Source organism: Pipra filicauda, unplaced genomic scaffold, assembly GCF_003945595.2.
Source record: "Pipra filicauda isolate LSUMZ 115617 unplaced genomic scaffold, ASM394559v2 scaffold33_size4404698_pilon, whole genome shotgun sequence".
NCBI lineage: Eukaryota > Metazoa > Chordata > Aves > Passeriformes > Pipridae > Pipra > Pipra filicauda.
The window spans coordinates 1,052,227-2,184,659 of NW_024104465.1; the positions used below are offsets into that span (position 1 = coordinate 1,052,227).

Consider the following 1,132,433-nt stretch of genomic DNA (forward strand, 5'->3'; position numbering starts at 1 on the left):
CCGCGACCCCCCGGCCCAGGGTCAGCTCCCCCGGGCTGGCGGGGCTGTCTCGGCTCCGTCCCGGTGGCCGGGGGTGACCCCGCTCCCTCGGGGTACCGGGCTCCTCCCGCCCGATTCCCGCATCCCGCAGGAGCCCGTGACCTCCCGAGGGCTTTGTGGGGTTCCTCTGAAGGAGGGTGAGGTTGTAAATGCCATTCAGGTAAGGCAGTTCATACACGCCGGCGGTTTAATTTATTAAATTCACAGGTATTTCTGGAGATTGCCGTGTTTTTGAATTTGTGATCTTGGAAACCAAATAAAACCGGTAGGATGAGATGCTCGAGGTGGGTTTTTAAGGAAGGAAAATAACGTTCCATGTGCTTTGACCAAATAAACATTACATGCTCTGTGTTATCACCAGCCTTGTATCAAACCCTGCACAAGTCCCAGGCAGGGGAACTCCTACATTTACACTGATCTTTCTCCCCTCCCTGGTTTCTGCTGCCGAACCCTCCGTCCTTCCTTGTTTCTGCCAAATGCAGAAGTGGCGTGTTCTGCTCCCACCTCCTGGGAGTTCGCTTGCAGCAGTTTGTGCAAGTGGGGCTTTGTGGAGTTTGGATCAGTTGTCCCAGTCCAGCTGTGCATTCCCATTCATTGTTCCTTCCAGCGTGGGAGGGACAAGAGCTAGTTTGAACATACAGTTGGACATGACGTAACTGCATGGAATATAAATAGAAGAACAATGGGTCTGGTAAAAATAGGCATTTGTTTTAAAAAAAAAAAAGTATGGAGAAATTCTATGCTTTAAGAGAATTTTCCTACAATCTTCAGAGAATTAATGGGATATTGGGACATTCTCATTGCACCTGCATGGATGCCAGATGCAATTTAGAGCCCACTGTAGTTTATTTCTGTTAGTGGATTGAATAAATTAATTTCATTCTGTCCATCTCATTTATTCTCTTAAATGGAAAAATCTTAGCAGGGTGTGTGGTCGTGACAGGATTAAAAATAAAGAATATCTCATTTCACCTCTGTTCTATCAGCAGCTGCTGTGTAGTCCTGGGTGGATCCCTTCATCCTTGCTAGCTCAGCTCCTGCATCAATGCAGAGGAAACTGCAACACGTTGCAGCCACCTGAAGTTCTGGGATGCAGCAGCAGGAGGTTGCTGCATGTGCAACACAGGTTCTCTTGGTCTTGGTGGAGGTGACGCCTGGGATTCTTCTGTCCTAGTTAAACAGTGCTTTCATTAAGATGGTGCTGGACTCTGAAGGCTTCTCCCCCTGTATTTTGTGCTTCGAAAACAAGTGATTTGGGTTGTGTCACTTCAGCATCCAAACCCTCTGATTTTCACAGCCCTTTGGCCTTGTGGACAGGGACGACCTTAGCATTCCTGACATAATCAACACTTTACCCACTTACCAACATCTGTTTGAGAATGGGATTTATCAGCTGTGAGGTGGAAACACTCCAAGTACTGTGACTGGCCAGCTCATGGACTCCCTGCTGGGGTCAGTCCTGGCAGGTGGGTGTGCTGGAAGGACGGGAGGGTGAGGAATGCTAACGTTCCCTCTCATCCAGCTCAGGCTGGACTACCTTGCAAAACTTCCTCCCCTATTTGATCTTTGCCCCTCCTCTTATACCCCACACACAGTCCCTGTGCCCAGCTCAGTGGACACAGAGCTTTGGTGGATGTGGTGCAAGGAGAGGAGGAGCCATGCTCAGCACCTGGAGCTCTGGGTACACAGACAAGTCAGGCCATTTTGGAGGAAAGTCTGGAGTTCCCACATACACACAAAAGGTAAAAGATACTCAGGCTCTGGGTAGGACTTGCACAACAGAGAACTTCCCTGCTTTTGTTCTCCCTCAGCACAGCAGGAAAATCTACAGGAACACTTAGATAATGACCAAATAATTTGGAATCCTCCCTGCTGTGGTGGAAACCCAAGTGTCTGGAATGTCTGTGCTACCCTTTTCATTGATTATAACACAGTAAATGTAAGAGGAAAAAAAGAACCTCTCTGTCCTTTTAAATCACTGCAGGGAAAGATAAATCAGGGCTTCAGCCTTGTCTTGGCACTAAAGAGCCTTCCTCAATTTTTTTTTTCCCTGAGAATTGGATGTTAAACTGATATTGGTATCTATGAAACAATATCCCTGCTTTGTGTCCTTATTGAAGTAGCTTCCAGTTTCTCAGTCTTGCAAAATTTCCAGCACATTAATTTGGCACAAATGATTTATAGCTGATGAGCAATTAAAGTACAATTTCTTTCAGCATCTCAGGCTTTGTGACTAGACTACTAAATGACTTTTCAAGCTTGCTTTATCATTACAGGATAGCAGTGGGATGAATTCACAGGAGAAATTTATTCCTCCTTGCAGACCCAGCATCTGCTCTTACTGCAAATTGGAGCACTGCTTGCATTCCCCAGATAATTTCCTCAGCATATCTTTTGTACAGTCTTTCTTTGGACCTACAAGAGAGCTTTACTCTGAATTTCAGTGACAGTTTACTCTGACATTACAAAGTCCTTCCAAAATACCTGTTCTGTCTGGAACCTTTGATGTAGGCTGATGCTCTGCTTAGACCTGTCAAGGTATTTCAAAACTAGGAGCAAACAAAACCTTTTTTTTTTTAATTTTTATATTTGGAAGGTTAGCTCCCAGAGGCAAGTGTGGTGGAGAAAAATCAGATGAAAGTACTGGCTACAAAGAGTCCTCACCTCCAAGTTGTTTAAATGTCAGAGGATGACATTTAGCTAACCATGTCTTGATTCTGCTCTAATGGAGGTGGAAAGAACCAGAGTAGCTTCATGTAGACACTTCACCTTTCAGGAAAGGACATGACAGGTAGAGTTGTCAACCCTGCTTGGTTTTGGGAGGAACAAATAGCATGGAAATGAGCAGAAAGGGAAGGCAAAAAAAATAAAAATCAAGAGATCCAGTTCTGACTGTACAGCTGGGAGCTACGCTGGGCTATTTGCTTGTAGGACCCTTGATAAACACAATTAAAACTGCAGTGACCATACATGTGACAGGATTCTCTTCACTACCACCTAGTGGGAAACTCCTTCATAACCCAACTCCAGAGCTGCTCCTGCTCTCCAGCCTCATCCTGATGGTAAAACAGGGAATAAATGTGGGGGGGAACCGATGGGTGACTGGGAAGGAGGACAGTCCTGCTTCCCCATACAGGTGGAGGAATATGTAGAGAGAGCCTGTAATTTAAACCCGTTATCTCACTATGACTCCAAGCTCTGCGTCCAGCCCAGTTCCTAATGGTTGTTACACCTTCCTTAGTTTCAGTGAGACTCCCAAAGTTTAACAAATGTAAAGAGTAAAATATTTGTCCTTCTAAATGCAACTGAAACCTGCAAACAGTGGCAAGCAGAAACCCGGGGAGTTCCTCCAGTGTCTCAGTCAAAGGTAGCCTTGCACCTTCTTGGCTCTGGAAGCTTTGGTTGCACTATTAAAAGTATGGAAGGAGGCACCAATGAAAAAAACCAGCTTCCTTCTGTGTAAAATCACATTTTTCAGTTACAATCGCATGCTTACAACAAAAACTACTAAATTGGAACGTAAATGGGTATATACTTGAAACATTAAAACCGTGTATTTGAGCGAGTCCTTCCCCGCTGGGACACTCGGGGTTTGCACAAATCGCTGAAATCCAACCCCACGAAAACAACACAGAAATGACAATTATCTCAGATTTTTCACACTCCTGTTTGCCTTTTGGGACTGAGCTCCCAAAGCACAAATAATCACCAGTTTTGGTACTTGTGTAGCTTTCTTCCCCCCAATAACAGAAATGAGGGTGAACATTATCATAATAGCTCTCACATTTCAAGGAGGGGATTATGTTAATGTCATTCAGGCCAGTAAAGCATTTAGCAGTCTCAGCAGGAAGAACATTAAAATGGTAAAGAATTATTAATAGAACCGTTTCTCTGTGTTTCTTTTGCCAATGGCAATTTTACCACCCTATTCAGGGAACTACACAGGCTCCCTCTGGAAGCACTTCTATCATAAATACATTTAGGTTTTTTCCCTTCTCTGTATTCTCCTTGAAGCCACATTACACTGGCTTTATCCCAGCAAATTACTGTATTTTTCATCATGTACACTTAATAGTAGATATTATTCAGTAAATTAAAACATCAGAGGTAAAAATGGTGTTGATACAAGAAGCCAGGCACTGGGAGCCTGTTGTGCCTTCCATGCTGTTCACAGCACTCTCCTGTCCCTTACTGGGGCTTTGCCCAAGTGCAATAACCAGAATACAGACCAGTAAGAGTAAAATATAAGAGTAATGTTCCTATTGTGTATCCATTATACTTTCATACAGTTGTTTTCAGTGTTAGTAAGTAATCTATTTAATTAGTAATTCAATATTACATGTAAGGCAGAAGGGATTAATTTGGAACACTTAATCAAGGCAGACTATTATTTACCAATAAAATAGAATTTCATTAGAGGAGCTCATGACATCCTTGCCTAGAAGGATATTGGAGAATGCTGGGAAGCTAGTTTTGTAAAATAGCTGTCACTGTATTTTCACACTGTCTGCTACTTCAGGAGAAGAAAATAATTTTTTAAAAATGCATTGGAGTTATATTCAAGTGTAGTAGGAGAAAACAAAGTGTTGAACATGTTTAAATAATCTTTATTAAACTTGCCATTAAAATAAAATAGAAATCAGACTTCTTGTGATTACTGATATATTTTTCCAATCTGCATCCAAACTGATTTGTTAATGTAACATTGTTTGTGAGCTTGCTATTAAACTGACCAGATTAGTGCTGTAAAGCTGCTTATGTCTTGTCAAGAAACACTGAATTTGAGGGGTCTCAACCACCAGATTAATTACACCTAAGGAAAAACATTCTGCAGGGGAAAAAATACAGAACCAAATACTGCAAACATGAGGAAAACAAGCAGGTCTCACTCGGTGTCTCTGAATTTTAAAAGTCTCCACTTGCACATTACCAAGATCACATTAATCAGAGTGACCTGAGGATCAAGCCATGGCCTGGGAAATTGCTACAATTCAGGAAATCAACATATCCTAAGCACTGGTAACAGATGAAGATGGGTTAGCAAACCCGAGACCCCTTATTTCAAATATTCATTCTCAAGGCACAACCCTTGAGCACAATTCAGTTACAGGAGAACGTTGGATTATGGCCAGACTCTGCAACTGAGCTCTTGCTCTACTACTAGAACTAGAATCTAACTGGTAAAAGCTCTGCAGCTTCCACCCTTGGCCTCTACTGTTCTCATCACCTCACAACTGCACATCACAGCACTGGGAAATAGGATATTGCAATCCTTAGTGCCAGGGTGTAAAATAGGGATACTGGCTAATTTGCAGCAGGAATCCCTTCCATTCCTTAAATCTGTAACATTTAAGAAACACTGAAAAGCTCACTGGTTTTCCTGCACTGAAGAATCTGAAATACTTAAAGGAGTGCTGAACTATTCAGTGGCACAGCCTGGCAGGTCCCAGTCAATGGCAAGATCAAAGTGGGTAAGTTTGCTGGTTCTTTTGCTTATTCCCCAGGGTCCTGCAGTTTAAAATGGACAATTCTAACAGACCAAGGGAAAAAACCCTTCAGGATAAGGTGACAGAGAATATTTACCTCCTCCTTAGTATTTGAAAGGTTTCCATATTCAGTTCTCCACGTGGCATCCAGTGGTAGCGTTCAGTGAGGTCCCAGCATAAAAACAGATGTTCACTTCTGGGTTTATAGACTTCAAAGTTCACTGGTTTCAAAAAAAAGCCTCTGCAGCTGAAGGTCTCCAAGGCAAGCAGAAGCAGCAGCATCAGGACTTCTGTGTGTATAAGGAATCCTTGAAACCACACAATATAGACAGATAATTTGTTGCTGTGCTTTCTTCTCTTTACAACTTCCACTGACAAATATTGCTGTTCTTTGTTTAAACTTAATGGTCTGTGTCCCCATTTCCCCTCCAGCATTCAACAGGTTTATATACTTACAGAATATAGATTGGGCAATCTTTTAAACAGAACACTGCTAATATTTTCCCATCTTAGTTTAGGTAAAAGAAATCACCATGCCAAAGAGAGGCAGAAATAAGTAACCCAGTGTGACAGTGTCTCCTCTGTCACATATTGCAAGAGCTCCACAATCTGTTGTCTCTGTTTGCAAAGTCCTTGAATTATAAGGACAGATCATGCAGAAACTATAATGTCACGGTAGGACACGGTAATTAGAATTGACAATTACAGTTATCAGCCAGTAATTGTTGGCTTGTCTAGCAGGGGCAGGGGGGAGGAATAAAGGAAAACATGATAACAAATGAAATGCATGGAAATGTGTCAAAACATTGATAGGACAGTGCCAAGCTCACCATTCATTTCTTCTCTGTTGAGAGCGTGACCAAAAATAAAATATCTAGAAGCTAAACATGTCTTTTTACATTAATGCTCATGTGAAAATTTCTTACATTACGTGTTTTTACGTGGACTCCGAACTGTTACATCTTTTTAGCCACGCAAAGAAAGTCTTCTGTGTCCATCTGAGCTTTGTTAACGCCCTGCAGGGAGGCCACGTGGTGCTCTGGGTGCAGACCATGTCTGAAATAAAAGCCAACAGTTACACCAGTCCCACCCCAGCGGGCTGTGCCTGGAGGGAGGAGGGTCCTGTCCTGCTCCTGCTGACTCAGGAGCCTGGAAAGCACGGCTGACGGTGCCCACAAAGGGAAAACAGGGGACAAGGTCCTCTGTGGCATTGTCTTGGGCCATTACCCAGTTTGGGGACAGCTGTACCAGGCTCCTGTAAGCTTAGGTTTGATGGGAGTGTGTAGACACAGGCAGCTGCCCCCAGGAAGCCTCCATTGAGACAACACCTTTAAATCCTCCAAGGAATCGCTCGCATGAGACACTCGTGCATCGAGGCCACGTGTGCACACCAAGTTATTCCCTAATTTAGCCACTCAAAGTAGATAGATTCATTCATATCATTTCAGACCAGAAAAGACAATGTAGTCATAAGAAGAGAGCTGCAGAACTGGAGAACTGCATTAAGTGACTCCAGCTGAGCCAGGGATCGTGTTTTAGGAAGTCACCCAATAGGTGGGAGCAGAACCTCAGAGCAGGACTGGTATCAAGAGGGGATGGAGGAAGATGATAAATGGGAACCACAAGCCTGCCCAGAGCACTCATAGGAAGCAGAGGGCAGTTGATGATAGGACAGGGATTCTGAGCATGAACCAACACCCAGGGCTATTCCTTATCACAGCCTTCAATCATGGGCTCAGAGGGGCAAGGCCTGCAATCCCCCGAATTATGTGGGAACACTTCTCTTGCTCATCAATTAAGCAATAAACATAGCAAGTTAAAATGAAGGTACTAGTGTTTGCATATCAAGATACCCAGCAAGCCAAAACCAGAGTGAAAAAGTCACTTAAGACTCGATGCTCTGCCACAGAATTCAGCTGGAGCTCCAGAACGTCCTGCGAGTCTTGGGAACGTTCACATAGACCCCATGGTCACACTCCTCTGCTGGGGGTGGCACAAAGGCCAGGGAAGCTGCCAGTGTGGCTTTCTCTCAGCCCAAAGGGCTCAGACTGGCTGAACTTCACCACTGCCAGAGCTCCGAGCGGGCTCTGCGATATTCCAACAGCAGCACCTTCTCCTGAACCACGCGCAGCCCAACGTGGTTCTTCGTTCACCTTCTTCCTTCTCCAAAACTATTGGGGCCAGAAGAAAGCCATGCCTCTCCATCTTCCTGGTTTTCTTTCCATAGCTCACTTTTCCATGCTGCAGACCTCCTATCCTTCATTTTCCTCGCCTGCTTCCCTCCCTTTCCCCCTCCCCCTGCTTTCTCTCCCTCTGCACTTTGTGAACTGCTGCGGCGGGTGCTGAAGTCCAAAGTTCAGTAACTTGCTAAGCACACAGATAAATATGAACCTTGGAGAATTTACATTGCTCCAATGTAAACAGATAGCCAAGGGTCCCTTTATCAGCACTGGCTCAGGACAGTCGTGGGGGGTCTGAAGTGGCTCAATTTTGTATTTTGTTTTTTTTGGGGGGGCGCAAAGGCGGGAGGCTGCGCTGTGCCCACTCTCCTGACAGTCGGGCGTGTTACCTCAGGAACATGGTGTAGGGAAGCTGGAAGCAGGATAACCCAAAATCCAAGAGGCACCAGGCTGAAGACCATGGTGTCGAAGCTGAGCCATCTCCAAGTGGAGCTGCTGGGAGCACTGCTGGAGTCGGGGCTGACCAAGGAGACCCTGATCAAGGCTCTGAGCGAGGTGGAACCCTACGGGCTCCAGAGTGAAAGTCAGCGCGCCATCAATGCCCTGCAGACAGAGAAAGGGGAGCCCTGTCCCGACATCCCCAACCTCCCCAACGGCATCGGGGAGCCCAGGTTATCGGAAGATGAAACCTCCGATGACGGGGAGGAATTTACCCCTCCAATAATGAAGGAGCTGGAAAACTTGAGCCCTGAGGAGGCTGCTCACCAGAAGGCTGTGGTGGAAAGACTATTACAGTAAGGACGGATTTACTGCTCCTCTTTGCTGTTTTCTTGCGCTCTCCCTCTAAATCTCTTCTCCTTTCCCCTTCTGCTCAGTTCCCTAGTATTCAAAGTTGATCTACCTGCACAGAGACAGCCTTCATCCATGGCAGGACTAGCAGCCCCCTAACACCCCCAGATTCTTTATAAATGCTCAAATTTTCCTTTCATCTCACTTAAATGCATGAAGGAAGCCATGGAGCTTGATTCAACGTGCTTATAGCATCAGGCTCCAGTATAGTCCAAGGCCTGTAAAACCTGCATCTCTTTGACTGAATGTCAAGGTTTAGAATTTAATTTTTTTAATAGGATTCACAATTTCAGTCATCAGGAAAAAAAAAAAATTCGGTCACTCTGAGCTGGTGCCACATTTGCCTGAGGATGTACAGAAGGTGAATTTGTAATGTTTCCCTGCTGTATTTAAGGAGATTAATACTGTTAATTTCACTGGGGTTTGATGTAGATTATTGGGCAAAGACAAAGCAAGAGAACTCGTTCTGAGTGCAAAGTTCCCTGACTTCAGTGGGGAATTTTCTTGTAAAAAGAGCACACACTAAATACATGCAAAGGTTAAAACCCGGACAGAACACTCTGCTTCTACCATCCACTGCCTGTCACAGATACAAAGGACATACACAGCAACAGCTTTCACTGCCACACAAATCTGCCTTTGCAAAAAGCATTTTTGAGATCAAATGACAGAAAAAGTTCTCTGAACCAATAAGCCTCACAACAGACTCAAACATTCTCCAGGTTTCCCATTTGGGATTCTCACTGAGATTACAATTCCTGTGGGTGACCCAAGAGGGTTGTCCAAGCAAGGATCAGGTCCATCCTACCATCTATCACAGCAGATTCTTGCCAGTTTTGGGGGTATTTTGAAATGACAAGGTGAAAGAAAACAAAGAGATGCAGCAACATCCTACACTTAAAATCTTCACTGAAAATCCATCTAGAGAATTTCTCAGGCTTTCTGATCACTCTCTTTCACGTGCAGAGGAAAGCAACAGAAAATGTAACAGCATAAGAAAACAGAGCTAGAAAAACAACATGACAAGAGGTAGCATTTGCTGTAAATACCTTAAAAAACCCTCCCTGGCAGACTGGGACTTGATGACTCCACAGTACCCAAGAGAGGAAAATTCACTGGGTCAGCTCTTACCTGGGTGGGGAAAGCATTCCCAATAATTCAGTCTTCTTTCTGGCCCAGTATGTCTCTCATTTCTTCCCCACTTCCAGCTCTGTCCCATCTTTTAGTCTCCTCTGTTCCCTTTATCTCTTTCAAACCCTTTTTACCTATTTCCCTTCTCTCCTCACTTTTGTCTCTGCTGCTGTTCCTCCCATTTTGTTGTCTTCTTGGCTGATTCTCTCTCTGCCTCCCACTCTTTTCTTCCCTTCATCCTTGTCTCCTTCTCATCTCCCCGAGTCTGCGTACAGGTCTTGGGGTAGTTTGAGCCCAGTGGCACCGGGCGGGCCCTGGCTAGTTACTAATTATCCAATGGCTTTATTATTTCTCTTTTGTCTTATAAATTTATAGATGAAAAGACCCTGATAAGCTTTTTGATCATTAACTTCTGATGGTTTATCAAGTATCTCTCCACAAAGGAAGCCATGGAAGCTGCAGAAGCCCCCCTGGCTTTGTCCCTTTTCCTGTAGGGAACGGGTGAAGCAGGACTCAAGTGCCATCTGCTGTGATCCGAGAACAGACACAGGGATGGAGGGAATCCCTTCCTGCCACCCTCACTTCAGCACCAGTTCTGGCTTCTGATCCTCCCTGCCTTTCTAGGATCTTGCTGCCAGTGTGTCCTGTGCTTACTTTCAGCCTCACCACAAGTCTTACCTCTCTTGCAACCCCGTGATATTAATTATTAATACTTTCTGATGAACAGTCTCACAGCTGCCTCCAGACAGTCCATCGAGCAGCATTCCCATTTCAAAAATGGGAACCGAGGTACAGACAAATTCTAGGACCTACCTAGACCCCTGAGACAGCATGCAGAGGACTGAGCAAGGACAGGGATCTCCTAAGCCTCACACTGGGTCTTAATTCCAAAAGCTTTACCCTGAAACATCTGAGTTCTCTGTCATCAGTCCCCCCATCACAGGATAGAGCAATTCCCTTCTGCTGTTAAGGGCAGTATGAAGGCACCAGAAGCCTCAGTGTCAGCAAAAAATTACAAGTATACTTATGGAGGAATATAATAGGTCTAAATTAATCAAGGTGAAGTGAAAACAGCAGGAAGTCTGCATTGACATGTTTCAAATTTCTCATCAAAGTGACATCGTGTCTGAGAACTCATTCAAGCAGCTGAACCAGTATCAGGGGGTGAGAATATCTAAGAAATTGTTACTTACAAATAAACTTTTTTTGGTTTTAAGATGCCTAAAAGTAATGTCCTTAAAATAGTGTTAAAGAACCTTAAGGCAGGGCAGAACAGTCTATAATAGAAATTAGTCCCATCAATAGATAAAAGAGAAGAAGGCAAGAATCTCCATGCCCAGGGAATCCCAATAAAAGGTCAATGCTTGCAAAGCTATTTAAGCATCTACACAAGAATTTCAAATACAAAAAACTGATGGAGGCACTTCTGCTTTTAGAAGCCTCTTTGGGCATTATTAATTCCTGGCCTAGTACTGTAGGCCAGATTTTAAGAGAGACTGACTTGTGGCAGCTATTGCTGATACAAGAAATTCTTTGTGGTAACTTCAGCCATTGCTTATAAAGTAGAATCAGGAAAGTGTCCATTGTTAGGCTTTCCAGGAATTGGAAAGGGAAAAAATGACAGTACCAAGGGAAAAAACGTCAGTGCAGGACCACTGACGTTGAAAGCACAGTTTGGAAAGCTCTAGTCAAAGCTGAGTAAAACAGGATGTAGAGAAGATACACCTTGGTACACTGGGTGCACCTAAGGGTGTTGATTAGATCTTGCTCCCACAGACAAAACATGCTAAAGGCAGTTCAGATATTAACAGGTGAATTAACATATTTTCATTTTGTCCCTTCATATGTTTCACTGATCTTCTGCAAATTTACAGTTTGAATAAAAACATTCTTCTCATATCAATCCACACAGAAAACTAATTGCATCTGTGATAAGAAATAAATGACTCAGTAGGGAGTTTGAGCTGTGTGGAGAAACTCCCAGGTATTCCCAGAGTAGAAAGCAAGAGAGAGGCTACCTTGGGGGAAGGGACAGATCATACAACTGCAGGTAAAGCAAATGGAGAGAGGAATAGCAACAATCCACCTGTAGGGCAAGGGGTGAAATTCCATTAGGAAAGAAAGAAATTGAGATAAGCTACAGATTTCCCCTGGAGGCAGGGATAAAAGTGTGTTTTCCAGGAGGAAAAAAGAAAACAAAGACATACAATGATAAAGGTTCAGTCTTCCCCCCACCTTAGAGTGGCTCTAGCTGGGGAATCTGGAGATGAAGCTGCCACACCCCTTTCATTTCCACATATAAACCAAGATGAGGCAAACCAGGCCAAGTTCAACAGAAAGGAACTGCTGGGATGGATGGTCTTACCTTCCCTCTGGGCCCAGCCCGGCTCCAGGCTGTGCAGGGCTTGCAGCTCCTGAGGAAAGGACCAGAGGATGGTCCTGAGCACTTCACAGCTCTGAACCTCTGTTTGAGCAGGGGCTGGTCCAAGGCAGCAATTCAGAACCCACCTCAGGGAAATGAAGGCTTCTCTCACCTGAGAATCTGAGAACAGGAAAGAAGGAGAGACAGAGATAATGAGGAAAAGGAGGAGAAAGAAAGGAACAAAGGAGAAAGAAAAAGTCAGGAAGAGCGAAGGAGAGAGAAGGTCCCCTGAATGTTACATCTCCAGCTCTCTGGAATGGGTTTTCTTTAATGCTAACAACTTGATATTTACTTTCCATTTAAATTTGAGATGTTGCTATAAATTATCAACCAGCCTCTTGTTCCCTTTGAGTTTATAACTAACTACCTGGGTTACTTATTGTTCAGGTAACAAAAGGGAGGTGAAAACGCCCTTAAAAAGTGACCTCAGAAGTAAGAAAATGGGAAGCTGACATGGAGAGAGGACCCAGGCCCCTGTGGTGGGGATGAGTCACGGAGAGGGGCTGTGCTCAGATGGCAACAAGCAACTGAGAGCAGGAGAGCAAGACCTCAGGAGAAGTCAAAAGTAATTGCGTGAGAAGAATTTGGAGACAGAGATTAGACCCTGGAGAACAAGAGATGAATGGGGAGACTCTGCATCTGGGGAGAAAGGGAAGCTAAAAGGCAGAAAACAGGCTTGGACATAGGGAAGGAGAGCTTAAGTAAGGCAGACCCATTTCTGCAGTTCTGACTCACTGAAGCAATTGAGAGTTTAGTGTAACTACAAGCAGGAGAACCAGGTTTAGAGTGAAATCCTCCCCTCTGACAGTCCATGACAATCTTATGGCCAGTGAAAGAGCAAAAGTTTCAACTTATGATGTCTTAGCCAATGGTGGAGGCTCTGCAGGTGGAACTGTGTATTTGGGCAATGGTTCACAAGAGGGTTCAGCTGACCAGACTGTCATCACTTGTACTCTGGTGTAGCCTTGGCCTGAAGGATTGCTGCACTGACATCACAGACTGTGATGATACAGAGTAGCCAGGATTTCATACAACTTTGTCCCAGGAAATCACACTGTTCTAAGATTCCCTGCACTGCTTTGCCTCACAAAGCTCCCTGTTTTGTCCAAAAGTAGACAAAAACCACAGGGCTTTAACCACTGAGAGAAGAGTCTCACAGACGCTTCCTGCCTTATTCCTACCACAGAGAAGTGAGGATCTCAACGGGGAGACAAAAGTGATTGGGGTGCAGAAAGGAACCAACATGTAACAGAGGCTTCCATCAGTGGCAACACAGTCTTTCCTCTTCCCAGCCAAGCCAGAACTCAAATCTAAGAGACCAGGTTCCCAGTCAGTCTTTTCTCCTCTATATAGGGACTTATACAAGGAGTGCAGGGTGCAGGTGCTGGCTAGATTATCACAGAGGGAAGAGATTGATTTAGGCAGCAGAAGTGAAAAAGAAAACACACTGAGGAAAGAAAAGCTTTTATAACTTCAGCCAAATGTGAGGCTTTTGAAAGACAAAGATGGTTAAGGGAAGAAGCTGAAAAACAGAAGCCTCTATGGCAAGTGTTCCATTGTAAAAGAGAAACAAATGTTCTATTTTAAGCAGGTTCTTCAGAAAGCTGTAGCTGGCACTGTTTCTGTCATACTTTAACTGCTGTGGAGCTGCTCCTTGGACTATCAGCCATTGGGAGGCTGCAGGAGAAGAGAGATAAAGCTGTTTGTACTGAGAGAACAGGTGTGGACTTTGTCCTCCTTATCACTTTGCAGCCTCCGGCAACCTCCTGAGTCAACAGAGCAATGAGCAGCACAGTTGGTGCCTGTTGCTCAGACATGTGTGTTCTTGTGACAGTTTCTGCACGATCCTAGGTACCTTTTTCCTCCCCACTGCTCCTTTGATGCTGGTGTTGAATGTCACACCACTGTCTTTCCACAGCAAGCAAACCAGTTCCTCCAGACCTTTCACACAGAAGGCACAGAAAGATGCTCTTGTTGAAGTGAGCCAGGGGCTCTTCTGCAGGGAGGCTCCTGCACTGTTTGGACTCACACTGCCTGCTTTCACATCTTTATTGCTACTGTGACTTTCAGCTCTGGTGAAATTAATACACACAACGAAGTCACAGTCATGTTTTCTCTGTTTTCCTTAGGAACCTCCACGGATGTTCTAATTAATTAATTGGAGATCATAAAACCCAGAGATTCACATTAATTGTAAAATCCCAAGTCAGGTTAGCTTCTCAAGTTTTGTGTGCAGGTCTGAAGCAGGTCTATTCCCTCAGCTGTTACTCCAAAGGAGGGTGGCAATAGGAGGAATTGGTGGTTTGCCTGTTGTTCTTTATTGCATTTAGAAGCTCCAAGTGGCTCTAGGTGTGAATCACTGTGTTTGAATAACACATAGCAGGTGTGTAAGAACATAATCCTGGATGACTTGTCACATACATATGCATACAGAGCTGTCACATCACAGGATAATGACAGCCCACTTCCATTTCCTGAATTATTGCAAGGCAACCCAACCTGGACCAGAATGAGGGCATGAGCTGGGTTCAGCCTAATATCACAATCAATCTGTCTTAGAAGATTTAGTACATCCACCCCAAGCATCTATGCCTTAAAGAGAGGGGGATAGAGAAGAAAATTTATGTAGGGAAAGAGAAGAGAAAGGTTGCCTCTGAAAAGAGATCTGTAGTCACAGAACATCTATCTGAATACTGAAATGCAACATCACTTCCCTCCTCATACCATTCCTCATTAGCAGAAAAAGGGCTTTAAATCCACAGTACTTGCCAGCAGAAAGGTCCATTCCTTGCTCACATCACTGGTCAGCACTTTCTGTCATCACAGATGACAATTGCCTAGAGAGAACAGCCCAAAACCGTGCATGAAAATGAGCCCAGACAGCAAAGATCGTGGCCATGTACTGGGAAAATCCCTTGGTAACTGAAGAGCCTCCTCCTAAGGGGAGATCAAAGTACCTACAAAGAGCAGTTCAAAGGAAGCCAGTGCTACATCTTCTGCACTTTATTTCCAGTGCCCTGCAGTTCTTACCCTGAATGCAGAGTTCAAACTGAACGAGGCACCCCACTGAGGAACTGAGCTTTCCCTCCTGCAGCCAGTGAACACTCTGGCCTCACCAAACGTGCTGGTGATGACAGGCAAGGTGCCCCTCAGGAGGTACCAGGGCACTTCCTTGGAATCCAGGTCTGCTGAGAGCAGGTGTTTGATCTCTCTCCCCTGAGAAGTGTTTTCTGCTCCTTGCAGAGAGGATCCCTGGCGAGTAGCAAAGATGGTGAAATCCTACCTCCAGCAGCACAACATCCCTCAGCGTGAGGTGGTGGACACGACTGGTCTGAACCAGTCCCACCTCTCACAACACCTCAACAAGGGCACTCCCATGAAGACCCAAAAACGGGCAGCCCTGTACACCTGGTACGTCCGGAAGCAGCGGGAGGTGGCCCAGCGTAAGTACAGCACCAACTGTTCTCCTCTCTCCATCTCATAAAGGCCTCTGCTCTCCCCGGATCACCCTAACTCCCCATTCTTTTCAAGGAAAAATGGAAGCAAAAGCCACTTTTAGCAGGTAGCTTAGAGAAGTCTAGGTCAGTATTCAGTGGTGAGGTGAACGAAACAGGACATGGGAAATCACTCCCCTCATACAGCAGTGACCCACCTCCCCCTCTGGCTGGCTAAGGAGCAGCCACCTAATGCTCCCTGTTTGCAGTTAGAGTTCTACATCCACCCTCAGACTAAAGCAGGGTAGTGGGCAGATGACAGAGACAGAATTCCTGCCCGAGAGGAAACAGCCTCAAGTTGCACCAGGGGAGGTTCAGATGGGATATTAGGAAAAAATTCTTCACCAAAAGGATTATTAAGCACTGGCACAGGCTGCCCAGGGAAGTGGTAGGGTCACCATCCCTGGAGAGATTTAGAAGACATGCAGATGTGGCACTTGGGGCCTTGGCTTAGCGGTGGATTTGGCAGTGCTGGGTTAATGATTGGACTCGATGATCCTAAAGGTCTTTTCCAACCTAAATCATTCTGTGATTCTATGCCTTCTCTAAACTCAGCTGAATTTGCTTTCACTACTCCAAGGTGGGAGCAGAGATGCAATGCACGTGAGAGAACCATCGGGTAAAGATGGTCCTGCTAGAAACATCAGTTTTAGCAGATTATGGCACTTTATTTCCACTTTATTTAGATTCAACCCTCTGTCTTGTACAAGATATTCTCCAAGGGTAAGCTGCATTGGGCCTGCTAGGCACCCAAATAGACAGAACTATTAGAAATGCTTCCAAAAAGCCAACACCCTTGCCCTTTTGTGCCTGCAGAATTCACACATGCTGGCCAGGGTATCCTGACAGAGGAGCCCATGGGAGATGACCTGCCCACCAAGAAGGGAAGAAGAAACCGCTTCAAGTGGGGTCCTGCCTCCCAACAGATCCTGTTCCAAGCCTACGAAAGGCAGAAAAACCCCAGCAAAGAGGAGAGGGAGGCCCTGGTGGAAGAGTGCAACAGGTAAGGGTGGCTGTGTGGCTTTGAGGAAGGGGGCACAGCAGGGCCCCTCTGTGTCCTGGTGAGAGGCAGGGCAAGGGCACAGCAGTGGGTGTCACCACTGACACCAGCCACCTTGGAGTGAAATGCCACAACTGAGCATTCCCTGTGCACAGAGGACAAGGAACACCTCCTGTCTTGCTGTATCAGGATCACACAGCACAGTGTGCCAGACCCCAGCCCCTTTGGGGCCGTGCACTTACTCTGTGTCTCCAGCTAAGCCCAGCTCAGCAAGGCTGTCCTTGTGCTTTCCCCCAACAGGGCAGAGTGTATCCAGAGGGGTGTTTCCCCATCTCAGGCCCAGGGACTGGGCTCGAACCTGGTGACAGAGGTCAGAGTTTACAACTGGTTTGCCAACCGCAGGAAGGAGGAGGCTTTCCGGCACAAGTTGGCCATGGACACCTTCAGTGGACCCCAACCCACCTCTGGCCCCCCCCTCACTCCTCACAACTCCTCTTCCCTCCAGCCACCAGCTGCTCTCTCACCCACCAAAGTTCACGGTAAGAAGCAACCAGAGGGAGATCTGAAAGAGGGGGTGAACCTCCCCAAAGTCAGTCACCAAAACTGTCTCCCACATCCACCCCTTTAGGAGGTGAATCTACAGACAGAAAAAGCAGACTTGCTACAAGGGAAGAGCACAGGTGGCAAAGAGCCCACGTCTGTGAGCGAGGAGAGTGGCTAGAATGGCAAGGGTGACAAAGTTCAGTAACAAAGCTCACAGCCAAAGCTGTCACTCACTGTGACATCCTGCTCTCCCTCCCAGATGGCAGGCAGCAATCCCCTTTGGAGGAGTCATCCCTGCCTGCTGTCAGAAATCAGCTCCATATCCTTTCACTTGTGTGCCCCTTTCTCCTTCCAATACCAGCCCCATCAAATTTTTTAGGATCAGGAAAGGTCATTCTCCATCCAAAAAGAGCAGAGCTTTTTCAGCTTCACAGGCCAGAGCTGGGAGTTGCTCTTGCTCTGAGAAGAGATGATCTCACCACAACTCTCCTCTTTACAACCACATCCAGCAGGGTGGTTTCCAGTGAACCCTGCTTGCTCCCTGCAGCACTCACAGCCAGTCAGTATTTGAGGAAGCAGCTGCACCAAGTTACAGAGGAAAGCCAGGGCAGGGTGTGAGAAGGCCTGTTCTTCTGGTTCCCCTACTACCCATTAAGTCCCTGCCCAAACATCTGGAGGCAAGTGCCTGCAAAGGAAACTCAATTTAGCACCTGCCAAAGTTTCTCAGTTTCTCATTTTTGACGACCAGTTTCCCTCCTGTTGTGATGCAGGAGTGAGGTACAACCAGCAGCCAGCCAGCGAGGCAGAGTCCTCCAGCAGCAACCCCCACGGGAACAGCTCCATGGTGACCACCCAAACCATCCTGCACCAGGTTTCTCCCCCGGGACTGGAGCCCAGTCAGAACCTACTGAGCACAGACACTAAGCTGGTAAGTGATGGATGCTTCAGTTCTGCTGACTGGAGGACATCAGCTCTGCTGACTGTGGTCACCATGTGGACTATTCAGAAGTAGTTTTTCCCAGGATGTTCTTAAACCCACCTTTTTGTAGAGATACTACAAAGTCACTTTGCACTGACCACATGAGATCAACAGACCTGAGACACAAGTGCCCTCTAAACTGCAGTGAGGGCAGGAATTAGAGCATGAAAGCAAGAAGCCGTTTCCTTTATGAGCAATCAAAACAGCCTATTCTGAAAACACAGCACTCAAGGTATGACATGGTTTCCTTCTTCCCAGAAAACCCTGTTCTCTCCTCCTTTCCACAGTGAGATTCTCACCTCATCTCCAACTCTCATCTGAACTCAACACATCTCAAGATAGTTGATCAGACCAGTGGGATTAACAGAACACAGAACCACACCTACATCTACCTTACCTGTTGTGAAAATTAAGCCCAACAGCCTGTATGCAGACAGCACTGGATATGTAGATTGCAGCAACCCACCTTCTCAAAGCCAATTTCCTTTTGAGGTCTGATTACACCTTTTCCCACATAATTAGCAGTGAAGCACTAGAACTACACGACTGATCATTTCAGATTGTACACGTTCCCTTGCTTACAGAGAAACAGTTGGCAGAAGTTTGCATTAGTGCAAGTTGCCCTGAGGCAAAGTTAAGGTCACTAAAAATGAGTATGATTTAAATCCCATCAGTCACTCACTTTGCTGCTTTCTGGTCTCTTGCTGAAGAAAATGTGTCTTTTATGAGGTCCTGGAAATCTTCTACGTCTGTCTTCTAAAACTGATATCAAGGTGGTTTGTCCCACTGTTTAACCTCATGGTGTTTATTCTTACTAAAGGTTCCTTACAGCTTTTTGTCTGAGGGGAGAGAAAAAAAAAGTATAATATAAAGCATTGAACTTTCTCTATCAGACAAATTATTAGAATGCTTTTTTGCTCTTCCACAGTACTTTGATTACAGGTCTCTAAAGGGCCTTGCAAACTCAAAACCCCACTGGAGCACAGACACAGGTTATGTGGTTCATTTTAGAGGCTGAGAAAACAGTCAAGTTATTAAATTTTTCAAATACAGACCGAATCAGCAAGACACACAAACACAGAACAGTCCTGTTCTATCTAACAGGTACTTCTCCTCTCTAACAGCAGGGAACTGCCATGTAACACAGCCTGAAAAATACACTGTGTGACAAAAATAGTCTAACGGGACTTATCAGCAAGTCCTTTAAAATCGCAGTCACCGACCACTAACAGACACTTGCAGGGAGAAAGGGAAATTACAGGCATTTCTCGGGGGAAAAGGTGAACAAGAGGAACTCCTGCATTCTGTGCTGAACTCTGCAGCTAGAACTACTGTGTACCCAAGCCTCTTAATTTCTCTGAGCATCACCTTCTACCCTCAGCTGTGAAAGATATTCTTCTCTAAAAAGAATGCACCAGGCCTAACCTCATTCCTGTTTGAAAAATCCTGATGATTTCTTAAATGTGAAAGAACTAAACTCTCAGTTTACTCTCAGTATGTCAACAGCTGACTTGTGCTAGTTAATTGAGCACAGGGAAACTGCAGACAAGCAAATGTGAAGCCTTCCTAGTCAGCAAGGGGTCAGAGCAGGCAGGAAGAAAGGGAGGATGTTTCTCACAGCCTTGGGACTCCCCAGCCTGCTGCAGGTGGCATGTTTAGGGTTCTCCTTTCCCACAGGTGTCAGCTCCCGGAGGAACCCTCCCTCCTGTCAGCACCCTGACTGCCCTGCACAGCCTGGAGCAGAGCCCACACGCCCTGAGCCAGCAGACCCAGAACCTGATCATGGCATCCCTGCCGGGCGTCATGGCCATCGGGGCGGGCGAGACCCCGTCCCTGGCACCCGCCTTCACCAACACCGGAGCCTCCACCCTGGTCATCGGTGAGTTGTGCCCTGCCAGGAGTCACACAGAGAGCTGCCTGTCACTCCTACAAGCACCTGCCCCACTTCCAGAGGCAAAGGCACTGAGCTGGCAGTGACACACGAGAGGAAATTGTCACTAAGGATCTTCAGCAGCACTCGGTACCTGCGGGTTCCAGTGGGATTAAGGGGCAGATGTTCCTCACGTTAGAATTACGTTACACACAAACCCACGTCTTCAGAGTAAAGGGACTTCTGCCATCTATTCCTATGCCAATGTTTTGGTTTGCTGCTCTTCGTCTTCCCAAATATAAATTTAATACTTCCTTAGAACTATGAAAATTGAAGCATGTTCATGGTGCTTGAAAGACAAAACATACTGTTCCACTTCCTGCAAAGAGCAGCATATGCCTTTGGAATCCACAGTAATTACTATTTTTTTATATTTTTCACTTTAACAGCTTTTCTGGACTTGTATGAGATTTCTTTTCATTCCAAGACTAGTCTACTGCCAAAGTACATCTCATTAGATACTGGAAAATAAAATGTATACTCTCCTCTTACACTTTCTTCCTAGGAAGAAAGAGGCCTTATTTTGCTCCATGGTGACAGCTCTGAATTAATTTCCATTTCCACTTGTACCTCAGATTATGATATGGATTCAAATTCTGTGCAAACAAAAAACATAAAACTGGAGTGCTGGAGAGACTTGTTGATTTACAGGAATAGGATTTGAACAGTTGTGGGAAAAGGGCAGTAATGTGTGAAACCTTCTACCTGACACAAGTTCCATAATTTGGCAGCCCTAGCAAAAAGTGGTTAAACTCCACTCCATGTGGCTGGACGGCTACAGTCTAGTTCTGGTGCCAAGAGCTTCATAAAAAAAAAGAGTAAAATTAACTGGGCACTGAAATGATGCTCTGAGTTTACTTCTGAGCAAGGCCTCCCCAGTGGGCCTCTGTGTCAGGTCATCACTAAACTGGAAAATGGGCTACATGGTACACAGGGTGTAGACAGGAACACGCACTGGAAACCAGAGGTGGGGTTCTGCAGTGCACATTTTGCACATTGCCACTTCCCTCTCACAGGCATGAAATCTATTCTTCATCACAGATAACTAATGAAACTCCTGAAAAGCAGGATCTGCAATCACCCTGCAACCACAGGGCTGCCACAATGACTGTGTGACACCCCCACTGCAGAGCAGCCACACTCCTCCCACAGTGTGTGACACCACTGTCATCAGTCCTTGTTTTCCAGGCCTGGCTTCAACCCAGCCCCAGAGTGTACCTGTGATAAACAGCATGGGGAGCAGCCTCACTACCCTGCAGCCTGTCCAGTTCTCCCAGCAACTGCACCCCTCCTACCAGCAGCCCCTCATGCAGCAAGTCCAGAGCCACATCAACCAGAGCCCCTTCATGGCTACCATGGCCCAGATACAGAACCCTCACGGTAAGAGCACGAACTCGTTTGCTCAAGCAAACAAAAATAAAGCCTCTGTTCTAGGGCATTTGCTGGGAATTGGGCTTGCAGCTATTGTTGCTCTAATTATGAAATTATTTTTCTATTGCATTCATCTCCCTGTCCCTCCACTCCCAGCCTTTCAGAGACAGACAGCAGGTCCCCTCGCACGAGGAGAACAGCTCAGCCAAACCAGCCTCATGCAAAGCTCCAGCATCCACATGACCTTGTTTTCTTTCCTGCACAGCTCTCTACGGCCCCAAGTCTGAAGTGGCCCAGTACACACACACAGGCCTCTTACCACAAACCATGGTGATAACAGACACAGCCAACCTCAGCGCCCTGACCAACCTGACACCAACTAAACAGGTAACAGCACATGCCTTTGTTCCCCACCTTAGAACTGCTCCAGTTTGCAGGCAGCTTCTTGCTTGTCAAAGAGGTTTTGGGTGTGTGGTGTCTGTGTCATCCCAGCAGGACCATCTTTTTTATCTCCTCACTGGTGCCAGCTGCAGTACTGGAGGCACTAGAGAAAGCTCCTCACTGCATCATCAAGGAGGATTTAATTGTCCTTAGAAACAGCACCTGCTCAACTCTTCTCTCACACCTGTTAGAAGGGATGAAGAAGCCAGGCACTGTTAACTCTCTTTTCTCTAGGCATTCACCCCTGACTCAGAGACTCACACCGAGTCTGGGATGCACACACCAGTGTCACAGGCACCAACAATCCACCTACAGAACCAGGACACCACCATCCAGCACCTTCAGCCAGGCCCACGCCTCTCCTCGAGCCCTGCGGGTAAGAGCAGCAGCCACTACTGTCTCAAACCACATATTGCCCAGTTTCTCTTCCCAACTCTGCAAAATCCAGTTAGGAAATGGTAACTGGGGCTCACAATTCCCTAAGAGGGCTGTGTCCTGAAGGGGTCCAAAAGCTAGTACAAGGAAAAAATCCAGAGTACTTTCTGTGTAAGGCCAGACTGTGGGAATGGGCTCCTTCAGAAACTAGAGAGGAAAATAACCTTAAAAATACTGGCAAAATCAGTGTCGATGAGTATCCAGTCCTGTGGGCAGTTTTCAGGGCTGAAAAGTCCAAGGGTCCCTCATGAAGAGACTCCAGCTGGATCTTCCCAGTTCTAAGAGAACTAGGAGATCAGCTAGAATCCTCAAAACTGAACTCTCTGCTGCCCTCAGTGTTTTCAGGACCTATGTAAAAGCACACAAAACAGACAGACAAAAGCAGTTAAGCCCCTGTGCCAGGGGAGTGCAGCCATGGTGGAAATGTGAGGGTGTACACACAGGGTAAGGGGCCTGCAGTGGGAATCTGTACTGACCTTGTGCCCGTGCCTTTGGCAGTGTCCTCCAGCAGCCTGGTGCTGTACCAGAGCTCCGACCCCACCAACAGCCACAGCCAGCTGCTGCCATCCACCCACAACGTCATCGAGACCTTCATCTCCACACAGATGGCCTCCTCCACCCAGTGATCACCACAGCTGCCCCCAGGGTGACTCAGGTGCAACTCCAACCGTGTTTGCCATCACTGTCACCTCTGTCACCACGGGAAGGAGGGGCTGCTGTGCTGAGCCAGCCCCCACTGCCTCACACAGATCCCTGCTCAGCTGCCTCCAGGAGAGAAAATGTCTCAGGCTCCAGACAGAAGCCATGGGAAGATGATGCTGGCACTGCTAAAATCCACTGCCCCTCCCCAGAAACAGCAAACCCAAACCCCACAGGCCACCACAGAATGACCAGTCATCCTTTTGTGGCTGCCCAAGAGGAAATCCCACCAAGCCAGGGACCTGACTGAAATATGGCAGCAGTGCCAGGGCCTGGATGGGGCTTTCATTCAGCTCAGCTTTCATCAAGCTGGGCCTGTACAAACCTGCCAACACCAGACTACGCCATGAAGAGCAAAGATGAGCTGCCAAAGAAGGGACACCATCTTTAAAACACTCTCCTCCTTTGCTGAAGGAGCACCAATAATAACAATAACAGCACCTTGGAGGCAAGAGAGAGAACTTGGTTCCTGACTTTACAAAGAAAATCACCAAGAAACACATTTGGGAATGGCTTGGCACAAACCTGTCAGCGTGGGATCACTGATTACAAGCTACAAATCCTTAATTAACAACCAAAGTACCAAACATTCTCAGTTACAAATGACCTGCTCTAAAATCATGCTATCCCAGTGGAAATGGCTTGGTTATTTTTTATATAGCTCTGCTTTGTTTTAAATGCAGAAATTAAAGTTTAACAGCAGCAAGGAGATTCCAGTTCTCTGCATTAACCCTGTGGATTCTTATCTCATGTGACTTGCTGAATGATTTGGAGGATGGCATTCCCCACTGGTCCCTGACACTGCACAACACCTGGGAGGTTCCCAAGCTCCACAGAGAGTAGAGGTTCCTTCAGCTTTCTCTATAAACATGTCAGCTTGGATTCATTTTACAGAACGTGGCTCATTCTTGGCTTCCCTGGAGGCTCGATTCTGTAGCTCTTGATATGCAAATAATCACCCCGGGGTCCAAGAGTCCTGCCTGCACTAAGTGTAGGTTTTTAGTCCCAAGGATCCACTCACATAATTCCTCTTCTAATTATTCCTCTCTATTTACTCTCAACATTCACATTACTGATATGTCATTAACTGGGGCTTTCTTCACGTCTGGCTAACAGGTTTTTGTGACTGAAACTGAGCTACTCTTTCTACTGTGAAATGGATAAAAAACCTTGAGACTAGAGCATGCTCAAGACTCTTAAAAGGTTAAGACACAAGAGAAAATTAAAAAAGGAAAAGCCCAACAATGAACTTTTCAGTTATATCTGGAAATTACAAAATTGCAGATGTCCATTACAGGTTTCATTGATAGGAGCTTCCTCTAGACACCACCAACCATTTCAGGCACTAGATTCTCCGAGGAGTTTTATCCTAGAATTGTTTCCTAATTTCCCATGTGCATCAGTTGCAAATATATACATAACTTCCAACTAGCACAAAAATAATCTTAAATCAAATCAAAAGGTAATGTTTAGGCCACTATGCATTTGAAAGCCCAGGTCCAAACCTCAGTGCACTGCACTTTTAACTGCCCATAAGACAAGTAACTTGTGCTGGCACATTCGGTTAGATTACAAACCAATTTTCTACTTGGCTTTTCCATTTTTGGATGCCAACTGTGTTTTCTTGACTGAAAACCAGCAAGGATCTTACAGCAGGTTTCCACGCTCAAAGAGCAACAGTTCACTCTTTTGGTTTTTCTAATCTGGCTTTCTGGTCTCCTGATTAGGGCAAATAAGTTGGATCTACTGAAACCCAACAATCTTAAAAGAGAAGAAGAATATTTATTAGTAACAGGTAATTTCCTGAAAGACTGGAACTGAAGCATAAACAGACTAAGAGTCATACCAAAAACCACCAAACCTCACAGTATTTCAGAGACAAAAGTCATAATCAACCCAACTGAAACACGGTAATTTTTAAATTAGGCTTAAGTCCTTCCTGTAGCAATTTCATAGCAACTAAAGAGCCACCCTCAGCCATCTCTCTCTCTGCTGGGGAGAATCCAAATACAGCAAGAAAGCCACTGTTGTACAAAACCTACCAAATTAAATAAGCCCAACAGCGTAACAGAATTTAATAACAACAGATGCCGTAAAAAACTATACATGAAAAAAAATGTCATTGGACACAACTGAACAGCAGGACCCATTTATACCAACCCTGAAATCAGCTCACTGCACACTGTTTATGTGCTGGGGCCCTGGAGAGCTGCAGACTGCAGAGGGATTAGTAACACTGCAGGTTTCAACAACAGATTGTTATGATGATCACAGGAGAAAAATAAGGGGGCCTTGGTATCTGAAAGGGTGTTTTTGGTAAATGAGTCTCCCACGGGCTGGAGTTATTCTTAGTAGGCGCCTACAAGAGGCAAAGAGAAAAGGGAGTTGATCACCTGTTGCCATGTAAACCAAATTCAATTCATCATGTACTTTCTCCAGGACACCAGATTTGGTGTCATGATGTGAAGAAGAGCAGGAGGGATGCAGCTGTGATTACACCCCTCTGTCACACAAGTCTGGCACAGGATTTCGTCCTTTTAGGCTTGGCCTGCACGAGCAGCAGCACAGACAACTGCCGTGTGAGGAGAACAATGTTCCCTTCCTCAGGGGTGCCAACAGCACAGGAAGGCACTTAATTAGTCTCTCAGGCCACTGAGCTTTTAGAACAGAAGCTCTGCCAATTAATTTTCCCTCCTCTGCAGCAACTCTTGTTGTTAAGTTTTCTTTCATTTCCTTCATCCATCACAACCGCCTGCTGTTTGCAGAGTAAAACCATCATTCTAATTTTTTCTTCTTCTTTTTCTTCTTCACAGCTCCTGGCAGAACTGAGTTGTCTCCATGATTGCTGTTCTGTCTCTCCTGCTGTCCATTTGCAGACACCAACCGAGGCAAATCTTTGCAGATCTGGTCACACTCTACTGGGTCTATTCTTTTCTCTTGAATATTTTTCTCTCCCTTAATTTTCTTCTTCTTCTTCTTCTTTTTTTTCTGGTTGTGCTCTACACAGCCCTGACTCTGATCCTGGCTGGAATCCTGGGATAGTGCAGGAAAAGCACTTTGCTTCAGAATATCTGCAGCTGACACAGCAGCCTCCTGGAACCTTTGCCACTCCTGGTCACTGTCCGTGTCACTGGGAAGGGAACAAGAGGGAAGGAGGCTGTGTTACACTTTTGCCTTCAATTCACCCAAAACTCAGCCAGCAGAGTAATCTGAGATGAGAACACGTGATAAACACCCAGTGGCTCTGGGACTCCCACACCTACAGTTTGCATTTAACCAGATGGAAGGCCAGGATGCTCTTTACACACACAAGAAGGGGAAAGAAAATCTCCCACAAACATTTCTAGTTCCCCCAGCACTAAAATAAGAAACAAAATTCTGGTCTAGTCCAGTGTCAGAGTCATGAATACACACTCCTCCAGCTTTTCAGCTTCCTGTTCCCTCGTGGGATTTCCAGCTGCCTCTGAAATGTGGGATGCAACAGTCCTTGAAGAGCAAAGCAGCTGCCAACACCTCACCTGGAGCTCACTGGGCGCCTCCTCCTTGCTGCAGGGCAAGGCTCTGGTTTCCCACAGTCTCCAGGGACAGAGGAAGAGAAGAGGCGAAAACCTGAAGTATGGGAAGGGGAATTTTAGGCATGATATAAAACAGAGGTGAAAGCAATCAACAGCCATCTCCCTGGAAGCCTCACTACTGTTACTGTATTGCTACAGAGCTTGACAGCAATTACTTGGGACTGTGTGGGAGGACTTGGGGCACAAAGGTCACAGCTGCAAAGCAACAGCCCTCACAGGCACTAAGAAAAATCTTTTATTGCAAATGTTTATTAGTTGGGTGTACAACTAATTAGTTGGTGATGGACAAGATCCATCCCACTTGTCATCACTTAACCAACACAGTCACAATGGCTGAGACTGGAACTCACCATCATCTGCAGAGTCAGACTGTGGCACAGAGGTCTGAGAAGGTCCTGATGAGTCCTTCAAGACAGTTACAAAACTACACAGAAAACTCCAGTCAGAACTTAGGTTTGTGCAAACTCAGCTCAAGTTGGATATTTCTGGGAAACAAGACTAGAGGGAGATGTTACACTTTTTTGTTAGTGAGGTTGCCTCAGGTCCCTGCTTTCAGGGCAGACCAGGCCTTCTCCTCTCAGCAACACATGCCACAGGAATGATTTAAAAGCAGCCTTTCTAAAGCCAGCTCTAAACACCGGGAATTCTAGTTCTCCAGGGCCATATTTACACACTGAACAGCCCAGTCAGAGGCACACTGCCAACACAACCCTGAATTGGGCACTGCTTTAGACTGTAAGAACAAATGGAAGATTCCCATGCCACCCTTTAAATGACCAAAGTGCTAAGGCACCCAAATTCGACTTTTTTCCCTCTCCACAGCACATTCACCACAGAGGCAAATGGTCACAGGCAGTGCTGCACAGGATCTTTACCAGAGGGGCACAGCACATCAGCAAGGTTAGATCAGGGAACATTGGAAGCTTGCACTAAATACAGGAATGAAGGAGACAAGATGACGTTGAATTTCCTGGGTTCAGCACACAAAAAGCATCAGTGTAGCTGATCCATAGAACAAACCTTTTCAGCCTTGCCTGCCCATACCTGTCCAGCATTGCTCCCAGTTTCTTGGCCACGTGTGCTCTGAACTCTGCGGTTGTGTGGAGCTCGTTGTCACCCTCCTGGCAGCCGTTCACCTCCCGCCCGTTTAGAACAAGAACAAGGATTATTCTCTTTCAAGGCCAGAAACACCTGGTGCCCTCACCCAAACAGGAGACAAGAGACTGTAATACATGTAATTGCACTAATTCCTTCATGGGACACTTACAGAGTTGGGCAGTTTCTGACAGTGGAACTAAGGCTGTAAATGACAGCAGCAGTAAGTTTTCAACTTCTATATTTCCCTGCTGGTAGAGGGATGACAAATGTACTTATAAAAAAACTTACTATCTTTTTCAGATTTAACCATAATTTCAGATTATGGTTGGGCTAATTCCCAAAACAGAGCAGGCCCTTCCAGTGAGAATTATCACAAGGTATTAACTGTAAACAGCCCAAATACAACATACATTAATTTTTTCTTCAGTGAAACATGAAAGTCTGAAAACAGGAGAAAAAATACCTCAGACTTGGCTGATCTTTGGGCTGTAACCCATCCTTCCTAAAGCCACCTGAAAAGGAAGAAGCAAAAACACGTTTAAAAGACCTGCTCCAGGACCTCTTTAACGACCTCTTTAACCCCCTTCGGCCACATGTTATAGCATAAAGAATCGTGCCCGAAAGGCAACTCTCGCCCACCTTTGGGGGGGGGGAAACAGTTATGAGGGTAAAGGGAAACTTGGCTCCGGCCAGTCCTGCCAGGAAGGGGCTCCAGGCCGGGCATGACCTGGGCAGGGCCCCGCCCGGCTCCCACACCGGCACCGCGGCACAGAGGAGCCCCCGGGGCAGGAGGCGCTGCGGAGGGACCCGGAGAGGGAGAGGGAAAAAGGAGAGAGGAGAAAGGGCAGAGCAGAACACTCGGAGAGCAGAGCGCGGCTGTTCTCGGCCCCTCACCGCCACGTGGCTCCGCCCGTGGTGCAGCCGCCGCCGCTTGCGCCGCACAGTCCCAGGCGGCCTCCCGGAACCGCGCCGCGGCCTCGCCGCCGCCGTCCGAGTCCGAGCTGCTGCCGGTGTCGGTGTCCGGGCCCGAGACGCCTCTGGGCGCCGCCATGTTGCAGGCGCGCGGCACGCCGGGAGCTGCAGCCCAACAGCGGGGCATGCCGGGAGCTGTAGTCCAACAGCGGGGCATGCCGGGAGCTGCAGCCCAACAGCGGGGCATGCCGGGAGCTGCAGTCCGCCCGCGTCTGCCGAGACCCTCCCACCCGAGACCCCCGAGGGGCAGCGGGGGCACCCCCACGGACAGACCCGGGCCGGGTTTGTGCCGCGGGGAGCAGCGGTGCCCGCGCGTGGGAAATTGCTGGGGGTGACGGCCGGTTTCCATGTCCATCCCTGGCTGAGCAGCCTCCCCTCCCACGAGCCCCACAGGAAAATATCTCGGTGTTCCTCAGCATCAACAGCTCACACGGAGCAGGAGTGTTAAACACACCAACCACACCAGAAAACCCTTAGTTAAATAGCAGTATCGCTTTAGTATTTGTGGAGAAAGAGAGAATACCTGGCACTAAAGGATGTGGAAGGAGTCAGTGACTGTAATAAGATCCTCAGCACTCTACCACTGTTACCAGACCATTACTTATTCCCATTATAACACCGAAATCAACCATTTTTCGCTTTTCATATGTAATTGTCTTAACATACACAGTGACTAGTCCGAGCTGATCTGAATTTCATAAGCTCATCCCTGTTTTAATCAGCATCAGGAGGATATGGCCCCTATCTTTGGGGTCTCCTTAAATTCTTCTTAATCAGCTACTACACTGAGATGCCAAATTTTTGTTTGAATACAGAAGCTGTACCAAATCCTGCTGCTTTCCTGACTGGTTGAAAATGAAGAGTGCCTTGTTAGAGAGATTTTCACAGACAGTAAATACACTGCTCCTGAGGGTGGAACTGCCTTGTGTGCTCCCCATGCCACCACCACTGCCATGTTCACACACGACATCTTCACCTCAACTAGAAATTTTCCAGTGTGATACATCAACACATTTGGCAACTCCAGGTGGTCTTCTGGGAGACCCCTTTTCCATGGGTTTTGCCAGGGCTCTGTGCTGCTGAGAGCAGCAGAAAGGCTCAGTAGAGCTGTGTTTTTACACTGCTGGACACTCCTGGCTTGTACGTTCCACCCTTCACAGTAGGGATGTGCAGTCTCAGCCCAGGTGTGAGACAGGCCTCTGACAATATCCTTGGGCTCTTTCCAATAGTCTCCCTTGGCACTAACCCCCCTTAATTTAACTATTCCTTCATAAGGCTCATCTTCAGCTGGTTTAAGATTAACCCATTCTCCACTGTGTAAAACAAGCAGTTTTGGGCTGTTTTGTACCTTGGAGTCCTCAGGATTGGTGAGGTGCCCTCAGAGCTGGGACAGAGCCTTCAGAGGTGCCTTCTCAGGCACCTCTCAGTTCTGACCTGTTCCTTCAGACCCCAGGTCACCTCCTCTCCCTGTTTTTGGTCCCTCTGACCCCGGGCTTTCTCACAGCCGTACAGATACCTTTATCAAGCTCTAAATACCTTTATCAGGCTCTCTGTTCCCATCTTGAAGATGCTCCCGTGCTCCAATCCTAATGCTCTGCTCACATTTGTTTGTTCACATCTGAACAATTTGTTTCCCTCAAAGCTCCTTCCTTTTCCTTCCTTCCCTCCCTCCGCATTCAGTAAGAACTTTGTGCTCTCCCCAGAGGCCGCCGTTTGGACACCTCCCCCGGCAGCCAAACCGGGGCAGCCGCAGCGCTCGGGTGCCCGGGGGCGCGGGCGGGGGCTCGGAACGGGCCGAGCAGCCCCGGCCGTTCTGCCGGAGCGCAGGTAACGCCCGCGTGCGGGTCTGGGGGGGCCGCACAGGAGGGGCCGCCGGGGCAGCGCCTCCGGGCCCGGGAGAGCCGCGGGCGGTGCCGGGCGGGCGGAACGGCCCCGGCCCCGGCCCCGGTCCCTTCCGCCGGCCGCGCTTCCGGGCCGTCAGGTGACGGGCGCGGGCGGAGCGGCTGCTCGAGCGGGGCTGCGGGGCCCGCACCGCCGGTGAGCAGGGCCGGGCCGGGCCGGGGGGCGGTGGGGGGAGCCGGGGCCGCCGCGAGGCTCCGAACGAGCGGGGCGGGGGCGCGGCGGGACCCCCGTGATCGCCCGGTGGCTCCGGTGCCCCGGCAGGCCCGGCCTGTGTCCGGCCCCGGCCCGGGCCCGGCGCTGCCGGCCGGAGTTTGCCCCGAAACCCGGGGCTGGGGCCCGCAGGGGCCCCGTGTTCGCGCTGCGGCCGGGCCGGACCCGCTGTCGCGACAGATGGGTTCGGCTCTGGGTATGTAGAGGGGTCTGGCCCTGGCAACGTCGCGGGCATCAGTTTCTGGTACATGGCATTACTAACATTTCGAGAATTACTTATATGTTAAGAATCGCCTATTGCTTCTCAAACCACGTCATTGCTGTCGTATTTGGTGTTATTTTCACGTTTTCTGCTAACCCGGTCAGCCCGGCACGTCCCTGTCACGGCGCTGCAGCCCAGCTCGGGCAGCATTACCCGAGTGCTTATAGCAGTGCTCTTTGTTTGGTTTGTTTTTTTTCTTTTTCCCTTTGGACTTTGTGAGGTAAGAGGATAATATCTTTGTCAAAAGGTTTTTCTTAGGGTCTATATTAAACCTTTATGGAATGGATAAAAAAAGTAATTACTTTAATCGCTTGAGGTTTTTCACTGTTTGCGTTCGTGAGGTGCCTCGAATCCTTGGGGTTCCCAAAACAGCCCCTCAGCTGGGCCCTCTCCCCGGGAACAGGGGACGTAACACAGAAGTACGTTGCAGAATCCCAATTAAAGAAACGAGGCCAAGCAAGGGCACGTTGGGCTGGAAGGCAAATGGCTGGTTTTGCAAGAGCAAGTGATCACATGAGTTTTGAGACCACTTCGTGCTAATACTGAAAAGCTGGTGCCCGGTGCTGTGCAGGTTGCAGGAAGTGAAAAGATGAACTTGGGAAATGTTCCCAAGGAGTTAAAATGTAACAGGTTTGGGAGACAGAAAAGAGTAAAAAGGTATCGAGAGATAAATGGATATTTAATGATTAACAGAAGGACAGTAGTGTTTGCCAAGACTATCTAAAAGTGACTGTCAAGAAGTCAGTGTACTTTCTTCTAGGCCCTGTCAGCAATTATCAGCTGAGGTTACCTGCTGTTGTACTTGAAGCCCAGGCAATTGTAATAGGTTAGGTATTAGATTTTTGTTTGACTTTTGAGTGGGTGTATTTATACTACTCTGAGTGTTAGTTTTTGGTTGAGATAGAATTTCTGATGTTAATATTCCTTTTCTAAAATTTGTCACACGTGTCAGAAAATGTCACTGTAGTGACAAGAAAAATAATCCAACAAGTTTTCTTTTTGATTTAAACTGCAAAAGGTTCAGGAACTAAATCCGAGCTTGTTTCGCAAACAAACTAGCTTTGGATTATTTCAATTTCAGTAATCCTAGATAAAGTAAGATTTTTTTTTTTTTCTGCATGCTTTAACTTGTAGTGGAAACTCTGCCAGTCTGGCTTGAAGCGTTTTTCCTATGTTTTTAGGGTTGGGTCAGTGCACCTTGGCAAATGCAGTCATTCTCATTTGCTGGGTTCAGAAACGTGACCTGTGACAGCAGCCATTCAGCTCCTGCAGTAAAAGGTCTTTCTTGCTGCCAGTTGGTGAGATCTGTACCCAGTGCTTACACAATACATTGAAAATACTAAAACAGCCCCTCCCTTGCACTTACCCCCATCGTGGAGCTCCCGGCTGTCCCAGTGTCCCGTGTGCCTCCCGGAGGACCAGTTCCACCGTCTCATGTATCTTCACCTCCATGTCTTCAGCTCCACCAGACTTTTTTATTTAGGAAGCTGACTTGAAGTAGAGTTCCTTGTTTCTTAACTGTTCATCTGCTTGATTCTCGGGTGTAGTAAATGTCAGAACGGTCTGTTGGGATATCATAGGGATCATGATTTAAAGGAAATAAACAGCTAATATAGGTGGCTTTTAAGTAACAAAGATGCTGTTTTCCTGTCAATACCTAAAGAGCAAAAAAGTAAGGAGAAAAGACAAGATCTTTAAATGCTCTCTGTTAGATATCAGCTGATTTTTATATCCTTTCACTTGTTTGCTACTTATCATGCTTCTGGGCTTGATTTGGAGACCAGAGTTTGGCAAACCTCCACTGGCCACTCTAAATTCTGTTTACTTAACCCCAAAAGTCATCTTCTATACCAGTGTACTCACAGTCTTCCTTCTGAACTCTAAATCAAAATGAAAATGGGGTTGGTTTGGCCTGTTGTCTTGATTGTTGGGTTTTTTAGTGTGTGGTTTGCTTATGGTTTGTTGGTTTGGGGTTTTTTTCCCTAAAGAGTTTTGTCTCAGAGTTGAGGTAGTTCAAGTGACAGTTCAACAATTTTGAGCTCGTTCTACACTCAGAGCAGGTGAATTTGCAGTTGAACATTGACTTCAGGGTCCACAGGGCACACTTACAAGTGACACAATATATGATTAACAAATGGAAATGAGCCACTGGATACTGTTTCATGTTTGCTTCTTTGCACACGTGCAGCCGGACTGGCAGATGAACAGACCCAGCAGCACTTGTTACAGACCTGGGTGTGTTAAATGATATCCCAGGGACAAGAGCAAATGTGTGAGAAGGCTTTTCAGGATGAGACTGATTATTTTTACTGTTGTGTTTTGATATATTTTTTATATTTTAAATTGGTTATATCCTAATAAGTCATTGGGCCCAATCAGCCAGTGGACAAATAATTAGGAGGGGATCCCCAGTACAGACTAAGGAATGACCCTCTTCTGGGACAGGAGATCCAGTACCTCTTGTGTTGTATCATTTTCATCTTTCTTCTTCTTCTTAACCATTTTATTTCATTTCATTTCATACTGATAGTTTAGTAACTTAATGATTTATTAATTTTTCATAGTTACTGAAAGCTAAGGGTTTTTTTAGTAGGTGCTGGTGAAGATACAGATTTTATCTTTTTGATAAGTTTCCAGATTTGTGCTGTTAAATTTATGGAATTTAATTTGTAGAAAATTACTTTTTTTTCCACATGGTTTCAAGGAACACAGAAATTAATTTATTTGTCTCTTTTACATCCTTTCCTTGTGTTATATGTCAAGACATAAGACACATAAGACCCAGACATTTCTTGTGCCCATTCCATAAAGTAATGCTGTGTTTTTTACAGTGTGTTGAACTCTTTAGTTTTAATGAGGTTTTCTACATTTTGATATTTATATATATATATGGGTCCAGGTTGGTGAGTTTTCACATAAACTACTGAGTAAGACAGGCTGAAGATTCTGGTAGTAAGGATGTGTGAAAAATCCAAGTGTCTTTAGCATATAGTTTATGGGCTGGCAGCATTTCCATCTGCCTTGAACCGACAGGAATTTGGATTCTGTGCAATGCACTGAGTGTAAATGAAGTCATGGTGTGAAATGCTGAGAGTCAGCACTGCTGAAAGCAGCGTATGTTGAAGTGCAGCATCTGTGAATACAAAGCTGCCCTTCTGGGACACTGTGCAAAATGATGTAACTGAGTGAAAAAGCTCTGCAGAAATACATTCCACCTGCTGGAACTGAGTGTCTCTGCTGCAATACTTCACCAGGCTTGAGTGTGAGGCTTCCTTGACCGTGCTGTGGGACTGTATGGTATGAAAAAAGCTGCTGGCAGCAACAGCCAGAGATCCTGAGGTTTTCTTTTGCTGCCCTGCACCTGTTCTGCAGCTCTGCTACAAAGAGGTGACACCAAGGAAAGCCTTTAATGCCCGTGGGGTGAGTTTGCAAAAAAATTCCTCTGAAAAATTCAAGTTGCCCTTTGAAAGTGCTTCACTGTTTGTACACTTGCAAAAAGGCCAGATAATCACCTGTTTTTTCTCATAACCTTAACTAAGTATTCCTGTTCCTGCAGCAGCAACATGTCAGAGTTTCATGGAAAGCACAGTGGAATATTTTAAACATTTTTGTTTTAGTGAATTAATATATCTAACTGCTGAAACTCTCTTAGTTCTTAGATTAAAAATATTACACTGTTAAGAGTGTTTCTGGAAATGTAAATGCCTTGTGCTGAGTCTCAAAGATTTAGGTACTGTGGAATTTACATATCAAGGATGAGACTGTGGAGGTTGTTGCTACTGAAATAAAATAAATGGTGTTCTCTGCTAAATATGATGATGTTAATGAGTAGTGAGTAAAATTAAAGAGCATTAAGGTACCATTTTTAGTACTTCTGCATTACTACTGCATTAGAAATGCTTGATAGTTTGAAAGTACTAGAAATGTTTGATAGTTGTATCAACACATTGCTGTGATAGCAATATACGGCTCAGGAGACAAATCAAGTTCTAAGCTGCCTTTGCTTATCATTATTATCATTAATATTCCAAAGTAATGAACACTGAACTCTGCATTGTCAGTCTGTCCAAACTGAGAATGGCTTCATGATTAAATCCCATTTCAGGCTGCACTTGCAGTTCTAACTTGTCTTGAATTTTGGAAGAGCGTGTGTGACTAGGTGAGCTCATTCCTCTTCCAGCAAATGGCATTTCTGAGAAAATACAGGGGGTTTGTTTTGGCTGTGGATCTCAGTTGCTTATCAGTAACAGTAAAATACAGGTCACACACCAGCCAGGTCATACTACAGGACTGTAAAGTAGCTTAGTTTCTAAAAAAAGATCCCTCTTGGCTATGTTAGATTAAAACCATCAACAACAGGATTCAAGAGCTTCTTAGATAAATCACTACCAGTTTGGAACAGGACCAGAATGCAATGTTATAATGCCACGAAGTTGGGTTTGTTTGTTTTTTTTCCCCTTTCTCACTGCTAGGATTCCAACAGGAAAATTTTCTTGACCTTGTGTCTGGGTAGTTCTTGAGGATGGCAAGCAAAGGACCCACAGCTTCTGCATCAACCAAGAGCTCCAGCACTGGAGGGACCAGTGGCAGCAGCAGTAACGGTCCCGGGGACAACACTAATCAGGACAACACTTTTGAATGTAACATCTGCTTGGACACTGCCAAGGATGCAGTGATCAGCTTGTGTGGGCACCTCTTCTGGTAAGTGCTCCCACCCCCACAGCTCAGCCCCTAGATCAGCACCATCCAGCTGATCCCATAGAATCCTGTGCTTTTTATAATTTCAGATGCCCAATGTCCTGTATAAAATGAGTAAGGACCATGGGTTTGGTTTAGGAGAAGCTTCTCGGCTGTTGTTCTTTGCTCACGGTCCAGGAGGGGGTTTCTTGCATCTTAAACTTCTGTACTTCTGGCCATTCCTGTAAGAGTTGGACTCGATGAGCCTTGTGGGTCCCTTCCAACTCAGAATATTGTGATTATTCTGTAAAAGCAAACAAGCAGCCCCACACAGACAGTTCAGAGCTCATTGATACTGCTTGGTTTTGTGTGTTATTTTATTTGTGCTGTCTGGCCTAGCACAGATATCTTCTTTAGACCTTTCTAACCTGTGCAGACCTAAACCTGCCTTTGAATCCAGGTCATGGAGGCCAAACTGTAGTTTCTCCCACAGGCTTGGCTGTTTTTTCCTTTGAAACCATAAAAAGGAAAAAAAAATAGGCAATAAGCTTTTCCATGTGGGGTATTTCTCTTTTTCCATGGTATTGCAGTTGTAATAGGAACTTTTCAGTTCTTTGATCTGACATGGAAATAATGTACAGCACAGATATAATACACGTGCAGCATTTCTAATTTGGGTAACTTGGTTTGAATATACTCTTTCTTGAATGTTAGGAAGTTGTTAGGGATTGACATGGCCAAATGTGGGGGTTTGGGGGGTTATTTTACACAGTAGGCTAAATCTTTAATAAAAAGAGGCCTAAAAGAACATTTCTTTTCTGTGTAAATGTACGTAACATCTGAAAATCCAGATTTTTCATTTGAGGAGATGGAAAATCACTGGCTAATGGCTTGTTAAGATAAAATTAGATTGAATTATTGCACAAAGGGATCTGGAAGAATGGAACCTTAAAAATAGCATGTGTCTTGTCTGAATAGGGTTGTCAAGACCATTTTGAGAGCAGATGGCTGTTTGCAGTTTTGTCTTGTAGCCTTGTTTTCTTTGACCTTTTTTTAATTTGCCATATTAATTTAATCTGTATAATGGGAATTTTTCTGCCCTGAGCAACTGGGTCTGACTCAATAGCTGACCCTGCTCTGAGCATCAGGTTAGACTACAGGCTACCTGAGGTACTGTCCAGCCTGAGTTATTCCATGATTCTGTGAATGTGGCTGATGTTTCAGCTAAATCTTTTAAGATCCTGAAGTCTCATTACTGACATCTTGCTCATTTGCACCTTAGCTCAGAGATATCTTTTCATGGTGTCAGAATAGCCAGTTTGCACAGTGAACCCCAGGACTGATGCAGCCTCTGTGTGGGCATTTGGTGTGGAAGAGGACGAGGAATCGAAGGGGATATGCACAGAACCACCTTTGCAACTTAGATTGTGTAACCTGAAAGAACCAGTGGAGATCAGTCTTGGGCTGTACTTTCAGAAATTACTTTAATGGGAGGTTACAGAACTGGCCCAGCTGGATTCCAGGGTTCTGCTGTGGCCAAGCCGTGCTGTCCGTGTACATTTGTCGGATCGAGTTGTCAGTAACTAATTCTATTTTCCCCCTTTTTCTGCTCTGCGAACAAATTGTCCTGGGAATGCTCACAGTTGGCCTTGTTTACATCAGGTAAGACAGGTTTCCTTTTACTTTGTCTTTCATCAGCTCCTGTTGCTCAATAAAGCCCTTGGTTCTCTGGAGTATCCCCCTCTTTTTAAATGTGCTTTTCTCTCCAGGGCAATCACAACCTGCTAATGCAACTGCATGTGCACCACCTTGCAAACTGCTCTTTCAGCATGAAAACCTAATTCTGTTCCACCTGAGTATTTCCAGTTTTGGTAGAATTACTGTAGGGGGTTCCTTTGCAGGTTTAAGTGCTGGGTGTACTTCTCTCTGCATTTGTAATGTTTTACATTGTGGTACCTTATGGAAAAGCTGGGTGAAAGGAGGGTGTCTGCACTTAGCCCTGGGCCTGTGCAGGACTCTTGGCACTGTTTATTTCTTCATATTTTACTCCAGGGCAGGTCTGAATGTGTGCACATCAGCAAGTGGATCATACCAGAACAACAGCCAAAGTGCCAGCTCCATTTTGGAGAGCACTTGGTACTTATTAAAATGGTTTGCTCTGGGGCTTTCTGAGGAATTGCTAAAGTCTCTCTGCCTGGCTGCAAATGAGGTTTGGATATTGTTGTTTCATGGTCTTTTACTAGTTTCCTTATCATGTCCTTTCTTTTAGTGGCTAGAGACCAGGCCAAACAGGCAAGTGTGTCCTGTATGCAAAGCAGGAATCAGTCGAGATAAAGTTATTCCTCTGTATGGAAGAGGTAGCACTGGGCAGCAGGACCCCAGGTAAGAAACCTAAATACAACTATTTTCGTTTGAAAGCTAAAGATGAAACTTTAGTTAGCTGTCTTAAGATTAAACTGTCAAAGTGCTGGATTCATAATTCGTAATACTTTGTCAAAAGATAGATAGAACTGACATTTCTGCCAAATATTTCTGGCTTTTTCAGGGCCTGGGTTTACACACCTCATTTCATGTTCTGCTGGCAATTCATTTGAATTTTAACTGGGTGTTAATTATCAGTTACAAGTGGCAGGTTGCAATGATTGTTATCTGGCTGGATAAGCTCCTATAAAATGTTCGTGTCCTGAGTTTTTAGCCTTTGCAATGGGACTTCTGTTATTCAAAAGCACAGCAATAATTTGGGGATGTGCTGCTGAAGGTCCAGGAGCTGGGGGTTGGCTCTCTCACACACTGCTCCAGCTCTGCTGCAGCCTGGCCCTGTGGGACCGAGCTTTGTGGTTGCTCTGCCTTATTAGCCAGGCTATTGCAGACACTGCTGTCATGTGTCCTTGCACTTGAGCTAATTTCATAACTTCCTGCAGAGAGAAAACTCCACCACGACCCCAAGGACAGAGACCTGAACCAGAGAACAGAGGGGTAAGTGAAGAAACAAGCTCGGGCTGATGAGTTGTTTTTGTTGATGGTGGTATTTATTCCTCCTGGAGGACACAGTGTGTGCTTGAGATCCTGTGTGAGCTTACACATCTTGCTCATCCCCAGTTGGCTGGTCATGAATCATTCATAGCTGTGGTGTGGCAGAAAACTCCATTCCTACAGTACTCTTTAGCATCCCAAAGAACGGGCTAACTTGGATTGTGCTTTGTGAAAATGGCCCAGTGTGGTATCACTGGAAATGCTCTTCATGCTCAATTGTTTCCCATGTAAATACAAGGAACACTTTGCTTTGAAAATCCATTGTGGAAGTGTGTTTCCATCAAAATATACCTGTCATGGAAATACATAATTCATGTATGAACTGGGATTTCTGGCACTGAAACCTGTTTCTATAATTTCTGTGGGATGTTACTGTACCATGGCATTACAAGCAAAAGAAAGAAGGTATCTGTTGGATACATGTTCATGTGGAGAGGGATCTCTGGTGTTGTTGAGGAGATGACATGGAGTGCAGCTGGCACAGGCTGAGCAGACGTGGGAGAAGGCAGTAGGACAGTTCTTCAGCAGGACCTGATGAAACAATGGCACATTTCCATGTAACACAGCCTGGGGTCCTCAGAGAGGATTTATCTGCCTCATGCTGCAGGCAAACAACTCTGCTGGGTGTGATTAAGGCACATTTCTGTATTGAATATGTTGGGAGCTCAGCTGTTAAGGGAGTTGCTGCCTTATTAAATCAGCTCCTGCACCTTGTTTGAACCTTTGAGCTGGTGCTGCTGGAAGTCAGAGGAGTCTGGTACAAAGACCAGCAGTGATGCTGCCCTCCTGTTCCCTACAAGCCCTGTACCTGCACACAGAGAGCTTTGCTGTCCCTCATAGTTTATGGCAAAGTCCTTGAGAAGAGTCACAGTCAAAAGACCAACTCCTCAAATCAAGGCTCGGTCCAGAAATGTTTGGCTTTTATTATATGAGTGAAATCATCTTTGTCCTCCCACTGTTGGGAGGTGACAGACCAGAGGGTCTTTCAGAATTGGTATCACTGTTTCAGTTCTGAGATGAGAGGGCAGGTGGCTGGATTACAGAAGTGTGGGCTCTCAGCAGTTTTTAAACATGACACAACTTTCTAGATCCACACACAGCTGGTTCTCCAGTAGCACAGTGCTTCTCCACAGCAGGATTCATCTCCATTCACAAGACTTGTCTTTTGACTTGATGTGGTGTTTTAGTCTGGATCCCATGGGGTCAGTGTTGCATTGTAACTCTTCCTTTTTTCCTCCTTTCTTTATGTCTTGCATTCCTGCCCCAGGTGACTTTATCTGACACCTTAATTAGAGTCCCCCTGGTAAATTTTTTTTTTGTACTATTCCTTATAATGCTCTTTGCATCCCACTGGCAATTTATCACTTCACTGAGTGTTTGAATGACACACATGTATCAAGAAAATCAATGTAGATTATTTTTTTTAAATGCCTTTCTTATAGTTATGTGGCTAATAGCTATTAACACACAATACATTGTTTAGACATTCTAAATAGGATTGGTAATGTTGATTTTGATACATTGGCAAATATCTACTACTTTAAGCTGAGAAATGTTTCAGATACACTTTTGTGAACTTGTGGCTTTCAAGCAAAAACTGTGGTTCCTAGTTTTCATTTTCTCAAAGTTTTGGGTTTCTCTGCAAAGTTTGCTACTGTGTGAAACATTTTAAAACCAGGAGAACTAAGGAGATATTTACAATAGTGTGTCAGAGGGAAACTTGTCAGACAGCATGGCCTTCCTTCAGGTGGAGGAGAGCCAGAGGGAGGGAATGTCTGCACTTCTACACAATATTCTGAAATAGGCTTTAAATGATTGTTACCTTTTTTGTCTCCTGCTGCTTTGTTCTCTGCAGGGATTCCAGGGCTTTGGCTTTGGTGATGGTGGCTTCCAGATGTCCTTTGGAATTGGGGCGTTTCCCTTTGGTATATTTGCAACAGCCTTCAACATAAACGACGGGCGACCTCCTCCAGGTACCACAGATCCACCTCCGCCAAGGGTCCTGTCACAAACACGTGTTACAAACTCCCTTGGAACTCTGAAACAAATAACCTGCTAAAATGACAGAATGTTCTCAGCAATAACAAGTGCTGTGAATAGAAACACAACATGAGGGCAAACGGCCAGCACAGAACATGGTTTATGGCTGACACAGTTTGTACATGGGCTCGTAAAGAAGCAAGTTTGTCCCTTCCGTATCATTTAAAGGCCCTCCCGGGAGAACAGTGGCACTGGAGAGGGACAGTGGCACTGGAGACTTCTCCCTTTTAATTCAGATGTCTCCTCTGGTACTCAGCAGACTCCCTCTGAAAAATGAGACAAATTGGACTAGAGTTTCTAATAATAAAAAGGAGTCACTAGGGGTGTATGAAGGAGACCTAGATTTTGAAAACAGCAGGAAAGGACCATTTCCTGCAAGATGAGAAGGAAATATTTAAATGTGCTCTGTACCACGAAATAATGAATGCAAAGATTGTTCCTTTTTCAGAAATTTATCTCTGAGACAATCATCTGTATTCCACAAGAAGTAACTGGTTTTGATTAACAAAAACCAGTTGGGTTACTCCAAGTGGTGACCTTGCTCTCTAAAAATTAAGTAATCCCTAGAAAACCTCTTCCCCATCTGCACTGGAGACAATCTGAGTCTGTCTGTTTTGAACAAGAAAACTTACTGCCCAGGATTTTCTGGACTTCCTCTGTGAATGGTTGTGCCTGGCAAATCTTCCACCATGTCATATGGCACAGGAATTACGAGGAAGAAACTCATTCTTCATGTCACAGCTGTGTTGCCACAGTCCTGTGCTATCCTTGGGTCCAGTTACCTTCCCTATTAACCACAGTTAAGTGTCCCCTAAAAATCTGTGTGTGTGGTGACTGAGCCAGGAGTGTGTAAATATGTGCTGTTGTAACAGCCATAATTTAGCCAACTCCTTTATCTGTTTTTCCTTGGTGGATTCAGTCCAGCAGTTCCAGAAAGGCACAGCTTGAGTTTTAGAGCTCATGTGCTTTTCATTAGTTCTCTTGGCCAGGGCTGCACAGGCAGCTCTGACCCTTTTACCATTTCCTTGTTCAGAGGTTTCACCTTGGTGGGAAGGAACAGAGGCAGCTCAGGTAGAGGTAGTGAAGTTCCTTGGGAACAGTGAACTTGGCTCAGCACTGTCTACTGTGTTCAGAGTATGCATGATCCTGGAGAAGAGGAAGGAGCTGAACTGTTTTTTGTTTCTTTTTTTTCACTTCCTGTTTTCCAGCTGTTCCAGGGACTCCTCAATATGTGGATGAGCAGTTCCTTTCCCGCCTCTTCCTGTTTGTGGCACTGGTGATAATGTTCTGGCTGTTGATTGCATAAATCTTTTCCATTATTCTATATATTCATGACCAACAAGGCCACTGAAACAGTTACAAACTGCATCCCCATCCCACTTTAAACCTCTTGGTCTGGTTCCGTAGCTAACTATGGGCTTCAGGAATTGGTGGTACCACAGCACAATGAGGAATCTCGCATTTTGCACCAGAGTTGCAAATTAAACATTGGTTAAAAAGCATATTTCAGCTCAGATATCTTGTACAACAGGTTCCTGCCACAAACCACGGGCCTAGCGTTGAGCTGTGCTCCCAAGGGAGTGCTGCTCTGAAATCCTGTGCCAATCAGTGACACCAGGTCTGTGGGACAGACAGGGACCCCCAGGTAGACTGGGCAGGTCAGGAAACTTCTCCAGTGTGACCAGTGTCTCATGCTTTGCAACCACGATGGATCTGCCAGAGCTGCAGATGTTATTTAATGTCTCCATCAACATCCAGCCTTCTCCAGGAAATCACCTGCAGCACTGCTGACACTCTTTGGGCACAGCACGTGGTGCAAATGGAACCAGGTCCGGAGACTGGTTCCTTTTCCTGCTGTTATTTCCCGGCGTGATGGAAACCCCTTCCTGACGCGGTTCTGACGGCTGCTGGAAGAAGGGATACAAATTTATGCTGCAATTTTTTAAAGCCTGAACATGCTGGAGCCAGACACTGGAAGATTCTCTGGCTGTGGAGCCGGGTGAGGCTGGACACAGCTGCTGCCTCACCCAGCCCAGTTCCTCACTGACCAGCAGTGTTGTCTCCCCTGGCTCTGCACAGCCCCGGGGCTGCACTCGTGGATAATCCCCTCACCCCTCACAACCTCCTCACGGTAGCGACAGTTATCCCCTCCCAAGGCTTTGAGACTTTCTACGCAAGGTCATGTCCTCCAAATAAAATCCTATTACAGATCCGAGATCAGCTCGTTCGGGGAGAGGAACAAAAGGCATCTTTACGTGAGGTTTGAGGTTAAACCTGTCATACTGTAAAATTGCACAGGAGGAAAAATGAGATCCTGCCTTTGCCAGCACATGCACGGTAGGGAACACTTGGAAGACCTTCTGTCTGCAGGTGCACACAGCTTCTCCGAGCCACAGCAGAACGGCCACAGCACAAGAGTCTCTGCAGTATCTACCAAAGAGTTTAATTTGAAGTGCTGGAGGAGACCACAACCATTAATGTGCTGAGGGGATATTTCAGAAGGTGAGCACTCTGTAGCTGTTTTGGAATCCTGCTGGGTATTCAGCTTTAAAGAGTACTCCTGATGTATTTGTGTAGATTCCTTCACAACAGCAGATACAAGAGATTCCCTAGCAAGATGAACAGTTTTCATATTTCTCTGACTAGGCAATTCCATTTTTTTTTCTCTTATTGTTTTTAGATTGTTTCGATTCAGGTCGCTGATAGTCTCATTGATTTCCTGCAAGATGAATATTGTGACTTCTCTGGCAATAGACAGAAAACTGACAAAACAAATCAACAAATAGAAACTTTGTTTCAATAGCTTGGGGTTTTTCTAGTGTATATGGAAGAGGTTCCTGGGCAGGACACCTTAATTGTTGTAGAAGCTTATTTATGTGATTATAAACTGTTCACTTTTAGTGTCAAGACAGAGGATGACTGAAGTTTAACTTGCCTACCTCCAAAGCTCCATCTGGCAAGTAGAATGTTGCAAAGCTTCTGCAGTGTTTTGCCACATGTGGTCAAATTTATACCTGACTGGATGATAATCTGGCACAGTATATTGCTCAACTATTTATAGTTGAAGTGGTGCTTCAGCTTTTGTTGTGTGGCACTTTTGGGAAGCTGAACTTCTGCACAGGGTTCGTCTCAAGTGCATAACATGTAACTGGGGCCCTTTCCAGGAGAAAGGCTCTTTGTGTGGCTGTCCTGCAATGTCGCAGCTTCGGGCTCCTCTCCTGCTCCTCTCCTGCTCAGCCAGCACCACCTGCTGATGGGAAGGGAGGGCCCATGTGGTGGGAAGGGATGGATTCCTTCTCCTTTTTGAGTGGAGAAACTCGCTGCTGGGAGCAGAGGTCGCCCAGGGAGGAGCAGGGTATCCCTTGGAAGCCTTTTTCCCATAAAGAGGAGAGAGAACTGACTGCAATAGGTTCAAGAGGTATTGAAACATATTTAACTAGGACTTATGTTTTAAAATACGGAATTTTAATGCATTGGGGGGCCTTCCATCTATGGGTGAGAGATATAATGCATTTAGAGGAGGCTGCAGAAACATGACTGAGAGCTCTTATTTTCGGGCAATTCCAAGATTAAATCGTCTAAAAGTGTTAACGCTTGGTTCCCCCCTTTCCCCGGTGTGCTTTTGTATGTACCCCTGCCCCGCACCCGCCCGCACACGGCCCGGACGGCTCGGTTAGTGCGTTACCGTTCTTCCTTCTCCTCCTCACTAATTTTCACTGTTGTGAAAGTGATTTAGAATTAAAAAAAAAAAAATGGTTTTACATTGACCGGAGTGCGCCGCCGTTCCTTCGGGGGGCCGGGAGCGGCGGGGGCGCGCCTCCCTCAGGGGGCCGGAGGGGCGGGGCCCACCCAGCGCCGCGCCCGCCACGGCACGTGCGGGGCGGGGCCGGGGGGCAGCGCGTGCTGTCATTGGCCGCCAGCGCGGAAGGGGCGGGGCGACCGGGGCGGGGCAGCGCGGGGATTGGCGGGAGCGGCGGGCGGGCGGTGCCGATTGGCCCGCGGGGAGGAGGAGGGCGGGGCGCGGCGCTGCGGGGCCGCGGGAGGCGGGTCCAGGTGCGGCGGGACCCGCTGGCGACGGGCGGGAGCGGGCGGCGGGCGCGGGATGGAGGCGCTGCCAGGTGAGCTCGGGCCGGGCCGGGCCGGGCCGCGCCCCCGCGGGAGGGGCCGCCCTCCGCCACCACGGGCGCGGGGGCGCGGTCACGAGGCCGCGGCTCCCCCCCGGTCCGTTATGCGGGCGCCGGTGCGTCGTTTGTGCCGCGAGGAGGCACCTGCGGGACTCGGCTGGGCCGCTGCCTTCGGAGCCCGCGCCCTGGCCGGGTGTCAGCCCGTGTCCGGATAGCGGGCTGCAGCCGGCCCGTGGTTCCCTTCGCCGGTCCGCGGCTCCACGCGCGGCGCGGGGGGTTCCCGGAGGTCCCGGTGCAGCGAACCCCGCGGGGAAGCGATGGAGGTGCGGCCGCAGCCCGCACGGGGTCCTGCAGCGCGGGTGCCGCCGGCCCGGCTGCCCTCGGCCCCGTGTCCCGCTCGGGGTCCCGCGGTGCCCCCGGGTCTTGGCCGGTGCCCGCCGGGGCCGCTCCTCGCTGGCCGCCCCTCAAACATTCCTGCCGTCCTGGGGGACCCGGCAGGACCTGCTACATTGATTATGTCCGTTTGCCTTTCCTTCGCGCCGTTTCCTGCTCTGTTTTGTTCATTTCCGTCGTTTCTCCTGGATACTGAACAGTATCGGTCGGATTTAGGACTGTTCGTTTCCGTTCTGAGCTAATCGGCCTTCCCAGGGACGCTCAAACAGATGTAGCACCGCAGCAGCGTCAGGCGGCTGCTGCCGGGGCTTGGGAGCTCGTGGGTCAAGTCCTGTGTGATGGTTGTGGAGGAATCTGTTGCTTTTAGTCAGCTGTGGCATAGTCCTCGGTCTTTACAGGACTTTAACGGGATCCGCTGACCACATTGACATGTGTTCCTTGTGCCGGTGGCACTGAAGGGGGAGCGTGGAGCTGCAGGGTGTCTGGTTTGCAGGTGTTTTTGGCCTGCAGCAATTCCACAAGTTCAGCTGACTTACAGGGCTTGCCCTGCTTGGAGAGGAGAGTCTCTGCTGCCTGTACACGCAGGTACACGCACGTGTGGCTTTGCCTTTTATTCCCAAGCCCGTTTGGCGTGCTGAAAAGCAATTTGCTTTATAGAAGAACACGGGTAGTGCCAGCTTTTTCCAAGTTTCTCCTAACCCTTACTCTGCTGTGCAGGTCTGAGCTCAGGTGCAATTCTTGGTGTTCTGGAGAGCAAGAGGGCACAGGGGCAGGTGCTCCCAGGTGTGGAGCCGATGCCCAGTTGGGAACAGAAGTGGCAACTTACACCACATGTCCCGTTTGAATGAATCCTCTGAGCCCTGCAGTCTGCGGGGAGACGTTTCTGGGTGCTGCCAGTCTGCTGGAGAGAGTGGTGCCTGTGGCTGAGCAACAAGTGGTTTTCCTCCTAAATCACTACTTGTGTAAAACATGCAAGATCTTCACCTTGGTTAATTTTAAACATTGTTGTTGACCTACACGGTGGGGTCAAAGTGCATGGAAGGCTGATGGCTTCCGTTTTGTGTAGCTTCAAGGAACTTAATCATGGTATCAACTTGCCTGAGCAACTACCGAGTTGTAATGTTCTTTGGAAAATGGAAGTTCGTGGTTTGTGGTTTTCCTTCTCTAAGTGCACTTTTTTCCTTATGCAGCCCTTAATGCAAGCAAACTGTTGGTAGCAGGAAGAAACAGGTTTGAGATCTGCTCAGCATATGCTCGCTGTGCCCTCCTGTGCTCATCCAGATCCCTGACTCTTTAGTATGCCCGCACTGCTGTTGGGATTTGGGATAGCATTTAGCTGTGTGCCAAATGCTCTTTGTGCACAGGCTTTCATTCTGTTTTCCTAGCTCGCCTGCATCTAAGGAACCAGCTCTGGGGCTTTCTGGCAGTTCTAGCAGAAACTGTTATAACTCTATTATAACTATTTTAAGTATTTTCTGAAAGGGCAATAGGCCAGTAGCATCACTCTCTCTTCCTAAGTCTGGCAGTAGCCTGGCGTTGGCTGTACAGCCTCTACAGGAACATTCATTCAAGTGGGTAATTCCTTCCCGGTAGTCAAGTTGTTCTCTACTGAATAAAGTTTGCCTTTCCTTTCTTTCAGTTCTGGGAAATCCATTTAATTGTACAAATGAGAGCAAACGCTGTGTGCTGAGTCAGTGGTGTGGGGGAAGCAGTAGCGTGGCTTCCTGGCCTAGTGTCGTTCTCTTTGGGAATTGTTGTACTGAAGCAGCCAGCCTTCCTGAAATCTCTGCTTTAGCAGAGCTATAACTGAGCTGGTTTATGTGGAAAGTCATATTGCTTCCTTCTCCAGAATGTGAAGGAGCAGATGTCATGTCTGAAGTAAAAAAAAAGTAATATCTAAGATGTCAGAGTTTGATTTGGGAGCTCCACTCTCATGAGTTACAGACTGCCTGGTGTTGATTTAGCTTTCCAAGTGTGAAGACTTTCCTGCCAGTTAATTAATTTAAGGTTATTCTTTAAGAGGGAGGCAGCATTCCTTGTTTTCTCTGATGTAAACTGGTTGCTGTTTGTCATGTTATCCCTGCATGCAGGTGAAGAAGTCTGGAGATGTCTGGGATGTGGGGACAGCATCGCTGCTGGGCAGCGCCTCTACAAGACTGTCAACGAAGCCTGGCACATCTCCTGCTTTCGGTAGGTAAAGCTTTGGCCTGTTAAACCCTCCTCGTGCTGTTCCACTGGCTTGGGGCCTGGTGCTGAAGTACCTGAGTGAAGTACCAACATAAACCAGGAGCTGTCCCTGTGATCTCTGTGCCTGAGCTGTTCTGAGCCCTTGTTTTCCGATGTCCCTCAGGGACCCGCGTCCGGTCCCAGCATCAGTCAGACACTGCCTGGCAGAGGGCGGCTGTGCTGACGCACACGGGATGAAGTGCAAATAAAAGCTCTGATTTACTGGTGGCAGCAGAAGCCATGGGCTGCACGCTTGCCTTCAGCTGCATTCCAAAGTAGTGCCCAGGCAATTTGCATAGCCTGTTGCTTTGTCCATATGTGGCAGGTGCATGGTGTTATCAGGGTGCTGATACAGGGGAGGGAGGGCAGGGAGATCTTGCCTTTTGCTTTCTCTCCTTTTCAGACACTTAAGACAGACAAACTTATGAAATCTGTTGGATAATGTTGCTATCAGCAAGGAAAAAAGGGATATCTGCCATGGCTTTTTCTGGTGGTAGGAGTAATGCCCCTTATTAGTGTTTCATGAATATTCAGTCCAGTTTTCATGCCCCAGAACCACGTTTCTGAAGAGGCCTGTACTTTTGAGAGGGGTTGACTACCTGCAGCTTCTACTGGCTTCTGTGTTGGCTTGGGTCTGGAGAGGCTAATGTTTTGGATACTGTCAAAGAAAAAGGGGGGAAAGGAAGCCAAAGTGTGGCTTTGGAGGAATGTTTGCTGTGCCAAGATAAGCATCTATTGTCCTGTTTAAAGAACAAAATACCCCAACTTTGTTGAAGTGAGGATTATGGTTATTGGTGTATTTAAAAGAAAGAAAACATCTCATGCTGCCAAAGCAGTACTGGCTCTCTTGATTTGAAAAATGCTGTGAGTTACAATGTGACATTAATAATCACAATTACAGCTTGATGTCTTGACAAATCCCAGTATTTTGGGTTTGAGTGTTCATGTTTAGCTATACTGAGGCAGCTTGTCTTATTCCTGGTTTTCTCTCTAAAGAACTAGTATCCTGTTGTTGAGCTTCCCTAGATTCTGCTAGTAGCCAAACCCAAAGTTGTGTGTGCTGGAAGTCTGTCTTTCTTGGATGTATTTCTCTTGTGGGTCTTGACTTGCAAATGTCTTGGTGCTTCTTGCTCTTGGGGCTGTCAAGGTGGGGAACAGCTGAGCTGGAGGCAAATCCTGCCCTTGGGGCACTTCACAGAGTTTGATATCAGAGGTTATATTACAATATATGTTTGGTGGTTGGTTCTGGGTTGGTTTGTTTTCTGCAAGTGAAGACACCAACTTTCCTCCTGAGCTGTGTAATAACCGTTTGCATTTTCTGAGGCACCTCTTGTGCTCTGTGCTTTTGCCGAGCTCTGGCACCTGGCTCGGCTGCTGTGCTGAAAGAACAGCTGGAATCTGCAGCAAAGGAAGCTGCCCTTCCCTTTTTCCTACTTCCAGGAGAGGACTGTGCACAAAAAGAAGTTTCCAGTTTGCCCTGTGTTCCTCCTTTTCTTCTGTTGTCCCCAGACCATGCTGAGCAGCAGTCTCGTGCTTGATATCCCAAAGCCAAACTTTAGAAAGGCTCTGAGGGAAGGAGCCTTTGGCAGCTGGGAGCTGTGAGTTCCGGCAGCCCTTGTGGAGTGTTTTTTACAGTCTTCCTGTGGATTAGCTGACTCCCTGGCCTGGCACATCATTTCTCTAATGCTGATTGGCACCGCTCCAGGCTCGTTAGCTCTGTTTATTCTTGGTCAGGCTTGGCTCTGGCAGGAGCTGACGTACATCCATGTCTCTGAGGATTTAAGTTTTTGTCACTTCCCTCCTTCCTCCAACTGCCTGTGCAGGAGCTTTGTCTCTGGAACCTGCGTTTTCTCTGCTGTGGCTTGAGGGACGAGCAAATCCCTGTTCGTGTATCTGGGATATTTTAAACTGTTCCTTGGCCAGCTGGTCCTTAGGCTTGAATCTGCTGGGTTGGATCTGGCTGAGGACGTTTCTTAGACGTTTGTGTCACGATGTCTGTTGTGAATTAACTCTGAATGTACTTTTGTGCCTCTGAACTCTGTTGAGACAGCTCACACTTTCAGAGGTCACTGCTTTTCACGGTTCAACTGGATTTGGAAATTGCATTGCACAGAACTTCAAACATTACACAAAGAAAGGGAAGGAGAGAAGTGGCAAAGTACCTTTTTCCTAAGGCTGGATCACTTTTACCTCAGGGGATTATTGGAAGAGCTTTTTTTGGCCCAGAGCTTGCTGATTTTATTGTTTTCAGTCCCAACTTTTTTCCATGTTACGAAATAGAAGGTAATACCCTGAATTATACCTTTGAATAAAGTGTTATTACCAGGTTTTATTTTTGGTGGTTTGTGTTGTTTTTGTTTTCCCACTGTTAATGACAAATGAAAGACAATTCCCACTCTCTGTAGGGATATTGCATATTTGAATTGGAGTAGGATGGGATGAGAAGACCCAGGTGTGGCTGCATGGCTTTATCTTAAGGATACAGTATTTGTTAAAAATCCAGTTTTGATTATTTGAAAACCACAGATTCAGATCCAACCTGTAGACTACATGCAGATGGAAAATGCTTTTGAATACATATGAAGAAAATAATTGGAAATGGTGGTTGGAATTCCTACTGTAGCAGGGTGCTTAACTTTTTTAGGAAGGAAGAGAGCTGAGGTTCAGTTCCTTCCTAACCATGAAATAACAGAGGATGTATATTACCATGGTCTATAAAATAAATCTAATTTAAGTAGCCAAGCAACACAGACTTGCAGCAGAAATCTCAACCAAAAGCCAAACCCTGAAAAACTGTTCACAGTATATATATCTTCAACAAAAGTAACAGAAGGTGATGAATTAATGATGATTTTACAGTTACAGATTTAAAAATATACCAGTTAGTTTATACCAAAACCAGCTAATTAAAAGCTGAAACATCATCAGGAGTCTGAAGAGCAGAAAAGCTCATCTTCCTTTTTTTTTTTTTTTCCCAGAAGAGGAAAGGGAAGCAGAAAAGATTTGTATGAATCCAAAATTTTCCAGTACTAGGTCTAAAGCACTGGAGATGATGGTGAGCAGAAACTAGTAATCCAGTTTGAACAAATATTTCCTTTTTGCTTAATACATCAGATTTTTATGGATATGCAATGCAATGTGACCTCAGGAAAAATTCTCATGGCTTTCTGTTTCCTTATGACATAATTTGTGACTACCTTAAAAGTATAAACAACTGTGTGGCCAAAAGGTGTAAGTTTTTGGTATCTGACTAAATATATATTAAGTATTTTTATACTGGTCACATTTAAGTGATTGTAAGCAGTAAATTGACTTTGCTGTAGAAGATTTTGGCTGAAATTAAATAGCCTTGAAATAGTTAAGAAATTGTTTAAAGTTTAAATTATTGTTTAAATAAAATCTAAAGTAATAACCCAAAATTTCTTTAAGTCACAGCAAAAACTGCCTTATTACCTGGAGTTAAATTAGTTCCCTGACAGGCTGCTTAGGGTTCAGGTGCTTGCACTCTTTTTGGATGTGTTGCTCCATTTCAGTCCCTGTTAACCTTTACTGGGGCAGGAGACTAAAACACAAGGACTGTTGTAACCACCAGAGGGTTGTTCTCTCTGAATGGATACTTTGAAAAAATGGAGCAGTGTTGGCAGAGTGCAGGAGAACTCCTGGCTCTGTCTCCTGCTGCTATTCTTTAGTGAATTTGAAACCAATCCCCCTTTTGACCATTTCTCGGTAGTGGAACAAGGTTAAAAGTAGATTCTTCCCAGAATCCCTCGTCTCTGCAGTGTGACAATTGTCCATGGTCAGAAAACAGCCCTGGATTAGCTCCCTGTGCATCCAGGGGATGCCCTAAGCTCCAGGCTGCTGAGCAGAAAGAGAATCACTATGAATTTGCCAGCTCTGGTGATTTGATTGTCTTACACAGATGCAGTTCTCCTATACTGAATGCCATTTTTTTTCTATACTAAGTGCTATATTTTGTGTGTTACAGAAATATTTGTTTGCTCAGCAAAACTTAGTAAATCACTTTGATTCTTTTTACATTTGGGGGCAGGGGAAGGTAAGCCAGGCAAACTTGTGTTAAGACTGTATATAGTTAAACCTGGTTTAGGGGTGCAGGATAAACTAGATGACTTCTGAGGGTATTTTTTTAAATCTGCGTTCTGTTTTAGTATATCCTCTAACCATGAACTTACATTTGAAGCAAGTAATTTCTGTGGCTTAGGAATGATCAAGAAATTGGTCAGTTAATCTCCAGTCACTGTAGGGTTTGGTCTCCCATACTGTTTACTAGCACTTAATTATCCTCAGTATTAAAACCTTTGGCACAATCTTCAGAAATCCCCTGTGTTGCAATTTAAATCAATTTTTTTCTAGACATGGCCACAGAAAACAAGCTTTTCCCCCTGCTTCTGTTATCCACATAACCTTTTCCAGAAAGCAGCAATCGTGTCTCCCATCAGTCCCTCCCAGACAGAAGAAACCCCGGACTTACTTTTTTCTCCAGATGGTATTTTCTGGACTTTAGATCACTTCTGTTGGTTCAAATTGGCACAGGCCTTCATTTTCCAAAAGCAGCTTCCTGCCCTAAAGACAAATGGATGGATATGAAGCACAAATGTAGAAATGTGGACACGTGAAGATGTAAGCAAAGGTATATATTAAATTAATTTAAATTGTGGGGATGTTTGGTGCTTTGAATCTTCCTTTAGCTTTTCAGCTGTAAGCACAGGGCAGGTTTGTACACAGAGCAGCTGAATTTGAGAGCAGGGCAAAGATCAGTAGTAACAAAAGGCAGCTGAATTAAGGTAGAAGAAGGAAGAAAAGAATCTCCTCCTCTTCCCTGTCTTCTCCAGTTTCTGGCAGTTGCAGAAAGCTAATGACAGGGCCTCAGAGGTGAGAGCTCTCCACTAATCCTGCAGACTCCTGGGAATGCTGCTTTGGTGGTGTCTTCATCAGCATTGAAATTCGCCAGCTCACTATCAGATTCAGGGAGAAATAGTTGCCTCTTAGTGCACAAATCACCAGGACTGTTGAAGAGTTCACAGATTCAAAAGAACAATGAAGCACTTTGCAGGTGGCCACATTCCTCAGGGGAATCTATCAGCTGCAGGACGTCGATGACCACCCTTTATGTTTAAGGAGGAATGGGGCATTCCAATCCAAACTTTCTTTTAGTTTTCTCGGCAGCTTGTCCTTTAGGGCACTGTTATCAGAGCATTATCACATCAAGGTAACTGGAATTACTCACACAGCCCAGACTGTGGTAGGCTTTCCACAGGAGTGAGAGGGGATCCTTCCCCGACGAGTTCAGCATTCTGCACAGACCCAGGAGTGAGGATGCAGTGGTGGAAGTGCCGGTGTTACTGCCATTTGTGCAGAAGTCACTGCTCCCCAAGCCATATATAACCTATGAGGCACCAGTAGGTTGAATTTCTTTGGTTTGCTTCTCAGCCCACACACATTCAGGAGATCTGCAGCCATTGGGTGAGTGTGGTGCAGGTAAAAATCCTGTCTCCACCCTAATGTTGTGTTTAGTGATGTGAGGCACCGAGAAGCCTCACTGTTGTTCTGAAGTTGTGCTGGGGTTAGAAGTAATGCAGTGATGGAGGTGGGCTTCGCTTCGCTGTTTGTTTAATTTACTCAGGATCCCTGGGCAGGAGCTCTGGGAGGTACGTGCAGATCCAAACGAGATTGGTTTCAGGAGCTGACTCTGTCTTTCAACAGCAGCAAAGCACGTGTTACATGTAAGTGCCTTGGAATTGCAGTGAGGTGTTGGGATTGTACTGAAGTATTTGGAATGCCTCCAAACTGCGCCCATGCTGAGAGAAAGGCTGGCTGCAGACTCCTCTTCCCCGGTCCCACACATATCCAAGTGCCTGTCTGTGCCAGGATAAATTTGTGTGTCTTAGGGCTGGTGGATGTGCTGAGCAATACATCTGTTTGCAGACATGCAGGAGCTGTGTGGTAAAGAGGGTGTTGAGAGCTTCAGCCCAACCCCAGCTCCGTTAAGATATACCTGCTATATCACAGTAGCTGTGTGATGCACTTCCGTGGGGATAAATCTAATGCCTGCGACTCAGTTGATGATAAATATCGTGTAAGTCATTGTCGAGGTTTTTCATGTGTTCCTTTTTATTTATTACAGCCCTTCTGGCAAAAGTTACTGCACAATTCTAAACCATAATGAGGAAAACAACTCCCTCCCGTGATTGCAACCTGTTTGTAGTGGAAATGCTGTCAGCGTTTGCGAGAGAGAGAATGCTGATATCTGACTTCACCTGGTGAAAAAGAAATTTGCTTCGGTGCATTGTGGCCCCCCAGAAATGACTTAGAAAAAGTCCTCCCTCCTCACCACCTGTTTATCAGCATTTTTGAAGTACAGTCATTCTGGCAGGAATTCAGATCTAGAATGTAGGAACACATTAACACCTTTTCCAGAGCCCTTTTATCAGAGACATTGTGTTCTCAAATAGGTCATAGAGACAACAGAAAAGGCAAGAAGTAACAAGAGAATTCTGTGTAGCCAAAAGTAACTTACTGGCTGCTGCTGCTGGGGCTTGCTGCAAAAGTAAAATCATTTTGATAAGATGTTTCCTGTTTAAATAGACATTTGACTATGTGTCCTTTGGCTTTAAGGAAGTCTTAAACAAAATCCTTTCCTAGTTGCTTAGCTGTCTGGGTGGTTTTTATTACTTTGAAGTTGGGCTTTATCTGCTGGCTTCATTCACAGACTAGCTGGCTGCTTATCACATCTGTGGATCAAATCTTCAAAGGTTTTGTCTGAGGAGTTGGGATTTATGAGGTCACGTGGAATCCCCCTTGGAGGGCGTTCAGCCCATGGCAGCAGAATTGCGGGGCAAAGCTTTTGTCTGTAGGTGAGGCGGGCGGGGAGGGCCCGGCAGGCGCTGGGGGTCTGTGCGCGGTGGGGAGGTGCCGGTGGCCGGGGAAGCGCTGGATTGCGAGCGCTGGCCCCTTTTCAGCACGCAACATATAGAGAATGTGGGAGACCAGAGCGCATTCCTAGACACAGACTCACCGTGTTGCTGCTTCCAGTCGAGCTGTGTGAAATGTCAGAAGGAATTAGACCCGTGCTGGAACTGCCGAGCACATCGGGCTCTGCAGCACTAGGCTTCACTGCGCTTTTACAGCCGGGCTTACAAACTGCACTCGGGGGGGAAATGGGGACACTTTTTTCCCTTCCGAAAGGTGCCTGCTTATTAAAAGTTAAAAAAAAAAAAGGAAGGGAGGGGGGAATAAAAAAAAAAAAAAAAAAAAAAAGCTGCCTGGCTTTCTGCTTACTTCAACAGTGAGCAGCAGCTGTCAAATCTGCAGCCAAGCCTGCCTCGTTCCAGCCCCAAGCGTCCCTGGAACAGTGTGCCAGCTGAGACGAGCATCTCCAGGAAAAGCACATTGGAGTGCTCTTGCCGCTGGAACTGAGCACGGTTTGCAGGCTCTGTTCAGGCATGCCAGGCTTTGCTGACTGTACAGAAAGGGGCAGGCTCGGTGCAGCAGCACATGTTTGGTGCATTTCTGAGTGTCTTGCGAGCAGCTTTAGCTGATTAGGTCACTAGAGATCATACTTGGCTTCCGACGAGCACAATGATACAACTGTATGTGCTGCGAGCGGGAGAGAGTGCTCTGTGCTGATTTATACCTCAGCTTCCAGTCAGGAGACGAAGATTAGGTTAAAGGATTGTGATGATCTCTGTTAAAACAGTGTTGGAAAGGAAGCTATTTTTCTTTGGCTGCAGCACACTGCGAGTTACCTCCTGCAGGAGGGTGAAGGCATTGTAGGTGCTGTGAAGGCAGTACAACCCCACTCACTGTGCGGGGTTTAGGAATGATTATAGTAAACGTTAATTTGATGTGTTTGGAGATGCGGCTCGTTGTCTTCCTTGGCTTCTCCGTCAGAATGTGCCGCTGCTGCAAAGAGAAGCTTCACGTGTTTGTATCCTTTGGCCAAAGCCGCTCTCTTTCAGCACTGAATACGCAGCCCCTCTTTGGGTCAGAGCTCCACCCCTGTGAAGGAGCAGAGCCTGTTGAGGCTCTGGAGCCGCCGCTGTCCGCCTGCCATGGCTCCTCCTCCCCTCCCACCCTTGGGTGGAACCAGGGAAGGGAAAACTTGACAATAGTTAGAAGGCAGCAGAGCTCGCAGGAACCACTGCAGCAGCATGTCCAACTAGCCCGGTTAGCAGGGATTCTGTCCTTCCCGAGGTGCTGCTGCTGCGGAGTGCGGGAGGAGATGGTTATAGCCATGGGAGCCAGGAAAAGTCTGAAAAGGAATGAGCAGCCGAGAGACCTGGCATTCCTTGGGCAGCTTCAAAGAGAGGTGAAGTATCTGAATCAGCGCAAGAGTAAATGAGCCCTGGCTGCTGCCATGTTGGCAGAACAGAGCTGTTCAGAGGCAGTTGGACGAGTTTGTGGCTGAGCCGGTTTATCCAGTGTTGAAGATGGGAAGTTACTTGTCTGCCCCAGCTTACTTCGCTCCCAAGGATCCCTTTCGGTAAGTGTTGCCCAGGATTAGCGCTGGACCTCCAGAGTGTTGTTTTCCCTCCTGTGATGGAATCCTAAAGCGTCAGTGTGTGAAGAACGAGGTCAGTGCTTGTGTGCCGGGAACAGCCGGCCTCAAACTGGGATCCTGCGTGGCTTTGAGGAGGCAACAGGGGAGATTATTGCTGCCAACCCCTTCCCAGCTCTCGGCTGGAGGGAGCGGCTCCAGAGTGTGTGCAGCCCAGGCAGGCTCCCCCTCAGGGAGCACGAGATGTGCCACTGTGCCCAGTGCCCCGTGCTTTGCTCACTGGCACAGGAATGAGATTACTGTGGCTGCTGCTGCTTCTCTTCCAAAGCTCCTTGTGCCTGGGCACAGCACAGGGTGAGCTGAGGTGCTGCTGTGGGAGTGCAGGAAGGTGATGTAACCTGCAGCGAGGCAGCACATAATCCTGTTTGAGAAAAGAAATCAGGTACTTCTCGGGTAACTAGGGATGAGCAGCACACTTCCCTTACGTGGAAAGGGTTCTTCTGGGATATTTTGGTTTATTCAGTTTTTATTTGTTCTAGGTCCAGTTGAACAAATGAGGCTCGAGAAAGGTGATAGCTCCAGAATAAGGCTTTGATTGCGTTGCATCTCCGTGGTGAGAACAGTTAGTGGGGCTGAACACAGCCGGGCTGGTGACTGATGTGCTGATGAGGTGGATGGATGAGGAAAAGCACAGCTTGCACTTTCATTGTCTTCCTCCTATCCCCTCTGCTCGGATTTGCTTGTTATTGATCCTGTTCTGCAAACACTTTTGTGCTGATTTGGGAGTAAGGAGCCTTTTGTTGAAGCGATCTAGGACAGGAGTAAATATTGGTGTGCATTTGCTGAGCTTCTTTAGGCAACTTTCTGAAACAGCATCTGCTTTCAGAAGAGGGAAAGTGAGCAGACATTCATTATTTGTAATATGTGTAGGGTATTGTGCTAAGCCATAGATACACCTTCTCCTAAGTGTGTGGAAATGGTTTTGCATAGTCAGAGCTTAAACACTCTGTCTTATTCTGTTTTCTAGTATCCGTTCTTCCCTGTCTGGTGTCTCTTAGGTGGGCAGTGCACACACTCCTGCTGAGCCCGGGTGAGCCTTTGGGTCAGCTGCAGGCTGGGGCTGTGCTTTATCCTGCAGCTTTCTGTCTGTGTGACTGTGCTCCCCCAGCTCTGCCGGCAGGATTGGAACCGGGGCTCTCCCGAGCCTGTGTAGCGTTAACTGATCCGGCCTGACAGTGAGCGTGAGGGGGGCATGTTGTTAATGAGCCCTTCTCAAAGGGATCTGTCTCTTCAGTGCCAGGGAAGTCTTTGCTTCCATGAGGGTATTGGCTTTCATCTAGCTGTAAAAGAGATGCCACATCAGTTGAAACCGGGCCGGTTACCTGTTGTGACCTGATCCTCCTGCCACCCCCCCAAAACCGAGAGTCCGTCCAGCAGCGATTTGTGAACTCTTTCTGCACCTGCTGTGCTGCAGATCACCACGACTCAGCACTGCACCCAAATGCTGCCTGGGGTTCCTGGGGGGTGGCTGTGGGAGGCAGATTAATTTATTTTGTATAGCCAAGGCTGGGAAGTGAGGAATCATAATGTCTGGTCTGTATAATGAGAGCAGGGTTCTGCGGCTCTGAAAATGGTGGCTGGGCAGCAAGAGGAAACACGTCAGGTATGGCTGGTACCAGTCCTCCATGAAACTTGATTGCCATGGTTTGTTACTCTGTAATGAGAACAGCAAATCATCGAGGAAAAGATTAGTGGTTTCTAATCTATAAAAGATTAGCATGGAGGAGCATGAAATCTTCCTTTCTTTTGGTCATGGTGACTGGCAAAGGGTAGCTTGCTAAATACTTGCAGCAGTAGTTGTGTTCCTGTCTCAGCTGATGTGACCCCTGCTGCAATGCCACAGCTCTAGTGAGGAGGGAGAGGAAGAAGTTGTATCTCCTGTGATAAAATTCTGACATGATAACATTCAACAATCTCTTCAGTGAGAGCTGTGTGGAACAACCACGTGATGCTTTTATCATTGGGCCGAGGCACTGAAACCATGCCTGTGCTGTCAGCCAGTGTCCCACACCTGTCAAACCTAAAGCCTGTCCTAGGTTCCAGAATGCATGGTAAGTAACAAAGGTGCTGCTTGGCATTGGGGGCTGCAGCCTTGTCCTGTTGCTGGCAGAGATTAAGGATGCAGCCAGTTAGGCCCATTCCCAGCATCCAGCCTCTCTGGGACTCTGTTCCTCTTGCCTCATTGCCCAGGGTGGGGTTCTGAGCCTTAAGCTGCAAACTTGTCCTGCCCAGATTTGTTTAATTACATAGCAAAGAACTGACTGCTTGCTGGCTCCACCTCCTCACCTTCGTTTTGCTATGGGTGTGTTTCACATTAGATACCAGTGCTTATTTCCGGATGGAAGCAAAAAAACCCAAGTGCTGTGAGGTTGAATCAAACCATGGAGAAGTAGAAGAGGTAAAGGAAAGACAAATGCACATAATCCCCTGGAGCCCACCTAAACAGAGTTGAAGTTGTGTTGCTTTTGCAGAAATTTTAGATTTTCTTAGGGAGAAAAAGGGGTGGTTGAAGGTGAAATTGAAGAGGGGCAAGGAAGGGAAAGTGTTGTGCCTAAAAACAAATAAATAACTAACCCACCTGGTTGGAGAGAACTTAGACAGAAAGCCAGGTGTTGAAGTCTTGGTGGAGCAGTCTCCAGCTTTGCTGTCTGCATCCTAAGTGCAGGTCTGGTCACAGCTCCCTGTTGGAAGATGTAATCACTCGTGGAGCACACACTGGTACAGGCATGCATGCAGAAGTTGGATAAGTCTGAGGGATCCAATCTGCCCGTGCTGAGCCAGATGTTCCTGCCACAAGATGATAGAAATCTTTGCTGTTAGTCTCCACTTGCTCTTTCTCCCTCCCACTCACCCCCTTGCTCATTCAGCGAGGGGTATTTACTGCAGATGAAGCCAAAGGCCGGTGGTTGGAGGCAGAATGCACTGCCATGCCCTCTGGGTGTCCTGCATACCATGAGCAGGGTGTAACCACGGCAGTGCCCCCAGGCTGGGGCTGCAGTGATGGATGTACCACCTACAGCAGCCTTGACTTACTGCTCCCTCTGCTGCAGACAAAATTGGCAGGGCCTGTTGCACATGCTGGAGTTCTTTCCCATCACTTGGAGGGGGGTCAGGATTTGATGCTCCTCAGCTGGGAGAGCAAACACTGTATAAGCCAAATATGTTAGAAGGAGTGATCTTCCTGAGGGTAGGGTACGGCACTAAATACTTCATGAGGTGTTTTCCCCTCAAACCAAAGGCTGCTTACGAGCAGCCTTACCCAGTTGCTTTGCAGTCTCTTGAGATGGAGTAAATAACTCTCTCAGTGTTGGAGCCCAACCAGCTTCACATATCATCACGCTCATTACAACTGGTGAAGTTTACTAGGAATGTCTTTGGCACAAATAAGCTTTTGGGAAGCTTGTGAGAGGTGAAGTCAACAGTAGCTCTCATCTTAGCCTGGGAGCATGTAAAAAGTGCACCTCCAGTGCCACCAGTGACTCTGAGTGCACTCAGTGCACTGAGTGCTGAGGGAGGATCCCCATCGACCTAAACCCCCACCCCAGGGTAGTAACTGGGACAGGTGTTGGGGTAAGAGGCAAAAGAAACTCTTCCACCTTTGGGGAAATGACGACATTGATCCTCGAGGTGTTTCTCTGAACTGGTTATTGGTGACTAACCCGCCTGGGATCCGGCTCATGAATGGCCAACACCAGACTTATTTTCCTTTTAAAGTCTGAGAACGTGCTGCCCAGGGCTAATGAATAATCTTTGGTGATGCAACTGCTGTCTGTGCCTTATCTCTGCATTGTGTCACACCTCCCTGCTGCTGAAGAGGCAGGATTACTGTGTGCTCAGGAAGCCTGAACATCTGAGTTCTGCTTGTGATTGCTAAAAGGTATCTGCAGTAGAATTGCTGCATCTTTTTCCTTGTTTCTTTTTTTCTTTTTTTTTGGTTTTTTTTTGGGGGGAGAGTTGTTTGTTTGTTTGTTGAGGAGAAGTAGATAGAGGATTAATAATGGTTGCTTGGAAATAGGAGCTGACACTGATATGTGAAGGATTTTGAGACTCCGTGAAATTAGAGAAACGGTTTTGTTTAGGATTTTTTTCCATTGATTGCCTGTGGTGTTTATTTTCTCATGCACTATGATCAGAAGGGAGCAGTTGGTGGGCAGAGGTGGAGGACTTTTCTCAGAGTTAACTGGTGGGTGCAGTGAGTGTGTGGAGGTCAAGGGACAAACTGCTTTGAAAACTCTCCCTCAAATGCAGAGTGCTGCAGTTTACCTTTTGGGAGAGGTCTGCTTACAGAAGAATGGAAAAGCTCTCGACAAAGGTTGGTGCAAAACTGGCTTTGTGTTGCATAGGGAAGTGGATCCTGCCTCTCTGTGCCCCTTCCTAAACTGGCTGAGGAGACAAGTGCTCTGGCACAAGATTGTTGATGCTACAGAAACACCAAGTAGGAACACAGCAAAGCTGTCTCTGTGCTGGGCAACGCTGTGGCTGGAAACTTGCATCCGGGAAGAGAGAGATCAGAGGAGCAAAATATAAAGCAGAATTTATAAACTTACTGGTGTGTTTTAATGTGTGGGATTTGTTTTACACTTTGGAAGCTTCTTTTCCTTTGTACTGGTGGATTCCACCTCTCCTTACAAATTTCAGGTTTGGGTGTAATTTTCAGCTGAAAGAGCATTGAGAAACAGGAGAGTTTAGTGCATCCATAGCTAGAAGAGCTGCTGGTGAGCTGCTGCTGAATGTCTGTGTCCTCCACCAGGACAGGACCTCTTTTGTTGATTTGTTGCCAAGTGGAACTTTGTTCCTTTGTTTTCTTCAAGGTGCTCTGAATGTCAGGATCCCCTCACTAACTGGTACTACGAGAAGGATGGGAAGCTGTACTGTCACAAAGACTACTGGGGGAAGTTTGGGGAATCTTGCCATGGCTGCTCTCTGCTGATGACTGGACCTGTGATGGTAAGGACAGAAGGATTCCTGCCTGAACTCCTCAAACTTAGTTAGGTGTTGTCCTAGGTATAAAGATAACCAAATAAACTGAAGGTAACAGTCTCCTTGCTTCTCTAGTCAAAGAATAGCAATGGAGACTGTGTGTGCATCTTCTAGATAAAGATTAGTTTTGAATGGGGGAGCTGTGAGGATCTGAAGCATATGAACAAAGAAAGTAAAGTGCTGAAATGCACAGGCTTGAGAAGCAGAAAAGTGATTTGGGGGACATGTGTTCAGTTGCTGTAGCACAGTGAATGCCTCAGTGTTTGCACAGGGTGATTTTCCACTGCACTGTGGAATCAAACCTCTCAGCTCAGGATAAGCAGCAGGTTCTGGTTTTGGGGAATGTTGCCATCCAAGTCCCACCTGGGCTGCAGCCAGAGTGGTTTTTCAGGCTGATGGTGTCTTGAAGTAGTGTTAGCCCCAATTACTTTGGGGCTTGAAGTTGCTTTTGAAGCATTGAACTCTGCCTGCCCAATATGGGGCTCACCTAAATGTTCCCCTCCTGCCACAACCTTGCAAATATTTAACCTATAAAACTGTCAGGAATGAAACATGACCGTTATTTTTCTAGGGCCTAAATAAAAGCAATGTGGTACTTAGTGATACCATTGCTACCTCAAAGGGAAGCACTGAGGAATGTGCAGACAATTTCTCGTTGCCTGCAGAAGTCTTTGCAGAATACTGTCAATAAAGGAAATTCTCATAAGGAAAACAGAAAAACAGATCAATGAGTAAAAATATTCTTTAAAGGTATTTTTTGTCTCAGTCTCAGTTTGCTCTTTCTCTGTCAGCTGGCTGGTAAAGCATCTGAATTTGTGCATTGCCTGTCTGCCAAAAAAAAAAGCCCTTTCAGCTTTATTAATTCAGGCGTAACATTAGTTATCTTGCCAAGAGCAACTGAACAGGAAGGTTTAATACCTTGTTTACTAGTCTCCAGCAGACTATCAACTATTTTTGATAGCTGAGCAGCTGCCAAATATAGCAGAGGTCCCTGGGACACAAGCTTTGCTCTTCGTGCTGACACGTTTGTTTTAGAGTTCTGCAAACAAGGTGCCAAGGATGGGGTTCAGGAAAGACAGAATGGACTAATAAAACTCTCCAGTAAAAACCTGCTACTTGACTTTGAGCTGTGAATGATCTCATTAATTAGAGAGGAAAGCAGGAGCTGCATCTGCTGATGGATTTTGGCCGTGCTTAAGTTACTCCCTTTTCTGTCTGTAGGTGGCTGGCGAATACAAGTATCACCCCGAGTGCTTCGCTTGTATGAGCTGCAAAGTGATCATCGAGGATGGGGACACTTATGCACTGGTGCAACATTCCACTCTCTACTGGTAAGAGGAGCTGCTCCCCGCTGTGTGTAAGCCCTGTTCAGCCAAATGCTACTCTAAGGAATGCCAGGAAGCTGCCTTTTGAGGGAGGGAAGAAGGAATGGTGTAAGCACTAAAAGCTGTGGCTTGTGGTCAGTGAGAGGACTTAGGCGTGAGTTTGGCAGGGAGGGACAGGACACTGCCATGATGACTTTCTTCGCTTTTTTCAGTGGGAAATGCCATAACCAGATCGTGCTGACACCCATGATAGAAAAGCACTCCACGGAGTCCCTGCGGGAGCAGCTGCCCTACACACTGACCCTCATCTCCATGCCCGCGGCCACGGATGGCAAGAGGGGCTTCTCCGTGTCTGTGGAGGGGGGCTGCTCCAGCTATGCCACTGGTGTCCAGGTGAAAGAGTGAGTATGCCCAGGCTGTGTGCAATGTACGTGTCTGTGCAGGGGGAGCTGGTACAGATCCTGCAGCACTGCTGTCCTGAGGGGATCTCGGCGTCGCAGGGACGTCTGTCACCTGTGTTCGGTCTCCATTTCAGTGTCTTTCATCCACCTTAACTGATAATTTTATCTCTCAGTGCTGTCTTCTGCACTGGACACAAGACATTTGGAGGATTGTAATGGACTCACAATTTTGCCATTGGTCATGGAGAGCTCTCTCCAAACCAGCTCAGACCTAAGCACTCGGTCTCGTGGGAGCTCCCTGTGCTGGTAGATTAGCACTGGTTTATTGCAAAAGGCCAATATGAAGGGAAGCTTTTTTTTTATAATTTTGGCTAAACTGAGTTCTCACACACACTGTAATTCCCCTGTTTAGAGTTAACAGGATGCACATCAGCCCAGATGTCCGAAATGCCATCCACCCTGCGGATCGGATCCTGGAGATCAACGGAGCTCCCATTCGCACCTTACAGGTGGAGGAGGTGGGTGGAGTTCTGTCCTGAAGCCTCCTTCTCCTCTGCCTTCCTACACCTTCTCTGTTTCCTGACACTGTTCTCCCGCCCTACACACAGTGTGTACAGCCCTAGCACTCATGCTGACAGTAGGAATAAACATGAGGACAAGCTTTGCCTTCCAGCTGGAGAGGAAAATGTAACAGATGGAAACGCAATTAGGATGCAGGAATGATTTTGTGGCATTCAAATGTAAAGGGAGGCAGTAAGAAAAGTCCAGGGCTGTGAGAGAGGACAGAGAGGCTGTCAAGACTTTCCCATGTACTGCTAGTGAAGTGCACTCTTCTGAGCCTTTGAGAGGCAACTGCTAATTCACAAGGGCCCAGCTGATCATAGGGGGAAGTTTTTGTTGGTGCTGAAGAGAACACAAGGAGCACAAAACATCTCACAGATAAATCTCTGTGTAGCTTTTTCAAAGCTGTTTTTTACAGCACTGTTCAAGGTGGAAACCTGTATAGTTTTTGAACACTTATCAGAAAAAGAAAATCATTTGATAGAGTCATAGAATACCAGGTTGGAAGAGACCTCAAGGATCATCTGGTCCAATCTTTCTTGGCAAAAGGACAGTCCAGAGAGGATGGCTCAGCACCCTGTCCAGCTGAAACATAAAAGTGTCCAATGTTGTGGAATTCACCACTTCTCTGGGGAGATTATTCCAAGGGCTGATTGTTCTCTTTGGGAAAAACTGTCCTTTTGTGTCTAATTGGAATCTCCCCAGGATTAACTTGTACCAGTTACCCCTTGTATTTTCCACGTAACTCCTTGTAAAAAGGGAGTCTCCATCTTCTTTGTAGCCACTCTTTAAATACTGGAACATGGCGATAAGGTCTCCCCTCAGCCTTCTTTTCTCAAGGCTGAACAAACCCCATTCTCTCAGCCTTTTCTCACGTGGCAGCGTCACAGCCCTTTGATTGTCTTTGTGGCCCTTCTTTGGACCCTTTCCAGCCTGTCCACATCTTTTCTGTGTAGGTTACTTGTAGCTGGCCAGAAAGAATTGGGCAGCATAAGGAGCTTCTGTGCTGCTGGTCTGATTTGTCTGGCAGACAGCTGTGGTGCACACAACTAAACCACAACTATGGAGTGACCTCACTGAACTCGCTCCTCTGTTTCCTGAGGGGCACTCTCTGTGTCTCCTCTGTCTCCTGTTGTTTGTGTTCCTCCTGTCTGCTAAAGTGCTGTCCTTTGGTTTGACTTCAGGTGGAGGAATTGATTCGCAAGACCAGCCAGACCCTTCAGCTGCTGATCGAGCACGACCCCGTCTCGCAGCGCCTGGACAGGCTTCGCCTGGACTCCCGCCTGCCCACCCACATAAAGCCACCCCTCTCCCCACGCTCCCTCTCTCCACTGGACATCAAGGAGAACCTGGAAGGAACGCTCCGACGGCGCTCCCTCAGGTGAAGACTTGGAAGCACTGCCTCTGGCCTGGCTTGGCTTTGCCCTGTGCTCCCTGGCTGGGCAGCTCTGTGCCCAGGCCCTGGGACTGCCATGACTGTGGGGACATGGCTTATCTCTGTTGTGGGCAGTGGGATAAATCATTGGAGAAGCCATGGGGAGCTTTGGGTTCTGCTGTTGATGTGTACTCTCTCCATTCCCTTTCAGGATGACAAACTTTCCTTCATAGAAGTAAGGAGCTCTACTGTTAACAGAGAAAAGCTACTAAGTTTCACAGTTAGAAAATGTCAAGTTCAGATTTTTACCAGCCTTAAATGGCTGGGGAAGGATATGTCCTTTAGGGGGAATCTGACTGAGACCTTGTCTTCCTAGAGTAGGGCACTCAGGTGCTCATTTAGTCATTTACCAGTGTTTTAATCTTTGTTTAGAGATAGCAAGTGCTGTGTCTTCACAGTTTCCTTCCCCTTTTCCCAGAGCTCCATCTCTGACTGCCAGTGCAGGAGGTGTGTTGTTGTCAGGCAGCTCTGACTCGGAATCTGCTCTGGGTTCATAAAGAGCTTCCACAGTGCTGGGAGAGCATCTGGTTTTGGGGATGTTAAGAGCACTGAAGGACACATAGAAACTGGTCCCTTAGGAGCGAATGATGGGATGTGTTGGACCAGACATTCCCCAGCAGCTTCCCTGATCCTCCTGTCTTCTTTGTTTTCTAGGCGAAGTAACAGCATCTCCAAGTCTCCTGGCCCCAGCTCTCCAAAGGAGCCGCTCCTGCTGAGCCGTGACATCAGTCGTTCTGAATCCCTGCGCTCCTCTTCCAGCTGCTCCCAGCAAATCTTCCGGCCCTGTGACCTGATTCATGGCGAAGTTCTAGGAAAAGGATTTTTTGGACAGGCTATCAAGGTGAGGAGGTCCCCAGACATTCATCATTTACTTTGATTACAGCAATGCCGGCCTGTCTCAGGATCCTTCACCACTGTCTCAGTGGTGTTTTGTCTTGCTGAGAGTGATTGGTCTTGGATCTTCCCTGGTTTGCTCTGAGATCCGTTTCTATTTCATTCCCTGAGTGTCTCTGGCTGCAGATGGTTTTGACTGTCTCCTCTGAGTGTCAACCTTGGCCACACATGCTCACCTCCTGAGTTAGATTTAGTTCTCCAGAGTGCCTGTGTCACAGCAGCTGCCTGGGTGAGGGAGACAGAATGGGTGACAGGCTACACCTCTTCTTACAAGCATCTTCCTTATGCAGAGGTGCATTCAGCTCTCCTGAGCATTTCTCACCCACCCTCAGTGTGGCAGGCTTGGGCTTTCCCAGGCTGATGTCGTGACCATCTCTGAACTCACAGCAGAGCCTACATATCTTGTCAGTGTGAGGGTAGCGGTCAGGTCTTGCATGACTCTCACAGCTAAATTCTCCATCAATAGCAGCTCTCTTGCATTTAAGCTCTGGGGTCTTGACAGGGTGTGCTCCAGCAATTCCTGTCCCAACATGCCTGGCACCAGGGGGCAGCTTCCTCTGCCTTGTTAAGGTGCTGTGAGCTCCTCAGGACTGAGGATACACACACCATGATATGGGACTTCTCTCCTTACATGCACAAGGGTATAACCTTGAGGTGTCCAGCCACCATGTGCATCTCATGCTTCCATGGGAGGTGATGTGCCAGTTCTACAATCCCACTGCTTTTGATCCATACTAATGAGCATATTTCTCTTCTCCTCTGCTCATAGAGAAATAACAGGGGCAGGTAAGTGGAACCTTTGCTCTGTCGCATGTTTTTGTCACCTGTGTCCCCACAGTTACTGGCACAAAGGCATTTCTTTTCTGCTCAAACTGCCCCATGGCCATCCTGTTCAGGTGCATGCTCTGGGAGTTAAAACTGCCCCCCTGGAGGTTCATGATGACACTTGTTTCAGTTTTGCTGGTATGTCAGCTTAAGAATTCCACTTAGCCTTGTCTTTGTCTCTTCACTGCCCTTTTTCTTTGGGTTTTAGATGTCTCTGGCTTTTGTGTCCCTGGCTGAAATGTGTGGTGTTCCCTGGCTCGCTGCCTGTGTATGGATGCTTGATTTCAGATGGGAGCAGAAGAATATTGTACTCTTGCTTCTGTTGTGTTATTCCATGTTATTCCACACTCACATTCCACCTATACCAGCCTTGTTATATTCCATGGTTCCAAACAGAATTAGTGTTTGCAAGAGCTCATAAGCTTCCTAAATGCTGCAACAGGGTCTTGTGTTCTGGATTGCAGTTCTGGAGGTTTTCTGAAAGGCTTTTTATTTTAAAGGGTAGGAGGCAAAAAAAGTGACACTTTTCTTAAGCTTCAGATTGACTGGGTTTGATGCAGCAAGTACTATAGCTGGTCAAAAAGGTTCCTCCTGTTCCTAGAGACAAGGTGGTTGTTTAGTTCCCTGGAGATCTTAGGGAGACAGAGCTGTCCAAGTTAAGCAACTGAAGGGGAGAGGATGTCCAGGAGAATGTGCTCATTGGAATTTGGACCCTTTCTACTCACTCAGGCACCTCATGCAAGCAAGGCTGAGCTGGTTAAAAACCCTCTAGAACACAGCAAAATGCCAGGAACTAACTGGAGACAGGCAAACAAGTTCTCGAGGAACTGGAAGTGCTTTCCATGTCAAGAGCCAGGAAACTTTTTACCTTATTATTATGGTGGATCTTCTTGTGTTTGCCACCATCTGGGGACATTCCTTGTAGGCAGCAGGACACTGTTCCAGAGGAGCAAGGTAAAATAACTGCTTCCTGCCTGAACAGCCTGTGCATCCCAGTTCTGCTTGCACGTGGATGAGTTTGAGATTCCCCATAAAACCAAAGCATGTGTAAGGTAGTTTTGGGTTCTTTGGTTTGGTATCTGATGCAAGTGAACGTTGATTCCTGTGCTGATACAGAATGGAGTTGTTGGGGTCTGTGTACAAGATATGAGCACCATGGTGGGCAAATGCTTCCCAAAGGGAACTTGAGGATTGCACCAGTGTGGAACTGGTGCCTCCAGAGGCTTTGGCAGCCTGTGTGCATGCTCAGCACTGTGCTACCCAGAAGAGGCTTCAGCTCTGGTTCTTGGCATGATCCTCTGTCAGCTTTAGGTAGTTTCTCTTTCACAAACAGAATCTGCTGAATTCCAAAAGGAGAAATTTCATGCAGGTTTGAGCAGATCCCTGGCCTCTGAATTTTCTCCCACCTCTGTTCCTCCTCTCTGGATGGAGGGGAATGTTACCTTCTCTTTCAGAAGAGATGCAGGAGCATTGGAATTGTGTATGCTTGAACCTTGCCTGTAGTTGTGGGTTTTCTTTCCACCAGGTGACTCACAAAGCAACGGGAAAGGTGATGGTGATGAAGGAGCTGATTCGCTGTGATGAGGAAACGCAGAAGACTTTCTTGACAGAGGTAGGAGCAAGACTTCAAAAAGGCTTCTGAGCCTGTAGTGTGGTGGAACTCTCTTCCATCTTCTTCAGAGAGAGAGAGAATCAAGGTGCTGAGGTGGGAGACACTGCAGGGGGAAAAGCTGCCACGAGCTGAATGTTTGCTGCAGTGAAGTGTGACTCACACTGAGCAATAGACGTGGCTTCAACTCCCAGTTCATTAATTTTTCAGTGATAAAAAGCAGCCCAAGTCTGAGGCAAATTGAGCTGTGCAGTACATAAAGGATTTATCCCTTGAGCCTTGTGCATAAATACAAAGCATCAGGGCCAATATCTATAAGATATTTAAGACTCTCACTGTATTTAAGCTAAACTATCTTCTTGGTGGTGCCTACGATGTTTTTCAAAGTCAGATTTAGCTTAAAGGCAGCTCCCTAAGCACCTGACACTGCCCTGACACCTGCAGTACAGAGCTGAGAGCTGCCTTGGAGAGCTCCTGGCTCTGAAAAGTTAGCCCAACTCAAGGGTGCTCTCCTTAATGATTAAGATCAGGTTAAAAGCACAGTGTGAAAATGAAGAGGCAACACTTAACTGACTGCCTTGAGGTTGGGGGTTGAGTGTTCTCTGTGATCTCTGGAGGGGACCTTCAGCACTGGAGAGCTTGTCAGCACAGAACAACCTGTTGGAACTTGTTCCATTCACTCTTTGGGGTGGGATGTCTCTGTCTCCAGGTGAAAGTGATGCGCAGCCTGGACCATCCCAACGTGCTCAAGTTCATTGGGGTGCTGTACAAGGACAAGAAGCTGAACCTGCTCACCGAGTACATCGAGGGGGGCACACTGAAGGACTTCCTCCGCAGTGCAGTGAGTTGGGATTCCTGGGAGAGCTGTACTCCATGAGCCTGACTGGGGGGTTGGTTATACCAGGCTGATCTGCTTGTGGTAAAGCTGCTTCTTAGCTGTGGGTGGGTCTGAGGCAGGAAAGCTGTTCTTTCCGGGGCTGTATGGTGTCTGTGACTGCTGTAAGAGCCCCTGGTGTGGAGGCATTGCTGTCACCAGCTGGCTGGTAAGATAGTACTGACCACTGAGGACTTATCTTTCAGGACCCATTTCCCTGGCAGCAGAAGGTCAGCTTTGCCAAAGGGATTGCCTCTGGAATGGTGAGTTGGGCTGTTCCTTTGTCACAGAGCAAACCCCCGGGGTCAGGGTGAGCAGCTTCAGCAGGGTGGTGTATGAGGGGATGTGCCAACCTGGCAACCCCTAACACCAGCTTTTCTCCCTCTCTTCCAGGCTTACTTGCACTCCATGTGCATCATTCACAGAGACCTGAATTCACACAATTGCCTGATCAAGTTGGTGAGCTACACCTCTGTTCCCACAGCTTGCTGCTCCTCTCCTTGGCATCTTCCTCCCTTAGTTTTCTCTGCTTGATGCTTCCTCTTTTGTCAGGGTGGAACTGATTTCAGAGAGGCTTCTAGTGCCCTAAACAAGGGAGCTTCATCTTGACACAGGGTTCTCCAGACTGATCTGGATTTCACTGTTTCTGTGTTCTGTTCTCTTACTCCCTTTCCCCTGGTAGCAGCTCCTGTAACAGTCATCAGAGTTAGTACAGCTCTGTTCCTTATCTCCACTATGAGATGTTCTCTACAGCTGCTTCTGTTCTTTTAACCACTTGATGACTTTTTTATTGGCACTCAGGATTCAGACAAGTGTGTGGGGGTGGGCACATGTGTGTGCTCTCTCTTTTTGAAATGCTGGGTCACAGGAGTTTTATATGGCTTCATTCCCTCAAACCTTGCCCTTGTTCACTTGGCTGGGATAGGAGATTAGCATGTGGGTGAAAAAAACAACTGAGGGTGAAAGCCCAAGTTAATTCTTGGCCAGGTAGAAGAGGAAGCTCTGAAAGGAAAGGTCCAGGTTTGCCCTGGCAAGTGTAACCACATTGAAGGGATAAGTGTTAATGACTACAGGGGAAATAAAGCAATGAAGGGAGGAAATGATGGGTTGGGATTGTGAATTGGGTATCTCACACCTGTCTACACATCTTGTATGTTCATCTGGCTGCAGGAGAGCTGGAATAGCTGCCCTTACAGTGTAGTTGGAAGCGAACAGGAATTGCAGCCTCTTTGCTCCCGAGAGGAGCTGAGTGTAATCAGTGGGCTGTACTCAATCCCTTGTGCAGGATAAGACAGTGGTGGTGGCCGACTTCGGTCTGTCTCGGCTGATTGTGGAGGAAAGGAAAAAGCCCACTCTGGAGAAACCCTCGGCCAAGAAGCGAACCCTGCGCAAGAGCGACAGGAAGAAGCGCTACACGGTGGTGGGGAACCCGTACTGGATGGCCCCAGAGATGCTCAATGGTAAGATCCCAGAGCAGGAGCAGGTGAGGAGACAGCTGTGACAGGGTACAGGGATGACAGGATTACTGAAAGCTTCCGGCCCCAGTAACAATCAAACCTATTAGAGCCTGTGATTTTAGACCTGCTAATGTGGAAGCTTATTTATACACACAGATGCTGTAGCTGCAGTAGCTGACCTGGTAAACCTTTGTGCCAGCCCAGGTAATGTTTCTGGCTTGACAACAGGATTCTTCAGGAGGGCAACGGATGTAAGCTTCCTATAATCCAGATAACAGAGAAAACAAAAGAGGCCTGAGATAAGACTGAACCTGAGATCAATTGCTGTTACAGCCTCATGTTTTGGAACTGCCCTGGAAACAGGGCATCGTTAAACTCCAGGATGAGGCTGTTGTGTAGATCCAGGGAGAAGCCATCTGCTGCCAGGTTTGCAGAAGCCTCAGGATTGAGGTGGGAGTTGTCCAAGTGCAGGGAAATCAGGGTTTTGGCACACAGCCCTCAGCTGCATTAAGGTTGAGCAGTGACCCTTAGGAAAAGCTGCTCCTGCAGGAGTGGAGGTGAGGGAATGCAATGGACACAATTTCCTCCTGATGAGCAGGTCTGTCTGATCAGGCTGGGCAGTTTGGCTGGCTGGGGTATCAGCACTGTCCAGCATAGTCCAGCAGGGAAGGGATGACTGGGCTCTTCTCCCACAGCTCAGTTCTTCTCCCTGTTGCTTTCTTGTGCGCTGTTCTGTTCACCTTCTCTCAAGGCCTGAGAGCCTTGGAGAGCCCGGGAGTCTGGGGCTGTTTCTCAGAGCCTGTCTCAGTCCTGGCATTTGTCAGAACAGCAAGAGCATAGTCTGACATCACCTCTGTTTACCAGATACTGGCTTGGGCGGGGTGTGTCTGTAAGCAGAGCATGGCAGGCTGGAGCCTGCCTGCTTTCCCGGGATCAAAGTGCTGCCGGTGTGTAATTTATTATCCCTGCAGTCACTGCAGAGGGACTCGGCACTCGCTGCCTGCTGCGGAAGCTGAGCACTGACTGTGCACTGTGGAGATGCATTAGAACAGCAGTCAAGGGGGATGGACAAAAGCTTCCCACAGTTATCCTTAGCATTTGCTCAGAGCCGATACACAGGTCTGTACAACACACTTCCCCTGTTGTCCTGTAATTCCCCAGGCTAAGAAAGAAGCAGGGCTAAAATCTGCGATGGCAGTGTATGGGAAGGTGCAGTTGGTATGTACATATCTTGGGGTGACTCACCCTGCTCAGAGTTAAGCCTTTGCTTTGTCACCTATTTTAGGGCCCTCCAGGGAATAGGCTTAGATAAACTTTGCACTGGCAGCTCCTGGAATAGCTGGATGGGCAACTGTCTCTTACAGAGCTGACTGTCTTATGTTTCCTGCAGGACAGAGCTACGATGAGATGGTGGACATCTTTTCATTTGGGATTGTTCTCTGTGAGGTAAGAAATTTGGGATTGTTCTCTGTGACATGGCATTTTTCATGGCCCTTTTCCCCACTGCCATCTCCTTGCACACATGGTATCAGTGAGGTCTCTGTGTTCTGAGTGTGCAGTCTGTGACCTAACAGCACATTATTAGTGGGAATTAGTGGGAGAACAAGTGTACCCTGCCTCTGTTTCCTCAAGGGAAAGAACTGTCTTGTAGTTTTTTGGTCCCAGTTTCTTCCTGGACTGAAAGAAGTGCAGAGGTTCCTCCTGGACTGAGAGAAGCTGTAAAAAAGTCATCAAGTTCTGACTGAGCCCTGGTATCCATTTGAAAGTACTCCCCAGAACTGTGGTACTTTTTTTCTTTTTCTACTGCCTCATTGAGAGAACAATCATCTGCATAATCTCAGCAAATTCAGGGCCTCCACTGGGGATGGCACTTCACTTCAAAGGAAGGGAAGCAGAAACCTCTTTGCAGGTCGATTAATGAAGCTGCCCCTTGAAGTCTGTGGGCTTAGTTTATCTCTGAGCCAATGCACATTCTGACTGTTCCATCAGGTTTTCTGTCTGCAGAACAATAAGCACCACTTGAAAGCCACGAGGTATTTTCAATTTAAAAGGTGTGTATGGCAGTGGAAATACAGATGAAAGGCAGGGTGTTATGTGTGACACAGCAGTTACAGGAACACCAGGGGATGCCAGCACAGTTTCATCTTCAGCGTTTGGATGAAGGAGACAAAGCAAATGTCTGTGCATAAATCTTTGTGGCCTCATCTGGAGCTCTGTTTACACTGGGCCCTCCTCTCAGAGAATGTTGTGGTTGTGAGTGATAGATTTAGGAACTTGAAAAATCTGTATGTGGGATTAAAACAATTGTTTCATTCAGGAAAAAAAAGACAAATAAAGGGGTAGGAGCACATGAACGTTTTCTTTGTCCCCAAAACAACAATGCTAAAAAAAAAAGCCCTACACTCAGATAAGGAAATAACCCTGCCAAAACACATTCTGGGTGTGCCACTGTCTCGTTACAGGATGTGGTTGCCCTGCTGTGAGTTATTGGCATAGAAAAGCCTGAGTGGGTATAAATAACACCCTTTTTGTGATAGCGGATGAGGCTTTAAACCTAATGCTCTGTCCATGTGAAAGTTTGTATTGACACTGACCTTGTGAGTCCAGATCACCCCAGAGCTCTGCTCTGGGCTCCTTCCCTCTAGTACACTGTGAATGCCCTCGTGCTGGAGGTGGTGAGTTCTGGGGGGTGGAATGGTGGTGCAGGGTCTGTTGATCACCTGCAGTCATGAGGGGCTGCATCATCTCCAGCAGTGAGGCTCCCTGGAGGGGCACATCATCCTGTGTTTTCTGGCAGAGAGACCCTGGGCAGAAGGAGAAGGGGTCTGGGCCTCCAGTGGCTCCATTGGAAAGGAGGAACAATGCTTCTGTTCTTTCCCTTCCACCATAATAGGTTGAAGGAGCCCTGCTTGATGCTGAAGTTCTCTGTTAACGCTCTGGACCTGTTGCAGTACTGAAGTGCTTCTCTCATTTTCCCCTAGATCATAGGCCAGGTTTATGCTGACCCAGACTGTCTCCCACGCACACTGGATTTTGGCCTTAATGTCAAGCTGTTCTGGGAGAAGTTTGTTCCTGCTGACTGTCCTCCAGCCTTTTTCCCTCTGGCTGCTATTTGCTGCAGACTGGAGCCAGAGAGCAGGTAGGTTTGGGGTCTGGAGGGCTCCTCCTCCTTGTAAGCCTGCAGGATTGTGTCTGTATCCCCATGGTGGAAAGGTTGCTCTGCACAGAGGGCAGTTCCAACCTTCTGTGGGAATGCTCAAAGGCGTCCGTGTGTGGAGAGAATTAAGACTCATCAGTTTGGCAGACAGGCTACTGTATGTGGTGGAGATCTCTCAAACAATTCCAAGACAGAGAGCAAGGAGCAGTGATTGTTTGGGGCTCCTCAGGTACCAAAAGTAGGGGCAGGCCTTGGCAGCAAGGTGAATACTTCAATTGATTTCAGTTGTGAAACTTGTAGGTTCAGAACAGTGTTGATGCCAAGTGGGTTCCAAAGAGCCAGAGCCTGATCACTGGCTGTAAAAATGGGGCTTTGCAGTCTTGGAAGCTGAATGGGGAGGGAAAGGGAATCATGTCCCTGCACACAGCTTAGTACATGGCAGAGTGGTCTGGAAGGACAACAGGCTCAGCCTTTCCAGATGCTGTTATTCTTCCTCTTCCCCACTCACATTTCCTCACTGCTGCTTCTAGGCCCCCTTTTTCCAAGCTGGAAGATTCCTTTGAAGCTCTCTCTCTCTACCTTGGAGAACTTGCCATCCCCCTTCCCTCTGAGCTGGAGGAGCTGGACCACAATGTGAGTGTGCAGTATGGACTGAACCGGGACAAGCTACCTGAGAACACCACCTAGTCCGCTCTTCCTGCTGCCTGCATCACTTCCATTGGAGCTGGGATGAGTGTCAGGGAGGGAGATGCACTTCAGCCACTTCCAGGGCATTAACGGGGCACCACGCTGTGCATTTGCTGCATTGCCTCTCTCTCCCCACCCAGTGCCCCTCCTCTTGGACATCCTGATTCACTGTGGATTTCTGGCGTGTTTCAGAAGCAAAAAGGGCTGTTTCCTGCCAACTGCACCTAGGAAAGCTGCTCAACACTATTTTTCTGGCTTGAGAAATGTTTCTCTGGCCTTTTCAGGCTTCTTTACTGTGGTGCCTTAGAACTTGGCTGCAAGCTGTGAAGCCACCCTGGCCTGTCTGCCAGGGGTGGAATTCCTATAGGAGGCTCTCCTGGGTAAGGACCAGCACTTCTGGAACTGCTTCTCCCACTGACTGCCCTGCTCAGAAAGCTGGGAAAATTGGACATCCAGCAAAATGCCCCACCAGGACAGCACATGTGTGTATGTTTGTGCATGTGTTTCCCAGAACAACTCACTGAGATGCTGACCTCCCACGTGCATCGGGGAGAGAGTGAAAAGCCCCAGGAACTGGGCAGCTCTCCTGAAATACCTTGTCTCTGGGGAAGCATGTATGAATTTTTGTTTTGGTTTTGTGGTTTTCTTCCCTGTCTCAGAATACCTCCAAAAGCCTGCCTAGAAACACTAAGACTGAGCTCTGCTTGCCCCTCCTGATGGTGAATGAGGCTGGCAGCAAATGAGCCACTGGGGCATCTTCAGACCCCACGCCTGCAGTGATTTTGCCCGCCCCAAACTTTAACCCAGGTGAAGGTGTTTGAACCTGAACATGTAGAACCGCACTAGGCACTGGCTGGGGACATTCCTGGAGTGCTGAAGCTGCTTGAGCTCCCGGCCTGCGGACGTGAGTGACAGAAAGGGCGGCAGAAGGTGCTCGTCCGAAAGCCAAAGGTTTGAAGTGGCTCAGACCTTGTGCATGGACAACAGCAACGGGGGATTTGCCCAAGGTTACTTAAAGGATGGACTTGTCATGAACAGAGAAGTGCTGGAGAATGTCCCATCCTCCCTGGAGTGGCAGCTGGAGAACAAGTAATTCGGTTGCCATTACCTCATCCTTTCCTGCAGACTGTGCAAGTTGCTCCCTTTGAAGGTCTTTCTTGCAGCTGCTGCTGCAGCACCTGAACTGATTCTCCAAGCAGAAACTTTCCTCAGGGTCATTCCCTGCTTTGGGGGAGAAAAAAGGGCTTGGAGTCATTGGGAGGTAGGTGGGGGTATATTTTCTTCCAGTACTTCTCTTCCTCCCTTAGTGGGAGAGGAAATAAAGCTACTGCTGCAGTAGCTCATGTGGTTGGCAGAACTGAACCAAAAGCTGGATCAAGTCCTGCTCTTAACTGGATTTCTAGTGTGCTCCTTTTTCCCCCCTCCTCCCTTCAGCATTGAATGGTGGGGAATGGGTGTTAGTCTTTGCTGTTACTTTGATTTTCTCCCCCTACCCATGAGTTTAAAGTATTATGTAAAAAAACATGGGACCAGCCATCACATGACAACAGGTGTGCAAGGGGGGGTGTTTTTAGTCTATGTAGTGGTGTTTTAGAAACACTGGGGACTCCCTGTGCTGTGAGTCAGTGGAGGAGCCTCACTAACTGGGTCCAGTGGATTCAGCATTATTAATAGGATTTGCCCTTTCATTCCCCCTCCCAGGCTGGTTTGTGAGGGGACTCCTGAAGGGGAGAGTCCTGGGTGATGTGTGGGTGGGGTTTATGAACTGTGATTTGCACAGCTCCACGCTCTAAATTAAAAAGCAGTAAGTGAATGCTGTAAGAACGAGATTTTGTGGTCTCTGTGTTCAATAAAGCCGGAAGCTGTAACTTTCTCGGGTTTCATTTGTAGTCACAACATGGCAACATCAAAACTGCCCAGGTGAGGTACCATCTCAAACACCCAAGAACTGCAGAGTCACAGTGCAAGGGACTATTTACCTGGAGAAGTTGTTCAGTTCTGTTCATTGGTTGGTTGGTTTTTAAGGGTGGACAGGAGTCAGCAGAACATGGAGCCTCCTTGTTTTCCTTTTCTAGTGCAGGGATAAAAATACAGCCTGTTCTTGGAAACCTCTTATTCTGAAATATGTAGTCCAAGGGGCATTTGTTAAGACAACAACTGAACAAAAATGCTCTGTCAGTGCCTCCTGGAACGCGCTGTGCTCCGTCTCCATCGTGCTTCCCAAGGGAAGGAGCTGCTGCTGAGCAGCACCAAAGCAGAACTGACCCGTGTCAGTCAGGAAGGGGCTGTAACCACGAGTGTCTTCCCACGGGCCAGGCTGCTGAGTCACCAGCTGCTTTTCAGGAACAGTGTCCCAGTCCAAAGACCAGCTGCTGGCAGCAAGGAGACAAGCTCCATGCCCTGTGTCTGCTGGTGAGGGAAGGCACTGCTTGTAGGGATTTACTTTTGGGCCTGGCAAACTGAAGTGGCATCTTCCTTTCTCCTCAGCTCAATCTGCAACAAGCCGAAGGGTGCTGCTCTGGCAGGGGAATGCACAGATGAGCCACAGTCCACACAGGTCTACAGAGCATTTTTCTTTTAAGCTTTAATACAAGGTAGCACAGTCTGCACCTTCTCATAATGAGGTATTTAAAACATTTTACAAAGAAATGGTATTCAAAGGCATTTAAAAATAAAACATTTCCCTTTTCTGAATCAAACATTAACACTAAAACCCTGCTGCCAAGTGCTGCTCCCTGTTAGGCCCACAGCTATAAAGCAGATGGCTAGAAAACTTACTTGAATGGCTTGAATCCCCTGAGGTGGGGACGGGTGTTTCCCTGAACTGGCCTTGCCTTGGTGCCACTTGGGAGACACTGCAGCAACCATCCCTTCCAACCCCCCTGAAATGCTAATAAAAGTTGTTACAAAACCTCTCTAATAGGGCCACGCTCTGTAAGTAGTCTTGCTGCACAAGCTGAGTGTGTGTGGCAGAGGCTGGGCCAGGAGCCACGCCATGACTTCAGGATCTTACAAAACAACTGCCCTGTCCTGCCCTTGGAGCCAGAGCTGCTGCATTGTGATCTAGGTGACCACAGCTTGGCCACTCTGTCCAGCACTGGCTCTGTAGGAAGCCAAGGGAATTCCAGAGAGGATGTTATCTATCCTCAGTGTTTAACCTGTTTTAAGTAACTGAAGGGCAGTTCGTTTCCTTCACAACTATCTGCTGCTGGCCCTTGGTCTCCTGATCTGTATAAGTGAGCAGGAGGCACATACAGACCACCTGGACACCTACAACTGTGGCTGTGCATGTAGCACCACAGGGGAATGGAGATGTGGCCTCAGCCCTGGAAGACCTGGATTTGTCAAGAGCTAGAGGAGAGCTTTTCCAAACTGACACTGGGGCTAAACACACTGCTCCTGGCCAAAGACATCCCTCAAATAAACTCTTCCTTGGAAAAAAAAAACCTGATCCAGTAGCAGGATTCTGGACAGTGTTTCCAGCTCTCAGCTACTAAAGCAAAAAGGCAGGAACTATAATCAGAGTGTAATTATGTAGCTAAGTCTGACGTGAAGCTCCCCTCAGTCCCTGCAGTACTGCTCCCTCCTGGGGTTCCAGGCTGAAACTTAAGAAACAGTGCACACCATTAAATAGGAAAGGAACAGAAAAAGAGGAAGCCAAGACCACACTCTGGGCTATGGGATCTGTGGCCAGTTTTGAGCCTGGCTCATCATCCCCCCCAGCTCCCTGGCACACCATGGAGATAGGTGGGAGGAAGCAGCAGGGTCCACCACACCAGTCCCCAGGCAGTCCTGCACCGAACGGTGCCCCTCCAACAGATGGTGATGAATAGCCCATTGCTCTGCTCCTCTGCGTCACCCTCAGCCGGCGTTCATCGAAAAGAAAACAAAACAGAAATGAACACACGCACCCCCTGCACTCACAGTGGGAAGCTGGAGGCTTTGCTCAGCCTGCACGTCCTGCCCGAGCCACTCAGGCACCAGGAGTCCCCGCCTGCCCCATGAGGGGGCCGCTGCCCGTGTCCTCCACGGGGGTCTGGGTGGTGTGCACCACGATGGTGTTCTCCTCCACCAGCTCGCACGCGGGGTTGGTGAAGGCGGACAGGGGCAGCGTGATGCGCTGCATCTCCCGCTCATAAACCTTCTGCTCGTGCTTCTCCTTCAGGTCTTTCCCCCTACGTTAAAATAAAAAAAAAAACCATGCATGGGGTGACTGCCACTGCCTGGAAGCAGAGCCTCAGTAAAGGTGATAAAGAGCAGAGTCCCCTCTTCTCTACTGTAAGATAAACAGCACTAAAAAAGTGCCAGATATATTCCCTACTGTAAGCAGAGGACCCCAGCTGAGCATCTTTAAAAAACAAGCAGCCAAGTGAAGTCTGTCCCTCCCTCCAACTGGCTTATTCACTGACATTGCTGCTGCTAAATGATGACTGTAAAGCCAGGCCTCCCCTCCAAACCACGGAGCTGCCATATGTTTCCTTATCCCTTACACTCCCCCAGCACTGCCTGGTGCAGGCCCAGGGGAGCAGTGAGACAGTGCAGAGCCCACTGCTGTGGAGAAGGGCTTCTGTAATCTGCTTCATCTGGAACAAATACTGGAGGTGGTGACAGCTTCTGCTTTTTGTTGCAGCAAATTAAGCTGTCCCTGAAAGTATTAAAGCTGACTTCAGAGCTGGCCCTGCCTTCTGCCGCTGCAGCTAAAGCCTAACTCCACAACCAGCTCCCAAACCTACCTCAGCCTCCTGCCTGTTGCTAAGGGAAGGAACACCTCTGTAATTTGTGCTGAGGAAGAGCAGCCTTACTTTAAAAATGGATTTGGCATTAATAGCATGTTGTCTCCAGAAAAGCTATGTATACCCAAAGCTACTAAACCCATTAAAGGTTTTCTCACCACACCTCCCCAAACCTGCCAGCTTGCACATGCAATTTTGAGATCAAGGCAAGGAGGGAGACAGTAAACCTGCACTGCAGCCCTGCTGTGAGCAATCTGTGGCTGGAGAAGCAAAGCTGCATTTGGACAAAATCCAACATTGGTCTCCTGCTTCTTCCCGCCAAGGAGAGCGGCGAGGTGGGACAGGCACAGAGCTCCTCCCGGGGCTCGTGATCCCAGCCAGGCAGAGCTGCTGGGGTTTCCTGTCAGCATTTTGGCTGCTTTTCAAAGCTGCCTACGAGCGTGCAGCAGCAGCTGCCATCCCTGCCAGCACACAAGACAGCATTCTCTGACGTGACACCTCAAATCAGATTCCTCGACAAGCAGCGCTCTGTGTTTTGCCCCTTATGTAACACTCCTCCCTCTGTTTTTTTTCTGTCGGCATTTATTATAAACACTTACATAAGGACATGTCCCAGCTTGGGAAAGGGCTCCTTCTGCTTGGTTGTATCAGACTGCTGTCAAACAGCCAAAACACAGAACCAACCCTCCCAGAGGAGGGAGCCTGGGCCCTCGCTTGCTGCAGCGACAATCACTGCTATTTGTTAATCCTGCCCTCTCTCTTACAACTAAGCTGCTGCTGCCACTTCCCTCAAAGGCTGCTGAGCTACAGAAACATTTTCATCCAACACAGTGGATGAAAAAATAGTAACTGAAGTATGAATGAAAACTGACCTTAAAGTACACAGGAGCTTTGGTAAAATGAACTTTGACCAAAAAGAAGTGCTAGTTGGTATTCAGCTTCATAGGATACAATGCATGAGTGGCAAAAAAAATTGCCAACTGTTTTTCTTCTAAAGCCAGACTAGAGAAAACAGGGAAACAGGTGGCCTGCTAGAAGGATTGTTCTTTTTCTGATCACAGAGGGCACCTGGGATCTGCTCTCTCGAGCTCTTGCATAAATTCCAGCTCCCCACAACACATCTGAGGAAGCCACATCAAGGCACATATGCACATACAAAAAAGCAAAGAATATAGAGGGCAATTTGAAACTTTAAATGGGACAGAACACCACACTGATGGGTGAAATGGAGAATGGGATTAACTCTTCAATAGTTCTTTCCTCAGTGGCACAAACAAAACTCTTGCTCAATGTTCCACAACCAAACATATGCTTCTGGCTCTTTTCCTTGGGATCTGATTAGGTCTGCAGGTGCTCAGACACTCCTGCTCTGTACACACCAGCTTCTGGACAAATAAGAACAGCCACTCACCTCTTATAGATGTATCCCAGGACAATGCCAGCTCCGATGGCAATGATTATCACCATCATGATCAGCCCCAGCACATACCCTGCGAAAAGAAAAGAGACAAAATTAGAGGCAGTACCTTTTAGAGCTTCAAAACAAATCCATCCTGCCAGAATTACAAGAATGGATTCAGCACATGATCCTGGGCTCATACCTAGTGTCCCTAAGTCCTTCTTTTCTTTGGAGTTCATCTGCACTCTCTGACTGATCCCAATGACGGGCTGCACTGCGGCTGCCTCGCTCCGGGAGGGCAACGTATCAGCTGGTTCAAACACCTGCTCATCCTCCTGAGAAGCACCAACCTCTGCTGTAGGGACTGGGGCTGTGGCAGCTGTAGCATCTGTTGAGAGGAAAAAAATATATATACAACATACCAAGCATTGATGAGTACTTCAAAACAACATGTGTTTGTTCCCTCTTAAGTTATTGCCAGAAATTCTCCCAAAGTAGACAAGAAATGTACTCTCCTCCCCCCACTTTCCTTTGACATGAAACCATTTAACTAAGAGTCCAAGGCACCACCACAGATGAGAGAGAAGTCAGACAGCAGAACGAAACCCAGGTTCAGGGCACGAGTCCAGAGGATGCACAATGACTTCATTTAATGTATAGATCGATACACAGGCTGCAGCTTCAATCATGCTGAACAGACGTGAACAAGATTATGAGAATCTCCATCCCAGATCTCCCAGGAGCCTATTTATCTCTCTTCTGCCTCAGTCTTCCTGACACAGGAAAGTCTGAGAGAAGGAGACTCCAGCTGGTGTGAAAACAACGTGGGGATATTCTTCTCCCCAGCCCCTCTTTGCAGTGGAGTAGCAAACTCCTTTAGTACGTTGGACAGGCTAAGTCAGAGCAGCCCTCCAGGCAGCACAGCCACTGATGAGTGTGAGGACAGCAAGTTCCTGCTCAGCCAGAGCCCAAAGGCACCCAAGGATGGACACTCAGAGCACAGGACCCTTCCCAGCCCTGTTTTTTATCACTGCTGGTTTTTATCAACAGCATTGAAAGATTTTCAAGGTAGCACCTTCTTTCATGATACAGTTCAAATGGAAGCTGTAGCACACCAGAAGCTGTGACAGTGTAGAGTAGGTATCTATTACCTGCTCTACAGAAAAAACCCTACTTTTTGGAAATGCTGTGCACAGTATACATCCACACCTGAAAACTCTCTCCACCTGGATCTTGCCCCACAGCTGGCAATAACTCCCTGTGGATTTTCCCTCTGCAGCCATTTTGAGGCCTCGGTGGAATGTGAAATGGAAGTACAGAAGGGGGATTAGAGACAGGAAATCAGTCTCTCCTGCACTGCACAGTAATTTCAGGTACGGTCAGCCAGGGAAGCTGAACTAAAGGGAGCTGTTGGGACACAGAAAGGTGCCCATTCTGAGACACAAAAATAGTCGAACCCATTAGACACACAAATTGCCAAAAGGGCAGGTAACTCTCCTGATCCCAAAGCTGCAGGACTGTTTTGAGTAAGGCTCTTTGCAGCAGAACATTTGTTTTGCTCCATCTTTAGGGAAAAGCACGCAAAAAAAGAGCAAAGTGAAGAAAAGGGGAGGGTGTTCATGTGTGGGAAAAGTATCTACACACGAGGACAGCAATCTCAAGGGACAGTGAGTACGTAAATCTTGCAGGACTCAGAAATCAGTAAACAGTTCAAAAAGCCCCAAGTGGCTGCTCTGGCGTCAGTCAACACTGCCATCTCCTCTCCCTGAATCAGGCTTCAGCTATGGTTCTTTTGGTAAACTGTTCCTACTGTGACTATCCAGGAGGAATCCAGTGTTTGGGGTTTTCCATTTCTTCGTGTTCTCCCTTAAAATTCTTATTTTTTCCAAGTTTTTTCTCCCACCTGTATTCAAATTCCCACCAGGAATCGTTTAGCAGCAGGAACCTTTAGTCAGCTGTAACATGCCCCAGAATAAGACTCTCCCAACACCTCTGCAGTTCTTAGATGCCCAGACCTCGGCCCTTTTGCAACACAGCTAAAGAGCCCTATGGTGACTAGTGAAATATGGAGGAGTGGGGGCTTTCCACAGGCCTTTTCTGGCACTAATGGAAAAGCTGTAGGGGCGGAGCAAGGCACAGCTGGGAGGCAGATGTGCACACACGGGGGAAGGCTGGAGGGGAGCCCCGGGTACGCCGCGTTCCCGAGGGAGGTGCTGGCGTAGCCCGGGGTTGTTTGTGCGCAGGGGGGACCCCACCCTGGCGAAGAACCCAGCCCCCCGCGGCAGGGGCTGCCCGGGCAGGGGCCGCTCTTTCCTGAGCACGGGGCGATGTCGCAGGGTCGCCGCTCGGGGTCTCCGGCGGCGTTTCGGACGAAGCACCAGGGCGCGGCGGCGCCGTCCGGGTTCCTGCAGCTGTTGTGGTCCTCGCTGACTGCTGGGGGGCAGCGGGGCCGTCAGCGCGGCCGCCTCACCCCCGGGACCCCCCTGTCCGCCTCCCCCGGACCCGGACCCACCTGCCGGCAGCGCGGGGCTCCGCACGCTCAGCCAGTTGAGGCACGGGGCGCCGCCGGAGGCCACCCGGCGGGTGCCGCGGTAGGACGCGCCGTTGCCGCGGAGGCACTTTGCGGAGAGACCAGCCGAGCCGAGCCGTGCGGGGGGCCGGCCACCGCCGCCCCCAGCCCGGCCCCCGCCTCCCCCACGGGGGTCTTCCCCCTTCCCCAGCCCGGCCTTTGTCCCCCACAAAGGGCCGCCGCTCACACTCACCCTCGGCGCCGCGGGCGGCCGGCGGCAGCGGCAGCAGCAGCGAGCCCAGCAGCAGGACAGCGCCCAGCGCCCGCCGCGGGGCCCCGGGCAGCATCCTCGGAGCCGCCGCCAGCCCGGCCGCGCAGCTCGGCGAGCCCTGCCCCGGCGCTCCCCAGTAAACAACCGCCGGGCTGCGCTTCCCCCCCCGCCCCGCAGCCGCCGCCGGGTCCTAACGCTGCCGCCGCCGCCGCCCGCCCCCGGGAGGGGAAGGGGCGGCCGCCGCGGGGCAGGGCTCGGGCCGGCCGGCAACCTGCCGCCGCTCCCCCGCGGCCGCACAGGGTCCTCGCCCGGCACCGAGCGCTGCGGTGGGTGCTCGGCACCGCGGGGCTGTTGGGCTCGGCAGGGACGCGGGGAAGCGCTGCCGAGGCGCAGCTCCGCGTCTCTCGGCTCGTCTCTGACAGTCGCAGGAAAGTCTTGGGCCAGAAGAGACTTCCCACACGGAACTACGCTTGAACCGCTGCCTGTGGCAGGGAAAGTGTTTGTCTTAAGGCACTTAAAACTGTTCTCTACCCTACACACTGCACCTCCACCTTAAAGGTTTACATTCTCACCTCTGCTAATCCATTGCTTTCCTTTGACTCCACATCCCCTAAGAGCTGTGCTTGCTTATAGAAAAAGCAAGATAAACAGCATTAAAATGCCTTAGAGCAGTTCTACTGCAGGCAGCCAGCCACTGTGATAAAGCCTCTCTGCAGACATTTCAAATGGGTTACAATAGATACTTCTGTTCCTGAACACACCAGTGACTGTACACAAGCATCTGGAGTCCTCAGCAATGCTTCTATTTTACACCAGTGAAAAACAAGCCACTGAATACTTGGTCCTGTTTGACAATGAGCTCGCAAAGGCAGCCTGGGCCAACTGATGGGTTTGTAGCCAAGGCACAGGTCTGCAGCACAAGGTGCTATTTCTGGCTTTCCCACAGAGTTTCTCCTGACCTTGGCCAATCTGCCTGCTTGCCTCACTTCTTTGCGCTTTCCCTTCCTTTCTGTTACATGAGGTACAATCAAACCTCCCTTCTCAGAAGAGGACAGGGAAGTTCCTTTCTTTTAAAGTGTTTTGAAATCATATGGAAAACACTGAACACATAAAAAGTATTTCTATGCCAGGAAGGTGCATGTTGTATTCAGTGTTTTATGAATCACTCTTTGGAGCAGTGGCCTTTCCTTTCCACTCCCAGATGTTTCCATCCTGGCAGGGCTCTCTCAGGCTGCTACAGGTACTTGTGTGATGAGCTGGCTCAAGGTGCTGATCCAACCCAACTTTTCCCCCCTTTTTCACCAGGTCACGAACACTTTAACCTCTTTACAACCAGGTTACCTGCTGCATCCAGTCCCCAAGGGAGCCACAAAAACACATACATACCAGCATGGCAGATGGGTAAATGAGGAAAACTACTGCTGAGTATGAGGCCTCAGCACACACTCATGTGTGATTCATGCTTTAACAATATGACTTACTACTACAGAAAATTTAGTTTAATAATGTCAGATTAAAAAACCTCAGCCAGGTTGTAGAAAACCAATAAACCAAAACCCAACTGTGTGTGTCAGTCCTGACTGCCATCCCCAGCTAAGATTCCTCCTTTGTGGCATTATGCTCATTGTCTGCACAGACACCCCGTTACTGCATTCCTGGTGCTCTCCAGTTACTCTCTGTGAAGGCAAGGCTAACTGGAGTCAGCAAGAATTGTTAATAGGGGCTATTGAATCAAGCCTTCTGTTTGTAATAGCTCTTCATCACAGATTTTACGGGACAGATTCCATTCAGCAGAAACTGCAGGGCCACACATGCATCCAGAGGCACTGCCCGTCCAAAACAGTTTGCAGAGGGCTGCCAACCTGCACAATTAATTTCTTTTTGCTCACTTCATGAGACTAACTAATGCTTCCATTCCATCTAGCACAGAAAGCAGCTCCTCCTGTACATACTGATCCAGGAACTGCACTAATCTCTGTGGAAACAAATCTCAGACCTTCGCTGCTCTCCTGCTATGTAACAAGATAAATTTGCACTTCTCATTACACCCAGCCAAGTTCCAGAAAACAATTTGAGTTTCTAGTCCACAGAAGGACAATGGGGAATCTGGGAGAAATGCAAAAACCTTCATATTAATGGTAAAGATCAAAGTCTTTTCCATGACTGATTTCTAAGCATAATTTTTTCTTTCATCTCTAGCTTTCTCCAGGATGAGGGAAGATTTATGCCTGGCAGTTTCATAGAGTTAAGTTTAATAGGATGCCAGGTGGCAGCTGTCAAAGGCAGACTCAATTGCTCTTTCTGCTGCTTGGGAATGGGTTTGCTCTTCTTGCTACACTTTTAGAGATTAAATGTGACATTATTTCCCAGGACTTGATTTTAAACTACCCAAACTACAAGTAATCTAATAGCTGTGCAGCTACATTCTCACACAGTTTACATGTAGAATTCTGTAGGTGTATACACATACATGTATCACAGCACATGCCCACATCCACAAACATCCATCCTCCCTAAACTCAGTGTGAACCAGTTTCAGCTGTGAGCTGGTACCTTTTTGCTGTTTACTTTATACAGGTTCCAGAATGAACAATGTCTGCTTTCTCTCTCTCCTGTCTGTCAGCTGCTCTTTCTTGTTTGTTTGTTCTACTTTTTCACCTGTGGAAAAATTCAAAGTGTATTGAGACTTTTCTTAAAGAAAAAAAAAGAAAAATATAATGAATCTCACATATAGCCCAACATGCTGTGCCAAGGGAGGCAGCCACAGAGGTACAGCTCTGGAATGACTCTGCAAGAACCCATCAAACCCACCTCCTTCTCTGGCCATAGCCAAGTGCCTTCAGATCTTCCTGGGCAAAAGTTCATCTAACCTCCTATGCAAGAACTAACATGCTTTATTACTTAATCTTACCAAATAAGACACTGGGGAGAGTAAGCAAAATGAGTTTTCTAATCTGAGTAATCTTTCCTAGCCAAATTAACAAGGAATGCTTAAAATGGAAAAAGTTGACCACTGCCCTCCTTGTAACAGAACATATGTCATGTTCCCATAAGTTCCCCTTTCTAATTCCTAGGCAACCAAAATAAGTGTTCCAATTTTTCCTCAAAACTTGTTTTTCTAAACCATTTTCCGCTTCCTTCATAAATGGCAATGCTCAAGAATAAAGTACATCCTGAGACCTCGCCTACCGTGAAGAGATTTTTAGAGCAATTTGTGCTTGAAGCATCGATTGTCACTAAACACTATTCCAACTCCAACAAAATCAGGGGGTTTATTCCTTTGTTGCCTCTGTCTTGGTCATGAAAATGACAGTGGGTCTCACCTGTAAAAAGCCTTCTGTAAGCAATGATGTAGGAGTTGTAAACAAATATGTTTCATTTCTAACCTGGAAACAATTTGAATGTAAGAAAAAAGCATCAGGGCTGCAACAAAAGGATCAGATGTCAAGTTTATGAAACTGAGCCGACTATAACCAAAAATCAAGACAGAGACAGTGACTACAAAGGAGTCGGCGTGGAGGGGCAGGAATATCCAATGGCACTGTTGCATGGCCCTGCTGACACACTCAAGGAGAGGCTTTCCCTCCCCCTTCAGTCTGACAGCATGAACTATTGCTCAGTAAATGCCAGCCACAGCCTCCAAGGACTAACAAGGAAGTCTGCAGAAGCAAAACAACCATATGCGATATTTGAACTGGTTCAGACTGGTTCAGGGTTTGCTCCACTAACTCCGAGTGCTTTCTCAGATGTGCTTTCTGTGTGGGCTGTCCTAAAAGGACAGAGGCAATGTGGGGCCTATTGTTTACTGGGGAGAAGCACCGAAGCTGCCCTTTGCCATCATTAAGAGATTAGCACTAAACACTCGCTGACTTCAGAAATTCACACACACTCCTCTCCAACAGCAACATTTCTTTGTCCTTTTTGTCACGAACTGCCCAGTGCCTTTCCACAGCTCTTCTCAGTGGGTTTGAAGGGCCCAAGTGCCCACAGACATTGTGTTCACACTGGCCCACTGTGGCAGCTGTGAAGGACTCCCCGTGGATCACGGCCCTCAGCTCTTTTCCCAGCTGCAGTGTCCCGATCCCGGTGCCTGGATCACAGACACGGCTCTACCTTCCATCCAACAGGGGTGTCTCCTAGCAGGATACCATAAAACCATAGCAATGATTTTAGGAATTAGGTACAGCTGTCTAACCGTGGTGTTTCAGTCCCCAGTTGCCCTGGTTTTTGCTGGGTTTTGTTTGTTTGATTGTTTGGTTTTTCTCCCAGATGCAGGCTCTTATTGACAAAAAACAGAGACCGCATTTTTAAGGGTGGAGGAAGGGAAGCTATTTTGAAAGATACTGTGATCTACTCAGAGAACACATAGGTCTGAGCCAAGAACAGGAGCCTTGGTCTAAATTCTTTAACTGATCTTTGCTTGACCTTAGGCAAGCTTCTGCTTTGGTTTCCCATGTTAATACTACTTATGTCACAGAGGCAGAAATGATTAAATGTCTGCAAAGTGCTTGAAAGCCTCAGACACGCAATACCTACCTTATGAAATGGTATTCTGGGGGAAGGAATCCAGAAGATGGATATGCATGCAAGGACTTGAGATGTTCTCAAGTTCTACATGTGTAGTGCTGACTTAGATGAAAAGTACAAACAAGCTTTAATGCAGGAAGAAAAATGTGTTGTTTAGTTGTTTTTTAAGGTATAAAAGTAAGTTTGTAGCTTTCTTGTTTCTCAATCCACTGCTGTGCCCAGCAGTACCTGGCAAAGCTAAGCAGTCTGATAAACCAACATTCACTCTTGTTAGAAAATGCCTTTCTAGAAATAATAGTTTATCTTGCACATGAGAAACATAAAAACACAGCACCAAAACATCTGGAGATTTGAGTCAAAAGGAATAAAGATTGCTGTTCTGATGTCTATTCAAATTAACCTCCAGTGAATTGGATTATTAAATATATTTATACCAATGCTTCCCTTACCATGGAATCCGATTCCACAGTCAAACAGAGGTGATAGCTCAAAAATCTTATGTTTAAACTTCAATAATCATGGAATATTATCAAAGTAGGAGTTAGATTCCATTGTGGAAAGCATGAGGTTAGAGTTGCACTTAAATATGCAAAACTCCCAGTTCCTGTAGAAAATACACCATGTCCAAATAGCCCAGGCACTCACAAGCAAGTGATCCATATTCCAAGCCAACAGAAAGGCAGTAAGATTATAAACTTGCACACATAAAAAAAACCCCAAACACATGTTTTCTTATCTCTCTGGGGTTTAGGGACGAGGACTGGAGTCATAATGGAAGAGCAGAAGCAGAGACTCATTTTGTAATGGCTCTCCTTTGTAACTCAACACGTGAGCAGAGAAGCAGAGACCAAACCTTGCAGCAAAGCTATTATTGCTTCCTCATAAAGAGCAGGATTCACAGACATTTACAATGCAGAGCTCTCACCTCTGGATTTTGTTTTCTTAGGTGACCTGAAAGCAGATAAAACCATTGGCACACAGGTACTGTGAGACCTCCCTCCACAGGTGTTTGCCTGAAGGTTGCCAGAGGAGTTATTTTGGGAAGTTGCCCTTTCTTTCCTGTGTGGAAAGGCAAACCTCTGTATTTTCTCTGGGTCACACACATGCCATAGGCATGCAGAGATAGCCTTTTTCATGACTGACATATGCACAGGGACTGTTTTACATCTATTTACAAAAGCAAATGCTCTGTTCCCTAAGTATGTTTACAGAACAGGGGAAAATTCTGTTGTTATTTTGGTCTTTTTGGTTTCTCTTTTAGAAAGTCAGAGCTCCAGCTGGCAAAAACATAAGGAGGTAAAAAGCCAGGAAGGAACAAAGGCTTATTAAAGTTTCACCTAATACTTGCACACTTATTTCTTTAGATTATAATGGTGTGGAGTTAGAACACTGTGCACTGGACAATGCCCCAGCACCTGAGGTAGGCAGGCCAGAAGCAAAAATATATTTATATATCCTGTCTTGGTTTTATTTCACTGCCATTCAATGAGGACAATACTGAATTTCACAGATACTTGTTACTCCATCCACTTATGCTGAAACAAGAAATCTCATTGCACAGTGCCAGAGAAAGGATTTTCTAGTCAAAATAAGGCCATCCTGGTAACACAGTGTTGCAATTATGGATTTTCACAGAGAGCTGGGGAGATGTGCAAAGGCAGGAACTGTCTCTGAAGAGAGGAAGATTTTGAGATACGAGAAGTACAGCCCATCTCTCTGTGCACTCGTGGTCTCTACTCTCCGTCTCCAGGAAATGAATGCATGCAGCCTGCAGAGTTTAATTCTCTTTTGGTTTATTACTATTTAAAAATCAGGTTTTGTATCCCCTTCTACAGAGGCTTCACCTTCCAACAGAACATACAAAAAATACACACAATAGAAAAAAAAAAAGATAGGTAGGTAAGTTGCTTTATACAAACAGGTCCCTAAGAACCCAAAAAGGCTAAAACAGGCTCGGTTTCAATAGAAGCAGGCCCATAAATAGGCAAGAGACTTCATTCAAGTAGGGAAAGAGTCATCCATCCTCACCTAAGATCCTTTCTTGCTCACACTGAAGACAATGGGAGGATTCCCAACAACTTCAGTAGAAGCAGGATTGGGATTCATCAGAGCCAATGGCAAACTTTTCTGCTCCTTCCCTTCCAAGGCACTGTCTCTTCCATATGGCGTGCAGCCAGGGAAAAATGCCAGTTTTCCTGGCTCATCCCACACTCATGTTTCAGTTGTTCACTCTACAGGACATCTGAGAACAGCCTTTTATTTTCTCCCTCTGGTATTTGCACTAATCGCAGCAAACTTTCAGATTACAACAGTACCGAAGAGCAACTGGGAGCCCAAGAGCAAGGCTTGGTTGATTCCCCCAGAGCCAGCAGTCAGTCTGACAGCTTTGCAGAGGGCATGGAAAAATTGCCTGGAGAAGGCACCAGTTTGTGGAGGCAGCAGCCAAAAAGCTGTTGGCAAGCATGAGACTGATTTATTGTAAAGTCACTTACCCAAGGTCACTGTGTGACTGCAGGATGCTCAAGAGCAATTCTGGCTGCCAGTGGCTGTAGGTTCCACACGGAAACCAGGAGGTGGGAGGGGGTCACTGGAACATCAGTGAAGGTACCAGTTACCTCCTTCCTTCAGCACATCTCAGCTCAGAGCACCTCCAGGTCTCTAAAATTGTAGTACCAGGAAAAGCTTCATTCACATTAACCCTGAGAGCAGATCAATAGTGCCAGGCAGCCTTTAAATGAATTTAAATATCTCACCTTTCAGGGAAAATGTAGCCAGATGTTTGTTTAACTTTGCATTACACCTGAAGTCAGTGAGGCCAAACATTTGTAGCAGAGTTCAGCAGCACAACTGTGCAGCACAATTTGGCATGTCAATCAAATACTGGCACGTCCTTACCCCAGGGTTATCATCATTTTACAGACAGGAACCAAACGCAGGAAGAGGCTGGAGATGACACAGGGTGTTAATTCTTTACAAACAGGCAGTCACTGCCCACTACACAGAGCTCACAACTGTGGTTTTCCACTAACATTCCAAAACCATTCCAGCCATCACCACAACCCCTCACAGCCAGGGCTCCTGCTCCTGCTCTGCATCACTCTGCAGTTATGTCACATCACTATTTTTAAGTGGTTGGGTTTTTTTTTTTCTTTTTAGCCAAATAGTTCCCTGGTTTGTTTTAGAGCTCACAGTTATTTGCAGAGCTGGGCACATCTGGGTAGGTACCACACTGGCACAGGGATGTGAGGAGGGTGAGGGTGTCAGGGGAGCAGGCAGGAGGACACCATTCCAGTGTGGTGCTGCTGACTGTGGCAGTACCTGTGGCTCATCCCGGGAGCATCCCTGCTCCGTGCCTGCCTCCCTCCCTGCGGGTCCAGGCCCAGTGCTCCAAACACGCCGCCCTCTTACAGGGACAGGGAGCTGCAGCACACTGGGCTGGAAGCCAAATCTGTTCCCAAAGGCTCCCTCACAACAGCTGAAGGATCTTGTTTTGAAAAGGATGTTCAGGATAAAGAACCGTGACTCTCTCAGGAGACACTGGAATCTTCCAGAATCTGTTTTAAGTTTTCCTATTGTTTTTTTTTCCCTCTTTGCTCATTTGTTTTGTCTCTCAGAGTGGAACTGAGAGCATAAGCTCAGAGATTCACTGTGAGCTTATGTTCTGTTCATTAAACCTCAGGTATTGTGCCCAGGCAAAAGGTGAACAGCACAAAGCTGGCTTGATTTACATTTGGATATTGATAATGCTGTTAAGGTATGATAATGCTGAAAAAGCCAGCACATTCCATGGGATTGTTTGGCACTTGCTCTCAGAGTTTCTGCCACGCTGAACAATTGAAAATATCTGATTGTTTTTGTGGGTGGCAAAGAAAAGCCTTTTCTTGTTTTCTGTCCTGTTTCATGACTTAGAATTTTGGTGGCTGTTTTTTACTTTGTCCATTTATCTCTCATGAAACCCAAAGAGAGCTTTTGCTCTCTGTTCATTCTTCCAACACTGAAGTCTGGAGTTCCTTTGAAGTTTACTTTGGCATCTACTTCCTCAAGCAAGCACCTTAAAAAAAATTAAAGCTGAAAGTGGTACCCCACTCCCGACTCAAGACATAAGTTCAGATACTGATTTCTAGGAACAAAGATTTAGTGAAAAAACAAGACACTAAAGTTACAACAGAGCCTACAAAATCTAGGTTAGCTTTCATACTAGCAATTCAATTAGTTGAGTTAGATAGACATTCAGTTACACAGCTCTTCTATTCAAGTCATTCCTTACTGCTGACAGCAGTTGAGGGAGGAACAATAATTTCAGGGAATACATGGGAAATAACAAATATTCCCTAAGTCACTGGCACTCAAACAGGTCTAAAATTGTGACTGGGCATTTACAATTATTCAAAAGATTGGTAGGAAGACCAACTCCACACCATCTTGGCTTTAAAAAACAAACAAATCATCCCCCCAACATATAATACTTTGCCCTACTATAAGGCACTGGATTGAGAGAAGGAAAAATCTGTGTTCAATTTCTGGTTCTGCTATCAATTCCCCACAAAAATCCCTCAGGATTGAGAGCTCACATGCACCACACTACCATGCACCAGGTGAGCCCCACCAGTGAGTCTGTTTGCACACATTTAAGACATGACAAATGCAAGGTCATGTCACCTCATTTAATTTAGTGTGGAACAAATTCCTATTAAATTGCTTTATCTTGCATTTGTTGTGGATTAACATACATAAAGATCAAATCAGGCAACAAAAGAAGCCTGATAAATCTGCGGCCCTACATTTAACACAACACTTAAGCATGCAAGTGGTTTTTAGTCCTTCATCTTTCTTTCACTCACTCACCTATAAGCATCTATTCCTTTCTTATCTGTCTTTAATGTTTAGATCATGAATGACTGAAGATGTTTTCATCATACCTAATACACAAGACTCTGAGCCTCAGATGAAAGGTTATGGGACTCCTATAATACAAAGACTCTGATGATCCAAATTTGCATGAACTGAAGTTTCCTTCTTGGCAGAAACATGCACCAACTCAAACATTGGATTGCAGTCCCACCAAAGGGGATGACAAGGAAAGGAGGGTGGCCCAAAATCAGAACTATCACCTATACACTGATATGCCAATTAAAAATAAAATGTAATAGCAACAAGTGAGGCTGCAGCTCAGGGCATCTAATGTACTTCCCTCTGAACTCTGAACTTGTGAGCTGGGTTTTCTGTTTGGATCTGTCTCATGTTCTATGAGAAACAGACATTTCCCAAAGTACAGAATAGAGAGGATTTGCATGTAGATTACTGTCCAGAATGGAACAGTATGCCCCCAAAGAAGCAAAAAGCACTGAAAACACACCACTGCTGAAGATCTGCCCAAACTCCTGCTGGCATTAAGCCTGCACCAGCCTCTTGTGCTGGTACAAATCTCTCCCATTTACACCAGGATGATCTAGAACTGTCATTTCAGGATTGTAAACTTCCTGCCTAATTGTTTCCCTGTCCCCTAGACTGAGAAGTAAGTAGTTTTCATTCAGTGTATTCATGACACCTTAGTAAGCATTTTCTTTGACAAGCAGAATGCACAGTTAGTGTTTTAGAAGGCTTCAGTTTTAGTTCAAGGCTTTTCATTGGGTTCACCAGGTCAAATTCTGTAGCATTCAAAATTAAATTGATAGACATGGCCAAAATTCAACCCACTACTAACACTAAAGACAGTGGAGCTAAATGGAGGATGAAAATATCCTATACTCTGGATTTGGCTTTTGGAATTAAATTTTTTGACTAGTGCACCCTCTTTAAGTGCACATGGGAACATCAGGGACACAAACTTCTCTCAGCACTCAGCCTCAGTTCAACAGAAACTTCACTTTGTGGCTTAAATACGAGCTGTCAGTGAAAGAGTGACTGCAGTTGCATCTGCTAATCCCCATGAATTGTTATGCTGACTGGAAAGCCTGCTCCAGCCTGACTTCCTTGGCAGCTTACAAGGTTGTCTCAGCACTGTTTAGATTTGTAAGGTATTTTAAAATGTTTTGTCACTTTTCTGAAATGTTCTGTTTCTACCTCTCAGCTAATCTTACCAGTACAGCAACAGCAATCCCATGAAGCTTTAGTCTGAAGGTGGGTTTGTTTGCTTGCTTGCTTTTTTCCTTTTACATGAGACTCATACCTATTCCAGGGATTCTGGGAGAAGATGACTGGAGAAGAACATGTCCTTCAGTCTCCCAACACAGATTAATAGCAAAACATCAAGTCCACTGCAACATGCTCTCAATTTAGAAAGTGCTGGTGCTATAAAGAGAAAGCCATTGATTATTCATCCTGGGTTTATAACACTCGAGAGCAAGTACAAAAAAGTAGCTTCTAACAAGAGAATCTGGAACTTCTAACTCTGTAGAATTTAGAAGGTCATTCCAAAATCCATATACTTACAAAAGGCTCTATAATCCAAACATAAAACCAAAATGGGAATGTGTCTGATTTCAGTTCTGCATTAGCTGCAGGGTTTGGATCAGGAGCACCTGGGCAAGGCAAGCTGTGGTGCAATAGCAGTTTGTGGCTCCATCCCATTCAACACAGGCACATCTCCTGCAGCAGATGTGGATCCTGGTCTGAGGGATCTGCCCTGCTCCAGCACTGTATTAATGATGGAGACAGGCACTGTTGCATGGGAGGCAAGTTTGGTGTGGGGCTTGGGCTCTTCAGAATGGCCTTTCTAGAGACATTCAGAACACAAAGCAGTTTACCAAAGCACTGCTTAAACCTTCGCTCATTAACCCTCTCTACAACTGTGATGTAGAGAAAACTCTTCACAGACAGGAAATTTAGGAATAAATTCAGGGAACTCTTCTATGTAACCTTGAGCATCAACAGCAGAACCATAATTAAAACTCAGAGTATTCCTAACTCCTAACCCTGTGTTAAACAACATTTATACCTGGGTTTGGTACATAAAACCTTGACAAGTAACATGGGAGGAAAGGGAGGGTCAAGAAAGGACATTATTTCTGCACAAGTGGTATTTTCAGATTAAATGGAACCTGTAACAGCCTAAAGCCCAGCTTCTTTGCATTTTGTAATCAATTCTTTTTCAGAGATATGCTGTTTGCAATTCCCACCTCTTATACTAGAAACCCTTCTTCTTTGGAAAAGAAAGGAGTAAGACTGGCTTTTGCAAACCTGACTAGAGGCAGATCAGGAGAGCACGACTGTGGCCAAAAAGCCCAGCTCAGAATACAGCACAGTGTGGAGTGGGATTAACATCTTACTTACTGGCTCTCACTTGCACACCTTTTGGACAGGTGGCTGAATTGCTCAAAAACCAGACAAAACGAGGGGATGCAAAGTAACATACTAACTTCTTTAATAGAGTCCAATCCAATTAAACCAAAATCACTCTGTGAACCCCTGGGTTTATTCACACTAAACAAGTCAGTGGTACATAGTGTCAACCCGATAGCTGATCGTGTTCATACCCTAGGTCCCCACATGAAAAATGAGCACCAGTCAACCAGACTGCAATGGTATTTTTCCTTCCTTTTTTTTTTTTCTTTTTTTTTCATACAAACTATTCCTTTCATAGACTTAAAACAACCAACTAGCCAAGTTATTAATTATGGTACATCTAAAAAAAAAAAAAAAAAAATTAATACTAACCCTAATGTGACTGCTGCTTTACGAGTGCTCTGCGTATCGCCTTAGACTGGCTTTTCAGTAGCAATTCACTACAACAGGTCCTAAAATAATAATAATAAAGAATTAAAAACCTGACAGCAAGTTTAATGGTCAAAAGTAATGAAAACAACCTGTTCTGAAAGGTGATTTTTCTCAGCAGTTCAGTCCTGCTGCAGCACTCACAGCCTCACAAAGGCAGAAGGGGTTCGAATTCTCTCACCTCCTTTAAACTTTTTCTGGTTTTAAAAGGACAACTGCATTGTAACCTGCTAGGAACCACGGGGCATTTTACTTAATGTTATTCAATAGTGGGTCTGTTTTTAAAACTTACTGTTTTTCTGGGGTAGTTTAGGGAGGGTGGGGAATAGAGAGAGAACAAAACCATAGCTCCCTGTAGCTGTAGCTCCCCAGGTGCCTCGGTCACTAGGACTGTCTCGTTCTCACACCAGTGCTGGCAACTTCTCATTATTCCAGAAGAACATGGAGAAACACCAGCAGCAGCCTCTAAAGCTCCATTTAGTGTTTTGGGTCATGTCTCCTATTCAAGGCCACCATCTTCTGTAATTTATCAGCTAAGAAGCATTTTCTCCCTCTCCCCGGTGGAAGTTTAAAGGTGGGGGTAGGGCATGAGACAAAGAGGGAAGCTAAAATGAATAAAAAATTCTCAGCTATAGAACCCAATTCCATTATTTCCTCTTTCATTCACAGCATCTTATCACTATAGCCAGACTGCTGCTTTGCTTTGCTAAGATCCCACTGATCTCATTTCCCCTCTGGCCCCATCGGTTGCTGGTCGACCTCTGGATCCACCAGGGACGATGCAAATGCTGACTGGACGATCTGAAACCCAAAGGACTCCAGGAGAGACATGTTCTGTTGGGGTGAGAAGGGGGATCCCAGAGCAGGACCCAGGTCCCCCAAGGGGCCACCCAGGGCCCTGACGTGAACTTTCTGTATGTGTTTGTTCAGATAAGACTTGGATCTGAAAAAGCTGCCGCACTCAGGGCACGGGTATTTCTTCTCCCCTTCCGTCTCCATTTTGTTTTTGCTCACTGCCAGCTCACACGAGAAGGACCCGTTGGTGCTCTGTTTCTCAGGAGTCTTGAGGTCACTGGTGTCAGAGAGGTCTCCGTATGAATCAGAACTCTCAATCGGGTCCGAATGGGAACATTTCTGGCCTTCTACGGGAAAAGAAAAGAGAGAGGTTTTCAGAATCTTATGCCCCAAACAGAGGTATTCAGCATATTTAGATTGTGTTGGTTACCACCTGATCACATTCATGCCTGTCATGACAGAATGTTACACACTTAAAATCCAATCCCTCACATTTTCCAGCCCCTGAGCACAGGTCCTCTTTCCAGACCATGAGGCTGCCCCCAGAGCAACAGCTGGGGTTTCATTAGGGCTTTGTCATGATACTGGATGCAACCATAATGGGTCTTTAGTTTATACAACATTTCTTGAATCTCAGAGATGTCTCACAGTGTTTACACCTCAGATACTAGGAAAGGATGGGCCTAATGATGACTTAACTGTGCAATTCACTCACACACTTCTGAAATATTGTTGATACTTTGGGGCAGAGCCTAGAGAAACTTCACAAAGTACCACAGGCTGCAGCAAGATGGGAAGAAACCTGGAAATACTCAGCAACAGCAGTGAGCTCCTGCAGTTTGAGTGCAATTACACTTAGTCTCAAGGAACTCTTTTTCACAAGTGCAACACTGTTGAAAGTGAACTTCACAATCTGAAATTGCTCCGCCTTTAAATGCTATAGTGTGAAACAGGAGAGATGTTAGGGACACTGTTTTAAAGTTACTTGGATACCTATCCCAGCAAAAGCCATTGGTATGTTTGGAGTGTTCCCCATTCTCCTCTGGCACTATGCCAGGGAAGTTTGGCCACACTTTTTGCTCAGTGCATGTGAATGAGCGTGAGAAACCCAGACATACTCACTGAGCAAGTCTCTGAATACAAATAAGCTGTACCTACTATTAACTCTAAAAGACCAAAGAACCACTTGGCACAACCCAAAAGACAGATTTGCTCTGGACTCAGCATTACAAACCAAACAGGATATGCATGAAATCAGTACACCACTGAGCTGGAGTAAATCTCTTGTTAAGTCAGCACACCACCCAAAACCAAAGGGCTACTGCAGTAACTCTATAACACTTCAACAGAAAAAATTGCACACGTGTAGCTTTCTAAGGGCACAGACTTTGTTTGACCCAGCCTGCTGTGTTCTCCTGGGCAAGAAAAAAAGGTAACAACCACGGGTTTAAAGCAAAACATCTTCTGATGTTTCAGCTTCACCAGAAATACTGACAGCTCAAACCAAAAAGGCAAAAAGCTATTCTACACAGATAAACACACAGCTTTACTTATTCAGAAGTTAAATACTCTTAAGCTATGTTTACAATAATATTTTTTTCCTTTTTTTTCCCCCAGAAGTTAAATGCAGGTTAAAAACAAACAAACAAGTACCAGTACTATTATCACCCTCTCCCCTCCAATAACAGCTTTTAGAAGTGTAAGTTTAGTTATAGAAAGTTGCATGGCCCCTCATTATCTTGAGGATGAATCTTTATGAACTGCATTCTGCAGCTCCCCCTTCCTTCACCAGAAACCTGGTTTGACTGACACGAGATTCCAGTGGAGTGGGACTAAGGAACTGGCCCATGATCTGCACCCTCAGGCAAAATTCAGACACTGCTCCACAGGAGAGGCTCAAGATGAACCAACGTGGCTTTTTCAATCTCCAAAATCAAAGAAGCTGCCAAAAATTCCTATGCTCTTCCGTGTCCATCTCCTTCCCCCAGCCTTGTTAGATCAGCTATCCAAGGGCAGGTATCACATCCTACATGATGCTGTGGAATTCCTCTGCATCTCCTAAGCTTGTCTCCAGTATTTCCCTGTCCTTCCTCCCTCCCAGCCCAACGCCCCACCACACACAGCTCTGCCCAGAGCAGCAAGTGCAGAGCAGAGTCTCTTGCCTTTGATGCCATAGGTCCTGACGCAGTGGAACGCTGCTCCCCCATTCGGGATGGACTCCTGGTGCCTGGAGACCTGGGGAAGGGGAACACCGTGGTGGGTTTTAACATGGACCTTTAAGTAGGAGGCAGAGGAGAAACCTAAACAAGATAAAAGGAGATGAGATCCTGCCACCAGCAAAGACACACATCTGCCTTCCCTGATCTTTAATCTTTTACTCCTGCTCCCTATTCCAAAGCTGCCCTTACACCAGCTAATTCCCTAGGACATGCTCAGGTAGGATCCTGTCATCAGGCAGTAATGAACTGCAAACTTTTCATCAGACTGTGTTTGCTTTTTGTTAGTCATGACGAAAGCACGGCCCCCTTCAAAAGAAATTCTGTGGAACCAAACTGAGCAGATGATAAGGAACTTTCTGGAAAAAAGGCAGAAGAGACATCATAGAAAAAGGCACCCATGCCTCTTCACCATTTTTGTGCTGTTTTATTTATTTTAATTAAAAATGCCTTTATCATCTGATAACACTTTGGAAAATAGTTCTAATTAGTTGATTTTATGCTGTTAAGATTCAAAGGAATGCCATTTAGCAACACCCCTCGTTGGTATTTAGTGTGCTTTCCCCTCAGGTTTCTGGCATTTATAGTGACTTCTAGAAGCCAGAAAGCTAAAACTACTGAGTTTTTGAGGTATACAGTTTTGTTCTATAGTAATTTTTAGAACACATTTCCTGCATTCAGCTCATCCTGAGTATTTTGTCTACAGTAAACAAAAACTATTAAAAATAAATTTCACTATTTCTATCAGCTCTGATCCATAAGCCCAAACCACTGAAATTAAAAACATATATTTCAAACAATTGATTTCTGAACAAAACAGGTCTTTTACATCTGTGCATGTGCTTTTTAAAATGGTTTTTGAAGTCTCACATGTCCTTTTCCTTTAATGCAATAAATTACCCCACATATACTTTGGAATGCTTTTAAATTCAATCTTCATAAGATTTGCAATTATTACTAGTACATTTGGACCATATATGAGACACAAGGAGGACAGAATTTTAAAGATTTCCTACACAGGTAAACCTCCCAACAACCAGCTTAATTTTCTGTTAGATTTTGAACAGAATATTATGGCACTTTCATGTCAGAAACATTTTCCTTTAACAACCGAACACAAGACAAGGTTCACTGTCACGGGCCCAGAGTTCCAGGTTTCCTTTCTGGAGAGGGAAAACCCAAGTCCTAGATTTTTTTAAACCAATCCAGCATTTACAGCACAAGCCCCTGCAAGAGAACTTTCATACCAATCACTTAAAATATGAATAGTTATTCTACTGTAAAGCCATTTAATAGTGATATAACTGTATTTACATTGGATGATATATAATATCTTAGGAAGGATGGAAACCCCATCCTGCACATGTCTCTGGGGTGGATTTTCTGACAGCAGCTGTTAGTTTCAGGTGCTGAATTTAATCATGAATGTGGCTTTACACTAGATTTTCCCATGCCTAGCCAACAGAATATCCCTCTGCCCAGACTCTTCCTTACAAGCCAGGATCAAAGAGTATCCAGGCCCTGCAAAGTGAGACAGAACTCCACAGCAGCCAGCTGAAGGGGGAAAGGGCAGGCTGCTGGGAATGAACAACAGGTAGTTACTGGGGACCCCTGAGTTGAAGATAAAAGCACAGAAAAGTAGATACATCACAATTCAAGACACCAAGAACATCCGACTCTGGAAACACAGTGGAGCAGAATGAGCCAGGCCAAGGCACCCAGGGAATCAGGGTGAGGGAATAATGCAAGACCTGCCCTCAGACACAAAACGCTGCACTCAAACCTCACTGGGCAACAAGAGAATGGATTTTTTATAAATAACAAGACTTTTCTGTAGATATGGAAAGAACCAGTGTTTGACTGGCAGAGAAAAGGGTACAGACATAATAGTGACACTTCCACCTACGAGGTGCTTCCCTTATTTCCTACATGTCCAATAACCACAGGCATGCTGAGATCAACCTCTTTTATGTAGCAATGCACTAAAATCTCCCTGCCAACCATTAAAAAAGGGCTACACACAGGTATTCAGTGGCTTTCTAAACCAGGACTGACACAGGAGAATCTGAAGCTGTAATCTCTGCTACACAATATTATTTCTGAACTCTGCAATTCTATTTGTAGAGCACATTGTTTTATATAATGGAAACTGCTGCAAAGTGTGTTAGCTCCCCTTCATGCACTTGGCAGATGAACATGTGAGTCATCAACTTCCATCAAAGCCCTAAGAATGCCAACTGCTTCATGGGAAACTGTTTAAAGGGAGATTTGGGGGAGTTTGTTTTTATCCTAATTTTTTCCTGAAGCACTTAGCACTGGCCTTTTTTTCCTCCACCAGACTAATTAGGAATGCCTGTCCTAGAAAGATGGGGGTTCATGGGCAAAAATCCCTTACTTTTAAAAGTCTCTTTCAGAACAAAGTCAGACTTGTGGAGAGGATAAAGTGGCAGTATTTTTCTGAGAAGGAATGTAATTATTGTTTTACCCTACACATCTCTCTGCTTTGAGAAGCAGATTATTTCTTCATACCAGAAGAAAAACATGCATAGAGAGGAAATTATCTGCTTTATATAAATGGGACCTATCCCTTGATCTCCCACATAACATCTATATGGAGATAAATTAGAGAAATAATTGCAGGATGCTCCCTGTTCAAAAATTCTAATTTGGATTTAGTTGGAACATGCAGAGAATCTCTTGCTTTAATGGACTTTGTGTCCTCCATGAAAAGTGCAAGAATTCATCTTATAGTAAAAATAAATTCCATCCCACTTGTGATTGGAATATTTATCCTTCTCCTGACCCATTTGATTTCTGTGAACAAACAGTGTGTCTGTGTCTGAAACAGAAACCCCAAACTTCTGAGTTGCACGTGTTATTACAAAGTACCAGCTCAAGACTTGCCAAAGTCATCAATCTCTTGAATTTGTCCACACAAGTAAATAAATTTCCTTAGGACGGTAATAGAAGTTTATGCAACAAGACAACAGAAGCAGGTCTTTTTTATTTAACCTGATTAAAGAGAATTTGTCTTAAAAAGTGAGGCTTGAGGATTACTTTTTTATAAGCATATTTTAGGAAAATTCTTTAAAAAAAACCAAACCAAAAGAAAAAGAACCCCCAAAAGCAAACAAAACAACCAAAATCCCAGGAAAAAAAAAAACAAACAAACAACCAAAAAAAACGCCCAAAACCATTGTACTGTTTCCCTGATTTAAAAGATTTAATTGCTTCCATGATTATTCTAAGCATAAAGACCCTGAGTAAGAAAATAACCTGCAAAACCCCTCAAATCACAGCTGCTAATTTCTGGATATTAAACTGCCATGTTGTAAAAGAAAGATATGATCAACGAATGGGCACACACATGACATGGCAAACCATTGGCTGCTGCCTTCTGTCAGGTGCTGAGTTCCAGCCCCATCTCCTAAATCCATTACACCTTTAAAAGAACATGAGATGCTTAATTAAGTTCCACAGAAAAGCTTTCAGTCCAACTGAGGGATTCTAAGCTCTGTCATTAACACTGGGAATGTTCAGCTGGGTAAGAGTCATCTTTTCATCCACTTTTTTTTTTTTTTTTGTGTGGGCCAACATCCAAAATTCTCTCTACAAGTAGCCTGGGCTTGGAAAGCATTCTTGCTTGACAATTATTATATCCAGAGGTTGACATTTACTATATCCAGAACCAGCTAAGTTACAATTAAAAGATACACCAGCACATTAGGCAGGGGAAGAATAAACCAAACACCACTGCACAAGCACTGCAGGCACGGCACAACAGCCGGGTTAGTGCAGCTTCTGACTGTCCCAGTGCCTACAAACAGGTGTTTCTGATCCAGAAACCTTCCACTAGACTCCATCTTTCAGGCTCTACAGTTTTAAAAGATATCAAATTAAAACTATGAACATTATGATTTGATTCTAGAACACCTGGGATGAAAAATTCTGCTGTCACTGATCATAAATTTGTAATCAACATTTACAGCGTGAAACAGTGAGTTCGTAACACAGTTACCTGACAAATACAATCTGTGACTTCCCCTTCCTATGAATTTTAACATTGGGTAGATATTTAACATGTAATTTACCACATTAATTACATTTTTCAAGTCCTGCTGTAAACTGAAATTCACAGTACACAATTTTGACAACTCTGACAACTGCTGTGAAGTACACAAACTGTAAGAAAGGAGTTGCTTAAAGGTGACTGTACAACAGGTCCCCTGTCCTTCTGCAGAGAAGAGTATTTTTAAATTTCCACTGTACATTTAGACTTATAAAATGTGAATACACCCCCCTGGTCATTTCATTGTTTGAATGCCGGGTCTGTCTTTGTCACACTGGCTCCATTTCCAAAGAGCTGCAGTGACATCCAGTGGTAGTTATGCTGAAACTCAAGCTCACAAATCTCGGAAACAAGACAATTCCTCCCAACTCAGGGGAGTTTCTGTTTGGCACCACGCTCAGCTGAAGGAGAGCAGGACAGCACCTGGATCTTGAATAGGCTCTTTCATTGTTACCACAAAAAGAATCGGGATAAGCTTAAGCAGTTTTTCAGAAGCTGAAAAGGAGGGCAAACTTCATTTCACACCATCTACTGGAGCTTCAGAACCTCAGGATTCTCATCCCAGATGCCTTTTCCACTCACACTGTTAATATCACTTTCAGGACCTAACACACTGTTCAACAAGTGCAAATACTTCCCTTTCAGTTTAATGTCTCTCATTACTCATCAACTCCAAAAGCTCCCTGTACAGTCCTCACATCAAACACAGAACAGCTTTATTCTCTCCCTCAGAAGATTTCACATCTCTTAAATTAGAAAAGGGAACACACATCAGAAAAAAAATGACTCATCGGAAAAAACAAGATTCCAAAACACAGCAGCAACCTCTTCCAACCCTTACTAGCTGTGTGAGCCAACAGTGTATTTTGAAGTTGTATATTAATAATTCAAAAAAAAAAAGACACCAATAAGTCAAAATCATTTTTCCAGCTTGCCTTACATCCCACAAAACCTAAATTTCCAACTATCTTCAACTGAAGAATACCATAAACAGACAGAAAAGCTTCAAAAGCTCTTAGTCCTATGGTTTAGTTTTAGGTAGTCCTGCAAGGAGCAGGGAGTTGGATCCAATGATCTTTATGGGTCCCTTCCAACTCCAGATATTCTATGATACTATGAAAAGCTGTATTTGTACAAATAAAGGTAAAACACATTTCTAGTGCTCTTTACAAAATCTGTTTTAGAAATGTACATTAATACAAAGCAATTTCTTGGGTTAGGAGGGAGAAGCAGCTTGACTCTGCTGCACCAGGAGGTTGAGCAAGACTTGATAACAAAATGTAAATCTGTTTATGCTCAGTGTATGATTTTCAACTTGATGTGTATTTCAGAGATTCTTCTTCCAAACTGGTTGCAAGGACTCAAGTCTAACCAGGTAGAGAAAAAGAAGATGTATAGTGAACAGCAGCAAGGCAACTTATCGTGGTTATTGTATAGGGATCTGGCTATTTAGCAATTAAAATTCTTAAAACTGTCTCAAAACAATTTGCTTCAGATTTAAACTGAGTTTCTTTAGGAACTCTCAGCCAGCCCTACAGCTGCAGCAGTCTCAGGGGATGGTCATACACATGGTAGAACCTCCTCCTGTTGCAGGCAGAGTCACTCAGCCTCACAGCTCCCCTCCAGTGCCACCCCAGCCCACTGAAAGAAAAGAATAGTTTCTTCATTACCTCGGTTACAGATAGTGCAGAAATTGCTTGGTCCTTCACTATGCTTCTTCAAGTGATCTGCCATATATGCTGCTCTCAAGTACTTCCCACACACCTGGCATGGGACTTTGTCTTCATGACAGGCCAGGTGTGAGCGCAGCCGGTCACGAGTGGCAAAGGAAGCATTACAAGTCTGCAGGTACAATGAGAACCATGTGACTCATCAGCTCTGCCAAAAGCACTGATATTGTTGAATATATTTAGTATTCTTTAGAGTAAATACCTTAGATCCTGAGCAAAGACACAAATGACATGATGCACAAGCCATTTTCCCCCACAAACAAAAAAATTCAGATCGCCAACACATTGCACACGATGTGATGTTACTACTTGAAAGAATTAAGGAAACAGCTCTAACATATTACAGACAGTAAAACTTAAATCAAGATAGAGTTGTAAGGCTTTAGCTCCTCTCTGATGATGAAGATACTAAAATTTTAAATAATATTTAACAACAGAAATAGCACAAACCACTTCATTCCATTTACAGTAATTTCTGCCATTTCACTGAGCCATCACTTTGGATCACTCTGGACCACTCAAAATGTCCTCTCTGTCATCTTCCTACATTCTGCTCTTTGATGTGATCAATCTGACTTCAGTACACAGAATCTTTTGGAGTATGAAGACATACAAACAAAGCATCAGAGAATCATCTGGGATGAGAATATGACAAGAGACAGTAGAAGAGTCATCCTGGTATCCACAGCAGCAGTGCAGACAAACTGTACAAGTGAAGCCTCAGAATTGAGCAGGTATCAAAATAACTGCAGGACACTGTAATCTGTTTATAACTTACCCCTGATCAAGGTATCATATTCTACTTACTACCACGTAACAAGCTTGATTTGGCATAATATCCATTCTACTTGCCCATTTCCCAGATGAAATCCATATGATGAGTGAAGGCTCCCTCCCATTTTTATAATTCCAGGAATGGGCAGGCACGCAGGCTCTGTCCACAGCCTGCTGCAGCAGCCTGCCAGTTCTCAAGGGCTTGTTCTGTCTCTAAGGTCTGAAGGGAAATAATTCACCAGCCATGGGCTGTACAGGGGATGGGAGACACAGTCTGACCCCCTTCACAAGTGTGAGAGCAGAAACCAAAGCAAACACACATCACAGTGACCAGAGCAAGGGGCAGCAGTGACAGCCAAGAGTGGACAGTGTTTTGTTTATACCACCTTTATATAAAATAACGCGGTTTTAAGATGTATAACCAGAACCCCCTAAAAATAATATGAGGCTATTAAGTGACTTGGGAACTGGATATATTCTATCTTTTCAAGTATCCATATGTAATTAAATCACTGTTCTGATAGAGATAGACTTGTTAAAGTAACAATCCTAGTAAAATTCCAAAATTGCAATGTCAAGTAAGTGAAACTGATAATACAGAAGAGGGTAACACATATAAATATATAACATTCAGTTAATCAAGAGCTTAATCCAAAAAACATTGAAGGCAGCTGAATAGTACCTATCAACTTCAACAGGCTTTACACTCATTTGATCCTGTGAGATGCTTCAGTGTGGCAAACTCCCAGGGAGCTGAGGCTGCTCTCTAGCAAGCACAAGACTTAACACCTCAGAGGATCAGGACTTAATGAAATTAAAAAGGCAACAGTAAAACTATCTGGATTTCTGTGATACAGTTTAACTAAGCTCACTAGACAAAGATTCATAAATTACAAGTTGTGTAGGATTAAGAGGCAAATTCTTGAACGTGAAAGGTTTCTCCTCCTTTGAAATCCCAGGACACAGCGCTGAGCAAAACAGGTGCAGCTTTCACTTACTGAAATGTTCTTAGAGCTAAACACTCTTTGAAGGCAGGATTGCAGCACTGATAGTAATCAATGTGTTGGATATCAGCTAAAGATATATAACTAGATAATCAGTGACAGCCAAGAGATCCATCATCAGTAAATCTAAAGCTACTGAGCTGCAGGAACGTCCACTCCTGAGCACTGGGGGGGCATAAGCTCATAAACAGATCAGAGACAGATCACACAAATACAGGGATGCCAGAAGTGAAACCACCTCTGACCCAGAGTGAACTTAGCAAGTTGAAAGCTTAGGGAAAGGCCATATAATAATTTCTGTGATTGATTTCTCACTCTTGCTGCTGAGTTGTGCAAAGCTCACCTTTGGATAAGCTATAGAGAAAATATATCTGTGAAGAAGCTTAAAAAAAATAATTAAGTCCAGTGGAGAAAGCAAGAACCAGTTTAGCTGAATCATAACAATGGGAAACAGGACTAGGTTTAAAGAAAACCCCAAAGTTAATATTCAAATAGTTAATATTTATAAAAGGTATAGAGAAAAAAAAAGGTCTTATTTTACAAAAGATGTGAAGTGCTAAATGAGTGCTAAATATTTATCATTAATTGTTAATCACAGAAGAAAACTCTCCAGTGCTTTCCTATCAAACATTGCACAGGTATATAAATAGACCAAAAAAGAATATATAAAGTTTAAAAAACATTGTTTAAGAAATACCTCTTGAAGTTTCAACTTTTCTATGGATGTGGATGTCTCTGAGCTTATTCCATGGTGGCTGCCATTTTCCTGCTAATAGGCAGGAAGTAAGAGAAATTAGGACAGGAAGAAACTCATTCTGCATTGAAATCAATGGGAAAAGCACTGGACTTGGGATGCCAATTAAGCTGTGCTTTAATTTAACCTGCATTTTTCTTTTTTATTCAGTGTGCCAGAACAAGCTGTCTCTTGTCTCTGAGAAGGAGCAAACTTCCGTTTTGTCCCCTTGTCCTTTCACATCCACCGATTTTCAGATCACCATTTCCTCCCAGACTGCAGCCTAACGTTCATCCCATTCACACAGCTTCACCCTTCCCATGGAGTCAGCACTCTGAGCCATCCCACTGGGGCCACAAAACTGACTTACCCCTTCTCCTAGATCACAACTCAAACTGTCAGATTGGGGAAAAAAAAAATTAAAAATAACCCAAAAAAATCACCAGTGCAACAATCCAGGGAAAAAAATCCAGAGTGCCATTTGCCTGGACACCAAAACAACTCCTTGGATCTGATTTCCCAGCTGCTTTGCCCCTGTGGAGACCTTCCCTAATCTGAGTCTATTTTAACAGTAATGGAGTCAGGTCTTTGGCATCAGGTGCTAGAGGTGCTGGAACTTAGGATGCTTGTGAAAGATCTGTGAAGCACAGATTTTAGGGGGCTGAGTGCAGGATTACAAACTGAGCACTGAAAACTACAGCTGCTGCAGTGATGCTCAGCTTTATAACTGTTCTGCTCCTTATACTTTCATTTCATTTATTCTGTAGTTGGGTTGATACCTTCTCACTTCTGTTTTGGTACTCCAAGTGTACCATGATGCCACATCAACAAAACACAGGTATCTATTGGTTTGCAAAGATACATGAGGGCTCAGCTAAAGGGCCGGTGGATTTTGTTTAAATCAGAGCACAAATTCCAAAAATGCCGTTGCAATAGAGGATTCTGGAATGCTCTTCTGTTTACTGACAGAGTAATTCTCTTTTTCAGTAAACATAAACAAAGCATGACAATAACAGGAATGTTCAGCGGGAACTCAACAGATTCAAAAAGGATGCTCGATGCTGTTCAGGCTGCTCTCATGGGGAGCTAATTTGCCAAATAAAATCCATGGAAAAAAGGAATGGAAAATGGGCAAACAACATGCCAATATTAAGCTATTTTCCTTCTTTGTGGTCAGATCCTGTGTTTAGATACACATCCGGAACAGAAGCATAACTGGCTATGAGATAATCACAAGAACTTTATCAATTTATACCTCAGCTTTCATGTTTGAAACAAATGTTCAGTGTGACAGCACCCCCTCTGTGTTTGTACCATGTACAGCAGATCTGTGCATGTTTAAGAAGACTTTCTAAATCTGACAGCACATTACCAAGTGGTTTTTGCAAAGACACACAAGAGGTCGTTAACAAATTTTCTATACCTTAAGATTCATAAAAAATTAACTTTGCAGGGTTAAGCAGTCAAAAATCAAGAACAAACCAAGCCTGGAGGACAATGTCAGCTCTGCCCTGATGCTTGTAACCTGTAGCCTGTGCCTTTTAACTGAGATGGACAATGCACGCAGTGTTATGGCACTTCAGACAACACATGATGAGAGAGACTGTTCTTAGAAACTGCTGTCACAAAATACATGTGTGCAAGGAGAAGGGGTTGAGCTTGGCTGTACAATCTTAGCTTCCACATTTCTTTTCTTTCTAGCTCTTAGTGTCTCCTCTGATTCACACAGAGTTTATATTTAATACACTTAAATCAATCAGAAACTATAAAAAAATTATCAGGCATCAGCTGGCAAAGGATAATTCACTTCTATCAGTGTTATTCATAAACTGTGTCCATTCAGTCACCTTGGTAGCAACTGGCAAAAGACTGAGGAGTTTCTGTTCATGTTGGGACTAAACATTCATTTTTGTACTTGTGGACAAATACATGGTTATGGAAAAAATCTGTGGTCGTCTTCATCCACCCAGACCCCTTGCTGTCCCCAGACTGGGAAGTCTTTTTATGAGTGGAGTTTTCCAATTTGTATAAATCTATAAAGCCTAAATCATCTTAAGAAGCTTAAACCAATCTAAAGCTTTATATAGGACATACAGTTAAATCAATGTGATGGCTCTGTGGCCTGACTTTCAAAGGTGCTGGGCTTCCACAGATCATATGGATGTCAACAGAAACCTTCAGATGGCTCCAGCTATTTGGAGAACTGTTCACTAGATTATTAAAATAGCAAAATGTTTCAAAACTCTCACAATTTGAAGGAAACATAGGAGAGATGTATCAAAATGTGCAAAAATGCAGATTGGGAGGCAGCAGTCATGTAGGATTGACTGAGTTCATAAAATGTGGGTGAATATTTTAGGAGAAAAAATCCTTGTCTTCAAAGAAAAAGAAAATAATCTTGCTCCAAGTTCTTCAAATAAGTATTAAATAAATCTCTCTGCAGAAACCAAGCATGGAGACTCTTAGCCCAGGAAATGTTATAGAAATTTGCCCAACATCTATGTGAAGGCAGTGTATAGTAGTGGAGCTGATTCTCAGCTTTGGTTTTAACTGATACTTCCATGCACCTTTTAAATCTCTCTATAAATTAATTACAAAACATATCCCTTCATCTGATCTTTCAAACCCTAACAAGTAATTTATTAACTGCAAAAAACTATATACAGCATTGTGACCTTGCATGACAAAGGAAATTGTGATGCTGTTGTTTATATTCACCCTGGGATAAAAAACAGCTTCCAATTTTGCTCAGTGCAATGTTCTGAAGGCTATGTGAGTTAAAAAAATTGGTATCTTGACAAGTTATGATAATTATATTATTTTTATTTGAAATTATTCTAAAAAAAATGTAGTCGGCATTGGAGCCTCCTAATGGCAACAACTGCAGTTAAAAAAAAGGGGAGGGGAGGGGAAGGAATCATCAGTGCCACTGACTCCAAGCCCAGGTGGCTGAGTAAGAGATCCAGGGTGAGACTGGGACAGAGCAGGAGGGAAGGGGAAGAAGGGGAAGGAAGCAGGAGGACCAAAGCTGTAGGTGACACGAGGGGCTGGGCTGGGCTGGGACAGAAAAGGAGGGGACGGGAGGGATGTAAAGCAGCTGTCACTGGAACATTGTTCTTCACAAACATTTAGCCCAACTCACGCACACATGGTGTCTTTACTGGTACTTCAGAATTGTCTGCACACATAAATCCAATGCCAAAGATCACCCACACATCAGTCTAAACCCCTCTGGCTCCTACCTGACACTTGTGAGGTCTCTCTGAGGTATGCACCTGTTTGATGTGTCCATTCAAGTGGTCTGGCCTTAAAGGAAAATACACATAAGCACACTTAAAACAAATACTAAAAATAAACTTACAATTTTAACCAAAGAAAAAAAAATCCCAGTGCTGGATCTATTACAAATACAGTGATATTTGACTTTCCAAGAACCAGATCACCAACAACTGGGATTCTACCTTGTTATGTACCCTCTCCAACTTGCTAAAAAGGCAGCATTTTCTCGGGAAGAAATTATGACTGAATGATGAGAGAAAAAGGGAAATATGAGTGACAGTTTTTCAAGCCTGCATGTCCCCTTCCAAAATCCTATTTAGATCTTGACAATCAGGATGCTTTGATTTACAGTGGCTGAATATTTGAAAATCAGACCTTTTTGGTTTATGTCCCAAACACGGATATAAAAAGCCAACTTTAAGTATCTCTGTGCAAAAAGACTGACCCTAAACTCTGTTGCTGTAACACATTTTCCACCTTAAAGATGAAAAAATACTGTCCAAACTCACAACTTAGTGGGGAGACTGCATTGATACAAATAAAGTGCTCTGAAGGTCCCAACTAGAAGGTGCAATGGAAGAGCAAATTATTACCGAAAAAAGACTATTTTTCACAACCAGCAAAGCCTACTTTGAAGAAGAAAGGACTGAAGAGCTGCAGATTTTCCTGGTGGGAGTTTCTCCTAGTGGGAAGAAAGCTTTTCATTGTATGAGGCCAAAACTGCTTGGAAACAAGTTCCCCACCCTCTCCTCCCCCAGCTACGCAGCTGCGCCAATGAGAGGGCGCGGGATGGAATTCACGCACTGCAGGCAGAAAATAGGCTGAACTTTGCAGTGAGGCTCCTAAACCCGATGCTCCAGCGATGGGCTGGAGTGGTGTAACCGGACAGACTGGTTGGGGTCCTTCAGCCTACCCCCAGCCCAGCCGCCTCACGTGCTGCGCTACCGAATAAAGGAAAGGAGACTAAAATTAGACATCATGCTTCCAGCCTCCTGTGGCTGCTCCTAAGGCTGAGGACTGAAACCTAAAGTCTGTAGTTTTCATTCATACTGCGATTTTACAAAGATATGCAAACACTTTTGTTGTTTACTTTTGTAACAGCATTCCTGCCTGTTCACATTAACTTACTGGGAACAATGAGAGCTCAACACGTATCTCTCCCTTGATGACAAAAACGTTTCATACAGCAACAGCAGAAATCTCTGAGTGTCAATAAAAACAATAAAAATTGGTACACGATGCCGGGTAGCGCTATAATAAGAAAAATACTTTCACTTCGAGCCACGGATGAAATTTTCATTTTGTGACTCTCCATCACTAAATCTGCAGTCCTTATGGCGATGCATCCCTAATTATTGCCAATTAAAAAAAAAAGGGGTGGGGGATGGCTACGTTTTCATCATTTATTTCAATAACAAAAAGTCCTTTTAACAAAAAGTCCCTCTATCAAAAAGAGAGCTAGCGGGGGCAGAATTCCACAATTTGCAGGGGCGCAATTCCACAATTTATATAGCCTAGTGGCCTTTTGATTTGTTTTCATATCTTGATTCCTTCCCTCCTGTTAGAGTAAGGCAACTGCTGTAGAAAACTGACTGCTGGTACAGAAGTAATAAAAGAGTGTATGCATCCCCCTCCCCCCCACTACTTCTAATCTCAAAGCGAGCAGCAAACTTCCAAATGAGTTTCAAATTCATTAACTCAGACTATAAGATACCACTAACACAACTACGTGTACCAAACTACTCATTAAATTAGCTCCCACAAACAGCGACAACAGAAAATCAGCAACATTAAATGCACAGATCTTACGTATGTTGCAGGGCAGAAACAGGATCCCCTTCAGAAGGATGTAAACCCAAAGGACACAAAGATCATGTAATAAAAGATACTTGATGCTGCAGCCTTTGAAATCTCACCTCTTCCTTCACATTTGGGTGATAAAAAACATTACGAACTAAGAGAAATGAAGGGAAGTTAAGAAAAAGAAAATTTAAAATGGATACGAGAAAAATAATAATCTTGAGATGTATTATTTTGCACTTCAACAGCACCTTCAAACTACCTACAAATCAGTGGTCTCCAGACACTTCTGTGAGGCAGGTAATTATTTCAATACCCATTTCACAGAAGAGTCATTTGAGGGAGAGACTCGTTTGCCCAAGGACACGCTCACACCAAGTCTGGGATAAAGCTGGGAATGTTCCCCAGAAGCCAACTGACTCCCAGTTCTATGTCTTAATTACTTTTAAACCCTTTCAGGAGACTGCAGAATAGCGTCCCAGAGGAAATGATGGAAGTCCCACTTCTCAAGACATTTTAAAATGGAACGGTCAAACTATCCTAAGTACGCATCCCAAGGGACAGGAAAGACAACTTCCTAGGTCTCCGCTGGTGTCTGTGGTCCTTACAAGCGCTCTCTTACCTGGAAAAGCCTTTTCCACAGCTCTGGCAGATGTAGGGCTTTCCCACAGAGCCATCGTGAGATCGAACATGATAGGACATCCTGTCTTTCCGCTTGAACCGCAAGCCACACACCGGACAAGAGTACGGCTTCTCGCCAGAGTGCGACAGCTTGTGCCGATTCAGGTGGTACACGTCCCGAAAAATCTTGCCACAGATCTCACAGGCCACCTGTTTCCTCGTCCTGCTTCTTTTCCGGGGTGCATCGGGGTCATCCTGACCAGGGACACCATTTTCACCCAGTCTGGGGGGTGGGATGTCTATGTAGCCCAGCTGTAAGCTCGTCACCCCATGTTGAGCCTCGTGCTGCCGAAGACGATTAGCATCCGTAAACACTTTCCCACAGAGGCCACAAGGCAGGATACCGGCCTCTCGCAGGCCCCCCGGGGTACCAAACATCATGGAGTCCAAGAGGTTGGCTTTGCGGGGACGCCCTCTGCCCCTCTTGGTGCTTAAAGTGGGGGCACTAGCAGCAACGTTCTGGAAGGGCGAGGCCAGCAGCGGTGGGGACAGAGGTCCTGCCACCATGGGCAGGCGGTCCACGCCCTGCAGCACGGGCAGGGAGGACTGAGCGGCGCTGAGTGCGGCCCGCGTGGCCTCGTCTTCGGGCATGCCGGCGATGCCGTTGCCATTGGGCGCCAAAGCGGCACCGTTGGTCATGTCAAGAGGGAAGCCGAGGTCGGCAGCCCCCGGACGGAACAGCATAATGTCAGGGCGCGCGGGGGGCACGAGGAGCTGCACGTTGGACTGCTTGATGACCTCCTGGCAGATGTCAATCACCGAGCGCATCAGCAGGAACTTGGCGGCCGTCATGAGCTCCGGGAAGCTCTCCAGCCGCACCACGATGCGCGACGTGTAGGCGAAGTCCAGGATGTCTCCGAACACCTTGGAGCTGATGGTGTGCATCTCCAGCTCCCGCCCGCCCCCGGGGGCGCCGCCGGCCGCCGCCGCAGCCCCGCCGGCCGCCGCCGCCTCCGCCGCGCTCCCGTCCGCGCCGCCGCCGCCGCCACCTGCCCCGTCGCCCAGCTGGGCGCTGAACACCGACTCGAAGTACTCGCTGCAAGCGGCCAGCACGGCGCGGTGCGCCGGGAAGCTCTCGTCGCCCACGCGGAGGAGCACGTCGCAGAAGCGGCCGCCGTTCTTGCGCTGCTGGTTGAGGCTGTGCAGCACGTCGGCGCTGTGCCGGCTCACCTGGTAGGTGTAGCAGCCCGACGAGGGGCCGCAGGCGGCGGCCTCGCTCACCCGCTCCATGGGGGCTGCGCCGCCCCGCCGGCGCCCGCAGGGGGCGCGCGCGCTCTCGGGCCGCGCGGCGGCGCGCGCCGCCTCCTCCTGCTCGTTCCCCGCCCCTGCCCGGGCCGGCGGCGGCGCGCGCGCGGCGCTCCCTGCACGGCGCGAGGGGCTCGCGCGGTGCGGGGGGGGCGAGACAAAAGGCTCGGGCGGCCGAGGCGCGCGCGCGGCCGCGCGAGCCCCGCCCGGGCCCGGCCGCCACGAGGCGCTGCGGCCGCGGGGCCGCCGCGGGAAGGGGCGCGCGCGGCGGCGGCGGCGGCGGCGGCCGGGAGGGACGGGGGGTCCGGCGGCGGCTCCGGGCTGCCGGCTCCGTCCGTCCCTGTGTGTTTGGAGCGGAGGAAAGATGGCAGCGGCTGCACTTCCTCTTGCACTTTCACCCCTGGGGGGAGGAGAAGGAGGGGGCGATACCACCCCCCCTACAAAAATCCAGCGGGGGCCCCCCGGCTCCTGCTCCCCGACCGAGCGCCGCCGCCGCCGGCTCCGGTCCGGGCCCCGCCCGCTTCGCCGCACCCTCACCACCGGCGCCGCAAACTTTCCTCTCTTCTTTGGACGAGAAGACCCCCACCCTATTCATAGAGACCCCCCCTCCAGCCACTCGGGCTCCCCCCTGCCCCCCCGCTTCCTGCCCCCCTCCCTCCCCGCATCCGCCAATGCAAGAGCAGCCAGAGCCAGCAGGCCGGCCCCCACCCCGCCCGCCCGCGGGGGCTGGGGGCTGCAGTCTCCCCCTTCCCCAGCACCGATCCTCCAATGCCGAGCCGGCAGCGAGGCCCCCGCCCGCGGCACACGGGGGTGGCGGGGCTGCGCTCGCCCCCTCCCCCAAATATCCGGGCTGCAGCTCGCCCCCCAGGCCCCCCTCCCGCCGGGGAGAGGAGGAGGGGCCGGCGGGGGGGCTGCAGGCAACCTCCCCCCCTCCCCAGGCGCGAATCGTCCAATGCAAACCCTCCCGGAGCTGCAGAGGCGCAGAGCGGCCCCCACCTCCTCGGCTCGCCCGAGGAGAGCCGATCCCAGAGGGGCCAGGGGCTGCTGAGCAGGCTGGCCTCCCCCCGGTCTTTCATTGCATTTCTCACCCCCACCCCCCGTACCACGATCAACTCTCAGCCTCGCTGGAAGAGCGAGGCGCCGGCATTGTGGGGGAGGGAAGGGGTACAGCGGGAATTCTTCCAGTGCAAAAATGCCCTCCCCTCGGGAGCTGTTGGGAGGGACGGTACCCGCGGGCCGGGGGCTGCGGGAGGCACGGGCACTTGGCAGCCCCGAGTGCCTCCATGTTGGGGACACTCCGCTGCCCCGCACGGCCCCGCGCTCCCGGGGTTCCCACGGCGCCCCACGCCCAGCGCGGCGGGGCTCCCGCTCCCGCGAGTTACCCTTCCCCGGGCCCGGGTTAAACACTCCGAACGCACCGCCGAAATCACCGCCCCGGGTTGCCTGGACTGTCCTAGTGCTGAATCTTCTCTGTGGGCTCGAGGTCTCTCTATGAAAGAGCTGCTGTTCCAACATCATCATCATCATTACTCATTTGCAGCTGAAATCTGCTTTCTGTCTCATTGAAGAATTTTTCCCCGAGTTTTGAAGAAGTATCTCCCCCATCCAACAAACACACACGTTCCCAAAACAGAGTTCTTTGTTTTGTTAAAGACAACGCTTGGGGGGGGGGAAGAAGTGTTCGAGGGCACTTTTTTGCATTTGTAACATCAAGCCTAATTAAGAATCCTTGGACCACCTATTCACACAGTCTAATATCGTCACTTAAACTATTCTGTGGAAAATACTGAACTTGGCACATGTGAGGGCATCACAAACTACAGAGTCTTCCAAAAGCTCAAACCCAGCACTTGAATTAAATAGTGGTGGAACTGAAAAAGCATTCTGGGTACTGATGTGCAAATGAGCGCACCAAGCTTCCAACTTCCAAAATATTACATTAACACTTAAGGCCACACAGTGCCCTCAGCCTGTGCTCCAGATTTCCCCTGCTTTTGATAGCAACTGTTTGTCCCCACTGTAGGCAGAATATTACCAGAAGCTTTTTATTCCTGTACTATGTGTGCACACACCCTGATATGAATGTGTATTTTTAGAAATTTTGGGCTGAGCGGTAGCAATGCTGACAAACCCAGCTTAAATACACCACATTAAATAGATAACAGTGCTCATATTCTCTAAGTCTGTGTGCAGACACATGAGTAGTTCTCGCTGCAGTGACGAAGATGATTATGTTTAACACACCAGCCAGGCTGCACACACACACACACACACACACACACACACACACACACACACACACGGAGCACTTAAAGAATCTGGAATTTGCTTATCTTTCTTAGTGGCTTTGGGCAGTTGTGCTCCTTTCCCCCAGTGGTTTATTAATTTGCTTTCTTTTAGCCCCCAGCCTCCTAACATGGTTCCTGCTTCCTATTTCAGTTCCCTCCTCGCCTGTTCTTTGTCTCTCCTCCAGGCAGGGGGAGGGGGGGGTCCTGCCGCTCTCACTGCACTCTCCTCAGAACTTTCTCCAGTTGCCACGGAATGTTCTGGTTTCAGCTTCCAGCCCTCCTGTTTAAAAGGCACCATCCAACACACCCTGCCTGTTTCTCTAGGTAGAAGTTAAAAAAACCCCAAAGCATCGCTGTTTCTTGGGAAGGGACCCACTCACACTTGCCACGAGGATGTCAGATCAGCACTCTGGGAGCTCATACTCAGGGTAGTTGCTGGATGCTCGTTCAGGGTGACCCCCAGCACCTTGCACTCCCAGGGAATCACAGCCTTTGCCTTGGCTCCTCAGTGCTCTGCCATGGCAGAGCACTGACTCCTGGTAGCACTTTCAGCGTTATTACTCTGACCTCCTGCTCCCTATGGCTCCACCAACACATTTAAAGGACCACTCCTTACAGCATTTTCTGGTCCCAAACTCACCCCATCTCAGAATATGAGACTATCAAAGTAGCCATTCAACTCTAGTGTTTGTTATAACATAGCCAAATTTCTTCTGCAAATAAAGTTTGTGCCACACTGAGACAAAATTTGGCTCATCACTATAAACAGACTTGTAGGGTGAAGTTCCCTAAGTTTAATGTGATGGCTAAATGGCATTTCTCCATATATAACTATATAGGCAGACAGGAATGATTACCTTGGAATTCATTTACCATCACAACTGGCTAGCTACTGCTTGAAGACAAAGTTCCAGATGATGTTTAAGAAAGTATAAAATTTCAATTCTACTGAAAAGTATATAGGATTTCTTCCCCTTTTCAGATTATTCCTAATCTGTTTTCTCTGACTTCTGCGCTTGGATATGCTGAACTTCTTTTGAATTCATCTCCCTTTTAAATAAAGGCATTTTCCTCAGCTACTTTATTCAGCTTCTCACTATTTCCTGTCTCACTTCTGCTCATGGGAATTCCTGAGCTGTCCCTAAATGCCTAAATGTTTTGCAGCTGCCTGGTGCCTGCTGAAGCACTTTGATTGGTATTTCAATAGTATTAATAATCCTCCTGTGCTCTGAACATGTGTGTACCATTTGGGACTGCACACTGTACACTGCTCGCTTCACTGCAGATCAATTGCTACTGGCCTTACTCAGGAGTGCAGACCTTAAACTGGTGTGCAAATATAGGAGGGAACAAAAGACTGTTGCAGTCAAATCCATTCAAACATATTTGGGTATATGTTAATTAGAGCTGACTCATACCTATTTGTTCAACACTCTCAACTCATGAATCTGTGTAGGTCTTGTGGCTACTGAAATTTTTCAGAATAGTCCCATTATTATACTCTTTAAGAAGGTTAGTCACTATTTCACATGGATTATAATATTAGCAGAGACATTTGTGCATAGCACTTGTGCCAGCTAATCAGTCATATGAACCATTTCCTTTCTATGCGTGTTCCACAAAAATACACAACATTGTGTATTTCAAGGCACACTTGTGATTTCAGTGGGTAGCTATCAGTTTTTCTGAGCTTTCACTGGTATTTTAATTAACTGCTACTGATCTAACAAGCAATTAATTCAGCATTCATTACTTACTAGGTTGATGATTACTTAAATTTAGTTTTTAAAGCTTGCTCAGTTTTTTATTGGGAATCATCCCATGAGAGTGCCAACCCTAGCAGTGAGGATTCTCAGACTTGGAGACAGCACAGTGTCCTCTGTAACCCAGACGTGGGTTAGTGATTTGTCAGCTTTCTCCTCTAAAAGCAGACAAAAACTCTTGTTTAAAAATACCCAGCACCCTCACAAACCCAACAGCAATAGGGAGGTCTATGATGCTGTGGAAAGTATGCAGAAAGAGTTACTTAAAAAAGGAAAACTGCACTGTTTGTTTTTCCTCTTTTTGATCACTCTCCTCACTGTACTCATGTGCTGTGTAGTCCATCTGTTGCACGGCAGTCCACAACAAAGTCTGGGGAGCCGATGCTAAACTACAGAACTTTGTGTTGTTAAACTAATTTAACACAGTCTTGGAAGCCAACCTTTGATACTTAATCTCCCTTTTGTTCCCCTCATTTCTTCACTCTGCCCAGTTTAACTTGTTCTAGACTGCCTGGAACCAATGCAACCTGAGCTATTGAAAACAAGATTGCCACATTAGGGATCTGGTCAAAATGGAAATACAACCTAGGATTCAGTCTCGCTGACTCCCCATGAATTAGACATCCGTGCCTGGCTAAGCAAACCTGACAGACAAGTTTCTTATGTAAAACAGACATTACAATACAGTCCTAAATGTGCAAGGTTTGGTATTTACAGATCAATAGCCAAACTCCTGTGCTCTCCCCAGAAGGACAACTTCTCCATAGATGCCAAATAAACTGGCATAAAAAAGTTAATCCAGGAAAACAACTTAGAATGGATATATCTGTAGGTTTTACAACCTTCAAAAGATAAACAATTTTCTTGATTGCCTCAAGGGTTAATTAAGATATGAATTGTATCAACTTCACCTCAGACAATCAGTATTATGCTTCCATTGAAGATTCAGTACTGCAGGTATAAAAGGTCTTACCTTTTCATTGCAGATTCTCAAAATCTCTTTCTTCCAGATGGGTATAAGGCTGGTCCTTAGTCAGCTCGTTACAGGTTTGTCTTCTCTTCAGCATGATCAGTTTTTCCCTGAAATACATTAATATGGGTAACTAGCAGCCAGCTCTCAAGTCGAAGTACAATTCACAGGGGAAAAAAGGGGTAAATTTGCCAAATTGTAAAAACTGCAAAAGGAAAAAAAAAAACCAAACCAGAAAAATCACTTTAAAATGAACTGATTCTCTACATGCCTTAACTTGCAGTTACCCTTTTTTTTCATGAGGGAACTCTGGCAGGATGATTATGGTCCCATAGCCATAATTCTTAAAACCATAAGTACTCAGGTCACAGTTCTCATTTGATACAGTTATTTTTCACTGGGCTGGTGATGATTTCTGAGAGGATATGAACTTTCAAGAGCCTTGTTTCACCTGCAGTCATGATTTCATTTCCTCCCTGTCACCTCCCTCCCACTCTTTGAAATCCTGCAGAACTCCCCCCCATAAGCTAGAAATGCAGTCCCCAGCAAGCCCACAAACACACAGCCACAATCAGCTGTTTGCCAGCATAGTCTGCAGCCTCTGGCATAAGGTGAATTACCAAACCCACAAGTGCTGTACTACCAGAGTGGCTCTTTGGCTAAAATGACTTTCTCAGAGCACTGTGAATAAACTTGATATCCACAAGTATTTGAATTATTTATTAGAACATAAAATATGAAAAAAAAAGAATTTAAAAATACTTAACTAGGCGAGCACGCACTACTGATTTTTAAGAAAGGTCTTTATGTGATTTTAATGAAGCATAAACAAGTTATCACAATTAATTTCATACTTACAGCATTTACCATGTATTTTACAGTGTTAAATTTTACATGGTTATCCAAAAGACTTGCAAGCCTCTCCTCAATATACTTAGCTTGCATCTCACCATCTCACGTAAGTAAAACCCTTACTCAAGCTAAAATACTCATTTTGGAAAGAAATTCAGAATCTGACCCATAATGAAGCAGCCTATTTAAAATTGGTAGTTTGACAGAAAACCCACTGAATGCTTTCTCCCACTACTCAGCTCTGCTATTGAAGTGAGCTCCAGTTATCATCCTCGCAGGGCAGTGCTATGGAAACATCAAAGTTTCAATTATTCTGCGGCAACTGCACATTCCTGTTGTGCAAAAATAAAACTGAGGCACAAGTAAAGGAAATGACTTGCTCAGAATCAGTGTCAGCAGGACTGGAGCGTGTAGAATATGAATTTCTGAAGCCCCTTTTTTTCTAGCCCTCCATCATTCCAATCTTGCTGCTGAGGGATGTGCCGTGTCAGTCACATTCCTGTCCCTGGAGCTTGCTGAAGCAAACACTCCTGGTTCTTCCCAACCACTGATTCCACACTGTGTCATGGTCCTTAATTGTTTGATGAGACAGCCTTTATGTCAGACAGAGTCTTTCTGCACTTGCTCAATACGCTTTAGAATATTGCTTTCCTTATCTTATTAAGAATATTATTAGAAAAGTGCTGGAGTTATAGCCTGCCAGTTCGTCAGTTAGCCCTTCATATGCTACTAAATCATATCTGGGTTTTTCTCCAGGTCTGAGCCTTCGTTCTGTGTGGTCTGACACAACAGGCAGGTGGTCACCAGAGAAATGGACTGTTGTGCAAGTTTACAGCCTTTGGAAGTACAGCCCCTGTTGCACTTCATCTAGATTTCCTAAATGGAATTAGCTCCATTTAAAAACATATATATGTTTTAATAAAAAAGATGGCAATTCACATACTCCATCTTCCATCAGTGCCCACTATAAAGCTCAATTAACCTTTCAAGCAGATCTCAGTCTCTTGTATCTCCTTTCATTTTCTCTCAGGTTCCACTGGGGGCTTTTTCCTCTCCTGACATTATATCCAATTTTCTATTAATATTTTCCTTGATTTTTCTCTTCTCTGGCTGACTATTTTTTTTCTTTTTCTCTAATAAGCTTTTATCATTTGCACTCCATTTTCTAATTTGGATTGCTGTCCTCAGAGGACCCCACTTATCCATTCCACGTCACCTACCCTTCAGTCACTTTCCCAGCTGTCACACCTTATTTCCCATGGTCATAATCAGCCTGTTCTCCAAGCACCACATCACATAAAACACCTTTATATTAAAAAACTCACAACAGTCATCACAATAAATAAAAATAATGTCACTCTGTTCACAACCTGGGACCAATCTTTACTGAACAAGACTTTCCAAAGCTTAAAAGATGGTGCTGTTGTAAACTAGTATGAACTACTTTAAATATCCTAACCAATTAGAAAATGTTCATTTGGCTACCAAAAATCAGACTAATTATCTTTATTAATTAAAATCTTATTCCCTTCAAGTAATTAAGGAAAATACTCAACACTGAAATAAGTTTTTAGATGCCTAAATTCCTTATAGGACCTTTTCTTCAGTAACTTCCTGTAAAAAAGGATATAAGAGCACAGACTGAGCAGCTGTGCATTAAGAACACTATGAATTCCTAAACCAGGAAAGCGAAAAACTCCCCTGTAACTAAATTTTCAAACCATATATTTTGTTGACAACTTTTTTCATTCAGTCCACACTTGGAAAAAAAATGTTAGTTACATTCAATATGTGAGATTTGGAGTGAGTTTTCAAGAACAACCGATGTTGTTTCTAGCAACAAGTTCAGAAGTTAACCATCATCTCCTGCAGAAAGAGGGATGGTCTTAAATCCTGTTTGAGCATTCAGAATCTGTGTTTTCTTCAGTGGTTTCCCTTTTACTAAAAAGGACCACAAATGTGGACTGATTATATGGCTGAATTCAGCTGAGGCATAAACAAGTCCAACTCCATCTGAAGTAAGTAGGAAAAAATTTATACCAGGGTCAAATCTATGTCCCATGTTGGAAAAGGATATTGTTCATAAGGAATAATTAGAAAACCATGAACAAATATACAGTGGTAGGTGCATTTATATTTACCCTAGCTTAGCTGAGCTAACATTACCAGGAATAGTAATCCCATTTCATTTGAGATTCTATTTTAGTAAGCTCTCTATAAGCTTATATTAATGACAGTTCCTACTATAAAGAGTTTATGACAATAAAGGCTGATTTTTCGATTAAGATGAGACAAGCAGAGAAATGCAGAGGCAGAAAGAGGCAGCAAATAGCAGTTTTGTACTCATTGCTCTAGCACTTTTTTTTCTTTTCACTGTAAGTTAAAGAAGATTTAATGATTCTATAACAATTCTGCTACCAAAACTGCTATAAGGCTTGTTAAATTTTGCCAATTGTGTGGTACTCAGAATCCTGTCTGAAGATGTGGCAGGTGGTTCTGCAAGTGTCACTTCTCACAGCATGGGCCCAGGAAAGTGTATTTGTGTTTAAAAAGCACGTTTGCATTTAGGTACATTGTATAGAAACAGACTTTGCAATAAATTGAGACAGAAGATCTTTCCTGGAAAGAATACTGATTTATGGAGAAAAACGTTTCTGTAAATATTCCAATTCAGACATAATACGACAGGGAAACAAACTTGGAGACCAAAATCCTGAACACTGATAAAAATGTATTTCCTTATGTTACAAAAATACTTTATATTTGAAATCCAATTGTTTGGCTTCTTGTGATATTATCAAAAGCTGGAAATACCTGGCTCTTTAAAGCTTGAAGGGGCCATTAAAAAAAAAAAATCCTTTCTCTATTTAATTAGCCCGCATCCAGTGGACAGCTACAGATGTCCCCGGGGCAAAGCGGTACGGCCAGGGCTGGGCTGAAGGAGCCGTGAGAACGCTCCAGCGCGGGTTTGACAAAGCAGCAGCTCCGGAGGCTCCGCCGCAGGCAGTGCGGCAGCGCCGCCCGGCTCGGCAGCGCTGCGGGGCACGGGGTGTCACAGTTACACACCTGGCGAGGGCACAGCTGCGGCACCGAGGGGCCGGGGCCGGTTCACCGCGGGGCCGGGCACAGCCTCCTCCCCTCGCGGGCGGGGAGAGCCCCCGCTGCCCTCCACGCTGTTCTCTCTCCAGCAGCCGAGCGCCCGTCGCCTCACGCCGGCTCCTCCCGGCGCCGCAGCCCGGCCGTCCCTCACCGCCGAGCGCCTCAGCCGCGCCGGCATCGCTCCCGAGCCGCCAGCGGGGTTCCCGCACCCCGGCTCGGGCCGGACCGACCGCCTCGGTCCGACACACGCGGGGCACCCTCACGGATCTCATACAGACACGGATCTCATACACAGATCACACACGCATGGGTCAGACTCACACGGGTCACACATACAGATTTCACACGCACGGATCTCACGGGTCACAGACAGATCTCTCACACACAGATCTCAGACACACGGATCTCTGTCTCTCACACACACACGGATCTCTGTCCCTCACACTCTCTGTCCCTCACACAGTCTCTCACTCTGTCTCTCACACACTTTCCCCTCACACTCTCTCCCGTCACACTGTCCCTCATACTCTGTCCCTTGCTCTCTGGCTCTCACTCTCTCCACTCACACTTTGTCCCTCACACTGTCCCCTCACACACTCTGTCCCTCGCTCTCTGTCCCCTCACACTCTCTGTCCCTCACACACTCTGTCCCTCGCTTTCTGTCTCCCTCACACTTTCCCCTCACTCTCTCCCCTCACACTGCCCCGCTCTCTGTGAGGGAGCGCGAGCTCTGCACACGGCGCAGGGGGCGCTGCTCCGACCCCCTCAGGGCAGCGCGCGAGGCCGGCGGTGCGCGCGCCGCGGCTCCTTTCCCGCCCGCCGCCGCCGGGGCGCGTTCCCGCCGCCTCTCGCGAGAGGCCGCGGCGCGTGCGCGGGGCCGGTCGGTGGCCGGGGAGCGGCGGCGCTGAGGGGGCCCCGGGCGGGCCCGCACCGGCCGCACCATGAGCGGCACCCTGGCCAAGATCGCTGAGATCGAGGCGGAGGTACCGCACCGCCCCCGCCTCCCCGCGGGCTGGGCCGGCCGCGGGGCTCGGGCGGGGTGGGGGGGAACGGCCGCGGGGCCGCTCCATGAGGGGGTGGCGGGGCCCTGCCGTGAGGCGCCGCGCGGGGCCGGGGGCGGCGGAGCCGTCCCGGTGTGAACCCACCGTGCCGTGCTCTTCTCTTGCAGATGGCCCGGACGCAGAAGAACAAGGCCACCGCACACCACCTGGGGCTGCTGAAGGCCCGCTTGGCCAAGCTGCGCCGGGAGCTCATCACCCCCAAGGGAGGCGGCGGCGGCGGCCCCGGGGAAGGTGCGTTGTCTCCGCGGGAGCTGCCGGAGTGCGGGGGGTGTGACGGACATCGATCTAACGGGGGGGCCCTTGTCCGCTTCAGTCGTGTCAGAGTGGCTGCTGAATAATCATAGAATCACGGAATGGTTTGGGTTGGAAGGGACCTTAAAGATCATCTCGTTCCACCGCCTGCCATGGGCAGGGGTGCCACTCGCTAAGTCAGGTTGCTCAGACCTCCCTCCAGCCTGGCCCTGGACACTTCCAGGGATGGGGCAGCCACAGCTTCTCTGAGCAACATGTACCTTCCTCTCCCTCTTGTCCTTCCTGGTACAGGACCTGTGCCAGGGTTTGTGGCCCGAGGACTGTGAAGGGCCGCCCTTCCTGAAGTGTAAAGGAAAATGCTTCTCATTTTGGCTGATATGGTATTGTATTTGCAGAAGTCTTAAGGTTTTTACATGAAGAAGCACCTTGCAGCAGCCACCCGTTTTTATATATAAAGGTGTGAATTGTCTAAGCTCAGTGCTTAAGGGAAATCTCCACTTACAAAGTCAAGTCTAGTCCACTGGGAAGCCTTTCAGACAACAGTTTATTGACAGGTACATGCCATGGAGTGTTCTAGAGACAAAAGGGTGCAAGGTAATAAATAAAGATTGTGACTGTCTTTCACACCCTCATCCTCCTTGTATGAAAACTTACTTGGCTTTTGCTCAGACAATATTAAAAATAATAGCAGGACTGCTGTCCAGAACATTAGAAGACAAAAAATGTCCATGTTTGGACAAATATTTCTGCTCCTTATTTGCAGGTTTTGATGTTGCAAAGACAGGAGATGCCCGAATTGGGTTTGTGGGTTTTCCATCAGTGGGGAAATCTACTCTTCTAAGTAACCTTGCTGGTGTGTACTCTGAAGTGGCAGCATATGAATTCACCACACTGACCACTGTGCCTGGAGTCATCAGATACAAAGGAGCAAAGATACAGGTGAGATCTCCTTGGCTCTGTGAGGGTAAATGGTCTCTGTAGATGCTGTGAGGGCTGAGTGGTGTGGCCTGGCATTAATGGGGTAGAAGTGACATATAAAAGTGCCTGAGAATACCTTGGAAACATTTCCATAATTTTTCCTTGTTTTTCGCTTTGCTCTGGGAAGAAGCTCCTGTGGTAGTTCTTATACTTTCTATGAGATGATCTGTTCCACTGTACCAGTACATGGGATAATACAATATATAAGAGCCAAAGGGGAAACAATCTTGTTGAATTCTGTTCAGATTTGCAGTAGAGTCAGCTGGTTTAGGAGAAAGGTAAAAGGAGTATTTATTTTGTCAATGAAGAAGAATATTTTTCTCATGTTGTACTTTCCTTCCTGTGAACAAACAGCTGCTTGATCTGCCAGGAATTATTGAAGGTGCCAAGGATGGTAAAGGCAGAGGACGGCAGGTCATTGCAGGTGAGTTGGAGCTGGAGCTGGAGACAGCAGCATGTCAGTGGTTCATTTAACACAGCACAGGAGAAGGAAGGGTTGAATCACTGTTTCTGCTGTCTTTAAAATCTGGATTGTTTGCTGGACTTGAGCTGCCTGCAGAGGAGTAGTAGCTGCTTTCATTTTGTTTTGTTTTCAGCTCTGGCTTTGTGCACTTGCCAAGCTCCTGCTCTGTGTTGGCACTGCAGTGGAAGTACATTTGCAATTTTGCAACAAGGCTTTTGTCTTAATTTCTTCAGCTTATTATCGTCAGTCTGGGGTCTGAATGGAGACAGGAAGGAAGATTTTTTCCAACCTCTGTGATTCTTACAACATGTAAGGGTCTGTCTATCAGTGATACTTGGACAGCACAATAAACTTAAGTCTTCACTGGAATTTAAAAATAAGCAATGTGCTGGCCTTCAGAGGTTTCCTATTGTCCCCAGTCCACTGAGCCAGATTTGGGTTGTCTTAGGTTGTGTCAGTGTGCTTTTTTGAGAGATGACTTTCTTTTTCTGGTTCGTAGTTGCTCGAACCTGTAATCTCATTCTGATTGTTCTGGACGTGCTGAAACCCCTTGGCCACAAGAAAATCATAGAGAATGAACTGGAGGGATTTGGAATTCGTCTGAATAGTAAGCCCCCCAATATTGGCTTTAAAAAAAAGGATAAAGGAGGCATTAACCTTACAGCCACAGTAAGTTGAAAGTTTTCTTTAACCAAAATTAAAAAACAAATTGCTTGAAGAAAAAGGCCTTTGCAGTTGATGGTATGCCTGGGACAAGGCTGTGCTGTGAATTGCTGTCCTGTGCTACAGTCAGTTACTTTCCTTGGAGGCCATCCACACCTCTCCTGGAGCCTGACCACCTCCTGGCCCCCAAATCAGAGGCTCAGTCGTTTTCCACACTTTAAAGTTTGAGGTCCAAAGGAGAGTGTGCAAAAACTGCCTCTCACTTGGCAGCTACAGGATTCTTCTGGAGAAGATTGCTCAGAGTTCTGGGCCTTACAACCTGGACTACTCCCCATTTCCCATTTCCCACTGAATCTTCAAAAGCACAGAAATATCCAGAGATACCAAAAATCAGAACTCTGGGCTCTGAGTCCCTGATGTGTAGTTATCTGGGCACTAAACTGGTAGATATGTGGGTTTGTGTTGCAGCTGCTCCCAGATTGACAGGAAACTGCTTCTGAAATGTCTGATTGCAGCTCTCAGTGGGGCATTAATAAAAACGAAGCTTTTAGGATTTAAATCTGTTTCCCCCTCTCCTCAGAGTAGCTTTGATGAAATCAGAGTCAAGTCCAGTAACTCAAAACGCAGCCCTTATTTCTCGTAATCCATATGCAGCGGTTGCTGGGTGACAGCACTGTGAATTATAACACTTGATTTGGCTGTAAACTTCCATTCTCTAACCCTGTGCCTGTCTGTGCTCAGTGTCCTCAGAGTGAGCTGGACACTGAAACAGTGAAGAGCATCTTAGCAGAGTATAAAATCCACAACGCCGACGTCACCCTGCGCAGCGACGCCACGGCCGACGACCTGATCGACGTGGTTGAAGGAAACAGGTACTGCTGGGCTCTGGCTTTGGTGCAACTGCAGTTTGTATTACAAAAAAAAAAAAAAAAAAAGAATTGTCCCTCATGCTTGCTTCCCACAGAAGCTGAGCCAGCTTATGCTTTTTTAAATGACTGTTTCTTCCCAAGGAAGGTAGCAGGGTGCTGCTGCTGGGCTGCTGTAACCGTGTCCTTCTCTTTGCAGGGTCTACATCCCATGCATTTATGTCCTAAATAAAATTGACCAAATTTCCATCGAGGAACTAGATATTATTTACAAAGTACCCCACTGTGTGCCAATATCTGCTCATCATCGCTGGAACTTTGATGATCTGCTGGAGAAAATTTGGGACTACTTGAAGCTTGTACGAATGTGAGTCACAGCTGCTGCCTTTTGTGGAGTTCAGTGTAAGGCTGAGACTGAAAAAGGTGTCAAGAATGGATTGAATGAGCTTGATGATGGTTTTCTACAAGCTGAATTATGTTTGCTTCGTAAAGAGCAAACTGGGCTCCTCTCGTCTGCTGTCTGACAGCCACAAGTGCTGTTTTGAACTTGTAGGGGAATTAAACAAGGACATCTTAAAAAAACTCCTGAAAACATGGAATTTTAGTCAAACTTAGTGTAAAATTGTGAATTCCAGAGGTAGTTATCTTTTCAGTCTGTCACGCATTCAGCTCTCTTAACAGAACTTAGTTCATCATCTAGAATTTGAGATATTTTTACTGTAGGTTATTCCAGGTTTACATCACAATTCTAATGCATTTTTGGATGAATTTATGAATTAATCTATTCATACTCATAATACAGTAAACGTAGCCTTTTAAATTTACACCCATCTTGTGATAATATAAAATCTGTTGTCAAAATGGATTTAGTGTCTGGGTATCTGGGCTATAAACTTTATCAGGTTTTTTTTCACAGAAAAAAAAAATTACAAGTCAGAACCATAATACTGTAGATGTCTTTTTCCATCTATTATTCCCATTCCCCTATTTTTTAAGCACCCACAGAAAGCTCACTAGTGAGAAACCTTTGCATTACAAGGGAGAACCCACTGGCTGCCCAGATGCATTTTCAGCTTAGGAACACCAAACCTTTCACAGCATATCCACTGAAATAACAGAGCTTGGCACAGCCCCTGGGCTGACAGCACAAGTGGCTGATGAAATGGGTTGGGAAGGGAGGTTTTGGTGTTGACTGACTGTTCCATCTGTGTCACAGCTACACCAAACCCAAGGGGCAGCTCCCAGACTACACCTCTCCTGTGGTACTACCTTACTGCAAGACAACAGTGGAGGATTTTTGCATGAAGATCCACAAAAATCTCATTAAAGACTTTAAATAGTAAGTATTATTGTAAAAGACTGATTTATAGAGAATAGAAAACAATCTGCATCCTGGTAGTTATTTCGTTCTGTTGTAAACTTGAAGGGAAAACAGGATTTTTAAATTTTTTTTTAATGTTGCTCTACCTCTGACAATTACACTTCAATTGCTATATTTGATGTTTATATACTCTTTTCTGCACGCATTTCCTCTATGGGGAAAATGTTTTTCTTTGTATTTGAAAATAGTGTTAGATGCAGCATTACAGGCCATTGGCCTGTGCCCTTGGGTACTTTGGATAACTTCATACTTTGTTTTGATCTGCTTGTACCCTGGTTCACAGACCACTCAGCCAGGTACTTGCAGAAGAATAAAAATAGCTCTGAAGCATTGCTTTCTGTATTAGCTTTGTGACAGAAATAGCTGCTGCTCTGCTGCTTGCATATCATACTTCTAAGCCTTTTAAATGGGATTTTTCTTCTCCTTTCAGTGCACTGGTTTGGGGTTCATCTGTTAAACACAACCCTCAAAAAGTTGGTAAGGACCACACCCTTGAAGATGAGGATGTTATTCAGATTGTGAAGAAATAAAGTTGTTCTCCCCCGGTTTATTGCTGTGCCTGAAATTTGTCATTAATTGTAAATGGTAAAGAAAGGCCATTTTTGAGTGGAAATTATTTTTTTTATTATAGTACCTTTCTGCCTGGTAAAACTGATAATTCTGGTCAACTTGCACTGCAGAGTCTTGTTCCAGCAGAACTTAAAGATGAGAAACTCGGGTTAAATGACTTTCACAAGGACAAAACCTTCCAAAAAGCCTTGAGGCCAGGGATGAGTTTCTGCTGCACGTATATGTATTTCCAAATTGGAAAAAAGTTCATACATCAGGAATTATTTTGTTCTAAATTAGAACAAAACATGAAAAGCAGAGGCTGGAGAACCATATCTTATGAAACAATGCTGGAGGACAGAGAGTTCCAGCTGCCTTAATCTGAAAGTGTCCTTGTTTGAATACTTCAAGGCTATTAATAGTCCTGCAGTCGTGGAAAAGCTGGTTGGTTCTGCTCAGGAGCAGTTGCTTTTCCAGTTGTTTAGACTAGTGGAAGCTGTTTGTGTCTGTTAGTGACTGAAAGCTTTCAGGTTTTCTGAAAAAAATTTCCTGCTTAGTTTAGAGAAGTCAATAAGGTGCTCAAGAGAAGCAGGCTGCTCTTAGAGAGTGGTTCTGCTGCTTAACAGAGGTGAATAAAGAAGCTTTTAGCTCTTGGCAGGAGGGCTATCAAATGCATCAGCCTCTAGCACTTGCTCTCCTACAGGGAAGTGTAGGGGCTTTACCTATGGGGTGTTCACTAAGATGCATCAAAGATGCTCCCCCTCATGTTATTACACATCCAAGGAGAAATAAAGTGACTTCAGACACCCCCTCAAGCACTAAATCCTTACAGCAGTGCTTGCTACTCAGCCCGGTAAGGAAACATCCAAGCCTTGATTCTACTCCAAGCATTTCCAGCAGTAGTGTTTCTAGACTGCTGTGTGAGAAGTGCTCCAGGTGTGCTGGGGTTAGCACCCTTGAGGGAAGGAGCAGAAGAGGAGGATGTTATTCAGATTGTGAAGAAATAACTCTTTGTTTAGAGTTAGTTAGTTTTAAAAGTTCTTCCAGTACACTGAATCTCCCTCCTCACACTTGACCTAGACATTTAAATGCAGCAATTCCATTCTGTGTCTTCAGTGAGGCCAGTTACCTTCATCAAAGCAAGACTGTTCCTCCCCAGCCCTGGACTAATTGAGACTCTCTGAGATCAGCTCAAATCCTGGTTCCAGTTTACACACAAGAACAACATTTAAAAGTTAATCAATATACTGACATAATGTAGTACAAGAGCAGTTGATACAGACAGCTGGTAGAATCAACTTTATTTACAGAATGTTACTGGGAAAGTGTCAAGTTAAAAAAGTATGAAAACAGTCTTACAAGGACAAGCTGGTGATTGCATGTTTTACAGGGATTGCTTTGGGAACAACCACTAGAAATATGGGTGACCCCCAACAGCTTCCACGTTGGTGATTCAGCTTGCTATTTCCATAAACACTGTCTCTGCTGGACTGAAACAAACCCACCACAGCACTCTGCCAAGGCTTAGGATACAGACAAGTGATTTTTTTTTTTCCTGCTGCTGGTTTTGCTTTCAGTGAGACCTAAGAAAGAGCAAGTCTGTGAGAGTTCTGGTTTTGCTTCCACCTCTTTTAAAAAAAGAGCACAATGGCCTAAGCTAGATAGAGGACATGACAGCAGTACTAGACTCAACACAAGTGAGGGAGTGAAGTGAGGAACCATGCAGAAGGATGGAGGAGAACATTTAACTGTTCAGGAAAGTGAAACAGGCTTAAAAGGAACACAGTACTTTAAAAACCAAATATACACAGTAAGATCACAAAACTATCCCATCCTCCCCCTTTCAAGCCACAGAACAAGCCTCCAAAGGCAAGTTTCACAGTAATCGCATCACTGGATGCACACGGGACTGAGGACAGTGCTTGGGACTCCCTTCCAGAAACAGCACTGAAGGCAGCACAGGATATTCCACAGCCATGACTGAGGAGTTGAAGGGTGAGGATTCAAAGGCTCCATTTTGATGACCTTTAGTAACTGGCTTGAAAGATTAAAACAAGGAAAATACTGCAGCTAAACAAGGACCAGCACCAGCCCTCCTGAAAGAGCAATGACCAGTAGGTACCTACAGACTGAAGATCTGGCTTTATCATGACTGCACCAGGTCCCATCCTCAAGGCTGTCCAAAGACTAAATAAATCTCTCATTTGATGGCAAGAGTCACACACAGGGAATCAGACCTTTGTTACACAGACAGCAAGATGTGGACTGTTACTCTGACACTTGAGCTACACTGAGTGCACAGTACGTGACAAAAGATGTGAGAGAGACCTAGAGGAGATGAGCAGCAAGGAAAGGCAAAGCAACTTCATCCTGTTCACTCACACTTAGGATATGCAACTTTAATCTTAAAGAAAGTCCCACACGTACAATGGAGAAAGGTCCAAACCATAGGCACAACTAAAGCTCAACTGTTATCAGCTACTCTTATGTACAGCTGTATAGATTCAAAAAGGCTATTCTAGGTGTGTATGTACAAAAGATTGTTTATACACAAGTCTGTACAGAAGGGTCTATACATGTAGTTCTCTGCAGAAGGAATCTATAGCTGCTACCTCTACACTAGAGAATATCAGCACTTCATTCACATATCTTACAAAAACAAACAAAAAAAAAATAGACACTTCCAGGATTAAACTGGCTTTGTCTTGCATCTAAATTTCTTCAGGCTTCACTATCCAAGCCATAATGGATCCTTTAGTCTTGATGCAGACATGAGACCAGGACAGGTGCCATGTGCTTTAGTCTCTCGAAAAGAAATTTTGCACAGAGTACTAAAAATAAAAGCCCCAAAAAACAAACAAGAGGTGAAGTCCTGACTATGGACATTTTCATCCAGTCTAAAGAATCACAAGTGTTCCACCCAGTGGTCACTGATCACTGCCGGTATTCCAGTTCATCTACACTGATGACTTTGGATGGCATGGAAGGGAGAGGCTGCTGCAAGACATCTGAACCAAACCATTTTGCAAGGCCAATGGGAGAGCCACTCCTCTGGCTGGGGCGATGGTCGAGCTGTGTGTGCCCGTGAGATAATCCAGTCCGAGGCAGCACGTTCTGAGGGGTTGTTTGCACACCAGCAGGTGATCCCTGTGCTCCAGAGCCTGTGAAATGTAAAGCTATTAGAGGTGAAGTAATACCCAGCACAGATTTGCCCTTGAGCTATCGCCTGGTAAGGCATCAGAGCTGAACGTGGCTTTTACTCAACCTCTGAGCCCTGGGAAATCCAGGCACCATGTGTTTATTCTCATTAGTACTCCCATAAATGGCCTGACACTACCACTTCTGGACACAGTATCACGGAGGTTTGAGCTGGAAGACCAGGATCAAATAGCATTTCCCTGGAGATGGTGGGTGGCCTCTGTCCCAGCAGGGCTGAAAGCTGCACACAAGCTGCAAGAGGCAGAGCTGTCAGTGGCAACTCCTGTTCTGAAAGCAAGCGCTTCACTTGGGCTTCCTTCTGGCAGAGCCAAAGCTGCCTCACACCCACACAAGGTTAGTGATTATGAACAACTAAATCAGAGTAGTTCCTGCTAGCACAGTGCCCTCCAAGAGCCCAGCCAGCAGAGTACCTGGAGCAGGCTCCCAGTGTCCTACAGCTCCCACTGCTGGCTGTGCTCTGACCCACCTGATCGCTGTAGCTGCTGCTGCATCATGGCCAGCTGCAGAGGAGTCCCCGAGCGCGGGTTCAGGAGGTGATGGCTTGCTGTTGGTAGTGGGTAAAAAGGCTGGCCAAGCATGGGAGCAGATATTCCCTGCAAGTGAGACAGGTCCACTCCAGGAGGAAGCATACCTGTTGGATGTGAGCAAGAAAACTTCTTAGCTGATAAGCACAAGGAACTTAAAGCAAAACAAAACATATATATATATATATTCAGATGGGTCAGAATTTGTTGTCTGGTTTTACAGGTAAGTTCTGATGTAATAAACATTACTGGTAATATCAGTTTGTGCTGTTCCTAACACAAAGGTCAGTCTTAAAGAGAACATGCACTGACTTAAGGGGGGGGAAAAAAAAGCATGGATTACCTGCTTGCAGCAGAGGAAGGTGCTGCGGATGGACCCCCTGTGCCAGCATTCTCTGGACCAATCCTGGGTGCAGTTGGTGAGCAGGTCGTACAAGTGGTACATGGGGAACAAGGGGTACTTGATGAACAGGACGAAGGAAAGGGCCTCCTGGTACTGGGGAGGCCATTGTAGGAGTCTTCCTACCAGCTGATTTGGGCCTGTAGTCTTGCTCTTTGGTGCAACGATTTGCTTGGGTAAGAGGTGTGGAACATGCAGAGCGTTGCAGTGCAGGTAGTTTGGTACCTAAGGTGGGCAAAGTTCCTTGATCTGCATTCTCCACAGAACTAGACAGTAGGTTATCTGTAGCTAGAATTGAATACAACTATTACAGTCCACAGCTAGAGATTGCACCTAATGAAAATTAAAGCTAATGACTGGATTTGATAGTTAAGATTCCAGATCTAGCTGAACTGTACTCATATATATTTAATAGTGAGCATCTCTTTCCTGGATGCTTCTGGCCAAATTATTTCAAAAGAGTAATGAGAAGGAATATGTTCCACAGAAATCCCTTGACAGCAAGCTTAATTTAGACCAGAATCAGCACTAACTCCATCTTTAATTATTATTTTTCTTTTTTTTTTTCTAAGGAATTTGGAACTATCAGCATGGATGAGTCAGTGCCAAAGGTGACGAGAGGTACAAGGGATCCTCTCTAGACAAGATTATAATTTGGAGTTGCTCCAGAAATCTAGCCCAAAGGGGCTTTTCAGTTTAGATGTGTTTGGGGGTGAGCAGCAGCCTTCTATGTCTGCCACTGCTTAGCAAGATTTGGAACACTAAAGCACCTCAAGAAGCTACTTCCACAGACCATCCAGATCAGTTAGATAAGGCCTAAAATACCTTGGCATCAACTGCTACCAGTGGAGGTATTCCAGCTGGACTGCTAACAGGAACTGCAAGGTACCTCTGTATTACCAGCACTGAAGTACAATTATCCATTAGCCAGCCTGACTGGGTCAGGACACTGGTGTTGAGCATTTCCTTTTAATAGCCTCTTACATCAGTTTGGGTGACAAAATGCTTCCCTGATCTGCTGCACTTAAAGAGCTTAATTGGTCTCAGCTTTGGCTGTTCAGTTAGCATGTCTCAAGAGAACTCTTAAGTTTTCAATTACTGGTGCAGACTATGGAAGCATAATTGTTATTATGCTTGTTCATCAAGAAAAGGTACCAACAAACAGTTATGGTCTTAGTGTCACTGTTGCCCACAAACTGACAAACCCAACACTGCCAGAAGACTGCAGTTGGAAGTGTATCCCCTCTACAGCTCTAGGCCCTCCTCTCATTATAGGCTCACTCACTTCTACACCCTCATCTCCGTGAATCAGGAATGTCTAAAGGTAGCCTGGGTGTATTATGTGCTGAAGCCATTTGATTCTATTCCAAATCCCATTTGCTTGTGATATTTTAAAGCCATTACAATACCTTCATTTGGTCTCTGATTTTCATCTTTCACATCACTGATTTTCATTTTCCCAGAAACTGGCTCCTCTTTGCTCTTCTCCTTGCTCTCGTACATCTTGCGAATCACCGAGGTAGGTGTGAAGGAAGGAGACAGCTGCAGAGGACACAGGGAGATGCAGTGCTTTACCCAGTGCTCATTATCCAGGCCACACTATCTCACTTGTGGGTGGACACCAATTCTAGCATATCCTGTCCATTTAAAGCTCTTTTCAATCAGCCATGGTGTGCCCATGATTTTACTTCACTTCATAGCTTTATTCTCTAGTTTAAGCACTTCTCCTTAGCTTTTGCAGAAGTCCAATGCCAAACCCAGCAGCTGTTCTCAAAGTCAAATGTACCTTAACAGGCTTGAAACAAAATAGCTGAGCTGTATTTAAAGTTACAGCTGTTTCCTCTTTGCTATTGGTTCAGAACAGCAGCTCCAGGGGAGTTCCTACAGAGCTGCTTTATCTGTATTAACTCAGGGCTGACTGAGCTGCAGAGAACTATTGCCTCATTCCTGTTTTCCCCCCATTCAAAGTCTCATAGCACCTGTGGAAGTCACTCATTGGAATACAAATAGAAGTACTTGTTTGATTTAGATAGTCTGTGTCAGTCCTGAGCTGCAAGTATGTGACTGATTCACTGGGAAAATTTAGATCAAAGCAACATTCTACACAGTGCTGAAGGCAGAGAGGCAGCAACTTGGCTTTGAGATTTTACTAATTTTCAAAGTGACCCTGAAGCTCCCAGGTATTATTTCAATTATTTCAACCTACATTTAGTTCAGACACTGCATAACCAAAGATCAGTATTCTCTAAAGCAGCTAATGGCTTTCAGCACTTGTCTTCTCTAAAGCAGTTAATGGCTTTCAGCACTTGTCTTCTGAAAACTTAAGCACCAGCATACAAGGGTCTGAGTTTCCATAATCACCTTCATTTGGTTTCAGAAGACCAGGCCAAGGTAACATTAACAGTTTTAGCTAGGACAGTGGCCAGAAAGGCTGATTTTCAAGGAGCAGACATTCAGTTAAGCACAAAGTGTAACTCATTCTTGTATCGGTGGCCACTGATACAACATGAACCTGAGTAACTCCTCTATGGCCTCCCTTTCTCCCACTGATTGCCAGTGCTACAGTGCAGTTACTGCAGACACCTCTACAGCTTTCCCCACCCCCCCAGTCCACCAGGCACCGACCATGCTGGTAATGGAGGCTGCAGGGGCTGGAGAAGATGCATTCCCTCGGTGTCCTGGGGCGGGGGATTTCGTCACTCGCTGCTGCCTGTTAAGGGACAGGGAGTCGGTAAGAAGAGGCACAGAATGAAAGGCAGCACTGCCAAGAACCAGTGCAAGCCTGACTGGTGCAGATATCTAGTGAAAGACAATATTCACACTAAAAATCAATTACAAGTGTACCCCTTACATTTTGCAGTCAGATGCTCACCTGTTCCTGTAGCCATCTCTGCTTTTGTCCATTTGTGGTTTACCAAAGCCATGCTGGTAGAAGTTTGCTGCCTGTAGAGCCAAGTCGTGTGGGAGTGTAAGTCCCTCTAATGCAGCTTGCTGTATCTCCAAGGGACTCATCTGAAGCAGAATTGCATAAAAAACAAATCAAAGCCTGGATTTGGTGGTGTTTTATTTAAGATACTGAAGACTGACTGCTATAGCTACTAATGTCTTCACAAAGTGTCTGCCAACAGCCTCTTTTATTGACAGGCAATAGAAGCTTCAAAAAAATCTTGTACTTGAGGTACTCTAAGATGGGTCAAATTGCAATGATGTTTTGAGACTCTATTAAATTAGACTTTGCATCCTCACACTCAGAGTAAACTTCAGCATAAACATCTGAATGCAACAGCTGAGTGTTTCCAAAGGTTAGTTCTAGACCAGACACCATAAAAAAAAAAAAAGATGAATCTACATTAAGCAAAAAGCTTGTCATCTGACCTGTGCTGCAACTGGGCTCATGGGCTTCCTTACACCTGGGAATGGATCACCAAGCAATTGCTGAGAACCTTGTCCAAAACCTAAAGAAGATTTAACAGTTGCATTTAAAAGAACTAACAGTTTCTTCCAATACATACAGTATATATCCTGATGTAAAACAATTCTACATGAACTAAGGATTCCCTGTGAAGACTCTCAGCTCACCCCTTATTTCCACACAGAGCTTTATCTCTTCCTTGTCACTGGGCCAGAGAGCTACAAAGGAGGCTACTGATGGTGTTTTGCAATACAAATGGCCAAACAGTCCTTGAAAATGAGACTCTTACCCAGTAGCTGGGCACGTTATCCCACAGCAGAACTCACTGCGAGCTCCGGCTGAACAACTCAACATTAGAGAGGCTGACCTAGCTGGCCACCAAGAGCCAGGAAGCTTTTACAGTTCTGTAAAACATTCCTTAAAACAAACCCAAGTAATAACAAGCCCTCTGCAGGCAGTCTCACCGAGGGGGGAGGATATCCTGTGGCGCAGGTAATCCGCGGAGGCGGCTCGCGTCGGGAACACGGCTGGAATGGGGGGAGAAGGGGCTCTTTGTGTCAGCAGAGAGGCTGCAGGTTCCAAACCACCCATCAGGCCACTCAAGACATTCGATGAAGCAGGTCTGGCAAGGGGTGGGCCAAGAAGTTCCTAAGAATAAGTAATGAAGAATGTTCAGATACGAGCAATTTGCACAAACAAGTCATTTTATTACACTACAGGCCACCCTATTTATAGCAAGTTAGAGACAAGAGGGACTTGTGCAACTTATACACCAATTCTGGTTTGCCCAGAATTAGGCACTTAACAGGCTTTTCATTTCCAAGTTGTAATTACAGGAAATATCAGGACAAGACACATTTCTAACTAAATTGCACTAGTGACTAGTTCTTTCTTCTCTACAGAATCACTTCTCACTACTGACCCCATAATTCCCTTAAATGTCTTCTTGTCAAATAACACTTGTTCTTCCACTGGGGATATGCTTTTAAGTATTCCCCTCCCCCCCAGTAAAATACCTGCAGAATATTCTTTGATAGAGGCTGGCCTGACATCTCTGGAGGTGACATTAAATGGCTTTCAAGGCTCTGCTAAGAAAATGAAAACACTGTAAATTAGACATAGATACAATCAAACTCATTAAGAGACTATCCACATTTGTCTCAATGACAGAAATAATTTCACCTGTTCTGTTAGAACAGTAGTTTATGCATCAGCCAAATAAAATTCCAGCAAAGTGAAGGGCTGAGCTGGCTCACAGATCTTCCCTAGCTAAGAAAAAATGCCTTGTGCTGGATTGTATCCAGGTAGTTCCCTGTGCCTCCTTCAAGTTTGGGTCAAATACATCGATTTATATAATTGTGTAACCTGGAGATAGAACATTCAGCCAGTGGTTAACTGAAAACATGCACAAACCAAAAAATGTTTGTATATTAGAGAAATTATTTAAGATGTTCTTCTGTGCACCCAAATAGCACATCAATGCAAAGAGACAGTCAGAAATGAAAGTCTTGATTTAAGTCTGAAATCAGTCTGCAAATTCTTCACAGGGCAAATTTACATTTTTCACTATCTTTTAGTGAAGCGAGATGAGCCTAGAAGTCCTTGGGTGTAGTCTGGCAGGAAAAACAAACATGTGAGACTTCCTCAGTTGTTAGAAGCATGTTATGGTGCCAGCAGTGGTTGCTGATAGCTTCTGGGGAAACACAGTTTTGGCAGTTAGTGGCAGGATGAAATTTCATCCTACAATCTCATAGCCTAAACTTTAGTATCATCTGTTGTTTAACATTAATCTTCCAGCTAACAAGCATTCATTTCAGTTTTATCTTAGTACAAGTCATGTTAAAAGCCAAGTTTAAAATGTTAGACTGTGCACTGACATAGCTGTATTAAAACAAAGTCACTAAAAACATCTGAGCTCCAGGTTAAGTGTTGGCTGTACCCACACCACAAGCATTTTAACAGAGGTAGCAATTATTAGACTTCTCATATAGCTTTAGAGTTCTGGGGTTTTCAGAAACTTCACTTGAAATCAATCCTGTGACTTCTGAACTGGAAACCCCTCACTTTGAATTACTTTGGCTGGGGAAAAGAGACCAAAGCATCTCTCAGTTTCCCCTCCAAACAACATTCTAAATGCAAGCCTGTATTTAATATCACACTGCTCATGGATCACAGGTTATCAGAGGGGCTGTGCAAGGGGTTCCCTGATCAGAACCCAGGAGTTAATCCCCAGAGCCAGGGCTCTGCTACTCACATTGACTTTGGGCTGGGAGGGCAGGGTCCCGCTGGCCTTCATGCTGCTCACTAGTTTGTTAAACGCCGTCATGTCTCCGTCCTTCTTCATCTGTCTGGAGCCAGTGGCATTCAATGCTTCCTCCATCTGCTCAGCCATAAAGGGAGTGGCAATTTTCCCCTCCTGATCCACTTTCAGGCCTTTTAGCCCAGCTTCAACTTCTTCCACTGAAAGCACGACTCCTGAATGTGCTGAGAAATACAGAAGAAATACTGGTAAACCACGATTCTGTTCTCAAGTGAGCTAGTAGTTCTTGTGCAGGTGTTCAATACAAGCTGGTTGAAAACGAGAAACAGCCAAAACCTTGTTTTCTGATCCTCTTCCCAGCTGTCAAACCATGACTGACCTGTGTTTAGACTAATTCTAATATCCAAATTCAGAGAACTGACATGCACAACTACTGGCACGTGAGACTGCCCAAGAGCCAGTTCAGGTTTCAGCTGCTAAGTTCTCCCTACCTTTCATTTATCCTACAAGACATGCAGTTGACAACTTTGCCTGCATTTAATAGAGAATATTAGTGTGACAACTGAATTAATTCTTTTCCAGTTAGGAAAGCTGCATTTATTCCAGGAGACCAGATGGCCTTCCAATCACAGTGCAAGCCATGTCAAGTTGCTTGAAGCCATCATGAGTAGAAGGAATACATACCTGGAAAATCTAGATACTTTGGACAGTCAGTTAACACACTTAACCTGATGTGTTTAAAGTTTGAAGCAGATTTTTTGCTCAGAAATTAAAGCCTCTATAGAAAGATTCCACTGGCATAAGCAGAATAAGGTACAAGTGTTATTAGCAGTATTTTTTTTCCTGTGTGTGCATATGTACATATATAAATACCTACTGGTGCCCAACATCAAGGCTAAACATGCCTTATGGACCAGCTAACACACATCACAAGGTATGACACCTTAAGAGAAAAGAAAAGAGACAGGAGCATGCCATGGGTTGCTGTAGCAGGATGTTGGCCCAAAGAAAAAAGAGATTTACTGGAAATTCGGGCAAGAAGGTGGAGAAAAGAAACAATGATGCAGACATGCAGCATGGAACATGAGCAAATATGATGCTGGTGGGCCTGAAAGCTCCACATCACTCCAAGAACTGTACAGCATTTTATGGGAATACAGAACCTGCATCAGGTACTTCTGAGTGAATGGAAGCTTCCCCACAAACTTTTGTTCCTTCGTCCTTGGTTTGTGAGGATCAAAGTTGAAAAAGTTTTTAGTAGGAAAGTCAGATTAAGCAGAACACAGAAAAGACTTGTAGCTCTATTTAAGTCAAATTAAGAAAGTTCTCCACATGTTAGCCAACGCTCCCTGCTGGATGCTTAGGAACATTTGCAGTACTTGGATGCTTTCCTTCCTTGCTGCTTCACACAAATCAGAGCACCTTTGTTCAGTCCAGTTTACGTGGCAACACATGCTGCTTGCCAAAGAGAAACCAATTTGGAATTAGACCTCGAGATTTCCAAGAACACATGCATTTTGTACCCTCTGTGCATGCTATGGGCCCAAACATGCAAATCCCTAACCAGGAGGTGGCCCTTGAATGTTAAAGTCAGGCCTGAACTCTGTTTAGAACAGCTGATGCTGGCAAAAGTGAATTCCAACAGACTTAGTTCCCTGGAACCCTGTGATTCCAGCCAAGATTTCTCTTATTGTGCTGTGCTGTACCTTTATGTTATTTAATTAATGCCTCAAACAGTACAGACCACTGTGCTTCAAGTGGCAGCAAGTCTTGGCAAGTTCAAGTTTACAGTATGCACTTAAAAAAAATAACATCCTCAAGCCACTGTTCAGCTTCTTAGACACTGACACTTAATGGATCAACATGATTACAGATGCTTCCAAGGATGACTTACACTGTCAGTTTTTGGTAAAGCCAGAGGTTAAATGCCACAGTTTCAGAGCTGACATTACCAGCCTCCAGTATGAAAAACTTATGCAAATGCCATACACAAAGCTGGAAACTCAGATCAGGGCTTGCATCATCTTATGATTGTTACTGGCCAGAAAAACAGTCTGATAGTCCTGGTGTCATCCTGGGATAGGATGAAAAGAATCAAGGATGATATGGACACAGAGCTGTTGAATACTGGGTTTCAGGAAATCTATAACTCTGCCTACTCCTGGATGTGGCAGGTGAGGTTTCCAGAACACCAAGCCTCTTGCTGTGAGACACTGCAGCACAAGAACTTGACAATAGCTGAAGAGGCACTTACTGCTCTCTCTAAGCTTTTCCTTGTTGGCTGAAAGACTTGAGAGAAGAGGTTTTAAGTCCACTTTGGCTTTCTGTAGCATTTCTAGGATGTCCACTTTGTTTTCAGAGTGGTCTTCCAATGGAATGGGAGCAAAGTAGTTTCCAGAGTTCTGGCCAGGGGAGAGAATGGCTTGCTCTAGACCTGAAACAGCAAAACCAGGAGCACTGCGACATCAGTTCACCAACCCAATGGCTCAAGATGAACATACACTGGTAACCAACCTCAACACGGCACTGAAAAGTTATGGCTCACACTCTTTGCCTGGAAAGTCATCAGGAAGCATTGACAAGAACATTTATAAAAAGAGGACTTACAGCTGCTTTACTGTAAGAGCTTCCAAAAGAATGTCAAGTGCTTAAACTGTGGGAGAATTCGCTGTCCTGACACTTTATCTGCCATGTCCTTATTGAATGAGTAAGAAAGAATGTGGAAGGAGGCTCCCTGAGCCTGCATTGTCCTGGAGCCTTACCTGCCAGCCTCTCCAGCTCCTCATGGGGGGTGGATCTCAAGCTGCTTGACCGACTTCCAGAATGACTGGGATTAGAAAACCACCTGCTGAACCTGCTGGCAGACACTGTACCTTCCCCCAGCACATCCTCTATCAGCTGGTTAGGGGAGGAAAAACAAAGGGAAAAAAAATCTTAACGGAAGCAAGGTCAGCAACATCTCTGAAAAGCTTTACTGTGCAACCAGGATTCTTCTGCTACAGACAACTAGATGCTGCTCTCAGAGTTTCAAAGCTTTGAACTGCTTTTTTCCTTCCAAAATGGCACCATTTGTATATTCAGTTACAATAACCCAGCGTACATGTCTTATTGACAGCAAATATTTGCTCAGAGTAAAACTGTAACTGAAACAGCACAGAGCCCCCAAAGACCATGAAATACAACATTCTAAAGTGGAAGTGTAAAAAGAAAACCCCAACAAGTATTCAAAAAAACAGTGCATTATAAAATGTAATTCAAAGTAAATGTTTTTATATCTTGCAAGATTAAAGCAGTTAAAGCCTGGTCAATAGGCACAAGATGAGTTTCAACATGCAGCATGTTTACTTTTAGACAGAAGAAGAGCAGCTTCCTCCTATCAGAGAAGTTGTTTTGTCTGAAACAAGTGTCCCAGCACAGTTTACAACAACAAAAGCAAGACAGTATTGATCCCCTTGGTTTTGATTGTTTGACTCCAACACATTAGAAGAATTAAGACAAGTAATGTACAAACCTATAGTAACACTTGTCACAGACATATCACCATCACAAAGAAACTCACTTTTTTGACAAATTATAACATCTGCCCATCTGTCTCATCAGCAGCTATTTTGACTTGGGAATTCCCTGCTTTTGAAAGGAGTCACCATCTTGCAGGTATGCTGAAAATCAGATTGTCAAGTCTAAAGACACATCATCTACATAATTCTACAGGGAGAACAAACTCTCCTCCAATGTACTTGTCAAATTACTGCCACCATATGATGAATCTTTGCTGACACAAACCCTTTCAGAACATTACTGGTATTGGTAACAGTGCAGCCAGGTCCCCCAGACAGTATTCACCTGGGATCTCCAGGCTCACTGCCTTCCAGGAAGCCTCTCCAGAAGATCTGTTTGCTGCAATTCCCAGGCTTATATGGAAAAGGTTGTTCTCAACTATACTAAATCTGTACAGTGAATCTTCTCTGAAGATATCTTAAATACTTCCAAAGAAGATCCATTCAGGATGACAATTTTGAGTCTTCAAGTAGTGATCAAAAGAAAGGAAAAACAGTCAGCTAGCTTGCCTCAAACACTTTCTTTGGAGATGGATCCACTGCCAGGGATAACACTTTGGCAGTGACATCCTAACACTCCAAAGCTACATCTCTGCAAATTCATTGTAGACTCACACACTGCACAAAGCAACTTTCACAAGCAACAGGTTTTAGCTTTCACAGAATGCAGCAGAAGCAGTAAAAATGCTTCTCATGAATACAGCCAGTCTTAAAAACTCACCGAAGCCAGGCCAGGAACACTTTTATCCAAGTTAAAGAACTCATTGAAGTCAAACTCTCCTGGAGCTGGTTCTTGTAAAGCAGCTTCTCTAGGAACTTCTTGATCTGCTGGAGTTTCATTGGCAAGGACAGTCTGCACTTCATCCTCTTCTACCACTCCACCATTGCATTCTATCCCTTAAAAAGAAAACCAAGTGGCTGCTGAATCACTGAACTCAACTATTTCCTGTGGGAACAGTGCCCAACAGCCAATGCATTTGCCCAGGGATTAGAAGCACAGGACCAAAGTACCCCACCCCCCCGTGGTATCTCATCAGTTATACTGTGCTGGCTGCCTTCTGCTGCACACCACACCCCCTAGCACAGAGCTCCCAGCCTGTTATGTAGACTATCCAGCTCAAGAAAATAAGAATTGCCTGTGAACTGTGCATTAACAACTGCCCCCTGCTCAACCCAGGGAGCACACACACATCAGATGTGCTGCCACACCAAGCACACACAGCTGCTCCTGGTTTTCCATCAAGAATCCTCTGGAAGCTCCTGCCTTCTTGACTCAGGTTCTTAATGTTTAAGCACGTGACAAATATTGCTCCTCCTACTCCACCAGGAGTAAGGCACCTCTTGCTTTAAAGACTTCTCAACAAGCTGGTGCAGGTGCTGCAAAAAAGCTGTGACATGACTACAAACCTCCTGTGCTTGGAACTGGCACTACAGTTCAGTGACACCCCAGGTGCAGCTGTTTATTCACTCATGTTGTCCACCTGCAGAATTTCTAGCACTAAAAAGTCATCTTCCCTCTTGCCATACTGCAGCTTCTTCAGTGGTAATAATCACTGCAGACTTGGAAGTCCAATGAATGCACACAAATTCAAGTCTCCATATTCAGTTCACAGCTACATTCCTGGCAGCTGTATGCCCAAATCTGTGTTGCTAATGTTAGTATTACTATAAGGAAAAAATGTTTCAAGTTCCTCAGAGCATTAGCTTAATTTAAACCAAGGCTTTAGCACCCAGCAAGATATAGAAGCGAACAGGACCTTTTTAATAACCTATCAACTCCTGCTATCATTCAACATCCATACAAGGTTTTTTCCCAGCCTCTCAACCCTGCCTTTGTTTGGAAAAAAATTAGTATTTTACCATCCAATTGATCTTTTAGACTGTAAATACCTTTACAATGCCCTCTCTATCCAGGAACATGCCACAGTGGCAGACAAAGCCCTGGTGAATGTCCATTACCTTCTTTCAGGGAGGCCGTGCGTCGCCTTGTACGTTTTCTCCCTTTGTGATCTTCCTCCAAAATTTTATCATCAAAGCCTGTGAGCTCAATGGTTTCAGACTGACTCGTAGGACCAGCAGAGAACCACTCAGGCTCCTCTTCAGTGTAAGAGTCATTCCTCCTTCGCTCCCCAAAGACACGTTTGCTGTCACCAAACTCCCTCTGAAGCGGGATATTAACAATGTTAACCATAAAAAGCTGCTTCATAAGATTCCTCCTTCACTTCCAAAGCAAATGACCACTTTTGAGGGGGTTTTTAAGGTTTATACACACTCCCTGTATGCTCAGTAAACTTTTAAATTTTAAACTTCACAGCCAAATTTCTGCTTCATTGCACCACAGGTGCCTCTATAAACTCAGATCCTAACATGTAGGTTTAGTGGTTCTTTCTTCTTAAAAACAGAAAATATTTAAAAGAAGCCTGAAAGCACAGAAAGCTTCCATTCACTGAGGTTAAAAACAATACTCAGTGACAACTGCTAGGTTAAGAACTACAAATGAACTGAGACTTTTGAGTATCTTGCTGGTAAGTCAACCACAGGCAAGGTTTGTAAGATAAACAGTATTAGATGCATCCCAGTTGAGCTAGCTGAAGGGATGTAACTAAGTTTTTGAAGCACCAAGTGCTCCCCCTTTACACCACAAAGGTGATTTTAAGAAGAAACGGCCTCCTGTCACAGGACACTGACCTGCTGTGTGCACTCATCTGCCCCCGGTGCTTTCAGTGCAAAGTGCCCCAAAACTCAGATTTAACAAGCAAACAGGAACAGAAAGCACAAACCCTGAAGCGTTTGTCCTTGTAGTCCCTGTCACGGTCTCGGTCTCTTCCATCCCTGGAATCCCCACCCCGATGGTCTTTGTCAAAGTTCCGGGAGGAGATGATTCTCCCGCTGCCGATCCTGCGGCCCCCGATCACCCGGACCCCGTCACTGTCCTTTTCCAGGGGGCTCCCCGCCCGCCGGGAGCTCACGGAGGCAGTCACGTGACAGCCACCCCCAAAGCTTCGCCTCTGGGGACTCAAGACCACGTCCAAGTCATCTTCTTTCACTCGCTCCCTTGGGTCTGCAAGTCAAAGACCACACAAAAAGCAGTACATTTAAAGTGCTAGTAAAGACAAGGCAGTTGTCTGCTCCACAGCCTTGCTGCTATCCCAGGGCTTTTCGAAGGACAACACTCATGGTTTATTTTGGGAAGCTAACCTGGCCGAGATCACAGGAAGAGCAAAGAATTTACAGCTGGATATTGAGGAATCACTGTGGTCTCCTCAGAAGTACCTGCTTTGCCACTATAGATCTTCTAAGTACTCAGCCTTGAGTTGTAGGGAAAGAGTGCCCTGCACTTGCACTACCTCCTATATGGCAACAGTGGGAAAACCGACTGCTGCCCAGGTTTGTTCTTAGCTAAGTTACCAGAAAACCAACTACAGTCTAGTTACAGCAACCAAGACTTCCCTGACACTTATTCTATGCAGTCAATCAATTTTCAGAAATATTTTATAGAGTCTTCTTTGTGTTACCCCAAAGGAAAGGTTTTGCCAACAGCCCAGGCTCAGTTGGGATCTCGTGCTGTAAGAACACTCACCTACTATCCTACGCATAAGAGAAGTCCGATCTGAATCCAAATCTTTTTTAAAGCTTTCCACTGGTGAAGTTCTTCCTGAAGTCGGATATAAAGATGCATGCCACTTCTCTGGATCCCAGACACCATCACTGTGGAAACAGAATTGCAGGATTGTTTGCTACCCTGTAGTCTAATACATAATTCATGGTGCTGCTGCTGCAAACCCAGAATTCACTGGTCAGCAACCTGTACAAGTGAAACATCTTTCACACTCAACTTCTCAATCTTTGCCTTACTCTGGTTTACTACCTCAGACGTGGTATTTGCATCCCTCCTGTAACAGTAAGGAAGTATAATACCCACCATCAGGTTATAAAGAGTAGTTATTGGTGAAGTTTATCTGGTACACTGAGAAACAGCTCAAGAAGATCATAAGCTGCTGCTCTTAAGCATTCAGGTAATTTTATTTCCTTCTCACACTTACTACTACAATAAATTAATCTGAATAGTAAACAAACTGCTGCTTAGCAAACCTAAAAACGCAACCAAGAACACTCACCTTCATTTTTAAATGAAATAATCATGGGAGAGTAATCCACCAAGCAAGGCAGCTCATTACAACCTGACCCAGTCTGTGCTACACAGCCATCTACACTGCAGGTAGTTTTTCCTGCAAGTCTATCAGACTCGTGTTGTGCGAAGTTATAACATGAGATCCAGCAGAAAGTAATCTCTGAACAAAGCACAAAAGCCCTGGCCAGAGCACTGAACCTTTTCTAGTGGATTAGTACTTCTGAAAACTGTCATACACTGAACTCTGTAGCACCTACATCTCCCATCAACATAAGAGCACCTCTTAGCTAAGAGTTTCTTGCAATTTAAACTTTTATTTTGAGAGAAGTGTATATAGCCTTTGTATAATTAAGAAAATACCTGTCATATTTTTCAGAAAGACAAGAAGGTCTCTTCTTAGAGTAGGGACGCTCTTTAATATCAAGCAGTTCCTCCTAGAAAAAGAAATAAATCAAGACATTAGTTCCAGTTCTCATCCAGACAACATTTAAGTGACTCAAACTGTCTATTCCAGACTGCCTGTTCAACGCAGTGTTGCAACTGGACAACCCCAGTTTCACAACATGTTGTTTCATATTCTGTGAATTACTGCAGTGAAAGTTTCTGTTTCAGTTCTCTTTCAGTGGCCACTGACCAAACACTTATTTGGAGCACTGATCCTTACTAGGTCAGGTTCAGTCCTTGGGAACACTCCCAGGCTGTTCACACCATATATGTTTACATATTCACTTCCCTGGACAGCTCAGCTTATAAGCAAGACAGGCATCACAGACACTGGAGCTGCTGAGCTCTCAAGGAGGAATCAAAATTGCTGTGTTTAATGTTCAGCAGGTAAAAAAGCATTGCCACAATACCAGTTCACTGGAAATTCCAGACAAACTCGCCATTTCTGACCATCACCAATTCCAAGATTACCGGAATGTATCTTGTACAATTACCCATTCCACTCAACACCAAATCAATGCTGAAAGATGACTTGTTTTCCCACTTTGTACCAGCTTTCAAACAGTCTTTGGTTTACCATGGCACACCCTGAGTCAGTCGTTTGACTGGCAATCAATCCAGAGTTTGCTACACTTGAAAAGAATTATTATTGATGTGATCATCAGTGCTTTAAATCATCATTAACTTGGCTGCAATCAAGATCCACATTTCTAATTAGACTTACTCCTTCTCCCTAGATTAAGTTCCCTCAATCTGCCTTCCCTCCCAGCTGTACTGAACTGATTCACAACTGTGCAGAAATCAGTAGCAGCTGGAAGGATAAAGAAATCCTAACAGCAGACACATCAGCCAAACTGAAGGAAATCTCTTTACCTTTTCCCCCCAAGAATACAACATCCTCTAGAGCTTTTACATCATTATCCCCATGTGATTAAAATCAGTTCATTAACTATGCGAGCTTGATACTTGAAAGTTTCCAGATGGCAGTTTGGCAGCTGGATAAAACCTACATATACACATTCAAGCATCATCTTGTACCAGCCTTCAGCAAAAAGAGCTCCATTAAAGGGAGGAACACTGCCCTCCCTGCCCACAAGCTTCCCAAAATAAACCTCAATCTGTGAGTAACATCAGTGCTGTAATACTATCACAGCCTGGTGCAGATACTACAAGTATTAACAGCCCTGTCCATCACCACATCGGGAATGGGCTGTTCCTCTGGCCACGAGAGGGAGTCCACAGGCTCTCAATCACATCCTATCACAATCCTTCATTCAAGTGAGGAAAATTTGAATTGTTTCTTGGCTTTTGCTCATTAGCTGTGCACTCGTGGAGCAACAGCTTCCCACGAGCTAGAAAAGACAAGGCTTGGACTACCCAGAGTGGTGCAGCAGTCCACTCCTGGAACAGAGGAGATGAAGGCTGGCACTTCCAGAGTGTGGTGTTGGTGGGTTCTTGTTTAATTCACACACTAGTATGTTTAAGTAGGTGGGTGAAAAGAATGTTTAACTGTTAGTAAACAGTTTTAATCAAACATCTGAGAACTACTCACAGTATGAGCCAATTGTTTTCCTACTGGCAGTAAGTGAATATAAACCACTAAAGGAAATCAGTCCCCTTTCCAAATCAGCAGCACAAAACAGTGCTCCCAAAACAGTGTCCCCTCAATCCCTAATTAGTAGGAAACTGGAACATCTGAAAATGCCTTACAATACTGATTACATGAGCACCTTAAACCAGCTATATTTAACCTGTTACACGTAAAAGAACCATAATATGAGGAAAGATATTTCAACACAGGCTGATTTCTGATATTTCTTGATTTAGACTCCTTGGAAACCAACAGGTAAACAAGACTAGACACCTTCTGGCACTAGTTCTGCAACTTCATCCTGATCAGAAACGACAGGTACTGAATTAACAAAACTGATGCTAAAAATACATTGGTTTCAGTGCACAGCCACCACTAGCACCAGCTGAATGCTGCCCAAAAAGCAGGATTTGAAGCTACATTCAGTTACTACTCTTGAGAGGAACTGGGCAGGACAGAACAAGTATAGATACCACTTTTTCAACAGGGAAAGTTTAAAAACAGCTCCTCTCCTTCACTTAAACTGAATAGCAAGGCCTGAAGAAAAGTATACTTTACATCCTCAAAGGTTAAGTGCCCATCTTCTCTAAGAAGTTCGAGAATCAGAAAGCCATGCCATTCCCATGAAGTTTTGCCAGTTCTGAAGTACGTGGTTTATTGTTGATGTCTAGTTAAAATAAGCCAGAGCTCCACTATCTCAACAGAACAGGGCCACAATGATAATTTTTTTTTTCTTTTAAAAAACAACCTACCAGGAAACCAACAGCTCTGAATTCCTCAAGTAAGATAACAGTCAGCAACAGTAAACTGTCTCACCCTGTTCCACACTTCAGGCCATTTGCTGTAAAGTATCTTAACAGATTTCCACAAAGCAATGACCACCTGTTCCCACAGCTTGCAGCCACAGGAAAACCAGCCCCCATTACAGACTCTTTCCAAAGGCAGTTTTCAACAGTGGTACCAGAACCCCAAACAAGATTTGAGCCCTAAACATAGTACATCAAACTTACTCAGTACTGAAATAATCTTTAACTGCGAGTTATTTAGTCATTGTTCTTCCACTCACACACATATTTAGGTACCACAGTTAAACAAAAGCACCCGTGCTCAAGTTTTAACACTAAGCACTGGTTGGAGTCATAACTGCTTAAGCTTCCAGTGGCCAAATATGAACAATTCTAAGGTTACAGAAGGCATCCAGTAAACATGTTAGAGCTCCTGATAAGATCTCGTGTGCTACACCTTCCTAGGAAGTGGCACCTACTGCAAGGAAACATTTTGGTCAACCTCTTAAAGGAACTCTGCTGAAAGCAGAACTAGAACTGTGAAGTTCAAGTGCTTGAGAGAGCTGGTAGAACAACATACTCCAGTCTCTACCATTACCTCAGCACATGCTTTGGGGTGCTCAGATATTGAAATGAGGTGGTGGGAATCAAGAAGTATCTCGAGGACAGGATTGCACAGCGACATCACATTTAACAAGCTGCTCGTTTTACACCACCTTGCAAATCCTAATCCAGGCAAAGGCTTTTCAGCTTTCACCTCACTGCTTCCCTCTTACAGAACCTCCACCTCCCACTCTACTTCTGTGGCCAAGAGCTCCACACACAACTCAGGGAGGAAAGGGGAGCTGACCTTAGTGTAACGATGTGGGTATTTGGTTGGGATTCTGTTCAGCTCCAGGAAAGCATCGCCATTTTCCGTTTCTGTTACACCTCCTCTTTTATCCATGGTTACTTCAAAGCCTTTGACCACGGAGCTAATTAAAACAAAACCAAGCCGTCAGATTTGGACCCCTGCGGTTCTGGAGGGAGCGTTTTCCCTCCAGCCCGAGCCAGTTCGGCACTCGGGCACCGCAGGGAAGCGCCGGGCTCCCCAAGAGCGCCCGTTCCTGGCCGGTACCGCCCCCCGCCCCGTCCCGGCGGCTCCGGCTGGAGGGTCCGACCCGCTCCCGCAGCCCGGCCTGGGAGCTCCAACACCGCAAACCCCGCTCCGGGGGCACGGCCGGGCCGCGGGGCCGCCGGACCCGCCTCCCCACCCGCCTCCCGGGCCCCGCCGGGCTCGGGCTCCGCTCGCCCCGCGGCGCGGGGGCAGCGCGGCCCAGGCGCCGTCCCGAGGCACGGGAGCCGCGCGGGAGTTGGGCGGCGGCGGCAGCGGGGCAGGTGACTCAGCGGATCCCCGCCCGCCCGCCCGCACTCACCGGCGGGCGTCCCGCGCCGCTCCGCTCCGCTCCAGGCCTCACCGCCGCCCGCGGCGCTTCCTGCTCCGGCCGCCGGCCCCGCTCCGCCGCCCGCCCGCCCGGTCCCCGCTGAGGGGCCGCGCGCGCCGCGGGTCGGCCCCGACGCCCCCCCCCCGCACAGCCCCGGCCCCCGCGTACCCCGCGCGCCGCTCCCGCTCCGCCCGGCGCCGCCTCCGCTCAGCCGCCGTAGCCGGGGCCTCGCGCCACCCGCCCCGCACCCATTTAACGCCCCGCGCGCAGGCGCGGCGCGCGCGCGCGCGGCCCGGGGGCTCCCCCGCCCGGCGCCTGAGAGGGGAGCGGGCGGGGAGGGCCGCGGCCCCCACAGGGAGCCCCCGCCGCGGGCCGCCCGCGGCACCGGCGTCTCACCTCGCGAGCGGCGCGGCGGGTGAGGAGTGACGCGGGGCGCGGCGAGGGCCCGCAGGCAGTCTGGGCGGGCAGCCCTGCGGGGCGGGCGGCCGGCGGGGCGCGGGGAGAGCCATGTGCGGAGCGGCGGCACCGGACGGGCCCCGATCCCGTCCCGGTGCCTGTCCCCGATCCCGTCCCGGTCCCCCTCAGGAGCGCGGGAAGCGGCGGCGGGGCGCGCGCGGCCCCTCACGGCCATGGCGGGCGGGCGGTGACAGCGCGCTCGGCGGGCGCTCCCCTCTCTCCGCGCGGGCTCGGGGGGTTCCCCGGCACTGCCCTGACGTCCCACCGTGCCCGCGGGTGACAGGGCCGGCCTGGCCGAGCCCGCACTGCTGCCCAGCCCGCCCCGGCCCCCCGCGCCACAGCCGTGTGAGCGCAGCGCCCCGGTGCTCCCAGCCGGTGCTCCCAACCAGCTGTTACCCGACCCTGCCGGGTGCGGGTCTGGCATTCCCGGGGGACAGCGGGACGGAGGGTGATGCAGTGAGCGTGGCAGCTGCTTCGGAGACACCGGACAAAGCCTTTCGTGGTTGGCAGTGATGACCAGACGTTGTTCTCGACATGACTTTTAGGAATTTAGTGAGCGAGATTGCCGGCTCCGTGTGCCCGCGGCTCTGCCCTCAGCATTCCCATCCCTGCGGCCACAGGAGCCCAGCGGGGACCCGGAGCTTCCAAACACCTTGGGCAGAGAGGGCTATGTAGGACCAAGGAATTTCTTGTAGGATCTGGTGAATAAAGTGTTTTCTTCCCGGATCTTTAATGAAAGTTGAATGCCAGCATTAAAAGCTGTAAAGAATGAGACAGAAACAAACAAGAAGTAGCTATTTCTCACTTTTCTTCTTCCACGACAAAGTGGTGCATTATAAATGAGACAGCACTGCAACAATTGCCTAGTCTCCCCGGGCCAGCTTGCTTTCCAAACAAACACACGGCGAGACTCGATGGCAACCAGCAGGCCGCCAGTCTGTGGCTCAGTGGTTGTTACGAGGTGCTGTGGCTTTGAGAGGCCCTGATCCGTGTTGTGTTCCGCTATTCACGTGGCTGTTATGAGCTGAATCGCTGCTCTGTTGGCTCCCAAAGGCACACCTGCCGCGGGTGCTGGACACTGGACGCTCCCAGCAGGAAAGCCCGCTGGCACAGAAATGTCAGGACACTGTTTTTCCCTCACGAGTCCGAGCGGCAGCTTCCCCTGCCCGTGCTCGGTGTATCCCGGGCGCTCCGGGGCCGTTCGCGCCCCGCCCGCCGCCAGGGGGCGCTGCGGCGGCGCCGCCCGGCTGAGGGCGGGGAGCGCCCGCCCCTCACGGCGGGGCCGCCTCAGGCTCCTCCCGCTCCTCCCGCTCCTCCCGCTCCTCCCGCTCCTCCCGCTCCTCCCGCTCCTGTACCCCTTGGAGGCGGCTCCGTTGGGACGGGTGGAGCTTCTTCTGCTGCCCGTTGGCTCCGTGTGCCCGGTCCTGCTCCGCTCGCCCCGCGGTCCGTAGCGCTCTCAGCGGGGTGGGAGGCGGGAGTTCCGCCCTCGGCCCCAAGCCCCTCACGGCGGGGCTGCGGAGTGTGGGTGTCGAGTGTTCGGCACAAAAATTCGGGGTATAATTATCTGCTGAAAGGAATTTCGTGCAGAAAAACCGCGGAAAAATTTTGTGGGTTTTTTTTGTTTTGTTTTGTTTTGTTTTTGTTGGTTGGTTGGTTGTTTTGGTGTTGGTTTGTTTGTTGTATGTTTTTGTTTGTTTTGGGAGTTTTAGGTTTTGTTTGTTTTGGTTTGGGTTCTGTTTGGCTTTCTTTCTGTCACGCCTTAAGCCAGGCTTATAGAAATACCCCCTTGAGATCTCACACTTACAAGGAGATGCCTGTCCATAAGTCCCGGTGCTTTCCCAGCCTCTGACTCCCCGTGAGGCCTTTGGAAGGCACAGGGTTCTGTGCACACAGAATTTCTCCCTGGAGTTCATTGTTTTCTTCATTTCTGTGTGCTTACGAAGGAGAGAAGCTTAGTGTTAAAAAAAAAAAGTGAAAAGGAATTTGGTTAGCTCCTGATTGTGTCACCCTTGCTTATTAATTTGTTTTTAAATAGGGGAACATAACTTAGAGTCATCCTTTTGTAGCACCTTTCTAGCACAGCTTCGTTGTAGGTAGGCACAGTTGTTGCCTTAGGATTCAAATGGTTGTAACTTCCTTACCATTAGATTTTGTCAGCACATCTCAGGGCATCAAGGGTAGGACACAAACACTTTTCATGTTGAACAGTTGGAATTGCATTGTGCTGTTTGTGTGCAGGTCACCTGAGTGGAATTCATGTCTTTAAGATACTGCATTTAGCACAGATCCATTTGATGGATTCATTACAAGTAACAGGCACCAATTTATGCTTTGTCCAAAGCTGAGAGACAGCACAGCAGAACAGAGAGTGAATTTGTGCACTGCAGGCTTGGAACTACAGCGAAATGGAGAAAGTCAGGAGCAGGTAAGCAGTAAGAAGAAGCTACCATGTTAAAAGACCTCAGCTGTAATTTATTTTTATTTTTAAATTATGGCATCTTCGGCTTTCCATGGGACAGAAGAAAGTTCAGTTATTCTCATAGGAGGCCTTAGTGGTCTCTATGGAATGCTTGCCTAAAAGCAAAATGAAATGAAATGAACAACAAACACCCCACTCCCAAACCCATCATGGAACACAACTTTATGGGGGTTTAAATTATCATAACATTTAAACATAAAAATAATGTTCTTGACTGGAACACATTTGAACATACTTGTTGGCTCAACAACAGATTAATCTGTGGTGTCAGCTCTCTTATTCTTCCCATGCTTTCATTTTCTAACTTCACAAGGGAGAAATGATCCATCTTTGACTCTTATTTTACATAGTTGCCATAACTTCTCATGGATGTAGGCTGTCATCACTAAATATGTGCAGCACGTACAATGTTTCAAATTTAGGAAAAACGTTAGATTTTCACATTCCTGAGACTTCAATAGAAAACTTCTGCCTGTTTTACCCAAGCTTGACATTTTTGACTCCTTTGTGTGACGTTGCCATCGCGTACGGTCAGATCAGGTTTGCCTTTGGAGCAGATGAAACAGTTTTCAAGGGAGTTGGCCCTAATAGGTGTGCAGGAACCTTGTGCATATTTAGCTGAACTTCTGGGACTTGCATTGTTCCCATCACTCTGTGAAACCACCATTTTTTTCTGGCTGCAGCCGTGTTTTCCCCAGCTCAGTTCAGGTGATTATTAGGGTGACTTTTCAGACTACCCTCTTCTGTTGTCTCTTCTGGAGCTCAAGAATGTGTTTGTAGTTCTAATGTGCAAATTCTCAGGGTGGTGGCAGTATTTATTTCAGGAAAGAAGCTTCAATACAACTGGTTCAGCAAGTTTCATCTGGTTAGAGGTGTTTTTTATCCTTGTTTTCAGAAAATTACCAAGACAAAATACTTAGAATTCATAAGAACACACGTGTTATTTTTTCAGATTTCACATGTGAAAGCAAACTGTGTGATGGAAAAATATGTCTAGTTTTATTTTTTAACGATGAATATGTAAAAACAGGAAGAGATTTTTAGGGGTTTTTTTGAGGAGGAACATATTTACTTAAAATATGACTGAAATTAGGAAAAAGTTGCTTGTGAAAGAACATTTCATGTTAAAATGGAAAATTCTAACTTCAGTTCCCAAGTCCTCAAGAGAATTCTTCAGCAATAGATATGTTTGAGAATAAAAGGCAGAAAACCACGTTCAGATCTTCTCTATAAGGACACCTTGTTTGCACACACACGGGAGGGGAAGCACAAATGCATTTTAGTGCTTTTTCATTTCAGCTTTAGAGGAGAAAAGAATTGTGTGTGACATGATTGCAGTGAAATGTGTCTTTCTGCTTGTGTTGGGGAAACTTTAACATTAAAACTCCAGATAGTGAAAAACGTCTGATAAAGAGACAATAAGTGTTTTAGTGTTTTGTAGCTGTTCTGTGTGTGACTGGATACCTTTGTTATAGATCAATTTATTGAAGTAATGCCATTTCTTTACCGTTAATGTGATTTTACACAAAATATTTCTCCTTTCCTTTTAAGTTCAAAATCCCTGAAGATGCAGGAAATCCAACAGCCAGCTGGGCATCAAGTCCATGCAAGTGGCCAGTCTGTTGCTCCCCACTCTGCCAGACATGAATTCCAGGACAGAGGCCATGACAATCCGAGCAGAGTTGGGTGTGCCCAGAATCAAAGAAGAAGGTTAAAAAAATTCCGGACCAGGTGATAAGTACAAAACATATTTTTCTCTGAACGGAGCTAGAAAAGTCTGGTTTTAGTAGTACCAGTGCAGGCTGAGGCAGAAGTTTTTGCTCATGGCCATGCCAGACAGTTCTGAAGATGTCTTGTGGTAACTTGAGGACAAGCATTGGCACAGTCGGATTTCCCATATATTTTATTTTCTAATGCAACGTTTAAAAAAGGCTGTTTAACAGTATTCTGTGATACACTGCCAGGTGAAATGGTTTCCTCTTGCTCTCCTCTAGTGTTTTTTTACTTCTTTTGTTTGTTGAAAGAATCTTGACAAAGGTGGGATGCAATTGTTTAGAGATTAAAGCCTATTATTTGTTGAGCAACTGGAGCAGCTCAGACCTGCTGAAAGAGAGAGGCCCCGTTCACGGCTGTGCTTTAATTAACTTGTGAGGCCTTTGGTGCTTATTGGGGCCCTCCGTGTGCCAATTAACTCTTAAATCCACCGGAAAGAAAAGGGGGGAAGGTTACAGTGTCACAGCAACACATTAGTGAGCTGAGGGTGCGGAACTGCTGGGGGGGAGGTGGGAACAAGGAAGATCTGGTTGCAGGCAGAGCTAAACATTAAACTGGCTCAAGTATGGACTCAGCTGGTTGACTTTGAGAGAAACAGTGATGTTACCACTTCTAAATCCCGGTTAGCCAGCACCCTGCTCAGTGGTGCCACTGGGTGTAAGTGGAAAATGTTTTGGCTACTGAGCTTTCCTAAAGCATGTCCCATTTAAAGCCTTGCAATGATGCCTGGGCCTCTGTTTATGCCTGATGAATTGTTCTGTTGCAGATATGATCTCTGAAAACCAAACCCTTTGTTTTATTACTGAAACTAAAATAAAAGTTCCTATTTTTACTGCTGCCTGGGAATTTGCAGAGGAGGAGTACAAAGGCAACTAACCTTTCCTTATATTCCAGACATCTAGCAAGGAAATTCTTCTATCTGTGGGCAAAAATGACATTTGGACAAGTTCTCCCTTCCAAAGCCAGGTAGATAAAATTACAGAACTCAAGGGTGGGTTTGTTTTCTTTTTTTTTTTTAATGGCTTACTGGTAAACCATTGGGCTAAGAGAGTTCTGCCTGCCAAGAAAGTATCTGGATGTAGTTTGAGATCACTTGAAGGTTTCCTTTAAGTACCCTTCTTGCTCTTGCTTTTTCCTTTAACAATCATGGTAAAACTTTACTAACTGAATTCATAGGAATTGTGGTGTCTCAATGAAGTTGAACTGTATGTGCATATAACTGATGGGGTATGATTGTGATTCCTGCTTTAAATTTGACCATTTCTCAAAGGTATGATGAGAGAGATCTGAAAATTCAGTTCATTATACTGTTTGCACTGTTCTTAATGTGCATGTTTGGTGTCTGGCTGACTTGGAAATACCTGTGGCAGACAATCCCTTTCTGTTGTTAGTGTTGTGTGAGCTGCTGAAACCCAAGGCTTTGATACTCTTTTCTTGGCTTGCTTTAATTTGCATGTTCATTCTTGCTTGTCCGCACCCTTGGGAACTGGAGCAATTCCCAGTGGGAAGAGCTGCATTTGGGATAAAATCAGGCTCTTAGTGATTCAGTTTCATTGCACTGTTTCAAATCTATTCTAGTTTTGCCTTAGTTGGTAAATGGAAGTTGCCCTGTGAACCTCCCTGTCCTTGATGTCCCATCTACTGCACTGGCAGTACTTTGGCTGCCTATAAATTCAGGACAATGATTATTTGATATTTTTTTTTAGAAGTGGAAATACATTTTATAAAGATCATCAAGGAACATAAGCAACAATTAATGGCCTTTTTAGATTTAGAAATCCCTAGTTCTCCACAGCTTCTATTTGCAATGTTCTGTTTGTTAATGCACCAAGTCCAAAAAAATAACATAGCTCATTTCTTCTTTCTTTCTTTTTTTTTATTTTTCCTTTTCTGCTTGAGTGTTTGGAATGACTTAGCAGCTTGGCTTGGGGTAGGTGGCTGTGAACTGCACCTTGGGAGAGGATTGATATGTGTTCACCAAGGGACCTCTTGGTATTCTGGGCCTAATCCTGCTGTTATTGACGTGACCGATTTCATGGAGCTGGTGGGATAGTTATGATCAAAAGTGTCAGGCTGGGCTTGTGTGCTTTTTGTTTGTTAGCTTGTGTGTTTTCATGGTTCCTTCTCTTTACCTTCTCTCCATCAGAAATACAAAGAGGTGAGAAATAGTTTGAAAGGATTCATACTCCAGTTGATGAGATTTTATGTTCTTAGGTTGCTGCTCAGGTCATCTTGACCACATGGAAAAGTGTTGGAATATTAGATTATGACCATTATTTTTAGTTAGGTGAGCAAAATCCCAATTCCTGCATGCAGATCTTCCCATATTTGAATTTTTAGTTGTTCACAATTCAGTTGAAATGTGCCATCACTTCTTACCTAGCCAGGTGTGTGATAATTAAATCTGGGTATAAAAACAGAGACTGTTCTGCTAAAGTTAAAGAATTTGAAGGTCATATGTAACTTGTGACTCCATTTTGAGCATGGCTCAGCACCCATTGGAAAGAGCAGGTCCATGAACAGATGAACAGCTTCATTTTTAGCACAGGTGATGTGCAACTGGCTGAAGGAGCTCCTGAGCCTATTTAAGTGTTCTTTGGGAAGATTTTAAATTTGCTGTTTCTGAAACACAATGGAAACATCAAAGCATTATAAAATCTGATGTAGGTTTTGCGTTCGTTTCCATACATAAAATATTTTGTTTTAAAATAGCAAAGAACAAAGCTAACAAGGAAAATACATGTACTGTTATTAACTATCCTGGCTGGTTGAGTAAAACGCTGAACTGGGGATAAAATATGCAAGTTATTCATGTGTCCAAAGTCAACTGGCCCTCAGATATTTTGCAAGTTACCAACATCTGTCTTATTTCTTGCCTTTATGTCAGTAAACTGAGTGGTTCTTGTCATATTCACAGTCTTGGAATAAAGTGTCATAGTGGAGTAGTGGTTTTAAATGCAGTTAGGTGTTGTTAGGCTAAGCAGGCAAGGCTGGAGAAGAGGTACTGTAATCTTCATTAAAAGTGATTTGTGGTCACTCTGGAAACCTGTGTGAAGTTTCCCATGTCCAAATCTTTCAACTGTTTAGATCCTTTTATGAGCAGAAGATTCTTCAAAAAACTTTTGGCCAGTGGAAGGAGTGGTGGAGAGTTTGCAGAGAGAGGAAGCTCAGCCTCAGAGCAGAGAACCACTACAGGTTTGTGAAATGACTTCCCTTTGGGGGATGTGTGTGTGAGAAGTTTTCCCTTGGGCTCTGAAGGAATTATTAATACCAGTAAGCAAGTTACAGCCATGGTACCTCCAGGCCAAGAGCAATGTCTTCATTGCTTATTATCATATTTTTCTCACCCTGTCTTTTTTGTTGCTGTTGTCTTAGGATGAAGTCAAAATTCCCTTTTCAACGTATCTTTAGAGTGCAACCGAACTTGAAAGAATCCTACTTGTAGGCACTGGTGGCTGTTTCACCAAATGGCACTGTTCTCCTTTTTCAGGCATTTCCTCTATAGTTTGATATTCAAGGCCTGGAGAGCCTATGTGTGCCAGCAGCAAGGAGAGAGGAACAAATACTGTGTTGCAGAGTCTCATGGTAAGTGAAGTGATGGTAACTGTCTTTATTTGGGGGCATAGTGAGATGGGAGTTTTCAAAGGGAACATTCCCCCAGAATCTGTGTCCCCTGGGCTCCCCCAGGCCCTGGCAGGGCAGTGCTTCCAGGAGCAGATGGAATTCCATGTGAGGCACTGTGGTGTAGCTACAGTTATTTAGAGATGCCACTGGATAAGCTTAAGGGCCTCTCCATCTGCTCTGGATCGCAGTGTTTGTTTTTGAGGGGGTGGTTTGGTGGTTTTTTTTCATCTGTTTGGTTGTTTTTTTTTAACTTAATGTGTGTTCAAATAGATATTTTTTGATAGAATGTATTATTGGAATTCTCTATCAACTGTGGCTACAGACATTAGATAATAACTCCCTGTGGTATTAACTGCACTCATTTTACCTGAATTCACTATTCCTTCCAGCCTGTGTCTTAAAACTGAAGAGAAGCCCAAGCTTTTGAAGTACCTCTGGTCTTATTGTGTAGATTCTTTGCTCTGCAATGGATTTGTCTTGGAGCTGTCTGTACTGGTTGCAATGGTTTTGTTCTGAGCTGACTTGCAAAATAAGTTAACTGGTCTCCTTGCACATGACTGTAGCCTCTGACTATCCCAGAGCCTGGCACCTTTGGACACAAACTGACAGGCCATTTAGACTTCCTTTCTCACTGAGTGAGGCCAGAGTATTTACAGCAGAAGCTGCGTGTTACTTACTCACAGAAAACCGTGACCTGGTTTAAGGTCGGTTAATGTTTGATTCACAAGGAAATCTTAAAAAAAACTTTGGGGTTTTTTTTATGTGTAAGTGTGAAGGGGCATAGAATCAATGATATTTTCTTCTGACAACTTTGCTTCAATAGTGTCAGTTCTGACCAACCAGCCTGCTGTGAGGAGAAAATGCAACACACTGCATAAAGTGGTAAACTGGAATTTGTGACACCACTTCTGTTTTTAGCTGCATGACCAGCCTGCTAAATAAACTTGGCTTGTTTCTGGTTGATTTCTCTGCTTGTACTAGAGAATAACTCCTGAAAAGCTACTGATGAACCTGATGAACTTCTTTTTTTTGAAAACGAACCAAAGAAAAGCCTGTAATTCTTACCCACTAAGGTCATTAGTGAGTATTGTTATACATTATACACCCTGTAAGCTCTGAAGACAAAGCAATGCCATTGTCTGATCGTTCACGCTGCTCTGAACTGGTGGCATGGATGGTGCTGTCAGCGATTCTGACACTGGGCAGTGTGACACCCTCACCCAGGATGAGCTTCCCTGTCATTTCACGGCTTCCCACGAGGTGTCCCTGCAGGTTGAGGGGACAGGAGTCGGGGACAGTGGTTCAAACGTGCATGATTCCTGCGTGAACTTAAGGTGCTGTCATATTTTTTTTTTTGTGCACAGCAAAGAAGCAAAAGCTGCTCAGGACCTGGCAGTGCTGGCTGGTTTATGTTGATGTTGAAAGGACAAAACGTGGGATGCAGTCTGTGGCACTGGCATTCAGGGAAAGAAGCTGTCTGCGGTAAGGATGGGGTGGAAACGGGCAGAGAGGCACTGACCACGAGGCCGTGGCTTTTACCTGGGTCGTGTTACCTTTTCCTGCAGTGACTTTGTTCCATCTTCGAATTTATTTTTTTTTAATTATTTTATTTTTCTTTTTGGTATGTTTGAGTTCTGGCACACTCACAGACTGAATTTAAGAGACCTTAAGCAGCCTTCCAGTACCCAACAGGAGCCTACAGGAAGGCTGGAGAGGGACTTTTTGCAAAGGCATGCAGTGAGAGGACAATAGGGAATGGCTTTAAACTGAACAAGGTAGATCTAGATTGGATATTAGGGAAAAATTCTTTAACATGAGGGTGGTGAGACCCTGGCACAGGTTGCCCAGAGAAGCTGTGTCTGCCCTATCCCTGGAAGTGTTCCAGGCCAGGGTTGGACAGGGCTTGGAGCAACCTGGTCTAGTGGAAGGTGTCCCTGCCCGTGGTAGGGGGTTGGAATGAGATGATCTTTAAGATCCCTTCCAACCCACACTGTTCTGCGAGTCTATGAAAAGATTGTTTTTCATACCTTTTTCCAGTGAGAAGAAGGTGATTTCTTGCACAGAATTATGACACCTGTGTTTGAACATGTCTGTAACATTGTTTTGGCAGCGTTTCGTGGGCGGTGTGGAGAAGACAACACTACCAGAAATGCACTGGACATCAAATGAATATTTTGGCTCTGCAGCACTGGGCCCAGAGCCTGCAATTTCGAGTAAGTCCCAGGAGCTTCAGCTACTGCTGAATGTTTTTAATGTTTAAGTTGCACACGTGTGAAAATGTTGAAGATGAATAAAAATTAGGCCTTGTATTAATTTACTTTGCAAATTGCAGTACTTATGGTGGAGTAACATATCAGGACATGAGCAAATGGAATGAAGCTGCATCTGGGCAAGTTCAGATTGCAAGTTCATTGCTCATGGCTTTCACCTTCAGAACTTACGTGGAATTTCCTATTGCCTGTGTGTTCTTCCTCTTCTCTGTTCTGGTTCACTAATCTTGTTTTTTCTCCTTACTGCCCTCCCTCCATTCTTCTGTCAGGCTTGGTTGCAGTGGCGAGAGCTGTATTTGTACAGCCAGAATGAGAAGCAGAAGGAGACCAGGGCAGTCACTCACCATCAGCACTGGGAATTGAGGAGATGCCTGGGAGCATGGCTGGGATACTTAAACCTCCACAGAGTAAAGAAACGTCAGAATGGTGAGTGAGGACAGAACAGGGCTCAGCCCCTTTGCTTAGGCCACAGTGATGGGTTTTTCTGTTCTAGGAGACACTGCAGTGTCTCTGCCCAACAGCTGATGAGATGCAGCTTGGGCTGCACACTGTGACAGGCCTGGCTGGCTGAGGTCACACACTGAACTGTAGGGAAGATCACCTGCTTTCCATGTGATTTAAGAGAAAATGCTTTACTGTTCCCTTGATGAAAACTTGCACATTATCTATTATATTCTAACTGGGATATCTGTGAGAAGGATGTATTCAGGACTTTGAGCTGTCTGTGGATGTTCTTGATAATCAGACAAATCACAACTCATGCAGGATGGTAAAGGTTATTACACCAGTTCTTTTGCTTTATCCCTTGAAGTCACTGGCATGAGTTCAGATCTTTGTGTGAATTGCCTTTTGATTGGTGGTAGTGGAAAAGAATCCAGCTTGGATAACTAGAAACTAGTGCTAGGAGTATGCTGAAATGTGAGCAAGCTTGTGTGTGTTGAACAAGTGACACAGTGTCTTAACTTGCCCTTCTTAAGTCAGTACAGTAGGTCACTGCCTTAAAACTGCCTTTGTGATCAGTAGGAGGAATATAATCCATAGCTGAGTGTTAATGGGAATTCTTGCCATCATTTTTCAGTGTTAGAGCTCCTGTCACTTCCGAACCAGTGGCTTAGGTGCCGTGATCTCACCTGACACAAATGAGCAGGAGTATTTTGTGTTTGTTTTCCAGAGCTGGCCCAGGAGCTTCACCGGAGCCGGACGCTCCGGCGCCGTTTCTCTGACTGGCGGCTGTTGTTGGAGTGCAAGAGAAGAATTCATGCTCACCAAAAGGACTTGGAAAAACAAGCAGCAAGGATTGCCTTATGGAGAGTCTTTGCACACTGGAAGCATTGTATCCCATCTGTATTTACGCTCTAGCACAGACGGGTCAAAAGCATTCCCGCGGGGGAAAGATCCAGTTAATAAGCAGGAATGTTGTGCAGCAGTGTGGGTGACAACAAGCATGTTATCATTAGAAAGATGTGTGTAATGCCATACTAACAATTAATTAACCTGGTGCAATTACTGGATGTTAGTGTGTTGACACCTAAGAGCCTGCAGAAAATAATTTATGGTCGTAGAGGAATTCCTTAACAGTGAGTCAGAAATCTGTTGTGATAAGCCATCAAAATCTAAAATAACTCTGACTTTAGTCAAAACTTCTGCTGATAACAGTGCTGGAAATTCAAATATTGCAGCACATTTAGATGGAGATGTAGTGCCCCTCTGTGGGAGAAGGTTGTGTGTGTATTGGGAGGGATGTCTCTGTGTAAAGGATACTTTAACTCAGTGACAGATGTTGTGCTGTGTGTGGAGGAGTCTCGGCAGTGTGAGCTGGCTGAAGAGCACTACAGACATCACCTGTTGGTAAGAGCAGGGTCACGTGGCAGGTGGAAGGGGCTGTGGGGAGTGTCCCTGTAATGCTGACAGTGGTGTGGGTGTTCAGTGGGAGATGCCATAGAGAGTTTGGATTGGACATCAGGTTTCTAAATTTTAACTGTTCTGGAATCTGCCAGTTGAATACAAATGGGGAAACTGTACTGCTCTCCAGAACAAGTATTATTCCAGTTGGGAAGCTGGAGAAGTGACAGTTTGTGAGAGGAAATGGATGCCTTGCTTTGATGACAAGTTCATGAATCCTGGCTGTTGCAAGGAATAGCATCAAACATACATTGTCTGTAAGGAGCAGCCAGCTCTAAACTTCCCTGATTTGGATTACATAAAAGTTGTGTATGTTTCTTATTGTTACAGAAACTTGGCTTTAAGGGTCTTTGGCAGAATGTTGTGAACACTCGTCTTCAGAGAATGAGAAAAAATCTGTCACACCGTCAGCACCAAGTTACAGTGAGTTTGACTCTTGTTCTTGTGTTAGTGTTTCTTGAGCTGGCCTGTTGGCTTCCACTTTCACCTACAAAGTACTTTTTTATTACAGCAGTGACTTTGTTCCTAAATACTCATAAGCACAGAAAATCTCCTGTGTAAGTCAACTGCCACTCTTAGATATGGGGTTTTTTTGCATCTGTCTTGTTTTATTTCAGGTGCTGCAGAAGTTCTGGAACCGTTGGAAGTCCCGTTTGGAAGAGAAGGAGGAAGAACAGCAGCAGGCCTTAACATTAGTGGCTCATGTCCGTTATAGGTACGCAGAGAAACATTAATATAAACTTGTACAAATGTGGAATTTGTGGGCCTTTGCTTCTCAAGTCTGGTAATACTTTGGGAGCGTGACCATCTTGATGCCAATTGCTCTGATATTTTCTATGAGTAATGAACAATTTACATCTCCTGCTTCTCTGTGGAATGTGAGAAGGAGGTTTGTTAAGATGAGCTCTGAGGCTTGTTTGGATCTAAGAGCTGGACTATATCAGAGTAATGATCTATCTGCTGCCTGATTTCTAAAGAGGGCTTGCATGATTTGAAAAAGCAAGTAACTGTGTAAGCTGTAGATGGATTGGCTGTTTGACTTCCATGTGTGTTTTCTGAAGGAATTCTCTCCTGTGCTGACATTGTCCCTTTTTGCCTGCAGGAGGGTGTTGATGAGATGGGCGTTTGACACGTGGCTGCTGAAGGCCAGCAAGCTGCAGGAGGATCGAATGGGGGAGGAGAGGGTAAATGTAACTCTCTTACCTGGCCTTGCTTAGGAAATGGAGGGGGTGATTCCTTAGTCACTGTCTGTGAACATGAGTTAGCATGAGATGGACTTGGATGTTGTAAATTCCCTGTTCCCTGGTGGGAGATCAAGTCAGGGGCAACTCTCACACTGTCATTTTCATAGTTACTTCATTGAAATGATAATAGTAATTAAAGGACCAACCCCAGCCTATTTAAGAAGTCCAGGGTTGTGCTGACAAATTAGTTGCTTCTAGGTAGGTGTCCATAAAGTTCCTTAAGGAGTCCTTCATTTCCTAAGATGTGTGTATATATGTAATCCTGGAATCTTTTTATGTAGCAGCCATTGCCTCCTTTTATGTGGCCTGTTACACAACTCCAAGTTTTTGATAGTGTGGGTGTTCTTGTGCAGATATGTCTGGCTCTTGGTGGTGGGAGATTATCAGCTCTTGTGAATTCAACAGGACTGGTTTCTGGGGCTTATCGGTTCTTGGGAGCCCTTCACATGCTACTTACCAGTTTGTAGTTTTTCCATCTTTACTCTGCTGTTTCTGGTGACAGTTCATCCCTCCACATGCACACAGGGAACCTGTAGAACATGTTAAATAACCTCACAGCAAAGGGCCTTTGGTGGTATGGCCACTGCTGTTCAACCCGAGGAGAGGAAAACAGCATTGGACAGTTCTGTGCATGTCATCTTTAAGGATTGTCTTCTTCTGTTTGTAAGTGTCCCGTGTCATGTATTCATTGCCACCTTCCTTCCACCTCAGGCTGTGCTTCATTTTGAAAGGCAACTGTTGCGCTGCTTCTGGTGCTCCTGGCGCAGAAGAACAGCGGCGTGTTTGGAGGAGCAGGAGGCCTTGGTTCGGGCCAGAGATCACTACAGTAACTTCCTGAAGCTGAAGGCCTTCTGTCTCTGGAAGCAAAGTACTCAGGAGAGAAAAACAGAGTAAGAAGATTTTTTTAAGAAGGGAGAGTAGTTTGGATTGGCCCTGTGGTGGCCTACTAAGGACAAACAGCATTTAATTCATGATGATGCTGACTCCTTATTTGTGCTTGGCAGTCTGCTAGTTTGTGTTTCTGTAAATGACTTACTGATAATAATAAATGTGGATTTGAGTCTGTGCTAGAAGGATTCAGTAACATGGATTGCATTGTAGGAGAAATAATTATTTTTCTTGTAGGAAGCTCAGGGAGATGCAAGCCTTAAGATTTCACTGTTCAAAGTGTCTGCAGAAGACTTGGAACAAGTGGAGGGAGGTGAGAAAGTTAAGAGAGGGGGAAGAGCTTAAACTCTTTATTATGTTCACATTGCTTGTACCCATATGGCTAGAAATTAAATTGTTTATTTTAAACACTAATCATTCCTAAGCTCTCCTCGCTTTCCAGGTGGGTAAAACTAGTTCAGTGTGGGTGGAACAGTAGAGGAAGGGGAGGGAGCTCTTTGTCTACTTGTTCATGTGTTTAGATATGGTGAGAATGGGATTATAGTTTAGATGCACCTGGGAATGTAACCAGAGTCAGGTGATGAAATTGTCCCTACCCAGTACTGTGTGTCCTTCTCAAAACTTTAAGTTTGCAGCCAGGCCTGTAGTTTTGTGCAGGTCGTAGCAGACCCTGTCACAGGGTACTTTTATGCTGGGCCTTTTCCTTACCATGATGAGTTGTACCAGGTGTGCCAAACAGCATGTTGTGAGAATCTATGAGAAGTGTTACAGTTGGCACTTGTATGTTGGTGCAGACCTGTTAACTTGAGTGAATTGAATCAGTCTTCAAGAGGATTCCTACAAAGGCCAGGAAGAAAAACCACCTCAACTAGACCTTTTGGAGGAATAGCAGAGTGCAGCATCAGTTTGAGTGAAAACCTATTAGAGCAAATTGTTGTTTCCCCTGAGACTGGGAATGGTGCTTTTCTCTCTTCTCTCTGTCACTGCCTGTTTTCCCTCCTTCATGTCTATGTATTTTTTGAGTTCTTTCCCCTCCCTCCTTGCAGTATGTGGGACACCAGCGTGAGAAATGGAGGAAGTTGGTGCGAGCAGATCTGCACTATCGACAGACATTGCTGGGCAAGACCTTGGCAGCCTGGAAGGTAGGAGGGAATGTCCTTTTCTGTGAGGCACTTGTCTGGGTGGGCTTAAGTGTTCCAGTGAGAGCTGAAGAGCTGCCACACTGCTTCACTCCAGGCACCAAGTGTGCAAGGTAGAATGCAGACTGCTGTAGTTAGGGCTGTATAAGCTCTAGCATTGCTTTGTGGAGCATAACCAGTGTAATCTCGTGGCTTTGGTGAAGGGTATATCATAGGTAGCAGTAACTAGGGTGCATTGACTGCTTGTCACAGAAAAACAGCATTTGATTTCAGTGGCTCTAAGCATTTTTTTCCACTGTGACTCTCCTGAGCTGCTACTTAGACATTCTAGATGTTTCCTCTCCTCAGAGGTGTTAACAGCTGAGGGAAATTTACCTCTCAATGCTTTTTTTTTTTTTTGCAGAGTTACCAACAAAACATACAGTGTGTTCTGTACCGAGTAGCTGAAAAGGAGGAGGAGCACACCAGGCTGCTGCTGGGGTGAGCCTTTCCTTAGGCAGTGTGAGAGAAGGGACTGCACTGCAGGCAAATTCATTACTTTCTTTCACTGCCACTTTTGTAACTTTTTGAGTGTTCAGTGCTGGGAGTTGACTCTGCCATGCATTAGTATTTCCATGCAGGTCATCCAGTTAAAAGAAATCAACCTCTTCCTGTTTGCTTGGACATTTTTTTAAATCTCTGCTTAGTCCTATGAGAGTCAGCAGGCAACAAACTATATTGTTCACTGCAGTGCATGAATTCTGTTATGGTGTAGAAGATGTAGAAGCTGCCTTCCATTACAGCAAGGAGAGTGATTAAAATATTACCACACTGCACAGGCTGTAGTTACTTTAGTTTTAATTACCTTACTTGTCTTAATGCTGTACAACTTGAGTCACTTGCAGAGCCTGACTGGCTGAGCTCTGGATTTCAGTGTTCTGTTTTGCACTGCCTTCTCTTCAGCAGAGACCTGAACAGGCAGAAGGTGATTTGCATGACTGAGTTTTTGGAGGCAGCTGTTTTTGGTTCCCTTGTGAGTAGGAAGGTGCCAAATGAACAAGTGAGAATCATTCTTAATGGGTTTTGTTTGGTTTTACATTTTTTGTGTATTTTTGCCTTCAGGCAGCTTCTGTATACGTGGAGAGAAAATGCCCTTGCTCTTATCCATGAAGCCAAGGCAACTGCTCGGGCAGATGAGCACTACAGGAGGGCAGTCCTGTCGAAGGTAGGGTGTGCACAGCAGCTGCCAAGGGGTCAGTACAGGTGCTGGTTCAGGGCAGGGGTCAGGTAATGCAATTAGAACAACCAAAAACTTAATCTGAGAGTCACTACTAAGAAAGGCCTGAAAACTGAGAGCCTTGTCTTGTTTTTACAGGTGTCTCTGAAACTTGTCTGAGTGAGGCCATGGTTTTTCCTCTTCTTTTCTTTCTCCTCATTTCTTAGGAGGAAGGGAAAAACAGTGTTATGATGTAGCATAGTAATATTGGTGAGATGGAACAGGAGGGTGGGTGGATGGAAAAGAAGAAAGCCTTGAAAAATGCCAGGGGGACCCTCTAAAATACTGCTGTTTAATTTGTGGGAAATTTTCACTGTCTTGCTGAGCCTTATGTGAAAAATGAGATGGAAATGGTGCTGTTGGCAGCAGTGGGGAGTATTTTGCTTCCCCTTCCATTGCAGTGCCAGCCTGTGTCCCATGCCCTGTTTGCATGGTGTGTTTAGGTGTTGCTGCAGTGGAGACACACGGCCTGGCTGCGAGCGTGTCACCGCCAGGAGAAGGTGACAGCTGTGATGGAGGCCAGAAAACACCTGGATACAGGTGAGCTGATGGAGATATTGAGCTCTCAAAAGACCTTGTTATCTGTGTACGGGCCAAGGTCAGTCTGTTGTGTCATCTGTGCAGATGAAGTGACTGCTTGGTCTGTTAGCTTACAAAGGTCATCCCCAGAGAATGGAGAATGACTTGAGACTCCAGTGATCTGCTGAAGGCAGCTTGTGTGGCTTTTGCTTCTCTGTTGGTTCCTTGTCTGTATAAGGGATGGTAACACTTCCTTCCTCAAAGCAATTTTCCATTACTAATTTTGAGAAGCTCAGACATCTGTTTTGAGGGCAATGCAATATTACTGCTTCAAGGCCCTCAAACTCTGCAAGCATTTTCATGGTACCAGCCACATTCTTGACATGAGGACTCTGAAGCACAGAGGGCAAATGATTTCCCAAAGCTTACAAAGAATGTGACAGCAGGGAGGACTTGCAAGTCACTGCTCACTGTCTGTTACCTGAAGTGTTTTGCAACTATTCCTTACAGTGAATACTGTCAGTGCTGAGTATTGTCTATGTTGAGTATTGCTGAAACAGTCTGGAAGAGCAGCTGATCACTTGATACTCTGAAATTAATAGTCTCCTTTTGGTACATGAGTTAATTTATCTTCTCCCAACAGTGCGTTTACAGACCTTGTTTCTTCATTGGAAGGAATTAACGGGGGAGTGTCTGATGCTGAGGGCTCAGCACCACAGGGCAGTACAGCACCACCAGCAGCACCTGCTCCACAAGTACCTGGGGAAATGGAAAAATTATCATCAGCAGTGCCTTGAGAAAACGGTGAGAAGGATCAGCAACCTCCCCAGCCTATGGGAAGTGACGTGTGTGGAGGAGCAGCCGTGTGCCCTGGAGAAGGGAATGACAGTCTTGGCTGAGGAGGAGCATGACAGCCTTATGTGCTGAGGAGGAAGGAACATGCCTGTGTCTTGCCTGAAGAAACCGATAGAAATAACAGACTTAACAAGAGGTGACAAGCTGAGCTTGCCATGGGTGGGACATTTACTGTGAATGAATCCTGGCTGGACTCAGATACCTGCAAATGGGGTTGCACTGTAGGGCATGTGGGTGTTGAGGGTGACCTCAGCAGAACAAAGGGAGGCTGGTAAAGGCTGTTTGGTAGCTGTTCTGCTCTAGTAGCATTTGGCTCAGATAAATGAGGTTTGCCTGCAAGTGACTCACTGTTTTGGTTGCCTCACAGCTGCTGCAGAGACAGGGAGATCAGCTAATGACTCACAGACTTTGCTCTGCTTCCTTCTCTTGCTGGAAGGCACGGGTAAGGAATTTTCCCCCGGGGACATCCCTAGCTCGTTTCTAATCCTTATCCATTCTTCTCCATCATGTTCTGTTTACACAAGGACCAAAAGAAAATTATTTAAGCATTTTCAGGATTTTTTTGTTCTACTAGCAGAGACACACCTTGCCATAGACTGAGTGAACTGAGTAGGTTTTTCTGCTCTGGCTCTGCCAGCATTTCCTCTTTGGTTGATGCTTTGGCTGGTATGGGGTGTGTGAACTCCTAACCTGGTTGCTGTGCATCTTTTTTCCCTTGACAGCTGTTGCAGCAACAATGGGAAAAGCAGCAGACAGTGCAGGCGCTGTGGCACTGGTCCCTGTCGGTGCAGAGGAAGGTGAGGGGTTTGTGGGGCAGGGGCAGTGAGGTTACAGATGTGCAGCTCAGGGGCAGGTCTGACTGCAGTCAGCACAGTGCACACTGAGTATCTGCTTCCTGTCGTCTTTGGGCTGCTGTACGTTATTTTGGGATGCTGGAAAACTGTCCTTAAATTGTCTTAGCCAATTAAAAAATGTACATGTGTTTTACCCCATCCTGCCTCAGCTGACTTAAATCTCTGTCCCTTTGTCCTTGTGGCAGTGTCCTGTTGCTGTAGCTCTGTCTATCCCTATCCTGTGGAAAGGGAGAGTGTTCGTGTCTGCAGGGGGAGTCCCTGGCCTGGAATCTGTCTGTGTAACACTCCCAGCTCTCTCTTGTTCCTGTTGTAGGTATTTGATGCTTGGCTCACATTTGCCAAGGAGCAACAGAAGAAAGATGGCAATGAAAAAGGCACAGGAGTTCACCACACAAGTTTTCTGAGAGAAGGTGGAATCTGGACCTTGAGAAACCCCAGTGGCATGAAACAGTTGCAGGATCAGCTCCATGCCCAGCACCAGCTGAAGGTGAAAGAGAAAAGTGTTTGCTCAGATATATCCAGAAGTGGGCTGCTCTGGTCTCTGCTCTGTGTGGAGATGTGTTTGTGTGTGTGTGCATGTCTGTATCTTGGAGCCCCACATCCCAGCTGTTGTTTGGATCCTACTTACACTTTTGCCCGTGGTTCAAAGCATTTCATTCAGCTGAGACTGAAGCACTTGACACTCATGTTGCTAATTGGGAACCTTTCTTAATGGAACAATTTCAAAACTGGCCAACTCCTGCCATAGACAATATTCCTGGATGAAACCTTTGCATGTGACTAGGGTCTGGTCTCTAAATTCTGTGCCAGAATGAAGCATTAGAGGCTGCATCTGATCCTGTCCTAGCTTTAGCTCTGCTTGTACCTTCAAATGTGGGCTTATGTCACTTCTGCCTTTGAGTATGAGCCCAGCCCTGTCTGTGAAAAGGAAGCTAGGGATGCCAGTATTGATTGCTCTCTTCCTGCTTCTGGGCAACCTTCCCAGCTCTATTCCAGATTTCCAAGACACCAGTTGTTCCATTTGCTATAATGTGCAGCTTTCCTTGCTGTAGAAGTACCCAGTTCTTCTTGCCCAAATGTTACCACAGGAACCTCTTAATTTAGCTGCTATGGCTGTGAGGTCATCAGAAATCTCAGTTCCTTCTGCAGTGTCCTTCTCTCTGGGGGATGTAGTGTTGCTCCTGCTCTGAGCCATCAGATCTCTGCTGTTCTTTGTGTTGGCAGGCAGCCCACAACCCTCCCCACTCCGTGTACTGCTGTTCCATGCTGTGGAAACAGAGGGCTCTCTCCAAGAAATTAAATAAACCTTTTTCTTTTCTGCCACCTCTGAAGAAGCAGGTGACATTTGGGAGGCCTGATGTTAGTCCTGAGACAAGAGGACATTCAGCAGAGGAAGAGCCATGGCCTTCAAAATGCAGACATCTACCACTGCACCCTGCTGATGGGGGCTCAGTTCTCAGTGATCTGTGAGTGTAAACTTCTAGTTCCTCCCCCATTTCTCTGGCATATGTGTAGCTTTGCATATATGTGGTCCATCTAAGTGTGTCTCATTTTTGTGTTTACAAGTTTTCAGACTGATGACTTAGTTTCGTGCACTCTCCTTAACTCTTTCTCTGACCCTGCATCATATGACTGGTGGTGCAATTACACAGGAGCTGCTGTGAAATGCAAACATCAGCCCACACATAATGAAGGAATTTGTGACTTTATATTTGCATATCAGCAACAGGTAGAATCAGCTCAGCTTTAGACCTTCACTGTGTGTTTCTTAAGATACAACTGAATTCAGGAGTGTTGGTCATTTGTCATAGGAACAGTCACACAGAGGAACATTTGAAAGATATCTGTTGTGGGCCTTTGGCCATCAGGATTGCTTATCTTGCCCAAGTCACCTAGAGCTATCACTGAAGCCATGTATAAGCTCTGATGAAATAATAAACATCAAGATCCTGGCTATACAGAAGCTGAACTTTCATCTTGCCCCTTTCTTTTCCCTGGGGAAGCTTTTCCTTAAAAAAATTCCTACTGATCACGGGGCAATTGCAAGTAATAATCTTCCATGAAGCTTCTCAGTCCAGGACAGGAGCCCTACAGGGAAATAAGATGGTAACTTCACATTGCTTTAAGCTTGTATGTGCTGCCAAAAGAAGTGTTTCTGCCCCGTTTAGTTGTGTCCCTTCCACCACTCCCTGTGTTGGCACAACCATTCACATGGTGAACCAGATTGTCACATTAATACAGGTGGAAATTTAGTCTGTAGGAATTGCTACTGTGTGCAAGGGGAACGTTGCAGAGCAGGGATGAATGATGAAACAGGACTGTTTCTTTAGCTGCAATACCAGTTTATGCCAATTTAAAATAATCCTGACTCTGGGGCATTATTCTGTTTTTCTTTTCAGAAATGCTATTCAACGAGCCAGGTTACCACCACGGAGGCCTGACTTCCTTCTGGAGTCTCTAGAAAGCAAGGAACTGCTGGGACCTCCTTTTGCTAGGTAGAGAATCTATTTTTAAAAGTAAAGAAAAGAGGGTGACTTACAGTGGGCATAGTGAGGCAGCTGACTGGGGAGCTGTATGCAAGGGAATGACAAGATTATCCCTTTTTTTCCACTGACTGCAAAGGCAAGACCAACAGGTTGCACTGTATAGTGACCTCATCCTTCTTTTACAGGTCAGAGGTTCCCTTTCAGCAAACATCTGTGAATAATTGTTCTGCACAGACTGGGAACTTACTGCAGACACCTCACCTGGAGGAAAGCACCTGTAAATGTCTGTCTCAGGGCAGTGCTGCTCATTCCCATCCTCTTCCCTCTCTCCCACGTGCTGCTCTCCCCTCTCCCCCACTGTGGACAGCAGATGTGCCCCGTGCTGGGCAGGGCCCACAGCTCTGGCCTCCTGCCTCTTTCATGCCCCAGATGAAAGCTGGGTCAGAGAAGGTGAGTGCATTGCTGAAGGAACAATCGGTGTGTGCACTGGGCTGCTGTCAGCAGCTTGTTGCTTGTTGCTGGGTTTTCCTCTTCTGAGGAAAAGCCCAGCTGGATGCTGAGCTGTTCTTGTTCGAGCTGTCGTGTTTAAAGCTGACCAAATGCACTGCCTCTGAATGCCCAAGAACTGTGTACCCCCAGTCTGAAGCAATCCACGTGTGTTGCACTGTAATTCAGGCCTTTTTTTCCCGGTGGTCTTCCTACCCTTCTTTTCCTGGCAACTGACTTGAGAGGGCTGCCCCTTCAGAGCTCAGAGCAGTTACAGTTTGCCATCCAGATTTACAGGGATTTAAGAACAACTCAGTTTAGGAGAGAGGCTGTGTCTGAGAGGCTCAAAAAATTGGAATTCACTTTACCTACAAGTCAGTGCTTGCATTTTAAACTCCCTTGTTCCACACAGAATGGGAGGGTTAATACTGATGTGATGTCTCTATGCTAGAAATTAAAGAGCCCATTTTTTAAGCTCTGCTTCTTCTGTGGCACTGTATGAGAGGGGCTGAGTGACTACAGGGGTTGTCTGAGTGGGAGTAGGTCAGGGGCATCCTACTTGTAGGGCTTAGTCAAGAAAACCCTTTGAGGAAAAACCCAGTATCCTTCTGACCTTGTAGAGAGGAGATCAGCCTGGGAGTGGTCACAAAGGAGCCCATCCCCAAGAGTCCCAACAGAACTCAGTGGGGAAGTTGCGACCAAATTTGCAGCCACATCTGCTGTCACCTGAAGACTTGGTGGCACAGTGGAGTCACCAAACTGCAGGTAGGTCCTCAGATCCAAACTGTAGCAACTGTACATCCTCCTGTCTAATCTATATGAGACTCCAAGTGAACTCCCCCAAATGGACAGGAGTCAAGGCAGTTTTGTATGCCAGCATCAGGAGGGAAAGGGAATCAGTGTTCCTTTTTGGGATGGTAATACGGTGGTGTGGATTCTGCTGAATCTGGGGGCTAAAGTCCTGTTCTAGGGATTGAAGGGTGGGAACTGCTTAGGGTTGGCTTTTCTTAGCAAGAATATGCTCAGGTGCTGGGGCAGAATTTGCTTCAGGAGGGAAGAGTTCACCCAGTAAGGCTTTCTGAGAGCTCCCTGTACTGACAGCATGGGTGTAAAGGGGGCAGATGGTGTCCAAGCACCTCTCACTGGGGTGTTTTTAATGACATGAAGGCATAAAACTTCTGTTCTGCAGGACTAGACTTTAACTACCTAATTACTTCTAGACTAGATATAAACCACTAAATCCTGAACAGGCCAAAACAGTGTTTGTAGTACTAAACCATTCACTAGAGCATTTCTGATCTGGTGTGTATTCAAACTGAGCCTTCAGAGCTTGTACTGCTCTCTCACTGTACCTGACATTTTGGGTGAACAGATACATGTCACAGGGTAACAAACCATGTGAGAAGGACTCAGGAGGGTTCAATTTTTCCTGTCTATTCAAAATGTTTCCTGTTTCTTTGATAAGAAGTCTGCTCTACTTCCATTGCTTGTGCCTTGTGTCTTCCATTCAGCTGAAGGGGAAGAGAGGGAGCACAGTTCCAGAGAAGAAATGGTGTTGCAGAGAAAGGTGGAGGTTGAACTCCGACACATCCAGCAGCAGATGCAGTACTACTACAGCAGGAAGCTGGAGCTCAAGTATGTTCAAAGGCCCTTTAGCCAGCCTTTCTTTGTGTTTTCAACTCAATGCTGCACTATTTGTATGCATCTATCTACCCTGAAAATAGTCAGTTTGTTCACAGTAGAACTGTGAATGGAACAGAGAAAAGTTCTAGAGATTTTTATTTTCTCCTTTTGAGTTCAGTCCAGGTGAAAGGGAGTATGTGCATAACTTCTTCTGTAGTCAGCAAGTGGTTTAATTATACCTTTGGCAGCTCTTGGAGAAGCAAGTCAGAGGTATCATGGTGTAATCTGAAGGCAGGATAAATTAACTGGGCAGAGCAGCTGAAATTTAGCTTTTAGATCTTTTATCAAGAGGAATGAAGACTGAGCTTTTCCAACTGTGAATTAAAAAAATAAATATGGCTGGTATTTGATAACTGCTCCACTAGAAGAAGAAAACATTTACAAAATTGCTCAAAAGAAAATGAGACTTGGAGGGGATTTAACTGTCAGGAAAGGAGGAAGTCAGTGATTAGGAGAGGGAGACAAGTTTTCAGATTCCTCTACTTTCCAGCATCCTTTTTTCTTTTCACTTTTTTAAAAGATTTTAACTATTCACAGGCTTGAGACAAAAAATTGGGTGTTATTGCAAGTATCAATTGCAAGTCTAAGTTGGCTTAGACTGTTGAGCTCTTAATTGGAGTAAGAATCCTTCTAATCCATTTTATCAGGTCCTGTCAGCAGCAGGCACAGATTCTGCAGCAGTGGCTGGAACTGAGCTCAGGACCAGGAGCCCGAGCTGGTGTGCAAGGAGTTCAGGAAGAGCTGGGTCAGGTGTGTACAAATCAAACTGAAGCTACAGAAGTGATTATCACTATGCTCTGCACTCAGCCTAAAGGCTGATGGCAGCTGTGAAGAACTGTGTACTAAGCCGTTGGTAAAATGCCAAGGGAAGGGAAACTTGTGGGCAGAAGTGGGCTGATGAGAACAGGCTCTGGAAATGCTTCTTCCTCTTTGTTCAGAAATGCAACTCCAGCTCCAACAGACCTCTCTGAGGCTATTTCCAAGCTACAGATCAGGCTTTAGAAGATTCCATCTCGAAATTTTGTCTGCAGTCTCTCAAGACAGTTTCCCTGTGTGCAGCCTGCACCTGCACTGCTCCGAGTGCCCACGTTCACACACCAGGTGTGGGACTGCTCTGGTACCTCTGAATCCACAGCCAGTACCGAGCTCTTCCCAAGGGACACATCCTGTCCCTTCGCTGCTTCTAAGTGGGATAACACAAAAGAAGAAAAATCTTAGAGCAGCTCCTGCTGTCAGAAGCACTGAATGCTGCCTTGCTGTACAAACAGCTCATGCTCTTGTTGCCTTCCCTTGCAGCTGCAGGGAAGGATCAACACCCTGAGCGCAGCCCAGCTGACGGACAGACAGCGTGTGCAGAGCCTGCTCGCCCGCCTGCGGGAGATCCAGCTTGCCCTGGATCTATAATGCCTCTGATCCAACTTTCCAGCTCAGGGGTAGGACTTTTTGCCCCTTTGATAGCAGGGGAGGATGGAAGAGATGTGTACATTCACTTAGTTCTATGGACGGCATTTATATTTGATAAATTAAATGAAAATGTTTTTGCTTGTTTTGTTGTTAAAAAAGCTGATTAAAAACCACACTGGAGCTACATCTACCTCATGCTGCACTTGCAATACCTAGTTTAGGTTACCCTGCCAGAAAGATAAGCAACACAGATAAGACTCTTTATTTCAAAATGTTTGCAATTAAATGAGTTCATGTCAGTAAGTCATACACTTTGACATACAAAAATACCGTGCTACTGATACAGTTGAATTAAATGGATTCTCCAGGCAGGAGAAATTCACAGCATTATCAGTACCCTCGAGCAACTTTGCTTTCAGTTCTGGGTGTGTTGCTGGCCCTGCATCACAAGCAATATTGAGTTATTAGCTCGCTCTGCACAGTATTAAAACCATCCTAAAAACAGCCACTTGCTGGATCCTCTCCTCCTTCTGAGCTTTCTAATAAAGCAAACCTCAAGTAACCCATCCTCCATCACAGGCTAACAGTAACCTTCAGATACTGTGGATGATGATGCTGAGTAGGAAGAAATTAAAGCTAAAACTTCCTTTGGCTGTGTCTGGGTGCTAAAGGCCCCAGTGGAAAAGGGGGAAAAGATTCACTTGTCTTTTTTTCTCATCCACTGGAACAAATTTGCTTTCTACTGTTAACACAACATTGAAGTTTAATCAAAAATCTCACCATAACTTTATCCTCTTGGGGTTGATATTTGACTTACTCTTTTCTCACTCTCAAAGGTTTAAAAAAAAACCCCTTGCATCTGGTACTTTACTGCTGCAGGAGTGAACTTGCTAATGCCAAGAAGTTTAACAAGATAGGTGGCTGAGAGCCACTTCAAGCTTTCAAACTCCTCCCTGTGTGAAGTGAGGAAACACTGACTCCTGGAGCCAAATGAATTTTCTCCTGCTTGTCACCCAAACAGCCACCACCATCACCTGACCCAGGGCTGGGCTACATCACCTAGAGGCAGTTCATCATCCCTTCCTCCCCGATGACAAGCTAAGCATACAGGACTTGGCAAACTGGACATTTGTACAACAAAATTATATTCTATTTTCTGCAGTGCATACAAAGAAGATAAGGGTTTCTTTAGGAGATCAGAGCTGGTCAAAGCCTATCTCCTTGAAGTAGCAGAAAAGTAGCTCAAGCAAGGAAGTAATATGAGAAATCTTTCAGAAAGCAGAAAGGCAGGTTTCGTAAGCGTGTCCACTCCAACAAGCTCTGGACAGCACAATCACTTCTAAATGTTTGAGTGCTGGGACTTGAAACAGTTTATTCTCTAAAATAACAACTGATACATTGCTTTAAAACTCAATTCCTCTTCACTCTGGCAGCGGTTTCTGTCAGCACCACATAGTGCCACCTGCAGCAGATCCAAGGTGTGAGATTTTAACTCTTCTTGACGTGAACTCTAAAATTTTACTGTGGATGAAGCTTCAGCACAGAGCTTTCAGCCCCCAGCACATTCCTAGCATTAAGTATGAGGGCATAAGTTAGAGCCAGTGTGGGGTTTTTTTATATTTTGAGTAAGATGAAATTGTTGCCAGTCAAGTGAGGGCCAGGTTGGCACCTGGGAGGCAATGTGGGATTTCTTCAAAGAGCCATAATGTTTGTAAACACAGTCAGTGCATAGGGCATTTCACTCTGAGCAATAAAAACTGGTCCTAAAGTATCTGAAGCTGTTCTGTAACAGAGAAATTAATTCAATAATTTAGTGAGAAAGCAATAATGAAGATACATAGCAGAAAGTAAAACGTATTTTAGTTGCTCTCACATCACATAAGAAAAACATTCCCTGTGTCTTCTAACTCCATAATCCAAGAGGTGAAGTAACTGTCTCTCATACAGACAAAAACTTTAAGGCCTGGAGTAGCAAAATAAACCCATGGATTAGGAATGGTACACACACATCTGTCTGGGTTTTTTTGTTTGTTTTTTAAAAGAAAATCCCAAGATGACAAGAGCTGTTGTCTGGAATGTAGACACAGTGTTTTCAGGTTTAAAATACAGTGCAAAGTCCATTTTTAAAGGGACAATGTCAGGCAAGAGAACTGGAGCTGTCCAGTTCAACAGCAGAAAGCCTGGCTGAGTGTAATTCTTGCTACTGATGCTCTGTTGCATGTGTTGCTTTGTTTGGGCTGTGAAGCCACACCAGCCAGTCTCACTGTTTGGCTCTGTGTGCATTCACAGGCTGTCTTTATTTGACAATTTCAGCAGAGTTTCTTAAAACAAAATAAATATGAGAACATATTCTTTACTCAAGGTCTGAAAAACAAATATTGCAGCTATAAAGTACAAGGTCTGAGACTGAGCCTGTCAGTGTCCCTTTAAACACAGGTAATCTCCACCCCTCCCCAGTGTACCTGCACAGCCTCAGAAGGCTTAAAAGGGACTTAAGAACATAATTATCCTGTGGCACATTGAGGGGAGAACATGAAACAGCACAGGCACAGGCTGGGACAGAAACCTCCATGGGCAACATCTTTAAAGGCAGCTGTACCTGATACATCCATGATCACTCAACTCAGTTTCTACATTCAGCAGCAGGTAAATGTAGAGCAAATACTCTCAAGGTTAACACAGCACTGACATCTCTTCTGCTCACCCAGGTCCTGCTGAGTGATAAGGACTTGTAAAGTGAAACAGTGGTGTGAAAAGAGTCCCTTTGTGTAGAAAATCTTCTTGCTGAGACAGTTTCTATAGAGAGCCCAGTGCTTCTCCAAAGCGGATTTTCTGTCCGGCTTTGAGGTTGAATTTGAAGTCCTTGGGTGCCTCAAAGATTAGGACAATTGTGGAGCCTAAATTAAATTCCCCTAAATGTTCCCCTTTCCTCATGGGGATTCCCTCCTTGTTGTTGTTGGATATGAAGCTGAAGTCATTGTAGGAACCTTTAGAGTAACTTGGACTGTTGGTGTGCAAGTCCTGTACAGAGAAGGAAGAAACTGTTACTTGAGGATTTCAGTGTTCATTACCACAGCTGCAGACTGCACATGCTCAGGCATTTTCAATGCAAGAACTCACAATTCAAACGTGCAACAGAAATATTAAAAAAATAGTCTATACTGGCGATGATGTTTAAATCACTCTTAGAACATCAGTACGAGAAACACTTTAATTTCAGGGTAATAAGGTTTATTTTTTTTTTTGTAATTCTGTTATGCTGTGCCAACCTCAACCATCCAACCCAGAAAGCTGCTGCTACAGCCCCGCTCACCTGGTCGAAGTAGATGCGGATGGAGCCCACGTTTGTCGCTCCTACAGCTGTCAGTGAGAAGAAGCCGTGCTTCCAGTCACCTGTGAGGACAACCCGCTCGTTGTGGCAGAACAGCTCCTTGATCCAGCGAGCAACGCCGGGATTCACAGACATCAGAGAGCCTGGAGAAGTGAGAAAATATTCAGGTTAGGTTGTCTGGTTTGTAGCAGCATTGTAATGCCACACAAATGGTGTTTTCAGTATAAGTGTAGCAGCTGATCCAGTCAACAACTGTCACTTGTTTGTAGGAAGAGAGGCAAATGCTTGGCAGAGTGAATGAAAGAGAAGGCTGTGGTGAAAACAAAGGGGTCACAGAAAAATGTGTGTGGCAGGTCATGTCTCCCTCTCAGGGTGTTTGAAACCCAATCCAAATACTTAGGTTTTTGCCACACACCAAGACGTAAAATGTTTTTATCTGCTTAACTAGAGTATGACGGTGTGCAAAACCTTCAATCCCAGCTCCAGCAGTGCAACTGTTTAGTTGCATTTTCTTTGCCAAGCACAAGCAGAGATCACACTTTAGGCTACTGTCTGGTGTGATCTGCAGAACTATCTGTATTTCAGGTGCAAACTGAAGAAACAGTGTTTGGGAACAAATCAGGTCAGGTACTTCAAAGAACTCAAAGAGCTTGAACACAATATTACTGTTTGCTCCATTTATATGTGACTTGTCCTGGTAAAGCACACTGCTGTAATACTCATCAGTGATTTGTGACAAATCACTTTGCTGCCATTATCTATCATATGTCTGCACAACTGCTGCACTGCTGTGTCATTCAGCAGTGGCCATACCAGTGCTTCCCTCCAAAGCTGCTTCCCAGGAACAGAAACCAACCTGGGAAATGCCGTCGGTGCGACACTGTCCAGTCGGTGGGCGAGTGGAAGCAGTGATAGTCCCCTGGAGCAAGGTAGATCACACAGTGGTACAGCTCATTCCCCTCTTTGGTGACCAGTTGTTGCTGAAAAGAGTTACCAGGTGGGGCTGCAGAGAAAGCAGGGAAAGGAAGGGGTTAGAGATACTCTTCCCTCAGTGTGGGTGAAGCAGAGCAGTAATAGCACCAGTCAGTCATTAGAGGGTCAGGGCTTGAGCATAAATCTTTTTAAGGGGGAGCTTATAGAGTTTTTGGTGTCCAGGTGCTTGGGCCTGTTTTAGTGTGACAGTAGGAGTGCTCCAGCATCAGCACAGTAACAGAACTTGGGAGTCAAGGGTAGGAACCATGCAATTAAATTCAGATAATCAGAATGAGTCTGGCACAACACTATAAAGCCACTGATGAGAAAGAGAAGAACTAAAACAGTGGTATGTTCATCCCCCTCAAACCCCCCCCCCAGAAATCAGGCCTGCTTTTGTTCCTGACAATGCAGGAAAGAGAAGGGGGAGAAAGAGAAGGGGGAGGAAAAGTGATTTCTTTTCTCATGATCTCCAAGAACACAGAAAGGGCAGAGCAGAATAAATGCAGAACTGACACAGAACTCACTCTGACTAAAATGCAGTTCCTCTGTCGAGACACGAGGTCCCAAGAAAGACTCCAGAGAATAAGTGACCCCTTTTACTTGCTCCACTTCACAGTTTTTTACCTGCCCGAAATTCAGGATCTTTCCATCAGAGGGACTAATCTACAGTGAGGGGAAAGAAATGAAACACATTAGTTCCTTCCTTTCTTCCTTCCTCCTGAAGCAGTGCTGTTCCCCTGGGGGTGAGGGGAGCTGGCAGAGCTGTGCAGAGCCCTCCCCTCACTCCCCATGCATCACTCACCACGCTGTGCACGCCGCACACCGGCCGCGCTTGCGGCTTCAGCTTCCTGCGGAAGAACTCGCTGAGGTTCCTGTAGTGGTGCAGATCCTCCACAGCCGCCTCCTTCATGTTCACCCCGAAGGTCCAGATGTACAGGCTGTACACGGGCTTACGGAGCCACGTGGGCAACTCCACCTGGTTCAGGCGACCCCAGGCCCGCGAGAGCAGCCGAGTTGGTACCGACTTGTACAGGGCAACCTGAGGAAAGAACGGCACCGGGTCACTGAGGGCTTCTCCCCAGGCCACAGAAGGGATCACACCTCCTGCAAACCCTCCCCTGAACTGTGGGTTACACCACGCACCAAGTGGCCTTCAAGTCAGCACAAAATGAGCACTGCGCTTCATCCTCACTGCCTCCATTCTGGGGAGGGCAGAGAAGGGACAGCATGAAAATCACTATAACCTTACACTGACGACAGAACTCCCGCTGCCCTGCAGGCTGAAGCTCCACATTCAAGTTACTGGAAGCTGCCCATGTGAGGCTTAGAGAAAAAAAGAGACATTGCACATATTCTAGTAGAATGTTAATCAGAAAGGTTTAATTACCAAATTTTTGTGAATAACCAAATGCAAACTGACTGAAAAATAATGTCCCAGTGTTTGATGACCTGCTCCTCAGATGCATTTACTATGAGGGTGTTTCTCACATCCCAGTCCTGTATGTTGTGCTGCTCCAATGACACCAGTCCCATCGAAGAAATGCACCCAATGGATGCAGCTACACTGGCATAAACTTACACCAGCCTTACTCCTTCTCTCATGACAACGGGAGTTGCTAATTGCAAGAGTATTAAGTGCCTTTATTTCTGTAGAAATATACCTTTGGACTTAAAATAAGCCTGAGTTTTAGTAGCAAGGAAAACAAATGAAATGAACTTGGCAAGAGGTATCTGCTGTTGATGATGTAAGTGGACAGATGACAGCAACTTGTTGTTGATAATTCCAGCAGACAACTCTTCTGGGGTTTGTGGTACTTCCTGTCAGCCAAAAAGCTCACATGGCCATGATGTAATTGGGCGGGGCTGGAGGATGTGAACCAAAGGAACTGAACACTCTGAAACCAGTTTTGGAAAAGAACTGGTGGTTTGCTGACTCTAGTGCTGTGTTTTTGAACAGTACAGCTCAGCTACATTCAGCTGAGCTAAAAGTTGTTGGCTTTTTTCCTTAGTGAGAGTCATCATTTATTCTTAATATTAATCATATCCTTCATAATTAAGTCTTGCAAAATACAGCCATAAACACAGACAGAACACACTGACTCAGAGCCTGTCCATCATATAAAATACAGCAAATTAAGATTTCACTTATAAATCACCATCCCATGTACATACAGTGATATTTCAGAATGAAAATACCAACCTAATCTTACTTCAGATAAAACCCTTCTAAATAAACAGTACCTTGGGTTTTATAAGCTGACCTTATACAGTGTTAATTTCTAAAATAAATTTTGCTGTTTTCCACCAACACGGAGAATATGCAGATAGAACTATAAAATCACACAAATTGTCAAAAGTGCTATTTCCTAATAACCCCTTCTCTTCCAAAGAACCTTGTTTTCAAGTTCATGGGATCAAACAGAACGGCTGTTCAATGAAATAGTCTTAAGAATGGCAATTTTGTTGCAGTTTTCAATCAAAATATTTGTGTGGTTGTTGCATTCTGAAATGGCATGATTTGTGGGGAGAATAACCACGTGCAAGGCACCCACGCCCTGCTCTCAACAGCGTCACAGCAGAGCTCTGCACATCATCTCGACAGGCTGGATTACAAACGTTCGAGGAACTTGAGGAACAAACCCTCCCTGTGCAAAAATAACAGAAAGCAAGAGACCATTCCAACGTGGCCAGGAAAGGGAACTTGCCAAGAGGTTTGGTCTGCCTTGTCCTAGCCCTGAACCTGTGAGGTGACTGAATTCATTCAAAAGTTTCTGTTGATTTTCCCTGACTGTTACAGGACAAATTCTCTGCTACTGAAAAAGTCACTTGTCTGTGAAGCAATTAGTCAGCACACCTATGAACAGTAAGAACTAAACAGAAACATGAATTGCATCTCTGCTTTCACACCAGTCATCACCAGGCTGCCCTAACTGAAGGAATTCTCCCCCAGGTGCTGCCTGCAGCACCCCCAGCTCAGCCCCGACGCGCAGACCTGCTCACACTTACCCTGCTCATGGGCCTCCATCCCACTCTGGTCAGGGGTTTAAGGGCACCGAAAGGCAGAAGGTAATAGAGAATAGTCAGAGGCCAAGAACGGAGTTTCAGAGCAGGCCTAGACATACAGCTCAGCTGGCCCAACCTCCGCCTCAGGGCCAGCTGGGGAAATTGCAACCTGAAAAATTACACACAACAGCAGAGGGTCAGGCATCTCAGCTGCAGAGCCACCAGCTCCTGGCAGCTGGGCACGACTTATTCCTGCTAAACGTTACTTAAACATTGATTCTGCAAGTCTCTACTCCTTTATTTTGATCAGTTCTTTGCCTTCCCAAAACAGATGAACAGTTTATCTAAAAAAACCCCAAAAAAACCCAAAAGAAGAAAAATCCTCTCTCCAAAAGATGGTGTTCACTGCACAGGTCACATTTTAGGAATAACACCCTCAAAAATGAAAGGCAAGACCACTTGCAGGTGGCATTTGAGAACTAAGTTACAGGTGGTTCGTCGAAATAATAACATGAGAATTTAAGGAAATAACAAAGGACAAAGGTGCTTCTTCCAAATATCAGAAGATTACAACCCTAGAAAACATTTCTTGCAACTGCTCCAGCTGTTGGATAGCCAAAGTGGGCAGCAAACAATATTCTGGAAGCTGGGAATCTGTGATGCTGGGACTTCAACAACTCTACAAAGGGACAATTTTATGGAAAGAACAGATACTTTGATGAAAGAAATCTCTGAAACCTAATAAACTGAGGTCCCTCAGAGGGTTCGTGCATTGAAGGCGTATTGACTAGACTGTGCCTCAAGTTGCCAGGGATGCTGGAGTCAAATTTACAGACCTGGTGGTCACTCACTAACTTTAGGAAACAAGTACTTGAGAAACAACAGGAGTGGCACTCCTGAGATAGTTAATACAATTTATGAACCTTCCTTTAGTACCCTGGTTGTGAACAGGGAACATATGGACAAAGCCAATATTGTTACTGCTGCAAGACAATCTGGTCTCCATAGCCCAATAATCAACTCCTCTGCCTCAGAACCAACTGCATCTCTGATTTTTTTGTCACATGGATGTCCTGAGAGGGGTCTCCTTTTGCACAAATGGCTATGGGGAGAAGTTGACCTTGTAACTCTCAGGGGGAAAAGCTACTCAGCTTATTAGAGCCCATTCCAGGCCTCAGCTCAGGCCCTTGCAGGAGGTCTGGATGCAAGGCCCTTCAGGTCCCCATTTATTCTTTGGCTTCTTCTCATGAAGAAACCATTGGCACTTCCAAGGTCACATTATCAAATGGAAGTCTGCTCACCTGAGGGCAAACTATTCAAACCTGGCACTGACTGAACTCCTGGCTAGTACACTGTTCCCCTGCAGCCAGGACACAGTGATGTGCCCTCACAATGCCCTCACAAACTCGAGTGGGATGGCCTAGCTGCTCCCAACAGCTCCCTCTCTCAAGGGATTCTGTGACATGAAGGGTGAACTACAAAAATAGTGCCTACGTCCTTCCAAGATAGAAAAAAGCTGAGAATTTAAAGAATTTTCTTGCCAACTCGTTCTTTCCAGAACTTGGACCAGAATTAAAATACCATGCAGGCAGGTATGACTGTCACCACTCTGGGATGCAAGATGGTGCCTTTGGCTCAGAGATTTTTTTCTGCAGTGAACACAACTTCTTTCCCCCCAAGAATTAATAAATAACAAACAGAGAATGACCTGTGCATCACCATGCAAGGGGTAAAAAGAGCCCTGAGCAAAGTGTTGTCTCAGCACAGTTAAAGCCGCTTCTCAGCAGGAGATGGGACTGCCATGGGAATAGGAAGGGACACTTCACATTCTTCCTCCCATCCTAACCCCCCCCAGCCTGCCAGGGCTGGCGGGGCCGGGAGCCGGGCTGGGTCCCCCTCCTGCTGCTCTCCCCCCCTTCACTGCAGTCGCTCCTGGACCAATCCCTGCAGAGCTGCATCGCTCCGGAGCCCTCGGGCTTCTCACTGCCTTGGCCTGGTTTCAGAGCGGCCCCTCAACTAATTTTTCCATTCTCCTAGTGATGGAGAGGAGAAAGGAAAGGAATGAAAGCCTCCTCATCCCCCTTGCCGTGGAACAGCCTGCCCTTCTCTGCCGGCAGTGCATAAGGAGCTTTATAGTAATTAGGCCAAACAAAAGCTTCGCAGATGGCTCCCGCTCCTCCTGCCCAGACACCCTCCCGGCCTCCCTCCCCCTCAGTCACCATTCCTGCAAAGCACAAAACACTGAACAGTACCTGAAACGAGTTCTCCTACTTGGTGTCCCACCGGCAGAGCCAGTCGGGCCTGGGCTCTCCAGCTGTGGGTGCTGGTCCCCGGCACAGCTGCTGCTGCCGCCGTTCCCTGAACGCAGCCTCCGGACATGGATTTTAACTTTGTGGAGGTTGTAGCAAGAGGGTGGAGGGTTAGATAAAGCTTTATAGCATCTCACCATTTCCCTGTGTGCAGATCTGGTCCCTGCAGGGTGTTTGACTGACACATCATCAGGTGACGGCTGTTGCAAGGCTCAGTCTTTTTTCCTCTACCTCTCTTTCCTTTGCTTGCTCCGGCACAGGAGAGAGGACACGGCGTCACAGTTCCTAAATCCCCCGCTGGTTTGTCTCTGGATTCCCTCTCTGTTTCCCACTTGAATCTCTGCTACGAGGGTTGCAGCTATTGCAAACAAACAGGCATCGTGTCATATTTCAACATCCCACTACAAAGCCGACTCTGCACAAGACAAAGGCGAGCTGTCCATATGAGCAGTCCTTGCTTCTCACTAGTCGGGGTGGCCATTGAAACCAACTCCCCCAAAAGCCCCCTGCAGTCCCGGCCTGCTGGGCAGCAACGCACCAGTGAGGGGAGCAGCCAGCTGGGCTCGTACAGCTCATCCCAGCGCAGCCTGAACGCGAGGCTGGGAGGAGGAATGGGGCGGAGAGGAGGAGGAGACAACCCCCAGCTCCAATTCTGCAGTGCAGCAGCTGCCGCTGAAAGAGTTCCGGACTGATGGGCATCAAAAATCCTTCCCTGCCCTGAGTGTCCAGCTTGGGAAGGAAACAGAAAGGAAAGGAATGGCTCTCTATCTTACAGCCCTTGCCAGGCACAAACATCCACCTCCTGAAGTCTTTTTTCATTCCAAAAGCCTCACACAGGGAGCAGGTAAAGGGCATTCTTCTACAACAGAATACAAACAACCAGATCCATACAAACCAAGCCAGTCTTAGGGCCAGCTTGAGAACTGGGTATAAAGTTATGTGTCTATTATGTGACTCTCAGCACTGTCACTGTTTTATGCCCTGTAGAAATAAAACACAAAAGAGGAGTAAAGGAAGCTGTTTAGGTTTTTAAAGACAGTGTTTCTATCTGAGCATTCTAAATGTACATAAAGAAATTTCCCTCTTTGACCCTGCAGACTACATCTCAAAATAGAGATTTTCTGCTTCTCCTGTGACTGGATTTGGATTGTTAAGGGAGCCTGAAACCAGCCCCCTGGTTCAGAAAGTAGAAGTCAGGTATCTACATCTCACCTCAAGATTAAACTAACTACCCAGAACAATTTCAGGGCTAAGTCTCTAATGGCTCTATTTCACTTTGGTTTTCTGCTGAAGTCTGTGTTTAAAACAAAACAAAACAATTCCTTGTTTCCAAAGCTTTCTAAGCACCATGAAAGCTGTGTGCCTAAGAGGGTAGATCAAAAAGAGCACTGCTGCTCTGATTGAGGGAAAAGGTTGTATTGTATTAGGGATAAGGCAGGAGTGGTGGGAGGACCAGCAGGAAAAGCTAGAATTAACTAGCTAATGGCATCCCACTCACGCCTCAAAAAGAAAATATTCTAGCAGTAATTGTGTATTTTGATTGGCCTTCAACTCCAAATATTACAAATACTCCCTAGAAATACCTCTGGAGATCCTGCATTAGAGTATTTTTTTTCAGGAAGAAAACTGCTCTATGGTATTCTGTAAGACCTGTGTTGTTGTTTAAGATGAATTTTAACAATTGCATAGTATAAAAAAAGTCAGCTAATTGAAAGAAGGCATATTTAAGATTAACTGAGAGCACTCAAAACATACTCCTTCCTCCCTGAGCCCTGTGCCAACTCTTTTTGTTTTCCTATTTAAAATATCATTCAGACTTTCTCTGGCTGGCACAAGAAACTCCTACACAACAAAAATGAAGCCATCTGTCTAGTAAAATGATGAAAGTAGTTACCCAAAATCCCACCAAAATCCAAAGAAAAGCAACGAGGAGCACAGGGGAGCTATTTCTCTTGATTTACCAGGCACATTATAAACTACCACCACTTCATTTTAAACAGCAACAAACTAATTTGACAACATTGTTTCAGAAGACACTTCATCAGGCCAAGATGAGAATCATTTTCACACTGAATACACGCATTCACTGAACTGTGGGGAGAGACTTTGACTGGCCCTGGTGGAGCAGGGCAGGAGCAGCAGAGTCCCCAGCCCACAGCTGGGCTGGCACCCTGCTCCCAATCCCACCTCCTCCATGCAGACCTTCACCCTTGCAGGACTCTGCCCAGAGACAGCAGAGCAAACACAAGCCTTATCTACACTCCCTTCAGTACTCTTCCCTTTTAGGGAAGCTTTTTCGGTAAAATTCTATCTTACCCCCCAAAACATTTTCAAGCAGCTATTATATTCTAGACTGAATAAGCCTGATTCTGTGAAAGCATGGAAGAAGCTGAATGTCTGAGCTGCTCCCTAAAAACAGGCACTGAAATGTTCTGCAGCCCAACGCAGTGGGAAGTACCACACTTCAGTCCAAAGCAAAGTGCAAGAGAGATTCCTCTCCAGGAAGGGAGAATCATTGCTATTAAAAGCTTTTTCTTCTCCACTTCTTAAAAAAATCTGAGCTCAGTTGAGTGAGAAGTTTCTCTTAAGTTCTGTTCTACTGCCCCCATTACATTCACCAGGATGCCAGTGCCTGAGTCCTGCTGAAATGCTGACACACGTGGCAAGATGCCATCCCTGCTGTGGCTGCCCCAGAAGCAGCGTGCAGTTCCTACAGGGTAAGAAGGCTGAAAGGAAAAACCCACCCTGAGTTTATCTGCTTCCCATGGGGAAAAGAACAAGAACTGGTCATCAGTCAGCTTATGACAGAGGAACTCACAGAATGGCATCTCAACAGCCAGACCTCTCAGGATGCAGGCAGTGCCCAAAGCCTGTCATCAGCTTACAGCAGATTCTTACAATTGTCAGTTTGTAGGAGGTTGGACACCAGCACCAAACTGCCCCACCCGCCTGAACTACTCCAGAATCCCCGTTAGGTAAATGAGGCAGCAGTTACCAGCAGGTATCAATCCCTGGAGAATTATTATCTCATGTAGAACTGCTAATCTGCCAGCTATGCAACACCGTTCTGCTCTGTCAGCTCAAATGAGCGTCAAATCCAGTGACCTCATTTAATTAATTGTCATTACCACCTCAAGCCCTTCCCTCAAGTTTTAAAAAACAGCAAGGCAATTGCAAAAAAAAGACTAATATGCAACTGAACTTCAAACCTGCAGCCTCGGTTTAACTGCAGGCATGAATCATTAGGCTTGGAATGCGGCGGTCGGGATGCTCAAAGCCCGCTGGTCACACTTTCTACATTTGGTAACGGAACTACTGTTCAAAAAATGCATGGAAAGCATCCCAGTGTTGTATTCAAGCGCCAGCAAAAATACGGTCTTGTACTGAGGGGCGAAGCCCTCGCTGACCGTTTGTTAAAGGTCCCGTTCCTTTCCCAGCAGTGACTGTTTAACTCCAGACACATCGTCCCTGCTCCCACCCAGCAGGAGGAACACCGGATGCTCCACACCCCAGTCAGGAGGCTCCCGAGCGCCGAGAGCACAACAGAACTGCCCTGATGCTGCCGGGAAACCTGAGCGCTCTCCGAGCCAAGGGCCGGGATTGCCGGGCAGCGCCTTGGCTCCCGGCTCTCCGGGAAGAGCCAACGGGACCGGGACCGCTCCCCGCGTACTTCCCGGCGTTGCTTCAGCCACCCTTCGTGTCTGAAATTCTTTACTTCTCACACGAAGAAGCCTTTCTTTATATTTTCTCTTCATGTATTATGAAGAAAATTCTGATTGTTTCCCCCTAACTTTACATTGCTGTTTCAGGGATTGTTTTTGAACCTTAAACCTGATTTCCGTGCAAAAAGCCTGTTCTACAGTCGCAAAGATCTCTTCTGTGAAACAAGGAGAAGTTTTATTTACTTTGCAAAGCGACGTGAAAATTGATGGCACCCTTTTAATACTTCGTAGTAATAATTTCCGATTCATGGTCTAGAACACCACCCCCAGCACTCCCCCCCGTTATTTTAGCCTAAGGTCTCGGCAGAGCCAGCTCTGGGGCCCGCACAGGCTCTCCGAAGGAAGCAGCAGCCCCGCTCCATCCTCCGCACGGAGCAGCGCCCGGCGGAAGCTGCGCGAAGGCTGCGGCGGCTCCTCGCCCCCCGCCCTCCCCGCGGGACTCTGGACTCAGAGAGCGCAGGTTCAGGAGACTCATTCTCTTTACATCTACTCAGGGATTACTCATGAGAGAGACGAGACTTTGGAACATCTCTCCTGAAACTTCCAACAGGCCACAGACCGGCGGTGAATCACGCTTGGCCGCCAGCCCTCGCACATCTGCCCTGCGGTCCCGCAGCCCTTACCTGATGCCCAGGGAGGTCTCCTCCGTCTCGCCTTTTCGCCTCCAACCGCCGAAACGCGGCACCGACCCTTCCTTCCAAAGCAGTTTTCAGACACGTGAACAAAGCAGCGGAACGCGAACCCCCCCTCCCGCCGCCCCCGGGGCCCCTTCTGCCCCGGGCAGGGCAGCGCAGGGCGGCTGCAGGTCCCCACCTACCTCCCGGCGACGGCACAGGGTCCCCCGACCCGCCACCCGCGCTCCGCTCGCTCCTGGCCCGGCCCGGCCCGTCCTCGCCTTAAGGAAGCGGCGGGGCCGGCCCTGCCCCGCCTCGCCCCAGCCCTGCCCGCAGGGCCCCGGCCCCTTCGGAGGAGGGGCCAGGGCAGGAGAACCGAAAAGGAAGAGCCCGGAGGGTACCGGGACACGGCGGCACCCGCGGGACAAGGGGCTGCACAGCGAGGGTCGGGGACAAGGAGAGCCCGTCATCAGCCGCTGGCCCGGACAGCGGGAAAGCGGCTGTGTCTGGGAACAAGGCAGCGGTGCGGGTGCTGTACATCGCACAGCTCCCGAGAGCGCTTCCCACCGCGTGTCCCAGGGCGGGAACACAATCCCACACAGGCAGCGGCAGCCAAAGCAGCAAAGTGTGCTGCAGACTCATAAACTGCTCCCCGAACGCTCAGGTAAATCGCTCCATAATCCCACAAGATGCTCAGGAAGTTGCACGAGATAGAACAGACCCATCTAGTCAAAAGCAACCCCACTGGTCAGATTAAAAAAACAAACAAACTGATTTTACTAGGTTCAATTTTCCAGTACAGCTGAGAAAAACATTTGCACCATCACACCCTTCACACATTTTGATGCTGTCGAAATGTCACCACTTTCAACATTTTCTGACCACCTCTGTTGTGGGCTTCGGGTCACTCTATAAGAAGATTTTTGTATTTGCATGTTTGCTCCAATAAAACTCCAAACATCACAACCCAAGAGCAAGAACGAGGAGTAAGAGACCAACCAACTGGAGATTATGTTGGATTAAAAAAAATAATCAGATACTCTTCCATTATTAGCTCTTTCCTGAACTTGATACACACCTCTTACCATAATACTAAATGTCTCCCCTGGGCCAAAAAAAGCACTTTCTGTATTGTATTGCCAAGAGCTCCAGTATCCTCTTACATAAATACAAGCACTTTCTGACATCAGTAGGAAAAACTGTTGTTTTTACCCCTGAGAGAATCAAGATCCTAAACCTGTCCTCAAGCACTTCCTTGCTGTATTAAGCTGTTTTCCAAAACTGTGGCCCGTGACAATAAATTGCAGTTGGAACAGGACAGAACTGTGATTTAATCCCTCATCTGTATTATCCGCTGTCACAGCAGCTCACTTCCCTACAGGAGCACTGGGCTTTTCCTGGCACATGTCACTCCAACAAATGCTGCTCTTTGCTTACACGAAACAGAAAAACTATGGAAGCAAAGGACACCTACAAGAAGTTCCTCTCTAAAGAAACTCTTGTTCATCTGGTCACTCTGTTCCACCAAACTCACCCTATTGCCAAGGTTTCCCAGAGTGATTCTTTGATCCTGTATCGAAACTGCCCCACGCCGAGGTGAGGAGAGGCAAAATGGCTCTAGTTAGCATATGAATGACATGCCAAGCATGCAGATCCCAGCCAGGAAACGTTCTGTGACAGCACGGATTTGGAACAATAAGCTTCCGTTCATCTGATAAACATCTACCTGTCTCCCTCCAAGCCCTCTGCTCTACCTCATCTAATTAAATGAAAGCTGATCTCCACTGGTATTCCCAGTAGGAGACACTAAGGCCTTAATCAGCTCAAGCTATTAGCAACATAATGTCTCTAAGAAAATTACAGGAACAAAAGGTCCGTGCTGAAGAAACAATAGTTCTGTCTTTCCCTGTGGAGAAACTTAAGGGACACTTGACTTGAACCAGATTCATTTTTTCCCCCCATTCCTTTATACATCTCAAGCAAAACAAAGCTATCCAGAAGTGTAACTCACTCTAATTCAATCCAAACCCATCCACAGCTCTGTGAGAATCTCAACATGTATCTCTGCAGCAGGAAGAGCTTCCCTGCCTGCACAACAGGGTGAGGATTACCCATTTCATCTCTGTCTTCTGCTCAGAAGCAGGAGACCTGCCTTACACACAGAGCTGGCAGGTGGGAGATGGTCCTTATTGCCACAGGAACACCAGATTGGTACAGCAGAATCAGAACTTCAGAGCAGCACCCTCAGCAGGGAGGGCACCTGCAGCAGTTTCTTGTTCTGTATTACTCTTTCACAGCCCATTCAATCACACTTGGTCTCTTGTTGCCTATGCAAAGGCTTATTCTGTCCTAAGAACAAGGCAACACCCCTCTGCCACATTCCTAAGTGTGCTTCCAGTGATGCAAAAAACCAGAATAATGGAAATTGATAGGTCAGCAAAAAAGACACTCCACTTTTCAATAAAAAGGAACAATGCAGCTCTTATTTTTCTTGAATCCTCCATTGTTTGGAATATTTCCTACAATGTCTGAACAGTTTCTCTTTTTCCTCATAACTGTCAAGCTTCCTTTCCCTCCCACAGAAGTATTCAACAGAACTTAAGCACATCAGGAAGGACTGGGACATCTTGTTAGCATCTCCTACTGGGATCTGCTGCATTTGGGGCTCTGCCTATCAGTTTAGAACTCTTTGTGTGATTCCCCACTGTAAAAACCACATCCTTTAGAGCTGGTTCATCAAAAGCAGTACTCACAGCTTCACCAAATAATAAGAAACCAGCATATCAGTAATGAAAAAAAGCAAATTTAATAAGAGAAATAACCAATTTCATACCTGAAAGTATGAACAATACCAAAAGAATATTTGTTTTTGAGTATCAAAATTGAATTGATATTGCCTTGTTACATGAATACTCCACGGACACTTACCAGTTCTTTTTTAATCAGAACCCGTTTGAAACAAGCTTCATCAGGAAAAGAATATACAGAGGAGAGACTTACAGACAGATTTCTCAGGAGCTACCACAGCCTAAGCTGTTGGCATCTGGACTGTCTGGGTCATATCTGATTTGGGTCTCTAGTGAAAATGAATTCAGAGATTCCAGCCCAGTCCCCCACAGGCATGTGGCCAAATCACTCACACAGGCAGTGTGCTCAGGAATGCAAAGAAATGGGATGCTAAAGGTCACACTGAAGCATCTCCTTACAATCCTAGAATTTTTAACTCCTTGCCTTCAGAAATGGCACTGAAGCAGGCACTCACCTGGCTGTTAGGAAGAACATCATATATATTTTGAACACTTTAAACTTGTGGGAAAAAAACCCACATATACAACTCTTAACATAGAGTTGTAAATTATATTTAATATTTCAGAGGTGATACAGCAGTTGTAGGAAGTCATGAAGTATTTCTTACTTCAATGCTGCAATGGGTATTTGACCTGGGAATCTGACACACACACACACTGCAATTCCACAATAATTTCTAAACTCCTTGGAATCCAGAAGGAAAAGGTAAAAATCCCTCAGGATCAGCAGGAGGCACTACAGACCCAGGTGTTACCTATGAAAAGAGGTCTTGCTGTATATTCATAGTGGAAACAGGTAGATTTTTATTAACCAGGTATTAATTCCATCTCCTTGTAAAGTATATATGGTGTCAGCCATACTAAAAGATGGAGGAGTCACTGGCAGTTCCTAATGTTCCTCACCTCAGCCAAAATGAGTTCTTTAAGTGACAGAAACTTTAGTTCCATGAGGCATTGGCAGTAGAGGACGAACTCAAGATTCCCTTGTTGGAATGGAAGCCAAGGAGCTTTGCATCAAACGTGGCAGAAATAAAACTGCCCCAAGTTTCTTACCTCCCATTCACTTGCAAGCTTCACAGGCACCTCTATGCCCCTCTTCTCCAGCTGTTCCAACTTGTAATCCTCATATTTTCTGTATCCTGCATATCCTCCACCTGTAGCTACCAGGACATGGAAGGGGCGCAGGCGGAAGACTTGTCCCACCGGAGCAGTGTGAAGCTTCTTCCTGTCTGTAACACAAACACGGACTTCAGGAAAGAGAACAGCTACACAGTAGAGAGAAAGCAGTTCTGTGCAGCGAGGGGTGTGAGCTCAGGTGATGAAAATGTGATCAGAAAATACCTCTGTGACACAGAAGGCATGTACAGATGCTTCTGAGTTACTGCAGCTCACCAAGTTACCGAAACTCAGCTGACCAATACTAACTGGTCATCTGTGGTTTTAACCTCACCCCCCCACCCCACATGCTTACAGCATTCTTCTCCCCAAAATATATAAAATGCACTCCCTGGAAGCCCCATGGAGAAATATATAAAATGAGTGTCCCTGGAGAAATATATAAAACAAGTGTCTGACAGCACTATCACACTTTCCAACAGTGAGAATGTTGGTATTATGCAGAATAATCAGTTGCTGGGGAACAATCTGTACTAATGTGAAGTACTTGGTGCTTCTGAGTCATTAAAGCTGTCATTCCAGTCAGGGGATCCCCAGAATTCCAGCTAACTGGAAGAGGGAAGGAAATTATGACCTGCTTTAGTAAGGTGTCACTTTTCCTGGTAAGCAGGAAAACAGTCACATTCCTGCTGTAATACAGATCACTACATGAAAAAAATATAAAGAAGACATGTAGTATTATGTCTATTTTTTACAGAGTAACTCCCAAGCTCCTCCTGCATCACACCAGTCTTGCAGTCATTGAGCCACAGCCCAAGCACAGGGCCGGCACAGCCAGGGGAATATTTCCCTTCCACAATCTTCAGAGAATACCAATCTGTTCAGGGCTAAATCAGTATTAGAATGTGCTGTTCCAATCTGTATTACAGTCAGTCCAACTTCTCAGCAAGTCATTACTCAGTACAAGTCATTACCTGACAGAAAAGGCCCAGAGGAACTAATTCCTGACTGGTGTCATTTCCACAACAATCATTAACAGGGTGAGCCAGAATCAAACCCTAAATCTTGCTCCGTGGAAGTCAGGCTTAGGGTTTGACTATGAGAGGATGCATTAGCAACAAAAAGAATTCACTAAACACCACCTCTATTTCTAGGCACGAACAGGGACAAAGCACAATTGTTTTGCAGACTGGGAAGCTTTAGTTCCAAGTAGTAGCCTTGATTAGAAGCATTCAGCCATGATGCTGCAAAAAGATGCCCAACAGAAGTAATTGTTCACATTTTGTTTTACCAATGTAATAGTTTTGGATAATTTGTTTCCTACATTTGTGATTTAAAACATTGCTTAAATTATGTCCCCTAAAATACATCATAATACAAAACCAGCTTTGTTCTTACTTAGAAAAAGAATACCTAAAAACGAAACTCAGTAAACAAACAAGGCAACAACAACTACAATTAGAGTTAAGATTCTAAAAATTATTCTTTCCTAAGGAACAATGCCCAATAAAGGAGAGGGATCATTTAGAACAGCTAACTGTTTATAAATACAGACTTATTTGAGTTTACAGACTCTACAACCTTTCAACTTTGCATCACTATTTCAACAGAAATGTCTGTACACAGTCCAACGACACTCTTGAGCCCTAAAGCCTTTAACTCCCTTCCACCACATCCTTGGTTCTAAGTTAGCAAAGCTGCTCAGCTATTTCAGCAGAGCTTAGCAAATTCCCAAACCAAACCCCCTCAGCAGGAACAGCTCTTGCTGGTTTGAATCCAGGGAAGTTTCTGCTCCAAGAGCCTCTTGACTGCACCGATGTGAACGTTTCTCTGCCTGTGCTGGAGACCAAACCATTTGTGTTCCACAAGTCACAGCAAACACAATTTTATCTCTTTAAAGGAAGAGTTAACTTTTCCTCATCTCTAGCATTAATGAAACAGCACTTCTGTGACCAGTCTCCAACACGCGATCGTTGCAAAGGCATCCAACACGCCATTGTTTTTGCCCCAACAAAATAAAATTCCACACCTTTCAGACACTAATGAAATTCACACAAGTTGACAAATTCTGAGACAAAACTACTAGTTACTGATTCTGAAAACAAATCCCCGTTCAGGCAGCTGGCACTGCTCATCTGTCTCACTGCTCACTGGCAGCTGAACACCAGGCTCTCTAATGATCTGCAGCTCCCTGGGAAGCAGCACGAAAGTGTGTGGAAAACTCATGTCTCGGTGCATAAACCACTAGAAACAAGCCCAGGACAAGAGGAAAAAGGTGCAAGACTGTTAATGTGCTAATAACATTTTTAGATACTACCCTAAATCTGAATCCATTACAGATAAAGTTAATCCGTTTCAGAATTCTCTTTAAACACTGAGTATAGTCAGCAATGAGAGCGAAAAGAAAAGAACCATTTCTTGCTCTGGAACAGGTGAAAAAGACACATTCCCTCAGAAACATTAAAAAAAGCAGGATGAAAAAGCAAAGTGCAGAAGGCAGATGTGCTCTGGTTTCTGCAGTCAGAGGCAGGGATGGAAATGCTGCTTCATTACTCTGACCTAATTAAGAATTCCTTCTAGGAAAGGACACAAACACTTGGAGGAGGCTGTTACAAGGGGTAGAGAGAAAACTAAAGAGTTATCTTTTCTTTCTAATGACATCATGTGCAAGTCATCTAGATTTACATCCAAATCAGAATCTGAAAACTCAATGAATTAGAAAATAACTGGCTAAAAAGTTGATTTGTTCAAAACTCAAAGCTAACTTAGGCTAAAATGACCTTTTCTTCCACGTGATCAACAACTTTGTGTGATGTGTCTCAGCTTCCTAGTTTTTTTTCTGCAATGACTATCTTGGATTTCTAGACAACCAAGAGCTGCTATTTCTATTCATTTGTGTAAGCATCTTTTTCAATAATGAAATATCCATATATGACACATCAGACAAAGGATTTGGACATGTAAGTTAACCCCAAAAAATGGATATAGAAAATGGGATCAATAGCTCAGCTGGCAAGGAAACAAAAATTGAAGGCTCTATGCAGTTGTGATACTAATATATGACAATGCAAATGCTGTAAGTTCACAAATATTTCTTAAGAACAAATAATATCTGATATTCCAGCATTACCCAGGCAGAGGAACTCCGAATGCAAGTACCATTTTAACCAAGTCTTAAGCATTTCATGTAAACCTACTCTGATTTCCTGATTTATTAAAATTACAAGTACAGATTGAAATATAAAAGGATATTTATACCTTTTCTTTCTTACAGGCCTGTTAAACTGATGAAGTCAGAATTTCTCATTTTTTTCAAGGTGAACAGCTGATAGGAGCTGCACTACAAAGCAGGTAAAGCAACTGAATATTCTAAATATGAGTATGTTGCTTTCTATTATGCATTATATAGAAGAGTTTGATGTTGCCCTTCTCAGTGTCACCCCATGTCTATCATTATTCCCCTGGCTTTTGTACTTATGAAATAAGTAAATACACTTCTTTTACTATCTGGAAAACATAACACCAGAGGAGTAAAACATAATTTGCAAGCTTGTATCTGTGGAAATGCCATGAATTGTTCTCTGATGCTGCACTCTTACTTCTGCTTTTATTTCAAGAAATTCATATTCCCCAATATGAGACCATAATTTGCTTAACCTGGATTAATCCTGAATTTAAAAGCACTGGTAGACACAAGCCATCACTTACCACTGAAAAATGTCCTGGAAGGCGGCTGCTTCCAGAGGACCCCAGCTCTGACACACAGGTTCTTCTGGAGCAGGAGGTTACAGCTCCACACCAAACTGCAAACACAACAAACAAGAAGAGTTGCTTAAGTAGAGATGTTTAATAATGCAGATGTCAGCAGTTCAGTGCAGTGACAATCTTACAGTAAGAAGCTTCTGACATAACACGTACTTGCATCCCAAGGTAATGTTTATAAAGGGCAGAGCTGAACTCAGCCATGCTGATCAAAACAAACTGCTTGCAAATGGAATGGTAAATTTTATAATGATTGTTTAGCACTTGGGATTATTCCATCTCCACCAGGGTGCTACTCAGGTGTGTCATTTAGGAACCTCCTACAACAGCAACTATCTAAAGAGACATCATTTGGTTCATGTACCTTTTTCCTCACCATTCTGGTGGGGGGGAAGGAATACTTGGAAAAGCTACAGGTTTTATGAAGAAGTAATGGCATTTGTTAGACCAACTGGTCTAGCTAGAAAAGTAAAAAGGCTGCCAGGTACAGCAGCTCTTCTTTAGAATTTGTCTTACCACTCTGTTTGCTGGTGAACTGCAGTGAGAGTGGTTCTGCCCCTCTGAAAACACAGAAAATACACTTGGAACTGCCCACCATAGGGAAAAGGTTAAACCAGGACTTTCATATGTTTAATATTATATATTTCATTTCATGTTTCTAATACATCTGCAAAGGAGTCATCCAGTTGTACGAGAACTGTTCAAAGCCCGTAAATAAGCACGTTTAAACAAGTACTTGACTGTGGCCTGGCAAGAGCCCATCCTGCTGTCAGGCAGGATCACAGGGAGGAGAGGGGCAGTGTTCCCACACCAACAGGCTCAAGCCCTCAGGAGGAACCAGGCCTGGCAGGTCTTTGGGCAACCCACTCATTCCTGAGATGCAATGGCACAGCTGGGATGTCTTCATTTGGCCCTCTGGCCTTTCATCTGCTCCTGATCAGATATACACCGAGGACAGAGTTGCTTCATTAGCTTACAAGCTATTGCATCATTTGGGGCCATTCAATCCCAGGAAGTGATTATAAAGAATTTAAACAATTAACTTCAGGTATCTACTGAGTTACATATAGACATGATCCCTTTATTTTGACGAAGATTCTACAAATAGCAGTTTTCTTGTCTAGAAATCACGTAATGATACTACAGACACCTGCCAACAGTGTTTTACCATTAGCCAAGGACAAAGAGCTACAGTTTTCACTTATCCCCGGGGCAGTGGGGTAGAATAGCTACCTTCATGGTAACCCAAATATGACAGGACAGACTCTCCCCAAAACCCAGATTCCTGTTAGCAGGTGCTAAACATGCCACACTGCTGCATCATCTCCCAGGATAATACTTCCTTGGCAAGGCAGAAAGAGAGTCCCCACAGCTGCAGAACCTGTATGTTTTACAGAGCAACACACTGTTATTTGTCATGAACAATGAGGTCAGCTGACACTGCTGGATCACACACTAGACCTACACCAATCTGTGCTATTACAAGGCCTGTTTTACAACATATTAAAACACTGGGGTAAAAGGAGCACTTGCTCATCAGCAAGGTGGAAGCCTGAAGGCAGTCAAAACCTGAAGTAATCCAGTTAGCATTAGACTTAAATTTACCAGAAAAGTTTTCAAACCCTAAAAAGTAATGGAGGAAAAAATATTAAAACCTAGCTACAGCCTAAGGCATTAGTATTCAAGGCATTTATAAGCCTTCAGACATGACAGCCTATAAAGAGTGCACAGCCAGAACAGATGAGCTGTCCTGGCTTCAGAGGAGCCACAGGAGCTGTTCCTGCTGCCGGGGCAGGGCAGGGCAGGGCATTCCGGGACATGCCACTTCCTCAGCCAGATCAGCACTGAGCAAGGACACTCCCTGCAGACCCTAAGCTCTTACCCAAATTGTTTCTGGCGCCCAACATGGGAAAATCAATTTACTCTGAAATCTGTCTACAAACAGGTAAAGATGACAAGACTAAACAGTCTCACCTTCCCTGCTCCTGACAGCCTGACCTTGGTGGGTACAAGAGGGGGGGGAGTGTTGACCTCCTGCCTCTGCCACCCGACTGGAGGCTGTTGGAGCGGGAACTACCAGGGAATTCCGTGGTAATTCAGCCCCTCGGTGACTTCAGTCTCTGGACAGGAGACAACTCTCGGCTGTCGGCACCGAGCCGGAGGTGACAGCGCTCTGTGCACGAGGTGTTTGCTCCAGGTTCTGAGACAGAAGGTGGAGTAAAGTGACTGTGTGTCCTAAGAACACAGAACTCCGGCCTAGAAACGTTATTCTTTAATCAGTTTAGTTGTTATAAAAAGCACAACCTGTAAGAGGATATCTCCTGCAAAGGACTGTCGGTGCCCGGCCAGGTCCTTCTCAGAGCCATCCTGCCCCGGGCTTGCATAACCCGGGGGGCTGCAGCTGCCCCCCGTCAACCCATTCCTACTAAACACTTACACACTGACACCTACAGACTGTGAAACCGAGTTAAAACTATCAAAGGCCACGCGCTTCTCTTTCTTAAAATACGTAAAACCCTTATCTTCCCTTCCAGCTTGGGGCATGAGTACAAGGCTCCTCGCACATGCCAAGGACGGGGCCGAGGCAGCAGAGACAGCGGCGTTCACCGCGGTAGGGAAACGTCAGCGGGAGAGGAGGGAGAGGAGGGAGAGGAGGGAGAGGAGGGAGAGGAGGGAGAGGAGGGAGAGGAGGGAGAGGAGGGGGCGGCTGCGGCCCCTGGCCCGGGAGAGGCCGGATCAGCGCCCCAGCTGCTCCTCACGCCCCCCGCCCGCGGGGTGCCGGCTGTCAGACAGGGCTGCCGGCCCCAGACAGTGACAATGACAGTGACAATGACAGCCCCGGCCCCACCTGCCGTGCCCGTACCTGCTCCGCGCCGCCATCTTCCCGCACCGCCTCTGCCGCGGCCCGCGCGGGAGGGCGGGAACTGCGCGAGGGGCGGGGCCGGGGCGGGGGCGGGGCCGGCGCTGTGAGGGGAGGGGGCGATCCCGGGGACGGGCTGTGTGTGTGAGGAATTCCTTGGAATTCCCCGAGGGAATACGGCGCGTAGAGATGGGGTCATTCCTCAGGGGAAACGCGGAATGGGGGCACGGGTGCGACGCTGTTCGCCAAAACGGGGTTTGGTATGGGGTGAGGGCTGTTCTCGGGGGCGGGGGAAGAGGCCGTCGCTGAGGCGATGTGGGGAACAGGGCCGGCCCTGAGGGAACGTGGTGTGGGGACATTTCCCGGGGGATTAGTGTGGTGGTCCCTGAGGGTTTGTGGAGTGTGGATCAGGTTGAAGAGGGAGCCGCTGCTGGGGAGCTGTGGATGGGGTAGGAAGGGTTCAGCTGCTGCTCAGCGCTGCTGTGGAGGGGCAGGTGAGTTCTTGTCCACAGGTGTGGGAGCACCAGGGATGTCAGGGCAGGAATTTTAGGGAGAGGACACTCGGCATGGGACAGACACAGTGCTGTTCCTCCAAGTGAGATGTCTGGCAGGGTAATGCAGTAACACCTGTTCCTACTCTGGTGTCCCTTGCCTGGATCCTAGCAGCACAGAGTGAATTTTAGAGAGATTATTTGCTTTTCCACCCTCTTAGATGCATACCTAGATAGATGCATAGATGCTACATTACTGGGAAGTAGCTAATTACCTTTCTTTGACAGTGGCAGGGGGGTAGTTTCACAGGGTGAATCAGCAGGAAAAGAATTCCAGAGTCCTTCCACTGTGTTTCAGAGCTTTAGGACATGATCCTCAGGCAGTCATGATTAATTTAAATTTGTGATTGATGTTTATTTGTCTTCCTAATCAGGCCTGAATGAGGTCTACAACACTTTGATGTCATTCTACATTTTTCACATCAGCACAGGCAGCAGTAGTATCTGTATAAATATCTTAGACATGTACAGGAAAGCCTTTCATTGTTAAATATGTAACATTTAAGCAGAAATCCAGATACAGCCCTCATGTAACAGTCATACTATTAACTGACTGAATTGTTGGGATGTACCTATCCTGTACATAATTGTAGGATTGTCAGGAAGTAAAACTTCAAAGAGAGTGGGGTTTGACAGTGTTGGGTGCTTTGGTACAAGCCTTGCAAGAGCCATAAGCTTTGTTGTCTAACAGCTGGTGGGCCTGACAGGCAAGTTTCCCCAGAATTGACTCAGAAGTGATTCAGAGGTTAAATGTAACACACTTGTTTATAGTGTATAATAATGGTCATAGACTGAACTGATTAATGACCTATCCTAATCTAATCTTTCTCCTTGGAATTAAAAGTAAATATGTGGACATTTAACTATTTTAAAATTGCTTTTATCATGTGTTTTGTTCTTACACTTGTAGGGGATTTTTGACATCTGGTAAGACTATAAAGCCTGCACTCACTGAGGGATAAAACACACTCCCCTCAGGTACTGAGCTGTGTTAGGCTGTGCAGGTGAGCCAAGTCAAAGGGGGGCTGTTCTCCTGCTCTCTTTTTCATACCACAGCTGTTCTTTTAGAAAATGAGAGAGTGGAGGTCTTAGAGCTTCAGAACTTTTGTTCAGGGAGTGCAGGAAGGAGTGAGAAAAGCCTGAAGTTGGATGGGGCTTGGAGCAACCTGGTCTAGTGGAAGGTGTCCCTGCCCAGGGAAGGGGGTGGAATGAGATGAGCTTTAAAGTCCCTTCCAACCCAAATCATCCTGTGATTCTGTGTAACTTCTGTGATCAGATCAGTAACACCCCAAAAAATGTTGCAGATCCGGAGAGGCAACCTGTGAAACTCAGAGATCAGCAATCTGAATGTGAAAGAAGCAAGTGGTGAATGGTGGCTGAGTATCATGAGGGAAGGGGACATAAGGCAGCAAAAGAAATCTGGGAAAAGTATCTGCAAAAATGGGTGAAGCAGACAAGGTACTAAGGAAATCTGAAGAAGGAAAAGAAAGTTAGGAGAAAGGCTTTCTTCTTCCAGGACTCTTGGAATAGTTAATTCTCTCCTGAACAGGAAGGAGCCATATTAGCAATAATTTATGCATCATCAGATCAGTGTACCTGTCTATAATAGAATAGAATATATACTGTATATTATATAAAAATATATATTTTATATATAGGATATATGTATATGTATGTGTGTGTATTTTCCCTCTGCCATAGAATTAATGATGTAAAGTAATTAAGAGGTAATAATACTCCAGGCTAAGTGTTAGAAAACAGGGAAATAAGGCAGTGTGGATGACATTGCTGTGCTGGAATGGAATGAAGAGAATCAAGACAGTCGACAGTGTCACAGCTCTGTTCTGATTTTGTGGGAAGGTATAGGATTACTTTTTGGTAAAAGTTACTCAGTAGATAAACCATTATCAAGGTGAAAAAAATAAGGGAAGAAGGACCCTTCAGTGTTCTGTAGAGAGATATGGTCAGTAGTTTGGACAATTCACTTAGCTTTAGGTATCTCTGTTGTAAGACAGGTTCAAGTCCTACCCATCTCCCAGAAGCATTTTGAAAAAGCAGAAGCACAATTTGTTTCTTAAGCAGAGGATTACATCTCTTCCTGTGTCTGATCAAAACAAAGCAGAAAATGCACAGATTTTTTCCATCTGCAGATAGGACTAGGACACTGTCCCTTTCTCCCTTGCATACAAGGTTATACCATCCCCTGACAGTTTGTTTGTTTTCTTAAATCTTGGTTTATCCTTGTTGATGCCTAAAACCCCTTTGTTATCTTCCAGAAGCTTTGGTCAGCACTGTGGAATTCCTGGTATGAGGAGGCAGAGAGTCAGGGTAGAGAGAAGATCCTTGCTGAGCTGCTGTAACCATGAAGACAGTGATTTTAATCGTCCTAATCATCTTCTCTTCGCTCTCTTCAGGTAAGGCTGATGCAGAGAGGGAGAGAGAAAGGTGACCTCTGGGAGGGTAACCTCCAAACTAATATATGCTTTGGTTTTGTTTTCTTCTGTGCAAAGAAGTTGCAGCCTGAGCTGTGCCTGTGGTTTCCATTTGCCTGTATTTTTGCTGTTTGATCATTGGCAGATGGTGACCCTGTTAGTTTTGAAGCTGCTTGATACGCTCAGTGTATCCTTAGTGATTCAGGGGAGGTTTGTTTCCTTTGAAGAGTTGGGATCTGGGCACTCATTAACGCTGTCAAAATGAGTCAGTGAACTTCAAGCTGCTCCCCTCTAAATCCACGAGGGATTGTCCTTGGAATTGTACTCAATTAACATCAAAACAAGTGGAGTACTAGTGTCTGATGCTATGCTGGAAGAAATAAAAACTTTCATCTTTTAATTATAAACATTACTTATTCCAGGCAATATTTTTGTGTAATATTAGTAGATCACCAGAGAGTGAAATGCTGAAACATCTGGAAATGACAATGTAGAGATGTTGTGGTGTTTGCTGGGCATTCAGTCCTGGTTTTCATTACATGGCTTAAGATTCTCTCGAGCTGCAGTAACTGCAAGGTCTTAAACTGAGGGTTTTTTTTGTGAAATCCTGCAAGTCTTGACTTCTTTTTTGATGGTACAGGGAAGAAATTCCGCTGGTGCACCCTGTCTGACCTGGAGCAGAGGAAGTGTGCCGAGCTGGCCAAGGCGCTCACGGCCGTGCTGCCCCTCGCCACTGCCACTTCCTTTGCCAGGATTTCTTGCATCAGAGCCCACAATACCTATGACTGCATTGATAAAATCAGGGTGAGTTCACAGAGATTTTTTTAAAGCTGATTTGGAGTCCAGATCCTCTTTTAAAAGAGTAACTGGCAAACAGAATCTATGGGAGAATAAAATGATACAGAAAAGATAGAACTGCATATATGCAAAGTGCATGGTTGCTTGAGAGGCAAGAGTTAAATCCCATGAGCATTCTCCTAGACATACTTTTTCATCCCTGCTAATGCCCTTGCAATCTCCAAGAAATATAGAAGACTGCTTGGAAATAAATGGATAAACCCAAACTATTAAAGTAGAACTTGCTCAGAGCATTTCCCTTGTTTGTGTGTTCTGGTCCTACTCCGACTGTAATTAATATTTTATCTTCCCTTTCTTCCATACTATTTTTAGCCCCTAGTCAGTCTGTTCTGAAGTAAAGAGCAAAGTCTTTTTCATATAAAAAATTTCATTTTGAATAAAATTACACATCAGACCTTTTTTAAGTGTAAGCTCTTGTAATTGAGCAGTTCTGAAATGGAATTTTCATAATGCTAAATGCTTTGACAAAAACCATTAATGGAAAAGGAAGATAAGCATTTGCTTTAGAATAATTTCATTAACATTTACATTCAGTCCTGGTTGCCTTCAAAAAGTGGAGTCCAAATCTGACCTGGGAAACACAACAAAGAAAACTTTCTTGTTGGTTCAGGGTATAATTTATTTCATGTTTTCATTCAGTCTTGCAGCTATTTTAAATAAAATTCAGTTCAACTTTCTGGGTTATGGAAAGATTATACCCAGGAGAACTCTGAGAAGGATTTGGGGTCTAGGGGAGCAGTAGGGGAAAATAGGAGTTACCTTTTTCTTCACATCAGAATTGTGGTTTTGGAATGGAAGACCCAGAGAAGAAGGGAAAAAGAATGTTAGTGGAAAAGAACTGGTATTTTTTGAAGGTAACTCAGCATTCATTGCTAATATTTCACCATGTTTTGTAGCAGGGGTTCAATTAAAAACAAAGCAAATGCTTGTAAAAATCACTGATTACTGCTTCTCAAGCAAAAAAATGTGGTCTTGAAGCTTCTGTTTGTTTTCTTGTAAACACAGTTGTTTTGAGAGTTTTGCTATTGTTTTTAAGGCAAATAAAGCAGATGCTGCTTCCTTGGATGCTGGAGATGTTTACTCTGCTGTAAAACTTTATGGTTTGGCAGTGGTGGCAAAGGAGATCTATGATCAAGGTAGGCTGGTAAAGCAAAAGAATAAGCTGTACTTCTGATTTGGCTAAGAAATTACTCTAGAATTTCTTGAAAAAAAAAATCTATGTTTTTTATTAACTTTATAGGAGTATGGAGGTGGTAAACAACATTTTCTAAAATACTTAGTAATGATGAATAAAATCCCAGTGGTGCTTTGTGCCCAGCAGCCTTTCTGCCTGTGGCACTGACACTGTGACAGACTGACTGTACCTACCCCTGCCCACAGCACTGCTGGGCTGGAGTCTGGATCTTGTAGGGAATAAGAAGGATTTTACTCCACCTGTGTCAATTCTTACACCATGCTCTTTATCAGCCTAACTGAACGTTTACTATCAGTTCTTTAAGAGATTATCTTCTCTCATGAATTAATTCTCCTTCTCACCCTAAAAGGCGAGAATATAAGGGGGAGAATCTTATCATGGTAAGATTCCTCTTCTCTCCTGTCAGTCCTGAACAGTCTGCAATGAATGATTTGTAAGGCAAGAATAAATAAGTCTGAGCCCAAATCAAGCACACAGTACAAAATACTAGGGGACATGAATCTGAGAAGGAAGCCAAATTAGCAGATGGATGTAGGAAGAGATTAATAAGGAGAAGGTATGAGAACAGAGACGAACCTTGTTTTGGCTGACACACCATGAAATGGTGAATATGTTCTGAGGATAAGATGTAGGAGTTCTTTCATTACAGTACCTAAAGAGTGTGATGCAAATGTTCAAAATTCTTGAGAAGCAGTTGCATTGTATGATGGAGCTGGATGGGCTTGTGAGCTTTTTCCATCAGATTTTTACATTCTTGCTTGCACATCACTTGCATCACTTGTTTGACAAGGTGTCATGTACCCAGTGTGTAGTTAAGTTTCTGGCATCAGCACCTACATTTAATCTACCTAGTGTAGATTTTCCCTTGGCCATGTTCACAGAAGTTATTCAACTCCTGTACACAGATGGAAGCTGCAGAATTGGGATGTATTTTTTCTTTCTGTTACATATTTTGTGCTACTGCAGGAAATTGTGTGTTTGCTGTGGCCGTTGCCAGACGAGGAACTCTGGATATCCAGAGGCTGCGAGGTGTGCGCAGCTGCCACAATGGAGCCAGGTGGACATCGGGCTGGAATGTTCCATTTGGCTTCCTCCTTGCAAGAAATGACCTTTCCTGGGATGAGGCACAACCTCTGAGCCAAGGTGGGTGATAGGAGCCACAGGGCTCTGCCCTCAGCAGGAGTAAGTGAAGTGCCAGCAGATGTGGGATGAACTGGGCTGTGTGGAAGTTAAAGGGATTTGTGGATACTAGATCCTCTTGGAGTGTTTCTGCTACTGGCTCTTAGCTCTCTTCAGAACTTTTTCAGTGATCTCAAAGCAGCAGAGTTGTTACCAAAACAGGAAATCTTCGTGTTCTATATGCGGGGAGCAAATCTTTGTAATGTCTAACCAGCACAAAGATGGTTTTAAACAAGCAAAATTTGATCACTCTGTTTACAGCAAATGTTTCAGATTTGGAGTCTAGAGAAAGTTAAAGCTGCATTTGAAGAACTTGTTTATTTCTAAAACCACCATGGTCTTAGTTATGTCCATGGTATGTGTGGCCCCTTTTCCTTCTTTTTTTTTTTTCCCATTTGACTCCTTTCTTTCTTTTTATTTTGCTTTGTTTTTCCCCCTACACCTGCAGCAATCAGTGAGTATTTCAATGCAAGCTGCATCCCTGGGGTTGGTGTTGCTGCTCCTCGACTGTGTGCTCTCTGCCAAGGACAAAAATCCTATGTCAGAGACAAGAACCACTTCTGTGAGACAAGCAGCAATGAACCCTTCTATGACTCTGAAGGAGCCTTCAGGTGAGCTCTGGGACACTGGCACTAAATTCACCTTTGGGACAAAAAGAACTTGTAAGGGAGGAAAGCCAGGTGACATGTTAACAGGATGGCATTTGTCTTCCTGCAGGTGCTTGAAGGAGGGAGTGGCAGATGTTGCCTTTTTAGATCATCTAAGAATTCTGAGTGCCACAGGTAATCCTAAAAACTCAGACTGCTTTTAATCTATGGATGTGCTCTTTCCTGCAGAGCAATTTGGGGATTATGCCAATATTTATGTTGTTTCCAGTGAAAATTCAATCCATGTGAGCAGCTCAATAGTATTTCTTGGCTGTCCACACAAGGAAACAGAAGAGGAAAGGGTAAGTGAGCAATAATTGCTCACAGGAGATTCTTAAAATGGAAGCATAAAGATGTTTTTATACAGTTGATTTCTTTAGACTGAAGTCTCTGACACAGCTGTCAGAATTTGCTTTGCCTGAGTTATAACATGCCTTTTTAAATTCAGTGTATTGAGCTGCTGGGATGTGAAGTTCCTGTATACCTGCTTTGTACTTTTAAACTCAGTCGATCTCTTTACTGATGGTTTTGAAGGTGGTTAGCAGTAGTGTTAGCAGGTAAGTATTTTTAAACAAACATAGTTACAGGGGTACAGCTTAAAGGGTATTTTGAGGCACCTCTGGCTGAGGTCCCTCTCTTTGTAAAGAGAAGAACTAATCAAAGACCACTTTCCCAGGTGCTCTTGGTACCCTGTGCTGCCTGCATCACCTTTGAGCAACCTCCCCTGAAATATGCCTTACATTCCCTCTCTGTGCCTGCTGCCCAGTCATGGCTCACTTGGCAGGTTCCTGAGTGTCTGCTTGTTTCAGAGTCAGAAGAACAGGAATATGAACTCCTGTGTCCTGATGGGAGCACAGCTGAGCTGAGCGAGTACAGCACCTGTAACCTGGGCAAGGGGCCTGGCCGGGGCATCGTCACCCGCAACAACTTCCACAAGATCACCAACAAATTCCTCAGCATGATCCAAGTGAGTGCATGTTATAAGCTGTAGATCTCCAGACACAGGTTTTTCTTCCATATTAGCGTGGTGATTACCTTCCAGTTTGCCTTTTTTCTTGAGAAATTTGTAGTTAGTGTGAATAAAGCCCTAAAAATTGTTTGTTCTGGGGAAGGATCCTGCACTGGCTTCTGCAAGGTTTTACTTTTCTCTGAAGTGTTCTTCTGTAGGAGACTGGCAATAGATAAGTAAAGAAGGGGAAGATGCCATAACACCCAAACTGCAAAATGGCTGATGATGTTCATCCTGCCCTGGAACTTAAGTGAATTTCTGTGTAGCTGAGGGAGATGTGCAGGTTCTGTCAGGGCTCACCTTTCTTCCTCTTTTTTCTTCTTAACTTCTGAATGGTATCTGATATCTTGGCATCCTGGAATCTATTTGAAGCTGAACCTGAAATGCAGAATTTATGAAGCCACTCAGCCCTTAAATTAGTTCAGTAGACAGTGAATAATTCACCCCAGTGGGCTGGGCTGGGCTGTCACGCAGACCCTGTAGAGAGCAGTTATACACAATCTTTCCTTTATTGAGAAACTTCATGTGCCTTTGTCAGTGCACTTATTAACACACCTTAGCTGTGCAGCAGAGGTCCTGCTACACTTCTCAGTGCCATCAGGCTGAATGGAGCTGCTTTGCATGGGCTACTTTCCAATCATAAAGTACAAGATATCTTTGCACCCCTTTGCTGCACAAGTGTTTCTCGCTCAGTTTTGCTTCCTTGATTGCCTTGCCAGGGTAGGGGACACTGAGCACAGCCCAATAAATTGGAATAACTAAAATTGGAAAAAACTCTTAAAAACTCTTAAAAAAAGTGAACCATGTAATGCTTTTAAGACTGCAACCATCTGCTCACTGCAGTACCTGTGGGGTTTGTTCTGAGTGCTATGTTACAAAGCACTGATGTGAAGGGAGGGAAGGATGAGGCTGCCTGTTACTGGAAGAATGGGCAGATTTGTTGCAATTAAAAGTGTTGTTCTTGTCCCAGCGCCTCTTTGGGCAAAAAGGGAAGGAAAGAGCCAGATTTGAACTCTTCACTTCAGCTCCCTTTGGAGGAAAGAACCTGCTGTTCCGAGATGCCACTCAGCACCTGCAGCTTCTCGAGGAGCAGCTGGAGATTGCCTATGTCCTTGGTCTGGATTATGTAGCTCTCCTTAAGGGACTGGGCCACGAAGGTGAGAAGCCTTCCAGGGGACTGTAGCTAAGGAAAGGGAAGAAAAAGTTCTCCTTCCATGTAATTCCTCCCTGCCAGGCACAAGTGCATAGACCCAAACATCCCCTTAGCAAATAACAGATTGGTGCATTGGTGACGTGATCTCACTGTGCTCCTTCCCTCCCTCCCAGGGAGCTCTTTGGAGAACAGTGTCGTGCGCTGGTGCTGCATCAGCGATGCTGAGCTTCACAAATGTGAGGAGTGGGCACTGAGCATCAAATCCGACCCCTTAGTCTGTGTCCAAGCAACTTCCATGACCAAATGCATTGAAATGATCAAGGTAGGAGACTCCCTCTGCTCGGAGTGTGTGATAAGAGTGCACAGGGTGTGTATGTCCTGGTCTGACCTGAACTGGAGGAGAACCAGCTTGTACATCAGAGGAACAAGTGGGAATGAGAGGGAGTTTGTGCAGGGGAATTTCTAACCCGTGGAGAAGCACAACTGCTTGGATACACAACTGATGCCAATCCTGGTTTTGTTCTTTTCTGGAATGCTGCTGGCAGAGCAGTGAGGCGGACGCGGTGACCCTGGACGCCACACACGTCTACATTGCAGGGAGGTGTGGGCTGGTGCCTGTAGCTGCAGAGTGTTATGGTGAGTTCTCAAGTGACCTTTTCAAGGAGAGAGGGAGTCAAAAAGGTGCCATTAAGAATACAGTTAAATTTCCACAGTTTGTGATGTTTTGTGATGGAAGCAGGAATTAATATATGTGTCCAAATACTCTCCCCAGCTGCTCCACTAACTGTCTCTAGCATTTGGTCCATTTATTACATCCCTTCTGTAAAAGGGACAGACGTGCTGGCGTGGCTGAAGAGGATCACAAGGGTTTTGTTGGTGTGCTGCCATGTAAAAGGAATGACAGTAGTGGCAAGATCCTTAATAATTGTCTCTCCTCTCCAGGGGGAGATTGTGCCCAAGCTGCTGAGATCATGGAGAAAACAGGAAAACTAATTCATGTTAAGCACAAAGGTAACAGAAAAACTTTGAGAGGGCAAAATGCTTAGCTTTTCCTGAGACTGCTCTAGGGTTTATGTAAGAATGTATTTGCATGTTTGTTTGGAAAAAAATTTTCTGGTTAGGACAAGAGCTTTGTGGCTAAGCAAAGAATGCAGGTCCTGTACTGCAACTGAAGATACTGTGACAGGATGAGGGAGGGAAGAGGGGGCTGTACCTGTCTGGAATACGTAATTGACTTGGTATAACCAGTTTTTGTCATCGTTTTGCAGCACTGCCACCTGTTTATGCTGTTGCCTTAGCTAAGAAAAGTGCCAAACAGATTAACATCCATAACCTCAAAGGAAGGAGGTCCTGCCACAGTCACCTGTACAGTCCTGCAGGATGGTTACTGCTGTCCAGACACACAGTGGGAGCTCTGGGGAATGATACCCAGAACTGTGACATTGGCTCTGGTAAGGGCTACTCTGGATTATCTGTTGACTAGACCACGAAAATCTGAAGCCCTAAATCTGGGAGTAAAATGAGATGGGGCCATGAGGATTCAGCCAGCAAGTGATTGCAGTCTCAGAGGGTGTCGAAGCAGCGTTTCCCCATATCTGACTATTTGGCCCTCTTCTTGCTAGCTGTTGGGATGGAAATCCATTCCTGTCTTTTCCCATGTGTGAAGAGGTTTTGGAATGCCTTGCCTTAACCTCACCTCGGTTTTCTTTCCTCAGCTTATCAGAATTACTTCTGGAAGGGCTGCATGCCGGGAGCAGATGGCAACATGTGCAAGGTGTGCATTGGGGACAGTGAGGTGGAAGGGGCCCGAGTCTCCAGCAGATGTGCTGCAGGTCACAATGAACATTACTATGGCAACATGGGAGCACTCAGGTGAGCTTGTGGTCGGAGTCAGAAATGCAGAGCAATAGCCAGAATTGGATTATTATTTTGCTGATGATTTCCTTGGAAAGTTTTTTTCCTCCTTTTTGTTGAGCAACTGGCTGTATAAACTTTTGCCAGAGTGTCTTTTGTTTTGGTTGCAGTTGCTATGGGATGTTCAGCTGACTGTTGATTTAAAATAGTCATGAAACCATTTTTAGAGCAAGGCAATGCTTCCAAACATGTAGGGCTTAGAGCATTGGTACCGACTCATTAAGGGGAAGGATTGAAAGATAGTTCAGAGGTCAGAGAGCAGAGGTGATGTGGGAGGAAACAGGGTAGGATACAGGAGGTAATTAGACTGGAGATACCAAAAAAATAGTTGAAGACAGAAGCAGAGAAGAATCTTAAAGGTGAAAGCACTCTTAGAAAAAAAATATATAATGCATTTAGTTGAATTACATTCTCTTTCCTGCCTAGGCATGGGCAAAGGTGCACATTGTGCCACAGCTTTGGCTTGGGAGCTGCTGGAAGGGATGAAGGGATTGTTTTAGCAAATATGTGAACACATATGTGATCCATACTGATATCACCAACTTGTTCCATGTGACAACCAAGTTTTTACAGATGGGAGGGATGCTTCCAGCTACTCCTGTTTTAGCTTTAGATGACTGTGCAAATGTCAGTCATCGTGCAGTGGCTGTCTCTGATCGCTTCTTGGTTTTGTCCTGCACTAGGTGCCTAGTTGGCAATCCCAGTGGAAGAAGCTTTGGAGATGTAGCTTTCCTGGAACACTCTAACCTGCTCCAGAACATAGAAGGTGAGATGCAGATATTCTCTTTCCCTTTGAGAATGTTCATTAGCATCAGTCACTTCCCACAAAGTGACCATCACTTGTGAGGATCAGCCTTTACAGGTTTAATCTGGGTCCACAGAGTGGTGTTTGTGACCAGAAAAATGCAAGAACCTTCCTGCATGTGGGTGTTCCAGTAAAGCTCAACACTCAGATATTGTTAGAGAGGAAAGAGGAAGAATTCCTGAGTGCAAAGATCAGTGTGTGTTGGGGGATAGTCATCCTTGGAGACTGCACTAATTTTTGGAAAGCTCAAAGCTTTAAAAAGCAGAGGATTTTCCCACCAGCCCTTCTCCCACAGGCAGCCAAAGTGCAGGTACCCATTGTTTTTAAATCAGAGTTTCCAGCATGAAAATGGCAGGTAAGGGCAGTGCTGTGGGTGTTTGTGCTGGGAGATGTTCTTTGGCTTCACTGTGACATGGCAACTTCTTGTATTGTTTCACAGGCAGTTATGGGATAAACAGGTCTAACAGCTTAATAGACAAAACCATTGCAAATTATTTTGCCTTTCACAGTTTCTAAAATAGCAATGTTACTACACTGTGAAATATTTAATTTCCTCTGGGAAACACTGATCTTTGCAACAGTCTAGCAATTGGATTTTGTTGATCAAAATGATTTTGGTTGCAGGAGCTTAAATCCCCTCAGTCTCTTAAATGATGTTTACTGCTCTAACAGCCCAAACATACTTTTCATAGAGTCGAGGGGAAAGGGAATCCTCATTTTGTTCAGCCTGATGAAGCACACTGAAATTCTATTTTAGGCAATTTCAGTAACAGAAGAGACTTCTCGAAGAGAAGAATCTCTCTAAGATCAAGTGGGGGTGTAAGGGCCTGGAAACCCCCAGGAATTCATGCAGCAATGAGCAGTTTGTTTGGGGAAGCAAAGGACATGCAGGCCAAAGTGCTTTTTTTCCAGAAAGGGATCTGGTCACAGATGAAGGGGAGACATGATAGGCCTTGATATTACTGTGGTTTTAGTTGATAGGCACAGCTTAAGTTCACTGACCTGTTTCCTCAGTGCAACCACTACCCTGGTCCTTGTGCATTCCCAATAAATGACCACACAGACGCTGCATCTGTTTGGAACACACTGACTAAGCTTCTTCCTCTCCATTTTTAACATTTTCCATGAGATTCACCCTGTCTTCTGCTTTACTTTTGAAAAAGGATTTGCTTTCACTTTGTTTTCTTTTTAGATCTGGACAGCTCTGGTTGGGTAAAAGGTTACACCGCCCTTGACTTTGAGCTGCTGTGCCCGGACGGGACCCGCGCCGCAGTCACGGAGTGGCCAGGGTGTCACCTGGGCCCCATCCCCCCCAGCACTGTCATGACTCGCCCAGTCACTGTCACTAAGATCTATGACTTCCTGATGCAATCCCAGGTGAGGCAGGGAACAGGGAAAAGCTTGGCTTGTTGTCACCTGTTATGTACAACTCCTGAAAACCCTGTCGAGATCCAAAGCTTTCTATACTACGCACATTAAAGTGCCTTCAGATCCAGTACGAAGGAATTAAAAATGTGCATAGGGTGTTAAGAAAATAATTATTTGGGTTCTCTAAAGGGGTATTTTGGCACCAGTTCCCATTCAGCAGTGGCCACACTTTTGCTGAAAAATAAGGCACTGCAAAACTGCATCTTGTACCAATAAGGACAGTGCTAGATAAATGTGGACTCTTCTTTCTGCTATACCTAAAATTGAGAGTCACCAGCTTAACCTTCTACTTCTGATCCAAGCTGTGAAACTTCTTCTCTGTTTAGGAATCTCTGGGAAGCAAATTGGATTCTGAATTCCAGCTCTTTCAGTCGTGGAAGTTCGGTGGAAGTGATCTGCTTTTCAAAGATGCTACTCAGTACCTTGTTCCTGCAAGTCACCTGAGCTATCAGGAAATCCTTGGAGATTCTTTCATCCAGCTGGCAGAATCGGTGTTTAATTGCACACCTGCAGGTAAAGTCAAGTCCTTAATTCTGAGTTAGAGAGAAATGCAGCAGGCAGCCCTCTGTGCACAGCTATTGCCCTTTTGTTTAGGCTGCGTGGGAAAGTATGTTCTACATAATCCTGTTAGGAATAATTTCCCAAGGAGTCCTGTGTTTGGAGCTCCTTTAGAACTTCTTAAAGCTCCTATCTCAAAGCACTGAAAGTGGAGCTTTGCAGAAAAAGAATAACCAACACATTTGTAGAGCAAATATGAGGTTATTGAAATAGGACTGTTTTACTCTCACTCTGAATTTTTTCCCCTTCAATTCCAGGGATCAGTTCAGGAAAAAGGACATATAATGTTCATTTGTATATGCCAAACTTGGGGAAAAAGATAAGAAATTTTATATTTAATTCTTGAATTAACCTCAAAATAAGTTAAATAATTTCCTTTTTAAAAAGATCACACTATAGGGGTTAAGATCAAAACCTTTATAAAACTCATCCCTTAAGGTGGCTTTTTCATGATTTTCCACTGAAAACTGTCTGAAGTGTGAAGTGTGCATTTAGCTGTCAGCAAAACTGGCACTGCCTATGGATCTGAAAATCTGTATTGAAGTAAATGAAGGTTACACATGAAATTAGACTTCTGGGAGTCTAAGTTGTTAAAGAACTGAAATTCAAAAGGGAAATTTTACCTCTGTTTTAATGAATAGTACTTGAAGAATTTACTACTTTTAAAGCTGATAGCATCTTTAGGTATTTTCTTTCTGGTTTGCAGGCATCCTGGACTTCTGCAAACAGGATATCTGTGCATCCTCATCCAACTGACAGTGATACAGAGGCTGTTCAAGGCACATCACCACATCACCATCATTATTGAAAACCAGGAAATGTGCAAGTCCAACCCATCCAAAGCGATCAGCAAGGAAACAGGCATCTCTAGAAATGTATGCTGAATACCTTCTTGTCTTTTTTTTTAAAGCAGGTTTGAAGTTTATGATAATGTAAAACTCCCCCTTTCCTGTTTGGGAACAGCACAGCCAGAGCACAGAAGTAGGATCAGCAATTTTCTACAACTACTCTGGAGAAATCAGCATTTTTGTGGAAATAGCAGGGCCAATACCATGGACTAAAATACAGCCTGGCATCAGTAGCACAGGTTAGTTGGTAGCAGTTTGCCTTGCTTGTCTTATAAGGAGTTTCCATGCAAACCCCACCCCCAGTCAACTGATATTTTGGTAACTGCAGCATTGTCCTCCTGTATCTGTGATTTTGGTTGCAGCCAGATAGTCCTTGCAGAATGCACACATATATGCCATAGGCTGTATATGTAGTTACTATCAGAGCAGTGGTCTTTTCTGCTTTTAACTGGGAAAATGTATTTGCTTTTTTAACCAAGGATTTTTACTACTAAATGAAACCAATTTTTTTCTCACAAATAAATGTATTAAGGCATTTAAGAGCCAGCAGAACTGGATGTTTGCAGCCCTAAGGTGAAAAAAAAAAAGCAGTGGATATTCATTCTTCTCAAAACCTCCAACCATTATTTTTTAGTACTTTGACACTTTGAATATAAGATTCTATGAATGGTCAAAATATTACTTATCAATGAAACAGCATGGGTTTTACAAACAGAAAGTGGCTGTTAGTGGATGAAGATTGAGAGTGGATGGCTCTTCATGGGCAGGCTCATTTCAGTTTGTAAGTGTTACCACCCTCTGCTCTCAGACAAGGTTAAGTTTTTAATTAACAAAATAATTTAAAATCCTTCACTCAAAACTTTCCAGACCTTGCTACGTATGTTGCAGTTGTATAAACCTCAGCTATTAATAAATGAGATGCAACTAGTGCAGACAATAAAGCCAGTGTATCTGCCATATAAAGGAAAGACATAAAAACCCCCTCCTCCAAAACCAGCAAAGCCAGGCAGCCGTACTCAGTTGTAAAAAATGCTGCTAAAAATACCTGGCTTTAAACAGTTTCTTCCAACAAGTTTTAAACAGTTTGTCTTTCCTGTTGTGTGACTTACAGTCACACCTCTTCTGTCCCTTTTCACTTCCTGAGAAGGAAAAACTTTGCACTCTGACTATGAAGTGTTTAGGATTCAGTGCATCTGAGCTGAGACTGCTCTCCATCGTGTTTGTGCCATTGTTTGACACTGACTAACCCAACGAGAGCACCCAAATCCAAACTCCTCCACCTTTCCCAGAAAGGTAAAGGTAATGGCTAAATGGTGAGTAAAGCAAGTCCCAGTCTGGTAACAGAGCCAAATCCTCGGATACGGTGTTGCAGCCAAAGAGCTGTAGGCCTGAAGGAGCAGGGGAATACGAGGATGCTTCCTTAGCCTCTGAGGTGCTCCCTGCCTTTCCTTCCTGGAGCTTCCATGCCCTCTGCGGGGCCCATGGAGCACTGCACTTCGGAGAAGGCAGTTCTGAGAGCAGTGAAGAAATGCCCCCGGAGCTTAGCTTTGCCAAGCTGATCAGTGATCAATCGAAAATCTGGGTTATACACAGCATTTTAAGGGTTGGAAGGGCAGGAATGCCATTTTCTGACACAGACAGTACAGGCCTTGGTGATGTTCCTGTGCTCCAGCTCTGATTCCCAAGCATCAGGTGCTGCCTTGCAGAGCCTGGACCACTGGCCAGCTCCAGCCTGGAATCTCAGCTCTGAGCAGAGCAGGAACTGGCCGTGCTCTTGGGCTCCTACTAGTCTGCTGTCTCAAGAGATGGATGCAGCCTCAATGCTGTGAATAGATCATGCTTGAAATCATGCTTAAAATTCCTCTTCAGGTGTGGCTGTGGATGAAGGAACACCAGAACTGCTGCTCTGTGCCTCACCAACACCCTGTTACTTAGTGTCCATCTCTTTGGAGATTTGACCTCTTTCCCCAATGTATGCAGGACATGTATCATGCATGTTTAGCCACACAAGCCTGAAGGCCTTAAAAAACTGAAAGGTTCTCAGAAAAATTTATTTCCATAAATTAAAAACACACACAAAAGAAACAGTAGAATTTTAGATTCACACAATATTGAACAGAAACAAAATGCCAAGAGCATGATGGAGGCTAATGGCACAAGTGTACAAATTCTCATGGAGCTATTAGTTAACTTGATAGCATCATACAGATTTTCAATCCACAGTTATCATCCATATGCTAGAAAAGCACCTGGAACATAATATACCAAAGGCCCACCTGTAATCCAATACAATGAGAACTGCTGGCAGGAATTCATATCCAGCAATCATCAGAACTCAAATGTACACAGCCAAGAGGCCAGCCAGGCTAATGCTGTACCATACATTATGGAGCCTCAGCTGCTCCAGTCATAGCATGATGAAAATAACATTTTTTTTTCTTGGAAAGTGATCTTTCTATCTCCCATAATCAGCAAATCTAGCAAAGAGCTGCCTGGCTCTCCATAACTTACTACTAAGAGACAGGACATGGCAAAAGCTTTGCAAGCCTTCTCGAGCTGCTCTAGTCATCACTCTGTGAGCAAAGATATACAATGTCTTTCCATGGTGATACAAAAAAATCCTCACTGGAGTGGGTTCACTTGATGAAAAGGCAAATGCACATCTCCTCCAGCTACAGACCCTCTATCCTTTTTTCTTGCAGTTCTCTGTGACAGAAGCAGCTCAGAGTGGCCAATGCCCAGCTTTTGCACAGTCCCCACTCCCAGTGTGCAAGCAGCAGCCCCAGGGAACAGGCTGTTCCAGGAGTGCTGTAACCAGCAACAGAGGTGGGAAAGGAAAAGAGAAAAAAGTGCACAAGCACAACTGACACCTGTTTGCTGGAGGGGGGGAGATGTTTGGTCTCCATTAGCTCACATCATCATACAGACACTGAACCAAAAGAGAATAATGCTGGATATTTGGGTTGCCACAAACTAAGGTCTGGGACGGGCTAAGCAACTGCAACATTTTTGTAACTCCTTCAATTACTGTAAACCAAAGAGAATTGAGTGTTTTCTTTGCTCTCTCTGCTGTAGCTTGTAGAAAGCAAGCTAAGAAATGTTCTTTCAAAGCAATCAGAGACAAGACAGAACAGAGAGGCAGATAAAAAATCCCCACCCAAAACAAACAAACCAACCCCAACATAACCCAAAGGAAAAAACCTAACACATTCCATGTTTTAAAGTACATTGGAGGTCTGAACTTTTCCTGGACCCAAGTTTCTTCCCTCCCCACCCGTATCTTTATTTCCTTAAAGCCCCTACTAAGGTTACAGCTCAATTGTGTCACAGCACTGGAAGCCTCCTATATTAATAGAAGGTGAATGAATGTTCTCTAACAATCCCATTTTATAGCATAAATCCATAAAAATATATCTCTCGCTCTTGCTACCACTTCCAACCAATCCATAATTGGGCTAATAAACCAGGATAGGGAAAGTTTCAAACATTTTTTTAGGAGCAGTCGACCTTTGTTTTTTAGGGATTTCTTTTTACAAAAATAAAGAGGATTAGAATGTTCTACAGCAGCTTAACAGCTTAACCAGAAAAATAGTATGTCAATATGTTCAAACTTTGCCTGCCTTGTTACTTTACCCTCAAACTCCAAACCCTACTCCTCTAAGTGTGCACTCCTCTCTTTTCTTCAGTCTTCCTGATTAAAGATAATTACCCTTAAAAACAAGAATGTAAACCTTTGGGAATCCCAGCACATAAGTTGGAAGCAAAACCAACCAGATTAGACTTCTTTCAAGACTCAGGCACACACAGTGTAATAATCCTCTTCCATTTCTCTACTTTCAAAGCTCTGAAATTCAACAGATTGCTTGATAATTTTTAGTTTTCTGTTTGGTCAGTAACAGAAGTGGTAGAGCAACAGAAGATAATTATAGTATTTTCAGTCCTGCATTTATTGGGACTTTATAAAAAATACCCACCCACTAGATATTTGCTCACTTTGAAGGTCAATAGAAACTCTATTACATGGGCAGGTAAATAAGAAAGTGCAAGTTCAAGTGAAAGAAAGAACAAATTCAATTTGAGCATCCCAGGAATGACAGCTTTGCCTGAATAACTCCTCTAGGCACTGAGGGACAATGACCTGAACTGCAGCTGGCATTCACCTGGAATTATGCTTCAAGTAAGGGTAACAGAAGTTATGCCAGAAGGGAGCTCTCTTCCTTCAAAAGGTAGAGCTGAGAAATTGCCCAGAGCTGCATCAGGGGATTACAAATGGCCTTACATAAAAAATGTCCACGTGCCAGGAGGCTCTTGGTGCAGCACTGGCTATTATGGACAACAGTGAGTACAGAGAGGATCCAGTTAAGAGCTACAGGAATTAAAAATCTACAGTGGTAAAAAACCCTTTAAGATGGAAAAAAAAATTCTTGTTGACAGTAAGTTAATATTTTTAATGGGTTTAAAATAACTTTAAAGCAAGGCCTAAAGATTTTGTTGGTATTCTCTCTATGCAGCAGCTCAGTTAAATAGAAATCTCTGCTTATGTATCCTGCAGTTTAACATCCTCATGGGCTTTTCCTCTGGAGAAGAGGCTGGCATCAGCCAAGTAAGTAAAAAATCTACTATTTGGGAAAAAGTAGTACTGGGCACCATTTTTCCTTAAAACATTACCCTTTTTTGAGTTTAATAATGTTAAAAGGTGTCCTCATGCACCAAATAAAGAAACATATACAAAGTGCAAGTTATATAAAGTCTAGTTATGTGAGGCTTCTGCTGCCTGGAGCCAGGAAGGGCACAGAAACTCAGAAGGAACCTTCTAAGTCAACAGAAGGAAGAAACAATTGAATGCAAACCCAGACAGCTACGTTTAATTATTAAAAAGTTAGTGGTATATCAAGAATGTGTTTGCTAGAATTCACCTTTATCAAACACTGCATCTCTTCTGTCACGTTGTTCAAAATAGCCATTAATTACAGTAACAACAGCAGACTCAAATGTGCAAATGATCTGGAGTACAGAGTTCTAGCATCACTGAAAGTGCACTACTTCCTCCTTTACACTCCTACTCTACCCCCAAAAGGTGTTTAAACATAATTAATTAAATATAAGCAGTATTTTCCAGAGGTTGAGGAAGGAAGGGTAAATTTTATGTGGCTGTGTTACACTCCAATAGGGACTTAAAAGAATCCCTCCAATAGCATTTACAAAAATAAAAAACAAAATAGCACCTTAAAGAGGGTCACAGCCAAAAACTGATTATCAGATGTTAGGACAGAGTAATGCATGAAGAAGTCAGTAGATTGCTCCCCAGAGGAAAATACTCCAGAGGCTGACTGGACCATTCCCAGCTCCGTGGCTCCCTCAGATGCCGGAGGCCTGCTCCTGCTCCACCTCCTCTGCAAAAAAGGCTTCAAGGGCCATGAGCTTCTGACTCAGAAGCACATCCAGCTCTGCACTCTGCAGTGCAGCCCTTTTGGCTCGGGTGAAAGAACCCACTGCTTTGACTTTGCCTCGTGTCTTCCTTTTCCGGGGAAGAGTAAAGTCCTGGAACTCGAGAATCCGCTTTCTCTTCTGCTGGCTGACAGAAATCAAGTGTCCATTCTTCTCCTTGGGCTCTTCAAAGATTGTTTCCAAGCTCCTGGTAAAAGCAGGGGACACTTGGTGAATACTCAAGCAGCAGCAGCAGCAGCTGCCTCCTTCCATGGACAGGGACACTGGGGGATTTTATAACCCAAGAAAAACTGCTTTAACTTTGACATTTTTACAGCCCCTCCACACCTCCTGTAATGAATATTATCCACAGCTTCCACCTCCTGCCACTGCACGTTACTGCCAGCTAATTCCTCACTGCTGCAGAGACACTGGGGTAGAATCTCTTTCTATCTGCATTTCAGCTCAATTATAGAATCTTGATTTTATAGAATAAATAGGTTTGAACATCTGATGACATTAATATTTTAAAGAACACGTAGTTCCCTTTGAATTCTGAAAAAGTAATTACTTCACTTGGATGGAGACTGGAATCAATGAGTAGATGAAAAAAATATACAAATCCATACTTAACCAGCTGCAAATTCTTAGTTCATATTCTATTTTACTGCTTTCCATCCAAATAGTAAAAGATGCTATTTTTGAATTAACTTTCTCTACCACTTTAAAGTAGAGCAATTTAAAAAACCTATCTCCCTCTCAGCTTTCAGACATGTTTCATCTCCTCTCTCTCTCTGCCTAATTAATTTATATTCATCTTAGTCTTCTCATTAGGAAGCAGAACCAACCTGGCTGGAGGAGGGGACTTGTAGTTCTTGTTTGTGTAAATTTCTTCTAAACTAAATTCTTTCTTCTTAAGCCTGAAAAAAAGTGATGACAAATCAATCAGGAAAGAAGATTTCAAACCCACTTCTCTTCCCAGCAAGCAGATTTATGAGAAACAAGTACAAGTTCTCTGCCTAAACGCTGAGTAATTGTGCTTTAATTGGGGACAGGGAGGAATGAAAAATGAGCTCATTAAGGACCTAATTTCATGCAGTGTTTTTACAAGGTCTGGGTCAAGACTTGCCCTTTCTGCAGAGGTCAGTATTCCTTCTAGCATTGTGATGCTTTGAAATAATGAAGCTCAAAAGAAGAAGGGGAACTGCCTTCACAGGTCCCTTTCTGGCGAAAGCTAAGAAAAATCTTCAAGTCACAGATCAACACTTTATCTCTTGAGACTCCTTTTAGTTATTGACCATTCTCAAGCTGATCTCTGAGGAAATGCATTCCTTTGTCAAAGCTGCCACTTGTGTTTAAGACAAAAGTGAACAAAATACCAGATGACTGACTGGAAAAGCTTTATCAACATTTGGCACTGTGATTACCCTCACTTCCCTAAGATCATATGCCACAAACAAGGAAGGAACTGGGAAGAACTTCAACATGATGTGCATCAACAGAACTTTCCAACAGATCACTTCATCTCTGTGCACTGCAGAATGACTGATTTTCAATCTATGTTTATCAAAACAAACTTCTTTCTTCTTTAGAAAAATCATTGCATTGCAGTTGAGTTTTCCTCATTTTGGCCAAACCTCAGTGAGTAGTTCTGACAGAGCTGACAGCAAACATCAGACATCACTCAGCTGGGGCTGTACAAAACAGTGATGGTAAGAGAAGCAGTTACTGAGGTGATTGTACTCATATGCAGGAAATGTAAGCAGCAGGAGCTTGTCTGAGTCCATTTCAGAGACACTGCTCACCTTTTTGGTTTGGGCAGTCCCATTGGAGTAAGGTTAGTGTCCGGCTTGGGAACAGTTTTCCTGATTCGGATCTCTGAGACTTTCTTTGGCCTCTTTTCTGGCTCAGTCTTAAAAAAAGAAAGCAGGGAAAAAAAAGTTAAAATGAAGAAAATTACAACCACACCAGTCAACAGAATTCCCTTTTCTGCTGAGTATATTTATATGCTGAGTATTACCTATTATGCTATTATCTATAGATTAAACATTCCTCTCTGGTTTGTCACCTTCTTTCTGCATGAATCAAAGAAAGCAGCAGCACAGACCAGACCCTGCAGCCTGTTTTCTCCCCTCATCTTTAACAGTTACAAGGTAATATTCAGCAGCAGCAGCAGCTTTGAGTTCTGGAGACCCGAGAGTCTGAGAGACCTACAATATAAAATGAGCTCACTTTTTTCAGTTCTGTGTCATCCTGGGATCTCAGACAGGCTGGAACGGGACCATCGGCTTCATCGAGGGCACGGACCTGGAGCTCAGATGCTGAAAGCCTGGGGGGGGATGGCAATGACTCTGGAAGTGTGGGAGGCTTTGGTAATGGGAGTGGGAATGAAGCTTCCAGACTGTAACAGAGGAAGAAGGGAACACATGTAGATTAATACCCAGCTGACACTGCAGAGCATTCCCTGCTCTCAGTGATGTTCCTACATTGCAATATGGGCATGAAAAGCAATGCAGTTCACAGACACTGCCCCAGGAAGTGAACTCTGGTACACACACAGAGCCAAAACTGCAGCCCACACTGGTACTGACACAAACTCAACTGCCAGAGTATCTGAACACGTAATTTTAAACCCACTCTTTTTCTATAACTAGTTTACAGCTCTATTTATCAACTACTGATAGAAAAAGATTAATCCTTTTCTGCCAGCAAATTTCTAAGACACAACTATTAATCATACTTTCTATTTACAGATAAACTTAAAATACAGCTCTTATATCTGCCATCCCTGCACTGAGAAAGAACAGAAGGAAGTTTCAGCACCAAATGTCCAGTCGCTCAGGCAGGAAGGACATAGATCAAGTAAGGAACCAAAACTTCTATAGTTTCACATATTCATGTCATAAAAAGTGGCACAGCATGGTTCAAAGTACCAGAACTGTTCTGTGCAATGACTTACAGGGTGTTTGCATTAATGCCCCTCCACTCTTCTCCATTACATCACCCAGTCAGGTTACTTCACTAACTTTTTAATCACAAAGCTGTTCTGGGAGTGAACTGCCAAAAGCTGAAAGCCAAAATGACACAAGCAATGGCTTTGTGAGAAAGCTCATGATCCCACTGCTCAGAATGAACATCCACGGCCACGAGACTCACCGTATGTCAGGGCCTGCAGTCTGCAGTGCTTCCATACTCTGGGCAGGTAAGTGTGGTAACATGGCATAGCTGCTTCAAAAGGACAACGAGAAAACAAAACAAAACAAGGCAGAAATTAGGTCTACACCATAACAAGATGAGGGAAAAATTATTAGTATAAACTGGACTGTAAGACAAAAGATACTCATAGCAGGAATGAGAATGAAAGACTAAAATGATATTAAAGCAAGATACATCTGCCATTTAGGCCACTAAATTTCACTGACAGCTTGTTAAGGAAATAGTCCTACTTTCACTTAAAAATGGTAGTGGTGAGATAAGGAAATAAAAGTATAGAAATAGAGAGGAAGACAGTAGTATTGCAAGTCATAATTATTTCTATGTAATTATTAAAGTCTAAAAGTTGTAATTATTTCTATGAAAGTCTATATTCCTTATTCAAAACCCCCAGTTTTTAAAGTAACCAAAAACCTTGAAGGATTTGGCTGCTAAATAAAACAAAGTGCATAATGGCAACAGTAACAAGTGAAAGGACGTATTTCCATAAGATTAACTCCCCGTTGTCTCCAACTCCCACAGCCTTGTCCTTATCAATTGGAATAACCAATGGGTTGGTAATTACCATAAATCTATGGCATAAAAGTCCTTTGACATTAAGCTGTACTATTAACAGCAGGAAATCAGTTTGGACAGCTTTTATTGCATTAAACAGCAAATCTTGTTCTCTCAAATCCACAGCTAAATGCACTTTGCTGTTCTAAACCCCAGCCATGCTGGCAGCACAGGGAAGTCCAACTAACTATGGAGAAGGTGGTCAGAAAGACCCTTTTCTTGTGTTTTTTGTTTCTACCAGAACTGTAACATTTTGTTTCTCTCACTGTTCCACTATTCCAACGCTGCTGGAACCTGGCTCAGTAGTGCAGCAGAGCCCTCTGTGCCAGAGGCAGAGCTTACTGTGTTATGGAATAATAATAATAAAATAACAATAATAATAAACTACAAGAACGGGGAAAAAAACCCTTTAGAAATATTTAATCCAAATAAGCATTAATTAGAGAAAAGCATTCACTGAAAGAATGCTTTATTATTGGCAGTGGAAGTGACAGAAGATTATTTTTAGGCAGGAGAACTACTCTAGTTCCTTGTTCTCTTGGTTATTGAAAACACTATGAGTGAAATAATTTAAAGAGAAAAATCTTTTTCAGAAGAAAATGGCCTGCAGGGAACTTTTCAATTTTTTGTGATTTTTAACTATCTTAATCAAAATAAGCAAAGATTTCTGTCATACTGGGAGCTGAAAATGCTTTTAGATTGCACCAAACACACTTCTTGTATTTACATACCAAACCTTTATTTCATGATTTTTTTTTGAGTACACACAAATTTAAGAGGCATTTACTGAATTGTCCTTTTTTCACTGTTCCTGTAAATAACTTTAAGAATTATTAGTTGATGAGAACAGGCAGTCAATCTTCACCAAAATGGAATCTAAAAAGGTGTTAAATATTTAAAATGTTAGGTTTTGTTCTTTATGTTGTTTTATAGCCAAACTTTTAATATTCATTTTGATTTAGAAACAGAATTTATTTGCTGCACTTCTTTAAACTTTTCAACTCACCACATGCTACAATAACTTCACTTGGAAGAAAATCCAAGCGGGGCAGAATTAAGGCTGCCTCACACACATATTTGTAAGATATTCTGGAGAAAAAATGAAGGGAGTTTTAGACTATTTTAACTCCAGGTTATTTTTCACTTGAAGTGAAAAGGTTTGATTTAAATTCTCTCCCTTTGGGAAGAAGTTCATTCATAGCAAAACATGCAGTTTTCAAACGACCCTTCATGTCAGGAATGAACTCGTCTTACACTGCCAAGGACAACAAGCCTCAGCAGTACCAAACAATACATTCACCTCATACACACAGGTAAGTTTTAAAAAGGTCTTTGTTTTGTTTTTACCAATGTGTTATTTTTAAGCTTAGTGCTCAAACTGTACTTTACTGATAAGATTATTCCAGAGCTACTCATTCGTTCATTAGAAAATTCAGCCTGATAAATTGACTCAGCTGGAATGAAAACAGAAGCAGCTCCCACAGAATGTGCTGAGAGTTGTCTCTATGTCACTATTCAACTTATTTTAGTGCAGACAGCTCCCAGAATGGGGCAGCCCTTCCATAAGCTCAGTCACATCTTTGGTAGACATTAGAATTTATATTAACAGGTGTTAAACTTTTAGGTGTGTTTATAGAAAGCAAAGTGCAGCATTAGTTATCTGGCAGGATTTTTGGTTACGCTTATGTCAAGCTAAGACAAATTCAACAGTTCAGATTGCCACACTAATCAAAAGAATTCATCAAAGGGACTTTGCTACAGGGCTCAGGAACCTTTACTCTGCCCAGGAATAAAACCAAGGACTAACTGCCCCATGTCACTGAGGGATAAAGAGCAGAATCTTTGCTTAAAAGCATGCAAAAATCCTGTGACAGAGCTAGGAAAACCTCCTCTTCATTCTGTTTATTAGTAAAATGATCTTAAATGCTGACAGCAAAGTTTAAATATACAAAGTAGATTTCAGTCCTCTCCCCACTCATAACAAGAACGACACACAGAGAAAAATTCATTACCAGCATGAACTGGAGCTACACTTGTGTGTGACAGCAATACCAGGCACACACTGTCAGAAGGTATAACATGCACAGAGAGGCTTTAATTAGCATAGAACAGTCATGGAATACAATTAAAAATTTAACTGAATGCAACCCCCCTCCCCTTCCGATTCTTCCTAACCTGATATCGAGCACTTTACAGTTGGTTCCAAGTGGCACTTGTGCCTCAGACCTCTGAAAAAAACTTTCCTACCTCAGAAATCCAGTTGCTCTGCAGTCACTCTGAATAGACCTAATGAAGTAGCTCACCTTTTGCATTACATACTCTGATGCATGGTGTGTATATTTTGCAAGGGAGAAGAAAATAGAGTTAGCCATTCTGCCAAAACAGGACAGTATTAAAGAAGTGAAGGCAAATATATTTAAATTCAGCTAACAGACTGTTCTGTAGGAAAGAATCTTCCACGTTGAGCCATTCTCGGAGCAGAATGCGTAGATTTGGAACAGGGGAAACTGCCCCTCCAATGCAAGCTGCAATTACCCTCTCCCTCCCAAAAAGGAGCCAGTATATACCCTGTACAGATTTAACCTCAGAAATAAGTTGATGGGTTTTACCTGTTCTCGATGCCCACACTTGGCTGCCACTTGCAGTGATTGGAATGGAGAGGAGGGATTTCGGAAGGACGGGCAGAGGGACCGTGCTGACTCCATATGGAGAGGACCCTGCCCAGTGAGTACGGCAAGGAGGAGACGAGCTCAGCGGATACACAGCTTGGATACCTTGCCCCTTTCAAACCCTGTGCCAGTTGGGATATAAATAGTCTCTGGATAGTAGGAATATGACTGCTTAAGTTTCTTCTTCTTGTCCAAATCCTGTAACATCCAGGGGAAGAAAGTGCTAACACTGTGTGAAGGCCAAGCGTGGAACAACCTCCTCTTCTCTCAGCTACAGTGTTTCTTCCACGGTCAGGATGAAGAGCATCAGTCCTTGGGGCTGTTATGGAGTGAAAGGAATGAAGCTCTTTATTTAGAGTAGAATCTTCCTTGAAAGCTGTTGTATCTGAACAGCTTTGAGACAGGAGAAGAGACAAAGTCCACTTTGAAGCTGGCGCTGGCATTTCTCTGGAAATGGGTCCGTGATGTACAGAGTGCTGGGATGTAATCCCTGTGAGGTCTGGCACGAGACCGGAGTCCAATTTTATGTGAAAAGAAATTGGGAAAACTGGGGTGTCCGAGAAAGAGGTCGGAGGCTTGTGGCTTAAGTCTGAAAAAAGTATTTTGGTAGTTTCTACAGGATAAAGTGCCAAAGGCTGAAAGCTGAACATCTTGGTGCACCAACTGCCAGCCCAGCGTGAGTGAACGTTCCTGTTAATGCAAGAAAAGGCTTCCAAGAGATTTTTCGATCTGTGGTGGCTGTACCTGTCACCCACTGGAAGCATTTCAGAGGAATATGGCCGAGGTTCCAAGTCACAGGCGCCCTTGGCAGGGGCCAGGAGCCTGTTGGCCATGGCAGACAACTTGCTCAGCAATGCTGGTTCTTTGGTACATTTCCGAAATTTCAAGCTGTTCAACAAACTGCCCCTCCTGGCCCTCTGCCTTGGCATAGGAGCAACTCTCAGAGGTGTTTCCCTTTCCGTTGGTGGTGCTTGACATGGAAAGTACGAAGATTCCAGAGGTGTGTTTTCCTGCTTAGGGAATATTTGCAGGGGTAACTCAAGGAAAGGTGGACTTTCAATTTTTTTAATTTTTCTAATGGTTTTTAGCTGATACGATGTGGGAACCTTTTTGCATGTCCTTCCAGGTTGTATTCTTAGTGGAAGAGGTCCTCCTAATTTCTTTGTCGTTCCTCTTAGTTTATTTGTAGTTCCAAAGGCACCAGGGATTCCATCATACCCTAAATTAAGGTTCAGGTTTTCCATTTCTGAATCCTGAGTCTTCAAAAACTGTGAACTAATAATATCTGTGGTAATCTTTGGCCTTTTAACTTCTTGTAAAGTGCTACATAGTTTCCTTTCACTGCTTCTGACAGCAAAAGTCTCCTCTAAAGGACCTTCAAACTTTGTATTTCTAGATGTCACCAACTCATTTGAAGAGCTACCTAAGAGTTCAGAACTGTGCAACATACTGGGTGTGATTTTTGCTTTCTCTTGCTGTTCTAAATTCTGTTCTTGGTGTGCCTGGTCTGACTGATGCACTTCCATCTTTTCATACTTCTTTTGTTTAGTTACTTGATGTTCCTCTGTTAGGTCAAGTCTCTTTGAACCTAAAGCCTCACTGTCCTTGCAAGGTGCACGAGTTGGTCCTGTGTCCTGGCCCTCTGTTCCCTCCCTTACATGATCTGTGCTCTGTGCAGCTGATTTGTAAGGCACACGTGCTTCCCTGCAAACCACCCAGTCTGGGGATGGCTCTGTGCCCCTGTCTGATGGGGAGCTCAGAGGTGGATGGAGTGTGGGTGTTGGATCACACTGCACTCCTGGGGAAGCCTCTGCCTCACACACAGCTTGACAGTCCTGCACAGTTGCTGAAAGCACACTGCTACCTGCTAAGTTTGTGAGCTTTCCATCATTTTTTCTTTCGTTTGAAACATAATTTAGGTTGGATCTTGAGATTTCTTCCAAAACCTTGCCATGATTCTCAGTACTGAGGGGGACTATTTTGCTACCAGACCCTTTAGAATCTTCTAACAAGGCCCATGGGTGATTTCTGAGCAACTTTTTTCTAGGGTCTACTTCTTCTCCCATCTTCTCTTCTACACATGTACTTTTAAACTTCTCTTCACAGGGAGGACTTTTTGGTGAGGTCCCATCCATGTCAGTTGGTGTGCAGTGCCCCTCACCTTTCAGGCTTCCTTTGCTGTGGGCACAAACTCTTGAGCTTTTTGCACCATTTAGAGAGCCTGGTGCCATTTCACTCTCTGAAGAGGGAATCTCAATATTGCTGCATTTTCTCTTAACAGAAATTATTACAGAAAGAATTTTTGTCATTGAAGAATCTTTGCTGAACTTTTTGTCTGAAAACAAGTCATCTCTTTGTTTATCCTCAGGTGACATACACAGCTTTTCTTTCTCAGGCAGAGAGATGCCACAGCTCAGAGCTGACAGTGTTTCTGAATCCACCTGAGTCTTATTGAAAGGTTCTTGGCTGTCAAACTTTCCAGAATGGGATGGACTAACACCCCTTGGAGCACTGGTTTCTTTACCAGGCTCAGACATTAACTGTGGGCAAGTGTTATTTAAGACAGATTTTATGCTCAGACTTTCTCTGTGTTCTGTATCTGAAAGCACATTCATATTTTCTGGCTTAGATGTATTTTTAAACTTCTCTTCACAGAGGGGACTTTTTGGTGAGGTCCCATCCATGTCAGTTGGTGTGCAGTGCCCCTCACCTTTCAGGCTTTCTTTGCTGTGGGCACAAACTCTTGAGCTTTTTGCACCATTTAGAGAGCCTGGTGCCACTTCACTCTCTGAAGAGGGAATCTCAATACTGCTGGATTTCCTCTTAACAGAAATTGTTACAGAAAGAATTTTTGTCATTGAAGAATCTTTGCTAAAAACTTTGGCTGAATATGGATCACAGTTCTCTCTTTGTTTATCCTCAGGTGACATACACAGCTTTTCTTTCTCAGGCAGAGAGATGCCACAGCTCAGAGCTGACAGTGTTTCTGAATCCACCTGAGTCTTATTAAAAGGTTCTTGGCTGTCAAACTTTCCAGAATGGGATGGACTAACACCCCTTGGAGCACTGGTTTCTTTACCAGGCTCAGACATTAACTGTGGGCAAGTGTTATTTAAGACAGATTTTATGCTCAGACTTTCTCTGTTTTCTGTACCTGAAAGCTCATTCATATTTTCGGGGTTATATGACATGGATGTCCCATGGATTGATGAGATGGGTAAAAATTGGGCACTAACTGTGTTTTCTTGGTCCTCCACCAGTGACTTAGTCTTTGGCAAAGACAGATGTGTTTTGTTTCCTGCAAACACCAGCTCTGCTTTCTCTGGTGCAGGTTTGATAGAACAATGCTGTGAGCCATGTGCTTTGCTCTCAGAAGAGCTTCCTTTGAGAGTTCCTTTACTGCCTGTTTCACATTCATCCTCATGTTCTTTTAGTTTGATTGTCTTCTCTTCAATTAGATCATTGATGGAGCCCATGGATCCCGAACAGTCTTCATTTCTCACACCAGTTAAAGAGTCCAAATTCACTACATTCTCTTTCAGAGTTCCTTCAAACCCGTCTCCTCTTGCATATCTGTGCATTAACAGAGGCAAGTCATCCCCTGCTTTCAGCACTACCTCTTCCCCCAGACTAGAGCCAGATTCACTTCCTTCCTCAGAGCTGTCTGTAGTTTGTAAGCCAGGGCTTGCTTGGTTGGGTAAAGTCTCTAAGGACGGGTCACTGCCTGGCCCTGGGCCACCAAACTCCCCCTGACAGCCATGATGCCAGTTTTCCCTTGGGCAGAGGGTGGGCTCTCTGTGGCTGGCATGTTGTGTTGGGATGCTCATGTTGGCAGGTGCTGGACATGCAGCACACGCTGAGGTGCTGCAATCTGAGGGATCTGCTGGGAGTGAGGGCACTTCCTCCTGCTCCTGAGTGCCCAGAGAGTTGCAAGATCCAAAATTATGAACACGGGTGTTTTTGTCCAAATATGTGACTAATAACTGTTCACTGGTCTTATTTCTCTGATTGCCTTCAGGAGCGTTTGGAGAATCCAGAGTTCTTGTTCCACCACATTTCTCTGTCTGGGAAGCACACGTGCACATCTGTTCCTTTGCCTCCTCTCTGTCACAAACAACTTTGCTGCCATGTGCTACTTCACAAACATCAAACAGTTTCACAACCTCCACACTCTTATTTGAAATCTCATCTCTTACCGAGGTAGCAGCAGACTTCTCTGCAGTATAAGCTGAGCAAAACATGGTTTTTCCTGTGGGAATGTCATTTATCCCATGCAGAGCTACACCTCTGTTGCCCCAGTCATCTTCACAAGGAAGAGATCCACATGCCAAAGGGAAGTGTGCTTCTGGAAAGATGATTGCCTCTGTATTATATCCAGATGAAGACTCTCCTTCCAAATTACCATTTTCTTCAATCTTCTTATCAACATCAACAGAATGACTGTTCAGGAAAACTTCACCCACACGTGCACTCCCTGATAAAATCCAGGAAGCACAAGCAGCTGTACACTGGTCTTTTATACACTGATTATTACAATGCCATGTGTAACAATGTTCATTTTCTAAACCAGTGATCACTCCCTCTGGATTTCCTGCAGATTTCATGTCCTTTTGGGATACTCTGCTTGTCATATTAGGGTTAGCAAAAGTCCTGGAACTTACTGAAGACTTGACTTTGTCTTTATGAAGCAAAACTTCAGTGACTTGTGCCCCTGTTGTTCCAGAAGCACCAATGGTTTCTGTTCCAGACAGATTATCCCAAGCCTTGTCCCTCTGTGAAATTTCATTAGCAGTACAAGGAGGACACTCATTATGATGAGGTTCTCTTGCTTTTTGTAAAACAGGAGGTAGATTTACATTTAGTGTATAAAACAAATGTGTTTCTTTCCCAGTGGACAAACTGCCACTGCCATCAGCTTCTGCAGCTTCAACTACACCAGCAGCCAACCCATCTGATGTTGTATTGCTCTCAGAGTCCTTTGCAAGCAGTTGTGCCTTGGGTGGATCCTTTTCCAGCTTGGTACCAAGGTCAAGACAGCTGTGGTTGCTGGGAGGAGGAATTTTATTGGAGGTATTGTAAGAGCTTATGTCTCTCTGTCCAGTTCCATGGGAAGCAATGTTGCCTGTTTCCATCAACACACTCTTTTCTTTTCTACCATCCTTAAACGGGTCACTGACAGAGAATTGCCACTGGTTCTTTTTTAACTTCTCACCTTCTGATGGGATTCTTTTAAATTTTTCCTTGGAGAAGTCCTCAGGAAATGAAGGAACAGAACTAAAAACTGAAGAATGACAATGATCAACACCCTGTTGAGCTTCAGGCCAGCTCCAAACTTCCATGTTATGTCCCACAGCAATTTTTCTCCAGACTTCAGCAGCCTGTCCAAACTGAGAGCTGTATGACTTACCTATACCAGCACTGGATTCCCTAGGATCAGTTTTAGCACTAGATAATCCTTTGTTCCTCACCGCTGGGATCTGCTCTACTGGCACAGATGTGGAGCTTCGATTCCCTACACACCCAGTTCCGTGATCATAACGAGTGTGACGTTCCACGTTTTGGGGAAGATACTTTAGGGGGGGTTCATTGATAATTCCATGAACTGCAGTACTACTGTTTTCTGCTGGCATATTTCTGAAGTCCAGACAAGAGATGCTCTTCAGAACTGGACATGAAACTCCAGAACTCGGTGTGGACAGTGTCCTACAGCTCCCTGCTGAGGACAACCCACAAGGGTCATTTTGTTTGGGTACAGCACCCTTACAGAAGTCATGAGCATCATGTTCTTCATCCTGCTGACAAGTCTGGCCATGAGCACGTGATGCACTGAATTCATTAACGGGATTTTGTCTGGGTAACTTTTCTTCTTTAATCTCCAAGGCAGACACACCACTCCCCCCTGCTCTCATGGCAGTGTGGGCTTCCAGCCCAGTAAAGTCTTGGGGATGGTCTGTGGCTGCTCCAATGTCCGTGACTCTTAAAGGCTCTAGAAAATCTAAGATGCTGGTTTGTTTAACCCCAGCTCTTGCCAGGACTGTGTCTACATCTGGGCATTCCTTGCTCTCAGCTGGAAGACCTTTACTCACTCTGTCATTCCTGTATCCTGCTTTACTAAATATCCTAGTCCCATCAGCCTTCATACCTTGTACTTCTTCAGGGAGCTTTGGCAGAGTTTCAGCTGTCACCTGAACATTTGCTTGGTTTTCCTCTGCATAAGAAAAGATAAAGCAAATCAGAAGCATACACTAAATCTGGACAGCATTCAGCTTAGTCCCTTTGGCTGTTGCAGCAATACTGCAGTGTCAGTGCCCAGCATGTTTCCAAAAGGGAGAATTGATGCTAACAATGTTACCACCAGCCTTTAGAAGATAAAGGAACTCCACCACCACCACCCTAAGGTAACAAACCCAAGCCATTTCAATACAGACACTCCCTTGAGCATTCCAAGACCTGGGTATTTCGGATTCCTCTACTATCGAGCGAGGTGCAATGCAGGTCCTATAACTTAACACACAGGCCACCAGCATAAAGCTTGTTTTTAACATCAAAACTGGGGATTTGATCTGCTCCAGCCTGGAAAGATGGCTGGGCATTGAGTGGCCATTTCTTCCTCCTTGAAGACATTTCTGTCAGTGACTCATCCAAAGGAAAATAAAGCATATCTCATCTGTCCTAGCAATTTGGATTATTAATAAACTTCTTCCATAAAATCACAAAGAAGGTGGTAATTAAAGAATTACAGTTACCATAAAATATCTTCATATTCAGAACTTTTTTGCTCAAAATTCTGCAGATCTTTTCCATATTTTCTAGTAAGGACTAAGACTAGATGGCATTTGTCAGCTAAGCAGAAGTTAGTTAAGGTTAAGAAAGAAAATAAGTACTAGATGCAGGCAAAGTGACCAAAGTATTTGGAGCTAGAAGATTCTGGAAGATCATAATGAAATTTAGATTTAGCTTAGTTGTCCTCTTCCTTTGGATTCTGCCCTTTTAATTTCACTTTTTAAAACATTCAAAAATGACTAATACTGTTCCATGTATTTGCTATTACTGCTCTCATATAATCCAGCTTTGAAACAAAATGAAATGCAAAACATCTTCCACTGGCACCCCCTTCTGCTTTGGGGTAAATAATTACTTGAATTAAATAACTAATATACATCTTGTATGGAAAAGGTCTTCAGGAAAGTACATGTGCTGCCAGGGCAAAGCAAAGCTTTAAGGTTTGGTGTTGTTATAGTTATGCAGGGAAATAGTTTCTTCTGTAAAACAAAATAAATGAACTATCCCCAAACCATTCATCATCAATTTTAAATCAACAATAAGTAACTGGGAGGGAAGCAGGGGGTAGAGAGGGATGTACAGCTAAAGTACCTACCTGTGCTCCTCAGAGATCCTGCAACTTCAGTGCAACAGGCTCTTGAAGACTTTGCCTCTTGCTGGTTGCAGTGAGGGTCCTCCTGAAACAAGACAAAGATCAGTGGGGATGGATGGATGGATGGATGGATTTCTGACATGTGTCGTGTCTCGGGGACTGCACCTGCCCAGCTGGGTTAGTTCAGGGAAAGCAAATCACCAAGAAACCTGTGGGCAGGTGAGCCTTGCACAGAGCCTTGCATTGCAAGTGCTTCCCACAAGCACTTGTCATTCCTCCCCCATCCTTGCAATCCACACCATGAAACAAGGATGCATCCACAGAAGAGCTGCACTCAGCAGCAATGAGGTCCTGTGACAAAGGCAGCTACAATGTAAGTAAGTGGCTTAAAATGCAAATTGTTGAAAATCTGAATGAGCAGAGTAACCCAGTCTCCAGGGCTGTCTCACACCCCAAACCACCCCCCTACGCCTCTGGCAAGATGTGGGCATTTTCTGTCTGTTTTGGAACTTGCCTTCTACCACCCCTTCCCTGGGCTCAAAACCACAAACTCACAACAGACGACCTCAGTCTACTTGCAAGAAACCCCAAACCAACACCCCACAACCAAACTTAGAAATATCTAAAAATTCATCTTGGAAAACTGAATGACTGTGGAAAATGTATTTCATTTTATTTTCACAAACTTTCAAAAAAATCAAACAGATATCAAAATTCAGAATTAAACCCACAAATTACTTTAGCATTAAGCAAGACCAAGTAATTAATGTAAAACACACACCTGGGCACCTTATCCTGGTATGTCTTACAATACATTTTTTCTCCCCATATGCTTTTGGTGTGTGTGAAAACTATTTACAAACTAAAGAAAATTATCAAGGATGTCACTAAAACTCTCAGTTTTTAAATAGAGTTTTGTGACTTTGGTTTTTAACAGAATATTCTTTGGCATATTTTTCAGCAGCTTTGACCTAGAAGTAATGATTTTATTATCAGTGTTTGCTAAAGGGGAGAAGAAAAAAAGCCATAACACTTTTACCCTTTTACTTTTACTCTTCTGAAAGAGTAAACCAACAGTGATTTCCTCTGTCATTACAAACAATAACTCTAAGCCAAAAACTGAAATGCTAAACTGGAGCCACCTGTAGCATTATAATTCCACTGCCAGACTGAAGTAACTATTATTTTGTGCTTGGTACCTCGGCTGGGTGTCAGCACCAGCACAATACACTGAACCCATGGAACACCTTTACTGGGCAAGGACACTTGGAGTTGTTTCTCTTCTCCTTTCCAGTCACTGCCAGTTTTGCTCCTTGCTCTGTTCCATACCTGCCTCACACCCTTCCAACAGTGTTTAACAAAGTGGAAATCCTGATGGTTTAAAATGCTGCTGGTCTGCTGAAGAATAGCCTTGTTTTTCACTGGACCCATGATAATCCAAATGCTGACACACCCTGGAGATGTTCAGGGCCAGGTTGGATGTGGCTCTGAACAACCTGGTCTAGTGGAAGGTGTCCCTGCCCGTGGCAGGGGGTGGAACAAGATGATCTTCAAGGTCCCCTTCCAACCCAAACCATTTATGATTAATAGCAGAAGATACAGAAGAGAACCAGGAAACCCCCTGGCCAAACCCACTGCCTGGTGACTCTGACCCTAAATTCAAGATATCACACAGGGATTCATTTTTGCCTTTGCTTACTTGTTTTGACCAAGTTTCCCCTGGAGTGGAAGTAGAGCCTTCAGCATGACGGTCCTCAGCACCTTGGGCTTCTTCATCTTCTTTCTGGTATCCATCACTGGCACAGTCCACTTTCCTAAAGCGTCTTTTTTTGTTTTGTTCATCCCCCTCAAGGTCTCCAAGCTGCAGCAATTCTTCAGAAAGGGATTCTGCTGGCCCACGAGAAACCACCTCGAGCACATCACCCAGATCCTCTGTCTTCTGGCAAAAGTTTCCTACTCCAGAAGTCCAGGGAGTGTCCCTGTGTGTGAGCACAGGCACTGACCCCTCAGGTTGTGCCCCCAATCCCAGGGCAGGTCCTGGCACTGCCATGAGTTCCGTGGAGACGCTCCCAGGCAGCCCAGGGTACAACTCCTCCAGCACAACAGCCACAGGAGAATCCAAGAGAGACTCCAGCCCAGCTGAGAGCATCAGGGCAGGTGAGGACTGGTTGTCCTGAGCTTTTCAGTTTATCCTAAAAATAAAAGCAATGTTACATCAACATTTGTAGGGTTAATCACAGAATATCCTGAACTGGAAGGGACCCACAAGGATCACTGAGGTCCAACTCCTGGACTAGATTAAAAAGAATTCAAGATTCAACCATGTATGCTTAAGAAAGGTACTTCCAAATATGTTTTTAAGGTACTTTCAAGTATGATTTTAAGGAAGGAGCTGAGAAACCTTTGGGTATTTAAGGAAATGCTTTTCAAACAAAAGAACAGAGTATGGACAACTAGACATTCCCAAGCCTTGTTTTCACATTCCAACATCTCCCTACAGATTTAACCTCGTCTCCTGAAAAACCTGGAAAGAGGCTACAAAGCAAATCACGGGACTTGTATCAGACATCCTGCTCCTTCGCCAAAGCATCGCTCGTTTTCCTGGGATTTCGTAAGTTTCTAATCTTTGGGAAAAAAATCCCAACTTTTTTTCACGTTTCTGCCTCAAAGGAACACTTCCCAAGCCATCACCCTCACTCTGTGTCCCGCACCTCCTGACGCTGTGCAGGGGCTGCCCTGTGCGGGCGCAGCCCCGGGGTCGGGACCCTCTGCAGCCCCCAAATAAACACCGCGGCGGCTGCGGGGGCAGAGGGAGGGGAGCCCCGGAGCTCGCATCGCCCCTGCGAGCTCACAGACAGGGCGGGCTGCGCGGGCCTTCACGGGAGCAGCGGTTCCGCAGCTCACTAACGCACGGGCTGATGAGCCGGGCGCTGCCCTCCGCTCAAGCCAGAGCAGCCCGGACACAAACGGGTGTCACCGCGCCCGCCCCGGGGGGACGCGCAAGGACACCTGTCCCGGGAGCTGATCCGCTTCCCGAGGGAAGGGTCCTGATCCCTTTCCCGAGTGCCGATTCCCTTCCCGGGTCCTGATCCCCTGTCCAGGGAGCTCCCAGCTCGAGCCACGGGCAGAGCCGGGGCGGCCCTTTGTTCCCAGCCCCGCCTCGGCCGCCCCCGGGGGTCCGCGGCAGCGCACTGGAGGAGCCGCCGCTGCCGGTAATTACACGCCCGCCGCTGTCTGCCCCGGTGCGGCAGGGGCGGGCTCGGCCCCGCACCGCCCCCGCCGCGCCCGGGCAGGGCCGGGCCCCCGGCAGCTGCTCGGCCCCCGCCGCCCGCTCCCAGCCGGCGCTGGGCGGAGGAGGCGGCCCCGCCGTGGAGCCCCGGGACAGCTCCGGGACGGCCCCGCCCCCGCCCCGCCGTTACCTGAGCGGCGGCGGCGCCGCGGCCCCGCTCCGGCCCGCCCGGCCCGCCCCGCGCGTCACTTCCGCATCCGGGGCCGCCGCGCGCGCACCCCCGCAGGGGGTTACTGCGGCCCCGCCCCCAGGAACGGCCGCCCCGCCCCCGGCCCCGCCCGCCCAGCGCGGGGGGCGTGTCCCGTTCGTCACGCGCCTTCCCGCGTCCTCAGGCAATATCACGTGACGCGCGGCCCCGGACGCGGAAGTGGCGCTCGGACGGTGCCGCTGCCCCGGCGGGGACACGGACCCGCAGGTCAGGAACGCGCCTGGGAAGCACCGCGGGGCGGGCAGGGCTGCGCCGGGGCAGGGCTGCGCGGCGCACGGTTCCGCGGCGCACGGTAACGCTGCCGCGCTGTGCTGCGCTGTCCTGGCCCACGGCGGCCGCGGAGCGGCACCGAGCGCTGAGGTGTCCGAGCTCCCCCCTTGGCCGTTTCCCCGGGGCTCTGCGCGACCGTCGCGCTGCTCGCCCTGCGCTACCGCCCCCCGCGCGAGAGTTGGGGCCCCAGCGGGCCCCGCTGCGGCCGGACCGGCCCCCGCCGCTGCTCCGGCACGAACTCGCTGGGCTGCTCTCGGTCACTTATAAACGAGCAGCCAAAGGGCCGCAGCGGTTTCGCAGCCGGTCAGTGACCGTAGGTACCCGAGCGCTGGAGCTGCTTGGGTTTAGTCGCTCTTCAGCACCTTTCCCTGCCCCGAGTGGCGTTTCTTGCCATCAGTTCCAAGTTTGAAAGTTTATTTTAACGAGTTTTGAATGTACGGATTATTTTCCCACCGCGGCGAAGTAATGCAAAGCAGTGCTTTGGACTTCAGTGTTTGCTGTCCCTGTCCCTGCCCAGCACTCCCCTCTGCTGGCCCAGCTCTGCTGTGTCTGCTGTGTCTGATCAGCGGGAGTAACGGGCACAAGACACATAGAATGGGTTTGTACTGACAAGAGATCTGTGTTTGCTGTTATTTCTTGTCAGATATGCGAGATGCCTTCAGCTGTCTTTGCTCGAAGCAGCTGAGAAGAGCTGGAGTCCAAGATGAGAACCAACAAGGTGTACAAGCTCGTCATCCACAAGAAGGGCTTTGGAGGCAGTGGTCAGTATCTCCTGGTTTGCAACGTGAGACCAGCACTCACCTAATTGAAAGCAATGATTAATAAATTACCTTTTTGACAAAACAGTGAAGGTGGAACTTAGGTGTAACAAGCAGTGTTGCCAGCCAGAGTTTGGAAACTGATAGGTCTTTCTGATAGCAGGATAACATTCTGACAACACAGTAACATTTGTTGGAAGAGAACAAGATTGCACCTATAGAATAAAATTGCTTCATTCTACTTCTTCCCCTTTTGTTGCATCACTTTTTTTTTTAACCTTGTGTTTCAGTCACCTTTGTAAGTGACAGACATATCAATGACTTCTGACTGCAGGGGGTTGTGTTCCTGTACACTAATAACAGTGTCCTTGGTTTGACTGCCCCCTGCTTCTAGACTTGCTGATAAATCCTGTTGAGATTTCCTGGCTGGCTGCTTTCCTGCTGGTGTTTGGTATATGAAAAAGAGAGAGGATGATCCTGGGTGCCTAATTAAGGCACATTGTTTTGCTGAATACACCCTCTGTGAAAGTTCTGTTATTTGAGCTGTTTGTGTCTGTGGGAGAGACCCTGTCCTGGGGTGAAGGTAAAGCCTTGCTGGCACAGAGGGCCTGGGCTGGGGTGTTTATGTGGAGTAAACTGTTGTGTGCACACATGCAGGTGTCTGTATTTGGTGTGTGTCTGCTCACTGCCCTCGTTTGTGTCTTGTAGATGATGAACTGGTGGTGAATCCTAAAGTATTCCTTCAAATCAAGCTGGGAGATGTTGTGGAGATTGCCCATCCCAATGATGAGTACAGGTGAGTTCTCTTTGCTGATGTCAATCAGGTGTGATGGGAGCACTGAAAGGGTGTGTTCACCTGCAGTGGCTCCTGGAGTGAGGGGCTCTTACAGCTGATACAACTTTGCTGCCATGAGTTTTTTCTGCCTGAAGGAAAGTAAAAGGGTTGACTTTAGCAGGAGCTCTTGTCTAAGGTTTATGGACTTCTTTGTGTTTGGTGTTAGTTTGCTCACCTTTCATAGGCCAAGTAGCACCTGAATACAGAATCTACGGTGTCTGTATCCTGTTCATAGAGCTGCTGTTACCTAAGGATTATTCTCCATCCTACAGTATATTGTAGGAAAAATTAAAATTATGTTGTCAGCCATAAAAACATAAACCTTCTTCTATGAAGCTGTTCATCCTGCAGCCCCTGTCTGAAAAGCAGCAGAACACTGGTGTGAGGCTCTGAGAAGTTCTTATGTGCCTTATTTTCCCATTTATAGTATCATCTCTACTTCAAGAATACCTTATAATGAGTGTAAAGAACAAGAGGGGGTGACAGGTGGGCAGGAGGATGGATGAAGCTTCCTAGAAAATATTATTGTTTCTCTTTAGCTTATTTGTGCTCCATGTTTCTAAATAGTTTTGAGAGTAATTTACCAGAGAGATTGTGGGTCTCTCAACTTGTCTGCTGTTTTCTCTTTTGCCTGCTAGTCCCCTGCTCCTGCAAGTGAAATCACTGAAGGAGGATTTGCAGAAAGGTAAAACTCCAGTCATCTTATGCACAGTAAAATCACAGACAAGGATTATGTGACTGAACTGTACCTGTGCTTGGCTAATGCTTCTATTTTAACTTCATAGGTAAATCAATGCTCTGTCTATTTAGGAAGGGAAGGATTATAATTTTAACAGAAAATGATCAGCCAATTTTAAATCTGCTTTTTGGTTGAGTGATGTGAGGTGTGGTTTAAACAACTTGGCTTTTTAGCCTGAAATTTTTGTTTCTGCCTTTTCTGACTGGCTTTATATCTTCTTGCAGGAATTAATTCAGCCTAAACTTTGCATTTATCTCATGTGCTTTATTTTTAATGACTCTTAGATTGGCTCATAGCTGAAATAAGCTGTTGTCTTTTGCTGAGATGTTCACTTGTCTGCTGTCCTGTCTCATTTTTGTGGCAGAAACAATAAGTGTGGATCAGACAGTTGCCCAGGTGTTCCGACTGCGGCCGTACCAGGATGTCCATGTGAATGTTGTTGACCCAAAGGTGTGTGGCTTTGCTCAAATCAGAGCCCTGGGACTTTCCATCTACAGTAGTATTGGGGAAAAAAGGCATTTTTTTAACTGAAAGATATTTAGTCTTCTTTCTTAATTGCCTTGGGCAGTTGAATTATTTGCTGGTTTCTTATGTGTCTCTTCTCTCCCTCCCATCCCTGCTCTCTTTTTGAACTCTATGGACCAGCTTCAGCAGAGCCTGATGGAAATGCACACATTTCAAATATCTTTAAATTCTAGAAATTAGGGGTAACCAGGCAGAGTAAACAGAAACAGAAAGTGGCCAATCAAAAGAAGAGTCATGGGCTGGATTTGCATTATTTGGCACCACAGAGCCTCTTACAGAGAGGCACTTCCTGTGAATGTCCTGACTATCACAAGAGCTGCAGTCAGAGCTTACATTCAGCACAAGACAAAAATCTGCAGGACATAAGGTTTCTTTAATGTCATCAACAACAGCAGTAATTTCCAGTTTGCACTGAGACTTGTAGCACAGACTTAGGCCTTGGGCAGTGTTTTGTAGCTCCCAGTAGTTGAGGTACGTGCACAGCTGTGGCATTTATTTGGATGGCAGTCCCTTTTATCTTATATTTGCCCTTCCTGTGCCATTTGGTTTTTAAATGAACATATTGATGGGCACTACTTAGAAACAACCAGTAAAATCCAAGCTCTGTTTTTCATCCCTTTCCCAGGAGGTGACCTTGGACTTGGTGGAGCTGACATTTAAGGATCAGTATATTGGGCGTGGGGACATGTGGCGACTGAAGAAGAGTTTGGTGAGGCCCCTGCTGCCCTCCTGTGCAGGGAGCAGGAGATAATGTGCCTTTTTTCTGTGCCTGCTGTGAAAGAAAATAAGTGCTTTACAAAATACAGAAAACTGAGGACACGAGCAGTGTCAGCAGCTCCCAAGGAACTTGTGCTGTGAGTGGTACATCAGAGCTGGAGACATGGCTGTAAATGTGGTACAGAAAAATGAGTCCCATCATTTCCTGCTCCACTGCTGTAATGTTAATTACTGTCTTGGGCATTGAAAATGCTGTTGAGAGGTTTTTTTCTTGTGTTCTGAATTTTAATGATTTGCTGCATTTGGAAGGAATCAAATCAAAATGTTTTCTAAGTAGAAATAAGCTGAAGTGTCCCCTCTCTGACAGTACCACTTAATAAGCAGCTGTTAGAATATTTTCTTTCTGCATCTCTGAAGTGCAGTCTTTGGCTCTTCTAAGTGCAGTGAATTAGTCAAATGATCCAAATAAAAGTTCATATGTGTTAAAAATGATTTTCTGTTGTCTTTTGCAGAGGTTTTGTAGGCTGGGATATCAGTAGTAACTGCACTCAGTGGTTTTTGTTACTTTGTTATATGCAGATCAGGTGTTTGAGTGTGAATGGGGTTTTCTGTACATGGTTGTGCTCACTCTGAGCCTCCTGTTCTTCTGACACCTGTAACTCTTCCCTCCTAGGTCAGCACCTGTGCATATGTCACCCAAAAAGTTGAATTTGCGGGTATCAGGTCAGTGCCTACTTATGACTTTAGGTGTGTGAGTTCTGAGTATCCAACTGGAGAATCTGCTCTGAAAAATCCTTCATGTTTTATCATTCTCTTACTCATCTGCAGACTTCTGTCTGCACCAGGAGGTGGGGGAAGGCTTCTATCTGATTTGGGGTGAAAGAAGCTAAGAGCAGGACAGCCAGCTACACTTGTGGCTTCTGTTGAATGCCAAATATTTCTCCTTTTACCTCTTATAATATTTCTCCCCTCCCAAGATGTATTAATAGTTCAGATGAGGTTTAGTTCAGTTGCTGTTGAGGTGACTGAGGGACAAGGAAATGTGCAGATGCAGAGGCTGTTTGATACCTTTTGGATTAAAGATCAGATTTTAACCAAATAAGTCATCCTTGAGTGCAGATTTTGGTCCATCTCTTGTTTGCTTAAATATTGATTCTCTAATCTTCATGTTTACTCTGGTCAGCAAATACTCTGCACTTCTTTTCTTCCAGGGCTCAGGCAGGGGAGCTGTGGGTAAAGAGTGAGAAAGTCACCTGTGGATACATCAGTGAGGACACCCGGGTAAGATTTCAGGAAGCAGGGAAAAAGCAGTTTTTCCTTCCTCTCCTTGCCAGGTTTCTTGTAATTCTATCTCACTTGCAGATTTGTGTGGATCATTGGAATTGGCTGTGTTGTAAGGTGAAGAGGGGCAATAAATTCAGAAGAGTGAATGATTAGTGAACTTCAGCTCTGCTGTGCTGGCAGCACCAGGAATTCCTTGGCCTGTTGAAATGCCAGCTTGTTAGAGGGGAAATTCCCTGCTATGCAGGGGGCACAGTCATAGATGTTGCTGTGTAATTAACCTCTTCATTTGGCCCTATTAGTGAATGTACCTTGTTTTAAATGAGGTCTTTATTCCTCTGCAGGTGGTTTTCCGCTCCACTTCTGCCATGGTTTATATTTTTATCCAGATGAGCTGTGAAATGTGGGATTTTGATATTTATGGTACGTAGGTAACTGCCCTGCCTGGGAATGGGGGTGCCAGCAGCTCTCCTTTTTGCACCTGCTAGAAAACTACCTCTGCTGTTTATTTCTGCCACAGTTGGAAAACTGAAACGTTCTGCCCTTGGCCTGGGCAGTGCTCCAAGGTGCCTCAGATCCTTACTTGCATCATTTTCCTGTCCCTGCTGTAGAGCCTGAGCACCATTATCTGGGTGATGAAATCAAGGGGCAACTCACTGTGAGCACTGCAGAGGTTTTCTGTGGGTTTGAACACGTTTGGTGATGAGGGTGGGTGCCAGTCTGTGAACCCTGAAACCAGAAATGTGTGAAAGTCTCGTGCAAAGAGGACCTTGATGTTTTAGATTTCTCTTGACTTTAGCTTAGCAAGGAAGTAAAACCTGCTTTAGCCCAGGTGGAATTCGGTGCCTTCAGCTGAAAATATTAAAACTTCAGGCATTAAGAATGAGTCACTTCTCTGTGTCATCATCCCATTTTTTTTCTGACTTAATTCTTTAGCAAGCCTCTTGCCACTTCCTGTGACCATGTGTTTGGGCATATGGAGCTGGGCAACTGTTCAGAACTGGGCAGGGGATCGGTTGTGCATCCTCTGCCTAAAAACAGTACAGATGCTTTCCCAGCATGCTGGGAGTGTGTTGGAAAAATTAATTTAAAGGCCAGAACCTTTTGACAGTGAGAGTTGTGTTTACATCCTCTGAAACAGTCATGCTTTTTAACATGTACATCATTTTATTTTAGTGATACGAGCCTTCATTATGCACAGAGCTGCTCTGAGTCTGATAGAAATAATTGTCCTAGAATCTCAGGGTGAGATGTGCCCCTTACTTGAGGTAACTACAGTTATCTGATGTTTGGGAGATGTTTACTTTGCAGGGGACCTGTACTTTGAGAAGGCTGTGAATGGTTTCCTCGCTGACCTCTTCACAAAATGGAAGGTAAATAGCTGATTGAGTTCAGTTTTAATTTTTTATTTCCCTGGAACTGTTAGGGGCACCTCTCTGAACAGGTATATCAAATTGCTGTAGGTATAAACAAATTGAGTCAATTGTCTTTAGGTTTTTAAGCAAAAATCTTGGCAACTACAGAGAGGAGTTTCTTTAGAGAGCAGGGGAGAGTGCTCCTGGTAAATGTGATATAACCAAGAAGCACAGAATCTGCAGGACAGATCATTGTTATTTCAGAGAGGCAGATGCAGGACTGTGCCGATACATTAATATAATACTGTACTTTTTTTTAATTACCTTTGTTTCCAGGTGTGAGGGACAAGAGCGTGTTACCTTGTGTTTTCTACTGAATGTGACCTTTAAAGTTCTCTTTTTTTCATTTATTCTTCCTGGACAGGAGAAGAATTGCAGCCACGAAGTGACAGTGGTTCTATTTTCTAGAACATTTTATGAAGCAAAATCTATAGGTATGTAAAATCTGTATTTTCATGTTTCCATTTTTAAACCTATATCCTTCTCTTGTGAAAATTGGTCACAGGTTGCCAGTTAATTTTTCCCTTTTTCTTTTAATGCCCACATTCAAAGTATTTTCTATCAGAGTAGGCACACAGCCATTGTTATGAAAGTACTGCAGTGAGAGCCTTATATAAAAGAATACATGGCAAATTTTCTTCATCTTATTCCGACTCTCACGTTGGTTTGAAAGCAATTTTCATGTTGTGTAGGAGGTCTGATATTTCTCTGAGTGTTTTGGTTTTTTGTTTGTTTGGTGGTTGGTTTGTTGGGTTTTTAGATGGAAAAACAGCTCCTTTCTGGAAAAGATGAGTCATTTCTCTACAAGAGCATGGGATAAGACGTGCTTTTCCTCCCATTTCAGATGAGTTTCCTGAAACACATCGTGCATCCATTCGACAGGATCACGAGGGAAGGTTTTATGAAGATTTTTACAAGTATGTTTGTTTTCCTCACAATTCTTTTAGCTCTCGTCCCACAGTGTGTGTGTGCAACCCAGTGCACCTTTTTGTGCATTCCTTTATAGTTTGTTCATCCCTTCTCCCTTCCTCTCATGGCTTCCTTCCATGATCCTCATTAATTTGTGCTCTCTCTAGGGTTGTAGTTCAGAATGAGAGGAGAGAGGAGTGGACCTCATTGCTTGTGACCATTAAAAAGCTTTTCATCCAGTATCCTGTGTTGGTACGACTGGAGCAAGCAGGTACAAGACTCCTCCTTTCCCTGCTTTTACCCTTTTCTCTCTCTTTTTTTTTTTTTTCTTTTAACTTGTCTGTAAACTCTCCAGTTTCACTTGGACCCTGGTGTTGTACTACTCAGTGCTCTCCTGGCTGGGCTGTTTTGCCCAGGTCTTTCTGTAAAACCATAATAACACCAATTTTGCCTGTAATTTTTGAAGTAGTAGGGTTTAGTACAGATACGTTTTTGTGTATTTGGGGTTTTTTTATTATTTTTATGAAGATAATCTATGCAGAGATGATGATTGCTTGTTGTTGTTTTTTTTTCCTTCTGAACACTTGTCCAGATGGCTTTCCTCCAGGTTACAATTCCACCTCAGCACAGGGGAACTACCTGGAGGCCATAAATCTTTCATTCAATGGTAAGTTATGAGCAATGAGTAAAAATATGCAGGGGAAAAAAACCACTAAAGCAGCTGCCAATAAATGGATGTGGACTTCTGTTGCCTGTTCCTTAACACAGTGAAGAGGAGGGGAATATTAGGTGTTAAATTATCATTTTGAGCCTCAGAAGAAATTGTCTGATGTGTCTCTGGAAAACCAGTGCCTCTCAAATAACAGTGTTGAGTATTTCAGGTCTCAGGAACCATTTACAGGGCCTTGAGATGATGAAACTTCGAGCTGTGCATCTGTGTGAGAACCTCTGGGAATAGAAGCTGAAATCTTAAATTGTGAAAACGTTTCAAAATCAGGATAGATCAAATGTGATTAAGTTGAAGTTGCTCCATCTTTTTTTAGCAGGAAGTTAGATTTGATGGGCTGCAGGGGCTCTCCAAAGGCACACTTTTTGTGATTCTGTACATAGATGTCATTCTGTCACTTTAATGTCTGTCTTGTCACTCCCGTAGGAGGGAGCTCAGGTGTTATTTGAAGTGATTAATGTTGCAGTCTACCTTTTTGGATATTTTGGTGGTGTTGTTGGGTTTTTTTTAGATGTTTAAAGGAAACATTAAGCACATGAGAAAAAAATATTCCTTTTTATGTGTCTGGTTCCCATCTTCTCTCCTGCCCCCACTCCTCTCCTGAAGCTTTATTAACATTCCTTGGTTGGGCAAGGCTGTCTCCAAGGCTGTCTCCAACCCCTCTCATACATCCATGTGCTCTGGGGAAGCTTTTTAAGCACCACAGCTAATGGAGAGTCACCTGCCTTGCTCTGGAAAGAAACATCCAGTGCCTTGTTCAGGTATTCCCAAATTCTGTCCCGCAGTGTTTGACAAGCACTACATCAACCGCAACTTCGACCGCACGGGGCAGATGTCCGTGGTGATCACCCCCGGCGTGGGCGTGTTCGAGGTCGACCGGCTCCTCATGATCCTGACCAAGCAGAGGATGATTGACAATGGTAAAGAACTGGAGGTGCTCGGGAGGCAAAGAGATAGTTGGGGAAAGATGGAGCCTCTTCTGGCTCTGAAAAAGTATCTGCTGCGACTTGTGCGCTCTGGGAAGAGGGGTTACAGCTGGAACGCTTGTCTGCACTTCATATTGAAATGAGCAGATTTTCAGGGTACTCAGAGGCCTTTAATTTCTCTTGCTTTTGGTCTCTGTCCATGCAGACCTGTCCCTTAGAGGAGAATCTTGCATGACTTGCATTAGTTTAGAAGAAACTTTTCTTTTTTTCCCCACAGGCACTGTTGGTTGGTAAACACACCACAGGGCTGTTAACTACCATTTTCAGTTTAATTACATCTTAAAATGTGACATGAATAGAAATTGGGTCTTCAGCTCAAGTTGATGATCTATTTTGGCTTAGCATATCAGTCCTGCTCAGTCAGCAGCTGAACTTTGCTGCTCTTTGTTTCCAGGGATTGGTGTGGATTTGGTGTGCATGGGAGAGCAACCCCTGCATGCTGTACCACTCTTTAAGGTAAGGTGTACTCCTTTCCCCTACTGTCTATTCCTGCTACAAATGTTATTCCTTTTGTGACCAGCTGGATACAGCTGGCTACTCTGCTTCTGATTTCCTCTTACAGCTCCATAACCGCTGTGGCCCCGGGGACTCCCGGATGGGTGATGACTACAATATTCCACACTGGATAAATCACAGGTGGGTGGATTCTGCCAGCCTTTGCTAAACACTCCTGCTTTGCTTTCCTCTTCATAATCTGTTGAATTCTCTTTCTTCTTTCACTGTTTATTTCCTCTGCTCTCTTTGTGAAACAAAGCCTTATATTACATTACTCTTGTAGAACCCTGGGCATTAATGCAGCATCTCAGAAATGAGAGGCAGTCTCTGTAGTTTTCAAACAGCTGGTGTGAGTCACTGGTGTCACTGGGGAGAGCTGTGTAACTGGCACAGTGAAAGTGGATGCCTTGCTGTACAAGGGGGAAGTGAACTGGGAAGTGCAGGTGTCAAGCATATTAAGAAGTGGTCTAGGCTGAGGCTTTGTGGATATCAAAGCCTGGTCTCTACAAAAAGAGTGGTTTCTATCAAGTTAACCATCCCTCAGTAGTTTCCATGTGTTTTATGCAGAGAAGGGTATCCCCTTTTCTCCATCCAATGGCAAGTTCAGGCTCACAGGCTGTGTGCTGTGTAGCAAACCAACTGTGTTCAATTCTTAGAACTTAAAGCCACCCTGTTTTCCCTTTCAGTTTCTACACCTCCAAAAGCCAGCTCCTGTGTAACAGCTTCACTCCACGGATCAAGCTGGCAGGAAGGAAGGTGGGTATCTTTCTGATTTATCTTTCCTTCTTACCAGTTTGTTAGATGCCTTTTCTCAGCCAAGCATCGGAATCTTTCTAGCGAGTATTCCAACAGCTGGAACTAAGTTGCTGTGCTAAAAGACTGTGAAAGCAAAGCTGTCATGTTCATTGTAGGGATTGTGAATGAGAGACTAGTCTGTAGTTCTTTCTAGGATAAAACTAGGTGGGAAATGTTTTAGCCACCATAAAAGAGTTTCATTCTGTAACAAAGAACTCCATGGAGAGGAAGAGAGGTGTGTTTTTCACACGAGTGTGTGACTGAGTATCAGTGTTTAATATTTCTGAAGTGGTCTGGCTGCCTTGCTGAGTCAGCAAGATAAACTTTAAGTCTGTTTGATCACAGTGGGGGATATTTCCTTAGAACATGCTGACTGTTTCCCTTCTCTCTTTTTTTCTTTCCTTTCTTTTTTGTTCTTTTTTTTTTGGTCACTTCACACTTCCTTTGTTGGACCTTCCAGCCGCTGACTGAGAAAGCAAAAAATAATCGAGATGCCTGTGAGTAATTCTGTTCTGGAAGGATCTACCCCACTGACTCCCAACCTAACAAACAGCTGCAGTAAGACAATGACACTTCAGCAAAAGGAAGGGACAGTTGTGCCAGAAAACCATCAAACCCACATATTTGTTCCTGGGGATGTTAATGTGCACGTGTCCATTGGCTTCTTGGCAGATAACTAACATGGAGGGGGGTGTTTCTGTCCTGGCTGTGGCACCTGGACAGAGCAGGACATGGTGTCAGGCTGGTTGTGGTGGTGATGCTGTTCATGGGGGTGGGACAGAGGGGCCTTCACTGGCTTGGGGTGTTGTCAGTGCTGTGAGCACAGAATTACAGTGGGAGAAGCCAGCACCCTTCTACCAGCACCTCGTTTCAGGAAGGTGGACCTTCTGTAAGTGAAGTTGTCCATTCTTTCAAAGATGCTTTAAAATGTGCAGTTCCTTCATGAGAGAAATCAAGGCATCTGTTCATATGAGGATTGATTTGTTGATTATTAATTTAATGTTTAGGGTATATGGGGGAAAGACATTAGGGCCCCAGCAACCCTCATTCCAACACCAACTTTGATAATTGAGCTGCTCCAGCTGGTTCTGCTCATGAGACTTTTGCATGGGATTTCTTTTGGAATAGCTGCTTTTCTTAGAGCTGAGAGCTGGACGCTCTGACTTGCAGGTCTTGAACATTCTTGAAAGAGGTTGCAGTGCTGTGTGATTTTAATTTCAGCATTAGGAGCTCCCAAGGATGCTGAGAATGCCCTGCCTATCCAGGTGGATTACGATGGCTACGATGCCCAGGTGTTCCGGCTGCCGGGCCCGTCCAGAGCCCAGCGCTGCACCACTTTCAGGTAGGAGGCTTGGGATGCACTGGTTCTGCAGCAGCCATGTTATGGTGGGCTTCTGGATGCATAAAATGCTTTGAGAAATGCAAGGAGAATTAAGCTCCACATGCTTACAGTTGAAGAAAAAACTTTGTCTGTACCTGGTCTTCATGGCTGATTGTCTAATTTTGCTTCTAAGATAGTGAGTGGGATCTAAGAAAAAGCATAAATATACTTCCTTAAATCTTTAATTTTGTCTCAAGTGCAATGAAACCAGTCTCCCTCACTAAGTTTCTAAGAGATTTCGCAAGGGGGTTAAGAAGGTACTTGCACAATAGACTTGCACAGTTGTAGAAAAGCAATTACTTTGATTCACTGCTTAGTAACTTAGTGACTGAACACAGAATGGTGGAAAATCTTCCCTGAAAATGATGCCTGGATCCTGGACACCCTGGATGAGAGCAGAAACAGGGAAGCTGAGTGCAGGTTCTCCACTATTCCATGGCCTTTTGTCTGAGGAGAAAGACTGATTGTTCTCAGGTCCTGGCCAAATTCTTTGAACAACCTATAAATTTCAGTGCTTTTTCAGGAATATGGGATTGATGAGCTTGTTTTGAAGTATATTTTTTGCTTTCCTTCTTTCCGTAGTATTGTCTAAATCTGAAGCAACTGTGCATGTGGACTCGCTTGTTAATATGAGCAGCCTGTAGAAATCCATGCTGGAAGATGCCAGTACAATTTAATGTAGTTAATAATTCCAAGTAGCTTCCCTATAGCTGCCTATTCCTGGCACTGTAGGCTCAGGTCTAGTATCTTCTAGGCCACATCTGTGCTACCAGCTCAGTGTGGTGTCTGTGGAATTACCCAGGGAGTCGAGTGTGCTCTTCTCACAGCCATGCTGGGAACATTTCAGTGTTCTGTTCCTCTGCTGTCTGAGGCACAGAAGCATAAAGTGCCCACATGGTCAAAATAGACAGCGATGCCTTCCTCGTAGTCCTCTTTGAGTTCACCTGCTGCGTATGGAGTCCTTTACATGACTTGGGCCTGTTCAAGCCCCTTGTTAACCCAGGAGTTAATCTCTCTTTCCTATCCCTTTCCAGGTCTGTGAGGGAGAGGGAAAGTCGGACCAGGAAGAGCTCGAGTTCCTACGACGTGTCGTGCAGCCCGTCCCTGCAGAGCCGCACGCTGCCCCCGGAGGAGGTGCGGAGCCAGGCCTCTGATGACAGCTCCCTGGGCAAGATCTCCAACATCCTCATGATCCCGCGGCCACACCTGCACCAGTGTGAAGTCAGCAGCTCCCTGGGCTACACCAGCACCAGAGGTCAGCCCGGGGCACGTGGGGAAGTACCTTTGGTGGGGAGAGGGAAGGGAAGGTGGAAGTTTGTGTTGGGCACTGCCAGGCCAGCACAGGGGAGATGGTGCTTGTTTAGCACTCGTGGCACAGCTTTTCCATAGCTCCAGCTGTGCCTGGGTGTGCATTCTCCCTTCACTATCCTTGTCCAATTCCATTGCTTTTTTTATTGGCTTGTCCTAAATAGAAGTGTCCTGACACTGATTTACTTTTTTCCCTTGTCTGTGGCCTTCTTTAGTACTTGACTATTCTCCTGTGTCTGCCTGCAAATGTGGACATACACAAGGAACTTTTATTATCCAGGTCACCTATAATCTGTCAAATGAGAAGTGGCCTTAGCAGTGAGCCCTGGGGGACTCTGCTTATAACATCTCTCCATGGGGATTTGTTGTCATTAAGACTCACTTTCTAGATCCTTCCTTTTGACAATGCACTGCTGAGCTGTCTCTGTGTGTTAGCAGTGCTGGCACTCTCCTTTTTCTTCCCTTCCAATTTAATTTTTTTTCTCAGACAATATGCAGTGTCTTCCACAAACCCAACTCATTTCTAGGTAAATTGTATTCCTCCTGCAATTGGTTCATCTTCTATAAATTCTATCCCTGAAGGCTTTTTCTGTTTTTTTATGTCATACTGTATGACACTGATACCATATTTATCCTGTCAAAGGAATCAGAGTTACTGGTGTAGAACTGCTCTCAACAGTGTACTTGGCATTACAACTGCCTTTCATGTTTCCACATACTGTCATTTAGTACAATTTTTTTTGTATTTCTGTTACTCCTGTAGTTTGAAGGATAGTCTGGTGACCAGCTGAAGGTGTTCAGCTGGATGGGGATGTGTGTGGCACAGGAGTGGTGGGGAGAGAAGAGTCAGAGAAATCGAGGTTTTTCACGTGGCAGTACAGAATAGTAAATGAGACCCTTCTTCCTCTTTGGAATTTCCACTTGTTGGGCAGAGTAATTGCTACTTAGTCATGTAGTATATTTCTCTCTCCTATTTCTAAATAACTGTACTTCTATTCTACATCCAATAGTGACAATGAACTTATCTTGTGGAGGTCACATCCCATGTCTTCTGGGAGTAATCCCTGATTTCAGTGCTCAAATCTGAATGTTACAGAAAAGGCACATGTTGCTCAGCTGTAGCTTCTGCCATGTCCTTGGTATTCATCCTGAGGTTTCTGGTGTTTTTATTTCTCAGAAATTCTCTAAGCTCTGAAAAATTCTTCATAATTGACTTGGCAAGTGGTTTCTTCATGGCTTCATTTAGTGTCACAGTTCTCAGCAATGCTGTAATGGCAGATGGAATAATGCTTTTTCTTGTCTGGATTCTTGTTTATGTTGTACTTTTCAGGCTGGACTGAAATTGCTTTCAGCATCTCTCCCTGCCTGCTCCTCAGCTCTCCTTATTTCCTCCTGCCCTGGGGGATCTTTCCATCCCTGAGCAGTTCATTCCCTCGCTTGGCTCCTGCGCGATCTCCCGCTGACTCGGTGCTGTGTTTTCTAGACGTCCTTGAGAACATGCTGGAGTCTCAGCAGCGGGACTCCAGTGCCCCTGGGAGGTTCCACGTGGGCAGTGCCGAATCCCTGCTGCACATCCGGCCGGGGGGATACACCCCCCAGCGGGCCCTCATCAACCCCTTCGCCCCCTCCCGCATGCCCATGAAGCTCACGTCCAACCGGCGCCGCTGGATGCACACCTTTCCCGTGGGTAAGGGAACAGAACATCACACTGCTTTCCTGCTTCCTTGCCTGAGCTTTAACACAATGAGACAACCACTCTGGTTCTGCACTGTGCCACAGGCTGAGCTGAGTGTATAGGCCTGCTCAGTCCTCTCTTGGAAAATATTACATCTGTTGGCAAACAAGTACTGGGGAACAATCCTACAGTAGCTCCTGAAGGGAATTGTTGCTACAATTTGGGTTGACTTTCAGATGCTGAATTGTTCTCGTAATTGTTTAGTGCCTAAAGTAGGCCCTTCAAAGTATTTAAAAGAAAATTTTACTTCACCGGCTCTAGAGATGCCAGAGGTTCAGTGCTTTGGAGATTTTGTAAACATGCTTTCCTAATGTCCATTAGTTATCACTGCCTGTGCTGTTGGCAAAAGGAGGGTTCGGGCAACTGAGGAGTCAGTGCAGATGTGGTGATTAATGATCCAATGTAACTGTAGGTCCGTCAGGAGAAGCCATCCAGATCCATCACCAAACCCGGCAGAACATGGCAGAAATGCAGGGCAGTGGGCAGCAGGACCTGACCCATTCCTCTGCTGAGCTCCTGGAGCTGGCTTACCATGAGGCCACGGGCAGGTGAGGTCCTGAGGGGGAATCTGGGTAGACTTTGCATGAACATCCCCTTTCCTTGAAGTTTTATATATGTTACAATAAGGCAGTTATAAGTTGTGATCTCTAAGTTTAATAGTGTCAGTGCCACATGTGCAGGATCTACTTTAATTTTGAGATACAAAATTAAAGCTCTCTTGGCAAAGCTGGAGTTGATTTACTTCCTCTAATTTGGGGAGGGTTGTAGTTTATCACAGAGAGCTTGCAGAGCATAAGCAATATGGTGCATCATTCATGGAATTGTTCAAAATTGCCCTATAAAAGCCGTTGCCTTTAATTCTTGTCTTATTATCCCAATAGCTGAGACTTCCATCCCAGAATAGAACATTTTTTAGCACAGGACAGAGCTTTGCCTCACAGTAGCTGTTGAGCAAGTTCAGTGCTGTCCATTCAGTCCTGTCCTCCCCATGCTGGTAAGAAACACCCTTCAAAAAGTACCTATGTTTGTAAACTACTCTCCTTTTAAATAACAAGCTTTGGTGAGTGATGGGAGCTTATACTGTTTGTTGGCTCTGAGAAGTGAGAAAGCGTTTTTACAGTGAGAGATATTGCATTGTTCCCTTCACCGAGGCCATTTTTCAAGTTTTCTCCAGTCTCCAGTTATTGTTTTACCTGTTTTTTTATTTGATTATTTTTTATTGATAGCATTTTCTCTGTGTTTTTCACTCATTGTTAAATATTGCTTATCAAAACCATTTTGGGTAGCTTAGGCAACTTCAGAATTGTCAGTAAGTTCATTTCTTTCACGATTATATTTCCTGCTGTGCGTTTCTTTCCTCTTGTGTGCTTATAGAAATTCACCTTATGTATTGTTTCAGGATGTCCAGGGTGAGTGAAGGCACTGCTGGTATCCTCTGCCTTTTTGATTTTCAGGGTATTTTTCCTGCTATCTTCAAGCAGTCCTTCAGGAGATTGCACTACCTAATTATTTTTTCATGTTTGGATTTTTGTTTTTCATTTCATAGAAAAATCATTGTCCTATCTTATACTTTGTGTTTTCCTTTACAATACTCTAATCCCCGTGTTCCATAAATTTCCATAATTGTCACCCTCACCAATTTTGTTCCTTAGTTCTTATTTAAAAAAAAACCCCAAACAAAACCTTTTTATGACTTGATACGTAAATCTTGGTGTGCTAAAGCATCTTGTCATTACACCAATCTCTTGTGTCATATTCCTGACAATTCCTTTTCTGGATCTTTGTCGTCTCTGCGGATGATGTGCTCATCCAAAGCAGTTGGCTCAGTCTGGAATGTAGGGTTTATGGACCACAAAATCAGATCTGTAAATAACCAGCTAAGCTTTATTTCTCTCTGGGGAGGACACAGGTAGCTGGTTCTTTGCTGTCCTGCACAGGCAGTGCTCTGGCTGTTGCTGGAGGCAGGGAACAACCAGCCTGGACAGATGGGGGATGTTGTTACAGCCTGTCTGTGCTGCCATCTCTGCTAACACTGGGAGAAGAGCTGGGATCCACCATGGCCTCAGCTGAGGCAGCAGGGCTGGGGGCCTGGTAGTGGTTGTATTTGTTAAAAGCAGGGAATGGCACAAGTGAGGAAGGTCTGTTTTGTTTTCCTCCAGACACGTCAGCTCTCGGCATCCAGGGGACAGCGGCTCCTTCCTGAGCTTCAGCGGGACAGAGGAGTTCTCCAACGGGCTGGCTGGGAGCAACGGGGCAGGTGAGGGGCAGAGCCTGGGGCTGGGAGAGCCCTGAACAAGCCCTTCCCTGTTGGTGCCAGGGTACCAGGGGCAGGAGTCACGGCAGGTGGGAGCACAGGCATTGCCAAGGAGGAAGAGCCAATAATGGAAAAACAGTTTTTGGAGTTGAGCATCTGTTGATGCTCTTACTTGGGCTTCTTGGTGTGTGGTAGTTTTTTTGGTTTGTTGTTTTTGGTTTGCTTTGGTTAATGTGTCTCTACTTCTCTAGATATGTCTTAGAAACTTTATTATAGAAAGATGCTAATTGTTTACCTATTATAAACTCAGGCAGTTACTGAGTTCCACAATAACAAAACACTGATGTCCAGACACGAAAAATAACTAAATATGCACTGGTGTTCAGAACTTTTTTTTTCTTTGTGCCATTACCTTAAGTTGTCACCCCTCTGGATGAAGAAACTTGTTTGTGTATATATATATTTATATATATTACATATGGAAGCTGATGGAAAGAATGAAGTTTGGTCATATCTAGTTTTTGAGAGAAACTGTAAAAAAGCAGGTTTATTTTATATGGTAAGTTCTGGGATTCAGTGTTTTCCAGCATTTCTTATCAGTGTCTACAAATGCACTTTCTCCAGATTTTAAGCATTTTTGAAGATGGTGCTGCTTATACTAAATGTTTTTCACACAGCCCAAAATGTTTCAACACACTTCTGAGAGAAGACACGTCTGTACTTTCAGTTGAATATTAGTGTCTCTTTCTCACCTTACCCACACACCTGAATTAGTGGAAATTCTCAACCTTTCTTTTGGGCCCTGTAAGTGGAACAATAATCCATGCTAAACATTCTGCTATGTTCTCTGGGGTTTTTTTGTGGCCTACCCTCTACTTTCATGGACATGCGATCAAAAAAATGCCATCTTTTGGACCGGAGCATTCAAGACTTCTGTTCCTTTCTCAAAACCAATTTAGAGATTTTTTTTTTTAATTTACCCGTCAGAGTTACATTGGATTAAACCAACTTTGTTTCCCCTGTGCTCACACCTTGCAGAGCCATAAAGAAGTTAAACCACTCAATTTTCTTGGGTGTCACGTCTTGTGTTCACGTAGTCACATTAAAAGTGATTTTCTGTTGTTTCCTTCTGTGAATTTCATCTGAATACCTTTAATTTTTTGGCTTTGTTTGTCTTGTTTTCTGCCTTCCAGACAGACCTTGATTGTTCTTGCAGTTGCCAGACTGCATTTCAGCTGGATGCAGTTTGCACAACATAAATGCAGAGCATATCCTGGCGGTGGAGGTGCTTGCATTGTACAGCAGTCCCTGTGTCTGTAGATGGGCTATAAATCAGGGATGTGGCAGAAGTTAATCTGTGTCCCTGTGGAAGCCTTTCTGAGCACCTGCCCTAACTGCCCCCAGCCATCTGTAGGGGCCACTCTGGGCCTTGCTGATTGAACTTGGGGACTTGGCTTTCTCCCTTAAGGTTTGAGTCACCTGTGAAATGAAAAAGCCTGGGGGGGGTTGTGTTTTTGTGTTTGGGGTTTTTTTTTCATTTCCAAAAATATGATTTATGGTTCTCCTCTGCTGCTGCAGCACGTTTTGCTGCATCACGAGCTTCAGAGTGAAAAACGACCCCATGTATTACCCTGGCCGTTTGTCTCTATTGTCCCGCAGATGGGAGGTGATAGCGAATAATCTTGTTGCAGTTCCCGAAGTGGATGGCAGGTGGCATCAGGAATTGGTGAGAGGTGAATGGCACTTAGAACAGCTCCTCCACTGTTTCCCTGGCATCACCATGGAAGCAGATGACCACCCTTTCTGTGACAGGGTAACAGCTCTGGTGCTGATACCAATCTCCTGGGTAAATCCACACAAGCTAGTTTTAAAAAACTACTCCTCTGAAATGTTTGGGGGCTTCCTGAAATTTGTGTTTTGGTAAATGGTTTGAAGGCAGCAATTTTTCTTGTCTCCTTAGTTGCTCATTTTCTCTCCTGTGCCACAGCAGCTGTTTGTACCAGCTCAGGGAACTGCTCCAAGTGGGTTTGTCTTTGCTGTGTGGATTATTGCACTGTAAACACACAAGCATGGATGCAAATACAGCAGACAGATGTGACATGGGGACTAGGAACAACTGGTCAAGGGGGGGCCATAGCATCCTGCTGGCTTAGTTTCACTGAGCTGCAGTTTTAGTCTCTGTTTTCCAGGTTAACAGGCTGCTTAGAACAAAGCCATTTGAGAATGGGAGGAATCATAGTGTCTTAAGTCCCAATCAAAACTTAAGTTTTCACTTTTATTAGGTCCCTTATTAGTCTTTATTTATGTTAGTATAAGCTGAATTTCCTTCAAAAACTGTGCATTTCTATCACTTTATCTCCTTTCCCAATAAATAACAACTTCCTTACTGTTCTTTCTTACTGAAGTATGGACCAAGGTGTATCTTACAGGCTGAAGCATAACGGAAGTTGCTGCCTTTTCAGAACATGGTATTTTTAAACAGTCTGTAATAAATATTTTGAACGTATTTAGGGGCACTGAAGACCTAATTAATACTTCTAAAGTCTTTAGCCTGGCAAGGGTAGTTTGTATTTGCTGATTGAAAATCAATTGTTTTGTTTCTTCTCTGCCCCCTGGTAGAGGGATGAAATATGTACTGGTAGTTTATGCCTAAAAATGTAGAATTGGAGTAAATCTGTATTATGGTTTTCATAAATTACTTAGACTCTTTAAAATCTTAGATAATTAGAACCTTATATATGGGTTCTCTTCTCCCCCAGTGAAAGTCTGTTATATTTTCTTTTCTTGCTTCCCCTGTGTTTTCTGAAATTCTTCTTAACTTGTTCATAAAATGTGAAAACCAATTAAAAAAAAATCTGGCTTTGGATACTGATTATATTTGAAAGTACTTTGTTTCTCATACCTTTGAGATTATGAAGCTAAATGATTTCAGGTGACTTCTTTTTTTGTTGTTATTTGCGCTTTTTTTGACATCTACTTTTCAAGATGTGTTTTACTATTTTCTGGAGGTGGTTTTTGCTTGTTTTGTAGCTACTGAGCACTTCTGGTGAGATGTCCGAATTTTGATCCAAGATATATTTTTTCCTCATTAATTGACTTTGTGGTTTTCTCTGCTGTACAGAACCCTGAGTTCTTCCCAAGCAGAGAAATGCTGTATCTTAAAACATCAGCATGCTTTTGATTTATTTTTATTTGAAATTCAAGGCAAGTGTATAATTGCTCAAAATAAAACAGGTATTTCTTTCTTGTAGGGACAAACCTCAAAACTCAGAACAAGGATTCCTTGGAAGATGCTGTCTCTAACTCTCCAGATCCAAGTAAGCAAGAGGGAGGTTTGGAAGAGAGTTTGCATAGGTGGGAAGATGGGGAGAGAAAGGGCATGTTCATATATAGAGGCATCAGGAGGTGGCAGGCAAGAAACTGAGGAGCCTCCTTGGCTTTTGGCAGTGGTTTATTTTGCCCTGCAGTAATTTGCAGGTTCTCCCTGTACTGGGTCTCACTGGGATTGCAGTTCTGTAGCTCTTGTGAAGCTGGTTGTTGCATTACATCTGAAATTCTTTCCTTACCAGACTATTATGCAAAAAGGTGCTGAACTCATCTCTGCCTCAGTATGAAAAGTTTGTTTGGCACCAGCTCACTGAAGTAGAAGTAGTTCAGTCACTTCCTGCACTTGGTGCTGTTTACTGAGAAATATCTGCTTTTACCTCACACAGAAACAAGTGTGTGACTGCCTGAGAAACATTTTCTTTACAGCAGTCTGTCCTGTATTAGTTTCTTGTGCAGTGTTCCTGCCTTTAGTGTTAACACTTTTACAGTAAAATAAATCTCTGTCTGTAGGATCTCTGTGACAAAAAGTTAAGAATCAGTATTTGACCAGGGGCCTTGATACAGATTGTTTGAGTCAGGTCAGAATGCAGTGCAGTGGTGAGCTGATGATTTGGTATAATATAGTTAAATGTCTCATTTTAGATCTCTGTAATCTCAAAACTGCAGCATAACTCTAGGAAAGGGTGTGGGAAAGGATTCCTTTTCAAGTTGCTATTTTTCTGGTCTTCCCACCCCTCTGGATCTATCTTCTGTTTTTATAACTGTAGAAATGCTCCCTTTTCTGCTATTGTACTATTCCAGAAAGTGGCTGGTCTGTCATTCTTTCTCTCCTCCTCTCCAGCTCCTTCTGCAGTTGTCTAGGATGCAAAGCTGGTCTGATTTTTCTTGTTCAGACTTAGAATGTTGATCTGTTTTTTAATAATCAGTAACTGCACCTGACTTGCTGTAATTTGGAAGGGCAGTGGCTGTGTCAGCTCTAGCTTTCAATCAAGAGACAATTAAATGTATTAACTGTGAATGCCATTTGCATGATGGGATTGAGCAGCATGTGCACTGCATTGTTTAACAGACTCTGTCTCTTTCTCTCCCTCCCTTCTTCCCCTCCTATTTTCCTTTTCCCTTCCCATTCCACCCCCTTTTTGTCCCTGTTGACCTCACGCCAACCCTGTTTTTTGTCCCCCATTCGCTCTAACGTTCCTCTTCACACGCTCCTTTCATCTTCCTCTGCACCCTGTTTTTTCCTGGGTGCCCCCCCACGCCCCCATTGTGTGCCCCCCATGACACGACGAGGCAGTTCTGACGCTGTCTGCTCCCCCCGTAGTGCCAGGCTTCTGTTGTACAGTTGGAGTGGACTGGAAATCCCTCACTACTCCGGCCTGTCTCCCCCTCACCACGGATTACTTCCCGGACCGCCAGAGCCTGCAGAACGATTACACGGAGGGTTGCTATGACCTGCTCCCAGAGGCTGACATTGACAGGTTTGGCCAGCACCTTCTCTGTAAATGCCTTGAATCCAAGTGCTTAAGGAGCAGGTGATGGAAGAGGATCACTGGAACCCCTGCAAGTGAAGGATGAATTCCTAACAGAGCAGCAGAATACTTAGATTTGTCTTTTTCCCGGGATAACGTTGCACCTTTTCAAATGTTACCATCCCACAGTATGGTGTCCTGTAGATTTTATGTTAGAATTAGTGCACAAATTTTTGCATCTCTTTTCTGTTGTTGTATTCAATCAAAATACCCAACCTCAAGCTGTCATCTTTGTTAATGTATTTTCCAGCAAGTGTTTTGGAAACACTAAATGAGCAAATGCACGTGGACACACAGTGTTTTAAGATGCTTATCCTTACTCTCAAGGATATTTAGTTTAAGAAATCTTGCTGGAAAACAGTGCTGGTAGGATAAATAGAACTTCTCAGCTTGTCTCAGGAGGTCTGTGGTAACTATTCTTTAATAGGGTTGGTTTGTTTTTTTTACTGAAGCTTTCTCATCGTCTTCAGCATTTTTCAGACTTTCCACAGCTTGTAAGGCATCAAAAGACCTGTTCATGTTGCTGCTTTATGGGCACAAAACAAAAATATTAGTCAGAGTGATTGAAATAATACATAAGGAGTAGCAGGACTAATGAAGAAACACCTAAAAGGAATGTCAAATGTCCCTTTGCAGCGGGAAGGTGAAGTTCAGAGCAGAAGGAGTTGTAATAAGATGCCACAGTGATGTGACTTTAATCCCTCTCTGCTCTCGCTTCCCACTGTGGAAGAGGCTGGAGCATTGCTGCCCACTGGCAGTTCTGAGCTCTGCTGAACATGGACAAAAACTGCCCTGAGACTGTCTGCAAAGTGCTGGAAAACTCACCTCTGGGGAATCACACAGCTGATTTCCAAAGGTGCCCGTTTTCCCTCCTCCCACCTCCCACGGGCAGGTGTTCCCAGGCACTGCCCAGGGCCCTGCACGGGCACAAACCCTCAGCTGGGAAGCACAGAGCTAAGAATAGGTGTGTGTCAGCTTCCTTATTGTGGTCTGCTTGCCCTTTGTGTCCAGGAGGGATGAGGAAGGAGTGCAGATGACAGCCCAGCAGGTGTTTGAGGAGTTTATTTGTCAGCGCCTCATGCAAGGCTATCAAATTATTGTGCAACCCAAGCCACAGAAACCGGCCCCGGCCGTGCCACCCCCCCTGAGCAGCAGTCCCCTCTACAGCCGAGGTGAGTGACCCACGACTGACCATTCCCTCTTTTGTCTTTCCTGCTGCCAGTCCCAGTTACCTTGAGTTAAGCACAGGTGCTCAGTGAAGCCCTCTGTTTTGTTTTTTTGTTGTCATTCCTTGGTGTTACATGGAAGTCTTTGCAGGGAGAGAGCCTTGTCTGGGGCAGCACAAAGGCTGCACTGGGAAGGGACAGGTGCAGGATTTTTTAGCTTTATTAAGAAACTGGTCTCATATTCATGATGGTGAACCCAAAGAACAATGGCTTCAGTGCTCTTTGGGTGAATAACTCCTAAACTCAAGTCACATAGTGACTACAGAGCACATCTCTGGAAGAAGACAGACCTAAAGCTTCCACATGTGTGTATCTGGAGGCAGTTTTCTAACACTAGAATAGCTATGGAGGTCCAAGGCAAAGCTTCATTGTCCTGAAACCATGAGTCAGCTAAACTCAGTTAAACCCCAGAGGACTGGGGTGGGTTAAGGGAGTATCATATTCCTTGGAGAGAATCTGACTTGCTGTTTGACTTCTGATTTTTTTTTTTTTTTCTGGATACTCCCTTGGCAAGTCAGCATGACACAGTGTTCTTAGAGCAGGGAATACACATAATTGGGATACATTGTTAATCTCTGTTTTGGGAATGAGCAGCAAGACTCCTTACCTTATGTGTCAAGCTTAAGAGGTTAGTTCCAGGAGTAAGGCACAGGGAGGAAGTGGAAGTGGATCCCAGCTTTCCCATCACATCAGGTGCTCAGCACTTCACTGGGGCTGTTCCCTGGTCTGACTAGAGGGTTCCATGTGGGAGGCACGTGAATCCTGAATGCTCCTCTTTGGTCATGATACCAACAAACCTGAACTGTAAGGACAAAAGACTCATTGTACAAGTATTTCCTAAAAACGTGACCTGAAAGATGGATTTTAGTTTGTCCTGAGTTCAGAAGCCCAATTCTGGACTCCAATTCTGGAGTCTATAGGCACAATTTGTTGTTAAAATCTGACTACTGCAAAAAGCTGAAAGGGGTTTGCCTTTCACAACTAGGTCTTGTATCAAGAAATCGAGCTGAGGAGGAAGATCAGTACTGGCTGAGTATGGGCCGTACTTTCCACAAAGTCACCTTGAAAGACAAAATCATCACCGTGACTCGGTACCTACCCAAGTGAGTATCTCTCTGCTTGAGCAGTTTGCTGCCAATGTTCAGATGAACATTCTTTTCCAGCTGTCTGTGCTTGCTTGAAAGAACATACTGTAGAACCTTCTTTCTCTTTAGGAGAAGAAAGAGCAGCACTCGTATTGATAACACTGAGATTAACATTTGTGTTTGATCTTTTAGGTATCCATACGAATCTGCTCAGATAAACTACACCTACAGCTTGTGCCCCTCACACTCTGACTCTGAATTTGTGTCTTGCTGGGTAGAATTTTCCCATGAGAGACTAGAAGAGTACAAGTGGAATTACTTGGATCAGTATATCTGCTCTGCTGGCTCAGAGGATTTCAGGTGAGATCTCCTCCATCCAGACTGTTCTGTGTCCTAATTGCTTTCTTTTCCTTTCTGACCTAAAATTTCATCAGCAAGTTCGGCCCACAAATGCTCAGTACTCCAGGGAGAAAATCTGGCCTGCTTTCACTGTCTGGTGGTAGCAGCTGTTGCCTTGTAGGAACCTCACTCTGTTGCTGGTGCATTATCTGATCTTTGAGACTGAGTCTTGATCACAAAATTCAGCATGAATTTTTTTTTTCTTCCAAATGCAAAGAAATATGATGGCATTTTGTACCACACAGATGCTTTTCTTGGCTTCTTACTCATTTCTGGATCTGACTCAAAGCTTCCACGTATTTTGAAGCTGTTGGAGGTTTGCTTGAGTACTAGGCTTGACTGCAGTCCTACTCCTAAGCTACAGAGCACAGTGCTTATTAGAAATGTGAAATATCTCCACTAGCATCAATAGCCTTTTTGATGACAAAACCAGTCTTTGTCATCTTTTCAGGTCTCAGTCAAAATGCCTCCTACGCTAATGTGCACCTTTGAAATTCCTTTTTACTTGCTTACTTTTAGAGAGAAAGCCTTTGCATCCTCTCTTTTACAGGAAAGAAAATATATGTCTGTGCTACAATGGTCTTGTTTTCTGCATATCAGTGTTTTAATAGTTCCCACTGATGACATTTGTGTTGCTGAGCCTTCCTTTGCCCACCTGCTTGTTCTGACTCAGGGGCAGCAGAGTGACCCAGTCACTGTGCTCTCTGGAATGCCCAGCAGGTACATGTGTGTTTTAGACTGCGTGAAATCCTTCCTGGAAAACCGCTGAAGTGTCCTGAATTCCATATTTCCTCAGCCTGATCGAGTCCCTGAAGTTCTGGAGGACGCGGTTCCTGCTGCTGCCCGCCTGCATCAGCGCCACGAAGCGCATCGTGGAGGGCGAGACGCACTGCGACGTGTACGGGGACAGGCCCCGCTCCGACGAGGAGGAGTGGCAGCTCCTGGACGGATTCATCCGCTTCGTGGAGGGGCTGAACCGCATCCGGCGCCGCCATCGATCCGACAGGATGATCCGGGTGAGGCAGCGCGCGTGGGGTCAGAGACTGCAGCCGGGTCGGAGTCACCTCATGGAGCGTTGGCAGAGACCTGAGCCCACCCCAGGCAGGCTGGGGGTCCGTGGCCTGTGTCCATGGGTGATCCATACACACGGGGCAGAGCTGAGGGCTGTGCTGTGTCTGGTTTTAGATAGTTTGTCCTTGTTAACACCTTTCTGTTATTGAACTAGTTATATTTACCTGGCATGGGTATCCCATGCTGCTGTGGCTGGAACCAGACTCAGAACAGCTCTCACTCAGAGAACTGCACAGCAGAGCCATCCAGGCCTTGGCCTCTTGCTGCTCTATTTTTATCTTTGTGGGTCTTCTCTTACCACGAGTCTGATGCCACCTCATTGCAAAGGCGCCGTGCTTTGTGCTGCAGGATGGTCAGCCTGAGAATGTTATTGCACCTTGGGATTCAGATAACTGACCAAAAGGGATCTCTGAGGTAGTGTAGCTGGGAACTTCTGGCTGGTTTGGCTCTGTGCTGCAGACTTAGGAAAAGGATTGGGAAAACAGAACCATATGGGTGAATTCCTGGTGAACAGTGGTTTCAAGAGGATGATGAGAAACTGGTTAGTGTGTATCAAATTTTTTTTCAGTTCACACTAATTGTGTACTTAATAAAGCCCTGCTGACATGAGGTTGTGTTCTTGCTTACTAGTTAAGCATAGCTTGACTAAGTCTGTGCTTCCATTTTTTTCTTTGTTAGAAAGGATCTGCCATGAAAGGCTTGCAGATTGCTGGTCCAATTCCCACCCACTCTCTGGAGCAGTCTGGACCTCCCATTGGGAAGAAAGGAACCTCAGCACTCTCAGCTCTGCTGCAGATGGAAGCCAGTCAGAAGTGAGTGTCTCTACAGGCTGTGTGAAGAGCACTAGAACATCCTTCCTACATATTCCACCTGGGCTGACTAAAGCAGAGTTGGGGAACTCTGCCTCATGTTATGTTAAATACACAAGAGGTTTAATATTTGTAGTGCTAAGTTAGTGTTGCACATACATAACAAAACTGAGTGAGTTCAAGGGTCTGTGTTGTTATGTGGGGTAAAAGGTACTTATGGGATGTTGGATTGACTCTGTGCCTCAGTGTGGGAAGGCAAATGTCTGAAAATACAGCAGTGCTCCTCTGCAGCAGTTGCCCTCAGGTGGAAGCTGACACAGAGTGTGTTTGAATAAACTCTGGATTCCTTCCTTCTGTTTGAGGACTCTGGGGGAGCAGCAAGCAGCAATGCTTTCTGGGAAGAGCTCTGGGCAGCCCTCGGAGAGTGGGAGCATTGCCATCACACCCACCTATATGGACAGCCCTCGTAAGGTAAAGACTTTCTGGTCTTTCTTTAGCTACCATTTTTACATAAGAATTTCTCAAATAATCGAAGATTTATTTTTCTAAGCACGTGGCTACATCATACCACATCTTACCCTCTAATCCAGCAAGGGCTGGTCCTGTACTGGCCTTTATGTGCAAGGGCGTAAGAAGAAGCTGGGGCACAACCTTCCTTCAGTTCTGTAACTGTGACAGTGATATGGAATCCCTGGGATGTTATCTCAATGTGTTTTGCTGATTTAAGGGCTATTTGCTAATTAGTCCCTTTCCTTTTCCGGTAGCACATTTCATTTCAGTTGGGTTGGACTGTTAGATTGAGCAGTACAGTCCTGTCTGCATCTGTGTGTGTCTTGGAGAGCAAAATCAAGCTCTAGGCCGTGACTGTGTGAAGCTTGAGTGGAATTTTAACAGCAGAAACTTGAGTCTCTTGCCTCTGCTCAGAGGAGAGGATGTGTTCCTTAGAAGTGATTCAGATGTCATTCCTTCACTGGCTGGACTCCAGGCTGGGGAAAATTGTCTTCCTGGAGCTTTCTTCAGACACTTTAAGAATAAAGACTGTGCTACCCCTCAGCCTTTCTTCTCAAGTGTCCTGTGAGTGCCAGGAGAGCAGGAACTCTGCCTTCAAGTCCAACCAGAAATATTTGGGTTTTTTTCTGTGTTCTGGCATGCAGGTCTTTCAACAGAAGTACCAAGGAGCTTAATAAAGATACAGGACCTAGGTGTAGTCTGTATTTGGGTTCAAAAGTGGAAATATTGCAGAGAAAAGGTTCTCAGATTAACCACTATCAACCACCTCTTTCAGTATTTTTCTTTTAGTGTCTAATGTTTCAACATCCACAGTTTTCTGCTACCAGCAGGGACAAGCCTTGTGTTATTCTGGAGATCTGGATACTGATAGTTGAAGTGATGGAGTAGCAGTGATTGTGTTTGTAAGAGACACGTATTTGTAGAATTAGAGTGCTTTGAGAACACAGATGAGTCTGGAGCAGGTTGTACTAGACCTGAAAAAGTAGGTGCAGAACCTGACCTGAGGCATTTTTGCAAACTTCCAGATCATAGTTCAGGCTTTGCACTCTCCTCTTTTACCATTTTGAAAAATCAGCCTCCTTCTTTGTAAACAGAAGTCTTAATTGTCTCTTTCTGTCAGTAAAACTGGTGAAAATTCCACCTAGGACACAGGAGGGAAGAATGTTGTGTCTGCTTCTGAGGGGAAAAAGGCAAAATTGGCTTCCATAGCAATGGCACAGTGGTGTGTTGGGAACAAATTAACAGACTTTGTGCTACCAGCAAATACCATCTTGAGTGATGTTAAAAGTAACTATATTCCAAAGCCTCTCTAGAAGGCTGACTGGAGACTCTGGAAGAGTGTGTATCAATTGAGGGCCTTTCACACCACAGTAGTAAACACTCCTGTAAATATTTACACGTAGGGACTGGGAGATAAACAATTGGGATCTCCAAATTGATGGCTCATGCCTGTTGGAAAGGTGCCAGCAGACAGGTAGCCATGTCAGGGAACTCTGTGCTCACATGGGAACATCAGCAAGTGTGTGCCTGGTGCCCCAGCCCTTTAGGAGGTCTCTAGGCTGTCTGCAGACTTAGAGCCAAAGTACTGACAAATGGTCACAGCTGTGCTTTGCCAGCAGCCAAGGGAGCAAGTGCTTTTCTAGGATGCTATTCAGTGCTGGAGTTATTCCAGACCAAAACTGAGCCACTGGCTCCACCTTTACTCTGTTCCAGAGTAGAATTGGCAAGTCATTTCAGCCAGTTACTGGGCAACACAGTATGATTTTAACACAGTGAGTTCTCTTGATGCCTGATCTGTTTGGGAAGTCTTTGCCCTTGTGGATCCAGGGTGCTTGGCACTGTGTAAATTGCCAGCCATGTAACCCTGGTATTGATTCTTTCCAGAAAATGTTTTATATGTACGTACCAAGGTAAGCAGCATGTTAACTGCAGACTAGACAGAAATATTTTGCCTAGGGAACAGAATAAAGAATTGCAAATAAGGAATGAAAATCTAGTTGGGTTTCACTGCATTGTCTTGTGTGATAAGAGAATCTTGACACATCTTGGAATAGCAGCTGGGAATAAATTCACCCAGGGGTTGCAAGTAGGTGGGAACGTAGCACAGGCAGCATCTGTTTAATTTTGCATAAGGTATTAAGCACAGTGTTGGAAGGATCTTTGTGATGAGTTTTTCTTCCCTTTCCTTTGCACCATACCAGACCTGCGTTTACAAGGAAGAGTGTGCTTCCTGAAAAGAGCTTCTTTGCCTCTCCCTCTTTATCATTGGAATGACTAACAGACTGAAAAAAAAAATCACCTGTCCCTGTCATTACACCTGTAGTTGTACAGGTTTCTGTATCACTATTCAGCTTTGCATTTGGAGTGGAAACCCACATACTTCAGAGCTCAACTCTTTCTCCTGTGAAGTATGGAGGGAAGGCTGTAGTTTCAATTGGCTTCCAATCAATGTGCTTTTCCAAAATTTTGGAAAAGCATCTGTGCTAAGGGAGAGCAACGTCTTGTTACAGAGAGAGAAAGTAATGGTATGTGTGTCAGAACTCCTGATGCTCTGCATTCTGCTGCATCTGGCATTCTGGGTCTGGGGTTTGCATTCTCCTCATACTTTCTCTCTGTGGTCATTTCATACTTGCACAACTTTGTATTTGCTTTTCTTCAACTCCTTGTTGCTGTTGCCATTAATGGGCCTACTTCCTCTGATGCCTTCAGGATGGGGCCTTCTTTATGGATTTTGTTCGCAGCCCACGAACAGCTTCAACCTTCTACTCCCAGGTTAGTTTTGAATGGGTTCATGTCATCTCTGGCTTTGGACTGAGGTGATGGAGAGCATTTGTGTCCTGAGCTTGCCATGTGGGGAACCTGTGTTACTTTGCAGATCTGCTCGTTGAGAGGGACATGTGCAGCATTAGCAGGACAAAGTGGCAGATGCAACTATTTCCTTCCACCATTCAGTGTTTGTGCTGTGCTTTGGATGTTCCTGTGCCCTGTCTCACTGTCCTTTGTGGTACTGTCATGGCAACTACTAAAGCTTCTGTTTTTGTTTTTCAATAAGTGCTTGTTTTCTATGTTCCCTCACGGAACAAAATGGCAACAGCTCCCTCATCTAGTTCTTGGCTAAATTTCTTCTGTGGTGTTTGTTTGACTGGTGGCTCTGGGGAGATCCAAGGCAAATTGTGCTCTTGGATTCTTAAACAACTGAGGGCTGAAAATATTGATGTGATCTCGGCTTCAAAGAGTCATTGTGACAGAACTCGTTTGTACACTTAACACCAGTTAGGGATTAGAATAACACAGCGTGTCCATAGAAAATGCTGCTGGTTGAAGTGGCTCTGAGGAGGGAGAGTGGCTTTAGCTGGCTGTGGGCACTGTGGGGTCCACATTGGATGGAACATCTGCTGATTTTGGCTGCCCGAAAAAAACATCTGCCATTGCAGAGTTAGAGATCTTTGGGATGTGAGAAATGGCATAAATAAAGGACTCTTGGCTGACAGACCTAAGTCAAGCTCCCAGCTTTGTGATTTTGAGCTGTGTGTGTGCTGTGGATTCATCACAGCAGAGCAGCCCTCATATTTACACCAGCCTGACTTGGAGTTACTCTGCTGTTCGTGTTCTCTCCCCCACCTCTCGAGCTTTTATATAACGTGCCTTTCCTGAACCAGCCGTGTTAATGACAGATGGCAATTACAGCCTGTACTTTGCTGAGTCCTTCAGCATTCATGTTCTCTCTGAAACGATTTTATGTTAATTTTGTGAACTATTCAGTCTACCATTGGAATGGTGTGAGTGTTCCTGCGGGAGGAAAGTGTTCCTGTTGTCTTGGCGACAGAGGTGTGGGTGGGTGCCAACCAGCCTGCTCACACTGCCCTGAGAAAGGAGAGAAGAGGAGCTGATTTTTTTGTGCATTATGAAACATGAATTCTGTGTGATACATTTGCATATTTTTGAGAGTTAGAGTCGAAACTATTTTTGCTAAATGCTTACTACTTACCCATAGTGATTAAGTGCCCTGTTCTGTCCATTGTGTGTTTATAATCACAGTTATTCACAGTTGAAAATGTCAGGTTGGGACTGGTGGTGTTGGTTTGACAGTGGTTCTCTCAACACAGTCGTTGCTGGGCTGGTGATCCTCATCTTTATTGGGGTTTGAATTTCTTGTTTGTCAGGAGCTCTGCAGTGATGACAAAAATAAGACTGTATTTATCCTTTCTGCATATGCTTGTGCTTCCTTATAGTATTACCCGTTGTTAACTAACTTGAGCTGAGGTACAGATGATGTGGGGAGGGGGGAAATGCATTACATCATGAATTTCATGAAGATGTTGCTGTGTTTACTCCTCCCAGGTCTCTATAGATCAGTCAGTTCCTGCAGCCTCAGATGGCAACATGTTGATAACCACGGGGCAGGTACCTGACAGGGGCAGCACCCAGACCTTGGGAAGTGCCCAGAATGCTGCAGAGCCAGGATACAGCACAGCTGGAGCTGCAGAGGGCAGGTAGGAAAATCCCAGCAGTGCTGGACTGCAGTGCTGTTCAGTTACAGCCCCTTTGTGGTGTCAAGGAATGGGCCCTTAAACAGGCACCTGAGAACAAGCTGTGCCGCCTGTCAGTGGTAGAGGCGCTTGTCACAAGACCTTACTGCAGCATTTCCACGTGCAGAGAGAGTGGTAGTAAAATAAGCCTTGCAACCCAGTTTTCCAGAATTAAATGAACACAAGGCCTGATTTCCCCACCCACAAGAAGAGCTTCATTCTTCAAGAAATGAAGAAATTCCATTTCTGAAATCTGTTAGCAGAAAATCAGGCTCTGAATTGACATCTTCTGTCTGTTTGGCAAAGGGGGGCCCTGCAGGTCTAATTGGATTGAGCAGGTTGATGAAATCCAAGAGGTTCTGACCTGGAAGTGAGACACTGAGGAGGAAGCAATATTGAAAATAAACTTTATTAGCACCTGTTTCCTGTGGTTGTATATTACAGTAAAAAAAATAGCCAACTTCCAAATGTTTGCTCTCAGTTGCTCCTGACTACAACTGCATGTGGTACAGTGTGCCTTGGGTCCTTATAACCATGTCCTGGTGGCCTCAGGGGGAAAATAAAGGTCTGATGCTTTTAGCTGTCCTTCTTGATATGAAAAAGGAGATAAATGTGACAGTCATTGTTGAGAAGAGAGAGCATTTCTCTTAAACATACATATTTGAACAAATCTGGAGGCTTCCCTGATTTTTGAACGTGCTTCTGTTTACAGCTCTCAGCAGTGTTCCACAAGTGCTCTGACTTCCTCCTCCACTTTGGTGGAGATTCTTGAAGCCATGAAACACCCCACGTAAGTTTTTAATATAAATATGCTTTACATCTGCTGAGATGTTTTGTCAGAGGACATGAGGCACGGAGTCACTCCAAGGGGAGAGCCCCATGTCAGCTGGGGAAGAGTTTTAAACTTCCTTTTATTATTCAGTTCCAGTTTCCCTAATGAGGAATTTTATAGCAATTGAGGTACAAGTATTGATGCAGAGACTTCAATTATTAGAATCCCAGAATCTTGTCAAAGCAGGAATTCTCAGTAAGTCAATGTCAGCTCTTCATCTTGTTACCAGAAGCCAAAGATACGTCACTGTGTGGGCCTTGTGCATTTCTTGTCCTGTATTTTATCCCCCACCCACTCTTTTTTTTCCCCCAGCAGTGATTTTTGTCTTTGTTACTTAAAAGAACTCTCAATCACGTGTGACATGCTGTGATTCAGCACAGGGATCCAGCTGCTCTCGGAACAGAAGGGCCTCTCCCCGTACTGCTTCATCAGTGCAGAAGTTGTGCACTGGCTGGTCAATAATGTGGAGGGTGTGCAGACCCAGGCCATGGCCATTGACATAATGCAGGTAAGGGAACTATCCAGGGCCATGTGGGAGGGCCAGAAATACCTCACTCTGGGAAGAAAGTAGAATTGCAGAAGAAAGCCTAGCAATAATTTCTCTTGTTTATTAAAGTCCTTATATTGATAGGTATTGAAAACTGCTCAACAGAATGAGGTGATGATGGCATTTTTTGGCTGCCCTATCACAAAACAGCAACATGTCCTTCAGTAGTAGTACATAGTATCTTTTTCCACTTCTATAGGATGACAGTTCTGTGTATAACCTCCAATTAGCTTGTACTTATCCAGAACTCTGCGTTGTGTTGGAATTGTGAGGTACTACAGCATGATTTGATTTTGGTTTTCCTTTTACAAAAACCAGCACATGACCTCTCTGTTATGGATGCTGAAGAAGACACACTTTATGCAGGAACACTTCTTTGTGTTCATCAAGGGATTTTTCTGTATTGAACTGTGTCAGGGGCAGAAGATTGGAAATGTTTTGGAGTTCATTCCTCTGCTGAGATCCCATTTCAATTAACAGAGAACTTAGAATGTTTCCAACCTCCTGCCTTCCTACAAATCCATCTATAAAACCAGAGCAGGGTAAGAGAGGAAGGCAGACATCTGTGGAAAGGTCAAACACAATTTCTCATGGAGATAAGGAATTGCTGTTACATTTACTGAATACCAAGAGCTAACTTTGCTGGTATTCTCTTTAGGCACATAGCTGGACAAAAAGATGTCAAGAGAAAGAAAATTATTTCCTAATGTTCTCTAGCAGCCTCTTTCTGTGACTGGAAGAGTGAATTTTTCATCACATTTGCTCGCTTCTCTCTCTTTTTGTTCAGAAAATGCTGGAAGAGCAGCTGATTGTCCATGCATCTGGAGAAGCTTTACGAACCTTTATTTATGGCTTTTATTTTTACAAGATTGTTGTGGACAAAGAACCAGACCGAGGTCAGCACTGTGTTATTACAAGACTTTCCTCACTATCCCTTTGCATAATCTCTAGGATTTACTTGATTCTTATGGGTGCTGCAGCAGGATTGCATTTTGGGAGCAACCAAAACCACTGATCTAAGGGGAGTCTAAGAAACTCAGCCTGTTTGGTTTAAAAAAAAAAAACAACAAAAAAAGGCAGAAAACATAAAGTAATTTTTTCTCCTGCCTCTTTTCCATCAAGAGCTCCCTCTCTCCCTTGGTGTTGGTCTAACTGCAGCTGTCCTTGCCCTGTGCAGTGGGGATGCAGCAGCCTGCCATGTGGCACACCGCTGCCATGGACGACTTCTCCGCCTTCCAGAGGAAGTGGTTTGAGGTGGCCTTTGTGGCAGAAGAGCTCCTGCACTCGGAGATCCCGGCGTTCTTCCTGCCCTGGCTGCCCAGCCGCCCCGCCTCCTATGCAAGTAGGCACAGTTCCTTTAGCCGCAGTTTCGGAGGACGGAGCCAGGCAGCTGCACTCTTAGGTAGATGCACAGCACAGGTGACAGCTGGGGAAGTGCAGGGGGATAGTTTGCAAGGGGAAGAGCAGCCAGCCAAGGGGATGATCTCACGTGGACCAGCAGTAAAGCTGCAAATTTCATGCTGGCCTTACATGTGTCTTGAACGTGGACTTTTCTCATGTGCTGGAGGTGTGTTTCACTGGCTGAGCAGGCAACTTTTACTGTGGAGGACTGGGGTACAATAAAAACTATTTCTTAAAATATTTCGTGTTTCTGAACCTCTAGAATTTAGAAAGGAAAATACTTTGTCTCCCTGCAGAAACAGGGAGACTCTTCACAACCTGCAATGAGCATGGAGGGATAAGTTGTGAGAACAGCAGAGCAGCCAAACTGTTCTTAAAATTACATGTCTAATTGCTTCCTAGTGGCAAAAACCACAGTGAGATCCAGATGTGTTAGAAGTTTTCTGTGATGTGCTGGAGGCTTTCTTAGCTAATCTGAACCAGAGCCAGACTCCTTATATTAAGTCTGTGAAGCCCAGCTACAAATGATCCCTGTGGTGTGGAAGCAGTAGGAAGATCTTGCTGCTGGGCAAGATACCATTATTAGTATCTAATGTCCTGTAATGTGTGGAGCAGAACACTGACTGCCTCTACCAGCCCGTGAAACACACTGGCTGCATGACTGACCGTGTTGCTTTGTCAGCTTTTTGTTGCATTTCCAGGCCAGCCTGAGTCACTTGCTTTTGTTCCTCTTTCCCTGTTTAAAATGAAGAGAAAAATCATTGCTATAGAACTGCAACTTCAGGTTTATTTAGATGCATCTGTTAAAGGCCTAGCAATTCAGGATAAAAAGAGAATTTTGCTGTTCTCCTGTTGTGTGTATTTGACCTTCTGAAGAGAAGTGCCTTCCTGCTGGTGTAGTATCTCTTAAACCTGAAGTCACAGTAATCATTGTATTTCTGAAAGCCTTGTTTGAAGAGGAACAGCATCAGAAATGGGAAAGCATTAAGGAAAGGAAGTCTGAACTAATGGTTAATTCCCTGAAGCCAACATATGCAGGATATTTTCCCTGTCACACGATAAATCTGTTGCCTTGGCTGGTATCCAACCTCATTAGCTCTGTGGCCAGAGCTGAAGCCTGAATGTAGGCTGGCATGAAATATTGTGGAGGCTGGAGGCACTTGGACCAGATCCTGTTCCTGGTTTGATCTCTTACTCCCTATTTAGCCAAGAAAACCCCTTCACTGTCTTATGTCTGTCCTCTTTTTGAGGTGAGAAGGCTGAGACTCGGCAAAGGAGCAGAGCAAGAAAGTGCCTCAGTGCCCTCCTACCTTTCCTTTGACACTAGCAGGGAAAGAGTGTATTCCTGCAGCATGTCACCTATTGCACAGCTGTGTAGCTCTCCTTTTTCTCTGCAGATGGAATTATGTCCATTCTGCTATTGAACCAATTTGCAATCCTTGAATGAATGATAAATGTCTTCAGATTGCTCACATGCAGTCTGGTTATTCGAGGAATTATAGTTTCTTGTAGAAAAATCCACTGTGAAAGTTTTTTCTTAAAAAGGAACTGGCTTAAATGACATTTCTGTGCTGTCCCTCTTCTAAACAGTATTCAAAATACCCAAACTTCACCAGTTCATCTGAGGCAAGGAGCTTTACTAAACCCAGATGACCCCTGGTCCACGTGACTTCATTTGTTCCTCTCTTGGTCTTGATTTGGTTGTGGTTTTTAATTCTTCCCCTCCCCACCTTCCCTGAATGTCAGGCTGTGACATAAAATTGCATGCAAGCATTGGGAGCTCTGGAACAAGCTCCGTGTATCTCTCAAATCTTTATCCTTCCCAATTCCCAAATCGCTGGCCCAGTGACTACCCCCTTTCCCTTCCCAGTGGAAGTCTGACCTGTGATACACCTAATCTTGTCCCTTTTGATTTGTAGCAGTGCATGCACTAGCAATTGTAGTCATGTGTGTAGCGGAGTCTGTGACTGGAGAATAACCTGCCTGCTCCTCCCCGATTTGCTTAGTAAACCATTAGTTAAATACTCAATAGCACAAGACAATTGGGAAGCAGGTGAGTCCTCTTAAAATCTGAGCTATGGAAGCCAGAGTTTATTCTCTTACAATACGTTGGTTCTAATCTGAAGCTTCTGAATTCAGACACATGGATATTTCTTATCAGTGTTTAATGTATTTTGGATTAGCTCACCTGGTTGGACTGTGTTCCTCTTGCTTTGCCTGTGAGTTCCAGCTGCAGACCAGGTGGAGAGAAGCTCCAGCCCTAACAGGGAGTCTGCACTGTCTGGCAAAAGGAACAGTCTAAGGGAGCAGGGAGCTCATTCTTCACGGCGTGCTGGTGTGGCACACTGGGCTGTGGTGGTGGCACTGACCCCTTGGCTAATGACCAGCACCTACCTGGCTGAGCTGCTTTGGCTTCACAGCTTTCAGGATGATGTTTTCCAACACACTTTGTTACAAAATTGGCACCATAACCTTCTGACCACGAGCATTGCACTCACAGTGATATCTCACTGAAAAGGAGCCAGAGAAAGAAACTCAAGGTGTTGGTCTGTCTGACAATACCAGACCAGCTCAGAAATTGCAGGTGATACGTTTCCCAAACATAGAAATGGCTCTTGTTTATAAAACAAAACTGGATTACCTTCTTTCATTTTTATTGTGTTTTTCTTTTTTTTTCCTGTTTAAGCTGCAGTAATAGCAATGTAAAGGATTTCCTTATAAACTTGAAAACTGTCTCCAGCTAACTTGCAGTAGAAGTGAAGGTGGGAACTTTCCATTTACCTTGAGGAAGAACTTCAATTTTTTTTTAAACACCGTAAAGCCATTAATTTATAAGATAATTTTAAAAGCTGACCCTATAAAAGGGTGCACATCTTCTACTTAAGCAAGAAATAACAACATCCATCCCCCGTGCATGCAATAATAAAAAGGGCAAACGTTTTTCAGTAGCGGCCTTGCAGCCCATTGTTTTGTGTCCATTTTTAACACTATAGAAATGTTAAATTATGTATTTCTGTAAAGAAAAGTTGAAAGTGACAACATGTTTCATGGCAGGACTTTGGTCTCTGAGTCAGGAGATCTGGGTTCTGTCCCTGGCCTTGCTGTGTGACACCAGCCAGGTCACTTCCACTTGCTGTGCTTCTCCTCCTCTCTCGCCTGACACCTGAGATTTTCCTTCACTGGGATGCTGAGGTGTAGGGCACAAAGGGAGCCGGATCTTGGGCACTATCCCAGCCCTTGCTGCAGAGCACTAGGAGGTATTGCAGTGATGGGAAGGCTGCTGCATGTCTTGGCTGACTTTTCCTGCTTTTACAAGAAGTGTTGGATGTGCAATTTTAGCACTGCGGTAATGTGGGATATTGATATGGGGTTAAAGAAATAAGAAGTTTAACTTCTAATCTCCTTTAGCTGTGGAAAGTCCTGGAATGCTCCTGCCCTGTGTAACAGCACCCTGTTGAGATTTCTGGTGGGGGCATATAGAAATATTTGGAATGTTACAGGTATGAAAAAGCCATAGATGTTGTCTAGCCACACTTAATCAACAGGCAACTGGTGCCATAATTAGCTGCTGGACTCTTGGTTCTCTTTATTGCAGCTGAAATGTCTTTTGCCTGCTTGGGGAAGTGATTCTGTAGCACATACCCCTGGTATGAGAAGTACTTCAGGTGTTTTGTCCTTGGTGATCTGGATGAGCGGCATTCTGGGACTATTCTGCCAGCCCAAAAATATCTGGGGAAGAATGGGAGGACAAATTCATTACAAATAGCTCATCTTGGTTCTTCTGCTCTTTGTCCTGCCTCCCACCCTGTGTCTAATGCATCCTTTGAATGCACCCCATTCCTTGGCTGTGTAGCTGCCACGGTGCCCGAGCAGCGGACGGTGACGCTGGACGTGGATGTGAACAACCGCACGGACCGGCTGGAGTGGTGCAGTTGTTATTACCATGGCAATTTCTCCCTGAATGCTGCCTTTGAAATCAAGCTGCACTGGATGGCAGTGACTGCAGCTGTGCTCTTTGAGATGGTGAGAGTCCTTGTGCTCTGGATGGCCACAGAAACGCCCGGCTGGCCTCTGTATCCCTTAAACAGCTGGGGGCATTGTCGTGGGAAGTGTTAGGAGAGAGCCAGTGGGCTGGATCTGCCCTTATTTCCATAAGTAATTTTCCTGGTGGTTATAGGCATTGCTGCATCTGGTCAGTGTTTATCACACTGCCTACAGTCCTGTCTGCAGGGCAGTGCTCTGCTGTTAGTGGGTTTCATGCACAGTATGCAGAGATCAGCACAGGTCAAGGTGATAAATTTAAGTCCCCCTTAGGCAAATTTTAAGCCCTGGGTCTTTGGAAAAGAATCTGTTTCACACTGCATTCCTTCTATCCCCAAACCTTAAAACTTTAAATCTCGCTGGAATTGCTTTCATAACAAGGCTTTTCCAAGCAATGTGTTCTTCCTGTTCAGCAACGCTTTTTAGCTTATTTTTTAACTTGCTGAAAACATTTTGAACCGAAAATATAAGTGGTTTGTGTCACTTTTTAATTTTCAGACATTTTTTCCCCTTTTGTAGCTTCTGTAGAACTCAAATTATTTAACACCAGGTTTTACCCCACCCAGCCAGACAGCACTAGGTAATTGGTTTTGCTTTTATTTAAAATCAATTGCACTGTTCCAGTAAAGCAGCAGTGTTTAGCCACTGGTGATAAGTAGGCTGAATCAGTTCCTGAAAAATGTCCTATTTTAAAGTGCTTTCTGATTGATGTGGCACTTCAGAAAAAGGAAAGCCTGGTGCCTTGTGCTTGCACTGCTTCGCTTGCAAGGACGTTGGTGTGCTTGCCATGCGGAGCGAGCTGAGCCTGGGGAGAGCTGAGCATGTCTGATCTATTCCTGGGGAACGAGCTGCTCTCATGCACAGAAGTGCCCCTCGTCAGATGACATATGTCGTATGATTCATTGTTTGAATTTTTTCTCAGGTTCAGGGTTGGCACCGGAAAGCCACCTCCTGTGGGTTCCTGCTCGTCCCAGTCTTGGAAGGCCCGTTTGCTTTGCCCAGTTACTTGTACGGGGACCCACTTCGGGCTCAGCTCTTCATCCCCCTCAACGTGAGCTGCCTGCTGAAGGAGGGCAGTGAGCATCTGTTTGATGGTAAGAAAGGGTCCTTGTTTTACCCCAGGCAGGTCACTGCTGGCACGTGGCTGACACAAAGGACCTCATTTACCATCCAGGCATTAGGTGGCTGAGGGACTTGTTTTTGCAGTTCAGCAGCCCCCTGAGGAAGGTGGTGCTGGAGGAGGCTGTGCTGGCAGCATAGTCAGCACGAACAGGGTGAGGTGGGCAGCAAGAAACACCAACAAACAGGAAGGGTGGTCTCCCCAGTGATCTTTAACATTTCACACCCTTACAGAGCCCATGACAAGTGGCTGTTCCTTTGACAGACTCTGTTTTGCTGGTAGACCCACAGCTGCTCTGCATTTGTATCCTGTGTTTGTTTATTCTCCCCCTCAGTGAGATTAGGCTTTCACCACTGCCATCCTTTTTTTGTTGTTGCCATGGTTACATTCATGGTTAGAGTGTTTGCACATGAGATTAAGCTCTAGAAACTGCAATCTCCTTTTCTGCAGTGTGACCTCGCCCTTCCCACTGACAGTGTTGTGGTAAGTCTCAGGTGGAAACTCAAAGATCAGAGAACTGTCCCATGCAGAGAGAGGCAAAATTGCATCATGAGAAGGGACAATTAGCAACAGGCTCTGTTTTAAAATAGTAAATATGATATTTTCATTAATCCTTGACCCAGTGTCCAGGTGTAAATGTAAAACAAATGTGACAAATCCATATGCTGTGAGGTCACCACGGCCCCACTGACTGAACTATTTTCATAGCACTCTGATACACAGCAGCCCACTCTCCTTCCTTGTCCTCTCCCACACACACCTTTATGTTCCTCTCCTTCATCTCAAGAGACACAAAATATGAATTCAGGGATGTGTACAAGACACATCTCTAATAAGATGGCATTCAAGGGACAGCTGCCAGAAAAAAATTGAGACTAAAAGAAATGGCTAAGGGGGAAAAAAGTGCACAGAGGTCCTCTGAGGAAAACTGAAGTCTTGAAAAGGAAGGAAATAAAGTAGCTTTACTAGATAATTGTTACATTTTGTGTTTCAGGCTTCGAACCCGAAACGTACTGGGACCGAATGCACCTGCTCCAGGAGGCAATAGCACACAGGTATGGACAGAGTGGGCTGAGCAGAGGGTTTGTGTCTCCCTGGATAATGTGGAATAAAGATCTGTGCCAGACAGTCGCTCCTGGGTCCCATGGGTTCTGTGCTCTCTGCCTCTCTGAAGTCTGCTCACAGACTGTTAGACTAAAATACAGTTCCCATGCCTGGAGCTGGTTCTGGGGGTGCAGGGGGCAGGTTTCAGCCTGTCACTGCTTAGGAATACTCCTCCTAGGGAGGGCATTGCCTTTGGAAAGTGCCCTGTTATTCTAAGTTAGAAGCAGATAGATTGTAAATAGATTCTTCCTGAGAAGGGACAGTTATTTCCTCCATGTGGACTTAACACAGTCTTGAACTGGATGCCAACCAATGCTTGACAATAGGCAGGAGCCTGGGATGGAGCTGTACATAGGAGGTTGGGCCGAGTTTAAGAAGGAGTTGTTGGAAACTCCTTTGTGGAGTTGAACTTCCAGTTTGTTTCATGCTGTTGCTGCCAAGGTGTTTTTCGTGACAGAGAAACTGCCTTCTTTAATGGACTTTAGCTTGGAAACCAGCTTTCATTAGTTTAGAAAGCCTTTGTCATAGTGGAAGGATTTTCCCTGGTGCCCCTGCCCTGGACTGAGGAATCCTACCTGGAGTGGCTCTTTTTATCTTTTTTTTTTTTCTTAATTCCTGTGTCTCTCTTTCTTCAGATTTGGATTTGTGCAAGATAAATACTCAGCCTCTGCATTCAACTTCCCAGCAGAGAACAAGCCCCAGTATATCCATGTCACAGGTGAGAGATAATTGGGAGGCACTGGAGCGAGGAGGAGGTTTTTACAAACAAAAGAACCATTTTACCTGCAGTTTGTGTTTTGTGTCAGTGATGCTGGTCCTGTTTTGTCCCAAGCCAGATGACATGTAGGTGTGTCAGCCAAAACAAACCAGAAAACTGGAGGGGCAGTGGGAAAAGCACAAAGTGTTGCTGCTAGTCAGTGGTGCTGGTTTGAAATCTTGCTTTATGGTGTCTCTAAAACTTTTCTTTCTAGGAGATGGAGAAATTAAAAAAAAAAAAAAGGGAGAGCTTATTCCAAGGTCAGTGTAAATAAATGTGTACCCAGAGGTTAGAAGGAGGAAAAGGTCTTGGGACAAGTCAGTGCTCTGTTCTTGTGCTTAAGGTCAGTTGTAGATGCATCTCTACCCATAGACACTGTGAGTGAGACAGATAAAGCATTTAGGATCCACCTGCTTTCATTATTACTCTTCATAAATGTTGGTGGTCTGTCAGCACTTCTAACCAAGCTCCATGCATGGCATATTGCAGTAGAATGGATCCACAGTGTTCCCAGCGGTTGCTGAGACATGAAAGCAATGACAGGAAGAGAGCTTTTGGAAAATTGCAGAAGAGAATGGCAATTGATGGGAAGTTAGAAAGATGGATCAGAGCCTACAGCTTTGCTTCCTTCCCTGCCTGCAGGGGAAAGGCAGACTGAGAGTGCTCTCTCCCAGTGTTGTAACACGCAGGAAGAAGCAGCGAAGGAGGAAAAATTGTATCCCATTTTCTCTTGCTGAAAGGCAATCAAATGACACTCAGGCCAGTTTCCTTTTCAGAATTTAACGAGCCAGCCCCCAGTTGCAGGGACTTGACTCTGCCTCAGACTGAAGCCCTCCTGTCTCCTCCAGGGACGGTGTTTCTGCAGCTGCCGTATTCCAAGCGGAAGTTCTCCTGCGGGCAGCAGCGGCGCCGGCGCAACTCCACCAGCTCCACCAACCAGAACATGTTCTGTGAGGAGCGAATCGGCTACAACTGGGCCTACAACACCATGCTCACCAAAACCTGGCGCTCCAGCGCCACCGGGGACGACAAGTTCGCCGACCGGCTGCTGAAGGACTTCACTGACTTCTGCTGGAACAAGGACAGCCGGCTGGTTCTCTTCTGGACTGACTGTCTGGACAAGATGCACGCCAGTGCTCCGTGAGATAGGGCTGCATTGGATCTCTTAGGGAGACAGCTAAAGCTTTACCTTGTGGCAAGGATGTAGAAGTGAAGGATGAGTGAAAAGAGCCTCTCTGTTGGATTCATCTTGAGGCTCCAAGAGGACCTGAACAATATTGCTGTTGATATTCAACAGAATTTGATTAAGTGCTTGGAAAAAAAAAGAATCTGAGCTCTTAGCTTGCCAATATCTATCCCCTGACTTCAGCTTGGTTTTAAGTAGCTGCAGTCCTTGATTGCCAAAACTTCAGTTAGAGCAGAGGTAAAGGAGGGAGAGTGCAAATGTTTTTCAAGGGCAGTTGGATTCAGCACAGTGTGATGGTAGAGGCTTCCTGTCTGTGGAAATGATGGGTGCCCTTGGCATCTGCTGTGCCTGGCAGCAGCCTGCCCCTGCCTCTCCTGAGGTGTACCTGATTGTGTCAATATGTAAGATAAATGTGAGAGATGCTTGTTACATTTCATACATGTAAATAAGTAAAAATGCAGAAAAGCAAGTGCCCTGATGTTTTGTTGTAACTCCACAGACAGCAGTACAGAAAGAGTGAAAGAGAACAATTGCCAAGAGGAAGTACTGCTTCCTGTACCCAGCTCCAAGTTCAGTGCTGGGGCTTTGTCTTTTAAGCATCCAGGACTTTGTCTCCAGCTCTGGATCTAGAACAGTGTCACACAGCAGGAGCAAGAAGCCAGTTACTGTCCTGCAAGGCCAGCACCAAAGCCTAAGGAGAAATCAAGGGCCACTGAGCACAAAATACTGCTGAGAATAACAAGCAGATTTTTAGAATGTGTCTGCACGCAGCAAAAAGAAGGTGCCTGTGCTCAAGTATGTAGCCTTTGTCTTTGCACAGAAAGCTCCCACGTGGCCCAGGGCCTCTGCACGAGCTGCTTATTTAAGTGCAGATTTAGGGTGGGTTCACAACCCAGCCGTGCTGAGCGTGGGGGCTGCTGGCTCCTGCTGCGAGATGGTTCCTTTTGTTACCTGTCCTCGAGAAACTGGAGTCAGGGGAGGGTTGACACCTTCACAATGGTGTTCAGACCTGATTAAGGGAAAATAATCGCAGCTGCTTCAGTTTCTATCCCCCAGACGGCGCCTGGATGACTCATCTGTTTTGAGACGGCACCCACCCACAAAAGGTGGGTTTGAGCCTCGTGCCTCTTCATTCAGTTCCTAAGTGTGTCAAAATCATCAGTGCGTGTCTGAGCCCCATTAACGACTTAAAAATTGCTCTCTACTATGAAAGCAACTCGCTGCCACGTACTCTCCCCCACCGTACAATGAACGGCGCCGTGCACGCGGTGGGTGCTTGGTCTGAGGGCTCCCGGGGCGGGGTCGGGGTGTGGGGCAGCCCTGGAGCCCCGCCTGGGCGGGGAACGAGCGGCCGCTCCTCACCTGATCCCGGAGGATGAGGGCCAGGACCGGGACCGGGCTGCAGCGCGTCCCTGCTCCTCCACTTCGCAGGTATTTAACAGCTTTTCCCGTTCTTGTCCGGCGGGGCTGGAGTTGGCCCAAGGATAGGGTGTCCCCAAGGGTACCACGCCGGCCCCCTTTTCCCTGGAAAAAGGGTAAAAACCAGCCCCGACGATTGCTTACACTTTGCAGTAACTGCGACTGCCCCGGCCTGAGAAAGCGCCGTTTTGGAGAAAAACTAACTAGTTTCACCTGAATTTCACCGAACTACTCTGTTCGAGTAGTTTTAACCTCTAAGCTGTGCATGTAAAGCTTAGAGTCAGTCTCCGAGTTTCAGGGCAAGTTTAATGTGTCTTTCTGAGCTCAGTTTTTTCAACTGCAAACTTGGTGTGGCTTTAGTTTTTTCAGGGCTGCTTTAGGCCTAGTTTTATTTAAAACATTTTAAGGTCCTCGGGCTGCTTTTAATAGCACAGCGAATTTCTTTCCTTTAAAAAAAAAAAAAGACATACCATAGAAGCTAAAAATAGGAGATAATAGTTTTTATCTAACCACAACTTTGTGCATTTCATGGAAAAAGTTTCCAACAGGACATGAGGATGAAGCAGTTCATGGCCATGTTAAACAGGAATAAAAACAAGAATCCCCCACCCTCCGAGCTGCTGGATCTAGCAGGAGAGCTTTGCCGGGACCTCCAGAGCTCGCCCCCTAGTCTGGAGAAGCTGGTTGGGGCCATGATGGGATGCAAACACAAGATGTATTTTCTCACTAACATCCACATTGTCCGGGCTTGCGTGTTCGTTCACATCCGTAATGGGCAGCATGACACAGCCTGCAGCCTCCTGGAGGTAGGGATGTGTTCTTTGGTTCTTCGTGGAGACAAAAAGCAGTATTGGAAAAACAGTAGTTAGAGCTGTTAGTGCAGAGGGACCCAAACTGCAGCACGTGGAGTGTTTCCAGCTGGCAGAAGGCAGTGGAAGGTGATATGTGTGCATTGGTTGACCTGAAACTCAGGATAAAGCCTTTGCTACAGGCAGTATTCATCAGCCAAGGGGAAGAAGGTAATTAGGTGATTATGGGGTTGGCTGTAGCAGGATTTTTGTTCTTTAATGTGGTGGCTCTTGGAGTTTTTCACAATCTTAGGACATAAACGTCTTGGGAAGCCCAAGATTAGAGTGCATGTCAGGGTGGGAATATATGAGGAAGGCTAGATGGTGCCACTCACAGTGAGGGATTTTGGCCTCTTGATCTGGTCATCTAGCCCTTTTCACCAGGGGAAAAGAAGGAATTAAGCAGGCAACTCCCTGTGTACCTTAGAGAAGGTACAGGAGCCATATGCTCGGGTAATGTACCAGCTTTGTCAAACCAGCTGGAATCTCGGAGTAAATTTCTGTTGTTGCAGGTTTTCTCTTTTATAGGAAGTCTGACTGACTCCCGGGAAAGGTTTGTTTATACACTGTTTTGTTTTAGCAATGCAAGGCAGAAGAGAAGGAACAACTGGTGCAACTTTGGCACGAGGTTCACTATCGGATGGTTATGGAGGAACACCACAGGGATTTTCTGACACCACTGCAGAAATTCCGTTGCAGGAAGAGGTACTGCATCGTGGGGGGACCAACACTTTTTTCTCTGCTGTGGTTAGCAGAGGTAGGGGCTACAGATGCGAAAACTGGTGTTGCATGTCAAGATGCTGCTTCTTGGAGCTGTTTTTTCTCTTGGTGTTTTGATCACTTGTGGCAATGCGAGAAAATTCCCATGAATGTCAATGACTCTCTTTGGGGTCTTTTTTAATCCTGTTTTCTCCTGTGTACAGGAATCCTCCACCTATTTCCCTTTGTCCTGAAGGTTTGAAGACTAGAAACTATCCAGAAGAAGTACGCCAGCACCTGCACAGGTTTGCTGCAGAGGTGACAGCAAACCCAGACAGGAAACAGCGGGTAGGGATATGTTACTTAGAGTCAAGTCTCTTTGTCACAGAAAGCAGGACTCTGTCATCAGAAATCTGGAACTGGTGTTTTCAGAAGCCTCACTGGGGCTGGGATTCCTTGTATTTGATCTTTCCCTAAAAGTTTCTTTAAAAAAATCATCAGGTTCATGCTAAGTAATTTCTCTTGCTGTGGACAAGAAGTTGAGGGCAATAAATTCCTCTCTGGGTTTTTAACAGTTCTAATTTTGTAGTGATTGAGCACAGGCAGTGAAACAGCCGTCACTCAGAAGAGCTCTATTACAGTGACAAATAGTTCTGTCTGACTGGACTGAGTTACAGCCTGTGGAAAATTGCACTTTGTTCACCAGAACGTGTTTTGTGCTGACTTATCGCATCAGATTCACAGCATTTGAAAACACAACAGGCTGTGTTGATGTGTGCATGGATCTACCTTCTTTGGACAGGGACAGATTTGTAATGGAAGTGATGTGTGAATTAATTCAGTAATCCTGGTTGATCACTGCCTTGGAAGGTGAGAGCTTCAGACTTTGGAGACTGCCTCTGTGAAGGTGTTATCCTGGGGGGTGAATGTGCTCTGGTGAGGGCACTATTTGGTGAGCAATATAATAGCAGTGTGTGGTTTCCTTTAGCAAACAAATTGTCCGGGGGTGCAGGGTGGAATGTGTGTTTTCTGTCAGCTCTGAGGACAGAGGTCAACAACTCTGAGTTGGGGTCCTCAATCGGATCCACAGAGACTTCTTGGAGACGTAGTGAGTAAACTTCTCTGGGTTTGAAAGCTCTTGCTGGGCTGCTTTTGGAACTGAAGGGAAAAGCCTGATTATGTGGATGTGGTTTATTCTTTTCCCCTTCGTTTCTCCCTACACCTGGGTTTGCAGAAGGAATTGGCTCGGGACACGAACCTGCAGCCAGTTCAGGTCTATAACTGGTTTGCGAATTATCGGCGACGTCGAAAATCCTGCGTCCTTCCTATGGAACAGCACAACTCCTGTCCTGGGAGGACTCAGGCTTCCCACGCAAAGGAGGAGCAGACTGCAGGTTTGTGTCTTCCTAATGGGCTTAGGATGTGGTCCAGAAAGCTGAAAATCAATTTGAAATTCCCTTGGGAAGGGAAGAAATTGCTTCTTGAGAACAGCATCTATACGCTGATGGATCAAGTGGGCGCTGGAGGACTCTGCTTCACTGGAGTCCCTCGTTGTTTGGCCAGAGGCTGTGAGTCCATAGGAGCAGACACTCCTAAGGCCTGTGCCAGGGACAGGTGAAAAGGGATGCCTGGCTCAGAAGGAGCACCAAATGAAAGCAAATACATGGGAGGCAGCAGGTTTTAGCTCTCAGATTCTGGGATCAGGGCAGTACTCCTGGAAAAACCCCTATTTCCATGCCCCTCCACAGAATCTTAACCAAACTTCAGTCACAGGGAACAAGGGGGTCTTGCTGTATTTGGCAAATTAGACTTGTTTCATTGCCTTTTGGAGTAACCATTAGTGTTCTCTCACCTGCCTGGCCTGCACCTTTCAGGTGGATCTCATGCAGGCACTGGTTCTGAGCAAATGGAGATAACCCTCGGGCCCTGGGAGCCAAGGTGGGAGCAGTCAGCTGCAGATCTGATTGAGCCTCCCAGAGGAACGTATTTAGAGATGCTGGAATCCAGGTGATGTATGAAAAACACTTTATAAGTGACACTTCAGAGACAAAGCAACCTCTAAACATATTTGTGCAACTGAGTTTCGTGTCAGTTCCCAGGAAGCATCACTTAGGAGTCTTGACACCACAGATGGACATGGTCCCTGCCCAGTCAGAGCAGTTGATCTTCCAGCTGTGGGAGGGCAGGATTCAAAGGTTTAGCTGGGGGTCCCCTCTTGGCAAAGCAGTGTGTCTGGCTGATTTATTTTCTCCATCATTACAGCTTTATGCAGAGCACTGAGGTGTATGAGGCAGGAACAAGCATGGCTTTGTTCTCCACTCCCAACATTGAACAACCTGTACCTTTCTGCACCGAGGCTGTGCTGGAACCAGGACCCTGCTTTAGCCCTGCATGGCTGCAGCCCAGAGCAGCAGTGAGCAGTGCTGTGGCCAGCCCCCAGCTGGGGAGCTTGGTCCTGTACCCTTACAAGCCCCTTCCCATCCTGGATGAACACCTGGCCATGTGGCAGAGCCCTTGCAGCACCAGAGGAGTCTCTGGCTCTGTGTGGACCCCAGATATAGAAGGTTAGTAAAACTGCACCCAGATTGTTGACCTCAAGAGTTTCCAAGCTTCTCTTCCCTTTGCTGTAAACGCTCTTGCTCACTTTAGTGGCTTTCCAATGTCACGAGAAATGGGAGTGGGGCTTATTTTGAGCTTTGGAGTTCTGCCTCTATAGTAGTTCAATGAGAAAAAGCTGTTGATTTAAGGTATTGAAACAGACATTCTTACCTACTCTTTTGCCTAAACTGTAATTGCTTCCATAAGATAGTAGTGGATTCCTTTTAGTGTTTCCACTGGAAGAGTCCCTCCAGGTGTTGTCTGCTCCCCGTGTCCATTTTTAATGCCAGTTGTCCTTAAGAGATTGCTTGAGAAGAGGCTGGGAACTTCTTAACTGTGACATGGTGCTCTTCAGGCACACATTCTCCCTTTCCTTTCTCCTTCCTGCTATTCTTTCTCTCTTCCTCTTCGTCTCCTTCCTGTCCAGTCTTGTTCAGCATTCCCACCATCTCTTTTCTTCCCCCTGTTCTTCAGAATAGCCTTGATAGGTGTACAGAACAGAGGGGGCTGTGAGTGCCATTCCCCCAGCCTCTGGTGAACGTGGAGCAAGGAGAGAAGGAATAGCTGGGTCACGTTATCTGTCTATGTACTTGTGTTTAATACAAGCATTTATTTCAGCAGGTATCAGAGTTCCCTTGAGCAGAGTCCCTCAAGGTGGCTCTATTGAAGGCAGTCCAGGAAGAATCATTCAGCAGTCAGATTTAGAGGTTGAAAGCTTCATCTTTAGAGAAGGACAGCTAGGGACCCTGGAATCTATTCCCCACAGGTAAAGGGAGGGAAAGCACAGGGCTGCTTAAAGGCAGGAATAACAATGCTGTGGGTGTAGCCCTCTCTTGAGTCACTGTTAAAGAGGGTTGCAGAAAGAGTATAGATGCATCTCATTCCCAGGGCCTGATTCTCCTTGTGTCCATCCTATTTTGCAGGTAGTGCACTGGAAATGTGTAAGTGTATATGTGTGTGTGTGGCACAAAGGGGATTTGGAACCAGCTGAATCAGGAAAGACATGAACCCCTCTTTTTAAAGCAGGTCCAGCTTCTGAGCTATTTGCTTGTTTTTGGCAGAAAATCATAACCTATACTGATCCAGTGAGAGCTGATTCTGTGGGCTGGGTTGGTAGGGCCTGTACTTAATCCCAAAATAGTTTTTGTAGCTTCACAACCCCATGACAAGATTATTCCATAGGGCAAGCTTTCCAAATTGGAAGACAGAAAGGCACTGTTATATCTTTCTGTTTTCCACCTGTAACAACTGTTTCAGAATTCAGATTTTCTCTGAAACTTAAGATAAATTCAGAGAATGCAAAACAACAAAAATTCGTGCCATTTTCCATATGTTATACAACTTGCATCAAGTTACATAAAAATAAACACTGCCAAAGAGATATTATGAGCTTCCTTCACTTTACTGATCTGCAAGACTGAGCAGGAGCAGCAGCCCCATTTCACAACCCATCTGTTGACACTGTCCAGCATTTGTGCTATAGCACTACACTGTCAATATGGCAAAAAAGCAGGTAGAAGGAGCTTTATTCCCACTTTATGGAGGAGGAAGCAGAGGCACAGAAAGCTTTGTGACTTGTCAAGCAACAAGGGAAGGCAGTGATTCACTGGAGATAAAGATCAGTGAGGTTTTGGCCCCCTTTCCCTGCTAAAAACATTTCTGCCTTTTACCCCTGTTTCCCAGTTGGCTTTGTGCCTCGTTCACAGTCCTGTCAGACTGCTCTGAATCGCTGGGGAGAACCCAGGTCTGGGCATTGTAAAACTCAGTCTGTGTTTTAGGATTTGCAGTTTTAAACAGTGGCAAAAGATCATGAAAGATCAGCAAGGGTTGCTGGCAATATTTTGGCTGGATTTAAAATTGCATGTTCTGACTCTGGAGTGAGCTCATGTTTATTTTTAAAATATGTGCTGCCAGTAGGAGAAATCTATGGTGGATGTCTCCTTGTTGGATATGTCAGTTGTGCCAGGAATCCACACACCCTTTATCTTATTCTGTCAGGGGCGGGACTTGCTGCTTCATTGGCACCTTTGGGGGAGGATGTATTATTTGAACTCTATTTGTAAACCCTATTCATTGCCCTGGTCCAGCTCTGCCCAGAAGCTTGAACTCCCCAAAATACCATGAATGCTACAGAACATCAATGTTTTTTAGAAGTGAGTGGCGCTCAGGCTGCAGCTTCAGCAATTTCATTTTGCTCTCTGGGGAGCCAGGGGACCTCGTGTGGGTGATCTTGGGTAAGATCACTGCTCCCTGAGTGAGGATCACCTGTGTTATCAGCCAGAGCCCTCTCACAGAGTTACTGATTGGAGAGGAGTTTTGTGTCACCAGCGTCCTCCTGAGCAGTCACGTTGCAATGAGCATCACTCATCTGGGAGCTCTGAGCAACAGCTCAAACTGGAAGAGTCAAATGAGTGTTGCTGTCCTGGAAAGACAGGGCAGTGAAGTTATCCCAGCTTTACACATGAGAGTAGTGCACAGAGAAGGAAATTATTTAGCCAAGGTCACCCATCTGGAGTGGACTCAGTGTTATGCCTCGCCAGCACCTGTGACTCCCTGCTTCCTGAGTGCAGGGATAGAGCTACAAGTCAGCCAAAGGACCCTTCATCTGCTTGTCTCATTTTTAAAGGTGCTCACCTGGAAAGGACTTGGCCTGAAACTTATTAGAACAACTCCTGTTGGTTTCTTTCATGGGCTTTTTACAGCCAGTCCTACGCACTTGGGCTGTATCCAAACCTCTTCTGATCTACAGGGCTGTGAGGTGGGAGTGTGAGAGGGAACCAGGCTGGGAACTGACTGTCTCCATCTGCTTCTGCTGCCTGAGAGGAAACTTTGATCCAGCTAGTGGACTGGAAGTCCCTGTGGGACACCAAGCAGATGCTCACCTTTACAGGGAGTGGTGGTACATCTTGTTCACTCTGCAAGTCAGGCCAGGTGGAATGTAGCCCAGCTAATGGTTCATGCAGAGTGGAACCCTCGTGCTCCCATTTCAAACAGAAAAGCACCCTGAGCTCTGTGGGGCAAGGCTTTCTGCATTTCTGAGCCAGCATATTGATCTAGAAAATGTCAGTGCTGGGATGGCCGTGGCAGCTCACAGCTTCTGCCTGGGTTTTTGGGATCCCAGCTTGGAGTGCCAGGAATCCTCCTGCTGTTAGGCTCTCCCTCTGGATAACCCAGCACCCTGACTCTGGCAGGCAGCACTTCCCGAGCCCACAAACAGGGGCTACTTTGTGGCAGTTGTGTAACTGAACGGCAGGACTGGTTGCTAAGGGCGCTGTGCGTGTCGGTGGAAGTGGGCTGCAAAAAGGGATGAGACATTCCTGGTGGGGGTGGAGAGTGGGAGAGGGAGCTGAATCCATTTGTCATTAGGAAATGTGACTGCCTGAAAGCAGCTCCAACAGAGGAGTTCCCTGATGGCTGCAGCCTGGGGGGCACTCTGAGGGAGGGCAGTTTGACACCTGCACTGTTGGTTCTCCTTTTTTCCTGTGCTCTGCTAGTGGGCACCTCTTGTCTGGGCCTGTATGGACACTCATGCCCTGGGCTATTCCAGCTGGTGGTATGGGCAGTGTTGTTGCATTAGAAATACCTTAGAGTTGGTGATGATGGGAAAGAACATCAAATTTTCAAGTACCCAGTGTCTGCTACTTGACCCAGTGCCCGCAGACTGATCTCTTGAGGCAGAGACCCCAGGGGAGTGGGGATGGGGATCCGGTCCTCAGACTCCACTGGTGGCCTTGAAAAGCTGTAGTAGTATCATAGCCAATGTTGTGGCTGTGTCTAAAGCCACGTGTTTATCTGTTTTGACTCTTAAGATCTCTGTTTTTAAAATATGTTCCAGGAGAGAGACTTTTTAGTAGATACCTCCTTGATTATGGAGAGCATTTTGGGGGCAGAAGGAAAGTTGCAAATTGAGATGTCATTCCCTGATACTGCTCCTGGTCAGGCCTGTCATCCCACTGCAGAATCTGTATTCTCAGGCCATAACAATTTGGAGAAACGGGGCAGATGTGGAGACAACTAAGCAGAACTCTATTAAATTAATAGTCTTGCCAACAAGCCCCTCTTGTCCTGCTGAAAAGTATTACAGTAAGTGGCAAGTAGAGCATAAATACAAATGCACTTGTATATGGGTTTTTTTGCAGTTCCTGTCAGACTGTGTTTGACAAGCCTCAGTGCCCACCTGTTTCTGCACCCTGCATGGAAGAAAGCCAAGCCTTGGGACAAAACCAGGTAAGAGAACACACCTAATGCTCAGAGAAAGGAGCTCAGCCCTGCACACACTGTCCCCTGCAGCTCTATCACAGGAGATGTGAAATCTCCTATCATATTTAATATGAAACATGTTTGATCTAAGCATTCCTGTAGGTACCCAGTTCAGAGCAAGCTGGGCATTCCCTGGGTAACATCCAGCAGATACTGGATGAGGAGTGGTGGTTTTGTCGTTTTTCTTTTTCCCACTTGAATTGTTTGCCAGACCCTAATTTTATTAAATGTGTCATTGAAGTGGTGGCCAAAGGAACCTGTGCAGATCCAAAGTGCCATTTAAATTTGGAGTCATGGAGGGCTCACCTGGCACTGTGGAATGATGGCTGCTTGAGGGTCCTCCCCTCTGAGGGGTTCTGCACAATCTCATTCTGCTCTCTCAGACCTCTTGAAATGTTTGATGTAATTTTCATTTCCAGGCCTGTGTTATTGTTGAGGAGAGGGGATTTTGCACTGTTCTGAGATGGCTGATAGCAGTATACAGGGCAGTGTGAGTATAGGGCAGGATAAAAGAAGTTACTTCCATGCTGTGGATGCAGTCTGCATGCCTTCTGAGGGTGCTTTTAAGGCAATAGAGAATAGAAGTTGGAAATCTGGTGCTTTCAGAGCGACGAGGGCACATCTCTGAATTAAATCTTTCCTAAAAATAGGACCCAAGAAAGCCCTCTCTAAGGTGTACATTTAGCTATTTTTTTGGCTCCATGTGTGTTGGTCTAACAATCAGCATCCATTGCTATTTCCCTTGCAGTGTAAACTGCTGGAGAAAACCTTTTTAAAGAGATTATGAAAAGCAGGAGCCCATATCTGCTGGCCTCATTATGGGAAGTGGCTGCAGCTCTGAGGGCAGTAACAGAACCTCTTTTGAGCCTCTGAAAGCATCAATATAAAGATCTGTATCTTGGAAAGTGGCCTTTTTACCAGCCATAATGTAAGCCAGATGAGAAGGAAAGCTTTGGGCATTAATAATGAATGAGCCTTTTCTAAGATTTCCAGAGCATGCAGTCTCTGTAGGTAGTTTTCATCTTGCTGTTCTGCATTCCTGCACTGATTTTGCAGTGGTGTAGAAACATGACACTCAGTGCAATGTGGGCTGGGGAGCAAGAGACCAAGTGATGCCTGCAGATGTCAAAGGGGACATCTTCAAATCTTTGTAATAATTGCTCAGTTCAGGAATTCAGAAGAGCAATTTTTGCATATTTTAATGAGTGCTCTAGGAAAAGGCAGAGCTGGAATGGGTAAATGATTTTACAGCATTCTACAGACTTCCTGGGCACTTTGCTTCTTGCTGAATCAAATGGCTCTGGGCTTGTGGCAGGGATGTGCAGATCTTTGGTTCCTATGGCTGAACCACAGGGGTGCAGATGGACACTTCCTTTTGTCCACATATACCTCGATTTGCTTTTTTATGTCATGCGTACCATCAGAACCAAAATGAGAGTAAAACAAAAGCTAAAAAACCAAAAATTTAATTCATTTTGGAGACATTTCTTTCCCTTCCTGAGCAGAGCACCCTTGTTCAGGTGATCGCTCCCTCTATTATTTCATCCTGGTCTTACCTTCTGTCAGTTACTGGCTTTTACAGGAGCCAATGCCTTGGGGCAAAGGGAAGGGAATTGCTCTGCTCTGAAATACTGAGAGTTGGATTGTGCACTGATTGTACTTGTCACTGTTACACCATGTCCTGCACAGATGGATCACTCTACCTGAGCTTAGAGGGGAACAAGGCCTTTGTCCCTCCATGCCCAGAGCCCTCAGCACTGACATTCCCTCCCATCACACACCTTGTGCTGCTGTCTGGTTGCCCAAAGGGGCTCTCCCACCATAAGCAACTGTGTCAAAAATCATATAGTGAGGTTTTGATTCCTTCCTGTGTCTTTCAGGTCCTGGAGGATCCAGCTGGTGACCCGTTAAGCAGCGACGCGTTCTGGGCAGCGTGCCTGCTCTTTGAGTTCTCTGCCAGGGGACAGATGTGACCTGCCTGCAGAGACACTCGGGGTGGGCTGCGCTTCCCCAGGAAATACCCCATCGATGCCTATTTTTTCCTCTTGTATTTTTTTATAAATTAATCAGGAGTTTGACAAGGGGATGAATAAGAGTGAGGGAGAAGGATTGGAGGCGTTTTCAAATGGTTACAAAGTTTGGTTTACTTACAGTTTTATTAAGAATTTTGCAAAGGATAGAAGAAACACTGTGGACTGGAGGTTTTTACTGGAGCAGTCTGAAGCTGTAGTGTAGATGCTAAAATTACCAAGGCACTTATTCTGTGGCAGTTACATGGATTATCCATAGTACTGGTGAGATCAGAGTCCTTCACTGCATCATGAAGGTAAATTAAGCTCCTCTACTTTAAAGGAGTAAAATTTAGTTATATTGCCTTACAGTGGATATTGAATAACTTTTTCTCAGTTCTGGAAAACAAGGTGTCAGCTAAGTGCTGGTAAAATACAGCTGTTTCTTATCCCTGCTTTCCTGTTGTGCTGCGGGGTGTAACTTCTGGAAGGTTCCATGTTCCGTAGTGCCACAGATGGCACAAACTGGAGCATGGCAGAAATTTCAGTGCTAAAGCTCTGGCAGGAATGGGGGAGGTCCTACCATGGTTTTGGTGTTTAATACCAAGAAGTAGCAAGGTGCAGGTTTAAAGCTAATCCTGCAAGTCATGGGGAGTGGTCTTTTGGGCATTTTCCCTATTTTCCCTTTAGGGTATTTTTTGCAGTGTTACTGTTGGGGTTTAAATCTGTGTTGGAGAAGGGGTCATCTTTGCCAAACCTGCAGCCTGGAGATACACGGAGGAGGTGCTTCCCTTACCTTTTGTTACAAAGTTAGCAAATAAAGGTTGTCAATTACTGTTTCTCCAGGGTTCCTTTTTCAAGGTAGGGGTATGAAGTGATAAATGTCACATGACAATTATGTATTAAAACCCAGCACCAGCTGCCCTGGGAACACTTGTGTGTGTTGAGACCCTGATGTCTCCCTTATTTTGGTGGCTCTCACTCGGAATGCCCATTTCTTACTGTCGAGGGTTCTGGGCTCGGAGCACTGGTGCTTGGAAGGGTCACGCACATGTTACTGTTTATTGCCCTCAACAGCAGGGCCAGGTTTGTAGGACTCTCCCAGCCCCCGGTGAGGGACGGGCCCGCCCTCACAGCCCCGCGCCACCATCGCCCGCCCTCCTCCGCTCGGGGCCGTTCCCGCCGCCCGCTGCCGCCTCTCCATTGGCCCGCGGGCTGCCCCTGCCGCCTCGCCATTGGCCCGCGGGACCGTAGCAACAGCGACAGATATATCCTGCCGCGCCCTGATTGGCCGCCGCCTCCCGCCGAGCCATAGCAACAGCGGGGCGCGAGCGGGGCGCGCGCGGGCCGGGGGGGCCGGGGCTGAGGGGGCGTCGGGAGCCCTGAGGGGCGGGCGGCCCTCGGGCACCGCCATCGCGGGCACCGCGGGCACGGGTGCCGCCGTCACGGCCACGCCGCGTGAAAAACTGTTCTCCAGGCGTTAGCACTGTCGTTTCTGCGACCTGAGGTGGAAAGGAGGCAGGACACAGTCAGGGACGCGGCTGCACGCAGAGGCAGCGGCCCCATAGCAAAATTCACACTGGATTCTTGATAGACTGTTGTCCGAGATCCCAAATAAGGTACTTTATTCTTCACCAGTACTGGTATGACATGTCACTAGGATTACTATGATTTACTTAGTCAGTGGTATGTGATACATGTGGGTGATAACACTTCCCTACTGTTGAAGATGTATTGGAGTGAAGAGGAATGATGCCTTTCTTACAGTGAGATGTATTTTCAGTTCTTTTCAAATATTTAGTGCTGTTCCCTGTCAAGGAAAAGAATAAGATTAACATTGTGTATAGAAATTTTAGGTACCTATCATTCTAAATAGATTATTTTCTAATAAGCCATGCTAGGCAATGCAGGTACTTTGGGTTTGGATATAAATGACCTTTGTTCTACCACCTTAACAATACCAGTGTCCTAAGGCCTTGTAAGTTTTTTTAATAGTTCAAGAACACCATTGTTTTGACTTTTGAGTTAAAAAGAAGACACTCAGTTCAGCAGAATTTCTCAGGAGTGCTACAACAACAAGTCTCTTCCAAACTTAAATCTGAAAAAGAATTTTCAGCTAAAGCCAAATTAAAGCCTTTTCTCTCACACTTAATGAATTTCATTTCCAGATTTGGCACAGTTGTCCTCTGGAGGAAAACTGAATTTTCTAGGTCATTTCCCAGGTGAAATAACTTATTACTTTTCTGTAAATTTGTAAGACAATTCAAAGCTTGATATATGAAATTGAGCAAATTAAAAGTATTTCTCTTTAAGAGATGTAAAGTCAAGTGGTTAAAGTACAGTGTGTTCTGGCCCACTATTGTCTCATGTCACCTGGATGTTGAACCTGCACAAAACACTTTTGAGGAGCTAATTGCATTTGGACAGGAATTTGCAAGCAGGTGATCTCACGGGATTTGATCACTCTGAGTTACAGGTGAGCAGAGTTCAGAGGTGGGCTGTGCTTCCCCATCCCTGAGCCAGAAGAGAGGGGCTGCCTGGCCATGCAGTGGAGGAAGAGAACAAGTGAATCTCTGCTGAATGCCAGTGCTGCTGTTGTCCTTCTCTGCCTGTGCTGCTGGGTGGAGTTAGTCTTTGAAGGAGAGCCCAGTGGAGTTCTTTCCGTTGTGTTCACACTGGGGTAGCATTTGAATTGTTCAGTTTGTGCCTTACCTCGTTCTGGTTTTCTAGGTGTGATTTGCGTCCCTGTCATGTTCTGCTTTCCCTGTCCTACCATTTGGAACAAGCTCTGTGTTGATGCTGTTCCTCATTGGAGCTGTACTTGGAAGCACTCCGAGCACGTGGCTGACCTGCCCTGAGCTGAATGTGCTGTACCTGCTGTTGTCATTCCTCCTCCTCCACATGGCATGGCCTAGCAAAGGAAGGAGCTTGCCCTAGATACAAAAAAAAGAAGCCATTTTTATCCTAAAATGCATATAAGGGCCCAAAGAACAGTGCCTATATGTGTTGATGGGTCACAGAAAGGGGATGGAAATCTAGGAGGACTTTCTGTTACTTGGCTGTCCCTGAGGCGAGGGGGACACTTTCCCAATAGTCAGGTATCCATGTTTTCCACGTTGCTGCCAGAGGCAGCTTTTCTCTTGGCAGTTCAGCAGACAGCCCTAAGCCTGGCAAGGCCAGAGACTGAGCTTTTGCCTGTCAGTGGTTCTGTGCTGGAAGTGGGGTGTGCAAGTGGCCTGCATGGCAGCTGCCATGAAAAACTCCCCTGAACTAATCCCAGCATGACATGAGCAGCAGCTTTCCCTGCCTCTAGTCCCACTGGCAGTTCTGCTATCACAGTCACTGAATGGGTGTGTCCACGGCCCACTCAGGACAAATGCTGGGAGCTAAAGCTTCAAGGCCAGTGTTTCCAGGCAGTCTCCTGTTCTGGATGCCTGGCTCACCTTGCTTGGGGCCTCATTTTCAGAGGAAACGAGCACTTACATAGTGACTCAAGTAGGGCACCCAGAATAAGAGGCCACTTTTGAAAATGTTGGCAAAGGCATTTTGTTTTATCTCTGCACTTCACCAGTCTTATCCCCAAAGTCTTTCATGTTATGTTCTGCAGTGAAAGGTCATTGTTTCGGATCAATCATTTTCAGTGGGATTTAATCCAGTTCTGTGTCAAACTAATCCACTTTGGTAAAGGTTGAAGAGCAGTAAAAATTCATTTGTTAAGACAGATCTGGGTTTATTTTTTAAATGTGGCTGTTGATGCTGAGTCCTTAATTGTGTATGCCCAGCATGAGGCGTCTTCGGAGTGGTTCCTAAAATGATGGACATCTAAATTCTGATCTTATCTGTGGCCTGCAAATGCTCAGGACTTTTGGAAAAACCCTGGGATTTAGTGGGATTGATTTTTTTGGTGTTCATTGTGGTTTTTTACTTTCAGTATTTGCTTAACAGAGGTTGGGTTTTTTTTCTCTTACCTGTAGAGCCTCTTTTCAAAATGGTGCTCTGGTGGCAGCTGCTGATAAGCAGGCTCGTTCATGTTTTCCTGTTGGAGTTTGTGAATTCTGGTTACTTTCCCTTCATTACATAAAGAGTAAAACCACATTCTTCTCTCTGGGCAGGACTAGCAAACTGTGGTCTGAAGCAGCTCATGAGGGGTTAAAGCTGCTTTCAATTAGCTACCTTGTCCTCTCCACTTAAAGAACCCCCCCAGCTGAGCATGCTTGACAACCTCCTGTGCATATCCCTGAATCATTCTGGCAAGGAAAAACTGCCATAATCTTTTATTCAGACGTAGTGCTGCTTCCTCAGTGGACTCTGAAATGAGCAGGCGCTTGAAAATAGCCCCTTTCACCAGAGAGTTCTGGGGATTTATCAACTCATATCTGCACAGCATTTTGGACATGCAAAAGGCTACTGTGTGTGAATGCTGAATGATATGAAAAATACTGCAGTGATCCCAAATAGGCTTATGTGTACAGACCTGCCCTTACCCATGAGGGGGCAAGAGCTTTGCAGGTTTTGTACAAGTCCCTGACCTTCTGTTTTAGGTCTTCCCCTTTTAGTGAATGGATACACAGGGTACTTCCCCACAATTCATGGCATGAACTGTGCTGCTGAGCAGCACTCTGGCAGTGTCAGCTTTCTCTCTTCATTCTAGGATTTACCTTTGAGTTATGACGGAGGTTCTGGGAGACTGATTCAAAATTAATATGAAATTGAAATATGACAAATAGACTATTTTCACACACACTGTGACAGCCTAGAGGGTTCTGTTGCTCATTAAACTGTGGTGTATGGTTTGGCTAGAAATATGTCACTGAAATTACAGTCCCTTGCGGTTTGGGAAAGAATCATCACACTTCAGCTACACCCACTGCTATCTCGTGCTCTGATCTTGTCATTGGTGACAACACCTATCCTCCTGATGCACACTTATCTCACTGTACTGGGGGAATGTGCTGCCAGGATTTTAACAATAAAAATTACAGATAGTCTTAAGCCTGGGGAAGAATCTGTCCTTACAGCACTATTTGAGCATCATGCCCTGTGTAAGTGCCAGTCACAAGTATTTCCAAGATCAGATGTTCACAAACTCTGTCCCTCTTTCTCTACCGTGGTTGTTTGCTGTGATGTGGAAGCTGGTTAACCTCCCCCATCAGTGGGTGGTTTCTTCTGTTCTCTCTCTGTTTTTCAGTATCTTGTCCCCAAGACTTTCATCATTTAACAGTTCCCTAAATAAAACATTTCCTTGCTGCAGAAAAGAGAGGGAAGATCATCTGCTCCAGGGATCAGGAGGATGTTAGTGGCAGGGACTTTGTAGCACCACTGCTATAGTTCCATGAGTCTCAGGAAGAGTGCTACAAAATGTGTGTGCTCCCTCAAAATGTGTGTGCTCCCTCAGTGCTACCAGGACAACCCAAGGGGAGGCTTTCTGCCCTGGGGAAGGGCTGGGAATGGCACAGGGTAGTTTCCTTGTCCCTCTTCACCAGTGTCCCCACAGCTAAACATCAGCACCGGGGAGACACCCTGTGAGACTGCTGTGGTGTCCCCAGTGCCCCTGTGTGAGTGAGCAGTGAACTGGAATGGCATTTCAGAGGGAGCTATTTGTGGAACATGGGTGCTGTCCAATAATCAGATATGCCTGTGGAGCAGAGCCACTGCCTTAGGTCACAGTGCAATTTTCAGTGCCATAAGTTTCTCCATCTACAAATTCTTGCTGGGTGTGGTCACTGCTGACAACTCTCAGTCCTGCCTCATGAGAGCAGTATTCCTGAGCTTTGATGGGAATCACGGAGCTCTGTAATGTCATTTGTAATGCCTGGCATCTGAGCTGGGCAGGGGAACCACAGTCAGGCACTGCTTGTACCCCATGCAGCACTCTGCTAAAGAGGCTTGCTGATTTTTCCATTTCCTTTCCATTTTTGTTTTTAAGACATTGTAACTCATCTTATAAATATTGTAGCAGATTATAAAACTCATTGCATGAGCTCTAATTTCTGGTTTTTTGTACTCTTGTAGATTTGTGGAGCCACCATTATGGATGGAGATCCAGAGCAGTAGGCACTGTACACGCAGGAGAATATAGGTACTCTCCCAACCCTTGTATGTGCAATGCAATCTCTTCCCTTTCTTTAGGTTACAGTCACACTGTGGAAATGCTGCATACAAGGTTGTGTTATTTTAGCACTTTTCCTTGCAACTGTTGAATTTAGACATGTATCTGGTTTTAGAGCAATGAGGTTAACACATCACCTCCTGGATTCCAGGTGAAGAAATTTTGAGATGCGTTAGGTTAAGAAATAGTTGTTATACAGAAGTCTCAATTAAGGAAACCAAAAGCATTTAATGATAATATTTTGTGCATGTGTAGATATATCCACATATATTTGGCAGATTAATGCAGATTGGTTCAGTGGGTGAATAACTGGTTTTAAAAATACTTTGTAATCCATTTCCCTCGGGAGTCTGAAGCTGCTCTTCAAGACTAGAAAGCTCCTGGTAAACCCTACACATTTTCAGAGCTGCTGGAATGCTTTGCAGACTGACTAATCTCTACTGAGAAGTTATTACAGCTGCAAAGGTTCCTAGCTGGAGAATGGAGGATTGGCCCATCTCTCACTGTTCTTGCCTCAGTGTCAGATACATTAAAATCTGTGTGTTTTACATTGAATCATACCTTTTCAAGATCACGTCCTTACAGCTCACAGCTAAAAGTTTATTCTTAGGTAAAATCCATACAGGTTGTGCAATAATGATGATAATGAATGAGAGTGATACTTAGGATCTGCTCTGTTAGAACACTGTTTCTCTTAGAAACAGTGAAATTAGAATCCCGTTATGAAAAAGCCCCCTTTGGCTTGCTGGGATGCACACACGGTGGTGTGTGCTTCACACTGCTGCAAAGGGCTGTTTCCAGAATGTTCTGGCAATCAGTTTGTAACTTGCTGGATGTAATTTTTATCTTTTGTGCTTCATTAAGTATAATTACTGTTTATTCTTATTTGTCATAATATTTATTTACGTCCTTTAAAAAATCAGCAATATTCATCTAGTCCCTTTCAGAACTGTCGCATTTATTTTGAATGGCATTAGGGCTTAATGCACAAAAGCCAGCAGCATTAGAGTTAAGTCCGAAACTTTTGGCTGACACAAGGGACTGGATTTACTCATTTGCAACAGTGCAAGAGCACTGAGGGTAGGGGAGAGCAGAGGGATGAGCGAGAGCAGCCTTGTCCCTGCCCCCGGGGTGTGCTAATGGACCTGCTTTCCTTGTCTTTGGGGGTGAGGACAGATGTGAGCTCAAACTGCTACAGGTGCTCTGGGCAGCGGCTCTGGTGCGGAACGGTGCGCGGGTGAGCAGATCCCTCACTCCGCGGTACCGCAGCTCCCCGTACGCGCGGCCGTGAGGGAGGCTTAAACGCTGGTTCTGGGTTGAATAGGGAAAGTTAATCCACGATTTATTGTAAGAGAGGAGTAACGTGGCTGCCGGTGTTTCTGGGCACCACCAGCAGCTGTGTCGTTTGTGTGAGGTGCCTACTTTGAGACGATTTTTATGTAAGGCTGATAGTGTATCAATTTATGTAAGAGGAGCCCGACTATTACACATAATACCTAGTAAAGTTGAATTTAGTTGCATCTCTTAGGCAAGGTAGCAGAATTGCTCCGTGGTACCACCCCCACAACTGGGGCTGTTTCAAGGCAGCTGGGACGCGAGATACACTTATTTCCCCGGGACGAGGCACAGCCGTGTCACTGCTGCAGGCCAAGGCTGGCGCGGGCCGGCCGCGGTCGCACAAAGCAGCCATGGCGCTGGGCAGGGGCGCACACGTGAGCGCGGAGCGCGGTCACACGGGCGGCCCCGCGGGCCGGGGCGGCAGTGCCCGTGCCGGAGGCGGTGCAGAGGGGTGCGTGTGTGTGTGTCCGAGCCCCTGTGTCTGGGCTGTCCCGCCCGGCCCGGCCCGGTCCCGCAGTGCCCGCGCCCCCCGCCCACCTCCACCTTTGCAGCAGGAAAATGCAGCACTCGTAGCGCGCACGCGCGTCCCGCGGCCGGCGCCCCGCGATGGCTATTTATAGCAAGTGACGTCACCTAGAAATAGAGCGCGGGGGAGCGGCGCCCCCTCCCCTCCCCTGCAGCAGCCGCGGCTCCGCCCCCTCGTTGCCTTCCCGGCGCGCAGGCGCGGGCGGCGGCAGCAGCGCGAGGCGCCGACCAGCACACGCCGAGCGCGGTCCGGGAGCGCGGCCGGCGGCGAGGGAGGGAGCGAGCGGCGGCCAGGGCGGCACAGCCCGGCACAGCACAGCCCGGAGAGCCGCTCCGCTGCGGTCCCTGCGCCCGCCACCCGAGCGCTTCCGCACAGCCCGACCCCCTTCCGCTCTCTTTGAGGGGCGCGCAGAGCCCAGCCCGGCAGCCACCACGGAAGCGGCCATGGGGGACCGAGAGCAGCTGCTGCAGCGAGCCCGCCTGGCCGAACAGGCGGAGAGATACGATGACATGGCCTCGGCCATGAAGTCGGTGAGTGGGGCCGGTAGCGTGGCGGCCGTGCGGCGTACTCGGGGAGGAGTGTGTAGGGGGGTAGTGGCGGGGGAGGGAGGGAAAGGAAGTGCGGGCTGGACCGAGGCGGGGTCGGGTCCGGGGAGGATGCGAGTCGCCAGGTCCCACCCGTCGTAGTGAAGAAAGGAGGGCGGGAGCAGGAGCCAGACCGTCCCGCCGGGACACCTCGCCGCCGTGTGGGGCGGCGCCCGGTACTACCTGCCTTTGGCAGAGACGAGACAAACAGTAGCCGGTCCAAACCGGACCTAGATCACCCTTTTAAAATGTTTCCTTCCCCCCTCCTTCCCTCCATTCCCTCGTACGGGCGGTCTCGCAGCCCTCCCGCTCCCCGGCCGTCCCTGCCCCGGGGGTGTGGCTGTCCCCATGCCCTCCTCTCCTTCCCCACCGCGCCAATCGGGCTCGCAGTGCAGCCGTTTGAATGGCGCCCGCCCCTGCGAGCGGCGGGAACGCCGTGCATTCCTTCTCTGACCTGCTCCAGAGGGGGCCCGTCCTCGCCCACCCCCTTCCTCCTGCTGGGGTGGTGGGTTTGACCTTGGGGTGCGTCTCCCCCTCTGGGCACACCCAGCGTTTGGGGGGTGCTGGCCGGGTGGGATGGGCGCTGCCGCGGGAGCTGTCTGGGGACACGGCACACGAAGAGGAGCCCCTTCCTTTTCTAGATATTTCTTTTGCTTCGTAATAAAAAACACAAATAGAGGCCTCACCCACAAGCATCAGTGCTCTGACTCAAAGATAGTACCTGCATCCGGGTGTGAAAGCTCCCCCATGCTCCAGGAGCCTGTCCCAAGCTTTAACGTTGCCTTTTTGCCTCTTCTTTGTAGGGTAGCAATTTCTCAGTGCATTCCGTACCCTGTTGAATACTGACATGTGTTTAAACAATAAGTTATATTTGCGACTCTGCTCCTTTCAGAACCAAGCAATGAAAATTATTTGTACTGACCTGCCTGTACTGATGTATAATAAAATTGCAGAATGATCAAACTTACTATGTCTAGTCCCTTTTTTGAAAGCAAAGTATTCACACGATCTGAATTTTACGGGTAATGTTAATGCCAGTGAATGCTTAGCAGTGTCTTTGCTGTATCAGATTACAGTTGGTTTGTTCTTGCTGACCTTACCTCTGTGGACACCAAAGGCCTCTAGAGGAACTGTTTCCCTTGAGAGTGCTGCTGTTCAAAGGCACGAGATGATTTTATTTTGAAGAAGCAGCTTCAAATGGAGCCCACATTTTTGTTGTAAGAATGTGTATGTCACCTCCATTAAATGAGGGCAGTAAAACGACACTTATTTTGCTGCTCTTGTTCACTTTTGCTATTATTTTGTAATAAATACTACAACCAGTCCAGTGCTAAAGCCTCTGGTATCTCAATACCAGAGGCGCTAGATGTTAAAGTAAGTTGTATTTTAATTGTGTTGCTGGAATTCACCATACGTGTAATGTAGTAGTAACAACTCTGTTTATCTCGTATCTTTCACTTGGTAAGTCTGAAAAATGAAGCAGAGGAGCCACTAAAATCTGCTACTCTTTGTAGCTGTAGTTAGAGAGCTTTTTATTTCCCCAAGTACTGCTGAACTACAGTTCATGTCTGGCACTCTGGGCATATGTGAAACCATCAGAATACAGTTTCTGTGCCTCAGGAAGTATGTCAATAAAGGACTTACAACTAGTGTTCATGGCCAGTTGTCTTTAAACTGTCCCAATTGCTGTGCAAATTCAGCTGGAGTCACAGTATTCTCTGTAATGCCACTGCTGCTCTCAAACAGGTTGTGTGCTGCTGAGCTTCTGTACTTGGGAGCTGAGTCTTGAAATGCATTATAGATACTTTTGAAATACAAAAAGTAAATCTGAATTTAAAAGGCAACACTTCCCTTACTTTAAGCTGTCCATGCTGCTGCGTGTCTGTAATGCAACATCTGTTGGTTACTGGGCTTTCACAGGGGTTCACTCCAACACACTCCAACATGGCCATTTCCAGAACTCTTCAGTGCTCGGAGTTATTTTGTAGGTCTGAGCATAAGCTCCTGTGGAGTGCCCTGGGGGCTCTCTGTCCTCACACAGCTCATACTTCTCTTTCAGTGGTTGTAAGTGAGAGATAATTAAAGGAGCTTTTTATCCCCATAGAATAATATTCAAGTAATCTTGCAGTCCAGAGAGGTTAGACTTCCTCCAGCAGGAAGGAAATGGGTATTCCAACTCGGATATCTATTCTCGGTGCAGGATATCTTGATTTGAAAAGCTTCTATTATATGTTTATTTAAATCTCTGATTGTAACATATCTTATACTTCTTAAAGGTGCTGTATGAAAGTAATGTGCTCTCAGTGTACATTGAAATCTGAACAATTAATTTCAGTTTTACATATGTGTTACCACACTTTTACAATACACAGTATAGCCAACAGCCTGATAGAAACAGTAAGTAGCAAAGACTATTTTAGTGAAAATGCATTTGCCTGATTTTTGAGACTGCCTCTGAAGAAAAATATTGTGACAAGGCTGCCATTTCATCTGTCAGTATAAAGCTGGGGAAACATTTCTTTTTCAGTCCCATCAATTCCTTATTTAAAAAAAAAGGCCAGACCAAGTAGAAGTAGTAGCTTAAAAAAGGAATTTACTGGTTGATACAAATTTTTGTTGCTGTTAAACTTATTTTTTTTGAAGAATCCTAGTATTTTGGTTGTAGACAGGAGAGTAAAATGAAACAGTTTGCCGTTACAAATTAATTAATTTAATTTACTTTTCCCAAGCCCAAACTATTTTAATAGAAAATACAGTCATATGTAAATGTGCCTCTACTAAATGGCATTCTTCCAAGGGGTGTGGCATTCCCATTGCATTAAATGCTGCTCCAGGATTCCAGCTATTTCAAATAAACATTACATGGTAGGTACGGAATTGCCTCTCAACACGCTGGAGAAAGATGCTTTTGGTGTGTGTGTGTGAAAGGTTCTCAGTTGATGCAAGAAATGCTCCAGCATCCTGAGAATACAGAACTGAATTGAAACCTCTGGGTTTAGATAATTCCAGCAATAATGAAACATTTTACCTGTATAAACCCTTAGTATTCCAGACAGTATTAATCCTAATATGTAGTGCTTAGGACCTCTGTTAATTTATGTTGCTTTTCTAATATAGCTACATAGTGGGTAAAAAGTCACTCTTCAAAATTGGTAAGGTGAATCTGAGTTCTGTGAGATGCAGAGTTTTAAAATTAGTTGTGTGTGAAATAATACACAACATGAAATAAATTTAAGTCTTGGGCTTATCTAAAGATTTTTGAACAAAATAGCTTGAGGTTCTAGTTCATTATGTAGGCTTCAGCTGTGTATATAAATGGACTTAAAAGTTTGGGATGTTCTGTATTTTTAGTACAAATCACTGAGTGTCTGGTTTGGGGTTAATGAAGTGTGTGTGTAGGAGAGGGGACTGAGATGCCTTTAATGTAAGCACTGTCCTCCCCTGCTGGGAGATGCTTCCTCCCTGTGGTTCTACACAGTAAATGTAGCTGTAGAGCTGCTGCTTGGTGCGAGACACTGAAGTCACATGATGCAAGAAACTGGTCTGGTTTAAATTCATTAGTCTGGTTTTTATTTGTTCCAAAATTATGGACTGTGCAACGTTGTATCAGGAGGGTTTTAATAATTAAGCCTGACTTTCTGCTGGCTCAGGTACAGTCATTTTTGCAGCAGCTTGCTCAGAACTGGCTCAGGCTGTGACTGACATGCTCTGGCTGATGAAACAAGTGCAGTCACAGCCAACTGCCCCGGGTCAGGCTCTGCTGGGCAGTCCCACAGTGCATCGGGGATCACTCGTGGAACGTTCCCTTGGGTCTGTTTTCCATGTGGAAGTAGCTCAGTTTGGGGTGTGACCTGCGTGGGATCACACACGGTGTCATTTCTGAGCTCACACAGCGCTGACACTCCTTAGCATGTGAGGGCAGGAGTTCCAGGGTTGTAGTCAGGATTCCTTTATTGTGCTGCCATGTTTTTGTCACTAAGCTGCAAAGGAACTGTTAATGTCTCTACTAGGGTAGATGATACAGGTGAGTCATAGCAGAGACTGCTGAGGGAGGGACTGTTGGGGGAATATTGATTGGGAGCCGGGAGGAAGGTTATTAAGATGTCGTTAGAGTTGATTCCTGTGCAGTTCAGCCCCTGTAGATTGGCTCTAATTGCATTAGGATGAGCAGAGCGGTGTCTTGTGGGAGTTCAGGGTCCTGAGCTGTGGGGAAAAGGCATTTTGGAGATAAAGCTAATTAACTTATATTTTAAGAACCAAACCTAAATTTGAAAGTAATCTCTCTCTTACTCTAACAGTTACAATTCATAAAGTATTTTTTTAGATCTGGAAATATTCACATTTTTGGATGGTTCACTGGCTACACCAGCAGCCTCAGAATAGTATAAGTATTTGTGACTTGATTATTTGTAATATGTAAGTATTTGGTTGAGAACACTCTGGTGCCTGTCAAACAGTGTAAATATGCACATTTTTAAAGAATTAATTATTTTAGCAGTGTCTGAGCAAGGACAAGTTTACTTTCACACCAAAGTACATACCCTTAGAATTCTAGTGACTGCTTTTAATGCAATATGCTTTAAGTAGGGGAGTTTTTCATCCTGATTCCTTTGAGCTTAATTTCATGTTTATAAATTTGAAAAAGTAGAACAGTTTCAAGTGACTGTGTGATAGATTTTATTCCCTAAATTAACACAGCAAGTGAAATAGGCCTAAATAGACAATATGAGAAGCATTATCCTTTTATCCCAGCTTTTTGTAGTAGCAGTTCAGAGTCGATCGTGGCTTCTTTCCTGATTTCCTGTTCTATTTCTATGCAGTTTCTTTCATGTGCTATCCCTGGAATTTGTCTGGAGCCAGGATAATTTTTGTATTACACTGAAAATTGCTCACTAAGTGTCTCAAAGATACTATGAAAGACTAATTCCTTTGTACTGTGCAGAGCTTATCGACTGCAGCGCTTCCACCTCTGCTGTCGAACGAAAGAGCAGCAGGGGAAAGAAATGCAAGAATTGCACCAGTTGCCAGTGTGGGTGCTGTGTTCCAGATTCATATAGCTGGTGTTGTAGGTACAGTTCAATTCATCACTATATGTGTAGTCTGTGTAATTATAGCAGACTTCCTAAAAAACCCGAGCCCTCCTCTGTTAGTGCTTCTCTGTTACACAAACCTGACTCACTTTTATTCAGTGAATGTTCTTTGCTTCTAAATGCCCCTTCTGTTATATCAGAACTGTGGGGGTTTCACTCTGGACTGCAGGAGTGGGTTTAAACTTTCGATATTTCAAAATTACTCCTGTCTTGAAGGACTTTTGGGATGTAGAAGACATTTTGAATCTTGCACTTCGTGATGGAAGTATTTAAGGAAGTTTGCACGCTTTTCTCTTAAGGCAAACCCTTTAAATTTGCTCTTTGTCTGTGTTTACAGGTAACTGAGCTGAATGAGCCCCTCTCAAATGAGGATAGAAACCTGCTGTCTGTAGCCTACAAGAACGTAGTCGGAGCCAGACGATCTTCCTGGCGCGTCATCAGCAGCATAGAGCAGAAGACCATGGCAGATGGGAATGAGAAGAAGCTGGAGAAGGTTAAAGCCTATAGGGAGAAGATAGAAAAGGAGCTCGAGACAGTCTGCAATGATGTTTTGGCTCTCCTAGATAAATACTTGATCAAGAACTGCAATGACTTCCAGTATGAGAGCAAGGTGTTTTACCTGAAAATGAAAGGGGATTACTACCGCTATTTGGCAGAAGTTGCTGCTGGAGAGAAGAAGAACAGTGTCGTGGAAGCCTCAGAAGCTGCCTACAAAGAGGCTTTTGAAATCAGCAAAGAGCACATGCAGCCCACTCACCCAATTAGGCTTGGGCTGGCACTCAACTTCTCTGTGTTCTACTACGAAATCCAGAATGCCCCCGAGCAGGCCTGCCTTTTAGCCAAACAAGCCTTTGATGATGCCATAGCAGAGCTGGACACACTAAATGAGGATTCCTACAAGGACTCCACTCTCATCATGCAGTTACTTCGAGATAACCTCACTCTCTGGACGAGTGACCAGCAAGATGAAGAAGCAGGAGAGGGCAATAATTAAAAAGCTTTCCTCTGATCCCTCTTTCATCCACTTGGCCATCCCCATCATCACCAATATTTCCTTGCCACAGTCACACTAAATATCTAGTGCTAAGCATATCTGTATTGTACAGCTGTTCAGATCTGCTGTCCACTTTATCAAGAAGCAGTTTCAGATGAGTCTTCATGGGCATTGATGGATTGATTGGTTTATTGGCCCTATTTATCTTAGTTGCACTTGAGCAGTGCAGAAAGAGGCATTTTTAGTTTGCCTGTTGATTGGAAAATATGGGAAAGAATAATGGAAGGTGATTGAGGATAACTAGATTCCAGTTAAATTCTTTCCATTTGAAATGAGCTGACAGTTCTGTTAAGCAGTACATTTTGTGCATGCAAAGTAAATTAGCCACCCCAAATTTTTTTCAGTCAATGAAAACAGTTAAGCTGATGTGAAATGACAGCTCTGTTCATCAGTTTACAATAAACTGTTTGAAATGTGAGGTCTCAGTAGCAATTTGGTTTTTTTGCCTCTAACTTATGTGCACAGTTTCTTTTAATGCAGTGCATCTACCTAAGAGTTTTGATACTTGTAACCTTTTGCAGTTGTTTTGAAGAATCATGAATTTATTTTTTGTAAACTCTTTGGCTGTTTAGTTGTCTGTGTATTCTGACAACTGTATGTCAATATTTGCCCATGTTAAGATGGATGACTGAGATGCCAGACTTCTAAATTAAATGTTTTGGAATTAAGTGAATAAAATAAAATGCTGCTTCAGGGATGTTATCTCTACATGAGCTGTCCTGTCGTTTGTTCAGAGTGGAGACAGAGTTACCCAACACATCACTGATGGGTTAAAACATATTTAATCAGAAGTTGAATGAGAAGTTGACACTTGCTAAACAAACACAACACAAACAGTGCGATGAAAAAAGAAAAAACCAAACCCACAGAACTCACAGCACCCACAGTGGAGCTTCCAAAGGAGGTGTGTTTAGTTGTTTGCTCACTAGAGCAGTTGTAATGCAATTCCACTCAGGAGCTAAAGAGCTGTAAAGCACAGGACTTATATCAGTGTAGAGACTTGTGTTTGCTTCTGTCCACTGTAACCTCTAAACTTTCTCTGAAGTGCAGCCACCAAATCAGCTTCACATGTGAATATCCCAGTAATTATTTCATATTTACCTGCTTCAAACAGAAGCAATACTTGTTCCTAAAGACTGCCTTTCTGTTTTTAGCTAACTTAAATCTAGTCCACAAACTTACCTGTTGTTTTTGCTTTCTCCCAACAGTTAGTGTACATGTACATTTGTTGGTGATGTACATGCTTCTGGAATGTTATGTCCCAGAAGCAGGAAAAGTTAGCTGTGTCCAGACTGCCACTGGCACCTGGGATAGCTCAAAGGTCATGTAAGTTCTCATTTATCAGAATCTATTTTTCTTTCATTTGTACAATAGTTATTACTGGTCTGATTTTCCCACAGCAGCTGCTTATACTTTTTATAAGCAGCACACTGGTCGTTTTTAAGTATCTGGAGTTTTAGAATTTTTAGTAGTAGATTTGTGTGTATTTATATATTCTATCATCTTTTAGATAATTCTAGCTTTATATCAGTAAAGTTGGCAACAACTGAAAGCCTAATGCAACATCTGAAAAAGATGAAAATACAGGTACCTCCTTACCTGCCCTGTGGAGCCAAGGTGAAACTTGGCCATACCTACCTTTTCCCATTGAAACACTCTGGATGGTTAATAGTATTATTGGCAATTGGTAGGTTTGTTTTCCTGTTTATAGAAGAACCTGTCTCTTTGTTATCTTTTGTATTACCTTTTTGCTAATTCAAAAGCTGAGGAATCCTTTCTCATTGTAGTTGTGCAGATCCTATATCACAAAATTAGAGATAAACACACAACAAGTGAGTCAGCAGGTGTCTGACACAGCTGAAGGTTTGCTGGTGCCCTGGTGTTTGGGATCCAAAGGGGAGGCAAAGAGATTGTGCAGAATGATGCAGTGTAGCAGTGTATTAGATTTTCAGTAGGAGAGCAGGCACTCCTCCCATGTGTTCCAGCTGTCAGTGAATGACACAGAGGTTTTGTGGTTGTGTTTTGGTGTGAGTCAGTAGAGAATGTTCTGTGGAGCAAGAAAGAAAAAGTGCTCCAGTGCAATCCACTGGAGCTTCCACTTCTGGAACGTTTCCATATTCTGGGCTCTGGGATTGCTAAATGCTTTCTTGTAATCCCTGTTGCAGCAATGATGTGGAGGAGGCCAAAAGAGATGAACAGCACATGTTGTTTATTCCAATATTCTTCAGTGGACTGTAGGATTCAGGTGTTTTGGAACTGGTATTTCTCTTAGATGACACCCAAGTCATGTTGTCTGTCTCTCACTCTCTAAAATAAATAAAATCCTAGGCTATGCCCAATTTATTGTTTGAAAACACCAGATGTATTCACCAAAAGTGCTTAGTTGAAGTTCACAACGTTTTTTGAAGCAGGACTAATTCCAATGGAAAGACTTAAAACTGAGTGATTTTCCCTGCTCCCTGATGGGGGTTTCTTTATGTTGCCTTAATTCAGGCATAAAAGGATGCTTGTTAATCTTGATATGGTGAGAGTTATTTATGTAAAGGTCCATCTGAGCATTGCTTTTGCCCAGGACTATACTTTTTGTGTCTTTCCCAGGCAATCTTTGTTGGGAGGTTAAGTCACTCCGAGGGTGTTGATATGTCTCTGCATACCCTTGAATTTTTAGCAACCTGAGAGCTGCCAAGTGTAAAGCAGCATTTTCTGTGGCACTGTACGAGCTTGAAAGCTAAGGGATAGTCAGACCTTAAATTAACAGTGTGGTCTTTGTAGGCACAGGGATACTTTAGTGCATGTCCTAATCTGCTGAAATATGTTCTAGCTTTATGGAAGTGGATTTGTTCATCCCTCAGAGTACAAACACATCCACACCCCGTTGAACCCACTAGAATGAAATGTGCCAGTGCTCTGGAACACTCAAACTTCTTGGGCTGCCTGTAGTGAGAGGCTGTGGTACAACATAAGCGATAGCACGGGGAGCGTGGAGGTTTTAGGGAAGCAGGAACCTTCAGAAGAGTGATGAGACTGGATCTCCATGGATAGCACATATCAAAGGACCACACACTTACTGTGGTAAGTAACCATTTACTCTGTTAGCCACCTTGGTCTCACTATGGATTTGCAAATAGTTTTTTCCACGCTGCCTTTCCTTTGCATGGAGCTTCTGCTGGTGGTTTTCCATCCTTAATCCTCATCCTTGTGATCTGCAAGTTGGATGCACTGACTTCTAGAGCCGAATCTATTCCCAGAGAAGCACAAGGGGACTCCCTGACCTACTCCCTGGGCCTCTTCCAGCAGCTGCAGGAGGTTGCTGTATAATAATCTAGAAAAGAAATGATGAGAGTACACTTCAAGTTAAAGGAAATGAAAAGCCTGGCTGTATTTTAAGTTATATATGAGAATGACTTAATGGTAATGAAAGAAGGCTGAAAACTAATGTCATTGTACATTATAAAATACTTTCTGGGACCAGCTGGAAATCTTTCAACAAACTAGTTTGAATTTAAGGACAGGGAGAAAACAGGAAAAAATATTTCAGTGCTTTGGATCTTTGTTTTTTAATTATATCCACACCATATATTTGAATTAATTAAACTTAGCTGATCAAGAAAAATTGGCTAAACCACTGCAACAACACGAAAAACCTTGTTGGATACATCTTATATTCACTGAAGCACCTCCTTGAAATCAGTGGCAGATTTTGAAGAGTGTGAAGTTGATTATACACATAATTGATAGAGGATGTTTAGATCTTGTTCTGAACAAGCCTAAAGTACTTGAAGTTCCATAGATGCAGATGGTTTAGTGTCTGAGCCTTAATCATTTCTGAGATAAATGAAGATGTTCTAAACACTGAGGGCAGGCCAGGTAGGGTTTTAATTAGTGTCAGAAATAGAGCCATCTGTGAGCAATAAAGTAAGCCAGGCTTCCAACTACCCTCACCTGTTTATCTCCAGTGAGCAAGTACTTTGTGGATACCATTCCTTTCCCAGACTGCTCCCAGGTAACTGTTCTCCAGTTATTATCATGTATATAAGAAAATAATCTATAGCTATGATTATTCATGCTCCTCCTCTGACTTTTATGCTTGTGTCTGTATAGCATGAACACGATAGATAACTTAAATATTTCCAAAAATGTTGCAGGAGGCAGGAAACCTTAGAAGTTAAGGAAGTTTGTCTTCTGTGTGTGAAAAAGCAAGATTAAGCAGTTGAGAATCACAAAACACCTTCAAAAAAGAGGTATTTCAGATAAGAATGTTTCAGAAGCAGGTAAGACAAAGAAGCTTAAGGAAAGTATGATAAATTTAAAAATCAGGTTTCCCATGGAAAACTGTTGAAAGCCATTTTTTAACCTAATTCTGTATTTTGTTCTATTGAGTAATAAAATGTCAAACAGGAATAACAAGGAGTATCTCCTGTTTCAAGACTGTTGATTGCAAATCGATTTCAAGGCGTCACAGTATAAATTCATTCCATCAGGCAGTTATGCAGAGTAATTTGTCAGCTCTAAAATTAAAGGAATATTTAATATTTATTTTTAGAGTAGTTTAAATAGGTGTTTAAATATCTCCTAGAAATTTGAAAGCTGAATGCTCAAAGCAATACAAGTGCCACACAGCACAGTTGTTAGAACACATTTTGAGTTGGAGAAAACAATCCAGTGCATTGTGTCTCTCTGCCATGATAAGGGCAATCAAGTGAGGAAATATTTCATAGCAATCCTTCACTGGGATTAAGGTAAATTATAAATATTCTGTAAGGCACTCTGTCCCAAAGCAGTTATAGCCTGGGAAATGAAGATGCATTGTTTATATCTATATATTGAAGTATATATATAGTAGATGTGCTTTTTGATGACATGTTTTGCTGCTTTTCCCAAATTACTCCCCATTTGGGTTATGTGTTAACAGATTTTTTTTGTTATATCATGGCTATCTTGGAACACTGAGAAGATCATATGGGACAGAAGCTGTATGGATCAGTTGAGAAAAGAGATGTGGAATGAAAGAAGCCAAAGACTGAGAGAAACAGGTGGAAATTTTAGGAACAAAATTGCAGGAAAAATACTCTGATTTTTCACTGTTCTTGTAGGGCAGATTCTCAATCCTGGGGATTGGGACTGTGAAAGTCACAAAGCAATACCTTCCTCTAAAATTTTAGGGTAAGTGGATATCAGTCCTTTTTGGCTATTGTCAGCAAGATGCTTTTTTTATCACTAGAATTTGGTTTTCTGTGATTGTGAACTGCAGGCAGTGAAGACTGAGTGTGTCTGTGAGTGAGCTGTGTAACTTTCCATGTATTACAGCTACAAGTACTTTTTTCATTTTGTCATTAATCACAAGGTTAAAAATGTCTATTATAACTTTCCTACATACCATTTGTGATCTATTATTGCATAACTATAAATGTAATAATATATTTATCTTATACGTATCCTTCAAGTATACACATTTAATTTTTTCTGAATCCTCAGTGTTAGATGCTGTCTTATATTTTAGTCTCAATGATTTTAACTAATGATTATGAACCAGTTTGGTCTGTCCCAACTCAAACATTGCAGCCAGATGAATTATTTTAATTCAGTTGGGTATTTACAAAGCCCAGAGTGCATTAAGGCAAAGCACTGTGAGTACTCCAGCAGGGAATACCCTTTTATGGAGGTAATCATTAGGAAATCACTTATGCACAGTTATGTACTTAAATTAGAATGAGTTATTTTCACATAATTTGATAATGGGATCGATTCCATTTTAGGATTTAATCCATTAGTAGCTGAACTCTCCCATCTCTGAAGAATGATCTGGTTTAACGTGTCTGAGGGAAGCAACAGACCAAGTCCTTGTGACTTCCTGTGATGTTGTGCCAGTTATAAATATTAACTATAACAATTACTTATTATAAGTTACAATAAATATAAATAGTATTAAAAACATAAGCCAATTAGATTTACAGTAATTTAGTATAAAATCTGTGGCAATTGGAGAACTGCATCCTTGTTGGAACATCAGAGGGATGACCTTTACTCAGGGTTTTCTCAAGCAAAGGCTACTGAAAGAGCAGGGATGGCAGCAAAGCATTGATTCCTTTCCCAGGCACGTAAGGCACACACTGGAAGGAAGCAGGAATTGTAGGGGGTTGGCAGGAGAAGCCTTTTTAACAGCCTTTCTGACTGTTGTTGTGCCCTGAGCAGCACAAAAGAACATCTGACTTGCAGCAGGCAGGGGCAGTGGATGTGTGTGGGAGCAGGGACTGAGTAAGTGGTTTCCCCGCCGGGTGAAGTGGAGTGTGTTCTCTCTGCAGTGAGCAACTTGGGCTTGTCCCATGTTTGCTTTGTTTTGGAGCACAGAAAAAAGCCAAATCCCAGGTGGTTATTTTTTACTGAAGTACAGCCCCGGTGACTCCAGTGACACACCTGCCTGAGAATTTGGGGTGCTGGGGCTTTAAAGCCTCAGCAGAGCCAGTGGATTTTTGGAGAGAGCTGTGGAGGTGTGTGCTCTGAGCTGGGCCAGCCCAGCCCCGGGGCAGCAGCTTCAGTGGCTTCCTGTCTGCAGCCAGAGCTGTGCTGGAGCAGTCAGCTCTGTTCCTGTCACTGCATCCCACAGCCAGAGCTGTGCTGGAGCAGTCAGCTCTGTTCCTGTCACTGCATCCCACAGCCAGAGCTGTGCTGGAGCAGTCAGCTCTGTTCCTGTCACTGCATCCCACAGCCAGAGCTGTGCTGGAGCAGTCAGCTCTGTTCCTGTCACTGCATCCCACAGCCAGAGCAGGGAGCAGAAGCCCAAGGCCACCTTTGGCAGGAAATGGCCCAGGTCTCTCCCAGTGTTTGTTGCTGGCCATCCATGCATCAGGGTGTTTCTGCTGGGATTCCACATGTCCTTACAGGGCAGGAACAACTCTCTTCTCTTGTGCCACTTCAAGCTTTTTAAGGACTGCTATTTGCCTCTTCTGAAACAAGTCCTATTAAGCCTCCCTGGGCTGTAAAATGGCCTGGAAGGATTGGGAAGTTGGAACATTTGCTGTCATCAGTCCCATCAGAGCCCAGCATTGCTAACAGATGAGCTTTGGTGCCACTGCTGAGTCATTCTCCTGGTTTCCACAGCTGACACTTCCTTGCTTTGAGTCTAGGCTAAAAGTGGACAGAATGAACTATTAGCTTTAGCTGAGCTTATTAGCCTGTCATTAGCTGTGTTTAAAACAACTGCTTTAAATTTTACTAAACACATTATGTGTGTATGTGTGTTGTTAATTCTGCCATAAAGATTATGCTGAATCCTGGGATTGAGAACTGATTAAGAGCCACTAATGGGTAAGGTATAATGAATTATTCATCCTGTTATCCTAGAGCAATCACAATAATGTCTTGGTGCTAATTAGCAGGTGGATGGGCTGACACAAAGTCAGGAATACCCAGGAGATATTTTATCCAACATGTATTCTGATTCCTGTTGATAAATCTCTTTCCTGCTCTTACAATTTATTTCTTATTCAATAAAAACAAGTCTTATTTTGGGATCTTTTCTTCCTGCTATTTCAATGTCAATTTTTTTAAGATCATATAATTTTTTAGGTTTAAAGTAGTCTAAGAGCAGAAGGTTTTGACAGCTTTTGGGACAGCTGTCTGCAAAGTTTTACTGTTACACCTCACTATATTACTTTGTCCGTACTGGCTGAGCTGCATATTACCATTTCTTCTATTACATGTGAGCTTAATTGTCTTGCAGCAATCAGAGCAGAATTTGTCTTATTTTTAATGAACACAGAACACCTGTATGTGCAGTTGTAAAGCGTGGCACTTACTGTGGTAATGAATTAGATATTCGTACATATTATTCTTTATTAATTAAGGCAACACAGTTTGAAACAGCTAATAGATTTTTTTTTTTACATGGCCATTAGTCATTACTCTATTTTCTCCCCTTTTCTCTTTTAAGTCAAGTCTCAGCATTTCATTTTGTTTTACTTATACTGGAATATATCACTGTTCATCAGAGGGATTTATCAGGAGTCAAACATTATCAATTCACCTTGTATTTTGCCACTGTTTGTTAAAGATTCCTACATTTTGAAGTAAGGCTGCAGCCTGAAAAGTCTCTTAATGCAGATGTTTCAGTCTCTCAGCTCAGCTTGAAAAAAAAAAAATCAACCCACAAACCAAAACCATCCCCAGCACCTATTTCCCACTTGTTTTCTTTTCTAGCAGTTGTTTTTCTTCATTTTGTGCTGACCCTGCTAACACTTCCTTCTGCTCTCCCTGCAGCAATACCTTTTGGTAGCTCAGTGAAGATGTAACTGCTGCGTGGGTGGGACCTGTGGATTGTCTGAGAATGCCCAGCTGAGCCTGGTTTTGTGTGAGATGTGCACAGTGAGCTGCTCTGGGGATATCTTCTGATTTAGGGGAGAGTATGAGGAGGACTGGAGAGTAACTCTGGGGGTCCGATGCTGCCCTTGCTTTCTCTCTCTGGGGTTTGTGTTTCTGCTCAACAGCGTGAGAGATTTTTTCCTCCCTTTCCTCTCCTCCTCCTCCCCTTTTCCTGTTTCTCTCCCTCGGCCACCACATCCTTCCTAAAGCTGCTTATCTCTGAGATTTTTCTTCTCTCTCTCTCAGTTCTCTCTCTTCTGTGTGTAATTAAGCACCTGGAACATTTCCAGCCTGATGACTGCAGGGTTTTGCAATGAAAGCCCTTGGAGATGTACTGAGTGGGCTGCTCTGAAGGAGTCAGACTTTATGAGCCCTAATGCCTGCCTTTGTAGAGATTTGCAAAGTGCTTGGCATATTAAATGCATTGTTGGTCTCTGAGTAACAGCAACAATGTGCAGGAGGTCTCGTGGTACAAAAATGTTTCCTTGTGACAAAGTCCTTCATATAGAAAACTGCTCTTTTCCTTAGTGCTCAGCTGTTCACACAGGAGTCACTGCTCCAGTGACTCCTGAGATCCTGCTTTCTGTGGGTCAGCCTGACACCAACGTGGCATTTACAGCCATGCTTAAATCCAACAGCTTCCTAAACCTCACATTATTTGAAGTTTGGGTCTGATCAGCTGAGGTTCATCTTCCCTTCAGTGTAAAAACTGAATCACTTTTGGTTGAAGAAGTCGCAGCTACAACCTCCCATTGCTGAATTCAGTGTTACAATCACTACATCTGGTTCTACATTAACTCCTTCTGAAATGAGTGGTGGAGGTCAAATATTGGGCTAATTAAACTAAATTAAGGCTTTGCTTAAGAGACACAATGTGAAGATGCCTTGCTGGATAGGAAAGTACTGTGTGATAGACTTGGAAGCCTCCTCCAGAACATGGCCCCAGGCTTTCAGGCTGTCCTCAGAGGGCACTGCTTTCTGTGCCTTTATCTTGCACTCAGTGGGTATCAATAACTCCAGCATTTCCTTGCCAAGAAGCTTTCTCCCAGGGGTTTTATAGCCATTTAACATAAAGCTGGTAGTAACATTGTCTGCTGGCTGAGACTGTCCAGAATTAAACAAGATTGAATGCAGAAAGGATATTTATCTTCAGCAAACTCAAACATTTGAGAGTATAATAGAATTGGAAGAAGATCTAGAAAATTAAAAAGAAGGGACATTCTTCCACTTTGATGAGGTGCTGAAGGAGCTTTCAGTCAAAGGAAAACCCATTTTCATTTGTCAGCTGGCCAGGTTATTGTTATCATGTCTTCAAGTTCAAAGAACAGAAGGAAGAGGGCAAAGGAATCTTCTCCAGCCCTGTAAGGCATGGCAGTGACACCTGGTTCTTGGCATTGCTGTGACAGAGCCCTGGGTAATCAGTCAGAGAAGGGAAATATATTAGAAAATGTACCTTGTGTTAGAAAAAGTACCCATATGTTCTGTATAGAGTGATTTCCCTTGGTGTCTCTCTGGAGATTTCTGGAAGTTTCTCCTGGATTGTCCAAAGTCCCTCCACTAAATCAGCGCTTGAGCCACGCTCAAACTTCCTGTGACCATGCTGTGCTTCAGCATCTCTGACCTAAATAACATATTATAGATAATAGAATTAAGATTTTTTTTTTAAACCAGTAATAGTTTAAATTACTTCAGATTTTTCTTTTTCCATCTGTCCACCCATTCCTTTCCCTTGCATCTATTCTTCTCATAAAACTCATATTTTTCCCTCCATTATCTTTCATCCTGCTCTTCCCTGAGCCCTCTTTTGTCCTTTCTGACCTATCTTCCCACTTAAAATACTTTCTTCCTGGCCTCATGGAGCATTGCCATGGTGACCACATGACGTCATTGCACTGGGAACAGTTGCCTAGGAAACCATATGATGTCATTACACTGGAGACAGTTGCCATGGTTACTGAGTTGGCTGAGGGAACTGGGAAAAAGAGTTTGTCATCTGACCAGTGCCAGGAAATGTTCCCATTAATGGCAATAAAGGAGAGACCTTTATTTATATTTATGTTTTTATGTTCCAGGGAGGGCTGCCTGTGACTCAAAGACCCCATTGGTTTTTCTGGGATAATGTGCTGTGGCTGGGCTTTTGCCTCTGGGCTGTGGGATCTTGCTCACCTGTTTCTGCTGTTCAGTGTTACTGTGAACATCAAGCCACAAGGAAATGGAGAAAAGCTGTGTTGTCCTGTGGTTCTGTGTCAGATGGGATTGCAACTTCTGTTGCTGTTTGATCTGTCCTGTTTGGTTCCTTTGGTTTCTGAGATAAATAGCCCAGCCCAGTATTTATCCCAGCAGATGTACAGTAACAGGGAATGTCATAGCTGAGCTTGCTTCTTCTGCACCAGGCTCTATGTGAGTCTGTAATTTGTTTTCCACTTCTTTCCTGCCTTTCCCAATTTCTGTTTCATCATTGCTGACACGTACCTGTCTTGTTTTAATAATTCCAGGAGTTCCCAGAAATGTCCTACATGAAAGGTGAAGCAGAGGTTAAATAAAAAGTTGGAGGCAGCTGCTAAAGACAAGTAAGGTACACAAGAACAAGTTTAGTGAGTGTGTACAACGTGTAAACTCTGTGATTCATGTGAGGATGTGGGAATGTAAACAGTGGTTAGCACTGTGTGTGATGGGCAGATCTGTAGCTCTGATAGATTTTCTGTGTTTATATGACATACATATAATTGCTTTATGGATAAATAAATAAGCTTTTATGAAAATGGCTTTTCCAGACTTCTGCAATTTGAGTGAATTACATGTCTAAGGCATATTGGTCAAATTCTATGTGTGACTGTCTCCACATATCAAATAAAGTCTCTGTTCTCAGTGCCCTGCAGATGCTCTGGAGTTCACGAGACACCAGTTACAGACTTCCCACTGAAGTTCATGAAATGAACCCTTCTCTGCTCCCCCTGGGTCCTGTCCTCCTCAAGCTGAAAATCAAAATCCAGAATAAAACTCGTGCAGTTCCTATGGAGCTGCAAACAAAGATGCAGTCAGAGAAACTACACGGAGTGGTGGTGGCAGGCCAGGTAACTGAGGAGTTTTGGAGTGCCTGAACTATTGACTGAAATCCAGGGCTCCTGAAATGCTGGGAGAAGGCTGGAATGGGAGTGGCATCTCAGTTTTGGCAGAACTAGGAGAAAAGTCTGTAAGAGAATGTAACTTCATTGGGCAGGGAACAGAATTTCCACTTAGGTATGGGGGGTAACAAAGGGACAAGGGTTGGGAGTTTTGATGTTTGAAGTCATAAAATCCTTCTATTAGAATTTTATTTCGGTTTCCCCTCCTCATGCTTTACAAATACTATTTGATTGGCTATTTATTCAGTGTACTGCACAAAGCAATCTCAGCCCCTGTACCAGAGTAACTGTAAAAGAACATTGTCCTTCATGTCTGAAGTAATTTAATTTCCTTCTGATCAGATGGCAAGGAACAGAACAGCTCTTGGAGGTGGAAAGCAGCAGCCAGTGAGCGTTGGGAGCTCCCAGCAGTCAGGTGAGACCTGTCAACTGGGCTGTGTTTCAGACCTGTGTGTGAGTTCTTAAATTCTAGTTTAATTACAGTGTTTAGTTAATCAACATGCAATGGAGGGCTTTGCAAATCAGGCTGTTCTGGTCATGGTGACTTGCATCCCTGTAAAATATGTGTCAGTAGCCATGGCTTTTCCTGGGCTTTAATGGACTGGAACAGCCTTGGAATTACTTGTCTGGGATACTGTTGAGTTCATGATTAAAGGGATATCTAATCCTACTTAATAGCCACTTGTGTTACTTTTCCTGTTAACTGAGCTTCAGAGTGACTCCTGAACTTGGGTTTGTTTGATTTCAGCACTGTACCTGGAACTTAAGGTTATTGCATTTAAGTACATTTTAAACATTCACGTTTGGATCACATTTATTGGTAAAAGATGGGAAAGAAAGCAAGAAGCTGGGCTGTGTTTAGCTGTCAGGGAGGTGTGGGAAAAGGTTGTTAGAGCTGATGGAGTTTTGGTAAATTTTACTTGAACTTCACATGTTCGTGATTTGTATTTGAGGCAGCTTTCCCTGCCTCTGATCTCTCACCCACATCAGGTTTCTGTAGATACTTAAATAATAATTATATGCTGTGCCAGGGCAATACTGGAGATCTCACACTGGTACAGGATTATAGACTTGTTTTCCAGCAGTGTCAGCCCCTTGGGGTCGGTGCACGGAGAAGTTCTGTGAGCAGTAGAGGAGGCAGCTCCTGTGCTGGGAGCTGGGGGAGCTCTGCTTTTGCTGAGTGGTGCTTCCATCTGCTGGAGAACTTTGTTCACACAGTGTTCAGCCTTTACTGTACTGGGAGAGACAAAAAAATCCTGTTAATTAACCCCCAAAGATTTAGTGAGCATTAATTACTCTGACAGAAACAATTCCTCTGTGATATTAAGTAGCTAACAGAAAATGCTTTCACATGCTCTGTAGCTTTGCATTTGAAAGATGTCACTCTCTGCCTACCTGGAATCAATACTCTTATGTTTTATTCTAAAATATAGTATCTCACACAGTAGTAATATAAATTAAAGTACAGATTCTACGAACACCTTCCTAGTGGGCTGTTCTGTGACTCGTGACCCACACTAGTGCTCTCAGGAAGAGCCTGCAGAGGCTGGAGAACTTGGTGGTCAAACAGGAAGGGGGCAGGTGTCCGTTGGCACAGGGTGTATTTTATTAGTGGGACTGGAAAGTTCCCTCAGTGTTCCTGACACGGCCACGGTCCATCAGGATCTGCACTCCTGGAGTGGATTTTTGAGTTTTGAAATTCACTTGTTTGCAGCAAACTTGAGAATTCTGGAACAAACCTGTGTGTAGAGACACGTAGCCGAGCCCAGCTAGCAGAGTACTTCCCAGCCCACCTTTCTCTCTTTAATGAGCAATTGTCTCATTCTTTCCTGCAAATCCAATAATTTCTTGACATGACACCATAAAATGGTTGCTCTATCCTTGTATTATTTTTTGTTCTTATTAGGTTTTGTAGGAAAACCGTAGAAATAAAAAAACCCCACCCAAACCATAAAATTTACAGAGAATAAATAGGATTTGTTCTGTGCTACTGTTATTTATGACAGTGTTGTTAAAAGTAATAATATCAGAGCACCTTTGGACTTGATACAGTGGCATTACAAATAAATAAAACATGCTTATAACATATAAATTTTAAATTTGAATATGAAGTAAATTTTGAAGTATATATGAAAGTTATAAGCTTACATATAAGACTAGAGGTACTAAAAGAATAATTTTAGAGGAATTCATACAAACTATGTGGATTTTTTAAAATAACATAGTCCCATATGAAGACAACATAATGAGCTATATTTATTTATTTAAATACATGAATTCAGTAAAGGACAAAAAGGACAAAGTCAGAACACCTTGCCCTGCCCACCTGCAGTCTCTGCAGCCCTGTGGCCTTTGGGAATCATTATTTCACTGTGATAAGTGTCTTCTATTGTGCCTGACATGGCCTTCAAAACCAACTGCTAGAACACATCAGCTCCAGCTTGTGGAAATTGCCTGGGCTTGGCAGGGCAGGTGCTTGGGTTTTGGACTTCACTGTGCAGGATCCACCCCAAGTGCCCTTTGGTTTAAGGCAGGGAGCTGGAACAATGTCCAAACACCAGCAGGGATGGATTTTAGGGGCTTAGTGTTTTTAAAATGATGAGAGTAGTAGGAAATACAGATTTGCATTTGTTCTTCTACTGCCAAGGAAAAATAGTTCAGGGTGTCTTTCACTGATGACACTTTGTGTTTTGTTGGTAAGTTGAACCCCTGTGTGGGTGGTTATGTGCTTTTCTGAAAATAAACAGCTCAGTACTTCTAGGCAGCATATATTGTGCTCTGGGTGTTGAGAATGTGGGAAAGGAATCCGGGAATGGTGGGAACACTATGGCCTGTGTCCAAAATCCATAGTTAGTGTAGACCAGTAACTCATGTTTTCCTTAGCAGCCATCAGCAGCTATCTTTGGGTGCATGTGCAGTTTAAGAAGTCATGTAGAGCCTAGAGGGAAAACCTTGGGCAGTTATTGCTGTCCTTGTGTTGTTACTTCATTGGCAGGAGCAGCAAGATCTGAAGCTGTAATTTAATAAAGAGGATTTTCTCGAAGTTTAAAAACCCCAGGCTGTCATTGTTATATAGGCAAATAAAGGCAGAAGAAGTGCCTTTCCTGGGATGCCCCTGCAGGAGCACATTCCAGTGCTGATGTGGGTTCTTTCATCCCCGGAGTGGTTTGGCCCTCAGGATCTTTATGGCTCACGTACCTGAGCAGGCTGGATCTCACACCTGCGAGTTGTGCACCAGGGACTTTAATTGCTTTTTGCTACCTTTGAACTGAGGTGGAGCTACTTACTGCCCTTGTTAATGGACCTGCTCTTGCTGCTTCAAAATGTTTTCTCAGAAAGTTATTAATAATTTAGTATTTAGCTAATTGACAATACTTAATTTTCATTAGGAATCTACTTAAAGTGGCCTTAATTGCCTCTTATGTGATGTAACTTTGGACAGAGCCAAATCCCAGGGAAATTATGTTTTCTTACATCTTTCACTTATGATTGTAGACACAGAGGTGTTGGGTTGTTATGTTGATAAATGTGATTCAAATCATAAACTGACATAAAATTTCAGAACTAGTTTCCCAGCAGGTGAAGAGAATGAATACAAAATGGTTGAACCACAGTTGTCTGTGATCAGATTCACAAGAACTGACAACAAATTTTTCATTGGATAAAGTAATAGGCTAAAAATGTTTTCCCCTGAAAAACATACTTGTACCATGTTAAGCACAGTAATGCTCCTTAAATTTGGAGGTAATGTTGTTTATTTTAAAGGAAGAAAAGTGTCTGTGTGTGTACAGGAGGAGGGGTGAGTATTGATTGGAGCAGTTGAGTCATGGCAATCGATTTACTTCTGAGTTCCTGGAGAATGACCCTGCAGCTGGTGGTTCGTGACTGCCTCACCCCTTGTGTCACTGACAGGGCAAAGAGCTGTTCTGGGCTGAAGCAGAAACTTGCTGTGCCTTGGAAGCTTTGTTAAACTGGGAATGATGATTTATTTCCAATGGTTGAATGATGCAGTGATGGCAACACTCACTGGTGAGACTGTGGCTGATGTCCCAGTTTACAAGCTTTATGGAAGTTGCCTCCTCCACACTTTTGTGATCACAGAATATCCCGAGCTGGAAGGGACCCACAAGGATCGTCAAGTCCAACTGCTGGCCCTGCACAGGACAACACGCCGGAAATCCCAGCATGTGCCTGAGAGTGTTTTCCAAGCATTCCTTGAGCTCTGGCAGGTTGGTGATGCTCTGTTGTACGGTGTTGGTTTTCAATATCATTCCATTACATCTTGGGAAGTAGCAAACAGGGGCATTTCATTTTAGCATTCTTGATGTTCAGTGATGCCCAGCTTGGTGCAATAGAAGTCAGGGAGTCCTGATTGCACTGACTGAGCCTGATGTGATGAGAGGACAGGAAACAAAAGAGGGTTCTCTGCTTACACAAGCTTGCCTGATGTATGAGTTTTGCTGTCTTCTTTTCTTCCCTGTGCCACCTGTAGTGGTTCAATGCACACCTTATCTCTTAATAGCAGTTCTGTTCAATCTGATTTGTAGACATGTCTCTCATACTAATTGTTCCATTGTATGCTTTGGTGCTACTTCCACCTTCTTTCTTCCTCTCTGTCAATTAGATCCTGTTTCCACATGTTTAATAATCCTTTCATTGTGTCTGTTGGTTCAGATGGAACAATGGAGCACTCCTTTTCTAGGTTTGGAATTTTTTCTTTTTGATGGTTCTGATTGCTTTAGATAAACAGACCAAACAGGTGAAGGCTGATAACAATGGGAAGAGATGAGTTTCTGGAACATAAATCAAAACCCTAAAGACAAACGTGGAGGGGAAAGAAAGGATCTGTGCTATCTCCTCTGAGGAACATTTCAGGACTGTCAGTGAGCTGTGTTCAGCAGGACCCAGAGAACCTCTGCAGTTTTATAGCACAAAAAACAACTTCATTTTTATTTTCATGCCTCTCCATGTCGTGCCAGCGGATGTCTTTAGAACTGCATTAGGGTTTCTCTGCTCATGTTGTAGATTTTGGAGCCCTGCAAATTCCATCTGCTTGCTTTCCATAGAAGCTCTAGAGGCGGCACTGGTAGGATAAGCCTGACTCTCACCACGCAGCAGCTCATTAACACCCTTCTGTTCCTGTCCTCCCCCTGACTCATGGGGGAACTCAGAAGCCCAGGAGTCTGTCTAAGCTGGCTGTTAAGTCAGGCTTAACTTCACCTTAGTTAATGGGATGTGGTTATTATGTGTGAGGCTGGCAGGGGAGATGCAGAAGCTACTTCTAACTCTGCAGAGCTCTCTTTCCTGATATTTTTGGTCCCGATGCCAATGGTTGTCAGCCTCCCTTAACTCTGAGGACTGCATGGATGAGTGTCAGTAGATGTTTTCAGGTGCTTATGGATCACGTGGTTGTACTCTTTACTACTTGCATCAGAGTGTAAGGATATAAACAAGTTAATTACCTGGCACCTTGTGTTAGAGGTTCAGTGTTCCACTCCCTTTTGCCTGTTGCTGTTTTTACAGTGGTAGGAAGATTGGAGCCAGCAGTGATTTACATGGTGTTAATTATGTTTCTTGTTTCTATGGACATGATAAGCAAAAAAAAAAAAAAAAAAGGACCTTTTCAGCATCATTTCCCACCTTCAGTCCCTGCTGAAGACCAGTGTTGGCACAAGGTTTGTTTGCTGGTTTTTTCTTCTTTATAACCATAAGTTTAGTTTTCTGGGGAGTTGCACAGTTCTTCCATGCTTCTTTCTTTCCAAATGCATGCCTTGTTCCACAGAGTATTCCAATATCCTTTTGATAAAAAACCCTTCATTTTGTGTGGGTGAACAAACAGTGATTGTGTGGAAACCCAAACTTGGTGTGAACATCTTTGAGTGAGGTGAACTCTTTGTAGAATGAGGCTTTTCTGGAATCTATAACACAATCAGAAGGCATTGGATTGTGTATGATAAAAAAGTGGAATTCTCTGCCTTTCACTTTCATTCAAGCTGAAAGTCTAGAAATACACGGAGTCACTGCCCAGTTAGTGAAGTGATTTGGTTGTCAGTATTTTCCAAACAGTACAAACAATGAGTGTTTCTGGTCAGTGTCTGTTCAAGAGGTAAAATCCACATCCTTTTGTGACCAGCAGCCTTCATCTCCCATCAGTAAAACCTTTTCAGAGTTGTGCACAGAGCTTTGATATTTGTAGTAAACCAGAATGTTAAAGGCACCTCAGAGTGGCACCGTCATGATCTGTGCTGACTTCAGTCACAGGAGTCACCTGTGCCTGTGCATATTCATCAGAAATCTGTTTTTTCATCATTATAGTTAGTGTAGTTTAGGATTTCTTTTCTGTGGATGTGGGACACCCTCTTGTGATCTTGAGAAGGTTTCCCAAAGCATGCTGAAGTTCTTAAAAAGACTGCAGCCTGTTTCCTGTAACAAGTTGTTCCGTAGAAAAATATAAAATAAACTTTTTCTTTTTTCTCCAGGATTTCTTCAGGGTAAGCCACAGTGCAGCCTTACTGGACAAATTTAATTTCTGGGATATCACCCTGCTTTTTTTCATTGTAGAATATTTAAGTAGATAACCAGGAAGTTAATGAAATTTACTGATGTAAAATAAGTGAGGATGGTCTTTGTATGAATAAAGCCTGAACCTTACAGATACTGAAACTGGGAGACTGCAGTTGGAGCAGTTCTGTAAAGACTAGGGAAGGCTCTTGCTCTTCTGCCAGTGTGGTCCTCACTCTGTCAAAGGGTAGATCCAGTCCCCTGAATCCATAATGTTTCAGAAACCTTATCAGCCAAGATCTCTGGCCTGGTCCTGTACACAGCTCATGTGCAAACCTTATTAAAAAGCACATAATGTGTTTGTTGCCAAGGAAACATAAGCCATTAAGCCCTAGGAACATAATTCATAAAAACCAAATTTTAGCTATTAACATCTCCTTTCTCCATTAGTGCCATGAACCCAACATGAAATAGCCTTGCAGTCTCCACCTAATGGGAATGACACAACTGGGAAATGAGAATGGGAAACAAGGGATTGCAGTTCACTGAGCTCTAAGTGTGCCACAGTAATGGGAATGCAGGACAGGCTTTGTTTTCTTCTCTTGTGTTGATCATCCACTGAGCACCTGTTTATCCTACTCGTGTTACTGTGAATCACAGTAAAGGCAAGCCTTTGCCAAGCAGAGAAAGATCAGGCCTACATTTTCCAAGAGGTCTGTTTGGAATATGAAAATAAAAATTAGGAGCGGGAAAAGGAAATGATGAAGTATTTTCCACTGGCTTCAGTTTTAATATCTTAGTAATTTTAAATTTCACTTCTCTGGATTTTCTGTTATGAATATTCCATTACAATTAGCTAACTCACAATGAGTTTAACACAAATTGTGGTTATAGATGGCATTTTGTATTTTTTTGTTTAGGTCAATCTCAATTTGCTCTTAAAATCTAGAAGCTCTTTTCTTCTTCTTCATCCTTCTCTTCTTTAGGAATTACACTGGATTCGTTACTTTTTGTCATACTAATATTGCAAAGCACCTGGAAACTTCTTGTGAAGAATCCACTGCAGCTACACAGATGCTTTTTGTCAAAATTTCACTGTGCTTGTATTCTCGGGAGTACTTCTAGCAAAAAAACAAAAAAAAGAGGAGGGAAGTGAAGGGGGCTCAATTTTTGGCAGGTCTAAACTGTTAGTTGACACTCCTGTGCTGTCCAGGGCCACAGACAGTCAGGTCAGGCTGACCTGAGTTATTGTTGGTACCTTGCAGTCACCTGTGTTCAGCTTTGGGATCAAGGAGTGAAAGGGAAGTCAGGGCCATTCCTGCCCTTTATTCTCTGTCCATTCCTGCCCTTTATTCTCTGTCCATTCCTGCCCTTTATTCTCATCCATTCCACTGATTTTGAACCATCCTCCCTGTGTTAAAGAGGACAATTAACACTGCTGTCTGAAAGAAGTGCTGAATTTGCTGCAGTGGGGTAAGGCTGGTGCACTCCTGGGACATGTAGCCTCGGGCTCCAAGTCATCTCTGACAGTTCAGTGTAATAAACCAGTTACAGTCACTTGGTGAAGTCCATTGCCAGCTTTGCTCAGACTTTATTTGGGCACCTCCCCTGCAGCTCCTGAGAGGTCTGTGTAGGAACCAAAGAGTGAGGAGCTCCCAGACTTTGCCCCCACAGCCCTGATGTGCTTTCAGCTCACGTGCAGTTTCTGTTCTGATTAGTGTGGCACTGAAGTACACTCTGCTTTCTCCAGGGTTTTATGGGACTTTGCCTGATAACAACCTCAAGGATTTGGCAGTGAGTGACTAGTAAAAAACGAGTATATGACACTATTGACTTTTTTAGTGGTGTAATCGTGAGAACGTGCGTCAAAACTCTTGATTTGTGAGCTGTGACAGCACACCCGAATGCAGAGATGGGCTTGTCAAACAGCCTGTGCACCAAGGGGGACTTTGAAGAAAAGGAAACATGTCAGAGATCTCCAGATAACATAATTTAGTTTGAAATGGGCCTCCAGAGACCATGAAGGGCAGGGCTGCCTTCAAAGTTAGATCAGATTGCTCCAATGAGATTTTGAAAACCTCAAAGAACAGAGATCTCTGTCTTTCTAGGCAACCTATTTCAGGGCTTAAGCACTTACACTGTATTTTGTCCCTTGTATATCCACTCACACTTTCTCCTGCCACAATCTGTGCCATTGCTTCTTGCCCTTGCACTGTTACTTCTGAGAACAGTGGCTCTCCTCCGTGTAACTGCCCTGTAGGTATTGAATGATGACAGTTGGTTTCTTCTCCCAAACCTTCTCTTCTTGAGGCTAAACACACCCAGTCCCTCAGCCTCTCCTCACATGCCACATGGTGCAGCACTTCACTGTGCTCTCTCTCTTACCAACATCCATTTGGTGATGAAAGGCTCCAGGTGGGACACAGTGTCCAAGGTGCTGCCTCACGAGGACGAGCAGAGTTCCCTGCCCTGGCTGCTGCCTGTGCTCTGCTGGTGCAGCCCTGGGTGCCCTCAGCCCTCACAGAGACACTGCCATTGCAGTACTTGTGCTGTTGGTGTACAAAAGGATGTCCTCAAATTATCTGTGTCCTGATATCCATGTCTTTTCCTCTGTAAAGTAAGAAATCAGGACAATTGTATAGTGTGGAAGTTTGTGGAGAAACTTATTCTTTGGTATAAGCTTTTTCCAGGTTCAATGTCAGGAAAACCACTGAGCTACCATGAGGACACTTGTGCTTCTTGAGTGCCTGGCTCCTGTCCCATTTTTGATCTCCATTCAAACACTTTTTGCTGCAGCAAAAAGCAGCCTGAAGTGCCAAAGAACTGTTCTCCAGGCCACTCCCATTGGAAGCTGGCAGCAGAGCTGCAGGCAGGCAGCCTTTGCTCTGGGTACACCTTGCTGCTCCCCACAGAATACATCTAGGAGAGAGAAAGGGGCAGAAGGGGCAGTGGAACAGATGGAAAGGGATGGGTGCTCCCTTACCCTTTAGGGTGGGATGCTACACACTGTCAGTTGTTTTTCAGATGCTGACAAGTCACGCAAATCAAACCTGAAGGGCTTTAACTTGTCCATCTAAACAGTGTCTTGGTCCAAAGTACAGAATTGTTCTGCAAATGCACTGAAACTACCAGGTTGTGGATTTGGAATGAGTATTTGGATTCCAGGATTTTGGAATGGGGGAGACAACACTTCTGTTATTGGTGGGGACCCCAATGCTTACTTGGCAAAGCAGCAACCAGCATGGAGCAGGCACTGAGCAGTGAGAAGGGAAGCCTTGAAACCTGGGCCTGCCACTGCTCTATTTTCAAGTGGTTTGGGACTTAAAACCTGCCACCACAACCTGGGAGGTGACACCAGGCATGTGGAAGTTTCTTGGCCCATTGTTGTGGGTGCACAGGTGTTAGTAGCAGGTTCCTGCCTGTACCTTTAGGGAGTTGGCTTTACTGTTGTTACCTCTGCCAGTGAAGGTTGTCCCTTCCTGTCCCCAGAATGTTGAACAAGTATGTCCTGCTGGATGTTATTTAACAGTGATTTGCCCTTAAGGGTCACCTCAGTTCTGACTGGTCTGAGGCCCCGTGTTGGATTCACTGAAGCCTCTGATCATGAGGAAAAGTCTTACACGGTCAAATGAGTCTCCTTTCTATTATTGCCAATTGTCTGGACTCTTAAGGAATCATTAACGAGTAGTAAAATGATAGCCACCATAAATCACTTTGGTGTCCTGTGATTGTACAAGAACGATTACTATTCTCTGCCCCTTGTGATCTCCTTGGAGAAAGTACAATTTAAATACTATTTCAGTCAAGTGAGGTCATTTCTAATGAATGAAGGTGTAAAAACAGCTTTTCATGTGTTTCCTAGTTTGGAGACTCAGCTTTCTTATGGAAACTCCTGTCACTGATACATAGGAAATCTCTTAGGATTTCTCAAAGTGGCAATATAATGTAAAAATGAACGTTTCAGGATTTGGAAAGAATTCCAACAAGTTACAAATCCACAATTTTCCAACAAACACACAGTGCTACTTCTCTGACAACTGAAAGGGCCTAATTGGTGTAGTCATCTTTTTTTTTTTAATAAATGTGTGGTTTGCTTGCTCTCTAAAGTAATCAGATCAGATTTTATCTGTGAGCACAAATGGAAGTTCGGATTCTTAACTGTCCCTCTGGGCTACACCTGGAGTATTCTGGAATGTGACTATCCCATTCTATCTGTGATCTTCACATGATCTCCCCAGGACATTTACACTTCTTTTGCATGAGCTTAAAGGGGGATCGACCACATTTGAGGAGTTTGAAGAGATTTTTGCTATTCCAGGACTAATCTCTGAGAGTAGATTGTTAGCTTGTATTCCAGTGTTATGTATTCCCTCTGTCTGGATAGATGGAAACTGCATTCTTACCTGGGGCAACCCTGATCTACACAGCTAAGTCTTACAGTCCTCAACACAGTTTCCAATAAGGAATGTCCTGATGATATGAAGCTTCTTAACTGATGCTGAAAAATGTTCCAAATTTTACACACCCTTCTTAAACACAGTGTACTGCACTGTGCAGCTGCAGCTGAATCACAGCAGTCCCACACCTGCAGGATTGTGAAAGTCCAGGCAGTGCAGAGCTCAGCCTTCTCTCTGTGCACAGGGACAGAGAACCTGTCATCAGTGTTTGTCTCCTTGCCCAGTTACCACCCCTTCACATTCACACTCTGTAGTGTCTGCTAGGCTGCCCAAAGCTTTATTCCCTGTTCCTTGTTCCTGATAGATGAGCACACATGGATTTTACATACTGTTGTGTTACTGTGTGTGGGAAAAGCATAGGAATTATTCTTGCAGGTGTAAGTACCGGAGTGAACGTAGCTGCTGAACAAGTTGGATGTAGTTCTGCCCTATTCCATGTATCCATGACAGATCCTGCTGGGCCCTGAACTTCCTGACAGTTAAACAGGCTGTCAGCAGCTCTCCCAGCCCACAGGAGCTTTTCCTTTTAGCAGTACTCCTTGAAAAATAGGTGGAGTTGATATGTCCTGCTGCTAAAAGTGCTATTAGGCTTCTCTCCCCTCCTTTCAGTATTGGTATCATTGTCCTGTACATGGATGTGTCAGTGTTTCATTTAATATTGTTGAGCTGAATAATTTGCTATATGAATGTAAATGTGTATTCTGGATTGCAGCTACACATTGTGCTGTGGACTGGATGAATGAAAAATATTCCTCTAATGACTGGGTTTGGTAGAAACAATAATTTTGTATCAAATCTTGGAGCAGGAGCCTGACACCACTGAAAAGAAAGAAAGAGGGTTACAATGCTGACTTTTTTAGTTGCTTTATGCTAATCCTGGGATGGCAGGAATGCACAAAACAGCTCCAGGAGGTTTTCTTCCTGAAGAACATTTCTTCTGATGGAGAGGATCCATAACTGAGTACCACTCTCATCCCCTGTATTCCCTAGTTCTGTAGTGGTTTGGGGAGCACCTGGTTTGGGGAATACCTGCTCTTCCAGTTAGTCGGGCCTCCTGGGGGTTTGGACTTGACAGATAACAGGAAAGATGCAGCTTTTGAAGCAGTTTATTCCTGAATATTTTCCCTCTTGTGCATTCTTAGGCAGCAATCACCCTCTGTGCCCCTGTAACAAGGATGGGCAGGTGGTGATAACTCTGGGAATGCTGATGGCTCCTTGCCTGCTCCTCTGCTTTAGGCCCCGCTTCAAATGCAAAGCGCCCCCAGCACAGTTTGAAACGTGACCTCTGAACCATCAGCAGCCCGTGGACAGGGGGCATTTAGCAGTGCCAAAACTGGGAGAGCTGATTTGTTTTAACGAGAGCTGTGGACATTTGCAAGAGTTTCCTTCCTGTAAAGAGTCTTATGTTTAATTATCAGTTTGTCTGTGTTGTTTAGCTCTTACATCACGACGTGAGGAAACAGAGCTCACAGCACCTGTAAGGAAGGAGCGGGGGGTTTTTGATGTGCTGCTGGCAGCAAACACTCAGCTCAGAATGTGAGTGACCGGCCTGTGCCCCAGCCACAGTCCCAGAAACACCCACACCCTTCAAGTGGCATCCCTGCTCTTGTCCCCATGGTCTGACACCCGTGGGGAAACCTCCTGGAAATACAGCACATGCACTGGTAAACAAGTGTCCCACCGACTGAAACAACACAGATCTAATGGATAAAACTGTTCATCTCAGAGCTCTGTGACTTATAAATCCTTCTAGATATGTGCAACTTCCTAGAAACTAACAAAATCTATCCAGAGACTGCCTCACACTGATTTTGGGGGAGATACCTCTGCACAAATGTATCTGGTAATTTACTGATATTTTTTGTTTTCAGAAAATATTGGTATATTTTTTACACTCTTCATGTTCGTTATTTCCAATTCTCTCATTATTTTCCCAACTGTGATCCGTGTATGATCTTTTTTGTTGTTGGTTGGGGGTTTTTGTTTGTTTGTTAGTTTTTCCTTCCCCCAAGTAGGGATTTGCAGGCAATTCTTTTCCCTTTTATCTGACCAGAGGTTCCTGTGTTTCACTATTCCCTTTCTGACCAATTTATTCTCCAACAGCGAAGAGCGTTTATGCCAAATATGAATATGATCTCTTTCAGCCCAGATTCCTTAAAGAATGTTTCCCCTGGGTTCTCTCCAACAATGTTTTCTGTTTTCTCTCATTTTCAAGAAGCTTCATATTGTGTTTTGTACAGTATTATTCAGATTTTGTCCTCGTTTAATTTTCCAGCCAAGCACTGTACAAACAATAGGCTTAACTGAAGAGCCCCTGGGACTCTGTAGAGCAAATTGGACATTTTTATTAGGCTATTACATTAGCAGATTATGATCTTTTCCCTCCTCCACTTAGATTTCTTTAATCAAATTAACCTGTCAGATACAATAAATAATAATAATGTATTTGTTGCTGCTTGTTGCTGTAGGGCAATGAAAACATACCCACAAGGGCTGAGGCTATCCCTTGTTCCTGAGGGATTACATTGATTTTGAGGAAATAGAACATGAGCAACTGAGGTGTTCACTGGGTCACCTGAAAAACTGGAGAATTATTTCAGTGGAAGGGGCATCAGCAGCTCATCTCCTGTGCATTTCTCTCCTGCATTTTATGCAGTGGAGATACTCTTTTCCCTAAAGCATTTCTAAAACACGAGTGGCAACAATATTTGGGAGAGTTGTGATGATATTTATGCATCTGGATAATTCCTTCCATTATTTAGTTGTAGCTATAGCAGAACTGGCAGATCAGCATCCCTTAGTATCCATCTCTAAAAGATATTTTTCTGGACACATTGTTTTAGGGGAAAAGTAGGAAACTCCCAAGAGGGATTAGCAAGCCTCTAACATATACAAAGTATGATGGATTAGATCATGAGAATAAGAAATAATGAGTGCTACTTAGCCTATTTTTTATGAGACAATAATCGTAGTTCTGTTTTAATGAGAATGCTACTCAATTAAGAAGTTGCTTGTGGGGAACAATCTGCCCCACTGTCAGGTGGCTAAACCTGGTGACAGTCTGCACTGGTTCTGGGGAGTAATTTTTAATCTACTCTTCAACTTTTTTGTGCCAGTGGAAATTCAAACCCATCTATTGCCATTAGTCCTCCCCTATTAATCTCCTGAATTATAAGAATTAATAAAACCCTAATAAAACAGAAATAAATTAAATTATTTGCTGTCTTGGCCTATCCCATATGAAGAACACAGTCCTGAGACTGTTGTTTGTATAACAGTGGCAATGCTGAGATGCTTCAGGGCTGAGTGATTTTAGTGATCACACAGAGATAATTTAATCACTTGCTGAAGAAGTGAATAAATTTCCTTGCTTCACTTCTGTTGGTCTATCTGCATATCGACCTTTCTTTTTATGTCCTCTGATATTTCTCCTCTGTAGAGATACTAATCAGAAAATTAGTCCTGAAAGTGTTCATTTTTGTTATCTCTTTAGTCTCTTGATAAATATGTGGTTCTGTTCACGTTTCTTAATCTGATCCTCTTAGTGAATAAGAATGGAGTGACCTTGCTTTCTATCTGATAACATTTTAGGAAGGCACCTGTTTTCCTACTGATTTTTTTTCTTCTACCTACATCATACTTACTGGACTTTGGATCTTTTTTCCTTTTAGTAGTTCCTCTTCAGTTGATTCCATGATTTAGTTTTCCACATTTTTATCCTCCTTCTGTGACTAAATCTTCTAATTAGACCCAAGTTTTGCTCACTTAATCAAGATTGCAGAAAAAGGACTTGTGGCATCAAACACAAGGTGTTAACAATCCTCTTGTCTCCTGCTCTAACTGCCACTTTCTATTATTAGAACCATTTTAGGAAAACTGTGCTGAGAGCCTTTGAACTTATATTTTGTCCACTTGCAAATATGAGCTCTTTTCCAAGTTCATATTACATGGCTAAGAAACCATAAAAGGAGGGTAGAGAATTTACTAACAAAGTATGTGGCCTTCTGCAAGAAAAATAACTGCAGATTTTTGTCTGGTTTTGTCTTTTATTAATTGTACAAAGGATACTGTTTAAATTAGCATTTCTGAAGAGCACCTGAAAAAGAACTCTGCTTGCTTTATCAAGAAGTTTGGAGGGATGCCAGAGAAAAGATTAGAGGAGTTCCTCAGTGGGAGGCACTTTGCATGCTGATGCATCTTTCTCTTTGTAGTTTGTTTGTTTTCCTCTTTGCTTTATCATTTGCCCTCCTCAGGAGGAAGACCTACACACAGTTTTGTCAGACACCTGCCTAAGTGGCAGTAATTCTGTAATTTTCTGTGCTACAGTTCCATTTTCTAATGACAACAGAGCAATTGCAGCCTCTGCCTGGTCCTGTAGAGATACTAATCAGAAAATTAGTCCTGAAAGTGTTCATTTTTGTTAGATCATGAGGAGCTACCTGCCCTGTGCCCCGTCAGCCCTGCGGTTACACAGTGGGAGTGCAGAGCCAGGACATTATTCTCTTTGGGCTCCATCCCAGTCTGGGGTGGGATTTTGAACCAGTTACTCACTGGTCTGTAGCTATCTGTGCCCCAGTCCATTCCCTGTTTTGTCTATTCAGGTATGAACAGACATGTTCCTGATAAGCTGAATGTCATCAGGCCCAATCCAGAGGGGAGCAGTCATTATAGGCATGGATCAGAGTCACTGTGTTATGCTACTTAAATTAATTGGTTTTCTCACTCCCATTAAAATCTCGGCTCACAGGGAAGAGGAGAGACATTTCCTCAATGTATCAAATTATCTGTCAATTTGTCTAGTGTTGGAACCCTAAACCTGCTTGAACAGACCTTTCAGGCTGCTGAGAGCAGCCCCCAAAGCACATTGCTGGCTGTGTGTGAGAAGGAGAGGTGTCATTGTGTCCATGCCACGTTCACTCATCACATCAGGAGCTTTACTCCTGCTTATCTTTGAAAGCTTTAACACAAAGGAAAATTCAACCTTTTTCAAATCTGAAAGGCTGACCTTTCAGAGACCTTTTGTGTGCACTGAATTCATGAAGTGAATCACTGGATACACCAACAACCTCCCAGTACAAAGCTTCCAGATTTCTCTCTGGGCTGTGGATAAAAGGATGTGGAGATGAGATATTCAGAGCCTTGACAAAGCTGCCTCTTCTTCTGACAGTCTGGTAGATGATGCTTGGTTTGTGTTTGTGGCCTACAGAAATAGAGCACAATTAAGTTTGTGTCCACTGTACAGAAAGATAGGAATTGTGTGATTATTATCTTATAGACATTGATTCTCCATTACTGTTTCAAACCTTGGAATCTCGTTGGTGTGGTTCCAGCAGGAGGGGTGGACAGGAGGCTGAGGTGTTTCTCAGCCTCTGAGCTCTCTTTTGCTGAGAACACAGTTCCTGACTAATGTTTTCTTTGCTTTGCCTCTGTAGCCTGACACAGAAATGGAATCCACGAAAACCAAACTTTTTGTGAGTTGCAAGGACCCCTGCGTCAACCTCTGTAAAGAAGTGCCATCTGCAGCCTATCTTAGGCAAACTCTTTCCTGATAATTAAGGTTAGTAAATAAGTCTTTTATTTTCCACTGAAATACACAGCAGGAAAGGTCGCAGCTAACGGGAATTTTGGATGCTCAGCAGCTTCCAGGGTTAATTTTTTCTCTGTTGGGACTTTAAGCTAACATTTCACAGTCCTGCAGGACAAAACGAAGAATGTGTTTTGGGGGAGATCCCTAAACTATCAGAGGATAGCAATGTTTTATAAGAGTATAGGTACTCAAACAATAGAAGAGATTTTAATTTTATTCTTATAAGTAATCACTGTATTATAGCTTCTTTACTGCCTTTCTTAGCCACAATTACCAAAGGGTAGTTTACCCAGGAAAAAATCATTGCAAACCAACAGAGCCAGACCTCGATTTCATCTCCTGAGGAAACAACACCTGCAAGATCAGCCAGACCTGCTGTGCTTCCCATGTCCTGGACTGCTTGTTCTGCTCAGTGTAACTTCAGGGTCATGTTTTACTCCCAAAAGGCAGCCTAGGCAGCTGTAAATGAATAATGATTCCCCAGGATCAAGCAGAGAATGGGACTCTCAGGTATCCCCAGAGCCCAGAAATGTGCCTGGCACCTCTATCTACTGTTTTAAATATCCTGGATTTCTCTGGCCTCCTCCAGCTCAGAGGATCACAGGCATCCTTTGGGGAAGCTCCCTTACTCAGAGCTGTGAGGATCTGTCTGTAATCAGTGTGTTCCACATCTTTGTGACTGGGTGTTTTGCTTAGCTTAATTCTGAAGAGGAGCAAATAAAGGGAGAGCAGACCCAAGCTCTGATGAACTTTGAACTTATTCAAACGTGAAGCTGAGTGGCTACAATAGAGAACCGACAACACCATGGTCTAAAAAGCATGGAAGCATGGAAGCCCAGTAAGCTCCTGGGTCCAAGTCTGGTGTTCACAAGCATCTTTACCTGTATCCATGGGAGCAGTGTGAGCAGATTCAAGTTGTCTCCTTCCCAGAAACGCAGGGCTGTTTCTCCATTGAGTAATGTGCTGAGTTGAGAGGTGACACAGAGGCTGTCCCAGATCCTGGACCCCTGGGTTTTCCCCAGGTGTCAGGTCACTCCTCACAGGTAATTGCTTACCATCATCATCTAAAAGAACTACATCTTCCGTGACTAGATTTACAGGTACAACCACTTAAAAAAAAAAAAAAGTCCTCACCCACAGCGAGGTAAATATGCAGGTTTATTGCTGCCAAGCCACTCCTTTCCCTGTCATTCCTTCTCTGACATCTGCTCGTGGATGTTAAAACCACGAGCACCTTCAGCAGGAGTGCTGAACTCTGAAATCTGCAGCACCTGTTACAGGAACACTATTTGGGAAGGAGTTGTTGTCCAGGGAAAAGCAGCAGCTTCAATTTGTGTCCCATGGGAGACAAGTGAATCTGAAGTTATATATTATATAAGGTGTAGGGAATGACAGCAGTTCATCATTAACCTGAACTCTGCAAGAAGCACATAAGGAGAGAAAGAAGAAGAAAGCCAGAGGAGCAGCCAGGATGGAATCCACCGTAAAGATCAACAATGCTGCAGACATCTCTATTATTGTCATCTATTTTTTGTTAGTTCTGGCAGTGGGACTATGGGTACGTTGGGATTTTATTTTATTTGGGTTTACTTAATGAGTACAATGTTGGGAAGATGGGTCAGTAAATGAAAATGTATAATTGCATAAAGATTTTGGTGCTTAATTGAGTTAGCAAGTGCATAGTGGGCAAAATGTGGGTATTTATTTGCTGTAGAGGAGCTGGTAACGCAGGGAGGCATCCCTTTAGGTGGATGAATGGGACTAGTGGGAAAGGTGAGGTAATGAGGTTTGTGTGGGATGGGGCTGAGAACTGTGATCAGTAAAGACAAGGCCAGCCAGGGTCCCTGGGAGAAACAGGCTGGAGGGCAGAGATGGGGTTTGGCACCACGGAGCACTGGGACTGCCGGGAGAACTGGTGGTGTGAGGGGATGCCAGAGGAAATGGTGAGGAGGGGGAGTTGCAGGGAGAGGAAAGGGCAGTGAGGTGGTGTGACTGTAACTCTGAATGTGACAGTAACTCTGTGACTGTCACAGATGGGGAGGGCAAAGGAAGGGATGAGTCCAGGTTGTAGGTGCCATTTGAGGGAAGCATTGCTGTGGCTGTTTCTTGCCATCAGATCCTTGACTCCAGGGTGCAGTGCCACTGAAAGTGTGAGGCAGGAAGAGTTTCAGGGGTGGGAAGTGCTGGCAGTGCCTGTCTGCTCGTGATCCAAGCACTGTGGTGCCTCCTGCCCTCAGCCTGCGGTGCCCGGTGTGTGAGGGCAGCTTGGAGCCTCATCCCAAACAGCCAGGGGAGAGAGGCAGGGCCCATCCCAGGGGTGTGACCCCAGAGCTGAAGGTTTTGAAGAGAATGGGCCAATACTCTGAGCTACAAAGGCATGACCAGTGGAATGTCACTGAATTCCATTTTCCTTGGGGCAAACTCTCCTGGTCACCTGAACACTTGACCATTAACCAGTGGAGAGGAGGCATTGCCCCTCAGGAATCCTCTACTTTCCAGGAGCATCCCAAGAACATTTCACAGTGCAGAGAAGTCAGCTGCAGAGCAAACCTCCCTTTCTAGTAGCCTGGCAATGTTTTGAAGAGCACCAAAAATTTAGGATCTGCACAGAATGGACACAACCTTTTCTTTGCCTCTCCACCATGGTAGCAAAGGCCAAAATAGCAAAAAATCTGAATCCCCAGTCCAGCAGAACACCTCGAGATCTGGCAGGAGGGAGCTGGGTCTTTACTATGAAGTCTGGCAGTTGCTGTAGTTGAACTTTATATTAAAGGTCTGTGACAATAAAGGGCTGATCTGTGGCTTCTCAGGCCAATGTGTGCTGAGTTAATCCCTGGAACTGTTTCTTTCCAGCCACAATGCCCTCTTTATTGGACAAATGCTTATTTAGTTGCTGTGTGTAATTAAATGTAGAACTATCATATTTACTTTCTTTCTTCAGCATCAGAAGAAAAGGTCTGGCTAATTTTTCCAAGTCTTTTTTTCTTATTCACCTGTTCAAAGTACATCAGAGGAGACAATGGGAATCCAGTAAATAATGCCTCAGGGTCATTAACAAAAATTGGAGGAAGCTTCCCTCTAAGGCCCATCCCTTGACAAATACAAAATGAGTTTCTGAAAAGGAAATTTTAGCTGGCTTCTTTTTTTGGAACTTCAGAGAGAAGCAGGCACAGTGCTGATATCATAACAAGAAAACAGATATATGTAGGGGCTGGATAGTATTGAGTTAAAAAAGCTGCACAGTTTCTCTTAATAAACTTGCACCTTACAGTCTTTTTTGATGCCTGAATTCAAAGGTGTTTCACCCCAATTAATAGTTCATATGAGCTTTTATTTGAGTGATCTTTTTTTTTTGGTGAAATTTCATTTTATTTTAATGTTTCACACTATATGAAAGGTGAAGCAATGAAGCTTGAGTGGTTATTGTAGACCTAGGTAAAAGAATCATTGTTCATTATTTCCTTCATCATAAAGTTGTTCTTTTTAGTCGCCCTTTCACTTTACCCTCCCTGTGTATTTTTTATCCCTTCATTTGAGCTGTTTGTTCTTTAGTCTGTGTATGGTGCCTATTACACTTAAAATATGATTAAAACTCTCTCCCTTCCTTGTTTTCCAGGCTATGTACTCCAGCAACCGAGGGACGGTGGGAGGGTTTTTCCTGGCAGGACGGAGCATGATTTGGTGGCCGGTGAGTGCTGTAAATTGGACTATAACATTATGTATAAGTCTTATCCATAAGGACTCTAGTCCTTAGATATTAAGTGTCTCCACAGTGCTGTTGAGACTGTGGTGGCTTTGTTGTGAAGATACAAACCCAACTCTTTCTCCAGCCATGGTGACACAGGACAAACTGCACAACCTCAGCCACTGGATAGGCAGGGAAAAGTGTTGGGGACAGTTGCTCTGAGCTTGTCTTGGTTATGTGACCCCTTTGTTTGAACACTGATACATTGGTAATGTCAATGCAGACAAGTCCAGTTCTTTGCCTTTCAGCCCACTTTAAAACTTTTTAATATTGTGAATCTATTACTTTCACTGCACTCAAAGAAGCTGGCTCATTTTGAGGTTATCCCAGAGAGGAATTAATTTACTGAAATTTTCCCTTTTGTTGCTCTATTGTTTCCACTTTTGATAACAACTGCTGTTCTATGCAAGGAGAAAATCCTGGAAATATTCTGATACGTTATTGGTAAAATATGGTTTAAATTTATTTAAAGATTATCTTTGACTTACATTGTTTGTCTTCTGTGGCTCTGTATTATCTTCCAAGATAGAGGAGTCACAGACACAAAGTGTTTCTAGCCATCCATCAGGCCTCTAGCAGAAATTATATTAGAAACAATTATCTATTTTTTCCAGACCATACAGTCTTTTTAATGTAACTCATTAGAAAAGCAGAAAACTTAGACAAATGTGCATTTTCCTGTATTACTTGTGTTGTACATGCTTCCATTTGCTTGAATAGAATTCCACAACATTCCTGATCTTGCATTCACTCTCAATAAATGTTTTTTTCACTTCATTAAGACTTGTGGGTTAAGACTTTTCTCACATTGACTCATTTACAGGACCAGGACAGTGAGAGTAAATATTTGTTGTCTAAAAATTTAGGATTTAGGAATTGTCTTAAAGTAGGCTGCAGAAATGCCTACACACCTTTCAGTCTTGTGCTTCAGAGAGCTGCTCTCTTTAGGGACATGAAAGGATTAAAGGTCAATGACAGTAAAAGGTTTCCTCATTTGTTGTAGTAGATCTAAGAAAATTCAGGTCCTATTGTAAGACTGAAGACAGAGAAAGTTTCCAAGTTATTTTAAGATAAACCCCATAATTCTAGAAGTAGAGAAAAAAAACCCAGATTACTTTGCTTAACTGTCAGTTAAATCAGTGGGCTGGTTTGAACCTTGTGCAATCCTGTCTGCCTGTCAGGGGGAACATGAATATCCTTTTGTGCAGATGTAAATGAGGGTGGAAGCAGCAAGGCAGGAAAGACTCACCATAGAAGATTTGTGTCTTGCTGCAGTGACACTGAGAACTCCTAATGATTGCCCTGAGGCCTGGGGGAGATTATCTGGCAGGAGTCCTCTGCCAGCACAAACCCAAGAGATCCAGCAAGCTCCCTCCCTCCAGAGGGAAGCTAACAGGGATCACCCCTTCCCAAGCTCTGAGCTCAGCATGGACAAAGTGCTGGTCTCCACTGGAGTCCTGGATCTCCCCTTCGATCCTTCCCTTTGGAATGCCAGGAGTGTCTTCCTGTGCCATAAAAATAAACCTTTCTTGCTCTTCTTCCTTGTATCACTCAAAATAAACAAACAGCAAGTACTCCAAACCCTCAAACTAAATACTATGTCAGCAGCACCACCGTGGAAAGTTTCCCTTGGATCAAAAGAGATTCCAAAACACCAATTCCCACAGGTTAGCAGGCAGATGGGATGTCCAGCACCCAGTGCAAACTGGGCTGAAAGGACAAGGAAAGCAATGAAAGTATAGAAAGTTCAGTCAGAGATGTGATCTTAGTTCTGCCACAGCCAGAGCTGAGTGTGATGTTTTACTTTTGTGCCTTGACTTCTCATTTGTGCCACGTCAGGGCTGACCTGGAGTGGTTCCTGATAACCCCAGCACATTCCCACAGTTGGGGTGGGGGAGTTGTTTTGCAAGAGGACTCTTGTTTGTGGGGTTTCTCCCCTGCCATTTCAGGATAATGACCCTTGTCATGTCATTGCTTTCTGGAACAGAGAAAAATGAAGAAAAGAAAATCCTTCCACAAACTTGTTATAAATTTAATTCCCTCACACTAATTGTATTTTTCAGCACTTGTGCTCTGTTCTGTGCTCTGCAGGGCACCCACAAATGAGTTTTCTGACCCCACAGGGGAAGAGGCTCATTTGCAGTGTATTAGGATCTCTTACTGACAATTTGGAAAGGGATTCTCTTCTGTTCACTGAAATGATATAATAGCTGTGATTTAGTAGATAGGAGGAGACCCTGGTAACCAAGGCTAGAGGTTACTCCCACTTCTAGTATGGATTTTACATGTTTGTCTGTCACTGGCAAATTGTTGTATGATTTAATTTCTCAAGGTATAAAGTAGGAGCAAGACACTAATCCTGGGCCAAATCTGTCCTGCCTTGGCTCTGTTGTTCTGCTCCACAGAGCCCATGAAGATTGTTCGGTATTTTGCAGAACCAAGCCCACAGATGATTTCTGGCTGTTCTGCTGAGGTGATAGGTCACTTCTGTGGCAGTTCACTGAAATCACTGCCCTTGTGCCGTGGATGAGCCAACTCAGTAGTTCCAGTAGTTCATTAGGGTTAAAGTTGTACAATTACATTCTCACAGATTACCAGAAATTGAAATCTGTCGTTGATTAATCATAATGGCAAGAAATGCTGTGCCCTTTCCACAGTCTTTTTACAGAAACTGAGAGAAGAATCTTCAAGAAACTGGTTTTGATCTCTTGGGCTTTGAGGGAAATATCTTCGGGAAAGACTCATATGGCTCTTTAAATCCTCTTAACCAGCTCTGCTTTTCCCAAAAAGACACAGGGAAGCTCAGGGCAAGTGACAGTTTTGTAGCAGGGGGCCTTGCCAACCCAATTTGAGCTCCCTTTGCCAGGGGAAGGAGTTGGGGTGAGCCAAATACTTGCTGCCACTGCAGGAAATGAAGTATCCATTCCTGGAGAACAGTCAGCATTGGTAGGAGCCACTCTTGCAGGATTATCAGCCTGTCATGCTCAACTGAAAATTCCAACATCCTCTTTGGAAGCTTTCCCGCTTTGGGATTTTTTCCTTCAGGTTCTGTAGTTTTGCAGACAGAGCTGTCTGCACAAAATTATGGGTTACCTTCTATGCCTCAGTTCCTGAGGCATGAGTGGTAATAGGACAAAGAGTATCTGCTGGGCATCTGAAGGCCAGCTGTGGTTAGGAAGATTTGCTGGATGGTAGGCAGGAAGGATGCAGGTCAAGGACATACCACACTTCAAACAGAAATGTAACTCAGCTCATTTGTTGTCACGTACCTGTTGATCTTTGTGAGACAGATAAGAATTAGGGAAAAAAAACCCAGTAGATTTTTGCTTCAGTTCTGCATGGCTTATCTCCCTGACCATCAGAACTGACCATGGGTATGATTTCTCTGATCTCTGGAGCCAGCTAAGTTTTACATATTCTCAGAATTTTCCCCACTTGCTGAATCTGACACACCTACAAGGGACCAGCAATGACAACTCCATTGTGTTGTATTTCCTTTTCTTAGGTAAAGCAGAATGAGAAATTAACTTATTTTGTCAAGTTCCATGCAAAAAAAAAAAAGTGTGTAATCAATAGTTTTCAGGGTAAAAAGAATAATACACCAAGCAAAGCTTTGGAAAACTTCAGTGAAACTGATTTCTGTAGAATCCATCAGAATTTTCCAGCTTGCTGGGAGGTGTTCCTGTCTCAGAGAATGAAGGTGGGAAGGCATCAGATCAACCTGGTTGTGCCTGTACTGTTCCAAGAGCCATCAGACTTGTTGGAACACAGAGACCCTTTTGATGTGTGTTGTGTATCCACCCCCTGCCTTAGTGAGTTGGGAAGTGTATAAATGGGGTTAGCTGGGCAAAACTGCAATGCATAGAATTTACAGATTAATTGGGAAAGCAGAGTAAACCCCTACACTTCCTTCTTTGGGTCTCAGAGCCTCAGAAGTGTGGCAGTAATATTTCATTGTAGCATTGTACTGATTTTTCCAAAGTGGCTGAGGGTGACCCCAAAAACTATGTCTTTGTATCAGAGTAAAGTCACATGTTGTAGGGAAGAGTTGTGAGTAAAAGAAAAGCATTAACAGTGTCAAGGAGTAGTTCTCGATCCAGGGAATGAGAAATGTGTCAGGGAAGAGGGATTTGAGAAGCAGCTTCTGCAGGTGACCCTCGATGAGGAGGAGCCCCTGCTGTTCTCTGTGACGGCCTAAAGGCCACAGGGAGCTTGGGATCAGTGGGAAAAGGGCTGGATACTGAGCTAACACCTTCTACCAGGAGGGCAGACACTGGGCCAGAGGAGATGTACTGGCAGGTCCTGGGAGGGAGAGAATCCATAGGGTGGAAATTGTGCCCACTGTCACTGCAGCCATCGCTGACTTGCACAGGGTTTGGAACAGTGAGTGCCAGGATGTCAGTGCATCCTCAAGTTAATGAGGAGAGCAAGGTGAAACAGTTAATGAATAACATGAAAAAACACGGTGATCATCATCTGCCTCAGGGTGCTGGCACTTCTCCTGAACAGAGTGCTCTTGTTAAAACCTGACCTCTTAATATATTTTAAAAGAGTTAATGTTCCACGTTTGCCTCAGGTTAGTTCAGTGTTTTGTCCTCTCTCCCTCTTAGCAGCTTTTGTTTCTTTCAATCAGCTTTCTTCTTTACTCTTCCTCCTAGATCTGTCTTTAAAATCAATTCACTAACACATTCACTGAGAACAGATAACACTGCCAGAAGGTTGTTTCCCACTGCCATTCCCCAGTTTCAGCCCAGGGTTCTTTAGGTGTGCAGCAGCATCTACCAGTGGCAAATCAAGAATTCCAGCAATCAGCCTTTCCAGCACAGAAATACCTCAGCAGTAAGTTCTTCAGTGAGACAGCTCAGGCCCAGAGCCCATCTACCTTCTTCTCTCATCCTTAAAATATGGCAGATGGGAAATTTCTCGGTCCCCTCTGGCATCAGCAGCTCATGGGGTGTGAGGGTGTTTGGCCAACGCTCCTCCTGCTGTGACCACACTGCAGCTTTAAGGGTAACCTGCATTTTCCCAGCTATGAAGCCACGTTCCTCCTTTCCATGTATACATGACTAAAAACACTTTTTAAATTGCACCCATTATTAGGATGTGTTGATCTTCCAGTTCTGCTGCACTGGATGTTCCCTAATTCAGAGAGGAAAATGTGGATAGTGAAGGTGGGATCTGCATTCCCATTGTTTTGTTCTTGCACTGGCCCTAAATATGTTTGTAATTTTGCATTGCTTTGGTTTGGGTTTGTATTTTTCTTTCACTACAATTGTACTTTGGGCAAAGTTGGGAACACAGCATCATCAGTGTGTCCTACCGTGTGTCCTGGGCTTTCAGGCACTCAGCCAAAGCTTCTGACTGTCAGTTCTTAATGTTCTTCATTAGCTGCCTTTGTTCCTTGGATCTGCCTGCATTTTAAGCTTTTGAAACAGGAGAGGGAACACATTAAATAAATTCAGAGATTAATGTGGTTAATATTTTCTGGTGATTGCATTTCTAGTAACCTAGATTTAAGTTTAATTATTCATCTCCAAGGAAAGCACTGGACAACAGTGCTAATGCTTGGTATAAATGGTATTTGTTTCTTCACCATCATTGCTGGGAAAACACTGTTGCTGTCACAAAGAGGTTAGAAGAGACAGAGGTCTCTTGTTTGCCAATGTTTGTTGCAACACTTATCATTCCTGTAGAAATATGTCATATGACAAACTGGTTACAGTCCTGTAGGGCACAAGTGGCTTCTAGAAATATGTATAAAACCCCAAATCCAGAACCAAGTGAACTTAGAGACATAAATTTCCCATGACAGCAAAAGAACAGCATTTCTGCAAAAAGACTAGAAGAAACCAGGGGATCAAACTGAGGAAAGGAGAAGAAAGTGGAACGAGTGGAATCCTCTGAATTGTAATTGTATGTTGCATATATTCAACGGGGGAGGATAATCTATTTGTTATTAGAGATCAGGATTGGGAGTTGAAGAGCATGGTTTCTATTTCTGGCTGTGGCACAGCTCTGTAGAATAAATCTGCTCTTCAGAGTTGGATTTCTATGATGAAATCCTTTATCCTTCTGAAACTCAGGTCATCATTCCTGTGCTCTCAGAAACATTGATGTAATATTTGCTGCTGCTCAAAGCACTCACTGCAGCCGCTGCAGACCTGCAGACTGTTTCTTTTATATGTATTTTCTGACCCTAAAAATCTCCCAGTGAGGTGGAGACAAGGAATACTTCTCCCTTTTGTAAAATTACTCCATTCTAACTACCTGTACTTGGCAATTACATAAGGAGAATGTGCTGGATGCAGGTCCTGTGTTCATACATCTAAAAAAACATTTTTAAGCACCTTGGAATCTTGCAACATGGGAGAACTGCATAGGACAGGAGGGAACGGCTGGAGCTGTGTCAGGGCAGGGTCAGGTTGGATCTCAGGAGAAGGTTCTTCCCCCAGAGGGTGGTTGGCACTGAACAGGCTCCCCAGGGCAGTGGGCACGGCCCCAAGGCTGCCAGAGCTCCAGGAGTGTTTGGACAACGCCCTCAGGAACAGGGTGGGATTATTGGAGTGTCCTGTGCAGGGCCAGGAGTTGGTCTGGATGATCCTCGGGGGTCCCTTCCCACTCGGGATATTCCATGATTCAAATGAGAGCATTAGAAGCTGGTCACAGAGGTTCTCTTGCCTACTTTCTGCAAGGTTTTCTTTTCTTTTTAACTCTGTTTCTTTTTCTTTTTCTTTTTTTTTTTTTGGTGGCTTTCAGAGGACGTAAGGCAAAAATAAAAATGAATAAAAAAATGTTCCCTCGCATCTTTTCATCTCGGAGCTGCTCCCATGTCCTCTGCCCACCATACCCAATCCAGCCTCTTTTCATGCTCAAGTTCTCACCCTGCCATCCTTCAGCACTTGACCCTGTAAATCATCGCTGGGTATTTCTGCTGCCTTTAATGTTTTCATTTTGAGGAAATGAAGCTCATTCCTTTTCATCTTTTCTATTGTTTCAGCTACTTAATTAAGAATTAGATCTTTGTGAATGGCTCCTGCCTGTCTGTAATCCAGCAGGAACCTTTCCTTGTTTTAATCTCTCCCTGTTCATCAGTTCCCGTGTTCTTCCCACTGTTCTGTTTGTTTGATCAGTGAAATAATTGGGGGTCTTAGAGATCCAGCACTTCTTAAATATAATTCCTTGATTTGCAGTTGGTTGTAACTTCCAGGAGCACTTTCTCAGCAGGTATTTCTGCCATGCAGCTTTCAGAATTTAATTCAGTAATCGAATATCTTTTGGCTAAAAGTGAACCAATACAGCTCTCCCTGGTGGCATGTTTAGATCCACAGACTGCACAATATGAAACCAGTTTGATGGGGGGAATGCACTTGTCTTGTCCTCCTGGAACAAGACAGATCACAGTCTTCTCCCTTGATTGTCTGGGTATCATCCAAATGTCAATTAGACAAGTTCTGCAAGTATTGGTGTAATACCCTTTTGGACTCAACTGGAAGATGTTTCATGCAACATCCCATTTTTTCTCACTGTTGTAGATGTATATGATGGCTGGAGTCCCAGGTTTCAGGGGGACAGTAAGTGGAAATCTTGAAAGTTGTCAGGGAAGTTGGTTGTCAGCCATTCTCATCATCACCTTCTGTCCACGGATAGGCAAGAGTTCAAAGTGCCAAATGAAGATTTTTTTTTTAAAGTTACCATAACAGGACCTAGGAGCCAACTATTGTTCTTTCTGTTTGCAGATTGGTGCTTCTCTGTTTGCCAGCAACATTGGCAGCGGGCACTTTGTGGGCATAGCAGGAACAGCAGCAGCTAGCGGGATTGCCATCGGAGGCTACGAATGGAATGTAAGTGCCATCTATGTGAGTGGATGTATTTGGGACGTGAGCATTATCTGCAGAGCTTATCCAAAATAACATTGCCCAATAATTTAACACTGTCAGAGTTTGTGCTTGGCAACACTTGTTTTCTGCACAGACCTGCAAGAGCCAATATAATCTACTGTTTAGCCTGTCCTCCTTGGACCTTGTCCAAGCCACTGGAAAAAGATGACTCTTTTCTGTTGGATGAGGCTTTTTGGAGAGCATTTGAACCAAATAAATCAGTGGGTTCTCTTCTCTGTGCATATGTTTTGATTTCTTCTCAAGTATTTTGATTCTATGATTTAAGTCCATGATTCTATGATTCTATTTATGAAGAACCCTTTCAGACTCCAGGATACTGGGAAGAGTTTATCAGGTTTGTAATCCACGATAATTTTTACTGCATTTTGCTATGTAGGAGTTGTTGAAGGGGCTTTGATTTCTTCACAGGCTATTAAGAAATTTTGGGCATCCCTCACAAGCACCTGCTTTCCAAAAACCTTTTCCTCTTTACTCTCTCCTTTTCTAATTACATGTGTGTTTTTCTCAGGGTTGCACTACAGGGTAGAGGTGTCCAAGCTGACTTTAAATGAGCTGCCTGGAGTACCAGGGGCAGTGTTAACTGCAGGGGCACAGGGATTCACAGCAGCTACTTCAGCCCATTTCCTTGTATTCTCAGGCTCTGTGGGTGTGGGTAATAATGTCCTTGTTCTGCTTAATTCACCTTCGGGGAAGGGATTAGGCTGTGACACAAAGGATTTAATGAGCCTACACAGGTCGATACTTCCCTTGCATTTAATTCTAAGCAGTGAAAGAATCACACCAGCCTGAGGGGTTTGGCTTGTGTTCCTTAGCAAGGAGATGGTTGTTGGAAATACTCAAGTACTGGTATGATATAGATGTTTAAGGAGAAGGATAAAGCCTAAAATAAACTGTATGAGATGTGCACAGTTAATCTGTCAGCTTTCTCTTTTTGATTGTATTAGGCTTGTAACAGACCTGATTTTCCTTCTTCTTCTACCAAAACAAAGCAAAACAAAACAGAACACAAATCTCTAGGGCCCATATCCTTTTCCAGACATCTCTCCCTCTAACACTTAATCTCCTGGGAGATTCCTTCTGTGCTCATATCAATACATGGGGTACAACAGTTGTTGTTTAGGAAGCAGCAACAGTACATGTGTGTGTTTGAGCAGACTCTGCATATTCCTGACTTGTGACACAGTGGGAGTGCTGGGCAGGTTCACAGACAGGGGGGAAGTATTGCTCTTCACTGTATAACCTGATTCTCCTCTTGAAAGTACTCCTAAGTTTGACTGTTACCATCCTTGTGTTCCACTGAAATTATTTCTAATTTGTATCAGTATGACAGCAGAAGCCAACCAGGTATTTCTTGTCCATCTTATGGTTTTTATCTAGGGGCAGAATTTAAAAGGTACAGTTAAAAGGCCTTCTAAGCCCTGTGGGCAGAATAAACACTGAGTGCAGTTCTGACAGCAGGAATTTGTTCTGTACTTATCAATTTACATATGCACAGCTGTTTATCAGAGAGCATTCTAGCCATTTACATCAGCAAACTGTGGCACTGCAATCCTGGAAGATCTGTAGTTCACAGAACACACATGGTAACACAAAATATGTCATTAAATGGGAGTGTGGACATACAAAACATTTTACAAATTGCAGGTGGTGCATCCTGTACAGTGTATGAGACTGTTGTAAAACAGTCCATCTCACAGAGACCCTGATCAAAATAATGATCAGAAGAAGTGCTGCTCTCCACAGTACCTCCATTTGCAGGTGTTGGGACACAGCAGTGCAGCAGAGCTGACTGGGAGTGGGAAAGTTCCTGCATTAGTGGCTCTGGGATCGAGATGCTGCAAATAGGTCCCAGGTATCAGGCTTCACCTTCCTAAATATTTCCCAGAATAGTAATCCTGTGGGCTGGTTGCCTTTTAACCCTTGTTAAACCAGGCTCCCTGGGCTTGCTCTGAAGAGGGCTGGGACAGTCTGGTGCCATTGGTGGAGTGGTGTTTTGATAGTGGAGGGCAATCCTGTGAGCAGAAATCAGCTGTTTTTCTAGAAAATATGTTACAATCCAGGCTGCATTATACCTTACAAAGCTTTTAGCTTAGATTTTATTCCCAAATTTTCAACTGTAAATCAAAGGACAGAGCAGATCCTCGCTCACCCCCCTGCAATACCCGGGTTAATGTGGATTCAATGGTCTCCACCTTCTGTTGGGGCTGATAACTGGTCTTTGGGAGTGGTGTCTAGAGAGAGGGGCTAATTCAACTGTTCTTGTCTTGGCTGCAGGCTCTGATATTTGTGGTGATTCTGGGATGGGTCTTTGTCCCCATCTACATCAAAGCTGGGGTAAGTGCAAACTGTGCTTTACACTTGTCTTCGCTGCTCATGTTTGCAGATCAGGCCTGGAATATTGCAAAGCCATGATGAATGGCACGAGATCTGAGTGTGCCAGAACAGTCCTACATTATGTCTGTGCAATGGAAAAATGAGGATTCTCTGCTCTAAGACCTGAGCTGAGAAGTACTTGGTGCTTCCTTCTTGTTCTCCCTTGATTCCTGGAGCTGCTCTTCCTTGCAACTGCATTTGCAGCTCCCCCCCTTTTTGTGCTCCACTCTCACAGTACCTGAGTACAAAAAATCTTCCTGTGATTTGATCTGAACCTGTTCCCCCTGGTCTGAAACCTTCTCTCCCTCCCCAGGTGGTCACAATGCCGGAGTATCTGAAGAAGCGTTTTGGTGGGAAACGGATCCAAGTCTACCTGTCAGTCCTTTCCCTGATCCTGTATGTTTTCACAAAGATCTCAGTAAGTAAAACTTCTACAGCATTTCTTCTATCCTACATTGATCTAAAGAAAACAAACCCCCATTTACAATATTGCTCACACAATTGGTCATTTGTTTCTGGTTCGGAGCCCTTGGTTGAATTAACAACTGTAAAAGTGTGATTTTGTGTTTCCTTTATTCTGTCCAGTGAGACTCTGTAGCCAGATCTGTGCTGCCATCCAAGTTTTTTCCTTCCTGACAATGTCTCTTGATGCTTTATCTTTCTTTTTTAGAGTTTACTTCTACTTATGCTCTCCTCTAGAAATGTCAGAGTGGAGGGAAACTTGTATTATAGTCTGTTATCTTAGGCATTCATGAAATCTATGGCAGGAGTTTTTGTTCTTAGGCTTCATATTTATCCACTGATAATGGCACTGAACATGCCATCAGTAATACAGATGAGGGAAAAGAGCAAAGAGGGCTATGGATCAAAAAAGAATAATAGGAATTAGAAAATGGAAGAGTGGGAAGTGCAGAAGCAGGAAATTGTAACAGCTGAGGTGAAAGGAGAGAAATGGAGATTCTTTTAATGGGCAAGTGATTGGTGTAAAGTTTCAGGTGCTATGAAGTTAATGTTTATTAAGTATATGGATATGTTTCTGGGAAGTAGTGAAGAGAGCTGCTATTTCCCATATATCTTAAAACTACCAAGCCTGTAAAGAAGTTCACAGTTCAGGCAATCCTCAATCTGTTGTTTTGCAGAAATTGCCATGGCAGATTACTCTTTGCCCTCTGAATGGGAGCTGAGTGATAATAGTGCAATTTAAGCTAAAAGATTGACCTTTTGCTCTCATTCTCACATCTTCGTGATAACTGATCCTTAGGGAGGTTATAAATTAAACAGCTTGGTGCTGTGGAGCAGGACTCAGAGCTGGATTTCCGGATGTATCAAAAGGATTATATAGTTTGCTGCAGTTGTGCTTAACCATCATAATCAGAAGTCCCAGGTGTAACACAGAGTTCTGGCAGCTCCAGCACAGAGCAGCTCCTCCCGTCGGTGACTCACGTTCCCACTGGGAACACGTGTTTGTCACGAGCCTGTCGAGGTGCTCCCTGGGCTCTGAACTGACTCTCTGGCTTTGAGTGCCAGCCTAGGCCATTCCAGGTGTCTGATTATGGGATTTTACCCCATTTCAGTTAGTGTCCTTCCAGGAAAGACAGGTTCTGCATTCAAGCTCTCAGTGTGGTCATGAGGCTGAACACATGAACCTCTCCTGCTCCTGTGGTCCTTGTTATGAGGATGCAAAGCAATAGCCAAGGGATCCCCCTTGGGCCCCACTCTACCATTGGTCCCTTACAGCTTCCCATCACCCCATGTGTTCCAGGTGTGTGTGTGGAGGTGCCATGGAGCTGGGTCTCTGTGCTGTGCAGGGGAAAATCTAGTGCACAATTTCCTCTGTTTCTTTTGTTCCCCCCCCACCCTGCCCCAAGCAACTCTGACAGTGTCTGTCCATGTACACTGAGGCTCAGGTTCAGCAGGGACAAACAGGTCTCTTTGTCACTGTATTCAGTGCAGGATTTGCCCAGGACTAATCTACTTGCTGTATCTTATTCAGAATGGGCAGAGCAGGCAGTCCTTGGAGGTTTCAGGTGGTGTCAGGGGATCTCAGAGCAGGTTTTGCTATGCCATGCTATGCAACAATATTCCCCAGTGGTCCCTGAGGAACCAGCTCCAGAAGCAGAAAGGGAAGGGTTGTTCCATCCTGGATTTCTCCAAGAGTGCTGTGTGGAGAGGTGCCTGCCACAGGGAGATAGCACAGCCCTCTCTTCCCAGAGACACACTGTGTGTCCAGACATACCCACATGCTGACAGTCCATTGCATTTTACTTCCTTGACTGCTGCCTTAGCAGAGGCTCCCCTGGGATCGTTGGGGCTCACTGAGATGTGATAGAGAAGGGTGAGTTTCTGCCCTGCCCTGCCCTGAACAGGAGGTCACACCCATCAGTGTGACTGCAGTGATACTCACTGCCCTTAGCCTTGTAGGAGAGTGGCACCTTCCTTCTGGGGAGGTCGTTTTGTGTGCTGCTTCCTGGATGTGTTAAAAATGTCGTGTCCTGTACTTAATAATGTAACGATTACAGTGCTTTCCAGTGAACAGTGTCACACACCAGGTCATGGAACTCCTGCCCTGCTCCTTCTGGCACAGTGCCACCATGTGAGGGTCAGAGTCCCTTTGCACACCTCTGCAAGGTCCTCACCATTTCTCTTTTCCTGCACATTTGCTGTGGTTTTCGTTGGTTTCTTACCTTGCTTTGTGGCTAATCAGCCACTTGCCAGCCAAGGCCATGCTGCGAGGTGTTCATCCTTGGGATCAGGGCACACGTGCTCTCTGAGCCCAGAGGATTTCTGTCACTCAGGGGCCTCACCTGTACGTGCTTCCTAAGCGTGCAGCACGTTGGGAGGAGTCCCACAGCAGCTTTCAGAGCCTTGTTAGCCACTAGAGTTGCTGATACTGGTCATTACACCAAAGGGAAGGGTCTAGTAAAAATAAAATCTTGATGGACAGTAATAGACTAAATTATGACATGACCAGAGGGAATTAAGGTCTGAATGCTTTTGAACAAATCAGAAATCGTAAACTGAAAATTCTAAATCTGTTGCAGCATTTTCTTTCCATTCATTGTGCATAATTCCAGTAGTAAATGTTTGGTGTAGACTTACCACTGGAAGAGGAAGAGAAGGAAAACCTCCTCCTAGGACTGCACAGTGTAGGGGTTAAAGAGTAGGTGCCCCTGCCCTGACTCCCACATTCCCACTGCAGCTGGATTCACTCAGCTGGCATGTGATCGTGTGCCTTTGCAGGAATAGCTTGCAATGTAAAGGAAAAAGTCACTCTATTCAGAGATCAGATAAAGATTAGCAGTGTCTATAAAAGAGCATAAATGAAGAAATAAGGAAGTATGGGAAGGCAATAATCTAACTGGGAAGGAGGAGCAGTGGAGCTGGAAGATAGCTGAGCAGTTTGAAGGAGCTCATACATTACTCAGGATGCTCAATAATTAACTATACATTTCTTTCTGGGAGTCATTTTAGGACCATTAATATTTAATGATATGTAGGCTAAAGCCAAGAACAACAAAAGAAAGGTCTGGGACATGGGCTGACCAGTGGTGTGAAGAGATAGGGAAAAAATTACCATAGAAAGAAGGGGCAAAGGATATGGTCTGATAGCCACTGAGGTGAGAGCTGAAGGTCCTGGTTCCCGGTTCTGAACTAAAGTCTATAAGAAATCTGCTCCAGAGGCAGAGTTTTGGGAGTGGGATTGTGATTCACACTCTGCTCCACAGTTGTTTCCTGCATACCAGGGCAGTGGGGCTGCAGAGGTTGGGGCCTCTTCCTCGTTCCTCAGCCTGAACTAGGGGTGAGGTTTCCACGTCTCTGGAATGAAGAGGGTTTTTCCATGTGGCATCTTCCAGTAGCCAGGCTGGAGAGCAGTGTGTGTGCCCAGCTGAGGCAGCAGCAGTGCTGGTGCCTACTCTGGGATCCCAGGCTCTGCCTGCCCTCGGGAACCTCCCTCCTGTGTGGGAGGCTTTGCCCCAGGGCATGGCCACTGTTGGTCTTTGTTTCAGGCTCCTGAGCCCCACTGGGACCTGCAGGGTTAACTGAGGGTAGAGCCCTCCTACAGTGCTGAGGGACACAAAGCAAGGTGGGCAGGTGGGGTTGGAGAGCAGCCCATGAACTGGATGCTCAGGAGCAGCCTCTAATGAAAACATAATTTACAGTAATGCATCACAAGTGCACTGGGGCAGATTATTCTGATTGCAAACTTGTATAAAAAACACTGATGCAAATTATCTCTAAATCAGGAACTGATTTAATGTGATTAACATCCCTGTGTTACTCTGAAACCTGAACAATTCCTTTCTTATGCAAGAGCTCAAGGTCTCTTCCCTTAGTCAACTGATGTAGGTTCTTCTGACAGGAACTTAAAAATAGAGACAATACAAGATGTTTGCCTTTAATGCAAATGCACCATTTGTCCTGAACCAGCAGGACGAGCTACAGCACATGTGTGTGAGCAGGAAAGGGAAGGAAGAGACTTGTGCAGTAGCACTGATTGAAGGGAACTGTGCCGTGTCCTGGAGGTGTCTCACAGTCCATCCCTGCACAGGCCAGTGAACGTGGCCTCAGTTTTAAGCAGTTTTTTACTAAGCTGTCTCTCAGTCCCAAAGCACAGAGCAGCAAGGTGACTCTGTCTGTGAAAACAACCTGTTCAAAAAGGTCTGGAAACACTTTGAGAAGTGTCTCACCCCTTGTACTGGAACTCCCACAGCCCTGAGGGGAGACTGGCAGGTGTATGGAAATGGCTTCTGTTTTCTTTTTGATTTGTGTGTGCAGGACTATCAGGGGCACAGTTGTGTATTTCAGTGCCCTCATCATGGCTGTGTAATATGTCATTATCAGGAATTTTTGTTTTCCAGGCTGACATATTCTCTGGAGCTGTATTTATCCAGCTGGCCATAGGGCTGAATCTGTATGTGGCCATAATTATCCTGCTTTCTATTACTGCTCTTTACACCATCACAGGTGAGTTTACCAAGCAGTCTGATACACCAAAGAAGTTGGGGGAGCCAGCAAAAAAGAGAAGAGGGAAGATGGGGAGGAGAGGAGAGGAGAAATGGAAACCTGGAAGGGGAATTATTTACAGAGGTCTTTGAAAGAGAGAGGTGGTGGGAAAAGTGTAAAAAAAAAAAAATTCCACTGAGGCATTTGCACAGGGCTGACTTATTTGTCCTGACTTATCTGTCCTGACTTTTCTTTGCCAACAGGTGGCCTCGCAGCTGTGATTTACACAGACACCTTACAAACATTCATCATGGTACTGGGATCCTTTGTTCTCATGGGATTTGGTAAGTAAATCAGATGAACTAAACTGGAATGTTCAATCACAAATCCTGCAGTGGCTGTGGAAATGAATCCTCCAGTGTGAGACTGGTACCTTAACTGGCAGGTTTCAGTTCATATATCTATTTATCAGGGAAGAAAATAGGCATGTTGCCAAAAACAGGCACATTGCCAAAGCCCTTTAGTCACTGAGTCACTGTTTCCTAAGCACAGGTGTGCATAGGGTAATAAACAGCATCCCATGACACCACAGGACTTGTGATGGCTAATGAGGTGAAAGTGGAGTTGTTTGCAGATAATGATGATACTCTTGAGAAGTTCAGAGAGTATCTTGTTTTAATAAGATTATAATTTCATAGACATTCAGATGCTAAGGCATGAAAATTCCTGATTCAAAGTGAAGAGCTGTTGGTCACACTGCATGAATCTTACTGTTTCCAGCTTGTGTTAAACAACCCAAACACCTGAGCATTTTAAGGAAGCTTTGCAGCTGATCTGTGGGTGTCACTTTATCACCAGCTGGACAAGAGACACAAATGGAATGTTTATGGATGGGACAATGTGTATGTCCATATGCATTTTAAAACAGAAATGATGCTGTTAAACTGAATTTAGGAAGGGGTCATAGGAAAGAAAGAAGTAGTGATAAGGCTCCATGAACTTGTGGTGTCCTTTCTTATCTTTCTAGTTACTCAGCACTTGGTTTTCCCCTGGTGAAGTCTTTCGTTGAATTTAAATTATTCCACCACTGTTACAACAGAAATAACTTTAGACTGACCTAACCTGGGAAGACCCTGCCTTAGGTTCTCCCTAGGTCAGCATGTGTGGAAAAAATGTATCACCTCTTGGCAAGGCCTGTGGAAGAGATGCTGGAGCCCAACCCAGCATTTGTGAGCTCTGCAGAAACCTGACAGGAAAGGTCACTTTGGTTCTTGTTGTGGGAATACTTCCAAACCCCTATGTGTGTTTCCTGACACTGCCCATGTCAGCAGGTTGGAATTTTTACATCCATATTAAGGAGGTTTTTCTCCTCACGTTCTCAAGCTCCATTTGAGATTTCAGTAATAAATCCTTTAGCGCTACTTTTATTTTCTATTTTATTTTCTATTTTGCAGCCTTTAAGGAAGTGGGAGGGTACGAGGCTTTCATGCAGAAGTACATGGAAGCAATTCCATCCAACACCTCCTATGGGGGCACTGACATTGATCCCGAGTGCTACACCCCCCGGCAGGACGCCTTCCACATCTTCCGAGACGCCGTCACCGGAGACCTGCCGTGGCCAGGGCTCGTCTTTGGCCTCAGTGTCCTGGCCCTGTGGTACTGGTGCACAGATCAGGTAATGTGGCAGCAGGATGCCTTGGGAATGCCCAGCACACAACTCCAGTGTGACCTTCCCCCCTGTAATGCAAAGCTGGGCCACAGAACTGGCCGTTAGTTCAAGACTGGTCAGTGACTTTCCAGTTCCTGGTTTCTAAACCCCTCTGACATGTGATAAAATGGAATGGGTGTTCTTTCAAGTCTTCCTACACACCTGTGCCCAGCACATCCTCCTCCTTTGTCATTTCTTGTGTGTGACCATGTGTGCAAACACAGAGAGGTTGTGCTGTGAACATTTGATTAGGAAACCACGCACCAAATGACCCTTATTAGAGGGTTCCCCTGTCAGTAAGACAAATTTGTTTCCTATTTGTGCAGCTTTTATCTTTGCATGCACAGTCTTGGAGAGATGTTCTTTATATGTAAGGTCTTTCAGCCTGGAGATACTTCCCCAATCTTCCTCCCTTCTCCCTAAAACCTACTGTCCAGTTTCCCCAAGAGATCACACTGACATGAGTAGAGAAAAGTGTGCTCCTGCACCAGCCCTAGCAAGTGATCTGTCTGCATCCTGAACTGTCAGAAAGATAATCTTCACAATTTCTAAACAAAAGAACAAACCCCCCAATGTAACTGTATCCATTGCTCAGGCTATTCCTTTCTGCCTTTTTAGTCTATCTGCTTTTCTTGTGAGAAAAGTCTTAGCTCTTATACACTGGATAAGTGATATTTTGCTTTACTTATTTCAAATATATACTTCAATTTTCATGTAGTTTTTATTTTTCCTGGTGGCAGAAATGCTAAATAGGCTTTTTTGCTGTCACAGAGGTTAAGGAGCACCTTGTATCTGGAAAGTGGCATGGTGTGATCAGGGAAATGTTATAATTGCCATATCTCACTGACAGGTTATTGTCCAAAGATGTCTCTCTGGCAAGAACATGTCCCATGTGAAGGCTGGTTGTGTCATGTGTGGATACCTCAAACTCTTGCCCATGTTTATCATAGTGATGCCTGGAATGATCAGCCGAATTTTGTACACAGGTATGCACACGGACACAGAAATGCACATTTCTTCTTGCTGCCTACCTTTCATTGCCAACCTCTCTGTCCTTTCCAAAATACCTGTTAGATTGTCATCTGTGGCTCAAATTGTCCAGGCACCTGTATGCACAAAACCTAACTGCACTGTAAGAAGCCACAAGTCTTGCTGTTTTCCCTGATCCCAGATTTCCACTGTTGTTATTGCTGTTCATTTTAGTGTCCCTCCCCAGCTGTCCGACTGTTACAGCCCCACTCTGACTGAATGAGTGGGAAATGCTGTCCAGGTTGGGTACTCCCACTGGCATTCAGAGGGACAGGGCCATCAGTCCCAGACTGCAGGATCTGGGCCATGGCCAGTCCTGAGGGCAGTGTGGGGAAATGCCCTTTGCCCATCTCTGACCAGCAGAGGGTCGGGCTGGGTTTGGCAGCAGGCAGAGGAGAGAGCTTCAGGTCGGAGGGAGTGGGCTTTGTGTTCCTCTGCTTGTTTTTCTCCTTGCTCTCCTTGTGTTGTTCAGTCCTGCTCTGACCAATTAGTGCTGATTTTATTTTGACCTGCAGCACTTTTCAGTATTCCTTTAGAGAGGAAAGGAAGGTAAGAGGCTTAGAATCACCTTCCTCCCTGCCAGCAAACCAAGGATGATACCAAACATGTCAATCTGGTGGTTCGACACAGAGATACATTTTAGAAACTCTACTAATTTGGGAGCAATCTGTTGTTTACATGACCTTGTCTAACTGCCTCGTTATCCTCTCCTCAGATGTGGTGGCTTGTGTTGTGCCTGAAATCTGTAAGCAGCACTGTGGCACCGCAGTGGGCTGCACAAATATTGCTTATCCAAAAATGGTAGTGGAGCTCATGCCAAATGGTAAGACACTGTCTGTATTTGTTGTTTCTTTGTTTTAGGAAAGGGGAAACTGCCAGACTGTAAAAACAAGTGCTAGAGGAGTCCAAGACCTGTATTTAGTTCCAAAATTGTTGCTAGAACTATGTACTGTTAAGCAGAGGGGCTGTCTGTTTTAGCTGAAGCTGTGGGTGGAGAATAGCTCCACACTGACAGTGTCAGTTCTCAGCTGGAAAATACTGGGTGATGAAGCAGTAATCGAGCTCCCTTTCTGTGAAGGTGAAAAGTTACCTGCTTTGCCAGTGATTTATCAAAGACTCTCTGTGGCAGGACCTCTGAGTTGCAGGCCCACACCTGCAGTCTCCTGCCAAGCCCACAGAGGTGGGTGCTGGCTCAGAAGGCCAAAGAGACAGGTCACGTTCCTGTGCAGACCATGGCACTTCCCTGACAGCTTTAGCACTTCCCCGTATATGGTGACTGTTGTTAATAGGAGTGCATGCAGTACTTCCCCACGCTGTGTGGCCAGACCACACCACCTGGAAAAGTGGCTTACTCTGGTTAAAAAATAGTAAAGGAAACTTATTTTTTTTGGCAAACACCTGGCTCACAAATATACTGCAAAGCAAGTGAGCACTGACCTGCAAACAAGACAAATTATTTTTATAACTCTTGGGAAAAGTCTGCTTGGTATTATTTTCTTTTTATTCCAGCATTTAATAAGACAGCATTCACTAAAGAAGTACCTATGTGCTAAAAGCTCGAGGGTTTCCCTGTCACTGCTTTAAACAGCTTTTCCCAGCTCAGCAGACAGTGCTCTGCTTGCTTTGCAGGGAAGTGTCAGGCAGGGGTTCGTGTCAGGCACGGGAATCTGCCACACACGCTCAGAGCTGGCTGGGAAGGGGCAGCCAAGCTCTGTGGATGGGGAGGTCCTGAGGCTCTTCACAAAATGCTCATCCCAGTTCCCTTGTGTCTGTGTTCCAGGTCTGCGGGGTCTGATGCTGTCAGTCATGTTGGCCTCCCTCATGAGCTCCCTGACTTCCATTTTTAACAGTGCCAGTACTTTGTTCACTGTGGACATTTACACCAAAATCCGGACCCGAGCGTCTGAGAAGGAGATGATGTTGGCTGGCAGGTGAGCGCGGCCGCCCTTCCCCGCAGCACCGACGGTTCCCGGCTGCCTCCTCCCCGATCCCAAGGGCCGGGCGGAGCCTGCCTGGCAGAGCTGCAGTGGCCTCCTGTGGCCAGAGCCGCCGTCCCACCGCACCGGCTCCTTTTGGGAAAACAGACTGATCCCAATGGAATCGACTGTCCATGAAGTAGCCAAACTAATTCTCAGTGCTTCCCACTACTATTCGAAGGGAATTCCTTTTAATTATCTTCCCAGGCTTCATGCTGCAGCATCAGTGAACTAGTTCTAGTTGATATGCTATTGATTTGACTCTGGATATAACAAACACAGGGAAAAAAAGTGATTTTCTATGTTTTGATTGCATGTTTTGCTGTGTGCTGATGGATATTTGACCTACACAATACCCAGCTTGGATTTCTATTGTTTGTTCAGTGCTAATTGGCCATTATAATTGATTTCACTAGCTGAAATACAAAATGAACATGTAAATTATTGATTAATTGCTGGGTTTTTTTTTCTTTCTGATAGATCATAGATACTTCTAAACAGATGGCTAATTGAATGTCTGGCTGTGTTTACAGGGCATTTATGTTACTCTTAATTGGCATCAGCATTGCCTGGGTTCCTGTGGTTCAGTCAGCTCAGAGTGGGCAGCTCTTTGACTACATGCAGTCCATTACCAGCTACCTGGGACCTCCCATTTCTGCTGTTTTCCTGCTTGGCCTCTTCTGCAAGCGTGTCAATGAGCCGGTAAGTGCCCACCGGGAAGCAGGAATGCTGCATGTTCCTTGGGCATTGGGAGAACTGCTCTTTTTGGTTTACTGTCTTTTATGAGCAACTTCTTCCTGTTTATTTTGATCCTGGTATGGCCCAGGGACTCTGTGTCTCCATAACCCAGGGCCTGAGGCTTCAGAGAGGAGTTTGAGAAAGTTCTTTGGTAGTCTGATAGATAAACAGTCACCCAGGAATTCCTAGATAGCTCAGAAGCTTAGGTTACCTGTCACTTTGCCAAGAAGAGTATAAAATGGATAATTTATGAAAATCTATTCTTTAGAAGTAATCTTTTAGGATATTGGTCACCAAACTGCTCTACCAAACAAATCACCTTGTACCTGTCCTGTCGAGTTTTTCATACCTCCAGGAATGGAGACTTCACAGTGTCTGTAGGCAGCCTGTTCCAATGGTCAGTCACCCTTACAGTAAAACAAAAAAAAAGGTTATGTTTAAAGAGAATTTCCCATATTTCAATTTGTGCCCAGACAAAGCTCTCTGTGTCTGTTATGCTTTGGCTGGAGTGCTGTACACCAGGCAGCAAAACATCCACCAACAGTACTGAGAATTAGCTTTTAACTAATTACTAACAGGGCTGTTAGAAGATAAACCAGACACATATTTTGGGCAGGATGACACACACTGCTGGCTGGTTCCATCGTGCCAGAGCTGTCAGGGGTTTAGCCCTCCAAGGTAAAAGGACATGAGAGCAGCCCTTGGGGTGTGCAGTCTGTGGCTGGAGCCTGTCCTGTAGGAGAGGATGTGTGGAGACAGCTGGACTTTGAGAACTGGGCTGGATGGGGTGTCCTCCATGTTCTTTCTCTGAGCTGCTGTTCATTGCCCCTTTCGTCTGTACTAATGCACTGAGCTATAAATAAGGTCATGGAAGGTATCCCTGTGCCAAAGCCAACATAACATACAACTACCTCCATGTTTACTTCAGCAATTTATGGAGAGCTTATTTCCATGCCTGGAATTACTCGTTTTGATACTTCTTGTCACACCCTTGTCTGCAGGGTGCCTTCTGGGGCCTCATTATTGGGCTGCTGGCTGGATTGAGCAGGATGATTGCAGAGTTTGTCTATGGAAATGGCAGCTGTGCGAACCCTTCCAACTGCCCCTTCATCATCTGTGGGATTCACTACCTTTACTTCGCACTGATTCTGTTCGGGGTTACCGCCATCGTCATCCTGGGAGTCTCCTTCATGACTAAGCCCATTCCTGATGTACATGTGAGTATCACTGCAGTCCTGCTGCTCAAGAAGTGGAACACAATGAAACCACTAGTTTTAAACCCTGGTACTTGGTGTATTACCTCTCCACATTTCAGCTGCCTGCAGCACACAGTTCTTGTAAGAAAGCCAAGGAAATTGTCTTCCTTTATCTGTCACAAATCTTCAGTGACTCCTCATTACCTGAGGCATAACAGACACTGGGGTGCCATGCTCTTACAGCTGGTCCACGTGCTGGCCAGGCTGGTTTGTCTCTGTGTAGATCCACTAAAGTCCTTTTGTTCCGTGGCAGCTTTACCGCCTGTGCTGGTCCCTGCGGCACAGCAAAGAGGAACGGATTGATATTGATGCAGATGAGGAGCAGGACAAGGCTGATGAAAAAGATGAGGAATCAGGTAACTGTTGAATATCTACAGATTCTGCCAATGTATTTGAGTATCCCTGCTTCATTCCTGAAGAAACATTAACATGCTTGATATCGAAAGACACGCTCCCTTCCAACAACAAAACCTCAGCCCTCCCTGTATTTCAGTGACTTGTGAGCTGCCGTTACCAATCTGTCACACCCAGTGTAAATCAGAAGTGAAGAGGGTTTGAAGGGAGAAGCCCTTGCTCTCCAGGGTAGCTGGGTGGCAGCTCTAGGGCTAAACCAATGGCAGTGCTTTAGATCAGAGGCATTGGCAGAAGTGTGTGTGCCTCCAGCATTCCAAGAGAATTCACCTGGAAACAGTGGGTTGTAGTTGAAGACACCATGAAAGCAAACTGCAAAAACACCAGTTCTCTTTGCTGGGTTTTGGTTCTGCTCCCAAGTTTCTTTTAATCAATATCCTCAAAATCATTTGTTTGTCTTTTAAGTAAAAGTGTAGAAATTATTGAAAAAATTGAGCTTAAGCTTTGCAGCCTGGTCTGCTTCTCCAGTACCAGACCAAGTCTCTGGGCTGTAAAAGGCCCAAGTGATTTCTGCAAAAGGCTCCCGTGGAACATGTGGAACATTTCCAGGTGAGCTGTGAAAACACAGTATTAACTTGATCCCTGTACTGTTTTGTACCAATGTGTTTCCATTCACTGTGGCCATACATCAGAACTGCTCTGTTGATATAGGACTGCCCTCAGCCCCAGCGCTCAGTGTGTGCCGTGATCCTTGTGTGTGCCATGACCAGAGTGTTGTTCCTTCCAGTTAACGAGGAAAGCCGAGAGGAACCTGGATGTGTAAAGAAAGCCTACAACTGGTTCTGTGGCTTGGACCAAGAGAAAGGCCCCAAACTGAGCAAGGAGGAAGAGGAGGCCCTGAAGAAGAAGCTGATGGACACAAGCGAAGTTCCCCTGTGGAGAAATATTGTGAATGTCAATGGCATCATCCTGCTGACTGTGGCTGTGTTCTGCCATGCCTACTTTGCATAACTCTGCTCCCAGCCCCCACACTGCTGCACTGCCAAGGAGACTGATGGCTTGTAGATTTACACAGTTAGACACACTTAATGTTTTCATCATCCACACTGGTAAAAAGTCCGGGTGATTTACTCGCTGATTTTATGATCATAATTTCAACAATCTGAAGATGAAGGCCACTGGGATTTCAAGAGAGAGAATTTCTGTTTAGACACTGAACCAATGCAGGGCTAACTGAGGTTCAGAATTTCCATCCATTATTCTCTCTGTTCATAATACATTTCATATTTTAGGTTCAGAACAAGGCTGCATGAGCCATATTTCATATCGGGGTTTGTGAACTACCTTTTAGGGTTGATGATGCTATTTTGATTTTCAACCCTTCTTCTGATCTCTCAAATTTCTTTTTCCTTAGACTATGATAATTTGATTACAAAAAACCTACAACCATTGAGGGACTGTATTACAAATTCCAATTAAAACATTACTTTTGTCCCTCCAAACATATTTGGAGGGACATTTGGGATATTTGGGATATTTGAAGTACAGGATTTATATGTATATCAATATATTTGACACTATATCTAATTTTTCATTATCACTTCGTTCCCTTTTTTCTCACTTTTCATTGGGTTGTGTTTCTCAGTCATCAGTGGAACACTAACCTCTGAATTGATGGCATTTTGTAATTGGGGAACACCTCTCTCGATGATCCTAATAAGAATTCTGCTTCCAACAGATCCTCTATTTAAGCGTAACTTCTAAAGGTCCTCCTCTCTTGATATTTTAATATGTACCTATACTTGAATGTGAAGCTTTTTATACAAAATACATATATTATATATACACAGGCAATACATTATATACATGCACTATATATATTATATATATTTAAAAATATATTTATGTGTGTATGTGTGTATATATATATATATTTATTTCTTACTGATCAGTTCCCACCCTGGGATGTCAAGGACCTCATTACTGTGGGGTTGGTGTCAACGTATTGCCTCTCTCTCTGGACTGTGCTACAAACCCCACGCCCACAGAATGCTGAGCTGCATTTTGCAAATGCATTTGAGGGCTCTGTGCTGCTTCTCTGCAAAGCTATAAATCCTTCTGTGAAGATTTCACTGAGAACTAGAATTCCTGCTGGCTGGCAGCATGAGTTAGCAGTTCATGGAGGAGAATAGTCACAGCTGTGGGATATCAGCTAAACCAGGCTGATTGTCTGCACTTGATAAGTTTGGTACCAGCTGGGGACACAGGAAAAGGCAGATTTAACACTTCAAAGCAAAAAGCAATAGATTTTCTTTTCATCTCATTCAGCTTCCTGGGGAATCAAGTGTAACAAGAAGATGTTGGTTTGCTTAGTCAATCTGCACCACAGTTCCCTGTTCCTTGTTGCATTGTCCCAAAGCATTTCAGAGGATGGTCCTGACTGGAACAAGTGCAGCTGAAAGGGAAGGCAGTGCAGTCCCTGCATGTGCCACACCACTGCTGCTGCCTCCTGCAGCTCTAATCACTCTCACTTCATAATCCTCTCACAGCATCTCTGCTTCGTTTGAATCTAACCCAAAATGCTCTGGATTCCAGAACTGCTGCTCTTCACTGGAACTGCTGCTCTTCAGCACAGTCCCTGCAGTATCCTGAAGGGTTTTGCACAGGCCAGATCTAATCAATGCTACAGAAATACCAGTGCAAGCCTTTTTTTCTTACACTTAACACAACAATAGAGTATTTTCAAGACCATGGAATTAATTATATTTGATGAACTATGAAGAGTTGTATGTATTAAAGTACTTGTATATTTTTAAGTGTTTGGTGTCCACAAAGTGATGGGATTTTTATATGATATGATGGAAGACAGAGAAACTTCATTTGGTGTCTAGATTTTGGCTCTGGGTAATAGTAATGGATGAAAAACAAACAAGGAGGACTTCACTGAGGATTGTCCAGATCCCTCCTTGTCATCCTTTGCTACAAAAAGAAAAAAAATGGTGAAATTATAGAGCTATTTGGATAAAGACAAATAACACAAGTGATTTCCTGGCAGGCTGAGCAGCCTTTGGATGACCTCCTGGTTAATCAGGCACCATCACTTCATTTTCATTCCCAGGACTACAGAATCTTGAAAATCTAACCTACAGTTTCCCAGCAATGTCCCCTGTATGTCCTCAGCAACCTGATTTCATTCCAGTCTGAAAACTGGATGTTGTAGAAGGAAGAGTTCAAATGTTTCCATAAAGTTTGACAGCTGCTGCTGACTCCTCTCATTTTGTAGAATTCCATAAAAAAATTGCCTGATATTGTGAACAGCTGATAAAATTTTCATGTTCAGCTTAGCATGAAATGCCCCCTCAGGTCTGTAGCTGTTGCATTCAAAGACAGTTTCATGACTTTGAGGAAGAAAGTGGCTTTTCTTCAGTTCTCAGGGCAGCTCTGTCCATGTCCCAGCTGTGGTTGGGACACTCAGACTAAACCCAGGAGTAGCTGAGGCTGTCCTGGGCATTCTCATGCTCTAGGGTTGGGAACCCTGAGCACAGGGTTGTCCCCCACATTTGACTCTACATTTCAAATACTTCTGGGTAGTGGTGAGACTCCAAATAAACCTCTGGCTCAACAACACAAAGCACCTGGATGGCATGTACAGCATAACACAGCTCTGCCTCAGGGGATCTTGAGACATCCCAGCTTATCCTGTCAGGTAAGATACAGGGTTACAGCTTATTTTGGAGGACTTTAGTTAGATATACAGAATTATTTAAAATGAACTACACAAAATAAAACAAAAAATTCCCCTGGTAGCACTGTCAGCCAGTTAGGACACTGCTCTGGAAAGAACACACACTAAACAATATCTTCCATTTAAGAATTACTATGTAGTTCTTAGGCCAAGTCCTGGAAAAGGGTAATCACTGTTCATTTATGTTTTAATTTTTCTGTCATAAAAATGTATCCAAGTATCCCACAAATGTTTAGTGTTAATGATCATGAGAACACTCTGTTCTTGGAACTCAGAATTTGGGTTTATTCCTCTTTGTTACTGAAATGCTGGGGGAGGGAAGGTCTGTGCCTTAGCTTGGAATACCTCTGCAGTAACCATGGTCTGGTTTTAACCGAAGGATCTGTCCCTGGGGAACTGGGACATGGCACGAGGCTGAGCTCTGCAGGTGATGCTGCTGATCAGAGCCCCAGCTGCAGCCAGGATTGCTGATGGCCTCCATCCTCACTGCACTTCCTAAGCTGGCAAACCCAGGAGTGTTTGTGTGAAGGAAAAGCCGACACAAAACCGAGGAGCAAAGGTAAATGATAAATCCATGTCTTACCAGGGGGGACTGGCATCTGGGAGGAGAGCTCTGGAGCCCCAGTCACTGTGTTTGAAGAGCACTTGAGTTGTTTGAAGTGTTGAGCCAGAGGAGGGTTTCAAGCTGACATTCCTGGGGATAGGCTGCACAGGGAAAGGCTGGTCCCAGGCTGTGGGGTCACAGCAGGGCTGGGGGGGGTTTAATTTATTTAATGACCTCATGTCCCAGCTGCAGGTGTCTGTGTCCTGCTCCTGCAGTGTTCTCTGGGGAGCAAGGAAGGGAACAGTGATCACAGAGAGCTGCCCTTGTCCTGGACTGAAAATCCAGGGGCCCAGATCTGCTAAGAGGGCAATACACCACTGAGAAAGAGGGGAAATGCAAAAAAACCCTGACTGCTCATCTTGTCACCTACCATGGGCAGCTGTGAAAAAGAATAATTCCCTGGAGCTGCTGTGCCCACCCTGTGCTCACCTGGCAGTGCCTGAGGCCAGAGCCCTGTGCCTGCCTGGAGCAGCACCAAGGGGCCTGAGGTGCCTCAGGCTGAGGGCAGTGTGAGCTCGTGGCCGCTCCGTGCAGTTTTGTTATTTACGGTATCAGAGCCTATAACTTTAAAAATGTGGCTTAGATGCAAAATATCTTTATAACAAATTATTAAAATGGTTTTTATTCATTCAAATTGCAAATTTTGCCTTGCTAAAAATAGGTTCTGTGCTTTGAGCATGTTAGCTTTGTGTGTAGCCACAGAGAAGACACTCTGCCCTTTTGGTTTAATGTAATTAGCCGAATCTGACTTTCCCAGACTATTTTGTCCTTAGACAGATCTCTCCATCTATGATTTATTTTTTTTTTAATAGAAAATGTAGTGATGGGAATCAAATTACTCCTTGCTCTGGAACATGAAGGGATGGAATGAAAAGCTGCCATTTTCCAGAGCAGGACCGAATGGTTTCCAACCCTTGGCCTTGTGAAAGGAAACAGGGACAGGGAAGTGAGTTTGTGGTTGCAAGAACAAAGCACCATAACATCCTTAACCTTCTGGAAGCTGTTAGAAAAAATTCAAAATGAGCCCTACCTGAGTGGGACACAAGGCTCACTCAGGAAGGTTTCGTGTCCCATGGATGCAGCTGAATTGTCTTCTGGTGTCGATGAGAATTGTTGGGCAGAATTGTTTGAAAGCTCAATCCATGTCAAGTGTAACTGAATTAATTCCAGTATTGACCCAGGGCCACATTAATTATATCTGGGCCTTCATCATTGTTGGCTTCAAGCTAAAAAGACAAATCCCTTTCAGTGATGTTACAAACCTGCCTCGGTGCTGAAGCCACGGGAGTGGAGAGTGCTGGGGGTCACCACTGCTGACACCAGAGACCTGCTGTCCACACAGCATTGCCTCTGAAACAGTGAGTTTAATTACAGTGGGTGAGATCCAGAGGTGTTAATATAAGTATTTGTGATGTGTATAAAACAATTCAAAAGGATCTTTCCCAGGATAAAAAAGACCACACTGGGACATTTAGTTCGGAATTTTACCTATTTGACTACTTTCAGGTACATTTGAGATCTCAAAGGTCTTTATGAAGAATGTGAAGGGACATTTCAGATATTGAATTGTGGCTGAGAAACTAATTTTAGGAGAGAGATTTAGGAATCAGCATATTACTGTGGGAGCAATTGTGTGTTACATTTTAATGTACCTGGAAAAAAGATATTGTAGAGTAAAAATGTACCCTAATTCAGGTTGCATATAGTGAGGGTTACAGGATCAGTGTCTCCCTGCTCTGTGCCCTGTCCCCTCATCTCCCAGGCTGGGACAGGCTGTGCTGGCCAGTCCTGCTCAGTGACCCAGTGGGAGACAGCACATCTTGGGACACCAAGACAATGCAGCTCTAGAAACACCACAGATTACAAAAGTGTTCTGCAATAATTAGGATTATTTCTGCATTAGCTATGCTCTCTGTGCATCCTTTGCTTCACACAGGCTGTTTAACTCTGCTCCCCTTGGCATTTGTTGTGCTGTGCTCTGGCCAGTGACCTGCTGCTGGCTGGGCCCCACCAGAGCACGTGACTTTGAATTATTAGATCTGCAATCTTTTGTCAGTAAATACAGCTTTTTAAGTGAAAACCCCAACTAGTAGTGGTTTATGGCTGTTCCATGTGCAGACTTTGCATTCTGGTGTTTCCACAGGCAGTGCATGGTCTCTGAAGCCCCGGGGAACTCCTGTTGTGGTTGAAGTATCGGGTCATGTCAGGTGTAGCTGTGCAAAGAGTGCCTGAGACAGCAGCTGACATGTGGGAGGGCACCACTAGTGCCCGTATCTCAGAGTTCAACTGAGGCTTAGTTCCATTTCTGTGTGTGAGACAAGAACATTGATCCCAAGTAGAGCCTTTTTGGGAACAGTTTATATTGTCTTTCAAGCAGTGATCAGGCACATGCTCGGAATGCAGTACTTAAGGTCCAAGTTAGCTGAATTTCTTCTGGTGAGAGCAGTTCAGTGTGGAGGTCTTATTTCTACATTTGAAAAAGCTGATTATTTTGGGAACTCACTGAAGGGTGATACCTGAATGACTGGGGAAGGCTGTGACGAGGTTGGAACTGAGCTAAAATGGTGATTGTTACTGCATTCTCCTGCAGCAGTTCTGTAAGAGCAGCTGAGCCTCCACTGTGCTGCTCCAGTCCTTTAGCATGTGATTAAGCTGCCTGGCTTCTCTTATTGAGTTGGATGCACTCTGGCACCAATATGTATTACGTATGAGCGCCTTATGTGTTTAAAAGGCAGAGTTCCTCCAAGATCCTGCCCGGAGGGAGTGAATCCAACTGACTCAATACTTTAAAATCACATCTTTATAGGAGAGGAAATTTGCCCTTTGGTTAGGCTATGGAGGAGAACCATTTTAACTGTAATCACTCCTACAGGAGGAGTTTACCCTCTGTAAGGCTAATGCAGTTTGCTCTGTGACTGTGGCTTCCAATGGAACAGCACCCCTGACAAATAACCCCTTTAGAGACCTGGTGCAGCCTCTTCGTAGCTACAACGTGGCAACTTCTGGATGTAAAAATACCATGTGAGACCAAAACCTGGGTGAAAACAAATGGGACTTGCTGTGAAGCAGAGTCAGCTGCACTGTCTCACCTTCCTTGGTCGCTGAGAGTGGCCAGGCTTGCTCTGCTCACTTGGGTTATTTCTTTGCCCAGGACTCCTGTTGATGCCTCTTCGGTTACACCCTTGCAACTGGAGGCAGAAATGTGCCACGTCTGTAGTGACTGGCCTTGAACTCAGAGTGAATAAAATGCTACTGAACTTCCCACTAATTCCACTGCCCTTCAGCTCTAACCACAGGAACTACCACCTTATTTCCTCCAGACGATGTAAGTCTGGTTGGTCAGGTCTTGCTTTCACAAACAGCATGAATTTTGTATGCTGCCCTCAGTTCTATGAATTAAAAGGTTTTTAAAAAACTGTTGATTTAAAAAAAAAAAAGCAAAGAAACACTTTTTTTCAAAGTAGGACTTGACATTTTCAGTTCTGTCTTGTTTATCTCCTTACCTCTCTGTTTAGACAGCTGTTAATCACAGAATATGTGAGGTTGGAAGGGACCTTTGGAGATCATCTTGCCCAGGTCCTGTTGGACTAGATCATAACAGTAAGATCAGTTTTCCTCTTGTCCCATCTTTCTCCCTGAAAAGTGAGACACGATGGCAAAACTCTTCAGTTCTGGCACAACACCTTTCCATTATACTTGTTAATTTGGGTACTCAAAGGTCAGATTACAGGTCTACAGAACTACAAAGTGCCAACTACCAGCACAACCCCAGAGGTGCTTTTGTTCCATGCCCTAACCAATGCCAGCTAGGGCCAGACCCCCCTCCTGTCAGAGGCACTGGGCTGTGGCCCCAGCACAGCTTTACCAAGGGCTACCCTAGTGAAGCCTTTCTCCTAATTCTCTCGGGGAAGCCCTTCTATGACATTGCCTTTGCTTTTTCTGGCTTGATGCTCTAAATGGTTCTAATCTCACGTTCAACAAATATTTGATACAAAACTCGTGTAAATTCCTGTGTCAGATCAATTCCTCAGCACAGGCAAGACTGCTGGAGGGGTTAATTAGGAACCCCTCTAATGTAATTAGTTATTGATTAATGGTTGATAGGCTGAGGTTTCAAAAAAAAAAAGTAGAGAACATTATGAAGAAAACAGAAAGGGCTGGTTTCTTATATCAGGAAAATCTTGGTAACTCAGGCAATAACCCCTAGTGGAGAATTCCAGACTTCCTAACTTTTCTTTTTCCCCATTATTCTGCTTTCTGACCTGCAATATAGATGTGAATCTGTTGGCAAATGACTTTTGAGAGGGAACTGCTCAGGAGTAAGTGAGGAAGAGAGTTTTGGTTCTCAAGGTCTCATATAATCGAGCACCTCTTACAGCCAGACAACAACAGAGGGCAACAGATCTCTAGAAAAGATCGCGGCTGCAGAAAGGTTTCCACTCGATGGCTCGGATGGCGGTTTGGGCAGCTCTTTTCACGACCTCCCGGGGGTCATCCAGACACTCCTGAAATGTGCCCGTGTGATCCAGGAGCGTCTCTCGGCCCTCGGGGAGCTCAGCTAGCAACGTGAGGGCTTTGATCGCGTTCAGACGGGCTGTGCTGGTTTCCTCAGCAACCAACTTCAGCAGAGGTGGGATGGCTGCAGCTGCCATGGCTGAGGCTCTCCCTGCAGAGAAAGAAACCGGCTTTGGTTATGACATCTAATCCACATCCTTTTGGACTGACACTTGGCACTCCCTGCCCCGCTACAGCTCCGAACAGCCCCGGGGGTGCAGTGCACAGGGGCAGGACGTGCCCTTCTTCTGGAGACCAAGGCTGGCTCCCAGCTGTTTATATTTAAGAAAAAAGATCTTTCCCAGTTACCTTTATCTGCCTTGCACATTAGGATTTCATTTGCGACAAATTATCCACGAATGTATGAGGCATCAAATGATAGAATAAACTATTTTTTGGAGGGGGGAGTGAGTGGGGTGTGTTAGATGCCCTTAAGAACGTGCCCCATTCTTGCATTTTTAAAGACACTTCAAACACTGAGATCCATTCCCGCGTTGTCTCCGGTAGCCAGAGGAAGGGTTGCAGAGGAGGACTGGAACACAACTGCTGTTATTAAGAGTCTTTTATGTCTAATTACTCATTCATCACAGTGAGAATTTAGCAGTTAGTATTTTCAGTGTCATGTAAGTTACTTGGGAGAGCTGCAGACCTTATTAATATTCATTGCTCTCCCAGCTGTGAGAGAGAAGCTGCCTGGAACCACAAAATGTTTCCAGAAAGCAGCGCTCCTGTGCCGAGCGCTGGTGATTCAGCACAGCTCCAGGTATGTGGGTCTGTGTGGTCTGGACTTGAATGGGAAATGTTCCCCCTCTGGAGCAGCGCTCTGGAGGGAAATGGTGCAGGCGGGGGAGATAAATCACTTCTCGACCTACTTCAAGGGAACGAAATGTGAAATATCCTGTTCCCCCATGGCACTGTGGGGAAGTAACAGTAGTTGTTCAAGACATATGAAGAAATGTCCTGATCTTACTGTTTCTTGAGGAGCTTTAACACTGTCAGGAACCAAGGACTGAGGGGGTAGGAGAGGCAAATGTTTTATTACTGAGTTTCCTTAGAATTGGATTTCCAGAAGGTTTCCCAGCAGAACTGCCTCTGACTCTCACCCTGAGGAGTGACAAGAGCAAACATCAGTGCTCCTGTTGCACTAGCTTGGACTTCAGGATCTGTGTCTCCCAGCAGGCTCACCAGCACAGGGATAACCTCTTCTTCACACACCGGAAGTTTTCCCTCTGGATGAGAACTGTGCAGAAAAGATGGTTAAGTTGCTTTTTTGAACTGTGCCTGCAGACCATGCAGCCACCCCAGCCTGTTTGTGCCGCCAGCACTGCACACTCCTGTTTGCTCCCTTTGGAGTGACTGTTCCAGCTGGGAACTAAAGGGGTGTGTGTTTGTGCCTGGTGGCTGTTGAACCTACATGTGGTACAGCCCTGATGATACCACAGTAACCCAGGTGCATGGACTTCACTATTTTTTAGGTTATTTTTGGGTGATATTTGGATTTTTTTTAAACTCTTTATGAACACTGGAGACTGATGGGCAGCAGCATGGAACAGGATGTAAGGTTAAGGATGCTGGTGGTCCCAATGGCAGTGAGTTAGAAACCTGGCTGTTGAATCTTATACAGATTTTAAAACCTGATAAATCAGGGGTCTGCAACTCATTTTTCTCCCAGGTCAATTTTCTCCCTTTGTTTTCAGCCTCTTTAGTAAGGGGAGTATTTAATGTGGCCCAGCTCCTGCAGGGCCCTAGAATGTAGTTGATATCCATACTCCAGGTGCATTTGACTTTCTTTCTCTGACTCATGATAATTACAGTCTCTTTTCCTCTAAGACCTCACATTGTTACAGGACATGAGCAAATGTTTTGTACCAGTTGATATATAAACTACATCATCTGCAGGCCTCTTTAAACTAGATATCTGTTGAACACTTTTATTACATTTTCTGGTTGCAGTGGACTTAAGTTGTTCCTTTCATCCACTCTCTGATACCCAAATTTAATATAAAGATTGCTTTTTCTGATCCATCCCTGACGTACACAGCAGCCTGTGTCAGAAAACTATTTCTGTCCTCAATCACAGTGAGAGTTTCCCAGGGCCTTCAATTTTCTGAGAGTGTTGCCCAAAAACGCAAGGGGGCTTCTCTCTACCTCCACAGTGGTCAGAATCCTGGTTTTACAAGATTTTTCATGCAAGACTTTTTTCTCAGCAGTGCTGTAGCAGGAAAAAATCCTGATTCCACTGCCAATACTGAAAACAAACAGAAGGAGAAGGAATGACTGATCAGCATCTGCTTTTTTGAGTGATTTATAGCAGTTAGGATATTTAGAAGCCTTCTATCTATGGGTGCATTCAGGCTGATAGTGCTTTATGTGTGAAATGTGGCAGCTTCGATGTGCAGTGGAACACAGTGTAAACTAATGGGGATTTACTCCTGAAATGAGGACTTTCTTAGGCTTTGGCATTATGGACAGGTTTGTTTTCCTTTACCTGATTTCTAACAGGACCTGAGCTGCTTTGCTTCTGATGGCTGCTGAGGGGTGTGTGAGCTTTTCCTTCAGGGCAGCAATGGCACCAGTTGCCAGGGCTTCCGAAACCTCCATGCGCAGACAGTTGGAGAGGGTGCCCAGGATGAGCTCCAGGATCTCATCCAGCTCAGTCTGCAATTTCAGTACCAGGGGGGGAATCAAACCAGCCTGCAGGACACCAGCAGCCCCTGGGAAGAGACAGGGAAGGAAGGTGGGTGAGGGCTGAGTGCACTGGCTGTTGTACCTGCACTTGGAATTTCTCAATAGGATCAAAGTACAGATGGTAACTCACTTCCTTACACAGATGTGGGATTCAGAAATGGAAAATACTCCAACAGTGCCCTGTTCTTAAATGTCATCTTAGCATTGTTTCCTCAGGGAAGCTTCCCCAACACTCCTGTAAATCATGAGCCCAGGTAATAACCAACATGGCAATTGCTCTGATGTTCCCAGTTTTTCCCACTATAATATTTATCCCCAAATTATCCTTGCAAAGAAAATATAGGAAATATATATATATAACAAAGTCACCTTCTATCCAGCCTTTCCAACTGCTCTCAGCGTGAACAGATGCTGAGAGAGGCTGCAGTGTGAGCCTTTAGAACTCATGCTTTGATTCTCCACTGTGGTTTCTGTGGGGGGAAGTCAAGACTTTGGGAACTGGCAGCTCCCTCACATATTTCTTTGTAGTAATTCTGTCACAGCAAAAATTTAAATTCTCAACTTTCCAGTCAGTGCTCTTGCACTGGCTCCTCAAAAACAGCATCAAAGGTAGAGAGATCATCATCTGCCCTGCAAGTGATGTCTTTGCTGTGAGCAAGAGCCTGATTTGTACCATTTCTTACCCTTTACTAAGTCAACACTGAAACAGCAATGCCAGGGGAAAACAGAACGTACTGTCCACGAGTAACTATGTGAACACAAAATTCTCCAGCTGTCTTGTTGCTAAGACTGATTCTTTGGTTGCTAAGAGAAATGTGGCTCCTTTCAAAGTGATTCATATACAGTTAGATAAGGAAGTTTTGTGGATAGGAGTCGTCAAGGTATTTTCAAATGAATCTCCACAATGGAGACAAGAGGGAAGGAGATTTTAATGACCCTTGGTCGTGCATGGGAGAAATCCCTCAAATTGACAATCAGATGAAAAACATGATTCTAATCTGAAGGTTATTTTGTTGTACATATTTCAGAGGTTTTCCTGACACTGAATAACTTCTTATGTTCCTGACTTACTAGGATCCACTTTACGAATGCCAAAGCAAAGAAACGGCTTGGGCTGATATTATTACAGCTTTACTACCTGGGCAGCATTTGGAGGGCAGTTGCTGTAAGAATTCAAATAAATAAGGAAAACCAGTTTCAGACAATTCACTCTTGAAGGCTAACAGCATTTTACAGGCAAGGATTTCTCCTTGTGCCAGAAAGGCAAGGCAGGAAAGGAAAGTGAAAAGATGTTCTTTGAAGCTGTGGCTCTGTGTGTCACTGCATGGGGGAGTTGGCAATTTCACAGTGAAAAAAACCCCCAACTGACCCCATGTGTATGTCCCCTGGAGGAACAAAAGAAGAAATTTGTCCAAGATCAGCTCCAGCCCGTTTGTACCGTCCCCCTGGAAGGACGTGATCCAGGACACCGGCACTGGTGCTCTGGGAGAGGTCCCTGAGAAGGAGGCACAGCTTGCACAGCTCCCTCCATCGCCAGCATTCACCCCCTTGGCAAGGATTGCTGCTGTTTGGATTGTGGGTTATAGGGACAGGAAGGTTTTGGGGGCTTAGACAGCAGTAAGAATATGTCTGGAAATGCTCCATGCCTTATGGAATCCCAGGCACTAGGGAACCCGCTCCCTACTTAGCCAGTAGAGAGCTGCTCCCAAGGAAGCAGATTAAAGCAGACTTAGATGACTATAAATTATACCCAGAATTGCCTTAGCCACCCTTCCCACAGTCTTTTGAAACAGCCTGTGAAAGACAAGATTTTTCAAAGGCAACTTTTAAAACTCCTCCCAAAGCTCTTCATGAAAAGAAACTCTATGGCCTGAGTGTGTGAAATTGGGATCCCCAGACTGCTCACACAGTCATCATGTGCACTTCTAAATTTGCCGTGGAAATCAATATAAAATCATAATTTGGGAGGTGCAATTTCAGAGGAAGAGTCAAGAATTGGAGGTGATAGACTTAAGCTGACATAGCAAGCACCTTTGTGTAGCTTTAATTCACATGCATACCAGTCTTCCTTGGGGCAGTGTCACACCACAGGCATTGAATCACATCATTCCAAAAGCAAACCCTTGGTGCACAGAGCAGCCACACTCGGGCTGAGCTCAGAGAAGCCACTGCTTGATTTAACTTTGCTTTCCCTCTGTCTGTCACCATTGCTATCCCATTCTCTCTCCCTTTCTTGTGCTGGCAGATGTACTTTTCTCTTTCCTATTTTTTGTACTTGTTTTCAAATACTTAATAAGCATTTTTTACCCCATCATCTCCATTTTTCTTTTTATTTTCCTGCAATTCCCTCTCTTTCAGGACTTCCTTGCTAAATTCTCTCAATTCTCGCAACTATATCATCATCTAGACAGGATGCATTCAGGTTTCACTTCTTTGTGTCTGTGTTTCACTCGTCTTCTAAATGATCCCACCAATACCTTGTCCTAGTCAGGACTGCTTTTATTTTGGGCAGCCATTAAGTACTATTTATTCTGGGATCAGATCCCAGTGTAGGTGGTGGTGCTCATTTTGTATGAACACTTGGGATGTTCTCATTTCTCCAAAAACACATTTTATTTTCCCAGGCCAGGTCTCTGTACCATCCAGCTGTCTTACCTACTGTTTTTGTAAAGCTGTCCCAGCTGAAATGTCGTGCTACTAGAGGGAGCTTCCCAGATATAAATATAGAAACAAAGATGAATTGTTTGACCTTGTCAAGAGTCTCAATGTGGTGAAGAGAAAGAGGGCAGAGAGGAAAGGCCATCAACAACAACAAAAAGAGACTACCTAACACTGGGACTGAACTTTCCACGTGGAAATTCGTCATGGTTTTCCCAGGGGAACCACAGGGTGAAAGGTCTAGAGAGGGAAAAGGGAGGAGACAAAATCAGTGGCAAGTTGTTTGTATTATTTGCAAGTCACTTGTAAATTCGAGCAGTCTCAGATCCTTCCACCCTAGTGAGCAGTAGGAGGGGAAGGTGAGCTGGGCTCTCCAGTCCTATACTGAAAAATACAGTGGCTTCCTCAGGATCTTAACTTTCCATTAAAGTACTGTCCTTTCAAAGGAGTTTTGTCTGTTGCAGAGAGTATTCTGGATACCCTGGGCACAGTGAAGTAGTTGGGAAAATTGTTTTCAAAATGCAAATAGTTGCATTTGCAGCTGCATAGTTAACGTCATTATTGATCTGTTTTTCTGAGAACTTGTAATCTTCCCTTGGGCTGCTTTTTATCTGAGCACTCATCTCTTCCTTCTCATAACCCTCTGGCCACTCTCATCCTCCCTTTCCTGATTCTTTGTTCAAATAGGCCCAAAGAGGAGTTGCCATTTATTCTATTCTCTCAGGATGGCTGCAGGGCATGTAAACAAGTTAAATTTTGTAGAAGACAAAGGAGTCATTTATAGTACATAACAGTGGTGTTTTGTTTTGGTTTTCAATTACATAAATCAATTAAATCACATTACAAATCCCTTTCCTTAAAAATGCTGGTTTTCAACTCCAAATTGTTGTTTTAGTCTGAAGCATGTGCCTCATGTGTGGCCACAAAGGGATGTTTGGTTTCTATATAACAGTGAAATAATACGGAAACACAGATTGTATAGAATATGAATCTCTGTTGGCATCTTGGGTGTCTCTCTGTGATAGTCACACGATGACTTGTAATGCTCAGTAAAGGCATTTCTGCTTAGGAAGGAGCACACAAGGAAAAGAAAAGCAGGGCCAGACAGGAAAGAGGAAATGGGAAGGCAAACTGCTGCCTGGCATCACGGTGTGCCACCAACACACCCAGCTGTGCCAGCCCCGGGGGAGCTCACCCACTGGGAGCAGCCAAATGATCCGGACAAAATTCCTGGATCCACCAGGTCTCTTGCTCACACTGCAGTGGTTTATCACTGCTTTAGAGGGAGCAGAGTGTTTGTTACACCAGTGAGTGCTGGCAGTGGTGCAGCCACTGGCCAACACAGTGCTGGTGGAACGGTCCCCTCCCAGGGACCAGGCGAGCGCAGGAGCTCCTCTGGAACAGCCTCCCCAGGGACTCCTTGCTCACAACTGTTTAAATGGAAAAACATTCATTTATTCTTTAGACTCGCTGAGAAGATCTCTGAGTCACCAGTCACAAGAGCACAGTTTGAGAACTTTGTAGTAGCTAATTTAATGTTAAGATTCAGCAATTTGAGTCTCAGTGCTTCCAGCATTATGGCTGTGTCAGGGAGTAGATTAAATATAATACTATAAATACTATAAAACTGGGCTGAACTTTCTGGTAAGTCTGGAGCAGAGCAGACCACATTCAATGAACCTGAACTCACCTGCCTAAAATCCATCAGGTTTATCCAGCCTTCTACCTAAAGAGGTGAATTCTGTTGACATCTTTGAAAATCAGAATATTTTCCTCTTCTTTGCAAGAATAATTCTGTCTTTCCATCAGGATTTAACAGGAATAAACAGTAGTGTCCCAAAGGATGACTGTGCCTAGAGCCAAGAGATTATCTCTTATCTGAAAGGACTGAGAGGTGGGAAGTGTCTGTTTAGATGAACTGAAGAGCTACTGGGGTATTAAAGAACTGAGGAAAACACTGCAGGGATTGGATCAGACTAGGAATAATAAACAATTCTGTTTCAAGCCTTTTCAAATCTTGTGGCATTGGCCACATGTATTTATGTTATGAGAGCCTGGGAGATTTACCAGGTATAAAATCAAACCTCAATAGCAGTGTCTGTCAGATCCTCACTAAAAATACAACAACTTCATAAAACTTCATAAGATTTATAAAAGCATTACGGGATCTGCTTTTGAAGCTACTGAGATTTTTCCAACAGTAAGGATTTTGGGATGCTGTCTGAATGAAAGACATAACAGAAATTAAGGTTATAAAAAGATTAAAGTCAGCAGTACCCTGCAGAAGGGGATCCTTTAAAAATCCAAAAGGTTTTCTGGCATTAACAAGAAACAGAAAAGATTGGTCTGGTAAACAAGGGATTCCTAATCCTCAGTAAAGAATGAGACTCCTGCATATCTTGATTTTGTTTTTAGAAACTTTGCTTTAGTGTGTATGCAATTGTAATAGCAAAGTACCACTGAAAAAATTAACATAGAAACTACAGCTGATATATCAGCATTGGCTTCTCTGTTATAATACAGAAATCCAAGAAACAAATTCACTTTTTAAAAAAGTAATTGTCATTTTGGTAATTTAGACTATCTGAATCATTCATGCCCTATGAAAAGAGGAATAATATCTAAAGAAGTTAAAGATTCTGGTGTACAGAATGTCTTTTATCACAGTAACTTCAGAAACCCTGGGGATGATTAGACACAATAGACTCGTGTTTCACATAGAAGGAGTTTCCAAAATGAAGAATAAATCTCAGGTTCTGGTTTTGTACAAGAATTATCTGCAGTTCAAGATCAATAATTGAGGAAGGCAAGTCTCCTGGTTCTGACTGATGGCAGTGTCAGATCCTTTAGTGTGAAACCACCCAAACCACGATGCTGGAAATAATGGAATATGCTTTCTGTTGTACTAGTGCACAACCCATGAACTGTGGATTGCTGGGCAGTCATATGGAGTCTGAGGGTAGTCTCCAAATGAACGCAACTTCTCCTTCCTTTAATAAAACTGTATTGATTCCTTGTCATACACGAGAGAGCAAACAATCCAATGAAGGTGAAACAGAAATGGCAGAGAAACACTGGCTCAGATTTTTTCCCAGCTATAATTGTTGATAGGCTGCTTGTACATGGCAGGATAAGCAGTGGTATCTTTTGCAATTTATTTATTTAGTCTTCAGAACTCGAGCTGTTTGCACCTCCCATGTAAGTAATTTTCTTTAAGTTTTCTACATTTGTAGCTTAACACATAGACACACTCATAGTCATCCTTTGTAGCTAAGTGTGTGAATGCATGTGCATATGTGTAGCATGCATTTGACCCATCTGCCATGCACGACGATCATACAGATTAGGAAGTTTCTTGGCTTTTATTTCTCTGACAGAGTACCTTTATTATGAGAATATTTTTTAAAAATCGTAAAAATCAAAGGAAAAAAAGCTGTAAAAATTTACACAAAGGGTTTTTTTTTTTCTTATTCTTTTAGATGAAGAAGGAAATGTCATCCTGAAATTTATTAATTTCCTCTACAGAGAAGACTTTGCCAAAATACACGAAGGAAGGAAAACAATCTGACTTATGCATTACTTGTGCCAAAGTCCTCAGATCAATAACTGTAGAGAAAACTAAAGCCTTGGGAGAACTAATCCCAAAAAGCTGAGCCTCAACCCCTGAGGCTGCCCCAGTTCAGATTTTCCAAGTCAAAATCGGCCTTTTTTTTTGAGCTGGTCAGTGATGGGGACGTGTCGCTGTGAGATGAGGCTGAGAGGGGCAAGTGCAGCCCCTGGCCATGAGACTCTGCTGGTTTGCAGCTTCCCAGGTCCCTGTTGTGCCACAGCGTTCCCAGGAAGCCCTGAGTTTACTGAATTTCTCTGCCCAACAGGGAAAATGTTCAGAGGAGAACCTGGGCTGGTTCCCAACCACTACTTAAACCTTGGATTTTGTATTTATACGGAGCGTGTACACCAGGAGAGTAGAAAGTGTTGCAGGTTCCTATAGCAGGTTTCAGTCACAGAAATTGCTGCTCTGAGATGGACGTGCCATTCTCAGCTTGGCAAACGTTCCCATGATTATTACTTACATTGTAGCAAATTTGAGAGATTCCTGGGGAGAAAGGTCTGCCTTGTCACAGAGGCTTGTAAAGATGTGTGAGAGCTCATTTCCTGCAGGGATTATTGTCTGCCTGGCTGGGGAGAGAGGAGTGGATGGGAAAGGAGGAGGCAAAAGTTGTTTACAGTAAGTCAGTGGAACAGTCGGGAAACCAATCAGAGCCAATTTCACAATGTCTTACACTGATAAAAACGATTTGGAACTCTTAAGTCCAACTGCCTTACAAACCCTTAATGGGAGAGAGGTGCACAATTGGAAGTTTTCAGAACTTCAGCTGAGAGAACAGATTTTAAAAAAAATAATCTTTCCTCTTTGGAGGCAGAGGGTCAAAACATTAAAGCAGCATGAATGAAATTCAAGAAACAGTTTTCTCAACTACCTTAAATTTCTCTGCCTGGAAGCTATACCTGTGCAACTGGAACTCTGCAGTGCAAAATAGCACTGCTCAGCCAAATGCCCAGTACAATATTTTGGTTATCCATAATGTTCACCTTTTGCAACTCATGAATTAACCTCACATGCTCAGGCATAAAAGAGCATTTTTTTCATTTTTTTTCCTTAGGAGAAATGTGTCATTAAGAAGGTGAAAGCACTCTCTGAACTTCTATAGTGCAACTGAATCAAAATCCATCAGAAACAGAGGTATATGAATGAGAAAGTTTCTTATATAGATTTGATTATACTACTGTCAAACAGTAAAATTGAGAGGCTTAAAGCAGCAAAATATCTAGAATTCATGATGTGTCAGATTCTGAGGAATTTTGTCCTGAATATTAACATAAACTTGCTTTGAAGATATGAATCATTGCACAGACTGAAAACTGAACAGACTGAAAGACTGCAAATAGTAGAAGACAACAGGAGGAAATTAATGGGAACACGAATTCAGTCTCATTGTGTAAGCACTTCTGTTTTACATTTTCTCCATTGTTAGAAGGGTGGGAGATTTATTTTTTTTTCTGCTTTAAAAAATGACCTGATAGAAATTTCAAATTAAAAGAAGCTGGAGAAGTTGTAGCGTTGACAAATGCCCTGCTCATGTTTGCTGAGCAGGCAGGCTGGCAGAGCTGCAGGAAGGCAATTTTATCCTACAGTTCCCACTGCTTACTCTGGTGCCAAGAGGAGCACAACTGAATGGGCACAACTGATAAAACCTCCTGGAAAAGAAGAATACAGTACTACAGGTGGGTGAAATCCTTTTCTGCCTCAGATGCTCTGGCTTGGCAATTTTGTTTGAAATGAGAAGAGGAAACACATCTTGATTAGAGCCACAGGCCCAGATGGCTGCACGAGGTGAGGATGGAAAGGCGGGTGGAGTCTCCCCTTCCACTCAGACCTGCTACTTTGCAGAGTCCATGTTTTCCATGAAAGCCCTGTTCATGAGGAAAAGTACTTTCTACTACTCAATGAAAATTGCATTCTGTTCTGACTGAGGTTCTACAGTAGTGCTTTCCAATATGTTTAATCTATATTTTATTTCAAGCAGTGAAACATTCCTTAATATTAATTGAATACAAGAGAGCCAAGGTGTGGGCTGCTTCTGAGGATGATTTGTTTTCTGAAGTGCCTCCCCTGTAAATGTTGCTCTTGGGTTGAGAGCCTTATTCCTTCAGTGAGCTGTAAATCACAGACTCCAAGCAGTTTATCACAAATAGGCCCCTGTCTTAATATACATATTTTCTGATTAGAAGTGCCTTCCTGAATGAGGCTCTAAGTGAGTGAATGTGAGGGGGTTCTTGCTGAAAGACCTTTGGCATCATTTATTTGGAAAACCAGTAGTGCAGTAGGACCCAAGCCACTACAGCAAAATGAACCTGTTACTTAACCTGGACTAAAATATTAGGTCCAGCTTCTGTAAACATGGCAGATTAAGCACAGGCACTTCAACAGTGCTACTAATGTGCTTATCTTTAAGAACATTATATACAGAGGATTCAAAACACTGTTAAACAGAAAGAGAGAATCAGATTTGCAACAATTATAACAGATATCAGAAACTATCAGCTGATAGAAATGACTGCTGTTTTAATATGCTTTTTAAAATAACATTGTTGTAAGTCTGAAAACGACATTAATTCAAAGCTGTGATAACGTGTTTATCAGTTTAAATCAGTTGCTTTGTTAGATAAGGTTGGCACAATGTGCTTTGCCCATTCCATCCCCCAGTCAGTGAGTGAGTGGCTCAGATGGCTGAATGTGGGTTTCCAATGTCACCTCAGAGTCTGAGGGATCTCTTGGCACTGTCAGGTGGGACTTTAGGCCTGCAGGAAACTTGGACTTTCCTGGGGTGCAGCTGGAGGCCAGACAGGACACCCTTGAAAGCTGAACATGGTCTCAGAGACTCATCTGGAGGCTGAATTCCTCCCTAAGTCACTTCTGGTCACTGAATCGATCGTGTGCATGTCACTGACAGAGCAAAACTTTCCCAAAGGAAAAGTAAATCACAAAACCCAGCTGAAATTGTAGCTGTATCTCGTGGTTCTGACATGAAGTAGAATTATCACATGTAAAAGATACAAGGAAGTGTGAAGTCAAATCATAACATTTTTTCTAAGTACCTATTTTTATATATATATATATAATATTTTGAGGTCCAAATTTGATACTTCTTCAGCTGATAAGAACATCGGTGACAAAACTAAATATATTTGAAATCAGCACATTTCTTCTTTTTGTTTGTTTGTTACTGCAAAAACTAAACAAACCCTAAATGCCCACTTGTGTCCTCAAGTGGGAGAGACCTACTTTCAGCTCACTCTTCAGTGAATATTTAATCATTCTTATGAAGTGGAAAGGCCTCAAACAGGAAGACTGCAGGAGGGAAGAGGGCATCCAAAGAGTAGCCAACAACCTGTTGCTCAGCCCACTTTACCAGGAGATCTGTAGCTTGTACTTTTTGTTTTAAAAGCTTCCGTTTCAAAAAATTTTGGCACTCTTTAATTACCTCTCCTGGGTGTAATTCCCAAAGAATCTGTATGTTTTGATCTCCAGTGATTTTGTCTGTTCACACTTCACAGATCTCTTGTTGTCTACTTTACTAAAAGATCTCCACTTTGGGTTAAAGTTTGAGGGGGTTTGTTTTGTTATTTTCCCCATTCCTTTGCTTTCAATAGTGAAAAATGAGCAAAGAATACTTTAATTGCCCTTTTTTTTAAAATGACATCATAAAGCAGCCTTGAAGGATGGGCTCTTTTTAAAGATCTGTGCTCCTTTATCTTACTTCATATCTCTGTCTGTAGCTTTCTTCCCATGTATCCATCACAAAGTTTAAGGTACACAAAGTCACCTCTCCAGGAAAGCCAGAGCATCTCCCAGGGCTCCAGGAGAGCAGTTCTCCTCCAGCTGCTGCATTTCGTGTTTGTTTTCCTAAACTTGGCTTCAGTGGCAAGTGCTGACTGAGCAGCTGAGCCAATGACTGTGAGCTGCCAATCCAGCAGGTTCATTAGCTGATTGTGGTATTAACTGTAACTCATTATCTGGGTTCACGTTCCCAAATGTCTCCCATAATTTGCCCTCATAGAAAGAGTAAACTGTCAATATTAAGTGAAACCCTCAGTTACCTGAAGGGTGTGAGAAAGATAAAAGGGTGAAATCCTGGTAGAAAGTGAATTTACATCCTAAGTGATAAAGCCAAATGAGGTCAGGCTGATACCACCTGATGCAAGGTGCATTCATGATTTTTTTCTCCACCATCTCCCAGTCACTGATACAAAGCAACAATATGCCAGTTACTTATAAATATCAGATCCCAGTCATCTGTACTTGATGCTATTTTAAACTCTTCCACGTGAGAAAAATGGTTAAAAATAAAAATACAACCTTTTTATTCTTCTCTAAATGTTCTGTTCAGTTCTTCACGCTGAGAGAATCACAGACCTGTCTATAAATATCTAACCCAGATCTACAATTGCTTGTTAAAAAGAGGGTGTTTGGTAGAAAATTGAATGAAATACAAAGTGTCTTTTATTATATTTTTATTACAGACCAGATGTGGCCTCTCAATTTACCCTCTATCATTTGGAGATGTACATTCACCGAGAACATTGCATGTGTGCATATAAATATTTTGATGTTGTCATGGAATAATAAAGGGTAATTGATTAGAAAAATCCCTATGGGATTTTCCACTTAAGAGCACATTGCTGTTTTAGCACTATTGTCTTCAAACTAAACATGTATGAATGCATCTATTTTGATTGATCCCAAACAAAAAGCAGCAGTAAACAGGCAAGGATTTGGCTTTTGCTCAATGAATAGCACTGGCAAGTTGAATGAAACTCGTGCAGCCAAGAGGTCCAGAAAGCTGTGTATTAGATGCTGCACCTCACCAGTCAAACACTGCTCCCTTCAAATGAGAGCCTGCTCTGAGATGGGATAAATGTGACCTCCCTGACAGGGAAGAGGGAACAGAAATCCCATCAGATCATCACACCTCCCTCACACTACCCTTTACTGTTTCCACACAAATTATTCATTTTCAATAGGTATTTGTGTGTTTTCAGTCTCTCTGTATACAAGGAACAACATTTAGAGTACTGAGCTAAGGAACTGGGTTTCTCTGCTGTTTGACTTCGGCATTTAATCATCTGTAAACACTATTTGGAGACATATATTTCTCTTTAAATTCCTGTGGGAGCTTAGCTACATGTAGTGCAATCAATACATGCTGAAAGGCCCTAATTGAGAATTTCTGGATGCAGGACAAGGTGAGACTGAAGAAAACTTAGACATGTCTGCTGGTGCATTTGTCAGCTGAGTTGGGTTTTAACTCTGCCATTAATCAACAGCAAGTTCCCATATGGTGGTGTTTGAATAAAAACCCTGAACTTCTCAGACCTGTTCCATTACTCAGGTACTGCATGTTCATAATTCCTTCACTGCCAGCAGTTGATTTACAGGTGCCTCCCCCAAAACTGCAAGAAAGTGTTTTGTTATAGCAGCTGTAAATGCCTACAACAGCTCTCTCTGTAGAGAGCACACGAACAAAGATCTTCCTCCCCAGGATGATGGTGGCTGATGCTGTTATTTCTGCCACAGTTGGGTAGTGTGTGGAAGATGCCTTTTCTCACATATCAAGTACTATACTAAAGATACATGTAATGTGACAGTTTCTATAGTAACTACTTGTTCTTTATGGAATTGCAGTTAAGCCTGTACACCTTGTTATTGTTCTTTTATCCTATTATCCAGACTACTCAGTTACCACAGATACATTTTTTTATTCTATTCCCTTGCCAACATAACTATATCAGGGATTTATGCACTTGCAAGTAAAGAGTGCCTCTGAAAAACAAAACACTATTAAAAGTTTTAAATTGACCACTATCTGATCTTACAGATGCACCAAGACATGTGAGCATGTATCCTGAAAGCTAAAATTTTGAAATAGAACTGTAGAGATATTTTTTATTACAGCAGGGCAAATTTATGATTTGAACATTATTGTTTTGCTGGCAGAACAATACAAGTTAGGTATGTGGCATTTCTTTTTTAAATGCTAGGAGTTTACCAGAACAACTTTGCCAGTCCAGATGTACTGGCAAACTCTTCTGGTGTGAACAACACCTAAGATTCTGTACTTATAGGAAAATTTCCTTCACATGGTATACTGATTTTTACATGGAAGTATTTCATTATTATAATTCATCAGTGTGACAGCTCTGCTGATAATATCAGTACTGGAAGTGATATCATTTACAGGAATCAGACGCTTTCTGTGCTGTATTATGTTGGTCTTATTGTGGGAAAAATGCCTGCATCCCGTGTGTGTGTGTGTGTCTGTTGCTATCTCCAGCTGAAGTGTATCAGCAACAAATCATGCCTATAAAATTAGCAGTGTAGGGGGAAATCAGCTATTTGATCAGGGCTGAAGACTCAACAATGCAACTAGTATTGTAGCCAAAAGGAAAAAGACACAAGGAAAAATGTAAAATATAAATTGGGTAAATCCATTAATGAGATAAAAAGAAAATGATACTCATCGTTAATTTAAAAAAGCCGTAGTAAATTACACATATACAAACGCAAAAGGCAGAAAGGCAAAAGCAGAAGGAAACATATGCCCAATACTGAGAGCAACTGAGTGATGGAAGGAAAGCAAACAGCAGGTGAATCCCATGTAACTAAAGAAACTGGTTTTTCTCCCGTCGCTGCATCATTCCAACACGTATGCGACTTGTTCCCTCTAAAATACGCGTGGTGACAGCACCGCTGACCCTCCCGGCCGAGCCGGGCCGTGCCCCGCCGCAGCCCCGGGGCGGGTGCGGGCAGAGCCCGCGGCACAGGCCGGCAGCGCGGCCGTGCCCGCACATTATGTAATGCGCGAGTGCGGCGGAGCGGGAGCCGGGAACGAGCCCCGAACCCCTCGTCACCATCGGCTCCTTCTGCGCCGCGGCGGGGCTGCGGGGGCTGCGGGGGCTGCGGGGGCTGCGGGCCCGGCCGCCCCCCGGGCGGCAGCAGCAGCGGAGCGGGGCCGGAGCGCAGCCGGAGCCGCCCGCCGGCCGCGCCGCCCCGCCCGCGGTACCCCCGCGGTTGGCGTGGAAACGGGCTGGAGCTCCGGCTCCTCCTCCAGCGCCAGCCCCGCGCTCCCCCTGCCCGGCTCCCCGGCGAGAGCGCCGAGCACCTCCCTGTCTCCCGCGGGGGGCCGCCGGACAAGTGCTCCCACCGCCGCCTCTAGAAAATCCCGGGGTTTTACGGCTGTGTTTCGTAGGGAGAAGATGGGAAAGGGCAGGTTCCTGCTCCTGCTGGGGCTGTGGGGTTAGTCCCTGCAGTCGTGGTGTGTCTGCTCGCGGCAAATCGCAGATGCTGATGTGAAAAAGGGCCAAAGCAGAGGAGAGGCGTCAGTGGATGAGAGCGTTTGTACTGATGGATTGAGGAGGTGGAGGCTGCCTGGTGCTGGAGAGGTGAGTGCAATATTCCGCATTTCTTTCTCTCTTAAATCAGTTTGGTGATGAACATTTCCCTCTCTGTGTATTGCCAAAATAAAAAGGCACTTTTAAAGCAAGAAAAAAAAGATGTCATTTTGCAACAATAAGCTATGATTTTGCTGGATGGAAAAGATGAATGTCACTGTGAGGTAGGAACATTTCACTGTGTGTAGAGAAAAAATAGTAAGGGGAGGCAGGCTGCTGATCCAGTGAAAATGACCTTCTCAAGGGATATTGGCCTTCTGTCAGCTGCTTCTTCATCTTGGGCCCTTTTTCACAAAATTAAGTCATCTCCCTTTCCTAGCCTGGATTATAACCCATCAATATCCAGTACCTGAGCCTTAATAAGATCTGTTGCGTTCTCTTAATGATTGAGAAAGATAATAATTCTGCCTGTTGGGAGAAGAACCTCCACGCTATGTAGCACCTCCTCCCAGGGAAATGCAGCCTGGCTACCGTTCTGCCAGAAAAGACTCCTGCTGCCCAATTTCTGTAATAAACCCTCCCGGTAACAGGCACATCTGCTCATTCTAAGGCTGTGTGGCTCTGCAGAGCCTGGATGCGCTCCCTGCCCGTGTGTGCCCATGCATGTGAAGGAATGAGGAGGGTTTATATTAATCTGCACCTGTGGACGGCTCCCATCTGCAGTTGGGAACCACAAGTTTTTCAGTATCTTTGCATTTGCATTTTGGGTGAGTGATTCATGCACAAAACCCCCAACCCTTCAATGTGAGCTGAGAGAGCTGCAGACAAATATGTGTCAGTTGAATTTCTGCTGATAGTACTGATCTGCTTTGGCTGTTGCACTGTAGGAGCTGTTTAACGTGTGTTCTTGCGGTATTTATTCTGGAAGCTACTGACCTATCTCGGCAACATTTTCCTGGGAAGATCTGAGAAAAAAATCATTAGTTTTCCCTTCGGCATTTCTTTGTATTTCTTTATATCCACTTTCTGATACCCTTCCACCCACAATTTGGTTTTTATTTGGGCTCCGTATTTCGCGCCATTGTGGGTCACACCCTTCGAGCGGCCGCCAACATTTCATCCACAGAGGTAATGCCAGCAGGTCACATATTCACAGTGCTGTGAACATCTACCTGTGGATCACAAAGGAGTAAAAACGAGAGAGTGTTTTTTGTGCTTGGGGGAATTTTCCTCTGACTTTATGGACATAGACGTTTGAGGTCCAGGCTGATGGCTTAGGTGCTGTTAGAGGCAGAAATAGTCACTTTTCCTCACCAGGGCGCACATTTGCAAGCTGAGCAGATACAGCTCTGCAGAGCTGAGAGCGTTGTGCCATTAACTTGCCTGTCTCCAACAAATCGTTTGGAAGCTATCATGCAAAAAGCACAGCTCCCTGCCCTTGGGTAGAGGGCATTATTACAGAAGAGGCCTATGTGTATAGAAGGATGAAGTTCCAGTCTTCAAGAAGCCAGTGACAGGTGTAATCAAAACAAAACATCTTAGTTATAAGGCACATTTAGGAGAAAAACTCATGCTATCTCTCATTACCAAAGCACTGACTTGCATTTTCAGAGCAGAATCCCTTTCTGTGTGCATATACATGCTTATAAAGAAAAAAGCTGATTAATTCTGTGTAAGCCACGGAAATTTCATTCTGACAATGGACCTTACAGAGATGAATAAACTCTGTGTGCTACATAAAGAATGCTGCACCTCTGGCTGAGGATTATGTGCTTGTCACTTCATAGGCCACTGGTGAACAGAGTTGAATAACTCTTCTGGAAGTGCTACCTTGAATTTTGTAAGCCTCCAGTACAGTTTAGTGCTTCAGCTACAGGCCTTCGTTTTGAATTTAACAGTGATAATCTAAAAATAACCAGCCAGGTAGCTCAGAAGGACCAAAGTGAAAGTGTTCTGGTTGTCTCAGTTCTGCTTACACACTGATGGAACAAGGTATGGTAAATTTTAAGAAACCTAAGCAGAAACACAAACACAAACCAAAAATTTGTGCCTTCTTCTCAAGGAATCTACCTGCTAAGGGAAGGGGATAAGGATAATAGACAATTCAGCAGGCAATAAAAGCTTAAAGCCTTAAATGGTGAAGTCAGCTCTTCCTCTGCAGCTTAAGCAGATGAGGATTTTGACAGCAGATAGTCCTGGGTGATACACGGCGGCGAGGCAAGAGGAGAGAATGATGTCGTCTTCTTTCTCCCCCTCCAAGAACTAAAGAAAAATACTCTCAATTCCTTTGGGTTAAGTCACAGCAATTCCCCTTGTTTCAGAAGAGATTCTCCAGATTTATGTAACTGAAATTGGGAGTTGAATCTCACTAGTTCTGTGTAAAGTTTTGGTCCCTGGAGCCGTTGGAAGTTTTGTCCCTGATTTCAGTGGCAGAGCCCAGGCCAGCACCCACAGTTTCACTGACCAGGTTCCCCTCTAGGAACAACCATGTTGAACAGTTTTGTAGCTGATTTCAGTGGGGTCACAGGCTCAGGGACAAATTCAGTAACTCTTTACTTGCATCATAAACTCTAATTCATAAATTATCAGTGATTTGAATCATATTCTTTTTACTGAGAAGACTGGAGTGTTATTCCCACAAATGCTGTTAAGGTTGGTGTTACACCTTCAGCAGCAACAGCTTCTACAGAAGCAATTAACTATTTTCTTTTATCTAAGAGGACTTTAAAAGCAAACTCCTTAAAAATCAAAATATTGGCATACTTAGATAAAATCATATTTATAATTTGAGACAAAAATTGTCTTATTTTTATTAAAAAAGAAGGCTAAATTTTGTTCTTTGTGATCCCCAAAGTATCCAGAATAAATCCACATCCATTACTAGTTAAAACAGATTCCCTTCACTCTAATTGAGAGAATAATTTGACTTATATTTTGTAAGTTATATTCAAATTCACATTTTTATTAAACTTTCCAAAATCCGAGAGTGGTGATTAAGAAGTCCAAATTTCAACTACCATATTGATGAGAGAATAATCCCAAAAGGGAGAAACTAGACTGTTCCAAGCTACCAAAACTGATTCTCTTTGAAAAGTCCCCTGGCAATTTAAGGTATGTGGAATAGACAACATGACAGAGAAGAGCTAAATTCAGCTTTATTTATTCTGTTATTAAATCTGGAGTTGATACATATTAGCAAGTTAAATTCTTTTAGCTTTATTCAAGTGTAATCAAGGACAGAATTTAACCTTTGAAATGAAAGCTACAGAGAAAATACTCTTCTCTCAACTGTTGCTTTTCCCTAACGCTGAAGGGCACTGGTGGAGTGGGATGGAAGGAACAGGTCAGTGACGGGGCCATCACTTCTGTGTTACCTGGACTTCCAACATTTGTTACTATTAAAATACATGTAAAATCACAGCTAACAAAACACATGGCAAAATTTCAGAAGGCACCAGCTTTCCATGTGTTTTTTTATTTCTGCAGCTCAGAGAATTTTCTGTGGTTCAACAGAAACTTGGGTGTCCCCAGAATCCCATTTTATTATCTAGTGCTGGACATCCAATGTGCTGTTAGAGAACAGAGTTTTACTCAACAAATCCTTTTTCCCTCTGCCCTTGTTTTCTCTTTAAGCCCCTTATACCGGAGAGTTGTGTCTCCTCTGGATTGCTAAGTCATCACATCAAAAAGACAAATGTGATAACATTTCCAGACAGGTCTCCCTTGCAGAAATAGCCCATGAAATTACCAGTGATGGTGTTGGCCAATGGAGAGACATGAAGAGGCAGATCTGAAAAACTGAGTTCAAATTCTGATTGTTCATTTTGCTCACACACAGGAAGGTAACGACCAGAAAGCAAATAACAATTTCTTAGGAACTACAGCATGTTAATCTGATATTTTTACAGTCAATTTAATAAATAGTAATTCCCTGGACTTGGTAACTGGAAGGAATTATTCTCATCACTTTTAGATGCCGAGAACATGGACATGTACATATGGAGCAGTTGTTAAAGCTTCCCTTTTAGGTGGTGGAGAGAGAAAGAGATTTCTACAATGGAATTAATCAGACTAGGTTTTGACCACTCTCTTGGTGTGAGATGAGCTGACCTCTGGCAATGACTCCTCTGCACTGCCCCTGAGGGAGGCAGGCAGTGATCAGCTCTGAGGTGGCCACCTACATGCATATGCTAAATCTGGGCAGATGGATCCCACTCTTGCTGTCTATATTGTAATGTTTAACCAAGCTTAACTAGTTAATTATGAAGATATTTTCATGGCTCACCATAAATATTTGTAAGTCATAACACAGTTGCTGTTCCCTGCCTACCGACCCTGTTTCCTTGCTAGGAACTGGGCTGGTGCACCGGCCTCCTCCTCTGGCTGTATCTTACCAATGGGATTGGAAAGACTTCCCTAAAACACGAGCAGGAATCCAAATCTTTTATCCAGTTTTCCCTAGTAATCCGGGCAGTATTCTAGTTTATATTCCCAGTATTTTCCAACCTTATCCAGCCCATGTGGAATAAGCACCTTTATCTTCACAAAGCGCGGAGGCAAACACAGGCAGGCAGCGGATCAAGTGTTGATGCACAAATCCAGTTGACACAGTTGTGTTGTGGAAGGAAACAACACAATTGAGCTGAATTGATTACAATTCAGTGTCATGGCACAGGAACAAAAGCCCAGCTGGATGTTTAGCTGTGAGAGGGCTTGCTGTTTAGAGGGGTGTGCACCTGGTTATTATACTTCTTCTTTACAAGAGAAATATCTGTGTGATTCAAAAGGATACTTATGTGCCATCTAAGGGAACATCTTTCTGGCAATAATGCAATTTGACTTGGGTTTTTTAAATAAAGAGTTTCTTCTCTGAATATTACCAGCCCAAGTCATATAATCCAAATATTTGGAATGTATTAACAAAATATGATTTCTTTTGGATATACAATATCCATTTATACAAATATGTGAATTAGAGTGTTATTTTCAGTTCAGATGGCTTATGAGAAAAGAAAGACCAGAGTATTAGCTGTTGCCCTTCTATGTTTATGCTTTGGGATTCAAACCAATACTACAGAAAAGTTTTTTTGTATCATTTAAAGCAATAAGTTCATTAAATTAGTGCATATGATGCTAAGCAAATTAATTCTAAACTAAAATATACCAGAATAAACACTGTTGCACTGGAGCATCTCTCTGTACTACCAGTGAGTTTATAGTGTCCCACTAAATACCTTGGCAGGAAGATTTTCTCTCAAGATGCCCTTCTGTGCCTGGCCTTGTAAATTTGGGAGAGTTTGGGGTACTATGATAGAAACCCTTTTGTCGTGGGAAGGTATTTATATATTCTTACAATTGCTAAGAACCTACAGAGCTTTCATTTTGTATTGCTCAGTAATGGTGGAACCTCACCTTAATCAGTCATTTCAGAGTCATGTTTTAAACCTCTTTTTCAATCCATCTATGTCCACGAACAGATAAACTTACCTTAATTTGTAATTCAGTGACATTTATGTTGGTATTTAAAATTATAAGGCTAGCCTACTTCAAATTTGAACACTGGTTCTATTATCATATTGTTTCTGTCCCCTGACTGGATGTGCAATAAGTCCTCTGATTATGTTTCATGCTTTGAACGTTCCCAGAAGCAAATCTGAACTTTGCCTCATGGCTGTGCTTACATAGGTGTGTCAAGTTTGCTTTTTGCATGCATGCTCACAAAAAGAAATGGAATACTGAAGACTTTATGTATTTTATTTTTTTTTTTAAGTTACAGGAACAAATTTTTGGCTACTGATTGTAGAGATTAACAGTTGTTTTAAATCAGAAAAGATTTTAGGCTGCTGTTGAGATCAGTACTATATCAGTACAGTATTCTTTGATCTCACAGCTCAAGTGAAAATATACAATGGTCTAAACAAGTGAAAGTATCAGGTCTTGACATCAACAGGAGGTAGGAATCTGTGACTGTTAACACTGCAGGTTGCCTGGTTGTAACTGCAGTCCTGAACAGTGCAAATTCTATATAACAGAAATTAAAACATTGATAAAGTAATAACCTACCCTATCGACAAAGCACTGAATTATTGGCTCTGTTGCAGTCCCGTTCTCTGTCAGTGCAAGGGGGTTATAAACTAAAATTAAATGTTTACAGAGGATATTACCCTGGCCTGTGACAAGAAAAGCCTCTCTCCTCGTTGTATCCATGGCCTGGCAATTCTACCCCTCTTCCTATTTCTGCAGTCAAGGAAACCAAGAACAGCCACTGATATTGTGGCCTTTTGGGATCAGACCTGGAAACTGTTTTAATTCATGGTGAGATTTAGGCAGCCCAACCTGGCTCTACAATGAAGGCTGGATCACAAAATATCATACGTTGAGAACATAAACTTCAGACCAAGATCAGGAGTGTCTGAGTTTCTCTGTATTTTTGACTACTTTATGTTGCTTTTCTAGTTGTGTCTTCTGATACTGGAGAGCAACGAACCCCAAGTAGAAAACATTGGAATATCCTAATCTGGAAGTCATTTAGGCACAATTTTTCTAAGAAATCTGAAAGAAATGGGTGATGCTTATTAAGCAAAAGGATGCTTTACAGGGAAGGTTTGGCACACAGGGATATGGAGCTCTGGGAGAACCTTTAACTATGGGGACTTAATTATCAAATGGTGGGAGAACTTCTCAGTGAGCAGGACAATTACCTTCCTTTTTACTCTCTGAGTGGTTCTACTGATAATATTATCTTACACTGAGAGAATTTCAGCCAAGTGGAATTCAAGTGAGTACAAAGACAGTAAGGCACTTTCTCATGATCCTATAATCTACATTGGTTCTGTATGGACAGTACACCACAAAAAAAGGACCTCTAAGACAGACAAAAAATTAACAATTACCCATTATCACCTATAGGACTACCTTTGACATACAGGGAAAAACCCTGCTCAAGAAAATATCTGTATTTAGGTGTTTAAAAAGTAATTTTATCTGGCATTATCAGGGTAGTGGCAAATTGAAAAAGGCAAGAGTTCTTGATCTTTTCAATTGATGGGAAAGCTCAGATCATTGTCCATGAAAAGCAACAGTTCCCATTCCATACCCAGGCTGTGAGTCTGAACTAAAGAGGTTTTATTGGGCTAGAGGTGCCTCCCTACATTATTCTGACTAGGATTACAAAAATGGGCTGACTGGAGACAAGTGGTCAGTTTGGTTGTCAGAGTCAAGAAAGGCTAAATTTGATTAAAATCCTAAGAGAATATAGGAACTTCTGCTCGTGGCATGACTTCTTATTCCTCACTGAAAATAACTTGGGAGTGAAAGAATTGAGACACTTTCCGGCTTTTTGCTGCAAAATTGTTTTTGAATAACACTGTCTTTTGATGACAACTAGCAGAAATGGCATTAGAAGTGTATCCCCTCAAATAATATAGAATAACACAGGCAAATAGCTCAATTATTTCAAAAAGTACTTTTTAAAATAAAATTTGAACTTGCTTTGTCTCTGTTTGCAGCTGGTGTCTAAACTTCAGAGTAAATGATATGTGGAGTGTCCACAGCCCCCAGAAATTAACCTGGTTTCATTTACTTTATGGTGAAATGTGAAAACATTAATAGAGAGAATTGTGAATGTATTATTGTCTTGACAAAATACAGTATCTAGGTGTCTTCATTCTGTATCTTACTCATGGTGTTGTGTTCCTCCCATTACAGGAGTCTGTAATTAATCAAATGCTCTGTACAATTGTAACTTTGGGTTTTGGATACTTTATGTTTTCATGATTAATCCATCAAGATTTATTCATAGATCTCACTGCAAGTTTAGATAAACAAGTCAACTCAAGAAAATAATAAAGTGTTTGTAAACACAGTTTTAAAGGAGGGCAGAAGGAATGCTGTCAATCTGCACAGCACTGTTCTTACTCAGCTATGAGATAGGGAGTGCAAATGGAATTCCTTAGACATGGTGTTTATTATCTGTCCTTGCCTATGTTGTGAAGATTTATAGTTGTTGGAGGTATGTTAAGAGTACATCAATCTCCTTGTTTACTCGGTATCTGCATCTGTTTTGTCAGAAGCATCAATTATAGATTCCATATTTTCTAAAATGCAATTGAAAGAATGTATTTTTCCAGAGTTCTCTAGTTATAAAATACATCTGAAATACTACTTTTCACTACAAATAACTTCTTAAGCTTGTATTAGGGTTGGTCAGGTGCAAGTGGAGATCAATAGAATATGAACAGTAGAAGGTCAAGATTGAAAGTCTTCAGAAAATAATGTCTAGGACTTGGCTCTTCCTTTTAACTTTTACAGAAGCCTTTAGAAATGTCACCCTTGTCAGTGAGCTCCCTCCTGCAACCAACACAAAAAACGGGAAGGGACAGTTAAAATTCTTTTTGTGCAGGGCACCCATTGAAGCTACTTAACAACAGACATGAGAATCTGAAATACAAACCAAAATTGTACCTCACTCTTAAGAACTGAAAAAAAGTTCTCAGAATAGTCAAGGAGACACGATGAGTATTGTGGTGACAGTACATTGACTTGTTCAGTGCTGTGCCTGTGTCTCTAAAAGAGCAGAACTACTTAAAACTTTTAATGGTGGTTTCTCTGATGCTCAGAGCCTTCAGTGGGCAGAGAAGTGACACAAATAGGGATTTATTCCTCCTGAGGTATTTGGTGCACAATATACTTTGGGAGGAGGAGGCTGCTAGTGAGTGTGTGTCAGTGGCATTGCATCCTAATGGGATTGCTGCCAGCTGGAAGAGATTGAAACAAGGTTGGAATTGCTGAGAGGTGGGTTGGGCTGAAAGCTGTGTCAGCTGTGAGCTCTGTAACTGTGGCCTGCTTTTGTGCCTTTGGTAGAGTGGGAAGACACCTTAGCAGGCATTTTCCTGGAGTTGAGAGGTAGGAAATTTTATGTGCCTTGGTTTCTGGAATGCCTGTAGCTTTTTGGGTTGATAGCAGATCGTGAGTTGTTCTCTTACTACTAAGATGCATCCTGGAGGGGAATTTTTCAGCCTGGCAATGACAAAGATGGAAGATGTTTGAAAGTCACAGATGGCATTAAGGGGCAGTAACCCTTGTCATCTTTTCATAGTTGCAATACTAATTTTAATACCTCAGTTTAACAGTCTTGAGGAATGCTCTAAATGAACCAAAACACAGCTATGATTTTAAGCACAGTTCTCCTGGAAAGCTCTAAGTAGTTACCAGGCCAGGAATGATATGAATCCTAACCAGGGGTACCCGAGATCACTGAAAATGCAGAACCCCCACCCCTGTCAGCTCTCAGAGGTGTCCTTGTACTCCTTTAACAAAGCTTTCAAGATAAATCACTGTTCTGTTGTGCATTGTGAATATTGGCCCCCACTTGGTAAATCTGCTTTCTGAGTTCCGTGTGGATTGGGAAGCTGGAATCCAGACAATTGGGAAGCTGGAATCCAGACAATTGGGAAGCTGGAATCCAGACAATTGGGAAGCTGGAATCCAGACAATTGGGAAGCTGGAATCCAGACAATTGGGAAGCTGGAATCCAGGCAGCTCCAAGAGCTTTTGCTCTGTTCTGACCGAATATGCCTTGCTGAGACATTTGTGTGTGACCTGTCCTCTGAAGGATGGCTGTGCTCTGGGGAACCTCCAGCATTTGTATTTTGTTGTCCCAGATCTGTGCCTGTTTCCCATCGTTGTTTTTACAAAAGTATCAACAATAGATTTTTAGTGAGCAGAAAGATGGTGAGTCATCTGCTTTTTTGCTGCATCTCATGTGTGTGAAACATGGAATGCTAACTAGGATAGTTAGGAATCAGGGGTAAAATTCCAGCTTTATGTGCCATCTTAATAGTAGGATAGAGCGTTACCATAAGTATTTTTTTCCTGGTAATATGAGAAATGAATAACTAAGGATCCATTGCTGAATAATGAATAAACTAAAGGCTCGATTAGCACCTTTCAGCTTTAAGATAATTTTAGTGCCACAGCTATTTGAGTCATGAGGAGATGTCACTGAGAGTAAAATGAACAAAGGAGCAGCCATCTGAAATGCTGCTGCTAAACCTGTGCTGTGAGGGTAGTGTTGTGTGTTTGGCTGGTTAGCAAAGCTCTCCCTTGAGCTCTTAGGACATCCTCAGGCAGAAGAAAACCTGCCAAATTTGGGGGTTTTACTATTAACAGTAGCAGTAGATCATGTGTGTAGTATGATAAATGAACCTGTCAGTTCTCAATGTTTGATTCAAGAGCCTACTTGAAACAAAATGAACGAAATGGTAAGGGTCACAAAATGGTGAGCTGATAACTGTGTGCCTTAAAGAAGGGAAGATGATTCTAGCTGAGAGCTGATACAAAAGGGAAACTCTTCTGACCTCAGCAAAGGAGAACTTGTACAATAGGAGAGACAAATTATTTGCAGACAGAATCAAAGGGCTAAGGGATTAGTAAAAATATAGAAATTTTGGTTGCATGACTAGGAAGTTTGCAGGACTATAGAGAATAAAAAATTTGTGAGTGGGGGGAAAATATCTGAATGGTGAAAATGTCCTTACATACAACACAGCTTGAATAGGAGCAGTAATTACCCTCCTTCCCTTCTCTCTCCACACACAGAGGTGTACACAAAAAAGTACTTCAGGGTTAATGAAACACCAAAAAAATCATCAGTATGTGTAACAAAATTTGAAGCTACAACTGCTAATAGTACCAGTAGTAGTACAGTTACCAGTGCACAGCTGAAAAATGACACAGGATCAAGAAAAAGTATTGGATTTTGATTTATCTCTAAAAACAAAAATAAATCCAGGTATCATTTATATGTTCCAGGTTTGGGAAAAAATAACTATTTGCAAACTTGCTTGAGGCTGAAAAATAACAACTTTGCCCAGCTAAATCTAAGTCATGGTACTCCCATGTTAAATACCAGACTCAACATCCACACAGGCTTCCTCAAAAGATGCACTTAGATTTAGCAGCTCATTTTGTTACCTATCTGTTTTAAAAACAATTCATATAAACCAATATACAAAACCTACTGTTTTATGTTTGCTTTATACACAAAAATCTATTCTTGGAATGATATGAAAGTGATCCACAATATTGACAAAATTGGAGTAGCCCTATGAACATGTGAAGCCATCCTGACCGAGTTTTGTCACAGTGACTCAAAATGTATGTGCTCAAATTTGGCTTCTGTTCCTATAAGGTTGATGAGGCTTATGAACAAACACACATAGTGAATACAGCAGAAGCCAGGCTTGGAACATGTGCACATAGCAAGGAAATTAGTATTAAAACAATGAGACTGACCTTTCAATATCTCTTCATAATGCAGGGAGGACAAGATCAGAGAAAAATGGGCAGCTGAAAGTTAAACTATTCCATTTCTTATCTATTCTGACAAGAGTTCTCAGCATAGATATTTGTGAATAAGAAGAGTATGAACCATGCACTAAATTTTCATCAGGAAAACCATCTCCATTGCTGGCACTTAGTATCCTGCTTGCAGTGTTTTTAAACACATTATGTTTATTTTTGTCCTGTTCAAAACCGGATACAGGCGCATTACAAAACCCACTCAAGTACAAACCCACTACTTTTTGTGGTAAGTGGATCAGAGCCACAGCACTTCCCAGGGTTTGGGATGTTTTTATTCTCATTTTTCCCTTAACAAATACCACTGTCATTGTTTCTGATGAGGAAGAACTATGAATACCCCAAAGTGTCACTTACAGGCTGCCATTTCACCACAACTGTTTAAGTTCCTCTAGCTCATATTGCAGTCTCATTTAGTGCCACACAGAAATATTCTTCATCTCAGTACTAAAAATAAGGTTGAATAAGAGGAAAAAACCTAACATTACTTAAGAAACTTAAATCTTCAGGGTGTGGGTAAGGAAAAACACTCTGAGAATATTGCTAGATATGGTTGCACTGCTGCTCTGGCTTTGTTCTCTGGATGAATCAGGCCTTCAGTCTCTTCAGATAGTTTAACCTGCATTTCATCCCCAACCAACTTGCTTATTAAGAGACATTTTCAAAGTCTGATGAAAGGAATTCAATCACTCCAGTGTTCTCTAATGTTCAGTTCAACATAAGCCTCTCCCAATCTCTAGCTGGGAGCCAGCACGGAGTGACTCGGATCCCTCTGGCTTGTGGTGGTGGGTGTGGAACTGCAGCAAGTGCAGCTGGGGTGTGAGGAAGGTGTGATCACCCTCCAGAGAGAGGGAATTGGGAAGGAGAGACCGAAGAGAAATCCTAGAAGCTGCTAAACCTCAAAAGGATGTTGGGTTCTTTATGGCAGCAGCAGTTTGTGGGTGGTGGGGTTTTGTGTTGGTGTTTTGTTTTGTTTTCAGGGGGAGGTGTTAGTGGAGGGAAAATGGTAGCTGAAGAAGTTGATGCATCAGATACAAAGGCCTTTTTGCCTTACTGTGAGTGAAAAGGAACTTAGTTTCTATAGGTCTGTACAGAACTTTATCCAGATGGCAAAATGCTGTAAAAAATGTCTTGGCTTGGCTTTTGAAACCGGGAACTTATTCACCATTGTACAATACTGTACTCAAATGTTGGTGGCTGCAGAGTTATGTCTGTGAAGTAGACGGGTATCTGTGTTTTGGATTGGGCACAAAGCAATTTCATAGCAAAACCTGAACGTGGGTAACTTCCTTCATATTCAGCTTATAAAAAAAGGTCCTTTGAATCAGAGAGGAACTCCAACAAGGGCTCAGCTGTCTGAGATGTACCTGCTGAAGCTCCTGCATGCAGCAGGATTGTACGACTGTCAAAGCTTCTGAATTTCAAAAGAGAAGCAGAATGAGACCAGGCGTGGGCTGCAGCTCTAATCTGTGCCTGGTAGCATCCAAGTCCTCTCCCATGAGTCACATTTCTGAGAACATGGTGGATTCTCTTTACCCTCTTGGGATTTTTTTTTTTTGCCCTGGACTGCAGTCTAATACTTCTTTTGCTCATCTCGCTTCTGTGGATAAAATCATGTTTAATATGAGTTGTTTAAATGAAACCTAGAAAATCCACAGTTCTGATGTAGATACTTTCTGACATAGCTCCTATGGTTAATTTTATGTGTGGCCCAGGGCTGGAAATTGCTGTCTACCCTACCTACCAAATTCATCTCTGGTGATAACCCTGCCTTTTATATTGATATCCACACTACTTCTTCCTTTCTTTCTCTTTTTATATTAGGAACAGCATTTTAATCTGTGATTCTGTCTTCTTGTGAGGTTGATAACCTGACAAACCTGCTGAAGTTTTCTTTTTCCTTCTCCAAGTTAGACCATCATGAGAATTACTGGCTTTATTCTTTCACTGTCCTGCCTTCCTCTCCTACTCTTTTCCATTTGGACCACTCTGATGCTCTTCCTGTATCATGTTGCTCTTTCCTCTCATGCTTTCATTGAGCTGCTGTTCTCTCTTCAGTGAATCTTCTATATTCCTTCTTTGCCTTTATCTCCTGTTGGTAACTTGCTGCTCCTGCAAACTCATTCAATCTATGGCTGTTTTTCTGTTTTTCCATTCACTGAGGTTCCTTTGATTTGTTCTCTGTGAAACATTACTCATTCTCTGTTGCTTAGTTCCCAACTTTAACTATCATATTGCCAGTCCTCTTCCCCCAAGCTCTCACCAAGCCTTTCTGGGAGTTCAGTGTTCGTTACTTCTACTGAAACAGTTTCTTCTGTTTTGCTTTCCTCCTTCCAAAACCTTTTGCTCTGCCTCTCCCTGCAAGGTCTGTCTTGCCAACTTTACAGTCCTGCTTCACTCTCAACAATGTCCTTTTTCTAACATAGCCATTCTTCTGATGTCTGATGATTAAGGGGACTTCTTCCACTATGGATTTATTCTCTCCTCTTTTTTTCCTCCTAGTGTAATTAAATTCCATATGTGCAGACCCATCCTTACAGCTTCTGACTCAATCTTTTCCCACTGGTCTTTTTTTTTCCCTTCTGTGTGCAGATTTCTGATTTTCTGCCAGTGTGATATAGTAAGATGTGCCCATCTGCTCTTCTCGCCTCATCTTTCCTTCCTCTATTGCTGTCTCTTCCCTCTTCTTCTCATGGATACAGGAATTTCTCACTTCCTGTGTTTACATACCATCCAGTTTGCCCTAGAAATCCTACCTAGCTTCTGTGACTTTACTCTCCCCTTCTTTGCCTTAATTTTTGCCTCTCGTCTGGTTCTTTTTCTGAAAACACAAAACCAGAACAATTGTGATATATTTCTGTTTAGAATCTCCAAGATGCTTTCTTACACGTCATCCCAGATAAAACTTCTCTGTTGTTTCCATGATTTCCAATTTACTGAAGCGTCTTTTCCTTGCTTCTTGCTTGGCCTCGAGCTTCAATCTTTGGATCTGCACTGGCTGCTTTTCTCTATCACATTAAATAAACTTCCTGTCTTCAGGACACTCTTATCTGTACCAGGCTCTCATGTTCTCGCTACAGAGATTCTGATTAGCTTGTACCTGTCACTGGAACAGCCTAAAACAAGCATGGTTTTGCTCTGTTATGTGACCTTTTATGCACAGGATGAGAAACTTTCTTTTACAAGGCTGCACTGTTACCCTGTTTCAAGTCCTTCTTTAACTTTGTTTTGCTGTAACTACTAAAATGTCCTTATCTTTCATAAGTAGTGTGCAATAAGGTTGAATGATGATGTGAAATTTGCCACCATATTCATGACCAAACCCAATGTTTACCAGTGCTTTTCTTTATGTAATAAAATAATCTCCTTAGGTTCTGTAAGATCGATGAACCAGCAGCCCTGTGGTATGGGAGTCAGCTCTTGAATCACCCACATAAGGGTTATGATGGAAGCTAAACAGCAACTCTAATGAAGACATAACCTGCAGCACTGCCATCCCCCGAGGTGCTCACACAGCACTCAGTGGGTACTGCATTTTGTTTGGTGCTTGACTACACATTTTTAAATGAGTCTGATGTTTGTGTGTCCCTAAAGCAGATGTTCTGGGTGTTGGTTCTTCTCGCCCTTGTCCAGCAGCCAGGATTTTTGCACACCCACTGTTAGACCCTCTGTAATATTCTTGTTCTTGTAATGCTTCTTTAGGGAAGTCCAAAGGTCACCTCTAAACTGGCTGCTGTGGCAGAGTCTGGGCTCAGTGAAACCGCTGGGAAGCACCAGCAGCTCCCTGGGCAGTCCTGGCACTGCTCTGGGTTTTCAGCAACACAGTTCAGAGCAGAACTGGTGTAGCTGTGGCTCTGTTCAAGGATCAGTCACTGTGATGTATTGGTTGAGTTGCTAAAACAGATCATGATTTAAATACCTATCAGGTGTTTTAGGTATTAATGCTTTATTTTTCCTTCCTTGTCTTTCAAATTTCAATGATTGTCTAAAGAGAATGTCAGTAATGTCTGTGGCCAGTTCTAAAACAACCTTATTTGATAATAAATGGGCTTTAATCACCATGCATTAAACAGTAAACTAATTTCTGTGAATTTATTTCAACCTTGTATTTCTAATGCATGAATGTCTGTGACTCCTTCTGGCTGCTCTCCTGGATTCAAAAACCTAGACCAATTTTCCTATTCCTTTTAAGCCTCAGTTCCTCATTCTCTCTCAGAAAAAACCCAACCAGAAAAGCCTGCTTAGTAGAGCACTTGACTTCTTCCTGAGTAAACTACCTTGGGTATTTCCTGATATAACACAGTCCCTCGTGTCTTCTCTTTGGTTAATAGCACAAGAAGTGACTGAAAGTTTAAACCTACAGAAATAAGGTTTTGTTAAAGTACAGGAATCCTCAGTGGATGTGTACAATCATTAGGGACTGATTCCAGCAGGTTGGCTTACACTTGTAAGTCTGAGACATGTCCTGTGCCACTTCTGCCTACATTGACTTGCCTTTGCTTTTACACGGGCACGTGTTTGAACAGGCGGGTCCAACACCTTTAAACTCGGGGATAAGTGAGGAGAAAGAAGTGATCAGAATCAATGAGCTGGGAAAGTACAGCTTGGGTAAGGTTTTGCTTTCTTCCTCTGCTAGTGCATGTTCTGTAATACTGAATTGAATATCAGTCCTGAATTAGCAAAGATTGCCAGCAACTGTAACCAAATCTGCTGTGGAAAGCTTGCTGCAACCTTTTCAACTTCACTTTGTTTTCTTAAATTAGTACTACTGGGGAAAAAATTATATGTATCATCTGGCTACTGGGATGAAAATACGGTAAAGACCCAAATAAGATTAGGCTCCCAAAGCTCTGTGTGTGTGTGTGGGCTGGTGGTCATGAAGCTAAATTATCAGACTACTGGTACCACTGGCATTTGAGGGATAATACAGCTTTGTGCCGACAATTCCAGCTGAAATTCCTGCTGCCAGCAGCACACAGTATGCACAGTGCTGTGCTGCCTGTGACAGTCACAGCCCTTGGCTTTATTCTTGGCCTGGGAACCAGCTCCTTTCTGCAGGATCGGGGGGAAACATCTCTCAAGGCAGGTTCTGTAACTCTGCGTTCCACGATGACGTGTCAGTAGCTTAATGCATCCAGAGACAGTACTTGGATCTTTCCTTATGGAAACGTTTACAGCTGAATTGTGGTGGTGTGTCATTCCCCTTCCCTATCCCTCCCCTCCCCTGGCTGCTGTTACTCGGGAACACGATGAGAAAAGAGGTGTGTGCTTATGATTACACACAGATCAGAGGGATCAGGAGTGATGGGTGGGGGCAAAGAGCAAGCCTTGATCAGAAAGCAACAATAAAGAGTGGTTTTATTGGCTATGAATGGGTGGCCAGAGGAACATGCTGGCACTAAACAGCCTGTTCAGGTAAATGGGCTTCAACATTGAAGCTTGATATGATAACCAGTGCAGCATTTTGTTCAAGCATCCTTCCCACTCCAGAAATTACCCATGTAGCATTCCCTACTCCTTTGATAATGGAAATAATCACTGTTAGCTCAGGACTGGGGGCATGTTAATTTTATCTTGGGGGAAAAACAACCCATTCTAATCACAAGACAGCCCATCTATGTCATGAGATTTAACAAGTATGTTTTCTTAACATTTTGAGCAGCTTCAGTTGTCAGTAGAAGGCAGATTTATTAGTTTAGATACACATTTACAGTATAATCTGGTCATTCAAATAATGAGATTTCTTTAAACAAGCTTTAGACAAGTGTGCACAGTGAAAGGAAGAACAGGGCTTTCCATTAGAGTAACTGAAAAGACTCTTAACTAATTAGAAGCTTACAGCCATGAAACACTTGCATGTTTAACATGAAATCAGAACAAATTCTAGACAGCCTTATTTTCTGAGTGTATTCCAAGAAAAAGTAAGCCTGGTGAGAGGAAGTTCATCTGTATGTAGCCAGGACAGTAAACTCTAGTAATGTAATAGTTTGTGGAGTTATTATCTTCCTGAATTTTAAAAGGTAATGACTAGGACTGTGGAAGATCTTTTCACTGTCCATGGGAAAACTTATTCAAATAAATCAAACTTTCTTACTGTAGTGACCATTTGAAAATAGTGTCTACTACTCTGCTTTACAAAGCAATGTGATCACCTCATTATATTACTACTTGAAATAGTGATAACCAAATATCATTGCAATGTGTGCAATAGGAATGACTAGAAGCTAAAAAAAAGGAAATTCAAGTGTAGAACTCATGTTTACATACTCCTGGTCTTTCCTGCAATAAGGAGATCCTACTCCCTCTTTTTCTGTTTTAAACATGTTAATGATGGCAAACAGAGTAGTTGAGATGTAAAACATCGTGGGGCATGAATGATGCATGTGAGTGTGTTGTGGAAATCTGCAGTAGGAAATACTCTATACAATGTATGAGCTGAATGAAAAGAATAATTTTGCCTTGAAAGTGTCTTTCTACCAAACCATTTGTTATAAGAGTTTTGAGGCCAATAACATGAAGTTTAAAAAAGATCTGCTTGTCCTATAAAGGCATAAAATCTCCAGATTTATCCTAAGTACTGGTGCATTTTGGAAGGAATTTGTCCCCTTGCTGCTTGTTGCTAGCAAGCCCCTTTTGTTCAGGATGAAACTAGAACAAAGAAGAGGGAGTCCCATTTGTGCTTCTGGCAAAGTTTTTCATCTGTAATCACAGTGGTGCACAGCCAATGTCATAAAGAATTCGACAAGTGGTTTTATCAATGACATGAAAATGAAGCCTCCAATCATGAGGACTTAAAGGAAAACCAGTTTGAAATGTTCTGAACGTGTCAGAATAAGTGTGATTAGTGGAACCAACTCTAATTTTTATACAAGTAAATTAAGAATCTGACCTGATATCTAATACAGTAATTTCATTCTGTCTGCGTGGCTGGAAAGTTACATTAAGAAACAGCTTCCTCAGCTTTTAATTTTTCATATTCTGTGCCCATTGAAAAAAGTCAGTTATTTAAAGAAAGCACAACTTCTCATTTGGGAGAATTTTCCTTTTTGCATCTTCAGAGTAAGTAAAGTTGTGCTAATTACCATTCTAGTAATGTGTATGTGCCATTATTTTAATTTTCCACTGCTCTTCTTGTGCTAATGGCCTTCTGGCTTGCAAAGAGAAGTAAGAAAAAGACAGCTGATATTAAGACTGTCTTGTAGAATTTTAGAGCAGGTAATAGCAGTACATGGTGCATTTGAGGCAAGGGATTTATGTGTCTTTAAATTTAAGATACTCAAAATGCTTCAGTTGTTCCTATAGTGTGGTCCATACAGGCAAAGACCACAGATCAGCACTTCAAACTGCCATGTAGAGGTGACTCCACGTGCTGACTGGATAACTAGAACAACTCAGAGTAAGATTGTCATAGTTAATTAGACAGTTAGGTACATGAGGTTGCAAGCAGTTGTAGTTTAATTTCTTCTCTCACAAAAGCAAGGGGTTCAACATCTGGCTTGGATTATTCTGTCCTTCTCTTACTAGTGTGGAATACGTATTTTACTGCATTGTCACATCTACCTTGAAATGCTGATAAGTTCAAGCAGGAAAAACTTCTAAAGGCTTTTAGGGCAACTTTGAAAATGGCATTTGAGAGACTTAGGCTTATTAAAATGTAGTAGGAATTTTATTTCTTTAGTTGACTTTGAAACTTGTCTTAAGCCAACCTCTGAGAGTGTCTCAATGGATTTTAGTTTGTAAAAATACTCCCTGGAGACCCTCTGGACACAAAAAACCAGAGAGCAAGAGAGGTGCCAAAGTGGGCAGGGCCCACAGTCAGTGAGGAAGGAGTGACATCTGCGACTCTGCTGCCCACTGTGCTCAGAGCTTGGGGGGAGCAGCAAGTCCTTCCTAGAAAAGAAGCAGATTATCCCCAATCAGTTATTTATTATGTGTTTTCCCTCTGTGAGAGGTAACTGCTTCCTGCTGTTGCCTTCTGCAGAGTTCCAACTAGCAGGCTTAACCCCTAATTTGGGAAGGAATAATTGCTCTAACAGTCACTGAAAAGCTTGTCAGCCTTGCCTGGGATGGAGTTTCCTGTGCTTTTGTATGAAAAATTCACCTTGTAGTCACTGTTCACTTTTCCTGTATCTCAGAATTTCCTGTGTTGAAAATGGAAGAGAGGAGGCTTAATAACACTTGGCTTGGCTATGGAAAGGAGCTTCCAAAGTTTATTGTAGTAGAGGATCTCTTTATTGATGAAGCAGGATGCAGGTAGTGTGTTTAACAGTGGGCTCTCCAAGGGGGAAAAAAGATCTGTTACTGTATTCTGCAAAGATCAGTAACTCTTCCTTTTACAAAATCATGAAGCAAAGTTAATCAGCTTGCTTTGCTTCCTAATTTAGTTATTTAAATGTTCAGTGCAAATAAAGAAGATGAAAGAAAACTCAGGAGGACATCTGTCCAGTACAAGATATTGATATAAATAGAGAGACTGTGAAAAGTAGTTGTGAATCTGTTTTGTTTTCTACTTCAGAAAAACCAGTTGGAACAGGACTGTGCAGGGAAAGCACTGCCATAAGCTCTTGCTGAGGGAGAAATTGGGGCACAGCTCAGCACTGTTTGTTTTCATGTAGGTTTAGATAATAAAACACAGAAGGCTGAAAGGGAGATTTGGTTTACTATTGTTCAGAAACCACATTTCTTAGGTCTGCAAGCCTCAGCTGGCCCTGTGTTTTTACTATAATTTTAGATATTTGCTTTTCCTTACATATTTTTCCACCTGCTTGACATAATGACAGGTTTAGAAGTCTAGAAAAGGAGAAAGTGAGTGGCTTGCTGCAAGGACTGGAGTCTCTCATTTCATTCATTTCTTTTCTCATTGTTTGGCAGGTGGAAAGCACGGATTTACAGAGCTGAAGAAGTGGGGAAAGAGAAACAAACCAAGTACAGGACCAGTGAAAAGAGCTTCAGCTTTGTCTCACAGCATCACCACAGCAACCAGAGAATACGATCAGAGGACAAGGGCTAGAGCAGAGAAGGTGACAGTGTGGCTCCCTACCTTCAGGCAGAAGGCAGCCAAATAATTATGCAGAACAGAAAGGGGTATTTGATGGTTCTGGACAAACTGTGGCAGAGGGAAGAGCCCCGTCATTAACAGGAATGTGCCCCAGTTTATGCACTGGCAAGGGGAGTGCCATGAGATCTACTGAAGAGACTATTTCTGTGGTTGCATATCTCCATGTGTTTGCCCCCCTGCTGGCCCTGAATTAGGTGGCTGGAGGCACCGTGGACCAACAGGTTCTGGGAAGTGACCTTTTCTCCCGTTCACGGTGTACCTGGCACGAGAACTGAAAGACACTGCAGGTCTTTGTTCAGAGAGGCAAAGAGAGTGAGCCAATCTCCAGCCCTTCCCTTCCATACCTGCCTGCTGTACCATGGGATGTCGGCAAAGCTCTGAGGAGAAAGAGGCAGCGCGGCGGTCCCGGAGGATCGACCGCCACCTGCGCTCTGAAAGCCAGCGACAGCGAAGGGAGATTAAACTCCTCCTCCTGGGTACCAGCAATTCTGGGAAGAGCACGATCGTAAAGCAGATGAAAATCATTCACAGTGGCGGCTTTAACTTGGAGGCCTGTAAGGAATACAAACCTCTGATTATCTACAACGCCATTGACTCTCTCACACGGATCATCCGGGCTCTGGCCACCCTTAAGATAGAATTCCACAATCCCGACAGAGCGTATGACGCCGTGCAGCTCTTTGCCCTGACGGGCCCGGCTGAGAGCAAGGGGGAGATCACCCCGGAGCTGCTGGGGGTGATGAAGCGGCTGTGGGCAGACCCCGGCGTGCAGGAGTGTTTCTGCCGCTCCAACGAGTACCACCTGGAGGACAACGCCGCCTACTACCTGAACGACCTGGAGCGCATCGCGGCGCTGGACTACATCCCCACCGTGGAAGACATTCTGAGGTCTCGGGACATGACCACGGGGATTGTAGAAAACAAGTTCACCTTCAAAGAGCTGACTTTCAAAATGGTGGATGTGGGGGGACAGAGATCCGAGCGCAAAAAATGGATCCACTGTTTCGAGGGGGTTACAGCAATAATTTTCTGTGTGGAGCTGAGTGGGTATGACTTGAAGCTGTATGAAGATAACCAAACAGTAAGTGAACCTTCTGCTCCTTGTTTCCTTGCCTTCTCTTCCTTTCCCCCTCACCAGCATTTGGCCTTTTTTCTCCCCCTCCTCCCTACCCTCCCAAGGCAATAATCTCTGAGTTCCCAGCCCTTTATTTCCTTCCCCTCACCCTCAATCTTTAGGAAAAAGCCAAAAGCTATGATTCCTTTATTTGGATAGTTTTCTCCACTGGACAGAAGGAGTTATTGAATGTTACTGTTGGGAAATGGAGGTGCCTTTTAGCTAAATGTTTACCCGGTTTAGTGTTCCTTCAAACACCACTTAAAGGTAGGCAGTAGTGACACCCTGGTCTACGGGGATGGTTCATTTGGACACCATGTTTGTGGGTCCTGGGAAATTTTGGAGCTCAAATAGTAGAAAGTAAGATTTTTTTTCCCCCCTTTTTTCCAGGATTTTCAATCAGAATTTGGGATTAAATTAATTTTAAAAAGTAATAAAATTTTGTTTTGAATTAGAATGAAACTGTTATCAAGTTAAAATTTAAAATGGTCTTTGATTGGTTTTGGTTCTATGGCAAATTTGCCCTGTCCAAAGAACAGCTGTTCCTGTTTAATACCCTTTACTGCTGTTCCCCTCTGATTTTCACAGCAGGCAAGTACAGTAACTATGGCTCACATATAAATGCTTCTGCATATGCAAATGTGTGTTTGCTATCACTTTGAGGTTGCCTGAGTTAAACTTCATAGGGTTTCACTTGATCTTATTTTTTTTGACAGCCTTGTAAAATGTGCTGTTTAAGAGAAGCCATGGTGTGTGTATTTATGTTTGAAAACAGCTGCCTTTCAGGAAGAATTAAAATCTGTGCTGTAAAATTGGGAAGTTAACCTTAAAATGATGCTGCTTCTCTTGTAGTCCTTTACACACCTTCAGCTGTAAACATGTAGAAAACTTGTCCACCAATATCAGCTTCTGGAGTATTCCAGAACTCCAGAGTCCTTGTTCTGTCACAGCAGGTGTGTTGTGTAAGTGGTGTTGAGGAGGAAATTGTTCCAAGACATTTTTATATTCATATTTTATTTCTAATGGGATCTCAGTAAGATTACAGAAGGGGACCTTTCAGCCAGGTCTGATGATCTGGTTTGGGCAGTCCTCTCTGGAAGAGGGTTACTAATCAGCCTTAACTGTTGTTCTTGAACCAACCTAAGCCTGATAACACTTTTCAGAAATACTTGAATTTTACTGTAAATTAAATATGCATTATGAGTACTAAATCTTTTACAAAGATTTTTCTTATTAGAAAGGAACTAAGTGATGAGTTCAAGAAGCAGTAATAGAAGGTCATGAGAAATATCAGGCCAGGGAAATTTATTTTAAGAAAAAAAATTGTTACCTAATTTTAGTAGCTTTGAGTTTGCTTAGATCTTTCCTTTGTACCTCCCTCATTGTCTCCATGTGGCCGTTCTGTGAGTGTGGAATTCTTTCTTAGATGATTTTTGCAAAGATATTTCCAATAGTCCTTGTTGGCACTGTCTGAATTGGCCCTTTTTTGTTGGTATAGCTTATCACATATATAATATTTCCCTGTTCTTATGTTCTGGTGTGATTTTACAGCTTATAAACTGCATTTCCATTTTCTTCTCTGTGCTATTCTGGTGAACCATTCCACTGTCCTACATGTGGACTTGCACTTCATTATCTGGAGATTGTTGTCTTGACATTAGTGCCTTCTTTTGTAACAGATTTGCAGATCTGAGTTTTGTTTAGTAACCTCCTCTTGACATGAGAGAAGCATTGCCCCTAATTCTTTCTCTTCATTTAGAGATATACTAGGAAAAGGGTGTCTTTTTTATATCTAGACCCTGACTAGGAGTTAGTTGGTTTCTTGCAATTCTGTACACTTTGTCTGCCTTGCTCTTCAGATTTAAAAATTGAAAAGAACTAGGTCAAAGGGAAGAAAATCAATATACTTTGAAAAATCCTTATGGTTGCAGCTCCATACAGGACCAACATTGGTACCTACATTGGTACATCACCAGAACTGCAACACTGAGACTGCCACTCCTGAGGAAAGCCCTACAAATGATAGTGTTGCAGAGTCTAAAATGCTTCCTGGTGTAGTATCTATGGTGAAGAGAACTGTTAAATAAAAACCAGTCCACTGCCAAACATAACTTACTGCTCGAGAGAGCGTGTAAAAATCTGGCTGGTTTCTAAACTGTGAAAGCTGAGAAATGATCTGTAGGAATACGATCCCCTCAGTGATCCTGCTGACAGAAGTGGGTAAATGCTATGCACGAGCTCTGCCTTTACTGAAGATGCATTAAAATAATGATTGACAAATATGGTAAAAAATGAGGGGAAGGCTCAGTTGTGCACAGGGTGGTTCTGGTTGTGGCTGACTCAGGAGGTCTGCTCAGGGTGACATCGCTGTGGTGACACTGATGTGCATAAGGGAGAACGAAAATAATGCACTAACTATCAGTTGCCTGGACAACTTTTCCTTTGAGTGTAATTTTAAGTGACAAGTTAAACTTTATAGTCCTGAAAACAAATGACAAAAGGGGAAGGCAGAATTTTTCTGGGGCTTTTGTCTTTCTCCTGCTACGCTTTATTCTGGTAAACACCCCTTGCAGGCCCAAAATCACCTAAACTGGTAGTTCGTAGACCTGGACAAACCAGTATTTTGCCTCGTCTGTTTAACATGTGATATTTAGCTGCTTACTAAAGAGTAAGATAGTGAAAACTGTAATTCATTTTTTTTTTCCTCCACCTAGTGAACTTTCTTCTGTCACTCTGTCACAACATTTTTCCTGCTTATTTAGGGTTATCTGCAAATGTGGTCTGGGTCTGGTTTCATTTCCACAGTGTCTTTGGAGGTTTTTTCCTACACAGCATAATAAATATAGCTGGATCTTTCCATGCACCATACCTGGGTAGCATGACTCAGCTGGGTAACAGCTGCTGCTTCTGCTTTTGACACAGTGGCAAAATTGGTTTGCAAAGTACCTTTGGAATGCTGTTGATTTATTGCAAGATTATTATTCCTGACCAGCACTCTGAGGAGGTTGCCTTCAGTTTTTATATCCCCATGCTGATTTCTTCTCTGTTCTATCAAATAAACTAGTTTTCATGGTCCTTAGCAGCTGATTGACCCATTCTGTCTTTTATTAGATATTAAGATGTCATCTCTGGCCTTTCATAATGTCAAATTATCAAGTGATCTTTTTTTTTTGCCTTCTTACATGTTGCATCCTGCACTTAGGAGGAGTGACCCATTAATATCTAAGTGTCTCATCCTTATTTAAATTTCTTCTGAAATTAATGTGTGCTAGAGAATGTTAAATAATCCGTGTTCTCTAATCTTAGTGCTCCTGCCTGTCACCCTGAGAAGGATCCTTGCAGTTTGTTTGCAGCCTCCCCACCTGCCCTGTGCACTCAGTTTTGTGGGTCAGGCCTGCTTTGCATTCTTATGGATGGCTTTCAATTTTCTTCTACAGTCCACAGCTGGAACGGGGTTTGAGACTATTAGAAACACTCTTCAAAGATGCAATAATAAAGTAAATAATGAAATGAGTTTCACATGAATGTGTGCTTGAGAATTCATGAGGTCAGGAGTTGCAACAGATCCACATTGTGCAGGAGATACCAAGTAAAGGTTGTAAAGGTCTAAAAATTATACTAGTTTATAATTTGATAAATATGGATGTTAAAGGAAAGCTACTTGCAGGTAATGAATAATTTTTTTCTCTTTCTTACAGCTATTGAAAATGAATGGAAAATTGACATTTTAGACTTTTTGAGGCTATTTTTTAGTACAGCATCTTGTTAAAAAGGAGGTGCAGATGAAAAAAGGCAATGCAGCAACAAACAGTTCACCCTGCAGTTGGCCTTGTGCAACTCTGATTGCTGGGGTCATAAAGGAACCTCTCAATTATCCAGTAATAACTGGGAAGCCTTCTGATGTGCTAACTGTATGCATTTTGAACAGAAATCCTGTTTCTCACAGGAAATTTTTTATCAAGTAAACAACATTGTTAACATATTTTTTCTTCTTTTTCTTTTTTTTCCCCTGAAGCCAAATACTTAAGGAGCTTATTTACCATTCCCGATACTTCAGCTTTTTGAGTAATACAGTGTATTAAACCTCCTTTCTGACAGGCAGCTCTTTTCCTGCAGCACTAAGAACAGTGAGGACAGAGGGGAAATTGTGCTTCGTGTGTCCAGATCCTTTTTAGCACCTGTGATTAGCAGTGGTAGAAACCATGTCAGCAAAGGTCTTTCTGACAAAATAAGTCTCTTGGGAATCTGAGAAAAAGATTGACCTAAACTGTTCAGGTGCTCTCAGTTTCCTATGAAGCTTTTCCATTTCCAGATTTTTCATAGTGAGGTTTGTGTGGGAGCAGAGCCTGCATGACTTCAGCATTCATGTTGTAATCTTTCAGCACTGCAAATGGAATTCTAACCTTGCCTTTTTTTTCACTTAAGAAAGCAATATAGTCCCTTATCAAAGTTTGCCTTGATACAGTGTTATATCACAATTTCAGCCTGAAGACTTGTATCCAGGCATGCATCTTCTAAAATATGGAACCAGCAGTAAAATAACAAATATACATAACACAAAATGATCAGTCAACTCCCAATCTGCAGTTCTTTTTCCTAGTCTTTCAAGTCTGAAGGCTTATTTTTGGTCGCATTGTTCACTCTAATTGTGCACTTCTTATATGGAGATCCTCACATAGAACACGTGGGAAAGCAATTTTCCATATTTTGGACTTATTACCATACCCTGAACTTTATATTCCATGTAACTTCAGACACTAACAGTAACTTTATATGCAAATAATTCTGGCTGTATTTTACTAAATTATTTCCTCCAATTAAAAAAAAGTCACAAATATGATAACGTGTCACACTATGGAATATAAAAAATAGACTCATCTAATGTCATTGTATGATTAGATGAAGATGCCAGGATCAGGTTGTAAAAGCCTGCAAAGTGTGCTGTGAGGCTTATCTCTGTAATGTCAATAGACTATTTCCTAAGACAAAGGGGTGTTGAAACCTAAAGATAAATAAGTGTTTTTGTAGAGCAGTGGGCTTAATTAAAAGAGATTGATGGGAAGAAATTCAGGGAGACAACAACATGAAGACTTTTACCTGTTTTGATAAAAATGGCATGAAAGTAATACTGTATTCCTGCAAGGGACCTACTGAGTGGTGTTTGTCTGCTTTGGTATCCAGTGCTGGTTGTCAGACTTGTCTGAATTAGGTGACTAAACTTCCCAGTGTATTTTGGTAACCAGGGAATGGCTTAAGTCCCCCTGTGACAAATGCCTGGAGGATGATGTAACTCTCTGGCTCTGGTCTCTGTGAGTGGCTGTATTCACAATTCCCAGACGAGGTGAGGTGTCACTGCCACTAAAGACTGAGGTGGGTTGTGTTTAGAAACCTTGAGCCCACCCAGTGGGTACAGAAGTGTTGATATCATCTCTCATGTGAGTAGTCTGTTGTCTACTTAAAAATCACAGTGAATAGGAATATGTCAATACAAAAAAAAAAAAAAAAAAGAAAAAGAAAATTCCACCCTGGTCTGGAAAAACAGCCACTTTGGGCTATTTTTGGAACTGTATAAGCTGTAACAACTCTCTGTGGTACACCAGCCCTGGAGAGAGTAGTGGAGTCCAATTAGCTTTAAAAACAAGCAGAAATGCTGGAACAAAGGAGGATCCTTGCTGTTGGTGGATTTTTCAGAACTTTCTTCCATTATTACAAGTCCATATTTTAGATAAACATAATCCTCTATAATTTTTTTTACCCCTAGTAATACAAGTGGAATTTGACAACACCTGAGCTTTCTGTATTGTATTGTTGGATTGGCAATCCAAACCCCTTTCATGACATTAGAACACTTCATCAGTATGTGTTCCCAGTATATCCTTTTTGGTGAGTCCAGAATCCTCCCTGACTCAGAAGACAACTGGCTTTGTTTGATAATCTAGAAAACATAACTAATGGAAATGCATTCACTTGTCTTATTGCTAATGTGTGAATTTAAAAGACTCTCTGGCTGAGAAGAGCAGACACCTGAAATAGCTCTTCTACCAGTGATGCAGGTGCTGCATCCTGAAATGGAGGCTGAAGAGAAGTTTTCTGGTCACTGTTACTTGGTGGGTTGTTACCTCACTGCTCAGAGAGCAAGAAAACAAAAGGCTGAGCTGAAATTTTACTCCTGAAATGCCACAGCACTTGTTCTTGCTGGCCAGTGACCAAGTCTCTCCTATAACATTCACTCACTAAAACTATCTAGTTTAAACATTGGGAAGAGAAGAACTCATAGAACATTTGACAAGCTTTAGCAAAGAAAATTGTGTGGCATGAAACAAGAAAACTGGAAGTGATCTTAAATACCAAAAGCCCTATGAGGTTTGACAGGATTAGTAACAAAGACAAACCAAAACAGTCAAATGGTACAGCTGGCAAAGTCCTGTATGAAATCTGAAAACCCTCAGTACCTGTTTTTGAAAAGCTTTGCAAGGTGAACAGCAAATACTTAATTGTATTGAAGGTATTACTGTTAACATCATGTTACTTGCTATTTTGTTTAAAACAGTTTTCAAGAGTATCTTTGGTTGTTAGTCTAATGCACAGGTCACAGGACTGGATAGAATATGCAGACTCATGAAGAAATACACACCAGGAACAGATAAGGGTCTTAGAAAGGCAAGTCATGCCTTGGAAAGTCGATAACTTGTGTCTCTTGGTTGTTGGTTTGGTGTTTTGTTGTTGTTTTTTGGTTTTTTTAAGGAATGAGGGAGTATGCAGGGAGATGAATCCAGAAACTGAAAACATTTTGACACTTTGGAAAAACTTTTTCTGAGAGCAGCTGGGCTGCTGTGGCTTCCTCCTACCACAGCTGGGAAGGAAGGCTTGTCCTGAGCAAACAGCTGATTAAAGGTGGCAGGAGGAGGATCTGATGGACAATTCCTTCAGTGTAAGGAGATAGCAGGACGAGCAGTAGCTGGTCAGAAACTTAAACTGTTTAGAATATTTCTAAATGATATTAAAAAGTTGGCTGTTCAGTCTGACCTACTACTGATATTTTCAGGAGTATTTTTACTGATATTTAATTTTCTGTACTCTGCTTTAACAGGGAATTTCCCTTTTTCTTCATGCTGAAAGACTAAATCCTTGGATAAGCTCATCCTATATATCACTATTGTCCTTGGAGCTAGTCTTGGACAATGCAAGGCACAGATGTTAAACAGGTCCTATACACTTGCAGAGATGTAGTAATTTGCATTTGTTGCTGTGGTTTTACTGCTTTCAGCCTTTTTTTTTTTTTTATTGCATGCTGCCAAGACTGAATACATAACCCTGCATTTTGGAAAGATTTTTGAGTATCAAAATGCATTTTTTTAAAGCTATTAATACGCTCAGTTAAACTTTTAACTTGTCAACCAATGACAGTGTCCCCTGATTATACTTCAAAATTAGCAGACAATGAATAACTCCTCTACTCCAATTAATTCAGTTCTCTAACTCCTGTCACTTATTTTTTAGATATTTGAGCTTGATACTGTCCTTTCTTTCCATTATTGAACTGATTGAAACAACTTGCTTTCAACACAGTCCACACATTCTTTGTGTACTTTTTCTCATTATTTACTGATTTGGTCATATCTTACTTTACAAATAGGAACAAACCCCAAACTATTTATCATCAGTAGAGATAAATTATTGAGAATAGTTTAACAGAGTTTTGCATAAAATTAGAAGAATCCTTCAGTGCACTGGTTAGAAGGAGAAAGCTTGTGACTAAATTGCTTTCCTAGAGTATCCTGATGGGATGTCACAGGTGTGTTACACTTCCCTCAGGAAAGCCTGGCCCCTCCTGTTTAACCACCTGATGTTCTCTCCCTGTGCTGTTTCCCTGGGAACACGGCATGATGGGGGTCAGAGCAGTGAACAATGAGCTTCAGCCGTGTCCTGCCAAACTCCAGTGCTTCCAGCACCCTGAGCTTTCTCTCTGCAACTCTCACATAGCAATGAGAGTTTATTTCCATTAATGTTTGCCCAAATCAGCTGGAATTCCACTGCTGTAAGTGTTTATGCAGCAGTGTCCTGATAATGCTGACCAGGATTGGACTTGCCAGAGTACACCAGTTTTTAGAATGGCTCTTAGTAGTAGGTGTATTCCAATCGCATGGATTCTCCTGGCACGGATACAGAGGGGATGGTTCTAAGAGCAGCCTGCATAGTGCCTTTGCTGTTCTTCAGAAATGAAAGCAGTAATTAGAAATAAATAAATAACCTCCCAACAACCCACACATGGAGAAAGGAAAGCCATCCAATTGAATCGGAAATGTGAGAGGTTAATAAAGGAGGTTAAAGATATGTTAAAAAAACCGAAATGAAAGGTTGACAAGACTAAGTGCATTGTGGCTGTGCCTGAGATGTCCTGGGGGCAGTGTTCTGCAGAGCATCTGGCTGTCACTGCCATCCAGAAATCCAGACTGAGACTTAGAGCATTTAAAAAGGTTTCAAAAGGTTAATTAGTTTTGTAGAGCTAAAAAGATTGTGCAGTACCTGCTTAGTGTATAAATACCCGAAGGAGCAAAAAATGCTCAATAGTTAAAGAAATACATAATCTAATGGAGAAAGGCAAAATAAGAACAAATGGCCAGAAGTGAGGTAAGATAAATACCAACTCAAAATAGCACTTCTTTAATTTTAGATTTTTTTAGGAAGGAGGCTGAACTAGTTGGACCAGCTTTTCTGGAAGCTGAGGTTTACTCAGCTAGCCATGTCAACCCAAATGACCAGGCTTAGGACAGGGAAAACTCAATAGATGGAAATGACCATAGTTGTCATAAATAGAAATTAAACCAAAAGATGCAATGTTTGTGATACATTCAATTTAATAATTATTTATATAGAGATATGTCCAAATTATAACTGTGTTACTTTATAAATTAAATAACACAGTCCTGCTAAATCCTTCCATTTTAAGATCTCCCTTCTTGATAAAGTGATTCTGTATGTGTTTTCTCATATTCTTTGAAGCACTGTAGAATATGGAAAGCAGAATTATCTGCATTTGGTGAAATGCATGTATTGTGTATTAAATTATAAAAGCCTGCTGAGATTATCTGTAAGCTCACTCTTTAGGAAAAACCAGATGTCTTATTCTCTCTATTCTGCTGGTTCAACTCTTCAGGCAACTCCTGCTACCTCTGCTTCATCACTCGTGCCAGCCCCACTGCTCTTTGGGCCCTTTGCTAAACAGATATAACTCACAAACCTATCAGAAAATTATCCAGTATGGTTGACTTTCTGCTGGAATCCAGTGAGTTCCAGATCTGTGGAAGGCAACCAGTAGGATCCAGTAGCAGAGGAAAATAAAAAGGTAGATGAGTCAGACTTCATTTTGATATATCAACTGCTAGAGCAGCTGAAGTCATCCTATATAACTAAACCTTACTGTAGCATTTGTTGTCTGTGCATTTGGGAAAGAAAAGAAGCAAAGTTGCCCTGTTGTAGTAGCAGGTTAAGACATCACCTCCATCCCTGCATTTGACTGAATGCTCAGTTTTATGAGCTACTCAGGGTATTATTCCCAGAGGGTAAGTCCTAATGTTACCCACTGCTTTTTACTGTCTCCTGTAAAAGCCAGAGCATAGGATAATAAAATATGAATAATTTCCTCTAAATCACTTCACATACTGGAGTAATAGGGGTTTGGGGCCAGAAATGAGAGTGTCAGCCCATTTCTGCTGTATTATGGGATGAAGCAGACTGGGGATACGTGGTTGGATGCATGGAATGCCAGGGAAAGTGTTCATGAGTAAGAATGAGAGGGAAGGGCAGCTAGGTGGATATCATGGTGGGAGTCTGTTGTAGGCCAACCAGGATAAAGAGGGAGGTGAAATATTCTACCAGCACCAGGGAGAAGTCTCACAATTACTAGTCCTTCAGCTCGCCAGATGTCTGCTGGAAATACAACACAGTGGAGGAGGAACAGTCTGGGAAGTTCCTGGAGAGTGTGGAATATGTGGTGAAGGAGCCAAGTAGGGAAGGCACTGTGCTGAACCTGTGAACAGGTCTGTGAACAGAAAGGGACTGGTGGGTGTTGTGGTGGTTGGAGGCTGCACAGCAATCACAAGATAATGGAGTTTTCAGTTCTCCAGAAGGAGGGAGGGAGGTCAGCAGAACTGACTCCTTGGACTTCTCCTGTTCAGGAGCCTGGTTGACAGAGTCCCTTGAGAGTCAGTCCTGAAGGGCAAAGGAGTCCAGAAAGGCTGGGCATTCTTCAAGAAGGAAATTTTAAAGGCACAGGAGCAGGATATCTTCATGTGCCAAAAGATGACAGGGGGGAAGAAGACCTGCCTGGCAAAACTGTCTGGTTGTGGCTTGGATGGGTGTACTGGTTTAATAAACGATCCTGCAAAATATATAAAATTAATGATAAAAATCATGATAATTATATCATCATATATGTGGCTGAATAGTTGAAATCTTTGGTTTACTAGAGAAGTACTAGGAAATTGTACAGAATTCCAGCAGATTGTATTGTAGATGCTGATTCTATTTTATTGAAAATATTTTTCAAGTAATGAAAGTGAATGAAAATATTATTACCACTGATTTTAATATCAGCAAAACCAGGCTCCAAATTTTAATTCTTTGTACTTTGCTTTCCTGATTAATACTTCTGTATTTCTGTGCTCTTTGCATTCACTATTTGCTGTGAGGAAATTGCTGATTTTTATTAGTATGAATTTTCTTTATTAATACTGCACATTCTCAATTGTTCCTTCATTGGTAAATAGATCCTGGATGATATCTTGCTTTCTGATTCATAAAGCTGACTTTCCTCTTTAGGGACCAGTTTTATATGCATTTTGTTGTGTTGCTCAGTGTATAGGCACAGTATAAGTAGGGAAGCTCTGGCACAGCAGAGGAGGGTGCAGGCTTGTAGGACAGAGCTTTAAGCTGGAGCAGAGTGTGAGATAAATGGAAGGAAAATTTGGACTGTCATGTAATTCCACAGGAAACACTGGAGCCATCATCTGTAAACACATTTACAAAGAGAACAGATAACCTAAATGCAAGATTGCTCCACTTTGAAAGCAGAGAAAACAGCTTCACAGAAAGGTACGTTGAGACAAGGCTGTCAATTCACAGCCTCACGAGGCATCGCTGATGTGCAGTCTTTACTTCGGTGATCTAAATATGATTTCCTCAGTCCCCTCTTTTCCACTTCCAGTATTCTTCTCAAATCCTTTTCCACTGAACATTTTCATTACAGATTACAGCTTGCTGTTTTTATGAACAGCTTTCTTGTATGCAGAAAACTCCTTCAACCACAAATATCTTCTAAAACGTCATCTTCTAATAAGGCAGGTCTGGCATGAACCACTTCATTTTCTACTGAAAGAATATTGGGGGGGGATGGTGGTGGTTGTTATTCCACTGTATGCATACTTAAATGTGGAAAAAAAAGAAAAAAGACACAAACCCCTGAAAAAGTTCAATTTTTAAATCAAACTGGAATTTCAAAGTATTTGGCCAATTTCAGTTTTCCTCTATTTTATGCTGTTTATTGGATGACAGACACTATCCCACAGTAACTGAACTCCATCAAAATGATTTAATTGCACTTAAAAAAGCCTTAGCCTGAGACCAGGCCTGACACAGGACATCAGTCTGCTTGTTCACTGATGAAGTGAAATGGCCTGATGCCTTCAGTGAGAATGGTGTGAATTCAATCTCTTCTGATGCCCATCTATTCATAACAACGTAAAATAATGTTAGAAAATAATGCTTTGGGAGATTTTCCTACTCTAGATCCTGTAGCAGTCTTGGCTGATTTCTAGAAAAAATAGTGCACATAGCAAAAAGGAATTAATTTTATTTTCTAAAACAGATTAGGAAAGACAATAACAACTCACTGTAAAAGCCTCTAATTAGAGAGTTCTGTACAATAGTTTTGTAGGAAAATTCACCCTATCCTCAAGAAAATCCTTTGAGAATGTTTTAATCTAGCTAGTGTTAAAAATCCAGTGTCATGTGCCACTTATTCTAACTTCCATGTACTAGTAATCCTGCATTTATCCAGGGTACTGGTTCAAGATATATTCACGTGCCCCTTAGCAATTTGTCACTTGTTCAACAAGTGCCTCAGTGAACAGAAACACTGCTAAGTTTATATTATGGTATCAAATCCTTACAACAAGGAAACAAAAAGAATTAGTACGTCCAAAGGTATTTAAGATGGTATCAGAGACATTTCAGGAGAAATTAAGCACTGTACAGCTAAGAAATACAGAAGAAAAAAATCTGGCTTTTCCCAGTTTGATTGATAAATCGATCTCCCTCATCAGTGGGATTATTTTCATGGCTGCAGTACACTGAGTTCAGCCCTAACCTGGAATATCACCATTATGGCACTTTCTGCAGTTGACACAGATTGGTAACAGTTCCTGCTCAAAGGGCATCAGTGACACAGCAGGGCAATGTCAGGTGAGGTGAGGCTTTCCAGAGAGAGAAGATGAGTTGTGAGATAAAGTCTCAGCCCACCCAAATGATTATGTATGGAACTTGTAGGTCATGCATATGGATGATTGCAAATATTTTTCCACTGTTTATTGCTTGGTACCTGAAGTCTTTGCCCATTTGTAAAAACTTTAACAGAATCTTGCTTTTTTTTTCTTCATCTTTTAATCCCATGTTAAAAAATTATTATTAGCTTAAAGGTAGGTAATATAAATCAGTTTTCAACTTTGCACCAGAGGCAGAAAGATTCATAAATAATCTGATTTTAATATTTGTGCAGGAGTATTTTTGCTGAAAGAGTTCTGTCCCGTGTTTTGGGTTTTTGTGCTCCAGAGCTGCCAGCATCTGGCTTCAATAGAAGGTAACTGGGAGTCATTAATCAGAGACTTAGTTGAAAACTATTCTGAACATGGATTTTACAGATGGTATAATTTCAGGTTCAGATTAATCTGAAGATCTGAGAGAAATGATAATCCTTTCTGCCCTGAGGGCTTTCCTAAGGTGCCTTCTCAGTTCCCCTCACACAAAGGGGTCTAAGGCACACTGACTAAGGAGTGATTGGTGATTTTTGGAACAGCTTGACAAATGCTTTTTTTATTCTTCTCTTTCCTCTATCATGAAGATGATCATCCTCTGAATAATAGAGAAATTACACGATTGTCCAAAAGTGCAAGCTGGAAACAATAAGGTTTTCTAAGGTAATAAATCCTGGACATGAAATACCTCCACTGTTCTTAAAAGAAAGAAATAAAGTGGTATCTGTGTCACCTTCCTCATACAGCTCTGATTAGGGCACGTGGTGCTTCTGGTGCCACAAAGAAGAGAAAAGTTAAAAAAAAATAGAAGTGCAGTATGACTGACACCTACAAATGCACCTTCCAGAAGGAGTGGTGGAGCTGTTGCTTTCTAAATCCTCTAACAGGGTTACTCAAAGTATCTTTCCTTCAACAGTTGCTTTGTGTCCTGCTGTTCTTTCCTGTTGTTCATCAGACCTACACACATGAAACATCCTCGAAACCCTTGCTGTTCCCTTTGATGTGAACCTCTGGAGCCAGTGTTGGGATCCATGTCACACACTGCCAGGCAGGGAGGAGCCCCCTCCCTGCGCTGAGCCTGAATGGCAACACTGGAATACCCAAGTGGATAGGAAAGGATGTCTGCTGGTTTTTTAAATTGTCATTATTAAACTTCACAGATGCTGTCAAAAATAGCATATCTGCCATGACTGCACAACAGTTCCTAACCTTCTCTGTAGTGTGAAGTTCCTTTTCTGTGTTGTAAAGCCCTCATCTCCTCTGTTCTTCCTTGATTGTTCCATCAACTTGCGTCAATGGCTTAATCTGCCTTGTTCTGTCTTGCTTTTCTCAGTTCCAGATGTGTATGGCTTAAAAAAAAATCTTCTTGAAGGAGATATTTCCTTAAACACTTTTGGTAGCATAAAAATGTCTCAGAGTATTTATTGCATTCAGAGCTTGGAGAACAGGTTCAACAGACTGGTATACTGCACTTTTTGGAATGTCTTTCAAATAAGGATTTACTGATAAACATGTCAAAAGTCCTGCTGCTTTTATAGATAAAGACTAATAAACATTTTGATAGATCATCACTGGTATGCACTTGTCAGCTGCCTTATGATGTACAAGTTTTTTTGAGAATAACTTCATGCAGACAAGTCCATACAACATTCTTGACTTCCACTGCTAAAGTGCCAGTGCTGTTGTTTTGACATATTGAAGTGTTTATTTTTATAAAGTTATATTTTAAAACTACTCTTGTTCTTGGAAAATGAAAAACACACCAAGTGTCTACACAGTAAGTATTCTAATAGCAAGGTTTGAAATTTTACATATATTTACTGTTTGTTTTTCATGGATTTTTAGAAGTTGTCTTTCCATTACATACTGTGTTCCATTCTCCTCAGGGTCAAAGGATTATAGTGGAATCTCCCTATAAAATGGTCTTTTAAGGACTGGAGCTTATATTTTGAATCAGAAAACCAGATCTCCTAGGATATAAATGTTTATTTATCCTATTAGAATAATTTCAGTAATGCTTAGGATTCAAATCTCTGTAATGAGTAAAATAACCAAAATAATTAGTCTGAGTAAGATTCACGAACAAAAATGTAGATAAGTCAGTATATTTCCTGCTTCCAGTTACATTTTCTATGATTAAAAGAATGTTAAAGTTTTATGGCTATTTTAGAACATGAAATGTACTCAGAGTTCAAATGTATGAGAGTCTTTTCAAAGGGCTGAAATTTAAATTTTGTATCAAATATTCTACTTGCAATAAGTGAAAGGAATTGGAAGCTTTATACAGGTAAGACTTTAAAACTTAATTAAATAGTTCAGAGTTGTGAAATATTTTTTTCAATTACCAAAGATAATTTTCTAAGTTTAAATCATGTTCTGTTCCCTTGAGGAAGGTTTCAACTTCCAATGGCAAAATCCTAACTGCATTTCATTTTGCATTGTCCTGCAATTGTCCTGGAAGTCTTGCATTCCAGCTCGAAACTCCTGCTTTCTCTGCAGGAATCTGTACTGCCTATCCCTCCTCTCCCTGGGAAGAATAAATCCTGGGCCTGTCCTCCCCAGAATGTATTCACTTACACATGTGATCATTTACATACAAGGACCTTAAATCTGCTTCAGCAATACAGCATCTGCCATTTAAACCAGCTCCTTATCCCCTTTTATGAATATTTTAATGCCAAGAATATAAGCACACTTCTCTGCTATTTCCATGGAAACCTGAAGAGGGACTTGAAATGAATGCAATGGAAAACAGAAGTTGGAGGAGAAGGAATCTGGAGTTCTCACTCTCTGCTTAGGACTAGGTTCAGGACTCACTGGACCAAAAATACTCTGTTATAACTGGGTACAAAATTATAGTATTTATGACCTAATGTTTAAACAGTAAGTTGAAAATAGGGAAGCAGTACACAACCCAAAATATAGTCTTTTCCCTTTTAAGGGATTGAATAGGAAACCATCCTACATTTCCTTAAGAAATCCAAGGAATGGACAAGTGATAAGCAGCCTTGCAAAGAAATGAAACCCTTCCAGCCTGCCAAAGCTGGTAACTTGGTTAGTTTTCCCCTTGTTTGTCTGGTGGGAGTCATTCTTAGACTGTCTCTTTCTTGATTCGATCCTAGATCCATTATGAAGAGCTCTCCAAGCAGACAGCACTTATATTACAGAGACAACACTAATAAGTTGATTTGTTGCAAAAGCCCTCAGGCAGGCTGCCAGGAGTACTGCAGTGTTACTCCATGGAGTAAGCCTTAAAAAAATAGTTAGTAGGACTTGTAGTTCTGTAATAACAACAGATCAGGTGCTCAAAGAGCTTCCTTTTTTCCTCCTCTATTCTGTTTGTTACCTAAATTGCCATAACTTTACTGGCACTTCCTGATTCCCCTTGTGATCCCACAAGAAACAATTAAAGCAACAGAGTAATTTTTTTTTTTAAATAAGCTAATAGTGCTATTTTTATTGTCTCCTGAGAACAGGAGAGTCCCAGGAGACACTTCCTCGTGAACAGGCCTTCACTGTGTGTAACTCAGCACATCTGACACCCCTCTTGATCTCGTAGATGTTGGGGTTTTTTCCTCATTCCTTTGCAAATTTGAATTATTTTGAACTGTGCGAACTTCTGTGCTAATATGAGCAATATAGACCATTATTAGGGAGATTTGATCAGCTTCTAATGGTAAAAAACCATATAAACACTGTTTTATCTGGAATATACAAGTTAGAGGAGGAAATGGCACTGGAAGAGTGAGAAGGTTGGGAGTCAGTGAAGCATTGTGGGTTGAGGATGAGGTGGAGCAGAGTTAAAGTGCTCTGGTGAAATCAAATGATCAAGAGATAGAAAAAAGGAGAATATTGTTGTTGTGATCTTATTTTGACTGTTTAGTTTCTGTATATGTTGATTCAGGCTTTAAATTGATGATTTTTTTTCCATGAATTTTATGCCTCTTTCAATGAATATAGTGGTTTTTCTGTGATTAATGAGGGCTCATGTGATAAATAAGACTGTCAAGTGCAGGAACACTGCCATCATCTGCTGCCAAGGGAGGGAAATGGGAAATGAATGGAACACGGGATTACAGGAAAACAGGAAGTTCATATGGCTAAAGCAGTGGAATGCTGCTGAAAACCTGTACTAGGACCTGGCATAGATCCATGTTCCTTTTTAGTTCCAAATGTGTTTCTTAAATGAAAATGTTCATAGGTAATCCTACATTCTTCCTTACTTTTCTCAAAGGGTAATTTGAGATTCTGTGATCTGATTTGTAGTAGGTCTCATTATTCAGAGCTCCACCAGATATCACTGACAGCTTGAAAAACCTATTAAACTTTGTTACATAAATGTATTTATTTATGTGTGAAAACTTTGGTTTAGAAAATTAGGTTGGGTGTCTAGAATTACTGGGTTCCTTCTAACTATAATTTCTCATTGTATAGATTGTTTCATTCCCTATTTATAAGTTGCTTTTAACAGCACCTCTTGATCTGACTACATGCTGTGGAAACAAATGTAGTCAATGAAATATTCAGATACAATAATTACAAGCTTGAGAAGAAACCAGTAATTCTGTCTTTGGAGCAGTTCATAAATAGCAAGTTTATAGTAAAGCACGAGTCTCTAAATGGAGTTGTGACTCTAAAGACAAACAGTGACTAACATGTGACATTGTCCATCCTGCAAGTTGAATGAGACAGGGTTCAGTGAAAATGTGTTCCTGTAACCTGAGACCACAATGGGGAGTTGTTTGGGTTTTTTTTTTTAAATTCAGTCTTGATCAACCAAAATTATTTTTGCTTTAGAACTTCCATCTCAAATAGGGGAGAAGCTTTTTTCCCCAGCATATATCACCATTTCTTTCCTTTAATTCTTCTCTGATTGCTTTGAAATGACCTAATGGAAATTATCTCTTGAAACTGCTCTGATCTAAATCCCACTAATGTTGCTTAAAACCAGAAGAATGTATTGAAAGGGAAGACAAGATTCTCCATGGTGCTAAACATTCTGGTTTTGCACTGAGTACTCCCCTCAGCTTGGCAAAAGGGGCCAAGATCAGACCCAGACTTAGACCCTCTAGTTGTGGTTGCTTTGCAGTTTTCCCTCTATCTTGTTTTCTCTTTTCTTTTCATTCCTGACTCTGAGCACTGACCTTTGTGCCCCACAGCCTTTTTGTTTCTTCCAGCTTAGTAGGAGGCAACCTCACGAGCCACAGGATGGCAAGAACCTTGTTAGAATTCCAGGCAAGGGTGCTAAAAATAACCACTTGCTCCTGCTAGTTAATCTTGCAACACAGATGGGATACAAAGGGAAGGTACCTGTTGTTCCCACAAGGGCTCTTGCTGGGCCAAACTCTGTAAGCATCCTACAAGCATTTGAAAATACCTTCAAAGATGCAATGCAATGAAAAGCCAGTGCTCCTGCAAGAACTTGTGAGGGCAAAATGCACCCTTCTCCAGGTGCCACACAGTGAATTTCTCAGTATAAAGTGGTACTTACCTTTTTTGTTGTATAATAGGCTGGTTTTATTGTTCAGCTACTACTGAAGAATGAAACTCCTGGCCAACTTTTTCTGGTCAAAACTAGCTCAGCATCAATGTGGGCCAGTTTTCTTTCTTTTTTTTTATCCTTTCCTTTTTCCTTCTGTGTCTAAGAGAAAATGTAATTCTCTTCCCATCACTCAAACGCTCCAGCACTGGACAATGCACATTACTGGAGGTCAGTACTTAATTCCAAACCCCCTTGCCTACCTTTTCTATGAAAAACACTCCCTGCTTCAAGTGACAGTGAAGTGTGTGAAACAACCTCTTTCTAAACTGGACAAGCCTAATGGGAAAGGCAAAATTGTCTGGGAACTGTAGCAACGATGGGCATTTAGGAAGGACTATGGGAACAGATGAAGCATTCCCTGGTATTTCCTGCAGTTTACCCTGTGAGATAACTGAACCTCAGATTGCATCAACATCTTTCTGTTTAAGTGCCCTTTTAATTTAATTGCTTTTTGAACCCAATTACACTTTTATGACTTTTACTGTTATCGTTATTATCCTCTAACACCTCATGACAGAGTTTTACATTTAATTATGCACTGTATGGAAGGAATACTTGTCTGCTGTCAGATAAGTGAATGTGATGTTTCTTATTTCTTGCATTGTATGAAGTGGTGCAAAAGTCATTCACTGTTCACCATTTCCATACCATTCATGGTTTTATGAGCTCTACTGTGTTCTCTCTCAGCTATTTCTTTTTCCAGGTTGAACAGAAGTAGTTTGTTTAATTTCCTATGATAGCCATTCCATGCTTATGGTAATTCCTGCTGGTTTTCTCTGGTTTTTAATTCTGTTAGACTGTTTACAATGATCCTTTATCTATTAGCTTTCATAAAGATCCAGAGTCTTGTTTTTAAGCTTGGCTTGATTGTGTTGAAATGAAAACCTTTTTATTTGATAAGTCTTCTTTTCTTTATATCATAGTTTATCAGATTGGACTTTTGTCACTGACATTTCAGATTTCAAATGTTGTTTTTTTTTTATCCAGAGAAAGGGCATTCACAGGCGCCAGATTTTGCAATCTGTCTCCCTACCATTATTCTGTTACACAAAATTACTGAACTCACCATTCTAGTCACTAGTGCATTCTAGTGGCACACTAGAGGAAAAAAGTAATGGAGGTCTTTCATTTTTTAAAAAATATTAATTCCCTTTTATATTGTTTCACTTCAATTAAGATAGACAATTGTCTGTGTGACAGAACCAATATTGACCCCATTAACACCCTTTCCTACCTTGCAGTGCATTAGAAAAGTGCCTCAATGAAAAGCATTCTTTCTTTACATATAATGTATCAGCCAGAGCTTGGGTTGTGCATAAACTTTCCAAAAGATGGGTTGGTCAGTGGCCTGCACCAGTGAATAAACAGTGAATAAACATCTTGCCCATTTCTGCACTAGTTCAATAGTTTAGGGGCTACTCTAAGGACCAGAGAGCATGAAAGAACTGTAAACAGTAAACCCTGGATGTTCCACAAAGGCCACAACTCCATTCTTTGGCCATTCCCTTTTCATCCTGCCTCACCAACAGGATAGTGACTTTTTCCATCAAAGGGATAGCCCTTAAAGTACCCTCTTTGGGATGCAAAGTTTGAGATCTGCTCAGAACTGGGTGCATAAAATTGACTTCTTACTTATGGATTCAACTACAAATCCGTTTTTACAATTCATGGAATTACAGCAATGTGAGCTGGACGTGCCCTCCAAGGTCTGGACTGTTGCCAGCAGTAAATCAGGCCAGCGGTGGCTTTACTGAGTTAGTTGAGTGAAAAGCCTCTATGGAGGGAGATTTCACAAAACTCAGCAAATTGTTCCAGTGCTGAGCTGGTGTTCTAGAGAAACCCTACCATCCACCCTGACCCTCCCAAGCCTCAGTTAGTGTTCATGGCTGCTTACTCCTTCCTCTGGTGCTGCTGGGAAGAGTTTTGTGTCATCACCCTTGAACTATGCTCAAGTCATTGTAGGCTGTTCTTAGATCACCCTTTGGCCTCTTCTGTGCCAGCCCAAACAAGAGTTCCCTCAGCCCCTTCTTGAAGGTCAGTGCAGAGTTAAATTACTTATCCTGGGGAGATGTAGCTTAGATATTAGGAAGAAATTATTTCCTATGAAGGTGGTGAGGCCCCAGCACAGGTTGCCCAGAGAAACTGTGGCTGCCCCATCCCTGGAAGTGTCCAAGGCCAGGTTGGATGGGGCTTGGAGCAACCTGGGCTAGTGGAAGGTGTCCTTCCCCATGGCAGAGGGTGAAGCAAGATGAGCTTTAAGGTCCTTCCAACCCAGGCCATTCTGTGATTGTCTAGACCCAGAAGGCTGATATTAAGCTTGAAGGTCTCAAATGAGGACAACTAAAGTCCTCATGTGTAAAACTGTGCAACATTTCAGCTGTGTTGGGTATGTACTTGGAATGCTCCTTTTGCCCTTGGCTAAGTAAACAATCTAAAGGCCTGAAGAAAACAAAAACAAAGAAACCACCCCACTTAGAAACACTGAGTAAGCTTTGAAATCAATTGAAATCAATTGACATATGTTACCAGGAATAGAAAAGCTGGCCTCTTTTACCATATAGACAACTCAATCTAAGGAGAAAACATCCAGATATTTACAATTAAGATATGGATGTTCATGCTACTTTGAATAGCTTTTCAAGAACTGTGAGATTTTAAATGTATATATTTTTAACAGTGTTTTTAAACTAGATTTTTTCTATCCTCTAGAAAAATGCAATTTGCTTGGAGTACTGTACAATGCTTAAAAAAACCCTCTCCCCCCCCCCCCCCCCCAGCAAGGCTAGGTATTATATGCTGCTAATTTACTTCTTAGAACTAAGTGAGGAACTACCTTAGTTTGTACCCAGGAAATCTTAACTTTCTGCCACTGTCAGAGACCATGGAGATTTATTTTCCTATTCTTCTTATGGCATGTTTGCCCTCCTAAAACTCCTTGCACTGCACAGTGATACCCAGAGCAGCAGTGCATGTGCTCAGAGCTCAGATGTCCAGAGGCTTCTGCAGCACAAAGCTCTGCTGACCTTTGAGGTGGGAAAAGGAGAGTCTTAATAGTTGTTTGCTGAGCAACTGAAATATTGCAAGGCCTCCTTTCAGGAGCAAAAACAAGCTCCCTGCCCACTTCAATGATTCTCTTGGGTGCTTTTACTGCAGCCAAGGCAGTGCTGTCCTGGCTGGACACTGTGCAATGTGTAGGTTTAATATGTTGGCCCATTGTGCCTCTAAGTTTCTCTTGGCCTGTGTCAGCTGCAATAGCATTCCTTTTGCCAGTGTATCCTTATTACTGCTTCCCAGAAGTGATGACTTGTGGTGTTGTTCTATCAGGCACAGGACCAATATTGAGTGCCCCATATTTCTCTTCTCTTGAACATACCTTTTTCTAGAACTTTCCTCTGGACTTGTAATTCTCTTACGAATAATGATAAATATAGCACCTATCACATGCACATTTTATGACTTCCAAATATAATTTTCCTTTACTTAGCTTGCTTAAGAAATATGTATAGCTGGTTACAAGCAGTAAGTCGCTCTACATGTATTTCCCCATTTCTATTCTGCCCCTTTTCTTGTTTGTGGAACAGCATTTAATACCCTGGCCAGACATCCAGGAGTAGCCTTTATCTGGATCTTCTGGCATTTCTATGCAATGATGACTGTCCCACCTTTTCTGATTCTTCGACTCAGTAACCTTTTCCACTGTTCTTCAGTTTTCTATATATCCTTTCTTTAGGTTCCCTTTAATTTAGAAGTCCTAGCAGAAGCACCTGTTGTTCTGCTCCTCTGCTTGGAAATCCCCTGTCTCAAAATCTAATCCTCCTGTCAGGAAATTTAATCAAACTTCTTTCTCAGCTCAGCTCTCCTTAGTATAATCATAGCTTGGTGTCAGACTGTACTTACTGGGATTAACAAATCTGTATTGTTCCTGATCTAGGAATATCAAATTGTTTTGATAGATAGTATTGAAAAGTGGTTTACCCCAGCCTGTCACTGGCACGTGTATTATATATATGTAACTACAACATATCAATGTTTAACTTAGCACAAATTCCTAAGACATGATTTGCTGTTTCAGGGGATCAGTTTTCAAAGACAAAAGTTCAGGACTCTGTTAAAGTAATACTCTCAATTAAATCTGCTTTGTCTAGTCTAGTCCACAGTAAGCCTTAGTAACACTACAGGTTTTTTTCCAGTCACAGAGATCATACATGATAAAATATTCATAATGTTTTCATTGTCATCCTACACAGTAGCCAAGACTAAAGGTCCTCATGTAATTCTCATTTGTACTGCCAGATTCAGTTATCATCTGCAGAATTTTATGTAAAGACAGTAGTAACATTCAACAGGCAATCATCATGGGAGATAGGATGCTGCAGTAGTGCTTTGTGAGGTTTAATTTCCTACTCTGAAAAAGAGGTATCAGACTGCTGCCCCCCCTGCCAGTTCTATATTGTACAAACTGTATAAACAATTACAGGACATTATCTTTAAAATAAGGAAGAAATAATTTGGTAGTTTACAAATTTTGTTTCCGAGTGTATTTCCACCTTTCTGCACTTCTCATTTCTCCTACGTGCAGGACACTGAAAGGAATTTTGGCAGGAAGGACATAAATAGATGGCATGTGCATGTATGGATCTGTATGACAGGTACTGACATAGCTGCTTCTAATTATCCCAACCTCCCTCCTGGTTTGTTTATGGGACTGGTCGGGAATTCCTGCACTGGTTTTGGACTAATGTGACATTGTTTTGGTGATGGATAATGAGTTTGTCTCCTTGTAGAATAAGTTAAGCTGCTAAGTGACTTAAGAACACTTCTTAATGAATTCACAGTGGGACTTAACCTTCTATGTCACCCTTTCTTATTTTGACATTTTAGAATACCCAGCATTTTCCAGGAAGATTTTGGGATCCTGGGATTGGAAACCAAAACAATTTTGTGTAGTCGAACCCCTGTTGCTTACCCTGTCCCTTCTGGGAGATACCAAGGCTAGAAACTGGTATATACAGGACAACAGGGGTAGAGTGTTTTATCCCAGTTTAATCCTACCTCAGTGAGGTTCTTAGTTTCTGGGAGAAGAATTCACAGAGTGAATTGGATTAAGGCTGTTTACTTCTCTCCGACACATAGTTTCTTCTTTTTCATTTTTAAATTAATTTTTTTAACTCATTAAATTATCCTAATTTCCCCCACTTCCCCACCTGATCCTTTACATTCTTGTAGGAGTCTTCTTCCTTTGAACAAAAGATGAATCACATAACAGTGTTTTCCCTTTTAAATCAAGTCTCTCTTATCCAGCACTCAATCAGGGCTGCCCAACACAGGAGGGACATTTCAACTAGCACTCAGTCCAGGCTTTTTTGCAAGAAAAGAGTGTCTCTTTGTATTTATCCAAGTTATCTCTTGCTTTCTGCATCATCTGTAGTTTTTCTCTGCAAATTCTGCTTTCTCTCTGCCTTTATTCAAGCATAGTTTGAATTCCTGAATTGCTTTGTCTGTGCCTGTCTTGGGCAATGGTATTTCCTTCATTATTTTGTAGACTGTCATTATTTCAGAATGGATTCAATTTTGTCTGGTAACCTTAAGGAAGAAACAATGTTTACATCCAAGTGATTCAGTTACCTTTTTACCCCACTACCCCTTCTTCAAATACTTCACCTTTACCTGCTTTCTTTAGAAGGTCTAAAGTTGTGGGTCTCTAAAGACACTTGAAACAGAGAGGAGAGATTGGTGCCATTTTGTGCCATAGCTCAGAGCTGCAGCACATGGTAAATGTCAGCCACTACTGCAAGGAAAGCCTCAACCAGGAAATAGTAGCAGCTTCCAAGGGTTCTTCCAAGATTCACTGACATTTAAAGATTTTCTAACTTTTCTGGAAAGCAAACATTGCTATTCCTGCACAAATTTTATTCGTTATTGTTTATGGTTTACACAAGATAAATTTATTTAGTTTGGTTAAGGTTTTCAAATCCTCAAGTGCCTACCAGTTTGAAAATGATGATGATGAAAGAGAAGCAAAGACTGAAAGTTCTCAGGTATAAAGTACAAATGGCAGTTAATTCCCTTACTTGTGATAATTTCTCTCTTCATAATTTTTCATTTTTAATCCCAAAGCTCCCCCAGCTGAGACTAAAAAGCTTTAATGTGAAAGCTGTAAGGAGATACTACATTTCAATTTGGCTCCATTTACCAAGTTGCTTTTTTCCTTAATTACTTGCTATTTTGATAACTGGAAGCTCTTAGTTGTTCTGAACTCTTTCCTGCTAATCACACCTCTACTGTTCCAGAGGATGACCAGGGACATTTGTGTGTTTGCAGAGTATTGGAAGAATAGAAGCAGCCATCTGTTCCTTAGCGAGTTCTTTCCCTTAAGCAACCAATTCGTTGTTCTTATGCTCAGAGAAGAATTTGCAATTAGCCCCCAACAAGGCCATCTGGATAAAGCACTGGCATTATCTTGCTTATACCCCAGCTTGTATATAATTATAAAATTACAGCAGCACGTTTTTTTTCTGACCACCTTCAAGATTCCAGACCTGGAAGAGACACTGCAGAGAAGAATAATACCTTTTCTATCCTTATTTTTTCTCCATGTTAATAGAAAATTTTAATAACACCTTTGGGAGTTGTACAATAATTTATTCTATTTTTATTATAATGAGCCATAACCCTCTCAAGTTCACTTTCCATATGATATGAACAGTAGTTTTGCAATATTAACAAAACCAGAAATGAACCTGTTAGGAGCATATGAGTGGATACATCACATATTTTCAGTGTCAGCCTTCACCTTAGAACAGTGGACATACCACCTCTTAAGATATAGCAGAAATCACCTGGCTCTCGTGCATTGCTGTTTGAAATATGGTTGATGCACTGAACAAATCATAAGCCACCACCTGGAATTTATAAAGGCCTTGTCTTGCCATGTATAATTTTTTCTCTTCGATTTGGATTTAATTGTTTGTCATTTAATTCCATGTGGAAAGTGAGACTGAACACTGTTTCATGTCTCCATCTTGACAGGTGAAAAAAAAATCAGAGTAATTTCAATTAGTTTTCTGTTCTATATATGGAAGTAGGTGTTGCCTGTTTATTTTTCCCTAAAGTTTTCCTAATTACCTGGATGACATCTTACTGTTATTCACAGCTGAAGGATGAGATGCCACCCAGAGGGACCTGGACAAGCTCGAGAAATGGGCGATGGGAATCTCATTACATTTAATAAGACCAAGTGCAGGTGCTGCAGCTGGGTCAGGGCAACCCCGGGACCACTCCAGGCTGGGGATGGACAGATGGGGAGCAGCCCTGGGGAGAAGGACTTGAGGTGCTGGTGGGTGAGAGCTGGACATGCCCCAGCCCAGAACCCCCCTGGGTGCTGGGCTGATCCCCCAGCGTGGGCAGCAGGGCAGGAGGGGATTCTGCCCCTCTGCTCCCTCAGGTGAGACCCCCCTGCAGAGCTGCCTCCAGCCCTGGGAACAGAACAGGAAGGACGTGGAGCTGCTGGAGCGAGTCCAGAGGAGGCACTTCTCCTACAGTGAGAGAATTGGCTTTGTTCAGCTTGGAAAAGAGAAGGCTTAGGGGTGACCTAATTGGGGCCTGCCAGTACCTAAAGGGAGCCAACAAGAAAGATGGAGACTATTTACAAAGGCCTGGAGTGACAGGACAAGGGGGAATGGCTCCTGTGACAGAGTAGGTTTAGATTGGATATTAGGAAGAAATGTTGCCTGGTGAGGGTGGTGAGGCCCTGGCAGAGGCTGCCCCGAGAAGCTGTGGCTGCCCCATCCCTGGAAGGGTCCAAGGCCAGCTTGGACAGGGCTTGGAGCAACCTGGGCTAGTGGAAGGTGTCCCTGCCCATGGCAGGGGGTGGAACAAGATGATATTTAAGGTCCCTTCCAACCCAAACCATTCTATGATTCTAGGATTTGAAGACTTGAGTTTTCCTTTCTGACACACTTCCTCATTGCTCAGCGATACATTTTCCTACCTGTGCTCTTAAAGTTAAATCATGACATGGATTTGGGGGTTTCATTTCCCAAAGTATGTCATGCATTTTTACCATGCAACCACAGCTCTGCACTGGTATAATACAGCCTGCACCCTTGTTGGAAATGATTCTTGATTAACTTGCTTTTAACTAAAATAAATCCTATTTAGTTTAGCTAAGGATTTTATGACTTTCAGATATCCAGCCAATATTATAATAATATTACACTGAAGAAGAAATTTCTTAGGTGTCAAGATCAACAATTCACTATTTTTTTTTTACATCACATAAGGGATCACCAAGTTTACAGTAATTAAAAAACTGTCATCCTCTTGTATGTGTTCATTACATTTCATAATTTATGGAAGGGTTTTAACTCTGCTTTTGTCCTTGGATTACAGACTCCACGGGAGGATTTGGGAGCAGAGGGACAGTGTTATGAGTCAGTACAAAATACAGTAATAAACACAAACCTTTTAAAGTGCAATATCCCCTTGACATGATTATTCTGAGAGTTGGCCAAAAACCTATATTAGCTCTAAAAGATTTTTTTTCAGCCTATTAGTAGCAAAAGCATTTCGACCGAGATAAAAATTTAATTATCAGCTACAAAATCAGGAGAGGAAAGGATGAGTATTTGGAAACAGATGTATGATGTTTTTAGGGGATTATCTGTTGTGTCAGGATCTGCATTGTGAAAATAAAAAAGAAATGCTTAAATACATTTTTAAAGTTACGTTTTTACACCTACAAATCTGTCTATATAAAAAGTAGGCTTGAGTTCAGATGACCCCACCTTTACAATGGCAGAAGCAAACAACCAACCCCCAGGAGCTGAACTGTGTAACTTTGCTTATATTTCAGTGTGTCTTTAGGGCTTGGGAGTGAGATTCCCCCATGCTGGGGCAGTGCCAGCCCTCACGGTGCCCCCCTGTGCTCCTGGGGCTTTGGAAGGCCCAGGAACTGCCAGCAGTCTGTGGGTTTAGTCTGTAAGCACAGAATGAAATCAATGCCTTCATGGAACTCTGAGTACAGAGCATGCAATTCTGACCACGTCAATCCTTAGCAAATGAAAAGGAATAGTAACACGAAGAGAGGAAAGGAGGAGAGGTAATTTGAAAAGCTTGTGTAACCCAGTTTGCTCCTGTTTCAGCAGCCGTGCATTTTTAAGGGCTAATTTTTTCAGGATACTGTTTTAGTGCAACAATAATGATCCAAACTGTTGCAGATTTCCTTTGAAGTAATAACAATACATTTGCATTCTCAAAGAAGCCCCACAACAAAATAGAAAGTAAATTTTAAATAAATTATATTTTCATATTATTTTTTGTGTAATAAACAGTGAATGATTTTTCTCTCTTTATCTCATCAGTTGCAATATGAATTGACTCTAGTGAAGTCAAGGGAGATGCACTAGACACAAATGACACAAATTTCAGGAGAATTAGGCCCAAAATACTGTTATTTCTATCAAAAGCCAAAACCATCCTGTTGCTTCCACTTTCCAAACAGGGAAACTGGCCAAAATACTTCACAGTCAAACAACAAAAATGCCCAGACTCTTGATTATTTTCACAGAATCACAGAATATGTTGAGTTGGAAGGGACCCACGAGGATCATCAAGTCCCATTCCTGGCCCTGCACAGAACAATCCCCAAGAGTCTCATCCCCTCTGAACAAAAGCCAGACAAATGGAACATGAACATATTTGCAAAGTCTTGTAAACAAAATATACTCTTTGTTTCTGATATCCCAAATCCCTTCTGTTCACTTACTCTGGGCCACTGCACTGACTCACAATGTACACATAATGTTTCCAGAAACCTAAACGTGCTGGAAAACATTGATCTTGCCAAAAATGCTCGATTAAGATATTTTATATATCTACTTTTGACAATACTTAAGTGGTATTTATTTTAATAATCTAGAATATTTTCAAAACATTACATCTGTTTACACCTATTTAGAGGTGTAAAGCAGTGAGTAAACTGAGCCTCCCAAGGGCCCGGTACCATGGACAGCTCCAGCTGCATCAGGAGGAACAGTCACAGTGGTAACACGTGAGGAAAAATCCTGCCAGTGCCTGATTTCTAACAGACCTCTCTGCTTCAGTCTAGAGCAGCATTGCATTGGAATTCCAATAATGGAGTTTACCTACTCAGGGCAGCAGACAGATGTTAAACACATCTGGCTAAACTCAGCTTTCAGGTATAAACATTCAAGTTGTCCCACCATAGCAGGATGTGGTTATTGTGCATTCTTTCCAGCTTCCCATTATACAGTAAGGAAAAAATTCTGAGTATGTATGGCATGCTAAACTACACATCTAATGATGTAATCTTATAACTGGGCTGTATTAATTCCATATTTTCAAAAAAATTTAAAAAGCAGAATGTTTTTGTGGTGTGAAATCCTTAGAAGACACTCATCCCTATTAAAGAATCTGTTATCAGTGCTAACCAAATTTGAATAGAACCATGTTTTCCCAAGTTGCACCTATTGTTTCTAAATCTTCAGTTTTAGACTTTTCTCCCTAGTTGCCAAATATAAAATAAAGGAAGGAGTAATGTGTGGTGAAATATATTGTATGAAAATAAGTGAATTAAGATCCCTGAAATTTGATGGTCAGGTAAGATGGACAGTGACCAAATGAAAGAAGACTTGTTTCTAAAGGCAGATTTTGCTCCCTGATAGACAATAATGTATTTTGTGTGCTTCCCCCAGTCATGCTGAAACACTGCTGTTGACACCGTTGTTTCCTCTCCTACAGAGTCGAATGGCAGAAAGTTTGCGTCTCTTTGATTCCATCTGCAACAACAACTGGTTTATCAACACTTCCCTCATCCTTTTTTTGAATAAGAAAGATCTGCTGGCAGAAAAAATCCGCCGCATCCCCTTAACAGTCTGCTTCCCTGAGTACAAGGGCCAGAACACGTACGAGGAGGCCGCAGTCTACATCCAGCGCCAGTTCGAGGACTTGAATCGCAACAAGGAGACCAAGGAGATCTACTCACACTTCACCTGTGCCACTGACACCAGTAACATACAGTTTGTGTTTGATGCAGTGACAGATGTCATCATTCAGAACAATCTCAAATACATTGGCCTCTGCTAAGAGTCCTTGGGCTTAGTCTGTTTTCTTGGAGCGATAAAAAAGGGGTTAACCACTTCCACTTCTAGTGGGAAAAAAGGGGGCAGTGCTTAATAGCCCAAGGAGAGAAAAGGGAAAATCTGATGTATGAACACAGTTTCTCTTATGGCCCCTTAACTTGCTACATCATTTTCCACAAATAAATGTTCTGGAGAGTGAAAGTCTCCTCTCCAAGAAAACCACACACCCCCAGTGAAAAAAACCCCAAAACAACCAACAGCTCAAAACCCCCAAAAAACAAAAAAAAAGAGATTGATGCCTAACTCTGTGGAGATGTTTCACCACAGTCACTGCACTTTTAACCCATTCGTTTCATTCCATTTCCTGCAGTGGGAGTGTTACCATGTTCTGTGTAAGAAATAATTCTTCATCCAGTTGTCCTAAAGTTTTATTGACATAAAGATATAAATCTGGTGAGTGGCAGACGAACTCGTTTGCAGGGTGTGGAGCAGAGTGGTTGTGTTGGGGAGAAAAGCCAGTTCAAACCAGAAGCTACAGAACAGGAGAGTTTAAGGAAAATACTGCTGTACTTTGTAGAGAACAGGCACGTCCCCACCATATTGGCCCCCCCAGTGAGGAGTCCATACCCCCACCCTGTATGCACAGGCACATGCACACACATATACTATGTACACACCTCTGCTTTATTTACTCTTTCTCATGGACACCTTGCCTATTAAAGGAATTGTTGGTGCACAATGTTTTGTGATTTCCAAACTGACAAGCAGCTCCTTGTGCTCTTTAAGGCTTCAAATATGCAGCAAACCCCCACAAAATTAATCTATGACTAGGCCAAATTAAGGTCAGTGTTTCTTCTACTGGTAAGGAGTTTTATACATCGAAACAGTCTTCTTTTACATCTTTTTTTGCCAAATCTTGTGGTGTTTCACAAAAACCAAACTATATTTAAGAAGTAGGTTAGTGTTCCTTTTTTAATACAGATTAAAAAAAATAAATCACAAAGCAATTTTTTAAATTATTGTTGTAGTGTCTGGGTTGCTGAATGTGAAAGTTGCCAACGGACAATTCTGTTCCACTGCTCCAAATATATTCTGGGAATTGTAATGTTATATTTCCCAAGCAGCAGGAGCCATGGAGATTGTGTAGTATATAGCCTCCAAAGTCTTTTTTTTTTTGTTGTTTTTTTTAAATTATTTTTAAAATGTGATGTACTATTAGAAGGTTAAAGATGAGCGATATGAACAATAACTAAATGTCTTGATATTTCAATTTAATAATTTAAATTATTTACAGTTTAGTGAAATTAAGGAAACTGAAGAGATGCATTCCTCAGCTCCAGGTTTCATCTCAGAAAGAAACACTACTGGATGGAGTAACATTCTGGCAAAAGTTTGAATGCATGAGAAGCTCTGTGGGACTATACTGGAAAATCTCTAATGGATCATAGAGACCCAAGTCTTTGGTCAGTTGATTCTTTCCCCTGCCATAGAAAAGACTTCTTAAAGACTTCAGTGTAAAGTTGGTGTGTAAATAAATGTTTGATAACTGTAAAGCACATACGTACACAGAGACACAGACACACATGCACACTGGAAAATCACCTTCTACTTTTGTTCCCCTGATGTACTATGATTAGTGCAAGAAATCTCAGCCAAGGGCTCTCAGAAAATTAAAACAAAATAGTTAATAACATCAACATTTAAATTGTCCACTTAAAAAATAAATAATTCAAATGATACCGAATGTGTCTACAGTGTGTTCATTAATTAGTGTTATGACAGTTGCTTAATCAGGTAATATTTGGGGTGTTTTCTTTCCTTCATGACAGGCTGCTGAGGTTTCTTTTATTTGCTCCAGGTCTCCTTCCTCGATTTATTCATTAACATTCAGCCATTTCAATATTAAGCAATTACACTTGAGCAACTGAGTGAGATTTAAGGGATGTGTTCCCATCAATCCCATAATAGCCTTACAAATTCTGGTTGCATGTTATTGTTATATTTTTGGGGGAGACTGTTAGTTATAGACCAAAATCACTTGTTAGAGAATGGTGGATAATTTGACTGAGGCCCTTTCATTCCCTTAATCATTTCTGACACCAGCTGAAAATATTTGATAGTGCTTGGATAGCTTTATTGCTTTCATTGCTTCTTGGCATTGCTACAAAATGCATTAAAAAAGTCCTAATCTTTCTTATCTTATGTTTAAGAATCCTCTTTTGACCTGTTTGAGAATATCAAAATGCAAGCTAGGACTTCAGCTAATGATGAGCTGGGACTGCCAAGAGAACTACAACACTCTTGAAGGCAGTGATTCAAGCAATAATAATTTTCAACCTTGCTAGAGAATGCAAAATAAGAAAAATATCCCCTGAGGCTCAAGTCATAGGTTAAGACTCTTCAGTCCAGACATAATAATGGGGAAAAGATCTGTCTAATTTTGAACATGGTATTTTTTCCTTGTACTGAAGACACAGGGGCCCTTTAAGCATTCCCTGATAACTGTTTTCAGCTGAAGAGGCAAATGAGCCAATGAGGCTTTGCCTTCACAGTATAAAAGGTCTGTCATGGCACAGAGGGAGGATTTAGGTCTCACTTGTAGGGAGAAGGTGCTGCTGCCTGCTCGTGATGTTTGCAGTCAGGCTGCTTGACTCGGTGAGTGAACTAAAACCAATGTGGTAATTGCTGGTACAGGATCCTCTACACTTTGTTTACTGGCAAATTGCTCTCATTTCCTTGGGAAAATGTACAGCATTTCTAGTCTGATTTGCTTTCTCTCCTGTGATAGCCTGTTGTTAGCTGGCTGAACTGGAAAAGGTAGGAAGTTAGTCAGGGCTTCCTTTTCCAAGGAAGGGTCTATTAGATGTTATGCCTCCTTCACTCCAGCTTTCATGGGACTGTGGCCATTAAAGAAGGGAGAAGAAAACACCAGCATTCATTACAGCACAGCTTCAAGATAAGAAAGCTGGATAAAACCAAAGGTGTAGTCAAGTTATGAGGAGGGTAAGAGACATTTTATAGTAAAAAAAAATCTTTATTCAACTAAGAAGGCCCTTCCAACATAAGTATTGAAGACAACCTACAGTGAAGTGGAGAATCCTGATATTTGAACCAAGGCCTAAGGGGATTTCTAAAGAAAAGCAGCCAGTTCCATTTCTCACTGAGTGAAGGCTGCCTTGGGAAGGAGAAAATAAAGTAAAACACCACCTGTATTCCTACTTGACTTGAGAAAAGCATAGATATGGGGAGGAACAAAGAACTAAATAACTGAGTTTAAATAATCAATTCATATAATTGTGTTCTCTGAATAGCAATTTCTTGCTATTAACTCTAATAATTTAATTCCTATGATGTTTTTGATCTTAATATTCTGAGTAATTCATGGTTACTGTTTTCTAGCTGAAGAATTCAAGATGTTAAAATAAATCCTGGTTTTATACAGAAAATTCTGTATAAAAATTGTGATTGTATAAGAAAACTGAGGCATAGGAAAGTTAAAACTAAAAAGTCTGGGGTGAAGACAGGTGCTGAAATTAAATCCCTTGACTCTTAGTCATCCACCTGGATAAATCATGCAATTAAATTTGCATCTATTTTCTCAGTTCTCAGGTTTATCAGTGATGCAGTGCACTGCCACCTGAAAGAGCTGCATTAATACAGCTGGGATTTCACTTCACCTGGGCAACAGTGACATTCACAGAAGAGATGTCCCATCTGCTGCAGTAAGAATGCCATCTGTCCTTTCAGCACTGGTACTCCATGCAGCAAAACAAGTTTTGAAGGGAAAAAGGTATCCTTAAACAGTCCTTATCCACACCTCCACGTGGTTATCATTTTTCAAGGGTGGAATAGTGGAGACACTGAGAGTCAGTAATGTAAGAGAAATATTAAATCTTGGGCTCTTCCCAAATAGAGGTTCTGGCAAGCTTAAAAATCCATTGCCCCATCCAATCCACCTCCATCTTTGTCTAAAAGGATTTAGTACCCCAAACCAACAGGACAGATAATAGGTAAGAATTATTAAACTTTTCCAGTATTAACCACATTATAATGAAAGATGTTTTTTCCTAGAACTATTTTTGCAGTTGTTATTGCCCAGGTCACTCATCATTGCATAACACCCTTTCACTAATGTTGTCAAGTACTGTGTGTGTCAACTGATTGTTTATACAAAGAGTGAAAGTTTTGCTATTAATTTTTTCAATGTTCTGAATGTTCTCTTCCTGCTGGTTCTTCTTCCTCTTTTATCCTCTACTAAATACATAGCCTATCTATCCTATTTTTGCCTGTTAATTCTTTCCACTAAGTATTTGTTTCTTCTACAAATGTTACTCTTCAGGGTTCTCCCAGTCTTTGTGGATTTTCCCACCTTATGGTTTTTAACTATCCCGCTGTTCCTGGAAGATACTGGTATACATCCTTAAATTTAGGAATCAAAAACAGCCTGTAAGTGGATTTGCTTAAAATAACCTCATGTTCCTAAATTACTCTTGTTTGGAGCAAGACCAGGTGTCCTGGCATAGAGCTGAGAGGAGTCACTGACCACCTCCCAGTTAACACAAACAGCCCCACCTGGTGCCAAGTGCATGTGCAGCTTTTGTCTCTTTGTCTAGCACAGAACATGTTGCTTTACTGGCCTGCAAATCTCCTCAGCTCTAGAGCACATCAGCAGTCGAGCTGTGGGATGGTGCATTAGCTGCTGACTTCCCCCAGCTGACCCCAGGTACCTCCTATCTCATTATCTGCACGAGGTGTAGCAGTAAATGCAAAGAGGAAGACAGACGGTTTCTTGGCTCAAGAAGGCTGGATTACCAAGCAGAGGCTGTTTCTGTATCTGTAATTTGTCAGATGAATTATGTCAGGCCTTAGGACTCTTACTACCTATTGGAAAATGTGTGGCTATCCCTGATAATTCCCCACATTTTCTCATAGCAAAAAAGTTTTTAGCACCTCTCTGTTTTTCTTGTAAGTAGCCATCTGTATGTGAATCCGTTCTGCAGTGACACAATTCTGCTCAAGGAGTTATCTTCCAACCCTTAAATACACGCACGTATATTTATTTTATATATATTATATTTTTATCTAACTAAACAGAAAACCACCTTTTTTTTCAAGGATAGTTACTCAGAGATGCTTTCACAGACTTTTCCAAGAAAATCTGGTTTTCTATGATGACGTTCTCAAGGTTGTTCAGCCCAACATATTAATATCCTTCATTTGGATTCAATTATTTAGGACTTTAGGAAGGTGTAAAAATACATCTTTAGATTTTTAGGATTCATGTACACTCAGCAAGGCTTTAAGAATTCATTTAATTCTTTTTAAGCACCAGCAATGTAACAGAATTCCTCAGACAACATACTTTCCCGTTATTTTAAAGAGTATGGTTTTTTAATTGATAATTTCTATCTACTGAAACTTTAATTTTAAAATTATAATTTTGATCAATTGGAAAAGTTTAAGACTAATGTTCATATTAGAAAACTTAAGAAATTAGTGCACCAGGATGAACAGCTGATCCACATTTTGAACACAAGAGGACAAAGTGAATTTTAATGCAACATTCTGAAATAAAAATTCAAGCATGTAGTGCACAAAACCTGTACCTTGAGCAGGGAGCCTTAACTTGCATAAGACTTAAGAAAATGAACAAACTAAAGAAAACTAAGCTGAGCAAAAATAGAAAAGATACTGGGTTTAAATATGATTTTCAAGAAAAATAGAATAAAATAAAACTGCAATGTAGTACATTGGTGAACTTACCTGATTTCTTCTCTGCCTTGTCTATTTGAATATTTAGCTACTTAAAACCCCTACCTTCAGGTATTTTCGCCATCATATCAAAAATCAGATGGATGTTCTTCCGACAGATATCTACTGGATCATCCAAGAGCCCAGGGAGGGCAGAAATCACTCCATTTTGTATTAGCCCTTGCCTGAAAACAAAGGAGGACAGATTTAACAGAGCACGATAAAACTCGTATATATGTGTGAGATACTTAACTACTCTTATTTATGTTGCATTTCTCTTAAAACTGTTCTTGTGTCTCACTGAAACATCTCTATCACTTCCCATACCATTCAGTAAGCTTGGAATTCCACCCACCTGCCCACACTGTGCATACTCATCAGGTAGAGAACTTCTGTTGCTTTTTGCCGGACGGTGTTGTCAGGATGTCCCAGCAAAGTCTTCAGGTTATCCAAGAATCCTGTGAGACACCACGGTTCATTTTAGCACTTCTTACCTTCAGCGTTCATTTGAAATTGCAATACTCATTTTTCTCTCACAATTGGAAGTGCAAACAATCAGAACTTTTAAGTTGTCCTGACAGTGAAATGCTCGTTGTCATATCTCAAGTAGGGAAGAAACTTTCAAATTTCAAGGCCTACTGCCAAAAATGTCATGCTGCAAACAAGCTGCTGACTTATCTATCAAGTTAAATCCTAATCCTGCAAATATAAAGTGACACAACTCTAAAAATAAGTCAGTGGAGCTATTGATGTCTTTGGAAAAGCATGTGTTTGCAGGATTGATGATTTTTAAACTTCTTTAGGTGTAGCACAGGCTACATAAAAACACACAGTGTTGCTTTACACACAGAAATACGTGTGGTGAACCATTAATGATTCTGTGTATGCACAGGTAGCACTGACCAAAAAAAAACCACAACCCCAAACAAACAATAATCTTGCATTACTTTGGCAGCTACTGTTAATCAAACAAGAGCTTAAAAAATTTTAAACATGATTATTATCTTTTATGAGGGGAAAAAATACAAAGGAAGTAAATGGAGAAAAAAGCAGTGGCAAACTGGAGGATTTCTTCAGTGTAACATAATGAGGTTTGTAGATACACAACAGACTGCTAAAAATTGCAAAAGTAAGCTCGTGGTTTTTCTTTTCTCCAAAATCCAAACCTAGGATTCTTCTATGTGCTGGGATAAAGGGTTTTGAAAATAGTGATGGCCAGATGTAATTGTGATGAGTGTGATAAATTTGGTTATATTGCCTTCTGTCTTAATTTCTCATGAAGTTCCGGGATTGGTGTTTTTGTTTGGATCTTTTGTTTGTTTTTTTTTGTTTGGGTTTTTTGTCTGTTTTGTTATATGCTTATTCTACAACCACTGAGATACCTCTAAGAAGGGGTTCTGCATAAAAAGCTCTTTATGTTTTGTCTCTCTGATAAAATTATATCTGGATGTGCCATAAAATTCACTGCTGAAGGAATTAATGACAGAAGATGACTTCAGAGATTCTGTAAACTTGTAGATCTTTTCTGAAAATTATTTTATTATTAATTAAAAGGTTCATCAGAATTTTTTCCTGTTATTATTAGGGGATCTGAGATATGAGTATTTTGAGCATCTCAAGCATGACAGATCCAGGAAGGTGAAACTGTCCTCTGTCATATGTGGTAGAAAATGTCTAATGAAGGAAAACAAAACCGGGGATTTTGCCTTTTCCCCCTGGTTTAGGATAACTAAAAGTCTTTAATTTCCCCCTTTCTAAATAAAATATATTTAGCAGTTATATGATAATAGAAATGTATAAATTCACTGCTTTGTTTACATCTGAAAGGTTAATGGATAACAGAATTAGAAAAGACTCCAGGCAAATGAAATTTAACTAAGTGACAATGGGAGTGGTGATGGTGGGGTTTCTAACTTTGGACTATTTAAGCTTTTTTTTTGTTTTTAATTAGTATATGTTAGGAATTAGCTAAATTCAGAATAAAGACTAGGGACATGGTTTAGAGGTGAATATGGCAGTACACAGTTAATGGTTCAACTTGATGATCTTAGAGGTCTTTTCCAACCTTAATGATTCTGTGGTTCTACAGAAAAAAAATAACATGAACTAGTTTTGTACTTAAGGGTTGAGAAAACTTAAGAGTGAGGCATTGATAAATCCTAAAGTGAGGGTAACTCTTAAAATACTGCCATGTATATGGCACTATAACATTCTTTACCTTTCTAAGGTAAAACAAACAGAAATTTTCCTGGGCTTTTTGTGTCATCAAAGATATTGTAAGGAAAAAGTAACGAAAGAAAGGAAAGTTGGGTTTCCCCCTCACCCTGCCCTGCTGTGTCAGAGCTTATGACAACACATCACTTACCTATTTCTATTGCCTTGTAGACCTTTTCTGGATCATGGACCAGATCGCAGAGCGCCATCAGTGCCCGCTGCTGCGTCAGCAGCTCGGCAGACTGTAACTCCTCGTTCAGCTTAGGAAGGGCCCTCCTCCCAAATGCCAGAGCAGCTTTTGTGGGATCTATATCAGGGGGCAGGTAGGCTGAGATATGAGGCTGTGCCATCCCCAAGTTTCCTGGGAAGGATTCTCCCTATCTCTAAAAATACTCCAAAATGGCTGTACTTGGGGACTGGACAGACAATGTGCCAAAATGACACCTACTGACTTTGAACAGTGCTCTGTGTCCCAGAGGAGCTATTTTAGCACATGAACACTGTCGGGAAGCTGTGAAAGAGGCTGGACTGGTGCACAGTCACCGGCACTAATATCTGTTCATCTGCTGAATTGTCTACTGGTTCAATTCTCGACTGAACACTGTAGAGGAAAAAAAAGAGAAAGAAAGAAGCTTAGAATTGCAAGATGATGGAGGTAATGTTTTTCAGAGGATTAAAACGAAGCGGCCCAATGCCCCGAACCAAAAAGGAGGTCAAAATAATAATATTAAAGCAAAAGCAAGCAAAGTGACATTGTTTCAAAAGGGATCTAGTTTAAACCCGCCCTCAGAATTCGGTAACGTTTGATAGAATGGGCGGTGGCTGCTCTCCCCTCAGCACGGAAAGCGGCTCTGCTGACAGAACCATACGACATCCAGTATTGAAAACTGCTCCACAAAAACAAACAAACAAACAAAAAACCCAAACAAACAAAAACCACAAACCAAAGAACTGAAAAGTTAAGACAGCCGCTAGGCAACTCCGTTTCTCTCTTCAAAACCAAAGAAATGCACTGGATAACCGAAGGCGCCGTGTCCCGGCTCCCGCCCCTCAGCCCCGGCCGGCCGCGCACCGCGCGCGTGCCCTGGTTGCCACAGCGCCCGCTCTTTGCGTACGCGCCGCTTCGTGAATAGCGGCTGCTCAGCCGAGCACCGGACCCGGCCCTGCGCCAACAGCGTAAGTGCCGCGTGTGGCCGCGGCTGCCGTGAGGGAGTTACGCCAGTGGCGTAGTGGAGCGCGGGGCGCGGCCGTGGAGCGCCGCGGGCGCTGAGGGGCGGCCCCTCAGGGCGGGGGGTCTGTGAGGGCACGAGGGGACGGCGCCCTGGGGTCCCGGTGTGGAGCGGTTCTACCTCGCCTCTCTGCTGAAGTGTGCGGTCGCTCTTCTCACCCCCCGTTTTCAAAGTAGTTACAGTTGAGAAAAATAAAAATTGCGAAAAATTCAGAGTGAACACAATGGTGATCGAGTTACGGGGCAGGAAGACAGCAGGCGAGCGCCTTGAGATGCAAGGGTCGAAGAGAGCTCAGGGAGTTTTGGACCAGGTTTTCTTTCCTAATCTTCTCCAAAAATGTCACTATGAACAGCTAGAATGTGTAGTAAAGGTTTCTGTTATCATTACGTAGTTTCACAGATGTTCGGAGGAAGGGGCATGGGAAGAACATGCCATTGCAATGTTGCTGGCAGAGCTTATGGGTGTTCTGGGTTGTGAGATGTGATCTGGTATCAGGGAAAAACTCTGGATAGCTTGTACTGTGAAATATTTGGTCTCAGTGCAGATAGTGAAATTGTCAAGATTTTTTTCATTATGTCTGAGTAACAATTATTATAATCAAAGGTTTTAAACTGGATTTTACTGATCCAAAGTAGTTCTGATCAGCCGGATTAAAATACATCACAGGAATAGATTCTGCTTTGTTGATCTTCAAAATCCATAAAAGAAAAATTACTACTTTAAAAAGTATTTCCTGGAAAGGATTCATTTTTTTCTGCAACATTTTAGAGCAGATTATTTAAAGAAGAGTTTACTTTCCTAACGATACTTCTGCTAACTATATATTTGTAAAGTTTCACCATATTTCCATAGGAAGAATGTGAACTTTTTTCAGGGTAGAAGGGGCAGGAGAAAACTGGAGACTTCATTTATCCTTCAGTGTTGACTCGGCTTTGGGCATGAATTTTGCTGTCTTGTCCTTCACCATAGCTTGGAATACTGATGTTGTTAGTGGTCATGGCGTTAACTTATTTTATGTATGCCTTCTGCATGCCTGCCTCAAATCCTTTGTCTATCCACAGAATCCGCTGGTGCTCCTGTTCTTGCAGCGTTGAGATAAGGAAGGTTGTGACGCCGTGGAGACACCATGTTCCCAGCCCTCCCTGGTGACTGAATCCCCTTTCAGCTCTGTAAGAAGAGAAAATCTGAATCTCAGCACCGATCATTCTCAGTATTTTTAGCAGCTTTGTATTTCTTAATTTTTTTTTTCCTCTAATGGTCTGTCTAATTTGTTGATTTGGTAAATTGGGATATGTTTATGCATGCGTGAGATTTAGATTAAATACAATAAATGTAAGTGAAGATGGCCCCTCAATTTCGATATATTTCTGTTTGTTTGCTTTGGTTCCTCCTGTACTTTGCATTCACCGAGATTGTTGAACTGGGGGTATTTTTGTAGCTTAGTTTGTGAAAGAGCTCTAGGAGATGAGCAGTGAGTCAGCCTATGTACACATGACAGAAGCAAGTTAGTGTTTGAAACTCTTACCCAACTAGTGGAGTTTTTCTTTTTAGAACTATAGTTCCGACATTAATTAAGACATTAATATTGCCATACAGTCATTCAAGCTTGTCAGAAGGGTGGGAGCACACCATAAAAAAGCTCTAGATCTCTCAAATTTTATCTGGTCACAGGTAGCATAAGCAGAACTGTCCATATGGTAATAGATAAATACTGTAATGTTGCTTTCTTTGGTGAATAACCCATCAGCTGCAAATCTGGATTCTTTGGGGGGAAGTGGCTGTTCTGGTGTGGTCGAGATCACATCGGTGTCTCAAGTGGTTTAAAAGCAACTCCTCACAAAAGAGAATAAGAAATTATTTCTAAGTAGTGGACTAGCAATTTTGTTGAGTATTGCTCTTATTGTAGGGTTGTAAAACACAACTGTAGGTTTTTTGTTATGTACTTGCTCGCTGTTTAAAATTACTTGCCTGCATTCATTTGCCCTTTAACGTTTTTAGTCTGCTGCAGGAGTGGGAGAGGCTTGTCTCCTTGTTCCAAGCCTGTTCCAGCATTATCAACATATGACTGTTAGAATGGGAGAGCTTTCTTTTCTTCTGAAATTTGGAAATTTAAATCCTAATGAAATACATAGCAAAATCTTTTAGCATCCTAAATTGCAGTCTGGCACATTAAATGCTGTCTAAATTAATGAGTCGATTAACAATACTTAGATAATACAAAAGAGCTGTGTGATTTCTTATTCCTTGTTTTTGGTGTTTTGCACATTAGAAAGCAAGATTACTAATGACTAGAAAGGCATTTATATAATTCAGAATGTCTCATTAGTGGCATGCGCATCCTGACTCTAAAGCTGAGATGAAATCAAGTTGAAATGCTGAAAAAATCCCTTAGGAGTTTCTTTATAATTGCTACTATGCTTAATATTAGCACCGTAAGAGTTTCCCACTCCCTCAGCTCCTTGGCAGTTGTGTTAATCCTGCTCTTTGTATCCATACATACAACTATGTTTAAAGGCAATGGAACTGTTTCGTTATATAGGATTAGGGGCCATTGGGTTTATCACGGAGCGGTTTCTGATCAGAGGAATCTGTATGACCGCTAAACTCAGGGTTTTTATTTCTAAACCCAGGGTCCTGCGCATAGTTAAATCACTCCAACTCCGCCTTCCCGGTCTGTGGAAGAACGGGAGGAAGGGAATTGTTGCAAGCCTGTTGCTATGGCCACGTAGGAGCGGGCTGAGCTGTTTGTGTGGCTGGAATCCTGCTGCATCAGCTGCTGCACGGTGAGTCCTTCCTTACACTTTGCTACATGATGGAAAAGCTCTTATTAGAAACGTTCTTTGAACGCCACTAAGAAATTGGTACCCTATTAAGGGTCCCCTCCCCCAGCAACCCACGAGGTTTCATTGCATAACCAAATTGATATGTCTCAGGTGAGACATTTAAATGCATTTGTGATTTTCATGTGAGCATTATTCTTTTTCCATGTCAGACTATCTACTGATTTCATTCTTTCTGGGCTGATCCTGGATGAAAGTTTGATGTTGTGCCAAGAAATGCGGCATCTTCATCTTTCTTCCTTTCTCCCTCTGACCAAATGAAATCTGGTAGCCCCTAACATTTATTAATGTGCTCAGTGCAGAGGCATTTGAAACAACGATGGGCAAGATTTTCAAATTAAGCACTGCAAAATCCTTTGAGGGCTAAAGTGCAAGCACTTGTGTTGAATTGTGAGCAATTCTCTGCCCTCCCATGGAATTAGAGTTGGTTCCTTGTAGTTTCAGAAGGTCACTGTTTGCTACTAGAGCTGTGCACACTGAAGTGGTCCCTTTTACATAAGAAACAGGTTTCCCTCAATGCAAATTAAGTGAAAGAACTGCCAGTTTTACCAAAAAGACAAAAAAAAAAAAAGATAAGTCTGTAAGAACTTAGTTAAGTTTCTGTTTGATCATATTGTCCCTGTATTGAGGTAATTCCTGAATACTATGTTTTTCTTTGCATATTTTTCTCTGCTAGTATTTAACTGGATTTGGAGGATGAAGTCCAGCCTAATGCATTTTGTTCCCCCAGTGAGTAGGGACAGAATAATCTCCCAGTTTCCCAAGGTAAGCATTCTGTATAGCCCATGCCACACTGATCTGTCTTTCCCTTGTGCTAATACTATTTGAATTTAACTTAATGTACACTTGTTGTCTTCTCTTAAAATTACAAATTATTTAAGAATTTCTCTCAAAGTTTAATGTGACCTCAAATTCCCATTCAATGCTGACCTCTTTAACAATAATCCTCACTTCTTTTTAACCTTTACAAAAAGTGACTCTTGCCACAAAAGTGTTATCTTATAATATTTATCTTGTTATTTCAGCAAAACATTAATAATTACATGCTTAAAGAGCTCCAACACCAAGGGGAAATAGGAACCATAGCTTATCTTAAATATGCAAAAAAAGTCTAATTAGGAGGCTTTGGCTGAAGAATTTGAGGCAATTTTAATTTTCTGTTTGTATAGGAACCTTAGTCATACAGTAGATCAAATGTAGCAGGCACTGTAGAAACACAGACAAAAGCCCTTTGATGTCCCCAAAGACTTCTTTATTTGAAGTATAATAGAAGAGTAAAGGACATGGAAGGACAAGGAATTACCATTCCATTTTTTCAGTTGTTCAAAAGACCGTTTTAAGGGAGTTAGCATTTTTTTCCATGCTTGATCTCAGCCACATGTTTTGCTTCTAGTTTTATGAAAAATATAACAGGTATTTTTAGCAAATATGAAATCAAATACATTTTCTTCACTTTTAACTAATTCCTAGTTAAAGGTTAATAATAAAAACAGTGCTTCACACTTAGAAGAGATTGAAAAGACTTCATAGGAATAATGACTTGCTGGTGGTGTGCTCCCATCTGTGTCTGTCTTGTGTGCCTTAGATCACGGGGGTAATTCAAGGCACTTACTGTGGTACAGAATGATGAGCAAATGTGTTTGGCTGTGGGTGCCTGGAGGCTGATGCTCAGAAAGGTGGTCAAATGATGGTCCCAAGGAGTTTTACAACACAGCTGTGGGGAAGCCTGACTGCCTTCTAACCCAAGCTATCTCTTTTCTTATGCCAGGATAACTCTGTGCTCGACAAACTCTTTGAATAATCTTCTTCCCTGTTTTTCCTTGCTGATTTGCTCTTGCCAAGCAGCCCTCAGGCAGTTTGTCCCAGCAGCTGTTCTGTGTTTCAGTGGTACACACCTGAGGCCTGTCTGCAGCTTAAGGAGCACTTCCACACACAGGTCAGCACTGCCTGGCAGCAGAGCACTGCAACAGCAGGGTGAGTTTGGAACAAACCAGGTATGCAACAAAGAAAGTATTTTCAGTCCTTGATAGCCTGCTTTCTTCACTGGCTTTTCCTTCCTCATTCCTCATGTTCCTCACTCCAGTGTGTTTCAAGGCAGCCAAGCCCATGCACATGGCAGTTCTCTGACCTGTTTGACAGTAAATGAACAAAGTGCCTCTTCTTCCCAGGAGTGTCAAAGATACTTTGACTGCTGGCATACATAGCACTGAAAAAAACGGTGGAGCAGTTTAGCAACAAATAGTTTTTCAGCACCTTTGAATTAAACACTTCAAAGTATTTACTTCGTTCAAAAGATCCAGCAGATCCAGCCTTGTTGTGTTCTCTGTTGGTGTTCCAAAGGAGCAGATAATAAAGGCTTTGGAGGGATAGAAACACAGCAGTTCTAAGTTTCTTGAAACACCTAAGAATCTAGTTTTAGTCTTTTTTGAAGTTTACATGCTGAGAAGTTCTCTTAAATGGTTTCTTAAAACTGAAGCAAAATTCTGGTAAATATATAGCATTGGAAAATCCAAAAAAGCTGTTTTATGCCCTAGTAATAATCTTGAAGTTTTTTTCTTCCCCCACCTTCTCTCTCTCCCAGAACTGCTACCATTACTGATTTAATCTCCTGAAGCAAGGCAGGAAAGCTAAACTATGTTAGAAATCATCACTATTCAGTCAAAATAAATAGCTGTATGTTTTAGTGATAAATGCTTCTGTGCTTCAGTGTGAAGAATCTTCCATAAAGTGGAGCTTCTGTGAATACTGACAGTTAGCTCACTGTTCTTTCAAATCTGGAGTTGGTGATTACCACAAGATTTGTCATGATATACATCTTTAAATGCAACATTTTATGCATTTCACTTGGCAGTCTTGCTAAAAAAAAAAAAAAAAGAAAGCTAAAATGTATCACCCTGAGAGACATCAGTGACTTTACTACTTTTTTAGGAGCACAGTCACTATCTTAGTTTCATGGTAATTTGCTACGTCCTTTATTGAATTGAGGCATTTTCCCCTTCTGATGCCAACATCTCTATGTTTTGAGGTTTGGGTTTTGGTTTTTTGTTTGTTTGTGGTTTGGTTTTGTTTTGTTTTTTAATTTCCAGAGTAAACCTACTGTCCAGTTAACTTATTCTAGTAACAGTACCGCTAAAAAGCTTTACATTTTGGCTTTGTGAATAAAATTAAACACTTTTCTGTCACTGCTCTCTAGAAGTGATTATTATTCAGTGATTTAAATAATTTTTTGGTGTAATGGGGGTAAAAGGGCAGCCAGTGTTTTGTACAGTACTTGTAAAGCTTGACAGGAATAACCATTATCTTCCTTTTCCATTATCCCAAGTAATAAAATATTTCTTTGTCATTTGGAAAGCTAGTCTGAGAAATTCAGTAGCTAATGGCTGTAGTTAAGACTCTCTGAATATTCCATCAGTGTGTTAAATTGTCTAATCTGGGGAGTTTTTTTCCCCAATACAAGTTAATGGAACACACACCTCTAAACCATCACTTACTTTTTTGCTTTTCCCTGAAGGTCATCGATTTTACTCAGTATTTTCTCAGTAACAGTTAATCAGGCAGAGACATTTCAGCAGCATAGGGGCCTGTGACCACTCAGTTATTTTTGATTGGCACCAAAAACACCTTCTTTTTTTTTTAGAAATATTAGTCACATGGCTTACCAATCAAGATTTGGACTGTTTAGAATAGATAACTTGGAATCAGCATCACATGGAAGTCTGATGTAACCAGAAATAGTATTCAGTAGATTAATGCCTTTGTTTAAAAAGCCATTCCTTGCTAGAAAAGAACATTAAACCTCTTAAGCCATTTTTGCCAATCCAAGTTTAGGTCAGCAAGAACACCTCCATTCACTTATCCCCCTGTATCTGCTAAAAGGTACACTCAGTTGCAATTTGAAGAATGCAGGCTGAGTCACCCAAAGCCCATCTGCTGTATCCTGGGGGAGGACCTAGAGCAAAGAGGATTATTTACATGAAGCCAGCTTCAGATTAATATTATTCAGGTAGTCAGAAAATGTATTGGCTCTAACCTTGTGGGTTATTTTTCCCAGAGACACATTCTGCAGTGGGTTATTTTATTATCAGCAATTTTTTGTTTCTGCTCTAAAGGCTTTATTTGTACTGTTAAAGTCAATGAGAAACTTGTGATTAATTTTAATGCAAAGGATGTAGATACTCTATGGTCTTATGTGTAAACTGTCAAATGTATACACCTGTAGTCAAAGCAATTTTAATGCAATAGAAGTTATATCCCACTGGACTAAAATTAAGAAAAAAATATAGAGAGTAATAAACAGACTATTTCTGCTCCAGAAGGGTTTGTTTTTTTGGTGACCTCCTTTCTTGCAATTTAAGGTTCTGCTCGTGCAGCACAGTGGCACTTTGGGAAACTTAAGTCACAGGTACATGTACTCATCACTTGCAATTTAAGGATCTAAATCAGAATTTTTAGAGAGAGACTGTTGAAATTGCAACTAAAACCATGTAACATTTTCAAATATTTATAACAGGCTGAAAATATCCAAAGTGGTTGTGGTAGGAGACCTGTATGTTGGGAAAACCAGTCTTATCAACAGGTACAGTATATCTCAGCAGATGGTTTGATTTTTCTGTTTCTCAAGTAAGTGCTGTAACATTTCCTTGCTGTCCACTGAGAGTAGTATTTCATGAACCCAAACCAGAACTTCATGGGTTTGTTATTAAATGAAAGACAAAACTAAGACTATGGTATGAGAAAGGCTTAATACACCAACACAGAAGGTCATGCTCTAGCACTTCAATCAGTTTATGTTATATTCTGAAGTACTTTTATCCACTCAAATATTATACATTGTTTTCTTAAGACATCCAGTCTAAAGGCTAAACAACTGGGAAAAAAAATTCAGTGTCTGAGTCTTGGTTTCATGTTTTCTCCTTAGTTGCAGGGCTGTTCACTGAGCCCTTTTCAGCTGTCCTTGTGTGGGTCCCTGTACTCATTTCTACAGCTGCAAGACTGTAGGAGAAGCTCGAGCAGAGGGACCTTTAAGGCAGAATGCCTTAAAAAATACTTACTTGATTCTTTACTGAATGTTAAAAACAGCTCTTATGCTTTTTGTATTTAAGTCCAGTGAACAGATCACTGAATTTCTGTAGCTTATTATCACTGTGACACCTTTTCCTCTATGCTTGCAGCATTGGCATCGTTATTATTTCTTCAAGTTCTTAAGTAGAACTTAAAACCCCCTAATCTCATTGACAATCATTTGAGTCATTATTTGTGACCCAAAATACATTCCCTTGTATGTAAAACTATAAGATACTGTACATTCCTTGACAGTCCAAAAATGTTCTGATTCTCATCTCATCCTGAAAGCTTACTAGATGTTTGTGCTTCATAATTTGCTATACAGTATCTCCTTTTTTTTAATCAGTGTCTTAGTGTTTTCATATATGTTTCCACAATATATAGCCAATCCACAGTTAGTGAATTATTTCCTTCATAATTTACCCTGACAGTTTTGCAGTTATTTGTAGTTGTGTCTTATTAGTATTTCATCCCTTTTTTTTAATTGTAGATTTTGTAAAGATAATTTTGACCGAGACTACAAGGCAACCATTGGAGTGGATTTTGAAATGGAACGTTTTGAGATAATTGGAATCCCATATCATCTCCAGATGTAAGTTGAAACAGGATGGTTAAGCATTGCTCAGAGCACAGTCTCAGCAGAGCTTGTATTGCTGCAGGCTCCAGGGAAATAAAGATTTTTTAATGAAATTGCACAAAGAATAATGTGTTCTGAAAAAAAAGGTTCTGTACCTGTACCTGCAGTTTTAGTAAAAATTTTGCTGTCTTGGATTTCTCGTCTCTAAAAAACATTACAAGCTTGTCAGTGAAAATTCGTCTTGGATGTCTTGTGCCATTTCAGTAGAGTTCTGCCTCTTTTACTCAACTTTCATGAAAGAGAAGTGGCAGCTTTTGACACAACCTTTGTCCAGTTCTAGGGTTACCCCAGTCTGTCACTTGGGTTTAAAAGGCATGATGAGCACTGAACTTGGCTTTACTGGGAGTTTTATTCCTGCAGCCATTGAAATGAATATTAAGGTGTTCAGTGATTTCAACACCTCTTAGTTAGGGACTAATTAATTATCCCCAAGTCATAAAAAGACTGGAGTGTTTTTATTAGTATGTGAACCTGTTATCTTTGATTTTCAGCTTCATTTGTCAGACTAGTGGAAATCCTGCCCTTCTCTGACCTGCTTTGGGTCTGTTGAAGGAAGTCCTTTGGTGTTTCCAGTGGCTGAAAATGTTTTTCTGTAGAGGGCATTATGGAATTATTTGTGCTGTAGTGTGACCTAAAGCAGAAATAAGATGCTTTGCATGAGGTATTTTAGTGCACGAATCTTAAAAACCTTTTCACTTCGGAATACTTTTTTTTCAGTGACATCACTGATGTAAATAGATGGCTTATGGTATTTATTGAAATATACTTAGGAATCCATTTCTCACTCATTTCAGTGCAATTGTGTTTTGGAAAATTCTACCAGGCCTTTGAGTCCCTTTAAAAATGTAGATTCACGTATCAGTGTTTTGCAAACTGAAGCAATAAGGTTCATGAGCTACTGAACATCAGGTTGCATTATCTGCCAGGTCCTCAGGAGCTGGGTAGAACGTTTCCATGTGATAAGCACTAGTGCCCCCTCCTGCTGCGAGATTGCCATACAAGATAAATTTGAAGTATCTGTGAGTGGCAGCACTGGGCTACAACAGCCCCAAACCTCTGCAGTGCTGGCACTACCTGAGGGCACTGCATATCATGTTCATTAATAAAAAGCACTTTCTTGATTTTATTTAATGGTGTCATTAGTAGCTGGTAGACTGAGCTGTAGGTCTCTAATTTGTAGAGTATGGACAGATATCCCATCTAGCAGCTGCAAGACTCTAACATGGGTTAATACATGATTTATTTAGTATTGACACAGGAAATGTACAAAATTAGACTGCCCCAGAAATCCATGCAAATGGCATAGATGAAAAAAAATGTTTTGAGGGAAGGGTATTGCCATGCAGAATAAAAATATTTGAATTGTGTCTCCAAAATGAACGGTATTTAAAAAAAAAAAAGGTTAAAACAGAGTTCACATGTCTTCATTAAAGAATAGAGCTTTACTGTATTTCTATCAGGAGTTAATGAATAACACGTTCCAGATGGTGACACTTCTCTGGTATCATATTCTTCTCTGCCCTGTGCCAGTCTGCTGCTTCATTACCATGTTTACTCAGGTTACACTGGGTTTCATTAACCTGAAATTTCTTTTTTCCCCCATTGCACAGATGGGACACAGCAGGTCAGGAAAAGTTCAAGTGCATTGCATCTGCTTACTACCGAGGAGCAGAGGGTGAGAACAATATTAATTTGATCCTGGCTGTGTCAGGAGGCTGTATTTTATCCAGAAATGTATATGCCTATATGCTCCTTGGGAAGGTACCTGTAGACCCAGTGTGGTGGAATGGATTGTCTGTTCCTGCAGGGAAGAAGGGATGAAGAAATTCGTGAATTGATGTGTTGTCACATCTCCAAGCTCTGAATGTTTTGATGATGCAGTGATAAAAATTGGCACTCGTGTCTAAGGGGAAAAGAATTTGGGTTTGGGTGAGATTAATGTTGGAGTTAGAAGTGGATATTTCTGGCATTTCCTTTGGTAAGAGACAATTTCTGCAGGAATTAGTGGTCCCAAAACAAAAGGGTTAACGGCACCGTGGACTGCAGACTACAGGTAAAGATGAAATATGGTTGAAGACTAAGGACTTAACTCTTACTGGGTGCTAGAAAAGGAAAAGGAATGAGCAAATGGGTAGTCTTCCACCTCCTGTGTGTTAAATCTGTTCTTGCACCTTATATGTAAACATTCTCTCTGTTTAACAAGATAGGTTGGAGAGAATTCTGATACACCTTCTAACTTAATTACTTTTTATTCTGTTCTTGTCTTTTATTGCAGTTATAATAACAGTGTTTGATCTGGCTGATATCCAAACTTTGGATCACACCAAGTAAGTTTCTGCATTTTGGTTTATCCTTGAAAGGTTTTACAGCAGGTTTAATTGCCTTCCATATGTAGGTGTTGAGAACTTGCTGGATCATGAGTGTATTTTCTCTTGAGCTAAGAAATGAAAAATGACAGTCACTTGTTTGGATTGCATAGGGTGGGATTTTTCTGAAGAAAATACAGGGTGTAGATTTGAACTATTTACACTTGACTGCCTTTAAAGTCAGTGCAGAGAAAAAGGCACTTCAGTCAAAGCTTGATCCTTCCAAAACTAGACATGCAGGAAGAGATGAAGTACACCCCAAAAGCATTATTTTTTTACTTCATTTGCTATAAATAGAATAACAGGCTGACATCTAATGTAAGTGGTGAAAATGATGAGATGCATCTCATGCATAATGTCTCAAGAGCCTCTCGGTTTTTAGGTACACTGATATCCCCAAATTATTTTCTTTCTCTAGTTTCTGAAGTGATTCTTTGGGGAGGTAGCCTGTCAAAAAGAGGAGAGAAAATTAAGAACTCAAAGTATATGTAAAGATAGCTAAACTTACTGGTTCAGATACTTGTAATGGTTTGGTTACAACAGCATGTTAATTGTTATGGATAAACTCCTTCTGCTTTCAGTGCAGGATGCAAAACCCTACACGGATCTATGATCCACACCGTTGTCACAGTTCAGAGCGTGTGTATTTCTAATGTGCTGTTTTGACTGTAATGCAGCTTTAGGCTTCTTTACAACCTGTATTCTGTCTTATTTGAATGTGTACTATGGTACTTAGCTCATTTACATAGGACTTTGTAAAATAATATATATATTAGTGTCTCTGCTTGGCTGAAAGTAATTGAAGCCTGTGAACCTGATTTCCCACACACGCACACACTCCCTTCCCTCCTTGACTTGTGTTGGATGACTCAAGAGAAACTTGATTGCCAGAGTAACAAAAATATAAAAGCTTGTGAGACAAGAATCATACAGCCTTCATAGGGAGCTGTTTTATAATGCTGAATAGATTATTTCACTCTTCTTTATTCCCTTTTCTATCTAATCTGCTATGTGGTTCAGACCTTTCCCTTTTTTCCTGCCTTCTTATTCCTTATCTCGATCAAAACCTTGCCCTTTCCTTAATAATAGGAAATGCCCTCTCTGGGTGCTATAATTATTGTTGAATTTGTACTCTGAATGTGGATATGTTTGAACTTTGTTAGTGGAAGACGTTGTATTCAAAGGACTTGGAATAGCTCTGGATCTCTTTCTGTCTGGAAAAAAAGGCTTTGGATACTCTCACATAAGTTCATCCTCTCACTTTTCTTGTGACCCCATTATCTGTTACCTTCTCCTATATTCCTCATTCCCTCTGACTGATTCTGTCATTTCTCTTTTGTATTTCAGACAGTGGCTAGAAGATGCATTGAGGGAGAATGAACCAGATTCCAGCTTCATCTTTCTAGTTGGAACAAAAAAAGATTTGGTGGTGAGTAAATTGAATGCAGACAAGGAAATGGGATTTTCCCTAGTTCCTCTCATGATTTCCCTTACAAGTTGCACACAGTGTTGTTGAGACAAAGACCTTGAGCAAAAACCTTAACAAGTAAATAGAACAGTGTACTTGGAAACAATTTAAGAAGAGGCTTTCTGAAAAAATAGGTAGTTATGAAATATTTCTTGTGTGGTGTTTTTCAAGCACATACAAACGTACCTAATGATCTTGAAGGTTTTTTTAATTTGTTGTTTGTTTTTTTTTTTTTTGGGACAGTGTGTTCATTATTCAGGAACAGGGAAGATTTCTTCCTTAGTTGAATATGACATGATTGTTGGAAGAACAGGATATAATGCACTCTCTATACCATTCTCAGTCTTGTGTTTCTCTTCCTGCAGCTATCAACACTTAGTTTTTAAAGATTTCAAAACAAACTTGTTTCATTTGCTGTTTAATTGATTTTTTTTTTATTTCCACCCAACTGCCACAATATCACTTCTGCACTTTGTTTCTTACCCTTTAGTGAAAATAAGTCCTAGAAAATTGCATGTCTGTCAGTTTTTCTGGTACTCTGTGTAGTTTATGCTGCTTTTTCTGAGTTGCAATAAAAGCTAAACATGCCAGACCTCTGAGGACACACATATGAAGCCTTGTCTAAGCTAGAGTACCTTACTGGAAGTTGATTTCTGATTTTAGAATGTAGTGCTGTCAACTGAAAGGGAGACAAGAGCAAAGCAAAGGATTTTAGGTTCTAGGTATTACTTCAGTGGTAAGCCAGTGTCTTCCCAACTGGATTCATTCTCCTTATCATCTTGATGTCACGTAATCATTTCCAAATGTTTAGATTTCTTCTCAAGTTTGCAGGGGTTCTCCATTGTAAGACAATCTACAGAAAACTGTAAAAAGATGACCGGTGTCATCCATCCCAAATAGGCTAGAAATCAAAAGCAAATAGCAGCATACTTATGATTGGTGACAGAGAGCAAATGAGAGGGTGAAAAGACCTGAAAACTAAGTGCAAGAAAGCAAAATCCCATTGAAAGGGCAAGAAATTTTAGTCCTAAAAAAGAGCAAAAATAAAAAGGGGAGAAGACCATTGGGTTACAGCACAGTAAAAACTGATGCAATGGAAAAGTGGATATGAGACAGAGACAAAACAGATTAAACCCAAAGAACTGTTGTGATTAATTGGTCCCACAACTCTTCTGAGAGTGATGGGATGACAAGGATGTAACTGGGCTGTTGTCTTTCCATCTCCCTGCCGCGTATGTATTGATACAATGGTTACTCATGCTACCCCCTGCTTTCTTTCAGGGCTGTGGGAGGTGAGTGGAGACTCCATTTTAAAAGCAGTACTAAATCTGGGAATGTTCTCGCAGTCCTGGCTGGTTGCACAAGTTCTAAGGCGAGGTCAGAAAGGCTGCTGAGAAACTGGAAGCATCAGAGGACAGGTGCAAGCAGTAGCTCTGTGCTGTTACCAGCCCAGATACACTTTTATATTGCAGTTCTTCCATGTTGTCTCCCCAGTCAGATGCTGTGTGTGAGAGGACAGAGCTGGATGCCATCCGCTTGGCCAATGAGATGCGGGCAGAATATTGGTCCGTCTCAGCCAAAACAGGTAAATTACTGCAAAAGATGTAAAAATAACCACAAGGGCTGATGTTGAGGTGGGAGGAACTTATTATCCCCCTCTCCCCCATTCACTTTTTTTTTTGTTGTTCTTCTTGCATTTTGTTGCTATTAGAAACTTCAGGTTTATCAATGATCAAATTTTATTTGTGCATTTTTATTTGTGCTCGCACTTTCGTGTTTGCAGAAAGAAGTAACTGAGCTGCTTCACAGGGTCTGAGCATGTTTAATTCATAGCTAGTTACATAAATACACATGTGCAGCACTATTCAACATTTGCAATGGAAAAAGATTATACCACTAACTGAATTCTCTCTGTTGTGGCTAAAAATAAAGGTGCAGTACAGGGTACAGTATTCCAGAGTAAGAAAATTAGAAATTCTCTCTGCAGTGATCAGAATGGAAGACAGATTGTTGGAGAGACCTGTTCTGTCCCAGTATTGAGCAGTGAGCTGTTCACAGATGTGCTTGTTATGCTTGATCATCTGTTGATGTGCAGTTGTTAAAACACATAATTTCTGTTTTGCTCCCCAGGGGAAAATGTCAAAGAATTCTTTTCCCGAGTTGCTGCCTTGGCCTTTGAACAGTCCATGATCAAGGAGCTGGAGAACACTCCTGGGCACATGGCCCAAATTGGGGCAGGAAATCTCATCAGTATGTGGAGTTTTGGTTTTTGTGTGTATTTTCCTTGTTTACAGTCTGAAGGACTGGGGAGGTTTTTCAAGCATTAAAAGCCAGTTTCAAACACCTACAAGCCCATTCATGTCACTGTCTACCCAGGTTCTACCCTACAGGAGTGACTGGGTCTGCATCCAACTTTTGTTACCCTTAGTACTGGATGGTATCATTTCTTGTGAATTGATTTTATAACTTTGCTGTTTCCACAGACCTGGAGAACATTATGGAAATCCCAGAAGGCAACGCTCAAGTCAGCCCGAGTTGCTGCTAATTGTCAACTGTTCCTTCAGGCCCCGTGCTTCTCTGCAGCACAGCACAGAGCACCTGCAGCAGTGCAAGCTCTCAGGCCAGAAACAGAGAGCTTTAATTTGGGAAACAAGGGAGGAAAAACTTAGCCAAACTTCCCTTCTGAGAGTTCCCTTGCTGCTGCAGGCTCCTTGTGCAGGGTGGTACAATTGTTACATAAACCTTCCTCTGTGTAGTTGAAACACAACATCCTTAATGCAAGGAGACATTGCCAGTGCCATGTGCTCACCTGTCTGCCAGAAATGCTTGGAGTCAAAAATGATGTCATTTTAGTGTGTTGTTCTTTGATAATTCTCTAGAAATCTTAGATAGTGAAGTTGCATTCCCATGGGGGCAGGAAACAAGTGGCAGTTCAGAGTAAAGGGTGCTATCCATAAGTTTTTCCCTTTTAAAGTCATAGCATAAAATAACTCTGATCTGCTTTTGTGCATTCCAAGTATTTTGGAACTATTCCAGTAAAAATCTTTTTAAGTCTCAGGTATGGATACACAAATGCAGACTGCATAGTTTCCACTGTGGTTTCTCCATCCAGGAAAAATCTGTATTATTTTTCATTTTCCACTTGAGAATCAGAGCCCAGTATTTAAGTATTTCCAAGCCTAGAAGTCCAGGTAGGAACTTTGTTGTTTTATCCCATCTGTCTAATATTTTGAAAATGTTACCAGATAAGAATGCTATTCTTTTCCACTCACTTGAATAAGAAAGAATGGTCTCACAAGTGCATAATATGGAACACATATATTCCAAAGAGGATGCAGATTCCTTCTCTGCATTGATCTTCATGAATATTGTCTACATGCAGTCCTACTTTGTTGCTAAGAGTAATTCACAGATTTCACAGGATATTCCTAATTGGAAGGGACCCACAGGGATCATCGAGTCCAACTCCTCAGTGAATGGCTCATATGTGGATTGAACCCACAACCTTGGTGTTATTGCACCCTGCTCTAACCACCTGTTTTGGTTTGGGGTTTTTTTGTAAAAATATAATAAGATTTTGGAACCATATGTGGTCTCAGTCAGGAACCTGATCATCCCTGTCTGAGGTGGGAACTCAGAGCCAGCAAGGTTGGATTCCATACTTTAAAGCAGCTTTAAAATGCTCTTTTTTCCTTTGGGCAACAATGACTGATGCCCAAAGACATTCCTCTTTCAAAAGTTATTCCTGCTGACAAATGGCATTGCCAAAAATTACTATAACAAATACTTGGCCAGTATTTGTGAAATTGCATTAGTATGCTTGATTATGCTAATTAGGTTTAAACTGCAGAAGTACCAAAGAAGTGGAAGGGAAATACACTCATTTTATTTCCTTCTAAATTTTCCAACAGCTCACTGAATTCTAACATTCAGTTGTGAGTGTCTAGGTAATGATATTTCTCTAAAGATAAATGAGATGTTATAAATCTTTTGCTTGCAGTAAACTGTTCAAATGTGTGGCCTTCAAAATTACTGTAAGTGCTCAAATCATAGAAATAACGAAGGAATCAAGGTGGGACAGCAGAAACACTCTTTCTCTAGGAATCTATCAGCAGCTTAGAACTCCCATATTTCTAAGGTTTATATCCAGCACTTCATGCTATGCTGGCATTAAAAAAAAATATAGTATTTTAAATTTCATACTGCAATAATTTTAAATGGAGAGAAAGAAGAAAACTTATGAATGGTTACAAGTTACAGTTTCTTAAGATAGTAATGCAATCACTGCAGAAACAACAGTATCTGGAAAACTAATTATAACAGGCCCTTTTGGATTTGAGCTGCTAAGAAATAAGGACACTTGTTAATAAAGCAATGCATCAAACTGAAAATACTCTAGATTCTCTGACATTTCCCCCAATTTGTTTGACAAGACATAGAAAGAAGTGGAGAAAAGATGACTTAAACATCTTTTTTATTACTTTTATTTCATTATGACGTAAGTTACAGCAGCTTCACAAAAAATGATGGATAGAGATCTAAGGACTCTCTGTCTGTTTTATTGGACAATCTTCACTTTGGCAATTGTGCTGACTGTTGGCAAAGACACAAATGTAGCATTTGGTGGAAAAAATGAATCTGTGAGGGTATGTAAGGAGCTATTTATCCAAATGTGTGATATTTTGACCTTATGGTGTTCCATGTGTTAGTCCAGTTCCCGAGTCTGCTTCCCAAGGATGACAATCCACACTTTGCTTGTGCTGTGTGCTGGGCTGAGCAAAGTGTGGCCACGGCCTCGTCTTTGCTGAGTCTGAATGAGAGTAGAAAAGCTGGTTCCCTCTGCTGCAGCAAGTCAGGTTGGCTGGGCCTGGTGTTGGGTTTCAGTGCTGGCATGCTGGTTTAGTGTTTACAGTGCAAAATGACTCAGTAGCAAATCCAAGATAAAAATCAGTGGGTTTTTTTGCCCCTCAAGAAATATGTCTCCTAAGGGTTTCTTTTGTTGATGAGCTCGGTTATTGTATAAAATCACAGAGATGCAATCTCTTCAACAACACAATCATGGTGCTTGGAAAATCAACTGGGACAGGTTTTCTTCTAGTGATTCAGTACATTGCTTGATGTCATTACTGTTTAGTATCATCTGGAGCTCCAAAAAGTTCAACTGCAAATGCAATACTCAGTCAGTCATTAACTGTGACTTGACAATGGCCTGACTCCATCTCTATTATATGATGGATGCTTTGAGACTGGGGTTTTTGTTGGTGGTGTATTGGCTTTTGTTTGGTTGGGGGTTTTTTTCGCTTGGTTGGTTGGTTTTAAGGGTATTTTTTTAGTGCTACTGAGATTACCCCTGCAACAAACTCAATATTAATAATTAATCATCTAAAATGGATCTTGGATTGTGTTGCAAATGGTGAGTTGCTGAGGAAAGCACAAAGGAAACTAACTATAGAAAATAAATATGAATTTGCAAGTTCTATCTGGTCAATGTTTTACCTATGTATGTTAATCCATTCTATCAGCAAATTAATCAACTTTGAAGAAGCCTTAATACTACAGAAAAGAGTGTCAAAAAAACTGTATTAACTGTAACCCTGGGTAGACTAAACCACGATCTCTGTACCAGTTGAAATTCCCACAGTGATCACAGCAACAGTCACAGCTCCAGCTTCCTTGTGGAACTTTCAGGTGAGAAGCTGAAGAAGTGAAATTTGGAGTCAGTCCGAAGCAAAGGTAAAGAGCAATTGGAATAATCAATTCCCCCCCGGAAGGACTAATGTTATGCTGTTTGTCTTAATAAGTAGAAGCTTAACGTGTTAATGATTTCCTGGTTATATAAGGGTGCATTTGTGCTGAGCAAAACTACTGGCAATGGATCAAAAGCTATTTAAGAAAGTAAACTGACAAAGTTAATTTCTTACTATAAAAGCCTTTTAATTTTTAATCGTGTTGTTTTGCCTTTTGAGTGCTTATTTGACACTCAGGATATTATGATTTATAGTCACATAGGTCACGTGATTCAGACCTTTCTGAGTCCTGTTGGGTCCCAGCTCGAGTTTGCCTTGTGGTGTGACTGGAGTCCATTCTTCACGAATAAATCTGTCCCCTCTGTGCCTTTTCAGGTTTCCACCAATAGTTAGAGGTTGTTCTAATATAATGCACTGGTGAGTGAATGCTCTGAACCCTGCTCTTTATCACATCCTCTGAGCAGGAGAGTTGAAATGAAGTGTTTGGCGAGTTGTAGGAGAATCTGTATTTGGTATTGGAGAGGGTTGCTCAGCTTCCTGTGGTTTTGGCCAGAAGGTTGTTCTCACAGTGAGAAATTGCCATTCTCTGAATTTGAAGGAGAGTTCCTTTATTTCTGGGTTCATAGAATGATTTATACTGCATGGAATGTCTCAGCAACATTGGAATGTTGCCAGCCTTGTCAAACTCTCCCAGAGTTCTGCTTCGTATTTACAAAAATCCAATTGCTTAGTTTCAGGCACAGATTAATCAGATATCATATTTTAATTCTCATTTTAAAAGCTCAGCTTATGTCCTACAGTTATTTTGTTTTTTACAGTTATTTTTTTTTTCTTACAAAACCTCCTGTTCTTTCGCGTGGGATCGGGCTGAAGGACAGTTCCTCAGTGACAGCTCGCGAGCTTTTCCCTAAACCAAGCGGCTCCTCTTCCCACAAGAGGGAGCTCGGCGGTCACTGCAGGATGAGATCCGTGCCGGCTCGGAAGGGCTGCGCGATCTCTCGCAGGCCAGCAGAGGGGATGTGCCGGGCACTCTGTCCATAGTTTAGCCCCTCATCGCAGGATTCTCAGTCTCAAATCACAGGTACGTGTTTGCCACCATCGTCTCGATGAAATTTTGTATCCTATTAAAATGCTGAATGCATAAAGTGTCAGCAAAAATTCAGAGAGCCCTTGAATTCCCAGAGGAATTTCTGATGTTGTGGCATTTCAACAGATAAAGAGGGTGTAGTTGTTTAACAGTATTATTCACTTAAAAGTGAAGTGTGCACATAGAAATCCCTCATCTGACTCATAGGAATTCTTACTCCCTCCAGAAAGGGCACCACTGAGGACCCAAATAGAAAACAGACATAAAAAACCAGGATGGTGAGACCTCAGTAAAAGCACTGTATGAATTCAGAACACATCCCTAGGATGTAACATACCTGCCTTTGTTAGAACCATGCCAGTGCAGTCTGAAGCTTCAGATTCCAGAAATACATTGCATGTCAGAATTTCATTGCTCCAAATGGCACTAAGCAAACAATATCAACGAGGAAAGGCAAGTTATTTTATTTCTGTAATAGATTGAGATTTCTTGAAAGATTTATAGAGTTATTTATTGAACATATAGATTTCATTATGATTTAGATTATAATCTGTTTTCCATATAGGTCAGCCAAAGCCTGTTATGTGTTAAAAGCTGAGGAAACAAGTGCAGGAAAAGAGGTTAAAGCCAGGAAACAAAAACTGAGAGGGATGAACTATGCAAAATGGAATGATTAGCCATTTGTGATGTGTCTGAAAATACCCAAAAATATTTTGTTTGGCATATAAAAATGCATGAAGAGAAAAACTTGGATTTTGAAAGGTAAGAGAGCTACTCCTGTGGAGTTGTGCTTTTCATTCTTATGGGATTCTGTTAGTTCTTGTTGGGGCTATATCCCACCCTCTTTTCTAACAAGAACCAGAAAAGATACACCTCACTGCAGATATGAAAGCAGCAGGTTTATGGAGCATATGAGATGTACCTCTCTCACTTTTTCCTGTCATCCAAACAAGCAAGATGAAACTTCAGTTGTATTTGTTACCATTTTTTTTGGAGGTTTAATTAACACGTGGAAGGGACACAGGGCTTAAGCAAGATCATGTTCTGTGATTTCAGGAGGAGTAGTACTCGGCAGCCAGACTTTTGTTTAAATCATTTGCCACCCTTCACCCAGAGCTGGGGCATGGGACTATGAGTTATTTGGGCTAGGATAATACACAGGACAAAAGTGAGACTAATGCAGAACAAAGCAGGTGTTATTGCTGGTCTCATAGTTATTTTGCCCATCTCAGAAATCCAGCTTGTCATTTATTGGCGAGGAAGGTCGGCTTGAGGGAATGACAAGCCTGCTACCAAGCAGCACTCACATGAGTAGAGGAAAACATGACCTTTGAAGGTGAGGTGCATCAGTGCCTGGGGGGAGAGCCTTGCTGCGAGCACGAGAGAGAGCACAGAGACGTGCTGGTGTTTATACATAATATATGAGGGCATGGCTGTATGGATGAGAATGGATACCTCCCTATGCACTGTGTGCACGCTATGCTCTTGCCTAGGCTTAGGCATAGCCGTGTCTTTATGCTGCGATGATGTCCAGGCCTGTGGCTGCAAGCGCGACTTCGCACATCCCCGCCTTTGTCTCCGGGGCAGCGGCGGGGAAGGGGCAGGGCCCCCCCAGCCCCGCGGGGTCCCGCGGCACGGCCGGCCCGGCTGCCCCTTTAAGAGGCCCCAGCGCCGTGTCAGTGCCTGCGCCGGGTCCTTCGCTCTCCTCCCCTTCCGCAGCGCCGGGGCCGGGCCGCGATGGGCCGCCGCGGGCAGCGGCTGCCGCGCCGCCGGGGGGGCTCCCGCGGGGCCGCGGGGCGCCCGGGCACGGCCGGGTAGCGCCGGAGCTCGGCCCGGACCCGCCGCCGCAGCGCCGCTCCGAGCCCGGCGTGTGCGCCCGGAGCACAGCACAATAGCCGGGAGGAGGAGACAGGGAAAGGGGCAGGGGGAAAGGAGGAGAGAGAAAGAGAAAGCACAACACGGGGGCTGGCGAGGCAGGACGGAGCGGAGGAGGACGGAGCGTGGCTGCGCCGAGGACCGTGCCCAGGACGGCGGCGGCAGGAGGCGGGTGGGGGGCGATATTTACCTTCCCGCCCCCGCCCCGAGCCCGCTCCTTTGTCCACCCACTTTGAAGTGCTCGGGGATCGCCGGGGTTGGAAGCATTGTTGTTCGCCAGCAAGCGATCAGTCATCCCGGGGAGAGAGTAGCGAGGGGACGCGGGGCTGGGGCCGGCAAAGGCTGAAGGAGAGAGGATTGCGAGGGAGGATCGCCGCTCGCCTCCCAGTGCCCCTGCATGGACCGTGAAAGAGACGCGCTGAGTTGACCCCGCCGGAGCTGTTTCTGCTTCTACATGTGAGATCCGGTTGGTTTTTTCTGTCCACCTCTCTCTCTCCAGCCTCCTTCTCGTATTCTCCAGTTACTCCCGTATGCAAAATGGTGGACCCTGTGGGGTTTGTGGAGGCTTGGAAAGCACAATTTGCAGACTCTGAGCCTCCTAAAATGGAGCTGAAATCTGTGGGAGATATTGAACAGGAGCTGGAGATGTGCAAAGCATCTATCCGGAGACTGGAGATGGAGGTGAACAAGGAGAGGTTCCGCATGATTTACCTGCAGACTCTTCTGGCAAAGGAGAAAAAAAGCTATGATAGACAGAGATGGGGTTTTAAACGTGTTTCTCAGTTGCCTGAAGGGGGTGCAGAGCAGCAGATCCAGGACCTGCATCATCACCAGTCTGCTGACCAAGAGGAATATGAAAAAAGCAAGTCACACCACGGGGAGGAAAAGTTCAAACCCAGGATCCCCTCTCTGCGGAAGCTGTCTACCCAGAGTGATGGGTCAGACCTGTCCCCTTTGGACAGCCCCCATCACGGAGAAGGAGAGCAGGACAGGTCCAAGTACTATGGGGAGGAGAAACTGAAGAGAGTTGTAGAAGATATGGAGAATCGCTGTGATACAGATGGCTCTCCTTCCAAACACAGATCGGCTTCCACTCGTAGGCTGGTGGGATCTGCTGAGAAGGAGGGATCATTTGAACCTAAGGAGAGAGGGAACAGCACCAGTGTGGCAGCCCTGAGGTCCAATTTTGAGAGAATGAAAAAGGTTAACTCGCATTCTTCTGGGGATAACAAGGATGTTGTTGAAAAGCCCTTTTATGTGAACATGGAGTATCATCATGAGAAGGGTCTAGTAAAGGTCAACGACAAAGATGTTTCTGATAAAATAAGCTCCCTTGGCAGCCAAGCCATGCAAATGGAACGCAAAAAGTCTTTGCACTCCCTCCCTTCTAACATGGTACCCAGCTTCAGCGAGTTCCAGAGGCCTGCGTACAGGGGAAGGTCCTCGGAGAGCAGCTTTGGCTACGATGGAGAATATGAGGATGCTGAACTGAACCCCAAGTTTCTCAAAGATAACCTGATTAATGCCAATGGCAGCAACCGCTCACCTTGGCAGCCCATGGACTTCCAGCCGTATCAAAGTATCTACGTTGGTGGAATGATGGGGGAAGGGGAAGGAAAAGGACCTATTCTGCGAAATCAGGGCACAACTGACCAGGAAAAACATCTCACGTGGCCCAGGAGATCTTATTCCCCCAGGAGTTTTGAAGACATTGGAGGAGGATATACCCCTGACTGTAGCTCTAATGAGAACCTTACTTCCAGTGAGGAAGACTTCTCCTCAGGACAGTCCAGCCATGTCTCCCCCAGCCCCACCACTTACCGCATGTACCGGGATAAAAGCCGTTCTCCCTCCCAGAACTCTCAGCAGTCCTTTGACAGCAGCAGTCCCCCAACCCCCCAGTCTCAAAAACGGCACAGGCAGCAGCAGGTCATTGTGTCTGAGGCTACTATTGTGGGTGTACGAAAAACAGGACAGATCTGGCCAAGTGACGGAGATTTGCCCTCTGGGAGATGTCACCAGGACAGCTGTTTCCATGGGGATACAGGTGTGTATCAGCTTTTCGTTGAGTCTTTTAAATGTATAGAGCAGGGAATGGCATTGTGGAAAAGAATGGGATACCCTGGGTGAATTGCTGTGAGCAGGCAGCTGTTTCATGTGAGAAATCTGTGTTTATTTTGTAGTTCTGCTGTTTCAGGAAGGTCCAACAGAAGTATATGTCGGGCTGCATTTTGGGAAGTCAGCCTGGATTCCCAGAAGGGTCAATTCAGGCCTCTCTGGAGAGAATCAGTGGAGTCCCATGTTAATGAGTTCTTAAAGTTTCAGTGTGAACACTGAGGTGAAAGGGGGCCAGAACTTTAGAAGGTATTCACCAGCTGTGGTAAATTCACCACCAGATCATTCCCTCCCTCGTATTTGTGCACTAAGGAGTAGTTAAACTCTACCTCAGAGGTGTTAGTGTGCCAACATGCTACAACCCGAGGGTTTTGCTGGAGCTTTCCCGATAATGATGCTGCTCCCACAATCTTGTTTTTTCCTGTCTGTATTAATTGGAGTGCTCGTTTCTCGTTCTGTCTTGTGTCAGCCTTCAATTAGAGCTGATTGGAGGTGATGATTGTGCAACCGTGTTCTTGAAGCTTTCTGCTATCACTGAGCGAGGGAAGAACTTGGAATATTAGGAGGCCCTGAGGGAAAGATGTTAATTCAATTTCAACAGAATTACAATTTTTGTTTGGGGAAGAATGGGCAATGTTTGAACCCGTTCCTATGTAAGCCATTCAGGCATGCAGGTGTGTCTGTGGAATCACAGTGAATTTATAGTTGGTGGAAGAGGCATACAAGGAACTATGTTAATTCAGATAGATTTATTGAATGTATGTGGACATCTGAATCTATTTAGCAAGGCAAGGCACAAAATGTAAATAGCATCTTGTGCTAACACCAGTAGTCATTTATGCAGTAAATGAAAATCAAATCCAGGAATGAAAAAAAAAAGAATGTTTGTTTTGACAGACTTCTGTAATTCTAAATCTGTGAGTTCTCTTGTGGGTTTTCTTTGTCTCTTTGAATCTCTCATTTTAATTAGGTGTTAATGTTATTTGTCAATGGGACCAAATTCCTGAAGTAGTAGGTGAATTGAGAGGCCTGTCAAATGTTGTCACTTTTTCAGGTTGTGTGAGTTTGCTGTATTAGTTCTCAGAAAAGTAACTTTGCTGGAAGGAGATGCCTCATTCTACTCTCCCTGCCAGTTATTTTTGCCAGCAGTACTTTTGGGAGCAACAACAGAGGGAGAACTCTTCCCTGCCCCACCACCATCCTCATATCCCGTTGTGTTATTGGAAGGCTGGATGGTTGTGGTGGATGTTCAGTGTACGTGGGAGCTCTGCAGCCTGTCCTCACATCCTTCCTTACCAGACTGGATGTACATCCCTGTTTTCTCTCTGCATTCTTGCTGGTTTTGCTGCCCGTTTGTATCTGAGGGGTAGCACTTGCAGTGCAGGGGAGAGGCTGGGTCTTGTGCTCCTTTGAACTGAGCTGCAGCCATCTGTCTCTGCTCTTGTTTACTGATGCTCTTTAGATGACTGGGAAGCCTCCTGGCAGTTTCAGTTTTTGCAGAAGGAAACAAAGGGGCAAAAAATAACAAGGGTTGATAAAGCTTGAGGATAAATTCAGCTTTGACAAAGGCAATAGATTATTTTAAATAATTTAGCTGGGATGCAGTGATAAAAAAAAAGGGCTGTTGAAAAGTTGAAACACTTACAATTCCTGGTTGTGCTGGAAAGCTTTGTGTCTTGTTCCTGAGGATGACCACACATTGCAGGCAAGGACAGAATGTAACTGATCCACCTTCTGCTTTCCTCAGCAAAGGGGGTGACATGGCAAGCTTAGCAGGAACTTTCACCAGATGGCTAATCACTGCTGTCTTGCACATTAGCGGGTGGCAACTTTTTACTTAACCAAAAAGGCTTATGCCTTCGGGAGGAATTCTGTGTTTCTGATTAATTCCTACTGAGCATCATTTTATACGAATTTTCTTTCTTTCCTGATTAGGAAGAATTTTGATCTGAAACCAACTGGCAGAACCTCTCTTTCATAAAACAAACAAAAGGCACGAGAGACTCGTGTGTGATTGGCTGGCTGGCCCCCATTCCCAACTACCATGCTCTGATGAGGATTGTTCTCCATCACCATATGACACAGAAGCAGTTCACAGATCCAGACAGCTTTTCCCACACCTGTGGTTCAGTCACTGGTTCTGCCAGGCTTCCCCAAAGTTCTGCTTGAACAGAGAGTGCAAGTTCGAATGACAGGTTCTGGCCAGCCTTAATGTTGATTAGCATCAAGTGGGGTTTGTTCAATAGTGTTTGACTTCTCTGTGCATTCAGATTTCTCTGTGCTTCCTGGCTTTGCCTTTGATGGCTCTTCCCATAATAATGCTGAATGTGCTGTGGGCAGGTGCAATGTGACATTTCTGTCTGGATCTACCACCCCAGTGCACCTTCAGCTTGGCCAGCAGACATGTGCTGTTCTGTCCAAATTATTTCATGAGTTCACAGAGCAGTGATGTTTTCCTTTTGTATTACAAAAAAAGGACCTAACTCTCAAGTGAATGAGGTCCAAGCCAAAATTTGAATCTGGGCTCTTGGAGGTGGATTATCAAAAACTTTACATCAGACAAAGGTAGTAGGCTTTCAGTTTTTTTCAAGGAGCAGAATCAGAGCTTCAGGGTTGAGATTTGGTAATAGCTGTACTCTCTATTAAATGTACTTAATAGAGCCTGGGCAGAGATATTTATATTAGGATTAATTATGTATCACTAATTTCCTGTAGTGGGAATAGAAAAAAAATCACATCTTAACTTTGCATTAAGCTTGAATATCTTTACTATGATTGTGAAGGAAGAACAAAATTTTTTAAAATTCAGCCTACTGTTAAACATTAGTTGCAGACACAGACACAAGAAGAGCCTGTTTTGCATTTGTGCTTATAATCAAGGGGAAGTCTGCACAGTGCTGTTGTGGAGCGCTGGGGCCTCACAATGGCCTTGGCTGGGTCAGTTTTTAACTAGTGACAGTTTGCTAATGAAGGAGCACACTGGAGTTGTTGCTTGGCTTTGTAGCTTGCTTCATACAATCAGTGCCTGCTGTCTCAGCTCTGTGTGTGAATTGATTTTATCTCATAACAACATGGAAACTATCTGGACTCCACATAAATAATATTTACCTGCCCAGCTGCTTCCCTCAAGGTGCCCCCGTAGTGACTTCTGTTCACGTGAGGAGACTTGATGGTGCTCTGAGTGTCCTGCCAGGCTCTTTCTCTAGACAGCCACCAACAACCACAGTGCTCAGTGCAAGGTCACTTTGGGATATGTGTCATTTAATTCCATTGGGAGTGAAGTTTTACTTATTTTAGCTGCTACTAAGCGTGGGAGTGCTGAATGTCCCTTTCAGGAGAGCATGGAACATTCTTTATATTTTTAGTGAGTTTGATGTAGACAGAGAAAAGAGTGGTGAAATTTATGCATGTGAACTGCAAAACTCAAAATTCCTGTTATCTCAGCTGAGCAGAATGCCATTTTAAAGCTTCTACTTACCTAGAGCTGTAGGTTCTTCAGTTTTTGTGTGCCTTAAATGCCTGACCAGATAGGCAAGCATCTACATTTCCTGCTGTTAAGCTAAACCTTGACACTACTTGTTTGCAAAGCCCCAAGAAAGCATGCAGTGTTTCATCATGGAAGGGCCTTGTGCTGTACCAGTTTCTGCAAGAGTCTGTTCCTGAGTTATTTGAATCTTCTGAGGTCTTGGACAAGTTCCTTCATTCTGCACTTCTTCAACTCACTACTGTATTCTGTGGATTTTAGTTTGAAGATGTCGTTTGAAAAGTTCTTTGCAGTGTTTTAGTGGTTCAAAGACTCCTGAGGCAACATGCCAGGCCTGTTTAGAAGCACAACTTTCCTTTGAGCAGCTGAGGCAGACTTCAGTCCACTCTGTAGTAATTCTTCCTTCTGAGGGGCTGAAATGTGGGAACTTCCATAATGTGCAGATTGTTTGGTAATTTTAGAGTCTGCTGGCCACAGGTCTGCTTTCCATCTGTGACTTACATTGGATCAATAATGAGGTTTAGATATTCTCTGAAACTTGTTTAGTTCATTTTGCTCTTACTTGCTGTACAAGTTTTAATCCTTTGCTGTGATGATCAGTGGATTTCCTAGGAGCACTGATGCCAAGATGCTGTTTAAATGCAACCCCCCACCCTGCCTTGCTTTTCAGCGATTTAGTGGCTTTTGAGATTTTTGAGATTATCAAGATGCCTGTGCTACCACTCCCTGCTTCTTAGTCAGGGGGAGCGAAGAGCTCCCTCTCTTTCTCTCACAGATTTCTCTTTCCCTCCAGCTGAGTTTAATGGAATCTGTGGAGCTTCTGCTTTATGTCCCCAGTGATTATAGTGGACTCTGAAGTCCTGTTGGTCTTGTTCCTTCTTCCACAACAGTTGCTAATGTTGTGGCCTACCATAGGTAATGGCATGCAGATAGATTTTAACTTTTCTTAGGTTCACCCCAGATCATGGAGTTTTTCCAGCCCAGTGTTCAGGTTCTCCTGCAATCACAAAGCACCTGCCTTTGAAATGAGAGTGTAAACCAGCCCAGATAGCTGTTGTCTGGTACTGGGAAGCCCTGGGGAGTGCTGGTGTCACCTCATGTGTCTGTGTGAAGCTCATTGTCATGGTCCGTGCCACAGAGGTTGAAGTGAGACTGACTTTGCTATGGAGTGAGCAGACAGAGAGCTATGAATTCTGCAAGTAAATAGTCAGGTGGAAAGCTGCTTATCCCAGCCTAAGTACCAACAGTCCTCCAGTGGTTTCTCTGGCAGCAGAGCTGAGCTCACTGTGCAGCTGCCATTGCTGTGGGAGGGCTGGGCCCATTGCAGGCAGCCAGTGACCTGTGGCTGGGCAGGTGAAAGACATTATTAGTGCAAGCCTAAAGTTTGGGAGTGTTGCAGGAGCTCAAGTAGGACCAAGCTGCAGCAGAGCCCCGGGGATACCCCCAGTGTGATGAGCACAGACTAGAACGCTGTGCTGGCTGCCCAGACCATCGGAGCTGGGAGATTTCAGCGTGGTGATTTCCCAGAGCCAGGGGCCAGAGCCCTAAAGCTTAGCAGTGAGCACCACACAAGATGATGACAAAGAAAGCGAGGAACTTGCTAATGTGTGGAACTAATTGCTCTACCATCTTTCCTAAGTGCTTCTATTTGTCTAATATCTCTGGTTTGGATATGTGGATAAAATGCTAAGTACTATGTTCAGTCACTTCTTCATTGACTGCTTCCTTTTCACTGACACCACAAAGTTTCACTGAGGCCTGAGCAAAAGCAATAAAAAGAGTTGAGTCGAATGGCACGTAGATATTTTGAATAACAGATTTGGGACAGAGGAAAAACAAGGTTTCATTAGAAAATTTGCTAAACCTTCAAGTGCGGAAATGCTTATTTGAATACTGGGCAGCACACTACAGCTAATGATACTGACTCTTAGAAGTGTTGGGGGTGGGGAGTGTGATTTGTAATCCAAATTTGGCGTTGCAGGCGGTCTAAAAGATGGGCCAGCAAAGGAGACAGAAGCCTATGGAGGTTTGGGTCCCAGTAATAGCCTGGAAACAGTTCTTCTTCCAGTTCTAGCATGTTGAGCAGTTTGCTCTCTAATGCCCTCCCTCTCTCCCCAACCTCTTGGGGTAAACAGTTATCATGCAGAGGCAAGGGGGACCTGTATTTCAGCTTCAAGGAATTTTGGAGGTCAATCCATAAAGGGTAATGAGGTGAGACTTGGCAAGCTGTTTGAGAATTACTCCATTTCAATTACCACAGGGAAGCATATTGCTGTTCATGGAAATCAATGTTGATTGGAGGCACAGCTTATCTGGAGCTTGCTTTCCCCCAGAGAAACCAAGACCAGCACTTTGGGGTTTTTTGACTGTCTCCTCTTTGATTTGTTCTGCCCAGTCAGATAAGCTTGCAAAGAATAATAAGGGCCTGATCCTGTTCTTTCCCTGGTGAAATGTCATTGACTTTAGTAATCTTTTGCTGGCACATGTAGGAAAATAAATGATGTTCTGGTGCAGGGTCAGTGGCAGATATATAGAGGGGTAGACTGCAAGGGACGAGAAATGCTGGCATGGATCAGCTTGGGTGAAGTGCATGTGGATGAAGGACTTCCAAAACAACAATTTGAGTGTCTTGGGTTACAAAGCAGGTTTTGGCCAGCTCACTGATGACAAAGTGAATTGCTTTCCTGATCATATCTTTAAATTACATGTGATGTGAAAGTAACCATAAACTATAAGTAAAAACGTTGGTCTGTCTTACTGCTGAGACAGTTTTACAAATGCATAACTTCTCTAAACTTTTTTCAAATTGTGCTGTATGTGTTTTAAACAGTAAAATTGTCCTGTGTAGGACACCGTGGTGTATTTGTGTCACAAAATCTGCTTGCAGTTTACAAATCTTCCTGTTACTAAAACAACAAAGCGTGTCTCCCTTTTGTCTGCTTCCCAACTGCCAAAATGGGATCTCTTAGACCCTTTCTTAACCAGGTTATGGCTGATGCAGTAATGAGATTATTGCAAATGTAATTGGAATCTCTGCTTTAGAGAAAGCTCTGCCCAAGTGTGGCAGCTGGAGCCGAGTGAGTTGCTCCTGGCTACATGAACACACGAGGAGTATGTCTGTGAGAATCCACAATGATTGTGCCCCGTAGGAAGAGGGAATTAGTAAAGTTCAGTGTGTTGGTTTACACAACTGAACTGTGCCTGTTGGTACTACAGGCCCTTTGCATAGTTGTTATCTTCTGTTATTTTGTTATTTGCAGTCATTTCACCAATCTGTGTTACTTCTGGATGGTTTTTTATTAATTTTATAACTTCATTTTATGGAGGATAAGGATTCTTTTCTAGTAGAATAAATCCACCACAATTTTCCTTCTTTTAAAAATAATTTATTAAAAAAAAACCCCAAACACCCTATCCTCTTTTGGAGATTCTGCACAGGTTCTGAAGTATCCCAAAGCCCCAAATTAATTGCAGATTGGTCTGTGATCACAGCTCAGCAGCAACTGTAGCAGGCTGCTGTGGCTCACACAGTATTATCTGAAATCTAAGCAGTCAGCTTTCACAGGAGTTACTCAATAGTGAGCAGCTCGTGTGTTTGGACTCCTGGATGTGTGGGGAAGTGACTGTGCAGCCTTGGCTCACTACGTGTGTTTCCTTCTCAAGAACTTTAGAGTATCCTCCGCTCAACACTGAAATGCAGCTACTTCTCTGATGGGATATGTGCCAGCTATTATGTTATCAGCAATTACACACTCCCTTGGCTGCAAAGCTGGGGAAGGAGTGCCCATTTTGAACCCTCAGTATGGGTGAGGCTGGAGCAGACTCTGGGTGTTAGGACAGCTTTAAAAGAACCCAACACACAAAAAGCCACAGAAAACCCAACAAAACCCTCAGTTGCCTACAGTCACATCCGTGTGTTCTTTTAAAATGGGCCAGTGGCTTCCTAGAATAATCTGTTCTCAAGAAAAATACCTCATTCCCTGGAGCATCAGGCTTCAAATGTGTCTGAGCTGCTAAAAAGTAAATGTGATTGGTCTGTTGTCACTAGGGAGGTGTCACACACACACAGCAGGGATTTGCTGCAGCTCCATCGCACGCTATGACTTTGCCCAGGAAGACGGTAAAGGCCTGGCTGGGCTCAGGGCTTCCCAAAAGAGATTAGATTATGGTGCTTAGGATGAGCCAAGGCACAGAAAGCATGTTTCTGTGGCTGTGAGCATCCAGCTGCCTCAGTTCACAGCTCACTGCCTCATCTCATTTCTGCTTCCTGCTAACCCAGATCTGCTCCGGAAATTTTTGCACGGTGGTCTGAAGTGACATTACCACACGAAGCCTCAGAAAATAATATGCTGAGGAAGTGAGTGGATCACTGTTGGAGGAGTTGTGTGTGTTTTCCTCTGTCTTTGCCCTTCACCTCTTCTGCAGACCCCTTTGTTTGAATCCTTTGAGGTTGAATGAGTGTGGGAGTTCCCTTCCCCTGGGTAGGACACTTTTGCTTTACATTCCCCTGAGGTGGTCATTGAACCTCTCAGTCTGACAGGGAAGAAATCACTGACATCACTCTAAGAAAACATAATAATGCCTCAATCTGACAACTGTCTTTGAGGAAATTGTGTCATTTGGATGAATATATTTGTCCTTGCCAGCTGTCCTAATTACTTACTTGAATTTGTGGATTAGCCAGCGGAGAACATCCAGTTGTAAACTTCTATTGCAGTTCTTCCTTCTAAGCCTAATTGTGGTGGATACCAAACCCAGTGCTTTGCTGGGACTAAAGGTGTCTTGTGTAGGTGATGGCATCCTGCACCCCATCAGTGCCTGCAGTGAGGAGCAGCACATCTTACACTCTGGTCCTTGTATTACTTTTCTTGTTTTCCTTTAATAGAAGGCTGATGAGTGAAATCTGAATTGCAACAGTTCAGTTTTTTCTGGCAAGAGGGCCAAGAGGTCCCCATGCTCTTTTCTGATGATAGGGATCAAGAAAATTCCATATTTTCCCTTTGGTGTTTCAGGTGGAGTATTGAGCTACAGGCCTGACTGCCTTGAATTGATCTGTACTGAATGACAGAGAGGAGGCACTGATTGCGATTTTGAGATTGTTTACATGGTCTGATGCTCTTGCCATTCAGATGAGGGCTGAGTTCTGCTTCATGTGAGAGTAGAAGCTCTCTCACATCTTATGAATTTATATGAGGGTATCCTGAAGACCATTATTTTCCACTGCCCTGTGTTCTTAAGTGATTTTTGAACACATAACCCAGAGAATGCAGACCTGTCACTGCAGCCATTTAGGCTTTGGGGAGGCACTTCCTCAGTTTGATTTGCAGAATTTCTTGAAGGTTCTCCTAAGCACAACTGAGCACTTCCACAAAATCATAAGCCTTTCCTTTTGCAGTTGTTGACAAACCACGCTCCTTTGTTTAGAAATATTTATATAGGGTTTATACATCACTTTGACCCTTCCTAATCCACATTGATCCATCACAGCAACTTCTGTATGCACGGAGTGAAATCACTTCATTAGTAACGTGATGGTCAAAGGAGAGGGTATTAAGATGGGGGATGTGTATCCCAGGAAGATGTAGGAGACAGAAAATCCTGTTGCAGCCTCCATTTCAGAGTGAGGGGCACATCCTGGCAACTCATCTCAGCAGAGTTTTAGTAGATGGTTGAGAGTATCACGCTTTGTTTTGGGCACTGTCACCTTGAGAGCTCTGTGGCAATTGATTTTATCTTTATGATCCTACTGGTGTTCAGTGTCTCTCACCACTGAAAAATTCTGAGTTGGACTGAAAAGGTCCACCAGGAGGTGAATGGTGAGGTAATGCTGACCCCAGCAGAGGAGACAGTCTGGCACTGCTGAGGTTAATAAAGAACTAGTTGTGCCTGGAAGAAGCAGGTGCCCTCACCTGTGCTGTGGAGGACAGGCAGGTGTTGGTGCATCAAATTCAGCTTCCAAGGGAGCCCTTGAGTACAGCCAGGGGACTGGGGCACTGAAGGGACACCTCCAGTACAGTTCACCTGGTAAGATGCTAAGAATATGAATTCCTACCATGCAGTCACAGAGCTAAAGTCAACTTTCTATTACCAGAGTTTTTCTCTATTGCTAAAAGGGGCAGTGTTCTCATCAGGAAAAAATATTATCAGGAAAAGAGATGTATGTTTGGAATAACTAGCAAGGAAGAAACAAGAGAGTTTAGTGATTTTTTTTTCTTGGATTATTGTTTTTATTATATTTAGCAGTTGAACACACCAGTGGCTACTCTTGAGAGCTCTAAGAGTACCATGGGAAAGAGTTGATCCAGGTCTTGCCAATGCCAGGGGATTTCTAGTGACTGTTTTGCTGTGACTGAAGCTCCCCAGCAATAGTTTGTTTCTATATAAGTACCTGAACCAGATTTTCTCAAGATATCTTGATTTTGAAGTGTGGACTTGATCTCTGACTTCAAAAGAGCTGATGGGATTTTCACAGGCCTAGGTTATAAATGTTTTAAGACTGACCTGCATGCAGCTGATGCTGTTGGGTTTCAGCAATACTGCTGTGGCTGAGAGCTGGCTCTGAGCTATGCTGGGCAGGCAGTTCAAAAACAGAATTCTGGTTTAAAGTTTCTCCTACCTCTTGGAGAACTGTGTTAGCTGTCCATATGCATCTGCCATGCCTCCTGGATGGGTGCTGTGGAAACACTAATGCAATTTGGAAAGCATTTTTACCTTCTTTAATAATTCTTTTAGTGCTGCACTGCATGTGCCATCTTAAAGGGGGAAAATGGCAAGACAATGTGATCAAGTGGGGTTTACATCAAAATACTGAAATGTATGTTCTTTCCAGTTTGCTCAGCCCTCTGAGACAGGACTCTCTCAAAATGTATTTTGGTTAGGTAGGGGTTTTTTGGTGTGCATGTAGAGAAAAACATGTCTGTTATGTTTGCAGAGTATCTGAGACAACAGCAGAAGGTGCCTTCCTTGAGCTGATGGTCTGTAACCAGCTGAAGTCGTGTCACACGAGGGGATCTTCGAATGTGACTGACCTGTCGTGTGTGTTCAGCAAATGTGTCCTAGCCCTGACCTTGACTACCCCCAGTTTGTCCAGGCTTGAGCACTGACCTATACATAATTTGTTGTGGTCTCACCGTCTGTTCAAACTAAAATACATACTAATGTGATCCAAGCTCTGCTTTGTTTTGGGCTCGATACGTAAATGTAATATTTATACTGCAGATAAAGGGTTACACATCTTCCCACAGTTAGTGCCTGCCCTCCATCCCAGTGCTTGTGTGAAACCTCAGTATTTCCACTTAAAGCAAGGAAGGAGACTTGATTATGTGTTATGTAAATGTGTTCTGAATATATGTGTGCACAAGAAAAATCTGAAGAGGGAGTATTTTTAACTCAAGTCTTTTATTCTCTATATAGGTGTTTCAGACTGGTTTCAATGTATGCACTGATGCAAAGGTACAAGCAACCTTAGAAGGTTCTACTTAAACTTTGTTACAAACTTCTCCTTTTAAGCAGATCAACAACTGGTTAAGGAAACATTCTGATGCTAAAACTGGTTTTCCCATTAATAGACACTTGCCATGTAGGGCTGATGCACATTGCAAACAGTCCTGTTTAATAGTGCTTAATAGCTGGTTGCTTTGTGGTTGTGTTTTTTTCTTTGTAAGGAAACGAGTCATTTGCAAGTTTTTTTCCAAACATATGTGAAGGATGAAAAGTGAACTTTAAAAGAAAAACAGCCTTAGGTTTATAACAAGCTTTTATCTCAACATAGTGATTTGCATAAATAAATTTCCAAGTGTTTTAATGAGGAAGTATGCAGCTCAGTCTTTTGAGATGCTGAACCTCAGGGTTTTAGCTGAATTTTGGTGAGCTCTAGTGTCCTGGAATTGAATTTGGTGCGTTTTTCCTGGATCATGCTTCTTTTAGTTAGTAAATGGATTAACTTCCTCCATAGGTATGTGCTTAGAAATTAGTTTATATCCATATATAACTTTTAAAAGAAAATACTGTAAAAAAGGAAAAACCAAAACACAATGAAAACCCTCAGTTGTTTTGCTGGAGGACATGCCCTTACACTGATTTCTACAATTCACATACTTGCTTCCACTATTTCTTTCTTTTTTCTTATTTCTGTGTTCATATTGACTCATTGAGTTTCCCCTCTCAGTAATTCAGTTCAGAACCTGGGTTGCATTTGCCTGCCTGTGGCTTGATTGGTTCTGCTTCCGTGTTTCTGCTCTTCCCTCTTTTTTGCTGTTTTTTTTTTGTTTATTTGTTTAAAATTCGAAGCAAGCGCTGCCTGGGTTTACAACATGTATTTGTATATGTCTCCCAGTATTTTCATATTATGCCCCTTGAGGCTAAGTCTTGATTTAAGTTGTCTCTGGTGATAAAGCCTCATGCTGTGGCATGCTGCCCTGTCAGTCCTGCCAGCAACTGTTCCTTTGTAGGGTCATGCTGAGAACTGGATCAGAGAATTTATCTGTGGCGTTTTTGGGGGTTTGTTTGGTTTTTTCCAAGCCAAAAATCACTCAAACAAAAATCACAAAACTCCCCCAACCAAAGCACAAACCCCCTCTAGGCATGGATCCCATCCATCCTCCTGCAGTGTTTGTGTTGGAGCAGCAGCCCATTGGGTGGTGTTAGAGGGGAGAGAGAACAGTGCCACAAAAGACAATGTTCCCTTAAACCCCCAGTCCACGGGGACTCTGAGGCTGTGAATTCAAATAACAATGGAATGTTAATGCTGAGAAGTCATGTTTAACTTTAGCAATCTCACTTATGATTATCCAGCTGCTTTGGGATCTCAGAAAGGGGTTTGGGGTGTCCTTTGAGCAGAGTACCTCGTCCCTTGGCAGATGCTTTGTTTCTGCTGTTGCAGGGTGGGGGATGGGAAAAGGCAGCCTAAGGCCTTGCAGATATTTGAAATTGTTCTGTAGAATTAATCTAAGTGGAACACCAGGACTGGAAATGGGAAAAAGATACATTTACAGTCAGTATTTGCGAGACAGACCAGATGACATCCTAGTCTGTGACTGACTGCCCTTCCAGTTGCCTGTGTAAGTATTTTGTGCGTTTAATTACTACATCAGCAAATAAAATGACTGTTTATGACCAGGAGAAAATGGAAAAGAAGATACAGTGTCAGGTGAGCACAGCTTTTAAAGGTGAGTGGATTGCCTTCAGTAACTTGCATTTGGTTTCTCAGAGTGTGTGTGTGAATGTTCATGGGCTAAGATTTCATGTAATTTTTTATGATGTAATTACTGTAATGAGACATCTGCAGTATCACATCTCATAACTACAGAGTATGTCAGTATTTTCCTTTGATGAATGTTTTTGGGAAAGGGGAGTTTTAGAGGTTGTTGCCAGGCCTTTTTAGACTTGTTTGCTTTGAAATATAAAATTTCATGTCCTGGCCTAATAGTAGAACTAAGATTTATGTCAGATAGGGTGTGATTTGCTTAAAAAGCTCAGTCTTGAACAAGGAGAGGGCAAGGGTCATCAGCAGAAAATACACATAGCTTACAGCATTGAAACATCTTTCCAGTTTCTCTGCTCAGTTTTATTTAGGATGCTTGCTTGACTCCCAGATAAGACTTCTATTTTTACCTGTGACTGCTGGCTCTGCACTTAACCCTGCTGAATTCCTGCCTGTATAGCAGCCAGGTGCTACATTTCTGCCTTCCAGCTTCCTTTACTTTTTCTGTTCCTGTTCAGTCCACAAACATGGAAAAAAATGCCCCACCCTGCTGACTCATTGAGTCCAGAGCACTCCCTATATTCCTGAAATAGGATTACTATCTGAGGCAGTTTGAGCAATTCAGCAGAGATGGGTCTGGTTCTCTTCTGCAAAACCTTTTAAAGTAGCTGGTTTCTTCTCAGTCCCATGAATCCTGGCTTTGTGCTCTGCCCCAGCCCCAAGGTGATTTCCGGGCTCCTATTCCTTTAAAGGGCTTTTGCAACACGTACAACTGTTGTAGAAATCAACTAATATGTAGAATAATCCTTTTAACAGGTTTATTCTGATACTCTGTTGGGTATTTAAGTGGATTTAACTGCATCGTTTAACACGTCCTTGAAGATGGCTCCAAATGGACCCTGCTGCCGGCAGGCTCTGTCCTCTCTCCCTGTGCATTCCCCGTGTGCCTGGGAGATGTCAGGCAGTGCCGGAGGCACTGGGGAGGGGTTGCTATTTGTAGGGGAAGACTAAGAGTAGCAAACCACTTAGGCTGTTTAACATTGTGCTGTCTACAACTCGGTCTCTCAGATAATACTGACAAGTCTGGTTGCCCTGCAAGGACTCAGAACCCTGTTACAGGGGTGAACTCATGTTCTTTTCCCTGTTCTTCTCCACCTTGCCCAGTGTGCAGTTGTCCAGTGGCTCACCCCTGGGACAGCTGTGCTACTGTATGTGTCCCTTTAGCGTGCTTTGCTTTGGGATCAGAGGACTCTGTGATGGCAAATGTCAGTTATTAATTCTTGGTTTCAAAAATACCCAAAGTGACACACTTCTTCTCTCTGGCTGAAGTAAACAGCAGTCTGCCTCTGTCTGTCAGCAATGCTGAGCAGCCCCGGTGTAATGTCTCGGGTTTTGAGTTCTTGCAAACAAGTGCATCCTGCAAAGGGCCACATTTGGCAGTGAAATGGTCAGCAAAATGCCTGGAAAAGAACATTACAACCTTGAGCACAGCCCTTTGGAACGTAGCAGGTTCCTGATAAGGCAAAAATTGGGCGGGTGAATGTTTTTCAGAGTAGCAGGCCTGGAGAAAGGAGGATTAGTGTTTAAGATGCTGAAAGTCCTGTCTTGAAAAAAATCTCGGGTTTTGTTTTAAGTATGTTGAAATAGAGTTTTAATGATATGAAAGCCTGCATGAAACTTGTGAGTAGGGTCAGGTACTTTTAAAAGGGTAACTTGCAATTTTACATTACAATGTACTGTACTGGAGGTTGGTTTAAAAGATGCATAGAAGGATTCTACACCTGACTAGGAACTGGGGAGAAGAAAACTCAGTCTAAGATTTTCTGCAAAAAGAGGAAGGATACAAACTACTAAAGGACACAAACTACTACTGGGTTTTTCTTTCAAAATATTCTCTTGTACTATTGTAACGATATGGGCTGGTCTGCTCCTGAGATCTGCAGGTGTTTCAGAAGTGTGTCAATAATAATGGGTCAAGCTGTCAATAATACTCTGTCTATCCAGGGAAACTGAGGCTCTGAGAATCACAGATGAAGTGTCCAAGATCATCTGCAGATGATAGGTCTGGAATCTTGACCCGAACTTTTGTTTTTAGTTCTAGAACTTAACCTCTAAGACAGTCTCTATGTAGGTATCTCATCCCTGAAGTGAGGTGGTAACATTGATGCTAAATAAGCTTTATCCTAGCTCATCTCTGCCTGTGATGGTTAGATAAGTATGGTTTAACCTTTCTTTTTCACTGTTTTTGGTAGAGCCCTGCAGTGGATAAGGCCTAAAGGGAGAAGTTAGTTAAGTCTGCTGGCTTTTTGTTGGCTTCTGCTGCAGTTCTTGGATGATAAAGAACCATGCTGGTGACCACAGCTTCTGTTATGTAACCAACCAAACAGCTAGTTTTTAATTACCAATGCATGTAAATGGACTGAAGCTATAAAGTAGTTTGTGTCTCATTACCAGACTCCTTACTAGGAAGCTCTTCTGTCTTTGTTTTCCTCTCCAAACATTTATACATCTCTTGGCACAGCAGAATCCAGGGCTTTGACTTTTGTTCACTTACTGCAGTGCTAGTGACACTTCTTTTGCCCATAACTGTTGCTAATTGAATGACACTTTGCAGTACAGAAATTTTGTGGCAGAAGAATATTTCAAGAAAGTCCAGTCTCTGAGCTTGCTTAAAAATCAATGCAGCCTTTAGCTGGCAACAATTAAGGAGACAGGAATTGAAAAAATTCCATTTTTCCTGTGCTACAGGATTGACTGCCTGACTAACCGGCTTTTCTTATTTACACTTCTCCAAAGGCAGAGATGGGGTTTTTTGGAGGGTGGGTTGATGTTTTGTTTAGTGGTTTTTGGTTGGTTGGTTGGTTGTTGCTTGTGTTTTAATTGCTTGGAAAGGTGGGTTTACAGTAAAGGTCATTTGTGTTTCAGGTGGACTTACTGGTTAGTAAGTTCCTGCCAGAACAGTACTTAGAACAGAACCTAAATTTTAAAGCCTTCCAGATAGTCTCATTAACATCCTCAAGATCAGTGAGAGAAGCTGTTGTACTTAGCAAAGAATGCAACTGTCTTATGACTGTGGTATATTAGTGAAGCCTTGAAACTTTCAATATCTCCCTTGCAGCAGCTTTGCCCCAGGTTTTCACTGTCTAGATTGTCTATTTATACTCTTTGTACCCATTATTGTTGTTATTATTATTATTTCCAAAGGTCCTTTACTGGGTGCTCTGCTTGTTGTACCTCTTGTGGAGAACTTTAAAATCTGAAGCTGCTAATGCTCTGCCTCAGCAGCTCCCTAAACCAGTCTTTGTGGTGAGTCTGTTTACAGCAGTATCGAGAAATAAGGTGGCACCGTTCAAAGGAAAAAGAAATCCCCAACCCTCAGGGAATGTATGGTTTGAGTGGATTAGTACCTGCACAGCTCCTGACTCCCTGGGGAACAGCCCTGCAGTTCAGCCCTCTGTGTGTGCCCCACCTGTTACCAGCACAGGCTCTTCAGCAGAGTGCACAGGCAGCGTGTGAAACACTTCCACAGGGGCAGTTTGTTAGGGAGGGCTACACTCCTCTTTTAAGCTGGTGTTGGTAGGATATCTGCCCTTCCTAATGCACTGGGAGGGAGAACTTGATTTCTGCGTTGGGAAATTGCTTTTATCTTCAGGGTTGTTGTCCCTTGTGCCCAGCTGTGCAGCCTGAGCTGTCAGATATTGAGCTTAGGATCTCCTGATGCTTCGCTATGATTTTAGTTGCTTTTTCCTTAACCACTGAAATATGTTCATTTTTGCAGCCCCATAAAGTGAAGATTACTTCTGCCTGGGAACAGAAATGTATCTCCTTCAGAAGTGGCTGTGGCCATCTCAGATGCTGACTGCCCTCTTTGTTGATGAGTTTTGATTGTGGTGTTTTTCCCCATCTCAGTGCCCCTTTCTCATTCCAGTCTCCCTGGTCTGTATGTGCCATGCATGACTCAGTTTCCTCTTTGGTGTTGATTTCTCTGTCCTGAGCCTAATTAAACCCTAATTGCCTTCTGATACCTGTGTAAGGATCCTTTCTGTGTATGATTTGCTGCTGCACAAACCCACCCTCGCTCATTAGACCAGCTTAGCCATACCCTCAGCTGGCTTAAAACCAGATTTGATTCAGTCTTTGTGTTCCTATTTCAACATTTTGCTTTTTAGTGTTTTTCCTCCATCCCCTGACCATCATCTGCTGCTGGTGCAGTGCACTGTCCCCTTTGGGGCAGCCCTGCAGGGTGACTGGGAGGGAGGAGGGTGGGAAGGGTGCAATTATAGCAGCAGCCTTGGGGAATTACAGAGTCATGTGAATAGGAGCATGTGAACTGTTGGAGGGGGCTAATGGACTTGGCAGAGATTCTTCTCACTCCACTTCTGCTAAAATGGTTGCTCTTTATCCTTCGTGGATAGCACATGTGTTTGAGTCTCAGGTGATGGATGGGAGCCAGTCCACAGTAAAGAATGTATGAACAAAGAGCAAATAGCTTTGAGATACCTGAAAAGGTGTTAAAACAGTAAAACTTCCCTTTATCTCTTCAAAACCATTTGTTCTGTTGCCCTTAACCTTTGATATCCCATGTGTTTTTTGTCCTCAGGGGTCACCATACAAGTTGCAGAAGAGCTGTACTGGGTAGCAGTAGAGTTGTAGGAACTATACTGCACCTGAGTTACTCAGTGAGTACAACCTTCATCAGAAGGTTTGTGAGACTGCTGTCAGGGCATGTGTAAGCAAAGGCTTAGGGAAGGGGCAGTAGTTCTGTGGGTTGCATCCTTCTAAATTGTTGCTAGGCCTTTTTTTGTTTGTTTTGATTTAGTTTTTTTCTGACTACATTTCCCTGAATATTGGGCACCCAGTACTGTGGTGGTAGGGAGACAATGTCAGCGAATCAACAGCATAACAAGAAAGAGTATCTGGGTTATATTGCTCTGCTTTCATCTCTAAAAACCGCTGGGGCACCATTTCTGGCTCTAAGATACAGGCAGGGGTTTTCCAGAACAAGTTGTTTGTGATCCAAGATGGACCAGCCAGAGGGGTGGTGAGGAGCTGCCACAAACTGGGATGAGTAGGTTGCTTATCTGATCCCTCCTGAAATGTCTAATCTGTCAGAGCTGTCAGAACCTGGGTATATGCTGGAGGATGAGCCATATTAACATAACATCTTGGAGGGTGTGCAAGAGAGAGGTGAGCTTGAGGAAGGGAAGAGGTGACATTTAATCCCTTGCTTGCTGAACCCTAAAGGTTTGCTTTGTGTTGGTCTGTTCCCCTGTGCTTCCCTCCTGTTTTAATGGCTGTGATGAATGACAAATGGAGGCAGAGCAGTGAAAACAGGAAACATAATCCCTTAAAAATAAGTGGTGGGAAAGGGAGGAAAGAAACTGTAACTAAAGGAACCCCTGCTTTCATGAGGCAGCTCCACAGAGCAGCTGCTGGCTCGTCAACAAGAAGGAGCTGCTGTTCTCTGAGTTTAGCAGAGGGTTGTCTTGAACTCTTGGAAGGGTGAGGAGGACCTAAAAGTAGGGGAGCTGTGGTCTGCCCTGTGTTGTTTTTGTTATTGGTTTTGGTTTTGTTTCTTTTTTAAAAGAGGTTTTAGAACCACTTGTCTTGACTACGGGTGAGGTTTGGATGGGATGTCATTTACAGTCACACATTGTTACAGGCTGCAGAGGCCCTCAGTTCTCTTTGGTTCTGTGTTGCCATGCAGTCACTGGCAGCAGAAGGGGTGGAGGAGAGCTGACTGCAGTATCTGCCATTTAGAGCAGTGAGAGGCTGCTCAGCAGGAGCTGGTTTGCTCAGATTAGTCTTCTCACTTGGCTGCCTCTGGACCCCGCTTATTGTTCCTACTGTGTGAAAGGGGTGGGAGCATCACAGTTATATTGCACACCAGCAGTCACTGTTTGGGGGGGGGTGGACAGAAGGAGTTACAATGGACACAGCAAAAACCTCTCTGCCTGTGGAGCATTTTAGGAGGCATCACACTGCTGGTTGGCAAGGCTGAAGCCTCAAGATTTCCACAAAATGATGCTAGATAGAGGGACATCCTACCAGTTCAGGTGCTTCATCTTATCATTCTTTTCATGCCTTAGCTTTGAGTGTTGGATGGAGTGTCTGCAGTGGGAAGTTTTGAGGCTGAAGAAGCAGGAAGGGGAATCTCTGGATCACTCTTACACACTGTGTGAATAGTGGGTGCTTAGCTGAGTGGCTGTTGGAGCAGTGAAGCTACTTACCTAAACTGGTAAATAAGGTTCTTTTAGAGCAGGGTCCAGCCCAGCCTTCCCCAGCTCCTGATTGTTTTACCTGGGACAGTAAAAAGCAATTTGCCTTCTGATTGCACTCAGTCCTGTTGCACTGTAAGACAAGAAAGCCTGAAAGGGATGGGATCCCCTTAGTATGGCATGGGACAGTGGAAGAAAGTGGGACTGTTGAGGGGGAATGTGCTTTACCTCTTTGCACTTTCTGTCCTCCTTTTGTGGAAGATGAAGATTTTCTCTGTAAATTGGTTTGAATGTCACTTTTGCAAAGGGAGACCAAATCCAAGCCAGAACTGCCTGTGCCTGTGTCTGAAGTGGCAGTTCTGCAATAGCCAGAGGGAGAAAGGTAAGTTCTGTGGATCAGTTCTGGGAGCCTTTTGTTCCCAAGTGGAGCCGGTGTTAGTGGAAGGAGCTGTTTCATGCCTATGTGCAGGAACTGCTGGGTGAAGGCTGGTGGCCACAGTTGTGTGGAATGTGGCAGCAACTTGGATGCTGCAGAGTGTGAGTTCGATAAAGGGTTGCAAGAAGAGTAGGTAAAAAAATCAGATGACTTGCCTGATTATTCCCTGTTTTCTTAGGACTTTGTTAGTGGGGTGTGGGTCTATAGCAGTGCTAATTTAACTGTAATTTAGTCAGTGCTAGAGAAATTTACCTGGGCATAGTTTTAGGGAGTTTCAGCCTATTTCAGCAACTCCTTGTACTTTTGTAAACGTTGAAAGAATTTGAGAAATACTATTTGGGTGGCTCTTGCACACTGGCTACTATGCGGCTGTGCTTCCACTCTTGATTCCTCAGAGTGCTGCTGCTTATTCATTTGCCTCATCTAACCCCTTTAATCCAAGAGTTTAGTGCTCAAACTCATGCTGCCTGGCCTGCCTCTTGAGTTTGCAAGGGTACATGCAGAAAACAGCTGGTAGACCAGCTGTGACAGCATTAAAAACCAGAAGGTGCTGTCAGAGCTGAGCTGATGTACGTTACCTGAGCGGGGCTGGAGAGTGGAGCTCCCGACTTGGCTTGAAATTTGCTGGCTGGGCCTGAGTGTGATATCAAATCTACATTTGAGTTTCTCTACTTACTTCAGTTTTAGAGGAATAGTGATTGTGTAGCTGGAGAAACACTGAGAACCAAGGGAAGACACAGAAAAATTTTAAAAAGGGAACCCACATTTTGTGTGTTACCAATGAATGTGGTAAGTGTTATCCAGACATGTTCTATTGGTTCTCCCGTTGTCCCTCCTATGGTCACTCTGCCAGTTTTGTTTGCTTTTTACCTTGTGCTTTAAGGACTGAACTTGGAGGACCTGGCTCCAGAGAAAGCTGTAGTTTTTCCTGCTGCTCAGATTCACTCTCTGAGGACACCACCCTCGCACTCGCTGCGTTGGGTCCCAGCTGGGGTCTGCTGAGAGCTTCCACCTGCTCAGCTGCTGCTCCCCTTCCCTGGCTTTTTCACTTGCCACTTGCTCTGACCCACCTGTTGCCCGTGGTATGGGAGCTGTCACACACCCCAGTGTGGCATCTGGTGCTGGCTGTGGGGCAGGACTGAGGCCCCCTGGCCACATGCCAGCACTCAGTGGCACTTTGGGTCTGCTCTAGTCATTTGTCACCTGGATCTTGCCGAAGCCTGGCTGATGGAAGCTGTGGGGTGCTGTGGCTGATTAAGAGGCTTTATCAGACAGGCTTTTCTCCTCTCCTTATCCCAGAAAGGCTGCAGGCAGGTAAGGTTGTACCGTGCTTCACATTTTCTTTTTAAACTCTCCAGCCTTAGGTGAACTTGAAATTTCCCCAACATTAAACCTTAGCCCTCAGAATAAATAGCTGCAACCTGAAAGGAAGGAGAGGATGTCAATCCGTGGGCATCTGTGTGCTTGATCTGTTGCCCCTGTATGTTCTTGAGTCCTTTTTTGCTGTGTTGCTGATGCTCCCCCTGGGTGTGCTGGGGAGAACACCCTTCTCCCAGCCCCCCCTCCCTGCAGCTGCCAAGGGGGAGAGGCACAAAAGCTGTTCTGTGTGCTGCCTTCGTGGAACAGCTGATGGCTCAGCAGTGCTTTAGGAACTTATGCTCTGCTACAGGTGCTGGGAAGGGGAGGCAGTTGGGGGCAGGGGGATGAACACTCTGCTGCTGTTTCCTTGGGGACTGGTGGGAATTTCTGAGTTTTTATCTGCTGCAGTGAGGAGTGACAGAAAGAGATCCTCCACATACACGCTCTGAAGGATCTTCAGCCCTTTCCTGCCCAATGTAGCAAGATGAGATTTCCTCTGCTAGCCACACAGATTTGTTTGTTAAAGAACTGTGGATTGATTTTAGAGCACAAGTGTCTTTGTCAAGATTACTGTGCATGTCTGGAACAAAAGTTATTTCTCTTTTAAGGGGAGGAATTTGCAGTCTAGTTTGCATTTTTGTCTCAGTGGTACTCTCTCACTTGTAAATATTCATCACCTTCAGAGAGATTAATGAAGGTAGTTCTGAGCCTTTCATAAGAAACATACCCTAGGAATACATGTGTCTGTTCAGCTCTGATTAACACCCATTTGGATCAGTTTGGAATCTAATTTGTGAATTAAAGTGTACAGGCAGACTTTGTCCTTCCATATTTTAGATAGGGAAGGCGGAGAGTGATGAGAAGTTGAGAGGAGTATGGAAGACAACACTATTTTTGATTGTGATAGGGATGCAAAGAAGTCCTTTGGGTAAAGGCTGAGATAAAGGAATATTCATCTTTGATAACATTGTGTTTAGGTGCTGCCAAGTGTGTGCCATCTCCAGGTACAAAAGAGTGAGCTAAGGATAGCATAAAGTGTGACACAGAATTTACTGCTTGTGTTATAAAAAGAAAACTGTCACCTTATTGCACAAATATGGTTGGATTTATAAAGCTTGAGAAAATTACTGCTTAGATAGACAATCATTGAAAGCTCTGAAGATGAAACAAAACCGAAATTTTCTTTTCCTGTGGGTGTTTGTTTTTTTTTTTTTTCTGATAAGCTTCATGCATCTTCTGCCAAGGAATTAGCGATCGACAGGAACAGAATGTTGTCTGGCTCTCCTGAGGTGCAGTCAATTCTGTAACTTTTGCACAGCTGAAGGCAATGACAGTGAAGATGACACAGTATCTGTTACCACAGTTTCTGGTTTTAACTTAGTCTTACTTCAATCTCCCTGGCAAAACAGGAGGTGGTTCTTGCATTGGCTTGTTTCTTTCTTTCAGTTCAGTGGTAACCACACCCAGAGTTCAAGTCCCAGCACACTTTACATTCCTGATTCTTTAAGTGCTGAAATACTGGTCAGAAAGTGCCAATAAATTTGTTTTGGAGAATATGTTTTTTCTGCATGAGTTTGAAGTATCTGGGAATGTACTAGAACCTTGCAAATCTAAATGTTTCACGTACACTCATGAAATCCTGATAAAGAAGGTTCTTCAAGGCTCTGCCTGACACATTTGAAGCATTCTCTGGGTGAAACTCAGTGATTTAGAAAAGCCTTGTAGTACCAGCTCCGAAATCCTGTTTAAAGTCTCATGTTGATTAGTGCATGTGAACATAACAGAAATCCTTGCTCAAAAGAAGTTCATCTGCAGAGTATGACACCATATATTGAAATCTGATTCCAGAATGTTTTAAAGCTAAATTGTTACAACTGAATCAGGATGTTCCCTTGTGATGATGGTTCACTGGGGATACCCTGTTCTTGGGAGGCAGTGTCCTCTTTTAGCTGCAAAACTGCACTTCCAAATGAAACTTAATGGAAAATCTGTCTCTCTTGGTTTACTTTTCTGTAGCATTTCTTTGCCAGTCCAATCTTAATCAAGGTCAGACTTTATACTGAAGCTGAAAACTGGTATGAGACAAGGGTGATTTAATAAATTAATTGTTACTGAGGCTTTCCAAAGTAACAATTTATCTCTGAGCAGGAGGCCAGACTCCTTGTGCTGGTACAGCAGGGTGATGTTCCCACAGCGCTGTCCAACTGGACTGGCAAGATGTGTCCTCCTGTGCCAGGAGATGCTGTTTCCTGCCTTTCTGTGTCCACTCCTCTCTGGGAATGTAGTTCTGCTGTGGGCAGAACTGATAATACAGAAATACCTACATAATTCCTTAACTCCACATGTCAGAGAAGCAGCATATAAAGCCTGTAATGTTGCCTCTTTTTCCTATAGTGATTTGTAATCTGTGACTGTGTGTGGACCTGTCAGCTGGCAGGTTCTTCATTGGAACTGGCATCTCTTCTTTCTGGTGTGTGTTGCCTTGGGGTAATTGTTTTCAGAACCATCTCTTTGCCACTCTTGTGCTCCATAGTTGTCTATTTAAACAGACTCATGGCTTGTCCATTGTGCCTTTGATGCCCTTGCTGTCACTGTAAGGTGATATAGAGGGAAAGAGGTTTTTATCACTGCAGTAATTCTCAGACAGCTGGTTCTGCTGGTGGGGAAAAACTACTTCATACTCTCCAGGAGGCTAATTCTTCAGAATTTGTTGAATAACTGTGTTATGACTGCAGCCGTAATAAGCCATAATTGCAGATAAATGCCTGTGCAAGTTGGTGGCTGACACCATTTTTGTGCATGCATAATGTCCTTATCTGTGTTCTTCTGGGTAGCTCTTACAGTCTGGCCTCGTTTGCTCCACTGTAGCAATGTTGAGAGGCTCCTTCCCTGGGAGATCTGGTGTTGTAGTGTTCTGGCAGCCAGACAGACACACTCCTTCACGTGTGCCATGAAAGGTGTAGTGCTGAGGTTACGGTTTGCTGTGCACACGGTGTCAAATGTTTGAAATGTCCGACGCTGTGTGTTAGTGATTTTTGTGGGTTTTTTTGGTATTGCAATGTGCAGAATATTTTGTGGTTCAGCAGTGAGGCCTTCTCACATCTGTGCAGTGCATAAAGTGTGAGTTTCAGAAGATACACAATCTCGTTCAGTGACATGCCAAGGTTTTGGCACCCAGTATTGTCTGTATAATGTAGATTTGTTTGTTTAGTCATCATAAGGGCTCTAACCCTGTAAGTCTTTGCCACTACATAACTTTTTCCTACTTTCTAAGTGTGTAAGACTTGTGTGGAGTGGTTTGGTCACCGGGAGCATCACATCTCTGCCACAACTCCCTATGGAAATGTCACGAAGGTTTAAGGTTACCCTTCCTCAGGGCAGAGGCTGGTGCATGGCTTCTCTTCCAGAGTCACTGTAAGGAGGCAAGGGCGCCTGCAGAGCTTCGTGCAGGCCCTGATTTCTCTAAATATTTAATTGCAAGGTGTAGGTTACCCATTGATGTGTGTGTGGTGTGGTCTTCCTTATGTGTGTGTGTGTGCTGCACAGCGTGCTGCTTGTACAGCCCCTGAGCACACTGTGGAACTTGGCAAATCCAAACCCCTTTTCAATGACTTGCCCCAGGGTTACTCCTTTTCCTCACCGAAGGGTACTTTCCTGTTTATTTTAATTATGAGTGTTTCTTCTTTCTATTTTAAATAAAATGCTGTATCTTTTTTTTTTCCTAAATTGACAGGCTGGTTTGTAGCACACTGCTGGGGGGCATTGATTAAACAAAATATTTGGGTTTGCTTATCTAAGTGCCTTATTTTTACAGACACATTATAAAGAATTTCAGTAGTTCAAATGATCTGCAGATCCCAGTTGTGCCTGCTTGTACATACTGAGAGCATCTTGCTTTGTGTGCTTGTGTTTCTGAAGGAGTGGTTTTGTTGTGTTTTAGTTTGGATTATTTTGCAAATTGCTTTCTTGTCTCTTTTAAGTAGCACATGCTCCAAAGCACTGGAGTATTTGACTTTTTAGTGTTTCTTCCAACAATATGTTATGAAATATAGTCCCACTGGCTTCAGTAAAAAGAACTTTTCCAAATAAATTATAAGAATATTTTTTGGTAACAATGTCTTTCATATTTCTTTTCCTGACCCACAGATATCTCAAACTTTTCTTTGGGGAAAAAACCAGTCTCTGAGGGAGAGACCAGACCTGTAAATTTTTAAGCCCACAGTAAATATTTCAGTGCATTGTGTGCAGGGATCACCTCGGGAGTTCAGTTAAGAAACGTTTCTGAAATGTAAACTATCTGCTGAAGATCAGGGCTGACAGGCATCCACATAGGATTTGATTTAGCAGAAGAAACCAGCTTGGAAGTGGAAGCACAGGGAAAATCTACATAAAGCGCTCTGATGAACAGAGCACATTCTTCCAGGGCAGAAACATTGTCTCAGCTGTTTGACTAAGAGTTTCCAAAGGTTCGAAAACAGACTTGTTTTCTTGCATCTCATTTCTGAGACCTTATTTCATCTTAAGTCTAAAGACAGAACTCCAGATTTGTAGTGGCAATTGCTGTGCTGATAGCTGTCTCTAGGAACGTGGCAACAACTAGAAAACATTGGAGAATGCAGCACATGAACATAAACGAGAAGCACAGTTGTTGAAATGGGTTTAGGAATTCATTTAATCTGCTTCCCTATTTCTCCAAATGCTGTCTTCTTTTATTCCAGAGGACAAGTTTTTCTCTAGCAAGATGTGCAGGGTGATGTGGGTACAGGATATAAAGGTGACATGGGTCAAGATATAAAGCAAAAGCAATATTAAAAGTGCATCTGTTCCATCGTAGCTTGAGGTGGTTAGAAATCAGACTTTGCAGTGCCTGTTTGGAGCACAGTTTCTCTGCCTGTGGGCAACAGCATGTGCAGTTAAGGGGCACCAAGTAAGTTTTCACACACCCTTCTTAAATCATACCATTGTATTTTGGGACAAAATGAGAGGCAGGACTTTGGAATTTCCTGGTATTTGTTGAAGCATTAGAACTACAGTGTATTTTTAAGTCCTTCTCCTCTTCTTTTTTGCTCAGTCATTTCTTTGACACTCCAAAGTGTTGCTACCTGTGCCTCCCTGCAAAGGATGAGATGGCAAAGCTTCCTCATCTCTTAGACTGTGGTCTTCACGTTCATTTATGTTAAAGTTAATGTGGCTAAAGGCTGGCTTGAAAAGCTTTGCCAGCCTGCCTTGCTCTCCAAAGAATGGTTATGCACATCAGCTATTCACCCTCAGTTTTCCTAGGGAGGAGAACTAATTTTCTTTCCTGCGGAATGATAAGATTTGGTTACTTCCTGAGCCGAAAATAACGTGCCCTGTTGCTTAAACCTTGTTAGCAAGCTGAGACTTGCTGAAGAAACATTTGCTTCTTCCACTCCTCAACCTGTCAGGTTTTCAGATTATCCTTGCTTGTGTTCTGCTGGTGGAGCCAGGTGGAAAATAATAAAGCCCCTCTGCTTATCTGTGGTCAGCACTGACTGAAAGGGAGGGCTTATCTCTCGTCCCCATGTGTCCTAGAGGAAGCCAGGCTGAAGCAATGAATCCTCATTCCTAACAACAGGAAAACCCAGAATTTGACTTAAAGGGGATGATTGATTGGAGAAAACAAAAAAAAGACACCAAGTAATGGGGATCGGTGTCAAGTGGCTGAAGCTGTGTTTGTGGTGTGCTGAGGTGTGGCAGTGCCCAGCTCCCTCCACACTGCCAACAGCTCCCAGAGCAGTGCAGACTGCCCAGGCTGCACCAGCAGGCTGGCTGTGTGTGCTGGAGGTCACAGCAGCGTCCCACGGATTGATTTTTATTTGTTTATTGACGTTTCATTCTGTAGAAGCAGAGTGGGTTTCGGCTCAATGTAGAGCTGAGGCTCCAGGTGAGAGCAGAGGGATGCTGGTGGGACGTGTACAGGAGCTGGCTCAGCCTTTAACCTTCCTCCTGCTGCAGCACCCTGACAGCAGATGTGCTGTCATATTCCATGATTTTGAGAAGTGGAGGATGTGTTAGAGAGATGCCCTTCTACAGTGACCTTCCTACCTGTAAGCTCTCAAAATAATAATGCATAAGTGTTCAAGAAGATGTCAAGGCAATTCCTGCATAAGCTTGTCCAAAGACCAGCTGCTGGGACTGGCATCCATCAAACCACAGCTGAAGGGAGTGTGTAGGGGCTAAAACCATAAACGCTCTGACTTAGTGACTGATGCAGTTTTTTCTCCCTTGCTTTGACTAAAGAACTGGGTAGAAGAGGTAAAAGAGGAGTAAAGTATAGTGTCCAGAAGAGCTTGACTGCAAAACAGTGCATTGCAGCTTGGTGAAGAGGGGGATATATGCAAGGTTTTGTGGGTCTTGGATTGCTGTCATTCTGAACTTCTGCAGTTGTGTGTGGCTGTGTGCTTTGCTTGTTTCTACAGTAACTTAAAGGTGTCTAGTTTTCCTTGTCTCAGAAAGCTGTTCCTGAGTGATGCTTTGGAATTTCTTTGATTTGCAATTGAATAATTCAGCCCTTAGCTATATAGATTATCCAAATTCACCTACCAAATCCTCCCTGCCATGAAAGGTGCAAGTGGCTTGCCTAAGAAGAGTTAATGTCACCTGTAATAACTGACTTTCACCCAAAGGTCTGCAAATATATTTTTTTCTAACCATTACTTTAAAGTTCCAAGTATAGGTAGGTATTATCTCAGTTTAAAAATTGAGAAAGTGCAGGCATTGCTGGGTGCTAATCTGGCTCTTCCTAGAGTCAAACTGTTCACTTGCAGGACAAAATACCCTGATCTCCTTAGCTGCTGCCTTTCTGTCACATGTCCCGATAGTAATGAATAAATAGTACATTTAGTACATCTGTAAATTTGGAAAGATAAGAAACAATGGAAAAACTTGGATGTTGGACAAACACTGGGGCTTTTCCCTATTGCATGAAAGGAATTGCTGTCCCAGATGGTTAAACACAAAGGGATTAGGTATACAGCAGGATTTTGTGCCGTGTATTGTCTTAGTAACCATGGTGCCACGCTGTGCAACCTTGCAGAAGAGTTTCCTAGACCCTTTTCTAGTGGTTGCTGTGAATCACTGAGTTGTTTCTTTTTTTAGTCAGACTTTGTACATCTGCAGGATCCACAAGTTCATGGTGCCACTTCTCATGAATTATGAGCTGCCCAGGTGATACTGGAGGTAGTGGTGGGTTTTGCCAGTTCCCAGAGCAGTCTGATTGCATTCAGAGCTGTGATGTTGTAAGCAATTGAATTTAAGTTACTGGAAAACTCCTAATTTCCAGCAGTCCTGGAGGTGTGGAAAGTGTTTTCTGCCTTGAACTTCCTGCATGCCAGGACTTCCTTTCTCCAGCTGTCACTGTTAGAGAAGCCACCTTCTCTTTGCCATCCGGTCTCTTTGGATTGAATTCCCTGTTTGTCACCAGCTCTTCTAGTCTTTCTTTTTCTCAGCTGAAATTTTTGTTTCTACTGTTGCAGACAGAAGCAAACCTAAATTAGGCTTTAGTCCTGGCTTTGCAGCTCTAGCTCACTCAGTGCAAAGCTGTTGCCCTGTAAGCTAGTTTTATCCTTTGTGGTGGAATTTTGGTATAATTCTGATGTTACTGGGATCATTTGTTAACTATTGCCAGGAGAGACATTAACTCCCATGCACGTATAATCTGTTACACAGCTGACATTAAATGGGTTCCCCATGCAAGGCAGAAAAAGGTTTCAATTCTTTTAATGCAGCAAAAATCTCTGTAGCTAGAAATTCCTGACCCTTTGGATGGAATACTGAAAGAACATTCAGAAATTATTGGGATTTATTTGCCTGTGCAGGAAAAAGTTGTTTGATGGGTTTCCGTTTGAAGCAACTGCTTTTAAAGTTCTATTTAAAGCCTCTTCTTCAGTCTTCTCTTCCATTTCTTCTGGACAGTACTGCAGGATGTCTGTGCTCCATTTCTTGCAAGGAATGACATCCCAAGAAATACCTTATTTTTTTTGCATGTGGGAGCTCTTTTCATCACTGAGGGAGAGCCTTGCTCTGTAGGACCACTCCCATGGGCTCTGCTAGTTAAAGAATGGAAGAGGTTTGGGCATTGGTTGCCATTGTGTATAACACTTCTTGTGTCTGGCATGAGAACAGAGGGAAAGACTAGCTCTGGAAACAGGGAAATAGGGTTGACTAGACCTGTTGTTACCATTTACAGAAACTAAGCAGAAGGGGCTTGTCCAAGGTGGTTCCCTCCTTCCCTTTTATTGAACTCAATAATCATGGACAGTGGAGAGGGAGAGATTTAAAATACCCAACAACTAGGTTGGGAGTAACTCCTGACATAAAGGCTTCTATTCATGGCTTCTCCCCCTCCTTGCTTCCCTTAAATAATATATATTTTATACACAACTTTCAGGCCTGTTAATTGAGCTGGTTTGGGTAGGTTCAGAAGGAGAATGTGGTGTTTTGAGGCTGGGTACTAAACCACAGAGCTGGCTGAGCTCATTGGAGGGTGCCTGAAGCTTCGTGGCCTTGGCCTCCCACTGCTTGAAGGCCTCCAGATGTGGAGGGCTGTGCACGACCCACGCTGCATTCTTGGGGTATCTGTAATGTATGGACAGCATTCAGTAGGAAAAGTGGATTAGTAATAGAGTTTGAAGGAGGTGGGAATCTTTACTGGAAGTGTCCTCTTCCAAGTTTCTTACCAAGCTGCAGGTTTTCTGGCATATGTGCAGCTCTGGGGTGTAGCATTCTTCCCAGCATTTTTGTAAAACAAGGATAGTGAAATAGGAATATTCACACACAAAACTTTTTCCAGCCCTGACTTCTTGGCAGACCTTGTGGACTGAGCAAGAGAAGTCTCAGGTTCTTGGAAGGCAAGAAGAAGCTTTACATTCTGGTCAGAAGCAATGGGAGAGGCAAACCTGTGCTATCTAGAGGGCAAATTGGAGGGAAAATACTGGGAGAGAGGGACATTTTAATTCTGGACTGTTCACATTCCTGAAAGGTGAGTCTGGATTTGAATAAGAAATTGTATATCCAGAGGGAAGTGCATTTTGCAATATGGTCTTTCCAAGTTTTTGGTGAGAGGTGGATTTCAAACCCCCGTCTTTTGAGCACAATCCTCCTTAATGCCTGGCAGTGCCCATCTCTCCACATTCCCCATGCTTGCCTGTGCTTCCATGTGCCAGTACTGTCTGCTGGTTGTTCACACACCTGGTGAGGAAGAGCATTGCTCACTAATGTCCTTGTGAGAGCAGTTCCAGGGATGCCAAGGCACGGTGGTCTCTGGGAAGCGCTGGTCCCGGAGCAGAGGAGCGGGGCCTGAGCCCCCGTGCAGGGGCTGCCCTGGGCTGCAGTGCTGGCTGGGGCACTGGCAGTGGCTGTGCAGTTACTGCTGTGGTTTGACAAGACCCTCTGTTGCAGTAACTGCATTTTCCCGGTTCTCACAGGGGTTCATCGCCAGTGAGTGCACGCAGGGTTGTTGTGTCTCTGTCACCTCGTGTCTGTGCCATCCCCCGACAAGGGCAGCCTCATGTAAAGAGCCCCCTCTGAGAGTGGCTGGTAGCCAGTAATCCCTTTAGAAAAGTCTGTGCTCTGAGAGTGCAGTGTGGCAGATCCTGCTGTTACTAAATTTTACATTTCACCCTTGGCTTTTTGCCAGGTCCCACGGGGAAACTTGGTTTCCAAGAAGCAGTCACAGAATAGGAATAGTGGCTGCTCTTTGCTGGGGACCTACCAGGCAGTGCTCATCCTTCCCTGGGAGCAGAGGGGGGCAGCCAGGGAAGGAGAATCACGTGTTAGGCTCAAATCCTCATAGCCAAGACACAACAGCAGCAGGAATACTTTGTGGTTCTCTATTAAAATAGTCCCTTGTGTGAGTACTTCAGGTCCTGAGACTCACTGCCTTTGTCCCTGTGACCCTTTGTACCTCTTGGAGGCAGAACAGTGTGTGCACGACTTCAGGGTAACTCCAGGTTCAGTTTAAGACTAAATCTCCAGGCTTTGGAAGAGGGACCTGGCAGTTGAAGGTCCTGTAGTGACTAGTAGAGAATAGAAGTAGTGACTAAGCAACAAAGTCCTTTGGTTAACATCCAGTTTATGTGATGTCCTGGTCATTGTAGTGCCACCCCTTGATAAGGGTCAGCTGTGCTTTTTGTTTTTCCTCTTCTTATTCCCCTCCTGTTTGTCAACATCAGGTGCTGGTCACAGGTGCTGGAGAACCTGTCTTGTAATGGAGTTGAACAGACTGTGGGTCCTCCTGCTCCTGTTGAAGGGGGACACACTAACTGAAGGCAAGACATGTCTGCTTGACATAAAACTGAGGAGTGAGTACTTTAATCTTTGAGAGGTAGTTGATGGGCACAAGGGTGCACTGCCTTTATCTAGAAAGTCCTCACCTTGCTCACTGAATTTGGCCTTTAGCTTCATGAAAACTGTGTTTAGATTCATTGATGCACAGGGATCATCAGTGCAGGTGCTTATGAAGCTTCACGTTTTTTTCTTGGCTGTTGCATTTGGGAGTAATATGCGAAAGGAATGAGTTATGCTTGTTTTGTTTCTCTTCTCCTCATTCCCATCTGTTAAAAAACAAACCCAGGCCATCCCATCATTTTTCATCTCTACCAGGCTGCTGTTGCAAGGCAGCTTTCTCTTCATGAAGCGTTTGCTTGGTACTGAGGTCCAGCCCATTTCTATTTTGGGAGAGAAGAGACGGAGAGGGTGTTTCACTTCCTGCAGCTCCTGCTGAGTGAAGCCACTTGTGGTCCCCAAGCCCTGGGCTGCTGATGTGAGAGTAACAACTTAAACGGTTGTGATTATTAAGAGGAAGAAAGTGCCTGAGGATATTTGTCATCTCTTTGTGTGAACTGTGTTTCTTCCATTACGACTTGATGTCATTCTCTGTGGCATCTTTAACACCTGCTGTTTTTATAGTCTACACTTATTTGATTGAAAGCTTCTTGGCCAAGGATCTAGGCTAAAATTTGCTCAAATAGCTTGAATCTAAGACTTATTTTCGTGAATTGCTTGGGCTTGTGAGGTACCAGTGTGGTCCCAGAACTTCCCCATGTCCTGTATCAATACTCCCCCTTTATTTTACCTTCCCAAGTAACATCCCTTCTTTTTTCTTTTTAATTACTTTGGTTTAAGAAGGAGAAATGAATATTTGGGCAAAAAAAGAAGCCTCTTGAAGGTGGTGGTTGTTGTTTGTGGTAGTGATGTTCTGAAGAGGGTTTCCATTGCCACATACAGCTTTTGTAATAAAATATGTGCCCACTGTGCTGGGTGGGTGCATTTTATGAACTGTATAAAATCTGTAATGCACCACTCTGAGGAAGTAAAACAAATCCCAGGTTAATGGGGTTTTTTTGGGTCTGTCTTCCATTCTGGTCAAATCTTGCTCTTGGGGCAGGATCCAACTTTCCACTTCATGGGAGTGAATATCCTGCTTGAAATAATCAGCTGGCTAGTCCCATTTAGCAACTTAGAAGTAGTGTTTCTGTGTTTCTGCTGTAGTAATATTGACAGGAATCTTGTCTTATCCCACTAATTCTTCAGTCATCTCAAACCTATCAAAGTGTGTGAGTCTGTCAGACAGTGTAGTTGTTGTTTAAAATTGCTGCTGAAAATTAAAAGGAAGCATTAACCCAGGAAATGTAGTGGCATGCAGAGGTTTTGTAGAAAACAGTTACTGTGCAGTTGAACAATATCTGCTCTGTGCAGCTTGGAGTCTAAAACGTCAGAAATTCTATTTCAGGGCTGTGGCAAATCGCTTGAAGCTTTTTAGGGCTGGACCAAGCATCAACACAACACGTCTTCCAAGTTTCTGTAAAAGTCCTGGTAAAGCAGTATCTAAATATAGTGCTGATGTACAAGTGTTCCTTTATTTTTCCCCTGTTGTGTTTTGCTTGCTTCTCACTGTACGTGTATTCCATGTAAGGGGGGTTCGGTTTGTCTGTGGAGTTTTCACTCAAAATATTTAACTGCCTACAAACCCCATATGAAAGACAAGAGACTAAAACAAATAAATACATGTCCTATAAAAGGAATGAAGATGGGAGGCAGCTGTGCTGCCTGGAGGAGTGCAGCCATCCTTCTGGGTGTGTGCTCCCTTACTGGCACAGAGATCAGCTGTAGGAACAGTTTACTCGGTTCAGAGTGAGTGTCTGTGCCTGGCTAATCTTCTGCCCTTCCAAAATGGTCTGGTCAGGTCAGAAACCATGGCCTGGATCCTCTCCCTCTGATAGGGGGAGCATAACTGTGAGGATTTCTTCTGTGGGCAAGTGATTGATCCCCTTCCAGTAAGCAGTTTATCCCATCTAAGATTTTTGTTTGCTTCCGGATGTGCTTCTGGACTATATTAAGGAGTTTAGGTTGACATAATTTCTAAATCAGTTCTTGGGGGCTAAGTGGGGTGAAAGCAGCTTCCAGTGCAATACCAATTGCTGTGAATTTGTATTTCCCCACCTCTGTTGACTTTAATTGAGTGAGGCCAAAGAATCATTTAGGTTTACATTCTTTCTAAGGTGTCTGGTTGAGATGCCAAGACTGTATGTGTACTTGTAATGCATTTGGGCACAAAGTTCTCTTATCTCTTGCCTGACTTAAAGGGCTTTTGGAAACTCAGTGTTTTGAAGATTTTGGATTTTGTGTCAAAAATTTGAGGGTTCTCTCTTGGCTGTAGGTGGCCCTCCTTAGAGCTTCTCTTTGTGTTTCTTGGATTTGTAGATTCTTTTTTTTCTGTCAAAGTGGAGAGTTCAGTGTCAGTTCATGCAGAGCATCGTGTGGGCAGGGTTTCCACAGCCACTCTTCAGGTGCCAGTCACAGCTCTCCAGGCTGTTCATTGCTTTGGCTGGTCCCAGTGGGCTCAGTGGCCACCAGCACAAAGGCAGCTGGTTCCCATCACCCCCTGCCCCCGGGAGCTGCCTGGGGCAGTGATGTGGGTGCTGCTGGGGCTTGAGAGCTCCTGCAAAACAGCCCCTGTTCCAGCTACTCCCACATACTTTCCTTTATAATGCTTTGTTCTCCAGCAAAATGTTGCTTGTAAAGGGGGGAGGGAGGAGATCCCAGGCTATTATCTGCTAAGTAGGTCGTAATTCTGGTAAATAATTGATTTTTTTTTTTCAGGCTTGAAGTCAGAAGCAGGCCTTAAGTGCCAGTGTCAGACCACTGTGATTATCACTCCTTCTGGAATTTCAGTGCTTCTTCTTGGGGAATAGTTGTCTGGCTCTTTTGGGAGGGGCATACCACTGGAAATAAAAGGAGAAAGTAATTCTAAAATCACATGGAAAAGGTGTTTCTTTTGCTGCTACGTTGTTTTTAAAGTTTTCTTGCTTTAAACTAGCTCCAGTGGGAATTCTCTGCTTCTGGCTTGTGTTATGTTCTGGATTAGCTGCTCAGACTCTTTACCTGTTTTTATTAAGCACTGGAATTTGGAAATGAAAGTGTTAACAGCAGCAAGCATCAGCATTGGCTGTGTGTGCTCTGGATGTGTCTGCGCTGTTCTGCTTAATCTTTGAAAATCTTATTCTGCTGTGCAGACTGCTCAGGAGGAGCCTGCTCTGGGTTCCTTGGGTTCAGCCTGTATTTTGGCAGACCAAATCCTCTTCCCAGATAGCTGGATCAATCTTCTGCTGTGGGAGTGCATAGATATATATGTATATGTGTGTTTATGTACAGATACTTGTGGTTTTTACCTCTTTGTGTCCAGAGAGTTTCCCTGACAAGCTTCCTTCACCACAAGAGAAAGAGAAGGTCTTGTGTGGGGAGGTGACCTTTGGGGACACACTCCCCTGAAAATCTGTTTATTTTGTGTCTTGCCTGGGAATGAGCCCTGACTGTTGGCAATCCTTAGTTGCACCCCCTGCAGTACAGCAATAGTGCAAAGGCTTCTCTGGGGCCTGCAGTGGAGAGAGCTTTTCTCACAGGTAAGTCCTTCTGCTTTGCCCTCTTCTCCTGCACCAGCTGACCTGAATTGCAGCTTCTGAGTGCCCTTGAAGTGTGTGTGTGTGTGTGAGTCACAACTCTGATCCTGCCTTGGTCTGTGTGTCCCTGTATATCCACAGTTAACCTCGAAATATTAGGGAGCCACAAGAGCTCAGTTCTTCCCCTCGGTGCAAAGTTACTGTGTGAAACTGCTTTGGAACTTGCTGGGCTTGAGAACACTTAATAGTTTGCTTTTAGAGCTGCTGTCTGAGCAGGCTCTGCTCTGTGTGTACAAGTCTGGGTACAGAACAAAGCTGCTGGGGGACACCAACATCCACACAGGTTGTTTTACTTGGGACTGGTGTGGTCCTATTTTCCTTTAGTAGAAATTCATTGGCATTTTAGTGCTTCCCCTTGGCAAGGCTTCAAAATCACTTGTAGGCTCATTGATGCTGTGGGATGTCAGGGCTTAACGAAGTGGTGGTGTTAACACATCTGTGTTACCAAAATAAGCTCCCTCTTATCCCATGTTTTAATAAAATCTGAACAGCAGTGAATCAGTCAATGATGCTGGAGTGTAAACCAGCATTGTTGGTGTCTGATGAAGTGCACCATGAGCTCAGACAGAGAGGTCTTCCCTCTCATCTGCTTTTCAGCTCCTCAGAGAACTCTGGCACCACTGTGCTGCTTGTTGTGGAATCATGTTTTTCTAAATTTAGTCTTCACAATCATATAATTAGAGGAGGACTTCCACTTCTAAAAGCAGATTCTGCAGAGAAGCCCACAGTTTGTGAAGGGTGGTGTGGTGTGTCAGGTGAGAACTTACTAACCCTAAGCAACCATGTGACACCTTCATCTTAACTAGTAGCTTCAAGGGAAGAGATGAGGAGTAGATGGTGTTTATTACTGCTAGTAGGGAGCTGTGTTCTACCTTCAGCATTTTTGATTTAAAAAAGTTTCTATAACTACCTTGCCATGACTATGAATGACACAAAACTGTTGTTTTTTCTTCTCCAGCCAGATGACAGGAAGACACTGAGCTTGGGCAGCAGCTGTGTTCAGAAAAGGTTGTCAGTGGTGTAGGCAGAGCCATCTGCCTACCAAGGCATTTAGCTTGGGTTGCTTGTTCTAGGCCCAGATAGTAAATCAATAGCTTATTTTTCAGAGTGTTACAAGTAAGATGTCAATGGCAAGATTTACAGTGTAAACAGGAAAAGGGCAACGAGCTTTATTGGCTTCTTAGTGTCCTAGCTGCACTGGTGAGAAGACAAAACAATATTGAAAAAAAAAAAAGCCAGAGCAACTCATCCTGAAAGAGGCTGAAGATCTAGATACAGAATGGTATTCCTATCAAATGTGTTTACTGGGTGTTTTTAATAGACTTTAATACCCCCCACTGCCTAGGGCTGGCCCTCCCTTCCCTTCTCACAGAACTGTCAGTTCAGTTAAACTTTTGTTTTAACAGATACTTTCCCCTCTGCATGCCAGGACTGTTTGTCTGCTCTAGTTAAGTACAGGAAAAAAGGTGTATATACATTGTGGGGGTTTTTAACAGATCACGGTGTGGCAATTGCTCCATTTTGTTTCTGTTAATTTTATAATTTACTTCTCTGGGGATTCCTGTTGCCAAACGTTGTTTGAAGTGGCTGCAAAACTCTGAGACAACTGTGAAGAACAAAATAGTAAATATATGCTGCTGATGGTTGGAATTTTCTTCGTTCATGGGGCAGATGGTAGAGCCCCACTGGGTATGGGAGAAGCAGCCCTCCCAGTGGAGTCAGTACATGCAGTTTCCTTTTGGGTTTTGTTTTTTTTTCCAGAAATGAAGTGAAGGCTGTAGTTTGAGCACAGCAGGAGTGCTGACCTGAGCAGTCAGGTTTGCTCCATCCCACCTCTGTGCTGTTGTGCTGCTGCATTGTGTGGAGAGGATCAGTGAAATGGAACAGGGAACTGCTCTTACTTATAAAATAACTCTTTCCAGTTATTTTTAGCTTAGCCAGCTCCTACTGTGGTTTGCTGTGCTCCCTGCAAACCTGATTTAGAGGACAGTGGGGGAGACATGGACAGGAACTTACAGAGGGGAGACAGCTTGAATCCTATAACTTGAGTTCTCATAATGCAGCCCCTGCTTTTGTTGGCAAATTGACTTCTTGGTTCTTCACCTTTCAGCTGTGTGTGTTCATTGCTGTTTACTTGTTTGGTTTTGTTTTGGGTGGTTTTTACCTTATTTTTCACAGAAACCTTTTCTCCATTTCAGTCAGCTTGCACCTCTGGTCTAGTCAATGCTAACGCTCCTGGTGCCTTTGGGGCCAAGCCACATGTGCTTCTGAATGTACCTTCCTGTCCATGTATTTTCATGCTGAAAAAAAGTCTTCAACTATCAACAACCATGCCTAAAATTTACCTTCTGCCTGTTAGACTTGCAGTAAATGAGAATAGCTAAACTTGGTGCACAATCCTGAGTAAGGAGTGGAAAATAAAACTGCAGAGATGTTCCAGTTTGCTTTGGGGTTTCCTTTGCCAAGGACATCCAGTGGCCTGACTGCCAGCATGAACTGAACATGGAAACCTTTCCAGCCTGCCTGGGAAAACATAGAACAGCAGAGGAATCTAAAGACATAGACCCTGGATGGAAAGAGATTCACTTTCTGTTCTCCCCAAGGCAGGAGTTTGAGGTATTCATCCCTGTTATGGGGTGTTGCGTTGTGCCCAGTGGTAAACAGTGAGGAGGAGCAGTAAAAAAAGAAAAAGGACAACAAGTTTCCTGGGTTTGGGCCCTGGCTTGCCCTGTGAGTCCAGTGTGGTACCTGTGTAATTCAGGCCTCACCAAAATTTCTATCTTCACCTGTTGGCAACGTATTTGCAGCCAGTCGTGCTGGGAACATACCTCATACCTGTATGTGTATGGGAACATACCTCATTGCTGTGTGTGTATGGGAACATACCTCATACCTGTATGTGTATGGGAACATACCTCATACCTGTATGTGTATGGGAACATACCTCATTGCTGTATGTGTATGGGAACATACCTCGTTGCTGTATGTGTATGGGAACATACCTCATTGCTGTATGTGTATGGGAACATACCTCATTGCTGTATGTGTATGGGAACATACCTCGTTGCTGTATGTGTATGGGAACATACCTCGTTGCTGTATGTGTATGGGAACATACCTCGTTGCTGTGTGTGTATGGGAACATACCTAGTTTCTGTATGTGTGTGTTTGCTCACTGATGTTTAAGGCTCTCAGTGATGGTGATTAAACCTTGTGGGTGCCCTGGAGCACATGCAGCAGCCAGTAGGACATTGGTGTTGTCAGCTGTCACAGAGAAATGTTCGAGTCTTGCCTTCTGCAGTGACTCTGGGTGTAACTTTCTATCCTAACGTTAGTTACACCCCACATGCTCATAGTACATCCTAAAATTTATGAATTGCTGTGGAGACACCCTGTATGTGAAAGGCCACGTCTTCTAAGCGTGTAACCTGTTCTCCTCCTAATCCCAGCTGCCGATATCAGCTGGACTCCCCTGTCTGGTTTGTGGTGAGCGATGGTTGTGCTTCCCTCCCAGCATTTCAGTTGGATTGAAGCTGATCCGAGTGTCAGAAGTCCTGGAGAGATGGGAATTTACACCTCGGCTGCTCTTCCCTTGCTGCCCGCTGTGCCAGGCACTCGGTCAGAGCCTGGCTGGGTGTGAGGTGTGGGGGCAGCTTGGGCTGCACTCTCAGCATGCAGCACTCCAGGGCTGCTAACCAGGGTTGTGTGGAGCAAGGATGAGCAGAGGGGAGGTTGTGCTGGCTGGCAGAAGGAGATCTTTGGAATTTGTGTGCTACAGTGCAGTCCTGTCTGGACTCTCCTGGATAATCCAGGTTAGCTTCCTGACTTTTTCCCTCTTAAGGCCTCCCTCAGTAGCCTTAGTGAGCAGCTCCTTCTGTCCCATGGGAGGGCTCCTTAGGTTTCCCTGAGGTGGAGAATGGGCTCAGTAATCCCAGCTTTCACATCCCAGCTGGATGGTGGACCCTTGCTCTGTGTGAGCATTGGATCTGTGTGAGTGTTAAATCTGTCCCCACAAATATGCCAATCAGAGCAAAAAGGGACATGTCTCAGTAACAGACTGCTCCAAACAGATCAGACCTGTCCTCTAGTCTCTGCATGAACTCTTCATGGAATATATGGGCAGATTAAAGAACTCTGATCTTCTTTTTTAGATGTTTAATGGTCTGGGTTTGACACACCTAAAAGATTAAAAGTGGACTGCAGTTAATTCATCTCCTAAAGACTTAAGGGCGCTGTCTGCTATGAGGATAAAGCTCATCTGTGATAGAGACAGAAGTTTCTTGGAGTCTGGTTAACATTTATGGCCTGAGATCCCCCGGGGGAGGGAGGGTGGAGACAACCACCAGCTGTTTTGCTGCTTCCGTATGCAAGGTATGTTGCTTTCTCCTTCTTCCATCTCCAGAGGAAGGTGCAGTTCTCAGTCTGTGCACAGAGCACTCACCTGCACAGACCTTGCCCTTCCCAAAAGACAGCAAAGCATTGTGTAAAATTCACATGTGACAGGTGCCTGTTTCTGCAGTTACTCCATGTGCTTCAGAGAGATGAGCTGTTGGAATGGGAGAGCAGAGGATGGCAACCTGAAATTTATATGGTGATCTGCTAAAATTTTGGATTTACAGAACTCCTGTTTTGGGATGCTGTATAAGCTGTAGTTGTCATTCCAGTGTCCGGCTTTGTATTTAGAAACCTCCCTCCCTGGGGTGCTGTTGCCCTTTTGTTCTATTCCCTGGAGAATGTTTCTTTGCAGGTGTCAGCATGTGCAGCGTTGCTTTCAGAGCCCATTCCATGTCTCCCTGCAGAAGGGCCACTGCAGCCTGGCTGACTGTGGGAAACTGTTTCCCTCTGCCTTGGGTTTGTGTGTTCATGGGTGTTCCTGTGGGTGGGCTGTGTTGTTTTTCACTGCAATTCTACTTTTGCAGCCCATGCTCCCAGTCAGCTTGTTCAGCAGTGTGAGGGATCATCCTCTGCGGACGTTTCCTCTGGGAAATGATGGGGTACCTATTGTTTTTCCCTTTTGATACTTGATCTTTGTGACCTGTGGGACAGGCTCCTGGTATAGGTAGACACGCATAGTCGTTGTTTGTGGATCTCAGTTTTGTGCAAAAGTGTGTATATTGAGTATACTGTTTCCTGATTTTGGAGATGACAATTCAGAATATGTCAAGGAAATAAGCAGGATGCTTAGCTTTCCATAGTTCAGCTGTTATATCTTTTAGAGAGTGGTGCTGTATTCCCTAGGCAACTGCATTCTCAGCCCATCCACACTGAGGTACTTCTAACATACGCTGGGCCTGAATCCCTGATCCTTCTCCAAGTAGCTTGGCCAGCACTAAGAAGTAAAATTACATGATTCTGTATTGTTTATCACCAGGCAAACAATGGTACATACAAGCTGGAGCTGAGGTTGGTAAAGCACATTAGTAACTTAAAGGTTACAAAAAAAATAAAAATAGAAGTGGTGTTGCATTCCAGTAATTTATCCCTAAACCAGCCACATGTAAATCCCAGGAACTGACTAAGCTTCAGCCTAAAGGAAAATGAAGCAGTGTTTTGTTAATATGATGTCTTCAATTGCAGTAGAAGCTTTTAAGCATACCCACCCCTGATCCACCATGCATGTATCCTTCCAGTTTGGATTTCTGAGCCATGAACTAGATCAGGGAGCTGATCCAGCTTAGAAGGGAAGCGTCAAAGATATTTTTCTTTGAGCTGGCTGAGTTCTTTATCTGGCCCACAGGCATCCGTGGGGTTACAGAACTAAGGGGATAAGAGGGGAAGGGGCCATGCAGTGGTTTATGGCTTGGTGGGGAAACCTTAAACCCCTACTGTTGCCAAGACAATGCATTGTCAATCTATGGCCTCACACATTCCCTGGCATAGAAACACAGAGGATGCAAAGTGCCTTAGCTCTGTTCTGCTCTGCAGCTGTGGGGATGTTTTTGGAGTGAGTGTAGACATTCCAAACTCCTGCAAGCCTTGGTACCATTCACAATGAAGCCACAGTGATGTGGGGCTTTGGCAGGACGTGCACCTCCCTTCCCCCTCCAGGATTCTAGGTATTTACTTAGGCAGGCAGGTCTGAGCTGCTGTGGCTTCACTGCTCTTTTAGCAGGATTAGCTGGAGCACAGCTAGCTTGGAATCTTCTCTGCAGGCTGCTGTTAAGCCTCTCAAGCAGCTATGGATGTTGTGCTGCTGTGAAAGTATGACACGTGCATTTGAACCATTGTGTGGCCTTGGATTAGATGCAGATAATCTTTCTTTTTATTTAGAAGTTAATTTCTTTTACCCTTCCTGCTTTCAAGTTAGATCTGTGATTTCATATTTCCAAAGAATGAATGTGGCACCCAGCAGGAAGGGTGTAGGCAACAGGACAAGGGAACAGTGTTGCTGTGCTCTCTCTGAGTGCCAGGGAATTTGAGTAGCTGTAAATTTGTTAGATTCTTCCTTATCCCTCAGCCAGGTGAAATTTGAGGAAGTGAGGGAGAAAAGCAGTTTAGAAGAGGGGAGGCACAACAGCATAAAGAAAAGCAATATTATATTTGAGAAAACCAAAAGAAATTGAAAAGCGGACAGAGATGAGAAAGGAGGTGAGAGGATGGAAGCAGTAACTGAGGAGGGAGATGGTGGAAGAGATTTACAAAAGCTGGAGCAAAACAAGGCCAGGGAGGCCATTGCTGTAAGAACTAAGGGTGGAAATAAATGCTTGAGGATTTTAGCAGAATGTGTGCATGGATGATGAGCCTTCGTACCCCCAGGTAGTTCAGTGCACCCGAAGAGGTGCTGGTGCAGGAGAGCAGTTCTGTAAGAGAATGTCCAAGGGCCAGTAGTAAAAATAGTTCCTTTTGTGTGCCAAGAAGGCTCATTTCTGAGAGTCACAGCTGCTGCTCTTCTCAGTGGGATGGGATCTCTTACAGGTTACCCAAAGAGGGGGAGAAAAGGGGGCCGCTGGTGAGATGAGAAGCACGACACACGTGGAGCAGTGTCCTTGGCATGTCTGTCTGGTGCTCTCTCAGTACAGCATGTTTGAGCCCACCATCCTTGTTTGCCTGCCTTTTTCCTTAGTTGTCCCTTGCCAGCAGTTGTCCATTGTTGCTCGGTCTCATCTCTCTCTGGCCTTGGTGGCTCAGTTACTGATGGTTACTCTGAGACTGGCTGGAGGATAAGAACCCTCTTAATGCTCACCTTCTCCGAGACACTGGCTAAGAAACCAAATGCTCTTGCTTGAGCCCATCTGCTGTCTCCACTTGCCATCTCCATAGCAGCACCTAGAGCAGCTGGAGGTGTCAGAGCAGGTGAGCCTCGGCTCTGATCTCTGTGCTTTTCTCTCCCAGGTGGAGCCTGAGCAGCCCGTGAGGATTGTGCTGGGCTGAGGAGCTCTCCATAACCTAGTTTCCCTAGCAACAGTGGGCTCTTTAATCACAGAGATACAAGGCTACCTCTGTTCCTGGTGCTAAGGCTTGTGTAGTGTATCTGGCTGTGGCAATATTTTGCTTCTGTTGGAAAAAATGGCAGAATAAAAGCGAGAAGGTCTTTCTGCCTTTGAGATAATTAAGATCTCCATAGGTGGATTTCAGTGCTGTGTGCAGCAATAATAGAAAGAAGAGGGATTATAACTACTTCTAAGCTTTTTAATGTGTGAAGGATCCCTGGAGGATACGGAAATAAAGTTTTAAATTCTGTGTGGAGCTTTATGCATAGATCTCATGGCAGTCTGTGACACTGGTAGATTCATTCCTTGTTGAGATGTGTTATTTTCATTTTTATGGATAGGGAGATGAAGTGATTCAAAGGTAGGCTGAATCTTGTTGCAAATCTGGCAATAAGTCTCCTCTTCTGAGCTCACGTCCTCCTCTTCTGAGCTCACGTCCTCCACCTGCCCTTTCCTTCTCTTTCAGTAAAGGTGTCCCTGGGCAGTAGGAGACACAACATGTAAGGGAAGGTAGAAGTGTGAAGCTGTTTTTTAGCAGGAGAAAGTGAGGAAAGTGGAAATACTGTGATTCCCTGCAAGCCTTTCTGCTAATGTATTTTAGTCTGCATTTACTCCCCCATTAACAAAAGTGGAGCAAACTATAAATTTTGCAAGTGAGCATTGGGAGTGAAAGAAATATATTCCTGCCTTAATTTCTGCACAGAGACTTTGTCTTGTTACTGCATGTGTACAGGAGAAACTGGTTTGGATAAGAATAGTTTGAAGAAACTTCTAAAGGAAAAAAGAACTCTTCCTTGAGTTGGCATGAAGCCTACATAAGTGCCCAGTACTGATGTTCCTTCTTGGATAAATGCCAGTGTTAAATTGTCAGTAATGTCTCACAGGCTTGTTGGGTTAGAAAGTTGCACAAGGGACACCTGAGTGAAAACAGGTATCTGTACTCTTCCACTGAAGTGATGTGGTGTTCAGATTTTGTGGGTTTGGGTTCTTTTCTTTCTGGCGTGGGGTCTTGTTTGTTTGGGTTTTTCATTATTATTATTTTAATATGGCATAAATAGTGCTGAGATGAAAGGAGGCACTCATCCTCATTCCTACTTATTTTGGTCTCTGGAGTCAAAACAGTCCCTTAACCTTCTGGCCAAACAGAAGACCATCCACCTGTGTGTGAGGAGGGTATTTTTCCTTTTTGGTATTTCCTTGCCTGTTTGGTTGGGGGCTAATGCAGTCTCCTGTTCGGCATCCTTTTAGCCAAAGAACTTTTGAGAGTTCCAGCATGAGATTTGTTTGGCTTGCAGATGTTGTAGAAACTATCCAGCTTTGGGGTATCTAAAAATCTCTTTTGTTTGTGACTGAGTCCCTTGTCTCAGCCTTTCAAGCCTCTGATTACCAAATCAGCTTAAAGGGTGTCTTCTGAATGGTTGTGGAGCTCTGGAAACCTGTAACATCTAGTCTAAGGTTCCCTCCAGAGAACATGTACCTCTTCCCTCCACCCCTTGTTCCTGTGGTCTTGCACAATCTAACAAGTCTTTTGAGGAACTCTGAGAGCTTGAGCACGAGCAGGTGGAGACGTGGAACTCACTGAGCTTGTTAAAATAACGCTGCCATGGTCCTTCAGCAGCCTGAAGGCCTCCTATCAGGCTGTTATTTAGCTGGGTGGTATTTGGTAGGAACCGAGACAGAGGCTCATTTCTACAGTGAGTGCATTGTTGGGTTTTCAGTATATTGTTTGCATAAATTCCCTAGACCAGCTCTCCCTCCTGAAACAGCCACATGGATCAAGTTTTATTCTGTTCCACATAAAGTTCACATCCTTTACTGGAATGAGTCATGCTTTAACTGAGTTTACTGTGAGGGAAGAAAGTGGGCTTTAAAATGTTACTCCTCCACCCTGCCTTAGTGATGTATAACAGGATTATTAGTATGCTTGGCAGCAGCTGCTTATTATTTTCACAGAACCTGAATATTTGTGAAAACAAGTAAAAAATTGGTTCTACTTGTGTTGAAGTGTAATTATTTTTATTCTTCTTTGTAGTTTAGTCTTCCATAAAGCTCACCAGCTGCTGTAAAAGTGGATCTCATCTCCTTGGAGTTATTTTTCAGTTTTGGGAGAAGAGTGGCATTCTGTGACTTGTAGCTGAAAGAGGAGGGGGAACTCTCCCATTGTGTGGTCAGTGGCCCACACTTGGCTGTTGCTGTCACACACACTTCTGGACACTGAGAGGTGAAGGGGCTTCCCAAGCCCATGGAGCTCATGGTCTGGTATCACTGTGCAGAAACCAAATTTTGGTCCTGTATATATTCTTTGTGCAGAGAGGTGCAAGACCTTTTAACCTATGGCAGAGGGAGCTACTCACTGTGTGTCCTGTTACAGGTTTTTGCAGAAGCACTCTCTGTATACAGCTACTGAAGATACCAGAACAATTTTACTCCTCATTTTTCCTGCAGAAGTTCATTGACTAATGACTAATTTGACTCTTCGTACCACCATCCTTTGTTTTTTGTGTTTTGGACATGTTGTTGGTTTATTTGGGGTTTTTTGGGGGGGAGGGGAGATGGGATGGGCAGGAGGGAGTAGGGTGGTGGTTTGTTCATTTGTTTTAGGAGTTGGGCTCAAAACTGAGGAGGAGGGGCAGCCAATAGAAGAGGGCCTCTTAGGATTTTGGGCTTGGCAGTAAGGTTGGTTCGCTTGACATGTGAGACCTTTCTTTCCTGGTCCTCTTGTTCCTGAGTGTCCTGGAGAGAGTTACATTTCTCCCCTGAGCTATGTATTGTCTGTGCTTTCTAAATTGGCAGGGGCATCATCTGCTTATGTTCCATAGAAAAAGTGGAGTCTGTTGTCACAACCTTTGCATTCCTCAACCCAGACTGCACAGCTTTTATGGAGCCTGCAAAAGGATTTATTTTGATGCCAATGCTTTTGAAGGAAAATGTGAGGGAAAGAGCTGTAATTAAGAGACAACTAGTGTTTAGAAAGGACTTTACCTTTTAGGACTTAGAACGAGTGAAATGAACTTTTGGTGACAACATAAGTTTAGTTAAATTTACGCCTCTACTGTATTTAACTATTTACGCCTCTATTTAACTATCAGTGACTCTGGGTTTACTGGTAAGTGCTGTGGCAGCTGGGAGGCAGTGCCTGGTGGAGCAGGCTGGCTCCTGGAGTGTGAGCAGACAGGTTTCTCTGTGTGTTTTGCAGATGCCCCGTTCGGGGGGACACCGCCCGGCTACGCGTACGATGCCGACCGCGCCGAGGAGCAGAGGAGACACCATGACATGATGCCCTACATCGATGACTCGCCGTCCTCCTCGCCACACCTCAGCTCCAAGAGTCGGGGCAGCCGAGACACTCTGTCCTCAGGGTCTCTGGAATCTACAAAATCTGTGAGTTCCTTTCCTTTTCCTCTGTGAATTTTAGTGGAGAGAACTGGTGATAGTTGCACTTGAGAGGGTCTCTAAATAACAGGTATTTTGGACAGGAGACTGCGGAACAACACAGATGTGTTCATACATCTCTGCGTGTGGGTTGTCATTGCCTTTCACAAGGAAAATAAAAGGTGTTTTCAGGTAGGTTGAAGGTTTTGATAAAGCATCTAGAATACAAGAGCTATTCCCTTCACCCTGTGAAAGTGGAATAAGAGGAATTAAACTACCAGCTCTGAAATGGTGACTTTGGGTGGGAGAGCCACTGCTTGTGGTGGATTTGACTATTCACTAAATAGCTGCCTATATAATGGTAGATAAAAGGTGCAGAAGACACTGCCTAGCCTGACCTCTGGTTTAATGTGGCCCTTCAGGCTACCTTGCTTTATTTTTGTTTCAGGTTCAGTAGCGTGGCTATAGCTTGGAACTTACAGAACAATTCTATTTTTGTCCTTACAGTAGTCTTGGTAGTGAGTCTGCAGTATGCCTTGGTAAATAACTATTGGCTTTGCTGCCTTCACAGTCAAAAATATCTTAGTTTCAGCTTGAATTAGTCTCTTTGACTTTCAGCCTTTGTTTCTGTTTATCCTTTCGCAATAGACTGAGAGCACTTGAATCCCAAGTTGCTGTTCCCTTGAATATCTTTGTCATTTGGAGACTTCGGGTTACCTCAAGTCATTCATAAAAATGCTTAATAGCACCAAGCCAACTGTCACTGCCTTCCTACTGTGTTTCTGAGAAAGTGTGGCCAACAACCTTGAATTCCCACATTGTGAATAACACTTGGAAATCTGTCATCTAAGTAGTTTAACTTATCTGTTGCTTCAGATTGTTCTGTCCTATTAATTAAGAAGAAAATGATGGATATTTTACAGGTATCAGCGTACAAATCAACACCATCACTTTTATCAGTTTTATTTATCTTGCCTCAAAAGTCAAGAGTCTGACAAGTTCCACAAGCCATTAGTGCCCAGTGTTCATTACACACATCCTTCTACTCCTCTTTATTGGTTACTGCCACATCATATGTCTTTTCCAGGATGAATTCCAGATTAAGAATCCTTCTTGAGACAGTGTTTTTGTTCTTCTTTCTCATTTATAAAAATGCATTGTCAAGATCTCTCAAAGCAGTATCAAGCAGATATATTGTTGATGTTTGCTTAGTTTTACTTGACTGTAAAGTGTGGAATCTAGTTAGCTGCTTACGCTTTAGTCTATTAATTTTGAGATGCTTTTTTATCTCTTAACATGAGAATTCTTGTGATATGTAAGAGGCTTTTGAGTGAAGAAATTATCATTAGGAAATGCAAAAAACTCCAAGAACATTTTAATATTGGCTTGAGATTTCCAGGTTATGTTTCTCAGAATGAAGGAAAAATGCTATGTGACTACACATGGCTGAGAGTTATCTTCAAAGGACCAGTTGTCATAGTGCCTGTGACTGGAGGCCTGGAAGAAACACTGCCTAATATTTAATCTTGTTCTTTATTTATTTGAGTATTGCCTCATAAGCAGTTACCAGCAGTTAATTTCAAAGTTCCTTTAATAATGCTAGAAGGCCTGCCTTTTCAAAAATAATTTTGAACATAAATGGCTGCTTTCTTCTCTCAGACTATAAAAAGATGTTTTATGGCTTCCAAAAGAAAGAGGTGTCCTGATACAGATTGGACTTTTAATCGTGAACCTCAACTGCTTCAGTCGGTCCCATCCGTAATTAGTCCACAGTTGACAATGCCACTGATTAAGGACAATCCATGACAAGGAGGAAGAGACTAATTTACATATAGTTGCAGTATTTCCCAAGCAAGTTAAACTTTCTGTCATCACGAGTTGTTAGAGGGCTTTTGCTGTAGTCCTGTTTTCAGCTGTAGTGGAAAAGACATCAGTAACAAAATTAAGTGTCAAACACACTGTGCTGAGCCAAGCGCATAAAATGTGTCAGACCAGAAATACCAGGATGTACATCTATTCTATTTTCTTTTACACTAAACTTGATTAGCAGAAAACATGTTTTGTTTACCTGTGTTTGCTTTTATAGTTGTCTCCTGCCCTTTTACTTTTTCCTTAGGTGCCTGCAGTTACTTCTGAAAATTTTAAATTATCCTTATGACCAGAGTCTGGAAATCAAGTTAACCCTACGTAACAACACAACATGCACTACAGGCACTACTTTGATGAAATATTAAGATTGTGAAGTCATTCAGAAGTTAAGAAATTACTCTGGTTATCCAGCCTTGCCTCATGCCATAGCCTTGTCTTGAATCTCAGTGAAAACTTTGAATTATTCAATCATCCTGTTTTCCCTATGGGGCTCCTGCATTGTGCAGTGAACACTGTGAATGATACTCACTGGATTCAACATTTCACCCCAGGAGCTGTGTGTGCACCTTATTTATGGGGCACTGCAAACTCTGCTCTGAGTTCTAAAGTATTCATTTCCTAGTGGCATGGCCATTAACTGCAAGTACAGTTGGAATGCTACACGGGTCTTAATTATCCTTGCAGTGTTCCTGTGAGATAAGAGGATGGTATGTTCACTAACCACAGGTAATCAAGGCAGACAGGTTATAGGAAAAGCATCTGCTAATTTGGGGTGCTTAATGTGAGATGTGTAATCTTCTGCAAAACCAGGTTCTGACTTTTAGTACAGTTTTCTTCACATTTAAAGTAAAATACCTTTGTTTTCACTCATAACCAAGAGTTAACAGCACTCCAGTCAGACACCCAAAAAAATGGAGAACAATGCAAACAATGATATTTTTATTCTCAGTAATTCACTTAGCATCACACAGACATAGAAACATTTTGGTGTGATGTTCATCTGCCTTATCCATGAGACCAGCTTTCCTCTTGGACACTGGATTGTTGCTATCTGGATATTGAGGGCATCTTGCTTTGACTTATTTTATGGGCTTGCTCTGGGCTTTGTATTTTTCTGCCAAGTATTGACTGAGTCCTTCCATCTCCTTAGAGCAGCTCTATCCTTTGGTTGGATGGCACATCAGGATTCTGTCCAGCCACCATAGGGAAAGTGCAGAGTGGCCAAAGCAGTGCCTCTTTCTAAAAGAGAATTAAAGGATCCCTCCTTTACTACTTACAGAGGGGCATCCTGTTTCTCGCCCAGTGTGTAGGGTGACCAACTCCCAGCACCTCATGTCAGTGTTCCAAGAGCTGAGGGTCACAATGAACTTCCACAAGGTTTGTGGTGCTCTGCACCTTCTCATGTAGGGGAGTGTTTTCTAATCCCTCTCACCACCTCCATCATATAAGCAGATGAAAAGATGCTGCCCTCAAACTGTGCCATTTTAGCACCTCTTGTGATTCACATTCCACTGGGTGTCCACTGTTGGTGTCCCAGGAGGGTGACAAGTGGTGCACCAGCATCAGTTTTGTCTGTGACCCAGAGAGGGCATAAGCAAGGTGGCCATTTGTAGTGTGGATCTCAGCATCCCTTGACTTGTCATTTTTGTGGTTAGGAAACCTTAACAAGTGTTTGCATTGAGCAAGAGAGGTCGTACCCCTTCTTCTGGCTCTTCCAGGGTCTCATGCTGGGCTGCTCATGTGTGTCCTGCCATAAAGCTTTTACCAAACTTTGCCTGCTGCTCTGAAGCAAACCTACAGGGAGAGAGGGAAAAGGAGAAATAGGTTCCGCTGATGCTTAAGTTGTTTGTTTATTTAACATGAGAAGTGGTTTAATTTTCCCAAACCTTTCTTTCTGTAACAGTTGAACTTTTGTGATTGAATTTTCCAAAAATTCTGGAAACCTCTCTTGGAAAATGTCAGCCCAAATGTTTGCCAAATAAGACAGTGCCAGTAGCTTCAGAAGGTGTCAGACAGTGTTGGTAAAAGGTTGTGATACTTCAATCCCAGAAGGAGGGAGAATGTGTCTGTCTTTCCCCTACAGCCAGAGTGAAAGGTGGAGAAGATACCTGAACAGAGTTAGAGGAAGACAGAGGGAGAGCTTGCTGCAGTATTCTTAGGACACAGGAAAGTGTTGGGACAACTGGAAAGTTGGTGACTGACACCATTCAGTAGAGTGATTGCCAAGAGTTTTGGAGTGGGTAGCTTGCAGCCTGGAGGCTAAAGAGGATGGGAAGCTTAATTCATTGTGATCCTACTGCTGCTACTCATATGGGGAGAGACTGCAGCCATGAGAAGAGTAGAAATAAGAATGGCCTTTCAAGATCTGCTCACCAGCAAAGCCAGGCTCAGAGATGTGGAGGTGGGTGCAGGTGCAGGACAGCAGTGGGAAGGCAAAGCTCGTTCCACCCCCCAGGAGAGGAGTCACTTTTCAGTGCAGATGAATTTTTGCCAGAAGAGATCTCTCCAATTCTTGCCCATATCACACCAAGGGAGGCAGGAGTGCTAAAGCTGAGCGACCACCTCCTGCTGTCTGCTCTGTTTGGAGGAGAAATTGGCTGGTACTTATTGATTTCCAGGTAGAATTTCTCTTCCCTTTTCTGCTGTGCAGTCCATGGTTGGTGCAGCATTGGCAGCCATTGCTTTTCCTCAGATCAGATCCTTTTGTCCTTGCTGTCTGCCAGCTCAGCAGAGAGCAGAGCTGTGGCAGATCAGGCTGTGGGTTTTGCTCCCAGCTTGGTCCCAAGGGGATCCAGAGAAGTTGACCTCTGAAGCTACAGCAATAAATGGGGTTACTGCTCTGCTTGTTACTACTGTTGCTAGCTTGTCCTTCTCTCTCCAGTGTTTCCAAATCCTTCTCCTTTCTTCCTCTCAGTATTTGGGTTGGTTTGTTTGTTTTGTTTTACTGTGGCTTTCTCCTCACCACCCCCAACAGATGCAGTTTTTCCTTTTTATTCTCCTATTCTTTGCTCCTTAAGGGCTCAGCCTGGATGTACAGCCCTTCCTGAGGAGAGCTGGCACACCAGTACTGATGTTATAAATAATGTTGGCTCCTCTCCCTGCTCCTTCCCCTCCCTGCATGGAGCATGATTGGCTTGATTACAGAATTTGCCCTGTTTAATATCACCAAGACAATGAGACACCTCCAGCCTGTTTAGCAGAAGCTTACAAATATATTTACACTTTAAAAATGGAAATGAATAGCTGTTCTCCTCTGTAGGCTCTCAGGTTCTGTGTGAGATTCAGAGCTGTCCTTACGGGAAGCCTCTCCTTTGAGCACATTCATTGCCCGGTGTATGAACACACTGTACCAAAGGAAGAGTTAAAGTGCCTTTTATACGCCCACTTTGAATCCCTGATTCTCTTTACAGAGCTGTGCCGGCAGCAACCTCTTTGCAAAATCTTGTGTATTGTGGTTTCTAGATCCTTAATCTGTGCTCTTCTAATGTTTGCAAGAAAACAATTATTGCTGTTAATTTAAACAAAAACCAGAGAGCCCTGAGTTCTAAACAGAGTCAGGAAGAGCCGAATCTGTCTAATCCTTGGAGCTGGTGAATGTCGGCCTTGCAGTAATTGAGCACAACATGTGATGCCAACCTGGTTAGTAAACTAAAGTGCTTGGGCTGACAGGCTGCAAACACATTCAAAGCAGCCATGGCTCGGGGCCAGTGTGTGTGCTCTGATATCTCCAGAGCTTCCAACCGCTCGGTCTGGCCGTGGGTCAGGTCCCAAGGTTGCACTTACTATGGCTGTGACTCAATCTTCTGGTTTTTAAGTCTTTGGAATAGCAAAAAGCACCACCCAGTTGAGAAGGTGGTGTAGAATTGTATAGGCATGAGGTACCTGTGACACTGCCTTTAGCCTGCTTTCCACCTCCTTTTTGGTGTCTGTTTTTTTTAAATGTAATTCATAAGGAGTGGGAGCAAGGCACTGATTCCTTGCTTGCTTGTTCAGATCTGGCTGGGTGTTGGATCCTCACAGCTCCCATGGCAGGGAGACAGGAATGCTCTGGCTGCTGCCCTGGTACAGTCTTGTAATATTTATTCTGAAACACAGGGGTGGAGAGGTAGCCAAAAGATGGAAGGGCAGTGGAGAAAGGCTAGACATGGACGCTGGCATCAAAGAGGCAGGGATGGTCAGAACGTGAAATACTAGTCAGACTTGTACAAGTGAAAAACAAGCTAACCAAGCTGGGTAGGAAGCATGGGATGGACTGCTGACCACCTGGCACTCCCTGCTGAGTGGTTAGAGTTTGCCAATACAGGCTGCTCCCACTTCCTGCTGGGAACATCCCATCTGCACTGTGGTAATAGGTGTATTATCCCCTAGCTGATGGGGTCTGGTAGATGTGGTACATCTCCTCCCCTTAGCACAAGCAGCTCAGAGATTTCAGACTGCTCCCTTCTTGCCAGGGTGGGGAAAGGAGTCCTCAGCCTTGGCAGGTCTCCCTGTGCTGGTGAGGAGCTTGATACCTCTGCCCAGGATGTTCCCTCTGAACTGCCCTTCTGGCTGGAGTGCAGGAGCTGAGCAGGCAGGGAGCTGTTGTCACGGTGTTTTTTGTTACCCTTTTGTGTTAGATATGGGCAAAGCAGAAATGCCCTTGGCAAGGGGTGCTGCAGGGGGACGGTGGAAGGGCAGTCCCACAGGATCTGTGCCTGCTCACTGCTGTCTTGTTCCGGGTAAGCAGGTGAGCCTGTTCCCAATTCTGTAAGTGAGGAATGTTGTAATACCAAAGAATAAACTTACTCCTCTTCCTTCTGATATTGGCACCAGCTCCCAGTGAATTTTTCAGTCTTGGAGTATGTTTTGTAACAAGTGTGACTTAAAAAGCACCCTGAGGCTGAAGGAGCACCGGGGCTGTTTTCCAGATGTTCATTCTGCTCTGTGCAGCCCCAGCTGACGTTGCCAGCAAAGGCTCCCTCAGCAGGACCTCTTGTCAGGGCACAGGCTCCCGGGAGCAAACACAGCAGCACCGAGGTGGTGTATTGATCCCTGGCACAGCAGGAGCAGCAGGAGATCATCTTTTCACATAGGAGGAGGCTGTATGTAAATTTGAGGTATTGCATTGGAAATCCTGTAATGTGCCATGTGATTGTTGGATAAACTTCCCTGAGGGTTCCTTCAGCAACTGCTGTACCCAGAGTAAAGCAGGCAAACCCTGCCCTGGCTGGCTGTGTCTGAGGCTGGAGTTTTGCAAACACCACACTTGGAAAAATGCTCCTATTAAAAAGGTTTAGGACAAAACCACGGACTTTGCACAGTGCCTGTGCGGTCATGGCCAGGAAGGAAGGCCTCCAGTGTGTCCTGGGAGATGTTTGTCTCTGAAAGCACATCTCTTTTAGAGGGAGGAAATTAACATTCAGGCAGAAAATGCTGCTCTGTCAGCCCAGCAAGAACTGGCTGGTAAATTAAAGCTTTTACTTGTGAAGAGGAAAACTGTTCTCAGTGCTGTAAGGAAAACTGTTGTGCCACTGTGGTGATGGGGAAGTTTGAATCATTTAAATGACTTGCCATTGTGTGCTGCTCTTTACAGATGTTACAAACAGACCCAGCTGGTTTTTAAATCCTCACCTCCTCCAAGAGAACCTGCTAAATATAATTATAGTGCTGTGTCAATATTGACCAGTTACCTCATCCTCAGCAGTGGGGACTTTGGAGCACTGTTAGTTTTCGTCAATGCTTCTTTGTGTAGCTGCACTTTTCTTTTGTAAGTGTTGTAAGAAATCTTTCGAAACCAAGAGCAATTGTGTTTCTCTTGCACCAGCACTGCTACATCCCTTCCTCTTTGGATGAAGGCAACCTTTGTTTAATGTCTTGGGGCTGTCTGTCTTGATTAGGCGTGCGTACCATGCCTTAAAAAATGGTCCATGAGCTGGACAGGCACTGCTGGCACAGAAACCATAAGGAATGGTCACAGTGTTGTTGGACATTTCTGTTTGAGCTGTGCAGGCAGCCACACGGGTGCTCTGGAGATGCACAGAGGCTGTTGCAGCTCATTTCACCATGTAGTTTGTCACTGGTTTTCTGCAATCTTCTGAACACGACTGCTGAATTACAGCAGTCTTTGAGATGCCTTCTTTGAGATGCCCTTTCAAGATTTTAAAGGGCACTGTGGTTCTTACTGAACGTCACCAAAGGGTGGGATGCAAAGACAAGTTCTTCTTTCCATGCAGTACCTGACGTGCGTGTAAATGTTACGCGTTCCCTTAGAACAGCTTCTGTCTGCCACTTTTATTGAAGAGGTGATGGTGGTATTTGACACCTCACAAAATTTTTATAAAGTAGTTGCTGGAAGTCTTTTAGGCTAGAAAATAGCTTGTGAAATTTAATGAAAGCGTTCAGGAATCAGGATGGTTATTGATGAGACTGAATCCAGAAATATCTGGGAGCGTGAGATCTGTTTCTTTCCTCGGGTGGTGCGTAGGCTCAGAGTCACACTCAGGATGTGATAGCTTTCCTGCAAGTTTTACCTATAGCCCAGATGCCTTCTGTCCATCATGAACCTCATCTATACATCTGCAGGGTTCAAGCACAGGACCCTAAACTAATTGGAGCCTTTTTTTTGGCAGCTCTAGGGCTTTATGTTCAGTCAATAGAGTGGAGCATCCTGCTGTGTTTCCTGATCCTCCCACTGCTGAAATCAAAAGCTGAAGATTCCTCTGGATATTAAGAGGAGTAGGATGGAGTCACAAACAACCTACCCAAAGACCTTGAAAAGTACCCTTTCAGAGCCAATTACTGACTCTATTCTTAGAGACATTTAATAACATAAAAAGCTTGCAGGAATTGTAACAAGCTATTTCTGTGAATGACAGAAGTAAAAAGAACTGGAAATAAGAATCTGTGAAAGGGGGATGTTTCTCATTATTTATAACCTTCGTTGCTTGGCCACATTTTTTTGGAAACACTCGGTTTCACTTTATCAGGTTAAACACTTTTTCAGATAACAATTTTGAGAGGAAGCATAATTAAAATTCAACAGAGGGGATGACTGCTTCTCTTAACACTTCATGCTAGTCTTCCTCATTTGCCCATGAATGTATTTATGTTTGGGTTTTTTTCCTCTTTTTCTTCAGTTGTTTTGGTTAAGAACTCCTCTATGGAATCCCAATAAGAAAATCAGCATGTGCGTTCCAAGCAGTGCTGATTATTCCATCCTCTCACTAAAAATAGACATTGTGCAAGCTGGCATTGAAAAATAATTTAGTGAATATTAGGGAGTGGGAGAAGGAACAGCCATCTGGGAGCTGTGGCAGGCTGGGGCTGCGCTGTGTGTGCACACCTGTGGAGATGCAGGGGCAGTGCTACTTCTGCACCGAGAAACACGGCTGTGGAGGGCTCTCGTGGGAGGGGGGAGGGAATGGCACACAACAAGGCTCCTGAGATTTGTTTAGGAGGATAAATTCTGAGTTTTTAAGTTCTGTGTTTTGAATTTTGTGAAGAGGCCTGGGCACCTAATTGAGGCACCGAAGTTGGATGACTAAAGCTAATAGCTGTAAATAATCTAAGTGACATCAGTTGCTGGTAAATAAGAATTTCTTTAATGTTTTATGTTTCCATATTGCTAGAAACAGGATTCTGAGCGCAGGTGGGTTTTTTGTTTGGTTGGTATTTTTTAATCTGAAAGTAAACAAAAAACCCAAGTATGCTCTGTTCAACTGAATGGTATCTTTTACTCCATCTTTATTCTTGGGTTTTTTTCTTTCTCTGCCCCCCCAGTCCCTTTTTAATACTTTTTTTCTTTTTTCTCTTTACCAACTTCTTTGTAGAGTGAGCCAGACCTGGAGAAAGGCCTGGAGATGAGAAAATGGGTCCTATCAGGAATCCTAGCCAGTGAGGAAACCTACCTGAGCCACCTGGAGGCCCTGCTGCTGGTAAGAACTGGGACCAGATGCCACTTTGAACACTGGCACTTGAATTTTCACTGCTGCTTCCATCCAGAGTTCCTAGAACTTCACATACACGAGTTACAGGTGTGAAGGGTACCTGTTCCTCCTCTTCTCCAGTAGAGAAAGAGAGGATTAAAGGAAGGACTGCATGTGGCAGAACCAGGGAGTTAGGTTGTTATTAATGTGGTAGTACCCAGGAGCTCTGTCTTTAAGTGTCCTGTGCTAATTATTAGACACGTTGCTGTACAGTTGGATAGAGATTAAGGAAATGAAGTGCAAAGGGATTTTAATTGCATCATTAATACCCTGGGAAAATCCACCTACTGGGGTGGCTGATCCCCATGAGAGAACTTGTTCATGTCTAGCTTTCAGGAGTTGTGTGAATGCAAATATCACTTATTAATAGGATGAAAAATAAATCTATAGAGGGATGTGTTGCAGTGTGAGAAGGGTGAATGTATATGATTTGCATGATAATGATTTCCATTTTTCCTCATTTCAGCCCATGAAGCCTTTGAAAGCTGCTGCCACCACCTCTCAGCCTGTGCTGACCAGTCAGCAGATTGAGACAATATTCTTCAAAGTGCCTGAGCTCTATGAGATCCACAAAGAGTTCTACGATGGGCTCTTTCCCCGAGTGCAGCAGTGGAGTCACCAGCAACGTGTGGGGGACCTCTTCCAAAAGCTGGTGAGTCAGCTGCCATCACCAGAGCTTCTGGTACCTCTGATCCAGCTCACAGGAGCTGGTGGGTTCCCTCTGGTGACTGTGCACAGACTGAAGGGATCAAAGCCCATGGCTGGATTAGAGGAGAGGCTTCTCACTTTGCCACTGCAGTGAAGGGCCAACAGCAAAATGGCTCTTTCATTGTCTTTAATTAAAGACTCCAGCAAGCTGTGGTGCTAAAATAAATACAGTTTCACAGAAATATTGGATCTCCAGAGTCTCTGCAGCACCATCAAAGCATTTGCTTTAGAGGAAGATGGGAGAATGGCAGTATTACAAAGTGAACTTTCTAACACTGACAGCGAACTGTTTCTCATTACTGTTGAACTCCCTCATATACTTCCTTCTCTCAGTGGTGCTTTGCTCTACCTTGTGCTGATTTATGGTCATCACCTTTGACTTTGCTTCTCTGCCACCATCCTGGCCTTTGTATTCCCCTTGCTGTTCTGCTGATGCAGTCAACCTGCAGCTGAGAATCCTCCAAGCAACCTCAACAAAATTCTCTGAGTGCGGAACAGGACAAAGACATATACAGCATATTCCTGAGGCTGAATTAAAATTGCTGGGTTTCTGAGCCAGATGACAAATTGTTTGCATTCTAGGAGATTTCTTTGGCCCCTTTAGCCTCTCCCCTAGCATGTGCAGAGAGCAAAAGATTAAAGGAGCTGTTTTTTCCTTTTTAGAAAAGAAAAAGAATCTCTGCATTCCGGAGGTGCCTCTGATTCTCAGGGTAGGAGTGACATTCCAGTGAGGGGTTTATTGGCTGGGGAGTGTATTTTCCAGGGTCAATCAATTGTTAGCAGCTGTGTAGCCCAGCATCAGCCCCATCCCCTGCGGAGCAGGGGGAGCTGGCCCTGGAAGATGATGTTTTCTGTGCATGCCAGCAACTCAAGATCAAAATAAGGGAATCTGCTTTTCACTGCCAACATGTTTTAGCCAGGAGGGGTCAAGTTGGTGCCTGGGTAAGTAGTTCATGGTATGCAATTTGAGCAGCTGGTTTAAGAAGACAAACCCAGCTGCTGCTGGTTGCTGAAGCAGAGATACAAAGGCTGCTTGAAGTGGCAGCCTCACAGACTGCACTGGACAGGCAGTGCAGCAATGGAACAGCACTAATTGAAGAGGACCTGAGTGTGTTCCTGGGCAGGGCTGGCTGTCGAGCAGCCTCTCCTCACTGCACAGCTCCTCAGGCTCTTGTTTAGGACCATTCCTTGCTGCTGGGTGGTCACAGGTGCAGGAGTTAAGCCCTTCTGGCACTCTGCTTTTATGTTCCCCTGATTTTTCTGCATTTGTGACAGAATTGTTGATTTTGTTGGATTAGCACTGGAAGCAGAGGAGCAAATTGCCACAGTGCAGGAAGCTTTGAGCTGCCATAGCAGCTTCAGTTTCGGGTGGTTTGGTACAGCATCAGTGGGAATTGCAAACTCTTTCCTGGATGAGATAAAGCTAATAATTCTTGGCAGGCACTGGGAAGCAACTAGATGAGAGAGACAGCAAGAACATCAGGCATTACAAGGCATCTATACTGGATGTACATCAAATCCTTTGGAGCAGACTGTTTACTCGTGGTCGTGTCATGCAATCTGATGATAAACACTGCAATACTTGTTATTATCCAGATGTCCCTGGGGACATTAATTTTCTTTATATCACGCAAAACACAGCACGGTAGATTGAAGCTACAGATAGTGGATATAAAGAGTTTTAGAATTTCATGTGTTCTGGCACAAAGTACGATCTATTTGCAACATCAAATTGACTGTTATTACACCTTTTCCTGTTGAAATGAAGGAAAAGATGCTAGGCATGTGGGAGTGAAATACGCTTCTCATTTTTGGGGAATATATTATACATATTTCTTTTGTAACTAGAAAGGGAACTGTTTGGAGCTGTTTTTAGAAATTAAGAAATATTTAGCAAATATCCTCACTGATGGGTTTCAGGAATAGAAAAAAAACTTATCCAAAAGCCAACTATTTCTACCAAATCTTGTTTAATTTTCACTGTGCTCTTTTTAATTGAAAACCAGAAAAATTAAATCAGCGTGAAAGCAGTGTGTGATCATCATTGCTTTGATTGGAAGCTCAGTTTTTAATGAAAAAGATGTCTTTGTGATGGCACATTTAGAGGAGGAAAACGAAAGCTTAGAAAGACTGTTCAGGAGTAGCAGGAAATGAAAGAATCACCCAGGAATGGAGAAACTTCAAAGCCCTGCCATGTTAGCTGGGATCATCCAAACCTGAATGTCATAAGCCCTGCAAATGATCAGTAGTTCTGGCAGCAGCTTCTTCACAGGATTGTGCCCCTGTGCAAATGCAGATTTCATTCTCTCCTTTGCTGCCAGGGTCATCCCTGCTATAAGTGAGCAAAGTTTTCTTCAGCTTCAGTCATAATCGTGTGATTTTGTATGAGGGTTGAGGTTGGTTCCTGGTCTTTCAGTAAAATGTGACCTAGGAAATAGCCTCGCTGTTTCTCAGCCTCTGTCAGCTAAAGAAATTTTTTGGAGGGAATGTTCTCCTGAGAGTGGCTTTTTCTGTTCCATTGTCTCTTGCACAAAGCTCCACAGAGAGCTTTGGCACAGTGGTTGTGAGGGAAGGAGCACTGGCTGAGGGGAAGTAACTGCTCTGGCTGTTCCACATCTCAGGCAGGAGGGTCAGGGAAGGTGCAGAGTCACCAGGTGAGTGCAGCCCTCCTGGTACCAAACCTCTCCTCAGTGGACCTTTCTCAGCGCTCCAGCCTGGGCTCTGCTGATGGCACTTGCAGGCGTGTTGGAGCTGCTGAGGGGTTTACACACAGCCTGTGCAGCTCTGCAGCACAAAGCCAGCTCTGCACTTCAGACAAGCTTGGAAGCTACCCAGGGATTTCCCAAGCTGGATCTTATGTTCTCTGGCATGAATATGGCTGCAATTCCTAAGTCAGCAAGCGGGATCAGTGCTAAGATTCTGTATAATAATGATTTATTACTGCACTCTGAGGCCTGTTCTGTCCTCTTCTGGACCAGTCTCATAATCCTTCTGCTGGAAAAAGTGCCATTTTCTGTCACCCAGTGCCACAGTCACTGCCTTCCAAACAGATTGTGCTCTGGATCTCTCTTCTGTATTTTCAGCACTCTGCTGCCCTTATAACAATGCTCATTAATGCAGATATGGGCTAATATCTGGGTTTGATTTACTATATGCATCATACAGAAGCCAACAAGTAGCTTATTGGGGTCACATTTGTGCTGTTGGGCTGAATCATTCCTGATTCATATGTTGTGGCAAAAAGCCAGCAGTTCTAGTTACATCAATGAGCTAAAAGTTTAATAGATACTAATCTGGCAGCTCAGAAGGGAAAAATAGATGTCAGTAATAAGGATGTGTCATTCTAGCAGCCTTTCACATCCTTCACAAGTAAACTTGTTCAGCGTGGATGGAACTGGGTGCATGGGGGCACCAGTGCTGGTTAGACAACACTGACAGGTCAGAGGTGTCTTTCTGGGCCTGCTTAGCATTCCCTGCAGTTCTTTGGTGTGAAGGCACATGACCTGGTCATTAGATACCAAGGCTTGACCATCCCAAACTGTCTTCTTCCCCAGCACTTATTTCATTTTGTTTTGTTTCCTGCAGGCCAGCCAGCTGGGAGTGTACCGGGCCTTTGTGGATAACTATGAAGTTGCCATGGAGACAGCAGAGAAATGCTGCCAAGCCAATGCTCAGTTTGCTGAAATCTCTGAGGTAATGTCACGGTATTCAGACACACGAGCGTCTGGATCTGACTAATCCCCCGCCATGTCACTCCTGTCTGTGCCCCAGGTATCTCTGCAGCCCTGGCTCCTGGAGGAGTGGTGAGCAACCATGGACCCACTCCTCCAGCTCCTGTTCTTACAGCCATTTGTCCCTTGGGCTGATGGAGGTTATCAGAGACAGCCTTTATGTAGGGTCCCCACCCAGGGAATCTGGTGAGAGCCGGCATTGCCTTGAACTTGTTCAGCTCTGTGCCATCTTCATACATTTCTAGAGGGCAAGCTGTGAGTTTCTCGGATGTTTCTCTTGCTAATGATGATGCAGACTGTGGTGTAAAAAGCCATCCTTAATGGCTTGCACTGTGGCTGTCAGTGGGATTGCAGCTTCACTGGCATGGAGAGGTAGCTCTCTGTGTGAAAAGGCAAGTGTGTTAACAGTAATGCTGTTTTTGGCCTACTCTGATTTCCTCCCTTTCAGAGGAGTACCTGTGTCAGAGCATCTTGAAGACTTCTTTTATGCTTCTGAGGCCACCAGCTTTGCCTGCAGTGCATGGTCCCATTGACTCTTTGTATTGTGGTGATTATTTCTTGAAGAACTCAGTTGCCAGGAAAACATGGATTTCATATATGTCTCCTTAAAAACAATCAGATAAATAATCAGAGCTGAATAATACCAGGGGCATTTAGTGCTCTGAGAAATCTCCTGAGTACCTCCTATAGTGCATGTCCCTTGAGATTACTATGATAAAGAGGTAAAATATGATCCCTCAGTTTCGCTGTTTCCGAAGGATAATTCTGAAGTCGTGCCAGTATTTGGATTGATGGTGATGACACTTTTGCACTTGTGTCCTGGTGAGGATTTTGGAGCTGAGCACATTAATGCATGTCGTGGTCCATGTGCAGAGAGCAGAGTCACAGGCAGTGTTCCTTTGCTGCCGTGAAAGAACTGACGTGTCCAAGGTCACCCAGTTCTGAGTGCAGGTCTAAGGAAGCATAACCTGGGGGTACTGAATCCCAATCCTGTACTTTATGTGCTGTGACAGCAGCTGTGTCCTTATGGACAGTCTTTCTTCTGCAGGTGATTTAAAAACTCCATCCCTGTACGAGGTTCCCTGCCCTGCTGCATCTCTATTGGCACGTGGTCCTAACAAAATTGCTTAATATTTGAGATGTGTGGGTGCCTGTGACATGGCAATGATGGATTTACCAAGAAGTAAAGCACATTTTTCCATCACTGACTTGACCTGTGATAGGGCTGTTCTCCTTTCACTCTTAGGCCCTCCCCTGGAGGAGCAGATAGTCTGTTGTGTTCCCATGTAATATTTCAAGGTGATTGACCATCTGCTATGTGGGTTTTCTTCTTTTTCTTTTAGAATCTAAAGGCCAGAAGCACAAAGGAATCTAAAGATCAGACAACGAAAAATTCCTTGGAAAGTGAGTGATCCATACAGAGGAAACTGGTTTGTCACCACTGTTTGGAGGCTGTTGCCAAACCTCCACTCTCTCTTTTGTTTTTGAGTGCTGGAAGGTTGTGGAGTCTGGCTCTACCTGGGAAGTAGCAGAGCTCGTTCGTGGTAGGCTGTGTGTGGAGAAGGGCCTCCCTCATCAGTCCCTTTGGGCAAAACCAGCCCAACCAAAGGGCTGCTGTGATTTTAAGGGAACATCTGCTACCCAGTGATAGCACAAATGCAACCCCAGCACTGATTGCTATATGGGTTTTGCCCTATGGTGGCCTCTGAAGAGCCTGGTCAAGATGGGGTTCTGTGGTGCTTGTCTTCTCTGTGTGTCTGTGTGTGCTTTATTGGCTGTACAGCACATTAAACTTCAGAGAAGGGATGTTTCCAGTAGCTCATGGGTTAATAAACCTCTGCCTGTACATTCAGTACACTGGACAAGTTGGTCTGTAGGGACTGTATTTAGGTACTTCTTCCTTACGTTCCTGCTGCTTTTCTTTCACAGCCCTACTGTACAAGCCTGTGGATCGAGTGACTCGCAGCACACTTGTCTTGCATGTAAGTATCTGAAGGGTAGTTTGCAAACTTGAGACCCTTTTCTTGTTTTCTTTGACCTTTAAATTTTCCATGGAGCAGGACTGCAAAAATAAACCTCTTGTGCTACATAAGAGCCTCTTCCCTTTACACTAAGGGGATGGAGTCCATAGGTAGGATGCTGTTATCTCTTCAATGGTGTCACAGAGAAGTGCAGAGTATTATTATCTCCTAAAGATAAAAAGCCTTGCTCTAATCAGTAAGAAGAAGCTGGAGCATCTTGTCCTACAGCTCTAGCTGGGGGCACTCAAACCCTTCTGCTCTTCAGTGCTGCTCATGGTTCTGTTCTCTGTTTGTGCTCCTGTTGTCAGGATTTGCTCAAGCACACTCCAGTGAGCCACCCCGATCACCCCCTGCTGCAGGATGCTCTGCGGATCTCTCAGAACTTCCTCTCCAGCATCAACGAGGAGATCACTCCTCGTCGGCAGTCCATGACTGTAAAGAAGGGGGAGGTGAGTCTTCCTGCTTTCATTATTTTCTCAGTTTCTAAATACTGGTTGTGTCTTTTCTGTAGAGCAGACCAGGAAGTTATGCTGTTAATCTGTTTGTTGCTAAGATACAGTTTATGCAGTGTCCTTGTTCTCTGAAGGATGTGGTACAGCTCCCTCTGTTTTCTGTTCAGAAAGCAGTTTGGAAACCCAGAGGAAAAGTATGATTAGAGTTTTCTCCTTAGCATTGTTAAAATCATTTGTCATACATAATTGCTGTGATGCATATTGCTATGCACTAAGTGGATTTGTATTTTACCTGCAAACTGAAACCAAAGGGGAAGCCTGGGAGGAGAAAAAAGTTAGGAAACATAAGAAGTCATGAAAGATTGAGAAAAGCTGTTTTCCAGATTCTTCATTTTCACCATAAAACTAATTTTCTGCATCCTTATTTCTAAAGAAGAATGTTGTAAATATGACTAGAAAGCAAAACAAGTGGAATGTGTTGGGAAAGCCAGGGGAGGTGATTGTCTCCTAAGAATGTGATATAACCCTTCTCAGCTCAGCTGAGAGCAGGACTGCACCCAGAAAGCTCTAAGATGTGCAGTTCCTTTACTTGCAGGCAATGCTGTGCAAGGAGGCCACAGAGCTACTCAGTGGTGAAGTCCTGCATTCCTCAATGGGCTTCGTTCAGCTGCCTCATCATTTCATTAGGAAGGGGTTCAGTCCCTCCTGACCAGGAAAGGCCAGGACTGGCAGAAGTGTTGTGAGAGAGAAGGATGTCGGAGACTGGACAAAAAGAGGTGCAGCTGAGATACTAAATGTGTAAGAGGAATTGTGGCAGCATACCAGAGACACTGGCTGGTCAGCAGTGACCCAAATTACCCTGTACAAAAACATCTCTCTTAACAGGAGATTGTTAAGATACCATGAACTTTCATGATTTATTCCCAAATCTTGACAGCTAAACATGCTTGCTCTTAGCTGTTAAACTGATTTTCAGCTGACAAAAGATTTGCTAGAAGCTGCAGTACTGGGAATTTGGTGCACTTTGTCCTGCAAGTGTTGCTCATTGTCTCGTTTTGCCAACCGAGGAAGTCTGCAGCTGAGAAAAGAAGAGGAGGGGCTGAGCAATTGGAGGCTGAGGTAGAAGCTCAGACATCAGTCACCAGGGCCTCAGTGATAGTAGATGGCCTCATTAAAGTGGCTGCTGATTGAGTCATAGCAGAAATCACAGGCTAGAATGCCCCTCGCAGGGGAGGGAGCATTTTGTGTTCTCTGGTTGTCTGTCAGCATCTCAATGAGGGATGAGGCTTTGAAAAGTGTCAGGCAGAATCCTAATGAGGTGCCAGAGCCCAGGCAGAGGGGCAGGCTCAGGAGGATGATCCTGCTGATGGCTTTTTGGAGCGGTGTATTTGTCAGACCTTAGAAAGCAGGATTGGGCTCAGCAGGCCTGTTCACACTCTCCCTGGTCCTGCAGTGACTCCAGGTATGGTGTGGGGAGGGAAGAAGGGGACATAACAGAGGAGAGGGCTGTGGGTGTGCTGAAGGGGACTGGGAACCCTTTGTGCTCTCCCTCACTGCACACAGCTTTTACTGAGCCCAGGGAAGAAAAGGACTTGGTTCTAATGCTTCCCAGAGTTTGCCTTCCACTCTGGGAATCTAACAGTGAATATTTTCTTTAGTCATTTGGCAGCAATATCCCACTTTTTTCAGAGCAGTAATGCCCCAGTGGATGCCCTTCTGTGTCTAGAGAGTAGGTATGTTCACTCTCCTGTAGTAATCCAGAGACACAAATCTGCTCCCAGCTACTCTGTGTGGGTTAGTGATGGCTGTTCCTTCCTCTGCAGGCTGCTCAGCTTGGGGTCATAGCTGGGTTTTGTTTATGCCTGTAAATCTTTCCTTTTCTACTTATCCTTTCCTCCCACTCGCCTTGCTGGTGCTTCCCCTGGGGTGACAGGACAGTGTGTGGATTGCATCTCCTAATTGACTGCTCTCAATGCATAATGCATTTTTTATTTTAATGAATCACCAGCTTGCTTTGATGGCTTTTTTCATTATTTGTCTTCCTCCCATTGAAATTTCCTTGGTGGAAAGGAAGGAGGGTAAAACAGCCTTTTCCCCTCATGTATTGCTTAGGTGCTGATCTCAGTTATCTTTTTTCCCCAGTCCTTGCCTTTTATGTGGAATATTTTTTCTCTTTGAGTGCGTTGTGGGGAGGAATCAAATCTCCTTTGCCAGCCTCTTGCTCCTGCTCTTCTTTTCAGGATTGCTTTGAACTGGGGAAGGCAGCCAGTTGTTAATCTCCCTAGTGACAGGCTGCTAAGGAGGGGAGTGCAGGTCAGGAGAGAGTACAGGCTCATCAGCACAGCCTTCCTCGCTCTTGCAGAAGGTGATTCCCTGCTTTGGGAGCACTGGCTCAGTCTGACCTGCCTGCTGGCTTCCTGTGTGATGCCAGGTATCTCTCCAGCCCCCTGGTCCTGCTGGGCTCTGTAGGCTTTGTTCTAATTCTGGATTTATGCAGATGAACTGGAAGGTGTCTGTGGTGCGGTTTAATTTGCTGGGCTGAATGAGCATTCCAGGTAGTGCAAAGAGATGGGAACAAAGGGAGTAAAACCTTTCACCAGAGGGAAAGAAAGAGCTCCAGCAGGGATGGCAGTATTGGTGGATTGAGTCTGTGAACAGAGAGTTTGGTCCTTGCTGACTGTAGCAGACTTCTCTGCTTTGTGGTCTGCTGAGGGCTGTGGTGCAGAGGAGCCAGGAGAGCCCCAGCCTGGCAACACAGGGGAGCCAGGAGGGCTTGTCTGGCCTTTGGGGTCTCTTTCCATTCAGCTTGATCCGCTACATTCTCTTGCTTTGTCCTTCCCATTTTTCTACTTTTATACTTTTACTTTCTTACTGTTCTTTTTAATGGATTATCTGCAGGAATCCACTTTGCTAAGCCTCTGAATAACCAAACGAATACATGGAGGGAAAGGATCTGAGCAGCGCTGTACCTTGTGACTGGGAATGTGAGTGGTGGAGAATCACCCACTCCTCAAGTCCAGGGAGCAGGGCACCTTCCCTGCTCCCTGCTGATCCTGCTTCACCACTGCTGTCTTAGTTTAAATAGGTGGTTGAGGTTCTACTGGGGACGGTGCCCTGGGGAAGAAGGAAAACAAATGCTTTGGGATGAAGGATGTGCCACTATTATGTGCAGAAGGAGAGGAGTAATAACCTTTTTTACTCTTATTAACAGAGCAGCTCTATGTACTGCACCTTGTGTTTTTATTCAACTAAACCCAGATGCAAATGACTGTAGCACTTGGGTCATCTTGCAAGGGAGCAGAAGTGCAGACTGAAGCCTTTGGAAAGCTGGAAGCTCAGTGTGAGGCCTGGTGCCTACTGCTCCTGGAGGCCTTGGGCAGATGTTGGCAGTTGAGCACTCACAAATGATCTTGGCTGCTTCACACTCTGTCTTACAGCTGCAGCCAGAGGGCTCCTGGTGACAGGAGCTTCGGGAAGAAGAAAGAAAGGCTATTAAAATGCTCAAAGTGCAGCCAGTTTAATTCCCTGGGCAGAGCATCCCTTTATTCTGCAGTGCTGGTCTTGCAGCACACGCACACACACACACGAGGAATCATTTTCTTCCTACGCTCTGCAGAAAGCCAAACCAACTCTTCCTCACTGACATGTGCCAATACCCATCTCCTGCTTTTACCCTCCTCCCTCTGCCTCACACATGTTCCAGCCCTTCCCGGGGCTCTCTCCCACGCACACACTGCAGGGCTCTGCTGTCACCACATCAGATGAGCTCCTTCCTCGGCACACAGGCGAGGAGAGATGGCCTTTTGTGCAGCTGTGGTTCTGGTTGAGTAGGTTTTTAAATTCCACTTTTTGTAATGTGTCTCAGACAAGCTGGCCACACTTCCTGGAGTTAATCAGTCTGTGACAGCAGCAGGATTTCTCATATGCAAACAGCACAAAAACACTGTAGGATGAGTAGATGAGGCACACAGGTAGTCGTGAGGTTGGTAGCAGAGGAGGGGGAGATGCTCAGTGAGAGAGGTAAGAGGAGGAGGACAGCAATAGGCAATCCAAAGAGGATAACCAAGCACTGACAGAGGTACTCCTTTGTTCAGAGCACTGAGGTGGGTGGGAGAAGAAGCAGGTGAAAAAACATGCAGAGAAAAGTAGGGCCTGGAGAGGAGGCTTGGGACTTACGTTGTACCAGTACAGGAGCTATACCAGAGCCACTGAAGGTAACAGGTTAAAGATGATCCTAATTCAGTCCATTATGATACAAAATTGGGAGTTTTCCCCCCAGGCTTCCTGGAACAACTTTCTGTAGCTGAGCTGAGCTCATGTGCTGGACACTTGACAGTCTTGGGGGCTGTCTGTGGAAGAGAGGGGGTCGCACTGCCACTGTACTGCCACTCTCACCCTAAGCTTAGGTTTTCATGCATGTTTATGTGGTTTTGTGTAGTTTATGTTGTTTCAGGGTGTTTTAGGAAACCATTATCCCCTTTGGCAACCTCTAACAAATAGAGTAACTCTGGAAACAAGGTAGAGAGATGGTTTTCCACATGTGGGTTATTGTATGTCATGTACAGCAGGATTGCTCAGCCAAAAGGCCTTGTGTTTCAGGAGACCCTGTTTAACAGGAGGCCACCAAAGGCATAGTTGGTGGCCCTGGGTGGGAGGAGTTGACCAAAGTGTTGGTTCCCAGACTGCCAGAGAAGGCCTGTGGAGCTGAGGTGGCACAGGCATCTGACCAGCAGGAGTCCTGTCTGAGGGGGCTGCTGGCTCCCCCAGGGTGGGAGAGGATGGGCTGACTCATGTTAGGAGGTCCAGGAAGGTGCCCTTTGCTCCTACGCTGTGGGGTTTGGCAGGGATCTGGTAAGCCAGTTGGGAAATCCTTTTATTGTTTCCCTCTGACCTGCTGAACCTCCCGGCAAGATGACTAATGTGCAACAGAGGATGTGCCCCTTTGCTGGAAGTGCCCCTCCTCGGCTCCATGGATGCTGAGCAGCCTGGGACATGCCTGTTGTGCCCAACCATAACAAAAGTCCTCTTTTCTGAGAGAAGCTGGTAGTGAGGAGAGATTTCCTGACTTGTCCCACACGTTTTCTCCCATACTCTCCTCCCCAGATGCTTGGTTGCTCTTGTGGCAGTTTAGCCCTGCTGCTTGCTGGAGGGAGACCTTTCCAACTAGCTCATGAGCAAGAAGATATGAAGACTGAAAAGTCTGGGAGGCTCAGTATTTTCCTCTGAGTGACTGACTGGAATATATCCCTTTCATCTCTTTCCTTCTGTTCCAGCCAAGCTTAGGAAATACAGCCTTCTTGTCTTCCCACCCAGCTCCCTTTGTGGGACTTTTTGCTGCCTCATGGTTGCACTGTGTCTGTGTCAGTCAGGATGCTTGGTAGCCAGGAGTGCAAACCCAAATAAACCCAGTGTGACTGAGGCCACCTCAGCACAGGTGGGAACTGTGAAGGTTGGTGAGTCACGCCCCTGTTTTGGCATCGAATGGCTGAGCTCTCTGCTCGGGTTTTGGGGCGATGTGCTCTTGGCAGGGTGCTGGGCTGGGCTCTTGGCTCACCTCACACACTGCCAGTGCCTGGCAGAGGTGGGCAGAAGGCCAGGTTAGGACTGTGCCATGTCCCTGCCAGTCAGGGAAAGGACAGTGCTGCATCCTGCTGGGGAGCAGAGATGAGTGAGCTGTGAGAACATCTTTACACCTACGAACAATGAGCAGAGGTTGAGCTGGCAGTAAGCAGTTATTCTCATTGCCCCAGAGGAGCTGAGCTGATTTGCAGAGTAATTAATATGCATCAGATCTAGAAACCTGAGATCAGGGTTTTGGCTTGCTCAGAAAATATCTTTTCCTGCTTATTATTGCTCCCAAATGAAATTCTTTGCAGCTCAGGAGTGCTCTTGTTACCGATAACATACCTCCTCCTGTTTATTTATCTTAAAGCTCAGTGTTTCTAGTTTCCTACCTGGGGTTTGTTCGCCATGCAGGAGGGGAAGGCGTGCACAAGCAGCAGAGGCATTAATGCAGGCAGGCGTTCGCCCCAAAACCACTGAGGAGGAGCCAGGAGGATCACACCCACCTAAAAATAAACACTAACATATGTACAGGCCCTTCTGAGCCTGTATCACTGCTGGATACATTCTGCTAGGGAGCAGCCTTGCTTCCCACAGCGATGGGAAAGGTGCAGCTTTTGCTGCTGCTGCTCATGGATCTCCAGGACCTTTGTGTCATGGAAGGCAGCACCCAGATGAGCTGCTGACACTGCTCTGGGTGCTTTCACAGGTCACTGTGGTGCAGCTGCAGACAGGAAAATGCAGGCTCCTAGTGCGTGTCAGGAAGTCTGGGGTGCTGTGGGACAGGCTGTGCAAACAAGAATTGTGTCTGCAAGGGCATTTCTTTGCCATGCATTCCCTGCCGTGGTGCCTGCTGGGCTCAGGACTGATGTGGTTTGTTTCCATGTTGGAGAGCCAAGATGGGAAGAACCGTAGGCGGAAGGAGAGGCAGCGTGGGGGGTTTGTACTCCCACACCCTCGGCAGGGAGTGTGTGCAGGGCTTGTTAAGTCACGCAGAGAACAGAACCTGGGGGGCATCACCTGAGAAACTGAGGCATCAGCTCTGGTGTGGGTGTCCTGACCTGGCTCCGGGGAGCTGCTTTCCTGGTGCTGCAGTGCTGAGCACGTGGAGCTGAGCTGCCTCGTGGAAACGGAATTTTGTGTGTGTGTTCCCAGTGTGGGGATCACTGGGATGGAGCAGGTCAGGAGTGAGTCACACAGGCGAGTTCTGAGCGTGGGGCTGGGGAGGGCTCACAGTGAGGCAGCTCAGAGGTTTTGGCTGGCCCTGGACAGTGTCAGCAGAGCTCTCCTGTCTGCAGCCACAGCGCTGTCTAGGCCACGTGAGGGATGTGTGACATGTCACTTGGTGGTGTCAGGGGAGCATCCTCTTAGCTGGAATAACAAGGAAATAGTTTGGGTCATGGAAAAGTTCCTTAGTGTGCCTTAGCACGTGTGGTGAAGCTGATGGTTCCTGCTTGTACTGGGCATGAAGTGAGGCAACACTGACAGTTACACATATTGGTGGGAATAAAACTTGCCCAAAGTTGAATGGCCCTGTTTGGAAATCAGTGGGAGTTATCTATGCCAGATGTGCAGAGTCCTGTTGATCCTGACAGCAGAGTGGAAGGCCTGAGCATAGAGCAGGGCATGAAACTCCTGATGTGGTCACTGGTACCTGCACACAGCCATCTGTGTAAGTGCTAGCACTCCAGCCTTTTAGTCTTTTAACTGTGGACTCCCCCCCATAAGGGAATTAGGAAAGCAATGCTTATGCCTGCTTGTCTGTGCCTCTTCTTTAGGAGATTGTAAAGCTCCCTGGAACTAAAAACAGGAATAAAGGCATCAGAGTTGTGCAGCTTCTTTGAATTTTCTAGATTTGATGAGTCTTTATATGATATAAAAAGAGATTTCAATAGACATGGAGTGGGGGTATATCCAGATGGTTCTATTAAAGCACAGGCTGGTAAGGGACTACTGAGAAGTTTGCTGGATACACATGTTCAGGAATTATCCCTTAGCAGCACTTGTAATGAAGAAGCAGCAATGGCTGCTGTTGCTGTTCAGCTGTTAATGTTGACAAACTCTGCTGTGACTGGGAGAGGAGGTGTCCGAGGAGGGCTTAGCTCTGTCCCTGGAGAGGTGGCTGAAGCTGAGTGCAGAGGCTGGGAAGTGGCTCTGGGAGAAGCGGTGTGTGCTGCTCTCTGCTGGCTCCAGAGGGGATGATTCCCTGGCAGAGATTCAGGAATTCGGGGATTCCGGCCCTCCGGTACACAGAGGCTGGGCAGTGACTCACAGTGAGTTCCACTCAGAACAGGTGATGGAGAGAAGCCTGAAGGAGCTGCACGGCCATCTGTGCCTCTGGGAGGGAGGGCAGCAGCAGGGAGCAGAGTTTACAGCCAGGAATATTTAATAGGCTGTCTTCTTTTTTCTGAATCAGACAAATTTACTGAATTTGCTCTGGTAGGAGTCACGTCTAAGGAATGTGTTGCCCCGGTGCCAGATCTGGAGCTCGTGTTGCACTGACACATTTCTCCTGCTCTTTTCCCCAGCACCGGCAGCTGCTGAAGGACAGTTTCATGGTGGAGCTGGTGGAGGGGGCCCGCAAGCTGCGCCACGTCTTTCTTTTTACCGATCTGTTCCTGTGTGCCAAGCTCAAGAAGCAGATTGGAGGGTGAGATTTTCCTTCTGAACTGGGCGCTTTGCACCTCAGCTGCAACAGAATCCTGGGGTTAGCCAGCAGTTTTAGTTGCATGTGAACACCCCAACCTGGGTGACTAAAACCCACAAGATGTACTTAGACAAGGAATAATCAGCAAGGCAGGACTGTTTCTTCTTTGAGACCTTGTCCATGTCCTGATCCCTCAGGAAAGGTTAATTCCTCCCATCTCTGCCCTGAGCCTTCCTAGGACAATAGGATATGCTGTAGGTGCTGATATTCAGGACAAATGCCATTTATTTTTCTACTTTCTTTTAATAGGTGACATTCTTCACTTTCTTTTGTGACTAAGGTTATTAATTTTGGCTTTGCAGCCTGTTAACAGCTTTACAGAAAAATGCCAAAGGTGCAGTAAACAGACTGTCAACCCCAAAGGGCAGCTATGAAGACAGTTTTGTTGACATTTTTGACAAATGAGGGGGAGGAACCATTACCAACATACCTGCCTCAAATAGGGCTTCTCTTCATTTGGTAAATGTTCTTCTAATGGAGACCCCTCTCATCTCCTTGCCCTCCTCAAGCAAAAAGTTATGCCTGCCCTTTTTGAAGCACATGCTTGTGAGGAATGACCCTTCAAAGCAGTGGGATGTTCCCAAGAGTGGATGTTCCTGACAGTAGAGGTGGGGCTCACCTGCCCCATTTGGGGAGGCAAAAGAGACCTGGGTTTAGGTCACGGGTGGCATCCAGGTCGGAGGTTTGGCACAGCTTTAGAACTTTGGCTGCATGGAGGCTTTGAAGGGAGAGCACATGGGACTGAAAGGGTTTGCAGGAGAGGGCTGTGGTTTCTTAGGATAAGAGGAACTAGCTATCAAAATGAGTTGCCTTGTGTACTTGTGCTGGCTATTGCCCTGCTGGGCTTTCTTACTGGAAAGCAGCCTTTTGCCAGACTTTTTCCACATAGGAATCACAGTAAAGTTGGACCCATATCTGTATCTTATGCACTATAGCTGGGAAGGGGGAGTGGGTATTGTCAAACACCAATAATAGTAAAAGGTTTGGACTTTCTGCCTTTCAGGAAAAGCCAGCAATATGACTGCAAATGGTACATCCCACTCACTGACCTCAGCTTCCAAATGGTGGATGAGTCTGAGGCAGTGCCCAATATCCCACTGGTACCTGATGAGGAGCTGGATGCCATGAAGATCAAGATATCCCAGATCAAGAACGACATCCAGCGGGAAAAGGTAACAGGCTGAGCACTCCCTGACAGGTACAGACCCAGTGTCTGTGCTGAGGTGCTGCAGCAGCAGCACTCCCAGGGCTGCACAGCGTGGGGAGTCGTGTTAGAACAGGCTGTTCAGCAGAGGTCTGTGATACCCAGATGCTTTGCAGCCCATCATTGCTCATCCTTGTGCACAGCTTGAATGATGGTGCCCTGGGAGGAGGCAGAAACAAAAACACTCTGTAGTTGTACCCAGTAGCTTCTCTACTTCATGAAACCACCTGTGACTGCTATCCCTGAGCATCCCTGTGCAGGGCAGGGCTCTTATGCTGTGGACATGAGAAGGACTGGGATTGTGACATGCAAATTTCTAGCTGCTAAAATATGATCCTGCAAGTGATTTTTGGTCAGAAGCCATGTGTTCCTCAGTTTTTGCAAGCTCAGTTATACCTTTAAATCTTTTTCCTACTTCACTGATGTCAAAGCATCAGCAAATGTATGTAGAACACCAATTATGTTGACTGAACAGTCTGACACAGACATGGTGTCTCTGGCCTTCTCTTTGCTTGCAAGACATGTTTTCTCAGAGGTGTTAGGTTCCTGGAACCCAAAAGAGAAATAAGAGTTGGAAAACTGAAGGCCTGCTGGTGTGTAGAGCCGGATATGAATAACACTGATCGTGTCGTGACAAGATTATTCCCCACACTCCTGCCTCTCTGCCCTGGCTGGCTTTCAGAGAGGGCTTCCTGGAAAAAGGAAGATATTAGGAAGAACACTCTGTGGAAACCTCTTACTCACCAGGTGCAGGTGTCTTAAGATACATGCTGTGGTGCATCACTGCCAAACAATACACATGGCTGGGTTTGGAACTGGGTTTTATCCAGGAAAAACTGATTTTAGCTGACTTCTGATGAAAATGGATCAGTGGGTGGTGAGTGGGAGAGTTCTGGGCAGCTTCTAGGGAAGTTCCTTTCAGTCTCCTTAGCTAATGTGGAGATGGCAGTGCTGTGGCTGCCCAGTGACATGATGCTGCTGCAGCCTCTGGGCAGAAAGTACAGGGTGTAACTGGGACAGTGGCCATGCACCTCTGCACCTTCATCTGGGACAGCTGGAGTCAGGGAACAGAGCCGAGTGGGAGTGTAGAGGTACTGCAGGAACATGTTCCTGAGCAGCTGGGAGCCCTGTGGATCCTGTTGACAGCATTTCTTCTGCCATGGGGCCATTTCCCTACTCACAGAGGGGAGGGACTGTTGATTTTAAAATACCCGTTAGTGTAAATGGGATAGATGTTGGAGAATGACATGTGTCCTCTGTCTCCCTCTCTCCCCCACCCTCCAGAGGGCCAATAAAGGCAGCAAGGTCATCGAGAGGTTAAAAAAGAAGCTCTCGGAGCAGGAATCCCTCCTACTGCTGATGTCTCCCAACATGGCCTTCCGGGTGCACAACCGCAACGGGAAGGTGAGAGGACATCCCTTCCCCCCAGTGTGCCCAAGACCACAGGGGCCTGTGTGTGTGGGGTTGTATTGGCTGTTGCACAAGGAGGTCTCCGTGGCCTCCACTGTCTGTCCTGAAAGCCCCTTCCAAGCAGCAGACACCCAGCCCTTGCTGTACCAAGGGTTATGATGACATCCTGTAAGGCTGTGACTAATCTGTACACGTCCCCTGCTCTGGCAGTGCTGTGACCTGTCACCGTGGCCTTTCCATGCACGTGGCAAAGGATTCTCACAAGACTGTGTTACTGCTTGGTGACAATCCATGAGCTGGTTGGTCGCTGCTTCCTCAGCTTGCACCAGTGTCTAGGCCTGTGCTGGAGGCTTTTGGGGTTCCTGGTGTTGTGAGCACGGCACAGAGCTGCCATGGGAGCCCATGGCTGCAGGGACACGGCTGCTGTTGGCAGGGTGGGGCTCGGGGGGCTCTGACTGTCCATGCTGGCACCGCTGGTGCTTTGCCGAAGGATCATTTCCACAGCCTGTCCTGACAGAGCTGTGATGCAGGACAAGTGGCAGGAGTGCCAGAAGGACAGTGTATCCAGCACATAGCTCTGGAGGAGGGTGGGGGCAGGCAGGCCAGCCCTCAGACTAATGCATACCCTATTTTCTTCTCTTCTCCTGGGTAGAGTTACACGTTCCTCATTTCATCGGACTATGAGAGGGCAGAGTGGAGGGAGAATATCCGAGAGCAGCAGAAGAAATGTGAGTGTCCCTCGGCTGTTATTGATACACTGTGATCTTACTGGAGAGCAGGAATCCAGAGGATGAGGAAAACCTGCAAAATCAGCAATATGCATTGAAATCCCCAGCACAACAAGCATGTCTCCTGTCTGTGCATGTCTGAGGCTGTTTGGGGGACTTCTGCTTGCAGCAACATGTAGGGAATGTGTAGGGAGAACACAGAGTAAGTGTGGTAGAGATGCTCCCATTTACCCTAGAGATCAGAGCTCAATTGCACCTGCAATTCCAGGTACAGGGAACAGCTGCATGCTTTTACCTGGCTCCAGTCCAAAGAAACTTAGTTACTTTTTTGGCAGGGGTGTTTTTTGGCTTTGCAAGAAAGTAAGAACCTCCCCTTGTTTCCTGTAAACCATCCTGAGAGTTTTTACTCCCCACAGTAACTCGGGTGTGCCCTCAGCAGAGCTGGGGCAGCACAGCCCTGAGCACCTCGTGCTGTCGCTGGGCACTGCCCAGGGAGCAGCTATCCTGTGTGTGCCCTGGATGAGGGAGAAGGTATCCAGCCTCTCCTTTAGATTTGAATTCCTCCCCCTTTGAATCTCCTTGGCAGGCTTTAAAAGCTTCTCACTCACATCGGTGGAGCTCCAGATGCTGACAAACTCCTGTGTGAAGCTTCAGACAGTCCACAACATCCCCCTCACTATCAATAAGGAAGGTAAGACATTTGGTTTATGTTTTCACGTGGTGCAGCTGCAGTGAAACTCTCCCCTGCCTGCTTTTCTGAATTCCCCTGGTTCTTTTTGCTACCCACTGCAGCCTGGTGATGAGTTACAAACTGAGAGTCCCTGTAAAACAAAACCTGAGGCCATGTGTGACCAGCCTGTGTGGTTTAGTTGAAGTAGATGATGGCATACCAAGAGAGAGCAGCAGGAACAAAAACAGTCTGTCATCCCAATGCTAATCCTGCAACAATAAAAATACAAGCTCCATGTTATGTGGCAACATCTAAATTAGCAAAATATTCCCCAACATCCTCCAGTATATATTCATTGACTATTAAATGGTCCTTATATGTAGCTGTTGTGCAAGGTACTGGAGTGCCTCGTAGAGTCCTAACCTGGGACAGCTTTGAACTATGCCTGGGAATCCTTTGGAAGAATACTAGTTGGCCAAAATTGTGTCAGAGACCATCCTAAATTACTATTTAATCTGCTAGTCTAGATTTAGCCTCTATATTTTACTTTTATATTTTTACTTTATATTTTACCTTGAATTTCTTCCATGCTGTCTTGCTGACCCTAGAAATGTCACTGTAGAAGCCTCCCACTGCCAGAAGGCATTGCAGGTGACAGTGCTCCTGGAACAGTCTCCTCTCTTGCCAGAATGGCTGTTATGTGCTCCTGCCATCCTTAGGGACAGTTTACCCTCTGCTCATTAACCTGTGTAGTATCAGTCTCATCACTCTCAGCTCCACTCTGAATGTAACAGAATTCCTTGGGTCTTTTGTACAGATGATGAATCCCCGGGTCTTTATGGATTCCTGAATGTCATTGTCCACTCTGCCACAGGATTTAAGCAAAGCTCAAGTGAGTTGCAGTTCTGTGACACACAGAGGTACTGACAGGGTGAGATAAGTCATATGCTGGGACAGCTGGGCATGGGCTGATTTAGGACTGCAGCATCTGTGGTGATGGTGAGGAGGAGAGGGGTTTTGGGGAACTGGAAGTTCCTGCTGTGAACTCTCAGAAAGATCACCATCAAGGGTCAAGCATGCAGCACTTATTTTTTAGGCCTAGTCTGGGTTTTTAAGGAGTGTTTGCTGATTACCCACCTCTTCTAGAAACAAGTCAGCCCTTATGCTGAATTCTTTCAGCTGTATTTTGTTTTACAATGAAAGAATTGAAAGCATTCTCTGGCATCCAGATTTTTTGTTGTGAAGAAAGAGGTGCTAAAATTCAGGGGCATGATTTGACAGAAGGATCAAAAAAGGTGACAGACTAGAGTGAGGAGGACCCTGGTAGGAATGACTGTGATTCCCAGACATTGATGGGGATAATCTAGAACAGCTGCCCAGGTTACCTGGCCGTGTGGCTGGGGATCCTGTCCTTATCCAAGCTAAGTGTGCAGTCCAGGGAGGAAAGGAGTGCACTGGGAGTACATCCCTGTTGGCTTCCTCCTGCTGAGCCACTGACTGCCCAGCTGCTGCCTGACACCACATTTGTAAGTGAGGACATAACTTACAGGTGGGGCAATGTCTACAGCTCATTAGTAGCTCTTCGGAAGCACCAAATACCGCCTGTTTAACCACTTTGTAAAAATAATGAGGTTTTTGCCCCCTGACCTGCTCCCTGAGGGATCCTGCACTGATGCTGTTCTAGGGAAATCACTGTGTTTATGGGGTCCAGTATCTACCTGGGGAAGGTTTATTGCTCACTGGGGTACACCTTCAGCTCAGTGTGGATTGAGCTGGGGAATATTGGATAACAGTATAGGCCTGATTTTTGATAGAGGTGAAGGGTTTGTCTGTGCTGACATAATTTATACAGCTGTGCTGGTACTTCAGCTTCCTAAAGGCAACTGGGCTGATCCAGATGATGAGATTTGTATGGAATGATGTTACTGGTACTAATACAGAGATGGTGGAGCTGAAGACACACCCTGGAAGTGATTAATGTGAATTTGGAGATTCTAGAAACTTCTTAAGTTTTGCTGTCTCCCCTCCTCAGATTTGTACTGCACGTTAGAGGTGGATTCTTTTGGGTATTTTGTGAACAAGGCCAAAACTAGAGTTTACAGAGACACCACAGAGCCCAACTGGAACGAGGTAGGTTTGATTTTTCTTGCTGTGACTTATTCCATGTGCCAAACATCAATGCACAATGGGCAGAAGATCCACCAATGGAAGAACTTGCTGCATGCTCAGCACTTGTGCTGCACTTGCTGCTGCTCAGAAAGCCCTTTCCTGCCAGGTTCATTTGGCTGTCAGGGCTTGCAGAAGATTTTCTCTTGGATTAGCTGTAGTTAAACAAACAATTTGATACAAATGAGTCTTGTCCAGCATTTCATCATTTAGACAGATGCATGTTTGATTATTTTTTTAAAGACACAAATGAAAATATGCTGAAGGAGGTGGTTTTGTTTATTTGTTGAGAGAGGGAAGAATTAGCTATAGACATTTTGCCTGTTAACAGGCAACTGGTGGTGAGCAAAATTCATTACAAGGAAGGTGGGTGAGTTTGTGTCTTTGAACAATGCTTTGCTGAGACCCAGTGAAACCTGACCAAGGAGTGAACCATCTTGGTCTCTGATTTGACCACCTTATATATACAAAATACAATTTCACTTTATTTCTAGACCAACTCCATTAGGGAGGAGGTTTTGGTCAGTCCTTAAGTGCTCCCTTCTGATGAATTTTAAGGAGACTAAATTGATTATTATGAGACTGGTGTCCTCCTGTGATGCATCCATAGCTCTTTCCTGTCCTGGTGCCCTGCAGGAGTTCGAGATTGAGCTGGAGGGCTCACAGACACTGCGGATTCTGTGCTATGAAAAGTGCTACAACAAAACCAAGCTCACCAAAGAGGATGGAGAGAGCACAGATCGAATCATGGGGAAAGGGCAGATCCAGGTAAGACTGTGGTGAGCTCATTCCTGCTACCCTTACTGCAAAACATCACAGGACTTTTGAATCCTGGAGTGCACCAGGGAGGTTTGTTTTCCTGCATTCTGAGTGTCTAAGTATTGCAGATTTTTGTCTAGACAGTGAGGTACACAATGTGACTCACAGAGAGGAAGGCAGTAGCTTTTTCCTTCTTGCTTTGTGCCCTATGCCTGCTTCAGCATCCTTATGGAATAGCTGCTTTTTCAAGAAAGTTTGTTTTGATCTCTCATTTGCCCATTAACTTCCAAACTTCCAGCCCAGTACAGGAGCTGCACTGCCCCTGGGCACTGCTGAGGATGCTCCATTTGTGGCAGGAGGAAGTAATGAGTATCCTCTCGTCTCTGTAAATCATGTGCTGGAAGGTGATGGATGTGTTGGCCGGGCCCTGGAGGGCAGGCTTATTGTCCTGATAACTGCCATGTCCTGGGCATGGTGTCCATGACAGCAGGGGGCATCCGAGGAGGATTTCCACTGCAGAGAACCCATGTGGGTCACTTTGTGTGGCAAATTTGTAATACAATAGGGGAGGTGGTGATTGCAAAGAGATGCTGCTCTTGGGGAGCTGCTGTGCAGGAGCGATCCGGCCATCCATGGGGGATGACATCAGGAACATATGTTCCCCCTCTTGTTCCAGTTTGTTGCACTGTCTGTCCACAACTTCAGGGGGGTGTTTAAATGGCTGCTCTGAGGGCACATTCTTTGTGCTGGAGTGGCTGTTGTACAGAGCAGAGACCCTGCCCAGATACCTTTGTCTCTCTGGGATGCTCAGAGATCTCCCCATTCCACTCCGTGTACCAGTGCCTGTCCCTCTCCCCAGCACTGGAACAGCTGGGATTGCAGAACCGCTGGGATTGGGGGCAGCCTGTGGGATCCCATTGCTCTGCCAGGGTTCACTGCCCAAATGACTCCCATCAGGGCTGTCCCTTCCCTCCCTCCTTGAGCCCGAGGCTGCCACGTGTCACAGAGAGAGCTTTTGTCTCAAATGCCTGGTGGGATTTGGAAGGGAACTCGTGTACAAATCAATAAATGCCAGCACAGGGTGTCTCCTGTGTGTGTCTCAGGCCGACCAGAAATCTCTGTGTCCCTCCCGCTAACAAAGGTTGTTTTCCATGGAGATGAGCAACCACAAAAGAGCAAGTTTGCAGCCCTGAAATGCCCCGGGGATTTGTGTGCTTATAACAGAGAACCCTGAAATCACTGACCCACTAAATCCTCCCAATATTTTACATGGAATGATTTTAAAACCAAATCAAATCTTTTAAATTTTAAGCAGTTTTTTTCTTCATCCAGGAGTGGGCATTTTTCTGCACAGCAATGGCATATTCTGTTAATACATTTTATATTAAAATTAGTAAGTAAAAATACTCTTTGGTGACACATATATTAATTGCATCTTGATTCTTTTAGAAAAAGCTAAACACTGGGAAGGTTTAAAAATGGAAAAAATCAATAAAAATGTTTTTGATTAATTTGCAAAAAAGGCCCATGCAAAATTTCTCTTGCTTTCTGTACATCCTCGTTACAATTTGTAAAGAAATTTGGTGAACTGCCAGAGCATCCTCTTAATTCTCAGTGATTTCTGCTCCATCACACAAATTTTAAACACTGTTGAATAACTGCAAAGAAAAGTCATAAGACAGTCTGGTAAGATTTTGGATTGATAAAAATTAATAAAGGTTTTACTTTGGTTTAGTTTTATTTTTAAAGTAAACACCATTTCTTGATTAAGAAACCATAATAATGCAACAACAAAATCAGATGGCAGCCTGTGGCTGAAGGCTGGCTGTGTAAATGCTGTGTTAAAGCAGTTTTCAGTCGCTGGTTTTATAGTTATTTTCTTTTAGGATTCTCCAGGTGCTTTTACATCAAGTTTTGTTTACTTTAGAGTTGGTAGTTTATCCTGGGCTTTCTGGTTTATTGTTGTTTTTGTTGCACTGTCGTCATTCAGCCAAAGTCTGTCTGTTTAAAGACAAGGTCTGTAAAGTTGAAGTAAGACTTCTTTTCCATAAATTCCCTTTAGTTAAAAACTCTGGGAACATGAGTGCCTGCATCCTCCTGTTGATAAAAGCAGAGGAATTTCTGTCTTGGCTAAATTGTAGTGTATTGTTAAGCCATGTATTATTGTAAATATGCAATTTCCCACTACTGGGAATTCTGACTCACCAAATTCTCTGAGCTTCAGTGATGAAGACAATGCATCAAGGAGACAAGGACTGTCTTGGCTGTGAAAATGTTTATTAAATCTCTCCGTTACATTATGGCACTGGAGGAAGGAAGACTGGAAATTGGTCCATGTGGTCACAAGTTTCCAGGAATGGGCAGCAATTTTAGTAGCTTCCATTGCTCATATTTTCTTTTCCAATGCAATATTTTATTTACCTGTATTTATAGCCACAGGCAAGAGCTGCTTCTTTCCTTGCCAACCTGCAAGTTTTATCCCTGAAAAATAAAACAATGAGGTTTTAAAATTGGGGGACGTCCTGGAAATGTAGGAGTGAATTCCTCAGCAGCCCTTGTGGGCACGGCAGCTCTGGGTGTGCAGTGTTGGATGGCCACACGTGGCTGGGGGCTTCTGCTGCACCTCAGGCACGAGAAACACCATTCCTGGCTACACTGTGCAACTGAAATGATTGGGAGACTTGGGGCAGGAAGGAATGACCATCATTTTATAGGAAGCCCTGAGGCTGTAAGCATCAGCTCCTCTCAGTGTGAACACCCTGGGGAATTTTCTTTCTGCTGTTACCTTGCAATCCATCTTTGACCCTTGGGTTGCCTCTTTTGCTCTTTGAATTTTGCACTTCACGTGGCAGACACATCCCCCTGTGTTGAGTGTAGCAGCCTTTGTTTGGTCCTGAGACTGCATCTTAGTGGGCACATGGGTCAGCACGACTGCCCTGGGGACAGACTGGTGAGTAAACTGATACTTCACCCTGGGATCCGGCTCCTCCCGTTGGTGCCTCCTAGAAATGCTGTTTCCTTTGTTTTTCTTTTTTCTGCACGATCAGCTCAGACAGAGTATTTCCTTCTCTCTCACAGCAGTGCTGGAAAATCAGGGAGGATGTGAGCATAGATCAGTCATTCTGTGGAAGAAGTGCAACATCATTCCTCTGTTGCCTTGCAAAACAATCACTCTTATCTGCTTAATTATCTGGGATGTCTCATAGCAGTGCCCGTGGCTATTTCAGGCACTAAGTTGTTTTCCATGTAAACCATGTTTTCCCTGCTGTACCTCCCAAGTGTCAACTCAGAAACCCTTTACACCCTCGAGTTCGTTTAAGCTGTTTGCTCAAGCAGAACAGTGTCCCAGCAATGAAAATAGGGGGGAAATGAAGAAGGCAATGGGTCATGGCTAAAGGGTGATGGTGGGAAAGATTAACCTGTCAGTGGGGAGCTGTGAGAAGAATGGGGTTATGGCTGGACTGGGAGTTTCCAGCAGCAGTGAGAACTCTGACAGCATGTATGTCACATCAGTTACAATTCAAAATTGATGGAGTGTAAAGTTGCCAGGGAGATTTAATAAAGGGAAGAAGTAATGTGATTGAATAGATAAAAAACAGTAACCTTAATGTTTCCTCAGTCCTTGCTCTTTCATTTCTGCTGAGGCTTCTTTGTTTTTTCCTCTTTCTATATGTTTGCTTTTCTCTCTGGGGAAAAAGAAATAATCATCAAGCTCCCTGTGGTAGTTTCCTAAAGCAAAGCACAGACACCCTTCTTAGTGCCTAGCTTGCATTTGCCAGACTAGCACCCCCAGTTTGCCTTTTCCCAGGTCCTCACCGCCCTGCTCTGCTCTCTGACTGCTGTGCCCTGTCTTAATTCAGTGCTGAGCTGCTACAAGGGCCACAGACCTGCACTCAGAACCCCCCGTGGTGCTGAGCTGCTTTGTTCTGTTGTGTTTGGGGCAGGATTCAGAGGTGTTGGCTTGATTCATGTAGTGAATTTGGGGCTGCAGCTCGCCACCACAAATACCAGGGAACAGGCTACAAGGGAGGAAGCAGCAAACAGACAAACTGGTTGGTTTGTATTTTCCTGTGCAGCACGAGCTCTTGGTGGGGACTGTGCAAACAAGCCCCTGCAGTACAGTCTGTGAGGGCTTTAGTAAGTCTGTCCTATTTGCACAGGGCAGGGAAACAACACAATGGTTCTGTTTCAGTGGAGCTGGCACGGGTGCTTTTGTCATTCAAACCAAGCCACTGTTAGAAGGAGCTGTGTAGAGGGGCAGTGAATGTCACTGTCAGATGCAGAGGCAGTCATTGCACAGGGCCTCCCCTGCCTGAGCTGGCACAGCTTGCTGGGAGCTGCCTCCCTTTGCCATGCTGGCTGGGATTGCATTCTTCTACTCCATGTTCTTTCTTCCAGGTCAGTGATTTCCTAATCAGGCCAGAAGACAGCATGACCCCATTTGTCACAGGCTCTCTGTGCTGGAGCATCTCTCTTGCTAGCTCTTTGTGCTCAGTGTGCTCTGTACCTCCTGCTCCAGCTGCTCTGTTGCTCTTGCTGGCCCCAGAAGGTCAGTCATCAGTTGGGTCCAGGACTGAAGCTCAAAGTCTCAATGACGTTCTTGGTTTCCTGTTGACTGTTTCCTACTGTGACTTATCAGACTGTTAGACCTGATTTTCCTGTCTCGCTCAGTGTTGCTGAGACCTTATTCAAGCTTTGCTCTTTTAATAGCTTCCATCATTTTGTTTTGTTATTTAAAAAGCACCTTGGGGGGGGATTTTTTTTTTTCTTAATTGCTGTTATTGCCAGTGATTTATGCAGGGTTGGCTCGGGTCAGCCAACCCTGGTGCCTGTTCTCCCTGGCTCCATTCAGTACCAGCTGTTCTCCAGCAGGGATCAAACAGCAGGTGGGGAGGGCAGGAGTCCTGCCAGCCCTGCAGCAAAGTTCAGGGAGAAGGGAGCAAGAGGCAGCAGCAGGGACACTCAGGTATGTCCACAGGCCTTGCTCAGCTCCAGCAGTTACCCAGCAGGGTGAAGTCTCTGTGAGCTCTCAGCTCCAGTACTCTGCTTCTGCTTGTCCTTTGCAGCCATGTGAAAGTCACTCTTGAGACAGAGCAGGCTGGTGTTTGGCTCGTATTTTTATCAGCTATTTACTTGCTTTCACTTTGTGCAGTGGCAGGAGTTCCCTGGTCAGTACTGAGACATAACCAGTAATACCTGTTAGCTTAAATAAAACTGTAACTGGATTCTGCTGGACTCGTCCTTTAATGTTTTTGGCAAATATTCAAAACCCTCCTTCTTCAGTCTTAAGCAGTCTGTCCCTGCTATAAATAATACACTTTTGGTGACTCTCTTCTAAAAACATATGGAAAACTGCTTCTGAGCAGGAGGATTGGCTGTGACTGTGTCCATCAGCAGGGCCATTTTGGCAACTTAACCAGATAACTTTTTAGGCGGATGGAGATGAAGCTTTCAGGAATACTGAGCATGGTTGTCCTCCATAGGAAACCAGTCACTTCAGAAATGGTTTCCTCTTGATTCTGGGAAAGAATGCAGTTGTTGAAAGAAACCAAACTTCCAGCACGGAAGTTGAAGGAAGAACAGCCTCGACTCTGGCCAGCTCGTGGGGACCTTGGCCAGGCGCACAGGCGGGGGCGGATCTGTTCCGCCGGAGTTAAAAGCGAACCCCTCTGGCAGGAGCTGCAGTTTGGGTTCGCTGAGCCACTGGAGCCAAGCACTGCTGCCCATTGGCCTCCTGGACCTCTGTGCAGTCCCAGGATGTGGGAGCTACTGGTTACTGACTATTCCTTACAAGGGGTCTTCAGGAATTTCTGGCGGAGTTGCACCTACAGGAGCCGGTCCAGTTCCACAGGGAAGCACGTGTGTGCCGGCAGCGTCCCGCTGTGGGCTCACGTCCGTGACAGAGTGCGCAGGCACAAGGTTGGCCTCACTTGTTCTGTTGCTGCTTGGGGTCTCTGCAGTGTGAAACTTTCCTCTCTGCTGGTTGTCTTTCTTTGGGGAAGGGCATGGGGGCACTTGTCTCTGTAGCTGTCAGCAGCACTGGGCTGCTCTGCCGATGTTCTGAAAGGCTGTGACCATGATTGTCTCAGATCTCCCAGAATTTCCTGCAGCTGCTGTTGTTTGAGCATTTCTCTCACCTGCCAGAGCACTCTGTCTCTGCACAGGGCTCTGTGAGAGGGGGGAGCTGTGCTGCAAAGTACCTCTGGTTGCTGAGGGTGTGTTTGCTGACAGCAGTAAACTCAAGACAGAGGCTACTGCAGTTGCCTCTCCTGGTCTTACTGTGCCTCAGTGTTCCAGAGCCAAGTGCTACAAAGCTGTCTCAGGAGGCACCAAATTCCCACTTTGGCTGATTCTGATTGCTGATCCAGTCCTGGTGCAGGCAGCTGTTCCCTCTCTCTTGCCAGTCTCCCTGGAGCTGGGTTTGGATGTGCTTGGGCTCTCCCAGCCAGTGTTGGAATTGCTGGGTGATGTTTGAGCACTCGAGTCAACCGCTCCCCAGCCTCACAACTGTCCTCTCAAGATCAAGCAAAGCTGAAAATGGGAGATTGGAACTTGGTTCTGTTTAATGAATTCTTCCAGTAGCAGGGTCAGGTGTTCTTCCTGTCTCCATTCTCAGATAGAAATGAAAAGGACTAAGCAGGTTGAAGGAGAACAACTTTCCATGATTTCTGGGCCGATTTTCTCCATTTCTCCTCTGTCGGATTCTGACAGAAGTTTGGTTTGTTTAAAGTTACTTGCCTGTGTATGGATCACTTTGTATTTCTCTTCCTTGATCTCACTCTTAAGGTCATTATGTCTTTTGAATTCAGTCCTTCTTGGAAGCTGTTGGCTCTGTAGCCAAGAGCTATGGAGTTCTCCAGCCTGGTTTTTTATTTCAGTGCAGTAATTTCACACTCACCCCACCTCACCCGTTTGTAGAAAACTGCAGTGGGAGACAGTTTCTCTGTTTCAAATCAGAGTTATTTCAGAAATCTCTCCTCCTTTTCTCTGACTGCTGGCCCTGTGGGATGGGAGGATTTTGGCTGTCCATGTGCCTCTGTGTGTGCCACAGCCATGAATGCAGTATCTCATTCCGTGAAAACTCAGGTTGTTGCCATTCAAACATTGACCGAGCTCACTGAGGTTGCCTTTGTTGTTGAGCAGACACTGCACACATGTTGCTGGATTTTTCCATGTATGTGAGTCCTCCTCAGCCCTGCTTAGAGAACCACACAATATCTGAGCATCCCGTTACCTGAAACTGGGAAAACTTTGGAGTGTGTGTTTTCCTGTGGACAAGAAATAACATGTTAAAAGTGATGGTACCCTGCTCACTTGCAGGAGCCTTCCAGGCTGGCTGGTTTCTCTGAAGTCTGTTCCCAGTTCATGGGTAACTTCTCTTTTTCAGCTGGACCCGCAGGCACTGCAGGACAAAGACTGGCAGCGCACGGTCATCTCCATGAATGGGGTAAGTGCAGCAAACAGAAATTAGCTCTGCTTCTGTACCTCCCATGGGCTTTATTTCTTTGCTCTTCATTGCAGCATGGGGAAAATAAAATAAAATAAAATGTTTAACAAGTGCCCTCTGATCTCTGTTGTTCAGGTTGAGGTGAAGCTGTCGGTGAAGTTCACCAGCCGGGAGTTCAGCCTCAAAAGGATGCCGTCCCGCAAACAGACCGGCGTGTTTGGGGTCAAGATCGCCATTGTCACCAAGTGAGCTCGGGGGTCACATTTCTCCCCGTTGTTTTGCAGAAAGGCAACTGGTGCACCTGCCTGTGCCCCCCGAGGGGTGTGGCAGTCCAGCCTCCTCCACTCGTGTAGTGGGCAGATGTGGCTGCAGACAGGAGATGCTCTGTGTGCTCCCAGCTTCATTTTTTGCAGGGGAAAAAAGCAGTGTGCACACGGGCTGTGGGACCCAGGGTGTTTACTGACAGCTTCTCTGAATTCCGGAAATCCCTCTTGCCCTTGCCTTCTCTGTAGTTAGCTGACATGGTCACAAATTTCCAGAGCCACTGAACAGTGATGTTTCCTTTCCATAATCAAAAATGTTCAAGGTCTTTGGATCCTGTTGTATTATTTTAACCCCTGATCTTTTGTCGTGAATCATTTGCCAGCAGAAACCTGTTTGTTCTGTTACATGGTTTGGGAAGTGTTGTATTTCCTCTCTATGGAATTGTATTAATTTGAAGGCAACAGAGTTGCTATGTATCCAAGGAATGTTTGGGAATCCTCTGATTACCTGGGCAGAGTCATAGGCTCTAGGGGCACTGGGACCTGGCCAGAAGCTCAAGTGCTCAGGGAAGCCAGGCTGAGACATTCAGAAAACCCTCTCCAGTTTTTCAGCTCAGTCGTGGTTGCCTGCTCAGACTTCCTCCCACCTCATTTTCCAGAAGAGGTTTGCACAGTGGAATGCTGGGGTGGTTTTAGCCAGCCTGGCTGGCTGGGGGAACAGGCACTGAGGGCCTGGGCTGTGCTGAACTCGTCTCTCTGGCTTTTTGAAGGAGAGAGAGGTCGAAGGTGCCTTACATAGTGCGGCAGTGCGTGGAGGAGATCGAGCGGCGCGGGATGGAGGAGGTGGGAATCTACCGAGTCTCTGGGGTTGCAACGGACATCCAGGCTCTGAAAGCTGCCTTTGATGTCAGTAAGTATTTGTGCCTGATGTTCTCCTTTGCTCTGCAAGAACCTGCCTGAGCTCCCTGTCAGGTGGCTCTGCTGTTTTTAATCTTATGTTTCCCAAGAAGCATTAAGAGGTAGAGATTCTCGCACAAGGAGAATCATTTTAACCCTGGCTGCATATTTTATTAATATTCTTCAGCTACTGATATAACTTCAGACACACAACAAGATGGATCCTTGTTCCAAACCATGCTTTTGTTATTCTTCCCAGCAGACATGAAATGGTGGGTTTACCTGCCTTGCCAAATCTTTGGAAATGACAGACACCTTTCTCAGGGGAAACGTCAGCAATCGGGAGTCATAACTTCCTCACTATCATGAGGTCTCCAAATTAATAGAAGTCCTTAAAATTAAGAATGTTTTGTGAAAGGAAGCCAGCAAAAAAGATATTCTAAGGTTGACTATGAGGAGTGTTTATGAAGCTGGGGTTGGATGGTCAGGGCTCCTGAGTTCTCTTCTTAACTCTGTCTAGACTGATGTGCACAGGCTGTAAAATTACATAATTTGATATTTGCAAAGCTTTCTTTGATCTTGAGCAGAAAAGGGCTCCTTACAGGTACTGCATTTAAAACAACTGTGTGTCCCAAAAGGCACCCAAGACCAGGCAGGTGAAACACCTCTGAGTTGCTGAGGTACAAAAAGTGAAATTCTGCCTTACTTCCAGCCTCCACATGATGGTCCAAGAACTGCTCAAGCCACACTCCAGCTCCCTTTTTAGGCAAGCAGTCATGAGGCCTGTGCCAGTTGCCCAAATTCACCCTCCCTGCACTTTTCCTTCACTTTAGTGAAATATTTTCCTTCTTGGATTTTCTTTTCAATCCCCCTAAGCTACCAAAACCTCTGCTGAATCTCCACTGGTGCAATAGAGGTCTTTCACAGATAGAAAACCAACTTTTTTCATTTCTGTTAAATGCTGTTTTACGCTAAATTCCATTAAACCAGTGTTGGCTCTGCTTGTTGGTGTTGGTTTTAGGGAAAGGGGGTGGTTTTATTGTTCCTAATAGTAACAAAAGTGAAATGTGAGCCATGAATTGCTTTAGCTACACTCAGTGGGGAGTTAGAGACCTCAGAGTCTGTTATTCCAGGCTGTTAGAAGCAGAGAATTGGAATAACAACTGTTGTCACTAACAAAAGTCGAAATGCATATAAATACAGTCAAGCAGGGCTTGTTCAGACCAGGCACAGCACAGCAACCTGGGAGCCTGAGGTTCTCTTGACTTGATGTAAAGCCATTTGCAGTCATTTGTGCAGCACTTCTCAGTTGTCGGAAGGTTGCTCATTTAATCTGGGGAAATGTAAACAGGAAAACTCTCAGCTATTTGTGCAAAAACAAAGGATAAACAGACCCAAAGCAAAGAAAAGAAGGAATGCAAGGCCAGCAGCTCCTTTACCCTGCCCCTGCTCTGCCCTCTTTCAGACAACAAGGACGTGTCGGTGATGATGAGCGAGATGGACGTCAACGCCATCGCGGGCACCCTCAAGCTGTACTTCCGCGAGCTGCCCGAGCCCCTGTTCACGGACGAGCTGTACCCCAACTTCGCCGAGGGCATCGGTGGGTAGCAGCAGAGGGAACCCTTGAGGATGGAAACTCTTCAGGAGGAGGCTGCTCCTGAAGCAACACCATTGGCAGTGTTGGACAGAAGCCTGGGCAAGCTGTGAGGGTTGTGGAACAGAGCTCAGAATGGAGCGTTGGAATGACACCGCCTTCCCACGTGGCGGAGTATGGGCGACTGCCACACTGGAGTGCAGGCTGGAAAAGCCCAGGTTTCTGAAGGATGGGTTCAGAACAGGATGCCAGCCTGCCTGCTGGGGCTGTGCAGGCTGACTGCCCAGTCGGGCTTCCAGGGAAGCCCCCTTTGGAGGGGAGGGGGGTGTACCCCGTCTTACCTTGATGCAGGGGAAAGACACCAATGATTGAAAGTCTTGAAAGCACTTGAACTGCTTGAGAGAAAAATAGTCTCTATGCATTTATGAATTAAAGGAAAGAGATGCTGTAGGATATTGATGTGCAACTCTGACCTTCCTTCCAGCCTGTAATGCAACCACAGCCCATCCAGGCCCATCCCTATGGCTGGCTGGGAGGTGGCACAGTCGGTCAGATCCTCACTCACTGCCCGGGGTGATGTTTTGTTCTCTGTCTTGCAGCACTTTCAGATCCTGTTGCAAAGGAAAGCTGTATGCTGAATTTGTTGCTGTCGCTTCCAGAACCCAACCTTGTGACATTCCTTTTCCTTTTGGACCATTTAAAAAGGTAATATGCGGTTCCTTGAGACTTGCATTTAATGTGTAAAGCATTGTTATTTTGAAAAGAGGAGCCTTTTCCTTAAATTTGTGCTGAAACACACAATTGAAGAAGCATTTGCTGATCTGCTGTGAATGCTCATCAGATAACTATTGTCTCATACTCACTTAGTGAGGCAGTAAATCCTGAATTCCATTCCCACTCATACTGAAAAAGGATTAGAACTGGAGGAAAGGGGTAACAAAAGAGTCAGGGCTTATCTAGTGCAAATGCAAATTCCTGCTGCAATGTCTCTCCAAAACTGCACCTGCATCTGGATCCAAAGGTCTGGAAAGATTTTTGCATAAGTTATGAAGCTTTGGCCATGTTTAAGGTCTGGTGAGCCCTGTCTCAAAAGGTGTCTGAAATCCAGTATAATCTGTTTTTAAAATAGATAGCACTTTGCCTAAATGCTCTTGTCAGTTCCTTGTTCAGTCAAGTCTTTCTGATCTTGTCTATGTAATATGGTTTCAACTGTGAAAAAGTATTTCCATGCATTTGATATTAATCAATAAGCTGGCTCAATACCAGCCCAGTGTGTTGATTTGCATATGTGTGTTGAACACACCAGAGACTGTTCCTGGAGACATGAAAGATCATCTTGTGACTGAGGTTCTGGATTAAAATCCAGGAAATCTGGGGTTTACTTGTGTTTCTGCTGAAGACTTTTCTCTTGGGCAAATTTTTTAACCTTTGTGCCTCAGTTTCTCATTTGTAAAACTCAGGTATTTATGAAGATCTGCCTCGTGCATTGTTTCTTCTCCCAGGGTTGCTGAGAGGGAAGGTGTTAACAAGATGTCCCTGCATAATCTTGCCACTGTCTTTGGACCAACACTGCTCAGACCTTCGGAGAAGGACAGTAAAATCCCTGCTAACCCAACCCAGCCCATCACAATGACTGACAGCTGGTCACTAGAAGTCATGTCCCAGGTAAGATGCTGAATGTGCCGTTGCATCTTGTGAAGACACTTCCTGGGGAAGGCCTGGCTCAGCCACCCCGCTGTGTTTTCATGGCAGTTTTTTTGAGAAACATAAAACAACTTCTGCCCTTACAGTGACATTTTAAACTGTTTGTAGAACTGTGTTTCTTCAGGCAGTTCAGTTTGTATCTGTACAGATACAGCTTTTCGTGAGGGAATGTCTGTGCATCCTGTGTGTGTGTTTGTGCAAGGGAAGAGTTTTTGGGAAGCTCTCCCAGCACCATCCTGGTGCCCTGGGATAAAAGGACCAAAAGTGTTTCTGCAATGCTCCTCAACACTTAAACCAACACAATCCTCTGCTAAATTTACATTTCTTTGGCCACTGCTGCCTGTGAAGGCGATGCAGAGGGTTGGAACACAGAGCCTGTGTTACTGGGTCAGGCTGGTTTGTATGTTCTCCATTGAATAATGGCAAATTCTAGATGCAGTTTTTTCAGTGCACTGGAACACCAGCGCCGTTGTTTCATCCTGGAAGCTGAAAAGGGTGTCTCTGAAGCACTGCAAGTTTTGCTGTTTCTGCTGATGTTACACAGTGGATTAAAACAAATCCACAAGTGCTACATGCTCCCATGGAGAGAGCTGTAGGCATGTCTGCCCGCTCTCAAATAGCTGGGATGAGAATGAGTTACCAGGGCTTTATTACCTTGTTCTTTCTCTTTCCAGGTTCAAGTTCTTCTGTACTTCCTGCAGCTAGAGACCATCCCTACCCCGGACAGCAAGAGGCAAAGCATTCTCTTTTCCACGGAGGTGTAGGTGCCCGCGGTACCAACAGGACACAAAAAACTGCTCTTGGCATAACTCTGTCACCCCTGAGAAAAAGCTGACTGGTGTTTCCTCAGATGTGACTGGCCTGTTCCTGTGCTGGGGAATTCCAGCCCTCAGTGCTTCTGTTGTTTGTGAACCAGAGACAAGCTGGAGAGAAAAGGAGAAAACCCTCTCCTCGTGCTGGTAGGACCAGAACTAAGTGGAGATGGAGCTGCGTGGAATCTCCACTAGAAGGAGCAATAGACACTTGAACAAATGCACCACGGAGTGTGGCCATTATTCTTGTTGGGAATGGGACAGAAGGTATTCCTCATTTTATGGATTTAATTTATCATAAAGAAACTTCAAGATTTCTACTGGACCACTTGATAGGACACCCCTTTTTGGGTGAGGGGGTGTTAAAGGATATATCACAACTGTGTCTTTAATAACTGCTGATTTTCAAGTACTGTTCTAGGCCACAAAAATAGCATAGCTTTGGAGGAAGGAAGGAGAAGGGAAGGGTCTGGGATCTAAGATTCCCTCCTCAGAAATTCAAGTCTTGATTCAAACGGGGTTTTAAAGAAATCCAACAGTTTTATGTACAACTAGAACTGTTGGTCCATTTTGGGGGCTGGGACTTTTTGTGTTTGGGGGGGTTTTTTTGTCTCACCCAGCCCTTCAGGTGCAAATGTTTATACATCCCGGGGAAGGAGATGCCCTGCTCTTGCCTGTGTTGCACTTCTGATGGTTTTTTTGGGTTAAGGGAGACACATCCAATGAAGTTACACTATAAATAAATACAGCAAATTAAAGAGAGGCAGGGAGGATAAGAGTCAGTGATTCTGTTGTTTTTTTGCATATAAGTAGAGGCAACATTGTCCAGGAAGGATTGCTAAATTCCTTAGACCCCACCAAACTCGATGAAAATTAATTGGAAAGACACTTAATTCTCAACACTCCAAAGAAAATACGTTATCACTGCAAAAACAATTGAAGAATTTGTGAACAAAAAAAAATGAATGGCTGTCAGTTTGGCTGGCTGCTTACTCCAGACTTTTATCAGAACATCTTTTTTTGATACTTGAATTTTTGGAGGCTTTGTACGTTGCTTCTACAAGAGTCTTTTTCTGATAGATACAAACACTCTGAAAAATGTGTCAGAATGTACTTTATGGACAATCTAGCAAGTAGCATGCATTGTGGATTCTCCAGAAATTCCAACCCTGTTTTAAATAAGAGCAGTGGAGAAATTTCTGTGGAACTCCATCCAGCAGTACAAAAGGTCTGGCCAAACACCAATTTTGTGTTTCCCTCCCTAAATCAGTTGAAGCCACAGGGGTTCCAGAGGCAGAAAAGGGCAGCACTATTTGTCCAGGGAATTGAAACTGCAGAATCTGATTGCTGGTATCCAGAGCCGAGCATTCTGGCTATGAAGCAGTTGTGCCAAACATCCCGAGGGGTGGGAGCGACGCTGTTTTCCTAAACCACTCCAGCCCCCACTTCCTACCCAGCTCTGCAGCATCCATTTAGTGGCATCTGCCCATCACTGTCCTGGCAAGAAGAAAAGTACAGCTGGAAGACAAGAGAAGGAGTCGGCACGAGAAGGGGAGGGAGGGACAGATTTTGAAAGGTTGGTAGGGTCAGGTTGTCAACATCATCTGTGGGGAAATGCGAGACAGAAAGCAACCCCTCTTGTGCGGAATTGCACATTTTCTGATGGGTGATCGGCAATCTCTCAGTTAAAAAAAATAGCAAAGGAGTGTTACAAACAAATAGAAAGAAAAAAATTAAAAGGGAACTGATTTTGTAGTCACTGTAATTCTGACTGCTGCATAATATTAGAAATTATTGTACTGTGAAGTTGCAAAATCAAAAAGGAACAAATATAAATTTCGATTTTGTGAGTATATCAATATTTTGCATGCTTTGTAAGGATTCTTATAGGAATTTAATATTGCTTAGTATCCCTCCCTCCTTAGGTCTGGGAGCAAACCTCTTTGTAATGTAATGTACAACTAGAAATTCCTTCTCTCTTGTATGTATTTCCACAACATTCCAACTTCTGAACCCGCAAAACAGAAAATGTGTCTGTAGTAGGAGGTGCTTTTTGGGGGAGGGAGGGAATGAAGGCAAGGAAACTTGAAGGCTTAAGATTTTGACTTTTTTTTTTAATTTTTATTTTCGGTTTTTGCCTGTTTGAAGGTAAAAATTAGTCCCAATCCTGACGAACATTGACTTGAGCCAAGTCGTGCAGAGCAGTAAAGCACACTCTAGTTTTGGTTCTCTGTATCTGTTCTCCCTTTGCCCTGGCGCGATCCCACCACAGCAATCCTTGTACCACAGGCTGCACTCCTGCCAGCTCCCACCTCGGGGGGATGGACCTGAGGCAGAAGCACTGCTGATGACTTCATGGAAAAGGGGAAAAAAACCCCAAGCTACAGCTGGTGGCTGGGTGATAACCTTTTCCTTTGGTGTTTGGAATCTGTGGCTGCTCCTTGCAGTGTTGAAACTGGAAAGCAATACCATAATGACTGTGCCAATTTACTTTTGCCCAACTTTTTTATTTTTATTTATATAGGAAGTTAATTTTAATATTAAATTACTGATCTATAGTATGTAACCACGAGAAAATGGCTTTTGCTTTGGTTACTGTGACAGGTTGTTGCTGTCAGTCTCTCATTACAATGCTCAGTTCTAATGTAACATTATCTAACATGCAGGCATGTGGATCAGGGAAAAAAAGGTAATTTAACTTAACCCGTTAATTATTTCTGTTAAGTATGAGTATGTTTTCCCCAAAGCTGGTAATTTTGGGCTGGAAAAGATAGTTCATCATATTGCTGATGATGAAATCATGGACTGATTTGAAATACGAGAATTGATTTCTTGAATTTCCTTTAATTTTGCAATTAAATTTTTTTCAAATAGTCTTATGTTTTCAGAAATTTAAGTATTTCCAAAAGGCTTTTATGTTCTTCTCCCAGGGATGTTGGTTGGGTTTTTTGGTTTGTTTCGGGGGTTTTTTGTGGGCTTTTTTTTTTTTTTACTTTATTTTTTAATAAGCCTTATCATACTTAAACAAAAAGGGAATTGCAAAACTTGGCTTTAGAGAAGGCCGCCTGATTTCTCCTCTTATATGTTCCCTTGTGAGTTGTGTCAGAAAACCAAACTCTTTCATTTTCTGTATCAAAAAAGGTACAATATAAACAACTTAAGAGCAAACTAGCAAAAAGTTACCCTTTAGGTGTGCACTGGGAGTTTATGCTCCTTCAGTTTCTAGTGTGTTGGAGAGACCTTTCTGCAAATGTTGTTTTCAGGAACAGGAATCTCAAACACTAAAATTTTCAGCTAAGGAAATTCAGGTGATCAGGATAGTCTGTGTCTCTCCGAGTTTAAGGAGAGGGACAAGCATCAGCGTCCTGGCATTTAGAAACTATTTTAAAATTCTCATGGATTTTTTTTTTTTTAACACTGAATAGGTTTTTAAATAAAATCAAAAAAAAGTTAAGCAAACTAAGAGAAAAGTTTTCCAAGGCGGACAAGAAATAACAGTTCCTAGCTCAGAGTCAGCTCTGTGTCTGTGTGTGCTTTGTACGGGAGGGGAGGGTGGGAAACCAAACTGAAACACGGCCACTCAAATGCTGCTGGTGTTCCTTATTCTTGCACAATTTTAACAAGTTGAGGTAGTAGCTGAGCTCTTTCAGGCTGTATTTTAATGCTGCTGTTTTTCAATGTGTCAGCTAAGGGCAAACCCCAGCAGTGTGGTGCCTGTCCTTGCCGTGCCCACCACCCGGAGCCAAACGGCCACTTGTGGTGTTGGCCGTGAGGTGGTGGAACCACAGAGGATGGTTATGGGAGGGGCAGGGTTTTTGCAGTTTATTCGTCTTACCTGTTTAAAACTCTGTTTTATGGTTGTTCATGTTAGTTTTCTATGAGTTTATTTAAACAAATGTACTGTTCTTTAAAGCACATGTGGATCTCCAGATTAGTTTGTCACCTGTGTAACACTGGAAGGCATCACAATGTGTTCATTTACCTTAACATGCCCTTCTGTCAAGTATGTATAAAATATAAACTGACCAATGAGGCTTTTAAAAATGTTTAAAATCTGATGGCAAAACCCCAGCTCTCTCTGATTCCTCACTGGGTAATCCATTTGTTTCAGTGCTTGGTCACCTACTGGGGTCACTTTATCAGATGTGACATTCTTCTTATGGAAATTTTAGTATAAAATGGGACATGTTGTAAGAAAAACCCTACTCTTTCTCTTTTTAATTTAATTCAAGACAACAGGGACTTGTAATAGCAGAAGACCGGTACATTCATGCTGGATTTTGGGGGGGCCCTCCTTGAAGAAGAAAAATCTGAAAGGGCAATTCCCAAGTAGATACGATCAAATTAATGAAATGCTTGTAGCCACTTGTTTATGCCCTCTTAAATTTGTAATCCAGGGATGTTTTTCTTTTTAGACTAACATCGTCATTGTACTGTTAGTGAAAAATAAACCTGGTACCATTCCCTTCCTTTAACACAGGGCCTGTGCAACTGAGATACCGGAGCCTTGGGTTTGTATTAGCAATTCTCCATTCTGAACTCAAATGAAATGAATGTTCATGTGTATTCTATGAATTTTGTAATTGAATGGAATTAAATACATGGATTGCCCTTAAAACCAACAGAAGCTATAAAGGAAGCACTTACAGTTAATAGATTTTTCCGTAACAATCTTCAGGGAATAAAAGTAACACGAATGGAAAAGAGAAGCATAATTAGGAATCGCTCAGGTCACATTGTCTGGGACTAGAAAGGAGTTCTCATTTTGAGTCACAGAAGGCAGCTCCTGCCCCAGATAACTGAGCAAAGGCTGTCGTGCCAGTAAATAAACATGAATATGGGAACGCCAGGAATTTAGCTACTGGAGCCTCCCAGCTCTGATGTGCTGCAGCCCCTCTTTCTTGGTACTCATCATTCACACACAGTTCAGTGCTAAGGAAGCCAAGTTTACCACTTGCTCTTTTCCTTTTCTTCCCCCTGTGGCAACAGCAATAGGTGTGTTACCCTAGGTGAACTGCCACCACAGAGAAGTAAGAAGCTCATAGAACCACACAGGTGAACTATTGTTTGAGCTAAAAGTCTGTTCCTGGGCTGCAAGGATAAAATGCCACAACATGCTGCAATGATGAAATGGTTGGGGCAGCAGGACCAAAGCAAATCTGAGTGTATGTGTTGTCTCAATTCTTCTCCTTCCATGACCATATCATTAGAATGCAGCCTTTCAGGTCAAGCAAATTCATAACTGCTCTTGCCAAGAATTAAAAAATTATAAAATGACTTAGTTTCCCTCCAGTGTTGATTCTCTTTGTGTTACTACCTTATAGTGACATTGCTGGAGACCTCTGAAAATCATGCAGGTGAACCATGCAACAGCTTTTCACATAATTTATTTGCTGCTGCCATGTTTCACCTTACAGTAAAACAGATCCTTCCTTTTCCAAAAGAACCACTTCACATCATTCTGCACTGTAGCAACTACCACATGGGGAGATTCAGTTTGTAGCAGAGCTACAGAGCAGAGCACTGGAGATAATTAAAGTATTTCCAGTCTTGTGCAGAATGGACCAGGTACTGCTAATGCTCTGGGCTCACGTAGGCCAGTGTTGTGAGCTAAGTAAGATTCTATTATTTACAGCTGTTCGAGCATATTTGGGAATTAATATGATTACAGAGTCCCCAGGCCTAGCAGGAGTGTTTGTGCTACTGCTTTGTCTTAATCGCAGTCGTGTTCAAATCCTCACGTCAAAAATGGTTCATCAGGATAGAGAAAATTGTATTTTCCACTAGAGCTTTTGCTTGTGTAACTGCTGCAGCCTTTTCCCCAGTGGTAGCACGTTCTGAGAACCTGAGACATTCTACAGATGAACAGTTTCTCTAATGTGCAGAATGATTTGTGCCACGCGGCGTTTTATATCCCTGTGGATGTACAAAAGGGCAGGCTTGTGTACAAAACAGCTTCCTGCCTGGAAGGAGGATACAGCAGCTTCCTGGAGATGACCCCCAGGGAGGGTCACAGCGGGTGGAGCCCAGCAGAGAGCAGTTGGCCTTGCTGCTGCTTGGATGCTCCCACCTCCCCTGGGGCAGTTGGATAAGGCCCAGAAGGCAGATTTGAGAGTTCCTTCTTACTGCACCTAAATGACTGATCAAATGCCCATCTAGAGTAGCTCAAACTTCCTCCATTTTAGTCCCATTTCGGGAGAATTTTGCCAGTTTGGGATTATGCAAATAGCTGAAAGCTGATCCATAACTAACACCTATTTCATATAGAGTAGGTGGTAATGTAAAAGCTGCCAGAGCAAAAGGTCATTTCTCCACAGCAGCCTCTTCTACTCCCTCCCTTACTGCTCAGAGCCTCAGAGAAATCTTGTCTTGGGTTTCACAATCACATACAAAACTTGCAGAATCCTGGATAAAACTTAGCTATGCAGGGACTGATGTTTCAAGAGTTGGGATATCAGGACTGAAAGTGATTACCAAGGTAGCAAAAAGAGGGTAATGAATCATTGTGTTGGATAAATTGGAGAAGGATCACAATGAAACAGTGAATTAAAAAATGATCTCACAGCAGGACACTGAAGCATTGTCCTTTCTGTGTCTGTCCAGCAGAAAAAATAAAACTCAGCCTTCTCTTGCCTATGTAAGTTGTGTAGTTTGTTCTTATCTCTAGTATTATAAGTGTTTATAATCCGTGAAGAATTCCAAGGAAAGGAGTTAAGACTATTTATTTAAATATAAATACAATTAAATTATATAATTAGTGCTAAATTATCAAGTGTAGAAGACAACTTGTTATTGTTTGGATAATTTTGGGTTTCATCAGAGCTAATACTGTTGGCATTGTTTTAAACACTACCATGTTAGGGAGTCAGTTTTTGACATTTTATACTGCTGTTGCTAGTGCTTCAGTATCTTATAGTGCTCTGTTTTGGGAAAGAAAACCTAATCCAAATAGTTTAATACTGAAAGGTGTTGAAACTGTACTGCTAAACATCTCTCAGTTTAGGCCCAAAGAGAAGAGAAAAAGGAAAGGGAAAAAAGTGGGGGAAAATTGTCTTTCTGGAAATTTTTTTTTTACTTTCTGAGAAAAGCGGTATGAAAAAGGGATCCAAAAACTGTATTTGGGGGAAAAAAAGTCTTAAGGCATTTGTAGCCTTTCTTTGTACACAATGTTAAATAAAATCTCCTGTATCTATGTTTGTCAGGTTCTTTTGGTCTTATTTAAATAAAAGTGGGCCTGCATTACATTGAATGTGTGAATTGCATTCAGCTGAGTTTGCTGGAGAGGTAGGGAATCTAACACTGCTGTGTCCAAGTGAAAGCTGTTTCTTGTTTTACAAGGTAGAAGCTGTATCACTTAAAATCTAGAGGGTGGTACAGGGTTATTGCTGAATTAAGCTAAAACAACTATAATGTGTGGAAATAGTTTACACGTAAGGTAGAGAAGTAGCTGAGCAACCCAGTCCATGTCCAGATCTGTGTGAATCCTTTTGCAGGAGTTAGAAACCCAGTCACTGTTATTAATACTTCCTACCAGTGGTGTATCTGTATAATAGAAAATAGTTTTCCAATAGCTTCAATGTGGAATTCTTCTGCCAAATGGTTCTCCCTCCATCAGAAAGTGTACCCCTGTAGTGCATCCACGTGGAACAGCCCCTGGGTGAGCCTGGAGGGGACCATGTCCTGTGCCAGGCGCTCTGCTCATACAACCACGTTCCTACCATGTCTGGCTCCCCTCTGACTGCCAGCCTGGTTCTTCTCAGCCACTTCTTCTGGCTGCTTTTCCCTTCTTGAAGACCCAGGGCAAGCTACACTGCCATGGGCTTGAGGTGAACTGTGGTGTGCAGGCTTGACCAAATCACCCAGGACACTCCTGCGGGATGCTCCGGCCCTGGAATGAGACAGAGCGAACAAAACCTAAGGCTGGAGCAGGATGAGAAAGAACACGAGTGTATAATACGGATGTTCTGTGCAAATTGCTCCACCTGAGCAGGTGTCTTTCCCTTTTCCAGGCAGCCCTGAGGCCTGGACAGGCTGCCCTGAGGCCCTGCAGGATGCAGCTGTCAGTGCGAAGCAGGATCAGCATCAGCGGTACCTGCCCAACTCCAGAGACATTTGTCTGCTCTTTGTTAGCAGCCTCCAGTTATGGAGATTCTGTAATCCTCCGGGGCAATCTAATCCAGAACATAACCACAATGAGAAAGTTTTCCTAGCAGACAGCTGAATCACTCTTGCACACATTACAGCACAGAATGCTGCAATTTTACGCATTTTTTTCAGTGACCTTTTAAGTTCCAGAACTAGGATCTGAGGCATATGCACTGTCAGTTAGCAGCTTGTTCATTAATTCACTGAGCTGAACAACTGCTTCCTGCTGGAAAACAGAAAGCTGAGCCCTTTGTGGGCTACCGTGAGAAATATATTGTACAAAACAAGTGCAGACGTTTTTCACATCCCTAATACAGAAGTAGTGCCAGTGAAATGCCATTTTTTAACTGATAAATATCTTGAAAAGTGGTCCAAAGGTAGAAACACAGAACAACATTTTGCTGAAGGTATCATGGATCAGAAAATGTAGTGGAATGACATTGGTAGTAATGTAAGAAAATAAACATCGGAAATATTAATTATGTATAAAGGAGCATTTTACTGTCAAACAAGTGCCCTGTATCCATGCAGAAGCCTTCCAGAGGAATCCCCACCAGGTAAGAACAGGCAGAGTTGATAGAAATGGATGGGGAAGGACATCTCAATAAAATGACTGCCTTTGTAAGACACACAAACAGGAAAATTTTCCCACAGTGTAAATCAAACTATGATGTTGTAACATCTGGCAGCATACATCCTCTCAGTTTTAAAAGGAATTCTGATTAAATATAGATGTAATTTACTTTGATTTACTACATTAATAATTAAACTTGACCAAAGATAACGAGGGGACTGTAAATCTTACTTGCCCTCACCAATCTGCAGACTGTGAATTCCATATTCCTGTGAATTCTATTCCTATGAATTCTAGGAAGGAACATACCTCAAGGGAGAGGCTGCAACACAATCTTACACCGAAATGTTTCTTTCGCTAAAACAGCTGAACTGCTGTTGGGAGAGAGGCTTTAACCCACAGTCTGAGCTAAACAGAGGGGAAACTTTCACAAGAATATGTCAAATCAGCACATTTTCCTCATTACTGTGTTCATAGCACTTCCCAGCCAATGCCTGTCAATACAAACTCTGCTGTACCCCCCACCACAGCGCCCACGCTGCAATTTGGGTTTATTAGCTGCAGTCGCTGGTTATTCATGACAAGTCAAACATCCTGCACACCGATGAGCTACAAAGCTCAGCTTAGTGTGTTCCACAGGAGCTCAGGCTTTGAAAGCTTGTGTGCACACGCAGTTCTTGTAACCTAAGACAAAACAATTCTCCACCACAATGTTCTGCTTTTCTTCCCAGGGGCTAGTACGGGGCTATGTTTTGCATCTGTGCTGAACAAAGTGATGAATATTAACTCTACCTCACTTAAACCGTGGCGCACATTTAAACATTTACTTCTTGCTTGGATGAAAAGCTGCAATTACGGACCTGGACAGCGAGGCACAGGTTTAGGAGTCCCACAGCCCCCTCGCTCCCAACTGCGCTGCCTGCCCTGTGTGCGCTCAGTGCCGGAGCTTAAAATATGTGTGTTTGTTCCACAAAAAGAATCCCCAAACCCACCAGCCAACCACAACAAAACAAAAGGATTTTTTTTACCAGCGTGAGGCGCGGGCCCCGGGCCGGGGCCGCCGCCGTCCCCTCGCCCTCAGAAATCAAGGGAGCTGGGGAAGGGTCTGGAGCAGCAGGAGCGGCTGAGGGAGCTGGGGGGGCTCAGCCCGGAGAGGAGGAGGCTCAGGGGGGACCTTCTGGCTCTGCTACTCCCTGACAGGAGGGGGAAACCCGGGGGGGGTCGGGCTCTGCTCCCGGGTAACACCAGGACGAGAGGTCTTAAGCTGCGGTAGGGGAGGTTTAGTTTGGACATCAGGAGGAATTTCTTCACAGAAAGGGCCATCAGACATTGAACGGGCTGCCCGGGGAGGTGGTGGAGTCACCGTCCCTGGAGGCGTTTAAGGAAAGATTAGACACACTCAGTGCCATAGACTGGTTGACACGGCGATGTCGGGCCACTGGTCGGACCCGATGATCTCAGAGGTCATTTCCAACCTGATCGATTCTCTAATTTTGCTATTCCGCGGTTCAGGTGCGGAGCGCCCTCGCCCAGCCCCGCCCTGAGGGAGGGGCCGCCCCGCGCACGCGCCGCCCGTGGCCGCGCCCCCCTCCCCTTTCCCCTCACGGCCAGCGGTGCCGCGCGGGGCGGTGCCGGCGCGTGCGCGGTGCGGGCAGGGGGCGGGGCGGAGGCGGAGGCGGGCGGAGGGGTCCCAGCCGCGCGCGCGCCCCTCCGCGCCCCCCCCTCCCCCGCCCGCCGGCCCGGCCCGCGCGGAGCCCCCGGAGCGGGGCCCGGAGCAGCGGGAAGGAGGCGGCGGCTGCCCCGGTAAGCGCCGAGCGCCGGCGGGCACAGCCCGACCCCTGCCCATCGGGGGGTCACCCGCGCGGTCTCCGTCAGGGCCTGTGTGCCGCGGTCTGGCCGCAGCGCCCCTCACGGCCGCCGGGAGCCCCCGGGCCCCGGCTCCTCCTCATCGTCGCCCCATCCCCCCCATCCTCCCCGAGGGGCCGCGCTGTCACCCTGCGGCGGTGACACCGCCCCGCTCCCGCCTCGGGGGCCCCCCGCGCCTCAGGGGCCGCTCGCGGCATCCCCCGCCCGCCCTGCGCGCCCTCGCTGTCACCCATCTTGCGGCCGCGTCCCCGCGGGCGAGCTCGGTGCGGCCGCTCCGCCGGCCCCGGCTAGCGGGGAGGCGCAGGTTGGCCCGCGTTTGCATCCCGCCGTGAAACCCTTCGCTTTGCTGTGTCTGTGAGAGGGGCGGTGGGTGCGTGCGGGAGCTCCCTGAGGGGAAGGGCGCAGCGCCCGCGTTCAGCGCCTTTGTAGCGGGGTTTTGGTGCGGTTGGGAGCACCTCTGTGTGGGTTCTGGTCTCATGCTTGTCTGGAGCGCCGTTTTTTCTCTGCGTTTTTGTAGCTGGAAGATCCTACAAGCTGAGTTTCGTGCCTGCTGCCTCCCTTTCTGTGCCTCGCAGTATTCCATCTTGTAAGGCTTTCATGACCTGGTGTTACCAGGGATGGAGGGAGGCGGGTTCCTATAGCTGTGCCAAAATCACTCACCAGCCTGTTCTGAGAGGTTCTGTGTCCTCAGAGGCAAAACCGATGCAGTGCTGATGCTCAGCAAACTGCATCCTTCTCTCCACAGCAGCACCTCACTGTCTGTGCTTGCAGAAAGTGTCTGTGCTAGGATCTGGAACACAGTTCTCTTGGGGCAGAAAACGTGTCATGTAAGTGGTTCCACTGGGTGAAAAGTGCTCTGAAGAGCCATAGGTTTTGTCGAAGGGCATAGTCTGTGCAAGCTCTGCTCCCCAAAAGCAAACAGAAACCTTCTGGAGCTGCTTCCTGCTTTATTAATGGTATGGACTTTGGTTGCTGAAAGATAGGCAAACTAAAGCCCGTGTCTGCTTTTAACACTGTGGGTCACAGTATAGTGCTGCAGTAGCTCAGAATTATAGTTGCTTCTCCCTCTACAGCCAAGTTGATTGTTGTTAGGTAGTTGCTAACAAAAATGAAAAGAGAGGGTCATTGTAAACAGCCTGAGATTAAAACTGAGCAGTTGAGATGGGTGTAGTCTCATATTTCTTGTAACACTGCCACTTCGTTTTCAGTTAATGGAAAAATCAGGTTCTAGGCTGGTAAACTATGTGAAGTAAGAAAAGAAAACTCGATTTTTCAGATGTTTTTGTGTTGCTGAAGACAGCATAATTTCTTTATTTAGTACAGTACGTAATTGGGAACAAAATGTCTCAAATCTTTTTAACTTATTTTTCCATTTCTGTCAAATACAGGGACATCTAGTTAAAAACTTCAGTCCACATTTTCCCGGTTACTTCATCCACTCAATTTGAAGGGCTGTTTGTTGACGTGCATTTCAGTGTGATCTTTGGTAAAGATCTGTCTTCTCTCTTTGGTTGTATGAGGGACTGTTGTATTAAAATCTGACGACGGTGGAACATCACAGTGGGAAAACCTCTGTGCAGGGATTTCCAGTTGTCATGGACTGTACTTTCTGTCGTGTTTTGCAGCTTACCAGCTCTGCAGGACTCTCCTAGAGCAGTGTGATCTCTGTGGCCTCCCAGGCATCTGCCAAAGGTGTTTTCTGCATTGGGCTTGAGGAAAGGCTTGAGTTAGGGTTTGCCTTAGTGGAGAGCTTGTCCATAGCAGCAAATCAAGGAATACCTGGGTGTTAGGCTGTGAGGTCTGGCACGTGATCAGTCACATCGTTTTCATCATGGGCACTACTTAGGCCACCTGGTATTTTCCTGAGCCATACCTGGGCATCATTTAAAGGTGGCAAATGCCAGGTCTTCTCCAGAAGACATGGGACATGGCAAACCCTCTTTGGGTGGGGGAGAGGGGAAAGCAATTTTGGCTGTACAGTACAACCCAAGCAGTGCAGGTTTGTCTCTGGGCTGGAGAACAGTCTCTGACCTGTGTTAGTTACTAGTGCAGGAGGCAGCCAGGGAGTTACAGAAGTTTCTGTCTCAGCACGTGTTGGAATAGATATTTTTGTGCTGCAAAGATTTCATTGTACAGAACAGCTGAGGTGATGTACAGTGGACATTTTAGGTTTGAATAAATATATACTTACAAATAACATCTTAAGTTCAAACAAACTTGTGCCATTTTTGCTTTACTGTTAGTATGGAAAATAAAGTCTCAGAAGCTGGAGGCATGTGAGGGAACCCCCATAAGAGATCTTTCACTGACGAAATTCAGAAGTTCTTTTTTTCTTGCCTTGACCTTGTGACGTAGGAGCCTGTCTCTCCAACTAGGATCCAGTTCTAGAAGTGTCTAACGCTGTTAATGGGGCTGAATCACTGTTGCTCAGTGGGAAAAGCAGCACAAGAAACATTATGCTTGTACTTCCTGTTGTAAAAAATCACTCCATTTAGTCTTATTTTTAGTCTTTACACTGAAAAAGGGAGAAGGAGCGGGTGTTAGAAGCTGTTTTATGTACTTAATGGTCGCCTTACGTGACTAGTCACAAGGAACATATTACTTGTTTCTTTTGAGCTGATTCCAACTGAAATGATCAGAGAAGCCACCATTTGGAGCACTCAGCAGTAGTGCAGCCTGCAAGTAATCATAGGATACTCTCTTTTAGCATGTAAATAATTCATCAGTAGAGTTTTCACACATACATGCATGATTTGCTTTGGGAAAGAGGACTTTACTGTGAAGGCACTACAGCTTTTTATCTTCATCCTTGTACATGAATATCTTCGAATACTTCAGTTTTGCAAGGAACTGACGCTTTGTTGCAAATCAGTGGCAGAATTAGTAGCTTCCCAAATTGCAGAAAAGAAGGATACAAGAAGAAATTTTGAAGTTAGGTGAAAGGAGACTTTTTGAAGGGGTTCAATCTGCAGGGTTTCAGTACGAAAAGACAAAAAAATTTAGAACTAGCAATTTGTTGCATATTAAAGGATTGTCCAACCACTAAAGCAAAATTTCAACAGAGTAGGTAACAAATTTGTACTGAGCACTTAACATTTAGTATTTCAATAGTATAAAAAAAAAACTAAGGTAGTATTGAAGTACTGGAGTGATGTGTTTGATGACATCAGCCTGAAAGTATTTGTATTTTTCTGATGCTAAAAGATTTCCCTGACTTTGGTGATTTGGCTGATGTAGGATACATGTTCCACACAGGTACATGCAGTGAGTAATGATTTCCTGTGGGATATGCTTTTGGGGAGGTGGGTGGAAAGCATGACCAAGAGGCTGGTGTTCTTGCCACTCCTTGAAACTTTCTGAGTTCTTCTTAAGACATTTCTGTATATGTTCTTAATTAAAAGCACACAGTGGTTTTGGCAGATGGAGGCTTCTTGGAACTTTGGCTGCAGAGTTCCCTTGCTGTGTGAGGGTTCACTGTTCATCACTAAAATGTTGGCTGTCCTTGTATTAACTGACATGGACAGGTTTATAACAATGATCTGTTAGAGTTTGACTTTCTCTCTTTGGCCATAGGGTTTTTTTTTAAATTTTGTATGATTTTTTACTGAGTTACCAAGTAGTACTGAGCTTAAAGTTTCTTTTATTTAGCAAGGTAAATGACACTGAGATTTGCTAATGGGTGTGCATTTAAAGTAGCATCTATTATGCAGTGAAATATCTTTCTGTCTTTGTAAACAACAGTCTTGACTGTTTCAATTTGCTTCTCCCTAAAAAGTAACCAGCACTGTAAATCTTGCTAATTATATACCTGTGAAAAAATAAATAAGTAGTATCTATCTAGAGAAGAAAATTCCAGTAAGTCTCTAAGTTATGGACATTAGTGTTGTAAGTAAAGGATACTTGAAGGAAAAAAAGTACTTTAGTGTAGACTTTTTTAATAGGAAAGACTACCTTTTACTGGAGGGAAAACTATTCCAAGGTCTTTGACCAAACATCAAAGGCTTGCCAGGAAACCTGGAGATGTAGGAGCTTCTCAAAGAAATACTTTAAGAATGTTTCACAATGGAAGGTGCTAAAGAGTTAGTTAGACACTTGGCATTCCGTGGGGATATCAGCACATCAGCAGCCACATCAGTTAGGGATGCTGTACTGGGCTTTAGTGCTTTCCCAGACCCCATCCCATGTAGAGTCCTGCATTGCTCCAACAACCAAACTGTCCAGGGAAAGAGCAGCTCCATGAACTAGTTAGTTATTCACCCTTTTCTGGAAGGCTCAGAATAAAAATGTGGAAGACAGACAGTGCCTTACCCTTTTTCCTGGGGGAGAAAAAAAAAAATTGTCACCAGGTGGGAACCTCTCCATCCTGTCCCAAGGACTTTTCCCCTGTATGACTCAAATGTATGTCCTTGGGTTTCCACGCTGAGGCAGGTTAAAGCTCCTCCCTTAGTGATACCAGGGTATTTAGGAACGATTTGCATGTGGCTCTGCCTCTTCTCTGTCTGCCAAGGCTGAAGGATTTTAAACTAAGTAATGAGTGTGCTGTTGACAGGCCTTGGAGGTGAGGAAAGGTGGGTCAGAGCATGGAATTCAAACCCATAGATAGCCAGTCTTCAAAACCCCTCAGCACCCTGTGGTATCATGTTTTGATTGCTTAAAAATAACACAGTTCACCTGTTGCCTCATGCCAGGGAATAGTGTGGCTCGGGAAGGGGTAGTGGTTGGGTGGGTAAGAGGTTCATTTAAAGCAGGGCTGTTGCTGAGTGTCCAATAGCCTGAAACCGAATTAAAATTTGGGGCTTCGCTGTCTCTGAAAGGATGAGACTTCCTTCTTGTTCCCAGTTCCCAGTCCCGCTGCTTCCTTTGCATAGTATCTAGCAATTACAAGGTGAGTCAGATCAGTGCTGATCTGACTGAAAGACCAACTCATCAGAAACGAGCTGTGATCTCTACAACGGGAAGAAGGGAGAGGACCGAGGAAGGGGTGGGACTGCCTCTTTTGGTGGCAGGGTACAATTAAATTATTTTCATGACTAGCTTAAGCAATCCCCAGCAGGCACTTCCCTTCCCCAGCCTTAGCAAGACTGACTTGTGGAGGGGCCATTCCCATTCAGGCTGTTCTCTTGGTGCAGCTGGGACCAGGATGGTCCGTCCTTCTGGGGCTGGGAATCCCGGAGCCGTAAGCACCTGAGGCCTGGGAAGGTCCTCAGGGGATGCATCTCTTTATGCTTCTCCTGTTCTCTGTTCTTTTTGTTGCAATGCCTTCAAGAATGTTGCCAGACCAGGTTGGTGGTGGAGTGGACATAGTGAGCACCCAGTCACCTCCCAGCTCCAGAAATCCAGGCAGTAGAAAGTCCTCAAGTTGACAGTATGTTGGTCAGCTGCTGGTAAGATTTGTCACTGTAACCATCCTATCAGGTATCAGGATTTGGGGTGTTTGGATTTTGCATGAGCTGAAGATCTGATGGAGTGTTTTGGATGAACATGAGACCTCGTCGAAGTTATTCACTGATCTTACAGGTTTTACCTGTCATACCCATGTGCTGGGAGCCACTGGTCTGGCTCCAGAAATGCCACACTGCACGTCCTTTCTGTGTCCCCCTCTCCATGATGGGAGCCAGGCTGCTGCCTGCCTTTCTTCTCCCTGGGAACTTGTTGCAGCGGAAGCCTTTGCTGCAGTTGTTGATATCAGAGTTCAGCTGACCACATTTTCAGTGGACCAAAGGGAAAAGGTCACCACTGGTCACCTGCTCTAGGCAGCACTTTTGGGAACAGCTGTGCTCCAGGGAGTGCATTGCAATGAAGTGTTGTGTGCTGAGCAAGTCAGTTTGGGATGGAAGGAAGCTGCTGTGTTAGTCCTACGCCTTTGCTTGTGCTCTTCTACCAAGTTCCCTGGTCTTAAAATTGACGTGGCTGGTTTTGAAGGTACTTCCCTGCCGGTGCAAGGAGAAATGCCATGTGTGCAGTGGACTTTGGTTGAGGAATACAGTATATACTTAGGGTTAGAGGACACTAAATACACCTTTGTAATTGGAGAGCTATTGATTTTTGTAACGACACTTGCTTGGAACATGCTTGGGAATTACAGTTAACAGCACTTCCAGTGAATGTGTTTAACTGACCAAGTATTGCCTTTTAGACTACTGGATTTTGTAGTTAAAGCTGGCCAGTCCTTTGGCTGGGAAGTTTAGTGTGTTAAGATGTCTTTTTTCCCCAGAAAAGCTACAGTGTCAGTGTAAGAGTTGGTTCTGTTTTAATGGAATGTTAACCTAAGGGTTTTACAGACAAGGTTGACATTTCTGCTACGTTTGTTTGAGCGTGTAAAATGTGGCATAGAGGTGCAATTGCTCTCCAGGAAATAGGTATATATTGCCTCATCTGTTAGTGCATGGTTTAAAATTTGGATGCAAATGTGAAATTAAATGAAAGGAGTGAAAAATGACAGTGTAACCAAATTACCTGTGTTATCAACACCAATGAAACAAACCTATTTAATAGTGATGTGGATGGTATTCTGGTCTGTAGTGTGAGCAACCCTAGTTAATGGGCATTCTACAGGTACTGAGCCTATGTAGAATAATTTTTAATCACCTTTATGATGGATACCAGGAAGGTATAGATTCACCTGGTCTATTCCTCCATTTTTCAAAACTGTAATTAAAAAAACCAGTCTTCTGAAGGTGCAGTCATTGCAGGAGCTTGTGCTGAGACCTAGTTATGGACAGTGCTCCCCTTCCTTGTGCAACAGTTTCCCTGTGCTAGTTGATGAACAGTTGTTTTTTCTTTCCTTGGCAGTGGTTTGAAATAGCAGTTGTTTGAAGTAGGAGCTTGAAAACAAGACTACATAATTTAATTTTTGTTATGAAAAGGCTTTCAGAGCACAGTTTGTGAATTTAGGGGTTCTTCTGTAAATGTTCCTGTCACTTGTCTGGAATGTTAAGTATTGCAACGGTCACACATCGCTCGCAGCAGTTGCAGCTCTGAAGTTTTCTCCAAAGAAGGAGCAGAGAAATTTAGGTGTATAACAGCCAATTCTTTTCAAAGCTCTGGTCTCTCCTTCCTTCTGTTTAAAAGAGAAGTAGCAGTAGCAAATGTGGCTTGAAAACAGAGGATAGATAATGTAACTTCAGTGCAGAATTCCTATTTGTGTAATTCCACAACTCGTAATGGGAAACTGTACAAGCTCTTTTGAATTTTTAAGGCAGAAAGTAAAAGGAAGGTCTTTCCTCTCTAAATAACAACCTGCAGCCGTTGTTCCAGAAGTGCAGCCCCCCTGTGCTGCTGCACCTAAACTGTGCTGCAATACACAGTGGTGTGTACAGGTGTGTGTGTATGTTTTGTAGCAGACGCTGCCCACGCTGGCACAGGGATCCATCCCACCTGGTGCTCTGGGTCTGGCTGCAGCTGTGGGCAGATGCCTTAGGAAAAAACCCTAAACCAAAGCCTTCCCTCCCACCCTGACTTCTTTCCCACTGTGCAATTAGTTTTGGCTCAGGGGGGTTTCTGAGCCCTTTGTGCTCAGCTATTTAGCATCCATTAGGGAATTTCTCTACCTTGTTCATGTCCAGTCTCTCCCTCCCTTCGCACTTCATGCAGCCACAGCATTTTTTCAGTCTGCATTAAAAATACAGCTCACTTTTTTTTTACTTTGAACCTGGCTCTAAGTTCATTTGTTGGTCCTTAGCTTTAGTATGGGAAGAGATGATTAACAGCCACTCCCAGTCTGCCTCCTCGGTGCCATTGCAGATGTGATAAGGTTCTGTCATATTCCCTGGGAGAAGTCCCATGGGAGCCATTATATACCTTTGGTCCAGCAAGGGGCAATAATAAGATCATTTTCAGATCTATAAGAAAACTTCTTTTTTTGAGGTCAAGAGACCAGAACTGCACGTACCAATTAAAGTGTGGGTAGATGGGCAAAAAATTGATTTGTGAGTGTGATATTTCTGTTTTATGGTTCATTGTCAGTTCGTTTCTTTAATAATTCCTGTACTGATAGTTTAATGAAGCTGTGAATCAAAACACTGAAGTATTGCTGAGCAATATTGAGAATGTTGAGAGCATGTTTATGTTTGAGCTGAGGTTGGTTTTCCCCAGCAGATAGATTGCTCTGTTTGCCTATATTTAGTTTTATTTGCTGTTTATATTGTCCAGTCAGTCTCATGAGGGTCTTCTGTGATTCCATGCACTTTCCTGTTGTCCTTGGTATCTTAAATTACCCACTACCATCAACACCCTTTCAAGTCTATCAAACTGATGTCTTGATCTTAAGCTCTAAAAGAAATGCATTGTTTGCTCTGGGCTTCTGGAATCCAGTGGTTAGTATGTTATGTTTTTGGAATTATTGAGCAAGAGATATCATAGTAGAGTGTTTGTGCAGCTTGCAGGCTGAAAGTTTTATCACAGATATTAAATTTTTGGTGACCATTCTGTCTTGCCAGCAGAGACTCGGGGAAGTTCTGAATCTGTGTTTTACAGGGGGTTGAAGAGACTGTATTTTGTAATCTTTTCTTTACTTTTCTGCCTTTCGGGACTGTATAAGTGACCTAAAAACGTCATTCCCTAATTATTTGGGCAAAGTTGTCAGCCTGGATATATCAAAGCCAAAGAATTTGTACAAATAGAGAGTGAAAGTGTTAGATGTGAATATTTCTATTTTCTTCTGTAATTCGGGTATTTGATTTTTCAGAAGTGCTCAGTATCCTCAAATTTAAGGGATCACTTGTTTCTATTTTTCTGAGTCTCTTAGAAGATAATTCTAAAATTATTTATAATTTTCTTAATCATTCACGATTTTTGATAGGTAAAACTGCCTAATGCCTCTTGATATCTTGTATTTTCAACCAACAGCAAGAAATGCTTTTGGTGTTTAACCTTCTCTTGCCTTCCAGGGCATGGGAAACTATTTTTTGTACCCTTGTAATTGAGCCTTACTTTTGTGACAGCAATATTAGCATAAACAAGTATCTTAAATAATGGATGAGATTAAAATAATCACAGTAAGAAATCATCCCCTCCCTGCCCTGCTCCAGTGCCCAGGGTTGGAAAGAGTAACGCTGAAAGCGTTGCATGTTGGCTGGGTGGATGTATCATATCAGTTTACAGTCACAAGCAGAGCTGTGCTATTGGGCAAAACACTTTCAAATTATTATTTATGCAGTTGTTTTTGCAGCTGGTATAAAGTGCAGGGCTGGTTTCACATCCTGCCCAGAGCAGGGAGAGCACCCTCCTGAGCGAGGTTCTCCTGGACTATGTGTGCTGTGGAAAGAGAGACGGCTGGGAAAGGATACAGGTTAGAGGGACTAGTTACATTTTAGCTTAGGAATGCAGTCTTTCTATCTGATATTTGGGGATTGTTTTGGCTTTTTTCCATTCTGATTAATTTTGTAATTGATGCTGTTGTGCTGGCATTAATCAAATGTTTCCCAGTAATGTCTTGTGGCTGTTGATAGATGAGTATTTTGTTTAGCAGTGTGATATGAGAGACCTCCAAAAATTACTCTTGGCTGTCTCATGGAGTTACAACTCTGACACTGAGACCTTTTAGTTAAGCTTCTTTTACTTCTTTTTCTTCTTGTACTTCTTTTACTTTGCTCTTTTTCTTCTGATTTTTTTTTAAATTTTTGTTTTGTTTTGGATTTATTTTCCTTTTTTTTTTGAGGTGAGAGGAAGTGTGTGTAAAGGGAAAGGAAGTCTTCAGTAATTCCTTCTTTCTCCCTAGGGCAAAACATAAACTACAGTTTTATATCCAGTATTTTCTTTTTAAAACAATAGTGAAATAATGTTTTAGTTCTCATTTGAATTGTTAGTGCTGCGTGTTATTCTTCAGAAAACTTCCTTTGGCTAGAGAGCATTTTATTTCTTGTTTTAGAATTTATTGTTAGGCAGAGACAAGATTATTGTTGATTCCTAATACTGGGTCTTCCTAAGGACCGTGATGTTTCTTCAGAAGCACAAAGGTAGACTTTATCTGCCACACCTGCCTTTTGAGGAACTGGGTGAAGTAGGGATTTTTCCACTTCCAGTCCAACAATATTGATGTTTTCTCTTTTCAGTGCTGAAACCCCATCCTCTTTTTTCCTTCTTGGAGAAGGCAGGAGGGCAGAAGTTGTCACAGAGAGGTCATAAATTCATTTTAGGAGTCTTAGTGAACAGCTGCTTTTAAAACCTGTAATGGTAATTAATGTCTTTTCATTATTTTAAGTTGTGTGACCCATTTGTATATTTTTCTGAGTATTTTAAACTATAATTACACATCTTGTTTCAGTAGGAAAGTAGCTACTAAAGCTTATTTTCTCTGGAATTAAAACAGGAACAGTGGTAGCTAACCCTGCTTGTCCTCTATGTATCTTTGAAATTTCTAGAAAGGTGTTTCTGCCTTTGAGTTTCAGTCAATCAAACCCAATGTTTTTCAGTGTCATATGTATGGATATTTTACAGTAATGCTGTGATGAAACACGAGGATTATCCTTGGCTTACATTACTGAGTTTCACTTGTTTACATCACTGTGCTCTGCAGTGGCTGTTGAAGAGAACACTGTGGCATGTTTTCAGGAACACTTCTGAAAAAGCATTTTCAAGAAACGAATGTTATGGATGAGAAACATTTGAGTTCCCACAGCCTTGTCACCGCTGCCCCCTGTGATGCTTTGATGAGAGTATAAATGGTTTGCACTGTAAAAGCCAACGTTAGCCCGCGTTTCTTTTGGGCTGGACGTCCCGTGGGTTCTGTTACTGTCTTACTGGCTGTAACCAGCAGATCCCAAATGTGTTTACTGTGCGTGCAGAGATCATCTGTGCTGTGTCTGGCATGTTTGAGGGAGTGTCAGGCTTGATGGACGTGCTCTCTAGGTTTGATAAATGGGTATTGCGAGTGGCCATTGCTGGGTGTCTCCGTGCCAGCTGGAGCTACTGCTCTGTGCACATTGCCAGGCTCTGCCCAAACGTCTCATATCACTGCCAGTCCCCTGACCTTCCTTGGAGCACTGGTCTTCTCACTCTGAGAGCTGTCAAAAAGCTATGGGTCTGATTTACTGGATTTATTCAGAGTGTGTAGTTTTTCTTTGGGGTAATTTTTTCAATGCACTCAGCATTGCAACAAACTGAACTGCAAATGCATTTGAATATTTCTCAAGCACGCTGTGGGCAACTCTGTGTCTGTAGAACATTCAGGACATTCATTACCATTCAATAGTAATGAGGCCAGTTTTACTAAACTTTATCCTCTTTGGTCTTCTCAGTTTTAGTTTTCAATTGAATAAGATCAAAAGCACAACTAAGTGTTTGACTCGTAAACATGAAAAGGGCAAGAAATGTAAGTGTAGCAACTTAGTCCTACCTGTAAACGTGAACATCTGCTTCTGGAATCTAGTAGGCAGTTGTACCACTTAATGTGATGTGTGTACAGCAAACATATTGCCTTCATGGGGCTTTTCTGGTTTGGGTTTTGGTTTTCTTAGGAGTGTCTCATTTCAAATTATCTCTCAGTTATTTAATCTTCTGTGAAGGCATTCTGATTACCAGTAGCCATATGGCAGGACCGGTGCATTTTTGACATTCTGATGATGAAACTGCAACAGCAAATGGAGTTTTCTGTATCTGTTCACACAGGCTTTCAGAGCTAGAGGGAAGCTGGAAGCTATAAACAAATATTTTCAGTGTCTTAAAATGAAGCTTCCTGTTGCTTCTCTTAACAGTACTTAGGGATCTGAGGAGGCAAAACTCCTGGAGTTTTCCCGACTTTTGTCAGAGTCAGAATTGAAATGTATGCAGCTGAGGTGATGGGGAGGGAGGAGTGTGTGCAAGGGTATGTGCTCATTTGGTGGGCTGAATTAGTTCTTCTGATCACTGTGGTGCTGTGTTGGATGTCTCATGCATGCAGTCATCAGTCTGCTTTTCGTGCCTTTGAAATGCTTCAGTTTTTAAGAGATGGAAACAACTAGATGTGTTTCATGTTTCTAATCAGCTGCAGGATACTGGGCTCAGATAAACCTGATCACTTATTTCCACCTGGAATCTGTAAGACTGAAAGGAGAGGGGAAGTTTCATCCTCTTAATCTTCCATCCTATGTCTTCTGACTCAGGGGAGATGAAGCAAACAGCTGCCAGTTTACTCTCTTGCAAGAGGGAAGAAGATCCTGAAGTGTCTGGTCTTGCTGGTTGTCAGTGCTTCAAATTCTGGCTGTTCTGCTAGTCTGCTCTTTCTTAGGTCGTCTTCCAGAATTAGCAGTAGTTGTGAAAACTGCAGTGTTTGGGTCTGCTGCAGCTACTCCTGGTTTGGGTAAGGTCAGCTTTGTTTTCTGGACTTTCCCCTGTGTGCTCCTGGGTGGAATGACAGTATTGACAGTTTCCTGCCATTGGATAAAACATGAAAGGAAGGCAAAGCTGCAGGAGTGTCCTGCCTGCAGGCTGTGGAACCCAGTGGGGCTACTTCTGCTTGTAATCACATGACTCCTATTAAGTTTTGTAACATTCCTTGTGTTTATTAATGTGATTTTTCATAATAAATTGTTTTAGGGAATCTGAATTTTTCAACTTTTTTTTTTATTTTTATGGAAAACTCTTTTATATTTTTATAGCCTCTGAGGCTGCTGTTACTCTCTCAGTACTGTAGTTACCGAGCTGGTGGTAATCTTTTCTCAGATCCAGTGTTGTTAGTAGTCAGGCCTGAATCCTCCCACGGTGTTTTCCTTCCTGCAGTCAGAAACACACAACATTGCTCCCTAATAAGCCTCTTTCTCTGGCTAACGAGTGAACTCGACAACATGGGTCACTTATAAAATATCCTCGGTTCAATGCCATCTGTGGAAGGAGAAATAAAAAAAAATAATTGTAATTTGGAGTGGAGCTGTAGGAAGTGCTTAGTCTTTGGTAAAAATTCCTTTTAAAAAAAGGCCAAAACCATTGGTCAGTCATGCATTCTGTTTGGCTCTAATTTGTAGTCTTTGCTGCTCTTCTGGACTTCTGGTCTTAAATAGAGCATTATAGAGCAAAAAAAAAAAAAAAGACGTGGCTTTTCATCTGTATTTTGTATTTAAAATGTCTTTCTTTCTGCTTGTAGATTTGTTTGTAAATGCATCATAAACAGACAGCCCAGAATGAAGAAAGCAAGCAGGAGTGTTGGCTCAGTGCCCAAAGTGCCTGGAGTAAATAAAACTCAAACAACTGAAAAAGCCAAACCAGAAAACGGCTCCTCAGTGTCTGCAGTAACAAAACTCTCCAAAACTGGGACATCGGCATCTCTTTTGAAGGTAACAACCGGTAGAACGTTCCGATTATTTATATTTTTTTGCAATAAAACTTTAAAAAGGGTAGAATTTCAAGGCACGTCTTTAGTGAGGTTTAGACTAGAGGCTTGTTACAGGGGTAGCTGAAGGGAATCTGGATAGTTACACAGCACTGGGCAGGGTGATAGGATCTTGTGTGTCATCCCTGCTGTATTTTGGACGTTGCAACATGAGATGTGCTGGAGAGCAATATTCTGTGCAGAACTTGGCTGCTCTGCAGAAGGGGCAGAGTGGAAATTGGGTTCTGATGGATGTTATTAATAGTGTCGTGTTATGCTTGAATGGTGTGTCAGTGACTAATGGGATTTGATAAGAGTTATTTACTAATTCTGATAAAAGAACTGAGGGGGTATCTGACATGAGAACCTTTTGGTATCAGTGATCCCTGTCAGGTCAGTGCAGCTGAATTCTTCTGGCTGTTTTGGCCTTTGCTTTGTGCGAAGGACTGCTTGAGCTGAATTTTCACAAGTTGGTTCTTGCTCCCAGAACAAGTTCAAAGGTAGAGGTTTTCTCATGTATTAGCAAACAGGGCAGTAGATGTAGGAGCATCTGGTTTTCAACAAACCAGAAGAATCAGACGTACTGGGGTGTGCTGGTGTGGAGCGTTCACCTGGGAGCAACCACATCTGGGCTGGCTGGATGGTGTGAGCCTGCCTGGTCTGGCTCCTTTTCCTGGCGTGGAGACATGGCTGGATCCAGCTCCTTTTCCTCTCTGCAGCCCAGTGTGCAGTGCTGTGCTGGATCCAGCTCCTTTTCCTCTCTGCAGCCCAGTGTGCAGTGCTGTGCTGGATCCAGCTCCTTTTCCTCTCTGCAGCCCAGTGTGCAGTGCTGTGCTGTGCTGCTGCTCTCCTGGGGCAAAAGAGCAGGACAGGGAACAGGGCTGGTGTCTGTGACTGGGACCTGACCCACCATCACTGAGACACAGGAAAGTAGGGAGGCCATTTAAATAACTGGCAAATGAGGACCTAAAATTAAAGAAATGGTGTCTCTCTAATAGCTCTGCAGGAGTGCTGAAGTCAGGAGATGTCTTCCCTTTCTCTTCTTCCTTTTCTTTTACAGAAGAATGGTTAATACCTTTGCTGATGAACTGGCAAGCCAGGTTTCAGCGAGGTTTTCTCCCAGTGCCCCTCCTTTCTTCCATCACTCCATCACATATCTTGCAGCTTTCTTAACTTTAAATAATCTTTTGATGCTTGTTGACACTACTTCCTTTATATTTTTGGAAACTTCTCACAGAATATGGAAACAAAAGTGCTTTGTAGTTTACTTATCGAGTTTCTTATGTCATACCTCTCAGGGAGATAAAGGAGGAGGATGATCTAACACTAAACATATTTGACCCAGTATGCTTTCACAATTTTACTTATATTAGTAACACTTCTGGCTGTGTTTAGGCGTGGGATTAGAATTTGACAACTGTATGTTTGAGGCACAATGAAAATTTTTCTCTTAATTACTAAGACTTATCTCAGGTTTATGTTACAGCCAGGCTTACTCATACAGTTGGATGCCTTTTACTTGTTAAGCTGCTGTTGTGCCAACTGTGTGACTTCATACTAATGATGAATGTTATCTTTTTTGAGTGTTCCATACTCATATAACTGAGTTAGTTGTTTGTGGTGGTTTTTTCTTTAGTTTACTGATACTGACAAATCACATTTATAATTACTGACTTGAAAGAAATATCAATAAAAGTCGTATTATTTTTCAAGTAATTTTTTGTATGGTTTTATATTTGATATTGTTGATGAAACATTTAGCACATTGTTTTCCTCATTGTGGTTGTAGGATATTCTCTTAGAGTTGATGAACTGGTGTGTGTTCTGAATGTCGCTTCATATTCCTTGACCAAAAAACAAGCTGGCATTAAATAACTTTAATTGCAACAGCTTACTGATTTATTCAGTCCTTTGAGTTGGATATTGAATGAAAGGCCACTGTTAAGGACTAGAAATACTCACTTGTAGTACAATAACAATCTTAATTCCATTAGTAATAATGTAGCAAAATTGAAAATGATTTTGTAATTACAGTATCCCCTTCGTGATACAGCCATGGTCGAGTGTTCAGCTTTGGGTGGGCTTCTTTCAGTGCACATTGTTCCAGAGGTTTGTCCTTCTTTGTGGAGTTGTCAGAGCGTGTGGACAGTGGAAGCACAGGAAGAACCTGTGCGACCCACCCTTGTGCAGGGCTGAGCCCGCACCAGGGGCTGTTGTCCGGCTGCTTCCCAGTGCCCTCGGTCGGTTCCTTCTCTGGAGCTTTTTGTCCCCACTCTGCCCAGGACTTGTGCAGATGTTCAGCACCCCACACACATTATTTCCATGGAATGTTAACTGCCAGCCGCTTCTAGTTTTTAATCCCTCAAAAAGTACTCCACAAATAACGTGTTCTTATTTTTAAGTTCATTATTTTTTGACTTCTTTGGCTAATGAGCTTGTGATCGTGCTCACACTCCCAACTGTAATTAGAAAGCAGCTGTACTTCAGAAGAATTGCAAAATCCAGTGTCCCTGAAAAGCCAGGGCTTGGAGACCAGTATTTGAATATTAAAAATTAGAATGTGTTTTCAGTATTCATGTGTCTAGGCTTCTATTCTGTTTGCAAAATGCAGTGATTTAATTACAGATTGTTGTGGAGTTTGATGTTTGAGAAACTCAAATGCAGCAACAGCAATCATCAAAGAAAATCCTAGGTTGGAATAATTATATATATAAAGGGATTTGAATGAGATGCAGTAAATAGGATATACATGTTGAGAAACAAAGACAAAGTGAATTGTAGAGGTGATTATTCAAGTTTCGTTGCACTACAAGTTGGGAGGGGGAAAACAGAATATGAATTGTATAATTATAAAGTGGTTTTTATATAGAAAATCAAAATAGGTCTGGATGAGCATTTCTAATTATGATATTTTCTAATTTTTCATATTTTATTGTAGGAGTTTTAATGCTAAACAGGATGGCACAGTTTTCAGTAAATGGGAAGAAGCTGTTTAATAAACATACAGCATTAATTTTGCTTCAACTGAAAAGATAGGCTAGAAAAATGCTTTGATTTTAAAAGTCAAGAACAGTTGCTATTGTGGAGCATTAAGAAGAGAGCTGCTGGTTTGTAATTTTTCCAAAGCTCTGCTAAATAGTTTTCTTTGCCAAGAGTATAGTGTTACAGCTTTGAGAAAGTGTTTACTAATTGGCTGCAGAGGAGGCAGTGCCTTCCAACCTAGACCAGAAATAGTTTATGGGTAAGTCAGAAAAAGAATGGCTGTCTTAAATTCCTTTGTTCAGCAAGGACTGGAGATGACTAATGTCTGAAAGTGTGTATTTTACGTAGTTTTTTTCTTTTCCTTCAAGCTGAGTCACATCTTGACCTATTTGGCTTGATAACACGTACTTGTACTATAAGTGTCTAAAAGCTTAATCTAATTTCCCCACCCTTTCAACAGGGTAGAAATGCTGACAGTTAATAGTCCATTTGAACTATCACGTTGGCAGATTCAGCAGCAAAACAGAAAATCACTGTTCTGTGCCTTTTTGTGGTACCTTGGTTTAGGTGACAGTTGCAGCACAAGGTTGTTTCCCTCCCCCTCTGCCCCATGCCCACAAAATTAGCTTAGATTAAATACAAAATCTGATTGGGTCACAGGCTGACGGGGATTGTTGTACACGAGGAGCTTGTGCTCAGCCCACCCTCCCCACAGGAACAGGGTGGGCTTGGTGGGTTTTGTAGCCCTCCAACATTTTGATTTCCTGTTGGTACTTCCATTGCCTCTGTTTGCATGGCTGTGACATGGCAGATCGAGGAGCTGATCTGGCTCTGGCTCCCGGGAGGAAGGAGCCCTTTGAAAAGCCTTGTTTGCTCAGCACAACGTGTGAGCACATGGAGAGCAGCAGGATAGAACAACAGTGGCTTTTTCATAGCAGAAAACAAGCTTAAATGCACATCATATCCTCAGAGTAATGTGTTTTCTTCCAGCCTTTTATAAACCTTTTTATTTAGAAGGTTATACCATTTCAAGATTCAGTAAAAACATTCTTGTCCTAGAGGATTTTTACCCTGACAAATATGTTTCTATCTGTAAATTTTCTTTATTTCTGTCAGCTGCATGCAGAGCAAATATGTTCTCTTCCTGAGCTCCCTTTTGTTTTGCAGCTGCTCTTCTTTGTAAATGGCACAGATCCCATCCATGCCCTTTCCACAATGTTGTGATGAGTGTTCCTAAATGTTCTGAAATTTGCACTTGCAAAAAGAGACTAGAACAGAGTGACGTGCAACTTCTTTTTTTAATTAAGCAAATGTACCTTCATTCTTAATATACAGAATTGTAATGTCTGGCATATAGTTTTTAACATGAATATCTGTGGGAGCTGGAAGTTATAAACCTGCAGAATTTGAAAGTCATGATGTAAAGCAACTGGTTAATTCCTAAGCACTAACTTTTAGCTGGGATGGTGGATGAGAGTTCAGATATGTTATGCAGCTGCATAATACAGTTACTCAAGGAATGCTACTAACACAGCTGTTTTCTTTTAATTTTCTTGCCCATATAACAGGAAAAATGTTGAGCATATTTTGATTGTTTCACCATGTGAAAAACTGCATTTTAAAGAGTGTAACGGCTGCCAATTAATGCTCAAGAGCTTAGTATTTTTAGAGTTGCTTCATTGTGGAAGATGTATTCTCTGTTTGGGAGTCTGGTTGTTGAGAATCCTGTGCTTACTGCTCTGTCACATTCCAGGCAGCTTCTGTGGCTCACAGTAGTTTCAGTAATGATCCTGTGAGGTGAGACAAAAAGTCCATTAAACAAATATCCCATCTCTGAGAGTGTCTAGTAAAGAGCATGAGAACAAGGCAAGGATATATGGTGAAGAGTGGCTTTTCTCCTGCCTCTGAATACTGTCCTAATTTTTAGAAATTTATAGCATAGTATTTTGAGCTAGAAAGGGTATTTTGCTAATTTTGGATTGATTTTTCTTGTTCTTTGATTTGATCTTTTTGTTGTGAACTTATCCACCAGAAAACATTTCACCATATTCTGTTGGAGGACATTGTATTAATTTCCTAGTATTTGATGGTTTAATTATCTAAGAATTGCCTTCATTTTTATGCATCAGCAAACTTTCAGTCAAAATTGAGAAGCTTTACACTATGTTATGTTACTGTGCTTTAATTCTTTTTTCTCTCCTTGTTATTAAGAATTAAGAATTTTGTCTGAGAGGGAGAAGGCTCTGTTTCTATGGTCACTCATATGTGCAGTTATACTTTTCAACATTCTTGCCCAGACACATGACTAGTCAAATATGTACTTTTTAAACTGATGGAATCTTTAACAGGAGAGCTGTTGGCTCTGCAGACTTCTCAGTCAGCTGCCTTAAAGCTGCTTCTTCCCTTTCTTTCAGACTAAGAGTAACGATGACCTCTTAGCGGGGATGGCTGGTGGTGGGGGAGTGACAATGACCAACGGTGTCAAGGCCAAGAAGAACACTTGTGTGTCAACAGCATCTTCAGCTCCAGGGACAGCCATGAACAGTCTGGAAAATAAACCCAAAACTATTGCAGGTAAATGGACATATGGATCCTTAAAGATGGTAGTTGGGTGGTGGCTTTTTATTTTCACGTTATGTATCGAGGATGCAGGCTGCCTGATGAAGTGGTCAGTAATGCCATGGTCAAATCACACACCTTCTGTGCTCTTTTCCTATTTTTAATAGTGTCACTGCTTTTCTGGAGGGTGTTTCTTTTAATTTTTCAGAACTGATTATGCAACTACTATATAAAACTAGATAATATAATTCATTTAGAGAATCATAGATTTGTCTGAAAAAAATCCATGACATAAGCACTAAATCTTTAAGATCACTTGTTACAGTGAACATTTTGGACATTTGATATTGCTTTGTAGAAATAAAGTAAGAGAGCTTTCAGAAATGGCTCAGAAAAGTGAAATCATTTAGTGTGTTATCAGTATGGATGGAAGTATGTCTTGCCTTCTGTTGCTCTGTTTTGGATTCGGAAATGCTGAATTCAGTAAAGCTGTAAAGCATCTGGACATAAAGTAGTAATGATCTGTTCTCATCTTTATGCAATGAGGAAATACAAAAAAACTTAACTTTCATTTTGGGGAATCATAACATGCAGTTCATAACTTAAAAGCTTTCATTCCGATCTAGTGAAAAGAGAGACAATTTGAACTCATAGGAATAGCACTGCTGCAGTTTTTGCACAATTTATCAGAAGCTTTTCAAGACCGAAAAAAGAAACTTAAAGATATTAAACTTCAAGGTCTAACTCATTTTCAGTTAAAATCTAACTGCACTGGTTCATGCTGAATGCTGTGTGCGTGTTTACTGTAGATGTGTTCTGTGAAATGTATTTACTGCTGAGATTCCAAAAACGAACCACTGTATTGCTGGTAGAAAACACACAGTGCTCTATGACAGGTACTGTGTTTTGAATTCACGTTCCTCACTTCCAAAACACGTACAGGTACCAGTTCCACAGCGAAGCGCAGCACCTCGTCTGGGAATAAAGAGTCAAGCTCTTCCAGAGAGAGGATCCGCGATCGTTCCCGTTTGAGCCAGAGCAAAAAGCTGCCTTTGACGGGACAGGGCGCCAACGACGCGGTCCTGGCCAAGCGCTCCCGCAGCCGCACCAACCCCGAGTCGGACATTCGCATGAGCAAGTCCAAGTCAGACAATCAAATCAGCGACAAAGCTGCGTTGGAAGCGAAGGTGAACGATCTCCTGACGTTGGCGAAAACTAAAGATGTGGAAATCTTGCATCTGAGAAATGAACTGAGGGATATGCGGGCTCAGCTGGGACTCAACGAAGATCAGCTTGAAGGTGATGAAAAATCGGAAGAAAAAGAGGCCATTGTTGTCCATCAGCCGACCGATGTAGAGTCGACACTGCTGCAGTTACAGGAACAAAACACTGCCATCCGAGAAGAGCTCAACCAGCTGAAGAATGAGAATCGAATGTTAAAAGACAGGCTGAATGCACTGGGCTTTTCTTTGGAGCAAAGGCTGGACAACTCTGAAAAACTGTTTGGCTATCAGTCTTTGAGTCCAGAGATTACAGCTGGCAACCACAGCGATGGTGGTGGCACTCTGACATCTTCAGTGGAAGGTTCTGCTCCTGGGTCAATGGAAGACTTGTTAAGTCAGGATGAAAACACTCTGATGGACAACCAACACAGTAATTCCATGGATAATTTAGACAGCGAGTGCAGTGAAGTTTATCAGCCACTGACATCGAGTGATGATGCTTTAGATGCTCCATCATCTTCAGAGTCTGAAGGAGTACCAAGTATAGAAAGATCTAGGAAGGGAAGCAGTGGCAATGCGAGTGAAGTGTCCGTAGCTTGTCTCACGGAACGGATACATCAGATGGAAGAGAACCAACACAGTACGGCTGAAGAGCTCCAAGCCACACTTCAAGAGCTTGCTGATTTGCAACAAATAACACAAGAGCTGAACAGTGAGAATGAAAGACTTGGAGAGGAAAAAGTAATCCTCATGGAATCTTTGTGCCAGCAGAGTGACAAGTTAGAACACTTCAGCCGTCAGATCGAGTATTTCCGGTCCCTTCTAGACGAGCACCACATCTCGTACGTGATCGATGAGGACATGAAAAGCGGTCGCTACATGGAGCTGGAGCAACGTTACATGGACCTGGCAGAGAACGCCCGGTTCGAGCGAGAGCAGCTGCTGGGTGTCCAGCAGCACTTGAGCAACACTTTGAAGATGGCAGAACAAGACAACAAGGAGGCCCAAGAGATGATAGGGGCGTTGAAGGAACGAAATCACCACATGGAACGGATTATTGAGTCAGAGCAGAAAAGCAAAACAGCGCTGGCGTCTACCTTGGAGGAGTACAAAACCACAGTGGCCAGTGACCAGATCGAGATGAACAGGCTGAAGGCTCAGTTAGAGCACGAAAAGCAGAAAGTGGCCGAGTTGTATTCAATACACAACTCTGGAGATAAATCAGACATACAGGATCTGCTGGAGAGTGTCAGGCTGGATAAAGAGAAAGCAGAGAGCTTGGCCAGTGGTCTGCAGGAAGAGCTGGCACACACCCGCAACGACGCCAATCGACTGCAAGACGCCATTGCTAAGGTAGTGTTTAAAACACTGTTGTGTTCTAACATCCCATGTACAACATGGATTATTATTGGCCACTGTAGCTCTTTGAGAAGGATTAATTACGAGGTTAATTGGATTGCAGTAGTGTTAGGACTGATTACTTTCAACTTCTGTCATGAAAATGATGGCGGCTTTTAAAAAATTTTATATGGATAGATTGGGCTACAGGGTAACTGTTGTGTTACTTTTTAAAACTAGGATGGCCAAACTTAAACAGTATTTAAGATACTGTTTTAACTTAGTGCTTAAATTGCATGCCTTCTGCAAGGGTTTCAAGGAATCAGTGCCAAACTGGTGGGAGAGGGATGTCCCTGAGAAAGGACTGGGAATCAAAGTTTGAAGTGATAACCCAACTGTTGATGACTTAAAGGACTTTTCACAGGTATTGAGAGAATATTTTGAAGCTTCAGCATATTCAAGTTGGTTCAGTTAATTGAGAATAAACTAATGATAAATAAAGCAGAAAAGTGTCTTCTTTCTCAAGAAAATTAGCCAAGAAATGACTAATTTTGAGGTAGACAGAGATTTTACTCAATTTAATTTAATTTCCTGCATACATATTTTAGTTTTAAATGAAAAAAAGAGATCAAAACATATTGATAAGCTTTTAAGCAATTATTATTAGATATGGCAATTACATGCAGGTTTTTTACTAATGATCCATCCAGGAGCAGCTTATGTGCTGAATGGGTTTTGGATTGAAAGGCATATTTCTAGTTCTAGACCAGCTGTTTTGACTCAAATATAACTAGTTTATGCAGTAGGCATGTCTAGTAAAAGCTATAATTTAATATAAAACCAAGAACCATAACATTCATTTAATAATGTAAAGTATGCATTTAAAGGTATATCTTCCTGATGAGACAATTTATTCCAATTAATGTCTGAACTGTGTATTAGCTGCAAAACAACATGCTAGTCATGATCACGAGCCAGTCAGACTCAACCTTAACTTGGGATGAAAACATAATAAAATAATTTTAATAATTAAAGTTGGAGAGTGCTATTAAAATAAAAACCACTGAAATGGGTGATTTAGAAGCAGGGAATTTTGTCTATTAAACTTGGTGCCTGCCTGTGCTGACCCACCTAAGCCACGACCTAATTTCTCTTTGTTTTTCTGACACCCTGTTTTTGCTCTTGGGTTAATGTTCCTGTGCCTCTGATCCCAGCTTGCTACTTATGTTACAGTTTTATGAGGCAGGATAAAATTGCCTCCTGAAAGAGAGAAGGCAACTACCTCTTCCCTTCTCTTTTTTTTTTTTTAATCTCAGTTCACATAGTCTGTAATGCTGAGAATGCTTCACCTCACTAACACATCTCACCCACAGATGTGAAACCTGCTACTTGGTTAAGGGAATCCATCATCACACAGGTCCAGCCAGCACTAAACTTGATGAGCAGAAGAGAGCAGGCTTTTTCTTTTTTGGCAAGAGAAAGAAAGGATGAAGAGTTTCCCCCCCACCCCATCCCTTTTCCATGGCAGCTCCATGTTAAATTGGATCAGCTGCTGTGGAACCACAGCCTGGCTACGATGGTGGTGTTGCTTCACTTGTATACAGGGCACTGCTGTTGGAGCAGCTGGGGAATGCTCACATATCCAGCTTGGGAATAAAAGAGTTTAACTCTGGCTCAGGAAGATAGTTGCACTAGAACAATGCATAGGTTAAGGCTTGTACTTCTCCTCTGCCTTTCTGTTTTCAGAAATACACTGTAAGTGTGGCAGTTACAAATCTAAAAGTGTGTTTAGTATGCAACTATTTTAGTTATGGTAAGATACGTTCTTCTTCAGGTTGAAGATGAATACAGAGTGTTCCAAGAAGAAGCCAAAAAACAAATTGAGGATCTCAATGTGACTCTGGAAAAACTTCGGACAGAACTAGACGAGAAAGAGACTGAGAGAAGTGACATGAAAGAAACTATCTTTGAGTTGGAGGATGAAGTGGAGCAGCATCGTGCTGTGAAGCTTCATGACAATCTCATCATATCTGATTTGGAGAGTAAGTATGGGGAGTTTCTCTTGAGAGGAAGGATAATTTAAGAAAAGCTGAAGTGGAACACTGTAATATTGAAAATATTTTCACTTGCCTTTTGTATGTCTGAATTCAAGTCAGGCTGGGTTTTGCAAGAATCCTTACACGCTAGGGGAAAAAATCAAGTTGACTTTGCTTTTCCAGTCCCAGTTGGTGTGGGAGTGAAAACCTGTGAATTGAGAACAAATATGAAATCTGGTAATACTGTTTTCAAGTTGTTTTTCAAAGTAGAAAACCAGGTAATTACAGACTTAATGATAGAGTGCTCCTGGGTTTTGGAGACTGCATGATTGATTTAGTGTTTGACTGTTGTTATTTAAGCAGGTTTTCTCTTTCAAGTTTCCAAGTATTAGGAGCTACCGGGTAGCTTGAGAATGTGTATAATAATAATTTCTCCCAGCTAAAGAAAGGTGGTTTTAGTGGAGAAATGAGAGAATGGAGACCCTGGAAGTTACAAGTGTCAGCTGACTTGGCAGTGTGGGTGTATTGGAGAGATGTATATCTCCTTCTGTGTGCACTTGCTCAAGTTATGGAACTGATCTGTGACCCTAAAAATTGATATGATGAACTTCAGGCAAGTTAGAATAAAATTGCATCTCTTGACTCTTGCTGCTGTACAAGAAATGGTTGGGACTTAAAATGAAATTCATGTTTACTCTGTACTTGTCTAGCTCTCTGTGCCTTAGTTCCCTCTCTGATCTCAAAGACCTGCTCAGACATTCCTACCACAGGCTGGAATTCTGCAATTAGTCTCCATCTAAATAAGAACTTGTGCAACTGTACCCTGGCAAACTGTATTTGCACAGTAATAATTTGTAATTTGCTGCTTACAGAATTCAAATATCTGCTAGTCTTCCATGTTATTCAAAGATGAAACAAGATAGCAAGAAACCCAAAGCATGATTCCTTTTAACAATGAGGGAAATATTCATAGAAAGGGTTTTAAATTGGTCTGCTATCAAGTAAAATTAAGCCAGCTAAATTGTTCATTCAACTGAAGCTGGTATCTTCAGACTTGTGGCTGTGAGCATTGTTTCCCTAAGCAACCCTTCTTTTATCTTGAAAGGCAATCACTGTTTCTCTTTACAAGATTGTTTTTTTATTATGCATTTTTCTTTCTCTTTCTATGCTAAAATACAGATATTTACTTGGGAGCAGGAGCTCAGACACATAGTCAGCAGCTCTTTCTTGGTCCCTGAAGTTGTTCTGTAGCAAACACTCAAAAAGGTTGAACACTTTTTTCTACTGGTATTTTTTTATCCTTTAACTGAAATACATTCATACAGGGAGCAGCACTGTAGTCAAGTAGATGTTTAGGTATCTGCATATTAATACCCTCTTAGAAGGCAGCTTTAGGTTTTAGAGACTTTTGCTTTGGGGATACAAAACAGCTGTTAGTTATTTCGCTTAAAATGGCAAAAATTCAGGGAGACAAACCTCTGCCGGGGCAGGGATTTTCAACAAAAATCGCAACAATATTTGTTGCTCTTGAAATAGTTCGGAAAATTCAGCTGTAACCAGCTGATGGCCCGGTGTGATCCTTTCGGGGGAAGCAAGGGGTGTTATGTTATATGCAGGAAGGAGAGTGGCATCTAGTGGCAGCACGAAGGGATGGCACCCGAGGAATTGTGCACGTTTGAAAAATATGTATTTTCTGACCACTTTAAAACGCTGTTTGAGGGTTCACAATTTAACGTGGTGTGAGCGTTTTTTCATTGTAGCCTCTAAGCAGTGGCAGCAAAGAACAACAGTATGGAAAATCTGGGACTTGAAGGTAGTACATCTAAAACACAGAAAAACACTTAAAACATTTAAAAGACAATTCTAATAATTTGTATTAAAGTGACAGAAAAGCATATCTTGGTAGCAGTAAGTTCTCTTACACTGCTCAGGCTTTTGACCAGTTGTGGTGTTCTGTCAGCCAAATGTGTAATGCCTCTGCTTTTAAATGTGGAGAATTTAGTGTAGGTTTAGGTATTATAAAACAAGGGCTAGAAGAATGTTGGTTTTTTCAGCCTAAATAACCAACTGTAATAGTAAAAGCATAAAGGTTTTCTTTAGTGAACTTTTATTTTAGATTTTAATTTGTGAAGAATTATAACCCACCCTTTAAGGAGGCAATTTGCCTAATGGCAAAGTTACTGAGTGAAGGAAAGTGATGGCAAGACAACTGAAAAATGACAAGTGGTAAGTGATGGAGAATTATCACTTAAAGAATTCATGAAAGACAGACTTTACACTTAGAAAAAAGATGCTTCACAGATGAGGTGGTGAGTTTTCATTCAGTTAATGGTTAACCAACACAAATAGTAATGAAGGAATGGGAAATTCTCCAGCACTGGCACTTAGGGAATGCTTCACTGTGGGCTTCTCAAACACCAAAAAGAGGCACAATGAACCTGGAATGAAACATTTTTCACAGTAATCTGAGTATTGATCTGTCACATTTTAGCTGTCGATATGTCTGCCTGCAGAAACTGGAATCTCTTGGGTTTGGACAGTAGGATGCAAATTGCATTGATTAAAACCAGTGTGTTCCTGACATCCATCCAGATGTGGGAACTGCAGAATGTGGCAGCTGAGCTCGTTACTGTTGGGAATTGGGAGTTTTAAGCACAGTGCTTCTGTATTGTATCTAAAAAGCCTAAGAAATATTAAAATAACCTGTATGTTTTATATCCTCACCACTGGACTGAGCTGAAACAACCTGTACTGGTGTGGAGGTGGGGGACTGGGAGGGACTGGGCAGCTGGCAGGAGGTGGGGAGGGCAGACCCTGCACTAGGTGGCGTGGTACCTCTGGCTTTCTTTCTACCTTCCCCAAAACTTTCCTGTAGTCAGGTAGCCCAGCTGTCACATTACTCATCCTTGGTGACTAAGGGGGAAAAAGAAACCTATTATTCTTCCAAGAAGTTAATAAGAGTTTGTGGGGGATTTTTTTTTTTTTCCAGAAAACTTTATCTCCTGATGTGCAGAAAATGGGTATTGGTAGGTTTGCTTACCAGTTGTCAGATCTTCTTGTGATGCCTGAAAATAATTGTTGCCTGTTCTCTCGGCACAAGGTACATCTGCTGAGCGTGTAGGTTCTCCTAGTTGAACTATTTAAGTCGGTAAATTTTTAGGACAAGGGTAGGTGAGCGAGAAGGTTGATGTATCTAAAGTTCAGTGAATAAATAGTTCTTTTATGGAACTGACAGCATTAGTTTTTAATTCTCATTTGAAAAGGATCTTGACAGCAGTTACGAAATGAAACGTTTGCATTACCATATTTAGGCCATTTCTAACATAGTGTTGGAAAAGTCAATTGGACATTCATTTTTTAATTGTTAGTTGGTGGAGTTTTTTTTGGCTAATGGCGGACCCTTAAATTCAGCTTTCTTGTTGCATTGATCTATATTGTCTGACATGATGAGCTCAAAAGTAAGATTGGTCTACAAATCTTAGCCATTTGTAGTCTGCATGTCCCTTAATTTTATTTTTCTGCCTTCTTGGTAGAGGCAAGGCCTTCTCCAACTGTGGTTTAAATCAGTATTGTTTTGTAAAATGTAGATGTAATTGGCTCCTGCAGTAAACACAAGCAGTTTGCTGATTTGCCAGTTTTGATTATCCTGTTCATTCATCAGAACAGTCTCCTTGTTCTTTATTTACCCCAACCTGTAGTTACTTTTCCTTTTATCTCGATCCTCTTTCTTGTCTATGATCCTTAAAAGGAGGAGACTGAATAATGGTAGAAGTACCTGTCCTACCATGCTAAAAATTTGGGCATGTGGAGGTGGGAAAGGTTTGTGTTTGTCAGAGAATTATGGAGGTTGTGGGGATGCAGAAAGGAAAGATTCCACAGTGGATCTTCTTATTTTGACTACTTGGATTTTCAGGGTATAGTTGGTGGAAAAGGTGAAATCACTTGTATTAATCCTAATTTCTCACTACATTTCAAATTCAGTTGCAATTTGGTGTGTTTTTCTTTTTTAAAAAATCTCTTTGGTTGACTGAGGTGGAAGACTGTTTCCAACAACTGCTGTGGAGTGCTCTGTATTGTTTATGGTACCTGCAGAATATTCAGACCATTGTGTTTTACTTCAAAGCATAAATACATTAAAACTTAATGGTGCGTTTCATATCTCACAAAAGCTCAAAACAATGGCACTACATAAGCCTTAACTCTGGGTGCATTTATAGTTTCTGGTTTGTGGTTATTTTTAGCCAGCTTGCTTTTAGTAGTAGAACAAATTTTGATTTTAAAAACACTTTTTCTTTGAACTTTTTTTTAAAAGTCAAAATTAATATCGACTTGATTTTGTTTCAAAATATGTTTAAAGGAAAAGGCAGGGAGAGCAACCTTTATAACTTTGACCTAAACCTGCTCTCTCAGTGCTGACTTTAGCTCAAACAAGTTGTGTATACAGAGACAAGCTAAAAATTGTAGAGCTTTACTTAAATATCATGGTAGCATGAGATTTGGGTGGCCCACCCTGTCAGGCTTATCTTCAAAGCTTAAAGATCAGTTGGATGCATCTTAAAATGTTCAGTCTTATAAGGAGGAGATAAATACAGAAATATCTTGTCTAATTTTAGTGTTCCAACTTTTCCAAGCCTGAAAGGTTATCATGTTTTCAGGCCAACTGAGGTTTATGTCATTCTTGTAAAGAAATTAACTGTGACATTCAAAGCCTCTGTACTTGGGGCTCTTGGGGAAGGATTTTGTTTTGAACAGTCTAAATGTATTAGGCATCTTCAGTCACGTTGTGGAAAGAGTATTGCTAATATACAGGAAAAATATTTGTTTCCAGCAGGTCTTGGAATAATGAACCTGAAGAAAAATTGCATTTCATCAGTTGCTCCATCGTTTTTACAGTTTGGAAACAGCTACACGATGCTATAGAAATAAACCATCCTGGAATCCCAGGATCAGTGAAGTGACAGGCTAATTAGAAATTTATGCTGTGTTCTTCCTCATTAGTTTGTTAGTTATAAGAATGGAGTAGTCAATCACATTGTCCTTGTGTATTGACTGAAGTACCAAATGAATAATAATTGCAGTAGCCAGCCTGTCAGACGCCAAGGGGAGCTGGTGCTGATGGGGCTGTGAACCCTTTTGTGTCGCTGCTGACAGATTTAGGGGACCATCTCTGGACCAACAGATCTCACAGACTGTTAGGCCTTGTGCTGTAAATATAGCTTGCTTCACCCTCAAATAGTAGCTTGGTAGACAAGAATGTCAGTCTTGGGGTAGAATTTTATCCCCATGGAAGGCAGGGCTGTGAGTGTTATGTCAGCTGCTTTGGGCAGGGAGTAAATTGTGAATCAACAGGCTTTGTGTAGCTGCAGCTTGTTTGAGGAGGGAAAATCCCCAGGCATCCATGTTTTCAGGATCCTTTCATGTCAAATTGCTTTCCTGGTTTATTTGTTCTTTGTTATTGCTGTGTCATTTTAATATTGTGAATTGGGATTTGTATAAGAACTGAGTTTGCTAATGCTGTTCCCCTCACCAGACAGAGAATTATGTACCTATTAGCACTCGCTGGCAAATTATTTCTTCTGCTTCTACTGTGTTTCTCCAGATGGCTTTGGTTATAAAAATGAGTAAGGTTTCAAACGCATTTGCAGGTTTGTCAGTTACTTTTTTTAAAGTAAATAGTCCCTGACTAAGGTCTTACAGAGAATTTGACTTTCTTTCCAGATACAGTTAAAAAACTTCAGGACCAAAAGCATGACATGGAAAGAGAGATAAAGAATCTTCACAGGAGACTGCGGGTAGGTTAAAACCTATAAACTCACTAAATTGTAAACTTAGAATGTCACAAGATCTGCATGTGAAATTGTGAAAAGATAATATGATTAGATGTAATACCATTAAAATAATTATTTCTGAGAGACAGGTATCAGGGGAATATATTTACTAACCTACAGACACTAAACAACTTCTGAAAAATTCTCATTGTCACAAAGATATGGCATTAGGCTCAGGAGAAAATGTTTGTGTCTTCCCATGCATAGTTTAATATTAATTTTTTGCCACCTCCACTTTGAACATTTTATCTGCTTTGGAAAAGCAATCCATGATCTCAAATCTAGTTATTTCCAGCAAAACTCCGTGAATTTAAGTTGCAATTTCGGTTATGCCAGATGAGTACCTTTGTCGTTCCTGTAAACTGTTTCCTGTAACAGCACAGGAAAAGCTATGAATATGAAGGATAACTTTTATGTCTAACTTCAAAATTCTTGCTGGCAGGAGGAGTCAGCGGAGTGGCGCCAGTTCCAGGCAGACCTGCAGACTGCAGTGGTGATTGCAAACGATATCAAGTCCGAGGCCCAGGAGGAGATCGGGGACCTGAAGCGCAGATTGCACGAAGCTCAGGAGAAGAACGAGAAGCTCACGAAGGAGCTGGAGGAAATCAAGTCCCGCAAGTATGCAAGGGACAGCAGGGAGATGGTCTCCTTGGGCAGGGGGGTACAGTTTTGGAAATCCAGTGTTTTGACTCCAGAAGTTCCTAAATCCTCTCGTGGGGATCCGTGTTTCGAGAAGCTGCTTTATCCAGGCTTTCCACGGTCAACGTAGGTACACTTTGAAAAGAACAGTATTTATTTCTTTATACTGTATGCTTAATCCACCCAAGAATATTCAGTTTGGCACTTTCACAAAACCAGATTGAAGTGGAGGATTTGTCCAGTTTAACAGCTAAACAGGATTTCACTTCCCTCAGGTGAAAAGCAGGCAGTGTTGCCTATTCCGTACCATCATTCTGTACCATCATTAATATTTCTCATTACTGTGAGAAAAAGCCAAGGCTTTTGGTATGGTTAAAAGCACAGCTGGATTTTTACCTGAGGAGAAACCTTTATCTAATTCTGCATATATCTTGCACTCTTTTCTTTCCGCTGATAATTAGAGATGCTTTGTATATAAAAACATTTTAAATAAAAATAATTCAAACTGGGTTGTATTGTGGCTTGAATTAGGTGCTCCAGTTATTTAGAAACTGTTATATGTCTGTCTGAAGCATTTAAGTCCTCAAATATGAACATCTTAGACAGCACCATTTGAACCCTGACTTCACTGTCTCTAGAGTTCAAATGCATGTATAGCTTACAATTATAGTAATGATGTGTATATAGTAAACAATTTTTTTCTGTGTGGATGGGAATTTTATAGGATGCATTACATTTAACTCAGCATCCAGTAGGATATGAGATAGCACAGGCTATGGAACTTGGTAGGAACTGATGGTAGGAAGAGCAGACTGGTTACACACTGAAAGTGGAAAATTATGTGGATGGATGAGTGGTGGGCGTGAGGCGTCTTATCTGAAGATCACCAAGCTGAGTAATATGAACAGTTCTTACTGTGACACATTCCAGCAGAACTGTAGTTGTTCAGTTACTGCTTGCAAGTGAACCTTTGAGGTTGCAGTTGCACTTCTGCAAGTAGAACTGGCTTGCTGATTCCAATGAGTATATAATTTTTTATTTATACACAAGCATCTTTTGACATTTGATTCACTGCAGGCAACTGAATCAGCTTCCTTGAAGTGATATAGGTGCTGTGTTGAAGGGAAGATATTAGGAAAGTCTGTTACAGTGTCTGAAGGAAAAATCAGTCAATGTGTAATTATTGCAGACTGTAGAAAATAGATTGCTTCAAACAGTTCTTGTCTTGTGAGTGACACTGAAGACAATAGCCATAAATATTCTGTACTAAAAATCTAATTTTTTTATGAAACAGATTTGTATGCTGCCTAAAGATGTATGCCAGAAATGTATTCTTACCTCCTTAGTATTAATTTTAATTGTTTTCCATATATGCAGGTGGAAAAAAAAATTCTCCCCTCAGAGATGATTATTTTCAGCTGAAGTGGTGAAATCCTTAAGGCTCGATTTTTTCCATCCATGTGTGTGTGAGAGATAGGAGCAGGAATTAAGCCTTAAATCAAGTATTGATTTGACAGACTTTTCACCAGATGCTAAGCTCTGTTGCTGACAAATAATAAGAATTTACAGTGATAATTTAGGTTGATAATCTATTTCTAAATTACAGTGGAAAGACAACTAGGTTAATGTAATGACCGATTTGGACCATAGATTTTAATTCAGCTTCAAATTTGTTGGGTTTTTCTTTGAGACTTCGCAGGTTGAAACGTTTTTTAAATAACTAAAATGAGCTGTGCATTGATTTCAGGCAGGAGGAGGAACGTGGCCGAGTGTACAATTACATGAACGCTGTCGAGAGAGATTTGGCAGCTCTGAGGCAGGGAATGGGCCTGAGCCGCAGATCCTCCACCTCCTCCGAGCCCACCCCGACTGTGAAAACGCTCATCAAGTCCTTCGACAGCGCCTCCCAAGGTGGGTGAACAGCCAGGGCAGGACCAAGTCTCCCTCCTGCAGGTCTTCACATGGTCCCTTGTGCTGGTTTAGCTGAATCAAAGGTGAGTTATTTCCCACTGTCGTGGCCTGTAGGTGATGGCTGACACAAACCAACCCAAACTGGGTTGCAGAACAGATTGTTCTCTGCAGTTAAGTGCAAGCATCCCTTTTTGTCTTGCCTTTATTTTTTTCTTTATTGTCGCATTGCCAGTGACTCATATGCTGGGTGCTTTGATTCAGTGCTCCTGTATATGAGAAATACATAAACACATATGACACACATAATTATAGCTGGCAGCACAGCTGATTTCAGCCTGATTATTAAAATGTGAACTTAATGTACCAAATTAAGCATTCTAAAAGCCAGGTAGTAGCTAGAGCTGAGTTTATTTCTTTTAATAACTTGTATTCTTATGCTGAGAGCACTGATTAAAGTTAAAATTAAGATCCAGCCAATAGCACCTATTAAAAGATATAGGGAATATTTTCTAAAATGAGAGGGGTCTCACTGTTGAGACAACAGACTTTACTATAATTCTGACTGTGTGCTGTTGTTCTTCTCTTTAGATGAGCAGAATAAGGAATCCAAGTAGTTATCCTGAAATGAGAAACACTGGGTTTTTACCTTTTGACTGCATATAGGACCTTGAATGGATTAAAATATTTCCCTTGCCAGGTCTTTGGGTTTTGAATTTCATGTACAATAATGTCTCTGTAAGTCTTTGATGTAAAAAAGCTTGGTCTGAAGTAGACTGAGTTGCCAGAGAGACTTACAGACTGTACTATGCACAGCAAAGCTACTTGTAATTGCTTATAACCTCAAAGTTTAAGACATAGAAGCGTCTCCATGTTTCTGGAGATTCTGTAAATGATTCTATTTCCATGCCTGTTCTCCTTGTTCATAGGTATTTACAGTTTTTTACTTTTCCATTGTTAGTGTAGAAGGGGTTTTTAGAGTGTTATTGGAAGAAGGTGCTTTCTTGCCAGAGTTAGTCTGGTAAAATGATAAATCCCCTCTTCCTTCTTTTGCATCTTTTATTTCAAGCTAATATCTGCCTCCTTCCTCAGCATTTATGTCTAATCAGGCTGTTAAATAATTAGATGACTGATTCACCAATTTAGAATTTGTCTGGTTTTGTACATTTCTAAACATATTACTCGTTTAATCCCAAAATTTAAACTATATAATATCTAGTACTTGTGGACTTTGATTAGAAACTAGAAAGGAGAAGCAGGTGATATAGGTTATCTTTCTTGTCTCACTGGCAGAGCCAGGAGCCTGCTGCTATCTCTTTAATTATCTGGAGATCAGAGAACTAGTAATGCCAGCATTTACATCTGCCAAGGTAATAGTATCCTGCACCTTAGCCTTCTCCACCCCCAGTAAACTTAGCTTTTACTGTGGATGATAGACAGAAAATGAATGTAATTGCAGAGGAGTAAATGTGTAGGCATACTTTCAAATGACTTTTCAGTCAGTTACTAATTGAAATTCTGAAAGATGTGATCTGGTAAAACTTGTAATGTGAAGTACAAGGTGAGGGTTGGCTATAGCAATCTCCTGTTTCACTGCAAAACAGTGCCATGCTCACAATGGCTTTCTTTCTGTGTTCCCATTAGTTCCAAGCCCTGCTGCTGCCACAATTCCTCGCACTCCCCTGAGCCCAAGTCCCATGAAAACTCCCCCAGCTGCTGCTGTATCCCCTATGCAGGTAGGTGTTTTATGACAGCATTTAATCCTTCTTTGTGAAGATGAGTATGTGAAACTACAGGTGGTAACATACAAATATTGGCTGACTTTATGGGGAAATAACGATAAAATGTTGCCTGAAGTAGGTAATTACTGAAATGTTCAGTCTAACAAAAGAGTCACTGAGAACCACGTTGAAATATAAGATTTGTCATAATTTGGAAGTTCTTGTTAGATATTCCCAACCATTGCTATTTCTGTGCTACTGAAAATCAGGAGAGGAAAACTGTATTTGCATTCCTTAGTTTTAGAGTTGCTGTTTGTCAGTTGTTAGTCCTGTGCCTGGCATGGAAACAGCAGTAATTCCCTTGGGGCAGTGGGCTGAGATCTGTGCAGAATCTGTCAGCAATCATCAGTATAAATGTATCCCATGTTGCTTGGCCTTTCAATATAGGCCTGACTCAAGAGGAATGAAATAATTGTGAATTTGTTATCTTGGTTCCTTTTGTACTGACAGAGTTTGGCCAGTGGGTGGTTGTGCTGTGTATTTTGTCCTGTCCCCTCTGAAGCTTTGTCCACTTGCTCAGCTGCTGCAGGAGCCTGGGGGCACTGAGGTGGCATCATCAGGACTCTGATGTTCAGCTTTGTAGGTCGTTGCTGGTTTTATGATCTCACTGGCTGTGTGAAGTAAGATTTTGGCAAAAGCCAAAAAATTTAAGGAAAAGGTAGATGGGACCAGGTTTATAAAGAAAAATCAAAGAATGTACTATGTGTTTTGCTCCTTTAATATCAGTAATTCTCCTGTTGCCTTCAAGATATTGCTAACCATAAGTTTCAAAACTTGATTTTTACTGTAGGTCAGTGTAATGTTTTGGTAATAAATTCTCTCTGTGTGAACTGAGGACTCTCTACCCATACTAGCTCTTAATCTTTAAGGAACAGTACCTGGAAGAGGTTGACTATTCTCCTGTGCTCAGACCAGTGCAGCTTTTATTCATTTAAGAGTGAATTTCATGAAACAAATAGGTAGCCTCAAAGCAAAGAGAAAGAATTAAATGTTTTTTGGGGGAGAGCTTCTGCTACTTCTTGCGGTTCAGTCACTCTTGACAGCAGTTTTCTAAATTAGTTAAATGTGAAATGTTCTCTGACAGATGCTTTGTTCCTATTGATCTGTCTTTATATTTCTGTTTATTTCTGTGCTCTTGTAGGAGGAGGCAGACTTAATCTCATGTTCTAAAGGGCTAAACCAGAGCTTTGGCATACAGAAGACTTTTTGATGAAGCCCTAAGGCTTGGTTTCACTTTATTTACCTGTAAATTAACCATGAACCAAAGTAATCTCTCAGAATACTGCAAACCTGCACAGGTTTGCAGCTCTTGTTTGATGATCTCGATCTGCCAGGATTACTCGAATTTTGAATTCACCTTCTGCTATAGAACCAAGTCATTAACAGCTGGGTACTCATTAGTGGGAAGCATTGCCTGAAAAACAAAGGAGAGGGTGTGTAAATGGAAACAGCTCCTATTGTCTTTTTGAAGTTAGATGGATTTCTTGAAAGTGTTTGTAATTACTGAGAAGGCCACTGGATTTTGTGACCTCAGTTAAGTAAATTGCATTTAAAGAATATTTTCTGCTCAAGAGAGAAGGGGTTCAGGTTCAAACTGATGTTCGTCATCTCTTCCTTTTCTTTGTTTTCATGTTACTACCTTGTTTTCTGCTGTTGTGTTCTATGCATTTTTTTTAACAATTTTTTGTGTGTGTTTCTGCTCTCTTGCAATTGTAAAGCAGGATTATGGTAAATAATCACTATAAGCTCCCACCTTACAGAAGTCATCCAAGGTTTAAGGTCTTGGGGAAAGGTGGAAGGGCTGATCTCTGTATGGGTGTTGAATTGCTTATTATCATTTATCTCAGTTGTTTTTAAATGCTGTCACAGGGGAAATATTTACACGGGCACCTGCTGAGAAAGTGGCACAATTTTGATACTATGATGAGGTGGATTGGTTGCAAAAAAGGTTCTCCAAGTGCAGATGCATCAACATGTGCTTTGTGTTGGACTGTCATGAATTTCCTCAGTCTTGAAGAAGTTTTGTTTGCTTGGTATGTTTTTCTTTACAGTAATATGTGTATGTACGAGGAGGTACATTCTTGGATATATTTTGCAACTGAAAACAAACAGACAAAACCCCTTCTGGCTTCAGGTCCAAGCCTGCAGTGGAACATAGCTGTGTTTTACTATGGCTCTTAGCACTACTGCAAAACAATTTAGGGAGAGAGGTATGAAGAGAATGCTCTTCAGAATGTGCAAACAGCCCTGCTGGGTTAGCTCAGAGCTTAGCTGGTCTGGAATGCCACCGAGTGACCAGAGCAGATGCCTAGGGAGGAATATGAGGACAAGGGAGTTTATCTCCTGCTTTCCCTGGGTACGTTTTTTCGTTTCATAGCTGGAGAACTCTTAAAGCAGAGGTGGTTTCAGATTTACTGGGCACCACTCCTGGTTTGCTTTAAGTATATAAACTTCCAGCTCCAAGCAATTTAGTGTCAAGGAATTCCATATCTTAACTAGTTAATATGTGGAAACCTGTTTGTTCTGAAATGTGTAGGTGCACCGACGTGAAGGTCGTACTGAAGTGCAAAGTGATCGGGAATAGGTACCTGGATAGTGGTTGGAGGTCATGTTTCCTTCCAGAGCTGACAAGAGATACAGGGATGAAGAGTCAGAAGCAAAATATTTGGAGTTGAAAGGGACTAGTTCATCCTGCCACAGTTCTTTCTCAGACTGGAAGTGTCTCCCAAGACTTGTGCTCTGCTGCTAACACATCGATGATGGCAGGTGGAGCTGGATAAGCATTAGTGGGTTCGTTTTCCTTTAGTCTGCAGGGTGTTAGTCATTGTGTTACTTGTGGGAGCTTTAAGATCTGTAATAAGGAGCTAACAGCAGTGCAAGTGAGCCCTGTCTGCAGTGTCAACAGGAGCAAAGAGGCAAATGGTTTTGTAACAAAGACAAGACCAATATGCAGCGAGTTATCAGTTGAGTAATACAGCCACTTTCTGACAATACCCAATACCCATAAAGGATGTTTGGTTTAAAGTGATATCCAGAAGCTGAGAAAGTGATAAAGGTGTGTGTTTATGCAGCTCTGCATATACCTTTGTTTCCTGGCTGAAGCTCTGTACTCCCCTGTCGCTGTACTGACAGTCCCAAAGCTGACCAAAATGAGATATTTTTCTTTTAACCTCATGATCTAACTGTTGTCGCTGTTTCCTGGGGTGGGGGCATGCAGTGAAATGGCCTCAATTTGAGACCTTGTCCTATACTTAGGAAATGTCCTTTTTTTTTTTTTTTTTTTTTTTTTAAGAAGGTGACAGGAACTTTAAAGACTGTAGGTTTGAGATACCAGCTCTTAGGGGAAGCTGTTGTGGGCATTTCTATGTGTGGCTCACTATCACAGTCGCTTTCATCTGGAATTTAAAGGTATAATCTTTGTAGTGTATGTGCAGGACATTTAATATGTGAAGTGATGAAACTCTTCATTCTGTATGTTGGCAGTTATTTTCTCCATTTGATTTCTAGCACAAAACCATAACTAGTTCGACTCAAAATGATGGATAAGTAGCCCTGTAATCCTGCCTGTGCTACAGGATCCTACAAAGTATATACTGTTAACTTAACAATTTTGGATTTCTCTGTCCTGCCTACATAATTTGGCATGAGAAACATCTGACCTTTAGTATTTTATGAAGATAAGACTCATTTAACCTTCTCATCTAATCTTGGGCCAGATGGAAAGCTGAAGGAGTTTTCAGGATAAACACATTAGTGGACTGATTATGATTAAATATTGGAATCTAATAGAACAGGGTGTATAAAGAGTGAACTGTAATTTGCAATAGACTCTTTGAAATGATTAATTTAAAATAATTGTGGACAATCCTCCAAGAGTCTTCAGCAACTGAGCCTGAGTTTCAGTAACTGTAAGGGTAATTACTGCATTGTACAGTTCACTTATGTGAGACTAAAATGCTTATTTGAGTCCTTTTCAGTGCTTACTAAATTGTGTGAGTCTTAACACAGTTGTGAGCATGTACATGCACTGTAAGGTGCTAGAAACCGTGGATTGCTAAATATTTTACATAAAGCTTGAAAAGAAAATATTCAATTAATGGCTGGTTTAGAGCAGAACAGAAAATAAAGTGATCTGAGAAGAAAACAAATATACTTGAATTTTATCACATATCTGACAAATACTAAACAAATTGTCTCTCACCAGTTGTTCCCAGAGCATCTCAGTTAAGTAGGTGGGGAACAGAAGCTCTTGACATTCTGAATAAAGCCTGAAAAAATTATTTTCAGTAGGGTTTTTCTTAGCAAAGGGTACTTTGTGTCACTGTACCCAATACACCTTTCTCCCATCTTTCCAGGAAAAAGCACAAAGCTCTAAAGGTTTATATTAATAACACAAATCAAGCACTAAAACCTTGGCTATATATAGGGGGTTTTATTAGTTTAAATAAACACATCTAGTTTAATCAGAACAGGTTTGTTCAAACAAAGTACAAAAGAAGGTGAACATTATTACAAAAACCGTGTGAGAATTCATAACCTTAATTTGCAACGTTGGTCTGAGGAACAGGTTTCAATTTAAAGAAATGTTACAATATCAAGTCATAGTGTGTGTATGTATATTCAGATTGGCAGAAGCATTTTTAAGGGTTTCTTTATTTTTTTAGTTCTTTTGAATTAGTACTTAATGTAATATCTGAGTGTCTAAAACTGATTCTGATGTTCCAAATTATGTTGGACACAAGTGCTTTTCCATTTCAGAGGCATTCTATAAGTGGGCCAATCTCAGCTTCGAAACCCCTTGCTACCCTGACAGACAAACGACCAAGCTATGCAGAAATTCCTGTTCAAGGTATTGATTCAAGTTCATTCCAACTTTGTTTTTAGCAATGCTATTAATACTTCGTTTGTGGTTTTTTTTTAAATCGTTTAGTGTCCAAAGCCATTATCATGTTATATCCTTTTTGTTATCAGAATATCTTCCCAGTATTTTAGAATATCTCGTGTTCAAGTTCCTATTACTTGTTTCTTCACATGTGGTTGCATAACATGAAGGTGCTTTTTTTTTTTTTTAATTTTCTACAAAACCATGTTTGCATGCTGATAACTTGGCATTAGTCTGTCAGTTTTTAGTGTGTGCATAAACTAAGATCACTTGTAAAATCAAGATAAGATAATCTCAGGGACGTGTGTGCAGCTGTCTTCCAGATATTAAAAATACCCACCTGGGGTTACATTATTTATTGTGTGGTTGAGGGTTTTTTCACCCCCCAGAATGAAACGAGGATGATGGCTGGCATTGCCTTACATGTGAATAGTAAAATATAAACCTAATATTGAATCTTCGGGAGCCAGATGAAAAATTGAATGGAATTGAGTGTTGATTTATCTATTTCCCAATATTTCCCTGTTCTGTGAACTTTGTTTTGTCTCTCAAAACGCTGCTCACAATGTGCTCTTCCTGTGAGAATGAATGGCTATCATGTGGTGGGTGTAGCTCTCTGATTTATGCCTGCTTTAGGGTTTTTTTGTGTGTAGATGTTTCTCAAGATAATCCCCATATGACTCCAGGCTGAATATTTCCTCTCAATTTGGTATTCCTGAGGTCTGATGTTTTGTAAAGGCTTGGGGTTTTTTTTTCTTTGGTAGCACTTCATAATAGTCTGTATGTGCCAGATTTCCTTCTTGCTTTTGTTGAATCCATATTGAGGTTATTTGTACAATGCAGCTGCAGTTTTAATTTTAGAAACTTCGATATTTTTAGGAATATTGAAATGCCTTTCCAAGAAGATAATTCAGGATTCTTTAATTGTTTCAGAGTTCATGGGTAGACATAAGCTTAAACACAAAGTGAGTGGTATGTTTTACATGGCTCTTGTGTTTCCCTTAGAGCCAGTGAATGCAGGAGCAGGACTGGGTTCCAGTAGTGACTGTGCCAGACAGAATTCCTGTTTACAGCCAGAGAGATGTATTTTTAATGTATTTCTGTAGCAAAGTATGTTTCTTGTGTCACGTTCTCAGTTAATAAATGGGGTTTCACTTTTATTTCATCCTTGTTCTTAATTTCCATGGGGTTTAATATTCAAATTACTGCCTTCTAAGAGTTTTTTCTTAGGAATATGTAAACCTTTTGTTTGCAGTTTAAAGGTTTACTTGAAGGAATATTTCATAATAGGAAATAGTTTAGATTTGCTGCTACAGAAAATGAATTTTGTGGTAGACTTTTTACTCATTGGCAGGAGGCAGAGCTAATCTTTCCATACAGTTTGTGAAGGCACCTCTTGGGCTCCACTGCATGGAGGAGGCAAGGAAAAAAATGTGTGGCTTCATTTAATCATAAAATAATAAAAAAAACCCACAAAACCCCAACCCAATAAACCAGAGGGGGGAAAAAAAAATCACCTGAGGGACAAAGCAATCTGCTTTACCAGTACACATTGTTGAATATTGAATATTTGTGGCCATGTGCTAAATGGGGTTTCCTTTCTTAATCTTTTGGTTTAACAATCCATTTTTTATAGACCAGGGGAAGTGGGTTAGCAAGAAGCCTTAGGGAACAAGGATTAAGAAGCTCATGCTGTGTTCATAGTGCACTTCATTGGTAATGAGCAATTTTAGGCCTTCCCTTTGTTACAGATAAAATCAATTGCTCTCACTAAAACAGCCAAACTCGGGCACTGGTGGACAATGTTCCTGACTCAGAGCTACATGTCTGACATTGGACTGGAATCCTCAGCAATGATGTTCTCTCTTCTTTTGCTCTGTCCAGAACATCTGTTGAGAACATCCTCTACCAGCCGACCGGCGTCCTTGCCAAGAGTACCTGCTATGGAAAGTGCCAAAGCTATTTCTGGTAATACCACGGTTTTTAGATGATTATTAAACTAAGGAACTCTCATTTCAACACTGTACTTACAGATCTACTTTATTTTGCCAAGAGAGAACGTTGATCAAGCTCTTGTCAAACCACCCCCCCCCATTTGGATATTTGGAGTAATTTATTTTTCAGTGTTCACCTTTTCTATTGAAGTATTTTTGGGGAAAGAAACTGAAGTCTAGTGGTAAAATAACATTCTATTTTATTACTTCAAGTGAAACTGAAGAGGTTTTTTTTTCCTAATTGTTTGTCAAGTGTTCTTATTGTTGCTATGCAGACTTCCACCAACATGTCAGATGGACGAGTGTGAACCATGCATGGAACAATTGACTTCTATATCGTTTTTCCTTGTGTTACAAATAATTTTGGTGTATAAGACATGTGTGAAGGAAGAAACTCTTTCTGACTGTTGCTTTTTACTGCTTGGATGTAGGATTTTTTGGGTTTTTTTGAGTGAGGCAGAGAAGCATTATTATCCTTTTCTAATTAAGCAGTTCTATTTTTGTTTGTGGAAAGAATTATTGTCAATGGCTTAAAACAGGAGGATTATTCTTTTCAAGTGACAAATGCATTATTATCCATTATCTAATGCATAAAAATGTTTTCACTTATTACCTGGTAGTAGCAAAACTTCTACCCATTCTGTAGGACAAAAGAATGTTTGCAGTGAATCACTTTAAATGAGTCCATTTTGTGACTGGCATAACCTACAAATATTCTTCAGCATTGCCAGTGGTGGTTGCTGCACATTTGATGTTAACTTTGGATTTAAAAAACAATAGACTTGCTAAGTACAAGTTTATGTAGAGTGTTAGTTTACTATCAGGCTGTATAAACTGATACCTCAGTATCAGCAGGGGCTTTACAAAATAAATCTTTATAAATTATAACACAAAGAGGGTGATAATATAAAATGATATTTTGTATAAACCAAGCAGAATTAATTTGAGATAAATATTTTTTAAAAAACACCTACCTTTGAGTAAATGTTTACAAGAAGATGTGTTTTAGATAGTTTTTATTTGTCCTAACATCACAAACTTCTTGTGTCTATTACTTATAAATTGATATACTTGCCCCCAGGTCATTAGAAAATGATTTATGTGGAGAGTTGCATCTTTGATTTGCACAAACAAACAATGGTGATTATTTAGGTATAAAGGCAAACCTCCTACTTTTAACTGGAAACTTTTCCACATAGAGAACATGTCACCATTCCAGATTTGGTTTTACAGAGTACAATGCTTGTGCTTTCATTTGAAAGAAAAATCGTTTCCTTTGATAAAATGAAGCAAGCTCTGTGGAATGTGGCTGAATGGACTCAGGTCAATGCTTGATATACTTAATGATATTTAGTGATGTCCAGAAATCACATGCATGCCAATTCTTCATTAAAATTAAAGGGAAATAAACCAGATGCCATCTCTAAACTGTTTGGGGTTTCTTTTTTCTAAACTGCTTGAAGCTTCGCTGTGTATCTGCATGGACTAGAGAAAAAGAAATGTTTTGGTGTTAAAATTCCTTCTCATTCATTAAATCCTTCAAATGGAAGTAGTGATACTCCATTAAGATACATTCATCAAATTTTCTTTGCTTCAAGATACAGGCTTGATCAGAAATGTTGGTAGGGCAGTCTAAATCCTTGGTATTTCTGAAGTGCAAAGTACCAAGAAAAATGCTGAAACCTGGTGTTGGATGTAGGTTTTATGCTTGATTTCTGAACTAATGCTTGTTTAAGAGCACGAATAAGTTTTTGAAAGTTTTTATGCAAATGATAAATCTGATAAATATAAAGAGATAAGTAAATATATGGGCCTTTCCCCCCTTAGTCTCTCGAAGAAGTAGCGAAGAGATCAAGCGGGATATCAGTGCCCCCGACGGAGCATCTCCAGCATCTCTCATGGCAATGGGCACCACCTCACCACAGCTGTCCCTCTCTTCTTCTCCTACAGCATCAGTCACCCCTACAACCAGAAGTCGAATAAGGTAAAAAATCCCTTATTGGGGTAAATTCCATATCTGTCTGCATACATCTGGTGTACAGTGTTGGTGCTGAGACTGCAGACCTTACTGCTCCCCAGATCTTCACTAATCTCTAAGAGCTTCAGAGAGATTTTTCTGCAGCTCAGTATTTGTTTTAAAAGTTAGGCTTTTTGGAATGTATAAGTTAATACCAAAACTTTATGCTCCACTAGAAAACCAAGCTAAGTCGTGTCAGTAAATAATAATACCAGTTCAAATTACCATGAAGGCAAACTCAAGAAGTGAGCTTACAGCATGTGGAGCAGATCATCAGAGTGTCTTGGGCCCAGGGAGACCACATGATAGACCTTCTGTAATCCCAGCTGAAGACAAAAAGCAGCAGCATGCCTACATCTTAATCCTAGACACTGGCAACTCTTCTAAATAGCCATGAGTGAACGGGCCTGGGTTATTTGTCCCACAGATGGAATCATAGTGCAAGTCTGAGTAACAAATGGCCAGACAGCCTCCTTTGGTTAGTAAGACAAAAAGATAAGTCTGTGATAAATTTAAAACTTTTTGTATCTGCTGTGCTATCAGTCAGAGAACTTCAAAGTGTTTAATCCCCGTGGTATCCAAGTGAGGTATGTCCTTAGCCCTGCTTCAGAGATTGGGAATCTGGCAGACAAAGGTTAGGTGACTTGCTCCAGACCATTTCTCACAGAGCTTCCTGACAAAGCTTTTGTACAGCAGAAATGTGAAACCCTTAATGTTCAGAGACACTTGCAATATTTAATAACTACAGCATAAAATTCTGAAGTTATTTAAGTTGTGGGTGCTGTTGAAAGGGATTTCCCTGAAATCAGCTGAGACAGCTTCAGCTGCCCTCCTTACACTGTGCAGAAATTTAATTGAGTTTGGATCTGTGGGTTCTTTACTAGCAACAATTAATACTGTGTGTGCTAGCACCTAAATTTAACCTAAATAAATAAAAAACCAAGACTAATACATCTATGTATGGACTTTGAACTGGTAACGTATCGAGTTGCGTTGATGGCAGCCTGTAGACTGTGGCAAATCCGTGACATTTCAGTGTGAAATTGTACAGTTATAATTATGAAATCATTACTGTGCAGCCCAACCACTTCCTGCAGTGCTCAGTACTCCAGGAGACTTCCTGGGCTTTGCAGCAGTGGGGGTGTGGTGATGAGCGTAGTCTTTAAAGCCACCCTCAGAATGTCACTGCTGGACTTCAGTTTATGTGACCAGCTTTCTCTGTTTTCCCTTACTTTTTCCTAGAAGTTGCTGTAAAATGCACAGTTATTGCTGTACTTCACTAAAACAAATACTTGCAGTTTACTGTTCCCTGTTCTGGTTAAGACTTTGTTAGCTCTTTGATTTGGATTATAGTTGAGCTACTATACTAACATGTAAGATTTATATGTCAAACCGTTTCTCATTGTCTCCATACAACTTAATGCTAATTTATTTTCTTCAGCAGTGTTTTCATAACTGTGAGAACCTGATATAAACCATGTGCTCTTACTGGAATTTGAGAACAGGCTGTACAGCTCCCTCATGGCTAAACAGTATGTTTAGCGTAAAGAGAGAGGGAGCTTTTCATTTGAGTTCTTATGTTGTCCCAAATCTCTGTCCTTAAGTTTTCATAGTGTTGCATAATCCTCATTATAGATTGAATATGCAATCCCATTGTTATTTGTTTCAATTACCAATGGAGAAAATACACCAGTTGTTGAAATCTGTACTGATTTAAGAACTGAAGTACAGACTTTTGCGAAGCATCATTCTGGCTGTGGGGTGTCTGTGGAGTTGAGATACAGTGACCTATTCAGATAATGTATTTATTTCAGATTTAAAGTGACTTCCTTGTTGTGTTAAATCTCTGAGATGGGCATTTGGGTTCAAAGGCTCATAGTGCCTTTCTGCATCAAAGATAGGAGTTACTGTTTCCTGTTTATTGTTCTGCTGTGCATATATTTTCAGACACTTCAGCTGTTACCTAAGCAACTTTGAGATCTTGCCATCTGTATGTCAGTGAAGACTGGCCAAGCAAATTGCAATACATGTACTTAAGATTAGTGCCTGAGAACATTTCCTTGTCTGTTGGGACATGTTGTCTTCTTTTATGCTTTGAGCAACAGATGCTGATCCATGGAACAGTCTCTGGTGTTCTGTTTGAAGCACACATGCAGGAAGGAATCCACATTCCCTGGATGCTTTCTTTTCCCTTAGCAGGACCTGGAGAATTGCTACCTGTACATCTGCAGCAGAGTGCACTGGTGATATTCTGTATTTCCACATTCCACTCCTTTTTCCAGTCACCAGATGGGTTGTAAAGAATGAAAGTTGAAGATATGAGAGTGAATATATACAATCTCTGTCTTTTTGGAAGTAGGCAGAAAGAGTAACTTAGGGTATCATCTCTGTGGTTGTTTTAACAATCTTGTTTACATCTGCATAGAATTCTTTAAAAATGTCAGATGGGGAAGTCTTTGCAGTATAGGTTCACTGATAACTATCTTATTTTAATTTTCCAAGTGGAAATTATTAAAAATAATATTAAAAACAACTGCTGGCACACTTTACATGCAGTAACTAAGGTCCATAAGTGGTGTAACATCTGCTCAGTAAAAGACTGTTCATTAGAGTATCTATAGAAATACTGAGTCTTGTAAGTAGGCCACTGGAGAAGTATTAACCTCTATAATATATATTTTTTAATCTTAAGAACTGATTTCTAAACCCTGGTAAACAGATGTTTGTAATGTAAGACTCATGAAAACATGGCCAGCTTAGTTATGATTGTTCTTTTGTTCCCCAGTTTTTTCTTGAAAACCAAAATTACTTAAGATAGCTTGACATACTGGAAGTGAATTTAATTGATAGCTTTTATTGTGCTAATACATCAACTGGCAGATCAGCCTACATAGATCTCCCCCTTCTTTTTTGAGAACTCCAGATTTCAGACAAATGTTCTCTTAATAACAATGTGCTGCTCACATGCAAACTTCTTGTTTCAAGGTGACATTTGTAATCAGCCATGAGATGCAAAGGAGATAGCATCAGTTTATTCTCTTTCTAAATACAAAATAAAGTCACTCGAGTTATCTTAATGGTTCAGGCTGGAACTTACAATGTTGTGAGTTTAATTTTCTGAACTCTTAGAAAGAAATATCATTGAGGTTGAAAGACCTGGTAAAAAAAGCTTAAAGGAAAGAGAAGGATGATTTGCTAAGGAAAGGATTACTCCAAACTAACTCTGCAGTCTTCTGCAGGTATTTCTGTGTGTTCTGTTTTTGGTCAGTAGTGCAGTGTCCTGCTACTTCCACTGTGACAGTCATTTGTCCTGTGTCAGCCTTTACAAATCTGTATTTCTGTTGCTTACACTGTAAGCTCTAAGTTGCACTTCTGCCTCGTTCCTAGGGAAGAGAGGAAAGATCCCTTGTCTGCCCTAGCAAGAGAATATGGAGGATCCAAGAGAAACGCTTTGCTGAAGTGGTGCCAGAAGAAAACAGAGGGATACCAGGTAACTGCAGAGCTGGTTAACGTAACGTACTTGGAGCTGCAACTCCTTGGAGCCTGCCCGTGGAATAAAACAGGCTGCTCCACACTTGACTGCATAGATTGCAGTGGCCCTGGCATGTCCTGTACTCTCTTCTTGGAACACGTGCTCCCAGTCCTGCCCTAACTAACACTAATAACTCCTCAGTCACTTTGCTCCATGTGGTAACTGCTTTTTCTTAAGGGGGCAGCTGTCCTCTCATTGAGGCACTTGAGGTCAGCCTTTCACAGGTTGCACTTTTGAAACTGTAGCTGAAACTCGAGCAACTTAAGGTTTAAATTAATGTTTCCCAAATGGAGCTAGAGTACTATTTCTTGATAGGTAATTAGCATAGGGTTGTTTCTTTTTGATCTCTGAATGTGCTCCCATTTAGCCTCTATTTAGGGACACTTTGTTTTGTGAAGGTGCATTGTCTTGCATTTTGAACTTGGCTTTCTCCTGCAGTTGCAGACTTTTTTTTTTTTCCCCACTTAGTCCAAACGTTATCAGAAGCCAAAAGAACCAACAAGATAGCTGTGCAGAGTTCTCCTGATTACATTATTTTTTCAGAAGAATAGTGGCTTCAGCAAACTAAACCAGGATGTTAATAGTCTGACCATGATGTATTTGTTTGGTTAACTTGTATTGAAAGTGTTTGGGTTCCCAACACAATCCTCAGTTTAAGAACTTTACTCTTTCCATGACTTGAGCCTCACAATGCAGGAGGAAGTTGAGAGCTGCATAACAGGATGGTCACCCATCCATAGGAAAAGTCGTGTTCAGTACAATGGACAGGCTGGGATATAGAGCCCTCCCCTTCTTCCTGTGGCACGTCTAGTACTAAACTGGGCTATTCCTGAGGATAAGCAGCTTTGTGGAAAGAGCCTTTCTCCTTCCCCACATTTTGTAAAAAGGCAGGATGTTATATTTCTTTATAAATCCTCTAACTAAGTGCAAAAATATTTTCCCCTATTGTCTTGAAATGAAAGATGAATTTGACAGCTTCGTTAATCTGGTTAGGAAGAGTGATAGATATTATTCCAAACTTTTCATTCCACAGTTGTGTGCACATGCAAGAGCATGCTTCTGGTTCTATAAATTGCTGCTTATAATTCCTGGAGGTGTAGAAAGGTTTTATATAGGTTTTGGGACTTACTGTACTTGCTTCAAAACCTGCAGTGTGGTACTGAGAAAGCACAGCATGGAGCATCTGCAGAGCCAGTGGATGCCTTCCTTGAAACTGTAAGATAGTATCAGGTTATACTAAGTTACTTCTTGGAGAAGAATGTATTTTAGTTTATGCACACTCATTTTTCATTTCTTTGTTGTACAGAATTTGATTATTTTCATCATCCCTTGGAATTCAGTTCTGTTTGAACACCATGTTAGTGGTGTTCTAATGTTTTAAACATATCCGACACCATATTCACTGTGAACATTGCTTATCCATCTTTCTGGCATCTCAGCAACGTTATCAATACCAGATAAGGCTCTTTTTATTTTACAACTATGGGGATTCAAAACTGACAAGCAGTAAACAAGCATCAGCATAATGATGCTTCCTCATTCATTCCTGCTTAAGGTGCTCAGCTCTCTTCTTCCTTTCCTGTCAGCCAAATATTGACAGGATACCATCTTACTTCCAGCTCCTCCTGGTGTCTTACACGCTGCCACAGTTCCATCCAATCACCGATTTCTATCCTGTTTCCAATTTAAATCAATGTTTATTACCAATATTATTCATTTAGCTACGAATATTGCAGGTTAAAGGAAAGGTACTTGCACTTTGAGTCTGTAACAAGTTCTAAAATGACCTGCAAGAGTTTAACTGTGATTTGTAAGCAAGGAAAAGAGAAACGAAATCTTAGAAGCCTTTTGTTTCAAAGTAATTCTTTTGTTAATTTTGTCCTATTCATATTAACCTACCAATATTTAAGTAAAAGTCAGCCCTGTAAGACAGTATTTTTCAAGTATGTCTTTGCCAGCATGGAGAGATGTGTTTACTTCTTCATCAGTTGTCAACAATAATCACCTTTTTGGTCTTGTTTTCTCCCTGTCACCTGGAGGTGATGTCTCACAGCTGTAGGTTTTTATGCATAAATGCATGTAAGATATTTATAGAAAATTATTTCAGCTGTTGGTGTTTACAGGGAAGCTGGAACTGTGCACATTGAGTTAAAGCCCCATTTCTAACAGAGCCATGTTTACTCCTGGCTTTGTTTTACCTTTCATTCCTGGGTTTGTGTTTTGCACTGGATAGTGGAAATAGCTGATTTGTGGTTTACACATGGACTAATAAATGGTAATCACAAAGACAGCCAGATACAAATCTTAATTTCTAAAATTTTATTGAGAGTGTACAGAGTCGTAGGTGAGTGGCTTAGAATGTTAAACACCAGGTACAATGTAATTGGCTTATACTAATTAATGACAGAGTGGTACTGCCTTCATAGGACAGCTGTAGTTCTTGAGCTGCTCTTTATTCCGTGTGTTGAAAATACTAAAGAAGAAAAAAACAAGCAACAAAACACACCAAAGTCTGTGCTGTTTCAAAGGGGAAAGGTTTTCTTTGTTCAAAGGGTGCTTGTAGAGAATGCAGCCTGGTACAACTAGTATAGTTTTTGTCTGCTCAAGTAAAATGGAAGAAGAATAACTCCTGCTCTCCTATCCCCTCTAGGAAATTACTTTCAAGGTTTTGGTAAAAAGTCTTAGGTATCTCTGCTGAAGAAGCTTGAAATTTTGTGAATGCTAAATAAGTCAAGGATGGTAGTGTGGTGAAGCTCTAATTTCAGTTTGTTACAGTGGAATAAACCCTGTTAAAAAAACTATTATAAATTACTTCATTGTGCACTTCTCTGCATTTATTCAAGCAAATTTGGAGGGGAATAAATGAATAGTCATCTTGAAATGTAGTTGTTAATATTTAACTGTGCTCTAAATGTTTTTTCAAGAGTACCTCAATAAAAAAGTAAGGTTGATATAGCCATTGAAAGTAAGAGAAATTGTTACTCATGTAGAAACCTGTATGGCTTCATCTCTTACTATATTGTAGCTTTTAATATGCTGTCTGTTGTTTGCAAGCAGAATTTCTCCTTGAAGCATAGGTTTGGGGGATGGTGATCTGCAGAAGGTCAGAGCAGAACTGGCAGCAGGCAGGTTCTGTATTAACTCCCATCTAGAGCCTGTTCAGTCTAGACAGTGTTGCACTCACTGAGTTATTGAGCTGCCTTATATTCCAGGCTGAACAGACCTCTAAGCCATGAAAGAGGAGAGCTGCTCTCTTAAGATAAGCATTTAGATAAAAGAGGAGCAAATCACCTTTAGTTTTCAGCTGAACAGGCACAAAATACTTGAAATCTCACGGTGTGTTAGCTTTGCTCAGGATCTGACACAGCTTCAGAGCACAGGGCCAAGTGCTGCATTTTCCAGAGGAGAGAATCCTCGTGGCTCCTCTAAAATATGTGCAGTGTCATAAAACTGTCATAAATTCCAGATATCTTCAAAGCAGAAAGTAATCCCAGCCAGCTGTTATGGAGCATTTACCCTGGCTGGAGCACAGCTACTTTCATTTTGAGTACCCAGCTAATAAAAGTCCCCAAAAGGATGTGAGCATGCATGTTTCATGTTGAAAGAGGACCAATAAACAGGATACACACATCCCTACCCATTCTTATCTCCAGCAGTATTTCAATTTGTTTTCCATTTTTGTCAGCATTCTGAGAGATAATTCACTTCCAGAAGTCTGACACCAAAAAAAGCAATTGTCACAAGATAGCAACAAGAATAGACTAAATTTTTTTTTTAAGCTTTCCACACTTCCTAAGTACAGATACTCTTGGTGTGGCCTTGTTAGTACCTGTCCTCTATTTCATGCAGTGCTGCTTTCTGCTGGAAAGACCACCTAATTTTTGCCACCTATACAGCTCAAACCTACATGTCTTAAAAAACATTTAAGGCTCTGCTTAATGCACCTTGAAATCAAGCAATGCTTTCATTAGTGCTCAAGCAATAAGTGTAGCATAACAAAACTAGAGGTAAAAGATAGTTCAGGTTGCCTTTTTTTTTTTAAAAACCTGTCTTTATCAACCAGGCTGGGTCATATTCTACTTAAAGTATTACATTGATTTTTAAAAGCACACACAAAAAGGACAAGACTGTGCTTATGAAAACCTGTGCTCAAATACTGACTCCAGGGTGTGCTTTCCCTGTGCTGTCTGGTTGATTCATCAAAGTAGTCAGGCTGCCAAAACACTTCACTCCTTGGTTTAAGCTCTGATGCTTTAGCCAAAAATTGTTGAGTTAAGGAAGGACATGTTTCCTTTCTGTGTTTGGATTGGATTCTGATACAAGAGAAATGTCAACTTGTTAGACTTAATTATGACAAAATTTAGAATAAATTATGAAGCTGTCTGTACCTCTTAAGTGCTTCAGACATTAATGTCTGAAGCTATTATTGGATTTTGTGAGAATGACTCCTGCTTTTATGGTTTCTTTTTGTGCCCAAACTGAAAAATAACATGCCTTTGGTATGGAAAGGAACATTAATGGTCAATGTTGAAGGGTTTGGTTGTCTATATTTGCCATTTACTGCCTTTTCAGAAGCTGGGAGTGAAGAGGCAGTAGTTGGGGCTGCTGCTAAGCCTATTCCAGAAATACTTTTATGTTCTCACCTACTGCCAGAAGTGCTGATAGCCACAGCTTTATGCCACGATTTGGGAATCAGGGAATCCTGATTCAAAGGAGTATAGATAGCAGTTATTTTGTAGTTTACCTTTTTATTTTTTTATAATGGTTACTCTTTTGTGTTTATGTCTTTAAAAGCTTTTAAAAGCTTTTTAATAGTAATTTTCTGCCATGGGAAGAAGCCTGCCAAGGTCTGTACACTTAAACTTCAAATCTTGTTTAAGGGTTTAATATATTATAGCACAGAATCATTTGCTTTCTCAACCCACTTATTTCATTAACTAATACAACAGAGACATAGACACATGTTTTTATTTTCTTCATGCCCTAACTCTTTTTGAGAGCCAGACCAAGTTAGGATGTGGGAACCTCTCCTCTTTATGCAGATCAAGGGATGGAGAAATAGCTGAGGATGCTCCTCTGCTCGAGTTCTAATGTCCATAGTTCAGAGAGATTGAAGACAGCTGTGGATATGTCTGTTGAAGAGATGGTAAAATAACTTTGTTCTTAGTTTGTAACTACAAGTTAGAAAACAAGTTTTCTATGGTTGGGTTTTTTGATGTTTGTGGGGTGTTTTAGCTGTGGCATTTTCTGAGGGAATAAAAAAAGTAAGGAATTACTGTTACAATTGCTAATACATGTTTCTTGCTTTTTTTAAGCAAGGTGTTTTCACTGACTGTGGAAGACCCTTTGTTAATTTAGGATTATTGCAAAAAGCAATAGGAGACAATTTTGAAATTAGCAGTATGCTGGTTAAAAACCGCTTTAAAATTGTGAATTCTAGAGAAGTCATAGGCTGGGAGAGATCTTAGACTGATGTCATGCAGAGCCCTGTTAAGCAGTCTAGAATGCTTCATGGTGAAAACCTTTTTCTTATATCCTGACAGAATTGCCTTGGAAAGAATTGTTCCTGTTGCATCTTGTCTTTGTGAGGAGAGCACCCCAGTGCCTTTTACTTATGGGACACTCAGATCACATCTCTCCAGAGTCTTCTTTAGGCTGGATAAACCAAATTCCTTCAACCTTGCTTCAGCTGTCTAATTATCTTGGTAACTCTCTGCTGGACCCTGTTGTTTCAGTGACTGTTTTGAGCTGGAGGGAGCAGAGCTCTCCCCAGTTCTCCAGGTGTAGACTGACAAGGGCCCAGCAGGGTGCAGGAATCCCATCCCTCGCTGTGCTGGAGCCCAGGACACACTTGGCCTCCTTTACTGCAGGGATGCACTTCTGATTCATGTTGAAATCCAGTTCATTTACTGTTTAACCACTCTTGTATTTCAGCCTAAGCTGATTGATCGTGTGTTCCTGTTACATTGCAGCCTCGTTTCAGGAAGAATCTTATTCTTTGTTTCTATGGGCACAAAGGGATACTCATTTTGTGGTGACTGCTCCTACTCTGCAGTTTCCAGTTTAATAGGGGCTTGAGTCATGCCTGAAATGTTTCTTGGTTGTGGATCTACCAGGATGTTCTGTTATTTTCCCTCTTACATTCTTGTGCTCTGTCTCTAGAAAGGTCTTACAAATTTTTAACTCTGTTCTTCACTGCTGGTTGGAAAATGTCTTGCACAGATCTTTTTATGACAATTGCCTGTTGCATTAGTTTTGTTAGAATTGCCTTTTTAAAAAGCATCTATCCCAAATACTAGAGGTGACTTCACTCCCAGTCTAAGCATTAAACATTAATAGGCAAGAGTTGATAAATCTCCTTCTAGTTCACCTATCTCTAGAAAAACTTATTCTTCATTCGACAATTTATCTGAAAGTATGTCCTCCAATTGCTTTAATACTTTGTGGTCTGAAATGGCCCGAAGAATAATTCTGGATTAGATTCCAGCAGAATTCCCTTAATAGAGCCAATTACTTAATAAAAGCAGTAACAAAGAAATTATGTCAGAGATTTTAGGCTGATGTTCTGTTTACCGTCAATTCTTTGAGAAATGGGAGCTTAATGCAAGATTGATTTCATTATACTGACCGAGCTTTTTCAAAAAACCACAAGTAGTTAAAAGCCTTTAGGAAATAAAATTTGCTGTATTTAAATGTGCCAGTTATGTGCTCAAAGCCCTCAAAGAAAAATTAAATTTTCAGCGTAAATGACGATCTGTCCCGTTTCTAGATTTGTTTTTTACTGTCTGACCAATATTATACTTCTTTTAGTCTGAGAGGTAATAATAATTCATAATGCTCAGAGCAATTGGAAACAGAAACCAGTCCCTTTTAATTGTTTCCTTCCGTTGTATTTAATTCAGCTTCTCTGGATACATTAAAATTCTTGGATGATGGGTTTGTTTTCTGCTTGTTGTCTTAATAATAAAAGCTGGACCCTACAAGATGATTTAGAAAAATGGAGTATCCTGAGGGTTTTTTTTCTGAGAACCAACCAAACTTGTAGATGCACTTTTTTAATGGCCCTTTTTTCCAGTGTTTATATTCAAAATTCAACATTCTTTGGATAATTACTATAATTTAAAGTGAAATTTTTAGTTTATACAACGGTAATGTTTAAGGGAAGGTGACTTTCTCTTGTTGTAGTTTCAATTTCCATTTTCAGCACAACTTTATCACGGTTTTCATTCTCCTCTGTTGATGTGAAGGAATATACTTACAAAACTATGAAAAATGCCTCTAGATTTTGGAGGTGAGTGCTCCTCCTGGTCTTTAAATCATGTGAAGGCTTTTGTTTTCAGCCCCAGTTGTTCTATAGGTCTGTTTTCTAGGGCATCCAGACTATTTTGATACTTTGCAATTTCTTTTTTCATATATCCTGAGCACAAGCCTTCCTTCTTCATCCACAGGGTCAAGCCTCAGGTGTAGGTCCTTGTGATCTCATACACATCACTGCAGCCTCCTGTTTTCTCATTCTGATGAGTGAATTCTTGCCTGTTGATGACCATCCTGACTATTGCAAAGACTCCTCTTTCAACTTATTGCTGTAACATTCTTACTTTTCCTCTCCTTTCTCTGTCCTTTCCATTATGAGCTGCTGTTCTCACTTTGAAGGCTCTGTACACTCCCATCCCTCTTTTAGTATCAAGATCTCAGCTGTGCTTTGGGGATGTTTAGGTTCAAAACTCTTCAATTTTCAAATAAATATTGCTGGGCTTCCTCTGAAGTTTGTGGAGCAACCTGGGAGAGAAAAAAGACGTTGTGTCAGCTCTATGAGGCAATGCACTATCGAACTTCATTTTGTTTGAGTTTAATGGACTCCTGGTCAATGGTAAGGAGAATCTATTCTGCAGCAATACCAGTTCAAAAGGTACTTGTTGAAACCATATTCAGTATTAAGTCACTGGATTGGAAACCAATATGTTTAAAACTGTTAGTCAGATTTAGCAATGCTTCAGCATTCGTCCTTACTTTATTAAGGAATATCATATCTATCCTTGTAGTACTGAGACTTAAAAACTTACCAGTATTCTTCAGTAGCTTTAATACATTTTTTTTCAGTAGTTTGTCTGAATGCATGCAGGAATGTGCAAGCAGATCTGTGTGGAGCTTGACTGTGAGAGTGTCAGTGTAGATCTTTCTTCTCCCCCTTCCAGATCATTTGGCCATCCCAGGGAAGGAGAGAGAATATTTCAGCCAAAGGGTGAAAACCAGGATTGAGGTTTTTTCCCTCAAGGGATTCTATAGCAAAGCAAACAAAATCATTCACACTTGATTTTATAGCCAGCTTGACTGTAACATAGCCACATGACTGTGACAAGAAAAAGCCTCTCTCCCTACCTTTATCCATATTACTGGCACAGGTGTGAGCGAGGCCTTAGTGGTTACAGGGTAGGGGGAAGAAACTTTTTAGAAAGTCACTCTTGTAAGCAGACACAAATAGGAATTCATTGGCTTTAACAGTCTGATATTTTTCCTTTTTTTTCCCCTTAAATCTCATCCTGTATGTTCCATATGTTTCCTTAATTTAAGTATCATTGAGAAAGTTTTAACCGAGCATTAATTTAAATCCAATTTCCTGTCTCTCTCTCTCTCGAGAAAGGAGAGAGAGCTTTTTTTTTTTTCCTTCTTTTTTTTTTTTTTTTTTTTTGCTTTTAAATTTTCCCAGCCCCGTGGCTGGAAGGAAGCTTTGTGAAGAGCACGTTCCCACAGACTGGGGGTCTCCAACAATGCCGTTTCCGTCGGCAGGGAGGGAGCAGCGCGGCCGGAGAGGCTCCGACCACTGCCCTGGGCACTGTGAGCCCCAGCACGTACTCTGACATCACCACAGCCTGGACCTGCACTGGGGGGACTCTGTGGGAGAAGTGCTAAAGCCGAGCAGGAAACTGAGATTTCCCTCACATTCTCTTCTAGTTTTGGTGGTTTTTTTTTTTTTTACCTCTGTTGGAGGAATTGTGGTTGTTTTCCATTTGAAGTCCAAATCGTTGGTTTGACAAGTTATACAAGTGCTTTTGTTCTCAGCCTGTCTGGCACAGGAACACTGGTTCTGGGGGGGGGTTTCTGCATTAGGAATGGCAAGTTTTAGTGTCTTGTCAAAGATGAGTGATGACTTCAGTTGCTGTCAGGTGAAAGGTTGGCTCGTGTGATTGTGCCACCGCAGTTCTGTGACTGGAGGTTTTAGTTCCTGCTACATTAAAACTTTGAAAACTGAGTCATGGAGCTGGTTAGCTTCTGCTGGAGCCCAGTTAAGTGAGTTAGATATTAAAGAGTATTTATATTTCTCCATAAAGGCCTGAAAGATACATGAGTTGTTGTTACTGGTTGTTCCTAATTAAAGTTTAAACTGACTGCTCTCCACTTAGCCTCTCTAACGTTGTTTGACTGCCAACAGCCAAATATACAGTAATTTAAAAGGTCACTGAGGCATCTTGTTCATAACTCTTTTGGACTGGACTGACTCTCTAATAATTTATACAGTCTCAGGAGATGCATTTACCAGTGCCACTGAGTTTCCTACGGGAACTAGAAGATCAAGAGTGCAAAACAGCAGTTTTCAATTTCAGTTTCAATCCCAAAGATTCCCTGTTACTGTCGGTGATAAACCTGTTGGAATGTCTTTATTTCCAAATGAAAGTTAACTTCGTTTGTGATCTTGTTCACATCAGTTTCTGTAGAGAAATGATTTGTTTAGAAAATACTTGTCCTCATCAGTCAGCGGTTTTGCAGTTTTGTTTGGATGTGAATGCAGTAGAAGCAGAAAAGTAAAATGAACATTAACAGAGATACGAGCATGTTGTCTGATCAGGGATTTGGGGTGTATGTATTTAACTCATTTGCTTTTCTATCTTGGGGTCTACAGTTGCACCAAATCTCTTCTCTTACCCTCTCTAGCACAACATTTTACACCTTTTAACACATACTGACACACACATTTTTCAATTTTCTTTTTGAAAGAGAGCTTAATATTACCTGATATTAATATATAAAATAACTGACTTTGCTATCAATACATTTTTTGTTGTTCTCTGTAGTAGTGCCTTTTGCTTTCTTACCACAGAACTTTGGTACTGGGCTGTTCACATTCTGTGCCAGTTTCTTCAAGGGTATTAAAAAAAAATATTGATGGCGTGGTAGAATCTCATATCTTGTTAGATTATGATTTTAATATTGCTTATATTTTTTTTCCTTCAAGAATATTGACATAACAAACTTCAGCAGCAGCTGGAATGATGGCTTGGCTTTCTGTGCAGTGCTCCACACTTACCTCCCAGCCCATATTCCCTATCAAGAACTAAACAGCCAGGACAAGGTAAGACATTAAAAATCTCATTCCTGGGACTGAGCAAAAAAGTCAGTGTTACTAGGGTTTCCAAAAACACTTCAAACTACTGAGATACTATCCTTTTTAAAGAATAAATAATCTATTCTTTGCTACTTTATAACTCAGTCGTTCTTCACTGACAACAGTTTTTCAACATTATCTTCTACACAAGAAAAAAAATGAAAATTTTCCATAAATTTTTTGATAATATTAGAGCGTGTTCATTCCCATGGCTCTTTTTAAATGACTATAATAAAGTTGCAGACTCCATTTAAAGTAAAAGTAACAGCATTACTATGAATATTCTTAACACCACTTTGTTGTGTTTGAAATAGTATTTCCTTGTTTTCTAACATGTTGTTATATCTCATGCAGAGAAGAAATTTCACTTTGGCTTTTCAGGCAGCTGAAAGTGTTGGCATCAAATCTACTCTGGTAAGATTTAAATGCATATTGAATTAATTATGATCCATTTATAAAAATCAAACTTATTCTGTTTTGAAAGACTTGGGTGCTTTATACTTAAAAATAGCAGCAGATGAGCTCAGTAGAGGTTATTGCCCCTGTATCATACTCGACTGAACAACACAAAAGATAATCCCTACCTCAGTGGCTTTGTCTAATAAACCCACTGTCATCAATATCTTGAGCTGACATGGTTTTTTGCATTAAATAATGACTGAGATACAGACTTGTGGACCAGCAGGTGCAGCAAAGGCAGCAGCAATAGCCAGAGCAGATAAACTAAGAAATATTAATAAAGGCAATGGATTTGTTTGAGAATAATTTGAGAAACAGGTATGTGATACAGTTTTCAAGAATCCATGAATTCTGTCCTGCCTTTGACCTACTTTCAAATTATTAGGGATTTTTGGAACTCTGGAACTACAAATCAAGCAATGTAATTTATTCTTTTGCTCAGTGCAGTATGAGAGTCAAGATTTGTCTCCTAAGCTAAGACTTCTAATTTGTCATCATTGCAAACAATTGCAAGGTTTTTTTCAATTATTACTTATAATGAGCTGTCTTATACAAATTTTAGAGTAGAACAGTTAGTTTTCAATAGTGCAATATTTAATAGAAAAGGAAGATTTCTGAAGGTGTGGAGTCGGCAGCATTTTGTGACCCTTGTGAATGGTCACAAAAACTCAGCTCACATTTAAGTATCCCAAATGATACTTAAATGATACTTTTGCAGCCTAAATTCTAACAAAGCTGCTGTAGTTTGCAGCTAATAATACAACAGACCTTTTTAAAAATAACACTTTCCTTGATCCTTATCAGTGCCTTTACCCCCCCAGCATTGTGTTTGCTGACAATGGCAGTGCAACTCTGGGGCTTTCGTACTTTGACTTTGGCAGTGATTTGAAATGTGGAAGTTTCTTACCAAGTGCTGATGTAAGAATGAGATCGTGGAAAATAACTGCAGTAATGCTCACATAATTCAGCCTTAGTCTAAATGGTTACTGTCTGTCCTTTCATTTTTGTAATTTACTTAATCACAGAGACTCTAAAAAGGCAAATTGAATGGAATTAAATCTTCTAAGTGCAAATTGGATCCATCTTAAGAATTTGTATCTATTTACATACCTACATACACACTGTCTGTGATACATATGTGGATTTTTTCCCTCATCCATATTACATGGATGCAGGGAGGAGAAGGGTGGGAAAACTCCTGTATGTAAATAGTAGTGGAATGCAAGGGGAAATTATTCTTTCTCTGTAGAAGAAGGTGTTCAGCTACTTTGATGTGAAAATTAAAAAAACTTCAACTTTCTATGTTTTGAATTCTGGATGTTCCCTCACCCAAAGCTTACAAATAGACCCTTACAGTAAGCAAAAATTGTTAGAAACTACATCTATCTCTTTTCCTTTCTACATGTGCTGAAGAGGGTAGATCAGGCTTTGTTTACCCTGCTTATTCCCTGTCAGTCTGGGACACTGTCACTGTGACACACAGGGTAACTGCCCTGTCAGCTTGTCTCTTGCAAATACCCAAAATGAGGAGTAAACTTCCCTCTTCCTTGTCTCTTTATTTGAAAATGCATATACAGTAATCTAAAGTACAGTAGTCTGCTGTAAAATGGATTCAGTTATTTATTGATAGGAATTTTGAATTTTAGCTTTATTTAATATCTGGGCCTTGATTCCAGGCTCACAGTTCCTGGGTAGGTTGTGTTGATTTGCAAGGCTGGTGTAGGGGTATGTAAACACTCAAGTCTGACCATTACACCAACTGTACCAAGTGGGGGAAAGCTCAAGCATGCACAGTGTTGGTTATTTTGTTGGCTTAAGATCAAAATGCCTATCTGCAGATATGCTATTAATTACATTTTGTAAACAATGCAAAGATATATGGAACGAAACAGAGCTTTCTTCGTCAGTGCTTTACGTGGTGGAAACTTGACAGATTACCCATCCCCAGGAAGGTGTGAAAACACAGCCCCCCTGCTCTCAAGGTTATCACTCCTGATTTTGACCAGTGTGTTTTCTGTGACAGGACATCAATGAAATGGTGCGCACGGAGCGGCCGGACTGGCAGAATGTCATGCTGTACGTTACAGCCATTTACAAGTACTTTGAAACCTGAACCCCGAGCATTCCACGGCATAGAACCGACGGGAGCTACCAGATGGAAACCTTACTGAAATGCTAATCCCCATTTCACTGAAAACTGGCAACATTTGAGTCCCCTCAAACTTCAGTGGCGCTATCCTGGATTGCCTCAGATTGCTGCAGCTACTAAGCCTGGAAACAACTGTTCGAAGCGAGAACTTGTTGCCACAGTGCTTGGAATAACCCAAGTTATTAAGCTATTCAGATTAATTATGTAGCCTAAAGAGCCTGGACTACTTATGTGCTGCCTTTCCAGTCTGACTTCCTGAAGCTTTCTTTCCTGGGAGAGTGAGGTGAATGCACACAGGAGACTGAATGTACAGATAAAGCTTTGAGAAGGAAAAGGATAACATGGCATCATATTACTGAATTTTCTGTAGCATCCTGACACCACAGAGTCTGAATATTCTACCCACAGCATATGGCAGCCCAATGCAGTAGAGTTCTTAATGGTAACTTAGTTACTGCCTATACAGCTATTTTCCATCCTTTAAAATGTGCACAATATTCTAGGAAAACAAGCTTTTGTTCCATAATGACAAATTGAGGGGAAAAGTGCTCTTGATACCTCGAAAAATTTGGCACAGAAGAAGTCTTCATTCTAAAGCTTCATTATAGGCCTACCTCTGTCACAGTGATGTGGCTTTCATCTTTATCTTATGGATTGTAAGCACTAGCACACGCAGCTCCTGGCTTTCAGGGTACACTCTACTTCAAGGAATCTGTGCAAACTCCCTGTGCTTCCATTATGACAGAAATGAATCAATAATTAACCCTTGTATGGCTTGTTCTTCCCTCTCCTCCTTTGCCTGTACAGCACACTCAGCTACCCTGGGCTTTATTCTACAGCAATACGAGCACACATCACGGATATCTGTGGGACAAGTTTGGAACTGGGATAGCATTTTCTCTGCAGAGAAGATATTTTCAATAAGATGTAACAGTGAAATAGTTGGTCTCCAAATCCAGCTTTGCCATGTTTCCTGTGTGTTTTTCATTGATCTTGCACATCCTCATCTGACTGACAGAAGGTGAGATGTTCTGTGACCAGAACTATGGAGGAACTGATGTAATGTGTGTACACCCAGTAGTCTCAAATATTGCGTGGAAATGACTCACTGTCACAAGGAAGGAATTGAGAAACTTTAGTCTGCTCAACTTCTTTTTTTTGTTGTTTTTTTTTTTTCCCTAAAATGTACCTGAATTCATTTAGCAGCTCTTGGGCAAAAGAGTTTTAAGTGCCTTAGAGATCATTGAATTGATACGTCCTGGCACTTCAGGGCCTTGTGTGGAATGTTAATGGCTCAGAATTCATGTATCCATTTGTCACAAGCTGTTTGTTGTCATCTTGTTTGTTGAACCAAGGGAAGACTTCACTCTGTCATTGCTTCTGCCTCTTACTTTTCTGAACACCCATCAGCAGTTAAGCCACATCTCTCATTAATGTTAAGCAGAAGCCAAGTTGAGCAGTGAGCTCTGTAACAGCTGCAGTTTATAAGCACAGGCTCTTCCAACACAGTAACCCTGTTGTAAGGAAAATGAATCTGCCCTTCCTATGGTGCTCTTACGACTTTTAAGGACAGTTTGAATGTCATAGATGTTAACCCAGTGAATGCAACTGTGCTTGGCATCTGTGAAACTTCTTCATGGTATAAAAGCACAGATTTAACTCAAAAGTATTGCCAAATCCAAAAACTATCATCTGAAGAACCCAGCCCACGTGAAGAGTAATAATTCAGCATGTCTAGCATTGTATAAGAATATACACTTACACTGATATGTGCCTGTGAGAATTATGAAACTTTGTAAAACAACTACTTAACACACACTGAGGGACTTTGGAGAAGTTTTCAGAGCAGCAGTGGCTCCTACATTCTTACAGCTCTTTAGCACTAGAAGTAGCCTAGATACCCTCAGATTATTAACTGGTGCATTTGAAGAGCCAACACTATCTAAAGACTCTCGTTGCAAGAGAGATTTCAAGTCAAAAATCTTCATTAACAGATTTTAATAAAAGTCTGAAATGCAGTTTCCTCTTCTGTATATTTCTTCACAAAATTTGTTTGCTTCATTTCCTAAGTTTCAGGAAGAATAGTCTTATTGGAAATCCACGTTACCGCTGTCTTGTATTCTACTACTACTACTAAATTCCAGATTTTGCCACTTAGTGTTTAAAATTCCCTTCTGTTTATCCTCTGAACAGATATCCTTATCTATGATTGTCTTATTCATTGCCTTAGATTTAAAAAAATATTTTTCTATTGAAAAGGGATAGCATTTCTTGGTCTAAATTCACTCCTGACCTGTTTTGGTGAGGTAATTTGAGCTTTGAGCTGATTTGCTTCCTGTCCAGTGGTCAACTTCATTTACCTGGAATGTTGTTTGAGTCCTTAACTGCAATAACACTAATAGTTGTAAAAGGAGAAATCATGTTTGCCAGATGCTTTCTGTTAAAAAGAGCTGCTCTTTCTTGAGAAAAGAGAGAAAAGCTAGCAGTGATGATAAAAATGACCTTGTTTGGAACTTCAGAGCTCTGTAAACTTCTTCTTGGTGTGATCTGTCTGATAAACCTCTGTGAATTCAGCCCAGGAACACTGGGCTTCATGAAGAGTTTTTTTTATAATGATGTATCTGAGCCTTTACATTTGAGGTGCTGCACAGCTGGGTGGAAGTAATGAAGCAATGGAAGATCTAAAACAAACACAATGCCCTGCTGCACTCTGCAACAGGTTTTTTCTGAAGGTTCAAAACACATTCAGTTTTTCAAGAGGAAAAATAGCTGTATCCCTTCTGGATATCTGGAAGATACTGTTGTGTTTGGTTCCTACTCATAGTTAATCCTGAAACAGCCTGGTTTTTTCACCGTCATGTGAAGTGCAAGTTTATGCTGATTTACTTTCCTTTTAATCCAGAAAATATTTCTGAATGTACTGAAAAAGGGCAAATATTTTCTCATCCATTTATATTATTGCATTTTACTATGTGCCTTGCAAATGCCTGTGCTGTAGGATATCAGGGTTACTCGTTGCCAGCTGTAGGGCTGGGGTGGGCAACAAAAGGAGCTGTTGGACATCCTGATGCAGGTACAGCTGGATCATCCTCTCGATCTGTAGATGTTACACTTGATTTGGTTTTCAGTTGGTTGTGTTCGATTTGGTTGTCTTCTTAAATAGAAACACTAATTTAGTACCTTTGGTGTGAATCTCTGGCCCTCACAAAAGCCTTCTCATTTCCATGCCTCTGAAAAACTGTGAGTGAAATTTTCCCTTTTAAAACTGTGTTTGTGGATAGGCTATCCAGAATGTAGTATATAATTGCATCAGATTCTGATTTATGGGTAGATTTTTATGTCTTTTGCATAAAATATATTCTTTGAGTTACGTGTAGCATTTCTGATAATTTTGTTGTCTCCAATTTTATAAAATATTTCCACTCTGTGTTTTCCTGTGAAGTCCATTGTCATGGTTTAGGAGGCCCTTAATTTGCCAGAGCTAAATGAACTTGGCTTTAATTTATTGGTGTAAACTCACATTAATATCCCTGGCAGCAGCTGTGCTCTGGTTTTACATGCATAAGGAGAAATAAATCGGGCCCTTGCTATAATGGTGCAGTACAGTGGTTTAAACTGCTGAGGATCTGCCTTATAAATCGTGTAGCTGTGGCAGAAAAAATTCTTATTGGAGACTCATTTCTGTGACTGATCTCAGTGTTAAGTTCTTACCTGTTTTTTTCAGTTCTGTGATTCAACACTTCAGGCATTTGGATTCTTTCGCATCACCAAAAAATTACTTTCACTCAGTTTTCTCTGTTTCTGTACCAAATTGGCCCAGGGCACAATTTTTATTACACCTGAATTTTAACTAAGATTGTCGGGGAAGTTGGAGATTTGGAGAACTTCTGGGTGTTTTTCTTATTTTCTGTGTTCTTGTGCCTGGTGTGGGAAGGCTGTCTGGTGTTCAGGTGGTGTGTGACAGCATCTCCCAAAGCTGCCCCCTGGGATGGCTGGTGTGAAGCTATGCATTGGCTAAAGTTAAGCCTTTAAAACTGTGTTCATGTGATTTGTGGGGACTTTACTTCTCATTTGCCTCTTGTAACTAACACAACCACAGCTGAACTGCAGCTGCATCAGGCAGGAGCTGTTAAGGGGCTAAATTCTGCTGGGAAGGAATGCAGTTGTACACCTTTATGCTATTTTTTGCCTATTGTGAGTAATGGTCTTGCTGAGGTAACCTAGAAAGAGGATTTTAAGATAAGTAATGTTCATGTACAGACTGAATTAACTGTATAGTTTGTTTGTGGTCCTTCCCTTGACTTAGTCAATATTTATTTCTGTTTTATTTTTACGTTCTGCCCAGCTCTATTTCTGCAGTTCCTTTCTTTAAGCTACATTAGTGTATGAGTGCTCAGTAATATTAGCCAGTTTGAGAAATTATTTGGTGAGAAGTGCTGTTAAAGTGTCTTCCTCATCTGTGAGTTCTAGACATGCTTTCCTGAGTTAGTGTGTGTTGAGTGGCAAAACATAGACATCTCAATACATTTAGTTGTCCCTGTTTAGAAAAGTATCTTTAATAGTGTTTCTGCTTTCACAGGAGAGTGGCTGGATGGGTTTTAAATTAGTGTTGCTTGCTGGGCATTCCCAGTCCTTCCCTCATCTAAGTTTCTTTTGTTGTATTCCCTGATTTCAGAATCAGTGTTCTAGTACACCTTATAATTATCAAAGCCGAGATGTTAAGCATCTGGAATATGTAGCAAGTATGCTTTTAATAATTACTGCTAAATAACTTAAAAGATTGAGGTTTGTACAGTTCTGATTTCTGTTAATTGATACGAATGTCTTTCTTTCCTTATGTTTTTGCTACGCTTGCCAGTTGTTGGGGTGCAACACCCTCCAACTCAGTTTGACAAAGCCACTGTCCCCCCCTCCTCGAGTTAATTCGTTCTGTGATATTAGAATTATTTCCTCCCACTGAAACTTCAGTAAAACCTATGATTACCAGATGACTTTCTTCCAACTGACATTAGCTTTTACTTGGAATATTCCTTACCCTTAGGCCACTGTCTGCCACAGAGTTGCACATAAAGTTCCCATCAGTTCCAGCAGGACTTGGGGATGCAGAACAGTAGGGCAAACTTTTGGCAGAGTATTACAGCAGCCTCATGCAATTAAGCTGGTTTCATTTTAATCCCCTATTTTCAGGGGGTTTCAGTTTAGACAAAATCATTTACTGAAGGCTGAAATGTGGCACGTTAGTCCTCCACTGGGAAGTATGCTTCTGTTTAATAATATTTTTATGAGATTGTATTTATGGAAATGGAAAGGAAAATGTCATGAAGCTAGTTTTGTTGCACTTTTCTAAGGCTTTTGTATTTTGCATAGTTCTAGAATATGAGCAAGTTGTTTGGGGAAGCCAAGGCTTAAAACTGGCTCTGCCCCAGCATAGCAATGTATTCTGTGCATTTTCACCCTCGTGATCTATGTATTATTTTAATTGCATGTAACTGGTGTATTTATATGGTAGTGAGGGAGCCCAGTGGACATTTCCTGCTGCAGAGGAGCCATTGGCAGTCCTGGTTCCACGGATCACAAACTGACCTGTTCTCACTGTAGACTGCACTTGCAGTAATGGAATGGTCCAGCTTTGGTTCTGAACTCTGTTTCAACAAACAGGGAGAAAGAGGCTCTTCTTTTTTTTTTTTTTTTTTGTTGTTCCATTGTTGAAATTTCTCTGGAGGCTTTCCAGGTTTTGCATATGTTCAATTAGGATGGTTACTTGGGACTCAGTTCAGCTAAGAGGGCACAAGTACATGTAACATACTCAAGTGATTAATCCTTGTAACTTACAACATTTCAGTTTGTTAGAAACTTTTGGTTTTATGTGTATTGTAAGGTTAATTTTTATGTCTTTAAGTAGCACTTTTATATATATCTGAAGGGTTTTTTTGAACAGAAGTGTTTTTTCTGTTATCTAATGGGAAGAAAGAATAACACTACTAAACAAGGCATAGATTAGTTTGCCTCCAGACTGTAAGTTCACTTTAGGTCAGTAGTGATCAAGAGTTGTTCAATGTGTCTGAAATAAGGTGGTGATCCCATTTAATGTTGGGCAACTCTCCCGATCAGAATCAGAAGGGCATTAATTGGTACCTCCACCCCTCGGGTGAGGGTGCTTCAGTTCAGGTGTGAGGCAGAACTGACAGAGCAGTGTGATGAACTTAGGATTTTGTGTAAGAATAGGGTTGTATTGATGTCTCAATCTGACTTCACAGCACTATATTGGATAAGGACTAACCTTGTTTGAGATGACACTGCAGCCAGTAATAATATCTCCTAAATAGCTAATTTAAAGCTCATTTTCCACGGCCTTTAAAGATGATGTAAAAACCAGTGATTCTTAAAAGCTCTTCTCATCCATCCAGCTTTTCTGATTTGTTTTCGTTTTACTCTTCCTTGAAACACAACTGTTTTATGTCAGTCTTTGTGTGGGTTTAGTAATTCTTGTTCTAGACAACAAGTACTTTGCTTTTTTCCCCAGAACCCTTTTGAATAGTTTACACACACACACATTGACATGTATGGACATTTTTCATAGAGAGGGTTTGCATAAATTTGTAATTGTACATATATTACACACATGTATAAACGTGTGTGTACATAAATGTACTTCAGGTTCTGAATAAAATGGAACATGTTTCAAGAAGTGCTTGTCTTGGATACTTAGGGTGGTGTATTAGTGTATTTATTTAAATGATAAAGAGGAAAAACCATTTTGTTTGCTTCTGGTTAGAGCTGAGAAATACAGGTTTGAGGAGAACTTGGACAAATGTTCCAATTGTATTTCACCCTGGTTTCATTTCTGGTTTGAAAGGCACAAGCTGTTAATCATTGGAACTTAAGAAGTCAGCAAGCCTGTGTTAAGCTAAACCTTTTGGAGGACCCAATATGCTTTTAGTTTGCAAGGACCACTAAAGATCTGGGCATTTACTTTCTCCATAATATATTCTGTATGAGTATTTAGTATGTATGCCTTCGATTTGCCAATGTTGCCATGTTTTCTTCTTAATTATCCCTGAAATAAAGGTTGCAAATAGCAGAACGTGTGTTTGTTTTCTTGAGCGAAGCCACTACAAAAGGGACTATTTGAACACTATTTCTGGCACTCTGGTTTTTCAGGAGTGTTACAGGAGGTAGCTGGGGAGATCCATCTGCTGTGGATGAGGAGTGTGTGTGAATGGCTTGTGTGCACATAACCTCAGGATTTTTTTGGAAGCCATATCTCTTGCTATACCAGCACACTTCACAGTATCTACCCCCAGAGGGGTTTAAGTGATAAGAGGTGAGTACTCGAGATAAGAGGGACATGTTTGAGGCATCTGCTTAGCCTGTATTGTCCTGGAGAAGGGAACTGCAGAGAATATGTTCCATTTAGGCAACTTCCTTCATACATTGCAGGAGTAGAATTATTCCAGTGTTGCTTAACTCAACCCAAGTAAGGTAATTGTGTGCTCACGCCCTCTCTGTCTCTAAAGGAGTTGGGCTGGAGAGGGACTGGGGACTTAATCTCTAGAGCAGTTCAGGCTATTTAAAGCAGATGCCTAAAAATAAAATTTCCAAGTGAAAATAAAGGTCAGAACACCTTAAATCTGGTTTGATCTCAGTCATCCTGGATGGTAACTGTTTTCGAGTGTTCCTTTAGAGGTTTAATTTCAAGTGCTCTGGAATAAATTATGTCCAGAGGTTTGGATTGAGCCTCTAATTATTGTTCTGAAATACACTGGCTAGTATAGATATTTTAATTCTACCTATTTCTTACTCTTTTTTTTTAGGTTTTGTGTGGTGTTTTCTGACTATTCAGCAGTCCAGAAAAGTCTTTGTCTTGGTGATATTATTCTGCAAGACAATGTCTTGCTTCTCCTTTCCTGAGGTGAAATATTCTCCTTGAATTTACAGTGGTTTAAGAAACCTCTTTCTCGTTCTCAAAATAGATTTATATCCTGTTTTTAAGCATGGATCCTCATTTTTCATACTTCTTCTGCAAATAAATATTTTTAGAAATGTAGTGTAGTAAACTCATGTCAGAAAAGAGATGTTTTTCTTTCCTGTAGCAAGTGTGGCAGCATTTTAGAAGGGACATTTCCACCTGGATTGAGCGTTTGGAGCTCAGGACAGAGGCATCGGGCAGGACACGGCCAGGCCTGAGGTAACACTCAAACTGACTCTGCACAGTCTGCAGAGCTGCAGCTTTTCTTTCCCATATCCCTACTCCCTAACCAAAGTATTTTTCATGGATTGTCTTCCAAGCTGTCACTAGAGAACTTTGTTAAAAATGTGAAGCAAGCTCTATAAGTGTGTTTAAGTTGAATATAAATAAAATTGGTTAAATAACTGTGAAGGTCTTACTGTAATGAAAAACTGCAGTTATATGGAATAGTACAATAAAAACCTCAGAAGCAACAGCAATATAATATTCCATTGTATTAAATCACAAAAGCTAATATTGGAGTCATGGTTGTTCTGCAGTTAAATTCAGTGTAGGAACTAGGTTAGCAATACAGAACTTACAGTTAAAATTATTATAAAGGGTTTCAAAATTGCTTTAATCAGCAGAAGAGACTTGGATTATATCGTGTATGTTGCCAGGAGGTGTGTGTAGTTCTACAAAGGGCATAGACAAGAGGAGCTCATGAAAATGTATGTTATTAGCCCACAAAATTATTTCGAAACAGAGACACTGTTTAAAAGTTTGCTCCTTTCTTAACAACTTCCCTTACTAACTGGGAGGTTAACAGCCAGCAGCTACTGGTAGGATTTCTAAAAAACAAGCAAACAAACAAAAAAGGACCTCAGTTCTGTGCCCTGCACGTTGTTCACCCTCTCAGCTCCCTCACTTCATCTTGTTTTTTCAGCACTGTCCCTCCTTGGGCCCAACATTTGTGTTCCCGTTTCTCGAACTGGTATGTTTTCTTTTTCATCCTCAGTCCTAAAGGTTCAGTGAGATAGAGAGTTCTCTGAATTTGCTCAGAAAGTTGTGTTGGTGGTGTGGAAGCTCCAGTACCTTCTGTGTGAATTACTGCTCAGTGCTGCAGCCCAACACCTTGAATGGAGAAGTTGGCTAATTAGTGTCTCTATTCCTGGCACCTCAAGATTAGAACATTTCTAATGCTTAATTAAATGTTTTCCGTCAGCTTCATTTCTATTAGAAGAGTTGCTTTCAAACTTCTCCCCTGCAAGTCTTTGTTGAGGAAAAAAAATCTTTCCACGAATTTTTAAAAAGTAGATGAGGGACTGATGCCATCAATCCTAATCCAAGTTGAGGTTTTTATAAGTCTTTGTCTGCTATTGCCCTCTGTATCACCATGGTTTAATTGAACCCTGTTTGTAGAACTGAATTTCTGTATATGAAATGCCCTGTTTGAAAAATACAGCGTTGACTTTTAAATGTTCTTGGCCCTTTGGGATTTTCAGTTCTTTGGCACCTTCTTAATCTCATTATGAAAACAGGGTTGAACACAATAGTGTCTTATCACAGTATTTTTTCTCCTAGATACTTGCATTGATTATATAGTGTGAGGAAATATTTGTGCTTCTCTCCAGTGCTGTGCATACTCATTCCCTTGTTTATGTCCTTTTTTTAAACCATTTTAGGCTCTTTCCTCACGCCAGAAGCCTAAAAGTTAAGCTCTTAAAAATGAAAGAAACTTGAGGAGGAGACATAACAGTCTGGAGACAACTTCACTGAGCTGTTGACAGTATCATATTTTTCAAAAATAAATATCCCACAGAGCACCAAAATGCCACTGTGTTGAGTTAAGGCCGAGTGTCTCCACGGGGCCACACTCAGAGTCCATGGGCTGCACTGGGGTACAGCCCTGGGTAAAGCCTGCACTGCACAAAGCCAGGGCTGCCTCTGGAAAATCACAGCATTGGAGGGTCAGTTTTGCAGTTCAGGAGCTGCAAAACATCCTTCTGTAAAATGGCTGGTCTAACAAACTGGTGCCATTGGATTATCATCCTTGCAGAGAAGAAATGTGTAAAAGGAAGGTTTTCTGCTGCCATTTCCCTCTTGGCCAGAGGTACAGCTCTTACACAGGCATTGGAACAGGGTGCTAAAACACTAACTTGACTTTATAAACCTCTGAAGTTCTGTCATTTTGCACCAACATTTCCAGCACAGACTATTCCCTCACAGAGAGTGGTGGGGAGCAGGGTCAGTAGCTACTTTTTGTCTCCAATTTGTGTTGTGACAAAGCTTGGTTATACACAATTGTGTATTTTGTCAAGTTAAACAAAGGTTGCCCTCTCATTGCTCCTCAGACTAAAATGAGAACAGTGCAAATGAAGAAGAATCAACTGACTTCTTCTCTGGGCTCTGCGACTCCAACAGTTCATTTATTGTGTAAAGGTAAGTTCTATATATTTTAGCTGTTGCTCTGCAGCTCCCACATGATGATTCATGCTACCAGTTTTTCTTCTATTAATAGTTTATAGAGAGTGCTTAAATTTAGATTGAATTCCATCTCCTAGTCTGTCATGCTGAATAGCAGTGAGAGAAATGTAGCCACAGTCTGTTTGGGCAGTGCCTTTTACGGACAGTGTTCAACTCCTGACATGAAATTACTGAAAATCCTTCCTTTGTTCCTGACCCAAGTGCAAATGGCAGGATTCAAACAGTGCTGGGGGTATGGTTTGCATTTCCCTGTGAGGACAAATCTTACCTTGACTTTAGCTTCTTTTCCTTGAGCCTGGGTAAAAGCCGAGCTCCTCCTGTGCTGGAATTGAACAGTTTGTGTGAAGGCTTCGGTCTTTGCCACAGGGGAGTGTCCTTCATTATGATGTTGGCCATGGGCATTTCCAGCAAGACTTTGCAGGTGTAACTTTGTTAAAGGAGACACCCTTCGGAAAATCGAGCTTCTTTTCCCAATGTTGACTTTAAAAATGCTATCAAATATTCTGTGTTGAACAATGTGAGAGAAGTAATTGCGTATATATACACACACACATATGGATTTTTATTTATATATATATATATGTCTTTAATGTTGAAGAATTTGCTGATGTTTCCAAAGGACTCAAGTAACCCTGCCCTCATCCCTTCCCTTGGACTTACACAGTTTTGCATTGCTTTGATTCAGGCAGTATTTGTGGGAATGAGATTACATACAGGTCAGAACACACCACTTTAAGTGCCCTGTTTAACAACATAGGACATATGTGCTAATGCAATACTCAGTTTGATGCTTTTTTGCAAAATATGTACCCCTTAAATGCAATTTTGCACATACCAGATAATTCAGTCTGGTTAGAAAGCAAAGTTTCACGACAAAGAACAGCTCCAAAACTAATAATGTGTTAATCACTTCCTTAAGACAGAAATAATTTTTCTATTTAAAAAAAACACATTAATTCTTCCAGATTCTGTTCTAGGCAAACTGATCATTTTCAGCCCTTCACATGGAAGCCTCAGTACCTAGGTATGATTTTCTGCTCTTTCTGCTTACCAGGGTGGCAGGGTGATTTTGGTTACTGTTGTTATGAGTGTGTTCTGTGTTTGCAGTGGCATCACTGACGTGCCCAGGCTGTTGCTCGTGCAGAGTCAGCAAAGAGAAGGGTGAGTTTCTCCATAGGTCTTGAGCGTGAGTTTTTTATTTACTTTGCTCTCACCTTTTTGAAGGAAGCATTTCAAGGGTTATTCTAGACAGGCTTTCTAGAGTTTACTCCTTGAGCTCAGTTGTTAAGTCTGAGAAGTGCAAATAGACTCTTTATCACTACTTTTCAGCTGCCCAAAATGCAGGAGTTTGGCTTGTTCAGTTAGATAGTGAACAGTGTGTTACTGCAGCTCTGCTTTTCAGGAATGAGAAAGCCCTTCCTGGCTCCACATGGGAGAATTTCTTTCCTTGCAGTGCTGGACTTCTTTCAGTTCACAGCCAGCTCTGAGTGTGTGGCAGTACCTTCCCATGGCTATGGAGGCTGCTGGAAGCTGTTCAGGTTCCAGGTGGTTTTGGTCTTTCTGTTCATGCAGTCCCTTCTCAAAGTGTGCCTGGCCAAAGCAGTCACAGTAATGCCAGTTTATTCTTCATGAGTGACTAAGGGAAGGGAAGTTAATGCTCTCTTGTGCTGCCACTCCTGCATATATTATAAAAACAAAGAAAAAATATAAAAGCTGATTGTATTCCTTACTGTCAATTTACTGTCATTGTTGGCCACTGGTAAAGGGAGGGCACAAGGTAAGGACAATACACACTGAATATGCACAAGAAGAAATATGATCTGATACTTGGCAGGGATAATGGCATAAAGCCAACAGAGAGCCAATTAATTTCTTAGTTCAAAAGAAAGGCAATGGATCTGTTCAGATCTTACTACGGTAATGGAAGTTATCCTATCCAGCTGCTGAATAGGACATAAAACAGCAGCTGCTCATTGTAAGCATATTTACTTGTGCAGAGGTGAGAAATGAGCATGCAAAAATCACAGAAGATCTGGCTCAGTTGCTCTGGGAGGTGTCAGTAGTGATAATTAACATCTTGAAATGTTGCAGAATTCCCAACTGCACAGAGAATCAGTAGGTGACAATGGAGATCTGATATGCCGTCCAAACTGGAATGGCTGGTGAGGGAAAGAACCTGTGGTTTGGTGTTTCTGGTAGTGGTATTAGAATGCTCCTATGGGAAAAAAAAAAGCAATTTCTAAGAAACATTATAAGCTGGTCAGGGGGCCATTATCAGCTAGTCCTGTGAAAGTACTCAGACATTTGCTTTGGATCTTCTGTGACTTGCTGATTTAAAAAAAAATCAACAGTGTACATCAATCTTAAAACTGGTCAGCTGCAAAAATCAGAGTTACAACTGGGAAAAGAAACATCCGGTGAAGCATTTCTGGGGTCCTTCAAAGATACAGTGATCAACATCTGTGATATGGGAAACTTGTAAGATGATGTGTTGAGGATGGGACCTGACAGCTTAATAAAGGGAGTTGACTGAAACAGCTTTGGGTATAATGTATTCAGGAACAAAATCGTATTTAGAAACTGTATCCCTGCTCCTTGAAAGTATTTGGAGTTGGAGCTTTCATTGATTTCAGTGGGAGAGAGTCATTTGGCCCAGATCCTCAAAGATAAGAGGCACCTCTACAATACAGGAAACGCTGCCCTGGAAAGGAGCAACACAGAGCAGATCCAGCAGAGCCTGGCAGGCAGCTGATTGTGAGCTGCCCCTTGGGTCCAAAAACAATTGCACAGCATAAAATTTCATGGAGTATCAACTAGGAGTGGGAAAACACTAGGTCTTGTACTACAGGGCACATGTGAGACCATTACACCAACAGTGCCCGATTCCTACTGTCAGCATTTTTCAAAAAGCTCCGGTAAACTTCATGTAGGCAGGTGGCATTTCTAAAGCTGTCATTTATGCAGCATGTTTTGATGAGGCTCCTAAATTTCTCACAGTCTCCTACTTTTGCTTTTTTCTCTTGACTTGGCTAGTCAATATATGTGTTCCTTAAAACCATTACATGTCACCGTGTGGTAAATTACTCCAGCCTTTTCTGTAACTTCCTGGGAAAAATGACTTTTCTTTTTCTCCCGGGAGGATTCCCATTGTGTTTGGAGCAGTGCTCTGGCCTCCGCTCCCCTCTGTAGTTCCCAGCTGTGTGGCTGAGGCAGCCCATGTACCATCCTGCCTCCTTCCCGGCTGGATGAGAGTGCAAGGGAGGACAGCTCAGGTGCCAGGTGCTGCTGCCAGGGCTAAATTTTTAATGCTTAGATGCTCGTGGGTTTTGATCTTAGTGCTGAAGGGGTTGGTGCCAGTTCTGCTATTTCTTTCCTACTGTCCTGTTATACTGAAGTAAGATAAAGCATCATCTGTGCTTTTGCTGTTGGGAAAGGCTGGGTAAGCTGGTGCTGGGGGTCAGCATTGTGGGAATGCTTCTGGCCACGGTGGTGTGAGCAAACCCTCTCTGGGGTGGGGAATCTTGGAATAAAAACTTGTTGCATGGCACAAGAATCCAAGATGTGGCAGACCCTGCAGAGAGGGACCTGGGCTGGCTGTCACTGAGATAGATCAGTTTGTCATAGTCTAGGACCTGCCATGGGGTTGGTGGGAAGTGTGGAGTCACCCTGGTGGTTTTCCCTGTTTGCAATGCCCACCCAATAGGAGCGTGTAGATAAATTGCATGCTAAGATGTGAAGTTGAAAAACAGAAAACTTAGACGATATCCACAAAGAGCAGCAGGATCAAATTCTTGAGAGGTTCTCTCCCTGCTTCAGAGTTGCTGTGAGATGAGTCATGGCTGTCCCCAAGTCTGCTCCTTGGAGGAGCAGGGCTGGCCGGGGACACGGTGGGCATGTGTGCTGGTGGGATCCACAACCACCTCCCCGGTGGGAATATGAAACTTCTGTCAGGTATTTAATACCTCTACAGAGGACTCTTAAACACTTCCAGAGCAGTATTGCACAGGGGCTTCTTTCCGGAGGTAGTAATGGCAGTTAGGCAGAGAAGAAAGTGAAGTTTCTCTGTGTGTGTGCCGAGATCTGTCCCGCTGTCCCCCGTAGCACTGCACTGTGCCACCACAGCCTTGTGTGGTAGAGCTGCACGCTTCGCCTCGCTGGGTGGGTTTTCCAGCCTTGAAAGAAGTAGGTGCTTAAAACAATGTAGAGAGAAAGCCCTCCTCTCTTTTCCTTTCTTCTCCTCTCCTTTCTTTCCTCCTTTCATTGTATGCAGATCAAGCCCAGTCAAAGCCCGCTTCGGTCACTCGCAGGTCCCTCACGGGCGAGCGAGGACTCTTTAGTGAGTGTCCGTCGCTCCTCCAGCCGCGATGCTGCTCCGGGCTGGCCGTGCTGGCGCCGAGCCCCGCGGTGCCCGCTCGCCGCCGGCCGCCAGGTAAAGCTGCGGGGCTGCCAGGTAAAGAGCGGGAGCACGGCCGGGAGCGGGGGGCGGCCGTCCCCGTCCCCGTCCCTGTCCCCGCCGCGCCCGCCCCGCGCCGCCGGTGCCGCCCTGCAGGGGGAGCCGCGGGCCCCGCGTCCTGCGGCGGGGGAGGGAGCGGAGCGGGGCGGCCGCGGGGCAGCGCCGGCACCGACACACGGCTCCCGCGGCGGCCGGAGCGCAGCGGACCCCGAGCGCAGGTGGGTGATGCCGGCGGGGCCGCGGGGAGGGCGGCGGGTTCCCCGTGTGCGGCTCCCGGGGCGGAGCGGGACCCCCCGGCCGGGGCGGGCTGCGGGGCTCGTCCCGCTGGAGCATCCCGAGCGCGGCGGTCCCCGGTCCCGGAGCCGCGGTGGGCGGCTCGGCTTCCCCCTGCGGCGTTCGCGGCAGCCCCGGTCCCTGTCCTGCCTCTCCCGCGAATTTCAAAAGTGGCCGCCGGCTGCCCTCTCGGTGCTGCCGAGCCCCCAGCCCCAAGATGGGGCGATTTTGCCTTGCCACTGCTTTCTCCTGCCCCGGCTCGGGTTGGCTTTTTCCCCTGTGGAGCCGGTGCTTTTCGCTCAGTGCTGATTCCCAATTGTCAGTCCCTCGACACACCCCCACGCTCCAAGATGTTTGCTCCATGGATCTTCCCTCAAACATCAGGTGCTGGACTTTGCCTCCCTGCACCCAGTCCTCCTGCAGCTCTTCGGCTGATATTTGTGCTTAATCGTAAAATAGTGATTCCGCAGAAGCACCCTGCATCCTGTAAACTTCTCTGAAGTGTTTCCGAAGGAGGTTTCTATGCATTTCACAGTCGCGTTAAGGGAAAAAGGGCACTGAAAAGGTGACGTTAAACCTGTGCGCAGTCTTATCCCATTCCTTGCCCCCGAAAGCCCCGACCCTGCCTTATCGCTGCCAGGCGGCTGAAAGTTGGGAGCGGAGTCCCTCTGGCTGTGCCCGGGAGCTCTCAGCGTTGGTACCCAGTGAGCTGCCCGTCACAGGGGGGGCCGGGATCGCTGTGCTGGGGGGAGAGGGCAGGTGAAGGACAGCGAAACAGGCTGCAAGGTGCCGGTTGTCTCCGGAGCTGCTGGGAGGATGTGTGGAGAAGGCTTTCTGCCCTGGTACACAAGCTCTGGAGCCCTGCGGGGTGAGCTGCCCCCATGGAGGTGCCGGCAGCCCATCCCGGACGGGAGCGAGAGGCAGCAGGTGCGTTCCCGCTGTGTCAGTGCTGGCGTGTGGTGCCCTCACCGGGGATGCTCCTGGGAAGAGATTTTTCTGCACGGCCGTTTGTGTGCCCAGAGGCACCACGGCTGCTTTAATGCTCTTTTATGCCCTGGTGCAGTATGAGTTTGGGGTGCCTCGAGTGCAGGGGTATTGCAGGCTTTGCTATAGCTTGAAAGTAGTAAAGGTGGTTGAGCACCCTCTTCCAAAACTGCCTGGGGCAGTGACCCGCAGAGAGACGGGAAGGGTTAACTTAAAGAGAACAACATGACTCACTTGGTAAATAGAGTTAATAGAATTGCCGTAACTATTTAAAATTATTTTCCTAAGCAGATGGCCAACTATTAGATCACTCGATCTTTGGATGTATTTGTTTTCAGGTTCCTTATCAGGCTGGTAAGTCTCAGACACGTGTAACTCAAGAACTGGAGTAATTGATAAATTCGTTCTTTTGCAGAAGCGAAACTAACAGAGAGAAGGGCCCGTGTTAGAGAGCTCCTGCTGTTAGAAAGACACCCCCACAGCGTACTGCCCAAGTGAGGCAGAAAAAGATTAGATAAAGTGACCATCAGGGATGTGGGAAATATTTGAATTGAATTAGATCTGTGGAGGAGATAGCTTATTTCGAATCTCAATAAAAAAAAGTCAATATAAATGTAATCGCATATCACAAAAACCTATGGAAATGAAATCCTGTCTAATACGGCAAATGGATTAAGTTCTGAATTTACCAGGAGAGCTGTGAACCTCTGAATTTGTAGAGAAAACGTGGGTACAAACTGCAAACATGTATGTGTGTATATAAAATAGAAATGACCTATTCTAGGGTGTGAAAAAAAAAGGCAACAGGTCTTTTTAATGCCGTTCACGTGGGACGTTTGTAATTTTCACACGCACATAATCTGTCTCTTCCCATATGTATTTTTATACATAAAAGCCAGAATGGGCATCACCCTGTACCAGGTCAGGGGATGCTGGCCCAGTAATGATATTTCTAGCCTCAGTCCTTCTATCAGTGAGTTCAAAAGGCACTGAAGCTCTGAGCTGGAAAGCCTCCTGCCAGGTCTCCCATGTTTGCACTTCTGGTTTTGCTAATATTTTAATAGGATGTTTCCATAAGGGCTGCTGGTGCTACTGCGTTTGGATGTAATCAACTTTGGAAAGCTATTCATCTTTCTTGTTTAATCTTCAATAATGGATTTCATGTAGAGCCATGTGGCTAAGCCCTCTTTAGAACTACTGGGGAAGGCTCAGCCCAGCAGAAGGTTTGGAGGTACTGCTTTGAATCTTCACTTTTCCTTTCAGTCCTGTCTCTCGGTAGGGTCGAGTCCCCCTTTGGTCTTGAGCCTGGATGCTTTTCCATCTTGTGCGGAGGGAAAACCTCCCCCTTTACCACTTCCTTTCTGCCTGTCTGACTGACTGATGGCTGCATGATTTCTTGTCTATACAGGATGTTTAAGGTTTCACAGATTTTCCACCATTTTCACTGTGCTTCAGCTCTTTGCTTTCGTTTGACATTTCCACCCACACGAGAGGGGACAAGGTAAAATGTGGCAAAGCTCTCTGAGTTCTGCTCAGCTGTGACTGAAGTTTTTTCCATACGAAAGCTGGTGTCATCATCTCTGCTCATGTCCTGCAAAGTTTGTTCTTATCTTCAGTTTGAACAGCTTTCAGGTCTTCTTGTTCACTGTCTCATTTGATCTGGATGGTGACTAACTTTCAAAGCTGTTCTTTATTGTGTGATTTTCATCTGAAAATGGAGGTGGGCTGTTAAACCTTTATTTTTTTGTTGGATTCTGAAGTAAAAGCCAGGAAAGAGATCTTGAGTTATGTGTCAAGGAATCAGGGAGGATTCTCACAGGTGAGTGGAGGATTACTCCCTTGCATTGGGGATTTAGGGCCAGAAGGCTTGGTTGCTTCATGGACCACCTTCAGGTTTTGCATCAATGCACCTGAACAGCCTCGGCGAAGCTACTTGAACACAACAGCACCAGTTCCTTGCCTCTCTGCTCACTTTAAAAATGCAAAGAAAGCTGCCTACTTAATGAGATGCTTTTGTAGCTGTTACTTCCTAACAGCTGGTCTGTTAGGAAGTAAAGAACTGGCAGCATTCTGCCTTGGGAGGGTGGGAGGGTCTGGGCAGATACACAGGTGATTTAACCTCTGAAGGCTTCAGTTCCCTCTTAAGAGTCAGAAGATGCCTCTCCCATTACAAAGGTTGCATCTGTATCAGGAATAATTACTGGTTGTATTCCACTTTTTCTCTCTGCAGTAAATCTCTGTAGATCAGAATGGACAGATGGCACATACAATTCTAAATTATGGAAAATATCCTTGGGAGGTACTTCGAGGTCATCTGATCCAGGCCTCTGCCCAAAGGCAGGATCAGCCCTGCTTTTGCCATTCTTGACCTCTCTTTCTCCATCCTGCTGCTAAAGACCTGCTGTGGAGGTTCCCTATGTTCCTGGTGAGCAGGACACACCCTGATGCCCAGCTTAAAGCTCCTTTGCTCTCACTCATTCCTCATCTTGACCACAGTGGGCGACCCACAGATGATCCACAAAGAGTATTTCCGAGTGCTTCAGCAAGTGCAGGTGTTTGGTAAATGTGGGTGAGTGAAGGTAGGATCTCTTTTACTCCTCAGTCTGTGTTCTGCAAGGAGCAAATCATCCAAAACCTGGCTACCTCGTGCCTGGTGTGGCTGGAGAGCTGCAGTGGCACGGGAGGGATGGGGTAGGTAGGCTGTGCCACAGCTGCATGTGGAGATGCAGTTGCAAAGTTAGGATCAAGTTGTTCTGGAGAAAGGATGCTTTTCATCTTTGGGCCTGTTGGTAGCATAAAATACAACGTACTTCATGTACAGGGCATGCAAATGCCATTGCAGAAGATATGCAAAAGCAGTCCTGGAGCCTCCTTAGCCACAAAGCAGCAATAAATCTAGTGTCAGGAAGACCATGCTTGAAATTTTACTTATATTTTCGGGCTCTTGCTGATGTGGCTTTGATTTTTATTTTGTTTTTTATTTTTTGAAAATTTTCACATTTCAAGCCCAAAGAAGTAATTTGTTACCACTACAAATGCAGCTGTGCAAGGCAGGATTTGAAAAGAAATGACAGCTACAAGATAAATTGTATTTATCTTAGATGGTAAGTCAGGGGTTGCATGCAGTAGGTTTATCACTATCTGACAGGTACCAAGATAAACTCCAGGTGTTACATAGGGATGTGGAAAAACCTGAAACAGGAATAAAGATACTTTACAAAGCATTTTTAGGGAGCATTTGCAAACAATGCATCTGAGACAATGGAGAAGTTAGTGGGGAGGGAAACTTCTTGCAGGGGTGGTTTGAGCCAGGAACAGGGGGAGGGAAAGGCATATACAGAGGATGAGGGAATCTTCCTGTCCCTCTCTGATACAGGGAGAGGAAAGGGGGGTTTCCTTAAGCTTTGGAGACGTGACAGATGACATGCTGGGCTCCTGTCTGTATGCTGATTAGAAGTTGTGATTGCACTGGTTCCAGGAGGGAAGGCACTCAGGCATTCTCGGCCTTGCAGATTGGGGCTGTTTTATCTGCCGGCAGCTGAGATACGACATCCCCTGACATCCCCTGGCTCCCTGTGCCTTGGCATTCCCTGGCTCCCTGTGCCTTGGCATTCCCTGGCTCCCTATCCCCTGGCATCCCCTGGCTCCCTGTCCCCTGGCATTCCCTGGCTCCCTGTCCCCTGGCATTCCCTGGCTCCCTGTCCCCTGGCATTCCCTGGCTCCCTGTCCCCTGGCATTCCCTGGCTCCCTATCCCCTGGCATTCCCTGGCTCCCTGTCCCCTGTGTTTGTCCCAGGTTACACTCGCAGTGACAGTTGTGACCCCTTGTTCAGCAGCTCTTCAAGACCTCAGAGTTTCCTCCATTTTTCTCCTGATTTTGCTTTGTTGGAGATACATTGCTTTGAGTTTGTGTTCTCCTTTTGCTTCTTGTCTTCCCTTTTTTCACCTCCTTTTTTGTTTCTTACTAGGGCAGCAGAATTGTCTCTGCTCTCTTTGCCTGCTCTGTAATGTTGCTCTGTTACCCAAATCCCCCTTTGTGTACTGGGAAAGTCCTCTGCAAACTGACCTATCATTTTGGTTATTGAGTATTCCCCAGAATAGGATTGTCAGGTCCTAGTATGAATCACTTGTTGAGGTTAAGGAGTTAAAGGAAGTGGGCTGTTAAATACCATGTTCTGTGGTGGTAACAGCTTTGGTTTCAGTATGAGATCCAAATATTTGGGCACAGACTGGGATTTTCCATAGGAAACATTCCCCAGGATAAAAGACAGCTAAGAGGTATGTGGCTTTTTAATAAGATCTTCAGAAGAGAGGCACGTGATTGAAATTGGTTTGAATAATTAGTTTCCACAGACGTCCGATCCACAGATCAGTGCCCAGGTTCAATGGGACCATGGAAAATCACATCACACTGACCTGGGCTGGCACCAGCACCAGTACAGCTCCTGGAGCATCTCTGGGGAAGCATGCTGACTTTTAAAAATGTTCTGCAGCCTGGATTTTGGCAAAAAAAGGCATGTGCTAATGGCTACCTAGTCAGGGAGAGTCTGGAACTATTTCTGACAGTCCCAAAAATCAGGCCTCTGTAGCTGAACCTGTTAAAACTGAGGCACCTAACTTTGTCAAACACCTAAAAAACATTAATGTTTTCATTTATGTCATCCTGGGTCTTGTGAAATGTTGATCCAAACTCTGCTTGACCAATTTGATTCATTTAGGGCTATAACATGGGTAGACATAGAGGATTCTGGGGATTTGATGGAGTTATGTGTTTCTTTTTTTCTGATACAGTTGAATGGTGCCAGCTCTTGCAGGATATAGAAAGGTAAGAAGGGGTGTATTCATGGGCTGAAGACTGGAAAGAGGATTCAATGACAGGTTTTTTTAAACTTTCTTACATCATTCCTAAAGGGGAATCTTCCCCCACATAGCCACAGCACAGCCCAGCTGTATGATTACAGCAGAAAAGAGGTGGACACGGTCCACTTGGGAGAAACTGTTCTGGGCATCTCCCTGGGATCCATCTCTGCTTGACTAACATCTTTTGAGTTTGGAGTCAAATGCCACGGTCCCTAAGGAATTTGTCTTGGGAGACTGTTTTGGCTTATCCTTGTTTGGCAAGGTGTGAGGATCGTGGTTGTCATGCATTTGAGAAACGACTGCAGGTTTCTTTACAGCTGGAGCTTTTTTTTATGTCTTGTTGTGCAGAAACTGTAAAATATCTGAAGTTTTCATGGGACAGAAGGGCCACTTCCTGAGGGTAGTGGAGGTGTCTCTGCTGGCAAGTCCAGTAAAATGTTTTCTGAAGTGATTTATGAATGGCTCCTGGTTCTCCAGTGTGATGGTTTGATGTAGGAGAGACACCAGTGATGAGGAATGTCATTCCCTCAGCAGTTGCAGCAGGAGCAGGAAGCAGGGAGAGGTACCAGGCTGTCACTGTAGCGGATGTGCTCTTACCACAGCACAAGGACTTAGGAAATGAAGAAAGACTTCAAGTCCTCAGAGCACCAGCTAAACACTGAGGCTCTGGGATCACTAAGCAGTGACATTGGAGAGTTCTTAATAAATTGGATTATAATCATAGACTTAGGGGCAAAAAAGAAGTCCCTTTGAGTACCTCTAAAAAGGCTTGTGTTGGTGTGGCTTCTTGTGATAGTGAAAGTGCAAGTCACCTCCCAAGAGTGACAGCAGTGTGGTGCAAGCTATGGCAAAGAGAAGAGGGAGTGACAAAGGAAGGGCATGTGGCCTCAAGGCATCATCAGAGCATCAACTCCTCCTTATCCACAGAGGGTGGCAGAGTCCTAAAAATGTCTTAAATAGTTTTGAGACTGAGACAGAAACACTAATAGAATGCTGAGGCGTGACACTGAGCAAATAAACGTGAGCAGGTCAGGATAAGTATCCGAAAAAATGGAAACAAACTAAGGAGGTGGAAGATTTGTTATTGTGGCTTTTACCTGCTTTTGGGAGAGCACACACCCCACCAGCATTGTCACTGTCTAGATCCTTTTTCACTGGCAGCTGACTGATGAACGTATGAAGTGAGTTGTGTAAAAGGTGCTGGTGCCCAGCCTGGGGGGTGCAAAAGGGGCCAGGGCACCCCGTGGGACATGGGAGGACACGGGGCTCTTGTGCTGGCTGAAAAATCAGCCTGTTCTACAAGGCACAGGGAGCACAGGGCCAATCTCTGTGTCTGAGCCAGCAGTGAACAGCCCTACAGAGCAAACAGCAGTCACTGGGCAGAGAGGGGCAGAGGGTGGGGGAGCACTGGGGTGTTTGGGCTGTGGAACGGGCTCTGTGGAGCTTGGGCTGAGCTGTGTCACTGCTTAAACTGATCAAAGAAGGCAGCACATCAGGGAGGAAGGATGAGATGAGCTGTGTTAGCAACCCAATGGAGGCCTGACTGGTGCCTGTGGGTGGGGTGAGTCAAACTGCTTGGGTGGTAACAGGAGCTTCACGGTGGGTCCTCAGGAACAACCCCTGCTCAGAGGGGTCAGTGGGTGAGCCCTGGGTGAGCTGATGCAGTGAGAAAGCTTTGCTTTGGCTCAGAGGCAGGTAGAATTCACTCATTTTCTGTTCACGTTGTACAGTGCTTTCATCAGGATAGGGAAGGACAGCTTGGGAATCATTTTAAGTTACACACAGAGAGATGGAAAGAGTTACGTTCCTTCTGCTGCAGGATGTTGGCTGGCCTGGTACAGCAGCTCTCCCTGCACTGGGGAGAGTTTTTGTTCCACCATCAGAGTTCATGCAAACACTACTGGCAACCTGCAGAAGGACAGTGCTTGAGAGAGGGAGCAGGGATCACAGGCCTTGTGGAGATAAACCTGTAATTAGAGAAGGCAAATAGGGTTTGGGAACAACTGGATAAAAACACAGGAAAAGGAACAGATGAACCCAATTCTCAACTGCCTTCCTGGAAACTTCACATAGAAATGAGAGGCAAAGTCACATCTGGAGAGAAGTCTACTCAATTATTTTAAAACAGACCAGAATGGATGCATTAGCAATACAGTAAATATTTTCAGAGTAAACTCTTCCCTTGCCTGTAATTCCTCAGTCACCTCTTCTTGATATTCTGTTTCCTCATTTCTCTTATTTTGTTCTTGAAGGAAATGCTCCTTATGTATGAACACAGCTGGCTTTAGTAGGGCTATGGGGAGGCAAAGTTTGCTTTGAGTTCTTCCCTCACACAGGAAAGGAAAACTGGCTCCTTGGAGACATTGTGGATGATATTGGCAGTAATAACTTGTTGCTGGCCATGGTACATGGTTTTAATTATGCTTTTTTCGCTTATCTGTCTTATGAAAACTTATCCAAATGCTTGATTTTTATTTTTTTTAATATTTTTTACAAATGCCACCATAGGTAAATCAACATCAGCAACCCTGAATAAAAAATAGTTCGCTCAAAAATCCAACATGTTTCGGTGCCTTTTGGCAATATATCATGTTGCCTGCTGCCCACTGAGACTTTAGTGAGCACAGGGGAGTGTTTTCCCTTCTGTTTGTTGGTTTGATCTGGCTTATTTAACTGCTGGTCATTCAGCCTTACTTAGTTGTGCCCCCCCTGGCTTTTTGTGACCATTAGAATGGGAATAATTACTGTGAGGTTTTTGCTGCTTTTAAACATTTATAACATCCACTTAGGAAAAAAATGGTCAAATGCATTCTGTTCTGGTCTTCCGCTACTGCAATAAAAATTAATCTACTTCTAGCACTTGGAGGGCAGGAGGCAAAGCTGCAATATTGGTTTTGGATTAGCCATCCCTATCAGCCAGCCCATCTATGTTATGACCATTGCTTGTTGTCCAGTGGGGTTTCGCTTTTGGGGCATTTTTGATTTTTTTCATTTTTTTTTTATGGGGCATAAACAGGAGGAGAAGAGAGACACAGGACAGGCCTGCAGGGTGTGATTTTAGTACTGTTTTTGTTGCTGTCACTGGTGCAGCAGTGAGGGTGTCTCTGGTAATCCCCCAGTCAGTGAAGATTTTACTCCCAAATTCACAATGTGTGTTCCTGCTGGGAGTGCAGCCTCCTTTTTTAGCCTGAATTGCATCAGGAATGGAAATGTAAAGCAGAATTGTTGCCCCTCTTCCCCATTTCTGAGCTGACAGATGAAGATCAGGGACAGTGTAGATCTCTGAAGAGCCATTCCTTCTGCCTTTCACAAGTACATGGAGGGGAGGTTGTAAGTCTTGGAGAGCTGTTATTTTCCTGTAAGAGGAGATGACACCAAGTTTAGCAGAGCTGAAGCCCTCACTGTACTCAGTATTTCAGGAGAATTTGAAAAACCAATCCAGAAAGCTTGTTACCCCACTGTAGGGTTTACACTGGAGGAAGACTTCAAGTGGAGACAAGCTCTGTGCTTGTCCAAAAATCCTTGGCCCTGCACTTCTGTAGTCAGAGCATCGATGGCTCAGGTGATATTTTGCATAAAGTCTGGCACAGTCCTCTGGAAGGGTCAGACTGCCATGCAGAGCCCCTTGATAGAACAGGGATTTCCACACATCCCTGTGTTCTGCACTTGGATGGGTGTCCACACAGGGCATCTGTAATTCCAGGGAAGGCTGAGGGAAAGTGCAAGTGCTCCAGGTACCTGAAAACCAAGACCATGGTGTGCTGATAATTTTGCCTGCTTTGTTTCACTTGTATCCTTTGTTAACAAAGAGCAGTCTAGAGGGAAATAGTCTATTATTAATATTTAATTTCCTCCTATTACTGTAAGCAGATGACCTAAAAGATCATTTACCCAGCAGCCAATAATAAAGCAAATAGGGGAATCAGAAAATGTATGTCTTGGTTAGATGGGTGATGCCTCCTTCCTCCTCTTTCCTGCCCCACCCAGCCACAACTCCCTCGAAAGGGAGGCAGGGCTGTGAGGTGCTCTCTGACAGCTCCAAGCACTCGGGCTGTGTGTCAGCAATTGGGCACAGAGAAGCTGCTCTACCTGAAATATTCATAAAAATACCAAACTTCAGAAAGGAAACCCTTGAGCAACACAGAGAAGTGCTCCTGCTGTCTTCCCTGGGGTTCTCCCCAAAGGACACCTGTTTTCATTGTTTTACAGCCCCAGTTGTTTTGCAAATTTGTGTACTGCCTGTGAGCACGTGGGCTCATTTATTGTGACTTGATCCTCTGAAGTGATGGGGAGAGACAAGATTTCTTGGAGTCTCTGATTTAAAAGATAGGGAGATTCTCTTTGAGCTGAAGGGGTTTCAAAGAGAGGATAAAAACTGACAAGCATCTCCCCCTCCAGGCTTTGAAAAGTAGGAAACAAATGATTTAGCAGCACCAATTTCTCTGCTTACCAGCCATGTGTGAATTCAAGGATTTTCCCTGAGGGAGTTAGGTAATCTGCATGTGGCTGGTACCTGGGAAGGGTCATGTTGTCAAAAGGAGATGCTAGATTGTGATCTGTGGAATGAGCCTTGATGAACATACCCCATGGCCCCTGTGAGCTGCCTCTTACCCCATCCTAGGGCAGACAAAGAAACCGATTCCCTCTGGAGCCCATGGAAGCTGCAGCCTGTCACCTACGTGCCCACAGGCAGCCTTGGGTGCCCTAAGGGCTGCTGATGGTCTGGAGATTTTGCTAATATGAGAGTAGCTGTCAAACTGAAGTGTCACAGACATTGTCAGCCTGGCATGGGTGCAGAGGGTGAGTCTGCTCTGCACCAGCGTGACAGAGTGTGGGTGTCCAAAAGCAGGACAAACTCAGGCTAGAGGGGCCAAGAGCTTGTTTGAGGTGGGTGATTTGAATCAAGCAGTGGCCACAGGCTCAACTTGATGATTTTGGCACTCAGGAGATAAAAGGGGCAACATCTTAGTCCAAAGCCAACTGGAGATGCCAAACAAAAGCTTGCTTAGGCTCTGGTGGTGAATTGCTTCATGGGAACGTGCTGTTCAGATGCTTTATTGAATTTTCAAGGAGCAGTTTTTCATTGGGGGGTGAAATATGAGAGAGAACAGAGTGTTCCAAGTCACTAAAAATGAACAGAGCACCAGATTTACAGGTTTGTGAATGACAAAAAAGGTTTATTTAATAATGGGGAAAAGGCCGGAACATAGCCCAGGGTATCAAGAAGGAATTAACAAAATAAAACACAGGCTTAGGAAGAAATACGAATTGTAGCTGTCCAGCCTGTTGGGTGATACAGGTTATTTTCCCTAAGTTTCAAGAAGCTTGCCATGCTGTTCCCTCAAGGGCCTAGATGTTAGACACTTCCCCAGTGAGTAAAGCAGATTGTTAATTAATTTTGTCTTGTTAGACCTGGTTGCTGAGCCTTTGGGTCTTGCATGAGGTAGACAATTCTACAATAAATTTTGCATTCCCTCTGGATATGTGTCATCTTCTCTAGGTGGTCTGGATTTCATTTTGTCCTAGTACAGTGGATTTCTAGCTGTATAAGCAGAGAGGCTGAGCCTGTTCTTGTTTTAAAGCAAGTTGCAAATACTTCTGGAACTGAGATCTGTTATCATGTCGGGTGAACGCTGCAGAGGGTGACACTGTGAGGGGGGAACGAGGTGGGGAGGGCGAGTTCAGGCTGAACGTGAAACCTCCCGGGCTGTGGCACGTTCTGTCAGCAGCAGGTGAGGCCCCTGATGTGCTGGGGTTGTGTGGCCAGTAATTGGTTTTTCTAATGGCAGTGGCTACTCAGAAGCAGCAGAGCTGAAGCAGACACAAAATGTTGTTTTGTTGTGGCTGGGACACCTGCTCAGCCCCGGTTGTTTCTCTCCTGAGATGTGCTGGCTCTGCAGAACTCTGTGTTTTCCGGCCCATCTGAGAGCAGAGGGTGGAAGGACATGTTGTCCTCTTCTGGACATAACATTCCGATTGCTTTGGAATAAATGACTAGGGCTTGGGATGAAGAATCAAGCCACTGTTTGTGCAGGGGGATGGGAATCCAGGGACTAAGCAAATTCAGAGACAGAAAATTAAAATTTAACATCAGACCACGAAACAAACAGTTGAAGCAGAAGGTTAAAAGCTCTGTTGTGTCAGAAAACAGTGTGTGATGTGGTCATTAAACTTCAGATTCCAGCATCATGCTTTTTCAGGGTGCATGCAGAGCTGTAGGCAATTCCAGCTGTCTTTGTGCTGAGCAATCAGTATGTGTGGAACCTCCACAGTGCAGGTTTGTAACTTCCCTCTGTGTCCCGTTGGAAAATGAATTTGAGATGAGCCATCGACAGAGTCAGATTAAACAAAATGCAGCTGGGATTAATATGGACTCATAATCCTAATAAAGGAAGCTCTCAAATGGGGAGGAATATCCCAGTAATTTTGCTTGGATCCTCTTCACTGAGGTGTATGTGCTGTGAACACGAGAGGCAAGAGCAGCATAGCAGGACTTTATTTAAATCCTCTCAGCATCAGGATTAACGTGCCCAGTTCTCAGGCCGCCTCCTTTCAAACAGCAGCTCCTTCAGCTCTGCCTCCATCTCAGAGGAGCTGGTGGGGGGAGCTGTAGTGGCTTTGTTTTCCATAGCAGCAGTTTTGGCCCACGTATGTCACAGTAATTTGTTAAATTTTTCTAAACTTGTCCTGACACTGGAGTTTGGTTGTGAGCTTGACCTGCATGGAAATGTGTGAGCACATTGGGGAATAGAGAGGCTGGGGTGTTACCCTGTCCCCATCCCTGCTGCTGTGATGCTGAGGGACACAGGAGCTTGCTCCCACTTCAGAGCCTTCAGGCACAGCCTCTGACAGGGACACACACACCTTCCTCTTAGAGGTATGTTTTGCCCACTGCTTCCCTTGTTTGGTTGGGTTTTTTTCTCACACCAGCTCTTTCCTGTCTTTCTTCCCCCATTTCTTGCTCCCACACATGCACAAAGCCTTGTTTATTTCTCATCCTGCCTCTTCTGTTTCTTCTCCCTCCAGACCTTCTTTATTTCTATCTTATATTAATTCTAATCCCCTTCCCTGGAAGTTGGGCTGAGGGGAGAGGTTTCAATATCGCTGCTTTGAAACAAACCTGTTGGGATTTGTAATGGACAATCAGATGCTTGCAGAGTGATGTAAGGGCATATCACTGACATCCCTGAAACTCAAGGAAGTAGAAGCAAATCTTTAGGAAGTCAGTGGAAAATAGGAGTTTTTGCTGTAAAGAGATGGACAATATAGAGGCTTCTGCGGGTTTTTCTTCTTTAGAAAAGATTAAATGGATGATCTTTATCTTCCTCTTAACAGCTAGATCACACAATAATCTCTTCTGTTGATTTCTTCCACTCAAACCAAACAAAACACAAAAACAAGATTGCTGGAGGTGGAGAAAAGCAAGGTTTTTGAAGCACGTCCAAACCACCAGAATCATTCACTTTCCTTTCAAATGCAGCATTAGCGATAGAGCTCTAAATCAATGAAAGGTCTAAAATTAGATTATATTCCTGAGATCAGATGTGAATCACAAGTTAATCATATTTTCTTTTATTATCACTGTCTTTACCCTTTTATTTTATCCTGAGAAATTAGGTTTCTGACTTGAAAACAGAGTGAACTGTGAAGGCATCAAGCCCTGCTGGGTGAAACCAAGCCAGATCACCTGTGGATGGTCTCAAAAATCTTGTGTTTTGGAGGTTCATGTTGCATCCAAAACTGAGCTCTGGTGATTTATCAGTTAGTGCTGTGAATTGAATCTCTCTCTCCAAGCCCTCTGATGTTTCAAGTAGCTGTTTCTTAAATTAATGAGAAAATATCACTGCTTAAGCTTGCTAAATAAGGTTTACAACCCACTCTGCAAGTGACAGGCGAGGACAGCAAGCAATTATCTCCTGACTGTGGCACAAAGCTCAGGGAACTGTATTCTCCACTGCTGTATTTTTAGCTGAGACCGTGGTGAAATGCACCCATACCTGAAGCAGAGGTACAGGTGACCTGCGAGATCGGCGTGAGGGGGGTGAGCGCACAGGCCACGTGTGTCTGCCGGGGTCCGTGTTCCCTTGCAAGCAGCACCAACTTCAGCCCCAGGTTTGTGTGCATGACACTGCAGGAACTCGACTGTATCCCTGAGAGATGGCGTTGGCATCGTGCCCGTGTGTGTTTCTGGGAGAGGGGTATTTTGGTGGGTGTTTCTGGCGGGCTGTAGGTGAAGAGCGATGGTGACCTACATGGTGTGTGGGTGCCACAAACGCTACGGACAGTGCAGGTGTAATGAATAAATGGTTTGCCTATAGGATACAGGTTCACATGAACAAAAATGCTGGTGTTGCAGGAGGGGAGCCTGCAGAGACCCTTGCAAAGAGTGTTCATGGTCTGTGGGAATATCCTCAAAGATGTCACTGTCTGACAAACCTCCAGCTTTTCTCCCTGCCACGGATCACGTTCAGTGTCTGTGCACGGGAAGTCAAGGCTGGGTCTGGCCACAAAGGGGTGACCACACATGCCAGCAGCACAACCCCCCTCTAATGAGGGTTCCTGTCACTGCAGAGCAGTGTTTTGGTGCAGCTCACTCTTGGGGCAAAGCACATGATGACTCCAGTGCGGTGTTTGCGATCGGAGGGAGACAGGTGTATGTGAAAGGGCTCCTCCACCTTTCCTCTCTGCAGCCTCAGCACTTGCCAAGGCATAATTAGTGGGGCTCTCGTGTTTCAGGGCAGGCTATTGAGCAGCTGCTGAAGTGCCAGCTCAGTTGGTAGCCTCGAAAACAAAACATCCCTTGTTTCTCATCACCACTGTGAAATGCTGCCTTCCTGAACTTGGGCTTGGCCCTGCAGCTTTCAGGATAGACAAAATGTGAGAATTTTGCCAATGATGTATTCTTCTAGGTCTGTTTAATATCCGTTATCAATTTACTGTGCCACTTTAATGAGATTTTGCTTTCTCCATCTCCTCCATAGAGCTGATTACTTAGTGAGTGGCTGGTGTTGATTTTGTGTGTGTTTTTTTTTTTTTAAAGGAAACTACAAGTGAAGAAGTTCAATGTTTTCTTCAGCTGAAGAGAATATTTCTCAAGTCCTAGTAGGAAAAGGTGAAAAAGAGAAGCAGAGGATGTTGCTAGTAGGTATGAAGCCATGACTAGCAGTGTGATTGTCAACAGGAAGCAAAGCATCGCAGCTGATGTGACGCTGCAGGACAGCACTCTTGCTGTGTTGTGTTCCCTGCTGGACTCTGTGGCCTGGGGAGCTGCGTCTCTCCCATCCGTTCGTCTGCTGGAGTTCGAATTGTTCTGCATCTGGTTAATCCACTTTGCTGGAGCTGGCAAGCCCTGGGCTCTTTTCCTGGACACCTGGTACTGTAAAGCCCTCGAAGAGCTCTGGGGAGGGCAGCGTGTGTGTGAGCAGCCTGCAGGGCTGGCAGTGAGACCCCCGGCAGCTTCGCGGTGTCCTGGCTGTTCAGTGCTCTGCAGATATGAACGCTGAGCTGTCCCGGCCCCTGCTCACACCGGCCTGGCTGTGCTCACCATGCTAGTACATGGGCAGGACGACTTCCTCTCAGACATCGCTTACATCATCCTGGAGCTCATCATCGCCGTGCTGGCCATCCTGGGCAACATCCTCGTCTGCTGGGCCGTCTACCTGAACAGCAACCTGCAGAACGTCACCAACTATTTCGTGGTGTCCCTGGCTGCTGCTGACATTGCCGTGGGCGTGCTGGCGATCCCCTTCGCCATCACCATCAGCACCGGCTTCTGTGCCTTCTTCTATGGCTGCCTCTTCATCGCCTGCTTCGTCCTGGTCTTGACTCAGAGTTCCATCTTCAGCCTCCTTGCTATTGCCATCGACAGAATCATTGCCATCCGGATACCCCTCAGGTAAGAGTGGGCTGGGCTGGGGGGCCAGGGGGTGGGAGTGGTGAGGGCTGAACATCCCCTAGGAGCGACAGACCTGGAGATGAGTCAAGGAAGGAAGAGTTAAATGAGGATCAGAACTTTTTCTCTTGTATCTTGAAAAAAAACCTTTTCTAGGTCTTAAAGGCTGCCTTGGCTGCTGGATTTTCTGGTCACTTCGTTTTCCAGTTTCTTTGTCCTCATATGGTGCATGTCCATGGCATTGCAGCGCTGCTGCCTGGGAGCTGCCATTCCATACTTAGACAGGATCCTGCAGTAGCATCAATAACCTGTGTGCCCTGAGCTGCAGAAGGATTGCTGGGGGAAGGGCGAGCCAAAGCAAGAGATGGTGGAGGGCAGAAAGGGGGTGAGGTCAGGGCTTGTCTCCTTCCCTGTGGGGAGAATGGGGAGCTCTGCCTGCAGCTGTAGCAGCAGGGCTGGGGGAGCGTGGATGGAGTTTCTCACAGGGTTCATTAAATGTGAAGGGAGGGGAAGCAGCAGGCAATGAAGAAATGGGCCTTAGGAAGATTTGGAGCAGCTTAGGCACTGCCTCTGGAAGCAAAGGATATACTAGGTCAAGGCAAAGGCTTCTCCCAGCCCAGACCTGTAGGTGGTTATTCTGTGGTCTCTGGAGTTTAAAGGAAGAAAAGGATGTTTCCATATCGGACCATGAAAGCTGACTATGACTGGCTGGTATTGGTGTGCAACCAGGGAGGCTGACCTGGGACAAGGGGAGGTTTTGCCACACCCACAGGGGCTGCTCCTCAGTTCAGTTTTCTAGGAGCAGGTTGTTGTGGTGGGCTGTGTCTGGCCGTGGGTGTGAAGCAGCTTTGCGTTTCTGTGACAATGATTTCGAGTCATTCACTGAGCTCAAGAGATGGAAAGGAAGCCCCTGGAGAGGCTGGTGCAGGAGAAGTGTAGGAGTCTCCTTCCTTCCTGTCTTGTCTTGGGAGGATGCAGCACGCTCTCAGGAATGGAGAGACTGCCTTCCTCTCCCGAGTAAGAAATGCAGCTGCAAAAATGGAACAAATCTCTGATTTTTGTGCTCTCGAGGTTGAGTTTTTGCACATCCTCACTCCTCTTGAGCTTAAATCACTTGTGTTGATCTGTGCAATTTAGTTTTGTCTCTTCTCAATACTTTAGTCACGCAGCACTTATGTCAATTAACACAAACTTCCCATTCAAAACCAGACTGGGAGCCCTGGAGCTGTGGAGATTGCCTTTCCAGGTGGACCAGTGCAGCAAAGTCCTTACTGAAGCCTTTTCTCAGCAAGTTTGTGCTGCTGTAACGTTACCTTTAATTGCTGGTTTCCAAACCCCATTAGTCACACCTGTTACAGCCTCTAGTTTTGATGTGGTTATAAGGCATATCTATTCAACTCCACTGTGGAGAAAACTGTTGATATTAGTTACCTGGAAATTGGATTGTGTCCACTTTTCTACTAGAAACTGAATATTCAGTTTATAAACCAAAATAATAGTAAATGGTGCAAGGAAACATGTAGAGTCGCCCTTGGGAGCTGCCTCTGAAATGATTTTGGGAAGGGCTGATGTCTTGAATTCATCTCTCATGAGCTGGCTTCGAGGACTCTTGGTGACAGTTTAAGCACTCTTATTGTAGAGGATGACTTGCCAGGAAAAGGATTTTAAAAATCTGGATTTCTGCCCATTTTTTTGGGCTATCACTGTAACTATATTGTCTTGAAAATGTAATTTCCTGGAACAGCCAAGGTAAAGAGTCTTTTAGAAAATCCAGACTTCATCAGTGCTGGGCATGATACTGGTTTCACTATCTTGTTTTTGAAAAAACAGAGCACACCCTCTTCTGCCCCAGGAACAGAGGGGTTGATTGGATGCAGAAACCCACAGGTAAATCCATGGGTTCCTCCTCCTCTGTTTCCTCTGCTGGTTTGTCCTTTCACAGTAGGAGTAATGAACTTGTCAATTCTGTTTCCCCTTAAGAATTTATGGATGAATAAACATTAGATTTATAGCCTCACACATGCTGAGAAAGTGAAAGCTGATTACGTGAAGAGGGAAATGTGATATGATTCAGGCTGCTCACATCCTCTTTTTTTTTTCTTTTTCTAATATCTGTTTGCCTCAGAAATGTGTCAAACAATTTGAAGGAAAATTCTTCCACTAAAGGTGTGTTGTTTTCACCCCATCCTTTAACAGCTGGTAAAGCCCCCTCTCCTCCTCAGAGGACGTGAAAGATAACACCAGGTTTTCCTAATATTCATTAGATGAACGCTCTTCAGTAACTCAGACTTCCTTCACTCTCATGAAACCAAAAATGGCCAAACCTATATTTTCTTTTTAACTATTTCATGTCTGATTTGTCCTAATGAAGATAACCACATATGTGGATGTGTATTCCCACACAAATAAACCACCAGTATTAAGGAGGCAGCAAAGTGGGATTTCTGATGCTGCTTGGTCTTGTATCCCTCAGTACGTAATTAGAGTTACCTTTGAAATTATTTTTCTGTGGAGAAAAGACCCTCTTTCAAAATATTGCAGTGAGGAAAGACATCTATAGGTGAAATTTAAAAATAGATAAAAACTAACTTGTGAACGTTTTATGGGTTCTGCCTTTCAAGTGATTAAAACACGGTGTAGAATTTGGTAAACTTTCCAGAAGTTCTCAAGCACTTTGCTGAATTCTGCCAGGCTTTATACAAATGTAACACTCTGCAAGTGGCAGCAACGCGCTCCCATGGCAGGGAGTCCGAGCCATTGTTCGCCCTGGGATAAAATCCCAGCCGTGTCTCTCACGCGGCAGGTACCTGAAAACCTGCACTGGCGGATGTCGAACCCCCGGGGGCTCCAAACAAAACTGGCCGCGAGTCTGAGCCCAGGGTGAAGCCCCGGGCCGAGAACAATCGCTGCTTTCCAGGCTCGGCGGTGCCAGCAAACGCTCCGCGGGCACCGTGCCCAGCCACGTGCTCCTGTGCCGGCATCGGTGCAAGGATTCTCCCCGGGGAAGGGCAGGTGCTTCGGATGCGCTGGAAGGAGAGGGGGGAACTTTCCTTCCTGCAGCCAAACGGAAAAGTTTTCTCAGGTTACTGAGGTTTCTGCTTGCTCTGTGAGCTGGATTCAGGCATGGAACATACAGGTCATCCAGTGCCAACTGCAGTAACGTGCTGGAGCACAGGCCTTTTCCTCTGCTGGAAGCTGGTTTTCCTACCGGGATGTGGAATGGGACCTTTGTGCTGAGAACAGTCTCTTTCAGCTTGAATTCTCCAGGGCTGCCTTCTGAAATGCTCATACATGAGCACCTGAACCGGTGAATCAGGGATTTAATGTTTTATTGTCACTTCGAGCCATATGTGGACTTATTTCTCTCCCTAGTCACCATAAACCTTTTATGGCAGGCATTTCCTACGTGTTAAATAGATTATGGGCAGATTCAGCCTAATATGAGAGAAGAGTAATTTCCCTTCTCCTTTGAACATGGGCACGGCTTTGAAAGCAGTGCCTGTTGTCTGTGGCTTCATGGGCTGCAGCAGAACTCGCTGTTGCCAAGGTTTTAGTCTGGAAGCTCATCGTGTCATGAGCAGAACAACTGTGTTTGCCCACCATTCTTGCTTCTGCTGTTTAGAGCAGAAGAAATAATGGTGGGCACCTGTGCCCAGCTGTGGGATCCTCCCCCACCCTGTCTCTATAGCATGGATGAGCACTGGTATCAGTTGGCACTTGGCAATAGGGGAGGAGGGTTCGTGACTGAGAGTTTTGGGAAAGGGTTGTTTAGGTGGTGCATGAGAAGGTCTCAGTTTGGTTTCTTGCCCTGCCACAGATTTCCTGGATGATCTGGGATTGCCAGTGTCTCTCATTTCCAGATATTTGTAATAGGGACAGAATATCCTCCTTGGTCCTGTCCCTGATGGCTTCAGCTGCCTGAGCTGTGGGATGTTGAGTGGGTGTGTTCAGTGAGTGGTGTTTTGTAGTGATTTGTTAAACACCATTGAGCACTGCTGGAATTCACATCAAAGCCATCAAGGCTGAGCACAGGCTTGTGTCTGAAACCTTCTCCATGCATGGCAGAGCTGTCTGGCCAGGATGTCAGTGCTGTCCACCAAAGGAAGGTTTAGAAGACAAGCAGCAGGATGATTGGATGCTGTGATGGTGAGTTAGGCCACCTATAATCCTACCTCAGCCAGGTCAGCCAGAGATGTCCCGTGTGAGTTCTAGAAATTAAGCTCTCCTAAACAAATTAGCACTTCTCAGTGGGTACCTGGCCAACGCAGGGCCACAGACTTTGTCACCAGATGCTGTGAGCTTTCTCTCTTAACCCTTGGAGATACTGAGCAAGGCATGATGGACATGCACTCGAGCACAACACACTGCAGCTGGAAACTGCTTGGGTTAAGTGCTGTTCTGAAGCCTTGTAAAGTTTCTTGCATGGGAATCCCCAGAGGGTAAGAGGGAGGGAGAAGTGAGGGGGGTGTTTGTCTGGAGCAGTAGTGATATATATTTTTAGTGGAAGGGAAGGGACATCTCTAGTCGTGGGATAACAGCTGCACAATTTCAAAATTCTTCTGACAAGATGTAGCTAATTCCAGGGCTGCAGGGTTTTGAGGTTTTTTTGTTTTGTTTTTTGTTTTTCCAAGCTTCAAGTGTCTTCAGCCACTCTCTGGCTCCCTGAGTGTACATTTCAAAGCACAGATGCTGTTTTGCTCTGTTGATGAGGCCTGAATGTGAGCAGCTCCCTGCTACCATCCATGCTGTGCCCTTAGCAGCCCCTAAGCACTGAGCAGGATCCACTAATTGCTGGGAAAAACCCTTTTTCTCTCTCAGAATCAGCTGAATTCCTCCCTCGTTTCTGGAAGGAGGATTTTGGTGTATTTGGAATACTGGGAATTGTGTGGTTGGTTCCCTCACATGCTCCCTCTTTTCTGATTTTGAAATGCAGCTGAGGAAGGTCTCATGTGGAGCCAGTTTTTTCCAAGGCCCATCAGCAGGGATATAAAGCACGTGCAGGATCTCCATTCTGCACTGAGCCCAGCAAAAGCAGCCTCTCTCCTCGCCTGTCTTGAACTTGTGTTGGGATAGGAGCATGAACCTGTGGGAGCAACTATTTCATTGGGAGATGGAAAGATTTCTGTGGCTTGTTGTATTATTTCTTTTAATGTTTGTTTTCTGAGAGAATCCTGGGGACAGAGGGAGCAGGAGCACTGGGTAAACACTGGGAGCCCAGCGCTACCGTTGTCCGATCGCAGACACACGGGGTCAAGTACAGTGTGGGACCCACGCTGGACAATGTGGGAATCCGGCCATCTACTTCCCATGCCGAGCATTACCAAGGGAAGGAAATTGCATTGAAATGTTAAACTGCTGCCCTGACTTACATTTTCAGAGGGAAGAACTGGTGGAGTCAGCTCAGGACTCGCAGTAACCTGCGAGGCCTTGGGAACTGCTGATATTTTGAACAAACTGATGTCCCCACTGCACTGTCAGATTCTTACCACGCTGCTTATTGTTTCTTTCAACAGATCTTGGAGGATTTACTGTTAAGAGTGTGGGCTTCAGCCAGGCATATCAATACCTCCACCACTGAGGTCCCCTTGGTGTGTGCAGTGCAGCCACAGCACACCTGTAGTCAGAGCACTGTCCTCAGCTTAAATTCACCCTTTCTGAGAAAGACCTGGGGTCCAGCTTAGCTGGGCCAGTGAGGAAAACTTCGGACTTGTCTCGGTTATTTCAGGAAGGTTGATGGTGCTGGTCTTCCCAAAAGTGCCCCTGTGGAGCAGAGTGAGGTGCTGTGCAAGGCAATGCCAGCCTGGCTGCTGCAGCTGAGCCAGCAGGATTTCCCTGGAGCACACCAGAACATGGACATGTGGCACTGTGCCTCTGAGTTCTTTTGTGCTATTTGGTTTACAGATCCCCTGCAAGACAGACCTGGCAATTCCATGCTAAAAGACTGTTCCTTTGCCAGGAAGGAGACACTGTCTCAGCCTTCAGCAAGAGACCCACGGTAGTCTTCATCACCCAGGGTCAGAGCAGTGCTGTTGATTATGCAGGATTCAAGATCTATGTACTTGACCAGGTAGATGGTCAAGTAAAGGAACACAGATACAAACTGCATCCATTTCCCCACTTTTCTGTCAACTATTCACTGCCTAAAGGAAAGGGGAGGGAAATAGGCAGCAGACGGTGTCACCATGGAGTCCTTGCTGCGCTGTGCTGTGTGGGTTCTGCACAGCAGGTGCCTTTCTCGCTGTCTTCTGGAACATTGGGCCACTGGGAGGTTGTGTGGGTGCCAGGGGCTTGTGGAATAACGCTGATGTAACTCCCATTTGCTCTGCTTTACAGGTACAATGGCTTGGTGACTGGCTCTCGAGCCAAAGGGATCATTGCCATCTGCTGGGTGTTGTCCTTCATCATCGGCCTGACCCCAATGCTGGGGTGGCACAACCGTGCCCAGATCGAAGAGCTGGGTTCCAACAGGTCCTCTCCCATCAACTGCAGCAACAGTATGGTGGCCTGTCTCTTTGAGGCTGTGGTCACCATGGAGTACATGGTCTACTACAACTTCTTTGCCTGTGTGCTCTTGCCCCTCCTCCTCATGTTTGGCATCTACTTGAAGATCTTCATGGCAGCCCGGAGACAGCTGAAGCAGATGGAGAACAAGATGGTACACGGGGAACGTTCTCGCTCCACGTTGCAGAAGGAAGTCCATGCAGCCAAATCCTTAGCCATCATTGTTGGGCTGTTTGCAGTCTGCTGGCTCCCACTACATATTATTAACTGCTTTACCCTGTTTTGCCCAGATTGTGCCCACGCTCCCCTCTGGCTGATGTATCTGGCTATTATCCTGTCTCATGCCAACTCGGTTGTAAACCCTCTAATTTATGCCTACCGAATCAGGGAGTTCCGATACACCTTCCGTAAAATCATCAGCCAGCACATCCTGGGCCGCAAGGAGCCGTTCAAGGCAGGGCCAGCCAGCTCCAGGACTTCCACCCACGGTGGGGACACGGAGAACGCCAGCATACGGATCAGCGAGTATGCGCTAGAGGTGTACACCAATGGAGAGATCCACAGGGATCCTGAAAAGCAGGACTTGAACAAATGCAAAGCTGGCTTGGAAGGGCACCAGAACGGAAATGCTCTGGACCTGGAGACAAATGGGCATCTCCTACATTCCTGCAAAAATGGGATTCTCTCTGATGCATGCCTGAACAGGGAGCTTCACAGTGAAGAGCTACTTGATGCCCAGGTGTCTTACTCAGATCTGGAAAGAGCAGCCTTCGCTGCAGCTGATGTTTCCTGATGAGACTTTTGAAGTCTTCCTGGTAGAATGATTTTTTTTTCCATTGGTGACCTCTGCCGTGGCAGAAAGGGAGGTTGGGGGGCGGGGGGAGAGCTGTGTATTCAGATTGCTGTGGAGGAAGGGGTCCCTTATCCAGGACAGCTGGGATGATCCTAAATACTAGACTGGAGAAAAGCCAAGAGACCGTTGAAGTGGACTAAGGAAGGAGGGACACGTTACCCGTCAGTGACCTGTCACCATGAGCAGTGCCAAGGTCGAGGATGGCATTCCAAGTTCAGCACTGGGAGACCCTGCTGCTGCAGGGATATCAGGACATTATGCTGTACTGTGTGCCTGTGGCTGTGTGTCAGTGTTGCTGTCTTTACCAACAGAAACTGAAGCATGGCTGGAAGTATTCCCTGAACGGCAAAGAGCAACAGGGAAGGGGCTTTTTCGTACTGTGGCCCTGCAACAAGCAGAACAGGGGATAGTAACATCTATCGGTGAGGAAAGATGCCAGGAGCTGCTTGTAGAGCAAAGGAATTTACCAGATGGGAACTCTGGATACCTTCAACCATGGCATTTTGTCTTCAGTTCATGTTTTTAAAGCTTATACTGCAACAGGTTGCTCAAGTGGGTTTTTTTCCATGTCTTGATAAGGTTACTTTAAGTTATAAAAGATGGACAAGAACTCATATCAATTCCCTGAGCACTCAGTGTTCCAGATGCACAAGGCAAATACAACCTCTTAGGTCTCCACTTTGTCCAGCAAATCATGAAAGCAGAGTCTGTAATATGGATTTCCCTTAGCAAAAGGGCTCTCAGCAGGACTTGGTGCTGCAGTGGCAGAGCAGCAGGCCAGGCTGGGGGCTGTGTCCCCAGGGTGGGGCTGTGAAGAGTTGTTGGGCATCTGGTCTGTCTGTAGGCTGGTGGCACTGTCTGCTTTTTCCCCATCTCTGTGCTTGTCCTCCCGAGCTCCTAGAATGCAAATTCTTTCCATGGCCCCAAATGTGTGTGAGGGGAGGTAATATTCCATATTTTGGTCATTTTGATCCTCACTCAAAAGGCTGTGGGATTTTTTTCTTCTTTCTGGGGATAGGGAGGAACCCACACACATACCTACCACTTATTTTTGGAATTCCAATGAGCTCTGTTTAAACCCCACTTCTCCTGTGATTTCAGTTTTTTCCTGATGTGCTTTACTGTGAAGCCTGATGTGTCCCTGTGGTACAGAGGCCAACAGAGCTGGCCTGTCTGGTTAGAAGAAGCTCCTACTCTGAGAAGCTGAAAGGTGTCAGTAGTATTGGAAAACTGCAGAAAAATACAGAAACTGCAGTTCTCTGTAAAAGAGAACAGGCAAATCTCTGCTGCAGCAAGTGTATGCACTGATGTTGTTTGTTTTAGAGGTGTTTCACAGCAGTTTGATCATTTTCTGTGTCACAGGAAACCTGGCAGCTCAAGGACAGCAGAAACCCACATCAGCTTGAATTCTACCTGAGAACTGTCTGGGTTTTGTTATTCAGACAGATAATCTGTGTCCAATCCCACCAGCCTTCTGGAGACACAGGCAGTGCTGTCCTACTGGAAAACTAAAAGTCTGGTAATTCCAGGGATCTGAACCTTATTCCCTAGCTGAAAACATCAGAAATACCCCCCAAACGTGGCTCCTCCTCATGTCTGTCCACTAACATTTCAGAATCCAAGGGAAACTGGATTTTCATACTTGAGGAAGAGCAGGTTATGTTTGTGTGTTTTTACTCCATGTTTATTTCATGTATTGTGAACAATTAAAATGAAAAGGCAGTTTTATTTGAGGAGAATTTTCCTTTTGCCAGTCTCCCTACATGAAGGTGGGGAGTAGATTACGATGCTGAATGTGTTCAAGTGTGTAGCTGCTCTGGGCTAGCACAAAGCTTAGTGTGAGATGGAGAAAAAGATGTGGCTGCTGCCACAACCCTTAGCAGAAAGACAGGCCAGTTTGTAAAACAATAGACTTCGCAGTTTAATTGAATTGCTGCTTTCTTGGCACAGCTCTGCCACCGTGTCTAACGTCAGAGGAGTGGATTATCACTCCAGCACCATTTACGAACACTGAGCTGTTTCCCGGGGACTGACGTCACGGGTGGTTCCTCGGCAGGGTGACTCGGGATCTCGTTACTCCTGATTTTTCTTGATGGAATATTTCTGTAGGTTTATTTGTGTGATGGCTGCTCTGACCTCCTGTAACTGTGGCAGAGGAACTCAGGAAAATGGGGGGCTGTTCTCTTCAGGCCTCGGTTGGGAGCCGAAGTGTTTCTAAGAATAACACAAGATTACATCCGGCATTCATGTCAATAACAATTAGGTCCACAAAGAAGCAGAGCAGGGAAGGAAGTGTGGGAAAATACCAGCATCGCTCATGCTGGAACACACACGAGTGCAGAAGTGTCTCCTATTGAGCTTTGTAAAGGAATGGTTTACACCACATTGGATCAGACTTTCAGCTGATGTGGGTTGGTTGCTTTCTATTGTTTCCTGAGCATCTTCACACTCAATTAGGGCAGCTTCTTGCTTGGCTGCCACAAGAATCAAGTTGATCTGTCTTGATGGACAAACTTAGGATTGTCACTCTGGAAAACTTTCCTGCCTGACTGGATCACAAAGAGAGTTTATTGAGTTTCCAGATATCTTGAAATTAGCTTTTGTGTTGCTGCTTGAGCTGCCCCCAAGTGTGTCCAGTCCCTCTTAATATTAGTGATCCAGACATGAAATGAAAAGGGTGTGTGAAGGGGCTGGGGGATGTGTGCAGGAGGAAGAGCAGGAGGGTAAGGAGGCAGTGTGGTTTGCATAGAAGTCTGCAGCCACAGGAAGGAAGGGATGGCAATTCACCACATGCTGTGAGCCTTCTGGCAAACATATGGCTGGGATGGACCTTCAGAAGATGTTTCTGAAGCAGTTGTTGGGGAGAGCATGGGCCTTTTGAACAGAATTTTGGAATTCTTACTTCTTGTTTCCCAGGGATTATGACTTTAAGGCTTCTTGCTTTTAGGGTTTGGATTTAAAAAAAAAAAAAAAAAGAAGTAGTAGGTCCCATCAGTGAAGTGTGGTTTTTGCTTCTAGCAGTTCTCCACTCTTGAGAGAAGTACCTGCCTTCCAAGCTGCATAGGACCATATGCCCACTTTTCTTGCAGCTGAAGAATGTTTAGCTGATGAAATGCAGCTGTCCTGGATAAACAAATGTGGTGCCAAGACAAAGAAGGGGATGACTATCAGGAGAGGCTGCAGAAGACCTCCTTGGGAATCCAAGGTGCAGTGGGCCCAGAGAGTAAGAGCTGGGGTAAGAAGAGACTAATTTCATTCAACTGGAACTTCTTACTAAAAAAAGTCTGAAGACACATAGAGAAATGTGGTACCTTGTTTGGTGTGATGGCATTCCATGAATTTCACCATTCCCTGAAGACCTTTAGGCTCCAGGGTTTATTTGCTTTATTGGGTTTTAGAGAAAGCAAAGTTTGATCAGTTGCCAGGAGTAATTTTATCAAGACTTCTTGGGGCTTTCTCCTCAATAGGGCACTGCTTTTTTGTATGTGCAAATAAATGCACTTACAGCTGTGTCCTGCAGATTTCCCTTGGGATCAGTGATATTTCAAAGCTCTGTGCAAGCTTGAACTCCAGCTCTTGAACTAAGAAGCAACTGGACATGGTGGGACAGTTGGGGTTACTGTAGACAGAAAGGGCTTCCCACTGATCCCAGTCGGTGCCAGGAAGCTTGTTCTGCAGGTGGACTTGGAGTGACATGGAATAGTGTGAGCCTTTGATCATTCTTTGAAAACAGACTCCAGGGGATGCTGGTGGATATAGAGAAGTCTCTAAGGTGTGGGAAATTGCAGGGCGAGGATGGATGGGAAATCTTGGTGGTGAAGGAGTATTTGTAGGGTAGGTGTTCGGGACGATTTCAGGGGAGCAGGAATGTGCTGGGGGATGCTGGGGAGTGCACAGATGGTGCTGGCTTGAGACCAAGGTGTGACTTGCTGAGGAAGGATTCTGGAAGGGATGTACAGCCTTACAGCTTTCCTGGGGTCACTGCAGAGGATCAACCCTGCCTGGTGTGTGCAGAGGGTTGACTTTGTATGGTCCATATTGACTGAGGCAGAGATGGTTCTTATGGATTGTCCTTTCCAGATACGTTGTCCCATTGCATGAGCACGTCCAGGTGTAACAAAAACCCTTCTGCTTCATGAGCATGGGCCCTACCTAAAACCAAATCCAGCCAGCCATGCTCTGTGGAAGGACAAACGTGCTGCAAAGGTGCTGCAATGCATCAAAACTGTGTAGAATACTCTCTAGTGGTGTCTGCTAAATTCAGCTGCCTAAAAGTCAGTTCTCTCCCAGTTTGTTTTGGGTATCAAACTGCACTGAGTCATATTGGAGTTTTTTTCTTTCTAGCCCTGAGCTTTTGGCCTTCTTTATGGTAAAACACATCAAGAGTAACTAAAATCACACCAGTTCCTCATTTGCATGAGAGGTGAATAACCCTGACAGACTGAGAATCCCCAAACTGGGGCAATGTTGTGTGTAACTCCCCATCTTACTTGCCTGCTGGGACTGTTCACACAAGGATGTGTTAAAATCCAGACTGGAACCTGTTGATCTGAGAACATCCTTTGCTTCCCCCACTGTCTCAGGAGCTGGTGTTCCTGTGGAGCAGTTCTCTGTGGTCTGACAACCAAGACACTATGAACACCCTGCTGCACATGCTGTCACTACGAAACAATTACTCTTTTAATTTAAGTGTTTTACGATATAGGTGTTGTTTTCCCTCTGTTTGTCAGTTACCATTGGGGAAGGGGGAGGGAAGGGGTGGGAGAATCTGTGCATGCAAATGTATTTAAAGTGCATTGACCAAAGGTTTTTTTGAATCTGTGAAGTTTTCATATCTGTGAAGTCATCAGACTGCTGGGCAGTGAGGAGCCGCTGGTGCTGCGGAGTCTGTCTTGGTTACATTTCTTAATAAGCATTAAAATAATAAAAATATATTTGTAAAAGAGAGTGTGAGTGCCTTTGTCTGAGGCAGATCTGGCTGGCTGGCCCTTTTATGTGCAAGTATTTTCTTATTATTTTATTAGCTTTTTCCATAGACTGATCCTTCTGGAGAGCTCTCTCCCTGGTGCTGCCTGTGCTTTTGCAGAAGAGGTTAGCATGGACTAAGGTGTCAGGCTCAAATGGAGTAGAAGACCCCTCCTATCTCTGAGATCCTGAGATCTGTCATCGTGGCAGTAAGGGAAATCATTCACAACTGCTTATGGAACACAAGGGAGAGCTGTATCCACCCAGACCACTGCCCTGACAGGAATGGTGTGTTCCATAGCAGGACCTGGAGGGTCCAAACTGGACCATGAAACAGCTTTGCCAGCTGTGGCTGGGCCATCCCACCTCCTTCCCTGTGGCCCTGCTGGTGCACCTCAGACCATCACCAGCTCAGACCTCTGCCCTGTTCTGCCAATGCTGCTCAGGCTGAGGTTGCCCCTGCCTGGGACCAGCCAACTTAGTCTGGAAATGGAGGCAGGGAATCTAGATGTTACTGTGGTGTCTCTCCAGTCAAATCTGAGCAATGCTGACAGGATGAAGCAGGAATACCTGCCAGCTTTTTGCAGCTGGCAGCCACTAAATGTGTGTCCGAGGAGGTTAGTGAAAGTCTGTACAATCCAGGAGCACTTGGAATGGGGAGGTTATGAAATTAAAGCTCACCAGATAACCATCAACTACTTGCCATTCCCTCTTTTGGGTCACTTTGCAGCTGAGCTCGTGGCCTCCTCACTGGAGTCCCCGTTTGTGGAGAGGTGCTGGCTCCCTGGTGCTCTGCAGCCAGCTGTGCCCGAGCTGCTCAACCAACTGTGTAATTGAAAAGCTTTTTGATTTTTCCCTCCTTTCACAAACACTGTGCGTTTTGTTCCGCAGCATCAAAGGCCGGGAGCTGGGGGAACAATGGGCGTCTGCAGGAGCCCAGAGGGAACAATGCTCGTACCCAGGAAAGAGAACTTGGAAGAACAGAGAGAGCTCCCAGCTTAACAACACAATTGGCCTGATCTGGAAATCTCTGCTCAGAGATCCACACCTTGGCTCAGTCACCCGGAGCAACTGGACCTGGCAGGGCCTTTGCTGTAGAGAAGAGCTGACTGCAGCACTGGGGAACTGCTGACGCTTCTGAACGGAGAAGTGGGATGGGGCTGGGGAGGGTGGGCTTTCCTCACTAATGGGAGATGATGGTTTTGGCTAAAAAGCTTTTCATAAAGCTGCAGGATCCTCCTTGTCACTCCTGACCCCAAACAGGAAGCCTTTGCTGCTAAGCATAGTTAAACACAAGTGCCTGCATGTGTTTCAAGGAGAAGTTTCAGGAAGTTAAAGAGCTTTGAGCACCTTTTCTGAGGCCCTGTGGACCTCACAATTTACTTTCACAGGAAAGAGTCCCCCAGTCTTGCATTTGACTAAAAAGACCAAGTGTGTTCATTCAGAGGAAGGAGGTAGACTTCTACCAGCTTGGAGTGATCCTGAGAGGAATCCATCTCTCTGATTCCACAAGTAAGCCCCTCAAGTTACATGATGTGACTCACTGCAGGCCGGAGTCTCACTGAATAGTAAGTGGAACTGTATTTCTCACTGACTTCCCAATCTCTTCTTCAGTGATTTCTGAGAAGAAAGGGGGGCACTTCTGGATATTGGAGATGTTTCCTCAGAAATGACCCAGTGGATGTGATTGTTGGAGGGGTCTCGGCTGTAAGATACACCAACATTTCTCTGCTGTGTGACTGCAGAGTCCCTGCTGAAATTGTGCAGAGTGGCAGGAAAGTGCTGTCCAGATCTCAGAAAATCAGAATTTCAGTTCAAGAACTGGAGTACTTTCAACATGTCAAAGAAAGTAATCTCAGCCGAGTTTGGGTGCGAGAGTAGCATGGTGATTTTTCAGCGAGTGAAAGGTAAGGACTTGGGAAAAGAGCTTTCAATCTGCAAGTTCAGAGTAAACTGTGTAAAGATAAGGTTATGTGTAGTGCAGATGCATACTGTGTGGTCTGAGACTGTGACACTGAACTCCAAACCCAGGACTCTGGTTTTTGGGAGTGTCCTGCTGCAATCCAGAGTGGTGACTGCAACTTCTAGAGAGCCCAGGGGAGTCTTTAAGCCTGCTAGCTCAGACACTGACAGCACTGGCTTTGTTTGCCAAGGATTTACCCTGAGCCCTGGGCAGCTCTGATCTCTTGCCTTACCTAAGACAAGGAGATTAGATAACAGCTCATAATGACAATGAAGAAAATCCATGTGCATGGGGTATCTTGCTGCCTCAACTGTTGATGAGGTCATGGGGATGTCTTTTGGGCTGGTATTAGTCCAGGGTATTACTTCTAAAGGGGAGTTCAGCATATCTCAGTTGGGTGCTTCATGTTGCTGGAGAACTTGCAGCTGCATCATTTGGGTATTTGGCATCATCTGGGCTGTTAAAGCTTCTGCCTGTGCTTTGGGGTTCCCATGGATGCAGGACTCTTGTGCAGTGTGGTGACTGCATCCAGGAAAAAGATCACCTCCTAATAAAGAGAATTGAGGAGCCTGGATCGGTTCTATGAAGAATGCAAAACAAGCCTGGGCGATCTCAGGGTAAGCTGCACTCATGGTGCCTCTTGAACCCGTGTCCTGTTATTGTTGGTGTGGAGCGTGAGGGTCTGAGCCAATGAAAATAAGGAAGGTGGCTTGACAGACACAGATTTTATCTTTTGAGATTCGTCATAACCTTTCTAGTGTATAATAAATAAAGTTGACTCAGGAATTGGCAAGTGCCCTATAACATGCAGTCCTGGTGTTGGGACTCGGCAGAATGTTCTGCTTAGCAATGCACTCTGTCAGCTCTGTTTGCCAAGTTCCTATTTTGGAGGTGTGCTGAGCAGTGGCAGATGCTGGAGCCTTCAGCAGGGCAGGTGTGCTGGACCCAGCATCTCTGACCGTGCTGATCCAGGGGGGATGAAGGTCGTTTTGATTCCATGCTGATACAACCTTTTACCACCAGGCACAGAAAGAAAAGAAGTGTCTTGCCAAGGAATGCTGTTTGCAGTGTGAGTCTTGGGGCCAAGAGGGCTCCCATCCTTTCACATTACTGAATAACCTGCCAGGCAGTCAAGTCGATATTGAACAGTATTGATTCCTGTGTTAGTGCCTTGAGCAGCCCTGCCCCACACTCTGGATCTTGTGATATTAAACCATTCCATCATCCAGAGAATGAGACTGATTTCACAGCTAACAGGAATGGAAGCTCTGAGACTTGCCTGCTGCTAAGTGACTCCCTGCCATCCTGTGAGCAATCACAGGTTTCCTGAGCCAGGCAACTGGGGGTTGTGCTGCTGATTTGAAGCTGTTCTGTGCTGGTAACATCCAATTGTGAAGTTATTCTGCAGAGCCAAAAGACACTGGGGAGAAGAGGGCTAATGTTTGCATTCCCAGTCCTGGAGAGGCAACTGGAGCAGGGCTGCAGTTAATTCACAAGGATTGTGGCTGATTCAAAGACAGAGTTTTGAGAGGAGAGCACCCAGCACCAGCACAGGGGTGCTGGGCTACATGAACAACCAGCACCTTAAAGAAGAGGACAACTCGCTCCCTCGTTTCTGAGGTGCCTGCCATTTGGGAACAGTCCAGCATTCCAAGTGTTTCCTGCCTTTCTTTATATTCATGCCAAAAGCACTAACAGAATAGGGTGGAGACAAAAAAAAATCTCAGACCCTCCTCAAGATCCTCCTCTAATTCCAGAAGGATCAAAATGCTAAAGGTTGCACTGGAAAAACAGAAATAGTCTTTTCTCCCACCATCGGTAACTCAATGCCACAAGTAAAGCCGAGAATCAGCTGCTTGTTCTACAGCTGCGTCCTTTCTGAAGTCATGAGAAACAGCATTTTGATTTCCTTCCAGAGGAAATACACAGTAATATCCCTAACTTGCACTGAGGCCTTCCAGTCTGCAGAACTAACCCATCTAACATTCATTTGCAGCTAAATTAAACCCAAGCTCCCCTATTCCTTATGGATTGAGCCAACACTTGGGAATCAAGGCTTTTAATCAGAAACACTTATAGCTTGCTTTCTCTGAGCACTTGATTCCCATGCAAGTTCCCTCCCATCCCAAGTTCTACATTTGCTGATGATCCCTCCTTTCCTGCCACGTGCCAGACCCAAAGCACACGAAGTTTATCCAAGATGCAGGGGCTGTCTGTGCCTTTCCATGGCTCAGCACCACCTGGACTTCCAAAAGCATTGTAGAAACTGTGTTCCTGTAGATTTTCCCTGTGTGGCAGGAGGGAGGGATGTGCTCTCTGTGCTAACAGCACTCTCTGATTCCCTTGCAGGAGGATCTTTCCGTCCGCGTTCGATTTGGAAGCACTGTGTGGGACATACAGTCCTCCCAGGGACAGTTTAATGCCTTCTTCCCATCAAAAGCATGAGGCTGCATCCTGGGGTCAGGATGTCAGTGACATGTGGATGACACTGAAGGCTGAAGCCTGTGTGTCAGTCAGGTCTTGGAAGAGGCTGAGCTCTGTCTGCTGCACAGACACGTTCGCGCTCTCCGAAGGGAGGCCCTTGAGGACGTAGCCATGAATTCAGTGTTTTCCAGGTGGCTGTGTTCTCTCTCTGCTGGATGTATCCCAGTGCTGTGAAACATGTGTCCCTGTTCTTTTTCCTAAAGAGATGCATCTGCTGCTGTCAGCTTCCAGGTAAGATGCACAGGAACCTGCTCTCCCTCAGCATCTGTGGCCTTTGGCCTCTGCTAGCAGTCAGGCATCCTAAGGAAACTAGAAGTGACCTAAACCTCTTTTTTTTTGCTAACCCGTGGTCAGTGTTGCAGATGGAGAAGTAATGGCAGTTTTCCAGCAGGTGAGACCCTCCTGGCCAGCTAGGCAGACAGGCAAAATAAACACAGGAAATAGCATCCATGCAGTAAGAGCAGAGAAAGGAGAGGCTGGGAGAGCTTTCTGCTGCCTGTGTGTCAGGGGGAGCCCAGAGCTTGGAGCTCTCTCCAACAGGAGCAAGGAGGTGTTGAACCTCAGGACAAAGGAAGGGGTTACTGCCTGAACAGAGAGGAAAGGAGAGAAAAGGAGGTTTCTGCTTTGCCCAGATAGAGCAGGAGTTGCTCTCTAGGGCACAGGGTCTGTGGAATGAAAATGGTGGGTCTGGATATGGAGTGAGTTAGTGCTTTGCTCAGGGCATCTGATCAGAAACTCTGATTAGCTCTGCTCTGTTTTTGTGTCTCAAAAGCAGTTCTGAGGGTCTCTGTGTTGATGGAAATTCTGCTCTGTCTCACCTGTGAAACCCATTCCCTGAGCTGCTCCCTTTGTGTCCCTTCCCCCCAGATCCCATGGGCTTATCAGAGCCTCCACTCTGCTCAGTTTATCCCTGGTGGTATGGCTGAGTAGTATTGTGGTGAGGCATCTGTTGGCTCCATCCCCGTGCTCAGTGAGATGGAGAAGCCACCTGTGGTGCCCAAAATAGCCTCAGCCTGGGCAATGCAATCCAAATGGTGTTGATAGTGCTGGGGGATTCCCATGCCTCATAAAGAGGCTTTTGTTGGGAGGATCTAAACTGAGCTCCAGGCCTTGCCAGCTGTGGAGAGCAGCAGATGGATCTGCAGTATAAAAATAGATGGAAGCAAACTCTTTTCTTCACCAGCTCAAAGTACAGTCCCAGAGGTGCCTGGTCAGCAGAACCAGAGCAGGGAACTGGGTGCTTTGCAGCTGCCAGTCTGCCTGGAGCCCATTAGCTCTTGTCAGAGACAGAAATTTATCTCTCCTCAGTCCCATTCCCCTTACAGCTGCTGTGTGGACAATCTAGTTTGCTCACAGCTGTTGGCAGCATGTTACATCCCATTTCCCTGGGGCAACACAAGCAAGAGAATGGGGCATTTCTGTGAGACACCATGTTCCTAAAAGAGGTATTAGTCTGTGGCTGTGTCCTCTGAGATCTCTGTACAGCACTTTAGGAAATCTGCTGATGACTTACACCAGTGTGTCAGGGGCAGTTGCAATAGCTGACTGGTAGATTTTGCAGCATCCAAGACCTCTGTGTATTGCACATGGAAATCTCACCTATTCCCAATCCCAGCAACAGGGGGAACATTTTGGAGTTCTATAATCTTTGTTGTTGCCCCAGGTGATTTGGCTGCTTATTTCAATGCCATAAATTCATACCAAAACTCCGAGGTTTAAACACCCCCCTAAAGGTATCTAAGGCTCATCGTCCTTGGTCTCTCAAGTAGATTAAAAGGGGATGTCCCCTGTGGATACCTCCAGGCCCAACTGTTCGTCCCAGCACTTTCCATCTAGGATTAGAAGTTTTTCAGCTCTAAAAGATGATGAGTTTGGTGCACAAAAGCAATTGTGAGGCTGCAGCAATATTCAGAGCAGGCAGGATGTGGTCCCTCTGCATTGTGTCTGCACAGCTATCTCATCCTGTGTTTGCATAAAACCCCCTTCTCAGCTGGCATCCCCACTCCATCCCCTCCTGCTAACTGAATAAGGATCATGGAGATGTTTCCTGAATGGGCTTTCTTGAGGCACTAATTTGATACACACAGGGCATCTTCCTGCAATGAATGTTCCTTAGGTAAGGTAATTGAAAGTGAGTTTGCATGGGTGGGTGGGGGCAATAGGCAGGACTACTGGCAGAAATCAGGGAAGGAATGGAAGAAAACCCTTTTGTTCCATACATTCAAGGTGTTGTGTCTGTTTATGCTCCCCAGCTTCTTCCTGAGCTGTGTTTTGAAGGTGGCTGCACTCTTCCTCTCCTCCTCACTTTTTTGAGGTGTTTTTTCCATTTCATCTTGTGACTCTGTTCTGCACTTTTTTAACTTTTTGCTTTTTGTTTCTTTTCTGGTTTCTTCTCCTCTGCCCCATGAAGAGCTGCATGCTGTGGGGTGCGAGTCAGAGGTCCTGAGGCTGGCTACACCTCCCTACACTGCATCCAAGGATATACCAGCTGAGTCCCTGACATTTCTCTGAAAGAGCCATATAGAAGCAAGAAGGGAAGAGGGAGAAAGAGTAGCATCATTGGGAGAAACCAGGTCAGAGGCTAAGGCAGGTAAAGATGTGGTGTGCAGGCAAGCAGGGCCCTTTTGATAAGAAATCTCCAAGATGCTGCAGATAGTTTCTCTTCAGGAATATTCCCCTTGATCACAAACCCCTGTGCTCTCATTTGGTGCTGGGAGTCAGGAAATAGTGGCAGCACGGAGCCTTTCCACTTATTTACAGCGTTTCCTTTTGCTTGCTGGGGGAGCAGAAAGGGTCGTCTAAAGGGCTTGGTTTTTTTTCTGAGCAAGTCTGATTTGCAGAGTAGAGGCAATTGCTGTTCCTATAACTTGGGAAGCACGTGGTGGGGAAAAGGTAGCTTCTTTTTCCTCGCAGATCTAGAAACCCTGGGTTGACAGAATGGCAAACAACAACCCACTGGTAATTGTGCCAGTAAACAGACTAGGAAGCATCTGCCCTGCCTTTCAATAGTGTAAACTTGACATTTCACCCCTGACAATTTCTGTTTTTAGCTCCTTCACCTTTAGTACTTACAGAAATGTTTCAACCACTAACTTGATGGGATTCAGCTCACAAAATGGCTGTCTCATCTCTAGTGACTGTCACGAGAGGTCTCCACACTTCATGGGGGAGCTCAGTGTTGCCCCCACCTTCAACAATCAAAGGCTGTCAAGGTGCAGTGGTGGGATGGAGCCTTCACAGGAATTTCCAGCAGCACTGCAGGAAAGGTGGGACCAAAACTGGTGGCTCCAACAATCCAGTCCAGGCCTCACTTCCATCTCCCTATCTCCAGTGAAACTCTAGATACAAACCAGAATCTGGGCTAAACGTGTGCTGTGACTGCTTTGTTTTGTGCCTGATGTGCTTGGTGCAGTACAGCAGTGGAAACAACCTCTCAAACACAGCCCTTCTTAAGCACCAAACCTGGGCATTAACTTGGTGTGATAATTCAGCAGCATTTGAACCACAAGTGCAGCGTGTGCACAGTTGTATCTCCATTTTCCCAGGTGACCATCGAGAGTCATTTTTACTTTTATTTTTGGCTGTTGACCTCGGACAGGATGCTCGAGCCAGAGGACAGGAGCAGTGAGTGCTCCCTCTGCTGTCTGTGGGCTTTCAGGTTCCCGGCTAATTTGGTCCCCACTCAGATTAAATGTTTTGCCAGGCAGGAGATGACTCTGGAAGCTGTTCAGCTTCCAGCAAAGAATGCATATCAAATATATTTATTGCTGTTAACATGCAAGGCCTAAGTCTCACAGCCCCCTGTGAGTGGCTCTGCTGGCTTCTGAGGCACTGCAGTCACAGCCTGTGTGTGAATGTGAATTCAGGTTTGGACTCAGCACAATATACCAATAAGGAGGGATGGATGTTGCAGTTTTGTATTCAGCAGAGGGTGGACTGGACTGGGGGACACATGCAAGTCATCTTTCCTGATGAGGTACCACCTGTGATGTGTCAACCCGTGGGAGGCCAGAGGAAATTAAGTGTTGTTCAATTTTGGGTAGACATCTTAGGTCTGTAAGGCAACTTGTTCTGTGGGCTTCTCTGGTTGTTTACTTCAGGCAGGTTTCCCCACTCTTAAAGGAGACAACTCAGTTGCCATTACCAGGCTACAGCACTTGATTCAGCATCAAGACAAAGGCCCTTAGGGAGATGCCAAGAAGTCAAGTGGGAATGGGGCAACCACAAAGGATTTTTAAAAGCCTTTAAGCAACTGAAGAGGAAAAGTGCCTCTAAATTACTCTGATTGTTGAGTTTATTAAGCTTATTACCCCAGGTCCTTATTTGTTCCGGTGTAGCCTGAAAACATTCTGGCCAGTTGAACTGGACAGTGCCTTGCCAGAGTGCTGTGACCAGCAGTTGCTGGGTGGCAACTCCTCCCTTTGCCTTGGACTCATGTGGCCTCTCACTTCATGTTTCTGAGGCCTCTTTTTTATTTTGGAGGGTCTTCCCCTTTGCCTGCTTGCTTTGTGTTTTGTTTTTTGTTTTCCCCCAGCACTGTCTCTATGCAGACCACATTCTGGAATTGTGCTCAGGAAGACATTCCTGTGTTTCTCTGCTGTAACATAATTGATCCTTTGTTACTGTATTTCAGGTGCCCCTGAAGGATGAGCAGCTGTGGTCAGGAGCAACAAGGTTTCCTGGCTGTGATTGTTCACTGGTCTGGCAACTCATAAAAGTGCTGTTTTTCTTCACCTCCGATGAAGTGCTAAACATGTCCCTGCATGCACAAGACACGGAGGCTCAACAAACCCAAAGGGCTCATTGTTAAACAAGGTAAGTCATCCTGAGAGGCTGGGCATTAGAGGGTTTTCAGTGCTTCCCTCTGTTTGTCAAGGACCAGACAGTGAGGTGGTGTGACAGCACAGTCCATAGCATGAAGGGAAAACACTGTGTTCCAGTTCTCTGCAAAGGCCCAAGAATAGCTGCCCCGGTGCTTCCTGTGTCTGCTTGATGCTGAACCATCAAAGAGACTTTCTGTGGGTTAAATTAAGCTTTCTACATTTAAGAAGGGAAATTATCTTAAATTTTTTGTTGTTGTTTTTAAGTTTGGCCCTTGCTTTACTAGCAGCTGTATACATTAAACACGCTAAAAAAGAATACAGTGTAAAAAAAAAATACTAGACAAAGGAAAAACAGAAGCAAGCACCAATTTGATCAAGTCTCTGAGTTCACCCAGACCATATGGAAGCTGTGAATTTTATGCAGGCAGCTGAGAGTCAAAATGGTAGTAATTTTAGAAGTTTTCTTTCAGTTTATGAAACTGAGAACATACTTATAGACCAAGCATAGGTGGATGAGGGAAGCTGAACAACTGGCAAACTGAGACAGGAGGAAAGAGGAGGATGCAGAGGTCTGAACAGGGAAGGGTTATTGCCTGGGACATGAATATTCTGTCTAATGCATAAGGAGATGGAAAGGTGAAGAAAGGCCACAGGCATATTAGTTACTTGCGAATTGCACTATGTCATTTCTCCCTCTGCCCAATTTTAGCCATTGTGTGGAGCAGGCAGCAATACATGTGCATCCTGCATCCATCCATCTTCATAATAGCTGGGTTAAATTGCACAATCTTTAGGAATATCATTTGCAGGCAGCTCTTATTGCTGTTCCCAGCCTCTTTCCAGTAATCTGTGGCTCCAGGGGCTGGGCACATTTTGAAACTGTGGTCAGTCAGAAGGTATTTTTATGCTGCTGCTTCTCTCACCTTTTTATTCTATTATCCTGCTAAATCACTGTGTTGTAAGTAAGCATTCTTCTAGGACTGGTAATTCAGGATTCTGTGATTCAACATTACTAGAGAATGGTTCTTTGTACCTGTAAGAAGTGAGGAATCTTTCCACTAAGATCTTGCTTCTAGCCTGGGGGAGAACTCCAAAAACTACAGCTTTGTGTACATAAAGCTTCCCAGGTAGTTTGGTAGTGGCTTGGTTTCTAAAGAGATCTTGCTAACAGTGGAAAATTACACTATGCTAGAAGGAGCTTTGAAGACCTGCAATATATGAAATTAAGCACATATCATGACCAGAGAAGCATGGGCCAGCAGATGGGATAGTTAGAGTATCATTTTTTGTACACTGCATGCAAGGTTCAAGTGAACCTCTGAAGTGTTGCAATTCCTCAGGACCTCAGCCTAACTGGATGTTGTTTTGCAATGCTGAGCAGCCCTTTGGTGTAATCGCTTCTTCCCTCCCAAAGCCTGAACATCTGGATTTATGGTGACAAGAGCAATCCAGCGAGGAAGGGCATGAGAAATGGTACCCCTGTGGATTAGAGGAGAGACTGGATATGGTCTGAGTCACAGCACATGTGAGAGACTCTCTGGCTTCCCCCAGCTGTCCCATCCCACAGTAACAGTACCACTGCTGCTCTCCTCTGTTGGGAACCACTGCTCACAGTAAAAACACCTCTCAAAGCCCCTTTGCCATCAGCAGTAAACGGTGATCCATCAGCCACTCTCAGTGGGAACTACTGATATTAACCTCTACCATTTCCCCTAATATCAGTTTATTCATTAACTTTCTGTGTTTTAGGTGCGTCTCTGTTAATTTTCGCCCACCACTGCCCACCTCTCTGAAGATGTACAACCTGTGTGCTACAGGATCATAAAAACTTTATAACTGGAGGGGATGCAGCAGGAATAGAGGTGAACACTGCCTCTTCCTGGGACAAATATGAATTTTGGTGCCTCTTGAAGGAGCTATATGGACCCTACTCACATAACTGCATCTCTTCTTGAAGTGCCTGGTAATGCCCTGCAGAGCGAGGGTGAGGAGGGGAAGGTGGATGGGTAGGGGAGCAAGTACGTGCTCTTGGCTGATCTTTCTGATTAACACAGGAGGAAGCTGTGCTAGGGGGCCTTCCCAGGGCACAGCCTGGCTTGATGGAGGCTTTTAAAAAAGACTTTATTTTACTGAGTTCCTGGAACTGAGCTGATGCTGGTGATTGTCGTTATTCCAGGACCAGGAGGAACTGAACTGAGTGCCAACATGTTTGTGAGTGACACGCTTGTGACTGCTTCCCATTGTGGAACAAAAGATGCAAAAGGTGAGCAAGCAGATAGTAAAACATCGATATGAAATTTTGCAGGCTCCCTTTTGCTCTGGAGACTGACTCAAGCAGAGAGTGTGTTGGGGGAAGATGTGTTGCAGCATCGCCTTTTGCCAAGTAGTGCCTTTTCTTCTGCTACCACTTGTTCTGCTACAATAATTCCTTTATTGTCCCTGGGTGCTGTGAATAGCCCATCTGATCAGTTAGAGATTGGATTTGGTAAGGATTTGATCTGGGCTAGCTGTGTCTGGGACAAGTGCTATCCCAGCTCTTTATCCCTGCATGCCCCAGTTATCCATCACACATCCCTGCCACACTTACTCATTCTTGTGCTCCTCTCACATCTGTAGGTGACCCGTGTTTTGCAGATGATCAGTCCAGGGACCGTGTGCTATGTTTTCCTCCTGTTCGTGTGACTCTGGGGATGTCTGTTCTCCCACAAATCCTGTGAAAATGTAGGATGTGAGGTAAGTGGTAATCTCCAGACATGCAAATGAAGTGGGCTACGTATTGTTTACAAAAACATTTATTTCTGGTGTGTAAAAAGAAGGGTCCTTTGTCCAGGGTCTTTCCCACCCAGACTTGCTTCTTGAAGAAACGCAAGAGCTAGTGCTAATATTGTTGCTAGTGATTAAGTATTCCCCCAGGAGATCCTACATATCTTTAATGTAAACTCGCTCATTTGTGTGCTGGCTGCCTCCCTCCCTGTCAGTGGTGCTTCCTCTGCTTCCCTCTCTCTCTTCTCCCATCTCCTTCTACCCCTACCAACTTGAAACAGCATCTTTTGAATAATCTTTGTTGACACAAGCTGCCTTAGTTGTAGTTGCTGCAGGGGTTGGGAAGGATCCTCAAGCAAAGAATGTTCAGTCCTTGGGGTCATGGAAACCAGCCAGGAATTTCTGCTCTCCCATTCCCAGGGGCATGAGGAGCCTTCAGAGGAAAACCAAAGGTGACCATTTCCTCAGTTTAAATGTCGTTGACCTGAATTGCAGATGTTTACCATGACTTTTTAAGATCAAGAGGGCAGTTTTGGAAATATGACTGGTATCTTGATGGAGGATCATTTCGAATTATAGAGTCCTATAAAACAATATAGGAAATTGTTATTTGAAAAGAAGAAAGCATCATCACTGTCTTTTTCAAACCTTTGGAGTTATTTTATTGCACTTGATACATGTGTGCAGCTTGTTCAGCGAGAGAGCTGGATATTAAATGGCCAGATATCATTTCTTGCAGGTATGAACACAGAATATCAAGATAGACTAGAACATTAGCTATGTGCTAACTGAGGAGAGTATGTTACTCAGAAGGAGAAAGGAGGTGACAGGGGGACTAAAGCTGCCTCTTTTCTGTAAGGGTGATATCTTAACAGCTCTCATGGGAGGAAGGACATGTTCAACCTAATAGGATAATGGAATAATATGTTGAACATATCAGCTTTGACACAGACCATCTGGTGGCTGTAGACACAAATAACCTAAGGAAAACAAATTTGAAATGTTTCAGGAAATGGCTATATGCATGCAGTGCACTGGGGGGGCAGGAGGGTGCCTGTGTGTAAAAGGAAAAAGATAAAAGCCCCTCTCTTTGGCTGCGGGAAGAGTGTCTCACTCATTCCTGGAAAGGACTGCATTCCATCCTTAATGATATTTGGCCCATAAATTTAGTACTGTCATCTCCTCTGGACCCACAGAACTCTTCACTGTGAGGTTGGACCAAAGGTCCAGTATGGAGTCTAGTTGGTAAACAGAAGAATCCCCCAAACCAAACAAAAAACCCCCCTTCCTACAGTTACTGTTAGAAATTTGCTCAGAAATTGCTGGTATGGAAACTATTGCTCAGCAGGAAAATTATCTCCACCAGTAGGTCATCCACAATCTCTTCCCTTCCTTCTTTCTGCTGACTTTGTGTTTCTAACCCATCCTGTCTTCTCATCTCTGTCAACTGGTTTAAATTCCAGTCTCCATAGACTGCTGGCTAGCAATGAAATGGTTAACATGGAGGGTTTTTTCTTTCTTTTTTTTTTTCCTTCATAAAGCCAGTTTTCCTGTTTTGGAGCCAGAGAGATGCTTGGGTGGAAGGTGATTATTCTTCTCAGGGCTTTGATTTCAGGCTCTCTGTGGACATCAGCAGATGCTATTTCAGCTGCTCCATTCTATTCACATGTGAAATATTTTCTTGAAAACGGGAAAAATAAGAATATACTTTTCTTTCTAGATGAAAGCTCAGATCCTGAACTGGAGCATGTGAGGCAAGCCACAGCCAGTTGGTGGATGATTGTATAACCCTATAGGCAATATGATCCTTTCAGTATGTCACTCAAGCCAAGAGTTACATCTTGTATCTTCAGGCAACATGTGAGTCTGTTCTGTGTGTACAGCCTGACTGGCCAGATTTCAGTATAATGTGATGGCCCAGAGTCCTCACTCTGGGTGCCTTCTGCTGTGGCTAAGAACAACATAACACAATAGACAGTATCAGTGATGGTAAACTGCTACTGAAAGATGCTGAAGACACCAAAGGTCTTGAAATGGCCAATCAATCCTTCCTTTCTCCCCTTAATCACTGCAGACCCCTCTTGCCCTGTGCTCTCTCTCTCTCTCTTTTGAAAGTCTGCTCATGCCATTACAGGTCCACGGACATTTGTATGGGCTCAGGAAGGATAGTAGAATGTGTTACACTCTTCCTAAATGCAGTTTCCTTCTTCCTTGTTTGCCAGCAGCACGTCAGCAGCAAGTATCACTTTCCTGTGCAGGAATGGCTTTAATAAAAGGTACACTTGTGAGATATACTCCATTGACGAGTTATTTCTGGCACAGACAGAGCTGGAAGGAAGTCAGCATTACATACAGACACTCTTTGGCCTGGGAAGGTCTGAGAACCCTTTAAATACTTGGCTCAGAAATGGCTCTTTTCCTTTTATCTAGGAGATTTTTCCTTTCCTGTTAAGTTAATTAAACTTCTGTTTTGTCTTCCTCATGCCCTTTTGCCAGCATCTAGCCTGTTCATGAAGACACTGGTTCAATAACCATCATTTATAGTGTCAAGCTTAGGTTACTACTGTTTGTTTGCCAAGTGCAGCTGCAACCGTCTGCCCAAATTCACATGTTGCTGTGAGCCAGAGATATTGGCCTCCACTACACAAACGTGCCATTGAGGCCTCACAGCATCCCCTCCATGAGCTGTCCTTAAAAGATGGCAAGCTTTGTTGTCTTCCCACTTCTCTGAAAAAAGGGCTTGTTTACACTGGACAACTGATTTGAGTTGCAGTGGAGTCTGCAGTTCAAGTGAGATATTACTTCTGGTTAGCACCCTGTAAGATTATTCTCACTGTGGAATAAAAGTATGTCACTCAAAAATAAATTCTAAAGCAGATCATGTTATTCTGAAGCAGAAGTTTCCAGGCTGGGTATCAATCTAAGTCCCTGTGTATAAAAGCCCTGAGTGCCTGACATCCTGAGAGACCGAGTGTCTGGGGGTATGGATCAGACCACTGGGCAAATTCAGCTGAAGGGTTGAAGCCCCTTTCCCACTTCTTAGCATAAAACTATGCTCCCATATCATGTTGCAGCAGAGGGATGCCATAGATGCTCCCTTTTTTCTTCCCTTCCCTGCCACCCCTGTCACTGTGCAGCCCTAGTTCCCACTAGCCAGTGGGAGCTGTGAGTTGAATGGCTTTGGTGAGAGACTAATGGGGAAGCATTTTAATATGGAGAATGTTCTGTGAGGACCTTTTAAACAGTGCCTGTATGAGAGATCTAGCAGGTTTTCCATAATAATTCCAGTGGTGGGAAGGGTCTCATCCTTTGTGAGAGACAAGCCTTATTATAATTTCCTCATTCTCTGCTTGAATGCCTTCCCAGAAAAGCAAGGTGTTGATTGTTAATGGATGTTGCTGTTCCTTTTGTGCTGTCAAGTGTAAAACTAAAGATTAATGTATCCCTTTATTGACTGTTGCATGCAGGTTTTAACCTGCCTGAAGAATATTCAGTGCCTATCCTAGAAGTTACCCACCAGGCATTCAGTGGGCAAGCTATGGAAACAAACCTCTTCAAGCTCCTTGTTGAGTTTCTTTGAACATCATCAAACCCCAACCCATACAACTGAGAGCCAGAGTGGTGTACTGAATCCTTTAATACCACTTTGCCACTGGCCAAGCTGTTAGCCAAAGCTCTCACCTAGAAAACAATGGGTTCGGGGCCATCTAATGAGCCCCCTGGGAATAATTTGCAGTTTTTTGGATGAAATAATTTTTCAGTGACTTTTTTCCCCTTAAGGGCAATATAGGGCTCTTATAATCTGCATTTGTTTTTAACTTGGATGTCTCTGAAGTAGCTGTTTGGGATTACCTTGCAGTCAGGTCTTTTATAGAGGATTAAATGATTGAAAGTTGTCCTTTTTAGAATTTCAAATAAGCTCCCATTACTTCCTATATGATATCTCTATCAAACCTATCAAATGCTTTTCTAAAGTTCATAGAATTCACATAGAGCTTCTACTCAGAGGGGAAATCCTTGAGGATTTTGAAGTTAGCCTTGTGATAAATTCAAGCCTGTCTTTCCCAAAATCAGATTATTCAGTTCCAACTTAGATGTTTGCTAATTCCATTCTCTAACTATGTTCTTGCCAGGAATTCGGCAGTATAGAAACATGTTCCAGACTCTGCCTCATCTCTCCAGGTCTTACACTTTGAAATATCTAAATTCTGCAAGGATTGAAACAAAAGATCTTTCTCCTACTATGAGGGGAGGGACATCTTCCTCTTCCCAGATTATACCTAAAATTCATTCATTTTGGTATAGACTACTACCCCCTTTGATGAAGGATTAGAACACTATTTATAGTAGGTGCCTAAAGACCGGGCTTCCTGAACCCGTGGAAAACAAATGCGCCAGATTTTATTCTTTTGTTCTTTTAATAAACTGTCCGTGAGATTCTTCCCCTCCCCTCCTTTCCTGCTGGTTTACTTGCATTCTTATATGTTCAGTGTTTTTCTCTTCTGTCTTTGTTCCAGTTTATCAGCAATTTACACACAGTTGTTTCCCAGACTCCACGATTTCAACAGCAAAAATAACACTGACCTTTTGAGCCCATGAGCAATCTCGTTGGTGGTAATTTAGCAGAAAGTTACAGTAATGAACAAGAACTCTGCTCTTAAATGTTAGATCACTAAATGTGTTTTATGAGTGTTTATTACTTCTTTAATGCACTTCCTGTGCACCAGGGAGACAGCCATATTCCAGGGAAGGATGAAGTTTTTAATTGGCGAAAGTGGCCAATTTGTGAATCTATTCTGCTTTAAAGATACATTTTCAGGTGTGATTTAGTCAGAGCAATCAAGGGGAATGTTTCTAGCTAGAAAGACAACAGTGCAAACAACAGAAGGGCTCTTACAAAGATACCTTAACTCTTTGAAAACTGTGAGCTGGGCTTTTCCTGCGGGAGAGAGGGGAAGGTGACTGAACACTTACGTTTCACTCCCCAGATCTGGGGCTGCTCAGGGACTGCTTTGGTCCCAGGCATGCCTGAGAGCAGACAAAATGTATTGTCAACAATAAACTTCCTCAGTTTTCAGCCACTTCCCCTCACCCAGCCTTCAGAACAGCGGGAAGCCAAAAGCAGATGACACAAAGCCAATAGAAGAGGTTTATAATTTGGCTTTCCTACTCTGTAGGTGATTGTACCTGTGGCTTTTGCAGAGTCCATGGGGAAGGTGAGGAATCTAAATGCAGGCCAGAATTTTCCATCTGTATAAAAATCCTCAACTACTCTTTGTCTTCAGTTTACATACAGACCCATTTCTAAAACTGGCAGGAGTGATTGTAAGGATTTAAGTAGAAATAGGAAGAGAGCTTTGTCTGTAACTAGTGTAAAGGCAAAAAACCTCTCAAAACCCCCACTGAAGTTAGGTATTATTAGCAAGAGGTCAGGGTTCAAAGGAGTGACTTTAAAACAGAGAACATTGATTTCCCTACATCGCAGCACCCTTAACCCAAAGCAGGACAGACAGGAAGGTTACCGTCCTTTTTTTAGCTGAGTATTCAGGAGCATGAAGCCAGTGCTTTATCTTCCCCCCCTGTATTTTAGACCTGTCTCCTCTCTCTGCACTTTTATTATGCTAATTCCTCTTCACTGCCTGTCTCTTACACTTGAAATGTTTTGAATCAGGTGTGTTCCAAGCCAGTTGTTTTACATTTCCAAACCAAGCAAGGGAATTTGTATTTGAGGTGAAGCAGTGTAATGACCTATTTCAGTGATCTCTTTTGCAGTACAGTTCAGCACTTTATTTTGTGGCCACTGGAAAATGACATTGTAGGAGGTCATTCTACAGGCTGTTGCAGCATCTAGAAAGCAAGTTTAGACAGAGCACCAATATCGTGTGGCCTTGCAAGACACGTCTGGGTCCACATTCACCCAAATCCCTTGATAGGTGTTCATAACCAGCAGCATGACCCTGTGGGTGATCTGAGACAGTTACTGGACTAGGGACACGAGTTATTAATTTATTTATCTGCTCTGGGGAACTTTGTGTGACCCATTTCAAGGCCTGACAGGAGAAGAAAGCGCCTGGAGACACGATTCACATGACAGTAGCAGGGTTTGTAAGAAGCTGGGTGTTTCAGAGGGAGTACATGTACATACTACCAACTTAGGAAGGATGGACAGAAACACTGCCACTAATCCTGCCTACTTGCTCTGGTACGTGATGCTGTTCAGCCTTTGCTCCTATCTTGGGCTACAGTGGAAAGACTTTGTTTGTTTGTTTAAATCTTTTCTTGGGTCTTTCCCAATTTTAGCCTGAACTCTAGATATTTGGCTCTTAAATTCAATCTCCAGGGTGCTTCTGACTAATGCCAGGGTGCTATTGTGGGGTTTTACATGAACTCTTGGGAACAGTCTTGCAGCACAGAGTGTGTGGACCAGGATTATCAAAGCCCAGTTTTAGCTCTGCAATGCCGGGTTTCAGTGCATGAGAACTGCTTTCTGTGCAGATTACACTGTGTGGTCCTGACTTCTGCATCCGACTTTCTGGACCACCCTGACTGAGGGCAATAGAGATGAAAAGCATGTGCGCTTCAGAACTGTTTTGTAGGAATTTTCCCTCGTTTTAGAGAACTTTTGTTCCATAAAATACTCATTTTCCTCAAAACCAGTTATTATAGCCTGGGTTCATACCGAAAGGTTCAGCCATTTCCCAAAACAATTACTTGGTCCAGGTAATGCAGAACTGGGAAGAAGTTTAAATACAGAGGTTTGAAGAAGTCAAAACCAGAACTGGGATCTGGATTCAAGCATCCTACTTAAACAGATAATTGCAGTGACTGAGGTGGAACATTCAGACTTAAATCCAAGCCCTCTAATATGCTTTGTCTGGGGTATGGAAGGCATCTTCCTTTATTAGGTTACTTTCCTGCTCAACATTAACATTTCATGCTTTGAAGGTTTATTGTGTTGGCTGGAGTTATACCTTTATATACACGTCGTCCCTATGGAATAGCCTGGTCTCCTTTCATCATTATTAGTAATTCTAGGCTTGTCATTTCCTCTCCATGCAGTCTGGACCTCACTGCACTGTTGCAGGATGGTTGATACAGTGCACAGGAAATGTTCTGTTTTTTCAGGTCTCTACCGCTCCTGAGTATTTTTTTCAGGGGCTTCAGTTTTATTGCCATGAAGTCCATTTCCTACATGTAGTACAATTTACTAAATTACAAATAAACAAGGCACCAACAGAGAAGTCAGTGAAAGTTCACACTAAGAATAGAAGCTTGAAAAGTTCAGTTATGTGACCTTCTCCAGGAGCTGGATACAAAATAGACCTGCTGTTTTTCCCTTTAATTTGCAGTCCAGGCAGAAAAGAAATCGGACAGTTCCCAGAGAAACCCAGCCCCTTCTGTTTGTTTCTATGAATCTTCCAGAAATGCTTTATCTGTTGACATCCTGGGTATGCTGATATGGAAATGAACTTACTTGGCCTCCTCATTTCCCTCCTGTATTGTCAGCTGATTTCTGCATTGATCTTCCCTTCTGCAATGTTTAGAGATCTACCAGTCGAAAGAAACAAGATGTTACTGATAGGTACCTTTAAAATTGGCCATTACAGCAAATTAGGATCATCAGATGAAAAATACCATGTATGTATCAGTCACTGCTTATTAATGCCCTTCAGAAATAGGTTTGGGAAAGAAAAATAATTCCTAAGAACAGGTTTTTAGGCCCTTGGCCATGAAGAAGTAGATGCTACACTGCTGAGCACAGGGCAAATAGACAACGTAGTAGCTATTCAGACTAAAGATTTCCTTCCTTTCAAATGATGAGGTTTTTTTACTCCTTATTATTCAACATTTTTTGCTTTGTAGCATACTATCATCTGTATGTTTAGCTCATCTTGAAAAGTCCCCCAAAGAGTAAAGGGGTGAGGTATTTTCTGTTTACAGGAGTTAGCGTGCCCTTTAAGAGTTATTCCAAAGAGCTCCTGCCCCTAACAACGCCCCAGAGCAGCACTTCTGCCCTGGTGTGCTTGGCAGGCAGAGCATCACTGCAAATTTTCTGGCTAAAAAGGGTGAATTAGAGAGAAGGAATCACAGCTCTCCAAATGCCTCGATGAAACCAGACTATTCCTGGACAATTTCTGCTTAAAGTTAAATATTAGACATTCTCTCCCCGACATTCTTTTTTTTATTTAGTCTAAAAGGCTTAATATTTAACTCAAAATACCTAACAACTGCAAATGCTAAGTGCTGCACGTTGTTACATCTACTGTTCCAGTAGATACATAATGTAGTGCTTAACCTCGGTGGGATATATTTAGACATATGTAGCCACCTCTGGACTTCGTGCTTCACTTGAATGAGAAAACCAGTTGCTATGTTGTGAATTTCCATGTGTTTTGAAGCAGAAGGCACAGCCAGTGGCTCAGTGGGAATAACTGGTTTAAACTGAGTGTTGACTTGGTACCTGCTGAAGGGATTGTTCTTTATTAGATGCACTTTTATTTTTGTCCCAGATCAAAGTCTTAATTGATTCAATCCTTTGTCTGACATTAACTCTGGTTTTGGGACGGATTTCCAATTATATTGGGCCTCAAATCCATGTTAAAGTCAAAGTTATTTATTGCTGGCTCCTATTCAGAGTCATAGTGCAACTGAAATGGACACACAAATATGCATGAAAACCACTGCCATTTTATAACCTCCTATTTCCAAGCTTTTCTGTTGGCATGGTATCATTGTAAAAAACTCCCAAAAGAGCCATGAATGGCCAAAGGGGCAGGACCCTGGACATGGTATCACCTGGAATGACTGGCCTTCCTTCCTCTCTCTTCCCCTTTTTCTTTCTCCGTTTCTCTCTCTCTCCCTTTCTTTCTCTCTTCCTTTCTCTCTCTCTCCCTTTCTCTCTCTTTCTTGTTCTCTCTCTCATCTTTCTGTCTGTCTTTTTCTTCTCTCCCCCTCTTTAACTCTCTCTTTCTCTCTTCCTTTCCATCTTATCCCTTTATCCAAACCCCACTGCTGCGTGCTTATAAGGCTGGGGGCAAGGACTAACTTAACTTCCACGAACTACCAATTTCCACACTAATTGTGCCATTTGCTAATGACGCTTTCTGGGTTTGTTTTGAGGACCCTCAGACCCCCAGTAATTCCTGGGCTCTCCCTTCCCCTTCAGGGTGGGACGCCGCATTTTTGGCCTCACTTGGTGCACAAGGGGTAAACAGCCACCCATGGCCGCGGCCCGTGAGGGGAACGGGGCGTGTCCCGCCGGGGCGAAGTGCGGGGGGGCGGGCGAGAGGCCGAGGGGCAGCGAGCGGCCGAGGGGCAGCGTGTGCCCGCTCTCACCGCCATGGCCGAGTCGCTGGAGTCGCTGGAGTCCTGCCTGGAGCGGCACATCCCGCCCGGGGAGCTCGCCGAGGTGAAGCGGATCCTCTACGGGCGCGAGGCCAGGTGCGCCGCGCTGCCCTGCCAGGACGGGCTCGCCCCCACCCGCGGGTCGTTGTCCTGACCCGCCCGGTGTCCCGGCGCTCCGCTCCGCGGGGATGCCTGGCCGGGAGTGAGGGGAGGGAGTCGGTGTGAGGGCGGGTGTGCAGGATGCCGGGCTGGGCTGAGGGGGAGAAGGAAGAGTAGGGTTTGTGTTTCTCTGCTGAGGTGACCGGGGCAGTTTGGAGGTGATCCAGGCGTGAGAAGGTGACTGACAGGGATGAAAAGTGTGAGGGGAGACTGGGAGGTCGTGGCGTCGGGGAGAGAGAGCTGGAAAAGCGGGGATCAGACGTGAGGAGAAATACATTGAGGGGAAGTGCTTGTAATCCAGCAGGCAGGTGGAGGTTTGTATGTATGTACTCCTTGATCTCTGCAGCAAGGTGTTGGTGTCTGGAAGTGACAGATAGGAGGGGGACACTGGGAAGTTGGTGCCATGCAGGTGATGGGTGAGACCTGCACACGACCTGACCACTGCTCCACTGTCCTTGGCTGATAGATGCATATGGCAGCGTGGGGGCTTGGGTGTCTGCTGGTTAGACGGTGTTTGTGATCCTCTGGGTCCACTGCACTCAGAGCAGAAAAGGAGAACATCTCATCCTGAAATATCTTTGTTTCCTGTTCAATCCAGAAAACTTAATTTGCCAAGTGCTGCATGGTCAGCAGCTCAGGAAAGAGATTTTGAGCTGCTGGGCTATGGATTTGAAGCTGCTCCGGAGCAATTGAGAAGGCCACGTATCGTTCGAGTGGGATTGGTACAGAATAAAATTCCTCTTCCCACAGACACACCAGTGGCAGTCCAGGTACACAAACTGGGACCGGGGCCGTTTGTAGCTCATGTTCTGCTGGATTGAGAAATAACATGGTGCAGTTGCTGATTTTAGAATCTGCATCGTGAAATGTCTAGTGATTGTCTGGCAGTGTAGGACCCGTCATTACTGCAGTATAGGATCCTGTAAGAGGTTTGGATGGCACATTCAGTTTTATTGTTTCTCAGAAACATCTCTTTTGTTTACCTACTGAAGGCCCAACCTGCTTGCAGTTTTTCCAAAGCTCAATATTTAGTAGCTCATTTTGTACCTGAAAATCCTTCGCCTTTAAAATTAAACATAAAATCATTTACACAAAATCAAAAGGGATGGCAACCGGTGGAAACCACAGGTGCAGTTCTTGTTTTAATTGAGAAATGTTCCATTATAGGAAAATCCATTAGAGTAAACACAGATTAATACAGCTGTGTTCATTATTCTTTGTACAACAGTCAGTGAAATCTTATTACAAGATAACATGGTTTAGTGGTGACTTGGACTTGATTATCTTACAGGTCTTTTCCAACCTTAATGATTCTGTGACCATCATATCTCAACATCTTGGACACAAAAGTTTTGAGGTGACACATATGTATAGAAATAGCCTCTTAAGAGTAGCTTTAAAAAAGGGAAAGAAAATACCATATTTATAAAATCTCCTGGAGTACTAGTTTTGTACAGTGACAGGACAGAACATTTCTGAAGTAATTTGTTTTGGAAAGATTTACGTGTCACAGATGCAAGTCATTAAATCAGTAAATGGATCAAGTTTGTGGATTCTGTATAGCAGCTGTTGAAGAAAGTACCAGTTATATTAATGATTTTACCTTATAAATAACTAGTTAACTATTTCTGTAAATATACAGCTGTTGAGTTCGTAGGTCACTGCAGTCTTGTCTTGAGTCCCTTTTTTTTTATTGACACCTGAAAGTAGCAATGCAAAGTGCTACACCTATGCTTATCTTTAAGTAGAATACTCTAGAAAACTACTTGATAAATGCTTTGATGGTTTTTGTTGGTAATAATTACTTAGCTCTTAGGACAGAGGACTTTAGAAAATAGTTTGAAGTTAAAAACTTCTAGAGAGTGTCCAAGATCCACATGTACAAGCAGGATTTGGAGATAACCAAGGAAATAGACTCTCCTGGCCTCATATTTTAAGATTCTGAGTGTTTGACTTCAAATTCACATTTACTTAACATTGTTCTGTAGATTGTTCACAGTGAGCAGCAAAATTATGATTTTTGCTGATTCTGTTAAGACTTTCAGCTTTTTGCAGTCAGTCAGCAACGAGTTGCCACATATATAAATGTTGCAACCTTGGAATTAGAATCCCTTTGGAATGCCTTCTCTATTTTCAGCATCTAAATGCTTTTACAAATCTATATCTGACTCTATTATCAGTGTTCCAGAATGATAGCTTGTTGAGTTACTCTCTCTGAAAGCAGTGGCACTAAGTATAGAGCAAGATAAACTCGATGTGAACTAAGGTTGTAAAACCAGGCTGTTAACAGAGAAGTGAGTTAGAACATGCAGCTTTTTTTATAGTGTGGCATTTCTCACAATCAGGTGGCTGCTCTGCACAGACGAATTGAGGAGATTGTGGAAGTAGCTGCAATGTGTGGGGTCAACATTGTGTGTTTCCAGGAGGCCTGGAGTGAGTATTTTCCATGATTCCTTCTGAGTTGTCAGGTGTCAAGTTCCTTCTATTTTAACAGGTGTCCTGTACTAGAAATGTGCCTTGTGACTAACCAGCAGAAATCTTCCAAGATACAACAATTGCCTTTACTGATTTGCTTCCTAAAGGAAAAACCAAAGAGCCTGAGTTAGGAGAAGTGTATGGAAGATGTCACATTGAAGACTGGCATAATCTGCAATGGTGATATTTGTAGCTCCTTCATGGCACCCTTCATGATTCTTTCCTCATTTTTTTTTCCTCCTAAAACTTTAGGGTTTTTTCTAGACGGGGACTAAAATTTAAAAGTCTGTTTTTAAGTAACATGTGGTGTTTGAGGCTTAACAGAAGCAAACCCCAAAAAGAAGTCCTGTGAAATGTTTGTGAAAACAGGTACAGAGAGTGTACACTGGTGGCTGGGGTGTATTTTGTGGTTTTGCCCCTGCTGAGACATCACTTAGTGCATTCATTCTCTTCTGCTTCGCCCTCTGTGGGCTCAAATCTCCTTGCCCTTGCTAAAAATATTTTTAAATACCTTTTGCCTTTAAGCAAGAAAATCAGTTGAAACATTCTTGTTTAATTTTTAATTTGTGTTCATGCAAATAGTATGTATTTCTTGAGTGACATGAGCATTCTTGTGAATTTTGTCTTGCTTTGGTGTTTTCCAGCCATGCCCTTTGCTTTTTGTACAAGAGAGAAACTGCCTTGGACTGAATTTGCTGAGTCAGCAGAGGATGGGCCAACAACAAAATTCTGTCAAGAGGTAAAACACCCAACCAAGCAGAAAACCCCAAACCCACATCCATCCTCCATCCCAAGCCCATAACTGCCACTGATCAGCATGGATTTCTTCTTTATGTGCCATTCTGGTATCACTGAGAAAACTGAAATAGTAAAAGATAAATTTTCAACTTGATTGACAAATACAACCATAGTGAGTTGAAGTAGAAATGGACAACAGCTGTGCTCAATATTTATTTCTTAAACTACTTCGCATCTAAAGATTGCCTTTTACCATGAAAATCAAATGAAACTGCCCATTAAACTATTCCTGAATTTTAAACGGGAGGAATGGTTCTTCATACCAATATTTTTAATTTCTATTTAAATGGTGTTTCTTTCCTAGAACAGTGGAGCATTAAGCAGTGTTTGCATGGAAGTGTGAGGAGCAGAGCAGCCTTTTCTGAACAGGGAACACTGTCACACAACTCTTTGGATCCCCCTCTGGAATGACACAAATGTAGGGAACTTTTTATGGACCCAAGGAGATTTGTTATTGTCTGGCTCTTGTTTCTCCAGAGACTGTTGATTAGAAGGGTGGCAGAGTTTATTTTTGTTTTCTTACAGCTTTTTTTTTAAATAAGCAATTTCAATTATTTTCATTTACAAGTGATTGAAACAACAAAAGACTGTTTTGATGTCAGATTTTCCCAGATATGCACTGAGCTATTAAGCTTTTGTGGCCAGTATAATATCTGTAGTCTGATCTAGGGCAAGGACATGTTGCTTCTCACTGTGGAATTAATGACACTATGGAAGCTTGGAGAAATAAAAGAGAGAGAAGTGATTTGAAGGAAAAGACAATGTGCTAGTAAACTGGCAGAAGTTGCTGTGTTTCTCACTCATACCTATGTCACTTAACACTTATACTATACATAATGCTATTTTAATTTTTGTTTTCAATGAAATAACTGTTTTCAGTGAGCTGTGGTGTCTGTCGGTCTGAGGTACTGCAGGTTTGTGTTTATTTAATAGAGAAATTGTGTTCATTTGTACAGCTGGCAAAGAAACATAACATGGTTGTGGTGTCTCCAATCCTGGAGCGAGACGAAATACACGGTGGAATTCTGTGGAATACCGCAGTGGTCATTTCTAATTCTGGGGCTGTCCTTGGCAAAAGTAGGAAAAATCACATTCCAAGGGTTGGAGATTTCAATGAGGTAAGATGCAGCACGGTGACTATCAGGTCTTACCTTGCAGCTCTTTGTGCCAGCATGTGCTGGGTCAGTCGTACTGGCAGGAAATGTAATGTGTTTCTAGAAAATGTGGTTCACTTACTGTCAAATCAGTTTTTCTCAGATGAAATTATACTAAGTTAATTTCTCAGGAATTAATAATTGTTGTGAGAGCGATGAGTCTTGGAAGACAAATGATGTTTGTCATGTAATCTTCCTTGGCCTGGCGGAAACTACAAAAGCATCGAGAATCTTTAAAAAAAAGTCATTTAATTCACAGCTGTGTTATGTTTGTTGTGCACGATTGGCTTGGGTAGTGTTTTCGTGTGTGCATGTTGAACTTGTTTCAGTTTGCAGGGCAATTGTTTCATGGTTCAGGTGTGAACATTACAATCTTTCTGTGTTTCTCTGTGAGGTTGTCTTGGAAATGACAGTTCTTTTTCTTGTGTTTCTTTGAGCAGAGTCCTTTAATTCATTACACTTGTGACTGAATAGCTGGTTTATGGCATCCTCTGTTTACTGATCACATTGCTGCCACTGAAGCCCCCCCAGCAGGTTTTAGGCCATCCTGGAGAATCAGCTTCAGCTGAACTAGCAGTAAAGGCAATGTCAGAAGAAAACTGGTAGATCTGAAATGTGTTTATCCATCCATAGAATTATCACAAGTAGAAAGATCAGGATTAAAAATTAACCAAAGTTTAAAAATGCATTGTCTTACCTGGCTAAATATCTCCTTATCAGCTAAAGTGAGTAAATAACAGAGGCATTTCTTCTAAGCACTGGGTGCTGCTCTATACCTGCAGTTGTTTTTGTTCCCTGTCTGAATGCTCCAGTCACCAATCTGAGGCTTCAGAATCTAAACTGCTTTTTTATTCATTTAAAAGCTACTTTTGGGTCTTGAAAATTCATGTTCAAAGACCTCTGGAATTTTTATCCTGGGATCCTGGCCCTGTTCAGGCTGGTTTGTGTTTCTTCAGAGGAGGTTGTTAAGGGTTCTGCACAATGCAGAACAGCACAGGCCTGTTCAGTCACCAGTGCTACCTTCTATTTTTAACCATTATTTTGTTACTCACTATTATTTTATCAGGTCTGTCCTTTAGTAACTCAAAATAGTAACTCACAACCCCCTTAGTTACTTTCCACGCTTTTTTATTTGTTCCTTATGTAATCCAACAAAAAAATAAATTCCTGTTGCTTGTCCTAATATATGATGTCTTTCAGTTTTCCAGACTGTTTTGTGGAGCATCAACAGATTCCAAGAAACTTGCTGTTTCCAGCTGTGAAACTGTAATAAAAAGCACCTAAAAAAGAAAATATTTTTACTTTTTCATGTCAAATATAAATAAGAGTTTCAGTAAGAGTTTTGCTTAGTTGCTAAAAGAAGTTAGTTCTTAGAATCCTAAATGCCAGAATTACTACAGAACAATCTGTTTATGGCTTGCAGTTGTACTATAATGATTTGACATTTCTTCTTGTGTCTACCTTGTTATAGAATCAGGCAGTGTTTGCCCAAAACAGCACTGTCTTTAGCTAGTTTTGTTAGCAGAGCATTAAGTCCATTCTTCTGACCTGAGCAGTTCTGATAGAGCAACTTTGGAAACCACCCAGGCTACAGGAAAGGATTATGTTCGTCTGTGCTACTTTGATGTTGTTTTCTTTATCAACAAAGTTAAACATCAAGGAAATGTTGAGTTTGAAATCATTTCTTGTGGATTGTCTCTGTAGAGCAGATAGGGAAAGGAGCCTTGCTAAAGTCATGCCCATTGAGTCAGTGAGAACTAAATGGAAAGCAAAAGATTGGTCTGTGCCCTGTTCAGCCGTGTGTGGGAGGGCACATAAACAAAAATCAATCCTTCTTGAGCCATCACAGTTTGTTGCTGTGGAGATGATTGTGACCTCTGGTGAGGAATAAAGAAATAAGAGCTGATGAATTCCCCGAAGCAACAGCATTCTTATTTTTCTTCTCCTATTGTAATAGGAAAAACTGAGAATAGAAAAAAAAATGGAAATATATTCAATTAGCAGGATCCAAATAAAAGGACTGTGAAGGAAGATTTTCTCATATGGTGAATGTACTGAGAGAGGTGCCTAAAGCTTAGTGATTTGTGGATCTGCCCTAAGCTTCTGTAGGAACTTCTAGCATTGATAGAAGAGTTTATGCCATAGTCACACAGTGCTTAGATGTAGCATGAGAGAGGAAACAGAAAGGAGCTTGAATTTGATCTCAGCAGCCCAAGAGCCACTTTTTGGTGTACATTCCTTAGAGTGCACTGTGTGCTAAATGAAAGGTGTTGTCCTCACCCATGATCTAATGATTTAAACCTGATTGTCAGGAACTGGGAAGTGTCAAAGCAATGTTGGTGGTACTTCCTTTCACTTTTTTTAAGAAGTCTGCCTTTATGTTGTTTTTCTTGTGGTTTTTTTTTGTAGTCTACTTACTATAGGGAAGGAAATACAGGACACCCAGTGTTTCAGACACAGTTTGGAGCAATTGCTGTGAATATTTGCTATGGGCGCCATCACCCTCTGAACTGGCTCATGTTTAGTTTGAATGGGGCAGAGATCATCTTTAACCCTTCAGCCACTATTGGGAAACTCAGGTAAAATGATCATCTTTAACCCTTCAGCCACTATTGGGAAACTCAGGTAAAATACAAACTGATTTGTTGCTCCCTTTCTGGGTTAACTGACCTCTGATCCCCTCACTGGGCATTCAGGAGCACCTTGCTGAGGCCTTGGAACCAGAGGTGTAGCCTCCTTGTTCTGCCTTCACAAAGGAGCCTCCCTTCTTCTCCACCTGGAGTTTTGGGCTGCCACTCTGCTCCCACTCACTGATGCTGTCTCAGAACTTTACTTGTACATCTGCAGGTCTTTTGTCTTTGAGACAGAGTTAGCCAGCATCCAGCTGGTGTTCTGAAAGCTAGTGAGAGTTTATTTAGATAATTCATGTAATATTTGTGCTTTGTGACAGACATTAGTCATTTATGTCCAGGCTTATCTTGCCAGCTTGTGTTGTCCACGTAGGAGTATGAAATTGCAATTTGAGAAACCTTTTTCTGAGAAACATTTTTTTTAACTCCCGGCAATTTTGTGATTATCAGGCCTCTTGAACCAGACTGAACCAGTGTAAACTTTCCCTTGAGATCAATCCTCTGCAGATTGACATTAATTTCACCCTACTGGCTTGATTTTCTAAAAGAAAAATTAAAACCAGCTCAGAGGGCTAAGAAAATACACTTCTTAGCTAACTCTGGGGTCACTTCTCGGGTATAGTCATTTTTTCCTGTCTCTCCTCTTCTGTGAAATTGTAATTTGCTGGAGCTTTTCAATAAAATCCCTGTTTCTTAAAAGAGCTGACTGCCAGACTCAAAGCAGTTGAGAAAAGAGGCAATAAACCAAGTCCTTGCAATCAGCCCAGTGACCATCTCTGAAGGTTCTTGAGTCCGACTGGCAGATTAATGAGTGCTTCCAGCCTGTTTTGGGATTCCAAATCTGGCAGGTACTTGCTATCACAGGAGTGTACAAATTGTATCACCTTTGTTTTGAAGCTCTGAGTACTTCCAGACCTCCTATTGACTTGTCTGATCCCTGTGTATCAAACTATTTAATAAAAAGACTACTTCAGTTTTAAACGTGTCAGAATTGGAATTTCCTTTGGAAAAGAGTTAGAGGCTTGTTAGAAGGAATTTTTTTATTCCTCATGTCTCAGTTCTTAGTTTTAGTAAATTTAGTGACCGATTTAATAAATAATTTTTGTGAAGTTATTGGGATGATGTTGTTAAACTCACTTTCTTTTCTATCAGCCCAGCATGGGAAAATGATTTTCTGGAAAGTGCTATGAAAACTGTGGTTGAAATAACAGAAAATTTTGGTGGAATTTTTTTTTCTTTAATTTCTTTTTATTATTGTTATTCCCATAATTATTTTTTTTTTTCATTCACTGCTGCCAAAGCTTCTCCTGGACCATTTTGAGGGGAAAAAAGGAGGCAACTTGTATGAATCCCTTACAGCTTTTTTACAGAATGATATTTGGTCTGTGAAAATTAATGGACTGTCAGCACATGTGCAAATCTTCTGCATAATTTGGAAAGTAAAATATTTTGTACTTTAATTGCTTTGAAAAACTTGAGACTTTTTTTTTTCCATGGCAAAGCCACATTTACCAGTTTATCAGATAGAGTCGTTCACACCTGTAACTCCACAGAAAATAATGTGGTGCTTGGCTCTACCTAGGGATATCTGGGACAGCAAGATCAGTCTTAACAGCTGAGTTTGGCTTGACAATATACAGGAGAGACAGTCAGAATGTAATTTGGGCCCAGAAGTGTACAAGTAGTGAATTCCTGCTGCCTCTTTGATCCTGCAGCGAGCCGCTGTGGGCGATCGAAGCCAGAAATGCTGCCATAGCAAATCACTGCTTCACCTGCCCCATCAACAGAGTGGGAACAGTGAGTATCTGCATCGTTTCATTTCATTGCATGGTTCAGGCAGTGGAGTTAATTCAAGGCAATGGACTAACAGCACTAGGATGCAGAGATTCCATTACTGTCTAACTACTGTACTAGGGTTTATGATGTGATATGAAGATGGACAGGGATAAAGAGATTGAGGGCTGCCTCCTTGCTGGCAGCCTCGGTTTTTGGTTGCAGCTGCTTCCTGTTCTTGAATCGAATCTTTGTAATAGGCACCTGCCCTTTTGCTAACTCTCCTGGTGTCTGTGGGGATATCAGTATTCTTTTAGCCAAAATGACTGAAAATTAAATATATCCTCAAATCAGTGGTACACAGCTGGTGGGTGTTGTACAGATACTACCTCTTTCTGGAGTGTAAAATTCTATAATGAAAATTAGTATTGCACACAAAAGGTCGGTTTTGTCTTCAGATTGGTACAAATACCCTACTTTTGTATTTTTTTAAATGAGGTTCCCTACAAAAGTCCAGACTTGTTCTTGCTGTTATGTAAATATGTTCGGCCTCCTTTTGTGATCCAAAAAGATGTGTTTGATTAAATATCTCCTCCTTTGCCTCTTTTTTAAACTTGTGTAACAGTTGCAAGACATGTTCTCCAAAGTGTGTGAGCAACAGGCAGTGATAAAAGACCTTGTGTTCTATCCCATCCATCACTGAAACTAGGCCCCTCTGATGAGTCCCTTTGGACAGTGCTGATAGTGTGCCAGAAAAAAATCTTGGTAGATTTATATGAACTTCCAAACTGAATATGATAGACTAGCAGGGATGTCTCGAATGAAATGGAACTATACTGCCACCTATGGATTCCTCTTGTTTCACAGGAACACTACAAAAATGCTTTTACTTCTGGAGATGGTGGAAAAGGTACGTTCAGAAATCACATTCAGGGGTTGCTAATAATTGTTACTGAGAAAGTCTGAAGAAAGGATGGCTCTCCTGCGAGTGTCTTCCCTGTGCAGCTGGAGTGCCTAGTCACTGCCTCACCTAATACTGCTGTTTGATAGCTGGAGAGAAGGAGTATTTCATGGGAATGGTGGTGATACCTCATATGTGCTTGCCAGAAGTTGATACCTAAGGTTTCTGTACACTTCCAGAGGACTGAGAGTTAATGCAGGAAGACTGGGAGACAGAAATCCCACAGGTTAGCCTGTGTTGGCAGTGCATGCATGACATTGTATTTCCAGTTTTAAGATTATTAAGAGTTATTCCACAGCCCTGGAAGTGTTTAAAGGCAGGTTGGACAGGGCTCTGAGCAACCTGATCTAGTGGAAGGTGTCCCTATCCAATGCAGGGATTTGAAACAAGAGGATCTTTAAGGTCCCTTCCAACCCAAACCAGTCTGTGAGTTTGTGAACAGTAATAACCCTAGCCCGAATCTTCAGCCAGGCCATTTTTTTCCAGTTTCCCAGATTTACTGGAAGTTAAAGAGAATGATCAAAGAAGAACGTGAGGTTTGCTTGTATGTACTTGTATGTTGAAACATTAGAATCTGACCTGTGCCAACCCATGCTGCTTCTGGCTTCATCCAGAGTGAGCCTGAGCCTGTTTTTTGGCCAGTTTTGGAGCTAAGTGCTTTTAGCAGCTGCCTGAAAAAGACCAGTGATGTCCCTTGCTTAGCAGTACAACAGATGTGGTTGATTTTTAGCACAACTCAAGAGTTGTGCAATATGAAATAGTATCTTTTCCATGCCTCAAATCCCACTGTTTTCACCTCTGACCTTGTATTGAAAGTCAGTTGGGTGAATCTCTGTCAGCTGTTTGGGAAATGTGTGATTTGACAATTAGAATTCATTTAAATGCTAAATAAAAATAAAAGCAAAGCCTTTAGTTCAGAGACTTAATAATGGGAAAGCATAATCATGCATTATTTAAAAGGCAGTGCAGTGAGTTTTTCCTGTTAATTTGATGGTGTACAGTGCATGAAAGTAAATTACTGGCCAAAACTGAAATTCTTTTAGGGTCATGATGTGACTCTTCAGGATGATACCTTGCCTAAAGGGCAGTGAGTGAGCAACCGTAAGAAATTGAGCCAGGTTTTATGGGACACTGCCTGTTAAGTTGTACACTTATTTGCAGATGGTGTTACAGGCTTTTTAAACATTTCTTTAAGCTCACCATGACTTGGGCCATTTTTATGGCTCCAGTTACGTAGCAGCACCCGACGGCAGCAGGACCCCGGGACTGTCCCGCACTCGGGAGGGGCTGCTGGTGGTGGAGATGGATCTGAACCTTTGCAGGCAAGTCAGTGACGAGTGGAATTTTAAGGTAAGCCTGATTATAAAGAAAATATAATATTAGAGACAACAAGCCTTCATAATGATTCCAGCATCTTACAATAGCTAAAAGGCAGGTGTTTTTTTTTTAATCGTGGCAGTCCAGAGCTTAAAGTGTTGAACTAATTTAACAGGATGTTCTGGAGGCTAAAGACATAAACAGATTTGGAAAAGGAGTTGCCAAATTCAGGGAAACTAGGCCAGTAGCTTTCAAATGAAAACCTGAGCCTCTGGACCCTAAGTGTGGATTGCCAGGAGCTCTGAGGGCTGCTGGGGAAGTGTCTGTGCTTTCCTTGTGCAGTGTATGTAGGCATTTGTCTCTGAGCTGAGATGGGCCTTTGATCTGATCTGATGCAGTAGTAGTATATATTCTTAGGGCCTTAATTGTAGTTTTGGTGAAATTTAGTGAAAACCCAAACCCACAGGCTTCTGAGAACTTTCTGAGTGCAAACTTCTTGCAGTGCTAACTCCCTGAATTAGTGACTATGTTGGAGCTACAGAGAAAGACCTCTGTACTGTGTGCAGTCGTCTCTGAAGCGTCCTAACACACTTTTGAATTTATCTAAATCAGATTAAGATGGCTGCAAGCCACCCCACATGGCTTTAACAAACTTATTTGTTACTATTTCTTTGTATTCTGAGATAAAGCGAATTTGGATCATCTTTCCGGTGGGTGTAATTTGATTTAATTTGTCCAGCAGCAGTGCTGGTTGAAGAAATGGCTGGCTTAGCAGAGCAGCTTGCTAACCCTTCAGCTGTGCCAGTACAAGCTGTGCAGGGTGCTATATGTATAAGTATTATATACTGATTTAGTGGGGTGACCAGATGACACTCTAGTTCCCTTTTTCTAATCTGATCAAGTTTACCACAGACCCCACAAATACCCTGTTGGAACAACAAAGAAGGCAAGCAAAAGGAGAAAAGAGGTGTTAACTTCTGAAGTAGGTTTTGATGATGAAGAAAACATCTTGCTCTCTTATGGGGAGACAGGTCTTTTGTTTTAGTCCTCAGTACTCCTAGAGATTAGAAGTTTTTCCTATCTACTCTTGAGATCAGCATAATTTAAATCCTAATGAAGTAGATAAGAACTCCAGGCTAGCAACTGTCACAATATATGTAGGTTCTTGGTGATCACCTAGCATTTAAAATAAGTAATCATTTGCAGGGAGTGTCAATTTTTTAATATCATGTTACTGCAAGGAGACATTTATTTCACAGAACTGTTTTTTTTGCATCGTGTGCATTATAATACGGTGTACTGTCTAAGGTGTTTTGATTTTAGTGTGATGTAAAAAGGCAACTTTTCTGTGGATTTGAAATGCTGAATAAGCTTTTAAATGAAAATGCAGTAATTTCTTAGCTAGAGCTTAATTTCCTTGATAATGTTGCTAGTCCATATATGGGGACAAAACCCAAAAAGTCATTTCAGGTCATCTTCTGGACAGAGTTGCATTTGTTATTTTGCAGATGCCTGTGGTAGGTATGTGGTTGTTGTTATAGTGGAATGAAACTGTGCTGAGAGATTCCCATTTTTTTAAGTCAGGCAGACATTCAGTTCTGCTTTCCCACTGAAATCTGAGGCCCTTATTGCAAGTAGATTTAGTGTGTCAGGAAGCACATGGAGCATTGCTTGTAACAGCTTAGTAAGGGTATCTGAACAACTGCAGTTGCATTGATTAGGAAAAACAAACAGTAAAAACAAAACACTGACCTTTGGCTGTTTTGTGTAGAATTGTGTATTTTTTGTTGTCCTCAAGTCTTGTGCTTTCAGCACCTTAGTTGTATGTTGATGGTGTGGACTGCTGTTGTTGGTCTTTTGGCACATAAGGCACAGCTGTGGTTTTGTTTATGTGACCGTGGGTGGCTGTTTCCTTTTCCTCTCATTTGTGGCCAAGACAGAGGTAGTTCTTGATGAGGGGAATGAGGAAGTGTGAAGTCATCAGTTACCCACTGCAGAAAACCCTTGATAGCAAGTAGGAGCCTATTTAACCTGCTCTGGGATCTGTGGTTTGCATCCAGTGATGCCTGAAAGGGACGTTCAGTAGAATGTCTTTGCTTAACTTAGAGGAGCAAAGGAGTTAAACAAATTATCTACGTTATACTCTGGCAATAAAGAAGTAGCTGGCTCCTCCCAGAGCCAATTGTTGTGGTCTGTGCACTTCAGGAGAGGATGTCAACACTACATCAAGTGCTGTATTTCAGCACTTTCAGCACTTGCTCTTATCGCCCAAACCATTAATAGTATTTCATATTATTTCATATTAATTAAAGGGGAAAGTAAGAGCAACCCAAATTCTGTCAGTGGCACATACACAAATGCACTGCTGGCAGCAGGGTTCATTGGTTGTCAAAGACATGACATGAAGCCATAATTACAGATACACTCCTTTGCCTTCACTGACATAACTTACTTAAAAAATTGTTGATGCATAAGCAAGGAAGTCCACCCTTCAAATTCAACTTCCAGTTATCCAGAATAACCAAAATAGCCTTAAGTAATTAGTCAGCAGACATGACTGTCAGTGAAGGGGAGCTGTAAAGAGAAAGAGAGCTGTTCATTTAAAAGTTTGACTTTTTAGAGTGGAAATATACATCTTTTATGTGTAGAAATACAGTTATTGGCAATACAGTGCAAGTTCTTTTATCAAAAGTATGTTAGTTTGTGCTAAGGCACTGGAGGTCTTGAATTCTGAGTGAATTATGATTTTGCTGTTTGGGACAATTAAATCCTATGTTGTCATAAAAAGAGAAAAAACAGTGGATATAAATATTTTCTACTGAAGTACTTTCATAGCTCACTGAAAGAACTGAAGCTTTGATTTTCCTTTTCCAGATGACTGGTAGATATGAAATGTATGCAGAAAAGCTCGCTGAAGCAACCCAGCCTTACTTTATACCCAATATCATCAAAGAGTAAGAGAGAGCATCTCATTATAAGAAAAATTAAAAGGTACTGTTGGATGATAGCTGTCCTGTGGATCACAAGTTGTTCTTTTAATATTGTCAGTTTAATTTCCTGTAACCAACTTTAAATAATAGGATTCAAAACTGTCTTAAGTAAAATAATTGAAAGTGGCTTCTTGAGTGTTTGGTTTGTTATTTACAATAATGAATGAAAAGTTTTGTTCTTTACTAGAACTATATCCAGTAGGAACACATTGATATAAAATGATAATGAAATTTATTCAGTACAGTATACTGTGATGTAGTTTGATGATGAGTTCACAGGAAATAAATTTTTACATGATATTTGCATTGTGCCTTTGTTTACTTCTGCTTTCTAGTTTTTACCCTTTAATCAAATGTGTACTTTAGGGAGAAAGGAGGCATAAACTGTTTTCATCTGAGGTTTATTTTTTTTTCTCCCCTAACTACAAACTATTTGATGCAGTTCTGTCAGAGCTGAGTAATGTCCCAGACTTCTCCTAGTTGTTTGAAGATCTGTGGGTGCTGTAAAGCAAAACCCCGTGGGTTCTGTTTCCCTTTACACCACAGCCACAGCTGGACTGGTGTCTTTGATGGGCTCCTTCGAGGTGCAGAAGTCACTCTGAGACGGGTGCTTTCAGTGTTTTCCAAAGCTGTGACATGCTGGGAGGCAGAAACAGAGACCCTGGCTGGGGCAGTTGCATAGTTTTCCCTGTGAACAGAAAGCCATGGAGCTGCTATTGAGGATGGGGATGAGTAAGGAAAACTCCTTCCCTGGGGCTGCACTCCAGCAGGATACTCAGTGGTTGTGGAGTACACAGAACAGCTGTGGAATACAGGTAATAACAGTACATTTGCTATTCTCAATATATGTGTTCTGAAATTTTGCTTTTTATGATTCAGGTGATGCAGCAGGTGCTCAGGCAATGCAGACTGAATACAGTTCACAGCCTTGCAACTATGAATTTATAGCTGTAATAAATATTTGAACTCTTATATTTTTGTTTATTTTAGGACAGTTTCAGCTGTACCATTTCTAGTTAAATTCATAACACATCCTCTAAAGATTTTCCAACATTTTTCCTGGTAAGTTGGTTAATAAAGGCACTTGCTACATTATGTTACAGGGTTATCTGTGAGTTTAAACCTTTATTGAGAATGGCTTAATTACAAATAAAAATATATTTATGTATAAAATCCCTGCATGTAAAATCCCCTTCCTTTGCTATTGACATCCTGACAGAAACAAAGCAACAGAACATTTTCAGAATGGGTGTTTTGATAGACAATCTTGTAATGGGAAACCAAGTTGCAGAAAATGCAGATGTTTTGAATGTTTGTGCAGTGAGCTGCTTTTTCCTCTGAATTTGTGTCATGTAAATATTCAAGTCTTTTCACTTGGCTTTTGCTTCTTCCTCGTGTTTTCACCTCTCATAGCTGTCTTCCATTTGGCAGCTGTGTGAGATCCTGTTGCAAGAGTGGAGCTCTCCTTTTTTCTGCACTAGCTTAGGCAGCTTTGTTTGTCTTTCACTTTTGTTGAAGCATTTAAACCCTGGGTGCCAAACACCAGTCAATACTGCTACACCTGTCTGTGCACTTCAGAACACTCAGCTTGCCCTTAAGTTCATGTTTTATCTATAAGCTCAAGAGTCACTTTTGGTAACTGAACCAGCAAGATGCTAAATGTCAATTACAAGCCTTTTGTAACAATTGTTTTTATTTAACTAACCAAGCCTGCTCTAAGATAAATCTGTGGCAGTTTGATGGTATTGAATGAACTACCTACCTGAAAATGCATGGGTTAAGGAAGTACTCTTAACAGCCTGTGGTTTACATACCTGTTAATTATTAACAGAGCTAATACAATCTCTCCAAATCAAACATCATGATTTTGGACCTGGACATAAAAATTCCCAGATCAGGAGCCTTCTGGTGACCTACTTTGGGGGAGTTGAAAGGCATTACCTGCAGTAGGTTTTGTACCTTTTTCCTGGAGGGATTCTGCTGGTGGTACCAATGTACTGGTTCTAGGCAAGTCACATCCTGCCTTTTACTCGTTTTGCAAGGATCAGGGCCAGAATATATTTCAGCTTCACCAGTGACAAGCAAAATGCGACAGACTGAAAATTTGTCACATACTTTTCGTTTGGAGCTTTTTAAAGGCTTCCACATTTTAGATGTCTGTTACTGTTTTTAGCCTTTGTACAAAGGAGCACTCTTGACTCTTATTTAAAGTGTACTTAGTGAACACTTAATAGATACTTTTCAGTGAGTCAACAGCTGATAAAATGTTTATCTTAGAAAGTTTTTTACCATGCTGAAAGTAGATTCCTATTTATTACATCCACCACTAAATAATAATATCCTTTTGCTGTTATCCCACGCAGTTCCAGAACTTGAACAGTTCTTTTCCTAAAACCATGCCAAAGGTGTGGGATCTCTGTCTTCAGTGCAAACTAAAATTTTCCTAGTTTTACATCAGCTTGTTTTCCTACCCACTTCCACATAGGCAGGACTGAAGGTGAGACTTGCAGGAAACGGTGATGGATGAAGCTGAAATAGGTGGCTATTTCTTACACTTCAGAGTGCTCCTCAGCAAAGTAATATACTAATTTCACTTAATGTCTGAATATAGTAACTCCAGCTTAATCCAAATACAGTTGTAGTATAAGAGCCAGAAAAATCTGAGTTCCTGCCTCTTACTTGTAGCAGAGATGTTCGTTATTTCCTCTTTTCTTAATTGATTTTTAGCTCGTCTTAGAAGGTCACTGAACTAATACCAATAGCAAAATTTGGCTCTATGGTTCAACATTTTAGTTACAATGCAGTAGATGCTGTCAGATATTTACACTTTACACACCAAATATATACTATTAGCATGGATGATCATTTTCTGTATTTGCTTAATAAGTTTAGAATGGATTCTGCAGAAACTGGCACATGTGCGTGGTGTAACATTCAGAGGTTTTTTTGCAGAGAGCAGTAAAGACCTCGAGGTGGAAATAAAGTGTCTTCACTTAAATTTTGGGAGCTCTAAGCAGTCACCAAGAGGATTTAGCCAAAAGAGAGTGAGTTTGTAGTGCAAGGGGACAATGCCACTAACTACAACTCAAAATTTAACACAGTTGCAAAATGCCAAATCTGTATATAAGGTGAATTTGGTACATGGGAAGTTTCCTTGAGTAAATGTTTTTCATTCCTACAATGCAGACAATACTGATGAGCTAGAAAGGCATTTTTTTGTTATTTAAAAGTGGTTTAAGTTAATATTTTTCCTTCTGTAATACCCTGCTGAACTTCAGATCCCTAGATTTAGGATGAAGATCAGCTCTTGATGCTTCGACAGACAGAAACAGGTATTTTCTACTTTTTTTCTTTGTTTACCTAAACCTATGCATGTATTACCAAGTGTTAAAGTTCATAAATTTGGTGCTTTTTTCTTATGTGTTTAATTTGAAAATAAGCTGAAAGTGAACAGGCTCTGAGCCTGTATTTTAGAACTGCTGTGAAATGTGCAATGTTGAAAATTACAAAACAAAAAAAAGAAACCAAACAAAAAAACCAGAGATGTACATTGCAAAATCAGATACATCGTCAGGGAAAAAAAAAAAAAAAGGTAAAGACAGCATTGCAATAGAGTCCTGTCAATGTCCATAAAGCCTCCCTTGTTTGAGGTCCCACTGCAGTTCAGGAGCGAGGTCTGTGCAGGGGAGTCCTGAGACGAGCAGCCAGCTGCCATGCAGGCTGGGCAGGAAGGAGCAGGAGTATCCACTGTGGGTGTCAGCTGTCTGTGTAGATGAACAGAATATCTTCATCAGTGCCATAACTTGTCCTGGCTTCCTCGAAGTTAGTGATGCTGGTGCAGCATGTTCCTGTTAAGGAGGAAAAAAAACATTATGAAAAGTTCAGAAGGATTTGCCAGTGAAAGGCTCTTATACTGAGTCTGATGGCCTCCACAAACAAAACAACTGGTATACAGACTAGACCTGGCAGCTTAGGTTACAGCTTTACCCAGGTAGATCTTTTAACTCAAAGTGCTCACTGAAGTAGTGCTGTAAATAGGTACTAAACTGGCCATTTTATTGTATTCTGCACAAGGACAGTTCAGCTTCTCTCACTGACCCATCTGAGAGCCAAACAAGCCATTTGCTAAAATGTGTATCTGAATGGCTTAAGTAAATCACAGCACAAAGTGCAGCACTGATGTAATTAATGTGGCAAAACCCCTTCTGGCAGACTGGGCAGTGATGCTTGAAATGCACTGTGAGGGGAGGTCCAGCTGTGGCTCTGTGTTACTGACTTGTTAGTAATGCGCTGGCTGAGAATCCACCCAAAAGAACAGGCTACTCACGGTCAGCATAGGCAGGGTTGTTGTAGTAAATACTCCCTGAGGCTTTGTTGTAGCCACATAACACAATGAAATGGCCCTGGTAGTCAGGGCTCCTGCAGAAGCACTTCTGTCCGATGGGGAGGAAGCAGCAATATTTGACAGGACTTGAGCAAAGATCACACAGCAGCAGGACTGCGTTCACTAGGACGATGGCTACGTGACCCTGGGACAGGTGGTTTTGGATGTCTTGAATAGTTACTGTGCTGCAGAAAAAGAACCAGACACGCTACGTGACAAGTTTAGGAAAGAGGCTGGTGTACAAGGAAGTGTGTGATGGTGGGCAGTACGTGGGACACGCAGCTGGCACAGTTATTTCTGTATCACAGGTACAGCTTTTTGCTATTAAACCCCGCAGGCTTTGCTGTGGACAAAGCTTGACAAGACCTGTGGCACTCAAATGCTATTGTGGCTGCCATGTATCCTCTCTTCTTTGCTTACTCCTCAGCAGTTATCCCACTTCAACACCAGAGATCCAAATCCACCTTCACTATAAAAAGGGACAAAGCTGTTTGATGCTTAGTGATTTCCCAGCAGAATTTCACCATTGATTGTGAAACAGTTCTGCAGTTTTTCCATTTCTCCTGGGTTTGCAGTTCTTTAATTGATGTTCCTTATTTCACGGTCCCCTTGGCAAAAGCTTGTATGCTAGTTTGTACTTTGCATGTCTGTCTAGGAACAGAGATCTATAATGTTTGCATAGCTCTGGGAACAGTGGGTTCTGTGCCCACATAGCACTCTCTGTAATTCCAACAATGGCCAATTAGAGTGCTGTAGGCACTCCCTACTGGCTAATTGTAATGGATAATCAAATTCAAAACATAAAGAGTCAACTCCTGTCAGCATTTTCAAATCCCTTCTTCTGTGTCATGACTGTTTTTTCTCAAACTTCATTATTAGCTCTTGATGTCCATGGGGGTTTTTTTGACCTAGATGTAGTAGAAAGACTCTTAGTTCACAAAAAAGCGCTCAGGGCTTGATTTCAGTGAGTGTCTCTCAGCAGTTTAGCTTGTTGCCTCCAAGAAAAGCTTGGGGCCCACAGAATGTCCAGGGAGAAAGGAAGGAAAAGAGTAAGCTTACCACTTCTCCACCAGCACCTTGCAGTCTCTGGCCTGTGCAAAGAGCTGATTCACTCGATTCTCCTCTGTGTCAAAGTGCTTCCTGTAAAATGACTGTGGAGATAATAGAAGTTCTGAACTGGAATGATGTTTACCTTAGGTAATCCACAACTTACAGCCTCTGGCTAGCAAGGGCCTGCCTAAGTTGGATATCTGGCTATGGGATAAAAGATCTCTCCCTTAATTCCCTGGTAACAGGACAAGGATTCCTGCTCTGAATTACAAGTTTAAATTTGCTCCTGGTCAGTTATTGTTGCAGTTTCCATCCAGGGGCTACTCAGCTGCCTATATGAGACAAGCCTGTCTATTTTCCCTGGGGAAAACTGGGCAGGAGCTGCTGCAGGCCTTCCTTGGCCCCTTGTTGGCAGCCCTGCAGAGGCCAAGCTCCCAATGGACAGGAGGCTGAGTTCCCCTCTCACCTCTAGAGGTGGATCTTGCAGGTCAGGGCTGAGGCACAGTGGGGAGAGTGTGGAAGGTAACACTGCTGCTGCCCAGGCTATACCTGTTCTGTAAATAAATACAGGGCTTCAGCCTCCAAGGCTGTCAAATAGGCTGGAACCTTTCATGAACACTACCTGAAAACTTTTTAAAAACTCATATGATGGAATCAAAGATGTTGAATATGTGAGGTCACACTGCCTTTGGAATGGATTTGTGCCAGTTCTGGCAATAGGCCTGATTAACTGTGGTTGACTGTCAGTAACACAGCAGAGCTTTCACAGCGTGACACTCAAGGCTTTGAAAGCTGCCTGCCCTCCCCCAGCAGATGAGAATACTGACCTGATTTTTGTAGCCCTTGTCCACTCCAAGTGTCTGGGTGCAAAATTTATGCTTAACACCAAAGTGCCGCATTAGGTAGGCCAGGTCAATAGTCCAGATACTCTTTGTTAACTGGAGTTCCTGGATGGCTTTCTGAAACTCGTCATTGTCCAAGTGATTCAGGTACCTATGGCATTAAGAAAGGCAGGGGAAAGGAAGCACAGATCTTAGGAGAAGCAAAGTGGGTGGTGTAGCCCAAGCCTCCACATCACAGCACATACAAACTGAAACAATGGGCTTGGCTAAGAAATAACCAAAATAAAAAAACAATCCACAAAGGAGCCAGAAATTTAAGGGAAGGGAGTAGGGAATATTTAACTGGATTTATTGCTGACTTTAAAATTGGAAATGTGTGGGTACCTTGACTGTTTTATAGTACTAGAAGTGTACAGGTGCTGTACCAGAGGCAAGCTGGTATAGAACTCTGTCCTGAAGGGTTTACAGTCTGAATGTACAAGTGTAGTATTAGAGCCAACACAGAAAGAAGTGTTAAAAGACTAAAACTTCCTTCACGCAATACATGGATTTCAAAAGGAGGAACCATAAAGGAATTCAGTAGGAACCGTAAAGGAATTCAGTAAATATTCAAAGGAAGCTTGTCTTAGGCATTGATGACACAAAAGGCAAGAAAGGGGAGATGAAGTCAGGAGGAAGCTTGGGACGGGTTGCAAAGGGGTCAGGAGAGGCAGTTACAGAGTTCTGAAAGTAAGAAAACAAATGGAAGTAAATGGAAATAAAAAAAAAAAGGACTGGAATTGAGAATGCAGGGCAAACAAGGTCAGATCAGCAGGGTGAGAAGATTAATCTTGGAAGCTGAGTTTTGGGCAGACTGGAGTGGCAGAGAGGTAAAGGGAATAGAGGTTACAGTAGTCAAGATGGGAAATTACCAGCACACGGACTAACGTCTTGGCAGAAGGGATGGAGAGAAATGAAAATCTTCTGCTTCATATCTACTAAGTGGACATCTAAATAGGTATTTCTCCTGCACCTAAGCTCATGTTCCTCTGTGGAAGGAAAGAGGAGTTCAGCAGGACAGCTACTAGTTCAAAAAAAGTAAAACCAAAACTAAAACAAAAAAAGAACCACCAAAGGGCAACACAGTTTTGAAGCTGAAACTACTCCTGGAACAGACACACTCATCCCACAGCTCAGCAGGACAGAGGTAGTACAGGTACAGTACACTCATAAACTGGGATACACCTGCCCATCACGTGAAAACACAGAAAGGAATCAGATGAATCACTGTGCTAAGGATCAGTTCTGAATCACAACGGGAAAGAGGGAACACCTTCTATGAGCTTATGCATGCCAGCCTGCAAAGTTCATAGAGCTGATCAGGTATTCTGCATCTGTCAAAGCAGGCAATTATTCAAAAGAGTCCAAAGTTCACTTCAGTCTGTATTTTCCCTTGCTCCTGCTGGAAAGCTGTGCCAGGCCCAAGCAGCAGTCACTCTCCAAGGGCACCTCAGAAAATCTTGCTCTCCTCAGACTAAGTTAAACTCAGAGCTGTTCAACACACCTCTTCTCCCTGGATGTTGCTTCCTGCTACCCCTCCCCACGGAATGGGTTTTCCCTCACTGAGAGAGCCACTTACTGAAGCACCATCCTGGAGCAGGCCAGCCCACAGTCCCAGTGGTACAGCTGCTGAATCACTGGCACTTTCAGCTGGATGCAGTCAACTGTGTGAGTAAAACACGAAGGATGTCAATCCATACAGGAATGTGTTTCCATACCATTAAAAGTCAGCTTGTCCTCAGCACTGTAGTCACGAAAACTTAGAAATATGTTTTTACTTTATCTGATGGGCAGGTAGGGTTTTTTTATTTCTTGGGGGAATGTACATTTAGTATTTCTGTACAGTTAAGCATTTAATCTCGTACTCCTTTATTGCTCCATACCTGGATCACTCTGCATTTCCACCCCTTTTTCCTCTGGAAGTTTCATTTTACTCTTTTTGGTGGGACAACGTACCTGTGAGCCCTCAGCTGTGAAGCATAACAGTAGGTAAGGCACAGGTATTCATCCTTTCTTTTGTGTCTGAATGTATTTTTGTGCCACAAGAGAGGAGTTAAACCAAACTGTGAGAAAACAGACATAACTAACAGCTCTGGGCATGGATCTCTTGCAAGCCCCACATTCTACACGTCTTTTTCCTTGGGGCTGTAATTCACAATTTTAAAAAAACTCACAGAGCTCACAAGTGGCACCAGTTGTCCTTTTGTATTAACTGCCTCAAAAATTCAGTGGAGAGGGAAAAAGAATAATCTCTACCAAAAAGTCTCAGAATACAAGTAGCTCCATCCCTCTGCCTCAGTTTTTATTTTTATGGAGCTGGCAAGGTGGTAGTTTCAGTTTCAGGAACACCCTCACCACTGGAAGGATTGTGAAGAGCTGTGCCTGTCACTGCTACTTCAGTGTCGACCAAGGTGAGTTAATCATAAGTATACAATCATAAAGATCTTTCATCCAGAAAGACCTCTGAGAAGTTTTTCTAACACAAGGTCACATACAGTTTATGATGGGAGTAAAAATGCATTAGACATCATGGTCCAGTTTTGATGTAATTTTATTTATAAAACTTTTTAGATCATGTTATTTGTAATCTGATATTAAACAAAGCTATAACCCACTGCAGGGATGAGCTAATGCAGAGATTCTGGACTATTTCCAAATATTTTTTCCTAGCTCTGCCCCTGTTTAATCATGACTTTGAAGATGGGCACACCCATCGGTATATTCATTTTTTTTAATTAATGTAGCTTGAAGTGCTCCTAAGTATCCTGACCAAAAAAAAAAAAAAAAGAAAACCCAATTCCCAGATTCTACTCAAACAAGACCTGTTAAATATTTTGTCACCCTTTTTTCTTGGCGTGTTATGAACTTGTCCCCTTTTTGTTAACACCCAGGGCCTCTGTCAAGTCCCCAAATTAACCGCGAGGTACGTGTTTTCTACGTGAAGGCTTCACGGAGCAACAACTACTCTTCCTGGCCGTCCCGCTTCCAGTCACCTGTTCCCAACACACCCCGAGCTGTCCGGCGGTGGCTGTCCCGGGATCAGGTACGAGCCGTGGCTGCGAATCGCGCCGCGAGCCCCCCTGCGCTTTGCCCGCGCCCCTGTGCAGCCCCCGTACCCGCGGAGCGGGTAATTCCAACATCGCGGCTGCCGAAGCGGGCAGGGCGGAGCTGGGGCCGGCAGGAGCTGCCCGGGTCCCCTGCCCGGGTCCCCTCCTCGGCCCGTTCCGCGGGCGCTCCGGACCGCGCTGTCCCCCCCGCCGGCCCGAGCAGGGCCGCACTGACCTGGCGGCGGCCCCCCGGCCTCCCGGGGGCTCTTCATGGCGGCGGCACCCGCCGCCCGCTCAGTGCCGGCCCCGCCGAGCCGGCGGCGCGGCCCCGGGGCCCGGCGCTGGCTCCTCCCGGAGGCGGGGGCTGCGGGGGGCCGGGCCCCGGGGCGGCTGCCCCGCGCCGTGGCGGCGGAGAGGCGGAGGGCGGCGGTGAGAGGGTGCGCGGGCGGGCAGGGGCATGACACGGCGGGCGGGGGGCGCGCAGCCCCTCCCCGGGCACGGGCACCGCGGGGCGGCCCCGAGCGGGAGAGGACGGGACGGGGCCGGACGGGACGGGGCCGCCCCCAGCGCCGCGTTCCGGTTCCGGCGCGCGGAGCAGGGCGGGAGGCGGCGGAGGCCATTAGGGGAGAGCGCGGGCGGCGTGCAGCGGAGCGGCGGGCGGTGAGTGCGGGGAGGGCGGTGGGGCGGCCCCGGGCGGCGCCCCCGGCGTGTCCCGGGGGCCTCCTCGCTCCCGGGGCGCTGTGGGGACGCGCCCGAGCGGCGCCGCATCCCCTGCGGCCCGCGGGGCCTGAGGGGGCCGGGCCGGGGCGGCGGTGTGTGTGTGTGTGTGTGTGTGGGTAGGTGGGTGAGTGGCTGGGCTAGGCTGGGCTCCCTCACGGCCCGGCTCGGTACTCGGGCGATGCGGTCCCCGGGGGTCTCGCAGCCCCTCAGTCTGGTTGTGTCGTTATGGGATGCACCTGAGGCTGTTCCCGTTGAGGTGCACCTGGCGATACCAGTGGTTCGTTGTCTGATACTTAAAAGTGATTTTCCTAGGTCAGAAGAGACCTGGGAAAGATGGGCTTCTGGTATTTAAAGTCTTTCCTTCCGTGGGCACCTCCCTAGAGGAGTTTTATGGATGCATAGTCAAAGCATACGGTGTGTTTGGACAAGTGAGAAAATCGGTGCTGTACACTGGGGAAGATCCTGGGTTGTGTAGGTGAAGCCTTGTCTACGACTTTCTTTGTCATAACGGCTTTTGTTTTCTTCTTGTGTCAGGAGTAGAGCCACAGCACTGCAGCCATGTCGATTGGGGTGCCAATCAAGGTCCTGCATGAGGCCGAGGGCCACATCGTCACCTGTGAGACCAACACAGGAGAAGTTTACCGAGGCAAACTTATTGAAGCTGAGGACAACATGAATTGTCAGGTATACAGGTCCCACGAGGATGGATGGAGGGAAGGCTGGCTGATCTGGGCCTGGGAAGGCTGATAGCCTGATTAAAAGGCTGTTGCTTTTAGAAAACTGTACTGCTGCTTCTTAACCATAGTGAAATGGATTCAGCATTACAGAGTGCTCCAAAGAGGCCAGAGTTTATTCTTTCCAGTTCTAGAGTCAGCTTGGGCGTTCCTGTCAGTAAGATCAAGGATTTAAGATTCTGTTCTGAGGACAATATTTTTCTGGAGTTCTTTATTAAAAGCCACTGAGCATAAGAATAAATAAACCTTGATTTAAGAAACTGAAGCTTATTTACTGAGTGTTACCAAGTCACTGCTGAAATCAAAATACTTTTTTAATAGTTAGGACTAGAGCACCTTTATTAAACCTGATTGAATATGAGAAAACAAAAGTAACAAAGCTGATAAAACTAATTTGTAAAATGGGGAGAAAGCCAAAGTCTTGGGCAGCAGGCCTGGAGTTTGAATGGCCGTGGATGCCTCGTGTCACAGGTGAGGCCTGTGTGAGCACTGACTGGTTTTTACCTTCCAGATGTCCAACATAACAGTGACATACAGAGATGGCAGAGTGGCACAGCTCGAACAGGTGTACATCAGGGGTAGCAAGATACGGTTTCTCATCTTACCAGACATGTTGAAAAATGCTCCTATGCTGAAGAGCATGAAGAACAAAAACCAGGGTTCTGGAGCTGGGCGAGGAAAAGCAGCTATTCTCAAAGCTCAAGGTGCGTACAGTTTGTTCGTGGTCCCTCCCCCATTCTTCCTAAGAACTGGAAAACTCATCTCTACCACTGAGAAGATGTAGGCTGTAAGAAAAGGAAAAATTACTGATTCGTACAGTTTTCTTGTGTGCTTCATCTTATGGTGGGAATCAAGACAAATTGTCCAATTACCTGAATGTGTTATATTGATGCCACAATAATTCAGAGGTATTGAGTGGTCTTGTCAAACAAAGGCTTTCTGTTAAACTTAGTTTTCTGTTTTCCAGCAATTGTGGAATACTTAGGGAAGGATTCAGGTTTTCTTGTTAAGCTTTTGTAGGAAAACAGTTTCAGTTATAAAGATGGTACTTAAACTGCTGAGAAGCTGTAATTATTAGCCTTTCTGTAGCTCACCCTCATTTGTACCTTTCTCAAGGGAACAATCCAGTTATAACAAGACTGAGTAACAATCATGTGCCACAAAGTCTTTGGTTAAAATTAGCAAATGCAGTAAGGTTACATGGGGGGATAACATCTGCTGAAACATACTGAGTTCTGTTGCAAAACCTTGGAAGAGTGTGGAGTTTTAAATCTCTTGGGCTACACAAATTTGTGTATCAGCTTAGAAGGAACAGGAGATGTATGAGTATTCACTGCAGCTCTTCCAAAGAGCCAGAGTGGGACCATTAGTTCTGGTTCTTCTCACAGAAAGCTTCTTGCTATCACATCACTTTCTGAGTGTCATAGGGCAGCCTGTTTTCCTTCCTTCTGAGCAAGAGACTTTGTTGTTTAGGTTTTGCTTGTCAGCTGTTGAGATAAATATGCAGGTATGTCAAATTCATGTCATCTCTGATGTTTTATTTCTTCAGTGGCTGCAAGAGGAAGAGGCCGTGGGATGGGCCGTGGCAACATCTTCCAGAAGCGAAGATAATTTTGGTCTTGACAGACATGCTTTTTTTTTATTAGGGGTGTTAACTTGACTGTGTGTGCATTGGTTTCAGTTTTGTTTAATAAATGTTTCTGACAAAAACTTGTCTGCTCTTACCTTATAGGGCAATTCTTGGGCAAACACACTGTAGGTTAATTTCAAACTTAAGCCAACTTTGCCTGGAGAATAGTGAACTTTAGGTTTGACCACTTTGTGTGATGCATTGATTTTTAAAGATAATTATTTTTCCTTTTTCTTGTTTAATCCTGTTGTCATTTATTCTCAAAAGAATTAGAAGACATTCTTAATGAAGAATTTCTAAGTCATACGCTTTAAAGTCTTACTAGCAGCTGCATTTATGGAAAATAGAGCAAAATAGAGGCAGCTTCCTGAGAAGCAAAGCACTGTATTCTTTTGCTTTATATGGACTACAATGGATAGAGGTCCATTCAGATCTGTATATTGAGCTTGTATTCTTGCATTTCTTAGTTTTGTCTTTGGATACGGGGGGAATTTTTCATTAGGAACACAATTTTGATAGCCTGAGTCTATCCTTGCAGTGAAAAAATCTAACTCTCTCAGCAGTTTTTCCCTCTGTCTGGGAAGACAGAATATAAAATGGGCATTTTCCAGGATAAATTTGAAATGCTTTGTAAATTTGAAAGGTAGTGCAGGTGTATAGGGAAAGTCTTACAAATGATTATCCGTTAAACACAACTCCATAAAAATGTTTACGTTTTGAATAAAACTCATCATCGCCTTCAGCTCTTGGTCTTAACATCTCTACACAGTCATGTAGATAATCAGCTGATCTGCAGGAAGCCAAGTGTAGTTCTAACTTTATTTTATTCTGCTGAAAGTGTAGTGTGGTTGTTCTTACTGACTTAAATGGTTGAAATGTTTAAATGTAACAGTTCTGTATCTAATCACATACTTGCATACAATCAGCTATGAGTCTGTACACACAGGAAAGAGCTAGTCATGCTTTTCTGCTCTGATGCTGTGAAGGCTCTCCCTTGTGTGCAGAGAGGAAAGTTGAACTAATGTATTGATTTGTTTGAATTGTGTGTAAATAAAGCTGTATTTGGTCTCAAACCACTAGGAAAAACCCTGCTACTTGTTCTTCTGGGTAGTAGTGATCCTAAATATTTGCATTGGAAACCTCCTTAGCACGTGTTGAAGCTTAAATTAAAAAAGCATTGTATTGTCATCTTATGCCTCATGGGAATGTGTCCAAAAGACAAGACAGTTTTCACAAAGCCCTGCTTCAAAACGTGGCGCGTGAGTCACGTTTGTGTAGCTGTAATGCTTTCCTGAAGATGGTATTTCCAACTTAGAATGAGCAATTTGAGGCTTTAGTAATGCTACTAAACCCTTCCTTGTGGAACTGTCATTCTTCAAATCAGCTGTCACTCAGAAGAGGATCATGAGCGATACTTGTTGATCAGGTCATTTCACTCTGTGTGAGACTGCCCTGGTCTGTGTGCAAACTACAACCTTTCTAATCACTGGTAGTAATAACTCTTGATTCTGTTGGCAGTTCTTTAACAGCTAGTGATTCTAGCTCTTACTGTGGAGAGAAGACACTGTCACAGGATTTCTTCCCCATGCCCAGGTAGATGCTTCTGGATGTTGCAAGACTTTTGAGAAAGACCATCTTAACATGAAGCATGAGTCTGTTTTGAGTCTCTGTACTAGATGCCCCCTAAGACTGACATTTTTTAACATACAGAGGAGAAAAGAATTCCATTCTGTAGCTGCACCATGAGTTTCATGGTAAGAATTGGACTGTCTGTGGTATCCCAACCTAATGCCTGGGATTTCTGTAAATGGTTTGGTAAGAACAGATATTTCTGCTGACATCCCTGCCTTTGTTGCTGTATGGTGGTATATGAGAGCAGCAGTATAGCTGTTTGAAATAGATGTCTTTCATTTGCAGTCTTTTAACTGGGTTTTGCTGCTTTTAATAACCAGGCTTATGATTGCGTTGTAATTTTGTACAGTGGAGTTACACTGTGTTAGCAGGCAGACATGGACTGATATGAGACTAGTTTACTTTCTGTGTAACTTGAATTGTATCTGCTGCAAGGTTTGATAGGATGCTGCTTCAGCAGCTAGAGCTGACTTGGAAAGCAAGCACCCAATAGAAACCTGAGCTTGGTTAGTACAGTTAATTGTCCTAAATATAAACTGGTATAGGATGGAGAGTGTGCCTGTTGAGGGCTGTCAAGCTGTTCTGCTGAAAGGGTGTTATCCTGGCCACGGCTGATGTACAGTGAGGGACTAAGGAAGTTACCCTTACCTTGTTCAGTAACAGGAGACACATGACACTACTTGCAGTTTGAGCAGAGGAATCCCTTTGCCAGAACTCCTTTGGGTCTGGCTTCTATTGGGTCTCCCTGTAACCTCTCAAGGAGACTAACAGGGAGGATTGCAGCATCTTTTCATGCTGGGACTATTGGGTACTTCCCAGCCCTCAGAGCTCTGCTTCCTTTTTCTGTAAAGCCTCCAAAAAGAACTGTTAATATGTGGAAAAGGAAGTAAGCCATAGATGGGGGGACTTGACTAAAAGTATTTTTTTGAAGAGATTCAGCATTTTGGCAAGGCTTCAAATCTGGCCCATTGGCTTTGTGTCTCACTGTTTCCTCCTGCCTGTTAAATAGCCTGTAGTCTGTCCTGAAGGATAGGTGGAAGCTTTTGCAGAGGGCGGGGCAAAATGGCACCATGTTTTGGCCACAGGCAGCTACTGAAATGACAAAAGGCTTGGAAACACCCAGGGGAACCCTAAAGAGAATAATAGTTAAATGCTATTTGAGCAAATTAAAGCTGCCTGGCAGTAGCAGGTTTGTTGGGGACTGTTTCCACTACTGATGATTGGCTCACCTGTTTTAAAGTCCCTCTTTATCCTTCCTGTGCAATGCCAAGGTGCCATTCTCTCCTCTCTGGAACAGTAGGTGTGGCTTTTAGCAGCTCTGAGGGCAGGGGACAGCCACAAATTTCGGAGAGCAGCTGTTTCAGAGAGTAACAGAGATGCTGCTATATCACCCTCTGTATTTGTGACTGTCCACTGAACACACAGCAAGGAAACTTTATTTAAAACTTTTTTCCCAACCAGAAGAGTTTTTCTGAAAACTTTTTTTGCCTTAGCTTTTAAGCTTTATTTAAAACATGTAACATCTCTAATCCATATCAGCTTTGAAGAAAATACTGGATTTTGCATAAACAAAAGGCTTTGCACTATGACTTCAGGTTGAGGCTGAGTCTGGGACAAACTGTTCAGAAAGATACTGTGAATTTAGTGTTAGAATTTTTTAAATTTCACACTGGTAGGAATTTAAGTCCCAGTTTGTGATACAAACGTATCACAATTTCTGGCTAGACTGACTGGAACTGTAGTTGGTTACGGGCTTCTTTGAAGATCCTTCCTGCAATGTGTGTGTTACACTTAGAGTGTGATAAATCAAAATTTCCTTCTGACGAACGAGGTCTCACCCACTAGATGGCTCTGTCGGGAAGAGAATGAAGCTCGAGAAACCAGAACCCTCTGGAGGGAAAAAATGCAAGAAATGTGGTCCCTGCTATAAAAACCGTAAACTCAGTGCTATTACAAACTCTAGCATGAAAGTACTCCGCTTATTTTCTTTCTTCTTCAGTGTTCCCAGAGTGCTGGCTTCGTGCACAGCTGGGTTATTCCAGCTGTTGATGCTGTTTGTTTCCTTGGTACTTGGATAATTGGGTATGTGCACTTAGGCAGATTGTGCAGATTCCTCACTTCAGTAACTTAAGCAATCTGTTCTCTGGGACAGTGGATACCAGGGAGAGATGCAGCTGTCTGTTTTTAACATCTGCACTTGTTTGCCACCCTTTTTTTTTTTGTCACAGATTGCAGCATTTCTTATCATTCTTTGCCATTGCCTTTGTGTGTGGGCTTGTAAATCTCTTCCTGTTCAGTGGGTCCAGGGCTCTCTGTAGCTTCCTGTTTTTAACAGAGAGAGAGACAAGTACTGGCCTAGAGCTTTGTCATGAACTTGCCCCTTCGATAACATCAGTGTAGATGCCTTTGAAGGACTCATGTGGCACAGACAACCTACACTGCAGCCATGCAAAATGGTGTGTGGAGAAGTGCAGGTAGTTTCGTCCAGTCTTCCAGAGTCAAAACCAAACTTGTGTTCTGGTTCAAAACCAGGGAATAACAGCAGAGAAGAGATAAATAGTTAGAGAAGGTATCACCTGAAAAAATTGCTTTGCACAGAACTGTAGGACCTTTCCTCACTGATCAGGTGCTTTCATCCCCTACATGTGCAGTGCTTCTCTCCAGGTGTTTCTAACTTATATTTGATCCTAAGCTGTGCTTTTCTTTAGTTCATTTTTCAATGCCCTTCAGAAAACCTCTGCCTCTTCTGGAAGGGCAGAATGGAGTAGGAAATGTGAGTTTCTAGTACGACTTGTCAGCATAACTGTCCAGTCTGTATCTCTTTGCCACTTGAGCTTCACAGTGAGTTTTTTTGTAAAATAGAGGTGTCCTATTTCCTCTTGCCAGTACAAGGTGAGCAAGGATGGAAGGCTGACATCCCAGTGATGCAATGATTTGGTAAGGAAGCAGTGGGTGGAATTCTGAGGCCAATGAGAAAGTGTCAATGATTTAGTTGTTTGTTTCTCAGCTGAGGGTCAAAATGGAGGAAAGGTTCTTTGATGTTGCCATCCTGACAAAGGCACTTTCCAGATCAAGCTGCATTTTAGCTGCTTTGGATATCCTGTTGTTGCCTGGACCTGTAATAATAGTTCTTGATAGGGTCAAGAGTACTTTGAAGGTGATGAATAAGGAAGTGCCACCCTGCTCTGCTTATGCTAACTGTTCCTCAAAGAATAGGGTGTGGGATTATTTAACTCATTGTGGAGGCTGACATTAGTGTGCAGTATGAGTAGTAGGTTTGGAGTGTTTTTTATGCCACTTAATTCAGACATTTAATGAGAAAAGTGTTTTGGGTTTGTGTGTGAGTTGTTTGTTCCTAGTAGACAGGCTATTATTCCTGGCACAGGACCAGTCATTGCATAAGCAAGTATTGTGCAGCCTTCTGCTGCTCAGCAGAGACTATCAGAGTCTATGAAAAGTGGAGATTTTCCAGCATCATTAATTCAGGGGAGAATGCTGAAGCCCTGGCAAAGAAACAGATTGTATCCAGAAGATGTGTAGTTATGCTGGGAGAAATGAAAAGAATCACAGAAAAACACTATTATTGTTCTTTTGTTTGGTGAACTGCTTGCAGTGAACATTTAATTTGTTCTTCATTTTCCCTTGCCTAGGGACTCAAAATCTGCTGTGTGTGGTTGGGGGTTTGCCCTAAATCCAGCTCAGTGAAGAGATGTTGGTACATCTACTCCAGAGCAAACCACTGCCTGTGAGGCAAAACTCCTTGCATTTTGTCCCCCAGTGCCTAAAATGTTAACAGGGAGTGAGTGGGACAGAGCACCCGGCAGGTTTATCAACAGCACTGGCCTGTGATTCAAAGGGAAGGCAATGGGAATGCCTGGATTTGCAGGGACGTGGTGTGTTATGTGGGACTGTCCCTTCACTGTGTTCGTGGCTCCATGATGGAAAGAGCCCGACTGTCGCTTTCACGTGTTTTTCTTTACAAAACCGTTACAGGGCATAAAAACATTGTCACCTTGCATTTCATAAAGGGGGATGGAGTCTGAGCCAAAGGAGAGACTCAGACCAGGATTTGAAGACAGGCTTGGGCCCACAGCTACTGCTGAAATGAATGAGTTAGGCACCTCAGTATTTTCCAATATCCTTAATGGCTGGCCTAACGGTGTCCCTGGAGCTCAGAGACAAAGTCTCCTGAGGCCCAGTGAGTGCTCTAAGTGCTGGATCATCCCAGAAGTGATGGTCTCTGAGCATTGTCTCCTGCATCAGTCTCCTATTAAGCACTAACCCGCTTCATGGTGGTGTATTAGAGTGGATAGTTCTTTGGATATTCAGGCTGCTTTGCTCCAAGTCCCTCAGTGGCATCCACAAAAGTGCAGTTTTGTGTTTTCTATTACATCTATTTTGTACCTTCTTTTCTGATTTCTCTGTTCTCCTCCAACAAACATCAATCAGTCCAGTAGGGACTGCTAAATCTGTGCTACTTTGATTTGTTTTCATCCTCCTTCCTTAATTCCTCCTGTAATTTCATCCTTACCTTCTGGAAAATAAGTGAATTTTAACTGTAAGTTTACAGGAGCTGCAGGTGAGATCCTGGCTTCTGGCAAACATATTTTCTTGCTATAGGTAAAAGTGAAAACTGGCTTTATGGAGAAGCGCTTTCGGGGAAAGACACGAGACTGCAAGTCTGGAGAAGAGATGCAGTCTCTGCCTCTCTTCTGGAGGTTTACAGGTAAGCTGCTTGACAGGATAATCGTTCTACTTTCCTTGGAAGGATATGAGGGAGATAAATTACTGATCAAATTATCTTGGTTGCTTTGCATATCGCTCTGCCCAGGTGTAACTGAAGGTGATGATTAGAGGATTAGGCTTATTTATAATCCCCCTTTCAGGAGGTTTGGTTCTGTTTTCAGGGTAGAGTTCTCTCCATCCTACTTGGCAGAAGAGAACAGACCTCTGCAACACAAACGTGCATTGGCTTTGTATTCCAATTTCAAATGTGTTGAGTGCAATTCCCATCTATAAACAGCAATATATTTGTTGCCTATAAGTAGGAGCTGTCCAGGCTAAATGCTAAAAAGCATTTGGGCTTTTTAGGAAGCTGGCAGTCCCCCCCATTAGAGGCACGAGTCAGGCCGTAACTGTTATGAGCCCACAGCCTGGGAGAGGTTTTGGAACACTGCAGCTGATGACCCTCAGCAAACATGCTGTGAAGCTGAGAATGTGGTAATGCCTTGATCCATATGGTGGCACTTTTGGTTGCCTTAGTCTCCAAAAATTTCAAGTAAACTGTAGGGTGAATAAGGTTTTTTTCCCTGACAAAATATCCAGCTGAGAAGCAGAACCGGAGTGTGGAGACTTTTCTATAACAAAAAGATGTTGCTGTTTGTTGCTTCACAATTGAATGAGCTCCTTTCTGCATGAGTCTCATGTCTCTGAAGCAGCTCCACAGCAAGCCTTTTTTTTGCAAAGCTCAACCATAAGTCAGTGTTGTTCCTCTTTGAAGAACACTATATCAAAGTGTACATCAGATGCATCCTTGGAACCAGACAGGAGTGTCATTTGCCTGCAGCCATTTTCACCTCTTGCTTTTGAGGGCAGTTTGGATACAGGAGCGGGGAGTGCTGTGGTTTGGGAAAAGAAGGAGTGACTGCACATAGAGAAAATGTTGCTTCTTCCTTTGCTCTTGATATTTGTTAGGATCTGCTGTCTTTGTTTTGTCTTTTTGCTACAAACGTGTTTTTTTTCCCCAGTTAATGATCCAAATTTGACATGGAGAAAAGCAGATGAAGCTCTAGGGAACTCATTAGGGGTTTTTCATGTCAGAATTTGACTCCGAATACATGAAGTCTAATCCTAAACCTAGGCAGAGATTTATACCATGGGACATGCTGAAGCCTCTGGCTAGAGGCTATTGAGAGAGTCCATGTAACAGCCCTCACATCACCTCTGCTGCCTCATTTGAGCCTTGCTTTTACTGTGTGTTTCAAAACCCTCCTTTTGTAACACAGTCCTGTCCTTAGGCTGACACTAATGCTATGGGACACACTGATTCTCCAGCCTAAGGGTTACACTGGGGATGATCCTAGCAGCAGCTTTAGCTTTCCTTAGTTTCAGCACCCTGATCCCAAGTCCTGCTTTACCTCTTGGCTCTCTGTCTCCCAACACCAGTGATGGCTCCCACCATTTTGCCTTGTGAAGGTCTCCCCAAACAGATGCAGGGCACCCACCTCACTGCTCTCACTCCCCTCCTCAACAAGGCAGGGAGGGAAACTAAGATTAAAATCCTGGTGAGCCCAGATAAAGACAGGGAGATCACTTAGCAATTACTGTACTGGACAAAACAGACCTACCGGGGGAGAATTAATTTATTGCTAGTTAAAATAGGTTTGGCTAGTGAGAAACAAAGACAAATTAAGACACCTTCCCACCTCCTCCTTCTCCCAGGCTCAGTTTCACTCCTTCATCCCCAACTCCTCTGCCTCCCCTCCCCATGGCACTGGGAAGTGGGATTGTGGTCAGTCCATGGCAGGTTGTCTCTGCTGCTCCTTCCTCCTCACACCGTTCCCCTGCTCCACAATGGTCACCCCATGGGCTGCAGGGGACTCTGCTCTGGTGCCTGCAGCACATCTTCCTCCTTCTCCTCCTCCTCCTCCTCCTCCTCCTCCTCCTCCTCCTCCCCTGGCCTTGGTGTTGTGGAGCTGCTTCTCACACTTTTTCCCCTCACTGCTCTGTGGTGTTTTGCCCTGTCCTAGGTATGTTTTCCCAACGGTGCCAGCAGCCTGGGAGCTGTGCTCAGCAGTGCCTGCAGCGGGGCCCTTGTGGGACCTGCTGCAGGAGTTCTCCCTCCCCTCATGGCAGCCCTGCAGCCCCTGGGCATGGGCTCCCAAGGTGTGAGCTGGGCACCTCAGAAAGGAGTTCTGGAGGTGCATCCTGCCTTCCTGCTCATGGGAGCCCAGTGGACACTCAGCTCCAGAGCATCTGGCCAAGGATGGTGAAACGGCTTCTGTCCTGAGGTTGGTGGGCAGGGATTGCATTTGTCTGGCTTGGCCTAATGTCTGCTTAGTGAGGGGCAGCAGGAAGGGCAGGTAGGGGCCAGACATTGCCTTCCCCTGCTTTAAAGAGGGTTCTTTGCGTGTTACCATAAGGGACTCTCTTTGCAGTCTTCCAAAACCAGCCAAAATCAGGAAAAAGTTAGTGAGTGCTGCCAGTTCAGATGCAATTGTGGGAGCTAAACAATATTGATCAGGGACAGCAACAGCACAGGCATTACTGATGCAAAACCCAAAATGGCCAATGGGTCCTGCTGTCCTCGTGCTGTGTTAGCAGGAGGTTTGGGGGCTGCCAGTGACACTCTAAAACACTCCAATTCAGACTGGAGCTGAGGGATGGGCTAGTCCAAGCTGAGATCCAGGCAAGGGGACCTGGAGACACTTTGGGCTCTTTTCTCTGACTATCTTGTTACATGTCAAAGTTGTTCCTTTGGTGCCCTTCATTTCGCTCTCTTTCACTTGCAGTTTCTGAAAAACACAAATCCCAAAGAACTGTTGCTAGAATGAGCAGTTTGGTTCTGACTTACTCAGTTTTTCAGTTGCAGCAGAGTTCAGACAAAGGTGCACACGTCAAACTGTTGGCTCTGCAAACCAAAAGATTTCAGGGGATCAAGAGCAAAGCTCCCCTCAGAAGTCTGACATGAAGACCCAAAGGCAGCTGCTGCTGCTGTTTGGGAAAGGGCCTTTTTCTCCCTTTTCTGTGCCACATTTGTGCTCGTTGAAACCCCATGTGCTTCAGGGGAGTTACACAGATTGAATAAGGCCCCTGTAGTTTTTGATAGCTTTCCAAATGCCTCCAATCATTGTATCCAACATGGGGCAGATTGAAACAAAAATGAACTGGGAGCAATAGCCCTCCCAGAAGCAGAGGAACTGGCCGGTCAGTAAGCAGGGAAGTCTCTCTCCTCCACCCTTGTGACACACCCTGCACGAAAGCAGAATGACCCTGATGCTGTAGAAGGAAATTTCAATGTTTTTGTGGTTCCCTTGCTTTTGAGGCCAGTTTGGAGGCAGCAGGGGGAGTGCCCAGCTTTGGGAAAAGGGGAATGCACGTGGAAGAAAAGCTGACTTTCCTCTGAGCTCCTCTGCTGCTGAGGAAGAGTTCCTGTGTGGTTATTGTGTTTTGTGGCTATTCTGGTTTTGAATCAGCATCACTGAACTGGAATACTCTGAAATTTGAGAGGAACAGAAGGGGTTCACAATTGAGTACTTGGTGTCTCAAAGCAGAATCAAGATGCGGTCATGGCTTCCCAGAGCACTGGCCTCAGCTAAGAGTGTTCCGGCCTATTCTGTTCTGTGCACTACCTCTTGGCAGCCTTAAGCCAGCTACTGTATCTATTTTGAGAGCACTCAAATGCCAGTAAACTGCAAAACAGATTCTCTTGTCCATGGATAATGGTCCCCAACTGTGCAGCGCCGGGGTAACTGGGCTTCCTGCCAGCTGCCCTGGAAGGCTCCTACACCTGCTGCACTGTCAGGGTGCTGTAGTGGTAAGAGTTTGTACTGAGACATCATTGCCTCTTCTGGGCTGTGAAACATCATCTGGTGTGGGACAGATGATCTCTAAAGGCAATGTTTAATCCTCTCTTGTTTGTTTTCTTAAGATGAAACAATTTATATTTTTGACATCTTTGTCAGCAGCTGTCCACTAAGGAGCCTGTCAGCCTGCCCCAAACAGTGCAAACTCCTTTATCTTCCAAGTGCCTGTGATGAATTATAAGTTGATAAAAGAGCCTTGGCAGTGCAGAAGAGAAGGGCCTTGACAGGTTTTGAAGTATGTGAAATAAAAAATAGATCAGACAAGCCTGTGCTTCCAGCTGCTTTTTGCATCCTTACCTCAACAAAATGATTACTAGTTATTCAGACTGGAATGAGGGAAGCTTGTGGCAGCCTCAGTGCTCGGCATATTCCCATCTGGAGCATGCCAGGATGCTTACCTGGGGTTTGTGGTCAGAGGCTGAGGTAAAATACAGGATGGAGGAGTGAGGAAGGTGTTGTCCAGTTAGGTAGGGAGGGAACAAGTGCTTTTCTGTTGGAGTAACTGGAAGTGTCCGTGCTGTTCCTTCTTCCCTCTGCTCTCTGGCACCAACGGCCTCATTAGCTGTGTGTGCAGCCCCTGTGGCTGGGCTTTGCAGGCTGGTTCTGCTGGAGGTCTCTGCCTGCCTGAGCCCACACAGCCCCAGCTGACAGTGCTCACCAACAGCTTCAAGGGACATGCTTTGTACCTGGTGACCTCTCCTCCCAGCAGACTGCTCTTGGAAGGTGTGCTTAAATGTCTCACTTGGAGAGCTATTGTGAGACTGGTCCCCTGGTGGGAGGTCAGGTAGGGAAGGGACTGTGAAATTACCTGTGCAGCTGCAGCTTCCTCCCTGCTGCGTGACACAGGTCCCATCACAGGCTGAGCATCTGCATCCTGCATGGAGAGGGAGGCTGAGAAAAATGAAAATGATGGAGAGAGCCTGATATGTGAGTTTTGATACTGAGGGGTGTGTGTGGCTTTAAGCAGCTGAGGTTACAACCCTACACCAGCAAGCACGTACTGAGGAGAGTATTCAGAAGGGCAGGGATCCATCTCCTGTTACATAGCAGGAGACACGGGCTCACTGCAGGGCAGGCGTCCCCCGGTTCAGGAGCATAACTAAGCTGGTCCCTCTGGGTATCAGTGGGGAGACTTGAATTAGCAGCTCATCCCTTTAATCCCCTTTGAGAGCCCTGAGCTTTCTCATTCAATGCAAGGAAAGGCTCATTTGGGTTGTATCATCCTCCCTGGTTTGTGAACTCAGCTTTTATGAAAATGGTGGATTTGGAGCCTCCAGGCCTGTTCCTGGAGCATACACCTCATCTGTGGGGGACACCAGGGCACTTCCTAGCTCCGGAGCTGGATGCACACTGGTGCTCCCCGAGCCCTTCACCTGTCGGTGGGGTCAGGAGCTGGCAGGGAACAGGGTGCTGGGATGGTTCCTCCACAGCTGAGTTACAGCCCATCGGAGTTCATCCAAGAAGCAGTGGCAGTCTCCTAGGCCAGGACCTCATGATTTGCATTTGCATGTACTTATTCACAACCAGCTCCCCATGGGGAGGTTTCTATGGCAAAGGAACCAAAAGCATATGGAGGAATAAACACAGATCCCACAGCTGCTCAGCTGAACCAGGCTGTTTCAAGCCATGCTTTATCTCCAGCTCCTGGAGTTGCCAGCGATTAGCATAGAATTCCCCTGCAAGGGGCTGGATGTCTCATCCTCGTCCTGCTGGGTAGCACGGCTCAGACCAAAAGCAGGGCTGGAAAGAGGCTGCACAGATCCTCCCTGGGGCTCGGCCAGGAGCTCTGCAGGGAGGAGCTGTGTCAGGGGTGCGCTGCACACTGGGGGTCTTGCCTCATTTTGCAGGGGTGCCACTGTTTTGGAGAAGCTGTGAAGATGCCTTGATGCAGAGCTCTAGGGACACGCTGCTCAGAGCCAAAGACCAAATGCTCAGTGCCCCTTTTCCTTCTTTCTAGGTATGCACTGGCTCACCAGGCAGCTCCAAGCCTTCATTTAAATCCTTTGTGCCCGACTTTTCTTCTTGGCACAGAGCAGTGCTGCTATGGTTAGACTGTAAGAGTTTAAGCAGATCTTGCTGACATTTGAAATGCTTTTCATTTTTGCTGAAAGGTATTTTGGAAGGAAAAGAAGAAAAAATTAATACCATCTCTTCCACAGCAGGGGAGGAAACTGAGGGCTGAGCCTGGGGCCTGATGGTAAATGGAGTTACATCCAGCTGGGGCCGGTCACTACTGGTGTTCCCCAGGGCTCAGTACTGGGGCCAGTCCTGTTCAGTGTCTTTATTGATTATCTGGATGAGGAGATCGAGGGCACCCCCAGGAATTTCACAGATGACATTAAGTTGGGTGGAAATAATGATCTGCTGGAGGGAAGGAAGGCTCAGTAGAGGGATCTGGACCAGCCCCTTGCAGCACGAAGGGTGGCAGCCTACCACAAATGAACACCCATATTTCTCTTTCCTTAAAGGAATGAACAACTCTCACCAACGTGAATGGTACCTGATCCTCTCCCACACTTCTCAGGCACTGCATGAGGACTCCTGGTCCATATTCTTGCAGTGCCTGGGCTGCTGGCTCAATTTGTGACCAACCCAGATACTCAGACTCTGAAGTGCTTCACGCTCATGTCCAAGAGAACTCTTTATTATGTTTACATAGAGCATGAGCAACATGGAAAACACTAGAAATACTGCATCAGTGGTTTGGTTTTTGGGCAGCATTGGAAATGGCGATGCAGCTGCTCACGTCATGTCTGTATTACGAGGTATGCAATATGCCACGAGGAGCCAAAGCTTTGAGCTTTGCTGTGGGAAGTGCCCATCTCTGGCACATTCACTGCTTGCTCCTCTAGTGCCACAGTTAGGTGCTTAGCTTGTCAGCTTTTCCTCAATTTCACTTGGAACTTGTAATTGTAGTACCTTGGAACTTGTAATTTTAGTACAAAAGCACAGTTTTTGAAACCAATCCTACTAATCCACAAGACCATTCTCCCTCCCTTTTCTCCCCCCTCCTCCCATCCCATCCCAACTCATCCCATCCCCCATGCTCCCACCAACACATACCTTCTTCCCCTCCCTCTCACCCCGGTCACACAGCAAATATCCTGATGCTGCAGTTCCAAGCCATGTGTCCGCCCCAGCCTATGTGATCCAATGGTCTCTGACCAGGTCCCTTTGTTCAGACGTTCATACAAAACACACAATAGGAAAAAAACAAAACAAAAGGAGCCAGACACAAGAGGGAGACACACTGCCGGGCTCCAGCTCTGGCCTCTTCAACTAAGCTCCACAGCAGCTAGGCTCTTGGGGTACCTCCTTCCACACTCAAGGCTGCAGGTCCCAAGGTTTCCAAGGTGCATAGGAAAAGGAAGAAAGGAAGTAAACTACAAGCCTGTTTCTGTTTTAGGTTCCCCCCCATCCCTTTCCCTCAACCCAATGGCTGCTGGAGGATATTCTTGACTCCGACAGGTCTTTTCCCGTCTTCCAGTGAGACCCTGCCTGGGGACCAGGTTCACTGTAAGTCACTGGTTCCTCTCTGGAACGTGGGCGATGGGTTTGGCAGCGAGGGGAGGGAGCGGAGCACGTTGTGGGGGGACGACAGGCTTTTATCTCACAGTAGGTTGGGGGGGAGATGTCAGGAAAGGCGAGAGAAAAAGAGCCAAAGGAAGCCGGCTAAGCTGGCCTTCTGCTTGATGTTTGTACTCGAAACTGCTCCTTGGGGTGGCTTCGGTGTGCCAGCGCCGGCCTGTTGTTCAGTCACCTCTCGCAGCCCTGCTGAGAAAAAGCACGTGGCGGGGTGCTTCCGGCTGCTTCATCCTCTGGCTGGCTGCCCTCGTGCCCGCCGGCGATCTCAGAGTCGCAGTCAAGCGCCTCATAGATGGTAGGCAGCGTGGTCTGCTGGCTGAGCCGCTTGCGCAGGCCCACGAGCAGCGGCTGCGGCATGGAGGAGACGTCCACGTTGTTGCCGAGGTCAACCCAGGCCAGGCAAGGGAACTTGTTCATGTCCTTCATGGTGTCAGTCAGCTCCTTCATGGTCGCCCGCGTCAGCCGGTTGCCGTTGAGGGAAAGGTGGGTGAGCTTGGGGAGCGCCCAGAGGAAGGGCAGCAGCAGGCGCACCATGTCATCGTTCAGCTCGGTGAAGCTCAGGTCCACGGAGGTGAGGTGGTCCCCGTTGTTCTGCAGGTAGTAGGCCATGCGGTGGACATCCCGCATGGTCAGGGGGATCCCCGACAAATCCATGGAGTCCTGGCTCACCTTCTTCTGCAGGCTGGTCTTCAGGCTGATTATGGAAAAGGGGAGAGAGATCATTAAGGGAAGCACTCCCATCCATCTCACCCAAGAGAGAGAGCGCTTGTGACAGGGGAGGACTCGTTAACAGCAGGGGCTAGAACATTAAGCAAAGGGTTAATAGAGCTTATAGGGGAAACAAGCATTTACACCATACCTCAGGGCAGGCTGTCCTGGGGCTTTCCTGTGTGTTCTCAGCACCTATACATGAACTTTGCCAGAACTGGCTAAACACAGGATGCTAAAGTGTCTTCCACCAGCAGATTTCAAAGGGTTTGTCTGTCTGTGTGTGTACGGACGCTCATGTATAGAAAGCAAAAATAACCAAGGCAAGCAAACTTTCAAAGTGCACTGGTTTGCACTATGTGGGGGCTGTTTGTGAGCCACCTCTCCAGGTGAATGCCAAGGTCTGCCACAAACAGACTGTGCTGCAGAGGAGAGCAGTGTTAAATGGCTGAAAAACTGATATTTTACCAGGAAAACAACCAGTAGGCAAACTGCACTCCAGGAGTGGATTTACTGCATGTCCCTTTAAGCTTTCACAACCAGCACTTAGTCAGTAAGCAGCACCAGTGGCTGCCTATTTGGGTCTCTGTGGTCAGCAGATCATCTGGGATCTGCTGCAGCTGTGAGGAGGCGGGGAGGGCATAAGGGTGCTCAGAGATGGCTTCAGCCATTTCTTTTGCTGTCTGCCTGGCAAGCGGAGAGAGGAGGAGGTAGGCAAGCTGTACAGCAGGCAAAGCTGTGTTATGGGGCTGTTGGGTATGCAAAGGGAGTGGGGAGTGGAGTGTTATAATGAACTGTGGGTTTGTGAGAGTGCTGTGAGAAGTGGGAGCTGTGGGGCTACAGGAGCTGGTGGGGATACTTTGCAAAACTGAGTAGAAAGTGTGTGTTGGTGTAACATAGAAGAACCTAATCCCTTAGTGTAAATTATGTTAGTCTTGCTGCTCTTTCAGACACATCTAGCTCTAAGGACACGGGAGCCTTAGTAGGACCCCCAGTTGTGTGCTCAGGGGGTCTGTAAGTGCCTTGTTGAGCTTGGGAGGATCAGGGTGGGTTAAGAATTAACCACCACTTCGAAGGTCCCCACTCTTCCTATCTGGCTCTCTGTAGTGTCCTGCACTCCTGTGGCACAGCCAGTCCCTGAAAGCAATGGGTTCATGGGGACATGCAATTTCCTCGGAGGAGGCTGCAGCACCGCAGGAGCTCCCGTGGCAGGTGAGAATGTCCCTACGAGCCTTAGGACTGCCAGGCTCTTCTGTAGTTGTGGAGAGGATGTGATGCTGCCTCTACAGCTTTGCTTTACACGTGCAGTTCACGGCATCCTGGAAATTTCAGTCCTTAATAATCCCCTATGAGCATGTGTTAACATGAATGAATAAATGTGCATCAGGTCAGGCAACAGCCCTTTGTGGACATGTTCAACACTGGCAAACCTGTAGCTGTGCTTCGTGGCAGGAGCGTGAGGTGGAAAGACCTCATGGCCTGCCCTGTCAATTCTTAAGCCCACAAATTCCTGGTCTGGGTTTAGTAGCACTTTGCCCAGGTTATTTCTATGTGCCCTTGTGTCTCCCGTGGGCATTCACTGTGCCAGGCTGAGGCTGTATCTGCAAGCGTGCATTCAAACTAATGAGCTCTCATGGTAGAGAAGTAATAACAGCATGGATTAGCTTGTATTCAGACCCTAAAGTATTGTAAGTAAAATGTATTACTTACTAAATATTTACACTTTAGATGACTCACACTACTCGTGAGTGGATCGCAGGAGGGGTAGGGGGAGCAGTGCTTGTCTGTACTGTCAAACAGCAGAGACTGATGTCCTGGAGAACTGGTCTGAAAGCACACAAGGGAGGTCTCCACAGGGCCTCCACTTGAAGATAGTATTTGATATCTTTCCAATATCAGGGCCCCAGAGATGAGACTGAAGAATTAATCTACCATGTTGCTTGTAGCAGTGGTGCAGTTCTTTTAGCTGCTGCAATAGCAGTAGCAGTTGTGCATGCTGTGGTGACACTGGGCAAACCTCCCTTTTCCTACAAATCCAAGGGATCCTTGAGATCAGCCTAGGCTGCCTGGGAGCTGCATTTCTTTTAACTCTCCAGAAAAACAATGTCTGTGGTTTTTTGGTATAGTTTGTCACCAACCACTGGCAGTGGTGTAGCACAATCTACCACAAAAGAGGGTTCAACTTGTATGAAGTCTATCAGGGACCAGCCTCAAAGCTGGAAGAGTCTCAGGTTATCCCTTTAGCTGTGTTTTAACTGGGTGTTTAATATGGAGTACTTTTTTTCTAGCAAAACCAAGCATCAAATGCACAGTGAAGGTATGCATTCATACTGGTCAGGTTAAGCAGAGAGAAATGAAACTTCTGTGAACCTGAGTGCATGGTGGAAACAGTCCCCTATATCCATAAGGGGCTGGTACAAGAGATACAGAAGCCTTCTCTGGCCTCTATGGGTTTAAAATAAGACTTTGTTGGGAGTGTGGGGGAATAAAGGATAAACAAGCATAGAAGCAAGACTGTAACCACTTCAGTGCCCATTTTGTGTAAATGCAGCCTGTGGCTCCTGGAAATTTTCTTCCCCAGCGCTGTCAAGCCATGGCAGATTCTGGGGGGGTGGGGGACACAGAAAGGAGGCACAAGCGTAGGGACACCTTCCCCAGCCCCAAGCCTTGTCTCGGTCTATGCAAAACCTCCTCAAACCTTCCTTTCTGTAAAGCTACAAGGCACAAGCCCAGTTTGGTCTGGGGATGGGGACCACTGGAGGGCACGTCTGAGCCGGCACCGCTCCTGCTGCCGGCCCTCGGCATTCAGGTGCCGTTTTTCCTTCCGCGTCTGCAGCAGCAGCTTTCTTTTCTTAACAGGGGGCAGGTCTGAATGGCTCTTGGGGTCCCCTTTAGAGTGACTTGGCTCTGAGTGCAGACAGTGATAAGTGAGGGGAAATGTCTGAAAGACAAAAGCAATGTGCTCTCTGTCTCTCTCTGCCCGTTAAGCCTCCCCTCCTGTTGACTGCTGTGCAGGGACTGCAGTAATAAGTCACGGATCGTGCTCTGACCAGAGCAGGTACCTTCTGCTGCTCTCCCCAGCAACGAGCCAATACCCCAAGGAGGCTTTAATCGAGCAGACAAATTATCTTCCCATAATTGATTCTGCAGACTGGACTGCTCCCGGCTGAATGTGCTTAAACCCTCCTGTCCTGTGCCAGAGCCCGCCCTCCCTTCTTTGCTGGCTTGTTTTTCTTTCCTTTCCTGTGTTTTTGCTGCTTCCTTTTGCCCTCATTGCTGTACCTGCCAGGGTGACTCTGGGCCTCCTGTCCCAGCACTGTGGGCTCCTCCTGTGCTTAAATTGTTCTCTTGCCTATAAAAATGCCTCTTGTAGGGATGATGTGTCTGTAGGAGCCTCGTCCTGGTAGACATAAGCCCCCGTGCTGCAGCCAGGCTCTCTGGTAAGTGCTGAAGCATGAGATCTGACACCCCATGCATGCTGTGAACCCTGGCAGCCTCCTCCTCACCTCCTTGGTGTTTCTGTTCAGCTCCAAGAGGTGCAGCTAAATACCATCCCTAGGAAGAGCCCAGAAACAGCTGGCCACTCCTCCTCTATTGCTTTAGAGGTAAATGTACTTGCTGACAGAAAAGGGTCAGGGAGACGGTGGGTAGGTGCTTGACTCTGAATTATCTGACACTTGTTTTTGGAGGGGTTTTTTGAGCTCTTTTAAGCTCTACTTCTCAGGGAGTGTGAGGGGGTGGGGGGCAGTATACGCAGGACACTGAGCTCTCAGTCGCTTGTGCAGCAGCTGAGAAAATGCTAGGCTTACTTCCAGGGAAATGGGTCATCTATTATCCCCTAATTTCTGCAAGTGAAATAGGCTTAAAGATTGCTTCAGCTGCAGGTTTTTTTCCTTTGTGTGAGACACAACAGCTACTTAGAAATGTGGCTCTTGATGCCCGTGGGACTTGTAGACAGAGGGCTGCAGAAATGCTAGGGGCTGGATTAACCTCATGCTACCACAACTGGTGCTCTGGGCAGATTTATAATTGGGGGGATTTGCATCTAACAAGGATCTGGACTCTGGATTCAGGGAAGCAGACTGTGTTTGTATTATCTGCAGCAAACTTAGAGAGGAAACAAACCCCCACTCCCTCAGATGCTGGAAAAATGGCTGTGAGAAATTCTGTGAAACTTTGAGCAAGAAACAAGGACAATCAGCAGTCCATCCCCTACAGCCTACCTGGGGATGCAGCATCCAGAGGGGAAAGCTGCCAGCTCAGATTCCTGTTTATAAGGAATCAACACTCTGCTTGCAACCCCTGTCCAGCCCTGCTGAGGGATGAGAGCTCTCGGAGGTACATCTCCCTGTTTTGCTCGTGTGAAAGAAGTTCTTACTTCCATTGTTCCCAGCTCCCATCTTAGGGTCAGGCCTTCCTCCTAAGGATGTGCAGGCAGTCCTCCTTCCACCCTCACTGCCAATCATCCATTCCTAGGTGCCAGCTCTGCTCTTCAGTGGGCATTAGCCAGCAGTCCCCTGGCCACGTGAGATCCACCCAGGATCAGTGCAGACAGAGCAGAGGCCTGAGGGACCTGCAGGTGTCAGAAGAAACCCCCTTTCTCTCAGTGAGAAGTGTGGGCTGGGAAGGGGATGAAACCATCTTGTGCCTCCCCTGGCTTTATTTTGGGATAAAAATCTTCTGCCTCCTGAGAACTCAGCTAGCATAAGCAAATTCAGAGTGTTTTGAGATGGAAAAATTAGGAGACTTGAAATTAATTGCTAGTTGTTTGTCTCGAGGACCTGTCCCAAGGGAACTAACCCTTAGGCCCTCTTCCAGGTCCTTCTTTGAGTCCATGAAGCTGCAGGCTCAGCACATTTCTTTTATTACCATTGAATTCCTTCATTTTCTTGCTCATCAGCTAAATTCTTTGGTGGCTGCGGGGAAGGGGGTGTAATGGCTCTTGAGTGTTGCCCTGTTGGGACTTGCAGCAGTCACAGCAGTGTTTGGCCTGTTGTTAGCTTTGTGGGGTTTGGAGGAGCTTGTTCAGCCCAGGAATGTTCAGGTTCCTGGAGTCCCAGCCTCACTTCCTTGTCTCCATGCTATGGAGAGAGACTGGGAGGAGACAGTAAGAGTCAGACAGGATTTCAGCAGTGAGGGATGCCCACCACTCCCTGCCTGCTTCTCTGGAGAATTACCAGCTTTCTCCCCCTCCTTTTATTTTTACATTTAATTTGTCTCCAAATGTAAAACTTTCCTGATGCCAGAAACTCCCATTACTGTGCATCCCCTTCATCATTAACAGGCACTGCCAGTAGTGGCTAATTAGCCATGAGTCAGGTATCTCTTGGCTGCTCTTCCTTGCATAGAACCTTGTGACAGGCATGTCTGGATGGCTTCCCTGCTTTCAGCAGTGATTTAGGGGATGGATTCTGAGCTTTTTAATTGCCTATTTAGCATAATCTACTTGCTTTGCTTCTCCGTGGCACAGGGTGCTGCTGTGCAGGGCTGGCTTGAGCTGCCTCTAGTGCAACATGAAAAAGGAAAGAGAAGCCTCAAAAGTACAGACTACCCCAACTCGAGCTGATCTGAGGCTGGGCCTGACACTGCTGTAAAGATGGAGGCAGTGCACAAATAGGCCACTTCCAGGAGAAGTCTCTTAGTCACATCTCCATCCTTGTGCCCAAGCTCTTTTGACCAACTGTGGGGAGACAAGGGAATGCAAAGGTAGCCCTTCTCCTACCCCCCTCCCTCTGCAACTGGGGTGGGACCTGGACGTCTGTAGGTGTTGATGCAGCTGAGTGCCTCTCCTTCTCCTGGCTCTGCTGTCATCTTCACTTTGTTCTTGAAGGTATGTTCAGGAGAGCTGGGAACCCTTGGCCTTCCTTGTGCTGCCACTTGATCCGTGCAAGATCTCGGGTTGTTTCCCTTCATTATTTAGGTCTATCCTAGCAAAGCAGGGAATAATGCTGCCTCCTCACTGTAAATATCATGTATCAGCCTATGTCCTTGCCAGACCTTCAACTGCGTCACGGTCACAAAGGCACAAGGTCTCTGCTGATGGCTTTTAACTACCATCTGCCACCCAGCCTCTGTTATTTCACTCACTGTCTCTCTATCAAAGTGTCCTGCTTCTCCTGCCTGCCAGTCTTGGCCTTTTTCTTCTGACTCTGACAAGGCAGTGTCAAGCTGCTGGATGACCCTTTCTGCCACCTCCAACAGCCTTTCCAACTGCATCTGCCTCTTGATGCTGCTGGGAACCCTCACCATGGGTAGTGCTTGGGATGCTGTGCACTGTAAGAAGAGGGCACAATTCCTGCCTCTCTTCACAACTCATCTACCAGCTCATGTCTGTCCAGCTGACATCTCTGTGAGCAGCAGCTTATTGAAAACATTGTGTGGGGCACTTCTTGTGCTCCCATATGGCTATTACCATATGGCTTTACTTAACTCACTGGTATTCTCTAACTTGGCTTCCTTTTGCTAAAGCAGGAATGATGGTGCCTATTTACCCTGTTGCATAAGGCTGACATGAAGCTGTAGTTAATATTCACCTCATGCCATTTGAAGGCTGAGATCTCATCTGCCAGAGCTGTCAGCCACAGCCCTGAGTGATGTTTTCAAGGAAAAAAAAAAAAAAAAAAAGAAAAAAAAAAGATCCAAATCCCTTTAGGGCTGTTTCCTTGAAGTCCTCTAGACACAAGTGCTTTCACTTGCTGCAATGTCTGGGCAAGGCACGTCAATAACAGAAATGGAGCAGTAAGCCCGGAAGGGATACTCTGTTCTCCCCCCAGTTTTGGATTAGCCATGATGAAATTCACTCAGATGAGCAAAGTAAAACTGTAGTGAGACTTGTGAAAAGGGAAGCCCACACACATGTCGTTTGGGAGTTAACTCCATACACACAACTGCCTTTGCTCCTCCAGTCACTGTGTGAAAAATCTGGGGTTTTTTTTCCCCTGTGTTAGGAACCCCCTGATTGTAAAGCTCTGTTTTGTGGATCCAGGTTTGGTTGATCCTTTGCACTCTGGAAAGGTAATAGTTACACTGAAGTAGCCAGCTCCGAGGATGATGCAAGTGGAAGATACATTAAAGTTCCCTGACATGGCTTTGCCAAGACAGCTCAGTTGTAATCCACAGTTTCCTGATTGCAGACTAGGCTGAGATCCAGCTCTCCACACAAAGCCTGTCTTCACCTGATACCCTTCTCTTTCTCTGAACTGTTCTGGCTCTCAAAAAGTAATACACCCTCTGGGTCCAGCCCTGTTCTGGAGGCAGATGGTGACAATTTTCCTTAATTCACCATTAAAGGAGGCCCCAAGACTTCTGAAAACAAGAATTAGTAATATCTAAAAATTCTGCACCTGTCAAAATGCCACAGATGTGGTGTTGATAACTTAAAAAGCCTATGTCTGTGTAGTGGTGCATTTCTTAATCTTTACACTATAAACATCAATTTAATGAGACAGTGAAGCTGGAGTTATACAACATTCTAGGATGTATTCAGCTCGTTAAGTGGGAGTGATCTATACAACTGTAAAATGATGCTAAAACTGAATTCCCATTAGGATGTAAGGGACTGAAAACTGTGCAGTAAAGTTATGCTGGTCCCTGCTGCTGAAATCTTACCCTCCAGCTCTTGAATTTTTAAATTTTAAAACTCCCAGAGTAAATCCCCAAGAGCTCACCTTCCCAGTTTGGTTAGGCAGTCAACCCAAGCAGGGTCGGGGCCAGTAGGGTGCAGGCTGCTGGCTGGAAGCTGCAGACCCAAGACAGGATTTTGCAGGAAAGGAGAACTGAGCCCCTTTCTTTCAGTGTGGCAAACTTGTCTGAGTATCACCTGGGCAGCTGAAATAGTCTCTTTGGGTGACTGCACAGCTGGGACACTGCTAACCCTTCACTGTATAAAGCAGACAAGCACTGTCAGGAACCCACAGGCACGGATGCAGAGGGCAAACTGCCTTCCAGCTTCACCTTGGCAGCTTAGTCAAGCACAGAAACAAGACACAGCCTGGACTGGATCTCTCCTGCTCACTCCAGCTGCTGTTCCACTGAGTACACTGAGTTGAAATAGGCTTTGTCCTTCCACGTTTCTGTATGGGGTCTGCCTGTGTATCAAAACAGTAGTGCTTGAAGAAATGTATCTTATCCTTTTTGCCCTCTCGGTTCATGGGTGGCTCAGGTTTGTACCTGCTGGATGTGGGTCCCACTGAGAGTAGCTGGTAGATGTAGATGTGGACTATCATCAGTCTGTGTGCGACCCACTTTTTTTGCTGTTTGGCAGTGGGGAGGAACACCTGATGTGTGATCTGACTCCAGTATTGCAGGTCCTTTCAATCTCCCATACCACATCTCTATAACAGCCCAAATGTAATTAAAACCTGGCAGATGCTCCAAGCTCTCTGTATGGCTGGGCTTGTTAATTATCTCCTGGATCCATCTAACATACTGCCAGAAAGCAGAAATCGCATTTCAGTGGAGAAGAAGGGAGTCCTGCATCAGCTCTGTGAAAACCAGATGCCAAAGCCCAGGACACTGCAAAAGTGAGAGGAGGATTAATTTCCTGAATGTGGTCTCCATGCATAGATTCCTCTCTGCTGTCCTTAAACCCCACTAGATTTTAGACATTCCTTCAAAGCATTGCTGCTACCCCATGCTCTTTACAGAACCTCAATGGCAGGAAGGGTACAAGCCAAGGGTTTTGAAACGGACACTGATAGTAAAATACTCCCACTAGGCTGACAGAGAGAAGTGGAGAATTTGGATCATGTAAAAACAGCCTGGCTGAACAAACTCAGGCCCTGGTATCTCCAAATGAAGCAGCTATTTCTTGCCTTCCTGCTACTGACAACACCCGTTTTCTTGCAGCAGCTTTGGATGCCAACTCTGCAGGCGTCTTTTGCTGCAAACTGCAAACCACTTCATCTCTAGACTTAAAAGAGGAAGCTCTTCTGTTAAATATTTAATCAAGATTAATTTGTGCCTTATGTAACACCTTGTAACTGGGCCTGGTTTCCAGGTAAGGCCACCCATTTTAGACCTGTATTTCCCTCCATCGCACATTGCCTCGTTGCCCTCTCCCTGCTTGTGCTCACAGATGTTCTGTACCTGGCCAAGACTTTGGGATTTGTGTGGGATTTGGGTTCATGGGGCCCAGAGCTCTTCCTCTGGCCACAGACCTCCTCTCTGTTGTTGGTAAGTGATGAGTTTGCAGCAGTTTGCAGTCCTGTGTTGTCCCTGGGCTGTGCAATCACAGAGAACACTTCCAGTTTGATTCTTCTTCCTGGAGTCCAACAACCAAAAGAGGTTTGTTCTGCCTGCAAGCAGGAGTATGGAGGCAGAGGGTTGAGTTAGTAGCAGCAGGGAGGGATTTTTCACTTGGAAAACCAGAAAGGACTCTGGAACCTCAGTCTTGTTCCGTGCTGTGGTTCCCACCTGCAAAGCAGCACAAACAGCCCTGGGCTGTGGGGTGCTGGGAAGGAGAGCAGAGTGCTCAGATTTGGTGGCAAAGTGGGGCTATAGGTATGAGAGGCAGATGGCCTGGAAATCATATTAGGGATTTTATTCCTTAAGATGCACTGGGGATCTGCCTCTGAGTCAGAATGAAAGGTACGATGGAAATGTCAATTCCCGTGGGGGATTTTAAGTTGCTGGCACACACATCAAAGACTAAAAGTCTCAGAAAAGCCCAAGGCCTTTCTCAGAGTGCTGCTGATTTTGCATTTCTTTTTATCCAATCCTGCATTTATTCCTGTGAAACTAATGGGGCTGACATGGGCTCTTTTCTTAGTCACTTCTCTGTCTTCTCTTCAGCATTGGTGATCTGCGTCACAGGAGCAGGGTTTGCTCAAAGAAAATGAGGAGAGAAGGTGGGGATTGCTCTTTATCTGGTTACAAAAGCTAGCAAGTGTCAATGAGGGAACAAGTGTAGGTGTCTGAATACATTTCTAGTAGTGGAAAGCAGCTGCCATCCAGTCCCTGTCAGTGGCCGACGTGCTTTGAGTTGTGCTGCCTTTGCATGAGGCCCAGCACCATCTCCAGGCCCTCTCTGGGTGCTGGCAGAGAACTGGGAGTTGAGAAGGATGGTCACATCTCTGCCAGCCCCCCCAAAGTGCTTCCTACTGAATGGGATGATCAGCTTATGGCAGTGCCTCATAATGGGACACCTTTCCCACAGGCAGGGAGGTTTTACTGATATAAACAAGGACAAAGTGGGATGCAGAGCTCAGCTGGCACGTGGGTGTCTCTGCAAGGCTGCCAGCTCTGGGGCCGAACACCCTGCAGGAGGGTTGTCTGTGCTGTGCAATCAGTGGGATTGAGTTCAGTGTGCTTTGGAGAGGGGGAGGAACTGTAAGACTACACAAAAAAGAGTAAATGGCAAACGAGATCAAGGAGAGGGGTGTTGGGGCTGACCCTACTGGGGTTTTGTAAGAGACTGCACAGCAGCTGCCATGCACGGTTTTCAGTCCTGCCCTTCTCTGAGAAGGCACACTGGGATGGTGCAACACAGTTTCTAGAGGCAGATCCCCCATCCTGTCCCTGCCAGGCTCCTTACCACACTTGGGACTTCCTCCGGGGCATGCCGTGCCGGTGCCATTTCGAGTGGGGTGTCAGGTGGTAAATCAGCTGCCTGCAGATCCTGTCTGAGGATTTCCAAGGGTCATATTCCTGAAAGCAAAGGGACAACTTAGACTCTGCCTGCACCATAGCAGAATATGAGGCAAGGGGGAGGGACGAGGTAGATGGGAAAGGAGCAAAGATGGTAGGATGGTAGTGAAGAGCAGGCATGTATGTAAGGGAGGAGATGAAGAGGAAGAGAAGATGAAAGAGGAATGGTGAGAAGGCCTGAGATGCCTCTGCCACATGTTAATTCCTCCTGGGATGGGGGAGAAGTCGGAGCTCCGCAATACCAGGAAGGACCCCAGCCCAGCCATCCTGTTCCTACCCAGAGTGGGGCTACAATTTCACACCCTGCACAGGAGCAAGTGGAGCCCAGAAGAGGGGGTTATTTTCTAGAGCTGTGGCAGGGGCCAGCTCTAGACCAGGCAACACCCAGGGAAGTAGACGTGGCTGACTGCTCTGTGCAGGGACTCCCTGCATATTTTTCTTCAAAAGTTGTCCACTTTCAGAAGTGTAGGGACAGCATGGGTGTCTCAGCTGCTCACTGCTGTATCCTCAGCAGCACCTGTCCCCAGCTGTGCAGACAAGCTGCCAACTTGTTGTGTTACAGGACAGTGCTAAATTTCTGTCAATTCCCCTGTTGCCATGCTTCCCCAAACTCTGTCTTTGGACTGACTGTGCCTGATACTCTCATGTGGAAAGTTCAGTAATTGGCACCCTTGCCCCACCCCTGAGGTGCTTCTTGCTGGGAGAAATGCTCCTCCTGCAGCAGTACCCTGACTCTGTGCCCTCCCGTGCCCTGTTTGGGAGATGTCAGGAGAGGGAACTTTCACCCTAGTCCATCTTACTTCCTTGCAGTCCATTCTGCTCCTGGAGGTTTGAGTGTGGGAGCTTGCCAGTGCCAGTAGTTCACTCCAGTAACTTACCAGGAAAAGATGGCACCAAGACAGTTGGTGTTTATTTTTTGCACGTGTTCTCTAATGCAGTGACTTTGAACAGAATCTCTTCCTCTGGTGAAGCAGAATGGCAAATGGCAGATGCTGAAGGCTGAGACTTTTGCCCTCTCTACCGTATTTTCCAAATGCTGACAAACACCCACTGAATCAGCTCAACCCTCATGGGATGGCACTGCCAGCGTGTGGCAGTTCTGCTGTGCCCAGTGGAGAGGGATCCCAGCCTTAGTGCTCAGCTGAGCACCCCCTGACCCCTATCCCAGCCCCCCTAGGAACCCACAGGGACTAGCCCATGCTCTTGGGATAGGTGCCTTGTTCTAGCCTGGTACTGTGCTGGCAAGGCTGCAGCTGGCACTCTGCTGTCACCTACAGCAGCAAACCTTTCCAAGTGGGGGCACGTGCACACCAGGCTTCAGCACAGCAGCTGGCACAGCGCTCTGCGAGCGACCGCTGGCTCACACAACTGAGAATTACCCTCCTGTTCTCTCCCGTGTCCTCACTGATTTAATTTCCACTGACAGACTGGGAGTTGCACTCAGCCTGCTTGCCTGTAATGCAGTTACACCCACCAGATGCTCAGCCAGGGTCGGAGATGGTACGTGGTCTGATAGTGTGCGTTCTGGGAAGGGTGCTGTAGGTACTGAATCTCTCCAACCACTGAGTTAAACTCCTGTTGGCTTTGAGGGGCAGCTCAGGTGCTCAACATCTTCCTTAGGAATGGTGAAAATCATATCTATGTAGTGGTATGTGTATCAGTGCAGATAAGCATGTGCATCTATAAGGCATGAAATGAGAGGGGGGTATTGTGCAGGTGTATAAAAATTGTAGCTTGTTATCTACTGAGCACCTGGGTGAGGAGGGTAACATCCCCTCCTGCTGCCTGCCCTGAGGGGCACTGCACACCATGGGGTTGCAGATGGTCTGGGAGAGCAGCTGGAGATAAGGTCAAATGAAGTATGACTAAAGAGGAAGTAGTGCTGCAACCCACCCCCCTCCTTTATATGCGTATAGAATTTGCACAGAGATTACACTTGAAAAGATTTATTTTTTCAGGCTGCCCAATAATGATGATTAAACTTTGGCTAAATGTAGTTTGTCTGTTGAGACCTGACTGGCTAATTGTTATCAGCGAGCCTCAGGAGATGCAGAATAAGGTTAGAAATGCCACTAATCTACACCAAGCATTCAGTGTATTCCCTGGGGTGCTGCTGCTTGCTCTGAGCTCTGTGTACTTAATATCTCTCTTTGAATAAGAAATTTACTCCACTGCTCTCTTTATAAAGCAAACATGACACTTGCCAAGCCTGATGAGCAAATGGATACATTGCAAATCCAAGTGTTTGTGGTGGCAAAGGTAACAGAAATAGGTGCTGGTGTTGCAGTGGGACTGTGGCATCTGTGATGTTTGCCTGTGCTCAGCCTTGCCTTTCTGTCTCTGCTCACCTCATGCTCTGAAGGGAAGTGCTGGAGCAGTGCAGGGATAATGTGCATGTAGCACATTTACTTCTTGAACCCTAAGTTGCAATATATTCCTACAGCACCACCCTTTATTGGGAGATCTGGGAGGGTTTGGGGGGAAGTAATACTGGGTTAGGGTAGTTATATAAGGCAAAGGGCCTGGGAAGAGAGAGGTGGTTTTCCTGCAGAGATCTCTGCTCTCCTCTGCAGCCCCTTAAGCCCCCCATAAGCTCTAGCTGCTTTGAACCCCTGTGATACCAGTGAATATGGCACTGTACCCTGTCACCAAGGTTTATAGGCACAAAAAGTAATTTCCTGATTTCCGTGCACATAACCACCCCCTCCTTCAGCCGCACTCACGTGCTGAGGTAGTTTTAGCTAATTTGTACAGAAATATGTCCCACAATCTATTTGCTGCCAATCCCAGGGCATACAGTGGATGTTTCTGAAGGATTGCAGGGCTGAGGGAACACTCACCTTTTTGGGACACTGCAGATCTCTAGCGAGGCTCATCAGCAAGTCATGGGAGATGGGATCCACCAAGTTGAGGAAAGTTGCATTTTTGTAGAGCACTTCATTGAGGAATGTTCCTTCCAGTCCCAGGTCCTACACGAAAAACAGACAGTGTCATACGTGGGCTTCCTCATAGCTATAACCATGAGGTGTTTTGAAACCAGAAAGTAAATCTGATGAGGTGCCAGCTGGATGCTCAGTACAGGAAATTATCCAACAGAGGTGAAGCAGCTGTGTCTGACCAAGCATTTCTGTGCTGGGGGATGCAGACAGCCAGAGAGCTCAATGAGATGCAGTGTTAATTTGAGCTAGTGAGCCTAAGGGCTTCCACCTTCTTTCCACCTATTACAGGAAGGTGAGAACTCTCATAATTTTCAGGCTGGCTGGAGCCCAGAGAGAATTAGTTTTAGAGAAACACAGTTTTGTCAGCCTCTACGTGTGAATCCGCTGAAGAAGCCAAGCAGGAAGGGTGGCTCTAAAGATGCTTCTCCAATCGCAGCTTTTCTGGAAGAATCAAACTCTTCTCAGGTATTTAGATGCTGCCATTACACCCTGGTGGTAGCTGGCTGAGCAGAAGTCCTGCCCATCCTTATGAGTTTAGCTGTACTGTGAACTTTTCAGTAAGCACTAAGTGCTGGCAGCATTGTCTTTTAGGTGTAATGGTACATTTATAGGTGGCTTTACACCACAGTCAGAGGGACTCCTCTTCCCACCTTCCACAATATGAGTTAAGGGAACATCTGTGGTCCATGCAACTCATATGCCTGGACCAGGGTACAGGACACCTTTGGACATGCTGGAAGAAACCTGAGCAGCTTTAGGAACAAAAAGCCTCCCCAGGAGTCAGATGGGTGATACTGCAAAGAACTAAGCTGTTTCTTGTTAAGAGGAAGGCCAAGAGTTAATATATGACATAGTTATTAGAATCAGGAGGTACCATAAAGTGGTGAAAAACAAAAAAAATCCTGGAAAGAGAGATAACGTACTCGCACAAAAATCACAGGAGAAGAAAAAAATACCTTAGGAGTAGAAATGTAGAACAAGAAAAACCTCTTTAATAGGGATGGTGCTGGGTTTGATTCAGTTGACAAGGAGGGCTCAGCTGAGGGAGGAAACAAGTCTTATCCCCATTCTGTACGCTGCTGACAGGAGAAATGAATAAGCAAATGGGTGCCCCATATGTTCGCACTGCTCTGCCGAGCGTGTGCTTCAGGCACCACCCAGTGACTGAGAGCTAAAAAAAAAAAAAGGAGAGAGAGGGGAGAAAAAAGCTGGATGTATGCACATACATCACCAACAGGGATGGAGCCATAGCTGGCAGAGGTGTGGGATCTTAAACTCTAGGCACCAATATAAGATAGTGCTGTATCCTGCTCTGGATATGCTTGGATTGAGCAGAAAGAACAATACCAAAGAGATCCTGGTTACAGATCTGGTGGAGAAAGGGACAACAAATCAAATGCTTTACAGCCCCATCACTGTGTGTACACAGATGACACCCATAAGAAACCAAGGAAGCCAAGCAGTGGATCAGTCCTGAAGGACAGACAGCCACAGCTGGATATAGGCCAGGAGCTTACCAAGGCATCATGCCAGTGTCTCCCTTAACCATAAGGCTTCAGGGAAATGGAGCCTCCTACGCCAAGTGTAATATGCACAGATGAAGAAATCTGCCGTGAGGATGGCATGGCTGGGCATGCAGCAGTGGATGTCAGACAAGTAATTAAAGTCCCCCAGTTGGAGCTTTACCATTAAGATGAATCTGCATTCCCATTATAAATCCTGCCTGCGAGGGTTTTGTAAGTAATATAGCTGTAAATATTCACTTCACATTGATATTCCATAAATTCTTAGCCCAGAGGCATTTTCTGGTTCATCTTACTTATTTCCCTTTCTCCCTCTCTCTTTCTCTCATTTCTCAGAAAATTTTGTACCACCTAAAGGATGGCTGCTGACAGCAGAATATTAAAAGTCTTGCCAGTTCAGCTGGCTTAGTGCTGTTGTCTTAAAAATGACACTTGGTCATTGTCTCAGCACAGGGAAAACAGGTCACACCAGACTTTTTGCTAGTCTGATGTCTCCCCTGGCTTCAGCTGAGTGATGCCCACTTAGATCAGCAGGAAAGCTGGTCTGGCTTCTGCAGGTGGGCATTTCTGAGGCTGATGATGTGCAATGGAGCTGTCCTAGTGTTGATGTACAAAGCATGTGTACACCTGTGGTTTGCAGTTGTTCTCCGTGCAGTCTTCTAAAATGCTGGGTCTTCCATCTCCGTTAGCGGATCTGCTTCTGCCTGGCTTGCTTGCTCTATTTATCACACCCTATCAACATCTTAGGAGTAGTCCACAGCCCTTTGGAGTCTGCAGAACACAGATCAAAAACCACTGGCAGATACACTCCATCTGCAGGGTGCACAGGGTGTGTGTCTGCCGGGAGCAGCAGGAGGCACATGGGGAGCCCGTGTCCTCCGGCCTGGCTGAGTGTGTCTGCTCACCCGAGGAGGCTGTGATTCCGGTCCCACCATTTCCCTGCCCTCTCTAGGGTATTTGCACCCTGGCCCAAGGCACAGTGATGAGGTGTGGTGTTAAATATCCTCCCTGTCCACTAGAGTGAACAAGGTATCTGTTTTTTTACAGGTAACAAACAGACCGTCCCCTGGGACACACTGATCCCCGACCCCCGAGAGCGTGTTGCTGCCAAGGTAAGGAAGGACACGCTGGGGACCAAGCTAAGGGGTGAATTTAGTCGCGAAGAAAATTTGTAAATGAGAAAAAGGATTGATCACACTATTCTCTGAAGCTGACACTGGACATGTGAGGAGGACTGGTTGTCAATACATGACCCCAGACTGGGTGATAGTTGTGCTCAGCTGTTGAAGGGGGTGGTACTTGGTGGTGGTGTAGCCCTCTGTCTCTGAAACCTCTGAGCACTCTGTGAGCTGAGACTTTGGGGTGCTGCTGGATGGGTTCCCGTCTTACTTGGCGAGGAAGGTTCTGTTGTGACTACAGGAGGCATGTCCCACTGCTCTGTCACGAGCAGATGAACAGACAGCCACTGTTTTGACAGGGACAGGCAGAGATAAGGACCAGGAATAATATGGGGAACTGGAAAGGCAGTGGGCAAAATGTAAGTGTTCAGGACATGGTAATTCTCAGCACAGATGTGGGGAAGCCAAGTGTTTAAATGATCCTGAAAGGAGCTTAGAAATGACCCTCCATTCCACATGGCCCTGTGACTTAGCATTCAAACCCTGGCTGTTCAGAGATGGACCTTCTGGAGACCTCCAAGGTCTGTGGAGGGTTTCAATGCTTCAGTCCCAAGGAGAGGTGCTGAGCACTATAGAAAATGACATTCTGCAGTTCTGGCCTCTGGCATACCCTACAAAAGTCTGTTCACGTTACATCGCCACGTCCATGAAGGGAGTGGTTGCCTCTCTTTCTTCAAAAGCTTCTTGTAACGGTGCCTTTCCAAAACTGCCTTTGAAATCTTATTCAGCCCTTGTCTGCCATACTGGTGCAAGCATAGAGTTCTGCTGAGGGCTTATCTGTCTACACGTGTGATAAGAAGAGTGTTTGTGGTGCTGGTAACAATCCTCAGATGAATGCTAAGGTAGTGGACAGGAAAACCAGAGATGTAATTTTTGGTCCTGTAAATTCTTATTGGTGAGTGTGCAACTCGCTGGCAGCCCAGGGCATTGACCACCATTGTTGGATGTGTTGTAAAACCCAGGGACGTGCAGAACAGAGACGGGGATGTTAATCAGCTCCCTGCAGCTGGTATGATGGCTGCACAAGCTTCCCAGCGAGCCAGTCCCTGCTCTACCACACTCACACCCAAAGGTCACTTACTACTAAGATGAGCAGTGTGTGTTCCCAAGATGAAGCAGACCATTATCTAATGAAGCAACATGATAAGCTAAGAATTGATAGTGTTTTATGTCCAAATCAGAAGTGGGATTTGTCTGTCCCCTGTGCTACCAATTTCAGAGTTGCTTGCAGTTTGGGGCCGCTGAGTTTGCCTGGAAAGTGATGGTAGCAGTGAGTGATGGAGGAGGTGGCTCTGTTCCAGCAGCAGGGCTCTGTCCTCAGCATCAGTTTGGCACCACGCTGTCTGCACACTGGCTTTTCTGCTCCTGAATGGCGGCAGACAGAAACACGCTCCCACTGATACACTGACCCCTTTACCTCTCCTCTCAGTCTAGATTGTCCCAGAGGTCCTCTCCAAAACCATTTTGGGTTCTGCCAAAGACAGGTCTCAGCCAGCCTGGCTGGGTGGGCATAATAGGATGTGGTGGCAGTGGGATGGCAGTGGCTTTTTTTCTGGGGGGCATCACTCCTGAGCACACCCTGGCACGGAGGGGTGTGGATGGGGACAGCCCAGAGTCGGATGCCCCTTTTCCTACGTGCAGCATAGCTCTCCTCTAGCTCTCCTCTCTGCCCCCCGGCAGCCGAGCCAGGTGCCCCTCGCCCAGGCTGGGGGTCGGGGAGGTGGCAGGGAGCCGGGGCGGGTGTCGCCTGCCGCGACAGGGACCGAGCGCGGCGGCTCCCGCCCCGCCGGGGCACGGAGCGGAGAAAGGCAGCACAAAGAGCCCGGCTCGCCCCGCCAAGGGGGGCTGCAAACCCCCGCCGCCGAGAAGGGAGCTCGTAAACCGCGGCTCCATCCCTGCTGCAGCCCTCGGCCCCGCACCGCCCTTTGTGCCTGCCCTGCCCTGCCCCGATCCGCCCCGCTGCCCCGGGCCCGCATCCCCGCAGCAGGTACCTTCCTCAGCAGCCGGAGGATGTGCACGGCGTGCTCCCGCTTGTGCTCCCGGATGGTGGCCTGGATCTCCCGCAGCCACCCCACCCGCCGCACGTAGGGCGCGGGCGAGGCTTTCCGCAGCACCCCGGGCAGCTTCTGCGGGTGGAGGAGCAGCGAGGAGAGGTGGAAGTCGCCCCGGCCGCCCTCCAGCCTGCCGGGGCAGGGCTCCTCGCCGCTCTCCTCCTCCAGGCTGCTCTGCCGGCTCAGCCGGGAGCCCATGGCCGCGCTCCGGCCGCGCCGCCGCCGCGCTCGGACCGGGCGGGCACCGGGCTGCGGGCCGGGGAGGCGCCGGGGAAGGCGGGGGGTCCGGACCGCCCCGCCCGGCCGGCCCCGCCCCGGCCCCCCGCGCTCCCCCGCTGCGGGATCCCGGCGTTCCCGCAGGAACAACGCCCCAGGGCTCGGTATTGCCGGGGTCCCTGACCCAGCACCAGCCCCGCTGCCTCGGCGGCGCCTCCTCCTCCCGGGTTGGTTCTGCCGGGAGATGCTTGGCGGAGAAGACAAAGAGAGAAGCGGATGCTGCCGGGACCGCTCCTTCCATCCAGGCATTTTGGGGAGCTTTTTTTTTTTTATTCCTGGACAAACTCTTTGAACAGTGCAAAAGGTTGTCTAGATTAATAGTGGTTCAAAACACGCCATCTGGCAGGGACTGCTTCTGTGGGCTGTGTTTTCTGTCAGTCTGTTGTTGGACCCAGAGGAGGTGTTTTTAGAAATCTAGAAAGTGGCGGGAATTTTGCCCATCACCCATCATCTGCAACTGATAGTATGATGCTGGCACTGTTCCTTACCTGCTGTGGGTAGAAGTGTTTTCCTTGTATGCATTCTTCCCTCCTCTAGCAGTGCAAGTTTAGCACATTCTTTTCCTCAGACAAAATCACTGGTAAAAAACAAAGCCTGGATCCCACCTCCAACCACTGAGACTTTGCAGGCAGCTCATTCATGCTCCCAGTATAACCAGTGGCTCAGCCTGACCTACTTTTTGGAACTGGAGCCATAAGTTTACTTCTGTTCGGTGCCCATGACTGTGAGTCCTGCACACAGAGCAGGGGTGCCTGGTAGCTGTAATGTGAGGGCACACAGCTCTAGGAACAACCTGGGGTTCTCACTGCCTTGTGCATCCATTAGACAAGTATCACCAAATGCATCTGTAGAAGAATCTGTTGTTGTGGCCATTGGGTCCTCACTTTGGGAGAATGGAGGTGGCTGTGGCTTTTTGCCATACAGAGCCAGCAAGGATCATTTTCTTTCTGAATCTTTCTCCAAGCTGTGAATGAGGATGGAGATGTGGGTGCTTTATATCATTGCAGCCTCTTTCAAATACTCTGTGGGTGACCTCTGTTTGGCTTGAAGAGACAGAGGCAAAAAGGGCTGGACTCTAAAGCAGCTTGGCTAATGCTTAAATTTTGTCACAGTGTTTGCACAGCTCTCTAACCATGGTAGGCCAAATTCTGATGGCCCTCTCAGAATTTTACTCCGCTATTTATCAGACAAAAGCCCTGACTGTTCATCTCCCTGTTAGTCCCCTCCCTTCTCTATCTAAGCACCTGCATGAGGGAAATTAGCATCAACAGATCTTGAGATATTGCTGAGGCCGACTCAAGCTAATCGCATTTGGAGGGAGTAGATGCTGAGTAAGGACTTCAGGATCTGGTCAGAGAGCTTTGAGAGAGGCTGGGTCAGGAGAAAATCATTCATGTGGGGTGCAGCATTATCCTGCAGGAGTGTCACTGGGAGCAAAGAGAAGGACAAAATCTGCTGGAGAGATGAGTAAAAGTGCCAATGGAGGGGTGCACGGTGGCCTTTCCCTGCCGTCTGGCAGCTGGACAGGCTGCCACAGATCTGTGCTTCTGCCTGCTCTGCTCTGTGAGTGTCGCTGACAAGACAAGCAGCGATAGTGGGGCTTGTAACCAAAGGATCAGTTTAACAGCAGAATGGCTTCGTATTGCTCAATTGTCTCACACCTTATCTCCGACAGTCAGAAGGAAACATAATCTGCAGTTCCCTCGCAGGCAGGGATGAAGCTGTGTGCGTTGTTCCGAGGCAGTGGGAGAACCAGGGCAAGAAAGCGGTTCAGAGGATGGCAGTGTTACCAGGATACCTTCTGCTCTGCATGTGACTTGAAAATATCCGGCCACAGAGCAAATCCTCTTAACAAACAAACAATTGCAAGAGCAGTTCAGCTGTCTCTGGGCTGTGTGCTTTAACGCTGGGAACGATACAATAGCATGGATAATAGGAGCTAATGAGAAACACACCAGTGCTCCACTTGGCTGTGCTGAAGGAGAATGGCTGGCTGGCAGCTCTCTGTAGGCTAAGAGATAATCCTGCCCTATCTGTGTGTGCTTTCAAAGGGCACTGACAGTGAGTGGATGTATTTCTATAGCTGAGATGGTCAGCAAGGGAAGGAGGCAGGAGTTTGCTTGGAAAGAGTGGACTCAGAGCCTGCATCCTCTGGTCCTGTACAATCCTAGAAGAGACTGAGCCAGTAGGTGAGAATGCAGTACCCAGGGGATACCAATCTACAGGAGTGTCCCCATCTTCCCTTTCCTCTCTGTTGCAGTGGCAAGGACACTTGAAAACTTTTACATAGAGATAGATCAGCTCATGAGCTTGTTGGGTATGACAGTGGGGACTGTGGGCCCTCTCACAGCAACCAGAAGCTGTGGTTTTGAGACTTGGAAAGAAGATTCCTTCACCCCATCCCAGAGGGTATATCAGCACCTCTCAGAAGGATATTAACTTGCTTCTAACCTGAACACACGGGCACATGGTGCTGCCAACTGAAGCAGCATGAGATAGTTTTACCAAAAATCTGCACATGGGTGCAGCATGAGATAGTTTTACCAAAAATCTCTCCTAACATGAGAAATGGGAGAAATGGAAAGCAGAGATCCTTTCACTATTCACTCAAATTCTATGCTATAAGCATGTTTCCTTGTTGTCATCCTAGTGTCCAGTAATGGGAACATTCCCAGTTCCTAGTTTTTCAGGCAAGTAAGGAGAGCTCAGGTCAGTGCCAGGAGAGAAGAGCGACTGTACTGGATCAGACCACTGATCTCTTTCCCCTGGGATCCTCAATTAATGGTAAATAGAGGATGTCTAGCAAGGAGGATAACAAGAGGGGGATGCAGGGTAATATGTTCCTGAATACTCTCTTTACCATCAGCCATCTGTAGTTGAGGAATTTCCTGAGATGTGGATCTCTGCATTTAATAATCCTTACAGATTTTTTTTCCTAAACCTTTTTTTGAGCCTGAGCAAATTTTGAGCATCCACAGCATTTTATGGCACTGTTCAGCTGTGTGAAAAAAAAAAATTTACTTTGTTCTGAGTCTGTCACTTTCTGTTTTCATTTGATGCTTTTGTAGCTTAAATATTGGAAGAGGCAGCAGGCAGTCATTCCCTCTTCATTTTCCCTAAGCCACACCCTGTCTGCTGTGACCCCTCTCATGTTTCTGTTTGCCAGTTTGAAGAGTCTTGGACTTGTAAGGAAACCATTTCAGACTTTAGTTCATCCTTAGCTAAGTCCCTTCCCCTCCTCTGGTCCTGCTGTAGCCTCTGGCAAACCAGCACAACAGCCGTGGGGATGCAGCTGCACCCTGGAGCTACCTGAGAGCACACTGAGGTCTGTGGTTTTGCTCTGTCTCTTATCAATCACTTGGCTTTTTTGATTGCTCTTGAACCTTGGGCTGATGCTTTCACTGAACACTCCTGCCTTACTCTTGCTGTCAAAGAGCTTACTTAACCCCTGTGACTCAGTAGACCGTAGAGGGGATAATCATTGCTCACCCCTTACAAATTCACACTGGCAATCGTGGTCAGAGGTTGCCAAGGCCTCGTTTGTGTACCGTCCATCCCTACAGTGTCTGTGCCATAGGCAGTGCTGGGCTGGGAGGTCAGGCTCCCATGCCGTGGCTGGGAAGGTCGTGGCTTCCTCCCTGACACAGCTGGAGGGTTGCCTTGAGTTTGCACTTTCTAATGTGCCCCTGCCCTGTTTGTGCAGTGCTCAGCACCACAGCACTCCCTGCAGAGACTGTGGAGCTGGATCGCTGCAGATGGAGCTCATGTCGCTGCCCTTCCCCTTGGAATACCCCGTGGTGCCGTCGGTGTGACCGCAATTCCAATTGCCCCTGCCGGGGAGGAACCGGGCGCGCACGCGCACCCCCGCACGCTCCCGGAGCCTGGGCTGATTTGTATGCTGGTCAACCTGGATTCGAATGACAATCCTAATTATGTTTGCCTTGTGTATGATGAAGGTTACATTTTTGACTGGTTTTGCCGGGCTGGAAATGTAATTGATTAATTTAGTGCTTAAGAAGGGAAAGAGGATTAAGGCGGTGGCGAGGCTGTGCTGCCAGACACTGCATTGACTGCCTCACACTTTCACAGCTTCAGCTTTTGTTTGCCTGCAAACCAGCTTGTCTGAGCTCCCAAGTTGTTATTTCTTGTGGCTCTGAGCTTCTTGGCAGATCACTCAAAGCCAAGCCTCCTGCAGGGAAGGGAGCTGTAGCTCTGGAGAGATACATGCAAAGAGCTAGTGCAGGGTCCAGGTTTAATTCCATTATATCTGGGGGCAACTGCACTTGCTGTTTGGCCATGTTCTACTCAAGGGGAAATGCATGTGGGGAGCTCCATATCCCAAACACCTGTAAGCTCTTGACTGAACAAAGCAGCAGACCTGGAGAATGTCCATCTGTCCATGACAGTGCAGTTTTGGGGAAGAAATCCCCTTAATGACAACCATCTTTCCCAAAACTGCAGAGCACATGGAGGTGGGGAGATAAAGGATGAATGCAGCATCATTTGGGCTGTAATCTTACAGAGTTCCTGCAGCATCAGTGCTGGCAGAAGCAGCTGCATGCAGACAGTCACTGCTGAGACACTGCACTTGACGGAGAAATGGTAGCAATTGCCCAGTAACATTAATTAGGTCTTAAACCTTTTGCTTCTTGCAGCTGAGGCTCTCTTTGCAGCCCATGAGGCCCCTTGGTGGTGTTCTGGGTCTGAGGCATGCATCTGTGCAGTGATGGGTTTTCAAAAGGACAGAGTTCTGCTAAGTAATTATGGACACTGGCCTGCTCATTATTGGGCAAATTAATCAAGTTGTAGCAGGGCCCATAAAAGCAGATTTGTTGGCCTGTATACTGCCTGCATAGAGAATCTTAACAACTTGTGATCTTGTGGTCACAGTTAAATTGGCCAACATTGCTGAGAGCACAGGGAAGGTCTCCAGTCCGCTCCAGTGACGCATGGCATTCCCTTGACTCCTCAGCACAGGAGAACTCTGAGCTCCTGCTACTTTCACGATGAATCAGCTGGGTAACTGAGATACAGGAGGATTTCTGTTACCTCCATTCTGGGAGCATGCTGCACCCATTTCATTTGGATTCATTTTATCTTGATTAAATTAACACAGGCTGTGAAGGAGGGCATGGTGAGGTTTGGACACACAGCCCTGCGCTGAACAGCTGCAGCAGCTGTAATGCCTGGCAGAAAGGCAGAGGAAGCAGATCTGAAAGCGCCACCAGAGACACCCATCACACCTCTGGAAGGGGGTGGGCTGGCCAGGCTCTCCTGTCCCATTCAGGGACTGGTTGTCACACACCTCCAGTGTGGGGTGTCTCTTCCAGACCTGTAAAGGGGAGCAGTAGTAAAGTTAAAAAAACAGCAGAGCAAATGCAGTAATGAAGCAGAGGCTGGGAAGTGGCACCTCCAGGGACAGGCTGTGGTCCCAGGAGGCTGCTCTTCTCTTTAGTCACCTGCCTTTGGGGCATAGCGGTGATGCTTTCACAAGGCTGATGGGAGGCGTAGGGGAAAGCCCTGGGACCTCTCCAGGCATTGCCATGCATTAGACTATTAAAGAAGCTGATCTAAGACGGGAGAAACAGTGGAGGAAAGCCTTGCAAGGACTTAAAATATAGCTCGCCATGGGGCTCTCACATTTCCAGCTTTTAAGAGGCAGAAACATCTGATCTTATAATATGTCCCTCTGGAATCCCTTCTTTTTGTGTGTCTCATAAAAAATATTTCTGAAGAGCTTTTAGAAAACCTGGCTTAGAAGCTCCACAGTTTAAAGCTATGGGCTGGAGTTACAGTTTCATAAAAGAGTTAAACCATCTTAAGCCTGTGCAGGAGAGGCTGAAGGCAGCGCCTGGTGCTGCTAAGCTTCTTTTGGAATTTGAAACCACTAAGTGCGCGGATTATATTGGCTTTAAGCATCTTAGCAAGCAGTGCTAAACCACTGAGAGCAACCACAGGCCTCCAGGGGAGTGTTGGACTAGGTGCTGGAGGCTGGACTGTGGAGGTGTGACCTGAGCAGACAAGAGGCATGAAAATGCTGGTGGGTGGTTTAAATGGTGGCTGCCTGGGAAGCTCAGTGCTCTCCCCATCACTGGCTCTGGCAGAGTGAAGCGAGTCCAGCCACCAGGATGACACATAAGATGTCCTGCTGCTGAGGAGGATGGCACCACTGACTAAGACTTTCACGTTCTCTAAGGATCTCAGCACTTTTTAAAAGCTTGTTTACAGTTCAAGACAGGCTTGTAAAAGTGACCAACTGTTTTTATTTCTTTCCAGCTTGATTAGTTTTTCTCCATCTATATCCAAAGATAGAAAGACATCTCTTGCCTAAAAAATACCAAGTATTTTAAGAGTACAAGAAGCAGAGCTTGAAGTGGGAATTGGAGCATAAAAGCCTTCTTTGAAGCATTTGCCCTTCTGCCTAGGAACCTTTCAGAGCCAGGTTGTTACACACCCATGACCTAGCATTTAGATTTAGATGGGTGATCAGAAGTAGGTCTCCAAGTCTGTCAGTGAGAGCCCAGTGTTGGGGAGGCTTCTCTGGCTGTTCTGTACTGCTCAGGCAGCCTCTGGACACTGGACTGGAGCTGTCTCCAGGATCTAGCAGGAGTCTATCTCCAGCTTGTGCCCTGGTCACCAGTGTCACCCAGCCCAGCCTTTAAAAGATAAGAGCCACTGAGCCAAACTGACCTACTACCCTGTTTACACCATTGATGAATTTGGATTTTTCGGTGCTGGCATCTGAATTATGTTTTGTCTCTCACTTAAGACACCCTGAGGGATTCACTCTGTGAGGTTTGATCTAGATGATGCCTAAACCCACTGCAGTCTGTTGGGCAGTGCCATGAGCAGACAAACAGGAAAGGGTAGTGCTGCTGGAAAAGCAAACAGGCTTTTCCTAGGAGTCCTGTTTGTGTCATTAATACCTGGCACCACCAAGCTGCTCAGCACAAAAGCTCTTTTGGGCTTTGCCAGGCTCAGGTTTGGTTTGGATAACACCCATGTGTGCCACTTCTGCCCTGTGCACAAAGCTTGCTGCTTTCCTCAGTGCCATCCTGCACATGCTGTCCCTCGTGCAGTGCTATGGATGGAGCTTTTCCAGACAGGCTGTCAGAGCCTGTGATCTTCAGCAGATGCATTAACTGTGTTAACCTTTGAAGCAAAGTGAATTTCTAATGTCGAATGGCAGAGGCCAACATAAAACCTTCTACCTTCCCCTACTTTTTTTTTTGTCACCATAGAAAATGCTTTGGCTTTTTCTGTGCTTACCACAGCAGTTCTGTGTGGCTTAGCCCATGTTTGCCTCATCGCGTCAGTCCACACAGTTCACTTGTAAGGAATTCCATCCACGCCTAGAAATTGAGGAAGATGAGGTTGGGAAGGCTTCGAGGTGCAGGTCCTGCCTCAGTGATTGCAGGCAGCAGTGCTGAAAAGGAAGAAAACCAGGGGGAAGAGTGAGCTGCTTTAGAGGAGTTACCTTGTGACAAACGCTTTTAGAGTAATGACTAAGTGCTTCCCTCCTTTGCACCATCATCCCACAGGGCAAAGGAAAGGTGCTGGGGATGCCTTTCCTCAGACCTGGCCAGAACCCAGAGGGACCACTGATGGAACAGGTGGCCCTTGGTGTCTCTCTCTGCACTCAGGTGGTGTTTAGTATCCTGGAGGCCGATGCACAAAAGTGCAGCCTCACATTGAAACAGGACAGTTGATCCCAGTGAGGATTTCCACCCTCTTTTTGATGCAGTTTGAACCAAATATAGGGCTGCTCCGTGAATAAGGTGTTTTTGAGGCCGAGGCAGGGAGCCCGCGCTTGGTGAGGAGTAGCAGGTCATGTTCAGGAGGCAGGGGCACGGATGCCACGGCCCTTGCTGAGCTATCCAGCTTCCTGCAGCACAGGCAACGCTTTGCCTGGACAGGACAGGACGGGATGGAGGGGGTGCAGCAGGGCAGTGGTAAGGGGGACACTCCATGGAGGGGATACCCCCGTGGGATGCCGCTGCTGGCAGCGCATTCCCCCTGGCAGCTGCCTCCCGTGGACAACCGGCAGACCCTTTTGTCCGGCCCGCCCCGGCCCGCGGGCTGGCTACCCTGGAATCGCCTCCCGTCTGTGCCATCTAGTGCCCAGCACAAGAACTGGGACTGACCCAGCCTCTCACCCACAGGGGAACAGCCCGGCTGCTCTGGAGAACAGGCTCTCCTCTCGCTGGGCCAGTCGCCAAGCCCTGGGCCAGGCAGGGATGTGCTGGGAGGACCCCTGAGATGCCGCACCGCCTGCATGGAAAATCCCACTTAGCTCCAGGTAGGATCGCAGCGCGCAGGTGTGTCTGTGGGGCGGATGGAGCGGGGAGAGTGACTCTGCTCGGAGGCTGGAGGTGAGATGAGGCTGGGTGATACTACACTGCCAGAAGCTCCAGGCAGGGAGAGGAAGGCTTGAAGCTCTCGGGAATCCTGCCTTTGCTTTTCAGGCACTGTGTTCCTGTGGCACGCTCTGACGTTGCACATGTGTTTTAAGGGATGAAAATGCTGACCTCTGACTGGAATTCTCCTATTTGGACAGATTTCAATGCTATTCCAAGGGAGCTACAGTTAGTTGTGCTCGATATGTTTGGCGTAATCTTTGTTATGGTATTTCTTAGGTAAGTTCCTTGTACTAAGTTACTATTTTTTTAAAAAAAGTTTCTGTAGCTGTAGCTTGATTTGCCAGCTTTGATTCTTAATTCTGCCTTTGTCCTCTTTTTCCTTTTCAAAGGAATACTATTCCTCTTTACAGACCCAGTTTCATTTATAAGCTCTAAAGAGCGGATGAACAAATTCTTTCTTCTTTCTTGCTGCATTTTTCCCCCAAATCTGTGTAAGAAATTTAATGGTGGTGAAAAGAGGTCCTAACTCATACCATCAGTATATATCTGTCCTTCATATTGGTTTATCACAGCCAGGCATCACATATTTCTCTATATTGAATTTCATCTGCTCTTATTTGCCCTGTTTTGCAGATGTTTTCAAGTTTTCCCCAACTGAAATTTTTCTGCTATCCTTTGCTAGCTCCATATGTTATCTTCTCTCATTCCATTACTGGACCACAAGTAAATATAATGAACATGCTGTTTCTGGCATTCGTAGGGTACCCCACTCAGCATTTTTCACATGAAGTTTTGATCGTTCATTCTTCACTTATAATTTGTATTAGGTTAAAAATGATTACCTGATAGCTACTTCCCAGAACTTCCCATTAGTAACTTTAGGGAGTTAGTAGTAAAACTGTTCAAGGAGCAAATGAGCATATCTTTTTTCTTGGGATCACAACCAGTGTCTGTGAGCTCTGCTCCTCTTCTTCTGTGAACTGTATCTGCAGGTTTGCCTCTCCAGGATATGTTGCACAGGCACATCATCCTGTTTCTGAAATGTAAAATTTCCTACTAGTTCATTTTTTTTTCTTGATAATTAAGTAAGGTTGATCACTTAGGAAGTCTCAGTAGCTTTTTCAGAAGTGAAAAGGTAGAATTGCCCCTTAGCATCTGGTAGGTAACTGGCTGTAGCGATAGCTTGGTGGTTTTGGAGCTGGTATGCTCAGAGCTCTCCTGGGGCTGCTATTGATCTTGGCTTGTTATTGCTTTTGAAGGGACTGATCTTTGAAACCAGGCTCCAGGAAGTCATTTAAGGATGTGTTGTATCCTGCTGAGCACTGAAACTGTGAGGACTTCAGTGGGAAGGAAACTCTTCTTGAAAGAGATGCAGTATTTATCTGCTTTCCCTAATTAGTGCTCCATCTTCCTGGAGGTGATATTCTCCACAACATCCCCTTGGCAGCAGGAAGCCAGTGCTGGGGTTAAGTCCCCACTTACCCAAAGCTTAACTGGTCCCAGCTGTGCAGCAAGAGCTCTATTTCTGAGGCTCCTGGGCTCAGGGCAGGTGTTTTGCTGTGCTGCCCACACGGCTGTTTGCACACCTGCTGTTCCCTTCTCCCAAGACCAAGCGGTGCAGAGGCACGGCTGGTTCTGCAGTGAGCTCCAGCTTCTCGCAGGTCTGTAAGCTCTTTTAATGCTGTCTCTCAGTTCTCTGGGTCTTGTAGTCTCTAGGGCTTCACACCTTCCCCTGTGTAATTCACTCCCAGATCTGTTGTATGCCACAGTCAGGCTTTAAAATGCTTGTGTCAGATGGGTGTGAGCAAGAGTCTGTTTGTCCCCAGAGCTGCTTAGTTAACAGGAAAGCCCAAAATCTCTGTTTTGCATGAAAGGAAATGGAGTCTCAGACAAGCAGTGTGATTTATTGCAGTTATTTATTAGCAGAAACAGGAATAAACTCCCTTTCAGTCCCCACGCCTCAGTGCTGTAACCCCCAGGCCACGTGTATCCCTTGCCCCAGCCCCTGCCTGTGCAGCAGAGTCAGAGTGAGAGCCCAGCTGTAACCTGGGGACGTTTGGTGCAGGGGATCCATTCCCATGTGTTGAGGAGGTGTTTGGCCTTACCTGCATCATCTTCTGTCATGGCATGGCAGTGGCTGTGCCTGGTATGACAGGGGGCCAAGGCTTGGGCCGGGCTCAGGCAGCTGAGCCTGGCTCTGGCTGGTGCAGGGATGGGGTTGTGTGGCAGCTGGGCTCCTGGCTCCCCAAACGTCCATCCCAGCTTTAATTACACTGACACTGCTGCCTGGGTGTAATTAGCAGTTGAGAAACTCTGAGTGTGATTTTAATAAGCTGAGAGTAATGCAATTTGTCTTTTCTATAAGAGATGCTTTGCAAACAAAAACTGTAATTAAAAAGCACACACACAGGGCAAACAGTGACTGTGCAGTGGGTGTTTTACTGCTCTATGTGCAGCGTGTCTGGCACATGGCCTGACCTGGCACAGGGGTCCCCCTTTGGGACAGTCTTCATCATGGGGTTCCTGAGAGACCAGCACATAATAACTGCAGGATTTGGCTCAATTGTGAGTTTTACAAAAGGCTCTTCCCTGTCTTCACAGATCCTCTTTGATATAATATTGTTCCTCTACAAGAATAAGTCTCCTGGGTGTTATCCTCCCCATTGCTTTTCATTCCTGTCACTATTGTGTTTCTGTGCTCTCACCCAAAAGCCCAAATTAAGCTGGTGGGATCTCTGTGGCAGAGGCCAGGCATGGGGTGGCATGGGGGGAGGCAGGAAGCCTTTTCAAGAGCAGCCAGCATTTCTGGTAGCCTCAGATCTGAACAGTCAGACCAAGCCCTGAACTCTGCCTCTCTTCCCTGCTCCTTCCTGCTCTCTTAAAAAAAATCCATATATATATAGAAGTAATCTCTTTTATCTAGTCTTCTGTCTCTGCACAGCTCTGCCCTGCCCTGCTGGAGTTCAAAGTTCATTTCTGGCCATGGGAGCTCTCATGGGGGAGCAGCCCCATTGAGTCCTAAAGTCTGTTTCCCCAAAAACCCCCATTACACACTGGGCTGACCCCACCAGCAAATTATCCCTCTTCCTCAGTGCTGTGAGGCCACTGTGCAGGGAACAGTTGGGAGACAGAGGCACAACAGCTGTCAGAAAATGGTTATTCTGTCCCCCCAGCAAGCGTCAGAGGGCCAGAGTCGGGGATTTGCACCTCATGTGGGGAGTGGGGAGAGTGGGAATATCACTCCAGCCTCTGGGAAGCCCCTTTGCCTCCATCTGCCAGGGCAGATGAGGACCCTTCCCAGAGGGGAGGCCACTCTACCCCCTGCAAAAGTTTATTTGTGCCTGATGGCACCGGCTGCCGTGGCTCTCGTAATTTAGGGAGTGCCTATGTTTGTAGTACCCCTCCTCTCAACCTGTGGGAGACACAGTGATCTTTGAGAGTGCAGAGCCAGAGAAATGCCTCTGGTTTCTCATCTGTTCTCATTTCTCCCTGCCTGGGGGCAGTGGTCAGGGGGCCCAGGTGGATAAAGGGGGGTTAAAGCAGCTGCTCACTCGTATCCCCTTGTGCTGTGCCATGCAGGTGTAACTGGCCTGCTGCCTGCTCTACCAGCTAATTGCAGCCCTGGCACATTGGCAAAACAAACAAAACCTTCTCCAGATATCAGGTTGAAATGCGGTAAAGGGATCTGTGGTTCCCACTGGCAGTGGAAATGGCAGCAGGTGCAGGCTCAGCCGATGGAAAGCACCCAGAGTCTGCCCCATCCCAGCACAGAGAGGCTGTGATGTTAATGCTGTGCAGCCCATCCTTGTGGGATGGAGAGGCAGAACTGATGGGGTTTGGTTGCTGTGCAGTGCTATCTGTCCTGTGTCTGTGGCACGTATGCTCCTCCTGAAGACATGGCAAGTGTGTCTTTCCTGGAGCCAAGCTGGTGCAGTCTCTGCTGCTCTGCCCAGCTGGCCCTTCCACACTTTCCAGGTTGCAAGTGCTTTGAGGCAGAGACCTGTGATTCTGACCTCTCAAAAGCAATGGCCATTTCTGGTGCCCTTTGCGACACCTAAATAAACAAGCCTGAAGAAGGCTGGGCCAAGGGCCAGATAAACCAGAAAGGGACTGTGTTCTCTGATCTGTACTTGAGATGTGAATCCTGTTATCCTGATAGTGGGTGGTATCTCTCAGGACAGAAGACTTGTTGGTGTTTGAGCACTTATCCTTCCCAAAGTCCTATGTCCAGAGGAGGAGATGCTGTGAGCATCAAACCTGCCAGGTTTCTGCATTCCGATGCAGAGGCCAGTCAAGACAGGCTCTTGTCCCTTTGGTCTTCTTTTGTGTGAATGAACTTTGTGACCGTGACTCTGGAAAGCACAGAATCACCCAGTGCTTTCAGGGTATACCCTTGGGCTGGTGGAAGCTGAACATACTCAACTGCTTTGCTGAAACATGGGCTGTGACAGGAGCCTGCCCTGTTGTACAATAGTGCCCATCCCTCACATGGCTCGTGGTTTGCACCAAGACTGAATCTGTGTTGTGCATTTCCCTCCTAGGGTCAAAACCGATGGGCTCAGATGGCCACACAGAGCTGGGAACTGTATTACACAAGTCTTAGCTGGACGAACTGTGAGCCTCAAGGACTAGGGGAGTACGTGGAGCTGCAGCAAGTGACATCTTTAGAAAGAAAATTCATTTATTTCCTGAGGCTATAGTTCCAGGGAGCAAACAGAGAGTGTGAGGAGCTGGGAACCACTGGAATAAAAGAGTTGTAAGTCCAGATTCTCACTTAGGGCGTGAGCTGTCTTGCACGGTGTGTGACCTCCCCGTATAGTGTAATATGAACTCTTTGTGCTGCTGCTGAGCACCCTCCAGGGAAAAGGGACCCAGTGTAAATCAGAGCTCCCCGGCCCATGACACTCTTGTTTCTGGGTGTTCATCCCAGAGATAGGTTTGCCCTCTGAAGACTGCAGGGGTGTAGCCAGAGGGTACACAGCTCAGTGCAAATTAGAGCTTTATGTACAGCCCTCTCAGCAACTCCCTGGAGTTTTTTCCCATGCAGCACCTGAACAGCTGGAGATGGGTTCATTCCCACTGTGAGCTGAGTGGTCCTGCAGTGGACAGTGGTGGCTGCAGACGCTACCAGGCCTGGGTCAGAGGGCTGAAAAGTGGGGATAACAGATCTCAGGATTGCTGCTGCTGCTCTGCCCCATCCCTCTCTGAGAGCTGCAACCCCGACCCTGCCACAGGGCAAGAGCTTCTAAGTGATTCAATAGAGAACTTGCCATACTAAAGTAATTCTGGCTTACCAGGATGTGCTGAATTTTATGCTGGCTTACCAGGATGTGCTGAATTTTATGCTGAGATGTTTCATTTGTTGTTCCGAGAAAGTAGAGCTGATCCATCAGCAGAAGCTGCTGAGAAAGGAACAAGAAGCTGTGAGGCTTCCTGAGAAGCGCAGCTCTCATGAGGCAAAGTTTGGGTGGGCTGCACCACAGATCTCCGTGGGTCAGTGTTCATTCACGTCCAGGAATAACTTCTGAGCCCTCACATCTCCAACTCCCACTGATTCTTAAGCAGAATGGAAAAAAGATTTGTGAAGGTCTGCGTAGTGGACCTTGGCTCTTGCTGGGAAAAGTCCATGATCCTCTGGTTTTAGGGCCCTCTTGCTTAGGTTAGACTTTAACAGCAATTAGTCACCCAACAACTTTCTGTAATAATCTGCAAGTTTTCCATTATGTGGTAAACACTTTGAACTCCTCCCCAGATCCTCTGCTGCAATCTAATCTGCTGTCATTTTTCACTGGAAGATGAAGGGTGCTACCTTCGCATTTTATTAATTCCCTGTTTACAGTGGGGGAGAAACCAAAGCTATGAGAAACACTGAAAACAGCAGCCCACGGAGCTCCAGACACTGTGCAATTAGATCATTGTCAGCCTCTGCAGTTGTCACTTCCAGCTGACTCTGGATTTACTGTATATATTGGGCATGTGACAGGGAAGAGAGGTAAAGCCTATCAACATGCTTAAGGGAATCTGGGGACAAGATTCCTTATTCCAGCCCAGGCACTGACCTGCTCTGAATCCCTGGGCAAGATTGTCTCTATTGTCCTGTCTCTAAAGTGGGGATATGAGTGCTTTTCTCATTTGGCCTGTAAGGCTCCCTGGCCCTGACAGTAACTTAAAAATGCTGTTAAGTAGTGAATTTTTTTGTAGTGATGTTGACAAGAATGTGGCAATCTGGATGGATTATGGAGTTTGGAGACCTTCCTGCAGCATATACTGGATGCTCATATTTGCTAGGCAGCTTTCCACAGACCCCCCTGTGTCCTACCATGAGTATCAGCGGAGAAATAGGGGAAGGGACCTATTACGACTCTCCTCTTTGTGCTTAGAGTTTGGTTAGAGTTCACTTTGCCACTCACCCAGCATGTTTAGGTTGTCTTCAAACTGTCCTGTAAAAAACATGTGGCACCTTGAGCAAGTGGGGAGCCTTCCTTGGCATGGATGAAGTCTGCTGCAGTTGTGGGTGTACTGAAAATGTCTGTCAGGGGTGCATATTTCTCATTTTGATAAGGATATCAGAACAACTCAATGTTAATTGTTTCTGGTTTGATTCCAACAGCTCCAAAGCCAGGCCCCCTCTAAAGTAACAGGACAAGAGGGAGTAGTTTATTGAGATTCTGGAGAGTGCAAATATAGTGAGCAAATCTTACATCTGCAAGAGAAGGCCAGTTTGTCCTATATCTGAAAAAATCTCTTATGCAGCATTTCTAGCAGTTAAAAGGGGATCTCAGTTATGTATCTGCTTTCAAGTCCCTTGACACTATCAAAGCAGGCCCATTCCTTAGGGTGAGACTCAGACTATGATGTTGTGTGCAGGAACACTCTTTACAGAGTTTAGATAGCTTCTTAGGCTAGCACAGTGTTCTGTGAAGAGGACAGGGGAGATCTCTGGCTAAAAACATAACCTGTGAAGGGTTAAGGGTAAGATCATTCTCCAGTCCAGTTCACTATGTGTTGCACAAGCAGTTCTTCTTGCAAGAGTCATTCCCACATCTTCCTTCCCCACCCAACCCTAAGAACCAGCCATGGAGCTTCCTGTCAGTGTGAGATTTTGGTTCTGTGAGCGGGTGGTATTTGTTTGGCTGCTGTTACATGGTCCTGCAGGTCTTGGTACCGTTCCTGGTAGGTGAGTGTAACTCCATGAATTCCACTTTGTGAAAGCCTGGACTGCCTCCTGCCATTTCCAGTTGCCTCAGCTGAGAACACAGACATAATCTGTTAGACCTGGCATCTTCTTTATGGAGCAATTACAGAGATACCCAACCAATTATTTATAACCTTTGAATCAGGCAAACCTCATCCTAATGCATGACGTGGCTTTTCATGGTCAAACAAGCCCTTCAGTGAGAGATCAACAAAACTGAAATTAAGGAAGTTGAAAATTAAATCTTTTCCCTTTGGGAAGCAATGGTGCATCCTTGAGAGATTTCCTCTCTATTCACAGGGTACATGACTTCCTCTGATGGATAAGGGCAGGATGTGCCTCTCAAGAGCTTCCCAGGTCAGTGTCCAAGACACCACCTTTTATGGGACACACGATCCTTCTCCTCCACAGAGCTCCCAGTCCCTATGGCCATGGAGCTGGGCAGTGCTCCAGCATCAGCTAATTTTGACGAGTGCAGGAATGGGATTGGCCTGATCAGGATGGGTATGGGGTCACCAGTGCCCTAATGCAGAGGGTGTCCTTGCTGTCAGGACCTGTGCCAGGAGAAAACCAGCAACTTGGCACACTATTGTTTGATGCAAGAAGAAAAGAAACAACTCTGCCAGTACAGATTCACTCTTGGGACTACCTAACATCAAAGTATTGTCTCCATTCAAGTGTGGTCTTTCCTTGCTCCCCACCCTCTACGCTGTTCCCTTTACCGTGAGAAAGTACGGCATGGAAAGTGCTGGACCACTCTGTTCTCAGCTTGCCCTGTGAGCCAGCAATTCTTCAGGGACAGGGAGGGGGAAGGGTGGCATGCCTTTACTGCTCAAAGATAGGACTTCATTACATCACCCTCCCCTTCTGACCACTCCCATATATGAAGCCTTGCTGCCACTCGGCTCTCTGTGACTGATCTTGCTTTGGAGCCCCTGCATCTGGGAACCCTCGAGGAATAAGGGGCAGGAGAGCAAGGCAGAAGCACCTTCTTTTGGTGTCACTAGCTGAAGGTGAACTGCACCCAGGGAGAACAGAACTTTTAAAGTAGTGAGTAAACAGCATGATTTTATCTTATCTCCGTATTTTGGTTGGATTGGGGTGTGAAATAGAGGAGTTCTTTCCCTTTATTACATACCTTTCCAGTTCTTTAATCCTACTTTATTAAAGGGTACCTTTGTTTCACAAGCCTCAGGCTCAGGTTGGAAAAGCAAGTGTTTCTCTCTTATAGAGATTGACAGGTCTTTATCTACTGTGTTGACTTTGAATTTTCTCAGTGAAGGCTGGGTCACAGGGAGCAGGGTCTCTGTCCAGGCAATCTGAACAGCCACTGGTTCAGGGTCAGCAGTACATGAACTGATGGCTTCAAGCGGAATTTGGTTTTCTGACAGAGGCTGAGATCAAAGAAAGGAGCTGGGAGTCTAGTGCCCTGGGATCTCAGTCACATCATTAGAGGAGATATTTCACCTCTGCATGGCTCATCCAACCTTTTGAAGGCACCCTGTATACCACCCAAGCTGATGTTGGTCTTCACTCTTTATTGGGTTGACAAGGTCTATGGAAAGATTGGTATTGGGTTATCAGACTGAGTCTCAACTTGACCCTGGTTTTGCACATGGTGTGAGTGACATGGCATTGCTGATAAGAGAAATGCTGCTTTAGCAACTGGACACAGGAAAGGCTCTCAAAACCACCAGAGAGGCCAGAGCTACACAAACGCTGGAAGACAGATTTCAGGGGGTCCTAAAGATGAGAAATTCAGTCAGTGTCCTACTGGCAAGTGGTGCTCTTCAGAGGAAGCTAGGTCTAAGAAGTAGGCTGAAATCCATAGATCTTGGATACTTCTTCTTTCCACATCATTCTGTGCTTCTAAGTGGTAACCTGAAAAAACTCTGTTGGGATAGGAGGTCAAGCACTGACATGTTTCTTACCTGGTAGCAAGGGGAAAGGCCAGGAGGCAGATGCAGAGCCAGAAAAGCTGCAGGGACAATGGGATGATGCTGGAGGTGTGTTCCAGAAGCAGAGTAGAAGGGCAGTGCTGCGGAATAGAGCAAAGCTCCCGATGCAGAGCAGGCAGAGCGCTCAGCACAGGTCAGGAGATCAGTCATGGATGGGGAAACAGGCCTGCAAAACAGAAAAAAATGCCCTGAAATAAATCAAGCAGGCCAAATTTAATTCTTTGTAAAAAAATTCTGTTGCAAGGAAGTGTCAAGGGCAAATGTATTGGTGTGAAAAGGAACACATTCTGCCCAGGAAAATGAATATTTAGACATGTGAAGGACCAGGAGAACATCTGGGAGACTCTGTGCTCATTACCAGAACAAAAAGAATGGACCTCTCCTACATATGCTTGGAAAACAAAGACCTGCTCCTGCTCTTGTCTGGAGCCCTTTTAACATGTCAGAGGGGGGCTCTCCCAGCATAAGTTTGCAGTCCTGGGCTGCATTTCCTGATCCAGCTGTCCACAGCAAACAGGAGTCAGACCAAGAGAGACAAAGTTATTCAAACCAGCTCTGTGGTAATTCAGATACGTGTCTACCTGTAGAGTCTTGATTTAGCAAAAGCAGGCAAATTTAAGCAGGTAGCTACAAATTTTTTTCAGTTGGAAACAGAGCTCTTTTCTTCCAAGTTCAGCTGCAGTCTGTGAAACCTCTTCAGTGAATTCAGTCTTGAGTTCATTTATTATATTGGAATCCGAGTTTTATTGTTGGTTCTTGCTGCACCCATCCAGATGCTCTACAGTCTATAAAATACATAGTTACTTGCTATGGCAATGACATTGAATAAATCCCTCTGCAGAGCATCAAGAAAGTCTAGACTTCATCTGTGATTGGAGGGCTTTGATGTGCATGTGAAGGACAGGTCCAACTGCAGCAGTCAGGCTAGACTGAAGAAAGCCTCTAGCCTTGAGAGGCTTTCTCCCCTTTAGTTTCCTCCTTTCCTATTCTTTTGTCTTTTTTGTCCTCCTGTCTGCCTCTTTCATCCCCACTTTGTCTGTTTTTCCCTTTCAGCACTTTAGGTTTTCTTCTTTCCCCCTGTTATTCCCTCTTCTTTCCCCCTTTCTTCCTCCAGTAGTTCTCTCCCCTCTTATTCAGGATGGTGATGTTGAGGGGAAGCTGTGCAGGACTGTGTTGCTCAGCTTATTGCTGGCAGCTGAGGGGAGGGCAAGTCTGTCAGCTGCAAGAACACAGTCCCTTTGGTGGCCTGGCAGAAAGGCTTTGGAAAGATGAAAGGACTTTATAAAGCTGGTAGATAAAAGGTACAGATTGGTGTAGGTTTTGGAAACAGCGGAGCTTGACATGAAATTAATGAGTAAGACTGAGTAGCAGAAAGATAAAATTAAGGAAAAGTGATAAAAGAAAGCAGACCTTGAACAGAGGACAGTCACCCTTTTCTGGAAGGAAGGAGTAGAAGGATTGTTTCTGCAACAGCAATCAGCAAAGCCTCTGCCCACCCAGGAGCCCTGTCAGCTGTCACACAGCACTGTCCCAGCTTCAGCTGCCTGGGTGGGTAGAAGAGTATAACCAGAACTGGGCCATGTGGCTGGTAAGAAAGGGTTAATAAATCTCCCCATCTACCAGTTCTCTTTCATTTTGTTTACCTTTGCCCCAGGGAAGAGCGATGCACCTGTGGATGATTATGGGAAAACAGATTCATAAAATGAAAACATGTGGGTTTAGTGGGTTGCTCCATTTGAGCAGGTGAGTTACAATGAAAGCAACTCTTACTGTAGGGGAAGGAGGTGCTTTGGCTGTGGACAAACATCTGCTTATTTAGTTTCATCTCTGAAAGTCAACTCTTGTGTCCCTGCTCTTAGTCAACTTGACCTCTTGCACGCTAGGCAACTTTTCCAGTTCTTAAAGTACCTTTTCTCTAAGAGTCTCCCCTAGTGACTTGTTTTCCAGGGCTTTTTCAGCAGTGATCTCTTTTTTACATCAGTGTTTCTTAGGCAGTGTTTAGCTTAAAATAGAACTCTCTGCTACCCACGCAGCTGGTACTTAACTTCCACTGGTTGCCTTAGGCATGGAAGAGTAGAGCAAGGGGTCAGAAAGGAAACTGTAATTCAGTGTGAAGAAGCTTATGCTTATGAACATCTCTGTGCTACCAGGAACTCAAGATACTATTTGATGCTCATGTTCAGGTAGTATTGGATTGCAGCATTGCTCTGTTAGAGGGGAAAGACTTCCTGATGGAAAAAACAGCTAACCTGCAACATGAGGTGTCCTTAGCTAATGTACCAAATCTTGTAACAGCGCCTATTCCAACAACACATCGGTTAAAGCCTCGGGAAACGGAGACCTTGGGATGTATGTTCTGCCATAAAAAGGAGGAGTCTGAACAGTAGATGTGATCTGTGCTCTGTGAGTCATTGCTGGTGTTGCTTCCTGAAATTCTTATGGGAAAAATCAATAAGGGTGGGGGAAGAAACAAAAAGTGCCCAGGAATGTCTCAGGTCACTTGATGCTTTTCAGTGTCTGCGAGTTCCATGGCAAGAGCTATGAAGGCATCGCTTCATACGCTGACAGATGCATTCCTCTGTTTGCTTGAGTTTCAGTGTAATAGTGCCTGCTATTTGGGGGGAATGTTAAAGGTGACCATGCTGTGAACATCACAAATGGAAAGAGGTGGCAAGCCCTGCAGGAGATATGTTTTTTCTTTATTTGTCTTGGGTTGAGAAGAACAAGGCAGCAATGCACCTGCATTAACCATGGGATTACTGTTTGAGGTGTGGCTTTGCAGCTTGAAACATGCAAGGCTGAGTTATAACAGGGCTCTCTATTATGTTAGTGCCTAGACTGAGATATTCGAGAGTTCCCAAAGATTATGTACAGCTGAAATGAGGTCCTTGTGCATAGCACAACCTGTACATAGCACACTATTCACCCTTCAGAACCAGAGACACTAACTTCAGGTTTTATAACCTTCTCTGACCTCATCCTCAACTCTACTCATGTATAAGTGAAAGAGTAACTTGCTGAGGAGCATCCAACTTGTTCCAGCTCTGTGCTGGTAAGAACATGCCATGGATGAGACTGCATTGTCCTTGAAGAAGGACATAGAATTTGCTTAATTTTTGTGACTCACTGATATAAAACCTGCCTTTCAGCAGTGAGGGTGAAGCATTACAGTTGGATAATTATGATTTAGAACTGGGCTTTTTACAGCTAGCAGCCTTTCCATATCACCTTGTACCCTCTGAGACAAATGTGACAGGGAGACTCTTCTGACCTAGACCTGCTCCAGGGACATAGCAACTTTAGAACTATAAAACTATTAAGCATAAAACCTGACACCTACAGGGTCAGTAAATTAAGAAAAGGGTTCCATTCAGTAGACTGCACCTTAGATTCCTCTGTTAATATTAAAGATGACAGACTGAAAGTGCAGAGGGCTCTGTTTGGGGCACAGACCAGCTATCTTTCCACGCTGTCTGCTTTTTCAGAGGACAGTTGTTTTGGCACAGATCCTGTCACAATCTTTTCTGTGGAGCATCATGGGTGTCACATCAAAAATTTAGATAAAGTGAGAGTGGTATGTGTTACTAGCTGAATGTGGCCTGGACTCTGTATGTGTACTTCAGACTGGCCAGTAGAAAAAAGTAGGTACATCAAATCTTTCTGAGCCTGCAGAATATTTTCTGTACCAATACCTACTTTCTGGAACGCTTCTGTTTTTGCTCAAGGTCTCTTGGATAATAGCAATATGACTGAAGGGGTCTGCCCTCTTGATGCAACGTATTGAAAGGGGTATCTGAAAGTCTCCTTTGAAGGATGGGCACATGCTAGATCCCTTCTGAATATCTCAAGGCTGGAATGCTCATGTTTTATAATACTAATTTTTCCAAATGTAGATGTTAAACAGAACTCCATTTTGTGCCTAGTACAGAAAAGGTGCTGTATTTTTAAGGAGAGGAAATATGACTCAAAAAGCTTTTAGTCTTGGAACAAGGCCAAAGTTTGTTAATGAGTCAGTGTAGTACAGCTACCATCCTTCTGAAGCAAGTGGGGATCCAGTGTATCAAAGGTTGGAGTGGGGCAGAGGGACTGGATGGGTTTGGAATTGAGACATTACCCACTTGACTGATCCTCCTAAGTCCAAAGATGGCATCTAACGGTGCTGACTGGCATCCAGGCAGACTTTGCTTCACCCTGGTTTTGCAGAATGCCTTCTGGCTGAAAGTCAGGCTTTGGACATGTGGGCTTGAATCCTTACTGTGCCCAAGTTTCAGGCAAGCTGTGATTTGCTTGTGCTGCATTCTGGATGGGCATTCAGCTCATGTTCAGAGGGGTCCTGAGGTTTCCAGCGAGCCCTGGACAGCAGCAGTGGCAGAAGCTTTGGGGGCTGAGTCTGTAGAGTCCAAAGACAGCTGGTGCAGCTCCTTACCTTGAGTCTGGGTTACTGCTGGGGTTTATGCTGCACTGTTCAACAGCAGGTGAGCTGCAACCTTTGAGCTACAACTGTGCTCCTGAACTTGCCACAAGCAGACACGTACGATTGTTGCTTAAAAGCCTCAGTGAGGTTTAGTGATGAAGGGCAGGTTTCTTCATCCCTGCCTTCCTGCTCTGCCATTCTTCCTGCCAGAGGGTGCTCCTGTGGGAGCAGGCATGGCAGAACAGACATTGCATCTTCTCATTGCAGCTGGAGTATTAATGCAGACTAAACCTAATGACAGTTTAAGGTAGAGTGTCACTGTGATTGCTAAGAACTGGTGTGTGAGCTGATCAGGTGCCCGGGCATTGCTGGCACACTTGGCAGGCAGGTTATTCCCACAAAGTGTAATCCCAGCTAAATCTGTCAAGGTGTCTGGGTTTAAGCTGAAGGTACAAACACACTTAAAATCCAGTCTCTCTGTGAACCACAAGGGTGTCAGTTGGTTAGGCAGGAGTGGTGTGAGGGGACATGACCATGTGGAGATGGAAGCACTTCTACTTAAGATGACCACAGATTTAGACTCATAGAATGATTTAGGTTGGAAAAGACCTTTGAGATCACTGATTACAACCGTTGACCCAGCACTGCCGAGTCACCACTAAGTCCCCAGGTCCCACAGGTCTTTTAAATACCCCCAGGGATGGTGACTCCACCGCTTTCCAGGGCAGCCTGAAAATGCCTGACCACCTTTTCAGTGAAGAAATTTTTCCTGGTGTACAATCTAAACCTTTCCTGGTGCATCTCGAGGCCATTTTATTTGCTCAGTTCCTTAATCAGAACTTCAGAGCTAACAACTAGGTGAGAAAAAACATTTGTACCACATAGCAACTGAACCCCAGGAACACAGAATGATTCTGCTGGTGATACACAACCTTCATGAATGCTAAAATATGCATTTCAAAAGGTGTGGGTTCTTGACTCTTCACCCAGTCAATGATTACTTATGCATTCCTCTGGTAGTGTGAATTCAAACATAATGAGTTTCAATGGGTTAATCTCTGCGAGCAGAGCAGTACAAATACCAAATAGTATGGTACGCTTGGGAGAGCTTTTAAGTGAAGATAAGTGGTTCCTGCCACTGCTACAAGGATGTATTGCCCCTAGAAAAGGGTTTGCTTCTTGAGAAAGGACAGTCAAAGGAGATCAGTACACACAGCTCTGTGCAAAAGGACAGGAGGGACTTGCAAATATTCTCCAGAGGTAAGGGGGAATTAGGAATTACTTTCATTAAGCCATAACACTCAGCCTGATAGTGATGTGCGGGATTTCTTATTCCACATAATAGGGGACAATGTTTTTTAATATATCAGATGAAAGCTTGCCAAAAGAGAATGATAGGACCTGACTAACCAGTCTGAGTAAGCTCAGGTCTAATGAACAGCTTCAAGTTTAAAGGTAGAAGAAGAGCACCTGAAAGGTTCTTTTGCAAAGTTGGGAGAATTGAGCTATTTTAATGGAGTATTTTGACTTTAAGTCGGGAGTGATTGTAACAGTAATGTTCTGAATGAATTTGTGAAACTTTAATAACTTGAATTTTTAAGATTGAGTTTGCTGGTTCTGGATTTCCGGGACGTCCTCAACTAGAAAACACAGTGAAAACCATGTGAAATGGGGAATTCTGCATTTATTCCACCTTTCTGCCTTTTTTCACTTCATAGTTTATGCTGAAGTGTCTTAAAGTAAAAAAATGCTGGGTTTGATGCTAAAATTTCTGCAGGAAAACATGAAAGATTTTTGAGGAAAAAGTTGCTTCAAGAGGAAATTATTGTTTCATTCTCATTAAATTCGAGGTTTACTCTACATTGGACAGAATACTACATGCCATTAGGCTTCAGAAAGGCCTCTGCCTGTGGCAGAATTGCAATCTGTGGTCACAGCAGCTCGGTTTGAGCAGCACACCTGAGAGCCAGCCGGGCAGCCGCTCCGCGCTGTTCTATTCAGTGTCGATTATCTCTGGCTTGACTTCACAGCAATAAAGACCATTGATCTCCATGGAGGCCTTTCTCCTGAAAATTGATCTGTACCCACACGAGTCTGAGATGCCGGGATTAACAAAGAGGGTGCTAAAAGCTTTTGTCCTGCCTCTGAGGGGAGGGTCGCACAGGGCATGGAGAACTGGCACAGAGGAACTGGCTCTGGGGGAAGGTTTTAACTGAGTTGAGTGGAGTTACTGTGATTCTCCAGGACTGCTCTGCCTTCCTGCTCCAGGTGGGACCAGTGCCTAGGTCTGAATTTGGAAGCCTCTTAGGGCTTCCTCATGGTTTGACTGAACTCTGCTTTAGTTCCCTTATCACTGGTGGAGATGAAGACCTGCATAAGACTTGAATTTAAGTATCTTGTGAATGAATAAGTGCAGGAAATTCATAGTTTATCCCATAATGCTGGATCAGTAATGGGACATTTGGGTGAACAGCCCTTGGGCCTCTGCTAGAAACCTGGCTCTCCTACTTTTAGGCCTCTGCTGGGGGACCTGCAACAACCTTGTGACTGTTCCCTTTAGGTAGATTCTCACCCAAAAATCATTGACAGTTCACTCTGCAGAACAGTAGAGTGTGAAAACATTATTTCAACTGTTCATTATTAATTATTTAAATATGATAATGTTACTGATACAGATTAGGTTTTGAGTTTTATCAGAAGAGCATGGCCTGTGTCCTATGACAAGAGTCAAGATGTCCAAACTGTCCTTGCGTATCATGTGCTGCCTGGGGAAAGTAAGGAAGGATGTCTCAAAGCTAATGGCCAAGTAGTGGCTACTGGGCTGGTTGTGGGAGTACAAGGATCTCTCAGGAGTGGTGCTGAGCTATGCAGCTGTTGCAAGATGGGCTTAAAGCAGAAACCTGTTGGGTTAAAGTTTTAAGCGTTGTCCCAGAGTTCTTTGTCATCCTCTGGCACCCTGCTGTTCTCTCCCCATTGCTTTCTGGCTGGTACATCTTCTCTTTCTCCTCTTCCAGTTCTCCTGGTGCTTTCCCTGACCATGGCAGATTCCTCATCTCTACAGAATGCCTCAGTTCTCTTGGCAGAGATGTCAGACCCTGATCCCCTGCCTGACACCAGCTAGCCTGTTGTACTGGGGTTCTTTATTTGAAAAACAGTGTCATGTTTAAATAAGGTTGCACACGTTGTGACACATCTCAATACAGCTCAGTGGGGTTTCTTGTAGAGGCATAGCTCTGCTATTTGCTGGTCCACCCCCTCTCCTAATGTAAATTAAGGTAATCAGGCTACATTTTAAATTCCATGGCTAGCACCGGCTCTTGGACCTTTATAACAGTGAGAAATAGTTGTATTGCTTTTAATTACTTTATAACCCCTCTCTCATGGAGACCTATTGCTTCTGCCAAGCAGCACTCTGTGACTGAAGCCAAGCTTCCAAGCAGCTGGATTTGGCAGAGATGTGGAGGTTGGAGCCAGCTCAGGTGGTGGCCTGCAGCTGCTGCTCCACTCCCAACAATAAATCATAGCAGGGACTCGACTCAGAGCCAAGGTTCAGATAGATTATTTGGGCAAAAACTCAGCTGTTGCTGCCACGTGCCTGCCCAGGGCACAGGGTGAGTGTGGAGAGATGGGTTAGAGGGTGGATATCTGCAGGCTCCTGATCCGTCCCCTGATTTCTGTACAGCATGTCTGGCTCTGCTGTGCCACAGTTGGGAAGGCAGTTAGGGCTGTGCAAGGGATGCTTCCCTCTAGGGTCAGGCCTGAAAAGGTTAAGGAACTTATGGGAGTTGAGCTGGCAGTAAAGGTGGAGGGGATTATCCTCAGCTGAGTTTGCTCTCTGTAGTGTTGAAGACAAGAAAGCTGCAGGTCTTTAGCTCGTACATCTGCTGCTTCCTTAGCAGGATCAGTCTGGCAGATGGCACCTTTATTAAGAGCATTGACATGGGTTGCAGATGCCCAGCCCAGAGGACAGTGTGGTGCCACAGTGCAGCACAGGGGCAGTGCCCAGCAGTCAGTGTCTCTTCATGGCAGCCTGGGTGTGTTCCTGCCCCAGTGGTGTCTTATCCTCACCCTGGGGCTGGCAGGCCAGGAGCTGTGCCTGAGGCAGATGAAGTGGGCTGGAGGGCCATTTCTCAAGGTCTCTGCACTCACCAGGCAGTAGGACACCCAGCATGGAGCTCTTAAGGTCTAGGGGATACTCACAAGTGTGATACAATTCCAGAGAGAAGGTGAAAGGTGAGAGCAGAGGTAGTATCTGAGATTTCCCCTTCTCCTCTCCTGCTGTGGGAATAACTTGCCTGAGGAGGCAGTAAATCTCTCCAGGAGCCGGGCAGTGAGGCAAACAGCTGTGGGGGAGAGCTGAGAGCCCAGCCAGGAGCCCGCGGGTTAACACAGCCCCTGCAGAGCTTAAGTCAGCCTGGGCTTGCAGGACAGCCCAGCATAGAGCAGCCTTCAGATGAAACAAAGTACCTTCTGCCGAGCTGGGGCCAGATAAAAGATCCCATGGCATTCCTTGTGAAGCCTGGAGGAGACTGCCAGTGCTGAAGCTGAACTGTGCCAACGAACAAAACTGTCTTTAAACTCTGAGGCTGTGTGTGAGCTATTGTTGGGGACATAATGGCTTCTCTGTTTCCCTGCACAGACATTGCTCTGCAAACACGCCACTGGTCTCTTTTAAAAGTAGTTGAGTGAAAATTAAGCTCTAGAACCTGGAAAGAGGTTTCGTCCATTTACCTTTTGCTGTCCTCAGCTGACATTTGTTTACAGAACAGCACATACAGTAGAAATACACCCTGGTTTGAGCTGCTTTACCTGGAGATGGGCATCTTTAATGCTCAGACTAAGACTCACAGAGCTTGGATAGCAAATGTATATCTCCTATTTTAAATAACAGGAGTGAGGATGAGGTTGAGGGGGCCTTGCTTGCTAATTACCTCCCTCTGAGAAAAGTTTTGGGCTGGCTGGCCTGGCCTGTTTCCTCTCCTTAGCTCAGTGCTGGCACAGTCACTGCTCTCTAATCCTGTGTGTGTGGCTGCTGCAAGGCACCGAGTACTGCTCTGGCTGCTGGAGTTCACTCTGCTTTGGGCTGCTGAACATCCACAGAGGTTGGGGTTGGTGGATCCGTTCTTCACCCACAATTCCATGGTCTGGCTTGTCTCTGAGGATGGCAGATGCTTTGGTAAGGTAAAGGTTACTGTGCAAATACTGTAGTTGTGGTAAAAACCCAAAGCTGCACTACGCAGGGGAAGGTAGTCCCCGAGGGCAATGTAATGAATTTAGGTCTATTTTGCTAGAACAATCCTGTAACAGAAAAGGAAATGGGTCAAAGAGCAGTTGTTCAAGCTGCAAGTGATAAACTGTCAGTCCCACCAAGGGTTATTCCCTCAATAACTCTCAACTCATCCTGGTGTGTATCTGGAATACACTTGCTGGGGAGCTCCTTGGCTTGCTATGCTCACTTACAGATGAGCTGTAACCCTGTGCACCCACAGGACTGGGACACATGGAGATATGAGCACTGGCCATTTCCTCTGGAAATGGCTGACTTATTGGGAAAGTGCTCTGGCTGAGGGCCCCAAACAGGAGTGACTGCTGTGCTCACACTGGGCTGTGCAAAACAGCTTTGGCTGAGGTTGCTGGCTAATGACTAAGACATGTTTTGCACTGGTCCTTGACAACCTTCTGGACAGAGACTCCTCCACAGACGTGGTGTTTAAAAGAAGATTATATGAAGTTAAATTTTTTAAAAAAACTTTCTTCTGAAGATGATGTGAGTCATGACTAACACCAATTGTGTTCTGCTCCTTGGATTTCCCTTCTCACCTCTGAATCTGCAGCTTTTCCACTGTATGATGTTACCTGCCTGCTGTGAGGCTGGTTCTTACCCAAGTGGTAGTTGCTGGTTTGAGGATATGGAAGGAGGTAGATGAAAACACTCCACTTGTGCCTGGTCACCTGCTCCCTAATTCCCGTGTGGCCCCGAGGCAGCAGGGCTGATAATCCTGTCTCTTCCCACAGGAAGATGAAGAAGCGCTGTGTGGTGGCTGCAGTCCTGGCCACAGCCCTGCTGGGGCTCATCTTGTTCCTGGGACTGTTCTTCGGGCTGCGCTCAGGGGACACTCACACGTACAAGAGGGCGGCCGTGGCCACAGACGCAGGGCCGTGCTCAATAATTGGAAGGTACCCACTGATTGTGCCATGATTCTCATTAGCTCTGACAGCTCCTGCACGAGGCAGGACTGTTGTTTCCCCGATGCCCAGGTGCAATCCTGGCAGCTGCCCAGCATGGATAATCCATCCCTAATCTCCCTGTAGAAAGAGGAGGCCCTAATAAAACCTGGTTTTTTACCGTGGGCAGCATTACTGCAGTTGCTCACAGACAACGTAGCAGACAAAGTTTCCCTGGTTCCATGAACAATGAGAACCAGAGTTGCCTTTCTAGCTCCTTTTAAAAAACATTTATCAAGATGTCTCCCAGTTCTAGTCTCAAGTGCTGCAGATCTAAGGCTCCTCAGAAAGTTGTTTCTCATGAGAAATGAATGTGTCTGGAATGCTCGTCCCCTCACATACTTTGACACATCTCTGTCTTTTCAAGCTAGTTTGGATGTGTCTGCACCAAGATTATCAGGATGTGTTCTCTATGGTGACAGGCTAAAAACTTCCTATTCCTGAGGAACCTACAGACTTGGTGTAGACAAATATGCATTAGACAATCTGTCATAGCTGCTCTGACGAGATGAATCCACTGCTCACAGTGGTAGCTGAGACACTGTAACTTGCCACCTTCTCTTCTGCTGCACAGGGACATCCTTCAGCGAGGAGGATCAGCAGTGGATGCTGCAATTGCAGCTCTGCTTTGTATAGGACTCATGAACGCTCACAGCATGGGCATAGGAGGGGGCCTCTTCTTTACCATCTACAGCAGCACAGGTAAGGGACAGGGCCATACACATCTGGAACAATTTGAGAACTTTATCTAAGGCAGGTGATTTATCCTACCTGAGCTAAAGTAAAAGACTGATGCTCACAACCTCTGGGGGAATGTCGTCAAAGTAATTGCCAAGAAACTGGCTCACGTTGATCAGAGACCTTCAGCAGAGACCACGGCTGTGTGCTGAGTCCAGAGCTAAACATCATCTTCCTTGCTCTGTCATTAAAGGAAAAGTGGAAATCATTAATGCAAGAGAGGTGGCTCCAAAGGGCGCATCGGAGGCCATGTTTGGGAACAACACACAGCTCTCTCTGAAAGGTATGGCGAGGGCTGTTTCACTGCTTTGGGGGGACCATGTAGCTCCAACATTAGCTGCTGCAGGCACGTCTGAACCAAGAACATTTCTTACTGGGTTCTTGCCTATCTACAGGATTTCTCACCTGGAAATGTCCTCTACTTTACACAGCCTGCAAACTCTGTCCTGACAAAGAAGCTAAAAATAATGTCCTTTAAACTAGTCATTCAGCCCAACACTTTCTGCTTTTCATTTCATGAAAATACGGGTGAATCCAAAGCACTGAGCATAACCTGTTCCATATCTGACATCTTTCCTTTCCGCCTCTTTGAATAAATCTTTGTGGATCACCTGGGTTCTTCTCAGTTCAAGTGTCCTCCTTAAATACTTGTTGTGGCATCAACTAATTGCTTGGGGCATCCAGAGAAGTAATTTCCTTTTGGGGAAGTATTTTCTAATAAAAAATAGAAAGAAATACTATCTAGTTCTCTTCATAGTCACTCCTCTAACCAAGAAGGAATAGCACCTTGGAGAGGGTTTGAACAGTGTGTTGAACTTCTGAGAGATGCCAAGGAGAACAGGATTGAAGCAAACTGCTGCTTCACTGTGCAGAGTAGTCATCAATCTGTTGCAGTTGTAGAGTTACAATGCTGCAACAAAGTTTTTGGCTTAAGTGTGTCGCAGTCTGTGTCCTCTCGCCGTGATAGCTTTTGGTGTTCTGAGCAGCTTTGCTCTGAAACAGAGCCTACTGAGGGGAAATGACCCTAAAACTTGAGTTACCAGCAAGAGGACAGAGGCATCTCAGCAGTCCAGAGTACATAGGTGCAAATGTCAGACTGAATAATTCTGTTAAGCACCGTGTGCACAAAGGGGAGCTGGTCACAGCACACACAACCCCTGCCTAAAATCAGGGCTGGCAGAGACACCTGCTCTACCTTCTGCTCCATCAGTTGCTTTCTTTCCTTGCTGTGGAAGACTAACATGTTCCTTATCTGCTCCAGGAGGACTGTCCATTGCTGTTCCAGGAGAAATCCGTGGCTATCAACTGGCTCACGAACGTCATGGCAAACTGCCATGGAGAGAACTGTTTCTACCCAGTATCAAGTTGGCAAGAGAAGGGTTCCCTGTTGGGAAAGGCCTTGCAGCAGCCATCGAATCAAAAGAGGAGTCAATTGAAAGCAATCCCTTGCTGTGGTAGGTAGAGCAGTTGCTGTTCTGTGCAGACAAATTTGGGGTAGCTGCATCCTGGCTGCAAATCTCTGTGTTTGTGAAACATAGTGTCTGTGAGAGTGTGCCTGCCCTCCAGTCACCATGCTCACTGTGCTGCTGATGTTATTGCAGCTACCTGAAGGTGCTAAATCAGGTGGCCAAGTGTGGGAATGTTTGGTCCTGACCTTTAAAGGGGGAAAAATTCTACTCTTAAAGTCCATTTGTCTGAGCAAAGTTGGAATCAGAGTATGTGCTGGGATCAATCTGCCAGATGGCAATGTGTTCTCTGAATCCTCAGCTTTTCCTCGTGCTGTAAGTGTACCAAGCTAATCATACCTGCATTTGGAGCAATTGCAAAGTCTCTTTGAACATCTCATCTGCTGTCAGGCAGTGGGAATTTGGGTTGTCTCTTACTCTGCAGTCAGTCTTCCTCAAGCAATGCCTTTGACTGTCCACTTCTGGCAATGACTATGAACATGAAGGGTTATAAATGCTCCTCCTCTTCTTGAAGTCAAACCCCCAGTGTTTATGTCCAGCCCTTCTGGAGGTCATGCTCAATTCTCTCTTTTCCTTAAAATATCTGCCAACTGCAGGTTGGATTTTCAGTTCAATTGGGATATACAGCCTGGGCTTATCTCCTGTACTCCTGTGTGGCAGGTCCACAACAGCACATCTGTGACTCATGATGAGGGAACTAGAGAGGAAACCATCTACCTTAAGTGATCTAACACACAGGGATTGAAATGCATTCTTCTGGACTCACTGGAAGCTTTGAACCTCATGGCTTCATAGTCTGTGCTCTGAACTGAACTGCTTGAGTTCAAGGACTTAGGCCCATCCTGGGCATCTTGAGGCAGTTGTTGGCCCCTTGGGCAGACAGGGAAGGTGGGTGCCTTGCTGTAAAAGATGGACACTCACTGCTGCAGCCTTCACTGAGCAAACTGAGCAATATGGAATCCCAGTTCAGAAACTACTGGTCACTTTTATGTCCCAGTACAAGATGTCAGGACCCCTGGGGCATGGCTCAGGCAGTGTCTCTTCTCTCCAGGAGGCCTTTAGCATGAACACTCAGATACTGGGTCAGCTGCTACAGGTACTCACAGTTTTGAACTTGTCTCTCAGACCTGATCTTCTCAATCTCCTTTCTCTGTTAGTGAAGTGTTCTGCAAAGGAGGGAAAATTCTGCGTGAGGGCGATATCATCAAGATGCCTAAACTAGCCAAGACATATGAGACTATAGCCACAGAAGGAGCAGATGCCTTTTACACAGGAAGCCTGGCAAACCAGATCATCGCTGACATCCGCAGCGCAGGTGAGAAACAGGACATCTGTCCCAAACAGCAGGAGTGGCCTGACTGCTCAGCACCCAGGGAGGAGCCAGTGACCTGTGGAAGCCTCGGGAGTGGGTCAAACCTGCTACCTGAAATGCTCCCTTTGAGATCTGTGGCAACAGGACACCCAAAAGAAGCTTTAGCACTTTAATGGATGTGCTTGAAACTCAGTCAGAAATGGGGAGGTTTTCCTGTGCATTTCTGTACCACATAGCCAAGCAAATCTGAGTGGCTCTGGCAGTGGCTTAGTAGGTACAGCCTGTTTACAGAGCCTGAATCCAACAAGTTTGTACCTGAAACATTACATACGTGGTTCTGTAAACTCTGGGCTGTTTGATCTCTCAGCACCACTAGATGGTGGCAGCATCCTGTCCTCACCAGCTAGCATTGACTAGCTTCGGTGAATCTCCTGTGGGCCATTTACCACCTTCATTTGTGGTACATAATTACTTACTGCTTTCCCCCTTCTGATAAAAAAGGCAATGGAACACACAAATTATTCTACTTGTGGGGTAGCACAAACTATCTGCATCCTCCCTCCTGTAAACAGGACTCTGAAGGACATTTTGTTACCTGACATTGCTGTGTCCTTTGTAAAAAAAAAATAAATAAAAATGTGGATCCACCAGAGTTTTGGCTGCTGTAAACCAGCCCAACTCCGTGCTTAGGCTATCTCAGCCTCAGACAGATCTATCAAGGAATTCATCTTCTGTGCACATGCCACTTTTTGGGTTTGTCCATGTTCCCTCCCACCCTTGCTATGATTCATGGTGATGGAGCACAATCTCCTCTTCTCATCAGAGATCACACAAACCCACATCTCTAGTTTTCTTCCCTTTCCAGGAGGGATTGTCACACTGGAAGATCTGCGGGACTACAATGCGACCGTGATCAACGACCCCATACAGGTCACACTTGGGGAGTTCACCCTCTACACGCCCAGTGCCCCCCTGAGTGGCCCAGTGCTGGCCCTCATTTTCAACATACTGAAAGGTGAGAGTGCCACTGAGCAGTGCCTCACAGGCAACAGGAGCTGGGAGAGCTCCAAAAACAACACCATTTTTTGTTTGGGAGCCAGGGCCTCCCTTGATAGCCCTCTAGCAGGTGAGGATCCCTCCTGAAGTCTCGGACTCAAGATGCAGAAACATTCCTGTTCTGCCCTAAACTCAGGGATGTCACCTTCCTACTTGAAATACAGGTGCAAGAGGAAAAATATTCTCCTGATTGGGGAACTTCCCTGATACCTGTATGGGTGGAACCTAATGTATACTTGAGGCTTCTTTGGAAAACATCTCTGCAAGTATAAATGCTGCTGGTGACTGCCACAGTGCTCAAAACTACCGGAGCTCCTGTGTTCTCCATGTGGAGATTAGGACAGTCCAGTGACTCCATCTCTGTAGAGAGTGGGCTTTGAGGTTATACCTTTGACACAGGTGTATTAGCAGTCCTTTGACCCTGTACTTTGTGCTCACATTTGTTTGTCTTCTGTTGCCAGGATATAATTTCTCTGCTGACAGCATCAGAACCGTGGAGGAGAAAGGTCTGACTTACCACCGCATTGTGGAGGCCTTTCGCTTTGCCTACGCCAAGAGGACTTTACTGGGAGATCCAAAGTTTGTCAACATTACAGAGGTACCTGGCAAAAGCCTTCTCTTTCTGCAACACCAAGGTTGACTGGAACATGGCTTGAAGTTTTTGGTTGACTAAACTTTGTCAGGTGTGCTCTGTGCCACCTGCTATTGACAGGCACTGAAATAGCTCTGAATCAAAATGTGAAGTCCTATGTGACTCATGGCTGAGCTGTGAGGGATGTATATGGAGGAAACCTTCCTGCTGTAAGGAATAGCAAACTCCTCAATGCAGCAGAAGTGTTTGAGGATGTTTAGGGCTAACCCTGCCTGTTTTGATAGTGTTTGAAGCCCTATTCACTATATGACATTTCCAGCATCCTTGTGGCTCACTAACCACAGTCCTGCCTATAGTAGAATTGCCCAATGGATGGGAAGGGGTGAGACAGAAACCCTGCTTTTCCCAACTTCACACTGTGCTTTTACTTCTGTGACTGCAAAAGCAGCAGGATCTGAGCCCAGCCCAGCTTGATGAACATAAATTTTCAACTGACAGAGCCATGGTCAGAGCTTGCCTTGGCTTTGTCCTCTCAATCCGATTCTGTTCCTCTCATCTCTGAAGCAAGAGTAGCCCTACTTGCCTATGCCTTACAGCAGTGTGGAGGACAGCTTTCCATAGTGCTGCAAAAATGGATGCTGATTAACTTCTACACAAAGGGGTGCACTGTAACAGCTGCTCCTGTGACTGCTTAAAATGCTCTTTGGTACAATGTCCATCTTCCAAGAAGAAAACCCCCTGCTTCAAAACTATAGCCTCACTGCTGGGATTTGCCACTGTTCTGTAGTCTGAAGCATTGGATATCAGCCTCATAACTACATGTCTCTTAATCTGCTGAGTAACTGCATTGGATTTCTCTGACAGGCCATCAGAAACATGACATCCGAGTTCTTTGCGGATGGTCTCCGGAGGAAAATCACAGACAACACCTCCCATCCAGTTGACTACTATGAGCCCGTGTATTACACTGGAGATAATGCCGGTACATCCCACATCTCCATTGTGGCTGATGATGGCAGTGCTGTGTCCGCCACCAGCACCATCAACCAATAGTATGAGCTCAGACATTACTTCCCTGTAGGCCTTTGCCATCTTCCTAGTGGTGGTTCTGGGGTTGGTATCAAACACCTCTGAGCTGTCACCTCTTGGGAGGGGTAGGGACCAGTAGCACTGTTGATGGGCACTTCTGCTGAGCTTACAGGTCAGTCCTGAACACAGAGGCCTTGTGGTTGGGTCAGAGGACGAGGTGTATCCTCTCTCATATTGAGTTTCTCTCCCCAAGACAACATTCACTGCATCTGGATCTTCTCATAAGCAGTACTATCGCTGCAGGCTCTGATTGCCCAGGCTTTTGGAAGGAATTTGAGCTAATGCAGTTGGCCTGGAAGCGCAGTGTTTGGCTTTGAGTGCTGTCAGAAAGAACTGTGTTCATGCGTATGGCCTGAAGCCAGAGTGTGAAGGTTCTTTTTGTCCATAGAAAATGTCAAAAATGTCTCTAGCTTGACACATCTAAGCAAACTCCCAGCCGTTCCCAAATGTGCCAGCCTTGGAGCCCAGCTGGAAGGGGAAATAGTTGTCCTTAGCTGCTGTGCTGGTTTCCCCCATGGGGTTCTTGAAGAGGAGCTGTAGGCAGGGCTCTAGGCTGTCTTTCCTCTGTGTGTAGCTGTGTACTCATGGTATTAACTGCCTCCTTCCCCCCTAGGGGTGACAGAAAGTCCTTTACAATGGGAGGGAGTGGAGAGTTACTCCAATCAAATCCCAGGTTTCACATTGCAGTAATTCACCTGAAGCTCCTCCTGGGTTTGCTCTGGTTTTGACATGTCTATGACAACTTGTTTTCTCTAGTTTTGGCTCTGATGTACGATCCAACGTGAGTGGAATCATATTTAATGATGAGATGGATGACTTCAGCTCGCCTTACATAATCAATGGATTTGGGATCCCTCCTTCTCCAGCAAATTTCATAGCACCAGGTAGCTGTAAACTACCTTCCTGACTCAGGGTTTTGGCTCTGTCGTGTCTGCCATCAGGCACAGATCAGGGGGCAGGGATGGAAGCGAGTCACCTGGCACTCCTGCCAAAAGCACACAGCCAGCCAGCCCTGGTGCACCCTGGAGGAGGAGAGGCTGTCGAGAAAAACTCTTTTGTATGCCTCCTTCCACAAACCCTTTCCCAGGGAAATCAGTACATGTCCAATGGAATGACTTAAAAGCTGCAAAAGATTTCTTTGAACTAACTGAAGAGAGAGGCAGCAGCAGGAGCTGACTGCAAAGTGCAGGATGGCACTGCCCAGCCTTCTCCCTCCTTCCTGAAGAGCTGTAGGGCACCCTGGGATAGATCTAATTAACACACCTTATCCAGGCAACCTGCCTGCTCCACCACTGTTTCCTGCAGACCCATCTCACTGCTGACAAAGCAGGCTGGGATTCTGCTACCTTCCTGTACTCCACGCTTTGGAGAGGGACAGGGGAGTGAAAGGACAAGAGTGGAAGTCCTGTGGTGCACTGGAGACAGCTGCATCACAGGCAGCCCCGGATGGGACAGGACTGGAGGAAGGTGCCTTTAGCCTCTGCATGGAGGACCAGGGTTAAGCTTGACATTACAGGGGCAAGAAGGAGATGGGTGCAGGGGATGGTGGGATCCCCAGCGGCCAAACAAGGCACATGAGCTGAGTCAGGAAGGTGGATACGGAGGCTCTGGATTTAGACGTGGAGCAGGAGCTGGCATTTTGTAAGGTGCAGGTAGAAAACTGAGCCTCTGTTGCATCTGTGTTCCTGACAGGTAAACAGCCAATGTCCTCTATGTGCCCCTCCATCTTGGTGGACAAAACGAAAAAGGTCAAGATGGTGGTTGGTGCTTCTGGTGGAACAAAAATAACTACAGCAACAGCACTGGTACGTGATGGTGTGGGCAAATGGGGAACACCACCAGGCAAAACTAGAGAGAGGCAGCTTTTGGGGCTCTGTTCTACACCTGTGACATGATCATGGCTGTGGCTCCCTGCCATGGGCCAGAGGCTTGAAAAGGAGGCTTCTGCCTGGCATTTGAAGGGCCAGACCTCCGACTCTTGCCAGGGCTACAAAGGGTCTGCTATTAGACTACTTCTTTCAGTGGCTCCAGGTCTTTTCCTTTGGCAAGTTGTTCTTACCACTTGTGGAAGATTTGTGACTTCAGATTAGCTTTGAGTTCTTTTCTCTGGGTCTCCATGAACTAATTTAGAGCCATTCCCATCCACCAGCCTAAACTTTGGATGAAAATCGCTCAGGGAGGTTAATAAGAACTTAGCTCAGGCATGATGTCAGTGACAAGCAGGCTCTCTGTGAGCTGCTGTGGCTGCCACTCAAATGTCCAACTAGCCTAAAAGTGACTGCAGAAGAAAGCTGTCCCCTGTGCCAGCACACACAGCAGCACCAAGCTGGATCTGGCTTTCTGGCTGTGGTAGAGAAGTCAGTAAAAACCACTATAAGTGGCTTTCTAAGCCCCAGACCCTGAGGCTGTTCTCCCTCCCCAGCAGCTCCAGCCTGCAGTTCAAGCACGTAGAGATGAGCCAGGCCCAAGAGAACTGGTTGCACAATAGCAGGAAGCTGTAGCTTGCTGAGGTGACTGTTGGGTGCTTAATCACAGCAGCATAAATCTAGCCACTGTAACTTAAGGATCTGATCCTTTTACTATGTTAATTTTAGTAACTCACGGTCTCTTTGTGTGTGAATCCTACTAAGCATATACAGGTTGACTGGCTGCAATGTACCTGTGTTTTGCTTAGCCAAGATAAGAACCACTAAGAGCCACATGAACCAGAAATGGTGCCTTTTACGTGCTCTGGTGAACACCCTTCAGGCTTCTTCACCTGTGTACCTACAAGGGTCAGGCCTCCTTGAAGACAATTAACTAACATTAGGGCTTTTTGCTTCTCACAGACAATCATGAATTCCATCTGGTTTGGTTATGATGTGAAGAAAGCAGTGGAAGAGCCCAGAGTCCACGATCAGTTGTTTCCCAACATCACGGAGCTTGAGCAGCAAATAGAGAAGGTTGGTCTCGCCCGGGTCTGGGGTGCACATGAACTTATATGGGCTGGGTTCCTAGTGCTGGAAAGGCATGAACTGTGGAAAATCAGGAAGTTTTGCCAAATGTTCCCTAGGTGAGCAGTATTAAAGCTGGTACAGGTCAAGTGCTGGGTCACAATAAGATGTTCAAAGTGTATCTTTGCCCTCATTCACATGGGTGTGAAGCCAGTGCATTGCAGAGTAACCTACATCTGAAACCAAGCATCTGCTTGCAGTGGTGTTTGGCTCAAAGGACTTGCAAAACAGCAAACCACATCAGGGCCCAAACTATCCAGCAATCTAAACCAGTGAGCCTCAGGAAACTCCTGTCCTATTGTGCAACCTCATGATGAATTCTGAAGCCCTGGCCCAGAGCTAAGGAGGAGGGATGCACAGAGAGACCTGGGAACAAACTTGAAAATATGTAAAGATCTCTGCACAGTGAGAGTGCAGATCTCTGTCAGTCTGAGAGCTGATGACAAGGCCTGCCTCACTCTGCAGGCCACTCACCTGAGTTGGCAGCTTCATTCACCCTGAGAAATTACACATCACTGAGCCCTGAGACAGATGCAGGTTCTATGCATATTTCATCTTGTGTCTCTGTATTTGGGATAACACTCCTACATAAGGTGGTTTTCTCATCAAACTATGCAGAATTTCCTCTGTTAATAAGCTTCTTACTAAGGTAACATTTGGTAGATACCTGCCAGCACTGGAGAGGATGCCCCACTCTCTACAAGTCCTGTGTTTTCCACCACTGCCAAACAGGATCCAGCAGTCCTGGCTGTCAGTATGGGGACATCTGAGGTGGAACACTCTGTGACCAAGAATAGTATTGGTAGTGAACATCACAAATAGCACATCATCTCAAGTGCACTTCTTCAAAGGCAGGGCAGCCCAGGAAGCAAAGGGAAGAGGAGGAACAACAGGCAGATTTAGACCTACACGACGCAGGCACTGAACACTGGGGTAGTCATGGAGGATGCGGGTCACAGGCTGTGGGATGTGTACAGTTTCCTTCTCCTGTTGTCCTCACTCCCTTCTGCATTGCAGGGCATAGAAGATCAGCTGAAGAAGAGGAAGCACGACACGGCGCGGGTGAGCGGCGGCGCGGTGGTGCAGGCCATCCTCAGGACGGACAAGGGATGGGCTGCGGCCTCCGACTCCCGAAAGGGCGGCTTCCCTGCAGGCTACTGACGTGGCTCGGCTCCTTCCTTCAGTGGTCTAGTGACACCAGGGTGTGTTTGGGGGGAAGATCCTTTAGGTCTGCAACTCAGGGACTTCTCACAGGAAAGAGAACACATTTACCTGTGATTCTGTTGACGGAACTGGGACAGTTTTCTACAGCCATGACCGAAGTGCCTCATGCCACAGCCGTCTGCTAAGACAGGCATGTCCACCAGGACGTGCAGTACTTACTTGAAGAGTCTGTTCTGCCTCGAAGAGTTTGTTCCCTGCCTCCTCTCCATCCCATGAAGACAAATTGGGTGCCCAGTTTCTGCAGAAGGTCCAGCTCACTCAAGCTGCGGGAAGTGTTTCCCCTGCACGGTGTCAGCTACCAGGAATGTCCCTGTCACTGCTAGAGAAGATATTTGTTTCCTGTTGAGTAGGTGAGAGTTACAGGACTCTGGGGACTGGGTTTTCTAAGTTACAAACTAACAGATCTGTGCCATAGCAGAAAGCCCAGCTCTAGACTGGGATAAGCCAAACTCACCACTCTGTTAACAAAAGATGTTTCTGCATTTCACCCAGTTGATTATTGGAGATGAGTGGGGAAATGGGGAAATGGCTTCAAACTTTTTTTATATTTCTGTTGAGAAGGTCTAAAGGGAAGATGCTGCCTGTAAAACTCTGAGCACAACTAAAATAAATAAATACGGAGTCACACGTTTTTCTTGCCTGCACAGTTGCTACTCAAAAAGGGATGGTGAGAGTCTGTGTGAAAGAAGCTCCTCCTGAGATTTTTCTCTTTTATTCTCTTCTTTGATGAAGCAATGAGTAAACAATAATAGTTAAATATCCAAAACAAAATTGTTTTTCCTCCAGTTTGCCTTTTACCATGTCATACTGCAGGCCTGAAATACCAGAGCCTGGGGAAATGAAACTTCTAAAAAATGGCATGCTGCAGCTACTCTTGTTTGAAGGTAAGTTACCATCAACCATTTAATGACCTCTGAGAAATCCCTGTCTGATATGGAGCAGCTGAGAGTATCTGTATCTGCATGAGGGGCTTTGGTGTTCACCTACCAGCATGGACCAATACATCACATCACAAGCTTAGTCCAAGATCAAAACCGAATGTTCCAGGATGTTGTAAGGCTCTAGGGATGTTTATGAAATCCTTTAAACACAAGTGAAAGTAACTAAATTAATCAATTTGGTTTGTTGAAACTTCCTGTCAGTTTGTAAGAACCTTAAAATACAGAAGAGAAAATGAAAGGCTGAAATTCTAGGCATCAGGCACCTTCTCTTTCCTAAGGAGTGTCTGGAAATGAGGAGAGCCCAGTTTCAAGGAATAAAGTGATAGCTAGATCATGCTTAAATCAGAGTCATGACTTTGACATATATATTTGCTTATATCAGTTGAACTAAATGAGTGGCTTTTACCAAACTTTGCCTGGGGTGTGCTCTCTCTCCTTTTCCTGTCCCCTTTTATTCCTGAACTGAGACGTTCACTTTTCTTCTTCTTGTAATTCCACAACACATGCCCCTCAGTGTCAGGCTGCTGTTCACATCCAGCTTGCAGGGCCATTTTGGGAAGCTCTGGTACAAGTTTGTGTGTGGAACAGCATTGGCTGCTATTTGTTGGAAATACCTGCTCTTTGGAATTGGGACTAGCTGAGCTCTCCCTTGGCCAAGTGTCCTCTGGGAAATAAAGAAAAGTACTGCACAGAAAAATAAGGTTATTGAAACCTTACAGACACTATAGTTATTCCAATACTGGAGGGGAACTGTTTTCTGGGAAATGGAGAATCATGCTTTCTGAAAGAAGTCTGAGTAACTGCTGCTGGGCTACCTCAAACAGTTCATGGTGCAGCAGTTGTTCCTGTGTTTCTAAATTTCTTCTTGCTGGTCAAAAAACTTCCCTATTATTTATAACCTGTGTTACAAAACTTCCTTCGTGGAAAGCTCAGATTTTGCCATGGATAAAAACACTTCTGTTTACAATTGTTCCTGTAACGCATTCAGTTCTTGACTCTGCAGAAATGGATTTGGTTGGTTGGTTTTTAGCAGTATCACTACAGAGGAATGATTTGTTAAAACTAAACTGGGCTACAGCTTGCACTTACATCCTACATAAAAGAACCCAAACCTATGAATATTTCTGCAAGCTGTAATTACAGGATAACATATCTGTACACAGGGCAGGCACTTCTGCTACCTGCTCAGATACCACATTCCACTACTCATGCTGTGTCTCTGCTACTCATGCAGTCTGCTGTTCCTCAGCTTCTCCAGCAGCATACTGAGGCTCCAGAACGAACAACTGTTACTGCTGGGAACACCTGCATGGAAGTCCTGTCTCAAACAACTGCTTGTGTGTTGGGATATGCAACTGGTTTAGAGGAGAAATTCCCAGATGGGTTTCGAAACGCTTTATTAAAAGTATAATTTACAGACTTCATTAGAAAATAGAGCAGACTCTGTACAATGATGCTTTGAAAGTCCCTGTAAGTTGATTTCAGTACAAAAATAACGCTCTCTTGTGGGGAGGAGCATGAATGGGGAGAGACCAAACTTAGAGGCTCCTGACCCAAGCAGATTTCAGCAGCAGTGAGGAGGTGGCAGGGCAAGAGCAGAGGTGCCAAGGCAGGTACAATTCCTCAGCTTCACTAGGTTTTCTGCTAGTGAGGACTACAGGACTGGAAGTCTCTGCTGCAGTGAGAAGTCTGCAGTTCCATTTCTTTCTGCCTTGCAAATTAAAGCTGTGGTGGGTTTTAAAACTGCTCAGTTGGCTCAGTTGCAAAGTAGTTAAATTGTAGTGAGCACTGGACTACAGATAATATTCCCATGTCTTTATGGTGGGAAGAAGCTGTGATGTTACTGCACTGGAAAGGTGATAGGGCTGCAGTATGCTGGTGCTTTACCCTGAAGTATGTGAGAAGAGAAGGTAATGGAAGACTTAGTTACTTGGTGATTTGGGTTTTCTGTAGTGAAATGTGATGGAGAGGGCCCAGAGCACTGCTGAAGGTGGCCTTGAAGGGAAGCCAGTCTCCCTGTCTCCAGCCAGTGCCACTCTTGGTTGCTGTCTGTAAACTCTAAGCTCAGTGGGGTTAGCTGGAAATAGCTACAGATCTTGCTAAAGCCAGCCTCTGGTCTAGTTAGTCTGTCTGGAGCTGCAGTGTGAGCTGCAGATGGTGTCTGGCGCCTGTAAGTGCTTCCCCTGCACAGCTCTGCTGTTGGGGTGTTATTTCTGTCACTAGAACCAATGCACCCAGGAACTGGCACCTGGGGTAAGGGAGTTAATCAAAGTAGAAAACTTCAGCAAATTAAGTAGATTGGGGGGTTTTGTTAGTCGCAGTAAATGTAACCCCTTCCAAATGAATATAAATACTACCCCCCTCAGCCTTTGGGCCTATTCCCTTTCTCTGTTCCCATTCAGCAGCACTGTAGTCCCGTCTCACAGGGCCATGGCTTGAGTAAGCAGCTCTGATGGAGAAACCAGTAGTTCTTCCTGAGCCAGGGAATGAAGATAAATTCCAGCTGGACAAAGGAGTGCATGGAGCTGGCTCTGTGCAGAAGTAACTTGTCTTCCAGATCCTTGATTAAGTGCCTGCGGTTACGATCTGGTAACGTAGCAATCATTAGCTCTGATGCAGGGGTGGTCATGCTACAGTCCTTGGTGTACAATTCTGAAGGAAAACACGTCTGGCTCTGGTCAGCTTCACTCAGACCATCATTAAAATGCAAGTGAAGGCTGAGATTTCAGTAAATTTTTTATGGCTAAGAACATTGGCATAAAACCTAGCTGGCCTTGTTTTAATTTGTGTTTTTTAATAGAGTGTGCTTGTTATGCTGTTTGTAGAGGGATGGTATTTGTTTGTGCACTAGGAGACCCATGGGCCATGTGTGTGAAGGGGAGGGCTCTGCTAGGCCTGGCTCTGGTTTGATTCACTTCCACACACACCACACTGTGCCCATAGGGCAGTCAGGCTCATAAGCTTTCAGAAAATGGAGTTTTGGGGGATTCTGGGAATTTGCCCCTGCATATTTGAGAAGAGCTTTGAGGGTTTTGTCTTTTTTTTGGTTTTATTTTTTAAAATGTTTGATTCTGGGCCATTTTGAGCAACATTATAGATTAACTGCAAAAGACCTTTTGGGTCCAGGTGCATGAGTTCAGGTCTCTTCTCCAGAAGTTTTCTTGCTCTGTGATAGTTCTTAGAGTTCTACAACATCCTCCTTGTGATCTGAAGGGAACATTAGAGGCTGACTGTGGTAAACAGGGATTTGGTGCATGTGCACAGGCTGTGGGAGAAGAGAATTCTGCTAATGCCTGGTGGTGCTGCAACACTCCCCAGCAGTCCTGGTGTTTGCCTGGCCAGGCTGAGCTCATGGCTACAAGTGACGTCTCCTGATCGTGTTTCCTTTGCATTTTGAAGAAAGTTCTAAAGCTTCCCTTTCCAAACCCACCCTCTAAGCCTGGATGCTTCAGATTTTAAAATCCTGACCCCTGCACTGGTGCTCAACCAGAGTAGATCTGCCCTAAGTCCTGCCTGCAGCACGGTGCAAACCTGGACTGTTCAACAGGCTGCACTGAGCCAGACTCCCAGTCCTACACTCCTTGTAGTCTTCATAGCCAAAATAGTTCTGTATTTCACATTGCTGAGCTCCAGTAGTAATAAGCTTCTTATGGAACAGCCTGAAAGAAATCAATTCTACTCTTAGCTGAGACTCCAGCAGGAACAGAAGATACAGCTGGGTCATTTCACAGTGTTCCTGGTGGGGTTTGGACCAATTTTCCTTTCCCACTTTTTATTCTCTCATTCTGAGTAGCTGATGGGCTCAAGAAATATGTTTTTCACTATATCACATAAGTAATGGAAGGTGTAGCTCTAAACAAGGCTGGCTGACCTCTCCTTATGCTGCCCGAGGGTACCTGCAGTCTGCTGGAATTAGGTGTAGTCACAGGTTTTGCCCATGCTCCAGGAGGCATCTTGGTGGGAACAGGCAATTATGGGCATGTCGAAGGAAAGTATGTTCTGGATCTAGTTATCTCCTTTGGCTTTGTGAGTTGTGATGGCATTCCATGCTAATATCCAGCCGACTTCCCCAGCTTCCTTTTATCAGAGTAAGCAGAGATGCATTTTCCTTCCTTGGAAATTCCCTGCACAACATTCATTACAAATTTATCTTTCTTTTCTTTATGTCCTCTTCTCAGCAGGCCACTCCTAACTTCCTGTGGGGGAGAGAAGAGGAAATGGGGTGAATGGAGCAGGGGCCTGAGGTCTTAGCATTGCCAGTTGTGAAAATGAAGGATGTGTATGTGGAGTCAGGTTGAGAAAGTGAGATTTAAACAAGAAGGAGGTTAGCCAGAGGCAAAATACAGATTATTCAGGAGCGTTACAAGAGCAATCTGCTTTCCACCAAGAGGAGAAGACAAGAAGAGCCAATCAAGGCCACTCACCTCGCTGAAATGCCCCTCAAAGACGACACCATCACCCAGAGTGTGCATGACGGGAGCTGAAATGGCGCGTTCCAAGTCGTAGCCAAACCACAGCTTGTTTATAATTGCCTGCAATGAACCAAACCCCACACTGCCTGACTGGAGACACTCAGAAAGAACCTGGGTCACGTGCTGCCAACCCCTGCACTGGTGTTCAGCTAGAGCAGATCTGCTGTAAGTCCTGCCTGCAGCCTGGACTGTTCAACAGGCTGCACTGAGCCAGGCTCCCAGTCCTACCAGCCTGCTCTCCTGCTTTCATGGGGACCAATATCAGATGCTCAGAGTAAGTAAAAGAACAGGGTGAACACATAATAATTCTTCCCAGAGTGCTTTCCCTGGCCTCCAGCCTGCAGCCTCTATGACTTCTAAATTGCAAAAAAAAAAAAACAAAACACCAAGGCGTCAAGACCTGAGGGGAGCTGAGTAGCTCAGGACGGTGTGTGCTCCCCTTGCTCAGTGCAAATCGTTGCTGTGTGGTGGCTGTTCACTTACCATGGTAGTAGCACTGATAATCCAGCCCCCACCTGCTCCCCCGATCACCAGCATGTCTCCTGTCTTGGAGATGAGGATGGAAGGCACCATTGCTGAGGTAGGCTTCTCTCCTAGAGCAGAGACAGAGAGTATTATTCTTTCCATGTGGCTCTTAACAAGATTGGAGGGACACAGGTTCACCTATCTCACCATCCTTGTATTTCCCACAGAAAACCAAACTACTACTCCTTCCTCAGGAATCTCAAGACTTCCAGAAAAATGAGTTTCCTTGTGCCAAAGGCCTGTCTCCCAAGAAGCTGGACCTTTATGGCACAGTCTGAACAGGAAGCTCCTCTTGATGCAGAACAGGGTATCCTATAAGTATTCAGGGCTCCTGCAGCTTGTTCAGCCCAGCTGAGGAACCCTTGTCAGCAATCCTGCCACGATGTCCTCTCCTGGCAGGCCCAAGGGACCCTGCACCAGGGATAGCTGATTGCACAGAGCTGTGTCTGCACCAGCACTGCTGTGTTACAGAGCTCAGTGCAAGGCTGTAGCATTACTGACTGTGCAGCAGCTATATATTTAGAATCAGAGATGAACCTAAAATGTCAGCAAGCTTGTCTTAGCAGTAGTTTCTTCGCTTCTTCCCCCCCCCAATAATCAGTGATCAGCTTCAGCACTTTTTTTAATTTCTGATTTCTCTGGTCAGAATCCAAAACTCCTGTGTATCCATGCAAGGGGATATGTGAGTAGACAGACACAGTACAGGGCTTTATCCTCTTTTAGTCTGAAACAAACTTGCTCTCATCCAGACCTACGAAAGGAAAGAGTACCTGTAGTTTACAGGTAGTCCCTGCCCACTTGTACACAGCCTGTGTATCCATCTCCTGGCCCTGTGCTTTATTTTGAGGATGGGAATGCTCACCTGGGTTAATGCTTCTGTTTGCTGTGCAGAAATCAGCAAGTTCATTGTTTAAAATGATCCCGGTTTGGTTAGAATACACAAAGGAGCCAAACCTGCAGGGGGGAAAGATGAAACCTTTCAGTGCCCAGGGCTCTCCTGTTGTTGATGACATTAACTGAACAAGGCACCCTGTGGGTTACCTCCTTTTCCTCCCAGCCTGCAACTGCCCCAGCAAGAGCGTCCAAAAGGAATTTCTGCTGCTGCTGCTGCCAGAGACAAACTCGCTGTTACTATTGCCTGTGGGGATTTGCTCAACCCACAGAAACTCAGCAATAGCTCAGCAAGTTCTTGCATCCTCCTGAGTTGTGATGGTCCTTGGAGGTGATGCTCACAGACCTTTGCTGTCACATGGAAAAGGCATTCCCAAGTAAGGAGCTGCCTAAATCAGTGAAGCCCAAGGGTTTTGTATTTCTGGTAAACAGCCCTTGCAGGTACCCCGTGAACCTGACACGTGGCCTGTGTGACTCAGTCTCCAACCCCTGGCTACTCACGGGTAGTTGATGGTGCTGGTGGCGGACACGGCACTGCCATCTGCAGCGAGCACAGAGATGTGGCTTGTGCCCATGCTTTTATATTTGCCGTTGTAGATGGACTCCACCAAGTTGTAATGGCTGAGTGGGTGGTCACCACGAGCATCTATTCGGTGCCTGACAAGCTCAACAAACGTGTCAGACAGCATGGTCCCCACAGTCACCTGCAATCACAGCAAGGACACTGAGCTGGTGCCACCATGGCGCGGGCATGTCTTTGGGTACGTGGAAGTCTGGGGAATTCAGCCTCAATAGCCAGAGCTTGGGGCCCTGCACTGGCAGCATTCAGCCCCAAGCCACTCTCGTCCCAGAAAACAAAACCAGCTCAGTACTGAGGCCCCTCAGCACTGGCACAAGCATGTGCTTGTCCTTTATCAAGCAAGTGAGCGCCAGCCTACAGCTGAAGCTTCAGAGTAAACAGCATAATCCTGCCTCTGCTTTGGCCAACTGAGCCACACTGCTCTTCACTAGCAGCTCCAAGTATTTTCTTCCCTTCCATGGCTGCAAAGCAGGAGAGTGCCAGAGTGTTGTTTGGTGCTATAGGACTGTACCCATGCACTGTGTCAGCTCACCTGAGCTCTAGAGAAGGCTGGGTCACTCATGTGGGGTCTTAGCATGTTGCCAAACTTCAGAGCCTCTGCAATGTGATGGTAGGTTTCTACCTTCTCCTCAGGTGTTGCCAGTGATGCTTCATGGAGTTTATACTCTATGGAGCAGGATGAAATAATTTTGTTAATAGACCCAAGGCAATGTTTTTTCAAGAAGTCTAAAAAAAAGCTCAAAGTAGCCTCCTTTTCCAACCCCAGTTCTTACCAAGTCTCCCCTATGCTTTAGTAGTATACAGACAGAAACAATTGAGTACTAATTTTCACTGTGACTTCAATTTATTTTGAAGCCTTGGGAAAATTGTGTATCCTTTGGCCTTTGCAGCAGCTACAGTGATGCTGATCCACTGTATGAGTGAGACAGGTCATCACCCTGCTGCATAGCACGGTCACACTGCTGCTCTGGGGCCCATTCTGGCTTGCCAGCTCCATTTCTGCCCATTACTGGTTTACCACTCTGGAGCAACACTCCCTGAAAACCTCTTGTTCCCCCTTTTCCGCTAGGAATTTACCTTCCAATACCTTGAGGATGAACATGAGCACTGCACCTGCCATGGGCGGTCCCGGAGCAAACACCGTGGTGTGGTTGTTGAGGGTGATGTTCAGAGCTGAGGACACCTCTGCTCGGTACGTCCGAAGGTCCTCCACTGAGAGACTGGACCCTTCAACAGAGAACCGGTGGCTGGCATTAGCCCACCAACTCATCCTGGTGCTGTGGACTGGCTACAACAGGGCACTGTGAAGAGGCATCCCTGTATATCCCAAATTCCTTCCACCAAGCGCAGCACTGTCGTCACGGGTCCTGATCTGCTGCCAAAGCCCAGGATGCCACAAAGCCTGAGGGAGTCAGACAGGCCACTGCCTGAGCACTGGGGGGGGAAGGCCAGAGCAGCAGATGGTCTCAGTGCTGCTTCTGGGTCTGAGTTATAAGAACTGGGCAAAGGTGGCCTCTTCCCATGCCAGGTACCATCCCAAGCAGCAAGCAAAAGACTTGTGTTGGCTTTCCCCTGGTACAGGCTCACTGAGAGCCAACAGCTGGGAAAAGGCTTGTCTATCAGGACTGACTATATCTGTTACCTACCAGCCTTCCTGGCATCCTCCACCAGTGCCTTTCCTATCTCTCCCTCATAAAATGCTTCAGCTCCATGTTCTGCTACAGTTTGCAGTGTTTGCAGCAGGGCTGGCCACCTGAAGGTCTCTCCCCTCTTCAGAAACCTTTGACCATCACATAGCAGTGGGCTGTTAAAGAAGAACATTCATCAGTTTACTGCACGTGCTTGCTCTGTCCCCAGGGCCAATAATCTCTTTTTCCTGCCCAAAGCTGATCTAGTTTATGCACATCTTGTACTTTCCAAGGCAGTGCTACACTGCAGGCTACGTGGAGGAAAGCTCTCAGCCACATGTGACCCATAGCACCAGGCACTCCTTCCCCAGACAGTTTCCTCCACAGAACCCAACATTTTGACCATGGCTCAGGTCATTGGGGCTTCTCCAAACGAGTGTCTGCCATGGGGCCCTGCTGTCAGGGGACAATTTCCCCACAGATGGAGGCAGGCTACATACAACCAGCTCCTTCTCATCAGTAATCATGCTTAGCAGACTGTTTTGCTGTGCCAAGCCACTCTAAATTTAAAAAAAAAAAAAAAAAGTTGCTGACAGAAAAAAAATATTTAAAAAATCCACTTCTGTGATTCCCTCCCACTCCATAGCTAGTATTCCCTGAGCACAAGCCACAGCAACAGGCTGTGCTCCACGACAGCATCTCAGAGAAAGGGTCTGAGGCTGAGGGAACAGTGGTCCTCAAGCTGCAGTTTCATTCATGGGTCTTACCACAGGTCTTTTCCTAGCATGGAGAAGTTTGGGTCATTGATTATTTTGTCCACAACTGGGGAAATGACAAGTGGCTCTGACAGGAGCTTGATGGTTGGTTCAAAGAGGTCTTTCCATGGTAAGCGGCCATATCGCTTGTGGGCTTCCTCATACCCACGGAGTTCTCCTGGCACACCAATCCAGGGGGCACCTGAAGAGCACAGCAGCAGTGTCACACCCAGGAAGTCACTGGCAAAGCGCTCCAATGGAAGTGTGATTTTGTAGAGGCAACCAAGGCATCTAAAAGCAGGCTTGGTTTGTTTATTACCCTTGTCTGTTCATGTATCTCTTCCACTGTCCAACAGAAGGGGCATAGAGAGGCCAGAGCCAGACTCAGAGGTGAGGTGAAAGCAAAACAGGCAACAGGCACATGCTGCAGCAAGGGAGGTGTCAGCTGGATTTTGGAGACAAAGCACTTGTGGAGCCTGGTCAGACAGCAGAGCAAGTGAAGCTGTGAAGTTCTTCATCCTTGGAGAAACTCAAAACCATCACAGGACGAGGCCCTGAGCAGCCTGAGCAAACCCTGATATCACTGCTTTGTGCAGGAGCTGGACCAGAGACCTCCAGCTGTCCCTTTCAACCAGTTATTCCCGATTCCTTTTCAGGCTCTTCTTTCAAGGATAAGAACATCTCCTCCAGGAACTAGGACATGCACCAAAAGAAAATGTGCTAGGAAAGGAGAATGAACAGAGCAAGAAATGTAGAGAATCCAAGATGTGCTGCTAAAGCAAGAGTGCCTGAGCCCAGCAACTCAAATCCCAATGTGCCAGGGTGCTTCCCCAACATATGGACAGGGACAAGCACATTAGATTGATTTCTTTCATTTCCAGAAAGTTGAGAAGTTATTGACTTCATTTTTCTCTGTAAAAACTGCTGGGAAATGAGTGAGTCCTTTGGGAAATCTGGTCTTGAACTGCAGATTTCCTACTAAGAGAAATTACATTGTGATTTCTCCTCATGTTGGCTCCCCACCCTCCTCACTGGTCAGGCTGCCAGTGTCACTTAGTTATGGACCTAGTATTTTTTCTTGCTTTTGCAAAAGCCAGTCCAGGTAGAGTGTGTTAAATTAAATGAAACTCCAGATAAAGTCAGCGAGGTTCTCAGTTCCCCACCCCGAGCTTTGTGCGCGCCAGGAGGGCACAGATCCCTCGAGGCCCAGTCTGTGTCCTTACCAGTGTGGAAACCAGGGCCACAGCCAGACAGTAAATTGTGAGGAAACACTCGTGGGACTGTCTCGCGGGCGTTGATCACCTCGACTGTTCCTAGAGAGGAGAAGAGGGAAAGGCATTACACTGTCTTCCTGAAGCAGGTGAACATCACATTTTCAGCTGTAGTACCACACATGCTGCTGGCCCAGAGCTCAGCTGCCCTAAATGGAGACTTTTGCCAAGTGTGTCCAGCGCACCTGCAGGGTCAGGTCTCAGCACACCTTGTCCTTTGCTCCCTTGCTTTTATTTAGAGCAAACCAAACAGCACCTACCTGGAGACAATGAAGGTACAGGGACAAGGCCAGGACTTGTCTCCAGCCAGTTAAGGTTCCCCCCAGGGTTCTTGGGCCTGGGACATGGCTGGAACGTGCTGCTCTACACCTGATTTTTAGGTTCCTGCACTTCCTCTGCAGGTGGGACAGGTCAGAGACATAACATGAGCCTCAAGTTCCTTGGAGGGTCATTTACCAAGTGATGGTGAGGCAGGTCCATCGTGTTTATGAGCAGAATGGTGATACTGAAGGAGCCTCTATGTATCAGGGAGCTTAAAAGGAAAATATAAACAAAGCCAAACCCAACAAAACCTGCACTGTATGGACTTGTATTTCAGGTCTAGCCTATCATTTTGCCTACTTCTCAGTCTTGCATTTATCCTTTTCTGTGACAGTTCCCAGAGCCAGCTGTGCTGCAGGAGCCCACAGTGCTCCCTGGTGTACCAAGCACCAGAGCTGTGCAGGGCCATGGGCAGCTCTGTGCAGCATAACTCAGGTAGCAGAAGAGGACTGTTGTCAGGAAACAAAGTTACCTCTGCCAAAAGGAAAGAAAAAAAAATATAGGTGTTCTGCCAAATTAAGCTTCTGCATGAGATACAGCCAAACATTTCCAGATTCATGACTCTGTAAGACAACTTGGCAGGGGTTTTAAAATTCTGGTATTGTTACTGTGTTCATTGTTGATTTTACTATTTAGATCTGTAAGCTCTGGGGGCTTTTGGAAGCCAAGACTTAAAAAAACCCTACATTAAAAACATAAAAGCAAGAATACAGCACTAGAGGTTAAGACAAACACAGGAAGGCTTCCCAGCAGGCCCTGAACATTGTCAGATTTAGACTTCTGAGGTGAAGAGGCATCTCCTGGGACAGGTCTCCCTGCTGCTTTGGGAATTCCCATGCCAGCGAGGGCAGTGAGATGCAGCCCCCATGTCAGTAGGCACTGCCTGAGCTGCTGGGGCAGGATGAGCCCCTGAAGTCCCAGCCCAAGGGCTCAGATGAGCTCATTTCCAGCACACGCCTCACTCTGCTCCTTTCTGCTTCCGTGGCAGCCCAGTGGCATCTCAGCACTGCTCACACCTTGCTGCAGTCTGCTGTGTGACTTTGAAATTTGGGATTGCTCTGGAGAGACAAACTCAATTCATTTTATATCAAAGCTCTTTCTTCCCCACACACATCCTTGCTGTGAAATGATGATCACAGCTCCATGTGATGGATGCTCTGGGTTAGGAGGAGAAGCCTGGTTTGTGATCGGAGGATGCAGCTTTTATATTCAAAATACTGCTCTGAGAGAACAGGAAGGATTCTGGCTTCTCCACGGCAGCTGGGTGTCTGCACAGGGACAGGGCACCATGGAGAGGCCAGGGCTGGCCCATACCTGTGCTGGCATTATAGATGGTAAATATGACCCCACCACCCAGGCCCGAACTCTGAGGATTCATCACTGAGGTGCAGATCAAGCCAGCAATGGCAGCATCCACAGCTGTGCCTCCACTTTTCAGGATGTCCCTGTGGTGGAAAGGCAGAAAAAAGACAATGTTAAAATCCAGGAATTACAGAATAGAGGAATCACATAAAAATGCCTCCTTGGGGCCCCTGCAAGGCAGCCCCAGCTTGAGGAGAGCAGGTAGCAGGTGGAGAAAACTACTGGCAGCAGTGTGGGGTGTGAGAGCACAGAGAGGAGCCTTCCTCTGTGGGAGTGACAAGGAACAGATAGAGGGAAAGAAGGGGCAGTCTGCAGGAGGAAAGAGCAACCAGGGACCAGACCTGTGTGAGGCTGGTCTTCCTCTGGGAGTTATGGACAGAGAGATCTGCAGCTGCTCACAAATGCTGTTGACAAAAGGGGATGGCAAGGAGTTCCCAGATGTGGAGGAGGATGCACAGGAGAGAGCTTTCCACATGCTGGGAACCAAACAACTGATCCCTATGTCCCCAAGTGCCATTCCCAATAAAAAGGCACATGCTGGTCAGCTGGACTGGGCACTGAAGCAGGAATGATGGGTCCATGTGAAGCAAACTCCCGAGACTTAACGTGTCAATTAGCACAGTAGTAACTTCACTGCTCCTGCAGCATACCTTCCTGAGCTTATGTGATATTAGCACAGAAACACCCCCATCATCTCCCTGTATTCCCAAAGACAAAACCAACAAATAAATAGAAAAAAACAAACAGTAAAAAACCCACAACTGTTACTGACTAGGCACAGCCACATTAAAGAACACACAGGCATTAGGATACCCTCAAGCTGCTGACAGCAATGAGGTTCTGCTACAGAAATGTGTCTCAACAAGTTCTTCTTGAGGGATCAAGCACAGCTGAAAAACATCTTTTCCTTGCAGTGGAAATGGGGTGGTGTTTCCTGCATACCCTGCCAGTAGCCAGCACTGTGTTTGCTAGGAAGGTTTCTGACTGTTTTATTGGGTTATTGCTCAGATAAGGCAAAGCCAGAAGGGAAAGTGTAATTGTTCATTAATTGCAGTGCAACTGCTCCCAGAAGCTGCACGGGAACAGAAAGCAAACATAGGGACTACTGTTTATTTTACATCCATTGATATGGCTGGGTCCTGCTGGGGCTGGGAACAGGATGCTGCCAGCAGGAACACTTGATTGTGGCTTTCCTTTGTTTCCGTAAATGCCTCGGAACCACTGCTCGTAAGGCAACAGCATGGGGACAAGTGGGAAGAAAAGAAATGGTAGGGAACCACAGGGCTTTCTGTATGGGGTCTGCATGGCTTTTGTCCTCCCTGGAGCAAGCTGCTCCCTGGCTGTAGCTCTGAACTTGGAGGCTGAGGCTGAGGCTTGCCCATCCATCTCCTTGCAGCAGGGGATGGACTCACCACACCAGTGTTCCTTCAGTTTTTCTGAAACTGAAGCTTTTAATTGATGACAGAAGAGGAAGGAAATCAGGGCTTCCTGAGAAACTGAGTCACCTCCGCAGAAGGCCCAAGACAGCAGGTTAGAAGGTTGGGAAAAGAGGGAAGAAGGACCATTACCCTGACCTGGGATAGTGCTCCCCAGAGCCCCTGGATTATGGGCTATGGAGCAGTACATGTACAAAGCCTGGTGCCAGGGAAAACCATGGTTCTGGGATAATTGGCAGTGAAAAACAACTTTAAAAAGAAGCTTTGAGATCGTATGGTATGCATTTCAATGCAATGCATTAAGACCTTAACATGTAACATCAGGCACATTTTCCCAAAGCCTGAAAAGCACCAAATTCTCACCCAAGTTTTCCAGCCACATTCACAATTGTGTAAGAGGTTGCACACCTTGTACTGCCACTGTCCCTCTGAAACCAATGCCATACACCCCTCACCATGTCCCCAGAAACACTTGTGCCTGGAGGAGCATTCCCTGATGAAGATCTTCATCCCAGTCTGCAGACTGGCCCTCAATCTCAGCAGCTTTCTCTCCAGCCTCTCTGGAGACTGAAACACAACAGAAAACGCTCTCTGAGCTGGCTCTTGGTATGTCACACGTGGCTCTCTGAGCAGGGCTCACCCACTTTTAGACAGAGATCTGCCACTTCCCAGGAAGTTATGCCTGGGGAATTTAGGACCATTATCTTTCTCATTAGCCAGACCACACCCTGTTCAATAACTTGTCTCCTTTTATAGGGATCACTGCTGCAATGAGATTAATTGTAGCACAAAGTCCTAGAGAAACACATGACCCTCAATCAAAGTGTGGTGCTCTACCTCTGTAGAGATATCTCAGTGCTACAGCTGACAAGATCTGATAAGAACGTCTAGTCCTAGGTCCTTCCTGACTCTTAGTTTCAGCTTTAGGGTTTGGTCATTGCTGTGTCAGCATGTCATTGCAAGAATCCCATGAGAGACATGGCAAAGTGTGGTATAAGGGCACCAAACCTCATCTCACTCCTCCAGCCACAAAGCAGAGCACACAGCTCCAGCATCCCACACATCGTGTAAACTTGCAGCCTTCTGCTTTTGTGTATACAAGCATTTAATAACAGTAGGAACAGTAACAGTAAAATAATAACATGGGAGTCAAAATGTTTGAGAGAGAAGTTATTACATAAACTGGAGCGGTACAATCTCAGCAGATGGAAAATTTTTTAAACCTACATCTTTCTTTCCAAGTGATGTCAGTATGTCTTTTGTACTTATACTGTCTTGGATTAATTTCAATTAAATCTGGCCTTTGGTTTTTTTCTTCATACCAGACACACCTGCTGCAGGCTTCAGTCCAGAAATATATCCCCTACTAAAGACTGGGATGCCCAGCCCTCCTTTCCCTCTCAGCCTGGCCTTCCTTGCCTCTGTTGAAGCCCAGCTGCAGCTCTCTGCAAGCTCCTCTAACTTCTTATTTCTAAGCCACATACCTGACCCACCACCATGCTGTGAACAGTAAATTTCCCACTTCCCCACTTAAAAACAGCCTTGTATTTGTATACTATAAATATTTATACCCTCCAAAAATCCATGGGCTTGCAGAGCTGCAAATTTTTGCGACATTGGATAATGAAAATGAGCATCAACCTCAGAGCAGGGGCTCCGTCTGCCCCCCGAGCTGCTCCACGCAGGGACCAGCATCGCTGCTCAGCCCCGAAGCGGGGACGGGCAGAAACCTGGCGCACTCCCGTGGTTAGTGCTTGTCCTCTCTGTCACCGCGAGGCACGACATACACGACAAGTGACCCGAAGAGCCGAGAGGTCCGTGCACATACCGGCCGATGTTAGAGCAGGTCTCGGTGTCGGCAGCCACGGCACCGTGCAGGTAGCGCTGGGGACCGCACCGGGGCTGGGTCAGGATGACCACGAGTGTCACGGCCACCGCCAGCACCCCCAGGGTCAGCAGCACCAGGCAGCAGATCTTCCCCGTGGACATGGTTATTCCTGTGCCGCCGGAGGAGCTGGGAGGCTTTCACTCCTTTCGAGAAGGCGCCTGCTTTGCTCAGGGTGGAAATAAGAGGATCCCGGCGGTTTTGTGAGGGAGGTCCCGTTTCAGTGGGCTCTGCCCCCAGCGACTGAGAATTACATTGTTTTTAAGAGTAAAAGCTGTGAAAAAGGGAACGGTGTATTCCTTCTTTCCTACTCTCCTATGTGTGAAAGGCTTTTCACTCTCTTTAAGAAAGTAAACTTTTTCTTGCAGATCCACCACATGCCTTTTTTTTTTAAGTCTCTGATGAAAACATTTAACACATTCACTGCTGGAGCACTTCAAAGAGAAGTGCACTTCTACACTGCTTCTTGGCTTCACACATTCTTGGCTTCTATTCTTGCCACACAAAGCAAATTACCTAACAAAGGTGGCCTACATGGTGAATCACCGTGAAAATTACGTCAGTCCTACACTGCAAACTTGGGGTATTTTTTTTCCATATGACCACTCAAAGATGTAAAAGCTAAATACAATATGCAAGGCTAGAACCTGATCCCTGACAGAGCAGCGATGAGCACGTGAATTGTTACACAGTGAAATAGCTCTGTAAGAGCCTCTTAATTATACAGTTCTCCTTGCACTCAAGAACTTAAAGATTGGGCTCCACATCTGTCTTTCTAAAAGATGTTACCTGTGATCCTTTCCCAGTTAGATTTGGGAGAAGGGGAATTCACCTGCACAGATTTACACACGTATTTCAGTGCAGACTTTGAACCTCTCCCGCTAAACACTATCTCATAACTAAGCAATATGATTTCACGTGTCATATCTCAAGGAATGGATTTGATAGGCTGAAGTCTTTATTACAGTTGTATATTCCCGTAAGGTTATCTTGGGGAACTGAAGATAGTCCAAGAAAAATACACTGTTTTGTCTGAGATAAAACCATGGTCCCTAGGTAATAATTTCTTGGTCTCCACGCCTCTGTCTCATTTGGCAAATACACTTGGCGTGTGCAAACAAGCATCCTCATCTCTAGTGTGACTCTTCATTTCATTCCATTGCAAAACATTGCTGATCTTGTAGAATTTCTCAATCCCTATATGACTTTGATGTTCTGTTTTTGAAAATTACTCTATAACACTTGAAGAATCATCATTCTGGTGCTTTCCGGGAAAGCTCTTCCCTTTAAATTCATAACAGGGCTGGAATCCCTGGCCATTCAGTACCAGCAGACTCAAGATTCAAGTGGATTTTGCCCATTCACTTCCATCAAATGACGTAGAAAATTCAACTGTAGTCTCCAAATTTCCATCAAATTTCCTTTTTAACTCAGCACATCAAACATCTCTATCTGGAAAACTACTGTTGTGAAGTCAAGGAGGAGACTTGGAAGAAGCAAGAAAGGTAAAAGCAAGTGTCATCTGCCAGACCATGTCTGGGAAGGCCAGGACATAGTTATGACCTACTCCAACCAACAGCTGCCTCTCACAGGCAAACCCATTTGTGTTTTCGATACAGAAATGAAGACTGAGTCTCCTTGTCCCCTTCAATGTGTAACCTTTACAATCTTGTTGAGGCAACACTCAACTTTGGCCATATGATACTACAAAGTCTGCCCTGACCCTCCCATGTGAGAGGTTGCTTAGCAGTTCACACGCTGGGACTCAGTACTTTGACCTCTATTCGTTTGTTTGTTTCTCAAAACTCTCACACTTGCCATCATTTTCTGGGACTCCAGTTTGCCTTGGCATAAATCTCCACAAATAGCACTCTCTGGTCCTCCACTGCCAGCATGAAGGGCTTTGTATGCTGCTTGCAAAGGAACTCAGTATTTAATGATCCTTACAGGCCAAGATATACTCAAGGAAATTTTAATTAGAATTTTAAAAAAACCAAGGTTGCTGCCTTGTCTGCAGCAAAAGATGAGGTTTGTGGCATGAATGACATTTCATGACTTTTCTTCAGTGCTGCTTTCCATTGATTGAGGGGAAGAAAAGAATATCATTGGACAGAAAGCCAGACATTTGTACTCAACAAAGAAAAACCTAAGACACTGACGCTCAGTTTATCACTCTTCATCTCATCTTTTAAATGTATAAATTCAAAGAACCCTAAATGCACACCAAACTCACGAGGCATTCTCACGCTAGTGTCCTAAATACCTTCATTTACCTCTACGGTATCCAAGTTACATTGCAACATACCCAAGAGGATGTTACTTTCTGCTGATGTTTGTTTGCAGAACATTGTCTTCAGTCACCAAGCTCTTATGGTAACAAATAAGTAGTGCATTTTACATTTTCCAACTCTAAATTAAATTTATACCATTGGAAAAGAGTCTGGTAAGGTTTCCAAGAGCATGCAACCAAAAGCCAAATTGGACGTATTTCACGTGCCATTTGTCTCATCCTCCAGTCCTGTTTATTATAACCCAGGAATACACAACATATAGTTGGTATAAACAGCACATAGCACATAGTTGTCTCTATATGATAATCAAGCAACAAAAATAATAGGCAACACTCTGGGAATTTATTGTTCCAATTTTCTAAGGCACATGGCTGTGAATGCCACAAATGTTGGTGCTCATGGTCCATTTGTCTCAGTACAGTTTTTCAGAAACTGATGCACACTAATCTTTGCACAGTGTTTTCCTTTGCACACAAACAAGTTTTCTTTATCAAAGGCCACTGATCTTCTCCCACAAAACCCAAGTTTTCAGACATCTGGAAAACCAGATACCTGGAATCAGGAAATTCTAGTATTCAAGATCTTGTTCATATCCCTCTTCCCTTTGTTATTTCTCAGAATTCAGGATGAAAGTTAAGCCCATAAAATGCCCTGATTGAGGAAAACCAAACTCTGCTTCTTTTGTTATTGAAAACAGAAAAGGGAAATATTCTCTAAAATTACTCATGGACTTATGTTTCACTGAGATTAACATTTAAGTACCTTCTGAATGAAGGCTTTTTGGTTTTCCTTTTAATTTCAAAGGATGCCAGGGAAAAACTCCCCCAGTTCTAGCTGAGAAACTTGGCAGTACTTCATCTCCAATCTTGAAAACACGCTTCTGGCTGTAGTTGTGATGGTTAAACAGATTCCTCCTACAAACCCCAGAAGGCTTGGAGGGTGACCATGAGCAGTCCATACATTGGGAGCGCAGCAGCAGGACAGTGATGGAATACTGGGAGAGGACAAACCTACATCTTGAGGAGGACAAATATCTACAGTCCAGCACTACTCTGGCACTATTTTCCTCAGCCACACTAACTTTCAGTTTTCCACTTAAAGGATCTCTCTTTGTGGGCTGTAAGTATGAACAAAGGGAAAGCACTTGAGCAGGACAGTCACAGGACACGAACCACTCCTCACATCACTGAAAGCAAAAAGGGATCCAGCAGAATTCAGGGGTTCCTATGTCTTTATTGACTTTTTCAAGATTAAAGGCAGAGCTGCTCCCTCCTTCTTCCTTTTCTGCTGGTTACAAAGTAAAGCCTGAGAGAAATGCTCTGTGGAACCCAAACCTGAACACCCTCTATTCTACAGTGACAGTGATATATTGAAAGTCAACTTTTGCACAGCTCTACTTAGTGGGACATATGGCACAAACCACTGCCCAAGGGAAACTCTTCTCCATTAACTTTATTTGATGGGGATATGCAGGCACAGTTTACTGCAAGCATCAGCATTTCACTCTTCCTGTAACAGTGGAGCCACACTCAAGGTTAGATTAACAGTGAAACTTTCTGATTCAGCCTTTAACTCTTGAGTGCCCTTCTGGACCAAATCCAGCAGTTTTCTTAAAGACTGAACCTCATTAGTACAATAATATAACAGCTGAAAGTATTGGCAGTGGAAAACAAAAGGGAGCATTGCGTGCATCCAAAGCTATCAACAGTAAACTCTGTCTGAACTCTGTATTGACTAAAATAGCAGCTGCTACAACCTTTTCTTTTTGCCTTTTTTTTTTTAAAGTTCCTTGTGTTAGTTAAGGGTATAGAGAAACAACAGAGACTTCTGTCTTAAGACACCATCTGAAAAAAAAACCTCATCCTCTCAGAAAGAGGAGCAAGCATGGGAAATATTTTCTAAAAATCCCCTAAATGAGAACTGAGGCTTTTCTGGGATTACCAGGTAAATAACAGAGCTGTACTGCTGAGAACAGTGAACCTTTCCAAAGTGTTTAATCATATTGCAATCTTTGAGTCAGGAGTCAAGACCAGCATCTGGATTTCATCTGCTCTCCAAAATGAGCAGGACTGGTCAATCAGAGAACAAATGAAGCCAAAGAGATCATGTGGAGACAGAAGGCCCCATCTCTGCCTATCCCTGCAGCTCCTGAGAAATGAAAGCATACACACAGCATCCCCTCTGGAGTTCTGCAGTCTCCTACCATCTCACTGGAATCCAGTGAGATCCACCAGCATCAGAGTTGGTACTGAAAGGGAGAGTGAGGGAGAACGTGGAACTGGCACAGGAAGGGTAGAAAGGGACCGGGATGTGCCTCTGGGAAGCCACAAGCTGCTGGAAAGACTCACACTTGCCTTAGACTCCCCTGTCATGAATCCCAGCTTAAACATGGCCTAAGAACTCTGCACCTCTGTCCTCTCCCCACTGCACTTCCAGCTTCTTGGGAAGGACACGTCCTGGAAATACAAGCCAGATGTGTGAGTGCTGCAAGTCAGTAAGGATCTCAAAGAGACAGCACACATAAAAAACCAGGGCAAGCTGAGTTTCTCTGTTAGGGAAGGCGGGAAGAGCAGGTTCTTAACTGCCCTTATGATCCTCATGTACTTCACAAGCAAAGCAAAGGAGAGGCTGACAGAAGGATAAAAAGCAGCACCATGAACAGCCCTTGCCATTTCCTGGCACAAAAAAGGAAGGTTACTGCTGATTGTGCAACTACAGACATAGGCTCCTGGCTCTGTCTTGATTCCAGGGATAACAGCATTGCTTCACAATGACTTCCCTTCCTTCTGAATGGCCCTGGTAACCCTTTCCTTGTGCAAGAATACAAGAAAATGCTTTCTACCCTAAAAAGTGGAGGAGCAGCATGCAGGGAAAGAGAAAATCAGTTTTCTAGAACTTGTTTTCTGTCCTTTTCTTTTTCTCTGCTCATCTTTCACTGCTGCTTTACTTTGGAAATTCCCCAGTATTCAAATACTTTCAAAAATGTTCTTTCCAGTTTCTTGCACAATTCCCTTTGGAGCCGTTGTATTACTTATCCTTAGCCACTTTCCCACACAGAGATCACTGTAATCCTTTCTTCCTTCAAATTTTCACACTCTTTCCTCTAGGGGACATGCTGACATTATTGTCCCAAAATTTACTCAGCTGGAACATGGGGTAGAAAATGCAAAAAGTCAACTGTTGCTCATTCATGAGAATGAAAAATGGGAATGGGAAAAAACCCCACTTCCCCACATTCAGAACTGGAATAGTAATCTTTGCTAATGTTAAAGGTACAGTGTAAGGATATCTGAGCTGAGATGGATGTGTGCTACATGTTTTTATTTCAGTAGCGAATAAGCCATTTTCACAATTTCATGCATATCCTTCCTTTCTTTTCTACCTTGTATATTTAATGTTAAGACCTTTTTTTGCACAACAAATAAATATGGTTATGTTTATTACCATATTGAAGTAAGACATTTTTAACTTATCAGATTGGAAAAAGAAGTTACTGTCAACAATATATTCTAGTTCTCAACAATTACAGGATCCCTTTCCAAATCATGTAGCAACAGCTGTACCAGCACATTTCACAAGTCTTCTCTGGATTCAAACCCTAAGGCAGTACAGCAATGTGTAGACTTCCACATCAAAAGAAAGGTAGTTGCACAAGAAAAAAAATTTTATTCAAGAAAACCTTGAGGGTTTGTTTTTTTTGTTTTTGTTTTATTCATTTATTTGCATATTGCACAAAAAGCAGAGCTATTTGTCTCCATAGCAAAGGGCAAATGGAAGCAGCAGCATTTAACAAAGAGAAACAGTTTCTACATGGTGCACCAGGGTCAATGTAGAAAGGACTTAAAATAAATAATGCACACAGAAACATCTGGGGTTTGTCTGCAATAGATTAAAAGACTTCCAGCAGTGACCGGACAGGGTGTCCTAGTTTAATGAAAATTAAATTAATTTGAAAGCTTTCGGACCACAGAAACTGGATCGCTGTGTGCCTCTCCAGAGCTCCATGCCAGCAGCCAGAATGGTGCTGAAACCAAAAGGAAAGGGACTTGGTCCTTCAGCCTCACACATCATCCTCCCTGAAAATCAAGAAATCAAAACCCAACTCCAGGTGCCACAGCCACGAGACTAATGGCTAATTGCATCTTGGCTTCTTTCCTGGCCCTCTTCTCCTTCCTGTCTGCACCAGCAACTTTCACAGCACTTCCACTTCTGCTGCTTAGTTCAGGCAGAGTCTTTTGGATGCTGTTCAGGAGCAGTGACCAACCTTTCTGTCACTTCAGGCCCCAGGATGAATTACAGAAGGCTGAGATCCACAGCTCTCTCATCAGGTAACTGCAAGTATTCCCATCATAGTCCTCCATCCTTCCTCCTCCATGCTGCTTTCTTTCCCGAGATCCTCATCATGTACACACAGCCTTCCCAGCTGGAAATCCCTGGTGCAGCCTGTTGAGTGCTGCACAGCCAAAAGGCATTCCATCCCCAAACCATGTGGAATCTGTAATTGCTTACAGAGTTCCTCTGGGTTGCCCAAAGCCATGGGCAGTACCTTATTACTAAAACTTAATCTCTCTCCTTTCTGGGACATTTGGTGCCTGGGGCTGCTCTCTCCCTGACAGCTCCCTCCTGACATGGCACAGACTGGCTGTGCCTCTGCCACAAGGACAATTCTCTTCTTTCAGCAGCTCTGCCCAGCATACATCACCTCCTCGAATGAGAAAACTTAGTCCCTCAAAGTCAGGCAGCCATCACCAAGGAGTACCCCAACCCCAAAAGAAACACTTCTTCTGGAGTCAGCCCTCACCAGGGCCTGTGCTCCTGCCAAAAAGTAATCAGCACTTTTTCTTTTCTTTGCCTATTCCCACTCCCAACGGCCTGGGGTGACTGAGAAGAGACAAGTGAACCTCAGTTCCTTGGTGTCAGTCTCTATTTCATGTCAAATGCTAAAAAGGTGCCACTTCTTAGTCTCGGAGCCAAGTTGGACTTTCCCTCTTCTGCTTCCTCCTCAATGTCTGACACTTGCTGCAGAGTCAAGGGCAGATCACTGCTGGATCCCAGAAACCTGCCAACCCTGGACTCTCAGCAGACTGTACACATTTCATATTACCTTGCCTGACATGAAATTCAGTCAGTCTGAACAGGGTTGGATACACATATAAAAACACTGATCACACACATATTAGTGGCCAGGATTGTCCAACACCATATTTTGGAGGCTTGTTTACTCAAGGCCAAGCAAACAGACATTTTAAAAACATAAACTCAGTAAAAGCAAAAGTGCTTATATCCAGAAAACTTCTCTGTTCCTCAGACACTGCTTAGAAAGAGGAAAAAATATTTAAAAACTGAAATAGTTCAACATTCCAACATAAAGACTTTCAGTGCAGCCCTGTCCCGGTTTCATGGTCACAGATGCTGTTTCATCTAAAGAACATTTGTCTCATTTGCTTGCTTTCAGTTTCCACACTTCCTAAACAATAGGCTTAAATGTTGACTATATTTACATTAGAACACAAAAACAGACATCTGGGTCAAACTGAGAGCCCCACAGCTCCTGCCTCTGACAGCAGCCGGCAGTGGATGCCCGGGGAAGACTATAGCAGGAAGAGTATGGCAACAAATGTGTAGTGCTTTTTTCCTAAATGCTCTCCCAGCCTCCAAACACTCGCAACTCAGAAACTTCCTGAGCCACAAGTGTGCTCTTTGTATCTGGGAACCCTTGACAATTTAGATTAACAAATTTCTCCAATTTCATCCAGCTTCTGATTCGCTGGGTGATAAAAAGTTTTCGGAGCAAACACATCTTCACTGTGCTGCTTCCCTTCGGGACTCTCGGGCCCCTAAACCGCTGCTATTCCAGCAGTGGAATAAGAGCGGCGAGTCTCCACTTTGGAAAAGCAGGAGTCATCAAAGTAGCTCTATTTGACCTAATGAAACACTGTCTCTTCACCATTTGAGAGGATCTGTGCTCTCAGGCCCCTCGTCACCTGCTGCACCCCCAGGGAGTCCAGAGCCATGAGGTTACTGGGAAAGTGCTGCACTCAGAGCAAGCAGCACTGGCACTTCTACTGAAAACCACTGCTACTCCTGTCCCCTGTAACACCCTCCTGACTGCAGCATCTTGACCCCTGAAGTCCCAGGGAGGAGCCCATGCAAGGGCCTGGAATAAAGGCTTTGGGAACATTACTCTAAGTGAACTATCAGAGAGAAAGAAACCCACTGAGTCTGAGAGAGCTGACTGTCCTCTGAAGGACCCTTTAGAAAACTGAGCCAACTTTTAGGGTTTTTCTGAAAAACAAGATGAAGTATAGTCATGGCCCAGCAAGAGTCCTGGAACATGAACTAAAAAGGGATTTGTAACAAGAAACAAAAAGGGAGATTTAAGTAACTGCTTGCTCTTATCCAAAAACACAGGCTTTACCGATTCAGTCATAACCCTGCATCAATATTTAGCTTGGGATGTCCCAGTAAATGCAAATACATTGTGACAGAAGAGTTCAAGATAAACACATGTTAAATCACAGCTTAGAAATTATAAACTTCATTTCCCATGACCCACTAGAAACCCAAAAGCAAGTTCTCATCCCAATTATACTTACGTTGACACCTGAAGTCAACTGAGATTCAAGGTGTTAACTGCTGAACCAACAATCACAGCAGAAGCAGTGACAACATATCTGTCTCACTGAGAACACGTGCTGGACTGGAAATCATTTTCAACAGAGAACAAGACAGAGAATATTTACACCAGACTACAGTTAAGAGCTACTATCCATAATAGCCACAAGAAATTAAAGATGAAACTTGCTTTTGAGTCCAAGTAGCTCCATTGGAGGTTCTTCAGTGACTCAGCAAAGAGAGGATTAGTGGTGACTACTTGCTGCAGAGGATAGGTGCCTATGTTTTTAAAACTACTGTCACAGTAGTATCCTCAATAACAAGGCCAGAAGTTGGAACCAGCCCCCAGGCTCCTCCTTGCTCCAAGCTGATGCCTGTTCATTTGTGACAGCGCAGCATGAATTCTCATCCTGCAAATCACAGATATTGTTCTTGTAAGAGAGACTAAGTTTTGTTTATCTTGGGGTTGTAATTTGGCATTTCTGTTCAGCCATGAAGTGTCAGCAATAGTAAAATGATTTAAAAGAACTGGAACTATTTAAAAGATAACTAGTGAACTTGTGGTTTTCCTCAGGGTTGACTTTACTCTAAACAGAATTTGACATAACACAGGGATTTTGGTCAAGGAGCTGACTTTCCAAGACACTGCCAGGATCTCCCTAACAAGGAGAAATGCATATGACCACAGCTTTACCTATGCTGAAGTATTAGCACTCCTGCAACTCTGTACTCTATCTACACAGCAACATTCACACAATCTGATGTCAAACAAAAACTGTTCCTTGGTATTCAGTCACTTCCTTTGATTAGAAGTAATAGGAGTGTCAAATCCAAATACTCAAAGAACAGCAGAGAATAATATGAAATGGATAGCAATAGATAAGGAATCACAAAACTCCAGCTCGAGGGTGGTGGTGAAGCCATGTGAATGCCTAGAGGTTAAACCATCACAGACAGGAAGTAAAGAAGCATGGAGCCGGAGTTTCTCAGCATGCTAGAAATGTGAGATATGAATTCTAAGGGTTGAAAAGCAGAACACATTTCTGGGAAAGAGAGAAGAGTTTTAAAAAAAAAAAAAAAAAGATACAGGCTTGAAAACAAAGTTCATTAGTGAAACTGGGAACTGTGCCCTCTCCCTGGACCTCTGTGCAATCTTAAACACAATTTGACAGTGGGGGCCATTAGAAGGACACAATGAACTTAATCTCTGTTTACATAGGAGAGTAGCTCTGTCCCAAGCAAAATGAGTGGCTGTTGAAGTTGTATTTTGTTAACCCTGGGTGTGATAGGGAAAAAGTCGTGGCATGTTCTTTTCCTCTCTGGCAGTGACAGCCCTAACGCTTTTGGCATGAGTGGATCATGCCAGGGCATCGAGAGCTGCTGTGCAGGCTGTACACCTCTGGTTCTGGTTACACTCCCAGTGAACTGTGATGCCTGGCTCAGTGCTGGCACAGGCACCATCCACACTTCACACAGGAAACACAACTCAGAAGGAAGCAGAGGGATATAAAGCTCTGGTTGAGAAGGCAGTACTGGGTTAACTGTTGGACTCGATCTTAAACATCTTTTCCAATTTAAATGATTCTATGACCCCACTGTCCCTGCCTAAGAGCCACTTGGCCCCATCCCTCACCTACCCCTAAGACAGCACTTATCCATGGGGCACTCCACTCCCCCAGGCAAAGGATCACTCAGGGAGAGCCCTGGTAAAACCCTTCACTTTACTGTGGTAACACCTCTGAACTCCACTCTCACTATATCACTGAATTTCTCATTCTCAGAGCCATAATCTTGACTCTAAACCTTGACTGGGCTCTAAGCCAAGATATCAGCCACATCCCCAGCTCACATGGTGTTGAGGGAACCCTACCAACAGCCTTCCAACAGTTTTGGCAACAGCTTTTGTTGTCCCTCTCTCACTGTACATCTAGATTTTTCTTTCTTTATTTCTTCCTAACCCTAACTCAGTGCCTGTACCAAGTCTTATACAATGGGATACACCACAAAACTTGGTGAAGTTTAGGTAGGGATGGACTCAACAATCCCCAAGGGCAGAGTTACTGCTGTTCTCTAGTAATGTTTTGTTGAGTACTCTGGCCTATCAGGTGGGCTGCATTATGAGAAACATCTGTGCATAATCCATCAGCGCCTCAGGGCATTTAGAAAATATTATTTAATTTAGTTAATAGATTGGGAGATGAGGACACCTAGAGGAGGAGGGATCTTCCCCAGGCTGTTCCTTTTTCTTGTTCTTCAGTAATGTTGTTGACATTACACCATGTTTCGTGCTACACAAAACAGCTGGAGAAGATGTCTCAGAGTGCTCTAGGTCTGGAGAAGATGTCTCAGAGTGCTCTAGGTCCAGCCACAGCTCTTCTGTGAGATTGCTTACAAACTCAGTTTAAGCACATGCTTAAACAGTCTGTGAATCCTTGATCACAGAAAGCTCACATGCCCTTGGAGATGTTCAGATAAGGTGCAAAGTGTAAGGCAGTCAGAGGGAGCAGATTTGGTCCAGCTGCTTTTTCATGTGTAATAGGGAGCATAAATATTGGCAGGATAAAATTGAGCTGATCTACGAGCCCTTTCACAGCTGTGGGGAACAGCATTTCAATAACTTCCAGCTGACATCACCTTAGGTACTTACAGTTGCCAGTGTTTTTTTCTCCTCTGTTATGGTTTGTTCAGCAATTCCTAAACTTCTGAATATTAGGGCTGTAAGAACAGAATATGAAGACATGAGGTACCTGCCCACACAACCTGAACTCTATGCTTGAATGACATCCCAGTCCAGGCACAATTCCTACTCTCAGTCTGTTTCTGAGCTTCCTGGAACAGGAGCTGTTGATAGTTATAGCCATATATTTAAATGGCACAACAGAAATAACCCTGTACATGGCAGTCATCTGAATCCCTTCATCTTTATGCAATAAACCATACTTCATTTTAACCAACAGCAATCCTACAAATCACACTTATTTCCCACCAAAGTGGGAATAAAAATTTACGTTTCCCCTCAGGCAAATGCCTTATTTATTCTCCAAACTTGAATGATTTACAAGCACCTATTGTGACATTCACTATTCAGTATTTCATAGTCAGAAGCAAGATTATAAAGTTTTAGTATTTGGGATAACAGAACAATGTGATGCTCTGTTGTTTATAATATTCCAGAAAGCCCTTAGGTACCATCCTCCACCCAATACGATCCCAATGACCTCCCTACCCTTAGTACAGGTTGACACACACAGTGAAGAATTGCAGGGTTTATTTTTAAATCCAGTCTCATGGTACAAAATAAACTTCAGCCTGGGAAATCTGGCAGGTGAGAACTTCATGTGCATAGGATGAATTGTCGGTTGTTAATCTCCCAGCTCCAGGTAGTTCTGTGTCCTGCTTTCACACACAGCAGGCGTGGGCCTGGAACACAATCTGCCTTGGGTTGGCTCTAACACCACAGGGAGCAAAGCAATAGAACAGGTCATGTCCTACTGGGTCCCAAATCTTAGTTCTGGGGCCCATTTCATAGTTATATTCAGTACTGCTGGAAATGCACCAAGAAATCTGGTTCAGGGTGAGAACAGCCTGTTCCAAGACAGTTTCTCTCATTTCAGCATTTAAAATGTGCTTGAATGTTTGGCTCTGCATCCAAAGCAGAAACTCTTAATTCCATCCTAACATTATACAAGTACAAGTCCCATATGACTGTGAGATGTTATCATGGTAATTTTGGTTACAGAATTGGGCAGTTGAAATGGGAAGAAAAAATTAAAGAAGCTAATAACGGATGATGGGAAATCTCATGCATTCAAAATGTTGTTACATTAGAAAAGAACTTCAGCTCATGTACTGTAAGGAAACACATCCATCTTCCACCTTCAGGGAAAAAGAAAGTATCATCAGCTTCTGAGAAGAAGTTAAAAATCATATAAATCCAAACTATGTTTAAAAGTGTATTTGACTGAATGCAAATGTCAATATCATTTCTGCAAACATCTTCATGCAAATCCCACATGGTCAGGTCAAATAAATAAATAAAATTGGACAATAAATGTGCTTAAAAACTTTGAAAGGTGAATCAACACCAGAAGTTGTTCTGAAATGCAGTGCTGAATTTTCTAGGGGAGCAGCCAAGGGGGGCTGAGTCGTCAAACAAACAGCATCCATCTCAAAAGGGGATTCAGAGTCAAAGCTCAAAGACAACATTCAAACATACATGAAGCAATTATCTATGGTATGTTAATTTCTAGGTCAAATACATATGTACTCCCAGCATTTCACTGGAGTCTTGTAGTAACTGAATCTCTATTCTTCAAGTAGAAAGATGAGACTCTGCCATAGTCCTTTCCATGCATTCTTTCAGCTGACAGGCAGTAACACCAACCTCCAAGATTTTTTTCCAAGATGTGCAATATATAATGTTTCTCTCAGGGATGTTGCACATAATTTAAAAAAAAAATCCATAACCAACACTTTCTTAAAAAGGCCTCATAAACTCTCCTCTGACTTGGAGCACTTGGATCTGGTAGTACCATATCAGAGGTAAAACAATTTGTCTCTCCTTCAGCTATCAGGGAGCCTCCTCCCAAATCACAGGGGTGTAAATCAGTGTAAGCAAACAAATTCCAGGAGCCATTTCAAGGCTCCCCTTCCTAAAGCTGCTCAATAGCAGATGCTTTTACTTAAAGGAACTCGTGTCAGAGGATACTCAGCTTATTCAGTACTTATCTTAAAAGGTCCAAAGGAAAATAATTTTGAGGACAAAAGATCTCCCAGCATTGAGGTCAATCCCAGTCCTTCCACTGGTTTCTGCAGACCCAGAGCCCTGTCCAGCATTCACAGAAGCTTCTTACATGAGGCTCTACTTTCTACCTCTTTTTTATATTCTTTTCTGAGGTCCTGTGACTGATCCTTTTTCATGGGCTCTATGCAGTTCCCCATTCATACTTCATTGTGCTTGTCAGGCTGAAGCAGCCAATATCCAAGGCTTTCAAGTGTCACCTCCTGGTCACTCACCCCAGCAATCTACATTGACTTCTCTCTTCTTGACTGCCAGGAGCTAAAAACTGCATGTTCTAAGAGGAAATTATTCACATGCATAAAAGACTGCAGAATCAGGAAGGATAAAGATGAAAGCCAGCTGGCAGACAGCCACTAGTGGGAGAGACATTCTGCTCCCCAAATATGGCTTACAAAAGGAAGAGGAGATTATTAAAGGTATCATTAAATAGATTCGTTGCTCTTTAAGAATGGCAGTTCCTGGTTTTAACTGGAAGGATAAAAATAACATTAAATACTGTATCAGTTACAAAACCAACCAGCTACAGCTTAATTCCGTCCTGAACTGCCTCCCTTCCTAAGGCTAATATTTCTTCTTTATTATACTTCATTTTGTTAAACAGCTTAGAGCTGCATTTACTTGTTTATGGTTTTTTGGAGTACTGGGGTGATAAAAGGACCTGGATGCTGAAGTAATCCAAGGACATCTTGCCATAGTGATATATAGGTTCTTTGGGAAAACTAACCTAACACAAATCTTGTAGATAGAGAAGCTGCCTTTCAGGGACACAGAAAGAGCAATCACATTTGTAGGCACCCAGCACTGCAGAGCAAGGAATATCACTGTGACCTCTGCTGAGGGACAGAGGCTTCTCCACCACACTGGTGAATATTATGCAGCTTGGAAGACTCTGGGAAATGTGTAGGACCACGAAGAGCTGTCTATTCTAAATGAGAGCAATGATTACCTGACATACAACAGATTCTCTCTGGAAGGCCCAGATCGTACAGCTGGAAATGCACAGAATTTAGAGGCCAGTTTGGAGCTCTGTAACAAATTCCACAGTCAGAGAATCATTCCATAAGGAATCCATCCCTCCCTCAGGGCAGGATGCACATCCAGGTGTATGATGGAGGCACAGTCAAAGGCAAACCCCCCTTCTTCACAGTGCCCCCATTCAGCCCTGTGTGTAGAACTGCAGCTCACCTGGGAAAAGGTGACATTGTCCTCAATGGCACTTTGCAGAAACCTGGTGAACTGAGAAACAGGAACACCAATTTGGCAGAGTATAAATAGCAAGCAGAGCTCCTGCTGCACGCTTCAAGTATTAGTTAAAGCTAAGCATTCATCTTTATCTTACTGCATGAAAATCTTGCTTTGCAAACAGCGAAATATCTGGAAATAAAACCGTGGTTGTCAGCTTGAAGTACCATTTCCTTCAAAATCAACAGGAAAAGTTTCTCACAAATGGAACAAAGAACTGGAATAGAAAATGGTACATTAAATGTTGTTTTACTTCTCAAAGCCCAAATCCCAGACCTCAACCCTTACATTAATAAAGCAAAACTCAGAAAGTAGTTCCAGCACTAATAGTCACCATATTCAAACTTCCTCAGACTCTTGATCCAAGAGTTGCTTTAGCCCCTGCACAATGCATTATGTTCACACACTTGGCCACCAATACTCATGTTTTATTCTAAGTGTTGAAAGGCTGGAATGACTTAATCCCTCAGGCTCCTAGATTCATGTGATTATGCAAGAAATCCAACTTAAATTAAAAACATATTTTTAGCACGGAGAAGAAAACCTTCAAAATGGGACCGTTAAAGTTGCAAAACTCAAAGTACACATTAAAAGGCACAAAATACACTGCTTATTAATTCAGACTATTCTGCTGGAGCTGTAACTCCTGATACCATGCTGTCATACAATATCTTAAGCAATCTCTATTTGCAGAACTTAGGCAAAACTGTGACAAATTTGCAGAAATCATTAGGGAAAACTAATGCATATACCTTAATAGAAATTACCTGATAGGTACAACAACTGTGTCTTTTCTCTCACCCTCTTGTACATGATGCAAGACCCCAAGGAACACATTTTTTCCCCTACAGAGCTGTTCCATTGCTTTCCACCAACCCCTGCAGATTACCCATTTCAGCAGGTACCAATGCACCACTGTCCCTGCTTCTGGGTCTTTTAAAACCAAGAGTTACTCCAATTTTTACTTTATATTAAAATACAAAGAAAGTGCTCTCTGATCTCATAGAAGAGCTGCAACATAATAGATAAGCCACAGAAACCTTTCTGTGAAGTTTTCTGTTTCTGCCTGAGAGTGCCCTGGCACCAGTAGCGCACAAGTGCAATAGTCTTGTATTTCTTGAGGATGAATTTTTTATAATCTGAAGTGGAACCCATAGGAACTCCTATCCCTTGAGAATCTGTAGTTTTCTGAAAGATTCTGCTGCTTGATATGTATTTATTTACCCTGAGAAATAAGTTTAACATAGAACATTAGTGTCCCAGCTAAATTAATAAAACATACAAGGGACTGCCCGAAGAGCTGCACTCTGAAAGGAGGCAGACATGGGGATGCCTCGTCCTGCAATGGTTAAACACACCCTGAGTGACTGATGGCATATCCTACACAAGGGCTAATGTTTTCTCAAATCCAAATGAAGTCTCATCTTCATCCATGTGAAACTCTGACTTACAGCCTTGGCAGGCCTGTGCACGTTAGGGACTGTATAAAGCTGATGTCTGCACGAGCCAAACAGCTTTGGAGAGAGAAGTTGCTTCAACTGGACCAGAAACATTATGACAGTTCTGAAAATTCCCCTTTTCTCCTCACCTAGATGAATCCAGCCTCTGTTCCAGCTGGTTTCTCATTAACTGGTAGTCTGGGTTTCTTCCCATCACAACTGAACAGACTATATGTTTTCTAATCATTTCACCCATCCCTGACATATCAACACCCAAACAATTCCCCAGCCAAAAGAAAACATTTGACAGATCTTCGCTGCTATGACACTCTAACCTGTCCCTACAGGAAGAGATTAAATTACTCCTGCACAAGCAACAAGATCTGACTATGTTATCAAAAAACTGTGCTATTTCTCTAAATTAGATTATTTCTAATTTATCTTTTCTTCTCACTGATTAACGTTATCAGGTTAAAGTTACAGTCATGTGTTCCCAGCTTGGACTTGTGGTTTGCTGCATCTAAGTCAGATTTCACAAGAAGCTGGAGTGTCCAAAAGCCTGGCTGTTTCTCCCTTGATATCCATCAGCTCTATAAAAGATGGCATCTTTCTCTACAAACACCATTTCACAGGGGAAAAGCCACTTACTAAAGCCTTGATGTGACACTCCTCCTGTACCCAAATTTCCCACTGAAGTCTGAGGCCCCACATGATTTAATTTGCAGTTTTTTCAGTGCTGCTTTCAGAAAAGAAGGCTGTGTGAGCTGCAGGGACAGCACTGTGAGCACCAGAACCACAGAGTCTGGTTTCTTAAATGTCCCAGGTGTTTAACCTGAACATCAGTACAAGTGCAAGCTGCCACTGGAGTACTTAGAGAGTCTCTTTTTCCCAGTGGATTTTCTGGTACTGAGTGTGGTATTAACTCACTCTACTATGCACAAATTGAGTCATTCACCTTTAGGACAATTGCATGAAATTAATTACCACTGTAGAGTTTGATTGAAACTGTAATGCTGTAGTGATTACACCAAGGTGACAAAATGCTGTGAAGCTACATAGGAGAGGTGTTAGTATGGCTGGTCAGTCATTTCTTTGTCTGACAGAAACCTCAGGCACAATGAGAGACAAAAACATAAAACAAGCACCAAACCAGATCACTGAATGGAATTTATACTTTCAGAAAACAGCTCAGTCTCCAGCTCTCTCAGGACTACTTCTCTCAGGAAGAATACACCAACAAAACAAAAAAGCCTTTCTTATTGCTGTGGCTTAAAGACAGCTATAATTTGGGATAAAGTGAAAAAGGAAACCTAACTAAGTGGCATATCAGCAGGTGACCTAACTTTTCTGGGCCTCTGTCTCTCCATCTACAAAATGGAAAAAAATACATATACAATGCTGATATGCACATTTGAAAATGCTGTATGTAAGAGAGATAATGGACCTATACCATTGATTTCGGTAGGTTCCAGGGCACACCTATAAATATAAATAGACTGTCATTCCACAGTTCTCCTCGGCAGTTCCATTAGTTCTTAAAATAATTTAATGGATTTCTTCCATGCAGTTATTTTCTTGCACAGATTTCATTGAGCCAGCACACTGAGCACCCCCAGAGTTCCGTTTCCACATATTCACCCAATCATCTATTTCTTCTTGCTTTCTTTCTTCACTTCTATCACCCACTGAAAATACATCAGGTTTACTGTTTCCTCACCATCTGGCGCTCATACCTTTAACTTTTATAGCTACATGAACACATTGCAGAAACTTTGCCATGAAGTCCCAGTAGCTTTTTCCGAGCTAAAGCAGCTCATTATCCCCACCTGGAGGAGGGACCGACCCCTCAAGGAACGGTGTTCACTCACAGCCAGTCCCCATCTGCAAAGGGACGTTTAAAACACGGCCAGAATCCCACCCAGGACACACACGCGTGTGTATCACAGTTAACATGGGACATACACACGTCACATCACAGCTAACACAGCTCAAAACATTTCTGTTCAGTCACACTGTCATATGTGTCAATACCAGTTTGCTACATTCAAAATATTGGACATTTATTAAAAAAACCCAGAACCTTCATACATAATATAAAAAAGGGAATTCATAAGCCAATCAATTGTCTGCCAGAATTCCAAATGGGGCTGTGTGAAAAGTAATTCGTCTTTCAGCAGTCAGAACTGGACTGTTCCACTGCCTCTGGGGCTGATGCCTTCCCTGCCCTTACTCACTACTAAAATCAAAATGCAGTTTTGAGATTCAGTTTGGGAAAAGCAGATTGGAGAGGAAGCACATGTCAATACCAAGAAATAATGTACTATGTTTAACTTTGATTCTGTAAACGTTTATGTAAATATTGAATCATTTTAGGCTGGTAAATAATCCTGTTAAACTGGAGGTCTTCACCACCGGGGTCTTCAGCATCCTCCCGAGGGGCAATGGAGGGGCAGGCACAGATCTCTTCACTCTGGTGACTACTGACAGGACTAGAGGAAACTGCATGAAACTGAGGTTTAGATTGGATACGAGGAACAGGTTTGTCACCCAGAGGGTGGTTGGGCACTGAACAAACTCCCCAGGGCAGCGGTCACAGCATCAAGCCTGACAGAGTTCAAGAGGCATTTGGACAACGCTCTCAGGGACATGGTGGGATTCTTGGGGTGTCCGGCGCGGGGCCAGGACTTAGGCTCGATGATCCTGGTGGGTCCCTCCCAACTCGGCACATTCTATGACTCTACGAAGGGGCTGAGCCCGGGGCGCTCAGCGCGGCCATGTTGGGGACAGGACGCGGCCCCGTCCCCATGGCAACCCCGCGGTGATGTCACCTCCCTGCGCCGTGACGCGAAAGGGGCGCGCGGGCGCCGAGCGCGGGAGGCGGCCGGGGGACAGTGGGCTTCGATCCCAGTCCCGATCCCGATCCCGCTGCGGCCGCGGCGGGACTGGAGGAGGAGGAATGGCCGGACCGCACCTGCAGCAGCCCAGCTTCCTGCTGGTACGTGTGCCGGGGGCGGGCGGGTGTCCGGTACCCCTGCGCCACCCCGTGCGGTCCCGCGGGCCGGGCGGTGGGTTCGGGTGTCGGCTGAAAGGATACCGGGGGAGCGGCGCGGGCGGGGCTTTGTTTCTGTTTTACGCCATGGCCACGGTGAGCGTTGTCCCTTCTGATCGAGTTTCCCTCGTGATTTGTAACAGGCCACGCTGAAGGCGGACTGTGTAAACAAACCGTTTGCGCAGCGGTGCCACGACCTGGAGACCGTCATCGAGGAGCTCCCCGCCAAGGTGAGCGGCCGCTGCCTTCTCAGGACCTCCCTGCCCGGCAGGTTTCAGGGGGATTTGGTTTTGTCATATTGCTATTTTCTTTGTCCCTGTTTCTCTTATCAAGATAAGCCGGAATCTGTTCGGAACGGGCTTCCCAGGGCAGTGGTGGAGTCACCGTCCCTGGAGGTGTTTAAGGAAAGACTGGACGTGGCACTGAGTGCCCTGATCTAGTTGACACGGTGGTGTTGGGTCACAGCTTGGACTCGATGATCTCAGAGTTCTTTTACATCCTTGTTGATTCTGTGATTCTGAGTTTTTAGAACAGTGGAAATCCAGTGTTTCCAAGAGTTAAAAACCTTTTCTAGCCATTAAAAGATTGTTTCAGTTGACTGCACTTCATTAATACCTTTCAGCCTCAGTTTAGGAGGGAAACTAGTTTTTAAAATGTAACAAATAACTGCATGTGGTGCTGAGGAGCATCATGGCAAATTCAGTAGGATCAGAAATCAGGATAGATCTCCCATAATTGCCATATTGCAATGCAATGTTTTGAATGGAAGCTTTGGCCAGGGACAGTCTGGAAACAGTCATAAATAGCTGGCAGACAGTATCTTTATGCATTCTGATATGTGCAGCAGAGATTGTCCCTGTGAGGGATCGTGCACATTAACTCCTTGTGTCTGTTTTCCCTAAAGGAACTACATGGCATCTTCCCATGGCTGGTGGAGAGCATTTTTGGTAGCCTGGATGGCATCATTGTGGGCTGGAATCTTCGCTGTTTGCAAGGAAGAACAAATCCTAACGAATACTCTGTGGCTTTGGATTTCCTGGATCCCAGGTAAACTCATTCATTTCAGCACGGATTAAAAAACGAATCATTGAACAAAAAACTAGTGTTTGACCTTTTTTCCACTGTCCATAATTCACAGAAGTGAGACAGGAGAGGGTACTCACCACGGGTTTTCTCTCTGATGCTTGTTTGCAGTGGCCCGATGATGAAGCTGGTTTACAAACTCCAAGCAGAAGAGTACAGATATGATTTCCCAGTCTCTTATCTTCCAGTGAGTAACTGAACAGTTTGTAAGAAGAGAAGGTGGTTGTTGTTGCAGCTGTTGAAACTTTGCATGCCTGTGATTCAGTTTAGGCCACGGTGTAGCCTCAGTGCTCCAGAGTTAGAGTAGGCCTGTTTCCTTTCCTCCTCTGGAGGAGGAGAGTTCCCAGCCATAAACTCTGTTGGAGATTGTGGTTGTCAGCAGCTGGATATTTGAGCTGCAATGTGATTCTTACCCTGTCCCCAGAGAAAGCTGTGTGGTTACCAGTAGTTGCAGGACTGAAAATAGTTTTCTCAGAGCAGTGACTTCCCTGGCTAAGCTTTGTACCCACGGGTTTGAAGTCCCACTGCCATCCTGGATGTGAAGTATCACATTTCAAAGAAAGATGTTCATCTGCAGAGTTGTTTCACTATGTTTCTTCCACTGCTACCAGCTGCATGCTGTCTAGGAATTCAGGTAGTTCTACAGTCTTTCACAAAAGGAAACATCATTTAAGTAGATGGTGATTGCTGGTCCACAGCTCAGTTACCAAGACAAAACCATCAGCCAAACACCAGTCCTCTGCTGCTCCCACCCCAACTGGAAAAGTCATGGTGAAGGTTTTTTAAAAATATATTGAATTTAAATTAAAAAAATACTGAATATTCTTTTCAATGAGAAAGTTGAGAGTTCTCTAAAGACTTAGCATTTGCCGAAGGAACTACTGCAATGCAATAAAATCCCACTGAGCTGAATGTAGAGATCATCCCAGAATGCTGGAATGCAGAGCCTCACTATCTGAAAACATACTCTGCAGTATGCTGAGTAGCCAGATTAATATTTCATTACTCTGTCTTTCAGGGCCCTGTGAAGGCTTCAATACAAGAGCAAGTTCTGCCAGAATGTTCTTTATACCACAACAAAGTCCAGTTTCCTTCATCTGGTGGTTTAGGCTTGAATTTGGCTCTTAGTATCCTTTTAACTGTTGGATATTTACTTCTGTTTAAATATCTAAAATTGAAAGGTCATGAGTGTTTCTGTTGTATATTTATTATGTGTGTGTGGTAAATCATGGTTGTGCTAAAGAGTTTGGGCTAATTAGAAATATTTAGGTAACGATGAAAAATAAATTTGTCCTCTTCTTGTAAACCCTTGTTGGGGGAATTTCTGGCCTCAATCAAGTCAACAACAAAAATTCCTAGAGTTTTCAGTTGAGCCTGTATTTCACAATTTTTGTTTTTGTAACTACTCATAGTTTATGCAATGTGGTAGGAAAAGGGCATGTTCACTTTGCAGCCAGCGGACTTGTCGGAAGCACTGTAGCTGTGCTGGTTTCAGTTTGAGATAGTCAAATGTGCTGAAAGTAATGCAAACACACCTTGTCACACAGAGAACACCTCAACTGCCAAAGTTTGAGTCAGCTGGAAAGCAAGAAAGCAAAGCTGAATTTGCAGTTAAGCTCTAGCAAGGTAATTTAGTATTGACAAAATAAAAACTTAATGACTGTTTAGCATCCCCCAATATCTAACAGTTGTGCCTGTTTTTTATTATCTGATCCTTGACTCTTTTCTTCCAGACCCCTTTGAATATTACATGTTTTACTTTGCAATTAGTTTGATTACACAGAAGGTAAGTACCTGTAGCAATTTTTCCCTTAAAAGAGTATTAGCCTTTCTTCACAGTGCTACAAGAGCTTCCTGAGGTGCTTGTAGCTAAATTAGCAGCAGTTTTATCTGTTCTTTTGGAATTTGTTACTGCTTTGGTTCAGTTGATGATCCAAGATAATAAACAAAACACCCACCTTGGATACACCAGTAAGCACTCTGTCCAACCAACAAGGAGCAGGCAGTGGATTCCAAGTGGTTTTCCTACCCCTGTGTCAGATCAGACCTTCTGTACAGTCATAACCATGGCTTGGTGCTGTGTGTGTGGTTATTTGGTTCCTCTGCCTGTTGTTACCTGTGCTAGATATCTCTGCTCTCTTCTACTTGGTTACATTCACTGCCACAGCAACAGTTGTCTTACAGCTCCTCGCTTTACCTTTACTCAGAAGTGTCTTTGCTGTCAGTTCACCCTTTACAACCTCAGGGCTCCTGCTTATTCCTGCTGAATGTGTCTGGCTGTGCAGCATCACTCCCCAGCCCTGGGCAGGCCACAGTGTATAACCCCCAGCATTCCCTGTCTCTGTTACAGAACTCGCCTGTCACCCACCACGTCAGCCCTTCCAACAGTGCTTATTTCATCCTGGTGGACACGTACCTGAAGTGTTTCCTGCCCACAGAGGGAAGTGTCCTTCCCCCACCTTCTTCAAATCCCGGGGGAGCCATCCCTTCCCCAACTCCCAGGTAATGACTGCAGTGCCAGAGGCAAACTGTGGGAACAGGGCATACAAAATATGGCTGATTGAGCAAGATCTCTATGAAGTAGAAAGCACCTCCACACTTAGATGTGCATGTACTTATTATATAATTACAAAATGCAATAGTGACCTAGTGTTTTAGTTAATAGTTGAAGTGATTAGTAATTACAGTGATCTGCAGGATTTTGAAACGTGTAATCAGCTAGGCAGTTTAAAAGACTGTTTTCCAGTTTACAGGCTGGTGATTAAAAGCGGTGATACATTCTCCTGCACTGAGGCTTACTTATTTGAGTATTTCCATTCATTTTTCCTGGCAGGTCTCCAGCAGTGCCCTTCTCTTCCTATGGCATGCACCACACCAGCCTGCTGAAACGCCACATTGCTCACCAGCCCTCTGTGAACGCTGACCCGGCTTCCCAGGAGATCTGGAGATCAGAAACACTGCTTCAGGTAAGCTGGATTTCTTGCTGCTGACTGAGGGACCTCTTCTTTTTAAACCAGAGACAGTTAATTCCATTTTGCTTTAGGTTGTTTTTGGAATTGAGCAGCACAGTTGTTGCTTTCTGTTAGCAAAACAAAGAACCACTGTAATACAGTTAAGTTGTAGCTTGGAAAGGCACTTACTATCTTTTTTTTTAGACTGAGTTTCTAATTACTGATCTCAAGCATTTGAGTAATTTTTTCTCATAAAGTTTCTACACCTGATGTTTCTCTTTTTTTGATCTCGCATCAATTTATTCAAAGGCTGAGCGCAGAGAAGTTGGTTCTGCTCACCATCAAGGGGAGGGAAAGGAAAATCTGGACTTAAGAGTTGTTCTGAAACAAGTTCCTATCATGTTGCTGAACTGACTACTTGATGCCTGGCAGGTGCAAGGGTTTGCCATCCAAGTCATTGACACGATAACTTGAAACATCTCTGAATAGGTGCCTGTCTATTTACCAGCTTAGTTTTCAAATTACATACTATGGTCTTCCTTATGCCTATCTTGTGACTGGCAGCCCTGGATTATTTCTTTTTCCCTAGCTGAGAAAATACTTGTTTTGCAGATCTTTGTTGAAATGTGGCTTCATCATTATTCACTGGAAATGTATCAGAAAATGCAGTCCCCTCACGTCAAGGTAATAGTTTGTACTTTATTCATGAACATCACCTGGTGGTTGAACTCTTATCTTGGGGTGAATCTTCTGTTCTGTGGAGAATTTTTTTTTGTATATTGGTCCAAAGGAAAGAAATAACTTACCAGAATATCTACATGAGTGTGTCAGAATCTCTAATCCACTTACGAAGAATGTTGTGAATAAGTGTGTCATTCAGATTTGCCTTCATTGCAGAAGTTGTGTTGGTTTTTGTTTGGTTGTTTTTTTCGTACAAGATGAGTTTGTGGGATGGTCACAACAATCTGAACACCAATAATCAAAGTACTAATGGTGGAGCAGATACCACTATAAAACCATTGTGTTAAATCTCACTGGGGCAACACGGCTGCTAAAAATGTCTAAAATTGATTTCCAGCAGAGATAGCAACTGTTACTGAAATACCAATTAGTAATTTCTGAGATCTGTAACCATTTTTTAGCATAAATCCAAATTTAAAAAAAAAATCTTACTAAACTGTCCTTCAGTGTTAAGCAAAGAAGCCACTTTTGTTGTTTCTTATTCCAAAATATGCTTTTCACCATAATGGTGTGAGAAGCAGTTCTACAGCTACAGAGAGTTCAGAATATCTGACAAGCTCTTGCACAGATAATACACTATTATAAGCAGTTTGTGGTGGCCTGTTCAGTAACAAACTACTGCATGTAAGAAGTAAGTGAGTGTTGGGGAGGCCAAGATCAAGGCATTATAAATGTAAAGGGAATTTGAAGGAGAAAATGTTGATCCTCTGAATTCCCTCTGGGTCGCAGTGGGACTTTCATGGAAGGGGAGAGAAATATAAAAACTACTCAGGATTTATTCCTGTGTGAAAGAGCAACATGAGAGTTGATTGACTGAGACATTCTAATCCTTCACTCCACAGGATATGAAATAAAACACATCTGTATTTTGCTAGGGAAAAACATTGGAGAGCTGAAGTGTGATGGGTTTTGTCTTTTATTCTTGAGGTCAAAATGCAAACTCAGTAATGTTGCAAAGTCTCCACTTGGGACTCCCAGCAGCATGGCTGTGCACCTGTGATGGAAAGGCTTTGCTTGAAGTACCTTTGGTCTGTCTGTCTGTCCAGTCTCTGTGCATCAAGCGCTGTGCTTAGGCCAGAAATGACGATTGCTTTAAACTTCTCTCCTCTGTTCACCCTCTGTATTTCAGATGCTCTCTTCTAGCACTAGGGAGCAGCAGTTGCAGACAATGACTCCACGTTATGGTGGAGTAGGGTCTAGGTAGAGCTTACAGTTCTCTGAAATCAGCACTTCAGGATCCTCCACAAGGTGTGTTGAGCCACAGCTTGAGGCCATAACTCCCTGACGTTACTTTAGTTTCATCTTTGATGGGAAGTAACCATAAACATGTAAAATAGGAAGTCTTCGCTCTTTAGGGGGTAGAACATTGGAATGGGGGACTGGAATTCCCCATGACATCCATACATGGATGAAGGATCTGCCCTGCAGAACTGAGGAAAGGTGCCAGATCAGCTGGGGACAGGGCTGTTCATAAGCCTGTGGTATTTAAACTAAGCTTTTTAGATTGTCTCAGGGTGGGCTGAAGGAGAACAATCTGCCTCACAGTTCCTCAAGTGAGGAAGTAGAATATAAGTGAGGAAGTAGAATATCCAGAAATGTAAGTTTTATTATAACACAAGTGTTAAAGGCCTTGACTTGAAACCCATGATCGCCCTAAACTCATTCATAAAATTATTAATAATTATGCAGGTTCACTTGATTCCCATTTAACCTTCTGTGTGTGTGAAAGGAGGGGTAATTAGTGACTCCTCATCCCTGGATCTAGACCTGTTTGACCATCAGTCATTTGAAATGGCTACATACTTGTATTGGAAGGTGGGATGAGGTTCTGCAGAACTTGCTCTTTCTTTGTCCAGCAGCCAGATTTGTTTGCTTTGATGGGCCAAGACAGATCCCAGATAAGTAACTTTCCTGTGAAGTAGAATCAGATTTTTCCTTAAACCTTGTTAATGGCATCACAGACTTCCCATTACAAGTAGAAGGCAGTGACATGGGAATAAACAGTAAATAATTTCTTTTGACAAGATATACTGTGTTACAACTTTGAATTCTTTCTGGGTCTGCTGTGAACCTGAGGTTGAAGCAATTTGCTCTGCTGAGTGTCACTGTTTCCCCCTTTAATTCCACTATTTCCCAATTCTTTTGTCTGTTTGCTTTTTCCTTCTCTAATGATCCAGAGTCCAAGTGTGCAGCATCTCTTTTCCTATCCCCTTCTGCTGGAATCACAATAAACCCTTAGAAAAAGTAGTTTGACAAAACTTTATGTGATGCTTCCTGACCTTCCAATGCCAGGTGCTCAGCCCCCAGCACTGCATGTGGAACACCCATTGGACTACAGGGTCTTGCAGATTCCTGTGGCAGGGGAGTCAATAATGAAGCAGAGAAACTGCCTGAGGTGTTGCAATAACAATCCTACCACTCTTAAGAGTGTAAAACCAAAAGATGCCAAACTGACACTGGAGGAGGTTGGGTAGTGGCTGTTTAAAGGCAGCAGAGGTGTGATCTGGAGAGTTAGTTTAGATGCCTGACAGTAGTCATTGGGATTTGTGTAGTGTACATTTTTTGTTTTATGTTTTTTCATTAATTTCATACATGTGTGTCACTGTCGCTACAGTATCCTCTTCATCACATTGTCAGAAAAATACTCTTTACCTGCTTATTCCAGAAGGGATCTGGCTGAGGCTTGCAGACACTTCAGTGTTATGGCAATGTGCCTTTTTGCATCAGCACATAACACTGTGTTAGGTGTGTCTTTTGCCTTTTTATACAGGGGATGTTACCCTATTAGTGAAAGTAATTCCCTCTTTTGAGAAAATTCACAAGACCTGAACCCTTTCCAAATGGCCTTTAAGTAGAGAGACCACAGAGGGTTTCTCTGAACTGGAAACTTCAAACTGAGTTTCTCCCCCGTATACAAACCAGCAGCACAGGAAGTTTTCAAAATAGACTTTAAAAAAGCCTGCAAAATATTGCTCTGTTTTACTTCATTTTTAACAAATGCACACTGCAACAGTGTGTTGCTGCAGTGCAGTTAACTTCTGAAATGGGAGTTTATTTGGCAAAAGCTGCATATCCCCTACCAGTGCTTGCTCTAAGGGTAGCAGAGAACAGCCACTTTTCTGACACCTGTTCCCATTTGTATTTCCAAGTTGACAAAGGGTATGAAATACTGTGGAATCAGTCTACTGACCACCACAAAGAAGAGGATACTGTGGCTGCAGTTGTTACTGTGATATGTTGTCCCTGACTGTATTCGTGATGTTCATTTTTTCCCCCCACCCTTCTTCCTTGGGCTCATTCTCACTTTTTTTTTCTCTTGCTCTCTTCTCTCCTTTTTTCCCTCCCCCCTTCCTTTTTGTTTCTGTTGTCTCAGCTGGAGGTTCTCCACTACCGACTCAGTATCTCCAGTAAACACCACGGTAGTCCTGCCCAATCCAGCTACCAGGCCCTCCACGCATACCAAGTATTATCATCTTTTCATTTTGTTTCCTTATTAAAAATCTCGTTCCATCATATAATCTGCGAAGTGTATTGGTGCTGGCTGTACAGCAGCTTTTTCTGCCAGCAGCGTGACAGCTCGATTGAGATCACTGCACTGAGATTTACTAAACTTTTCAGTGCAACAGATACCGAGAGGTATTAGCAAAGGTCATGGAGAAAATAGTTAAAATGTAGCATATTATGAGGACTGATTGGGAACTCCGTTTCTAGAGATGCATTCTCGTAATGCAGTTTAGAAAGACTTATCAGCTATGCTGATGTTTCTTCACCGATGGCAGATTTCTGTCCCTCACTAGTCATTTAAGCAAACCTTGCATGGAAGAAAAGATCAGAATTTGCATGGTTGTCACCCAAATTAAGGTAGGTAACATCTAGGGCTTTTTAGCCAATGAAATGTCATTGGATAATACTAAATTTGTAGTGGCAGTGTGAACCTGGCTGTCCACTTTTGCAAAAGCACAAGTGGTACATTTGCAGATTGTTCAGGAAATGTGCATGCAAAAACATTCCTGTTGGAACAGATTGCTGATTCCTCTTTCCCTATTTCAGCCTTTACTCATTGGGTCTTCATTTTGGGAATGGGGAGGGCTAAGCTTATATACTATAAAGCTCTTTAGCACTACATTGCATTTCCCTGCTCTTTAATCCTTTTTTCTTTTTCCATTAAGTACTGCTTAGAAAGGAACACAGAACATACTACTTGAAATCTCTTTATTATGTTTATCTAATTACTGTGTTAAGAATTAAGAATGGCATACATCCATCCTGTAAGATAGGGTTTGACAACAAAAACACTTGTGGGGAAAAACAGTTTTTAAACCAGTGATGTTCATAATGGTGCTGATCCAGGCTAAGAGGAAATTATGAGAATTTCCAAGGGGAAAAACTACTGACATCACTCAAAAGGATGTATTGAAATAGCAGTGGTTTTGTAAATTCAAAAGGTGCCTTCAAGGGGAGCATAAGATTTTTTTAAATTACACCCTTTCAAGGCCTATAGCAGAGTACTCAGCCTCTCCAATGCTTCTGGAGATCCTGATCCTAACTCCTAGGACCATGTAACCCCTCAGAGCTCTACCCTCTGACATAAACTCTCCTCAGGACTGTAGAAAACATGCCAACATAAGCAGGAGCTGTCAAAACCACAAGACCAGCCTTCATTAGGTCTAGTATCCATTTGTCCTTCTCGTAGAAGAGTCTCAGATCTGACTGTACCACAGGACTGTATCTATCATCAAGCCTTGAATCTTCTCCTGGAGTGAATCTCAGAGTATATTAAAAGTCTTAAGAGACTGTAAAAACTCATCTGCTTTGCCTCAGGCATTGCAGAGAAATGACATGGACACACACAGACCCCTCCACGCCCCCAGCACTGGAAATACTGTTGAGTGGATTTAAGAAGTGGAAGCTTTTTGTATAAAAATGCCCACCAGTCCCTTAGAGTTACATTCAGTGTCTTACCTTAGCATGGCTGCACCTGCCATCCTGGAAACATCTTGCAGCTCTTGTGTAATACACTCTCCCAGGACTTCCCATTATACTTGCAGCTGTAACTTTTGTTTCTTCTCAACTTCTGTGAAAATTAGAATACAAATGGCTATCTCAAAAATCTGCCTTCAGTGGTGGATTGAAATCAGTTCACTGCTTTTAAAGCAGATCACAGTAGCAAAGGAGTTTGTGCTTAGTCCCCAGGTTTGGCAGCAGACCAGCTCTGGTGCTGGGCACACAACCAGCTCTGTTTGACCTCATTCACCTCCCTGCTCTGCCATACACTCACTCGTTCCTTAATAACATCACTGTGGCTCACCCTCACTCCTTGTGCTACTCCCAGCCCTAAGGATGCTAGAACCAACAGGATCACACAGGACTCCAAGCAGTTCTTATTCTTACCATTACTCTGTCTAGGATTATTCTCTCTTATAAGGCAGAGGAAGGAGAACTCAGTAAAGCCAGCCCTGAGCATAAACAAAGGACCTGCTGTGCTGTCTGCAGCAATGAACTTATAACCATAATGAAAGGCTGAATATTCTTTTTTCAGAAAGGGGTAAGTTGAAATCTACAAGTTACTCTGTTCTTTAATTCTAGTCCAAAATTCAGTGCATTAGGGTACTGTAGATACCTTTTCTTACAATCAAAATATGTTGCTGTTTCTTAGTGAACTGATGGCAGAAGATTGATACAGCTTGTCCTGGGGAGCAAGCCTGCCCAAAATCAGGTGGCACCAAACTATGGTGAAGAACCTAGAAGGAAGAGAGCATTTCTTGTATTTTGAGCTGAGAATATAATTTTCCTGAATTATTTCCTGGACATTTAGCATATGACACTTACTAATTTCCTCTCTTTTGCTTTGAATCTAGGAGTCATTTAAGCCCACTGAAGAGCATGTGCTAGTGGTAAGACTGCTTGTGAAACACCTGCATGCTTTCAGCAACAGCCTGAAACCAGAGCCCCTCTCCCCTTCAGCCCACTCCCACACAGCCAGTCCACTGGAGGAGTTTAAAAGGTAGGTACATGAGCAGCCTGTCTCTGAAATGTATAGGGCTTCTCCCTGAAAAGCTCAGCTTTCACCGAGAGGTTGTTTTGATCTTTAGATACAGAAGTACATTATTAAAAGTAAAAAAGTAATGGATTATATTTCTCACTCCCACGAGGGGGGTGCAGCCTCAGCAGCAGCTATGACACACTAGTCTATATCCTGGCATAAGTCAGAGAAAAGAAGTCCTCCAGAGGATTCTTGCCAAGGTTAGTTTTGTATCTGCTGTTTATGAATTTGAGTTGAAACTCAGTGGCCAGAAGTAGCCTCAGTCAAGAAAGAACAAGTTTTGGTCAGTCCTTTCTGTATTTGCAGTTGTGGCAGTGTGTTGGGTTGTTGGTGGGTTAGGTGGTTTTGTTTTTAAAATTTGCTGCTGGTCTGTACATGTGACTGTCTTTGTTTGCAGGGTTGTAATTCCTCGATTTGTCCAGGAGAAGCTTTACATCTTTCTACAACACTGTTTTGGCCACTGGCCTCTGGATGCCTCCTTCAGAGCAGTATGTACCTGCTTCCCTTTTTAAGTCTGTACTGAACAGAACTGGTTATTAGTTATTGCCATTTAGCACCTATTGGTCTCTAAATCTCTCTTTTCTAGAGCAGTGGACATTTAATATTATATGTCCATGTCCAACATGCACATTTAATATTATACAAAGAGTACCAATTAGACATAAGAAGGAAGCTGAATAGATCTTGGTGAGAATTACTACAAATTGTTGGCTGATTTTCCTGACAGTGAAAATGGCTGTTGATTGGGCAAAAAAAAGTAGGTGTTACTCTTAAAATAGATACTAAGAAATTAGGACCTGTATGAATGTATCTAATCTAATACAATAGGTCATAAACAAAAGTAATAGGATAGTCATTTGCAATAGATACTGCAAATACTACCTCCTGCAAGCAGGAAAAGAAATATATCAGGCCTTGATTCTTCCTAATTAACGTAGAAGTTTAAAAGTGCAGAATGTAACAGGGCTACAGCTTGCTCACTGGACTTAAAATAAGCTGTATTGCAGTGTTTGAGGTGCATGTGTAAGGCAGAATGTGAGAAGAAATATTTACAGTGGCCACGGCAAATCTAGTCTTGACTTCAGTGCAGTCAAGACCCTGCTGTTTCCTCAGGGTGGTGGGTACATCTGTGCAGAAGACGAAAGCTGAAATTATATTAATGTAGCATCTTGTTTACTTACTTCAGTAGGTTCAGTGAACACTATCAGAGCTGTTAAATGCACCTTAAATGTAGCCACAACTAAGGGGTTTTTTTGTTTTGAGTGCCATCTCATTTGGCCATTACAGAAGATCCAGGTTGGTCCTAAGAACATACACTTTTTCCAGTTCTTCTTCAAAGGTTCTCAGATTACTAGAGAAAGATTTATTCCTAAAAACTTGTAGGTGTCATTAAGGTAATAGTCACTAATTTAAAAAGAAACAAACAAAAATCCCTTTCTTGTCTTCCCTTCCAAAAAAGTATTGATACTCCTGTGGTTTTATGTGTGATTTTGCTTAGGTTCTTGAGATGTGGCTGAGTTACTTGCAGCCTTGGAGATACGCTCCCGAAAAGTCGCCGCAGAGCGCGGAGCCTTTGCCTCGCAGCGTGTCGGAGAAATGGTGAGGAGGAAAGCAGCTGTGAGGAATCTGAGCCAACCTCAAGGTTATGCAGATCCCGAGTAAAACAGCAGTATTTCAAAAACTGCCCATCAGCCTGAATTAACTTCCTGTACAAGAGTAGGGGTGGCTTTTTAGAACGCAAGTTTTTGTTTTGAGAGTATTCTTTTGTCTCAGTGCAAATGGACCCATCTTTCCAGAGACAGAGTAAAACATTCCCTTAATGGCTCGTTTGGCAGAAGACAAAATAACAGTTATTTAAATAGCTGTACTCACAAATCCTGTACTCACTTTGACAGGGCTGCCTTCATTCAAGAAAACCTACTCATGTATACCAAGCTGTTTGTAGGATTTCTGAACAGAGCTCTTCGAACAGACTTGGTCAGCCCCAAAAATGCCCTCATGGTGTTCCGAGTAGCTAAGGTCTTTGCTCAGCCCAACCTAGCTGAAATGATCCTGAAAGGTAAAAGGATATTTTGACATCTTATGCTGTCTCAGTCCTGTCTTAGTCTTTCTTCACAATAGCTACATCTTACCTCAGAAGCACTGAGGTGAATAGGCTTCTCTCTCATTCTGAATGCTGTTTTTCCATTCAAAAGTCTGTGTCTTCCCTAATGTTTGTCATATTGGTTTGAATGTCTGTAGTCCTTTTCTAACCACCATCATTTAGATTTGATTCCACATTTGTTCCTTAAAGAACACAATTACAATAGGCAGTTTTTCTTACACTTGTCTTACTTGATTATTTACCTCAGGATTAAAACTTCTTATATCTCTGAAGGTCTCTATACTTAGCAAAAGAGCTAATCAGCTAGTCATGCATGCACTTCAGAATAATTAGGATAGAGTAAATTGGGGAGAGGCAAGATTTGACAAGTATCAGTGTCTGAAATGTCATGATTCTCCTCTGCCTTTGCTGAAAAACGTTACAGGCTTAAAATGCTGCCTGTATGGTCTGCACTAAACGCACTCTGACATTTTTTCCTGTGGGCAGAGAGAACAAAATAAAAAAGGGTAATTAAGGCCTCTTCCCCCCTAGAACCATCTGTCTATCTAAAAGCAGCTTTAAGACAGCTAGACCTTCCCCAGGCAAAACCAGTATTATGTAACCATCTTCACTGCTTATCTCAAATTCCAGGAGAACAGTTATTCCTGGAGCCAGAACTTGTTATTCCCCACCGTCAGCACCGACTTTTTATGAGCCCCACACTTGGTGGGAGTTTTTTGTCATCACGGTCTCCAGCTGTTACAGATGCCTCATTTAAGGTGAAGAGTCATGTTTACAGCCTGGAAGGACAGGACTTCCAGTATAAACAGATGTTTGGCACAGAAGTCAGGAATTTGGTAAGCAACGAGCTTCTTGTCACCTGCCTTTCTACATGGACAGGTGTTTTCTCAGTGCTGAGCATCCATGTTATGAGAAGTTAGGAGTGGAAAACTTCACACCCTGCATTACTGTATAATTTGGTTTGCTCACAGTGACTTCTGGAACCTGAGGGGTTTCAATCCAGCACAGCTGTAAAAATCTGCTTGCTCTTTGCTAAATAAGAAGTCAATGTAACAGTTTGCTGCCTTGGAGTAGCATACGGTGGGTGGTTCCTCTCAAACATTCTTAATGTGAACTTCTGATTCAGAAGTTGATCAGAACTTGATCAGAACCTATCAGCAAGTCAGAGAAAAATAGCAGGAGGAAACCTAAGCAGCACTCGGGTTTTAAAATGCTTCAACATCAAAGAACTACCTTCTCCCTATGGGAAATGCAACTAATAGTCAGCACAAGTCCATATAAGCTGAGAGGGTGAATTTGCTGGGATTGCTCTCGCTGCCAGCTATCAAGGCCCAGTTTTATCTCTGTATTGATGCTCAGTCCCACACAATTTTGTTCTGTTTTTTTTGTTTGTTTGTTTTAGGTGTTAAAACTGGCTCAGTTAATTTGTCAGGCACAGCAGACAGCAAAATCCATATCAGACCATTCTGCAGAGACAATGGCTACCCAGTCCTTCTTTTCATGGTTTAGATTTACACCATCTGACATGAATGGTTCCTACACAGGCAATGACCTTGATGAAATTGGGCAAGACAGCATCAAAAAAACAGATGAATATTTAGAGAAGGCACTGGAATACTTGTGCCAAATCTTTAAGGTACGTAACATCTTTCTAAGAACTTGTACAGTGTGAACAAGAGTCAGGATTCCTCAAATGTATGTCTGTGTTTCTTGTTCTTTGTGGGGTTCACAAAGCCATTCAGAGGCTCTGCTGGCAAATTTTGTTTTTAAAGTCTTCTAGGCTCTTGACTTCACCTGACCACCTCAAAACCCTGTATTAGCTCCTCTGAATTTCTAAATATCAAGACTGCTTTGTTTCAAGTGGCCACTCTTTTGGACTGTATGGTTTATACCAAACCTGTTCCTTTACTTGGCCCTGTCCTCATGTTTAAAAACAGGCAAGGCTCTTTTAAAAACAGTCCAGTGTCTTCTAAATGTAGAGCTCTAGATGTTGAACAAATACCTGCAGCTATGGATGAACAGTTAAGAGAACAGATGAATTTCTCTGCAGCCACACTCCCTTACACAGCACTGACCTAGGAGACAGCTGCTTGGTACTCCTTGAGAGCTAAGGGACATACAAACCAGAACACCTTTCTTGGGTTAACCTGGAGACTTTTATCTCCTTTTAATGTCTAACCAAGGTGCTATTAAGCAGTTCTTGGTATCTGAGCTGGCTTTCAAGGACTTCCAGTGCTAATGAGTTTGTGAAGTGAGAAATAAATGAAACAGGGGGTAGATGAAACACCTGCTTTAGAACTGTGTTATTCTTGAGTAGCTGAGCGAAGCCCAACTGACCCAGATGATGATGAAGTGTGGGACAGCTCAAGACGAGAATGGAAAAAAACAACTTCCAGACTGCATTGAAAGCGAGAACGGCCTCATTCTCACACCCCTTGGCAGGTACCAGGTGAGAGAAAAAACATTCCATATCACCCCCTCAGTTCCCCTTGAAAACACAAGCTGCCCTTCTGCAGTGAAAAAACCCTGCAACTTACCTGAGGGTAAGAGACGTGCCAGCTTAAAGGTGTCCAAGATCAGGTGTTTGTTTTCCCCCTCCTAGATCATAAATGGCCTGCGCCGGTTTGAGGTGCAGTACCAGGGAGATGCTGAGCTCCAGCCCATCCGCAGCTACGAGAACGCCACCCTTGTCCGCCTCCTGTTCCGCCTGTCCTCGGTGCTGAACGAAAGGGTAGGGACAGCACTGCCTCCTTCTGTGTTTTCCCTTGCAAATTTGTTACTGAAGTATTCTTCGTGGTTGATGAACAGTGGAGTATCATTCAGAATGACTGTTTCTCAAACAGGAAAAGCAAATTCTTTCCTTCCTATAGGTATGACAAACACAAGGCCAAGTCTGCACTAAGGCAGTTCTGCTGTTTAAAGTGCATTTTGATGCCCCCTATTTCCTATAGTCCTCATACTATAAATAAAATAGGTTAAATAAATTAGTTACTCTTACTTTATGACAGTAGTTGCATTACAGCACTAATGTCTTAATGTTTCTTACCTCAGTTTGCTGATCAGATGGAAGTGCTTTGCTCCAGGGAAGATTTTGTTGGCAGACTTTGTCGCTATCATCTCATCAACCCCCACCTCGTACAGAAAATCAGGTATAGTCCCATGGTGAGGGACAGAACGAGCCAGAACTGGGGACCAAGGATCAGTCTGAGGTTTTTGGCCAGCTACAGGACTCTCATTTCTTTGCTGATGATCTACTTCCTTGCATCCTGGTTTTACATTGGGCCAGTGGGCTGCACATTCATTATCCTAATTGGGTATTTTCTTTATGCTGTTATAATGACTTTTTTCTTTGAAGGATGGAAACCACATGAACACTAGTTTCCTTCTCCTGGCTTACACTTGTAAAAATAAATGGTGTAAGGATGAGCCTGGGATTCAATGACTAAAATGTTTTAATTATATCAGATCTTACTAAGGTATTTTTTAATACTAAAGTTAACTGAGTTTTATAAACAATGATGTGGTCTGGTGGAGATAATCAATGTAAATTTTATTTTTATAAAAGTATTCCTAGAGAATCTAGTGAATGAGTTGTTTGGTTTTTTTGAGGGGGGGAAGAATGAGCCATCAGTATTTATAAAACTGAAATAAACCATGCCATATAGAGAAATACTTTTGATTCAGCAATAACTGCTTTCAAGCCTCCTACACTGTTCTAAAGCAAGAATTGACTGTAGGACCTCCAAAGCATGCTTACAAAAGGTAACAGAATTAGCAGTGCACACAGAAATTTATAGGAAGTTGCACAGATATTAAAAACGAAAACACAGAAGGTGGGACAAAGCAGCAAGAGTGGCATCTCATAGCCCAGTGCTGGGCTTAAGCCTCCTGGTGCCTGCCTGAGGCCTCCCCAGCCCTGGCAGGTTTATGTCTTCTACCTCCATAAACCACTTCATGTTGTTTGCATGTCTTCTGGAGCCACTGTGCTCATTGGGCACTTGCTTAGAAAAACAGAAATTACTGCTCTGTTTCCCCTCTAACCTTACTGCAACTCTAACCTGGTAGTTTTTGGCAACAGATAGTAACATTCCTCTCTTGGAGATCAACAAATACTTTGTTGTCCGTTTCACCTGAGAGGAAAAGGGCAAGAAATACCCTTTTGTTAAATCACTGCTTAAGGAATCCATCGGTTCCCATGTCAGGCACCTGCTCTGCAGCATTACTCCTGTAAAATATTAAGGACTGCACACAGCAGTGACATAAGGAGAGAAAACATTTACTGAAAACATGAGAGCACCCACACACGTGCACTGTAACATTCACAGCAGCATCTGACTCCAGCTCTCAAACGTCCATGGAGCTCAGCTGCATCCCTGCCCAGCAGGGTGTGGGTCTCATTAACAAAGTGGCACAACTCAGGGTACTACATAAAAAGCACACGTTTTCAGAGTCTACTTGGTGATTTCAAAACATCCTCATCCAAAGATCAGCTTCCAAAGGCAACTCAGTCAGGAAAATACCAAAAAAAACCAACTATTTTGTGCTCACTAAAAAATACGCCACATTAATGCACCCAGGAAAGAGGCTAATCAAAGCAAAATGAGGTTCAGTAAGAAAAACACCTATAAGCTAAATGTAAATAAACATCCAAAATGATGCTGTAGGAACCAGAGCATTCAGTACCATGAAAGTAAGCCTGCAATAACCATTTTTTACTAACAAATCCATCAACGTGCCTCAGAGCTGCACAAGGGTTGCATCTCACCATGTTCCACGCCAGCGTAAGAGAAGATACTTCCTACTTACATTGTCCTGCTGTAGATAAGTCCTGCTGCATTGATTTGAGCATTTGATACATGAGGGCCTTGGTTTCTGTTAACTTCTTTGCTTAAACTGCCCCTCCCCACTACTTCCATAATCAGCTCTGTGGTCGCAGGACTTGGGTCATAATTTCTCTCTTTTTTACCAGTTAAAAAACTACATCTGTCATTTGTAGATACCATTACTAACCTTTTGACCAGATTTTCCAGTTCACTCAGAGGACAGTGAAGGATAGTGTTGCATAGAACACAAAGCCATTTATGATTTTGTCCCCTAACCTGCAAAGCCTGTGAGTTTTCACTTACCACAGAACACAGTAACCATCATCCAGTGGCACAACAGAACTGGTATCTAACATGGGAAGAGCAGTATAATGTCTAACACAGGAATAATAATAAATTTATTACAATAGAAACAAACAGATAATGCATTAGTTCATGTACAAAATACTGATAGCACTCTGCTGCCTCAGTCAGTGCTTACTAAGTACCCACATTTAAAAACATCCTAAAACTGATGACACCACACAGATTCATGGAGGTCATAGCAATTTCTTGACACTACTGTAAGAGAGCCCAGCTACTCTTCAAGGTTTGCTGCACAATACAGAGACATGGGGCAGGGTATAATGGGAACATCTGATATTTGAAATTCTGCACCAGGAAATCAAGAGGGAGCAATTTATAAGCATGGTGGAAATATAAAAAAATGCATGAAATTAAAGTTACTCGTGGCAAATGTTTTCATTAGAAGTGCCCAACAATAAGGCAGCTGATGACTGAGTGCCCATCATTGCTCAAGACACAATGTGCTAATTGTCAGTTCTACTCCTGAGCTGTTGTTTTTTGCCTTTTCTGTTCAAACAAACTGATGTAGTACAGAAGCATTTTCCCTGCACTGCATCAACTCCCAAAGGAAGCCAGATGCCTCAGAAAGACTCTTAATAAAAGAAATCTAGCTGTGAGCCTGCTGGATTGACTGGTGTCACTTGGCCTTTATACTGTTGGTTTTCCCCCCCACCTTTACACACACATTTACTGAATTCACAGAGGAAGTCAGTGTGCACATTAGTATCTCTTTCCTTCTCATCAGCCTCGCTCTTTTGGAGTGAGAAACGTGATCCATGCTAACCAAAAACCGTTTATACAAAGTTGCATTTAAAATAAGCTATAAAATACTTTTTTTTGCTCTGTTTAGTTCCACACTCCCACCCCCAGGTGTAATTATCCAGATTTAACTCACATATTTGAGGGATGCCTTAAAAGGCTGTAATTTATCCCATCTCTGGGCAAAGCTAAAAGGCAAAATGATTCCTACAACCACTGAGAAGTTTGCAAGCACATTCTAGTTGGAGCTAATTTATTTCTGGGGCAGTATGAGGTCACAAAACATACAGTGTGAAAGGAATACTGGCACTGAGCAAACTTTGAAGCAAATTAGGACATTTTCTCCCTACTCCCTCTTATACCAGACTCCCTGATGGAAGTCCACAAATAATTTCTTCTCTAAGAAGACAATAAAAACTCATCTGAAATACAGTCTCAAGAACCATATATACACATTTTGTATATTTGAGAATGCTGGCAAAAGTCCACTGAGGCAGAAGATAAAAAGCATGAAGGCTAAGTCTAACATCAGGCTCTCTACTGAACCTGACACCTAGAAACAAAACAACATAAGGCTTCTTTCTTCTGAAGTAACCTCCCCAAACTCTGGTTTTCCAGTGGCATGTGGAAGAGGCCAGCTGTTGAAACCTTTTTTCTTGCTTCATGATTTAGAAAGTGAGCTGTTATGCAGCAGAGAGGCAGGCCTGGCGAATGCTTTGTGCCCAAGTGTTCAAGAGTGCTGTGACTGAATGCTTGTCTGGAAGTTGCAATAGTTTTGAAGTCATGTATCGATACACTGACTGCAAAAAGGGGTTGGCTGCTGGAAGAAAAAAAAAAGATAACAGATAAAGGAAGTTATAATAAAAAAGTATATTTAAAAAAATTTAAAAGACAAGAGTAACATGAAGCGTTCACACTTCCCCCTACTACCACATACACATGCCCAACAAATGTCATGGCAGCAGCCTCATACCATACTGTCTGGGGTTTTTTATCCACAGAGGGCTCTGATCTGGATAATCCGCTGGAACGCTGAGCTGGAGTGGTGGGACATTTGGAAGATTCTTGTCATCTAGGATGCAAACACACTTCCCATCAGAACAAAGCATTCCTTGCTGGATAGAAGGGTGTTGTGCATAATACAGCTTGGTTTCTAGCCTCTGAACCCCAAGGACGAACCTGACCGTACATCTCCTTTTTTACTGAAAGGAAATCTCATTGCTCACTTTACCAACACTCTTAAACTTTTGGCAGAAAAGCCTGGCAAACATAGCTCCATCTCTTGGACACTTCTGCACCTTGCCATTCTCACCATTTCATCAGCTCAACTTCACCAAGTTAGACACCTCATTTCTGAAAACTAAGTGCCTCATGTATCAATGCTCAGGACAAAACCAATCCTGACACTTCAAAGGAAGCGGGGGAGGAAAGAACCTATTTTCCCTATTGGAATCCAAGAACAAAACAAGTAAACAGACTATACCACTTTATGATTATTCAGCTAGGATTTAAAAAAAAAAAGCAATCTGAATTAATTTCTTGAACATACACCATTACAAGTGATCATTAGTACAAACTGAAATAGACCATCCCAAAAATTAACTCACCATTTCTCTAGCTCTGTCCTACTTGATGGAGGCACAAGAACTCACATATCAGGAGTCGAGATTTTGCTAGCAACAAGTAATTTTCTACACACTGAGGTTACCAATTGCAACTTCAGTGCAGAGAAAGGATCAATTAGTGTGAATGAAATCCCCAGGAGTACCCTGAAACAGGCTGTGCAGAATGTTGTGATGATGCAGTGCTATGATAAGTATAGATATAAATACAGACTTCATGCAGAAGTCACAGGTTAGCCAGATTCAAGACTGTTTCAAATTCCTACAAACAAGCTCAGCACTTCTTTCTGAATGCAGCCCTTAGCGTCTCCTTGCTTACCTAGCTTGCATATGAGATGAACTGTGCCATTATTGCTGCAGTGGGAAGGGTCCAGGTTCACCAGGAATTTAGGATTTAATCTTGCAACTTCTCCTTGTAAGACATTTGGAATGGTCTGCCTTTCATCCTCTTCATATTTCCGTTTTCGAGGGGAAGCAACTGGGGCCCTGTGTAAAGCACAGTCCACAAAAGGACCAGGTGAAAATGTATTTGTCGAATACTTTACAGGTCACAAAAGGAAAGCTATAACTCACCCCCCTGCAAAAACCCCTCTGTTCTTTTAACAGCTTCTACAAATAAACATTCTTCCCCAAATAATGAATGCTCAGGACAGACAGCAGGTGGGTGATACGTACGTGATGGGCGGCCCATGGATCGCGGTCATGGCCGGCATAAACGTTCGGTACAGGGAATGGTTGAACACTGGGGAACGGATGTTGGCCAAAACAGCATCCAACAGTGGCTGACACAAGTACTGCTGTTTGGTTGGGGGTACTGGGGGAGGTGGTGGAGTAGGCTGAAACACAACAGAAACCCTTTGTCTTTTAATCATCACCAAAAAAAGAAACATCTACCATTAATTCTGCAAAATTTTGCAGCAGTAAACTTCCAGTGCATGAAATGCAAATGATTCTCCAAACTGCACACATTAACAGTAAGGGAGGAGAAAACAAACAAGCAAAAAGATATCTGCCACTTTGGTTTAGGAAGGCAGTCCTGAAATCAGCCACAAAAGTTCACCAAAAGAAGTATTTGAGTCTTGGCACAAAGCACAAGAACTTGAAAGTTCAGTTAAAAGATACATACAGGTGACTTGTGTGAAGTAAATGCCCATTTTTTTCTGTTTTCCTATTTTGTCCAACCTTACTTGAAGCCTTAACAGCATGAGTCACAAGAAATGCAAAAAGTTACCTTGCCTTTCACAAATTAATTGCTTATCTTTACTAGCACAAAGCCTTACATACCACAGCCATATCATTTTTCAGCTTCTCCAGAGCAATTTCACATTTCTGCAGCGTCTTCAGGGGGCACCTGTGGAACAGGAGAAACTTCATCACCACAAAATGGTCACCTTAGCTGAAGTGTTCCTGCTATCTGAGCCCCACAGAGCCTCAAGGTAAACGTGGCTGGATGCTAAACAACAAATTTCTGGAAGAGCTGGGAAAATGAATGCCCAGCCAAAAGGAAAGAATTACCGTTTTGAAGGGTCAGTCAGGATATCCAAGAGACTCTTCATTTTACTCAGGTCCTTCTTCCTGTCTGAAATAGTACCAGAGACATAAACATTGACTACAAGAATAGCTTCAATTCTTGTAGACAGAAATACAATATACTGTTAAAAGTACATAATTTCATGTATACACAAGCCAACACTGAAGACAGTAGTGTGGACCACAGATCTTTCATCTACTCATAAATATATCCACTGCATATGCTTTATGTGTCTGAAAGCCATCAGAAGTAAAGGAAAACTCATGAGAATTTAAGAACAAGGATTTTGCCCACTCTTCACAGTAAAATCTTTAGCTATAGGCAAGAAAGAGCAACAAACTTTCTGTGACATTTTTAATCCCTGGAATAGAAACCATGACATAAGGCAAAGTACTGCTTCTTTCAGCAGAAGAGAGAGATGACAGAGAGAAATGCATGGCTAAATATAGGGAACCTCACCTTCATTTTTATCTATTTTATTGATCATCCTCCGGAGTGGCTCAATGTACTTTGACAGCTGTTTGAGTTTTTCCAGATACTGTTGCTCCTCTGACTGACCAGAACTGGCTGGACTCATGACAGAATTTGGATTTCCTGGCAAGAAGGAAGACTGCAGGTCACAGGGTGATAAAAGATACTGCAGAACATTATTCTCACATTTCAGAATCTAGATCTGAAACGTGACACTCTCAAAGTGTAGCTCATGTCAAACATCCAAATCCACAACTGGATGCCCTCCATAGTTCAAGTGCTTGCCCAATCCTCTCCTCTTTGTATAGAAATATCATGTTCTATGGACTGGACAGCAATTCCCAGGTAATACCATTTTTTTCTGAAAAGTTCCAAAGTTCCATATACCCATTTTCTAGGTCCTCATTTTGCCCTCACTCTGATGCATTAAACATTAAATAAACACAGTGAATTTGCTGCAGTTTTCCTTAAGTGAGTGCTTTCCAACCTGCAAAGCACACAACTCTGGTGTGATAAGGAGCCAGTATGTTACCTCCACTCTCAGTATCAGAAACTGCTTATTGTAGCTGGGAGGGAGAAGAGTAAAATGTCACAGTACACCTGGAGAAGTGTTTTGGAGCAAAGCAGCTGCCTGTGATTAAGTAGTTACATCCTTTACAACTCTATGCTGTTGCTAAGGGTTCCTTCCTGGATGGAATTAAGGAACTTGCTCCATTAAATTAAGTATCATTCTTTTTTCAAAAGACTGGGGAGAAAAAATCCATTACATATTTCAGTGATGAGAAAAGAGGTTTCAGTTGATTTTGATTTGAGGTACCCAAGCTGTTGTGTTATGTGGTGCATGTGACATGTTCACTACTTGCAATGCCAGCTGCTTTGTGGAGCTCTTTAAAGTGCCAAAACCAGCAGGTTTCCTGGTAACTACTACAGTTACCAAACCACAGCCCAACTCATGGTCTGCAGTACAGCTCTCAGATCACTTACCTGGAGTGTTTAGAGGACCTGGGGATGGGACACTGAAGTTCTGAGGTGTTCGTGCAGCTGCTGGGCTCTGGGATGGTTGTGGAGATGGACTGGGGAGAAAGCTGCTGGGTGAGGGAGCAGGGCCAGAGCTGAAAAATAAGCACATAATCAAACCTACCAGAATCTGACAAGGAAGGATCACCAGCCTGTGAGCAGATATGATTTTAGTAAGCATTGTTATGGCACTCTGTAGTTCTGTCTTGGCGAGGATTTCATACACAGCTTCTTTATTTAAAAGGGGGGTTTTCAGAGTGTATCCAGCACAATCCTACCTGTGCTCTCAGTGCAGTTGGAATTGAAATTCTTTCACTTCAGTGGAAACAGAGTAAGATATATACTGAATGCTTCTTAAAACCTCACCCTTATGGCATTAACAAAAGTCCTCAGAAGCTGCAGTGTGGCTCACCTGACATTTGAATTTGGCTGGGAAGTGGGCTGGCCTGGCTGAGGCGAGGGCTGTGGCTGTGGTGGTGGAGGCATTGACTGGGGTGTTTGAGCTTGTTGGACAGGAGATGGGGATGACATCATGGTTATATTGTTCTGGCTGACCTGAAAGGTGGGAAAAGATAAGATCAATAACAACAAAAAGGAGTAGAGGATGGGAACCTAACTAAAAGCTTTACCTGTGGAGAGAAGCGGATCCTCAGGCCTACAAGAAATGAAAAGCATTAGTTTCCTTTTTCCCCCATAAGGACAGTCCCACCTGTATCATTCTTGAGGCTCTCAGGGCAGTACTTCATATCAACTTTACTAGAAATAACCACTGAAATTGCACATAATTTGAACAACTAATTGCTTTTCACTTCCCAAACCATCATATTGCAATTAAAATGTCAGAAGTACCATGTAAAAAAACCTGTACTTTATTAGAACTAAAGAAGAGCAGGAAGAAAAGACAGTTCTCACTTGAGAATTAAGAGTCATAAAACCCCATCCTTATTTTGACCTTTTCATTACAGTCTTCAAAGGTCAGTCAGACTTGACTGTAGCATCCCAACTGGTTTTCTTTAGGAAGAAGGAAGAAAAACAATTAAGGAAGCCATATCAGCAACATCTTGTTTAAATATTCAGCTTTGAAAAACTGTGTGAGATAGAAACACTCCAAACTGAACACCTGTGTGGAAAAAAAAATGAAGTAGTTTTGTGACCTTTGGAGAGTGCTGAGGTGTGCCTGAAGGACAAAGAGATGAATAAGAGCATTTCCAGAAGAGCACCAAACTCTGGGTAACAACTAAGTTACAACAACACTCTACAGTGCCAGAGCCAGATGATGGTCAAATTTGAGCAACTTCTCACATTTGTTCTAATACACATTTTTTTCCCTTGATCACTTAAAACCAAACAAGAAAACCTGTACAGTGGCCTGGAGCATGATACAGTAATGAAGATGTTAAGTGATCGTGTTTGTGTAAGGCACATGCAGAGTTCTCGTGACCTGAGGCTATAAATAAGTACATACAAAGATACATCGTGGCTCAGCAACCTCTGTGTCCATTCTGTAAGTCACTGATTAGCATCTTTATGAACGAACAATTCTGTTTCCCTCAGTCTAAATCAATTTTAAGCAAAGGTCACAGTAAATCCACAAGTCCCAGACATGTCATGGGTGCTGCAAATCGGCGTTGTCCTTCACCCTCTTGTTAAGTACCCATTAAATCATCCATGGACATGATATTTAGCACATTTTAAAGGTATCATATGGTCTACTTTTGCATGTACACATTGAATACAACAGGAAATGCTCTGATTGGAATTTCACACTGCAGTTCTGCAATATGCCTCATTCCACAAAAAAACCCAAAATAAAATAGGGCACGAATAATCCCCAGTTCTGTGCAAAACTAGGCTTGAAGGTGCTAGTTTATCAGCCATTAAAGAATAATTTAAAGTCAAATGCAGCCTGACATACTACAATGGGTTTTTTTCAACCTTCAATAACCCCAATACCTTTGCAACCTCTCCCACGAAGGTAAGAGTTAGAACAAGTGAGGCTGAAATGATGTTTAAATCAGCTACCATATCTTTTCTCCATAATCAACAAGCATTGAGGCTGTGCTTACTGTTATACATAAGAAGTGGATTCTTTAACAGCATTTGTCTCCTCAACAGCTGAAAAAGCATTTTTGGGATTGAAAAGCACAGTCTGCCTCCCATAGAAAGCAAGCAGCTCACCACTGTTTGGAAGGAAGCTGGGATGGACACTGCAAAAAGCATTCCCTGACTTCTTACAGGTCTACTTAACATTGTATTAAACAGTAAATAATTTAGAGCTTGGATGCTGCACCCATTTTTCCTCAGGTCAAACTAAGACCACTTTGAGTGGTTCATCACTTCCTGAAAATCAGGCCCCTTTTAAGTGTCTAAAGTTGGTTACAAAGGATTACTTCAATCCTTATGTCTTGGGAAGGAAGGAGAAAGGAGTTTCACTAGGTTTTTTGCCAGATTTAAGCTTCTGTATCTACTTGAACAGCAAGGACCCTTCACATTAATTTACAAATGGTGCAGAAAAGCGAAGAAAAGGACATGCAGCATCTACTGTGCACATAAGCACTGAATGAATTGAATGTTTTTGCATTATCCTTTCTCATTCAAGTACATGCACAGGCAAACAGTTTTCCTTCTTACAGCAGGTTTGCTCTCTGCCAGCTTCATTTGAGCATACCAACGGCCAATGTCTAACAGTAAGCAAAACTGTGACATTTTCAGAAACATGCATTCAGAACTGTGCAATTCTGAACTTACTGCCTTACTTTGCTTTGACAGTAGTTCATTTGCTACATAATAATTTCAGATGTCTTGCTCCAGAATAGATCTTCAGGTTTAGGTTTTTACATTGTTTCCAGGATATGGATTAAGATTACAACAATTTAATGAAATTTCAACTTCTAGGTAATGCTCTTTTCAGCTGACTCGGAGTAAAAAGAAGGCTTAGAAAAAAAACACCAACAAAAAAACCCACCACAAAAATATCTATAAACCCAAAAGAAAAATAAAACCTTCCCTCCAGAGCTTTAACTCCATTGAACTCAAATTTAACTCCAGAGTTAAGCCGTGGTTACTTATCATTTGTATACCCTTCATCTTCAACAGATATGAAGAAATGCAACTACATATTTTTTCACTGAGGGATATGAATTTCTGCCCTACAAGTATGTTCATGGTCAGCCATGACAGCCCACTGAACATATCCATGTTCTGTGACTCTACAGTGTCCTGATCATGACACCAAGCCCTAATCTGCTGAAGTCTTGGCCAGGAGATATTTAGGCTTGCCTGATAAACGTCTGCATTTATATCCACTAAATCAAAGCTATTCTTAGTGTTCAGAGCCCACTATGCTGGAAGATAACCCAGCCATAAGGCCTATCTCCAGTTTGCTGAGTCTCAGGCAAGGAAAGCACTCAGGAGATAAGGCTGGTGAGAGCTTTCAGAAGCTCCCAGTAGCAAGAGTGTGCAAATATGCAGAAGCCAACGGCAAGGAAAGGAGACTGCAACAAGGAACTGATGGGTAGTGATGAGGAAATTTTTAGCCTGAAGGAAGACTCCAGAAAGCATTTACAGTACTGTAAATCATTGTTCATGAAAAATTTCTTTTCTTCTTCTGCCTTCTCTAGTTGTTCAGCCCTCTACATCATTTTCACAATCCTTGGCCTCCTACAGAGAGAGTTCCTTGATGATCAGTTCACTTGGTGTTGGAAATCAAAGCTCCTCAATAACAACAACAGTGCTAAAAGATCAGCCTATGGCACTGAATGCTGGAACCAGAGGTCTTTTGTTATGGGTCAAATATTAAATATAAGTGAAACTAATACCCATGGGAAAGCTTCACCATCAAACCAAATATTGTATTTCACATGGGAGATGATTGTCTCTCTCTGTACAAACTGCTACACCAACCAAAGCTCAGAGTAGATTCTTCTCTGACTCCACAGCTATGCCCAGGTTTGTCAGTTAACATATAAACACTGTCCTGGATTGAAATGACCATCCAACTTAAACCAGAAACAACAACAGATGTGTTTGCCTAGGACTACAGAATCTTTCTGGTCACTTTAACTACCTCTGCAAATTCCTGAGAAGAAATGCAGTACTCTGGCCTCATGCACTTTCCAGCAACAGCTGGACAGGTGCTGCCAGCCTGCCTCCACAGGCTCTTTGATGCAGGTACCAGTGGAATTCTTCTGGCAGTTGCTCCTACACAACCACGAAAGAAAAGAACAGCTCGAATTTTTCTGGGTCCCTGATATTATGCCAAGGAGCTAGTCCAACTGAAATGAGCCCCAGTTTACTAGTAATGAAGAAAGCACCTGTACAGAGCATGAACATATGACAAGCAAGGTCCTGGTCACAACTCAGCCAGTAAACTGCAGTGCAGACTTGCAACACTCTCATAAATTCACACTCATAGAGTGAGGACCTCTAATTTGAGACCTGAATCAATTCTGAACACGGAAAAGTTTGAAATGTTAAAATAAAGACCTGCACCACTTTAATAATGCTTTATTTGATATCTCAAGCTCTCAGTAAACCTATTATTTAAAATGAAAAGGGATCCATAAAAAAACCCAACCTAAACAGCCCAACACCCTGAGAAACACCAGCAAGTTCGTTGTTTGGTGCAAAAGTGAAGGTCCCCTTGCTTGAAAGCCAGTGCTACACAACCAGGCAGTGAATCCCTGACACAATGTGCTTTGACTCAGTAAATACCTGTGGCATTTGCTGTCCGCCCAAGGGAATGGAGCTTGGTGCTGTAGCAGACACAGCGGTGGTAGGCGGGAACCGTGGTCTGATTTGCATCCCACCTCGGGCCATAGGTGCGGTGATCATCTTTGAGGACAGAGGGACAACAGACAAAAGTAATCGCAAAACAAGAAATGCAGTGCACTGGCAGGATGAGAAGCACATGCAACCTCCGGGAATTAGGGGGAAGGGGAGCATGAAGGGAAGGTTAGTGAGCTTTTCTCTAAAGGTTAACCTGACATGCTAGCTTAGAAACCAAACTCCTTTTTATAACCCTTCTATCTGTTTTCAGCAGGCGCCTCATGAATTCTAGTTATCTCCAGAGAGCGATGTGTAGACTCAGATTCGTGGGTCGAGGGTTGACTGTGCTGTCATTTCCATCAATGGCTTTTCCTAAATTTTGCCTGACATCTTGAATTTCTAGAATTCTTGGAAATAAGCGCTCTAAGATTGCTGTCTGTGCTCCATATAAGAAGCTCTATAATGCCATAGGTTTCTGATGGGCTTTCCCCCGCTGTGGACTCAAAAGGTTTAGCAGTATTTGCATGTGCCCCCTTCGCTACAAAACACTTTGTCACACAGTTCAACAGCAACTGTCAGCACAAATGCTCCACAGCAGGCAAAACTCCAGACCAGCCTAACCTATGACAGCATAACAATGCCAGACAACAAAAAAGACTTCTGGGTTTGACGAGGCTATTTCCTTTCTTTTGTAACCCACAGAATAAGTCAAACATATCCTTTTGATTTCCATATCTTTGACAAATACCCATTCCTCTATTACTAAGCTGGGCTAAATTATTCTGAGTCCATAATCTTCCTCAAGCACAGTTTGATTCTCCAGCTGTAAAGACTGAGCATACCCTAAAGAACAGTCATTTAGGATAAATGATGGAGGTTAGCATTAGAATGAATTTGTACTTTAAAACAGTATTAGGACTATCCTACTCTGAGGTGTCTAGAAGTCCCTTTCAGAACCATCAGCCTGCAGGAGTTGCACAGATTTAATATATTTTATATACATATATTTTATATACATATGTATAGCCCTCTGTTACTTAAGATTTGATATTCCACTGAGAATTTGATATATACTGAGAATTTACAACAAATACACCATATATGTATTCAGGTAACTTTGGCAGATTCACTTATCAGTAAAAGAGTGTTTGGTACTCTAGAGATCTACAGTAAAGTTCTCTGGGCTACGTTTTTTTCTAGTTTACATGTTACCAAGGAACCCACGCAATCCTAACTAACCAACAAGTTCATGTAACCTCCTTCCTCTAAATGGTTTGGGGCACTCCTGCTTAGTGTTCTATGTAAATGGACTGAAGCAGCCAGCAACACGTTTCTAAAGAGTCAGAGAATGCATGTGCTTACAATTGTTAAAAATAAATAAAATTAAATACAACATAGCAAGACTGAAAAAGGAAAGCAATAACTGATAAAGAAAATAGTGTCAAATTCAGCACAGCTGTTAGTTCACGACATCAGAGCAATGCAGTCCCTTTCCATCCAGGAAAAGAGGGATGGTCAGAGACAGGATTTCAAAAGAGAAACGAATGAGAGCGCTTCAGACATCACACACACATGCACACGTGCACACACAGCATGCAACAGCCACCACGAGCAAACACAACAACCCAGCACTGCCACAAAGCACAGGTGGATGCTATGAAGTGCAGTGAAGAGCTACAGTATCAACATGAGAGCTGGTGAAGCAACACAACCCTAACAAAACCAAAAAAAAAGGGGGAAATTGCTAGGGGGAAAAAACCCCCAGCATATCCTTCCAGGCACAATCACCCCATCTTAGACCCTCGTGAACGCACACGGACCTCTGGAGCGCGTGGAATCCCAGGGATGTTACGGTGACCCACATGTCCCATCTTGCTCCTGTTTCTCATGCCACACCACCATAGTGTGAAGATTTAATTACTTCCACTGAGGCCAAGGAAAGTAGAAGCACATTCACAGTTTAAGTGTCTGGCAAACCACTGAACACCAACAGGACAAATTCCAATTCAAAGGCTTTCAGCTGTTTGTAGTATTGCAGTTGGTCAAACGTGCACATGTACACATTTTTGGGTTTGATTTTTTTGTATTTTTTTAAATGCGTGCTTTCAAAAGGAAGTGTATATATAAAATGGCACTAATTCCACTCTCTTAACAAAACTAATCTATTTTTCCCCATTTTCCAGCTGATTTACATGTACAGAACCTGTGATGCTTTGACAAAGGAGTCAGGAAAGGGGGTTTGTTTTATGCAAAGCAATATATCCATAAAGGAGATGTTCTTGTCTGTCTGAAACAAGAACACAACCAGAAATGTTCAAGTACTTTTGAAAAAGATTTTAACTGAACACAAATCCTCCTCCACAAGTGAAATTGATTTTTATAGCATAAAATTCTAGATTTTGTAAACTGAGATAAAGCAGAGAGCGAGAAGAGGAAGAGAGTCTCTCTCCAAAGTAAGATACAAACTCTACTATTTGATAAAAATGAAGTGGAATATAACAATTAGAATCCTGAACTTGTAACTTTCTTTCATCTAAAATCCAAACATTCAGAATTCTGTAAATACACAGCTTTTGGTGAGCATATGTACGTTCAGTACCACTGTCACTCCACTAAAGGCAGCCTGGATTTTCAAAAAGCAACAGCCACTCTGCATTCTGAGTACCTGAAGGAATTGCACCAGAACAGTGATTTAAACTTTATTAATACTTAATTCCACTTGATTATATGGGTTCTTTTCTTGGTGCTGCAAGCTCTTGTGTAGCTCTCTGGTCACTAGGACACTCCTACTATCAGCTTCCCCATGAGTTACATACTCACAAGGACCAGACACCTGAGAGGGGTAATGTTGACCTGCATGGTGTCCAGAGAAGAACTTCAAAGTGAACCCATGTTTAAACCTGGGATTCCTTTTACTTTTATGCACAGAGGATGTACAGAAATTTTATGGAAAAGGAAAAATACAGACATATCAAGCAAAATCCCCAGTTGGAAAGTCCCTAGAAACTATGATTAAATCTAACAAGCAAAGATTAGGACAGGGGTTGTTTATAACAAAAGCTTCCCTGGACCAAATGAAGAAATCAAGGTAGATTTATTAAAAATGCTGGTGCATGTACTAAAAATGTACTAATTGTAAAGCAAAAATCTACTTTAAAAGAAACTTCTTATAAATTAAAGAGAATTCTTATACACTCTCAACACTGAAGCTGCATTGTAATATTATAGACAGCCACAATCTTAAAAGTAAGTATTACATACAGAAAATATTTCCACAAGTACAAGAAACCCATTTAATTATTAGACTTCACAGTGTTACATGAATTTTAGTAGACTCATATTGCGATGGTATGAACATAAATGGAGTAAAGCCTCTGTATGTGGAATATTCTAAATTCCACATGTGACAGATAAAGAGCAATCCCCGAGTTTACTACACATGACTGAATAAAGCTGCAATACAAAACTCACTGTCAACCATCTTATCACCCAAAACTTTTCAAATGCACTGTGCTGTTAAGCCACTGGCATATGAAGTCACTAAATGGGGCAAGAATTAAGTTGACTCTGCATAAACACAATCCATCTGCTTTGGAGTTGAAAAGAGCACCATTAAGTTAGTAAAAAGAAGAAAAGTCAGAGTCTCCTTCCAGTCAGCCTAAGTCCCTGTAGTGCCACCTGGAAATTATTTAAGAAACAAACATCAGTTTTAATTCACATTTCAGCTGTAGAAAGAGAATTCTCCATTGCTGCCAGTACTGTACTTACCACTGCATCAGCTTTTACATGTTATGTTGACTCAAGCCAAAGGACCAATGCAGAAACACAACTTAGCCACCAACAAGGGTGTGGGCCACATGAGAGTTATGATGGCACAAGACACTATCCCTGATAAAAGTCTGGGAGATTTATGTTAAAGAACCAATTGCTATCACAGTCCACATAAAAACCTTCCAAAGGTCTTACTGAACTTATAATATTACTTGTGCACTGAAGGGAAAATGGTGCATGAAGACATGGAATGTCTGGGTGTACAAAATGAGCTCTGCCATTAATCCTAGTCAGCCTCATTTCATCTGTCTGCCTGTCTCTTCATCTACAAAGTGGTGATAATTGTACTTACCCATGTCTGTAAAATGCCTCAATATGAAACACTACAGAGGTAAGCCACGAAAGACTTTCATATTCTTGTGGAAAATGGGATGAGAGGTTCAGCTTAAGCCATTCCCCATTTTTTCCCCCATGTCTCCTTCATCCCAGACACACATCAAGGAACAACCACTGGGGCTACAAGCGTATTGCAGGATAAGAAAACTGTGTTAGACAAGAAGCTTTCACCCAGCACTTGTTTTGGTTGTTTTTTTTAATGTAACTCTGCACTTGTGACACACACCATTTTTTCTGCACAATTCACATCCAGAACAAGAGCAATCTAGATCTACTGCCCATTTCACTCAGAAAAAGAATGAAAGATGAAAGGAATGAAAGGGGAGCGCAGAGAGATTTCATTGTCTATACAATTTTTTATAGTCAATACATGAAGATGGAAGGTAAATCACATGTGATTAAAGATAGCAGGCAAAGAGTCACAGTACACTGATCAGTTTACACAACAAAGCAGTCACCTAAGAAAGTTTAAGGAAAGAAGAGGTGATACACTCCAGGTACCAACAGTCAGACTCGCAGTGTGCCCACAGGAAGCCTTCTTACTCATGTGCATTCCTGTGTCAGTACAGGCAACAACTGTACCTACTTGGGACAGAGAGCATGCACAGAGAGGTTGTCAATGAAATCCTGCCTCTGACTCCAGGCAAAGGAGAAACAGCAGAGGAGACCATATCCCATTTAGAGAGGGAATGACCAACGTCAGACCCCTCATCAGAAAACCACCAGAAACCCATCTCCATGCTCATCTCTAGCATGCACTTGCTACAGGCCTTGTGACCAGAGGTAGTGGCTCCTGAGCCCTTACCTGCCCTGAAGCTCCCATCTGAGCAGCCTGGGCCTGAGCTGCCTGCACTGCTGCCGCTGCCTGCTGCTGCTGCTGCACCAGCTGAGCTCTTACCTTGAGTTTGAAAAGAAAAAGCAAAGTAAACATACGTACATGATTAGGGTATGACACTTCTGTTTCAATTAGATTGACCATGATTCCCATAAAAAAGGGTGTAGAGACATGATCTGCCTCACAGACTAGTTTTTGAGGTTTCTCAGCGGAAACAAGTTCCCATGTTTATAACATTTAGAACAGTTTTTCCATAGACTGCACACCCAATTCAGTTTCTTCTTGCAACTTCTTCCCTCTATTATCAGGTCTTCTATGACAGTACTAGATACTTAACTTTCTGGCAAACAGTTAACCACACACGTTGGTTTTTCCCCTCAAGCACCTGCCAATGACCAGCATTTCAAATATTTATACATTCATTACAACTTTCAGTGTGACAAACATGGCATTTAACTACTCCTAGCTTAGCTGGTAGGAGCACAAAGTGGACACATCAACTCATCCATTTCCCAAGTGTGGCTGACACTTCACTCCTCCCCAGCAAGGCCCAAAGAAAAACAGGTCTGAGCTTTGGCCCAACAGAAATTACTGTAGCAGTTCAAACAGCTGCACCATTAAGAGGATGACCCAGCAAGGGGTTCAACAGACTAAAACTATTGTCTTGTCCACATTCTCTTCAAGAGAACAGCCAGTATCTTAAACTGTGACCAAAACCTCTAAACAAGGCAGCAGAAGCCAAGCCAGCATGCTGGAGAGTCAGCACTGGCTCCAGTCAAATGCACTGGGCTCTTCAAAGCACTTGCTCATGTTCTGGAAAAGCAAACGTCATGGACGTAATTTTTCTTCAACCAGGGTTTGTTTCTTTTTCTTTTTTTCACTTGTCCATTCAAGAGTAAGACAAGAAATTATTTTTTAAATATTAGCTGGGTAAATGGTTTTCACAGATTTCCAGAACTCCTACTCTTAGGCACAAAACTGTTCTCCACTGGCAGGCCCAGACACAAACCTTTAAACACCCTGTACTCATAACAGGCTAGCTACAGAGGTCTTAACAAGTTATGGTTTTCCTACTTCATTATTAGCAAAAATCAAATATATGTTTTATTTCTCTGGAGGATCACGACAAACCAACAATATCAGCTGGTCGCCAGCCCTTACCTGCATGGCTTTTAACTGCTGTGGTGTAAGAGTAACAGGCATAACCTGACTGGGAATTTGTCCTGAGATTGCCTGTGGCTGAGATACCATGGGCTGGGGCTGAGGCTGGGATTGTGGTGGAAGTTGAGACTGTTGTGCCTGAGCAACCTGTTGTTGTTGTTGCTGCTGCTGCTGCTGTTGCTGCTGTTGTTGCTGCTGCTGCATCTGTTGTATCTGCTGTTGCATGACTTGTTGAGGTGGCTGCTGCTGTATCTGTTGTGGTGGTATTTGTTGCTGCTGCTGCTGCTGCTGTTGCTGCTGCTGTTGTGCCTGTATAGCCTGTGCCTGCAGCTGCTGCATTTGGGCAATTCGCTGTAGTTGTTGCTGCTGCTGTTGCTGCTGCATCTGAAAAGCAGGAGAAGCCAGGATGCTAAAGCTTCCAGCAATGCAACAGCGGGCTTTTTTTATAGCATAAACCAAGAGCAAACAGAATCCTAATACATCAGGCTGACGTTTTAAACCCAAAGAGAAAGCCCAACCTTTTTATCCACTCACTTTTCATATATCTCAACCCTACACAGTGCTACATCCCATAGTTTTGACATTACAAGCTTTCCTCACTACTAAAACAATTTTTGAAAGCAAAGGTGAACTGCATCAGCTTCTCCTGTACAAATGGGCTTAGACACACTTCTTCAAATGTAACCACCCTTTACCAAAAACTGCACAAGAATATGACAGCTGAAGTCTCCTCGGTTGCTTTTGTGCCTAATATATATATTTATATATTTATATATACACACAGTGTCTATATATATAGATATATATCTTGTGCATGGCACACATTTTTTAAAGTGGCAACATGTTATTCACACAATGACAAAACAGCCACTACTGCTACAGTAATTCAAGTGCTGTTCTTTCCCACATACCTATTCTTGTCAGAATGAAAGACAATCCTGACATTTATAGAAAGAAAGAGACAAAGATTTCAATTTTCTATTGTTATGACAGAAGAAAGCAATGAAACATCTGTTAAGGCTTTCCTCCAGGATGTAATATATTGCTGTCAATTAACTTGCCAACCTGAAGCCCTACTCTAAAGTGGAAAAGTGCTGGTAACAGGCAGAGCTGACACTCTACTTCCACACAGGCCAAGCTTCACTTGCAAGTAACCCATCACAGATCACCTCATTTGCCATTGTAGCTGTTTCTCATCACCTGCTGTTGGTTTTGTTGCTGCTGCATCTGCAGTTTCAGCATGTGCTGCTGCTGCTGCTGGACAGCTTGCAACTGCTGCTGTTGCTGCTGCTGCTGCTGTGCCACCGCAGCGGCCGCTGCCTGCTGCTGCTGGACCTGGAACTGCTGCTGCATGGCTGACTGCTGGGCCTGGAACTGCTGCTGCTGCAAAGCCACCTGCTGCTGCTGGAATTGCTGCTGCTGCTGCTGTTGCTGCTGGGCAATCTGCTGGAGCTGAAGTTGGTCTGAAAAGAAAGTAAAGACTGTACTGAAAACATGAGACTCAAACAGCACGAGATTAACATCCTTCATTAGCAGCATGTGCTTTTGCTTCCTCAAATGGATGAGGCAGAATGAATGACACTTTCTACTACCAACTTCTAATTCACACACATTGAGTCAGCAACCGAGGTAAAGAGAATAAAAATGTGCAGGAGGAAATTGCACCGAGGTCACCAGCAGGAGTACTGTACTATAGAAAACATAGGTGAGCTCCACAAAAACAACGTTCTGAAGTTGACAACAGTAGGATGAAAGAATTTGCTCATGCAACAGCTAGACTGTTCCTCACTATACTAAGGAAGGCATTTATCCCATCAGGTAGCAGTACTTAAAATCAACTCTTCCCAGCAGTTCCCTTGGCTGATTTAGCCAGAAGTACGACATCTCTTCAGCACGTTTTCCTTGGGGAAAGGAGTTATTACTGAAAAGCTGACATAACAATTTCGGTGGTTGAAGCAAACTGAGCACTTACTCTGTTGAGTAGCTGTAGAGACACCAGGCATACCATGAGGGGCCATTCCCGAGGTTCCAGGAGGCTGCTGCTGCCCTGGGAGACTCATCTGTTGTCCCATTGGACCAAGGCCACTCATCCCACTCATGGGTGCTCCTTGAGCTCGGGAAGCCATGCCCATCCCAGGCGCCCCTGCTGTGGGACCCCCAGTTAGATTCTGCAGGGCATTCATCGGATCTACAAAGAAAACAGTTACCAATATGCAGCTAGCCATGCAACTGTCTGCCCAAAATCCTCTGTTCTCCATCCTCCACTCTCTGATCTGTTGGCTTCAGACCATGACTAGATCCAATACCCTGGGAAACTAAGATTCACTGCTCTGCCTGTGAGACCAGAGGCTTCTGGCATAGCTTTGACTCTCCGTATACAGAGTGGAGATGATTCAAAGTGCTTCAGAGTTCCAAAGTCCCACATAGAATCTAAATACATTAAAGAAAAGGAACTTATTAGCCACCTCCACATTTACACACAAGTCAAAACAAGCTGCCAACAAAAGTCCATGAGGATATACAGCTTATAACCTCAAACACCAAGAGGGTCCCACCATGGATCCTCTTCCTCCTGAAGTCAAATGGAGAAGCAATGCTCAGACCAGAGGAAGTACTTTGCTATACAGTTCCCCCTTTAACATTATTTTTATTATGCAGTGGATAAATTCAGAGCCTTTCAAGGCAGTTTTCATAATCTGAATCCTGGGCACACAGAAAAGTGAAGTCAAAGAGGGAATGGCAATTCAAGAGGGCAAAACAGAACACAGGGTGCAGAAGCAGCATTACTCAGGTAAAGAACACAGCACCCCCTCTTTCTCCAGCAGCATGTAATATTCCAGCTAGGGAATACACAGATGCTTTCTTCTTAGTACTCCACAGCCCTGATTCCTAAGCTGTTCTATTTAGAAATGGGGAGCACAGGGGGAAGGAAGGACACAACAACAACAGCAAAAAAAAGGAACTCTTACCACTGACTGAGGCTTGAGATTTCTTATTGTCTGAAAAGAAAAAACAATTCATCATCTTTGCCAATCTTGTCACACACAAATTTGGCCCTTTAGATACGCTCTCTACAAGAAATATATTCACATAATTTAAAAAATAAAAAACCCACTATCTACTGTAGTTCTAATAAAATGCACTAAGCCAATTTGGTAACCAAAATGCTACATAAATAATGGAAAGAAGGCAAAAATACAGGAAAAATTAGGAAGGAAGAAAAGTAGTATAAACAGTAGTTTAGATAATTTTTCAAATATTTTTCAATTATAGATGATGTGTAAAAGAAACAGTATTTAGAAATTAGGCATGCATATTACAGAAAGATTTTTAAAGCAACTTGTGAAGAGTCGCATGCAGAAACCCTAAAATTTACTTTTATTTTGGAGGATGTGATGAGCAACCCCATGACTGAGGCAAAAAACAAGCCAAGACTAAAAAAATCACTTACGGATATCTCGAAAATGGATAATGAGTCTGGCCACAAGAGAAAGATATTCCTCCTAAAGATGAAAAATTAGTATTTCAGCATAAGAAATAAAAACAGAGCAACCATTACTTTCTGGTTCTCCCTCAACATAATGGATTTTACTTTGCAGTGTCTGTGGGCTTTTCAGAGCAGTTCACTTCCAAGAAACAGTCAGAATATTCTTACTAGTAGGTCATTGCAGTTGATGGTACAAGAAGGCCAAGAAACCACAAAATTCACAGGAAAGAACCTCTCTGACAGTTACACTAATAGGATCACAGTATGTGAACACTATAAACAAATACATCCACTTTCCAGTTCTTATCCACTATAAGTCATTTTCATAAGGATTAAACCTTGCTTTTACTTCATGTACTGGCTTATTTTAGTCCTTGAATTATGTCACACTCATACTACCTTTTCTTAAGCTAAGTTCATATTACAAATACAAGTAAAATAATAACTCTGAAGACTAACATGATAGAAATGTCAGAAGTGAAAAGACAAATATTCTTTGCAGCATTTTATTACTTACACGTTCCTCATAACATGTAAGAAACTGCAGAGGGCTGAGAGAGCCTTCCTGCCCATGAAACCACCAACTCACCAGTGAGGATGCCAGCCACAGGCATAGATCTGTGACATCAGCATTATAAAAATTTTCACCAAGACAAGCTCTATCCCAAACGTGGCTTGTTTGGAGACAGCAACAGAATCCAATTTCTCCTAACACAGCTCCAGGGAAGGAGTTTATGTTTTGGCAGAGTGTAGAGTTGTACACTATTGCCAGACTTTCACAGAGATCACAGCGCTTCCCTTGCTGTTACTCTTGGCAGAGCCTTTTCATTGATATCCCAGGTTTTTCTGACCATCTACTGGTCACATGGAATGGTGCTACACCGTAAATAAATGGAATTCTACACAATTCACTACACACGAACATTCAGGTAAGAAAAGTGCAGTTCCATATGTGCATTAAATGCTGCAGCATCAGCAAAGCTGTCTTGCACTAAGTCCAGTCTGGTGCATGTATTGGATGCAGAACACCTCACTTTTCCTCAGAGTAAAAGAAGCACGTATAAATCAAAATTTCAAATAACTCAGAGACAGTTAACTAAGTGCACTGGCTTTGCTGTTTCTGCAATTTGTTCCAAACTTCTTTGGACATGCAATAACTTCTAGAAACAAATAGAGATGCTTTACCCTTGTTTTGGCCTTCATAAACACATGACTCTCCATATCTTTGCTGGATTTATTATGGGCAACACCAGCTTTCCTCATAGCTTCATCACTGAAAAAAAGAAAAGGAAAAAACAAGGCTAGGTATTAATTGAGGACATCAGTAAATACTTTCTCATTTATAGATATAAAACAAACAAACAAACAAACAGAACCCCAAACCAACGCTACATACGATACTTAAAATCACCACCCTTTAAAGTTTCTTCAAATGATGGAGAACAAAGCCAACATCAATATTCTTTGCAGAAATTCAAGAACAACTGCAAGGCAAGTCATTATTTTACCACCTTGACAAAAATACCAGGAGGTGTTCGTTTGAGGAAAACTGATTGACAAGATTAATGTTTTCCATTTTGGGGGAACCATTTTCCCCTGAATTTCTACCAGGTCCCGTGCAGCAGGAATGGTGCTTGCACAAGCAGTAAGCTGGTTCAGCTTCCTGAATTAACTCAGTAACAGCCACAGAAGCAAAGAGCAGGTGGTACAGCCTTAAAATGCAGGAGCTTAGGCTGCCACAACTCATTCCCTTTCCTCACAAACCAGCAGCAGGCAGCTGACCTGCTGCAGCCTGCAAGGTAGAACACAGTGAACATCCTACCTGCTGCAGGGCTCTCATGGTAACCTGTTGGTGTGGTCTGGCAGACACTAAAAAAAATGCTGCTTATTTATGAAGTTACTTAAACTGAAGCTGAATCTGAACATAATGCAGGACAACTATTCCTCCATGGGCAAACAAGCCTTAAAGTGAACTGCTCCTGAAGGAGCTCTGCTGCGGAGGAAGAGGCTACATCCAATTCTTTATTGACAATCCCTTTTTTAATGCTTCCCTTTTCGGAAAGGCTGCCTCTAAATCCACACTACTCTCTGAATCCTCCTTAACTTCCCAGTTCCAGTACAATGGCAAAGCCTTTCATGTTGAGAGCACTGAAAACTGAGCTGGCAAAAAAAGAAGACAAAGATTATGCAGAGGCAAGTAAAGAAAGTAATGCAGGTAGTGCTCAGTGGCTGTGATACAGACAGCGATCAATGTGGAACTTGGTACCAGGAACTTGGGGGAAAAAAAGAAATTATCTACTTTTACATGTATCTACCTTTTCCTTTTGAAGTTATAGAACATGAAAGACATGTTATTATGACTACATCCTCATTACCAAAAATGCCACTCCAAGTTGTCCATGTCCTATCTGTTAGCATTCCAAAAGAGGTTTAGACTAGGAGGAAGAAAAAACATACAACTCTTTCCTTGTTTACATGTTTAACTGCAATCAACATAAAAATATTTACATTAAAAGACTAGGAAAGTCACTTAAAAAAAAAGTCATAGCTTTAGCCCAGAGTTAAGGATACCACATAACGTATGGTATCCCTATGGAACACTGAACTCGACAAAATTCTGAAAACTAGATGGTACCAGACAATCCAACCTTCATCTGCCTCATAAGCACTTAGTAACTGCATCACAAGATGTGCATGAAAACTCTGCGCTTTGGATTTCATGCACAACACCCAAAAGTTGTGGTTTCAAAAGACGAAGCATTCGACACCAACACCAGCTTCAGGAATTCCCCCTCCATTCCCAAGAAGCTTCATTCCAGCCCAAATATGTGTAACCACTCACTAAGGCCAACTGGTCTAGCCGAAACATCTTGCAAAACACGTTCTCCTTCAAAACTACACCAGCTCCCTCCCCGGCTCACACCATGACTGCATGAATCAGTTGTTCCAACAAAAGACGAAGCAATGAGTTCCAGGGCCAGCACCATATTAAGACATGTAAAATCACCACATGCTGCTTTGTGAAATAGAATATTTGATCACTATGACACTTAGTTAACGAAACCTTTCTTGCTTGAAACAGCAATGGGTGGGCAGGGGGGAGTGTGCTGGTGTGCTGTTAGACACATGCATCCACATTACAAGGTTCAAAAAACTCAAAGTAAAACTTTATTCCCTCGATCTTGTGTGGATAACTGTCTCACACAACATTTCTGTTTGTTACAGATCGGGCATAACAAATGTTATCAATAGCAGCCCTCGCTGCAGGAATACCCCTGTAACACACCCCAGCAGAAGGCCCAAAGCAGGAATCACTCACTACTTTATTCACAGTTGCTTGACAGAATACGAGGCCTGAAGGTCCCAGGTCCCCAGCACAACTCCTTCAGCTACACGAGGAATGCAAAGGACCATCCAGCCTCCCTAATGCCTTGTTCTAGCATTACCTTTCCTTCCAGTTCTGCAGAGATGAAAAAACCCTTCTCACTACACACAGAATCATCCCTTCACAGCTTCACAAACATATCCTCCAGGAGAAGGGATTCCCTCTGGCAGAGGTGACGAGGTAAGAAGCCACCCCTGCCAAGTCATGCTGGTACAACTGTCTGTGTGGCTTCGCCATCAGCAGTACTGAAGAACAAGCAAGGTTAAAAATAACCACTTTTCCTGAGTTATTTTTAACTTTGAGAAATTTCCCTATCAGGTTCACTGCACGGCAACCCAAACACTTGAAATGAAGATGTACTGCAGTAGCTTCTTCAGTTCACAGTTGTGTCAAAATAAGAATTTATAAATAACTAATCCCTCACTTCCTCTACACTCCCAGGAAGGGAGAAACATCTGCCCTCTTGGACTTTTTTGCCTGAATTCTCACCAGACAACCTAGGCTGGAATATAAAATTGAGGCTGCTTTATGAACTGGTTTTGTGATGTGTTTCATGGAGAGCAACAAATGCAGACAACCTTCCTTTTCTTATTTTTCCCTTCATCACTCAAAAAACTCCAGCTGTTCCACTCTTTTTCCGCCTGCTCGTTCCTCAGTCTCCTCCTTTCACATACTCTCCACATTCTCATCTCTATTTCTGTTCAGACATTCTTCTCACTCAGTTGAGCCACTAACTAAAGTGAGAAGATACAGATGAAAACTTCAAGCAAAAAAACAAACACAAAATTAATGGAACACCCCACAACCTGAGTTACATCCCTTTTCTACGCTCAACACAATCCCCTTCTAACACAGCCTGGAAGCAGCTTGGGGTAGGAACTGTACACAACCACAAACTGGGTTTACCACCACACAACCCAGATCAGATTTGTCCTTCAGGCACCACCAACATTTAAAAACACATTAAGCAAAGGCCTTTAGGAAGGAGACTCCCATGGTACCAGTAAGCACCAGTTCGATGAAAGAGCCAGGATAAAGGGGTACCCTGCAAGTAGAATTGTATATCCACACTCCTACATCACTGCTGTCTCCTGGAACATCCTGGGAGAAGCCAAAGCTGCTCCTCAGCCCCAGTCACCTGGGCTCCGGCTTTTCCTTGATTTTGGAAGTCCTGCTTGGGTCTGCAGTCACACAGAGCCCAGTACTGAAGAGGTTCTTGGGTCATCAAAGGCACAATTCTCTCAACCCAATCATACACACTGACCACTTACACAGGACACTTATTCCCCACAGCATCACTGAAATGTTCACTCACATGTCACTCTTAAAAAGAATAACAAACCAAAACCCCAAAATCTTAAATTCAGTGTTGTGAAGGAAACCCAGGCGTGAGACTGCAACAAATTAAGACTTCTGTACCCAGCAGCATAACAAGGCACTCAAAAGGAGTTATGTGAATGGTTCCACACATTTAATTTATCATGTTTATTTCCTCAAAGCTACACAGCATTCAAGAGCTCTTTTGTTTGCTTGTTTTGATGAAGCAGCAGAAGAGGAGGAGGAGAGGCAATGAGGGATTCACCTAAAAACACTAATGACTTTACAGAAAGTTTAGAAAGTGAAACATCAGTTCTGAGCACCAAGAAAGTTTTCATGGCTTTGACAGATACACATCATCATTACTTCTTTAAAGAATACTGTAACAGTTTAATTCTGGAACAGCACCTTAACTAAAGTAAAACTACAGGCAATCAAACAGAAAATTGCTTACATATCTTAAAAACAAGACTGTCAAATTTTAGATATTGATCCTTATAATCAACAAATTAAGGTCAAACTTTCCAACCATACATAAATTAGGACTTCAACATTACTTTAGAAGTAATGAACAGCGTTTTCTCTTCTGTAACAACCACCTTGAACAGGACAGAAGAGCCTTCCATAAAATAAGGAAAGCCTGCAGAGCAGCAAAGTAATTCAAGTAAAGCACTTGTTTTGCAACTGAAAGGGCAACAAGCTGAACTTTACATTAAACCACCAGCATTTTTATCTCATATTTGCTCTAAAAAGTCAGAAACAAGCCCATAACAGGCGTTTTCATAAAACTGATTATGTCAAATTTCACACCACCAAGGACACCGCCAAAATCGAAGCCCTAAAGCAGACGCTGTCAAGCAGGACTGGGAGCCGGTGCTTCTGGGGAAGAGCAAAGTGCAACGGTAGGAGGACAAGAGAAATTAAGTAAAAAAGCAGTCTGAGCAAATCCTGGTACCGGCCCGGGGGAGAGGAAACAGCGGGGTCCGGGCACGAACCCAGGCAGCCCGGGGAAGGCCAGAAAGGCCTCGCAGAGCAGCGCAGACAGGCGGGACACGGCCCCAGGGGCGGTGGGAGCCCCTGCGGCGGGGGCCGAGGCCCGCGACCAGCCTGCCCGGCACCGGGCCCGCGGAGCGCACTCACATCTGGCTGACGAGCTTCTGCCGGAAGTTGGTGCTGCGCCAGTCGGTCTCGGGCCCGGTCACGTCCATCGCTGCCGCGGGCACCGAGGGCCGGGCACCGACCGCGCTCCCCCTGCCCCGCTCCGCTCCCTCCGCCGCCGCCGCGGAAGCGCCGCGCGACCACTTCCGGAGCGCCGGCGGCCCCAGGGAAAGGAAGTCCCGGCGCGAGCCCGGCCACCTCTCGCGAGGGCCGGCGCGGGGCTCGCTGGGAGATGTAGTCCAGTCCGAGGGCACGACAGAGCCCGACCCCGAGGGTCGCGGCCGCCGCAGCCCCCGGTCCCACCGCAGCCCCCGGGGCACCGGCCCGGCGCTCCTCGGGCACGGCCACGGCACCGCCGCACACCGCAGCACACCGCGGGCGCCGCTGGGGGCCGCCCCCACCGCCCGCCCCGGTTCCGGCCGCCGCCGCCCCTCCCTCGCCCGGCGGGTTCCGGGTGGCCCATGAAGGCGGAGGCGCCGCCGCCGCTCTCGGTAGGTGCTGCGGGGGGAGCGGGGCCCCGGGCAGGGCTCCCCTGTGCGTTCCCCCGGGGGGCCGAGCGAGCCCCCCGGAGCCTGTCCCGGCCCCGCTCGCCGCGGGGGTGCCCGGACGGGTCACGGGAGGGGTGCGGGGGCAACGGCCAGGGGGGCGGCGGGGCCGGGGCAGGGCGAGCACCCCCCTCACCCCGGGCCCGGCAGCCCCTGGCCGTGGTCCTGCCGCCCGCACCAAGCCCCCGAGGAGCCGGCAGGGCGAGGCCGGGCCCCGCGTACCTGTGCGGGGCTTTACCCCGGGCTGCCTCACCTGCGGGGGGTGAGCAGGTGGGGCCACAGCGGGGCTCGGGACCTGCAGAGGCGTTTGCAACCCGGGAATAGAAAGTAAGAGCATAACTGTGTTCCAGCTGGCTTCCACCTCCTCGTCACAGGGTTGGTGGAGAGCCAGGCTGCCCCTTTCAGTGATGTGCAAGTCCAGGTGTCCCTGATGGGGAAATGTCAAAGTTACGGGGTAGAACCTCACAGATCTCGGCATTAATGTGGCGAAGAACGTGAACAAATCTGTGTTTGACAGAGAAATCAGAGCTGGAACATGCTGGAAGAGGCCTTTGCTCTCTTCCAGCTCACTTAATTGTTATAACTACTTTCTAAGTTTTTTCCTCCTTGCTTTTTAATATTAAAGAGTCGTGATTGATTTAAGCAGTTCAACAAACCAGGTTCAAACCTTGCCAGCTAGCCGAGTCTCTCAAAATTCATTGAACATATACAGCTGACTAATTTATAAACTGTCAATTTTGACATAGTTGTTACTTGGTAAAGAGTTTAATCTCATAGAAGCCTCATTAAAAAAAAAAGTGTTGTTCTTATTATGGAAAAGACTTTAGGATTTCTGAGGGGCTTTCTAAGAATTCTTAGGATAATTAAAACAATTCTGTCAGAAGAACACATTCCTGAGATTTCCCAGGTCTATCTGGACATAGCACTAAACACTATCTCCTGAGTTTGGAAAAAAATGGAACTTTATTGGTAGGCCAGTTCTTTTTAGGGTAAACACCTTGTCTAAATATTGTTGGTTAACAATTCCTTCAAAGACAAGCAGCTGCTTCATCCAAAACAGAACATGACTATTGAAAGACTTAGATGACAAAATAAATCTTGTTTCAAGATTAGGAAAAAGAAAAAAAAAAGAAAAAACATAGTAAAAGACAATCAAACTCTTCAAATGATGCTGAAGCCATAAGAGAAAGCATTTTAGCACTGTATTAATTTTTGTTCTCCTTATGGCACTTTTTTGGTAGCACTTGGGCCACAGGCCACCTCCCAAAATGCACAACAGAAAACATTACAACTCAGTGAATTTGGGTAAGTTGCAAACTTGTTATGGATAAGGCAAAACACTCAGCTTAGAAAACTCCCACTTTTCAGGTTATGCTAGGGAAAAATCATTTAAAATATCCATATATTTAAATATAGATATGTTTCATGGTTGTTTTGCCATATACACATTAAATATGAGATGTTTTAATCTTGATATGTCTTAGAAATAACTTGTAATAGGCTTGGGGGGGGGGGGAAACAAAAGCAAAAAAACGCCAGGTGTTTTTTGAAAGGAGCGAATGCCAAAACCTGTGAGTCAGCGTAGTTCACAAAAGCAGTTTGCCAAGTCACGCCTTTTGGGTTCCTCCCACACTCCAACTATACTACTAATGCTGGAAACTGAAAACGGCTCAGAAACTCAGCCCAGAGTGTGTGAGTGCACATTTCCATTAGTGATGTAAAGGAAGATGGTGGGCACAGACCAGGGGAAGTGTGTCATCATTTGAGCACTTAAAAGTAATGCTGAGATATGATGTACTACCAGATAGCCTCGTTTCTTTCCTTGTCAGGGGATCTTGGTCAAAAGGAGTTGTTTGGGTTGTTTCTTGTAGTTGCAGAAGGTTCCTAAAGTGAAACGTTTCAGAAAGAAGATCTATTTTTGCGCAGTTGTGAATGCATAGAGAGGGACAATTCTGAAAGAAGCAGTGCTGAGCAAAGCTTCTGCCTTTCCTTCACCCCCCTTCTCTTCCATTTTTCTTCAAAAAGCATGAAACTGGCTTAAGTCTTGTCTACACATAATTGCGAACTCAATTGTCTTCTATGTACCAAACAGTCTCACAAGTGCCCATTACAAATTATCATGTAGTTGGTGAATTATTCCACTATTTGCACTCCAGTTAGAACAAACAATAGTTTTGCTCTTCATTTTACATTGTTTGTGGCATCACATTTGTTTTCTGAGCTGTTTTGGCAGGCACCCAGCTGCTTCCCCTTTCTGCACACTCCCTGCCTAGCTGATCTGTTTGTGTGACCCCTGCCCTGTTAAAATGTGGTGCATAGCCAGGTTCTGCCTCTTTGCATCTGCAACCCCTCAGACTCAGCATAACCAGCATTTTGCTCTAATCTTGCATATTATCTTGTCAGGCTTTCAGCTGAAGCCTGCTTTAGATCCTAACCCTTGTTACTCCCTAGGGAGAAATGAAGATGTGGGAAGCCTTAGGGCACAGATATTAAATTTCCTCCAGTGCACTACGACTTTTAAGGGCCCTAATGTATTTGGATCACAACCAGCACAACACACTGGTTGTTCTGTGTTAGGAAAAAGCTATGATGACTATGGCCTGCAAGAAAGAGGACAGAGCTGCAACTGAGGGGCATCGGCAGACTTTGAGAGTGGACCAAGAGGAACTACATAAATTTCAATATCAAAAGCAAAGTCATGCACCTGGGTCAAGAGTAACTCCATATACTGGAGACAAGCCTGGCTAGAATTCAGCTTTGAAAGAAGAGAGCCTGGGCTCCTGAGGAGCAGCAAGTTGAATATGATTCTTCCAACAGGGCCCAGCTTCGCACTAGGCTGTGTTAGCAAGAGACAGCCAGTGGGTCATGTGAAATTATTATTTCCCACTCTATTCAGTACTTATAAGCCAAAAAAATTTGAATACACCATGCCCAGCTTTGAGCTCTTACTGAAAGAAAAACCTGAGAGTTCAGTGGAGGAACCACAGGGGGCAGGAGCACGTACGAGAAGATACAAGCACGTGCAAGGCAAGAACACTGGGTTTGTTCAGTACAGGGAAGAAAAGGATAAGGTCAGAGCCAGTTGCCATTTTTTAAGCTAATGGCTACAGGAAAACAGAGCCAAACTCTCCTCTGTGGTACACAGTGCCAAGGGTGAGAGGCGAGTGTCACAAATAGTAGGGAAAAAAAATCAGATGGATAAAGAAGAAAACAAATCTGGTGGTTAAACACTCAGTTTTCTGATTATTGACAGGGATGGAGAGTTTGCACTCAACAAGGCGCTCAGCATCCTGACCTGATTTTGAAGGTTTCCCTGCTTTGAGCACAGATTGGACTAGAGACCTCCCAAGTTTCTTTCCAGTCTAATTTATTCCACAATTTTAAGAAAGCATGGGACCCCCACCAAGCTTAAGCCACCTGTCCATATGGCAGCAAGCTAAACAGATTTGGATACTCGACACCAGCAAGCTCTGGTTTATTTTGAGCACAGCTGATGCACAAGAAAATATCACTATCTGCGTAAAACACCTCTTTGTAGAGATGTAACTGACAGCCACGAGCTCTTGAATACAAAAATGTCTCAAGTTTCCATAGAAACTAACTTGGATAATCCTTCCTGCATCCAGCCATTTCTCTACAGTAAAGAATCAAGGCTGTCAGCACAACTTTACCAGAAAACCACCCCCAAACCCACACATGCACCACACAATAGGAGCATCACTCTGTGACCTGGATGCTGGTCATAGAAGGGGTGAATACTTGGCTGGGTGTGTATCATACCATCTAACACCAATATCAGACTTCAGCACTCTGGATTATCTACACTGAGTTTAAAGCACAGGATCAGTGCACAGACGACGTCTCACCAGAAAATAAAAGCTGTGTTAGCTATAATGGCAGCACAGAAACTCTGTGGTGTAACAACTGCTCTGCACTTAAACATTCAGGTAGGACAGACTCCTCTAGCACATCTATTTTGCCATGCCATTAACTTTTCCCCTTCACGCTTCTAGCTGAGCTACTCCATTCCTATACATTTGTTCTTAAAAGAAGCAGGATTTTCAGTGAGCACAAGAGCAAGCCAGCATACCAGTGTCTCACTATTTTGCCATTTGAATGATCAAGCTACAATCAATTCCCTAAATTCCTCCTGCCCAATGCCAAATTCCTCAGTCGTAAGCCACATACCTTTGTCGTGAAAGCAAGTATTCTATTGTTAATCGGAGAGGGGATTTTGTTTTAAAAAAATTACCCACAACCCTTTTCATGGGCAGTTAAGGAGTTATTTCAATTTAATAATCAAAAACCTACTTTTTTTCATGCCAGTAGTCTGCAGAAGCATGTTGTGGAAATGGAGTTTGAATACAAGACAATCCCACAGAGCTACCAACAAGTCACTGAGATACTGTAGCTTCCACTTATCCACAGCTTATATGTCCAGGGACCACTAGTGAGACAGTGCACTTTGTATATAATACAAGAAATAGAAGGAAGTACTAGATTTCCTTCATGGTCCCTCCATTGCAAGGCATGGCTGCCTTCTCTTCATTCCTAAATGGAATCCAGACACAGAATACAGAAAATTTCAGTCTACTGAAAGAGAGCAGTTTTCTGTTTCTAGGTACCCCTGAGGGTTTTGCTATTTGTGGGGGATTTTTGTGTCTCTTTTGTTTTTTAACTCCTTGATTCAAAGTGACCAAACAATGAAAGTCTTCCTACACTTGTCTGTAGAAGTGCACATACAATTACTGACCTCATTTGCCTCCTTCCTCTTTATGTACTAGGCACTCAATTGTAATACCTTAAAGTTAATCCCTGCATAAACCCATGTCCTCCAATAGACAAATGCAGACCAACATAACTGCAGGCTCAAATACCTTGTGCAGGCAACAGAGAAAATGTCTAGTCTGATTTTCTCTGCAGTTTCAAAGTGGTTGGAACAGGGACTTGCCTTCCCCTCTTTCTGGAGACAGCATCCCACAGCACATGAGACAACACTTGTTCTTTGCTACTGTTGAAGAAGCCCAGTGAGCCCAAGGAATTCCTCACCTTTTCCCTCCTAGGGTTAGTCCTGCAGTACTCAGCCACTGAATCCCACTCTTACCAGCTGACCAGTACTAAGAAACTTGCACAAGAGGAGAGGGGAAAGAAAACGTATTACTCAGATTTCTTGGAACTTGGCTCAGTCACAGAACTATAGTTTCTTAATAAGAGAAGTAAGAGAGCAGAGAGGCCTCAAAAACATCCTTACAAGCAAGAAGCTGACGGTAGAGAGGCTCAGGATAGAGGGAACAAACCTGTTCTCTCTCCATTCTGAACTGTCCTGCTTGCATTACATTTAGGTATTTTGCATGTTTGTTTGTTTTAATAAAGATTAAGAAAAAAAAAAACAAATTTGAGGAGGTAGGGTTAAATTATTTTGGGCTCAAAATATATGGTGTATTCAATACATTTCCTTGAATTTTTAACACTGGTGGACACTGACAATGCATAAGAGTTCCTAGATACCTTTACAGTCATTCCCCCCACCCAGCTGGTACATCACACATGAAACAGCACATTTCCACTGTTTGGACTACCAGAGTTTTAGACAGTAACAAAGGCGCAAATCACACAGATCATGGTTAGACCACACAGTTTGAGAAGCAAGCTGCTGTGCTAACAGCAGTATCCCTCCCCAGAAAATTTGTAGTCAGCATTTAGAACTATACTGAGAGAAATACACAAAATTATCAGCTCACCAAGCACACTGCATTTAATCCAGAAAACTCAAACACCAAAAACAGCCCCCTTTTCTTTCAAAGCCCACAACACAACCCCCTAACCCTGCTTCAGCAGCTGCTCTTTGTAACTCACCCAACCCAGCTGCTCCTTGTGCAGCTTTTACAGAGCTGAGCACGCTCAGCTGAGTGAATCTTGCTGGTCATCCCCCACAGCCACTTGATGGTCCTCTACCCTTCGTCTTACAGCTCTTTTCTACCAGCTCCTAAAACTACCTAGATTGGAGTTAAGAGGCTTTTCTTGGCTTCTGGCTCAATGAGGACTTAACCACCTATGTCAGTCAGACACCACAGACTAATACCACAAATGTTCACCTTTAATTTGATAGCTTGGGAACAGTTTGTTAAAATGATTGGAATGAGAATTTTTCTAGAGCAGTCTGTTACCACTGGTTAAAACTATGACAATAGACAGGTATACTTATTTATGAGCCTTGGAGCCCAGATTAGGACAGTAGAGGAGTACATGAAACAGCACAGAAGTTCACTGAATAGCCACAATGTGATTAAGAAACTTCACATATCCATGTACAAAAAGAGCTTATGAGTGCTGGCAACTTTTAGACCACATATACTGTACCCACTCAGTACTATGCAACATTTTTTCCACAGCACCATTGACATTTGACCTACACATCCAAAACTGGTCAGTGGCAAATAACTGGATGGCAAAATACTCATGGGTAGCTATAGAGAGTGGTGGGTTTCCATATCGTAGCGTCTCTGTGCTCCAGACACACAAGACAGCTCTTGAGTTGATGTAGATGCATGAGTGACCACCCTGAGGGACATCCAGCTCACCAGGGCTAGCCCGGGTACAACCCAGGGGCAGAACTTGACAAAATTGACTTGCTGACAAAATTCAGCAAGTAGAGTCTACCGAATATCTGTAGGCTCAGCTGCTGACTGGCCAAAAATCAGCTGTGGAGGATGATTCAGCTGCACTCCCAGCCTCTGTGTTTGACCACACTGGGCTTACCACAGCTCTGCTGGAAGGACTGGTTTGTTCAGCTACTGACGACAGATGTGGTATAATTCGAGTTCATATCTACTAGAACTAGCAGTGAGATAAACTCCCTGCAGATCTCCAAGACAGCCTCACTTGTCACTGAAATGCAGTGCAGATACTAATGCTCCTATAGGCTACAGAATCCCTGAATTATTTATCTTCTTATCTTTTTTGTATTTATTTATTTTATTTACTCTCTTTCATAATACCATTTGATCTTCCTGGTTCCAGTTACCATATTTTTAAGATAGGGTCCCTTCTGGGGCTTCACTTGCTGTGAGCTTCATCCCCTTTCTGTCACTCTTTAAGATTATTTGGATACAGAATATTCTGAATAGTAACTGTCTACAGTCATATTAATTAAAAGTAGATAAATAAAAGCTTGGCATGATTATACAGGTTTCTCACCCTACCCTGCATGTATCTCTCTCTCTCTGGAAAGTGCTTCCCCTACAATACATTTCTTTGCTAACACTTGCTGCGGGGGTTCAGTGGCCTGTGTAGTTTTATTCTCTCTCATTTCTCTCTCCCCAGCCTCTCCTCCACCAATGACTACACTGTATGACACACTGTAAGATTGTATCAAAGGTCCTGACGTTTCCCCTACTCATGAAAAGTCTTTGAATTCAGAAAACAGTTCATTTGTTACTTTCACTTCTGCTTTTTGATACAATGATTTTACTCTCATAGAGACTTCTTTTGGTACAGCTCTCTAAGAAGAGGAAAAGATGTAACCTGTTTTGGAGCATTAACCACATTAAACTTCATTAAGAGAGTCAATTTGAATCAGTTCCTCATTTGGACCATATCTCACCTTACTTTGGTTTTGCTGCATTTATTCCCTTCTGGTGAAATGGGAAATTACTGATCAACATCTTATTACACTCACTGTTTCAGTTGCCTTTCTTACTATGTTATCTCCCTTGCTTCAATCCATCACTCTTAGTAGTCCTCAGGAGCAAATCAAATGATACTGTAATGTTTTGTCTGCTTTCATTTTATTTCTAGGAAAAGCATCAACCTGTCATGAGAAATAATCCATTACTCATCTCTTCAGCTGATGATGGATAGTTTCCCCTGTATAATTGACCTGAGTGCTCCTCAGAAGGATGTCTCACCAGAGCTCCTATTCTGAGCTGCTGTCTTGGTTTTGCTGGCAAAGAGCAGACAGGCATTAATACACTTTTTAAGGGATTTTTCCATCCCATTCACCATGCAATAACACTTAGCTAGCTAACCTATTTTTTTGGACAGTGTAGGCTAACTTCCCTCAGGCAGCACAATAAAGATTTTCATGTTTCTTGGTGTCATCCAGGTAGCTCCTTCCTCACTGCCCATACACCAAATACCTGCATCGCCTTGAGAGATTTCCTATGCTGCACTTGCTATCTGTGGCTGGCACAATTAAACAATGGTTCCATTTCTTCAGTGTTTGTTTGGATTTGCTGGGTTTGTTTTGCTTTTGCTTCCCTGACTGCTGATAATCCCTTGTGACTGTCCCTTGTGCCACTAAGCTATTTCCCAGGCCACTGGAGGAGAGGCTGTTATAAATATGATAAGCAGCCATATCAGCTCTGTTACTTCCTTTTGCTAATTTGGGGTGGTTTTTAATGTGCTCTGACAACTGGATAGAGTCTATAAGCTGTAACTGCTACAACTTCTGACATCTTCAAAGACAATGGAAAGGGTAAATTACAGGATGGTAGAAGAGGACTCATGAGATTTTGAGTGCTTAACCATAGACACGAAACACAATCACTTCCAGCCAGCTTTTTACAGATGTTTCCCCATATGCTGTAGGGGACCTTCCCACTGTGCCAGTGGCAGCCCTAGAAAAAGGTACAGGATAGCTCTCTACAGTGCCTATGCTGGAGGAAATACCTTCTGGAGGGAATCACGGGGGAAATGGAGAGCAGTTGTGCACAATAGCTTGAAGTTGTCACGATAGAGAAACTCACAGTATACTGTATTTCATACAGTATTTTACAGAATTACAATTAGAAATGTGGTCAGCTACAGAAAATAGAAAAAGCAAAGACAGGGAGAGAGGAGAACTCTCTGATTCTGTGCTAAGATATCAAGAGAAAGATGGAAGGTGCAGTTTATATTGCAGCAAAGTTATCTGAGGATATAATTTGGACTTTGTCAAAAATTCAGTCTGTTTTTTAATTATAAATGATGCAGAAATGCAAAAGAAACAAGGGGGTTTGGTAGTGGGTTGGGAAGTGAAACTCTTGCTAAGAAAAAAAATTATCCCCATATGATACCTACTCTGGCTCTTGGACTGAAAACCCGAGAGCCAGAATACTTGTTTGAAAATCCATGTTCTGCCACTTTGGTGTGCTGATGTCCATCTGCCTATTTCCAGTATCATAATTCAGAATCATTTGTTCAGGGTAGAACTGTGTCTCCACTGACTGAAGAGTTGCTTTGATTTATTTTCTGTGACGGGCAGGGGTCAGAGGACCATTTGTAAAGCAAAAGCCACAAACCTTTGCTGATTCTGTTGTCTCACAGATTTCATTCTGCTACAGCTGGTGGCTGAGCATTTTTGCCTGGGATGGCGGAGGACCAGGAGCTGACTCAGCCACACAAAGCTCAACTCGAGCCCTCCCTCCAGCAGCGCACCAGCAACACGTACCGCAGTGCCGAGCACTCCCAGGCCCTGCTCAGCGGCCTCGTGTCTCTCCGGGACAGCAGCATCCTCTTCGATGTAGTTCTGGTAGTGGAGGAGAAACCCATTGAGGCTCATCGCATCCTCCTGGCTGCATCCTGTGACTATTTCAGGTACCCCTCAGTCCGGCACTAACGAGCACGTGTCTGAATGTTACTCAAACCTGCGGCACCCAAATCTTCTGTCTTGGCACACTGGTTCTGGATCTGAAATCAGACCCACGAGATGGAGCTGGCTGTGTTTCAATATACTAACTATGGCTTTATTCATCTCTCTGTTATTTCTCTACAGAAATAAAGCTCTTGTTCCTGCACACTGAGCTTACCTCCACTAAATTCACTACCTGTGGTACTTGGAGGTTTATAAAGAGGAGAGACTATCTGAACAGATGCCTTCTGCATAAGTGCACTCTGGCTTTTAACATATCCTTAGCATTGTAAGACTTTGCCCATTGTGGTGATCATTTCATAATACACAAAAAGTCACTGGAAGTGGGTCACTCTGTTATGTGCCCATAGTGTGACTGGCTGTGCATTAAACCAGGCATTCCCCAGTCGCTTTGATGAGTAGTTTCTTGAACTGACTTTATTTCCATAGAGCAAAGAAACAAATCGAAGGCAATCCAGACAAATTCTAACTGGAGGAAGAACTGCTCTATCTTAGAAAAAATTCCCACAGTCCCAAGTTCCTCTGTTTTAACTCTTCCTCCGCACCCAAAGTATCTGCCTTTGACCATTGACTATCTATAGGTACTGGGCCTGTATTTAAGTCCTTCAGGTCTGAACTGTAACTTTTAGATGGCCCCTACTCTTTTCCTGCAGAATCAAGAGTTACTTTGGTAGGTCCTGAAGGCCTGTACTCTTTGTATCATTAGCTTAGAGAAGAGGTAATCCCATAGAAGTGTCTAGCTAGGTTTTCATCTTTCTGAATATTTTTTATGTTCCCAGGACAACATAAGATAAGCAAACTGAAAATAGCTTCAATGCAAATCTGCCATAGCATGTGCCATTGTCTGTTTTGCAGAGGAATGTTTGCAGGAGGACTGAGAGAGATGGAACAAGAAGAAGTTCATATTCATGGCATCTCCTACAATGCAATGTGTAAAATCTTGAACTTCATTTACACTTCTGAGCTGGAACTCAGTGTGAACAGTGTACAGGAAACCTTAGCTGCAGCCTGTCAGCTTCAGGTGAGGTACTGGAAGATGTGACCAAAAAAAAAGGCAAGAAACAAAAGCAACAATGAAAGAAACAGAAAATATGGATATCTGGTTAGATCTAGTCAGTGGTGAATAAGAGCATGAGTCTGGATAAGGATTTCCAGTGCTGTAGCCACTGGAACTAACTGTGGAAGGGTAGGAACAATGAATGAGTATTTGCACATCTCATTTGTGCCAAGGATTTCATTACTTATAAACATTTACCATTTCATCTAGAGGACTATTTCATATAGCATTCCATTCTCACTGAAGCTTATGAAAGCTTCCCTGGAACCTCTGGCCTATGGTAAAGGACAGACTTTGCTGCTCAGAAACTACTGCACTGCTAAAGGTCTTCCCCAGTTGAATCCACAGGCTCATAACCTGTCCTGACCCCTCGCTACAGGAAATCCTACCACTATAGTTTCTAACTAAGTGCAGGGTTCACATGCCTCTAAGATAAGTATTTTTCTCTAATTTCCCCTGCAGCTAACTGCTGCACAAGGCTTTGGTACTTAAACTTTGTGAGTGCTCGCTTTGGTTGGTTTTTACACACTTGGCAGCACTTTGTCAGCAGAGGGGCTCTTGGACAGCAGCTGTTTTCTTGCCAGTAATTCCTCCTGCCAGATACAACTTCAAGTTGTATTCAGAAGACAGTACTGAATATTCATTTTCCTTTCCAATGGTTTCTTGTGCTCTTGAGTGATATATTTGTTACAGATACAGTCTGTTATATAGTATGCCTATAGGGCTCTGAAAGGACAAATATGGAGTGCTTGCAATACAGTGTGGCTAGAAGTTCTCTGGTATGATCTTCTATGTACCCACGTTGAGTTCTTTTTCTCTGCAGAAAGGTGAATAGGGTACCAGTGAACATGGTGATCAGTCTGTGAGGAGAGCAGTCATCTTGAGGAATTTTCTTACAGTCATCCCAGGGTTCTGTCCCGTGTCTCCCAAGCGTGAGGCAGATGGTGTCTGAAATGAAAAATCTCTCTCTCTTGCAGATTCCAGAAGTCATTAAGTTCTGTTGTGATTTCCTCATGTCCTGGGTAGATGAAGAGAACATCCTCGATGTGTACAAACTTGCTGACCACTATGACTTGAGGCATTTGAGTGATCAGCTGGACTCCTACATTTTGAAGAACTTCACAGCTTTCTCAAGGACACAAGTGTACAGACAGCTACCCTTGCAGAAGGTCTACTCCCTTCTCAGCAGCAACCGTTTGGAGGTTAACTATGAGTTTGAAGTTTATGATGGAGCACTTTTTTATCATTATTCTCCAGAACAACTGGAGGCAGATCAGGTCTCCCTGATGGAGCCCCTTAAGCTACTTGAGACAGTTCGTTTTCCTCTGATGGAACCCCAGATCCTGCAAAGGCTTCATGACAAATTAAGCCCATGTCCCTTAAAAGATACAGTTGCAGATGCATTAATGTACCACAAGAATGAATGTCTTCAGCCAATGCTTCAGAGCTCCCAGACACAGCTGAGATCAGAGTTCCAGTGTGTAGTGGGATTTGGAGGGATGCATTCTACTCCATCCATTGTCCTCAGTGATCAAGCCAAGTATCTGAACCCCTTGTTGGGAGAGTGGAGGCACTTTACAGCTGCACTAGCCCCCAGAATGTCCAATCAAGGGATTGCTGTTCTCAATAACTTTGTATATTTAATTGGTGGAGACAACAATGTAAGTGGTTTTCGAGCAGAGTCAAGGTGTTGGAGGTAAGATAAGGATAATCCTGCTATCATTTTTATTGCCACCCTGTTGCCTGTTTCTAAGTCAATAAGCCAATAGCACAGTCAGTACCCTTGCTGGCCAAAAGATTAGGAACTGAGCAGGAGCCTCACTGAAAGAAAACACAAGAAATGAGCCTCGTAGTAACAGAAAGCATCCAGCAGCGCTTACGAGACAAAGCCAAGCCTGGCTGGGTAGAAACAGCTACTCATTCAAGAGAATTACATGTGCTACTTTCTGCCTTTTGGAGGGGAGAAGGAATAAGGGTGTGGGAACCAGTTATGAACCTAGAACTCAGGGTTGTCTAGATGCTCTTGAACTAGGATTTTCTGGAAGTCCTCTTTGTGTAGTTTTTGTCCCAGTGCAAATGGATATAGCAACCACACAGGGGTTTTAAGTAAAATTCTATTACTAATAGATTTTCAAGAATCAGTGTGCACAACAGCAGCATTCCAGAGTCCTTTTACAGTAGTTATTCTGTGACAGGGAAAAGAGCAGGAGGAAGGATCAGATTTAGACCTTCATGCCTATTATATTGCAGAAACAGATATAAACCCTGTTGTCTTTATATTGTGGTCATTTTTCCTAGTTTTAGCTGAGTTGCTCTTATTTTGTGGCATGCATAGTTTCACTTCACAAAGAGGTTTTTTGGAACTAAAATTAGCAGATGAGTTAGTTTGATCTAAAAGTGAATCATGAGGTTCACTTTGAGCAGCAGATATTTGGGGAAAAGAATCAGAGAACCCACTACATATTTATGCCCTTCTTGTACTCTTGAGGATCCAGATTTAGTCTTTGTCCTATTTTTAGACTGTTTTACCTTGTAGAATGGCTCTGTGCAAACAGAGACTTTGATATGTAACCTGACAGCAGTGTATAAGATAATGGAAAACACAGGCTTTTATAGCATGATTATGTCAGCTAAAATACATCTTCTAAAAATAGCATAAAACAACATTGCTAATAATAAAATGTTGACAATGCCAAATTTCACTTCGCTTACAGCTGAGCTCAATCTCAGCCGAAGACAGAGCAGTAACCCACATCTGTGGTGCTGTCTGCTATTCCAGCAACGATTCCATGGCTGTACAGATAACTTTCTTTGATCCCATTCTTTTACAAGGTACGACCCACGGCACAACAGATGGTTCCAGATCCAGTCCCTGCAGCAGGAGCACGCTGACCTCAGTGTCTGTGTTGTGGACAACTATATATATGCTGTCGCAGGCCGAGATTACCATGAAGACCTGAGGGAAGTGGAGAGGTATGACCCTAAAAGCAACACTTGGGAATATGTGACACCTCTGAAGAAGGAGGTAAGGAGTGCATTAGCCACACACGCACACACTACTACAGTTCCCCTTCCTGATTTAATCTTTTTAGATGTTTTTCTCATGAGTAACTTTAAATTTGCTGATATTCAGATGGAAAACAGTAGCCTCTGTGTATGGGATAAATGAATTACAAGAAAATAACAATATACGTAAATTACATTTTTATCTTAAATGCTTATTTTTCGTGTTTTCTTGTTGGTTTTGCCTGCACCCTTATTGTGTTAATCCTTAAAAGTATTTAAAATTGAACACATAACATGAAGGAAGCTCCCATTTCTCCTGGGCAGGTAAACTATGAGCCACAGTATTGCAAGCTTCTCACTTACAGTCCTGACAACATGATTTACTCCTGATCAGAAGAGATAATTCCCCAATAAGAAGGAACTTATAAACTTCCTAGTTCCTGGACACAGAAGTGAGATTGGGTAACAAGTTCTGGAATTGGGATTATGAGTGAAATGAGTTCTAAATTCTAATGCTGCTAAAAACCACAAGAATTTCCATTTTCAGGTTAAAAGTGCTGCGAAGAAGCAAGATAAATAGAGACAACTGCTTGATGAATCTTGGTTAGGGATGAAAATTAAAATCCTGAGTAATCTTTCAAGAAACTATGCTGATTTCTACAACTTTTAAAATTCTTGGGCCAAGTGACCAGCACAAATAATGCCTCATAACTGAGAATCTTGGGACACCTTAAAAATATAAATATTACTGCATTTTACAAAAGGGATGCAGAGGCAGAGGAGGATAAACAGCTTGCATGAGGTCACAAATAATAAATGTTGTATCAGTGCTGAAAATGTAAAAAGCCTGAAGATTCAATTGAGTGCTACTAAGTAGAATAACTTACATTCCTGATAACACTGCTTGTATAAGAAAAATCACCAACAGAAAGGCTTCCAAGTAGACTAGGGAGAAAGTTTATAGTATGAATGATCTTCTAATCGAGGAACACTAATGAAGGAGACTGCTGCAGTTCTGGAAATTTTAGAAATTCTAGTGTATTTCACTCAGAAATTCTTATAATCTTACAGAAACTTATAATCACTTAGAAAGAATTGTCTATAAGAAAATCCTTTCAGATTTTGATCTCTGAATAATTCACGAATAATGTCACTCCCTTAATGTCTATTCCATACCTTGAAACTTGGAGAAATACGTAAATCCAGGCCTCCACCTCTTGCTTTCCCCCGTGGTGATGCAGGTTTACGCCCACGCGGGAGCGGCGCTGGATGGGAAGATGTACATCACCTGTGGGAGGAGAGGAGAGGACTATTTGAAGGAGCTGCAGTGTTACGACCCAAGGACTGACCGCTGGGAGGTTTTAGCAGATGGCCCAGTGAGACGAGCTTGGCACGGGATGGCTGCACTGCTGGGGAAGCTCTACGTGATCGGAGGGAGCAACAACGATTCCGGCTACAGAAGGGATGTTCACCAGGTGAGAGCGTCATACCTGTGTCTTCCTTGGTGGAGTCTCTCTTCTGGATGCTGGCACGCTGATGTAATGCCTTTCTCCTACTAAGTGTACAAATAAAACTATCTGCCCAGCAGTGGCTGCTGCACCAGCTCTCCCCCACTCAACTGCACAGCTTGCAATTTACTGTTTGCCTTGAACACATTGTCTCAACCACAAAGCATTAAAGCTCCAGCACTTGGAATTCTTATCAATTTTAAAATGTTTTTGATGGAAAACATTCATTGGCATGCACATACCTAGTAAGTAGCATATCAACTAAATGGACTTGGTGTTGTCTTCTCATGTGCATTTTTTCTAAGTTGAGGACTTCTGAATTACCAATGCGTAATGCAGGACAGAGCTGTTAAGGATATGTTGGATGGCCATTGAATGTACAGTACCTGATGATAAGTGATGTGTGGAGAGAATTCTCTTGAATCTTATTATAGCTTCTAGAACTGCTAGAGACTTGAAAAGAAGACACAAAAAGTAACTGCTCTTACACAGCCAGTGGAAATGGCAGAATTAAATCTAGCTGAAGAGTGTGTCTGAATGATAAAAAGGTGCTTAAAAGTAAAAGCAATTATCCAAGTAGGTACCCAATGAAATCTAAAACTCTCCAATGTGTGGTGCAGAGACAGCTTAGCAGGTTTGTTATATTTGTATGTTCCAGCATATTTTTTTCTTATGCTAACAGATGCATTATGTCTGACCTTATATTAACACGTCTCCAGCTCTTTCACTTTTTTGTGCATTTTTGGAATGACATACAGCTGTTACTCCAGCAGCAGGGTCACAATTTGTGATTCAAAGCTATGTGGCAACTATGCACAATCTTCTGCTGAGTACTATACTTCTACTACACAGTGATATGCTGTCTCCACTATCAACACACTGTCAAAAGATGGATGATATGCTTCCTAAATAGTTTGCCATATGGCCAGGCTCTGTCACTAGGATACAAGTTCAATTTTGGCTAATCTCTTTCCTTTTTTTTTTTTTTTGCAGGTTGCCTGCTATAAGCCAAGCACTGATCAGTGGACAAATGTATGTCCACTTCCTGCAGGACATGGAGAGCCAGGCATTGCGGTCCTGGACAACAGGATTTATGTCTTGGGAGGCAGATCCCACAACAGAGGAATCCGCATGGACTATGTCCACATCTACGATGCAGAGAGAGACTGTTGGGAGGAAGGCCCCCAGCTGGAGGATGACATTTCTGGGATGGCTGCCTGTGTCCTCACGTTGCCCAGGGCTATTTTAATGGAGACAGAGAAATGGCTCTCAGAATGGCACGCAGACCGAATGAAGCATCACCTCGACTTTCCATCAGAAGTTATGAGCGTATCAGACTGGGAGGAATTTGACAATTCAAGTGAAGATTAGAAAACTTTAATATTTATTTTTTTGCCAGTGGATGAGGAATTTGAGGGTTGGAGAAAACACTTAAGAGATTTTATATGTCTTTCTTATATACGTAACTCAGTATTTAAAGGTTTTAAATATAAGTGTTGCGCACAAAATGCCACTCACAATCAGTATCTACCCATCTGCAAGTGTTCTGCACAAAAATGCACTTACAGGCAGTACCTGCCCACCTGCCAGAAAGCAGCATTTTTAAAGTAACCACAGAACTGCCATTCCCCCCCAGTTGTATTGAGGTTTTTTTGCCTTTGAAGGAGGCTTTTCTCAACCTTTAGCATGGACAGAAAAAAAGGCACAGAAGGCTCAGCTTGACTAGCTTCTTTCCTTCCAGCTTTTAGCTTGAAATCGCTTTTTGAGATTTTATTTTTCCTTTTCTTTTTGGTAATAAAACTTCCCAGCCAGCTTAACACAGGGAGGTGACACCTGGTGTCCCTCTCCTGTGCCAGGTGTCAGACAGCTTGATTGGTTTTTCAGCAAGATTGAACATACAGAAACAGGAACAGTAGCAAGAAAGTCTGAACCTTCATCTCATCTGGGCATGCAGCCATCCTTGTAACTGGGAGAGAGTCTGTGAACTGACACCCACTCCTGAACTTCTATACTGCAAGTTCTGTCAATGCAGTGGAAAGAAGATTTCTAGAAAAAAACTCTCTGTACAGAGTGTGGCAATCTCATCGTTCCACTGTCAGACACATTTGTTCTCAACCATAAATTAATAAATCCTTGTCAGAACTTTTTTAACTGCTGTCTCAGTTTTATTAACAGTGATGTGGAGGCTGAAAGCTAGAGAGCTTAATTAGATCCTATAGTACTACTACAATATCAGTGAAGTTACACCAGCCTGGGAAATGGGCAATTTTTTCATTCTTTTATTATATGCTTTAGAAGAGGATGAAGAGAACAGAGATTGGTTTGCCACAGCAAAAGAAAAAAATAATAACGAGATAACAAGAAGTATTGAAGATGACATTGGTCCAAGACCCTGCAGTAGTTGAACTAATGCCAGGAGCTACAGCTGAGAAAGATAAGGCATAGTAAATCCTTCCTTCATGAGGCCTTAAAATAATTGGTTCCTGACTACCATCTTGCTTAACATTAGTTTAGAAGCTCATTGAACTAGTGTGATACCTGAATAGTGTGAGATCTTTCCTCTTGGAAGGGTGGGAAGTAATCAGTGCTACAAGTGCCACCAGAAAATCTTGGCAAACTACCAAAAGCTTTTAAATCTTGTAGCAATAACGGGGTTGCAGAAGGGCAAAACCAAAGTGACAATCAGAATGATTGTCAGGGGTCATCACATCACAACAAATACTGGACTTCAGTGCTACTTCAGACTTAGAGTGAGTTCCTGGATACCTCATTACTTGGGGATATTCTGTTATGGAAACAAAGATGTTTTCAAAATGGATCTAGGTGATTCTACATTAGTAGGCTAGGCTTCTGGAAAAAGATTAAAGAGTATTTGCACACTTCTTTAAATAAGTTTAACGGCTTTTTCTTGGTAAGGGGGGCTTTGGTTGAATTTTATTCTCCAGCACAGTCAATTTTTACCTCAGTTTCTGAACCTTTGCCAATTGGCAAATAAAACAAAAGACCTGGTAACTGCAGGAAACCCTGTTTATGAGCTTTTTCAGAAAAATCTTTTTTTGATAATGAACTCTGGACTGCACACAGAGTCTGGAAATACAGACTTTATTACACTGCAATATTAGAGACTGATGAGTATTTCTGTTTTGCCTGAGGAGTTACTTTTAATGTGTAGGAATTAAATGTAGCTCTCAGACGTAAGGACATAGCTAAGCCCAGACAGCTAACTCCATGTAGTGCATTTTCCATTTTAACTAGCACTTCTTGACAGACAGTGATACCCTATGTTATACAAAGTCATAGGGTTATTTATGTTGTGTACATAAAATGTTAATTAGCCTCTTTCACAATGAAAAAAGAAATAATCATTCTTTGTCTGGCTCCTTTTCCTACGTGTACCACTAGAGGGTATAACTTACTATTACAAATAACCACGCTGAGAGGCTAATTCTTAGATTACATAGAATATAAGATGTTCATGAGTAATTAATAAGCCAAAGAAATATCTTAAGAAAACTCGTGGGGGAGCTTTCCAGCTTCTACCCTGTCACTCCTTCTGTGTTTGAATACTGATTTTTAGATAGTCAGCTCATCTGTTACTCCATTTATCAGCGTATGCAATTTTGTGATTGCATTATTCATTAATGTTGCAGTTGGGTGCTGTGCAAAGCAAATCAATATAAGGCTTAGAATGCAGTTACAAGGAAATTACTTTTCCTTAAAGCAGATGATCATCTACCTTAGTGCTGCATTATTTTTTTTTTTACTTACTGTTATAATATCCCTAAGCTACACGAACTAAACCTTAGGCAGTTATTATTTGATGAAAACAAAAATTCTGTTGCTTTCACCCCCAAAATTTCTTTACACTTGAGCATAATGGGACTGATGAAAGTTACAGTATGCACTATCTTATTTGCATGTGTTTCATTTAGGTATAAAAACACGGAGTTTAGCTTAGCTCAATTGAACCTAATCATTTAGCAGTAGCTCATTTTAGTCCAGCATGCACCTTTACAAACTAACACATAGGCTAAACAATAATAAAATTGCTTTGCTTTAAAATTGGCAATTTTCTCTAACTTAGCAGACATAAAGCATTTCTTGTTTACTACAATTACCTATATAAACAAATTGCAGGAGAGATTACAGATTGATTACAGAGCTGTAAATATTATTGATCCTATCAAGAGTGATGCTTCAGGAAGTGAGCCTTCAAGAGCCCACTTAAGCTTTCTGTTACCTCAAGAAAAACATGTACTCAGAGGGATTTTCAGCTGATTCCATATTTTTTTATTTATAAATTCTCTGATGTCCTAAATGTGTCAATCTTGTGTCTGACAGTAAAAAGCATTATTTTTTTTACAGTAAGCCTGAGATTATAACACAAGACACTGTGGACAGATGGACAATGCACTAAGAAAGCTCTAAGTTATTTCTGGTCTGTAAGAGAACAATCAAACAGCTCCTCCAGAAGTGAGTGATCAAAATACCAACACTTAAACTGCTGATGCATTAGGAAGTCCAGAAGAATAATAATTAGGTTTCTTGATGATCTGTTTTCCTATTTCCTGCTAGCACAGAGGTAAAGCTGTACAGGCATATTTGCCAGATTTGTAATTAGTGGACTTGTATCCTGAAGTATTTCTGGCTTCCACATTTGCAGAAGTGATTGTGATTGCTTCAGTTTTTGTTTCATAACTGCTTTCACTACTGTATTTCTTCTCCAGCTGTCTACCTCCAAATCCAACATATTCTTTCCCGTTTCCTCATAGTTTAAATTAGGGTCATTAATTTTGCATTGGAAGCATACCCAGTAGTTGATTTGAAACAAAATAAGGATTCTCATTCTGTACCCTTGACAGAAATTTACTTCTCCTTACTTAGAGATCAGCCACATGTACAATTTATTTGGCATTCAGCCCAACTGATGGGGTGTGAAACTTCTGGTGAAAGGAAGAAGGAGCAGCTGGCCACAGGGAGAGAGGTACAGGACCTTCTCAAGGGAATATTCTGCCAACTGAGTTTTTATTTTATCAGCAGCTGATGCTCTTTGAGAGCTCCCCAGCTCCTCCACAGTGCTACAACTATTTGGCCATGCTTTGAGAGTGGAAGCTGCCAACAGGTAAAGTCAAAGAGCATAAATGTATTTATATGCAATAAAAAGGTAAAGTGGTACCAGACTCTCATCCATTCTTCCTAAACCAAATGCAGTTGTGGGGATGTAATACACCTGAAATGACTGTCTTTAGTCTAGGAAGTTGAAGCCCAGTCTTATCAGCTAACATTAATGATCATTAACATTGATGACAAGTCCCCTTTTTCTCATATGGAAGTAGAATGTGGGATCTTTTACCTAAAAGATCTGCTCTAGTTTAACCACAGTTATTGAAAATGAGGGGGGAATCACTTGAAGGATGCACACAGCCCACATACATACAAGATCAGAACATCTAAATGTGGCACTTCCTTCCAAACTGAAAATCTCTCCATGCCTTAGAATCCTCTCTGGGTGGGAAGGTGGGTGTGCTGGTTCTCCAGCATCAGTCCAGCCCCAGGCAGTACTGCACAAAACCCAGTTATCATTAATACTATTTATTTCTGACATGTTTCAACTCTTTTGATATTTTAGTATTATCCATGCAAAACGGAGGCAAAATCACTATGTATTTGATCTACTGCATTTGATTTTTATTTTAACAAAAGTTGTAATTCAATCAAATGCAGCAATATCAATTTTTATTTCCTTTTTATATACTATGTGTTACTAAATCTGTTGCTAACTTGTGGCTTTTGTAATTCTTTTTAAACAATATTTAACATGGTATTGCAAGTTCAAGTGCTGTCTTTTAATCTGTATTTTGGTCATGGCCAAAGAGAAAATAATCCAAACCTGTTCAAATGACACAAGAAAACATAACAACCTTCATAATCTATTGCAACCTGTCTGTATGTTTTTAAAACTGACTCTTATTGGCAGATACAAGAACCTAAACCAGTAGGAATGGATAAAAGGTATAGCTACTAAGTAAGGTTCCCTAGCAATGGATGAAATATATTTTGCATAGATGTGGATTTTCAGATGTAATTATTCATCTCTGGGTCACTGTTTTGCCAGTGTTGCTGTACATGACTAACAGCTGTTGTTTTCCACCCAGGAGATGGCTGTATTTCAGAGGCTGGTAAAATGATACCTGTACATGTATTCAGGAGCTGCTTAAAGATCCTTTTGTGTTAGTTGGTGTTACGAGACTTTCCTGGATGATTTCGTCTAAAACATAAGGATGACACTGGAGGAATCTTCCATTTTAAATGAACCCTGCTAAATGTCTGCAGAAACACAGCCCATATGTTCCAATCCAGACACCTCAGTCGGCACTAGTTGCCAACGTAGGAAGAAGAACAAAGAGAAAAAAAATGACTACGTTGTCATTTTTGGAAAAGGCAGAGCATGAAGGAAAGGCGACAAAGGTGGAATAAGACTGAACAACAGTCTGGTTAGGCACTTCAAGACAGATATCTTAAATCTATTTCTCCATTTAAACTGGTTTTTTTGCTTTCACGTGCTGCTTCATTTCACGTTGCCAGGCCCCAAGCAAAACGAAAACCAAAATCAAAAGCCCAAATTACACAAAGTCACAAGACTGAGCTAGAAATCACACTATTTGCAAAGGTTTCTAGCCACGAGTGGGGAATTAGCGTAGTTTTTTTGTGGCGCCTCTTGCCCATTGCAGCTGCACACGGGCACTGGCACCGCCGGCCCTCCGGACCGTGAGTCAGACGGCGCAGAGGCCTCGGTGCCTGTGTGGGGTCACCGCGCCAACATCCCTCTCGAATTCAAACAGCTCATCCCCACCAGGCGCCAAGTGCTGCCCCAGAGCCCTGCTGAGTCCTTTCCGGGGCTTCCTTCCTCCTCAGCGGCTGCGACACCATCTTCCCTCCCGCCCGAGCCAGGCAGGGCTTTGACCCCGTTATCTGGGAACAAGGCTATAAAGAGGCAGGAAACGGCCTCTTGGAGCACGTAGGAAGTTATCTCGAGATCAGAGATGATTATCACAGCGGTCCGTTTTGTTCCTTACAAAAAAAAAAAAAAAAATTAACTAGTAAAAGACCAAAACCTCAGGGGAGGCGATGTCTGTCTCCAAACCGCCTGGGGTCAGGGTGCTGTCACCGCTCAGATCCAGGAGTGCGGAGGGGAGGGAAGCAGGAGAGACCCCGGACGGAAGGGAACCGCACGGTGCCTCGGGGCACCGAGGCGAAGAGGGGAAAGCCTGGGACTGGGCGGCACCGAGGAGGGAGGATATGCCGAGAGAGGGATGGACAAAAGATGGAAGGTCCCCCTCAGATGTCTTAAGACCAAGAGCTGGGCAGTTTTTGTGGGTGACCTGCGCCAAAGCGCGCCTGCAGCACCGAGGGAGCCCTGCCCTGTGAGGGGCTGCGGTGGGCGCGGGGCCACCCCTGCCTCACTCAGCGCACGTTCGCTCACCCCGGCCGGGGGCGCGCCGGGAAGGTCTAAGTGACTCCAGCCCGGGGAACTGCGGAAGGAGGACTCTCCCTGTGCCCTGAACACCAGGACGGGGCACCGAATCCCCGTCCCGCCGCCACCGCCCTCAGCCCGGCCCCGGGGCGGGCGCGGCCGCGCGCTGCCGCCGCCATGGCGCGTGCGCGGGGCGGTGTCTGGGAGCGCTCCCGCCGCCCGGCGCCGCCGCCATTTTGGTGCTTGGCTCGCGAGGGGAGGGAACCCGCGGGAGGACGCGGCGCCCGGCGCTTCTGCCTCCCCCGTCCCGCCCCGCGCCGGCTCCGCTCGCCGCCTGCCCGTGCCACCCGCCGCTGCTCTTCGCCAACCCGCCTGGCCGGGCCCGCCACAGGCCTGAGAGAGGCGGGAAGGATGCCCTGCACACCCCGCCGCTGAGGGAGACTCGGGGGCCCTGAGCGCCGCGTCTGGCCAGCCCCACCCCAGCCGCTCCTCGGCCCTCCGCCTCTGGCGGCGCGGAGCTTCCTTCTCCCCTTTTCCCTGGGTTTCCTCTCTCCTGGGCTGGGCACGAGCCGCTTTCCCCCTCGCCCCCTGCCCGCGCCGCCTCCCAGGCCTCTCTGCCCAGGCCTTCCCTTCTCCGAGTCTCTTCCTCTGCCTGGGCCTTCGGGCTCCTCACCTTCCTTCCTCCCCTCCCTTCCCCTTCCCCGGCCGGAGCCATGTCCTCCGCCGCTCGTTTCGATTCGTCGGACCGCTCCAGCTGGTACGTGGGCCCGGTGTCCCGGGCGGAGGCGCAGACGCGGCTGCAGGGGCAGCGGCACGGCATGTTCCTGGTGCGGGACTCGTCCACCTGCCCGGGCGATTATGTCCTCTCGGTGTCCGAGAACTCCCGCGTTTCCCACTACATCATCAACTCCTTGCCCAACCGCCGCTTTAAGATCGGCGACCAGGAGTTCGAGCACCTGCCCGCCCTGCTGGAGTTCTACAAGATCCACTACCTGGACACCACCACCCTCATCGAGCCCGCGCCCAGGTGAGTGCCGCCCTGCCCTCGCCCCCCGCACCGCCACCTTTGCTCCAGGTGGCACCAGGAGGCGAGACCTATAAAGGTGTCATAGTCCAGCCGAGTAGCTCCGGGATCCTGGCACTGGATATACTATGTGTACGAAGGAAATATTTCTTTCTAATACTGGGCCTTCTTAAGGCTCTGGCTCTCGCTGACCATTACGGGTTGTTCTTTCAGTCAAATCATCCACATAACGCAGCGGCCCTGTCCTTACAGTACGTGTAGATGTGTAAAGGTACTGTGTAACTCTCTACCACTGTCTATAATTGCCTTGCAAGAGGGTGTGGTCGTGCCGAAGCACGTCACCCTTTCTGTGTTACCCTGCTGGTATTGTCTTTCTGTTCCAAGGATGGTTGAGAAGCTGGTTCACCCGTTTTCTCAGGGATTGAAGTACAGCCTCGGAGCTTAATTTGCTGTCTGCCCCTGCATCCACACTGATTACAATAGAACAGGCCTTTATGTGACTAGGCTGCTTCACCCTGTTATGTCAGCATTAATACATTCTAGAACAGCATTTCCCAAACTCCTAGAGTGGCACTCCCACCCCAGAAAAATGTAAAGCATTTATTTCTCACAGTTTGGTTATGTCACTTTTCATCTATATCTGCATACTCTGAGAAATGCTGTTCTAGGAGGATGGGAAAATGTGACTTGGCTATGAGCTCCTTCTTTGTCCTGTTCCCAGCATGGGACATACCTGCAAACCCGCATCAGTAAACTGCTCATCAAAAACCCTAGAACATACTCCTTATTTTTCACCAATAAAGCCTTTCTCAGTATCTTATTTCAAAGCTTTTGGGCTTCCTGGATAGAATGAAGAGAAATAAAAACTAGAAAAGTAGTGACAAATTAAAAAGAGAAATTCAGATTGGTTCACTTCTAAATTCTGCATTTTAAAATCTTATTCCGTTTTGCAGATTAGCAAGTTCTTAGAGGGGAAGAATAACTTTGAGGTTTATAATCACAATTTAACCTCGGCATAGACCAGTAGCTAATGACAATCACTTGTCAAAGGTTGACAATAGCTTGTCAAGTTGAAAAAACTCAAGTGGTCAGAAGTCTTTCTGAGAAGCTATCAGGTGATGAGCAGGATGTCACAGAAAGCACTAGCTTTAAGAACTCTTCAAGCTGCTCACAAGTCTTCTGTGTAGTGACTGTGGCTAGAAGGATAGGGAGGTGAAAAAAAATATCACTTCCACCATTGCAGGAATGCTTAACTGGAGCTGCCCAGTGTTATGTGCATGCTTGAACTTGTGGACAGTTGGGAGCAAAGAAGTCTTACACTGAAGCAATCTTTATGCTTTATCTCTGTTCTCTGAACCTGGATACTCTTGTACCTTTCTTGATGAAAAAACTCATTCTTAATCATTTATGACCATGACTGACTTGGCTTTCTCAAAGCATTTGAAAACTTGGAGCTGATTTCACTTGCTCACTTGGTATTTGTTAAGAGTCCTGGGTGAAATGTTCTATGAACATTTTAGTGCCACCTTATTTTCAAGGTTTCAATTGCTTATTGTTCTTCCCAGCACAGACAGATGGGACCCAACCTGCTGTGAACTGACAGGCTTTTTTTAGAAGGATCAACTAGGTGGTTTTCCTTAGCATGATTTTTGTTAAACCTCTTTTTAGAAAAATCAGTGACGTGGTTGATGGTTTGAAATTCTGTTCTAAGGAAACTTCCTGCTGCAAGAGGGAGGATGAGAGGTAGCATTTCCGGATTTCTTTTTATTTTATTTTTAGTTAATGGACTAGATTTAGAATAGGGGTGGACAGGTATTTGCTTCAGAACTCTTACGCTAATTCTTATTTCTCTGGCATTTTCATTGCACTCAGATGCTTGTGCTTCTGAAAGCTGTTCATTCTTTTAATGTCATAAAGTACAACCTGAAAGGTGGTTTTTGCAGTAGAATTAAGCAGTTTGTTGTACAGAGCTGTGCAGTACTTTTAGATCTCAAATGACATTAAACTTTCAAACAGTTGAAAATAGATTGTTTTAAACTTCCTATTTGTTTTGTGTCTCTAATAGTGAGCTCTGACCATCATTACAGATGTTCCTGAGCTCTTGCCTATGCAGAGTGACTGCCCCCTGAAGGGTTCTCTCTCTCCCCCCTCTTTGACTGCAGCAGGGTGTCTGAAAGATTGAATATCTTTCTGTTCAGGGCTTCTGGCATATCGTGCAAAAATCATAGGGGTTTGAATTCCATCATATTTTGCAAGTAGCAGAAGAGAATTGAAGTAGGCTAATGACATGCATTCTTGCTATCATATCTTAGATAATAAGTATCTGCTGTGGCCTATATCCCTTAAGATTTCTGACAGCTGCTTTGAATAAAATGTATAACATTTAGGATGGAAATACATTGCAGGGAAAATAGTCTCATTTGATGGCCAGTAGAATATTATCACAGACAACAAAGTGACTGTATTTGACATATGATGGACATAGTAATAAACAATTATGTGAATAAAGTAAAGATAATACTATGGTTAAGAAGGCAATGGAATATTTCTAGAAGGCTAGCTTTTTTTTCTTACTCCTTTCTTACCAGTGGATGCAAGTATTTCATACTGTCTTTTATGAATATGTCATACTTTTGTTCCACTATGGTGCCTCAAGTGTGGGGTTTAGAGTTAGTAAAGTCTCTAGAAGTGGATGCTGTAGTCAAAATCAAACAAGTCAAAATCAAACAAATTATTTGGGCAACTTAGGGTGGGAGGGCTCTTAGAGAGATTCACAGCTACATTTTTGTGGACTTTCCACCCTAGTCATCCAAATGATTTTTATTTGTTTTCTCTCTCATGCCTGTCATAACTTAAGCTATAGAATTAACTTTACTCCGCTCAGAGGTCCTCACAGCAATCCAGAACAGGAGAATGAAGATTTTGCATTATTTCTCCCTGTTCTCTGCATCTGTGATAGCTTTTTATTGGATTTCTCGGGTAGCTAATTTGGGTATTTAAGTAATTACTTGAGAGCATGAGTTACTCATGAAATGCCTCACAGTGCTACCAAGCCAATACTTTCATTACAAAGCTGAACAAGTAATTCTCTAATTGATGCTCCTGCTGTAAAACCGGTACTTGGCTTTGTTACTGGAAACACAAACCAGTAGCCATCACTTTTACCAAATCTTCTTTACACTTAGGTATCCAAGTCCACCCATGGGATCTGGATCTGCCCCTGCTATGTCCACTGCAGAAGAAAATGTGGAGTATGTTCGGACTCTCTATGACTTTCCTGGCAATGATGCCGAGGATCTTCCATTTAAAAAGGGCGAGATACTGGTAATTGTGGAGAAGCCAGAAGAACAGTGGTGGAGCGCCAGAAACAAGGATGGTCGGATTGGGATGATTCCTGTTCCTTATGTAGAAAAGCTAGTCAGATCTTCTATTGGGAAGCATGGAAACAGGAATTCCAACAGTTATGGTATTCCAGAACCTGCCCACGCTTATGCTCAGCCTCAAACTGCAAGTCCCCTTCCCTCAGTATCCAGTACACCCGGAGCAGTGATCAATCCTCTGCCATCAACACAGAATGGACCAGTCTATGCCAAAGCTATCCAAAAGAGAGTACCCTGTGCTTATGACAAGACTGCGCTGGCATTAGAGGTAAGTGTTTCAAGTCTTAGGGTTTTCAACTGCCTTGTAAAAGAAGAAACTAAAAATTGTCAGTGGTGAAGCCGGTGTGGCTGACTTTGTATGGAATCTGCTGAGTTATGTCGAGGGACTGACAAGTTAGGTCACAGTCTGAAGAAACATCTACAAAAATTGCTTCATCTATAGCACTTCCTTTGAGAAAAGTGACCAAGTCAGTAGCTTCAGGACCTGTATTTTCCCTCCCTTGCTTGTTCAACAGTTCAAATGTTAGAAGGGTAGCGGAGTGTACACATGCTGCTGTGGAAGTAAGTGCTAGTCAGAGGATGACTTGGCTTCTCCACCTAATCTTGGAGAAGGAAAGAGATGTTTCATTAATCACTGCAGTGTTCCAGATTGAGAACTGGCATCCTTCAGAGAAAGGTAAGGATTGCTGATACACAGTCTTTCTGATCCTCAGCTGCACTTGATCTCATACTGAGAGCTGAAATCTGAGCAGAATACATAAGAAATACTTCAGTCCCTTTTACTTTTGAAAAAGTGGAATTTGAGACACCTTAAGACCTAAATTGGGGGTGAGGAGGTCAGATGAAGGAGTGTAATGTAACCTCTAAAGTTGTGCTGGGAGTTCCTGTGCTTGCCAAAGCATTTTTTATTTTATTTTTATTAGGGATATCTTTAAGATTTTAAAGCTTTAGTCTGTAAATAGTAAAGAATACATGTTACAATGTTAGTTTAACTGAAGTAAATGATGGATTGGAATAGGTTTTCTAAAGCTATAACCAAAACATTGAAACTGTTACTGTTACTTTTATATTTAGATTTGTTAAAAAGTATCTCCTCTGGAAAAAATGCTGGTGTCCAAGGTTAAATCTGAGTGTGCTGCAATACCTTCAATGAACAAATGCAAGGAAACAAGCATAGGAAGCAACAACATTTTAGCAAGTAAAATAGTGGTTTTAAAAATACTTTTGAACTTTTCCTGTTGCTTTTTCTCAGTCACTTTGCAAGTTAAAGCTGTTACCTATGGCTGATACTTTGGACTGAAATTTGAAAGGTTATATTTGTGACTTCCAGTTATTCACAATACTCGCCCTAAGTGTTTTTTCCTCCTGTATTTGTAAGACTTCTACAGGTGATTACTCTTATGGGGTTAAAAGTTAAATATATATCACTGGGTTTTCTTTGTGTCTTATGAAATCTAGCAGCTTGTTGTTTGTGAACAGCGTGTGAAAATTATCACAGAACAAAGTGTAAATTCACTGCCAGTTGCACTGTACAGAAGATTCCTGCCAAAACTACTTATGCTTCTGAAAGCAAAGCACGGCAAGCAATTGATTTGGTTGTGTTATCAATGTGTCATGGAATTACTTCAGGGAACTTGCATTGCTCCAGGGTGGCAGAACCACTTGGAAAGTTGGCCCCAAATAGACTTTTCTGACTTGCTCTTTAGGTGACCTAGTTAATCCTGTCAATTTAGCCACTCTAGGATACCAGTAGGATTAATTCTCTGACCAACACGTAGGTTTGACTTGTTTTGAACCTTCAAATTGCTGAAGTTTTGTTTGAGAGATTCTTCTCATCCAATAATCACTTACTGCCTCATGCCTTTTTGTCTTCCCATGCAGTCTGGTTTTTTTTTTGCAAGTGCACCTTATCCACACTGTGCCCTCTCAAGAGCTTCAGAAGCAGAATTCTGGGAACTGATCCATCTTTCCATTGAAATCAGTGATTACAGCTTCTCCCTACCTATCCATGCATAGGGAACTTTTTTGTCACATGGACTATTCTTAAAGAAAAACACATTCATCTTTTCATGATCTTCCCTCAGGTTGCCAAACACCTGCAGGGCCATGATGATATATTTAATCTCAGCCTTGTCACAGCTCTACACATCACTAAATAATCTAAACCATTTGAAGCTTCTGTTTTGTAAGACCACTGAGAGTAGCTTGTGTTAGACAAAGAACAGGTTATGGGAATGTCCTGGGGAAGAAAGTTCACGGTGTTCTTTCATAAGAATAGTAGTTGACATACTCTACCTTAGTATAAGTGTACTCTGAATGGAAGCCCAGCTTGTACAGGTAGCACACCTTCTTAGTATAATTACATGGTTCCTGATTGTGCAATCTCATTTAAACTGACAAAATAGGAGCAAAATATCTGTTTGCTGGCTCTAGCCCTGTGTGGTCAGCACACAGACAGTACTTAAAAGGAAGAGAATACCATCTGGAGTAAATAAAGCTATTGCATAGTAATGCTTGACTTCCTTTTAAGTGGAGGGATGTCATTCTCCTGGGTTCAGCTTGAAAATGGGACAAGCTCCCTGCTTGCAGGTCCAGTTTTTCTATTGTACACTATTGCTTACATAAGCTGACAGAATTTCTCTTCAAGAAAAGGTAAAAATTCATAGCCAGCCTGTTATAGAGAAGTTTGTTTTGTAAGCAAAGTATACTATTTTTATTTATTTATTTAAATTTCTCAAATGAAAAATGTAAAGTGACTGTTCTACAGAGAATCTGAAACAAGACCTGTTCGGTTAGAAAACAATGGAGTGTTCAGCTTTTAAATAGTATTTAAAGTGTGACAGTTTAAGAGCAACTGCAGTGTTGTTTCTGTAGGATATTAGGTACTAGGGCATTTATTACTGCTGGGCTACATTTATTTAGCATTCATATTGAATCACAGAATGATTTGGGTTGGAAGAGACCTTAAAGATCATCTTGTTGCAACCCCCTGCCATGGGCAGGGACACCTTCCATTAGACCAGGTTGCTCTAAGTTCTGTCCAGCTTGGCCTTCCAGGGATGGGGAGTTAACAACCTCTCTGGGTAACACTATTGGTATTATTGAAATGACTAATGTCTAAGTGTTGACTAGATCCTACTGCATTATAAACTCTACTTTTATTCTCTAAAATAAAAAATTATAATCTGTTTATATGCTAAAATGGTAGTTTCAAGTTATCTCAAAGCTTACAGCTGGTGGTACATATAACTTTGGGCATCTATCTGCACTAGGGAACAATTAAAGCCTGTGATAAATTACATGTATTTCTAAGATTTATGTATGCTCTTGTCAGTTGAGTTAGTTACCTTGGCAGTTCAGATTTAATGTCTTTAATTAAATGAAGTCTGTAGTTTCTCACTGCAACTAACTATTACTAATATATGTAGAATTTTCATGGATACTGCCTTAAAAAAAAAAAAAAAAAAAACAACAAAGAAAAACCAACCAAAAACTAGACCACCAAACAACCAAACCACAAAATAAAAATGAAAGAACTCCAACCACACAACTGAAAAGCACAACAGCCAACGACCCAGATCTGTTTCTTTACTTGGGTGCTTTCAGCCAAGAAGCTATTTCCTTCCTTTCTGGTGCTGTAGAGGAAGGGATATGAAGGACAGGGATACAGTGTCCTGTGTTTACTGGGACTAGAACTCTACCTTACAGGGTTATGTGCTGCTGTTCTTCAATCCTGCTTTACTATGGAAAACTAGGAGGGCAATCTTATGTTCAAAGGTCATATCATATGGGAACAGCAGTTGAAGAAGGTGATGAATTTTGTAAGAGCAGAAACTCTGGCACTGTCACTGTGATACAGAGCAGCAAAGTCTACCTGGAAGTTTCCCAGCATTTAATAACTAGTAGTAGTCCTATAGCCAGCCTCTTAGTAATAATATGCTAACAAAGTTTTTTTCTAAACTGACAAGCTCAAACCAGGACACGAACAACAAATTCCAAATTCACTTGTAAAATGGAACAAAATGGCATAAGGGACCAGAAAATGGGAGATCAGCAGCAGCCACTGCATTTATACCTGTCACATGTTTAAAGAATGGTTCTTAAATAAATTGCAAGAGCTCTAATAAGTGTCATAGACAATTTTGAAGGCAGGAATAGTCCTAGAGTTCATCCCCAGACTTAACATGACAGCGTTTTGGAATCAGAGATTTTTTTAAACAAGAGTTGCACTATATTTTTATAGCAAAGTTTTATACTAATGATAGGTTTTTGTAGCCCTGTGTCAGCATTATACTGTTAAGTAGTTTATCTTTTCATGATGTATCAATCATATACATGTGTGTTTGCTACACAAAGTTAACCCATCAGGGAAATGTTTATAATTATATAACTGACTTACAATATTTCTCTTGAGCTTGTTACAATTAGGTTACAGTTAACTTTTTCCCTCTTCAAAGGAAAGTTGAGAGAAGTAGGCCAAAATGTGCTAGTAGGAGAACTTTCTTAATTAGGAAATTAGGCTACTTCTTTCAGTAGACAACAAGCATTGTGTTTTTCTCAAGCCAAGAAAACTGAGTATTGCTGTATTAAAGATTAAAATGCATCTAACCCACAAGGTCTGGATTTTGAGCAAAATATTGAGCCTGTACTTCTGAAGGGTTGATTGGGGAACTTCAGTTGTTTTAACTATTGAATAGAAAGTGAGCTCTCCAAATTCTGTACAGTCATGACAGGTGGCTTAATCCAAGGGAGACAGGCTGCTATCATTTAAGGAAAAGCAGCACTTTTTCAGTGCTGCAACCCCTACTCTGACCGTTTTCGTAGCTCTAGGTGAAAAGCAAAGTTCCTTTGTTTTACTCTGTTCCTAGGTGAGGCCAGATTAATAGCATCTAGGACTTCCACATTTCTGTGCTGTCCTTTGACCTCTTTTCATGTCTCAAGAATAGAAAGTCTTTCCTCTGAACCATTTGATTCTCTGGTTTGGGCATCAGCTATTATTCTTCTGGCACAGAACATCAGAAGTGAAGGAAAATTAAGCTGTGCTTTCAGCCTGTTGGTCTCTTGGATCTTCGAATGCATAAAGCACCAGCGCCTTCAGTGTCCCTTTGTCCTGTCTGCAGAGTGCCTGGATTCTGCCTCTTTTGTGTAGCTTCACACCTTTTAGAGACAATGGGATTTCAGGTAGTTTCTCAGTGTCTCTTGTTTGTTCTTTGTTGGTTTTGGTAACTAACATTAGTGTTAACAAAGAAGGTGAGGTGTGACGCTAATTAGGATAATGACTGAGATTCATCACCCCAGAGATTCCAGAGAGCTGTGCTTTCTGTAGTATTGACTCAGTGGGCTAAAAGAATGACTTAGAGTTTTAATGCAATTTTTATCTCCTTAAACTTAGGTTACAGAACTCTATGAGCCATAGAACTGTTAACATACAGTTGTTGGAATATCTGTAAAACTCATTGAATTGGTTGACTGTGTGAATAAAATGGCATTTTGTAGAGTATGAATCAGCTACAAATGGGAAACAGGTATGGAAGAGTCCAGAGTGAATGAAGCAACCTTTCTGACTGGCATGTTCCACAGCTCCTGTTTCCCCAGGGCTTTGAATTCATGCTCTAACAAGGACATAATGAAAGATGCTATCTAAAATACGTTTTGATTTTATCATTTGGGTGTAACCAAATGGCTGCATTTCAGAAGAATTACTCATTTCAGCAGTGATGCTTCCATCCAGTGATGCCTGTGTGCTTTAGGACTGGATTAACCTGAGAGATGCTGAGTCTACGGAAGTGTTATCCTAATTTATAGATAAGGGCCATGAGCTGTCCAGAGTCATACAGGAAGTCTGTGGCAGGGATGAGAATAGAACCAGGGCTCCTGACTCTGCCCTGTGCCTAATCATAAGACAATCCTCTGACTGGCTTAGAACACTCTCTGCAAAAAGTTAAATATTTTAGTGGGAGATTGCACCCCAACTGACCATATTATAGAAGCTTTATGAAGCACTTAACAAATAGTGCTTTTACTTAATATTTTGGGGGGAAATACATAGAGGGATTACTTGACCAGATTCTTCTCAACGTTGCCAAAATTAAGGTCTTTAACATAAGATCCATAAGTTACTCTATCATGAAATCAAGGTTCCTGCTCCAAAAATCTCACTTCAGCATGCTGTTTCATCTAGCCTTCTCAGGGAAACTGCATTTTTGAGATAATATCACACAAGATGATATTCAGAAGCTTTCATTAAAAAATAAAATAAAAAATAATATAAAGTTATTGCAAACTAATTTAGTATTCCAGTGGTTCTTGGTATATAGGAGTATTTTTTGAGTAGCTGTTGTCAGCCAGCTCTTTAGTGGCAGATGCTGATGTATAAATACATATATATGTGTGTATATATATATAGCTTTGCCCACCCAACAGTGTAAAGGACATTTTACATCATTAATCTACATGGCAGTTTGTTGCAATGCAATAAAGACATATTGTAAATATTTTTTTCACTCAGCTGAAGTAAGGCTCCCAAACCTATTCATGCTGTGAAATCATTCAGAGCCAAATTTTCTAGAGCTTCAAAATGAATAATGGATTGAACCCTACAGCACATGAACAGAATTATATTGTCAGATTCTCAGAAAACGCAGGTCCATGTTTTTGATCCATTATACAAGATATTATTTTTAATATTAAAGGGTTTGAGGGTGGATTGAGTTTATGGTCTGGTATAAATGCAATTTCCTGTTAGCTTTTAACTGGTGTGAAGTTGGCTGCATCTTCTTCAATTTGGTCTAAAACTTGGAACTTAGATCTGTCTTCAAGGGTTATTTAAATATAGCAATGTAACACTGAGTATTTATAGATATTATCAGCCTTTTCCTAAAGAGACATTCGCTGGGTTCCTGTTTAGGTCATCTTGTTACTATTTAGAGCTTTCTCTAGCCTTTCTGTTTGGTGAGAAGTCTGACAAATCATGCTTTTTAGCAAATACACAATTAAAGCATGCTGCAGCAGGCCCTGCAGAGATGAAAACCAGTCAAGTTAATGCTGTGTGTACGTGCTGACTATCATGGGTGGTGTTCAGCTACTTCATCCTATGTATGCTGGCTTCATGTTTGAGTTCAGGAACAGCATCAATAAAAATGTCCATTTAAAAAAGTAATGTAGTCTCAGTTATATCCTGAGAACTCATGGGAGTTCAGAGAGTTTTCTCCTCTCTCAGAAGTGCAAGATTACAATGGTCCCAAGTGCCATAGTCTCAGACTGGGGAAGGGTAGACAGGACACAAACAACCCAAATAGTGGAAAAAAAAATAGAGAAGGTAGAGCAACACATTTTGCTTAAATGTCTAGCTGTATTCTAACATGCAACATAAAGCTTAAATCTCTAGAAGTAGTTCCAAAGTTGGACAAACTATATTGTAAGAGATGTAACCCTGAGTGACTGACTGGCAAGGAGTTTATTGTGGTATCTTAAATTTCACTTGAGGATTCTTGCTCCTGAGTGATCTTCAAAAATATCTATTGGAGTAATGGTAACTGGTTTAAATGGGCTTCAAATCATCTAGGGACATGCACACTGTTTTATAAATTAGTGGATTTTAGTTTAACATAAAGTACATAGGTCTTACCTGAAAGATTTTAGTTTAAGGACCTTGGCCAAGGGCCTATCTGCATCTATTCTGAATTTTAATACTATTTAGATAGTGTAGACAAGTGGTTATACATACTGTATCGAAATTAAAGTCTATTTTTTTCCTTAAATAAGAAGATTAAAGCTAGTTTCCTTTGAATTTCATAGCAGTAGTTTGGTAACTGAGACTTAGCTACAAAGAGCTTGAACCTAGTTTGGGAAAGAAACTTATGAACTGTTGGCCCTTGGTCATAGGCTGGTTCTACTTTTTGTGACATTAGTTCTTGGCTGATAATGTCAGTTTTCTAATATTTACTGTCATTACCACATAGAGTCAATTAAGTAAACAGGAAGGGAGGGGGAAAGTTAGAGAGCTGCTGCAAGAGACCACGTGTTCAGCTGTCCTGAAGCATTTGAGAATGAGCATTTAGCTCATCTTAAATGCTGCTTGTCAGATGGGATATTTTGCTATCTAAATTGGCCTAATGCAAATTAAATACAGGTATTGAACAATAAGAGTGTAACTTATCATCGTGTAGGCCGATGTTTCTTGCTCGATCATCTTTTCTCATCTTTCACTGCCAGACAGGAAGAGACAGTTATGGTAGGAAAGGCTTGACATGTCATCATTCCTGTTTCAAATCCTTTGGCAGGAAGTAGAGGTGAAAACAACAAATAAAGCTAGAATCTTTATATCTAATACTAAAACAGAGGTTTGAGATTGCTTTTGCCTGCTTTAGAACTGTACCATTATTTTAGAAACTACAGAAGGTTCTCAGACTGTGATAATCAGAACTAAAACTTCAAGTAATGGTTTCTTTGCCTTAGGGATCCTTCTTTGAAAAACTAAATTTCCTGTAAGTCAGCTGATGCTAAAGCCAGTACAAGTACTGTGCTCTTTTGAATGGATGTTGAGTCTGATGGAAGCTTTAGTGATGTTAATTTGCATCTAAGCTAAAGATACTGTTGCATAAAGCTGCAAGGCTTTCTATAGGAAAAGGTGTAGTTTCATAATTTATCTTTCTGTTGGTAAATCTACACGTTGAGTATATGTAAATACACATATATTCTGGGAAATACACAGACAACATTATCGTTTTTAGCAGCAAAATATTGGTAGTTAAGTGAAAGTGACTTTTCAATTGTACCTTATGCCAAGAAGAGGGTGAGGTTTCTTTCCCTGTAATGGGCTTGTATTTGTTATTCCTCTTCATTTGATTTGCATCAGAGGTGTGATAACTTCTCTTTTTTTTCTAATCCCACAGGTTGGAGATATAGTGAAGGTTACAAGGATGAATATAAATGGTCAGTGGGAAGGAGAAGTCAACGGTCGGAAAGGGCTGTTCCCCTTCACACACGTGAAAATATTTGACCCTCAAAACCCAGATGAGAACGAGTGACTCCCTCTGCCCAATTTACACTGCTGCTTCATTTTCCTGGCTGTCATTAGCATTGTTTGAGGTGGGATGATGACTTAATGGCACATTGCTAGCATTGCCCATTTTCCAGCTTGCTGCAGTTTGACGGTTCTTTTAATATACCTTTGGAGTACATACAACTGAAGTCACTGCCTGACCTTCATACCCTAGTTGCATCATCCAGAATTTTAGTTTCACTTTTAAAACTATTGGGCCTTAAGCTGGAGAAGACTGAACCGGAATATTAGCAGAGAGGTATGGGAAGAAAACCTTTCCTCTTGAGACTTCCATGGACTTTTTCTAGTTTGCTCAGTAGGAAGAGCCCTAATCTTAGATCAAAACATGCAACTCGTGCATTACTGTCCAACAAAAAGCAACAACAAAAATGCAATTTTAGGACTGAAGAAGATTTAGTTTTAAAATTACCTGTCCTAAGGTAGTACATTTAAAATGACGGTCTCTTCAAAGGACAATAATTGGAGCTTATGTATTCTAAGCAGTTGTATTAGACACTGCTCCTTTCTGTTAACTCTTAAGCTTGTTGTTGACCTTCCTGAAACAGTGTGTGTTAAATGCAAATAACCATTGATTGAGCTGCATTGAAGCTGAGGCATTTATTTATAAGGAAACTTAGGAGGGTTTGATACTTGTAACCTGGTTTTGACATATTTAATGACTTTCTATGATTTTTGCAAGCACTAACTGTAGAAAATGAGCTTTAAGGGGAAACACTTTGGCCTGGTCTATATACAGCTCTTCTGCAGTGTTGAAAGTGTAGTTTTACTAGTATAGAAGTGCTCATCTATTACTTGATAGATCAGATTGCCACAGTGTTGAGAGGTAGGAGAGGAGCAGGACAGAAGAACTTGGTAAATACTGATAAAATCCTCTTACTATAACAATTAAACACCTTTTACATCCATTTCTCTGTAGGCTCCCTGCTCTCTCCAAAGTTTCCTAACTATGCCAGCCCCAGCTCATTGAAAGCTCCTTTTCAAACACAGTACCTTTTTTTCCAGGGTGTCTCTGTGTTGCTCTGCTTCTCTTCCAGGGCTGCTTTCATCTTCTTTTGTTCTTCCCTCTTCTTCCTTGCTTGTACCCCAAGTACTCTGCATGTTATCATGGATTTCTTTACCCTTCCAAATGAGTTGGCTCTGGTTTATATATGCCCCAGGTCCCTCCCTCTCCCAGCATCCTCTAGAAAATGGTTAATTGGAGTCAGCTGCCTGAGTTCCCCATGTGATAAATCAGTGTTCAGGCTGGAGGAGGCCATAAAGGTGTCTGTTATCAGTACAACTTCTTCCCTATTTCTGTACCTAAGCTATCCTGCTGTAACTGTACCTACAGCAGAGAGCACGTGGCTGCAGGAAGTGCAGTCCATGCCATGCAGGTGCTCATCCTGAGCCTGGGTGCAGGATATCAAAGTGTAGGTGCAGTGGAATCCTGTGCCACCTTCTTCAAATGTGTGTTGCAGGTGAACTGGAATGCTCTTTTTAAAATGGTGGAATGCTGAATTAACAGAATACACGTCTGCAGAGACTACAGCCAGAAAACCTCCCATTTCAGACAGCCTGGTTAAAGCAAATGTCCAATGTGGAAGCTACAGGAAAACAGCAGCCTCCATTTTTCAACTTTTGAAGGCTGTCAGTTGTAGCAAAATGAGAAACGTCAAACACCTGCTTATAAATGTCAAATGATATAAACATTGTCTTAAGCTCCAGCACATTTTCTTGTTGATTTGTGTTACTTGATCCTAATAAAAGCACGTTGTTCTTAGTTCACATGGAAGTGCCATGAGATCCTAAGCTGGAAGGCACTGAACTGCAAAAATGGCATTTGCAACAAGACATTCAAAGTGCCGGGTTTTAAAGCAGTCTCTCCATTCATCTATTACCTGTTTTCTGTAGTATTGATCGAGTGGCTGACAGTCTAGAAGTTCTTGTAGAGCATTTTACTACCAAATTAACTGTGAAGTAGAGTAGCATTGACTGAATTGTTTGGTGCTGTAATTCTTGACAATAGGCATTGACATTTTGTCTTGCAAAGAAAAGCTATGCAGCTCTTAACTAAAGAAGGTCATGCTTTTCCTGTGCCCCTACGATACCCACACGTTTACTACACAGATTGTACTACTGAAAGTCATCTTTTGAATACAGAAACTGCACTAAACTCAGTCTGCTGCAGAGAAATCTTATTTCAGGCCTGACCTAGTTACAGGCAGCTCTTCAGAAGACTGATGGTTGAATTCTTCCTTTGCTTGGTAAATAAATACTGTGAGATTTGAGATCTTGAACACAGCTTTTAACCTGATTTTTTTTTTCACTGAAATAAATGTCTTGACTCATCCCCTCCTTGAATAAGGTTGTACACTTTGAACACAGATGTTGGTTTAGGTTTAATTATGTTCTGCAGAAAAGCAAAACATTTTCCTTCAAAACTATGCAAAATTTGTGTGTAGTGGCATCTGATGCAAAGACAAGAATTCTTAAATTTCTGTGAACCTGGTTTTAGGCCACAAATGAACAGTGTTTCTCCAAGTAGCAGTGGTGTGGTTCAGGTATGTAAAATGTGGTTTCAATGTAGCATACTGACCAGCCTAAGCTGATTGTAACCTTGCTTCAAAATGTGTCTTGGCTTATTTTACTATGAGACAAGTATTTTCATATAAAGACTGCATTGGATCAGTGTGTGTTTCTCTCTGAAGGACTCTGGATTCTCAGTCGCTTGTCGCTTGCTTACACGTGTGCTGTCTGTTGCTTTATGAAACCTCTTCAATTGGAGTGATAACCTATCAGTGTAAATGTTCTTGGGCGTGTAAGGTAACCTTAATATGAAGCATGAGAGCCTACAAGTGATGGCTTCAATCTATGCACCATTAAAGTTGTTCTTGCTTTGGAGCTAGGAGCTGGTGTAATGACCTGGTGCCACAGTAGGCTTAGTGCTTGGCTTCCTCCTGCTGTGTACATGTGTATATAGACGTTGAAGCCTCTGACCAGTCTGAAAGTTTAAATGAAGACTGTTTTAATCAGTGTCCGTCACTGGATAAGCGCTAATTTAATTCATGATTGTTTACAAATTGGGAAAGAATAAACAAAAGGGAATATCCTGTTTGGGTTGGGGCTCTGAAGAGCCTGAGCATTATTTTTGTAAAGGGAAAAACAGCATTCTTTGTGCCATTTCATGTGCCTGTAAATGAATTTTTATATTGTATTAACATCCTGGAAATGAGTGGGCTGCCTTTGTTTTCTAGTCCAGTTTTCAAGCATTTTCCTCAATTACCTGCATTTGAAAGTGAGACCTGCCTAAAAGACTGCCTTTTGGGACCAGTGAAAGCGTTCCTGTATAGTTGTCATTTTCTGTTTATTTGTGTTAAAGTGTGTTTTGGGTCAAGGATACAATTATTGCAGTGGGAAAGGTGGCCTTGTATTTGAGACAGTCTTCACTGTGTAAACTTTTAAACACAATATGTAATTTAAAGACCATGATCTTCAGGCAATAATATTAAGTGTAAGCTTTTAAAATTTATTTTGGGGATCATAGCTTGTTTTATTTTTTGTGCTATGAAATTAACAGTATTAAATGAATTATATTCTTAGAATATATGGAGTGTCTTTTCTTAAGATTAGTGCCTTTTTAATTTCTTACTCCACTTAAATCATAGAACTGGTCCCAACATCAAGCCACTGTGTTTTTTTCCCCAGTGCCCTGTTTGTACAGTCTAAATAAAACTCGCCTCAACTTACAGTATTATTTGTTGTCTTTAAGTCTTAAAACCTTGACAATAACAGCAGAGTATGTAAGCCCTTACTCTGTCATTATGATGCCCTGTTTTGTGGGTGAACAGAGTGCCAACTGAAGTTTTCCAGAATCAAAGGAAGAATTAAGCAGGAGAAAACACTGTTGCCAGGCTGAATGATACTTCCCTGTTTCATCCTCGTGCCTCTCTCAGACTATTCTGCTGGGCTCTGGAGGTTCACCTGAAAAAGATGCATCTCTGGTTATCCAGATTATCACTGTCTCCTCCACCCTCACGCCCGACACGTCTGATCTTCCTCCACTGTGTTTAACGCTGCTCTTTGGCCAAGGCTTTTAAAGGTCTCTGGAAATTATGACCTTTGTTTACTGTGTTCCCCTTGACTGTGCTTGTAAGAGTGACTGATTTATGCAAATGGTTTGAATTTAGCTTATTATTGATTGAGTAAATAAGGTGTAACCTGTGCAGGTGCGGGAGAGGGGAGTGACCGGCAACCTGGCTGGTGCCGGTGTAACACATCAGAAACGTCTCCTTTCGGAAGTGAGAACCCGGATCCTGGTCGTCTTTTTGCCTTTTTAGTCAATCCAGATCAAGAGTAGCACTAAGTAAACTTAAGGCTTTTCAGTTAAATCATTAACTGGGTGTTGATACTTGAGATGATCCTGTATAGGAGAAAAACTTAAGAGGAACATCAGACACTCAACTGCTGCAAAAGAGAAGCCTACAAAGCTTGCATTGGCTCCCTGGACTCTGTAGGTATGGTGACAGCCTTGTGTTTGTCTTCTCTGGAGTACAGATTTCCATGTGATGTTAATAAACATTCATAGCCAACTCTGCATAGTGTCTTATCATCAAATAGTCACATTTGGCAAGTTGCATTTCAGAGAAAACCAGTTGTGTTGTAATGACACAAGCAAGAACAGGTCAGGTACGTGCAGTGGGATTGATAATCCTGTTTCAAGCTGCTTTGTGTGCATTTGGCTTCCTGGCAAAAGCTGGCAGTGCTGGCCCGTTGCTATGGCTGCTTCTCATGGCATCTTTTGCTTTATGTGGCAAACCCAAGTGTCCCTGCTCTTCCAGCCGTGATCTGCTTCCTGCACACTGGATCACAACGTGGGTGCCCTGCAAAGTGCAGATGAAGGCAGGTGCTGCACACCCCTCCCAAAGCAGGGTGAGCCAGGGCTTGGTTCTGTTCTGGTACCACCCGGGCTTCTCTGACACCCCAGGGAGTGGAGGTGCCTGGGATTCACTGCTCTGAACACTCACCTTCTCCACTGGCTGGCACAGCCCTCCTCTCGCTGCAGCTGGGATGGGGGATTTGTACCAGGAGTGCCCAGCACAGCAGCCACCGAAAGCTCCAGCAACAGCCAAGTGTGCTCAGCCAGAAGTCAAAGGTAATGAGAAACAAGCAGTAACTGCACCTGGGTGTATTTCTGGCTTACCTGTATCCAAGCTCTCACCAGTGCAAATCTGAACTAGTTTAGTTAGGTCAGTCCTACAACAGGCAGTATAAGCCTTAATTTTTCTGTGCCAGCTGGCTGGGATGAGTTGGGTTCATCAGTTTGTCACTCATTTAAAAGGTTTTATTTCTAAACCAGTGTGAGGACAAACACCTCTCTAGGACATACCCAGAGGTGTGTCTGTTGGAGCTTACACCAGTAGGAAATACAGCTAAACACACTCAGATAAAATGCAGCCACAGCAGAACACAGTTCCTTGTAGTTTTTTTACATGATTTTTCATAGTGTAGATTGTGCATATACCAAAGCTCTTCAGGTCCACACTCACCAACAGGGACAGCTCACCTTGGAGCAACTGTAGCAGTTTCTACCCCCTTCATTGTCCCCTCTGCCTTTTTTTTTAGAGGGCAGGTCAGCTGCTCCCATAGCAGCTGTTGGACCACCAGTCACAGCTCAGCGGGGCAAGGTAAAGCAGTTCCAATTTCAGGAAACCTCCATACCCCAAGCTGTGAACTGGCAGTTGCTGCACAAACAGCTGAGCCCCCCTGCAGCAGGACCACGTGTCCAAGCGGGACAGGCAGGCACAGGGAAAGAAAACATCACAGCTGTCCCAGAGTGAGCCTCCTGCTCCGAAATCCAAGCCCTACAAGCTTGCCTAGAGCCAGAGCTGCACCAATTACTGTGACTCATTAACACAGACTGGTGTGTGCCCACCTTGGGTCAGGTTATCCACACGCTGCTCCAGCTGCCCACCGTGGGAGCAGCCTGGGAATCCAGCACCCACCACTGTGACTCGGACCCATCCCTGCTGCTCCAGACTGGCATGACCCTTGGGAGCTAAAGCTGAGCTACTGCCCCTGCTCAGTGCGCCCCTTGTGTGGCAGGTGCAGCCTCACCTGTGGAAGACACCATCCACGCTGCTTCCAAGGTAGGCAGAGGGAGCGAGGGATAGGGAATTAACACAGTGCTCCCCTCAGATAACCTTCCCAGCACCTGCTTACTTCATTCCAGGCATTTTGTAACCAGAACCCTCCCTGCACGAGTTATTAGTCTAACCCGCCGCTGGCGCACCAGACAATTGGGATCAGAACTAAATCTGGGGTATCCGCAGGGAACTGGCTCCTGCTTTGTGCGTCCTGGCTGGTCCAACAAGGGCAGCTGAAAGTCAGTGCTGAAAAATCTGTCACTTGCTTTTGGTCTAGAAATGTATCACTAAAGCACAAGGGACAGTGTGGATCCCAGGGACTGTTAACCCCCCTGTGCTACACTGTGATCCCAGTCTGCACTATCCACTGAATCCTCTCCAGACCCTGGAGCAAGAGCAGCTCTCACTGGGCTCTCAGATGGCAGCAGGGGCAGAAGGGCAGCACTGGACATGCTGCTTTGCCTTCCTCCAGCTTGCCCTGCACCTGAGACCCAACTGATGTGGGGGGAGAGGCGAGTGAGAAGTGGATGCTGTTTTGAACAGACAGAAGGAACTGACAGAAGTGAACAACAGGAGTCGGTTTGAAACTCTTGGCACTCGACTCGTTTTTAGCCCACCACCGTTCAGCAGCCAAGCTGGAGACCTCCAGGGATGCTCCTGACAGAAGTGACAAACCCAGCCACTGTTGCTACCCTTAACTTGTCATAAAAAATATAAAAAATCAAACTTCCCCATTTTTCAGTACTGTGAAGTAATGGCACCCTGTATTTCTAGACTGTAATCCCACAGTTTTTTAGTGCATTCTGTTACTTCACTAATCTGATCTAGACTATGAGGTAGTTCAGGGGCTCTCATGGGGACTTCTATATTCTGAATCCATTTCTGTAATCATACACTGTCTCTTTTTTTCCTTCATCTTGTGACCATTGATACCATTAATCCACTGACCTTGAAGAGAAACAGCTTTTCTCTTTCCAGGTATCGCAGCTGGTGACTTGGCTCCAAGTCTGTCGTGATGATGGATACACAGCACTGGGCTGGATTCCTGCTGAGCATCAGCCTCACGCTCTGCAGGCACAAAGGAAATGTAATTCATCAGGCTTGGCCTTCCTTGTGCAAGAAAGAGCCACATCCCGTGAAGATCGAACACCTCCCGCTGTGCCCGACTACTTGGAATAGCTGTGCCTACTCGGCACTTTGGAGAACTAGACCTAAAATTAACAAAGATAATTTCCCTGCAAGAAATAGCACCTTGGCCTGAACGCGGGATACATCAGCAGGAGTCTGAAACAGGAAGGCTAAAATTGGCTCCAGTCTGGGATTCTGCTGAATGGGCTATAACACAGATCTGAGCATGCAGGACACGCAGCAGCGCTGGAAATCTCCAGCCAAAATCATCCCAAGCTGCAGGATGTATCCCAGTAGTGATGAAAAGGTTACTCCCAGTACTCAGTAGCAGCTCCTGCCTGTACAAGGCTGGGTGATCCACCTTCACCATCGCTAGTGACCATCTGATTGAGGCAGAGGTGGGTGCTGGGATGGAAACAGCTCTCCAGCTGGTGGGACAGAGTGCTGGATTTCTAGCAAGGCTTTGTGCTGTACAGCAATGAAAGCCCACAGATCTCCACAGTGGTTGATCTGTGGGATCAACACTGGCCTAAATTTAAACAGACAAAAATAAAGACACATTGGAGAGCAGCCTAGGAACAGAAAGTGTGCACAGTCCTTGGCAGGGCAGTAAAGATGTGGGACTTCCATGCATCAGGCATGCAGGGCTCACGCCTCCCACGCTGCAGTGCCCTGATTTCAGCCACACACTGCAGTCCTGCAGCCCAGGGGCAGCACTGCATTGGAACAGCTATGGAAAATGGAGGGGAGGAGATGATGTACCTGGAGAAGGACAGGCTGATTTAACACCCCTCCCTGCTGCCAAATGCTCTGTGGGCTCTGCAATCATCACCCAAAATAGAGCCACAATCTGTGCCTCCTTCAAGAGACAGTCCCTGCTGGAAACATGTCAGGGCATTGCTGGGGCAGCAATTTACTGCAGGGAGCCACCTCAGGAGCTGCTGACACCGCACCCCACTGTACCTGGCTCCTTTCCCTCTCCCCCACCATTCAAGCTGCCTGTTGATGCTTGCTATAGCCTGGGAACGTGACACAGGGCTTGACCCAGCAAGGAATGTAGGCAGGGTTTGGGCAGAAAGGAGGAAAAGTCCTGCATTAACCTCGGGGTGCAAGTCAGAAATCCACCACATGTGGCTGTCACCTAACATCCAAGACACCTTGGCACAAGGGGTCCCTTCCAGTCCAGCCCCAGCCTGGCAGAGGCTGAGTGGCTCTGAGGCAGCCCCTGTGACAGCCTCTTCTCTCTGGGACTGGACATATCTTGTGCTTCCCAATGCAAAGACACATCCTCCCCATGGCAAGCAGCTCATCCCAGGTAACCTCCTCCTCCCCTTGTTTTGCTGCCAGGGTCCCTCCCAAAACGTGAGCTGCTTCAGCCCCAACTTGCCCAACGCTCGGCCTCTGTCAGCACCTGAACGAGTCACACAAAGCCCTCGGTCCAGACATGCCGTGACAGCACCAGAGCTTCCCCCCTTGTGCACTGTAACCACAGAGCAACAACACAGATGGTCTCTTGGCTTTTCCCATATTCTCCACCACCTTGGGGTGCCCTCGCTGCCGCTTCCAGGCCCCTCAACACCTTTGCAGCAAACCCCGCGCAGGCTGCCCCAGCTGTCCCCTCGCGGGTCACACGCAGTCACTGGGTGGCACTGTGCCCCTGCCTGTGCAGCCGCCCAGCTCCATCCTCCTCCTCCGCTCGGGGCGGGACCGGGGGGGGGGAGGGGGGACACGGACGGCGGGGAGGAACCCCTGGCTGGGCCAAGGGGCGAAGGCTCTCCTTGTCAAAATGGACCCACGCGTGGCAGCCACCACTGACAGATGCCCGGGGACCCCGGGAGGTGACCCCAACACACAAACACGGGCTCCTGCTGCCTCCCTGCCAGGGTGTCTCTCCTCACTGCGGTTACATTTTCATTACCGTGGCAAAAGGAGATCAACTGCATCCTTACAATGTGCCCCTCCATAAAACTAATAGGCCAGGCAATTGGGACAGCCCTGTGAAGTACTTTATAGTCTGGACTCAAGTAGTTCGTGCCACAGCTCACAAGCTGTCCCAGCCCCACATCCCAGGAATCACAGCATTATTTCTCCTCACTGTCCCTTGAGCTGGGAGCAGTGTGAGGATGAGCATGGTGCCCTGATGCCTGGCTTGGCTTGTTTCCCGTCACTCAGAGCCCCATTTGGCTCCAGTGGCACAGGGCTGATAGAAGCTTCCATAGGGATCATAATTTCCTCTTTCCAGGGCATCACAACACAGCTCTGCACTGACTCCAGGAGCTTTTACACCACCGGTGGGAGTCAAGGGCCAAGAGGCTGGACCAGGGCAGAGACCAGGGAGGCCCTTTGCCAAAGCTTTGCCATTTGCTTCATTTGCAGTTGAAAGCCAGCCGGGCTCACGGGAGGAGCAGCAGCTCTTCCAACACCACGATGGCAAAACCCACTCAACTCTGTGAAAGACCCTTCCCTCCACACTGACACCCCGTGTTTGTTTGGGAAGCTGGGGGGACACATTTGGTGTAACCTGGAGCCCCATTTCGGAGGGTACCTGGTGGGATTTGAGGGACTGTTTTGCCTCCCATGTTGCTGGGGCCCAGCCGACCTCAGTGGTGCACTCCAAGTGTACCTGGAGCAGGGAGCTGAGCCCTGGCTCCAGCAGGACCAGGTGGACAACCCTGGGGACAACAACAACCAAAAAAAGAGCAGCAGCTGCCACCTTCCCTCTTCCTGCTGCCTAAAAGCAGCCCAAGAAAAGCTTCCTTTAATCACTCCCTCTATATTAGACCCTTCCAGGGGAAATTAGCACAAATGCAACATCAGTGGCACCAAGGGAACGGACCCTGAATGACTTGGAGGGGGGTTAATTAGTTTGTTAAAATCCTTCTCTCTTTAGTTGCCACCTACAGCTCCAACCCTTGACAAACAGCTGGGAAAAAGGGTCACTGCTGAAAATCAATGCTCTTCAGAGGTAAGAGCTAAAGATCCTCCAAGGACCATCCTGTTGGGAAATAAAGTGGAGGAGACTGTTTCTCCACCATTAGGGTAGAAGACAAGTGTTAGAAGGGAAAGCAAAAGGTTTCTAGGTCTCCATTAAAGTCAGAAGGGAGACAAAGAGCCCATTTCTCCCCCTGTGGTTTACTAATCTCTTTACCTTGGTGTCCCCACCTACCCTGCAGGACAGAGTCAGTTTAGACGTGCTGAAAAGCTTACCTTGTGTTTGCAAAAACGATTCAAGATCCCCAGATACCAACTGCCAGAGACTGCAAAGTGTTACTGCCTGTCCCTTTGGATGATGATCCCTTTGGAGCACAAGAGCTGCCGGCAGATGGGCTCTCCACTCCTGACATGCTGGGCAGGTAACACGAGTGTGCTGGGGAAAAGGAGCGACATGAGAAAGCCCCACAGCCCCTTACAAACTGTTTCCCCCTTTGATTAAATTAACATTAGACTGTATTGACCCCATAGAATTTTGTACAGCTCCCAGTCCTGCCGTAGCTGCCCCGAGCACGGCGGTGCTGTCTGGTAACCTGCCACAGAGCTGCTGTGTGCCCATGGTGAGATGGGGCCCTGCCAGCACTTCTGACACCTCCAGCACCATTTCAGTGTTGTGGGAGAGCTACAGCTGCAGCCCAGTGATCTCCATGGGCAGCCCTTCGGGACTAAAATTTCCTCAAGTACTTGCTTTAAAGTTGGGACTAACTTCATTTGGCCTTCACATCTGTGCTGCCCCATGGAGGACAGAAGGACAGACAGTTCCAGCTTTAATCCAAGGAAAAGATTTCTTTGCTAGGCACAGGTGTACCCTGCCTTCTATACTGTCCACTGGTGTTTGTATTTTAAAAGCCACTGCATCATTTGATTCTGCCCAGCTGTCTGAAAAAAAAGCCAACATCCTGTGTACTGCTGGGACCTCTTTGTCAGAGCCTGTGAACTCATCTCCATCCAGCACCAGGATGGATTGAACAAACTGAAGCAGTATTTTATTGCTCAAGCATAAAACATGGGAATAAACAAGCACTGAAGTGCTACTGATCATTAAAACCAGATGGGAGCCCATTTACTGCCTCCAGCAGTGAGGTGCCACGGCTGCTCTGCTGAGGCCCCCTTGAAATAGGAAACCCAACGCACCATCTGGGAGGTGCTGGATGGCAGTGGCTACAGGCAGCCCCTGTAATTCCAGGCTGGAGTTATCTGTACTGTCCTCTCACCACCATCCCAGGGATAACCAAGGAGCTGTTAGTCCTGGCTCCAGAAATACAGTCACCTCTTTTATGGTTGTGCCTACATGAAAATGCCCCTTTGAGGACAAGCAGCCCATCGAGGGCCAGTCCCATTGTCCAAGGAGGTGGGATGGGGAGAATCACAGGCCAAATTGTCCACACACAGAGCAGGGACTTGGCTGCATTTCAGTTGTATTTTTTCAAATGCACATCAGAGAACCATCCCTGGTTTTGGTCACTCCTGCACAGTTCAACTCCTGGATGATAGTTTATCCAAAGCAGCCCAAGTCTGACCTTACTTCCTTAACCAACCAATGCTGTCTGGCATGGGAAGTACTATGGTGGGAAGAAGCCAGGGGCTATTTCCTCCCCTTCCTAATCAACACACCTACCACAGATAAAGGCACAAGGAGCCTAATCAACACACCTACCACAGATAAAGGCACAAGGAGCGCATTCCCAGTCTGAAGTCTTGGAAACTGGCCTCCAGGAACAGCTCCATCCTGAGCACTCCCAGCTGCAAGCGGGGCTCAACCCCCTCCCTAGACTGAAGCTTTGCACCTTTGTCTCCAAGTCCCATCTCCCCATGCCAGGGAACCCTCTCAGCAGCCAAAACCAGAGCCCGGCATGGGGCCAGGGACGGATTCCTGGGCGGCCCCTGTGAGCCGAGTGGAGATGCAAATGGAGCAGGAGACTGCTGGAGAAGCAGAGACAGACAGATGCTTTTACACTTCAAAGGGAACAGGGCCCTCCGAGCCTTTCAGGAATACGCACAAATCGATAGACTCCTTTCAAACACCAAGCACATTTGCTCAAGTGTGAGGCAATTAGTCCCTGAGGATGGAGGCAGGACAGGGCCATTAACAGCCATACGGGCAGGATGAGAAACATGCAGCATGACTCCAATGGCTCCACGAGGACCGCCAGCCCAGCCTGCTGAGCAGAAAACCACGCGGTTCTGGCCTCACTTTCTCATCCATGGTTTTCAAAATGCCCTTGTGCCCCCAGGGGCTCTACAGGGAGTGCATTAGTGTCATTCAGCCCATGTCAGTGCAATGCTCAGCACATCCCTTTGGCAAACAGAGCGGTTTTGATCACATCCCCTCCACTGCTCGATGGTTCACTGCTTTTATCCCGGGAGAACAATAACGAGGGGTACCCCCAGGGATGCACGAGGGCTGACTTAAACTTACCACAGCAATTCCCATTTCCCCCTTCAGCCGACTGCTGCTGGGCGGTGCCTGAGCTGCTCCGGAGAGCTCTGTCTCCACGGAGTCCTTCCTAGATGGAAAAGCAGCACCCAAACCAGATTGTGGGCGAGCAGAGGATTGGCTGCTCAGCACGAACAGAGCCAGCATGGGGACAGACCCCGCTGTGTGACAGGAATCAGGCCTGACTCATCCCTGTCTACTCTCACCAGCACTTCCACGCAGATCTACCCTTAATGCACCAACTCCCAGCAAGGATGTTACAGAGATCCCAGGTGCTGGTGCTTTGTGACCCCACAGATGGGAGCTGGAGTGCCAGAGCCAGCACGCAGGAAGTCTCTCTGTGAACAGCTGCTGTTTTACATGTACAGTCTTATTTGTACAAAGAGAGGCAGAGATACCAAAAGTGAGCAGTGCTTTATGCCTGGCTGTGTGACTGATGGAGTGCCTGTCCTGTATTGCTGGCTGCCCACTCCCACTCTCCTTTATGGGGGCACATAATTTACCCTCTTCAGTAAAAATAGAAGAGGAAGAAATAAAAATCTCAGCATGTCCCCAAAGAACAGTAAGAGATGGAAATTAAATCCATCCATTACACTCACCAAGCAGGGTGCTGTCTGGGCAGGAACACTGTAGTTGTACACCTGCACGTTCAAAGAAAAAAAATGGAGCATTAGAGAAGTGTCAGAGGCAATCCAGCACCTCACAGCAAACTACTTCAGGCCATAAAACAAACTCACACGACTTGGAAAAACAAAAAAGGAATAACACTAAACTAAGCTGGGCAGCAACACTGCTCAGCACAGCTGCAGCACCTCTTCTCACCCCTGCGCTGAAGGATTGCTTCATCCCTGTTTAAAATTCCGTCTGACACCACCGCTCAGGCCCAGGTCTCAAGAACGCTTCAGTGTTTGCTCTGGGAAGTGCTGCGGGGGAGAAACACCTTCCCGACTTCCTTCCCTGCGTCCTGTGAGCTGCGTTACCTCTCCCGGGGTTCCTCCTGCTCAGATTTGCTGTAATGATCAGAAGCCACATTTAAACCTCACTACAGCTCTGCAAGGCACGACAGAGAAAGCAGCTCACCTGGGGCGGCCGGGAGCCAGGCCAGCGGCTGCTTCCCATGGCCCTGGGAGGGGACAGCCGAGCCCTGGAGACAGGCAGGGACAGGCTCCCCTACAGCCACGGCAAAAACGCAGCAAGGCCGCGCCTCTGAGCACGGCTGGAGCCCAGCCAGCAGCGTCCAGGGCAGCTGAGGGGGACAGGGCACACCAGCCCTCCCCGTGCTCCCGGGAAAACCCTTTGTCCTCCCTTCCCCAGCTGGCCCTGCACAGTTTTACCCCTCCCTCTTTGCTCTTGGCCGTTCACTGAGTAACTGGAGGCTGCGGGCGGGTGAGCAGGTAAGTGGAGACACCTGCACGGCACATTTGGCCGCTGATGAGCGCAGGAGGGGCGGGCACCGCCGGCAGCTCCGGGCAGGGGGGATGTGGCTGTGCCGGCCCCGCACGGCGGGTGACGGCTGCTGTTTGCTGCTGCCAGCCAAATGCTGCATCCCCCCTGCGACGAGGCTCCCCATGGATCCCGACCCGGGGCTCGGGAATTAAGTGGCTTTTAAGCTCTGCAATAAAAACCCATTTGACGTGAAGAATGTTGTTATTCCTGGAAGGGGGTTTGCGCCTCTTGCTTGGATTTGCTTAAAGTGATCCAGTACACGCCCTGACCAAGGAAACACACACAGGAGCCCTGTGGGGAGGCTCACGGAGCACCAAATGACAGACACCCCACACCGAAGCAAGTGAGGAGTCCGGCTCAGCCTGGCTGTCCAGCACAAGGCAATTCAAGAGCCCCAGCCCATCTCGGCATGGAAACACTGCTCTGCGGGATCTCCTCATGCCTGTTCGTGGGCAAGGAGCCTCCCTGGGCCCCTACTGAGCCCTGCGGTGACAGGCAGACCCGCACCACACGTGGGAGGACACCGGGTGCCATGGAAGGTGCCGGAGAGCAGCACTGCCCCAGGCGTGGCCGGGCCAGGAGGCTCATCTGAGGGCACCAGACAGTTCGGTTTGCATGGGCTGAGCACATCTCTGTCCCCGAAGCGCCTGGAAACGAGATAAGCTCTTAGTGAAACCAGCTGGTAGCTGCTTCTGCAGAGCCAGAGAGGGTACAAGCAGAGGCCACATCCTGGGCCAGCTGAGAGGGGACCCTGCACCCCTGGGAAGACTCTCCATATCTCTAGAGAGGTGTGGGGCACTGCTGAGCTGCAGGGGAAACAGGTGCCTCTCCCAAGCCTGCACCTGCCTGTGGAAGAACTGCAGTGTTGGCAAGAAGGCATTTTTCTGCCATTCCCATCTGCATCGAAGCAGTGTCAGGCAAGGCTTAAGGCTGCAAAAACCAGTAGGAGAAACCAAAATAAATTAAGATCTTTATTTCCCATAGGAAATTTACCTAGATCCCATTTATAGTCCATTTGCCCTCATCCTTATGTAATTCCTCTGTGGGAGAGGAGCAGAAAATACAGAGAAAATAAACAATTTGCTGCAAAGAATTGGTGCAAGAGCCTGAGTCACATCTAGCAGTGCGAGCGGATAACCTGAGGCTCACTGAACACGCTGCAGAGAACAACGAACCCCGAGATCAACAGCATGTGTCATGCATGTACAAACTGGCCCCAGGTAACATGACTAAAGCAGAGCCACTGGTGTGCTTGAGAAAGATGCACAAACCCGCACTTCTGAGTTTATTTTATTACTCTTAATGGCCTGCCTTCCACATGTCTCATTTCCCTTTATTGAAGCTGTCAGAGGCATTACATTATGTCACATGCGTGCAAAAACAGCATTTCAGTCGAGCTCACACAGACTTTTAAATGCCACAGCTGAAGAGAACAAGACAGTGGGAACTGCAGAGGGAGGAGGTGGGAGCAGAGTCCAGAGCACACACCTACAGGCAAAATCTCCAAAGGCTTCACAAACCAGCCAGAGCCACAGTCTCTCACCAGAGACAGGAGAGTGAGAAAGTAAAGGTACTTTTCCAATAGGCTGGATGATTCACTGAAGAAGGGCAAGTGGTCCTGTTGCAACAGAAGGCTGATGAGTAATTAATGGCTCGTCCTAGGCACAAGGCTGAGTCTTTTACCCCAGTGTGGAGCTGTGCCAAACACCAGCTCTACCGACAGGCCCATGGGGCAGCAGCACCTGCAATGCTACTCTGAAGGTTTGAAAGGAAGAACAGTGCACTTGTATTTGCACAGGAGTTTCCCAGTGCTGCCCAGTTCTCCTCAGTTACTTACACTCACCACAGCGTGTTTTTCATCCTCATTAGCACCCTGTGACAGGGAAACACATCCCAGCTACAAAGATAAAGGGACAGATCTAACCAGGTAGCCCATGGGGGGATGTATTCTTTCTCTTTTCTTGGCATGGCACTGGCACTGATCCCGGCGGGTGCCAGGAGGTCTGTCATGCACAAAGTACCCGCAGGGTCCCTGCACATGGGGCTCAAGGCACCCACTCGACTCCCCAGCCATTCTGCTCATCACATTTCCAAGATGTGACAAACACTGCTGGCAAAATCAGCTACTAATGGTCAGAGACAGACTATTTCTCTCATCCACAGAGGTCAGCCTTTTACAGCTGACCTGCCTTCACGCAGCTGGCATTTGGACAGCGGGAAATCACAATATTCTGGGTTAAAAACAACCTCCTCCACAGTTTCTTCTCCAACCAGATTTCTGTTTAGTGAGTCGCTCACGTCCACTTGTGTGTCATGCACAGCAAGTACAAATCACTACTGGCCAGGGTGCCATCAGAGGGGAGGCTCACAGGGCATTATGTTCATGTACTGTGGTGAAGTCTGACCTTTATTTCAATGCTGCACATCCTCAAAGCCTGGGAAGCCCAGGGGAAGTACTTGACTGCTCTGCATGTATCATAACACAGTTTGTGGTACAAACACAGTTACCAATATACAATTTAAATAAGGAAGTAGTCATTTTAACTGAGTCCACAAATTTATAGGGCTACTTTTCAAAGTAATTTTAACAATAACAAACATCCCTATGCTATGCAGATGCACAGTGCTGACCTGGTATCCAAACAGATCAGCACACAGCCTTTCCCGGTGTACCTGCACACCAATCCTGATGCACTGGGCACAAACCTGCCCAGGTCTGTTCACAGACAACATCTTGCTACACACAGAGAAAACAATCTGGCACACAGGCTAAATGATACACCTCTCTGCCTACTGATGGCTACAGGCCACAGAGCAGCCATTAGTGTGACAAGAAAACATTCCCTAAACAACATAGAATCATAGAATAGGTTGGGTTGGAAAAGACCTCCAAGATCATCAAGTCCAACCCCTGATCCAACTCCAATTACTATATCATGGCACTAAGGGCCACGTCCAATCTCTTTTTAAAAACCTCCAGGGATGGTGAATCCACCACCTCTCTGGGTAGGCCGTTCCAATGCCTGATAACCCTCTCTGTAAAGAATTTCTTCCTAACATCTAACCTAAACCTCCCCTGACAGAGTTTGAGCCCATGTCCCCTTGTCCTATTGCTGGTTGCCTGGGAGAAACATGTCTACCCTCCCTGAGAAGCAAAAAGCCTGTCTCACTGAAGACCCCATTGCCAGGGCCATTTGCCACTTAGGCAAACAGGGAGGCTTCCCCCTTCTAACAGGAAGATGAAAGGAAACCCTCCTTGTATGGCACATGCTGGCTCCTGCCCAGGCTGGGACCAGAGAGGAGGGAGGTGGAACCACTTTGGTAACTAAACATGGAAGCTGATCCCTCTTAATTCCCAAACAGTGGTGAGATGACTTCACACACTCAGAGTGTAGCACAGGAACCACAACTATAAATTATATTCTCCAGGGGTGGCAGGGTGTGGGAGAAGGAAGAAGTTCACTGCAGAAGATTTCCTTTCACTCTAAAGAAAGATGTTGGAGTTAAACAACAGCACTGCTTCTGACAACCTTGGAAACTCCCAGAGCAGCTCCGCACATTCCAGGAACAACCTCCCTCCACCTTTGCAGAAAGAAGAGCATTTCACTGACCTTGAATCTAGGGCTGACAGAGGAGGGATGGGCACAGGGACATGCAGACACAACACACAGCCTTCCTGCTGCTTCTCCTGCATGGAACAAACTCTTCCCTGCCTGCATGACCCACTGCTATGCTCCAGACACTCCTTGCTGTACATTTTACTCTCTTCTGCTGCTGGAAGAAAGGCAAGACTAGCTTTAGTTTGACTATACTAACTGAGGAACCTGCTCAAAGGTCAGCAGGATTGCTTTTGTTTCACTTGTCTTTGCAATATTGTCTACAGCTTTTGTGCCACCTGGATAGCTTACTGAAACTCCTTAGCCCCTATCTCCTTGCCTCAAGTCCCGGGAGGAAGGGATTTTGGAAACTGCCAAATACGAGGTGCAAACAGCCTGTGACTGTAAGTTCAGCAGCTCTTTAACTACTGCCCTTGGGAGATCCTGTGGTTTCCTACTCCTGCTGGGAAAAAAGACACTGCAGGACATTTATTCTGCCTGATCCACAGTAACACAGCTGGGGCAGCCACCAGTTTAGCCACTGTTTGTGAAACACGGTGAAGGTTGTTGTGCAAGGAGACAAAGAAGTGAAGGTGTCCCATTCTACCACTTGCAGCAATACCTCTGCCTAGTGCAGGCGAGGCTCCAGAAGTCCAACACCCCAGAGCAAATCTGATCTCATTTACAGTTTTCCCTCAGTTTTTTCACTGGGAAGGGTCCTCCCCGTTCACCAGCAGGCGTAGGGGAACAGAGGGTACTGGCTCCACTCCGCCATGGTCCCGTGGGCATGTCCCGGAGCGCCCTGTGTGTTGTACTCCGTGGAGAAGGCCGAGTAGCTCATTGCCCTGTACTGGCTGTGGGGAGGCACCACCCACTGCCCCAGGCCCTGCTCGGTGCCATAGGGACTGTACACGGGCGCTCGGGCCCCGGGTTTCCCCACAGAGTCTAGAGCCATGTTCACCACTCCCGTGTAGTCCTGGGGAGGAGGCAGAGGCGGGGGGAGCGGAGGCAGGTTGGTGAAGCCCTCTGGGAGCTGTTTGGAGTCGTGCTCGGGCACCGTGGCGAGATCCAAGGCGTGGCACCTTGCCCGGAAATCGTTCAAGGCCGTGGCATCGCGGGCGGGAAGGTGCTGGCTGTCCCCGGCTTCGTGGAACCTGAGCCACGGGGCAGAGAGAACAGCGAGTCAAACCTACCGCAGCAGAAAACCACAGAAAACCCACACAGAGCCCCTGGGGAGGGGAAGGGCAGGGCAAGCTCTCAGTATGCCCTCCCTCCCTTGCCTGCTCCTTATCATACTGTTAACTGTGGATTTTTGTACAGGCCTCACTTTCACTCCCAAAGAAAAACAAAATGCCAGAGAAGGTAAGTCCAGACTACCTTAGTTCTGGCTCAGGTCTGGGCTCACTCACGCCCAATTTTGCTGTAAGAAGGGAAAAATCACTGGAGTCCTGCCACTCCACCAACAATCTTCCTCCAAAGGACTTGCAAGCTCTGCAGTACACAAAGCTGGCTGGGAGAGCATTTTGGGACAGGGAAATTAAGAGCATTACTAAGACATGAATATGCCCAGAATCAGTGGGTTTGAAGCAGCACAGAAACGTTATCCATGAAGCTACATCTGTGCTAATCTAACATCTCTCAGCCACGTATACTGTCCAACAGAAAGGCATCCTTCCCTACTCCCAGGTGGCTGTTTTTCTTAGGAAATACCCAGCAGAAGAAGAGGAATCCCGTCAGCTAAAGGGTGGCTTTGGACCAGAAGGTAGGACTCACCGATATGTCTGGTAGGACGGTGTTGGCACTTGCTGCTCCCTGGCCAGACCCTCCCTCTGCTCCGCAGGCACCGGCGATGCCGCAGGGAAGGCCTGGCTGCCATTCTGCTCCGAGCCCCAGAAGGGATATCCACTGCTGACCACCACGGGGTTACTCTCTTCCTTCACATCTACATTCTCATCCTTCTCAAAATCTGACTCACAGCAGGGAAAAGAGAGAGTGGAAAAGAATGAGAAGGGGGAAGAGAGAGACAAAGTTCACAATGGTCTATTGGCAGTTGTGTTAATCACAGGATGGTGGAAGGAAATGCACTAAAACCTCTCCTGCAGACCTTCTGTCCTAAGGGAATAGCCCTTTCCAGCTCAGATATTGGTGGGTCAGTCCTACCCTGTCCTCTGTTCTTAGCTGTGCTACTGCAAGCAGCACCGTGAGCTGGAACAAGGAATGATCAAGCTTAAAGAACTTTTGGAATAGCATTCTCTGGGTTTGTTGTGACCAATATTACCACGTTCCTCGGCATCATGCTCCTTTTCCTCAGGCAGCTTCCTCTTCTGACTCTTGGCTGGACTGGGCTTCTGGCATTTGGCTCGTCCTTCCCTGGAAAGAAACAAGACAGGGGGGTAAGCTTGGATGTAAGCTTTTTGCCTAGAGAAACAGGTGGGGATGCTGGACAAGCTCTGGAAGACAAAAAGATGGGAGGAATCTCTAACATCCTGTGCCATACACCTCTCCTACTAGCTCCTCAGGGGCCAAATTCCAGGGTTAGCCATGTGCCTGCCATTGCTGTGTGCTTCCAGGGAAAGCCCTTGCCTGTGATACCAGGGATAAATCAGGAAAGGGGCTCCTGCTTCATGTCTGTACAAAAGGCAAGATCAGCTTGGAAACTCAGCACCAGAGATTTCGGCACTGACTTTGTAAGTGTAGCCTGATGTTGGATACACAGTATGCACGCAGGTATGTGTGTAGCAGGGTGGGCCTGTCGCTTGAAAGCAGCTCTTTCCTAGATGGAAAATGAGTTTAAGCTTAGTCAGAAATGATGCCACTAGGAGGAGAAAGAAAATCCATGACATTTCTAAAGTTTAAGTAAAATACAGTCAGTTTTGGCCCTTTTTCATCAGGAAATGAGATTTTTTTCAGGCATAAAATAACACAAAACAAATTCTCAGATGTTTTTGTAACATTTTCTGCTTGGAAAAAAACCATTTTTTCCTTCTCTATTTCCAGTCTATGGTTGCAACTTAAGCTTTTTTTCATCTCATCCACTGGCTGCCTTAAGACCAGGCAGATCATCTCACTGGTATTGGTATCCATCTTGCAGACAAAATCTCCTGTTGGAAGAGATGCTTTTCCACCCACAGGAAAAGGAGACAAGGGAGCCTCCAAATATCAGAATCAACTTGATCTCCAAGAGTCCAAAGGATCTGCTGTGGACTCCTGTTATCACTCCTATTCACATGTCAGACTCCAGTCTAGCTCCAGCTTGGAAGGGAATGTAGGTCTCAAATTTCTCACACCTCCTACATTTCTGTAGGAATTATCACCTCCCACTTCCCAAGTCTCTTGGGAGGAGGCTGCACAGGGGGACATCATTCCCAGATACAGGCAAATGCAGTGTGCACAATGCAGCAGGGCTGGCTGGTAGAGTTTTGCTCAAAGGCCTTGGGTAAGATTCACAAGTGAACTCCAGTTATAAATAAATTAAGATGAAAAAGCAGTTTACCTTCGAGTGTTCTTCCCATGTTCACGGAAACCTTTAGCAAATGGATTGTTGTCAATCTTGAGCTTTGTAATCTTAAAATAAAAGCAACAAAATTCAGTATCATGGTGACTGGTTGGGTTCTTCACTGTTTCAAGACCTGCACCTCAGTATTTATCCTGACAGCTTTTCTAGGGGTTTTGGACATGCCCTTGCCACAGCATCTGAGCTCTCCCAGCAGGTCCCATTATTGATCAGGAACTGACACACACAGAGAAGTGACTTTGCCAGGGTCAGCAGGGATTTGGGTGGGATTCATCTGACTAGAGAAACATACAGGGTCAGTATCTATATCTGGACTTTTGCCCATACTTTTTACTGCTTTTGGAGTCCTGTGTGTCACTGACAGTGCACTCAATGCCACTAAGGTGCATGACTCATCACAGAGAGGATGCTTTCCACAGGACCCATAATGTGCCTGTTTCTTCCCACTGTCCAGCACAGGTGCCCGGGTGAGCAGACTGGAAGGAGACACTTCCTCTACAATAGTTTTGAAGACATTATTTAGCACCATGTTCAAAAGCAGTGCTTGCACACTGTACCTGCTCGTTCTGGTAGGCAGTGACAGAAGTGAAGACAGTCTCAGGGAAGCTGAAGACCTGGAAGATGCTCCAGCGGACACTGAAGAGGTCGTCTGCCTGCACAATGTGGAAGCGCGGCTTGTAACGGTGCATGGAGTGCAGGATGATCTGGCACAGGGACAGACAAAGGACAAGGTTTCTATGGGCAAACACTGCCAACACACAGACTAAAGCCCTCCCTAGGAGGGCACAAGGGCTGGGCTGAGGGAGGAAGAAAGGGCACTTGGATATGTTTTCATTTTCACGTGATCTAATTTCTCAAAAATCTCGCTTATTTCCCACAACGCTCATCTGTGATGAATTCCAAAAGAGCACAGCATGACCTACATGTCCATGTTGATCCAGAGTGTTGTTGGTGAGCTTCAGTTTTTGGAAGGAGACAGGTTCTTTCATCCAGTGGCTGCCAGGAGCTGGGGAATCTGGGTGAACGTACGTGCGACAAGGGAGCTGGGGCTCTGCTTTCCCAGCAACTTCCCACTGATCTTTATTCCACTGTGAAGGGAAAGACAGAAATCAGGAGCTTAAAAAAAACCTGCTTTCAGTACAGGAAAGTCCAGCAACTTTCCTTCACTGTCAATTCGGTGCCTGCCTTCAGAGCACAAGCAGCAGATTCTCTCTTATGAGCCATGATTGTGTGACCAAATCAGCTCCAAGTTTAGGCCTCATTTTTCCTCCCTTTCTCCCAATGGCTGTCAGAGAACTCTGGTGTTAATCATGATTAAAACCGTACTGCTTACAATGAAATTTGTAACCCCTCCAGCTGCTCCCCAAGCAAAACTGACAAATAACTCCAGAGAGGCATAAAATCCACCAATTACTTCTGAACTTTGTCCAAAGAGAATTTATTTATCACCATGGCCAGTGAAGCATAAAGATTAATCTATTTCAAACAAAGATGAAAGGATGGCATAAATTCTGTTATTTAAAGTACTTACCTTGTACCTGAAGTTGTCCATTGGCACAAAATCTACCAGCATGAGGTACTTGGCATACGGGATTAAGCCAGAGACTTTGATTTTGCATTGTGGAAACATTCGTCTGAAGGAGAAATGAAAAATAAGAGTACAAAAAGATTTCTCTATAAAGTGAATATTAATGATCAAGCAGCATGCCATGTTTACCAACTACTGGCAAAGTCCTTGCAGCAGTATTTCTCCATCCAGCTATTGACCACTTGTCCATCTTAGTGATGGACTGCCTGGTCCTGTGGGTTTAGGTGGGATGGGCACTAACAGGGCAGCACTCACTGACAGCCTGACACTGCCTCTGTTCTTCCAATTCCTGTAACACAACAGTGGGAAACTTAAAAGGAACTACTTGGAGTCTGTACGTAGTTCCTCGCCTGCTGCAGCTCTCACAGACTTGGAGGATGGATTAGAGCATTTCTGAGCGTGGGTAGAAAACGTGCTCTCATCTAAGAGCACATCCGGCTTTCCGTTCCCGTACTCCCTGCCACTACTTTTAACTTCTGACTCTGCAGAAAAGCTTTGACACCTACCTCCCTACCCAAAGGGATTATTTCGGCTCACAGCAGCTTTGACATAATACATTACAATTTCACAATTCCATATTCTTTCCCTGCAAGCTCCACAATACATGACTCATTTATACATTAGAGTACTCTGCCCGCACAGATCGTTATGAGTCTACACCATGTTCTTGTCTGCAAAAGACTCAAGCCCAGGCATTTACTGCTCAACTGCTGCTGCCTGTGACCCAGGCAAAGGAAGCCCAGGGCACTTTCCAGAGCAACCTCGAGGTGACAGGAAGAACACCAGTGTTAAGTGTGAGATAAGGGTACAGAGGTTTTCTCAGCACATCAGCCCCACAAATGACCTTTTGCACTTCACAGCTTGGACTTCTACAACATCCTGAAAGTGCAGTTCTCCTGCCAGGATCAGGGAGATGTGCATAATTGGCAACAAAACTAGTTTAAGGACCACCATTCAAAAAAATGAGCATGTGGAGATTTTTACAAGAGCTCAAAAGAGGTGTAGAATGGGCAGCTGTCCTGCACCTCTCACCTGCCGGATTTGGTGATGATCATCTCGGTTCCAATCTGATGAAACTTCATCCAGAGACCCTTGTCCTCGAGGGTGACCACAATGGAGCTCTGTGCACAGGGCTCCAGGCTGGGGGAAGGAAGGGCCTCACATGGCGCTTTCAAGTCTAGAGAGAGAGAAGATGGTGACTTTAGACAGGCAAGAGGGAACTAACCTGGCACAGCCCCTCCTGCTGTGGGACTGGGAACTCTGTGCCACAACAAACCTCTTAAAATCTGTCATTTTTCTTCAAAGGATTTTTGTTACTGAATAGGCTCAGAGCCTTTTCCAACAGATTTGGTTTTAGCCGGTAGCTTCTTTTGTAAAGATCTGTGTGTTGTACCAACTCAACCTAAAGCCCATTGTTACAAAACTCTTACTGGCAGCAGCCACAATCCACCATTCTGGTATGATGAGGGTTACACAAAACACTTTTACCAAGAGAATACAACAAAAGCTGAAAGGACTGTAAAGATTGTAATTGCACCAGTGGGTAGTGGGGAAAAACAACAGGTAGGTGGTAGCAGAAGTGAAAAATCCCTCCAGGAGACAAAGATGAGAGAGACAGGACTCCTAAATGTAAGTGAAGGCAAGAAAAGGAGGTGACAGAGATAGCCTGTGGAATATTCTGAAAAAAGGATGGCTGGTCTGAACTGGACTTGGAGATGGGAATCACTGAGGAGCCTGTGATGGGAGTGGAAGATGTTCAGTAACACGCCCTGGCACATCAGAGGAGCTGCCTACAACGTGCCTGCACTTTCTGTTGGAGGCAGAGGATCAAAAGTGGTCCTGAGGAAGAGGAAAGGGAAACTATTCTGGGGGGAACCATCCCTGGTGTTGATGGTACCAACCACCTCTATAGAGCCGTTCGGATTAAACACCTTTAAAAACCTCCACAGCTGCTCTTAACAATACTGTAAGGCAGGCAAGTTTGCTGCTGCCATACTGAAAAGCCCAGTTTCACTTTAGGTTAAATGTGACCTAGTGTAGTGCTGGTGGGCTGATTTCATGCCCAGCAGGGCTTTACTAACACTGCCCTGGGGTCTGACAGAGGGATGGATGTGTTTGCTCGGCAGGGCACCCACGGCAGCAGTGCTGTCCCCAGCCCTGAGCCAGCAGGACACCTCACAGGGTGATGCATTAGCAGCCAGGCACAGCTATTTGTTTAAAAGGGAGATTTTTCTGCCTCTCAGCCTGTTCAGATGTTACTCAGAGCACAGCAGAAGAAAGGGGAATTTTCACCTTGTTACAGCTTTTCTGAGTAAAGTCTTCAAAAGAATATTCACAAAAGGTAGACAGCTATTTCCAGATAAATTAGCTTTTTTATAAAGGGACATCTTTCTACCAAAACAACCCAATGTGAGTCTAAGGGCTTCTTCCTTCAGTACTAAGAAGTAAAAAACATTTAAATGTAATTTTGTCAGTTTGTAAAGGTCTTCAGGCATTTAAAAAAAAAAAGAAAATCCTCTACCCTTTTTCCTGCTTTGATCCAACATTAATGAACTGGCCAAGAAGTGACACCTAGTTTGCTCACTAAGATTAGCCTGTTAACATCTTCTTACTAAAGCTTCTGCCATATCCTCTTGCAAAGACATGAAAGCTGCCATGAGACGATGCATTTGGTAGCTCAGTGCAGCACATGTATCAAAAGGAGTTACAATAAAATTGGGCTGATTTCCCACAGGAGCCATCCAGTCACAAATACATGCAAAAGGATTTTGATTAGCTAGACAGACGCTCGCTCCTTCCCCAGATGAATTTTAGAATTAACATTTCTGTAAGCAAATTCCAATGCCATTAAATGAGACTACAACAAGACAGATCTCAGGAGTCCTCATTGAGGGGAGACTTCCAATGAAGTAGAGAGGAACCGAAGTGAAAGAAGTTCAACAGTGAATTAAAAATCAAAGGCAGCTGTTATAACCTGTTTTTTACCAAGATGAGTCCACGCCGCACCTGCAGGAGAGCGATGCTGCAGGAGACAGGGACAATAAACGCTGCAGCAAAGATTTCAAGATGTGGTTAATGCCTTTCACCATGCAGGTTTTGTGTGCACAGTTTGAGGCTGAAAAACAGAACATTAACAGTCTGCATGAGGATCTGGACCCCAGCAGTGCAAGCTTGGGAATGGATCCACAGAGCCGACTCTGCAGCCGTGCGCTGTCGGCTCCAGCGGGATCTATTTGTAGGATCCACTTTGGATTTTGTTTGCAGAGTCAAAGGCTGGCTAGCAAGGCACTTCCAATTTCCTCCTAGTTCGTGCCTGAGTAACTAATGCCAAGACTCAGGCACACAACCCCCTCCAAAGTTGCCTGTGCGCTGGAATTACAGCACAGAGAGGTTTGGGCAGGGTGTCCAAGCACTGAATGGAACTTGTTAGACCTGTACTTCTATGATTTCCTCTTCTATGTAACTTAGTTTTTAAGTATTATTTGAAAGACATTTGAACATTTTCCAAGAATTCTAATTCTAAGCTTTTTAAAAAGCATTATGATTATCATTGTTTTGGTAACACAGGATGTGGCACATTTTAAAACGTATTCTTTATGCCCAGATGAGGTTGAAAAGGAAGAAAGATGGGATGATAAAGGCACTGAAAATTCAGGTATCTTCAATCTATTCCGGCCTTGGTTTGAAAGTCCATATACCAATAGAAGCAGCTTGTCCTACAGTTTCTGTACATACCTTTTTCCTATCTTGGGGATGGAAAGAAAGAAATGAGAGACAATTCAGTAATTCTTGAAGGAAGAAGGAAGCTTTTTGGACAGGAGATGCTGGAGTACAATTCCCTCACCTAAAGCAATCCTTCAATTCATTGTCAATTGCAGAGACAATGTTATGATGTCAGAAAATCTGTTGCAGCCTTTCCAAAATGTATGGGATAGAGTTTGCAATACTGGGAAAAGTCCAACAAGGCTAAAGATATGCTTCTTACCTTCACTAAAACCAGTTATTGTTACATTTGTTGCTGTTATCTTCCAAGTGAAGAAGTCCAACACTAACAGCTATCCAGTGTCCACAGGAAGGAATGCACGCCAATGTATAAGGTTTTTTAAGAAATTAATCTTGCCAACAATCAAAAAAATTCCCAAGTTTTCTCATCTTCTAAATGTCAGCAGAAACACTCCGACCCTCCAGAGGGAACCCCATTTCTCAGAACCAGAGGGATTTTTTGGCAATAACAAAAGTATGGCATTTCTACAAATGCAATGGCTTCATCTCTGAGATGCACCCAGCCATCACCTGGAATATTTCTGCCCTAGGGAGTCATACACCAGAAGCAACTCAGTAAGAAAATGAGGTGACTTCTGCAATAGGTGGAATCTTCACATGATAAAATACCATAATACAGTCTATATCTTTTCATTGTTGCTCTTTTGTTTTTCAACCCAAAATTCTTCAGAAGTGGCAGAAATCAGTATGAATCAGATCAACACAGCAGGGACTGCAAAACCCCAAACAGCAGGATGCTGGAAATTAACTGAGTCACTGCACAGGTATTTTGCTTATGAATGACACAACATCTTGCAGAGGAAGAAAAAGGAAGCTGAGAATGCCCAGTCACTTCTAAATGTGTATTATGAACTGCACAACCCTAAAACAGGTAAAATAACTGTTTCCTTCTGATGTGCAGTAAAACCCCAGAGTAAATTTGGGGTTCAGTTACACTGACAAATGCAGTGCCTCTGGGCTGGCCCTTAGTTTCCCAATGCATATCAGCCATTGTGCCCAATCCAATCATGCCCCACACAGGAGAGATAAACAGCATGTTATGGGATGCACTGATGAAGGAAAACACAACGAGAGCCTAAGGAAACCATAAAAATCTTGTGTGTTGTGCATGAGCCTGGAAGAGGTGGGCTATGCCTGCTTGTGGTTTATAATTTCAATGGGCAGAGGGGGGAAAAAAAAAAAGAAAAACCAAATAGTTGGTATCAGAGCTATTATTAGAAGTAGAACAAATATTTCCAAACGTTCCCTGGCCTTCAACCCGAAGAACTCAGTACTTTGCAGACAATACACAAATAACACCTCCAGCCCTCAGTGAACGATCACATGGCACAAGCACATGTGGATAAGGGAGTTTTGGACATATTGTGAGCAAACCTTTGCTACCTTAGAAAAGATCTTTGAAGGCTCACAAAAAACAGTCAAACCTCACAATTTATTATCTACTCTTAAAAAAAAAAAGTTAATAAATCCTCTCCAACCCCATGCATACTTCTGTAAATGCTGGTAGCCCTTCAGGAGCACTTGTTCCCTTTCTGGCATAAGTCTAGGATCTTTCCACTCCATAAGGAAAGGGAGAGAGTCCTTACCTGGTAAAGCTTGCATTTTTCCATGTACTGTGACGTCTAGGAGCTTGCACGGCCAAGAGAGTCACCAGAGTTCTTGCAAGGGGAACCAAAATAGTCCAGTTCAAAAGCAGGTCTGATTTCCTGAAGCAAGCACAAGCCCTTCCTTCTGAGATCCAGTGTCAAGAGTGAGCGGGATGAGGATGGGACCCCGAGCACAGCTAGCCAAGGTGAGTTCCTGTTTTATGGAGGCTAATGAGCAGGGAGGAGCTTCCCGCCAGGGCTGTCCCCTTGCGATCCTTTGATGTCCAAAGGGACAAAGAGAGGAAGGATCTGCAGCAATGGCTTGGGCTAGGGGAAGAAAATCAAAGAGAATTAACATGGCTTTGACATACAGGAAACCCGACGGGGGAAATGCACCTTGATTTACTGCTAACGCACTTTTAAACAAATAGAGACAAGACCGAAAACATCAGTTGAGGACTTAGCTACGAAATCAAAACAAATCCCGTTAAACAGCAAGCAGGGAAAGTTTCCTTTTGGCTATTCCGCGGATTTGTGGTAATTCTCATCATGAGCGCACAAACTCATTTTACTCTTGATTTCTGGGATCAGAATAGGGCTGCATCGAGCTTGGCCCTTCCCAAGTAGGTGCCGAAGTTTGCTCTCACAACTGGAATGCTGCCACAACACATCCCTTCAAGGACAGATCCTTCTCCAACAACGTAAACACATTTGATGATACAACGTTACTTACCTGCCCAATATCTGCATTCCCAGCCCTGAACTGCACCCTGAACTTTTTTGGGGGTAGATCAGGCACTGGGTTTAGGTCTTGCTCAAGGTACTGCTCGTACCCAGGGAAGGCTGAGCAGAAAGAAGGGCTTGAGCATTTTCACTTAATTAGTTTATTCTGCAAGTGTGACCATTAGCTTTTGTGCTTATAAGTGCTTACAAGTGCTAAGAGACAGCAATCAAGGCTCAGGCCTTCAGGGCACGACACAGCCACTGCACCTCGGTGAAGGTTCTGTGCACTCACACACAGAAATGGCTGTACCAACACTGACAGGACCAACACGGTCAGAAAGTGGAGGTCAAAAGCAGGATCTCAGTCTCGATGGGCCAGTGGTGGGTCCTGCACGGCAAATCTGGGAGCTCTGTTCATTTCAAAGCTCTTGCTATGTATAAGGCTGCATTTGATTCACTGTCTAGATTCACTCCAAGAAAAATAAACATTTTTCTGTTTTGTCAGTGATGTTACTGGGACACCTGATCTTCAGTCTGACATGCAAAATGTATTCTGAATTTGTTTAGTGAGTTCCTACACCCAAACAACATTCCTTGAGCTCTGTTCTGCCTTTTGGAGCAGGCAACGTGAAGACATGCAAAGAGGACAAAGCAGCTTAATTAGAGGAGGGACTGGCTCTTTCAGTGGTATATTGAATGTTAGGCATGGCAGTACTAGTCAGGGAGAGAAAAGCTAATGCTTAGCGTGGCAAGGAAGAACGTTTAAAAGAAAAGGGTTGGGGAGTTTAAAAAGTCCTGAGGAGGATTTTATAGCAGGAGTGGTCCATTGGCTCCTGGTACCTCTGAAGGACCACATCCAGCCTTCCTGACATCCCTTTTAAACCACTGGATAATACAGAAGACCACAGGCTCTTCTCCTTCAGCTAATTTGGAGACATCCACAGTTGTGGAGTCTTGCTACCACTGAGGAGAGGTCTTCATATGGTGGAGAAACATCAACTTGTACCTCAAATGGAGATTATTTATTACATACGTGGAAAAATAAATCAGAAGGGAAAAGGTCAGCTGGAAATGGTATCAAGGTCAAACCTCTGCTTGTACTTGCACAGCCACTACCAGACACAAACCAAATAGGATGCAGAAATGCTTTTCTACTCTGCCACAGAAGGAAAGACAGCATCAAATCAGCTCCCTCTCCATGTCCTGCTTTTCTGATGCTAGTATTTTAATTGTAAAAAGCGGAAAAGACAACCATAATCAGAATCTGAAAAGGAAAAATAGAACAAAAATTGGGTCAGATTCGAGCTAGCAGCGAGATGAATCAACATCCCACACAGTTAGAAACTGCACAACAGCAGCAGCAGCACTGGGAATTTCAGACTTCACCTGACAAGAGCGTGGGATGTGTATCATGACTTTCTGCTTCTTCCACAAAGGGTATGAGATGGTCTCCTGCTGCCACTTCATTTGCACGCTGCTATCAGCATGTCTAGGGAGCACACATTTGCTACAAGTACTCAAATCCTTTTGGCTTCTCCCAGCTGATTGATGGGGAAGGTGGAGTCATTAATTACCCATGACTAGTTAACAACTAGTTTTCTCCCAGCCATTCCAGTTGCACTGGAAAGGTTTTAAAAGTGAAAAAAAGTGAATTTGTTACTATTGCTGGAAAGCCTGGCTAACAGGAGGCAATCCCCAGGAAATTCATCCTTAGCAAAGGGGGAATTTAGCACATTACCCTTGTCTGTCTGTCCACGGAGAGCCCTCAGGCAGTTTGACGGGAAGTCAGAGGTGAATGTGCTGGTGTCTAACAATTCCCTGGCAAACTGGAGGCTGAGGGTGTGGAAAGGGACAGGAGAGAGAGTGGATCTGACGTGTAAGTCGGTGACATCCACAGCTCTGCTCCAAGCTCATTTACAGCAGCAGGTATAAATCCTGCTGAGCCCAGCTCTAACTGTAGGCTCTGCCCTGTGCCAAAGGGACGAGGTAGGGCAGTGCAGGAGGGAGGGAGTGCAGTGATGACAAAACCAGAGGCCAAGAGCTTTTGCTTTGCATCTCTTTGAGGAGGTGATTAGAAAGAAACATTCCCCTCTGGGTCTTGTAGTAAGGCAAATGTTTTCTGGCATTTTTCCCACCTTAAGTGAAGCTTTAACTCTTAGTGCTCAACAGGACCTTGTATGGAGCTGGTTTGCACACAAACAAAGCTGGTTTGGACAGCCTTCCCTGCTGTCCAACACAGTGATCATCTCACCATCTCTGGTTGTTGCCTGGGGCTCTCAGACTGTTAGAGAACAGATAACTAACATGTCAGCAAGCAGGGGGCTTTGGCTAACAGGGTGGGAGTCTGCAAGTGGATGTGCCCAATGCACCACCACCTCTGCCCAGGCAGAGCTTCCAGGGAATCATTCTGCCCAGAAAGCAAGCTCAAGTATGAGGCATAAAGTTACTGCCTGGGGCACGGCTGAAATGCAACAGAATGGTCTTTTGAAAGAACTTGGATTATTGCTCATGTGTATCAGCCCCTGGGTGCAGCAGCCAGTGTTCAGCCCCTGCAGGTTTCCCTCTGTGCACACAGCTGTGAGAAAGTATTATCATATCAGCTTTAGTAAACTGGGCTTAAGCAAAGCTGTGTTGAATCTACACAAGCAAGAAAAAAACCCCCACGGAGCAGTACAAACTGCATTTAAGAGATTCTCCCCTCTGAAACATGAGGAAAGCCTTCCTGCCATCTCAGTGTGACTCATTTAGCCGATTCCCACCTGGCACATGCAGACCACAGTGGCAGAGCATCTTGGCAACTCTTTACGAAGGATACTCTGCCATCTGCACGGGATGAGCACTGAAAAAGTGAAGAGACACCATGTCATTACAGGACCCAAGATAGACAGCCCTACACTGACTCCTTGCCCTTGTTAGTGCCCAATACTTAATGCAGCAAAATAGGAAATACAAGTGCAGGGTTGGCCAGGACAGAGTGCCCGAGCTCTGGCAGCACAGGCACAGCCTAAACTTGGGCAGCTTTGTGAGCAAGTCTCTGTGGGCGGCTGCAGGAATGGTAAAACCCTGCAAAGTGTTTTGAGATCCTCTGAAGAAGTGGTACAAATTATCTCCTATGATGCGGTAGCAAAGGAACAGTTCCTACCCAGCTCCTTAGGAGAGCTCACATAACATAACATTTTCTTTGGATGGAGCAAAATGGCACCTTTTTTCTCCCTTTTTATGGCTGGGTTTGATTTTTCCTGGGAAAAGCTGTCTGATGTCTTCAGGCATATTACATGTGCAGTCCACTCAGACCTTCCCACCCTGGGACCCCTGCAAGGGGCTGAAAACCCCATACTGAGCCCCAAATTGTATCACCCCCAAATTTTCCCTGTGCTCTCAAAAATGCAAAAATAACATTTGGCAAACCAAAACGGTTGGAGAGGGCCTGTTGGTAACATCTCAATGCTAATTCACCACAGGGTCCCCGGACAGAGCTGTGGGGATGGGTCACAGGCTGAGACAGGATCTGTTCTGGAAGGGAATGTGAGAAAGCAGCTCATAAAAATGAAAAGCTGTACATTTCAAGTTTAAGACAAGGCTTTTCCTCTTGCAGGTTTGTGGATTGAGGTACCTGGCCACAAAGCTGTGCTCCCCCACTAAAGAGAAAGAGGATGCTCCCCTATCTCCCCTTTCTCACATCCGCCCTCCCCAGCCCTCTGCAATACTCCCCCTGCTCCCAGCAGTTCGTTAGCATGGAGACAAGAAGGGAAATACTTAGCAGCCACTTAACACTGCAGGCTGAGTTTGGCCTCAAAGGCTACAGTCCAGAGTCAAATGCAAAATATGTCTGTCTAGAGCCCTTTCAAGTTCCCACAGACTCCTGATGTTAGGTGCACTGTTTTCCTGCCGACCCATTGTGTTTCCCAGACACAGCACAGCGCTCTGTCCCACTCAAATCCACAAAAAATACATACTGAAAGGACTTGCAGCAGCAAGGAGAGCTCTGCACCACAACACGGGAAAGGACAGTGCAAACGCTGCCTTCCCTCCCCTGCACTGGGAAGGCTCCTTCCTCTCGCTCCGGGGACGCAGCAGCCCTGCCTGAACTCACTGGTCTCCACCGGGAGCCATAAAGGAGCTGCCTGAGAAGATAGACAGCAAGTAAGGCCGGCTTAACATCCATCCATAAATACTTCTATATTTATACACATGCACACACTCATCTGCAAAGAGAAGCATCATGCAGAGCTCAAAAATTGCTGGCAGTTTACTTAACCATGAATTGAGACCAGACAAAAACCCTGAGCAGAACAGATTCTGCTGAGCAGAAGCTCAACAGACAATGCTGCACCAATCTCCATTAAAAAGCTGATGTCTCCAGAAAAAAAAAGCAGCAGCTCAAACCCAGAAGCTTTTATCTAAACCTTATGGACTTTCAAGATTGTCGATACACTGTCATGCTACTTCAGTTTCTGCAAAAGATTTCTTTTGCTGGTGATCAGGCATTTGTAAAGCCATGAAACCTACAAAAACCCAGACTTCAATCACACAATTAAAGGGTCCAAGTTACTTTGTTTGGCCAAGACAGATCTCTTGTATCAATCACATAAGGAAGTTTCCATATACTGTTCATCACAGTAAGGTTCTAATGAAATCAGGAGATCAATAAACAGTATAATTCCTATCAGAGGAACTATCTTCAAAGAGCAGACTAAAATTGTTAAGATTTAAAGTGTTTGGAATTTAAAAATAAAAACTGTTGTGAGTTCTACAACGCACCCAACTTGTTCATCACCTCACAGCAAACCGATACTGGGGTCCATAGTAACAACAGTCAGATAAGAATCCTTCAACATCACTGATAATAGAAAAAAGCACCTGTCAGATTTCATGGATTCCTCACATCAACAGTGGGATGAGACATGTACATGTACTGACAGCTGCCACTTCTCCCTGCAATCCCTGATTTGGCCAGATTTGTTCCCTCTGTTCTTCCCATACAGTCAAATTTCTATACTCATTCTTTGTTGCAGTCACGGGCCCGGGTACAGACTGCAGGCAGTTCTCAGCCCCACGGCTCCCTCCCCCTCCCCAGCAGATTGTGAAATGTTTATGACCTGGCTCTTATGGCTCTAGAGGTGCTGAATGGCCTTTTCCCCCCTCCGAGTCTCAGCTCCTGATGGGCAGCTACAGACCAACTTTTAGCCGGTTTGGTCCGTAGTTGTGGATTTTATTGCCCAGTTTGTCTCTTCAGCTCACATTTGTAAGCTCCAGAGTAGATTTTTCCCTGGGTAACACTCTGCAGCTCAAAGAACTCTTCTTGTTTTTATTACATCCTTAGTGATTAAAGGGATATTTAAACCTCACAATGCTCCCTGCTGTGAATATAAAAGCCTAGCATCATTTTGGATAGATGTGCTTAGAAAAATAAATTAAAAATTAGCCCTACTATAGCGAACAAATGCTTCTAAGTTGTTAAGAACATCAGACACCTGCATGATTTAAATATATTGGCTGTAATTCCTTGAGAAACCAAGGGATGACACATGGTTTTGTCCTATCTGAATGGTTATACAGACAAGTTTCACTTGGAACGAGAACAGAGGTGTGCAATGACTGCATCATACTGAAAATACTGGATTTTATCTACTTGGGCATAAATGACACAGATTTCTTCTCGTCTCTAACCCTGCAAACAGTAATACACATAATAGGTACCACTCTTAAAAACACAAACTTTGCTTTTGTGAGGCAAAACTGTTTTTAAACGACTGCTATTTCACAGTCTAACCTCCGCCTGCCAACCAAATGCAGATACAAACAATACAATGTAGATTCATCAGAAATACTTAAATTCTGCTAAGAAGAGTGCTGGGGAGTGTGCAGGAGGAAATCAAAGTCATGTTTGAGAGCAAGTATTTCTGTGAGCACAGATTAGATGGTTATCAATAATGAGTTCACTGGTTTTGCCACCCTCTAATACTGCAGTTACTCATTTAAGCTTCTGCAGGGAGCTCCTGCTGGGGTCAGATTAGGGAGCTGAGCCTGCCTGAGATGGAGGTTTGGACTCACTGCCGAGGAGCTTCATTTCCAAATAACTGCTTATAGAGCACAGGGAGCCTCAGATCAACAGTTTGTGCTCTACAGGACAGAGTGGACAAGTTACCAAGCCTGGGAGGGCTGGTGTAGATTATCATAAACCTGAGGCAAATATTTGAAATCTAAGTCCATTCATGGTTCCCCATTATGTCTGACTTTTTTTTGTTGTGTATTTCCTCTCCAAGATGGAAATACTCCTTCTCCTCCCTTTGCATCATACTGTGAAGAAGTTGTTCAAGGGAAGAATTGCTGACTTCTGGAGTTCCTCACCCCTGATTCCAGATTTTCCCTTTAGATAACCTTAGTATCACTTAAGCTTTTGAAGACAGTGATGTTCAGCCATATCCACCTATAAAAAATATGGTAACATCAAGGAGGCTCCAATACAGAGATAGTTCATAGGGATTTTTGCAGTGAGATGCTTTCACTTCCCTGTTGGAAACATAACCACAAACATAACCACAGGATGCACATGTGAAAATAGCATACAGTTGAGCAGGGAAGTGGCAGGGCTTCTTTCTGAGAGCCTGCTGTAAAACAAACTGGTAAAACCACAAGTAATTCTTATCACCTCATTATCAAAGCTACTGGGGAACTGGAGGGAGACTGGATGAGCTGAACACCAGAAAAGATTAGAGGAGTTGGTAAAGTAAATCTTTGCTGATTGACAGCCCTGTACACAAAGAAGAAATGAACATGTCTGCAGGGTGTAAACATACAGATGACAGAGGAATTAATGTGCTACAAAGGGATATAATTATCTTCATTAGTTGGGATGAAAATGAGAGAGAAGCAATTTGAGTATCCAGGAAAAAAACATTCCGGCTGCGCAAGGGCAGCCTGTTCACAGAGGAACAGACAAAGTCCTTACTGTGTCAGGCTTTTAACTGTCTTTTGCACAAACCACTGGTATTGCAGAGAACAGTCCTGCCTTGGCAGGAGCAGCAAAGAAGGCTTTGAGACACCTTCTCACCTCTTATTCCTGTGATACCTCGAAGGAGTACTAAAGGAATTCTGGGGCCACAAGGAAGAAGGGATGTTCCACTGGCACATGAACAGACTGCTTCCCATTGGGATGTAACCCAGGCTCACTGGCACACCGTGGGTTACAGCACCACACATTTGACACAGATTCCAGGAGAGGGAAATGTCCAGGCTTCTCTTATTCGATCACACTGCTTCAGAGCTTTACTGGAGACCTCTGTTCTCTTGAAGGAGACTGTTTGCCTGTTTCTTTCTTCCAATGACTTCTAAGAGCTGGAGAATTTGGGTGAAGTATCTGAGGAATCTGGATCATCCCAGAAGCGAAATGGAGCTTAAATCAAGTGAAATGCAAAATGCAAATGCAAAAGGAAAGAATCTTTCAGACTCAAGTGTGAACCTCAACAACAATCCCAAGCAGTGGCCAGGCCTGCCTTTTGTTCAGAATCTTGGCAATGGAGACCTAATGTGAACTAACAGGAAAGAAACCATAGGATTCATGCTGAATTTCCCCCATGAGATTTTCTGTTGCATGTTTAGGTCTAAGGGTACACACACAACTACATTACTACAGTCCAAGGTGATAAAATCAGGACCATATTAATTGACTCAGATAATGCACCACTTTCTCCTCTGTGGCATTGTCCCTGGTGTTATTTGCAGCTGCAATTAGGCTGGTGCCTGTTTTGGCACTGGTGCTGTGAGCCATCTGAGGGCAGGTGTTCTGGAGAACCCTAGGGAAGAAGGGCTCCATAACTTCCTAAAAGGAAAAAGGTGGATAAGTGGAGGAAAAATGTATGGGAAAATGAAGGTAGAAAGAAAGAAGGGAAAAAAGGAAAGGTAAGACACAGTGAAGAAAAAAAAAAAAAAGAAAAGTAACAGGTTGTGGATGCTTCTGCCATTGGTATCCTCTTGCTGGGCTCAGGGGTCCTGCCATCAGCTTCTCTACCCAGCTGAGGATTTACAGAAAGAAAATCCTGTTTTTCCAGACATTCACAAAAGCTATTGACTCCCAAGGGAAGTATGACTGCAATCTAAATGTTGCTGAGACTGGTAGAGTGCTCCTCTTCCCCACTCCTATGCTTAGGTCAGAGTGATGAGAAAGGTGACAAGTTATTGAGTCACTGAGTTACATTTCCCAACAAGTGCCTTTGGGTGACAGTGCAGATACACTAAAGCCATCAGCCATTGGATTAGAGCTGACAAAAGATTGATCCATGGATCAAAGAAGCATTCTCTGTGCAATTCTGAGGCACAAAGTTTACTAGCTATTCTCCTCTCTGCTTTCAGAGAGCTTCAAACAGCCCTCAAGGGAGAGAACAGGACGTCAGGTCACACAGCCAGGTCCACTTCATTCACTGATCTCCTGCACAGCGTTCATCGTTCACCAAGTCATTTTCTGTGTCCTAACAAACTCCTGCCAAGGGCAGCTCCTCCCTCTTTCCTTCACAACTTTCTTTTCTAACCCTTGACAACCAAGAGCAGCCCAGAAACAGAACATTCCTTGTGCTGAGGAGTCCTTTCCTTCGAGGAGTCCAACCCAGGGCTGTTCTTGCAACGAACTGGGATGGACAACACCTCCCTCTTTTCTGTTTCAGCCCTAACATTCACAGAAGTGACAGATTTAGCTTTGCAAACTGAAGTCCTTTTTACCAGAACTGATTTAGCTCTGGCCAGGCAGTGGGTCTGTCTCACGGATTCTGGAGGGGGATATGTCTATCTTTGCCCAGTAGGGTCAACCTTGAGATTGACTTCCCACCCTTTGATACCTGGGTTATGGTCTCTGATCTGCAGAAATGCAGCAAACCTATCAACTCGTTGTTTAAAGATGGCTTTAACCTTGCAGAGAAGTAAAACTCACATAACAAGGGTTATTTAGGAAGAGCATTTGTCAGGTTTAGCACCTATTGCCTGAATATTTTCTTGCCTGAAGACAAATGAAAATATTCTCACAAAAATACAGGTTCTTTTTCCACTTGCACCAGAAAAGTCATAATAAAGGAAATCATTACTGTTACCTGCATCTCCTACTGACCAGCTCTGGCTTTTGCAGTGCAGCCACTCTCCATGGTTCTGTGACCCAAATAATTCCAAACCACTTCTGTGCCACATCCCCATCAGTTATTTCTCTCTTGCATTAGGTGAGACAGTGACAACGAATCTGCAGTGGGATCATCACCATTAAAAATTTTTCCAACTAGCCTGGCCTGACAACTTGTTTGCCACCCTCAAAGTTAGAACTGAAACTTTCATCTTACCAACATTTCACTCAGCAACGTATGAGAGGTATTCAAGCCTCAGTCTGTTTCTGTTTGCAGAGGTTGTTGAAGAATCCTGGGTTTCCTGAAGGTAGTTCTGCCCCAGTTTTTTCAAAAGGTCCTCTTCAGAAATGGAATTAGGCCCTTAAAAGTGCTGTCATTTAAATGCATTTACCAATCAGAGGTTGTCTTAAATAAACCTCAATGTATTTACACTCTCATTCCATGTTTAGCCAAACAACGTAATAGATTTTCTTCAGCAAATAAACCAGAATTCAGCAAAAATAAAAGCAGCAAAATCAACCTTCTCCCCCCCCCCAACATCATTCTCCAGCAGGCAAAATGCTAAATCTACATCAGTGTTTTGGCAGTAAGGAAATATTCTCACAACAACAGTATCACAGCAGTAATGTCTTCTGCTTTGGAAATGTGTTACCTTGATGTTTATATAGCCACAGGAGACCATTCAACAATGGCAATGTGTTAATTCCATTGACATTATCGCTCAAATTCAGTCACAGGGGCTGGTGAATTCTTTTTTTTACATGGCTCTTTCATCTAAAAGAGAATAAAGCAGGACATAATGGATGGTTAGTAACATATTGCTAAATGGTTACAAGACACAGGAAATTTCAACTGGGGAATGGGAAAAACTGAAAAATCCAAGTAAGTCTTGATTAGAACAGAGACTTGGTTTTTTGCTGCACTTAATTATCCCAATTTCTCAGCATTCAGAGCTAAGGAGTCTCAAAAAAACTGAGCATGTTCTACACTTACATGAGCAGACACTTGTTAGTCCCCTCCAGAACTCATGGGAAGCTCTGAGTTATTTGGAGTTATTCACCATGACAAAAACTCAGATAACTTCTGTATTGCTCTCATTTAATTTAACAATGGGAATGGTTTCTAGCAGATATTAATATTCATTCACTCAAGATGAAAAAAGCCACAGTTTTACCTAAAATTGGCTAGAAGATAAAATTATAAACATTTTAAGACATATAAAAATGTCCTAGCTGCAAATTCAGTGGCAATTTAGGGAGGGGGGACAGTTTTGGACAAGTAGTTTCTATTTTATGGAGACAGAAAATGGAAGATAAATGGCAAAACTCACCAGCTAATGGGAAAGTTCTGATGCACAATTCAGTTCTTTTGACACTTATGATTTAATGAATAAATCAATGGTGTTATCATGAAATGGGTGCAGAAAGTGAATATTGACAAAATCCAGATACAGAACCCACGAAGAAAGAGCAGCTTCTAGTCCATGTTATTCAGAATGTATCACCAGCTCTGCTGCTACTGCTCTGAAAGCCCCCAGGATTTCCTTGCTGGAACAGTATGAGCCCCTGAGGATGGGGGAGAAAAGCTGTTAAAGGAAATGATATTCCTAACAAACATTGCCTCAGGGATCACATGAAGACAGGTATCACCAAACAGAACTTAATTTTATGACCTCCCTTTCTGGACCTTATGGGATTACACTAGTTGCTCTCCAAAGTTCATCTATATGCCATAGCCATCATAATTTCAGGGACAAGTAATTAGGGCTGATTTTTTTTTTTTTTAACAGCAGAGATATTTCCACCTTTCTTTGGCCTTTTGCATTTTTCAGTGGTTAACAATGAACTTTTGAGTTTGCACATACTAAGGAAGTTAAGTCTATTTATTTTAAAGCATTTACTTTTGATGGAAATTTTAGTTATAGAAATACTTCAGGTCGCTGAAGAAACTGTACACAGTGTAATCCTATGGTGACATGTAACCTGATGCTGCCCTTTGCTATCTTTGTTGAAATCAACAGTAGTTATTTACATTTAGGTACCTTGTTGAATCCTGTAACAAATGTGGATAGAGCCTTCCCAAATCTTCCTTGGTGAAGCCTAGCCATGACGACCTTGTTGAATCAGGCACATATTTCAGAAGGAACATTGTCCTCCTCCTCCTCCTCTCTCTCTTCCCCAGCAGACTCTCTGCACTTGGAAATAACATTTCCATATTTTCATACTCTTTACAGCTACTTTTCCACGTGTTGATAGCACCAGATAACAGCCAGTTGCCCCACTGCTGTCTGTGTGCCTGAGTTGTCATAACTGAGTCACGACCATACACACAGCCTGGGCACTGTAACAGGAATACAAATATGTCTGAGTTTCACTGAAATTGCAACGAGCTCACCTTATCAAAAAATAAAATGCAGCAGGAGTGAATTTTATGCACAGACTGTTTACACTCTCTTACATTTTGATCAAGTATCAGTTATCTGAAAGTGAACTCCCCAGTTTGGAGGGTAACACCTCCAGAGCAGGGAGCTGAACTATGTGCAGTTGTTAAGGCCCTTGTGTTTGCTCCTCAACAGCTGCCAATACACACGTCCAGGGGCTCAGCCCAGGCCAGGGTGGGCACCTGCCATCCCAGCTGCACAGGGATATCTCTGTGGTGAGGGGGAGGGAGTACGACACATCAAGGAATTAAAACAACTCTGAGGTTGCAGGCTTTCTAGCAAACCTGCACTGCTTTCTCATTTTTCTCCTTATCTTGACAAAACCAGCTATATTAACAGCTTCCAAGGAAAAGTGCAGGCCTGGTAGAATGTGCCACTGCAGGAGAATCCTTGCCCAGTTCACAGGAATATTGATTTTAGAGAGAGTAAAAAGCATCACTGTGCATCCAAGTGTGTTCCAGTAAATGCACTCGGCTTGTTTGGCTCCTGCAGACAGACCCATGCCTGTCTCACCACAATTAAAACATGAGCTGACAGCACTGCCTAGATGCCAATAGCTTGTTCTGATTGCACTGGCAGAATTCAAATGCTTCCTTGGGTAGCAGTACAATGGAATCAACCGACCCAGGTTATCAGCACAAACCCCCTGCATTTCCCTCTGCAGAAATGCTTTACGATGTGCAATCCCAAGCTGTTATGGTGTTCCAAGAAAGCCAAACTGAAAAATCCCCTTGCACCACTGATACTTGCTGTGAAAGAACATGTCAGGCTCTTTGTTTTGCTCCCAGGAAAGCCCATTTACTTATTAAGTAGAGGAAGCATTTCCAGCAGGGTGTCTATTGGGAGAGCCGTGGCAGCAGCTATTTGAACTTGTGTCGCTCACTTCAGGGCACAGCATTGCAAATTGATGCTGTAAGCTCAGAACTCCCACTATGAATCTCTGAACTTTTAATTTATTTTTTCTTCGTAGCCCATTCTAACCTAATGGAAATCTGATATACGGTCCAGACATTCCTAAGTGACAAATTTCTATACTCAAACTGCTTGCTGACATCCATATAGCATGGTGAGTTTTTGTATGTTGGCTCAATTAACAAGTTCAGCGATTCTCTGAGAATACATCTAGTGCCATCTTTTAAGGGGAAAAGAAAATTATCACTGCAACCTTACTGAAGGAGTTACATTTTATATATATCCACGCATTTAGAAGAGAAAATGTGACTCTTCATACACACTAGGGTATAATTTAAGGAAATGAAATCTCTGGTGTGACTTAAATTACAAGGAATCAAAGAACACTCCTCAAGTATATGAAGCTTTTCTGCTCATACAACATCCTTTACTAATTATTACTGAACAGTATGTGTTCGGTGCTATATTAGATCATAGTTCATGTAATGCATACTTGCAAGTAAAACTCAGCTGCATACTATTCCCTGTGAACAGCCCTCCATATCTGTCCTCAGAGAAGGAAAAGAATGTGAATATGTGGGCAGGTCCTTAGGATAACTGTAGATATATGTAACAATTCACGCAAGAAGCACTATGTCTAAAATACCTTTCTCCTGCTACATGGCCTTTCACTTGTAGTTACAATAATAATATCACTCAACTAAAATTAAATGAATACCATTCCAGTGGGGTTCTCATATGCTTATACCATATATGAACATTGTTTATATTCCATTTATACTGGAATTCACGGTTGTTTGCAGGGTCTCTGAAAGACATGGGAGAGGGAAAAAAATAGGCTGAGAAACAGAAATTGAGAGGGAGATATCCCTGTCTAATCTGAGAGCAAAAACTACTTTTTACCATAGATAGGCTTTAGATAGGCAGTTTCCTTCAATAGGACAATGTAGTTAGAGAGACACTGCAAAGTGTTCCTCCCACTGGGATTATATAATGGAATGTTTTTGTACCAACTATAGACACAATCATTTAATTGCGCAGATAAATCTTACGTGCGGGCAGAAGTGTGATTTCACTTTCTCCCTCGGTAGAAGTGATTTGGTTTTCCTGATTCTGCAGTCAGTGCGTGGCCTCAGCTCCATCTCACCGTGCCCCTTCCCGAGCAGGAAGCCTGCCAGATGGCTGCAGGACCTGATCTCACCTCCAGGCTGCTTCACAGAACCGACACTGTCTTACAAGGTTTTATCCAAGCTTGAAAGCTTCTTATTTCTTCCATCAGTCTCATAAACATTTTCATCCCTGATTAGAATTCTATTTCCCAAAAAATATCTCAAAATGCTTCACAGACCCACAAGTTGCATGTTTATCACCTACTGCTGGGCTCAGCTACACCAGCACAAACCCCACACCACTGCAATGAACTGGGACTGAACTAACCAGGATTTACACTGACGAAGCTCAATGCGTTATTTAAACCCTTTTACACAAGGTTGCCATGAGATGCTCCCTCTCCCCACTATAATAGGCTGCACATTAAGAAAATGGAAACACCCAGTGGGCTTCTTATAGAGAAATAAAGAAAAAAAAAAAAGGGAAAACAAAGTCATGGGGCAAACAGATTTTGTGTGAAAAGCAAGTATAGAGTGGATCTGTTTTCCTGCCAAGTGTCAATATTAATGGTAACAAAGTGAGCTCTTGTTTTTGGTTGCCATGGCCAGGAACACACAATCCTGTAAACAGCCTATGAGGATTCTCATTCCCTCTGCTTTGAATCAGACTATACATTATGCAAAGGGCATATGGTACAGTAGCAGAAAGCACTAAGAACTGAGTGAGGTCCAAACCAGCAATACAATGTAGTCTTTCAGAAGTTTCAAGGTAGATCTTGGTCGTCCATTTTAAGGTGAGGGGTTGGTCTCTCCCTTCTTTTTTTCCCCTCCCTTCCCTCCTCTGTCCTAGGGCCCCCTCTAGTGCTACTGGAGCAGCCAGCGTAGCTCCCAAATGACACGGGATGAACTCTGGGCACTCGGCTGTAGAGGTGCACTCACAGCCAGCAGGACTTTGCCCACATGCCGTGCACAAAGCTGCACTGAGGGGGGTGAGCTCAAAGACAGCTTTGAAACTGGAACAGGGGCTCTGGAGTTGGCTAACAAGTGCTTGCTGATGGGTGTTATGCTCATAGTTGCATTAAATAAACAGCAGCAGGAATAAAAATGTCTATCCAAGAAGACATGTCTTTAATTCCCTGGTGAGATTTGCCTGGGATTCTCTACGTATTAATGTGAAGGGGCCATTTGAGTGAAGTTCAGTCATCCTCCAGAAGCCAACAAACCCAGATGCTGGTTCACAATGTTCCTGGTTCCACCATGCCCTGCAAGGACAGCAGAGTCCCAAAAAGGCATAACTGGGCTGGGGTACAGCCTGTGGTGCAGTATCCCGAGGCTACTCCCCAAATCCTGAATAGTATTGTAATTTAGCATTAGTGGATCCCCAGTTATCAACTAGAAGGGGAAGACAATAATTAATATTCAGCCTACAGTGAACTTCTTACCATCATCCTCAACTGCAAGAGCAAAGCTTCTTCATCCCAGCTTTACGTGACTAAGAGAGAGATCACGAAATCTGTGTCTGCTGCTTTTTTTGCGTGCATCTCAATTCGTGTACCCTGCCCACCCAGTCCCCTAAAAGTACAAGCACCTGCAGGAGCAGAAACAGACTGTGCTTGGTGTATAACACAGTACACTCGGGTAGTACACCACAGATGTTTCACCTTCACTGAAATATCAACACCTCTGGCAAAAGCAGGGTAGGGAATTTAACAATGGTGTGATCCCACCCTGGATGGTAAGACTTTGTCTGTTCTCACCTGGCCCCTCATTCAGTCCATTTTGTCTCCTATCAGCTTCAGCTGCTGCGCCTTCCTCTTTTCCTGGTCCCTTTCTCCCTGACCATATGGTGTTTATTTTGGCTGCAAAAGACATTAATTTCATTATTCATGAGGAAATCTCACTCTAATTAAGAGGAAAAAAACCCAACAACCAAGAGACAACAACTGCCAAGCCCTAGTACATGATAAAATTAAGGAGATACTCGGTATCTTCCTTGATCTGCTATTTTGGTTGTGGAAGGAAACATTATTAGCTTTTGAAGAAAATGCTACAGCATTTGTCAGACAGTGGGCAGAAGCCACTAATGACAGCTGTGCCCAACAAAATTAATTCTTAGTAAAACACTAGTCCTCCTTGCCTTAGAGAGATAAATTCTCAATGGTCTTAACTACACATAGATTATATAAACCCTGTGCTAGGAAATAAAATTGCATTACACAGTCAAACCCCAGTACTATGTACATTAACAGTACTTTCACCTTAACAGTGCAAGACAGCTTACTGCATGCAAAAACAATGCCCAGTAACAGCACAGAAAGTATATTAACTCTCCACAAATTCCTCTCAACATCTGATTCAAAATCATTTCTTTTTCCATTTGCCTTGGAACAAAAATGGTTTTGCTGTTTGCCTGAAAGTCTTAACAGTGTGGCTTTTCAGTAGCCAAAAAGGATTTGGTTTTTAATCAATTACTGCCAGGAGAAAAAAAAAAAAAAAAGAAGGAAGTAAAAGCCTCACCTTTATGTTTACTTTAGACACCAGACATTCTTGTCCCTGTGGCTTCACAGGGAAAAAACAAATCAAAAACATACCATAGCAATGTACTTCAGTAGCTACCATTTACTTGCCTGGCACATCAGAAAGACACCTGGGAACACTGTATAACAATGGTTACCCAGTAAATCCCAAAGACAGATGTAGTGTTTACATTTGATATGCAATTTGGTGAACTGGATCTTGCCTAGGCTTGGATTTCAAGCTATAACCACCAGGATTAGACTGAAATAAATGAGATTACTTGAAGTAATTGCTAACTGAAGTTTAACTGTAATGCTTTTTTTCCTGAAAATTCCACAAGATTCTATGGCCAAGCTTCAGAAGATACCACACTAAGTGAATATTTCTGTTTGAACTTCTTGCTCCAAGCACCTTTAGGGATGGTGCTTCAAACAAAATCGCGTCTCCACTGATCTCGGCATCTCCATTCCAGAATATGGCTCCTTGAACTGATGAACTACATAAACTGTACTTACAGAGAGATGATTTCACACACTGAGAAGAAGAGCTCCTTCAGTGCACATCAGCAGTTACACCCCTTGATGAAGAAGGCCCACAGCTGAGCAACACACTTATTTAGTCAGGAGCAGAAGGGCAGGATTGGAAGGAGGTGGCCTGTGCAGTTCAGTCTCTCAGTAACTTCTTGAGCTTGAGAAAAAGTCCTTGAGCTGCTCAAGAGCATCATGGGAATAAAAAATGATAGATTAAAAAAAAAAAAAAACAAATGAAAACCAGGTAAGAGAGTTGAATACAGGACAAAACAAGTTGCACAGCTGCATAGTTTGAACATCAAAATGAGTTTAGAGCAGATCAGCAAATTCAGCTCTCTTTGCTGACAGGAACAGTTACACTTACTGTTCTAGCTTTCCTTAACCAGCAAAAATTTAAATCCTTCTCAAAAAGCAGGACTAGAAGCCAAAAGAAAACTCAAGACCAGGTATTTTAGGAAGCTCTGGAGAAAAAAAAAAAAAAAAAGGCAAAAAGCTTAATGCCAAGGAATCCTTAAGAATAACAAAAGAACTAATTTCAGCAATGGATTCAATTAAGAAAATGAAATACTTTATACATCAAACCATGCTAAAGTGTGGACCTAAGAATTTAAATGTGATCTTTAAGTTAGCAATACATTTAAGAATATACACTAGCCAAAAAGTCTGTGTAGTCTGTTCCGTTTGAAAAAGCCCTATTCAGAACTACATCCTCATGGTTGTTTTCCATTTCTCATAAGAAGCTGACTTACATTTTCCTATGCTTTCTTTTAAAAAACCTGAAGATCGTACTTGATTATCTAAAGCTCCCTCAGCCTTTTACCAGTCAATGACTGCACAGTATTCTATACACTGCAAATTAAAGAGCAAACACTGAAAATATATTACTATTGAAAATACATTTGCTTTTACCATTCAGCTGCCTCATCTTTTCCACATCAACTGCATTCACCTCACCTATTAAGAAAACAAGTTACACAAACAGTTGCTAATACATCCAAAATGAACGTGCTCACTTGCTTATAAACTACATTTTGTTCAAAACAAAAACCCCAGAATATGAGAATAAACTTGCAATGCAAAGTTTGATGCTGCTTCTTTTTATCTGCAGTCCATCTGCCATTCCTACAGTCAGGGAGATTAATCACTGTAATAGTGCATTAAGTGCTAGTCTGTACAGCCAAATATTCTATGTGATCCTGCTCCCCACATGATGCCTTCCCCCCTGTGTTGTTCATCAGCATTCAAAGATACCAGGACAGGTGAAAAAGAATTCACATCATGTCTTGATGGGGAAGTGAACCTGTTGCAGGCAATCTTGGCAACACTGCTTATCTGGCTCCTGGGTCACACAGACCAAACCCACCCCAAGAGCTCTGGTAGTCTTCAGAAAACAAAGAGGCTTCCATCGTGTCCCCCCAACCCCTTCTTTCTTATCCAAGAAATAAAAGGAAAGAGGAGTAGTACTCTTTCCAGAACCATGGTACCTTGTGCCCTCTCAAACAAACAAGAGACAACAGTACATTTCAACTTTATTAGAAAAAAACCCCAAAAGTTTATACAAAGCTCTGCATTTTACAGAAAACCAACCCCCCCAACCACAAAGAAATCCGACATTGCAAGCTGTATGCACTTCTGTTTTCATATACATACATATATATATATGTACATACACATATATATATGTGTGTGGGCGCACGCGTGTGTATATATAGTGTGTGACGTATTTTTTTTTTGCATGGTTTGCATTCATTATTTTACAAAGTTAACATTCAGTAGAAAAAAAAAAAAAGAGGATCTTTGTTACCATTATTTTCTCATATAAATAACTGTGAGCAGTCCCTCTGCAGATAGATAAAAAACACCTTTTCGTGTCATTCTGTAAAAAACAGACATTACTGAAATGGTACTGAAATGGTACTGAAATCTTTCAAGTTTTTTTCAATACCACCATAAAAATATCATCTAGCCCCCAATTCAAAATGCTTGTCCAAGGCATTAGAAGAGAAAGGACTGTAAGACAATTCTGGAAAGATCAGTTCTTTAAGCCAACATTCAGGTAGATAATTTTTGCTGGACCTCATACATTGGTGTGAAATGAGCACAAACAGGAGACCAAGCTCTCTCTGTCTGCCTGGGAAAGCTGGTTCTTTTGTCCATTGTCACTGAGTCAAATTCCAGCAAAACACCCAGCAGTGTGAAGGAGCTGACAGACTCTCAGCTCACCCTCCTTGCCCTATGACAAAGCTACAGACTTTCTTGATGCAATTATACCAGCTCAGTAAATTTTTCCTACTCCATTCACCTTAAAAGGAGCTGTTGGACTAATCATGGCATGGTTAGACAGACATCAGGTTGCTGAATTACTGGGAGAAAAGCTTAGCTAGAGGGAAAAATGCAAGACAACTAAAAGGAAGAAAATGCTATAGAAGAGCTACTGAGTGAATCCCAAAGCTCTGGTTTGAAGAAGCAGGAACAGCAGAGAGATAGGAATTGCAGCACAAAACATCCTTGTGTTTACTGCAGTTAACGGTGACAGCGTGATCCAAGTTAATTAACTTCCTGGTAAACAATCAGTCTTTCCGTCAAGCACCATGATGGGGAGAAGATTTTGAAGGCAATACAAGTGGCTGTGGTGACAACAAAGGTAATGAAAGTGAAGAACACAATGATGCCAATTAAATGGAGAGTAATGCCAATGAAGATGTTTCAACTCCCAGAGATGTTGGCAACAAGAAGATGGTTATATGGTTGGTGTTGATGATGGCCAGAATTCATTCATATGTCCATGTAGTCATCATCTTCATCAGTATCACTTTCCAGTGAGGATTCCTGGCTTGAGGTCTCTAAGATTTCCAAAGCTGGCTGACAAAGGCTCTCCTTCTTTACATTCGCTGCAGACTGAGCAGACAAAATAGCAGACTGATCCCAAAAAGAGAGAGAGAGAATATATTGCTAAATAGTCAGGATAAACCCATGATCACAGGGATAAAAGCCCACTGGTTGTTATTCCTTCACATTCAATAGCTCTCTTACTTCTATGAAAGATATGATATCCTAATGTGAAACAATATGACATTTACCAGAGGGCTTCCCCACAGTTAATGTTCTGGTAGCTTCCACTAACCTAAGAATTGCAATGGCTGCACTGGCTCACTCAGCCATCTTTGTAATTCCTTCCAATTCAGAAAAGGGATAAGGACTAGAATAGCTCTGATTTCACCCACGGCCAATATTTCACCAATCCTTAAAAAACTGGCTCCTGCCGGTAACAGGTACCACCTTCTTCCACTACTTATACTGCCTCTGGTTATGAACTGCTGCTTCTTTCATACAAGTATTTTACTGAGGGGAGAATTAAGATAAAAACAATAATCTAAAAAATTACTGTTTCCCTTTTATTACCTTTAATTTTTGCTTGGTCTCTTCTGAAATGCTGCCCTTTGGAGAAAGGAGGGTGGGAGTGGGTGGAGTGACAGTGATCTCAGGTGGAAATTTGGTGACAGATGAAGGTATGAAAAGCTTTGGCATGTTGGGCAGAACGCGAGTTTTTACTCGGGTGCCATCTGTCTTGTTCTGCTGACTTCCCAAAGTCTGTGAACTGGAGCTGAGTTCAGGCTTGGAACTGGAGGCTAAACAGAAAACAGTAAGAAAAAACATGTTAGAAAGTTATCTAGGATTTCAGGTGTCAAAGAAGAGGGAAGAGTTCATTGTTAGACATATGGCTGGCTCAAAAGGTCTTTTTTCAAGCCTTGCATAAATCAAAGCTTATAACCAGAAGAAATTGCCTCAAGATTGTATAATGACAGCTGGAAACCAGTAATAATTTAAAAATATCTTACTGGACAGCAGAAACTCAATCTGACCAAGAATGACAAGTGGCAGTGTAGCACTGACCCACCTGCACATAGTTAGAAGGCCACTACAAATACCATTCTCTCACTTGTTTCAGATACAATCATCTCATCTTTGCATTCTCTCTCTCTCTCTCTCTCTCCCCCTCCAATCTGTAATGCAACAAATAAAGCACCTTAGCTTCAGTTTTGAGTCTTTATTTCCTCCACCACAGCGCTGCCTCTTGAGAGAGGAACGCCTCAGTAATTTAAGAAGAATATACGGTAACACTCGTCAAAATTTCCTCATTACTCTCTTCAAATCCTGCCATAAAACCCTCCGTGGTGTGCTCATGCTGCTGTCTCCCACACTAGTTAGCATCATTTCCACATTATTCCCAAGTGTCTCAGCTTGTGGTCTTTACAATCCAAACTTGCTCAGAGAGTTTGTTAAGTACATCTCACAAGAAGGATCCAGCCCTTCCCTAGGCACTATCACATTACAAAGTCATACATACACAACAATAACCAGGAGATGACAACACTTTCACATTAAAAATTGAAAATTTGTTAAAAGATATTCCTTACTAATAATGCTACTTCATATGGAGTCAAAATTATTTTTTAAGAAGCTGTATAAATGAAAACACCAGAGCCTTTCTCGGTGTGATAATAAGGACAAGTGCTCATATACATTTTTTCAGATGCAGTATTGTCAAATCCAGCTCTAGCAGATTTCTGGAATGGACACAGCCACTTACACACAGCAAAACAAAATGCCAGTTTCCTAATGCTACCCTGAGAAACAAGCAGCAGTTGAACAAAGTACTAAGGGATGTAAAATTGAATTTTATGTTCTCAACTGTGCACAGGAATGCAAGAGCTGCCACAACAGATGAGGCACAGCTTTCCATCAAGGTCAGTGACCCATCTCCATGGGCAGCCAATCCTTTCAGACAGTACTCAGACACAGGATAATCTGCCTCTCACAAATAAGGAAAAACAAGATACTCCAAACATAAATATCTAGATTATGCTCTCCTGAAATACCAGGTTTTACATTTTTTTCAATTAAAACACCAACTCCTACTTCTCTTGGGAGAGGGCAGAGGAGGGATAGAACACATTAACTGCTATAATGCTGGTTTTTATGATTATTCAGATTGAGTCAGGTTTTGTGAAAAATCGTTTCCTTCTGCTAAATATTCCAATAGTGTAATCCAAAGTGTTACATACTGCCTCATGTAAGATTTCAATTAAAAGAAAAATTCTACTTTAAAGGATGCACAAACCACACTGCTTGATAGTCTGGTACTGGAAGGCTTTTTTACTTGGCTTTGCTGCCATGGTAATATTTAGCACGTGAGACATGCACCAAAGAGAATTACCATTAAGGGGTGACAAGGCACTTGCCCAGGAAGCTGGGACATGGCCAGGAATGCCCCTAAACTCTGGAATACTTGACTGGAAGGCAAGCAGAGAAACTGAGGAATATCAATCCCAACTATCCAATTGATCAATGCCTAAAGACTGATCCACAGCTCACCACCCCATTTCAGAATTCCCTGAAGCACACGAAGCTCATACCTGGAGTACAAACATGTCCTGAATTTGTGCTGGTCACGGACTCCACTTGCCAGCAAACAGGCTCTGGTGATGGTGCAACAGTAGCCATTTTCATCTGCTGACAAAGCCGTGACTCCTGCTGCTGAAATCCAAGCCCCTCCAAAGGCACTTCAAGCTCTTCTTCCTCTTTAGTAATGAAACATAATTCACAGGTTAGGAGACATCCTGATCTCTCTCCTAAGCCTCAATCCTTTTGCTGTCTAACCAACTGGTAGAAAAAATTTTGTTAACCCTTGCTCTATTCTTCATTACATGACTGAGTGAAATTAAATACTGTGAAGCTGAGAAGACAATACCAACTTTTTCATACTTGGTACCATCAATTCAAACTCTTGGAAAAACGTAAACGTCATTTAAAAAGAAAAAGAAAAAAACTTTGTGTATAACATTTTGTTATCTTTGCACATCTGCAAAAACACGTGCAACTGAGCATTTCCTTTGGAGATGGGAGGGTTGGAACACCTGCCACATGTGCAGAGCAAAATCCATCACCCTTAACGATGAGCCAGCTGTGATCAATGGGTCTCCCTCTGATCTACAATCACAGGTACATCCTACACTGACTTAGCTCACTGCTAAGTAAGATTAATTACTGTGAACATGGAATAACAGGGCCAAAGCCATTTTTCATGAAACCAATATCAAGTTCTACTGAATGCCCACATTTCACTGACATGTCCACTGTACCTCCATAAATACATTATCCTAAAATTCCCACCTTCTGTATTCTAGAACTTGGGATGTTTGTGACTCTGAACCCATGTATGTGTGTGTAAAATCTCATTATTATGTACCAGCTGTGTTAAACCACCTTTCCTACACACTGAGCTGCATATTGTACATAACAGGAGTAATTTTCACTGAGCTACCAAGAGCTACTGGTGCCCTTTCTGGAAAGGGCAGACAAACAGCAGCGAGCCTTTCAAGGCTATGGTCATACAAACAAGCTTTTATTCTCTCCTAAAAATGAAGACATCCTTCAAAAACAACAGGCTGTCTAGTCTAATTTGAATCACCTTATTTTACACAGGCTAAGGTGTGCACAGGCAGCTATCACAGACCAGCAGATGCAATGGATATTCAGAGTCTCACTTGCTCTGAAATTCTTTGTGTGTCCATGCTCTAAAGTAATTTAGGATTTTGACAGTGCAATGTCTTAAAAAGGAACACATATTTTAATTTTTCCTCATTGGAAAAATGCTCCCACCCACTCAAGTGTTGAAAACACTTCTCCATCTTTACCAATATAGATAAGAACTTGGAATTTACCATGGTAATATTCTCCTGTACGAGAGTTCCCCTTGCAGAAACTGCTTGAGACAACATAACAGCTTAACATCAGATCAATGCAGTTTAAAAGATGCAACTTTTAAAAAGAATTAGACTTTCTGTGGTTTTTGAATAACTCGTACGAAATAAAAGCTTACCAAAGCAGGCTGTAAGTTCTTTGATCCACTAATTTTCATTGGTAAAGAAAAGAACCCATCATCTAAACTTGTAGCTGAAAGCCCATATAAGCTTTAGGATAAATGAGATTGCTTGTAGAAAATTCTCCAATAGTTCCCGAAAAGGAAAGGTCACCCACTACAGCACAAATCACAGGCAGCTTCTGTTCTGTGATGTTCCACTCACTATCAAGCACAAAATGGAAAGGTCTAATGCAGAAGAATTCTCAGCACTCTCTTGCACATTTCTCTCTGGATACTTCAAAATACAGCATTGGAAGTAGGAAAATAATAGTTGCATCTGTACACGTATTAACAGACCAGATTAGCTTCAAAACAACACAGAAGGAAGTGCTCAGCTACAGGGATCTTGACTAGGAAAATCCTAATTCATTGTTTCCCTGCTGAAGAAGCAGAGGACAGTGAAGGATCACTCTGGGTGTTGCCTGCCATTTACACCAGACACAGAAACCATTTAACCACACTGACAAAGTACAAGAGCCTGTAGGAAGGAGGATCAGCCCTAACGTGGCCTGAAGCCAATACACACATATCCCATTACACTGCCAGAGCCTGACAACAGGCTGTACTCCAAACCCAGAAGACTCCCACACTGAAATGGCTTCAAGACACTTGATCAAAAGATAGGAAGAAACACTACACCAACATTTGAAGAAAGGCAAGATGAAAATGATGATTTCAGAAGATTACTCTACAAGACAGCTAAGAAGTCAACTGCTTTTTAACTTACTTCAACATGCCAGAACCACAGTCTTAAGTATCTCGGGTAAGTACTAACAGAATCTTTCTTATCCACTTATTAACCAAGAATATAAACCAGCAATTAACTTAGCAGGTACAAAACTATAAACAAATAAACTGCAAATCCTACAGCCTCAGCTGTACTGCTAACAGAGAGCAGTTTTGTAAGTACTAAACTACATTAGGGACTTATTAGTTCACAATTCAGAATAAGAGCTGTGATTTGCATTATTGTTTAACGACAAAACTCTACCTCTTATGCTGATTACAATATTTGTTTAATTGTAAGATATATCATTGCTTAAATTGATTTGCTGTACTTTATTTTAACCAAATTATGCCCCACTGACAAAAGCACTTAGAGCAGCCTATTGCTAGGAAGATGCTATAAGACTGCTATCAGTCCATATTCTTTAATCTCCACCTTCCATATCATATTTTTGTTAAGTTTTCAAGATGCACTTTTATAGTGTAGTAAAATTAGATTTAAATTTGAATAAAACTATCTGTCAGCCATTTTTAATGTAGAAGTACATGAAAATGAAAAGGCAGGAGTCTGGCACACTAAGTGTGCATTTCTATCACTGCACTTCTGTAAACAACACTTGTTAATATTCTATTAGGCTGTGCCTTTCAGTACATGAGAAATCAAGAACCACCGCCTGTTAATCAATCCCTTGCTGTCAGAGATGTTAAATACAGTCACAGAATTCTATCCCCTGATTGGGTCATACACTTAATTCTTTCTGGACCATAATTTTAGGGTTTTTTTTAAATAAATCACTTGAGTAGCATTACTTCTAAGTTAAAAATAAAGTTAACGAACAAAATACTTTTTAGAAATCTTGAAAAAAAAAAGAAAAAGTTGTTGCAGGGATATGTATCACAACTGATACTATCCATACTTTTATACTGCATAGATATTTGTTCTATTTTTTTTCATTACAGACAAAAAGGTCAAAACAGAGAAGGACAATCAAGAAGACATATACAATTGGATCTCTTTATTATTTGTCTAAAACAAATTTCTGAAGAGAATATCTTGATATTTGTCTTGAGGAAGATGCTGTTATAGCCCTGAACATAATGTCCTAGTTCTTCTAATAAAAACTTTCCCCAGGGAGGTAAAGACTCCACTAACTCATGAGCCACAATATTCTGCACAAGTACAAGAACACAAGAATATAAGTGCAGCACATTCTGAAGGTGTTCAGAAGCTCAGATTTAATATCAGTTAATAAATCTTTTGGTATTACCCAGTACTTGTACTGTCCTGGCAGGTTTTCAAACACTAGCTCTACAAACCCAGGTTAAAATAAATTCAGTTTCTGAAGACATAATATGCAACAGACACTTGTCCCTAGGCTGAGGACAGGACAGGTACTGTACTCTGGAGACCCATTTAGCACTCTCACCTTACAACACAACGCACAGAAATTAAGCACACAGAGAAAAGCACAGATTTGCAATGCACATCACTATTGATATTGAAAAGTTCATCTCCAATCGAGCTGCATTACAAGGATTTTTTTTTTAGCCTTCCCTCTCCCAACAACTGCCTAAATACACATAAAATAGTACACGCAGAGAAAGAGGGACATCATACCTTTCAACATCTCCCTGCTTTAGTGAGGAAGAAACAAGCTGACAACAATTCAGTGCAACAACCTACTCCAGCTTTCCTCTCCAACCTCTTCCCACTTGTTGCCAGGGCAACCAGTGTTTGCAGATGCCTATAGCGGGCGCTGGGTTCATGACTTCATCACAGTTAATATCCTCTCCCTGTCTCTCTTTATACACAGAATATACTACATACATACATCCACGCACTATAAACACACAGGTTATACAATCCTGCAACCGGTTTTATGCTGAGACCGTTCACTTTGCTGTTCTGAGGTATCTAAAATGAGAAATAGCACTGGCAAAACTAATCACTTGGAAATTTGCAGATGTGGAGAAAGTTTAAAAGCAGTAGTGCTGTAACCAGTAAACAGCTGCTCTGGTCTCTCTGCACTGAACACTTAATCATTTGATTTCATCATGCTGTCAGGTATGAGAGACATTAACATTAGTGTTATAAAACATTTTATGTGGAATTTCAGAAAAAATCCTTTAGTCATGCATTTAAACCTCTTACATGACAACTGGAAGACAAGCCTAGAAAATGTGACTAGCACCTGGAAAAAAATGTCTTCCAGTTTCTGACAGAAGCAGTTTGAAGTATTACAGCACGGATATGTTAAGTAACACACAGTGCATGCACAAAGCCCCATTTCATTATATGAAAGAGGAAGGAGCTGAGCTTTGAACTCCAAGACTGAATACTAACATGGTTTCAAAAAAAAAAAAATACAAAGAGAAATGAACAGACAACAACCTGAAGTGCTTAAGTAAAGCACTTGCACTACTTGCCTTCACCCCTCTGCAAAACACCTTCCCCAGCAGCTCCGTGTCAAGAAAAAAAGTCTGAAAATACATCAGTATGATTTAGCAGATCAGTACTACCTTGCCATCCAACCACTTCAAAAGAGAAAGGATTGAATTCTGTGTCCCTACAGACTCTAGAAAATGCTTATCTTTCTAGTCCCAGTAACAACTGGTTTACTCTGTATTTTACTTGCCACCCACAGCAATTGCTCTCAGAACTCATTTACCATACAACGTGGAGACTTTTTTTCACGGTGATGGAAATAGGTCTGATCCTTTGCTCCCTGACATACTGGAGTAAGTATCTTAGACATTTCCAAAGAATAGTACTAATGTGAAAACAATTCATTTTCTGTATTCCATCTGCCTTGCCCTCCAGCTGGGAATTAATACAGCTTTTTTCCCCACACAGCAGTTGCAAAGGCCATGGAAAGCTTGAATTTGAAGGAGCTCAGAGTTTCCTCATAAACTGTGCTACTAAGTCCATGGAAAGACTGCACTGGAACACAGGCTGGTTCAGTAAACACAGTGAAGGATGCTGACCAACAGAAACAATGGGAATATCAGCCATGAGGCACCACACCACAGCAAGCAGTGAGACTACCTAGCTCATGATGTGGCAGGTATATTTGATAGCCTTTCCTTACACATTTTCTTTCTCTAAATTCATTCCAAATATCCTGCCATGAAATTTATTTCTAAAAAACCACCACCGAGTTATAGCTGTAGAAATAAGTATTTGACTTGAAATGCCAAATTCAGGAAATTACATTCAAAGCCAACACAAAGTCGTATGTTAAAAATTAAGCATCAGAGTACTTTTGGCAGTGAAAAGCTGCAGAACACAAGTTCTATTGCCCTCTGAAAGGAGAGACATTCAAGCAGTCTGGTGAACAGAAGTTCTCACTGCAATAGCATGGCACGCTGCTATATTTATCACTAGGGTCCTGAGCAGGGAGAGGGTACTGTACAATTATATGAGACATACCCCAAAATGCCTCCTAATACTGAGCTCAGCTGTCACAGAACAACATTAATGAGATTAAAACAGAATGCTGCTGTGAAAGTGCTTCCTGAAAATAGTCCCTGGCCCATACTAACTCCCAACCTACCAGGTCCCTCCAACAGTCACACTGGGGCCAGTCTAACAGTACAGACAGTGGAATTCCTGTGTCCAAAAACATTTCCTGCCACCATCAAGTGTCCTAGAGGTGCAGAAAGCTGGCATGCATGCTGGTAAAGAAAGGCCCTGAAGTTCAATAATAAATTTCCCTCTCTTGTTCTTTTAAGCAAAACAAAAGTTCAATTTAAAAGAACAAACAATAGGCCTAGATCCAAAAGGCAACACTTTGATAGTCAACTACATGAACTTTCAAATGGCACCATAAAAACACAGCTAATTGATATCTGTGTTTAGTATCTGACTCAGCAAGCACACATCACTTGGAGAGCACCACAGAGCAGCACCTGTGGATAGAACAGTCACTCATTTGCAGTCTACTGCTTCTGAATTTTCTGTACTAGTTATCATGAAAGCCGTAAGACCTTTCCTTCACCATGAATATTTCACCCTCCTCTGCCCTGAGAGCCAGCTAAGCACGATGAAATTAGCAAAAGCAGCTGGTAGAAAAATCTCTTAAATTAATATAATGGCACCCCACAATTTTCTAAGAACTTTGTAAGCAATGCAATACCTGTGCAGAAGGCTTACAACTACAGCTCTCTTCACTCTTCCTTTGCGGAGGAACAAATGTAAATTTTATGCTGCTGACAGCAATCTAAAACTAGTGAAACTGAAACATATTGTAACCATTTTACGCCGTTCTTTTACAAAAGGTCTCCAAAAAATGCGTCTCATTAGTGCAAGGCATCCACAGGCCAGTGACTCCCCAGGATTTTCAGGGGAATCCGAGGGTGCACAGGGCTAGAAAGCCTTTCAGACCACAAACATGCTCTAACTGCACTAAACCCGTGGCTTCACAACAGAACAAGTCACATTTGGCCAGCTGCCACCCCTGTCCTATTTGTTCTTACTGACCCAACACAGGTACATAAAAATGACAACGGCTTTAATGTCAAAGGATTTTCTGCACAGTACTGGACTGAATAAGTAAAACTTAAGAAATGTGAAGTGTAAAGATCAGAAACAGACATTAAGTGTACTGAAAATCTCTTCTGGAATGACTTTGTTTCAACAGAAGGCAAATCAGCACACTTACAAAGGGAAGAGAAAGACAGGACTGACTGGTACTGCCTGAGCACTCAGCAAAAAGGAATTAAGAAGTCATTCACAAACAGGAAACCCCTGCTGGCATTCAGCAGGTGAAGTTGTTTTCAGAGTGCACCCATTGTGAAAAATAAAAAGCCTCAAGAAAAGCAGGGATCAGACAAGGGGAAGTGAAAATACCAACCCTGAGGAGGCCGAAGCAGCAAGAGATCAGAGAGATCAAATGCAGAGCTCGCTGGAGGCAGCCTCGGTGATTTCTGTTAATGACTCTGCAGTTGCTAACAGGTGGGCAGGTATGGTGGGATGGTACCAAATGTGTGGGGCTACAAGTATTTAAAGAAGAGTTTTTAAAGCTTTCGAAACTGAGGAAGACAGCTATCAAAAAAACAGGACAAGTCAACACTGGAAATGAAGGAGAGAGTAATGAAAGTAAGATGCATACAAGTGACACAACAAAACAGAGTAGAACATGTGCACTTAAGAGAGAACCTTCGTGCCAGGAAACTGCAATATGGCTTGCATGAGGCCACAGGTCCTTGGCCAGCTTAACTTTTTCTGTGTTTCAGCTTTTTTGTGTCATCTGTCGAGAAGAATTCTGTGCTACAAAGCATAATTTAGAACTCGGCAGAAAAAGCAAGGTAAGACACTGATTGCAACTAAGAGGGTTGAATGTTACAGTCATTTAAAAGGTACCTGAAAGTTTGAATTGAAATGCATAGTGAAAATAAGGCACGGTCAACAGGGCCAAATACCTTCAGGCATTTTGCGTAAGCAGGAAGTTCTCAGTACACAGAACTAGAGGCTCTTAAAATCTTGTGTTTGTCTTCAGAAATTTATGACAAGCAAACTGAGGAGACACTGAGATCAGTATGCAGTTAAGCTCAACTAAAGATGGCAATCTCCACTATTTCATTCTGACAGAAAGAGGAATTGTGGATGCCCACTGATGTCTGGGTATCCAGAAGCTGTGAGGAATCCAGGGGAACCCTTGTGCCATGCACTGTTTTAATACAAAGACAGATGCTGTCAATGCAATGTTGACATTCTCTGTACTAATGACTTATGTAAACTGCCTCAGTCTTCTGAGAACTCACCACCAAGCCTAAGGCTGTGTAGCAGTTGTTAAATAAACTAAGCCCCAGAGTTCTGGGAAAAAGACGCTCCTTACACCTGAAAGCATTCTTATGACTCCAGCACCCAGTTAGCCTACAGGATGTCATATTCCAATATTGTTACCGAATTCTTAGGACTTCTCACTTCAAAAACCCTCTTTAATTGGAACATCTGTCTTTCAGAGAGTCTGCTGCTGCCCACGCACACTTAAACAATTTAATTTCATTGTCTGCCATACAATAGTCTACACACCTTTCCACACAACTGTCCTCACTTGCATTTATTTCTTGTGCTTCTGAAACTTTAAAAGTTCTACAGGTTGAACTATATTTACACCCCTACTTGCCCTGTTGTGCCTAGGTAACAAACATGTGAAATTACAGCACGATATTCACATGGCTTATGGAGTGCCACTTCCCTGCACAACACAAAGAATTGTCTTCCCTAGCTCTGAATTTCTTAGTTTGGGCAGCTATATCATGACCTTGCTTTTATATTGAAATGCTTAGACCTTAAATGGGCAAAAATTTAATAATGGGGGAGTGTTACTCTTCTACTCTGATTTTATATTCCAACTTGCTAGATAACTGGCTTTAAACAAAACACAGAAGTTTAAATAATTCCAAGTACAAAAGCCTTCTCTTGGTATCAGAAGTCAAATAGGAATGTTTTACTGTTCATTCCTTATCAGAATAAGGACAGTGAAGAGGAAGAAAATGTCAAGATTTTTCAGCAATTTAGGACAGTATAATACTGGAACACCGTGACAGGCTGGAGGGAATTTACCTTAATTGTCCTATTTTAGTTTCTCCAGAGAAAATTTTAGGCTGAGCCACAGAGGCAAACAGTCCTAAGTACATTTATGCCTAAATGTAGGAAACTACCACTATCATCACTCTGCTGCTGGACTCCATCATGCTGTATTTTGTAGTCATGTCAGTCCTGTACTCGATAAAATCTCAGTAAAATATTTACATAAGAAATGAGTGGCATAGCATCAACATTGCTTGGAAAACCATTCCTTCTTCTGGGTGAAATCACAGAAAATGAGAGCAGCTAATACTCTCTGATGTGGAATACTTTCACATGAACCAATAGATACAGGAGGAGGTGATGAGACAAAAAAGAGTTTGCTCCAAAAATGGGAGGAGTTTTTACACAAACAGAACTAATGGGAGGCAGATGAAAAAAGGGTTGTAACAGAATTATAAATAATTCTTTTTAGAGGAGGCACATGTAAAGGTAGGAGAACTAAAAAGACATAAGGACACAGCAGTAATTGGTGTCTCTCTCAGCTAGAGAAAAGACCTGTCAGGTAGGTCTGAGAGCCAGAAAGCCAGATATAACACAGGCATTCAGCTTTGCAGAGAGACCCTCTTGATCCTCAGACAGTTTCAGGAGTGTAATTCTGGCAGCTAACCCTTCCATCTCCCTCAACCAAGATGATGTATAGAAAGCACAAAAGAAGAAAGAACTCTACAACCCTAACAAAGCTTAGGAAGTCAAAAGATTCAAATAAATGTTCTAATCACTGTGATGTGGCCTGGGGAACTGCACGTCAGAAATGCTCGGGAGTTTTGTTTGAAAGCCAAAAGAATGCCTGAGTTCCTATCTGCATTGTCATTCCTACACCACTCTCCTTAGTAAGTGTATAACAACTTCACAGAGGATTGATTTTTTCCTCCCCTTTTGTCTAGGCACAAATCCGAATTAGTCCCTGTTGAACAAGCTTGTCAGAATATCTAATGGCACCATGAAACTCCATTCTTTAGCTTCACAAGGACAATAACAAATGTGGTTTACACATTGACTAAGCCATTCCTTCCTTATCACTCCCCTTTCCTTTCTTCACCTCCCAAGACAATCTCTCCTAGGAATTGTGAAAAAGGAAAATTAGACTTTTATAATACAACTGCTAATACTAGATGTTAAATTTCAATTTTGTCCTGTACTCAGAGATTAGCAAATTGGGAAAACCTATTTCTCCCCAATTTTCTCTTCACTGCTGATGAATTCAGACTATGTGCATTCAGATGCCAAGGCTGATTACATATAGAAAGAAATGAAATACCAGAAGTATAGAGACAGTATAGAGACTTCAGAAAGTCACAATTCCAGACTAATGAAACATCCCATCTCACATGTGTGGACACTATTTCCACTGGATCTTCATCCATCACTTTCCACAATACCTGTTCTGTACATGGTTCATTCATAACTTTTATCTGGGCTCCTATGACTCTGTCTATGGCATTTTGTGAGTAGTGCTAGAGCCCAGGCTTGTGAACAGATGGAGAGAGCACAGGCAGCAGCAGATGCTTTTTCAGACAGTGTTTCTGCAAAGGTTGCAAGAAGTACAGGCTATGGCAGGTGCTCTGCCACCTCAGTGTGCACCACGTCCCACAAATGGGCACAACCACCTCTTCTGGGCACCCAAGGCAAGTCTGAAATTGGGTCTAATCTTACTTCGTTCCCCAAAGTGGATCAGTACTGCCCTGCACAGAGACTTTCTGGCTGCTGAAAAGCCAGCCTGCCATGACAGCAGTAAAGCAAACCACAGCATTCTAATTTGATTCTTTCCTCATCTAGAGAACTGCATAGGACCAATTACATAACACAGCCAGAAACAAATCACACAATCGTGCCATGGAATAAATAACATTTGTTGGGTTTCTTCAATCCTTTCCTGTGCTCTAACCTGGCATATAACCACACCGGGGCTATAAATAATATATTCCCAACATTCTGATCCTGTCAGATGCTTCTTTTCTCAAATGTGAAAACTAATAGTGATGATAAACTAGCTTTATGAACCACATAGAATCTTGTTCATCAGTGTTATATATCTCCACACATATATGCAGGGCAGTGAGAACTGTGCAGCTAATTATGTTAATCAGGCACTTCTAAGACAGATGTAGGCTGCCCAGCAATTTATTTCAATGGTAATCACTTTAAAATACCTTAAATCTTTTAAGAAGTTAAAAGGCCTAGATCCTCAACTCTTTGAAGAAAGCAAAACAATTTCAATTTTAATGCTGCTAGAGACTTAAATTCTCTAAAACAGATGAATATTTTTAGGCTGCTATTCCATGATTCCACATACAAATTACACCGAGAGTGATAACTCTTTTAAATCTATCCTACAAATTAACGTATGTATTAATTATGTAGGTGTACCCATTTCAGGACCAAGGCAAAAATCTGTGCAGCCTTTTGAATGTGGTCTAGGGATCAGAAAATGGGCCAGAATCAGAACTGGGGCACTAACTCACCATGTGGCCGTGGGAAACTGAGTAGAGGGGGCCAAAACGTTGTGTCTCCCTGAGACTTACCACGGGCAATCTCACTCATGCTGGGGGCAGCCTCTGCAGTTTGGCTTCGGAGGTGCTCAGTGTCCCTGTGTGACTCCTGGGATGCAGGTACTGAAGATGCTGAGGAGGAAGAGGATGAAGAAGAGGAGGCTGGTTTGGATTTGGAATGCAGGTCGTTCAGTCTCAGGAGGTTTTCAGGAGTCACAGTGTCTGGATTCACTGGGGCAGGATGCAGTGTGGCTGGTGCTACTGGGAAGAAACTCTCTCTGTTGTCCTTCGTATGCTTTGGGGTTGTGGGGGCTTCTCCTGTGGACTACATTAAAAAAAAAAGAGCAGGCAGAGATAGTGAGGAAACATCAGTAATTCTGCATGGTCTATCTGCTTCAGTGACTGCTGCAAGCAGCACAACATTTTACAGACAGAAAATACTCTCTCTAAAGTGGAAATAACATAACAGTGACTCCATCACTATTATAAAGAAATCTTTTCTCCTTTATGGATTATTTTTCTGTTCTTTATGGTCCGTTTATCAAACTAGCACCTTAACACTTATCCACACTCACATTTACAAAGTTTTATTTAACACATCCCTCGCAACAAAACACACTTTTCTGAACTCTGTAATTAAGCATGAATTACAATCTCCTATAAACAGAAACACATTTATTTAATTTAAAAATATGTTGACAAATGCTTGACCAGAACAAACAGATCTGCAGTGCTTTAGGAGACTTTGCAAATTATTACAAGAAATAATTCTTAGCGAATGATGTGAGAAGAAATGGAGAAAGCAGAAGAACATATTTGCTTGTAAAATAAGCAATCAGCCTAACCCCAAATCATAAATTCCTGGTAACTGCAGAACTGAATAACACTGGTGTCCAATTGGAACAGGCTCAGTGAGAGCTGCTGCCTGTGCAGACGTAGGAGTGGCACCAAGAGCAACGCTCTTCTCCAAAGCCAGTGCTAAAAATTTAATACAGTGTCATTTATTATATAGACAGAAGGTAGAAGGGGGACATAAATTCACCAAAGAAGGGAACAAAAGTATCTATAAAATGAGTATCTTCTCTATAATTGTTATCAGTAATCAAATAAAGTATTCTTGCCTGTGAGGCCACAGAAAGCATTTATTTCACACTCTTTGCAGTCTTCATTTAATGGAAACTTATTGGACCGTAAAGGATACGGTTGAATGGAATTCTCAGATGTTTAATTGTCTGTCTCATACCTCTACAGTAAAAAACCCCCCTCATTTTAACCATGGTGATAGAGTATGAGTGTTTGAAATAGAAACAGAGTTCTGCTGGCAAATGTAAAATCAAATTGGGCCCTAATGTCCTAGATGACCAAAGATTTATTACAATGCCAGAAGAGTCAGTAGAATTTCACTGACAGAACAGAGCAACTTCCAGCTCGAGAAAATGCATATTTAAAATTCAAAGGTGGGAAGAACACGAGTATTTTTTTTTTTAATAATTGGTGGAATGTATTTTTGAAGTTCCTGAACTTGATTAATCAATCTCTAAAAAGCATACAATTAAAACCTGCCAGATTCCATGTGTACACAAAAAACCAAAATACAGCAGCTATATTCACAGCAATTACCATACTAGATCAGAAAAAGGTCTGTTCTGCCTCTGAAAGCTGCAAGTTTCTGAAGCTTAAAGCATCAGTCCCAAAATTAAAGGTCTCCACATACAAATGGGATCACACAAACCTGATATAAATTAAACTGCAGAAGAAAGCCTTAAGCCAGAAGTGAGATCACTAGAGGAAATGTTTTCAGCTGTGATTTAAAGGGAAAACCCTTCACACCCATGCGCTTCATTAACTTGCCTGATCCATGATGTAGAACCTGACATATCTGTGCTTGTATTGTATCCAAAGTTTCTTCACAAGAAACACATGAAGGTACTACTACTTAGGTACACAGCTGTTAAAAATATATCTGCATCTCAAACTGCACTTCTATAAAAATGCACAGCTATTTCCAGACAGAAAGAGGACACTTGGAAAGTAAGTCAGCAGTACTTGGCTGGTATTCAGAAGAAAAATGATTAGGGAGAGAAAGAGTGCAAGACCACGGAGTAACTCCTGCTGGAGGGGACCTCTGGAGGTCTCCAGTCCAACCTCCTGCTCAAAGCTGAGCTGACTCTGCAGTTGGATCAGCCCAATTCCAAACTCTGCCAAGGATGGACATTTGAAAGCCTCCCCAGGCCCCTGTTCCAGTGTTTTACCACCTTCACAGTGAACACTTCTTTCCAGTTACTTCATCCAAATTCCTCTTGCTGCAACTTTAAATGGTGCCTCTTGTCTGGTTCCTTCCTTTCTTCTGCAGACCACAGTTCCATAACCCCACCCTCCATTACTCTTCTCCTCACCAGGATGAAGCATCCCAGCTCTCTCTGACCTCACAGCTGTAAGGACACATGGTTGACCTGCGTCCAACCTCTTGCCCAGGGCTCCAAATCTTTTCTGGCAGAGCTGTTCCCCTGTCAGGCTGCACAGGGATCATTCTGCTCCAGGTGCAGGACTCTGAATTTCTCTTTGAACCTTCAGGTAGTTCCTGTCAATGCAATCCTCATCGACTGGATTCCCTGGAATGGCAGGTAGCCTGGCTTTCTGGCACACTGAGCACGCCCTCCAGGTTGGTGTCACTCAATACATCCCATCATCTAAGGCATCAGTGAGGCCAACTAACCAACACACATTAAACCAGGCAGTGGAGGCAGGGACAAACACAGAAAGGCCATCTTGTAAGTTGTAGATGATCAAGCAGAGGGAGAAAAGGTTGAGAATGAAACAACCTCTACTGTTATACAAAGATGGAACCAAACACATATTTAATTTCTCTCAAAATGAAGATGCTGTATTGGGGGCAAGAAAAATAAACCAGTTTTTACTTTGGATCAGTTCCCCCAGGTGAAGTTGTGGCTTGGGTAGGATTTTTTTTTTCCCAGAAAATCAGCCTGCCTCATAATAAGAGAAACATTTTATTTGCACAAAACAATAAAGCTGAAAATAACATGATGTTTTTGTCTCAGTAAAACCATGACCAAAAATTCTAATGTGTAGTCAAGAAGTGTAGCCTTATACAAAAGAAAGACAACAAAGACTGTTGTGTTTATGGCTTTAAAAGGAACCTTCCAGATGCGACCTGGTGAAGAGCTGTGTAAGGCTGCTGCAAACAGGCAGGTTCTTTTCAACCCAATGAAAACAGAGACCTTGGGAAGAGAAAACAAAAATCCTCTCAATGACTTTCTTTTCTCAAAAGAGGGGGTGAAATAAAAAAGGAAGAGAAAGCTTCCTTTAAATTAAGAGCCAAGTATTAAAAAACCCACTGTTGGCTACTGTGCATTCTGCAACTCACGGAGCCCTAAGAAAAGGGATTTAAGCCTGTTTCCTATGTTTTACTGGACTCAGAAACTGAAGACCACCCAAGAGTTGTAAGCACAAAGCTCAGATGAGCACCACAGTGAGGCACACATTCTTTAAAAGATTTTGGTTTTAGTGAAGGGGCAAGAATTCCAGTACCCCTGAGCAGTAAGTGATGCTACTCACAAAGCCCAGGTCAGGACAATGTCACTAACTATACTGCTCAAGACTTACGGGGCCACATTTCATCATCCTGCAGGAAAACACAGGACCTTGTAACACCACAGCTGAGAAAGAAACCCAGAAAAACTCATTACAGGAAGTCTTGGATTTATCAGCAGCCCTTTATGTTCATCTATTTCTACTGCTAAACCAGCAGCAAAGCATATTTTTTCCCACAGATATACTGTAGGAAACTGAGAGGCAGTGACAATCCTTTACCAGTGTTTTACGTGGTTTCTCATTAGGAGATTATTTTTTAATTTTTACTTTGCTGTGGCACTAAGTCATAACCTAAGTCAGAACTTTTCCTTTCCCCTCTCCAATCCACCTCACCATGCTCAGTGTCTTTGTTACTACCACTGTTAGGAAGTGGATTTAGTCATCAAGAGGAAACAAATCTTTTCTTACACTGATGAGGATGTTACTTACAGAACAAGTGCATATAACTGACCTAAAATGAAAACTCTTATCTGCCTTCTTTCTGTCCTTCATTGTAATTACAGGTTCATCTAGTCAAGATTGGACTTCCTTCTAGATTTAAAAAAAAAATAGATGAGGTACTGAAGGGTATGCAGTACTACTTTTCCACTGACTGCTATACTACCAAAGTGGATGGAAGAAACATTTAAGGCTTATTAATATCCAAATGATGTGTCATAGATGGTCCATTGCTTCCATAAAGACCCATTATCTTATTTGCTCTTCTTCAAAAAAATTAGCAAAAATGTTCCTTATTTTGAAGAATGTATAAAGGTGAAATTTAAATGAACAATTAGATGCACGTCTGTGTAAACTGTGACTATTTCTGACCTGTACAGGTTACAAAATCAGGCTCCTCATTTGTTAGAACTTTGACTATTTTAGAAGACTCCTCAAAGAGTTCATTCAGCTTCAGGAAAGCTATGGACAAAGTCTTCCCATGTTGAAAGCTGAGACAAAAAGAAGTGAGGGAAATGCTGGAAAGCCAGCACTGGGACACCCTTCCACAATAAAAGTATCAGCAAAAGTGCAGAATTTTTTCACAGAAGTTAGTGCAAAACCAGCTCCCTATAGTTTCCCAGTGAGGCATTTCAGTAGTGAGACAACAGCAGCAACAAAGAGAAATTGTGCATTAAGATCAAGCATAGGAAAAATTTTACTTTGTAGCCTATCTGTGAAGTCATAAACTAGATAACCTGACCAAGGGTTTCTTTTTACCATACTTACTGTTTTTTCAAAACACATTTTGAAAAACAGAAATCCTGCAGCAGCCTTGCTGCTCCTGCTCCTGGAAGGGCTCACTGCCCTGAGGCTGTGGGAAAAAGTAACAACCAAATGTTCCAAAGAAAGGGAAAGTGACGGTTTTCCCAACCGAAGTTTGCTAATGAAAGATGCTGGCACTGCAACTGTTACATAACATTTTCTTGCCTTTTTTTTTTTTAATTATTCCCATGCCTGAGTTTAGCACAGTAGTAGGACTGAAGTCAGAATCCACCTCACAGAAAGGTGTGCCTTTGTAGAAGGATTACCAGCACATTCCCACAAAACCTGGGAGCTGTCACACAAACGGGGTGAACAATATGCTGGCCACATTCCACAGTATTACCACTCCAACTGCTGCTCAGTATTGTGCTTTAATTAAACTATGCCTATTCATTCTTTTTCTCCCCTCTCAATCTCTCTACAGTAGTATTTGAAAGAAATCTTATTTGGAAGTTTTCTTCCAGGTACATTAGAAATAGTAGCAGTATCCATGATCCAGATTCTGGAGAACCTCGTATTTCCTAAGACTAGAGTTTTATACACAGAAAATAACAAAGGCTTAAATACATGTGACTGACCTGCACTCTAGCCTAAGTAAATATCCCATTTACACAAATACATGCAGGGGCTCAATGTCCTGCTCTGCACAGGCAGCCATACTCCAGCAACGCTTCCATACACAAAAACCTCATTACTGGGCCAAGAGAGATCAGGTAGCAGGATGAAAAATATTAATATACAAAGTAAAAGATAAAAAGTGTCTGTTCTTTCCTTCATGTTCACTTAATGATTGCTTTCTGCAGGAGACAGAAGGAGGAGAGCTGTTAATTATATCAAGAATACACCTCCAGGATAGAGTGAGAGGGGGATGCCATGGCAACTGGCAAATGCAACAGTGAACAAAATGGTCACCCTTTGGTAGGAGACCATGAAAGAGCTCGTCCTTTTGTCCCCCCCATCCCCACCTCCTCCTTCCCCCTCCTTTCTTGTCATCTTTGCTGCATTAATAAAGCACACAGACAACTCAGGAAAAACAACTTTTTCTGTAAGCAGTCTCTGACGTCTTGATGTGCAGGAAGAAAAGATGAAAATTAGCAGCATGTGGGTGGAACAAAAAGGGGGAGAAAACACATGAGGTAGAACTAGAGATGATTATTTTCTAATTATTTAATATTTTCCTGATCTCCTCCCATCCCCAGCAAAGTGCCTTTACAGAAGGCTTTTAGCTGTTTCCTGAAGAGAACAGCTTGGTGGTTTGTTGCTTTGTGGGGGTTTCTTCTAATGTGAGAATTCGAGAAGAAAACGCTCTAGACACCCAAGGCAGTTCAAACAAGTCACTCTCAAGTTTCCTCCTTGAAGAAAAAAGCCTTAAAGCCCGTGTCACTGCAGTGCTGATTGCATTCCACAGCAGAAGGGGAAAAAAATCCATGGGAGTGCCCTCTAGCTTCACTCACAGAAGACAATTTTTTCCCGTTCCAAGTAAAATGTCACAAGTAAGGTCCAACTTAGGGACTGTACTATCACTAGACTGATGTTCCAGAGTCAATCTGAGGCTTCTGACGTTGTGTGTGGTTTCAGTTGTAGTCCCTGTACAGCAAACCCATCACTCACGATCCCCTAAAATTCTCCAGTACGAGGCTGTGGATTCAGACAACTCATCACCAGCACTGGGAAGAGGCAAACACTGGTGCAAGGAGAATATAAGACCCCAGTTACCTGTTTTGGAACTAGAGAAGGGCAGTGAGAGCAGCACTAAACCAGCACCTTCCCTTAGGAAATACTTTTATATTACAGAAGCAGCAAAACTTTATAAAACCAGGGATCATGCTGGCAGCCCACGAGGAGCCTGAGGGGCACGACTCCTTTGCATAACCTGATTGTGTCTTTGTGTTTATAATAAAATTTACTTGTTTTGATTCTGGTGGCAGCTTCTTCATGAAGCATCATGTTTAATTAGACCTGACATTGAAATCTGCTGATGAGTTCTGTCTGTAGGTTTAGAGAAAGAAATGGGGAAAGCACTTGGAGTTTGGCACCAGCCAGTGGGAGAAGGTGGTCATGGATGTGTTACTTTGGAAGAGGTGAGTGAAGCAAAAGGTGAAAGGGAGGATTTGATCAGTCAGAATGGAGCAGGGAGAGCTCAAGGTTTGGCAGCTGGAGCAGGAAAGGGCAGCTGAAAATTTCTTTTCTCTCCCTCACACTTCAGGGATGGAGTTGGTCCCAGAACAAGGATTTTTTGGCTAAGGCAGCAGTGAGTCTGAAATAACTCAGCAATGTTGAAATAGCCCCTTCTCATGACTTTTAGATGATATACTATACCACGAGGAGCCAATAGAAGTTTCAACTCCTACAATGCTACCCATTACTAAGGCTTTCTACACACAGTCCCGTATTCTCAAGGGTCACAACACAGGACCAGAGACTTAATGGCATTTTGGAACTTTGCCTTTGAATGTTCTTGTATTTTTAGAGATGTTAAATCCAGCCCTGTGTGCAACATTGATGTCTGCAATGTTTTAAGCTATTTGTTTTATATAAATTCAGTTCCCAGGATTAGAGATACCCTAACACAAAACCACAGAGTTTTATCTGTCATGACTTTCAACACGGGTGAAAGCTTTAATTTTAGTAATAAGGCATTCAATATTAAGTCCACAGTAACAAAAATACCTTTTCAAATTGTAAGTCCAGGAAAAAAAGAAGACAGATGGGTTCTTTGACTGAAGTATCTCCACATGAATTTATAGAATATTCTGTGCACTACAAAGCTTCATCTACCTTGTGCTGCAATAACTTTACCATGTCAATATGTCCTAACAGCATAAAATGAAGAATTTAATAGGACCAATTTTAGGCAGCCAGTGGAAAGTCTTATTAGAAAATCTCTAATTATCTAGAAGCCTTACAACTGCTTTCTGCCAGCGTGTCCCCTCCTTGGTCCCCAGCACCACATATTTAAGTACAATGCTACTTCAAAGTCAAACTAGTCTGCCTCGATCTTTCATTCTCCCTCAATAAGGCCTCCTTGGTATTCCATTTCCAGGGACCATTAATTTCATATGAAAATCATAGATGGCAAGACTAAAAATATATCTTATAACTCACAGCAATAGCTGACTGCTTTCAGGATCTCTGTAAATCTTTTAGATAACATTCTCAGACAGAAAACCAAAGAAAAGAACAAGAATCCTTCAAAATGCTGCTTGACCACGAAGTGAATTAATCTCTAGGGTAACTTTAGTTACTTAACTAGTAATGACACAGTGACCACCACTGGACAGCAATTTCAGCCCATTTGATATGTGTCTATCAAAAGTCTTGCTCACACTTAAGAACTTAAAGGCAAAAGGGCAAAAAAGGAGGAATTACTTCTGGCTACACCCGTTCTCCACAACAGCATTAATATCAGCATTTAAGAATGTTGCATCACCACTCTCTAGATTTTGAATCAAGATGTTCCAAAGTTGATGAATATATCACTTAAAAATAATTATTATTATCATTTACTGAAAGAAATGTCCCGGAAACTTATTGAACACATTTTTGTATCAATTACTGGGATCCTGTCTATTTATGCTGCTCTGTTCCCATACTCCATAGAAGATTTACCTTTTTATTAAAAAAAAACAACCCTGCACACATTTGAGTCTTCCCCCATTTCACTTTTACATAAGTGTTACAAGTTCAGATTTTACTTCACCATTATGGTTTGGCAGTAAATATGTATTACATAACACTGAACCCAGCCAGATACAACCACAGCCCAAATTATTCATAAAGTTAAAACCTCTGTCTCCCCTGAATATGGTAACAATACATGGATTCATTTATATTGTATTTACTAGCAGCTTTTTCAAGCCCACAATTCCCTCTTTGGGAGCCTCTTTGAATGACTTTCAGGTCTTCAGACATTAAAAACTTAAAGCCCCCTTTAGTAGGATTTGGTAAAGCAAAATGGAGTTTGCTATGAGAAAACAAATTACTCCTGAAAAGCAAGAGTTGGGTCCAATTAAGTTTGAGAAGATGTTTAATTGGTAAGATGATGCTCAAGTGATTTTGTTCAACCAGAGCTCTAATATTACAGCATTTCAGCCAAGTCTGCACCAAGGACACATGCACACACCTTTCTGTTACAGACACTACAAGTCTAAGCACTCTGTGAAGGTGCTGAGCACCACCTGCACTAGGAACAGCAGCCCCACGTACAGAGGAACCCTTCTGAAACCCCAAGCCCTTCCTAAGCCACTTCCCATGTGTTCAGCTGACTGCAGAACATGATGCAAGTCTCACTGGCTCAAAACACATTAGCGTTGCATCACTCATGACAACCACAGAGAATTTCTGAAACCAGGTCAAAGGGTCACAGTATTGCCAAGCTATTAAAAAGATTAGATCTCATCACACAAGTGTAAGAACCCACTTTGTCCAATTCCGTTTACTGACTGCTGTATTGTTTCCTGCTTGTGCCTGAAGAGGCACAGAAAAAGATTTCAACATAGTTGTTAAATATTTAGGTTAAAAAACATAACCAGTCTGGAAAAAAGTTGAAAAACCATAATTTAAATAATTCCTAATTTTAGGAGCAAGTGAAAACGTTCATAAAGAAACCATATAATGCCTGGAACTGTAAAATACAACAGCCAGCACACAAAGATATAAATCAAGGTGGATTTTGCACTCACTTTTTTTTTTTTGACTGTCAATTTCTTGGGATAAGTGACTGAAGAACCACAGGCCCCGTAAACCTACTCAAACTATGCAGTAACAAAGCACTTCCCCCGGCTGCACCAGCTCTATACATGACATCATTTGCTTACAGAAGGCAAACACTTGCCAATTTTAAATAAAACAGGATTCAATCTGTTGAAAACAGACAGATGTCTACGAGAGTGGCTATTCCTGTGTCTCCACACTAATTCCTAGTGTTATACGAGCAGTGCAGCAGCTTCACACGGCTTGCAGGATCCTGCTCGGAGCAGACGAAAATGAGACTGCAGGATGTAATAACCTCGTTAGCTGGGACTGCTTCCTACAAGGGAAAGCTTCCAAGCTGCAAAGTGCCACGTGTTAAGAGCTGTGTTTTATTTCAAGTGATTTAACAGGAAATCTTATCGCTGCCAGTGCAGTTAAATACAAGCTCACCTATTGTGTCTACTTTGAAGATTAGTTTGTGTGCAGGTTTTTCACCATTCTCATGTTTTGCCTGAGTAACCGCTGACTCTGCTGGAAGAGCTGGAATAGCAATCACATCCCCAGAACCTTCAAGAAAGCCCAGCAAGGAACTGGGCTGATAGATGAGAATTTGGTGAATGGTTTTTAAAAAGGTGAATACATGCATAAAACAAACAGCAACATTACTTTTTAAAGAAGCTTATTAGCAAATTATTTTTATTTTTTTAAGTCATAAATCTAAGCGTGATAAAGTCTGGTTTTCCCCAAAATAAACTGAAAAAGACTTAACATGCTGAGCCAGCATGTCTTTATTAAAAAACAATTAAAACCTTAAATACCAGGTTATGATCAAACAAACACTACTAGAATAAATACTTCTCTTGACGTTTCTGTTAATTTCTATTATTCAATGGAAAAATGTTACTGGCTTCCTGAGGGGCACAAATTGGAGAAGGTTACTTCCACGAAAATCTAATAAAGAAAAAACCCTATTTTCCCTCTTACATCCTCTCCTGTTACTCTGCTAGGAGATGCATTATACAAATGCACAGTTAAACTAAAAAAAAAAGAAAAATTACGGAAAATACAAAATTATTAAATACTTTGGGGCATTCAACTGATGGTTTGCTGCAAAATGCATGACCGTGAAACACATCATTCATCCATGAAATCATGGCTTTGATTTCACATTAAGGACTGATACATAACAATGGCTCTAAAGCTCTATAACTGTTTGCTGGATAAATCCAGAAACTACAAGCTAAAAACTGAGTAATACAATAGAGTTAAAATCAGATTCTCAACCATGCAAGTTGAGAGAAAAGCTATGTGGTATTTCTGGAGCAGAGTGCAGTGTCAGCCAGGGAAGAGCTGATGAGGTGGTTTGCCCTTAGGGATCAGAAAGAAGTAATCACCATCCATGAAATGCTGAGGAATGACATGGACATTAGGAAAATTGTAGTGTGCCATAAATATTTCAATTTGAAGACGGTCTGGGGTTTCCCCAATAGCTTTTGGGGATGCAAACTATTCAAGCCTGACATAAACAGTAGCAACAGCCCTAGTAAAGGGGATGAGCTCCCTACACTAACGTGGCCAGCTTACCTCAGATGACAAGCATACAAGGAAAGCAGATATTTCTAAGTGCTGCAGACACTCAGCAACAGATTTACCTGTATAAACTAATAAAAGCTTGTTAGAAGCAGTCAGAGACTTTAGAGCTCACCTGTTTCTGTGCTGATGCTCCCATGTGCACCTGGCAAAACTTGACTGCCTGTTCAAGTGCTGCTTCTTCATCCACCTAAACACAGAATCACAACTAATGAACTCATAATTACTTATCTAATCTATAAATCTAATTAAATTGACATTAAATGGGGATGTAGAGCATGGGAGTAAGGGGGAGAAGCAGCACTTTATGGCAGAATGCTGACCTTAAGTTATTCAGGAGTATATATCCAAAGACACATACTAAACTCTCTCAATTCAAACTGACATTTAGCATGAACAAACCCCACATAATTGGTATTGTACCTCTTAACTGATTTCAGAAATTTAGTTTCAAAACACAGAGGGTCCTACTCCCCATCTCCAGCAGTGGTCTTGTCAAGAGAATGATTCTTTAGGAGATATTTATCTCTCCAACTTTTGAACAGATATAGGGCCAATTTCATACTGCTTGGTTTAGCAATTACTGTTGTTCTACAGTCATGTCCAAGGCCACACAGAAAAATTACAATTAATGATACAATACTTTACCTGCTTAATCAGCATGTACGTTTCAGACATGATCTTCTCAATTTTACCCAGGTCATAGGCCATGACTTTCTGACCCTGCTGCCACACTCGATAAGCATCGAGCAGAAGTGTTTTTCCAGACTCCACATCCTCAAGTAATTTCCTCTTCCTGCTTGATCTCTGGACAGGTTCTTCTGTAGGTACTGCTTGAACTATTCCTTTAGCTGCCTGCTGCTGATGTTTCGAGCTGATACTCAGCTCTTCCAAGGAAAGTTCTGGAGTCCGGCTCTCTGGAGCTCTCTCCTTTGAGGTCCTGCCAGACTGAAGCCGGTCTGGCTCACTGCGTTTACATGAAGAATCAATTTTTTCAGGGTCATTGGAATAGCCATCAAGATCCATAGGCTCAACTGAGCCAGGGCCAGGGAGCTCCTTAATCTCCTTCTCATTCCTGTCCTCTTGTTCCAATATGTCCATAGCATTGGGAATTTGTCCCTGGGTCACTTCCTTTACTCCATTTTCAGTACTATGTACTACTCCATCTGATAAAACTGGCTTTTTGGGAAGGACATCTTTCCCTTCTTCAGCGCTACTTTTATTTGAGACGTCTGTTGTCATCCTTCCTGAAGCAAGGTTAGAGGACTTGGAACCCTGATCTTCTGAAACCTTAATAAAAGAAGTCATTCTTCTCTGTTATCATTGAAATCAGAAAGCATTTGAGCACAGCAATGACTACCATGAATACTGACAACAAGTACCTTTCATTACTGCCTCTGCTGAAAAAAATGCATTTATTCTATGTTCATTCTTTTTTGTTCCTGAATGTTAATTAATCCAAGCCACAAGTCTTACAATTAAAGTATTTTAATCAGTGAAAACACCACAGAGAAATCAACAGGATGGACCAAAGCTGCAATGTTGTTTTTTTTCCCCCACTACTTCAGTCCATGCTCTGGGCTCCAATAAATGAAATTCAAGGTTTAACAGCACAAATTTTTCTTCTAATGTATTGAAATCAAAACTCAATCTGTTTCTTTTGGCAGTTGCAGATCACTCTCAAATTTATGAATCTTCTCTTTGGTTGCTCTTACATAACTTTCTTGTTAACAGATCAAGAAGCAGGCAAAATCCTGCTACAGTATTTTAATTTTTATACCTTTTCTTTGGTGATGTTCCAAAGGTAGAAAACCTCAGAACATCATCTCTTCTTTCAAAAATTGCTAATGATACAATTCTTCCATCCAGATTTATGAACGAACTATTTCATATACAGAGTTCTGGTGTTCTTAAGGATGTTTTCATTTAGTTTGTTAAAGGTATAGTCTTTTAACTTGCAAACCCCTTAGGAACAAGTTCTTCCTTGAATGTGTTTACCAAATAAAGCTCCAATTTCCAGTTACCTTAGCCTGGAAACGGATTAGTTTCTATATGACTTTTAAAAATTAAATCCAGATTACAATTATATGTAATAACAAGTGTGGTGCTGTCAAGGACTAGCAGTTAAAAGTGGTCAGGCATGTAACTTCTCATTGTCTGGTTTTGTTTTGCAAGAGGAATCTCAGTTCATTTTAAAAGGAAATTTCCAATAGACCCCACCTGAAAACGGAGCTTTTCTACACTCTATGTATATACCATTACCTGAAATGTAAGGGACTGTCAAACCAAACTCACTGCAACCCATTTTCAACAACTGTATTTGCTACTGGATTTCAAAACCAGAAAACAACAACGCTGGAATAAAATTTTCTGTGTAGTGGCATATAAACAAAAGGTATCAGAAATAAGTGCTGACAACACAGCCCTTCATTCTCAGGAGATCTAAGGAATGGGTAAACTGAACCTAGAAAAACCTAATTACTAAATTACAGCCATGAAGCGCCCTGCTGCCTTACCTGTGTCAGATCGTTGAGGGTGTCCTCCAGCACTTTCACTGTGAGCACAAAGGCTTGTTGGGCCAGAACCTGGCGATCTGCATCACGCAAGTACTTCCTGAGCCACGGGGAGAGAACAAATGAAGTTAACTGCCAAAAGCTTACAGGACTGTCAAAGCAAGAACCAGGACATTAAAAAAAAAAATTAAAAAAAAAAAAAAGAAAAAGCCAACACAATAACTTTAAAACAAGAAGAAAGCACACAAAACATTTATGGTTGCATACTGAAATGTAGCACTTTAGCTGTTTCTCTCCACTTCTCCACAACCATCAAACACGACACACGTGAAAGCAGAAGTTAACACTGTCTACAAACAGAGGGAATGGGAGAATGAAAAGAGAACAAACACTGAACAACTAAACCCAGAGCAAACCAGACAACCAGATTTAGTTTTATTGTATCGAGCCTTCTGTGCCCCTCAAATACCAGCTTTTTATTCAAACCCTTTCTTGAAAAAGAGTATTAGTTACACAAAGCTATGCTGAACTCTCAGGTGATTTTCATGTTCTGGATAAAGCATGCATGTGAGATTAAGTACACAAGCAAATCCTCTCTCATTAGTCATATCAGTTGCCTTGGAATCTAGGATTTTTAGAGCTAAAACATTGGTAGGCTAACACCTTTTTTCCTATTTAGTGTCACAAAAAAATAATACTGTATGTATAAAACATTCACTTATAGCTTCATTTAATTTACTAGAGCACTGTAATTTCAGTGTATTCTGACACAATGTTTTAGATTGCTTTCAAGGAAAACATTTCCAGCCATCAATCCAACCTAATGGAGTTTGATGGAAAACTAAATTTCTACTTCAGAATTGGCTGGTTTTAACGAGAGGGCTAAAAATCAAGTAAATAACTTTGAAAGGTACTATTTCAGTCAAAAGGCCAACATTTTTAATACATGTATTTTCCCCCTAGGGTGTAATTTTATGGTTTGCTTTTCAGACATAAGATACAAACACCTGACTCCTCATTAGCTCAGTAATAACTAAAAACTCCCTATTTTTAAAACTAGGGTTGTTCCAGGCATATACCAGACACACCCAGAATATCTGCATTTCTAAGTTCCTGTAATGATTACAGCTCAACATGGCTGGCACTGGCAGACCCAACATGTCAAATTACTTGTTTTTTAAATTCAGTCTAGACTTATAAATAACATAATATTTTTAGTACAACTGTGGGCTTGCTCAGGACAAAATTTAAACCTTCTATGGTCCAGTTCTTCTGATATGCTAAAAGTCAAAGTATTTTTGGCTTCAAGTTTGCTGAACAAGTGGTGACGTTCCCAGAAACACTATAATCCATGCAAATTCACATACACTCACACTGGAAAACACATGAAGAAACCTTCAATGTCTCCAACTTATTGCCATCAATCATTCAAGTTCAATTTCTTAAGCATTTGTCAGAGACCAATTTCAACATTTCCCACATGGCAAGCTACTAGAATTTTACCTCAGTTGCCTCAATGTTTTCCTTAGATGTTTATTTTGGTCCTCCCATTGATACGAATCCGTATATAGCTCACATTAATAGCTTTTTTTTTTTCTTAAATAAGGTTAATGCAATTAAAATTAGATCACCCCTGAACAGGATAAGCTTTTTAAATAGCATCAGCTGCCAAGAGGCACATAACCATTGTTCAGTCCGTCAAGGATTACAGGAAGGCAGGATGCTGGGCCGTGACCCCCTGTGCTGGACACAGCTCTTACGCAAGAGTGAGCAGAGGGGGAATGACACCAGTGAGTCCCCCCACGTGACACAACACCCCTGTAAGCCTGTGAAGGCACCTGTATGGCTGCTCTGAGCTTCAGGAGAAACGCTGAGAAATTCTAAACTACATTATAGAAACGTAATCCTGAGAAAAATTACCCATCGTTCCACTATATTCCCAAAGGGATCTGCCTAAAGGCTTTTTTTCCTAAACAAAGAACGTCTTTAAATAAAATAGTTACGCGGCGAACAAAATATATTTCAAAGCTTTACGAAGCAACGGATTAAAACAAAACTCTCGTACTTTCCCTGATCGGGGGTTCTCTGCAGCATAGATGAGACCTTCAGCAAGGTGTTGTAATCCTTTAGCTGTGACAGCACATTGAGCAGCAGGACAATAGAGCGGTTCATATGAGACGCAAAACTGCCCGGGCGGTCGATCTCATCCACGGGGATGCGCCAGATTCCCTGCAGAGGAAGGAAAAGAGGAAACTTCTAAGGAGAGACCCAGGTGAAAAGGACAGGAATATGAAAATATGGGTCGGATTCCGAAGCACGCTGAACTTCACTGAGGGACAGGGGAATAACGGACAGACAGTTGCTGTGGTCCCACAGCCAGGGAGATCCGGATTTAGATCTGGATTTAAAGTCAACTGATTTCTGCCAGCAGAAAAAGGAGAAACTTTGCAGAAGCCACAGCACACCTTCTAAATATGCTTCTGAACTATTCCCAGAAAAAGCAAGTGAAGCTCAAATTATATGGTGCATTTTTCTTAAATGCCTGTGAATACGCCTTCCTATGCCAAAGCTGAACCGCTGTAAAACCCAGTAACTTAAAGTAAGTTTTCCTGGCCTGAAAGCTGTTACTTGTATGCAGTCACAGCAAATTTCTATCTTCAAATAATCTGCTAGTAGACATCTTAGGAATTTGGTTACTGCCTTGATACCATCAGTGTTCACCACAGCACTAACCAGTCTCATAGGAAGAATCGGATTCCTCAGCAGGATCCATTTTCCAGTGGCAGATTCAAATACTTGTGCATACATCCTGTGCCTTCTAATTAAATTTTGGGGACAAGGGAATCTTTAGGGAGCAAGGCTGGAGACTGACAGGAAACATAATTTAATTAGGGTTAGTCAGCTCAGATTTTGCAATGCCTAGTAAGTCTAACAAGATTTTTTTCAGGTGTTTATCGTGGATGCTGTCAACACACTAGTCAACCATACCTGAAAAGATGCACTGCACATACTACTATGCTTGCATGTTAGAATGGGATTTCTATTATGGCCATTCACTAAAACTGCTGCTGCATCAGTACAAACCCTTCCCTCATGCTTTATTTGGTTCTGAAGCTTTTCCTGCAGTAGCTTTCTAAGATGAAAATCCTCTGATCATGTAAACCATTTTGTGACAATGCAGGAAAGAACAGTCTCATTGACAGGAGTACCTGACTGAGAATGAGTTTGGCTTTATAAACCAGTTCAGGGAGCAGAATGTACAAACATTTACTCTTTATACTTGTTTAAAGGTCTTGCTTTGGTTTGTTTAGCTTTACTTTCAATGTGAGCAAAACCTTTCAGAACTTAATACAAAGTGGAAGCAAAGAAAATGATTACTGCAATCACAAATGACATTTGACCACAAAAGCAGATCCATAATTCCCAGCCTACAATGGACTCTCCCCCTGCGTGTCTGCAGAGAATCTGCAGTTCTACTCCATAAGATGTATAGGAACTTAAGAAAAAACAACACACAAATATTAGTGTGTTAATATTAGTGTTTTCACATGGAAAACAATAACTTCAAAGAGATATAATGCACAGACTAATCTGCCAAATTGTCTTGCTCTTGGTTCTCCTCATGCTCCCTACTCTCACTCCCTAGTGATCACAGAAAAGCCATTCTTCTTCTTTATTCCCTGAAGTTTTCTTTCAAGCTTTTTATTCACAGTTTCCTTTTTCCAGAAAGTACCTAAAACTGCACCCTGACCGACCCCCAAGGCACAACTGTTGCTTCTTCCTGTTCCCAACAACCAAGATCCACAAACACCTTCCCTGCCTCGGTGGCCAAAAGCTCACAGAGCTCAGCAGCTCTCAAGCACCTACAGATCGTGTAGGTAACAGTTCTGTAAAACAGCACTCACTTGATTTAAATAAGAGATAGCCCTTCTTCCCCCAAACCAGACAATGGCTTTCCTTTCAGGCTACAGATGAAAGACACAGATTCTGGAGCTGCTATTTTTTGCTTCTCTGCACGTATGTAAACTGGGCTTCTGCCAAATCCTAAAACAAGTGAATGCCTCATAATGGCACCACATTGCAACAACCTACTTAGCCAATTTAACTACACAAAACAATTTATGGTCAACTACAGCACGCTGGAGGAGTGGAACACAGCCAATGTGTAGGTAGGTTCCTGGTCTTTTTCAGCAATTATCTCATCCTTCATTTGAGTCAGGAGGATCACTTGGATCAGATACCGTATCTGGAATCAGTTGGAAATAATTTTGCAGCTCCTTCTCACATGCCCCGTGTATGCACTTGAATGCTACCCTAGAAATTACAATAACACAGGAGAACCATTTGCAGTGGCAGAATATACAAACTGCAGCCAGAAAGCCAGGAAAAAGTCCCTCTGATAGACACAAAGTTGCATATTTTGGAGAACGCTGCTTTCTACAACAGGGTACATCAGAAGAGCTTAAATTAAAACTCATATTAGGGGTGTTTAAGTGTATTTATCATTACCATTACAAAAGAAGTATTGATTTAAAAAGGAAAGTTGCTAACTTTTCATGTGCTGACTTGCAGCTTTATAAATGCAAAACAGCAATAGATGAGATTGGTGTCCCATGATACATACCTGCCTGCTTCACAGGCAGCCTCGAGCCAAAAGCAGAAACAAACCTGCCATCAGGAGTCAGAACAACATTCATTCCACCCACTCTGATTTTATTAAGCAATATGCAAAACATTGATGGCAAAGTGAGTTTATCAGAATTTATTTCATGAGTGACATCGAACTTTAAGACTGCAATTTCAGTCAGAAACTAAAGAATGTCTCATTTAAACCTCTCCCAAAGAGAAGTTTAACAAAGCCCATGTTAGCAAAGCACCTCTCTTGAAAGTACACCCAGAGAGGAGTGTAGATCCTTGTAACAAAAATTTCCAGTTCTTTGGAAGGTTTTATTACTGATTATCATCACTGAGGCCATCTGACAAAAAGTCTCCACTCTGGCCATCCAACGCCCGCTCCTGTTTGCTGGGCCACCATTCCCACTGCTGAAGGTTCTCCTCCCTGCTGCCACAGCCAGCAAAGCTGTTTACACAAAGCCAGAGGAAGGAGTGAGACGCTTCCAACAATTCCAAAATGCCTCTCAAGATCCAAAACATCACGTTGCTCTCCATGCCTTCCTGGCAAAACAAACACCCTGAGAGTGGGGGCAGGGGAAGGGAGCCTGAGACACGCTGGTAGGGAAAAACAGACCTGGGAATATGCGAAAATCCTGCAGAGAACTTAATACTGAATTTTACATTAAAACCGAATAATGAAGTCAGTCTCTGCCATAATCCTGGTGACGTGTTTATGATTTTTTTTTCAGCTTGGAACTGCTGCCCAGCCTGCCTTTGCAGAACTGCAGACTCAGGGAGGAGGGTGAGCAGGAGAGGACAGCGTTGTGAGAGGAGCCGCAGCAGTGGTGGCACTTTCTAGTTCAGTCACTGAAAATAGAAAGGAAGGAAGTGCTTATTATTCCTCCACGCTGCTTACTCCAGAACTTTAGGGGAGGGGATTCCCTGGGGTTTAGGAACTCCCCTCTGAGGAGGAGAGGCTGACAGTTCCCAACAAACCCCAAACTTCCCTGGGGATGGCTGCTGCTGGCACAGCACAGCTCCAGGGTGAGCCATTTTCTAAGCACAGATCAAACTTTACCCTCAGTTCTCCCTGGTTCTGCTTCTGAACGAAATGGAGAAATGCAAGTCATGCTTCAGATGATCCAATTCACATACAAGAAGCAAACACATAAAACCCACACTGCTACAAATAAAGACTTCCAATTACTCAATTCCTTCTTTTTTCTTTTATTTTCCTTTTTTTTTTTCCCCCAAGGGGGCCCGGGAAGTTCAAGATGCACCACATACAACAAACTCGATTCCAAGTGACCAAAGCAAACCCAAACACTTCTTCATTTGTCAGTCTCAGTAATGTCCTGATAGGAAGAGCCTTTAGTAAAAACAAATGTAATTTAAATATTATTTCAAGATTGTTAAAAAGTATGACAAAACTAACCAACCAACCAAAAAGCGCAGGGAAAACATCGATTAATAATGCAATAACCTACACAATATTTTAAAATCACTAAACTGAATTAAGCACAACAGCATAATCCCTGGAAAGCTCACACTTTCTTAAACTTTTAAAAGTCTTTGCTTTAAGACAGGGTTAAGCACAACATATTGAAGTACTACTTGTTTTACTCATGTCCTGTCTTCTCAGTTACTTATATCATCACAACATCTTGCTCTGGGCACCTGCAAAGGAAAGGAATGTGGCTCAAGCTGAACTGTTTCAACACACAGGATTTGAGACCTCGCTCTCTTCAGCTATTTAGTGTTCAAGTCGTGAGCATGTCTTTGCCTGACTCACGACTTCCTGCTAGTTCTGAGTGTAACCACTAAAACCACTGCCCCCTCCCCCATTTAGCAAATTACTAAACCACCTTTTCTCATCCAATCTTAACGTGCTCCCATATCTCTTGTTATTTTACTCTGGCACCTGATTTTGCCTTTTCTTCTTTTCTAGAAATAATTCTATTATTTTTCTGCCTCAATTCCTCATTTCATCCACACTGCTATTCAGTATGTCATGGAACAATTCAATCCCTGTGAACAGGAATGCGAGTGGGTACAAAAGTATTAAGAAAGGAAAGCAGCTGTATTCAGAATATTAAAAATACTATCTGCAGGGACCTGTGTCATCAAGGAAAAAAAAGTAGCCCCTGCTTACTGTGAGTAACTTGGCCAATTTCAGAAAAATCTTACAAATTTTTTCAGAATATAGCTGGATATAATATAGTTACTACATAGTACAGTAACAGAATATAAAAAAAGTATGATAATAAATAAATGACATTTTATCAGCCTGGAAAAGGAAACAGAAATAAAGGCAAAACAGCAGCAACTTCCTTTCAATAAGTCAGGACCGAGCAGGATTACAATTCCTGGTCTTTAAGGTAAATATTGTCTATTTACTTTTTTTCTTCTCTTTTAAATACACACACACTTGGAAAGGAATAAACAGCATGTATGCTTTTTGGAAAAACTGTGGAATTTTGCAACATTATTTTAGCAAGAGAACAGCATGAAAAAATACTGACAAATGGAAATGGTCCACATGCTCCAATCATCATATGCTGATAAAGATAGATAATGGACAATTTTCAACTCCTATTTCTCTCTTCAAAATACCATGTACTTTCAGAGTCTTAAATTTCAGACTTTTCAATTTCTAGAACAATCACTTTACAGTTGACTTGACAATAAATTGGTTTTAACCCTATCAAAAACCACTGAAGCCACAGTCACTCGGGAGACTGTGAGGATGAGTCAGGGACACACACACACGAGGTAGGGAAAGGGAATCATTTCCCTGCTGCATAAGCAATTACACAAAACCAGAAATGCCTTGTTAAGATGATGAGTTACAAGTTCAGGTGGAATTAATGAAACAGAAACCGAGGCCTACAGATGGCCTCTGCAGAGCACTGGGTTTGGCCACTTGCCAGGCAGAATCTAGAGGTTTTTGTTCACTCGGTCAGGAGGCTTGAGGAGTTTTTACTCAGATGGTTCCCATGTACCATGTGATTTCACAACGATGTCAACAGAAAGTCACATCTTTTTTTTTTTTTAAAGGGAAACAGCTAACTAGACTATAAAAAAAAAGGAAATAAAAGATCTATTCTACTCCACAGCTGTGATGGAAAGAAAGGCAGAGAAGAAAGTAAGGAGGAACGACAGACTGGTCTCTTAAAACCTGTTCTAAAGGTGCAGTGCTGCTCAAACAATGGCACAGCGGCATTCCCCCCGGAGCTCTGCAGCAGTATGCCTCAGGCAGACATCACCCACGTGAAAATCCAGGAAACACCGGAGGTGTGGGCACAATGCATCATCCTCTGCATGAAGATGGTTGCTCCCTCACTGCTTTTCGAGGTTAACGCCAACAGTGCCAGTGCAATGTCCTTCTCTAGGGTACTCTAAGAAACAATCCTCACATTCCCTCTTGATTAGTCCTCATTTCTCTAACCTGCAAATCTGGGGTGCTAAAGCAAAGGTGCATTTGAAGATAAAGCTGTGGAACGCTGATTTATTTTTTTTTTTCGTTTTTTTTCTGTTGCCAACATTAACCAAGGTTCCATTTCAGGCAGCTGGACAACTTCTCAAGCTGGAAGGTCAGTTACTGATAAAAAGACTTTGGAACAAATTACTTAAGTACATTTATCGTCTTTCCTGCAGAAGTTGCTCCCTTTTACCAACTGTATTTTAGGAAAGAGAGAAAAAGGGAATGATTAGGAAAGGAATTAAATTATCAGCAGTTAAGTTTGATTCCTTGTGTCTTGCAGCCAATTCAGGGTTTTAAAAGGAGAGAAATAAGCTTGCCAAAGGGATGCAGAAGAGCAGAAGGCATCCAGAGACTTAGTCAGGCACTTGCATCTACTCAACAGAAACACTGAAGGGTGTCTGCTCATCCATGCTGGAATTTCTGATTCCGCCTTTGTTGCTTCAGTATCCTTTTTTGGGGTACATTTTGGTTTTATGTCATGTCTCTGTCTGAAAGAGTTTGGAATTCCTTCTTTGGGAGGATATAAAGCACAGAAATCCAAAGAACACAGACTGCTTCCAGATCTTGTAATGGGCAAATAACTTGATGCAGAAACATAATTAAAGAATAGGAAACCCTTCATGGGAAAACCTTTTACCAGAACTTTGAATTTCTTTAGGCATTTTCTGGGGCCAGATGCAGGAAGACTTCTTTACCACCAAAATAAATGGCTAGAGGGCATATCTAGAGAGTGACAGGGGTTCTGGTTTTGCCTAACAGCCAGCCTTTCATTGTTTTCAGAGGATTCTCCTGCTTAGAACTTTTCTGTGTATTTGCCACAACCAGACTGCCTGGTATTAGATGCAAATAGTGCTCAAAGCTAATGAAACAAGTTTGGTACGGTCCAACCATCAGCCTGGAAGTGGGCAGGCTCCTGCATTAGCCCCTGCAGACATAAGCAAACCCTCATTTCTTGACATGTGGGATTCATTTTATCTAACTCCACCTGTCCATGATACAGACATACATTTACTGGCAACACCCAGAAACCTTTTACAGAGAGATAAAAGGCATTTAGAGGAGGTGGCTCACCTGAGCTTTTATGGGCTCCACTTCAGGATGAGATGAGTTACAAGCCAGAAACAACTATCCCCCTTCAACACAAAGGATGATGACTAAGTCATAAAAGATGAAAAATGTTAGAGGACATAAATGATGACTAGAAAGTCTGCAAGGTGGTTCTGGTATCTGTCAGTGGCATGCCAAGGCCTAGCCCCACTACTCAGTTCTATTTGTAAATGAAGTGCTGCAGAACCAGAGAATCAGGGCTAACACAGAGCTGGGAGAAGCTGTTGGTTCCCAGAGAAGGGCAAGTTTAAGGATCATGAGATTTTTTTTTTTAGGTAGATCCTTACACTTCTGTCTCTATAGTGAGGTTCAACATCTCCCCAGAGGTTACAAAGTAAACTGGTAGCAGTAGTGTACATGCACTGTAACTGGTATTAGAATCTATTTGGTGGAGGGAAGATTACCTGGGGATCCCACCTGGAGCACTGGATCCAGCTCTGGGGTTCTCAGCACAGGAAAGACATGGACCCACAAAGATGTTCAGGGGGCTGGAGCACCTCCCCTATGAGGAAAGGCTGAGACAGCTGGGGTTGTTCAGCCTGGAGAGAAGGCGGCTCTGGGAAGACCTTACAGCTATAGCAGCCTTTCAGTACTTAGAGGGGGCTATAGAAAAATGAGGACAAACTTTATAGCAGGGCCTGTTGTGGCAGGACAAGGGACAGTGGTTTTAAATTAAAAAAGGGTTGATTTGGACTAGATATAAGGAAAAATTATTTTACAATAAGAGTAGCAAAACATTGGCACAGACTGCCCAGAGTGGTGGTGGATGCCTGATCCCTGGAAACATTCTGGGTCAGATTGGATAAGGCTCACAGCAACCTGATCTGGTTGAAGATGTCCCTCTTCATTGCAAGGGGGTGGACTGGATGACCTTTAAAGGTCTCTTACAACCCAAACTATTCTATGATTCTACAATTTTATGATTCTACCTCAGCCTAATTTTAAGAAAATTGAAAATTGCTTCAGAACACAGAACTACCAGCTATTATTTCTGACTACACCTTGTAACACCCAAAAATAGCGAGCCTGGCACAGTGTATTACTAATGTTACTCTGACAAAACTCCTGCCTCAGAAGACTACAAGGGCAGTACATACCCATAACAAAGCCTAGGTATAAAGAGAGACTGGAAATAGCTTGCAATCTAAAATGCAGGGGCAGAAGCGTAAAAGTCTGGAGATAAATCTCAAATGTCTCACTTTCCTAAAGGCAGCCTTTCCACTCCTCTGGGAATAACAACAGGACAATGCTTAAATGGAGAAGTTAAAGCCAGATGTTCACAATGCGTGGAGAATGATATAACCTGTGGAGTGTCCAAATGGGACAAGGGCAAGGCAGCTGCTACAAGAAAAGATAACAGATTTTTCACAAGCACATCAGCTAATGTTCAAGTTAGGTAGATGAGTGAGGTAAAGGAAAAATGCTAAATCTTACCTACCTGCCTTACAGGCACCTAAAGTTGTCTGTCTCCAAGCAGCTGACACTGATTCACCTCCACCACCTAGTGCAGTACATAAAATACTAGAAAGGAAAGGAGGACAAGAACTTCATAACATTAAGAGCTATTCTAATTATTGAGATTCAGCACACTGTTAATGTAGAGTTATGAGTTGTGCAGAGATTGTTCATGCTGAAACACGGCAGTAAAGGTCTCCTTGTACCTTCTTGTCACCATCTACTATTTCAGTAGGCTTGAAGGATTTGAAGAAACACATTTTCACCTATTTAAATATCCAAGTTTTAGACATAAATTACTGATTATCAATACATAAAGAGTCATTGATTTTCAGTATTTTAAAATAGGCTGTCAGAATGCTAAAAAGTTCTTTTACCAATATACTCAAATTTTTATGTCAACACAAACTAATCTTCAATCCTACATCCCTTACTTTTCAAAAAACAAAATGCTTAACTGCCCACTCCCACCTGACATGCACTATCCCTGCACTGACAGCATGGAGCATCTTTCAGCTTTTAGACTCTCTTTTATAATGACACACAGACTAAAATATCAAGATGAGAGGCTATAAAATCCCAGTGTTTGCAAAATATTTCAGCATGTTCATACAATGCTTAGAAAAAGTAATATCCTCTAGTTTTTACACCTATTTCACCAAGTTAATACTTAAAATCTCAGAAAATACCAAAAGCTAGAGGGTTCCATCAGTAGCACGGAGGAAAATGCTATCATTTCAGAAAGCAAAGCCCTCAGTGTTCTTTCTTGTCTGTGCCAAATCACTAGAATATCTGGCATTAGGAGATCCTGAGGAAAGAGAACTTTGAGTCTGAAGGAACATGAATCAAAAGGTCCAGAGAACTACTGCTACTAATTTAGCAGCATCACATAGCAGCTCATAAAATACAATCAAGTGATCATCTTTAAAACTACTAGGGAAGAGCCTTCAGGGTAATTTCATCTTGATATAAAATTGCATCTTCCTAAAAAAATACCTAGAAACATTCTCCTTAAAATATCTCCTGTCTAAGATGCATCTTTCAGACACAGGCCTTTCTCTTATCTCAGAGTACTGTGACTGAACATGCAGCCACATCAACTAACTTTGGGGGCTACTTAAGGACTGTGAGGTTATTTACAAAAATTAACAGAACCGCGTATTGGACTGTAATGAATAACTGTCAATATTTTTAATGACATCAACATAAACAAGCACTACGAACAAGTAGGAAATATAAAACGCAATACCTACCAGGAATGGTACTAAAAAAATCATACTCAACTGTTCACTGCTGGAAAACAGTTTTGGAAAGCAACATGAATGGCACGTTCCACAACAAGCTGGTATTTTGGTATGTGCACACAATCTGGAAGTGCAGAGAAATACTTGCATCTTTTGTCAATGTTGAGAAGAACAAAAGCAATGGAGAGCTGAAGGGAACAAATTAAACTCCTCCAATGCTCTGGCAGAGATAAAGTGACAGCAAGAGCTACTAGAAAAGCCTTTCAAATCGGAATACTGTAAGATCTGACTAGGATTCCCTGCTTCTTTTTCTCATGCCAGTTTTATAAAGATATGTGTTTGTAAATACATGACAATTCATATTTGAAGGTCACAGCTCTGTTTGAGGTTTCATACTGGCTTAGGAATGACAGAAGTACACATCCTGGATTTCAAACTGTTTGTCAGCTGAAGTTGAGGGCAGGAAGCAGCTTATTTAAAATGAGTGGTAAGAAACAAATATCCTGTAATAGTGGTTATGAACCAGAAAAAGACATATGCAGAGGTAAAGCCTTGGAGGAGACACACTCCTCTCAAACAACTGAAGCTCTACATGAGTTTGCACATTTCATCCTCACCAATTAAGAGCCTCAAATTAAGTTATTAGAAGCTGACAGGTAATTCATCTCATTATCTCTTCTCCCCCCACTACAGCAGCATCCACAGAACACTTCCCTTCTCTGTCCAGCAAGTGGAGGCCCTGAAGGAGTCCTGACGGCTATAAAAGGCAAAAAAATCTCTTTCTGTTATGCACCCAACAGCTAATCTCAAGTATCTTTTCTCCTCTGATACAGGAATTCATGTAACAAAAAAGAATTTCATTAACTCTATTATTCAAGTATTTTATCTTTTTGAGGGGGGATATGTATGTGTGTTAACACCTAACACTGTCTTGCTTTCAGACTCACAGGGCTTCCTCAGAAAAACAAAGTAGTTCCTTTGCCAATTTTAAGAGTTAGTGGAAATGCCTAATTCAAGTACATTTAGGCAGCAGCCTGCCTAGCACCCCAACTAAAGTTGACTGATCTTTGATAACATCAGAGGAACAAGACATCGCAGGGAAGTGATAATTCAATTACCCTATTTACAGTAACATAAATCACAGTATACACGGGGGAGCTTCAATATTCAACCAGCAGCAACACTACAACAGCTTAATCTAGCACAAGGCACGGCAGTGACTCAGTCAGCTCAGCAGAAGACAGGCTACAGTCTGCTGGTGTTTGATTTCAGGGATATCGTGAGACAGAAATTATTTGAGAACAACTGGGGTAATTACTGAGGAGGAGGAGGAGGAGGAGGAAGGCCTCAACATTTAGAGTATTTCAGACTCCAATAAAGATGCTAAAAACACACAACAGTCCTATTACTGAAAACAATATCTGGGTATTCAAGATGTCAACCTGAACATGCTCCAACAAAAAAAGACACAACTCGCAGCTCCTTGGGTAATAAAAACCTCTACAGCATATGCTTTAATTCCTAGATCTGCTTCATGCAAAATGCCCAGAGCACATTCAAAAATCTGCCGTTGCACAAATAAACACAGGCTGCAGTAAATTAAAAAAATAGAAACATGGAGCTGCCACAGCCAATGCCGCAAACAGCATGTGGCACTTGCTTTATGCACAACACCAGAATTTACTGCAATTAAGACATACGTTCTAAAATTATAAACATGTGACCAGACAAAGCTGACTGGTTTTAACAAACTGCTAATTAAATTGGAATCCTCTTATCCTCTCTCTCTCTCTCTCTTTAGCTGAATGAAGCAGCAACTCTTACAGCATAGTAGCTCATGCAAAGTAGATACTGAACAACAGGCTTTCCTGTTAGGTCACCGTTAAGCAGGGGAATCTCCCGTGTGCGCCTGGCTGTCGTAGGCAGAGCAGGGAGCGCACACCAGAGAGCACAGCTGGGCTGCTCTGTGCCAGGCACAGTTCTTACAGACCTACTGGCTCTTTGCTCTTCGAGACATAAAAGACGCCCCTTGCAAAGCTCCAGGGCTGGACTGAAAACGAGGGTGCTAAGTAATTCATCCCACCGAGGGGGTGGAGAAAGGATACCGAGAAATCCCAAACAATACAGACCGTAGAAAACAAAAATCCCTCACCCTTTCGTCCCCCCTTCCAAACTTCTCTCGACTCCTCCGTTTCCCATGGCCCTCAGGATCTTTCCTCTGTGCAGCAAAGCAGCTCTGTCCAGCCTCTAACTGCTGGCGAACCGAACTAATGAAATAAGTATTTCCCAACCACGACGGCGAATGTCATCAGAGCTGATCTCCGTCCCTGCCGCTCGGAGCTGGGGTGAGCCCTGCGGCGCCCGCAGCCCACCCAGCCCCGGGGAAGGGATTCCCCGCGGGTCACGGCAGTTGCTCGGGAGGGCTCGAGCACCCACGGGCGAGCGGAACGGGAAGGGGCACAGGCACGGCAACACCGAGGAACGCCCTAGAGCGCGGGGGGAGGGCGGCAGCTGTTTGTGCTGCCGCGGGCAGACACACCAAACTTCCTAGAGCACCGCGCCTGCCCCCGCCGGAGCCCGCGGCCTCCCCGCGGGGCATCCCCGCTGCGGGCGTCCCTCCCCGCCCGTCCCGGGCTCCCCGCGAGGTGGTGCGTGGGGGAAGTTCCCCCCGAGCCCCACTCCCACGGCCGCGGGGCCGCCCCCCGCACTCACCATCACCGAGGCGCGGGCAGGCTCCGCCGGAGCTCCCCGGCGGCCGCGGACACGGAGCGCGCCCGCCCCCGCCCGGGCCCCGCACCGCCCCCGCGCCGCCACCTGACCGCCCCCGCCCGGATCACACTTCCTCTCGCACCGGAGTTGCCCGAGCCCCTGGAAGCCGCATACCTCGGATTTCCTGCCGCCGCGGCTGGATATTTATTTTATTTCTCCCTCTTTCTTCGCCGCCCGGAGGCTGCGGGCCGGGGCCGGCCGTGCCTCACAGAGGATGTCGGTGCCGGTTACCGCCGAGCCTGGCTCGCAGCCATCCCGCCCAGGGCAGCGGAGCAAACAGCTGCTGCTGTCGGTTCGCGAGCATTAATAAAAAAAACCCAGTTATTTGCTCCCACCTGTCCGCCAAACCTTCCCGAAATATTCCCTGACCCAGTTTAACCCCGCGGCTGCCGCTTCACCGCCCTTCACCTCGCCGCCACCGAAGGCCCCGTTCGTGACCTATTTTTGCGCGGCGCGGCCGGCTCCCCGCTCTGCCCGCAGCCTCCCGGGGCCGCCAGCCGGGATGCTCGGAGCGGCGGAGCGCGGCCCCCGCCACCGGCCGCCTCCCCGGCGCAGCTGCCGCCATGGCCGGGCGCGGGGCCGCCCCCGCAGCAGCAGCAGCAGCACAGCGCGCACCGCCGAGCGCTCCCCCCGCGGGGCCACACCGCAGCTCCCCCGCACGGCCCCGCACCGGCACACGGCGCGGCAGCCGCGGACACCGTTCCCCCGTGTGCCTGCGCTGTCACATCGTCCCCCCTCGCCCCAGCTTCTGCGGTACCAGGGGGTGCTGCTGGCACGGTTCTCTCACCAGTCCTTTTTTCACCTCTTGTTACATCTTTCTGTCTTTCTCAAACTATTTGAAGGGAAAAGCAAAGGCTTCCCCCTTGTCCTTTCCCCCATACTTCCCTCTCCCTAGTTTTGACGATTTCAGTCAGTCCCACATTAAGACACCCAAAACGTGTCAGTCCACTGCCAACCTCAGTCCATATAATCCTGCCTCACAAACTCACCGATACATCTTTCTCAATCTGATCTTAGCACAGCTAAACTCATCTTCTTTTCCCACCACTCATCCAGGCTCAGCTCCAGATTACCTTCATCACAGAAGTTTAAACATTTTATCTCTACTTGTTCCTCTCTCTCACTTTGCAATTGCAAATTACTGCTTTGACCTCTTCCTTGCCTTTCTAAGCATTGCAGGGACTTCTTTTGTTTTGTTTTTTTTTCCCCTCTCCTGATTACTAGGATTATTCTGAAGTGCTTGAAATCTATCCTGTTTACTAACACCTCAGGTTTAATACCCTGCTGCACAACTGCAAGTCCCCACATACTAAACAGGAGTCAGTTGCTAAGGTTATCTTCCTTTTCCACAATTTTTGCCACTTTTTATCCATCTTTTCATTTCATGTTCCCGTTTTCTTAGCACAGCCACTTCAAGGGCTCTCACACTGAAAGTCCCGTACACCTTGCCCCTCCCTACTTATTTGCATACTCCATATACATACACATATACTTTTACACTTAACAGCATCTTGAAAAAAGTAGCTAGAGAATAATTTAGCTATCCTATTTATCTTTTATAAACTTACATTAATCAGCAATACCCTGTGTCTGTGTCTCCATTTATACTCTAAAAGACAAGGCTTTTTTTGTTTTAAAGCTAAGACTTCACTATGGGTTACCATTCACTAAAACAACCCATGTCTTCATTGCCTCTCACATCTTTCCACCAAAGGCAATAACAAATTCTGTATTGATTAACAACGCAGCTTTGGCACTACCACTTCAAAAATCCATTAACTTTTTCTCTTTTGACTGCATAACACGGATTTACATTTTAAATACAGAACTGAAATGAATACTTACTTTCTATGTATTCATGCAAATAGGATTCTTTCTGACCTGCCCTTTTTCATCTGCTCCTTTAGTCACACTTAACAGTAGAGGTCCTATCTCCTCTATTGCACTGGAGATTTTTCCTATGTATTGTCATTTCTTATGCAAATTAGGTAGTTGTTGTACCTGGAATTAAATATCATTGGTGTTAACTAGATTTGAAACTATGTTATATAAAAGTTCTGCACAACTTAACACCTTTAAGCCATAAGCATGGCAATGTAGAGATTTTGTTTTATAATTAACACCTCTTAGCTGATACAGTGAACAGTCACAGTATCACAAAAAGCAGCAAGAACACAGACATCTTCAAATGATAATAAAAGGTAAACAAGAATTATAATAATACTTAGTGACTAGATTCCAAACAAGCAGATTTTTAAAATATCACTAATTGGAATATTATACGTCTGATTCATTATTACTTTTGTATTGTAATATTGTTTTGTAAAAGTCCATTACAAACTTAAATCAAGGAAACAAATTTGTCTCTCCTTAGAGTCTAAAAGGATATGTTTTTCACCACATATTATCTTTGATTCCGTCCAATTCAAAAGGCTTCTTATCAATTTTTATTTCTGATCAGCATTTTCATTAATCACCATAAAATGTCCCATGCTTGCACTGCAGACTCCTCCAGCACACATCATTCTGTTGTCTGAACCATCACAAGCAGAATGAATTTTGCAGTATTTCCATGTGCTACTGAGCCAAAGAATTCCAAATTAGTTACCCAAGGTAAAAATACAGCTGCTTGGTGAAGTGGCATCCCCTGTACCTGTAGGAACTGACAACATATCACAGGAATTCCACCTTTTGGATATGGGCCATACATTAGAGCCACGCTCTAAATTCAGCAGGGGTGTGAAAAAAGGTGGATAAAGCCATTTACCTGGAGTTTACAAAAAGGGACTAAACGTTTGGTGCTTATGTCAGAAATGACCTTGAGTTATTCACAGGCACCCTCTAAGCTGCACCCCAGGTTTAGGCAGTCCTACTCCCACTGCTGCCTGCTCCAGCCTCACTGCTGAGGTGCTGCTATAGAAGATGGCTGGCACCATCCTGCCAGCATTCCTGGTTCAGACTTAACACTATGTAATATCAAAGGCCTTTTCATTAATTACTTTTATACAGCACAGTATTTGGGACACTATTTAAGTCTTCTGGCTCATTAGAAGATACTATTCCAGACCATTAAAAAGTGGCAAGTTTGTATTCACTCTGTGTTTCCCTCTTTGAGTCTCATTTAAATTCCTCTGTTTTATAAATCTTCAGATCTTCAAATCAATAACAACCAGAAAAAGTTTGAGGAACATCTCAGCCAGAATCACCTATGGGATGTGAGCTCTAGAATGTGCTCTCCAGTGCCACAATACTAGAAGCCAGATGGAACTGATTTTACACTTCTGCACACTGGGATTTCTCCATGAAATGTTCTGGGGTGCATAATGAATGTTCAGAAAGACTCCAGACCTCTCTGCACTGTCGAGATAAGGGTGCCAGCTTTCCTTGCAAACACAGCACATGAGTTTGTTAAGGTCACTACATTTGAAATTCTGCTCCTCTTTCTAATGGTTTTCTTCGGTTCAGAGGATGTGCACTGTAAATCCTACCATGAACTCTATTTCCACTTAGATGGGATAGATTTCATCTCTTGTTTTTAAGGAAGTAGGACATTGTTTTCACTTATGGATAGCTTTTTTTTTTCCCCCCCCTCGTAGAGATAAGAGTAATCTCAAGTTTCCAGTGAATGAAAGTCTTACAGAAACTACACAGTATTCTTCCTTCAGCAGAAGTATTTGCCTCCTTTAGGTCAGATATATTCAATCTTGCAAACAGTCAGATAGCAACAGCAACCAGATTGAAATATTTGCCTATAAAACCCTAATCCAGAGTAGCAAATTTTGTGGTCTTATCTAAGTGTTTTCCAGGAAAATTTCTCCTTTTCATCAATGCTGGAACCACTGTAAGGAGACCACTAGTGCTGAGCAGCAGAATTGGCTGCTACTCCCAAAACCAGCAACACACCTGCACAAAGTTAAACCCACACAGAGCTCCAGCAGACAACAGAAAGACAAAGGTTAAGGTGAGTGAAAAGGAAGGAGGGGAGAAAAATACATTTCATATTTCATATATTCACTGATTTTGTTATCCAAAAATGCTATCCTGTTTACGTACAGGTTTATATTTCTTGTTTATTAAGAGGTAATTTTATTCCCTTTGAATTTCAAAGAGAAACATAAACCAGCAAGTGCCAAAGCTGGACCTCCAGAGGGCTTGTACATTTTCAAAGCCTCTTACTCCTCTTAAGAACAGGAATTTCTATTGATATAGCTATTATTTTGTGACTTTCATATGGACCATATATTATCTGTCTAGAGACAAAAAAAATGTAAAATCATACTGAATTATTTGTCCACCTACTACCTTTAAACTGCTGTTCTTAAAAGGGCAAGTGGAAGAAAAAAGCATAAATGCAAGTGGAATAATGAGAGAGGAGTATGTCAAAAGACAGCAACAGGAATAAGTGAAACAAAGGAGATTTGGAACAGAAATCTGTGGTGTATCATCTTGCTGTCTCCACCTTGCTGCCCACAAACTTAAAAGACTTCACATTCAGACTCATCTCCTGGTGGGCCTTTCATTTTGTCAGCTTCAGTCTGCCACTGGAGAAAGCTCTCAGACAGAAGTTTTCAGGAAGAAAGACACTTTGCTTTGCTTTACCTTATCAATTTGAGAACATACAGAGGCAGGAAATTTTATTCTGGCTCAATTATTTAGAAAAAGCAAGCAGAGACTTGTCAGATTTTGAAGGGAGAAAAGTGACATATTGAGAAGACAGTGATGACAATATAACACAGAAAATAGGCCTACATGGTAATGGTTTACTTGCCTACACTGTCACAATGATGATGGGCCCAAAATACAGTGTCTGTGGCTTCTAGCAAAAACTTCAGAAAGAGAGCAGTACACACTGGCTACTAATTTAAAAAGAAGAAACCCATCCTTCTGCTTAAAATTATTTCTCCCACACTCTGTCAGTAGGGTCACATTGACTCATTGTCTAAATCTTTGGCTGAGAACTTCCTGGGCATGAAATGTGTAAGGCAGTTAAGTCTTGTCTATGTGTCTCCTCTTTTCTCCCCTAATTCAAATCTCTCTGCTTTCTAAGTGCCTGGGCACCAAGTGGCACAACCTGAAATAATAACACACACACTGAGCAGTCCCTCATCACCAAGGATAGCAAATGCAACCTCAAGCAAATTGCCATTCCTTTCTTTGTGGAAAGCTGGAAATAGCTGCAGGTGGAATCAGAATTATTATTTCATTCTTTTTAACTTTCATACTTCTACAAGACATTTGAATAAATTAAGACACGTTTAAAGAAAGGGCATTACAGAATCACAGGATATGCTGAGTTGGAAGGACCATTGAGTCCAGCTCTTAGCCTGCACAGGACTGTGCTCCAATCTTCTCACCAATATCTTAGTTTTGGAATTCAGTCAGTCGTGGGAATAGGACTAAATCCTCTAGCCAGTTAGCCACAGTTAAAGATAACATTTCTTTCCCATCAAGACTAGTTTCATTGTCTAATGTATTTCAAAATAATAGTTCTTTCATTTTCACCCTGCCTTAAAGCATTGTTGTTCTTCAACATTATAACTGTTCTTGTCCTAAAATACACATACACACACACATATATGCAAGCACACAGAGTAAAACTCAGAAAGTCCTTTTACTGTTGTTCCTGTTTAACCCCTTCAAGACAAGAATTCACTGCCTGAAGAACTCATTTTACTATTGGCAGAGCATTCAGGATGCATTTTCCTACATGGTTCCCCTGCCAACCCCCCTCGCCTCCACCCATGGAGAAAACTGGATTTCCTTTCTGGAGTACCTATGTGGATCCACTGGACTGAAGACCAGTTATGAAATGGTGAAAAATTTCTTGATTCTTTCTATACTTATTTTGGACTGTTACTGTTTGCAACACTAAGGTGAAAACAGAGAAACACCTCAAGAACTATGGGGGGCAAAGCCTGAGAATAACTCCTCCTGTGTATGGCACTTAACTGATGAATTCTCGTTTAAAGTGAAAAATACATTCAGAAATCTTTTTTCTTGCTTTGCTGTTCTTGCAAAGCAACAAGAACATCTCATTATAAAAGATACAGAGGAGATTAAGTTTGTTTACTTCACCATTTGTGCCAAGGAAGAACTAATAAGGAATAAATGTGCAAATTAAACACTAATTGTTTAGTTTTTCATTCTCATCACCTCTGATACAAAACCTAAGACTAGCTCTTGTTAACCTAAATTTCAGTCAGTTTCTAATACTTTTATACATTAGTGTTCTATTTACAAACTGTACAGAATATTGCTTATTTGCTGCTGCAATTTAAATATTGGAGGGAAAAGGGTCTTTAACAAAGTATTTAGTAAAAGCTTAAGCTTCCAAAATCTCTTTGAAATTAGCTTAACTTTCAGAAAATTAGCCTGTATACACAGTTGCATGTTTTATTTGAAATGCTAAAAAATGTAAAGTCTTATTTTTGTTGGTCCTGAAAGAAACATTCTCTTTAGCATAAATAATTCAGAAAAATACCTTTGCTTTCTTGTTTATTGGAAAGAAAATGACAATGAAAATACCCTAACCTAAAACGGGTCGGGAAGCAAGTAATTTTCAGTAGGAACTTTAGTACAGAGCTGTCAGACTAAGGGCAAACAAAGCCAAATGTTTTTCTTTCGAGCCTGCCGGAACGACTGCTGCATTACAGGCATGAAAAAGCACCTTTGTGTGTCCCTAAGTACAGTTTGTAAGGATTAAGTTTATCCCATTGTCATTACTTCAGCTTACAAAGTATTTGGAATGTGCCTTTCATTTCAACACTTACAGTCCCATTATAAGTATCTTTCTCTTTTTTTTTGAAGTTATTGCACTGCATTCACATCAGAACTCCTGTCTTCATCACACACCTACACTGGCCTGCAAGCCCTACTTCTTTTTAAAATCTGATTTATGATTCTATTTAAGTTTTTGAACACTGAGTCTGCCACTAGCTGTGACACATGTGGATTATGAACATAAAATATGTACTCTAAATTAAGCAGATCAGCCATGACAGAAGGCAGCATTAAAGTGTCCCAGAGTTTGGGATGACTACACACATATCTCCATGGATGAGCTACACAGACATAAAAGCCTGGCCTATCTTCAGGTTTGTCCAGATTTTTCCCACTGTAAATACTTGAGTCACTTCAGAGTCAGTATCACTGAAATAAGTGGAGCTCAGTGATTCTGAAATACTGTAATTGATAGTTATACCATTAATTAAGAAAAAAACAAGCAACAAACCCCAACAGATACTCTTAAACCCTTAGTATAATCTGTCAGGAGGAATAAACCAGGTATGTGTAAACAGAAATCATTTTAGCTGTTACACCAAGCTCATTAAATTATCTTGAACATCTGAATACTTAAAAAATGCCATTATATTAATGACTCCCACTAGTTCCAGTCTGCTAAGCAGGAGATCATAGTATAAGTACTAATACACTTCAAATATATACACAGGGAGCAGCTGCAGAGATAAACATTCCAATAGAAAAGGATCTGGTAGGAGTTTTCAATTCTGTGTCAGTAAACCGAATAGCCAGCCAAATTCACAATTCATTATGAGTAATTGTTACGAAGTGCTTCAAGTGAAAAGTCTGTTGGGGTTTTTTTTCTGATTTTCTTTCCTCAAACCTACAGAAAACTTAGACAACTTCATAAAAGCCAAATTTGTGAAACTTTATTGACAGGAGGTGAGTAAGCAAACTGGTGGAGATGAGGTGGAGGCAACTGAAATGAACAAAGGCCATAAGGCTCCTGAAAATAAGCCAGGAGCTCTTACAGGGACTCCCCTTGGTGGATCACAGTAATACATCTAGAGGAGCATGCTGAAATACTGGCCACAAAGGACTTCATTACTTTCACTCACCCACTGAATCCTATTTTGTTTTAATTCCTTTCAGGAGGCTGAGAAAGTCACCTAGTCTAAGTGGTCAACCCCCGCTGTTTCACATCGGAGCTACCACGCAAACTCCAAAAGTGTTCATATTGTGCCAGGAAATCCTACCTCCTCCACAGGAGCCAAACAGTCTGGAACAATAATACACTATACAATATTCAACGTTTTTACTCCTCTAACTTTAGGAATTTTGCCAAAAGATGCAGTACTATTACTCAGGGAATTCCTGCTTCAGTATCTTCATCTAAGCTCGGTGCAGTGATGCTGCAGTCAGCCTGCAAACTGTCCAGCCTACACAACATCAAATATGCTCTCACCTATCATCATCTGCCATCTTATCTTCTCCATCTTAACCTTTTTAGTTTGGCCAATTGTATCTTGCTGAAGCCATTAAGTTAAAAATATTTATCCATAAATGCTATTCCCCTTGCACAGATGTACACACAGGCTTGCATCAGGCTGCTCTCATCCCACATTCTTCTAGTTTCATTTTTACACTAAGGCAGTGAATATCCATGAAAAATATTTTGATCCTTCTTCTGAGAACTATAATTTCAGGAATACTTCTCACAAAATATGCCACTTCAACAAAAAAAAGTTAATTTCACTACTAATTCTCTTCTTTCTATAAGGATGAAGGTTATAGTAAATTACCATAATGCTAGGTAAATTAAAACAATCACAGTGCAGAACAAAATTGTCATAGGGTTCCAGAAAGGCAGGATGAGCTGTTTGTCTGATGGGAGCTGGTTTTGTGCTCCCTTACTGCCATTTGGGGCTTTTCACCTTCAGAATTAAATTGGTTATTTTTACACAGACAAGACAAAGGAATGAAAAAAAAATCTGCCATACCTGGAATATGGAAAAATGCTGTACTGAGCAAGATCAGATACAGGTTGATATCTACCTTGAAAGCAGTCCTGGAAATATGTACAAAATTAAATATACAAAAGAGGAAACTGCCTTGACTAACATCACAGAATCCTCTTAACATACAACTGGTGGAAACAGCTCATGAAGAAAAAGCACATTTCATCTTGGTTATCTCACACATAGTTTCACCTAAGAAATAAGCATTGGAGAAAACTGCTCTGAGTATGTCTTGATCTTGGTTCTGCATCCATTACATGGATGTTCCTCAGAGTAGTGCCATCAGTTTTAGATAACAGAAGGAGGTATTTAAAGACAACAAGGTACGATTTCAGATGCACACACATTACTTGCCTGTTCCACACTCGTGTCTGAACTCCACACATGGATATTAAAACAAGTTCCATGTCAAAGCTTTCAGTCAGAGACTATAGGAATTTCTGGGGGAGAGGAATGCTAATGACAGCTAATTAAAAAGATTCAATTTTACGTCTTATATTTTCTTCTCGGATTCCAAATTTACTCTTTTCTGGTTTTGTTTGCTTTGTTTTGTTTATGCAGCAGCCTACACTGATGTAACTGTTCTTTCCGTGATAAAACTGGGAGAAATAATTCATAGTAAGAAGCTGCAAAAACTACTCTGATAAATGGATATCAGATATACAATATAAACCTGTGTATTTTAAAGACCTTGCATGAATCACCATCTTTAAAGCTCTGCTCACCTACTGCATTTAAAAATCTATTTAGTTTTTTTAAAATCCTATTTAGATTTTTTTAAGAGGAAAGAACCCAACCTAAGTTTAAAACTAACCCCATTAAGTGTCTAAAGGTAGCTCTCCCATCCGTATCTGATACACAGCTGGCAGATGGAAAAATCAAATTATAGATTTATCCATTACACATTTGTAAAAGGACACTCATCACACAGTATTCCAGCAACCCTGCACCTTTCAAATACTGTTTAGGGTGGGTGGAACAGTTGCTGTTAAACTTTTAAGATCCAGCTTTAAAACCAACTGCTTTATGTTCAGTAACACACTACAACCTCCATGACATTCTCTCTTCTACAAAGCCACAGCTTCACTCATTTCAGGGTTATTTGTTCCCTAGCCTACCTTTGCCTAGAAATTCATCCACCCAACAAAAGGAGAAACTTTTCCTAGGGAAACAGAATGGAAAAAAATAGCTGTTTAATATCCACTGGCACAAACGACAGCTCAAAACCCCATGCTTGTATCTCCAGGGATTTAGATTTATTGGCATCTTTACTAGCTGGGTCTTGGAAGCCTGCAAAGTCAGCCAGAAAGAACAGCCTGTATATATTGAGGCAGAAAACTCTGTGAACGACGGACATTTTTCACTGATGAGTTCTGTTTTTCCAAGAGGATGGAGTGAAGAACTGTAAATAACATGTTGGGCAGAGGTTGAAAAAGTTATCTAGCTTTTTATAGGCAGCTTTAAGACTTCATTGCTCACTGGGTTTCTGGTCTCAAGCCAATCACTATGAAAGTTTCACTTGCACAGTTAACTCCTTGCTTACCTTCGGTTTCAGAGTTGGTATTAAGTTTGCACAAGAGAGTGAACACATGAGAGCAAGTGAGAGAATCACAGAGCAAACCCATCTGTACCTACTAAAAGCATTCTTTCAATTAAAATGTTAGAAAATCTGGACAGGAGACATAGGAGTAGAATTACATTAACCTTACAAGTGAAAGAAAGGGGCAAAGACAAAAAATGGCTTGCTACTGGCAAAAGAACAACTATCAAGAGTAAAGTCAGAAAAGAAATAATTTAATTTTAACTCTGACTATAGGGGCAATTAGTATCACCCTTTCCTGCTTCCCTTTTCCCCAGTGGAAGCCATTTGCCAAGCTAGACAAGAAAAACAATGGAAATTAATACGGTTACTTGACTAAAATATGTGGATTTCTGAAAAGCTATCTTTTTCCAGGTAGAAACTGTGCCTGTTTCAAACACAAAAATCTCAGTAAATTCAGTAGAGTCAGAGCCACTAATTCTCTTTCCTACAATCACTTTTATAAAATTGACTTCCAGTCATGGTTAGAGAGAAGGGCCAGGCTATCACCTCATTAAGCATTTTAATGAGCCAACTTAAACAAAATTTAAGTGTTCATTAAAAAAATGTTTCTAGATTTGATGCCAAAATAACCTTGTATATATGAATTATATTTAATCAATGCAAATATGCCTTCCTGATTCTGCAGGCAGGTAAGACAATGATTTTTTTCAGTAGGAGTTTCTCTATCCTGTGGCCCAAGGGGCATTCAATGATGAGTGCTGGAAGCATTACACCTCTGACCTCTGTTGCTCTACAGAAGATACAGTGAAGGGAAATTGAGAAAATTAACAGAGGTTAAAAAGGAAGAAAAACAAGAAAAAGAGGATGGGAAAACACTGATTTGTTTTCATTCTTCAGTCATCCAAACTTTAGCTTGTACTGTAACCATAAAATATCTGCCATTTATACAGCTGACTGTATTTACAAATTAAGCATGGGATTATACAATCGTTTGGCTCAGAAGGGACTCCTGGAGGGTTTTTCATTTATTCCTCAGCAGTTTTCCACACAAATATGTCTTCACCACACCAGAAATGGTTTCCTCACACAGATGAAGAACAATAGTTTTATAATGTCATTATTCGGGAACGTAGGAAAAGCGATGAAATGCTTGTTAAAATTCCCGAGGAAGCCAGCCAGGCAGGCAGTGTGTCAGCTCCAGCATCTCTCCGAGGCAGAACAGCAAGGTCTGTGTTATCTCTGCTTAAGGAGAGGTACTGGATGACCCACAAAGCCTTGGCTCTCCCAGCACCTCTGCAGCAAAGGCTCCCTGCAGCCTCCTGACCGCACACCAGCACTGCTGACAGGCCGGGTTCCTAAACTGTCAAATCATTTCACAGAGCACCTTGCTCTTCCCAGCACAAGAAGAAAATGTATAGCAGAGAGATGTCTTTTACTTAACATCTGAACAGCTCACAGTCAGTGGAAAGCCAGCAGTGAGAATCTGCATTTACTGAACGGCCCTTTCACAAAGCAGAGCACTCGCTCTTGCTGGGCCTGCTCCTGCCCAGGGAAAACACTGATATTTCATGGCTACAATATGGCCATCTCCTGAGGAGATTAAAGACAATTCTATCTTTTAAATTAGGTAGGGATTTAACCATCCTCTGCCCAGATGCCCCTATCTACCTACTAAAGCATAAAAAAAGAAAAAAAGCAAAAAAGCATAAAAATATTAGGCTATTCATATGTGTTGTCATCATGGTATTGTTACTATTTTGTTTCATGCAACTACATAGAAGGTCAGTGTTAATGGTGGAGGTCACCTTTTTTAGACACTTGTTTTTGCATATCACCTATTAAATGGTACTAAAAACTTCTTTCAAGCATTATCTGATTGCTGGAATCAAAGTTTTGGTGGGGTTTTTTTTGTTCTTTTTGTTTGGTTGGTTGGTTGGTTTTTTTTGCTTTGTTTTTTAATTATTCCTTTATGGTTTCTGTTCCCTTGTGGTTGCATAAAAATGGCATCCAAAACACACAGAAGTAAGAAGGGCAAAACTGAATAACTAAATCCTTGTGATTTCTGGGATGTCACTTGTGATTTCTTTTTTTTTTTAAAACTTGAGTTGGCAACCCCTCATACTCATTTTTAACATTTAAACATTCATTAGGGTTTAAGCACTAAAAAGACTGACTTTTTTTTCAAAAAGTTGCAAGAAATCACAATCAAACTAAAATATAGCCATTAATTCCCTTAGAGCCCCCATACATGAATAAACTCCAGCTCTCACCATGCTGAGGGGCACCATCTCAACTCACATGGATGCACATGTTTCTTCAAGTTCTTTCCCCCCAGTCTGATTTAAATGGCACTAGTTTGGTTGGAAGGCTCATGTTCCACATAGCAGATGTCTAGGAGTTGGAAGTACATTTGCCAACTGAAAAGATACACACCAACTATGAGCAGGAGGGAGAGTAACTCAGATCTGTCACCAGCCAAGGACAGGAAGGAAGGCAGAGTGTAAGAGTTCTAGGAAAGTGATTTTAATCTGCTGTTGCCTCCAGCTTCAAGTTTTTCAAGTACATGGCAGGAAATGCTGAACCTGAGGTTTTGGTCAGGTTGCCTCAAGCAACTTTGAAGAGCTGCCCCTTGGCACTGTGTGGCATTTGGAGGTTCTTCAGGTCAGCACTAATAGTGACCCCAACCCGGGTAGAACAAATGTCTAGAATAGGTTCAGACTACCCTTTATGGATTTTCCTCTTCCCCTGGATGATGTATAGCCAGTTACCTCTAACAGAGACATTAAATTCTGTAAGAAATCTTTCATTTTAATTCAAGTCATGGGAACCATTAGTGCTGAGGTTACATGTCAGGAGATGGGAGAGAAACAAAAGGCAGCTCTATTGGATCCAAAGAAAATCCCACATACTCACTCGATGCCATATTTCTGACAGTGACCAGTAATGTATGTCTAAGGGAAGGTATAAAACTAATTGAGGCATATAATGAAATTTCCTTGATATAACTGCCCAGCTTCCAGGAGAGCTGAGGCATGTTGCCTTTTTGTCCCCTATAGTAGAGACTTCACAATATCCTACACCTCAAATTCACCTGTATGGCTCTGGTTGCACAGAATCCCCAGACAGTCAGCCTTGCACCCTGCTGTCCCTTTTCAGAATCAGCTTTCCTCTGATAAGACAGACAGACAGACTCTTAACCTGAAACACAACTAAGGGAAGAACCTGCCGTACAGGAAGAGTAACAGAGAAAGCTCCCCCTGTGGTTATCACCATGCTGTGTAATCAGAACTACCTCCAGCAACTTCAACTACTCAGTGTCCCGAACTTGCCTTTCTGCTCAGCAGAGGTCCCCTGTCAGTGCCCAGTCACACCTGGTATGAACAAAGACAAAACAAAGTGAAATCACTTCTGTCTCACAGCTTCTGGCTTCCAGTGGGTGCTCCCACCTTAGTCTGACCCTGCTCAGACCACAGAATGAAGAGCTTCAGGGCTACAGCAGAGAATAAACATACTGCATTGCTCTTGGAATTAAAAATAGAACAATTATCTGTAACACTTTGCAGCAAGACTTCATGCACATCAATGTCTGCATTGTAGCATACAGTGTGCATGCACAGCTTTTGTATGTGGGGAACAGTTACCAAAGATGGACATCAAGATCTTTATTACAACAGATTATTATTACCACAGAAGATGTGCCAGGAAAATACAAATAGTGTATATTAAACCATATGGAGAACTTGCTGGTACATGGAGCTCAACCATGAAATCTGCATACATTAAAGAAGTGCTCTACTATATAAAGCAATGTTTGAGGATTTTTTTTTCTCCTTGTGAATTAATTTCTAATTTAGTTACCATAGAAACCATCCTGGCTCCATCTTTAAAAAAAAAAAAAGTCTCTGTATATATTTACACTCACACTGAGACAAAGAAGAGGAGAAAAGCATGCACAGGAGTGCACCTGTACATGCAAGTTTATAGAGAAATGTGTAACTGGCCAAACAAAACAGGCTTAGCAGTAATTTCTAGGAACTTAGCTAAAACTCCTGTAAGTCTAACAGCAGTATTCATTCAAATAATGATTGCCATCACAGCAGAGCCATGAACATGCAAAACCTCCTCTCCTAGAAAATTGGGGCCTTTCTTTAGGTTACAAATAGGTATAATAATGCAGTAAGGATATTTTTTCTTAGAATTGAAAAAGGGAAATTCTGAGCACCCTGACATTATTCTAATCAGTCAAATGAGAAGAAATCAGGCTAAGTGAACATGCCTTTTTTGCTCACTTCAGTCACAGCTGAGTGACAGCTAACAAATTATACAAGAGGCCATGACACACCGATCCAGACCAGCAGTTCTGCAGTAAAGTTTAACAACAGACAGCTTTACCCAGGTTTATTTCTTTTCATACAGTGCTGTCATAAACATTTCATAAATAATTCTGCTAGGAGTATGTCTGGGAGGAGCTGCTAGCTTTCTCTTTCACACTATGTTGTTTGTACTTGTAGAACTGAGTCAGCTGTAATTTCAACAACCCTGAATCTTCTGTACAAGAGATTAAAAACACCAGTGCTACTTGCTCCAGAATAAAAAGGTATTCCAATAGTAAAATATCTACAGAAAACCACTGGACTTAATTCTTTTGTATCATGAAGGCTGAAGAGTTCTCAAAAAATAATACCAAATGCATTTCATGGAAGCAAATAAACACTCTAGGCAAAAGATTTCTGTTGAAAATAACCCTGGGGGACATTAATATGCTTAGAAAATCTTAAGGTTGGCCATTTAATTTCTAAGATTAGATGTGACTACTTTTGTAGAGTGCTATAATTTGTGTTTTATCACCCATCTCTCTATGTGAAGACAGTAGCTGGGACAGTGGGCTGCAACACCATCTGTACAAGGGATGACACACCAATGTGTGTTCTGAGCACTGACCCAGATGGTGCAGAACAGTCACTTACCCACCACCGGGCTGGAGCTTCACATGAGAACAGACTAGTTGAGGTTTAACCCAGACAAGGTCAGTGCAGCATTCAGAGGGTTTTTTCCAAGTTGTTCACAGATTTCAGTTTGTCCAATTCTGGACTGTCAGCTGACACTACCAGCTTCTTGTCATGGGCACTTGCAGCCCTTTCTCTCTCAGATCTGGATTTTCTCACTGTGCTCTGTCTGTGCCGTCTGTACTGGATTACTGCCACGGGCTCCACATAGAGGAGGATTTTTAAAATATAACTGGGTAGAAAATGAGACCAACAAAATATTTATCATGCCAAACTCATGATGTACACTGTACCTGTTCACAGGAGGACCAAGCTACTTGCATGCAGGAATGAGTCAAGACATTAGCACTGATTCACAAAGGTCTCAACAAACATTTTTGCTGTGTGAGGCATTCTGTGTGTGCACCACACCATCCCCACAGCTGAGACACACTGGAGTTCAGCCCCCAGACTGAAATTCCTAAAGCCTGGAGGCAGTGGTCTACATGGAGGACTCCAGACTAACAATGTCTTCATCTGTTGGCAGACCCAAGTTCAAACCGAGAACATAATTGTCAAACACCTTCTCTCTTTTCTAACACTGCTGCCAATATATTGCACTGGGCCAGCATATATATATATATCATATATCATGATACAAAAGAATTAAGTCCAGTGGTTTTCTGTAGATCTCTTTTGTTGAAAGTTGCCTTTTATTTCAAAGTGTATTTCATTTCTTATTAAAGAAATTAATTATGGGAATTAAGTTTTTGTTGATTTACAAAACAGAATTATTATACAGCTGTCTAGCAGCTATACTACATCCTTGGGAGTATCCTTCTAGTAGCTACACTTTTCATCCTTCAGAGTATAAAAATATCAACACACAGAGCACGGAATAATTATTTTTTGAAATAATGCTGGAAAATTCCACCTAGGGATACAGTGGAATCTAAGTTAAATTAGCTAGCATTAGCATTCAAAAACTAGACATGATTTAGGTCAACCACTGATCTCTCTTAATGTGGTAATTCACATTTTTCAAGTAGAAACACTCCCTTATACACACTTCTCAGTTCCCTACTGCTCATCTTCCTCATACATTAAAACATAGGATACTCTTGACACTTAACCCTGCAGTGATGAACAAGTCAACCTTGATCATGCAAAGTTCACATTTGGCTTGAAACATGTTGAGTAATTCCATTAATTTCTACAAGAATACTTGTGTTATGTGAATCTGAGCCAAAGCATTCACTAGTTTGAAGAGCTAATCACACTGCAGGATTCTTGCAGGGAAAGCTGGCAGATAATGCAGGGAAATAACCAGAACAAAGCCATGTAGTCATCAATCAGGTCACAACCCTATCAGGCTGTGCTGTGCTTGCAGCTGGGACAGAGTTAATTCTCTTCCTAGAAGCTGGTACAGCACTGTGTTTTGGAATCAGTGTGAGAATAATGTTGATAAGACACTGATGTAGTTGTTGCTAAGCAGTGCTTACTAGAAATCAGTTTCCCAGGCTCTGCCAGTGAGGAAGTGCACAAGAAGCTGGAAGGGAGCGTGGCCAGGACAGCTGATCCAAACTGGCCAAAGGGCTATTCCATAGCACAGAACATCATTCCCAGTGCATAAACTGGAGGGAGCTGGTCATGAGAGGCCAATTGCTTCTTGGGAACTGGTTATGCATTGGTCAGCAGGTGGTGAGTAAACTGTACTGTGCATAATTTCTCCTTACGTTACTAATTATAACTATTTTAATACTTTATTTCAATTATTTAACTGTTCTTATCTCAGCTTTACCTTTTTTTCTGATTCTTCTCCCCATCCCACCATGGGGGTGTGGGAGGGGAGTGATCAGATGGTACTTATTTGCTGGCTGACAGTATTTGTTAATCAAAAGTTCTCTCCAGAAAGATGTAATGATATAGAAAACCCCATTTGCAGACTGATCCATGATACAATTTTGAGCCATTGTCAGCATTCCTTAGTTGTTTAACCCATCTGAGGGATTATAATCAGAGAAGAGCACTTACTTTATACTTAACAGAGGTTTGCACAGAGGTGCTAATTAACACAACATACAGCAAAAATGAAGATAAATGTTAACAGATATAAAATGGAAGTAAATTTCACAATTACAATATTAAAACAGAAGCACTAGATGGGAAAGCAGAGACATAAAATTCTGTCACTGCAATCACGGGCAACCATACAGCAGATATGGACTATAACATAGTCCAGAATGACAGACCATCTCCAGGCTCTCACCATGCACTGTGAGACAGAATTGCTACAGAATCCTATCTCAAAAGAACAGATGGCACAAAAACCTAGAACATACCACAAAAAGTCAAAGATACCAAAGACAACAGCAGTGTGTAAGTGGCAATCACAGCAGGGAATCTGATAGATAAATGCTTCTGTAAGTCTCAGAAGTGTTGTGTGTCCTATGTCAGTGAGAGGCACAGACACCCCTGTGGAAGATATCACAGACATGGGGACAGTCTCTATGACAGTGCTGCTACCTCACTGTGGGATTTGGAAAGACTCTTTCTGTTGAGCCATGCTCCAACAAAGGGGAATACAAGAAAGCTCCTTCAATTGTAGGAGATTGCTTAGCATAACTAGCAATGTTTTTTTGTCAAGAGAAGTGCAAGTCTAGTTGAGAAACGACAGACAAGAGGATAATCAAGATGAACAAAATGAGAATTTTTATAGAGGGCTCAACCATCAAGTATATGGTAAATGATGCATAACTGAAAAATGTTGGTGCTTCTCTCCCCATGTTTTCAAGCTCATGAGAAATAATCCTTTAATGTTCCCTTCAAGAGAGGCACATTTGCCCAGTAAATATGTCTGTAACACAATTCTCCTTTCCTTTAGCCGCTCATGGCTTGTTTAATGTGCCTGTGTGGAATTTCACATTATGGTCCCTTCACAAACCCTTCAAATGAGAAACAGGTGTTACAGTGAGGGCTGAGAACGGAGGGGTGTGTGTTTATCAGCTGTATAAACTTACGTTGAAGAAATTGGTCTTGTTCCTCTCGCAGAAGAGGCCCTGTGCAGGCATGTGCTTCAGCTGCTGCCAGGGGATCCCGCTGCCCAGGAGCACGTCCCGGGCCCACTGCAGGTTCTGTGGACAGAGAAAGGCTGCTGAGTTGCAGGCAGGGGATGGAAATGCCACCACAGTTAAAAGTACAAAGCGCTCACTTGGTTTTATTTATTAACCTGTAGTGTCATTTCTCATTCTCCGCGTAGCTGCTGTCCCAACAGTATTTTGAAAGGCGTGTGATCTGGAGAAGACATCCCTCAGGAGAGAGAGGACAGTTTGTTGTCAGAGCAAGCATTCAAGCCCAGAGACTGGCCAGGCTCCTACAGCTGCTGAATCCAGCCTCAGATCATCCAGTTTTGCGTTCTTGTATTTTTTTTAACCTGTCTTTGCTTCACTGATATCCACCCTCTATCTCCTATCACCTGCAGAAACCCGAACTGTAGGTATATTTAAAACACCCTAATTTTTTTTGTTAATGCTCAATATGAAATAATTTATATATAAAAATATAAAGTTTCTCAGCAAACAGTGGAACTCACTGTCCTGAGTATCCTGCAGCCTTCCCCTGCACACCAGGCCTCTCACTGCCCCCTGGCCCTCCCTTTTTCCTCCCTTGTTTTTCCCCATATACTCTGGAAGCTGTCCCTCAGGTCTTCCCTCAGGCTAACTAGCAGGGAATTCCTGCCAGCACTCAGGCCTCACAAGAGAGGCAACCTTTAGGCTTAAACTGCAGCCTTCTTTTAGTGGGGTGGTGAATTTAGGCCTCTCACCTCTACTCAGCCATTGCTCTCCATGTAATTTCACTTAACCTCTCTGAAAAATTCCACGATCATCATCAAATTTGGTTAATAGTGCACAGTGAGTTAACAAGAAAGTATTGGTAGGAGACTAAATGATAAATGACAACCAAAAATTCATAAAAGCACTACCCTTCTATGAGTTCAATGCATGAGCCTCTCTTGTGCAGTTGAGAACCAGGGACAGCTGTTGGCTCCAGGCAGAATGTTACCAACAGATGGGACAATTATTAATTGTGAGGCTTCACCAATGGAAGTTTTGCTTTCCTTAATCCTTTTATATCAGTGTCAGAAAGTAGCATTTGACTGGTTTTTTTACAGACAACTTCACAACAGAGAAGATAAAAGAAAGAGGAAGATGTTTGGTTCATAGAGGCAAATGAGAATGTTGAACTCTGGCTTGTGTTCTGTGGGCTGGAAATACGCTTCTGTGAGTCATAAATTTGATTAAGCCCTGTCCATCCAAGAATCATATTCCAGCTGTAATATCTTTTTTTTTTTTTTGGGGGGGGGAGGTGGTAGTAGCAAAGTTCTCATCCCATATTCCAGATCATTTTCTTTATGAGGCTCTGGTGAAACAGTAAAAGCTCTGCTCAATCATCAGTGCTTTTGTCCTAATGACAGTAATCATGCAGAAATCTCCAATGTCTTACCAGAATTGGAGCATCCCCTCTAGCAAAATGCTGATTACAGATTCATGTGCAAGAGAGCTGAATGCTGGAAATACTAATCAGATATTTACAGATGTTAAAAATCCTTCATTCAGAGAGCTGACATAGGTACTTACACAGGGCCTTCAGGATTACACTTCAGGACAGTGCAGGGGATCTGGGTAGCTTTCTTTTGGTATGGAACAAATACATGTTCACTCATAAAGATCACAAGGTACTTCCTGGCTAGTCAGGGAAATCAGTAAATTTAATTATTATTGCTGAGTGTCAAATTTAATTAAGATTGAAGAAAGCAAACTATGTAAACTTAACTGTATACTAACTTTTCTCTACAGAACTTCTTTCCCAATATGTATTTCTGTATTCCTATTAACCTAATCCTGCAAAATACTGGGATATACATACAGAAGAAAATGCACAAAAGAACCTACAAAAATCTGTTCTTCCAAAAACGTCATACTGTTTTGAATAAAATCAGAATCTAGCAAAAATAAGCCTATCATAACGTCCAAGATCCAGGCACATAAGTGCCTTCCTTTATGCCAGTCATAGTCATCAGAAATGTAAGTTAATTCCAAGTGTGAAAATGAGGCAAAAATTGCCTAATGTGTGGCAATCTGAATCTTACATTAAAACTATCACATAAAAATTCAAGGAAAACAAAACCTTTATGAAAGTTATCACCCCACCACAAAGCCTAAATGTAAAATCCCAGTCTGAAGAAATTTTAGCTACAGATGTATTCTCCAATCGAAGTTTTATAATGAAAAGGTTAAGAGATCATTAATTGTAGCATCATGCTCTGGTGATCCTCTGTGCACATTGCACTGACCATCCACAGGCATGTGTTTGGTACACATAATTCACAGGCTTTTATTGAACAAGATGATGGCAGTAACCCAGCCAGGAGGAGAAAAGATCATTCAGACAAATGGGGCAATTACACGGTAACTTCACACAATCAAAACTAATAGGAATAAAAGATGTAGTTACAGATTTTCCACTACCCTTCTCCTTAAATCAGCATGATCAGTTATTCCCAGTAAATACGCCTGAGCAGGTCTCAACCCATTAGATTTCACAGAGTCTGCTCTGCTTGGGTTTTAGCTGATGAAGTTATTAGGAGTGGGTGAAGGGATCCAGGACATAGCAAAAAGGATTTATTCTTCTTGGCACACTGCTTACCAGCCTGAAATGCTGGATTTGGCTGTCTGACTCAGGGCAATTATGAAATACTCCTTCCAGTTCAGCTGTTGCCTCCCACATCTTTATCACCCCAAGATTCAAAGACAAGATGACTGACATGCTACAATAACTTGAAAAAAAAAGTTGAAGTGGAAAAGGAAAATCTCTTATGGTCAACCAAGTGGAACTCTGAGTCACCTGGGAAGGATAGCTCTTAGTGGTGTCAGAAGCACCTTCACCTAACCTGAAAACTCCACGAGGTGTTGCTGAGAGGGGAACAAAACACTGCATTTATACCTTAATCCTTCCCTCTGTTTTCTTTCACAGTCCATTAGAAGGCTTTGTCTCAAAAAGCTCCTCGTACTCCTGCATCAAATAAAAGCAAAATAAAAAGACCACCGACCTTGAAGGGCAGCCTTTTGAATGAACTGTTATTATCAAACTGATTTTGCTTGAAATGGTTACATCTATTTTGCCTACACATTATCTGTGTCTCTACGTATATATTAAGCCTACAAATATATAATCTTATAATTTTTACACGCATGTATTATGCCTACTTTGACTAACTTGTCATGCCACTGACCTTGTGTCATACCTGACATTAATTTCCTCATTAAGGGCTCTGTTAATAACAGGCACTCTACAAGATACAAACTTAAAAACCCTAAGTCATACACACAGTATTAATGAGCACATTCTTTCAGGATTTACAGGGTATTTTTTTTATTTTGAGATTAAAAAAGCACATAAGTAAATATTTTTATTTCCTGATGACCTGCTGGTTGCAGAATATCAGACCAGTTCCCCATACTAATCCCTAAGGGCCATAAGGCAAATGCTTTTCACAAAACTTCTTAATTACACTGACAAACAGTGTCTTGCCAAGTCCTAACCTCTCCTTCCAAACTGTGCCAACATTCATTTTGGAGGTAAAAATCACAAAGGATGATGACTTTATTTCAAGAAAAGGTGAATGGGAAACTGAAGTAACTTCTGAAAATTCACCCTTACTTTCCTGCACATTTATTCCAACAAAAACCAGCTATGTACAAATCTGCTCTGGTAACAGAATAAAATGAAGAGAAATAGCCTCCAAATAGTGAGATGGATTTTGCAGGGGAAAAAAACCCAACAGAACACACAGCCAAACAAAATGTTCAAAGATTTTGAAACGATGTTAAAAAAAGCACTCAACAACTATTTTTACTAATCTTCCAACAGCAAAACCAGGAATACTGTAAAATAGGAGAAAACAGATTGCATATGGAAAACTTGTTTTTCTATGCACTGTGGAGACCTGCCAATCCTCTCCTTTCCCAGCCAACCATGAATTTTGGCCATAAGTCTAAATTCTTCATGCAAATTCCTGGCGCTGGTATGTAAATGCTGAATTTTCCAAGATGGTTATATTCATTTAAAAATTAATTTCAGTTTTCTAAAATTTACCACTCTGCCCCCCGCAACAACTCAACCTGATATAATTTATCTCACTTTTAAAATCAGGTTTAACATCAGTATATGTAAGCCTACTGCTTACTCCAGTTACTGCTAAAAATACATAGATCCATTTTGTGTTTTAAGTTCATTCAGGAGTCTAAATCCCACTAAAGACATACTGGTGTGCCATGAAAACACAGGCATTTGACATTGAACCTGAATGAGTCATGAAAGGAAGAAAATTAAATCCCACGAAAATATGTACCATACATATATCAAAAGGAAGAGTCAAGTGGTTGTTTGTTACGCAGATAAGTAATAAAAAAAAGGACAGTAAAACCCAAAAAGGGCAGTTGAAGTCAGCCTGGTAACTACTAGGGTCAACCAGGCAGGATTCAATTTTTCTGAGTTCCAAGAGGAAACAGATTCAGACAACAATGTGTATTTCATATAGAAAACCATCATTAAATTGATATTTATAAAGGAAGAGGGATATAAAAAGCAAAAGAGAAGGCTTCATCAGGGAAAAATAATAGAAGAAAATATTTTGCAAGTAGTTCCTCAGGCAAGGACATGCTATTTGAACGAATAAATTGAAAACAGGCAGCTTTTTTTGTTGAATGTTGATACAAAATCATGTCAGCAAAAGTAATGACAGATTGCAGGAATCTAAGGCTCTTATTAATGATCAGCTCCATGGAAAAATTAACAACTGTTACATACAAACAGCATAAGAATGTTTTCAAAACAAGGTCTCTATAAAAAAGGGTAATATTTTTCTGGATAATCACTGTACAGCCAAATGGAACATTCATCACCTTCCAGTAGGTTGGTAGGACATGCTCGAGCTCAGTGCTGGTGACATGTTTTCTACTCTGAGGCCAGGGGTATGATTTGTTTCCCTTCCCTATTGTTCACACAAGCTTCAATACTGGTGGGGAAGAGAATTCAGGAAGCCATGTAGAGCAGCATATGACCTAACAAAAGACTTCCAAATACAAAATTCAAACCTTGATTATGACAATTAGTAAAATAACTGAGAATTTTCTGATAATTTCAATGTACTATTCCTACGCATTTTACTAACAAAGATCCAAAGTATCCAGAAAGTTTATCTCTGTCACATGATGTGTTTACACCAATACTGAGGAATTTTTGCTTCCAAGTCACTTTTCAGCCCACTTATTCAGTAAAATAAATAATTGCTGTCATTTTTATGAGAACATCTTAATTTATGTGTCTTATCTAAAATGTAATTCTCTGCTGAATGACAAAAATTTACATAGCTCAGTAATAAAAAAAGAAATTTTCTACTCAATTGACCTCACACACACGAGTCAGACAATCTAGGGGCTGAAGACTCCCGCAGTCTTCCAATCCAAACTGCAATAAACAAGCTTATCTGCTGTATTTTAACACTGAATTAGTCCAAATGACAGCACAGTGGGCAGTAAACACAGCAGTTCTCTCAGTGCTCTGCTCACCTTGTGTGTCTTGCTGTAGGTGTACAGGTAGGCCAGCCTGTAGAGGCTCTTGTAGTGCTGGGGGAAGCGGCTGAGGCAGAGGCAGAAGGAGGCGATGCACTGCTCCGTCAGGAACTTCCGCTGCTCCTCCAGGTCCGCGGGGAGGCCGTGAGGGAACTCGGATGCATCTCCACAAGGTTCAGCTTTCTTTCTGCAGTCCCACTGTGAGGGTGGGGGGATTGCAGCTTTGATGGGATTGCCAGAAGCAGACTGAGGATCCACCACAAGTTTTTGGCCGGTAGGCTCAGCAGGGTTGTAGGATTCCGAGCTCTCCAGCAGCTCTTCTGACTTTCCTGCAGCTGGAACGTTAAGAGAGAAGTGACAACGAAATTGCCATTACCAAATGGCAAATGAAATACACAAAAGGACAAAAATTAAATATGACAAAAGGTAAGCCTTTTCTTCATTAAAGCACAGAGAGAAATATTGAGGGGTTCCTGAAAAAAAAAAAAATTACTATTCCTGAAATTCATTGAATAGTAACCTTCAACTCACTAACAGAGCCACACACTGATCTCTCCATTGTCTTCATCTGGGTTTTTCCCTGAGCAATAGTATGAATTCAGCACACCTTACACAATGCAGGACTTTATACACTCTTGGAAGATGGGAGAGGAGGAGGGAAAATACCAAAACAAAAGAGTAAATTCAGTAATTTCTACTGCCGAGAAAGGAACAGAAAATTAAAGCCACCCTGCCAAAAGAAATGTATCATTCTTAACATCTGACTAGAAGAGCACAATTCAGAATACAATATAGCCTTGGACAGAATGATCAGCAGCAGCTAACTTGGTCTTCTGCATAGTGTAGGGCCTACAGTTCCCTCTAAACATTTTTGTGATTAACTTGGTAACTCACAGTTCAACTGACCCATCTTTTCTTGAAGGATACCAAATCTTACTTCAGAAAACATCTGTGACAATGGGAGCTTCCACATTTTCTGTTAACTAATCATTATTGCTGAAAACATGCATGCTACATGAAGATTAATTTCTTTAACTTTGATTTTTAGTCATGGAAGTTTACCATGTCTTTGTCTTTGCTAGGATAAAGAGCCTCTTACATTAGATCTTATCTCCTAGCAGATACTGTAGAGATACACTGAAGTGTACTTCTAAAGCTGCTCCATAACTTCTTCTCTGATAAGGCTGAACTTTTGAGTCAAAAATGTTTTCCAGAATTCAAATTTTTCAAAATTTGCTTGCACAATTGTCTGTATCCATTATAATTTTATAATATAGGTACCTTTAAGGAAAAAAATCTATTCTAATAAACATCACTAATGTAAGAATGCATTTGGCAGTTGTTCTGACAGACAGCTGATGACAATGACACAACTCACTGCAAGTCTGAAAAAGAGCCATGTTTTTGGTCTAGTACCCAAAAGGCTACTGGATTTAGTGATTATGGAAATACTATTTTACAAAACTAGGAACTGGCATCTATTTCAGCATATTGATGCAAACACCAACACACGCTTCCCTAGCTTAGGCAAGACTGAAGTAAAGTATTTTTAAAAAACAAGAAACCAAGGTAATCTGACTCTACAAACAAAAAGATGACTGCTCAGAGGCTGTTCCTAGGGAGATCAGGCAAGTAAACCAGGACTACCCACACACCACTGTTTCTGGATCTATGAAATTGGAAAACACTTCAGTATAAACTGGCAAAAAAGACTTAACATCCCACAAAGAGCCACAACCTGGAAAGGTGGGAAAAATTTAGACACTGGTTGTGTTTGTCTTTCCCTGTTGAAGTCCAGCCTGTCTATCTACTGCCATATCCAACTGTACAAACTTCAGACAAAGGGAAATTCCAGCTAATGGACTTTAAAACAATTTTTCCAGTGGAATACAGAACATTTAGTACTATTATATATGGAAAAATCTGGTAGAGAGCAATTCTAGTTCTCCACTGAAATGAAGTATCCAGTGGAATAAAACATCTAATTCCACTACTTGTTCTCTTCTATGAACTGAATATCTGCTGCTGCTGGGCCAGAACAAAAATATATACCTGGGAAAAGTAAAAATGTCTTGTTTGAGATTATCTTCAAATAACTACTCCTTAAATTATTTAGAGATTTGAAACACTGAAGAAAAACTAAATAACCTAAAAGAAGGCAAGTCAGTCAAAGGGCCATAGACAGCAGTTTATCATCATTATTCCTTTCTTTGCAAGATTTAACAGATAGAACAAATTGGATTGGTAGCCACATAAGCAAAGCACAGTTCCAAATTTAACACACACATATGCAGCAATAGCACCCAGTTAAAATTCTCAGTCACAGTGCAGCACATTTCAGTGCTTCTGCAAGCCAGAAGAAATATTTTAATGATATATTCCAACTGACATTATCCATTAAATCAGGCATACCCTTTTCCTCTGTAGACCCCAGGGTCTCTTTGCTGCTCATCAGTGTATCAGCACAGGTAGTAGAAATCCTCTTCTCTGTATAAGTTTTCCTCAGGCTGTCTTGAGAACTGGCAGGCTCATTAAACATATCCTGTGTGGAACTGGAGTCAGACAGCACTGCTCCAGTGCTATCCTGACTCCTCTCTGCAAAAGAGATAAAGAAGGAATGCACCACTTCATACTCTTCAAGCTGTTACTTGCCTCTGTAACAGCAACATAAAACTGTAGCCACTCTGCAAACCTCTTACAAGTGCAATACAGGATCCTTAACCACTAATAAAAGGTGTTTATTTCTCACCACATTTCTTCCTAGAATATAATCCTGGAATTTGATTCAAAAGTTATAATGGTGAACTTTGAAAAGCAGTTAGGCTGGGGACACAGCATTTCAGCTAGTAAGGCCCTATAAGATTTTCCAGGCTTCCTGAACCATTTGCCTTGAAAGGCACCCAATATAATTTTGAGTCTAAAACAAGCAAAGGTCAATTGACAAGAGAAAACCACAAACAACAGTCCTGGTAAAAATTACTCATAAAGGACAGAAAAATCAGTACCATTAAAGGGCAAAGACTTACAGGAGTGATCTCTGATGCCATCTATCCTGCAGGCACAAGATGCTGTTCAACAAATGCTCTGAAAGGTGATTTGATATGGCAAATAAACAATCCATCAAAGAACTAGGCCTAAGACAGGAAAGCTCCTGGACTTCAAGGCAGTTGACAGAAGAATAGGAGAAGTGACTTTACTTGACAGAGTGGAGCAGTGGCTGCTACATCACAATCACAACTAAGTTGTTACTCTGCTGAGAGCTGTTACAGCACAGGAACAGGGACTGTGACTTTATCACGGGGGATAAAAGACACACCTCAGAACAAACAGGCAAATGAAAACCTTCCACCCACGTCTGAAACCTGCCTGATATAACCCATGTTCTTCTACATCAGGGGTTATCAGAGGCAACCCTGCATGACTAAAGAACACTTTTATTCCCCCGAGATGGGAAACTGGCATTTTTCCCTAATATTGTGCCAACATAATTCAGTGTTCAATTCCAGTGCAGGCAACTCTATTTAAATCTGTAGCCCAAAAGATTATTTTCCAATTTCTTCTTAAGATACTGATAGCTGATTCTGTGATCTAGTAGATGTCCCTGCTCGTTGCAGCAGGGTTGGACTACATGATCTTTAAAGGTCCCTTGAAACCCAAACCATTCTATGATTCTATATAGGAATGGCATAACCAGGAGGTATGTTGCATCCATTGTCTAGGTAGTTCTACTGCATTCTGCTTCATTAATTTTATCAATAAGATCAAGAAAGAAAATTAACAAAGGAAAAATCCCTGCTTTGAGATGAGTGGATAATTTAATTAAATTTCTTCTGTTCCATCTGAATTGCACTTGTTCAGGAGACAGCTAAGGGCCTCCTATGAATTTATTTCATCAAGATAAATCCCTTTGCAAACCTTCAGCTTGCAGATCAGGTTCTGCTTATTAGGATTCCAATGAGTTTAAACCAGATTTGATACACTCTGTTGGCTTTTCACTACCACACAAAGAAAACCTTCCATTTTCAGTGAGCAGATCTTAATAAAACTGTATCTTGAAAAAGAATGGGAGAACAGTATTTGTGTCCTAATTGGAAGCTATACAGTTGGTTAATGATGACAGGTTTTATACTGAAAGAATATAATTATAAAAAATGGGAAGAGAAGGATCTGAAGAGAGGTCAGTCAAGCTTTAAATGACTCATTTATAAAGCTTTAATAACCTTCTGTGGTACAAATCGATACCATTGAACTCCCTGTTGACATCAGGAAAAACATTTACAGTACCTCCCTTGATATTTTTTTTTTAAAGGAAGTTTCTGCATTTGTGGCAAAGAGGCTGAATTACTCATCTAGGGAAGAAAAAAAGGTTGCAAATTTCCAAATGTCGCCACAAGCCTGGAGGTCACTTCTGATGTGTGGGTTATGACAGACGAAACATTAGAATGTAAATCAAGAACTGCTAGACCAATATGCGAGGGAGAGATCAGATCAGGGGAAATTACACTAATTTTTCAGCATGCAAAGATAGACAGTGACTCAACACATTAAATTTCACATGTATGCACGACATGGGTGCTTTTCCCTATGGGGAACAAATGTAAATACCTCCTTACAATTAGCTAGCTGTTTTGATTTGAAATTTCTACTAAAATGAGTGTAGATCTAGGGATGTATATTCATTCTTCTTTTCTTTCAGTACATTAAATATATTTTAAAAAATAATTATATTAACATTGGGCTCCTTAATCACTGAAAACCAGAGGAAAATGACTACTCAGACAACTTCCTATTATGCTGGATATTTCTTGAATGCAGCAGATGCTTTCAAACTAAGTGAGCCAGATGGAAAACACTGGAGTATTTCAGAAATTAGCAGCAGCCACCAGCCATTAATAGTAATTTCTCAGAAATCACAGAGGATGGGTAAAGTCCCAGGGAATGTAAACCAGAGTGTAGTACCTATCTTTACAAAGCATAAAAGGTCAAAGCTGTTAGCCAGCCAGCCTTCATCTTCCATAGAATTATCTGAGCATAAATAAACAAATCCTTCTAGAAGCACCTAAAAGATAACACGATCAGTAGTAGAAAAGGTGTGAGTGTATCCCAGCACACATATTCACATGTGCCTGAGAAGAATTCATGATTCTCAAACAAAAAACAGCCAAAATGTCAGGCTGCTCCAAAAGCAATTCAGCAAACCAGCACCCTTGAATGTATAATCAGCAATTTCACAGAAAAAAGATATGTCAGAGTCTTCCTGTTCTACTGAGCACTAATGAAAATTAAACTTAATTATGGTGTCTGTATTTGGGACCCACATTTTAAAAAATATACTGAATTACGTAAAATGAATTCAGAGAAGAGGATAAAATATGATGAGAGATTAATGAGATGGCATATATGAAAACTGTTGGGAGAATTGGACTTATTTATCTTCAAAAAGATGAGGGAGAATTTCCAAATACATACAATTAACCAAAATAAAAATACAATAATTACTGTTCAGATTCACTAAGTACAGTGCAAAAGGCAATAGGTTTTAATTGCAGCAAGAACACTGACTTTCTCCCCCCCCATCTCTAGATTAACTGTTACATATAGTTAAAAAATAGCATAGTGAACCTATAGAATCACTGGAGGCTTTCAAGGACAGGAAGATGAATAGTTCTCATTTGTTAGGTTACCCAAGATGTTCCTTAACATAATAAAAACACTCTGTCATTACCTAAATGCTGCAGTATGTAATGCAGAACTCCTGGCAACTGCACCAAGTTACATCCTAACTCTGCTTTTCTAGAAAGAAAAAAAAAATTGCATATTTTTATACATGAAAGTTCTATTCTTTTCTAGCCTAACTCACAAACATAGCTCATATATATGCTAGACGGACACACAGCACATAATTTTACATTTTTTGTGCTGTAGTTTAGACAGTCACTGGTGTTACTCAACCTACGTGCCAAAGACTGCAGTCTGTGAGACATGAGAATGAATTCCAAATTCCCAACTGCTATCAACACCTGTCCTCCTGAAAGATGTAAATCCAAGGAGAACATCTGTGCTTTTTATTAATTTTTGCTATAATTAAAGGCAGTTTAATGCAACTCAGTGCAATTTAAGAGTTAAAAAGTTCCTGGTTTCAATATTTTGTTTACCCATATTCTTAGCTGCCCCCACCCCAGTACCAGCAACAAGGCAAGCTTTTCCAAAAAGCTGAACCAATCCCATGCTGTGAGAAAATGGTAAATCAAGGACTAAATATTCTTTTGACGTTCCTTCCTGTAAAGTTTCCTATTATTTCAAAAGCTAAGATAAAAATACAACTGGGTATTAATGTCCCAAAATTATTATCTGCAGCGGAAATGAAGAGACTAGGGAAAAAGTTCTACTAAATTGTGCATAAGTAACTGCAACAATATTCCTATTAAAAATATGATCTGATAGCAGATGTCTCTCCATGGTATTATTATATTTTGTTTCATTACTTCATTGCATCGTTCCTAAGTTTTAGGAAGATTTCAAAAAACCTGATGAGCTGAAATCTCTGTTTCATGTAAAGTTAAGTATTTCGTGTTTATTTCTAATGATTCAGGAAATGGCACTTGACAGCAATTTTTTTTCTTTTTTTACCTCATTCCTCATAATGTGCTCAACTTGTGACATTTCAGGGATTTCTGTGTCAGATTATATCACCTACTCTGTCAATGGGTGAAAAAGAGCAGCTCTGAAGAGAAGATGTAAAAAGATCAAAAGGAAGAATCTTGTTAACCTTCCAAGATATTAGTAAAAAAAGATTAATTGTTATTGGAAAGATGTTATTGGGAAGAAAAACTTGTATGTTCATCTGTACTGCCAAGACCTTTATTTTATCAGTGAGATCCTGTCAGTCACCTAGATAATGAAGTAACTCTCATTACTGAAACACATCTATTGTAGATGTTAAAAAAATATATCTGTAGTCCATTTGACATAATTCAATGATTAAGAGCATTTTAAATTAATCTTATCCTGGATGAAATAGGTTTACTGGGTTGACCTCAGAAATCCCTCTTCCAGACCATTCCTCCACACCAGAAAAAGCCATTAGCTTGTCACTGTCACTGCTCCATACACCTGCATGCCTACCAATCAACAGGGAAAAGTTGTGTTAAACTCTGGAGAACCTAAATGACTATTTAATTTGAAAATATGACAGGAGAACAAGGGCTCAGTTCTGCACTAGGCATCACCCTGTGCCAGCACCCTCCCACGTGCACCACGAGCCCCGTGAACCGTCCATAAGCCTTGTTACCAAAACTGTGTCCACTCAGCACTGAAAAAAGGAAGAGGAGAGAGTGAAGTGTCACAGTATCAGTGACCTGAATTAGCAGACAGACAATCCTAATGACAGAGCTCTCACTGCTAACTATGCTGACCAGGTACCAGCCCTCGTGGTACAAGCTTACATAATTTATTCTCGGGGAGCTGAAGCACAGCTTCGTGGTGCCAATGTGAATGAGCCATCCTGCCTTTGTCAATTCATTTCTATGCAGCTCAGGGAGGAGGGAGAAGACCTCTGAAACATCTGCATGTGGGAGTAGGTAAAAGAAAGCCACAGAAAGCCAAGAGGGTACAACTCACTTCTGAATAGTATCTTTTTCTGTCTTAAATATCTGAAGGAAAATGTAAGCCCAGTTATTACAAGAAGGTACCTAAATGATGATAAACAATCAGCTACAAGTCAAAAAAATCAAAAACAAGTGTCACAGGAAGCTTTTCTAAAGAGCTCTATACATATGCTAACTCAATTTACAGTAAAAAAAATATATATCTTGTCCCATGTAATAAAGGTGGGTTGTTCACAGGCTGTGGAGGTACAGACTCTCTTTGTGCTGTCTGGCACCATATCTGCCTCTTCACTGCCATGTATGAGCGTTTTTCTTTACTGGTCTGCAGTCAGAAACATGATGTATCACAGAATTCTCATTCTGCAAACAGATTCCACCCATAACAGAAGACAACATTCAGCTCTATGTCAAAAGGCACTTGCACATTATTAAAAACAAAATAATTGCAGAGATTTGCATGGAGCAGGTTAATTTCTTGAGGACAGCAAGTCCGCTGAATATTTAAAGGGAGTTCTCTTTTAACATGAGTCAAAGATGACAGCCTATGTTTTGTCTGGCTGCAGTGAACACCCAATGTGTTTCCATAACTTGCAGTTCTATATTGTTGTTCTGCCTTCAAGAGCAGAGCAACAGAGTATCTCACCAATGTCCCGTTTATTTAGACAAATACTTTTTACATAATCTCACTCTACATCTCAGTGTGACCCGTGTACTAATCAGAGAGAGGTTAAACTGGGGAAAGGTAAAAATGGGGCATACTGCAATAAACTGGGTCTGGTTCATTATTCATGTAGTCCAGCATGCAGTGCCCATGAACATTCAGCACCACATGCCAGAACAGGGTATGTACTGCAGACCCAAAGATTTCATTTTAAACTGCTGAAGAGAGAGAATTTTGAAGGGTGAGGTTTCAGTGTTCCAAAACACAACATGGACATTCTTTTTATGCACTGGAGAAACATCCACTCCATCTTAGAAACTTATTTCGTTTAGCATGAGTGCCAGCCTGGGGCAAGAAGCTTCTCAGAGATCACCTTTGTCTCATCAGGATGTTGAGAACCCCCGTTTACAAAACACTGTGCATCTTCATAACATTTGCAGAATTACAGACCGACAAACTATGGAGTGAGACTTCTCCCACAGCACGAAGCAAGTAGCCTTTCCCAGTGAGTTTATCATGCAGGTTCTGCCAATTATTAAAAGCAAGCCGTGACAGGTAAAAGCAGGAAGAGAATGCCTGGGGAACAGAGATTTGTGTAAAGGTTAGAGGCAGCACGGGCAATATTGGTTGCAAAAGCAATCAGGCAAAGACAAACACAAAAAAGGACAATTAAGTCTAACTACACACGACAAACTACATGACATGGATGAAGACTTAAACAATATGACATTTTAACACTGCAATAAGCAATGGATACATCATCTGCATACCACCACAGTAATATGGACTTGAGTATCAACACAACAAAGGCATATCACAGCAAAAAAGACCTCCCGACCATCTCCCAGTACACTTTTTGGGAAACGTATCTCATTCAGATTTTTTTAAATTTTATTTTAATACTTTTCCTGCTTTGTGTACTAACTGTAATGTGTAGCTCTAAATTTAGGTAAATCTAAATTGCTTCAAGTCTGTGCTGCAGTTGGTCTTTACTGACTATTTACATCCAGCCTGTACAAAGGAGGACAGAGAACATGTCTGTTCTGGTACCTAACACTGGCCATTTAGCTGTGGAAACACAATAACATCCCAGGTAGTGATAGTCTGGGTACCTGGTGAGTTCCTGGTTTTTCTTGTTTCCTACTTTGCCTTTGGAAAATAAGAATCTGAATCTCAGGCTTCTGCTATGGAATTCAAGTTTTCACTTTGTAGGGTTATAAAACAGCAACAGGCAGGGGTGATGACAGGAAAGACAGGATTAACAGAAGGAAGGAAAAGATGTTGCTAAATGGCAGGATAAGAAAAGAGAAAGGAAGCTGCCCATTTTCCACACATGACAGCAGCCAGTCAGGCAGCAAATAACAGCTGCCACTCAGCAATACTTCTGTCTCCCTGAAGGAGATATATGCTAGCAGCTGCCATGAGGGAAAAGAAGTTTAGTTACTTTACAAGCTGTATTTACCGGTTCCTTTCTCCCATTTTCATTAAATATATGACTTTAAACTAGTACCACCAGCATTCTCTGGATATAAAGCTCTCAACTTTAATAGTGACTTCTGCATATCCAGCAAAATGTGCTAGAGAGCTACAGAACAGTAATGATACACTCATAATGTATCCAAAATAAGTCTGCCCTCACGACTTCACCTATCTACAGATAAATGCTTGAAGATCACAGTCCCAATATTTTCAAGAAAAGATGTACAGTAATTCTCTCCTGTTTATAGTGAGATAATTTGCTGCTCTAGAAGGCTCATTGTTGGATATCTTGTTAAAAAAAAAAACAAACTAACAACCCCACCAAAACCCAAACCCACAAACAACCAAAAATTAATAGAAAAAGTAGGGTTCAGAAAGAACCACAAGAGTTCATCTAGTCCATTCCTTTTTCTACCTGGATAATTACATTACCACCATACCTGGCAGACAGCTGTATTGCCATTTTTTAAAGACTTGCAGTGCTAAACTGTTGCAGGGTTACACTAAAACAGTACTTCCTAAGACTGTTTTCTACTGTTCCGATTGAAAATGCAATTTAAGTCTAATATCATCTGTTTGGTCTTCCGTGAACGTGGAAATCCTAGGGTTTTGCCTCTAGCTCTTTGTACAGCTTTCAACACTATTTAAGTTACTCTGCTGTCACATCTTCCCTGAGTCTTCTCCTCTGTAGATAAACCATCCCAATTCCTTCTCCTTTCCTCATAGGTCATATTTTCTTGAAGCATAGAACACAAAAATGGTCAAAAAAGGTCTCACAGGATCCTCACCAGGATCCCAAATAGCATCTTGCTTGTGGTAACACATGAAAAGAACATTCTAGGTAAGACTGTACAATACTCTTACTTTGTTTATGTTATATATGATGATCAATACAGGAGTAAATAAGAGTACTGTCAGGCCTCAGAAAGCATAAACAGCTATGCTGAATTTAGGCCAACTTATTAAGTCCAACGACAATATAAAAGGTTTCATTTCTGTCAGAATGGTTAAAAAAAATAAATCTAAAGTCAAATGATGGGTATTTTCTAGCTATTTTTAGGAATGGTAGAATGGAAATGCAGGCACCAGCTTTCTTCAGTGATGTGATTATGTGTAACATGTCAAGAGCATTTTACTTCAAAAGTCTGTATTTTAATATAAGTAAAATGCAAATGCATGCAGAAGAGCACAGTATATGTAATAATATAAAAGTGGAAGACTTCTGAGCATTGCTCAGCCTGTTAGCTCTCCTTCCATCTGTAACAGCCCCAAGGCAAATATTTCAGTTTCCTGGGGTTCCTCAATATGCTGTATCCAGAGCTCAGTTGTGCCAGCACCTCACAAAACATGAGGAATGATGCAGTACTCTGCAATTCCATCATGGTTACACACAGCCCTCCTGAAGATCCCCCTAACTCTGCTTCCTCCAGCAGCTGAGGTTTTGAATTGCTTTGACAGCACAAAGCTCAGGCCCAGCTAGGCTCAGCTGGCAGAGCCAAGCTCTGCTCCTTCAGCCCTGGCAGAGGCTCCTGTGCTTGCACCTCCAGGCTTTGCTCAGCAGCACCTTCGCTCCCACGGGCACTCAGCTGCCACAGCCCATAACGTCTTACTTGGAGTGAAGGTACTAATGACACCCACTGGAGTATTTATCTAACTTTAACCTCTCCTGGGAACATTTAGACAGTCTTCAGGACCTAAGCAGATGCAGTCTTAGGCAGAACTGCTTCTCACAGGGATTATGGCTTAGGAAATATTTAACTATTTCCTCCCTTCTACGTTTTTTGTGTCAAAAGGCATTAAAAAGCTAACAGAAGAGCCTAATCACTGCACAACCCACTGACACCTCCCCACCACATATGATCTAAAAACAGTCTCATGAATTACTCCCAACTGAAATGCAAGCAATAATAAAATGAACATTTTTCTGGTCAATTTAGTGAAAGAGATGAAGGAGCTTCTGCCAGTTTCACCAAGAATTATTTGTTGGGGAAAAGGAATAAAGTCACCCTGCAAAAATTTCAGGCATGTAAACATTTGTTTCAAAACTGTGTCAAGAAAGTTATTTACAAATTATCATTCTTCAGAAAATGACAGTAGGAAGCAGCCCACCCTACAGAAATAAATTTGTATCAAGCAGAGCATTTCTGTGGGGCCTGGCACATTGTACCAATGCTAAGATTTACACCGGAGTGTATATTTTACTCCTTGAGTGCTGATACTCACAGATCCAGATGGATAAACAAATGGCCAGAAAAGCAGAATCAGAATAAAATTCCTAGCCAAATAATAGTATCAGGTTACTTAAACTGTAACTTAATTTCTACTAATATATGTAATTGCAAAATCTTCAATAAAACTATGATACCACCCCACCTTCTGCATTTATAAGCCAATTATATATTACATCACTTTATATTCTATAAAGATGAGCTGCTGACCAGTCATTGTAAATGATAAAGAAAAATTAAAAGATGAAATCTACTGGACTGTCATGCAAATCACTTCGTGCTCAATCACAATATATTCAAAATAGTTGCCACCTGCCTCCTTCCAAAAATGATAATACTGTTTTGTGTTGTCTTTTTACCAATTTGTCTTGTTTCAACCATAGTTCAAATTTTCACCTGGTCATTTCACACAGGCTGAAACAGTGTCCAGTCTTCTAAAGACTGAACCCACACTTTCCTAATGAGCTCTGGAGAAAAAAAAAATCACTGAAAAAATCAGTCAGCTCATACTCCTCCTACAAACATTGCTGTTTTGACTAAGTGACAGATGTCATGGTGGCAGGTGACAACTTTCAGTTTTGTATTTAAAGCTCCGACTGTACATTGATTCTATTTAAAGAACCAAATTCATAAAGATAATGAGCTTCAATATTGCCCGTGTTACCACAGACCCATCACCCTCCTTGAAACGAGCAGTTTGATCATTGCTGGTCAAACCCCCCGTGATGAGAGCACCTCCTGTGCTGCCAGTATTGAGAACAGGGACTGTACCGTCCGGCGTTGCCTGCTGGCGGGGTTTTTTACATTTGACGTAATCGTGGTCAACTGGAGTGGCTGTGTAAGGTGGGGATGTCAGACCTGGACCGGAGGAGGAGGGGAGGGAAGTCCCAGGGCCCGGCACCGTTCCGGCTGAGGAGTGAGAGTCTTCATCAATCATGCAAGCTTTTTCTCTGGGAGGACAACAAAAAATATGAAGTGTTTATATACTGGGGACATATAGGGCCAACGAAATGAGACTACGCGTTCTCACGGCATTTCCAATGCAGTAATTAAATCTTAGTAACAAATTCTAAAGGATGGATTTTTAATCACAGATTATTCTGAGTTGGAAGGGATCCACAAGGATCATTGAATCCAGCTCTTAAGTGAATGAGCCACATGGGAATCAAACTCACAACCTTGGTGTTATTAGCACCATGCTCTGACCAGCTGAGCTGATCTCAGGGTCACTGAGCTAATCTCAGGGTTTAGTACAAGTTATATTCTTCCCCTGTACTATACACTTCCCTTGTGCTATTTGTCAATAGCAAACCATTCTTTATTTTGTGGTTGTTAATGAGACAAATGTTGTGGACTGAACTCTCTTGTCCTATAAATAAAGGTCAGTTGCTTTTGGATTTGTTAATAGTTGATTTAAAAAATCAAATCTATTAATAAATAAAAACAAAGGCTTTAAAATGGATCAAAAGATCAAAATTAGTCTGTTTTCTTCCCATCTCCTCTCTGCCAATTACTGAGAAGATCTCAGTGTGGCATATAAACTTACTCATGATACCCGAAAACTGCAAACACTGGGATGAATTCTAATCACTTTGTTTTGATTTTATTCAGCTTCATTTTAATAGATTATTGTACAGTAGTTTATAAGTATACATTCAGAGGATACTCCTGGAAACTAGCACTCACTTTTCTGTAACTTTTGGGGTGTTCTTCTCCTCGCCTCTGGCAAATGGTCCCTCAGAAGCTTCTTTCATGAAACTAACCAAGATCTCTGCATCTACTCCAGAGTCTGGTTTCCCCACAAGTTTCAAAATAGAAGCATGAAGTCGAAAGTATACCTAAAAAACACCGAAATCCATCTGGTCAGTAAAGAACTTGTAGCTCTGCAATCTCTTACAAATAGTCTTTTCTCTGTAGAAACTGCAGGAGTTAGGAAAGACAGTTAACTGTTACCTAAACTTACCTAAACGGGACTTTTCCTGCCTTTGAAAGTTGCTTCTAAGTTAGAAGATCTGAACACTGTACAAATTTTACAGCTGCCATCTATGGAATACAACAAATAAAGCAGAGCTGGTCTCCTTGCAAGGAAGTCACCACTGAGTATGTTCTAGATCCATTGTTTTCACCAGACAACACAGTGAAAGCAAAGGTTCCAACTAATGCATGAACTTACACTTCCATAGGTACAAGATGCTTGTGAATCCTATTCACGTTTGATTTTTATAAAAAATGAGTAATAAACTGTGTGCAGCAAAACTCAGAAGTGGAATTGCTACCCACCTGTCCAAACTGCCTTTAAAACAAAGTCAGCCTTAATAACAGGCTCCATGTTACTCTCCAAGTCTGTCTTGTAAATGTTCCCAGATGCAGAGCACCATGTACACGTGCCTGACAATCAGAACTAATAACAACTGGTATTCCATCATCTGTAGAAAAGGTTTCAAGCTTATGTATTTGACTTTCTTTTACCTCCAACGCTTCCATGGCAAGTTCTGGTGGATTATGGTAGTGAATCTTTTTGGGATATCGAGCAGCCTCCTCATGCAAGTAGTGCCCTGCCTGTTTGTAATGAAGCAGGTAGACAACAGGAGGCTGTTTCTGCTTCTCTGCAATCTTCCCCAGCATGTAGTGGATAAGCCACTCCTCCTCATCGCCGTCTCCCTCGCAGCGAGACGCTGAGGTGAAGCACACCTTGGCTGTCTCCAACATGCTGTCCCGGCGCTCCTCCATCTGCCATCGAACCAAGCGTGGGGAACACGTGAGCTCACTGCGGCTCAGAGGAAAAGTGCCAAAAATACACTACTGTGCACGTATAGAAGTGCATAAACAAGGTGCATCATTTAACACTTTTAACCTAAAAGATACGGAATATATCCAAGTGATCAAACGCACCCCAGCAACCCACAGAAGGTGCTTATGGATAGGTTTTTGTTCGTTCCAGTAACTGCTGACACAACCAAGCAGAACAAAACAGTAAGCATATAAATCTGAAAAATAACAAATTCTACCACTTTTTCACAGCTGTAATTATCTTAATTCTTCAAAGAAAAAAAATTATTAGCTTTGTTCTGCAACTGAAGTCTCTTAGAGCCACTACAGACCACTCTCATTTGTGAAGAAATGTATTTCATCTTTCTTGCAATGTATCTGATTTGGAGCTGAATAAGGTAAGAATATTCTCCCCACCCCACCCTATCAAAAAAAAAAATAAAACAAGCAGCATAAATTAAATGCCAATAAAGTAATGTAAAAAACTAGGTCAAAAGATGCATTAATGTAATTTTCTCTCTTTGAAAAAGTAGTTTATACATTTAAGTTATGGGGTTGTAACCAAGAACAGTAACATAACCTTTCATTTCCTAAATATTTTGTAAGGAGAAAAATAAGATTTTTATGCATGAGAAACACATTCCTGAAGAGAGATATCTCTGGAAATGAGATGATATTTTTCAAATTTATCTTTTATTATAATAGAGTTTTTCTTATTGAATTATATATTTTTAACATATTTGCTTGAAAAAAAATGAAGACTTAAGTAGTCCTAAATAAACATTCTCATTTAATTCTCAGCTTCAGATGGCTGCTCTGTATTGTTCATTTTATCTGATAATGCTTCCAGGACTACAAAATATTTGGAAGTCAGAATAGCTAAATCAGAAATAGAGTTCACTGATCCAAAACGACAGACAAAACATTTTCCCAGGCAACTCTTATCACTGTCAGTGTGTATTTAGAATTGTTTTGGTTTAGCAATAAACTTCTTAATAACTCTTAACGTTTTCATCATCCTCGTGCAGAAAGAGCTAATGAATTCATAACATTTTCAGTGAAAATTCTACCAATCTTCTCATTCTGATCTTTAAGTAACTGTTACTTAGAAAACACAGAAAAAAGAGAAGATGTCTTTAGATACAAGAGATGACATGTGGACACATATCAGAGTAATTCCTGATCTTTTCACTATTTAAATATGTACGTATGTCACCTTTCTATGGAAACACTGTATGACATTTACAGAAAGGTAAGGTAAATATAATTCCCCTTTCCAGAAGGTTACAATAATTTTGTGCCACCTTCAAAAGATAATTCAAAGATCAGGCTCAAACTCATTTTACGAACGAAAAAGAAAGAAAAAAACCCCCCATCTTTAAATGCTTCTTGACACCATCAGGTTATATGAATATTAGAATATCCAATATTACTAAGTAACCACAGAGTCTCAAATGTGGAATATAGTATGTAAACAATTAAAAAACTCATTATGTCAGAAAATATAATTTAAAATATTTAAAATTTCACATTTCTCTCAGTTAGATCCCACCTGCTGCACAACTTCAGGAGGAAGTTCCGACTTCCACTGCTTAAGCTGTCGGGATGCAAAGGAATGCAAAGCATAGGAGATGGTGCCATATTCGATCCACAGGGACAGGTTGGAGCTGTCAATCTCCAGGGCTCGTTTGAAGCAATTCAGGACAGGGGTAGAGTGTTTCCAGATCGGGCCATCACTTTTCAATTCATTAGAGTTCAACTTGTCCTGAATACGACTGGCTCGAGCCAGAGCCATCCCAGCCCAGGAGTCAAACCTATGCAAGAAAGAGAATAACACATGAACAAACTCCTAAACATTACACTGAAGGCACAGACAAGATTCATCTTTATATCTGCAGCTTTCTCTTCCTTTCATCACACGCTCCCTCAAAACAGATTTCTGGGTCTCCTCCTCCCCTCAGAGTGGAACAGAAGCTGTATAGCCTAAATCATGCAGAGTTCATTAAAAAGGGTTTCCTAATAAAGCACTGTCACAGTAATTGTCACATATGGAAAATGGATGAAAAATCAAGGTTTATTTGCCATGTAAAGCCAGTATATCTATATTTCTGATGGCAGCACTCTCACTGATTTTTTTGACAGTAACCACACTGTCCTGTCCAAACATTGTCACCCTTTATTTCTGTAGCACGTGGCCATTATGACACGTTGTGACTGAGTTGTGAAGTCTTTATTGTAATCGTTTTCCAACATAAAAATTAAAAAACCAAAAATGCATTGATGTAGGAAAATTCTGATGAACTCTAATTTCTGACTGCAGGGCTGTTCAGGGTCCAGCCCTGTCTTTATTCTATCACTGACAGCACAGACTGAAGGGGAGTTTCCATATGCCATAATCTCACATTAACATCTGGGGTCAACTGCTCCGGAGTTTTTTAATTTTGTCATGATTCTAACACCAAAGGAATAACCACAATGCTCTCATACTTTTGCTTGTAGTTTCTTCTGATTCCACCTGAAAACCCATTTCTGGGTCAAGTGACCTCAACAGTCAGAATCCTGAGGGGAATGGAGGGGGAATTGTAGTAGAGACATTCAAAAAACTAACATCTCATTTGACTGGGGTAAAAATACTATGGTACCACATATAGTACCTTCTGAGCACCAAACTGTCACACATTAAAGTAAAAATGCATTCCACTCATTTATTTATGAATTTAGGTTTTAAAATATCAAAACTACAGAAAAATGGAGAGAACGTGGTATTGGTAATTTCTTTATCAGGCTTCAAACAAAAGTTTTAGCCATTTGCTAGTCACAAGTCCCAGACTAGAAGATGCAATAACATTAAACTACAGCTATTTCCTCTGTAGACTTCATATCTAAAATTGTTCTGTGCCTTCACCTTCCCTTTTGTCTCTGTTGTGTGACTGGATTTAGAAGCAATTTTCGTGTCTCAGATCTATCAAATCAGGGGGTTTGTCACTGACCCTGATCTATCAACTTCAATGAGATTTGAAATGACAACACCTAATGTGCAAACTCTATATTTAATCAGTAAATTTAAAGATTATTTAATTTAATTTTAGAAGATTTGTTACTCAAAACAGGCTTTATTTTTAAGATGAGTGAGCTTAATCTTGGTGGTATTTCAGTGAGTTGTAAACTATCAAGAAACAAGGTGGTTTTGTTTAAACATCACTTAAATACTTTACTCGACTTGTATTCTCTTAGTAGTTCTCTAGCAGCAAAATCAACTTTCAGAAAGAGGTCAGCCTAGACAGTTAATCCAGCAAAGAATGTTATTTGTGCCACAGTTACACTATTAAACTGTGACATTTCTCATTCCTTGCCATGTATAAACATGCCAAAGCAAAGAACAAAAGGTGCAAACAGTTCATTCTTCACAGTTATTATTTATTTTAATTTAGCTCACCCCCCTTTTTTTTTTGCTTTTAATTTCCAAACAATCAAATATTTAACACTAGGGTTTGGGTTTTGTTTTGTTTGTTGGGATGTTTTAGAGGTATCCTTAATTATATAATCGACCTGTGATAATGGATTGCAGGTGGGGGGTTTTGCTTGTTTGTTTGGGTTTTTTTCACTCCCGAAAGCAGTTGTCTGCTTTTCAGTACTGAAAGAAGTGAGAAGAATGAATGATGTGCAGGAGGATTCAACAATACTGACCTGTTTGGACAAATACAAATGTCATGCATGTAAAATTTAATGGCCTTAGACTGTTCTTTATTCTTGAAATGATAGTCTGCCAGAAGATAGTACAACTCAGTCACCACTGGTGGAGAATAGTCTGCACCCTCTGGGAGAGATGGTGCCTGAAAATAAAATAAAAAAAAAACAACAAAGGTTCATTTTAAATAAAAGCTTCATATTAAATGAGCTGCACACTTGCTTCTTCCTTTTCATCACAGAATATGAAGGTATTGAATAGGAAGACAGTGAAAGCATTTCACAGATATACAGAGCACTTACAAACACTAATGAACACCTCATACTGACTGCATATCAAACATCTTGCCATTCAAAGACTAAAAGCTTTGGCGGTGTCATTCTTATTTTATTTAAATACAATTACCTGAGGAAATCCAACACCATGGAATAAATCATTCCACTAATAATCTCAAAGTCAACATAAAAACAGCAACAATACTTTTTACTCCTTTTAATTTTTTAAAAAAACAATTCAATATACCTTGCTGCACGTTCCTTCAATATAAGCAGATACAGTCTCTAGGCTCAGCATAGGCTTGTCTGTTCGAGGAACAATTGTAGCAGTTTTCTTCAAAAGGTTGGCCAAATCAGCAGACACGGTACTGGTTTTGTAACTATCAAATTCTGGAAGAGTTTTAGGCTTAAAATATTCAAACATGAACAAAGCATCTTCCCATGTCAGATCAACCTGAAGAGGAGGGTGGATGAGAGGGCAAAAAAATTATTTCCAATTCCAAAATTCAAGTCTACTAATGAATTTCTGTGGCCTTTCTACATACATTTCACTCTAGCAAGAACCAAATTAAACCTCCCAAGAACAGAGCTAAAGGTCACAAATCAGCACACTGCTCACTGATTTAACAGGCTAAAGTATTGGGCTGTAACTTAGTATATGCCACTGAAAAATAAAGTTATTCTACTTGCTTAGAAGAGCTGCTCAGAAAAGTTGTTTATAAGCAAGAATCAATTCTAAACACCCAGAGTGACACTGAGATCATGGGTAACATACAGGGAATTCTACACCTTCAGAGTCAAATAAGAAGAATAAATGAAATGGGAATCAGGTAAAATTCTGAGACTCAAAAATCTTCAAATTCTCTACAGAAAGTTACTTCCAGAATTTATTCCTCATTTTCTCTTCACCTTTCTTTCTTGAAAGCAGTAAAAAAATCCCACCCAAAATTTACAGTTCTCTTCCCTAGACTAACTTTTTCTCCTTTTATTGTTCACCTAACCCCTCACAGTAAATTTTGCTCTGTACTGAAAACAGGGAAATTGCAGAGAATAATGTCCTTATCCTTCCCTTTTTCTTAGTTATACCCTTTTCGTCATAATCTTTGCTTTCTATCATGTAAGTTTAAGATACACAATTCCCAAGTATTTAACAAGCAATAATGTAACAGCATTTAAAAAGATCTTTTCAACAGAGTCAGACAATTGTTTTGCCTGCATGAAAATGCTTCTGACTGATAATTCTATGATCACTCCCATTTGTAAATGCAAAAATCATCTGAGGTTCTGAACAAAAGTAGTGATGTTTCAAGGTAGGATATTGTATTGCTGACCTGTTTTTTCTCTGCCTTCCTTATTACTACAATTCTCTTCCCAAGGCACTCTGTAGTTGCTCTTCTCCCAGATTCAACTGAATTTCACATTTCTCATGAACAGCTACCAGATATTTACCATCAGTGATGTCAAAGTAAGTGTCAAATTTTTAAGTGACATTTTTCACTTTCATAAACTGCAAGGGTGGCTGCTAAAGTTTTCTTCTCTCAAGCTGACCTTTCCTCTCTAATTTTCCTCAACCTCGAACTTCTTCTCAGCTGGAAACAGGAAAGTGATAGCTTAAAAAAATCAATTTCTCAATATTTCCAAGATGGTAGACTACTGTCAATAGGACTACACAAGCACTTAATTTAAAATATCTGACTTGTTATATTTACAATTTTAAAAAATATGGAAGCCTTTAGTTTATTTTCTACAATGTGTAAAATACATACATTTTACAAGGCAATAAAAGTAATCGTTCTCCAAAATATATTAAGGTGCATTAAAACCAAACAAGTGTGTATCTTTCATCACTTCAGGATATTCTTCTGACTTTAAATAACACATAACTTTACCTGCTGTACTGAATGTTCTTCCAGGTACCTTGCTTTGCTTTTTTTACTTGGGAACCCATATAAACAATAAAAACACTGCTCCAGGGCTGTTTCCAGCTCTTCTTTGTATGGATGAGTATCTTCAGAAGTGGATGCTGCAAGTTCTTTTTGTAGTACCTGAACCTACAAGCCAAAGACCAACGAGAAGGTCACGTGCAAGCTGAAGATCACAGGAAGTGACCCAGCTGTCTGAAGGCAGATGATGAAAACAACATTAAGGAACCACATGTATTTTTCCCCAATGACAGCCAAGTATTACACCCATATTTCTGTAAACTAGTTCTCAAACAAGTCATTTCAATGGCACTGCAGCTGTGCTAAAGTGCCTTTATTTTTGTTCCTATGTTATTTCACAAAGTCATATCTTTAATCAATGAGATTAGACATCAGCTTCATGTTTCAGACTTAAGATCATTCAAAGTTTCCCCCTACACACCAAGTTGCTTCTGTGAACATAAACACTACAGTTCCTCAACACTGTGAATAAGGAAAAGGCAGAGAAGAATTTCTGCCCTAATTCACAAACACCAATTTCCTCTGCATGGAAAAAGTGGGATGGAAAGGACTTTGCAGAAAAAGAAGGGAAAGTTAATGAAAATCTGGCTAAAAGGACTATAGAACTGCACAGCATGAATAGTATTACACAGATGGCTGCCCACCAAGGAAAGCAGCTGGATTGATCCTAAATGACTGAACACTGTAGCAAGTTGCTATCTTTACCTTCGACATTGCAAGAAAAAGTACCCATCAGTAGCATATTTTGGAAGATGCTGATACTCTAAGACATTCATTAAAAACCCTGCAACTGAATGCCAAAAAACAAAAGGTAATTCTTCGAAAATCTTCACTAAGCTTCTTTAAAAAGCAAATCAAAAAGGTTCAAAGTCAATAAAAACACGTTCACCAAGAATAATCTGCGAGGTGGGATTTTGGATCTTTATTTCAAAACGAAAACAAAACCCACCCTTAACCACTGAGGTTTAAGATTCAATCCCAATGTATTCCACTATGAAATTTCAATTTAAAAAGAAGTATGTAAGTAGAAATTACATTATTAACATCTCACACATCTACCAGAGTGTGTTTCCCAGAATCAGAGTGCACCAGTTATGCCTAAAGAAAACTCATCTGAGGTGGTAGAAGAAAAATGCTTGTCATCTGGGAGAATAAAGGGTACAGAAAAACATGAAGTACTCCATTATGATTTGCCTCTAAAGTTTTGGGAAGCTGTATACCACCAGCTGTAGAGTCCTATTAACTGATAAGTCATTTCCTTTAATATTTTTCCTTTGATAAAAAGCATCAACTTTCATTTATTTCTTTTACCAAGATCTGACTTGTCCAAACCAGCCACATTCATTCCTCAACACACTGGTCATTTTAGGAGCTTCCCCAGCTGAAATTTTGCAACCATAGATTGAAAATGCAAAACATTCAGTTATCTGCAATTCATAAAAAAATTCATCATGTTACTTTCACAGTACTTAATCTGTTTATTTATCACCATTTATAATTTTTCAGCATCTAGGATTGCAAACTCAATTAATTATGCATGGTACATGCTACAAGGAGTTTCTCATTGTGATGGGCTTTCCTGACAATACAAACACTGCACACCATCACAAGGCAAAAGCTACATGTAAGAAGCTGTTTTTGTAAGTGTTGTGATTAGTATAAAATACTGATCGTCTTCTGATTAAAAGATCTGTTTTAAGGTCAAGGCACCGTGTTCTAAGAGCCAAACCCCTGAAATATAAGGGTAAAGAAATTCTTAGGAAGTATTTCAAAGACATTTGGAGTCACAGCCACCAACTCTGAGTCACAACAGACACCCTTATTGCCACCACTTTCCCGGTATGGATTTGTGAACAACATCTGAAATTTAAGTGCAGCTAAATAAGCTGATGGAAAATGTGAGATCAGAGGATACTGTAACAAAGCCATGATATCCCTCCTGCTACAAACAAAACCACATCTAACAGCAGTAACAGAATTCTCACTTGAACAGTGTTCAAAACAATCTCCTGTGTTCTTATTCAGCTTTTAAGTTCTTGGCAGAAACACAGAATTGTTCTCAACAATTCAGACTATTGCTAAAGGACTTAACTACATATTAACATCTTCTCTTGCACATCATTCTCATCCACAAGCGACAGAATGTCCTCGAGCAGGCAGTTCACCTACAGGTGATCATTTAATACTAGTCTGTAAAACACACTTAACATTCTTGAAGCTGCCTTTCTCAAGTAATTCATCCCATTTTATCTTTGTCTTTCCTTATCCTTCCAACACCCTCTTGTCTCTGAAAACTTGTGTTTAATATTACTATATTATATTATAGTTTAAGAAGTGGGCAATTCTGTGAGTGAAAACTGAACATTTTGTTTGAAGTACCCAATGACATTTGCAAAGATCTGCCTGTAAATACATTCCCAGCTCTCAGTTACCTGTACTTCACTCAGGTTCACAGAACACACTCTCTGACTCCCCTGGCTGTGGATACAGGCACACTATACAGACACAATTTATATCCATCACTCAGGAGCACGGCATCCAAGGGCAAGCTCAAGAGTGGAAACAATTTATCTATTTTCATGAAGCACAGTGCCTGAGCTAATAAAGCCCTCTGAAGCCCTGCTGGGGCAGCTCAGGTGTATCAGCATTATGCTCCTAATGCCAGGGAGCTGCAGAGATCAGGACACAGAGATCATCTAATAGTTCTACCTGAATCAGCCTCAATTCAAACCCTGTTCATTCACTCCAGCCCTATCAGGGTGAGCCAACTCCTGTAGAATCCCTCAGGCTCTCCCAGCCATCCTTCCCAGCTGCCTAAATTACTGTCCTAGACATGCCACTGCTCAAATGCAGAGGTAGATGGGGTCTGGCACTGAGCTGTGCTTAAAAAGCTCCAGGGAGTGCTGAGAAGGGAAATTAAAAGATTCCTGAGTAGCTCTATGCAGAACTAATCACGATTTTCTCCTGGCTGAAGGTAATAAACCTCAATGAAGTCAAGCTGAATCTGCAAACTGCCACTGAAATGTCCCCATAGAGCACAGCCCAAGGAATGCCACGGTACCCCATTACCTGGGCTTTGCCAGCAGCCAGGCTATCCCAGACTGCCAGAGCTCCCCTCAGGGAAACACTGACTGTGCTTGGGTTTCTAAGCTAAGGATAAAGTGAGAGAACAGCAATGCACATAGAAATATTCTCCTTCAGCCATGGGAAATTTCTGTTGTAACCATGAGACCTCAAGGAATAATCTTAAAAAGGTAAACGATGAATGGGTAAGTCCCTTTATCTCATAATGGGATACAGTATTACTGCCCAGACACCCATTTCTGGAGAATATTAACTCTGACACACCCAGCTGAACAACAGAGCAAAGAACAGCCTTCAGACAAAGGGAAGGGCTGAAGCAATTCTTCATTCTCATAATTTTTGTTCAACAGATGAACTCTGTATGTATACTTTAAGTTACATTTAGTCAACAATGTGAAAACAACAGAATTACTATTTTTTTCAGTCTGTGGTATAAAATCAAGGAAGGTATTATCAAACAAGACAAATTTATCAACTGCAGAACAACTAAATGCATCACAGCTTCAGGACCCAATGCGGGTAACACGAGAGGATGTGTGAGCCATCAGCACCATTCCAGTCACATTCCTGCAGTCAGACAATGGGCTGCAGATCTTTACTCTTGTGATTTGGAAGAAACGGATAACCAAGTTTAACTACAAAACTCAAAATTGAATTTTCCTGGCTGACAGCTAAATATGCACTTTTTACAGGATAAACAGTATTTAAGTACACTGAAAATGTGCAAACTGTATGTAACACTTGACAAATTCAGTTCTGTGAAGTGAGCAACTTATTTGGAATCACTGAGACAAGATGAATATGGAATCCTACTGTGTTATTTTAGCAGCAATTTTAAAGACATAATACTACAGTTTTTGTCAGCTTGTGAATCATGTACAGTACTATCAGACTGCTTGGTCATTCCTACTTCCCTTTCAAATCCCATGAACAAAATAAAATACTACTGCAAGAAGCAAAACAGAGGAGAAAAATCAGAAGAAAACGATTATTCTTCTCAGTGAGGTAAGTCCAGAGAACAATGGGAAGTATGACAGAAGGAGATCAACAAGAAAGGGTCTGGAATAACAAGCCTTTGCTAGTCAGATTAAAATGACAAACTCTCATGCATTTGTCTGGGAGAAGAAAGAAAGTGGATTCAAAAGTGTATTTTTAACATGAAGACAAGGCAAAAAACAATCTAATATGACTTTTAAGTTATTTCCTGCTTTGAGAGTTGGGTTGGCCAGATGACTTTCAGAAATCCCCTCCAATCTCAATTATTCTATGGTGACAACACTTACATAGAACTTTAGCAGAGCACCATCTGAATTGCAACACCAGGATCTTCTTCCCAAATACTCATGAGCTGTGTTCAGCAGCATAAGCGAAGAAGGCAACATAGGGGTATCAGGACTCCCTGCAAGAAAGAAGTTGGTAAAGGTTAAAGTAGGACAGAACTGAGTTAAATGCGAGTCAATGCTTCAACTGGCAAAAAGAAGTTTTCTCTGGGGTAAGAAAGTGATGCTTGCAGAGCCCCCTACTCCCTTTAGCCAGCAAGGTAAGATGACAATCAAGTGTTTATTATTTATATTCCAAAGTTATATGGTAAGGAGCTCAACTCCAATATGTAGCAGTGGATGAAAAACCCACCTTCTTCTCCCTGGTTCTGCTGCTGCTGGCAGCAAAGGGATCGAAAAGCATCTTCCTCATGCTGGATGATCCTGTGCAGGATAATCCATGGAAGCACCGAGGAGACATATGGCTCTTTTGGTTCCTCCTGGACTGCCATGCTGCAGTCTATGATCTAATAAAGAAACAGACATTATACAATCAAAATGATGCAAAACAAAGGTCAGGTGTAAATCCTTTCCAAAGCTGGCAATGCATTTTATCCTAAGGAAATAATCTGAAGTTGAGTCTCAGTTTCTCATAGTGTGGCTACAAAAATGATACAAATAAGATCAGCTGGTAAGGGAAGGATAGAAGATTATTTCCCCTACCCTGACGTTCCTCTTGCATCCTCATTTTCCATGTAGGTCTTTCTCTGTTAATATCACATACAAACAATGCACAGTAAGCATGAATTCTTAGTGCTAGTAGGCCTCATTGTACAAGAAACTTACCTACAACCCAACATGGAAGAGGAACTTAAATTCCAGAATTCTCTACCAGGTTTTGCAACAACTGTTTAAGACCAACTGGCATCTTTAATAGATAATATATAAATTATGCACCCAAATACTCTGTTCTCCAGAATTCCATTACATTCCATATCACATAGAACTTTACACAATGAGAGTATGATTTTGTGAGTAGTGAAGATCTTTGGCTTTTACTGAAGTACATGAAAATCTGAGAACTGTAAGCACGTTGAATTTTGACATTTACTAGACCAGTTTCTTAATAGAACTGAGAGCTTGCCATTACTTACCTAGACTGAAAAACGTTCATTCAGTAGTTTTCAGGTTTGAAAATGCCTTCTGTAAAAGGCAATATCGGTGCCATAACTTACAAGCTACACCCAGGCAGCTCAATCGTACTATCACCATTTCAAAGAGCCTAACAAAACAGTGTTATTCCTTGGGTTATCTTACCACCATTCTATGATTATTTTAGGCAGCTTGGTGACTGAAGGTACCTGCTGGCACTGGTGCACTCAGTGCATCTCTAACATATTGAAATGAAGCCTGTGGTAATGCTCACATAATATGGAAATACTCAATAAAAATGTAACCAAAACCATCACTGCCAGTCGGTGGGAATTCAGGCAGCAGCTGTACCTTGCCTGGAGGTCTGTAGCACACAATCCCTCTTCCCTAGTGCCAGTGAACAGGTTACCTGAATCAGGTTGTTTGTTAATCGAACGAGGCTTGGTGTTACAGAAGAGTCTTTCAAGATGCTGTTAACTGATGATAATGAAGTATCTATTCCTGTGAGCAGCTGTGTTACCGTAGCAACCCACTCCTCTTTAGCAGAGGCTGCTGTCATATTAATCATCTGCTGAATTGCTTCATTCAAGGCAACATCTGAGCATTCAAAGCACTGCTTGTAATCTTTCAGTTTGAGCAGGGAGTCCTAGGGAATGTAAATACGAAAAAAATCTATTATAACAATGAAGAGTTTATTTTAAACATGAATGCACAGCAGGGAAAAGCAAAACTCTATATACAGTTAATACGGTTACTTCAATGAAATATAACAGAACACCTTTAAACATAACATTAAAAAGGACAATAGGACAAAAAGACAAAAGGTCCTGAATGGATCCAGGATGACAAATACACAAGTAGGATCTAAATTTTAAAAAAATCATCACAAAATCTTTCTGCTTTAATAAGAGATGCAAGGAAAGAAAATAGTCAGGAAAGGGATGGCTGTAGGTCTATAATTATAATGATCTGCAGCTGCATAAAGTTCCTACAGAAATAGGGTTTGGATCTTTATGATCTTGTGCTACCATTTTATTACTTCATAAATAACAAACCAGCAACTATGAGGCTAGTGTTATAACAACATTGTCCTGCTTCTTTCTACTCTCCAAAGGTAGGGTCATGAGATGGCATGGAGGCTGCAGGATTTAGTTCAGTACAGTTAAAAGAGCATCAGTCTTCTGTGCAAATTCTTTTTTCCACTAGATAACCTGATATGATCAAATTGTTCCCATAGCTGAGCTCATTTATAATACACTGATTTTCATAGTGTCAAATGGACTAACTCTACAGCAATTATACTGGATGTATCTATCAACAGTTTCTCATTCATGCAGGAGAGACATTACATCATAAAAATCACTCATATGCTAGACAACTAAGTTTCAGAATGGTTGTAAGTCAACAGCAGCAAAAGCAGGAAGTATCCACAGCAGGTGCAGACAGAACAAACCCATCCATAAAATATCTCAACAAACGATTCAAGTTTATTTGAACTTACAGTTTTTCTGTTCATTTCATGTAGGCCTCAGCATCTTATATCTTTAGTCACATTCTTAGTCAGCACAAGCTGGCACATTGCTAATGATGTTGATAAAGCTGTGGTGTTCAGAGCATTTACAGATTTGGTTCCATGTTTTGCTTCCTAAATAAGACTCGCTAACCATCAACACCCAACTCTAGCAATCCTTTCATCCTGTTTTTAGGAAAATCCCATACTAAACCAGATTTTTAAAGAAACAAACCCAGACCTGCAGGAGAAGCAGCTGTGCTGGTCTCTCTGGTATGGATGTTACGAACTCCAGATGCTTTGCTCTGCCATAGCCATTAAAGCACAATGTCGGACGAAGCAGATGCACCACTGCATTGTAATCTCCTGCCTCATACAGTCGCTGGATCTCTTCCAAAGACTGGCATCTCTCCAGAGATTTTAGGTTCTTTTCAATCTGAAAACATCACAGATAATATAATCCAACTTTTCACATATTTGACTACTGACACTTCTCCCAGCAGTTTAGCTATAGAGCTATCTCCAGGAAAGAAAACACCTACCATGTAATACTTCACCCATTCAACGGATTTTTAATGAATATACAGTGTATGACTAAGGCACATGGAAAATGAGAAGGTGATTTGTGACAACCAACATGGCTTCACTAAGGGCAAATCAACCCTAACAAATCTGGTGGCCTTGTATGATGGGGTTAAAGCACTGGTGGATGAAGGAAGACTGACGTCATCAACCCGGACTTGTGTAAAGCATATGACACTGTCCCAGGCAACATCCTTGTCTCTAAACTGGAGAGACCTGGATTTGATGGATAGATGACTTGGTGGATATGGAATTGGCGGGATATTCACAACTCCAAGAACTTTGGTCAACGGCTCGATGTCCAAATGGAAAGCAGTGATGAGTGGTGTTCCTCAGGGGTCAGGACTGGGATCAGAACTGTTTGAAGTCTTTGCTGGCGACATGGACAGTGGAATTGAAGGCACTCTAAGCCAACACCATCAAACTGTGCCATGTGGTGGACATGCTGGAGGGAAAGGATGCCATCCAGAGAGACCTGGACAGGCTTGAGAACCTGTGCAAACCTCATGAAGTTCAACAAGGCCAAGTGCAAGGTCAGGGCAATCCCAAGCACAAATACAGGCTGGGTGGAAAACGGACCGAGACCAGCCCTGGGGAGAAAGACTTGGGGGTGTTGGTGGATGAGAAGCTCAACATGACCCAGTAATGTGCTATAAAGATTTTAAACTTTATTGCTTCAAAGTCCAAAATCAAACATTTCTACGCTGCAAGAACACATCCATCAGGGGGACTTCATCACAGGAGATTCTGCTTCAAAGTGCACCCAGCTTGTTACATGGAAAACAAACTCCTGAAGTAGAAAGCTCAGTTAAGCAAAGGTGATATTAATGTTGAAGAACAGAAAATAAAACACTGATTCAACAGTCTACTGCAGTCTATGCAGCTGCTTTAGTATTTTTGTTTTGCATAAATGCAATCTAAAGTTATACAGGACCAAAAGATCCAAAAGCTGTAACTCTTGAAAAGGAGAGGATGGTCTTGACATCATCTTCAAACTGTGAACCTCTCCTTTGACTCTGAGATATAGCAATCTTCCATCATGAAAGAGCTAATTCATAAATGACATTTGAAACTGGGAGAGATGGAGTGGGAGGGATGGAATGGGGAACATACACCTGCAAATTAATTCTTACCTCTTCTAAAGAAACAACAGAATCAACATGTAGATTAGGTAACCGTATGATGATGCTACACTCATTGCCAGCTTTAGCTTGTGCTGTAGTGGAGTTCTGTAGCATTTCAGTGCAGATATCATAGTTTTCAAGTGCCTGTTCCATGTCTCCCTAAAGAAACAGTACAGAAGAAAGCAATCAACCACAAACTCCTATCTGACTACTGAAAGTTCAGGTTTCCAAAGCATGTAGAAAAGTTTTAAATTCAATGCAGGCACTGCCAGTGTGATTAGTACATGTCCTCCCAAATAAAAAACAAATTCACTGACAAATCTCAAATGAAAGCAAAAATACTTAAAAATGCAACATATCTTAGCAATTTAGTTTAAAAACAGGTAAAACAAAACAGAAAAACAGAATTCAGCTTGCATAAATCTGCAAGATTTGTCTGGATTGCTAAAATCCCTTTCCTTTAAAAACACGGAAGACCAAAACAGCAGAAATAACTCTTCCATTTGTGCAAATAAAAACACTGAATGAAGAAACATCCTTATATTCTGCAAAGCCACTGCATTCTACTCGCACCGTGCAACTGAAGTAGTTGCTGAAGCTGCACAGGCAAAATACAGCTCTGCATATCACAAGAAAAAATGCCAGTAGGTGTACAGGAACTCTCATTTTTCCTCGAGTAAATTTACTGGAGAGGAATCCTTAGGCAAAAAAAAAAGAAGAAAAGAAATGGAAGGAACAAGTTAGTTCACAGCTATGCAACTGACTCACGTAACTAGCTGACAATTGATTTAAACATAATTAATGCATAAAAAAAGCCCTCTTTGATGTCCTGAGGAAGCAACACTTAAAGGGAAAAAAAGACTGGGATCAAATAACATTTCAAATTATTCCCTCAGTGATGTGTTTAAAACCCTCTGCTTCAAAATCTGCATATTAAATTCAACATCTTCAAAAGAAGAATTGTGCTACCTTGAAAAAGCAGAGGGGAGAGTAATAAAACATAGAGTCTGCTTCAGTTAAAAATCCGTGTTTTGGACTGCCTGGGACTTTTATGGTATCCATAAGCCCAGGTCCCCAAAAATCTATGTTCTGCAGCTACACAATATGATTCCAAATAACTTTGGTACAAATAGGTTTTTTTAAGCTGAACGTGAGCTAATTTAAACAAAGACTCATATATTAAACATATCTGAATATTTGCTTAGCATGTCAGATCTCCTACTTTTCCACCTCAACCCTTAGGGACAGTTAATTATATACATAAGAGCAAAATAAAATCACTGTGTTTTGAGCTGATTTTATCCATGTGCTTGAAAAGAGCTGAGATTCACAAATCAGCTGCTTCTGAAGAGCATTGATTTTAATTTGAGAGAAGTTTTATTTGTTAAATCAAAAGTAAAACAAACCTGCAGTGCTAGAAAGCGAGCTTTCAGCCAATACACCCGAGTCACAAACTCCATCCAGCCTTCTTCAAACAAATCTCTTTGTGAAGAAGCAAATGACAGCTGCAACAGGTCTCCCAAAAAATGAGTTCCTGGGAAGTCAGGACCAAACTTTCCATTCACAGAGGCAGCAGGACAATTCCGTGGAGAAACTGCAAATCAATTAATTACATTTTACCATCAAGTTACTAACATCCCATGGAAAGAGTCTGGTATCTCAAAGGTACTGATGTACTTAAAGGCAAACAAATTGATAGAGCAATAAAATACAGATCTGGAAGATATTCATTAAATAAAAATAGCTCCAAAATCCAATGAATTCCTGGAAACATTTCTTCATATACCTTGAGTGTTTTTAGAGTCTAAAGAAAGAAACATCCAGTGCTCACCTGTAGAGCTCTTCCCTTTTGTCAGTAGCCACTGATCCAATTGCAGTTCCATGCAAGAAAGGCTCATCAACATCATATCCTTCAGAAAAAGTAGGGAGATATCAAAATAAAACAAAACAAAACAAACCCCAAATCACTAAATCTGCAATTTACTTCAAAGAAAACCTTCATCTTGTCCTCTTGGGATTTCTATTCCCAAGCTGTAACTACTTCTTCTTCTGTCTAAAAGCTGTATAAAAAGCATTTGCAAATCAACAGGTATGAAAAAAACCAACACCTAGAAAAAGCATTTAAAAAGATAAAAAAATCTCAGCTCATGAAAGGTCAGATCAACATAGCCTAATGTTAAAAGAATTCATCCATATTTTTGTATCTGGCTGAAATAAAACTATACTAAATTGCTAAATCATGCCAAAAGTGTATTTCCACAATATAGCAGAACTAGTGATATTTGAAAAATAAGAAGTCTGTGTTCTACATTTTTTTCAGTATTTATCTGCATGAGACTGAGTATGTACTCCAGTCTTATCAGCTTATTAATGCTTGCAGGATAAAGTTCAGGAGTATATTAAATTCACATCATGACAGATCTCTACCAAGTAATAGTGAAGAATATACTGTTTTCTGCTTAAATTCATAGGAATAAGAGTTACAGTTCCAGCTGTAAAAACCAGGTGATTGTGAAAAGGTTCAAAAGTCCATATACATTACCAGTCATAATGAGAATCAAGGGAATACATTCATAAATATACTTCCATTTGTTTGAAAAAAGGGCATGTATAAGTGAAAAATACACAGAAATAAAAAAGACAAAGGATGTATAAAAATTTAACACCTGCTACATAGAGACTTTTGTCTGTTTTGTAAATGAAGTCAGTGGAACACAGCAGTTTTCAGAATTCATATTTCATTTGTAAAAGAGCAGAAACATTTGATCTGAAAAAAGTAATTTCAAACTGAAGTCATGCCAGAAGGCAAATAACTTCCCAAATGAATACACACTGATAACGTGGGCAGGTTCAGTGGACAAGTATCAGAACTGGTTTTATAATTCAAGAAGTATCATCTTCTGCCACTAAACTGGTTTAACATTAATTTAATGAATTTACCATTCTTCTATTTGCATTTGGGAAATCTACAAATGAAATGGTGCTGCTGGGAGGGTGGATTTGTTTGGTTTGGTTGGGTTTTTTTTACTGTAAATTGGAGGTTATCTTAAAACTACCCAGTATTTACTCTATTTAAAGCATCAATGCTGACCCTTAATCAGCCAGTGAGAGCAGAGCAGCTCTCTCACCCAATGACAAAACAAAACTTTGTGTCATATCAGAAGCAAAGGGAAGGGGAAAAAAAAGAAAGAGCAACAACAGAGTAAAGTGGTAAAACATATCTATGTCTGCAGCATTTACTACATCTCTATGCATGTGTGTGTGTTTATACACACACAAATACACGATATATAGGGTACACTTGCATGTAGCATCACCCAGATCTGTCCAGGAGCTCAGGAACAGCTCCATGAGCTGCAGGCCACCAGTTTATGACAGATACAACAGCTGGGACAAGCAGCTCCCCAGACAGAGCTAAGCCAAACCTTGTGTCTGATTGCTGGGTTTCAGCTGGGTACTTCTGGCACACAGAGAACACCACAGCAGCAAAAATGGGAATAAGGAAAAGTGCTGCTTTACCTTGATATGCTGGTTACTTGAGTCCCTCAGTAGTGGATTGGGGAGGCTGCTACTGTGCTTTCTCCAGTTGTTATAGATACTAAGGACCACCTCACACAAGCCAGGAGGCCACTTCACCAGAAACTTTTGGCTGATGACTTTTAGATATCTCATCATCAGCTCCAAGATCCCACCATTGTTCAGGTTATCCAGCAAGAATTCATGAACATCCTGTTTTTCTAGAAAGTAGATAAATACAAAGCCACACATGTTTAAGGCTGAGGCAGATCATGAAACAACTAAGTTTCAGCAGTGTTTTATGCACTAATCTTGCAGCAGTTCTCCTGTGCTGCACATGTGCAGAATTCAGTTATTGTATTCCAATTTGTTTAAATGGGAAACTCCACACAATAGAGCTTTTGCACACAGTGATTAAGGAATGCCCCAGACTTAAAAAAATCACACCTGTTACCAACTGACATATTTCTATACCATAACATTATAATTTTTAAAATAGCACATACTTCTGTATCTTCTAGATATGATAGGAAAATACAAAAAATAAAGCATACAACATGGAAGAAACAACAGAGAAAGAGTGAGGGGTTCCAGTAGAAATCCTTACCAGATTCCATGAATGTTGTAGAATCAAATGACATTCTGTGTGGCCCAACATGCTGGAAATTCTCCTCTTTGATCTCTGATTGCACCTCATAGTTATTGAAAGGGTCCTCTTCCTCCTCAGGATCTAATTTCCTTAATCTGTGTGAAAGGGGACAAAAACCACAACATCAACAAAGCCCTCGTTTGTTCTTTCCTTACTAAGTGAAACCTAAACATGGAAAGTTGTGCAAATTTTAACAGTGAAAGCACATTAACTGAAGCAAATTCAGAGATTTACATCAAGTTCCCAAATTTTGTCCAAATCAAGATTACTTTACCTTATCCATTTTGACATCTTCATTGTCCTCTAATTCACACTCACACTAAGAAAATCTTTCTTATTTTTCAATTTTTATTCAGTAATTTTCACTAAGAGCAATTTTATTAAATATATGAGGAGGCAATGCATCACATCTGCTTCAAAAAATAACACAAGTCTGGTGGTTTTAAGGTTGGGGCATATCAATCAAACAAAATCCCAAACAGCTTCCTCTCTATGACATTCTCACAATGAAGGGTGTTGCTGTACAGTACCTGGAAGGAAGGAACTTCACCAACAGCTCTTGAAAGTCAACCTTCTCCTCTTTTTTACACTTGGTGTTCCGAACTCTAGCAGATCTCCTTTTGGCTGTTTCACCACTATCTTCTGTAATTCTCCTTCGCTTCACTCCTTTCTTAGATTTATCACCTGCAGATATGTCACCTAGAAATACAATTAAAAGAAAACCCTCAAATCTGACAGGTTAAATTAACAAATAAAATGAATTAATTTTTAAAAAATTAATTATACAGCAACACTTGAGATTCATTGGTTTCCTTCTGAATGTAGTCCCCCCAAAAAATTTAAAAAAAAAAAATCACTAATTATAAACTGGCTATGGCATTTTGTATAAAAATGCTAGTCTGAGGAAAGAAGCAGACATAATAAAAATGCTGCACTTCACTATTAATTAGAATTCATTATTTTAGTCTTCAAGAAGTTTCTGAAATGGGAACCAGAGAAGCCTGCCTTTAACTCCAGAAACATCTGTAAATTCCCATGAATATCAACAAAATACTGGTAACCCCTTGATAGCTTTAGATATGTAAATACATATACATCTACAGTATAAAATATTCAAACCTCTTGCTACAGATTTCAAATAAATATAACTGACAGCTCAGTTCTCTCAGGTTCTCAAAGTGACACATGAGCAGAAGAAAATCCAGTCACCTTTTTGAAAGACAGCTCATTCATTCTAAGGATCTCAAGGCCCTTCCCAACATTAAAAGCTCGATATGCATCACTGCTGGGATGGAATCACAATTCTGTTCTCCTTAAAGACTGAAAAACTGAAGTGAGAGTCAACAGCACAAAACCAGAGGAGGTCAGAAACTCCTGCACTGGAGGAACAATCAAGAAAAACAAATCAACTTGACTCTCAATTCCATTACATAGGAAAGTTAGTCCACTGTCCTGAACACTGGCCCTATGTCTCAGTCAGGAACCAATGGTTTTCAGACAGCTTAGGTGGCTTTTATTTTCTAATGTGAAGGGTTAACAGATCTTAACTCTCTAGAGCTCAACTTCCCTTTTTTCTCTCAGATGTTATACACATTCTGAACAGGTTCTGAATCCACAACATGCAGTTTAAAGACAGCATGTCCCAAAGCATTCTGGAGTGCTTTTAATACCCAAATAAGTAGGAAAGAGATCTTGAATCTCAGACTGAAGTACCTTGCTCACCTACAGTAGCTCCTGGTTCCAATGAACTCTGACTGTGACTTGGAAAGTTGGGTGTTGTTGGAGTGTAAGGTAACACAGGATCTGGCATTGTCATCACTGGGTTAGTGCTGACAGGAGTTGGCTGAATAACACTGACAGGAGTAGAGGTGGGAGAAAGGATCAGATGCTGGACTGGGTCTCTGTATTCTGAGAGATCAATTCTCTTTCCCAGACTGGGCCGAGGAGGATCACATGTCGTGAGGTGCTGATACATGGCAAGTAAAGCTTCTCCCAAACACTTCCACCTGCACACGGGAACACAACAGCATCGTGGCATTAATTCTCGTCACATTATTTTCTAAATTATATTTACAGCATTTTCTCCAGTAACTCGGAGATAGCAAGAGCAGCTTCTCAGTGGGAGAGCAATACACATTTGAGTGTCAAAAATCTGCCCCATGACTAGAAAAGCTGGAGAATATCTTTCTATGTTTCCTGTCATATGGAACGTGACAGGCCTGGAACAGAGGTCCTTAGGAGCTTGCCTTCAGCACTTAGCAAGCAAAAGTTTTCAGAGGAAACTGGTATACTGGTTGCAGTAAGAAAGAAATGGGAGTCACTAATGTGCCCAATCTCAAAGAATGTCTATGCAGTAGTTGCTGAGGAAATTACTCTACATTAAACCCTAAAACCAGTAAAAAATGTAGTGTCAAATAAACAATTTTCAAGTTCTGCATTCAATCAACAATAATAAAAGAACTCACCCTCATCCACAGCTAGGAGCAACTTACCTGTAATAGGACTTACATGCAAAGTCCATTAATATTCCAGAAAAATATGTGCAATAAAAAACCCAAATCAAACCCCAATCCTTCATAATAAAGACATACACAACAACTTACTAGTATCCTTCTATCTTGCTGCAAATAAATACTTGCAGTTTTTTTGTTTCCACTATCCCAACAGCAAAAAGAATTTTTTAAAAGCTAAACTTACTTTGAAATTCATATACAAACTGGACATATATGAATAATCCAATAATACAGTTTGAATAGCTGCCAAATCACACTTAGCTACCTTTTTTTTTTTTTTTTACATCACTGGTTTTAAATCAAAAATTGAAAACTGACAGCTATGGGGTTTGTGCTAAAACAGTAAGCACACCAAACAAACCTATAAACTAATAACAAAACACTGGGGGGTTGGTTTGTTTTTACAAGGCAAAAAAAAAGTGTTCTGAAGAAATCTGAAGCTCACCACAGTTGTGACCACACGGGGCTTCAGAGGAACCTTTTGAAAAGAGAAAATACAAAGACATACGTGAAAAAGGGAATTGGCTGGACCAGTCTGAGGTCTGGCTCCCTGTCACGCACCAGCAAAGCTTGTCTCTTCTTACGCAGCTCCAGCGCTTCGTTTAGGATTCTTCCTGTTTCAGCTTCACTCACATTTACATTATGGATAGACATGTCACTAAGAAATAAAGAGAAACGGAGACAAGTTAAAGCTTTTGTTTGTTGTTTGGTTTTTTTTATTGGTTTGTTGTTTTTTTCTTAAAGGCTGGGGGGGCATTAATTTCAAATCTCCATACAGTGTAACAAAAATAGTTTTAAAAGAAGGATTCAAATAACATTATTTTACGAACTTTATGGCATGCATATAGAAGTGTTCACCACCAGAAATCTTTGTTTTGAATGAGCAGCTAACTTAGACAGGTCCTGTAAATTTTATGGGCCTTCATTTTCTTTTCCCACTTTCCTCTTACCCACTCATACTACAAAATCCACACAGAAAGAAACAGTCTACTTTGCAGAGCTACACAACACCAAACTTTTAGCAAAGGTTTTCCATTACATACTGCAATAAAAAAGAAATAATAAAGGACTAAAATCTTAACCATAATGTTGCAAAATATCTTCAGAGTTGCTCTGGTCTGAAATCTTAATAAAGTAAGAATTTCAGCATCTTGGGTACTAATGAAACATACGGAGCCATCTGACTGTACTCATTTGTCAATAAAAATCAGTAAGACTCCCAAAGTAGTCCCAAATTTTTAACTGCTTGAAAAAGCAGTAATGTGGGGGGGGGGGAGTTTAAGGTGGGAGTTGTTTTGTTTTGGTTGTTATTGTTTGGTTTTAATTAGGAAAACTAAAGTGAATGCTGCAGGGATCAGCTACTAATAAGTAAAACAAAGGTAGATGATTATGAGAGATCTGGGTGTGAAAATAAGTGAGCAGCAACAAATGGATCCTTTGCCTCTTTCTACCTCCCTCCAAAAGTTATTACTGAAGAACATTCTGTCAGCAGCACCAGTAACATTATTATTCAGAAGGCAGGTTAGCAAGATATCACTATCACTTAAAGCATAAGATCTCAGCAGCTTTTTAGAACAACCCCAAACCCAAAATTTACACTCCAAGGGCAGCATGTACTGTAAGACAACATTCACCATTTGAGGAACATCCTTAAGGAATCTTTCCGGAGGCAAGGCTGCTCCTCAAAGATCTTCTCCTTCAGAACCAGTCCTTTGCTATATAGGCAGTCTTTTTCCAGAGCTTTGCAGATAAAGTACAAACATGCTGACAGAGAAATAGGAATTGAATGGTCAATGGCTGCTTTGGTTCATTCAAAGCTCCCAGTTCTGGGCCTCACATACACCACTGAATTCCACCCAACTGTGACATTTGCATTAATTAGTCCCATAGCTTTGTAATGTGTCAAATAATTACCTGCATATACTTCAAATAGCCTATTATGTCTTTCCAGGTATTATATCCAGAAAAAGAATATAATTAATTTTGTTTAAACAATGTTTGCAGTACATCTTTCACTTACTTTCAAGATTTCATTCCGACACAGAAGAAATCAGAATCATAAACCAGAATCACAATTATTTACCATTTTTATGTTATCAAATGTCTTAACTGCAGATTCCATTGGTGAAACAAGCAGTGTATCCCACCAGGGCTTTGCTCACGTGTAATGACGTGAAGAGAATTAGAACCATTCCAGTGGGACAAACCTAAGGGATTAGATTCAACAATTCTGCCATCTTGCAACTTCTCTCCCAAACTTCCTTTGAATCAGTTCATGCACTGGGTATTACTCAAATGTAAAATCTTAAGGTCAGTTATATCCACTGCTGTAACTACAATAAATCATACTAGGCTATGTAGTTTTATAGTCAAAACTATGTAGCTGGAAATCAGTAGAAAGACAAACCTAATATACACTGAAAGGGAAAAGAACAGTCTACAGGGAAACTTCCTGCAGAGGCTCTGATCTAAGAGCCCCAGTCATTTACTTTTAGGGTAACCAGAACTGATATAAACCATCATACTTCATCATGAAATTAAAAAATCTCTATCAGGAAACAGAAGTCTCTATCATACCCTAACATACTGCTTATGCCAGATACAACCCATACAATTGCATCATTACAATTTTTTTATTGGTATGTAAAATTACACATATACTGAGATTTTCTTCACACATCGTACTCACTTGTGTAGTCACTGAGTGTATACAAGATTGTGATAAGGTTATCTAAGCAAGGCCAGTGATCAGGATTACACCTGAGACCTTCTTCGAAAGCGTGACGAGCCAAAGGAAGGCGGATTAGTTTTATTGCCACACGACCAATTTTATACCAGAGGTTGACATCAGTAGAGTCCAGCATTACAGCCTAGAAGGCATAACAAACAACATCACATTCCAGACACACAGATCCACTTGTCTGCAGGGACTGGCACTGCTTTAGTTTTCAGCAGGATCACAACTGCTTTGGGGATTGAAAGGTGGACCAGTTATATCCCATATAGTGTCAGAAAGTACACACTATTCAACTATACATTCACATGATGTATGCCAAGGTGTATGTCTATATTTTAGAAAGTTTTAACAAATATTAAGGTTCCACTGTTTTATTTCAGCTGCACTGTACCTCCAGATAAAACTCCATGGCTGTCTCTAAGTCATCTCGTTGTGCTGCCAGTTGTGCTAGGTTTTTATAGGTGGAATATTTTAACATCAAACCTGGGTGTTTCAGCCCTTCTTTCTCATCACCAGAAAGCACTGCCTAGAAATAATAAAGTAAATGCAATGTGGGCATTAGGAATCAGACAAGTAAAAAGGACAGTAAACAACTTGCCAATTGACAACACTGACATTTCCAGTTAGCCAATTAGAAATGAAGACAAGATACAGTAGAAGCAGTTTCTAAAGCTTCATTCTCTGAAGGTCACTGACCTCTCTCAGAAGACGAATCTCAAGGAGCTCATGATAAGCTTTAGCAGACTCTTCAAATCGGTCATGTTTCTGAAGGTCCAAAGCCTTGTGGTACAAAGCAAAAGCTTCTGCTTCCTGGGATTAAAAAAATTAGAACCTATTTGGTAAGGTAACTTTATTAAATACAGTTATTACAATATACTTACATTTACTATGTATATCAGTGGTTTCACACTTTTATTACTTTACTGACCTAAAATAACTCATTTGAGTGAAGTTTTAGTTTGCTAAAGGAGGGTCCAAGAGATAAGATAGTAACACAGCTTTCCTGAAAACAAGACATTACGCTAAACAATCTCCAACGAGAGGATGAAACTCCCATCAGGACAAAACTTCACTAACAAAATAGTGGGTCTACTCACCTGAGCTTCCTTTGTCTGTGTCTTGTGACTTTTGAAGGTCCCTTCATAGTCATCCTCAACCGTGGAGCTCGCGTTGAGCGCCGCGATTCGAATCTGCAGTGGCAGTTGGGAGGCAACAAGGAATGTGACATCTACATGTGCCCCAGTTCCCTTTGCAAACTGGATTCTTCCCCCCCCCCTTTTTTTTTTTACTTAAATGTTATAGGGACAATACTGTGAGATATCTACATAAAGTCACAAGAGCTGTAATGATCAAATAATATCAAAACAATTTCCCACATGAAATCGGTTGAAAAAACAAAATTTCGAGTGTTTTACAAGCAACAGCTTCTCTAGAACAGACATGTGCAATACAGTGTTGGGTTTTTTTCAAATTCTTAAATTTACCAATAACTACTATCACTTAAAAATCAATGGTCTCATTATGGTAATTTATTCTTGGTCCCAGGAAAAGAGAAAATTCTCCATTTTATTTTTACCAAAACATCTCAATAAGCCCTTACCATGTTCAGAGCTTTTCACACTGCCTTTCTCCAGGATTAAGAGGAAGGGCCTAACAAACAGAGGTCTGGAAAGCAAACAGGATCCAAATATTTACTCTGTTTGTAAAGAAAACACTCAGAAGCAAAGACAAGCTGGGAATACTTTAATCAATAACCAATTAACTGTTCTACTTCACCACCACCCCACCGCCAAGAGATAAACTGTCCAACCACTGAGGAACAATAACATGGAAGTGAATTTTAACCAGAGACAGAAAATAAAATACAAAGTTCTTAAAACACATTAATTACCTCAGGATGGCTTTCACGACTTTCAGTTACTGTGTAATATTCAGTGAACATACAAGATAGTAACAACATTACAACACAAATCCCTTTAAAGACAAAAGCTAAACCCAAAAATGCTTCTTGAATACTCTGACACTTTATGAGCATGAATCGTTATAACTTATGAGTTTGTCTTCAGTTGCTTCAAAACAAACCAACCAACCAAAAAACCCCAAACAAACAAACAAACAAATAAAAAAAAGAAGTTTTCCTCCACCTTATCTACAGCACAAGCCACAGCCCTTACAGATACCTACAGAACAGGAAAGTTAAAAAATGGAGGGTTATCTGTGTCAGACTGACTTTGCAGCAGGCCATAGAGGCTGGGGAACCCATTGCTTAAAGCACCATCTGCACTTGGAAATTCCTCTGATTAAAGCAGTTTTCATTACTGCCATCCCTGTTAGAGCAGAACCAGCGTTTATAACTCACTTGTTCTTTCTGAATACACTGACCAACCTCTACAGACCACCTCTACTGCAAAAGCAAGTTGTAGCTACTGCATAGACACTTGGGTATATTAGATTTATGCAAACAAAAGAAACTGAGCTTTTACTAACCAGTATTTCTTCATTCTGAAGGAAGGATACTAATATTTCCAGTCTTTTTACCAATGATAAAAAGTTTAAAGAGGTAAATACGCATTTATAATCTGTAAGCAATCTTTCCTCATAACTAAGCCCATAATTTAGATTCAATTAACTGCTTGAAACACCATGTTAGTAAAGGCAAGAAAAAAATGAAAAGAGGACTGAAACAAAAAGATGACACATGCAAGACAGGCTAAAAACAGTCTTTTATATGGGAGGCTACATTAATAGAACAGTAAGTCCAGAATTAACCACAGCAGGAAGCAGTGGGAGTTTTGAACTATAAGCTGAATTAACTCACACATCATCATGATTAGTTCTGTGTGTAGACAAAATAATGCTTTGACAGGAATTTCATTCATTCAGCAATGATCATTTGCTTGCCCATGCACCACTTGCTTTCCCTGCCTGCAGCTAAATCAGACTGACAACTGCACAGCAATAAAGCATTTTTCTCTTTAAAATGTCACTAAATAAACATTAATAAAACTTCCAGTCTCTTTCAGGACAAAGACTCCTTGTCTACTTTGCATATGGAGAGAATACATGCCCAGAGATTGGGTGGTTGCCTCTTTCAGATGTATCGAATGCTACACATTTTGTCAGGAAGTGCAGTTGCTCATGACATCTAAATAAGTAAGTTTCTGTGATCCCAAATCAATCACATATTTAAATTGAGTGGCTTGAAGTCCACTCACAAATATGCCTATTCAAAAACATGCCCAATCTTGCTCAAGGTGGAAGTCACCAGCAGAGACTGTGGTCAAGAGTTAACTTCCAAGGTCAGACTGCCAGGGAAACCACAATTACAGAAAACACGGGAAAACAATTCTAATTCTACTTATTATTTATACCAGAACTTTGTACCATACAGGAACTCAGTAACAAATACTTAGCACCTCTCCTCTCTGGTGTTTACAAGTTGAAAGTGCATAACCAAACAGAACTGTGTAATGCTCCTTAAAAACAGGGAAAGGGTGTTTCCTCCACACAGCTTTGTATCGGTGTGTCAGGCACTGGGGGGGCTATTTTGTTTTAAACCAGGCACTGTACGTGGTTACAAAACTGAGTTACAACAGGGTCCTAATCTCTAGGAACTGGGTATGCCACTACCAGACCTTCCAGAGGACCACAGCTACAGCAGATAAGTAGGAAAAAAGAGAATTACTCTTTACTATAAACTATTACAAAGCAGTTTTAAGAGTGTCTCAGCTACAAATCTGTGGCTATGACAGCCGTGCACATCTTGAAAGGTAACAAGACTTTTGCCTTCAAAATCTTCTCTTTTACCTTAGTAGTTTAACACTTAGGTAAAAATTCCAAATGTCAGCTCTTGCTCCCAGAGCTTGTGTTGTCAGCTTCAAAGTAAGAAACAAAGGGAGTGACTCGGGCTTTCCTGGCTTTTATTGTTGCTGCTACACTCGGGATCCACACATTGCAAATACGCATTTGTTTAAAAAAAAACAAAACAAACACCACTAAATATTTGTTTGGGATTTTTTGTTTGTTTGTTCGTTTGTTTAAACACTGCAAAGATCCGCCCGCATTTCAGCACAAGCCGGTTTTGCCGAAACACGGTCACTTTCTGCACGGAGGGGCAGGGACGCTGCTCACGCCGGCACACCGGGGGGCGGCACAGGGGGCCGGGAGGAGGCGGGAGCCCACGCTCGCCTCCCACCGCGGCGGGAGAGGCGCGGGAGAGGCCGCCCGGGCCGGGCAGGGCCCAGACACCGGCTGCCCCTCAGGCCGCTCCGCGGGGCCGGGCGGACCGGGACACTCACCTGGCGGGGGCCGCCCCCGGCCTGCCGGCGCTGCTCCCGGGGGTTCCCGGGGGTTTCCCGGCGCGGGTCCCTCCCGCTCCCGCCGCTCCCCCGGGACCCGCCGCTCCGCCCGTTTCCACCGCAACCGCCTCCGGAGCCCCGGCGCCAACAACGGCGCCTTTCATTGGCCGAGCAGCCGCTCCCCGGGCAGCCAATGGGAGCGCGGGGCGGCGGGGGGCGGGAGCGGGCGCTGAGGGTATGAGGGAAACCCCGAACAGGTGCGAAATGAGCGCAAGGTCACCGCGTTTCCCTAAAGCTTCCCGGGAGAAGATGGGAGACATCATAAGTGCCCCTGGGAGGTGTTTCAGCATAGTGACGGCAGCGTTGCAAAATGTGGAATGTGTGAAAATTTTCTTGAGAAAGGATGTTTATGAAGTTTAATCTTTGTGTGCTTTCAAGCCTAATCAAGAAGAAAATAGATTAAATCTGTGAAACAAGCTCTAAGTGATGTCCAGGTATTAGTAATATAAATCACCTGTCGGTAGAATTGCCTTGTTAAGGTTTGAGGCTTGCCGTGTTCCCATGATCTCAGGGGGAGTTTAACAAAGCTTGGGAAGGAGGGTTGGAGCACTGATAATGAACACAAAGAACGCAGAATTTACGGGCCACAGGGACATTTGGGATAACACTCAGTATAAGGAAGAAACTAATAATGACAACTCAGAAACTGCTCAAACAGCTTCGATTGGGTAAAAGGTAATTCAGGCAGGGGCAGATCACAAACCCCCTTGGACTCACAGACCATCGACTCAAGAAACTCACCGACCCAAAACAAGAGAAAGACTGAGCCTGCAGACTAATTAGCATGAGAAGTGAGAGAATCATTAACCAATAGAAGATGGAATAGTGATTAATAAGAGAACTGGGTAACCTGTAGCCAATGAACATTAATGCCTTTGTTTGCTTAAATGTATAAATAGTAAAAGGTTTTGGTAGTGGTCGTGCTGGCTTTGTGGATTTGCCACGCAGTCCCTCTCTCTGCAAGGAACTGTAAATAAATCCTATACCTTGACTCTGTGTGTGGATTGGCCTCTTGCACACTGGGTGAAAGAACCTATTTTGGGACAACAGTTGGACGATGTGAGGCAGTGACTGAAGTCAAACACTGCTGTGACAGCTTCCTGTGGAAGTAATTTTATTTATGTGTAAGGTGGTCATACAGCAGGGAGTTCTAAAGAGCAGGTATGCCATTCACAGCCCTACAGAGCTCTCCATGTCAGGACAACCTGAGCACAGAGACTGGTGAGGCCGCACCTGTGGGACAGAACCACACGTTTAAAGCCTCCTCTTGCTACATCACATCCCACTGACAAAGGTAAGCTTGTGCTCAGTCACCACTGACTGAGAATTCATTGCACTGAATCACCGTTTAGCATGGTAAGAATCCTCTTCCTTTCAAATGTCTGATCTCCAGTGTCCCATTTGTGTTAATGCCTTTCTTTCCATCATGGCAAACCAAGAACAGGGTTTTCATGAGCAGTAGCATCACACTGTTGTGGTTGAAGAGTAACTTGCAAAGCTATGGTAATTCTGTAATAGTTTTTTGTCAGTAGTGCCCTGCAGTGTGCTCAGGGCCTCACTGGTCCTCTCTAGTGTAAATACACACAGAGATTGTCCACAGTTCAAAGGTTTGAGGCTAGGAAATGGTTACTCAGTGTTCAAAATCAGAACACCACCTTTTTGCAGGGTATCCTCGAGTCCTAAAATACTGTCAAAACTACTCTAACGTTAGGTCGGTGAAGGAAAAATAGGCCACCTCTTCAGATCAACATGAAGTAAAATGTACATTCAGCACCAGCAGTTTATGAGGGAAAACACCCAGCTGCAAACTCACAGAATCTCATTCTGTGCTGACAATCCCCAGGACCCAAAAAGTATCAAGTGGCTCAGACCGAGGTCTTCATAACTAAATGATCAACACTTCCATTAATATTTTAACTGCTCTTATAAAAGAAAGTTTAAAGTCCATGGACCATGAAATTCTCAAGATGGTCTTTGCCCAGCACTTTTTCCATGATTTTGCATTACTTTAGGACGTTTTGGCAGGTAACGCCAGCAATGCAGACACAGCATGGAAATAGGTGGGAAAGTCATTTTATTCAGGTATCTTTGCACAACATAATCTTTTCAAGTTTTCCCTCTCCGTCCTTACTTCTTCCTGCTCTGCTCTGCAATGCTGGGGAAGTTGTTTCCAGGCATGATCCCACATGAGGAGCAGCCAAGGGTGAGGGGATGAGGGTCAACGTGGCCCAAAAAAGGAGAGCTGGGACACAGGGCAGAGCAAGGTTTCTCTGAAGGAAGCAAAGGCTTTGGCAAGAGTTTGTGTTTGTTCCTTCATGAGGTGGAAGAATCTCCAGGAAATGCAGATCAGAATTAAAGTGAGGTTATTTTCTACATTTCAGTATATTCAGCTCAAGCTGGTCAAGCCCTTTGCAAAGCCAGGGCTGTCCCCCACTTCCCTGCAGCACAGTACTCCTGAGTTACACTGTGTCTCAGTTCACCTACCTGTTCATTACCTGAGTTTCAAAAACTTTTGGTGGAAGAGACCTCCTGTGAAAGTGGAGACCTGGGCAGCCACGATGTCTGCTTCCAGGCTATAAGACCTACAACCCCCCAGTGCTGTAAACCAACAAACTGACACTTATCAAAAGAGGCTTTGCTACAGTTTATTAACCAGATAAAGTATAGACCCCCAGCCTGATACACAAATTTTTGTTTGGTATTATATTCCTGACAGATTTGGCAAACATAGAAGTTATTTCTGCTGCATAGGGAACAACCAACAACCAACTTCAAATTGTAATTAGAAGGAATATTTTCAACTGTCTTGAGTCATAAACTCCAATTAGAATGACAAAGGACCACAGAAGACCCCTTCTGCCTTGCATTCCCGTGGACCCCCATGTCCCAAGGACATGCTCTCAGCTCTGCTGAGCTCCCTGACCTCAACCTGACCAAGTCACAAAGTGGAAAGGAAACCAAAAAATGTTTTCAGTATCAGTGGAAGGCAGAGATAACACCACACATAAAAAGTACCCTGCTTTTGTTTTAATAAAATACCACATGAATTCCAGTTATAAAGTGAGGGAGCATATGGGTCCTAAAAGCCCCAAATCCTTCTCCACAGATCACAGTGAGATGCTGTGTTGTCCCCAAACTCCCCGTCACAGCGGGGTGAGGAAAAGTACTTTGAACTGAGTAAATAACAGAAATTAAACTGGCAGGAGCAGAACTTTAAAAATATTTTTCTGTGGCACAGTGAAGGACTTCAGAAGCGACTCCCTCCTCTAGACATTGCCATCAGCACACGGACATTCAGCCCTGAGAATCTTGTGGACAAATAATAATTTGTAGGAGCAGCCACTGGGGGTGGCAATGACAGAGGACAGAGCACAAGGTCTGACATGAGACTTCAATGTCTAAACTTCTCTCCTAATAATCACCTCTTTTTCCAGAAAAGGCTTTCAGGGAAGCCTGAAAAAGAGAAAAATTTCACTTCCAGGTCATCTTGTCCAGCCTAGGACCCTTCTGCTGCCACAGAGAAAGAAGGATTTTTCTGCCTTGCAAAGTATGAGAAAATCTGGATAAACCTCAGAACCACTGTGGTCCTCAGTAAGGCCAAATGTTCTGGAATTAAACTTTTACTGCTACAAGACAGCTTTGTGTAGGCACATGCATGGCCATCACCAGAGGGCAAGGGCTCAGCTGGGCTCAGGCACCATGAGAGCCTTTGTGCTATGTGACAGGCTGGAGACACTGACCTTGAACTACCTCAGTCAAATCAGTACAGTCGATTGCCCCACTCTTCAGCTTTGTGTGCATGGGGGGGGGGGACACAAAGACAAAAGTGACTCATTCAGCTGAAGATGCAGAGTTACATAGATTTGATCACAAGAGGGAACAGGTAGATAGATGGAGCTGGTCATGTCTGGGTTGTCTTCACCATTGCTTTGTTCCAACCAGCTGCTCACGGGATCACAGGAATGTCATGACTGTCTTGTTCTTGCCGATCTGCCAGGGCTCCAGTGGGTAAAAGCGGATGACAATCCTTTTGGATATAAGAGCAAAAATGTGGACAGTGGACAGGAAACATTATTTTACAATTAAATATTATCCCTGCCCAGTTTGCAACATGGTAGAAAATCTGCACTAAGGTCTCAGTGTCTTACACTTCATGGTATTAATTTAACAGAGGCAAACATAAGCTGTGTATGGGCAGGGTACAAACAGGTACCAGACTTCATCCACACAAATAAAAGCAGACTGAATTTCAACAGTCTGCCTATGAGATACTTGTCCATTTCAGAAGGGCCCAAGCAAACTCTTGGCAGGGATTTACCCCAGCAGCATCCAAGAGGCAAGGAAATGCTACTATCACTCTCCTTTGGGGAGAGGGGCACAGAGGGACATGGCTGACCTTCAGGAACAGTCCTGTTCCCACATTTGGCATGGTGATCCCACTGTGAAGCTCTACCAATTCCTGTGGGGTTTTGCACCAATTTCACCAACTGAACTACTGATCTTCAGAGAACAGCTAAAGCCCAGACTGTGGGCAAGTGCAAACCAGTACATGGTTTTATCTGGCCCCAAACCACATATCTGGAGTTCAGCATCCAAGAGCATTTAAGGTTTGCAATCTAGTCTTGGATCTCTATTACACCTTAACCTCCCGGAGGACATGGGAACTGTCCCAGCCTCGCTGCCCTTAACATCCCCTATACTTTGGTTTGCCGTGCTCCACATCTCGACGGACCACACAGACCTGTGGAGCTGATGGAAGGGACGATCTCCCTCTCCCTGCCCCAGGGGTTATCCCGGTGTCCTTGCCCTCGGGGCGAAGGCGGCGCCGAGGCCGATGCCGCCCGGCCGGGCCGCACTCACCGCTCGGTGCCGAGGCCCAGCTGCGCCGTCAGGACGTCGAAGAAGCGGGCGCTGTGCCGCTGGTTCTGCTCCGCCGTGCCCACCACGCCGATGGAGGAGACGACCAGCTGCGCGCAGGGCTCGGCCGAGCCCGACAGCACCATGGGCAGCCCGCTCCGCACCGTCACGTTCACCCGCTGCCGGCACAGCCACAGTTAGGCCCTGCTGCTCCCGGCCCCGCCGCTCCCGGCCCCGCCGCTCCGGCCCCGCCGCTCCCGGCCCCGCGCTCACCTCGGCCGGTTTGCCCAGGATGTCCGCAGTGGCAGCGCACAGGGTCTGGGCCAGCCCCGGCGGCAGCCGCTCGGCCGGCAGGTTGGTGTCCAGCTCCACGAACGGCATCGCGCTGCTCCCACCGCGGCCCCAAACGCCCCCGCCTGCACCCGCCCGGCCCGGCCCGGCCCCTGCCCCGCCCCCGGGCAACGGTGCCCCGGCGGGGGCGGGCTCAGCCCCGGACCGCCCGCAGCAGCGCCGGGCTGCCCTCCCGCTGCCCTCCCACCGCCCCTCGCCCTTTGCCGGCGCCAGGCAGGGCTCAGGGCTTTCTGTGCTCCACCGCAGCTGCACCAGCTGGCTCTCGGGCCTTTGGGGTTTACCGTGTGCCGGTTTGGGATATGCATTAGAGGCTGTGAGACCTCACACATCTCCCCGGGTAAAATGAGTTTTGTGACAGTCAGTCCTTTTGTGACATTTCAGGTCACTGCAACAGACACCTCTGCACCTGTCTGTGCAGGGAAGGTTGAGAGCGGAAGTGCGGTGATTTCTCGGAACAACCAGCACCACAAGAAATTAAAAAGCAAGCAGAGAAGTTTACTCCTTTATCCACTATGTATTAATTACCAGGACTTTGAGAAATCAGGGCTTTGAGCTGAGTTGATAAAAGTGACCCCAGCAGGCTGGCTCGCAGGGACAGCCTAATCTACAGATCAGAGGTGTCTTAACTAGAGATCAGAGGTTTCTCAGAACCTGAACTACTGTCCAGTGAGGTTCCATGTGCTCATTTACAGCAAGGGGTTATGAACCAGCTTGACTGAAAGGTCATCTTGTTTAAGGCACAGAACTGTTGTGAAAATTGGCCTTGTGTAATGTGACTTCTTGAGTTTCTACAGTCCTAGACAATGCTAATGAAAACTGATGGGATTGCTCATTCTTTTTGCTGAGGGAATTGCTTGGCCTTCACTGCTGCTAATGAAGACAATACTGGCACAAGGGGCCGTGTGTACAAACCAGCCAGGAATAAGTCTGGGAAAAGATTTCTAGGAGAGAGATTGTGAAGTGAGAGACCCAAAGGGAGAGGGGAGGGAGTACTGCAGGCTGGCAGGGGGTGGCTGCTTGCGGCGACAAGCAATAATACAGATGTTCCCTTTAAATCCAGGAAATCAGCAAAAGAAATTACCCCAAAAAGTTAGATTACAGGGCAAATTTATAGAAATGTATAATCTTGTAAATAGATGGTCCTGAGTTTGTCACCAAAACAAAGACAGTAGGGGTACTCAGCCACCTTGCAAATCCTGGGTGCAAGCCCACCCCTGCCTGTTTGCTGGGTGTCAGTGATTTGAGGGAAGATGCCTTTTAGAATCCATTTTTCTCTATTTTTCTCGCATTCCTTCAAATATCTCTTTCTCATATTCCTTTCTCATATTCCTTCAAAAATCTCTTCCAATTTCAGTGCCACAAAAACCCCATGTGATAAGAAACCAGTATATCAGAAAGCCTCTAAAGGGAAAGAAGATTTAAGTATCGGATGTCAGTAATTAGAACTGGACGGGGGACTGTCACAAACATCTTTAAAGATGTGCATTGTCCTTTGCTCTTGATGGTTCACCGTGTGAATGGCAGATTGTTCATGGTCTCACAGAGATTTTATTAAACTAAACACATTTGTTTTATTGTTTCTGTCTCGGATCAGGCAATTAAAATGCTTGTAGGGAGATGAACAACCAAGACAGGACAGCACAGCAGCAAATACTCTCAAACATGCTCAGCCTTTGGAAAATGATAAGGTTTTTTTCTCTCCTGCAGACATTTGCAGTCTCATCATCCACTTCATGATTCCACTCTCAGTATTATAAAAAAAATCAACCACTTCCCATTTAAAATTTAAGTCAGTTGTGGACAATATTATGTGAATAAAACATCAATAAAACCTTATTATTCAGCTCATCTTTGGGAAGAAAGGAAGGGTGGGAATAAACATGTGCCTATTTCCAGTAGGGAAATAGACCTCCCTCCAGAGAGGGTCTTCAGTCAAGTCTCTTGACTTCATGGAGAACATAATCACAAAACAAAATTTCCTGCTAATGCAAGCTGAAGTATATAAATGAGTTCTCTTTCCAGACAGGGAATTTAAAGATCTCTCTGGGCTCTGGATTAGACAGTATCTAGAATTGAAACCTTAGTGAAAAACATCATGAAAACACATCAGCTTTTATAGAACTTGCCAGCAAAAGTGTCACAAGCCAAGACATGGTACTACTGGGAAAAAAACCCAGAGAAGCAACTCCTGAATTAATTACTCATTTGTCTTAGTCTTTACAGGAAGAGTTCTTGGGCAAGGATTTCAGAGTAAGGTTCAAGGGCAACAACTACTTATGAAGGGAAATACACATATGTATATTCCACCATTTCTGTATCCTTTACAATTTGTTATTTTCAACTGAAGAAACTAGAAATGGTTGGATTCGCTCAGTTTTACTTCATAAATTGTGCTGCAGTACAGAAGGATTTTGTATTTGAGCTACAGCTAACCCGAAACAAACAGCCAAGGAAAAGAGCCCAAAAGCTGCAAAACAACTCTCTGCCCTTTTATTGTGAGGAATATGTTGCTCAATGCCACAAAATCTCTCTTGTTACTTCAGCTGCACAGGGTGACTTACTTGGTGAACTTCCATCCAAAACAGTCCCAGAAGAGCAGGTCTGCACTTATTCCCTGTCTGCACTTATTCCCCCTATCCATTTTCCAGGAGAAATGTGGATTGCTATTACAGTATTACCACCGAAAAAAAAATCATTTGTTTACTGTTACATATTCTTTCAAGAAATCACTGTGAATGCATTCTTTCAGAGTACTCCCTCTATAATATCAACAGGGTATTTTAGGCAGGCAATGATTCCAAGGCTGTGGCCACCACCAGCCTGTTGAAGTGACTTGGTCTTTCCTGCACAGATCTCCAAGAACAGCCCCTGGCAGACTGAGCACCAAGGGAACCCAGGCTTTCAGAAATCAAAAGCAGTGGTTAAACTGAAGAATTATAAAGATTCACAGCTGTAGATGAATACAAAGAAATTTCTCACAGGAACCTAAAGGCAGCTAGAACTGTGGAATGTACATGCACAGCCAAGCAAGATGCCTTAGAAATAAGAAACTTAAGAAAAAAAATCAAATTCTTTTTTCACTTTTGTGAAGTAGTTTTGTGCTGTAATTGTCTGTGCAGATATGTGCTGGAAGATGAGAATTAGGCACACTTTGCAGTGTAAATGTTAAAAACTCGTGAAAACAACAATCCTCATCCTCTTCAGTTCTCTGATGTTCCCAGTTTATAGGCTGGCTCAGATTCTGTCAGGAAATACCGTTCTTGTCTCTAGCATTGCTGAAAAGACTGACTCCTAAATAAAATCCAGATGCATATTAAGTGACCTGTAGGGCCTCAGCCTTCTGTATAAATTTAATGTTTTGGTTGTTAAACCTTCCCTAGCTTCCACCCCCAAAGATACAAGAAAGGCCTGGCCAGGGGGGAAACACTCTGCAATTTCTGTGTCAGAATTACAGTGCTCTTTCCAGCTACATGTAGAACTGGAGGTCAGAGAAGAAGTTAAAAAAAAAAAAAGAAAAAAAGGCAGGAAAAATTGTAAGATAGGTTAATTCATTTCAACATCTTCATCAGCACAGGTGCCAGTTGCTCTTTCAGCTGTGGATCAATCTGAATGTTGCTCAGTTCTTTGATATTGAGGATCATCTCATGGGCTTGGAAGAAAAGCTCTTTCCCCACAGCATCCTCCACCCGCCTGCGCCACTCCAGCAGCCTGGGTCTGTCCTCAAAGATGTCACAACCAACTCCAACAGGCTGCAGAAAGGGGAGAGAGCAACAGTGAGGCTTTGGGCAGTGACTTCTTCACCGAGACAACAGGTACCAAAAGTGTACCTCGAGGTACAGATAAAGGGAAAAAAAATGAAGAGTTCACAGAGGAGCTATAGGAAGAAGGGAGGTCTCCTCTGGTCAGGTGTACCTATCTAGGGAACACAGAAGCTAAACTGTATTTTAAAAGGCATCTACAAGTCAATTCTTGAGTGCTGAAAGAGCTGTTATGAGCAGCAGAGGTGACTACCATGTACTGTGAGTGATTTTCAGCCACAGCATTGAAGGCATGGTGGGCTGGCAGTTCCAGGGACCACTGCACAGTTTGCAGGACAGGTCTGACAAAGAACAACCAGTTTGTAACAGATTTAATTTGATTGCCTCTGTCTGGGACTAATTCTTGCATCTTCCAGACACGGCATGGGCAAGTGCCATATTTTTGAATGATAAAAATATTCCTATTTTTTATTTCATCAGACCTGTCTGCTATTGCTTCTCACTTAAATATATTACCTCCTTCTCTGGAGGTTAAAAATAAAGTCATGATAAAGAATGAAGAAGAGGTATTTTTAGAGAGGAGAAACAAAAGAGATCTGTTGCAGCCAGCTTTTTGTGTGTTCTAAACCCACTCCCATATTCTCCCTATTGTTTTAGGCTAGTTCTGTTGAGATATGCCCTCGCTCCTCTTTCTACTGAAGTGTTACCACATGCTGCACCCTCCCTGCCCAGCAGCATCTGTTTTCCCTTGTGCTGACACTTCCTTACCAAACTCCACCACTCACTTGCATCAGCTCCACAATGGCCACAAGATCCGCCAGGGAGATCTCGCTCCCGATGATAAAAGCCTTGTCCTGCAGAAACCTCTCCTCAAACTGCTTCAGGGAAGTGGACAGCCCCTCCATAACCTCCTGGAGCTTCTCGGAGGGCAGTGGCTGCCCTGTGAAGAGGGGAATCAGCACCTGAGGAGAGAAGGGACTTAAAAGTACAGCTGGCTGTCTTCTCACGGATCCAATCGTAGTAATCTCAGTTACACCCCATGAACTGCTCATGATCATCAGTGATCCTGCAGCAAAGCCACGGGAGGGGATGATGGTGGAGCTTCATGGACTGCTACAGCTCCAAGTAGCTCATGGACAGAGCACACGAGCAGGCCAAAGGGGCTGACCTGAACTCCAGCTAATCAGCAGCAATGTGCAGAACTAAATCAAGGATTCATTTCATTTTGTCCCTGGCAGTTGTGCCCTCCCACTCCACCCTGTTGGGTTACAAAAGAAAAGTGGGCAACAGCTCCAGGGGAAGACAAATCTCTGCCATATTCACCCCTGTTACACCCTCTGTTTCACCAGCCAGCCAAGGCAGGTCAGCAGCTGCCTGCCCACCAGCCACCCTGGCCATGGAACTGGGTGCTGGAGGCAGCTGCCTGTCCCACAGGATGATGGAGAGGAGGGAATGGTGGTGGCAGTGGCAGGAGTGTGGGGAGGGACTAGAATGCTGGAGGGACTGGCTGGAAAGGCAGAAATGGCTTCCTCTGTGTGACAGCTGCCAGTGAGGCTGGGAGTGGGTCAACACCATTTTTACACCAGCCTTTCTGTGGCCTCCCAAGCACCTCTCTTTAAACCAGTAAAAACTTTTCCAGAGCAATCACATAACTGCAGTCCTTGTGTCTCCACAGACTTGCTGGCACAGAGGGTAGTTGCCTTTCCAAGACATTTTTAGCTGCTCACAGGGGTATACCCACCACCAGAGCCCACAGTGTTTCGCAACTACGCTGCCTTCACCTTCCACAGCTAAAGAAATACAGTTTATTTAGAGAATCAAAATTAAAGATACAAATTTCAATCAGTGCGAGTTGACTGAATTTCTACTTACTGCAAGTATATTCAACAATGCAAGCTGAGATTGCTTAATCCAAGCCATGATTTTGGCCAAATACATGTGGAACCTATTTCATCAGAAAATTCATGGCCAGTTCTTTTCCTCAGTGATTCCAATTATCCATGATGGGATCTCTGGATAAAATCACTTGAAATAGCATCTTCTTTCTTTTCTTTATCTCAGGGCAGTCTATCTTCTCCCATTTCTAGCTAGTGTGCTTCTATTACATGGTGGCTTTATGTGTTTCCATATTTTCAGTTATTCTGAGGACCTTTTCTGCATGTGGGTTATCTAATCACCTGCAGCAAGTAGTTGGATTTCTTTCCCTTAGAGCAGTGCAGTAACAGCCTGCAGAGGCTGGAAGAAACTGCTTCTTGAATGAATCTGACTCATATTTGAATTGTTTTTCTGTACTCTGTAGCCAAAAAATCAAATGCCAATAAATCAAGAAGCTAAATGAGTCCTGATATGCTTTGTTAGGCACAAACAAGGGCAAACTTCACAGCTGAGGAGGGAAGTTCTTACCTGTTCACTAGCAATTATGATTTCATTTGAGATTCCATACCACAGCTGTACTTGCAGGGCTATATTTGCACCTGGGTCTCTCTGAGGATAGCTGCATTAACTGTGAGTTGGCTGGAAATAGGTGTCCAGCAAAATCATCTGATACTAAATAACTTTCTGCCTCGGGGTAATTCTTTTAATTTTGCCTAAATGTGTATTGACCTGACTACACTGAATAAGGAATATCTGCACTTCTGAGTCTCTCTTCTCTCTGTCCCTGAGCCCAGTACCTAAGTGTACTGGAAGCAGAAGGCTCCTTTGGGATTTCTACCCTGATGGGGCTGCAGGGATTTGTATGAAAACAGCAAGTCTCTTTGCTTCCAGCAACAAAGTACATGCTCACCAAAGCCAAACTTCTGCCTATGTGCACGCTCTGCACAGCTGTGCAGTGAGGGGGAGGCCCCTGGAGGCAATACCCAATTGGTTTTATATTCATTCACAAACCCAGGCAATGGAATTCTGTTGGGTTCGAGACGTTCTGTACCAGACGTACTTCAAGGAAAAAAACCAAAATGGCCAAAGCTGCTTTTGCCAAACCCTGGTGTTGATCAATTCAGAACAGCTCCCTCTCTGACAGCTCCTCTTGGCCTGGGTCTGTTGTTTCAGCACAACAAACTCACTCCGGATTGGGGGTGTTCAAATGCTCAGTATTCTCGCAGGCAAACATCACTTCACTCACATTTGAATAGTCAGCCTCCTTACCTTGATCCACATGGTCTTAGGAGCATTAGCCCGGATGTTGGCATGATGCCAGGAGAGGTATTCATCTACCCGGGCCCGTTTTTGTATGTCTGAGGGGTACCAGTGGTCAGGAGTGTTGTACTTTCGACTCAGGTACAGCAGAATGGCAGTGCTGCTCACACATTAACAGGAGACAAGAAAGGGGTCAGGCAGTTGTGGTGCAGAATGCTCTCACCTAAGCTCCCTCTCCTGCTCCTTCTGAACTTGCTGCTTCCACCGAAAAGTATTCAGATCAGGATTTCCAGTGGAGTCTAGGGACCATATAAAGGCATCTAATTCGTGTTGACATCAGAGATGGCCCTTAATCACCTTAGTTCCCACAAAAACTTTAACCTGCTGGAAAATCGCAGCACTGTTCTGTGGTGCTGCTGGACCGTACTGGGGTAAACAAACCATAAATCTCCATTATCATCTACAGCAATGGTAACTCTACTTGCTCCTTGACTGTTCTGACCCATCTCTCCAAGACCTACACATGTTTATGTGCTTGTGTACAAAACTCTCTAATGGGTTATGCTGCCTTTTCATCAGGCCTGTCTCCAGCCAGCAGCTTCCACTGAAGTCTGTGGAAAGCTCAGCAAGGAAACCCTACAGAATCTTTTTGTGTTTGTCCAGATGTTTATACTTCCACTAACTGGCAGGAGGAGTCAGATGGAAAGATATCTTAGTCATCTGCGACAATACTTAGGCTGTTACTACAAATAAAAATGCCACAGAAAATGTGCTGACAAAATGGAAGAAAATGCAGACCTCTCTACTATCCTGGTACTACTACAGTTCAATTATTTCAGTATTATGACGCCATTAACCAGTCTCCATATTAGTCTTTTAATGTAAACCCTAAATTTTATCTCCGTAGGTGTTCAGTCAGCCTTTATGACTAATGCAGATAAACAGAATTCTTTCCTAGAGTAAAAGGGTTTTTCTTTTCCTAGGGTGAAAGGAATTTTTATAAGCTTTAAACACTTCCCAGAAATGTTTATAATCCCATTTTGAGCTAAGTGCATTCAGGGTGAGATCAAGAAGCTAAGTCAGCTGAATTGTTTACATTCTGAAAGATACTTCAAACAGAAAATGGAAAGAGATAAAATGAGGTTATACTATTAAAAATAACCAACACGTTCATGTATTCTGTGATCCTTAATCATTCCATGGGAATGACATTTTCTAAATGCAGCACAGACTGCTGGTACCCAAGGAAGTCTAAGGACTGAGTTCTTACCATTCCGCAAGGGTGAAGTCTCCGTCCTTCAGTGCTGGTACTTTCTTTAAGAGGTTGACTTTGCCAGTGCCTTGGCTATTTGATGGCCCTAAGAACATGAACAGACAAGGCTGAGGTTAGAAGTGTATCTGTCAGTGAATGATAAATGAGACATCTGCAGCCAACTGGACAATCAGTGACCTGTGTTAGGTTTTTCTGATATGGTCATATTTCACAATTAAAAGGTAATGAAATGGAAGAGTCAGTGTAAGAGCTGTCTGTAGAGGGCAGTCGGCTCAGGCTGGGCCTGCAGCATGGAGCAGTTCACATTTCTATACAGGAGTTCTACTGCTTGACTCAGGGACCAGGATACTGGCAAAACTTACTGACAAAAACCACTCCCTGAGAGGCACTTAGAGCACACAATGAAGGTGCTGGTATTGAAAACACCATTGCAGATAAAAAAGAACAGCTGACTTGTCTTGAGAACAATGTGTCCTATGGCTTTAGAGACAGAGGGAAAAAAGACAGAAGTTAGGATGAGGACAACTGAGCACCTACAAAATACTTAATATTTGCCAAGGAAGCAGGGTCTGGGAAAGTTGAGTTTGCATACAGAGCATCCTGATGAGGACAGATGGTTGCTACTCCTGGTCCTGTTCTGACAGGCACCACCAAAAAAAAGTAATTTTCCCGCAGTTTGTAAATGTGGGTGACTCTAGCTAGGATGGTCATGATGGAAAGCAACTGAAAAGCCCTGTGCCCCCAGAGATCACTGTAGTGGCTGATCAACCAAAGAGAATCCAACTAGATAACAGACACACTGAGCAAAATCTTTCTCCTGTTTGTTTATCCCTAAAAAGTAGAGGGAATCAAGTGCTTACAAAGAAAGTAAATGTTGTCAACAGAGCCGATCCCTCAGCAGACATGTAGCTGAGGATGTTTCCAAAGTTTTTGACTGGAAAAACACGAGTGCCAGCAGTACGACTGTAGGTTCATAAAATAAGCCAGATGTGGACATTTGCCAGGGGCAAGGGAGCTCAGACACCTCCACCCTTCATTATTCCTGACTCTGTGCTACACCTGACTCTGCATGTCAGCCTACCTCTGACAGGAAAACGCAGGAAGAAGACACCATCCCATAAGAATTTAAACTCCACAGTCCCCTGGAGGCATCAACAGCCGACCATCTAATCAGACTTTCACTTTCCTGCTGCTGGCACTGCTCTTGCCAGTCAGCAGTTAAATTGCCAGGGAATTGTACAACAGTCCAGGAACACCTGAGCAGAAAAGCTCTGAGGAATTTGTGTGCTTTGCTTGTTTTAAGTGCTCCTTAGAAGGAGGAGGGAGAAAAAAAAATAAAAAAAGAAGGTCTCTTAACTAACAGTGATCTCCATCCCCAAGAAATATTTGCCCCCATTCCGGAGGCAGTGACAGTGTCTGCTTTACTGGACAAATGTGCAGCAGGAAATAAGTCTCCAGGAAATAAAACCACCCTCTGGACTATCAAATTTGTTTGCATATCATTTGGGAAGGGGTGGGAGAAGGCAGGTAGCTGCATTACAATTACAGACTCCTTTCTCTATATAGATTTCACATAATGAGGCAAATCAAGCAGAGCAGACATTACCACCCTGTTTTCCTTTCTAGCTGACTAGCCTCTACATTGTTTCTTTGAGAAGTATTTTTTTTTTAAATTCCAGCTTCATCAGAGACTAAGGTTCACATCCATCTGCTGTCTGAAGGGATTCAAACCCATGTGTTCCATCTCGGTGGGAAAAGTCTCTGGCTACCTGCTGTGATGGTGGCCTCCAGCTTAGCTGGGTAAGAGGTTCCATGTGCAGAACAGGTAGCACTGTCGGGAGAGGCAGGAAGCCAGAGCTTCTTAAGAATAAGAGCTAGACAGAAAGTGCAAGTTAAGCCTAATAATTGAGAAAATTGAATATAAAAATGCCCACAAATCAAGCCAGCAGGCCAAGTACAAGGTGCCTCACACACATGATTTGTATCACAGAAACAGCAAGGCAAATTTTTGTAATCTATTGTCATGCAAGGAGTTGCTTGGAGAAGGTGCTTGGTCCTGTTGTTTTAGAAGGGCTCCAAAGGCCAGTGGTCATCACACACCCAGCTCTGGTGAGATCTGGTAAGTAGTCAGGGGGTCCTTGGAGAAAAGCAGCAGAAAGTTTCCAGTCAGTAATGCTTCAAGCTAACGAGCACTCCCTTGTCAGACCCAGTTGTTGTCCTGCTGTCTGTGTTTATTTTCCAAGGTAGCAGGAAACTGAGAAACAAGGACATGAGAAGTAAGCAGTGGATGAGGGCAGCCTGAACCAAATTTCAGCCAGCTTTCATCATATAGCAGTCCTAGCACGAATACTGAGCATATTTGTTCCCTGATGGGACTAACACATCATTACATCAGGCTGGACAGTAGGTCGGTGTCTGTAACACAGCCTGCACCACAGCCCAGAGATGGCACCTCGTGTGCTCTGCTTTGTACAAAGTCTTTATACACAGAATAAAAGACCCGTGCCAAGACTCTGCGACTGAGCTGAGAACTGGCAAATGCCTTGGTGTGAACACTGACTGCAGGCAGCTTCATTGGGACCAACTGCTTATTGTGTGAAAATAGAGACCAATATTTGTGTTTGCTGTTTAACAGAGTTTAAGCTTCTGCCTCTCTTCCAGCCAGCAGAGCCAGCCTTTTTGTTTAGTGGTATTAGGTGGCCTATCTTTATCATTCCTGTGATGTTGGTTTGACTTATGGTTCTGTTTAACATCAGTTGTATCTGGTGTAATGAGATCTTGGTGTCCCTCAAGAATATATAGATATATACACTGTGTGTATTGTTGGGCTTTGAGGAGTAATTTAACAAGGAAATTATTACACTGTAAGAAAAGCAAGGCAGGCTGCACACACAAGGAATTTTAAAGTGTAAGTCATAGTAGAAGGAAGGAGACTTATTGCTGAATGAAAAGAGCACTGGACAAGATTTTACAGAAATAAAAAGGAAAAAACTCCAGTCTATTTGTCAGTCATGTCCCTGCCTAATCATGTCCTCAGCTAAGGATTTCCAAGTACTATGCTTTGCCTTGTGCACAAAAGCAACAGTTTACTAGGAAAATGCAATATGTAACTGGGCAATAGTTATATAGTTGGGCGAGCCCGAACATCTGAGTGTTTCTGCAAAGTACAGCATTCCCAGAGCACTCCTCGGCTGTCACTGTGACTAATTTGCTAGAAATGGCTGGAGGAACATTCCTTGGTGATCCACAAAAATAGATGCAGAAGATCTACGAGACCGCTCTGGGAACAGGAGCCGCACGGTCAAACCACTGCGTTCAATGCCCCTGGGCAGCGCACGGATTCAGCATCACTCGGGTGACCCCGGGAGCTCGTCCTTCCCTCCCGCCAGGCCGAAGGACGCGCTGCTGCTCCTCTGCCGAGAGGCGAAGGGGCTCCCCCGGGGGCCGGGAGAGCAAAGCCGCCGCAGGTCCAGGCCCGCACAGGAGGGCTCAGCCCGGCCCCCGCCCGGGGATCGCGGCTCGTCCGGCCCCTCCCCGCCCGGGGACAGGCTCGGTGCCCGCCGCGGGGACCTTCCCGTCCCCTGCCCTGCTCTCACCTGCGCGGGGCTGCTCCGCGCCGCTCCCCGCCGCCGGCCTCTTCCCCAGCACCGAGTCTGCCAAGAGCCAAGAGAGGGGCTGAGCCGCCGCCCCGCCGGGCCGCGCCCGCCCCGGCCCCGCTCTGCCTCGGGGCAGCGCGCCCGTCCCACCTTTGAACAGCTCCACGTGCTTGAACTCGAAGGGGATGTTGTTGCTCCGCGCGAAGATGTAGATGGAGCGGCAGGGCTGCGAGAGCAGGTCCAGGTACAGCTCCAGCCCCATCCCGACCCGGCCCGCCCCGCGCGGAGCTGCCGCGGCTCTGCCGGCGGCCACCCGGAGCCGCCCCGCATGGGCCGGCGGGGGCCGAGCCGCGCCGGGCGGGAGGTGCCCTCCGTCCCTCCCCTCCTCCCTTCCCCGGGCCGCAAAGGGCGGGGGGCGGTGGCTGTGCGGGGCACGGAGCCGGAGAGAGCGGGGTGTGAGCCGTGGGGGGACCGCGGGGCGCCGGCTTCCTGCGGAGTGCGGTCTGGATAATCCCGGAGAAGCCCAGGAGAGTCCCCTCGACCGTGGCAGGGGCGGGAAGGCGCGGCTGGAATTTGGGCAGAGGGCACAGAGTTCCCTATTCCACCGTCAGGCGGCCCTGGCCCGCGGGGGCTGACACCGTGCCTATTCATTTTCCTTCAGGAAAGGAAGGGAACGTGAGAGATAACCTGCGAGTAACGGTCAATTGCCAGCCTCAAAAGAGAGGTTGGCACTAAGCTCTGAGAGAGCAGGGGTTGTCATTCCCCTCTGCAGCCTTGGCTGGCACCAAAGGGGCTCGGGAGCTGCTCTCACCCTCAGCATCCCACCATGGCTCTTAGAAGGTAAATGCTTGTAACACAGCTCTGCAGGGATGTGCCACTCTGCAGACAAGGCCTTTGCACAAGGTCCTCTAAGCATTAATCTCACACCGCCAGATCTCAGGATGGTTTTCAGTTCAGAACATAATTCTTTGGTCACGTAGTCTCTGCCCAGTCCTGCGAGGTGACACCTGAATGGCAGTGAAGCGTGGAGGACTTCTCTGCAGGCATTACATCTGCATACTTACTCAAAGTGACTTTCTGCTCTCCCTGGTATTTGTCACTTCAGATTTCCACACAAGTGGAGGAGAACTAAAGAGGCTTAGACTCAATTCAAGCCCTTGCACTGGGCCTGCAGCATTTCACAGCTGTGTGATTCAGGGAAGGTGACATGCTGGCTGAGTACAGGGACTTCTGGGACTCTGGGAGATAGAGCAGCTGAACCACTTAGAGCAAAGTCACCTCCAGTCAAACCCACCTCGGCTCAGCTGACACCTTTTTATCAGTGTTGTGCTACAGAGCCTGTGTGTTGCACAAATCTTTGGAAAGAGCTATGTGAACCTCAGGGAGAGGGAACTGGAGGATCAGTTGCTTTTTTTTCTTGTAGAGAGGATCGTTACCAAGGGTGGTGAGAAGGCTCAGCTACTGAGCTGGGAGCTCTGGGTAAATTATGAACTGGAACACTTTCAGGGGTTTAGAACTTTCAGATTTAGAACCACACCATAAGAGTTTTTCAGTTTCTCAGCCAGAACAGGGAAAGGGGCTGTGCACACCCTCCAGTTCCCCTGCATGCACAGTTTACCCTCTAGAGCACCTGCACCAGCACCAATATGCTGGAGATCAAGGTGTTGTGGTAGGTGCTTGAGTTCAAACTCCTTCAGTACAAAGGAATCTTAAGGGAGTGGGGAAAAGGAGCATGAAAGTGGCTCTGCACAGGTAATAGTCTGAGAAGTCTTTGTGCTTCAGAGTGGTTGCATGTCCCTACTCTGAGATATCCCTATGAAGAGTTTGTTGATCTCAGTGGTGTGCAGCAACCTTAGCAGTGTGGGTTCGCTTTGCTCCTTTATTTATGGTTCAGTTGATCTATTAGTCCTATCTGGACTTCAAAGATCTTTTCATGTGCCTCCTGGAAATGTTCCTTCCTTAAGTTTTTCTCCAATTTGCTGACTGCACTGCACAGCCCACACAACCCAAGAGGTATTTTTATCTGGTTGTGTTATAGGCCATTTGACTGATTATTCCTGGCTCCAGGCTTGTGCTTCTAGCACTGTATTTTCACTTAACTCCATCACCTCAAAGGACATTTTTCCTGCCCTTATTTTCTCTGTCAGCTTTTTGGGAACAGGAACAAGACAGAAAAAACACATTAAGTTCTGCAATTTATTTCTTAGTAATTTAGAAAAGGTCTCAGGATGTGGATCTGCTTTTTAACTATTCCTCCCATTTTGTGTATCCCAGCTTCATTTTATTCTAAAAGTCACAGGCTCTCACCTATTTCCAAATAGCCCCTGGCAAGAATTGAGCAAATTGAATCGAACAGCATGTTAAACTGACACTGGAGGTGTGACCCTCTCGCTTTTCAGGGTGAAAGGGGAGTGGACACTCAACAACAGACCTTGTACCAAGGCAGGCAAAACTCTTGCACAACCTGTTGGGTTTTGGCAGGCAGCTCTCAGGGCTTTCAGTCTGGGAACTGGAACGTGACAAGATCAAATGACACAAAATGCAGAGGTGTAGGGATAGCAAAAGGCAAAGTACAAGGATGAGTTGCCTTATCTCCACTATTTAGACCAAAAAACAAGGCATCTGTTGTACAACTCTGTGACCATCCAAGGAGTTGCTCTAGGGAGGTGCTTTGTCCTACGTGCATAGAAGGGCCCAAAATACCACTGGTCCCTGCACCATGAACGTGCAACAGACCAGAGACTAGGGGTAAAACAATTTAAAATCTCTTCTGTCACCATGACCAGGCTGGAGTGAGGCAAGTGTGCTTATCCTTTGTGACACACCAGTGGAGGAGCACCAGAGAGCCAGCTCTGAACGCAGTTCAGGCTTGGTTTTGAAGGCAGCCGTCCTTGCAGGAGCACACAATGGGTGACATTTAAGGAACTTGTGCTTTATTCCAACAAGCAGAAAATTGCCTCAAGACTCTTACATGGAGCTCTTGTGCTACAAGTATCATAAATTAGAAAATGAAAAGAAAGACACTTTATTTACCTTGACTCATGCAATGGTTTGCGTGCAGAGCAGCCCTGTCTGGAGATTCTGCAGGGAGATGTGTGTCAGGAAAGGCTCTGCTCCCAAGCCTGGTCTGAGGTTTGTCGAGGTTAGCACTCTGCAGAATAGGCTCTTGGTTTTGATAATTTCTCTGCTCTGATTCTACTTGTGCAGAAGCTGTGGGAGACATTTATTGTGCTGGTAGGAAGTTTGCTCTCTACAAGAAAGGGAAAAGTTGGAAGTCAGGAATCTTGAAGTTAGGGTAAGTACAAAGGTGCCAACAGCAGAGTGCAGCGAGGCTGGGCAGCCTTGGTGAGGCAGTGAAGGCACCTCTTTGATTGCAGGGTGCACAGCAGCCCAGCTGGTGATTGTGGTAAAGCTGCAGGTTACAGAGGGAAGGAAGTGGTTGGTGGTACAACGTAAACAGGCCGTTCTCTTGAGGCTCAGCACTGCCGGCAACTTGAGCAGTGGGGCAGCATCGTCAGGGGTTGCTGCTTAGGCACCCTTGGGGCAAGAAGAGAGCTCCTGTCATTGACTTTACTCATTGGCATGCAACAGGCTCTTCTCAACAAACCTACCCATCAAAAATCAGGTCAGAAGACAAATATCCCTGCATGTGTCAGCACTGAAACTGAAAAAGTTTGGGGGAAAAGCTGACTTTTCACCACTCACATTTAGGATTTCCCGTAGGCTGGAGGAACGGAAGGTAAAGGGACCGGCCTGCTTGGCTGCTATAGCTCAGCCCACAGGCATGTGTGTTGCAAGCTGTAGTTCACGTGCCCTTTTGAACTAAAGGGCAGGTTTACTCAGGAGACAAACACAGAAGAGGGAGCTGGCTCATTCCCCAAAAACAGTAGGTCCAACTGAAAACATGCGTGAGATTGTTTGAGCAGCTAATTGCACCTTTTCTGAGCACTGTCATGACTCGCATTCAGATGGCTGACATCTCACCCCCAGCATTCTGCAGGGCTGTCTCTGTGAACAGTGTAACCAGCCAGCACAGACAGACTTCCAGATACAGCCAGAGCTGAACCAGGAGGTGGGAAAAAAATTCTGCAAACTGGAACCCTCCTTGTGGAAGCCTGTACCTGGAAATGGAAGGTCACAGGACAGGAGGACAGGAAGGCAGGAGGGACATGAAGGGGCACAGGCAAGAGGTTGTAAAGGATGCTGCACAGGTGTGCAGGATGACTCAATGTCCACTTCCTTCCAAATCCTGTTTACAAATCCAAACAGAGCTACACCACTTGGCAAATGTAACCATTAACCTTACTAGAGAACCTGATGAGACAAAAGAGTAGTGGAACATTAACTGTATTTGGGGCATTACTCAGCTCTTATACTGAATGCTCTGCTCACCCAGGGCTGGCCAGCACAGCTCCCACTGCCCTCAGTGCTGGCCCAGCCACCACAGCCCCTGTCAGTGCACACAGCCTGGCCTAAGTGGCTTCTGTTGAGCTGACAAAGCCACTGTGGGAAAACAGAGCGAGCACTGGTGTGGTTTACAGTGGGGACTGTGTGGTTGGCAGCAGCTTGACCAAGAAAAGCAGCTTTTCACCACTGTGCAGGGTGTTCTTTGTAGAGTGTGATACGAGTCTGTAGTCAAGGAATTTTATTGACAGGACTAACCCCATCCTTCCCAGAAGCTGGAGGCCTCCCCTGGGTACCCACACAGCTCCCTGCTCCTGGGCACTGTCCCTTTACTCTCACAGATGATGCAGCAGCATCTAGTGGCCAGGTGCTCTAAGAGCCCTGGCAGTGTCCCCAGCAGGGACTGGGGCCTGAACTGCCTCTTTCCTAAAGAGCAAAAATCTTCCAGCAGAGTGTTTTCACTTTGCAGAGTGAAAACCATCTGCTACAATTATTTTTCCTTGTTTCAGGTACATCTGTTCCACCATACCCTCAGGAAACCTTTGCTCTTGTCTGGAAAACTCTGAACAGAGGTGGAGAAGGCAGCTCTGACTGGCCCCCGTTTCCACACAGACTGAACCACCTCAGTCCTCAAGCAGATCCAGTGGTGCTGGAACATGAAAGAAAAGCCTTCAGGGCTACAGCTCCCATGCTGCAGTGCACAAGAGGAGAAAGCAGCTCACAGCAGTTTAAAATGTATTTTTCTTCCCTTCTAAGTTGCAGAAAGGCTGTGAGTAAAGGCAAGTGCATTTTGTGGAATAGTGTTTCTGTATGATTTTTAGAAGAAATGCTGAAAGACTGCAATAAGCCTTCATAAAATAATCTATTTTATTAGAGCATAATCCTCTAACTCTGGCTGACCTGCTTTAGGAGCTGCTGCTTGAAACTCTCCAGCAGTTCAGGTGCAAACTGATCAGCGGTTAAGTTCTTAATGTTCATGATCCCTTCATGGGCTTCCTGGAAGAGCTCCTTCCCCACAGCTTCTTCCACCCGCCTGCGCCACTCCGCCAACTTTGGCCTCTCCTCAAAGAGGTTGTAGCCAGCACCTACAGGCTGCAGGGAGAGAGAGCACCTGGGAGTGAGTCAAACAAGGCATTTACCAGGGATGGAACCAAAGGAAGGACCGATAGGCTTTTGGCTCAAGGCAGCAGTCAGTCATCACATTGGGTGGAGCTCATCTCTGGTTCTTAGCTCATAGGAAGCAAGTGGTGACATCCTCAGCAGCTGCTGTCCCCAGAGACATGCAGCAAACAGCTCTGCCATGGCTAACCCCAGAACTGTCTAATACAGAACATGGAGGTTCGTGCACACCAGCACATCTCTTCCAAATTACTTTCTCTGCCTAGTTTGTAATTTATCTTCTTTGACCATATTTGACCATATTTCTATAGAAAGAACTGTGTCATCAGAGTAGGTGTTCCCTGGCAAACTTAATTAGGGTCAAAGTCAAAAAGGAACAAGACTTAACCCCATGGAAGGGTTAACTGCAGGGAGCTCTGCCGTTACCAAGGTGGTGGTGCAGCAGCCACCCCTTGGCCTGGCCTGCCCACAGCCCAACCCACATACCCAGCAGCAGGTTGATGCTCACCTGCATGAGCTCCACCAGTGCCACGAGGTCTGCCAGGGAGATCTCGCTGCCTGCGATGAAGGGCTTGTCCTGCAAGAACTTTTCTTCAAACTGCTTTAGGACAACATTGAGGTCCTCAATAAGAAATTCCAGTTTCTCTGCAGAAAGTGGCTGGCCTGTGAGGATAGGCAGCAGCACCTGGCAGGGAGAAGAAACAAGTTGCTCTTTAAGTGATTCCTTCCAAACCCGGTCATCACCCTCTCTTTGCCCCCCTCTGAGGATCCCTCACCAGCCAGGCAAGAGAACAACTGGAACTGCTCATCTCCCTTGCCAGGTCAACATTAATGTCAGTCACTACTTCCTGCCTCTCTTTGTCTCCTCCCTAGAAATCTGAAATTTCAACCACAAGAATCTCCTCTCAAGGGAAGACTGCATCATCTGCCAGCAACTGCGTTTTGTTTTCCAGCAGGAGGTTGGTTCTTTCCATGAAGCTGAGCAGCAGGCGCTGAGCTGTGTCTGGTGAGAGCTGCTCACCCAGGATGAGTTTGCTCTGGGTCTCACAGAGCAGTGGCTGCACCATGAGGGATTCAGGCCACTTCAGTTAGGCTCAGCTGAGCAGCCAAGTCAATTCCAGATCTAGTTTTGTTCCAATTTGTCACCTGACTTGTACATTTGCTCGGGAAGGCCCTGCACACAGGTGGGCCATTGCACTCACAGCTCTTAGCACTTAACTTTTGGTATATGGTGGTCTCACCTTCGATAAGAACACCTTGCTCCCCTTCGCACGGATGTTGGCGTGCTGCCATGACAGGTACTCATCAACCCTCGCCCTTTTCTGCAGGTCAGATGGGTACCAGTGATCAGGAGTCTTGAATTTCTGGGCGAGGTACAGGAGGATTGCAATGCTGCCCAAAGAGCGAGACAGACCAGTGAGCTGATCACCTGAGAGTAAAGCACCTCGTCCTTTCTTCTCCCCCCAAACTGTGCACTGCTGGACAAGCAGCAACACAAGCCTGATCTGAGTCAGGTAGAAGTGCAGGACATGGAACTGCCAGCAAGGCACAGCACAGGAGAGAGTTTGTGCTGGCTCAACCAGCTGCTTGTGGGCAGCAATTATCTGATACATCCGCCCAGCGAGACAGACGTGGCCTGCTGGCACAGTTACCCCGTGACACTGTTGAGCAAACAGGAGCTGCAGAATGAGTTTATACCAAAGCTTCACAGTGCCTGGCCATTCAGCAGCAGGGGCCTTATGTCAGACTTCCTGCACTGACCTACAGCCTCCAGCTGCAGGCAGAGAGCAGGAGGACACGTGGACAGGTATTTAAGCTCGGAAACACTGCCTACATGCAAGGTAGCTCCGAGCAGCAGCCCACTGATCTTTGCACTATCAATGCTGTTTGAGTTGTTTACATTAGAAGGATTCTCTTGAAACGTAGGTTTGTTGTGTACAAGTGGAACCGACAGGAAGGAAGAAAAAAAACTGCCTGGGCTGGAGTCCCAGCAGTGCCCTGGCAGAATCCAAGCTCTGGGATAAACAATACTGCAGGTAGGGGTTGAGCTTATTTGAGCCTCACCTCTCTGCTAAGGTGAAAGAACCATCCCTTAGTGCAGGCACCTTCATCAGGACATTCACCTTCCGGAACTCCTCCGTCCTGTGCTGCCCTGAGGAGGGAAATGAGAAGTTTTACTTGGCAGGGATAGTCAGGACTTGTCTGCAACGCTTGTGGGGACCATTTGGCCTCAAGTTCCTGGTTTTGATTGTACAAATACAGTCTTGTATCAAGCTTATAACCAATCAATAAGTGCTGCAGGGTGAATAGGGGGGTTGCCCTATGGTATCACCTTACTTGCTTATTGTCTGCATACCAGACCCACCTCTTGACCACAGGCAGAATGGCTAGGAGTCCTTTCATACCAACAGTGCTTGTCTACTCAGGGCTCTATCCTTTCATACCAACAGTGCTTGTCTACTCCGGGCTCCAAGTTTGTGCCTAGAGGTACCTGTCCTGTACAAACCCAGAGTGAGCACTGAGTGCCTTAGAGGAAAGAGATCTCACTATCAGAAACATCACCAATATGGACAGTGAGAAAGCAGTTTATTTTTTTTTTCCTGGATGATAATGTAATTTATATTCAACTCTCTTTTTAGTCCTCAGATGAAAATAAATTTCTGTGATTCCATATAAAGATGGTACTTCATTACAGTCAGCTCCTGTGCACTTTGTCATATCTTTTGTCAGAGAAAATATGGATTTGTTGCTTTTAAGCTATCTTGTAGGTCCCCCCTGAAAGGCAGGCAGAGTGAATCTGACAGGAGAAGGTGCTTTGTTCATTTGAGGTCTCAACATGCTCTGTTGTGTCTGGACCCAGTCCCAGAAGCCTTGTTTTATGTGACTTGTTTGTGCTGGCCTTTTCCAACCACTGGCTTCAGTCACACATGTGTACCTGTGTATTCAAGCCTCTCTAACGTGTAACTAACCTTGTGCCATCTCCTGCTATGTGAGTCACCTGAGAATCTGTGTGCCAGAGGAGATGTTCTGGAAGTGATTTTAGCTTTCCCAGTACCTGGCAAACCTGATTTGTGACTATTCCCCCTGTCACTTGGCTCGCAGCCCATCTCCCCCACCCCCTTTCAAAAAGATGAAGTGTGAAGATTCCAGGTCCTCTCAGGTGTCCTTTGAATGTCATGTGATTTCTATCCATTCTCACTCTTTCCACCCCTTTCCTTGAGACCTGCCCTACTGGGGGCCCTGGAGCTTTTCTGAAGGGACACATTCAGTGCACCAGCTCAGTTCTGAGTATCGATTCCCTCTCCTGGTCCTCACATGCTGTGCAGTGATGGGTACTAGTGCAGCAAGGCCTCCCACACTGTGTCCCAGGGCGAGCTAACCCAGCTGCAGGTACCTGGAGCCCTTCCCTGTGGTATGGGAGGTGCACGCACTGGAGGAATGGGATGGGATGCACTTTTAGCATTCCCATAGGCCAAATAACCCATCTTAAATGCACTGGCCAAAAGCAGGCACTGATGCCACGGGGCACAGAGCACTGGGAAACTGTGACTTAATTAATTTTCCTTCCTCTCAGTTCCCTGATACCTGTATTCCAGTTGTTCCATTCTCCTTGATGCTCTCATTGCTTGCCTGCCATCTCCCAACAGTTTATTTATTGGGAAAGAAGGGTAAGGACACAAGATGAGCCTGCCCCCAGTTACAAACAATTGCAAAAATTTTTGCTATGAAATAGGTGGGAGGAAAAGCCACAGCAAGGTACAACCAACGCACAGCTAAGGTGTGCAGGGGAACACCCAGAGACTAAACCACATCACCCCTGAGATCTGAGTCACAACTTGGAGCCTCTTTTGTTCCTTTATCAATTTCAGCCCCAGAAGCCTTCTCACTGTTTTTAAGCATTACTTACTGAGGCATCGTTATGCCCAATACATTACCTTAATTTCAAATCCAGCAGAGCTCTGGAAAGGTTGAAAGACAGCTTTTACCAGCTTCAGTTACAAAGAAAGAAGATGCAGATCTTTGGGCATCCTTTGGTGACAACACACAATACCCCTTGGACAGGCTCCTATCAGTTATCAGTTGGTTTTAGCCCAAATAAAACCACTTTCTTTTCTTCATTTATCAGTGTTCAGATCACTGGCAGCTGCATTGTCTCGCTCCACAGCCTTCACAAGTCTGCCCTCAACCCTCTCAAAATAACCTGGCTACAAACTGCCTGACCCAATGGAACCCCCAGAGGGACAGCCAACTGCCCTGCCCTGCCCTGCCTGCACATGGGGACACATGGGCAGTGAGGACCCTCATACATGAGGACCCTCCCACGGGGCTGTTAACCCCTGCCAAGAGGAAAAGAGCTGCTCTGCAGCAACTGCTGCTGCTTACTGGAGCACAAAGCTTTTTAAAGAAGTTTAATTAGGAAACAAGAACTGCACACCTCGGCTGTCCTCGCCCATACATGTATGTCCCACCTCTGAATTTCTGTTTCCCATTAACCGGGGAATGCCCTCAGACCTGGCACATCCTGAGCGCTTCTCAGAAAAGCCTCTTTTATCAGACTCACTTTCTGCTGGGGTGGAGCCGATTTCAAAGATACCACACGCCTTTGCAGAGTCCTCTTTGTTGCAGAGGAACAGAGGTACTGAGATGACTACTTAAAAAACAGGGGTGCACTGGACAATTAGGTCCTGTTTTTGTGTAGGCACCAGGAACCCTCTGCAGCGGGAGGGCCACCTCGCCCTCTCGCAGCATCTGGCACTGATGGGGACGGTGAGTAACCCGCTTCCACCCGCGGGCTGGAATCCGGCAGCTCCCCCGGGAGCGGCGAAGGGACGCGGGGCGCCCGCGGGTGGAGCAGCTGGGCCCCGACTAACGCTGGGGACACCGGGAGGACAGGGGGACCCCCTCCCCGCCGCCCCCGGCCCCGCTCACCCTTCATCAGCTGCACCCGCTTGAACTCGAAGGGGATGTTGTTGCTCCGGGCGAAGATGTAGAGCGCCCGGCAGGGCTGCGAGAGCAGGTCCAGGTACAGCTCCAGCCCCATCCTGCCACCGCTGCTTCTGCTGCTGCTGCCGCCGCCGCCCGCTCTCGTTTCGCTGCGTGCGATGCAGGGTGTGAGCAGCTCCCCGCCCGCGCCGGGTCCGCCCCGGGGCGGAGCGCAGCTCCCCCGCTCCGGCCGCTCGGGGCAGGGCCGTGCCGGGGGCTCACAGGACAGCGGTGACGGCACTTTTTGGAGCAAAGTTTCAATCAGGCTCTGCCACCTCACATCTAATCTCTGGCTTGTCCTAATAACCGCCCTTAATCCCTTAATGATAAGGAAACCGCAGGACTGACTGGGCGTGGGTGCTCAAGAGGCAGATCCTGGGTTTGCCCCGTGGGAGCTCGCAGTTCTTGCACAAGAGGACTTTCCATTCCTGCGATTCCATCACCAGCCAAGACACCCGTGCTGTGGAAAAACAACTGGAGAGTGAGCAGTCACGCAACAGGAAAACACACATTGATTCACTGCTGTAAACCAAACCCACACTGGTCCTATCTTCACAAGATTCAACCACCCTTCCCAACACCCATCCCTTCAAGATTCCCAGCCCTTCATTTTGCTTCAGGAATGTTTTGGTGCTGCTGGTGTACATATATTTCACCTTATACAATAATAAGGCAGAGCTGGAGCCTTTCCTCCTGAAGGAAAAGCAACCCCCATGGAGGGTAGTTGCAGGCTGCAGCTACGTGGCAGCTCTAAGCCCTCTGCCGGGACAGCTAAAAATACCAGTGGCATGTGTCAAATACAGATTTATGGCTTGCAGTGACACTACCTGGCTCCAGGACATTCATATTAGACATCAGACATATCAGTCTGCATTAACACCAGCCTAACACTTAATAATACCTGCTGTTGCCACTGGTACAGAACGCTGGAAGGAAACAACGTTCCTTCCAAAGTTCTGTCCTTTCTTGGAAGCCAAGGACAAGGCAAAAGACTATAACAGTGAAAAATCCCTTCAACAATATCTCCATCCCTAATCATGAAATATCCCAACTTGGAAGGGACCCAAAAGGATCATCAAGTCCAACTCCTGAGCCCCGGAATCTTTTATTAGACACTGTTTTAAAAATATATATATATATATATATAGTATTTATTTAAAAGTTGCAGTCACTTCAGCCTAGAGCAGCTTTTCAAACACTTCTGCTACAGGCACTGTACAGGTGTTTATGCATTTGCAGACACAGCTGCTTGTGCAGTAAGACAGAACCATTAGTTGCTCCAGGGCAGAAGGGCCCAGCCCTCACCGTTGGAGGACAGCAGTTCCATCAGGCCCATGCTCAGGAGCTGGTGGCAGTTCTACACACGCCAGCAGGATACGATGCAAAGTCCTCTTCCAGATATTTGTATTTCAAATTTTATCTTTTTTTTTCAACCAGTAAGTGAACTCCGTTTCCAATGTCCTTGAAAGAGGAACAAGGCTGGTAACAGCTTCAGCTATGATAAGGTTGAGGAGCCAACCACTGAGGCCTGTTCTGAGACCACGACTGAGCGTTACTGTGCTGGGGATGAGTCCATGTCCTGTCCCACTCAGGGGCTTCAGTGCCACGAAACACGACCATCTCAGCTTCCATTCCTTCAGGCTCGTTTCTGTGCTCGCTCATTCTGTTCAAAATTAAAGTTGAGAAGGTGACTGAAGATGTCTCAGGGTCACACAGAAGGGACTTCAGGGAGCAATGGGACAATTTAATAATCTTTTCTTCCCCAGTTCTCAAACATTCCTCGTCTAGAACTCTAAATCATAATTTTTTGAGGATAGACATTTATCAGGAGTTCTCAAATGAGAGAGCAGAACACTTGCCCAAATCATGCAGCACAAGGTCTATTATGGATTCCTAGTCCACCCATCTGGCACAGTAAATGCTACCCTGCTTTTGTCTGAAAGCTCTCAACCTTCCCATTGGTGTATAAAGAAGGGCCTGCAGATAATGCTTTCCTGGTTTGGGATACCCAACTCTAGTCAGCATAGCTGTACAGTACAGTCCTAAACTCTGTAATGACAAAAAGTTGAATCTCTGCTTTTCATTTGCAGTACACTGGGTAGCTGCCAAAATCCCAGCTCCAGAGGTAAAGAGAAAGGCAGAATAGAAAAAAACCACCACAAATCATAGAGTTGTTTTGGTTGGAAAAGACCCTTGAGATGACTGAGTCCAAGCATTAACCCAGCACTGCCAAACCTACCACCATGCCTCCAAGTCTACATGTCTTTTAAATCCCTCCAGGGATGCTGCCCACCTTTAAGAGAAAACCTCTTCCTCCTCTCCCCAGCCTTTCTGAGTATTCCATAACGATGCATCCACAATGCTGCCTTCACACTGAGATGGAATTCTCTCAGTTAGAGGAAAGGATCCTGGACACTAATACTTGTGCTAAGCATGAATTGCAGTAAACTGCACAAGCTGTAGTTTTGATTTTTTTATTTTATTCCCTGACTCAATTACCTTGACTGTCTTCTCGAGCTTACACAGAGCTGCCTCATATTGCTGCACCAAAGGCTTTAATGCTTTGCCCTTCATGGGGTGTTTCTGTATGTCTCGGATGCCGGCGTCCCTCAACATCCGCAGAAACCGACGTTCCTGCATAACAAAACAGACATAGGTGATGAGACACTCCACTGCCCATCAGCTAGAAAATGAGCACATTTTGGCACATGTTGCCTAGTCAGGAAATAATTGAAGTTTCTGTGCACAAAGCTCAGCTGACTGGAAAAGGTGAGCAGTAGTATGAACTTTATCTTCCTTATGCCCCTGCATGCATCCTTATCAAATGAACCCCACACCAAAGACATACCTGAATTCTAAGGACCAAGCTGAAGGCAACACCTACTTTTCCTGCACGAGCTGTTCTTCCAACCCTGGAAACAGAAAAAGTAGCTTCAAGTCAGTTTGAGCCCCCTAGTCACTGCCATTATGAGCTCCAAGAGTCTGATTCTGAAACTCTTCACATTGAAGCAAGTCTGATTCCAAGCAACGCTATGGGCTTAATTTTTATTCAAAAGCTATTTGCATATTAAAGTAAAAAGAAAAACTAAAAGTCCTTTTAAGTGCATGTCACCTTTGCTAAACATTTCAAAGCAAACCAAGCTCAAGACATCTCCCTGTTGTTCCTGGCTGCCTTACCGGTGAATGTACGTCCTGATGAACTGCGGCGCATCATAATTTATTACATAATTCACTCCTTTAACGTCAATCCCTCGTGCAGTGGCATCTGTGCTGATCAACCTGGTTGTAAATGTGTATAGTTATTTTCAGGCAACATCTCTGGTACTATACACACAAGTGAAACACAGCACAGTTCTTGCTGATCTCTGTTCAAACTGGTCAGCCAGCCCCTGTCTCTGAGTGTGGCAGGAGCACTGTAGTCACTCCTCACTGTCACTGGTATTACTAGCTTCCCACAGACCTCCAAGCATCACTACAGCCTGTCACCCTCTGTTATGCATGAAAAACTACTGGGTGTTTCCAGGTTCTCCAAGCATGGAACACTAAGCCTGACAGCTCCCAGTGCACTGGAGGTTACAAACCTCTAAGGTATCTGAACATTCCATAAAGGTACTGAATGCAGAGAGCAAGGTGAGAAATTCCAGTAGTCGAGGTTTGGATGAAAAGGAAACCCAGAAAATCAGTATTTACCTTCTTCTCAGAGACATTCCACAGATACAACCTCATACAGCTACCAAAATCACAATGTAAATCAAACACTTGGATAGAAGTAAAGCTGTACGCCAGTCTGAGCAGGGACTGCTTTGGTAGGAAGCACTACCACTGTATATAGTTCAAGCACCAATATCCATTTCCTTCCTACAAGCACCAGATGCCCAGCACACACAATAAACTTCAGATTTGCAGACCTGTGTGTTTTGGGCAACTCTGAACATGCAGTTACATTTACTGCTTGCCATGAAATAACACACAGAAATTCAGATTGCAGCTAGATTAGAATAGGCCAAGTTACATGCAGGATAAACCATACCCATTCTGCCACAGACTCCTGCACACTGTTTTAGAGGACCCTGTGTAGCTGTGTCCTTGGTTCTGCCTAGTTTTTCTCACTGAAAACAGCCTATGTTGGAAGACATGCAGGAAAGTCATTTAAGATGCTCACAGTTGTATTTTTCCTTGTTCAAACTCCCTTATGGTTCTCTGTCTCTCACTTGGAGTCAACCGAGAAGAAAACTCAGCCACCGTGACTCCACCAAAGGCTTGAACCAGCAAGAACAACCTGCAGGGAAAGGGGAAACAGTCACTTCCTTGCCTCTGTAACAACACTTGACAGGTACCTACGATAGTGATCTCATTCTCTACTCACCTGTGAGAAGCTTCCCTGGAGTTGGTGAAGCACAACACGCGGGTGAACTTCATTGTCAGCATGAAGTACAAGAGGAGCAAAGGCTTGGAATTCAGGTCACAGGGCACGTAACATTGCTGCAGTCCACAGGGAAGAAGTTCAGAGAGAAAAATTACTTCTTGCCAAGACTATTTGCCCTGAAACCCACTACCTGTCCATGACCTGCACAGGCTTGGATGTTTTAAAACTGACTAATAGCAGCAAAACCAGACCCCACAGTGCCACCCCCTTTAGAATAAATCACAGTTACAGGTTGGCAGGATACAAAACAAGTGGAGACAGGAGATCTGAGTTGTTCTTACTTCTCCATAGCAAGTAACAACATGCACTGCCTTCCTGTCTACAGGCTGGCCTGTATCTGCATGCCTTGAAATGCACGTTGTACATACGGACAATTGATAAGTGCTACTACATTATTATTATTTCACATTTCCACTCCTCGTTGCTGGTAAAACTTAATTCCATGTGAAGAGAGATTAATTAAAAAAAAAAAAAAAATCCAGCCTTAAACAAATGAACATTAAGTAATGAGAAAACAAAATCAAAAAGATAGAGCTCTCTGGGTCGTAAATACTCCCAAAGCCACTTTTGCCCAGCACCTCTGTAGTGCAGGAAAACACAGACATTTTACAGTAAAACCATAACCAGATACTCTAGAATTCAACCATAACTTATTTAAGAGAATGAACACCATACCGATAGCCCCTCAGGGAGTGTGTATTTATTATTAGCATCTTGTTCAGTTTCTGTTCCATCTCCAAGTGTTTTTTTCTCAGAATAGACAGATGTGAAGAGGCGTGGCTGGAATAAGTCCAGCTGCTGTAGTTTCTCTGGGTCCTGGGTCAGTGTGGCTGAAAAGAGCAGCTTCTGTAAGGGTATCTGAGGAGAGCAGGAGCTGAAAGAAACAGCACATGGAAACCAGGCTTTGAGGATGGGGCAAAGGAGCTCCACCACAGGTGGTGAAGGAACATCCCTTCAGATGATGTTATAAAGGGAAGCAATTAACTCTCTTTGATGCTCTTTTCTTGCTCTGGGCCTTTCCTATAGGCTCTTTTCCAGCCTTGTTTTATGGTGGAGTTCACAGACAGAACTGATCAGTGCCCTCAACCTGCAGGAATCTGTTACTCCTGCACACATCCCTGCACCCTGGTTACCCGTGTGCTCATTCCAGTCACGTCCTTCCTTGGCCACTGATCCCAGTTTCTGACACATCTCTACCACTGCTGTATGAAAACAGCAGCTGTGGATAATTAATTGCAGGAGTTTTCCTCCAAATCCATTACTCAGCTTTCCTTGAGGGCATTACTACAGTTATTGTGCAAATGAATCACAGATTTGCAATATTTGTGCATTCTTTTGATGCTCCTTTAGTCTAAATAAGGAAAGCTTGGAGACTACAATACTTAGTCTAAAGGACATTTTCTAGCATCAGCTGTTCATTTATTTTGGTAAACATTTTTCTAGACATTTTCAGAGGAAAGGGACTTTGATAGGCCCTGTGGGAGGTACTGTGGAGCAGGACAGTGACACCCAGAGTTGGTGTCCATGCTATCAGCTCAAAGAAATGCATTCTGCAACTCACCTGGCTGCTGTTATAGGCCCTGGTTTGGTCCTCTGAAAAAGCATGTTGGAGCCAGAGTCATCTTCTACTTGGAATGCAGCTTTGACAATTTGGTTCAGACAGTTCTGGTGCATGTCATCGATCATACGGTCTGCTTCATCTATGATCTGATGAAAAACACCCCTTGTTAAATACTGGGAGCTTTTGATTTTCCTTTTTTTTATCTGTAACAAGTGAGCCAGAATGTAAGATAAGGGAAGCTTCTAGTCAATAGAATTGCTTTCTCTGCCCATCCTTACTCTGAGTTTGCAAAAGGCCAAGAGAGAAGGGGAAGTGGGTGGATGCTTGGGTGTCACGAGCTGGAATAAAACATCTGATCCTGTGACTGCTGCCTTTGGAATCTGGAGCATAGACAGGCCCACACAACAGTTCCAACGGAGATGTATTTATGTTCCATGCAAGAAGAAAGCAGGAATTACAGCTGTAACAGGCAATGCCCTCAGATGGGAGAGCCATGGAGCCAACTCACCAGGAAGCGAAGCTGTGTCAGGCTGAAGCCCGGGGTCTGCCTGATGTGATCCGTGAGCCGCCCTGGCGTGGCCACAACAATGTCAGCCAGGCTGCAGTAGCCCGTCACTCTGAAAGGACAAGCAGCCCACGAGTAAGTGTCTCTCTTCACCATAAAGCACGTAGAAGAGATCCTTGGTTAGCAGACCTTAAGGTTTTCCTATCACTCAATTAACTGAGAAACCATAAAATTCAAATATGCACTTGAGTTCGGAGAGCACGTGGAGGCAGTGCTGGACACCAGACCCCAGTCTGCACTGAGCTGCCTCATTTTAAACAGAAAGTGTCGTTCTCCATTGCTCTTAAAAAAAGCTTAATTGCAGCAAAATCCCACACAGTCACTTGTACCTGTGGGCATAAGGTAAACATTTGCATTTTATTCAGCTGGTGAAGAATCCCAAAAATCTAGTAAAACATTAGTCACAAAAAAGGGGTAGTAGCAGGCACTACGACAATGACAGAAACACCAGTGTCCAGCACATAAACCCACTATCCAAAATCGTGATAGCATGATGGTGTGCTGCAGTAGCCTGTGTTTTGACCCCTGTACCATGAGATTAATTAGTTTACAATCTCTATAAACCTTATCAAAATACCTTTTAACCTACTTTTTCTGGACAAGCATCTCCTGCTCCTTTGCAAAAGATTTCTGGCCAGTAATCAAAACGACCTTCAGACCTGTCCCATCAGTGTAAACGTTGAACACTTTACTCACCTGCAAAGAGATGAGCTTTGTCAGCTGCCAGAGAAACACTTGCAGTAATACTTTCCATTACAGTAACATCAAACCCACTGATGGCTCTTCCACAGGCTTCACAGAACAGCCAAAGAACTGGCTGCACCAGCCTGTCCCTCGGCCCAGTTCTGCTCAGAGAGACAGTGAAGAGCCACATACCTGTTGTGCCAGTTCTTTGGTGGGCAGAACAACCAGAGCTCGCACGTGGCAAACCACTCGATCTAACAGAACCTGCCAAAATAAAGGCCAAATGAGTGTCTGAAAGCAGTGGGGAGAGAATGGGGTTCTTGTACCTAACCTAGTTAGAAGAAGTGGGCTTGACACATCCTCGGAGTTCTATGTTTCCCTTTTTCTCCCTCCACCTTCCCAACTCCTCATGCTGTGCCTGCTGTCTGAGGAAAGGAGTGGGATGCTGACATGAGGCTCCCTCAGACAGCTCTGAGCTAAAAATCCTGCTGCCTTATGTCCACGAATTCCTTGGCTTTTTAACATACTTCTGAGCTGCGGTTTCGCTTGAACAAAAGCAACCCCAGCAATTTCCCTGCAGATACTTCCCTGAACTCACCTGGACAATGGGTATGACGAACGCCAGGGTTTTCCCACTGCCCGTGGGTGCTGAGACACAGATGTCCTTGGGGCGGTATCCCCCCCGCCCCATCAGGTACCCATTGGAGGCACTCTGGAGAATGGCAGGAATCACCTCTGCCTGAACTGAGCAAAACCAGAAACAAACACAAAGTACACCGTTAATGAACGCGCTCATACCCTTAAAATGTTATATGAAAGCATTCTTTAAGTGAGAAGACACATGCTGGCTTCCCAACACAACCCTGACAGGCCTCTGACACAGCCTAGGCCTCCAGGCTCAGCTGGACCAAGCAGTTGACTGAAGGTCACCCTCCTACCCTTATCCTTGCTTCCAGCTGTGCTTTCTTATTTAATAGCTGGCATTTATTGTACTTGTTTGCAAAACTAGTAAAATAACGGAAAATCAACAATTATTTTTTTTGTTTGAATGTTTTTCTGGTACTTTATTGAGTTGAACGAGTTCCCAGAGAGCTGCGATCAGTAGCAGACATGGTGGAAAGTAAGGAGCTAAAACACATGTTTGGCATAAGGAGGAAAAATGTGAGGACACAAGTAAGACTTCCCTCTCTGGGCAGCTCTGAGCCATTACTTCAAGCTTTATCTATGAGTAGATAATAGACTTTTACTCAGTTTAGATAAAGCTTTGAAAATGAAGTGTTAAAGCTGATGCAATCACTTACATGTATTAAACTTGGCTTTGTCCCATGTTTTACTTCACTGACTACACAAAATACTCAGCACCAGACTGCAGGAACTCTGCAAATCAGTTCAGAAAGGAACAAAAGCACTGTCAAAGTACCTGGAAAAAAGGACTCTATCCCATTCATCTGCAGCTTTTTCAGCAGGCGGGGATGGATTCCTGGGACATCTCTGATTGGGCACAGATTGTCTTTGATACGTTTCTGCACTCGTTTGGGTTGAGCAAGCCACTGCGGCAAAAAGGGCTGAACCTGAGGAGAGGGAAAGGAGAATATGGCAATGCCATACGTAAAATAAACCTGTAAGATGCATGTTCCCTCCTGACCACCATCACAATCCCATCGAGCTCACGTACCTTCTGCACCGGCTTTTTGTCGTAGTCTCCGAGAATTGTCAAACTGGAGGGTGGACAACTTGCCTCTTCCCCAGAGGCTGCTAAGGAAAGCTCCTCCTTTGTGCTTTGATTTTCTTTAGTTCTTTCACTCTTCTCTTTCTTCCCCATTTCGTCTCCTTCTGTTTCCTCATCCGTAGTCTTCCTTTTAGAAGACTTACTTTTAACATTGTTTCTATTTTCCTGTTGTTCCACGTCTTCTTCAGAACCTGGAATGTGGATACCAGGAATGCAGAGCCACAGGTCAGAATGTGTTACACAAAAGGGATGCAGGCAACATTTTACAATGTAGGACTTAAGCAACAACTTGCAAGTTCCTCTTTTTTCCTAAATCCAACTGCAAAAGCCAAACATTTCCTTGTTGTATGGAGGCAACAAGACTGAGGTGACATATTTCCCTCCTCCCCTTACACTAAATTAATCCTCAAAGTTTGCAATATTGGGCTTCCCACTAAAAAATAAGAACTACTTTGGGAACATAGTAAGCAAAGGAAAACCAAATCAGGTAAATTGGGCAAGGTACTCAAAGAGCAACTCGTGTCCACTTTTCCATGGAGAACTGTCAACCACAATGAAATGAAATCCTACAGCCTGTTACCTGCTTCAGTGCTCTCCCGTTGCACTTTCGACTTTCTTCTTCTTTCTTTCTTCTTCTTCACGGGGCTGCTGCCATCTGCTGCCTGCTCAGTGCCTGCCCTGCCTTCAGCAGAGCTGCGGGGCTGTTTTGCCTTTAGCTTCTTCTGCCCTTGCGCACCGGGCTGCTCTTCACCCTCCCTCTTCCTCTTCCCTTTTCCTTCCCCAGGCTCACCCCCGGGGCTCGGCCCCGTGCCCCCTAGGCGTTCCTCCCCTCCCCGGGGCTGCGCCTCCCGCTGCTTCTTCAGCTGCCGGGCCCTCGCCTGCTGCCGCAGCCGCTCCAGCAGGACCCGCGCCCGGTCCTCCGCCTCAGCGCCCTCCTCCTCCTGCTGCTGCTCCTCCTCCTCCTCCTCCCCGCCGTACCTGAAACAGCACAGACAAAGCCTCCTCAGGTACCAGCCGCCCGCCCGTACCCGGGGTCGAGGCAGCGCATGAGACAGGGGCAGGGGTCGCGACAGGGGCAGAGGTCGGGACAGGGGCAGAGGTCGGGACAGGGATAGGTACAGGGATGGGGACAGGGGTCGGGACAGGGGCAGGGGCCGGGACAGGGATAGAGGCAGGGATCGGGGCAGGGGCCGGGACAAGGATAGGGACAGGGATAGGAACAGGGGCAGGGGCCGGGCCGGCCGTACCTGTTGATGCAGAACAGCGCCATGACCGCGCCGCGCGGCCCGCGCGCACCGAGATGACGTCATCACCACGAGGCCCCGGCGGAAGGCTCCAGAAGGGGCGGGAGGAGGTGGCGCCCCCTGCTGGCGAGGGGTGGGGGGAGCGCCGCGCGCCCCCTGAGGGGACCCTGAGGGGAGGGAACGTCCTGCCCAGGGAGCGTCGGAGTGGGACGGGCTGGGAGAGAGCACGGAATGCGTGCGGGACATTCAGAGAGCACAGCATCCCTATGGGATGGGCTGGGAGAGCACAGCATCTGTGCAGGACAGGGTAGGAGAGAGCACAAGATCCGTGTGGGACAGGCTGGCAGACAGCACAGCATCAGTGCGGGACACATTAGCACAGAACACCAAAGCTTCCCACAGCGCTGCAGGCTCCAGCACAGCTCCCACAGCACACCAAGGGCCTCTCCTGCTGCCTGGAGCAGGCAGTGTAAGCAATGTGGATGACACTGTTTCACCTCAGTGAGCAAAAGCACTCCTTCCTTGCTTGTTTGGCCCCACACAGCTGGCACGTTCCCAGAGGAAAGCTGCCCTGAAGGAGCAGGCACAGGGCTGGCCAAAGGACTGCTGCCACTGTGGCAACTGCAGACACAGGCCAAAAACAAACCTCAGAGTGACAAGGAGCCCCAAAGGCACCTACAGCCGCTGGGGCACAGCAAGGTAAAAATCACCCTGGAGTGCTGTTGGGAAGCAGCCACAGGCACTACCACTGTACCGTGAAATACTGTGTTGGAGAAAAAAACAGGCAAATCCAAAGCATTCCTTTTGTTTGCTTTAGGATCAGAGTGACACAGACACATTAGCAATTGCCCAACTCCATCCCTAACCTCCCAAAGCCTACACCACACACAGCTTACTTCTAAATCTTTATTTGTTTTCTACACAGAGAAAACAGAGGAATGTTGAAGCAGCAATATTTAAACACACTAGAAAGGAGCCATCAATCTGTGAGAGTGCACAAAATGCAACACGGGGCCGTTTGTGCCGCGGTCTCTGCTACGGGGCAGGGTGAGGGGAGGTCCAGGAGCAGCCTCTTCAGGCAGACAGGAGAGCTCTACGCAAAGGTGGAGCCGTTCCAGCCCACGTTGGCAGCATTCATGTCGAAGTAGTTGATGTAGACCCTGCAGAAGAAGCACAAGAGGACACAACAATGACATTAACTCACTTATATAAGTCATGAGTGAGATGGGACAATACAACACGGAACAGTGCTTCCCATTCCTCTGCTTCAAGAAGTTTCAAGCTTCATTTTCACTGAAATCTATCTAACTTCTCTGGTGAAGCCTCCAAGCAGTCAATATTCCTCTCAGTCCCTGGAATTGTACTTCTTTTCTTTTTTAAAATATAAACTCTTCTGCAGTCAGGGGCCGCCCAGACACCCAGACAGCTCTTGGTTAGCAGCCTGTCAAGAATTTCCGGAGATCAAACCCTTTTGTTTCCAAGCTCACGCGTGTCACACAGACGGGCAGCCCCAGAGAGCCAGGCATGCCCTCAGGGCTGGCTCTGCATGTCTCCCTTCCAGCCCCCATGGCAGCAGGTTCTCCCCATTCTTCACAGCTGCACACAGACACTCTCCCAAGGCTCCACAGCCCGCAAGGGATCTGCTCACAGCCTGCTGGCCTCTACTTTGTCTTTCAGCTCCAGCCTGTTACTGCTCCTCCCATGTGCTTTCAGCCTCTCTTCACCAGAGGACAAGACATCACACCTCAGAAGCAAAAGACACTGTGCAACCTGTCAGTGCTGTGGTATTTTTCCCTGTCCTGAGAGCAGGAAGCCATTGAACAGACAACTCTCCAGGGGAAGACATAAGCATCAAACTCTTAATAGGACATGAAAATGCCACAAGCGATCACTTCGTGTTTTCCCAAGCACACGGACTTATTTCTGGCTTTTTGTATTTTTAAACCAACTTTTGAAATCAGTTTCAGGAAGCCAGATATATGAGGTTAACTCACGTCCCAGCCTTACCTGTCTGCAGATACATGCAAGTGCTTCGAGATGAGATCACACAGCATCTTGGTGTAAGTCTTGTTCTGCTGCCCTCCTATTTTGCCGATGCTGTAGAGGCTGCAGAGTGCGCAGGGATCGGTGGAGCCCCCGAAGGACATCATCTGATCAGGTATGATGTGCACAGCTATGTACTGTGGGAGGAAAACACAGTTACAGCGTGTCTGACCTGTCCTCCCTTGACACAAACTTGCTTTAGGGACCAACTTTAAACAGTGCAGTTGTATTGGGGTCAGGCTACTCATCAGCGCTGCCCTCTGCACCCTTCCCAGATCCAGGGGAGGCATCAGCAGCTCAGGAGGTCGCAGCCGCGGGGGCTGCGGGGACCCTCGTCCCGGCTCTCAGCTTTAGGCACAAGGCTGTGTGTGCAAAGCCGCCGGCACCACGGGCACTCCTGCCCGCCACAGCACCGCGGCACGGGGAGATAAAGGCCCGAAATCTGCGAGTGCCAGAGCTCACATCCCCAAATCACGGGCTGAGCCACCGGGCCTGCCCGAGAGCCTGGCAGCGAGTCGGCCTTATCGAGCTCCGGCGGTCCGGCCCGAGGGGGCCGTGTCGGATGGCGAGACCACCGGGACCTGCCCGGAGGGAGGCACAGCCCGCAGGAGCGCTCCGTATCTGCCCAAGCCCCCGCCCGGGCGGGTCCGTGCCGCCGCGCAGCTCCGCCGCTCAAATCCCGACCGCCAGCACAGGCGCAGCACATCCCCGGCTACGTGAGCGCCGAGCTCCTGCAGGCCGGGCTGCCGCTGCGGGCTGGCGGCCTCCGCACGGGCAGGGGCCGGGCAGCGGGAGGCCTGGCATGGCGGGATGGAACGGGCACAGGCCCCTTCCCCCGCAGCAGCGGGGAGGGCACGGGCACAGGCTCCCTCCCCCGCAGCAGCGGGGCGGCGGCCGCGGCCCGCCCGCCCCAGGGCCCCAGAGAGCGGGCGCTGCCCCGCCGGCGCCTCCCCGCGCCGGGCCCGCCGCCCTCCGCCGCGCACGTGTTCGCCCCGCTCCCGGCCCGGGGCGGCCCCGCCGCCCGCCCTCACCTGCGCGGGCTTGCCGGTGGCCTTGGCCAGCTGCTGGGTGAGGTCGCCCAACAGGCTGTCGGGCACGGCGTCCTTGCAGACATTGGTGTAGATAGCGAACATGGGCATGGTGGCGGCAGCGGGGGCGGCGGGGCCGACGGCGGGAGCAGAGCGGCGGGAGCAGCGCACTGGAGCGAGGAAGCGGCGGCGGCGCTGCTTTTAGTGCGCGGGGCTGCGCCGGACGGAGAGCGGCCCCGCCCGGCGGGGAGGGGAGGGAGCGGGGCGGGGGGACACGCACACATCCCGCCTCCCTTCAGCCGCCCTCGCTGCGGCGTGCGGAACCTCCCGCAGCAGCCTCCTCGCCCCAGCTCTCCCCTCGCTCCGCTGTTATTAGTTCGATTTGTTGCTGCCACTGGACATTTTTTGAGGGTTTGTTGCAGGCTGCTTCCTGGAACGGAGTTCCAGGCAGTTCACACATAACCTGGTGTCAGCACACATGTGGTACCGCCGCTGTAGTACGCCCACCGCTTTCTGCAGGATTAGGGCCGGCGAGGGATATAGGCCCTAGCCTGGCAGTTGCAAAAAGGGGTACTCGCCCTTGCTTCGGAGGGTATCTTTATTTTCTCAAAATAAAGGCACATTTGTACGGTTTTTGGTTTAACTGTGTGCATACCTTTAACTCGATGTAAGCAGAAACGTTTGCCTTGCTGGCATATTAATTATTAATTATTTTCTATAACGTTTTTCAGTCAAATTAAAAATTATCTATTACTCGTCAGCATCCCCGTTTTCACATACTTTTTTCTTCTGGAAAAAAGTAGAGGTGATTTTTTGTTTGCTTAAGAACGAAGCGGTGCGTGTCTATTCGGAGGTGAGGGGCAGCAGAGCCGAGCCGTATGCTGGGCTGTGTGATGCGATGCACGTAGGCTGCCAGGGCACGGCTCCCCACGCTGCCTCTTCCCTGCCCCGACGGCAGCAGCGCTGCTCTGCTGAGCCAAATGACTCACAGGAAGGCTAAAGGGGATCAGGCCCAGAGCCTCTCCACCCAGACATTTTACACACAGGGATCAAGCACCTGCTGATTTTTAACAAAGTCCCAGCCACTGCTGCTGCTACAGAGCTTGACCATATGTACGTCATACCCATGAGCACATATAGCCCTGAATGAGGAATAAGGGATGATGTCACATAGGAATACTTAGGAGTGACACAGACTGTAATGTGGAGAACGGGAGCACTTCTTTTTGTAGTGATTAACAGTGCTTAAGAACAGCGATTAAGAACTGATTAAGTTTTCTTCCTTGGATATCCTCACCTCAGCTCCTTACCGTTGCATACTTATTGCACTTATTCCTCCCATCCTCCTGCCTCCCAGATTTGTTGCATGGAGGTGGGGTGGGAATTCTATCCGTGCAGGGAGAAAAACTTGAGAGCAATGTCACCACATGGTGTGCTCGCTCTGTGGCCTGCCAGGCCAAATGGCAGCCCCTGGCCATGCTGCCACACAATGGAGAGATATCTGCAATGTTGTTCTCCTTTGCCTCCCTGACCAAGGAAGAAGCAGTGCATACATTTTCATAGCTTCTAGAGATGCGTTTTTAGCAGTTTACCAAACACCAGTGTACTTGTGCTCACCCGTTCCTCAAGTGATTGCTCCACACTCCTACATTCATAAATCATTTCTGGATGCACAGCACCTGTTTTTAAAAACAACTGCTTGTAATTAAAATAAGAACAATGAAGAAATGTGTCTAAGAGCAAAAAATTGAAAAGTAAAATGTTTTATGGAAATATGCAATGATGTGCCAGAGGCAGAGGCAAAGGCATCTTCTACATTCCCTATTAGAGAGTATAAGGACTGTTAGCAAGCAAAGGTGGTCTCATTTGTACTTGTGCCATGAGGTGCCTTAGGAACACACATTCTGGGGTTTGGATGCTCCAAGTAGAACTCTGAAAGCATCCACCATAGAGAGGCCTCAGCAGATATGTGGGGCAGGCTGAAGCCTTTCCTGGAGACTGACTGCAGAGGGCTGGGGCATCCATGGGTTGCAGCTGGACACACCCAACTGCACCACAGCCAAAACCTGAGCACAGGGCATCTGGACCACGGAGGAGGAGCCAGGAGAACATCAGAGAATGCTGGTGCTGTGGCTCCAGGAGCAGCAGAGGCAGCATTCTTTGAGTGAGTGGCTCTATGAAAAAGGCAGATTGATTTCTGGAGAAGGAAACTGCCCCCCTGTGGAAGGTCCTGCTGCGTTTAGGGGCCATTCTGCCAAAAGAATACATACCTCATGTCATGTCTTCCTTCCTCAAGGGGCAGCTCCACATGGCTTAAAGTGGCATGAACAATATTTAATAAGATATACTGTATTTAGACGCCAAATAACACATTGTTTTACTGGCTGTGCTACTTTGATTCACCAAAGCAGCTTTCATTTGTTATCCCAGCAAAGCATTTTTGCAAGTTGAGGTGCAGGCTTGTATTTAAAACCCATGTCTGCAAAGCAAAGCTGTGATAGGAACAAAATGGGGTGTTCACAACAGAGCTCAGAACAGGGGTGTGATAGGGTTTGCTCTTCCAGAAAAAGGTCACAATACACCTAACTGAGATTTTCAGGAAATTTATCTCTACTCAATCTTTTATTTTAGTTTGGAAGCAAACGATCTTATCTGACCAAGGGCTTGAATAATAAATATTTATATTCCTTTCATAATTAATTCACCACTTCAGCCTCTGGGAATGGCTTGCTGTGCCTCTGCCTCATTCTGAGCCGTGCTCTAATCTTTGCTGTCACTACAGATTGTTCAATGGATGAAAAGGGGAGGGCAGAACAGGGAACAGTGGTTTTTTCCACTCACTCCTTCTGCCTATGCTGAGCCCTGGGAGACTCACAGCACAGGCTTTTCTGCTAATCAGCTAGGTGTCCACGTAGTGTTAGAGCTAAGGAGGACCCAGACTGCAATCCATCCCTTTTAAATAGGGGGCAATCATTTCTTTCCTCCTTTTGAAGGAAGGTTCATATGCCACATTTATAGTCACATCTATTGACTTAAATGTGTCTTGAGATCAGATCAAGATAGTTCCTTTAAATTTGGCCAGGCTCTTGAGCATGAACAGAGCAAAGACATATCCAAATGGAGTGTTCATCATCATCATCCATGATCAAACTGCTTTTAAAAGAAAAGCTTCTGTTACAACTCTTTTGAGAAGGCACTTTCCATCTCAGACACAGGTCTTTCCAGAGTAACAAGATGGTCTCAGTCATCAGGTTTCTGCTGGATTTTTATTTAAGCAGCAGACAAGATGTTAAACAGCAGTGGGTAGCAGCAACTATGGTGCCATTGCCTTTTGCATTTGTCAGGTACATGATGAACTGCAGTACTTAAATCAGGCTGAGGGGTCAGGAATAAACTTTTACCACTTAAGGGCACCTCAAGCAAAGGTGTTGTTGTTCCAGCCTACGTTGCCAGGGCTGATGTTGAAGAAGCTGACGTAGATTCTGAAAGGGAAGACAGACACCGTTAGGTGCTGAGAGCAGAGTGCTTCAGGGTGCTCCTGCAACAGGACACACAACCATGCTGTAGACTATCCCACAGGGTTTTACACTTCTCAGGCCTTGCACTCTCTTCTCCCTGCTCCTTTTAATGCCTTTTGTGCATTCTGGAGTTCTCAGTGATTTTCTACTTCTTGTTTTAAGGAGCTCTCAGGATACGGTGTTTTATTTGCAGTTATTTCTGGAGCAGACTGGCACACCTTCAGGAAAAGGACTAGAAAGGCTTTTATGCAAGTGGAAGCTCTTGCAGTTGACTTCCACATGTACCCCACAGGTAGTAGGGAAGTGCTGGTACATGTCACTCAAGTTATCATTATAATAACAAAGTTATTGTGTCTATACCTGGGCTTTTGCACATGAGATCTGTGGGCATATGCAGTGCCTGAACCCACATAATTTTAACTAAGAAATTTTACAGTTTCTGGACATCAGCATTGTGGCTCATGCAATTGCTCCTTTCTTCTTTTTAGTTGGAGAGTTGTTCCAGTTGACTCGGCATTTAATCTCTTCAAATAGCACATTAACAAAGAACACCAGAGGAAAAGTCTGGGATGAATAGTTTTCACAATCTATGGAAAGTCATGTCAGACAAGTTGCTGTGTGGACTCACCTCTCAGATGGTATTTTCAGCTCTTTGTTCAGCAGATCACAAAGCAATTTGGAGTAGACCTTGTTCTCCTGCTCCCCTATCTTGCCAATGCTGTAGAGAAAGCATATAGCACAAGGGTCTGTGGAGCCACCGAAGGACATCATCTGATCAGGAGAGATCTGTATTGCTAGATACTGTTGGAAGAAGAAAAGGAATATTATTTTCCTTTGCCATATTAAGAAAAGTTTCGAAAATCCAGGAAGGTATTTATGTACCTGAACTGCAGTGAAAATAGGTGCATGCTTTTCACGTGTTGACGTCTTACTGTCTAGATTTGCATTCTACTCCAAGACAGTCACTGCTGTGTCAGGCTACAAAGACACCATACTATTTAGGCTTGGGAGTCTTGGTTCCTAGTCCAGGTGTTCCAGGAGCTCAGTGACCTGCAACATCTCCAGAACCTCTTCCAAGCCACCAGGCCCTCCCTGCCCTGTGGGAAGGTCAGGGATGGGGGGGTGCAGTTGCATTGCTGCCGCACTGCGTTCCAGAGAGATTTTGCACCTCACTGGCTCCTGCTGCAGTCTTCCCTGCTGAGGTAAATGTGAACTGACACAGCAGAGGTCTAAATCAACATCCCCCTCATTAAACAAAATACAGCCTAATCCTACTTTTGTTCTTGATATCAGGAAAAATAGAAGAAAGTATCTATGTTAATATTAATGACCAGCCTGCGATTTTCCCTGCTGCTAATACACAGTGTCAGATCCACACACTGGGGAATCTGGGGATCAATTCCTTTGGCATCCATCTAACTTCTGTCCTGTTCTTACCCACGTTTATTAGCAGCGCATCGTTGGAACTCAGCAGCAATTAACCCTCTTGGTAAAACAAGCCAGCCTGAGTACCAGGAGTTGTCTGGGTAATTAGTCTTGGCCATCATTTACAGCTTGTTTGGGTGCAAGGTGCATCAGACCACAGCAGTCCAGGATAAGCCAAGGAGATCATACTGAGGTACCGCTTGCTTGGCCTTGTTCTCCCCTGCCTGGACACTGTGCAGTCTCAACTTTATGCCAAATGTAGGTACATGTATGTCTTTAACATCTACCCTGGAAGCAGGTTATTATTATTTAAAAAAAATAATAAAATCAAGCTAAAGCATTAATGGGCATTATTTTCTTCTTAGAGCAGTTTGAAAATATTTGAAACAGTTCATCCAGTAGGAAAAAAACCTATTTGATTAAAAATCAGTATGTTTTTCAAGTGGTACAGTTTCCTGTGAGAGGAAAGCTCTGCATTCCAGCCCAGCCTAATCCTTTCCTTCTTTCTGTGTTATAACTAAGAGACTCTCCCTTTCCTATTGCCTCCTTTGTCACGAAAAGCTTGTATGTCCTCTTCAGAAAAATCTCTTTGTTATTCCCTGTATATTTCTAAGTCCCGTTACGTATCCTTTCCACACAGCTGCACAAACCTGTTCCAGCTGCATCCCAGCCCTGGCCTCTAGCTTTATATTCAGGAGCTGTTACGCAAGAACCACCAGCTGACACACCCCCATGCCCCCATCAGCAAGTACTTGTTTGCTAGACTGATAAAAAACATTGGCTTTTTTTTAAGATTGAGAGAACACATCAGTTTTACATAAGAATACTAGTTTTTTGCTAGATGTCCAAGCAAGCTGAATGACTCATGTTTTAATTCAACTGTAACCACCAGGCTACAGGCAATTTGGTGGCAGATAACAAGCACATATTCAGCAGGTCTCAGTGAGGAAGCTGAGGGTGACTTTTGCTTTCAATCAGCCAGGTTCTTGAGAGGTATTCACAGAGATACCTGTGCACACACACCCACACACATCCCGTGTCTTCACCTACACAGAGACCTATAGTGAATATTATCCAACACAAAGCTTGTTTAGATACTTCAGTGCTTTGAGACCTCAAGTTACAGCAAACAAGTATTTGATATTTTCACAGAGAGAGGACTGCAAATACTGGTGAGTCATTAGGCATATTAGTTTATCAAGGCTATCACTGAGAAGTGGCTCGTTGCATAGGCACAACTGACTAAAGAAGGAAAACATTTGAGCATCTGGACTTACCTGTGCTGGTTTGTCCAATGCTTTTGATAACTGTTGGGTCAGCTCCCCTGTAAAAGATTCTGGAATCTTATCCTTGCTTATATTTGTGTTAACAATGAATTTAGGCATCTTTGGATCACAAGCAGGTTTTCTTTCACAGCTTTGTTTCTAACTCACCTGCAAGCTGGCTCCCCCCACTGTGCTGGTGAGCACCTCAGGAGCCTTTAAATAGTCAGTGGTACTTTCCACAGGTGCCCCGGGAGGGGTGGGAGTGCCTCGAGAGAGACAAGGCTGCATGTGCCATCTGCAGGCTGCTCACACAGACTGCCAATGGACTGTCCTGGGAGGGAACCCCGGCTTTTGCACTCTGGAAACCAAAGCATCCAAGATGACACTTCATATTTGGATACAGCCTGACTGTGAAAGCAGTGAAAAAATGAGTGTTACAGAGTTATAATGTACCTCTTTATGCAAGTCTTATAATTATTAAAAAAAAAAAAAAAAAGAGATGGATGACTCAGTTGTGAGGTCTGGAACTCTTTCTGTGGAATAGACCATAACAGAAAAACCCCAGTAGCACATGTTGTGCAGACCTTTCCTGAACCATGACTAAGTCATGACAAAAATGCCTTAAAATCAGGATCTTGATTTTCCACTGTGGTGAGCACTGGTTTCTACACGCTTGGAGAAGGCTTGTTTTCAACTTGCTCCTTTGTTGTGCAAATAGTCCCATAGCAGTCATAACTCTTGAGAGATAGGAAATCCACAGGCATTCTGACATGAGAGGCTTTTATCCAGAGTGGAGTATGTGGCAGAGCTGGGATCAGTGTTCATTGCTGCCTAGTTGAGCCTTACATGAGAGAAGTGATTTAGAGGGATCATATGGCAGTGGGCAGGGGGGGTTTGCAGTGAGATGTGTGAGGAGAGCAGGTTGAAAATGCTGATGGGAGTAAAATAAATGGTTTGTTAATCTCTCCATGTTAAAGGTGATGAGTGTCTTTATGCCCAATAGTTTCTGAGGTAAGGCCTTTTCTACTCACTTGGTTCTCCAGGCTTTGGAAAAGAGGAAGAGCTTTCCGTAGCTCGGACTAAATGTTTGTACTCTAACAATGTAATTTAAGCCAATACTTTTTAAATGGTGAAAGCCTCTGTAAGAACATGCTTAAGCTGATTTTGTTCAAGGTCAGGCCTGGGCCCTGACCAACTCAATCTAGTGGGTGACATCCCTGCCCATGGCTGAGGGGTTGGAACTGGATGATCTTTAAGGTCCCTTCCAGCCCAAGCCATTCTGTGATTCTATGGTTGTGTGGTGTATGTTGGGTTTAAGTCAGTTCCTTCACTGTAGCTCCCTTGCTGTAAAAAAGTCAGTAAATAAAAAGTCGGGAGATGAATTACTATGTGTCAGTGTTCACCTACAGCCCATGTCAGTGGATTGTGTCTCCTATATGCAAAGCATTCTGAAAATAATGAAGACCCTCAAAAAACACCAGAAGTAAAATCTGTTTCTACGAAGGGCCTTTTCAGAGCACGTTTCCTAAGTCAGTGCATTAAAAACAAACTCAAGTGACACCTGAATCTGTAAGAAGAAGAACTGTAGTTTTTAATACTGATTATTTTTTTCTTCAGTGGTTAGTGGAAAGCAGGTGGCATGACCCAAAGCTTTTAGTCACAAATCTTGTCACAAATATACTTGTTAGTGGTCACTTGGAAAAACTTAGGCTATTTCCAATGAAATTCACAGCCTATTTTTACTGCTGGGTACAATAATCACTCCTTACTTGCAGCTTGCTTACATAACAAGAAAAACATTTCCAAAACAAACTCTTTCTTCTCTGAAAACATCTGATGTAATTCCCAGAAGCTGATGTACCAGGTTGGAAATTAGTTCCTTAGACACCGGAGATGCTCTTGGGAGTGTCCTTTACTTTATAGCAGCCATTTTTCTTCTTTTGCATACAATAATATGTCAGTTTGGTAGGTCCTTCTCCCTGCCTAGAGTTACTGGGATGTTCTCCACTGAGCTTTCCATTACATCTCCAGAAGGTTTGTTGCACAGTACAATTTCACTTTCAATATTTGTTTGTGTTGTCACGCTGGAACCTTTTTTCCTCATTTGCTGTGCTAAGTTTTTAGTCCATGTCTGCTCAGGTCACCCTAAATGCCATATCTAGCTTTTCCTCTGTCTGCCTGCTAGCCAAGTACTTCAGACTTCTGTGTTTCCCCATCCTCATGACATTTAACCTTCTTAATCCTTCTTTCTCTCGGTTTGTCCTCTTAAATTATTTTACTTAGTCTTTCATATTTCTGACACTCTTCTCTGAGCTGTTTTCCAGCAGGTTCCTGGTTATGAGGTACTTCCTGCTAGTGAGGTCTCCTCTAGGAAAGGCCAATAAGAGACTGCTCAGGTATCTGTGGCACTGGGCAGGACCCTGGGAACAGGGGACACCAACTGAGGCCCAGGGCTGTGGGTCCAGGACTGTGAGCAGAGCCTCTGTGTATGTTCTTCTTTGGGCCCTGTGGACTGTTAACAGAATGTTTTAAAAATTCTTAAGATGTACTACCATAAAAGGGTTTTTAATGTGAAAAAACCCTTCATGTCTTGAAACTGAGTGGGGAAATTTCCAGCGAAAACATTTAGATATCATCCAGAAATAGAACTCTGGCATGATGAGTTTCATAGCTATTAAAAAAAAAAAAAAAAAAAAAAAAAGAAAAGGAAAAGGGAAAAGAAAAAATAAATGAGACAGAAGATCTTGCAGTCTGGTTTTAATGTTTCCTTTTTAGTTCTATTGCAACATTCTTTCCTGTCTTTTCCAAGAGATGCAAATTTCTCCTCTGAACACTCAGAGCTTCGTGCAAGCCAACTGTTCCTTAGGAAAGTTATTTTCAGTGAAGGAGGTTTCTTTTTTCCCAAAGTTTAGTTTGTTGAACTCTGCTTTTATTTCCATGATTGACTTTCCCTTGGTCTCAGGAAGATACAGGTAAATGAAAATTGCTGATAAAGCAAGAATTGCCAAAAAGATGAGGAAGCAGAAGGGTCCAAGGTTATCCTGCAAGCAGAAATGAGACACTGTAAGGAAAATAAGAATCTCATTTCTGTTTCCCTGCCTTTTAGTGCAAGCCCATGACTTTGAAATTAAAATTCAAAAGTGTACTCAGCACACAATCCAAGACAGGTATCAAACCAGAAGTTTCCACTGGCCATGTTTGACCTGAGTCCTGTTGCTGCTCCTCTGACAGGCTTGGAGAGTTCCTGAACAGGTTTGGTATTTGGACAGAGCTCTAAGCTTTGCATGTCATTGCAATTTGTTGCTGTTATTTTGCTCCCTGTCAGCATTCAGAAATGGATCCTCCTGGAAGGAGGGATCCACTTAGAGTCACTTACAACAAGCAGTGGAAAAATCATCCCAAGTACGAACAGTCCCATCCAGTTGATACAGCCAACAATCAGAAAGGCTGATGGTCTGTATGACTGGCTGAAGATTTCAACCATGACAGCTACAGAGGCTCCAGCTGAAAAAGAAAAGCCAAACACAAACCAGGCATGTTCGTTTCCTTGCTCCTGCTGAGGTTGCTCCCAATGGCAGTGGCAGATCACTGACAGGTAGAATAGGTGGCCTGTTGGTAGGTGGCCACTGCTATGAGGGTGAAAGACCTTGATTCCAGAAAGGGGCTGCAGCTGTTAATTTAGGTTTCTCTCATGTGTACTGGAATTGTTTTTCTGGTACCAGTGGGTCTGTGCAGTTCCACATTGCACTGGTAGCCATTAGTGGTGCAATGATTTATAAAACCAGCTCCCCTTTTGGCTCCTGGAGTCAGTTCCACCTGAAGCATTTTGGTAGGCATAAGCTTAGCTTGCTAGGTTAATGAAAATTATTGCTATAACATGTAGGCAAGATGAGTACTGTGACATACATTGCAATGCTTAGATTCCTGTTTTTAGCTGAGTATTTTAAAAATCATTCTGAAATTTCGTTCTCAAACCCTCTGGAGATGATACTGTGTTTTAAATTATTTAGGTCTTGTGATCAGCAATAAAATCCAAGGTGTCTATATCCTTTCCCTGTTTCCCACTTGTACATGTCTGTCCTTCCTTCCTTGATTTCCAGAACTTTTTCACCATGGCACTGGTCTGTTCTTCCTTTGCCAATTGTGTTGCTGGTACAAAATTTCCTCCCAACACAGCCATTGCTGTACTCACATGGTCCACTTCCATAGAAGACAACGAATAGGAAGATCAGGATAATGCTGAAGTAATGCATCCAGAAAAAACGATGCTGAGGGTGAGAAATGGGTGATATCAAACAGTTAGACACGTGACAGAATGGCAGAGCTCTGTATTTTCTGCCACTGGCTCAGGTTTTTGTACATATCCCGTGAGGTAAGACTGGAAAGGTGGGCTGGTGCTGAGTAAGGGGCCAGAAGGCTGCTGCCTCCTTACCTGCAGGGACAGGGTCATGGTAAGCAGTGCTAGCACAGAACACATCAGTGTGTATCCTCTCCAAAGCAGCACCTTCCTCCCAAACCTGTCTATAAGGGTGCTCTGAAAAGCAGAAAACACAAGTCATAAATCCTAGTTCTCAAATTAAATAATTCCTCCCCTCTCCATGTATTCTTTGCAGAAGACTTATATGACTAATATCCATAAATCAATGTCATTTAAGTCTCTTAATTCCTAGTGGATTAGATTAACTTTTTCAAACTAATTTATGATTAACAAAGCTGTGTTTATTAGTCAACCTTAGGCTGGTTTTAAACAGTTCCCTTTCTTGCCTGCTGGCATATGTCGAATTGTGCACACGTGCATACCCACACCTAATCCAGAACATCAGAAAATTATTTTACAGAATAAAATTTAGTCTAAAGACATACACTCATGCAAGTAATCTGGAACAAGAACTGCCTTTTATCCTGCATGTGGTTTTGCAGAACCAGGAAGATGTGTCTTAGGTTATGCAAATCTCCCCCGAGCCCAGTCATAGGAAAGGAAAAGTACAATTGTTGACCACATTAAATTTTTCCTTCAAACTCAAGTCTGAAAAGACTTACACACAGTATAGAGGATAAGCATTCACACAACCCAATTCCCAGGGATGCATATGGGATAAGGTATTCTTCAAACTTGGCTGTGTGGAACACTTCAAAAGAGTAGAAGTATATCTGAAAAATGCAGAGAGGAAATGCACCTGTGAAAAAAGCATTGCATTGAGGTGCAGTTCTAAGCTGGCATAATAACACTGACTTAGAGGGGTTTGTTATGCTGCCTAGTGTTGTCCCTTGTGCTGGGGATAAAGAGGGCACTCAACTGCATTGATTCCACAGAGCTGCAGGGTGGTCATAACAGTCATCATGAAGTAAAGCTGCCAGCGCAAAGATCGCTCTTTGATCACTTCGAGGACACGCAAGGTTTTCGTGCTCCCCATTGCACCCTTCTCCTTCATAATGTCATCTATTTCTGCTTGGTGGTCTCCTTCCCCCCAGAGCTTCCTGATGGCTGTTGGAGAGAAAGAGGGAGGTGGATTGTTCTACCTCTGCAGCTCCATCAGCAGTGGTTACATTAAACCCTTTAGTCTGCCTGTCCGTGTGTGAGATGGTGGTGCTGCTTCTGCTGTGTGGTTGGGGCTGGGGCAGTGGGCACTCAGAAGAATTTTGACTCACTGGTTGTCAGTACAGTGTAGCTTTCTAACGTGGAGTTGACCTGATTGTAAACAAAGTCAACACTTAAGTACAGTTTATTGAATTTGAAAAAAGAGCTGCCTAAACCATTTCCTTTAAAGAAGCAAAGCAGTGCCCAGCGAAGTGGGAAATGCTAGACGTGCTGATACATAACTGTGTATCTTGTCTTAATGAGACTGAGTGAGGCTCAGGTTAATACAGACATATTGTCATAGGGACCTCATCTGTTGTGTGTGAAACTGCCTCTGCTCTGTGGCACTGCACTGTGCTGCACAGCTCTGCCCTGCTTGTCTTCTGCACGGGCTGTCACCCTAACACAGCAAAGGAAGTGAAGTAAGTGAGGAAAGCAGACACTCTACCTTTCCTGCAGGCTTCCTCATTACCCTTCTGTATCAGGAGGTAGGATGGTGAATCGGGGAAAAATGGGAGGGTAACCAGTTGAACCAATGCTGAAAGTCCACTAGATGCTAACAACCATGGCCACAAAGCTTCGCTTCCTAAAATCTCCCTGGAAAGTGTATGTGAAACAAAAATGCTGAAATAATGGAATGACTGTTCAGGAAGTTTTTCTGAGTGATGAAGGTTGCTCAGATCCCATTCAAGAGTGCAGTGGAGCAAAACCCTGAATTCATAATTTGGCAAATTTCACAAATTTTGCTATTTTTATTCCTGGCAATTTTATTTTAAAGGAATTATTTGATATTTTGAAAAACTTTCTAAATATCATTGGGACCCAGTATAATGTCTAGAGAGCTGATGAGACTCATTTGCCCACTGTTTAGTCACAGGACCAAAACTAAGACTTTTTATGTAAGTACAGTAAATTTTGAAGGGGAAGTCCCCCAGAAGAAAAGGTGTGGAAATAAGAAGAAATCATATTATGAGTAATTAATTTTCTGCCTTCTTTATTCAAAATTAAATGTCTGCCTTAAAACTAAGGTGGATGTGGATGTGACGGTCCTCCTAGGGAGGATGGGAATGTTTCTCAGTCACTGACTAGGTGGAAGGGTAAGGTTGTAGAAAGATTTCTACTTTTAGTGTAACCTGATCAAAAGATTGGAGAATTTACCGTAGTCCAATGACCTGTCCTGTGAGTTTTCCCAGGGTCAGAAAAACAGAAACGGTGGAGTTGGCAAATCCACGCAGCTTCTTGGGTGAAATCTCTCCTACATACTGAGGATGTATATTCATAGAAAAACCTTGAACACAGAGGAGGATAAATGACTGTTAAAATATTTAGAAAAGCTTAACTTTTTGACTCCGTCCTCTCTTACAGTTTCCATTCACTCTGATATTTAGATTACAATCTCTTGCAAAAGGGGTGATGTCTTTCACTTTCATTAAGTGCCTGGTATAATTGCTTTAAAAATCATTCTCCAAGAATGGCTGCAGAGACAATCCCAGAACAGCAGGGACTCTTGCAGTCCCCACTGGCACAAGCACATACCTGAACCAATGCCGTAGAGAAGGCGCCCGACCAGAATCATCTCAAAGGATTTGGCTGTTTTACTGAAGGCCATGAAAAGTGCAGCTGCCAGCATGATCAGGTTGGTGAATATTTGGCACTTTTTTCTGAAAAAAAACAAAACAAAACAAAACCCAAACAAAAAATCTCAAAAGGCCTTGAGAATTTAGTGTGAAATGTGAACCTTTTGTACTCTTTTGAACTACTCTTGCTTTGACAGGAAGCATGGTAGAACCATTCCTACTATTTTGAGGAATGGATGAAATAATTTTGACTTTGGATAGTCAAAACGATTCTTTGAAATTTTAGGATCCTTTAGATTTGAATTAATTGATATTTTTGAGCTCAGAATTTAAAGAGTTGGAACGCTTTGTCAGCATTTCCACAGTACAAACGGGGAAGAGATCGAACAGCTGGCCCATTTTATCACCAAGATTTTTAAACGGCTATAACTCCTCTTAAAATGCCAGGTTGTCTCCCAGAAACAGTCTGAATCCATAGGTCCCATTCTAGAACGGCTCATATTAAAGATACTCTTGGCTAAATGGGTGTGATCTGAGATGACAGAGAGAGTTTTTAGAGGCGTATATCATTTCAAAAGTGCCTCTGTATGAATTGTGGCCTGCTGTGTTCACAGCCCTGATGCTTCAGGCTCAAATCCAAGTTTCAAAGTCTTTTGCACTCAGATGTTTTGCTGTGATGCTTGTTAGACAGGAGTCCCCTTGCACACATTAAGGATTCACAGAGACCCTTGTGTTTAGTCCGGGATTCAGCAATTAGGTTATCATGGGTTAAATGACCCATGGGAGAAGTGCATGATCTTGTTTCCAGTCTTGGGAGACCCTGTGTGTGTGGGATGAGGCAGTGTCCCACAAGAAATCTCTTGGGGGCACTTACCTGATAGGAAAGAACACAATTGCAGGCAGGCTAAGATGGTTTGATGAGACCCATATGAGGGGCCTCTGGATCAGTGTGTTGTGGAGCAGATCTTTAAGTGGTCACACCAAGTAGATATATTTGCCAATTGCTCTGCAAACGAAATCAGTGGTGTTACACACAAGGCACTGAGAACAGACCACACTGGTGAGGGATCCTTCCTCCATCTAGTGGGAAAGATAGCTTGGGAACTGACTTTCAGTAAAATGGATTCCCAAGAACAGAGATGTCTCTTGGACATTTGTTTTGGTGCTGGTTGTATCTTTACAGTGTACTTACAGGCAATTTCTTTTTTCTCTTTTGTTCATATTTTCATCAGGCTGGATCTGAATATTTAATATAATGTCTGTACCCCAAAATGAGTGTATTTAAACGGAAATCTAGTTCTTCTTTGTCACTTAAGGATATCTTCCAGGTGTTTGAGTAACTGCATATAATGTGTTACAACACAAGACACACAGCTCTTTCATTGGGGTTTGTAAAGCTTGGGAGACCTTTATGAGAGCCATAGGGGACATTAAAGAGAATGTGACCCTATGCCACTACTCCCAGAGGCACTGATCTGGTGATGTGATGATGACTGCAGCCTTTACAGAGTACAATTCCCTGGGGAGGGCAGATAAACAAGGCAGAAGGCTGTTTGCTACTTGGAAGAGGTGGATGTGCTGGGAAACCCAACCCGTTGTGTCTGACCAGGCTGCTTCAACCAAAAAGAGCTTCATTTGTTCACCTTGGTATTTCCCTGCACTTTCTGACTGTGGAGCTGTTACAAGAAGCACTTACTTCCTGTATTTTGTAGTCACGTAGGTACAGAAGAGGGACCCCAGGAGCCCTCCTATCCCATAAACAGACACGATGAAGGACCACAGCAGCATGATTGTCTCGGGATGGAGGGGGGAGCCGTGTCGCTCTATCCACGTTTCGTTAATAAACTTCCTGATGTGCTGAAAAATAGAATGAGATTTGACCGGATGAGGGGTATAAGATCCCTTCATATTATTTGGATGTTGTATTTCAGATCGAGCCTGTGGTTCTAATATTAGATTTATTTTGAGTCTTTCTTAGTAAAACAAGTTCACCGAGATCACACTGCAAAATCTACAAGTTTATATCACTCAGGAAGCTTCCTGGCAAGCATGCTAAGAGCACATTTGTTATCTTTCTATGGGGACTTGTATACTATGTGGTAAAAACTTATTTAAAACAGAAAATGCTGTCCTGTTCTTCAAAGGAGAAAAAGTTCTCTGCACATGTGATGTTACTGTTAGCCAAAGAAAAGGCACAGACTGTGAATGGTCAGTAAATTTGAGATTTATGGGAGAACGGAGAGCTCAGGCTCTCCATTTGTGTTATCAGCCTCAGGGAGATGGCTCCTTACCACAGAAGGATAGTTGATTACAGAAATGTGGAATCCATATGGGAAGCTACCACCAATTCCCAGCACTAAGATCATTTGATATAGTCCCCGGAACTGAACCTGCAAAGCAAACATAAAATGCTCCATCAGCTTCTCATTAGTCTGGATCTGTGCAGGGCCAAATCCACACTGGTCCTTCCTCTTTGTCTACTTCAAATCCTCTTGAATATAAGCATTTTTCAAAATCCCTCTAATCTACTCCTGAAACACTCTCATCATCCACAGTGCCATAGCAAACTACCTGGCACTGTAAAGGTGATAATCCATCACTCTGCTTGCAAGTCTTCCCCGTGTAAGACTGTGGAAACTCTCAGTGGATTATATTGATTGTCTCTTGATGAAATGAAGAAAGTAATTTATTTTAAACCTTATGTCATGGTTTCTCAGCCTTTCGCAGCAAGGTTAAAATATTCATTATTTTGGAAAGTAATCAGAGTGGTTAACAATTACTATTGTTTCAGTAATTCAGAAGACAAAAGTAAAGTAGCATTGTCAATGGTGGAGCTGCCAGAGCTGTTTTTATTTTTATTTTATTTCATTTCATTCATTTCATTCATTCATTTCATTTCACGTTGTTTCATAGAAAAGACCATGCAGCACGATCTTCATGGCCCCATTGTTCTTGGTGATGTTTAAACACAGAGAGGAAAGACAGTCTCTGTACCAAAGGGACTTAAAATCCTTAAAGAATCTGAATCTTCTGCATTTTGTCAGCTTTGTCTTTTCTATGCCATAGCCCTGAGAAGAAGTGACCAGATACTCACCAGGCTGGAGAAGAAGGCAGCCATCTCGATGGGAGAGCCTGGTGCTCCCTGGCAGGGACCTGCCAAAGGAGCCAAGTGCTCACCTTATACAACAGCAGGATCAGGGAACTGGTCCCATGTCACTGAAGTTAAATTTTACTTCAGAGGCTTTTGAGTTGATTACACCCATTTCAGCGGTCGTACAAAGTTTAGGATTGTTGGATTAAATATTTCAACCAATGGTTATGTCCCAATAACCAAGTTGGTCTCCCTTGCAGGGAACCTGTTCACTTCATCAGCACTGTCTTGTGCTGGGGAGATAGAGAGCCGAGACAACAATTTTAAACAGGATTACCATAATCATGACTTTGCTCAGTTTTCAGTACAAACTGCGAAACGTAGAGACAAAATGATCTGTTGGGAATCTTAGGTGGGGCTTGGACAATGAACTATAGGACTTTGACATATAACAGGAAAGATCTATCCTGTCTTCATGTGACAGTAACTGGAGCACATCGTAACTTAATCATTACTGAAAGGAACTGAACTGCTCCATGATTTTGAAATGTGGTGCAAACTTAGTGATTCCACAGTGGCACAGTGAGCTTGGTGAGCTCAGTATTTAATAGTAGCTGGTTTTCCTTTGCTAGTAGAGAAAAAAATTCATTATGCACATTTTTGTCTGGCATTTCCATTAGTCAGTATGCTTATTTCTGTGCCTGTGATGAAAAAAAGGTTGTTTTGGAACTGTTTTGTAACCTCCACAGCTGCATTGATGTCTCTGTTTTTCTGAGAGAAAATTCGAAGGCTTTAACTTCATTTATTTCGCAATTAGGAGGGGTTTGTATTTATTGAGTTGGTAAATGGCTTAGTTATCACTTGCCATTTACACTTCAGTTAAAGAAGAGGAGGAAGAAATCATAGAGGGCTTATTGGATGCAAGCAGTCATGTTTACTGGAAAATACATCACATGCAAAGCATATTCACAGATTCTCCAGCTAATGGCTGAAATGTAGCGTGTGGCAGCACCTGACCTCTTCTCCCATCACTGCACAGCCTCGTCGTGGTCTTGACTTTGCTTTTGATGTGTGCTGAGAGTTCATGGGGGATTTGTTTCCAGTTGAGGTTCTCCGGCAGATAATCTGTTGTTAGAGCACAAACAAGACTGTCCCTTTGATGCTAAGAATTAATTTCCTTTTCTGTAAAGTTATACAAAGTTGAAATAACATGGTGTGCATCTGATAGAGGGAAGAAATGCCATGTTGGCTGCTGGTATCTGTCTTGCTCAGATGATATTGGGGCAAGCCACAAGCAGGCAATAACACGTAGCTTTTGGCATGGGACATTCCTTCTCAAATGCAGTCTATTGAACATATTTTCTTATGTTGTACATCACCCTCTTCTACAAGTATTTACACATGTTGTAACTTACACTCTTTGCTCTTGGACATTAATTTAGGATTCCTACTTTGAGTAGGTTAAGAGTCTTCCTCTCATGACTCCCATAATGTGTAATGTCTTTTGCATTTATGGTGATTAGTGACTGTACTGCTTCTGTGCTGTTATTGCTTACACTGTGCTTAGTAGATGTGCAGTTTCTTTATTAGTGCTAACAAAGTAATTGGCAGGTATCTTAGAGATATCCTTTGGTGATATTTGTGCTCAGGACAGTAAATCTCACAACATCAGGCCATTTAGTCATTGATCTTGCAATTTTAAAGACACACATATGCAAAGCTGTGCTAAACCTTCCTTCATACAGGCCAGCAAGACCAGATCCATGTTTTTTGTGTCCATCTGACAGCAGTTCACTGATCCAGTTTTCAAGTGTTTATATGTGCCTCAGTTAGTATTTGAGACATATCTTACCCATCAGCTGGTATGTCTGGAAGAAAATGTAGTACATGTTCCTGAAGCTTCTGGATGACTATCCTCTTTGTCCCTGTCACCTCACATGTATATTTGAACCAGACATTTTTGCTGTTTCATCCCTTGACCAGACTGTCCCCACAATACAGCTCTTGCTCCCCTGAGCCCAGGCTAAGGTTGACCTGTGCTCCAAAGAGCTGTTCCGCTTCGTTGTCACATTAATGTTCCAGAGGGCACCCACTCGCTTCCTGCTGAGGATCTTATGGGAAAGGCTTTCCCAATCACACCTAATGAATAACTGGGATCAGAGAAGGGGCTCACTAGTGAGCCAATCTGCTCTCATTTCCAAAGGCTTCAGGAATTGTTGGAATGGAATGAAGGATGTTTCCGGAGTGACTGATTGGGAAAAGAGAATCTGTTTTGCAAAAAGTTGAGCTTCCCTTTCTATATTGGTAGCTTTCTCCAAAAGACTGGTAGTTTTTGATCATATCATGTGTATATGGAACACTACAAAATTACTGAGTTTTCTGACTCTAAGGACACTCCACGTTTTGTAGATATATAGTTATAGTTATGTAGTTATATTTTAGTCAGTAGTCTTAAGTGTCCCTCAATAATAAAGACAGTAATAATGAAAATCCCCAATCATGGAAGAGTGTGCACGCCAATATCTTTTTCTAGTCAGCTGTTCCTGAAGGAGGTCATGATGTGAAGAAAAAAGTATTAGTGGAGGCCAGAAGTTTTATTACAAGGCAATCTGCCATTTTCATTATGTTTTTATGTTTAACATTTGCGATTAAAAATAAGCAGCAGTTAAGATGAAAAATTGAATTCTCATTTTGAATAACCCTATTTGAGCTGAAGTAAATATGACAGTCAAAGCAGGAGCAGAGGTAAATCCATTTATTTTACTGTGCAAGTCTAGAGTTTGAACTTCAAATTACATAGAGTGCTCCACTGTAAGCCTTAGCTTTGTTCATGTTCCTCCTGATAGTATTGCTTTGCTACTAGGACCATGTGAGCCTCTCATTAATAGACAGAAACATGCAGAATATTAGGCACTTTCAAAAGAAAATAAAAATCCCATGAATCTGTATATTTCAAAAAAAGTTTTCTGGTGAAATCAGTTCCATGCTGAGGTGGTTCTTCTGGGCTAAATTTGGTCCATGTAGCCAAAAGTCACACAAGGAAAGTAGCAGCTCAGTTGCTGTGGGATTCACAGCCCACGAGGGATCTGTGGGAACTCTGCTCCTGGAAGAGGAGCTGCAGACTGGAGATGACAAAAATGATGGACAGGACAGCACAGAGTATCTAAAATGACCGTAGGTGCTTGGGTTTATGGGGCCTGGATTCCACCCTTCAGTCCTTTAATTCTATTGGTGCTGAATGGTCAAAGTCTGTCAAACTAGATACTACACAAGGACAATATGGCACTGTGCATGGGAACCTGGCAAGGTTTGGTTATGCAGTTCAGTCTAGAGAAACAAAGAATTTATCTCCTATTCCACTAAATTTTTTCTTTAATCTGTTATGGATTGAACCCTAGCCAGAGACAGCAAGCCAAGAACTTCACTGTTCTCATTTCAGGGCTGTAAAAACATACTCAGAAATCATAGAGAGAGAGGGAATTACAGGTCTTTCCTTTCTCTGTGGTCAGCAGAGTGTTTATAAATTCTACATGTAGTTTCAGTGTGTATTAGTTGCTCTGTTAAGATTTGCACATCAGCAAGTTAAGCCAAAATGCTCATGATTCACATGAGTCTATGCTGTAATATCAGCCCTCATCCCTTTTCAGAGCTGCCCAGAGTGGAGTGCTTGAGAAAGGAGCTGGTTTGACAAAATGGGAACCTTGTAAATGACCAATAGGAAAGCTGACAATCCATTTGGATCGACTTACTAGTCAGAAAATGACAAATGTCTTTTTTTTTTCCTTCTTTTTAAGAAAGCCTGATTCCCCCCTATGTCCGGTCAAAGCCTGGTGCAGAAGGTGTAATCCTCTGTGACATGATTTGGAGCTGTTGGAACATGCTTATTTTTAAAGTTTAGCTTATTGAATTCTTCTGTGATTTCTATGATTGATTTCCCTTTTGTTTCTGGAAGGAACAGGTGGACAAACATCCCTGAAGTGAAAAGTACCCCCATAAAGATGAGGAAGCAGAAGTGCTTGAGTCTTTCCTGCAGGGAAAGAGCAGAGGGAGAAAGTGAGCAAGATGAGCATATCTTTTCTTTAGTCACCTTCTTGGCACAATTTTTGTATTTGGGTCCCAAAGTACTTTGAATTTGATAAGGAATTCTTTTAGTTTTGACCTTTGAAAAATATTTCAGTCTGAATAAGTATCTTGGGCAAATCAGGGCCCTTCAGTTGCCAAAGTGACTTGGGAGGGCAGGTGCCAAGACCGCTCCAGGCTGACATGGCACTGTCATGTCCTGCTGCTTGTCTTCCCACCCTCGTGGCCGACTGAAATTTGGTGCCCTTGGGAGCCTCCCTGGCAAAGCCACTCACCACGATGAACGGGAAGGTTGTCCCGACCACGAACACTCCCAGCCAGTTGAGAACCCCGCCGATCACAAAGGCAGGTGGTCTGCAGGACAGCATGAAGATTTCAGCCCTGGTGGAAACTGTGGCACCACCTGAAGGGAGAGAAGAATCAGAATTATTGCTTGTTGATGTGTTTGGTTTCAACATTTGGATAGAGTGGTACTGTTACACAGTCACACATCGATGCTGCTGTCACGGACTGGCATTCAGAACACTTGAGGATGTAGCTCTTTTTTACAAATGAAAATGTAGGTGGCATCTTATAAACCACTAGACAGACATCAGTTTATTAAAGTGGTAAAATATTCAAATAGATTTTTGGGGAGGTCCAAGAATTAAGTAGTTTACACTTGAGCAAGCCCGAAATTTTCTCATGAAAGAAGTTGTGTCAGAATGAAATGACAATTATTATTGCTCACAAGAATTGCCTGCATGATTCTGCTGGATCACCAATGAGTGATCTCAGATTCACTTCCTGGGTATTTCAGTTATGTTTTGAAGTCACAGGCTTTCAACAGTTTTGAGTTAGGAAAATAATTCAACCCTGACATATGGGGAGGCAAATATTTTAAAAATTAATAGCCTTTAAAAAATAAAATTTAAAAAGTAGCAGACAATAATTGCTAGGAAAAGAATTAGTCCAAAGTAGGTCTTCTGCACTGCTGTCTATGTGGGATAAGATGTAACATTATACAACACTGAATTAAAAGAAACTCTCGCTTTTCTTTTTCTCTTTTTTTTTTCCCAGTATTTTTTAAAATCTTTTACCCATCTGTTTTTGCTCTATTTTTGCTGTATTTTTCCAGTGTATTCCTTTCCCCTTGTTAACAAAACCCAAACCTGATGGTGCTGAAGTTTATGGCCAGCGATTGGCCCCATTATATTTAAATTACTACAAGATTTTGTTAAATGAATTTACTTGTGCAATATAATGCAGTATTTTCCTAGCCATATTAATAAGCTCACATGACTCGATCTCTTTATTTCCTTTGACTGAGCACTTACCTGGCCCAACTGCAAAGACAACTGCAAACAGGATAATGAGGCACAGGCTGCAGTATGGCATCCAGAAATACCAGTCCTGGGGGAAAAAAACCAATAACAAATTTCTGGGTGAAAACTGTTAATAACTGTAGGAGAGAAATGCTCCTTTTCCAACACTGTCACCTCAAGAAGGAAATATTCAGTGTGTGGGAACTGACAGAGATGTGAGTGCTTTTCCTGGGGATGGAGCAGTGAGGTGTTTGTTAGATGAGCAGAGAAGCAGGTTTGCTTGGAAGGCTTCTGTTAAAGGAAGTCCAGATAGTACTATTGCATCCTATCCTCCTTTCTTCTTGACCTCATGGTGCTTCCTCCAATCCTTAGAGATATGGGAAGGCCAAATCATATTTTTCTTCACTTTTGTAAAGATACAGATTCGATAACTGGTACTGAAAAGGAGCTTTCCTAGATCTTAGTCAAGAAGAAAAGAGACTCGATGCTTTAGGAAAAAAGATTCTCTCTGCTGTGTTTGAGACCCTGCATGAATAAAACAGAAATGGAAGTCTGCTGCCACCTTGCTTCAAGGCTAATTTTACAGTGTATCTATAGAGTGGCTCTGGATGAGTACTGGTAACCCAGGTGATTTGCTCCTGAAGAAGCCACAGCAAAGACACTGACATGTCATTGTTAGAGAGGTGAACTGGTCTCCTGTCTGTGAACAGACAGTGCCTCCCCAGCATCCTCTGCAGCAAAGTTAAATTTCAAATTCACTGATGGAAGAAGTCTGGGGTTCTGTTGTCTGTTAGAAACAGTGTGAATAGAAAGGGCCATTTGCCTTGGACTGTCTTTTGATCTGTGCTGACCAGTGTTTGGTGCTTGGAGTCCAATGAAACAAGCATCCAGTGCCAGTCTGCCAGTGTTTTATGTGCTCCTTGCTAAGGTCATGGGGTCACGCTCAAAGGAAGGCAGGAGTACAAGAGAGTACTGGCTGAGAGGGAGTTTAATCCTGAGTATAGAGGAGCTTGATCTAAGCCTCACTTTCCTTTCTCATTAGCGTGGTCCTGCCCATGAGCAAAAGTTAGAAATAGAATAGGCAGAGAAATCTGCCTTGAGAACTTCCTTACCTGTAGGGAGAGAGTCACGGTGATACAAGCCAGCAGGGAACCCATGATCCAATAGCCTCCTCTAATGAGCGTTTTCCTGCCCAGTCGCTCAATGATGGAGCTCTGAAGGGCAGAAATGACACTGATATCAGGGTCAGAGAGCACGTTGTGACCCATGCCCATAGAAGTGTGACTTACACAGACTACAGCAGCTACGAGTTCAGAGAGTCCAATAGAGAGGGTCATATAGGAGACCATTCTTTCATCAAAGCCAGCAGCCTGGAGGACTTCAGAAGTATAAAAATAAATCTGGAAAAAAACCCCATAAAACAGTAAGAGAAGAAAAGAGCTGATTTCTTATCCATACCTGTGTGCCACTGCCCTAGATAGGAGCTGTTAATCAAGGAGCATGCAGCTCAGCTTTGGAGTGATCTAGAAGTCTGCACTCTTTTTGGTACTATTTACTTTATCAGCAGGCAAAAATTAATTTAATTAATTCATTAATTATTTCATAAAAGATAAAATCCTGGGCTAATTGGACCTGCAGCTACTATAATGTAATTAGGTTTGCAGAATTCTGATTTAGGTGATTTCAGAAGCAGCCAGGTATATGGTGTCTTCAGAGCCCATCCAAAAATATCATTGTAGGGTATTCTCAAGGAAGAAGAGGGTGGGTTATGGAGTCATGATGGGGTAAAACAAGCATCTTTTCAAATATCTTTGCTTGTTTTTGGAGCCATGCTGAGATGATAAAGATTCCAGTTTAAGCTGTGTTGGACTCAGCTGTGTATTTCCTTTACAGATGTTGCTGCATCGTGATGTTAGAGGCAGAAGGGTCACGCAGGCAACTGCAAAGCTGTGGCGTCAAGAGGATCCCAGAAAAGCTCTACTGTGAGGACGAGCAGGAGAAGTGCAGAAGCTGCAGAACAGTGAGCATGTTCATTGTTAGCTTTGAGGGCAGAGTGGGCAGAGAGCCATCCCAACATCTCAGGGTGCCAAGAGCCAGGGGCAAATAACAGCAGCTGCAGCCCAGCAGTCACATAAAAACTACACCACAGATTTTGCCAGTAGAGGCTCATTTGTAAAAGTGGGTTCTGGAGCCTGATAGCTGCTCTCAGAGGTGGCTGTTCAGTGAGTCTGACTATGGAGGGAGGTAACTCTGGCAGGGACTGGAGCTGGGCAGAGGGGTGTCACATGGAGAGCCCAGCCAAGCTTTGCAGGCTGCTGCTGCCCTGTAGAAGGGCTGGCAGACAGCAAGGTGTGGCCTGAGAAGCCTGAGGAAAATGGAGGGAGCTCCTGTGAGCCACCATGTCTCCCTTAAGGTTGTCAATAAGTGTTTTGAGAATTTAAGGGGGAAATACACTCAACTGCATTGATGCCACATAGCTGAACTGTGGCGGTCAGAATAATTATCATGTACAGCTGCCAACGGAAAGCTGGTTCTTTCACTAGTTCCAGGACACTCAAGATCTTGGTGTTTTTCATTGTTGCCTTCTCTTTCATGATGTCATCAATCTCTGCTTGGTGATGGCCTTCACCCCAAAGCTGCCTTATGGCTGTGGAGGAGAAGGAGAGTGAGACCTGCCATGTTAATTCGTCTCTGTTTGTTCCCTAAGAAGTTTGTTGAGTAGGTGATTCAAGTGTCTGGCAGCCCTGCATGTGTGGGCTGGGGCTGTGCTGAGAGGCAGAGATGTCCTACAGGGTCTCCCAGAGTCCTGGTCCCCTCCTGCACAGAGGGACCTGTTGTGACAGAGGGGCCTTAGAGGGGTGCACAGTGACTCTCTCCCTGCCCTTTGGGCCATTTTTGTACCTTCCTCCTTCTCTTGGAGTGTGAGCAGGGTGCACAGCCAACAACCAGAGCTGGGGGGTGCCCTGCAGAGCCCTGCAGTGCAAACAGCCATTTTCATTTGTCATTTATTGGTAATCAAAGGACTGACAGTACAGGTGATGTCAGCTGAATGCAAAAGGTTTTGTAATATAGAACTGCAGAGAGTAGTTGTTTTGTGTTCTATATGGAGACTACAACAAAAATATACTTATTCACAGAGTCATGCTGGAAATGAACAGGGAGAAACTTTGTCCTGCTTATTTTTTCTGTATGAGGAAAGCAAGAATCACAAAACAATTGTAAATTAAGTGAGGAACAGGGACCTGGAGCCTTCAGTTACCTTTTTTGCAGCCTTCCTGGTCTTCTTTTTGCATGAGGAGATATGGTGGGGACTCAGGGAAGAAGGGAAGCGTGACCAGCTGAACCAGTGCTGGAAATCCACAGGAAGCCATCAGCATGGGCCACAGGGACTGGCTGCCCAGCAGCTCCCTGGCAGGGATAAAACATGGGTACAGAATAAGAGTTCATTACATTGGTTTTGAGGAGAGAAAGGGATGGATGGAAAAGCAGAGGAAGGAGCAAAAGGTAGAAGGGATCCAGAAATGGATTGTGTGGGTAATCCATTACATTATACCTTTGTCCTAAAATTTGCCCTACGGCTTTTCCCAGTGACCAAAAGAAAGAGGAAGTAGAGTTTGCAAATCCACGTAGCTTCTTAGGGGAAATTTCTCCAACATATTGATGATGTAGAGGGACACAAAGGCCTTGAGGTGAGGAGAGAATTATGGGAGAGAAGAAAGAAGACATTCATAACCGCTGGAAATAAAACTGGATGTAAATAATTAAGCATTACAGAATATAGCTGCCTCAAGCATGGAGTTGTTTCTCGTACCTCAACCCACATATGAAATTTTTCATTACTAGATTTTTCTAACTCTTTCTGCCAAAGTATTTGAGCCTCTTTGCATAGTGCAGTTTCCTGATCTTAACAAACGTACAGTTTTCCCTTTAAAGTGTAGCTTCATCACAAAATCCGTGAGCCTTAACATATATTAAAGGACACAGAGTATGCAAGTGCTGAATAGCTAAACCCCTTGTAGTAATATTTAAAATGCTTGTAGTTAAACCACATAATCTCAACCTTTCTTGACATAAAGCTATTGAAGAGCTTGAATGGTAGATCCGTGGCAGATTAACACATACATTGCTATAGTTAATGTTGATTTGTACATGACTTAGAGG

At 43.9% G+C, this 1,132,433-nt stretch overlaps 42 protein-coding genes and 6 long non-coding RNA genes across 126 annotated transcripts in view; 25 read left to right on the forward strand and 23 right to left on the reverse strand.

Moving 5' to 3' along the window:
* Nucleotides 1-200: 200 nt before the first annotated feature.
* Nucleotides 201-28,870, reverse strand: CUNH12orf43 (chromosome unknown C12orf43 homolog). 8 transcript variants are annotated; one of them, XM_039384130.1, is made up of 13 exons: nt 28,567-28,870; nt 28,136-28,184; nt 27,619-27,717; nt 26,925-26,998; nt 26,518-26,608; nt 22,149-26,129; nt 21,839-22,049; nt 18,806-18,962; nt 12,051-12,227; nt 6,452-6,581; nt 5,623-5,833; nt 1,012-1,209; nt 201-695 (listed from the first exon to the last, which is right to left on the reverse strand). In XM_039384130.1, the coding sequence occupies exons 1-6, from the start codon at nt 28,829-28,831 to the stop codon at nt 25,775-25,777; spliced, it is 933 nt and encodes a 310-aa protein (XP_039240064.1). In that variant the 5' UTR covers nt 28,832-28,870; the 3' UTR covers nt 201-695; nt 1,012-1,209; nt 5,623-5,833; nt 6,452-6,581; nt 12,051-12,227; nt 18,806-18,962; nt 21,839-22,049; nt 22,149-25,774. The 8 variants fall into 8 exon arrangements, with proteins under 8 accessions (XP_039240064.1, XP_039240065.1, XP_039240067.1 ...); XM_039384131.1 differs by adding an exon at nt 16,844-16,959 and having other exon boundaries at nt 1,012-5,833; XM_039384133.1 differs by having other exon boundaries at nt 1,012-5,833; nt 25,393-26,129.
* Nucleotides 7,990-23,265, forward strand: HNF1A (HNF1 homeobox A). The gene is made up of 10 exons (XM_027714157.2): nt 7,990-8,499; nt 15,351-15,550; nt 16,418-16,604; nt 16,902-17,140; nt 17,915-18,072; nt 19,801-20,002; nt 21,242-21,433; nt 21,690-21,811; nt 22,100-22,241; nt 22,799-23,265. Exons 1-10 carry the CDS (start codon nt 8,165-8,167, stop codon nt 22,924-22,926), a joined length of 1,905 nt encoding a protein of 634 aa, XP_027569958.1. The 5' UTR covers nt 7,990-8,164; the 3' UTR covers nt 22,927-23,265.
* A 1,556-nt stretch (nt 28,871-30,426) lies between the features above and the next one.
* Nucleotides 30,427-43,543, forward strand: RNF185 (ring finger protein 185). Of its 3 annotated transcripts, XM_027714159.2 has the most exons (8): nt 30,547-30,681; nt 34,273-34,438; nt 35,491-35,719; nt 37,339-37,357; nt 37,965-38,077; nt 38,617-38,671; nt 40,584-40,701; nt 41,977-43,543. In XM_027714159.2, exons 3-8 carry the CDS (start codon nt 35,541-35,543, stop codon nt 42,072-42,074), a joined length of 582 nt encoding a protein of 193 aa, XP_027569960.1. In that variant the 5' UTR covers nt 30,547-30,681; nt 34,273-34,438; nt 35,491-35,540; the 3' UTR covers nt 42,075-43,543. The 3 variants fall into 3 exon arrangements, with proteins under 3 accessions (XP_027569964.1, XP_027569963.1, XP_027569960.1); XM_027714163.2 differs by lacking the exons at nt 30,547-30,681; nt 34,273-34,438 and adding an exon at nt 30,427-30,471; XM_027714162.2 differs by lacking the exon at nt 34,273-34,438 and having other exon boundaries at nt 30,546-30,681.
* LOC113984268 lies at nt 39,026-68,307 on the reverse strand. The gene is made up of 4 exons (XR_005564589.1): nt 58,665-68,307; nt 52,001-52,092; nt 40,551-40,730; nt 39,026-39,259 (listed from the first exon to the last, which is right to left on the reverse strand). It is a non-coding gene; the product is annotated as an uncharacterized LOC113984268 (long non-coding RNA).
* LIMK2 (LIM domain kinase 2) lies at nt 44,825-76,163 on the forward strand. Of its 4 annotated transcripts, none has more exons than XM_027714150.2 (16): nt 44,825-44,886; nt 47,376-47,475; nt 60,898-61,033; nt 62,288-62,397; nt 62,604-62,792; nt 63,205-63,310; nt 64,538-64,734; nt 65,443-65,629; nt 68,033-68,119; nt 68,826-68,957; nt 69,197-69,253; nt 69,384-69,449; nt 70,276-70,450; nt 71,838-71,893; nt 73,429-73,586; nt 74,135-76,163. In XM_027714150.2, the coding sequence occupies exons 1-16, from the start codon at nt 44,871-44,873 to the stop codon at nt 74,289-74,291; spliced, it is 1,929 nt and encodes a 642-aa protein (XP_027569951.1). In that variant the 5' UTR covers nt 44,825-44,870; the 3' UTR covers nt 74,292-76,163. The 4 variants fall into 4 exon arrangements, with proteins under 4 accessions (XP_027569951.1, XP_027569950.1, XP_039240058.1 ...); XM_039384124.1 differs by lacking the exon at nt 44,825-44,886 and adding an exon at nt 50,490-50,566 and having other exon boundaries at nt 47,388-47,475; XM_027714149.2 differs by lacking the exon at nt 44,825-44,886 and having other exon boundaries at nt 45,859-47,475.
* LOC120323765 lies at nt 53,158-54,131 on the forward strand. The gene is made up of 2 exons (XR_005564592.1): nt 53,158-53,252; nt 53,654-54,131. It is a non-coding gene; the product is annotated as an uncharacterized LOC120323765 (long non-coding RNA).
* A 688-nt stretch (nt 76,164-76,851) lies between the features above and the next one.
* On the reverse strand, nt 76,852-83,630 carry PIK3IP1 (phosphoinositide-3-kinase interacting protein 1). Its single transcript, XM_039384138.1, has 6 exons — nt 83,186-83,630; nt 82,936-83,043; nt 82,737-82,856; nt 80,626-80,811; nt 80,436-80,514; nt 76,852-78,466 (listed from the first exon to the last, which is right to left on the reverse strand). The coding sequence occupies exons 1-6, from the start codon at nt 83,277-83,279 to the stop codon at nt 78,265-78,267; spliced, it is 789 nt and encodes a 262-aa protein (XP_039240072.1). The 5' UTR covers nt 83,280-83,630; the 3' UTR covers nt 76,852-78,264.
* Nucleotides 83,631-89,501: 5,871 nt separating this feature from the next.
* Nucleotides 89,502-113,790, reverse strand: PATZ1 (POZ/BTB and AT hook containing zinc finger 1). Of its 9 annotated transcripts, none has more exons than XR_003539443.2 (7): nt 112,466-113,790; nt 110,007-110,070; nt 106,729-106,800; nt 104,194-104,365; nt 98,401-98,538; nt 95,387-96,585; nt 89,502-91,781 (listed from the first exon to the last, which is right to left on the reverse strand). XR_003539443.2 is itself a non-coding variant. In XM_027714148.2 (7 exons), coding segments are annotated over exons 1-7 (1,854 nt in total). In that variant the 5' UTR covers nt 113,755-113,790; the 3' UTR covers nt 89,502-95,464. The 9 variants fall into 9 exon arrangements, 6 of the variants coding, with proteins under 6 accessions (XP_027569949.1, XP_027569943.1, XP_027569946.1 ...); XR_003539438.2 differs by having other exon boundaries at nt 89,502-94,021; XR_003539440.2 differs by having other exon boundaries at nt 93,900-96,585.
* Nucleotides 113,791-123,611: 9,821 nt separating this feature from the next.
* On the forward strand, nt 123,612-128,955 carry DRG1 (developmentally regulated GTP binding protein 1). The gene is made up of 9 exons (XM_027714290.2): nt 123,612-123,724; nt 123,910-124,033; nt 124,818-124,993; nt 125,387-125,456; nt 125,995-126,164; nt 126,900-127,030; nt 127,224-127,391; nt 128,241-128,363; nt 128,836-128,955. Exons 1-9 carry the CDS (start codon nt 123,683-123,685, stop codon nt 128,933-128,935), a joined length of 1,104 nt encoding a protein of 367 aa, XP_027570091.1. The 5' UTR covers nt 123,612-123,682; the 3' UTR covers nt 128,936-128,955.
* Nucleotides 128,956-130,226: 1,271 nt separating this feature from the next.
* EIF4ENIF1 (eukaryotic translation initiation factor 4E nuclear import factor 1) lies at nt 130,227-150,918 on the reverse strand. 7 transcript variants are annotated; one of them, XM_027714271.2, is made up of 19 exons: nt 150,871-150,918; nt 150,129-150,252; nt 146,819-146,892; nt 145,907-146,034; nt 145,107-145,387; nt 144,286-144,487; nt 143,048-143,223; nt 141,532-141,667; nt 141,024-141,203; nt 138,764-138,993; nt 137,526-137,597; nt 136,974-137,157; nt 136,473-136,552; nt 135,970-136,109; nt 135,723-135,807; nt 134,507-134,639; nt 133,041-133,385; nt 132,640-132,804; nt 131,444-132,115 (listed from the first exon to the last, which is right to left on the reverse strand). In XM_027714271.2, exons 2-19 carry the CDS (start codon nt 150,222-150,224, stop codon nt 131,889-131,891), a joined length of 2,934 nt encoding a protein of 977 aa, XP_027570072.1. In that variant the 5' UTR covers nt 150,225-150,252; nt 150,871-150,918; the 3' UTR covers nt 131,444-131,888. The 7 variants fall into 7 exon arrangements, with proteins under 7 accessions (XP_027570071.1, XP_027570068.1, XP_027570065.1 ...); XM_027714268.2 differs by lacking the exon at nt 150,871-150,918 and adding an exon at nt 150,694-150,766; XM_027714270.2 differs by lacking the exon at nt 150,871-150,918 and having other exon boundaries at nt 130,227-132,115; nt 133,041-133,103.
* Nucleotides 150,919-151,012: 94 nt separating this feature from the next.
* On the forward strand, nt 151,013-181,755 carry SFI1 (SFI1 centrin binding protein). 5 transcript variants are annotated; one of them, XM_039384167.1, is made up of 32 exons: nt 151,021-151,117; nt 153,500-153,583; nt 155,189-155,368; nt 156,305-156,376; nt 158,498-158,605; nt 158,901-158,995; nt 160,399-160,516; nt 161,145-161,247; nt 161,574-161,730; nt 162,476-162,637; nt 163,082-163,152; nt 163,537-163,629; nt 163,824-163,921; nt 164,309-164,390; nt 165,162-165,340; nt 165,576-165,651; nt 166,385-166,480; nt 166,881-166,957; nt 167,579-167,681; nt 168,176-168,272; nt 168,895-169,055; nt 169,474-169,548; nt 169,829-169,903; nt 170,274-170,447; nt 171,293-171,426; nt 172,360-172,455; nt 172,632-172,896; nt 173,553-173,697; nt 174,444-174,567; nt 175,263-175,365; nt 175,912-176,048; nt 179,307-181,755. In XM_039384167.1, exons 2-31 carry the CDS (start codon nt 153,564-153,566, stop codon nt 176,017-176,019), a joined length of 3,447 nt encoding a protein of 1,148 aa, XP_039240101.1. In that variant the 5' UTR covers nt 151,021-151,117; nt 153,500-153,563; the 3' UTR covers nt 176,020-176,048; nt 179,307-181,755. The 5 variants fall into 5 exon arrangements, with proteins under 5 accessions (XP_039240104.1, XP_039240101.1, XP_027570058.2 ...); XM_027714257.2 differs by lacking the exon at nt 179,307-181,755 and having other exon boundaries at nt 175,912-177,790; XM_039384168.1 differs by lacking the exon at nt 179,307-181,755 and having other exon boundaries at nt 171,296-171,426; nt 175,912-177,790.
* PISD (phosphatidylserine decarboxylase) lies at nt 176,259-193,919 on the reverse strand. Of its 4 annotated transcripts, none has more exons than XM_027714284.2 (8): nt 193,834-193,919; nt 185,581-185,995; nt 183,332-183,497; nt 181,128-181,364; nt 180,850-180,988; nt 180,207-180,353; nt 179,333-179,493; nt 176,259-179,040 (listed from the first exon to the last, which is right to left on the reverse strand). In XM_027714284.2, exons 2-8 carry the CDS (start codon nt 185,775-185,777, stop codon nt 178,816-178,818), a joined length of 1,272 nt encoding a protein of 423 aa, XP_027570085.1. In that variant the 5' UTR covers nt 185,778-185,995; nt 193,834-193,919; the 3' UTR covers nt 176,259-178,815. The 4 variants fall into 4 exon arrangements, with proteins under 4 accessions (XP_027570085.1, XP_027570083.1, XP_039240106.1 ...); XM_027714282.2 differs by lacking the exon at nt 193,834-193,919 and adding an exon at nt 189,983-190,109; XM_039384172.1 differs by lacking the exon at nt 193,834-193,919 and having other exon boundaries at nt 185,581-185,697; nt 185,775-185,842.
* On the forward strand, nt 193,868-216,004 carry LOC113984320 (melanotransferrin-like). 5 transcript variants are annotated; one of them, XM_027714272.2, is made up of 20 exons: nt 193,868-194,095; nt 197,171-197,247; nt 200,193-200,269; nt 203,346-203,483; nt 204,142-204,305; nt 205,396-205,495; nt 206,521-206,697; nt 207,182-207,344; nt 207,451-207,515; nt 208,190-208,347; nt 209,360-209,546; nt 209,716-209,864; nt 210,088-210,178; nt 210,485-210,553; nt 210,811-210,993; nt 211,258-211,414; nt 212,140-212,222; nt 213,454-213,638; nt 214,016-214,202; nt 214,954-216,004. In XM_027714272.2, the coding sequence occupies exons 4-20, from the start codon at nt 203,432-203,434 to the stop codon at nt 215,001-215,003; spliced, it is 2,220 nt and encodes a 739-aa protein (XP_027570073.1). In that variant the 5' UTR covers nt 193,868-194,095; nt 197,171-197,247; nt 200,193-200,269; nt 203,346-203,431; the 3' UTR covers nt 215,004-216,004. The 5 variants fall into 5 exon arrangements, 3 of the variants coding, with proteins under 3 accessions (XP_027570073.1, XP_027570075.1, XP_039240105.1); XR_003539463.2 differs by lacking the exon at nt 193,868-194,095 and having other exon boundaries at nt 197,189-197,247; nt 214,954-215,122; nt 215,211-216,004; XR_005564599.1 differs by lacking the exon at nt 193,868-194,095 and having other exon boundaries at nt 197,189-197,247; nt 214,954-215,122; nt 215,216-216,004.
* A 1,121-nt stretch (nt 216,005-217,125) lies between these two features.
* PRR14L (proline rich 14 like) lies at nt 217,126-237,794 on the reverse strand. 9 transcript variants are annotated; one of them, XM_039384221.1, is made up of 10 exons: nt 237,754-237,794; nt 236,034-236,526; nt 234,338-234,419; nt 233,102-233,167; nt 226,900-232,240; nt 223,679-223,750; nt 222,755-222,923; nt 222,328-222,434; nt 221,371-221,442; nt 217,126-220,730 (listed from the first exon to the last, which is right to left on the reverse strand). In XM_039384221.1, exons 2-10 carry the CDS (start codon nt 236,481-236,483, stop codon nt 220,454-220,456), a joined length of 6,636 nt encoding a protein of 2,211 aa, XP_039240155.1. In that variant the 5' UTR covers nt 236,484-236,526; nt 237,754-237,794; the 3' UTR covers nt 217,126-220,453. The 9 variants fall into 9 exon arrangements, with proteins under 9 accessions (XP_039240155.1, XP_039240154.1, XP_039240153.1 ...); XM_039384220.1 differs by having other exon boundaries at nt 226,900-229,322; nt 229,878-233,167; XM_039384219.1 differs by having other exon boundaries at nt 226,900-229,045; nt 229,595-233,167.
* On the forward strand, nt 219,645-283,972 carry DEPDC5 (DEP domain containing 5, GATOR1 subcomplex subunit). Of its 14 annotated transcripts, XM_039384231.1 has the most exons (47): nt 219,645-219,698; nt 223,276-223,384; nt 236,187-236,491; nt 236,835-236,945; nt 238,745-238,862; nt 239,568-239,655; nt 240,333-240,379; nt 240,798-240,883; nt 241,584-241,667; nt 242,349-242,398; nt 242,887-242,956; nt 243,301-243,379; nt 244,268-244,329; nt 244,736-244,805; nt 245,216-245,288; nt 245,448-245,551; nt 245,873-245,947; nt 246,793-246,927; nt 247,388-247,449; nt 247,556-247,629; nt 248,175-248,244; nt 248,744-248,780; nt 249,505-249,625; nt 250,699-250,919; nt 252,456-252,659; nt 253,120-253,255; nt 254,867-254,964; nt 258,213-258,278; nt 259,583-259,766; nt 260,829-260,989; nt 262,029-262,146; nt 262,321-262,488; nt 263,324-263,543; nt 264,277-264,410; nt 264,770-264,878; nt 267,627-267,689; nt 269,259-269,410; nt 270,159-270,236; nt 270,654-270,786; nt 271,613-271,721; nt 272,003-272,227; nt 276,080-276,249; nt 277,190-277,361; nt 278,382-278,442; nt 279,127-279,209; nt 283,282-283,406; nt 283,625-283,972. In XM_039384231.1, exons 5-47 carry the CDS (start codon nt 238,805-238,807, stop codon nt 283,652-283,654), a joined length of 4,665 nt encoding a protein of 1,554 aa, XP_039240165.1. In that variant the 5' UTR covers nt 219,645-219,698; nt 223,276-223,384; nt 236,187-236,491; nt 236,835-236,945; nt 238,745-238,804; the 3' UTR covers nt 283,655-283,972. The 14 variants fall into 14 exon arrangements, 13 of the variants coding, with proteins under 13 accessions (XP_039240165.1, XP_039240160.1, XP_039240156.1 ...); XM_039384226.1 differs by having other exon boundaries at nt 283,282-283,972; XM_039384222.1 differs by lacking the exons at nt 283,282-283,406; nt 283,625-283,972 and adding an exon at nt 280,097-280,903.
* LOC113984322 lies at nt 283,581-293,107 on the forward strand. The gene is made up of 7 exons (XM_027714280.2): nt 283,581-283,748; nt 284,635-284,794; nt 285,275-285,407; nt 285,663-285,964; nt 286,617-286,764; nt 290,138-290,225; nt 292,139-293,107. Exons 2-7 carry the CDS (start codon nt 284,728-284,730, stop codon nt 292,229-292,231), a joined length of 831 nt encoding a protein of 276 aa, XP_027570081.2. The 5' UTR covers nt 283,581-283,748; nt 284,635-284,727; the 3' UTR covers nt 292,232-293,107.
* Nucleotides 293,108-300,437: 7,330 nt separating this feature from the next.
* Nucleotides 300,438-307,676, forward strand: YWHAH (tyrosine 3-monooxygenase/tryptophan 5-monooxygenase activation protein eta). Its single transcript, XM_027714291.2, has 2 exons — nt 300,438-300,770; nt 306,252-307,676. The coding sequence occupies exons 1-2, from the start codon at nt 300,684-300,686 to the stop codon at nt 306,906-306,908; spliced, it is 744 nt and encodes a 247-aa protein (XP_027570092.1). The 5' UTR covers nt 300,438-300,683; the 3' UTR covers nt 306,909-307,676.
* Nucleotides 307,677-313,551: 5,875 nt separating this feature from the next.
* Nucleotides 313,552-317,129, reverse strand: LOC120323782. The gene is made up of 3 exons (XR_005564624.1): nt 317,043-317,129; nt 316,780-316,947; nt 313,552-314,093 (listed from the first exon to the last, which is right to left on the reverse strand). It is a non-coding gene; the product is annotated as an uncharacterized LOC120323782 (long non-coding RNA).
* LOC120323781 lies at nt 315,930-322,589 on the forward strand. Its single transcript, XR_005564623.1, has 4 exons — nt 315,930-317,901; nt 318,196-318,400; nt 318,794-318,866; nt 322,553-322,589. It is a non-coding gene; the product is annotated as an uncharacterized LOC120323781 (long non-coding RNA).
* Nucleotides 322,590-322,638: 49 nt separating this feature from the next.
* Nucleotides 322,639-362,513, forward strand: LOC113984375 (sodium/glucose cotransporter 1). 3 transcript variants are annotated; one of them, XM_039384122.1, is made up of 16 exons: nt 322,639-322,680; nt 334,842-334,966; nt 338,613-338,684; nt 346,478-346,582; nt 348,914-348,973; nt 349,326-349,430; nt 353,872-353,977; nt 354,220-354,300; nt 355,411-355,631; nt 356,515-356,650; nt 357,409-357,516; nt 358,474-358,624; nt 359,203-359,371; nt 360,409-360,624; nt 360,917-361,019; nt 361,802-362,513. In XM_039384122.1, the coding sequence occupies exons 3-16, from the start codon at nt 338,616-338,618 to the stop codon at nt 362,023-362,025; spliced, it is 1,854 nt and encodes a 617-aa protein (XP_039240056.1). In that variant the 5' UTR covers nt 322,639-322,680; nt 334,842-334,966; nt 338,613-338,615; the 3' UTR covers nt 362,026-362,513. The 3 variants fall into 3 exon arrangements, with proteins under 3 accessions (XP_039240056.1, XP_027570176.1, XP_027570175.1); XM_027714375.2 differs by lacking the exon at nt 322,639-322,680 and having other exon boundaries at nt 334,833-334,966; XM_027714374.2 differs by lacking the exons at nt 322,639-322,680; nt 334,842-334,966 and adding an exon at nt 336,468-336,554.
* A 6,893-nt stretch (nt 362,514-369,406) lies between these two features.
* On the reverse strand, nt 369,407-445,998 carry RSPH14 (radial spoke head 14 homolog). Its single transcript, XM_027714206.2, has 7 exons — nt 445,833-445,998; nt 445,040-445,489; nt 443,030-443,132; nt 442,741-442,859; nt 372,406-372,631; nt 371,021-371,157; nt 369,407-370,029 (listed from the first exon to the last, which is right to left on the reverse strand). Exons 2-7 carry the CDS (start codon nt 445,236-445,238, stop codon nt 369,770-369,772), a joined length of 1,044 nt encoding a protein of 347 aa, XP_027570007.2. The 5' UTR covers nt 445,239-445,489; nt 445,833-445,998; the 3' UTR covers nt 369,407-369,769.
* GNAZ (G protein subunit alpha z) lies at nt 385,929-438,662 on the forward strand. The gene is made up of 3 exons (XM_027714204.2): nt 385,929-386,267; nt 406,449-407,716; nt 436,583-438,662. Exons 2-3 carry the CDS (start codon nt 406,994-406,996, stop codon nt 436,925-436,927), a joined length of 1,068 nt encoding a protein of 355 aa, XP_027570005.1. The 5' UTR covers nt 385,929-386,267; nt 406,449-406,993; the 3' UTR covers nt 436,928-438,662.
* A 183-nt stretch (nt 445,999-446,181) lies between the features above and the next one.
* On the forward strand, nt 446,182-464,436 carry RAB36 (RAB36, member RAS oncogene family). Of its 3 annotated transcripts, XM_039384119.1 has the most exons (14): nt 446,185-446,427; nt 447,179-447,286; nt 448,748-448,900; nt 449,634-449,722; nt 450,843-450,931; nt 453,468-453,533; nt 454,512-454,613; nt 456,269-456,333; nt 456,934-456,985; nt 458,372-458,453; nt 459,774-459,784; nt 459,965-460,077; nt 460,623-460,742; nt 460,976-464,436. In XM_039384119.1, exons 4-14 carry the CDS (start codon nt 449,654-449,656, stop codon nt 461,035-461,037), a joined length of 831 nt encoding a protein of 276 aa, XP_039240053.1. In that variant the 5' UTR covers nt 446,185-446,427; nt 447,179-447,286; nt 448,748-448,900; nt 449,634-449,653; the 3' UTR covers nt 461,038-464,436. The 3 variants fall into 3 exon arrangements, with proteins under 3 accessions (XP_027570009.1, XP_039240053.1, XP_027570011.1); XM_027714210.2 differs by lacking the exon at nt 459,774-459,784 and having other exon boundaries at nt 446,189-446,427; nt 459,987-460,077; XM_027714208.2 differs by lacking the exons at nt 459,774-459,784; nt 460,976-464,436 and having other exon boundaries at nt 446,182-446,427; nt 459,987-460,077; nt 460,623-460,837.
* Nucleotides 464,437-464,497: 61 nt separating this feature from the next.
* BCR (BCR activator of RhoGEF and GTPase) lies at nt 464,498-562,338 on the forward strand. 2 transcript variants are annotated; one of them, XM_027714200.2, is made up of 24 exons: nt 464,498-465,320; nt 465,892-466,088; nt 514,621-514,805; nt 524,474-524,578; nt 525,096-525,281; nt 528,923-529,030; nt 530,412-530,472; nt 530,998-531,050; nt 531,398-531,538; nt 539,632-539,753; nt 540,814-540,982; nt 542,299-542,418; nt 543,077-543,152; nt 543,739-543,843; nt 544,640-544,714; nt 545,855-545,952; nt 546,625-546,756; nt 554,135-554,194; nt 554,330-554,439; nt 555,228-555,367; nt 556,820-556,954; nt 557,548-557,653; nt 558,451-558,613; nt 559,327-562,338. In XM_027714200.2, the coding sequence occupies exons 2-24, from the start codon at nt 466,061-466,063 to the stop codon at nt 559,414-559,416; spliced, it is 2,568 nt and encodes an 855-aa protein (XP_027570001.1). In that variant the 5' UTR covers nt 464,498-465,320; nt 465,892-466,060; the 3' UTR covers nt 559,417-562,338. The 2 variants fall into 2 exon arrangements, with proteins under 2 accessions (XP_027570001.1, XP_027569998.1); XM_027714197.2 differs by lacking the exons at nt 464,498-465,320; nt 465,892-466,088 and adding an exon at nt 467,118-469,248.
* Nucleotides 562,339-569,925: 7,587 nt separating this feature from the next.
* SPECC1L (sperm antigen with calponin homology and coiled-coil domains 1 like) lies at nt 569,926-639,414 on the forward strand. 3 transcript variants are annotated; one of them, XM_039384120.1, is made up of 18 exons: nt 569,926-569,986; nt 583,107-583,296; nt 588,728-588,887; nt 589,815-591,448; nt 593,268-593,475; nt 599,188-599,261; nt 599,740-599,915; nt 601,684-601,847; nt 603,489-603,580; nt 608,384-608,474; nt 610,392-610,475; nt 612,329-612,485; nt 615,906-616,008; nt 626,282-626,398; nt 626,786-626,845; nt 637,133-637,227; nt 637,934-637,981; nt 639,342-639,403. In XM_039384120.1, coding segments are annotated over exons 2-18 (3,417 nt in total). In that variant the 5' UTR covers nt 569,926-569,986; nt 583,107-583,143; the 3' UTR covers nt 639,343-639,403. The 3 variants fall into 3 exon arrangements, with proteins under 3 accessions (XP_039240054.1, XP_039240055.1, XP_027570003.1); XM_039384121.1 differs by lacking the exon at nt 637,934-637,981 and having other exon boundaries at nt 639,342-639,414; XM_027714202.2 differs by lacking the exons at nt 637,133-637,227; nt 637,934-637,981; nt 639,342-639,403 and adding an exon at nt 628,914-636,123.
* A 20,153-nt stretch (nt 639,415-659,567) lies between these two features.
* On the forward strand, nt 659,568-672,236 carry ADORA2A (adenosine A2a receptor). The gene is made up of 2 exons (XM_027714372.2): nt 659,568-659,938; nt 666,269-672,236. The coding sequence occupies exons 1-2, from the start codon at nt 659,589-659,591 to the stop codon at nt 667,227-667,229; spliced, it is 1,311 nt and encodes a 436-aa protein (XP_027570173.1). The 5' UTR covers nt 659,568-659,588; the 3' UTR covers nt 667,230-672,236.
* An 11,056-nt stretch (nt 672,237-683,292) lies between these two features.
* On the forward strand, nt 683,293-684,213 carry LOC120323769. Its single transcript, XR_005564596.1, has 3 exons — nt 683,293-683,487; nt 683,701-683,787; nt 684,141-684,213. It is a non-coding gene; the product is annotated as an uncharacterized LOC120323769 (long non-coding RNA).
* Nucleotides 684,214-693,600: 9,387 nt separating this feature from the next.
* On the forward strand, nt 693,601-708,189 carry UPB1 (beta-ureidopropionase 1). 2 transcript variants are annotated; one of them, XM_027714120.2, is made up of 10 exons: nt 693,601-693,728; nt 694,390-694,561; nt 696,137-696,224; nt 696,911-697,005; nt 698,021-698,182; nt 700,628-700,797; nt 702,564-702,645; nt 703,489-703,531; nt 704,778-704,932; nt 707,774-708,189. In XM_027714120.2, exons 1-10 carry the CDS (start codon nt 693,628-693,630, stop codon nt 707,855-707,857), a joined length of 1,152 nt encoding a protein of 383 aa, XP_027569921.1. In that variant the 5' UTR covers nt 693,601-693,627; the 3' UTR covers nt 707,858-708,189. The 2 variants fall into 2 exon arrangements, with proteins under 2 accessions (XP_027569921.1, XP_027569922.1); XM_027714121.2 differs by lacking the exon at nt 698,021-698,182.
* An 85-nt stretch (nt 708,190-708,274) lies between these two features.
* GUCD1 (guanylyl cyclase domain containing 1) lies at nt 708,275-717,878 on the reverse strand. Its single transcript, XM_027714122.2, has 6 exons — nt 717,487-717,878; nt 715,784-715,868; nt 714,151-714,316; nt 713,333-713,424; nt 712,217-712,458; nt 708,275-711,737 (listed from the first exon to the last, which is right to left on the reverse strand). The coding sequence occupies exons 1-6, from the start codon at nt 717,869-717,871 to the stop codon at nt 711,646-711,648; spliced, it is 1,062 nt and encodes a 353-aa protein (XP_027569923.2). The 5' UTR covers nt 717,872-717,878; the 3' UTR covers nt 708,275-711,645.
* SNRPD3 (small nuclear ribonucleoprotein D3 polypeptide) lies at nt 717,851-721,523 on the forward strand. Its single transcript, XM_027714123.2, has 4 exons — nt 717,851-717,911; nt 718,506-718,655; nt 719,217-719,409; nt 720,255-721,523. Exons 2-4 carry the CDS (start codon nt 718,530-718,532, stop codon nt 720,314-720,316), a joined length of 381 nt encoding a protein of 126 aa, XP_027569924.1. The 5' UTR covers nt 717,851-717,911; nt 718,506-718,529; the 3' UTR covers nt 720,317-721,523.
* An 11,651-nt stretch (nt 721,524-733,174) lies between these two features.
* Nucleotides 733,175-753,453, reverse strand: LRRC75B (leucine rich repeat containing 75B). Its single transcript, XM_027714356.2, has 4 exons — nt 753,124-753,453; nt 748,333-748,461; nt 745,380-745,492; nt 733,175-734,831 (listed from the first exon to the last, which is right to left on the reverse strand). The coding sequence occupies exons 1-4, from the start codon at nt 753,379-753,381 to the stop codon at nt 734,309-734,311; spliced, it is 1,023 nt and encodes a 340-aa protein (XP_027570157.1). The 5' UTR covers nt 753,382-753,453; the 3' UTR covers nt 733,175-734,308.
* An 8,170-nt stretch (nt 753,454-761,623) lies between these two features.
* Nucleotides 761,624-792,712, forward strand: GGT1 (gamma-glutamyltransferase 1). 4 transcript variants are annotated; one of them, XM_027714351.2, is made up of 14 exons: nt 761,624-761,758; nt 761,925-762,095; nt 781,402-781,563; nt 782,186-782,313; nt 782,543-782,632; nt 783,611-783,803; nt 784,973-785,130; nt 785,993-786,142; nt 786,645-786,781; nt 787,640-787,827; nt 788,621-788,748; nt 789,557-789,669; nt 790,693-790,806; nt 791,875-792,712. In XM_027714351.2, exons 2-14 carry the CDS (start codon nt 761,974-761,976, stop codon nt 792,016-792,018), a joined length of 1,827 nt encoding a protein of 608 aa, XP_027570152.1. In that variant the 5' UTR covers nt 761,624-761,758; nt 761,925-761,973; the 3' UTR covers nt 792,019-792,712. The 4 variants fall into 4 exon arrangements, with proteins under 4 accessions (XP_027570152.1, XP_027570155.1, XP_027570156.1 ...); XM_027714354.2 differs by lacking the exon at nt 761,925-762,095; XM_027714355.2 differs by lacking the exons at nt 761,624-761,758; nt 761,925-762,095 and adding an exon at nt 769,863-770,064.
* A 1,688-nt stretch (nt 792,713-794,400) lies between these two features.
* Nucleotides 794,401-808,480, reverse strand: GGT5 (gamma-glutamyltransferase 5). Its single transcript, XM_027714394.2, has 12 exons — nt 808,092-808,480; nt 804,780-804,910; nt 803,097-803,186; nt 801,886-802,075; nt 801,137-801,294; nt 800,568-800,717; nt 800,023-800,156; nt 799,412-799,614; nt 798,882-798,973; nt 797,978-798,087; nt 797,447-797,554; nt 794,401-797,218 (listed from the first exon to the last, which is right to left on the reverse strand). Exons 1-12 carry the CDS (start codon nt 808,250-808,252, stop codon nt 797,072-797,074), a joined length of 1,674 nt encoding a protein of 557 aa, XP_027570195.1. The 5' UTR covers nt 808,253-808,480; the 3' UTR covers nt 794,401-797,071.
* An 18,926-nt stretch (nt 808,481-827,406) lies between these two features.
* On the forward strand, nt 827,407-844,089 carry SMPD4 (sphingomyelin phosphodiesterase 4). 2 transcript variants are annotated; one of them, XM_027714385.2, is made up of 19 exons: nt 827,493-827,531; nt 827,729-827,815; nt 828,490-828,632; nt 828,780-828,855; nt 829,687-829,795; nt 830,402-830,454; nt 831,019-831,170; nt 831,502-831,634; nt 832,232-832,303; nt 835,734-835,823; nt 838,219-838,364; nt 838,801-838,891; nt 839,902-840,002; nt 840,299-840,462; nt 841,138-841,343; nt 841,910-842,143; nt 842,825-842,956; nt 843,110-843,238; nt 843,559-844,089. In XM_027714385.2, the coding sequence occupies exons 1-19, from the start codon at nt 827,493-827,495 to the stop codon at nt 843,883-843,885; spliced, it is 2,484 nt and encodes an 827-aa protein (XP_027570186.1). In that variant the 3' UTR covers nt 843,886-844,089. The 2 variants fall into 2 exon arrangements, with proteins under 2 accessions (XP_027570187.1, XP_027570186.1); XM_027714386.2 differs by lacking the exon at nt 835,734-835,823 and having other exon boundaries at nt 827,407-827,531.
* A 673-nt stretch (nt 844,090-844,762) lies between these two features.
* Nucleotides 844,763-871,473, reverse strand: MED15 (mediator complex subunit 15). Its single transcript, XM_027714390.2, has 18 exons — nt 871,335-871,473; nt 866,678-866,765; nt 865,457-865,508; nt 864,975-865,004; nt 863,978-864,193; nt 863,206-863,468; nt 862,006-862,383; nt 860,815-860,907; nt 855,789-855,908; nt 851,488-851,630; nt 851,043-851,170; nt 850,047-850,181; nt 849,572-849,635; nt 849,341-849,407; nt 848,732-848,892; nt 848,376-848,542; nt 847,408-847,506; nt 844,763-847,254 (listed from the first exon to the last, which is right to left on the reverse strand). Exons 1-18 carry the CDS (start codon nt 871,400-871,402, stop codon nt 847,118-847,120), a joined length of 2,409 nt encoding a protein of 802 aa, XP_027570191.1. The 5' UTR covers nt 871,403-871,473; the 3' UTR covers nt 844,763-847,117.
* A 132-nt stretch (nt 871,474-871,605) lies between these two features.
* KLHL22 (kelch like family member 22) lies at nt 871,606-889,250 on the forward strand. 4 transcript variants are annotated; one of them, XM_027714387.2, is made up of 7 exons: nt 871,606-871,843; nt 881,204-881,473; nt 882,384-882,549; nt 883,563-884,281; nt 885,418-885,610; nt 886,833-887,066; nt 888,093-889,250. In XM_027714387.2, exons 2-7 carry the CDS (start codon nt 881,247-881,249, stop codon nt 888,468-888,470), a joined length of 1,917 nt encoding a protein of 638 aa, XP_027570188.1. In that variant the 5' UTR covers nt 871,606-871,843; nt 881,204-881,246; the 3' UTR covers nt 888,471-889,250. The 4 variants fall into 4 exon arrangements, with proteins under 4 accessions (XP_027570188.1, XP_027570189.1, XP_039240124.1 ...); XM_027714388.2 differs by having other exon boundaries at nt 881,221-881,473; XM_039384190.1 differs by lacking the exon at nt 871,606-871,843 and adding an exon at nt 872,089-872,224.
* Nucleotides 889,251-894,817: 5,567 nt separating this feature from the next.
* CRKL (CRK like proto-oncogene, adaptor protein) lies at nt 894,818-912,612 on the forward strand. Its single transcript, XM_027714328.2, has 3 exons — nt 894,818-895,600; nt 898,783-899,245; nt 907,872-912,612. Exons 1-3 carry the CDS (start codon nt 895,287-895,289, stop codon nt 908,004-908,006), a joined length of 912 nt encoding a protein of 303 aa, XP_027570129.1. The 5' UTR covers nt 894,818-895,286; the 3' UTR covers nt 908,007-912,612.
* A 12,610-nt stretch (nt 912,613-925,222) lies between these two features.
* Nucleotides 925,223-953,974, reverse strand: LOC113984352 (T-box-containing protein TBX6L). Its single transcript, XM_039384188.1, has 15 exons — nt 952,278-953,974; nt 950,464-950,619; nt 946,712-948,399; nt 946,276-946,429; nt 946,036-946,178; nt 940,912-941,079; nt 936,233-936,559; nt 931,896-932,040; nt 930,807-930,909; nt 930,199-930,363; nt 929,833-929,979; nt 929,255-929,325; nt 928,040-928,131; nt 927,535-927,727; nt 925,223-926,915 (listed from the first exon to the last, which is right to left on the reverse strand). The coding sequence occupies exons 7-15, from the start codon at nt 936,246-936,248 to the stop codon at nt 926,489-926,491; spliced, it is 1,359 nt and encodes a 452-aa protein (XP_039240122.1). The 5' UTR covers nt 936,249-936,559; nt 940,912-941,079; nt 946,036-946,178; nt 946,276-946,429; nt 946,712-948,399; nt 950,464-950,619; nt 952,278-953,974; the 3' UTR covers nt 925,223-926,488.
* Nucleotides 936,323-950,948, forward strand: LOC113984354. The gene is made up of 3 exons (XR_003539476.2): nt 936,323-936,438; nt 949,470-949,565; nt 950,503-950,948. It is a non-coding gene; the product is annotated as an uncharacterized LOC113984354 (long non-coding RNA).
* A 1,109-nt stretch (nt 953,975-955,083) lies between the features above and the next one.
* CABIN1 (calcineurin binding protein 1) lies at nt 955,084-1,065,720 on the reverse strand. Of its 4 annotated transcripts, none has more exons than XM_027714326.2 (37): nt 1,065,619-1,065,720; nt 1,062,921-1,062,985; nt 1,062,418-1,062,510; nt 1,062,017-1,062,130; nt 1,061,712-1,061,846; nt 1,061,273-1,061,453; nt 1,060,218-1,060,347; nt 1,059,092-1,059,241; nt 1,057,793-1,058,076; nt 1,056,601-1,056,769; nt 1,056,029-1,056,165; nt 1,055,425-1,055,642; nt 1,053,737-1,053,815; nt 1,053,312-1,053,499; nt 1,051,915-1,052,064; nt 1,050,441-1,050,635; nt 1,049,099-1,049,335; nt 1,047,911-1,048,064; nt 1,047,562-1,047,677; nt 1,043,141-1,043,302; nt 1,041,499-1,041,705; nt 1,040,976-1,041,121; nt 1,038,841-1,039,102; nt 1,036,989-1,037,249; nt 1,036,206-1,036,357; nt 1,035,378-1,035,469; nt 1,024,957-1,025,139; nt 1,022,542-1,022,879; nt 1,016,932-1,017,045; nt 986,017-986,180; nt 983,955-984,051; nt 982,087-982,728; nt 981,554-981,628; nt 970,336-970,627; nt 958,985-959,149; nt 956,970-957,196; nt 955,084-956,486 (listed from the first exon to the last, which is right to left on the reverse strand). In XM_027714326.2, exons 2-37 carry the CDS (start codon nt 1,062,921-1,062,923, stop codon nt 956,343-956,345), a joined length of 6,456 nt encoding a protein of 2,151 aa, XP_027570127.1. In that variant the 5' UTR covers nt 1,062,924-1,062,985; nt 1,065,619-1,065,720; the 3' UTR covers nt 955,084-956,342. The 4 variants fall into 4 exon arrangements, with proteins under 4 accessions (XP_027570127.1, XP_027570124.1, XP_027570126.1 ...); XM_027714323.2 differs by having other exon boundaries at nt 1,035,291-1,035,469; XM_027714325.2 differs by having other exon boundaries at nt 1,057,784-1,058,076.
* A 2,584-nt stretch (nt 1,065,721-1,068,304) lies between these two features.
* Nucleotides 1,068,305-1,070,948, reverse strand: DDT (D-dopachrome tautomerase). The gene is made up of 3 exons (XM_027714182.2): nt 1,070,809-1,070,948; nt 1,070,539-1,070,714; nt 1,068,305-1,069,705 (listed from the first exon to the last, which is right to left on the reverse strand). The coding sequence occupies exons 1-3, from the start codon at nt 1,070,914-1,070,916 to the stop codon at nt 1,069,633-1,069,635; spliced, it is 357 nt and encodes a 118-aa protein (XP_027569983.1). The 5' UTR covers nt 1,070,917-1,070,948; the 3' UTR covers nt 1,068,305-1,069,632.
* A 2,401-nt stretch (nt 1,070,949-1,073,349) lies between these two features.
* Nucleotides 1,073,350-1,082,939, reverse strand: LOC113984280 (glutathione S-transferase theta-1). Of its 2 annotated transcripts, XM_027714180.2 has the most exons (6): nt 1,082,799-1,082,939; nt 1,082,649-1,082,705; nt 1,079,050-1,079,137; nt 1,077,789-1,077,939; nt 1,075,430-1,075,606; nt 1,073,350-1,074,635 (listed from the first exon to the last, which is right to left on the reverse strand). In XM_027714180.2, the coding sequence occupies exons 1-6, from the start codon at nt 1,082,908-1,082,910 to the stop codon at nt 1,074,435-1,074,437; spliced, it is 786 nt and encodes a 261-aa protein (XP_027569981.1). In that variant the 5' UTR covers nt 1,082,911-1,082,939; the 3' UTR covers nt 1,073,350-1,074,434. The 2 variants fall into 2 exon arrangements, with proteins under 2 accessions (XP_027569981.1, XP_027569982.1); XM_027714181.2 differs by lacking the exon at nt 1,082,649-1,082,705 and having other exon boundaries at nt 1,082,799-1,082,910.
* Nucleotides 1,082,940-1,085,385: 2,446 nt separating this feature from the next.
* On the reverse strand, nt 1,085,386-1,093,494 carry LOC113984279 (glutathione S-transferase theta-1-like). Of its 2 annotated transcripts, none has more exons than XM_027714178.2 (6): nt 1,093,101-1,093,494; nt 1,090,236-1,090,323; nt 1,089,413-1,089,563; nt 1,088,680-1,088,856; nt 1,087,953-1,088,144; nt 1,085,386-1,085,898 (listed from the first exon to the last, which is right to left on the reverse strand). In XM_027714178.2, the coding sequence occupies exons 1-6, from the start codon at nt 1,093,210-1,093,212 to the stop codon at nt 1,085,872-1,085,874; spliced, it is 747 nt and encodes a 248-aa protein (XP_027569979.1). In that variant the 5' UTR covers nt 1,093,213-1,093,494; the 3' UTR covers nt 1,085,386-1,085,871. The 2 variants fall into 2 exon arrangements, with proteins under 2 accessions (XP_027569979.1, XP_027569980.1); XM_027714179.2 differs by having other exon boundaries at nt 1,085,386-1,085,858; nt 1,093,101-1,093,239.
* A 746-nt stretch (nt 1,093,495-1,094,240) lies between these two features.
* On the reverse strand, nt 1,094,241-1,103,389 carry DDX51 (DEAD-box helicase 51). The gene is made up of 16 exons (XM_027714176.2): nt 1,103,367-1,103,389; nt 1,102,700-1,103,097; nt 1,102,066-1,102,310; nt 1,101,811-1,101,961; nt 1,100,989-1,101,134; nt 1,100,583-1,100,654; nt 1,100,296-1,100,402; nt 1,099,650-1,099,758; nt 1,099,142-1,099,287; nt 1,098,256-1,098,454; nt 1,097,521-1,097,636; nt 1,097,317-1,097,433; nt 1,096,332-1,096,433; nt 1,096,003-1,096,066; nt 1,095,654-1,095,788; nt 1,094,241-1,094,817 (listed from the first exon to the last, which is right to left on the reverse strand). The coding sequence occupies exons 1-16, from the start codon at nt 1,103,387-1,103,389 to the stop codon at nt 1,094,791-1,094,793; spliced, it is 2,157 nt and encodes a 718-aa protein (XP_027569977.2). The 3' UTR covers nt 1,094,241-1,094,790.
* Nucleotides 1,103,390-1,104,255: 866 nt separating this feature from the next.
* LOC113984391 (macrophage migration inhibitory factor) lies at nt 1,104,256-1,106,644 on the reverse strand. Its single transcript, XM_027714393.2, has 3 exons — nt 1,106,438-1,106,644; nt 1,105,371-1,105,543; nt 1,104,256-1,104,523 (listed from the first exon to the last, which is right to left on the reverse strand). The coding sequence occupies exons 1-3, from the start codon at nt 1,106,543-1,106,545 to the stop codon at nt 1,104,457-1,104,459; spliced, it is 348 nt and encodes a 115-aa protein (XP_027570194.1). The 5' UTR covers nt 1,106,546-1,106,644; the 3' UTR covers nt 1,104,256-1,104,456.
* Nucleotides 1,106,645-1,109,843: 3,199 nt separating this feature from the next.
* Nucleotides 1,109,844-1,112,790, reverse strand: LOC113984382 (macrophage migration inhibitory factor-like). Its single transcript, XM_027714383.2, has 3 exons — nt 1,112,655-1,112,790; nt 1,110,581-1,110,753; nt 1,109,844-1,109,916 (listed from the first exon to the last, which is right to left on the reverse strand). Exons 1-3 carry the CDS (start codon nt 1,112,760-1,112,762, stop codon nt 1,109,850-1,109,852), a joined length of 348 nt encoding a protein of 115 aa, XP_027570184.1. The 5' UTR covers nt 1,112,763-1,112,790; the 3' UTR covers nt 1,109,844-1,109,849.
* A 2,594-nt stretch (nt 1,112,791-1,115,384) lies between these two features.
* On the reverse strand, nt 1,115,385-1,122,214 carry LOC113984295 (solute carrier family 2, facilitated glucose transporter member 11-like). Its single transcript, XM_027714211.2, has 11 exons — nt 1,122,089-1,122,214; nt 1,121,494-1,121,654; nt 1,119,757-1,119,881; nt 1,119,379-1,119,508; nt 1,118,669-1,118,817; nt 1,117,940-1,118,127; nt 1,117,683-1,117,793; nt 1,117,075-1,117,176; nt 1,116,835-1,116,910; nt 1,116,019-1,116,146; nt 1,115,385-1,115,683 (listed from the first exon to the last, which is right to left on the reverse strand). The coding sequence occupies exons 1-11, from the start codon at nt 1,122,212-1,122,214 to the stop codon at nt 1,115,477-1,115,479; spliced, it is 1,503 nt and encodes a 500-aa protein (XP_027570012.1). The 3' UTR covers nt 1,115,385-1,115,476.
* Nucleotides 1,122,215-1,125,628: 3,414 nt separating this feature from the next.
* Nucleotides 1,125,629-1,132,433, reverse strand: part of LOC113984296 (solute carrier family 2, facilitated glucose transporter member 11-like) — a 10,291-nt gene continuing 3,486 nt past the window's right edge. The window contains exons 5-12 of the mRNA XM_027714213.2: nt 1,131,826-1,131,955; nt 1,131,532-1,131,680; nt 1,130,732-1,130,919; nt 1,129,562-1,129,672; nt 1,129,385-1,129,486; nt 1,128,285-1,128,360; nt 1,127,244-1,127,371; nt 1,125,629-1,126,915 (exon numbers count right to left, since the gene is read on the reverse strand). Coding sequence (XP_027570014.1) covers nt 1,126,709-1,126,915; nt 1,127,244-1,127,371; nt 1,128,285-1,128,360; nt 1,129,385-1,129,486; nt 1,129,562-1,129,672; nt 1,130,732-1,130,919; nt 1,131,532-1,131,680; nt 1,131,826-1,131,955 — 1,091 coding nt within the window. The 3' untranslated portion in view covers nt 1,125,629-1,126,708. The remainder of the gene's footprint in view (nt 1,126,916-1,127,243; nt 1,127,372-1,128,284; nt 1,128,361-1,129,384; nt 1,129,487-1,129,561; nt 1,129,673-1,130,731; nt 1,130,920-1,131,531; nt 1,131,681-1,131,825; nt 1,131,956-1,132,433) is intronic.

Bases quoted from the DNA above. Each gene is read 5' to 3' on its own strand.
- LOC113984279 (XM_027714178.2), bottom strand. From the start codon at position 1,093,212: ATGGGGCTGGAGCTGTACCTGGACCTGCTCTCGCAGCCCTGCCGGGCG. The intron at 1,090,324-1,093,100 runs GTGAGCGGGGCC...TTCCCTCCTCAG, and splicing joins GCGGGTGCAGCTGATGAAGG to GGCAGCACAGGACGGAGGAG. The intron at 1,085,899-1,087,952 runs GTCAGCCAGAGT...CCTTTCTTGTAG, and splicing joins AGCAGCAGCTCCTAAAGCAG to AGAGCAAACTTCCTACCAGC.
- KLHL22 (XM_027714387.2), top strand. From the start codon at position 881,247: ATGGCGGAGGACCAGGAGCTGACTCAGCCACACAAAGCTCAACTCGAG. The intron at 882,550-883,562 runs GTGAGGTACTGG...TCTCTCTTGCAG, and splicing joins CTGCAGCCTGTCAGCTTCAG to ATTCCAGAAGTCATTAAGTT. The intron at 885,611-886,832 runs GTAAGGAGTGCA...GTGGTGATGCAG, and splicing joins TGACACCTCTGAAGAAGGAG to GTTTACGCCCACGCGGGAGC.
- UPB1 (XM_027714120.2), top strand. From the start codon at position 693,628: ATGGCCGAGTCGCTGGAGTCGCTGGAGTCCTGCCTGGAGCGGCACATC. The intron at 693,729-694,389 runs GTGCGCCGCGCT...TGTTCAATCCAG, and splicing joins CTCTACGGGCGCGAGGCCAG to AAAACTTAATTTGCCAAGTG. The intron at 697,006-698,020 runs GTAAAACACCCA...TCATTTGTACAG, and splicing joins CAACAAAATTCTGTCAAGAG to CTGGCAAAGAAACATAACAT.
- BCR (XM_027714197.2), top strand. From the start codon at position 467,739: ATGGTGGACCCTGTGGGGTTTGTGGAGGCTTGGAAAGCACAATTTGCA. The intron at 531,051-531,397 runs GTAAGTATCTGA...TCCTGTTGTCAG, and splicing joins GCAGCACACTTGTCTTGCAT to GATTTGCTCAAGCACACTCC. The intron at 546,757-554,134 runs GTAAGACTGTGG...TCTCTTTTTCAG, and splicing joins TGGGGAAAGGGCAGATCCAG to CTGGACCCGCAGGCACTGCA.
- HNF1A (XM_027714157.2), top strand. From the start codon at position 8,165: ATGGTGTCGAAGCTGAGCCATCTCCAAGTGGAGCTGCTGGGAGCACTG. The intron at 16,605-16,901 runs GTAAGGGTGGCT...TTCCCCCAACAG, and splicing joins CTGGTGGAAGAGTGCAACAG to GGCAGAGTGTATCCAGAGGG. The intron at 18,073-19,800 runs GTAAGTGATGGA...CCTTTCCCACAG, and splicing joins TGAGCACAGACACTAAGCTG to GTGTCAGCTCCCGGAGGAAC.
- DRG1 (XM_027714290.2), top strand. From the start codon at position 123,683: ATGAGCGGCACCCTGGCCAAGATCGCTGAGATCGAGGCGGAG. The intron at 126,165-126,899 runs GTAAGTTGAAAG...GTCTGTGCTCAG, and splicing joins GCATTAACCTTACAGCCACA to TGTCCTCAGAGTGAGCTGGA. The intron at 127,392-128,240 runs GTGAGTCACAGC...TCTGTGTCACAG, and splicing joins TACTTGAAGCTTGTACGAAT to CTACACCAAACCCAAGGGGC.
- SNRPD3 (XM_027714123.2), top strand. From the start codon at position 718,530: ATGTCGATTGGGGTGCCAATCAAGGTCCTGCATGAGGCCGAGGGCCAC. The intron at 718,656-719,216 runs GTATACAGGTCC...TTTACCTTCCAG, and splicing joins AGGACAACATGAATTGTCAG to ATGTCCAACATAACAGTGAC. The intron at 719,410-720,254 runs GTGCGTACAGTT...TTATTTCTTCAG, and splicing joins AGCTATTCTCAAAGCTCAAG to TGGCTGCAAGAGGAAGAGGC.
- LOC113984382 (XM_027714383.2), bottom strand. From the start codon at position 1,112,762: ATGCCTAAATTCATTGTTAACACAAATATAAGCAAGGATAAGATTCCA. The intron at 1,110,754-1,112,654 runs GTAAGTCCAGAT...TTCTTCCAACAG, and splicing joins CATTGGACAAACCAGCACAG to TATCTAGCAATACAGATCTC. The intron at 1,109,917-1,110,580 runs GTGAGTCCACAC...CTTCCCTTTCAG, and splicing joins CTGAAAATACCATCTGAGAG to AATCTACGTCAGCTTCTTCA.
- CRKL (XM_027714328.2), top strand. From the start codon at position 895,287: ATGTCCTCCGCCGCTCGTTTCGATTCGTCGGACCGCTCCAGCTGGTAC. The intron at 895,601-898,782 runs GTGAGTGCCGCC...CTTTACACTTAG, and splicing joins CTCATCGAGCCCGCGCCCAG to GTATCCAAGTCCACCCATGG. The intron at 899,246-907,871 runs GTAAGTGTTTCA...CTAATCCCACAG, and splicing joins AGACTGCGCTGGCATTAGAG to GTTGGAGATATAGTGAAGGT.
- LOC113984352 (XM_039384188.1), bottom strand. The intron at 930,364-930,806 runs GTAAGTACTTTA...TTCCCTTCACAG, and splicing joins TGGACAACTTCAGGTACAAG to TGGAATAAAGATCAGTGGGA. The intron at 929,980-930,198 runs GTAGGTCATGCT...TCCCTGTGCCAG, and splicing joins CTCTGGATCAACATGGACAT to ATCATCCTGCACTCCATGCA.
- GUCD1 (XM_027714122.2), bottom strand. From the start codon at position 717,871: ATGGCCTCCGCCGCCTCCCGCCCTGCTCCGCGCGCCGGAACCGGAACG. The intron at 715,869-717,486 runs GTCAGTGCGGCC...TTACTCACACAG, and splicing joins GGCCGGGGGGCCGCCGCCAG to TTGACTGCATCCAGCTGAAA. The intron at 712,459-713,332 runs GTAAGCTTACTC...CTTTTTCTGCAG, and splicing joins AAGGTGCTGGTGGAGAAGTG to CACAGTAACTATTCAAGACA.
- GGT1 (XM_027714351.2), top strand. From the start codon at position 761,974: ATGAAAATGCTGACCTCTGACTGGAATTCTCCTATTTGGACAGATTTC. The intron at 782,314-782,542 runs GTAAGGGACAGG...CTGTCATTAAAG, and splicing joins TACCATCTACAGCAGCACAG to GAAAAGTGGAAATCATTAAT. The intron at 788,749-789,556 runs GTAGCTGTAAAC...TGTTCCTGACAG, and splicing joins AGCAAATTTCATAGCACCAG to GTAAACAGCCAATGTCCTCT.
- RSPH14 (XM_027714206.2), bottom strand. From the start codon at position 445,238: ATGGCACAGCCTCATATCTCAGCCTACCTGCCCCCTGATATAGATCCC. The intron at 442,860-443,029 runs GTGGGTGGAATT...CTTTGTTTTCAG, and splicing joins AGTATGCACAGTGTGGGCAG to GCAAGGGCTAATACAAAATG. The intron at 371,158-372,405 runs GTAAAGGAAAAC...TTTTCTGCACAG, and splicing joins CAGGTCCTGTTAGAAATCAG to TTCTCATCCAGAGGGAAAAC.
- LRRC75B (XM_027714356.2), bottom strand. From the start codon at position 753,381: ATGGGCTCCCGGCTGAGCCGGCAGAGCAGCCTGGAGGAGGAGAGCGGC. The intron at 745,493-748,332 runs GTGAGTGTTCCC...CTTTGCTTTCAG, and splicing joins ATCTGCAGTGTCCCAAAAAG to GAATATGACCCTTGGAAATC. The intron at 734,832-745,379 runs GTAAGGAGCCTG...TTCCATAATCAG, and splicing joins CGGAGGAAGTCCCAAGTGTG to CCTGAAGACCAGCCTGCAGA.
- RAB36 (XM_039384119.1), top strand. From the start codon at position 449,654: ATGAAGTCCAGCCTAATGCATTTTGTTCCCCCAGTGAGTAGGGACAGA. The intron at 453,534-454,511 runs GTACAGTATATC...TTTTAATTGTAG, and splicing joins AAAACCAGTCTTATCAACAG to ATTTTGTAAAGATAATTTTG. The intron at 454,614-456,268 runs GTAAGTTGAAAC...CCCATTGCACAG, and splicing joins ATCCCATATCATCTCCAGAT to ATGGGACACAGCAGGTCAGG.
- CUNH12orf43 (XM_039384136.1), bottom strand. From the start codon at position 28,831: ATGCCCCGCTGTTGGGCTGCAGCTCCCGGCATGCCCCGCTGTTGGACT. The intron at 27,718-28,135 runs GTATTTTTTCTC...TGTTCTAAACGG, and splicing joins AAAGATCAGCCAAGTCTGAG to GCGGGAGGTGAACGGCTGCC. The intron at 26,130-26,517 runs GTGAGGTGTTGG...TTCCCTTCCCAG, and splicing joins AGGCGCCCAGTGAGCTCCAG to TGACACGGACAGTGACCAGG.
- PRR14L (XM_027714238.2), bottom strand. From the start codon at position 236,483: ATGCTCTCAGCTGGGCTGGAGTCTCTCTTGGATTCTCCTGTGGCTGTT. The intron at 222,924-223,678 runs GTGAGTCTCGTG...CCTCTGTTACAG, and splicing joins ACTGCAGGCCCTGACATACG to TCTGGAAGCTTCATTCCCAC. The intron at 222,435-222,754 runs GTGAGCTCATTT...TCTTTTTTTAAG, and splicing joins ATGACACAGAACTGAAAAAA to ACTGAGCCAGAAAAGAGGCC.
- LOC113984295 (XM_027714211.2), bottom strand. From the start codon at position 1,122,214: ATGGAGCATTTTATGTTTGCTTTGCAGGTTCAGTTCCGGGGACTATAT. The intron at 1,119,509-1,119,756 runs GTATGTGCTTGT...TCTGTGTTCAAG, and splicing joins TCTCTACGGCATTGGTTCAG to GTTTTTCTATGAATATACAT. The intron at 1,118,818-1,119,378 runs GTAAATTCTCCA...TACACTTTCCAG, and splicing joins GGACAGGTCATTGGACTACG to GGAGATTTTAGGAAGCGAAG.
- PISD (XM_027714284.2), bottom strand. From the start codon at position 185,777: ATGGTGAGATGCTATAAAGCTTTATCTAACCCTCCACCCTCTTGCTAC. The intron at 180,354-180,849 runs GTGAGTTCTGTG...CTTTCTCTGCAG, and splicing joins GGAACTGCATTTTAGTCAGA to CCCCACCTGGTAACTCTTTT. The intron at 179,494-180,206 runs GTTGGTTTCTGT...TCACTTCTCCAG, and splicing joins GCACCGACGGCATTTCCCAG to GCTCTCTGATGTCTGTGAAT.
- EIF4ENIF1 (XM_027714264.2), bottom strand. From the start codon at position 150,224: ATGGATAAAAGAGGAGGTGTAACAGAAACGGAAAATGGCGATGCTTTC. The intron at 145,388-145,906 runs GTGAGTGTTCTT...TTTGACTTGCAG, and splicing joins TCTTATGCGTAGGATAGTAG to ACCCAAGGGAGCGAGTGAAA. The intron at 141,668-143,047 runs GTGAGTTTTTAA...TCCCCTAACCAG, and splicing joins GTGTTCCTGGCCTGGCTTCG to CTGATAGAGGATGTGCTGGG.
- LOC113984375 (XM_027714374.2), top strand. From the start codon at position 336,468: ATGGAATCCACCGTAAAGATCAACAATGCTGCAGACATCTCTATTATT. The intron at 359,372-360,408 runs GTAAGTGCCCAC...CCTTGTCTGCAG, and splicing joins GCAAGCGTGTCAATGAGCCG to GGTGCCTTCTGGGGCCTCAT. The intron at 360,625-360,916 runs GTGAGTATCACT...GTTCCGTGGCAG, and splicing joins AGCCCATTCCTGATGTACAT to CTTTACCGCCTGTGCTGGTC.
- GGT5 (XM_027714394.2), bottom strand. From the start codon at position 808,252: ATGTCCACGGGGAAGATCTGCTGCCTGGTGCTGCTGACCCTGGGGGTG. The intron at 800,718-801,136 runs GTAGGTAACAGA...TCTCTGTTGAAG, and splicing joins GGAGGATGCCAGGAAGGCTG to GGTCCAGTCTCTCAGTGGAG. The intron at 797,219-797,446 runs GTGAGTGGCCTT...TCTCCCCCACAG, and splicing joins TTGAGGGGCATTTCAGCGAG to GAAGTTAGGAGTGGCCTGCT.
- LOC113984391 (XM_027714393.2), bottom strand. From the start codon at position 1,106,545: ATGCCCATGTTCGCTATCTACACCAATGTCTGCAAGGACGCCGTGCCC. The intron at 1,105,544-1,106,437 runs GTGAGGGCGGGC...TTCCTCCCACAG, and splicing joins CCACCGGCAAGCCCGCGCAG to TACATAGCTGTGCACATCAT. The intron at 1,104,524-1,105,370 runs GTAAGGCTGGGA...CTTCTTCTGCAG, and splicing joins TTGCATGTATCTGCAGACAG to GGTCTACATCAACTACTTCG.
- RNF185 (XM_027714163.2), top strand. From the start codon at position 35,541: ATGGCAAGCAAAGGACCCACAGCTTCTGCATCAACCAAGAGCTCCAGC. The intron at 38,672-40,583 runs GTAAGTGAAGAA...TGTTCTCTGCAG, and splicing joins CTGAACCAGAGAACAGAGGG to GGATTCCAGGGCTTTGGCTT. The intron at 40,702-41,976 runs GTACCACAGATC...CCTGTTTTCCAG, and splicing joins CGACGGGCGACCTCCTCCAG to CTGTTCCAGGGACTCCTCAA.
- DDX51 (XM_027714176.2), bottom strand. From the start codon at position 1,103,389: ATGGCGCTGTTCTGCATCAACAG. The intron at 1,096,434-1,097,316 runs GTGAGCATCTTA...ATTTACAACCAG, and splicing joins GAACAAGGAAAAATACAACT to GTTGATCAGCACAGATGCCA. The intron at 1,096,067-1,096,331 runs GTAAGGCAGCCA...TTCTGTTTCCAG, and splicing joins ATCAGGACGTACATTCACCG to GGTTGGAAGAACAGCTCGTG.
- SFI1 (XM_039384167.1), top strand. From the start codon at position 153,564: ATGGAGAAAGTCAGGAGCAG. The intron at 162,638-163,081 runs GTATCCCATCTG...ACTCAGTGACAG, and splicing joins CTTTGCACACTGGAAGCATT to ATGTTGTGCTGTGTGTGGAG. The intron at 166,481-166,880 runs GTAGGAGGGAAT...TTTTTTTTGCAG, and splicing joins AGACCTTGGCAGCCTGGAAG to AGTTACCAACAAAACATACA.
- MED15 (XM_027714390.2), bottom strand. From the start codon at position 871,402: ATGGACGTGACCGGGCCCGAGACCGACTGGCGCAGCACCAACTTCCGG. The intron at 866,766-871,334 runs GTGAGTGCGCTC...TCTTTTTTTCAG, and splicing joins CAGAAGCTCGTCAGCCAGAT to TGATGAAGCTATGAGGAAAG. The intron at 865,005-865,456 runs GTAAGTGATTTT...TTTTCTTTTCAG, and splicing joins TATCCATTTTCGAGATATCC to ACAATAAGAAATCTCAAGCC.
- PIK3IP1 (XM_039384138.1), bottom strand. From the start codon at position 83,279: ATGCTGCCCGGGGCCCCGCGGCGGGCGCTGGGCGCTGTCCTGCTGCTG. The intron at 83,044-83,185 runs GTGAGTGTGAGC...GTCTCTCCGCAA, and splicing joins GGCCGCCCGCGGCGCCGAGG to AGTGCCTCCGCGGCAACGGC. The intron at 80,515-80,625 runs GTATGAGCCCAG...TTCTTTTCGCAG, and splicing joins GAAGGACTTAGGGACACTAG to GGTATGTGCTGGGGCTGATC.
- DEPDC5 (XM_039384222.1), top strand. From the start codon at position 238,805: ATGAGAACCAACAAGGTGTACAAGCTCGTCATCCACAAGAAGGGCTTT. The intron at 242,399-242,886 runs GTCAGTGCCTAC...CTTTTCTTCCAG, and splicing joins GTTGAATTTGCGGGTATCAG to GGCTCAGGCAGGGGAGCTGT. The intron at 270,237-270,653 runs GTAAGTTTTTAA...GCTGTGATTCAG, and splicing joins GAAGCCATGAAACACCCCAC to CACAGGGATCCAGCTGCTCT.
- LOC113984322 (XM_027714280.2), top strand. From the start codon at position 284,728: ATGGAACAGCACAACTCCTGTCCTGGGAGGACTCAGGCTTCCCACGCA. The intron at 284,795-285,274 runs GTTTGTGTCTTC...TGCACCTTTCAG, and splicing joins AAAGGAGGAGCAGACTGCAG to GTGGATCTCATGCAGGCACT. The intron at 290,226-292,138 runs GTAAGAGAACAC...TGTGTCTTTCAG, and splicing joins AAGCCTTGGGACAAAACCAG to GTCCTGGAGGATCCAGCTGG.
- LIMK2 (XM_027714149.2), top strand. From the start codon at position 47,357: ATGTTATCCCTGCATGCAGGTGAAGAAGTCTGGAGATGTCTGGGATGT. The intron at 68,958-69,196 runs GTGAGTTGGGAT...CTTATCTTTCAG, and splicing joins AGGACTTCCTCCGCAGTGCA to GACCCATTTCCCTGGCAGCA. The intron at 73,587-74,134 runs GTAGGTTTGGGG...TGCTGCTTCTAG, and splicing joins AGACTGGAGCCAGAGAGCAG to GCCCCCTTTTTCCAAGCTGG.
- DDT (XM_027714182.2), bottom strand. From the start codon at position 1,070,916: ATGCCGTTCGTGGAGCTGGACACCAACCTGCCGGCCGAGCGGCTGCCG. The intron at 1,070,715-1,070,808 runs GTGAGCGCGGGG...CTGTGCCGGCAG, and splicing joins TCCTGGGCAAACCGGCCGAG to CGGGTGAACGTGACGGTGCG. The intron at 1,069,706-1,070,538 runs GTGAGTGCGGCC...TATATCCAAAAG, and splicing joins CTGGGCCTCGGCACCGAGCG to GATTGTCATCCGCTTTTACC.
- YWHAH (XM_027714291.2), top strand. From the start codon at position 300,684: ATGGGGGACCGAGAGCAGCTGCTGCAGCGAGCCCGCCTGGCCGAACAG. The intron at 300,771-306,251 runs GTGAGTGGGGCC...CTGTGTTTACAG, and splicing joins TGGCCTCGGCCATGAAGTCG to GTAACTGAGCTGAATGAGCC.
- ADORA2A (XM_027714372.2), top strand. From the start codon at position 659,589: ATGCTAGTACATGGGCAGGACGACTTCCTCTCAGACATCGCTTACATC. The intron at 659,939-666,268 runs GTAAGAGTGGGC...TCTGCTTTACAG, and splicing joins GCCATCCGGATACCCCTCAG to GTACAATGGCTTGGTGACTG.
- LOC113984280 (XM_027714180.2), bottom strand. From the start codon at position 1,082,910: ATGGGGCTGGAGCTGTACCTGGACCTGCTCTCGCAGCCCTGCCGCTCC. The intron at 1,079,138-1,082,648 runs GTGAGAGCAGGG...TCATGTTCTTAG, and splicing joins CGCGGAGCAGCCCCGCGCAG to GGCCATCAAATAGCCAAGGC. The intron at 1,075,607-1,077,788 runs GTAAGGAGGCTG...TTCTCTCCTCAG, and splicing joins CTAAGACCATGTGGATCAAG to GTGCTGATTCCCCTCTTCAC.
- GNAZ (XM_027714204.2), top strand. From the start codon at position 406,994: ATGGGATGTCGGCAAAGCTCTGAGGAGAAAGAGGCAGCGCGGCGGTCC. The intron at 407,717-436,582 runs GTAAGTGAACCT...CCTCTCCTACAG, and splicing joins TGTATGAAGATAACCAAACA to AGTCGAATGGCAGAAAGTTT.
- SMPD4 (XM_027714385.2), top strand. From the start codon at position 827,493: ATGGCCGGACCGCACCTGCAGCAGCCCAGCTTCCTGCTG. The intron at 831,171-831,501 runs GTAATGACTGCA...TTTTCCTGGCAG, and splicing joins ATCCCTTCCCCAACTCCCAG to GTCTCCAGCAGTGCCCTTCT. The intron at 831,635-832,231 runs GTAAGCTGGATT...CTTGTTTTGCAG, and splicing joins GATCAGAAACACTGCTTCAG to ATCTTTGTTGAAATGTGGCT.
- CABIN1 (XM_027714321.2), bottom strand. The intron at 1,061,454-1,061,711 runs GTACAGTGCAGC...TATGCCTTCTAG, and splicing joins CCATGGAGTTTTATCTGGAG to GCTGTAATGCTGGACTCTAC. The intron at 956,487-956,969 runs GTAATAAAAGGG...TTTTGGGATCAG, and splicing joins AGACCAAGCAAAAATTAAAG to TCTGCTATTTTGTCTGCTCA.
- SPECC1L (XM_039384120.1), top strand. From the start codon at position 583,144: ATGAAGAAAGCAAGCAGGAGTGTTGGCTCAGTGCCCAAAGTGCCTGGA. The intron at 603,581-608,383 runs GTAGGTGTTTTA...TTTCCATTTCAG, and splicing joins CTGCTGTATCCCCTATGCAG to AGGCATTCTATAAGTGGGCC. The intron at 626,399-626,785 runs GTAAGACATTAA...TATCTCATGCAG, and splicing joins AACTAAACAGCCAGGACAAG to AGAAGAAATTTCACTTTGGC.
- LOC113984320 (XM_027714272.2), top strand. From the start codon at position 203,432: ATGAAGACAGTGATTTTAATCGTCCTAATCATCTTCTCTTCGCTCTCT. The intron at 205,496-206,520 runs GTAGGCTGGTAA...GTGCTACTGCAG, and splicing joins AAAGGAGATCTATGATCAAG to GAAATTGTGTGTTTGCTGTG. The intron at 212,223-213,453 runs GTGAGATGCAGA...TTTTCTTTTTAG, and splicing joins CCTGCTCCAGAACATAGAAG to ATCTGGACAGCTCTGGTTGG.
- PATZ1 (XM_027714142.2), bottom strand. From the start codon at position 113,754: ATGGAGCGGGTGAGCGAGGCCGCCGCCTGCGGCCCCTCGTCGGGCTGC. The intron at 110,071-112,465 runs GTAAGAGAGCGC...TTTTCCTTTAAG, and splicing joins TGTGGAAAAGGCTTTTCCAG to GCCAGACCACTTGAATGGAC. The intron at 96,586-98,400 runs GCAAGAGACTCT...CTTTTCCCGTAG, and splicing joins CAGGACCTATGGCATCAAAG to AAGGCCAGAAATGTTCCCAT.